The sequence below is a fragment of the Camelus dromedarius genome, chromosome 31 (genome assembly GCF_036321535.1).
Source record: "Camelus dromedarius isolate mCamDro1 chromosome 31, mCamDro1.pat, whole genome shotgun sequence".
Classification (NCBI taxonomy): domain Eukaryota; kingdom Metazoa; phylum Chordata; class Mammalia; order Artiodactyla; family Camelidae; genus Camelus; species Camelus dromedarius.
The window spans coordinates 22,448,541-23,445,872 of NC_087466.1; the positions used below are offsets into that span (position 1 = coordinate 22,448,541).

At 49.3% G+C, this 997,332-nt stretch overlaps 5 protein-coding genes, 2 long non-coding RNA genes and 1 pseudogene across 25 annotated transcripts; 4 read left to right on the top strand and 4 right to left on the bottom strand.

The window, feature by feature from the left end:
- Positions 1–42,349: 42,349 nt before the first annotated feature.
- SLC15A4 (solute carrier family 15 member 4) lies at positions 42,350–62,957 on the bottom strand. Of its 4 annotated transcripts, XM_064481306.1 has the most exons (9): positions 62,376–62,915; positions 56,664–56,944; positions 55,005–55,128; positions 52,566–52,676; positions 52,056–52,133; positions 51,465–51,633; positions 46,691–46,846; positions 45,735–45,893; positions 42,350–43,355 (listed from the first exon to the last, which is right to left on the bottom strand). In XM_064481306.1, the coding sequence occupies exons 1-9, from the start codon at positions 62,898–62,900 to the stop codon at positions 43,207–43,209; spliced, it is 1,752 nt and encodes a 583-aa protein (XP_064337376.1). In that variant the 5' UTR covers positions 62,901–62,915; the 3' UTR covers positions 42,350–43,206. The 4 variants fall into 4 exon arrangements, with proteins under 4 accessions (XP_064337376.1, XP_031298346.2, XP_064337377.1 ...); XM_031442486.2 differs by lacking the exon at positions 55,005–55,128 and having other exon boundaries at positions 52,566–52,734; positions 62,376–62,957; XM_064481307.1 differs by lacking the exon at positions 52,056–52,133.
- Positions 62,919–64,727, top strand: LOC116149978 (uncharacterized). The gene is made up of 2 exons (XR_004133578.2): positions 62,919–63,913; positions 64,436–64,727. It is a non-coding gene; the product is annotated as an uncharacterized LOC116149978 (long non-coding RNA).
- A 9,172-nt stretch (positions 64,728–73,899) lies between these two features.
- On the top strand, positions 73,900–168,927 carry GLT1D1 (glycosyltransferase 1 domain containing 1). 10 transcript variants are annotated; one of them, XM_031442483.2, is made up of 14 exons: positions 85,241–86,024; positions 89,323–89,471; positions 93,237–93,342; positions 96,234–96,285; positions 103,738–103,774; positions 105,316–105,372; positions 112,538–112,663; positions 113,548–113,643; positions 114,403–114,452; positions 123,852–123,895; positions 125,460–125,580; positions 132,059–132,157; positions 162,566–162,608; positions 164,928–165,794. In XM_031442483.2, exons 1-14 carry the CDS (start codon positions 85,912–85,914, stop codon positions 164,942–164,944), a joined length of 1,110 nt encoding a protein of 369 aa, XP_031298343.1. In that variant the 5' UTR covers positions 85,241–85,911; the 3' UTR covers positions 164,945–165,794. The 10 variants fall into 10 exon arrangements, 9 of the variants coding, with proteins under 9 accessions (XP_064337379.1, XP_064337381.1, XP_031298345.1 ...); XR_010378615.1 differs by lacking the exons at positions 162,566–162,608; positions 164,928–165,794 and adding exons at positions 138,300–138,512; positions 142,877–142,988 and having other exon boundaries at positions 85,242–86,024; XM_064481309.1 differs by lacking the exons at positions 85,241–86,024; positions 162,566–162,608; positions 164,928–165,794 and adding exons at positions 73,900–74,037; positions 142,877–144,761.
- A 13,188-nt stretch (positions 168,928–182,115) lies between these two features.
- On the bottom strand, positions 182,116–709,347 carry TMEM132D (transmembrane protein 132D). The gene is made up of 9 exons (XM_064481313.1): positions 708,975–709,347; positions 548,025–548,925; positions 457,591–457,737; positions 328,628–328,811; positions 242,109–242,252; positions 192,792–192,997; positions 190,360–190,633; positions 188,580–188,771; positions 182,116–185,307 (listed from the first exon to the last, which is right to left on the bottom strand). Exons 1-9 carry the CDS (start codon positions 709,051–709,053, stop codon positions 184,120–184,122), a joined length of 3,315 nt encoding a protein of 1,104 aa, XP_064337383.1. The 5' UTR covers positions 709,054–709,347; the 3' UTR covers positions 182,116–184,119.
- A 25,298-nt stretch (positions 709,348–734,645) lies between these two features.
- On the bottom strand, positions 734,646–734,746 carry LOC116150078 (U6 spliceosomal RNA; annotated as a pseudogene).
- A 70,958-nt stretch (positions 734,747–805,704) lies between these two features.
- LOC105092625 (uncharacterized) lies at positions 805,705–815,351 on the bottom strand. Of its 7 annotated transcripts, none has more exons than XR_004133575.2 (5): positions 815,118–815,351; positions 813,997–814,858; positions 813,017–813,603; positions 811,774–812,067; positions 805,705–807,276 (listed from the first exon to the last, which is right to left on the bottom strand). It is a non-coding gene; the product is annotated as an uncharacterized LOC105092625 (long non-coding RNA). The 7 variants fall into 7 exon arrangements; XR_010378618.1 differs by lacking the exon at positions 815,118–815,351 and having other exon boundaries at positions 813,017–813,181; positions 813,452–813,603; positions 813,997–815,110; XR_010378616.1 differs by lacking the exon at positions 815,118–815,351 and having other exon boundaries at positions 805,706–807,276; positions 813,017–813,181; positions 813,457–813,603; positions 813,997–815,108.
- Positions 815,352–850,736: 35,385 nt separating this feature from the next.
- Positions 850,737–852,781, top strand: FZD10 (frizzled class receptor 10). The gene has a single exon (XM_031442477.2). It carries the CDS (start codon positions 850,868–850,870, stop codon positions 852,611–852,613), a length of 1,746 nt encoding a protein of 581 aa, XP_031298337.2. The 5' UTR covers positions 850,737–850,867; the 3' UTR covers positions 852,614–852,781.
- A 110,899-nt stretch (positions 852,782–963,680) lies between these two features.
- On the top strand, positions 963,681–995,311 carry PIWIL1 (piwi like RNA-mediated gene silencing 1). The gene is made up of 20 exons (XM_031442476.2): positions 963,681–963,759; positions 964,100–964,211; positions 970,018–970,143; positions 970,650–970,864; positions 971,216–971,337; positions 972,407–972,487; positions 973,118–973,315; positions 973,758–973,869; positions 983,613–983,739; positions 983,926–984,043; positions 984,524–984,638; positions 985,608–985,795; positions 986,165–986,237; positions 987,728–987,928; positions 988,042–988,145; positions 988,960–989,030; positions 989,185–989,338; positions 992,784–992,909; positions 994,759–994,906; positions 995,031–995,311. Exons 1-20 carry the CDS (start codon positions 963,682–963,684, stop codon positions 995,145–995,147), a joined length of 2,586 nt encoding a protein of 861 aa, XP_031298336.1. The 5' UTR covers position 963,681; the 3' UTR covers positions 995,148–995,311.
- Positions 995,312–997,332: the final 2,021 nt, after the last annotated feature.

The window sequence follows — 997,332 nt, forward strand, 5'->3', positions numbered from 1 at the left end:
CAACCCACAAAGAGTGGAGTAATTAATAAGACCTCAAGGCGCTGGCAGCCAGAGGGCGGAGGCAGAGGAGAATCGCCAGTAAGAGCACAAAACGGCGGGCGGGGGGGGGGTGGCGGCGGAGGGGGCAGGGTCCCATCTCCTTGTGCACAGTCACCCGTGTCCTCCAGCCAGACTTCAGCCTCTTGGAACACAAGGCTCCGAAAAAAGAAACTGTTCTCGCTCAGATATGAATCGATCTTAGTTAACGTTACAGTTGACCCTCGAACAACACTGGGGTCAGAGGGTCGACCCTCCCTGCAATGGAGAACCCTACTGTCACTTACAGCCCACTCTCCGTATTCGCTGTCCCGTATCCATGGTTTCATATTCGTGTTCCGTATCCGTGGTTCCGTATGCGGATTCGACCCACAGAGGACCTCGTAGCACTGCAGTATTCACTACCAAAAAAAATCCGCCCATAATTGGATCCTTGCATCTCAAACCCATGTTGTCAGAGGGTTGACTGCAATATTTATCAGCATTAATCTTTATTGTTATCAACAATAACTTATTGACATTATTTTATTAATATTAACAATAGCTACGCAATAATAAGGAGACTCCGTTTAACGAGTCTGGGCCAGACCCGGTGTGAAACATCCTTTGTTCACTCACAGCAGCCCCCCTGAGAAAGGCATGTTACCCCAAATTGCAGATGAGGAAACAGGCTCAGAGCATCCTTCTCAAGGTCTAGACGAGGAGCTAGCAGAGCAGAGACTCAAACCCAAGCCTGTGGTCTTGGTGACGGCCCTGAGACGAACTTTACATGTATTTTCTTCTGTTAAAATGCAATGAAACTGACAAAGAAGCAGTTCTGGCTTCGTGCACAAAATCTGGCAAACGACGGAAAGTAGAAATAAAGCGGGGGAAAAAGCCTCTAGTCCCGTCTCCCAAAAGTAAAAATTAATTCATCTTACTTTTCACTGGTTTTTGTTTTTTTTGAAATGGTACACATCAGTTTGCACGGTCATATTCATATTTTGAAAGTATACCATTATAAATGTGACTTTTAAATTATTTTTCTGAATTTTAAAAGCAGCCCAAGAGCATTGGAAACAATGTATTAAAATGACTGGCTTCACCTCCACCGGCGCTTTGATGACTTCCGTGCAGGTTGTTGCCCTCGGATTTCTTTTTTTTCCATAGTTGAGATTAAAGCACAAATACTGATTTTTACGTATAATTAACAGGGACAGTTCCGCAGCCCTCGGTGGAAGGTGATCGGAACACCAGGTGCAGGGGAACAGACTGAGCGGCATCGGGGACCCCCCCGGGGGGAGGGGGAGGTTGGGGACCAAAATCTAGCCCCCATCTTTGCTTGTCAGTATGCGTCCGCCTGGAGAAAAGGCTCGTGGTACCACTTTGAACAGGAGAACCATTTTGCCAAGCCAGCCGCCGGGGCTGCACCTTCCAGGAAGAGGCTACAGTTTCTGACCCGCTCCCCAAGGCGGACGGAGCACTGGGAGACGAGGCGGAAGGAATCGGGGTGATGGCCAGCCCACATCTGCGATCCGCCTGCCTTCTGTGATCGGTGGTGAAGGGTTGGCTCAGACAGGCCAACTCTTGCACAGGTAACAATGGCACAGGTGCCTGGAGACCAGACGGCAAAAACCCCACGGAGGATGGAATCGTACTGACGTGAGCCCCGCGTTGGCCGCACCGCACTCTCCCCCTGGGGCGTTCCCGATGCACGTGGTATCGCTCAGAGACTGAGCGAAGCGTGACAGCACACAGTCGCCTCGCTGGGCTGGACGGACAAAAACCACGTCCGGGACGTTGAAGGCAGCAGGGGGAGGCGGGCCTGAGGTGCCTGAGATGAGGGCCCTGCAGGGAAGTGAGCCCAGTGCCCAGCGCACAGGTTCCTCTTAAGGCATTTGCCAGCTCCTGCGCCGGACGTGAAACTAAAACCAAAAAACAGAAACACAAGATACGGAGGCTCCACGGCTCCGCTGGGCTGCGTTGCCGGTCGTCTCGTAGCACGAAATCTCTGTGGCGGGGAGGGTGTAAGTTCCCAGAAACTCCCTGCTTCTGCAAAGGGGGATCCGCCAGGAAGGGGCCTCAGGCGCTGGATCCTGGGAGGGAGAGCACGTGGACGCCGGGCAGGCGGCGGTGGGGCAGGCCCCATCTGGCTCCGGGCAGACGTGCGCTCTGCCCGTTACAAGTATTAGTCAGATCTGCGCACACACCACTGCGAAGGTCCGGCCACGACAGAGAGAGGGAGCTGGTGTTAGCACACCCTCTGATGGGACACTTGAGGGGGCGCCGCGGGCGGAGACGGCCACTCTGAAGACAGACGGCTCGGCCTGAAGTGCAGGATGCCTCAGAGGTACCTGCATGCAACCCAGATAAAAAGGACACCAGGAAGAGGGGATCGTGGATGCAAAGACCCTGCACCTGGACACACTCTCACGGCGAGGGCCAGGCGTTGAAAACACTTGTGACTGGAGAGACTGGTTTCCCAGTGGCAGGAAGACGGATTCACACGAATGAGAATTCACCTCCTCTCCCCTCTCAACTGCGGAGGACACAGCTCTGCTGGGAATAGAGACCGAAAGCCCACATAACATGTCGGCCTTTACAATGGGCATTTTTCACCCCAAGTTCTTTGCTCAAACCTTTGACCAACTACCAGTGCCTTGGGTGGGTCTCCGCATCCCAAAATTTCTAGCGGGAAGAAGCTAAATTAGGCGGTTTTCCTAAGTGTGTTCAGAAAGGCTTATTAAGCCATTTCAAAACAACAAGCAAATCTAAACAAAAAACCAAAACCCAAGGGCTCTGACAGCCAAATCCTTTTTAAGGAGTTTTCCGAGTTGGAGATGCTCCCTTGACGCTCTGGATCAGGAAGGTTTATAAAGTAGAACTAAGAGGAACGGGAAGTCAGGTTATCCTGTTACTGTTCTCTTCGAGGGAGGACATTAGATAATGCTTCAAAGAATGGAGCCAATTATGCCTTTTTTTTTTCCAATTTATATTCTACCGACCAAAATGTTCTGTCCAAAAAACCCTTTTTTTCCTCTCCTGTCAAAGAGGGCATTTGGGTGGAAAGAAATTACCAGACTGCGAAATTTCACTGATTTACAAAATCCAGGTTAAGTTCAGGGTCAGGATTTACATTTCCTCCCATCTGTGTTGTCCCCGGAGCGAAGGCTGTGATTCTAAGAGCCACGTCACTTTGTGGGGGGAGGACTCACTCGCAGAACGCGCTGGCTTTTTGAGTTTTGCTTTAGCCGTGGAAGGAGAGAGTCATTACCAAAAAAAAAAAAGAGAGAAAGAGAGAGAGTGAGTCACTACATTAAGCGTGACAATCCAGAGTTAGGCTGGACGTAGACAGGGAAACTGGGGCACAGACAGAAAGGATGAAAGGCATTTATTGGTTTGTTCAATAAAAACCTTCTACAGATAAGATACTAGTCTGTGTACTTGGAATAGCAGACAGGACTGTTGGGGTCTTTGTCCACATGGAACGTGTGTCCTTGTAGGGGAAACAGGTAAGACAAACATTAGCCACATCCATGAGCTGATACCTGGAAACACAGGGCTGTGAAGGGAGGAAATAAACAAAGCGGTGAGGAATGGATGGCGCCACGGGCAGAGGGGGCCACGTGTGGAGGGGGCCACGCCCCACGCCCCACAGGGTGGGTGTGAGACGACATCTAAGCTGAGAATGGATGACTAAACCCAGATACCCCTGGGCTCACTTCTTGTTTCTTTATATACACGACTTAAATAATAAATAAATGACTTTATCCAGTAAAGGCAAATGGGCTTCCGATTTAAACAACCTCAAGATACAGAAACTTATTTCTGGTTTCACAGCTTCTAGGAATTAGGGTGTAGGCCTCTCTGGGGAGCCGTTACTCAGGCCACCAGAAGTGGTCATTATTATTTTTTAATGGAGGTACCAGGGATTGAACCCAGGACCTCGTGCCTGCTAAGCGCTCGCTCGATTGCTAAGCTAGACCCACACCCACCCCGTATTATCATTGTATTGTTTTTATTACACCTGAGACATTGGTATGTCTTCTTAGAAATAATAAAGGTGGTTTATTTGGGCCGTACCCAACTGAAGTCACAGTCAAACTGATGGTGGAATTTAAGAGTTTGTCCAAAACAACGATTTCTTTTAGAATCACATTGTGCGTTCTAACCCACCCAAGTGGCCGAGTCAGATCTGCGCCACGGCGGTCTGATTCTTACCTGGCAAAGGAGACTTTGCAGACGTGGTTAAGTTTAGCATCTTGAGATGGAATGATTATCTGGGATCATCCAAGTGGGTCCGTGTCATCCCCAGGGTCCTTAGGAGGAAGGGAAAGAGGGAGGCAGGAGGGTCAGAGTCAGAGCATAAGATGTGACAGTGGAAACAGGCGCCATGCTTCTCCCCTGTGGTCTCCCCTGCCTGCACCTTGCCTGGAGGACTTCTGACCCCCAGAACTGCACCCAAAAAAAAAAAAAATCACTGTTTTAATCCACATCATCTGTTTCAGCAGTAACAGGAAACTCACACACCATTCTATAAGGTTGTTATGAAGATGTGATGCTAATAATAAGAGAGAACACTGATCGAACTGTGTCCCAAGTCTGTGCCAAGTGCTTTAAAAACATTAACTCGTTTATTGCCCACAACAAACCTATGGAGTAAGTCGCAGCAGTCTGCTGCCACCCTTTTGCACGTGAGAAACGCAGATCAACCAAAGGCCTAGCCACCTACTCAGAGCCATCCAGCTACTTAGGGGGGCAGTCAGCCCTGGAACTGGGCAGCCTGGAGCCAGCCCCCAGCCCCCAGCCCCTGCGCCACACGGCCCATCGCGCGGATTGTCACACAAGCCGGCCACTTAGCACCGAGAGCCCGGTGGACGGACGTTCAATACACTTGAGTCTGTTGGTGAGTTTCCTCTGGTCTCACTGAATCAGGGAGAGAGGCGGGGGCAGCCAGCCAGGGGCTTTTCTTCCACCTGGAGCCACAAAGGCAGCTTCCAGGTGCGGAGTCAAACCCCCAGACCGGCGGACCTTACACTCGCTCCCTCCAGGACCTGGCAGACCCTCAGCTGCGGGTTGGGGACACTCAGCAAACAGCAGGCTGCTTGGAAGTCCACCTGGCCACAGGGCCCCCACCCGCCGCGCGTGAATTCGGAAAATTGAGCCCACAGTGTGGGAAAGATCTTAAGCTCCATTTCAATTGTGAAATGAAACACCAGAACCAAAGAGTCAGCCACGGAGAAGCTACCCCCGTTGTGATGCAAACCTCCAGGTAACTGCAAAGCCGCCCCACCCCCACCCCCGTCCTCCACCCTGTCTGACACCCAGTGTCTTCCTCCTGGGTCTGTCTCCCCTCCTTGGATGATTACAGCCAAGCAGCCTTTAGAAAGACTCCTGCTTCTTCTTGGGCAACTGTTGAGACTTTTTTCCCCTCCTAACAAACAACACTCTCCTGCACCCCCCTCCCCAGGGCTGCTAAGGCCCCCAGGCTGCTCTGGCCAGGTGGGCCGGTACTGGGTCACCAGATGGCGAGGGAACAAGAAGAGGACTGGGGGCACTGATGGCTGCTTTCGAGACTGGTCCCTCTGCAGGTGCCTGAGATGAATCCGTGCGTCCAAGGTTGGACGGAACACACACATGCACATCGCCTCTCGTGCCCGTCTGGCCGCGCGGCATGACGCAGACCCGCCTCCACTTGCGTCCTGCCCCTGAGACCCAGCAGGACCCTGCGGGGCCTCCCCTTTGTGAACAAAAAACACTGCAAACCATATAAGTACACAAAGAATGCTGAAGCCGTCAAGTCCTCAGCGGCTGCTGCCACCCTCCAGCGAGGACAGGCCTGCAGCCCGGCCTCTGCAGCCACTCACCATGGTGCCCTCTGAGGGGACTGAGAACAAGAAAGGACAGGATACTGGCCCTAGACAGCTAGGTGCTTGTCAAAGGAATGGATTCAATGAGCCCAAATGTTTGCTCCCTCCCATACACAGAAAAGCACTAAATTCTTTAACTTGAGATGCCTGGTTTTCTTTGAATAACAAGCAATCTTTTATTGTTCCAACTACCTGGTCTCTGTTGTAAAGCTCCTATATGTCCTAGCCCCTCCCCTGCCTCTTCCGAGCCGTCCCTCAGAGGCTGTCATCCAGGGCTGAGTCCTCAGAATTGCCCACCAAATAAAACTTAACTTTCAACTTTAGGCTGTGCATTTATTTCAGTTGACACCTCCTGGGTACAAATCCTTTCCTGAGCTCAATCTGTGCACACAGGTCTGAATGTCTTTTCAGCGTGCTCAAATAGTGAGGACTTCCTGGCCAATTCAACCTGTGCCTGCATTTCTAAAGAGCTTGCTTGGTGATGTCCAAAGGGGTGCCTCTGTAGCCTGGTGAATTCTCCTCATCTGCAGCCATTTAATGGAAAAGGGAGAAATTCCTCCTGCTGATGCAGGAAGAACGGACGTGGGGCGTGAGGAGGGCCGGGTCCCAGGCTTCGGCTGAGCCCCTGGGACGTGCCCCGCCAGGCGTGGGTCCTTGGCTTCGCGCAGGAGAGAATTCAAGAACCAGCCGCAGCTGAGTGAAGGTAGATTTATTCAGAGAGAGACATTGAAAGGCCATGAGGTGTGGGGGTTGGGCGCTCAGATTAGAGTACAAGTAGGTGCACACTCCACGGGCAGAGTGCGGGCCGTCTCCGAAGAGTGAGAGGGGGGTGGCCACAAGGCGCCATGTTGCTGGTTTTTATGGGCTTGGTGGCTTCATATGCTAATAAGTGGAAGGACCAGTCTAAGGGGAAGGGGCTGGGATTCCCTGGAAGTTGGCCCTTTCCCACTCTTTGCCCTTCAGTGGCTCCCCTTGGGCCTGTCCTGGCTCCTGTGGGCCGGTTACTCACCAGGCTAACATATTGCAATGGCGCATAATGAAGGTCTGCTGGACGTCACATCGCCCACCATCCTGCGCCTCAAGGCCTCCTGGGGGTTGAATCTTTCCTCACCCTGGTGGTAACTGCTGTGTTGTTCCCTGAATGGCTGTGCCCTGCCCCCTTCCCGCTCCCTTTTCTCATTAGCAGAGAGCCTCCTGCCACTTGGGAGAAGCCACCCTCTCGGATTTGGTCTTGACTAATTCATCTCTCTTCCCAGCGGAATGGTCACTGGTGCTGCGGGTTGTCACTTGTCACCGAGGGGACGTGAGGAGGAGGAAGGCCAGGCAGCTCAGGCTTGGGGAGCAGAGAGAGAGGGAGAGGTTTCACGGGAACCCAGGGTGCCGGACAGTCTCTCTCCCAGGGACCTCGTCCCTGCCTCCTGGCTACTTTCATTGACTGACCAGCTCCTTCGGCAAAAGAAGAAATATAAAGGGTCCATAAACGTCTCAAAAACGATCGGACGACTGCGAAGGAAAGCAGTGCATCCTCTGTCACCTTCCAAACTGGTAAGGACTATTGTTGCCACTGTTTCACTGAAGCCGCCCCCCGTAGGGGAGGGTGCGGGCGGGGAGGGACGTCACCACACCGGCTGCTGGGCGCCTGCGTGCTGTAAACTGTCTGGAGAGCAAGTGGCAACGTTTCCAGATGTGGACAAGCTGCTCCCAAACAGGGATCGACTGTCAAAGAGAAACAGACATACAGAAAAGCAAGGGCCCAGAAAAGGAGGCAGATGAATTGCCCGGGTGGAAAACCCAGATACTTCAGAGAACAGAGGAGCACTTCAGAAAGCCCCCGCTGAGGGATAAGTGAGGGGCTTGGGGTTAACAGATACACAGGACCATCTACAAACGAGATAAACAGCAAGGACCTCCGTAACACAGGGAACTACATTCAATTCTTACAATAACACATAACGGAAAAGAATCTGAAAAGAAAACATAATAAATGTATGTATGTGTGTAACTGAATCGCTTTGCTGTGCACCTGAAACTAATATTGTAAGCCAACTGCACTTCAATAGAAAGTAAAATTAAAAAGAAATTTAAAAAAAGAAAGCCCCAATTATCATTTTCAAAGTGATGACCCAGAAAACAAGAATGTGATAAAGAAGCAATCAGGCGACAGCAGCCAAAAAAGTGCTCTTGGTAATTTAAAAGTAACATTGCGGGGGGGGGGGGGGGGGGGGACAGCGCAGCGGCGGAGCGTGTGCTCAGCACGCGCGAGGTCCTGGGTTCAGTCCCCAGTCCCTCCTCCAAAAATAAATAATAAACCTAATTACCTCCCCCTCGCCAAAAAAAAAAAAAAGGGGGGGGGGGACGCTTAAAAAAAAGTAACACAGTGAAAAGCTCAAGACACCCTAGAGATAATGAGAGCAAAGAGAAAAAAGGAATAAGAAAAGGTTCCGAAGCAGTAGAGAGACATGAATCTTAGAATGCAAGAGTTCGTCCCGTGGAAGCACAACATGGGTTCAAAACACCCACATCTAACACATCCCTCATGAGATGTAAGAGTGTTAAGGGTAAAAAGAATATCCTATAAAAAAGAAACATTCACCTCTCAGGGAGTTCAGAATCAAGCTTGCATCAGACGTCTCACGCGTGATGCTGAATGCGACAAGATGCAGGATAATTCTTTCAAAAGTCTAAGGAGAAATCACTTTGGACCTCGACCTTTAAGCCTTGCCAAACTGTCGTGTTCAAGGGTGAAGGCAGAGCAAAGGCATTTTCAGATGTGGAAAGACACCCCCCCCCCCAGACCTGGCCCATTATTGAAGATGTCAGTTGTGGATGGAAATGAAGGCGAAAACCCCAAGGATGTGGGACCCAAGAAACGGCAGGACCAACCTGGACCCTCAAGGGGAAGAAACCAGCCGCATCTCTTCGGTGGGCGGAGGCACCATTAATTCAAATTCAGCGAGAAGTCAGCACCTCCCTGGAGAACTTCTGCAAGAAGAAAAGTGGAGGGATTTATCCCAGGAGAAGGAATGCTGGGAAAAGTGGAAGAACTTAGCATCGTGATGCACGGATGCAGCCTTTCACACGTCAGTCATACCTCAGTGAAGTAGGTGGTTTTTTTTTAAAGAAATGGAAACAGGCATTCACATAAAAACTTGCGCACGACTGCGCATAGCACAGCGTATTAACAGCAGCCAAAGGAGGGGGGCGGCCCAAGGGTACCTCGACAGACGAGTAAATGAATGAAGCGCCCACGCAGTGAGATACCATCCAGGCATGAAAAGAAATCAGAGTCTGACACGTGTCATCACGAGGATAAGCCTTGGGAACAGGATGCTAATTAAAAGGAGGCAGATTCAAAAGGACCTATAGTGTATGGCTCCATGTAGATGAAATGCTCTTTCGAGGCAAAAGCCTGGAGACAGAAAGTGCACAGCTGTTACTTAGGGCTGGAAAAAAAAAAAAAAAAAAAACGGGGGAAGAGAAAGCCAACGCGGGTGGGGTTTCTTTGGGGAGATGATGAAAATGTTCTAGAATGGATGGCGGTGATGGTTGGACAACTCTGTGGATAGACTGGATACCTCCCGAATTGCATACTTCAAAAAAAAAGAAGCTCCGTGGTAGAGTGCATGCCCAGCTTGCACGAGGTCCTGGGTTCCATCCCCGGTACCTCCATCAGAGAAATAAATAAAACCTAATTACCTTCCCCCACCAAAAAAAAAAAAAAACAATTAAATAAAAAAAAAAAAAAAAGAAAAAGAAACCTGAACTGGCTTGGGGCATATTCTAGCTGAGTGGCTGTTAGCAAATCACTCAATGACTTTCATCCTCAGTTTGCTCAGCTGTAAAATGGGTGGGTGCCTGACATCAGTATTCCTGGGAAGATTTTCTCATTTCATGCAGGCAGAACACTCAGCCCAGCGCCCGGCTCCTCTAAATGACTTGGTGGAGAGTGATGTTCTCAGTAAAACTCCTCACTCCCACGAGGAATCACTAGTGTGTTCTTTTTTATTGTGTTGAGACTAGATCAGAAGACCCTAAGGTGGGTCCCGGGAATGGAGGCACGTCTACAGGCTGAGGAGTTTCTTTGAGGATCTGTGCTCAGCAAATTCTGCCGTGTTGCCTTTGTTCCTGGGAAGAAAGACGGAAGGAAAGGTGCCTCCCGCGGGATTTGTCAGACAAGGGTACCTGGCTGGCGCAGACTGACGAGTGTGTGTCTGCGGTGCACGCTTCCACTTTGCTGGGCGCCCGCATGGGGAAATCAACTGTTTGCTCATCTTTCCATTTTTTTGCAAATGATCAAACTCAGCTCTCTCTCTCGAGAGGAGAAAAATCACCGTCAGTTCAGGGCACCCCTGGCCCACACTGTAAACTCTGCATCTTTTGATCGATCAAAAGAGCTTTTATTCCAGCAGACATGACGGTTTTCTGCAACTCCTTGTGAGGAGAGCGACACTGTCTTTTAGAAACCGCTGGAAATCTATTTTTCCCAGCAGGATCACAGGCCAATCCCCCCACCTTCAGTTCTGAACGTGATTAACCCATCAGCAGAGGTGCTGATTCTCTCCGCGCTGACCACCTTCCATTAGACCGATAGCCCTTTTTTAAAAAATTTATATTTATTGAAGTGTCCTCAGGTCAGTGTTGTGCGTCTGATGGCCCTTTAACATTGATCGAATGTCCTTGCATCCCAGCCATGCCTGTCACGGAGTGAATGACAGGCAGGTCTAATCGTGTTCTGCGCCAAGAGGATCTGAGAACAGCTTTTAAATGGTCCAGCTGTGAGACGAGGTCACCAAAACCAGGGGACCGGACATTAGCCTTAGTGGGGGGCAAACAGAAAGGCCGCGCGCCTCCCTGGGCCCCACACCTCAGAAGGCCCTACCCCAACTCCCCGCCACTGGATGCCACTGCAGACCTCTGTCCCCCTCTGGGGGGGAGGCCGCTGTGTGATGAGTTGTATCCGCCCCCCCCCAAATCCATGTGTTGAAGCCCGAACCCCCAGTCACTCCGAAAGTGACTGTATTTAGAGACAGGACCTTTCAGGAGATGATTCAGCTGAATGAGGCTATTAGGGTGGGCCTCAATCCCAGGTGGCTGGTGTCCTTATAGGGAGAGCAGTCTGGCCACACAAGCCCACGCCAGGGATGTGTGCTCCCACAAGAAAGATCAGCAAGACAGCGGCCATCTGCAAACCCAGGAGCGAGGCCTCCGAAGAAACCAAACCGGACTTCCGGCCTCCAGAACTGTGAATAAATTCAGCTCGTTGCTCACAGCAGCCAGCCCTTGGTATTTTGCGATGGCAGCCCCGGGGAGCTAATGCAGAGGCCAATGAGATGTGCCCACTAGGAAATCTGGCTCCCATTCTGGAATACATTCCAGAAATCTGGACCCCAGGGTCCCCTGCAGGATGGCCCCCATCTACCTCCAGGCCAGCAAGGCCTCGACTTGAGGCCAGCCTCCTTAGGGAGGACCACGGCGAGGCCTGTGTGCCCAGCCCTGGCCCGGGGCACAGCTGTCTGCAAGGGGTCTGCCCTGAGGAGGCGTCTGTGGGACAGGTGTCCACATGTGTGCAGGTAAGGCCTCTGAAAGTTAGGGAGAAAGAGAAGGGAAGGCAGAGGCGGGGAGGACCATGGGCCCACCACGGGCCAGGCACGGGGGGCTGGCTTCCCCTGTTGGGACAACTTCTGCACGTAACTCCCAGGAACCTTAAAGCTGCTCCATCGAGCCCGGCTGTCTGGGTGGCTAAGGAGGCAGTCTCAAGGCCAGGGGATGGCTCACGTCACAGTTACTATTTAACCTGACCAGCAACATTCAGACATGTATACGTGTTATGGGGGCCTCTATCAGCATCGCTTTGGGGCCCCCCACAGAGGTTGGGGGTGGGACCGACAGCATCCAGCCAACAGGAGAGCAGCACCGGGGACCCCTGGGGCCTTGGGCGGAGATTTCTCACCCTTCTGATACTCACTGAGGGCAAGTGGGGCCGGAAGACAGGGTGTGGGTTCTCTCCAGCGGCCTCCCCCAAGCTCTTCAACAGAAAGGCAGAGCAGTCTGTCCCACCCTGGGGAGGAACAAGTCGTATTTACGGAAGGCCTGTTTGAAAGCACGAATCGGGGATGGCCAATTCAGGAGCGGGGAAAAGAGCAGGATTTCAGGCAAGGAGGTGGGTCTCCACGGAAAGAGCCGGCCTCGAATTTGTGACTGTCGGCGGTCGGCGTTGCGAGCAGAGCCGGGTTGCCATGGAAACCCCTTGCAGGCCCTGGGGCCCGGATTCAGGGCCTCGTCACCCACGATGTCCACATTTTCATTTCATGGAAATTTTAATGTGTTCTAATTATTCTGAAGCTTCAGACTTGTTGTCCTCACAAAAGAGCACAGGTTTCCCGTTCAAAGCGTTAACTCTGTCTTTCTTAGGAACAAGTCCACCCACACGTTCATAGACATGACCCCAAAGCGGAGAGTCAAAACTCTTTTTCCCTGAGCTTCTGGGAGTAAGAAAAGGGGGTTCTCTGAAGTAAGGCCAACGCTTCTGTGGGCTTCATTAAAGGTTTCCTTGAGTGAGACGGGAGGAGAGATTATAAAATGCGCTTTTTTTTTTTCTTTCCCAGCAGAAATATTTACTGCACAGACACCAGGGGTAATTCCGGAATCCGTTCAATCACAAGTGCAGACTTCAGTTTTGCGACAATCATAGAAACCGAGAGACGGGGAGCAATGAGTCTCCTTTGGAAACACAGACTTGTGTCTATAAATATTAAACCTTCGGCGAATTGGCAAAAATAACATGAGTTCCCAGATCTCACAGGGCCCTTCGGTCCATTCTGTGTGTGGAAAGTCAGCTTTCAAAGGAGATGTCTGAGCTTAAGAAACGAAGCCAGACTTGGCAGCTTGGGAGGCAACTTTGGACCAGGAACAGCCTTGCCCAGGGTCAACACCAGGAATGTCCTCATTTAGATGCAGTTTAATGACGCCAGTGCCTGATGCATTCACTATAGTCTGAAAGAAACATTACGAAGTTACAGGCAGAGAGCTGGAAAATTGAGTGGGAAGGAAAACAAGTAAGAACAACAGAATTTCAAGTTTTGAGGGTAAAATAAGATTTCAAAAAAGAGACAGGAGGGGGAAAAAGAATGGAACATATGGCATGGTTTCCACAGCAGGGGAGACTCTTTTGGTTCCGAGCAGTAAGAAATCCAACTCGAAATGGTTTAAGAAAGAAAAGGAGGGGTGTGGCTAGATGAAATTAAAAATCCAGGAAGCTTCAGGTATAGCTGGATCCAGGTGCTCCTATGAGATCCTGATGGTTGTCACACTCTCGAGCTCTCAGTTCTGCCTTTCTCTGTGTTAATTCCATGCCCTGGCAGACAGGGAGATGGCCACCAGGAGCATCAGACTTGCTTTGTGACCTCTCAGTACCTCCAGCGAAAAGAACCATTCTTTTCACTAACCATTCAAACAAAATACTCAGAATTGACTCCCTTTAGACCATTGCATTGTGTGTCTATTTATCAAGCCAACATGGTGTTTAAGCATATTAGATGCTCTAATTGCCTAGGTCACGTGCCTCCATCCAGACCCAAGGAAAACTCATAGACTGGAAGTGGGCTCAATCCCCCCCCCAAATTACATGGTTTTGTTACCAGAAGAGGAGAGAATGGATGCAGGATCGATTAGAGACAAGATGAAGACGGCACAGCTTTACCAAACAGCTTGGCGCTCAGAGCACCAGTGCCTTCCAGGGGCCATGACAGCTCTCGGCCTTGAACCCAGCACTGGTCATGGACGATTCCTGCAGTGTTTGCTTCCTCTGCGCAGCCAGCACCTGGACAACGGGCGCGGTTCTGAATACCTGCATCTCATCGACTCCTGGCCCCGCTCTTGGCACACAGGCATTGAGCAAATGCTCGAGTGTGTCTGGAGAGAAGATTCAGAGGTTATTAAACAGAAGTGAGTGTATCTTTTGTCATGTCTTCCTGCCTTAGTATTTTTGTGGTTTTGACATCTTGTCTTTAAGAAAATGGCAAACCCCTCTTTTCCCTTTTTTTCTCTTCACCCCCACCACTCTGCTAGCCAAAGGTGCTTGAGAAAGATCACAAGATGTTGGCTATTGCATAAATCCACAGCTCTGGGATGCTGCAGGACCAGTCAGGTGGAAGTTCTGCATTCCCCTCACTGGGGCAATCCTGCAACTGCTGATAAAGTTGCCTTCAGCCTTCATCAGAGCAAGTAACAGCCTCTCCAAACAGAAAGTAAATCAATAGCAGTTGAGAGCTGGGTTTTCCTGGCTGAGAGACAGAAAATGTTAATAACGCTCTCCTCTCTGAGTCCCTTTTTCATCTCTGCAGACACCGGTGTGGCGGAGTTAGCAGGGGAAATGGTGCACTCGGAGCACAGTCCACCTGCCCCATGGAGATGAGTGTGTTTAAGGGGACATTTTCAATTACTGAACCAGCAGGATCCTGAGACACATTTTACACCATGTTTCTGGAGGCATCCAAAGGGTATAAAATCAGGCTAACTTTTCAGGGTTCTCCTTTGCTAAATCTGTACACACGCACACACCCCCCCCCAGGGTCCCAGATAACACACCCTCTACAGTGCCACACAAAAACAAAGTAGCAAAAGAAAACAGTCCAGAAGTCAAAAGGAATAATTTAAGAATAGCTGTTGTACAGATGACTGGATAAAGAAGATGTGGTATAGGTATGTATATGTATGTATATGCGATGTGGTATACTGTGTGTGTGTGTGTGTGTGTGTGTGTGTACACACACATATATATACACAATGGAATACTACTCAGCCATAAAAAATAAAATAATGCCATTTGCAGCAACATGGATGGACCTGGAGATGATCATACTAAGTGAAGTAAGCCAGAAAGAGAAAGAAAAATACCATATGGTATCATTTATATGTTGAATCTTAAAAAAAAATGATACCAATGAGCTTATTTACAAAACGGAAAGAGACTCACAGACATAGGAAACAAGTTTATGGTTACTGGCAGGGGAAGGGAAGGGGAGAGATAAATTAGGAGTTTGGGATGTGCAGAAACACACTACTATCTACAAAAGCAGATAAACAACAAGGACCTACTGTGCAGCACAGGGAACTACATTCAATATCTTGTAACGATCTATGACGAAAAAGAATACGTACATACATGTAAAACGGAATCACTGTGCTGTGCACCAGAAGTGAACACAACATTGTAAATCAACTACACTTCAATAAAAAAAAAAATTGTAAGGAGGGGAGGGCAGAACTCAGTGGTAGAGCGTGTGCTTAGCATTCCCAATGTCCTGGGTTCCATCCCCAGTCCCTCCATTAAAAATAAGTAAGTAATTAAATAAACTGAATTACCTCCCTCCCCCCAAAAATAAATTAAAAAAAATTTTTTTAAGATGTAAATTTTTAAATTTTTAAAAATTTAAAAGATTTCATCTTAGCTAAAACAATCACGAGAGCCCACGTACAGCCGAAGCAAATACGAAGGCTATCCTCGGTACCCGTGGGGTCTCCTGGTGGGCCGGGCTGGGGCGTGGCCAGCACTGTTTTTCCCCTTTATCTGTTTTTTCATTGTTTGAATGTTCACAGCAAGCAGGGATCGTCTAAGAACAAAAAACAGAGGGAGGTGATGTTTCTGAAGCCGCAGATAAGCCCGGGAGGGCCCCAGCTCTGAGTCCCCCTGGGCCCCCGTCCTCAGCGGGCCCAAGCATCCCTGAAGAACAGCTGTGGCGAGGTTTCACGGGGCCAGCAGGCCCAGGCCCTGGGCCGAGGGCGGCGCTCAGCCCCTCCGCCTCCCCTCCCGTCCTGCCCAGAGGCGTCAGTCCTGAGCAGAATGTCGATTCTGGTGCACTGTCCGCGATGTGCCCAGATACCGCACCGCCGTCTGTCTTCTCTGCGATGTGTCCTTTCTGTCCTAGCCCCTGAGCATCCTTCTTACACGTGTGCGCCAGGTGCCGCCGCTACTAATTCACCTGGCAAGTCACTGCGCCGGGGACACGTCAGCGGCGGGACACCAAATGGTTCTCCAGGGTCTGGAAATTATGGCTCTCCCCAGCTGCCCGCCCTTCACCAAACCGCCGTCCTGAGCAGACAGGCCGCGACCTTCACAAGCCTGCGGAGTGCTGGGAGGGTCAGAACGGTCCGCGGGCCGGGGCCCTGCGGGGGCTCAGACGTGCTTGCAGCTGGCGGCGGGGGTCTTAACCAGGTGATCTGTGGCGGGACCGCCTGCTCTTCCCCGGTCTCATAAGACGATGCCAATAAAGCCTTTTCCAATCTCATGGAGGAAAACAGATCCCAGCTCGACCCACCGCCGCCAACAGCGAGTTTTGAAAATGAAGGACATTTTTTTTCCCTTTAAATGAAAGGCTTTGTCAAGGTTTATGGGGCAGCAGATCTAAATAACCTTGTAATTCATTCCCACCAGGGCCCTGGAATTAAAGTAAATGCGTGGGCAGCCGGGGAGGGACGGGGCCTCCATCACTCTGGTGAACTTGCGTTTAGATGGAAAGCGCTAAGCAGGGTCCAGGAACACTTGGTACCCGAGGCAGAAGCGGTCTCATTACCAGGTAAGGAAATTTCCCTTGTCTTCCGCTGTCAAATTTGTCAAGGTTGCCGGGAGCAAAAGAGGAAAATGTTTTTGTTGTGATTCCGCAGCAGAAACCACATTGCTCTGTTCAAGACTGGAACCAGAAGATGTGAGTCTTGAGAAGGAAACTCGGGTTTGGTGGGACGTGCAGAGGTGGCCTGATGGGGGTCGCGGTCCTTCCTCGGCCTCCGCAGGACAGCGGTGGCCTGAGATGTGCCTGGACCAGACCAGCCTATCACTCAGTGCCCCCACCCCCAGGCCTTTAAATATTCTCTCCGCATTTCAACATTTTTTCTATTCATTCATTCATTCAAGAAGAGTCCTGCGGGCAAAGCTCATTTCTCCGCTGGGAGGATAGCCAGTTAACAAGACCAGCAAACTCCCTGAAGTCATGACCTTACATTTTCCTGGAGAAAGATAGGTCATCAGGAAGCAGACAAGCAGTTCTCTTAGTAAAAGGTCACGATGCGGTGCTAGCCACGCGGACGTGTGGCGCAGTTCTGGCCAAACACAGTTAAAGGGAGTCCACGGGGGGGGGGGGGCTCTCAGAGAAAGAGTTTCTTCCTTCATCAAGAGAGAACTCTGCACAAGACCTCTTTGTCTGTGTCCCAAAAGGCTTTTAAGGGACATTCTGACCGTGCATGACTGTTGAACTCCCGTCCTGTGGACCAGGTTAGACATCGTGCCCTCCTCCCAAGCTCCTGTCCGCCCGGAACCTCCGCGTGGGACCTTATCTGGAAATGGGGTCTTCGGAGAGGTCATCACGTTAGGGTGCGGTCACACTGGGTTGGGGTGAGCTCGGATCCAGTGACAGGCGTCCTGGTGAGAAGAGGGAAATTCAGACACAGAGAGGCACGGAGAACACCCCACGGGGGAGGGAAGCAGGAATCGGAGTGATGCGTCCACCATCCAGGGACTGCCAGCATCTGGCTGCTAGGAGCCGGCGCCGCCGTCACCTTGGGCGTTCAGACTGTGAGGGAATCCATTTCTGCTGCTTTCAGCCACTCGGTTGTGGTACTCGGTCATGTCAGCCCTCGGAAACTCATACACCACGCATTCTGGAATTTTTTCAAAAATTGTCAAGTCCCTTCCAGCAAAGCACAGGGACAGGAAACGGGAGCCTGCCCGGGGACTGGAGGTGGAGGCAGGCGGTGGGGCAGGAGAGGCGAAGTCGGCACACAGGGCTTGGGAAGAGGTTTTGCACCCCACCCAGCCCCAGCTCAGCCCCGGCCCTCGTCGCCCGGAGCCCAGCCCGCCCTCTCTCAGGCTTGGCTCACGGCCACGGGGCAGCGTGTGTCTCTGCCGGCAAACGGGTGACCTTCATCGTGATGACTCAAGCAAAAGCCACCGGCTCGTTCCACCCTCCTCTCAGAACAGAGCCTTTTTTATCGCAGGAAAGAAAATATACGGTTTCTCATTTTAAAGGATTATGGGCCACGGATGCCCGCTTTATGCATGTTAGGAGCCTATAAAAATGTTTGAGCGATGAAAGTGAATAGCGTGAGGTCTGCATACGATAAAGTCATTTTATTTTTTATTATAAAGCAGTTTGGCTTCAGGTGACAAAAACCGCGGTTAATATTTGGGAGGGCTGGCGTTTTTCCTCTCGTCAAGGACAGCGGTTGGTCTCTGGGAGGTCATTTCATTGTGATCGAGGCTTTGGACTGACTCTTCATATAAGAACTTGGATGAGTTTGGACAGTCCAGGGACTGATACTGGTGTATCACTGTTACCCTAGGATGCCCTGAGACTGTGTCCCCAAGGTTGCCACTGGGTTGATCGTGTGCACGTTTGCAGGTGGGCGCGCACGCACGCACACAGAGCGCTCCCTGCCCGACCACGAGCTCCCGGTCTCACTCCCAGGAGGCGTGTCCAGCCTGCTGGGGCGTGGCCCTCCACTTGGGGTCTGTTACTGGGGACTGCGGGGAACGCATGGACTTCGGGGCCCTGCTGCTTCCCTGTGGACTGGGTGGACACCCTCTTAGGGGAGGATCACACGAGATGAACTACCTAGAACCTGACAAATAGCGTGGATTCTGACCCTCCTGACCCTCCTTCCTGGAGCCCGGTCCCCCAGGGACACGCAGCAGGCAGGGACCCTGTCTGTGTGGCTGGGGTCATGAGGAAGAAAGGAATTAGCAGGCCTGCAGCCATGGCCCGTCGGTGTCAAGGTACCGGTCCAGCTCCCAGCGGAGAGGGTGCGGGAGACAGCGCCCTCCGGCCTCGCAGTGGGATGAATGCTGCCATCTCCGTCATGACCTTTTCCTGCCACGAGCGGGTGCTCAAGACACCACCTTTCTTTGGTGGAGGTGACTCCCCACAGCAATGTGAACCACTCAGTGACTGGTCACACTTCCACACTGTTGTGCCACCACCATCTCCATGGAATTCCAGAACGGCTTCATCCCCTAAAAGAGAAACCCTGTGCCCATCAGCCCTCACTCCCCAGGCCTCCCCTCCCAGCCCTGGGCCCCACCAGGCAGCATGCTGTCCCCACTACAGACATTTCACAGGGATGGGATCACATGGCAGATGGCCTTTCGTGTCTGGCTTCCTCCACTTTACATCATATTTTTGAGGTTCGCCCATGTCGAAGTTTGTATCACTACTTCATTCCTTTTTATGGCTGAATACTATTCTGGTGAATGGACCTGCCACAATGTTTCCCTATCACACGCGGATGGACATTTGGGCTGTCTTCACCTTTCGGCCCTTGTACTACAGTTAATATTTATGTGAAAGTTTTTGTCTAAACACCTGTTTTCCATTCTTTCAGGTGGAAACCTACAAAAGGAATGGCTGGGTTGTATGGTAATCCTTTTTAACTTTTCGAGGGTCTGCCAAACTGTTTTGGCCTTTAAAAAAAAAAAAACTTTTCTTTTTCTTAAATTAAAAAAAAATTTTTTTAAACAGTTTTGGGGGGAGATAATTGGGTTTATTTATTTATTTATTTATTTTTTAAATGGAGGGACTGGGGACTGAACCCAGGACCACATGCGTGCTAAGCATGTGCTCTACCACTGAGCTACAGCCTACCCCCGCCCCTCTTGGCTTTTTTTTTTTTTTTCTGTTTAAACTTTTAAAATAATTAAATATAAATGCAGAAAGCTAGAAAAACAATACACTTTCAATTTATTCTTATTAAATAATAATGTATGTAATTTACTGTATTAATAAATAATCAATAGATCAAGACGAACACCCTGGGACCTAGCTCCTCTACCATCCAACCCAGAAGCCCCGCGTGCATGCCCACCACCCCCCAATTAGAATTCCACCGGTTCCTTACAAGTAGCCACTATCTTGACATTTCTACACCCTTTTTTTTTAAAGTAAATGAACACTACAGCACGGTGATCTTTTCCGTCTCGAACATAAAGTTTATTCCACTTAGTAGCTGCCTGACATTACCCCGTGCGGATGAGCTGTGTTTTGTCTAACCAGTGTCCTTGAACGTGCGGACCGCCTCCTGTGCTCTGCTCTGACCGCCAGACAGCTCCGCGTCCCTCTAAGATCCTTGGCTCCTCTCCTATAAAATGAGCGGCGGGGCGACAATCCCCACTTGAAAGGAGCTGCTGGACCCTGGCCGGCAGAACCTGGGTGTCCCGGGAGGGCGCGTGGAGCTGAGCCGAGCCGGGCGGCACCTCGCTCCGTCCGAGCGGCAAGCTGAACTTCCCTAGGTAACCACTGGTCTTCGCTCCCCACCTGCTCTCGGAACGTGCCAGGCGCTCCCTCCTCTGGGGGGCGGTCTGAGTGCCCCTCGTCTCGTCTCTCCGTGGGGCCCGGTGCCTGCGCGCCAGCAGCACACGGCGGGAGTGAGGCTCCGTGACTTCCCAGCCAGGTCGCACAAAGAACACAGCGCCTGCCCGGCTCTCTCCCCGGGAGACGGTCGCTTCACCCTGCTGTGAGGAAGCCCAGATGGAGGCACATGGACAGACCCAGGACGGAGAGCCGCACAGCACTCCCACTTGGAGAGACTCTCACGGGGCCCGATCCAGCCTCCCTCTGGCTAGAATAGACTCGCACACTCACAGCCAAGCCAACCCTGAGGTGCAAGATGGGGCTCTCGTGACTGGGACACTCATGTGGAGGGATGGGCTCTAACCCAGTAACAGAGGGTCCTTTTCACAAGGCGGAAGGCTGGTTTAAGGGGGCTCCTTCAGAAGCTGCCGGGGGCAGGCGGGAGGGCAGGCTGCGTGTGGGCAGCGGCCAAGCTGCGCTTTGAAGGATACGCAGAACACGATGGAGGAAAGAAAACATTCTAGAACGATGTGGCGGAGTGGCTTCCCCTGGGACTTTCTGAGGCTAAATCTGCTAAACCTTCCTTGCAGACTTCTGATCACCAACCCTTCTCCCTGCCCAGCGTTTTGCGATGTTTGTCCGTGCTCAGCCTTTTACCACTTTGATCAGACGGCCGCAGACGTCAGTGCCCAGAGAGAGACTCTTGCTTATCTGTGAGAGCCCTCATCAGGGCTGGGGCGTGCGGGGACCAGATTGAATTTTCCATCAGCCTCGAGCTTCCCCTTAGCAGTGACCGGCTCCCGGGGAGAGAAATCGATGGAGAGGTAATTAAGGATCATGTACTATCAGGGAAATAATTACCGCGGTGGGTGGGGGGCCCAGACAGTAGGTCTGAGAAGTTGCGTCTTGCCAGGCGATCCATCAGCAAACAAAGACATGCAGATTCCTTTGTGGGAAGGAAGAAACGGGGTCTCAGCGTGGCGATCGAAGGAATTAGACATGGCGATGGAGGTGTCATTATTAAAGGAAAGAAACCGCCTTTCTTCACCAAAGGCGTGCAGGAAATCTCATGGCTTCGCCTGCGGTAAGAGTGACAGCGTGGGGTGGGATGTGATACCAAACACTGATAGAAAACACTTTACTACGTGCTAAGCATGTTTCACACGGAACCCAGGGAGCAGCTGACCCCATCGTCCTCCAGAACGAAGGGTAAATTTGACCCAGATCCTCTTCTATAATCGTAAGAGTTTATCCATCATTTCAGCAAGTTGCTCATCTATCAGCCCCCGACACCCTAGACACGCAGCTCTGGTCCTTCACGAGAGAAGACTTGGCTGTTGGATTCCATTCATGTCTCAACAAATGACTGACCATCATGGTAGCGAACACCCAGCTCTCGGTGGTTCAGCACAGCGGGGCTCCAGGCACAGAAATCCCACCTGGAGGAGACGTATGATTCAGACCCGGGGGGGGGGGGTCTGGACCCCGTGCCTCAGCTTCCCCGTGTGAAGGCATGTCTAACCAGAGCAGGCGCCGCCCAGGGCTGTTATGGAGATTCAGTGACTTAACGCATGGCTGAGGGTTCAGATCCGAGTCTGGCGCGGGGCGGGCATTCAACAAATGAGAGCGAGACCGAGCAGGACCCCCTGGGGCATCCCCCAGAACAGACCCCCGCAGCCATGGCCCCCTCCTGCCTCTGATCTACAGAAAAACTTTAGTCTCCCAGGCTCCCCCGACTCCTAAAGAGTGCATTTAATCCGAGAAGTGAGAAAATGCAGAAAGAAAGGAAAACAGTCAGACAAGACAAAATGGTAATAGTTCAGCCGTAAAACAAAATCAAGGACCTTTAGTTCCTCCCCAAGGGCTCTGGATGATATTCTGAGCCGTGTCCTTTGAGCTGTTTTGCAAATACTGGGAAGTCCACCGGGTGGAAGGAGTTAATGGTGTGCCTCCCACAAGTACACAGACCCCCAGGCTGGCTGGAGCCAGAGGTTGATGATGGTGACTGCCAGTGACATCACCACCAACCCGTCAGAAGAGGGTCCACGAGCTGGTCCTCCCCCTCCACGCCCCCCCATCCTGTCATCAGAGCCTTCCCCTGAAGCCCACCAGGGAGCTGGGCTCTTTTCAGCGCCAGCTGCCAGGACCCCTTGCTGGGCACCTGTGATAAATGCCGCCCCTTCCTTCACCATCCCCTGCGCCCGTAGACTGGCTTTGCTCACGTGGGCCGGCGGACCTGAGTTTGGTTTGGTGACAAGAGCTTTGCCAACAAGAGTTCCGGGCGTTTGGAGACCAAGCCAGCCAAGCCACGGAGGCTGGAAGGAAGCTGCTGAGTTACAGGAAGGTCCTGACCACGTGGGTAAATGTCGGACTGCTGTTGGAGTTTGTCAGACATCCTGATCCGTTCCTTGTGGGGTTTTGAGATTTTGAATGAGCTCAGATTCTATCATAAAGACATTTTAATGCTTAGTGAATTTTGGGTTCTATTTGGACTCTTGACATTCTTAAAACCTCTGTAATCAAAAGTCACCTATCTTTGGTTTATAGAAGCTAAAACACACACACACACACACACACACACACACACACACACACACACACACACAGAGGCTACCATCGTTTGCACCGAGTCCTGCATCATTCGAAGCACCTGCTTGGTGCCTGATGCTGAGCTGGGCACTGGGGGTGCAGACCCTGCCCTGCTGCTCACCCCCGGGGTGGGGAGAGAGGGTTATGAGCCCCTACAGTGCTGCCTGACACTGCACACGCCCGGCTTGCGCCCAGGCCAGCGCCTGCACGCGGCACGCTCCGTAGAAACAAGAGCTCCGACCACAGGGAGACAGTCGGACAAGCCCAGGCAGGGCTGAGGTTCATGCTGAAGCCTGAGTGATGGCTTCAATCATCTTCCACTTTAGCTAAACTCATTTCGCCCGTCCCCAGCGCTCACCCGGCCCGAGGAATCTGATTTGAATGGAAATATCTCCATTTCAAGGACCTTTGGGATTCAGCCTCTGAACGTGGCAGAGGCAGTAACTAATGGGGTGCTGCTCGGTGGGCTGGCCCCTGAGTGACAGGTGGAGCCGCAGGGGAAGGAGAGAGGAGGGCCGGAGTGCCAGGCGCAGGGAGCTGCCAGCGCACCCGAGCCCCAGGCCCACCTCTGCCCGCGGCGAGACCGGTGCCCACGGGTGGCCCATTTAAACGCCCTGAGACTCAGTTTCCTCTCCTGTAAATCATCTCCACTAGCAGGACCTATGCTATGTGCCTGTTGTAAGAGATCTGAAGGGTGCCGGAGCCGGGGCCAGACTCCACAGGGTGCTTGTTCCTGTGCAAACATCACAGAGAATCATTGCAGTGGTTCTGACTGTAAGGGAGGGGCGTCTTGGCTGAGTATTCAGAAGCGGACCGGAAGCAACGGGACAGCACCGGGTAAGGCCCAAACTGTGTGATGCCCCTGCGCCGGGGAGAAGCTACGGAGGGTCTCATGTGGCCTGGTGGAAAGCTCCTCTCAGAAATCGTGCCGTCGGCAGCAACGTGGATGGACCCAGAGATGTTCGTGCTGAGTGAGAAAGACAAATGTCGTGCGACATCACTCATATGGGGAATCTATAAAGAAAGATACAAATGAACTTATTTACGAGCCAGAAACAGACTCACAGACGTTAAAAAAAAACAAACTCACCCTTACCAAAGGGAAAAGGGGTGGGGATAAATTAGGAGCCTGGGGGAGCTCCCACAGACAAGGTCCCCCCGCTGAACGCCCTCGTCACTGGGACCCATTCCTGCCTCCCCTGAGAGCTGCGTTTTCTTCCCTGCAGGCCTGTGGCATCGTTCAAACAAGCCGATCACATCTTCCCACGGGAGCCAGGGGCGCCCCACCCTCTTGTCACGACCAAGCCTGCCTCCCGCAGCCCCGGCTGGTCACTCTGCTCCCCGAGCTGCCCCGGGGGGCCCCTGCCCAGCGGCCGGTGTCCTGCTCAGGCAGAGAGGATCGAGAGTAAGGGACCGCTGTCCATCTCGTCTCTCCGATACCCTCTGTCACGTGTTCAGCCACCGCCATCACCCAGGGGCATGGATTCCTCCCTCCCGGCCGTGGTGGACAAGAGGTGACTCACACAGACAGGAATGGACTCTAGATCCAGAAGAAACTGGGTTTGGACCCTTGCTCTCCTAAGCAGTGGAACCACCCTTGAGTCAAGTCGCCTGGATTCTCAGAACCCGTCTCCCCATCTTCAAGGTGGAGCCGATAACGTCCAACTCTTGTGACGATGGGAGTACACACGAAACCACACAAAACGTAGGCGGCTGCATGGGTGAGTACAGTCGTCACATTCATTGACCTGGACGCCAAGAGTGGGTCTTATGTAAATTATACCTTGATAAGGTTTATTTAAACACACACACACACACAGAGAGAGAAGAACAGCGTCCCCGCCGACCCATGGTGAGGCTGGAATCTGTCCCCTGGAGACCCCGGGGCGACACGCGCTCTCCATCACGCGCTCTGCCGGTTGAGGGAAACTGCCGTTGACACCAGGCCCCATCACGTCGCGAAAGCTGCCTGGTTTTCCTGCGCCGCAGCTTTTCCATCTGTAAAATGGGAGCATGCCTGGTCCTTCCCCACAGAGCTGCTGTGAGGACTGGGTGAGGCGATGCGCGTTAAGTGCTGTGAACGGAGCCAGGAGCATCTCGGGACTCGGTGGGTGGCTCTGAGTGCCACTGCCCTCGTCACCACCGCCCTGTCTCCCTCCAAGGCGCTTCCAGGCCCTCCCCCGGGCTCCCCAGGAGGACCCAGCCTCCCGGCTCCACCCACCCGGGCGTCCCACCTCCACTCCCCGCAGCCGGCTCACTTGTTGACTTAACGGGTACGTGCGGGGCGGCCGCTGTGTCGTGGGGAGGGCGGCGAGAGCAGAGATCAAGGCAGCCGGGCCTCAGGGAGGTGGTGTCTAGCGGGGGGGGGGGGACAGACACGAGCCAGGAGGACAGCCAGGTGGAGGGGGGAGGGCGGGGCGGAGGGGAGAGAAAGAAAAGGAGGCAGTCACTTCACAGCGGAGCCTCGGGCGTCCGTGGAATTCCGATTGGGGCTCAGGAGAGAAACGGGTTTGCAGGCAGGTCTCAGACTAAAAGTTCAACCTGCCCCAGAGTCCCCGTTCTTAGCCTGGGGACATCTGTCTCTAGGCTGAGGCCACAAAGCTCTCTTCTGCCCGCCTGGAATCCGTGTGTAGCCTGCAGCTCTGGACTCGTTGCAGAGTGGTGACCCTCTGTGACAAGCCCCGCAGCCCGGGCAGCGGCCACATGATGCAGAGGGAAGGTTCCGGGCCCCCTCCATCGGCATCTTGTGGCCTCAGGTCAGTCCGACCACATTTCTCTGGCCGTGTCCTCAAGCTGGAGAGTCTGTGACCGACAGCTGTCCTTGCAAAACAGCTTTGTTCGGGAGGAAAACCCAGCTGGGTGGAGGCAGAGCCTCTCGGCTGGAGAGAGGCTTGCACGCAGCTGTCCCCGTCCCCGTCCCCGGGGGCTGCACCCAGAGCTCAGCGCGGGAGGCGGAGCCCGTCTGAGCCCCACGAAGAAGCAGACCTCGAAGGGAAAAGAACGAGGTGCCTCTCCGTGCTTGCGTGTCTGATGTTTCTTGGCAATTGACACACTGTGTGCTGTTTGAAGGGTGGACCATTTTCCCCTCGGTTTCCGAGTTCCTTCCTGGGCAGCCGATGGGAAAACGTCTGACTCTGGAATGTCCTGGAAGGAAAAGACTCCCTCCTCCCCCGCCTCCCCTCCGCCACGCCCTGCCCGGGGGTCTCCTCCTCAGCTGGCTGGGTGGGAGGGTCTGCCCTGCAGGCCCCTGTGTTCCTAAGGAGGGTCTTCCCGAGGGTCAGACCCCTCGGGAAAGAGGCGGGCATCTCACTCAGACCCCGACTGCATTCTCAGACCCACCAGTGGGGAGACACGGTTGGTAAACAAGGTTACTACTAAATCATATAACTTATGTTCAGAGGTGATAAGTGCTCTGAACGGGGCCTCTCACTTGTCCTCGGAGAAAAATAAATCAGGGAAGGACGACAGCCAGCTCCTAGGGAGCGAGGGAGAGACTGCAGTTTTAAATCCAGCGCTTTAAGGAACGTCTTCCTCACAAGGTAACATCTGAGCAAAGCCTTGAAGAAAGCAAGTGAACAAGCCATGCAGCTTGTTCTGAAGGCGGAGCATTCTGCCCGGAAGGAACCACAGCATAGAAGGAACCACAGCACGTGCAAAGGCCCTGAGGCAGGACCATGCCTGGGTGTTCTAGGAGCTGCCAGGGGGCCAGAGTGGCTTGACCAGAGCAAGTTGGCGGGGGTGGGGGTGAGGGGGGCAGACGGAATAGGAGAGGTAACAGGGCACATCACGCAGGCCCCCAGGAGGGTTTTGCGGATTCAGCCAGCCTCACTCTCCCAGGCTTGGGAAGACACTGGAGCTGCCAGGCTGATAAAAGAACACTTCAGCTGACGCACATCTTTTGTTTCTGTTTTCACCCTCCACGTACTTCAACAAAACATTTACTCTCTCCTTCCAGGAGTCATAAAAAACAAAACAAAACAAAACTCTGAAGGTTGTTCCAGTGCTGGCTGCTTCCAGAGAGAGTCAATATTTAGATAACACCAAAACTAAACAAGAAAAACCCAGCAGCAATGCACGGGATGCTCTGGAGAGAAGGCAGGGGGACGGTGGGGGGCTTCCCTCTGCTGGACTCACAAACCGCCCGCCATGGGGAGCGGCAGGCCGCTGGCAGGGCCCTCAGGCTCTGAGACAGGCCAGGCCCTGCAGTCAAGGGCCACGGCGAACGCTGTGACGTTATCACTTAAAATAGGATTGAGGCGACAATCTGGTTCCAAAGCCAGCGGAAGGGTGCTGAGGATAGTATCTGTGTCCTTCCTCTCCCCTTCTTGCCAGGAAAGGGCGCTGTGTTGTCTGGGGACCCACCTCTGCCCACTCTCAGCCCCCGTGCTTTGCAGGGCCCGCCCCTACCTGCCCCACCTTCACAGGGCACAGCGTGGCGTCCACGTCCTGGCCCTGGGCTTGGGCCACGGGTCAGCCTGTGGCCTGACTGGGGTCTCCTGCCCGGGGACCTCGGAACTCCAGCAGGAACGCCTGAAAGAAAGACACCCCACCTCCCTGCTGCCGTGGCGCTGGGAGGACAGGGAAGAGCTGGATGAGAAACCAGCCCCCCCCCCAAATAACATCACACAAACCACAAATGCAGCTACGCTTGAGCGGATCCAGGTTTTGTGGGACCTGAAAGGAAGATGCAGGAGAGGAAAAAGCTAGAAATGAAGTAAGGATTGCTGCGTCACCCAGCGGCAACGCAACCTCACATGACTCCTGACTGAAACAAACCGTAAAAATGAAAATGTACATAAAACATTGCAGGAGTCAACTGGAAACCTGCGTAGCACCTGGGGCTTTGATGGTATGAAGTTACTGTTGATTTTCTAAGGTGTGATCACGGTATGGTGGAGTCTGTAACAGCTCTGATCTTTTAGAGATACAAATAACGTTTTTATGGACACCATGACCTAATGTCTGGGATTTGCTACAAAATAATACCATGTATGAAGGAGGCGGGTGAGGTTACAGATGAAACAGTATTAACCGCGAAATGACCATTGCTGACGCTGGGTTTGGAATCTACAGAGTTTTATTTTAAATAGGGGTATCCTGGGGATTTTCCGTGATAAAGAGTTTGAACAATTAGTACTTCCGTAACAGTCCTCTTCCCGAGACGGAGCTGTTTCACCGTGCGGTGTGACTTTTCTGTTAGATCAAGTAACCGCGCTTCTCCATGAATATTGCTCACTTTTGATTCCTTGATTTCTTGCATGTGGTCAAACAGTGAACCAAAAGGTATGGACTCCGCGAGCAGATGAGCGATGTTGACTTTTATATCAGATGCTCTGAAGAAAAATCAGTTGTTATGGAGGGGGTGGTGCAGCTCAGAGGCAGAGCACGTGCTTAGCATGCACGAGGTCCTGGGTTCAACCCCCAGTCCCTCCTCTAAAAATAAAGAAATAAACCTAATTACCTACCCTCCCCCTAAAATCCCCCAAAACAAACAAAAATAAAAATAAAAAACAAATAAATAAATGAACCCAATTACCTCCCCACTCCCCCAAAAAAAGTTAGCAAAAAAGAATAAAATCAGTTGTTACGACAACATTTCAAATTTTTTCATCCAATTCATGAAATCAAAGCAAAGGTTTTGGAAGTTTGTTCAGTTGAATTAAGAATGAAATATCTGATATGACTGTGAATGCCGTTGTAAATTCAGTGAAAAGTTCAGCACTGAGACAAAATAGGCATTTGTTTTCATAGGAATATAACGAATGCAAATTTTAGTGCGGTACAAAATCATGATAATAAAAAAAAAATAGTGCGCTAAATTAAGAAACCTTAGGGAACAGAACCTGATTGATAACAGGGCATAGGTAATCCAATCAGTTCCGACCGTCTACCAGGAGAAGTAAAAGCCGTGGCGGGCTGCCTTTAAGTGGACCCCGAGGAGCCCCACCACCTGGTCCTCAGGGCCCTGGTAATTCCGTCCCCGGGAGTCTGGGCCGGACGGAGCGACTTGCTTCTAATGAACAGAATGTATGCAGCAAAAGGGAAGGGACTCCCCCCTGTGACTCTTCCAGGAAGGGTCTGCCTTCGGCTTCCCTGTTTCTCGCTCCATCTCTTCCTGATCTGTGTCCCCCTCTGGGAGAGGCAAGCTGCCATGCTGTGGACATCCTGTGGAGAAGCCATGTGGCAAACATCCCAGGTCTTCAGTCAACGTCCGGGGAGAACCCGCCACGAGCTGCACGAGTGAGCTGAGAAGCGGGTCACCCCCCACTCACCCCCCGGGCCCATCAAACCTTGAGATGCTAGTGATCTGGGCTGACACCTGGATTCCCACCTTACGGGGGGACCCAGCCAAGCTCTGCCTGGATCCAAACTGCCACATGACAACTGCATGTTGTGTTAAGCCGTTCGGTTTCAGGGGATGCGTGTGGGAGGGCGGACCTATGACACAGCCCTAATAACTCACGCAAAGCTCTAGCTGTAAACGTTTAGCTGTACTTCTACACATTCAGAGGAAGTGGACCTCGGAGCGCCCCCACGACGCAGGTCTGAGGCGGCACAAGGCACCCAAGCAGGGCGCGCTGTGTCCCGGGGGGCTCTCCCGCCCGACGATCGGCCGTCTGAGCCGCGGGAGAGCTGCTTTGCACGTTCACCTGCGTGTCCCACATCGGCGCTGCGCTGCTTTGTAAAAAGATCTGAGACTCTGTTCAAAACCAGACGCAACTCTTTAATCAGAGTATTTGAACAATGGGGCATCACGAAACTTAGCTTTTCAAGCTTTTAGCAGACTGCAGTCACTGGAGCAGGGAGGGGGCGGGGGGAGCTGGAAAACGGGAAGGTGTTGAAGTTTATCCCTAGGAAGCATGGGGTCAACGGAGCAAGTTAAACCACGAGGGCGCAGCCCAACAGGCAGGATTCAGTTTCAAAACCGTGGGCTTGTGCTCTGAAATATCCTGGCCTGGGAGAGGGGTCTTGGGATCGAGGTCCTCTGTTTAATGAGATGAATTCATATTCCGTGTCAGAAGGGAGGACCAGCGAGGAAGCCTGCAATTTTGCAGGATCTAAAGGTGGTAAAATATTAAAAGAAACCTTAAGTAGAGGCCACTTATTTGATAGGCTTGTGTGTCATAAAAATACGTTGTCAAAGAAAGGTCTTCTGAACGGAGGGGAAAAGGGACGTTGCCTGTGAAAATATTCAGGCTGAATATTTTGTTATTAATTACAATGTTCAAGGTCTTAGTAAAAAAAAAATTTATATATATGTATATATTTTACGTAGAAACTTTGCTTCTCAGCTTAGATTAGATTAGGTTAAATTTCTTTTTCCTCTTTAGAAAAATAACTGTGGTGTCATGCTAGAGACATGCACGACTGAGAAAGTGAAGAAAGGATGGGTGCACGTCCTGTGATGGCTAACGTCCCGCGGGTCCACTTGGCTGGGCTTCCCGGAAGTCTGTTTCTGGGGGTGTCGGTGTGTCTGGACAAGACTGACATGGGAGCTGATGAACTGAGCAGAGCAGGTGGCCCTCCCCAACATGAGTAAGCATCACCCAGTCCACGGGTGGACTGGATAGAACAAAAATACACAGGGAGGGAGAACGCTGGCTCTGTCCCTCCCTCCCTGCCTGACTGCTGACCTGGAATATCCATCTTCTTCTGCCCTCAGGACGGGACTCACGCCGTCTGTTTTCCTGGTCCCCAGACCTTTGCACTTGGACCGAATGGCACCACCTGCTTTCCTGGGTCTCCTTCCAACAGATGGCAAACGGTGGGACTTCTCAGCCGCCAGAATCACGTGAGCCAGTTCCTCAAATTCAGTCAATTAGTCGATCGATCATAAGTTCCGTTCCCTGGAGAACCCTGATCAATACAGACACCAACGCGAATTGGCCGGTTTATGTTATTTTAAAATTCATATGAAATATTTACACAAGATGGCGTCATATAAATTGTTCCAATTAATGTAAAGAATGTCACGTTTTCCCTCGAACACGCACAATTATCCAGCACGTATGTCGTAGACAGCATTGCATTCTTTAAAGTAATTTTTGAATAGATGGTGTAGGTCCACCAACACCATGGCGCCGAATTTTCAGCCCATAAACATACCTTTAGAGGCACAGAGCGTTAATCAGTTAATCACGTTTAAAGCACTCTCTCCCAGAGGTGTCTTGGTTTGAATGATCCATCGTTCTGCCATCCTCCCTGGGGCGAGGAGTGGAAATTTCCTCCGCAGGAACAGGAGGGGCGAGGGGTAGGCGTCCTGCCTGGGGGGCGGGCTTCACTGGCCCGAGTAATACCTTTCCCAGACACTCTCCAGCGTCTGCGGTTTTGCTGGCTGGTGGTGTTGCCTCCATCAGCAACGCACTGCTTCCTCTCTTTTCGCAGCACATCTCCGCTGAGGGAAACGCCCTCATCCTGTAAGGCCAAGCCGCGGGGCGAGGGAGCGTGGTCAGGACGGCTTCAGGTGTGCAGGGCAGGCAGGGCGTGAGAGGAGCCTCCTTCCTAGGGCGTCACGGTGGAAACACTGCCTCTTTTTTCAAATTATTATTTTACGATTTTCTTTTATGTCGTTGTTGTTGGGGGGAGGTCACTAGGGTCATTGTTTACTTTTGTTTATTTATTTTTAGTGGGGGTGCTGGGGGTTGAACCCAGGACCCTGTGCGTGCGGAGTGTGCTCTACCCCTGAGCGCTGCCCCCCCCCCCGAAACGCCCCCTCCTCAGTTCTCCTTTATGTCTGTGCTTGGTCCCCAGGACCTGTTCTCTCTCCAGTGAACAGAGCGAGTCTTTTAAAACCTCAATCAGATCACGTCGCTCTCCTGCTCAAAGTCACCCCATGGCCCTCCGCCAGCTCGCCCGGAGGAAAACTCCAGGTCCTAAGTCCCTGCTCCATCCAGCCCCACCTGACCCGTCTCCCCGACACCCTCTGCTCCAGCCATACTGGCCTGGGCAGGTCTCTCAGGGCCGTGAGTCGCTGCCAGTTCCAGGGGGCAGGCTGGGCCGCCGCTGGGAGCTCAGGGATGCCGTGGTGGGGACGGCTGTGTTCCCCCCTCGTCCCCGCTCCAGCAGCTGATGCAGCAAGGGCTGCTCCTGGGGGCCGTGGTCCAAACCCCCCCTGGGTGAGCGAAGGCGGCTCCTCCCGCAGCAGCCGAACCAGCCCCCCGAGCTGGCTGAGCGGGCCTGCCTGCAGATGCGCTGGCCTGGCTTGGTGGTCCTCCCCCACCCTCGGAACCCCTCACGGACAAGCCGCGGCCAGCCCCCGCTCTCCACCCCCACCACCACCACCACCGGTGGGTGACAACTGGAAGGTGAAGGAAGCAGGAATCCCACTGCTCGGGAACACGAGCTCAGCTTGCAGACGGAGGACGGCGCGTGGCGTGCAGTGACATCGACCCGGAGCCCCCAAAAGGCGCTGCCTCCTCAGATCCCCCTGGACACCCCGGACACGGGGGCGGCTTGGACCCACGGCCCTGCTTGAAGACCGGAGCCGCTGGCAGCACTGCGTGGAGCTGGGTTCGTGGTGTTTAATTTGATGCCTCCCTTCTGTGGCTGGTGGTGGGTGGTCGTGGTCCTCCACGCGCGGAGATGCTGCTGCTCCACTGCAGCAAACCCTGTGGCGACCACGGCTCCCCGCTCCTGCGTGCCAGGCACTGGAGGGGACGTGTGTGTGTGGATTTAATTCTCACGACCGGCTTATGAGGCAGATCTGATCATTCTCAACAAGGAGAGACACATAATGATGGTCCTCCTCCCGCAGCTAGAAAGTGGATTTCAAACAGGGAGTCTGTTTGAAAATCTACTCCCAACTCTGCTCTGCTCGCTCTATTTAAGCAGGAAAAAAAAAAAAGAGTTGGTTTAAAGGAAAATAGTAAATAAATAATACCCAGTCTTGTGGGCTGGACTGCATCCCCCAGAATATGCCCCAGTCCTCAGCCCGGGACCTGCGAGTGGGACTTTGCTTGGAAACAGGGTCTTTGCAGATGGACTCAAGTTCAGGTGAGGTCTTACTGGATGAGTCTGGGCAAATGTCTCCTAGGTTCAGCCTCTGTGTTGTTCCATTTTAAGTAAAAGATCTCATCTAGTTCTGACGGCAACTTGTGAGATGGATGAGAACTTCAGGTATTTTGGGGCATCTTGCTTAGAGACTAAGATAAAGCAACTCAGGCAAGATTATCCATTAATTAAATGGGTAAACCCCTCTGACGAGCACAGGGAGATTGACCGCTGAGGGCCCTGAACTTGGACGAAAAGTTGAAGTCCTGAGAATCCGGCAGGTACCAGCATATGTAACACGCGTCAGTTTCCCTCTCCTGTGGGGACCATCTCCCAGGCTTCCCTTGGGACTCACTTGTGGGAGCTGAGTCTGACCCAGTCTCCATGGCGGCTTGAGACCCTGTCCTGGGCGATCAGAGCATTGCTCTCTCCTGGCCATGACAGCGGGCGGGTGTCGGTAATCCTGCCAGGAGAGCCAGTGAGAGTAACTCCAAGACTTCTGGTGGAACTTCTGGGAAACGGAAACCCTATGTTCATCGGACTCAGAGCTGGAAGAGTGGAAGCACGCAGCTCCTGGAGATCAGGAACTTTTCTAACCTTATGGGGAAAGACAGGCTGAGAATAAAGCTGACACAGGTAAAACGGAAGTGAGCTGCTGGATCCAGCCGTACCTGAACTCTCTGTCTGGGCTTTTCACTGATTTAAGCCAATGAGTTCTGTCACCCATAACTTTACGACAGTAACATATTTCTCCAAGACTGGACCTTTGTGGGGCAAGAGGCGACATGAGTCAGATTCCTTCCTACCAAGGGCAGAAAAGTAAGACCACATAGGGTCTGTCTCCTGGATAAACATTCCCTCTCCAGGAGGTAAGAGCTATCCGGGCTGATGAATGTGAGGAGCGATGGCTCTACTTCATTCAATGATGTAAATTGCCATAATGTGAATCGTCTGCCCTAAACAGAGAAATCCACCCAGGTGGTGTGTTCCAACCTGTGACCCCCGTTATGAAGGCTCTCAAGACTGGAGTGTGAACTGTATATTTTTTATGCTGACGAACGTTTCAAGAAAAGGCAGTTTGGTTTCATTGTGGCCATAATAAACCAGCTACGGATCCAGCCGTCTCTGCGGACTACTGAATCCTCTCACATTAAGGGCCAGACGCTTGGAGCTTGCCTGGCCCCAGCAGGTGAGAGACACGCATTAGCCGGCCTGGCAGAGGTGTGCGCCGGCCTCCTCTGAGAGGCAGGTGCTGCGACAAATCAGAAAGACGTCCCTTCCAGAGGAGGCGGCTCCAGCTTCTGCCCCAGGGGCCGGGATCCCATCCTGACCTATTTTCAGAAGTACGGATTTTTTAAATATAAAAATCTCATTTTCCGACGTTGGGTGCAGTGGTTTGAATGGTACCCCCCCACACACACACAAATTCACATCTACTCAGAACCGCAGAGTGTGACCTCGTTTGGAAATAGGGGTTTGCAGATGTCAGCGAGGTAAGGATGGAGACGAGGTCACACTGGATAAGGGTGGCCCTCAGTCCAACGGGTTTCCTCGTAAGAGACACAGAAGGATGCAGAGACGCACAGGAGCGGCTTAGGAAGGCAGGGCAGGCCTTGCACAAGCCAGGGAAAGAGAGCCAAGAGCCCCGGCAGGTGCGGGAGGCAGGAAGGGGCCTCCCCGGGCGTCTTTGGAAGAAACACGGCCCTGCCCACGCCTCGCGCCAGCCTTGTGGCCCCCAGGACAGTGAGAGAATCAATTCTATCTGTTTTAAGCCACAGAGTTTGTAGCCATCTGTTACAGCAGCCCCAAGAAACTGACCTACTGGGTGAACCTGTACAGACGCTCTCCTGGCGGAACACCACGCAGGCTCAGGCCCTCGAGCCGCTCCCGCCTCCCTCCAGCCCTCAGGGAGGACCAGCTCCACCAGGCCGGCCAGCGGGTCTGGACGCGCAGCTCCCGCAACCTGCAGGCGTCAACACGGGCCCCTCAGGGACCTCCTTCCTGAGGAAGCGTTTTCGCGGCTGAAGGAGGGGAGGATGCCCGCACGGGATGCTCGGGGAAGCCGCCATTCCTCATTGCCAGGCACTTTCCGTCTCGGGAGGGGTCCAAGTGTAGTCCAGAGGGCTTGTCTGCCTCAAAGCCCGTGAGCGACGGCCTCTGCTTTTTCTCCTGTGGGGATGCCCTCAGCCCCTGAGATGTCTTCCTGGAAGCCTCCCGGCGAGCTGCGTCACCTCAGTGTCCCGGACACACTCTCCCTGCTTCAGAACCCTCTCGGCCCCACTGGCTGGGCCAGGGGACCTCTGGCTTCTTATCCTCGGGTTTTTCTGACTCCTGGGGTGGGATGCTCGGGGACCCGCTCAGGACTCACCCTCGGCAGCCCAGAAATCATCGGGGGTGAATGCCTCTCTGGGCAGTGGGGCACGGGACTGATGGATGGTTGGGCTGTCCTCCTGTGCCCCCAGACAGAAGGCTCCGAGATGCATGTCAGAAGGCCCCACGGAGCCCAGCGCCAGGCAGCGACCAGCTCGGGGACTTCTCTGTTACCTGCTCTCCTGTCTCCCGTCTCTCTTCCCCCGTCCCCCATTCCTGCTCTGAGATCACCCCGCAGGCTCTCCTCCGGGGAGGTGCGGGCTCACGGACGCGGCTGCGCTCTCAGAGCCAGCATGTCCATCCCTGCAAGGCTAGGAAACTGTACACCTGTGCGTGATCTCCTCGGCCACGGGGAAACGTACTGGCTCATCTTCCAAGAGGGGCCCCCATGCGCGAGAAAGTGAAATAAAGCTAAAGATAAATGTAACTTACTATGTTAGCCCTAATACACTCTAAGTAGGTCTCAATACTTATGTTGACTGAGCTTTAGGGGAAAAACAATGACTTGAGTGACCAAGTTTCTTATAGTTTTGGTGGATTCTAACTATTTTTCTTCTCAGCCTATTTTTTAAACATTTAATTTAAAGTATAATTAGCATATGACATTGTGTAGGTTTAAGATGCACATGTTGACTTGATACATTTATACGCAGCAAGACTCTTGTTAAGACCTCGATCTCGTTACATACGTATCGCTTCCTTCTTGCAGTTGAGAGCGATTTAAGAGCTAGTCTCTCGCCAGCTTTGAAGTTGATAATACAGTATTGTTGACTATAATCACTATGCCGTGTGACAGATCTCCAGGACTTATTTATCCACTAGTTCCCAGTTTGTACCCTTAAACAACATGATTTTGGTATCAGGGGCGTTCAAAAACTGTCTTAGCAGTTTTGGAAAACAGCCTGTAATTCTATTTTCAGCCACTAGAGGGCAGGGCAAGTAAGAAATGGCAACTGACGGGTTTATCACCTGCTGGCCGAGACGGGGAAGCGATTTGCCCCAAGCCTTGCCCTGCGTCCAGCTGCCTCACCAGGCGGGAGCATGCTATCTGATCATCTTATACTGTTTCTGGACAAAATCCTTACGCTTTCTGCAACGCTGTTCGCTCTCATGTTTATTGTCTGCCTCCCTAAGACCTGAGTTCCAGGAGACCCGACACTGTTTCGTTCATTGCTGCACACCCCCCTCCCCAGGTTTAAAGAGCTAGCACACAGTAGGTGGCTAAGGGGTGTTTGTTGAGTGACTGAATGAGCGTGACCGCTGATCCACGGGAACCAGGCTGATTCTCCTTCTCTGACTTTCCTGTTTCCAGTGGCATCGTGGCTCAGCTGTGAATGATGGATGGCTTGCGCTTCACATGGTGTCCAGGACATTAGGAAACTGCTGAATTCCGGGGTTTGGTTTATGTCTTTGAAATATCTGAGCCCTGAAGAGCAGTAGGCAAGAAGTCCTCTGGGTCTAACTAGCTTGGTTCGGGTTTAAAATTTCAAATGGCAAGCATAAATCCACCCGGAGGCTTCTCCGATCATCCCTGAAGTGTGCGCATTCGCTTTCAGCTCCAGGAACGGTGAATGGCTCGGACAGGACTGAAGCTGTAAATTCCGGCACGCTGAGGTGGCTTGAGATACATCGCCCACCTGCAATTAGTCAAAAGCCATCAGAGGTTCTGCTGGGTTCATGGGGAGCCCGGTGGAGGCCTCACCCCGGAAATGAACAAGCCCTGGGCTGAGAGGTGGAGGGAAGTCACACTGCAGGGCCAGGATGAAGGGGGAGGGCAGTGAGCTGAGTCGTGCAAGAGCCAAGGGGCTCGTGGCCCCTTCCTCTGTCTTCAAAGCCAGCAACCGCATCCCTCTGTCCCTTCCTGTCCTCACGTCTGACCCTGAATCTCCTGCTTCCTTCCTTTCATGTCTAAGGAAGCCTTGTGATTCCAAAGGCTCCCCCAGATGACGCAGGATGTTCTCCGTCATCACAGCTTCCTCTCTTGCCACGTGAGGGAACACGTTCACAGGTTCCCGGGGTCTGGACGTGGCCATCTTTGGGGGTGAGCCAGTATTCAGCCAAACACAAGGCCGATCTGAGTTTTAACCTGCAGCTAACAGAGTGGAGGAAACACTCGTGGTCCAGGGCCGGCTCCCACTTAGCTTTGTTGAAGAGGCCCCCTTAAGTGAAGGGCCACCTGCCCCGCTTGTAAGGGTGGGGACAACATTGATTGCTCTGTTCCAGCCACAGGATAGCCACTCCATGCATTCATTTCAAATGACGGGCGCTCTGTGGGTGACAGAGTCTCCCAGACTGAACACGGACGGCATCATCCAGGAATCCCCTGGGGACTGTGTTCACAGAGCCCGCCAGGCCCAGGAAGGCTGGCCCGGGTTTGAGACTGGGGACAAGAGTGGCTCCCAGGGTGTGGCTATTTCATTTTGGTTTCCAGACTCACCAACAGTCACACACCTGCGAAGAACATAAGGGGATGAAGGACGTTAAGTCCGAGGTGCGGCCCTGCCGACGGCGTGATTCCTCAAGGAAGCGCGCGTGGGGTTTGGAGGTTTCAGTGGCCCGGGTCCCAGGAGCTGCCCTTTGTAGCTCTGGGCAGGAGGGGCTTATCAACACTCAAGGGTCTAACCGACAAACAAAACTGTAAGCTATCTAAAGTGTGCCCCGTGATGATCTGCTGGGCCTGAAAAATCAAAGCATAAACTCGGGGGCGGGGCAGGGATAAATTAGGACAAGCAGGATTCAGCCCTCCCTCACCTCTGGTATTTCGGCCTTCAGAGCCACGTGGGAGTGACCAAGTAGTGCTTAATTTGCCATGATGAGCGGCTCCTGTTTACCTTTCTTTTTTTCCCCCCGTTTTTAAAGTATTTTATTATCACTTCTTGGCCTTTTGGCTAAGATCAAGTGTCAAGCATTTTATTTATTTATTGTTGTATTATTTTACTTTGGGCGTGGGGAGGCAGTTTGGTTTATTTATCTTAGAGGAGGCACTGGGGATTGAACCCGCTAATAAGCGTGCGCTCTGCCACTGAGCTACACCCCTCCCCCTTTCAACTGATACAAATGGCTTGCTGGAATTTCCTGGACTTCAGGAACACATTACTTCTATGTTTGGAACCTAGAGAAGTTAAAATCCTGGACCAAACCTGGAAAGGAAGCCAGGGAACAGGGCCACCCTTGTTTCGGGCCAGTGAGCCGGGCCCAATGGCGTGGCCGGCCCGGCGGTCGGGGTGGAAGGGGACTTCGTCCTCTTCCTAATTCTGTTTTCAAGATGAGATGCTACTTCTGTTCAAGTCCACATTTGCACCCATCAATGAATTTTAATTTTGACACCGAGTATAAAAATTCATGTCTGGATCTGTCCAAATGATTTATTAATCTTGTTGGCTATCAGCACTGCCGGAATGAGAGGGGACGATTTTAGCATTTTTACCAAATATGTGTGGAAGATAATTTTGAGTTCTTACGAACTTCTCCTGTGATAACACGCCAGGTCCCATCCAGAGGCTTCAGTGCTCCTGAATTTTGTCAGCCCCCAAAGACGTCCACGTCTGAACTCTCGGGACCTGTGAATGTCCCCTCACCTGGCAGAGGCAACTATGTGTGCGTAACAGCCAGCTTTGAGAAGGTCACCCTGGATTATCCGCATGGGCTCGGTGTCATCACAAGAATCCTTAAAAGTAGGCGGAGGCAGAAAAGAAGGGCAGGGTGATGGGGGGTGAGTCTCCGTGCTGCTGCTGGCTTTGCAGTTGGAGGGGAGGACCCCGGCCGAGGGCTGCGGGCAGGCTCCCCCGGCTGGAAAAGGCAAAAAGTGTCACCCTGGGCTCTTCCGCCTCCAGAAAGGAAGGCAGCCCCAGCAAGAACTTGATTCGGGTCCAGCAAGACCCGAGCTAGATTTCTATCCTGCAGAACCGCGGATACATGGCTTCTGCTGTCAGCCCCCCGGCTACCGGCACTGTGACGGCCGCGAACGGGGCGCTGGGTGGGCTCTCAATGGCCGCCACGACCAACGGTCCTCAAGTTGGATGGGTTACCATGGCAGGCCTTCTCAGAGGCCAGAGGTGTGGCCTCGAGGTGTCGGCGGGGCGCGTCTCTGAAGGGCCGGGGGCAGAGCACCTCCCGCCTCCTCCGGCCTCTTGGCACCACGGGGTCCTCGGCTCGTGGAAGCGCCCCTCCGCCCTCCGCCTCCGTCGTGCGTGACCGTCCCCCTGGGTGTCTCTGCATCAATTCCACCACCCCCCACCCCCGTTCACAAGAACATCAGCCATACTGGATTTAGGGCCCATCTTTGATCTTAACTTGCTTCCATCTGCAAAGATCCTTTTTCCAAATGAGGTCGCATTCACAGGTTCGGGGTGGGCACCCTTCCACCCGGCACAGAGCCACCTCTCTCTCTGACAGGACGGCTCCTAAGAGACAAGCGAGGGTCCGGCCCCTCGTGCCCTCACAGCTGAGTCTGGGGGCGCGTCTGGCCACGCTGTGCAGACTTGTGGGGGGTGCGTAGCTTGTCCTGTGCCCTTTCTCCCTCCCCCAGTTTGTGTGGCCCCCGCATTTCTCCCTCAGGCTTTGGTAACAGTGTAAGGATAGAGACGGTGTCCCCGCACGCTGGGGGCCCCTCCTGGCAGGGTCGGGCTCCTTGGCAAACACCAGACCCAAGCGTGGCCGCCCACCCCAGCCCAGGCCCCGAGAACGCCGCGCTGGGGCTCCGCTACCGTCCCACGACCATAATGTTCACTTTCTACAGATGCTGGGAATCTGGAAAGCTTCGTCACTTCTCCCTTCTTAAAGGAAGGGGTGCAGACCTCCCGTGGCCCGCACGGCCCCGCTACCGCCCCTGCCTACTGCCCCCACTACCGCCCCCGCTACCACCCCTCTCACCGGTCTGCAGGCTCCACCGTCCAGCTCACCTGGGCCCCCACGTCTCACTCACCCTGAGCAGCAGGACAGACTGGTTTCTGCTCCCCTCTGCGGGGGCACCCCCACCCCTGTCCCTCTGACCTCGGAACGTGGGAGCAGCCGGGCCACACGCCTTCCCCAAAGGACGCTCCTGCCCTCACAAGCCCAGGCTTCAAGCATCACCCATCCAAACCTGAACCCACTGTCCCCAGATACTGCCACGGGTCAAGTGGAAACCCCTTCGGTTAAGACACTGACCTACTTTTAAGGACTAACGGCCACGGCTCTGAGCACTCGGGGAGTTAGGGGAGGGTTCGCAGAATCGTTACCCCCTGTCCACCTGCACCTCTGCCACCGCAGTCCCACGGGTCGGGGACTTGACAGTGCAATTCTCAGAAACCCACACAGGGGCTGCCGCCCCTCCCCTCCTTGTCCAGCCCGTTCTGCTGGCACCCGGAGCCCCTGGAAAATCAGCCCGGCACCGAGAGAGTGCAGTTCCCGAGACTGGGGAAGGTCTTCACAGGGACGGGGTGGTCACCTACGTCTGGGTGTGCTCACCTGCGCCAGCCCGCAGCTCTGGTCCAGGGGGTCAGACAGCAGACGCGGCTCCCGGGCGCTGGCCTCCTTCCTGGGCGCGCGCCTCTTTTGGCCGATTCGGAAACCAGCTGAGGCTGATTTTTCGTGGCGTTACGCGGCCTTGCGCCGTTTCGTCTTCTCCTTTGCGTTCTGTGCTGTTCACTTAGGTCATGTGTCCCAGCGCCACACAGCACGTTTTATGTGTTATTTCCTCTAAAAAAGCCTTGTTTCCAAAAGGGCAAGGAGTTAACAATGAGCATTTACACAAATCCACTCAAGTGACGTCACTCCCCTTGGAAACGCCCGGGAGCCCTCGGGCCGGTTGTAACAGCAGACGCCTCGGGGGGCGGCGGTTTCTGATGCCCACAGAACCCGGCTCCCCTCTGACGTGCTTTGACTTTCAAGTGATGGGGCTGCCTGGCACTGCGTGGCACAACGTGGTAATCCTGACGCCCACCTGTGTTCTTATTACCTGGCATTTAGAGGTGGTCAGGGGGTCGTACGAGGCCCAGTGCAGCTTTGAAAGGACTCGCCGCCATGGCGCTCTGTGGTGCCGCACACGCGGAGCTGTGGTTCCCCCAGCCTGCCACCCCAGCACGGCCGCTCGGAGGCGGGACCCCCGCAGTAGAAGCAGGACGGACGTAAGGACGCAGCCGGCCCGCCAGGTCCTGTGTGAGAGCTCTGTCCCCTCACAAGCCGCCCGGGACACTGAGCAGAAGTGCAGTGCCGCCCCATCCATCCTCGGGGAAGGGACAGCAGGGACCCGCGTCCGCAAGTGGGGCGCACAGACGTCTGCCGGAAGCGGCTAACACACACATCACGGCATGCGGGGCGGGCGTGCAGCCGCGCACAGCCTCCCACAGCAGCACGCCGGCTTTGCACAGGCAGCGATCATGCCGCGTGGTGAACCCAACCGCACACGCTCTTCAGTTCAGTTGAAAAATTAAGAGGATGTCTGTCCTTCACCCAACTGACCTTCTGGAGAGACTCCCCTTGGCAGGAGGGTGGCCCTGGCTCTGTCCTGGGCTGACCCCTGGCCCCCAGCCCGGGCTGCAGGCTGGACGCCCAGGACGGCCGCACCGCACGGAGCCCGGGGAGGGGCCGCCCTGCCATCACCCGGCCCTTTCCCTTCGTGGCTAGTTCCTCACAGGGAAGAGCTATTTCTTGCCGGCATGGGCTAACAGTGTCCGTGCGCAGTACGTCCTGAGGACAGAGCTGGGTCTCCGGAGGATAATGTACTGAGTGGTGCTTTTCAACCCTTTTCGTTTATTTTTAAACCCAAACTCACACCTTCAGCGCCTCTGAGAACTAGTGTTACACTGAGTCCTGTCTTCAACCTGTCTGGACCCCCACCCGTTAAGATTTCCTTGTATTTTTCTGCAGTTTTTCTGTACTTTGTATTACAAAGAGTGGGGTTTCTGTGTATCTCCACTCTTTTCCTCCACATATAAAACTGTATTTTACTACAGAGAAGGCTCAACAGTCACTCTCTTAGAAAATCAAAGAGCTGTGTCAGGGACAGGGGTTTATACTGCGACCTTCCATCAGCTCCTGACCCAGGAGACGTTACACCTTCTAGGTGGCAGCTCGGGGATCCGCGTGACCACCACACAGAAACGCCAAGCAGACGGTGACCGGGGACAGGCCAGGCGGGAAGTAGCTGCTGGGTCCCAAATTAGAGGTGCGGTTTACAGTAAAGTTATACCCAAAAAATACAGCAACGAACAAAGAATAGTTTATTAACAAAATCAGAACCCTGCATACACGTAAACCAACGCCACCCAAGTCGGTGACCGTCGACAGCTGACGTCACGTTTCACACCTCCGGTCATCTTTAATGCCACCCATGCTGCTCAGAAGGTTTCCCTTCCACCCCCCACGGTCTCTGGTCTCAGCGGCAAACTAGTGAAAGCGTACACGAGGGCTGACCCACGAGGTTAAAACGCGGTAAGTTGCTCTGCGGACTGTGGTGGGAGCCGTGCTCCTTAACGTTCCTTAACCAGGGAGCACGTTAAGGAAATGACAAAAAAGCAACGTCAGCGGTTTAAACAAGTGTTGTCTGAAGCAGCGGGTGAGCTGCGCTCTCTGCCGGCCCGCGCCAAGGCTTGTGGCCATCAAGGCGGCTCTTCCACGGAACCTCTGCAGCACCTGCCCACGCTCTTGAATTCCTTAGCAAGTCCTCCCGTTCCGTGATATAAATAGACGTTTATTCATCAAAAAGAAGAAGAAAGCAAGACCACGCTTCATGGGAAGGAGATGAAACTTGTTTACAATTCAGGGTGTCGTGTCCCAAGTCGGTGGGTGATCGGCGGGGAGGGAGCCACCGCGGGGCGAGCGGGGCTCTTCAGAGCTGAGGCCACGTCCGCGTTTCTGCTCCAGGAAGGTGCGGGGTGACAGGAGACACTCCACGGGAAGGCACTTACCTAGGTCACCGGCTGGAAGGAAAGACACCAATCCAGTACCATGCAAGTCTTAGCGGGGAGCCTGCCACGGCGGGGACGTCACCTCGCCGCTCCCCGGCGCCCCTGCCGACGGGCCCGACGTCCGGCGGACCCGGGGGGCGCGGGGCGTCAGGCCCTCCTGGGGGCTGGCGTGCCGCCGGCTCTGGCCCGCTGCTGGTCGTACTTCACGGAGACGATGAGGAAGAGCAGGAGGGTGGCTCCCTGAACGGCGGCCAACAGGAAGAAGTAATAGTTCAGGTGGCAGCCATTGATGTTGCCTGGGGGTGAGAGACGGCATGTCAGCTGCGCTCAGGGTCGGAAGAGGTTTGACTTATTGAACTCTGGGTCCTGCTAAGGTCAGGGTGACTTTTAACTGCGGTTATTAAAAAAAAAAAAAAAGGAAAAAAAAGAAAAAGAATCCTATTTCTGATTCAAAACACACAAGCACTTTGTTTTCAAAGCCACCGTGAAGTCAGCTGCATCTCGACCCGGGCCCTGGGCCGGGTCCTCAAACTCCATGACCTCTCCTGTGAAAGGACGCGGCTCTCAAGCCGCCCCGGGGAGGGCCTGGCCGCCGGGGAGAGGCCCAGTCAGCCTTTTTCATGTGAGAATCTTCCCCCCAGAAGGCCGGGGGGAGGGGGGAAGTTACCCGACTGAGCTCCTGCCACCAGAAGCAAAGGTGGGACAGTGTGGCCAGTCTCCTCTCGGGCCGTTCCCCCACCACGCTCTCAGAGAACCTCCCGGGCCTCTTCCCAGACAGCAGGTAACTGCACACAGACACGGTAACTTCTGAGTCTTCCACATGTGATAAGACAGACCCTCAGGCCCCGTGTCCACCAAACACACGCACAGGAACATTCCAGCCACCTTACTCGTGACAGCCTCCAACTGGAGCCCCACGAACACAACACCATCAACAGAACACCCAAAGGCACTGTGACTTCCTCGCACAGTGGAGGCTCCGCAGAAATGATGACGAAGCGGTCACCGGGACAACGCAGGAGCGCCAGGTGGGAGAGGGCGGCAGAGGGGAGGGCCGCCAGGAGCCAGCACTGCCAGACATCGGAACAGAGGGGTGGGGGTCACTGAGAGGCCCCGAGGAAGCCCTCCCAGCGGTCTGCGGCTAGACCGCTTAGAAGCACGAGGAGCAGTGCCGCCCACGGTAGGGACTGAGCCCCGATCTAAACCCCGACGACAGGCAGGCCCACCGGGAGGGCGGGGAGAGGAGGAGGCAATGGGGGAGCCTCCAGGGCCCTTTCCTCCAGCCACAGCCCCAGAGCCGGACAGGAAGTCACCCCCCAAGTCACCAGCCAGCCCTGCGGCCTCCCTGAAGGCATGGCCACGGGGACCTAGGGGTGGGGGCTGTGCTGGGAGGAGCAGGGATGGTGGGGAGGCAGGTGGACTCCGGGAAGACACCTGCCGCTCCTCCCACAGCAGCAAGAATTATTCTGGGGGGGGGTCACCTGGCACCATTTTCTCCCCAAATCAACCACTGGACAGCCACCTGTAGTGTGCCTCCATGCTACCGCCTGCAACCCCCCAGGACACGGGGCAGTGCACACAAGGGACTCAACCTCCCGTCACTGTGTGGGGCCAGGAGACCCGGCCGTGCGCTCCCAGGGGAGGTGGCCGCTTCAGAACCCACCGCACAGCGTCTCCCTCTCGCGGAAGTGCCCGCGCCCAGGCCCAGCATGTGCGTGCCAGCGCACATGCACCCGCCCCGGAGGCAAGCCTCACACAGACGTCCCCGATTACCCGGCAGAAGCAGAGGATGAATGACAGGGAAGCTATGAGGTGTCAGCTTAGTAACGAGGGGGAAGAATGACAAAGCTCAACCAAACCTTCACGATACACTGAAAAGCAGAACAGAAAACGGAGAACCCACATCTTAAGAATCACAGAGGTCTGGCCTTTGTAACAAGCCTGTCTTTGAAGGAAGTCTCTCCCAGACAAAAAATTCATCAGGTTTTCAAGGGGATTTATAACCTAAAAGCAGCTAAGTGCCAGGACAGCAAATGCCACACGACCATACAAGGAATCCCAATATGGGGGTTTTCATGAGTAAAACATAAAACAAAGAAAGAAATCCCCGTCCCCTGGGTCTGATTAAAGGCGATCACAAATCCAGAAACAGCAAGACCCTCACCAAGACGCCACCTGCTGGAATCAGCTGCAAAACCCCAGTATGACCAATCAGGAGTACTACTTGTTTATAAACAGGTAACTTATTACACACCTCTGTTCTTTTCAATAGCAGAGAATTAAAAGGTACTGCCTGAAAAAAGGAAAAGAATATGGAACCACGGTCAGTGAAGGGAAATCGGTGAGAGATTTCATTCACCTCCTAAGAACAGCGCTAGACGTGGGCGGGAGGAGGGCACAGCTCAGTGGCAGAGCGTGTGCCTAGCATGCACGAGGTCCTGGGCGCCATCCCCAGTCCCTCCATCAAAACAAACAAACAACAACAACAACAAACTTAGTGCCAGACAGGAAGGTGGAGAAGGCCTCCATGAATCAAGCGCTCCGCAGGAACTGCGCGGGGCGGGGCGGGGCGGGGGTGGAGGCGGAGGCCCACCTGGGCCGGGGCCCAGCGCCCCCAGGACGGTCAGTGCCCGGGGTGAGGCGGGGCCGGAGCAGCGCCGGAGCAGGGGCCTTACCGAAGTCCGTGTGGCTGCTCATCCAGCCGATGGCCTTGAGGGACACGAGCGCCAGCAGCCCGGAGCCCACGAACGAGCCGACGCCGGAGAAGAAGAAGAACAAGCCCATGACGGCGCTCTGCATGGCCCTGGGGGCGGCCGCGTACGCGAACTCCAGGCCTGCGGGGAGGGTGGGGGCGGAGTCGGAGGGGAGCCCGGCGCGCACGTGCGCGGGGCCCCCTCGCCACACCTGTCCCCAGAACTCCACGGGGCTTAAGTCGATGCCCGGCTCACAGCCGACGGCAGCCCTGCCTTGTCTTGCTCCTTCTGGAGAGAAAGGGGTGAAGAAGCAAGCTTCCCACGTTCTCCACGGGGGGTTAAAACGAGGCTCAAGTGGGGAGATCCACCTGCGACTTGCATCTCAGAGGCGGTGTCACTTAGAACAGCCTCGACAGGGGCGCGTGTAAGCTCAGTTACGGCCGTTACGTTACGCAGGCTGCAGGCGTGCACCTGCTCCACGCGCAGGGCGCCCCGTCGGACCCGTCGGCGGCCGGCCGGAGCCGGTGAGGGGCGGGGTGGGGGGCGTCGCTAACTCCCCCCACCCCGCAGCGCCCGCGAACAGGCCTGCGCAGAGCCGGCCCGGCCCCGCGGCAGCGCGGCTCCTCCGCACGGGAAAGAGGCCTGTGTGCGCGCGTTTTGGAGATAAATCCGGAGGAAGAGGCCGAGCGCCCGGCGGGACGGATCCCCGAGGCAGGGCCCCCGTGGAAGCGCCAGCCGGGAGCAGCCCCCCCGCGCGGCTCTTCCTTCCTCCGCGGCGGCAGGTGACTGTCGCGGGGGTGCTGCTGTCTGCACGCCGGGAAGGGAGAACCCCGGCCGAGGTGTCCCATCTCCTCCCCGGGCGCATTCGGAGGCGCCGCCGCCCACCCGCTCCCACGGGGCCCTCGGGCCGCCCGCGCCCTGCGGGGGCGGAGCCTCACCCGCGATGCTGGCGAATATCTCGCTGACGCCGATCAGCACGTACTGGGGGAGCTGCCACCAGATGGGCAGGTCGGCCGCGTAGTAAACCACGTTCCCGATGGTCTGGTTGATGGTCTTCTCCTTAACGAGGTCCAGCCTTTTGCTTTCCAAAATTCCTAGAGTTCAGAAGTAGGTCAGTGGAGCCGTCATTAACACTTGCTGTGAAGCCAGGTGACAAGACGCGCGGTACAAGTGTCGGCCGGTCGCTCTGGGAAGTGCACGGAAGGACACTGACGCCCAGTGCCAGCTTCCCCCAGAGCCCCCACCGAAGGGTGTCCCGCTTTCAGCTCCCTGAGCAGGCGTCTGAACCGCAGGCTCCACACGCACGTTTCATGGGGCGCTCTGCGGTGCCCGTAAGACCCGTGTTCACGTGCTTAACGCAACCCTCAGCCCTGACTGCTCACCTCAACTCCTTCAGTTTCTTCTCAGAGAAGGAGTAGGGGAAAGCTAGCCATGCTGTTTACTTCCCAGAAGGTAACACGTTTTGAGATGCTTCCCCCTTTGTGGTAACAGATTTAGGCTGACGCACTGACTCCCTGTTCTCACTGTCACAACTACCACTGCTCGTTGTAACGCTAGCTTCCTTGTACGGGCGGCTTACCCTCAGCAGCGCGGTGCAGTGGTCCCCCACCTGCGGGGGGCACGTTCCAAGGCCTGCAGTGGGTGCCTGAAATGAGGTCAGTGCCGCCCACTATTACACCAGGTCCCCCTGCACACGAGCCCATGGGAACGTTCACTCCGTAAACCAGGCACAGTGAGTTACTAACAGCAGTAACTAACAGTGAAACAGAACAATCACAATATTACACAGCTCACAATAAGAGGTATGTGAACGTGGTCTCTCTCTCTGGATGTAATGTAGGTATTTTTGAACTGCGGCTGACCAGGGGGGTCACTGAAACCACGGAGAGCAAAACCAAGGATAAGGCGGGTACCGTAAACTGGACTTTGCAAACCCACTTCAGCTCTCAGCAGCACCGAGACCTCTCTGGACAGTCAGTCCTCTGTCACGGAGGAGAGAAAGGCGTGGGAAAATAAGATAGGAAAGAGCTACTCTTTACAAAACAAAAAATAAGCCAATCAAAATAAAGTTTAAAGCAGCAATCTGTAGGACCCAGTTCTTAGGGTACAGATGTCACTAAGTTTTGCTTTTAAAGAAGTCTAATTGCAAATGAAATAATGGGCCCTCACACCTCCCACCACAGGGCCACTTCCCGTGGGTGGCGCGTGTGGTCCCCGGGGAAGACCTAAGTCGTTCACCTTCACGGTGAGTGAAACACCGTCATCCGCTGGAGACGCAGCAGGAACCTCAGACACACAAGCCCCTCGGTCCTCAGCAGAGCTGCAGACGGAACAACGCGGCTTTGCTTGGAGCGAGGGTTGCAAACCAGAGACCCAAGGGCAATCACTTCTCGGCCGTTTGGATAAGGTCAAGTGCAGCTTCCCGGGCAGACCCAGGTCCTGAACTTCAGGACCTTCATGCTGCTTTGGAGAGTCCAGACGGGACCCGTGCCTCTGGTCACCAGGCCCCGCCCAGACCAGCGTACCTGTGACCCTGGGCAGCACCGGGGCTGAGGGCTCCTGTTACAGGGACCCCAACTGACACAGCTGACAGCAGACAGCAACGACCCCGCCCAGGCAATGCCCCACTAAAGGTTTTAGAAAAGTAATACCAGCCAAAAAGGAAGCCTGAAATCCAGATGCAGGAATCAGGAAGCCACACTCTCTCCTGGCTCCTCACGAACACATGGACAGACAGAAACACTGACGTCGTGAAATGAAAACAAATTCTCTGAAATTACTCTTGGATCAAACCCCCAGTTTCAATATTCTTAGGGGGAAAAAAAACCAAGCCACCACAACAAATCAAAGCACACAAGCCCCCAGCACAGCAGCAGTAACAGGAGGCAGACTCACACACTGCACGGTTCTCACCACCAAACGCGGAGGAACAGACAGAAAATGAAGCATTTAACTCGAGAAAGGAGAAAAGAAAAATCACAAGACAAACCCAAGGTAGTAGAAGTTAGTTTCTTACTCTTCACATAGAAAACATAGAAACAATCAAATGATACATTCAAGAGACACATCCATGGAAAAGTTATAAAGTACACACAATTTGCACAAGCCTAATTTTAAAAACAAGAGCACATAAACGCACGAAACCAGAAATGAGGAAGGAAACACAACAGATTTATTTGAAAGACTATTTTTATCTCTAACCATTTTTCTAAAACTCAGTAAATGATTTACTAGGGACATAAAAAAAATTAAAAGCTTAAGTGATTTAAGAGAAAACAGAACGTGTAAGAAATTGAGGAAAAGGTGATGACACCGTGTAACCCTGACACCAAGCCAAACACGCTCACCGCGGACAGGCGTGCGGGCACGCTGATAATACGGCTGCAGGTTTTAATCGAACCATAAACTCAGCCCTTTGAGTATGTGTGTGTGTGTATATGTGTGTAAGTGTGTATATGTGTGTGTGTGTGTGGAAGGGGGGACGGCTCATCTGCAGTTGAGGCATTTTTTCCTCCCTCTGTGTAACAAGCACAGCTTCTATGATATGCTTTTATGGTCATTTTTTTTTAATTAAAAAAATTTTTTTCTTGGGTTTTTTTTGGGGGGGGAGGGTATAACTAGGTTTATTGATTGATTGATTTTTGGAGGAGGTCCTGGGGACTGAACCCTGGACCTCGTGCTTGCTAAGCGCGTGCCCCACCACTTGAGCTGCGCCCTCCCCGACTTTTATGGTCTTCTTCACTTAGTTTTTCTTAATCAGGCTCAAATCAGGTTTCTTTCCTATCAAAGTTTCAGTGTGCTATAATAATTTCACGTCTCTATTCAATCCTCATTAATGTTCCGGTTAAATAATATTCGCCAGAGCTGGCAATGAACTGCATGGAACACCTGGCAATGTTTACATCAGATTTCACGAACTGTGCCTCAGTCAAGTTACACGACATTCAAACTCTGAACCAGTGACAGTTAACGTCAATGTCTGGTCAGTCGGCAAAGCAAGCCTCTTTAAGATGCCAGCATAGTGGGTGTTATCCATTTCCAAGTCGTCGATTCGGATGCTGAAGTTCTGAGTGGCCAAGGTCACCGCAATGCAAAGCACCTGCACCCCCATGGGGGCCAGCGGCCACCTGAAGGCTGTCTGGCTCTGCCCAGCTCTGGAAGGGAACTGCCCTGGATGGCCAGCTCTTTTAAAAGGCAGCACTGCCTGCCTGATGGGCCACCCTCAGTCACATGTTGTTTCCCGCATAAACAGCACAGAAACCACTGGAACAACCCTGTGGATCTCAGAGCCGCCCACAGGAGCGAGTCAGCCCTTAAAGAAACAGAGAGAGAAGCTGGCATTAAAGGAACCCAAATCTAGAGTCTGCTAGAAGATGCCCAGGAAACTAAGGGCCTCCCCTTCCCCAGGGGAGAACGAGGACCCCCTTCCTGGAGTGCGACCGGCGCGGCCGGGGAACTGAGGGGGCTCCCCACTCCAGGAACAGAGCAGGCGCTCGGGGAGGCAAGAGACGGACAGACGGCCGGACACCACCTCCAGCACAGCTACTCTGCCCGTCACTGATGCTGCATCTCCAAACCTGCGATCAGAGTGCTGTTTGCTCCGGCTTACTCCCCACCGCCCCCCTCGGGGGCCGCAGGACTGAAGAGGAAGGGAATTACACAGAAAGCACACAGCGAGAGCTGCTTCCAGACACGGCCTCCTTTAATTACCTATTTGATCAAGAGAAAACGTAACTGTCTTCTAAGATGTCCTGGCGTCTGGAATATAGATTTCTCAAGCCTTGAGACTCGTTTCTTTTAATCTATTAAGTGCTGTATCAATGTGCTCGCGCTGGTGATGGCAGATGCAGGCTGCTGGGAAGCGCTACTGGAGAATATTAAATTCCGTCCCCGCAGTGCTCAACAGTCAACTCCTCGTAACAGAGATGGTTTATAGGTGATTCAGGAGCATCAGCTCTTTTTGTCTTGTCATTTACCTAACCTATTTTGCGGCTCGATAATTTTCAAATACTAACAAAGGAGAAACTCCAAAGCAAGTGAGACAGTCAGAGACACCTCAGCTTTCTCGGCACAAGACATTTCAGCTTATGCTTCAGAATCCGAGACTTGCGAAAACAGAATGTAGCGCCCCCCAGAGGACAGTTCCCCTTAGCGGTGCTGGAATACTGAGGCACTGGTTCTTAACCTCTTTCTTTTTTTCTAGGGGATGGAAGCTGGTCACAAACTTGTATTTGACTTAAAATAAAAAAAAACCCCAAACCAAAAAAACCCCAAAAGCCTTTCTCCCCAGGAAAATGCACATGAAATTTTACATAAAAATGCAAAGGGTCTGGGGTGTAGGAAGCCGATTAATGGACCTGACATAAGAATCACAGCTTTAAGGATTATGTGACACCTTTAATTTACAAAAATTCATCTATCCAGCAATCCGCAGTCGTCTAAAATCTACATCAGCAGGAGACAACAAGCCTCCTTCAATTCAACCCAAGTCACTTTCCACAGTACTTCACTGGTGAGAGCGCTTTAAAAAAAAAAAAGACAAATCTTTGGGGAAAAAACCTTAAACTTCATATAACAAAAAACCAGAAAATGAACACCACTCAGGTTTAAAATAACCCGTACGTGTTCTCTGTTAGAGCGCACACACTTTCCGGGTGGCGCACGGCATGTCACCGAGCTGCCACGCCCGCTTAGGCAGAAAGGGCCTCTTACCTGCGGCAAAGGCCGAGCACATCACAAAGAACATCCCGACTGCAATCCTCTTCAGGGACGAGGGCAGCAGGCCGTGCCGCCTCAGGACGGGGTCCACCACTTTGTCTTTGAGGGGGATCAACAGCAGGATGAGCACGGCATCGAACATGGTCAGCCAGGCCGCCGGAAACTGGAATTGTAAATCGCGTAAGGCATGGGCTGACTTTCCCGCGGTCACTTACACGACGGCTAACGTCTACAACCCGGAAAAGCTTATTTCAAGAACCTCCTGGGAAAAAAGTCTGTCTGGAGGCACTGGAACCGAGAAAAGACTGATTTCTATGGGGATTTGCACTTGGGTTTCTGTGCTTTATTGGGGAGAAAAAAGAATCAGGAGAAATACTAATTACAGTTTAACTGCCAGTTCTCAACTGAATCTAGTAAACGACGTAACCAACGGAAAACCAGTGTTGGGAAGAAGGAAACACTCCTTTCATCAGGAATGCGTTCAGTGCGTGCTGAGCGCGGTCATTCAGGGCACCTTTGGTGGGGGGAGAATCACCCGTCCTGGAACCCCCAGTGGCGATCTGCAGATCACCACGCTGCTCTCACCGTATGATGAGCGGTTGCAATACTGGGAATTTCTGGAATCTTCAAATGAAGACTCTGTAAAACGTACGTTGTCTGCATCTGGGTGTAAAAAGCAGCGTCATTACACGTGGGCCGTCACACACACACCTGAGCGGGTCGCCCCTCCCCGGGCTACATCCAGACGAGGCTCGCAAGGGTCAGGGTGGAAAACAGACAGGTCAGTGGCTCGGTCATCATAAAAGTAGCCCGGAGACCAACTCGGAAAAAGAAATAAGAAGTCATCCCAGTGAGAAGCCAAGTCAAAAGGGGCAGGGGGGCTGGGAAAAACATCCCCACTCTTGGCCTCTTTCTGGAAAAGGTCTCAAAACATTTATATCGGCAAAAATGAGTCTGTAACTAAAAAGAAGACTCTAGGATCCTTGACACTCGTGGCGAAGAAGGCAGGGGGCCCTGCGCACCGCGGAGACAGCCGAAGGAGTGCCGGGTGGCATTCCCGGGGAGGGGGACACGGACCCTGCTGGCGGCACTCACTTGGAAATACACTGTCCAGTAAGGTATCAGAGCCAAGAAAACGGGGACAGTCTTGACAAGAGCTTTCATGTCTTCCACTTTATCTTCCGGGAAGGGCCCTCCTCGAGACATCTTACATGAATCAAACAGACTGTGTTTAGAAGATTGCTGAAAGACTCCAATGCCTTCACTTGGGGAGATAAAATCAAGGAATTAGTTTTCTTCCACCCCTCCCCCAGAAACCAATTATCTGGTAACAAATTAAGTTTGGAGTCGGAAACTGTACTGAATTTGCTTAAACTTCATTCCAATACCTACTAACTGCACCCACCAAACACAGCCACCGAGGCTCCTGAACGCGGCCGGAGGTACTGAGACAGCTGCCCAGGACCTTCCGGTCAGAGTGTGACGGCAGCCACCACCATTCTTCCACCAGGCTGGAAGACACGTGATCACCAATCACTGCCTGAAAGGTGGGAGGCCTCCTCCCCGTCCCGCTATGTTGGGGACAGCCTGCAGCTTCATCTGAAGCTGGTGACGATGACATCAGCTGCATCACTGGGGTGTTATTTGAAAAAAATACTGTGCCGTATTGATTTGTCTGGATTTTCAGTTAGGTAATTTATAACGTCGAGACTGGACGCCCAACGTTGACCCTGTTACAAAACTGTGCGGGTTTAGTGCCCTGCTGTCCTGGCGGTGAGACGGTGGGAGGCGCTGCTCCAGCAGGGAAGGCTACCGGCTCTCAGATTAGGGGACCTGGGCAGCATCACCCGGGGGCAGTCAGCCCTGACCACAACCCTCCCAGGCACCAGGACACTCGGCCCGGCCCCCGGCACGGAGTAGGAAGTCAGGGCAAAGAGAGGGTAAAGAACGTGCTCCCGGTCACAGAGCCCGAGAGCTGGGGCAGGTCCTGACCCTAGACAGTCCTGAGGCCCTGACCACTGCAGGACGCCACCTGCCCCGCGGCTCCACCACGGGCATCCTCCCGCACTCAGGCCCGCTGGTCACGGTGCGGAACCCGGGCCTCCCGTCCCCACTCGCTTTGCCCTGGGCCGCTTTCACTACTTGTAAAATGAACAGGTCCTACGGGGTGACTCCAAGGCCTTTTCTGGCCCAAAACACTCTAGCAGAGAAACATGCTCTTGGCTCTTACAGGTAAAACAGAAAAAAAAGTTCTCACTGCACGCCAATCTCTAAAACCCCAAATCCCGGGAGATAATTAATTACCACTGAGAATTCTTCCCGTTCTGGGACTTGGATACAAACGGTGGCCGTCTGCTTTCTGGTTTGTAAACTCCTGTCCCATCTTACTGAGTTACCACTACTGCAGATCATTTTTGTCTTTTAACACTGACATTTTAAATCTGAACTTTCAGAGTAAGGAAAACCAAAAAACTGAAAACTGTAACTTAATATTTTAGCCAAATTTCGGACAGAGAACTAAATTCAATTCTGCAAACATTTACTGAGCACCTACTGTTTGCCTGGTTCTGTTCTAACTGGGTGCTGAGGATACAGAAATAAGTAAAAAAAAAAAAAAAAAAGATGCATTTTCTGTCCTTACGAAGCTGGTCTGGAAAGTGAGGAAAATAATCAGAAAAACACACTCCAGTGAAAAGCTAAATTCCAAAGGTAACACTCATACTTTCATTTGAAAACACTCCGAGCTTCTCCTGTTTCTTTTTTCCTTTGGCCAAAAACGTACCTGTAAAGCCCCTGTGCACCTAACACTGCTCCTCTCCATGACGCACGTCCTCGGACCACCCATGTTTCTCTAAATACAACCAAATGTCAAATCACAACTTCGTTTCACACACAGAACCTTGCACAAGGGTACCCGGCTATATTACTTGCGTCGTATCATTAAAATGTTTTTAGAAACTGCTACGCGAACACGCACCTAGTAACGCGGTCTAGTTCACACACATTATTAGTGAGTTACTCTGTAACAGACGAGGGTCCAGCACGGAGCCACAGTCACAGATGACGAGGCACAAGATGAGGACCCAGGAGGCGGACGTGCTCCCCCGGGGCCCGCCCACGGGGGCTGCGTGCATACGCGTGTGCTTCTCCCGGGAAAACGGGCCCTCGGCCCTCAGATTCTCAGCTCAGAGAGGGCTCAGAACTGTTTCCACTCACTCTGATGAACTGAACAGATGGTGCGCGGATTTCACATCTGAAATCAGCATTACACCATCTTCAAAGCACAGGCCCACATAGACCAGAAAGGAACTAGGGTCGGGCTGGGAGATCAGAGCCAGGAGCAAGGAGGGGCCCGCGCGGCGCCGTGCCGTGCTTCCTCCCCTAAGCTGTGGGAGCCGGCCTTCCGCCCAGGCACCCTTGTCAGCCAGGACCCTCCACCAGGCTCTGACCAGCTCGCGGAGGCCTTGCGAGGGTCCTACAGGAGGAGACTCCTTCCGCTGTGCGGAAAGGAAAAGGCCTCGCGAGGTCACGCACCTGCCCGAGGTCACAGAGCCCCAGCGTGTGCGTGAGGAGAGCACGGCTGGAGAATTCTCGAGACCACCAGCTCTTCCGTGGGTTAGTCCTTCTGTAATTGGGCCAAAGACTTCCAAAAACAAACCTGAAGGGAAACCAGACTCCTAAGTCCAAATCGTCCTCACCGCTCCACCTGTGCCCGAGAACGCCAGTGTCCACAAAGCAGTGGTGCGCCCCTGCAGAAACACCTGCCGGGTGCCACCCACGGACACACAAACCGTGCACTTTGCTAATGGGCATTCAATCTACAGGATAAACACGTAGGATCTGAAACCCTGCTTCAGCCCAATCAGAACGAGGTGCTGGCCCAGTGTGGTCCCACCACGTGCAGCTCTGAATTAGGAGTCTGAAAGCCACACCGACCCCTGGAATTCCAGGTCACCAGGCTGGTGAGGAGCTGTGCTGGAATTCCGCACGGGGACAGCTGCAGAAACCAGACACGGTCAGCCTGGGGCATAGGGGCAGGGCCGTGAAGCTATTTGGGGACAGCTTCAAATCGACCACGTGGGAGGAACATGAGACCTTCACCATGGCTCCAAGGACATAAATGAGGCACCTGCAGATGAGCCACGAGGGGGCAGGTCTGGAGCTGGCGTGCAGGACGTTCCTGCAACGGGTGCTGTCCCCACTGTGGCCGAGCAGGCGGCTTCCAGCCCAGGGACTGACCGCCCCCCTCAGTGCCTGCCTTGATCGCAGCATTCCCTGAGAGGCTCAACTCCGAACGGTCCCCAGGACTTTCCTGGGGTGACGGATGAGCCCCATATCCTGACTGCACCGTGGCTGCATGGCAGAATGAACCTGCCACAATTCCAAGAACCGAACCGCTAAACGGGGTGGGTTTACTGCACATAACTGGTACTTCAATATGTGACAACAAGAAAATTCCGAGGTCTCTTTGTGAGCTAAGACCTGGACTTTCCCTTATTCATCTGCGTCCAGGGGGACCGACCATCGGTCACAGTTTGCCCAGGACTCTGGGACTTCCAGCGGTAAAACCTCAGCTTGTGGGCACACGGCGCTAAAGCTGGGAAGTCCCCTGCAAGGTGGGTGATGGAGGCACCCTGCCTGCGTCTCAGACCTCTGCCGTCAGTCCCCTGTCAGAGAGCAGCCGGGGCGCGACCGGGGTGAGCACTGGGGGACGGGCCCAGGCGGACTGCTCAGCTGCTGACCCGAGGCGAGAGGCCGCGACCTGCTGCTTAAGGAGCACAGAGAGGGGCCTACAAAGTAAGCGCCTGCTCAGTTTTCCACTCAAATGAACGGCAAAGCTTTTTACAGTGAAAAGCGAAACGTGCGGAGTACCATCCTGTCTCCTCGACGCGCCCCACGAGCCTGTTCATCACCTTCCCACACCAGGCAGCCGGGAGCCCCCCTCCCCGCCAGCAGCGAGGGGCAGGTCAGGCGCAGGTCAGAGACGACACGCAGGAGCGGGCCTGCGGGCCCGTCTGCAAGACGGAGGGGCAGCACCACCCCCGCCTCCGGGGCCGAGCCGAGGCCACGGGCCGGGCCGGCTGACCTCAGCCCAGCGCACCCCCCCCCGCCCCTGCCCAGTAAGCACAGGACAGAGGGTGACGGCTGAGCCTCGAGAAACAGCCCGGGCCGTGAGCAGGCCGGCGCGCTCACCCGCTGGGCCGCCGCTGTGGGCAGCACGAGTACGCCAGGATCTTGGCCATGTCGGTGAAGGCGCTGCCGTCGGGAGGCTTGCTGACGAAGGAGGTCTGGCCGCAGAGGAAGACCACGAACGCCACGCCGATGCAGACGGTGGGGATGATGTAGCCGGTGACGAAGCTCACGTTCTGCTGGATGTAGGCGATGCCGCCCAGCGAGACGATGGCTCCCAGGTTGATGCTCCAGTAAAACCAGTTGAAAAACCTCCTCGTGGCCTCTGGACCTCGATCTTTAACCTAAAATGACAGGAGGAAAGAGACTTAAAACCTGTGATGATCTTCAAGGACGAAAAACACACGCGATGCTTTAATATATATCACTATATATACAGATATTGTTGGTGCCCTCACCGCCTTCAGAAATGCAGCGTAATCAGAACGGTGTTTAACGATACATCCTGCCAAAAAAAAAATGTATCTTACGCTTTTAATTACTACAGATTCTGAGGAGTCCTTCTCTTAACTGCACTTACATCCAATAAATCCTTGAGTTTCTCAAAGTATCGCCCGCAGACCTCTTGCTTCGGAAACGCCTGGAATGCTCCTTAAAAATGCATATTTGCGGGACCCACACTCCAGGCCTGCCCACTCCCCATCTCTGGGGTCAAACAACTTTCCAGGGCACTTGTGCTGACAGCCACACAGCTTCACGCCTTGATAAATCTGGCGCAAAGAGAAAATTACAGACCGAAGCTAAAACCACATGCTGTCTTTAGACCGGGAAGGCTATCAGTGGAATCAGCAGAAACTCTGATAAGGACCGAGATTCCTGGAAGGCTAAAAAAAAATCACTGATTTCCTGAACTCAGACAAACAGAAGCACCAGGTAACAGGTGATTCTCGGTGCAGCTCCTCCCCAAGACTTTCTCAGTCGGAGCCCATCCTGTTGGTGACAGTCCATGTGGGGTGGGCACCCCTTAACCTCCTTCCCTGAAGATGGATTTTCTGGCCACGTGGACACCAGCATGAGCTCTGCACTGGCCTGAGTCATTTCTGGCCAGTTTCATCTCATAAAATTTCTACACGGACTTGCAAGCTAAAGGCTGCTGTGGGACTGGGTACAAGGACTGTGGGCTGCCGCTGGACTGGAAAGTTCTGTTGCCTCACCCTTAAGTTACAGGTTACAGAAAGGTTAGACAAGTTCTGTTGCAGAAGCAGATCTGCATTCTGATCCACAGAGCAATCTCCTCTTCTAAGTAACAGAGGAGGTTTCCCATGGGGGCCTGAACAACCAATTCTGATGCACAAACCGCCCTCCCCATCTTTTTAGCAGTCATGTTACACGATATGACATTTTAACCTCTATTTTTTAAGGTTAAAGTATAGAGCAAAATCACGTGCCCTTCCAAAAACTTTTACTCCAAAATGATTAAACACGGTAACTGTGATGTCAAGAAATATGCTTGAATTATCTGGTAACCACCATCTCCAACTGAAAATCTGAGTTTTAAATAAACTGCACATTCTCAGCAGGATGTTAAACTTGACTCCCACCCACATCAGAACTGAACCGAGGTCCTAGATCAAATGCTGGCCTGCCTGCTGAATAAATGATCTGTGTGGAGAAGGGCCTTTGATCTCTAAGACTGATGGCTCTTCACGAGGACACAACGTGTTCAGATGTTACTAAAAGGGACTCAGAAGGTTCATGCCGTCCTGGAAACAGCCCAGAGAGAAGAAAAAAGTGTGAGCAGGGAACCAGTTACAGAGAAAACATAATTAAAGATATAAAAACAAGTATTTAGGGTGGGGGGGAGTAAGCTTGAAGGGGAAGAAGGCCAGTAAACGTAACACGTAAACAGAACGCAGACCATTTATGTCTGAACTGGAAGAACTCGCAGTGGGCCCGTCCTCCCCAGCCGCGCCGCACGGTACGAACTGCGGAAACCTGGCAGGCCGCTTCCTCGAACTGCCAAGCGTAATTCACCAAACTCACTTTAGAACCCGAAGACTCCTCCCAAGGCCCCAAATAACCACGTAACAGTCATTTTTTGGAACAAATGGGAAGCTGGATCCTACAAACTGCACATCACACGCCTCCCCCGGTGCCCGGGACCGGCCGGCCGGCAGCCTTCACTTCGTATTAGTCACAGTACTTGACCCTCTGTCCGCGGCCCCACGCCCCACCCTCCCTGGGGTAAACAAGAGTGTCTTGTGACAGGTCCAAAGCCACCACCGCTGTTAATTCAGAGAAGCACAGATAAAAGAACAGAATTCTGCGAAGTGAGTCACACAGTTGGCCGATACGGAAATATTCCTTTCAACGCACAACAGTGCAACTATTTTTTCCCCTCTAGAAAAAAAGAAGTATCTTTGTTCTCTTTGTCTGTAACTAAGTTCTTCTTTCAGTTCGCCATTTCAAATACAGGATCCACGCACTAAGAATGACATGACCTCTGCAAAAGGGTAAGCCCTGGGGGAGAAGATGGGGCTACAGTGATTTACATCAAAACGCATCACCCTCGGAATCTCGAGTGCCTTCTCAGAGCTGCGCAGCCTGAGCCCACTCATCTCTCACTCAGGATGTTTCCCGGAGGCACCACATCGCAGACAATGGCGGCATGAGTGAGAGAGACGCACAAAAGTACATTAAAAAAACAGATTTCCTCACACTGAGAAAGGCCAGGAGATGCCAAAGAGACAGGCTGGCAGGCTTCGTGCCTGGCCTCCGGGCTCGGAGCCACACCCTCGCACCCAGCAGCAGGGACCTCGCGGTCGGCCTCTGAAATCCCCTCCGAGGACCAGCCAGCACCTGGCATGGAGCAAGCAACCTTCTAAATGTTTTTTCCACTGAAATAAACTTCATACCAACAAAGCCACCCTTCTGTACAACTCAGTGGTCCCCTAGTCTATTCACAGATATGCAACCTCCACCATCCAGTCCCATATTTTCATCACACCAACAGGAAACCCACGCCCTTTACTGTCCCTTCTCTGTCCCCATCTCCTGACCCCTGGCAACCACACATCTTCCTCTGGTCTTTTATGCACCTGTCTATTCCGGACATTTCATATAAATGGAATTAGAGAACGTGGTGTTCCGTGCCTGGCGTCTTTCAATCAGCGGGATGTTTCCAAGATCCATCCGCACTGTGGCAGGCACTTGCCTCCTTCTCACTGAAGGACGCTCCACGACATGGACAGACCACAGCTGCTTTGTCCACGGTGCAGACACCTCAACTTCTTATGTTAGAAAAACTTAAAGGTAAAGAAAAGTTGAAAGAATAGTAAAATATACACTTCTCTACCCTTCATTTACATCCCTACTCCTGTTTTTCTACATGTGTGTGTATATATACATACATATACATATTATGACATACTTTAAGGCTTAACTATTTAAAAATAAGTTGCACACATTTCACCCCAAAGATTTCATCATGAATCTCCTAAAAATAAGGCTGTTCATCTACATGACCACAGATCACATCACACCTAAAAAAATTAACATCATTGCAATTTTACCTAACATGTGGTCTGTAACCAAATTATTCCCACTTTCCCAAGAAACGGTTTTTTGAAAATCTGGGCTCCAGTCATGAAGCACATGATGCGTTTGGTTGTCAGGTCTCTCTGATGTCCTTGAATCTGGAGTGGTCCTCCTTTTTCCATGAAGGTGACCTGTTAGAAGAGATTAGGCCAGCTCTCTTGCAGAAAAGGACATTTCTTTTTAATGTCCACATTTAATTACTTATCAAAAGAGTGCAAATTCTGTCATGCATTCTAGAAAACCTCTTCAGGACCACTCAGTTCTTTGAAGGAATATTAAATTACTCTTCTATTAACTACTGGAGAGTACTAGCTTCTAAGCCAGACTTCCTGGGTCCAGACCCAGCTCCCCCACTCACTTTCTGTGGTCCTGAGCAGGTCAAATCCTCTAAGCCTCTGTTTATTATAAAACAGGGACAACTACGGGGTAGAAATTGTTGGGAAGCTTAGATAAGACAGTGCTAGAAAAGCACTCAGGGCGGTGAGGGGCATCAACCAAACACTCAGGGCACTTCAGTCCTGTGGCTGAGTTTTTCAAAGACGGAGAACTGTGCTCCCAGTGCCGTGCCTTCAGGGTTGGCCCGTGAGCTGATGGCAACCCAAGGCCAAAGCCACCATCACAGGATGCCTTTAAGAAATTAGAATTAAGAAACACTAAGAAATTAGATCCAGATTAACACCCTGGCTTGACTACCCACCACCAACAAAAGGAATAATTTCTTTTTACACCTCCATTTCCTCGTTTAAAAAAATGGGTGTAAGATTCACATGAGGTTCAGATGAGTTCAACTATATGAAGCACATTCCCCAGTGTGGAGAAGGAAACAGAATCCAGGACATTGGGCAACTATTACTTCCTACATCGTTATAAGGTGTCACCTTACACAGGTATGATTCAAGTTCAAAGGCCAGGCTCTTGCATCCTGGCTCCATCACAAACCAGCTCTGCAACTTTGGCCAAATGAGTGAACCTCTCAAGCCTCCGTTTCCTCATCTGTAAAATGGGCACAGGAACGGCAGAGGTGTCACATGGACTAACAAAGTAGTGAGCACAGGGGCTGATGCATGTAAGCCCTCAGTGAATGCCTGCAATCACATGGCTATTTTAGCACAAAAACCTAGGAGTTACCTTCCCTATTGCTCACATAAAACCCGCCAGCAATTCCTGCCCCCTCCACCTCCATGACTTATTCTAAATTCACTCACTTCACTCCATGGCCACTGCCTCCATCCTGGTCCAAATCTCTATAATCTCTCACCTGGCCTGTGTAACTGATTCCTACCTGATATGTCTGCTGTCAGCACTTCCCACACAACCAACCTAGTTTCTATATGAGATGTCCACACCTTTTTCTGTGAAGGGGCAGGGTGTACATATTTTAAAGTTTGGGTGACATTCAGTCTGTCGCAACTACTCAGTTCTGCTACCGTACTGTAAAAGCAGCCACATCATAGCCGATGTGACCAGGAACACGCAGGGCGGGGTTCCAATGAAGTTTTTATGGGTACTGGAATTTGCTTTACCTAATTTTCATTTGGCACAAAAATATTCTTCTCACTTTTTTCTTATCATTTAAAAACCTACCACCAGTCCTATTCTTAGCCTGTGGGCCCTCCAAAAACAGGAAGTAGACCAGATTTGGCTCGCAGGACACACCTGCCAGGCCCCTGCGCTACAGAGGCTGAAATTTTAGAAACATAAATCAGATCACATTGCCATTACGCCGGCTGCTCACACCCCATAAAGGCTTCTTACTGTATTCAAAACACCTCAAACTTTACCAAGCCTCACATCACGGAGCTCCTGCCAGCCACCTCTTCCCACTTCCTCTTTTCTGTTTGAAATGTACTTGTCACTCAACCTTCCGTAAGTTTAGGGTGTCCAGTACATGCTGACCCGACATATTTCTGTGTTATGCACTGCAACACGCTGCCACTGCAGCCGCTACAGCAGCGACTAGGGTGTCGTCTCTCTCGCCGGGCCCCCGGGACTTTGCACTTGCGGATGCCCAGTCCGGAAACTCCTTTGCTGTCTTTCCAGGTCTCAACTCCGACGGCCCCTCCGTAGGACTGAGGTCCCGTCTTTGCAGCCGCCCCCGCCAGGGCCCACCGCAAGCTGGCCCCAGTCGTTTCGGGGCTGCGGAGGCTGCCAGCGACCCCGCCCCCTCGCGCCCCTCACCTGGTCCGCGCCGAAGGGCGTGATGTTGGCCTTGACCGCGCCCACGCCCAGGCCCACGAGCGCGAGCGCGGACAGCGCGGCGGGCGCGCAGTAGCGCTCGGGCGCGTCCGGGCAGGGCGGCGCCGAGCAGTTGCCGACGCGCGTGGGGCGCGGGGCCCCGCAGAGCGCGGTGCGCGTGGCGGGCGCGGCCAGCAGCGGGAAGGCCAGCATGCCCAAAAGGTAGAGGGCCAGGCTGAGCAGGATGGCGCGCGCCCGGCCGAGCCGCGCGTCGGCCAGCCAGCCGCCGAACGGAGACACCAGGTAGGTGAGGCCCATGAAGAGCAGCAGCGCCTGGCTGGCCTGCGCCCCCTCCCAGCCGAAGCGCGTGCCGTTGAGGAACAGCACCAGGTTGGCCGTGACGCCGTAGAAGGCGGCGCGCTCCAGCAGCTCCGTCAGCAGCACGGCCGCGCACGCCGCGCGCCGGCCCGCGAACGCCGCCCGCCGCGCGCCCAGCAGCGGCGCCCGCTCGCCGCCCGCGCTCGCCATGCGCCCGCCGCGCGCCCCTCCGCCGGGATCTGCGGGGCTCTGCCGCCGCTGCCGCCCTTCTCGCGAGACTGCACTCGCCCTGCCGGCCGCGTGGGCCCGCCCCCCGAGCGTCCCCATTGGACGGGCTGGCCGCCAAGCCGGCCAAGGACTTCCGGTTCCGCCCCGGAAGTCTGTGGGGCGGTGGGCTCGCTTCCACTCACGGCGGTGCCCCAGGGCCGGGGTGTGGCCGCAGAAAATATTTTGAAAGCGAAATCGGAGCCGGGCACTGAGCCAGGCTTCCTCCGTGCCGCGGCCTCTGCGGGCCCCCCGGCTGGAGGGCTCGGGCCGACCGCTGGTCCTGCCCCGGCCCCTGGCCTTCCTGCCGCGGACTGGGGCTCTCCGTCCGCTGACTCTGCGAGCCGAGCGCTCCTCGTGGGGGCTCCTGTGCACCGAGGATGCCTCGGGGCATCCCTGACCTCCTGTCGCCGCTGGATCCCGGCCCGCCCCGCTCCCCAGTGATGGCAGCCGCAGCCGTCTCCAAATAGCTCCCGGGAGCCAGCTCGCCCGCGCTGAGAACCGCGGCCCGAGAACGAGCCGAGCTCAGTGCCCGTTTCCGCGTCACAGGGCCGGCGTCCTGTTTGCCTTCAGCCCTCAACTCGAGTGCTGACTCCTTGTGAGCGTTCTTCACCAGCCCGTCTAAAGGGGATCCTCGCCCATCCCGCTGCTCTGTTTCAGTTTCTCCACAGTGTCCGCCACGTTTTTTTGTTTGTTTGTTCCTTTGTCCCCACCACGTCCGTGGTCCCCACAGTTATGAGCTCCATGATCTCAGGGAGCTGGTTGTGTGTTTCGGTCCTCACCACGCCCCCTCCCCGCACCTACACCGGTGCCTGGCACGTGGTGGCGTGGAAGAGTGCCCCCCCCCCAGAAACGGCCCCTTGCATGGCTTAAGAAGTTGGGACCCGGGGCTTCTTCCCGATCCTTAACTGCAGCTAAAACCCGGAGGAAGCAATTACCTAGGAAGTGGGATTGCCGGGGTAAGTAGTCCTTCCTAAAAGTCTCGAAGTAGTACGTATTAACTTTTTAATTTATCTAAGTGTGTGACACCTTGGCCGGCGCCTAGCGGGGCACTGGGCTACACCAGGCAGTAGATGAATATTTAATGAGAGAAGAACTGAATGCCAAAGTAGGGCTTGCCCCGCCCCCTCCATTAGGGCTCTCATCTGCAGCTGTCAGCTCAGATGTCACTTTCCTGATCTTCCCACGTAAGAACAGGTCCCCTTTCTGTATGTCGCTAGAGCACACTGTACTTTTTACTACCTGTTACAGTTTATAGGTATTAATTTTGTGAAACTGTTTAGTAGCTGTCTTCAAAGCGAGGAGGGCTGAGATTTTGTTTGGTTTGCTCACAGCTGTATTCCTAAAATCTAGCACAGCACCTGCCAACAATAGTTATGTGTGGAATTAACTGAATAAATGAATAACTGAATATTTGTTGAATTGTAAACAGTGCCGGAGGAACATCTTACATTCACCTATTTTTTTTTTTTTTTTTGGAGACTCCTGTGATGTTCTACAGCGGATAATCCGTATCCACATTTCACCAGGGGAAAAAACAGAGCCCTTCAGGTTTCCTGCCCAGGGCCTCACATCTAGTAATCTTTGGAAATCAGACCTGAGTAAAAGGCTCATAACTGGTTCCTAGTCCAGAGCTTGCCCCGCACTCCAGCTGTCAAAACCTGCGAGTATTTGTCGTAAGGCTGACGAGATGATACACTCAGGCAAAGGATGGAATAACATTAGCATTAACCATGGAATGAAAATAAAGCCATTGAATGCCTTGTTATCATATGATGACTTAGTGCTGAAGTTCGGCCCAAATCAGATAGACTATTTCGGATGACAGCAAACTAACCCTACTGGATGGTCTCATTTAAGAAGTATATGGGTGGGGGAAGGTATAGCTCAGTGGTAGAGCGTGTGCTTAGCATGCACAAGGTCCTGGGTTCAAGCCCCAGTACTGCCCCCCAAATAAATAAATAAATAAACAATCCTAATTACCTTAAAACTTAAAAAATAAAGAAGTATAAAGCCAGGTGAAAAGGGGGATGAGGGTGGGAGGAAGGCAGTTACACAGCTCAGGATGTCTTCCCAGGACACTTGAGCACTTGTGTTTGGTCACACCGCCATCTTTGACACCCGGAGGTGGCAAAACAAATCCAGCGGGCTGAAGTGTTTTTGTTTGGTTGTGGCGCTTAAAAGGAGCCAGGACCACATGTTGCAGGATCCCGTGTGTGTGTGTGTGTGTGTGTGTGTGTGTGTGTGTGAGAGAGAGAGAGAGAGAGATGTCCAGAAGAGGCATCTCTGTAGAGACAGTGCAGGCTGGTGGTGGCTGCCAGGTCTGGGGGGATGGGAAGACGGGAGTGACCGCTAAGGGTGTGGCACTTCTTTTTGTGGTGATGCAAATATTCTTAAATTGGGGTGATTGTCGCACGTGTCTGTGATACGCTAAAAACCGTTGAATGGTACACTTTAAATGGATGAACTGAGGAGTAGTATGTGAATTCCTTCTCAATAAAGCCTTTACCAAAAAACAAAAAAGGTGAGCTAATAGTTAAAAATCAGGAGGTTTCACATGTAAATTTGGATGCCCTGCTGCTCTTGAAAAAACAGAGGCGAGCCCTGGTAACACTGGGACTTGTGGCTGCCGGTTACATTCCTGAGCACCTCCCTGCCCCCGCCAGAACCTCCCTGCCCTCTCTGGTATTTGTGCCTTGGGAGCCCGGGACCAGCCACCTTGCTGGAGAGACCAGGTGTTGAGGGGGAGTCTGAAAAGGCATGGAGAGGGGGTCCTGGCGCCCTAGCCTCCCAGCCAACCTGCCAGCTGGAGGGAAACGCATGAGTAACCACCAACATGACCAGCAGGAGAAACTGCCCGGCTGAGCCTCAGCCCCCACGGCATGTCCCGAGCAAATGGAATAGTTGTTATTTTAAACCACTGAGCCCTGGGGAGCCGTGTTAGGCAGCATCAGAGGGTGAAAACACAGCTGCCTCCCCCCACGGCCACGATCTGCTGATGCCAGGTGGCCGCCCCCGCCTTGAGATGGGGCGCACACTGTCTGGCGTCCACAAATCCTCCCTCCTCTCTGTGGTCTGACTTCTCTTGCAGTGGAGAAGTTACTCCCTAGACCCGCACTGCCCAATGCTGTGGCCAGCAGCCACCTGTGGCTGCTTGAACTTCAACTAGTTCAAACTTAATAGAATGAGACGTTCTGTTCCTCAGTCACAACAGCCACATTTCAAGTGCCGAGTAGCCCCAGGTGACTGGTGGCCACCATGTCGGACCGCGGAGTAGACCTCACTCCGCCATTGCCCAAGGTTCTGCCAGACAGCCAACCCGGCTCTCTGTTAACGTGCGGTGGGCACGCTTGGTTCCTTAGCCTCTGCACGCACACTCTCTTTCTCCTTCCAAACAGTCCTGACCCCTCCTCCTGGAGCTCGGGAGGAACTGACCCATCTTTGGTTCTGGATCTGATTGGTCAACCGCAGTGCTCGGCTCTCACGCCTCTCACGGCACCTGGTTCAGCTCAGACCCTGCTCTTCAGGACGTGAAATTCCCCTGGGGCCCAGGAAGGAGACGAGGGATGTAGACGGGCCCAGTCTGGCTAAAGGAGAGGACTGGCTCAGCGACCGCAGGAGCAACACGCCCTTCCAGGCCCAGCGTGAGTCAGGACGGCCACAGCCCTCACTGGCCTGAGTGGCTGTTTCACAGGCACGAGATGGAGCCGCGTAGGATGGAGCCAAGTTCACGGATGGCTCAGCAGAAGATCAGGGAGATGTCACGTAGCAGAAGAGCAAATCTGACCTCATTTAAGCCACTGTGTTGGATTTTCTGTTACTTGTGGCCCCAGAGCACCTATTGGGATTCGATCAAAACGTGGGAAAATTGAAAAATAGAATAAGGGAGGACAACCTAACCCCCCACCCTGGTACAGTTCGCCCTTAGAGCTTCCTGCCGGCCCCCGGAATCGTGAGCCTGCAGCCCGTGTACTGAGCCCCTCTGATCGCATAGCTGAAGAGTCCGTGTGACGTCACCCTCCGCTTTGTTGGGTCTACGTGGGATACACCCCCGTTCCTGAAAGTGATGGCATGAGCCTCTCCCACACGCCTTAAATAATCAAATCAATGACCTAACTCATAGAGCAGGCATCCAAGGGGCAGGCGGTGGCATCTGACTGACTTCTGTGGGTAGCCTCTCCCCCTCGAGGGCCCTCTGCGAAAGGGGACCTGACTGCAAGGAGGCGTGTGGTGTGGCCTGGGGTTGCCAGTGCATCGTTTGCTCTGAAATGTGGGGCCTTGCCTTCTCTGCCACCGTCCTGTCCCCTGCGCCCTGCTCAGCGTGGAGCTCGGAGAAGACGCTCTCCGATGGAAGGTATTTAGAAACCACCCGGGACCGGGGACATTTCGGGGACTGCCAAGTGTCTCTGACTTCTTCTCCGATGTTTCTGCTTCTCGTTTCACATCTGCATCACTCCCCTCCCAGCGACCAGACAGTTGCATGTGCTTACAGTTGCAGCTTCCTCAAAACGCTGGTTTACAAAGAATCACCAGGAGTGTTCTGGCCCCTCCATACATCACTATTCAGTCAGCAAACTGCTGGGCACCGTCCCCACATGTCACGACGGTTCAGTGTCTGCAGTCGTGGCCGGTGCTTCTGCTTCTCTGGTTTCCCAGTTCCCTACAGAGGGGTTCGGGCCCAGCTCATCTTCATGCAGCAGGCCACGGTGTGTCATTAGCTTTATTAGAATCACAGGCCACGTCAGATCTTTTGAGTACAGAGAGTTGTCAGAAATTCTGTCGGTTCCAGGAAGTCCCTGTCGGAACAGTTCTATCTGGCTGCAAATAATCTAGGTAGAAGCAGAAAACTGTAGGACTAAAGACAGAACCAACGAACGCAATGGAAGCAAGTCCTTATTTTCTTGAGCCCAGACCAAAGCTGTCCTAACCTGCCCTTGTGGGGATTCATTCAGCTCTCAGAATGACTCCTGTTTTATTTCTACAGAGGACGTGAAAGGATGTAGCCAGGAAGATGAGTTTTGATTTGACTTTTTTGAAGCACCCACTTTATTTAGCAATCTCCACTTCTTGGGTTCTTTCCCTCCCAGGTTTTAAAAACCCACAAAACATCTGTGAAAGTCAGGCATTCACCAATAGAAAGGGGGAGTTGGGTGACAGAGTAAGTGAAAGAAAGTTTGGAGAAGTGCCACAAATGTAGGGCCACACCTAAGCCCCTCTTTTTCTTCCTCTTCTTCTTTTTTTCTTTTTTTTGAATGGAAGTACTGGGGATTGAAAGCCAGGACTTCATGCATGCTAAGCATGTGCTCTACCACTGAGCTAGACCCTCTTCCACGAAGCATTCTCTTTTAACTATCACTTTTTAAAATTATTTACAAATATCTTAATTTACATTGCAACCATAAAATAGATAATTGGTAGTTAGAAGCATATTAATTTTTTAAATTAGGCCCAGTAGGAAAGATCGATGGAGAGGAACACAAAGGACAAAATTTAAAGCACATAACATAAAATAATTCAGCACATGATAGTAAGGGCATTTCCAATCCACGGCAGGGGAAAGAATGGATTATTCAATAAATTCTGTTGGAATAAGAGACCAGGCATGTAGAGAAAATAGTCTTCACATATTGTACCAACATAAATTCCAGATGGATAAAATACTATCATGGACAAATCGAAAAGATAAAAGCATTAAGAGAAAATATGGACAAATATAAAATCTTAGGGAGGGGAATATTTTTCTAAGCCTAACGCTGAAGCCATAAATGAAAAGTGGATTGGTTTTGCTGCAAAAAGACATCAAACTTATTTGTAGAGAAAAGAATTATTGCAGTTAACAGCAAACAAACTGAAAAAAAAAAAAAAACCACCCTGAAATAACATATGGCAAAGTTACTGTCCTTATTTTGTAGAGCTTCTTAAGAATCTTATGAGATTTATTGGATAAGCATCCAGTGGGTGAAACTGGCAGAGCTGTGGAGAATAGCTGTCCTCGGGCCTCCTCAGCGACTATGCCTCCTCTGGAAACTGCACCTGCATTTTCTGGGGAAATCAACGCTCCATGTGGTGCAGGACTGGCTGGTCCCCTAGGCGAGGTAGTCATGTGACATAAGCCTGTCCAATCAGCTAATCCCATGACTTATTCTGGAGTGACCAGGAAGAAACATTCCTCTTTCTGTGGGATTTGGAAATTTTTTTATAAAGATGAAAGCTTGGAGTTGCCAGGAGCCATCTTTGGAAACCAAGAATGAAGCAATCCAGAAGAAGAGAGAGATGAAGACAGAAACACCTTGTTTCAAAATGGCATTTTCTAGGTCTTGGTTCTGATTGTGGCTTAAAGTAGGTTTTTAAAAATTTTTTCTGGACATTTCAATCATGAACCCATAAATTCTCATTTTGGTTAAGCAAGAGTGACTTTCTGTCATTTGCAAGTGAAAAAAATTTCAACACATATAGGCAGTCCATACATATGCAGGCACACACGTGAGAGAAAAGAAAAAATACAATTGCCTTTCATAAAAAAAAAATCAAACTTTACCAACAATTGAAAAATGCAAAAAGAGAGGCCATTTTGTCACTTGAATGGAAAAACACCCAGTGTTGGCAATGTTTTGGGAGATGAGTGTGCTTGCAAATGACTGGTGCAAAGTTATATTGTGCAGCTTTTCTGGAGGACAGTCATTTGCATCGAAACCACATTCGCCTGCACTTCAAATGTGCAATTCCACTTGCTAAGAGTGTGTACAGAGACAGCTATAAAATAAATGCTCATTGTATTGTTGCTTAAAATAGCAGAAAGAAACAGCAAAGATGTACAACAAGAAGGCATTGATTAAATAAATTATAGTGCGTGCACAGGCTGGAATATTATGTAGTTACTCACGCGATACTGTGGCAGTAGGTTCTGAGAGGTGTTGCTGGTAATTACTGCATTAGTTTTCTGTGCCGTGTAACAGATGACCACAACTTCAGTGGCTCAGACAACACCCACCTATTATCTGGCAGCTTGGCAGGTCAGGAGGCTGGGCATGGCTGCCGGGGTTCTCAGCTCAGGGTCTCACAAGGCAGACATCAAGGTGTGGGTGGGGCTGAGATCTCCTCCAGAGCTCTTTCCAGCTCCTGTGCCTGTCAAGAGTCTAGTTCTTGGAGGTGGGAGGTGCCCATTTCCTCCTGGCTCTTCTCAGCCCCCAACACCTGCCAGCATTCTCTGCCACGAAGCCCCAGTTACCCTCAAAGCCAGCAGGAGAGAATCTCTTGACCTCAAATCCTCTCTAGTACTTTGAATCTCTCCAACATCAGGAAATGCCCAGTCCCTTTAAAGAGACAGTTACTGGGTCTGACTCACCCTGCATCATCACCATATCTTAAGGGCAACTGATTTGGGAATTTAATCACATCCCTGAATTCTGTTCACAGCATCACCTGGATAGATGTTTGACTGAACTGGGAGAAGGCGTAAAAAGGGAGGTGGGAAATCTTGGGGTCCGAGTTAGAATTTTGCCTATCACGATTGTAAAAAGAGCAATTACCAAAAGAAAAAGAAGAGTGTAGAGTGTTCCTGGTTTCTGCGACCATCACAAAGGCAAACCAAGACCGAACAAAAAGCAACAAGCACCACAAAGTACTGCGTCCATCTAGCAGAGCCGAAGAGTCGTAGTAAAGAACTGGCACTGCCCCGCGACTTTGGGACGTGTCATACCGTCTGTGTCTCAGTTTCCTCATCTGCAAAGTGGTGAGAACAACAGTACGTACCATCTAGGACGCGGGGGAGGATTGATGGAGAAGCACTGCTGAGAGCTCCGATCATTGCCAAGCACAGGGTGAGCACCCACTGCTATGATGATCATTTGTGAAGTCTGGAAAACCTTGAAACCAAAGGGTTAATTAGCAGTTATCTTAAGGTAGTGGGGTTCTCTGTGCTTTTTTTTTTAATGCAGGTACTGGGGATTGAGCCCAGAACCTTATAACTGCACCAAATGCTGTCAAACTCCCTGTCTCATCACTCCTTCAGCAGCAGCGAGAATCGTTGGGGTGAGCGTCCTCGTGCTGAAAAGTTAAGAAATGAGCCTGCCAGCCATCAGCACAGCGGTGGGAACCACAGCCCCACTTTCTTGCCCGAGGCTCCAAGAGAAAATCACGCAGCCCTGGCTGACTTCCTCGTGTTCATCAGACAACACTAGGACAAACGAGTTACTTTCAGACCAACAGCTCTTTTTTTTTTTTTTCCTTTTTCTTTTCGTGTTTGGTCACTTTCAAGTGCTGTCAGTGAAAGCCAGGAAAAGGAAACCTAACCAGTGCACTTAAAAACCACAGCTCTGCGCTGTGTCTTTTTTAATGCAGATTTCTCATCTTCCCTCTCTCTCACACACACAGCATTTGTAGTTCTCAGTGCCATGGGGAGGATGATGGTAGTTAAAAGGAAAACTGATGGCAACAGTGAAGGAGAGTGCCTCGCTTATTAATGTGAAGGGGAAAAAAAAGATGTCAAGTGTTGATTTTTTTTTTCAATTTATTTATTTATTTATTTATTTATTTATTTATTTATTTATTTATTTATTTATTTATTTAATGGGGGGGTAATTAGGTTTATTTATTTATATTAATGGAGGGACTGGGGACTGAACCCAGGACCTCGTGCATGCAGAGCACCCACTCTAGTTTTAGAGGGCCTGGGGATTGAACCCAGGACCTCGTGCATGCAGAACACCCCCTGCAAGTTTCGATTCTCATCACAGAGCCATTTCTAAAGTCAATAATGCGCACGGTGCCCTCCCTTGAAAATGCTATCACTTTTCTACGGGGTAGATAATAAAGTTTCATTTTCCCTGGTGCTAGGAACTAGAGAAACAGTCTGAGCAAACACTGTGATCAAAGAAAAAACACACTTTGCTTTTTACATATATTTTAAGAGCCTTATGTTAGAAGCATCTGGAGAAATCTCCTAAGAGATGCCCACAACCTTTTCTGTTCTTCCTCCCCCACCCAGTAATAATTTCTACATTATTCAGTAACAACACATTTGTCTTTGTACCCTTTCATATTACCTACCTGGGAGAATCATAAAAGACTGCATCAAAATGAACTAGTTAATGATGATACTGTTTATAGTTTTTCTCCCTTTATAAATGGGTAAACTGAAGTCATGAAAGGGTAGAGAAATGGGCCCCAAAAGATAGGTCAGAATCTCTTACCTCCCGGAACAGGTGCATTTCAGAAAAATCAAATATTAAGTGAGTTGCAGCCTAGCAAATCCTATTGTAGCATCCACCTTCATTAAAAAAATCAGGAGTGCATTCTCATGGGAATAAGATCTCACAACGGAGCAAGTTCAATGATTTTACTTAATTCAACCAACATCTATTGAGCGCCTACCCTGTGCTTGACCTTGTCCCTGGCAGGCAGAGGTTAGAGCCTAGAGTGAGCTCAGGACCCAGAGGAGGGGAGGGGCTGATGGCTCCCTGGCCGTAAAGTAGAACCGGATCGGTACAGAAGGGACAGAGCACGGAGGGAGGGGGGCGGTGCAGATCAGCCTCAGATGAATCGTTGGGGGGCCTTCATACACGCAGCCATCAGTGAAATAGGCCTCTGAGGTGGGTTGCATGATGGTCTGGAAAAAGATAATGTCCACAACATAGTCCACCCGTTTTCAGGGTGGCATAAACCGAGCTAACATTTCCCAGCTGCCTTGGATAGAAGACATGGTCGTGTGCAGAGTAAGATAAAGGCAGGAGCCCTTAAAATGAAATGCACTCTTTCGCTCTTTCCTTCAGGCTGCCTGGAATGTGAATGTGATGGGTGGAGCTCCAGCAGTCACATTGCACCTAGAGGCCATCTAGGGAATAAAGGCCATACTTGATGATGCTGGAGTAGAAAGAGAGAAGTCCCCGTCCCTGGTGACAGAGTGGAGTCAACGTATAAACTTCAGCTTCTAAAAACAGAAATACAGACTGAGCTCACAAAGATGCTGAAATATGCCTACACCCACCTTGCTGAACTGGAGACCTCAGGTCCCATCTGTTAAGAAAGGAGGCCTCTTGACAGGGAGCTTTTAAATGCCTTGGTGCTTCCTTAAGCAAACCAAAAAATGTAAGCAAGCCTTAAATGCCTCCGGGTTACAGAATTGAAACCTGGGGACAACCAACCACACAGAGCCAAGCATGCCTTAAGCAATAGCCAATCAATAATTTCCCTGCTTTGCTTCCACCTTTTCAGTGTAAAAGTCTCTCTCCAGCTCCTGTGGGTGAGGCCCCCCTAGCCACTTCCGGCTTGGCGCTGCCCCATTGGAAGATTTGCTCAAATACACTAAAAATTGTAAACATGCCTCAGTTTACCTTTCAACAAACCTCTGAAGAGGGCAGCGGCTTTACTTAGGTCAGTCAGCTGTGGGAATGACGGCTTAACAGTGCCAGATCTCTCATTTTCCGAGTGATGTCAGGAACCCCTGGTGGTGGTACCCGTGGGAGTGGACCCTGGGCACCCTGGGCCCCTTGGGAGTCCACCCATGGCCTCCTCTGGTTCCTGTGGTTGGAAACTGGCAATCACCTCCGCCCCGTGCTGGCCCCTTGGTCCCCGCGGGAACACCCTGGTCCCTCTGTGTTTGTGATGGGGAACCTGCGGCCCTGTGTGTTGGGGGGACCCGTGGTCATCCCCTCATCTCCGTGGGAAGGGACCCGAAATTACCTCTGGTTCTAGTCCCCATGGGAGCAGACGTGTGCCCACCCTGAGACCCCAGGGGGGCCCACCTGTGGTCTCTTCTGGTCCCCAAGGGAGGGGACCCGAGGAACCCCGGGCGCTGGACCCGTGGGAGAGGCCCCGTGCCCACCCCCGCCCCCCCATCCGGGCACGCGCGCCCCGGACCCCGGCGCAGGAACCGCCGGGCGCGGCCTGGGGAGCGGCGGGCGGACCGACCGAGCCCGCCCGGCCGCCCGTCGCCCCGGCGCCGGGTCCGCGTCCCGCCCCCGCCCCCACCCCGGGCCCGGCCGCGGCGGGGCGGCGGATGGCCGGGAGGCGGCGGCATGCGGCTCCTGTTCCTGGCGGTGCTGCGGCGGCACACGGGCAACGCCGTCACGGCCCAGCGCGTCCGGTAGGTGCGGCGGCGGCCCGGGCCTCGGCGCGGGGACCCGGCGGGGACCCGGCGGGGACGCGGCGGCGCGGGCGCGAGGGGTCGGCCCGGCCTCCCCGGGCCGCGTGCGCTAAACGGACCGGCCGGCGGGCGCAGGGCCCGGAGGCGCGCGGGGCGGCGAGGGGCGCGCGCGGGCCCCACCCCAGCCGGGTGCCCCCCCCCCCCCCCAACCCCGGGCCCGCGTGGCCTGGGGTCCCCGCTGGTGCCGCGGTGGGGAGGCAGCACCGCGGGCCGGCGCTGCGGAGGCTGCTCGGCGCTCTCCGCGGGGTCTCCGCGCGGCTGGCTTCACGGGTGCTTTCTGTTTATTGTGAGCGCCCTAGGGGGGGGACACAGCGACGAACCCGCAGTCGGGGCTTCAGGACGCGACATTTCAGTGGGGACGAGAGAGAGAATAAAAACACATGGACACACACACACACACACACGTATGTAGTGGTACGTATGTAGGGATGTACGTAGAGACTTGTGTACACATGGCGGTATTGTGTGCACATGGAGGCCAAGGCTGCTTGTGTGCGTTTTGCTATTTTAGGCAGGATGCTCCGGGGAGGCCTCCCGGCTGCAGTCACATTTGCGCAGAATCCTGGGTGCGTAGCCGGGTAGCCGGTCCCTTGGAGCCGGGGCGGCGCGGCGGGAGTCGGGGGTGGGGTGGGGGCACCAGGGTTTCCCGGCACACGTGCAGCAGAGGGTCCTGCTGTTTAAAGTAGCCTTGGCTCCTCGTCGCGGCCATTCCCATCCTCATCCTCCCCGTCTTACTGCCTGGTTATTTTCTTAACGCGTCTTTTTTCTGCAGTTATCTCGTTTTCTGGGTTTCCTGTTCTACTTTTTCTCTTCTCCTCGCTGGAATGTAAGCCCTCGTGGCAGGGAGGAAACTGATTAATGCCTGAAGTTTCATAGGTTTTTTCTCCTTTTCTTTTTTTTTTTTAAACAACCTGACTTGCGTCATGAAATTTCTCAATTTACTTCCCCTCTGTGGATCTCCTTCCTCGTCCTTGAACTGTGTGACTGGGGCTACTGCAGCCCTTTAATATCCGTTTCTACTCAGACATGCTCTCCTAAAGGTCCCCCGTGGAAGCGACCCACAGAGGCCACAGCACTCTTCTGACGTTTCCAGTCAGCTGTTTACGATGGGGATTTGCACTGTACAGGTTTATCTTCTCTAAGTCAGGTCACTCGTTTGGACCTCTGCAGCCGGGAAGCACACTGTTCACCCTCTGTGGAGCACATTCCAGCGCTGGGGAGAGACACTGGGGGAGTAACCAGAAATAAAGGAGGTGATTCAGATAGTGATGGCAGCTGTGGAATTAGAACAGGGCTGTCTGAGGAGGTGACATTCAAGCCAAGGCTTCAGTGACAGAAGGAGGTGGCCACTCAAGAGAACTGGATGGAGGGTTGGTCCCAGGGACAGGTAATAGTGAGAATGCAGGCCCTGGGGCCAGAGCAAGCTTGACAGGCTGGAGAAGCAGAAAGAAGGCCGTGCTCCCTAGATCTGGTGACGAGAGGAGGTCAGAGAGAGGTCGGGCCCAGGTGGGACCCAGAGTTCGTGCTGAGGAAACCGGAGAGAGCATCTATTATTTACCATTCTGCTCCTCGCTTGAGCTGTACACGTGAGCCCATCTTCCAGTGGTGCGCCCACAGCCCCCCTCAGGGCCCCTCAGGGGACAGGCAGGCACGTCCGTGGACTCATGTCCGGGCAAGCAGAGGTGCAGGGCCATTTACTTACTTTATTTTTGTTTTTTTTCTACGCGTGAAACAGAATAAAACATTGTTCTTTATACTTTGGGCTCTCTTCAGAGCCAGCCTTTGTCTCCACTTCACTCAGGAAGGATTGCTGTGGGGAGAAAAAGGAGAAAGCAGAAGTTGCTGGAAGACACCTTCTGTCTTGTGAAAGCTTCGGTTCCTTGAGGAAATGATGCTGGGTGTCCACAAACAGGAGGGGAGGGGGGTTCGTCTGGTGACAGACTTTTCTGGGAGCCAGTTACCAGGAAGCAGTGAGAAGCAGTGTGTGTCCTCACACTTTCTCTGCGGGAGACCGCTGAGACCCTCGAGTGACCCTGGGCAGAGGGGGAGGAAGCCCCCCCCCAAATGAATAAGACGGGGGTTCCCATCAGTCTACCAGAGGAGGGTGGTCTGAGTGGGAGAAAACTGGATTTAAAGAAAAGAAGAAATGGGTCCATTCTTGCCCACTGACGTTTGTCGTGGTCCATTAACACCCAGTGCGTCAGCGGCCATGCTGCCTGGTGGTGGGGTCACCTGTGGGGAAGGGTGGGGCGCTCCGGAAGCATGTAGGCGGGCGGGCCGCCCCAGGCTGGAGGTGGGAGAGCCTTTCAGGCATCGACGGAGAAACACCAGCTCTGGGGCTCACTTCCTGCCTTTACATGCCAGCCCGCCCCCCTGCTTAAAATCCCTAAGATCGAGGCCCCCAGGCCCGCTGCATAGACCTGTCAGGAGGCTCAACTCTGAGTCAGTGCATTTTCGCTGTTTTACGACAGGGCGTGGTGCTTAGCACGAATCCGAGCCTGTGTTGGCAAGACGGGGAAGGGGCAGCCTGGGGGCGAGGGGGGTCTCGGGCAGAGAGGCAGCCACGTGGGAGGTGGGCCAGAGCTTATCCGTTCCAGAATTGGGTTGTAGGCACTCAGCGGCGTGGAATATTCCAGGCCAGTGACTCTCAATGGGAGCAAAGTCTAACAGGATGTGCAGGGGACAGGGGAGTGGTTTTGCCGCCTCGGGGACAGGGAGCCATGCCTGCAGACTTTCTTTGGTTGTTGCACCTCGGGGTTGGGCGGTGGTTACTGGCATCCAGCCGGTGGAGGCCGAGGATGCTGTGCCACACCCTCCAGTGCTCAGGATGGCCCTGGGACAGTTCCAGACGTCAGTACTGCTGACGAGGCTGAGAAGCCCTGCTCTGGCTGGAGTCGGGAGATGTGGCGGCTGGAGAGGCAGGCAGGACCCAAGTCACTCAGGACCTGCGGTTTGGTGCCAGGAAGGGAAAGAAACCATGAACCCGCTATCTGACTTACGTGCAGCTGAAGATGGTTTTCGCTGCAGCGTGAAGGGTCAACTAGGATGGGAGCAGAGAATAGGGCATCTGGGCCTGACTTAGTTAAGAAGGAAAATGCACAGGACTCGGGGATGGAACGTGGGGAGTGGCAGATGATAAAAACGAATACAATTTGGTAATGACTCTAATGTCCCCTGTTCAAGGCAAAACGCTTTATTCTTCATTCAAGGGGAAACAGGCCACGGACTGGGGGGTACAGCCCTCCCAAGAGCCTCGTGCCCCTCCAGGGGCTTTTGAGTTGAGGTGAGTCTTACAGAGTCTTAGAGGCCACACCTTAAAAACAGGGCATGATTGGCTGGGCCATCGAGGATGTCCTTACAAGCTCACAGGCCCTGTTTTCTCGGGTCCAGGCCTGGCTGGAGCTGAGCTGGAGGACTGCCACAGGCGTGTGGTCAGTCTCCTTGACAGTGGGAGGTGCACGCCTGCGGCCGGGCTGACTGAGGTTTAGATTTGTGGCATCGGCCGGCCCGTGGGGTGGCCCCTACTTTTTGGGTCCTGACCTACGAATTAACTTCATCAGGAACAAGGGAGAAAAAAAAATCCACGACTTCCTTCATCCTAGAGGGGAAACATTGAGAGAAAATCAGGGAAATCTGAGTATATTTGGGTCTTTGTGGTACGCTTGGGCCTCTGCTGTGTTGATGTTTTTTAGAAGGTGTAAGTGACAGGAAAGGAAAAGGTGTTTGGGGGGAAAATTGGGACCAGTAACTAGGGAGTGACTGTTTTATTGTCTTTGCAGCCTTTTGCTTGTCCTTCCGTGTAAACGGTGTGCTGCGTGTGTGTGAGATGTTCTCACCCGGGGGCCGTGAGCTGGCACGTTACCTAAGCAGGGCCTGCTCTCTGGGAGTGTCTCCCAAGCACCGTAAATGTTAGCAGTCCGTATCAGAGGTTTTGTCTGCCGGCACACAGCACTTCAGAAAGAAGGAGCAGGCTGTGGGGTGTGTGATTTGCAGGCGCGGTTACCTGGGCCCTTGTGTGCGTCGTGAATCAGGAAGCCTGGCCTGCGCCACTCTCTGCCGTCTGCCGCTTCATTTGGCCCCCTGTCCCCACTGGGTCACCTGGCTCAGCTCGAAGCCAGGTGTGGCTGTCAGAGTCTGGTCCAGCGGAGGGGATCCATGGCTCCCCCCACCCGCCTCTGATCCCCGGAGGCTGTTGACAATTGACCTGACCATCCCGAGGGTCCTCTGAATCAGGCAAATGGGTTCAGGTCAGTTCCGAACACTAAAGGTCAAAATTTAAATGGCGCAAGTCATGGATGTAAAAAAAATATTCACAGCGCAGCTTTAAGGATGCAGTAGTTGGAGATAATGGTTTCCGAGGGCACCAAATAAGTTATGCTGAAATAAATAGAGCTGAATGGTTGGACAGCCCGTCCACCTGCAAACCCAAACGTGTTTACTCTCTGGCCATTTCCAGGGCAGGTTTCTATTTCTGTTTACTTGTCTATCTAGGTATTCATTTATGAAGGACAGTTGAGTGACAATGTTGTGTTTGTTTCTGGTGTACAGCATGGTGATTCAGTTGTACACATGCATTCTTTTTCATATTCTTTTCCGTGATAGGTTATTACAAGATGTTGAATGTAGTTCCCTGTGCTGCACAGTAGGTCCTTGTTGTTTATGTATTTTATATACAGTGGTGCATACCCCAGGGCGGGTTTTCTGACCCCTGCTCTAAACCAAGCCAGCAGACCCACCAGATTACTGGGTCCCAGCCCTAGAGTTTTGTCTGCAGTGCTCCTGAGGATTCAGGGAAATGCAGGAAGAGGGATGGAGAAGAAGAGGTGAAGGATTTAGGCTTCCAACGTCCAGAGCAGGCGGCTCCGAGGGCCAGCCTAGTCCTCGGACGGGTGTCCTGGCACCGGAGTGAACGCTGATGCCCCTGAGTTGAGAGCTGGACTTTGTGCAGTGGGTGTGACTGCGTCTTCTCCTCTTACTCCGTCCGGAACATGGTGTGAGCAAAAGTGGTTTTATTTGAACGAGAAGCACTTTAGATAACGGGGGCAAACAGAAGACCTCGTGGAAACTCACTGGGCAGCGGGGGGAGGGAGAAAAGCAAACATCATCACGTCAAATGCAGCCCTGACCTTACCGCCCAGCTACAGTCTACTGGATTCTGTGAGCGCCAAGCGTCTGGGGAGGAAAACAACCTGAGAGACAGTTGTCAGGTTTTCTAGTTTTTCTTTTAGAGGATGCCAAGGAAACGGCGGGTGTACGTGAAGTCAGTGGGACAAGGCTGTTTCCTTTCTTCCCCCCGAAGTAATTACTGTCAGTTACTGTTTTCATTCAGCAAATATGTACAGTTGAGCATCTCCAAATGGACACGGCGCTGGGCAGGCGCTGAGTGTGGAGCTGGGCTAAGACAGGGGAGCCCTGCGGAAGCCAGCCGCCAGTCAGCTGTCGGATTTCTAGCACATCAGCTCAGTGCGAAGCCCTGTCATTCGAAAGAAGGTTCCGGCATTCGAGCACGAACATACAGTTACACAGAGCATTTAATTACGATATGATCGGTTCCAGGAAAAAGTGCAGGGCGGTGAGAGTACGTTCAGGGGACAGACCTGGTTCCAGGGGGTCTGGGAGGCTCCCCAGAGAAACAGCTTTTTCTTTCTCATGCAGTTCTTTTTTTTATTGTGATGTAATTTACATACCATAAAATTCGCCCTTTTAAAGCGTACAACCCAGTGGTTTTTAGTATATTCATAAAGTCACACAACCATCGGCACTATCTGATTTCAGGACACCTTCAGCTGTCTCAGAAGACGCTGCGGACTCATTAGCAGTCACCCCCCGCCCCCTCGCCCAGCTCTGGCCAGCCATTAGTCTACTTTCTGTCCCCAGGGATTTGCCTGTTCTGGACATGTTACATAAATGGAATCATACACTGTGTGGTCCTTTTGGAGGAGTTTGCATGATGCATCAGTATTTAATTCTTCTATAGCTGAATAATATATTCCATTGATGGACGTAGCGCATTTTGCTTGTCCATCCATCAGCTGAAGGACATTTGGGTTGTTTCCACTTACTGGCTACGATGAATAGTGCTGCTATGAACATTTGTGTAGGAGGAATTAACTTTTTAAGCTGGGGCTTAAAACCTCTGGGTTAGCAGGGTGAGGAGGGATAGAAGCTGGGAACAGCATTCCTGGCCAAGGGACCTGAATGTGCGGAGGCCCTGAGGCAGGAAGGGGCTGGTGGGATTGAGAAGCAGAGGCAGGCAAAGTGTTGAGAGTCAGCCAGAGAGAGCAGCTGGCCTGGCAGGTGGGAGCAGAGCCCCGTCGTTGCCACAGCACAGGTTCTGGATTGAAGGCTAACAGGATTTCAGGTGGGGGGCTGAGGTGGCCCACATAGCAATGAAGAGAGAAGACAGACTTGGAAATGACTTGGAAGGACCTGGGATGATGTAGCCAAGGAGAGAGAAGATGTAAGCAGTCCTTTGAAGGCTCTGCCGTGTGCTGCTGAATGAGCAGTGAGGATGTTCCCTGTGTTACCAGACTAGATGTGGGTCGCTCACCTGCCATGCAGCAAGTCAATGTACTGACACCAGGTCGTGGTGGAGGGAGGTACAGTGTTTATTCGCAGGGCGCCCAGCAAGGAGAACAGGCATCTTGTGTTCCAAAGATGCGAACTCCCCAGTGGTTTTCAGGTAAGCATTTTTAAAAGCAGCATTTGGGGTGAGGACTGCAGAAGGCATGCCCTTCTTCTGATTGGTGGTAATAGAGTGATGTTCCAGGAATTTATCATCCACCTTCTGGTTCCAGCCAGTCTGGGGTCTGTGTGCTTGTGGTTAGACCTGGGTAGGGGTTCAAAGATCTGTATCAAATTGTTACCTACGTCCCTTCAAGAGGATCTAGGACTTTGCTTTATTGCTGACCTGTTGTTTCTTGACGGCTTTCCCTTTGTTTCTGGTTCCCTCCCATCCCTAACTGGTCACTGTTTAGATCTGCTCTTTGGAACTCAGGGAAGGTCTAGGAGACTAAAAAGCCTTTCTCTACAAAAAGAGAAACACAGGACACAGAGGGGCTTTTGTACCCAGAGGGTCATGCTTGGTTTCAGTCCCCCCTTTTCTTTGATGCCCCTCAATCCTGAGGGGAACAGAGGGCTGGGATCAGAAAGAGAGTCAAGTTTTGGACAGAGAGGTTAAACTCGGTTTGGGGGCTCGGTTCCACCTGTGTTGGGAAGATGGCAGCTTGGGTAGCGTGGAGGGTCTCAGCACACTGAGTGACCCTGTCAGACAACGCACGATGTGTTCTTGTTGAATGAGAGGCAGCCGGTGAAGGCGCGTTGGAAAGGGTCAGTGGCCACACGTCCACGTGGGCATTCAGAGAGGGGCCTGGGCTCCTGGGGGCGTGTGTTTGAGAGCGGGACAGGGCGTTGGCCTGGGAGGTGGGTGAGCTGCTGGGGAGAGAGTAGGACAAAAAGGAGATGGAGGACCGTGAGGCAGGCAGCTCCAGGTACCCCAAGGGAAGGGAAGGTTTCAATTAAAAGGCGTGGAAGGGATGCCGGATGCCATGAGGGTCTGTGAAATCACAGTTTAATGTGCAGGAGGAGTTGGTGCTTGGAGGGCCTCTGTGATCTTATCCCGTCTTGTTCTGGAAGAGGGGAGCAGATGTGAGGGGCAGGGAGGAGGGGCGTGGCCACGCTCTGACCAATGGGAAGGTCCAGGTAGATTGCAGGTAGGGTGAGGACTGGAGGGCATGCAGCCATCTGGATGGTTGGGATTTGAGGGGGAGGCTGGTGTGTTGCCAGATGCATCCACGGTCGCACAAAAGACCGAGAAAGGAGAGTCTACGGTGTTGATAAGAAAACCATTGACATGACCGCACAAGGAATCTTTGCAGAGTTGGGAGAAGAGACGGGAGGGGCTGCAGGTTGCAGGTGCAGAGGTCAGGGGTGTGGGAGACCTGGGAGGTCCCTGGACAGTTGACGTGATGGAGGCGCCTGGAGGAAAGGTAACAGCTGTGGCTTACAGAGAGCTTGATGCGACAACAAAAGATTTTATATAAATTAACCAAAAAGGCTCTAAGCCGCTGGCGTATAATCCTAGCAGAGACTTTTCAGCCTTGCATAACTGAAAACCCAGCCCTGCTCTGCCTGGACAATGAAGACGACTTAGCTGCTTATCCGATAAAAAGTCTGGAGGTGGGGCCGGCTTCAGGCGTGACTTTGCAACTAAGATGACGCGGACCGGAGTCAGTTGCTCTCTGGCTCTTGGGTCCGCTTCCCATTCTTGTCAGGTTTGCTTGCCTGGCACCTACATACACGCACCCGGTTCAAGCCCAGCGGGAACAAGCAGGTCGGTGTCTCTGAAAGTGCAGCCCCGGGCCCCAGAGCTGCACACCCGGCTGGGAGCGTGCAAGGTGCGGTGCTCTGGTCGGCGGAAGCTGGTGGGTACACCCCAGATCTGGAGGGTGGGCACTTCCCGGTCACGTCGGTGATGAGGACACTCAAGGCTGCAGGAGGGGGAAGCGTGGGAATGAATGCGACGTGGGCAACACATTTCAGAGCAAAAGCTGTACCAATTTTTTTAAATAAAGGGAAGGGGAGAAGCAAACCTCTGTGAACTTTTGAAGATTTAAGGGGGTAACAAATGTTGGCATCGAAGGACCAAGAAATAATTAGGGGGACAATACATACTGGGACAATACATGCTGAAAAGGGTGTGGAGAAGAGGAGACCCTCCTGTAATGTTTGTGGGAATGTAAACTGGCACAGCCACTATGGAGGACGGTATGGAGGTTCCTCAGAAAACTGAAAGTAGACTTACCCTGTGATCCAGCAATCCCACTCCTGGGCATGTACCCAGAGAAAGCTCTAATTTGAAAAGGTACATACACCCCAATGTTTATAGCAACACTGTTTACAATGGTCAAGACATGGAAGCAATCTAAATGTCCATCTACAAATAAAGAAGTTGTGGTATACATACACAATGAAATACTACTCAGCCATAAAAAAGGATGAAATAATGCCATTTGCAGCAACACAGATGGACCTAGAGGTGATCATACTAAATGAAATAAGTCACAGAGAAAGACAAATGTCATATGATCTCATGTATGGGATCTAAAAAAAAAATGACACAAATGAACTAATTTACAAAACAGAAACAGACTCACAGACATAGAAAACAGACTTATGGTTACCAAAGGGGAAGGAAGGGAGGGATAAATTAGGAGTTTGGGATCAACAGATACACACTACTATATATAAAATAGATAAATAACAAGGTCCTACTGTGTAGCACAGGGAACTATATTCAATAGCTTGTAATTACCTATAGTGGAAAAGAATATGAAAAAAAAACATATAAAAATGGGGATGGCTATAGCTCAGTGGTAGAGCACATGCTTGGCATGCACGAGGTCCTGGGTTCAATCCTCAGCACCTCCATAGGAAAAAGAAAAAAAAATGTGTAAGTGAGTCACTTTGCTGTACACCAGAAACTAACACAACATTGTAAATCAGCAACACCTCAACTGAAAAAGAAGAAGAAGAAGAAGAAATAACTTGGTGGGGAGCTGGTTAAAATTGGGAAGCTTTTCATAGAACTTCTAATACCCGGCTTCTCTCGGTGAATTGGCAGAACCCGCAACCGTGAGAACATGTCTGGGTGGTACCCACCGTCTGGAACCACAGAGGATCTAATCCCGCATGTCCAGTGCGGACTGAAAGGGAGCCGCGGGTGTCATTTAAAACTGTCTTGTAGTCACTTTAGACAAAGTAGGAAGAAGCAGATCAAATTAATTTTCGTAACTTATTCTCATGAAGTCAGTCCACCCAAATATCATTTCGACACGCCGTCAATCCAAAAGGTACTCAATGAGCTGTGTGTGTGTGTGTCACACTCGGTGCATCTCTGTTCAGACTTGCCACGTTTCCGGTGCTCAGCGGGCACACTTTGCCTTCATAGACAACACAGGACTCACCCCCGCAGGGGGGACCTTTGTCTCCCGTTTGGCGTAGGGCCCCTCCTGTCTCATTTCCCTCCCCCACCGGCCGCTCCCCTCAAGTTCACCTGCTTCATCAGTCTGCCCTCAGCCGGTATTTGGGTTGGAGGCACCTCCTGGTCTAGACGCCTTGCCTGTTTTGTTGTCGTATTTTTTACATTCTTTCAAAACTTGTCATTTTTACAGTCTGTTTTATATTCACATTGCATTCGTATTTCGTAACCGTAATCTCCTGAGTACAGGCGTCCTGTTAGAAGTGCATTAGAACAGCAGGCACACTTTACAGTTTGCAAGACGTACCCGCAGAGGGAAAATTCGAGGTAACACCAGGTCCCGCAGATGCGTTATCATCATGTCGCTTAATTTATGGACAGGCAGGCGGGGCAGTGTCCTCTCCAGTTTACCTTCCCCAGCTGAGGCCCGCGGGTTTGTGCGGGCCTTCACTCCAAGGCCTTCATCTTCCAGAATTCCGTCATCATTTCAAGATGGAATTTCAAGACCATCGTCTTTTCTTTTCTTTTTTTTAATGTACCAGAAATTCTTAAAATATTGCCAGAGGGTAACATTTTATAGTTCAACACCGGTGACTTGGCCCCACCGGTGACACAGCCCTGGTTCCCCCGGGTGAGCTGAGGTTGCAGTCACTGGGCTGCCAGGGGCGCTTGTCCTGTGAGAGGCGCTGGGCTGGCCAGCTGCACGTACGCAGAGGCCCACCAGCAGGATGGCCTTAAGGAATATTAGCCTCTTGTTTCCCATCTCAGGGTCATGCAGGAGCTCATAGATACGGAATGGACTTCGTGTTGCCTGCCTTGTGTTGGTTTCTCTTCCCATCTTTTTATTTATTTGTTTGTTAGTTTATTTTTATTGAAGTATAGGCAGTTTACAATGTTGTGTTAATTTCTGGTGGACAACACAATGTCCATGTATACAGTCATACATAGACATACATACATATATTCTCATATTCTTTTCCATAATAGGGACTACAAGATATGGAATATAGTTCCCTGGTCTATGCAGAAGGAACTTGTTGTTTATCTATTTTATATACAGTAGTTAGTATCTGCAAATCTCGAACTCCCAGTTTATTGCTTCACAAGCCCTTTTCCCCCTCTGGTAACCATAAGTTTGTTTTCTATGTCTGTGAGTCTGTCTCTGTTTTGTAAATAAGTTCATTTGTGTCTTTATTTTTTTAATCTAAAGATTCCGTCTTGCTATCTTTTTTCCCCCTGGGGTGGGTGAGGTAATGAGATTTATTAATTTATTATTACTATTTTTAGAGGAGGCACTGGGGATTGAACCCAGGACCTCATGCATGCTAAGCATGCAGTCTACCACTTGAGCTATACCCTCCCCTCATCTTGCTATCTTTTTTAAAAAGTCAGGACATCATAGTTTGTGGAAATCCACATAAGTTGGGTTGATTAAGCTTTTCTGTCACTCAGTTAAAGAGGATGGCCCTCAGCCAGATGGAAGCAGGTAGAGTTCCACTGGGTCTCTGAATCTGGAGTCAGGAATGTACAGGTTCAGCTGGTTCCTAAAACTGCCACATAAACACTCAAAATCTCTCCATTTATCAGAGATGCTGTCTTTCTCAAATGAAGCCTGCCTTAAGTCACAGAAGCCGGAACTCTGTGGACATAATAGGCGCTCAGGGAATTTATTAGTTGTATTAACGGATCGCTTGCAGAAGGAATAGGGACAGAGCAATTTAAAGGCGTTACCCATCAACCAGAAACAAGGCTAGATTCTCAGTCCATAGAGAGGATTAAGATTAAAAACAAAGACTATTTTGGAATATGTATGAGATCATAACGCTAGTGTTGAAATGCTGTTTCAAAGTATGTTTCAAGATGAAGAACAAGCCGTCATCTGTACCGAACCAGCCACATCCCACGTGCCCTACCATGTCCGTCTCTGCACTCGCCAGAGATCCCACAGGTATGGATTCCCTAAGGAGAATTCAAACTCCTTCTTGTTCATTTATCAACACGTTTGTGTGTGACTCCTCATTCCTAGAGTGTTAAGAAGATGGAATAACAGTTACTCACCTATGCTCAGAAGCACGTTGAGTGCTTGTTTTTGTGTGATGTGTATTTTTAGGTTGAAGTGAGCTGATAGCTAGACTGCCTTCAGGCTTCGTTCCTGGTTCTGCTTAGCAGTTGCCACTAGCACTTGCAAAGGAGTTGGTGGTGGGTGGGGCGGTGTTTTGGACTGACTGAGTGGATCAACATTAACAGTAGAAATGATAAGATCAAGATATACTCAAGATACGTCAATGGCATAAGCCAACTGAAGGCTCGGGACCTTAGTTTTTCTTTCTTTGCAGCAACAGCTGCAAAATCGTACGTTTAATTTAAAGCACAAAAGAGGAAACAGTGAGAGAGAAGAACGCATCATTCACGTGGCAGTGTTGGTGATGCAGGCTTGAAGATTCGAATCTAATGTTTCTCCAGAGGCCCTGAGCTCCCATGTGGCTCCTGTGATGTAAGCAAGTTGGTCATTTTATGATCATTTTGCTTAAAGACTCCAGATCCTTCATTCTTCTGTTTTAACCCTTACTATTTTGTACAGTGATGCCCCTGACTGCAAGCCAGCTAATTCATCTCGTGTGCTTAGCTGAAGAAGAATAATCTGTATTATTAGGGGGAAAAATGGCTGTGATGCGTTTGAACTGCATCCTCTAGTACCTCTGGGTGATTGAAGAATTTCAAGTGTGTTTTCAGGTGTATTTGATTGTTGCCTCTGTGGTGATTTGTAACAGACGCTGTAAGGACGATGTGACTCCCATGTTCATATAGTTGAACACAGAAGGGTTGTGGTAGAGAGAGAGACTCAGAGCACAGTGGAAATTGTGAGAGTGTTATCGAACTCAGGTTTGCCTGCTCGCCGCTCAAAAGCCAGTAATTGAGAGGCAAGTGTCAGTGGAAAGGAAAGGTGCTTTATTCAGAAAAGCTGGCAGTCTGGGGAGAAGGTGGACTCGTGTCCCAGATTCTGAAGATTCTGCTCAGCCATGATGGTTTTTAAAGGGGAAAAGGGGAAACTATCTCAGTTAATCATTAGGGTAAGAGGTCAAACTCCACCGTTTTTCCGTTGCATGCACACCAGCTGACTTCTCCCCATCTTCCTTTGGCTGCTCTCTTGCCCGAGTGGCCCGCCTGCAGTTGGAAGCTCTCTTGGCTGCATGGTTCACCTGCACATTTGCTAAGGGGAAACGAGGAGGAGAGAACCAGTCATTCTTTAACGCCTTCCTTCTTCGTTCTTACTCTTTCTGATCCAGGATAGACATCAAGAGGTTAGGCAAGGCGTTGTGAACATTCAGTGAAGCCAAAAATTGGAAGTCAGGTTAAGTGTTGCCTGGTGACCTCATCTTGGTGACTAAAGTCTGAGGAACATGGGGAGGAACAAACAGAAGAGGGCAAAGAGCTGCTTACAACAGGGCAGGCGCTGTAGATGCCACTGAAAGGAGCTGGCATGGGGAATGTTGGGGCTTGGTCTCGAGGCTCAGAAGGCATGATGCCTTGGGCATCCTGCAGGCAAAAAAGAGTGGGGCTGGAGCTGAGGGTGGTAGGAGGGGGGTGGTGCAGGTTGTGAAGGGCACCGTGTGCGAGGCTCAGGCATTTGGACTTGATCCCAGAGACGCGTTCCGCCGTTAGTCTATTCAGTATGCAGGGCGGGTTCGGCTCCATTTGCACGGGGTTGACAGTCGAGCTGGCTGCCCCGAGCCCAAGCCAGTTTGAGGGTTTTGATGGAGGAAGAGACGGGCTTGGATTGGTTGTGTATTCACATACGCACACACTCACGCACCTCAAACAGTTATCAAAGACAATGTGTGCACACGGTAAAGTTATCCAGCAGTGTGAAAGGGTGTGTGACAAGAAGATAAGCTCTCCCCGACCCTGGTCCCTGGTCCCTGGTCCTCTTTAGACAGAATCATTGTTATCAGTTCCTTACGTGCCCTTCTAGAGCTGTTCTGGGCACACACACTGCATGTACACAAAGCAGGCTTCCCTTTGTTCTCGTTTCATTGACAACGTGTCTTGGGGTTCATTCTAAATCACGTCACACCGATCTGCATTCTTTCCTGGTGGCGGAGCTGGTTTGCTTCACCTGGGTGTAACTGGTCCCCTGCGGGTGCACACTGAGTTCGTTAGTCTTTCTGCTCCTTCAAACACAGCCTCAGTGCTTACACTCGGGTACATGGCTTTGCACTCATGCCCAGGTGTGTCTTTGGAATCAGTTCCTAGAAGCGAAGTTGTTTGGTCACAGAGTTTGTGCAGTTTACATATGCTGGCTCTTGTCCATCAAAGACATTGTGCTGGTTTCCCCAGTATAGGAGTGTTTATTGCATGAAGCCTTGGGCAGGCTTTTGGTCTCTGCAAATAGTCTGTGTTAAAAAGATGACTGAAGTTGATCACCATTTCTTGTATTTAAAAGCCCAACTGTATATATACATATATGTGTGTGTGTGTGTGTGTACGTATGGACTATAATTTTATGCTGATCTCTGTTTTTCTAGTGGGTTGTTTGGTTTTTTTCTTGTTGATATTTAAGAGCTCTTTATGTATTAAGGAATTAGTTTCTTTTCTTTGGTACGTGTTGTAGGTTTTTTTTTTCCTCCCAGTTTCTCACTTGCCCTTTGGTTTTGCTCACATTTTTGTTGCCAAGAAAAAAGTTTTTTTTTTCTTCAACCAGGTTTGTATTTTAGATTTATGTTACAAGGAAGTGAACCAGGAAGAGAAGAGAAAGAAGAGACATATTTGAAAGATATTTTGGTGGTAGAATGGGAAAGCCATGGAGTATTTTTTTTTAAGCTATGATAAGGGGCCATTTTTGAATTCTTTATTAAAAAACGGACTAACAGATGCCTGGAAACAAACTTTGGACATTGACCATAATTAAGGGCAGGAGGAGAGAGTGGAATCAAAGAAATAAAGAAGGTGCCTTTTGGTGCAGCAAACGCCATTGCAAGTGGCAGTGTGTGCCGGTGTCTCTCAAGGCTGCCACGCCTCCCTGAATTGGCCCTTCCTCCCCCAGCCTTGGTCCCAGCCACGGTCCGAGCCGCAGTCCTGGGATTGGAGACTTTTAGGTGGATCCCCTCCAAAGGGCAATTCAGAACATAGTTACCATTAACTTCCAGTTTAAATTGTCTTCTGAACCGATTTAACAAGCCTGTGCCTTGTTAATATTTTTTCTCCCATGTTTTTTTTTTCTTTCTCTGTATTTTTTTTTAATAAAGGGACCATCTGGAAGCTGCAGGTCACGAGTGTATTTTGAAAGACGCCTTTGACTTTGAAAGCCCATCCGAAATCGCAAACTTCATCAAGGCTGAGAGCTTGGAGGCGGCCCTGGCTCTTCATCTCTACAGAGGAGGGAGACTCTTGCGAGGTAAACACCCTTTCCTTCCAGAGGCCAAGCCCTGGAAAAGAGCGAAACCGGAAGCCCCGAGGATGTCAACTTAACGCGTGGATGAAGCCGTGTGTCCCGTTTACCTGGTTCAAACGTGGGAGGAGCACAGCCTTCCTGTGGGTGTGCTCTCCTTGCTGAGGCATTTTCTGAAAGGCTGTAACTCGTGCCCGTTGAGAGCGGAGTTGTAGTGGAGCTGTTTCTCCTGCCTCGAGAGCATCATCCTGCCTGTTTCCACGTGTGCTCCTTCACTCCAAGCACACTTTTCAGAAGTTAAAAACATTAGGCTCTTTAACAAAATGTCGACGTGGGCGCATTCAACTGGTTTATTAATGAGGGAACCACTGAGATGCTAAAGCCAGTTGAAAGAGCTTTTGAGGGACTGGGCGTCGAACAGGAGATCTAGTAAAGATTATGAAGGTGGGAGAGGGCAGAGCTCAGCGGTAGAGCGTGTGCCTAGCATGCACGCCGTCCTGGGTTCAATCCCCGGTCCCTCCATTGAAAAATAAATAAGTAAATAAATAAACCTAATTACCGCCCCAAACAAAACAAAACGAAAAAAGGAATGCTAGGGTTGGGCGGCTGGGTTGGCTGCAGAACTGGCTAGCGTTCAGCAGGGCAGTCAGCTGTAAGCTTTGGGGTGATTTTTTTTCCTCCTGATGTATTTATTATTCGGGGGTTACTGGAGAAACAGAACAACACACCGGTGTCAGTGTGTATCTGTCTGTCCCTTAGCATACAGCCGTGCTGAGGCCTCATGTGTGTCTACACATAACGTCGTGGCGCAGCCAGTCCCTGTGATAAATCTTCCCACACGCACGTTTATGCGTCGCGTATATGAGAGTGGCGAGTCCCACGGTCTCCCACCTGCAAGCGGGGCGCCCAGGAAGGCCGCTGGCTTCATTCAGCCGAGTCTGAAGGCCTGAGGACGGGGGTGGGGGTGGGGGTGTAAGTCCCAGTGTGAGTCCGGGAGCCTAGAACCGGGGCGCCGCTGCCGGAGGCGGGAGGGGGCGGGCGTCCCCGCGCAGGCGGAGGCGCGGGCGCCGCCCCGCTGCCGTTTCCCGCCGCGGCGCGTGGGGGGCGCTCCGCTCCCGCAGCAGCGCACGCGCGGCCCCGCGGTCCGCGCCGACGCGCCCCCTGCCGCCGGCCTTCCGCGCGCAGACACGCGCGCCGCTTTACCTTCGTGGCGCGGTGCTCGCTGCCGTGCGCACCGTTCGTTCAGCCGGTTTCCGGACAAAGCCCAGCGATGCCGGAGTCGCTTCCACGTCCCCCGGCGCGCGCGGCGTGTCATTTACCCTCCCGCGTAGCTCAGCTCGCTGTTGGGGCCTCCGCTCCGCAGACCAGCGCAGCCGAGTCTCAGAGACACTGAGTAACCAGCGCCAAGTCACCCGTTTTCCGGGTGGAGAACAGAGACTCTAGGCCAAGGCTGGGCGGTGTCGGAGTCCTGAGTTCTCCCCCGCTACATCAGACTGGACGTATTTGAATGTTTGCTGATTGACTTAATGAACTTGAGGGCTGATCATCTTAATTATTGTTTTCTCAGAGCTTTTAAGCACCTACTTTGATATCCCGTCTACATCTTTCTTTTTTTTTTGAATTAAAAGTTTTTTCTTGGTAGGAGGAGATAATTAGGTTTATTTACTTATTTTTAGAGGAGGTGCTGGGGATTGAACCCAGGACCTCGAGCACGCTAAGTACGTGTTCTGCCACTGAGCTACACCCTCCACCCCAGCCTACATCCTTCAGGTGTCTGTTTCTCTGTCTTTGGTGGTTTCACCAAAAGACTTTCTGCTGTTCTCTTAGCCCCCTTCAGCTTCTATTAGGGGAAGCTTCCCTCTGTGGCAAAGGCCGTAGGGTTATTTGTCCTGGGGCTTCTGTAACAAGTTACCGCACGCTACCACCAAGCCAGTGGCTTAGAGTAACACCCGTGTACGATCCTTCAGTTGAGGTGTCAGAGAGCTGAAATGGGCCTCACTGGGCTGAAATTAAGACGTTCGCCGGGCTGCGTCCCTTTTGGGGGGGTTCATGTGGTGAATCCACTTCCTTGCCTTTTCCACCGTCTAGAGGCACCCACCCTCCTTGGCTCAGGTCCCCTTCCATCCTCAGAATCAGCGATGGCCGGTCCAGCCCTGCTCACGTTCGTCCCCTGCCTTCCTCCCGTGTAAGGAGTCTGTGATGACGCTGGGCCCACCTGGATAATCCGGGATCATCTCTCCCGTTTTAGGGTTAGCTGATTTGCAACCTCAATTCCATCTACCTTAATCGCCCTTTCTCCTGGAACATATTCAGAGTTTTGCGGGAATTATGGATGGACGTCTTTGGGAGCCACGGCCCTTTCTCCGGTCCCCAAAGATTCACGTCTGCCCCACGTGCTAAAATCACTCTCCCATCTCAGCACCCCCCGTCCCCGAGTCTAAAGCCATTGTAGAAGGTGACTCATCTCTACTAGGTGTGCTTGTCAGTGTCTGGCCGTCTGTATTTTTGGAGAAGGTCATGCCTTTCCATAGTAAGAAACATGAACAATATAAAATGTTACAGAGCAAAAAGTTAAGTTTCTCTCCCATCCCAGATATGTCATCTCCTGGGTTTCTTCTCCAGAGACCATGGTAGCCAGGTTTTTGCCTCCTGAATCCTTCCACAGGTGTTCTGTGTCCACAGAAATGCATGCTGATGGCTTTCATACACACATTGTGTCAATCAAAATGCACTCGATCTTCTCACTTTAAAAATTTTTTTCTAAAGTTTTCATTTGAGTTTTTTACTTACAGCCTCTCTGTATCTCTTATGTGTTACTGGTGTGCTTGGTACCTCGTGGCTCAATTCCTAGGAAAAAGATAGAACGGCTCTCCTTGCACGATAGAACATTTCTAAGGCAAATAAAAGATCAGTGCCTTTTCACGTAAGCACTGAAATCTCAGTGGAGGTGGCTTGTTTGGGAAACCAACCCCAGGATGAACTCAAGTGAGATCTGGTCTGTTTAGTGGTTTGCGAGGGCTTTCGTCTCTTTTGAAATTTTTAGGTGACCTTGGATGTCCTTCTGGGGAGCCGTGTCTGATGAGCACACGGCTTGATCTGTGCACGGTCAGGGCCTCAGGAGATGACCAAGCCCAAGACAGAGCCGTCCATCAGCGCAGGGCCCTCCGCTCAGCGTAGACTCACTCCGGCGGAAAGTCCTTCTGCACTTGACATGCTCAGCATCTCTAGTATTTTTGGTTCCGTGTATCTGTGCCCTCCAGGATTTATCACTGCTGCGTTGTGTACTGTGCGTTCCTTGAAGATGCAGGAAAGATCTCTTTCCTCTCCCTGTTACAGTTCCTCGCCGGCACGGTGTCTGTTATTATGATCAACAGCAGGTCTAAAGTCAATATGTAACACAACCTAGCATAATATAATATAATGTAATATAACATGATGCAACGTGAACTCTTTCATTGTCATAAATACCAGTAGTTCAAGCTCAACCCATTTCCTAGAAATGATGAGCTTGGCTTTGATAGCTGGTTTTTCATGTGTTAAAATTGAAAGCAAATTGATTGAAAATTGTCCTGTTTCACGTGATTAACCCCAGGTCGTGTTCATCATAGTGGCACCTAGTCTGTTCAGGAGAGTTGGATACAATGAAACAAACAACAAAACACAGTCCGCATGTTCTGGGAACTTCGGTTTTCGATGTCATTGCTTTGGGATGTTAAGCAAGAGTGGTTTCCAAAGTTAAATTCTGCTTTGTTACTTCCCCTAATTTTGCAGGTCATGGAATTCCATTTGGAGTCATCTTTGGTGGAACTGATTTAAACGAAGATGTTAACCAGGGAGAAAAAAACAAAGTGATGGGGAAAGTCCTTGAGGAAGCCAGGTAATACTTCAGAGAATTTCACAGGAGTTAGGCATTTAACCCTTTTGGATGGAGTTCGTTGAAACAAAAAGATGAGGAAACCAGTAGTTGGGGTGGTTTACGTCTTACTGTATAAAGTCGGTTTCTTTCTGTTTCATTTGTTTCTTTCATTTGGTACATTTTTATTTTGCTGCACATAGTCATTGTAGACCAGTTACTGCACTTGGATAATTCTTGGACCACGGTTAATATTGGACGCACATAACCTTAGAAGGTTCTGCGTGGTGGAGGAGACAGAATTCTTGTTAAGAGTTAATATAAACCCAAGTTTTATTAGCTCACAAGATAGGTGTTGGTCTTGTGCCTTAAAACTAGGCTTGGATGTCATTGCATTTCAGGACCCTGCTTCTGCCTGAGGACTTCCCGAACATAAATGTGGCAATACAGTCTTTTTACAACAGGGCGTACTCCGTGTGTGTGTGTGTGTGTGTGTGTGTGTGTGTGTGTGTTTTACAATAAATAAAGGTATTCAAACAGCGTGAGCTTCCTTTGAAAGGTCATCTATCATATTACGTTTTCTTCCGGCTGTTGTTATATTGTACAAATGTACTGCCTTTAGATTTCTGCAATTTGTAATGCACTCTTACAGAAGGAAAAATAATTCTGCTCGGGAGAACCAATATTGGATGAATTCATCATATGGTATCACTAGCATTACTTACTGCGTTGTTATTAAAACACACATTGATTTTTAGTTGGGGGTGGGTATTGATTGAAGTCAGCGGGCAGGACAAGTTGCATGAATCCGATTTCTTGCCCAACACAATTCAGCCCACTTTTCTAGAAGACAAATTATTGACCTTCGTCTAGCTTTCTAATGAGTGTTTCATTTTTAATCAGATGATTTTAAAGAGGTGTGCTTTTCCCTATGAGGTGTATTTTTCAACTTTTTTAGTACTTAAAACTCTTTTTCCTACATGGTATATGTACAGTGTGCGAACTTAATGTTAGCATCAGCTTTTTTGGCTGATGAATATTATAATAAGCGTTTGGTAACTATAAATACCAGAATTAAGTAAGGAGTCCTTGAAATGTGTGGAAATTGTTTAGTGAAGCCTCATCGAAGTGCATATGAGAAAAACAGTATTGCCAAACGAATGAGCAAAAGGGGTTTGTATGAAACGAAATTGACGTGATGGTGGGGACAGTTATGTGGGTGGGGGACAGTCCCAGCCAGCCGCTGGGCTCTGACGCACACGGTCAGGTCCCTGCACCTGGGACATTTTCCCGCCCTCTCCCCCTCTCTCCCTGAAACTTGCCTCGCCCTCCCCTGCTTCCTGTTGGAATTGCGGGTGGAGCTGCTCCCTCACTCCCTCGTTCTCTTATTTAATCGTATTTAGCAGACATTTTTGCCCGCCTCCTGGGTGCCAGACACCGCAGGGGCTGGGCGGTGGCTGTGACAGAGCGACGTGACAGCTCCCGCGGGGCTGACATTCTCACAGGAAGACGGATCATGATGCTTGCCAAACAGGCGGATTTATCGTTCCACAGAAGCCGTCCTGACGGTTACACTTGTGCATTTGTCCGTGAATGCCGCTGGAGGGGAAAACGCACGGTCTCTGTGTCGCTGGCCTGATTCTCTGCTCAGCGGCTCTTCTTGCTTTTGGGGTCTTGCTTTTTTTTTTCCCCTGAAAGTTTGAAGCTGTCAGCTGGTTTGTTCACTGGCCACGTGGGGAGCCCTGATGTCTTCCAGAAGTCCTGGTCGTGGTGTTAGTGCTGGTAGAAAAGTAATACTAAACGCTGTTGATCAGGTGTTAAATGAACTAGGGACCGAGAATCGTGGCAGGCGATTTACATGCATGGTGTTACCGGTTTGATTCTTAAGTTTCTCGCTTATGCAGTTTTGAACGAAGGAAGGTTTCTACTCCATCCTTGGACTCGCTATTTAGTTGCTTTTCATTCCTTGTAATCCTCATTTCTCGGCATAAGGTCGACGCCCTCTGATGACAGCGTTTGCATTTCTCGCCAATGTTCTGGGGCTGTGGAGAGCATCTCGTAACTGGTGCCAGGAGTCAGACCCCGGCTGGGCTCGGACGGAAGGCCCGATGTGGTCTGTTCCTCCTCGCCCACATTTACTCTACCCCTAGGGGAGGGCCCCTCACTTCTCCCCTAAGCAGGGGGCGTGTGAGTGGCTGTGTCTGGGATGGTGGCCAGTTGTGGGAGAGGGAGGAGGGGAAGACGGAAGCTTGGAGAAGACACAGGCAGGGGTCACCCCGGGGGGAGCAGTCACCTAAGGATGGTTCTTTGCTGCAACAGTTTTCACTCCGCTGTTTGCGTAATGGTGATTTTCTGTTTCTGCCACTCCTAGAAGGAGTTCATTAGTTGGAATTCTGCTATAGGGACGAGTTGTCTGTTTGACCCCATTTACTCATTCAGTTATCTGTGTACATCACCGTGGACCCAAGGATGTTTATTCAACTCTCTGGGTTACCCATCACTCTTATTGTTTATTTCAGTGCCCAGGTCACCCCACCGATGGCCACGGGAGAGGCTTTGAGTTGAGTCCTGCATCCCCTTAACAAGCTCTCGCCATTCTTGGGGCACTTTCTTACTTTCTGGAGCCATAAGTTGTCCCTGGTTCATTCTGTGTGTACCCAGCCCTGCTTCTGGGGAACAGCCGTTTCTCGGTGAACGGGGGCATTAATGTTCCTTATCCACGGACATTCAGGAAATCTTGGGTACTTTAGCCTCGCCTTCCTTTGGTGAACCTGCTGTCGTGGATGTGAGCGGAGATGAAGTCTAACGGCCAGTGACTCGCGGCACCTTCAGCGTCTTAGCCTGTCTCTCGCGGTTTGTTCGGAGGAGCTGCTTTCTGCCCTGATCGTTTCCGTCATTTTTGTTCCCTTTTCCAGGTTCGCTGTCGCTTTCACGGAGTCGATGAAGGAAACGGCGCAGACGCAGTGGGTACGTGTTCCCTCCGCGGCGTGATTTTGGCCATGCGGACCAGGTCGCGGGGGCGGGGGACGGAAAGGGCAGCGCTCCCGGCGGCCCTGCGCGCTGCGGCCGCGGGGGCGCGCAGCGTCTCCCACACGTGGCTGGTTTTTATTTGTGCAGATGCTTTCAAAACGTCACTGATTTTTTTTTTTTTTTGATGTTCTTATTGAACAGAAAAAGTAGCCCGTGGCCACCTCTTTCCATGTTTTGTCTGTTTTCCTTTTACGTGCCCAGATGGGATGCTTTGCAGACGACGCCGTGCGCGGTGCAGCCGCCCGCACACGCTGAGCGGCAGGTGGCAGGTGCAGTTTCCTGGATTGGGCTGTTTATTTGAGAAGCTGTAACCAGTAGAGGACTTCGTAGCTCTGCAAGTGAATGCAGTTATTGACTTAAAACAAATTTATTGCAGCTTAGAGGGCAGGTGGAATGAGCTGGTGGGGGTCTGAGAGCTCCGTGGGGAGTTCTCTAAGGCATGGCAGAGCCGGCATCCGCAAAACTAGAGAAACAGCCCTATGGAAAAGGCTGTTTGCTGTGGCGGGAAGCCCTGCAGGTGGCCTGGGTGGACCGCCGCCGTGCTGGGCCCTGGGGTCCGCCAGCCCAGCGTCGTGCACGGCACTGATGGCCGTGGCATCTGTGGGCGTCATTCCTCTGTGTGCATCTGACAGGCTCTGCACATTTTTTATATATAGGCTTTCAATTTGTAAAATCTGATGCCTGGAAACGGCTGCACTGGGACAAGGGCAGACCCAGCTTTGGGGAGGGCTTTTCTGGGACTTTACCAAAGCTCAGAGTCCTGTGTGCATGTGAACGTGAAGGTTCACTGTGGCCAGAGAGTGTCCATGCTTATTCCTCGTATCAGACTAACCTGGCAGAGAATTGAGGTTGCGTTTTTCAGTGCAATATATTTTTCACACACACACACACACACACACACACACACACACACACACACACACACACACACATTTAAGGCATTGTCTGCTTTATTTTTTGCATTTTTTTAGGCTTCATTCCCTTTATTTTTTGCATATATATATATTTTTAGACTTCACTCGCTTTATTTTTTGCATTTTTTAGGCTTTGTTCGCTTTATTTTTCACAATCTCATCTATATTTTAAATCAGTGCAACTGAATGAATGAATCACGGCGAGCTTCCTGGCTCCCAGGTTCACCTTTGTACCGTTTGCCCATCTGCCTTCAGGCAGGCAGTCACATACACCCGTGGTTCTCAAAGCGGGGGTTCCCGGGACTTTTTCAGGGCCTCCGCAAAGTCAAACCTATTTTCATAATAACATCAAACCAGCTTTGCCTTTTTCACCCTGTGAAAAGCAACGGGGAGGAAGATGGCTGGTTCCTTAATCCCGGCGAAGCTGGTGGCACCAAGTGTACAAGCAGTCCCGGGCTATTCACCGCCACCCACTTGTAGTTAAAGAAAAGCCAGTTTCACGTAAGCATGTCTGTGATGAAGCATACAAATCATTCATTTTATTAAATATTAGCCTTTGAATACATTTTTTTTAAACGTTCTGTGTGACGAAACAGGAAATACAAGGGGGAGGGTGTATAGCTCCGTGGCAGAGCGCGCGCTTAGCATGCACGAGGTCCTGGGTTCCATCCCCGGTACTTCCATTTAAAAATAAATAAATAAATAAACCTAATTACCCCCCCCAGATCTATGTAAATAAAAAAGCTGATAAATACCCCTCCCTTTCCAACTACTCAGCGAGAGGTGGCTCTTCCTTTATGAACCTCAGTCAGAACAGCCTATGGAAACAGACTGACTGGGGCAGCAAATGTGACACTGTTCTGCTGTCTTCTGTGAAGCCAGGCATAAAAGAAGGCTTTTACCTGTTGAAGCATGTTTCTCCTCCATGATTTTCCCCCCTTTCCCTAACTTCTCAGTCTTACTACTGTCACCTTTGTCCGTAAATCCTTTGTCCCTCCAAAATTGGTAGAGATGTGTTCACTTACTGTATCAGTCATTTTTTGCTACGTAACGAATCACAGTAAACAGAGTGTCTTATGACATTTACCATTTATTCTTTTTTTAAAACTGAAGTATAGTTGATTTACAATGTTGTGTTAGTTTCTGGTGTACAGCATAGTGATTCAGTTTTATATATATATATATATATATATATATATATTCTTTTTCACTATAGATTACTACAAGATATTAAATATAGTTCCCTGTGCTGTACAGTAGGACTTTGCTGTTTATTTTATATTTAGTAGGCTAATGTTTTTTTATAAGTAAATTTTGGGAGAACTTGAGTAAAGGAATTTATTTTGGGGAGAGGTAATTAGGTTTATTTGCTTATTTATTTAAATGGAGTGGCTGGGGATGGAACCCAGGACCTCGTGCACGCTGAGCACACACCCCACCACTGAGCTACACCCTCCCCCTGAGGTGAATTTGTTTTTATAGTTTAAAGTGATGGGAACTGGTTGTTAAACTTGATGATGAACCTGTTACTTAATACAGATTTTTGTACTTTTTGGGGGGGTGGATGATTTTTCAGTAAAGTTCAGCATCATACCTTTATTTGATTAATTTTTGCAAATAAAAACTATGTAATGAGGAGCATAAAGGTTCATTGTTGAGCCACATTTATGTAATTCTTTCAGATGGCTCTTTTGCAGAGAGACTACTTTCATTTACATGTTCTGAACAGTGATACAGTTTTTTGAGTAATTAAGCTTCGCTCCTCGTTACCACATTTCCAGCTTTTGTTTTGAATTCTGTATCCTTTATTTCGGGGAGCAGGCTTGGCTCAGGCAGAAGCCTAGTTAATTCTTCCTAATGATTATCAAACCAGAACCAAATTCCGGTAATCCCCAGATTAGGAAGATTTATGACCTTTGCTTCTTAACGGCTTTTGTGATTTTTGTGTAGCTAAGTACAGTTTTGAGCATAAAACCTGGCCTAAAACTTGTGTTTTTTTCAAACTTAGCCTACGTAAGAACACAGACATGTGCAGGCAGGCTCTGGGTACCAGCGCTGTTAACAGAAATAACAGTGCAACCTCCAAGGGTGAGCTGCGCATGCGACTAAAAATTTTCTGGTGGCCGCATTTTAAAAGTAAATGGAAACAAGGAAAATCAGTTTTAATAACAGGCTTTATTTAGCCTGCCTCCCGGAGGTTCCTTGGTGCCACGTCTTTGAAATTGAGCGTACATTTTACACTCAGTGGGGGGCACACCTCCGTCCAGACCAGCCCCGTTTCGGGGACTCGGCAGCGCCGCTCTGCTGACCCCACTGGCAAGCAAGGGGGAGCGCCCTGTTGCCGGATTCCTGACCCCCGTGCTTCTCTGCTCTCCGGGGGTGGAAGATGTGTGAACGAAAAGGAAACGAGGGAGGGCTTATTTTGCAAGCCGTGGGCTACTTTCAGCCTCTGGGGAAGCCAGGATGCTCCTTTAGAAACCTTGTTTTGGAGGCTGTTTCCCGTCATCCAGCTTCTCTGGCTGACTCTCCACAAATTAGTTTGGTTGGATTTCGACAACGATGGCTTTATTTTATCTCTTAATTTGAAGTGCCTTTGTTTGGACCCATATCATTTTTTTTTTTAGTGTTGTTTATATCAGCCTCAACTTGATGTCCTTAATTTGATGCCTACTTTGTCGAGGACACCAGCCCAGAGGGCTTTTCAGCCAGGTCTGCCTGCTATGTCGTTAGCATTTATCACTCGAGTTCAACATCCATCGTGTTTGGGGATAGCACCAGTCTGTTGGTTTGTGATATCAGAACCTTGATTCGGTGTTTTTAGGAATTTGATTCACCTCCACGTGTCTAACTGTGATATATGCACGGTGGAAATGGAAAATTAGTCTAAAGAGAATTTTGATTTCTTCCTAGGGTTTGTAATAGACATGCAGAATGCAAATCCGGGCACTTCTAACGCTAGTTTAGAATGTGGTCTCTAGATTCACCAGACTTTTACTAGAAAATGTAACTGTGTCACCAAAATAATTAAAAAGTGAATTGGGTATACATTTTTCTTAACTGAAGGCTTTCCTCTCTGCAGAGGCAATGACTGAGGTTTAATTTGTCTCCACTGGGTTCCAAACCCCACAGGCCTATGGAGAAAAATCAAACTGCACTGTTCACATGCTTTTCCTAATAAGTACTCAGCTAAGAGGACTTTCTCTAAATTCAAATATTTGTTTATGAACTATTTAAAAAAAACTCCTGAGTTTGAGTAACCATTGTGTGGCTCAGTTATCAATCAGAAAAGCACAGTGAGGGGGACAGGGGCACAGAGTGCGTGCTTACCTGGGTTCAGCCCCCCGCAGTACCTCTTCCAAAAATAAAATAAATACATAATTGCCTCTTCCTGCCAAAAAAAGAGAATAAGAAAAAGAAAAGCACAGTGAGAACCAGCAAGGCCCATGAGGGCTCTTCGCCGCGGTGAGTGCCAGGCCAGGCTTCCTGGCGGTGATACTTTATCCTGATTTTGTTTGTTTGTTTCGGAACTTTGGAAAGTTTGAGTCACTGCCTTCCGGGGCCGAATTTACCTGCCTTGCTTTGGCGCCTATTCAAGAAAAATAACCTTCTGGAAGCAGTTGTGGGAGGCAGGACCTTATAAAGTGTAATTTTACTTTCATTGTGTACATTTACTCACCACCATTTTTTTTTTTTGGAAACTGACATACAGAAGGCAAGACAGAGCTCACCGGCTGTCACGGGCGCGGCTCGTGGCGCGGGCCAGCCGGAAGGCCGCCGTTGGTGCCAGTGCTCGGCTCGGTGAGCTGCCTGCCGCCCGGTCGCTGCAGCGCGCTGCCCTCTGAACTACTCCTTGTCTCTCCTCCTTGCCGCACGGCCCCTTGCTTTGTGTCTGATCATCTCTGAAAATCACCTTGCCAGCAGCAGGAGTGTTAAAGGAACCCAAAGGATGGAAAACTCCTCAGTCCCAGAGCACAGGTTGCGAGTTAGCCTCTCCCACGACCTGGGGCACAGGCTGTTAGAAGGATCAGAAACATTGCTTCTAATCCGTCAGAGCACTAAGACAAGAACAGTAGGGGACGCTTTAGAATAAAATCAGCGATCATTCCATGTTATTTACTCCATAGATTTAACCGTGCATTTATTTTTAATCTTCCCAGGAATTTTCCCATTGGCATTCCTGTTTCCTGAGTCGCTGGACTAGATTAGGTTAGATGTTACACACTGAGCCCTTGGTTTTGGCCAGGGAGGTTCTAACAGTTTCATTCTGATGGCCTGCTCCACACCAGAACTGGATCCCAGTTCAGTTTTCAGACCTCCTCCTCTTCTTGTTTGCGGATTTTTTGTTTTTCCTTGAAAAATCTTTCTTTGGTTCAGTTGCAGGAATTCGGTGACAGGGTTGTGCCCCCTCCTTTTTATTTTTGAAAGTTATTTTCTTCCCTTGCTTAAAAAACACATTTCTTAAGAAAAGGGAGAAAACAGATCTGTATCCTCCCGAAAAGGGCCTCATTTCTCTGTGTTTCGTAGTGTTCTTTGAGAGCTTTATACTTGCCGGCCGTGATTTTCTTTTAAGTAATTTGTAACTGTTTTAAAAGGACTTAACAAAGACATCATCAGAAGCTGTATTGTGACTTCAAAACAAAGATGAATGTTTTTGCCACCTGTAGGGGATGGAGTTGTGCATAGATTTCAGAAGTAAAATTTATTATAGTTTCCCCTTGCGGCAAGTTTAATTTCGGAAGGTTATATTAATCAAAAAATGGGAAGCCTTTTTGTTATTGCTGTCTGTCTGCTATTCCACTATAAAAAAAAAAAGGCATAAATGAGCTTTGGGGTCTGTTACAAAGTCACATACGTTTATACTCATCTGTCCAACAGATGTACATGCTTTTTAGGTCAAATTAAGTAACGGTCTCACAAAGACGTTGAAAGTGGAGAATCCTCCCTCTCCAGCTTTCCTACAAACACACACACACAAGCGTGCACACGCACACCCACACACACCCAGAGTCTTTTTCATTTAATGGGTCAATGAGCATGTCTTGCAAGGGATATGAGATAAATATATATATATATATATATATATATATATATATATATATATATATATATATGTATAAGGCCTCTGACTCGTGCTATTTCAAGGCAAGTGAAACAACAATAAATGTTGAGCAAAGAAAGCTAATTTGTATTTAGAACATTTTAATATAGAAAATGATTTTCCAAGTCAATAGAGGCCTGCTGGCTTTTGCTAGATTATTTTTTTTCTTTTTACAATGATTAAAAATAACCCAGCTGCAGATTTTTGCTACTGTGCCTCTTTCCTTGATTTGCTGGGAAAAGAGCATCACATGTCATTCATGATGTGTTTCGAACGTCCGTATAGGATGTGGTCCTTATTTTTTCCAGGGTTGCCACAGATTTTGGGGCAGTCGTGCTCAGAGATGTGTAAAGATCCGCAGATAAATCCAGACATTTCCACGTGGAGTCAATTTGCTCTGTTTGTAGAGCTGAGATACCCACTTAATTAGTTTTTGTCTCTGCCCAAAGGGATCTTCTTGGGAGGAGCATTTGAGTTCATGTATTTCTAGTGAAAACAGTGGTGAGACTGTGAACGCTATTTTGCTTTGCCTTCACGAATCCAGTTTACATAGAATTATGTTGAGTCTGTTTTTGTCCAATACTCATATTACCTTCAGAGTGAAGATGCCTTCCGGGTATGTCTTTGACAGGGCTTCAGTGTCCTTATAGACGCTTTCTGAGCCAATGTTTTAGACTTTGGGCTGTTTTGAAGAAGAGGGTTTCTTCTCCTCCAGCATCTTCACCTCTTCCCCCTCCCCCTCCATCTCCCCCTCCCCCTCCTCCATCTCCCCCTCCTCCCCCTCCACCTCCCCCACCTCCCCTCTATCTCCCCCTCCTCCCCTCCATCGCCCCCTCCTCCCCCTCCATCGCCCCCTCCTCCCCCTCCTCTTCTCTCTCCCCTTCCTTTTTCATCTTCATCTCCTCCTCCTCCCCTTCCTCCTTTCTCCTCCAAAGGGAGGGAGGGAGTAGGCGCTCTCTGTTCAAGGATTTGTAACCCAAACCACGTTTCTCCAAACTTCCACTTCCAGCTTCAGCACCTGATGTGCACCTGCTGGGCTCTGTCCCTGGCACGTTCTCTGTCTGAGCTTCATAACTTTTCTTCTAACATAGTAACTGTAAATTTGTAACATTGCATTACGGCTGATTTAAGAGATGTCTTTGTTTGTGCTTCTTACTTTATAGATGCGCGGTACTTTTTAATGGGCGAACCCCCATTAAAAGCAGAGGTAACGCTTTGCTTTTATAAAGTTAACTAGTCTGTGAGCGGCTGTGTCGATGATTCTTTGCGATATTTTCCAAGAGAATCTTTTTTTATGGCTTTCATTTCATTTCTAAAAAGCAAAGGTAATGAATCATCAAATTTACTTCTTTTTTTTTTCTCCCTTCTTTTCAAAAGCCGCATGCTAAGGGTAAGATCTTCGTCCAAAGTCAAGGTAAGACTTTTTAAATATATATATATATATATTTGAAAAAAAATGAATCCTTTATCTTTTTAAAGACACATACTAAAACACTTATGAAATGTTTATGAGCAAGATGTCTGGGATTTATTTAAAAATAGAACAGATACACTTGTATTATTTTCTGACATTAAGGTAAAAGATAAATAGGAAAACATTATAAAAGAATAATTAAAAATGCAGATCATTTAACAGGAAGTACAGATACTGTCAGTAAAGATGGAAAAAGACGGATGGGCTTCTTTTTTTGAGTTGAGTTGAGTTGAGTTGAGCTGGGGGCACCCGGAACCCTCTGCCTCCCTCTGCAACCCTTCCTGCCCTCCCCCGTCCTACCCTGGTGGTGGTCCCTTTCCTCAGACCCTCGGGGTCTCCTCAACATAGCTCGTAAACCGCTATAGAAATCGGGGGAGCAGGAGCTCCACAGAACACGTAGCTGGTTCCAAGCTTAGGTTAGAGCCAGTGCTGAGGCCAGGGTCATAAGTTCAGGTCCACCTTACACATCACATTGTCATGGTTTAAATGCCCTGATGGTTTCAGGGATCCTTTGAGCAGCAGAATCACTCATCAAATAAACTGTTTCTTGGAGCCCCTGTTTAAAAAAAGACGCGCTGACTCAGCATATATCAAAGCAGAGGGGGAGGGTGGTGTGCATGTCAGGACAGGCCTGGGGCTGCGTCTCCCGTTCCTCTGCTGCAGCCTGGTTTACAGTCAGGGAGGAGGCCGGTGCAGCCAGAAAAACGGGCTTTGATGCAACACGTGGTTTCGACGCAGCCTTTACCACCTATACACTGGGCCATTGTGGACCCCGATTAACCTCAGGGAAGCTCAGTTTCCATAAACCGGAGGCGTCAGCCTGCTTAACAGGACGTGAAGGTTTCCAGGACGGCGGGGACCACACCCGCCCAGAGTCTGCCAGTCTGGGCAGGGTGGGCCCTCCTTAACTAGCTGCCGTTGGCACCGGTCAGTGTGAGGGACCAGCTCAGGAGGGCACTGAGACCGAAGTTACATTCCGTAACATTTCAGATCTTTTCTGCTCTCAAGACAATCTGTTAAATGTTGCCTCTGGATCTTTGAAATCTTTGTTCATCTTTTCAGAGGATTTTAAACTGAAATCTGTTTGGGGAAGCGGCCTGGATAGCAGGCATTCATGTCTGATTTGGAGAGGGGTGGGGTGAGGAATTTTAAATGCAGACATAATTTCTACGTGGTTTCTATTAGAGTTTAGTTGGTAATGGTTTAGATATCTGGTTTTTTCAGAACTCAAGCTTTCTGCGTCCTGGAGACAGTTTGGCCCCGTACCGGGTGGTGGGGTGAACGTGATGGATGTTTTTCTCCTTGGGACCCAGGGGCTGACTTTAAGCCTCGCGGGCTTGGAGGGGTTAACGGGAACTCAGTGACACCCTCAGGATACTGAGGTCCTTCTAAGAAGCGGGCGTGACGGTTGTTTAGATGTCAACACAACATAGCTGGTCGTGTCTCAACAGCGCGAGCCTTCTCTTTTCCTCTTTCCCCAGGAATTTCAACAGCGCCGAACGCCGCCTTTAACTGGAACAGCTTCCTTCAGCGTTCAGGTAGGAGGTGAAATCTTCCGGTAGGATTTTCGCTGAAGTGCGTCTTGTCAGCAAGGTTCAGTTACTTGCTAGGGTCACGCTGTTTTGAAGAAGAGCCTGTCAGGGTCAAAGTAGAAGAAGGGGAGGGGCCCGGGCAAGACCAGAACAAAGCTCGTCTCTCCCCATCCTCCGAGACCTCGTCGGTGGGCTCATCCCCGTGAGGAGCCGCGGCTGGGATGCGGGAGGGGCGCGGGTCGGGCAGCAGCGCCGGCCTTCCTGATGCTGCTCCTCAGACACATGTCCCAAGCGTTTGGCGTCATGTGGCGTCTGTTCCTATTAAAGATGCCAAACTCATGTGTTCAATTTGTGCGACTTCATTAGCTGCACATGTAACAAGTGCCCGTGGTTTGAAAAAATAAGAAAATGGAGATCAGAGTAAGAAACAAAATTTTATTTTTATTTATTATTCTTTTTTTCTTTTTTCTTTTTTTTTTGGCGGGGGGAAGGAGGTAATTAGGTATTTGTTTATTGATTTGTATTAATGGAGATCCTGGAGACTGAACGCAGGACCTCGGGCATGCTCAGTGCACGCTCTACCACTGAGCGGTACCCTCCCCAAGAAACAGAGTTTTAAACCACTTGAAATCTCAGCATCACAAAGGGACTGCTATGAAGTGTCTCGATGTGATCTTTCGGAACAACTTTGCATATATATTAATGCTTTTTATGTACTTATATATCATATCAATATTATAGCTGCATTACACTGTTATGTATTTTTGGCTCTTAAAATCACTGTATATATGAAATCTATATATATGTAATATTTATAGATTTATTATAAATACATAGCTAGGTATTTGATCTACATTATTTACATTATATATAAATTATATATAAAATATATATAATATAGATCTGATTTTTTATGTTTAAATAATACATATGTATAAATCATCATATAAAACTATTTTTATTTTATTTTATTTTTATTTTTTTCCTTTTTCAGTTTTACTAGGTGGAATTATTACAGTTCACCTGCACATAGACATTGCATTGCACATAAATACACATGTACAGTGTACTGACCATTTTTTTTTAGTTTACAAAAAAAGAAAGTACAGTCAAACTGTGCTTTCTGCGCAACCTGCTTTATTTATTCATCATGTTAGTAACAAAATGAGCTGACTGAAAAATTTTTCTAAGTCAAAGTAAAATGTACATCGAGAGAAATGCAGAGACTTGAGATGTAAAATTAGATGAGTTCTGACAAGTGGACTGATCGCCTTCCCACCGCTCAGGACAGTTCGCCCTTGTGCTTTCCCGCATTTAGTTCCCATCCCTCCGTAAGGGCCCCCCGTCCCCCGTTCTGTCATCATCCATTAGTTTTTACCTGTTCCCGAACTTCGTCTGAGTGGATTCATACAGTAAGCGCTTTTTGTGTCTGGCTTTCTTTTTTCTCCACATAACATTTTTGAGGTTCGTGCACACACACTGCTGTGTGTAACTGTTGTTCTTTCTTTTTCATTGCCAAGTCGTACTCCACTGCATGGATAGCTCTCCGTCCTCCCACTGGTGGGCTTTGGGTTGCTTTCCTTTCTTAGCTGTTGTGAATAGAACTGCTCTCCACGTGCTTGTGCAAGGATTCTGGTGACACTTTTTCATTAGGGTTGTAAACCATCTGAAATTACTTTTCATGTGTGGCCGGCAGTGGAGATCAAAATTCAGTTTTTTTCCTCTAGGTTTTAGTGTCATTGAAGGCACTTTTCTTTCTCTGTTGAATTGCTCTGGTTACTTTGCTAAAAATCGTCTACTGTACGTGTTCCTCTGTATGTACATGTTTTATATCCACCCTTACGCCAGTATCATGCTGTCTTTGCCACAGATTTATGCTGTGTCTAGAAATCAGATAGCGCTAGTCGGCACCTTTGCTTCCGAATTGTTGTAGCTCTTCTAGGTGTTTTGCAGGTATAAAAATTGAGAATCATCTTGTCAGGTTTTTATAAAATCTCTTTGCATTGACTCTGTAGATCATATTAGAGAGAACCTGATATCTTAACAATAATTTGTCTTAAAATCTCTGAATGTGCTCTATCTGTCCATTTGTTTAAGTCTTATTTATCTTCATAATGACTTGTATAGGCCTCTAGTGTTGTTTAAAAAATATTCTTAAGGACTGTATTCTTTTTGATATGCTGTAAAGGTTTTTTTTAAGTTTCACTTTTGAATTTCAGTTGTTGCTAGTAGATGGAGATACATTTGATTTTTACACATGGACATTACGTCCTGAAATCTTCCAAGTTTATTAGATCTAATGACCTTGTGTTTTTAACTCCTTGATTGTATTTAAAATTCTCTAAACGTGTTCAAGCAATCCCTTTTGTCGGGCGTTCAGAGTTTTTAAGCACTTTTTGATATGCAGCGATGAAGGTGCTAGGGTTTCAGTTCTTCACATTTTTTACCTGATTGTTTTTCTAGGGCAGTTCCTAAAACCAGAATTACTGGGTTAGATTCTGCATTTAACCAGGGCTTGCATACGTCTGCTGTGAGGGTCCCTTGGAAAGCAGCATCAGTGTGTGTGTGTGTCAGTGATGCAGTGAGGGTACCGTTTTCCCCACATGTAGTGCCTACTTTGTGTTTTCTGTGCATGGTACGATCCAAGCAGGGTCATGGTGTTTAAGCACAATTTGGCTGTATGGTATCTGTAAGCATAGAACGTTTAGTTGTCCACACGTGAGGCCCACAAGTTGACAGCTGTTTGGGGTCATAACTGCCTTACAGGCTGATGGACCCAGTAATTCTGGAAAAGCACCAGAGCAGCTAAAATCGGTTACTGGACGCCGTCTGAAGCCTAAGAACCCATCTGTGCAAACCTGAGAGGTTTCTCCCTCGAGACAGCAACACAGAGGTACCATTAGGGGAGCTGACGCCGCGGGTCCTGCTCTAAACTTCAGAGAGGAGACCGAAGATGGCGAAACCATGCCCTGCCCTCGGCAGGCACGAGGACCACCCCAAGCCTATTTCGGCGCCAAAAACTTTGAACAGAATCTCCGCCACATACTCTATGTCAGCGATAGGTTCCCTTGAAAAGAAAACGTTTCCAAGCATCTGGTTAGAAATAACTTTCCAAGTGTTGCACATCTGTCTCGGCAATAGCGTTACAATCTCGGCAACAACGTTACACACGCTGTCGAATTGCTTCATCACGTCAGGAAGCGGGCTTTGTTGCTCAGAACCAGTTGTGAGGCTGTTCCGTCTTCTGTGTGTCCCAGGTCACCCCTGCGGTGTCACCAACATTCATGATTTCCAAAAGGCGGGTGATTTGTCACCGAGGTCTGTAGCCTCACGGTTGATCGTTTCATGGGTCTTACTGTTGAGCGATGAACGGACCAGCCAGGAGAGTTAAAAGACTCCTTAGACAACATTCCCCCTGGGGACCGACTTGGCTGCCGTTTCTTCGTGACGTGAGCAATTAGGCGCCGTAAGTGTATTCAGAACACGTGGGCTGAGGGGAGCCCCGGCTGGCGCTGCGGGAGCGGACTCTGGGAGATACTGGCTTTCGGGGAGGATGCGGGCTCAGTCGGCGTCTCTGTGTTTTATGATCAGGCATCTGTTCTCATTTGTACGGTTGTTCATCTTTGTTGCATTTCAGACCCCAGAGATGGGCCGTCTTCCTCGCCTGTCCTCTGCCTTTCCCTGGCCTCTGGAGCAGCCTGGGATTGTGATTTGTCACTTCCAGTGTGAGCTGCAGACCGGGAACACAGCAGACGCGGTGAGCTTGATACAGACCGTTAGCGATCAAACGCTCACCCTCCGGATTCTTAGGAACGATTAACCTTGAAATCCAGGGGGTGGGCGGGGAAGGGCCTCATTTAACACTGTATCAATAGGCAGGGGGCTGATCAGTTCCCAGGGTTTATAGCCTCCTTCTCAAGTATCTGATGTCATTTTATGAGGCATTGGGTGTCGCAGGAATTCTGAGAACGCAGAGTTTTATCTCGAATCCCTCGCTAGCAAATTCGCAAATCTCCTTCATTTAAAACATTAAGTCAGTCTTGTGCTCGCCGGATTCCACGTTCGAACAGACCAACCAGGACCAAATACGGGGTAAAGTAGATTAAAGGCACCGAGTGGCATTGTTGTAACTCCACGTGGTATTTACAGCAGCTCTTCTGATGAGAAGATAGGCGTTTGGGCATCAAGTCAGTCACCTGGTCTTTTGAGTTTTCATGTACATCTTAAAGGTTGTTACAGTTCAGTGATCCATGATTTTTGCTTTTAAATGCCGGTGACTAACGCACCTAAAGAAATGAAGGCTCCTGGGCCGTCCCATCCCAAAACCGAGAAGGCTTACACTTCCCCTGCTGCCCCTTCTTTTTCTTTTCCCCCCACTTTTGCTTTATTTCTGTTTTCATTGTCTATTGAATTTTCTCCCTCTGTTTTTTAAAACGTTATTTATTTTTCTAAATGGAAACTCTCATAGGCAAAACTCAGATGGGACTATTTTCCTTGCTCAGGCTGTCCCTAGGAAAACTCACCTGTTTTCCAGATGGAAAACTCACAGACTTTTAAGCTAAAATTCACTAGCTCTCGCCGCTCGACAGAAGTTCTTGAATCCTTTACTCCTTGTAACAACACGTTGAAAAAAAATTTAAAGAAACAGAGCTCCTGGAATAGAACACGGCGAAGAAAGTGGATTAAACATGGATTGGGTTTCTATTCCGGAACCAGCTCCTGAGTCACTCACAGGATTAAGGAATGTGCTGCTTCGTCTGTTGGGACCGATGTGGTGCCAGACTGTGAAAACGACACATTTTGTTTTGAAGATAAAAATACCGTCCTCCAGGAAATGGTCCCGTCGGAAAGACACGTGACGGGGTGTGTTTGTAAGGGATGAGTTCAAACCTTGACTTGTTAATCCTGGATAGTAGAGGAAAAGTAAAGAGAAGAAAAGTAAGTGTCGGGTTAAAAGGAGGAAAAGGGGGAGGGTAACGGGCTCAGTGGTAGCGCGTGTGCTCAGCGTGCGTGAGGTCCTGGGTTCCATCCCCAGTCCCTCCACTGAATAAAAATAAAAAATAAAACGAGGAAATGAAATCCACTAAAAGAAAAATTATGTAAATACCTGCCTCACCTCCAACCCCCTACGGGCCAGCCTGTTTTCGTTCTTTTTTTTTAATCTGAGAATGAAAACAGTGCATTTCCTGAAAGCTGCCCGGGGCCCCAGGGAGCCCGGAGTGGAATTAGCTCAGAATTGATGCCTCAGGGAGGCAGGCCTGAGATCTTGGCTGTTTGATGAGGAGTTTTGAACTATTGTCTTAATTTCCTGAAAACAGTCTTGGTGTCTGTGGGAAGTGCACATAAGCTCTCAAACCCAAATGCTGTCTCTGCATTTAATTTTTAGAAAAATCTTTAAAAAAAAAAAAAGATCCTAGATAAGACAAAGGATTGAGGTCTCTGTTTGATCATGGTCTCATGCAGTTTTCCAAATTCCCATGACATTGAATTCAGCCCGGGAAGAAGAAGGAGAGAGAGGCAAGGGGATGTGGGATTAACTCCGTCTCCCCCCAGGGTCTGGTGGGTCGGGGGTCTCAAAATCAGTGTAGTGAGTCGGGCACCAGCAGCTTTAAAACTGAAATGAAATGAAATGAAATGAAATAGGAAATATCAGAGTGCCTCGTATGTAATAAGCCTAAATTATTCTTTGAAACTACTCTGTCTGTGTGTCCGTGTGTGCAAACACATACATCTCATGCGTACGGGGTTGCGTTCCTGCAAGTCATAGAACATCCTGAAGCTTCCGTAGATTGTGGATCCTTCTTTCTGGAGGGTGGCTTTCCTAGGGAAGCTGGGTTGGGGTGGGGGGGGCGGTGCCTTGAAGGCCATTTTTCTCGGGCTTTCCCTGACCAGAGGGCTTCACCTCACGCAGCGGGTCTTCCGAACCATCTGTTCTGAGTAGCTGACGCGAGTCAAACCGAAGAAAAGGGGGCAGAGTTGTTCTCCAACATCTGTGCTTGTCACAAAGCGAGAATGAAGAACTCAGTGCCACCTTCTCACTGAGGCATCAAAGAGGTTCTTAAAACTGCTTTTTTTGAGGATGCCATCTTTGTGTGTGTGTGTGTGTGTGTTTTTTTTTTTTGTATTTACTTCTTTTTTTTTTTTAATTTGGTGATATTCTCCAATTTCCCCCTTTTGGTAATTTCACGGCGCTCCTCCTTCCTTCCTTGTTCTCTTCTTCTGTGGTTGAGTCGATACGCCATGTACATCAGGATGATGATGGGAGGGGTGCTGTGTCCTTCTCACTGTGTCACATCTGGAGACACGGAACTTCAGCTTCTCCCATCACCGGTGATTCTTTAAAAAATGTATCAGATCTCTGTGTGTGTGCAAATAAAGGCATGTGCACTGGGCTAAGGCTTCCTCTCGGTTAAGTGAGTCTTTCTCAGTTTCCCCACGTCCCCCATGTCCAGGTGTTATATTTCCTTTGTCATTAATAAGTGATTTTTGACAAAGCACTTGTAATTTCTGTCCTGGTCCAACTTGCCCTCACTGGGTTTTGCATTCATTATGGTTCTTGCCTAACTATGTAGGTTTTGGCTGTTTTTCACACCCGACCTTCCTATCCTTGAAGATATTCTTTTTTTTTTAAGCACTTTTATTTATTTAAAAAAACTTTTTCCCCTTAATGGTGGCACTAGGGATTGAACCCAGGACCTTGTGCATGCCAAGCGTGCGCTTTATCACTGAGCTGCACCCCCCACCCCCTTAAAGGTAATTCTTCAACTTGTATCATTTATTAAAGAGAATAGCTTGTCTCTTGCCCCCAGGTTCAAACGCCTGACCTCAAATTCTTCCCATCACACATTCAAATTCCAGACGTAGCTTCTAGCTTAAACTTTTGATCCAAGAAGTTCTCACTAAGGTTTGTATTTTGAAGGTTAGTTTCAGGATCCTGAGAATACCAGGAACATACTCAAAACAAAAACTCAACATATCTCCATGGAATTGTCAACAGTTGTTCGGAGACAGTCATCATTGCTCTAGAGTTTTCTAAGGGGACATCTGAGTCTCAACATTTCGGTAAAGATTTTCTCCAGAGCCGGTTCTGTATTATTATTACTATTATTATTGTGTTAGGGTGTTGATAATGTATCTCCTTGTATTCACTCTGCCTTTGTTACTACTCAAGACATGAAAAAGCACCGAGGAAATGAAATTGCACTGAGGATGGGACCAGTGGAAGGAACGAGTGAAAACCTTCTCCTCGCTTGCTTTTATGTCCAGTTACATACACTTGGAAATGATGAAGTTTTAGGTTAGCTTGGATTTATGATATTAATCATTTCTGTTGACTCCCTGACCTACTGCTGCCTGACAAACCCCCCTCAACATATAGGGTGGCTTACAACCAGCACCGTGTATTTTCTGATGATTTTGTGGGTTGGCAGTTTGGACTCGGCTCGGTGGGAGCTCGCATCCCGGCCTCCCCTGTGTCTGCTGGGCTCACTCGTACGTTTGGCCGAGGCTTGGCGGTCCCCGCGTGGCCGCCTCCAGCCTGGGGGCCTGGGCCTCTCTCCACCACGTCTCATTATAAGGCGGCAGCGTCCCAGCAGGTGAGGGTGCTGGGCACGAGGCTTGGAGGTCACTGCTCACCTTGCCCTGTGCACTGTTCGTGGTGCGAGTCACCAGGCCAGCCCAGAGTCTAGGGGCGAGGAAATCGGCTCCACCTCTTGATGAGAAGGACCACCGTGAATGTGGCCTTTGGCAGCTACCTTACTGACAGCTTTCCGGCAAACCTAAACCTTCTATTTTATAGATCTATGGGCGTGTATACATTAAGCGCGTGTCCTCGTATATACACATGCGGACTCAAAATATTACATACATGGCATTCATATATAAGCCATCTTTCTAGTTTCATAAAGAAAATGTTTTTCCTAAGTGGAATTGCATCGAGATACCTCTAGGGCCGGTGGCTCACAGGTCTCAGGCGCCCCGACCTCCTGTACTGCAGCGCGTTTGTTGGGCTGAGCTCGGCTTCGGCTTCCCCAGCCCAGAGGGGCAGCTAGTTCATGCGGCGGAATGAGGATGAAGGCGAAGGTCGGGCGTGGGAAGCGCTGGCAGAGGGCTCGTTGCTGCCGCGATCGCAAGCCGAGTCCTCGTCGCTGAAAACTCCCTGAACTTTCTCTTCTGTTGCAGAGATAAACCAAAGTGCCGATCACCTGCACGTGTTTCTCCTGATCTGCGGACTGAGGCGCGTCAAAGACCCGCTCTACCTGGTGGACGCGTTCTCGGGTACGCTTCCTACCGGGGCCCTTTACTCGCGGGGCTCCCTGTGGGTCCCCGTCTCCACGCGTCTCTCTTTAGGACTCTGGGTTTCCCGTTTTTTGCATGTTAGCAGAACTGTTCCTAGCTTGTTACTTTGGGAACAACCAGAAAAACAGCAGTGCTGTCTGGTTGGTTCAGTGGTGTCTTACTTTCCGGTGCCCTCGGCTTCAGAGGAAATTGTACAAAAACAGCCTATAATTGTAAGACTAAACTAGCGTTGTCTGGAAAGATTTTACACCTGCCGACTTGTATGTTATGTTTGGAATTTTGTTGCATTGCTTAAGCTAATCTCTAGATTCTTCAGTATATTCTTTTTTGGGGGGGTTGGTAATTAGGTGTATTTATTTATTTTTATGCAGGTACTGGGGATTGAACCCAGGACTTTGTGGATGCTAAGCACATGCTCTGCCACTGAGCTATACTCACCCCACCTTCACTATATTCTAAAGTTCATATTAAGTTGTGATGGCGTATCTGTCCTAATTACCTGATAAATTAGGTATCTGAATAATGCAGAATGTTCTAGAAAAAAATTTCCTTAATAGCCTAAAATACTCAATTTTTACATTTTAAATAAATATAATTTAAATGGACTCATATGAGCAAAAGCAAAATGATACGGAATAACTTATATTGTGGAGTAATGAACACTAAACTGAATTATGTTTTTGGCTGTGACTGAGAACTATTTTAAAGGTTTTTTTTTTCTTCTTTTTTCTCCCCAAGAATGGCATCAGGAAGAGCCCAACGTTTACATGGTGATCGTAGGTCCGGAAGTAAGTTGATTTGCCGTAAGCATTGTTTTTATCTGTTTTCCTCTTTATTCTTTTTATGTATTTTTAAAAATTAGTTTATGTTACTCTTCTGACCAAAACTTTCTTTCTTTCTTAAATACATTAAGTCTGTTTGCCTTTTAAAAATTGAACTCTCGACCAAGGTTAAAGATTATGAGGCTTTAAAATAAGCCTTTGCCGTTAATTTATTGCTGCAAAGGATAACAAATGAGCTTTTCAGAGAATGCAGAGTCATGGAACGAATGTCAGTCTAAGTCCGCGCGTGAGGTAGATGTTCCGTGTGGCCCAGGTTTTCTCTGAAACTCCCTGGAAGTGCTCCGCAGACAAACCCAGAGCTGTTTGGTTGCCCGATCGCCCGATTCAGTAATGCACTTGCGCTTAGGAGCCACGTGGGGTGGAAAATAAATATCTGTAAGCACGAGAAATGCAGCCTGTGCACAGGGGTGTCCGTGCCTGATGGTGGCCATCGGCCGGGGAACGGAGGCCCGGGGAGGGCTTGGCGGTGCCGCCTCTCCTTCCCTGGGACTCTGGGACACCCGCTCCCCCTTCCACAAAGCCAGAGCAGGTGCGCAGGCTGTCCCTCCGTCGGGCTCCGCACTCAGGACCCAGCGTCTGGGTGCAGGACCGCTCATCTCATGAAAGTGATTTGCTCCAAGCAGGTGCACCGAAGGTCCCCCCCGAGGCCCCCGTGGGACTGACCCGAGCTGCACCTACAGCCCACGAGTTAGTTTGCTTGGGCGGAGTGGCCAGAGAATGAATGAGAGAAAGCAGAGCCAGGACAGGGAGCTCTTGAGTGAAGGGCCGTGAAGGGTCATGATGACTGCGAATCGCTGGGCCTCAGGCTCATGGCCGCGAACGATTAACAATTCTCAAGCACTTCTTCCGCGAGGCACTCCGCTATCTATCATTAAAACCCTCTAGGAAACAGGGAAAGACATCCCTCGGTTGCAGGTTTGCTGGTGAGCACCTGGCACCGCGCCGCGCGCGTGCACTCAGCCCGGGGCGGTCCTGGGGTCGGCTCGCTTCCCCTCCACTGACGAGGGAGCCGCATCTCCCAGACCTAGGTCTGCCTGCCGCCCTGGGCCGTCTTCTCAGCTCGTCCGGACCTGGATGCCAGTGCTGGGGCTTTGGAGCTGACTCGTTTCTATCTGCTGTGGTCCGTCCGGGCTGCTGTCACCAAGTCCCGCAGACGGGGGGCCGACGAACAGCAGAAACTGACTTCCCGCAGTCCGGAGGCCGCGCGTCCGAGAGGAACGCGCCAGCCTGGTCGTGTTCTGGGGCGGGCCACTTCCCCGTTCTTGGTCACACTCTCTAGCTGTGACCTCACGTGATGGGAAGGGCGGGGAGCTCTCTGGGGTCTTCTGTAAGAACGCTAATCTCATTCATGAGGCCCCACCCTTGGGACCGAAGCACTGGCAAAACCTCACCCCTCACGTCACCTCGGGGGTTACGATTCCAGCTTACAAATCTGGGTGGGCACAGACATTCGAGCCACAGCAATACCCCTGCCTTGTAAAAGGTCTTTATCCAATCTGCAGGGAAACAGGAGCCCCTACCACAAAAACCTCAATGTCATCTTAGCAGACGCAGTAATTTGAATTTCTGGATTTCTAAGGCAGCGCTGAATCCAGTGAGTCACACAGCCCTTCCAATAACTGGTTTCAGTGTTGATTCCTTCCCCCCGATGACAGATTTTAAAACCAAAATACCCAGATACGCGTTTCAGGTCCTCCGATCCTTCAGCCAAGGCTGGTTAGTGTCTCTTAAGTTTTGTGTTTGTTTGACTTTTTCTCCACAGCCGGTGGCTGGTGAGTGTTCAGCAGCTGGTTCTGTCGGGGAGGGCGGGGAAGGAAGCCCTATGTTCTAAAAGCTCTATTTGCCTATTTCCCTGGTGGCAAAGCTTTAGCCATGGCCAGTTTCAAGTTACCAGGCAGACGTCACCCGACAGAGTCAGGATTTCTTTATGCAGTCAGCTCTCGTGAGCAGATAAAACCAACCCCCACACATACACACACCGGAAACAAGCTGTATTAAACAATCCGTTTTTAAACAAAAACAAAAAACCTGAACGGGTCTGTCCTCTGCTATTCCGTGTCATTTTAAAAAAAGGCTAATTTTTACCCCCAAATTGATTTCATGATTTGCTCCGTAATCTAGAAACGCTGACTTGGGCCACACTGGATGGTGTGTGTGTGTGTGAGAGAGAGAGAGTGAGACCCCCGAACGTGTTCCCTCTTGGCTGCTTCCTCGGTGGAAGTCCCTCCCCGGGTCTAGGCCTGGCTCAGAGACGCTTCTTCCCGTCAGGACTGTAAGATTCCCAAACGCCTGTGCCCTTTCCATGTCAGGAATTCAATTTAGCATCACTTCTGCATACAGAACTAGGCGGCGGCTGAGACGGTTTTGCCCTTGAATTTGAGTATCTGCTACAGTGTTATGGGTTAACGTGCTGATAATTTGGAAATGGATTTGAGACGTGGGCCAGAGGTCAGATCTTGGGACACACTGAAATTCTCCCTTTAGCCATTATATCCGGGAACGGATGAAACACAAGTTCCACATAGAGCATTACAATTATTTTTGATGTCCGGTGTGAGTACACTCTTCCTCCGTTCATTCCCTTCTTGGTTAACTGCTGAGCTCAGAGACGGAATAGACTCTGTGAGCATAAATGACCCGCTTCTGGAGGGCCATGTGCAGGGCCTCTCAGCACGAAATTGCATTGCCTCACCTCGTTGATATGTCTTGGAAAAGAGGCTTGGTCTGTTGTTCGGGAATAACCACGGTGCGCACAGCACCGATTCCCTCCCGTCCATCTGTCTACGGAGCCCGGTCAGACAGGAGACGCCGATGAAGAAATGGCACAGCTCAGCCAGTGCCCCTTGGCCGCAGCCTCAGACCAGCTTCAGCCACAGGGAATCTACCAGGAGATTACGAGAGCCGTCGAGGGAACCGTTGGGGAGGCTGAAGGCCAGGTTCGGACAGCATCCCTCTCTGTCCCTGGGTCGTTCCCTCCGAGGCCCACGGTCCAGCATGTGTTACACCCTCATCCCGTAAGGAGAGGACCAGGCACCTGACACACTTCCCCCAGGCCACGTCAGTGGGAGGAGGTGAGGAAGCCCCCCCAGAGGAAGCCAGAGGGGTGGAATGGACACCAGATAGTCAAAGAGGAAAAATGATGATCGTGGCGGAAAATGCAGATCACCTGTTTGTTTCTATCAACCGTCAAGCAAGAACTGAACACGTTAGAGGTCACAGAGGAAATACGTGTGGCCCGTTGTGTTTGGTCCCCGGCATTTGTTCGGTGCTCTTCCATCAGGGAAATGGAGAGGATGCTCTTAGCAGTGAGAACGGTGCTCAGCTGCAGTTTAGTGCAGTGATCACCCCGTTATCGCATCACCCTTTACAGGTATGTTGATGTTCGTGAGCACAAATCCAATAGGAGGCTTGGATATCTTCATTCACTTTCCTGTTCATTTACGTGAACAATACATATAGTGTTACATATCTGTGCACACATGTGTGTGTGAACGCACGTGTGTATACATATGTGCATATATACATGTACATGTGCAGGCTGTCAAGGAGGAAGAGACTTTCCTGTCCCCTTCTAGGTTCTTCTGGCTGGTCTAAGAATTAAATTGCCATGAGACAGATGAACAGGAGAAAATCACACAGAAGTTTAATTACATATAGACATGGGAGAGACCCAGGGACTCTGAGTCGAAACCTTCACCTTAAAACACCATCCTCAGCTCAAGACAAAAGAGGATGTTGAGGTAGGAGTTTGGGGCCTTAAAGGGGAGGAAGGCAATTGACACAGAGACAGGAAAGCAAAAGTTTGGTGAAGAAATGTTTGCTGGGCCAGGCAGAGACAGTGGGACCCAGAGGGGAGTTTTAACAAGCAGACTTTGCAGGCTCCCCCGCCGTCTACACGCCGAGCTCACACCGCCGTGGTCTCTGGTGGTGCCCCCTTCCTGGAACGGGTCCTCCGTCCACACTCTTTTTAGGCGGTTAAGGAGAAGGTCAAAGGTTCTTCCTGGGTCTCTTGGTTCTTGATTGTTTGCAGCTGGAAATAATAATAAATGATAATTCACGTGCCAAAGAGACATTTTTGGGCCATAGGTTTCGCTCTTCCACTATTTTTGTGTATGTGGGTTTATTTCCCTCGTTCTCATCCCTCCAGGGAACGCTGTGTGGCAGGCACGTGGACACATGGCAGTGAGCAGAGCAGACGTGGCTCTGCCCTCGGGGCGCGTGCAGTCCGGGTGGGAAGACAGACGGGAACAAATAATTGCCGGCAGGGGTGTGTCTGTCATTCACCTTCGCTCCCACCGCGTCCTGTGACCCAGCCCAGAAGGCAGATACCACCTTCTTTTGAAGCTTACGACTCTGCTTTGAGATTGGCACTTACCTGCCCTCCCAGCCATTTATAAGGGTGGAGTGAAGGTGCTCAAAATTGGTGCTGCTGGGCGTGGGTTATTTTTCAGATGCCATACCCAGGTTTACGTTTGTGGTCGTCCTTGGCAAGAGCATTTCAGGCAGCTAGATCTCAGCCCCACGGGCCATCGCCCACGTCTTTCATCACTGCTTACTGCTGGCGAGTTCATTAACGCCTTTGGGCCACGACCGCATCCCCTGGATCCTGCAGAGTGTGGTTCTGCGTGGCCGCATAGTAGTGTGGTCGTGGCTGCACGCGAGCTGGGTGCTCTGTTCGCCTCTCCGTGCCTCAGTTTTCCCGTCTGTAAAGTGGGCAAGACTAAGAACATTGCTACCTGCCCCACAGTTTCTCCTGAGGCCAAAATGAGAGGCCTCCTGCACAGCGCCTGGTTGGCAGGCAGCGCCCTGTGGGCGTGAAATGCAAGGGCGCCCCCTGCTGGTGTCCCCTTTCCATGTTGACACGTGAGGACCTTGTTCGAGCTGCAGGGTGGCTCGCGCTGGGTGTTGGTTTTCTATTAAAGCTCCTTTGATCTCCCCAGTCCACCCGTCTCAGCCAAGCACATGGCTTCCGCTGGCAGGGGGTCTGCAGCTGGGGCATTTTCTGGTCCTGTTTGAAAAGGAGCCGGGGCAGTGTACACTCTCCACAATAATTACTTGTATCGGAGATGATTTTCCTCAAGCCTGGGCGTTGAGACAGTGTATTTTGCTAGAAAATAAATGAGCTTAGAAGGAGCAGATGAGACTTTTCTCTGTTGCTTACGGCGGGTTTGCTTTTCAAAATTTCAGAACATGAGCTTTCGTTAAACAGAAAATATCTTCCCTTCTTTTCTCCTTTATCTGGTGTCTTGTTCCCCTTGGCTTCACTAAGAGATGTGACAATGAGCTGATGCGGAGGATAAACCCCAAAAAGCTTGATGCCGTTTGTGCTTTGAGCGGGGAGGTCGCTGTTACACCTTCAGTGAAATGTCAGTTTATTAAAGGGTGAGGTGTTTCAGCTGTCTTGTACAATTTTTTTCCACTTGATGAATCATTTTCCTTTAAATAGTTAATCAAAAGAGCAGACACGTGCTCATAAAATTAAAAACGAGAATTTTTTTTTTGAAGTGGGGAGGGCGGGGGAAGGTTATCAGGTTTATTTCGTTTATTTAATTTTAGAGGAGGGACTGGGGATGGAGCCCAGGACCTCGTGCATGCAAAGCACATGCTCTGCCACTGAGCTACACCCACCTCCCCGCAAAACAGGAGGAATTTTTAACTAAAAATTATCATAAGTAAAACACGTATGTCAAAATTAACATGTCGCGCCAACAGGAAGCTTTCGTTAGGCTGATTACTCTTTCATGATAGGAGGTCAGGGCTATCAGGGAATTCAGTGGTTTAAGGTAATTTGAACAAAAAGAATCAGACGTGGTAAATGGAAGGGTGGAGCCGGCTGGAGATCATTCATTCAGCAAACACTGTCCAGCACAGAACTCGCATGACCTTGGGGGGAGAATGGAGGCGAGATGGACAAGAATCCCAAACTACTTTTTTTTGACCAATGCAAAAAAAATTTTTTTAATTAGTTTTGAATAACTTGGATATATAAATCTTTTTTTTTCCAACTGGGCATTTTATGAAATATAAATACAGATCAACTACACCCAATGAAAATTTAGTGTGCTAACTGAGAGGTGTTGTGAGTTGAAATATACACTGGATTTTGAAAGCTTAGTGTGAGAAAAAAAATGTCTGGTAGGAGGTGGTAGAAAAGTTCAGGGGGAGATGGTACCTCTGGTTTGGATCGTCAGTCAGTTTCTCAGGTCCCATTTGCCTGTGCCTTGGGGATAGATGGGTTTTAGGGGTAGAAGGTGGCATTCCTGATGGAGAGAGTGACATGCCATTAGGAGAGAGGTGAGAAGTGGGGACGTACAGGTGGCATCCGTGGGTGAGTAAACAGGCAGGCAGGGAGGGGTTCTGGGGGGCACGTTCACTTTATATGAACTATTCCATAAAAAGCCTTTGCGTAAAAAGCAGAGCGTGGCCAAGAATGCAGTCTCCAGTGTCAGGCTGCCCAGGCTCGATCCTGGCCCGGCAGCCTCCCTGCTGTGTGATCCTGGCTGAGCTACACCAGCTCTCTGAGCTGTGCTGTCCTCCCGCCTAACGTGGGGATGACGACGACAGCACTGTGGGCAAGAAGCAATATGTGCGTAGGACTCAGCGGGGATTAGGCCCAGAGTAAGAGCCAGGTGGATACCGACATTAACAGCTGCCACCAGTAATAAAGTGTGCTTGGCCGTGAGTTTTTTCTTTAAAAAATCTCTCATGGAGTAGCACTGTGTGGCCTCCTCCTGTCCCTCTCTGACCCTGGGGCTCCTGCCGGAGGGCTAGGGGCCTGAGTGAGGAGGTCTCCATCCGGTGCGTCCTGGGAAGATGACCGCCCGCAAGTCCACGGCGGTGATGCGCCCAGGGAGAAACTGATCAAAAAGCCGCTGGCAAAGGAATAGATTAAGAGTTTGGGATTAATAGACACACACTACTGTATATAAACTAGATAAACAGCAAGGCCCTGCTGTGTAGCACGGGGGAACTGTATTCCATTTCTCGTAATGAGCTGTAATGGAAAAGAATCTGAAAAAACGTGTGTACATATGTATATGTGTAACTGAATTGCTTTGCTGTACACCCGAAACTAACGCTGTGAATTGACTACATTTCGATTAAAAAAATAAGAATCTTTTAAAAAGAGAGTGGGCCCTCTACCGGAGGGGTGAAGAAACCCATCGTTACAGGCATCATTTCAGGCTTGGAAACAGGACACTATCAGAAGCCCCCTGAACTTCTGGTTGGCAGACTTTCCTGCCAGCATCCGGCGCGAGACGTTGCTCAGGGCTCCCAAACAGGGCTGCACCTCTAGAGCGCAGCTGTCAGGGTCTGGTTGTCCCCAGACAAGACCCCCAATGTGCACGCCGCCCGCGCTGCGTGTGTGACCATGACGCCAGGGGACGCCCCGCCAGCAGGAGGCGCACACGGACGATGCGCTCAAGATGGGAAAGACTTCATTCTTCCAAAAAAAAAAAAAAAAAAACCTCGTTTGATAGTTCTGAATGTTCTATTCCCCCCACCCCACCCCTCTTGGAGTCAAAAGGTACCTAAGTGTCTGAGTATGAGTGGAAAATAGGGCGCAGAGTCGGGGCTCGGCAGTTTCACTGGAATGTGAATTTCTGATGGGAAAGCAGAGACATTAACGCTGGTCAGAATGTTTTGGCAAACAAGTTTCGGCAGCTGAGTTTGCTAACCATTGGAAACAAACCTGTTGCGTTTTTCTGGATAATGCCAGCATTTGGGTTTTCTTTAAACGAGTGGGTTTCTCATGGGTGGCCGCTGAATCGTGTCTGGTGCATTTTCGTCACACAGTAGCCTCCATCCTTTCGCCAGTCTTAGTTCTGTGTTGCCCTGCGCGCAAGTACACGTGTTTAATATTTTCTGCCTTCTGCGCTGTTCCTGCAAGTTTGCTGTTAAAATACATTAAACTATAGGGAAAAAAATCCAAGAATCATTTCAAATTCCTTATCCATCCACATTCGCAATGTTGGCCTCCAGAGTGATGTGGTGATGTCAGGGATGTAAGTGAGCTTTGCATTACTGGTTCCTGGGGATGTATCTCGGTCATTTGAGTAGTTTGAAGGATTTGGCGTTCAGCACACGTCTGTGGCATGCACACACACACACAGAGACACACACAATGTTTCCTTGCCAAACCAAACTGGAATGAAATTTCTGGAAGACACAGAATTATTTCAGTTAGTATGATAAACTCTAGGGGTACCATCGTAGTCATTAAACCAACTTGGTTTGTAAGCCTGATGCCTGCTGGTAAAGTGTGAATGAGAAGAGAAATTGAACCTGCTTTCACTTCTGAGCTCGTCGTCTGTACCAGGACAAGCCGGCAGACACCGTGCGAGAAAAATGTGTTCACACCCACATCTGCCTCTGTCGTTGAAGAAATGCTTCAACTTCTGTGTTACACTTGCATAAGCTTAAGAATATTTTGGCTGTTATTTGTATTCATTGTTAATAAAACCAGTGGAGGGATGGGGCGGGACAAAGCCAGTCTGTCGGTTGTTTCCGTGGAGAGTTTGCAGGCAGAGTAACTAGACAGAACAAATGTCTACTGCCACTTCACCCTCAGTGGGTTTACAGGAACCCCGTGACAGGTGGGAAAGAATCCTTTAAGGGACTCCTGGTCCCTCTGTAAGTGAAAACCCCAGAAGAGGTCATGGTGCGCAGAGTGTTCCGGTTTGGTTTCCGATGGTCGGGAGTGAGGTGCGTTCGTCTGTGGATGCTGTGATCGCCTTCAGGGTGCGGTGGCTTTTCCTTCCTGGGACTGTGGCGCCGTCACTGGGAAAGTACACGTCTGGGTTAGGTGTATAGATATTCTTGTGTTCGTGATGTAATCTGCAGCTGTCATTCTTATTCCTTCTAGAACGGCTTTGATATTTAACTGTTTCCTTCTACTGTTGATACAGTAGTTACTATGTGTCAGAAATAGCTGGAAGTACTGAGTGTGTCTGAGCTCATTTGATCCTCCCAATGGTCCCAAAGTGTGGCTATAATTCCCATTTTACAGATGAGGAAACCGAGGCCCAGAGAGGTCCATTAACGTCTGCACAACCACGTGGGCTAGTGCATGGCTTGGGGGTGGGTGTTGGCCTCGGTGGTCTGTCTGCGGAGCCCCGCTCTGCACAGAGAGATGACTGTATTTGCAGATTTCTTCACACTTTCCCTTAAGTCCTCTTGTCTCCCTGTTGCTTTGTGGTGTCTGGACTCAGGGGCACTATTTCCTATTTAATTTTTTTTTTTTCCCTTTCTGAAACGACTGCTTCTGTGGCCACGATATGCAATCCTCTTAAGAGGTAGATTCACTTCCAGCGCTTCCTAAGGTTTATCTTGGTCTCTTTTCAGGTTGACCCAGTGTTCACCAGGGAAGTGGAAGCCAAAGTGAAGAGGTAAGGGAAGGGCACGTGACAGGCGGCCTGCAGGAGACAAAGCCTTGTGACCAGGAAATGATCCCCGTCCCCAGTGTTCGCCGTGTCCCAGGCTGTGTCCCCGGCACATTGCAGACTATCCCACCTTTAGTCTCTGAAGGGTCCCGGGACATCTTCGCTTCCCCCATTTGCAGCCAGGACGCTGATGTACTGGGAGCATAAGCTGTTCCCGGGGGGAGCGGCCGAGGGGCCACACGCGTGGAGACCGCCCCTGCAACCCGCGTGGAGGTGCTAATTCTCACTGATCACTTCAGCCAACACTGCAAAGAAATGCCTGCTGGTGACGGTGAAGATGGCTGCCGCCCCTCTGGAGAGCAGCCTGTCAGCCTGTTTGTCGTAAATGGCATCTGTCTGCCAGTAACAGAGACCCAGCAACGCCGGCCTGACACACACTGGGGCTGAACCGCCCACGTAGAAAAGTGACGTCGGGTCGGGGGGAGGGTGCAGCTCAGTGGTAGGGCCCGTGCTGAGCACGCGCAAGGTCCGAGTCCCATCCCCAGTCCCCCCGGTAAACATAAACAAGGAAATAAACACATAAACCTGATTACCTCCCCCCACCAAAAAAAAAATTCAAAAAATTGGGCAGAATAAAAAAGCCTCATGTCTTTGGTCCAGGACCAAGTAAGACCTCAGAGATGCTGGCTCCTGTCTCTCTGTCCTGCTGTCCCTCCCTGTGGCTTCCATCCTCCAGGTGACAGTGGCTGCAGAATTCCACCCCGTGCATCCGGAATTTCCAGTGGGGAGGCGGGAAGATCAAGAGCTGAAGGGCCACCTCCCATTTGGGTCACAGCCGCCCCTTCACGGGGTCTCGTCGCAGCCGCACGGCCCCACGCCCCTCCCACGGGCCACCCATCAGCCAGGGGGCCTGGCAAACACTGACTTTACCCCCACAGCAAGCAGGTGTCTTCACGTTGCTCAGACGTGCACAACGCACACGGGGTGAAGTACAACCACGTAGGCCAGAGGGCGTGTTGTCGGAATCACGAGGCTGGCGGAGGGGGCGGGGGCTTGGGGAAAAATGTCACTTTTGTTGGATGGAAAACAAGGTAAAACCTGTAGAAGTGGTGGGAACATGAGTACTGGTTGAATTTTTTTTTTTTTTTTTTTTTTTTTTACTATTTTACGATTTCTCTTTCTCTCTGGATGTTACACATCTATTATTATCTCTCAGTGTCTTTAAAAAAATCATTGGGAAAAAAGGTTGAATTATTAGAAAAGGTTTGTTTTCTCAGTCATGAAGAGAAAAACGGCAGAAGTCGTTCTCTGCCTCCCGGTGTCTGAGAAGCGGGTGTGTCCCTTGTCACGCATGTTCAGGGTGAAGGCAGGTGTGTTTAACCGGCTCCCGCCCCCACGTCAAGGGGGGAAATAGATTCTCAGCCCAGGATGGTTTTCTGTGTCGAACCCTTTGTCAGCAGTGCTCCCCTTGTGATGTAGGGTCTTCCTCCCAAATTGTCGCCTCCCCTTCTCCCCGCCTTTCCATGTGAGACGCCAGCTGTAGACGCCCTCTCTGCCCGTGTTGTTGCAGGAGCCCTGGGGTTCGGCTGGTGGGAGAGATGGCTCAGGAGGACCTGCACGCGGTTGTGAAGAACTCCTTCGCGGTGGTGAACAGCTCCGTGTCTGAGGGCATGTCTGCCGCGATTCTGGAGGTAAGGACACAGCGTGCGTCCTGAAGGTGGAGGTGTGAGATTGTCCGCCAGCCCTGTTCGCATTTATGGAGGCTGTGCACACCTCGAAGTTAAAAAAAAAAAGCAAAACGGCATTTTCTTGGGAGCTTAGAAGTGGTTGTTCAGTGCTAGCTGGGACTTCAAAATGCCACAGTGTTTCCCATGGCCATCTCCTGGCCAGCCCCAGAGGGAAATAAAACGCAGGTGGCGCCACCCCGACCAGCCGCATGTCTTCAGCGGGAAGGTGGCGAGGTGGTGAAGGGCTGGGGCAGGGCACGGGGTGGGGGTGGGTTTTGTGGGAAGCCTCCTCTTGCCTTGGTTGCTGCTCCCTGTTTGCAGTGTGTTCTGTGATCCCAGAGTTGCAGGGATGGGAACGGGTTGGGCTCCTGCACATGGCAGAGGTGGGAGATGACAGCTTGGAGCGGGGGTCGGTGTAGTTGCACCCGGGGGTGGGGACAGGGGCGGATGCAGTCTGTCTGTCTAGCATTCAGCTCAGGAAAACGGCTAAACCTGCTCGGGCTAAGTGTGCACACACATCCCAGCGCCACCTCGCAGTCCCAGCCCGCAGTCCCACCAGTCCGCTGCCCGAGGTACCAGTGCTTCGCAGGGAGAGGCTGAGATGAAAAGCCCCTGCTCTTGAAATCCTGGCAGGCTCTGGCTTGGCCGCGTCTACTCTTGGGAAGGGGTACGCCGTCCAACCTCGCAGCCTTTGCAGCTTCAGCTTCTCGCTGCGCGCCTGACGTGCCCGGTGCGCCACCGGGACGTGGGAACCGCTTTGCGCTGGTGACTTGCGGCGGTCACCAGCGGGCGGCCCACGCGAAAGGCTCCTCTCCTTTCCCCTGCGTTGCTGTCAGTTCACGGCGCGGTGGGCTCCTCCTGGAGGGCGACCTTAGCCAAGAGGAGTCCTGCCCTCCTGTCATCGCCAGCCTTCGGTGCTGGATTTTGTTCGTCGCATGGACGGAGTCCCCTCAAGCTCTCAGCACAGCAGACGTGGTTTTCGCCCTCGTCTTCAGCAGGTCACAAAACCTGCCACAGCAAAGGAGACGTGTGGCTGTCGGTCCTCCAGGTCTTTGAGTCACATCCCACGTTCCCCTTCTCACGACACTGGTTCCTCACGTCAGTGTCTGCTTAGAGACACGCTTTTGTTTCTACCATATTTCTAATATCCATTTACACCTTTGGGGCTCGTTGAATTCACTGCTGCAATTTGTGGACCTCAGTGTTCCGGAGATTATGGTAAATAATCAAAGCAGGAAAAAAAGAAGAATCTTCCCTAAATTTAAGGAAGGACCGACCGATGTCCTACGCCTCGTGCTTTCTGTTCCCGTGGCCTCCTTTCAAAAGCCAAAAAGAGCCCAAAGCAAAATACATGGGCCGGGGGAGACAGACTCCACCTGCGCCTGCAGTTCCAGGGTTCGGAGGCTTTCAGAGCACAGAGCGTGGGTTTGTGGCGTGTCCCACCTCCGCAGACGTCCCACCTCTGCACCTCAACGTCTCAATCTAAGCGTGATGCTGAGCGTCAACCCCACTGTGGTTTAAAATCAGCCTGGGACGGCAGGCGTCGGAGCGGCCCGTTGTACTCTCTGCATCGGCTTTAAAAAGCAAGGACCTTGCAGGACCCGTCCCTGCGCTGTTGCTGAATCGTTCCTTTGTATGTAAATTGACACCCCCCTCCCCCTGCTTCTTAAGAAAAGGTGAAGTTGAATTCGGGAATGCTTTTTCAAACCAGCACACCCAGCATTTCACTGCAGGCGACTCGCTGTCAAGTCCCCTCGGCTTCAAAGGGAAGGAGGAGAGGCAGCTGTTGGCAGTCCTGGCCGTCTCGGAGCACTGACAGAGTTCCCTTTGAAACCTCCAAAACAGCCTTCGGGCTGAGGGCTTCCGAATGAAGCTGACTTCAGAGGCGTCGTAAAGGGTGTGTTTCGTTAGAATCTGCTCGGATGGCCAAAGCAGTTCCTCACGGAATAAACGTGTGACCACTTCTGAAGGAAACGGCCTTTTGACCTCGCGGGATGAGATTTGTTTTGTCACGGAAGCATGTAAAAAGCCCATATGATTAAACATGTTTCTTGCTGGTAAAATCCAAAGATCGAGCTCTAGCTGGACACGTGGGCAGTGGCGTGAACGTTCCCACAACGAATCTGTTGTCTCCACTGTGGGCTTGTTACGAAGTTGAATTCTGCCTAGAATTAAGTTAAAAGAATACAAAACATTGTTACTATTTTTTTTATCCTAGTCTTCCTCACTAGTGTCTCCTCTCTGCCATGGATTACACGCGCGCGCGCACACACACACACACACACACACACACACACTAACCTCCAGATCAAAGCTTTCACTGCGCAGGGGAAAGGAAGGTCGTCTGCTAAAGCAGAGTCACAAGGAGATAATTCTCGGGCTCTCAGCTTCCAAGCCCAGGTCCTAGGGATTAAAGATTCATTTCAGGGCTTCTCGAGGGCGGCTGTGACCGTCGTGTGACCTTGGCTAGTGTCAAGGTATGCATGGCAGACGGGGCCCTTCCCACCTTAAAAAGTGAAGGGCCTTTTGAGTTGTCACAATGGGAAGGGTGCTGCCGGCTTTGAGCTTGGCTGCAGGGGAGGGCAGTGTTTTTCAAGGTGCAAGATAGTGTTGCATCCGACAGCCGCACCTGCGATGCCCTTGGCGTCTCGGTGAAGAAGGGCTCCAGCCCAATGACGTAAGTGCGCTGTGTATGCACATTGAGGGGCACTGGGACCAGCCGCGCCCCCGCCTGCCCTGTGTCTGCACATCAGGGAAACAGTGGGACCAGCCGCGACCCCACCTGGCCAGCAGGGATCTTTGTCCTGCCCGCACTCTCAGTCGAGGCCAGTGAAGTGTGGGCAGACGTCTCTGCAAGGAAACCTGGACCACGGAGCTTCAGTGTGCATCGGAATTCCCCCTGAAGCTTGAAGAAATCGTAAATACAGGTGATGGCGTCCTTCAAAAGCCCGCTCTACCGCGTTGGCGTGGAGCCCTGGCGGCTCGGCTTCTCAAGGCTGTTCGGCAGCGTGGACTGGGGGCCGTGCCTCTGGAAAGCTCTGTCGGCCCTGCTGGAGGCGGTGGCCCAGAGACAGAGGTGTGCAGGAAGGCTGAGGGTGACGCTCCCACCCTCCCGGTGGAAGGCTGAGGGGCTCATCGGGGGTGAAAGGAGCCCAGGGACCGCAGGCTGGACCAGACGCTGGATCGCCTGGCGCCGCGCCTTCCCTCTTCCCGGCTCCGGGTTTGAAGGGCTCCCTGCTCCGGGCACCTCGCTCCCGCCCCTCCTCCTTTCTCTGTTCACGTGCCTCCAGGCACCGTCTGGCACAAGACCTCACGGCCCGGCTCCCACCAGGGCCGCCTTCCCGGCGCCGGCGTGTCCTGGGGCCTGCTTTCTCCCGAAGACACAGTTACTTTCAGAGGAGGTGGCGTCACACCTGAGGGAAGGGACTTGAGACTCAGCCCTCAGCTCCTTCACGCCGCGTCTTGGTGGGCGAAAATGCCATTTCCACGTGCTTACCCGTTCGTAAGGCGCCTCTTTTCTTAAAGACGGTTTGTTTGCTAAGAGATGACGTCAGAGTTGGTTTTCTGGAGGCTTCCGGCCTCCGGAGTGCATTTAAGTGTCTCCTCCCAACTCACAGCGTCACGGCCCAGGTTGAATTTCTTTCTTTTTTTTTTTATTGAGGTGTAGCTGATGTCACCGTTTTGGGGGTTATACCCCGTTAGTAGCTACTGTAAAGCACCGGCCCCGTTCGTTCCCTGTGCTGGACAGCGCCTCCCCTGCCCCCGCCCCGCTGGCGGCCGCTAGGTTCGTCTGCCTCTGCGAGTCTGCTGCTCTTCTATCCAACAGTGTGCTGTGTTTTTGGATTCCACACATACGTGACATCACACGGTGCTTGTCTCTCTCTGTCTGAATCACTTCACTTAGCACAACGCCCTCCAGGTCCGTCCACGTTGCTGCCAATGGGAGATTTCCAGGGGGCAGTTCATCTCTTCTGCTGAAACACAGCCTCCCTCGGAGGCAAGGAGCGCGTCCCCTGCCGTCTTGGACCCTCCCCCGGAGTCCAGCCCAGCGCCGTCTGTGATCACCAAGCACCAACTGGACCGAGCAGGCCGAGCCCCGCGCAGCGTCCCCTCTCTGACCCTCCCTTTTACCCGCTGGCCTCATCAGCCAAGCCTCCCTCGTCCTGCCACCTGCAGGCTGACAATGACTGTTTGCTGAGTGCGGGACAAGGAACGGGCGGGCTCGGTGGCACGGGGCCCTGCGGGTGTGTTGGGTGCTTGGTGCGCGCTGGCTGAGTTGATGTGGAAGTTAAGTCTCTGCAGCAGGAGGCGTGATGGGGTCTCCTTTGCCCGAAACGGGGGTGTGAACTCTGTCATCCTTCGGGTCCGAGACCCTCCGGTGGCCGATGTTGCTGACCTACACCTCTGTCTCTGCATCTCCGTCTGTAGACTCCCCTCTCGGTCTGTGTGTCTGCCAGGGCATCTGAAACGTACCGGTGCTAACCCTGAATCAGTGGACAACTGTACGGTTTGAATTTGAAAGTGCTCCGGGGGCCGCCTGGGATAGAGGACGGTGGAAACGGGGCCAGCTCTGCCCTGGTGTGTGCGCTCAGCCTCTCCCGAGCCCCTGCCCTCAGAGGAGCTTGTGGGCTGGGATGAGACGATCTGGAAGGCCTCATCCATGAGGATCATTCTGCAGTCAGTTGACAAACACCTGGAAATGAAATCACCGTGCGTCCTGCTGGCCGAGCCAGCTCATGACCGAAACGGGGTGACGTGCACAGAAGGGAACCATCACACGTCACGTTGTCCCCCTCACCGGAGTTATAGTACCACCCGTAACTTACGTGGTCAGCGTCCCCGTCGGCTGGAGCCACCCACCACCTAAGTGGTGTTTGTGCTAAGTGACGTCTGAGTTTCTCATTCACTCTGCAAAGGTTACTCCCTCGTTCCCAAGTGATAAAACGGGCCCAGGAAGAGGTCCGGTACCAGGCGTCGAACGTCCGTGTCTCCCAGTGACTGTGACGAGCAGTGAATCTGAGACCCACCGTGTCAGCCGGCGGCGAAGCCGCTGCCGTGCAGGACCAAGGTCTCGTGATTCCTGGCCCGAGCTCTCCTCCGAAATTCCAGGTCACGCCCGCAGTCTGGGGAACCCAAGTGTCCCAGCCGGCGGGGTCGGAGGGCGCTTGTGACCCTCGTGCTGAGATGTGGCCATTCTGGTTACTCCTCCCCTGTGCTGCTGGGTTTCCGCGTTCCTGAGTGTAACGGCCACAGAGGGTCCCTGCCTTCACCCTGCAAGACGGAAGCAGAAAATCACAACTTGGAGACCTTCTGTGATCGTGAAATGCCGACAGGAGAGCCTGGCAGAGGCCCGTCGCTGTCCCGGGAAGGCCGGGGTGCGGCCCGGGACGAGCAGGGAGGCCCCTCCAAGTGGCGTGCCAGCGCTGCCCCCCCCCCGGTGGTGGGGACAGAATAACCTCGGGGGCCGGAACGGAGGGGTGTCCCACTCTCCCCCTCCCCCAGCTAGGGCCTGGGTCTCAAATGCAGACTGTCCTGGGTGACATAGAACCGAAACCCAGGTGAACCCACCAGGAAGCGCGCTGATGCCCACGGAGCGAACCCCTGACTTACAGCTAATGTCCGGATGCTTCTGGGTCATTCTCCCCACAAGTGTCTGATGGACACTGACCGTGTGTCCCGCCCGGCTCTGGGCATGTGGGCCACTTGGTGGTCCCTGGTGTCATGGAGATTCCTGCCGCTGTGTACGAAGCGGCTGAGATCGGGTAACCTGACGTTTTTGAAAGCCACGTGTCACCCCTTCAGGGCCAGGGATTTATGACCTCAAGTTAGGCACCACCTGCAGATCCACAGCACTTACTATGTGCTTGTGTATCGTCAGAGCCAGAGTGCTGGTGACACGTCCCCCCCGCCCCCCACCAGCCAGGGCGCCTCCGGGCAGCAACCCAGCCCTCCGGGAATGAAAAGGCTGCTTAGGGAATCATCAGGACGATAAATCGTGTTCCTCCTGCCCGTGGGGTGCGTGCTGGGGGACCGCTGCGTGAACTGGAAGAGCGGCACTCATCGGGGAAAGTAGACGGTGACTAGCAACTTGTACTCCACGCTGCCTCTGAAGAGGTGTCCGCTGGGCATCTGGAGAGAGGGGTTTCTTTGTGATGTTGCAGCCATTAGGGCAGACGGACTGTGACAGTACAGAGCTTTCCAGGACTGGCAGGCGCAGGACGTCACGAAGATTCTGTGCGTAGTTTGAAAACGCGGGCTTTGGGTTGAGAAAGAATTTTGTCAGGCGGTGCTTTCTGTGCGGTGCCAGGGGTCCAGTTAACAGAAGGAGTTATTCCCCCACAAATTGGCTCATCTTGCCAGAGAAGCTCTTAAAATGGTCGCCACCTCCCCCCGCTCCTCGGCCCCCACTCCTGACTCCTTCCCTCTTTGCACATTCTTTTAGGCAATGGATCTGGAAGTCCCGGTGCTGGCGCGGAACATCCCTGGGAACGCGGCCGTGGTGACGCATGAGGTCACCGGACTGCTGTTCTCTGACCCGCAGGTAATGGGGGGGCCCCGGGTGCTCGGCTGGTCTGAGTCGTCTTCGTCCGCGAGCCGCTCAGGGAGTCTGTGATGCGCGCCCTTGCGAGGAGCTCTCGGTCCTCCTTTCATAACCGGGAGAGGCACAGTGTCCCTGTTGTCACGCAGGCAGCCACCTGGGCGTGTGACCAGAAGACACCTAGGACGGAAGTTCCTGGGTTCTGTTTTCTGATGCTGCTGGTGGAGACCGTGACTTGCTCAAGACGCGTCTGGAGTGGGGGCTCCTCAGATACAGCCCTGTGCCCCGAGAATGCCTCCTGGTGTTCAGGAGAGGGTCACGGGGCTGGTCACAAGCAGCCCCCCGAGACAGTGTGTGGAAGAGGCAGGGTGGTCGTGCCAACACTTGTCCGTAGGCAGGTGTGCGTCTGAAATGGAAACAAAGGCCGGTGCATCTGGCAGTGGGTTCAGGTGGTGGACCTAGGGGTCATTTGGGGCACACGTGGGTGCCTGGACCTCCTGGGACTCATGTGACGGGGTCCTGTTCACCAGGAGCTGAGGCTCCCGGGATGTAGCTGCACTGGAAGCCCTTGGGACCGTGTGCAGGGCGTGGGGGTGGCCTTGGCCTGAGTCTCTTTATTTGCTCAATTTATTTTATTTTTTGCTGGAGGTGCTGGGGACGGAACCCAGGACCCCGTGCACGGTGAGCACGCGCTCTACCGCTGAGCTGCACCCTCGGCTCCAGTGGTAACTCTCGCTCTCAGAGGCGTGACGGGGGCTGAGGCGGCTGACGCACTGGGCCCGGCGGTCGGAGCCTCGGGCACCGTTACCCTCAAAGGAGGGCGTTGCAGCAGCAGAGAGGGGTCTCGGGCGCCTCCTTTGTTCTCTGAGGCGCTACATTTGAAAATCAGCACATGTTCTATGCAGAGATGTGGGGATTTATACTTAAAAGCTGGGGTCAGCTCAAATATTTGGAAGTTCCGTTTTTCAGACTTTCCTACAGCGAATGCTTACTGCTGGATGGTTTCCCCCTCCCTTCCTATCACCCCTTCATTTCACTGCCTGCTGATCACCGAGTCACACAAACAAGACGACAGCTTCCCGCCGGGCGGCGTGTGGGTGGGGACTGGAGGTCGCTGCGCGTCACGCGGTGCTGGGCGGCCGCGGCCGCCCACCTGGGAAACCAGCGGGAAGAGCACAGGTCGGGCCCAGGGCTTGTCTGTCACCTCCCCCCCAAAAGGCACACCTAACGCTAACGCCTTTTCTTTAAATAGTAGCCCCTAAACGCCAAAACGATGCCGGGGGCCGAGGAGCGTGTAGCAGTTACTTGCTGACTCTCCAGACAAAGGCTCGTTGCTTCTTACCACGTTTTGCATCCCTCAAAATCAGCGCCGGCCAAGCTGTAGGTCATAGAATGTTGTCTCCACGTTGGCAGAGAGGTTTTGTTTTTCGTCTCCCCAAACACAATGTCTGTTTATTTTATAGCTCAATTTCAGAGCACTGTGACTTTATCAGCGAGTGTGTGAACAGCTGATGGTTTATAAATGCGTGTGTCGGGCTGGACACCAGAGCAAGGGCAGTCAGGCTCTCCTGATTTCACGTCACGGTTTTTGTAAGGTCTTCCTTTTAATATTTGCAAATAACTGTCCTGTTTCTGGCAACGCCGAGTCCTGTCCGCCGGCTGCTGGCTTCCTGAGAGCCCCCAGACACGGCCCCACGGCATTCCCAGAGTCAAGGCCAAGGCTTATTTTTGGTTCCAATGCTTTAACTTTCATTTTACACAGGATGTTATTTGTTTTAAAAAAAAAACCCAAAAAACAACAACAACAAAAAACCCCGAAACGCTCTAGGTTTCACACAGGGGAGGCTGCAATTTTTTTTAACGCATTTTGAAAAAGTGCGCTAGACACGGACGCCACACACAGCTTTGCTTTACCGTTGGACTCAGGCTCGGACCTCGCGCAGGGCGGGAGCCGCGCTTCAGAAACAAATATGCGTGTTGGAGAAGTCTCCGGCTGTGGTTCTGGTCGTCCGGGCTCAGGTGTTGAGATGAAATTAGCCGCTGGTTGGTTGCCAGGGTTTGTGATATTTCAGACGTGCATTCAGGTTTGTGTGAGAAGCAGCACCTCACTTACTAGGAAGAGATTCAGGCCAGAGTGCCAGCCCCGTGTGAACAAAAACACTGCGAACCAGATCAGTACACAAAGAATGCTGAAGCCGTCAAGTCCTCAGCGGCTGCCGCCACCCCCCAGCGAGGACAGGCCTGCAGCCCGGCCTCTGCAGCCACTCCCAGTGGTGCCCTCTGAGGGGGCTCAGAACAAGAAAGGACAGGACACTGGCCCTAGATAGCTGGGTGCTTGTCAAAGGAATGAATACAATGAGCACAAATGTTTGCTCCCTCCCATAGACAGAAAAGCACTAAATTCTTTAACTTGAGATGCCTGGTTTCTTTAGTTAACAAGTCATCTTTTAATGTTCCAACTCCCTGGTCTCTTGTAAAGCTCCTATATGTCCTAGCTCCTCCCCCACCTCTTCAGAGCCGTCCGGCAGAGCCATCTGAGGCGCTGTCATCCCGGCCCGAGTCCTCCCGCCAGATAAAACGTAACTCTTAACTTTTTGGCTGTGCGTTCATTTCAGTCGACACTTGTAAAGGTTTTATGTGTATAGATAGAATAGATAAAGTTATCTATGTATCTGTATCTATAAATGTATATATAGTTTTTTTTTTTACCGTAAATGCTGTTCACATCCTTGCTAAATCTGGAGTTAGTGGTTCTGCTTTTGTTTTTATTCCTGAACTGAGATGCTATGTGGTAGACTGTGCATTTCATACCCCGCTCACCTCCTTGTCGCAACGGAAAAGGAACTTCACAGACGCTTTGCCTGAAGGGTAGGAATGGTTGTTACAGGGCACCCTGTATCCCTTTGTCCCTTTCATGAACCTATTTCTAAAACAGAACCAACCATGGGAGCCGACACGTGACTTTCTCCCTGACCGCGGACTCGGTGGGCGTCCCAGGTGGGGAGTGTTTTCCAATCACCAGGACCCTGGCCTCTTGCTTCCTCCTTCCAGTAGCTCGGTCTTTGTGCTCCCGTTAGGGCCTCCCCATCTGGCACCTCTGAAGGTGGAGAAGGCTGCAGCATGTGGGACACCCAGAGGGGAACCGCGGTGGGTTCTGGGCACGGTGAAGGCCCCCAGGACCCCTGTGTCAGCGCAGATCTGGCCTTGGAAGGTAAAAGATGCACCAGCAGGCACGACCTGAATGCGCCGATCAGCCTGGATGGCAGAAGTGAGGTCTTCAGGGAAGAGACCCGAGGTAGATAAATGGGTGTGACCGAGGGATGGGTGGATGGAATAGAAAAGGAGGAGCTGACTGGAACGTGGCTTGTGCCAGGACAGGTGGTGGAAGCTCCGGTGTCTGAGACAAGACATGGAGTCCCCAGTGGGTTACGGCTGGCTGGCGACCACCTGCCCCAGGGGAGGAGTGGCCCGGCTGAGTGCCCCTCGCTGGAACTGGGGTCCCCTCTAAGAGCTGAGAGCAGCCCCCTCGTCCCCCACACTGCCAACAGCTGGGAAGAGAATGGTGGCTTTGGTCCCAGGACTACAAGGAACTGAATTTTGCCAACAACCGTGTGCGACTCAAAGAGGACCCCGAGCTCCAGATAGGAGCTCATCTCGTGAGTTGCTGACCTGAGGAACTACCCAGGCCGGGGCTTCGGACCTCCAGAAACCAGGATGTAATAGACAGCGTTTGTTCTGCACCAGGAGAAGACTAGCACCGGGAGGAAGGCGAGGGGAGACTTTGGGGCAGAGGGGAGTAGTTAGGTTCATTTATTTATCTCTCAGTGGAGGCATTGGGGGTTGAACCCAGGACCTCATGCATGCTGAGCAGGTGCCCCACCACTGAGCTCTGCCCTCCCCCCAGGGAAGATTTTTAAGTGGCACCCACGTTGCTGCAGCAGACGGTAGAGAACTGCTGATGCAGGCGGGGTCTCTGAAGAACGGCTGAGGTCGCGATGCCTCACATCTGAGGAGACGGAAGCCCATCCAAGGGGATGCCGGAGGGCCTTGTGTCTCTTTCCTCTGAATTCCCTGCTCTGTTCCAGTGCTCCGTGAGCAGCCGGAAAGATGAACCCACCGTGCAGTTGGGTGGGGGCAGCTAGAGACATGTCCTTGGGAACCCACAGCTTAAGTCGGGGAGGGAGTGCAGACATCCCTGCTGAAGTGCCCCAGGGGAGCACTTGGGATGAAGCCCAAACTTTTCACGATGGTCACCAAGCTGGCCCGACCTCGCCTCTGCCCTCCACCCTGACCTGCCTGCTTCGCACCTCACAGACCATCTCTGCTCCTCCATCTCCTCCGTCGGAGTGTCTTCCCCGTGATCTTCCTCGGGCTGGGTGCTTCTGCCCCCGCGGGCCTCTCCTCAGTGGGACCTGCTCCGTCCGGACCACCTGGCCCAGAGGCCCACCCCCTTTGCTACCTTTCTGCATTTTACTCCTTTCCCGGCTTTGATCACTGCCGTGTCGGCTCGCTCAGGTGCTCAGGTGTTGGTTGGGTCCTTTGTGGCCACCTTTATTTCCCCAGCCACGCCCCCACCCCCTGAAAACGTCCACGGGAGCGGAGCGGTGCCCTCCCCTCTAAACCGGGACGGGTGCCTCACCGGCAGGATTCTGTGTTCCTCACCCCGCAGCCCCAGCACCTCGGACAGCGCCTGGCACTCGCAGCCCCAGCACCTCGGACAGCGCCTGGCACTGAGCGTCGGTTGACAGATGAAGGGGGGAGGCAAGAACCTGGCCTGACAACTATTTGCATAAAGATAATAGGGAATTTGGAAGGAAGGGAAGTTTGCTTTGGGGAGCTTATCAGGAAAGCCTTCTGAACCGCAGGCAAAAACGCGTATTTTGGATTTTTAACAAAACGATGATTAAAAACCTTCAGCTGTGGTTGGAACAAAATAACCTCTATTTTTATACACCTCACCCCCAGGAAACCGTAATTTATGTGAACTTTCCAAACCTGCTAAACATTGACTTTTTGCTGCTGTTGTTACCGCAACAATCCCATTCTTTTTGTTTTTAAGAAGAAAAAAAATGGAGCTATTTCATGACTACGTTTTATAGCTTCAAAATTAAAATCCACTTGACATTTAATAGAAACCCCGCAAATCTATATTCTCTCTCAAGGACAGACTTTTAAAGTGTGGCCCAAACTAATCTGGCTGGGAGGTTCTGTTTGTTTTTCAGGCAACTATTAAAATAATGGTAACTTTGGGAATGATGATGATGACAGCTCATGTTTATCGAGTGTGTGTTACGTTCCGACCAATGCTCTTTGCTTTCACCATGGACTTACGCTTTGATTAAGACTGTTTTGTTTTACAACTTTGATAGTCAATCAGCAATTTATTGTTTGGAAGAAACAAGCGTTTTGGAGAAAGATCAGTGTCCAAACTTTTGATCTGGCAGAGCTGTGCTTGGATCCTGAGTTTGCCTCTTGGAATCTGTGTGATCCTGGACATGTTTCTCCCTCTGCAAGATGGAGATATTGAAGCTCATCAGAAAGCATGTGGGGTGGCGCCCCGTCCTTTTGCCTCAGAGGAAAGTTACAAGTCCACGGAGTTAACTGTCTTCATGGTGCTGACCGCGGGGTGGAGTCGGCGGCGGCCCCTTGGGGGCTGGAGAACACACAGAGCTCCTGGGTTTAAGCCCTGGAATCGGGCTCAGTGCAGAGACACATGATCCTCGTGGAATCTGGCCTGGTCCCTGGGGTCAGGATGACACAGATGGCAGGGGACACACATGGAGAGGGATGACTTGGGTGGGCCAGAAAAATGGACCACATAACATGCAGTTCAAAGATACCCATAATTTACAGTTCGCAGACAGCCTCGTGTTTTTTGAGAACTCCTTTTCAGACACATACACGAAAAGTACAGGACTGATTTATCCCTGCCGTACCGGGAATTAACAGCCTCTTGGTCTCATAACACACGCCATCAGCTCTTTTGTATCAGCTGTCGCAGGTCTTAGCCTAAACACACATGGGAAAGCCATCCTTGTTCCTGGTCTCGTAAGTGTAGAGACGTTCCAACCTGTCCCTCCCTCCAGCACTTACGCACAAGAGATAGAGTGTCTTCATCATGATGACTGAGTTGTTTGTCCCTCAGGAACTCGTGTTCTGTTTGATTCCTGCCATTCCCGGAGCTTGCTGGTTCAAGAAATGCAGGACGTGGAGTTAACGTGACCGGAAGGCACGCTTGGCGGCTACGGTCTGCAGGAGAAAGAACTGTGTCCACCAGGCATCGGGCGGGCGTGAGGACATTCACGTGCACAAGGACAGTGGCCACCAGCCAAGGTCCAGCTCACAAAAACTCATGCAGGTGGCGTGTGGGGGCTGACTGTGGGTTTTGGGGGATGTGGCAGCCGCTGTGGCCTCGGCAGGAGAATTCCGATCGGGAGCCTTTGCAGCAGCTGGAGTGGCCTTCGCCCCTGAGCTCTGCCCGGCGGTGTCGCTCTCTACACCCTTCTTCCCACGGCCTCGCTGAAGTCGGCTTTCCTTGGGTGATGCCGCCTGTGAGCGTTGCGTTCACGCCTCCTCCCCAGAGCACGACCAGAGGGACTTAACTGCAGACTCATTTTCGGGTTTTTCTCTTTCCCTCTGACGTCCTGCCGCTGGCATCCCTGCTCCGTGCTCGTCTCCTGGGCCGCCCTCTTCTCCCAGAGCTTCCCCTCACTCTCCTCCCTCTCCTCCCTGATGCCTTCCTCTCCCCTGCCTCTGAAGCACGCCAGAGCAGCAAGAGCGGTTTTCTGCCAGCTTGTCTGTTTGAAATGGTGCCCTGATAGGAATCTGGGAGGCAAGAGAGTGAGAAACACAAGCGAACATTCACCAGCCTCGCTTCCAGCTTAACCAGCCGTTCCCGGAGCTCACCGATCCATGCGGTGGCTTAGTGGGTTTTGCTCCATCGCCCTGGGAAGCTGTTGAGCCTGGAGGAGGAGGACCTGGGCTCTGGGGCTGCCTGAGTTCAATTCCCGTTTCTGTCACTTTCTCCTGTGTGACGTCGGGCAGGTTCCTGGGCCTCTCTGTGCCCCTGTTTGTGTCTCTCTGTGAAAGGAGTCACAGTGATCACAAGAGTCCTAGTCCCTTTCCTGCAATTCTGAAATCCAAGAAAAGCACTTGAAAAGCGGTTTTATTTTTAGTAAGTTGGGCGCCAAAACTCACCTGGCAGCAAACTCGTCTCTCAGCTGGATGTGGCGTTCTGTGGCTTTGTCTGCCCTGCTGAGCGAGACTGTTCATCTGTCTGATTCCAAAATTCTGATGTGTCGTCTATGGGGCGCTGCCTCAGGAGGGCCTATGTTAGTAAAAGTGTACATAAACCACATTATTTAAAACCCCCACATCCTGGATTCTGAAACACGATCTGTTACCTGGTTGCAAGCTCTTGCTAAGCGTGGGCTGTGGTTATTATTCAATTCGGCAGATTCTGGCCCCCACGGGAGGCTCTTGGCCAGAGACCCAGGTGTCATGTTGAGAAGTTAAAGGACAGGGGACCCCTCATGGAGGCTGCCTCCTTGACTCAGGGGCGGGAGGGAATTGAGAGGGAGTTCACTTTGTCACCAAGTGGTCCGTGCCCATTCACCGCCCTTTTCCCGCTCCCTCACATGTGCCCCCCGAGAACCGTGGTCTAGAACACACACCAGAGCATCCAGGGCTCCACCCCATCACCCCTGGGTCTCGAGGGGTCTGGGGATGAGACACGAGGCAGACACGAGCTCAGGAATTGTCCTGCAAAAGGGCCGGAGCTCACGGAGTGCGCGAACGGGACCCACTGCTAGACTGTGTAGTGACCAGTCCTGGACCGGATCACTGGGAAGGAGACAGACCAGACTTCCAGCTGCCGCCGTCTCAGCCACGGCCAGGGCCACGGTCAGGGGCGAGCCCCGCCCACCTTCTCCGGCTCTGCTTGGAGCCGTCGGTGTGGACGGGGATGGTCTCCTGAGCGGTTGCTTCGAAACCCGCCCAGGTTGGCTTCTCCTGCCCCAACACCTGCACGTGCGCCTGCTCACTGTTTCTGCTGTTTGTTTTCAAGTGAGCCCGTCTTTCACCATCACGTTGTCTCGTGAACACGCAGCAGCCCCCCCCACACCAATTGGTTATTGCCGCTGCACATTTAAAAGATGGGTCAAACGCTCCGGCTGAGTCATGCCGAGACTGTACGTTCTTCTGCGGGGTCCCCACGACGTCGCCGCCACGCACGCCGGCCCGTGGGATGCCGTGTGGCCGTGTTTCCATACACAGCATTGTGAACCGTGGCACCTGGATAGGACTTGAAACCCGACCACCGAATGGGGCTGTGTGCGAGATGAATAGGACAGACACGTGTCTGTCACTTCTGCAGACGGACCTCGGAGCAAGATTCTCACAACTTGCGGTTTTCAGTGAGATGCAGTTTTTCTGTGGCCAAGTAATCAGGTAGGCACAGTGGTCCGTCTTAGACTAGTGCTTCCCATGGCCTGACCCCCCCAGAACCACCTGCTAGAAGACACGCAGGCGGCGTGGACTGAGTGTGCCTCCACCCACCCCTCAAATTCCCACGTGGCAGCTCAAGCCTCTGGTGTGATGGTGTTAGGAGGTGGGGCCCCGAGAGTCTGTTCGCCCTGGAGGTGGGGCCCTCACAAATGGGATTCAGGCCTGAATCAAAGGGACCCCACAAAGCTCCCCCGTTCCTTCCGCCCTGTGAGATTATCGTGAAGAGACGACCTTCTGTGACGCCAGGAAGCAGGTCCTCACCAGACACGGAATCTGCCAGCACCTTGACCTTGGACTTCCAGCCTCCGGGAACTCGGGCCCCTTTAGGTGGTGGCCTCAGGGCTCCGAGAGGCTGCAGAGCGGGAGACCTTCTGAAGCTTTGCTTGGAGGCCCAGCTACATCACTTCTAACCTCTTCTGCGGGTCAAAGCAGGTTCCAGGACCAGCCCCGACTCGGGAGCTGGGGAAGTAGACCCCCTTCCCCCTTCATGGGAGGGGTGGGCAAGTCCTGCGGCAAGGAGACAGGCCTGGGAGGGGGGAGGGGCTGCGGTGCCGTCTGTGCACACGCGGCTCTCTGTGCCAGCACGCTTCCCTCCCTGTCCCCGGCGTGAGCTCAGAGCTGCCTTGGCTGTCGTGCAGGAGCTGTGTGAGCCCAGGAGCCTCGGGGAGGGGCTCTGACAACTCAAGAGTGAGGTTGTGCTTTCTTTTTTCTTTATTTTCTTTCAACCTCTCACCCCAGGGCTGTATGCCGACAGCCACGATGCGTCTTACACCTCACGCAGATGTCTCTTGCTTTATCTAAGTCTGTGGTTTTTGCTCCGTCTTCCATGCGGACAGAGAAGAAGGAAGTACACCCTGTCACACTCTATTCCTAGAAACCCTGTCACCCAGGATTCTGTTCTAAGACGGTCGGTCATGCATTCTGCAGGGACGTAAGCCGGGGGGTTGGGTTGTAGCCGAAGTCTGCGTCAGATAAATCACAGATACGACCAGCGTCCGAAAATAACGTGCCACAGCTCTGCGTCTCTCGGATAATTTTAATAAGAAGGTGGTTCTCCTGTGAGGTGGGAATAAATATGTTTTTATTATAAATGGAACACCAGTTTGCTGTAGTGTATACATAATACATAAAAATATAATTCCACTTTGTCATAAACATTGCTGTTTATGTTGCTAGCTGTAAAAATCACCCAACGTTTAATTAACAATAACTTTGAGGCTACACGGATGTTCCTTTTAAACAGCAAAACACCGTGTGTTAGTCCCGGGCACCGCTGCTGTGGAATGTGCACGGGGTGCGGAAGCAGGGTGGTGGCGAGAACTAGGCCCGTGCTGGGCTGTGCCCTGACGTCTCTGTGTTAGCTCAGTGCATCTGCTCAGCACTCTACAAAGCAGGTGCTATTATTGTCCCTAATTTAAAGATGGGGAAACTGAGGCTCAGGGAGGTTACGAAACAGACCCAGCATCACTCCTGCGAGGGGTGGGATGTGAATTTAAATGCGGGCGTCCCGGCTGGTGAACCCTGCTTTGACTTACGTGCAAGTGTGATAAATAATGCACGTTCCCCTCCTCCCCCTGAACACCCTCTAACAATGAAAATAATTCTCATCAATCAACATTGAGCAAGGCAGACTTTCTCCGGCCGGACCTGAGCAACAGAAGAAAAGTCTAGAAAGTCAAGGCCAGACAGGCGAACCCCTCCCCCCCCCACCCCCGCCCGTGGAGTCAGGGGCAGCGCTGGGCTCACCCCTCGGGGCCCACTGCCCCTTTGGAGACGAGCAGTGTGGGGCTCAGAGAGGTCAAGCAGCTTGCCCAGGGCCACGGGGGTGGTGGTGTCTCGAGGATGGGGGCTCAGATCCTGCAGTCAGACACTCGCGTCTGTCTCAGCTGATACTCGGAAACGGGGAGAAATTGTGCATCTCAGGGTCACCGGAAGGGCTCTTAGTCCCTGTGAGGAGCTGCGGGTTTGGCCGTCCAGGGCAGAGGGCGGGAGGGGGCGTGATCGCTGACTCTCGTGTTTTGCTCGCTCGTTCACCCTGGCGCGTGCGTAATTGTTTACTCAGTCCCAGGGTTCGCATTAACTCCCATCTCTCCCAAAGGCCATTTTCTCCCGAGTCAGGGAGGTGGACCAAGGAAAGACACGGGCTTCCGGCTGCGCTTGCCATCCCCCTTCACCCCTTTGCTCACCTCCATCTCTCCTCCATCTCCTTCTTTGCAGGAGTTTGTTCAGCTGGCAAAGAGGCTGGTTAGCGATCCCGCGTTAGAAAAGGAAGTTGTGGCCAACGGAAGGGACTACGTGAGGATGTACCATTCGTGGCAGGCGGAGAGAGACACCTACGGGCACCTCGTCAGGATGCTGGAGGGAAGCCCTGAGGACTGAGGGCGCCTGCCTGGTGTCGGCGGTGCCGGTCGGCGTCCATCCGAGGCACAGCCCTGGGCAGATACCCAGAGCCGGGGCCCTGGGCCGGCGGGACCCGGCCGTCTGGTCCAAACTAAGCCCAGTTCATTGGAATCAGAGATTAGTCGGCTGTTAAGACAGTTCAGCCCAGACCTCGCTGTGCTCCCAGAGAACGTCCCAGATGTGTTTTCAGATCGGTCCTCATGGATGCACAGAAGCTCACTGGGTCCCTGTGGCGGAGGAGCTGGTTTTGCGCGGAACTAGGGAGAGAGCTGGACGGGCTGCTTTAGGACTTCCTGAGGACAGCAGGGGTCTGTTGGTAAGCCGTCACAGCGCAGGCACCTCTCCCCTGTCTTCGGATGACCTGTAACCCATCATTGTCTGTTCAAAGAGCAAAAGCAAAAATCAGACACGTCGGCTGAGGGGTCCTGGCGGCGTTTCTGCCGTGGTGCAGACTCTGCAGCAAAAGTGGGGCCCCGACAGACTTGCAGGTGGGCCTCCGGGCTCTGCACATTTGCTTTTGACCCCCTCTAGATAAACAGGCAGACCCCGCCCCCACCTCAACCCCCCGCAGGCTCCCTCCACCTCCTGGCCGAATTTGAGTCGAAAACCAGTTGGAACAGGGGCCACGTCACCTGGGTTTTGGGGTTCAGCACCCAGGGCTGAGTGTTGGTCTGGTCACCAGCTTCCAGACCATCCCAGAACCGGCACCGGATCCCCACGACCCTGTCCAACACGAGGCGAGTTTAGCCAAGCGAACCCATCACTGGGAGGAGGTCCTGACCGCGCCGGCGCCATGGCCCCACACCCCATGCTCGTTTGCCTTTGGTGGCGGTGTTTGCCTCTGTTGGACCCTAAAATCCCTGCTGTCCGGTGAACATTCCGTGGCAACAGCTGGGTGTGAGGTGCTCTGTTTCTCGTGCGAGGTGGGAAGCCGCGGGCGTCCAGAGGGAGGGGCTGAAGCCGGCTCAGAGCCCATCGCAGGAGGCGTCTCGTTGGCGTTTATTCCGATGCCGCCAGACCCTGGAGGGAGGAGGAAAACCCACGTCATCCTTGCCTCAAGGGTACCTTGGACATTTTCCCCCCTAATCATCATTTTTTTATAAACAGCCAAACCTACGTCCTGTTTTTAAAGGGATAAGACTCAGTTTGAACGATTTAAACTCCAGCGACTTGAGGATGAGAACAGCACGTTTACAGATTGCGAACCACGTCCTTTCCTGTTCCATTCTGCACCTCAGTCTCAGAGCAGGGTCCCTTCCCAAAGGCAGGCACACGGAACCCGCAGGCGCTCCTCGCGCCCCAGATCCACAGCCCTGCGAGCGGCCTCCTTCAGCCCACCCCGCCTCCTTTGTGGTATCTGAGAGTCACGAGGGTCCGGGGTCCCCTGTGGCCAGGGAGGAGGGGGAGGGAGAAACGGGGGCCAAGCCCCGGGCTGGCGGCTTTGAGTCTGGAGTCAGCGAAGTCAACCTGAGAAAAGGCCCCGCTTTGCCCTGGGTACCAGCCGGGGGTGCTGCCGTGCAGGGAACGCTGGCCGCCGGGGAGCGCCGCTCGGCCCGGTGAAGGCCGGTGTGCGTGCTGGGCTCCACCGCACCTCAGCGCCATTCATTCATGTCGTCAGAGAAGCACCGCACCGGCCTCTGGCCCTTTGGGGAATGGCCTGTTTTTAAATGAATAAAGTGCCACCACCCTCTGCACAAAAAAATAGCTTCTGTGTGTTTGTTCCTGTCGTGAGCCTGGTTCTGGAAGAAGCAGGCCCCGCCCCTCCCTCCCGTCCCTGCACCTTGAAAGGAGGTACAGACATGGGAGCACCTCATTAAGAGGGGTTTAAATGCAATTGTTGTTTTTAATACCAAAGTAGGTTAAAAAAACGCTTTTCTATAAATGTTTTGGCCGCCCTCAGTTTCATACTCGGTTAACTTTATGCTGAAACATTTTGCGTGGAGTTTCCAATTTGCTGATGCACAGGTTTGGGTGACTGGAAGAGTCAGCTTCCAGATAGAACTGAGACACTGGAGCCTTCAGATACGGAGGGGATGTGCACTTAAGGGGGCACGGGGGGGTGGAGCAGAGAGGCCCGGCGCGCACCAGGCTGCCGGTCGCTGGGAGAGGCGGCGCTGATGGCGTCTGCCGGAATCATAGCAGCCCTCACGCCCTTCCCACGCTCCGCAGCGAAGTTCAAGAGGACAGCAGTCGTCACGAGGGGCCGACTTTACACTGGACTTGGTGAGTGGGAGGGTGTCGGTCAGGATCAGATTTGGTTACGACTGACGGAGATTCCAGAGTGGCAGTGGCTGAAGCAGAAGAGAAACAGTTCTTTTCCCATCATGTAGAGATTTAACAAGGCACGTATGATGTTCTCCGGGGATGGGGGGCGGGGGGCGGGGACTAGGACCCCTGCGTCCTCAGTACATGGCCGCCTCTACCTCGTGGTGTGAGGTCGCTCCCCTGGCTCCGCCATCACGCCTGGATTCCAGGCTGCAGCTAGGTGGGAGGCGGGAGGAAGATTTGTCTCCTCGTTTCAGAACAATTCCTGTTTCCGGTTACATACTGTGCCTTCGCCCAGTTGCTTAGGAATGCAGGCTTTTCTCCCAGCGGCCACGCACCCCGTTAAAAACCAGGGGTCTCCTACCAAAAGAGAGGGGAAGGACGCCTGCGGGGAAGAGCTGGCAGTGCGGCAGCCATCGGGATAAACTGGTTTCTCATTCTGTAGTGGTTACAGCCGTACCGCTTGCTAATTACCAAATACCTTCTGATGCCAAGAGAAGTGCTTTCCGCAAGGTTTTTGTTTAGCTTTGAAGGCCATCCCGACACAGGCCACCTTTTCTCCCCAAGGTCTCATCCGTATACAAGCCCCCAGCCAGCGCCCCCTCATCGATCAGAACCTCCAGCCCTGCGGCTCCTAAATTAAAAGCTCAAGCGTCAAAGCGTCCGTGGGTGTCCGCCTGAAGCCCCGAGAGTGTTTGTCCGTGCCAGGTGACACACCACTCCCGAAGGCACAGTCAAACGGGGTGTGCTGACTCTGTGTGTCATCCCGGTGCCCCCGAGAGTCTCCCTGGTCGCCCCGAGTGCGTGTGGGCCGGGCTCTGCTCCCGCTGGAAGCTCTTGGGAAGTAGAAATTGTTTCTGAAGGGGTCCATGAGCCAGAGCCTGACTGCCACACGGCACGGATTTGTGTTAAAAACAAGATGCCATGAAGTTCTAACCTGCACAGTGTTTAGGTTCTAAAGACAGTGCTGAGGGGGAGGGTGTCGCTCACGCGGCAGAGCACATGCCTGGCACGCACGAGGTCCTGGGCTCCATCCCCAGCGTCTCCTCTAAAAATAAATAAATAGACCTAATTACCTCCCCCACCAAAAAATATTCAAAAATAGCGTTTAGAACAAAGACCTTGCACGGTCCAAGTTACCTGCAAGGACTCCCCACAAGTCGGGCGTCCATCCCTCCGTTCAGCCAGCGTCTCTTGTGGTCGTGGAGGCAGGCGCTGCGCTCTGGCCGAGGCTACAGCAGGGGACACTCCCCGCCTCGGGGGGCTCCCTCCCCAGGGAGCTTGACCGTTAGCGTGGACCTGGGTGGATGCCCGCTGCAAAGTATTCAGAGAAAGAGTGGGGTCGACCCTCAGGAAGGGGTGCGGATCAAAAGTCAGTTAAGTACAGGATCCACAGGGCAGTTGCACCCCAACAGTCAGAACGAAAACCACCTCCGAAGCGTGACAGGTAATTTCCAAGAGAATCTTATTAGACGCTAAAGGGACTTGTGCTAAAAATGAATACAGAAAAAAAAAAAAAAGGTATGTGTGTGGCAGGGGGGAGGGTGTCAATTAAAAAAATAACGACTTCAGCTTTATCTGTGGCCACAATCTATTTTAAAGGAATATTTTACAATTTACTTCGTCCTTCAAACTCATAAACAAGTGCTTAAAAATCCAGGCTGAGAGAAATGTCTTCCCCCCACAAATTGCACAATTCTGCTGAATTACAAAAGCTTTCTCCTTCGGGGTGGGGAAAAAAAAGAGCACCGCGATGCCTTTCTCGATAGGAGCCCTGGAAATTGCTCTATGCGCTGCCGAAAGCCTCCGCTGTCAGGAGAGTCACGTTTCATTTAAAGTGGATTTCCTTCTTTGGCATCTAATATAAAAATACGCGACATATTTCCCCAAATCAGAAAGGTTAACAACCAGATGTTTACAAGAAGCTGGCGAGCCGAGGAGCCAAGCAGTCCTGGGAGACTAGCTCTCCAGTGTATTTGGTGCAAACTTCTCCATTTTAGACATGGCTGGGAAAAAACCCCAGCTCACCGAGTTTAGAGGGCTGCTTCCGTCTCGGGACCCCGTCCCCTCTCTCCTGCCGCCTCAGTGCGCTTGGAGGCCCAGCGGGCACACAGACCAGGATGGCACGCTGAAAAAGCAGCTACGTTTATGACGTCAAAGGGTTGTCACCCCACCCCCCCACCCCGCGCCACGTTCGTCCACTGCAAAGGACCACCCTTCCTCGCGTGACTTGGGTGAACTCGTGGATGTCCCTGTGGGTACCTCGGCTTCCCCAGGCTCTGGTCCGGCCTCAGCCCGAGCCAGCGGACAGCCCGTCCATGACAGCCCCCGACCCCTAACAGGCTGGCCTCGGGACACCGCATCCGCCCGCCGGCCACCTGGCCCCGTCGCTCCCACTCACCCCAGTTCCCCACACCCTCTTTCTAGCCTTCCTTACTCCTCGCAGTGAAACAAGAACCCACTTGACCTAAACGCATGGGACGCTCACAGATCCTGTTGTTGGACGGTCCTCTCTGTTGAGCCTCGAAAATCCTTTCCGATAAAAACTCTCTTTACTGAGTGAGGATTTGTTTCTTACTTGGCAGTGCGTTATCTGCAGGGTCTCCATGACTCCTTGCCACAGCCCCGTGATTCTACAGGTGAGGGAACTTTGAGGCTCTGAAACGGGTCCGGAGCTGGGGGCTGGGAGGGGACGGAGCCAGGACGGATGCTCCCCTGGGCTGCTTGGAGCATCTTCTCTCTCTCTCCCCGGCCCCGCGTGTGACTGTCCCCATCTCCCACCCAGGCAGTCGTCAGCTACACGCCAAGGAGTTTAGCTGCACCTGCACAGTGTCCAACCCAAGTCAGAGGGAGCTTTGGGAAAGGGGTCAGAACACGTGAGCCCCAAATATGCCACTTTGGCATAAGGGTTATTTTGAGCGGAGGTCAGCGCCAAGGTGGGCCTGCGCGAACAAGCTTTCCTAAAGGAAACTTACCTTCTGTTGGTTGCTTTGCATGTTTACCTTCCCACGGCTTATCACCCCTGGAATCTCAAAGCCCCTTTCCTCTGCCTTCTCCCTTCTCCGCGGATGTCTTGCCCTTTATTAAAAGGGCAGGTGAGCTCCAGGTCTGCCCACGTCTGTCAGGTTTTCCTTTCATGCCTGCGAGGTTCCATGCGGACCTGGCATAGACCTTCTCCTCCTGCTCGTCTGTCTCCTGTCAGATTTGCAGGGCCCCAGCCACCGAACCAGCGGGAAAAGAGGAGAAGGGTATTTTGCTCATCTGAGGTTTAACATCAGCACATTTATTTTGAATGAATTGCTGAGTTAGGAGAATTGTTCCTTGCTGATGAGTATTACCCAGGTGGAATTTTGATCGACTGGTTTTAAATACAGTGAGGCTTTCTTGTTTTTGGAATTTTTTTTTTTCAGCAGTCTGGAAACAAATGTTCTTTGGGTAACCTCATATGCTATAATACTGCCGAAAAAATAGAAAATTTTTTGGGGTAGCAGAATAATTTATCAATATATTAATTATATATATATATATATATATATATATATATATATATATATATATATATATTTGCACATGCACATACAGGGGATGCAGGAAAAACGAGGAGGAAGAGGATGAGTCTCTGGAACGCACCCCGCCAAGTGAGGGTCCTTAGCTTCGCACAGAAGAGAATTCGAGAGCGAGTCATAGTTGAGTAGAGGCAGCTTTATTCAGGGACGTGCACTCCGCAGATGGAGGGCAGGCCATCTCACTCAGACGGGAGCACGGCCACGAGGCCGGGGCTAGTTTTATGGGCTCAGTAACTTCAAATGCTAAAAAGTGTGGGGGTCATTCCAGCTACTTTGGGGGAGGGGCTGGGACTCATCGCCCACTTTTGGACCTTTCATGGTCAGCCTGGGGACCGCCCTGGCCCCTGTGGGAGGGCCACTTCGCAGCTTCTGTACTTCAAGGCGCATATGTTGAAGCGCAAGGTCCACTGGGAGTCGAGTCTTCCTCCGTCGTGGGGCTAATCACCGTGTCACTCTTCTCCCGGCTGTGCCCTGCCCCCTGCCCTCCCGTCTCCCAGATGCGCACTTCTGCAGTTCCTTCTGAAAACCGGGCCTTTCTGACATGACTGCAGTCAGAGGGTGGAGATGGACATCGCCAGACCGAGCTCAGATAAGAGAGAGTCAGAGTCTTGTTTTCTGATTCCCAAGGAGCCTTTTGAATTTCACGAGAGAGAAAACAACCGTCTTGAAAACCAAAGCTCTTGGACTGCAAAGCAGGAGCTTTTCAGAGAGAGAGAAAGATTCCACGGTCAGAACACAGGGTCTAGACAGTGTGTCAGAGGCCAGTCCTGAAGGGCCCGAGGCGTAATGTCTGTGCTTTAATCATCGGTTTGGAAATCAGTGACACTGAAGTGGCCGACGGACCCGCGCTGGGGTCCCAGTCCGGGCTGAGACCCCCGTCTCGGCCGGCAAGGTTCTTTCTCTGATCAGAGTCGCGCAGCCAGAAATGACACCGGTACCGAGAGCCACACAGCACAGGGTTCATTCGGTGGCCAAAGAATGGGGAGGTGGGAACCCAGTTTGCAAATCAGCTTAACGTGACTCAGGTGGGGACACTGTACATACAGGAGGGTCGAGGTGAGAGGGAGGGAGCTGGGAGGAGCAGGAGGAATATTCACGAGGTACGGAGAACAGGCGTGGAGGGCTGGACCCGGGACTGACGCACCTCTGCTTATCAGTCCTTGGAGGAGCCTTTCTGGTGGTTGTCATGGCGATCAGCAACTGCCCTGGCGCTGGTGGGTGTGTCCTGAGCATGCTAATTTATTACAACGAGCGCATAATGAGGCTCAGGTCTCCTGGAAGTCACAGCTCCCTTTCCCTTCTGGGAGGAGCAGGGGTGTGATTCTGGGGCAACAGCCTTGGTAACAGAAGGTCACGTTTACAATGCTCTAAGCTTGAGTCCAGCCTGTGGTGACTCCCGACCCTCCTTGGCTTGTTAGCCGCGCACGCGTCTCCGGCCTCATCTTCTCCCGGCTTTCTCTGCGTCTCTGTACTGTTACGAACCGATAAGTATCCGCCCCCAGATTCATGTGTTGAAGCCTTAACTCCGAATGTGGCTGTTTTGAAGATGAGACCTTTAGGGAGATAATTGAGAAGAAATAAAGTCATCAGCGTGGGCCCTGCTCCATAGCACTGGTGGCCTTATAAGGAGACAAAGAGATACCAGCGGCCTCTTTTTCTCCCCACACACACGGAGGAAAGGTCCCGCGGAAGGAGGAGGGGCATCAGAGAAGCACCTGCTGAAGATGCGAGCACTTTAAAACCAGCAGACTCCCATGTCTACTCCTGGCAATGTAATTACTGCCAATTTTCTTTAGAACTGTTTAGCTTTATACACATACATACGCATGCGTACATCTATAATGCTGCACAGAGCACAGAGGCGTCTCACGGAGACTGCACTGTGCTGCTTCATGCATGCATCTAGCACTGTATCTGTTAATATGTGTATACTTAAATCCATCTACAAATATATATGTGATGAATTTATTTTGCCTTATAAGTTAAGTATTTTATAAACGTATAACTATGAAAGTATAAATATCTATTCATAAATGTCTAACTAAAATAATGAAAGTGCAAATTATAATTTGAAATAGAATTAGCTTACTGATTTTACTAACTATAATTTTAAATTATCTGTAATTGGAGAGAAAAATTGTGTCTGGAATTATTTATGCATAATCAAATATACAAATGTAAATAATTACTTACGTATTTTATTAATTATGATAAAAATTATCTGCAGTTAAAAATTAACAAAATTATCTACAGTGATATATAAAATATATATTTTATTTATAAAATCTGTATTATATGTTTAAATATATATATATAAAGCCAAACATACAAATAGCACCTTCGAGTGAGCCGTTTCACTTTCAGAAATTTATCCAAAGGACAAGATCAAAGATGATTAAAAGCTTATGTAAAAGGTAAATCCATCACAGCGTTAATTTTAACGGCCAAAGATTTCAAACAATGTCAATATTCAGAAGTCACCGAGTCGTTCATTAAGTAGTTGTGTAGGTTTAACATGGAATAGTGGGCGGCCTTTAGAAATTACAGTGTAAATGGCAGGCTTGGCAAGGAAACACAGTCACCATAGTATGTGGACTATGATCTCAGTTTTCCTAAAACGTGCACACACGTGTGTGAATGAGAACCTGTAACGGTGCGCACACATGTATTTGGGGGATGGTTACGGCTGACATTTATTTTCTTAGGTGTTTTTTTTTTTCCCCTGTGGATTTCAAGTTTCCCAGAGTGAACATAGATATTTCTTTTTGTAGGTTAAAAATGATACTTTAAAAAAACAATTAAGGAAATGAAGCAGGAAGAATAATCACTCAGCTCCAACATCTCTGTCCTTCAGTGACAGTTTTCTCACGTTCCCATGAGGTCCAAACACAACGAGGAGATGCAGTGATGTTACTCGGGAACTAGCCGAGGGCGTGACACAGAGCGGAGAAGTGGAGGGCGGCTTCCCCTCTTTTCCCTGGAGGTCCCGCTGGCGCTGTCTCTTCGAAAAGGAAGCTTGCAATCGTCATCAGGAACTAAGACCGTGTCTCGTTTAAGTGTTTCGTGGGCTTCTTTCTGGCTTCAGGCTGTGTTTTGGTCTTCTTGGAAGCAGTTAATAAAATGTGAGCAGAGCAGGCGTTGGACACAGAACTAGGGCTCACTTCAAACACTGTGCCGGAGGCCTGGGAACTGAGTTTATGTCCGACCCAGACCAGCACCTGGCTTTAATCAGCGCGGGGTTCCAGGGGGAGGTTTGGGGTTACACTCCAGTCAGAGACGGCAGGTGCGAAAAGGACCAAGATGGCCAGCGTACCAGGTGGAATTAGCCTCCGCGTGGCGGTCCGCTTGTGAGCTGTGGCAAGTCCCCGTGAGACCTTACCCTGTGAAATCTTGGTAGCAGCCATGCTCGGTGGAGTCCTTGCAGGCATTTGGGGTGCCAGCTCCAATTCCGAGGCGGCCAGAGTAACCTAGAAATTGAATGGCCGGCCCAGGATGATTCCTGCGTTCCCAGAGCTGATCTCTCATTATCTCATAACCTCAGTCATTAGAATTTGAAAATCTCCAAAGAGGAGGCTTTATTCTTCCTGGTAGAAGGGCAGCGGTGGTGAACCACACGGGGGGAAGAAAACAGCCCTCCTTCTAGACGAGCAATTTGTAACTCAGGTCAACCCAACAACACAGAATTAATACCTCATTATAATTGGATGCGAGAGAATCAGCCATCTTTGGACTTTCTTGTCCTGCTGCTGGCAGAGTCTTCACTGGTGAGCAGTGAAGCGCCAAACAACAAGGCTGCAGTTGGGGAACACCTTTTTGGTTAATCTTTTTCACCCATAAAGTTTCCATGGAAAAAAAAAATTGTCAAGGGCTTGTCACAAGCCACGGAGTCTTCCACGTGGAAGCCGACTATTTAATGCCTCAGCGGGAACCGAGAACGTTTCATTAAGTTGTCCAGTGTTGCTTCATCATTTTGGGAAGCACTCCTCTTCCTTCTGTTCTTCTGGGATGGACAGAAGCCAGTTGCCGGAAACTTGACAGCTCTATCTAGGTGCCCTACTGCATGGCCGGGGCAAAATTCTTGATGCATGCCCCCAAGATCCCTTATTTACCACTTTGCTCTGAATCGGTTTGCGAGGATGCCTTTTCATGATTTGTCCTTTCACAGTGGACACTTGGTTACCATCACCATGCCTCCAACTGTGATCCTTTCTGATCTCATCCAGGCTTGCCTCGAATGGGGTCGGTCCACTCATTTATCCATCATCTGTCCACTCAGCAAGTAACCTTTGACCATTTATGACGGGTCGGACATTGTTTTAAACATTGGGGAAGATGGTCATGAACCGAGAGCGGTAAGCATCCTCCACTCACAGGGGCTGTGCTCCAGCGGGCAGAAGTCAGACTCTACACCAGTCAACAAATCAAGGTCTTAAAAGACAATTCTAGGTAGTGATAAATGTGGCAAAGAGATAAGACCAGGCTTGAGAGTGACCGGGACTTGGATGAGGGGGTGCGATCTGTAGGTATCAGGTGATCAGGGAAGGCGGTCCTGATGCGGAGGTGCTCACACTGAGGTGGGGATGCTGAGAAGGACACAGGTGTTCAACGGCTAGAGACGGAGCTGCCGGGACAGGGGGAGCAGGGACGCCAAAGCCTGGTGGAAGGCGATGGGGCATGTGGGGAACAGGAGGGGAAGGAGGCGGCGGCGGGGGGGGGGGCTGACCAGTAAAGCGTGGACAGGCAGGAGCTGCGCTGGGATCTCGTGCTGGGTTCAGGTCATGGAGGACCTTGATGGCAATGAATTTTTAGCTCAAAATGAGAGTTTTAAGGAGGGGAGTGGCATGTCAGATCTTGCTTCTGTGCAGAGAGTGGACGAGAGGGGAGCAGACAGATGCCGGAGGCAGGCGAGCAGTAACGGTGGTTTGAGTAGGTTGTGGTGGAGGAGGCAAAGAAGGAGGGACAGACAAGAGCACCTGCTCTGTAGCCCAGAGAGCTATATTCAGTATCTTGTAACAGCCCATGACGGTAAAGAATCTGAAAAAGAGTATACGCATGGATAACTGAATCACTACACCAGCAGCTAACACAACATTGTAAATCGACTCAGGGGCTAAAAGATAATTCAGCCCTCAGAAGCAAGGCGGACAACTTTAGGATGTATCTGGGGGGTAGCGCTGATGGGATGGGCTGTTAAAATAGATGTGGAGGATGCAGGGAAGTGAGGAATCAGGGGTGCTTTCTGTGACTCTGGCTTAAGCAGGTGGATGTACTGGTGGCACCTTTTACCTTTCCCCCCTTCCTCCTTTTTTGAAACATTTATTTTATTTTTATGGAAGTACAGTCAGTTACAATGTGTCAATTTCTGGTGCGCAGCACAACGTCCCTGTCGTGCAGAGACATACGTATATCCATTTTCATCTTCTTTTTCATTAAGGGTTATTAACAAGGTATTGAATACAGTTCCCTGTGCTACACGCCCACCTCCTCCTTCCTGCTACGTGGAGTGACTGTGTGACCGTCGGAGCTCCAGAGCTCACTTTGTGACCTTGAGGGAGAAGGAACCCGGGTCCCTGATGACTCTGGGGTGGCATGTCAGGCCCCAGCTGCCTGCCTCTCAGCTTGTCTAATGTGAGAGATTAGGGTCTGTTGTGTCCGTGTGGCTGTTTGTTTGGTTTTATTTTGTCTTCTGCGCGTGATGAAGGGAGGGAGGGAGGTGGATAAGAAGTGCCAAGTCTGTCTGGTCCGGATGAGTTAGAAGTGCCTTTTACACATCCATCCAGAGATGCCAAGTTCAGATTTATATGCACATATGACTGGGGCCAAAGGTTAATTAATTAGTTAATTAACCATCCTGATTCTGCACAGTAGGAAGTAAGTCTTGTCCTGTCCCACCAGAAAAATCACTGTCCTCATCAGCTTTGCAAAATCCAGGAACAAGGACTGTCCTTCAAGAGATGTCCCAGACCCACAGTAAGTAGGTCCCGTTTCCCCTAAGAGTCCCGTTTGTCCTTGAGGCCAGGGCGGGCTGCCCCCAGTGACTTCTGTGGTGGGGTGGGGGCGCAGTCTGGGCTGTGGGGAGCCAGGGGTGGGGATTCTGCCGACAACCCCCACTGTGCCCCGCCCCAGGTTTTCAGTGCTGGGAGGTGTTTGGGTTAATGAGTGGAAGGCAGTGAGCTCTGCTGCGAGGTCACTGTGACCAAGGAGGACGGGCTGCAGGCCGGACGCCCATCATCCACAGCCCGGCTCTCCAGGCCATCCTTCCTGAGAGAGAGGTTTCAGCCAGGACATCACCCCTGGGGAGAGAGCAGCGCCGGCTGACCCCGTTTAACGGTGCTTTGCTTTCCTGTGCTCTACCCAAGTTGAAGATTTGCGGCAAACCTGTCGTCAGGTGATGGTTAGCATTTCTTAGCAATAAAGCTTAAAAAAAAAATTGTATTGAAGGGTAGTTGATTTACAATGTTAGTTTCAGGTGCATGGCAAAGTGACTCAGTTATACACATACACACATATTTTTTCCTTTCAGATTCTTTTCCATTATATGTTATTATAGAAAATTGAATACAGTTCCCTGTGCTGTACAGTAGGTCCTTGTTGTTTATGTATTTTATATATAGTAGCGTGTGTCTGTTAATCCGAAACCCCTAATTTGTACCCCCCTCCCTTTTGGTAACCATCGTTTGTTCTCTAAGTTCGTGAATCTGTTTTTGGTTTGTAACTAGAATTTGTACTTTTTTTTTTAGATTTCACATATAAGTGATATCATATATTTGTCTTTGACTTACTTCATTCAATATAATAATCTCTAGGTCCATCCATGTTGCTGCAAATGGCGTTATTTCATTAGCAATGAAGCATTTTTTACCAATACGATAATACGTTTTTTTAGACGTAATGCCGTTGCATGCTTCATAGACGACAGCATAGGGTGAACATAACCTTTATGTGCACTGGGAGGCCGGAAAACGCGTGCGACTCGCGTGATTGCGATAGCTGGTTTATTGCAAGGTCTGGCGCCGAACCCGCCACGTCTCCGCTGTGCGCAGTCTGCCCGTCCCTGCGGGCTCTCATGTGTGTCCTCTGTCCCACCCACCGTGTGGCTCAAGGTTCACGCCGATTGTTGACCGCAGCATCTAAGTCAGGAGCCGGCGGAGAGAGGTGTGAAGCCGAGTCCGGGCTGATCCACCCACATTCCTGGCTTCTGCAAATCCATTTATTCTCGGTCCGCGCTCTGAATGTGTCATTTTGAGAACCGAGTGGCAAAGTCATCAGCCCCTGTCTGCGCAGTGAACATCTGCTAAATGTGTCAACGCACCCTTGTGACATCCTGCACAAAGCGGGTCCTTAGGAGGACTTTGCAGAATGTATGGGCGATGATGGCATAGCTCACACTTCTGTCGTCCCAGGACCGGTTCTGTCACGTCACTGGGCATCTGCGCGTTCCAGGCACAATGCAGGAAGAGCTCTCTTTGGAGGGCTACTGGGTTTGTATGTTACCGAACTTCCGTTTTAGCTAAACCTGTTCCCTTTTTTCATCATTTGCTAGGAACACAGTCCCTAGAACTCACTCCCAGTGGTGCTGGGGTCCTAATTTCAGCTTTCTTAGGTGACTCCCTGGGAATAGGAGCAAAGATGAAAATTGAGCCTGAGCAGTTGGAATTTATCAGGTGCCCATGAACCGTTTCACTTAATAACTCTCTGAAAATCTAATTGTGGGTCCCCCCCCCCACACACACACACTCTGTCTTTCATTAAAACAATCGGCAGTGGTTTAGGAGAGGAGCCCAGACAGAGGGGCCGGGAGGGCTGCGAAAGTGGCCCCCGGGTCTCGCCAGGAAACTAGTTCATCAAGAATCGATTTTCCTGCCTCTGGGTGGGAAACGTGGTCTGGCCTCTCGACTGCCTTTAGCAAATAGGATGCAACGGGGCCAGCGTCCTCTGAGTTCTGAGTCTGGACCCAGGAATGCTGCATGCTTCCGATCTTCTTAGAAACCTGCTGAACCGCAGCATAAGTCAGCCCCGGCGAGCCTGGCGGAGGGTGAGAGCCTTGCGGGGCAGGGAGGAGCCGCTGCCGCCACGGCCGCCCCCGCGCCCTCGGCCCACAGCCGACCAGACGGCTGACCGCACGCACACGGGCGAGCCCAGCCTTGATTAACCACCGAGCGTGGCCGACGTCAGCGGCAGCACGGACTCCTGTACAATAATTATAATAAGTAATCATTGTGATAAATTACAGTTCATAAACCGTATCATGTAATTAATCATATCATAATAATCCTTGATAAAAAATAAACCATTTTCATTCTATGTCACTGACATTTGGTGTGGGTTTTTTTTATTTTTGATGCAATAATAGATAAGCAAAACAGAGAGTAAACCCGGGTGAGCGCGTGCCGGATCTAAGTGGGTCACAGAGACGCTCGCCTGCTGCCTGGCCGCCTGGCTGCCTGGCTCTGCCGCCCGCTGTCAGCCGCGGGGCTGGACGTGAGGTCGGGTCACGCTGGAACGGCAGGGTCTAGCTCCTGGCCGGTCGTGCATTCTGCAGCCAGACTGCTCTGGCCTGAGCCCCAGATCTGCCTTTTTCCAGCTGTCACATCACGTACACAGCTCAGCCTCTCTGTGCGGCAGTTTCCTCATCTGTCAAACGGGGAAATGAAGGCACCCCGTGAGGTTTGCTGTGAGAATCCGGTCACCGACGGCACGCGGGGTGGTCTGCCCGGTGCCTGCGCCGGGCTCGCCCCGTGGGAGTGCTGGCGGCTGCCACCCTGGCGTGCTTTATCCTGCTCTCAGTTGCCTGCTGGGACCTGCAGGCAGGCGAGTCTTTAACTTGGGCTCGAGTTCCGTTTCCTGTTTTGCTTCCGACCCTGTTGCCGCGCCGTGAATCTACCCCAGAGAAAAGGAAAGACAGCGGTTTGGAGTATCGATCTGGGACACTGTAGGATTCCTAATACAGAGGTTTTCAGTTCCCGGTGGAGATTTTCCATAGACTCCGTAGGCAGGAAACCTCCCTGAGGCTCAGTTGCCTTTAAGAAGCCCCCACGGGTGTGGCCACTCTGAAGGGCGGCTTGGCAGAAACCATTAAAAGGGAAACTGTGGTGCCTGAGGCTGGGGAATTCCTCTCCTTAAAGGCCGCTCTCGCATCCCTCTCTTGGGGCGTGGAGACTCAGGGCAGCATCTGTACAAGAGTGATAGTTTTTAAAATTAATTTAATTTTTTAACGATAACAAAAAAAGAAAGCCGGCCTCCTTTCCGTGTGGTGTTCTGTGAACGCAGCCGTGTGTGGACTCGTGGGACCTGCGCCACAATCCGGGGACAGAACACTCCTCGTGCGTCGCCCCTCCCGCCCCCCGGCCCTTCCCTCTGGCAGCCACGGTCTCGTCTCCATCAGCCCAGCTTTCTTTGAAGATATCACAGAAATGGCATTGTGCCTACATCGTGTAACCTTCTGAGACGGCCTCTCATTATCTTTAATGATGCAAAAGTATACATGCCGTTTTACAACTTGCTTTTTTCCCCACTGAACTGTATCTGTCTGCATCAGTGTACATTTTTTTCTCTTCCCCCCCTTTTTTTAGATGCACAGTGTTCAGTTATATATTCTGTTGGACAGGATAATTTAATGTATCCAGCCAGTCCCTTCATGATGGACCTGTGGGTTGTTTTCAGTCTTTTGCTGTTACAGAAATGGTGCGGCGGCGAAGATTCCTGCATTCCCGCATCTGCACACGCAGGTGGGGCGCAGCCACAGGGCAGAGTAGGTGGGTCAGAGGTGTGCGCACTTGTGACTCTGGGGAACGTTGCCAAATGCGTCCGTACGGAGCTTATAGCCGTTTACGTTCCCCCCGCCTCCGTGCGGGAGTCCGCTCCCCACGGCTGCCCCAACACGGCGCGCCGCTGCGCTCCGGGATGCGCGCCAAGCTGCCAGGTCAACACGTGACGCTTCAAGCTGCTCCTGATCTGTGCTGGTGCTACTGTGGAGTCAAGCTGAACCTCTTTCCATATGTTTGAGAGTGATTTTTTTCCCCTTTCTGTGAACTGACTTGAGAGACGGCATTTTCAGGCCTCCGTGTTTCCCCACGCCAGGCCTTTCGCTGGAATGCCATGACTTCACGGCAGTTTGGAGGTTCCCCAAGACCACCCCCAAGCTCGCGATTCCCCGGAAGCACTCTCAGAACACAGCAAAGCTGTTACACTCATGGGTACGGTTTATTACAGCGGAGTACAAGCTAGAATTAGCAGGTGGAAGCCGTGTGTAAGGAAGATAATAGGTGAATAACAATAATAAATCAGGGACACGCTGGGTGCGAGCTGGCTCAGCTCAGAGGAGCAGCGTCTCAGCGAGGGGTCTCCAGGGGATTCCTCGATGACCCAGTTGAAGATGCCCGGAATCTTGAGTGGCAGGAACGCAGGGTCAGGGCTGTGGCGTGAGTCAGCCCATGAGCGGATGCAGACAGTGGTGACACGGTTCGTTTCTTGGCACGTAATAGCTGGGGGCATGTGAGCAGCGCCATCCTTCCACATGGAGACTCAGGGGCCCAGGTCCTTTCCCTCTTGTGGCTCCGCCCTCCCCTGGGGCCTCTTCACTCGGCTGGTGGGCGGGGAAAGCGATCAAATCTAAAGGGTTTCTCTGGTCCACACTTGACTCGGCACGTGTGATTTCCACCCACGTTCCACTGATCAAATCTCAGGCGCTTGCTTTACTCAGCTGCAAGGCACACTGGGAAATTCCGCTTAGCTGTGTCCCCAGGGGAACGGGGGCTTGGTGACCCCCACCCAGCAACACCTGCCACCGTCACGGTTGGGTCGGGTGGCGTTCACCTAAGCTTTCCCCTCTTTCCTTCGGTTTCTTCTGCCGCAAGGGCGGCAGCGTCTCAGATAAAGAGTCATCTCTCGTGGTGGACGGACGGACGAGGAGGGCCTGGAATAAACCCCACTGCTTGTAAGTCTCTGAGATCTGGGGGTCGGTTGCCACTGGAAAACAGGCGGCCTCAGCTGACCAGTCAAGGACTTCCAGCGAATCTCGCTTTATGTTAACAGAGGTACAGAGAGGTGATGTCACAGAGCTGTTCACTGGCGGTGCCTGACCTCAAACCCCGGGGGTCTGGCCCCCCGACACGCTCTTTTGATGGTCACAGTCAACCTTTTCTCTCTCTGCCCGTTTATTCCGACAGATGGCACCTCTCCTGGGGGAATCTAAATGCCTTGGAGGTTTTATTTCTATCCAGACAGCCCCCAGGTTCCAGGAAGGCTCTCTTGCGTAACCGCAGGTGTCTTTTATTTCTCCAGAAGCCTGCCCGTGTGGTGCTCTGGGACCAGCAAGACCCGCGGGGTCTCATCAGCGCTGGATCTAACGAGGGGAGATGCTCCGCAGAGTCCTGATTTGCCGTCTTCCCTCCCCCGCTGGGAGCTACGAGGTCAGAACAGCTCACCCGGCTCTGTGGAGGAGAAATGATGTGTCCATGGCTGGCGGAAGGACGGTGGAGTCCCCAGTCCCCCTGCAGCAGCGGCTGCAGGAACGTTCTGTTCCAAAGCTATGAAAAAGGCAGAGTGCACCTCATTATCCCGCTTGCGGCCGGCCGGCCCCTGCTTTAACTGTAAACTGTCCTGACATCTCCAACCGAGATAATTACGGTGCTTCAGGGAACTTTTGGCCTTGCTAAAAATACCTGGCGACAGTTTGCGCGGCGGGGAGGCACTTACAGGTGATCCAGGGGCGATTCGGAGCCAGCACGTGCGAATTCATGGTGCGGGGGCCTCCTGGCTGCCTGTCTCCCTCCCTCTTTGAGGTGCCCTCATTCCTTCTGTATCACAGTCCTCTTCGACCTCACACCCCCGCTTCGGACACTAGCAGGTTTAGGTGAACTCAGTCCTACCCAACAGGGAGGGACTAGCAAGGAGATAAACCCATTTTTTTTTTTTTTTGAGCTTTAAACCACACTTTAATTTTCAGTGAGCTGTAACCTATTGGTTAATTGAACCAAAAGTACAATTTTAAATGACTGACTATGAAGCTTTTCAAGTCAATTATAGAATGCATAAAGTGGAGATAAATTTGGGCGAAGGTGCAAAGTAGTAAATGTGCAAAATGGAAAATTGTGAGGGTTTTTTTAAAAATGTTTTTTTGGGGGGTAGGGAGTTAGGTTTCTTTATTTAACGGAGTTGCTGCGGATGGAACCCAGGACCTCGTGGGCGCTAAGCACACACGCTGCCCTGAGCTATGCCCTGCCCCAGTAACCGCTGTCGTAATAGCGACAGGGGTGCTAAATGCACGCGAAAAGTTCAGTTAACACCGTGCCAAAGAGGACAGCTTACGTAAACCGGGATTCACCTGCTACAGCAGCAAAGTTAGGGCCGGACAAACCGAAGACATGAACAGCCCTGGGCATTCTCCTTTCAGCCTGCTTCCGAAAAAGCAGCCCGGCTTTCTTCCTGTCCATGGTTTTGTGCTGTTTAGTTCAGTGACTGACAGATGCTGCTGGGGGGGGGGGCACCAAAGCCCAGGGGCCTTTCCCCTGGGGGACACGGCCAAATGGAATTTCCCAGGGTCCCTTGCAGCTGAATAAAGCAAACACCTGAGATTTGATCAGTGGAACGTGGGTGGGGGGTCACACGTGCCAAGTCTGCGCCAGAGAGACCCTCTGGATGTGGGCTCCTGCCCATCCACCGCCGAACGGGGGCGCTTGCAGCTGCGGAGAAGTAGCGCAGGGTGTCGCCTCCGTTCACATCCTGTTGGCTAAAGCGGGTCCGTGGGTATGTCTGCTGCCAGCGGGGCCGCGTGTCTGATTCTCCCCCAGAGGCTGGTCCTTAGGGGAGGGGCGGGGGTGATGTTCTAAACGACTGCACAGCCCACCGCAGCTCCACAGTCCCTCGTCCAGATCCTCGGTGCTCGGCTGGGCTTCAAGATTTAGAAATGTCCTGGTTCCACACGCACACACGCACACACGTGCACACACACAGTCTGTCTTTATATCTATCTGCCTACCTATCTGTATATACATATATACTACACACTCTGTCTAATGTATAATACAGGTATGCAATATATAATGTGAAACGATATATTATTATAATATAACACGAAACAATGTTATTATAATATAGTATGAAGCAATATATTATTATAATATAAAGCAATAGTTATTATAATATGAAACGATATATTATAATATAATATGAAATAATGTATCATTTATAATACATAAAATTTTACATGCAAATAATATTAATATATTATATTTATAATATATGTTATATATTATATACTTAATATCTGTATATTTGCCACAGACATACTTTTTCTCTCTCCCCTAATATAACTTATGTAATATGCTCTCTCTGTAGAGTACACATTCTCTTTATCCCTTTGTCTATGGACATATCTATATACAGATAGAATTTGTACTGTGTGTGTGTATAGAGAGAGAGACAGAGAGAGAATGCGTATGTATAAATGCAGACACAGGCATGTGTACAGTCACATACCCAGTGCTGCCCACCTCTGGGGCAGCACCCCACAGTGAAATTGTTTAATATTTATGCAGCAAAACATGTTAAAGAGGTAAAGAAATGTGGTAAATAAGCACTTCACATAGTTCTTCATTATTTGACCAGTGTTGCTGCAAACCTATGAAAAAAAAATCTGGATTTTAGAGTTTTCTCTTTTTCGTTTTTCTTTTAGGTGGATACTGGGACCACGCGCAGGAGGCTGTGGGTCTGTGAGGGTGAGCAGGGCCCTTAGCGCAGGCCCTGGCGGGTGGCAGGGGCTCAGTAAGGGCTGACACTGCACTTCAGGAGTGGGAAAAGTTTGCAGAACGTCCCTTTGGCAAAACCAACAACAGGAGAAAGCAGGCTTGAGGAGTGACAGTGACACTGAGAGCCCAGCAGACACCTTACGGCGCAAACCAGAGGGAACTCAAGCCAGCTGCTCCCAGTCCTCGGAGGAAGCAGGGCTTGTGGGTTAAGAACACGGTAAAGTCATGTTTGAGTCCCAGCCAGCATCTCTTAGCGTGCGACCTTGGACAGGATACCCAACCTTTCTGTGCCTCCTTGTCCTCCTCTTGGCTGTGGACGTACTAAATTCTTTCCTCTGAGGGTGTTCGACGGTACAAGGGGTCGTTCCCCTTGCTGGAAGGTCACTGCTTTTACCAGCAAGGAGCAGATGGTGGAGACAAGCCACGTTTGAGGAGAAGCATGGTGTGCCCACGGGACAGTCAGGAAGGGAAATCATTCCAGGGGACGTGATTAGGGTTGCCGTCAGAGAGGCAAACTCCTCATTTGACGGACAGACTCAGAGGGGTAAAGTAACTTGCCTGACCTCACACAGCCTGCCTTGGGACTTCCATCCTCTGATTTCTAGTTTTCTTCTGCCACATCCCTTCATTCTCTGAATACAGAAGCAAATAGCCCCCAAGGTTTCTCAGTGTCAGCAACCAGCGTCAGTATGAATTCAGGCAGAATGGAATCTCATGATTGCAACAGATTGTGACCCTCTTTACAAATCCGTGGTCAAGTGCAAGTTATAGCTGTCAGAGTCAGTGCCCCGAGAGTTTCCTGCAAGACGTACGTGGCAGATTCACATTCTGAAATGCAAGCGAGTTCAGATTGTTCAGGGCGTGTGCAGTCTCTCCAAGCCCTGGGGTTACAATTTAGTACTGACTGGCCCACAGTCTTCTCTCCCTCTGAGATGTCACCAAGACGCAAAGGCTGCTGTGAACTGTTCAGAATGGGGTTGTCCTTTGTCTGCCTGAGGTGCTGTCTGGGTGGGGAAGTCCATGGAGTGTGGCAGATTCAAGGAGACAAGCATAGACAGATATAAACTATGGTGTCTCGTGCCTCAAAGTGGAAGCACCCAATGAGAGCATTCAGAGAAATATTTTTGACCACCCAGTCTGTGGACCTGATTGTCTCTCCATTACAAAAAAAAGAAAGAAAAAGAAAAAGAAAAAGAAAAAGAAAAAGAAAAAGAAAAAGAAAAAGAAAAAAGAAACAGAAAGCAGCCCCAGTTAGTTTGTTGCTTGCACTAAAGGACTCTGACCAAAAAAAAAAAAAAAAAAAAAAAAAAAGGTGTCAAAATCCATTCTTTTAAAAAAATTTCATCTCATCTCACTCTTAATTTTTAAAGAAATCAGTGATAAAATATGCATAGCATTTATCACGTAACCATTCGTAAGTGCACAACTCCATGGCATTAAATACATTCATGACGTAACCGTCACCTCTGTCTACACCCAAAATTATCCTCAACAAAAACTCCGTCCCCACTAGACAGTGTCTCCATCCGTCCCTCCCTGCATCCCCCGGTGACTTCTGACCTACTTCCTGTCTCTGTGAATTTGCCTATTCCAGGCACCTTGTTTAAGTGGAATCATACAATATTTGTCCTTCTGTATCTGTCTTATTCTACCAAGCACAGTGTTTTTGAGGTCCACGGATGTCATAGAATAATATCAAATTTCCATTCCTTTTAATGGCTGAGTAATGTTCCACTGTGGGTACGTACCCCGTTTGCTATTCATTCATTTCTTGATGGACACTTGGGGTGTTTCCATCTTTTGGACGCTGTGAATAGTGCTTCTAGGAATGTGAGTAAACAAGTAACTCTGCTTCCAATTCTTCAAAATCAGAATTGATCCTTTATGAGGGCGTAGTCCTGGAGACCCTTGTAACTCTGTCTCTCTGTCTCTCTCTCTGTGGGACAATCAGCTCACACATTTTCCCCTCTTCTTTCTCATACTGAACAAGTGTTGCTGAATCTGCTAAATTTGAACTGTCTCCACTTTACATTGGGGTTCTGCTAAATCATTAGATTTTCAGCAAAGCCCTGTCATTATTTCCAGAAAATTCTATGCTCATTCGTAACCAGAGACCTCAGCAAAGGCATTCCCTTCCTGCCACGTTTCCCCACCCCCTGGAAAAACTTAACCAGTCCTGTTGCCACCTCCCCAAGGCTTGCTGAGTAATAATAGCCGATTTTACTGAATCATGTCGAAAATAATGGATTAAAATCACTCTTCCCTGGGAACACATCTGTATCCCCCTAGGACCTACAGCATCTTAAAGCAATGTCAGATGCAGGGATTTCTGGCATCTAGCTGCCTGGATGGAGAGAAGGGTAATTTGAGCTGGAGGACTTTTCTGGGTGAGGAAGCCGCCTCATCACACCATCGGACCATCCATCGGGCTGTCAGCTTTGCACCAAGGAAGATGTACCGTCGGTCGCAGAGCCTGCCCGCGGCCCCAGCCCTGCTCAGCTGCCGACAACTGCTTTGCCAGGGAACCCTGTGGATCCTGTGAAAAACAGCCCCTCTCTCCCACGAGCAGCCAGAAAATCCACCCAAAGGTCATTCTGGTTTTTGAGAGATGTGACATTTCTTTTCAGTCCGTTCATGACAGACTGGGGGGTTGAAGCGTGTCGGTCTGTGATGCGCAGGTCAGGGGGAGACACAGGGCTCGTACTGAACTCCAGGCGCTGGGGGAGTGAGTGGGGACCCGGTCCTGCGCACACGCCGCTCCCCGGCTGGCCGCCGCGGGCCACAGCTGGCAGCACCCCGGTGCTGGGCGGTCCTTTCGTCCGGTGGCTGCCGATGCACGGGTGGGTGTTTTGCTTTCCTCCAGAAGTTGGTCTCAGGTCTTCTTTGTGCCTTGTATGGACAGCAGAGCACTCCAGAAGCAGTGCTGGCATTCCTCACCTGCAAGGGGCAGAAGTGGGACTGCCTCCCTCTCCCAGCTGGCCTCCCCTGGCGTGCCCCTGCGCAGGCCACGCCGCACACAGAGCCGTCTTGTCCAAGTTGCAAACGAGTTTCTGGCCCAACCAAGAGATCCTCATTGCACGGAGACTAAAATCCCACCTCCTGTCACGGCCACTGGGCTCCCGCCGTATCCCTGCCGCCGGCCCTGGCAGCCTCTCCCGCACCTCCTCCCTGCCCCCTCCCCTGAAGCCCCCCTGCCCTCCCCCGGCCCCAGCTCGCCGCTCCTTGGCCCTGGCGGTCCCCTCTCCTGTGATAACCAGCTCCTCCCCCCAACCCCGTGCTCAGAAGGGGGACTCTAATGCCACATCCTGCACAGAGGCCTCATTGTCCACCTTCCCCAGAGAGCCGTCTACTCCAGGACGTCTCTGCCGTATCACCCAGTTTCATCATCTTCATGGCACTTGCCACTGCAACGACCTGGTCCATTTGCTGCTCTCCTGGCTGCATGTCCGCCCCCGCCCCCACCCCTTTAAGAGCCCCTTTAAGAGGGGTCACCCTGATGAAGCTGGATCTCGAGGGCGGGGACGTTGAACACCTGTAACTTACATAATACTGTCCATCAACCGTGCTTCAGTCAAATAGCTTATTCGCTTAAGCCTCAACATTTAATTGGAAAAATAAGGTTAAGAATAAATAAAACTGAATATGAATCCAATTTTTAAAAAAAGAATGAATGAATGAATGAATGAATGAACAAACACCCCGTGGAGCTGCCAGGAAAGCAAATGATGTGAGGTGTTTGAAGCTCTTAGCACCGGGCTGGGCGTGCAGTCGGTGCCGCATTAATGCTACTGTCATTGTTGCGAGTGAGGGGTTTCATCTGGGCCACAGGCTGACTGGGTGGCGTTTTCAGAATGCTTTTTAAAACTGAGCCACTCGTAAGATGCTGGGGGGTTTCCATTAAATCCTTCTTTCTAGGTTCCTTTTCCCTTCCTGTTGTTGGCCCCCAAATCAGGAACTCTGGCAACACCAGGTTCACATCCACGAGGCAGCGGCTGGTTGGGTCTGGGCGGCGTGTGCTGGTTTCACAGCTTGCTGCAGGCCGCCCGCTCTGATGACTGTTCGCCCGGCCCCGGGAGCATCCGAGTTCGTAGGACGGATGGGGGCCTGGTGATCGTAGTAAGAGCCGTGATTTCTGAGGGTCTACCTGTCTGAAGCAAGGTCCGGGTTGAGGCGGGGGAACCGCGTAAATCCCCCTTTCCTGACCTCTGAAGCCGCAGATGTATGGGGGCCCCTGGTGGCGGGGTGGTCTGCAAAGTGCGGTGTCTGGGTTTCCCCACCTGAAGCAGGCCCACGGGGGTCACAGATCAGGCTGATGTGTCTGGGGGTGATGTTGGCCACATGCTTCTCCTCCGGGAAGCTGACGCCACCAGCTCTCTGCACCCATGCTGTCCGGGAGAGCGATTCCCCTCTGCCTGTAAACCCCGGGCTTCCTCCTGCTCTCCGACGCCCAGAAGTCTCCCTGCCAGGAACGGAGCAGTGTCCCAGGCTGCCACCTAGCTCAGCGGGCTCCCCGCCAGGAGCAGGAGGAGGGAGGGGACACGTGTGGGACTGACTGCTGGACGGAATGAATAATGAGATGCTCTGGGAGGGGCACTGTTGCTCTGGGCAGGACCCACCACCGCCTCAAATTATCGAATGACCAGGAGCCCCCACCCCTAATGCCCAGCCCCCAGCCCCCTGACTCCCCTGCATGCTCTGCACACAGGGGGCGAGCCAGCCGCTGACAGCCACGTGATCCCTGTGGCCTTTCGGTGCCCCTGACACTTAGGTCCCTGCGATAACTCAGCAGGGGGCCCTTCGGACGCAGGAGTGGCCCTCGGAGCGGTTACAATGAAGCAGTGGCCTGGCCGCTGGTGGCCGGGAAGCTTCCGACTCTGTCACCCTGGACGTTCACGTTGCTGCAGGGTGCCGCGCTCAGATGCCCGGTGCCAGGGGCACACCGGTGGCTCTTTGAATGCGGTGGAGCCATTCCGTGACAAGGGGACAGGAGGAATGGCCCCAAGCCGCCTGTCCTCTTATTAAGGGCTCCTTGTTGTCATTCACCAGCATGAGGGTGTGTCCTTTCAGATCCCTCCAGACAGAGAGCTGACGGGTAAGGGGCTTTCTCGGGAAAGGTACGCGTGTACATTACCCTGAAATGGAGCGAAAGGGCATTTTGCACAGTCAGCAATTCCGCAGTGCGATCCACCGAGCCTCCTGGTGCCGCTTTGGTTTGCATGTGCTTGTGAATTCCCTGTTCTGCTCAGCACAGTCGGAGCTGGAGTCTCTGTCGTTTACAACCCGAAGAGTCGCTGCAGATTTAAGAATCATGCCTGTCATTATGGTCATTAGCGGACTGTTGTCACCAGGACGCAGAGTACAGGTGGATGGACAGCATGCCTCCGAGGACATTCACACACGCCTTTGGAAAATAACTGATAGATGAGCAGTAGTTTTCCTGTGCCCCTCTGGAAAAATATTCAGTAGACTCTTCCCAGACCTAATTCGGTCTAAGATCAACTCTTCTCTGAGGCTGCCACTGGTCAGAGTAAATATCGTATTTTCAAAAGACTTTTTATACCGTCCTAAGAGTCTCACAGTTACAGAATTCCCTCCCTGGTTGACGCTCCCTGGGGACACACAAAGAGGCACGTGAATCTCATCGACAACTTGTCTCCAAGCTACATTTTCAGGAAGGTTTGCTTCGGGGGAGCATTCCTGCCGACAGCTCCTCCGTCCGTGGTGTGTGGCTTTTTGTTATAACCTCGTGGACGTTTTGTTGTCGTTGTTGTTTTCCTTTGCGGGGGAGATAATCAGGTTTATTTATTTTATTTTATTTTTAGGGGAGGTCCCAGGGATGGAACCCAGGACCTCGTGCACGCTAAGCACACGCTCTACCACTGAGCTGTGCCCTGCCCAGCACTTCTCGTTACGCCCTCACGGCTCGGCTTACATCATCTCTAGGAGACTTGGGAACTTGCCTTTCTGGGTACAGTCAATGTTCTGGTTGCCAGTGACAGAAACCGATTTAGACGAATTTCAAGAGGAACGGCCTTGATTAGAAGGTAATGGGGTATCTTACGAAACAGGAAAGTAGGCTGAAGAACTAGACTTAAAATGGACAGGAAGGGACCGAGCATCAGAACAGGTGTGGGCGGCAGAAGCTGAGGGCACGGCCGCCGACATCCTCTGAGCGGAGGAGATCGGGGCGTGTCCGTTGACGGCTCGGCCAGCCTGCACCCGACAGGGGACACGGGGGTCCCCCAAAGCAACCTTGTGTGCTGTCCCCAGAGAAAGGGCGACCCCCGAAATGTCAAGATGACACACGACCACCACGCCCTCCCTTAACGGACCCTCTCTTGCTGGACGCAGAGGCTGTGTTCTGAGTGTGCAGCAACCAGCCCGAACACTGGCCAGTCAGACGGGACCTGGCTGCACACACCTGGGCCAGCCCGGGGCCGCCCGTGAGCGCCAGCCCCGTGGCAGGTACAAGTCTTTCTGCTCTTACAGACCTTTCCCCTCGTCCTGAACGTTGCACAGGTAAGAATAAACACACACTGGTTTCTTGTTTGCATCCTCTTCCTTCTCTCTGTGGATTGTCTCTGGGTAGTTTTGGAGCCAGGGTGTCTAACTGGGGGAGGGACTGTGACCTTGTCATTTCCACTCAGCATCTTCAGTGGGGTCGTGTTTTATCCGGGGGTCTCAGGGTTCCCACCGGAAAACTGGGGCAATGGGCCTTTAAATCCAACTGAGCTCAACCTAGTTTCTTAAGGTTTTGTTCGCCCCCATCTCTCAACAACAAGTGACAAAGTCATTAAGTGTAAAAAAAAAAAACGCCGCACTCCCTGAATGAGACGGCCACTCCGTCTGCGGCTGTTTCCTCAGACTGAACAGCAAGATTGCCGTTGCTTTCAGGGATGAAAGCCGAGAGCCCACATCCTGCTGCCTGGTTAGCATCCTGCTGTCAGGGCTGGCTTTATCTGGAGAAGCCGTCCCTTCCAAAACAAAGAGACAGAACCAAAAACACCCCCCTCACCCGAAACAGTGCCAAAACAGGGTGTCTTTTCTTCTTGAAAAACAGCAGTTTAATTGCCTCAGCGTTTAGAGACAAAATCAGTGATGTGTTCCCTAATGAAATGTTTCACACTATTTGGAGCCTTTGAGGGGAGAAAAGAAAAGTGCTCGCCCCCATCTATAAATCACGCTAAATCATTCCTGCTGTTTTCGAAGGAGTCTTTGTTCACCCTCCGTGTGTAGTATTATCTGCGTGACACAGAGGCTGGCAGAGGCAGCAGGGACAGGACACTCTGAGCACATTTAATGAAGTCGCTCCGAACATTGTATCAAAATAAATGAAGTGAAGGAAGGCAAGAGCTCATTCCTGGGTCCCTCTCTCTCTCTCTCTCTCTTTTTGCAACAGTAACCGCTGTGCGAACCACACACCAGGGGCGATTCAGATGCACGGCGGAGTTCGAAGGCGCCTCTGTGATGTATTGCACACCAGGACACAACAGGCAGCTTCAATCGTTATGTTTAATTCCAGGAATTCTTTGCAGCCGGGAACTGGGAAGAAATAGGGTGGAGGGGAGAGGGAGAATTGCAGCCTTTTCAATCCCAGGTTTTTGCTTCAGGTTTCGTCAGATGGCAGCAGACAGGTTCCTGGGGTTTCGCTCTTCCGGATCTGCTGGTGGGACTCCCTGTGTCGTCCGGGGGAACACTGCTCAGAAGTTCGCGGCTCCCGTGGGGGCGGACCTTTGTCGTTTTTCTGACTGTCCAGTCCCAGGGACCCCTTTAGGGCAGCCCTCACGGAAGAGTGAGATTCTGCCTCTGGCAGCTGGGGGTCAGCATGTGGCCTGGACTTGGTCAACCGGATTCTTTCTCCAAGAATTGTTGATTCTTGAGTAACAGGTACGGGGAGGCGGGGGCTGTCGGAAGTCACACTGATGGTGGGGACGTCAGTGGCTTCTGTACCTTTTTACCTTTTAATAGCTCGGGATGCAGTATCTGTCTCTCTGTAGTTCCTTTGTTTCCTGCTTTGTTCTCCGCCCCACCCCGGACTTTTATCCCCGTTGATTCTCTGAGTCCTGACAACTTTCCAATAATGGGTCAATTTCTATTGCTTGCAACCAAGAAGACCGACCATCTCCAGTAAGCTTCTCAGAAGAAAATGCCATTTTTTGTGTTGTTGTTGCCTCGAGGGAAAAACCTTAATCCTGGGGTTGAAGATAAGAAAGATAATGTTCAACAAATTCATGAAATTCCGGCTGTGCACCAGGAATCGTTATTTTAAGGTAGTTCATGGTCTTTCTCATTTTACAGGTTAGAAGACTGAAGCAGAGAGACGATAAATAAATTACTTAAGTGTGTCGAAGTAAAAAGCAGAAGGACCAGAAATGGGACCCAGGGGGTCTGGGTCTAGTTCTTGCTTTTTGAAAGATTTTATTTCTTTATTTTTCAGTGGCGGTTCAGGGGATGGAACCCAGGGCTTCGTGCTCTGCCACTGAGCCCTCCCTTCCCTGCCAGCTCTTGCTTTTTAAGGACCGAGTTCCATTGTCTCTCGAACAATGAAACGGCCCAACTGTGCCTGCAGATCGGGAGAGCCTCTCGCCACGTGGCCACGGGAGCTGTGGTCTCTTTGGTGGGCAAGGTTGATTTGACGCTCCCCGTGGCTGCGTTCCCTCGGCATCCTCTCCAAACGAGGTACCGGGGAGCAGTGCATCCTCTTCCACGTTCTTATATCACGTAGACAGCGCAGCAGGCTAGAAATACTGTGCATTTGGAAACACTGGAGGAAGCGTTGGCTGCTTTGAGCAATTATCCGGCAGCCGTGTTCCCTGGCTAAGCCTGCCACCCCTCGTGCCTCCCCAGCCTTGGAGAATTAAAATTCCTCCGTCCAAGGGCACCGTGCTGTACTCACTTCACGCCTTTGTGCAGTATGACTGTGTCCTTTTTACGCAGTTGATGGATGGCATACATAGCAAAATGCCTAAAATTTTGACCCCAAACGGCATGTGGGGTTTGGGAGCCGCGGCTCACCGGAAGTTGATTCTGAGACCAGGGAAGGTGTTTCGGGAGGCGGTTTCAGAGCAGCATGGCCGGGAGGCAAGAGGCCCAGCGAGCTTTCCTCGAGGCTCCTACAATGCTAGGCAGGCGGAAGGCCACTGTCACCGTGTCCCTTGGGGGAGCAGGAGCCTTTATTGAATACCACCCTGCCCAGACCGCCGGGATCCACGAACAAAGAGATGCCCCTCGCGTTTCCTGCAGAATCTGTAGCTCGTGTGAGGTGCGCACATCAAGTCCCGCCCCCCGCCCAAGCTCCGGCCTCCGTTCCTCACGGGATTGCTTAAGCTTTGCCCAGCTGCCTTGTCCTTGGCCAACCTCGCTCTAATACCTGCAGATTTGGAAACAAAACCCCGTTCCTCTCAAGTGACCTTGACCTCGAAGTCCTCCTCTGCAGAGCCAGGGGAAACAGCAGGCCTTGCCCCGGAGAAGCCCACAGACCCTTTTGCGTTCTCCAGGGGGCTCATAAGCCCGCCTGCTTCTGCCTGACCAAGCCGAGCGAGCTCTGGGCCCAGCCTTGGCCTCGTCGGTGCGTGATCACCAGCCGGCCCAGCTGAGGCTGAGAAGCCGCAGTCACTGCGGGAGCTCTCCGCCCCGGACACTTCGCCCGCAGCTGTAAACCACAGGGCGCATGCGCCGTTTTCCGCGAAGGCGAGCTCAGCTGGACCACTGAGAGGGGTGGCCTCGCTGGGACAACGGAATGCTTGGGAAACAACAGTGGGAAACAAAGACGTCAAAGCCAGTCTTCTCTGTAGTAGGTGTCAGCCGGGGTTGTCACCTGGAGGGCGTGTGCGTGTGTGCGTGCGTGCACATGTGTGCTTACACGCCACACGTGTCTGTAGAACAAGGGTTAAGAATGCAGGCTCTTGGAAGGAGAAAGAAAAATGCCATATGGTATTGCTTATCTGTGGAATCTTAAAAAAAGGACACAAATGAACTACTTATTATTTATAACTTAGATGACTGATTTCTTGAATACGTGTGAGCACACATGACGGTCCTTTATGACTGGGTCACCGCGTTCCGTTGATCCTGATTTTGTGGTTGGCTTTATTCCTTTGATAACTATGTAAGTTTAAAAACCTAAAGCTCCAACCTGTTCTTAGAAACAATGGACAGTACGTGTATGTAAACTAAAAAATGTGCAGTGTGCTGTATACATGTATTTACAGCCAGTATATTGTCTGTGTGCAGTATAACTGTGGTAATTCCACCTAATAAGACTGAAAAGGAAAAAGAGAAGTTAAAAAAAGAGAACACAGGCTCTGAAAGCACCTGTCTGACTTCGTCTTCTGGGGGCTGCTACGTGTGCGCTGTGTGACCTTGGGCGAGGACCAGGGGGCTCAGAACTGGAGCGCAGGCCACGGCGCCACACGGCTTCTCCAGTGTGAGCATGAGTGACAAGCCAGACAGACAAAACCAGGGTCCGTCCCACCCCACCTTCGTTCCGTCCTCTGATTCTTTCCAGATCAAACATAGTTACCAGTTTCCAATTTAAAAAAATTTATTATTGTCTTTATTTTTTAATTGAAACATAGCTTCAGGTGTACCACGCAGTGCTTTGACATTTGAATAATTATGAAGTGACCCCCACGGTAAGTCCGGTGACCGTCTGTCCCCACGCGAAGCTACTCCAACGTGATTGGCCGTGTTCCCTACGCTGTGTGTTGCATCCCCACGACTTGTGTAATATTTAACTGGATGTTCGTCCCTCTCAATCCCCTTCACCTGTTCTGCCCCACCCCCTCCCCTGGCACCTACCCGCTGGTTCTGTGTGTCTGTACATCTGGGTTTCGTTGTGTTTTGTGTGTTTGGTTGGTTGGTGTTTTAGATTCCACCTGTAAGTGAGGCTGTGGTATTTGTCTTTCTCTGACTTATCTCACTTAGCGTAACACCCTCTTGGGTCATCCATGTTGGCACAGATGGCAAGATCTCATCCTTTCTTATGGCTGAGTAATATTCCATCGTGTGTGTGTGTGTGTGTGTGTGTGTGTGTGTGTATACACACAGACAATGTCTTCATCTAGTTTTCCATCGATGCCGACTTAGGTCGCTTCTGTATTTTGGCAATTGTAGGCAGTGCTGCTGTGAACACAGGGGTGCAGGTATCTTTTTGAATTAGTCCTTTTGTTTTCTTGGGGTAAATACGCAGGAGTGGCTCTGCTGGATCACATGGCAGTTTTGTTTTTATTTTTCGGAGGCAGCTCCGCACCACTTTCCGCAGGAGCTGCACCAGCGCACGTCCCCACCCGCGGTGAACGAGGGCTGCCTTTTCTCCACCCCCTCTCCCACGCTTGTTATCGCTTGCCGTTTACGGCAGTGACTCTGGTGGTGCGAGGTGGTACCTCACTGTGGCTTTGACTTACGCTTCCCGGGTGGTCACACACGGCGTCACGTGTCTGCCGGCCACCTGCATGCTTCCTCCGGGAACACGTCCTGCCTCTACATGAGCCCATAGACCCTGATCATAACCCAGGGAGCCCGAAGGGCCCCATGGAGTCTGTAGCCAGCTCCCTGCCGATGGGCACTGAGAGTGTGTCCAGTGTTCTGCCACTCCCGAGAGCTCTGCGAGAAGTACCTGTATGCTTCCACCTGTCCTTGTCCAGTGTGCAGCTCCAGCTGCAGGGCAAGCCACCTGGCGGGCTTTGAAGTGTTTCCTTTTGGTGGGGAGCTCTTGGTGAGGGACTTAAATGATGCCATGTAGCCTCCATGCAAGAACAGGGCTCCCTGCCACCTGGTCCTAGAGGCTCACCCATCATCACAGGCATCGGTGTCCGGGGCCAGCAGGCACCCTCTGCACCCAGCCTCTCTACTCGCCACCCCTCCCCAGCATCCGGCAGTAGCATTCCCCTAAGTGCCTCCCTGGGCCCCCCTCTGCCAGGCAGGCACACAGAGCCAAGGGCCGCATTAGCCAAGACCCCTGCTGAATGGCTCGGTAGCGCAGAGCATCCGGAATCCAACCCCGCAGGCTGGCGCTGTTGCTCCAGGACGGCATCCTTGGCTCATCCCTGACCTTGGGAAGCCATCCAGCGCTCGCAGGTGAACGCCAAATGCTAAGAGGGAAGCTATTGATCAGGAGGGGGGAAGGACGACAGAGTCATAAATGCTTACTAATGGCCGAGGAAGGGACCGATGCTGGGATTTCTGGCATGAAGATAAAAGGGCCGAGACTGAAGATAAAGAATTAGAATGTAAAAGCTCAGCGTTGGGAGGGCCGGCTCCCAAACCTGGCTGTCCGTCAGCGTCAGCGGGGGGAGCTTTGGAAAGACACACACGCCCAAGCCCTGCCCGAGACCAGGCGACCTGAGACTTCTCGGGGCGGGCCGGGGAGGGGGCGGCTTTCAGGCCACACTTTGTCAAAGCTCGCCAAGGGCATTTCAGGAACTGCCGACGGGGTCCACCGGTGTGGCCCACGCCGCGCCATCCACGTGTGCCGTGAGTAACCCGTCTGGCCACAGAGGGGCAGGGAGTGGGGTCTCATCATCCTGCTCATCTCACTCCGAACGTCCCGAATTTGGACCCCCGATGCTCCCGTGTCTGGCGGGGGTGCGGGGAGGCAGGCCCGCAGCGGGCGGGCTGATCTGCTAGTTCAGTTCCTACAGGGCGTAGCACCTAACCTTCCTCCTTGTGGAGAGGCTCTGAGGCTGAATGAGTAACAGGGGCCCGTGGGTGACACTGGCCGATCCTTGTCGCCCTCTGTCCTCCGAGCAGCTGGGGCCACCCTGAGGTCAGAGCCGGGAGGCCCGGGCACCTGCCGCTCACAGGAGTGGGAGTTGGCACGGGGCTCCGGCCTGCCGTCTCCTGGCGGGGCTAGGAGGCTGGGACGGGAGCGGGGGGCACAGCAGGGCGGGCTGGGGGAAGGGCCGGCAGCGGAGCCGGGGGGCCCCGCCAGCACAAAGCCTTGGGGGCTAGGGCGCCTCTTGGGCGGCCCTGTCACAGAGCGAAGCAGAGTCAGGTCCTGGCCGGCTAATTGGCTCTCACCAGCTCCGAGGCCCGGGCAAGGTCCTCAGTCGTTTTCCTCAAGCTGGTAATGAGTCACAATTAGGCCTCGAGAGACCGCGTCACTCTCAGGATGGTGCGTTTGTTCGGCTCCTCCTGGCACAAACCTGCATTGGCAGCCGAGTCATGCGGATCCTCAAAGGGAAAGAAGAACCAGTTTGGCATGGGTCCGGCCCCCCACGCCCTCCCAGCTCCCACTTCACGGGAAACTGCCCTCAGGCCTCCGCCACCCAAGGAGCCAAGCAGCCTCTGCTGAACGACCGCCATGTTAATCCGCGGGGAGGAGGTGATGCTTGGTGACAAACAGACCGAGACAGCAGGTGGTCAGACAGAGCGAAGGTCTGCGTCTCGTCCAGAAGGGTCCGCGAGGGGCCGCTCCTCTCCAGGGCCACGAGCCTCCCACGGCGACTCGGGGACCCAGGCTCCCTCCAGACTGTGGTGTGGCTTCCCTGTCCACGAGGCAGATAAGAGGGTGGGTGGGGAACGTGCCCTTGACCGCCCCCATCGGGAGTGTCACCTGTCATTATGTTCATGGTTGTGGCCAGAATAGTCATGTGGCCCCAACAGAGCTGCAAGGCAACCTGGGGGATGTCCTGAGCACATCTGTGTTGGCCGTAAATCCTGCGTGTGCAAACACGCCCCGTGTATTTGGGGCTGTAGGAGAGGGGAAGGGCGCCCCCCTCTTTCCTGGGGACACAGAGAAGCCGGGGAGATCCGGGGATACCGACCGCGTGGAGCGCAGCCTGCAGGATTCCCACTGAAGTGGAGACCTCCACACAACGAGGTTAATCTGGGAAGAGGTGGGTATTTAACTCCGGCCACCCTTCGCCCGCGCAGGGCTGGGCCAGCAAGGTATCCACAGAAAGAGGCGAGACGAGGTGTTATCTTCCACGTCCCTCCTAGGGGCAGGAGTTGCAGCTAACTATTTTTGTCGCCCCTGAAGTGACCAAATCTGGAGGCTTGTCTACTGGCCTCGGGGAAGAGGCTCGTGTCACGTCCATGAGGCAGCGCAGCTAGATTAGGTTAAAAAAGCCCCCTCTGTCAGCAGTCCAGTTTCCTGGGTCTTCCTAGGTGCCAGCTTAGTTTATCAGACTACGCCTTCATCACTCATGCTTTGTAGACCAGTCATTGTCTGTCTGTCTGCCCATCCATCCACCCATCCAAGCTTTTGTCCATCTTTTCAATCATCTAATCATTCGTATATCCATCTGTCTACCCATCCAAACATCCACCCACTCAACCATCCATCCATCCATCCATCCATCCATAAAAACGTTCATCCATCCATCCAAGCATCTAATCATCCATATATTCATCTGTCCATTTATCCAAACATCCACCCACTCAATCAACCAACCATCCATCCAAACAAACGTTCATCCATCCATCCAAGCATCTAATTATCTGTATATCCATCTGTCCGTTCATCCAAACATCCACCCACTCAACCATCCATCCATCCAAAGTAAAGTTTATTGATCTCTGACCCTTGCTAGGCACGGTTCTAGTCAAGGGGCAGACAGCAGAGGAGAGGTCAGACTAGGTCCTTACTCTCCTGGAACTCATATTCCACTAGGGAAGGCTCACAAGGAACAAGAAAGCAACTCCTTAGAAAGGACGGCTCTAGAGCTCTCTAGGAGCCACGAAGAACACACGATGGGGTGACAGGAGCGGGAGGGACTGGATGAGAGGGGCTGTGCGGCTACCCGGAGGCGGCCAGAGACAGCCTCCCTGAGGAGGGGACGGATGAGCTGAGACCTGAGTGATGAGGAGAAGTCAAACCCGTGACGATACGGAGGAACAGAGTCCCAGAAAGGAGAGGCCACAAGGGCCAAAGCTCCGAGGTGGGGATGAGCTTGTTTGGTTAGAAGAACAGACAGAAGGAAACCAGTGAGGCTGGGGTCCAGGGAGCATGAGGGGCTGTGGTGGAAATGAGGTGGGCGGGGTTGACTGGCGGCGTGGCGTCACTCCGGACCCCGGGCCATGGGACGGGGTCCAGGTCTCACTCTAGGATTTATGGGCACCTCTGAGCAGGTTTTAAGCCGGGAGTTGACATGATTTGAATTATGCTTTTAAAAGGTCACCCTGTTAATTTTCATTTAGCAAACATTGACCGTCTGCTTAGTGGATTCTTCTAAGAGCCATGAACATGCTCTGGAGGCGGGGGGAGCAGAAGGGAGCGAGACAGAGGCTTTTAAAGTCATAAAGCAAACGTCACCCATAGTGCTTCGAGTCCTTTAGCATAACTGGCCAATCCGACCCGACTAAACATCAGGGGAAAACAGCTGAGAGAGATTCAAAGTCTGTTCTGGAAAGAGGGAGTGATGGCCCCAGCCAGCGAGTGATGGCGGACCCACCCGGGTGGTCTGGCCGCCCCTCCGCAGCATGGCCCTCCATGTTCTGGGGCCCCGTATGTACGGCTCCAGAGTTTTCTCGAAAGCACAGCTCATGGGAGTGGAACTGGGACCAGGGGAGGTGGGGAAGTCAGGGGGAGGCAACGTGAGGGAGCCGTGGGATGGATTTCCCTGCAGGACCGACATCCATTCTTATGGCCAAAGTGTCTTGATGTTCCCTCTGAAGTCCGTCCCTTCTCCTTCTGAGTCCCCGGGGTTCAAGTGTGCACTGACCTCTCCCTAGGCCCTGGGGGTGGAGGGAGGCACCTGAGGTCAAGCCCTGCGCCGACACATCCTGCAGGTGACAGGCAGCTTACGTTCGGCTTGTGACTCAAGCTGGCCAAGAGGGGGTCCACGGAGGGACTCGCTCTGAAAGTGTCAGGACACCGTCTTTACTCTGAGATTCTCCGCTGTGAAACTGCAGGGCTCGAGCTTCTAGGAGCCACCATATGCGAGAGCTTTGCCTGAGCCTGAAGTCAAACAGGCAAACGCTGAGCCAGAGAAGGAGGGGGAGGAGACAGAACTCCTGGGTCCAACCGCTCCGAAGCCCGATGCCCCCCCACCCGGTCAGGCCTGTGATGTGGTACATTCTATCCACCTCTCCATGGTTTTCCCGGAAGTCCAGTTAAACAAACTCCTCTAAAAATCACTTGCAAGGACAAAGATTTTCTCCAAAGCAAACACACCGAGACAGGGCTTCCTCCCTCCAAGGGGACTACTTTCTTGCTGCAGTGGGCAGACCTGTGTCCCCCACATTGCAGACCTAACCCTGACGGTGACGGTGACCTTCTTTGGAAAAGGGGTCTCTGCGGACGTCATTGGCTTGAGATGAGGCCACACTGGAGTAGGGTGGGCCCTAATCCAATGACTGGTGTCCTTATAAAAACAGGAAAATAGGAGCAAAAAGACACACGGGGAGAGGCAGAGATCAGAGTGAAGGGCCAAGAAATGTCCGGGACTGCTGGCAACCAGCAGAGGCCAGGGAAAAAGCACAGATCAGATGCTCCTTCCCGGCCGAGGGAGGAAACAGCTCTGCTAACGCCTGGAGTCTGGGCTTCTGGGCTCCAGAGCGCTGAGAGAATCAGTTCCTGTGCTGCTGATCCCCCAGCCTGTGACGCTTTGTGGCGACCTCCCCAGGAGACGAGTACACCTGCCAAAAGACAGGTGGCCTTGGCGCTCTTAATTCTCCTACTTGCAGCTTTTGGGTACACAAGCTGGCAATTCCCCCCCATATCCGCATCAGCTGGGGCCAGACGTAGGGGCCGTGTGCGGCAGGGAACTTGAGGGCGAGGCCTTTTGGACCGGGCAGGGGTCCACTGATCGTAGTCAAATGTGCACCTGGACCCCTGGCCACAGCATCCTTCTTCCTTTGACCTCTACCTTCCCATCCGTGACCCCTCAGTCACCCCCGGTGCCCCTCCAGGTGTCAGTGGCCACTGGACGGGGGGGGGAGCAGCCAACCTGGTTCACCTGCATTCCTGCCAGAACCAAAGTGGGGGGTCCCCCGGCCGGGAGCAAGTGACGGCATCTTGGGAAGTGACCCGGGTAATTCATTCATGGGGATGAACTTCCCCAGAGGGAAACAGACAAATGTTTGTCTTGCACTCCCAGGTGTCCGAGAGCAGCCTCATTTGCAAAGTGGGTGTGAAACAGGGGAGGGCGAGTCCAGGCTTTTCCAGGTGTTCCTGGAAGCCCAGCCTGGGTTGGTCCACGGAGCATTCCGCTGCCCTCGGTCTGCTCCCAAGTTCAGCTGCCCAAGATCTCTGGCCAGAGGCTGGTGTTATGGCTTTAACTGCACCCCCCAAATTCATGCATTGACGTCCTAACCCCCACCACCTGCCCTGAGTGCCAGACGTGACCTCGCTTGGAAGGGGGGTCTTTGCAGACGTGATTAGTGAAGACGAGGTCCTACTGGAGCAGGGTGGACCCTGACCCGACTTGCCTGGTGTTCCTATGAAAAAGGGGACGCACGTGCAGACATCCCAGGGAGCACACCACTTGAACGTGGAGGCAGAGACGGGGCGAAGCCGGAGGACCGGGAGCACCGCCGGGAGCTGGAGAGGGGCTGGAAGGAACCAACGCTGCTGGCACCGCATCTCGCACTCCCGCCTGCAGACTGTGGGACAGCAGGTTTCTGTGGCTCAGGCCACCCAGAGTGTGGCTTTGATAAGGCGGCGAGGGAAGGAAGGCAGCGGGTGAGGGATGGCGGGGAGCTCACGGCTGGAGCCCTGAGACGCCGCCGGAAGCCGCGGCCTCCACTGGGGGCGCTGGCGATCCCGGTGCCCGTTGGCTTGGGAGCTCTTGTCCTGGCCAAGGATGGGGACTCAGTTCCTCTGGGGCCATGAAGTGGTGGAAACGAGGAGGCGGGCCAGGCCAGGAGAATCCTGGCAACAGCACTGATTTGATTCACATTCAAAGAGATGCCTCGTGAAGAAGTCAGATCGCTAAGACGCTCCTACCACTCCTTTCCCGAGTTCTGGGCGCACAGGCCCCGTGATGGTCGTGGGAGGAGGGCGTCTTACGCTGCGGCCCTTAGACGCCTCTCCCTTCATTTCCCAGGAGACGCAGAGGGCTGCTCCGTCTTTCACGTAACGGTATGCGTTCCCTGATCGTGTCTGGAGAACACACAGCGGCCTCCACCTGTCTTTGCCTTCTGCACCTCTGGGTAGAGACATGGCCGGGGAGAAGTATTTCCCTATTATAAGAAAAGCTGGGGGTGGGGAGGGATAAATTGGGAGTTCGGGATTAACAGACACACTACTGTATATAAAATAGATGAACAACAGGGACCTACTGTAGAGCACGGGGAGCTATATTCAACACCTTGTAATAGCCTATAATGGAAATGAACCTGACAAGGAATACATATATACGTATAACTGAATCACTGTGCTGTACACCAGGAACTAACACAACGTTGTAAATCAACTACACCTCAATAAAAACTTTTTAAAAATGGTAAGACAGATGGCGAGTGAAATTTGCACTCTGGGTCGGGGAGACACTCGGCCTGGAGGTGCCTGCAGGGACATCACGGGGACTCACATCCCCACCTGGAGGTGGCAGCAGCAAGTCCCCTTAGGGCCCAGTTGGATCGCAAGCCCCATTTGGGGAGAGTGTCTGAAATTTCGAGAGAAGATAGAAGTCCTGCTTCTTTTAGGTGGAACGGCCAAAGTGTTCCATGCTGCCTCCGTCTTTTCCTAATCTGTAACCCGTTCTATTATCCTTCACACGGCTTATGACCACCGGAAAATCATTTTGTCTGCTGTTCACCCCCCCACCCCCCGCTAGAGGTGAGGTCTCCGAGGGCAGGCATGGGGCTGCCATGTTTAGTGCTCATCTCCAGTGTCTGCAATGGTTCTTAGCGCATAGTAGGTGCTCAGTGAATGCCAGCTGAATCCGTGAATCGTCCATCACTGGATACTGTTTGCAAAAATGCAAGGATTTCACGCAACTTCTTTTTCGGTGGAATCATCTCGGGACTGCGTTTGATCATCAGAGGCATCTAAAAACCAGCCTTTTAATTTTTTTTTAAAACCCAGCCCAGAGCCACCGTGGGCACATCCATGCCTCAGGAAGTGAATTTGTGAATGTGTGTGTGAGATGCAAAGAAAGCACAGAGCCCTTTTTGTCGCTCCAGCCCAAAGGGAGGCTGGAATCGACACTTGCCTGCCCTGGTTCTCACTTAACCGCCATCAGTCAGCAGGCTTTTAGCAGAGAATTGCACCTGTGATTTATCTGCAAATCCTTTCGGGTCCTGAAGGAGAGATACTTAGTACACAGCGTACTTTGTCATCGTGTGTCAACCTCGCCTCCACGCGGAGAGCGGCATTACACGATGTAGGAGTGTAATTGGACTGTGCTGGGATCCTTAAATCTGCATTTTCATTTACCCAAAGCCCGCAGCTTTGGGGAGCCATTTGCAACTGACACGAGCCTCTCCAAGGGGGTCAGAGCGCAGAGAGACAAAGGACAGCCAGGAAGCCGCGGAATGCAAACTTTATATTTACAGTCGGTAAGTTTATAAATATAAGTATTACATTCTTACAATCTACAGTGCATTCTGCACGCGGACGGACTCGAGAGGGGGCCGCGGAGGCACTGTTCAATGGAACATCACGCGGGGAAGAATGAGACGGGAGGAGGCGACTGAAAGCAAAGGATTGGCACTGAAAAGGGGTGACAGGCTCATCGCCCCACCAGACCACGAAAGTCAGGGTGGGGACAGGAGCGGGTGGCTTATGGCGGTTGGAGTCCCAGTCTTAGAGCCGGCGGACAGCACCTTCGTTTTGGGGAGAGCGCAAAGGTTGAGGAGGTAAACTGCTGGGGTTTACATGCACCATCTACGGAGAATTCAATTATATGTGTGTACAGAGAGAGACAGAGACAGGGGGCAGAGGGAGAGGTTCAGAGAGACACACAGAGCAAGAGGAATTGGAAAATGAAGGATCTAAAGAGCAGAGAGAGAGAGAAAAGGATGCAAAGGACACACACACACACACACACACACACACACACACACTCTGATTCCACAGCAGGGCCTCCTCTGGGCAGCTCCTTCCTCCACTGTGATGCTCAGCACCGCACCTGCTTGGCAAGCTTTCCACCATCATCTCTGCCTCGGCGCGAGCACGACGAGGGCGTAAGAACCAGCTAGCCTCTCCCCGCTTCCTTTTTACAGGCGTGGCACCTGAGGGGTTCGGGAGCTATTCAAGGGTCTCAAGGGTCCTCCGGATCTCAGGCGGTGTTAACCCCTTGAGGACTGACCTTAGGACCAAACGCTGGCCTCGCCCAGCCCTCTGCCCCGTGTGCTGGTACCCGGGTCCCTCTTGCTCTCCGCGGAGGAGAAGCAGCCTTACGTTCTGCCCGGTTGCTAGTGGGGACGGGCGTCCTGCACGACCCACCTCGTAACACATCCCGAGTCCCGAGCCTCACCCTGTGCCCTCTGCGTGGACACCCGGATTCATCTCAGCAGCCTTGGGCAGCAGACTGGACGGGACTGTCGACAGACCCATCACAGGACAGCCCCCTCTTCTTTCTAGAACAGCAAGGGGAGGGAGCAGCTGGATTCCCTGCGCGCGGCGCTCACCCGCAAAGACCAGCCTCTTTGAAGAAGGACACGTGCGAAGTTCGCCCAGCGGTGTTTCAGTGTCGAGTGTCACCTGGGCCACTCAGTGGGGGCTCACACTGCCCCCCCAGTGCCCACAAGTGACCAACGACTTTCAGAAAGGGGGCGATGTTGGAGAGGAGTACAAATGAGAATAGACAACTGGCTAGAAAAAAAAAAAAAGACTGTTCTTTGAACCCGACTGAAGCTCCGCACTCAGGATGCATTAGTTTACAAATCAAGGGATGCTCGGAACTGCTCAGAGGGTTTCTCTGTGCGAGTCTGTGTTCCTGGCAGCTGGTTACGGAGAGGTCGGTGGCCTGCTTGCTGGCTTGCTCCCTTTCAGTCCTTGTCAGCAGTCGCCGCGGTCTGTCAATAACCCCGCCTTTAGGAGAGAATGATCGCAAAGCACGCCTCCCGAGTGCCGCCCCGCAGACCCAGACTCCGCCCCGCCTGTGCGCCCGGCAGGCGGCGCAGCCCCGGTCCCAGTGACACCGTCCTCCCCTCCGTCCCCTTCAGCCCGGCCTGAGTCTCGCTTCGCCCCCCCGTCGTCTGCAACACTGCATACGGCAGCCGTGTGGGTGTCACGATACCCAAACTGCTTTTATTAGAGAGAGAGAGAGTGAGAGAGGAGGACTGGCCTTTCCCGGACGCTCCCAGAAGCTCAGTGATTCACAACTCGTTTGTCTTCCAGGTTTAAATAAAACCTTCGCACGCGGGATAAGCCTCTCGGCGTCGGCCAGGACGTTGTGCCGCGGAACGTGTATATTGAATCCGACCCGGGGCCTCCCCGGGGAGCCAGGGTCGCTTTCCGGGGCTCCGTGGGTGGTGTCTCCTGACCTTGTCCTGCCGTCTTATTTCTCTGCTGGGGGCCCCGTAAGCCACACGTCCCCAAATTAAAGGCCGAAAGGTGAGTGAGAACCAACGTCAGCGAACGTCCGGCTTACGCATCCCCCTGGAAGCCGTCCGTGTAGTCGCGTGACCCGGCGCACTCCCCGGGGGCCGGGTCCTGGCCGAGCCAGTTCGCTGCGTCCCCCCTGCGCGTGGACACGGCGCTCACGGCGGGGCCCCCGGCATCCGGGGCGATGGCGGTGAAGGTGGTAAATTTCACCCTTTTCCGCTTTGAGGTAGGGGATGCGGGGGGCTCGCTGCGCTGATCCGTGCCGTTGGCGACCGTGGGCCCCGAGGGTCTGAGCAGCTGTCCGTTGATGCCCGGCGGGGCGTCTGCGCCGAGGAGGAACTTACTCTCTTCGAAATCCACGCCCCGGTCGATGGCGGTGATCTGCTCCTCCTGGGAGGAGGCGAAGGTGACGTGACTCTCCAGCAGCTCTGTCCGGTGGCTCAGCCCCACCCAGTCATGGGAGTGGCTCAGCCCTTCCGGCTCCTCGAAGGGGACCTGCTTGTGCCTGTACTTCAGGGCGAAGGTGGCGCAGTTTATGAGGAAGACCAGGATGGCCAGGCCGAAGACGCCCAGCAGAGCGTACATGCCGATTTCCAGGTCGCTCAGCCCCTTGGACGCCTGGGCGAGGTCACTCTCGTCCATCTCCCCGTGGCTTCTGGGCAGGTCCACCTGGGCCGGGAAGCTGGTGAGGTCCACGGGGGTGGTCTGCAGGTGGCCGTCGTCGTCTGAGAGGCTGTCCCGGCCATCACTCCGCCGGAAGGTGGGCTTCTCCGTGGTGGAGCCCCTTCCTTCCATGCGGCCCACGGAAGGGCTGCTGTAGTCCTGTCCGTCTCGACCGCCCCACTCCTGCAAGGGTTTGGCGGGCCTTCTGTCCCTGACATTATTATCCAGGTGCACTCCTGTCCGCCCTGGGTGTCTGCTGTCACTGCTGTTGGGGTTGGCATCGTTCTGGCCAAACTTAACCTTGATGTTGGCCGTTCCCACGGCCAGCACGCTCTTCCGCTTGGATTTCTGGCACGATTCACAGATGACCATTTCGACCTTGACCAGAGCCCCCTGGCCTTCGGACTCAGCAATGATTACCGGCCACCTGAATCTGGGGTCTTGGTGGACGGACACCACCTTCTCATCCAGGGACGTGGCCGTCAGAGAGAAGTCCTTCACGTCGTAAACGTCCAAGGGAGTGACGGAGCCGTCACTGAACTGCACCCAGCAACTGATGGCTGCCTCCTGTCGAAGAACATAAGGACACTCGTCAAAACGGGGGCCCCAAAGCTCATGGAACTCAAAGTCTTAGTCAAGTAAGCACTCCGTAGCAAATTAGTACCACCAGGACGAAGGGAACCCTCGTAAGCAGTGGAGAGACAGGACATTAGACACACCGAAGGCACGAAAGAAAACGAATTCTTGTGAGGATGTGGAACCCAAAGGAAAACAACGGTAAAAGGGTGATGATGAAATGGGCCCAGTCCCAAACACCCGCTCATAAGGTCTGCCTTCTCCCCCGAGGTGTTGAAAGGAAGATGGGTCCCTTCCGCGGGGCACGGGCTCCGTCTGCGTGGTCACGCGCCGCACGTCACAGGAGACGTGCTGGTTATCGGGCGTCACACGTTTAAAGGGGAAATACTTGTGATGCTAGTTTTTTAAGTTGCTTTAATACAGGGTCTCCGATCGTCACTCGCAGCCCAGACGAGAGCCCGCAGTGCGGGCAGGGGCAGCCCCGAGGAGCCGCTGCCTTGGGGTGTGCGCGATCTGCACCGGCTGCGTCTGGGCATCTGGGAACAGGCTCCCACCGGCCTGCGGACGCACTGTCGGCCTGGCGGCAAGGAGCACAACCCGCCGCCCGGAGGGAGGAAGCGCTCCGCTGGGAGCGCCTCCCCTCCCATCTTCCAGCCCAGCCAGCTCGGGGTAATTAGGAGACTGACCGGCCAGGGCCAGGGCACACGCCCATCGTCCTCTCTTGCCTTTTCATCGGTTGCTTGGGACCAACTTGCCTTGGGGCTCGTCTGACCAGGGAGATGGAGGTCACAGACCAGGTGACCTCCAAGCGTTTAATTCCAGTGATGATGTCACTGTGCTTGACAGCCCGTTGCTCCCCACCCCGACCCCGCTGCAGCTCCTGCCCCCTGGAGGACCTGCCCGACCCCAAGCCCAGAAGGGCGCCCAGCCCTAAGAGGCCCGTGTCCCGCCCACCCGGCTACGGCTGGTGGCAGCCGGAGGACGGCTGCTGCCGGGGACACTGACCCCAGCAGCTCTGAGCCAGCCGGCCCCTCCCGCTCCAGTTTGAAACAGGAGAGACAGGACTGAAGCTCTTAGTGGTGGGAAGAGGAATGGGAGCTCCTGCAAAGCTCAGGAGCGAAGCCCTGCTTTGGAGCAACCACAGTGGACCTGCAGAGTCTGGGCACAGCGCTGCTCTGATGAGTGCAGGGGAGTGAGTGAGCCCACTGCCCCCCAGACCCCCCAGGTTCTTACAGCTGGGCCCGTGAGAGTCTCTCTGTCCTGGCTTCTCATAACAAATAATAATATTTATTATCCCATGTCCTTTTAACTTGCTTTGCGTTTCTTGCAACCAAAGAACCCCTGACCGCAACAGTGATAAGTTTTCCCGATGGCATCCAGCCTTTGGAAGAGAGAAGACAGGCTTCTCCAGCTTGACTGGTGGCCTCGGCACCTCCTTCAGCTCAGCCCGTGAACACTGACCTTGTGCGACCTCGGCTTGGACTGGCTGCTAAGCGGAGACCGCCGCCAAGATGGCGCAAAGCCACTGGCCGTGGCCCTGGGCTGCCAGGTTCTCCCGCCCTGCCACGAAATCACAGGAGGCAATTCAGACGCACCCTGGAGGTCTTGAAACTGGAGTGTCGGAGCCCAGCTGCAGGCAGGGACTAAGCTCTGCCCAAACCAGGCGCAGAGCGACCTCAGGGGCACGCGTCTGGCTTAGCGCGTCCGGCATGGGCTAGCTCGGTGGCCGGGTCCTGTGTCTCGTCACCTCCTTGACTCCTAGCTGGCACCACCTGATTTGATGGCCCCAGGAAGATAGGAGGGGGCCTGGGGCTATTTCTCCTTCGCTACCTGTCACTTGCATCCAGGCCGCCGTCCTCCAGCCCCGAGATGAGGGAGGTTTGCCTCTGGAAGGATTCGCCTCCGGGATGGAGACCGTCCACTTTCAAGTGCTTTTTAACCCAGACCCCTGCACACAAAGAGCAGCGTGGAGGGGCGAGGGGCCAGCTAGGACCCGACAGCGGGGCATTCGGGCATGGGCACAGGCTGGGAAACGACTCGGCTCCCGGCGTCCAGGGGCAGGTCCGGCTCGGGCCACTTCCTGCTCGGCCACAGTCCCGGCCTCTGCGGGTGCAAGGGGGCTCCAGGTGCCAGCGTGCCCGCCCAGGGGCAGCTTCCAGGGGGCGCTCCTGGCCGATGAAGGAAGCTGCCCGCAAATCCCGGACGTGGGCTGGAGGCCTTCCAGCCCCCCACGGGGGGACCGTCCCCATTCACGGGGCACAGGGAATCGACGGCTCGAGACCGCTGTCTTGGTTGCTAATCAAAGTTCACCCAGGTCCTTTCTCAGAAATAATGTTTATCCCGCTCTGATGTGAGGCAATCAGATGACATTTCCAAGTGCCCTTTGTTTGGAAATCACTGTATGAAGACACAAACACACAGCACACGATATGTACCCCAACAGGCACACACCCACAACACAGACAATTTACACGACACACGCAACGTGTAGTATACACAGCATGTGTACAACACACACACACAGTGCACACAGCACACACACACACACAACACATACCCACGTGCACACGCGACGCGTGCACGCAGACACCTCCATTAGCACACGCCGGTTTCGAACAAAGAGAAACGGGACCACAACTGACATCACGGCCGGCTGTTACTCCTGCTCTGAGCTTAACAGCACACGTGGCAGCCATCTCCTCCCGTCTCCTTCCGACCCCCCAGACCTGTGACCCCGTTTTTTTGGGCAGGGACTTAGCAGAAGGCTGCGGACCCTTCCTTGGAGTCTGTTCCCGCCCTTACGTCCACCCCACTGCTCCGGGAGGTCAGCAGTGTCCGGAGCCGGGATGCTTGGATGGTGGAGGGACGTGACACAGCCAGGTGACACTTCGTGGGGGGTGGAGCCCGGGTCTCCCGTCTGCAATCCTTCATTCATTGCAAACTTTTTTGGGGGGGCATCTCTGGGGGGCTAGGAAGCCTGAGGCAGAACAGTCACCCCTTTACAACCCCCATTCAAGACGGAAACACTCAATGAGCGACCCCCCCTTTTGCAAGATCCCAAATTAGTGACACCTGATCTCACGTGTGACCTCAGCCCACTGTGCGACCTCTCCTGATGTGTGACCCGCTCAAGGCAGGACTCCACCCAGTCAACAGCCCCACTGACGTGTAACCCAGCTGCACCATGTGACCCCTCCAGAGCCGTGTGACACCCCCCCTGGTGTGCGGCCCCGCCTGCGGTGCCCCAGGCCCCACCCCCACACCTGTTTGGGCCGCTGCAGCAGCTCCTGGGCCACCGCTGTGGCGAAGATGGCCCTGTTGCTCCCCGGGCTGAGCTGCAGGGAGACGGACAGCCCCGTCACCAGCTGCACCCCGAGGTCCGTGATCGCCACCTTCTCGTCCAGCACGGAGATGGTCTTCTCCGCCAGGATGGCGTCGGACAGAGGTGACAGGATCTGAAAGGCAGAACCGACATAGCGAGGAAAGGCTCCCTGCTGGTCCCGAAGTCCCTCCCACGGCACAGACGCTGCTCGGAGCCGGCGAGGGGTGGGGGCCGACGGAAGAGCCAGAGAGAGCAAAAACGAGTCTTTCCCACTACACCTGCTTCTAGCAAATGCAGGCTTGGGAAAGTGCAATGCATTTTTTTTAAGTAACAGCACGAGGGTGTCAAGGAGAGAACGGCGTGGGACTCGGCAGCCCGGACCCCGCGTGCAAATAAACTCCACCACGCACCGTGCACAGAACGGACGTTTGCATTCGCCCGAGGACTGACTTTGATTCTTCCTCAGCGTGGACCATTCCTGCTGTCACTTAGCGCTCTTGCTGACTCTACTGTTCCTTATGTGTTGTTTAAAATTATTTTACTTAAAAGAGTTGTTTTAAAAAACTTCATAGTGTCAAAGAAAAATGGTTTTGACACGCCAGTTTGACATGGCGTTTCTCTCTTATACGCACCATCACCAATTACCAGGTGCACTCAAAGAAGAGACGGTGGGTCCGTGTACCACCTAAGTCGCCCTGTGCGCCCCAGGAGCTCACGCTCCACACTTCGGGGAGCCCCGAGCCGTGACACTCAGTTGCATTTTGGAATATCAGCTCACATCCTCTGATAAACTCAGCTGCGAGTCCGACCCCAGGTGCCAATGGCCCAAAGTCTCCTTTGCCTCTGGACACCTGTGATGACTTAGGGGCTGAGGCTCACGTTCAGTGTGGACCCTGAAGAGGAGACCCTGCTTCGGAAGAGCATCTGTGTAACTGTGACTGAGCAGGACCCGGCGGGACAGATTTCCCCCCTCCCAGTGTCCTCTGCCTGCCTCCTGTCTGAAGAAAAACTTTAGCCAAAGAATAAATTTAATCAGAGAAAGGAGAAAATGCAGAAACAAAGGGAAGCAGTCAGGCAACACAGAATAACAGTTCAGCCATTACACAACGTCAAGGACCTTTAGTTCCTCGTCAGGGGCTGGAGAAATTATTCTGAGCCACATCCTTCGAGCTGTTTTGTAGGTACTAAAACCCCCACCAGTGGAAGACATGACCCGCATGATGACCAGACTACAGCCATCACATAGGCTGCTTCAGCTGCCACCGTTCTAAGAACTGGCCTCAAGGAAGTGGGGACAAGCCCACTCTGGAGGTGAAGGTTAACTGTACTTAAAAAATGCAAGAGGACACTGTTTGGACCACTGCATGACCTATTTCAAGATGACTGTCAGAGCTGACTGTGCAGTTCTGCACATTATCCCCTCCCTCGCCTTTGCACCCCTGAAACTCCCCTTTAAAATCTCTTGCCCCCAATGGGCAGTGGGGGGGGGGGTTGGCTTTTGGACATGAGTCCACCTTCTCCCCAGGCTGCCAGCCTCTAGGACAGACAACCTTTCCTTTCCTACCAACCCTTGTCTCTCGAGCACTGGCTTTTGAGCAGCAAGTAGCTGGACCTGAGTTTGGAGACAGTCACCTCTCCTTCTCCCTGCCCCTCACTCGAGGCACTCAGACTCCGGGCAGAGGTGAGGCTAGCGAGAGTCCTCGCCTCTGGGGCTCTCTTACCTGGATGGTGGTCATCCCAAGCTCCTGGCCGATCAGGACTTGTCCCCCGTGCAGCCTGGCGATCCGGGGCCCCTCCACCTGCATGAAGTCATTCACCAGCTCCGTGATGTCCACCTGCCAGTCTGAGCCCAGCAGGTGGGCCAGGTGGCCTGCAGGGCCCGCTGCCTCAGCCACAAACTGAGTCAAGACCCGCACCATGGCGTGCTGGTACTGGAGGGCACAGCCTCGGCCCCTCCTCTCATCTTCATCCTCTTCCTCGCTGTCCCGAGCTGGCCTGTCAAAGGGTTGGTTCAGTTTAACAGATGCCGATTTGTTGGGTCAAAGGTGGGAGGCTGGGGGTGGAAAGGAAAGAGGGCAGGACCCTTGTCCTCGGGGTGATCACAGCCTGGGGTGGGCTCAGCCAGACACGCAGGGGTGATACTCAGAGTACTTGACCACCGGTACGGCCCGAGTGCTGACGAGTCAGAGTGGGTGGGTGTGGTCAGCAGAGTTCGAAGGTGTCCCCCGTGGTCCTCACCTCCTGGTCTTCACTGAGTGAGATCCCCTTCCTTTTTGCACCTGAGCTGGACCTAGTCACTTTCTTCCAACAAAAGGTTACACCAGAAGTCACGGGATGTCTCTTTCAAGGTTAGGTTTGAAAAGACTATGACTTCTGCCTTGCTCGGCACCCTCTCCTTGAGCCCCGAGGAAGCCAGCTGCCATGTGGTGGGCGGCCCTGTGGAGACATCCCATGGCTAGAAACTGTCAGTGGCCTCTGGCCAACAACCGACGGGGAACTGGGGCCGTCAGCCCAATGGGAGCAGCTGAGGTTGGCCAACAACCTCGTGAGCTTGGACGCAGATCCTTCCCCACACGAGCCTCGAGATGAGACCTCAGCTCCAGCTGACAGCTGGACTGCAGCCTGGAAGAGACACAGCTAAGCCCTGCCTGGATTTTCTGATGCAGAGAAACTGTGAGATCACGCAGATTTTTCTCTTAAGCCAGTTGGTTGGGGGATAAGCCATTAAATTATGTAGCAAGAGATCACTGACACTATAGGCTATGGATGACCAGTACAGCCCTGCAAACCAGCACACGAGGGCGGGGAGTGCGTAACTCAGCGAGGTGCTACGTGGGAGTCACCGTAGAAAGGGCGGGGATGGCTTGGCCAGGAGGCGGATGTTCGTTGCGCCCTCAACACCTGATGCCTTCCGTGCAGGCGGCCCCTCTCAGCACCGTCACGGTCTCCGTCAGAAGAGCCGCCCGCCTCTCGCAGTAGTTCTGTTGCCGTGTCTGAGCTGGGCAGTCGTGACGGCACCAGACGCGGCCAGCTCTTGGGTGAGGCTTTCCCTGCAGCTGCCTGCCCTCAGCAGCATCGCTCATCACTCTTAACTCATCCGTTCTCCCAACTCAACATCAGAAACCCCGGTGGTTAAGAAAAGGATCATGGCTGAAACCGTCTTCCAGCTGCACAAGGGACCCAAGCCATCATTCCTGAAGCCGTCCCCTCTGCCAGGGGCCACAGGGACGAAACGGGGTGGACGTCCAAGGGGAGGAATATAAAATTAGCCCTCAGGTAAATGCCACTTCTCTGCTCCCTGCTGAGTACCCAGACTCCAGGAATATTTCCTCGTCTAATTCTGCACACGCTCACCTTTGACCTCCTAGGGCTGACTTTCATAGGATTCCTTAATTAAGCACAGGTTTCTCTGAGGTGACAAAACCTCTGACCAAAGAGCCTGAGCTTTTACAGTTGTCTTTGTACCCGATGCCCATTTTGTCGCTTGATGTGGATGGTGGAGACATCGCTCCATCAAACACGTCAGAGTGATGCACCAGGCACACAGGTGACCAGCCTCAGACTTCACCTCCCCAAGGGAAAGAGATCTCAGAGCTTCTGGGCGGGGGGCACCAGGAGACGGCTCAGGTCAGGCAGCACCTGTTCAGATGTCTCTCTGGTGGACGACTGTTGCTCACGCCCTCCCAGAGTCAATCCTCCCCTCTGTGTTGGTTCAGGCAGGCTCGACCTCTTTCTCTAAGCTCCTCTGGCTCCAGCCAGGGGACTGTGGCTGAAGCCTCCTCGACCGACCAGTGTATTCTATCTCCTCGGCTATGGTGATTAGATCAGGGATGGGGCACACAAGCCGAGTGAGGGTAAGACCTAACTCCAGGGCTTTTGCTGGAATTACGGGGGGAGCGAGGATGTCCTTTCTGCAGAGTTGCAGAGAAGACAGAGTCCAAGTCTGGAACCCGGTGAGAGAAGCCTGATAGAGGACAAAGCCAACGCGAAGCAAACCAGAGCCGAGAGATGGAGAGAGACCCCGTCTCAAGGGTACCACCGAACCCCCCCGCATCAGTTCACGCCTGAAACGAGCTACCCTGTAAGTTTCCACTTTCAGCCTAAGCGCACCTGCTGTGGGTTTCTGATCGGAAGTCTTGACCAGCACGCTCACCTCTTGTTGGAGACGATGGGGACCCGCCAGCCCTTGATCTGGTTGAGCTCGGTGTCCGAGACCTCGATCTGCAGGGGCAGCCGGGGGACCCACACCGTCATCTCCAGGGGGCTGTGCAGGTGCTGGTAGGTGAAGTTCACCACCACGTTCACCTTGCCTCTCACTTCCTTCCCGTTGACAAAGACGTAGTCACACCTGTCCGAAACCTGTGAAGAGGCGAGAGAGGGTGGGGGACGCAGGCGTTTTTATCGTAAACCATGGAGAAAGGAAAAGCGAGAGAGCGCGGAGGAGGAAAGAGAAGTATTTCTTTCCCTTTTCTGTGGCTGTTTCGAGGTCCGGACGGTGGGGAGTGGGTCTGAAGGTGCCCGCTGGTGTTTGCTTTCCGATACTGCAGACGCTGTAACGACGGATGCTGTGGGGCCCGCCCCCTCCCCTGGGGTCTCTTGCACTGGTTGGGGGCACTCATCCCCACGTGCTGCAGGGGCTCTGCTGACGATTTATGCTGGGTCTCTCCCCTGGGAGGCCGCCCTTAGGCGCTGGAGCTGCACCCGCAGACTTACCTGGGTTCCACGCACCTCGCACCCCACCTCTCCGCCCCGTGACTTCCTGGCTTGCCTCAAGGAAGGATAAACTGTGCGTGTGTGTCACTACCCAGAGCTCCCCCGGGGCTCAGGCAGAGGAAGGCCATGTGTCACCAAAGCAGGGGGCCGCACTGCTACTACTCTTGGTTTTGGGATTCCGGCCCCCAGATCTGTGAGAGGAGGAAGGAAGTGACCCAGCCAGAGGCAACCTGCGAGGACAGCCCCGGAGAGCTAACAGACCTCCCCGCCGAGGCCCCGGCCAGGCCGGTGAGTCTGCATTCTGATGGACACCCCGGCTGACTCTCACTTAGACGGACAGCTGGCAGCCACGGGCGGAGGGCTCTCGGGGCCCAGGGCAGGAGGAGTCCTGTTACCCTCTCGCTGCACAAAGGACCAGCTGATCCAAGGAGCTTCTCACGAACATGAAATCCGCCCCCATCTGTTCTCAGAGTCTCCGGCTTTGATTTCATCTTCTAAGGTGAATGCGAGCCGATTATGGAGACCCTCCCTCCCTCTCAACCCCTCAACAAAAGCCCAGCTTTCCCAGCGGCTTTGGGCTCGAGGATTCTCTGCTCCACGCCCGGCGATGCCGCGCAGTAGCCCTTACGAGGCCAGCGCGAGTGCTCTTGAAAACACGCCTCTCAGACGCAGCCCTGCGGTGCCGGTGCTGACTCAGCATCACCGACTCGACGCCCTTATTCCCCGCCTCCGAAAGTGGTGCTGCGGGCAGTGTGGGCGTCCTGCTAAGTGAGAGGGGCCCACCTGAAAAGGCTGCCTGCCATGTGGTCCCAACCCTGCGACCTCCTGGGAAAGACAAAACTCTGGAGACAGTCGAGCGATCAGGGGTCAAGGGGGACGGAGGGATGAAGGGCAGGGCACGGAGCATTTTCAGGGCAGGGACACTGTCCCCGTGTGATGCTACAATGGCGGATCCGTGTCACTGGGCTTTGGCCAAAAACCACCAAAATTTCAACACAGAAATTTCACCAAAAGTGAACCCAAGTGTGGAAGCTATGCCCTTAATATTAATTAAGTATCAAAACTGGCTCAAATCCCCCCCAGTGTTTATGACAGTAGTTAGTGCACCCCAGGCACTGCTCTAGGGGCTTTCTTGTTGTATTTAATCTTCCAGCAACCGCTGGAGGTAAGGATTGTTGTGATGACGTTGTGAGAGAGGAAGTCGAGAGGGCATCGAGAGATCTGGCAGGTGGTCTGGGGTCACAGCTGGGACCACCAGCACCCCAGTTCCTGGGGCTGTATGTCAGGCCCTGGCCCCCGAACTCCCACCCAGAACACATAGGTTAGCTCCGAAGTGATGGTCTGATCCCAGACTCCGTTGCCAAGCGGAGAAACACTTCTATCCATAAGGATGGGTCTCCTCTCAGCGATTTTTTAAAAAATTCCTAGAGCTTTGTCACACATCACGAATGTTTCATATTGGCTTTTCGAGTCTGAGTACATACCTCATTGGAGATTTTCTTTTTAACTTTCAATTTTTTTTTTGGTATAAAAGAATGGGAAGTTGGTACAGACTCATGGTTCAAAGGCCAAACAGCACAGGAGGAAGCAAGTGCGGTGAGAATTAAGCCCCTCGCCCTTCCAGCCGCGGTTCCCCTGCCCCCCACTCCCCACCCTGAAGGTAACCATCATGACCAGTCTCCTGTGCAGCCTTCCAGAAGAGTCCGTGTATATACAAGCATTTGAGTACATATTTTCTTATTTTTTTTAAAAAAAGATGGTGGCCACTGTTCTGTGCTTTTCCCTTAAAAGTAGAGCTTGTGGGAGGTTCTAAATCCTTCTCAGTAAACTTCAGGTTTCTAGCACTCAGAAGTGTAAGAATGAAAGCCGTTCTTTTGAAGATGGGGGGTAAATGGAAAACAGACACCAGCGTTCTTGTAAGCACAGGGGAGACACAAGAAAGGTGTTTGGAATCAGGAAGCATCCCGTGCAGCGGGAGGACCCGGCGGCCTTGGGACGCGTGCTCTCAGCCCCCGCCCCGAATCTCACGGCCCGCCCCCGGGGGAGGGCCGTGCACCCTTGTCACCGCCTGCCGCTCCCCCAGGACGGCGCCCTGACTGCTCTGGGTCCCAGGGGCGCAGGAGCTAGGCTGGCCCACGGCCCGCTGGACCTGCTCGTGTTCTCTGATACCCTCTGCGTTCAGGGACCAACCCCGGAACGAAACAGTGCTGCTGCCAGTTAACATGAGAGCAAAACAGACTTTTGACATCAAAAGATCATTGGTGCAATGCCCTGGAATGGGACAGGCCATGGAGCGTGTTGCATGTCCTGGCCACTCCAGGTCACCAAGCTCGTCGCCCCTGCCCTAAGCGCTCTGGACGTGGCCGGGTGCGACAGCTCACGTCCGAGGGCGCCGGGGAGGAAGAGACCTCAGGAGGGCTCCCAGCACGTCTGCTTTGCTGCTCAGATGCTCCGGGACCACCCCCTGGGCTCTTTCGGGTTCACTGAAGGCCAAGCCAAGAGGTCCTTTGCTGGTTTCCACAAAGGATCCCCTCACAGGAGGTTTCCCAGAAGCTGTTAAATTTCCTGCAGATTCTCGGGTGCCGGGGGAGGGGCTCCCGTCGCCCTTCACACGCCCTCACACCTGTGTCCTCACCTCCGCCCCCCCCACTCCCCCAGCTTCATCACAAGCTTCGTGCTCACCTGGCCCCAGGAGGACCAGTTCCACCCACAGCCCCGACCTCCGTGTCTCACCTGGACACACAGGGACTTCTCTTTCTCAAAAAGCTGAGTAATAACTTACGACCCGGATGGGCACACATCTTACCCGCACAGCTCAGCACATGCTTAACACCTGTCGACACCTGGACAGCCCTCCAAGCCCCAGCCACGCGCAGCCACGCGCAGCCTCCCAGAGTCTCCCTCGCCCCTCCTCTCCATCATCCGCCGCCCGTTAGCCATGGTTTTGGCTTTTCTCCCCACGGAGCAGTTGCGCTCATTCCAGAGCTCCGCAGAGAAGACACGGTACCACTTGTCCTCGCCGCTTTCCGGCTTTGCTGTCACCTCTCAGCTCTGCGGGCTGTGTCCACGCTCACGGTCCCCGACGAGCAGCGCTTCACTGTGTGATTCCCTCTCCTGTGGGTGGGCGTCTGGCTCCTTTCCAGCCTCTGGGGATCATGTGATGCGGCCACGAACGTTCTTGTACACAACTTTTGATGCTCCACGCCTTCATTTTTCTTGGTGGATTTGCTCAGTTTTGGACAAACCTAAGTTTCAGCGCCGGCACCTCCCTTTCTCTCTTGGCCGGTAAATGCAATTTCTGCTCCAGGAGGAACTCTGGTGCTGGCTACTGGTGTAATTAGACGTCCCCATCCTGTTACAGTGGAGTGGCTGCGGCTGTAAGTCATCCTAAGAGGCCGACGAGAGGATGGGCCGTTTATCTTTGGGATGAAGCACATCCCAACCAGGCTGGCGGAGAGGCGGGGACGGCTGGCGTTTATTCATGACGCTTCCTGCTTTTCTGTTGGTTCCCAGGGAGCGATAACGCGACCTGGTTCAGAAATAATGGGACCGGTTCCTGGAACTGTGCTCATTTCTAGAGGGATGACGTACCTTGACATTTGAAAACACCAGACCCTCTATTTAACACTCCTCTGAGACACTATCTCTGAACAGAAGTTGTATGTGACCAGACAAGGTGAGGGCCACATCCTGGGAACTCGCTCTTTCCATCCTCCCAGAACTTAGCAGGAGACCAGCTCAGTGGGTCTGCGTTTTGCCAACAGAAGAATAGAGTTCTTCCAACTCAGGGCCTCTTAATCTTGCTGTGATAAAGAAAGTTAATTTTTTCTCCTTTAATTTCCAATCCAGCCCAGATGAAGTTTTGTAAAATACAGTAAAGGTGAGTTTGGAGGATGCGATCACGCTGAGTGGCTAGAAGCCTTCCTCGATGCTTATGCTTGAGTTCGCACAGGTCTCGCTGAGGACGGGGAGCAGACAGTTTGTGGACCTCAGCACCTACGGGGACCACCCTGTGCACCTACTCACAGCGCCGTGAGCCGACCAAGTCTAAAAACAAATGATTCAAACGAACTTACCTACAAACCAGAATTAGACTCACAGGCATAGAGGACACACTATGGTGACCAAAGGGGCAAGGGGGGAGGGGGGGAAAATTAGGGGTTGGAGATTAGCAGACACACACTATATAAAGTAGATAAACAACAAGGACCTGCTGTCCAGCACAGGGAACATAATCAATATCTTGTAATAACCTATGAAGGAAAAGAATCTGGAAAAGAGCATGTATGTATGTGTATGACTGAATCACTTTGCTGGACACTTGAAACTAACACGGCACTGTGAAGCGACTACGTTAACAAAAAGATAAATAAATAAAATAATAAAATAAAATCAGCCCAGGCCAGACAGACAGAGGATTTCAGTGCACTGATATCAGTACCTATCATTTTTCTCCATATTTACATCCATGTACCCTTATTCACGTAAATGTCTGTGACCTCTATTTCGGTGGCATTCCAGAGCCAATTGAAAAAAATCTGTGGGCGGTTCTGAGACGCTGGGGACATGGCTTCCTCTCTGTTGTCTCTGTGTCTCCCCTTTTCCAGCCCGATCCTGCCTGCAGTTTCCGGCCCCCGGACCTCTCGTCCCGCAGAGTTCCTGGAGCACTTGGACGGATATGAGGGAAGGACAGATGCGTACGCAGCAGTGAGAAGGATGCTACAGTGATACCGTTCTGTCCCCGTTCAATTAGTGCAGATAACATCTCGTGTCCAGGCCCCACTCACGGCTGCCGGCATCCCCTCCTCCAGGCAGGCACTGGGCCGACGGGAGAACAAAATCCGCCCGCACGATCGGGGTGCTGCGGGAGTGACTGCACCACGACACGTCCGCGTTCGGCAGGAACTCGTGTTAGGGACTGAATTAACGTTCCTTGAATCCCCACGGGGTTCTCCTTCAATCCGTGCTTCAAGGGTCCGATAAAGTGAGCCGGAGCAGAGCGCTCCCCTCTGCCTTACTAGCGCTAAAATTGTACATTTAACAAAGAGCTTTTCTCTTCATTATGAGCATCAGGGAATTACCAGAGAGGGCCAAGTCCTACATGAAGTGGGGGGGGGTCACAAGCGCTAACAGAGCTGTCACTGGAACGCGGGATGCCGAGAGCCGCTGGGAGGATGTCGCATCTGTGGTGATTCCGGGGCGTGTGGCACCCTGCAATGGGGGAGGACATCAAAGAGACACAGGGGATGCATTTGAACTACCTCGATGGCTTCAGAGAAACATTCAGAGGAAAAGCATCTGGTGCCGAAAGCATCTGCCCATCAATCGTGGAGGCCGGGGATAGGGGGACTCCTAAACGAATTAACACATTTGCATCGAGGAGGACCTATCATGCTACATGTACCAAAGCACACATTTCCTTGATTAAGGTTTTGCTGTTTCCAATCACTCACACCCAAAGAGGGCTTTTTCTCCTCACAAAAAAAGACCAGGGCCTGGAGTGGGGCACTGCACCGACCAACGCGTCCTGCCTCCTCCTGCCAAATGCCTCCCTGGCCTCCCCGGAGCAGCGGACGCGAATTACGTGACAGCGGCTGAGACCCAGCAAAGCGGCAGATGTGGGGAGACCTGGCCAGCGCCCGTGGCTTCCAGCAGGTCCGGAAGCTTCCCCAAGAGCCAAATTTTGGTCCTTCCTCGTCTACAAATGAAAGCAAATAAGCCGACTGCACGGGAATATTGGCCGTTTAAGGAGACGTCAACAACCTGCGCTCCAGGCATCTGCTAAATATTGGGGCTTTTGAAAGCACTTCTCTCTCCTTTACCTCAGATTTTTGGCCAGGTTGAAAGCAGAAGCTTTCTCAAGCCAAGAAAGAAGTGATGAATCCCACTGCAGCGGAACAGATCTGGGCCTGAGTGGGGCGCCCAAGTTTCTGAATGAAGATGTGAGGCGAGCACGTCGGGGAGCAAGGCCAGCTGGCATTTCGGGTCGGACACCTCTTGAGCTCTGTCGCACATGCTCTCGCCTGGGTTCTAGCCTCCGTGGTCGCTGCTGGACCCAGCGTCCTGCAGGTGTGGCTGCCAGTGCCCTGCCTGGCTCTGACCATCTCTTCCTCTCTGCCTGGAGGCTTTTCTCTGGCTTCATGAGCACCTGGAGGAACCTGTGCTGGGGTAGCTCAGGATAGAGGAGTTTCCTGGGATGTGTGGGACTTTTGGCACTCAAACTGGGGCAGCCCTGGGCAGACCAGGACAGCTGGTCACCTTCTGCTCGGCCCCGTGGACGCACAGGCACATGTGGAAGTGGACGGGCGCTAAGAACCCTGGACGCCCGTTGACCAGTGCAGGGCAGGAGCCGGCGGTGGGGAAATACTCTTCTTCCTGGGCAGACAGTTCTCAGGTGCCTTCTGCCTGCCCCATCCCAGGGTCCTGAGCAGGACTGAGCTCCGTCGTGCACAGCTTACAGATGTATAGATCCTCACGGGTGCTTCCCAAAGCCTGTTTCTTGGGTTTACTCTCCAAGATGAGGTACACGCATACACATTCAAAAACCAAAGCACTTTTTTTGTGGCGGTGGCGGGAACTGGAAAAACACACTTTCTGCAGTATTTCTGAGCACTGTGGTGCTTTGCTGTGGTGTGCACCTCTCCGCCACACTTCGGTCTCTAGGAAGGAAGTGTGAGTTCCTCCAGCTGCCAAGAGAGCTGCTGGAGGGTGGCCCTCAGGTGTCAGTCCTCTGGGGGGTGGCTCCAGCTGAAGAAAGCCACCTCAACCAAGGTGGCTGTCTTTCCAGGGATGTCTACACCTGGTGACTGATCGGCGGGGGGCACAGAGGTCCAGCCTCCTCGCTCCAACCCAGGACAGCTCCCAGGGGCCATCCCAGCCCCAGGGCCCCTGTGGGGTCCCCTAAGCCCCCCTGGGGGCTGCATTGCACTCAGCCTCTCCCTCCTCCCCACTGTGCTTCTGTCCCCTCCCTCCTACAAGTGCGGGTCCCCAAGGAACATCCTGCAGACTAAGCTCCATCTCGGGGTCTGCTTCAGGGGTCCCAACCTGCTACAAGCACTTTCTAGAGTGTTCTGGATGCTTGAGGTACAACAGTTAAAAAGTCCCATCTTCATGGAACTTTATTCTAGGAAGGGCTACAGACAGGAGCCAAAGGAACAAACAGATTCAGAGCGATCAGCAAGTGCTGAGTGTCGCGAACCACCGCACAGCACACTGTGGAAATTAGCAAGAGCGTCACACCTGCGGGTTATCCCGGACGGGCGCTTAGATGCCTGCTGGAGCTAAGACCGTGGGGCTGAGCCCACAGCAGGGTTCGCCACCCATCAGAGTCATCCGAGGGACTTTCCAAATGCTGGCTCCCAGGACCCACGCCCAGAGGTCCTGATTCAGTGGGGCAGTGGTGGGGCCCAGGCATCAAATCAGCATTTTAACTGCCCCCGAGGTGTTTTCATGTGCGGTCGGGTTGACTCCAGCCACCCAAACATCCATGCAGCGGATCCACGTGGAAGATCGTGACACACAGATAACAGAAGACACTAACGGAAAAACTAAAACACAAACGGTGTCTTATACATGCAATTCCGTATGGAGACAGGCATGCGTATTGCACACGTGGCTGAGTAAACACGTACGTGCTCTCACACGGAGCACGTAAGGGAGGTTTCCGGACTCCGGTGCATTTTCCTGATTTGGGGGTTGAAAAATGACTGCTTTAAGAAAAAAACAAGCACCCGTCTATAAGAGATTCTCCAAAAAATTTGCAGATCACAAGCATGGATCAGAATCCAACATACTCAAAACATATTTAGTGGCAAACTCATGAAAAAGGGTTCATCAAGCAATGGTGACGACGTTATGCTTAAATACCATCCAGCTCTATTTCCCTGAACGTGTGTGGAGCCCGTTAGACCCCAATAACTCTTTCTAATAATTAAATTCCTACTGAAGGTGCACAGTCTTTGCTCTTGGACACTTTCAATGAAATAACCCAAATTAAAAGCAAATATTTTCTTAATATTTCCAAACTTTTTGCGGGAGGACAAACACCAAACGTTTAGCCAGGCTTCGCTCGAATGATTTCAAATTTAGCCACCCCAAATTATTGAAATCCAGGCTGCCAAGATTCATGGGCACAAAGTAATTATCCTCTGTTTACAAAAGAGTTGAATTCTTGGTTTTATCCTCCCCCTCACTGCTGTTTTTATTTGCAGTGGGTGATTTAAAAAGCATTTTTAAGAGAAAGAAAAGCTGGTGCGATCAATTGCTCTTAAACGTTTTCCTTTAACTATGTTTGCCTGGAATCTGTTTGTAAAATAGCAGAAAAAATATATACATATATACAGATATGTGTGCATATATTATATGTAACATATCATATACATATATAAGAATAATTGTAATAATTATATTCATAATTATATAGCATAATTATATAATTATAAGAATATAAAATACATATGTAAATTCAATATACTTAAATATATAAATTATATTAAATATAAATGTTATAAATATATAATAGTGTAATTACAATACAATCACAACATATCCTATATGTATAGAATATACAAGATCTATCTATAGATAAATCTTAAGTTCCTAAACTTATAAGATTCTGTCTTGAGCAAATAGGAATACGTCCTCATATGTAGTAGAATTTTTAAGTAAATGACGAGTGATTGTGTCTCTGGTTAATTAAAAGCGATGGTTTCTATTTTCATAGACTTTTCCTATAGAGAAGAGGTTTGTCCCGAGCATCTCTGGAGGCTGCAGACAGACCAACAGAGCATTGGGAACTGGAGTGGGACATCACTGGTTCTAGGCTAGCTGGCTGTCCCAGGCTGCCGTGGTCCTTCTGGGGAGGTGACCACAGGGTGCGTGGCTGACGACAGCCTCCAGGTGCTGCAACTTGGGATCTGATGCTCCGTGTTCAAGCGGAGACCTGCCTCTCCCTCCGCGGCTTCTACCCGACGGCTGAGGGCGGAGGTGCTGCCTGGCTGAGCGCCCCAGGGGCAGCCTTTGCTCCAGGGACCCCTGTGCCTTTGCTGAGACTCTCTGAACTATGCTGAAGTCGGAGGCGCCTCCTACCCCATCTGCCTTGCTCCCCACTCTCCTTTCACAGACAGCCGACCTACATCTTTCTTTCTTTGTAGTAAGAATGCATAACCTGAGACCTACTTTCTTAAATTCTCCAGTGCACAGAACAGTCTTGTTAGCTGCAGGGATGGTGTTTACAGATCTCTAGAATGTATTCATCTTGCATTACTGGAACTTTACATCTGTTGAACAACCCTTCCATGTCCTCAAATATCCATCGGTGGATGAAAGGATAAAGAAAAGGTGGTATATACAAATGGAGTATTATTCAGTCTTGAAAAAGGAGTCGTCGTGCCATATGCAAGGACAGGGGTGGACGGGAGGGCACAGGCAGACCTCTGTCTTGATCTGAAGACTTCTCTGCCTTTGTCCAGCCCCCTGCTCTTCATCTCCATGGGCAATTCTTCCAGTAAATCACATCAATGTTCAATTCTGACATGATGTCAGCTTCCCCTGGGACCCAAACAGCCACATAAGCTGGGTCTGGTTACGGTGATGGTGGTGAAAATCAGGTGTTTCTGTCTCTCCAGCATTTATCCCTACTCTTCTTTTCAGATCCTCCTCTTTACCCCACATAGACAGTGGCTTTGAAGTGAGGTGGATCCTCTGTCTCCACATAGGCACATGGCTCAGGACTCACAGAGTAGAGCAGCTCATTTCCTTGAAGTCTTCAGTTCGCTGGAGGAGCAACTGGCTGATAAAAGTTGCGTCCCGGACATTTGATGGAGTTGTGGGCACACAGGCATGCTCTTTCCTGTAGGGCTATTAAGCTGGAAGAAGGCAAACTTGGAGCTGTTGGAAACCATCTTTGCCACCTCAGAGGAGAGCCTGCCTGAGAAAGGAGCAGGTACTGAGAGAAGCAGAGCCTCATGGTTGCAAAATGGCTGCGTCACCTCCAGCTGCAGGCCTGCACTCCAAGTAGGAAAAAGAATGACGCAGGAAGGGGTGCAGCCTGTACCAGGGAAGCAAACAGTCCCAGAACCCATCAGGTTATCTCCTGTTGTCCAAAGGGTGTCACAGAGCCACTGGCACTTCAAAAGAGTTTAAAAAGGTGGGACCAAGAACACCAACCTGCTCAAGATGGCACTGTCAAAAGAAGGAAAGAGGCTGGTACCCTGTTATCATCACTGAACAGCAGCACCGGCTCTGGCCTCTTTCCTCTGGGCCCCTTGCCACAAGTCCAATAGCAAAAATAGAATTTTGTTTTGGTTTGGGGTATGTTGCTGTTGGCAGACAACATATGTATGTACATGTATGACTGAAACACTGTGCTGTTCACCAGAAATTGACACAACATTGTAAACTGACTAGACTTCAACCAAAACAATTTTTTTTAAATTTTAAAAAATAAAATAACTTATGTGAATCCCCCCTAAAAGAAAGTAAATGTGGCAAGAAAGCAGGCTGGAAGTTTTTTTATCTCTGAACCAGCAATGAAAACAAAGAGCAGAAACCATTTGACAAACAGAACGTTCTCACGTTGCCATAGTTCCTCAACACAGAGGCTGGAGACCACGACGCATGGTGACAGGAAACCCATTCTTCAGCCTCTGCTGTGTCTCTAATCGTAGCGCCCACACCAACGACCCCACCTTCATTCTGATGACAAAAGGCGGTTCCCAGACTTAACCTTGGATGCTGGCTTCCGGGGCTGGAAGCCGCAGCCCTGACTGTTTTAGTAAGAGCACATTAAAACCCTCTCTTTGCCCAAACACTGAAATGTTTTTTTGTTTGGTTGGGTTTTTTTTTTTTTTTTTTTCAGTATTACCTGAAACCTGCAGGGAGCAAGAAAGATGGGTCCCAGTGGACAGTTAGGAAAACAGGGAAGGGAAAAATATATCAATTCTCCAAGGTCCTGCAGAAGGAAGTTTGATGTTTCCTGGCGCAAACGATGGGGAGCGTGACTCTCAAATTCTTTCTCTTCCGGTAGAATTTCTGGCTCCAAGAAGGTGTGTGTGTGTGTGTGTGTGTGTGTGTTGGGAGATTTTTTAGTTGCTATTACGTGCAATGCTGATTTTCAGACTTTTCAACCACCCCGGTTAGAACGGCCACTTAACCAATCAGACCCCAGCCATAAGCCATCAGTTCAGCAATCCTGCTGAGCGTCCACGCTGGTCACAAGGCAGACCCAAAGAGATGAGGACAGCGGGAGAGAAAGGAGGCTCACTGACCCGACCATTCCGCCGGCCGCTGGTGGATCACGACACACCAAAAACCACATTTCAAATCTTGTCTCTGCGGCGAAATGTTGCCTGGTCAAACATATGGTTGGTTACCGCGCAGGCTGCGTGCCCCTGATCTAGTATATTTTAAAGTCTGCAGAGATACATGCATTTTCAAACCTGCCGTGAACTTTCCCCTGTCTTTTGTTTATCAGGGTGTTATTCACATACCAGAAAAGCCACCAGTACGAAGCATACGGTCTGATGGATTTTGGTATTTGCGTGCAATCATGAGACCACCATCACAATCAAGATAGGGAACCATCCTCCACCCTCGGTTTCCTGGGGTTCCTTAGATGTGATTCTCTGCTCCCACCCCTGGCGGCTACACATTTCATTTCTCTCGTCGTGGTTTTTTTCCTCCGCGGAATTTCATACAAGTGGACTCTTACAGCATGGCATCTTTTATGCTTACTTCTTTCATGCAGGATAATGTTCTGGAGGTTCATCCGTACCGCCGCAGGTAACAATACAGCTCACTGCTTTTCATCCTGACCCTAACCCTAACCCTTTTCATCGCTAAGAAGCATTCCCTCCTACGTGCTCTGCTTTGATTAAAAAAAGAGAGAGAGAGAATTTGTTGATTCCAACACTTCTGGATGTTTGGAATGACCACAGAGCCAGGGCATCTGGTGCGGCTTTTAACTGCCTACGGCTTCCTGAGAGCTACATGATTCCTGCCCACCTGACTGCGTCCTCCCCCCACCAAGCCCGCGGAAAGGGCACCGTCCCCGGTGTCTCGGACCACACTTACGCGTTGGCAGCGTTACAGCGTCGGGATCAGGAAGCACGCGTCTGACCACAAAATAATGAGCAGAACAGGAAGTCACCCAAGACACGGAGAAGAGCGCAGGCACCGAGGGCTGGCGTTATGAAGCCCAGACCGATGATTCCTTATGCTTGCAAAATAAAGTATTTGCGAGAATGCACAGATGCGTGCAATTGTTCTTCCGACACAGAAAGCCGCCTGATAGAGGAGCTTAACCAAGGCTGCACCCAGCTCTCTCTCCAGGCACACCTGGAGTTGGATTTGCACCTGGCTTTGCAAGCTTCCGAGAGCCACAGTGATTTGTACTCATTTTATGCGACAAGGAACACACACATCTTTGATGGGGATTCTGCGGCTTGGTTTTCTTCGCCTTTAACCACAAGAATACCGGTTTGGTATAAAAAGGATTACAGTGCTCTTGTAATAAGGTTACTGGAGACGCACTTCTTTCGAAATGTCGCAAGCATTTCCGGGGCTTCTTGTCAGTTTAATAAAATCCAGTTTCCAGGGAGTCATGATCATTCTTACAACTTAGTCTTGTCTTTTCGTGAACGCTCATCTTATTTTCAGATTCACTTGCCTTCGTACATCCAGATCGACACTTCAGATCTGTCCACTCTTTATAAAATCGTCCTTCTGGATAAAATACTCATATTACTGTTTTAATCACTACGTTTGACACTTGGTTAACCCGTGTGGAGTCACTGACTTATTTTCAATGAATTCGGAATATGATGCCAACACAATAGAAGCCACACCCCTTGCCAGCTTCACAAATGCAATGAAGCGCACAAACTACATAAAAACACATCAGCCGTGATCAGCCCCGCCCTGATCACTGACTGTTCGCCGAAAATAAAACCCCAGACCATCTGGTCTGTGCAGTGCCCACAGAACTTTAAAGCGGTGATAATCATTAGGAACATAATGTGGCTTCTTTGATCACCATAATTCATCTTGTATTTAAAGGTTTATGACACACACGATTCCATTGCTTTTTCCTCCGCAGCTGTCAAGGCACTTGTTAGCCGGACAGATGTCACCTGTCAGGGAAGGCGGGGAGTGAGATGGACAGCCCGGCGTGTCTGTGGACGTGATGTCCAGTTTGGCTGGAGAAACACACTCTGACAGGTGAGTGGGGACGGGGAGAGGCTGGAGACTCAAGCAGTGGCCAGGCAATGAGGCGTCCCGGTACTGGAGGGGGATGGGTCAGGTTGGTATTTTAGGGGCTTGGAGGGGGTCAAACTGGGGACCCAGAGGTGACAAAGGCAGTTGCTGTAGAAATTCAGCTGAGAGGTGATGGCGGCCTGGCCGAGGAGCGTGGGCTCAGATGCTGAGTGGACTCAAAGGTTGACTCCAGCGCATAAGCACATGCGTCTGTTTTTCGGGAGTGAAGAGGCAGCAGGAAGAAGGGGGAGGCGTCAGGAATGACTCTGCTTCTCAACTAGAAAGTGCAGTTGGGTTGGATGAAGAGGGTTTTGAGTTCAAGGGGGTCCACGGGACAAGGGCGCCAGCATGTGGCACAGGTGTGGGCCCTCGGGACATATTCATAGCTGAGGATCATCAGTTGGTGTACAATCGTGTCCAGAGGTGAAGTGAACCCACGGGACTGGGGAGAAGCCCTCAGAGTGAGGGGCATCAGGAGAAGTGAGGGGCAGAGGGTGGAACATCCATCTTGAAGTTGCCAACTGGAGACTGACGCTGGCCATCCGGCTCTACAAGGACTGAGTCGTTAGCCCCTGTGGACGCTGGCCTTCAGCAGGCCCTGGAAGGGCGGAGATCAGGAATGGGGCGCTCTGTGCTCTGGGAAAACTGGCAGAACAGACCTTCAGATAGAGACTTTTCAGAAGAAATCTTTTATGAACCTGGATGCTTGCATCTTCCCATACTTTGAAAAGCACCAGGACACTCACCCACCCGGACAAGCGGGGAGGAAGCTGGGATGGTCGTGGATGCAGGGGTCTGACCTCCAACTTCTCTGTGGAGGAGGGACTGAGACGCTGCCCGCCCGAGAGGGGCGAGGTGGGAGAGTCAGGCTCGACGAGCCCGGGGCAGGTGTACAACCCCCACCGCCGAAAGGGCAGTGGAACACTTGTTGAGCAGAGACGAGCTCTGATCAGAGGAATCCGGGACCTTAACCTGTTGAACAGTGGGTCACGGCTGGTTGTGTTTGTGAGGGAATCTGGGCTTTGCTGCAGCGTCCCGGGAAGTAAACCCTGGTGGGGCACCGGCTGCCTTGTCTGCACCGCGTCCGCTCCCTCCCTGTTGCAAAGCTCCTCTTCCCTTGAGGAGTCACCTCGCTCCCACTCCCAGGCCATGTGGCTCCAAGAGCCCTCTTCAGAAGCGGCGAGCTGCTGGGTCTAGCCAGCCAATCCGTTCCATTCTGGTTGGTTCAGAGACGGGCAGACAGCCCCCAGCGCACCAAGCAGACGCAGCTCCAGGGCATCTGAGGTGCTGGAGAAGAGAATGTCTCTTTCTGGAGTGATGCTGACTGGGCGGGTCAGGTAATCAACCTGCCGACATCCCTCGTGCTTGAGAACGGAGCCATCCGCGGACACTCGGGGAGAAGCTGGTCCTGATGACGGCGTTTGGACCCCTGGCCCCCAGATCAGAAGCGCCCCTGGGCTTTTTAGCTACAATCCCCTTTGGGATTAAGTTTTCCGACCTTACACAGGAAGCATCCTGGCTGCCACCAGAGGAGACGGCCTGATGCATGTGGGCACCACGGCAAGGGAAGTTCTCAGAAACTACCGAAGGGAAGAATGCAGCAGAGCTCGGCGGCGGCGGGTGGAACGCGAGGGGTGGGGAGCGGGAGCCTTCCAGCGTCGGGGGCTGGAAAGACGGTGATGGTGCGCAGGGGGAAATGCCGGCCACGCGTTGAGGGAGACGGGTTTGGCTTTAGGTGAAACGATCTGAAATGCAGTTGGTGACAGTAAGCAGAAAGACACGGCTTTGAGAGCTCAGAGGGTGTAGCGTTTAATGAAGAAGTTGTCTCATCTCTCTCCAAGATGGGGGCGGAGCTGTGGGAATGGATCAGGAATCCGACGGAGAGAGAGAGAGAGAGAGAGAGAACAAGGCTGAAGATAGGACCTCGTGAGGTGTCCGGTGTCGGGGGTGAATGGATGGATGAAGAGTGTCACCACCGAGGTGGGTGGGAACCAGGAGTCCTGGGGAGCCAAGGCACGTGGGCGCAGGCAGATGTCGTAAGAACAGATGTTTCACCGACGACACTCAGAATGACTGAACAGCAAATTCAGCACGCGTAGGGGCCAGCTGCTGCGTCCTCTCTTTCCCAGCTTTATTGAGATATAATGGACAACACTGTGTGGGTTTAAGGTCTCCAACGAGATCAAGCAATAAATGTTTATGTTGTGAAATAACTACCACAGTAAGGTTACACGGCATCGCCATCACCTCACACGGTTTTCTTTCTTTCTTTCCTCTTTCTTTCTTTCTTCCTTCCTTCCCTCCCTCCTTTCCTTCCTTCCTTCCCTCCCTCCCTCCCTCTCTCTCTCTCCTTCCTTCCTTCTTTTTCGTAGTGAGGACTTTAAGAACTAAGAAGCTCTTAGCCACTCACAAGTACACAATACGTCGTGAGTAACAACTGTCACAGTCACCACGCTGTACATTAGGGCCCCAGAACGCACTCATCTTACAACTAGGAGTCTGGACCCTTGGTGCAACGTCGTCCCATCCACCCCCTGCCCCACGGCTCCTGGCCAACACCATTCTACTCTAAGTTCCTCTGGGTTCATTTTCTGCAGATTCCACATACAAGTGATGTCATACAGTATTTGTCTTTACCTGATTTTTTTCGCTCAGGATAATGCCTCCAAGGTTCATCCATATTAGGGGGGAGGGTGTAGCTCAAGTGGTAGAGCGCCTGCTTAGCACACACAAGGTCCTGGGTTCAACCCCCAGCAACCCTTCTACAAAAATTAAATAAATAAGTAAACCTGATTACCTCCCCCGCAAAAGTAAAAAATTAAAAAAAATTAGAAAACAGAAACTAAAAAGAAAAAAAAAAAAGAGCTCTCTACCACAGACTAGGATAAAAAAAATTCATCCATATTGCCCCAAATGGCAGGATTTCCTTCTTATGACCGAAGAATATTTCATTCCGTTTCTTCAGCTGTTCGTCCACCCCTGGGCCCCGAGGGCGCTGCCACGTCTTGGCTACTGCACGTAGTGTTACTGCGACCATGTGGTTGCAGGTGCGTCTGGAGGACAGTGCATTCATTTCCCGAACGCGTTGTAAAATGCACCTTTAATCCTTACGCTTAAAAATAATCCTGAAAACAACAACAGCAAAAAAATCTGAGCGAAGCATTTAACGAAATACCTTAGACTTTTTGAATAAGCTTCAAAATGTCAAAATCCATGACTTTCTGGGGAGCGCAGCTTCCTGGGGACATTCGGGATGGTAACGGATTTATCGCAAGGAGCTACTGTTGAGGGCTGGGGACAGATTATACAAAAGGGTCCTTTTGTGTTAACAAAACAAAGGTGAGTGTGTGAGAGCTCATTTCTAAACCGTTCCTTGATGTATTTCCCGCCGTTGTGGAATCTCTCCTGGAACTGCTGACGTGCAAGAAGGGAGATCGTAAGCTCAGTCTTGCCTGTCAACTTCCCGGAGCTCACTGGGCTTCTGTAGAATGACTCAGTTCTCCCGACAGCTACCTTTTCCTTTTGGACAATTCCACTTTTTTTCCCCCTGACTTTCAATTTTTCGCAGCCCGAGCAGAAGCCAAGACTTTTTTGTTAGGATTTTGTTTAGGAAGCTAAGCTTTGAGCAGATTCCGACAGGAAACGTTCTTCTTCCCTCACGTGCTCACCCCCACGTCCTTTTTTTGTTGTTTGCATCCTGCATCCCTGATTCGTAAATTTCTCTTTGCTTCGCTCTGCAGCTTGGACGGATTCTCACCCACCGGACACCGTTAACGCGCTGGCTGGGCTCTGTGCCGGTGGTGGGGTACCCTGGCCGTTCTGAACCATGAATAGCTTCTCTCCCACAGGAGCTAAACAGCTCCCCGACCCCTCTGCCCTCTTCTCTCCCCTCAGGCGCTGCAGCTAGGAACTTACACTCCCTTCCTGAAAACCAGTTGGAGCAGACAGGAAACACCGAAATGCCCCTCATTAAGAAACTGACAAAGTAAATCATGACGCATCATGGAGTTCTTCAGAGCAGTTAACGCAGAGCGAGGCAGTTCCGTGCATGTGCGATGCTGGGAGCCATAATGAGAAGTACATACTGGGATCCCAGCTCCCCGAGCCCTTGGAATTCCCTCAGCTCTAAGGAGATGGGGCATCTTTTGCTTTAGAATGTGGTCTCTCATCCTCAGTTCCTGAAAACTGCTTTGGAGCCATAAAGATGAAATACGAGTCTTGTTATTCACAACAAGCCCCTTTCAACCCCAACGGGGTCTATGTTAATGGGGTGACTTCTGGAGATTCCCCTGAAGATGCGGGAGCTGGTTGCCAGGGGAACCAACCTAGAAGAGAGGGTTGAAACTTCCAGTCTCACCCGCCGGTGTCCTGGGAGGGGAGGGGAGCTGGAGGCTGAGTCAGTCACCAGCGGCCAAGGATTTAGTCAGTTATGCCTGTGGAATGGGGCTTCCATGCAAAACCCCGAAAGGAGGGGCTTCAGAGGGCTTCCGGGCTGGGGAACCAGCGCACATCTGAGCGTCACCATGCCGGACCCCAGACTCTGGTAGGACAGAGGAGCTCCTTCGCGTGGACCCCCGCCCTGTGTCTCTCTGCCTCTGGCCATTGATTCATATTCTTTAATCTCCTTTGTAATAAACCAGTAATCCAGTGAGTAAACTGATTTCCTGAGTTCCAAGAGCTGTTCTAGCAGGTTAATCAAAGCCAAGGAAGGGGTGTGGGAACCTCTGATTGACAGCCAGTCAGTCAGAAGCCCCGGCGACAAGCCAGGCTTGCAGAGCTGGCGTCTGAAGGCGGGTGGGGTGGGGGTGCTGGAGGGCGGTCCTGTGGGACCGAGTCCTTAACCCGGGGGATCTGATGCTAATTGCAGGTGGGTAGTGTCAGAACTGACCTGTCGGGCACAGACCTGGAGGCGAACTGCTTGTGGTGGGAGCCCCCCCACCCCCAAACACACACACACACACACACACACACACACACACTGGAATACGTTTCTGAGCTCAGCTGGAATAACCTCTGAGTTTCAGGTTAAGTGGAAAAGGCAGGGTGCAGGACCCTAGAGGGAGTGTGGCACCTTCTCTGTATCAAAACTAAGGGGGGCGGTATATACACAGAGGGCGAGAATCTCACTGGGCCCTTGCACTGGATGCTAAATAGGATGGGTGCCACCGGCAGATGAGCCGGGCACCAGGTTCTAGGGTGTCTTCACATCACTTCATTGCCGGGGGGCATGAAAGTCAACACCTGGGTCCTATAAGCAGGCTGCCGGGGTGCTAGTCCCGACTGCTCCGTCTACCACGAGTCATCTGCCCTCCCTGTGCCTCAGCTGTTTCATCTCTTACCTTATATGGTTGTTACAAAGGTCATATGAATGCATGTGATTATTAGTGGACTCACCCTAGGTGCCCTATGTTAATTATTACTTTCTCCCCTGTCCGGATGCTTGTCCGTGGCCACGTAAAGCCTTTGGAAAAGGAGGGGAGAATGTGTGCAGAACTGATGAAGGTACAAAGGAAGACATTCCACACACAGGCTCTCAGGGGGCCGCGAAGGACCTCCCGTCAAGCGCAGGAAATGAGTGGTCTTTTTTTTTCGCTGCCTGTCCCCGCAGCTTCTAGCAGAAGCAAAGACGAAAGCACAGAGGAGCCCAGGCTGCCCCCAGCAAAAGCCCGAACGGTCGCGTCCAGATGCAGGTCAAAGGAAGTGGCCCCCGGAGGGCCTCAGGTTGGGGGCTCCAGGCGTCAAGGCTGACTTGAAAAGCCGCATGAACTGGGCGGAGCCTCCATCCCGGCCTCCCTGGGGAGACCTTTCCTGGCCTGAGAACCTGAAAACATCAAGACCTTCTCACTCCTCCGGTCAGCTTAGCTCCGAGCCCACCTCCTCTTCGCCACTTGGTCATGACACTGGGGCTCTCTTTCCGCATCCCTGTCACCCCCGCATGGACCACGCCAAATTCCCTCATCCTCCTCCAGAGCACCTCCAAGGTGTAGCCAAGACACCAGACTTTTGCCGATTGTTTCGGAGTGAGGGAGGGGCCTGCTGGGCTGAGGAGGACAGACATCTCTTGCATCCTTGCATACCAGACCCACCCGCCCGGAAGGCGTGGTTCCACGTGTGGCCCTGCGGGGCACCCACTGGTCTCCGTCTCTCCCCAGACTTTTCTCCTCCTTTCAGATGTCGCCTCCAGCCTCCAAACTGTTGCTTCTTAACCCACACAGCGAGTTATAGCTCTCTCTGCACATTCGTCCTCTCCTTCCAGGCCACGCCTTGCCGTTGGGGTGGAAGATGGGGGCGAGGGGTGGGGAGAGTGCAGGGTGGAGGGGGTGCCAGCTGACTTCCCAGCCTCCGACAGCTTATTACAGTGGCCTCCTAAATCTGCCAGCAGTTTCCCGACCCATCTTGTCTTTGTCTCTCTCTCCATCCCTCTGCCAGGCAGAGAGGAGGCTGGAGGCCACTGGAACGGTCATCCCATTAGGCCAGCCTCTCCTGTGTTTCGGAGGAGCAGCCACGGAGATGAATGGTTTTTAAATTGCGTGTCTCTCCCCCTCGACCCCAATTGATACGTTGAAGTCCTAACCCCCCATGTATTTGAAGATGGGTCCTTTAAGGGGGTAATTAAGGTCACTAGGGTGGGGCCCTAATCCAGTAAAACTGGTGTCCTTGTAAGAGAAGGGAGAGACACCAGGGCTCTCTCTCTCTCTCCTCCCCCGTGTCTCCCTGCATTCCCTGAGGAAAGGCCCCGAGGACACAGCAGGAAGGGGGCCATCTGCCATCCAGGAAGAGGACACTGGAGACCCGCCCTCCTGGCTCCTGACTTTCAGCCTTCAGAAGGGTGAGAAAATGAATTTCTGCTGCTTTAGCTGCCCAGGCTGGGTACTTGGATGGCCCAGGTTGGCTGACGCGGTGAACGTGGGACAACGAACCAGGTGAGTGTTAATCCCGGCGTCCACGAGGAGCCTGACTCGGACCTGGGCTAGCGAGGCCCCCGCCCCGACATCAGCCACGTGGCCACTGGGCGCTGCCCATCAGGTCCTCCACGGTGACAGGCCGCGGCTGCAGGGCGCGAGGCACGAACCAGCCACCCGGCGCTGTGCTTGGCGGTGCTGGAAACCACGGCCCTCGCTTCCTCCTCCCCCCATCCTCACTTGTTCAGTTCCAGCCCCTGTGGTTCCTGGACGATGCACTGAGTGGGTGGCCACTGGAAGGAAGCTTCTAGACGTCCTGAGAATAAGGCAGGTGCACTCTTGAGAAATTAGTTTGCAACAATACAACAGGTAATTAATTGTATTTGTGTCCCAACTGGTGAAGCATTTCATGAGATTGCAAGGCTCGTGCAGCTGCAGCCATCATTGTTTCATATAGCATTTTAATTTCTTCCTACGTCCAGGCTGCTGCGGCTATGAATTAAATGAGCTCTGGGATTGTACCGTGTGTGTTGTTGTTTTTTTTTTTTTCTCTTGCTGCCTCCCCAGACACATTCTGGGCTCTTGCCTGCCCCGTCCTCCCCCAGGAAGCTGACTTCCATGGATTAAATCAACGCATGTCCTTTTCCCGCTAGCACCTGGGCTGGGTTTGACCGAGGAAATCGACAGGAAATCAGACTAGGGGCGGAGAAAGGTTGGGGTGTTTACTCCCCCACCTCCTCCCCGCCGGGCTGCTGGCTGGCGTCTGGTGCCTCTGGCTCCTTGTCTGCACCCCGCGCTGCTGCTGGGCAGGTGTCTCCTGCTAGGACTTTGTCCTGGGGTCCAGCGCCAGCTCCTCCTCCCTGCCCCCGGCCCCCGGGTGCAAGGGAGTTGACAGTGTCCCGCTGTTACTGTTTCCTGGCTCTTCATCGCTCCCAGCCACCCCAATGAAAATGCCCCTCACCCAGTTCCCTTCCTGCTCACTCTGAGGGGTCAGGGATAATCGACTCCGTACTCCAGTCCAGTTCCACCGTCTTTGGTCCTTAATCCTCCTCACCGGAAACTGCAATCTGCTCTGCAGGAAAGAGAAACGTTCAGGTGCCCCGGCTGGATGGAGATGGGCACCAAGTGACTGTTCTTTGTCCAAGCGTGTGGCTTCTGTGACACCGTGTGGCTCCTGCACCTTCCCTGGCCGAGACCGAGGACCCCAATCCTGTGACCTTCTGCAGCAACTCAGCAAGCGTCCCCGCCGGCAGCCTGATGGATGTGCAGAATCTTCAGGAAAAACCCACAGCGCGTGCTCGGGGTCTGGAGGACGGCGGGAGATCGTTTCAGCTCCCGGCGCCGTGCTCGCCAGGACCACGTTCCCTGGTCGACAAGGAGCAAGGACTGGGTACACGACGCGTTTGCTCTGAACCAGCTTGAGCGTCGACACCCGTGCACTGGCCTGGTGACTCCTCCATCACAGGAGTGGCTGCAATTCAAAGGACTGAAAGCATCGTTTAAATATTGTTTGAATGTTGGGAAGAACGTGGAGCAACCGGAACTCAGACTTGGCGGCTGGGACGTCTGGCTGTTTCTAATGATACGAACCCTATACCCAGCTTGTGACCCAGAAATCTTACTTGTGTTTACTGGAGCCCAACAAAAATATATGTCCACATAAAGACGTACGTATGGCCGTTCATACCGGTGTTCATACGAGCTCAACAATGGAAGCGTCCACAGGAAAATACACAGACATCAACAGGAAAACATTCATACAGTGAAAAACGACGCAGCAATTAGAAGGGGAGAACTACTGATTCACATGATAACATGAACGCGTCTCAAAAATACTGCATTAAATGAAGGAATGATTCCACGTGTGTGAAATTTTAAGACAGCCAAACTATAATCTGTTAGGAAAAAAAATCTCAAATAGTGGCTGCCTCAGAGGAGGGCTGGGGTTGGCTGGAAAGGGAGATGAAGGAACTTTCTGGAACAACGGTCATGTGTTGATGGTGATTCGGTCCCCAGGTGCATGCATTTCTCAAAGCTCATCATTTGGCACCATCCAGATGTGTGCATTTCATGCTGTATAAATTTCACTGAAATAAGTGAACTGAAAACAAGCATGGAACTCTGGTTACGGACAGACATACTGACGTGCTGGCCAGCAAGGAGGACCGGTGTCTGCAACCAGCCTCGAAACAGATGAAGAAATAGGTCGGCGGTTGTGGGCATGGACAGACAGAGGTGCGATAAAGTAAGTTTAGCAAAATATTAATTGCCAAAAACCCAGACCTTTCCTGAGCTGGTTCCTCCAACACTAGTCTCTAAAGGTACTTCCTCCGACCCCCGAAATGGAGGCTGGTGTCGCAGATACAGGTTTGGCCATGGGGCAGGGCAGTGTCACACCCTTCCTCTTTTTTTTTTTTTTTTTTCCTACAGAAGATATGCATGTTAAAAACAGAGCATTGTAGAAAATTAAATAGTGACACCAGGAGTGCCACCCCCGGGAGCCTTGAACAGAATCTTCCGGCTGCACTTAGGTTGTGTCTCTTGGCGCAAGTACAGGAAAAAAATAAATCACCAAACCCTCCCCGGCAGGACCACTGGCGGAGGCAGGTACCACTCTGGAATCCATAATTCATGACCTGGTTCCCTTAGAAGAGTCACCCTGCAGAGTCCTGGTACCTTGACAACAGCTAAGACCAACATCTAAAGCCAAACAATGGACTGAGTTTCTGCATCCTTCCCAAATCCACACACTGAAGCCTCACCCCCTCGCTATGAAGACAAAGCAAGACAGATCATCTTCCAGCCAGGAGGAGGGTCCCTCCCCGCCACCAGGAACCCACCGGTGCTCCGATCTTGGACTCCCCAGCCTCCGGAATGGTGGGAAATAGATGTCTGTTGTCTTAAGCCCCCGGTGTGCAGCATTGGTTATCGCAGCTGCCTAAGACACTCAGGATATCGTTACAGTGACCGTTACTCTTACAGCTCTGTGCTGGGTGTGGAGTTGTCCTGCGTGCAGGCACCACCGTGTTTTAATTCTCACGCCACCGTCTGAACCAGGAGCGATCATTACCACTATTTTACGGGCGATGACAATGAGGTTGGGTGGGGTTATGTAAGTAGCCTGGTTCCACAGAGAATCATTAGGGGGCTGGGCCTCGGCAACGAGGCTTTAAGATTTTAAACCAGGCACCCCAAGCTCAAATGCCTGCGGGGCTCAGGCAGGGCAAAGCAGCACCATGGGGCTTTGTGTAAATGGGTCTTGTCGCATTTCGTGCCGGGGCTGAATAGGGGCTGGTGGGGACGGCGGCAAACTGGAAACCCCCCCTCACTCTGCAATCGCAGAGATGCAAGGGACACCGGGCTGCTTCCTGGGACTGCACAGCATCTGAGGATCCACGCCCGCGCCGAGATGGATAGCAAGCAGAACCCATCCTCAAAGTGACCTCAGGAGCTCAGTGTGTTCCTCGGTCATCAGCCTTGCTGGGGCCGGCGGCCTCGCCATCACACAGTGGGAAGGAGACAGCAGTCGCAGCATCTTATGAGATCAAGGGCTTGCTCTCCCCAGCGGGAGGGGTGGCCGAGCCACCAGCTGCCAGGCAGCTGGCTTCCCTGACAGCTCCTGTAAATAGCTGGCATCTGAAACCAGACGGCGGGGGTCCTAGGTAGTCTGCTGGTCTACCAGCCGGCTGGGCTGCTTCACATAAAGCCACAGAGACAGCAGGAGGGCCAGTGGGCGCCAGCCGCCCTCGGCCCCAGCGCATCTCCCCACGGGAGATCAGGGGAACTTGCCTCGTCTTGCTGCCTTTTGATTTGTAATTTCCCCCCACGAAGGGCCATCCCCTAACACATATTGTGTGACGGCGGGGACTCTGCCTTTACTCACTCTGCACGGCAGTGGACATAACTTAGGTGTACAGGATGGACGTCTCTGTGACATTAAAATAACCCAGTTTAGAATTCGAATGGCAGTCGGCCCACTGGGAGCCAGCCCACGCCCCGCACTCAGTTTCTGAGATACGGGAGCTCGGGGAAGTGCAAAGATTACCTTTACCTAGAGGCAGCCGTGCGCACAAGGGCCAGGGCGCTGTAATTGCACAAGTGACGTGTGTGGATGGATGGAGTGAACCCTCCGGAAGAAGGAAGCTGTCGAGAAATAAGCCCTCTTCCCTCTGGTTCCCAAAACAATCAAGCTTTTTGCAGAAGGTAGAGATGATAACCGTATTCACGGAGATGAAATGATGAATTCAGAGCTAATAGAAGGAAAAGTACTGAGTCTTAATGCTTCTTGGGAAAATGTATTCTCTTTTGAAAAAAAAAATTTACGGTATTAGCCGTGGAAAAATTGCAGCGTTTTCTACGAGACGTAACTGTGGTTTCTCAGCAGAAAGCAAAGTTCCCGCCACAGGTAATGGTTTTACTGAAGAGGCTTCTCTTTCATCAGGCTTCCCATTTCATCTTCCCTCCCCCCTCCCCCCGTTTCCCCTGCCAATAACAGCTTGATTGAGATACAGTTCATACACCATAAGAATAACCCTTTTAAAGTGTGCAGTTAAGTGGTCTGGAGCATCTCACAGAGTCGTGAACTGCAGTTTTAATCACCCCAGGTGGAAACCCCAGGCCCATCAGCAGTCGCTACCCGCCAGCCCTGGGCGACCAGTAATCTCCTTCCCATCTCTGGAGATTCGCCCGTTCTAGATGCTTCACATACATGGACGTCCCGACATTCCTAGAGGCATCTCAGGGCTCCCCGGCCTTGGCACTGCTGCCGTCTGGGGCTGGGTAACTCCTCGTGTGGCGGTGCTGTCCTCTGTGTTGCAGGCTGTTTAGCAATATCCCCGTCTTCCACCCACTAGCTGTTAGCAGCATCCCCTCCCACTTCGGTGCCAACCAAGAATGTCTCCAGACATTGCCTGGTGGGGAGAACCACCCCTGGTTGAGAACCACTGATCTAACCAAGCCTCTTCTCAAAGCGGTCTTCCACACCCATCACCACTTAAATAAACACAGTCCGGGTGGTTAATTTGCTTCCTGAGGTCACACGGTTAGCTAGTGGCCAAGAGAGGCACCAGAACGCTAGCACTTAATTCCTACTTCACGTCTTTTCAGCAATCTCTCTTTCAAATGTAATCTCACTGGCATCAGGCTGCTTTTTACCCAAAGAGCATTTGCCTAAGGCAGTGGTTTTTAAACGTTGTCCTGCAACCATGTCATCCGAAGGGCTTCTGAAAATACAGCACATCAGTCACCACCTTCAGAGTTTTTGACTTGGTATGTCTGAGGCGGGGCCCATCCAGTTCCCAGATGATACTGATGGTTGCTATCCTGGGGAATCCCACTTTGAGACCCATCGTCTGAGAGCAAGCTCACCCTATCCTTTATTATGGACTAAGACTGTCAAACACAAGTATCTGCTGTGGCTAGGCAGGAAACATAACTACAAGACATGGTGGTGTGAGGATGTGGTGGCTGGAGCTGTGGCAGCCATTCTGGGATAGTGAGTGTAAAGTCAAGAGAATCACTGGAAACCAGGTTGGAGCCCTGGTATCAGGCTGCTGACACAGCCACATCTGGAACCAGTAAGCGCTGAGCGTGCTGTTTTGTAGAGTGGATTATAACTCCTATTATTAACTGCTTTTAGTCTGTTGCTCTGTTATTTTTATCTGACAGCAACCTGAAAGATATAGTACCATCTTAGAATGTAAATAAACCGTTACGGCATCGATTTTTTGTTTATATTTCTATCATCTAGAAGTGGGTCTGACAGACAGAGGGGGTTCGAGATGTACTTAAGGGATGAATAAATGAGAGAATGAAGGAATTTCCTGCTGCCACCCTTATCAGACATTTCCATGATTTTTGCCATGTATCTAACCACTCTACTATCTTTTTTTTTTTTAACAATATCCATAACTTTCTTCCAAGTAAAATATATGCAATTCCAGTTTTGATGTGTTACTTATATTTTTCTAATAGGTTAAGTGAAATGCACAGATATAGTCTGTCACAAGCATCCATCTCCGTACCACCTCGAAGCCTTGTTCTTGCTGTGGGCTGAAGCCATGTCCACACTTCAGGATACCCTGCTGGACCACAGCCAGTGCTTAATTGGGTCCAGGGCGGTCTGACTTTCTCGTGAATAGTCAAGAAGTCTCCAAATCCTTTTCTCATTTAGCGCTGCTCCTTCTAGGTCAGGGGTGAGGCAGTGCGGGGAGGCTGTTCCCAAACGCGCTCTTACCATGTGCAAACTGAATAAATAAAAGGTGATGACTTCTGAGGCTGGTAAAGAAGATCCTCGAGGCAGTAACTAATGCACCAGCAGCTTTGGGTCATGGATGAAAGGGTGGAGAGCAAGCAAATAAACACTAAGTATTTGTTTTTATAAAGATGGATAAACCTTGCCTCCTCTGAAAGTCTCTAAAACCCGACTCTGTTTTAAGAAAAGCTACTTTTGAGATGAAGGACATGATACTTTGTGCCCCCGGACATTTCTCTTACATTGTATCAAAAAATTGTAAAACAGGATGTTCCCTAATGAGACGCAATTTCTCCTACCAGCTGAAACAGCGTTTTTTGAGCTGGCTCTTTCTGTCCAAAACCCTGCTTATTTCTCACCAAAGCTTTCCAGCCCAGGGGACACGAGCGATCGTTTCAGTGCCCGCAGGTTCTGACTCTCATATTGCATTAAACCAATCTTCTTTTGTGATTTATATTTATGCCCATGTTCAATCCTATCAGCTTCTCTTTCCCGCAGCCTCACTTTCCGCTCCGATTCTTTTTGTCCAGATAATATCCTTTTTTTGTCACTCAGCCATAGGCTGTCACTTTGCATCTATGAACCAAGATACAAATGTGCGTGGTTACTTTTACGAATGTCCATAGTGACGAGCGCACGGCTCGAATCTCTAGGAAGGGGCTTCCACTTCTACTTAGGGGTTCTCCCCGCCCCATCTCACCAAATGCTCGGCTTTTTAACAAGCTGCCTGTGCGACAAGGTGATGCTGACCCGTCCTTTTTTTTTCCGGGTTTTCGGATGTTTTGAAGAAAAGCAAGCCTCTCTCCAAGTTGCTTGAATTTCGGAATAGTTTTAAGTGGCGGTTCAAGAGAAGACGGAAATGCACGTCTATTTTAATAAAAATTGGACCGGCATGAACTTCGCCTGGCTCTATAAATACGCACCCGAAGTCCTAATTAGGCCATCTGAAGAAGCGGTGCTCTGCATTTCCAAGGGAGATGCGGCGTGGTGGACTGAGATGACCCCAGGGCGTGACACCCGGAGCCGGATTTGATGCCACCACTTCCTTGCCTATCAGGTTATCAAAAATGTCATTGAGCAGGATGTATTTCAGTTTCCTTATCTGTCTTACAAGTTTTTGTAAGTAAGGAGAATATATGAGAACATGATTCAGAAACACGGGGAGTTTCGTATACATGGAAACACCCTAACCAGGCAGCGGCCCCTTCCCGCTTTCCCTCCCTAGCCTCCTCCGTTCGCACAGTTTGTCACTGTTGCCAGCGCAGTGGTACTTTGTCCACCTCACTTTGTGGAAATAGCATCTTCAGCCTTCAAAGCTTGCTTCTGTCACATCCACGCTCCTTCTGGGGTCTAGCAGATTGAATCCCACATAAGGGTTAGGATGTAAGGCAAAATATTGCGCGGAGCCCACATTTCCCCCCGCAGACCCCTTACAGCAGCATCAGGCTGAACCTGGAGACTGTCTCAGTAATTCTGCCCTCGAGTTGCTCAGTCCTTTCGTTGGGCGCTGCATCCAGGGCGGGGGCTTGTGTCCGGGGTCACCTGTGTGGCACAGGGTGTCTTCAAAGGCTGGTGCAGGAGGATCCTCACGTCCTGAGTCGCATCTGGGGAGGACGATCGTCAGGGGAGGCGCAGACTCCGGTTCCCTGCCCCCAGCCCCGCCACAAGGGAGGCCCTCGGGGCGTAGAAGGTGGTGAAGTCTCCCCCGTCGCCTGACTGTGCTTTCTCTGGCTAAGCTCACAGCGGTACCCGGATTTCCTCGACAAATTCCCACACCACGGGGCCCCGTGGCGCCGCTCAGAGGCAGCCACCGCGGGGCCGCACAGGCACTCTTTGGGACGTGTAACTGTAACTCCTGAACGTCAGGAAATCTCCCCACCACCCGGCCAAAACCATGGAGGACAGTCTGGTATCCAAAACACAGTCTTTTGTTCTCTGTGCCGCAGGGACGACTCCTGGCCTTCTGCGGCTTAACCACCCCCACCCACTTGGCTTGGGAGAACCTCTCTAACAATTTTCTTTTCAATTACGTGCACTGAAAGCCATTTTGAGCCCCGGGCCGTGGCCCCCGGGGAGAACGTGAAATGGCTCACTGTCGGGGGTTAGCTTCCACGGCAGCAGGCCTGGCCCTGCTCGTCGCAGGTGTGAGGACCAGGCTCAGCGATGCGCTTCTAAGAAATAAAACGGCCTCCCTCAGCACACGTCTCGGGCGTCGCCCACTCGCAGCTGTTACGCAGCAAAGTGCCAGGCGTGGCGGTGTATTAGCCTGAGAACAGAGGCCGCAGATTGGGGATCGTTCTAGCAAATACACCGGAAGGGACACAACCCCGTGCGGCCAGGAACCGGCCCCGGTGGTTCTGCTGAACGTCACGGCTGCAGCCTTCTCTTCAACACGGTGCCTGGTTTGGCTACTCCTTATCCGCAAAGGTGCCCGTCGTCCTGGTAAGTGTCATGCTGGCAAAACCACATGTTGGCGAGATTTAATTCTCAGGAAGTGGGGAATTCATGGGACGAAGTGGGGGGGAGGGAAATGACACAAAACATTTATAAATGGAATCACAAGGAATGGTGACTCTCCCTTGTAAGTTAGGTTCTAAAGTCAATGAATTCATTCATTAAAAAAAAATGTATTTCTTGAGCGTCTGATGAGTGTCTGATAAGAAATAGCCCCACTTGGGCTCTGTCAGTTAATAAAACAAGCAAAAATCCCCGACCCTGCAGGGCACGTGCTGAGGGTCAAGAGACGCTAAACAGTCGGCATGACAAACAAGTACATTGCACGGTAAGTTGGGAAGTGATAAAGGACGTGGAAAAGCAGACCAGAGTACGGGGACTGGAGGGCACACCTGATTGTACGTGAGCAGCGCAGGCTTCCTTGGGTGGTGTTTGAGCAGAGACTCGAAGAGGGTGGGGAAATGAGAGTGGTCAAAATGACTGCTGAAAGCCCTTAAATTGCTTTTTGAAAAATCATAGGCCGCGTGCTCCCGTGGAACGCCAACGGGGCTGCACGCGCCCCCGCGCGCGCGAGCACCTGCATCCGGGCGTCGCTGATGCTCCCGCCGTCCTGCCGGCTGCGTCCTCGCCCGCTGGGCCTGGCTCTGCTCGGGCGGCCGCTTTGACCCGGGGAACGTCAGCAAACGTGCAACAGGCAGAGGTTTCAAAAGCACGTGTGCAGGGAGGCGATCTCCCCTCGGGAGCCCGGGGAGCGGGGGCAGTGGCCCGAGGCAGCACGTCCGAAGATGAAGACGCGTCCACGTGTCACTGCCACACCTGAGCGGAAGGAAGCCCAGACCGCAGGCCGCCATCCTGCCCCCGGGGAGCGGCCAGGTGCCGGCAGCCCCTCTGCTGAGCTGGCCCGGGGGACTCAGGGAAGCGCTGCTCGGTGACACACAGGTGGGAGAGGGCAAAATGTGGCCTCTGGAGGAGGATGGAGAAGCCGTTCGCAGGAGGAGCGGGACGGATGGAGAGTCAACCCAAGGGGCGACCGTCCAGTGCGTAGTCAGCCCCAGTAACAATGCTGAGAATGTCTAAGTGCAGCCTCTGATTTTCCAGTCGGGGGAAGGCTGGTCCCCTGGGGGTGGGAAGACAAAGGCGCTGGCTTCTCCGGGTGCACAGGGGCGGCTGGAAGGAGTTCTCAGGTTCTCTCGGGGTTGGTTGCCAAGACCCAGGGACTCTGGCACGATCCTCCCCAGCTGTTTCAGGACCCAGAGGTGCAGGGGGACATTGGTACCACCTCCTTTATATCCATCCTCCCACGGCCATTGAGCAATTCAACTTGGAGAAACCGCAGCGTCTCGAAGCACAACATACTGCTCCCTCGATGGTCCCCTCCCACCTCTCCTGCCTTTTTTCCAATTGAGGTCCCAGCCCTGACTCTAGGCAAACCTGTCCTGGCTGTTTCCCCCTCTCTGCCTCGGTAGGAGCCGTTCCCTTTGCCTGGGATGTAGTTCTCCTAAAGGCACCCTAGGCAGAGGGAAAAAACACATCCTGGGTGAGACCCTGTTTAGTCTCAGACGGTTCAGCTTCAGAGCCACCCTGCCCACCCTCCCCCTGCGTGTCATGAGACTGCCCCATCCCGTGAGTGCCTGCTACCCCCAGCCAGTTTTTCTATCACCTCCCGTGGAGCACTTTATTGCACTGATTTGGAAAATCAGTTTTCTTTCAGTGGAGACAAATTCCTCTGCTTCTTACTGCCACCATGTGTTTTACTCATCTCAGTGTCCCCAGCACCTAGCAAGGCATCTGACGCATCAAACACAGAACACAGGCGGCCGAAGGCACGAGCGGGGGTCTGAAGGATGCGTCTGCGACCAGTGTGAGTGGAATGTGGGGCCAAAGTGATGCACCTCCCTGGTGGGTAGGGTGCCCAGCAACCAGAGCACGGACACGACTGAGACCCTCCACACGGGGCGTGGTGGGGAGGCGAAACTGCCAGGGAAACGGGACCAGCGGGATGTGTGAGGTTGTGTGTGTCCGTGTGTGTCTGTGCACATACATTCACATCTGTATCTGTAGACATCCGTAGATGTCTGTGCCAGATGTCGATCCTGGGGTGGCTTCTGCATGAGACACTTTGCTCTGTCTGTCCGTAGATCTGTGTATCTGTATCTCTCTCTATAGATCTGTATCTTTATACATCTAAATATATATTTGGCAAAGATACAGGGCTATAGATAGAGATATTATATATACAGACCAATAGGCGAAGTATCCGATACAGGTACTCTCCCAGACACACGTAACTGACGTAGGTACAGACACATGTCTGCTGGCATCTATTGATAGCAATGTCAGTCTGTCAGTCAATCAACCTATCTGTCTGTCTGTCTGTCTACCTACCTATGTATCTCTCTACCTAGGGAGATTTTAAGGAATTGGCTCATGAAATTGAGGAGACTGGTAGGACCAAAGTCTACAGGGCAGATCATCAGGCTAGAGACCCAAGGGAGAGCTGATGCTGCAGTCTGGGTCCAGAGGCAGTCTGCTGGCGGAATTCCCTCTTCCTTGGGAAAGGTCAGCCTTTTTTCTATGCAGGCCTTCACCTGATCAGACGAGGCCCACCCATAGACTATCTGTCTGTCTGTCTATCTATCTATGTAGTCTTTTTCAGATTCTTTTCCATTATAGGTTATTACAAGCTATTGAATATAGTTCCCTCTGCTATCCAGTAGGCCTTTGTTGTTTATCTATTTTATATATAGCAATGTGTATCTGTTAATCTGTATTAGAAGGTTTAGAAGGAAAAGAGAAGGGTACCTGCTTGCAGGATTCTGTAGGGAAAAAATTCTTACAGGATTTGGGGGTGCAGGGAATGTGTCACTGCTGGGCACACTTATGGGGTTTCCATAACTTACAGAAGGGCTCAGGGGATGCAGGTAACTACGATGGTTTAGTCTCCTCATGGCTTTTATAATGTGATGCCCAAGACCACCCAGCCTCAGGCACAATCCACTCTTAAGAAGATACGCTTGTGATCATGACCTTGGGGGGTTATTTTTTTTTCCAGTGGCCTATTCTCTTTGGCCCCATACTGTCCATCGATAGTTAATCCAGCTAAGGTGCTGAGTCTGACTCAGAGGGGACTTCGTGCCGCTCCCCTCATATGCTTCCTCTTTCCTGCAAAACCATCTTTGCCCATTTCATCAGAAAGGTGATGCACGTGGTTCCAGGGAAAAGCAGGACAGGTGTCTGGGTGAAGGCAGGGAGAGGGGGTTTGTGTTTCCACTTCAGGCCACCTGAGCTGACCTGTGGCTGAGCCCCACACGATGGGAGAGGAACAAGTTCACTAAGCAAAGCAAAAACAGAACCTAGATGGAAATTATTTCACAGAATCCCAAGGCTAAAACCAATTAACACGAGCTGCGTTGAACCTGGGCTGACCCTGTTTGTTTTCCAAACTTACAGAGTAGCCTTGGACTTGAACTTGAAGCTGACCTTAAAGGTTAAAATTCCCGGTTCTACCTCCAGAAACAGAAGATGTGGGAGCTCATGTACCCCACAGACGTGGACGAGATGGTACCCAGGTACTCGGCGGCACAAAGGATCCCTTATATATGAAACAGCCTTCCCAAGGTTTCAAGAAAAGGCAATTTCTGTTATCTGTCAGCACTAAGACTAAGGGTGTGGCAGAACAGAAAAAAGAATTGCATTTTCAATTTAAAAGAGCTTTTGGAACAAGACAAAAGAAAACAAAAAACTGATGAAAACAAGCTTTCACATGGCAGATTCCTGACTAATTTGCCCACCTAGGAAGTTCATGCTTTCTCCCAGGTGTTTCCAAATATATCAACAATTGGTAACATTATGTCCAACATTCTAAGTTTGTGTCTCAAAATCAGTTGATTTAAGATTTCTCATAGGAATGCCTAATGTTTATATCCATCCATCCATCCATCCATCCACCCATCATCGTCATCTGTCTATTTTATCTATCTTCTATCCATCTGTCTATCTACGTATCTACGTATCTATCTGTCTATCATCTACTTCTCCACCCATCCATCCATCCATCTCTCTATCCATTTATCTATCTATCTATCTATCTATCTATCTATCTATCTATCTATCTATCATCTATCTATCTATCTATCCATCCCCGTATCACTGAATTCAGGCAACTTTGCTCTGGAATGTACTGCATGCAGAGCTTCTGAAGCAGTCTGGAGGTCCTGGAGATGTGTCTTGCTTTAATGAAGTGATTTTACTCCGACAACACCACAGGAACCTCTAACTTTAGTTGCCACAAGAAATCCTCAGACCTGTCAAGGGTTGCATTAAAAAGTCAAGATCTGGTGTTGAGTTCCTTGACTCCTACTGACAGCAGAGCTCAGAGAGGCTTGAAGTCTGCAAAATGCCAGACCCTTCCTTCAGGAGCCCCTGGGAGTCCCATGCGGAGTCGGTCCAAGTGGGGGGGTGGGGCTTGATTTGTTCATCTTTTTGGAACCCTCCGTGGAGCAAAGGGCGCCAGGCTGCCCCTCTGCACCTCCCCTCCGCGTGACCGCCCACTCCATCCCTCCGGGCAGTCTGCCCTTTCACGGGGCCCCACTTCCTGTCTCCTCCTTCTTTCGGCTCCTGGTTCATCAACAGTTGTGTTCATCTGTGAGGGGCACCCTGGTGAATGCTGCAGCCAGACGGTCTGCATCCAAGCTTGGGCACGTGCCCCAGATTCTTCACTGGTGACCTGGGACCTACCTTATGATGGTGAAGTGAGCTCACAGGTGTACGTGCTCAGCACGGTCCCAGGACCACAGTGACCCCTGAGGGCTAGCACACTCATCGTCCTTTGCTAAACCGTAACAGCCACTGCAAATACATTGCAAAGATGGCAGTTTTGCTTTTTTTCAGGATTGATTTTGCATAATGCGTACCTTATGCAGGTTCAGAACACACTAAATTAAAACTAAGTATTTAAGACATTTTCGGTGCAATATTTTTGCAGATTGTGAAAAGATGAAGTAAATCACGTTTCTCACGTGGAACAGTTAATGTAAATAATTAACTGCTGCGGGCCCTCAGTCTTGCGATCTGAGTCCCCTCCGCCCCACGGGTGCGTCTTTGCTCCGCTTCCTGGTGGGCGCACAGCTCGCCCCCCCCCCCCCCCCGCGGTCAGGGAGGACCTGTGACGATGCTCCAGCTGCTGGGCGGCGAGCAGAGCTGTGTCGTTTTCAAGTCCTGCCACTAACCGCCGCTCATGGCTCTGCACGCCCGCAGCGGTTCCAGCAGGTGGCGCCAGAGGAGCCCCAGGGGGTGGAGGAGCCACAAGATGGAAGGAGCTTGGGCCCGGGATCACCACATGGAGGGTGACAACGAACGACAAGGTTGGGCTGTCACGCAAAACACAGGCGAACTCTGATCGTGCCAGGCCCCTTGCAGCGGAGGAAGCCTGGCCCTAGCAGGTAACAGAGGGAGGAGGGGAGAAGGGAGAAGACCAAGGAAGGAGCTTCAGGGTCTTGGACGAAGAAGGAGGCTGGAGGGCTTAGGTGAGGGTGTCGGGGATGCGGCGGTGGTGACGGAGGAGGCAGGCAGAGCGGGACTGGAGTCTGGAACAGCACGACCTCAAAGCGATTTAAAAATGAGCACAATCATTCAACCAGAACCTTTACTTTTTAAAAGACTCACCCACTCAGCTGTGCCGAGTGGCACCGCCTGGAAGCACCGCACCTCGGCAGCTAGAAGTGATGGCCGGTGACGCCCCGCCTTCTGGGGGTGCTGGGACTTCCCTGCCTTCTCTTCGTCAGCGTCGTGCTTCCAGCAAGCACAAAACTGAGCGACCTCGAGCTTCCACGAAGAGGGTGCCCGGGGCTTGCTGAGAAAGGAAGCCATTCCTCCACTTGAATGAAGTCATACATCAGAGCAGCCAGGTCGGGTCACCTGGGTACGACCTTCGCTATTTCCTCTACCCACACGCCACTTGTGTCACCGTCTACTGATGGGTGTCTTCTTTATACTAACAACGTTTTAAATTTAGTCTGATCCCAAGGAAGACTACACAAGAAATCGCAGTTGGACGTCCCAGCCATATGCTCTTCTAGTAAACATTAAAGTAAATATAAACCTACTGCTATAGGAAATGTTCTCACCACCTAGAAAAAAACACTGTATTCTACCTTAGAAAACGCTGCATAAAAATATCCAGGGCAAGAATGTTCCTTAAAACTGTGTGGTTCACTGCGTGAGCCCCGGACATCTTCCAAAACCACCGTTGTGTTCTTTCTAAGTCTTACTTTGGGGGTGACTTTTCTTTTGAAAATGGCATTAAATTGTCGGTTGCCACTGAGTGAGACACCACGTCCCAGTTCCGACCCACGAGCGCTCACTGTTCAGTTTCTCTGAACTCAGCACTTTCCCCCTAAAGGCCAGACCCCTCCCACCCAGGGAAGCAGACCCTCCTGGCCCACAGTTAGGGTGACCGCACCTCCTGGTTGGCCCAGGACAGGTCAGCTTTATACCCGCCTGCATGAAGCGTGCCTCCTTTTGTTCTCAAAAATGGCCTAGCGTGAGGAATCTACTCAATGGCAGTCCCCACCACGTGACTCCCTCAGCGCCTGATATCTCAGACACGGCGTGTCTGTGCTGTCTGAGCTTCCTTTCTTCTCCCCTCCTCCACAAACCCGCTTCTTCAGTTAAGTGTAGTATTTTGGTGGAGGGAACCACTGTCCCCAGACACACTCAAGCCACCCATGGCTGGTCAACCAAGGGGTCAAGATGGCAGGATAAGAGGCTGCCCTGCAGGGGGAGGGCAGGGTTCCCGAGAGGAGTGCTCTCTGGTCCTCGGTCCCACATGAGGGAGGGGAGGAGGCGGCTGGGAGGTTACTCTCCGTCAAGCTGTCAGAAGGAAGCCCCCAAAGGGCCGCTGATAGCATCTGGAGGTGTCCAGACTCACAAAGTCAGAGCCTGGTGACCCGTAATCTGAAAGTTGGGGAGCCCTTGGACCAACCAAAGTGCCCAGTCCTGCTTGCAGATAATGAACGTAAAAATTGAAGGATGGTTTGCTGTAAAAACTCTCAAGTTTCCTACTGCCGAGGAGTAAGGAAGAGGGTTTCTGCTCAGGCTTCGGAATTAGGGCCGAGAGATGCGATGATGTGGTGGGGTGAGGCAGGCTTGCTGGAGACCAGTGGGCTGCGAGGCAAGAGGGACACACGGAGGAATGTGGAAGGCGGCCACCACGGGGGTTCTTGCAAAGTGCTGCTAGATGTGGAGGATTGTGCTGGCCCGGAGACCAGCCCAGCCATCCCCAGTGATGGCTAAAATCGTGTGCTGTTCAATCTGGAGGAAGACTGTGCGGGGCCAGGGAGACCCACGGGAGGCCACGTCTGTTTTTTCTCTCTCCTGTTGCATCACCTCCAAGCCAGGAGCCAAGGGTGTACGTGACCCTCCAAGGAGGTCAACGTCCTGGTCCCTGGAAGCTCTGCCTGTGCTGGGTTACACGGCAAAGGGCAATGGAGGTTGCAGGTGGAATCAGCTCTGGGATGAGCTGAGCGTGAGACCCGGAGCTCATCCTGGGTTACTCAGGTGGCTCTGCGCTGCCAGAGGGCCCTTCGAAGTGGAAGACGGAGGCAGAGAAAGAGAATGGGGGTGGGGGAGGTATGGCTCACTGGTAGAGTGCACGCCTGGCACGCATGAGGTCCTGGGTTCAATCCCCAGTGCCTCTGGTAATAATAATAGTAATAATAAAATAAATAAATCTAATTACCTGCCCCAGAAAACACTGTTAAAGAAAAAGAATCAGAGAGAGATGAGACCTGGAATGACAGACGAGTCAGAAACGCGACTCCGCAGGCCCTGCGGGGGGAGGGGGGGCGGACCAGGGTTGTGGGCGGCTTTTATTTATTGACTTTTTTAAAGGCAGATTTTAATTTTTAAATGGGATCATCTTCGAGGTTTTAGCCAATACGCCTCCTCCCTTGCCCATTTAGAGGCACCTTTTTACTGGAAAACAAAACAAAAACCAAACCGACGTTTTTAAAAGCATTCCGCTAACGCAGACTTTATGAGCCGAGGACTCTGCCCCGGGAAGGACGACTGAATGTCCTCAGTCCTAGGACTGCTCTCTCCTCCTTCCCAGTTGTGACGTCTCTGAAACCAGGATGCGCTCTGCAATCAACAGCGTCAGTCCTGGGTCACATCGTAGCAGCATTTTGTTTTGTTTGCGGTTATTTGAAATCAATGTGGAAACCAATGATGGATGGATCGGATGAGCTATGAAAATCGACTTTGTCTTTCACATCTATAAGTACTATTGACTTTCCTGTTTAATTGTGTTCTGTTTTATTATTTCATTATTCCAGGGGTGCTTAGCTCTTTTTGTTTTTACACGTTTTGCTTTCACTGAGAGAGCAAACTGGAATAACCTCTGGTTTCCATCTTAAGCCTGCTTTGGGCTAGTTTTTCTTTCTTCTGTTTTTTATCACTTTGCTTTATTGAGATACACGTGACACGTAACACTGTGTAAGTTTAAGGTGTGCACCGTGATGATCTGACACGCTATACGTTGTGCGATGATGACCATAAGAAGGTGTTAGCACCTCCATCACCGCACGTGATGACCACGCTTTCCTTTCGTAGTGAGGACATTTAAGACCTGTCCAGTTAGTGGCTGTCAAGGAGACAATACACTGTCGTTAGCCACAATCGCCAGGCTGTCCGTCAGCTCCGCAGAACTGCCTCATCTTATAACTGGAAGTTGGTATCCTTGGACCAACATCTTTAGAAGATGGAAAAGTCAAGGAAAGAGGTTTTCCCCCAGAAACATCCCAAGTGCAGCAGCCCTGCCGATGCTATGAGTTCAGCCGTGCCGGCCGCACCCACGCAGCTGTAAGGCAACTGACACGTGCTCTTTTAAGTCAGTGCGTTGGTGTGTTTCTTCACGACAGCAGTGGGAAGCTCACACAGATTTCGGGGGGGTTCAAGCCAGCCCGGTCATTAGCCGTCTGTTGGCCAAGCAGCCAAAGAGCTCCGGCCATCCTGAGACGGATCGCGCCCCTGCTCTTGTCCAGGCCCCGTTCACAGCGAAGGCACGGTCCGGGTCTCCCTCCCTCCCGACAGGCTCTCCGGGGTCTGCCCCGCTCACCGCCGCTCGCTCCCGGCTCCTGGCCCCGCCTCCGTCCACTGCTCCCCAGCTCCCCAGGCGCTGCCTCCCCAGGCCTGTCCTCGCTGCAGTAGTCCCCCTCTGCGACCACAGCACCTGCTCGCTCAGCCTCTAGATCTGGACCCAGCGTCACCCTTTCAGGAGGCGTGCTGATTTTATATGTACACACACACGTGTGCGTACACGCGTGCACCCTGCTGCACAGACACAGAGGAGGCACGTGGGATACACATGGGAAACTGTTACATGGGATACAGGACATATGGGACACATACAAACAATACATACAACTAGGGTACTTATATGTGGAGTTATTGTAGGGGAGGTAGGTCATATTGACTACACACATATGGGATATATAGAATATATATATGGAAATGAGGCATTTATACCCTGGAGCTGTTCTGTAGGATGTAGGCCATGTATACTACACGTATGCAGGCCACAGAACACACATATATAAACAGGATACTCACGTATGTGAAACTGTTACATAGTAACAGGATACACATACTATATATGAAAAAAATACATGTGAAGGATACACAGAAAAGGAGAAGGATGTCTTGTTTTCCTCCACTGTAAAGGACGCACAGATGATAAATGTCTGTATTTATCTATAAATATATTTACTGGTCTATTTACATATATTTATATATTTTATTCTACTTACTGTATTATTCTATTGTATGCTATTCATTCTATTCTACTTATATATATTTATAGATAAATACTTATGTCCTATAGGAAGTTTATATAGAGATAATACACTTAATTGTTTATATGCAATGTGTATATTACTATGTGAACAGGTAATATGCAAATAGGACATTGCATTATAAGTAGGATAAAATGTAGATCGCATTTTTCACCTCCACGGAGGGAACTACATACGTGAAGCTACACGTATAAAAGCATGTATACGTAGAATGTGCATTTGTCTGTCCATTACAGGTCGCACAGGGTATGAGAAGGTATCTCCTACTTTCCTCCCCTGTTGGGAAAAGCACATACAGGAAGTGCGTTTGTGAAGCAGACACACAGGACACAGGGAGCGTGTGCGTGTGTGGAAGCAGGGTCCCCGTTCGCTCCTTGCATTGCGAGGACGGGGACTTCGTTGTGCCCTCTGCTGAATCCCCAGGCCCTGGACTCTGCCTTTTATGCAACGAAAACGCAGCCAGTATTTGCTGAATGATTTAGGTTTATGATTAAGCTCTTCGTTGGACTGGTTACAAAGATTTCAGCGTTGTTTAATTTTGAATATTATATGGGAGCCTCCATCATGTCTTCAGGCCTTTGGGTCTCGAAAGTCTTCATCTGATTCCGTAAAAAAAAAAAAAAAAGTATTTCCGTGTCCAGTGGTGGCTGAAGTGCTCCCCTCTGGTCCTCCAGCACCTGAGCACGACCCGGGCTGGACGTCACTGTCCCTACAGCCTGACCTGTGTCTAGGCCCCTGGGGAGGTCTTAGCTGGGATGGATCTCTGGACCCTCCGTCCAGTTAATGAGTCGTGAGAAATGCCGCTCGGAGATTCGAGGGTCCAGAGAGGGTCTGCATCTGGGATCTGAAGCCACGCTGCCTCTCTTCCTTGCCTGTGGCCACTGCCTCCAGAGTCAGAAAGCTGTCACTGGCTTTACGTGGAAGGGCCCTAAGCTGGGTGTCTGTCTGGGTCTCAAACACTTATCATGCCTCCCAGAACTTTCTCTCTCTCTCTCTCTTCTTGGCTCAAAGACCTTTCCCTTGGGGGAAGGCCAGCAGAAGCTTCTGTAACTCACCCTAAAATTAAAGCCAAGACTCTGTGTCAATCTCTGCTAAGTCCGAATCCCTCGGTGCCGGGCCCTGAAAGACAAATAGCGAAGGGGGCAAAAACAACCCTTTGGGCTAAGTATAATCTCAGATTTTGGATTCTACACGTACGTTTTTGCCATCCTTTCTCCCCCTGTTAATGTACCTCCGCAGAAGCGGCAGACAGGGCTGTGCGGCTGGGTTGGCACTAATTATCCACTGCTGTCTTCATTAATGCGAGTTTCTGACGAACACTGGGGTTCGAATCACAGCAGGTGTGCTGTGCGCTCGGGTACATTTTAGATGGGATGCTGGAGCTGGCTGCTTGCTGCAGGCCTCACTTTACCACCAATGGAGGTCTGACTCCTAAATCATCACGCGAAACACTGCCATCCTTATGCTGGGCTTCAAAAGAACAGTGCCACGGCTTTGCGCCAATGACACGCATCCTCACCGTGCACATCGGGTTAGGGGATTTAAAAGGGCTTATGGCCCATGACTCGTGCCTTAATGCACCTGTTGTCAACGCAGTTTCCTTCTTCATATAACAATATATTTGTGCGCTACATTGGAAATTGACACAACATTGTAAACTGACTATAACTCAATAAAATAAAGTTAAAAAAAAACTATATAGAGGGAAAAGAAGCAATGTGTTTATATATCATAAGTCAAAGAAATAATTTCCATCACAGAAATGGAAGAGAATTCAAAAGGCTTCCCCTTACGGGCATTAGAATCCTGGAAGGTACTATGCCTGCAATTTGGGCTTCTGCCACCAGGTGGTGCCCACCAGAAGGCCTTTGGCTCATAATGTGCACCTGGCTCCAGGTGTGTCGAGGTGATGCTTCCTGGCACCCTGAGAATAATACATCCAAAATCCAAATTTACACAAAGTACGTGTGTTAACAAAAAGTCAATTTAAAGGAAAATACCATCGGAAGGGAATGCAGAAGCTTATATTTTATACCTCACTGGATGCTTATCAATGTTTAATACAGCCCCGGGTTTATTTTACCATTGATTCATTCAACAAACAATGATGTATTAAGTGACTACTCTGTGCCAGGACCTCAGTTAAGTCCAGGAATACAGACACGAGTTAGACTTGTCCCTAGTCCAGAATTTCTCCAAATCTATCAGTCACGCCCACACATAAATGACCGAAGATAACCATGTTCCCAGCACGGTCCCTGAGAGTGAAGGTCTACAGGAAGGTTCATTGACCTGGAGTGAAAATTACTCTTGGAAATCGTTTAAATTGGGGCTTTGGGGGGCCACGAGTGTATTGTTTGACTTCTGAAGTCTGACTTTTGTCGTTTCGATCCTTCGCGTCTCGGAAGTAGCAGGGTACAATCCGCCTGCACAGTCTAATTGCCTGCCCGGTGTCTGTGCAACGGGCACACGGCCCGTGGCTTCTTGTTACCAGTGCAGCCGCCAAAGAGGCCTAATTAACTGTCACAGCTCTTCCTTCATGAAGGAAACAGAATACGGAGGAGTAGCAACGGGGCTGGCTCTCCTTCCTCCCGACCTTGCCTTTCCGTCCAAGATCTTATCTCTGTAGGCCCTCTTCTCACATCTTCACTCTCTTCTGACCGGGACTAACCCGGTCAGAATACAGTTCTTTATAGTTTAATACCGTTCTGAATATTAACCACCAGTTCAATATCCATCATCAGCTGGCACTCCTGCTTGTCCAAACTTCCTTTGGTCCTGTAAGACGTCCCATTCACCATCCTTGGAATGACCTTGCTTTTTCATATGAAGGTTCAGGGAAACTCCACTATGCAATGATTGTTATTATGGGCATAATCCTTTTCTTTACATCTAACCTGCATCTGGAACGAAGAACTATAGCAATTCTGAAGTGATACATCATGTGTCAGAAACTGATGGGTGGGTAGCGAGGAAGAGAATTGGAATCTGAAAGCTGGGTCTACATTTGAGGAAGAGAAGTAGTTTCCTGTAAGTGAAAATATTTATTCTCAATCAAGCAATAAAGAAGTCTGCCACTAGGAAGTCCATTTCAGGGAAGGAACGCCATTATTTGGCGTCCAAACAGGATGCTGTGATAAGAAGAAAAAGCTCCAGGTGTGCGTGCAGAACTGATGCTGTCACAGCCCACAGGCTCTGCTTCTGCCTCTGCTGCTCCATCTGCATCCAGCGGGGCCTCCACTGATGGCAGGGAGACAAAGCTGGGTCCAGGCCCTGCATCCAGCGGGGAGCTTCACCCCACTCTGTAGCTGCAGATTCTACTCCAATATGAGAGATTTATTTTTAAACAGAACCATAAGACGGATGGAAGAAGGGGTCTCTGGAGAGGTCACTCTCATCCAACATCCCCGCTGAACAAAAGAGCTCAAGAGATACCTGTTCACCGAATAAAACGCGCGTCTCCCGTATGAGCATCTGAAAGGCGCCGTGTGCTCACACGTAGGGGGAGGCGGTGTCTCGCGGCTGAACTGCTTCCTGGGAACTGTTCCCCTGCATGTGGCGCAGGGAAAGCCCCAGCGGAGGCGGTGAGCATGAGAGAGAAGGCGACCCCCTTGCAACTGCCTGATTCCTTGGCCAGGTGTGTAGGAAGCCACTTGGCTAACCTCGTGGGGAGGGGGCAAAAATGCTGCCCGCAGTACAGGATCAGCAGACTGAGAAAAGAAAAACAAACAAACAAACAAAGAAGGGACTAATGCGGTCTCTCCCTACTGAGATCGCACCCCTCCCCTGATGGGGGTCTGCTCCCGTTGCCCCGATTGGCCTTGGGGGAACGTGCCAGGCTCTGTCAAGCCCAGTCTCTAACCAGCGCGTGTCTCTGTTGGAGAAGCGGCGTGGGCCCTGACGCCGTCGGAATCTTGCAAGAGGATGAAGCGGGCCCGCCGAGTCCGGCTGCGAGGAGCAGGGCTGCCCTCCCTTCACGGTCACCGGAGGACGTTTCTGTGGTTTGGGGGAGATGCTTGAGTGTTTAGAAGCCACACGAGCACTTTCAACACAGCTCAGCAAGCCTTCGGCGATGGATGCTCGAGCCCAAATCCATCGTCCTCGCCGTGGGTGACGCGCAGCTGGCTTTGCAGTAGAGCAGCTGCCCACGGGGTCCCAAACTCCCACAGCCCCGCCAGCCCTAAGTGGCTGGGGGTTGGGGGATGCTGTTTCCACTGCTGGGAGCCCCCCCACCTGACTGCGTGCTAAAAGCACAAAGACCTCCCCTGGGGGCGCCCCGGCCCCCCTCCCCACCACCCTCCCTCTGTTTTAGTTCACGTGCGTTGGGGTGATGTAGGCCTTGGGCAACCAGTGTGTTAGGGTGTCTGGGCTTCCAGGATGAGGAGGTGACCGAAATCGGTCCCATCAGAGCAGATCCCAGGATCTCCGTAGGACTCGCCTAGAGGCATTTACTCTTTTCAGCTGCATTTGAGCCAGTTCTAAGGTCTCCATCTTGCTCCCACGAGGGCAGCCTCCGTGAGAATGAAAGTCGTGCGGAAGAAAGGTGAGAGGGGAGGGAGAGATGGGGAGAGAGAGATGGCGAGAGAGGGAGGGAGGGAGGGAGAGAGATGGAGAGAGGGAGGAGGGGGGAGGGACAGAGAGGGCCCTGGTATCTTTTGAGGTCCTGAATAAAATCCCCATCAGCTCGCCCCGATTGAAGTTTTCAATTGCTTCAGCCCCACTTTTTTTTTTTTTTTTAATAAACTTAAGTCAGGGGATTTCCTGCTATCCCCAGCCCCTAAGGGTCCCAGTGCATATGCCCACCAACATCTGACATGTGTCCACTAGGGACCTGTCGCCTTCTTAAAACCCCACCGCCCTTGGGAGGCAGGAGGTAACATGCCTTCGGGTGATTTACGACTCGGTGAGGATGAGTCTCCCAGTGAACTTCCTGAGAGGAGCTTGTCCATGGACCGAGCTTCCTGGGTCCCTGGCTGGGAAAGGAAGAGAAAGCAAATCAAAAGGGAAAGATGGGGGGCGGCCGAGACGGGCTTCCAGGGCAGACCGGCTGCTCGGCGGTCTCCCGGGGGCCTGAACGGGTGGCAGAGAGCCTTCTCCCAGCCCCCTGGCCTGCTTTCTCAGCAGCGTCTGCACCCCGTGATTCTCTCTCAGCGTCTGGGAGTCACAGCACCGCGCGGCGACAGCGGCGCGGGCTGCGGGATCTGAGTTTTAAGTTGTGCAGCCGAACACGGGGAGGTTCTCCAGCGCTCTCCTTGAGACTCTGTGTTTCTGAGGGTGATTTCATGACTCCCAAGACGACTCAAGTCGTTTAGGGCACAAATAGGAACCGGGAATGACGGGACGAAGACAAATCGCTTCGCAGCAAAGGACTCTGCTGGCTCACGGTTAGGGGGTGGTGCGGGGGGTCGGGGCCTGGAGCGGCGCGGTCAGGGCTCGAGTCGTCTGCACACTGGCTCTGGCTTTCTCCGTTGCTTATAACTCCCTGGCAGGCTCCTTTCTCGAGATGGTACCGCGTAACTCCAGCACATCCTCCCAAGGGCAGGGAGTCAGAACAGGAGGGGAGAAAGTACTGCTCCTGCAGGACTGCCAGCCCAAGTCTCCAGACCGCACCCCCAAGGCTGGGATTGGAGACTGTGTCTCCCGCTGAGCCAAGGCCAGTGCCCGGACGGACGCTGTGCCGTGCCTGGGCTGGCCACGCTGGTCCCATGGCCCCTGGAAGCCAGGGTGGGCACAACACCATTTAAATTGCATGGGTTTAAGTCAGTGAGCCTCGCGTATGAAATACACCGTGTGGAAACAGCGGGGTGCCGTTTTTGTATGGTGACTTAGCGTGATGATTTTGAGAGGTGTAGAAATACCAAATCCCTGTGCTGTGTAACAGGAATGAACATAGCGTTGCAGGTGAACTGTACTTCACAGCCAACCAGCCAATCAACCAACCAAACAAATTCATAGAAAAAAGAGATCAGATCTGTGGTTCCTGGGGGGCGCTGGGGTGGCGGGTGAGAGGTCAAATTGGATGAAGGCAGACAAACAGCACAAACTCCTGGTTATAAGATAAATTAGTACTAGGGAGGCCATGTCCAACATGATAAATACAATGAATATATAATAGATACAAGTAAAATATAAATATGGATAATAAATGTAATAACACTGCTGTGTATTTTATTTGAAAGTTGTTGAGAGACTAAATCCTCAGAATTTGCATCACAAGGAAAACATTTTTTTCCATTTCTTTAATGGTGTGCGTATTCGAGGTGACGGAAGCCCACAGACCTTACAGTGACAGTCATTGTGTGACGTCAGTCCAATAATTAGGCTGTTCGCCTTGAACGTCTACAGGGCTGTCCGTCAACTGTATTTCAAAACTGGAAGAGAAAATTAAAAAAATAAATTTTACAAATTGAAAAAAGATTTTTGGGAAAAAAAAAAAAGGAAAAAAATTTGCCTGAATTTAGTGCGAAGACATGGAGGAATTTTCTAGAGAAAACCAGGTTATTGTTACCAGAAAAAGGGCAAATGAAAGCTGGAGAGAGAAAGCGTTAAGTGTCCAGCACGGGAGTCAGCAGAGCTTCCTGAAAGTTGCACAACCGGGAATAAACCACAAAAGCAGGAATCGCCCTCATGCGCAATGATTAACCAAATGAAATGACATGCACAACGCCGCAAACATGAAGCTAATGCAGGGTTAAGTAATAGAGCTCCCAGTGGGATGTGTGGTTTGAGGCCTTCCTCGTTGGCACGCTCACCTTCTTACTTTCCTTAGTGCTTTCCTGGGGCCATGATGCCAAGGGTCCTCAATAAATGATCATCTGGATCAAACTGCATATGATTTCAGGGATAAGAAGTAGCTACTCGGGGCAGAATCATCACAGAGGACTTCATGGAGGAAGCACACCTTTGACTGAATCTTAAAAAGTAGGAGCAGGTCGGATGGGCCAGAGCGAGCTGGTCAATGATCATGGTTGAACTTCCTGACCATGGTCAATAAATGCTTGTTCAATGAAATGATGATGCAATCAAGTGAACCACCCCTCTGCTGAAACCCGCGCAACAACTATCCACCAACCGCCAGACTAAGGTCAACCCCAGAACCCGGCTTTCAAGGCTCTCCAGCACCTGAGTTAGACTCTCCTCTCCAACGATGCCTCCTTGCATATCAGCCTGTGATGTTTGCCTACTGAACTGAGCCCCAGTTTCCTCATTTTTCAAATGAGGATCTGGCAAGACTGCCGCTGTGCCTGGCACGTGGTAACCGCTTCACAGAAGGAGGGGGTTTTATCATTACCACGAGCAGCAGCCCTCCCAGAGTTAAGCCGTGATCAGCCCCAGCGGTTTCCCAGGCACCCCGTGCTCTCTCGCACTGCCGTCCCGCCATCTTAAGTCTGCTCAAAAGCAGAGCCTGAGACAAGGGTTAGGTGTGGGCCGGAGGCTGATTGTTGGCGGCAGGTGGAAGGAAAGCAAGGAAGACGAGGAAGGGAAGGGAGGAAACAACAGTAGAAGGTGTGGCTGTTGATCTGGCTGCCCCTGGGGCACCTGGGGCTCAGCCCTGCAGGGGGCCTCAGCCGGCGGGGGTGGGGGGGCATGTGGAAGACACGCTTTCAGGAGGATGGAGCCTGGGCTGCCCCTGGGAGGCTCACCCCCCCCCCCCCGCAGGGCTGAGAAGGCTCTCCGGGTTTGCACAGATCCCCGGGGCAGAGCAGCCGAGTGACTCCCGAGGCAGGAGAGGTGGGGCTCTGCCAGGAGCGTGTGCAGCGACCCTCTGCTTCGGTTCTAGCTGGACTCACAGCGTGGCCAAGCGAAGGCGGCCCCACGGCCGGGGGAACCCCTCCGACCACCCTCCCTCGTGCTGTGCCCTCTGCCCGCGATGGCCTTTCACGTCTTTCTAATCTAGCTGAACTTCGGGTCTTGATTTCAGTATTTCCCCCGAGAACCCGCTCGCCATTCAGTTAAACACTTCCTCTTCAGGGTTCCCTGTTCGTTCCTGCACTACTGTTCGTTCATTCACTCAACAAACATCTGCTGCGTACCCTCCACACGCCTCGCCTTGTTGTAAGCGACGGGGGAACAGCAGTGAATGAAGGGGACCGAGGCCGCCCTGCTGTCACCGAGCTTCGGTCCCGGTGAGACAGACAATAAACAAAATTAAAATGGCCAATATATAATGCATTTGAAAATCCTATCAATGTGTCTAGTGTATAAATGTCTCGCATATCCTATAAATAGATAACATGGGTGCACACATGTGAAGGGTGGAGAGTCAGCGGGGGTCGGGGGCAGGCAGCGTGGCGGTGCCCGGAGGCTCTCTTACAGCTGAGGCCCAGGCGAGGCCCAGGCGCGGAGAGCGAGCAGGGAGGGGGCCCGGCTGCCACTGTGAGCCAGAGTCCACGAGAGGAGGCGGGCTGGAGGAGGGGGGAGGGGAGGGGAGGGTGTCCGAACTGTTCCCGGAAAGGCGAGAGTCCGGGGTGGCTGGAACAGAGAGAGCGAGAGGGGACCCGACAAGGGCGAGGGGAGACCTGGGGCAGGTGGGCGGGCGGGGCCGGGCTTCCTGGGAAACACTTCGGCTTTTCCCTCGGGATGGGAGGGGAGCCAGCGGGTGGTTTTGAGCCGAGGAATGACATCTTCAGGCTGATGTTCTGATCACCCCACCGGCCGCACTGGAACCTGAGGGAGAGGAGAGCTGCGGGGAAAGGCGGCCACCGGGAAGCCAGCGGGCAGGGGAGGGCGGCTTGGGCTGGGGGGTGGGGGCCGCCTTGGAGCAGGCTGGGCCCCCGGGCGTGTCCAGAAGGCACTGCCAGTGGAATCTGCTGCAGGACTGGATGTGGGCAGAGACAAATCAAGGAGGTGCCGAGATAGCGGTCTGGGCCGCTGGGGGGATGGTCTGGGCCGCTGGGGGGATGGTCTGGGCCGCTGGGGGGATGGATGTGCCGCGTGCTGATGTGAACGAGCTTCTGGAGTAAGCGGGCGGTGGGGCGCTCTGTCGCGTGTCACACGGCTCTGTTGCTTCTCACATCTCTGCCTTCTCCCCGAGCAACTAAGGACAGGGGTGTGCCTCTAACGCGTGGTCCTAACATCTGAAACAGGGACCCAGGACCCAGCGCTCAGCGGAGATTCAATCTGCATTTTGTCCATGCCCTTCTCAAGGGTGGAACCGCTCCCTGGGCTTCACATGGGGGCAGAGGGGTCCGGGGGCCCCTGCGCACGACAGGCAGGCAGACTGGGCTCTGGCTCGTCCCGGGACCACGTTGGCGGGGGGAGTCCCACCCACCTCTGGCCAACCTGGGGCGTCTGCTGGGGGGGCCGGCTCGGAGGAGGTGCCAGGGTGCCTCTGTCACCGCAGCTCTGCCGTGTGGCAGCCCCTGTCCCCCGGGGACTGGAAGTGTGCCAGGCTGCCTGGCAGAGGAAGCTCAGAGTCCCCGCCCAGCGCATACCCCAGAGCTCCTCGGTTCTGGCTGATGTTTGCATTCAATTTAAAACGAGAAAGAAGAAGCCGGAGGGAAGGGAGGAGTCCTCAGCAGTTAAACAGCTAGAGCTGGTCACGCCCTCCCCAGCGGAGGAATTTGGCCAGGGGATGCAGAACGGAGTCTCCTCCTCCCCCTGCGCCGGTGTCCCGAAGCAAAGCTGGGCCTAATTACATGCTCTGTCCGCCCCTCCATCTCCCACAAATGCTTTGTGCTGTGGCACCATCTCACAGCCTTGGCCGCATCCTGGCCAGTCTAGCGTCTGACGCCCGTCCCCCGCCTGGCGGTGGAGGGACAGTACCCTCTATCAGGGTGGCGGTCGGCCATCCCTCCACAGCCCCCTCCAGGGCGGGGAAGAGGCCAAAAGCACTTGGAAGCACGGAAGGTGAGAGCCCCCCAGCCCAGGACTCCTCCCAGAGCCGTTTCCCAGCATGCTCCACTCCTGTGCGCGGAATGTCGCTGGCCGGCAACCAGAGGGGGGTGGGGGGAGCCGGGGGGCCCCGAGGTCCCAGCCGGTCGATGAACACGGATGCTGACACGCCAGCAGATTCCCGTGGGGACAGGGGGGTGTCAACTTGCCTTAATTACATCTTCATCCGACGACCGGCACTCCACGGACTCCAGCAGCTCTGTCACTGTGCCGTCCTCCTCCACAGAGACCACCTTCACGGGCACGGCCACCGTCTTCCCGGTGAGGATGGCTGTGTTCAGGATGTCTGCCTCCTGGAAGATCAAGCACGCCTTTCTGTCACATGCCTCCACGTGCGCAAAGAGCCCCGCCCTCACCCAGGCTCAGCGAGCCTGGGGTTCAGCACGGCGGCCGAGGGGGAGTGCTCTGCCCTCACCCAGACTCCCGCAGCGGGAGCACGATGGGGAAGGGGCGTCGTCGGAGGGGGGCAGAGGGGCGAGTTGTTGATACCGTGTTTGGCAAGCCACACCACGTGCCAGGAACTGTCCTAAGCACTTAATAAATATGGACCTATAAATTCTTACAGCATCCCAACGTGTGATCATATTCGCTCTACTTTGTGCCTGGCACAGAGAGGTTTTGTAACTTGCCCAAGGTCACACAGCTAGGAAATAGTGAAGGTGGGATTTGAACCCAGGAAGTTCAGCTCCTGAGCCCATGTGTTAGCCACCCCAACTGGTCTGAATTCAAGCAAGACGATTCCAACGTAAGCAGTCAGCTGCTGGTCAGAGGAGCAAGGTGTCCTAGAAGGAGATTCGTATGATAACGTGGGCGGGGGGGTGGAGGCTGTGAGACCCCTCACTCTGCACTCGGTCACCCTGGCTTTCTTTCACTTCCTGTCGATTTTCCAGGCTCGGTGCTGGCCTCTGTACAAGTCTGGATGCTGTGATGACCCCTGTGATGTTCCCACGGCCGCATCCATGTGATACATGCGTGCACAACACGCACACGCACACGCACACGCACTCACTCAGACGTGCCTTTTGCTCAGCCCAACAGCTGCGTCCCTCGGGACGTCCCTGCAGAGACCGTGACAGCCCTGAGAGCCTGGGGGAGGAGGCACGGCCGCTCCTTTGTGGTCCCTGACACACTTGTTCTTCTGTTTTTACTCAGTTATTCGGTCCCTTCGTCCCTCCTCCAGGCTGGAAGCTCTGCCCTGCCCCCCAGAGCCCCGTGCACAGCCTGTGGAAGGCGCAGGGAGGGACTCGGCAGGGAGGGACCTGGGATCTGTCATCGCCACCGTCATCCCCTTGCTCTGTGTCGCTCGGTCCTCTGGGCATGAGTCCCTCCTCGACACTGGGTGTCTCAGGGGACTTTTCCTGGACACTGAGCAATAATCCTTACTCTGCACCCCTCTCCCCAACACCCCGTGCCTAATTCAGTTACTCTTTGTTTTTGTTTGTTGTGAACCCAGGACCTCGTGCGTGCCAAGCGTGCGCTCAACCTCCGAGCTACACCCTCCCGTCAGTTCCTCTCAGAGCCTGCAGTTTGTGAACTGCCGGGGTCCTGGGAGACCACATGAGCCCGCTTCTCAGAGGAGAACACGGAGCCCCAGGAAGCAGGACTCTCATTCCACCTCCTTCCTCTCCGAGGGACTGACTCCCCCCACCCCGTGAAGGTCAAAGTCCCCATATAACCCACAACCTCTGTATGACGAGACCCCGGGCCCCAGCCCGCAGCGGTCTTTGCTCAGTCCCCACTCATCACGTGCCGGCCGGGTTCCTAGGAGGTGTGGTGCCGGCCTGCACGCTGCGCTTCTCCTGGACGTGGGGACCTGCCTGGCCCAGCCTTGGGGCAGCAACAACACGTCTGGGCGGACGCTCGGAGCTGGTCACGGAGGCACTGACACCTGTTAGGGATGGGCTTGCGAGGACCCTCGTCGATCTGATTTTTGTGCAAAATCACACACGCCCGTTTAGCCACATGCCAGGAGAAGGCATGGACGGGTACCATCTTCAGGTTACATAACCGTTTGCCTTATGTTAACCTTCCATTTCTTATGTAAGATCTTACTTTTATTTTGCAGGATGAGGTCCATTTTATAAAGAGCTCATTTGGTTTTAGCCTTTGGATATGATTATATATAATATACACAATAATATTTATTTTTATATAATGATATTATATAAATACATGTGATAATATTTTATATATTATATATATTTCTTGTTCCATTATTTTAATTCTAAAAGACAACACTCTACAGTTTAATGTTTCTGAATTTCAAAATCTCATGCTGTCTGAATACACACAGACGCCCAAATGTCAGAGCAGGCAGACAGCTAGATGTGAGCAGGCAAAGGGGGACGCAGACCACATGGCAGGAATGGGGCAGAAAGGAGGGGCACGGGCCGGATGCAGGGAACCACACACCGTGTGAACAGCAGGGGTCCCCAGGCAGAGAAGGAAAAGCAGGACCCTCTGGGCTGATAAGGGGCCACACCTTTTGGGGTGGTGAGTGGCCTGGAGATGAACAAAGGTGAGAAAAGGCGGGAATTTTGTGTCCAAATGTAACCTTTGCTCATTATGCCCTCATTTCAATAAAATTAGCCTCGCAGGTCGGAAGTACCCATCACGCACCGACGCCAGGACACTTCCGATCCAGACTAAACGAGGACAAAAGTCCCTCCTCCTTTTGGGAAGGTGGAGTTGGGGTGATAATCAGGGAACACGACCCCAGACCCTTCCCTCCTCAATGAATATTCCGCCCATTCATTTTCACACCCTGTGTACCCAACTTGCCAAAGAAACTCAGGGCAGCCGCCCACCTGAGCCTGCCCGCTCTCCTCTGAGAGTGTCCTGTCCATCCGTTAATAAATCCTCACTTTACTTTTTTTAACCACTGCGTCTTGTCTATGAATTCCTTCTGGGATGGGACAAGAACCTGGGACACTGGTTGCATCCACCAGCAACACAAATATCCCATTGCTGATATTTTTTTTCTCCTCTGTGGGCTCCCAGCCTGATTTGGTTTGATTTTGGGTACAAACATAGTAAAAGAGTGAAGGTTCCAAGTCAGAATGTGGTGTTACTTCCTGCTGCCTCTGGGGAGGAAAAAGGCCAGGCAGCCTTTTCTGCTCTGAAGGGCAGGGATCAAAAGGAGCTATCCACATTTTGGGAAGAAATGGGAAAATGTATTTTAAGTCTCCGGTCCAAACTGGCCCATCTCAAAGGGGAAAAAAACCAAAACAAAACAATCCAGGGGAGCATTATGATGACGTCTGACACCAGTTTCAGAGAAAACAATTTTGCACATCAATGGTGGAAAAGTAGCGAGCACGTCTGCTCCAACAACATAAGTCAGAAGACTGTAAAACACGCGCACTGTCAGGTCAGCGTCGTGGGAGGTGGCCCCAGGGTAAGTGGGGAGCCGCCGTGAGCCCGCGTGTCTGGGGGTTTGCCTCCGAACGGAACGCCTCGTTCTGCTGGCAGCTTCTGACTGGGGAGGGATGGACTTCCAGGCATTGCCCTGCTTCCTCTGTGCATTTCCAGTTCGTTGACATCGAGAACCTTCTCTTGTGCCTGGTTTGCTTTCTCCAGGAGCTGAGGGGTATGTGGACGGGTCACAAGTCTCCAGACCAGAGCCTTGGCTTGGGTTGACGTGTGATCCTATAAAACCCTTGAAGGCTCAGCTGCCTTGTTGCTGAAGGCAGCTCTTCCCCTTTTCCTGTTGGCCCGTTTCTGTCCCCCTCGAACCTGCAGAGGACCTAGTTACAGGAAGGAGGTCACCAGGCGACTGAGCCTGACTCCTGGCTTGCGCTCTCCTGAATGCGCCCATGCCTCGCCTGGCCTGTTCATCCTCTTCCTGGATGAGAAGAAGTAAGAATGAGGAGTCAAGCAGTTTAAGAATGACCTGCTCTCCACCCCGCACTGCCCGCTTAGCTTCCCTGCAGGCGGGTCATGGGGACAAGGTAACATCTGAAGAAAGTCAGCCGGTCTGCACGCAGTGGAGATGGCGCAGGACCAAGCTCCTGCCCCAGTGCCTCCTGAGGGTCTCCCCCCTTTTCCCCTTTAAAGCTGTCCTGGCTGAGCAGACTCTTTGGAGTTGGTCTTGGGACATGAGTCCCCCTTCTCCCCAGATCGCTGGCTTTTCTGATGAAGCACCTTTCCTTTCCATCAACACTTGCGTCTCAGTTACTGGCTTTTGAGCAGTGAGCAGCAGAACCTGAGTTTGCTAACACTGCCATGAGCTCACCTCATCACAGCCCCTGAGCCTAGGAAATGAAGACAGACATCTCTTTATAAAGTTCTGTCTCGATTTTTACTGGTAGCTCCATGCTCCCCTTTGGCCACCTGGAAACTCTGTTCTTGCCAGTACGGCCTTCCTGGAGACCTGACAACACAGCCGTGTGACTTCAGGCTCATGAGAGGCTGGGAGGAGGTGAAGCCGGGGAGGAGACGCCGACTGTGTCTTGGGGAAAAGGGACGACCTCGTCAGTGAGGCCACAGACCCTCTTATTGGGCTGTAACTCATCACTGTCTATTTCAAGGAAACAATAACTGTCCTCATTTTGCTGGAGAAATGATGGCCCACGTCTTAGTTTGGAGAGCCCCTAGAAATAGATGCTGGGACAAGGATTCAAGGGCAATTGATTTGCGAGGTTCAGCAAACTTCAGTAAGAGAGTGGGGAAGTGGTTCAGGGAAGAAGAGGCAGCCAGTGAGAGTGCGTATCATGCCAGTGACCACCAGTCCCCTCCTGCGGGGACTGGTCTATATTATGAAATACATCATGCATTTTGTATATTTCAATATATTGTAACGTATCCTCATATATTTCCTTGCAGGGAAATTATCCAACATACACCTCTGAAAATAATTCCACCGAGGGGCGACGGAGCTGGGGTATTTATACATCAGCTCCCGCGGGCGGCTCCTGGGGGCTGGCCACTCCCTGGCACAGCCAGCCTGCCGCGCGTGCAGGCCAGGCAGCCTTCTACAGTCTCAGCGAGAGCTCCTGGCAGACAGCGGCGCCTGGAGCTGGTCTGGAGCCCTCTGCTGTGGAATGGTGTCAGGAAACGCGCAGAGCACTGACAGTCTGCCGCGACGTAACTGTGAAACAACTTGTCATGATGGAGGTCTGGCGGGTTGGAACCAAAAATCAGAGTGTTTGTTTGTTTTTTAAAAGAATTTCCTCATGCTTCCCATGTTCCGATGTTCCCTTTGGGTATGAGCACAGTCATTTATTCAAATGCACTCTTGAAACTTAATTTTAAAAGAGGGGAGGGGAAGGAGATGGGTACAGGAAAACATGACATCAGGAGACCTTCGAAAACACGTCCGGAGATGGCTGTGTGCAGTGCCATTCTGCCTTCCCGCCTACCTAACAAAATGCCAATTTTGTTTGAGGCTGTAAAATGCTCCGCTAAAATTATTATATATATTTTTTGACGCCCCTTAATCTGTAACACAGTTCTGGTCCAGGAGATATAAATGGAAGTCACTGGGTGAAGCTTCCAAAGAAGTCTGTTTTTTAAAAAAACTAATTCTGAAGGTTGTTTTGCATTTTCCTTTCTTCCTGCCCACTCTGCACAGATGATCCGGGAGTTGGGGCTGCATCTTGCACCCCCAGAGCTGGAGGATGCTGTTAAGGGCCACACGGGTCAGTGTAGTACCATAGCTGAGCGCAGGAATGCTCTCCTGGGACTGCCGGGTTCCAGCCCCACTTCTAACACTACCTACTGGGTGACCTCAAGCCATTCACTTAACCCTTGGTGCCCAAATTTTCTCAGCCATACCATGAGGATAAGTGCCGGCCTCTTGCGTTTGCTCTAGGTTTAGGTGGGTCTACAACAGTGTCTGATGCCTAGAAGGCTCCCCCCAAGTGTGTGACAAATGCACAAAGGAGAATGATGACTGTGAGGGAGTGAATAGCATCCCCCAGAATGCCTGTCCACCTGGAAACTCAGAAACTGACCTTATTTGCAGATATAACGAGTTGAAGTGAGGTAGTTCCAGGGTAGGGTGGGCCTTTATCCTATGTCCTCATAGGAAGTGAAAATGCATCTGGAGGCACAGGGAGGATGGCCCTGTGAGGATGGACGTGGAGATGGGCACATCAAGGCTGCCAACACCAGCGGGAGCTGGATGAGGCGGGAAGGCTGCTCCCCGGGAGCCTGCAGAGGGAGCCTGGTCCTCTCGACAACTTGACTGTGGACTTGGGGATTCTTGACTTTTGAGGGAAGAAACTTCCGTTGTTTTAAGCCACCACATGCCAAGGGACTTTGTTACAGCAGGGCCAGGGGACGAGTGCAAGGACTGAGCCCCAGAGAGAAGGAGCTTGCATGCTGGGTGCACCGCAGCACTAGCCTCGGACTGTTCCCTCTGCACACAACTGGAGAGAAGACTAAGGCCCTGCCCACTTACATGTGAAAAGATGCCTGACGTCACCAACTATTAGGGAGACGCAAATCAAAACTGCAACGAGGTAGCACCTCACTCCGGTCAGAATGGCCATTATCAAAAAGTCCACAAGTAATAAATGCTGGAGACGGTGTGGAGAAAAGGGAACCCTCCTACACTGCTGATGGGAATGTAAACTGGTGCAGCCATTGTGGAAAACAGTGTGGAGGGGCCTCAAAAAACTAAAAATAGACTTACCATATCACCCAGCAACCCCACTCTTGGGCATACATCTGGAGAAAACTCCAATTTGAAAAGACACCTGCACCTCAATGTTCACTGCAGCACTATTTACAGTAGCCAAGATGTGGAAACAACCTAAATGTGCATCAACAGATGACTGGATAAAGAAGATGTGGTATATTTATACAAGGGAATACTACTCAACCATGAAAAAGAATGAAGTACTGCCATTTGCAGCCATGTGGATGGACCTAGAAATGATCATACTAAGTGAAGTGAGTCAGACAGAGAAAGACAAATATCACATGATGTCACTTACATAAGGAATCTAAAATATGAGACAAATGAACTTATTTATAAAACAGAGAGACTCACAGACACAGAAAACAAACTTACGGTGACCAAAGGGGGAAGCGTGGGGAGGGACAAATTAAGAGTTTGGGATTTGCAGATACAAACTACTGTATATAAAACAGATAAACAACAAGGTCCTACTGTAGAGCACAGGGAACTCTATTCAGTAGCTTGTAATAACGTATACTGAAAAAGAACATATATAAATGTATGACTGAGTCACTGTGCTGAATACCAGAAACTAACACAACATGGCAAATCAACTAAACCTCAACAAATTTAAAAAAAGATCCTGCCTATTTAATCCCTTTCCCCTGCCTCTCTTCCTTCCTTCCTTCCTCTTTCTTTCTTCCTTCCTTCCTTCCTCTTTCTTTCTTTCTTTCTTTCTTTCTTTCTTTCTTTCTTTCTTTCTTTCTTTCTTTCTTTCTTTCTTTCTTTCTTTTTCTTTTCTTTTTCCTTCCTTCCTTCCTTCCTTCCTTCCTTCCTTCCTTCCTTCCTTCCTTCCTTCCTTCCTTCCTTCCTTCCTTCCTTCCTTCCTTCCTTCCTTCTTTACGAGCTGTTACTCACAGATAATCACAATCTTATCTGACACGACCTGGAAGGGAAAAAAACCCTCATCATTTTTCACAGGTCTGAGGCTGAAAGGAGTAAGTTAAATTGCTTATTGCCTCTAATGAGGAAAAAAAAAAACCCAGTTTTTGGCCTTAAACATCACTGTGGCTTCTTTGGAGGTCATTTTAATATGTGGTTCTGAGATGATTCCACGGAAGTTAAACTTGATGATAAGGGTGGAAAAAAACAGAATAAACAGAGGGTCCGCTGCATCCCCTGGTTCCTCTCTAGACAAAAGCATCGCGGACGAAGCTTCGAGCAGCCCACCGCCTGAGGCGGGCAGAAGGGCAAACCTCCCGCAAAACAGATAAAACAAAGCACTGCCCTCGGCCGTGATGCCGGAGGCCAGGGCTGGGGCGGCCCTCGTGAACGCGGAGGTGTGCCTCACCACGGCGGCACAAGGTCCAGTGCCCTTACCGTCCAGGCAGGGTGTTTCCCATCTCTTAACTCAGTGCGAGAGAATTTGAAAGACGGGCGTTACGAGGAGGTGGATGTGCAAGTTCGCTGGCGCACTAAGCTTGATTTCACCCAAATTTGCACAAAGACAGCACTTCCTATGGGGGCTCGTGAGGACAAAAGACGAGGGCATGAATGCTCCAACACACAGGATTTGGGTGAAATGAACTAGATTTCATGCTAATGTTTTTAAAGGAAGATAAAGAGTTACTGGGATGGACAGCTTTTGTTTTCGCCTGTCCCAGCTCCTTCTGCAAAACGGGACATCAGTTTGCCTTCGGGGAAACCGCCCCCCCCTCCCCGCCCTCCTTAGGACTGAAAGTCCCAGGAGCCCTCTCCCCGGTCAGAGCAGCCAGGCGTCTCCGGTGCTTACGACAGTCAGGCTCTCTTACCTGGGATTTGAATTCAAGGACAGTGAGGCAGGAGCCACAACGGCTTGGATTTCGTTCGTCCCCCTGGTGGCACCTGGAAAAGCCTGTCCTCTTATCTGACACTCATTTGCACTGAGCTCCTGGTTCTGCCCTATTTTAGCCAGTCTCTCAGAGGGTCTGTATTCATTCAATAAAATCCTTTTTAGAGGGTAGAGCTTATGTCCAGGGTCCTCACCACACACGCTAGTAATAACAACAGTGACCGTCATGATAGAGGTGGCTCTGGGGGATGACGGACGCGTCCATGGCCTTGCTGGTGGCGCCAGCCTCATCGATGTGTACCCGTCCAGTCGTACACATTAAATACGTGCACTGTTTCATACGTCAGCCATCCCTCAAAAGTAGTTTGAGAAAAACCACAAACAGAATCAGCGTCTTTTGCTTTCAGAGATTCCTAATTAATAAAGCTGCCCAGAGAGTAGTTAGACGAAAGCACGTTGCTTTATAGGTTTCCTTCCAATATTCCTTGAGAAGCAGCCTTTGAATTTCTTGAACAATGGTCACTCTCAGCTGACCAGTTTGCAAACTGCATATTGCATTGGTCTGAATTCGCCCCCAAAAGGGGCCTGAGACAGGGCTCTGGGAGGAGGTGACTGATCTACAGTGAGTGGGAGTTGGGGAGGGAGGTGTGGGAAGCGGCCGAGGAGGAGAAGCTAACAGCTGGACGTGCTGGCCAGCCAGCTGTGGGCAGGGGGCCTCGGGATTCTGCAGAGGCCTGGCCTCCCACAGCTGGCTGGCTGCAGGCTGGAAGCATGCGTCCCCCGGGGCTGTGAACTCCACGCTTGGGGACAGGCTCCCAGGATGCCAGGGAAGCCCTGCGCCAATCTCCAGGGAGTTGTCCGAATGACTCGAGGGGGGACTGGGTCAGGGGACTGCCCAGAGGAGGGCTGAGGGCACGTGACAGGGCACCAGAGACAGAGTTCCAGAGAGGGACTCAGGTGTTACAAAGTTGCTCCCATGTCAGGAGAGAAATTTCCCGCGATAAACTCTGGACAAGCGTTTTCCTTAATTTTTTAAAAATGAAACACAGCTGGACATTCTCATTTGCACAGAAATTATGTGGCCAGAAATCACACTAATTTAAACAGCAAGTTTCAGAGGTAAGACTTCCTTACGTGTCTGCTTATAACCCTTGGAGAGACTAAAATGCTCACTTCATAATTCCTCATCAAATGCTTCGTTGAATCGAAGACACAAACATGGCGGCATCCCCTACAGGGCTCGAGGAGACGAAGGGTTCGCACACCCTGAATCAAGGACTCACGCTGACAGCTCAGATGCTACTTGGGAAGCTAACACTGCACGTTTGGGAACACAGTTAACATCTACCTACAGTTTGCAACATTCTTACTCTCTTCCTGATACTTCTGCAACTTCCTGTATTGCTAATAAATTTGTTTTTTAAAAAAATAGAAGTGAGCCAGAAAAAAAAAAAAGAAAAATACCATATGATATCATTCAAATGTGGAATCTAAAGAAAAAAAAGGAAAAGAAAAGAAAAAGAAAAAAGAAGACACTAATGAACTCATTGCAGACATAGTAAACAACCTTATGGTTACCAGGGGAAAGGGGCTGGGGAGGGATAAATTCGGGAGTTTGAGATTTGCAAAAGTTAACCACTTTACATAAAAATAGATAAATAAATAAGTTTCTTCTGTAGAGCACATGGAACTATATTCAATATCTTGTGAAATAATCTTTAATGAAAAAGAATGTGGAAACGAAAAATAAAATGTACTCCATTTCTTACCATATTTACCCATTCTTCAAAATACTTCGGAAATAATGTTCGGTTTTGAGAAACACCGTGTGAGGCAAGGAGCTTTGTTGCAGACAACAGAATCCACTGCAGCTCATTTCAGCCGAAAGGGATCTGTCGAGCATGGACCGAGCCCCGTACTGTCGACAGAGCCGAAGGAAGAGACCCCAGCCCGCCTCCCAAGCTCTATGCCAGGAGCCACAGAATGGGCCCACCATGGACTCGCTGCTTCTGCCATGGCTAGGAAGCTGATACATCAGGCGGATTGTTCTAGAATCTCGCAGCCTCTCCCCAGATCTCAGGCAGCCAAACCAACGCCCACATCCTTCCTCTTCCCCACGTGGGAAGCAAAGCCTCACAGGTGCATCCAGCTGGCAGAGACCACGTCACAAGCCTGAACCCTCACAGGCACACTGCGCTCTCTCGGAGGGGGACGGCACAAAGTAGAGTTTTGGAATTTACCTGGAGAAGGTGAGATTTACACTGTGGGGAGCTACAGAAATGCAGAGAGGACACCTCTGGGGCCGCTGCAAATGACAGCTTTCCACTACACAGATCTGCTCTACGTGTGCTGTTATTACCCTGATGTTAAAATCAGGCATATTCTGTTAAGTCTGTTAAAGCTCTTATATTAAAATTTTATAGTAGCGGCATTATTCACCCTCTGCTCTTAATGCCACCTCCAATGACACAAACAAATAGCAGACTGAATTCTAGGACATTAAACGGCAAAGGGGTATAAGAAGCTAAAATTTAGGTTTCATACTAAAATAAATACACAGCTGAGTTAAAGATGGATGCCCACATTCGGGATAAAAGTGATTTTTACCCCTCCTGCGAAAATATATCCTATTCAAAAGTGACGTTTAAAATGTGAGAGAGGAGGAAACCCTAAAACACCAGTGTGGCATGGGTACCAGCCAATCAGAAGAGAGGCCTGGCCAGCCTGGCTGGACATTGGTGGGTATGCCACGCAGGCAAATCCAGCTTATGCCAGGAAAAGGCAGGCTCAGCAAATATGCCATTTGCTTCTCCACATTTTCCGTCTTTTCTACCCTTGCAGATCGGTAGAGCCGTGTGAACACTTCCAGCCACTGCAATGTGAAGGTCAACGTTGTGTGCTACTTCTGGGCTGAGGAGGTAAAGCTTTCACGCACCGTTATCCATCCTTCCTCACCACCTTCCTTGGTCACTGAGGAGCCTGCATGTTCCAGATGGAGCGGCTCCAAGATGGTAGAGCCTGTTAGACCCAAATCAGTGTATGGAGAAGAGCTTCCTGCTGGCTCACATAGGACATGAAGCAGGAGCGGTAAAAATGCTTTCCTTGTCTTAAGGCAATGAGAGATGTTGGAGCTGTTTGTTACTACACGTTACCTAATCCACCCTGACTAATACACAACACTGTCCAACTTCAGTTTCCAAAAATATATATATTCACTGAGTTCTAGACTCTGCCCCAAGCCAAAGTAGATGACTCAGGTTTGGAAACTCGACACTCCTGGTTGACTGCCCTGATTTCTGCTGAAATGAGAGCCAGCCCAAGTCAGTGTGAGGACCATACATCTCTGCAGCTCTTTCTGCAAGTGATTCCTTCGCTGTGGTTCATTTCTTAAATCTTTTCAATTCACTTCTCAACAAAGACCAATGACCTAATGAATAGAATAACGGCTCATCACCCTGTCTTTGACTTTTGCTTGTTTGGCCAAGATCTGTTATTCCAGCCCCGCACGCCTGCAGCCCTGAGGAATACCAAACACGCCAACGACGAACGAATTTCTCATTCACACCACATTAAACAGGAGAGCCATTAGATGACCACAGAAATACTCCTCATTAGCAATAAGGCTGCATCACTATAAATAACCTCTCTGCTTCTTTTAATCAGCGGAGGCATCAATCAGTTCGGCACCTGCGTCGCAAACAAATTTACAAATCACTGTTTTTCTTAAAGGTACATCAGCCTTTGGGTTTAAAGGCCATGGCGTGGTATGGAGAGTTATTTTAGCAGCCATATTGGGTAAAATAAAGCTATTCTTCCTCCCGTGGGGAGGGGGGGCTGGGTCACACTGCAGAGCGCACAGGAGGCTGGCGGTCTGCTCATGTCTTCTCCCGGGTACGCTGTCTTCTGGAAGCTTCTGAGACACGAACCCCATGCACGGTGAGCTTACTCTTTTATGTGAATTTAAAAATCTTACGGAGGGTACACAACCTCATTGTTAAAATACCATAAAATGCCATGAAAGGCCATCCCACCCTTCCCTACCCCCATTTCTGTTCCTCTCTGGCGACCACTTCCAACTCTTCTACTGCGTACTGACGGCTTTTTTTTCCCCCATATTTAAATATCTAAATACCACGCTACATTTACTTTCTTTTTTTACTGGAGGGACTGGAGCTCGAACCCAGGACCTTGTACAGTGAAGCATGTGCTCTGCCACTGAGCACTGCCCTCCCCCTCTACTTTCTTAATACAGGAGGTGTAGATATTGATCTACTGATTTTCTGGGATGACAGATGAAATCGTGTCTCTCCCTCCAGGGTCTCCCGTCCCAGTCAAGGCAACGAGAGTCCCGTTGTGGTTCCACTGGTGGTGGTCTTGATCATTTTAAGCAAACACACCTCTAATCAGGAGACAATGTATTGATGCCCGAGTGGCTTCAGAGGATGTCTGCCCATCTCTTGACCCTCTTCCGAGGCAGAGCTGGAGTCTAGTGACCCTCCCCCTCCAACACGGGCTGCTTCAGTGACTCAGGCCTCAGGCTTCCAAGGCAGTGGAAGCGGCGCTGTGGTATTTCTGGGGCTGGGTCGTCCAAGGCGATGTGCCTCGCACCCGCCGTTCTCCCTGGGGACGCTTGCTCCTGGAAGGCAGCCGCCGTGCTGTGAGGAAGCCCAGGTCCCGTCGTGCGAGCGGTCTGGTCGACAGTGGCAGCTGAATCCCAGCATTGACCCACCGGATACATCAGCGAGAAAGCCTTCGGGAGGGCTCTCCCACCTGAGCGGGGAGCCAGTCGGCTCCCAGAACCAGGACAGAAAACTAATACACGCAACAATCACGGTCACATTACAACACAACCTGTGTTTCCTTACCCGGCGGGAGGCGACCCAGATCCCACACGCACGTTACGAAGTGCGGCTGTTAACACGGCTTACTCGCCCCTCTGCCCTTTCTCCCACGTTGACCTCCCAACGTTTCCCACTTCCGACTTCCGCGTTCATCATCGCGAGGCGGGCAGAGCGCCTGCACTGTGTCCTGACACACAGCGAAGCCTCCCGTGCTCGGTACAAAGGCTGAGCGTGAAAGCTGGAGACCGGCGGCGGGGCCGCTACACTTTCACAAATATCGCTCACTGCAGAGCGGGGGGGCTCTGTCTGGACACGACTGATGTTTGGGGCCAGAAAATTCTTTGTTCCCAGACAATTCTCTGCACTTTATATATTTAGCCGCATCCCTGGACTCAGCACACGCAATGCCAGCATCGTCCCCTGTTGTGACAACCAAAAATGTCTCCAGACGTCACCCAGGGCCGCCCCAACGGAGAACCAGCATGGTAGGGCTGACCAGTACCCGGGGGTCCCTTTCCTTTTATTCTGATATTTACGTATCCTGGGGTTACCGACTGCCTGTCTCTCCTGCTGTCTTTCACAATTTACCTGTATCAGAACCTTAATTATCATCAAGCTCTTTACTGACCTCTCTATTCCCCTGGGTTTCTTCCCAGCAGAACCCTCCGTGCTCCAGCTGATACCTTCTCCAAGCATACTGCATACATGTAACCTGGGGACTTTCCTTTATTAGATTCAGGGGCTGTTTTGATAAATATATGCACCAAGGGATGGGAGGAATTTTTTAAATGCAGAGGCAGGGGGAGGAGAATCCTTGATCTTCTTCATGCCAGCAGCAAGTACAGACTCCACGGTGTACAGGGTTTTGTGCGGCTAGGGCCGGCTGTGTGCAGTAGACGTGCCCTTGAAAACGGAATATAAATATATTTTAAAAATCACGATTTTCGTACCTGCAGAGCTTGTTATTAAAGATGATCCTAACATGGTAAGTGCGAGGCCCCACTCAAAGGCCACGTCTTTCTTAATCTCTCCAGTGTTATTGTTTATAGTTCTTTGCAGAGGTTATAGGAAATAAACTGTGTGTGGAGGCAGCAGAGTGCAGAGTGTTGGTGCTGGTTCTGGTCCGTGCTCAAGGCATAGAGATTTTGGTTGTCATTATCTGTTTTTGGAACAGCTTTGTTGAGATGTAATTCACACATCACCTGGCTCACCCATTTAAAGTTTTTAATATATTCACAGGTACATGGAAACCATCCCCACGGTCAGTTTTGAAAATATTTGTCACCTCCAAAAGGAACCCTGATTCCTGTAGCTCCCCATCCCCAACTCTAAGCGAGTACTCATCCACCTCCTGTCTCTTTGCATTTCCCTGCACAGGAATTCAATTGTGCAACATGTGATCTTTTGTGACCAGCTTCTTTTACAGAGCACCAAGGTTCACCCACGGTGTAGCATGTATTAGTCCCCCCTTCCTTTCATGGCTGAGTAATATTCCTCAAGGCCTGGGGTTTTCATGTCTTCCATTTTGCAAAACTTACTTCTGAAGCTGTTCAAATTAGGGCTCTCTGGACTGGACCCAGTCACGGATGCGCATTGCTTGGATTGTATAGACGTAATTCTTTTTCACTGATTGAGGCACAACATTAAAAAATTGGGAGACAGGCAGAAATCTGGATTTCTGCTTTTGTCTTGAAAAAAGCAGAAGTTCAGGCAGTTCTGGGGCCTCATTCAGTGGACACGGCGCAGTGACCTCTCTCCGTCTCACCAAATTCCACTTGTCCTTTGTACAACGTGCCTGGCCATGGGAGGCTTTGTATCTGGGGTCCCTCGTTTAAATGTCAAATGTTTGAGATGACTGGCGTCGTATGCATAATTCAGGAGCCCAGCCCCACCCACTAAAGCGAAAACGTGGACGAAAACGTGGACGAAAACGTGGAAGACACAGGGGTGAGCACTCAACCTCACTTACAACACTTTCTTTAAAGCACGGTAGTCTGTGTCAGAAATTATAGACCCGGTGATTCATCGCCTTCCCTGATAAGGAAAGTCTGACACATGACAAAAATGTTGTTGCGTGCACTCAACACAGATCAAAGAGTGACAACTCGGGATGTCGACGAGGGTTCTTGTAAGAAACTCAGACTTCCTTCATAGCCCCCAAAGAGCAATTCCGTGAAACTGGGCATGAATATTTAATTTACGTCTGTTGGTAGACTCCTCTCACGGTTGCCAAGTATTTGCTCTTTGAAACTGGGGGAAGTTTTTGCCTGTGGCCTTTCACTAAATCAGTCGTCAGACCCTTTTCTCCAGCACCACAGAAAAAAAAACGCATGTCAAATTGTCAAAGGCGACGGAATTCTCCGTAGGCTGAGGCCTGCTGGTTTTAGGAGACAAGGAATAGAGCTCAGTTGGTGCGGAAGGGACAGGCAAAATTAAGAACCGTGAAAGGGCTGCTCCCAGACTTCCCGGCACTAAATGGGTGCGCCTAGAAGGGCGTCTTGTTTAGAACCTCAGCCCCCCAGGGGGCCTGGAAGTGGCCCTCAGTGCTGTCACTGACCTGCAAGCCACAGGGCTTTCAGCAAAGCTCATTGGTGGGGCTCAGAGCCCAGTGTTAATTACGTATGCCAGTGAGGATTCAGTGGTGGGGCTAGTTTGAAATGGTGCAAAAGTGCAAAAGTCATCGGCAGTTTGGCCCCGGAATACGCTATGTACTTTTTCTTTCTTCCACCAGAAAACTTCTTACCTATGTTTCTCTTCATGCAATGTAACAGTGAATTTGCATGCCTTTGCATTCGAGCCCTGGCTAGTTAGGATGAGGGAGGATGCAGCGAAGATTATTCTGGGGGGCAGGGAAAAGGCCATTTGGGAATTTAAATTGGCCACAGTCACCCATGCACTGACTTCAGCCCCGTGACGTCCTGGCCTCTCCTGCCCTTTCCTGGTGGTGGCGGTGGTGGCTGCAACCTTTGAGAGGAACAAAATCAGTGTTCTTTGCTGCTCCCCCAGCCTGAACCTTTACATCACCCAGTGTCTTCTCGGTACATAAGCCTCTGATTCAGTGCCTCCTGGGTGCGGCTGTCCTCAGATCGGAAAGACACACGAGGGTCAGTCACTTGATGAAGATGAAAATGATTACAGACCCTCCTTCAAAATCTGTGATCAAAGCTCAGAGATGCTGATCTTACTCTCAGCCTGGCTGAAAACCCAGAGAAATGTGTGCTGGAGAAAAGCACTCCGTTTTCAGGGGGTTGGTGGGGCCACCTTGCCAGGCAAGACCGTCTTCTAGGAGATGCCCTGGGATCTTCACATCCTGTGCGTTCCCAGATCGTTCTCCAGCCCTGACCACTCCCATGAGCTCCCGACTCACATGTGACCTCTGCCGGGGTGTCTCGGATTCTCTGGGTTCAAGACAGAGCTCGTGAGGTCCTCCCTCAAACCTGCTTCTCTTTCTATGTCCTGAATGGTCAACTGTGCCACTGGGCCCCCGGCTGCTCCAGCCACAACCTCAGGAGTCATCATCCATTTTCCCCTTTAGCTCATCCCCCATATCAGGTCCAACCCTGGTGGACTGGCCGCCGAAACACTCCTGTTGGCACTGTCCCAATGTGTTCTGCAGACCCAGCCACCAACTTCCACCTCCACTGCGGTCACTTAAATCAAGCCTCTGTGATGTGTGCCCGGGAAAAGCCTTGGAAATCACCCCTCTTGTTTATTTTCCTCCGCAAGAGAGTCCTTGTCGCTCTCAGAAGTCATTTTTTTTCCCTATGAGTATATTGCCTCTGACCCCACCTGGGCTTCTCTGTGGCTCCCCACTCCATCCAGCGCCTCCCAGGGCGACTGTCAGACATCGAGTGACCCGTGCTTCGGGCGGGGCTCACCAGTACCCCCGGAGTCCGCGCTGAAGTCCTTTCCGTCAGTGTCCGCCTTCGGCAGATACTCTGCCTTCTCTTCCACATTCTGTCCCACGGTGAAGGCTAACCACACCCTTGCCGGATCCTGGTAGAAATATCCTTGCCCTTCACGCTCCCCGGCTGGAACTGGGAAGTCCTGCCACACCCACACGGCTTGACGGGCAAGGGAGTCACGGGCCTTCAGTGACCAGACTTCACCGGACTTCGTCTAATTCGGAGCAAGGACGCACGGCGGGGGTGCGTCCTTTGCTGGGATCGCCGCGCTATCCCCCACCTCGTGTCGCCACTGTTGTCACTACTTTTTATTTAATTACGCTGGACTTCGGCAGACACGTCCCGGCTTCCGGGAGGTCCAGGAGGCACCTGCCGGGGACTCGTTCGGCTGTCCGGGGCACGGGGTCGATGCGTCCAAGGCCGTGGGTCAGCCCCACCTGGCTGGAGGTTTGCTCAGTCGGCAGGCTGAGACAGATGGTAACCCGCACTCTGGCCAACAGCGTGAGACCTCCAGGGGAGAGCATGGACATATCAGGGCCAAAACGTCTTGTCTTCCCGCGGCTCGGGGCATCCGGGGTTGGGCCCAGAGCACTGGCTCTCAGCCAGGGCTACCGAGGGTCATTCCGCAGGGACTGCTGCAAATCCCAGTGCCAGGACCCCGCTGCAAACCAGTTACAACAGCATCTCTGGGGAGTGAGACCCAGGTATCAGTAATTTTTTAGTATCTTCCCTGGTGGTTCTAACCCAGTGGTCCTCAGACTTGGCAGCCCTTAGAGTCACCTAGGGGAGATCAGACAGCCCTGATGCTGGGCCCTGGGTGCTGATTTACCTGTGGGGGCTGCAGCCGGGACCGCGTGGGGTGTTTCAGATCTCCCCAGGTGTCTCTCTTCAGGCAGCAAAGTCTGAGAACCACTGGCAATCGTCTTTGTCCACGAAGGATGGCCACTTCCCTTAGGGATTCAGGAGCGCCCTCCACCCTGTTGGACCCATGAAACACGTGTCCCAAGGCAAATGGCTTGACAGAGAGGGCAATCCACAAACCAGTGTGAGGCACAAGGTTTATGCTCTGTGTTTAAGGAGTATTAAACGAGAATGATGGAGCCGCAAAGTAAACCCAGAAGCAAGGGAAGCCGGCTGGGCACAGCGCTAGATTCAGGAGGCACCACGCGGGCTCTGACCTGCCTGTCAGACGGCGATCCATCTGGTCCAGAGATCCCAAGCTGCATCTGCGGGAGGTGGGAAGCCAGCGGGCGCAGCATGGCCTCGTTGCCCCAGAGCCTCATTCATGTTTCCACACCAGCAGCATCGCCTCCGAGGGTGTTCTTCTCAAGCTGATTTACTAATGTTTGCCCCCCGCCCCCAGCTCACAGCCACCTCCCCACCTCTCGCCCGGACGATGCCTCCTTTTTCATATTCAGCTGGAAGTGACTTATGTTTATACCTATTTTGTTTTAAAATGTCATTCACTCAATGAAAGATCATTTAATGCCTTGAAAATAAAATTTTACAAATGATCAAAAAATTAATCCAGATTAATTACTTAAACTTTTAAAACCCCGCCTCCTCCTCTAGACTGTCGGGACCCTGTTTTGTTTGCTTCTCTGATCCGTCCCGTTAGGTAGGGAGCGCGTTCAGTCATTCTTAAATGAATGGATGGGAGAACATTGCCACAGGTTTTAGAAAAAAGATGCCTCTCTTTCCTAGAGCCATTCTTCTTTTTCACACTTAAACCCCCCAAACGGCAATTTATCTTTTTAAAATTATGCCCTGCTCTGGCGGTTTTGAAAGCTCTTATATCCTACTTCATTACAGGATATATTTTTGGTGAGGGCAGAAATGATTCTATGAAATATGCTTCCCAGTGCATTGGAGAAACTCTGGAGCAAACAAGGCGATACATACCAATACACCTCGAGAGAACAGACTGCAGTCACAAACCGATACTGTTCGGTTTTTAAAAATGTGATTGGGTCTCTCTGTTTCCAAAGGTCAGCAGATTAAAATAAAAACAGCAAAGTGTATATTTTTTTAAAAAAATCACAACCTGGCTAATTTGTGGAATGAATATTCCAAGCCAAACGGAAAGAAAGAAGATGACATCGAATGAATGTCAGTGCAGCTGGTGACTTTCAAACCAGATGAGGGCTGTGAAGATTTCTTTGTTTTCCCGACCCTGGAGTCAGATGTGTGCATCAATGCAGGTTTTCAAAGGTAAATTCTGCTCAGCCCTGTGGCGATACATGACTTTATGAGTCTGGCCATTGAGAAGAATTCGTAAAAGTGACTGTAGAAAAAAAAATAAATAAATAAACCGACTCCGTAGTTTACTGCAATGCAGGAAGGATGCCAGGAAATTAAGGACTGGGAATTAAAATAAGGAAGAAGCATGAGGACTCTGGTGCTGGTCATCCGCAAAGCTAGGGCGGTTTGGAAATGGGGAATCGGAGAAGCCACTATGATGAGACATGGCGGGTCTTGTAATAACCTCTTAGGAAGACGTGCGAATAAAGCTTCCAGTCCTTTCTCACTGTAGACTCTGCAGCAACCGTTAAGTACCTAATCTTCTCTGACTGGTTCCCAGAGAATTAATGCTCATGCCCGCCCTGTGCTCAAGAAAATAAATCCAGGCTCGTCTTCGGCTTTCAGAGCCCGTGCTTTGAAAAATCCGCATGTCTCCACAGTCTGATTCATGATGACCTGCACGCTGGTTCTAACCTGCCCCAAACACAGAACCAGCATTTCTTCTCTGCCTCTTGACCAGGATGAAGCACATTTTATGAACTTTCCCGTTTTATCGAAATCTCCTTAAATTACCACGGGCACACAGAATCACAAATCCATAAAGAATGCCGACAGTGATGACTTCTTGCGTTAATTGGGTAGGTTTTTAGTAACTGATAGAAATATAAGTACTCTCACTGTGGGCAAGTAGAAAGATTTTTATTCACAAAGGCAACCTCCGTGAGTGAAATCCATTATCTTGAAAGTATTTTGATAAGGATAAACCCATGTGGAAAGGACCATGCATCTCGTCTGCAATTGTTAAACTCCATTAAACATGCTTGATAATTAGTTGGCCAAAGAATCTCATTAGAGGTACATTAAATGTGCATTTAAGGCATATTTGAGATGCTTCATTAAGAGTGACACGGTAAGCTTTAGTGCCTAACTTTCATAAAAATTCTAGTCAAATTAAGGCTTGAATTTATGGTCACTCTTTCTTTCTCTTTAAGAACGGAATGCTGCCTTGAGTTCCACTTTTTTTTCCTCCACGAGGACCAGCCCCGGCCGTGTTATGTATTTTACAACTGCTGTATTTAGGTATAATTTGCATATAATAAATTTGACCAGTTTAAATAATTTGATATTTTAGTAAATGTATACCATTTTTAACTACCATTACCATTCAGTTTTAGAACATTTCATCACTCCCTGAAAAGCTCCTTTATAACTGTTTGCAGTCAATTCTGACTCCCAATCCATGACTCTGATTTTCCACTAGTTTTGAGTTTTCTAGAAATGTCATGTACTCTCATACAATATACCGTCTTTTGTGACTAATTTCTTTCACTCAGCACGGTGTTTCTGAGATGACTCTATGTTGCTATGTGTATCGGGGGGGGTCCATTGCTTTTTCAGTGCAGAGTAATATTCCATTATGATGATATATCACCATTTCTTCACACATTTGCCAGTTAAAAGAGATTTGGGGCTGCCTCATTTTGGTTATGATGAGTAATGCTGATTTGAATATTCACATAGAAGTCATATGTTTTCATTCCTTTTGGAGGGTGGAAATGCTGGGTCATGTGCAAGTTTGTGTAACTTTAAAAATCTGCCAACCGTTTTCCGACACGGCTGGAAAGCAAAACATTCTCACCAGCAAAATATGTGGGTTCCAGTTTCTCCACGTCCTTTCCAGCACTTGATAGTGTCAATCTTTCAAATTTTAGCCATTTTAGTGAGTGTGTAGTTGTGTCTCATTGTGACTTCACTGTGCATTTACCTAATAACTAATGTTGTTGAATATATTTTTATGTGCTTATTTGCCATTTGTGTGTCTACTTTCATGAAGTGTTTATTCAAATAACTTAGCTATTTTTGTAGGCTTGTTGGTCCTCCATCCTGATTTATAGGATTGACGTTCAATTGTAAGTGTCTTTTTCCAATACATACTGGATACAAGTCCTTTGGAAGAGACGTGTTTTTTTCAGAGTCTGTGGCTTCCTTTTTGCTTTTTAAAATATGTGCCTTTTGAGGAGAAAACGTTTTTAATGTCAAGTTCAACTTGTACATTTTTTTTATGGTTCATGATTTTTGCATCCTAGCTAAGAAACATTTAAACAGCCCAAGCCACAAAAGCTTTATCTTCTATCGTTTTCAGGAATGTTCATAGCCTGAACTCTTCCATTTACATTTATGCTCCGTCTTGAATTAAGTTTTTGTGCATGGCTTAAAATACGGGTTGAGTGTCTTGAGAGAGTAGGCATAAGGATGACCAATTGTTTTAGCACCATTTTAAAAAAAAATACTCTCTTTCCCCAGTGAGTTACCTGGCTCTTTTGTCAAAGTCAGTTGACCACATATGTGTAAGTTTACTTCTGGTCTGTTTGTTCTGCTCTGTCTTTGTGTCCACATTCTGTGCTTAGTACCGACCTTTAGAGTAGGTCATGAAGTGAGGCGGACACGAGCTTGCAGAGCTGAGACGTCATCAATTCTCAGAAGATCTGTGCTGAGTGCAGAAGAACCTGAGAATCGTCCCAAATGAGACTGTGTCCACCTCGACAATATCCCGTCTCTAAACGGTGACATCACAAGGCAGAAGAAGGCGAGGAGTGAGCAGGATCTCACGCAGAATGACCTCTTGATTTGTGATTTAATGAAAAGAAAGCTTTGTGACTTTGAGTGTTGACTTCACCTGTGGCATCGGAATATTTAGATGAGTGTTTTCTCCCCCAGACTTAAGTCTTCAGGGTCGAGGTACTGAGCCTTGTTTACATTTGCATGAATACCCAGTTTCTAAGGGAGCACCTCAAGGTCAATAGATGCACGATGACCTCTACCAGCCACTTGGCCCACTTGTTTTCTCATCTCAGAGAAGGACACTACTTCTCCCCAGGTGTTCAGGCCATCAGCCCAGGAAGGTCCCAGGCTTCTCTTCACCTCCCGTCTATCCATCACTGTGTCCTGTCTCCATTCAAACTTCTGAACCTCCCTCGGTCCATCCCCTTCCCTCCATACCCATCCTACCCATCCCATTCCACACCCCCCCTCATCCAAGCTGCCACTGTCTCCTGCCTGGGTTTTTCCAGTAGAAAGAACTCCCTCATTGGCCCACCCACCTGCAAACATACTCCAGCCAGAAAAGTCCTGAAGTTGTCTCCATCTCCCGGTACCCCATTGCCCTGCCCTTCCCCATCCTTTGCCCCAGACCAACTTCAATACTTTCCATTGCTCTTGGAACAGCAAACCTTCCTTGACAAGGTCCTTAGTGATACAGCCACCTGCTCCCTCTTCCTACACCATTTATGACCCTCTTCTCACTCTCCTCTCTGCAGTCAGAGTCCTGCTGTCTGCATCTCTGTATGATGCTGCCTCCTCCCACGGATTCTCTGCATGTGCTGTTTCCTTGACCTGAGACACGGTCCCATTGCCCGGGACCCCGTTCCCTCCCATTCACCCTTTTGGTCTCTGGCTGCACACCCCTTCCTTGGACAAAGCCCCTCCAACTTCTCTCAGTAAGCCATCCTCTGTACTGTAGCTCCTCCAGCGTGTCCTGTCTACCTTCAGAGCACTTGTCAGAGATAAATTCTATATTTATTTGTGTAATTATTTGATTACGATCTGTCTTCCTCACCCGATTTCTGTGCTCCCTAGGGGCAGGGACGGGGCAGGGACCAGGCATGGTTTGTTTTCATTTTATCTTCAGCAGCTAACGGAATGCTTGGAAAAGATCAGATGACGAAAAATACTTCCCGAATGGATGATGCAAAGAAGGTGCTTAATTATAAAGATGAATGAAGACCAAACTTATCCAAGGAGAGAAAAAATGCATTATCTTCTTTAATCTCACTATTCAGAAAGTGGGAGACAGAGACAGAGACAGAGAAAGAGAGACCTTGGAGACTGAGCCACTGATCCCACATTTGGCCAACGGGTGTGCTGTGACACCCATTCCTAGCATTCGAGAGCATCTCAGTTGGGAGACTAGAGTCCATCCATCAAAATGTCATTCCAAAAATAGCTGTCAGCTCTGTTCTTTTCTATCTTTGGAGACAGGGTTTTAACAGCTTCTCCCACTGACCAGTTCTGGAGTTTAATCCTCCTCCATTCAAGAAAGGTTTCCTTATGGCTAATAAATTTGCTTTTCATCCTAGGAGAGGAGTGAGGTTTCAGAAGCCTATTATTTTTGGTGAAATATTTATGCATGCAGAAAGTGTACAGAACGTATCTATACAGAGAGATGAATGGATGGATGGGTAGACAGATAGATAAGTAAATGGATAGATGGATATTTAGATAAAGATGATGGATGGATGGATGGATAGAGAGACAGATAAGAACCGTTTTTACGTCTACTTCTATATTTTACCTCCAAGTCTATTTCGCATGACAGTTACACAGCCACACTTTCTTCGGCTTAGGATTTGCTTAGTGTATAATTTTCCAACCTTCTACTTTCTTTTTGTGCCCTTGTTTTTCAGGTGTGTGTATGTGTTTGTGTGTTTGATACAGACATACAACTGGAGTATCACATTTTTTCAGTTTAGCCTGGCAATCTTGGTCTTTTAATTGCAGAGTGTAATTCACTTCCATTCATTATCATTGCCTGTATATTCGAATCCATTTCTTTTGTGCTTTCTGTGTTTTGTGCTTTCTGTTGCCTAGGCTTTAAAAATTTGTTTGATTTCTTATTTCTTCTCTTCTTGCCTTTTTCTGGTTTTGTTTGTTTTTTTTTTTTGTTTTTTTTTGGCTGTTATTTTTCTCCCTTCTTTCAATTTTTCTCCCTCTTCTATTTTCAGAAGTTACAACCTTATTTTTCCCCTATTTTCAGTAATTAGCCCAGAGATTTTATTTTTTAACGGTTCATTGATTAGTTCTTTAATCATTTAATTGCTCTTGAGCTGTGACAAAATGCCAGGCAGAGGGGCTGTGGAAATGAATCCAGCATCTTTGAGGAACTATAGTCTGGTGAGAAAGGCAATCGTTTTAAACTAGGGTCTACAAGTATGACCCGACGGCTGGCTGTCCCGTGTCTGTTAGGAGGACAACAATGTTAATGCAGCCCATTTGGGCCACAAAATCTAGTCTTAGCTTCACGATCCTGTTCAAAATGCACGGCTGGATTTAGCTTTCCGACACAGCAAGGCAGAGGAAAGCAAGCACACACACGCACACACTTACACACGTGCACACGCTTACACACGTACACACGTGCTTTTTTGCCACCTCCGATCACAGATAAACCGTAATGCAAATCGCTCGCTGCTTTCCCAGATGCGCCGTAAGCACAGGGCGCCTCCCAGGAGCCGCAGTTAAAAGCACTGTTACTCGCTCCCAGCTGTTCCTGGTGGTACGTACTCCCGGTTGAGTTTTACAGATGAAGACGCGCAACGTATCCAGGAGAGTCGGACCCAAGATTTACAAACAAGGCCAGCACGCCCTGCTACACGCTACGCGTAATTTGACATACGCAGGTGACGTCTGCCTCGCCGTCTGTAGGCTGTGAAAGTGTGCGCGTGCGCCGGCTCACACTGGTCCTGCTCCGGCGCGCGCACGGCCAGCTTTACCCACCAGATTAGAACGGCTGGGAAGGGTCTGGCCTTTGGCTTATCTCTTCGCCAACACAGGGCTTCATCTCTAGGTATTTTGTGAGTCTCATGATCACTGGGCGAGATTTGATTTCGATTCTTGTAAAGGTGAGTTTAACGCAAAGCAAATTAGCTTCCCTAATGGGATTTTCTTTCAGCATGAATGAGGCGTAGAAAGTGTCAATATCAAATAGCAAATTATCCTTGATTAATTTTTTTTGTGGATTTCACTAACAACTGATTGATTACATCTTAGATAATTACTTCTATGACTACCTCATCTTGGAATTTTAATTAACTGTTGAAACGTTCTCATTTTGATTGATTGCGTTCTCTTAAGTCAGGGAAGCAGGCACCTGGCTTGGGTTGACGTCTGAAATCTTAAGACCCCTCAGGGGAGGAAGTGCTGGGGGCTCCTGTGTTCATGGTCACTTGTTCCGACAGGGACAGGGACAGGCGTGAGCATTGCGGCGGGGCAAGGAAAGTGACTTCCACTGACCACAAAACAAGGGATAAACATTTCACATCTTGAGTCTTGAGTCTAATTAGAAAATGGCAAGAAACAAACTGGAAACTAAAAAAAAAATAAATACATAAAGAGGGCAAACTTATTAGGGAGGTTGGTTTATTATATCAAAAAACCTAAATCTAAGGGGCAACTCTTGAGCTTCTCTCTCTTAAGCACGGAGTAACATTCCCTTGTCTAGTGTGCCGCTGTTTATTTACCTGCTGGAGAGCATCTCAGTTGCTTCCAACCAGGAGTGAATTGTGAATAAAACTGCTATACACATTTGTGTGCAGAGAGTTCTCGCCCTCGGTCGATTTCTGATATCGGCTGATAAATGAATCACTTTCACTCCCTGTGTTTTTATGAGGCTGTGTTGTGTTTGTAAGGGGCAGTGACAGGGGATGGAGGTGGTGGACATGGCATTGCTTCAGGCTACAAAGCAAGCAGCAGCGAAAGTGATAGACGGAGGAGAAAAGTGACAAAATATAACACAAAACGTGAGAAATGGCATCCCGGAAGGCAGACCTGGCCACCTCTGTCCCGACAGAACAGGGTTCTATTTAGCCTGCCTGGTGCTTTTTTTTTCCCCCCAACAAAAAAGAGTTATTTGCCAGCCTTTAAAAACCAGGAAGTTTTGCATAAAAATACAGAACGATGGCTTTTATTGGAAAAACCGGAACATCTGCCAAACCTAGGCGCAATTCTGGGGTGACCTCATTTGACTGAGCTGAGAGGCAGCTGCTCCCCGTTAGCTAGAATGGGTATTGACTGACTCATCATCGTTCCTGCCTGGTCCTTTTCTTGCATCCACCAGCTCCTACAGGTGTTCAAGTTTCTCACCTCACACAGCAGGTCACCACGTTCCTAGAGAAGTTTTCCCAACGCCAAGGTTGTAAAGCAATTTAAGTTCTTTTAGAGGAAGGACCACAGGAAGAGAAAGAGGAGGAGACGGGTCCTGGCATGGCAGCACCAAAGAGGAGCGTTGTGGCTGCTTTTTCTTTTCCACATACGACTGAGCTGGTAGAAAAAGAGAGACGGAAGCCAATGGAAAGAGTTGGGATAGCAGCCCAACAAGACCACACAATGAGGCTGAAAAGTTCTCATGCTCAACACCTGCCAAATACTTGGTTATCTAGTGATCGGCCAGTTCCATTCCTTTACTGGAACTGAAGGATCCTTTATGGTCCAGGATAAATTCTATACGTTATACTCACCCAACCGGTTTTCTTCTGCTCATTAAATTAGTGTCCAAAGAGTGAAAACTGTACACACTGTAATATGGATTTTCCTGTTAATGTCTCTTATTCCTTAATTGAAAAGGTGTTCCAAAAGCTGTCTAAGTTGCTCATTTTATTTTCTCTAAAAAGGCATAGCAGCAAAGTGCTACGGTGAAAAACCTGGAAGTCAACGTACAGATTTTCTTTGAGAAGCAGGCAAATGGTCATCAATTTGTATTTCACTAACTCTTCAGATGGGCTGTTAGTCAGAGATGTTTTTCTGCATTTCAGGCCTCAGAGCATGAACGGGCAGGCCTCCTGTTTGTGGAGAACAAGGACTCGGATCGATGGATAAAGTGACATTTACAAGGGATGTCTAGACCACACTGCCAGTTTCTCCTCCTCTGGCTTTCAGAATGTTCAACACCCGTTAAGCAGTCAGCCTCCTAAAATATAACTAAAATAGGTCACGTTCTGAACTTGGCAACTAACTGACATTTTCCAGTATTTAGAAGGCCACAAAAACCAAATCCTAATTTCTCTCCTGTAATACTGCTCTGTGACTTCTCGCTCTTTTCCACAGACAGGAAACAAAACCTTAATGTAAATCATCCTGGTAAGATTCACAGCCATGCGGCACGGAGGATGGACACAATACTACCAAAAATAACTAGACACAGTAACGAGACGCCTAATGAGTACCTACAATAACCAGCCGTGACACTATTTAGAACAACCAGGCGGGCGGAATGCTGTCTGGAATAATTAAAATAGTCACTAGTTCTCAGGAAAGTTCGCTCTTAATGGGACCCTGCATAATCCACTGTCAATTTTCCAATTCTGATTCTAGTATTTCCCCCATGATTCTTTGAGCCATTCAGGATCTTTTCACCTATTTTCTGTCTCTATCACCCAAGGTAAATATCTGTTATTGCAAGCAAGAGCCCTGACGGACACAGCGACTGGTCACTCCACATGGGCAGGACCCTGGCCCATTTTACCCGCACCTGATATGGGGAGACTGGCAAGTAGTAGGAACTCCATGTGTGTTTGTTGAATGACTGAATGAGTGCAGCGAATGAAAGAAGACTGATGTTTTGACATATGTTACAATTACATGCGACGCATGATGGGGACTTCAAAGTTGTTCCCCTGGAAAGTCATCAGTTTCACTGCTCAAAATATTCTTGGAAACTCTCCTTTTGGAATTACCTTTAGAGTCAGATAGTTCATTATTTGTGTAAATTGCATGGAGGAAAGTGTTTATTTCAATTTGCACAATCGCCTGAATCCTTCTCAACTCCAATCTTCTTGCCCCTCTGAGGGTCTGGGACAGACAAAGCCCTTTTGCACAGGGTGGATAAGAGAGCCATGAGGTCCCCGAGCTGCTCTTAGACCAACGATCCCTCTTAGACCAAATGTTTGTTCATGCTTAATGCAGTGAGTGATTCATTCACTTTCTTTATGGGTGATTTAAAACGATTTAATGACAGAGCCTCCCACATTTCCCCAGGGTGTCTGGGACATGCATGGGCTGGCGCTCATGGCTGATGGCAGAGGGTGACCAGACCTCCGAAGACAAGAATACAAGCCCCACTGGAGCCAGGCTCTGGTCCTCTGGGGGCAGTCCTTACGCTCCCATGCTCATCAGGTGGGAGGAGAGCATGAGATACTGACTCACAGTATTTCCGCCCCAGATTTCCTTGTGCAGAGGAGTTGCATTTTACATAGCAGGCAGTTTATGTCAGAAGTGCATAAGGTAAAACTGTGCATCGTCAAAATTAGTTTTGAAAATCTGCTTAATTGCACATAAATTTCAACTTCGATGGTTTAATGTGTGCAGCCCTGCTGAAGTTTGGTAGCACTGAACAGGACGAAAGGAAGGCGTGGAAAGACATGCCCGTGTGGACTCTTGGTAATTGCAACTCCTGTGCCTTGAGGTTAGCCATCAAGTCCCTTGCACAAATGAGGGATGGATAAACAGCCCTCAAGTGTTCCTGCTTGTCTGCAGGACGTCCTTCATTTTACCTGATAGCAAGCCTCTAAACTTTACATGCTCACAGTTTTTTGGAGACTGAGTAAGATGGAGGGGCTGCATGTGGTATTAAAGTGTCAAGGTCAGTGGTTTGGGCACAGACACTGGCTATCATCTGCCTTTAGGCTCCTGGGACTCAAGGCTAGACTACATTTCCCAGCTTCCCTTGCTGCAGGGTGTGGTCATGTGACTCAGAACTGCCAATGGCTTGTGATGGACGGACGGATGAATGAATGGATGCTACTTGGAACAGCATCTTGCAGAGAACAAGTGTGTCCTCCCCATGGTCTTTACTTGAGTGGCTGGACCTCGGAGGTGATGACTCCAGGGAGGTGGCAGAGCCATGGAAGTCCTAAATCACTACCTGGATGGGAGCTCCTTGGAAACTGAAACTGTCACTCTGTACTTTTATGCAAGTGGGAAATACTTCTCTCATGGTGGAGCCAGTGCATTTGGGGGCTTATTTGTTACACCAGTTTAGTCTCCCTAACTGATAAAACGCAGTCAAATCCTTCATGTATTTAATAAATATATGTGTGTGTCTCCATCCACGTAATGAGTAGTCCAGAGCCTCCCTGACTCCTTTATTTCAAATTTACAAAATCTTAGAAGATGAGAGGATTGTTTAGAAAAATAATGAAAAGGACTTGGGACAGAGGCATAAGATTTCAGCCCAATAAAGAAAGTGAAGACTCAGATTATGGACAGAATGTTTTGTCCAGAAGTAGAGGACTGGGTCTGGGACTTGCTCCTCCCCCTGAGATGGAAGCTGTATCCCAGGATGGGCGGGTGGCAGTGGGGGGTGGGGTGGGGGTGGGGAGAAGAAGAGAGAGGGTGACTTTTGACCTCGGGCTTCTTGCTGACACTGCTGGGAACCCACAGAAGCGACTGGTGGTGAAACCAGGCAGAGAAGACCCGCGGATTGCCTCCTAGAAAGACCCCAGGTTCCTAAGCATTGCTTTGAAGCCTCAGAGAGCCCCCCAATTCACGTGGCCAAGATGACCGAGGCAACGACCTCCCAGCAGCGACCGGACTGATGGACTAACCCTGTCCAACGTCCAAGTACCCTGATCTCATTCAGCACAACCTTTAAACGACCTCAGAAACGAACAAATGACACCAGGGTTAATTTTCCTGCCAAGCCATAAATAATGGGGTCTTGGAAAAGTGATTAAGCTGAGTTACAGCAAAACAAAAAAATAAACATTTCTTGATTAACTGAGCCTGTCCACTGAGATTTATATCCACTACAGCCAGGCTTTTGATGTTGAGCAAGACGAAGAGCTCAGGTCTACTGGCCGGGAGTGTTCCCTCTGTCAGGTCTCAGCCGAACTCAGCCTCTTGCAAAGGGTGGGCGTCGCAAAGCAAGGAGAACTCACGCAAGGGAAGCGCAGGTTCAGCCGGCATCTTCGGGGTGCTGTCTGGGGGCTGCTGTTTTTCGTTTTCTCTTCTTTCTGTGGGAGGGGGAGGGACCCACTTTCCCACAAACTCAGAGATGCCCAGCTGAGCGGACACACTTCCAGGTGAGACGGGATCTGGTTATTCTTCCCATGGCAATAATCAGGGGGGGGAAACAGAGGCACAGTTGTGAAAAACTAATTCCTTACTAAAGCCACCTGAATCGAAAAAGCTCTTGGAAAGGAAAGGAACTGGGGGTCGGTCGCATATAAAAAGCGCAGAACAAAACCCAAGCGCGCAGTCTCCCGGAAGCCACGGGTCTCAGGGTGCTGACTTCACTTTCTTGGCTGAAGTGGAGGGGCTGACGCAGCAGGAAGAAGCCCAGCCACTCTTTTACTGGGGGAGGGGCCGCGTCGACAAGAACTGGAGGCACAAAGCCCTCCTCCAGGGCGCTCTGCTCTGTGGGGATTGGCAGGTACCCCCCTCCTCCAGGATGAGAGTGCTGCATGATGCACGGGGACTCGACACTGATGAGGGTTTTTTAAAATGGTGCCTGTGCTTCAGAGCATCCCTCAGAAGGGCGGAGAATTGAAGTAGGAGCGTGGGGTTAGGCGGCCTTTCTTCAGTCCCCAGCTTTACCCTCTGCCACGTTGCTGGATCTGGGACTCGGGCAAATTAATCTCTGTCTGCGATTAATCTCTCAGATCCCTCCACAGTCAAATGGGGATAAACAGGTGTATCTAAATGGTAGAGTTGCAGGGAGGATTCAATGAGATCATGTCTGTAAAGAGCTTATCGCGGTGCTTGGGTGCATTCAAAGGACTCAGTGAATGTCATGGAGTTTTGTGTTTCCTAAGAGGGGCACACCTCCCTGTCGAGGACAAGGCTCTTTCGGCCACCTCTGCCAAGGGCGCTGCCAAGGGACACTTCTTTGCGTCTCCTTTCTCAATCTCTCTGGTTTACATATATCTTTATGTAACCAGGTTGCAATCCTGCCTTCCTAGGCTTGAATTCTCACCTCTCACTCTACCCTGTCCATGGGCAGTGGTCATGACTCTGGTTATAAGCCACAGAAGACAGAACTTAAGCCTAACCTAAAAATGAAATTTATTGTTTTTGCAACTAATGTGTTCAGGTAAGGCTTGATCCAGGGGCTCAAACTGTGTCACACTGTAGGGACCTGATTTCTCTCCATTTCATGGTTCTGTCTTGCACAGGTCAGCCTTAAAGGGTTTCAAGGTCTTGCAAATAAAAACAATGAATTTCAGATAAGCAACAATTTTTTAAAAATAAAAGCATGTTCAAGGAAGTACTTACATTAAAAATATATTGTTATTTATCTGTATCTTTATCTGGCAATCCTATGGCTTTATAAATCCCCAATTTCCAGCTGTCTCTCACCCTCTAAATGTATCCTGTGTCCTCTGACCTCAGCACTCTTGAGAGTGTTTCCAGATTTCACATCTTCAAATGATGCACTTAAGACGGGGATGGAAACCCTTTTAAAAGAGAGTTGGCTTCTCTTTTTTCAGAAGCCCTAGCAAATATCTCCTTTTTGCTCATCGGCTTTGATTGGGGTTAATACCCATTCAGGAACCGATCCCTATATCCTGCAGGGTGGAGCGTGTGGAGTGGTTCATGTAGGTCCAGGACCACCCCTGCAGTTGGGAGTGGAGTTAATCCCACCTACGTCACGTGGCTGATAAGGGAAGATGGCACCACTTGAAGGATTCTTTCAGAAGGAGGACAGAGAGGTGCTGGGTGTCAGATAAGACATGTCCATTTCCTGAGTAGCTCTTCTGTGATTCCACACAGCTTGTTTTCCTCATTGAATTATCAGCAGGAATCCTAGCTTTGAGGCTCATCAGGATTTCAGGTGCCATCTACTGGCAATTTCACGCCCACTCTGGTGTTTTGTGCCGAGCCAGACCACCCTAGCTCACCTGGAGAGGCTGCATGTCCGCACATGGCATGCCAGAGGGACTTGGGAAGAACAGTGTCTAGAGAAAGGACCTCGAGATGAAGTGAGTGCCCCTGTGAATGACAGGTGAACTGACCTTGGGTACTAGTTCTAGTGGCACCCCCTGTTTCTGACAACATTTCACCTTTCTCCTGCTAAGGCCACCCCAGGATTTACTCCTGAGGAACCGGGCCCTCTTCCCACCTCAGCCCAGTCCGGCGTGAGCATGTGACTAAGGTCTGGGCCATCAGAGCTGTCTCTCCTTCTGGGCACAGCAGTGGGTCTACAGATGGGTATGTGGCTCATGCAGAGACAGTGAAGGACAAGAATTTCACTGGGGTTTCCAAGAGGTGCCACTGGATTTGAATCTAGGGGGACTGAGCTGGAACTTGAACACCCTGACACCACATGGCATGAAGCCACCTGAGAATGGAGCCAGCTCAAGGGATGGAGAGAAAGCAGATCCTACTGACATTGTTTGAGCTCCTTGATCCAGCCACACCTGAAGCCAGTGCTCCCTCCCCAAGTGTCTTATTACATGTTATTTCCATGAGCGTAGACTTGCATGAGCCTTTTCCGCCTAAGCCATTTGGGTTAGGCGTCTATCTCTTGCCACTAACAGAGTCCTAACTGATGCACAGTTAAGAGAGGATACACAACCCTCATACCCCACTGTTTAAATGGGACACTTTTCCGTAAAACTAGACACTTGTGTTTGAGTTATATTCCAGTCCCTTCTGGATGGCTGATCTTGGGCAAGTCATGTAAACTCTCTGAGATTCAATATCCTCTTTTATACAGCTGAGCTAGATCCCACCGAATTTACAGGGTTATGTTTTAAGAATTAAATTATCTATGCAGATCAGACAGTACCTATATGACCATAGTCAGAACACTCTATCAAAGCTAATTATTATTCCTGTGATTAGCATCATTATTAAAGTAACTGGAGCACTGAGCATGCCTGGATGCAGGGTGACACGATCCTGCATCTTTTCTGCAAAGATGGAAAAGGCACATTCCATGCCTACAAGTTGCTTATCCCTAAATTAAGGAATAAATCATTCCTAATACATATTGGCTTATAGATGGCCGCTGGGAGAAATCATTTCTGAATGGTGAAGTTATGTGACTGTCCTAAATGAATTCCAAATGACATCTGCAAGGGGAAGGATAATGACCCGGGCCATGTGTTCACTTTTGCCTTTGTGCCAAAAGACAATCAATTTGCCAGTCAGTCATGGAAGACAGGCTGCCTGCTTTGCATGCATTCATTTGTTGAATTTTTCATCTCCTTGTGTAATATATCCGTGCATCCATTCTCTGCCAAGCACTGTTCTAGGCTTGAATGGCACTGGACATGGATCACTGACATTCAGAGAACTTCTAAGTGAGAGAAAAAGGACGGAAAGTAGGCAAACAAAGGAATCAAGTGGCTACATCAGAGGATGGGAAGGGCGGTAAGTAAGTGACCAGGAGGCTGAGAGGATGCGTGTCTCCGGTCCAGTCTCCTAGAGGCAGAGTCTGAGATGAAGATTTGGGGGCAGGGTGTGACTTATGGGGCGGGGGGTGGGCCTCTCCCGGAAACAGATGAGCAAGAACGCGTCTCAGGTGGAGCCCAGCCCTGGGAGAGCCTCGCGGGCCCCTGGGGCAGAAAGCCCACAGGTGAGAGTCCACACCTGGGACCCTGACATCAGCGGAGCCCGGGCTGTGCTTAGGCGGCTCCTGAACCCCGAGGGTTGTGTTCCAGAGCAGGCGGGCAGCCAGCACGGACGGGGCGGGGAGGGGCCTCGGCTCAGTGCCAGCAGCCCCCACACAACGAGAACCCCAAGTGCGTCTGGGTGGCATCCTTGCCTTGGCTTCAGGTGAGATGCCGCCGGAAGGAGAAGAAGCGGCCGTGCCAAGGTCTCGGGGAATTTGTTCCGGTAAGACTGGGGCGTGGACTTGCTCCAGGTCCCACGGACGGTAAATGGTGGAGGTGGGCTTTGAACCCAGGCCATCTGCCTCCAGATTCTGTTCCCTTACTGCAAGACAGAGGAGGTCAGGAAAATCTTAAAGATTGGCCGTTTTAGCTGTGTCTTGAGAGGTGGACACAGGCAGAGAGGAGGAAGGGACGAAGGCAGGAAGGACACACAGGGTCTATGACGCTGTGAGCAGAAGGGTTTCCGCAGATACGGGGAGATGCTAACGAGGGTGAAGCATGTGGAACAGAGCGGAGGGAGGTGGAAGGAAGGCGGAAAGGAGAAGGTCATGGCGTGAAGGTGCTTCCGAATTAAAAAGAAGAGCCTGAACAGGAGACGTTGAGTGTGCATAGTCAGAACTGCTTCAGATTCCAGCAGCAGGAAAGCACTGAACACAGATCAAGCAAAAGAAAAAGGAGCCTGTGGACTCATGAAGCTGAAAGTCAGTGCAGGAGTGGACGCAGCTTTCCGGGGCACTGGAGTCCGGGGCGTAAGGGAGGCCACCAGTCTGCACCCGCTCTCTCGGCTCCGCCTGCCTCCGTGTTGGCGGTCACCTTCGGGCAGCCTCTCCCCACGGGGGCCCTCCCCTAAATTCCAGGCTGACATTATCCTACACAGTGCAGTCTTGGTGGGAAGAGAGTCTAATAGTTGCGACAGAATCCAGGAATTCTCTTGGAGACGCCTGGCCGGGGGCCTCTGGTCATCCTTGGACCAGCCACCGGGGCCAAAGGGCTGACACGCTCTCAGTGGCCATTCCAGGGTCAGGCGACCACCCCTGGACCTGGGCAGCGGGGGTCAGCCCCATCTGAACCACAGGGACTGGGGGTGGCTCAACAAAGAAAAACTGGGTTGAAGGCTGGGTAACTGAAGAACAAACGTCCACTGTAGACAGATGGAGAGACGCGGGAAATTCCTGAAAGCTGAGGTGACACGTGGCGTGTCGAGCTACGTGAGCGGCCAACAGTCCACATACAGCGTCGTCCGCAGCAGCTGGGCGCGCTGCCTCGGCTCGGGCGCTCCCCACCCCCAGCGCCGCCCTTCGCCCCTCGCCCCAGCCTTCAGCCCCCGGCCCCCTCCGTGGGGCTGCATCACTCTCCCCCGTTAGGCTTTCTGATTTGCTACCCTCTCTGCTTGCCAGGCTCTTCCCCCAGGAATCCACGTGCTCAACCCCCGTCTTCCTTCCAACGCCGTCAGGTCTTCTGGGACCACCCGCCCGAACCGGAATTTCTAACCCCTCCCCTCCCAGACCCTCCGTCCCGCCTTACGCGCTTGGTTTGATCCTGTCTGGCGGGCACACAGCACTGGCTGAGCACGCAGGTCACCCGTCTCATTCGTTATCCCCTCGCAACAGCAAGGTAAAACGAAGATTTTGTGTTTTGTTCACAGCCTGCCTTGGCACCTAGCAGGTGCCTGATACGCTAATGTGCCGAGGGACTGAGTGAATCCCACCTGCACCTGCCCCACTGGGCTGTCTTGGCTCCTTTTGCAAGGTCACCGACGGCCTCTGGGTTGCCTCGCTGACCGGTTGTTCCAAGCCTTCTCTTTGGAGAAGCAACACTCAGCACGGATGTCTCCTGCCTCCCTGAAACGCTTTCTTGTCCCGGCTAATGAGTGTCTGACCACCACCCAGTGCTTCCTGCTCAGTCTCCTTGAGTGACTTCCCGCTCTGGCCCATCTATCAGAGCCGAATTGGGACATGGCTCTCCCTCTTTCCTTGTCCACCTGCCCCCACCTCCGCCCTGACCACCCAAACTCAGGGAACCATCTTGTCTCGCCTAGATAAGCAGAAGTCTCAAAGTCATCTCATTCTTGGCCATCCACACCTCCTCAATTCTTTACCCAGCAGCAGAAGGAGCTTTAAACGGCTACCCCTCCCTGGTTTAAAAAAAAAACCTCCAGTGGCTTCTGATCACACCCTAGAATCAAATCCAGCTTCTCGAGAGTCCTGAGATATGGCACCCGCCCAACCCTCTGGGCGCCCCCGTTCCATTCTGTCTCTAAATCATCACATTCCGGCCACAACTGCCTTCTTCCATTCTTCAAACAGGACAACCTGGTTCCCATTTGGGTTTTCCCACTATTCCTTTTTCTAATGACACTTTTTCTCCCCCCCGATCTTTGCATAACCAACTATTCCATCTCACTCAGACCTCCGTCTATGCCGTGATTCTCCAGAGGAAACTTCCAGGTCCCCCACCCAGTCTAAGGGGGCCCTTCCTACGGCATTCGGCATTCGTGTATGGGCTTTCTTGTGCCGTATTTATTCTAATATTTCCTCCCGTTCCTTTTTGTCCTCCCTCCCTCCTTCTTCTGAACGTCTGATCCACCAGACTGTCAGTTACACGAGAGCAGGAATTTTGCCAGCCTTGTGCTCGGTTCCATCCCCAGGCCTAAAACGGTGCTTCATGGACACCAGATACTCAGTAAGTATTTGTTGAGTGAATGTGTGAGTGAGGTGCTCGCAGACACCAGGGCGGACAGAACTGGGAGGTGGGTTATCAGGACAGGGTGACTGCGAGGGGGAAAGGGCTAAGCCCGCTGGCTTTGCACTTAACAGAGTCCCCCCAGGGACTCTTTTCCTTGGTTCCCTCCCTCTCAGTCCCACTGGCAGCCTGGCCCTTCGTGTCACATGATGGGGTCAGAGTTAGACGGGGCTTCCTCCGAGCAGAGACTCCGTCTAATTTTCAGGCTGCATGCAGAACCCAGCATCTTGTTAGTGACAGTGCCAGAACCACAGGGCTGCTGCCACTTGGTGATGGTTGGGGGGTGGCCAAAGTGCTCCGCAAGGGATGGTAGAGGCGTGGGGTCAGGGGCTGCCATCTGATGCGCGAGTGACACTCACAGACGGACCAAAAGGGAAAACCCAGCGAGCCAGCTGGAGGGAGCGGCGGAAGAAAGGAGAGGGTCTGGCAGGAATCTGACACGTTCTGGCTTTTCAGAGTCGCGATGTGTTAAGTCTCGGTGCCGGGGTCTTGGTCGCAGGCAAGGTTATTCTGGCCCTTCCTTTGCTCTCGCATTTTCCTTCCAGCCGTGATTCATCACCTGCATCTCCACCAGAAAGGTAGCGTCGTCAAGAGCAGGCTCCCGTCACCAAAGCGAAGTGGCTGCCTCAGGACCGGAAACCCAGCCCCTGCCGGCCTGGCCTGGTTCCCATGGAAACCGCCTAGAACAGAGGGTACCACCTGAGTTTAAACCCTAAGACTGAAGATCCAGGAGGACTCCCGGGAGATGAAGGTGTTTAGATCATCTGCCGAAGAACCGTCTGCATCGTCGGGCAGGGTGACGTTAGCCTCCACGTGTGATCTCGTTCGCAACGTCCTGCTGAAGACAATGCCTGGCCACGGACCCAACTTACACGCGGTTAGAGTCGCGTCTAGACAAATCTCTTATCAGGCGACAGAGTGCGACGCAACTGCATATTTAGAGGGTTTCCTTTTGATCTCTGGAAGTGCCTCACATCCTTCACCGTCAAAACCCCACATCGCTGGCTCGAGTGCGAGAGTGCGCGTCCGGAGAATGGGTGCACGCTGCAGCTTGCGGCTCACGTGAAGTCGGAAAAATACTCTTTGTTTCCCTGCGCAAGTGAGGTTCTAGAGCGTTCTGTGCACGAAGGGCTGAGCTGCTTTCAAATGAGCCCTCATCCTCCAAGTCGGTCACTTGTCATAACATTAGCGTCCCTTTGGAGTCCTCCCAGATAATTACCGTGCGACGAGGTTCGGCGTGCACGCGAGAACGGGTTGCTGTTGAGTATCTCACTGTGGCAACCGTGGGCCTTGCTTTCTGAGAGGCAGCGATGTTTTTGCCGTCGACTGTGGCTCCCCGTGACAGCTGCCTCAAAGGCCTCATTGTTAAGAGCAAGTGAAGGAATAATGTTTGGGTTTTATAATGCCGCACACGTGCCCACCATATTTTTTGTTGCTGTTGTTTTTTGGTGGGTTTTTTTTTTTTTTGAAGTGTATTTTCCCCTAGAGCTGTAGCTTTTAAGTCATGTTTGTGAAGCTGATTTAAAAAAAAAAAAGGACCAAGCTTTTGCTGGGATGGAGTGATGTTGTCAGGGAAAACAAGACAAAAAAAAAAAAAAAAAGCAGAGAATTGGCTCTTGGAAGACTAACGTGCTCCCTTTAGTGGGTTTTCAAGAGGACTGTTATTCTCAGCTTTGTAACAGAGAAGCCAGGAGCAGGCACGGAGAGCTTTCTTATTATGCTGTGACTCAAAAAACTGTATCTCTTTGTGGGAGGAGAGACCTCTGGAAGGTTTTCCTTCTCCAAAGTCGGGGTGTTTGAACGCCAGGCACTAAAATGTCTCAGAGGTGACAGGGCTGAGAAGGAAAGGATGCTCAAGCCACACAGGACTTTGCTCTTCCAGGTAAGGAGCACCAGAGGTGACGTCACCCGGGAGCTTGCCGGAAACGCAGAGTCCCAGGCTCGCGCTAGACCGACTCAGATTCTTCACTGCGACCCGAGGGCCAGGTGATCTGTGTGCCCAGCAGACCTGAGAAGTACTTCTCCAGGGAGTCCGGGAACCGGGTCATAATAACCCTTACCTGTAACACTGGACCATCATCCACCAGTTTCATTAGATGAATCAACTTGGAAACACGATTAGTTTACCAAAGTCGTCATTTGAAATTCCATAAATTTTAATAATGGGGTCCCATAAAGTTCTTCACAAATTGGATAGTTCTTTACTATTGAGACACAGTCCTGCCCTTAAGAGTGTTTGCATCTGACTTTGTTTTTTTTAAATTGAAGTAGAGTTGATTTACGATGCTGTGTGAGTTTCTGGTGTACAGCAGAGTGATTCAGTTACACATATATATTATTTTTCAGATTCTTTTCCATTATAGGTTTTTACAAGATATTGAATATAGTTCCCCATTTGATACAGTAGGACCTTGCTGTTTATCTGTTTTATACACAGTGGTGTGTATCTGCTAATTCCAAACTCCTAATTTACTTCTTCTCCCACCTTTCCCCTTTGGTAACCAAAAATTTGTTTTCTATGTCTGCGAGTTTATTTCTGTTTTAGAAATAAGTTCATTTTTGTCATTTTTTTAGATTCCACATAGAAGTGATATCATATGATATTCGTCTTTCTCTGTCTGACTTACTTCACTCAGCATGATCATCTCCAGGTCCATCCATGTTGCTGCAAATGGCATGATTTCATTCTTTTTCATGGCTGAGGAGTATTCCATTGTATATATATACCACATCTTCTTTATCCAATCATCTGTCGTTCATCTGACTTCTAATCCTGAATTCACAATGTCTTTATTTTGCTAGTTCTGGATGTGTGAAAAGCACACATAATTTTGACACATCCTGCACTTGGCTGGGAAAAGAAGATACATTCTCTTTGATGTGAGTAGCAGCGCCATGGAAGAGAGAGGATGTACTTTAAATGACCAGTTGTCCCCTAAAAATGGGGAGTTGGGCATGAACGTTAAAGGAATTGGGGCTTCTTGGCTCCCCTAGCCTCTCCACCCGATGGGCACACACAGAACTGCAGGCTCTTCAAGCTTACAGAAAGCAGGACAGAGACTGTTCCAGCAAAAAACGCCCCAGCGGTGGAGTTCTTGGGTCTGGATTTCCCGAAGACGGCATGGAGGTTGGTTTCAGTTAACGCATGCAAATGGCATGAGAAAAAAACACAGTGAGATGCAGGTCCCCTCTTCAGTCCTCCACCCGTGGTTCTCAGAACTTTACAAAGTTGATGTCAGTTTGATGCTGGTGTGACTTCACCATCCTTCCAACGGGGCCAACTCCTTCCCCACTTTTTTTCCCTTCTTTTAACAAAGAGCAAGGAGATGTATGGGATGGCTTGCTTTGTAATATACCTATTTTTACAGTTACCCGACTGTACATGATACGTGTAACAAACGTGATAAAGTATCTTCAGAAAAATTTCTTAAAGGAAAAGTTAAGTCTATTTGAAGAAGAGTGTCAAGCTTTTAGCAGAAGGAACACAGACCACCTGGAATCATGAAGGTTGTACTTCATGGACTGACCTTGGGGCAATGCTGATTTAAGCAAAAACGTGTTTATTCATTATTTAGTGTCGGTTTATTTCTGCACCACTTGCCAGCTTGGAAAAGAAGCTAAAAAACCCAAACCATGGGCTCAGAAAACTCCAACCCCACGTAAAGCTGAGTTACCAAACGTAATCGTTCAAGAATGACCCAAGACAGCTCAAACACCACGTGCCCCAGCAGGCTGGGAGGACCCAGAGACCGAGGTCGGAGGATTTGTGTTCCACCTTTGTTCACTCTGCAAACATTCTCAGGCCCCTCCCAAAACTGTTCCTGAGATCAGGGAACTTTCCTGCCCCAGAGAAGGAGTAACGTCTACAAGGGTGCGAGCCCGACCACTAAAGGGGTTTTGCAGAATCTGTTCATTTAGGAAAATCACGTCCACATAACTCACTGATCATTCTTCCACGCAAAACTTCTTTTTGCATTGCTACCCAAAGATACAGTGTTTGCTACCCAAGGCACCATGTCTTCGAATTGCAGCTTTCATGGGGAACACAGTCACTGGCAGCTGTGAAAACCCTACCGTCAATCTGTGGGGAGCGGGCAATTTTTCTTTTTTTTTAAGAGACAGCTTTCAAGGACACCTACGATCAATCTATGAAAAGAGAGCTACTTGCAAGCCTGGGATTTATGGAATTTGCCAGTTATTTGTGTCTTTTCTTTTGCCAATGACACTCTGATTTGCTGTTTGTGTGGAATTATCCACCGACCCAAATCCCAGCAAGCTATCAAAACCCGTTTCTCAGATAAAGTCATGCAGGCATGCGATACACTTATCAGTGCCAGGCACGCAGCCAGTCCACTGAGGGGGCTGTTTGTGACTTCTTTGGGCGCCGGACAAAGCGGGAAACAAGGGATGAAGCACAACCCACAGACACCAATAGTTTTCAACAATCACTCAGCGCTCATTGTTCAAAAAGTACAATAACCGAACTGCAGTCTCCCAGTTTCCTGCAAACTTTGTAGGGCTAATGACACCCAGTTGGTTTGACTAACGCACAGCCCTGAGAATTCCTGACAAGGCTAACAGCATTTATTATTCTTACATTATGCAAAGTGCCCTGGGCGGATCATGCCTCATGATGCAAAATCGAAGCCATTGCTGCTCACTTGAATGAGTCTCGGCGCGTCACTGCCAGGTGCCCACCGTGACTGGCGGCGGCGTGTGTCAGCGGCCAGCTGCCGAAGAATTCAGGGCAGGATCGGGACGCAAGTGCAGAGTCTCATGGGGGGAGATGCTAATTTGGACCAAAGGCTGGGGTCCCAAAACCAGCATGAATGACGCAGCACAGACAATGCTTAATAATAAAAAAGTGGACTTCAGGGTCTTAGAACACAGGTGGGAGAGGAAATGGTGGGCGTGTATTAAACAAAACCTTTAGAAACAAGCCTGGATTTCTCCCTTCCTTTTTCTGGCTAGAGGGATCTAGTCTTGTGTGTCTGTGAGTCCCTTTTAAAAAAGAGATTTATTCTTCTCAACCGCTAGACCCGAATCTTAGTGGTATCCACGTCGGATTAGGGCTTCATCATTACTTTGTGATGAGACATGTGATATAAAAAAATCCTATCTGATTAGCAATCTGCTCAACTTACCACAAGAAATTTCAACATTAAATTTGTCAAGTTAAAAAAAAGGATGTAGCTTCAACTGCTGTAAATTTTTGCATGGTTGTAAAAATAATGATTAAAAAAATTTTTTTTTTGTCTTGATCATCAAGGCTGACTGTCCAGAATCTGAAAGGCTCATTTAAAAAGACTTGATGCGGCCATTTCAAGAATAAAACCAGGTATTTAAAAGTTATGCTCAGGCATGCAGGCGAAAGTTTCTCATTCAGAAATTTAAAAGGTTGTATTTGGAAGTTATCAACAAATTTAGGATCTAACATTTTTCTTAATTGTTTGCCTTGTGTTTTCCTTGTCATATCATCTAATCATAAGAAATACACCAGTTTAAAAAAAAAAATCTCTCACGGAAGTGTAGCTGGTTTACAATGTTAGTTTCAGGTGTACAGCAAAGCAGTTCAGTTACACACACACATACACATTTTCTCTTTTCAGGTTCCTTTCCATTTTATGGAAATTGAATATAGTTCCCTGTGCGATACAGTAGGTCCTTGCTGTTTATCTATTTTATAAATAAATTTGTTTATCTACAGATCATAGTAAAGTGTGTCTTTTAATCCTCAGCCCTACTTTATCCCTTTATTGAGTGAAGTCAGTCAGACAGAGAAAGATAAATATCATACGGTATCACTTAAATGTGGAATCTAAAAAAAAAAAAAAGATGTTAATTCTATTTACAAACAAAAAGCAGACTCATGGGCATAGAAAACAAACTATAGTTACCAAAGGGGAGATACAGCACTTTTCCAGGACCCCCGCCGATGCTCTGAAGACCCTCTCGGTCCCCCTCCGGGGCCTCTCGACTTTGTGAGGATGCTAAAGCTTAGGACGTGCTGACCCCGAGGCGGATTCCATCGGGGTAAGAGCTCCCTTCTCCGCGTTTCATCTTGGAAAACTCCCATGTCTACGTAGAGGGGAAAATGTCCAGATCTTAGCAGAGTACCAGTTCTCTGGTCGACCCTCTTCCTTTTGCAATGAGAGGATTCAAGCCGGAGTGGGAGGTCAGGGGACTCCGGCGCTAGGTAAGGGCAGCAGGGAGGGCTGGGCCGACCGTGCGGCCCCCTCAAGACAGACCTGGTCTCAGTCCAGCGCGCGCCTAAACGGCTCAGCCTTTACATAGTCACATGCCCCCCCCCCGCGCCCTCCCAAGCCCCCAGCTGCAGTGAACGCTGTAATAGCACGTTTCTTCGCATTCCCTCTGGCCGCTGGCAGCAGACTTGAGGTCACAGTGATGGACTCGGAGCTGGGACGGGAGATTCAGGGGCTGTCACTCCTGGGAACGACCCAGTGGCAGCAGCTCAGCGCCCACAGCCCTGAACGCTCCCGGGTCCTGCTGCCAGGGGGGAGCCGGGTGGGTCTAGAGGGCGATGAAAAACCAGGGGAGGAAGTCTTCAGCGAAGGGGAGGGACTCGTTCAGAAGGGAGCGAGTGTGACTTCATTCCAGACCCCTCACGCTGAGACTCCGTCTTAACCCCAGCCTTTCATCTGGGTCTCAGCCACACTTGCTCCAGAGGCTTCTTCCTGGGGTCAAGCGGCCATTCAGTGGCATTTGGATGCATTTTTAGGAAACAGGAGGATGACTGCTATTTGAAAAGGGCACCTGTAGCAGGAAGGGCTTCTCTGGACTTTGGAAGGAGTAAAGAGAATTTCCCATTACAAAGGATCATGATTTCCTTCCTTCAAAGAAGTCTACTCTGTAGTGTAGACTGTCAGCCTGGAACGGTCCAGAGGGTAAAAGAAATGCAGAGAAATGAGCAGAAGACAGGGTGCATTTCCTGAGCATTAACACCCTGCTCGCTTTGGGACAATATTTATTTCAACATCATCTGGTTGTTTTTGCTGTGAACAGTGGAGGTCTCCCAGAAATGCTGGGATGTGGCCCAAAATGGAGGGGACTGGGTCAGTCCTGAGGCCAACAGGAAAACGTTGTGCCTGAACTGGACGGAGAAGCTTCGGCTGGCCGTCCCCAAGCTGGGTACCCACCTGCACGTCAGTTTCTCTCTTTTTCAGTAGAACTCAGAAATCCAGAATTTACGTAAAACTTGCTGATGTTAAGCTTAGAGACGAAATTTAATTTTTTTTTTTTACTTTCCTTTAGAAAAAGCCCTGTGAGGAATCAAGATGCCCATCCGTAGGCGAATGGATACATAAGCTGTGGTTAACAATGGAATATTATTCAGCACTAAAAAGAAATGAGCTATCAGGGCAAGACATGGGGGAACCTTAGATGCATATTTCTAGTGAAAGAATCTCATTGGAAAAGGCTCCATGTGGCACAACTCCAACTACAGGACGTGGAAAAGGCAAAACTGTGGAGGGAATAGGAAGACGAGTGGTTGCCAGGGGTGGGGGCGCGTGGGGGAGCCGAACAGGTGCAGCCCAGGGAGGACGTCGGGCAGTGAACTGCTCCCAGAGACTGTAATAGTGGATACACGTCACACTATACGTTTGTCCAAACCCACAGCGTAAGAGTGCACCTTCACCTAAACCATGGACTTGGGGTGATAACGGATGTCAGCGTAGGGCCATCAGTTCTAAGAAACGTATCTCGTGGGTGGGGGAAGTTGATGGGGGAGGCAGGGGCACGTAGGGGAAATCCCTGTCCTTCTCCTCAATTTTGCCCTGAACATAAAACTGCTCTAAAATGAAAAGCCATAAACGAGGGAGGTATGGCTCAGTGGGGGAGTGCAGGCCTGGCGTGCACGAGGTCCCAGGTCCCATCCCTGGCACCTCCGCTAAAACAAATAAATAAATAGATTAACCTAATTACCTCCCCCTCAAAAAGTAAAAAAAAAAAAGTCATAAAAAAAGGTCCCTGTGCACCCCAAGCACAACACATCTGACTCATGGGACACGGATTTGCAGCTTTTGCCTCAAAGGGAGAAGGGACCATCATTGAACTAGCCTTTGAGAAAGACACTCAGGTGTGGGGGAGGCTGTAGCTCAGGTGGTAGAGCATGGGGTTAGCATGCGTGAGGTTCCGGGTTCAATCCCCAGGACCTCCTCTAAGAATAAATAAATAAACCTGATTATCTCTCATCACCAACAAAACGAAACAAAACAAAAATGCTTAAGGAAGTAGGTTTTCCTGTCGCAGGATACTAAAACTCAGTGCAGCTAAGCTAATGGATGTTGGCAAAGTAAAAAATGTTGTGGTAAAGGATTCTTTGTTCCACTTCCTTTGCTTCCCCAGGTCATTTTTAGGAAGGAGGACTTTTTACTCACTTAGGAGAGAGTTGGCCGAGGGTTCCAGCAATCTGTGAAACATCACGGCGCGCCTGCAAGCCTGCAGCAGAAATCGTAACGACGCTTCACGCTGGTCGAAAAAAGAAGGTCTGAGAAGTCCCTAATGGCTCAAGTCTTTAATATTTGATTTCTTTAACTTGATTTTTTTTTTTTTTTGGTAGCAAAGCCCAAAACCTAGAAAAATTTTAGCAAGAGATCAAATATGAATTTGAGCCAATCCTTTAAGGGCGTAAAGGAAATCTGACCGTATTTAAAGGAGGAGATGTTTGCCTTATGAGTGAAAAGTGAGAAATCGTGAAAGAAAATTTTCTGTTCACCCTCCCCCACGGCTCTATCACACGACTTGGAAAGTCAATAACCGTACGAGCATCAAATGATGGCCTCATTTTTTAAGTAGCTACGTCAATTCACCGGTAAATGACAGGACTTCATAAAGGACAGGGCCCAACAATTCTGTCGTATCTGAAGTCGGGGACGTTAATGGAGCCTGAATTAATCTTCCTGGTGCTAAAGTGAAAACTGGACTCATAAAAGTGACACGTTGACTTTTGCAGAGAATAATGTGTGGCTTATGAGCAACGGCAGCGTAAATGAAAATTAGCCTCAAGACAATGTTAATTACACTCTATCCGTTAGGAGGAGGGGAACTGAATGACTCATTTCACAGCAAAGAAAACCCCACTGGCTTCATAAAGGGAAACCATAGCGTTTAACGTTCTCGCGAAGGCTAACAATGCAGCTATGTCGAGAGAAGAGAGAAGTGAAATGCACGTCGCATACCGGAGACACAGACTAGGGGTGCCCTCGCGGTGCATTCCCTTAACACCCTCACCATCCCTCTAACCTGTAAGGAGCTGTTTCATAAAAGGCTTTCAAGATGGGTGCTGAGAGCACAGTCATGTCCATCACACACACGTGTATCCTGCGAACACATGAAGCTAGCGTACTACTGCAGATACAATTTAGATCAATATAATCGTGTCTACAGTGAAGTCGTGATATGTTATTTGTTTTTTCCAACCCCCAACCCCCCCCAAAAAGAAAGAAAATCAAATTATTGGTTTTTACCACAAACGGGTGTTTCTTTAGGTCTTTTACCAAGTCCAACCCCCTACTGTGCTGTGGAACTTGAGAAGTCAGCTGAGAAGTGTTCGTGGCGGGGCTGCAGGTGGGTTCGTACTGACTCCCCGAGGGAGCGACCCTGAATTTTGTTGATGGAGAGGCATTTCTTTTGCAAAATTTGAAAGAATGTGGCTACGCTAGACTGGAAACTCATGGAGGACAGAAAGAATCTTCCTGATGCCCGAGTGGTAGCCGTCCTGCTCATGTGCACTCAATTATCTTCTACTTCTAGATAAACAGGACCATTAAACCCCTACCCTGACTCTGAACCCGCCGTGGGGGTCGGATGCTAACAGCTCACAGCTCAGGGATCCCCGAGAACTCTCTATGGCCAATGGGACCTGCCTCTCCTGGTGGTGTCTGGGAGGTTCTGCTCTCTCTGAAAACTAGCCCAAACCACTGCCCATGCCTGACTGATAGGGAAGACAAAAGACAGTCTTCCTTGCCTCGGGGGGGCTCCGCTCAGGGATGCATTCGCACCCCAGAGCTCCCCACGGGGTCAGGCCGAGTATGGACTTCCGTGAACCTCTGCCCAGCTTCTTGTCCAGCTAAGCGCTTCCTTCCCTCTCCCCTTAGAGGCTTCTCCTGAGCATGCTACCCCCAAGGAATCACTTGGGCAAGAAACTTCATCCTACTTCTAGAAAACTCAACCGAAGACAGAGTCACAGCCGTGATAGCCATAACCCAGGGATGAGGTAAGAGTGAACAAAAAAGAGAAACAAAGAGTGAACAGAGGGCTGAGTGTTCCTGAGAAGGCAGCTCCAGCTGACTGCATCTTGGTCTGAATTCCAGAAGCACCTTCGGGTGAGGCTGGGACGATGAGGGCGGAGGGAACACATCCCTCTGCCTAGTTCCATCCCACAGCACAAACTGGGAGCTGACGAGGGAGTAGAGAGCCTTCCAAATTATGTGATCCATTTTTGCCTTTTGCTTTTAAAATGGGATTCTTAACGTTTGCACACATATAAAAATACCTTCGGCTAGAAACGTTCTTTTCTAACATAATGGATGATTTTCAAAATCTCTCTTTGGAAGTGGAATTGTCCTCCAATCCACCTGAGGGAGAGATAAGGAAAATGGCCACAGGGGCTTCTGTGCTCTGAAACTCTCGGGCCACCTCACAAGATGAGAAGAGTAGGTGCCCCATGACAGAGACCAAGCTGCCCAGCCAACTTCTATTCTCTCATTCAGCGACATCATGTCCTGGGGAGGTGGTGAGTCTCCAAGGCAGCCCCTAACAATAGCTCATCTCTGTGTGCACGCACGTCGTGGAGGAGGAGCTAATTCACCCCCCACCCCGGTCTTGAATATGAACTTGCCCTGTGATGGTTTGACCAATAGAAGGTGTTGAAATGGCACGTGAGGCTGGAAGCAGACGGGCAGCTTCTGCGTCTTTTTTCTTGAAACTCACTCCTAGGTGCTCCCGCCCAGAGCCAGGTCACCATGCCGTGAGGAGCCCCCGTCGGAGGAAGGTGACGTGAAGGAGAATGCAGGCTCTCAGCTCACAGTGGACAGACGGCCACACCTGGGTGTGTGAGGGAGGCCATGGGACCCTCTGGGACATTTCAGTCTAATCTATCACCCAGATGATCAAAGCCTTCACCCATCTCACTTGAAGCAGGAAACTGCTCTGTTCTACCCAGTCAACTCACAGGACCATGAGAGCTAATAAAACAGCTGTTGTTCTCAGGCTTCCAGCAGTTGGTAGCTACAACAGCCCCTTCGTGTCAAATGTTGTGACATGAACCCTGAAGGTTGAGGGTTCTTTGAGCACAAAACTCATGGCTTCCATGATGCCAGTGTGCAGGACGGAAGGGAACGGGACACAGAACTGACCCCACAATTCCACCTCTGTGTGCATACCCCAAAGAACTGAAAACAGGCAATCAAGCAAATAGATGCACAGACATGTTCACCGCAGCATAATTCACAGCAGCCAGAAGGTGGAAACTACCCAAGTGCCCATCAGCTGTTGAATGGATTAGCAAGATGTTCATCCGCCCATACAGTGGAGTATGATTCAGCCATGAAAAAGGAATGAAGCGCTAACATGTGCTATGAAATGGATGGACCTCAGAAGTATTGTACTAAGTGAAAGAAGTCAAACACAAAAGGCCACCTATCGTACGATTCTGTTTCTATGAAAAACCAGGAGAGACAAATCCACAGAGATGGCGGTTGTTAGGGGCAGAGGGAAGCAAGTGGGGAGAAACCACTTCATTGGTACAGGGTTTCCCTTTGGAACGATGGGGAGGTTTTGGACCTCCATAGAAGTGGTGGTTGCACAACATGGTGACCACAACTGAACTGTTCACTAACCAACTATTTTTTAAAAGCAGTTATCTTCATGCCACTGGGGCAGTATCCTTCAGTGGCGACATGGTCCTTTGCAAAGAGGGACCTGTTACGATCTCAGGTGGAGATCATGATGCAGAAACAGATCAACAGCCAACCGGATGAAAGGTACCATTCTGATTCCAGAAACTGGAAAACCACTCCCAGGGTGACTTCTATCAGTAAGTTACATAAGCAGAGAAAAAGCTGTCATCCCAAAACTGAAATGATTTCAATTTACTTCTGTCTTTATTTTCTCAAATAAGTTTCTGTCTTGATACAGTGTAGCCAACTTACATTGAAATCAAGTTGCCTCAAATATAGGTGTGAAAAGTCCCTTCTTTCTTCTTCCATCTCTAAAAAAAGCCCAGAATTTCAGTCCACCTCACTTCTCTCTTCCTACAGATCTTCTTACAGACCAGCAATACCCTCCCTTCTGCTTCTCCTCCTTGTCAACCAGGCTCTGCCTGTCAGAGAGAAGGATTCTAATCTAGATCCTCCTTCAGCTATAATTTGTTGCAGGGATGATGTAAATTTACTGACTCCATCTCGCAGTTTCATATTTCTACTTATATCCAGATAAGATGCTTTTTTGAAGCAATGTTATTAAAGTCTCCAATTTTCTTCTTGCTAATGAGAAAGGTTTATTTTAAATGAATAGTTTATAGAAGGCTGTGGCCACCAACCCCTGAGTCCAATTATGGAGAGAAGGTTTCTCTAGTTTTGGGTTCATTAGGAAGAAAGTCGAACTAAAAATACGCTGACTGGAATCCGAGTTTCAGAGGCACCAGCTTGCCACCATCCACTTTAGAACCTTATGCAGGGACAACAGCTGATGTCAAACCCAGAAAGAGTGCGGAACCGAAAATATACGTGGACACTGGAGTTTCACTTGTCGTGGTTAATAAAATTCAGACAACACATCACCGTTGTTGTCTCTGCAGCTGTCCTGATCAGCTGAGATATTTTTTAGAGACAGGGAGCATGGATCATTTACTGGGAATGTGACCAAGGAGTCAGGCTTGAAGGAAGACACTGTGGGGTTATTTTTAAGAGTGAAAAGTTGGAAGCACGGGAGGAGGTGAAATGCACTGAAGACTGAGCACACATGGCAACACTACAGTGGTGGCAGCCACGCTGTGTGGTCACCATGCTGTGTCCTCTTCCTGGGCACCAGGGAAGTGAGATTTCTCTGTCTCCCTTATCCTTAGGCTGGGAGCACGTGGCAAAGGGCTGGCAGTCGGAAATGAGAGCAGGGCTGATGCACTGCTTCTGTTCAAAAGCAGGCACGAGCAAGCATATGTCCCTGGGACCCAGAGCCTGGAGCGTAAATAACATCTCTGATAAAAGGAACCGAAGATCCTTGGGACCATCTGTGACCTGAAAAGTATAAGACGAGCCTGTGCCCTCTTAGGGTGGCAGAAAATTTTAAAAGGGCTCAAGAAGAAAGAAAGAAAAAAAAGGCTATTGGCATCCTGAAAGGACACAGGAGCCAACTGGAAGCATTTTATTTTACTTATTTAATTTTTATAGTTTTTTTTAATTTGAAGTATGGTTGATTCACAGTGTTTCAGGTGTACAGCAAAGTAATTCAGTTATACACACACATATATATTCTTTTTCAGATTCTTCTCTGCAAAAAGTTATTACAAGATATTGACTATAGTTCCCTGGGCTACCCAGTAGGTCACTGCTTTTTTTTTTTTTTTAAATATTAGTATTTATCTGTTCATCTCAAATTCCTAATTTATCCCTCCCCGTTTCCCCTTTGGTGACCATAAGTTTGTTTTCTATGTTTGTGCTTCTATTTCTGTTTGGTAAGTTCATTTGTGTCGTTTTTTTAAGATTCCACATATAGATGACGTCATATGCTCTTGGTTTTTCTCTGAATTACCAACTTGCAGCGTTTTCAATGGATGAATCCAGGATAATTTGAGCAAGAAGGTAAATAATGAGAGTGATGGCTTGTATTCCTCAGGATAAAACAAATACCCACGTGCCCGAAGCTGATATAAATACAAATTGAATAAATAAATAAATTCCAGCTACTACACATAGAAGGAATGATTGGAAATAGAAGGTCACCAGGGGCAAACACCACAGGGATGACTGTTTCAGGCTAGAATCATCCAGGGAGGCTACAGTTTGTGGGCAAAATATGACAACTGACAGGATATTTACATAGTTCCAAGGTATCTCGACTGAAGGGGCAAAACCCTCAAAGGGACCAGCCAGACCTCCCAGGCAGGGCCATTGCCTTCCTGCTTTTGCGCTTCTGTGAAACGGCTTGCTTCTAGGAAAATGAAGCTTACCCCTAACATTCCATTGGTTCCCAAAAGCTCACTCCTGATTGGTCCATTTCTAACACCTTATTTGCATTTACCCCTAAAATTCCATTGGTTCCTGAAAGTTCACTCCTGATTGGTCCATTTCTAATACCTCATTTGCATACAGCGCAAACTTAATCAAAGCCTAAAACCCTATAAAAGCCTGTGTAAATCTACAGATGGGGTCCAGAGCTTGGAGTGTTAACTCTTCTGGGCCCGCCGGTGTAATAAACCTGAGTTCTCCAACCCTCCAAGTGTCGCTTGATCTCTTGACAGGATTCAGGTTTCGGTAACACTGCTGTTGTTTAATACACAGGGGAAAACAGAAATAGAAGCGTCCCAGGTGATAAATCTGGCAGATGCCGCCCTAACCGAAGGCTCCAAGCCAACCTCACCTGTAACAGGACATAATCACATCACCGACCTGCCAGGACAACGCACCGAGAAAGGCACAGAGTGATTTCCATGGTAATCATGTCCAGGAAGCACAGCCTGAATTTACTCACAAGGGAACATTAGGCAAACCCAAAATAATTGGCCGATGCTCATTAAAAACGGCAAGGTCATGCAAAAACCAAGACGGTCTAAGGAATTATCCCAGAGTAAAAGCCCTCGTGTCAGAAAAGGGCATCAAACGGGAGAACCGGCAGAATTCACGTAGGTCTGAATTTCATCATGGTTCCGTCTCAGGGTTGTTTCCTGGTTGTGATCACTGCACTGTGGTTATGTAACATGTTCACACATTGGGAGGCTCCGTAAAGGGACCGTGGGACTACTTTCGATTTTTGCAATGTATTTTTAAACCTAAACTTATCTCAAAATGAAAAGTGAACCAAGTCAATGTGTTTCCTCCACCGGTCTCTTTCCTTTCCCTGTTATTCTTGGAAACCATGCATTGAGGTGGGAACCACACGAAGTGGGAAAAGCCTGGATCCCTGAGTCACTGCATGAAAAAGCTCCTTGCCAACCTGATGTTAACCTTCCATGAGGGAGAAACGCGTGTTTTGTTGTGCTAGGACCTTGCAGTTTCAAGGAACATTTGTCACTGTAATGTAATCTATATTATTCTGATTAACACGGCTATGTGGCAGTTCATGGGACTAGCCAGTCCTACGTGTGGAGACATGGGTAGGTGTTTAGAAATATTGTTGACTGAGGAAGAAGGAAGTGGTCAGACAGTAACTTCAAATGACACCTTACACGTTGAAACAAAATCTCAAAAACTCTATGTGCATGAATGTGTAGACAGAAGCTTCAGAAAAGGTCAAGAAAGACACATAGTTGGAACAGTGGTCACTTCTGATGAGGGGAGGTAGTGTCAGAATGTGGGATGGTAACCTCATATGCAGCATTTTAACTATGGGGATATTTTCAGAAATCAGTCTTGTAAGTAACATTCACGATAAAGGCGGGCAGTCTGCTGAGCTGTTGACCTCAACGAAGTGACCTGCAAACCCATAGCAAAGACACATTTTCATGACAGACATCATTAGTTCAGTAGGGCCAGATGAAGTTGAATTTTACTATTTACTGTACGATGAAGTTGAATTTTCCCAGAGGATTAAGTCTCAGAGTCAGAGCTAAACGCAGAAGCAGCATCAAAATCATTACTCTGAAAATTTTCCTGAAATTGTCCCTTGAGTACCGCATAGCGGGTGACACGTTTCCAGTGCAGCACAGTGATTTTCATGGACGTGAATCTTAAGGGATCACTGGGCTAAAGAGAGAAGCCAGAGAGAATTCTGGCTGCAGGTGTCTGGGCAAACCCTCTCTGATGTTAAGTCTACAATCCTATCAGTCAATGGGACGTGGCTGGAAAGACATCCCTGCAGGATTTTTCTATTTTGTTTTCATATTTCGTGTCTCTAGTTTAAGGTAAGCTAATAGATGAGTCCATTGTTGGAGAATTAACTAGAATAACGAAGTGTCATCTTGATGAAGTTCGTCTCTAAAGAGAGTTCATAGGTTAAGGTAAATTATAGCACAACTTCACTTTACTGGGCTTTCTTAATGGGGAACACATCTTGTCTGTGGTCTTTCCATTTCGTTCTTTCTTACAACGATGTCGAATAATTATGATTCTCTTGGGGTTTTTTTCTTTCTTGTTCTAGATGACTTTTTGTCTTAATCTGAGCTACTAAACTGAGATTCAGTCCCTCATCTCTCCCCACCCACCCCACCAACCTGGATGGGCCAACTTGTAAGAAACAGATTTAACACTCTTACAATGGCACATAGGCAATGGGAAAAGGTGCTCAGTAAAAAACTGGGGCTATGAAGTTGGAGTCTGAGGTCTCTGCAGGGTTGATTTCGACTTGACTATTAAGACAGCCCCCCGGGCTGCAGCGTTCCCTCCAGCCTCCCATGGGCTCCCTGGTTCCCTCTTGGGTCGTGGACCATGGAAAGCGGGGAGCTGGAGGGAAGAGGAGATGTTTGGGAGAAGGGCTGAGAAATGACTGTGAGGTCACCGCAGAGCCATGACTCCTGGCCTGAGCTGGGGAAAGTCCAAGTAAGCATCACATGCAAGGGAGGAAGCAAAAGTGTCTGGGCGGGGGATCAGAAAGACAAAGCCACAGGTTTGGAGGAACCCACTGGGAAGGCATGTGGTCAGGGGAGATGGCGGAGGAAGGTTTCGAGTCCACAGCACCACCTGTGGTGGGGAGGAAGTACTGCAGGTTGACGTGAGCAGAGCATGCCTTGTCACATCAGGGTGAGGTTTATAACGAAGAGGCAGAAGAACAATAATAAGGGACGCACGGCATTTCTGTCTGTCGTCACTATTCACGTTCTACGTATGACTCAGCGAAAACAAATCCTCATCCAGAGAAGAGGTATCAGTCCTGGTAACGATGCGTCCTCTCCCCTTTCCCAAATGTGGCCCTAATGTGGTCAGCAGAGCAACGGTGGAAGGACTCCATCCTCCTTCTCCCCATCAGCTTGCCTGCATGGAGCGGATACTAACACCCGAGCAGCCAAAGCGCCACATAACGAAGAGGGAGCCACCTTCATCCGCCCTTCATCGCCAGTCAAATCACACGCACCAGAGCGGGTGAGATGGAGCCATCCTTTACACAGGATCCTTTGGCTAGACAAGGGCCTGGGTGAATTACCAAAGGAAACCGACCTGCACACCTCAGCCCTAACCTTGAGCATCTCAGTTCCAGCCGCACATTTATAAACTTTACCTCCGGTTCCTTAGATCCTGCCACCAGCCGTCCTGGGCGGACAGAGAGGAATCCAAGCAGAACCGACCAGAGAGCCAGCTGATGTGACTGGGGATTATTAAAAACACTATTTTTAACAACACGCTTTGTGATTATAATAATACAGACATATACGCGGCTAACAATGCCACCGTGTGGGATGAGATGTGCGAATAAAAAGCAGAGAAGAAAAGCAAAGGAAAGAGGGAAAAATCTTCTCCTGGGCTTTGATTTCTAAAAGTCTACGCTGGAATAGAAGAGAAAAATACCGCCGGTGATAAGATACGAGGGACTCCTTAGTAAACAACAGCAAGGCTCCTGGAAGTGCCTGATTTTGCTTCCTCAACCTGAAAGGAAGGGAAGGAAGGCGGGGAAGAAGTGGGGTTGCTGAGTTTCACACAGAGTCTTGGACCCCGAGCTAAGGCGAGATGGAGTCCGAGAGCAGAGAGGCTGTCCTGTCGCTTGCTTCCTGAGGTGAGATCGCAGGGGCGTGGAGCCTCTCCAGAGAGAGAAACTGCCGAGACTTCACTAGGCTGACAGAGCATCTTGGAGGTGTACCACGCCCTGGGTTGCAGAGAAGCAGGAGGGTTGTTCTTGTGTGCCCGGGGGTGGCTCCAAAGTGGCCCGGAGAGCTCCTGGATCTGCAAAGCTGCTTTACCCTGTGCATGGGGCTGTTCCCGGTGGCTTGTGTGCACTGGAACTTCCATGCACCAATGTGCAGAAGCCAGGTGGGAGAGGTGGCGTCCCAGAAGATGCCTGCATGACCAAGTTACACGCAGTCAGACGCTCCCATCTCCACAGGCCTTTGGAAATAGATTCTGGGACTTCCCAGTAGGTAAACAGCCCCAAGAAGGAAAGGGGGGAGGTGGGGAGTTGCCATGGCTGGGATTCGCTTTCGGACGACTCGCCTAGCAGAACTAGGAAGCGTGAAAAAACGTGACCTACTGAAAAGCAATAAAAATATTTATCTCACATCTTTAAGTTGATGACTCAGAACACTGTTTCCATGGAAGCATCATGAGCATTTATGTAATCAGAATACCGTGAATTATATGGACTAACGTTCAACGTTTCTACCGTGATTCGGAACACACTTCAGGATTTTTTTTAATGCCTGGAATTCCTATACACAGATATATGTCTGTAGATGCGTGACACTGTGCTGCACACCAGAAATTAACACACTGTAACTGACTGTACTTAAATTTAAAAAATGATGGGAATATGGACTCAATGGCTGCTAGATCTTTATGTCCATTTCCTAATCTGTAAAACAAGGTCATTAGAGGAAATATGTTAGTGAACAGTGAGACAGTGCAATGAAGCTTATAAAATCCACCACCGCCCGCCCCGTGTTAGTGATCCGGGGCCCGAGCAAGGACGCGGCCCCGGGGAGGCGTCTCAGCAGAGCGTGTGCGGACGTCTAGCAGATGCTTGGCAGAGCCCCCCGGCTCTGCCTCCCAGCAGTGCCGGAGCCTTTCCCACGAACGCTGCCCACACGGCCAACCTGCAGTCCAGAGGAGGGCTTGGTGGACAAGGTGACGTTACCAAGCGCTACAGGGGCAGAGCAGGGCGGACCTAACGTCAGACACTGTCCTCTGCGCCTGCGCAAGGTCGCCAGCATCGCTGGGGAGACCGTAGCTACGGCAGCTGGAAAAAAAACAGCCCAGTGTCCCAGAGCCAGGGAGGGCTGAGGAGATCTGACACGACCCAGAGAGGCGGGTCTGGCACAGGTTCCTCAGTGCAGCTGTCTCAGCCTGCCCTCCAAAGGCCACGCGGGGTGGATCTCTGACGCTGGCCTGGCTAAACCTTGCAGTGGGTGCAGGGCGGGACCTTCAATGCAGGCAGCAGAGAGTGACTTTGGTCACTGAACCATGTCGGGCACTGATAGGAAAGGTACAGGGGTGGACACCACCCTCTGAAGGACGCAGGTGTCCAGGGAATTCATGGCAGCAGGACTCTTGACTCTGCCATTGTGAGGTTGTCCTTCCAACCTGAAAGTTCTGGGGAGAGAATCTGATGGATCCATCTTGCCTGCCGTGTTCTCACGCTTCAGTCGCTGCGGTGAGGCCAAGGCGCAGATCACGGCGGATGGAACACGTTCCCGTTGGAACCCTGCATCAGTCTGGATGAGCTCGGATGGGCCGAAGAAACAAGCAGTCCCCTCGTCGCCTGCTTAAACAAAGCCGTGCTCCTCTCTCAGGCTCCCTACCTGTCACGGGTTGGCTACGGACTCGCCTCATTCTGGGACCCAGACTATGGGAGCAGCCGGCGTGGTGAGCACCGTCAGACACCAAGCCTGAGGAAAAGATGTCACTGCGGGATTCGGGACTGGCAATTCAAGGTTCCTTAGCGAGAACGAGTCATTTGGCTCTACCCAGACTCCAGGGGAAAAGGGAAAAACTGGTCCACGATGTTCCTGGAAGGAGCGAGTAACAGAAGCCTCTGGCAAACAACATCAATTAATTCCACAAACACCTGGGTGGGTGGGATAGGATCATTCCCCATGGAAGATGAAAGGACCACAGGGTCCACGGATATCACACGCCACGAGAGGCTGGAGTGAGAGCAGCGTCCCTCGGAGGTTTAGAACTCAACTAGACCTGTAGCTTACCCAGTTACACCCCTACCTTCAATCCGTGGCAGAGCTGGGCCCAGATCCCTGGTAATTGCCAGGGAGACGCTCTCCTTTATCAGCACCCATTATCACCAGCTCCCAAGTACCTAGTTTTAGCACAGGCTTCATCGTCAAGGTAATTGGCTGGCTTTTTGCCATTCAAACCATTTCTTCTAACTTTGACATCAGAACCTCAACTTTCCTTCAGAGAGCCAACTTCACTCTGCTTCCAGGTCAAATATTTCAGAAACAAGTTCCAGGCGTAGGTATGTTGACTCCAGTGTGGCCTGACAGAGCCATGTGGTGAAGATATGACATCTGAATGAGTCAGTAAGAACCAATAAAAGGCCATGAGATGTGGCCTGAGGGCCTTGGAAGATGGCTCTGCAGGGGCTGGGAGTGCCAAGAATAATGTGAACTTGGAGATGAGCCCGTGAAGGTTGACAAACACAGAGGAATCCAGAGCTCAGTGCTAATGAGAGCAAAACTGTTCCTGATGATACTGTCTAAGCTCCTGGATCAAGCCATACCTGAAATCGATCTGCAGACTTTTCTTATGGAAGCCAACAAATATCCCTTTTCTGTTTCACCCAGTTGAATTGGTTTTTCTGTCAACTTGCAACAAAGAGTCTGAACAGTTTCACGTTGGAATGATGTTTCTCCAAAGCACATTTTGGTCCAAAACCATATAAAGAATCACTTATAGAAAGCCAGGGCAGCTCAGAAAATGTTTTATATTTGATAATGCATGACAGTCTCCCCCACCCCACCTCTCAAACTGGACTTATTGAACAATCAACATTTTTTTAGACTCTTGGAACATGTGGACACTATTGATAATGGAGTATCATTTTCACTTCTTCGTTGGCACCAGATTTAATTCACTGCTGAGACAGAGGGGAAGCTGGCACTGCATCCTTCTCAGGCGTCCTTCAGGATGGTCTCTCAGGGGCACTAAAGAAGAGGAAGCTATCATTGCTATGCACTCTTTGTGCTGTAACGTTAAACAGGTTTCTTCAATGAACCATCCCAGACTGACGCTTTCCCAGTCGCACTTAATCATTTTCATAGGCAAGCTCCAAACCTCAAGCACTTCCTTTGTGCTTTCAAAATCTGAAATTAGTCAAACACACAAAGATAACTCTAGTGCTTTCAAGGTTAACCAAAAAAAAAAAAGAAAAAAAGGTGCAAAGATGAAGAAAAAAAATAAAACCTCGCACCTTTTCTTTTCACGAGTCTCTGTACGTTTGGAGTTTGGGGCACAAAGAACATTCATAGAATAATGACTCCTTTAATGGGCCTTTCAAAATGTACAGGGAAGCCAACTAATCTTACAGGCGACGGTGAGCACTCGAGCAGCCCCTTAATAAAGATGCAGGCGTGTGTGGTGTGAATCCAGTACTCCCAAGGCCAGTCAACGCTCAGAGATGCTATTAACCTGCACGACGAAACACACCGCCCAACAGTTACCCTACGGAAGGAGGGAATTCTGAGAGTCACAGAGATGGGAATGTCGTGGACCTGTTAAAGTGAAAGGCACTCCATGTTGCTTGGTAGCCAGGGCGAGGGATGGAAGAACAGGGCTACAGACAATTACTGGGCACCCACCGAACACACACAGTTACCGCTTAAGGTCCTTGGGTTAGTTTCCTTGTTGCTGTGGTAACATAGTCCCGCAAGCCTAGTGGCTCCAGAAAACAATGCAAACAGATTCCCTCTCCCTTCTGCAGGTCAGAAGTAGACAGCAAGGCGTCAGCAGGTGTATTCCTTCTGGAGGCTTCAGGGGAGTACCTGTTCCCTCGCCTTTTAAAAAACTGATGTACACTGTTGTGTTAGTTTCAGGCGTGCAGCATAGCAATTCAGTTATACATACATATATATATATATATATCCTTTTTCATATTCTTTATCAATATAGGTTATCATAAGCTATTGAATATAGTTCCCTGGGCTATCCAGTAGGTCCTTGTTGTTTACCTATTTTATATACAGTAGTTTGTATCTGCTAATCCCAGACTCCTAATTTATCCCTCCCCCTCCCCTTCACCCTTTGATAACCATCACTTTGTTTTCTATGTCTGTGAGTCTCTTTCTGGTTTGTAAATAAGCTCATTTGGATCTTTTTTTTTTTTCTAGATTCCACGTATAAGTGATGTCATATGATACTTGTCTTTCTCTGTCTGACTTACTTCACTCAGTATGATCATATCTAGGTCCATTTGTGCTGCTGCAAATGGCATTATTTCATTCTTTTTTATGGCTGAGTAATATTCCACTGTATAAATATACCACATCTTCTTTGTTCAGTCATCTGTCGATGGACACTTGGCTTCCATGTCTTGGCTGTTGTAAATAGGGCTGCTGTGAACATTGGGGTTAAACACCACATTCTATTGTCTCAGATAATGATGTCCCTGGGAGGGAACCTAATATTTTAGGCAGGTCCATTGTTTAAAGACCTTCACAGGACCAGTAGACCTGGAGAGCTATCAGCACTCTCTCTCTCTCTTTTTCATCGTGTGTCTACAGCATTTATCTAAAGGACATAAACTGTAGCTGTTGTGAATCCTAGGAGATGTCCAGACTTTAAAGACTTTGCTTAAAAAAAGGCAGAACAGGGCTCATCCATATTCATAATCCTTGTCTCCCACACTTCTGATGGCTGGGGCTGGGTGCACTGCCTCAGTTAACTGCTGGCTGACCACACGGAGCATTTATCTTCACCCTCCCTGATCTGTGGATCAGCTGGTGATGGTCTGCTTCAGGCTGTGGGTCTGCAGGTCTGCTGGGCTCAGAGGGTCCACAGACCTTGGCTCCAAGTCCAGATGGGTTTCAGGTCTGCTCCACACGTCTCTCATTCTTCTGGGACCACCAGACTACAGGGCATGCTCTTCTGATAATGATGGTGGAGCCACAGGACGGCAAACCCGGCCACGGAAGCACATTCCCGGCACCTGCTCCATTCACATCTGCGAACGTCGCCTTGCCTAGAGCAAGTCACAGGGCTACGCTCAAGGTCAACGGGGGAGGACATGAACTCTGCCCCCAAGCAGGCAGGGGTGCTGGTATGAAAGAAGGGATGGAGGGATGGGGTCCCAGCATAGTCTCCCACCAGCTGATCATTTCCAGCTTTGTTTTCCTGACGGAGATTCCCTCACCTCTACACCTGCTTTGACGCAGGAAGATGCAAGAAATAAAACCCAACGTCTTCTACCTGGATTACAAACACTTGCTCTTAACTCCACTCCCCACCCCCACACTGACTCCATCACTGAGCATTGATGTCTCCATCTCAACGCCACCCAGTCCCCCCTCCCCTCCCCACCGTCTCCCTGCACCTCCATCATCATGTGCATGGATCCTCGGAGCCTCGAAGCAGTGCCATTGACTCAATACGTTCCCTCCCATCTGCACACGGTGGCTGAGGTGATCTGTTAAAGTGTCAGCTCCCTACTGTACAGCTAACTCTGCCCTTACGATAAAATTCAAATTCCAGATCATGCCCTGAAAGACCCCACCTTCTCCAAGTCCCCGCCAACACACGTCAAGTCATCTTGCAACAGTCCCCTGCCCTGCCCTCCTGGCCCAAGCACAGCTGGGTCTAATTTGTTGTTAGAACTTGCTGTTCCTTTGTCTGGTGCACTGGGAGCCCCGGATTATCACACTGCTGGCCTTTCTTGGTGTCTCGAAGCCCTAGGCTCACCGCCCTACCTGTAGACACGCATGTCCTCCCAACACCAGCCACGAACTAAACTGTCCTCGTTTTTCAAATTAGTGGGCCGGGCCAGAACCTTCCTTAGAAAGGAGTGTGAGAGCAGGGACTTGGTCAGCCCGATTCGGCACTGTATCTCACAGTGCCACTGTGCTCCCTAAATACTGTGCTGAATTTAAAAAATGATCAGAAATATCTACATGAGAAACTCACACGTGCTCCAGAAAGCTGGGGAAAGCAATGCCTTGTAGAAACTGCTCCAAGCAGGAGCTGTCCATCAACTTCAGCACACGCCCACACACGTCTCTGACACTGGGGAAATCAAAGTTTCGCCGAGTTGCACGGAGTCCATGTGCCACCGTCTCTCCTGAGGCTTGGCCAAAGGTCTCGTGTAACCCCCCTCCCCCCAAAGGGTAGGACATCAACTTATGTGTCAGTCACAAAGCCAAGTGATTGGGCAGGAATCTATGCCTGATGGCACACAGCTTGAGTGATGGAAGGCAGCGTGCTTTGAGTCTGAGGTCTGGAGCTAGACTGTCTGAGTTAGAATTTGGTCAAGTTTCTTTTTTTTCTAGGCAATTAATTAATTAACTTTTCGCTTATATGCTTAATAGAACATAAATAATTTAAACTGTCATGATAAAATGTCTCCCTTCTTCCAGCCCTTGGCCTGAGGTAACCCTGTTATCTATTCAATATTTGTCATTCCAGACCTTTTCTATTCATAGGATTTGGTCAAGTTTCTTGACCTCGCTTAACCTCAGTCTTGCCATCATTTAAATGGGGGTAATCATAGGACCTACCTCCGAAGTGATCGTGAAGATTCAATGGGTCAGTTCATGCAAAGCCCCTGTGGGTAGTGCCTAGTACATAGTAAGCAATCCATCTGGGTTTGCTATCATTAGTAAAAATAAATATTAATTTGGGTCCAATTGTAGATATGAAAGCAGGGGGGTGGGGTAAAATCATAATTAGAGCTGTTAAATAACACTTGTTATAATTTCCCTGCAGTGCTTTCTCAAAATAAGGTCTTCTGTAAATGCCACTTCAGATTTCTGAGCTCAGCAGCTCACCCACCAGCCAGCTGTCGGGGCGTGGGCTGGGCACGTCCAACTGGTTCTGCTCAACCCTTTCTTTTCTGTGTGCTGACAGCGTTACCTCTGGGTTACCCGGTAGAAAAGTTAGACTATTATAACCACAGTACAAACAACGCCTGGGATTTACATAACACCTCGCTCCCCAGAAGCTAAAAAGCGCATCGAAGTGTTGCACAGTTATGTCTATTTGCACAACATCCCAGCCAAATTAAGAGAGTTTGATAATATTGTCCCATTAGCAGATAAAGAGATTAAAAAGAAATCGAATAGCTTCTTTAGGCTGACCCGGTGGAGAAGATCCACAGCAGAAAAGAGGTCAGGAAACTAATGTTAGCGTGACAAGCCTTCATGACTTACCTCACATTACATCTCTCCCCCTTTCCTTCCTCCCTTCCTTCCTTCCTTCCCTTCCTTCCTTTTCTTTTCCTTTCTTTCTTTCTTTCTTTCTTTCTTTCTTTCTTTCTTTCTTTCTTTCTTTCTTTCTTTCTTTCTTTCTTTCTTTCTTTCTTTCTTCTTTCTTTCTTTTTCTTTCTTTCTTTCTCTCTCTCTCTCTCTCTCTCTCTCTTTCTTTCATTGAAGTGTAGTCAGTTTACAACGTTGTGTCCATTTCTGCTGCACAGCACAAGTTTCAGTCCTACCTGCACACACATCTATTCATTGTCATGTTCTTCTCCATCCCAGGTTACGACAAGACAGTGAACACAGTTCCCTGAGCTCTGCAGGAGGACCTTGCTGCTTTACATCTTTGATTTGTTTACTTGTTTATCATCTCTATCCCAAACCCCATTCCACGGAATGAGGACAGTTATTGGTCACTGTGGCTTGGGGGAAAAAATCCATTGGCCAACAGGATTCCAGGGTGAAGAGAATCTGCAGAACACAGTCTTTTAATCCTCTTCACGCAGAAAAGGATCATTACGTACCGTTCTGAGTGGCCCCTACTGCAGAGACGCCTGCTCACTTTGGTTAGCCCAGCACTTCACATGCCTGGCAAAGCTGCTTTAAAACACAAAATCAATAATCCTCAGACCGTCCATGTTCCATGGATCATTTATTTGGGAAATGCTGACTTGAGGACATCGTGGTGCAGAGAAAAATTAAGATAAAAATGAGAAACCCAGGGTTGGGTGAGAGCATATGAGTCCAGACCACCGTACTCTGCACCCAGTTGCTAAAGGCAGGCAGCAAACGTGGCCATCAGTATCCTAACGGCCAAGGCAGAGGGAGGGGTGCCAGCAGCTCTGAGGATCAGCCAGTGAGCAACAGGTGAATCTGGGAAACAGGTAGTTTGGGGGGCATTTGGGGAGCCTCTAACTCAAGCTTCTTCTTCAACTATTTTAAGCTTTGAAATGAAGAAGCAACACAGGACAACGAGCAAAGACTACCCTGGATTTTTTTTTTCCTCCCTAGGCAAATTTAGCAATTCCAAATGCAACTCGTGACATTCATAGAGGTACTATTTAAACTTGTTTTAAAATTAGTGCTACTCTCTTGAACATGGGAGGGTATGTTAATGCAGAAAGATTTCAGAGTTTCTAGGAGAATTAGAGAAACAACCTGAAAACACCATGGAAAGGATATAATTTATATAAATGACAGCAACTATAAGGCACCTACTGTGTGCCTAATAGCACACCTAATGGAGCAGGCATTCAGCAAATGACTCCCTTATATTATTATTATGGCAATTAAAAAAAAAAGTGGAAACACTGTAACTTAAGCTTCAGCATTGTGCCTAGTTGGTAATTCGAGCCTAGAGATCCTTTCTGGCGATGAACACGTGATTTATATGATGGCCAGACCTTAATTCCTCTTCCTGCTTCCCAGGCACATGCAAAACCAAATTTTTGATTTCCCCTCAAAACCGTTCCGTCGCCGTCTTTGCCTCTTCAGTTCCTGGCAGGCACCTCTCCATTTCCACCTGTTCGTTCTGCAGACTTACAGGACCCTCTTCTTGGTCTGGATGTGCCCGCGACCACGCACCAGCAAGTCTCGGGAGCTCTTCCTCACTGGGCAGCTCAGCTCTCTTGACTCCGCCCACTTCTCCCCGCCCCTCCCCCTCCTCCAGGTCTCCCCTGGATGCCGCCAAGCCACCCACCAATGGTCTTGCTGCTCGCATCTCCGCTCTCCTCCAATACCATCTCCGCTTGCAAAGTGTTTTAAAAACCATAAAATACATATATGTTTAATCCTCTAGTTGACACGCCCCGAGTTCTAACCATTGCACTTGGAATAAAACCAAACACCCTGTGCAAACTCATCGTGAGACCCTCTTCCCTGACTGCTTGCCTTCTGGCCGCCCTGTGGCCGCCTTGAGTCCTCTCTGGCCTTAGAGCCTGCCTACAGAAGGCCCCCTCTGTCCGCAGGGCCCGCGTGACCTGCACTTTGTAGGACTGACACCTCTTCATCCTTTAAGCCTCAGCTCCAACGCCACCTCCTTAAGGCTGACCTTCCGATCTTCCAGACTAAATGTCCCCCCTCCCCTAAATTAATTCTCTGTCACAATGTGCTGTCTGATATGTTACTGCACGCTGTTTGAGATGTGCAATTTTTACTTATTTATTCACTTACCTTTTCATTATCTGTCTTCCCCATCTTTACTGCTGACTTTACAGGAGCGGGATCTGTGTCTGTTTTATTTCCCAAACTTTGCACTTTACCTGCTCCATTCAAGGCATATACACACACAGAAACACACCTATAAGTATATAAATACATGTATATGTTTATAGCATACATGCATGATTGAACGGACGAGGGAAACTCCACAAAGGATTCTTTGTGGAAAAGGAGTATAATTTAAATGCGTGTTATATGATGTAAATAATCTGCAAAACGTCCATGAAAAGGCGATTCATTAATTAATCCCCTTCCGTCTCTCTGCCACGAAAACACTTTGGCTGGCGTATCAGAATACAAGCAGGGCTTACGGACCACCCCTTCCCTTGGAAATGAGCAGTGCCCTTGTTGAGAATCCCTAAACTGACTGTAGCAGCGAAACAAAATGATTCCTCAGGGAGAGCAGAATACCCCTTAGTTAACTGTCAAATGAATGATAAGGCACAGTAAACAGCCCACGCCACTCAGATGTCGGATGGATTTATTAACTAGAGTTCGGGGAAGGAAAGAGCCAGCCTAATTCAGCCACTCTCTCCGGGCGGGTCCCAGACACACACACGGAAAGGGTGTCCGATGGAATGAAGATGTCCTAGGACAGAGGTGTCCGCCTGCCGGGGAGAGGTAAATAGCAGACTCCAGACCATTCTAGACGTTGACCTAAATGACGTTCTTAAAGCTGCTACTGTTAGGGAGGCAGGAAGCTGTCGGTTTCAGTCAACACTGGCAAGAAGTACCCAGCGACAGGCCGCTTACGTTGCTAGCGGAGGTGCCAAGAGACTCAGGACACACGGGATGCTCTCCGCAGCCTCCTCACCCACCCACTGGAGGGTTGTGCACCCTCCCTCTGCCCCTGTCACCTGTGTACCCTCCTGAAGAGACACATTCAGAAGCCAGCGGTGCAGAAGGGCCGTCGAGAGCAGCACACGCCATTGGCACCTTCTTTAAAGACGGGTCTCTTCCTGGGTCCCCATTACTCGTTCCCTCTGGCTCTTTCTGAAAGTTCAGTTGATTTCTAGAGTTCTCCTTATGGCTGCTGGTGGCATTTTGCTGTTGTTGTTGTTAAATGCAGAGGAAATAAACCATCTAATTACCTACCTAATTACTAGCTCAGTAATTACTTTATCGCTACTTAGGCACCAAATTATCTAAACAGCTTACGTTCCGGGATTGACAGTCCCCTTGGGTTCGTCTCTCTAATGCACGTTTGGCCCCATCTCTTTCCCCACGTCAGCATACCCTGGGGTGGGTGGAGCCCTTACAGATGTAAGTAGGGTTGTGACTGGGGAGCTACTGGCTTCAAGATGCTACGTAGATGGTGACCCAACCTACAGTCCAGTTTCAGAAGCAGCCGCGGCCTGACCACCGAGGGGAGAGCCGGACTTCACGCAGGGCCCGTGTGATCGGACCTTCCCCCTGGTCTGTGCTGTTTAGTTGGCCCACACGCACCAGGAGGATGAGGAGTCTTACGGACTGAACAGTTCAGACATGCTCAGTGACGCTCCCGGGAAAACAGAAACACGGGGCATTTGAAACTCCCTGGCGGTTAACAGGCGATCAAACCAGATAACCAAGGAATCCCAGGAAAAAAAAATAAAGAAAATAGAAAAGTGAAGCTATCTCTCAAAAGACTCTAAGAGAGCAGCTCATAAAGGGTAGAACCGAGTCTCTTCACCCGGAACGTTCCCACGAGACACCTGGCGGAGCCGGACGTGGCCGGTGTGGAAAAGTCACTTGTCACCAAGCAGGGTGACAGAAGGAAGCCAGACTCCTAAAAGTTTCAGGAAAAGAAAAGAAAAAAGTTCTATAGACAGAAAATCGAGATGGGGTCTGGCCAGGCGGGAAGATGGAAATTCTGATCTCACAACGCCAAGTGATTGCTAGGGGCAGAGAAGCCAAAAATGTCGAAAGGTTAGACTGGGGAAGGGCTGGCCAGGAGGCAGGCAGTAAGGACTGTTTTTCTGGTTGTTTGTTTAGAGGGGGAGGCCATTAGGTCTGTTTATTTATTTATTATTAGTTTTTTTTTTTTAATGGAGGTACTGGGGATGGAACCCAGGACCTCGTGCATGCTAAGCATGCGCTCTACCATTTGAGCTACACCTCCCCCCCCACCCCACAACCAGGACTGGGTTTGGAGGGAGAATATCTGGGGAACCCATCAGGGTCCCAACAGAAAGCAGGAGGGCAGGTTGAGGAGGGCGAACTTAGAAAGGCGGTGACACAGGGGGACCAGGGGGAAGGCATCGTCCTCCGGAGCTAGCGCCGGCTGTGCAGCCGGGGGGAGCAGATGAAGTGGGGAGAGCAGGGGTGTTTGAGAGAGGGGCCCGCCCAGCGCCCCCCACCCAGGGAACCTGCAGAGAGGCAGGCGGAAGGGCAAATACGCCAGCCTCCCTCCACACCCGCCCTCGGAGCTCCTGCTGGGGTCCGAGCACCTCTCTCTGGCCAAAGCTGGCTGCAGTCCAGAGCGTCCCGAAGCCCTGAAATGCAGAATACACTAGAAGACGGTGGAACCCCCGGACCCGCGGCAGTAAAAGGAAGATACCAGGAGAAGGAAGGCTTTCAGAAATGGCGTCAGCTGCCCAAACTCCTCGTTCCCATCTCTGCTTCGATTCCGCTGATGGAGAGTCATCAGACCAGAAGTGAGAGTGAGTAAGAAGGAACTGGACCCAGGTTGGGTGAGCAGCTTGCAAGCCATCACCGAGCCTTTTTAAGTGGAATCAACCCTCCAGAATTGTGCGTACTACTCTGTGGGACAGACAGATGGACTTTGTAGTGTTTTTACTGAACCTGTGAGAACTATATATACACAGAAAGGCCCTAAATGATTTTCAATGAACAAAAATGGCCAAGACAGAAAGTTAGTGATGAAAACTGCAGACCAGTGAGCCTGAAATTAAGGTAGACGTGGGTACAGAGTAGCTTCTTAAAATATTGTGAGTAATTTAATAGAGACCTGACAATCGCTGGAAGATACTATGGCTTCATAAGGATGTGTCATGTCTGAAAATCCTCAGTTATCAATTGGTTGGATCCTTTATGCACCACCCCTGGTTCATTCGACAAATATTTTGAGCCTCTACTCTGTGCCAGTTAACATTCTAGGTGTGTGAATGCTGCATCGGTGAAGGTGGACCATCTCCTTGTGCTCAAGAAGTTTAACAACTAGTGGGGGAGAAATATTCACAAGGAAACATAAAAATGAGCAGGATAATTTCAGATAATTAAAGGAAAGGAAAGCAAACAAGCCATGTGATGGGATAAACACATCTTGGTGGTGGGGCCACGTTGATTCGCTGACTGAAGAAAGCTTACGCACAAAGGATAGGTTGAGTGATGAATCAGCTGTGAGAAACACTTGTGGAAGAGACTCACAGGCAGGGGAACAGCCAGTGCAAACATCCCGAGGTCGGGGTAAGTTTCAGGAGCACCAAAGGACTGGGATGTGAAACCTACCAGGAAGGGAGTCAGTTTTAGGAAATGGGGTCAAAGAGGGAAGTAGGGACCAGACAATGAAGGGGTCTTTGAGACTTAGAAAGAACTCTGACCTCTAAGTGTGGATGGGAGCGCACGTGACGGTCTTCAGCAGAGAAGAATGGTAGGCGCCTCGTGTTGTTGTGGAAGGGTCTTCCAGCTGCTACACGGAAAACGGACCAGGTGGGTGTTGGGGTGGCAGAAGTGGAGGAAAGGAGACCACGTGGTTAGGGCAAGAAATGAAAGTGTCTCGAACTTAGGGGCAAGCAAAGAGATCAAACTCACGGATACACTTTGGAGACAAAACTACCAGATGGGGTTACCAGTTGGCTTGTTGGGTAAGTGCAATCAGTACCACGGAGAACTCCTAGGCTACTGATTCGAGAACAGGGTGGACAGACGTGCAATTTATCGAGATGCTGAAACCATGGGAAGAAACGGTTTGGGGGAAAAAAGAATTTATGAATTTTCAGAGAATGACAGACATGCTACATTCGGGACATTGGTCGGAGATAAAACATCTCGTTGTGGACAATGAAAAGTTACATGAATCTGTATTTATTCATTCATTAATTCATTCATCTGAGACATTTTTGAATACTCACTAGGTACTAGAAATTGTTTCAGGTACTAAAAATTAAAATCTGGGGGAAAAATTCTGTAAAGAGCCTACCAGGGGGGTCCGGCAACAAACTACTTGGGTCCTCAATAAACGAGACAGTCTATTTTTTTTTGCAGGATTGAGTCCTTTCTCAGTAATTGAATTGTGCTCTCATTACTAGTCCCTGATGTCATTACCACAAGGGAATTTCTTTCAATCAAGGACAGATTTTTCTAGAAAGACAGGGGACCTGGGTTCCATCACAATACCTGGATTCATATACGGGAAGGTTAAATTTGCCACCTGCCTCATAGCTCAGAACTGAGTTCCATCTTTTCCTATTTTTTTTAAAGATGACTCTGTTAGACATAGTAAGAGGTAGGTAATACCAAACACTCTTATATTAGTTAAAAAGAATTAACTGTCTAGTCACACACACTTTCAAAATGGAAATGCAAGATTTACGGATCGAACGCTCAGATCTCTCGTAACATGCTCAGCACACCCCTTTTCCTAATCATCCCATTGCTTTCCATATGTTATCTTATTATACTTGCATATAACTACAAATTCATAAGGACTGATAGCCTTTATTTCCATTTTAAAATTGTCAGGAAAACGGATCTGCATGAACAGCACCGAGCAGTTTAAATCCTTCCTCCCCCACAGTTTGCTGCTGACAGGTTTAAGAAAAATAAGTTCTGTAAAAAAAAAAAAAAAAAAGTCACTTTGAACTGTAAGCACCACATCCCTCAGGCAGTAATTTTGCAGAATTCCACTGCAGGGCAGTCATTCTGCTGTGTTACGACAGTCCAGCCACCGTTTTATACGAGGCATGAAAAAGTCCCTTCTTCTGATTGCTGTTAATGCTTCTCATGTTTTTACAATTAAAAAAGCTTAAATAGTAACTTCTCCCATCTTTTCTGATCCCTGACACATACAATCATTCTCTCAGTAGAAGGAATGGGTACGCATCGACTTGCTTTGGCCGTGGGGACTAACACCCAGCTTGGTGGATATATTCCAAACAGGGACATAAACAGAAGAGCAAAACCCAGCGTTAGATGAATCGATAAACCCAAGGCTCACTACCGGCGAGCCATAGAGAAGTAAACGGATTCTGGAGAAAAGTGCTGATTCTTTAGGAAAATGTGTTTAGAGGTAGTTTCGACTTGAGCTTAAGATTATCAGATTGCTTTGTTACATGTCTGTTAAAATCCCTTTCAATGGGAAGTTCTTAGGTTACAAATAAATGCATTTCAAAACTCTGAGCCTGGGCTGAAACTCTATCTTCAGCTTTTTCTCATTTTTAATTTTTTCTCTGAGGTGCAGTTGATTTATAATATTGTGCTAGTTCCTGGTGTCCAGCACGGTGATTCAATTTTACATATCCCTATATATTCTTTTTCAGATTCTTTTCCATTATAGGTTATCAGGAGATATTGAATATAGTTCCCTGTGTTCTACATTAGGACCTTGTTGTTCATCTATTTTATATACAGTAGTGTGTGTCTGCTAATCCCAAACTCCTAATTTATCCCTCCACACCCCCTTTCTCCCTTGGTGACCATCAGTTTGTTTTCTACGTCTGTGAGTCTGTTTCTGTTTTGTAAATAAGTTCATTTGTATCATTTTTTTTAGATTGCACATATAGGTGGTATCATATGATATTTGTCTTTCCCTGTCGGACTTACCTCTCTCGCTGTGATCATCTCCAGGTCCATGCATGTTGCTGCAAATGGTGTTATTTCGTTCCTTTTTATGGCTGAGTGTTTCAACCTCCAACTTTTAATATCACCAACCACGCACCTTAGATTAGCCATCGACGATGAGCTGCAGCAGAACTGACATATTTGCTTCTTTACGGACCACGGTGGCAGTGGTGGTGCCCTGAAGGTGGGGGTGACTGTTTCCTGCCACACCCAGCTGGGCTCTACCCATGAGGAATGGTGTGGACGTTCTTTCATCACATGCCCTATTATTTTGATTTTTCAAGCACCTTTTCTATAGGAAGTTTTTCATTGTTCTTGTTGAAGGTTTTAAGATTTGTGTTGTAAATGATACGGAAAGGCAGTTATCTTTTCCCTCCCCAAATCCTATGCAATCATATTTGCCCAGTAATTTGGAGGAATTTTCCAGTCAGCGTCCACATAGTATCAAGCTTCCATTCTTCCTTCTCTGCATCCTCTCAGAAACCTGGCTCTGTTCAAGTTTCCATCCCTACTTACAGCCTGTGGATTCAGAGAAAGCTGACGCCGTCTGCCATCTTAGCCAAGCCTGGCGATGCTCTCCCCTTGGCCGTGATGAGCTTAGGAGGCCTGCCTGAGATTAATCAGAGCATCTGGTGATTATCTAGGGAGAGGCAGTGGCAGGGTCTAAGGAAGAGGAAGGACTCCATCTGGAAAGTGGAGGAGAGCTGTTCTTTCTCCGGCTGGATGTGAACAAGGAGCCTTTGCTCCAGTGGTTAATGACAACCATGAAGCAAGCGTGGAGGGCAAGACCAGAGCAGGGCTGAGACAGGTACAGGGAAGCAGCGTTGGCACCCTGGGCTGGCCACTTGGAGACCGCCCCTCTGGTCCTCAGGCTGTGATGTGAGACGCTGGCTCGCTGGGTCAGCATGCTGAACGTGGGGCCCCGGTTCCTTGCATTCTGGACGCGCCTCAGCTGATCACATACTGCTGCCTGATAAATGCGCTAACAAGGTCCTCGGGGTCCCCTGAGTGCTGTCCACAAGCTGGAGGCCCAGGAAAGGCAGTGGTGTAAGTCCAGTCTGAGTCCCAGGGTCTGAGAACCAGGGGAGCTGCTGGTGTAAGTCCCAGCCCAAGAGTGGGACAGGTGAGATGGGACAGGTGAGATGGGACAGGTGAGATGAGACAGGTGAGATGAGCTGTCCCAGCGAGAAAGGGGCAATTTCGTCCTTTACTCAGCCTAAATCATATATTATACTATATTTTGAGAAAATAAGGAATAATATTATTTCATATATGTGTGTGTGTGTATATATATATATATATATATATATATATATACACACACACTATTTTTCAGCATATATCTGTCTCTCCTATTGGTTCTGCTTCTCTGCAGAACCCTGACCAGTATGGGAGGAGAGGAAAGAGGAGGGGAGAGGGTTGAGAGAGAACAGAAGGAGAGGAAGGGAGGAAAAGAGGGTCTCTGTCACCAAAGGAAGGGTAAGGAAGGGATGTCTTCAACCTTTGCCTTCATAATCTCCTCTTTGAAGCAAAAGAGAAATTGCATTTTAGGATAAATCAGTGCTTTTTTTTTGCTTAGGCAATTTGGTCTAAATTTAATAGACAATTTAGGCACACAACCGAAAAGGCTGGTCTATACAAACTGAAAAGACAGACATTTTTTTCCCCCTTACTTTGCCCGCATTGCATGGCTTGTCATTTACCACCCATCACGCAAAGATTAGCAGCACGAAGAGCTTGTTACTTACAATGGAGTTTTCTTTAATTCTACACCAACTCAAACTTCAGCACCTTTTGAAATTTCCAGTTTTCTTAGCAGCTGTCAAGAAAATAATTCTTTTTTATTAACTTCTGAGTTAAAGAACACAGGGAAACTAGTTCAAAGTCCCACGTGAGAAAACCATTACTTTGTGAAAAAAACATATTTTAATGTGCTGTTTGAGAAATGTTTTCAAAAGTTTTAATAATAATTTTTTTTCTCATTATGACCAACACGTTTATACTTCGGTCCTTCATGGTTTGCATTGAAATGGGAATTCTCCGCTTTCCCGTGTACTTTATTTACAGCCAACCCTGGTGAACGCTGAGGGCGGCTCCTGCTAGGAAGGAAGGAAGCTAAGGCTCCTTGGGGACTGTTACTTGGGGCTCTTCTTCCTGTGTTCTTCTATTACACGACACCTGCATTTTAGAAGTCCTGAGTTCTTATTAAAAAGACAGCAAACGCTTCATTCATGAGCCGGCAACACATCTGGATGGTGGAGTCACCAGGTTTGTAGAAGCTGCATCGTTGGACACCTGAATTCTCAGTCCTGTCGAATGGGTTCACGTGGAAGTTCACCTCTCCTGGGCAAAACTAAGAGGCACAGCGGAATCCCCCGGTGCCCCTTCCGTATTCATTTCTTTCTTCTCCCTTTAATGGCCACAGATACTTCTTTAAGGAATGAGCCCTGGATTTCTTTTCCCCTGGATTTGAGAAAATGAGGGTGTGAGATTGGCACCGTCTTCAGCAGCTTGCCTTCAAGAGGGGACCGGCCTGAGGGTGAAGCTGGTTCCTGGGTGAAAGCAGGGGTGAGAGGATTTCAGGGGGGCAGACTTGGCTCCTGGGGGTGCCATGGAACCTTCTGGAGTAGAACTGGTCAGAAGCCAGCCCGCAGACCTGGAGGTTATGTGTGTCTGGGAGACATGGCTGGCTGCCATGCAACATCTGGTCTACCTGCCTCCTTGGTAGGAGAGCCCCAGTTCTATCTAGGTGTGGACCTGCCATACTTCACTCCCCCGGAGTTGCACAGTGATGCAGCCTTCTCTGCACTCAGCCCAGAGACCTCGTGTCCCAGCAGTCCCAAGAATGACCGTGGGACTGGGCTCTGCAGCTCTAAGCAGCAACGTGGTGGGAGGCTCCCAGGAAGGCTCCGCATGGGAGGCGGATTCTGATAGTAGATGACTTTGGGGTGCCTTTCCTCCCTCCTTTTTAAGTCTGGAACTCAGACTTGATGGCTGGAGCTTCAGTAACCATTTTGGATCATGAGGTGACTTGAGAAAAGAGTCCCCCGGTAGAAAGACACACCCAGGCGGATCCCGGGTCCCTGACGACCAGGAAGCCACCGTATCCGTCCCAAATAAAACAGTCCGGTGTCTGCCTCTGGACTTCGTTCCCAGGCAAAAGAGACAAACTCCCCCTGTGGTTACAGCTGTTGTATTTGGGGGGTCTCTTTTTTGTAGCCAAATGAATCCAGTTTTACATAGGGAGCCAATTAAATTCTGATTTCTGCACAAACCAGTTTGGACTGAGTTTGAAAATGTCCTCACAAAGTCACTATTGTCATTCTGTGCCCGATTAACTGGTCAGCCAAGGCTCCCATCACAGAGCACAGTCATTATTACCCAGTATTTAAAATGTTATAGGTTTCCTGAGTCCCTTTATCGCTATAGGACATTCGAGGTTTATTTTTTCCTTAATTTCTTGGAAAATTTGTACAAGAAGAATATGGAGGAAACAACAGCCACTTCAGTATTTTGTGCTAACATCGCCAAACACACTGTCCCTCTTGTTGTAGTTGCTAATCGCAGCAAGAAGTGTTTACTGCACAGCCCCCAAGTCCCAGACCCCATGGTGCCGAGTGTTTCACTTGGGCTCGGTGGATTTCACATCACCCTGGGAGGTAAAAACCATCATTATCCCCATTTTCCAGACAAGAAGAAGGAGGTGCAGAGAAGCAATTCAACTTGCGCAAGGCTGACGCAGTTCTGAATTCTCAGGCCAGGGACGTTAATTCGGCCTCGTATGACTCATGCTACACCACCAGCACGTGGATGGCGCATCCGCTGTGGGCCTGGCATGAAACCCACAGGCAAAGCCCAGATTCCCTCTAGGCTTGTAGGCTGAACCAAATCAATACCTGGCACGGTAGGTACCAAGAAATACCACGGAGAAGAAGGAAACGGAGATGAGGGGATCAGAGAGACAGAGCACACCCTTTAGGTAGGACAGTTGTGTCTGACGAAGTTGGATTTTGTGGACCACAATCTTGACCACATGCTATGGGACATCAAGCTGACCGTGACAGATAAGCCAGTGCTGGATGGACTCTCAAAATTACGTGGATCCTGAGATCTTCCAAAACTTTGTGTTGGGTTTAGGTGCTCTCCCTTGAGAAAAGAATAACAAATTTCACAGATAAGCAAGACAGTCATGGGCTTGGCAGTTGGTGCTCCTCCAGGCAATCCTGCTTTTTCTGAGCGGTGTTTTCACCTTTTGATAATTGCTACCAAGACTTCGGAGGTCTTGGCGTGAGCCAGCCTTTAGATAACAACTCAAGAGGTGAGGAAATGCTGGCTCTGAGCACGTGGCACCCAGGACTGAGTGACAAGCATGCTCTCAGAGCAGTTACCAGCTCTCTTTCCGGACCATCTTCAACTCTTTGATAATGAGGTTAATTGAAAGGCTAATGGCAGCTGTAAAGTCAACCAATTTTGATATTGTCCAGTGGATGTCGACAAAGAGGAAGACGAGCAAGTTAATCAAAGAAAGTGAGGGACAGCAAGGCAGATTTAAGAAGAAGAAACATCACCAGTGTGGGGGATCTCCCAGGACTCCGAAAAGACGGAAGGCATTCATTTGACCGTAATGATCAAACCGTCAGAAGGGTTTGCTCAGGAGTGGAACCAACAAGCACAGGGCTGAGCTGTCAAACCTGAGATGCCGAGGGTGTGATCCAGGCTCCGACGACCTGCTCTGGTTAACTCGAATCTTATGGAAACTCTCCATGGAGCGGACTGCAGTGGGAAAGGCATCCCCGCTTGGTGCAGAAAACACACGTTTCTCAGGACAATGTTACTTTTTAAGTTTGCTCTTATTTTCAGGGAAGCCTTCATTCCAGGGGGTCAAGCTTTATATCATGACTGGACCACACGGCAGGGATGTTCTCAGCTGCCAGAAGGAGCAACTAAGACAACGGTAAGGAAAGACTGTGTCTACATCAGAACAGGGACGGGCAAGTGTAGTTTTTGTACAGCCTGCAGCTAAGAACAGCTTTTATATTTAGGAGAAAAAAATAGTTTCTACATTTGGAAAAAGAAGTCAAAAGAAGAATCCTTTTTTTGGTGACACATGCACCTTATATAAAATTTGAATTTCAATGCCCATAAATAGTTCTACTGGAACTCAGCCCCACCCATGTGCTTACACATCTTGGTTGCTTTTAAGCTACAAGACCTGAGCTGGATGGTTGCAGCAGAGCGTGCCTGGCCTGCAAACCTGAAAATATTTACTATCTGTGTCCTTGCAGAAAATATTTGCCAACCCTGTTGTTTTCAGCCCCATTTGAGCTACTGCTCTTTTTATATGACAAATTACGTAGCGCTGACTTTATTAGCCCTAAATTAGAACCATAATGAATATAATCTACCAACACACATGCTTTAAAAAATCAATATAATGTCTTAAGTGAATTATAAAGGAGAAATAAAAGCAAATCATTTATAGTAAAATAATATGGTTGGTGGGAATGTAGTTCGGTGCAGCCACTATGGAAAACAGTATGGAGATTCCTCAAAAAACTAAAAATAGACTTACCATATGATCCAGCAATCCCACTCCTGGGCATATATACAGAGAGAACTTTAATTTGAAAAGACATCTGCACCCCAATGTTCATAGTAGTACTATTTACAATAGCCAAGACATGGAAGCAACCTAAATGGCCATTTATAAAATGGAATATTACTCAGCCATAAAAAAGAACAAAATAATGTCATTTGCAGCAACATGGATGAACCTAGAGATCATCATTCTAAGTGAAGTAAGTCAGAAAGAGAATGAAAAATACCATATGCTCTTACTCATATTTGGAATCTAAAAAAAAAACAGGACACTAATGAACTCATCTACAAAACAGGAACAGACTCACAGACATAGTAAACAATCTTCACTAGCGGGGGAACGGGGTGGGAAGGGATAAATTTGGGAGTTTGAGATTTGCAAATGTTAGCCCCTATACATAGAAATAAATTAAAACAACAAATTTCTTCTGTATAGCACAGGGAACTAGATTCAATTATCTTGTAGTAACCCGTAATGAAAAAGAATATGAAAACGAATGTATGTATGTCTCTGCATGACTGGGACACTGTGCTGTGCACCAGAAACTGACACATTGTAACTGACCGTGCTTTCATAAAATAGTACACATTTCAGTGAATGCATTTTAGGGCAGGAACTATACAATAAGACAGAACGCGGCATTTAGATACTTCCAGCTGTCTACAGCAGGCACCTCAACGAGACACCCATCAGTGCAGATGGACACCAATGCTTGGATTTGCAACACAACCCCCGTGACTGGTACTTCTGCTGTTACTCAGCGAGCATGTTGACTGACAGGACCTGGTGACGTTGACAGAGCAATGCGGCCATTGGGAACCTGTGGCCCATCAGGGAAGGAAGGAGGGGACGCAAAGCCCGACCTTTCTCTTCACTCTCTGTCTGATCTTCCGCCACTGCCTTCCACTGACCGGACCCAAGCAGAATCCAGTGGACCATGCGGCCCCTTTGAGGCCCTCTGTACAGGAGAGGCTCCAAGGGCGTAGCTCAGGGCGCAGAAGAGCGGAGCGGGGGTTCCACAGAGCATGTGGAGAACGTCCAGACACCAGCTCAGGAAACGGCACGGCCGCCCCCGCACCCGCCCAAGGCAGCGTCCTGTCTAGTCTGACAGCCACTAGATCAGATGGTTATTTCAATTTCAGTTCATTCAGTGACATAAAAATCTCAGCACCTCCGTGATACCGGGTGCCTTTCCAGAGCTCGGTGACCACACGTGGCGGTGGCCCTTATTGGAAGGCTCAGGTCAAAGAGCGTTGGCATCATCTCAGAGAGTCCTGTGGGACCGCTGGGTCTAATCTAGGTGCTTTTCTCTCTCCCAGGCAAACACACTCCTCGTCTTGTCTCTGAGCAGGTTCTGATGGCCAGACTTAGAAAGGACACCCCAAGACTTCCCATTTGTCCTCAATGTCACCATCATCCCAGTCCAGATTCTCATTCCTTTCCCCTTGGACCATTAAAGTAGCCCCCGATGTGGTCTTTCCATTTCGATGGTGGTCCCGTGCCCACCCTCCCAGTTTGCTCTCCTCCAGCATTCAGAGTGAGATTTTAAAAACAGATGACGGGTTAGATGATTTAAACACAGTGAATGAGAAGTCCTACCACACGCGTTGTGGGTGGTGAGGTACACCGCCCAGGGCCCGCCTGCCCTGACCTCCCCCAGCATCACCGGACGGTCTCTGTCCGGAAGCACCCTGAGCTGCCCTGCTCTGGGCTCTGGCACCCACTCTTCCTTCCCTCCATCCAGACAGCCAGCTAGACTCAGATCTCCCTGCCTTGGCTCCTTCTTGGCTTTCCATCTCAGCCCAAATGTCACCTCTGCAGAGATGACCTGGTCTCAAAGGGCTTGCCCAGCCAACCTTTCTCCTTCTCAACATCCTGCTTTGTTTCCTTCCAAGCATGGGTCAGTTCTGAACTCATCTGGCTCAACTATTTTTTTTCTTATTTGTCAGCCAACTGCCCTGAGTGGGAGGCGGGCTGCGTTGCCTCCCTGCACACACAGGCCAGTGCCTGCCACACAGTGGGAACTAGGTAGGCGTTTCCTGAATGGACCACATTTCTGTTGTGTCTGCAAAATGAACTGCATCCCAGGCATTGGCTCATGGGGAGCAGCTGCCTGTAACGTCGCCGGGGCTGTGATAACCACACGACACCCCACGGTAGCAGTGCGTCCCCGGCTTTGCTTTGTGCTGGGTCCCTTTAAAAGCACGGAGGTCTGCCGCTGCTGTCTCATTATAAATCACCTCTGGAGAGGACGGCTCATTAGGGAGCATGAAAGACAGCAGAGTGGGCTGAAAGGAAGAGGCAGAGGCTTTGTGCGCGTGATAAATAATTCAATTTCGGATGACTTTTCCTATCTCAGGGAGACTTCTCAACTGCGTATTTGCCACGAGTGTGCTCTCCTGCATTTGCATTTTCCGAAGATCTCTTTGCATATGGAACCGATCAGCAGCCTTACTTCTGTTTTCACGTGCCCTGGCCGTGGGCACGGATTCTGGCCCCCCCCCCCCCCCCGAATCTTAATTCCAGCTCAGCTTCTCAGCTGGATTGCTTGGGGCCGTTCCTCCAACTCCACGCGCTCCCACCCGTCTGTGGAATGGGGACAGGCGCGGGGCCAGCATCGGCGGGTCTCTGAGCGAAGCCCCGCGGGGCCACGCGGAGGCGCGCCTGGTACGTAGCGCACGGTGAGCGCGTGACGTCATTGCGCACCCCCCCCACCCCCCGCCCGCCCGGCGGAGCCGTGGTGACGCGGCGGGCGCGTGAAGCCGCCAAGCAAGAATGCGTCTCGGAGCAGAGGTTTTTCCCAAGGGCTGTCACAACATCCTAACCTGCACTCGGCGGAGCAAGCATAGCAGTGAAAGCAGGGCCGAGCTCTCCCGCGTGACTGCGTTTTCACAAAGTCTGCGCGAGGCGGCGGAGGGCGTCCAGGGCACCAACTCCCGGCTGACACAGGAAAACGGAGAGCGGGAAAAGTCAAAGCGGAAAGGATCTGCGTTTAGGCCAACAGCAGGCGGACATTTCATTATGGGAGCCAGGAAAGAGGGCTTCCTCCCAAACCTGGGGGCCTTTTCTGAAGTTCTGACCGCAGACAATGACGGTCGCGGCGCATACGATCTGATCTGCGCTACCTTCAGCCTGATGGGAACGGACACCAACTACCGGATATATGACAGATGAACAGCCAGGTCCTACTGCACAGCACACAGCGCTACCTTCAGTATCGTGGCACCGACAATGAAAATGAACATTAAAAAGGAAACTTATGCAGGACGCCAGGAATTGACATACACTGTAAAGTGACTATACGTTTAAAAAAAACAACTGATGGATGAAGCGGTCAGTGTGACCCCATCGCCACAGGCCCGCATGTGGGCCAGTGGGTGAGAAGACTGTCCTCTGGGGTTCTCACGGAGTCACCATGCCTTCAGCCAGGTACACACACGTGGAGGAGGCACGGTGTGATGGCAGTCACAGTGCCTGGAGAAGATAAATCAGCCCTCAGGGTTCTGAAGATTAGGGGAGGGCGCAGAGGATGAAAAGGAAGTTCATTTTGTGTAAGAAGAGAAAGGTGTTCAATTTGGGAGAGCTTATTTAAGATGCACTGATGTCCTCCGAAGCTTTGCAAGAGTAAATTGCATGGTTACCAAAATGCGGGTGAGTTTCGCCTGCTGGGTTTACAGAAATGGACTTGCTACTGACGTCTCGATTTATGAGGACATGCCTTAATCAGTAAGGTTTCAGAAGACGCAGACGAGACGAGGAGGGAAGAGCTTATGTGATGGCTGCTTTCTGGAAGTTCCAAGAATCGCATCAGAAAGAACTCGGGACTGAAGGAGGTGAAGGGTCAGGCGACGTCTACACTGCATGGCTCCCACTTGTCACTGTCTGGGTTACAGAGACTCTCAGCTCGAGCCGATGAGAAGAGGCATTTCAGTCTGACATAAAGGGCAAGTCAGGGGTGATGCAGGGAAGTCCAGCAGCTTCTGCTTTGGAAGACATGCTTGGAGGTTAGAAGGGGTTGGTTGGGTGGGGTTCAAACAGTAAGGTGACACAGGAGGGACTTAGAAGGAACCCAAAGGGACATCCTGAGCTTAGGTATGCCCAAGCCTCTCGGGTTTGACTCTTGCCCATCTGGGCTCCCCATGGTCCGATCTCAACCAGCAAGAACACCTCAGGAGTGTCTGAATTCCCCAACTCGACTACTGTGCTCGCTGTGAGCAAGGAGATCATGAGATGGACAGAGTGGAAGGGCCAACAAGAATCCCAGCTGGCTGTGCAGATCAAGGGAGACCCCCTGGAGGAGGGGGTGTGGAAGGTGGGCTGTGCAGAGAATTCTGAGAGGCATCTGGGCTGCCACTAATGTCACATTTGGGGAGAAGCTTGGAATATATCACGTGGCTCAAGTCTTTGTTTTTGCGTAAAAGTTTGGTTGCCCTTCCCTGAAACTCTGCAGGGCCAGGTCTGGCAGACACGGGGACTCTAGTTCTGCATTATATAAATACCATGAACTGTCACGCTGGCCAAGTCACCTTAGGGTGAGGGTTCTCCTTTGGCTATTTTCAAGAATAACTGTCTGTGCAGACTGCACCTCCTGATTAAGTTTCATCTAAAGTCCCAACCCTCCTGCACTGCGGGTGGGAGTGTAGACTGGTGCAGCCACTATGGAGGGCAGTCCTTAAAAAACTGAAAATAGACTTACCACATGATCCAGCAACCCCACTCCTGGGCATGGATCCAGAGGAAAATAAAATTCAAAGAGACACATGCACCCCAATGCTCACAGCAGCACTATTTACCACGGCTGAGACATGGAAACAGCCCAAGTGTCCATCAACGGATGACTGCATAAAGAGGATGTCGTGTCTATATGCAATGGAACACTACTCAGCCATAAAACAAGAATAAACTAATGCCATTTGCAGCAACATGAATGGACCTGAAGATCATCATTCTAAGTGAAGTGGGCCAGGACGAGAAAGAAAAATGCCCTAGGACATCATTTATATGAGGAACCTGAAAAACAGTAACAATAATATAAGGCCACAAATGGACTAATTATCACGTTGGTTTCTTGAATATGTGTAAGGACATCTGACTGCCCTTTATGACTGGATCAACGCATTCTTTTTTTTTTTTATTGAGTTATAGTCAGTTTACAATGTTGTGTCAAATCCTGGATTACCGCATTCTGCTGATTCTCATTTCATACTTGGCTTTCTTCCTTTAATCACTATGTAAGTTTAAACTGCTAAAGATCTAATCTCCTCTTAGAAACAATAATGACTCCACACATGAAAACTAAAAAAATGTGCAGTATACTGTATAAAAAATATAAAAAAAGTAAAGTCCCAACTCAACTCTAATAACTGAAACGTAGTGGTCAAGGCTGAGGCAGGGCGAAGCGGGGACCTCACCAGAAGCCCCGCGTGGGAGGAGGGCACGTCCTCACGATCCAGAGGAGAGCCCCCATCCACCTGCAGCCCACACTTGGGACAGCAGCCCTGGTGACAGTCCCCACACAAGCCAGTGCCCAGCAGGAATGAAAATAGTGTTTGTTTTATTTAGAGAAAAGAGCACGTGTTAACAGCTTTGGAAGGACTAGCCGGTAGGGCACTCAAATATCAGGGTCATTGTCTCTGAATCCAGCGGAAGCTCAAAACGTTTTCTTTTCTTTTCTTTTCTTTTCTTTTCTTTTCTTTTCTTTTCTTTCTTTCTTTCTTTCTTTCTTTCTTATTCTTTCTTTCTTTCTTTCTTTCTTTCTTTCTTTCTTTCTTTCTTTCTTCTTCTTTCTTCCTTCCTTCCTTCCTTCCTTCCTTCCTTCCTTCCTTCCTTCCTTCCTTTCTTTCTTTCTTTCTTTCTTTCTTTCTTTCTTTCTTTCTTTCTTTCTTTCTTTCTTTCTTTCTTTCTTTCTTTCTTTCTCTCTTCTCTCTCTCTCTCTTTCTCTCTTTCTCTCTTTCTCTCTCTCTCTCTTTCTCTCTCTCTCTCTCTCTCTTTCTTTCTTTCTTTCTTTCTTTTCTTTTTGCCAAAACTCAGGTGGCAAATAGGAGAGAAGGATGTTGAAAAGCCTTGAGAAACTGGGTCCTCCCCCCGCCCCCAGAAGGATGTGCTCCATCTCCTCTAAGAAGTGCAAAGACCGCTCCCCGGAACCCGACGCTGACACGCAGTTACAGACATGCGCCAGTTAGATCCATGTCCGTGCTCATCTAATGACCTTTTCCTTAGAATTTTCTCTCTAAGAACAAAAAATGTATTTACCTACGAGATAGTAAGAGATCACTTATAATGTAATAAAAGTCATAGAGATACATGAATGGGTAAAAAAAGAAAAGGAAATTAAGGCTTTTAAGGCCCTAGACATCAGGGAGAGAAAAATAGACAAAATACTGAGGAAGGGATAAGCGTCTCCTGGAAAATCAGCTTTGAGCCGAAGCGCGTGACTGCACCTCATTCCAAAGCTTCCCTGGAGGTGGGGTTTTTACGCTTCACACAACGAATGGGGGGCCATGTGCGCACCCCAAGTTGATCTCAAGCCCTTAGTCAGAGTGTCAGCAGTCCCGGCTGCGCTGACTTGCAGCACCATTTCCTGAAGGTTATCGTTCTAACCCATTCAGATGTGCCGTGTGTGGGAATTTTAATACTTAGAGGTTCTACAAGAACGCAGAAAACAGGCATGTTTGCTCCTCTTGGTTACAATTAGGGGCAGAGGAGGGATCTCCGTGATGGAAACGATCAGTAGATCTGACTATGTAAACATTACACAAATACCCGCCAAACTTCCGCACGCTGAAACGCATGATCTGTGACACTGCAAGGCAGATGGTAAGCCGGGGGGCGTACTTGCAGAGTGTCCTTCAGAAGGCCACTATCGCTAATCCATGAACGCAAAAAACGCAAGGTGGTTACAGACGGCTGGGAGGAGGGGGCAGGCACTAGTGCTCCGTGGATGCTGAGTTTCACGCTTGCAAAATGATACGTTCCTGAGGTCTGCTGCACAACCACGTGAACAGATTCAACACTAATGAAGTGAACAGTTAAAAGTAGCCAAGACAGTACATTTAATGCTATGTGTGTTTTAACCACAATTTAAAAAAAAAAAAAGATTTTTGATGACAACGTAAGAAGTTGTTTCCAACAGGAAACAGAAGTCGGCTAAGAACGAATGTTTAATAAGGAAAATTTTTAAAAATGTGAACACAGAAGGGCAAAGCAACACTGAGATTGTTTTTTGCTTAACACATAGCTTTTTTCACTTTTGTAGTCTGTGTTGGTGAAGTTGCAGGGAAATGGGCGTCATTATACACAGCAGGTGGAATAGTAAATTGGTTAAACTTTCTGAAAGGCAGTTTGGGGAGTGTTATCAAAAAAAATATGATTGCACTGCAAAGTCTTTGATTCACACCCTTTGATTTAAGTTCATTTCCAAAGGTTTATCTCAGGGAATGAATCAGAGACGTGTGCAAGGATTTGGAGGCGAAAATGTCAACCACAGGATATTTTGTATAGAAAAATCTTTGAAGCATTTTAAGTTTGTGTGGTGCTGTCATGGGGATACATGGGAACTTTGGGGTTAGGTCTAAAACTAAGATACATCTTTTTTCCCACTTTTCCATCACGCCTACATCCAATGCATCGCAAAGTCTTACCATCCACCCACTAGGCTGTATCCTAAAGTGCTCTGCCTCTCCATCTCTCCACTGCTATCACCATGGTCCACAGCGGTGGTCCAGGACAGCCTCAGTGTTTCCCACATGCACTTCTTCCACTGTAATGTAACTGTAGCCAGACACGTGGTCTCCTGGGACAAAGCGTGCTCTCCCAGCCTCCTTTGCAGCTAGATGTGGTCCCTCGGTGGAGTTCATGGGCTGATGGGACGGGAGCAGAGGTGGTGCATTCAGAAAAAGGTCACATCCTGCACGGAGAGGGGCACAACCATCTCCCATATCATTGTACTATGCCTGCAGCTGCCTCGTGGACACACAGCTGCTATTAGTTTGGGGTCTTGGGGATGAGGTCAATACCTTTGAGGCCACAGGATAGAAGGATGCTATGTCCTACGCCACAGAGCCACCTGAGCAGGCTGCTCACGTCAGACAAGAAAGGTGAGGACAAGGAATTGCCAAGCATCTTAGGTCAGGGTTATCTTCCAGCAGCCAGAGTACCACCCCCAAGCCTCTCTGACGCCCCCACCGCCGGCCCTCCCAAATCGGTTCTCCACTTACAGACACTCAGCGGTGCAGCAGCCCCAGGCTGAAAACCTTCCGGCCGCCCCCCCTCCCCCCGTCTCCTTTAAAGATCCAGCTCCCGACTCTAGCTTATAAGCCCCCGTGTGGCCCTGAGCGCTACTCAAAGTATCTTCTCCTCCTGGACTCATCGTGGTCCAGGTGAAGCTGGCCATCCTTCTGTCCCTTGACCATTTCAAGAATGTGCAACACCAACAAGTAGATTCATGGATGCAGTGATATCAGATTTCTTCCAAATGTCTCTCAATAAACACGGAGTGAGCACGAAACACAAAGCGGCAACAGGTCTATTTAATGGAAGTAACTCCCCTGAAAATGGCGAAAGTTCTTTCACCCATCAAGCCAAAGGTGAAAGGAACAGCTTTCTTTGGAAACGGAACTCAGGACACTCTGCGTACAAGAGACGGGAGGTCAGTTCCCGAGGAAGACGCTCAGGGAGTGTCAGTAAAAACGCATCAGATCAAACGTGTTTTCATCCAAGTCATTCACTTCTGTTCCAGAATCAGTGAGTGCCTGCACTCCACCTCACACGCCCCTTATATTGGGAAACATGGGGGCTGGGACCATTCTCTTCCCTGAAAGAATGTACATCATGGCCAGTGTATCGCTTATCCTTTGCATTCAGCAAATACGTGATAAGAGTAGCTAACGTTTACTGCATGTCTGAGTGCACTGGGCATTTTTCCAAGCATTCCTGAACCATCCTTTTATCCCTGCAGCAACCTTATGAGTAGATATTATCTTTCCCTCCCTTTAGAGATGAGGAAACTGAGGCTCAGTGAAATTAAGCATGATTGCATGGCAGGTAAGGGGTAAGCCTAAGCTGTAAGCATGTGATTTTGCTTCCTACGCGGCTCCTAGGACTAACAGAGAATAGAAAACCCTCCAGTGCCAGGATGAGCGACCTCTCTGAGCCTCAGTTCCCTCAAGTGGAAAAAGAGAAGGATTATTGCAAACCCTGCTCTGTGCTTTGCAATATCTAATCCCTTGTTTCCTTGTAATCAAGCCTGCGCAATGCACCATGCTGTAAAAGAGATTTACCAGCCTTCCTTCCAGCTAAGTGTGGCCACAGGGCTGAGTTCTTGCCATGTGGATATAACCAGAAATATTATGTTGGATTCTTGTGAAGACTCCTTGAAGGGAAAAGGAGCTGACCCAGTTTGATCATCGACATTTCTTACTTTTTTCTGCTCTGCAGAATGTGGACGTGTTGGCTGGCATTCCAGCAGCCATCTTGGACCCTGAGGTAACCATGAGGATGGAATCCAAGCTGAAGCAGAAATAAAGATGGCACTCAAGTCCAGATCGCATGGGGCACCAGACCAGCCTGACACCACTAACCTTAGGACTTCCTTCACATCAAAGAAGAAACACATTTGTATGAGAGCCACTATTGGCCGGGGTAGAGTGGAGTGGGCGGGCAGGGAGCTCCCCTGCTTTCAGCCAAATAAAACTTCTAACTGATGAAAGGGTCCACTAGGCCTTAGCTGAGGTTCTTTCTAGCTCTGCCATTGTATGCTCTTCTGTATTGCACACATCACAGCCGGAAAGGGGGGGCCGGAGGTGAGGACGGTTTCAGAGGCCAGTGGAGGACAGAGAGAGGGGCTCTTGTGAGAGTGGAGATTTCTGCGGGTGTGGAACAGGCACCAGGAGCGTCACAGGGACAGCCTAGGCGGGAGGAGTGCTGAGTGCAGGAAACTAAGCCCACTGGTCTAGGCCGAGCCAAGCGAGGGAAGCCCCTCAGAGCATAGCCGAAAGCTCATCAGACCAAAGATGCCGAAAAGGAACAAATTCAAAGAATTACTTATTCGAGACAAATGGTCTTGCCATCCCCTAGCAATAGGACCACCAACAGCCTAAACGAAGGAGCGCTGCTGTCAGAAATGAAGTGAGGGACCAGGGGAAGTTCAGTGCCTTTAAAATGAAAGAAATAGTTAATCAGAGCCTTTCTCAATGGATGGGCCCCAGCACCTCTATGTTCCCTGATGAACAGCCCAATAACTAACTTACTGTCACAAGGTGACTGTCCACGTCACCTTGGGTTGAAAGATGGATTCCTGACGTCCCTTCACCACCACATAATGACACTTGTCACTAGTCCCTAAAACGTGGTGAGGGGGAGACACCACGGCGACACCGGAGAGGTCAAGCCATCCTTCACCTCTGACAGTAAAAGGACTTTTGTAACAGAAATCTCAAACTGCTGTCAGTGGAATAGCAGATCCAGGCACTGGCACTGGGAAAATCCACATTCAGAAAACGGGTGACTCCTTTGCAGAGCGGCCCTGGGGAAAGGTGGGACTACACAGGCTGCTGGGGGGTTTGGCTTAGGTGAACCCGGGTGATCCGTCTTCCTGCAGGCAATGTTTTCTGTTGCCTAGAAACCAGGGGGCGGGTCCTTTCAGGGATGAAAGCCCATCTTGTTTTCCACAAATCCTAGGAAACACAGGGGCAGACTTGGAGTCCTAAATCTTTTAAATTACAAGTTACATAAATAGATGGCCTGTGAATGGCTTTGAGTTAACCCTTTCTTGGATAACTTTGATTTTCTAAAGGAAAAATTGGTTCCACCATGAACAAGTTGGTGTTTCACATTAAAATCAGCAGATCTGAAGAACCCAGAATCTGGTTTGGTTTTCCTGCATGGCAAACATTGGCTGGGGCCGTTTTACCAGGCAGGTGTTTGTCAAGTCTCCCTCCTGCCACAACTTCACCCACATACGTGGTCTGTTTGATCCCTGCAAGTGTTATGTGTTTGAAATCCTTAGCCTACAGATTGATTAAATCGTCACCTTTTCACATAATGGAAGACCCAAACCTAATGCCTGGATTTTGATTATTTTCTAAATAATATTCTAAAGATACTATCCAGAAAATAATTTTTGAGAATTGGCGATTTGCGGTCGACTTTGTGGTTCGGTTCCTCCCCTCCCCGCCCCGCCTCCGGTTCTGGGCTCACTGACACTCCCCGACAGCGTCTTTCCCCGTGGTCTGCGTTAAGAGCCCAAGGCAGGGCCATTCTTACCATGGCCAGCGGGACGATGCCGATCAAGTCCTTCTGGCTCACGTAGATCTTGGACACCCCCAGGTCGGATGTGGTGCCTCCTGGGTAGTCGACCTGCCACGTGATGAGCTGCGTGGCCGGCAGGTCACTGGGCTCTTCGATTTCCACGTCGATCTGCATGACTTCGTAGGAGGCGCCGTCCACACTAGAGGGAGGAGAAAACAACTTTGAGGACTGGGGTGGGCGTGCTCGGCGGGCAACTATTTCACACGTGAGTTCATAGCATCCCTGCGAAGGGCTTGGCAGAGATAGGATTCCCCAGGGTCCACCGGCAGGTGATGAGATAAAGAAGTTGTGATGAAGATATATATGTGTGTATATATGCACGCACAATGGGTTATTACTCAGCCATAAAAGCAAAAAAATAATGCCATCTGCAGCAACATGGATGGACCTGGAGATGGTCATACTAAGTGAAGTCAGCCAGGCAGAGAAAGACAAATATTATATGATATCACTTATGTGTGGAATCAAAAAAAATGACACAAATGAACTTATTTACAAACCAGAAACAGACTCACAGACGTAGAAGACAAACTTACGATTATCAGAGGGAAAGGGGAGGGGGAGGGATAAATTAGGAGTTTGGGATTAACAGACACAAACTACTACATATAAATAGGAAAACCACCAGGTCCTACTGTACAGCACAGGGAACTATATTCAGTATCTTATAATTACCTACAATGGAAAAGAATCTGGAAAAGAATGTGTATGTGTGTGTATAACTGAAACTCTTTGCTGTACACCTGGAACTAACACAACATTGTAAATCAACTCTACTTCAATTAAAAAAAAGAGGAAAAAAACGGAAAGAAATGTGATCCTCAGAAGGACAAACTGCCTTTAACAAGATCCATGGCCTTGGCCTGGCCTCGGTCGCCATCACTCCAGCTTCGCAGCTCTGCTCTGTGTGAGCTGCTCGGAGTCCCCAGGACAGGTGTGTGTGGGTAACTGCGGGAAATGGTGATTGAATTTCCCACATGCTTTCTTCCCCGTGCCCCATCTGAGAGGACAGGATTCTTTCCCTCTCTCCCCGAAACCTCTGAACTGCCTAGATTGGATTTCCCAAAGCTGCAGTCCACTCAAGCCCGGGGCACAGAATTTTAAGGGCGTCTGAGGGTGATCTGGCTTTGCTATCCAGCGGGGCTGAGACAGAATTGCAGAGAATCAGAGGTGAGGCGTGAACAGGAGGGCGGGGCCAAGGGATCCAGACGGATGAGCTGGGAGAAGCGGCCAGATGTTACTTGGAAATAGGAGTGATTATGACAAGGGTTCGTTTTTAGACATTCTAGGTTTTCCACAAACACGTATCTGGCAATGAATCCCAGTTGGACGATCAGGACGATTTTTACAATTATTTTGGTTCATTTCATTCACTGGCTATCTCTTCTGCCTCTTTAGAGTCAGCTTTTCTAAATCACTGGCTCTACTAAGTGACAGGTGAAAAGCAGGGCAGGTGTGGTACCAGCCACTCCCTGAGGGAAGAGGAGCACAGGTGACAACGAACCCAGGAGGCAGCGAGGACAGACGCTTTTGAACCCTTCGTGACCAAAGCAACTTCCCCCATCAGATCTGCCTGTAGAGGTGCTGAATTTCACATACTTGCAAAATGATCACTGACTCCGACCTTTAGGACGACGAGGCTTGGCCTTTTGTAAAAGGCAAAGCTCTGAAGCATCTTTATCACGCCATCAAGGCACGCAGATTTATCAGGAAGAAGCTCAGAGATGAATGGCAGGGGCTCCAGGGAGCTGCCTCCTTAAAGGGAGGGATGGGATGGAGTACCAGGATACTGGGGGGGGCCAGAATAAAAGGAGGGAGGGAGGGGAAGGCTGAGAAGACAAGGAGGGGGAACTCCAGGGGGAGGAGGAACAGAGACAGGACATCAGAAGACCTGCGACGAGAGCCCAGTTGCAGAGGTTAGCTTTCGTCTGAAGCAGCGATCTCGCAGCCGGAACAGGAGGAGCGACCCTGGGCTGTGAGCAGTGATTAGAGAAAAATGGCCCCTGGTTTTTAAATCCTGCAAGATTTACTCTCAGCTTCTGAAAGAAGGATGCTTAACTCTCGGAGAAACAGTGGCTGTGATAAGAATTAGACACAAACTGCGTCAACCGTTGGGGATTTATCCCCTCTCCAGCTTGCTTTTCTTAAGACGTACGCTGCCGTCTGTCTGGAACGTCTGACGAGGGTTCTGCAAGGACAGGAAACTTGAGATCAGGGTGCCGGAAGGCATTTGTGCATTTTGTATCTGGAAATCCCACGAATGTTGGTCTGACTTCCCCATTCATGAAATGGGACCATCCTTCTTTTGGGATTTGCCATCTCTGGTCACAGGGCAAAGAGAGATCCACAGAACAGAATCAGCGAAAGTTGGATTGTTGAGTGCAGGAGCTGGGCTCCACCACTAAGGCGCATGGGAACTCGTACGCAGTGACGCCTGCACACAGTCATGTGACCTTTCCCCACTCTCTGCCCCTCGAGGTGCCAGAACCTCGAGGAAGCTGAGCGACCTTGGCCTCCATCGGAATACGGGACTGTTCTTACCTGCACATTTGTCTTATGGAGTTCACTTTACCAACAATACATTATAAACTTCATGTATTCAAATCCTTCCCATTCTCCAACACCTGTCTACAACACCAGCAACAATTTTTATTTTTTAATTTTTTATCTTTTTTGAAAAAAAATTTTTTTGAGGTTACAATTTTTAAAAAATTTTATTGAAGTGTAGTTGATTTACAATGTTAGTTTCAGGTGTACAGCAAAGTGATTCAGTTATACACATACATACGTACACACATATATATATATATTTTTTTTTTCTTTTCAGATTCTTTTCCATTATAGGTTGTTACAAAGGATTGAATATAGTTCCCTGTGCTCTACAGTAGGTCCTTGTTATTTATCTATTTTATATATAGTAGTGTGTGTCTGTTAATTCGTAACCCTTAATTTATCCCTCCCCACACTTTCCCCTTTGGTAACAATAGTTTGTTTTCTATGTCCATGAGTCTGTTCTTGGTTTGTAAACAGAATTTGTATCATTTTTTTAAGATTTCACATATAAGTGATATCATATGCTATTTGTCTTTTTCTGTCTGATTTACTTCACTTAGTATGATCATCTCTAGGTCCATTTATGTTGCTGCAAATGGCATTATTTTATTCTTTATTATGGCTGAGTAGTATTCCACTGTATAAATGTACCACATCTTCTTTATCCAGTCATCTGTGGATGGACACTTAGGTTGCTTCCCTGTCTTGGCTGTTGTAAATAGCGCTGCAGTGAACATTGCGGTGCACATGTCTTTTTCAATTACAGTTTTCTCCAGATACCTGCCCAGGAGTGGGATTGCTGGATTGCAGAGTAAATCTATTTTTAGCTTTTTAAGGACCCCCCATACTGTCCTCCATAGTGGATCAATCATTTTTAAAGTGCTCTATGTACTTCATCTAATTTTACTCCTTCAGGAACCTTGCCTGGCTGTCCTACCAAGTCTGGTTTTCCTTTTTTTCCCTTAGGTCCCTTGCCTGGCCAAGATGTAAAGGAAACGCAGTCTGTTTTGAGCTAGCTTTCTTCTTTTGAGGTGCTGATGAAAACACCCTAAGTTGGGAATTCTTAACCTGGGGGCCACAGCAAACATTAGGAAGATCGTGTGTCCTGAAATTGTGTTTTTCTTGACTGAGTCCGTAGCTTGCCTGGGCTTATCAATATTTCTGATGCAGCAGGGTGTGCCCCAGCTTCCTGACAATTTCCTCTGTAAATTCTGCACATGGTGATCTAGCTTTAGAATATCTCATCATATGTGTCTTGGCAAATCAGTGGAAATTTGAATTTTAATTCCTTTTTTGTAAATATTTAGCACTCGAGAGCTTCCAGAACTCCTGCATATTTGGCAATATTTATCCCTTCTTCCTGTTTAGCTGTAAAGCCAAGGACTGTACCTTTGCAGTTTGAGTGTTGGGGTGTTAGACTGAAAAGCGTAGCCATGCTTGTCCTGTTCCAAGTGTGTCTGGTGCAGAGGATAACGCCTGGTAGTCATCAGAAGGAAGCTGCTACGTTATAGGAGATAAATACAGAGGCACAGGTAGAAGTATGTAAAATACGTCTGCGTATTTTATAGGCAGGGGTTCTCCACTGCCGCCAAGGCATTGGAATTGCCTGGGAGAACTTTACAAATAAACTGAAGTCCAGGCACCACCCCCTTCACATTTCTGATGGTTCTTGAGTGGGCCAGGCACTGATTTTCTTTCTTTCTTTCCCTCTTTCCTCCTTCCCTTCCTTCTTTCTCCCCTTCCTTCCTACCTTTCTTTCTTTCTGCCTTCCTTCCTTCCTTTCTCTCTCTCTCTCATCTAATCTCCCTCCCTCCCTCCTTCCTTCCATCTTCCTTTCCTTTTCATCCAGGTGACTCTACCATGCCAGCAGGATCGTGAACAGCTGCATTAGAGGTTTATAAAGTTTAATAATGTAGACACCTGTGCTCTTGGAAGTATTCTGTATGTAATGGTATTAGACATAGAATGTACTAAGTTAGTGGATTTGGGAAATAAGATCAGTAGAATCTGGGAGGACACAGATGCACCAAGAAGAAGAATTTTCGACGTCCATGAGTACAAGAGTGAGGGAGGACAGGGACAGTGTTCCAGCCAAGGGGGCCTGGGGGCCTGGGGGTCTGCATAAGCATAAAGTGTTCAGATGCCGCTTCTGGTGGCCTTAGACACACAGCCCCGCCCACCCAGCCTCCCCTCCTCCCCTCGTAGGCGAGTCAAATAATGAGCCATACGGACGGACAACACTTGATGTGTGAGTTCCACATCAAGTCTGTTGAGTCCGGGCAGGGTTTGCGTGGGACACAGTGCGGTCCCCCAGGGACAGGCCCAGTGCTGGGTCACACTTACAGACCCAGGAGCTGCCTGCGGTTTTAGTGTCTCCCGCTGGTGTGGCCGCTACCAGCGTAGGTGAGACAAGGAGCCTTCTTCCCGCCCTGTCTGGCTTGCAGCTGTCCTCCGCATGGAAGACGAGCAAAACGCAAGCAGAGGAGGGGACGCAGCCTCTCACGGGCACCTCGAATCCTTACTGACTGGCTCCACACATGTGAGTCTGGAGACATCTTCCAGTGGTCCGTCCTCTTTCACGGAGGAGATGAATAACACCTCCTGGATTCAAACAGGTCGTCTCATTTCCCAATAAGCTTCTCCTTTGTGCTCTGGGTTCAAAATGCAGGCCTTTCAGATGAGCAACAAAGACATACTGTGCAGCACAGGGAATTACACCCATTATGTTCTAATAACTTTAACGGTATCCATCTGCAAAAATACCGAGTCGCTACGCTCTGCACCTGAGACTAACACAATACTGTAAATCAACCATACCTTAATTTTAAAAACATCTAAGCTTTTTTTCAGTGGGAAGAGCTTCCTTCAAACAAAGACACAACTGCTCGTGACACAGCCAGAGGCCTCCCCAAATGTGGGGGAAGTGAGACGGCTGTTCAGGAAACGAGCTGTGGGTCAGGCCAGCAGAGGCACAGGCAGGGACCACACCCTCCAGGGCCGTGGCTCGGACACCCAGGACAGAGGACCGGACTTGAGGCTTTGCAGGGCCACCTCATGCCTCTTTTTCCAAAGTGACAGAACAATTAAACTTCACTGAGTACTTTTAATGTGCCAAGCGCTGTTTTAAAGCCTTGTTTTGTCTTACGCCGTCCTCACGGTCTTCCTATAAATAATAGTTACTTCCTACCAGTTTTGTAGACGAGGGTGACACATTTGTGCAGGGCCACCCAGCTTCTGAGTGAAGGAGACAGGAGATCTGCCTGCAGGATGCCCACTCTTGGTCACTGGGTTCTATGCCCCCACCTCTTTTTCCAGGGCAAGGACAGGCATGCTGACTAGCAATGAAGATCACTAAGGCAACTTCTCATCCCCCACTAGAGACACAGGTCAGTACGTTACACAGGGCTTACTCAAGACCCCGAAACTGGATGCTTCCAATGAAAGCCGCACAAGCAAAGCTGGGACATTTCTGTAATGAGATGCTTTGAGATTAGCTTGCCTTTAGGCTGTTCTGCCGACTCTTTAAGTTCCATGATGTGTCTCTAAATCAAAGTGGAGATGTGGAAACTAGAGCATTCGATACAGAAGCCTACCATCCCGTCGGACCATATAGACACTGACCTGCTGGCATCAGAACAATTTGGAGCTAAGTATTTCAGAGGCAAGTCCATGCATCTTAAAGCTACCTGTATTTTTTTTTTTCCCTTCAGATTAGAAAACCAGCATATTATGGTAGGTCCTTAAAAAGCATGCCAATGATCAGACTACATTCTGCAACCACCCACGTGGGCAACTGGCTTCCACTGTGAGAGTGAGTGTCGTGGAGAAGCTGGCAGGGTGGGTGGGGGAAAGCAGAGAGTGAAATTCCATTTCCAACTTAGATTTTTCCAGATGGTACTCTAAAAGATAATTGGGTAGAATTTCTGGAAACAGAAGTCAAGCCAGAGCAAGAGCGAATTCAGCATCAGAATGACCTTGCCCTTAGATAGCAGCGTGAGATGTGTTCCAAGAAACTGAGGACACTTTCTAGAGGTCATGTGATGAGTGAGGGCCACGTGTTACTGGGTGGCAAATTATGGTGGGTGGTGTCAGTGTTCCACCCAGGCCTCCTCATATCCCTCTAGCATTTCCACATGCCTTACCTCTGGCTTCTAAGTGCTTTTTTCTCTTTTTAATTTTAATTTTAAAAATCCTGTATACAATTTTTAAAGGTTACTTTCCATTTACAATTATTACAAATATCAGCTATATTCCCAGTGTTCTACAATTCAACCGTGAGCCTGTCTTACCCCCAGTAGTTTGTACCTCCCACATCCCCACCCCTATATTGCAGCTCACCCCTGCTCTCTCCCTGCGGGTCACCACTAGTCTGGTCTCTATGTCTGTGAGTCTGCTGCTTCCTTGTTATATTCACTAGTTTGTCGTATTTTTCAGATTCCACATATAAGTGGTATCATACAGTATTTGTCTTTCTCTGTCTGACTTACATCACTTAGCATAATATCCTCTGAGTGCTTCCACGTGGTTGCAAATGGCAAAATGTTCATTCCTTTTGATGGCTGAGTAGTATTCCATTGTGTGTATATATACCACATCTGATTTTCTTATTCATCTGTGGATGGACACTTAGGTTGCTTCCATGTCTTGGCTGCATAAATAGTGCTGTGATGAACACTGGGGTGCGTGCATCTTTTCAAATTAGTGTTTTCATTTTCCTTGGATATACACCCAGGAGTGGGGCTGCTGGCTTATAAGGTAGTTCTATTTTTAGTTTTCTGAGGTGCCGCCATACTGTTTTCCATAGTGGCTGTGCTGATTTAAGTTCCCACCAGCAGTGTTCAAGGGTTCCCTTTTCACCGCATCTAAGTGCTCTTGCTTTTGGCATTATCTACCTGTGACCTTCCTTGGATGGCTCTTCTGGAGTTTCTGAAGCCTCCTTGCCCACAAGTGCAAAAACCTGCACATGCCTCAGAGTTTACTTCCCCCGGAGGCGGCCCTGGGCAGAGTCTGATGGTGGCGAAGGGGAAAACCCAGCCCCCTTGCTTCAGTGGGGCCAGTCAAGGGCGCTGCTCATGCTCCAGAGTATCCCCAGGGGACCAGGCTGAACCACCCTGCACGTGCCTTCTGAAACGGCACCGCTGCTTGGGTTCTTCCTTCCCGCGTTTACTCTCCCTGATCTCTAACTGGTTTCCTGGGGGACTCTCCCTTCATAAATCACTTGCACACAGATTCCTGTCTCAGGATCTGCTTCTTGGGAAATGGAAGGAATTTTTAAAGTCAGGCGGACACCCAAAACAATTGACAAACGCTATGTGGAAGATGCTGGCAATGGAAGAGAAATGAGGAATGAGCGACGGGGTGGAGGGGCCGTTATCCCCGGTACTAAGCATTTCCAGCTCTGCTGGGAGGAATCCTCCTGACCAAGCCAGTATTTGTCTGTGATGGTGTTTTGGGAATTTGCATCAGACCCAGACACAGGCTACCAGATTCTCCCAAATGGAGGAGCCATGTCCTCCTTTCCTCCCTTCCCTCACGTCTCATTTTCAAGATTAAAATAAAGATATTACTCAAACAAATTGTTCCTTCTCAGACATTATCACAGTCTTCAAGGTTCCTACTATTGACGTATATTTTCTAACTTTCTTCATTAGCATTTGCAGAATAAAAGCCTTTCCTTATGGAGTAAAATATACATGACCCCTTTAACCTATGTACTTTACAGTGAGATTTCTGTCACCAAAAATTTGTCTTCTCCCGTCCTCTGGTCCCCACCTTGCCATACTCTGAGGTTTGGTAACCAGTTATTCCAGAGAAGCGAAATGGAAAGGCTGCAGCTTGACCCGAGTCACACTGCATTTCTGCCTTTTATTTCTGTGCCTCATCGCTGTCCACCCCAATATGTACGTCATTCATTCATTTATCCAAATGATGTTTCTGGAATTCTTGTTGTTTACTGAGTACTCTTCTGGGTGATGGGGATGCAACTATGAAGGTTAGTTTAAAAAGATGGAGATCCAGTGGTGCCCCAGAGCGAGCTGATTCTGAGCATCTCATTTCACCTCCACAAGCAGGGACATCCTTTTGGTAACTTGACATTGACATGGGTGGGAATATTTACACCACGGAAACTGGCAACTGCCGTAACTCAAGGTTCCCGCCGAACTCCCTGAGAGCAGACGACTGAAGACCCTTGCTCTTCTAGAGCGTATGGTCTGGTGGGGAAGACAGACACTAAATAAATGAGTAATCACCTCAGCTAATGTAAAGTGGTGACTGTAAAACGAGGTGAGAAGCAGAGGTAGCAGGTGAGGTGAGAACTGTGGTCGAGCACAGGGCGGTAAGGCTAAGTTTCCGGGGGCAGCACGGCTCAGGCTGTGGTCTCTATACGGGACGGATAGGAATTCAAAGGGTTCCAGGCAGAAGGAATTGTATGTGCAAATGCCCTGTGCTTGGAGAGAGTGGGACGGGTTAAAGAAAATAAGAGAAACCAGTGTGGCTGGAACACCCAGAGGGCCTGGAATGGAGGGACGAGCTGCAGCAGCTGAACGGTGGGTGCACAGTCCTTGTAGCCACATTCAGAGCTGGCTTTTTCAGAATCAGCAAACCATGGTCAGTGGGTCGAACCTGGCCACGGCTTGTCGAATCACAGATCATAGGCTAAAAGCAGCTTTTACATTTTTTTAAAACGTTCTTAAAAAAGAAAAAAGAGGGGGAGTTGAGCTAAGATGGCAGAGTAGAGAGACTCACAGCTTGCTCTCTCCCACAAATACACCAAGAATTACATCTACAAGCCCATCGAATCGCACAGTGTCTCTTGCTTCAAAATACAGGAGGATTCTCACAAAATCCAGTAAGAAAAAAAACAAAAAGAAAAAGATAAAAGGAAAAATTGGTGCAGGACTGGTCCTGCAGGGAGGGAGCTGCATAGGAAGAAAGGTACCCTCACCCTGGGATGCCCTCTCTCCAGCTGGAAAGTCAGTGGGGACAGAAGTGGAGCTTCCGAGGAGGCTCGGAGGAGAACGTGGCACCTGCTTGGCAGGCAGAACTTTGGGAAACTGACACAGAGGGTCCCCGCGATCCCCAGCCCTAGACGTGAGCCAGCAGGGAAAAGACGGGACTGGCTGCTGATCAATAAACAAGTTTATACTGTAGAGCACAGGAAACTATATTCAATATCTTGTAATAACTTATGGTGAAAAAGAATATGAAAACAAATATATGTATGTTCATGTATGACTGGGGCACTGTGCTGTGCCCCAGAAATTGACACAACCTTGTAAACTGACTAGACTTCAATTAAAACATATATATTAGCAGGAAAAAAAAAAGAATATGCAGGCTACACAGCATATGGCCCACAAAGCCAAAAATATTTACTACCTCACCCTTCACGGGAAAAGTTTGCAAATGTCTGCTCTTATCATAAGAGAAATGGGAAATTACTAAACCTCTAAAAATAATAAACTCACGTCCATTTCAATAAGCAAATGTTTGGAAATACCATCACCAGAAGGCATTGTGAGGCGGTCAAATAAAATCTGCAACTGGGAGAAGAATTCATAGACCAGACTGACTTGTATAAGGTAATAAAAAGTTACAGAATGATCGTGATTGAACTAGCAATAATAGGTCAAGCCAAATTACAGATTGTCGCAATGGGGAAAAAAATGAAGAAAGAGTGATAGTCCTTCAGGTGAGTTATGAGTCTTGCAAAAATGTCAGCAGAACATTAGAATTTCAAATGGAGTGAGGGGCATTCTTCATTGTGTGGAAACATCTGTCATCTTAGGCCCTGCCCTACAGGTGCCGACAGCAGGCCCCAACTATTATGACAGCCAGACCACGCCCGGCTATCTGCAAAGGGAACCTCAGACCTGCTGCGTATCTCGGCTCCTTGGTCTCATTTATCTGCCCTGCCGGGCCCGTCTCTGAACCAGGTGAGGTTCAGAACTGGTCACTTCCTTCCTTTCCTTCCACCGCACATCCTGTTTTCAGCCCCGAGATCCTCTAAAAGCGTGATTGTAGGGTCACTGGGGATGAAGGTGGGGATCCCTGCGGGACCCTCTGCAGGGAGGAGCGGCCAGACCATGATTACTTGCTCTTTTCCCAGTGGGGAGGTGGGACAGGCCCCCCTGAAACTTGTGGCCACACCCACCCTCCATCTGACCACTCAGTTAAGGTTCCTGAGTGGTTCTGCAGTGGAAACACTGAAGGAGGGCTCTCTCGATCAGTCCACGGATGAGTGGGGGGGTCAGTAAGGGCTGCGTTTAGGAAGTCAGCCCAAGAAGGGGTGAGGTCTCCCCTGGAAACACGGCCGCCACCTGCTCGGCTGAGCAATTCCTGACCCTCCCCTGGACGTCTCCCACTGCACAGTGTGCCTTTTGCCTTTCCTTTCTGATGACAATGGTGGCTCTTAGAGCTTACATTTCAGCATATAGTTCCTTCCTGGAAAGGCCCACTGCTGGGGTCTGCAGTAGAGGAGCCTAGGGCTCAGTCAGCCAGCCCATGAATGGGTTTGTTCTTGTCTAGAAACACAAATGGAGTTTCCTGTATTCAGGGCATCCTGGGGGCCACCAGGGCACTGCCACCTGCAAAAGCAGCCGTACACATCTGAATGCGAGTCCATCAAATCATCTGCAGCAAAGGGTGAAGGGCTTGAAGACATCCCTATGGCTGCAGCACTGAGAACGGATCAGAGGTGGACCAGAGCAGATGTGGGTGGCCCAGGCAGAAATTCTAAAGAAATAAGGCTGTAGGAGAGACACGCCTGAGCCTGGGTGGGCGGCGGGGCAATTTGTAGGAATTTGCAGGACTGACGGTGTCTATAGATGAGCTTCTGTTTTGAATTCTTTAAGCTCCTGTTGGTAGAGTCACCATCTTCCGGTGCCATGACTATCTCCACCGGTTATCACCGAATTTGCAGGGACACAGACACATCGCAATGGTATTCGGTGCTCCTGATAGCCGCGAGGACACTGAAGCACGTAGACCAGCCTTCCCTGCAGCAAGGAAGGGCAAATGAAGAGGCAGAAAGCAGGGAGGATACCTGACGAATTTCAAGGGCTCCTTGTGTCTGAACAAGGGTTATGTGACGTGCCCTTGACAGAAACTTAGACCTCACCCAACTCTCACCTCACTCAGCATCTGCGCCCTAAACGTCCGTCATACAGGTCACTGCTGATTGCTGTTTGCATACGGAACACAGTAGAGTGCAAATACCACGCAAACCTACTGCAAAGACATATTCCTAATCTTTTAAAAGATGTCGTATTTAATAAAATCCACCAACGAAGTCTCAGAGAGAATTGCTTGAGTCATTTGATTCATGCACAGAACGACTGCCAAACGAGGACACGGCAGAGTTAAACACACCAGTGTCTGAAGAAGAGAAAATCAACAAGGTTGATGGCAATTTAGGAACTTTGAAAACACAGGATGTGGCTGACAAAAGCACAAGATAAGCCTCTGAGAAAAGTTGATGAAGACCTAGATTGCTTTTTCAAAATTGATCAAAACTGAAGGAGGTTTTTTTTCCTCCTAAAAGATTACCTCTCCTACCCAATCAATGCTGATTTCAGTCTTCATCTGTGACTAAGGCCGTAATTCTTTTTTTTTCCTTTTTTCTATTTTTAGCTTTTTTTTAATTGAAGTACGGTCGATTGACAATGCTGTGTTAGTTTCTGGTGTACAGCATGGTGATTCAGTTATGCTATATACATAAGTATTCCTTTCATATTCCTTTTCACTCTAGGCTATTACAAGATATTGAAAGCCATCATTCCAACTATAACTTTTGCTTATTTAAGGCGAAATAACTGGGTCCTCTCTGTCTTACGTTTCACTTATAAATAGTAATTTCCTAATCAAACCTCATTTTAAACTACTTTTATTGTGGCATTTTAGCCTCTATTTTACAGAGATTGACTTTAAATGATTTTTTTTAAAGAGTGTATTACCCTCAGCTGAAGAGGGCTTCCAACATTCACAGTAAGAGAGACACGGGGCTGAAGTGGAAGGGATGGAGAAGCCACGAAAGGTCTTCCCTCAGTAACAGGGAAGAAAGGCAAAATTCTATTTAAAAGTGAAATCAGAGGGGAGGGTAGAGCTCAGGGGTAGGGCACATGCTTAGCATATGTACGAGATCCTGGGTTCAATCCCCAGTCTCTCCATTAAAATAAATAAATTAATTGACAAATAAACCTAATTACCTCCTCCTCCCCAAAATTAAAAATTAAAATAAAATAAAAGTGAAATGCTCTTGGAGTGATCCAGGAGTTGCCCCCTCCCACCCGGCCCCCAATCAGAAAGTGTTTTCCACATGTGAGTTGGAACTTCTGCCAAAGAAAAATAAAGCTAATTCTTTCATCTCCACGTCATGACACTTTTCTTATTCACTTGGAGACAGAGAGATATTTTATTTTATATGTTTCTTTTTGTTGGGAGTTTTTTTTTTTTTTTTAACTTAAAGAAAAATACAATTCGTATGCCACAGACACATTAGCATCCTTGCCAGGGCTACAGACTGTCTGAGATCACACTTGTCTGCCCAACCAGGTAACGGGGATATCGTAAACCCTTCCTGCCCAGTGTCTCCGATGAAATCCTAGATGCTCCTTGGGCAGAACGCACAAAATCAGAATGCAGTGGAACTGGCAAAGGCGGTGAGCCAACTGGTGGTGTACAATTAGCCCCTGAGCATCCGAGTCTCTCCTCTTCGGGGATTGGGAAGAGAGTCTGTCTTTGAAGTACCAGCTCTGCATGCAGGTGCCTTTTCCCCTTCCAGCTTGAATGGATAATTGTACATGACATAGCATTTCTGCCTAGACTTACTCTCCATCACTTTTAATTAGAAATATTTCCTCTGCTCCGTCTGGGTACTCCGTGCTTCTCCCACCAAACCCTCCACTTCTATGTATTTATTTTTTAAGAGAGAACACATTGAGAGGGACCTCTCTATTAAGACTCCATCTCTATTAAGACATCCAAACCCGTTCTGCTCGCCACAGGACAGGCCAGTAAACCGGGAGACGAGGTGTTGGGGCAAGGAATAGAGACTTTATTTGGAAAGCTGGCCAACCGAGAGAATGGCAGACTCATGTCTTGGAGAACCATCCTCCCCCCAGTCAGAATATAGGCTCCTTTTATACAAAAAAACAAGGGAGGGGGTGTGGTTGGTTGCTGCAAACTTCTCGGTGCAGGAATGCTTTGTTCTGCAGCTGTCCCCGTGGGCCAGCTCCTGGTGCTCCTGCAAAACCTCCAACAAAGAAAACTGTTGTTCTCTGTTCTGCAACTTGTCATCTTTGCGTGGGTGCAGAGCTAGCAAGACTAAGCCTGGGAACAGGGCACAGGGTTAAAGCCAAAGGAGCAGATCGAATATGGAGTCAGATTGGTTCTTTTCTATTACAAGCTGGCTATGTCAGCAGAAGGAAGACAGTTTGGAAGGAAATTCTTCGTGTCTTGACAAGGGTTTTTAGTACCTGGTCTTAGAGGAAGCGCTATAGCTCACTGGAACGGCCAAAGGACTGTCTCCATCAGGAAAGTGAGGTTGCATCCTTGAACGTCCACCCCTGACCGCTAAATTGCACGCAAAACCTTAAGCACAAAACTCTAACACCGTCAGCGTGATGTTGCAATAAACGGCGTGCAAAGATGAATTTTCTTTATCTAGCTGTGGTCTCTTGAAGCATGCAGCTGGGGTAGAAATAAAGAGTCTACGCTCATGAGAAAACGCAAACAGGACAGTGCCGATCGGGATCAGGGCTAACTCTCCCAGCGGTCTTCTCAACTCCCGTCTGACGTGACAAATGGGAGCGCTGCGAGGCTCAGATGTTTCATCCTTTTGCAATAAAAAAATAATTCAAATATGTATCTAGTTAATTCCTGTTTCTTTAGGCTTAGCCGTTAAACTCCCCCGTGAACAAGCCACACCACGTCCCCTGGTGGATACATAATTGTGCTCCGGTCCTCAAGTGCTCCAGGTCTGAGGTTGAAGAATTAATTTGCTGGTTGAGGTTAATAGAATGTCAATGAATTTCTTGGTATAAGTGTCAATACATTCAGTTAAGCTTCATGATTTAAATATAATTAAAGATAAACTTTAAGTCAATGCTGCCTTTCTGCTTTCGGGCCTGATGGGTGATTTGCTGAAATCTCACAGAGCTGCTGGGGAGGAGAATTTCATCAAGAAGCTTGTTTTTCTCATAGAAGCACCTAGGTGTGTTTGTTACCAGTTCCGTGTGAGGAATAGAACTCACTGCACATTATTTTATCTAAGGCTTCGAACACCCACCTATTAGCCTTAACGGTTCGCGTCACTCCCGGAGAGATTTTACAGCCTGGAAGTTTATCTGGCCATTGCGAACACTCTCTAGAAGACAGAGCAGCTACGGGCAGTGAAATGCAGTGGTTCAGAGAAGGAACCTGGGAGTGAATTTCACCCGGAATAGGTTCCTGGTTATATTACTAGTTATGTTGCCTACTATTTCATTAAGCCTCAGCTTTCTCAACTGTGAAGCAATCAGTCATCACAACTATCTCTGCACAGAGGGTCCCGTTTAATCAGCATCCCCAGGGCTAGGTCTGCCTCATACACCAGTGCAGGTTCTGCATTGCCCAACTTAACGATATGCCCCTAGAATTGTTCAGTGCACCACCTGTGCACCGTACTCAGAGGGCTGACCACCATGCAGAGAGATAGATGCAACTATTGATAAATTACCTATTTACACATCTGTTTCTCTTAGCAGAGAGTGAATGTTTTGAGGACGGGAAGTAGTCCTTCCCCTTCCTCTCTTTTCCTTCCCTCATTCCATCTTTTTTCCCTCCTTCCCTCCCTTTCAACCCTTCCTTTCTTTTACTCAAACCTTACAGACCCCCATGCATTCTAGATTCTCAGCAGATGAGTATTCAATAATGCAGTGGTTCAATAGCTGTGTGAACAATGCTGGCTTTGCTCAAAATCCGTTCTTCCCTCCCTCTTTGTCAGCAGAACCCAATGTGTTCAAGTTGGAAATACCTGTCCCCGCCCCACCCCAGCCACATGAAATAACTGACTGGGAAGTTAGGTCATACGTGTATTTCTGACCAATGAGACGTAAGCAGAAATCTATTTTGTGGAGCTTCCAGGAAACAGGTTCCCGCCCTCTACCCTGACAGCAAGGTGCAGTTTCAGAGGGCATATGCTTTTTACCCTCCCTCCTTTCTCTTTCCTGCCTGGAACACTGATGTGATGTCTGGAGGTGCAGCTGCCATCTTGTGATGGTGAGTCATAGCAGGAAGACAGAAGAAGGAGATGTCATTGTATCATTTAGCCATTATACCAGCCATGGGATACCTCCTGACATCTTTTCATCGTTTGGGATACACAAACCCCAACGTCTTAAAGGGAATTACATTTGGGCTTTGGTTACATGCAGCTGAATGCCATCTTGGCAGTACAGAGAGGGTGTACAATTCTTGCTGTGTGTATCTGTGGTGTCTGTGTGCTGGGATACAGAAAACAAAGCCAGGAAAAGGAACGTTCGCTTTTCTGGGCAGAATGTGACAAACTGAGTGCTGATTGCCCGCCCCCTTAATGAATGACCCTTCTTTAAAAATTCTAACTTGATAAAAATTATCTGTTCCTCAGGCTGTTTTTTCCCCCCCAATTCAGATGTCAGTCCTGCTGTATTAGCAGTTCTCTATCTGCGTCTCGTCAGGTGAACTAGGCAGGAAAAAGTTTCTGCTAGAATGCTTGAAAACACACTCACAAGATTATACCTCCATTGTCTAAGTGCTCCCAGGTAGCTGGATCTGATCCGCCGGAGTCAACACTCCTCTATCATTCATTCTTTAAATGCCCCGCTTAGCGGTTGAGAGGCAACTTGGGGCAGCTCTAAACAGTTGGGGCCCGATCTGCCAGAAGGCTAATTTGCAAAGATCACTGCCTGATGAACGCGATGGGAGATGTGACAACTGAATTTGCCTGCAGCAATGAGAATAGCCAAAGGCATGATCAGTCTCAAGTGACAAACAGGGAAGGGGAGGGGACAAGTTTCACGGAAGAAGAGATCAGAGCCAGGTGAGCTCAAGCAATTTCAGCACGCTTGTGAGCGCTCTTTATCTGTGACATGTGTAAGGGTAAAGCATTGGGAAGGAAATCTACGATTTCAAACACTGCAAAGACCCAGCAGGTCACACAGGGAGGGGCACAGCCGAAGGAAAACAGCAGTGGGGGGGACAGTCACCAATCGGAGAAGTTTCTGGAAAGAAGTGCAGTCTTGGCAGGTCTTCTGATTTTTAAAAGATAAAAATCTATAGTCTATTTTTTAAAATGGAAAGCTCCTGGTAGTTAAATATTTACAACTAGTTCAAAATTTCTTAAAACCACCATGCAGGCCAAACAAGCATGTCAGGCCAGGTTGAGGGCAAACGGCTTGAAATCCTCTTCGAGGAAACTTACAGACTGGACTTTCCATTCTTTGCTGCCATGCAGCTGGGAGCAGGATCAAGGTTTCTGGAGAAGGGACCTGAGCTTGGCATCCACGGTTTCTGAGCAGGGCTGCCTGTATGCTTCTGAAGGGGATTTAGTTCGCTGCCCCTTCGAGGCCACATAAAAAGAGAGAAACAGAGTGGAATCTCACTCTGAGCATCATAAATTTGGTTTTTTTTTTTTAAACAAAGCAGCGGGTAGGAAGCTCCCTGGCAGGTAAACAATCACTTCCTCGTTCCTACTGGTGACACCTGGGTCACATTTACGTTAACTGTAGAAGGCAAAGATTCAGTTCATCCTTAAGGAGTTTAAAGTATAAAATGAAGCCAGAACACCCGAGGATTAAGGACTAAGGTAACATTTTTGAAAACTTAACTGGTTATTTCCCTGATTTTTCCCTTTTCTTCCTTTCACTCCATTCAGGCTGAGAATCTACTTGGTGCTTTTGGGAAACAGGAAAAAATTGAAGTATACTTCCTGGCTTTTACCTTCCAAAAGCCTGGGGTCTTAGGGAAATAAAAATAATAATAATAAATCAATAAAAGAAAGAAATGAAAATCTCAAAGAATAAAAAAGGATGTGTAAGAAGGCATTTCCCCTACTCCCCAGAGAATTGTCCAGCATGCTTTCTGAGTTCAACACACATTTTGGCAAGGGGAACACGGTCCTGTCCAGAGCAGATGCCTCGGGCTGGGAGGGGAAGGGGATCCAGAGACGGAAGGAAGAGGTGGTCTCTAGGTGGGAAGTGAGGACCAGGGCTGAGGAGAACAGAGCCATGGAACAGACTCTCAGCCTGGTTTCAAGAAAGCCAGGGCATCACCTGGACCCAAGAGCTGTGCTGGGCATTTTCAGGTTGCCCGTGAGCCTTTCCTTTTGGAGACCTGGGGAGTGACAGCAAGAGCGACATGAATTTTTGTCCCAAGACTGCTTCATGTAGTTTGTAAACAGCCCGTTGACCCATCAATATTGCCAGAAGCCTCAGAGAGGGAGGACAGAGCTGGTGGGAGAGCAGTGGATGGGGCGGATGCTTCTAAAGCTCTACTTGGGTGGGGCTTCAGACCATCCCTTGGGGAGCCACTAAAATGTACCCCAGCTCCAGGAAATAGCACAACAACCCCTACTTGGCACTCTCCCTACCTGGGGAGACCCACCCCACCCCAGCCTCTTAAACTAGCCATGCCCTTGCACAGCCAACCGGAGGAATTCTCAGAGTGACATAAATGTTGGCCACAGCCCAGTGCCCAGGGAGCCTGGGTGGGCTGCGGCTCCCTGATCGCTCATCTCTTCTGCCACAACAGATTCAACAGTCATTTGCAAAGGAGATGATAAATCCACACCCAATCTATTATGCTCCGCCTTATAATAATTTGATAAATTATTCAGTACCGCAGTCAGTAAACACAGAGCAATTTACAAAGAGCCCAATCACGAGAGGTTATGATTCAGGCAAAGCACCTGCAGTTGTGTCTACACCGCAGATTCAAAATCGGTGTCATTCTGAAACAGAAGGTCATGGCGCTGGCTGCATGCTGGGGACCACCTGCGTTGCCAGGTAAGACGGATGCTGAGAGTCCACCTCCCACAGAGTTTGGTTTAGTTTGTCTGGTGTGTGCACAGGGCATGGATTTTAAAACACTTCCTTGCATGATTCAGGTATAAAGCCATTACTGAGAACCACCATGTTTGTGTGCAAGGAAATTAAACTTTGGGGATGGTTAACCCTATCAGATTTGGGGACAAAGTCTGGAGATGAGACCATTTAAATCAATGTCCTCAACCTGGGCAGCATATTAGAATCACCTGGATCAGTCCAACCTCTGCTGCATTGGAGGTCAATGACTTCCTCCTCTACTTAAGATGTGTATCTGCCCCCTAGCCTCCCCAGTAAAATTTCTGCACCCAGCTCTTCCCCTTGGAGTCCATGTCTAGGGAACCCAATCTAAGAGAAGAGCTCTGAAAATACATCATGGAGGGAAGTGGTATTAGGTATCTCCTCACACCTGTCAGAATGGCCATCATTCACAAGTCCATGAATGATAAATGCTGGAGAGGCTGTGAAGAAAAGGGAACCCTCCTGCACTGCTGGTGGGAATGCAGTTTGGTGCAGCCACTGTGGAAAACAGTATGGAAGTGCCTTAAAAGGCTAAAAATAGACTTGCCATATGATCCAGCAATCCCACTCCTGGGCATATATCCAGAGGGAACTTTAATTCAAAAAGATACATGCACCCCAATGTTCACAGCAGCACTATTTACAATAGCCAAGACGTGGAACCAACCTAAATGTCCACTGACAGATGACTAGTTAAAGAAGTTGTGGTATATTTATACAACAGAATACTACTAAGCCATAAAAAATAAAATAATGCCATTTGCAACAACATGGATGGCCCTAGAAATCATCCTTCTAAGTGAAGTAAGCCAGAAAGAGAAAGAAAAATACTGTATCACTCATATGTGGAATCTAAAAAGAAAAAAGGACACTATGAACTCATCTACAAAACAGAAACAGACTTGCGGACATAGTAAACAATCTTATGGTTACTGGGGAGAGGGGGTGAGAAGGGATAAATGTGGGAGTTTGAGATTTACAAATGCTAGCTACTATATATAAAAATAGATTTTAAATGAAGTTTCTGCTGTATAGCACAGGGAATATTGTGTAATAACTTTTAATGAAAAAGAATATGAAAACAAATATATGTATGTCTATGCAGGACTGGGACATTGTGCTGTACACCAGAAACTGACACATTGTCACTGACTGTCCTTCAATAAAAAACAAAAGGGAAGGGATGGAGGTTCTCCTTTTGATACAGCAAGCACAGAAGATATTATGGGATGAATTATATCCCAACGGCATTCACCTACTGAAGTCCTACACCCAGCATTTCAGAATGTGATGCTTTAGGGAGATATGGTCTTTAAATACGTAATTAAGCTTAAATGAGGTCATTAGGGTGGGCCTTAATCCAAAATGACTGGTGTCCTTATAAAAAGAGAAGATTAGGAAACAGACACACACAGAGGAAGGACCATGTGAAGACAGAGAGAGAACATGGCCAGCTACAAACCAGGGAAAGAGGCCTCAAAAGAAATCAGCCCTACAGCTCAGATATCCAGCCTCCGTGAGACAATAAATCCTGTTGTGCAAGCCACCCGGTCTGCGGTCCTTGGCTCTGAGAGTCCCAGCACACTGATACAGAAGGCGTCGCTGGGAATCGGTCATTTCAAACAAGTTGTAACTTGAGAGAGGTCTGAGAGAAGAATAAATCATTAAGCTCCCAACCTACATTGAGCACTGTGAGAAGAAACAGTAGAATAAAAATTATTCTTCCCAGTTGTTAAGATATTGCCAAGGGTGTGGTCCACCAAATTCCATGGTGTTCCTTCTCTAAGGACCAACAAAAGACATTCCTTTCAGGTCTTGTTACCAAGAAGACGTGTGTGTCTCCTGAGTACCTGGTTTGGATGCATTTTGTGGTTACTCTGACTCCTTACCTGATTGCATTCTTCAGTCTGTTGACCACCAGGACTTTAGGAAGAAACACCTGGTCTACCTCCTGCAACTGCACAGAACTACACTGTGTGTATTTCCATTCTGAATCCTCACTTGACTTTTCTGTTTCCATCCATGGACTGTCCCTTCACATGGACTCCCTGATCATTTTTTAAAAATCTTCTCTATGGTTAGCCAAGGTAATCAAGACACTGTAAGCCATGTGTGGGATGAAGAAGGTAATAAACACATGACCTATCAAGGATCTGTATTGCTAGCACGTTTGAACGCTGGTCACCGTCTTCAGGCAAAGCCAACACCTCACATGATTTTGTAATCTTGTCAGTTCCCGCTGTTTTCCGGGCCATCTCCTGAAATGTCTGCACTCACCTTGTTTAATTTTTATTAATCCCTGCAGCCTCTTTTCTTGTTTAAGGTCACATCAAAACAATCACTTCCTCAGAGTGAAACTTCAGAATGGATGGAGAACGATTAGATGCCCCACACCTCAAAGGGTGTTCTCATTAAAAGCTGTGAGGGCGTTTTTAAGGCGAGAACGTGCACGTAGGTCCAGGCTCGTGGAGGCAGGCAAGACCAGCCTTTGAGGCCGCGTTCCACGTCTAACGAGGATGTTCCGAAGTCGATCAAAGCCGCGTTACTTCCGGTTCCCCAGCACTTTGGGAGCTCTGCTCTTGATGCTAATTGAAAGCTGTGGTCAGGCTGTGTTCTGAAACACGGACACTTTTACAGCTCTCAGTAGCCAGGAGGAGATTTCCCCGGAGCTAATCAAAGGTTTTGGGGGAGACCTGAGACAAATAATTTCAAAGGCAGCTGAAGCTAAAGAGCTTTGGCTGAAACAGAAAATTAAGTAATGGGGTCTCTCCACGTTTTGCTGGCTCCTTCTTACGGCTGTCTGCCCTGAAGCAGAACAGGCCAGCTCTAAACGGAAGAATGCCACCCCCGTTTCCCATTCAACTCCTTACAGAATCCTACCTTCTAGCTACAGAGGCTCGGGGAACTGTGGCAATGCCGAGCGATTTTAAAGCGTAGCCATCAGCACCATCATGGCTCGCTGTGCTTTTTTCAGCAGAGACTTGGATGCCATCGGAAAGTTCAGTCAACACAAATGGCAGACAGAGGTCGATGGAGTACATTTTGAAATAAACGTCTTAAGCAGCTTCGGAGACAGAAACAAATATAAGCCCTGAGTGTTATTTTCAATCACGATGTGCCTTTGGTTGTTGTCAGGAGCTGATCGCCCGGGAGCACTGGTGCACTTCATCAGACAGGGCCCTTGAGATTGCGCCTTTAATTCAATCAATGGACTCCGCTTAATGAACCTGGGCTTCCATTCTAACACGTGATTTAATGTCGTGGAAATGCTTTTTCAGTCCTGCTCAGCCCATAGGTGAATTTGGTCCCAGCTCTACGGTCAGTTACACACACACACACACACACACATACACAAGCACAGGTCGTTAATTTACAGACTTAAAGTTTGTATAGAAAGAAAAAGAAGAGAACACACTGTTCCGTTTTGAGAGCTGTACTTGTTGGCTAGGTGGCAGTAATCGCTAAAGATCCGTGAATGAATGAATGAATGAAACTGTGATAAAGATGTCTCTTTCCACAAGACATTTGGATTGATAAGTGGGAAATACAACTGCCGGACCCGAGAATTCGTCACAAACCTACATGATCAGAAACACTTGCAGTAGTAATAAAATATGCCCAGTTGCCAGGATTCCCCTCCTGGCATAGCTGAGTTTTGACAGAAAAAAACACGCTGCAAAAATATGTTTTATGAAAGGTAGCTGATCAGGTTTCACATGTACATGGAGTTGTTACAAAGGGAGACGTATTTGCCTGTAGACACAACCCACAGACTCTGCTGAGCCGTATAGTTTATTTCCTTGCAGTGCAAGCGACAAATCGGAGTTGGCCTTAGATTGCGTTATAATCTCTCCATCATTCCCTAGACCCTCAGAATGGCAGGCTCCCTGAAGAGATGCCCCAGTATTTCTTCACTTTAACTAGGATGACTCTTTTTTCCTTTTACATTTAACCCCTTTGACATTGGCATAACGGTGTTGTCTTTGTGAACGCATGAACTTGGTTGTTCTACGGGTAATCTCCCTTGACAAATGCCACCCTTCGATATTTTTTAGTCAACGGTCCACTCTGAGGGACACTTGAGAATTTGAGTCCTGGTTGTGGTCCGAAACCTTTCATCGACATCGTCTGGGAATATCAAGAGTGTCAAAATCTAGTTTTGCCACCAGAAGGGGAGGCAGTGGTTTGGAAAGGAAATTCTGAGGACGATAGCTGAGAATCCTTTTAAGAAGTGCTTGCCTCTTGAAGGTGAGAGGGTGATACTCTCGAAAAATGGGGTCATGGATAACTCAGGGTTGATGTGATTCAAAGAAGTCAGACTCAATATAAGAGGGTTAGAAGTGCCACAACCAATTTACTTTGCTTTATCTTATTTTATGTGATAAAAACCTACGTCTGGAAGAGATCTTTCATTTAGTTTCTTTTTAATTTTTTAATTTTTAAAAATCAAAATATAGTTGATTTATAGTGTTGTGTTAGTTTCTGTACAGCACAGTGATTCAGTCATATATATATACCTTTTCATAAAAGGTGAGATCTTTCATTTAGCATAAAAAAACTTCTGAAGAAGAAAGATGCTGTCATAATTTAAATGGCATTTTTTCTTACAGCAATCAACATATTAGTACATTTTATAACCTGTGACACTTTAGCTCCAAGAGATTATGGTAATAACAACCTCCATTTATGTGAGAATGCAATTAATAGGTACATTTAAAAATAAACACTAGACAAATATGTAATAAACTGCTAATGATTCTCAGGATTCACTTAGCAGGCAAACAACACAAAGCAAAAATGAAAATGTCTCATTTCTTACAGGAAATATTTTAAAATGATCAATACTCCAAGATGCCACATTTATGGTGCTGATAATTAAGTATTTTAAATTTACATTTATACTGAGATAATTGTAGTTTCATGTAGTTATAAGAAATAATAGAGAAAGACCCCCTTTACCCAGTTTCTCCCACTGGTAATGTCTGTGCAATACCAGTCAGGATGTAACCAAGTAGGACCTTACTGTCATCAGTGACCATATGGTATTTGTAACTGCTTAACTGTGTAACAGTTTAGATGACTTTTCTTATGCTCTTGCTGACCACCATTAGGCGGGAGAGGAGCGAGGCTTAGGGGGCCATCCAACCCCCTCATGGGGCTGTGTGCAGAGATCATGCTCAGTGCCCTGTTCTTGCTCCCAGTACCTCAGAAATGGCAGTTGGGTTTCTGTTTACTGTATCTTGTTGTTCATAACTTGCCCCAACTGCATGTATGCAGTCATTTTTAGTCCCTTGGGGTTTCTTTGTATTCTGTTGTTCAAGGTGCAGGTCCTAGCCTGTGCAAACACTGCAGCAAGAGGTCCCAAGCCTCAGCCTGCCCTAAATGCTAGAAGCACTTACCAACCTGACTTTAAACTGCACAAGTTTTTCTCTAGAGCACTTTTCCACAGACTCCCTTCCCAAGCACCCTTTTGTTCTAGGCACAAGAACATTCAGAGATTCTCAAAGCCAGAGGAAAACATCATACTCAGCAGAAGAAGAGAACGATTGCATCTGCAAAGACAAGAACAACTTTGCAACAATTTGCTACCCTGTATGCAATCTCTATGGAAACCAGTACTACCCCTTAAATTCTTGAACTTTTACTATAAAACCCCCACCTTATCTCCCCAGGAGGCTCACAGTCTTGGAGGCACTAACCCACTGTGACCTCCTTTGCTTGGCAAAGAAATAGAGCTTCCTTTTCTACTTCATACAAAACTCTGTCCTCGAGTCTCAACTTGGAGGCTGAGTTTTGGCAATAAGGATACTGGCATGGATATAATCCACTGATCTTATTCAGTTTCCCTGGTTTTACTCATACTCATTTGTGTGTGTGTGTGTGTGTGTGTGTGTGTGTGTGTTTGTGTGTGTATTTAATTCTCTACAATCACATGTACCCATCTCGGCAATCAGAACTCTGAGCAGTGCATCACCACAAGGATTCCTTCTTGCTGCCCTTTTATGGCTGCACCCATCTCCCTCCTGCCTCTGTACCCCCATCCTTAATCCCTAGTAACCACTGTGCTATTTCCCATATCTAAAATGTTATCTAAATGGAATCATAAAGCATGTAATCTTTTATGACTGGATTTTTTTTTTTACCCAGCATAAATTTACAAAGATTCTTCCATTTTATGGCATATATTAATAGTTCATTCCTTTTTCATTGCTAAATTGATTTTTTAAGAAAGAAAATGGATACTGAGTCATTTGAGAATTATTTTGAGTGGCTGTTTAGATATATGTATAAAAGAATGTCATCTGTGCGGTCTTCGTAAAAGATAGATGTGATTCCTCAAGCCTAGAAGTAGTAGCAACTTTGATATAAATCATGACTGGCCACAAGGTCCTGGGTTCAATCTCCAGTATGTAAATTAAAAAGATTTACATAAATCACCCCAGCCATTCATTGCTTCTGTAAAGTGAGAGAACAGTGGACAATACAGCTGAAACTCATAGGTAATTCCAGAAGCTTACTGTATTCAAAACCAGCCTTTCAACACCCATATTTTCTTTTCATGACAAAGTTATTTCTAAGAGCAACTATGCCCCTTGGTATTTCATTTCTTGTTTCTTTCTTCCTACACGACAAAGTTATTTCTGAGAGTAACCATGCCTCTTGGTATTTGATTTCTTGTTTCTTTCTTCCTACCAACTCATAGATATACAAGTAAACAGTGATAAAATTGCCAAGAGAACCTAGCAAAAGAGGGAGATTAGGCTCTCAATGACTCACAAAAGGATTATCTGCCTTTGAGAACACTGGAAATCACTTCTTTCCTTTCAAATAATCAACTGACATGGAATTACAGCTTTTCATTGCAATTAGATTTGAATCATCCTTTTGGGTTTTTTTAAGGATTTATTTAGCAAACGCTTCTCAAGTGCCTGCTGCCATCTCTGAAGCAGATTTTTTGATGATTCCCATTTTGCACATGAGGAAATTCAAACCCAGCATGGTTACAAGAGTTTCCCCAGGTTCTGTGGCTTGTAAATGGAAAGCCAGTATCTGAGTCCAGGTCTGTTTCTACCATTGCCTCTGTTCCCTTTTAATTCATTAAACTTTTCATTGAACTATGCATTACCTATAGGAACATCTACACGTCATATGTGCAGAGTTTGACAAATCTGGACAAAATGAATTTGTCATGTAATCAGCTATTGGGTCAAGTAACAGGGAATTAACAACATCCTAGAAGTTCCTCTCCAATTGCTGCCCTTTTGCCCAACAGTAACCACTTATCTGGCTTCTAAAAGCACAGATTAGTTCTTCCTATTTTGGTACTTGATGTAAATGGAATTACAGAGAGTGGATTGTCCTACGTCTGATTCCCTTCATTTAACATGAGCTCATCCTTATTGCTGTGTACAACTGCAGACCATTTATTCTCATAGCAGAAGAGTATTCATCTGTGTGAATGAGTTGGAATTTATTTTTTCATTCTACTCTTGAAGTGCATAGGAGTAGTTCACCATTTTGGGCCATGTTCTATGACCATCCTAGTACATATCTTCTGGCAACATATATGCACCCATTTCTTCTGGAGTATGATTAACCCAGGAGTGTAATGACTGGGTTAGAATCCATACTCTTAAACACCGCCATGTTCTTGGAAAAACTTGTTGGTGGTTCAAGTGTCATGAAAGCCTGTGAAATTTTAATAGCAATTGGAAGTTCCATTCTGCTACCGAAAAAGCAGAAGTTAAGTGCTGAAATATTCAGGAGTCAATTTAAATATCAAACCTTCCCATTTCTATCAGGTAATCAGACATCAACTCAGAAGTCAGTTTACAAGACTCTTTCTTTGACATTTACCACCTTTCAAGCCATAGTCGTTTTAATCAAGATTAGAACATCTGATCACAGTTTTTTGAGCACTTTAATTCCTTCCAGTCCATTAAGCTGACAAAGGGCATTCAATTACCACGTATGACTGTAATCATCCCTGGAAAACCATCTCTAGGCAATACTTACAGTATAGAGACTTACTCCAGCAAAATGATAATTGCTGGTTGTCTATCATACTGAAAGAGAGTGCTGGACCCGAGACCCCTCTAGCAATGAGCAGGTAAGGTGATCTGTGAAGTGGGGAAGTGCAGCCTAAACACTGGTGCAGTTCTGACCATTTCTGACCAGAAAATATAAGGTCCTAAAATCTCAAGTGTTAAAGAAAATACTGATCCAACTGAACCAGCAAAAAGAAGACAGAGACCCTAAGTATTAACCCTGGGAAATGCTAATAACTGGAAATCATTCCTTTCTCACGATTGCATGCCTCATTTTCATCATAGGTGAAAATGCTAACCAAGGTCAATTTTTACACCATGGTATCTTGAGTTTGTCAACCTTGCATGGAACTTAGAAAACTGGCCTCTTTTCATAATAAATAGTTTTTCTGAAAAAGTTAAAAATGAGAATTGGGATGAAGATGTGCGTAGACCTCAGTCCATTCTCCTGAGAGCCAGGTGTCCGAGGACAGAAGAAATCTTGGTTTTCTTTTATGGCTGTTGGTGCTATGTAGTCAGTTTCCTCTTTTAGCCTTTTGGCAGATTTGTCATTACATCTACAATTTCTTGTCGGTGGCTTCTGTAGGGCTGGGTTAATTTCCTAGGACAGACCCACTCTTTTTATTGTGGGGTATAAATGACATATAGGATTGGTGGATGCCTGAGAGACAGTTTAGACTGAGTTCCTAGCTCCTGGGAGTCATTGCCAAAGCCACACCACAGGACTGGACCTGCACGGGGCTACCGACCTGCCCCAAGCAGAGAGCTGTCAAGTCAGCAGGCCACCCACCAGATCATCAGTGTCACCTTGAGCTTCCGGCTCCAGTCTGCACCAGCCACAGAAGGAGCCCCATGCCCTGCCTCTCTCCAGATAAGATTCAGTTCCAAATCCAAACTTGTCTGTGTGCATCTGACTGGAGAAACTTAAATCACACCCAGAAATCCTCCCTGCAAGGCCATCTGGAAAAGCAGTTATGTTAGCTGCTCCCGAGAAGGGCAGAACACACATCCAGCCCCCTGAGCCCCATCATGTAGCATTTAGGAACGCTATCAACACAAACACTGACACGACCATCTTATCACCCTATACTTACAAATATTACATCAACTCTATAGACAACCTTTGTTGAAGCTGAGATTTCCATTAATTGGAGCAGCCGTTCTCAGCCTTCACTGAGCCAGCTTCACAAAGACAAGTGAGAAACCGCAGAGGGCTGGGTCCCAACTCCCGGAGATCCCAGAGACCCTCATTCACTCCCTCTCGCTGACCCACAGCATCCCTAGATAATTCTCATGTGCAGCCAGAGGTGAGGAACGCTGGGTTAGAAGGGGATGTGATCACCCACTGTCAGCTACCTTCTGAGAACCACAGAATTTCGCAGAATGCAGATGGCTCTCTGCAAGCTGAGGACCACCTGGTGAGTAGAGATGACACACAGAAACAGAGATTCAAGAACAGGCTCCCACACGTTAGGACAGCACACACTCGTCACGCTCTGGGAGAAGGTGCTGACAGAGTGCCACAGCGTATCCGGGGGACAGTTTGATAAGCAAAACCTTATGTCTATATTTTTTAAAAAGGCGAAAATGCAAGATTCAGCTGCCAAGTCAACTGCTGAAACGGAAAGGGGCTTATTGAAACTTTAAGAGCAAATTAAAGAAAACAAAATGGAGCAAAACAAACAATGGAAAGTAGGCAAAAGACAGCTGCCAACAAACATCACAATAGGAGGCGCCCCACAAAGCTGTCTGGGGGTGACTCCCCAAGGAATTAACATTCGGCAGGACTCCGGGGACTTAAGCCATGCGTTCATCTTCTCTCCAGATAAAAAAAGATCTAAAAAGTCAAGGTTATGCACAGGTTCCTAGAAAGCAAATGGAAGGCCAACAGTTTGCTTTCCTGGCTCTATTTACGGGTAGAGGGTCTGCACCAGGCTGTCCCTCCGTTTCTTCCTCTGGCTACTCAACGTGTGTGGTCCATGGACCAGCGGCTCTCAGAACTGGTTGAAAGGAACACTCTCATGCCCACCCCAGGCCTCCTGATCGGAATCTGCATTTTCACACAATCTCCAGGTGATTCCTGTGTTCATGGCAGTCTCAGAAGCGCTGGGGGAAAAATTTTCCTCTCTTCCCTACCACGCTAGACTCCAAGTCTTTAAGCTTCCATTTTAAAGTGTTACGTTCTATTTTAGATTTTTGGAAAAATATAAAAAAGGAAGCCAGCCAGCCCTCTCAGGACAGGACGTGTTGGTAGGACTCGTAGAGTGAAACCATTCCACTCACCTCAGACTGTCTCTAACGTACACACATCCTCTGAGGCAACAGGGTTGTCGGTCCCTGCATCCCAATGAGCGTTTTAAATGGTCAAAGTGCTTCTTAAACTTCCCGGGCTACAAATTTACTAGGACATTTGGGGGAAAAGGTTTTGTATCTGGGTTACTCCCAGTGACCTGAAAATAAACAAGCTTTTCATCCACCTACCACCCACCACCTGGCTCAGTGGTTGATCTCTGACTGCTTGGCTGGTTTTTCAGAGAATAAGACTGAAATTTCCCTCTTCTATAAATGGGCAGCAAGAAATAGTCGGAAACACAAATCGAATCTCCCATGGCCGGACGGGAGAGTGAGGAGACAAGATTAACTGTGAAAAATGTCTCTCTGACTTATCTTCAGGTTGAATAATTTAGAGCTTGAATTGTTTGCTCAGAAGGCAAACAATATTTTCTGTTGCATATTTTATGACTCTGTATGTACAGCGAGCCGGCAGCCAAACCGTTGGTGCATATTCAACGGCCTCCCCGGAGAGAGGAGCTGTATCAGGGAAGCAGAAGAAGAGGCTGGATCAACCCTGAAAAGCCGGCACGGAGGCTCGGAGGGGATCAACATGTCAGAGCGAGTTTCAGAGCCTCTTAATTAACTTCCACAAGAGACAGGCCACTCTGCGGTGCGCACAGGTCCCAGGCGATACTGCCAGTCCCGTCTCTGAGGCTCTCTTTACAAACTGGCCAATGAGGACAGCACTGCCTTGATCATTCAGGGTGGCTCAGTCCTGCGTAACCAGCTGGTTCATGGGATGCACACAGCCCGAGTCCTCTGTTACTTCAGGAACCCGGACACTTGGAATGGACCGAGCTCCTGCCCAGTTATGGAAACAGTAACAAAAGTATGGAGAGGCGATCTGCTTCTTAGGGCTGGGGACACTAATGCTAACACCCACACCGACGCTAACACCGACCCCGGCCCTGGCCCCGACACTAACATGACCCGTAACAGTACTGCTAACACCCACGCCGACGCTAACACTGACCCCGGCCCTGGCCCTGACATTAACTAATACTAATGGTAACACTATACTAACATTAGTAGTAAAAAAGTACTAGCCCCGACTCTAACCTCAACACTAACACTAATTGTAACACTAACACTAACACTGATAGCAAAAAGTGCGAACCCTGTGACCTCAACACTAGTGTTACTTGTAACAGCGATAATAACATACTAACAATGACCCAACCTCAACACCAGTATCAATAAAATACTAACTCCGTGTCGATATAAGCCTTTCTCTGGGGGGCGGGATATGATTACTGGGTGGTGAATCCTGCCCGAAGACAGCCACCTCTACTCATCTCCAGTCTACGTGACAGACGTTTCTGATTTTTCAAGATGCTAGAAGCCTGGCTCCTCACATGAAAGCCCTTGGTGTTCAAACAAGGCCTGTAATTATTTTAAACGCAGGTCACACCGCATCCTGTGAGACAACTGAAGAGTCCTCTGTGGGGCAGACTCAGCCGGGGGCTGTGAGTTCCGGATGTCCGATCTGGACTGCGAGAGTGCCTGGAAGGAAGGGCTGTGTCGTTTGGATCACCTTTGCCCACTTCTGTGTGGCTGCAGTGGCACAGAAGGTGTCCACTGAATAAGTGGGTGAGTGAGTGAATGGATGAATGAACCAACACGGGCACACTCCGGCTCTTTGTTAAAAGCATCCATCAAGCCTGGCGTGCCCATTTGGTTGAGTGGTCAAAACTCAGATGCAGTGACGTCTGGGGATTTTTTCCAGTGTCTTTCCAGGATAGCAGTGGCTGTGTGTCTGAGGCAGTGGCTGAGAGTATGTGGCAGGGTTTGCTGAAGACACACTTAACCTTCTTCAGTTTGGGTGGCACCAGCCAGACTGCTGCCTTCATGTTCTATTTTCCAGGGCAGCAAAGTTCACATAATTGCCTTAGGCTGCTTCTCAGAAACTTGGTTAAGTTGAAAACCACTCTCTTTCAGCTACCCTGAAAAACTTTTCAAAAGCTCATCTGGAAAAGTCTTGAGTAGCTACGCTCTCATGAAGATAAAAAGACTCCAGGCAGCTCGAAGACCTTAGCCAGCAACTCATGGCAAACTGAAGTGGTTTCTTTCCCTCTTGCGGGCAACATGCATCGCTCAGAGTTGCCCACCACAACCCACACTGACGCGTGCACCCAGAAGGAGCGAAGCCATGCTCTCCACGTGGTTGCACAGTCGGGCTCCTCCCAGGCAAACATAAACCCCACCCCAGAACTCAGTCGCTGATCTGTCAGCCGTCTCTGAAAAGACATCCCCCTCACAACCAAATAGAAATAATTTTCTTGACAGGCTCCTCATTTGAAATTAATACTGAAATAAGCAACAAGGCTTTCCATCATCACCACGTCCTCATCAACAAGGCAGAATTGCAAACTGAATTAAATGGCTTCAAATCTCACAGCGGTTTTGTGGCATTGCACATTTTTTTTTTCAGTAACCAGGCGAGAACGCTAAGCCATGGATCAAACTCTGCGTTCTCCGAACAATGGGCGGGGAAGAAATGAAACTGGCCTCTGAGCTGGGACTGGTAGCTATTACTGGCAATTACGGTTTCTGCCGAGAAACATGAAGAGATTTTATCCTGGCTGGCTGCGGCTTCCCTCAATACATTTTTGTCAGAACTGGGAATACAAACCCTAAACATGAAAGGAGGTGATTACGATTGCCTGCTAGGCTGAAATATCACCCCGAAACTCAAGGATGGGCCCCAGTTGGTCAATAAAATTACTGAGATCAGTTGGCTTAGAAATGACAATATGTGTCTTTCTCTCCAATCCCCGACTAGGGAAACAGGTGGATCTTTCCGGGCCCCTGTTATTTCTTGGAGACTTGTGGGAGGTTCTTGTGATGAAGGACTCTCCGATCTGGGCCACCCAGGAGTTGGGGGAAGTCAGCAGGGATATCCCAAGGGAAGGATTTAAGAAGGGGTGCATAGCGGTGCAACTCTGATGACAGCCCAGGCTTGGTGGCTCTGATGTGCTAAGCTGTGCACACAGGATGCCCGCAGATACACTCAACGACATGTCACATCCCATCAGTGGAAACAAGGACGCTGAAAAGACCACATGTGGTATGATTCCATTGGTGTGAAATGTCTAGAAAAGGCAGACCTCTAGGCAGAAGTTAAGTGCTGGTGGCAGGACTGGAGATGGACTGCAAGGACTCCCGGCGATCTTTTTGAGGGTGATGGAAGTGTTTTTAAAACTGGACTGAAGTGATGGTTACACAACTCTGTCAATACGCCAGAAGCCATTGAGCCGAACACTCAAAACAGGGGAACTTTATGAAAGGTAAATGATGTGTCTGTAAAGCTCTTCAAAAACAGTGACACTGATGACTGTCATCCAACCACCATGCTCGACGTAAGCTCCCCTCCAAGGGTATCTGAGTCTCCCGAATCAGCTAGGAGTTTCTACCACCAAGCAGAACCGGAGACTCAAAATAGAAATGAACTCTTATTATGAAATATCAGAGGTATCATTTTTCATCCATTCGGTGAGTGCAGACTGTGACGTTTGACAACAGAAAAGGGAGAAAGGACGAGGGAACAGTGTTCTAGTGTAAGGCCGGTGGGTGGTGAGTCACTAAAGCCACTTTGGGGAGGAATCTGACTGTCTTTGGTAAAACAGAAAATATTCATAACCTGGAGTCCAGTAACTCTCTGGGATACACCTGAGAGAAACTCTTTTTCCTGTGCTCACGGAGATGCACACACAGCCATGTTCACTGCAGTAACGTTTATCTGGTGAGTAACAGAAAACGACAAAAGTGTCGAAATAAACAAATGTGATTTTTTTACAAAAGGATGATGAAATAATACCATTTGCAGCAACATAGACGGACTTAGAGATGATCACACTAAGTGAAGTAAGTCAGAAAGAGAAAGACAAATGTCATATGATATCACTTATATGTGGAATCTAAAAAAATGACACAAATGAACTTATTTACAAAACAGAAAGAGACTCCCAGACATAGAAAAACTCATGGTTACCAAATGGGAAAAGGGGGGGGGGAGATAAATAAAGAATCTGGGGTTAGCAGATACAAACTACTGTATATAAAACAGATAAACAACAAGGCCTTACTGTAGAGCACAGGGAACTGTATTTAATTTCTTGTAATAACATATCACGGAAAAGAATCTGAAAAGAAAATAAATATATGTATGTCTATGTGTAACTGAATCACTGCTGTACTGCAGAAATTAACACAGCATTGTAAATCAACTATACTTCAATAAAAAAATAAGCAAATGTGCAAAAAAGGATATATTTATAGAGTAAATACGATTTACTAGTTAAAATAACCTGACACCTATATGTGTGGCATATTTATGTGCGTATATGTGTATATACTCAAAAAATAAACTCGGTGATAAATTTATCTCAGAAAGTATAAAGACAGTCATGCCGCTTGTGCACCTGAAATTGAGATTTAAGATCTGTTTCCACGAGGGACCTATCACATAAACACACTTACTCGGTTTGCAGGTGGATTTATTTATTTCATGTCTCCTAGCTTCTCCCGAGCCCTGAGCAAAGAAATAAGCCCATTCTTAACCTTAGAGAAAACCTGACAACAGGCGCCTGGGTTTTCAGCACCAAGGTCAGGACCGAGCCCACGTTCCACTTTCAGTGTCTCAGCTCTCGCCGGGCATCTCAGTACAGAAAACGCAATGGGTGCTTATCCACCTCTTCAGGTGGCCTTTTCTAAATTCCTTGTTGCCCTGCCTGTAAGCTTTCGGAGGAGCCTCGCCTGTCTGGGAGGTGGGGTCTGCCCATGGCCATCGCTCACCAAGTGTGTGCTTGTCACTGGGGGTCAGAAAGGAGATTTAATTGTGCCCTTGGTGACCTGGGGTCCTTACAATGGCACCGGCCCTTAACTGCGGCACGCGCTTGACCTTTCCAACGAAGACTATAAAACTTAATGGAACACAGCCCTAGCAGGCAGTTAGAGTGATGTCCATCAGAAACTTGATCAAACCCATTCCCGTTTCAGTCCAAATGGCTCCATTAGGCCTATCCTGGGACTGAGGATAAGCACAGAGGGGGATCTGGGCAGTGAGATGCAGGAAAACCACAGTGACAATGTTTTTGTGGGCCTTTCTTGATGTCGGGGAATGTGTCTGATGTAATCAGCGGTCATTACGGGTTGGTTGAAGGATTTTTCCAATCAACAAATAGTTCTATTCTTCTGTCTCTGCCAACACTTTTCTTTCTCCCTAAATGACCTAGAATGGAAAGCAGAGCTGGATGGCAGCGTTCAGTCTCGAAAATTCACATCTACTCTGGCCACATGGAGCTCTCCTTGGGTCCATCTCCAGAACCAGAAATCTTCCAAAAGAGCTTTGCTGACCCAACAAATCCCTGCAATGTGGGTCTTGTGCTTAGGGCCAAAGCTTTGCTTCCTACATGGGAACATTTTGGAGAATCAGGTGCACATAGTCCCTGGAAGTCACAGGGGAAGAGAGGAAGAGAACCAGGGAGACGTACCCCAGGACATACATGGAAGGCCCACAATGCAGACGAGGTGAGAAGGCCAAGTTCAGGGTTGGTGGGAACAAACACACAAGGACAAATCTCGAAAATTATTACCCAGATGCAGGTGCGTTAGTCAACCGAGCATCCTTTCAGTTCGAACTTGTAACCAATGCTGGGACTTCAACTCCTGCGGCTGGGTTAACACGGTCCACACTCCTCTCTCCAGGAGACGCACCTGGGCTCCGCGGGCAGTGAAACTGGTTCATTGTGCACCTCCAAGATCCAATAACTGAAACTCAGGGTCCAATCTACTCAACATCGATGTTTTCAAATTATTATGATGGAAAGAAAGTTGTATAATTTGTACTTTCTGGGAGGAAAATTCTTGGGGAGTGTATATAATTCTGATGCCAAGTTAAATATATAGTCTCTTCTGCATTAACTCAGTTGTTCTGTTTGAGTGGGAAAACTACCAAGATCTTTGCAGGGAAAATGTGAGTCATAGCATGTTGGTCACTTAGAAGCTATTCAATGAAGGAAAAATACAGCTGAATTTATCCAGGCCTGACTTCCCTAATATGGAGAAAGTTCAGCGCACACAGGAAGTCCTCTCACAGCACTTCTCCAGTTACAGACCTGGGATGATGCTTCTCCTATTTCCATTGCACCCCTGAAGTTTTCACTGAACCCCGCTGCTGGTTTAATTTTTCTGCACCGAGCCTGGCGTGGATGAAGCTGCATGACTTGGGGCTGCAGGATGAATGCATCTCCTTCTGACACTGGGACTGCTTCATCACCACAGTCTAGTTATGGGGGAATGGTGAAAGGGGTTGGGATTCGCAGAGCCCCCAGAAGGGGGTGCACACATGAAAGTGATGGTCATGGGACCACTGGTGGGCCAGTATTATAAGATCTGCTTCACAGCCACTCAGTCATTTAATCCTCGTCTTGACCACATGAAGAAGGGACGCTATTCTCTACTCCACAGACGAGCAAGTGGGGAGGCACAGAGAGGTTAAGCAACCCCCTCTAGGACACACTGGAGCCCTTCCCTCCACCCCTCAACCTCCTCTATTCTCCCGCCTCCTCGGCCTCATTGTCCAGCACAGAGTCTTGCACTCTCTAGACACCAGATCGTGTTTCAGGATGTGAACTGGCCCAGTGAGGTTGGCCTGGGGAAGGACACACTTCCTCTCCTCTCCACTGGCTCTGTGACGGTGGATGCCAGAGTCGCAGGACCACCAGGGGAAGAGGGTGGAGGGGAATGAGTTCATGGTGAAGCCCCGCCCAGCCACAGAGGCTCCAACTCCATCCATTTCTAAGACCCAACGTCTCCAAGGACAGGAAGCAACCACCCCAGGCTGCCTGGAGGGAAGTGTGCTTCTTGACTGGTCAGGTTTCCCATGTCTATATTTACCAACTACTTTTGGAAATTGTTGTTGTCTGTCTGGAGGGTGACAAAGAGAGAAAGATGGGAAACTCTTTGGGGACTCCTGATGACTAACTTTTAGCAGCTTTCCTAGAAGCATGCCCCTAAGGCTTCATAAAAGAAATCAAAGCCATGTGGTGTCTAGACTCCTACATTCATTTGAGCCTGGACAGCTCTGGCTTCATGACACATTCACTGGGGACCCAATGGAAGGCAGGCTGTAAGAGTCCTTCCGAGCTTCTCCGAGAAGATGCTGGGGAGGTAGGGGTCACTCCCTAACACAAAAGCCCATGAGATGTCCTCACTTCGGTACTCACCAGGAACATTCAATCCCAACTAATCAACACGCCACAACCCTTCAGTTCAAGGATGGGACATGGGACCCATTTGTTTCTTTTTTTAAGTGATGGGGAAGAGAAAGTGTTTCTTTCCCACAGCCATGATGCTGAGAGGATGGGTGTGGAGTCAGGTGGGATAGCTGGCGACACACAAAGAGCCTGAGGGTCTAGTCCTGGGGGTATTCCTCGCAGCACCCAGAGTCACCCTTATTTCTTAACATCACCCACGTACACCAACGAACTCTCCTTTGTTTTGCTGGTTGGAGTGTGGTTCCAGCCATGAGTTATCAAAGAAGACCTATCCAATAGAATCACTTCCCAGGCTTGTGGTAGGCCCCTTGAAAGTCCCAACTCAGTGCTAAACACAAATTATTAAAGGACTTGGTTATAAATAAATAACAGTCTTCACTTAGTCGGTCCTTCCAAGCCAACTCAATACCCAAAGGATAAAGTTCCCACGGCTTGAGTAATCCTACTGCTTGATATCAAAGATTTGTCAAGCAAGGCGACTGTTACAGTGGGTCTCGGCAAGAATGGAAGATCCATCTAGAATGCTGAAGAGCAGACGGTGGCTTGAGAAAACGCTCCCAGGCATGCCTCTCTTAGGAGACTTTAGACACATCTTTTACAACACACAAATATCTCCCTGAGAAAAAGACCGTGTAGCAGGGACCAAGCTCACAGAACAGATGCTAGGAGTGTCTGCAAAGCGTTCCCATGAAGCGGCAATCTCAGATAGAAAGCTGCATTCATGCATTTAAAATAGATTTTGACCTTCAGACATTCAGCTCACACATAACTTTTGAGGAACACATCTGCTGTGGAAAGTGCAAAGCACCTGCAATGGGGAAAAAAATCAGACAAAAGCAAGGACCCCATCCCAGACAATTTGTCATTGTTCATTTTTGTGTCTAGTTACCATCTCTTGGGGCTCTACTGAGTGTCAGGCAAGGGGGTAGCAACTGCAGAGACAGAGGAACATGAGAAAGATGAGGTCTCTGCTAGAGGCATTCTGTTGAGTGTCTTGGGGTTACACGTTTTTTCTTTTTTTTTTTTTTTTTGAAAATCCTAAAATTCATGTCATGCCGTAAAGTGGATGGAGTGTAATGAAGACATTCATGAGAAAGGTTGGTCAGGAAAGGCTGGCTGCAGAGGCCACGTTCTAGAAAAGATCTGCATGAAGTAGGAGAGCCACTCATGGGGTATCAAAGAGACGCGTGCTCCAGGCAGGTGGGAGGCAAGAGCAAAGGCCCTGAGGCTGGCGTGTGCTGGCGTGTTTGAGGGATGGCAAGGATGCAGTGAGGTCGGAGGGAAACTGGGCCAGAAACTGCATGGCCTTTGGCCTTGATAAAGACTTTGGATTTTATTCTGAGTGATGTAGGAAGTCACTGGAAGTTCCTTAACAGAGAGGCTATCTGCTTTGCATGTTTATAAGAGCACTCATATTTTTTAATGTAAAAATGGACGTAATACAAGAATAAATGTATCACCATCTCATGTGGGGCCATGGTGTGATGTGAATGAAACGGGTCAAGTCTTCTCAGTGTCTACTCCTCCATGTCATTTTGGTTTTTGAAAACCTGAAATGTTAGTTCCTGAAGGAAACCATAAATAAGAGACTGTCCTTCTGGCTGCTGGGAGGGGAGTCGCCTGTGGGGCCCAGGGCAGAAGTAGGGAGTGATTTGGGAAGGCACCACAAAGTGGCCAGATTCAGGATTTCTTTTGGAGAGTAGACCCACCAGCATTTGCTGATGGATTCAGGGTGGGTCTTGGACGAAAGAAGGAAGTCAAGGATGGCTCTAAGACTGCCGTATTTCTTTAAGAAGATGTGCCCCCTCCCTCCCCATACTGGAGGGACATGCAGGATGTAGATGACATCCTTTGAATCTTAAAAATGAGGGGAGACAAGAGGTTATGAAAGATGCCAGATGTATTTCTTGAGTTTTCTTTTCTCCTGGAGGGAAATTCTTAATCAAGTTCTCACCCCCATTTTTTTAGATAAATTAGACAAATTAATTAAAATGCCCAAACCCAATTTGCTGATTCACTCAGAAACCCCATTAAAAAGAGAAGCATCCTTCTTCACAAATATATGTACATTCTCATGATGTTTATATAAAAATGAAACTTCAGACACATTAAGACTTCAGTCAGGTATTTTGTATTATAGAGTGATTCAACTTTAGCTTTACAACCTGCACTTTTTGAAAATGCTGCCTGTTTATACTTCAACTGAAAGTGAATTAGGAACAAAGAAAAAATTGTAAGCAGACTTTAATACCTATTTTTACCAAAAATGCACATATATATACATACACACACACACAGAGAAGTATTTATACATACACTAGAAACATGTATACACATGCATGTGCCTATAAGTATGTATTCTTGTATGTGTTCAAGCATACATGCATTTTTATGCTTAAGGACACATACACACGCGTGCACACAGCAGACACACACGTCACACACTGGGCGTGCATGTGAACTTTCAGTAATGAGATGACAGAGATTGGGGTGTCTTGTGTGCCCCACAGGTTGTGTGCTGTGTAATTAGACTCTAGTGTGTTACAAGCCTGCACCCCACCTGCCCCAAATTGTGTGATATGCAACTGATCCGCCCAGGAATAGCGCTCTCAGAAACATACACAGAATATGCGAGTTCTGCTTCCAGCCTACTAAGTTTTCTCCTTGCCTTGTTTCTCTCTGTCTCCGACGCACCCTGCATATTAACGACAGATTAATTTTCTTTTAACAATGGTCCTTATTAGATAAAGCAAAGGTCCCCTTGATCAAAGAAAGACAGCTGCAGGAAAGGCAACTTGAAATGAATCTTCTTAAACCGGGGTCCAACATTTCAAAATCAACAATGAGAAAGATTTTTTTTTAGGTTTAAGACTTGATTTAGGAAGCTAAAATGATCAAGTTTGCTTCTTACCACTTTAACAAGATTTAGGAGGACTTAATCACAAGTACCGACTGATTCTTAGGAAAAACAAAGAACACAAGCCAAGCCACTCTCTAACTAACAATTTATATAGAGATTGAAAATGTTAACTCGTTAAATATCAGCCTTTAAAATGCAACATGACACGTCACTCTCCATCACTTCTTTATCGGTAAGAACCAGGGACTCTGCAAAAGTGGGAAGTGGTCCTAGTTCCCATCGGTCTCTGAGAAGCTCAGAGAAAAAGGTGTAAGGTTGAACTTCATATATTTATTTTACTAGAAATGAATATAAAAATATCTCAACAACCACAGGGCGATGATTTGAAGTGTCACCATTAATAGATGCCAATTTGTTAAAACACACAAGCTGGTTTCTGGATTTTTAAGTGGCATTGACCTAGTGTTCTCAGAGGAAGTCTCTCCTGGCAACCCAACCTGACGCAGCAACCTCTGCTCCAGGCCATTACCCCTCTCGGCGCTGTTTTATTTGCACCATCCATCCCTCTCAGCTATCAGAGACACGCATACTTCCCTCTGTCCCCAGGTATTAGAACGTAGGGACTTTGCCTTTCCTGCTCGCCGTCAGCACTAAGACAGTGCCTGACATGGTCTACACTCACCGAATATGCATCTTCCTGTTCCTGCATCAGCGCACGTCGTTACAAGCATGTAGCTTTACAATTTATTTATAGGATATGTCTTCCTTCGTTACTTCTCTTTGGCAAAATATTTTGGCTCTTTTAAGCATTTGTTCTTCTAGATGAATTTGAGAGTCATTCTGTTATTTTTCTGAACGCCCTGTTAGGATTTTAATGAGCATAATGTGGCACTTATAAATGAACTTGCAGTGGATCTACCACTGTTTGATATTAGCTTTTCTCTTATCATCCAGGAATACGGGATGCTATTCCAATTATGTACATCTTGTTTCTCACCCCTTACCTCTCCAGGTTGGGGAGTCTCTCCGTATTGTTCTCAAATAATTTTTCTGGAGTTTATCTTGGGGTACTTTACATTTTCACACGAGGCAGTTTAATACCATTGAGAGACGTTCAGAGGAAAAATAACGAAGTATGCTCTGGGTCGGTGGTGAACCTCTTTGAGAATAGGATGAAGTTTAGGACACTCAGGAGCTCTCTGTGCATATAAATGTGTGTACGTGTGCGCACAGAGATATCCACACAGGCCCACATATCATGTGGTGTCTATGTTTCCTGGGTCCCATGACCATGGGTTGACCACAGTCAGGTAAACCTAACTTTTTAAGTAGAAATCCTCTTTTATTCAACACGATCATTATAAACATATGCCTGTAGTCCAACTTACCTACGTCTCTTTTGGGGAAAAGGAACGAGGAAAGAACAGAGGTGAATTAAGGCAGGAAGTCTGTTTAACTCTCATTCACACTTCACAATACCACTAACGCATCCACACACACACACACACACACACACACATTCACACGAGCTTCAACACGGACAAGAAAGGCAACACGGACATTTTACTGGATCCTCTTGGAGAAAACGTAAATGCTCTCTGTGTCTTTAATCACTTCTGTTCCAGCCACAAAATACCATGTGAGAAAATGTTTCACCAGGGGATACTGAGAACCTGGTGGCTGAATCACTCGTGTGAATTGTGAAGGGCCAAGCCCAGCAATTTGGGGAAAGCTAATTTGTCACCAACATTCTGAAACTCCTCTATATGGTTCTAACTTCTGCAAAATAAACAGAAACATTTATTTACGCATGGGATGTGAAACACCAGGGTGCCTGTAAATAGTAAGTACCCATATTTGAACATTATGTTATTGCGTATTTATATGTTACAGAACTCAGACTACGGAGCTTAATAATGCATATAAAATAGTAAACATCATTCGCTTGATTTGATCCACGCACAAAAACACAACCCAAATGGCCCAGCAAGTTGAGCATATTTACAAATGCCTAGGCAAAAACTAGAGTGCTGTAAAATCTGTGAACCTCGGTAATGTTCCGGGAGGCTGACATGCTTTTAGAATAAATCTTTGCTTCTTTCCTACAATGTTATTTTTAAATACTTTTATCATGCACATCCAAATAATACAAGTCGTAATCATAACAAGCAATAAAGTTATTTCCACTTGGAGAGACAAAGGCCCACTCTCACAATAAAATACAAAAATGCATTTGAATGGGCTAGATTAATCCTAGGGGAAAAAAAATCTGTATATAATTAGATCATTGGCCAACCTAATATGAAGAGGACCAGATGAAACAGCGTCACTATTGTTTTCCAAGGACACAGCCCTTCACTGAAGGAGGTCACCTACCAGCCACGTGGCGAGCCAGCTCACCAGCTGAGTGAGTGCGGCGAGTTCTCGACATAATTCTAGGTTGTCCCCCTGGGAACCGAGTGACACCCTTAAAGTGGGCACAGCGGCCCAACCCCACGTCCACCCTGGTGAGATCACATCTGGAAAGGACTGATGCTCAGATGGCTGCTTTTTAAATCACCCATTCACACACTCAGATACCTTATCAGAAATGCAAGGTCCTCCCAGAAAGGATGTGATGGATGTGCTGTGATGAAAGGGAAGATGCCTTGACATTCCCAAGGGCTGACCGGTCCTCTGCAGGGGCGCCACGTCTTCTACAACTTTGATCACCTGGTTGATCGCCTGTTCTGCCTGTTTTCAAATGGCAATATCGAGGCAGGGGGTGTCTATGTCACTCACCGCCCATACATGTTGGTTCTCTCATTTTCCCACTAAGAATACTTCCTCGGTTTATTTTTCACCCACTTGGAGCTACATAAATATATGATATATTCTATATATCATGTATGATATATGTATCACATAACATATACGATCGATACATGTATCATATGTATTATATATTACGTATATATGATACAGTGCTAGTTTTAGAAGTTTACAGAGCTTAAAACAGAACTGTTTGTTTTTAAACTGATTTTTAAGTGCAGTAAGAGGGGCAGGAGAGGGTTGAAATTTAACAAATTATCATTTCTGAGGAAACGATACACAACATACATGACACATACATGTATATGCGATGTATATATGATACAGAAGACCTTAAGGATATAAATGAACTCATCAAATAATCAAACGACTCTACAGACATCTTTAAAACTACACAATATATGCAATGATATACTGATTTAGAAATATTTATGTATCTCCTGCCAAAATTAAATTTTTGTGCAAACCCTCCGCATGTCTCTTCAACATAGCTACCTCTGTCAAAGACGTCATTATAGTTTTATAAACTACACTCCATTTAAAGTTATTATAAAATACTGGCTGTGTTCCCTGTGTGTGCAATATGTCCTTGTAGCTTGTCCACTTTATGCACAGCAGTTTGTTCCTCTTATTCCCCTCCCCGCACTGGTCATCACTAATTTGTTCTCTGTATCTGTGAGTCTCTTTCTGTTTCATTATGTTCACTCCTTTGTTTCATTTTTCAGAGCTACGTGTAAGTGATCATTTGTCTTTGACTTATTTCACTAAGCATAATAAATACCCTCCAGGTCCATCCATGTTGTTGCAAATGGCAAAATTCCATTCTTTTTTATGGCTGAGTAGTATTCCATCATATGTAGGTAATATGTATGCTACATACAATATATATACACCACATCCCACAGACATCATTCTTTAATCACAGTTTTTCAGAGCACATGATTGTCACCTCCAAAGAAATTGTTCGAGGACAAATGTTAACACTCATGATGTTAACACTGCAAGTTTTACTCCAAGTTGTGAGAGCTCATTCATGTAATGTTTGAACAGCTGATTTTCTCATTAATTCTGTAGATGTGTGTTCATGAGCCTTAATAAGTAACTGCTTACTATATTGCTTTTCAGACTAAATCTTGTTAAGTCTTGTTTGACTTACAAATGAAGTCATTTCCTTAGAAATAATAATTTGTTAAATTCCATCCCTCTCCTGTCCCTCTTACCACATTTAGAATCAGTTTTTTTTTTTAATCAGTTCTGTTTTAAGCTTTGTAAACTTCTAAAGGCAGCATTGTTTGAGTGAGGTTTAGCAGACCCGTCTCCCCCAAATGGTTATTAGCAAGTAAATAAGAGGCTTTCATCCGCTCCCCCCCTTTTCCAGAAATCTCGCTATGGTTCCACTAAGCAGTATTTCTTTTGAAAAATCTTTGTTTTCACAAGCACGTGGGGCTACAGCATTTTCCCCATAAGCAATTATATTTAGCACAATGAATGTAATCTTTGATTTTTACCTTTACTGCTCTCTCAAAATTACATGCTTAACAAAAAATCATTTTGGTATGTGCTCAAAACTCAAGTGTCATAATGTAGGAAGCTTTTTAAAGACTTTAATATAAGAATCCTCCCTCTTTTCTGAAGAATGGTATTTTGGGGAAAACTCACCTTATATGTGTTTATATAAATGTCAGACGCCTAGATTTTGACTCCAAAATTTGTATTCCTAATCACACAGCCACCGGCCACATGTGGTTATCCTGTGCTTGAATTGTGGCCAGTGCACCTGAGAGATGGAATTTTAAATTCTATTTCATTTTAATTTAAAGAGCCACAGGTGGCCAGTGGTGTCCATACTGGACAGGATACGAGTTCACTTCCACGTAGCAACAGTGAGAAACAAGAAAACAAAGACCATGTGGATTGAAGAATATCTGGTTTTGTTGACTCACAATATTGTGTTAGTTTCAGGTGTACTGCAAAGTGATTTAGTTATACAAACATATATATTATATATATATACACACACACACACATATATATATATATTTTTTTTTTCTGATTAAAATTTTAAAAATACCTGGCTTATTTATGCTTATCCTAATACTGGTCTTAATGATGCCCGTGGGGTGAACAATGCTGGTGCCCATGGTGCCCTCAAGCACAAGGCTCATTCTAGTCCTTTATTCACCTCCCAAGCCCTTCTTTGCATGTTCTTGAACTTTCTTTTTTCAACTTCTCTCAATGCTCCTCCCAATGCCTCTTCCAAGGTAGAGCTTACAAAACAGGTGTCCCCGTCACTAATTACTGTTGATGCCATTTGACTATGACAGTCTTGTCTGTGATGTAATTAGCAAGAGCCGGTCCAATAATGGAGCGCATTGCAGTGGTGCCCAAGCAGCTCAAATGTAAGCAGACCTCATCTTCCAACGGTGAAGCCCCCCACACTTCTTGCAAGAAACAGTCTTGTGCATAACCATCTTTTTCATATATTTGGTAGCATCCATTGGAGAGAGAGCTCTGCACACGGTGGGTTACACCATTTTTTTAACATTTTTTATTGATTTATAATCATTTTACAATGTTGTGTCAAATTCTAGTGTTCAGCACAATTTTTCAGTCATACATGGACATATGCACACTCATTATCACATTTTTTTCTGTGATTCCCTGTTACACCATTTTTTACTCATCAGAAATGGAAGACAGTGTTCACTTCCTCACAGCCATGCCAACAGACAACGTTGTGAAACTTTGGATCTCATTAATTTGGGGGGTGGTGAGACATGGTATCTCAGAATACTTTTAATCTGCATTTCTTTTTTTAAGGAGCGAGATTGAGCAGATTTTAATATATTTAGGGACCATGTGCTTTTATTTTCAGCAGACTGGATTTAACAAATGAGAAGTTAACTAAAATATAGCACTTTCTTCAATCATCTTCTTTTTGTTAATTTATCTTGAAAATTAGTTTCTTATCAATAATCTGTATTGGAACAGTTAGCCAAAATATCAGAAAAATCTCATTTCAAAGACAGTCTAAATACATACATATATATATATACATATATATATATATATATATAAAACACACATATTAGTTTAAATTTATTTATATTTAAATATGAATATATTTTATAAACATACAAAACATACATATGTATGACAGACTGTCTTATGCAATATACATATATATGGTGTATATGTGTGTGTGTGTATATACATTTATATATACATGACAATCAAATACTGTGGTAAATGCTGTAACAAAGGTTTTAGATGATGAGCTAAAAATTCACAAAAACACTCACTGCTTTTGCAGAGTCTAAATTCCTATTTTTGAAGAAAATAAAATATGACGGGGTTCTCTCTCCAAAGCATGAACAGCTTGAACACAATGACTTGTTTATCCAGGACCCCTTGGGGAAGACATAGAGAGTCGCTTATCCAAAATGCATTTCCCCTTTTTCCTTCATTATAAGAACTGCAGTTTTGCTTGGGCCGGCAGTAAACCCAAACCACGACTCCCCTCGCATCTGGGGCAGCCGGGGCACCGTGCTGCCTAGCGTTTCGACGGCGGAAGTCTGCTGGGGATTCCGAAAGCACTTTGCTTCCCTGCTCTAAGTGTGACCCCTGCCTCCTTGTTCTTCCTTCAGAGAAAGAAGGAGGCGGAGGAGCTGTCTACACACCAGGAGGGAGAAAGCCACACTCTGGGGGATGGAATAGGGGAACCATGGAGCCAAGTGAGGGGACGGTAGTGAGGGGAGATGAGTCCGTCCTGGACAAGGCTTCGTCTGGACTAAATTTCTTTTGAGAAAAGCGTAATCCCCTATTGAATTAAATTTCAGTAATCCAGTTTCCGACATAGATTCAAACCCTGTTTCATCGATGCACATTCCTGGATATTTAATGCTACTAGTTTGAGATTGAGAATGTCTATGGAAAGTAAGCAATGCTGTTTCTTATAGTTTGGGCATAAAACTCACTTGGGAGAATGGGGTGATTTCCAATGTAGGCTGTCTTAGAAAAATCTAGATAAATTCCTTTTTCAGCGAGCACCATCCTGGAACCTTTAGTCTTTGGAGGATGAAAACACACCCACAGGTTTTAAGCTCTGCAGATGTTTACAGGACGCCAGGTACTTTGCCAAGTGCAAAATGAATAGGAAACTCTTACTTTGACCTTGGAGAGACTACACGCTGCTTATTCTAGGAGACAGACAATCAAACAATATGGTAAGCACTGTAACCGAGGTTTTTGGACGGTGATCTATTGAAACACAAAGAAAGGAGTAATCATTCCTCCCATGAAGTCACATAAATCAAGCACGGGGAGCATCTCAGCTGGCGGTGAATTAACAAGGTCTTACACTAATAAACACTCACAAAATATTTTCTAAATGGAGTTACAGCATTTCACCATACCTCCAGCCAGAACACAGCCCCCGCATGTCCACGAGCGCCCTGGCACCGTGAGGGCTGGTCATAAAGAGTGAAAACCAAGCCCCCGCAACGGCGCTCCTGTGCCTGGCGGGCTCGTCCTCAGCCCGCATCACGCCTGGCACTTGGCTAAGGATGGCTTGTGACTCTTCCTCCGGACATCATACACTCTTTCTTCCTTGAGTTTACGACAGTTGGAAGGTGCATGTTTGTTTTGCACTTATTTTTAACGTCCGTTGTCCAAACAATTTTGGATGACCTTCACGAGGGGAGGGGACGGGTGTTTGGCTCATTACTTCCCCCAACACCTAGCACATGACGTGCCCTCGGGCACCATGTTCGCTGAGCGAGTGAATTCCAGAGTCGCCGTGAATAGGAGAGTCATTTGAAAAAAAAAATTTATATTAAGAAGTCATTCCTTCCTTGGCAAATAGAATGTATGGCTTGACATAGAGACCACGGTGACAGGGAAATGTTAAGATGGAAAGGAAGTTCTGTTCTTCTGAGTTGAAAAAGTATCTTCGTCAAGAAACACATGTGAATGGATACAGATAACTAACACTTTCTGGCTAGAAGCAGCGCACGGCCACGATACTATCTGTCACATTATTTAACTACCACGGACAACACTCTGAGGCACATCTGAAATGATTACACATTTTGGGGGGGCACATCCGGGCCACTGCCATTTGCAAGGATAACTGTCAACCATCTCTGCACATACCCTGCGGCTGACAGGCTCTGCGCTGGGTTATACGTGAGCGCCGACCGGTTCCAAACCGCCTCTAAAACGGCCAAGTGTAGCCACCAGCGCGCAGCACCTTGGCAGACCTGTCAAATGAATAAGGAAAACAGCGGGGGGTAACTTCGAGCCCACAGAACAGCCAGAACGACCGAAAGGAGAGCTGTTCCTTCCGCCGGGTTGTCTGTGTGCTTTCTCGCGGAGCTCACGTCCTGCAGGAGGTCACGAAGGCAGGCAGTTATCCCCACCGCCAGGGATCTGCGAGGCCGGCCGGCAACACGGTGCAGGAAAAAGCCTTCGGGTGGGCACCCTTGTTTTCTACCTCCCTCCAAACCCATCTCCAACTCACCCAACGCAAAGTAGCTGCAACCTCCAACACGGTTTTTTTTTTTTTTTTTTTGAGTACTGACCTGTGGTACCCAGTATTAATCTTCTAACTGGCGAAGCAGTCCAGGGATGTTTTTAGGCTCCAGTATTTAGTCATTGTGTATGGTGATGTCTGACGCGGGTTTTCGACACAAAGTCTTCATCTCATTCAGACAATTCTCACCCTTTCCTACCATTTAAATGCTTTGTGTATCTATTTTAAAAATCAAGAAATGGCATTGCATTTTTGAGACATTTTATTGAGACGTTTATGAGACGTCCGTTGAGATGATCGTATGTTCTTTCATTGACTCTGCTCATCAGTGACATTCATCTGGCAGTTCTCCTCCAGGGGAGACTTTTTGCCACTCAGAGTGCACCTGGCCATTCCTGCAGGTACTTTTGGTGGTCATACCTGATGGAGGAGGGTGCTGTGACCTCTCGTGGGCAGGGACCAGGGATGCTATTAAATGCCCTACAGTACATCACCTCGTGACCCGCCGACGAGGCATCTGTATTCCAGAGCACTCCCAGCGCTGAGAGGAGCACGCCCGCACCGCAGGCTTCCTCACGCGGACCCCGATGTCCTCACGGCGAATTCCCAGTGCACTACGCAGTCCAAGGCAGTCTCCACCCCGTCGTATTTTTAATACACTGTTGGATCTGATTTACTAATATTTTATGTAGGATTTTTGCACCGATGTTCATCAATGATTTGAAGTACACTTTTCTTTGTTTTTCAACTACTGTCAAATGTTGTCATCAGGGTAAAGCTAGACCCTTAGAAGAGTTGGGAACCTTTTCTCTTCTAAAACTTATTATTTTTACTTTATCTTACTTTATTTAGATTTTATTGAGTTGCAGTTAGTTTACAATGTTGTGTCAATGTCTGGCGTAGAGCACAGGTTTTCAGTCATACACGAATATGCATTTATTCATTTTCACATTCTTAAAATTTATTATTTTTCTTTAGCACGTAGTAAAATTCCCTCTTATGGTATGCATTTCTATGAGTTTGGACAAAAACGTACAGTTACGTGATGGCAGCAATAGTAAAGATACAGAACAGCTCCGTCAGCGTCCCCCGAGCCCAAAACGCATCCCCTGTCCTGCTCGATCATGGTCAAACCCTCCCTCCTCAACTGACTTTCTTGCTTGCTTTCTTCCTATTTGCCCTCCCTCCCTCCCTTCCTTTCATCCTTCCATCCTTTTCCTTCCCTTTCTTTCTTCCTTCCTTCCCTCCCTGTATTTTTAATACCATTAATTAGTGCTCATTGCAATTAATCAAACCACAGAGCAATGTTGAAAATTCTTTTCTCTCTTTCCCGCCCCCTACTGGCACGAATGTTAACATTTAGGGGAATATTTACCTATTTGGGGATTAAGACACATCCTGTGCAAGAGACAAAATGAACATCTGTACAATTTAAAGCCTTTGCTGGTGACCGTCACCATAAACAAAGCCAGAAGAGGGGCACCTGGCGGCCGTGTCACTGCACGTGAATGTTGCCGACGCCTCCTAGGACAGGAGCCCCCATGATGGCTAAGACAGAGGCAAACAACAAGACGCGAAGCCATCAGCAGAGGGGGTCAACAGGGAAGTCACAAAAGAAGAGGTGCCAAAGGCCAGGGAACCCCTGTAAACTCTCCTCTGCACCAGTAGTCCAGTGAATGCAAAATAAAACCACAGAGACAACATCTGCCCTCATCAGACCAGCAAGAAATACGCGAACATCTCAGTCTGAGAAGGTTGGTAAAGAAGGAATTTCACAAAACGTTGTTAGACAAACGAATTGCTGCCACATGCTGAAAATTAAACTGGTCATGTCCATTATCATGAAAATCCTCACATATTCTTTAACCCATAAATCTCACTTGGGGATGTATCTACAGTAATAAAAACCACCAGGATGTGAGGATGTGTGCGGAATTATTCATACGGACAAAAATATTGGGAAGAGACTCGCCTGTCTACACGTGAGTGGTTGAATCAATTATGGTGAAGCCATTCTTTTGATTATAAGGCAGATTTTCAGAAAAGAAAGAACTCATTCTATTTGCATTGACCTGGAAAAATGTATAGGACATATCTTTAAGTAAAAAATAAAAATTCATCCCGGTTTGTTAAAAAAATATGCACAAACACTCATTTAGACAGAAGTGGCTGACATGTTAAGCCAGAAATGATATTATTTGATGATTTCCATTCCTTGTTTTTCCTCTTCGGCATGTAAACTTGAAAAAGTGCTCTGCAGGTTAGAATGGAATTAAGGTTGAAAATGAGTCACGGTGGTCTGACGTGACGCGTGCATGGCAAGTCTTTCCACGGGTGACCATCCCCGTACCTGCCCTGTTTCGTCACAGAAAGCACACTCCCTTCTGTAACATCGTGGTGACACCCTCATTAGGGGAGGCCTGATTCTTCTAGACTTGGGTTGGCAAATGGATTCCCTTCCAAGAGCCAAAGTGGGTTGACTGGCGGTGGCAGCCTGGCACCACGCCAGGGCTCGGTGTAAAAGCATCGTTGTTAGTGACTGACGTCTTCCACAGGTGGGGCAGGGGACTGGCCAGTGAGAGTCTGCATGCCACCACCCTCGTTCCAGACGCCGTTCAAGACAGCTGTTCCGTGATGGGAGACAGAAGCTGCTGTGTCCATCAGTAGAAGGAGCTAGCACGCTACTGCGGCCAGATAGTCACAAAATGTCTCTGTAAATAAACATTAACTTCAGATAATCATTTATGGTAGCAACTGCTGACTTGAAATAGAAATACGTCACAAGGTTTGACAAGGAGAGCCCACTGCATCCTGAGTTTTAAAAATATACTTCCCAATCAGAGCAATCCAGGGCATGAAATTCCATTCATTAACGCCAAACAGATCGTAAGTCTGTTGCTCCTTGCAGTTTATAACAGCCTCGTGGATAGGTCTCCCGGGCAACTGTGGCTGAGAAAATATTTGACATTTTTAGGAAATAACTTAAAAATTTTCCAACCTTTAAAAATACCATCTCCACAAAGAGGTATTATTTTCTGTGAACGCCGTATCCATTTGGTACCAACGACAGTTGGACGATGATGATGCTGCTGACGATGAAATTTAGAAGCATCTCTGTGCCTGGATGACTTCCTTTCCAAAAAGCTACTTGTCAGTCTTTTTGTTTGTGTCCAAGGTGAGTCTGTGATGAAACTTGCACACCCAGGGCTTCCACTGTCTTTACCAGGAAGTTTCCTGAGAAAGTCGTAGCTTCCTCCTGAACTCACACCAAGGATACAGGTGTTAAATACTGGGGCTGACTCTCCAGGGAAACCCCCAGAATGTCTTCCATCCATCATCTTTCCCTTGCCTGGCCCTGACTTGGGCTCAGCAAAGGCATTTCCACCTCTTACACGATACACTCTTCAGCCTTCAGAATGCTTCATTTTCCAATGACTCATAAACACAAGAACAAGTCATCTCTCTCAAACTAACTGTGGGGTTTCAAGCATAATGAAGCACATCATGAATAGTATTTTTTTAAATGAAGTACAGTCAGCTTATAATGTTGTGTGAATTTCTGGTGTACAGCATAGTGATTCAGTTACACACACACATATATTCCTTTTCATATTCTTTTTCATTATAGGCTATTGCAAAATACTGAATATAGTTCCCTGTGCTACACAGTGGGTCCTTCTTGTTTATCTATATTATATATAGTTGTTAGTATCTGCAAATCCTGAACTCCCAATTTATCCCTCCATCCACACCCCCTTTTCCCCCCTGGTAACCATAAGTTTATTTTCCATGTCTGTGAGTCTGTTTCTGTTTTGTAAATAAGTTCATTTGTGTCCTTTCTTTAGATTGTATATGTAAGTGATATCATATTTGTCTTTCTCTGTCTCATTTCACTTAGTATGATCATCTCTAGGTCCACCATGTTGCTACAAATGGCATTATTCCATTCTTTTCTATGGCTGAGTAGTATTCCATTATATATATGTGTGTATCTGTATCTATCTATCTATCTCACATCTTCTTTATCCAGTCATCTGCATTCACCTACCATTCTTAGCATATGGCCCTCATCCTGTGACTACCTCATGGTCACAAGAAGGCTGCACTACCTCCCTCCTTCTGCCAGTAACTCAGGAAGGGAGGTGATGAGGATGAAAACAACAAGGAAAAAGGAGGCTCCCCGAGCACAGAAGCAAAACCTTCCCAGAAACCTTGTGGGAGTTGTTTCCTGTGACCCTCCCCCCACCTCCAAGCAAAGGAGGCCTGGGAATGTAGTCTTAAAGCTGAGGCGATGAGTCCCCTGTACAAAGTCGGGATTCTGAAACTAGAGGGAGGTGGGGAGGGGGCAGGGGAAGGCAATGAGCAGCCGTTACTGCCTCCGTCAGGTCAGCTTCGGGCTCCAGTGGCCCTGGAACGCCTCTGGTCATGCTGAGATGCTGGCCGCACTCCCCCTCCAGTTCTGTCTTGGATTGTTGAAACACTAGAAGATGCGTTCGTGGAGCATGAAGTTTGGAACAACAGTAGTGACAGCAGCTGCCGACCCAGGGCGCTTACTCTGGACCACGGGCTCTTCTGAGCTTTTTACACATGAAGTTTAAATCCCGCAACAATCCTGGGAGGCAAGTACTGTCATCACCACCATTATTCCAATGGGGAAACGGAGGCACAGAGAGGTTGAGCAATTTGCCTCCCGGCGCACAACCGGGAAGTGGCGGAAGTCGGGCGAGTGGCTCCCAGGAACATGGTGTAGCCGTGACATCCATTTACCTCGTCCTGACCCACTGCCTCCCACCGCAGAACGTGTAGTCTAGCTTACAGACCTGCCATCTCTTGAGAGATACACGACCCCGGGCAGGTCACTTGCCTCCTGCTGATGCCCGTGCAAGGGGGGGAGACGAAAAAGACCACCAAGGACGTTTGTGAAGAGTAAATGAGAACACACGCAGGAAGCACGCATCCTGGACGACCCTCACATTATCCGTGCTTGGGCGGAAATGTCTCTGAATTTCATTAGGGACAGAAACAATGACGCACGGGTGGTAGGAGCTGGGGAGACAGGCGGTCGAGGAGGTAAACTTGCAAGGTGTGGCACAGAGAGCGCGAACGCCCTGTCACTGCTTCTCTTGTTCAGAAGATGACGCCTAGTGTTAGGAAGCATCCTCTGCTTTTAGTTTGATCCTGGTCATTTTTGACTCACGACGCATCCCCGTGTGTGTAACGAAAATGTAAAATTAAAATGTAACTTAAAAAAAAATACACTGCTGGAAGAAAGTGAATTTTGTAAATATGTCCCACAGGAGGAAAATAAAACAGAGGACCTTAGGATGCTGCGATGCCACAGGCATGAAGGCTTTGATTTCACTATAAGAGCGTATGTTCACTTTAATTGCTGTATTAACAGACTTTTCAGGTATTAAGTCCCGCTGAGCTGATCCCAAGTGCCCTTTCCCGTCTTATCTCTGCTCCTGTTGCTGGGTTTCAATACTCTCCAGAAGTAATGGAAATTTCTGGCTGGGTTATTTAAGCATCTATAAAAATGTATATACATTAGGGAATGTTTTCTCCTACCTGATAAACAAAGACACAAAATCCACAAAGCAAAGAGTGCACACAGGGGCAAAACCAAAACCAAAAACGCAAAAAGAGAGAAAACTAAGAAGGAAGGTCAGACGCGAAATAATCGAGGAATGAGTGATCGGTCTCTTATGTGAATTTATCAACCAGTTTTTACATCGGATAATTCAGCGTCCAGGTGTGCTTTACAAATATGCCACAACACAACAGCGTCTCACGAACAGGACATCAAAACACCTTTCCTTTAAAACAACAACAAAAGCAAAAGAAGCCTCCAGGACCCAGGTGTGAAATTTAAACGATGACGACCAAAGAGGTGAAGCCTTCACATTTGCATTTTCTCTTTTGCAACTTTGTGGTTAATGCGATGCATGTTCAGAAATTCTTAACATGTGTTATTACTTGGAGGAGAGATTTCATTGCTTACGTATGATAGAGAGGGTTCAAACAGAAACTCTGCCGCTTTATTTATTTGTTCAGCCCTAGGACAAAATCTGCTTTTCCACGGCAGAGGAACGTATTAGCCATGGTCAGTCCTCAAGTTTACATATTCGTGGAGGCTGACAGAAAACAGTATTTGGCAAAAACAAAACAAAACAAAAAAATGAAAAAAGCAATATTTGGCTTCAGAAGGTGTTACGCTTTTTATGTAGATGGATTAGTGGGATGTTTTCTCAAGGCAAATGCTAATCCTTTCATCACCTGGTCCTCACTCCTCAAGAAAGCACTTGCGAACAATGAATTCCTCTCACTGCTGAGCGGGGTGTGGGGAGGGCAGAAAAATGGCCTCAGCAACGGCTGGACGTTCTCCTTTGGGGAGGGAAGGCTCCTGGGAGCAGCTGGAGTGGTGTGAATTAATTGCATTAAACCGTCCAACATCACTCATCGGAAATCTCTCAGGTTGCCTTGGCCAAGTCTTTGGGACTCGCAGCCTGAGCTCCACGGCAAGGCCAACTGGGTCTGTGAGTCGGGAAACAGCTGCCGTTCACAGAAGCGCCGTCGTGTTGGTGAGCAGAAACGGGGTAGAAAGGTAGGACGCCACGACACAGTCCTGGTCAGCGCCGCCGCCGCCGCCCGCCCCACGCTGGGATGCAGGGACGCCGCCCAGGCCCCCCGCGCGGAAGAGGACCACCGCGGAGCGGCTGCAGGCTGTGTTAATTAGGACTCAGACCTGGGGAAGCGTTATCGCGCTGGTGGCTCCTGGAACACACGTCAGCTGTCATCAGTGGGCTTGGGTCAGAATTCTTGGATCCAGAAGAATGCCGGCCCTGCTAGAGCCACACCCGGGGAAGGGTGCTTGGCTCCTGGTGCACGTCCGCTCCTGTCCCTGGTCCTCCCCCACACACGTACGGCCCCTTCGGGGCTCTGCTGGGATGTTCCAGCCTCAGAGAGAACATCCCCTGCCACTCAACGTAAAATTCCACCCGACCCTACTCCATCTCCAAACACTTAACATCACTGACAGGTGACGTATGTATTTCTGTGTTTTATTTCCACCCACTAGGATGTAAGCTTCTTTGAATGCAGTGCTTAGGTTAGAAGTTTTAAGTACAAGCAACAGAAATCCACTGACAAGAGCCGGCAGCACCCACCGGCATCTCCCGGAGGAGGAAGCCAGGCTCAGGGTTCACCGTCTGGGAGCAGAGGTCACATGAGGACCCGTGAGGTTTCTGAAAAGCAGAAAAAGCTGAGCTCCCCGGGGTGGGCACCTGCCCCTGGGAGGTCACTGCAGCTGGAGCCCCGCACATGGCACCTCATCGCCATCCCCACCTGGACTGCTTCTCCCCTTTACCTGACTCTCCTGGCCCCTGCAGGCCACTGAATTTGATGCTGAAATCAAACCTGAACTTTGGTTTCTGACCTCCTTGCTCTGCCCACACCACCTCTCCACCTCCAATGTTCTGTCCGTTTTCTCTGGTGAACTAACTCTTGTTTCATCTTAGGCTCACCTCCCCAGAAGCCTCCTGGGACCCCCTGGCTTGGGCACCTTCACCCAATTCTCAAATAAGGCACCTGTGCACGCATCTGTATTCCTGCACCCACCCCAGCACTCATTCCTCCTGCTGGACCAATGGCCAGCATCTCCTGTCTGACACTGTGCTAAGGACATTACGTATGAGAAATCACTGGTTCTCTACAACAGCCCCATGAGGAAGTGTGGTTAACATTATCTTCATGTGCAGAAGAGGAAACTGGGTAACAGAGGGTTTAACAAGCTTGGCCAAGGACAGTCACCCAGCATGTGGCCAAGTCAAGATTTAGTGTTAGATGGAAGCAACCTAAATGCCCATCGACAGATGGCTGGATGAAGAAGTTGTGGTATAGTTTATACAATGGAATACTACTCAGCCATAAAAAGGAATGGAATAATGCCACTTGCAGCAACATGGATGGACCTGGAGATCATTGTACTAACTGAAGTAAGTCAGAAAGAGAAAGAAAAATACCATATGATATCATTTATATGTGGAATCTAAAAAAAAATGACACAAATGAACTTATTTACAAAACTGAAACAGACTCACAGACATAAGAAACAAACTTAACTTACAGTTACTAAGGTGGAAGGGGAGGGTGGAGGGATAAATTAAGAGTTTGGGATTCGCAGATACACACCACTCTATATAAAATAGATAAACAGCAAGTTCCTACTGTAGAGCACAGGGAACTATATTCAATACCTTGTAATAGGCTATAACAAAAAAGAATATGAAAAAGAATGTATTTATATGCATAACTCGGTGTGCTGTACACCAGAAACAAACACAACATTGTAAATCAACTCTACTTCAAAAAAAAAAAAAAAACACTTAAGACAAGAACAACAATAATAAAGACTTAGTCTCGGGTTTCCCGGCTCCAGAGTTCAGGTTCCTGATCACCAGCACTAGAGTGTTTTTATTTAACTGTCTCATCCGTTCCTGTGAAGACTCCTAGACGGGAGGGAGTCTCTCTCTTCCCACCTCTCCTCCTGTCACTGCATCTCCTCTTGTGACCTGAGAAGAATGTGTTCACCCTACGGTGACTCACATCTACTACACATGAGACCCCAGAATGTGATTCAGATTCGTGTCATCCTGGAAAGAGCACCAGGGATGGTGTTCCAGTTTGTTTTTTCATCAAAACATCCCCTGGTGACACATCTCTTGTTCCTTGGTTACTGGATATGAATCGTAAAATTAGGTGTGCAAGAAACATCGATGCCTCTGTTCTCTGCAACTCAAATTACTTTCTTTTCTTTTTTAAAAAAGAGAGACACTTAAGACTTTTGCACTGTACATGTCAGCACTTGATAATTGAAAAAGTACATACCATCTTATCACCAGTCAACTGGGTGTTGGAAAGAAATCAATTGTTATTAGAGGGTAACTCAGACACAGTTGCACAGAACAGTGGCTGTTTTCGGAATCCGTGTACTTGCCAGCTCCGTGTATATATAGTATGCCATATGGAATCTGCTTTGAAAGTTTTTTTTCTTTTTGCAATTCTCAATGGAATCACTTTTGCCATAGCTTCTGGCCACTCTTTCCCCATTCCAAAGCCCCAGGTTTTCTGCCCGGCACAGGATTAAAAATAGACCGATAGCTACAGTTTTCATGATTCCCTTTCAAGGCTTTGCTCCTAAAAACAGTGCTGCGGGAAGTTGAGGGAAAGGCCACTGAGGCGGGATTTGGGATTTGGAGAATTGCTGAATACACGGGAATGAGCACTGCGCGCCCCCAAAGGGGAAATGCACAAAGCGAACCAGGTTTACCTTTGGGGACAGTTTCCTTTCTTTGGCGCTTCTGAAAAGCACTGAAAGCCCTTTTGCTTGGACCAAAATTCCCCATCTGGTAACAGGTAAGTCCTTTAAGAATAAGGTCAGTCCAGACGCCAGATGGCCAGCACTCTGCTTGCGTTCACGGCCAGACCATGTTTTTAAACATCAATTTAGCCCCCCTTCACCCGCCTTTTTCTCTTCACCCAGTTTCCACTATTTACACATAAGCTAGTCCCTTCTATTCCTTTTTTTTTTTTTTAACTCTGTTCTATTCTTAACAGTCAGCAAAAGGGCAGACACAGCCTATCTTCCAGTCACTGAAACTGTAGAAAGTGTGGTGATGATTCTATTGTTTCCAAATATGCGTTGGTCCTCCCTTCGGTGGATTCTGCTTCTCCTCCTGTTGACGGCAGGCTTGGACATGTGACCCACTTTAACCCACGAAATGTGAGCAGAAGTGACACGAGGTGGCACCTGGGGCGGATGCTTGAGGAATTATGACCTCTCTTCTCCCCAAGACAAACCTGAACTTGACAGCAGCGGCTCCTTTGGTCTTGTCCCAAAATGGAAAAGAGGTATCACAGAGCTAAACGCCCCCAAGGATGGGCTGGCAGCGAGAGCGAAAAAGCAAGCTTTGGCTGGTATGAGCCGGAGATCATTTGGGGTCATCTGATATCCAAGCTGAGTTACACAAAATAGAGTCATCACAGGAAACGGGAAGGACTCAGGTACAGAGAAGAAGTCATGGATTTTGGAGCATCTGTGATAATGTAAGAGTGAAGCTTCCTGTTCTCCAGACAAAATAATTCTTTTTTTTTTCAAAAAAATTTACAAGTTAGATTTGGTATTTATTTACTTATTTTTACTGACGTATAGTTGATCCATAATGTTGTATTAGTTTCTGGTGTACAGCAAAGTGGCTTAGTTATACATACGTTTATTATTTTCCATATCCTTTTTATTATGGGTTATTACAAGCTACTGAATGTAGTTCCCTGTGCTATATATGTTACATCCTTGGTGTTTATCTGTTTTGTATATAGTAGTATGTATCTGTTAATCCCAAACTCCTGATTTATCCCTCTCCCTACCCTCCATTGGTAGTTTGTTTTCTACGTCTGTGAGTCTGTTTCTGTTTTATAAACAAGTACATTTATGTCATTTTTTAGAGTCCACATATAAGTGATATCATATGATGTTTGTCTTTCTCTGTCTGAGTCACTTGACTTCATAGAATAATCTCCAGGTCCATCCACATGTTGCTACAAATGGTATTATTTCATTTTTTTTTTACAGCTGAGTAGTATTTCTTTTAATACTGAGTACTATTCCCAAGGTAGATTTGAAAGGATGGCAAGGAATGAGTAGAGACTGTGGGTGTCTGAGCAAAATGGCCAGGTCCACCTCCCTAAGTCTCAGGGAGAGAAAGCTGTGGACCATGAAGAGATTTAGGGAGCGAACACCCAGGAGACTGTGCCTCATCTTCATACAGAAGCCAGAACCCAGAGGAAATGACTGCAAGGTGTGATGGAGCAGAGGGCTCGAGCGAGAGGGTAGGATTTCTCCAGCTGCAGGGATGGAAGAGCTCAGAACACGCCTCGCGTGTCCCACGGAAGTGCAGGGCTCTCTACGAGGCATCTCCCTGCAAGGCGGGCTTGGAGGGGCCTTGTAGAGGGAAAGATTCATGATGTATCAGACCCACGAGCAGATCCAGACCTAAAGCCCAGGCAGATCTCAGACATCTCAGGAGATGTCAGCCAGTTCAATGGTGGCCAAATCCAGACCTCCCATCACCTTCCTCTTGAACACTTGCCACACGCAAACCGCTAGAGCTTACATGCAATTCTGTAAGGAGACCGGGAGCCTGGATTGGCAGGAAGAGTGGGTAAAAGCACCTGAGTTGATTGAGGTTGAGGGTTTTCATCTGACAGAATGGAAGCTGGAAATGGATATTAATTAGATCAACTGTACGAAAATAACATTGTCTTGCTCACATGAAGTTTCAGATGGATGTTTGTACCCCTCCCAAACCTACTTACCAGTGGTCTTTGAGGTCCTCCTTTGTCTAGCTCTGGTGAGTGACTTTGTGGACTCAGAGTCCAATCAGGAAAACACGGTCTTTGTCTGGACTTTAACAGAGTGAATTTAATCCGAGGAACTAGTTTAGAAGATGTTGGGATGTTCGTTAAGATGTACAAAATTACATGAACTTTTCCAAAACTATATTACATTTTGGTAAACATTAAAAGGTACTGGAAGAACCCAAAACTACAAAAGGAAATAGTGAGGCAACCCAGGAGTCAGTGATGGCAAGAAGCAGCTCACATCTGCAGGGATGGAGATGACAAGGAGGAGGTATTCCAGAACCAGGAACTGAGGCCACGCGATAGGACACAGAATCATGGCGGAGTCTGTTTGGTGTGAGATGGAGCCACAGGGGAGGCACAACCCAGAGTAAGAGGCTGTGCGACACGGAGAGAAAGAGACTGAGAGAGAAATCCTGGATTCTCCTTTCTCCCTGCTCTCAAGTCTCCTCGCCTTGTCTTCCGTTGACTATACCTTACCAGCATCCAGTGGGCAAGGGAGCCTGAAAAATGGAATTTGGAGCAATCGACCCCTTGTGCGTGGGAGCAGAGCAAGGTGAGCGTGAAGAAGGGATCTGTAAGCAACTTGCCAGAAACGCCTGGTTCCACATCTGCCTGGACCATTCGCGTGGTCGTTCTTGGGGAGTGCCCCATGCCTGCGTGTTAAAGTGGAGACGGTCCTGGACCTAGGAGACCCCAGGCTCTTCCCCTTCCCCACTGTGTAAGCTTGGGCAAGTCACTGAACAGACCAAGTGCACTGAGAGAAACCAGCCAGGACTCACAAATCTGCCAGGGAGTTGGGGGGGGGGGGCGTCTGAAGAAACACCCAGCTCCCCTTCCACCCTGTCATGGCGCCCCTTGCGTGGTACAGACGGGTATGGAGCATGGCATGGAAATGACCGTCGTCGCAAAGCACAGCGGAACACTGCACACGCCTTTATGGTGGGTGATGCCAAAATGCACACTCAAACCAGTGTAAGGGGCACCTGGATGAGACCAGGGGCGTCCCTTCCTTGAACACAGTCCAAATAGGGACAAGGGGAGAGTCACATGCATCTTATTCATGACCCGAAGTCCTTCCAGCCCCTTCCCTTTACTCATGCATGACAGGAGACAGCCTCCTGGATGCTGTGGGGTGCCGCCCAGACCCCCGATTCTGGAGGAAGCCAACAATTCCCCAGCTGATTGGAGTACTGGGGGTGGACAACCTTCGGGACCTGCACCCAGATAAAGAGAGCCCCTCCCCCTGCTGGGTCATGTTCCCTCCTGGGTAGAAGTTCCCATCAGAGGACTGGTCAGGGTGGATACAAGGATCTGGTACCCAGGCTTCCCCTTGCGATGGACTGAGACCTTTGTTGAAACCAGCTTGGCACCCAAGCTGGGATAGGCTGAGACCTTTGCTGAAATTGCATTGGATATGTCCAATCTTGCTTCCTCTGTAAGCTTCTCCCAGGGACACACCCCTGCAAACACTCCCTGCAGCTCAAATCTCCATCTCAGAGCCCGCATCCTAGGGAACCCCGCCTGAGATAAGTGCGTTTCAGCAATGGGATCCTCCAGGTTGTCTGCCTCCTCCACTGTCTCCCGCCCCTCAATGTCTCTGTAACTCCGTGGGCGCTGCAGAACTCTAGGATTTGAACCGTTACGCCCCATTCTGATATCATCAAAGGCTGATTTACACGCTCTCTGATCTGATGACAAATACAGGAAGATAAAAGCGAAGCTCGGTGAGCAATGACTCACCCCAGGGACTAGAGGCCCTGGTGCCCTCAGACACCATCTCCCATGGTGTCTCCCTTCCTTCTGCCTCCTTTTCTCGTCCTCACTCTGTTGCTGCCTCTTCCTTTTCTCCCTCTCTCTGGACACCCTCTCTATTTCCTCCCTCCCTCATCTCTCTTCCTTCCATCCCCTTCCCACTCAAAGTTAACATACTTCATTTCCGTTCTCCTGCTCACAGCTTCTCTCCACTACTGGCCATTGTGGTTCAGAAGACGCCCACGCTCTCCCCCTCAGCTCCAGAACTGAGCATCTAAACCAGGCCTGGTCAATACATATATTTCATATCCTTTGTCCATAGGGATTGCTTTCAGCTTGACTATTTGACCCAAAGGACTACAATGATCTAAATGCAGAATTAATTTTTTTCTTCTGAATTGGCCAGAGAAAGATTTTCTTTCTTTCACAATCCAAAGTACTAGGATCTAAGTCTCCAGTTTCTGGAAGCCATCTTTTCATGGCCTGAGGTATCTGCCTGGCACTGAAGCCAACCAAGAAGAAAGAAGAGACAAAGTGGGTGATGGTGTCATCCTATGAACTCCTGGATCCAGCTATACTTGAAGCTCTCCCCTTGGATTTTTTTTCCAGCTTACAGTCAATCAACTGCCTTTTAGGCTTAAGCCAGCATGGGTTGGGTGTCTGTCCCTGGAATTCATCCAAATAAATCAACCACAACAAAACGCACAGCATGACCTACGTGGGGCATTTTTATTCTTGTGCGTTGCAGGTCAGGTTTCCCAAGAAGCGAACTCTGAGATGAATTTACATGCAGAAAGCTTATTGAGGAGTGTTACTGGGATGGACATGTGTAGAGGGAGGAAGGAAGCAGGATGGGACAGAGGGAAAAATCAAACCGTGACGCAGTCACAGGGAGCCATCCCCAGGGAGGCATGGGGCTGGGGGGGCCCTCAGGACCTCAGCCTTTATACGGCTGCGTCCCCCAGTCACCGGACATGTGCTGCTCCCAGGAAAGGAGCAGGGCCTTGGATGCCGCTCAGGTCAAGCCCAGAAGAGGGACTACGTTGCCAGGTGTTGGCTGCCTGCCTCCCCTCCTAGCAGCCGGTGGGGGCAGAGAACGTCAGGGCTGGCGCAGAAAATCTGGGTGGTGCACTGAGACACCCTGTGCTGGTGCAGCGAGTCCTTGAGGGCAGAAAGAAGGGGAGATCTTGGAAAGAATATGGTGTGACTCGGTCAGTCCTTCCATCCCCAGTACCCAGGGCTGCTCAAGCTTTACACACCTCGAGCCCCCGGGGTTGCGCACGGCGCCCTCCAGAGCCATGCACCTTGGCTGCCCTGCCCGTGCGAACGCAGAAACGACTTATCTATTCATTCAGAGCTATCGGTTGAGAATACAGTGTCCCAAATGTGGGATAAGACATCCAGTCAGTACGCAAATGAACCGACATTTATTTGTTGATGCTTCATACCCACTTCTGACTTGGCATTTTTCAGGTCTCTGCCCTTGCAGAGCTCAGCCCTCTCCTGTCTTCCGAGCAGAGGCGAGCCATAAAAATCTCCATGGCGCCCCTGTTTCACGTGCTGCGGCCGAGGCAGGTGCTGCCTAAAACTGATGAAAAGGCGGGAAGGAAAATCTGCCGTCCGCAGTATCTTTCAGGCCTTGGTTTTTCACGATGTCTCCTCCTGTTTCTTTAAGAAGGAAAAATGCTGTGTGTGTAGGGGGAAGGGGGCGATGAGTTTTGTATTAGACACGGCAATTGTGCCTGCCGAGTTTTAATCAGCTCGTCTGGCCCTGAGGACGGGCTGGCATTAACTGTCTTTCAGAAATAGATGCCTCCGATTTTGAGCATATGATTAGCAGCCAGTCGGGTCCCCAAGCGGACGGCACACGGCATTATTTAACGATCATTTCAAATCTAAAACAGGCTAGTCCGCAGCGATAAAAACCTGCGCCCTCCGGAATCCCAGGTGCTGGGTTTGTCCTTCACAGACACAGATCGACGGTTTCTCTCTGTATTTCCTCTCCTCCTCCCTGACACCGGGGAGATGACTCTGTGGCACCGAAGCCCCTGAACGCACGCTCCATTTGCTTTTCCAACTACTATTCAAAAACCCAGGACTTTCTCCAATTTTCTCTTTTCTTTAAAGAGTTATTTTTAGCTCCGTAAATAGTCTGGCTCAGGGATTTTCTCCATCAGTCATTCTGGAGTCTGTCTGCATGCAACCGACACTATTATGCAAACTTCGTTATTTATTTATTTTTATTATTGAATTGACGCATTTTCTTGACTTGAATACCTTCACTTGGAAAGGAGGCTTCACTGCACGCCCGTGAAGTGAAAAGGGTGTCGTCTGCCGTAAGTAGAAGGCAGCGGTGAACGTAACCAAGGAGAAAATAAACAAGGGGATTAATTCTGAATCCACACCACCGCCTGCCGAAGGCGCTGCCTCTGACATGTGCTTCACCGTGAAACATGAGGGAAGCAAATACGGGGATTTAAAGACATCCGAGTACCAGACAGAGCCCTTCTCTGCGAGGGAATATCCGCGTGGTTGGAGGAGGGAAAAGAGGTTCGCTTTCTTGCCGTGGGGAGCTCTGTCATCTGCAGCTGGGTCCACGGACCGTTCCCACCGGGGCTCCCTCCCTCCCAGGGGCGAGGTGGCAGCGTCCGCGCGTAAACCCACGGTCGTCCATCTGGGGGTGGGGGAGCAGAACCCGGCTCAGGAGGCCTCAGCTCCCAGTGGACTGCCACGGACTAACAGGGTGAGGCTACCTCACCTCCTTGTCCGCCTGGGTGCCACTCACCTGAGCTCACCTGAGCTGTGGAAATTGGCGAGGAGCTCCTGGGAGGCGGGAATTCTGTCCTGGGCACTGACATCTCCAGGGTGGGCACGGCCAGAGAGGGGGGCGGGAGAACTTGCAGCACAACGCTTGGTGCGTTGTGGGTGCGCGGTGAGTTTGCGTGTGTTGAGTGTCTGTGCACCAGGAGCTTTGGGTGCTAACCTCCTAACTCTGGACACTTACACAAGGGAGTGTTCATTCCATGTATGGAGGAAATGGATGCTTACGTGGGGTAAATTACTTCTTCAAAGGATATGACAATATATGGTGATATATATATTTGAACTTTTTAATTATGAAACGCTTCAAGCCCACAGGAAAGACAGAGGATATGCTGTAATGGAAGCCTGCATCCCCCACACCTGGGTGTAAACGGTGGTCTGCGCTTCACCACGATGGCTTCATCTCACACTTTAAAGTGATAAACTAGCTCGTTGGTAGTTCCTGCACTACGCTTACTGCTATAGGCTGAACGTTTGTCATCTCTCCCTCTGCAAAAAAAATTCATATATTGAACCTCAATGCCCAAAGTGATGGTGTTAGGAGGTGGGACCTCTGGGAGGTGATCAGGTGGTGAGGGTGGAGCCCCCGCGAATGGGGTTACTGCCCTTATACAAGGGGCCCCTGAGAGCTCCCGTGCCCCTTCCGCCAGTGAGGACGCAGCAGGAAGCTGGCCGTCCGCACCCCCGAAGAGGGCTCTCACCAGAATTCGCCCACCCTGCACCCTGATCTCGGACTTCCAGCTTCTAGAATTGTGAGCGTGAAAATTCTGTCCTTTATACACCAGCCCAGCCCGTGGAGTTTGGCCACAGCAGGGCAGACAGACTAAGTCACCATTTGACACAACGCCAGTGACATATCACAGACTGAATGTTTGACCCAAAGTGCTAAAACGTACTGCGTGCTCCCAATCTGCTAAGAGAAAGAGAACGTAGCCACCTTGCTGCCAGCAGCAAGTAAAACGTGGTGGACAGTCCGCAGCTCTTACCCGGATGCTGACGGCTCGAATTTTACCTTCTGAGAAGGGAGATTTCGTTGTCCACGGTGGGAGTGGAGTGTGGTTACGGTGGGGGAGGATTCAGGGGAGGGCCTAACCACTGGCCTTGGGGGGTCCCAGGTCCAAGTCCCCAGTCCTGGGCACTCATCCATTAGATGGTGATGTTTTTTAAAAAAAAAAAACCCAACGTCATAAAAATGCTTCAAGAATAAGCTAGTTGCTGACAATGCTTAACACCGCCCAGTGTTTAATTAAGGAGTAAGGAGTTGACCGGTTCACCTGCTAACAGAGGTAGGTAAGGTAGGTAAGGCTGCAGTGTGAGTCTCCGCCACACTTGAGGGGGGTTCTGAGTCTCAGGAGCAAACCCTGGGCTGTAAGGCATCTTTCAACCTTCAGATTTTGCTGGCGATACAACCATCACCTGACCCTGCTCTTCCCGCCAACGCCCTGAGGGGGGCGTTCCTTACACGGCGGCCAGGCGCTGAGTGCTGCTTGGTCCAGACTCCCCTCCCGTATTAGAAGGAACGCTTCCCCTGTTCTGGGAACACAGTGGCCTTCACGGTCCTGCCAAGCACATGGCCGTATGGCACCTGGAAGCCCCACCAGTGTATCTGCCTCTCGTGGGGAGGAAGCAGGGCTCGACCTGCTCTATGAGAGGCTGCCCGCAGGTCATCGCCTAGTGTGGGCCGCTGGGAGGGACCCGCCCCTTCTTCCTGTGCAGAAAGCGTTGTGCCAACCTGTGCCTTGTGTGTGGCGCCTTCCTCGGTGACTCCAAGCCTGGAGAAGATGCAGTGTTCCCAGTTCTAGGGGCGTCCACCTTCGGCGGTGGGCACCATCACCATTTTTGTCCTCCCCGTGGTGGGAGGCCTGCCTCGGGGTTGGCATCTGGATCTTCTGCCTCACTCGGCCACGCTAGACGCCAACGCACGTCCTGTGGAATCTCAGCATACCGGTGGTCACGTACACAAAGGCAGCTTCAAATAAATAATGGTGTCGACAACCAGGCTGGCCCCCCCCCAGCTGGTCGGCACCTTGGGGAGGTTCGAGATGGGGGGCGTGCATGTGCCCTTTCCTCGTGTCTCACAGCCTGAACCGTCTCCACACACCAAGCATGAGTCCAGGGTTTGAAAACCATGTATTCCTCCAGCGTGGTCCTCGGGTATCCGTCAACCTGCGGCCTCCTGGGCTACTCCAGCAGAACCAAACAGACCTCCCAGGACATCAGCCAAAGTCTGCTCAGTGCTGGGGGACAAACGGACGGTCTGATCGGTTGGCAGTGGGTATACTGGTCTTGTGCTGAGAGGGTTTCTAAAAAAATGATTCCGATTCTGCATGATTTACAATGTGCTTTGATTTCAGTCTGATCCTTAAGTAAGATTCCAGGGATGATTTTAAGCAGAGGTGACGTGCACTCCTATTGGAAAAGAAAAAAAAAACCAAGCAGCGCTACGTTTTGAAAATTATTAATGATAATGTGCCTGCAGAAGCATCAGCAGTGAACGCGGGACCGGCAAGGCCATCTGTTTCTCTGTGACAGGCGGGCGTTAGGGCTCATTAAAGAAGTCGCTTGCCCTCCAGACCGGCATCCGGGCACCGGGACGTTTCCGTAAGTTCTTATCAAGCCTTCCTGGGCTCTGGCGCGTGGGTCTGACCTTTGCTTCCCGACGCACTGAAGTTCACGTTGCGGTGCACAGACCCTCTGGTCTCTATGGATGCTCACTTCGTGGGGTCCCTACACAGGGACCGATGCTCCTTGATGTTGTCAAGGAAAATAAGACACACAGATGCTGGGAAAGAGGTCTTCATAAATACACATCGGAAAAGTCTGCTGGAATTTACCCAGCGGGCAACCCAGAGCTCCGACAAGCAGGCATGAGTCACGGCAGAAGCCGCCTTAGAACTCAGGTCCGTGTCGCTGCCTGGCTGCACCCGCTTCCGCAGCCTGTTTCGCGGTGTCATCTTTTTGCTGCATCTCTGATGCCTGCAGGGTGAACCTCGGTCCCAGTTCCCACGGAACTCAAACAGGCGCCGGCATGGCAACCACGGGGGTAATGAATCATGCAAATAAATGAAATGTTCAGACACAGGAGAGCCAGCATATTGATAGCCAAGCAAAAAGATTATGCAAAAACATACAAAGCCAAAGAAAGAATTTTAATAATGAAGCGGAAGGAAAGCGAATTCGTTATAGATGTCAAAAGTCGGACACCTGGCTATAGAGGTTTGCCACTGTCTCCAGGTGATGTGTCCAAACTGAGGTTTTTCTCAGGGAGCAAGACATTCAGATAAAGGACAGCCAGGACTGGGCATAGCTCGCCGATGCCAGCAGGAGCCCAGGCAGGAGGGAAAAGGGTCAAGGTTCAAGACGGAGGTCACTTAAGTATATTCTCCTAGAAGCTCTACCTAGAAAATTCCACCTGCACTTACGGACGAGAACCGGGCCACGTGCCCACTGTCGGCGGCCAAGAAGTCCGGGAGGCTGGTTCCGCCCAGACCGCCGCTCTCTCACGCTGCCAGCGGGGAGGAAGGCGGGATGGGTACTCGGCAGACAGACAGCCGCCCGCCCCGGCGACGCAGCGGCTGGGGCAAATCGCTCATCTTGGGTGCGCGTTCCTCCAGGTCAGTTTTCAGAGATGGAGCGCTACCTCCCAGCCCGGCGCGCCCTTTCCAGCATCTCATTTCCTCCGAGACACCACGCGGGAATCATGATGGATGAGACCTCGGCTCCATTCCGTTTGGCCCACTTTCCAGAGAAGTGAGGAGAATGATTGGATTTTGCCTGAAAACGGGGGAGTGAGGAAGAGCGCCTGCCGGAGGGGGGCGGGGTGGGCGCCACCCGTGTGGGGACGGCGGGGAGAGAGGCACCTCCCTGTGAGTCGTGAGCACAGCTGTGAGCACACGTGGGCTGGAGAACCGAGGTCTTCCAACGAGCTTTCCTGCCTGACAGTAAAATGCAGGGGAGCCGCCTCCAGGGGGAGGGGTGCTGCTTCCCACGTCGACAGGCACCAGGGGAGGCCGGTCCCTTCCTTCTTCTTGCTTCCAGTGGATGTTGACCTGACTCTTGTCGAGGCTACTATCTTCATCACAACCCAGGGGCCCAAGTCTGCCACATCCAGGGAAATTAAAGAGTGCTCAGTTTAGCGGTAACATTATCCTAACAGAAATGTCCTGGGAATCCATAAGCAGATCGTGTTTCTTTCTAAACCTTTTTTTTTTTTTTTTTGCTCCATGGCTTCTGAGTATTTATAAGAAGAAAGGAAGGAAAGGAGGGAGGGAGGGGAGGAATGAAGAAGGAAGGAAGGAGAAGGGAAGAAACTTGTTTATTTTTTTGCCTCCCCTCCTCCTTGTGCAAAAGTTTAACTAGGATACAGTATACAGATTCTTTTGCAACATTTTAGGATTATCTTTGTATCCAAGCTCTCAGCACAAACCCAGGGATGTTGTAGAGGATCTGAAACATCTTTGCCGACTGAACGAACGTCCACATCTGTCTGTTTCTGCCTCTTGGCTGGCGCCGGCGCGCGGCATTCCTTTGCCGGGAATTCCCTTGCGTGACGTCCCACCCTTTCTGAACCCCAAATTATGTTCAAAGAAGGGGTTAAAGCTGATTCGTCCAACTGGACAGGACGCTTTCCAAGAATAGTACGTTTTCATCTCAGTTGGCCGCAAATAGTAGAAACGTCAAAACAACCGAAGCCAACAATCATCGGTCAAAGAGGGATTTATTCACATAAATTCAACAGGCAAGTCCAGCAGGGGCTGGGCCCAGAGGCTCACACCGGGCTGAGACGTAGCTGCTTCCCCGGCTCCTTTGGTTGGTTGTTTTCTGGCTTTGCTGGGTGTGATTGACAAATAAAAGTGCCGTGTATTTCAAGTGTGAGCACGTGGTGACTCCCCCAGCTCCTGACCGGGCCATCTTCTCTCTGATTTCACCCCAACCCCTCCAGACAGGCCCCGGCAGCTCCAGGCTTCTGTGCTCAGGGCCATTCACCTCCGGGGGTTGGAATCGTCCCTCCTTTGATCACAACCCAGCAGTCCTAGGATTGGGTCCTGACGTAGCTCGTTGACTTGGTGTGGGTCCTACACCCACTCTGCAACTAATGACTGTCCCTGCTGTGTCTGTATTTGTGTCCATGTGTGTCTGTGTGTGTGTGCCTATGTGTCTGTCTGCGTGTGTCTGTGTGTGTCTGTGTGGACCTGTGTGTGTGTGTCTCTGTGTGCATGTGTATCTGTGTCTGTATGTGTATGTGTGTCTGTGTGTCTGTCCACGTGCATCCGTGTGTGTATCTATGCATGTGTCTATGTGTATCTGTGTATCCGTGTGTGTGTCTATGTGTATCTGTGCGTCCATGTGTGTATCCGTGCATCCGTGTGTGTGACGCTCTGCTTGGGTTCACCTTGTTCCCGTATCTCCCCCTGGAGCCGGTGCCCTGCCAGTGACTCCTCAGCCACACGGCTTATCAGTGAAGGAGGGGTAGCCGGACTTCTATTTCTAAAACCATACTAAGCAGCCCATGCAGTGGTCACCGTCTCTCACCACGCGTGTTATGCCTCGTGTGGGAGATCTCTGTGTAGTTCGATTACCCTCCAGACCAGAACATAGTTCCTTGAGGTGACGCTCTGTGCCTCTGAGCTTTGCTTCCTGCCGGGGCTACGCGGAGTGCGGGACTCCCGTGCAATTCAGCAGCTGCAGGCATCACTCTTACTCTGGAACAGGAATATCCAGCTCTTCGTGAACTACTGAGTAAGAGACGTGAAATGACTATTATTATTGGAAATACGCTGTGGGAATCTGGAAAGGACTAGCCTTCAGGCGCAGAGCTGTAGGCGAAAGGCGCTGGCCTCTGCACTGACGGGGCGGGCGGGGTGCCCGTGACGGCCGTGGGGAGCAAGGCCAACAGGAGCAGGAGCACCTGGGCAGCATTCACGCAGGTCCCTGTGGAAGCCTCTCCTTCTGAGGACGTCACATAGGGGGCGGTAACCGACTTAAAGAAGTCTCCCGCTTTGCTTCCAGCTGGGGGTAGAAGGCGCTGTGAGATGCTGATGTAAGGCACTCCGGACACGATGACACTTCACAGGCAAGTGCAAAATGTCTTTACCGACAGGCCCAACCAAACGGCCCATCAGCTGGTGTACAAGGAAAACCTGTGAAGCACTGCGTTTGCCCTTGAAAATGGTAAGCGCTCTCTCCCCAGGAGTCACGTCTTCGGTCGTTACATTAGCCGCGGAGGATCTGGTCTGGGAGCTGACTCTCCCGCCAGAGGCTCGACTTCCTGTCTCTCCACCGCCCCTCCCCGGCTCGCCAGCACTGAGTTCCGGGCCACTGTCCCTACCTATCATTACAATCCAGGGCAGCAGCCCGCTTGTCTGTCCCCCTGCAAGGACTCTGCTGCTGCCGACACGGGGAGTGACCTCCCAGCTCTAATGCATGACAACCAACGTTGAGTGCAGGAAACCCAGCTCATAACAGCTGGCCTTTAGAGAGTCTGAAAAGAGCCCAGAAGACAAAGAGCACTTCTAATCCAGCTCGATCCCGCAGAGCCACAGGCAAGGTGTCCAGCGCAGACGGAGGGAGGAATGAGCGACCAAAAGCTCAGAACTCATCAAGGAATGTAGGCAAGTGTCTGGGCTCTGGCTGCTCATTCCAGGAGGAAAACTGCATTTATCCAGTAAACATGCACTTGGGTTCTACCAGGTTCTAGACTCATACAAGTGTCAGGTTGTCAAAGGTAAGCACACAGAGCATGGGGATGCGACCTGCAGACGGGTGAGGCATGAGTGACGCTATAGAGCAGTAAGACTGAGCAGTAAGAAAGCGCGGGTCCAAACCCAACTCAGCACTTAAGTGCTGTGCATCCTTCAGCAGAGTACTCAACCTCTCTGAGTCTCTGTTTCACCAACTTTAATCGAGGATAATCACAGCATTTGTCTCACAGGTTTTCTTTTTAGCCCTAAAGGAGATAACAGGTGCAAAATGATTGGGCTGCTTTTTAAAAATTTGCCTTCAGCAGTGCAATTCCAATACGTGTGCGATGACAATTAGACATGGTAGAAAGGGCGTGAAAGGGAAAACAAAGCACTTCAGAGGGAAGGCTGGGGACAGCTTCCCAGGGGAGCAGCACTTTCCCAGGTGCTGAATTATTACTAGGAATTCTCCAGGGGGAGAAGGGAGGAAGGGAGCTGCAGGCAGAGGTCACAGCACATGCAAAGGCATCGTGCGTTCTAGAAGGGCTCTGAGACGTGGCTGAAGCATAAAGAGCGTCAAGCAGTGCCTCGGGAAAAGCTGCTGGTAACAAGGGTTTGGACCATCTTGTAAAGGACCGTGCCTGATGTGAGGAGGAGCTTGAACGTGTCCTCTGGGAGCCAGAGGTTTTCAGTTCAGGGTGACACAGTGGCTGAGTTTTTCAGGGAGGACAACCCTACTCTTCGCGTGGAGAATGGACCCATGAGAAGGGACAGTGGAAGCAGGGAAATGATTTAAGGGGCCACTGCAATCATCCGGGCAAGACACGAGGGCGGGAGGTGGAGCGCTCAAGAGATGGCTAGTAGATGAAACACACGGAACCACGTGACCGAGCGGATGAGCAGAAAGGACATGGTAGACGTCAGAGCAGAAACCTCCAGGCTCAGAGAGCGCCTGACTCAGATCTGGATGCTGCCACCCAACCCCTCGGCATGGACGTATTATGATGCCTGCTGACACCCTTTCCTCATCTTCTCAACTGGAGAGAATTCTAATGGCTCTTTTTCAGGACCATCATGAGGATTAAAGAACATTTAAACAGTCGTTAGCATAGAGCCAGACACGTGGAAAGTGTTCCGTAAACATTGGCTGCTGTCACCGCTGATTGTTTTACTGGTGTTACAATGATCGAGTCAACACTGGGGGGAGAGAAACACTGGGGGGAGAGCAGAGTTCTGAGTTCTCCCCACTCCTGGTGAGCTTGTCTCAGGGGTTCGCTGGCTTAGAAGCCAAGCCCAACATCTCTGCTTCCCAATCACTGACTCCCCAGTGCCTGCCAGGTTCTTCCTGGGGCAAACGGAGCTGGCCTTCCAGATGGCCCTCCTGCTGTAGATATAAAACACACAGTCCTTTGTGCACAAAATAAAGAGTTTGCACTTGTGCATGAAAAATGAAGTGGTAGGACCAGCAAATATTCTCTTCTTAGCTGCAGACAACCAAGGCCTCTTCATCTGCTCCCTTTATCAAACAAGGATCAACAGAGCTGAGTTTCCCCCTGCCTACCCACCTGCCACCCCAGATCCATCCCCCTTCCTTCTGCTCTGGGACCCTTAGGGGTTGCACCTCCAAGACTGCTTCCTTTCTGGCTTCTGGTTGGTTTTGGACAAAGGGCAGAAGAAAAGAGGGGAAAAACATCTTCAATTCTCCCAGGATTTGTTGCCCGATTTTGGACAGATGCTGTGTTTTTCCCCGGTGGGCGCTCTTACCCATGGGTCCTTCCTCCAGGGGTCCAGCCCATCCTGCACTCTGGTAATGCCGTTTCCTCCCTCTGTCCTCCAGACCCAGGGAGGCAAGAGCTTCCTGCTGCTGAGCATCACTAACTGGATCTTTCTCGTTGCCCACACCTCCGTAAACAATCTCTCCATAACTCTGCCTCCGCACCCTCACTGTGTATCTCTGTTTCCTGCTGAGACCTCAGCAGTAACAATAAATGGGGCAAAACTCAGCCACGCTGGTTAATCTTTTGGTATAAGTCATCCCTCTCTGCAGCAAAAGACATTTTAAAAAATTAAAAGTAAAACAGTCATATAATGGTACAGCTATTTCACAAGCTAGCATTTGCCTTTATATCTGAGTGGGAAGAGGTTTCTGTTTCCCTTTGTTCTTTTTTCTTTTCCTTTTTTGATGTAGTTTGAGTCCACTGATAATGATACCATGAGACACAACTAAATTCATTATAATTTTCTGCCTTTTCTACCAAAAGACCTTCTGAAGTGGTTTAATCAGATGCATTTGATAAGGATAATTACACAGTGAGCTCTGGGCATCACACAGAGAAAAGAAATGAATCTGGAAAAACTAATGAAAACTGGGCCTAAGGGGATTTGAACTCACAGCCTCCCAACCAGGAGTTAGATACCCCGGGGAAGAGGCGACCGGCTAAACCACGGAGTTCAGAAGGAACACCTGGCAGGTGCTAAGTTATTCCCTGGAGAGCTCGCGGTGGTGCCGACATCCAGCAGACACCACCCACAGTAAGACTGGAACTGAACACCCACGTACACCAGCCCCCCACTTCTGACACAGTTTCACCCAGTGAAGTGAGAGGGATGGCATCCCACGCAGGGCTGGTGGGTAAGACCTGCTGAGTCATGGACGCGGGACCTGGGAGGCAGCTCAGAAACTGTGGTCTCCGCTCCCTCCCCTTCGACAGAAAAGGAAAAGACATTTTTCTCAATTACCAAGAAAGAAGCCTAAGGCGAGCTTCTGCTGTCTGAGGTTTGGAACATCACAAGCTTCTTGAGTTAGCACAACGGGGCTCTGGGCTAAGCAGGTTGTAACGACACTGGAAACACCTCCTTCCGTATTCCCTTAAGATCTCCAGTGATCTTCCCTTCATCTTGGCTCCTGGTGACTCTCTGCTGGGTGGAGGTCCCGGGGCAGCTCAGCGACACTCCCAGAAATGAGGACAGGCTGCAGATCGGCAGTCCTGTTGCTGTCCGTAAAAGGATCCCTTCTGCAGTCGAAATCAAGTGACCAGGATCAGGACACTCTTTCCTCATTTGCAGTATTTTGTTTCTGCACACTGTCAACAATTGATCGTGCCAATTCAGTCATTGATCCATCAAATGTTTACTGAGTGCCAATCATGTGCCAGGAGCTGTCCTAGGTGCTGGCGGGAGCTGTCCTAGGTGCTGGCGGGAGCTGTCCTAGGTGCTGGCATTACACAGGTGGACAAGGCACAAGAGCCTTTGTCTCGTGAAGCTTCCAAGATGGTGGGCAAGACAGACCGTACGCAAAGTGATTTCCATTTGTGACGGAAATATGTATTTTACAAAACGTGACTCGCGTGGCTAGCGGCATTCTAGAATACTGGTTATAAGCAAGACTGGTTATAAGCAAGACTGCATCCAGGCTGGTGTTCTGAATTCTTGAGCAATATGAATATTTAGGATTCGTAAAAGAGAAACTCAAATTCCCAGGAATTCTCGGAGGATTTTGTAAATCACAGGTTATTCTTAAAACACTTTCAACATTCTTCACATTCTTTACTCATATTACGGACAAATAAAGTGCATCTAATACGTATTAAATTCAGTTGCATTTACAAATAACGGTAGTCCATAGGGAATATTCCAACACGGGAAAACACCGGCAAACATTTTGGGATAGTATCTGAATAATTTTACATTAAGATTTCATATTAAGGTTAACAGCAATCACAGAATCAGGTGCTGAAACTGCCAATTTAAGGACTTATTTTGCTTCCAAGATGTGTTATTTCTTGATATGTCATCCCAAGGGTTGATATAAAGTATGCTGTGTCTATAAACATACTGTCACTTCTTTTATTAAAAATAATGACTCACTGTTAGCGGAAGACAGGGCCACCAGCAAACATCATAATGGACACAGCTACAAGCAAGACCCAGTAGATCACAAGGGCTTCACTCCTACATGCTGTGACCTCAGTGTCCCCAAGTGTCCACTTTGTCCCTCAGTGCCCATCTTAGGGTTCCCTCTCTTGTTTTCCCCTTGACTTTGGTGGATTCCTTTTAAGCAGGGCATCTCTTTGTGGCTTGTTAAGCTTTAATACTCCTGTGAGAATTGCCATCCTTTTTCCTGATTTCTCCATCCATATCTCTCAGGATTCAAGATTTGGGAAAACAGATAGGTTTCTCGAGACAAGCTGGGAGGAAATTCTTGCATGGAGACACTATCTCACACTGTCTGGGCCTGAGGAGCAGCTGGGCCATTCACTGGCACAAGCCAGCTTTGTGACTTTGGGTGCGTACCCTTACTTTCTGTGGGACTCCATTTCCTCATCTGAACAGGGCATAATAATTAGCATCTATGTCACAGAACTGCAGTGAGATTCGATTCTTTAAAGTGTATAAATCAGCAAAAAAACAGCGTTTGGCATGTAATTAGCACTGAATAAATGTTAGCTGTTGTTAAAAAGGTTACAGTGGGGATGGATGAAGACCACAGACAGATGACGAGGGGTGTACCTGTGAAGACGTACGTGTTTGCCTGCGTGTGTGATCAGTCCCTGCAGAATCCAGCTAGCCTGATCAGGAGGAGAGACACCAGGAGAGCCACAAAGAAAAAGGCCAAAGGTGATCAGAAGGATCTTCCTTCCCACCAGTGCAGTGGTGAGCACCCCCATTTTCAGATGCCTGTGGCTATAAAGGCAAAACCCAGACTGCAGAGGACAGAGCAGCTGAAGTGAAGTTGAGAACCAAGTGTGCGGCATGTATCACCAGATGTCAAGTGTGCAATAAATTAGATGCAGTAACACGGGCTGGGCGGATGCCAATGGAGGTGGTGCTCGAGAAAGTTATGGGATCCCTGGCTGCCACGCTCACCAGTGTGAGTTCAAGTTGTGGCAAAGCTGGAGGTTTTAAGGTGAGTCTGCTGAGCAAGGTTGAAGGTGATGGGAGGGGGCTCCAGTCAACAGGGACTTACAAAGAGTAGAGGCTTAGGAGAAATCTGCTGGGTGGAGGAGGGAAAGATGAGAAAGAACACAGAGGCTTGCAGTTCAGGATCCTTCTACTGGAAGTTTCCACTGAGGAAGAGGAAGCCAACGCCAGGAGAGAGACCAAGAACCAGAAACGGGACCCCAGAAGCAGAGCAACGTGTGATCTCCAACCTGAGCTTTTCAGTGGATGCAGGGAAAGGCACTAAAACAGAAGCCAAAGGGCAAGCATAGAGGTGTGGACTGAGAAGCCAGACCCGAAGGCTCTGCTGGCCCAGTGCCCTGAGAGGTGAGAGGCGTGTTTAGTTTGTAGACAGATGTAGATGGACTCATACAAACAAACAAACAAACAAACAAATGAAGAGAAGCCAAGAAAGCAAGGACCAGCCTGAAATCCCATCTTTCTTCTGAGTCACTCATTTGTCTTTTTGGGGTCTTCACATCAAACTGGAAAGGCGAGTGTGGGCTGAGCAAATGTGTAAGCTCTTCTGCAGAGACCAAGGGAAGAAGAGAGGGGAACCAAGGGATGGGGAACTGACAGACACAGAGAGGCAGACACACACATGTTCTTCTCAAAGAGGGAATTTTCTGATCAGGGAGACCGAGCAAGAAAGCATCATAGAATAGGAATTCCAGGAAACCCCAAGACATTGTCTCATTTGAGTCTCCAAAATTCTAGGAGGCAGGCCTTGCTATCTGGTGTTACAGATGAAACCTTTGAGCAGGAAGAGTTAAGCAACTCACTCCGGGCCTCAGAGCCAACAGGTTGTGGGCTGGCATGTGACGCACATCTGGATGATATCAAAACTCAGGGCCTTTCTCCTGAGGGAAGTCCTCAGGCAGAAGAGCTGGGAGAGACGAGAAATCCACAAACTGACGTGAAGTGAGTCTTGGGCATGAGATCCCTGCAGGGGCATCTTGTTCTGAGAGTTTAAAAAGAGAGGGATGAGTGACAGGTCCTGGTTAAAGACGTGCTTAGGAGGTGAGTTCCATTGGAGGAGAGAGAAACAGAGACACACGGACACAGAGGGACCGACAGAAGGAGGCCAAGGAAGAGGAACGGAGAGAGGGACTCGTGGAGGAAACCGAAAAGAAAGGAGCACGGCTTGGTCTTCATCTTGAAATGGACAAGGAGGTTTAAAAATTGAAATGGTATCACAGACCAGGAAAAAAAAAGTGCTACAATCTGAGTTGTAATTTTCACATTTCTATGATGAAAAGAAAATGGTGCTTAGAACAGGGTTTTATAGCTGCCCTTGCAAAGAAAATTATTATGAAATCTCTGTGGTTAATAAACACTATTCACATTACCACTCTCTCAGCCCTCGGACTATTGCGGGGGTCGAAGCAGAACACACCCAATTAATTTTACAACGGCACTAACTATTCCTCTTTGTTAAACAGAAATTGCCTGCACAAACAAGGCTCCGGCAATTAAATTTTGGTTACCCTTGGGATATGGTAATAAAGAATTCTTTTGCCCAATTAACAGCTTCAAATTGATTATAAGCAGGACTTGGAGAAAGAGAGGTCAAAGCAACAGAGAATTAACCCATTAGGATCCAAGCCTTCTATGAAATGAGACTCATAGTCCACACCATGTCCATCCTGTGTCCTTCACTGCTTTTATGAGAAGGGAGGTCTTGGAAAATTGACGGGGAGGCTCCGTCGCCTTTGATTCAGGGAACCCAAGCCAGAAATGATCAGAGCCCATGGCAAACCCCAAAGAACTCCAGCTGAGAAACATTTAAAGCTCTTACCTCAAGAAATCTTAGCTGAGGTGCAGATCAAAGGAATGATTCCAGTGAGCCCAGACCTTTGCATCTTCTCACACACAGAAAAGCGCTAAATTCATTAACATGACGTACCTGATTTTCTTTATTTTATAGTCATCTTTGGATGTTCCAACTACCTGGTCTTTGTTGCAAAAACTCCTATATATCTGGCTCCTCCCTTACCTCTTCCGAGCGGTCCCTTACAACTATCTGAGAGGCTGTCTTCCTGGGATTAAGTCCTCAGATGATTAGCCAAATGAAGCAAAATTCTAAAAAAAAAAGAAAAAATCTGATCTAAGGGACACACAAGGGGACACTGAGTCCAGCCAACACCACTTGTTCCTCAGATACAGTCGGTCAGATCATTGCAGACAAGAGTTCTGAACGTAGACAGTCCTTCCTGGGATCAAATTCTGGTTTCTCCTCCTACCAGCCTTTGAACAAGCACATCCATTTAACAGCTGAGTGAACTTGGTCAAGTTGCATGACATCCCTTAGCTCCACTTCCCTCATTTTAAAAACAGGGATATCCGTAGTCGCTGGATTCATGTCAACAGTAAATTGCTTAGTGCAATTCCCAGCACAGAGGAAGCTCTCAACAAATGACAGATCATTGTTATTAAGAATATTTTTATTGTTATCATTTTCTACATGCCCAATGCAATTAAATGACAGCCTGTCACATCTGCTCTCTCATTCAAAGTCACTGGGAAGCTGGCTTGGCAGGGATGACGGTTGTAACAGTGGTTGGTTAAGGAGAATTTTAACTTTTCACGTAAGAATTCATCTGAGCCTCAATTAATCATTTCTTCTCACAGGCGCTGTTACGAACGTTCTACTGCCTATAATAGCACTTGATGAGGTGTTCACTCATTAACTCAGTCAATGAACATTTGTGAAATCCATTCCGTGGGGGAACGCTGTTTTGTATGTACCTCAGAGATCAGTCAGGAACACTGGACAGTCTTCCTGCCATGATGAAGGATGTGCATTTCCCCCAAATTCACTACACTTGCTCTTATTTGTTCTCACACATTATTTCCTTAGCCCAGAATGCTTCTCCTCTGGTGCCCTTTGTAAGAAACTCCTATTCATTCTTCAACACTCAGCTTAAACGTCACCACCTCCAGGAAGTCTGTTCGGATACATCCCGGGACGCTCAAACAAGGAGGATTCTCTGAAGCGTCTAACTGAGCTACTTGGCGTTGCTGTAATTACTGACATCTCCCCCGTCAGCTGGGTCAACAGCCCTTCAAAGACAGAAACTGTCCCCAGGGCCAAATGGGGAACCTGGCGGGGGCTTCATACTTAATAAAAATGTATGTTACATGAACAATTGAGAATAAAATTTAAAATATGCATCCACGATTATAATCCAACCAAGAAACGCAGTACTACTATTTGTATAAGTTACCTGAGTAGAAAAGTCAGTAACACAACCCTGGCTTAGACCAAAAGAGAATAACAGTTTAATCATTTATTGGATGACACCCTTGGGGAATTCAGTGTTGGGTCTTGATCCAGACCTGGCTCTGGATTCATGCGTTTAGCCCTGCTTTTCTCCACTTCATTTTATTCCCGAGCAGGTTCTCAAAGATGAAACAGGTCCTGGCTGAAGAGACATCGGATCCACGCCCTGCCTGGGAAGAGAGCTGTTTTCCCGACGGCGCCAGCTGGGACCCAGCTGGGACCCAGCTGGGACGCCCTGGGATGGAATCCCATTAGCCATGCTTGAGTCACAGGACCACCCCCAGCCAACCACAGTGGCCCAGGGGATGGGCTGCTCCAACTGGCCAGGGAGGGGTTGCCGGCCCGCACCTGGGCAAGGGGGCGGGCTCCCCTCACACACTCGGGATGCAGTCATCAGAAGAACAGGAAGGGATGCTCTGCCTTACGAACCTTAGAAAGAGAAAGAGATGCGTCACAGGGATTTGGAAATGATGGGGTCGAACTGGGAAGAACTGAGACATGTAGACGGGACCCTTATGGGTAGGCACTAGCGGGGTGACGTGTCTGGGTTTGATCTTGTACAGTCATCATGGGCTAGGTATTCGGAAATACCGTAGAACCAGCTCCCAAATGGCCTCGAGTGCTGGACTGCAGGAGCTGGGTTTTGTTCAGAAGGCAGTGGAGGACCACGGCAGCTTTTCACCCGCGGGGGGGGGGGGGGCGCGACCCGATCCGTGCTTTAGAAAGATTAACCAGGCAGCTGCGTGTGGATGCCCTGGGTGAGCAGGGAGAGCGAGCGTTTCAATCGTCCAGGTAACAGATAACGAGGGCCTGGTTCTAAGGAGACAGCATGGCGGATGGTGGGAGTCAGGGGCAGCCGGGATGGAGTTTTCCCTCCCGAGCCGGCTCCTTCACTCCAACCACTGGGCACCTGCGGGTGGCCGTTACCAGAAAAAGCGAAGACGTTTTCAGGGGCTGTCATTGTTAGGCATTACACGTAGCTGCATTTTTTTTTTTTTTTCTGGCTTCTTCCTCCTCCAAGGAGTGGTTTTTTCTTTCTCTCGAGGACAGACAGGGGCGGGTGAGTCGTGGCCTCTCCGGGGCACTCTGACCCTGAGCAAGGCCACTTGTGGCTGGTTCCCCTGCACGGTGATGACCGGAGACACAGAAGGCGGAAAACCACACCCTTGGTTACCCTCCCGGACACACACGCACGCACACACGCACGTTAGCACCCATTGTTGCAAAGGAGGTGTGGGAGCCCCTGATGCAAGTCACCAAGGCATCGTCTGCATCACCGGGAAAACAATGAAACAGACCGAACTCGTCCCCACCTCCGGCAGCCTCCCTGCTCTCTCTCCACACTTCGCAAAACAGTATTTTATGTAAGATGCTTTCGCAGACCGCTCGTCCCCCGACAGCCGTACATTCCTAATTACTCCAAGCCGAGGGTGCGGGCTGCGTTTTATTTTGCTTTATCTTTATGATTAGATAAATCAATTTTAATGTCACACCTTTGAAGTCTGGCTCCTTCCAGGTGGAAACAGATGTTCTGCTTCTTGATGGTGTCTGTCTTAATGGGGCCTTCTCTGGAAGAGGCCCGAGAGACGGCCGGCTCCAGACCTGCACGCCGCCTAGCGCATTGAAACGACCGCAAAACAGAACTTCTCCTCCCGGACTTAGCGGAGAAAACCAGCCTGCAAACGAGGGCCCTCTTGATCAAGGAGAATAGAGCTTGGTTACGTGTTCTAACGACGCAAGAGACTGAATCTTACGCAGTCACTGAGAGAGGGCAAGATTGCTACTTTTTTCTCTTCCATTAGTGCAGTTGATTTTTATTCACGGCCTTAAGTCAAGAGGTTAAAAATGTCTTTCTTGTCTGCTTTCGGTGCACCCTAGACGTGTTTGCTCTCGAGTCTACAGATGCTTGAAACAGTTAAGGAGATGAAATGTGATGAGAGTTCTCAAAGTGCGACCCCGGCGCCACCTGGGAGCTTGTTAGAAATGCGAATTCTCCACACCTATTGAAGCAGAAATTCTGAGAGTGGGCCGAGCGACCTGTGCTTTCACAGGTCCTCCAGGTGATCCTGGGAAGTGTTAACACTGAGAAGCACTCGTGCAGGGTAACTGAGGAATGAGAAGATGGAAACAGTCTCAGAGAGAAGAGAAAGGTCATTGCATTCACCACGCAGGGAATCACCGATCACCTACTCTGTCCAAGACGCACGACGTGGACCCTCCCACCGGGCGCAGAGAGCGAGAACAGCACCCCTCACTCTTGCTCCGGCAGGACAGCACTCACTTTCTGACAAAGCCAAACAGAACGACCCTTGCACGGTTCTGAAATTCACCGCAATGCCTCTGAGTTCCAAAGAGCCAACCGTCTGGGGGCTCCCGCTGGGACAAGGCCGTGGAAAGGGAGCTAAGACTTTCCCCTTAGGAAGCAGAAAGGACAAACTTCAGCCTGACTCTCCGCATCGCTTCGACTTTGTCATCCGTTGTCGTCTCTGTTGAAGAACAAAACCACAGGAGCACCTCCAAGGGGAACCACAGAAAATGCTTTGATGGTGATGCTAGGAAACTTGGAACTGGAATCCCCAGTCCCCGTGGGAGGCAAAGTGATGAATTGCCCGTTCTCCTTCGCACAGGGGTCACACTCCCCTCCAGCCTGTAAGATGACGCTGGGCAGAAGAGGCACTGAGTGTGTAATTTTGGAGAGGGATGGAGCGCGGCTGCCGGGCCTGTGTCTACTATGTGAATCAACCTGGATCTATAGATGGGAAGACGCTGGGCTGATTTATCTTGATTCGTTGGCAGTCGAGCAATGTATGTCTTTAGCTCTCTCCACAGACAGCTCATAAAATGGAGGTATTGATCGGGGGGTCTAAATTTGTAGTTTTGACTATAAAAGCAATTTGTTTTTGTGGAATGGTCATATAAGATGAATGCATCTGGGTTATTAACTTCAAAAACAATTCCTCTGGGTAACTTTGCAAAGCTTTGCAGCAGGTTTCTTTGCGAAGTTACCAGGCGGTTTTCAAGTATCTTTATGTGCGTGTGTGTGTGAAATATTTCACGGGATCGAAGTGCCTACCAACGCATCTGGGAGAGTCATTCCCACAGAAGGTACTCTCGACGCTTAATGCGCTGAGCTACTACTTTGTGCCGTGTAATGGGGGTCCTGCTTCTGACTCCGAGGTTAATTTATCCTCCTGAGAATTCTATGCGCAGGGCACCTGGGCTTCTGTCCTTATTTTTCAGGTGAGGGAATGACTGCTCACAGCAGTGATGTAACGTGTCCCAGGGCAGAGAGCTAGCGGGCCAAGAGTGGACACAGGGCTGTTTGTCTCCAGATCCCAACATTGTGGAAATTGGACACGAAGGGTTCCAGGTCACGTGCCCACGTGCGATGATGTGTGCAATTCTAGAAACAGACATTTACTAAACCAGTTGGTCCTTCAAGGGGCTAAGACTGGCCCATACGTTGTCTTAGTGTCTTTTGTGCCTAGAAAAGCAGAGGGTAGTTGCCATTTGTTGTGAGTTTGGAGGAAACCAGGGGTGCTCGTAAGTCAGTAAATGACCAGAGGCTTTGGTCTGCAGGGTACGGAGGAAGGAGAAGGATGTAGCAGAGAGGACAGACAGACCGTGAAGACACAGCTAGTCAGAGAGAGATGAGAAGCAGGTACCCGAGAATCTGGGGGCCTGTGAGAGCTGGCCACACCTCTGACACTAATCTGCAGGTATCTGGGTCTTTCCCATCAATCCTTCAGGACGTGAGTGAGCATTCGTGAGCTTCCCCTGTGGTCAGATATCCACCGACCTGGGGTATGAGCCACAGCCTCTGGGACACAGCACTCCGCAGAGCTGCAGAAATGCTATTAATAACTTCTTGCGTGCACATATGTGTTCTCTGCCGGAACTTTCCATATCAATCTGCTGAGTGCTTGCTCTGGCCTGGGTACAGGGATGCTTCAGGTAATTTATCACGTTTGATTCTCACATCAGCCCATCAGTCAGGTACAGCAGGCGTGGTTTCTCCCCTGCTAGGGCTGTGGAAGCTGAAGCTCAGGGGGAGATAGTTTGCCTAAGCTCACAGGTCACAGCAGGGCAACCAGCGCTCAAGTGACGCCCACGGCACCCAGGTCTGCAGGGCTCGCTGTCCTTTGGCTCAGACTGAACCCTGCGGATCCACTGTCCGGAGCAGAAGGGAGCCGGGATGGACGCACTTCCCACTGAGTCACGCTGACTGGTGACAACTCCACCAGCTGGCACGGCTCACGGCAACCAGCACCAACCACAGGCCGGGGCTCGGACACTCACAGGTGAAGACCGAACCACAGGACAGCCCTGCTGGCCCCCTGCTGGCTCCGTCCACCGGCCCCTCTTGTCCAACTCAACTGACCGTCATGCCAAGAGAGACGTTCTGCAGTGCGTGACTCTGACCTCTGGAAGTTGACACCAGATTCTAGTTTCTAAAAATCTGGGACAGAAAGAGAGAGGAGAAGGCGTAGGGAAAGCTTAGGGCCTATGGAGACCGTGTCCGGGAGGAAGAGCTTTTCCTCTGCCTTTCTAGGTTTTTCTGGCTGGTCTAAAAATTATATTGACATGAGACAGACGAAATGGAGAAAATCAAACAAAAGTGGCGCCACGTGTAGACCCAGGAGAGACCCAGGGACACGGAGGAAGTCGCCCAAGTGGCTGCGACCTTTGCTTAAAGACCATCCTCAGCTCAAGACAAAGGAGGATGTTGAGGTAGGGGTTTGGGGCCTTAGAGGGGAGGAAGGCAACCGATACGGAGAGGGGGAAGCAAGTGTTTGGTGAGGAAGTGTTTGCTGGGCCAGGCGGAGACAGTGGGACCCAGAGGGGAGTTTTAACAAGCAGACTTTGCAGGTTCCCCCGCCGTCTACACGCCGAGCTCACACCGCCGTGGTCTCTGGTGGTGCTCCCTTCCTGGAGCAGGTCCTCTGTTTAGGCAGCTAAGGGCAAAGGTAAAAAGACCCTGAGTCTTCTGTTTTTCAAAAGTAGTCAACATGAATTAGTCCTCATGCCGGAGAGACACATTTGAGGTGGTGTGTTTTACCGCCCCCCGCCCCCCAGTTTTTCGCCACAGTCTATTCACTCACTGCCTGCTCCCTCTCTGCTCTGGGCTGACAGCCCATCGTAACTGCTGAGCGTGCAAAGGTGAATAAAAGACCATAGGAAGCTTGTACGCTGGGGGAGTTAACAGGAAACACAGGGAGACAAGACCAACACGCACAATTATGAACTGGGTGAAAGCTGTGAAAAGACTGTCTTGAGATGGAGAAAACCAGGGGGGCCCAGAGCTAGAGGACCAAGAAAGGGACGTTAGCTGAGACAGAAGGAGTAAGCTGGACTCTGCCCGATAATCAGCGAGGGTCCAGCAGAGGTGAAGGCTGGGTGTTTCAGGGGCCTCAGAGCAGGCCACTGCGGCTGGCCTTCCCTGGACAACGGGAAGGTGGGATGCTGGAGTCAGGTGAGCATCTCCCGTCCGTGTGTTCATGCATCTGTGCACACGACCCTTCCTGCAGCAGGAAGGACCTGTAAGAACAGACTTCCCGACAAACCGCCTCCTCGATTTAGAGGAGATGGGAAAGGACACCTCGAGGCCCGAGAGGGTAAATGACGGGGTCAGACCTTCTTGAGAAACAGCCTTTGTGTTTAATCTGCCCCAGACAGGGTTTTCAATGCCCTCTTTCTAGAGTAAATATTTTGTTTTGCTCTCTTTCATCTCTACAATGAAATGCATAGATAATAGAATTATCCACATACATAATTCAAAAGAAAAGTAATGACTTAACCACCACATAATGAACCAACAAAAGGAAAGTGGTTTCTAATGAAATAACATGCATCTCACTGTGAAGACACACCACGTGACTACCCTGAAAGGCGCAGCGAAGCAGCCAAAGGCTCTCGCTGTCCAGAGAGACGTCGTGACCCTAGTACCGAGCGACGTGACAGAATTCTCTGGAAAGCTGAGCAACTTTTGAAAAAGTTTTGAACGCAACTAAATGCAGTCTCGTCTTGATTTGCCCAGTGACCACATCCTTCATGCCTGATGTGTATTAAAACTAAGCAAAATACACTATGTTTAATATGTAATTATGTAGAAAATGGCAAAATAAAAATAATAAAATTGAATAATAAATAAAATAACAAAAATAATAAAATGCAAAATATATTTTATAATAAAAAATAAAATGTATGTACTTTTATATAAAATACTAAAATTATAAATACAGTGGCAAAATAAAAAATTATATATAAACTGGCGTCAAGTACTAAGATCAGATGCTTGTAATGAGGCTGTCCCAGCACCCCCATTGTCCTGCGTGTGCATGCAGGAGGGACCAGAGGTTTGGAGAAACGCAGTGACGTGATCTGATTTTAACGGCATCCTTCTGGCTGAAACCCGACTTGGATCTCTCCCTCTTGGAAACCTGAGAGCACCACGCTGTTAGCCTCCAAACCAGCCACGTGGAGAGACCACCTGTTGGACCACTAAGCGGCCCTGCTGACGAGCCAGAACGAGGTCGCAGACGCACAGCCCCTGCAGAGCTGCCCCAGCCAAGCCCCAGCCACCCAAGCAGCCCCAGCTGAGGCCGCAGGCGCTGTGGGGCAGAGTTGGACCATCTCCACCCCAGCTGTGTCCTTACTGCAGTGAGTGGAGGGGTGAGAACTGGCCACCGCCAGGATGTCCGCCCCCGGGGTGCGGGGGCGAATGGGGAGGTCGGCGCTGCATCCACAGATGCCTGGGCGAGGGCCACGGCGAGGAACAAATCTCACACCTGCCCGTCTGAACGCACCCTGTGTGCTGTCGCCAGTGAGGACGCCAACGGCGGCCTCGGGAACGGTCCCAGTTTGGTCAAAGTCTGTTTAAGTCCTTAAGTAAATGCAAAACGAACGTGCGTAGGAGCAGGAAAAAGCGGAGCGCTGCACAGCGCGCGGACACTCGGAGGCTGGGGGGCGGGACGTGCGGAGGTGGAGGTGAGCGACTGTTTAAATGCGGCTTTCAAGTCATGCACTCATCACAGGCACTGCTCTGGTAATTAAAGAAAATCTAATGAGAAAAATGGCGGAGGAGAACGCTTCTAAAAGCCAGATCAGCATCTGAAAAAATCCGCCTCAAACTCAGAGTAAAGCTGAGGGTGCCTGCAAGAAGGTGTGCGCTCACTAATTTTATTTTATTATTTTATTTTATTTTTTTTTAATTTCATTTTATTTCATTTTACTTTATTTTACTTTTTCTTACCCATAGAAAGTTCAACTTTATTTTTTTTATTTAATTTAATTTTTTAAAACAATCCTCTTTATATTGGGGGTATGGGTGGGGGAGGTAATTAGGTTTATTTATTTATCTTTGTTTTTAAGAGGCGATCCTGGGGATGGAACCCAGGACTTCGTGCACGCTAAGCACGCGCTCTACCACTTGAGCTACACCCTCCCCCTTAATTTTATTCTTTTATTGAAGTGTAGTTGATTTAAGTTTCAGGTGTACAGCAAAGCCATTCAGTTATACATATATATGTATATATCTTTTTCAGATTCGTTTGTATTACAGCTTATTGCAAGAAATTGGATGCAGTTCCCTGTGCTGTACAGTAGGTCCTTGTTTGTCTGTTTTATAGATAGTCCTGTGTGTCTGTTAATCCCAAACTCCTCATTTCTCCCTCCACCCCTTTCCCCTTCGGTAACCGTAGTTTGTTTTCTATGTCCATGAGTCTATTTCTGATTTGTAATTAAAATTTGTACCTTTTTTTTTTTTTTCAGATTCCACATATAAGGGCTCTCACTAATTTTAGACGCAACATCACTTTTTTTCCAGCCTTAGATTCAGATAACTTCTGCAAAGTTTCAGCAGACTCTTTCCACCCGGGTTTTCAAGACTCATTTAATATGATTATTTGGCTCTTTTCCTACCAAGTTCCACTGGAAAGGGCAAACTTCTGGTTTTACCTCTGGGAACGTGTTTACTGTGTTTGCGTGTGTGTGTGTTGAAAAGGTACTCTAAATGATCAAACCTTCAAAGTTCCTTTTGCCCTGGAATTCAAATGACCTGAAAGCTTAAAAAAGATCCTGTTTTCCAAATACCATACTCATGAAACAAATGGCCAAAAAATGCTGCTATCAGAGACCTGTCATTGTGTCTCTTTTTTTTCTTTTTTTTTTTTTGAAGGCAACTTCGGCTTGTACAACAGAATATGGACAAATTCACGCCAACATGCTTGACTTTTTCCTTCTTTGGTCTAATACTGTGGTTCTCAATTTTGCCTCCCATTGGAATCTCCCAGAGGGCCCTGAAAAAAAATACAGATGCCTGGGCCCAACACAAGGATTCTGATTTAATTTGGATGAAGCCTGGACACGAAGATTCGGTAGGAGGAAACAGAAAAAACCAAAGACAATTTCCTCTGCGCCCAGCGTTGAGAACCATTGCTGTTACGATGAATATGAGCAACAACCATTCTCAATGGATACTTAAAATATTCTTAGCTTAATTCTTTGGAATCAGTGGCAAATTGAATTATACTTCCCATAGTTTTAATATGAAATGCACTTTATGGAAGTTGGGTCATTTGAAAATCGGTAAAAGAAATAGCATTTAATTTTAAAATTCTGCTAACCAGGAACGTCATTTAGAGAGAGCACGAACCCTGTGTGAACGCAAGACGTTTTCGGGGGCCGGCACCCACGTCTTCAGGTCAGCACACCGACGCAGCACGTGACACTGACACAAAACCCAGCGCCAGGGACGCGGCGCCGTCAGCACGCGGCATGCCACAGCCCAGCTGTAACACTTCATCAAGGTGGGTAGTGCTTCATCCACAAAATTCCTTCCAGGAGGCCACCCCGGATGGAAATCCCTGCATTTCTCAACGACTTTTCTCTAATTTAACTTGAACCTGCCAAAACATAGGTGGACAAGCTTCATTTAAAATTGTCCACCTTGCCCTGAATTGATCCGTCTGCAGTTTCTCAATTTTTTTTCCCTTTTTCAGTTTTATTAGGTAGAATTATTACAGTTTGACTGCACGTGCACATGATATTGCATGTAAATATATATATATAGCACACTGCACATTTTTTTAGTTTACATATATGTACTGATTATTGTTTTTTCTAACATTTTTAAATTAAATTATAGTCATTTTACAATGTTTTGTCAAATTCCAGTGTAGAGCACAATGTTTCAGTTATACATGAACATACGTACATTCATCGTCCCATTCTCTTTCTCTGCGAGCCACCACAATATCCTGTCTTTATTTCCCTGTGCTACACAGTACAATCTTGTTTATCAATTCTACATTTTGAAATCCCAGTCCCTTCCCACCCCACATTTTTTTATTTTTAAAAGCATCTTTTGAGCACTTGACCGATTACCTCCAAGGTCCCTAAACTCTTCGCCTGGACCGTAAACTTCCGCAGGGGACCGAAAGTTGGCGCTCCCAGGGCTAGGCACGTGACAGGGTGATTAAATGCCTGCTCCCCTGGCTAACTGTTTGGCTCAGGAATCTTGCTTGTTATAAAGTGTCGGCCACATGCTAGAAAGGTCGCAAAGATTCTGGCATCTCAGAGTAAAAGTCACCCACTGCCCGGGGATTTGACGAGAAGGATGTTCACTCGAGGAGCAGTGACAGATTCCCTCCTGTTGCATTTCTCAAAAGGTCTAATGTGTTCCCTTGCGACCCTTGGGTCTTCATCGGTCCAGGCTGACATCACAAAGGACCGTAGCCCGGGTGGCTTACGGACAACAGACATTTATTTCTCACAGTCCCGGAGGCCGGGGAGTCCAAGGTCAGGGTGCCCGTGTGGTTGGGGATGGTGAGAGCCCCCTTCCAGGTTATCGCCGTCCACCTGCTTGCTGTGTCCTCTCATGACTCAGAGGGCGGTCTCCGGCCTCCTCTTACAGGGGCGCTGATCCCATTCACGGGGGCTCCACCCTCATGGCCTCTCTGCACCTGATCCTGTCCCGAGGGCTCCCAACTACAAATACCACCGCTGTGGGGATTATGGCAGTGACTTCTGGGGGGGTCGCAGACACTCAGCCCGCACATCTGGACTCGGGGAAAGAATGGACTCCCCTCTCTCCCCGCCCCTCGTCCACAGTTTCTGGGAAAGTCAGAAGCTGGTTAGCTTCCTCAGCTCATTTACCCAGTGCTCTCCACAGAGCCTTCAGGGACGTTTGTGAACTAAAATTACCCCCAAACACAGCTTTCTCCCATTTATTAGAAACAGCTGGCTTGTGCGGGAAAAAATACCTTAGTAAGGATTCAAAGGATCTGGGGTTTTTCCAGTGTGACAATAATTACAAGCACCACCAACTAGACTCTTGCTAACTGGCAGGTCGGGGTGCTCCCAGGCCATGACCTCGTTTTTAAAGGCCCCTGCTCGGTCTCTTCTCCCCACAGGACCAAAGGGCAGGATCACCTGGAACTTGTGACATCCTTCCAGACCATAGTCTGGGGACCCAGGTGCGTTAAGACCATGAGGTACATAGGTGAGTGTGTTTAATTTGGAAGGTGACCCCAAGGATGACCACAGAGGAGTGTGGACGTGAGAAGAGAAAGGAAGATGCCAGGCATGAGAACCACTGGGGGCAACCAGGCTGGGTCCCCTCGGGGAACCCCGCAGACTGGCCCCAGGACAACCCAACTGGACACTAGTGAGGGGGCAGGCTAGAGGCAGCTCCGGGTGGCACTGACCCCCCGACACATCCAGACTGCCCCACAGATGAGCTGAATAGACTCCCGCCACCAAAGAAGAGCCCCAGAAAGTCGCAGGTGATTGCATCTGAAAGCCACGAGGTCAGTGTTCAGGGCTACAGTGAGGGGTGTGGGGCTAGGGGTCAGGCCCTGACAGTGTCCACCACACAGGGGACCCCAAAACGTGTTGTCCAAAGGGACCAAATTCCCTTCCACATCTGCACACCCCTCTTCCTGGAGTCCAGCCTCCTGAGTGTGGACCCACGCTGCCTGTGTGTTTACGGCCGAACCCAAGGGGTGGCCACGGGGCAGCTAAGGGGACTCTCCCAACGCACGTGTGTGCCCCCTGTGGTTGGTGAGGCCGTGGGAGCAGGCAGTTGACCCAGGCTGGTTGTCCCGGGGGAGGCAGATTCAAGGCAGAATCTGAGGACTCGAGTGCAAGAATTCTGGATTCTAATCTGGCATCCCAGACAGCTATGAAGGTATATTTGTCACGGCGGGAGAAAAGAACATCTTTTATTTATCAGGCTGTTAGCTTGATTTACAGCTCTCGAGCGCTGAGACATGCTGTGTGCGGCAGATGTGGCGGGCGCCCCTCCCCTGCTCCCTGGGCTTCCCTCCCCACTCAGGTGCACTCAGCCTGACTTGCAACTGCGGAAGCTGCATCTCTGCGCCTCAGGGCTTCTGGCTGCTGCTGGAGTCTGTTCGGCTGTCAGAACAGCAGGCAGAACCCGCCGAGCAACGGAGCTCCTGGGAGCAACTTTCAACAAAAGACCGATGGGCGCTGGGACAGAAGCACCCCAGCCTCCTCACCCTGGGTGGCGGCTCTCAGGGAATCCCCATCAGGGGGAGGGCGCAGTGGTCCACGGGAGTGACGTGCTTGGTGATGCCTTTGATTGGCTCCCCGCCTCTCCTTGTCTTACTCCCCCTCCCTTCCTGGTGTTTTCCTTCGCGGCCACAAGACATACCTGCACCCAGATGCTGGCCGCACCACCTGCTCCTGGGGGAACCCAAACCAAGATGGCGCATGGGCCTCCATCTGTGCCTTGCTCCAGGCCCACGGATGTGGAGGGTGGGCCTGGTGGGACCACTCTGTCCCACTCCTCTCATCCCGATGTCTCCCTTCGGCCAAATGAAGAAGGTGACGGCCATCCCCATTTGAAAAGGCTTTGAGCATGGAAGTCATTTGCCCAGGGTCCCAAACCGAGACCTATGATAACAATTAGAGATGCTTGTACCCTCAGCTGCGTCCCTTCCTCGCTGTGCACCCTGGTGCAGGTGGCATCTGATGCCCAGGCTATCCATCAGCATGCTGGGGATGACGGAGAAGGCGTGTCCACCTGACCCACGGGCTGGGCAGCGGCAAAGGCCCAGGGAGACGACGACAGCCGGGGACCAGACACACTGCGAATCACGCCGTGGATGCCCGGATTAGCATGTCCACGCCGCCGTAACCCCGGGACCACGGAACTGGGCTCCCACCTCCTCCCTACTTGCTGACCCCTTTCCCATCTCACCCTTCCTTCTCTCTTCCTTTCCCCTCTTCTTTCTTGCTGCCTTTCTGAGGACTGAATAAAAATGAGGATTTCTTGTTCTATGAAAATCAAAATTATTTTGAAGGAGCCATGGTTTTCTTCCAGAAGCAAATGAAAAATAAGACAAAATATCTCTTTGAATGCTCCTTGTTCTCAGTGTCACTTGAGCTGAACAAACGCTAAGGTCCTCACTCTGGACTTGGTGCCATGGACAGAGCAGACGGCGCCCTCCCTAGCCAAAGGGTCTGTCGGGGCCTGGGGATCCACATTTACTTGGTCTCAAACAGCATTTGGACACTGAAAGAAAACAATGGTATAAGATACTTTCTTCTTTATTTAAAATAAAATGGAAAGGAACACGTGTACATGTGTATGTGACACGCATTTCCTGGGCCCTGTGGTATCCACAGCTGCAGCTGTAAATGCTATTCGGCCTTGGCCTTTTAAGGAACACCATTGTTACGAGTTTTATTCCTGTGAGATCACTGGAGGCGAATGGAAATCATCATAGTAGAATATAATTATCTCTCGTAAAACTTTATTACAATTTTCTAAAATAGACAAACAGTATTTCTAAGCAGTGGACAAGTTCGTAATTACAGATATGCAAGTGGATTTTTTAAAATCACCATTACATAGTCCTGCCATCCAGAGGTAATCACATTAACGTACAGATTCTTGTCAAGTCTTTTGTGTCTACGATACAGCAGTTGTTCACATGCCTGGGTGACTTATCAGCTTAGGGACAGAGACTGAGCCCTCCTTCCCACTGTCCATCTGGTCAGTGAGAGCGAGAGGGAACGAGAGAGACAGAGACAGAGACAGAGAGACACACTCATAAGGTTCCAGGCAACCAGAGGCCCACGGGGACACAGACTAAATCCATGTGCCTCCTGAAACTGCAGACAAGATCATTCTTTCTTAAAATGCTTTGGGCTTAACCGTACATAAGGACATCTTTCCAAGTCAATGTCGTCGTATCGAATGACCACATTATATTCAGTTTAACGTACCTGCTATGACCCATTTGGTCAATCCCAAATGACTGGGTATTTAAGTTTTTCTAACACGGATCTACGACATGCAATACTCAGAAATGAACAACCTTCCACACGCATTTCAGTGTACTTGACGGAGTCTGTCAGCCTACCTGGTTTAGGTCTCGGGGGGCCCACGTGCGTTCCTCAGACACGCCAAAGAATCGGTCCCTCAGACTCCCAGCCGGAAGCTGTGCACTGGTGACCCACAGGTGCATCCTGTTTGTTCTGGGGGATCATTTCAATGTTTGAAAGTTCTACCCGAGCCTCTGAATTTCTTCTTTCCCGTGAAAGAACCCTGACCACCCTAGACCCACAGCCCTGTCGGCAAGAACCCGCAGGCTCTGACTTTCAGCGGCCCGTGGGCCTGTGCCTCAGTTTGCACGATACCCCACGTTACCCCCACTCACACTTACGTTTCCTGCCTGCCCCCAGCCCCAGGCAATTCAGTGTCTGGCCGTCTGTTGGATGCCACGGATTTTCTTAGTCATTCAAGGGCTCCAACCTATGCCTTCTTACGGACCTTGGAGCTGGAGCCAAAATATGAGGTCCCAACTCTAAAGTTACCAGATGTGTGACTTCGGACAACTGAGTCTCCTTGGGGCTGAATCTTCCCTCTGGCTCTGTCACCTCGTTCGCTCATGGAAGCTGATTATCAGATGAGATAAGGCATGTTGAAAGTCCTCTGAATACAAACGTGCGGGGCAATCATCGGCCCACGGGGACAGTCTTCCTGTTCTGTAAGTAAGACCACTCTGACTGCTCTATAAAGATGAAGGCAAGACCAGATCCACCCTAAAGCATAACAAAACACCAGATTCACAGTATTTATGTCACCAACGCTCGCTGGCTGTTCACCTAAGACCGCAGAGCTGGACTGCCTTTCCCAGCCTCCCCTGCTGCAGAGACGGTCTTGTGACCGAGGTCCAGGGCATGCGAAAGGAGCGATGTGTGCCATTCAGGGCCACCCCGACCACCTTTCCCGTGATCCTCCCTGGCTTCTCCCTCCCTTCCCTCCACCTTGATGACTTCGGTCACCACGGAAACCACGCACGGACGACAGCGGAACCAAAGCTTGAAGGAGCCTGGGTTTGTAAGTCTTTGCTCGGTGAGCCACCTGTCATCAGCACTACCTGTTTGACTTTTACATGAGGTAGAAGCGAACTTCACTTGTACATGAGCCATCATCAATTTCGGTGCGTTAAAAAAAAAGAGAGAGAAAAGCATGTTACTTAATTTTAAAGAGTGTCGATGGAAATAATCAACAAACCTAGAGCTGGAACAGAAAAGAATTTTCCTCGAGCCAAACTGAGACTATAACCTGGCGGACACAGATTCAAGAAGCAGTTGAATTGTATTCTGTTGGGCTACAAAATGGGGGAGGCCTAGAAAGGAAAAAAAAGTACCCTCAGAATTACATAATTACATTATAATTGGAGCTGGCAAGGAGTCACGTGCTTGTTAAACGAGGGTTGGTTGGGGCCCGAAACAGCTGCAGAGTTACAAGGGGAGACCTTGGCACCGTAAGGGTGCAGCTGGCAGCTGGGAGCGGGGACTGCGCAGAGAGTGTCTGCTGGGGTCCTTGAGTCCGACGCAGGCCAGAAAATTCAAGTTCTCAGTAACCCAGCAGCGGGTCTGCAACCACATCCACGGTGGCCACCCAGCTCTGTTTCTGAACTCCTGGACCACAGTTACTCCATTTAGATTTTCTTAAATGCGCTCTTTTCTTTGATGGGTAAAGACCAAGTACAATGCGTGCTTAACGGGCCACAAACAAGCTGCTCTGGTTAGCCTGAAGTTCAGGTTCGACCACGCAGAGGCCGGCACGACTTCCCAATCCCTCAGTGTGTGAACGTTTCCTCCGTCGGTAGTTTGTACCGCCTGAAAGGTGATCAGGTTGAAAAGCTCCCTGGATTTAGTTGTGAGTTTCTTTCCTTTTTCTGACTTTCTTTTTTCTTTTTCCTTCTGTTTTTAGTTACAATGAGTAAGAAACTGTAGCAAACGTCAGTTTCAAGCCAATTAAGAAAAGTTTTGGCTACAAACGCAGCGCTTGGGAACTGACTGATTATGAAATACTTCCTGGGAGACACATCTTCTTGCTCACGGAATTCGCTGAAAAGCAATTAATTTTTATTTTAAGAAAACATGAGAGAGCTTTTCAGTACAAAGCAAAGAAATCAGGAGAGAAATTTGCCCAGAGAGTGATGGGACATAAGTGCGTTTAGCTACACAGCAGAGAACGTCTAATTATATATCATCTCATCAAACACACTGTAATAGAATCACAGGGGTGCACAAAATACAACTAGATGGGGCCCCCTTTTTCCTAAATCACATTGTACATTCCACTCATTTTACTTAACACATTGTAATTTCCAGGGGGAGGGTGCAGCTCAGTGGTAGAGCACGTGATTAGCATGCACGAGGCCATGGGTTCGATCCCCAGTCCCTCCATTAAATAAATAATAATAATAATAATAATAATAATAATAATAATAATAATAATAATAATAACAATAAATAAACCTAATTACCTCCTCCCACAAAACAAAACAAAACAAAACACAAAAAAGCATCTCATAATTTCCTTTTTGTCACGCTACTCATTAGAAGGTCTTTTTGTCAGGTGTCCAGAGAAAAGGCCGTGTACACACAGTGCAAAGGTGACCGTGCCCTTTTGTGTGATGACAGCACCTTCTTTTTTGGGCAATGGCGCCCTAAATCTTCTGGGGGAGTTACCCGTTTCCCAGCATTTAGGTTCATAAGAGGCTGCCCTGCCCTCAGGTGTGTTAGTTTTCCACGAGCCAAGCCTGGACCGTCGGGCTTTTGTTCATATCCTAAGGCCCAGAGCACACATGGCTCAAGGCAGATCAGAGAGATGCACGTGGACCTGGAACTTCCGCTGGGACTGCTGGGAGTCAGCAGCCCCCCTTTGTCCTGAGACTCATACCTTCACGGCAGGTCTAAGCCACTACACGGAGCTGCCTGAGAATAATGAAGCTGATGTGAGGACTACTGAGCCAGCAGCTGGGAAACCCATGCCCGCGTGACACCGTATGCATCCACGCGTCCGGCTGCACTGAAGCTGCGTGTGCTGTGTTCTTCCAGGTCCCTGAGCCGATAAACGCTCGCTCTCACCCTCTCTGTCTCCTCTGTCTTGTTTTTGTTTGTTTAATTCTGAGTTGGAATTCTGTAACTTGCAATCAAAGAGTCCAAACTAATCCAACACTTAATGGAAAAATACTTTCTTATAGTGACTGTTACTAAGAATCTATGATACATAAAATAGATAAACAACAAGTTGCTACTGTAGAGCACAGGGAACGATATTCAATATCTTGCAGAAACCTTAATGCAAAATACTATGAAAAGGAAGTTACGTGTGTACATCTATGACTGAAACATGGTGCTGTGCTCCAGAAACTGACACAGCATCGTACACGGACTAGACTTCAATTGAAAAAAAAGATTCTATTATGTGACAGGCATCAAACAGGGTAATGAATAAACCCATCTGAGTGTCTACAACAACACTGAGGGTGACATCAGTTAACATTTATGAGGAGCTTGCCGTATGCTGGGCATTGCTCTAAGTGTCATAGTTAACATAGTGATAGATACGTACTGTTTAAAAATGCAACAGTACAAATTGGTATGCAATTAAAAGTAAGTGTCTCCACGTAGAAAACAAGCTTAGGGTTACCAAAGGGGAAGGGGGAGAGGGATAAATTAGGAGTTTGGGATTAGCAGATACACACTACTATATATAAAATAAACTAAAAGGATCTACTGTACAGCACAAGGAACTATATTCAATATCCTGTAATAACCTATAATGGAAAAAAATTTGAAAAAGAATGTATATACATATATAGAGAATATATATATTTATGTATTTATAAGGATAACTGAATCACTATGCCGTACACCTGAAACTCACACCAATGTTGTAAATCAACGACACTGCAATGAACTCCTTCCCTCTCTGACCCATTCCCACCAGCCAGTCTAGAGTTTGAGGTGGGACCACCTGTTGGAAAGTTGGGATCAACAGATGCAAGCTCCCCCAACATTCCTGCTTCACACTATTGGGGGAGGGAAGTAAAATTAACAGACAAAATCCCCGTGGTTCAGGCATTGAACAGAAACTTCAATTTAGGGGGGAAATCAGGTGGACGTCACCTACCTCGTAAGTAAGAGGCGAGAAGCTCTTCTCTGGTGCCTGCGTATGGACTCATGAAGGGTAAGCTATTCGTGTATTCTTCCTCATCCTTACTGGATCAGAGGAGTTAAGGAATATGCCTGAGGTCACACAGCTAAGTGTCAGGGTTGGAAAAAACCCTGGCTCCAAGACGTGTGCATTCACTGCCCCGTGCTGCTTCCCAGAGACTCACTGCTCTGCAACCCAGGGGCCGCCTCCCTGCAGGCGCACCTTTCCTTTTTGACCTGATTCATGCATCTGACTTTCTTAATGCTGCAAGTGTATGCCTGCCATGTCGACAGGATATGCAAACAATTTGTTTACACTTGCATATTAAGGAAGGTACAAAGTAATGTAAATCGGCTTATATGTAATAGATTTGTTCAGCTTTGATCCCTGGCATTGCCTTGAATTCTATTCTGTGCCTCTGCTGGTCTTTGATAATATTTTATTGTAGAATAAAAACTCCCTCCCTTTAAAAAAAAAAAAAAGGACAGAACATGGCATATCCCTCCTTCAACCTTTCCGATATCTTTCCATCACTGAGTAAAATCAGAATTATATATCCTGAGAAATGCAAATCAAAAGTTCAATGAGGGTCACCTCACACTGGTCAGAATGGCCATGATTAAAGGTTCCACAAATGATCAATGCTGGAGAGGGTGTGAACAGGGAACCCTCCTACACTGCTGGTGGGAATGCAGTTTGGTGCTGCCACCATGGAAAACAGTATGAAGATTCCTTAAAAAACTGAAAATAGACTTACCCTATGATCTAGCCATCCCACTCCTGGGCATATATCCAGAGGAAACTCTAATTTAAAAAGACACGTACACCCCAATGTTCACAGCAGCACTATTTACAATAGACATGGAAACAACCCAAATGTTCATCAACAGATGACTGGATAAAGATTACACACACACACACACACACACACACACACACACACACACACACAATGGAATACTACTCAGCCATAAAAAAGAATAAAATAATGGCATTTGTGGCAACAAGGGTGGACCTGGAGATCGTCATTCTAAGTGAAGTAAGTCAGAAAGAGAAAGAAAAATACCACATAATATCACTTATATGTGGAATCTGAAAAAATATGACACAAATGAACTTATCTACAAAACAGAAACAGACGCACAAACATAGAAAACAACCATAAGGTTACCAGAGGAAAAGGGGGAGGGGAGGGATAAATTGGGAGTTCGGGATTTGTAGATACACACTTTTATATATAAATTAGATAAACAACACAGTCCACTGTAGAGCACAGGGAACTATATTCAATCCCTTATAATTACCCATAATGAAGAACATGAAAAGGGATATATGTATATACACACACACACACACACATATATATAATTGAATCACTATGCCGTACACCAGAAACTAACACAGCATTGTAAAGTGACTCTATTTCAATTTTTTAAAAATAAATAAACTTAGCAATTAATGATCCATTTTAAAAAAGAAGTCTGTCCCCTGGCCTCCTTCCTCTTCTCCTCTCAGCTCCAAGCATCCTGGCCTCTTGCCGATCCTCACACACTTCAGTCGTGCCTCCTGCGTTCAGCAGTGGGCGTCCTGTGTCTAGAACGGTGCCTGGCACGTGGCACAGGCTTGGTCACTATGGGCTGACTAGTGGGCAAGCATTTCCAGGCAGGGCAGCGAGCAGGCCCGGAGGCCCAGCGTTGGAGGGAAACTGGCGAGTGGGAGGAGAGAGGCTCCGAGGGACAGGGTCCTCGGGCCTGATCTGGAGCAGAGGTGGGTTTGGCTGTATTTGGAAAAGCCCCACCCTCTTAACAAAGGGGAAAGGAATTAAGCTGTAAGATAATATGAATACTTCGACCATCAAATAAGATTCACACACAGAAGAGATCAAAGCCGGTATCAAGCTTTACTAACAATTTCAAAGATATAAATGAAGGTGAGACACAGACATCCACTCCCTCCTACCCTGGGAGAGAGGATTGTGGACCTGCCAGCTCCGCCTTCCCTTCACAACCCAAAAACCGATGGAGAGCTTCCACGGGCTTTAGATGGGAGTGACAGGTGACCTGCTGAGACTGCCTTTTATTAAGGTGCTGCCTCTGATCACCCCGGGAAGAGAAGGCGGTGGTCTGACCAGTTTACCATCCTTGAGGTGAGGGCCACGTCTCAGGAGGCTTCCTTGAATCTCATTTGGCCTTGGTCCAAAAATGACGCCTCTCAGCAAATGTTTTGACTTTCATAAATAGGATACGATAAATAGCAAAACACAGTAAGGGCCTAGAAATTCAATATGAACTCAAAGCAAACATTACACATACTTTTTTCTGGGGGAGCAGGGGCAAGAGATTTGTCTGGAAGCTCTGTTAGTGGAGAGATTAAGTTGTGTCATTCATCACCTTACCCCTCACATTTGGTACAGGATACCCACACAATTAATATTTTCTTGCATGAATTTATTGAGCGAATACTTGCAAAATTTAAAAAATTCTAAGCTATTAAGAAGGAGGGCTGTTCTATTCAGAAGCACACATAAGAGGGAGCAAGGGTGAGATTTAAGGCGCATGTGGCCCTCAGAGAAAATTCTTAAGCCCTTTAGGAGAGACTCTTAAAAATCAGGAGAGACATTCTGAACTGGTTTTCGCAAGAGATGGGCAGAAACATCACTTACGATGACAAGGCTGGCTTGTCGAAGAAAGAAAACGGTTTGGCCGACCCAGTCTGGACCCCCTGATGTTGAAAGAGTGAGGGCTTCAGCAGATGGCACAGGAGGAAATTACACTAGTCACCGTGGGAAATGGGGCTGGCGTGAATAGTGGTCGGGGAGAGGGTAAATTTCGGAAACACTCCGAAGATGGTAACAGGCAACTCACCAGCAAGAAGCATGCGTCTGGGAAGAAACGCAAATATGGATCATGGTAGTGACAATATGTTTTTCTTCTTTTCCTTTTTTTAATGCATATGTTTTTTACTGAAATATAGTCAGTTTACAACGACGTGTCAGTTTCTGACGTACAGCACATGCTTCAGTCATACGTGAACATACGTGTATTCATCTTCATATTCTTTTTCACCGTAAGTTATTATAAGATGTTGAACAAGCTCATACCGTACAGCACAGGGAACTATATTCAATATCTTGTAATAATATTATTGTATTTTCCTACTGCGGCTTGTAGTCGGGGGGTGGGGAGGGGGAGAGCCATGAACCATCCGCAGAAGAAGAACAAGAAGAACATCTCAAAGGTTTCAATGGCTTTCTCGGGGTGAACGCTCCCGCGGATGTAGCCTGGGAGGTAAGACTGCCGAAAATCACGGTGTGCTGACTACTTTCTGTTTGCCTTCCCTCCCACCCAGGATTCACTCTCCGCCTCCCGTGTACCCGGGGGTTGACCCAGAAGGGCTACAGCACTGGCTGACATCGAGGTCTCCCTTGGCCTTCAGCTTCCAGCTGGGTTTGCCAATGGGATTTCCTGGCTGGAGAACAGAAAACGGGAGGAGAGGTTTGGGGTCTCTTTCCTGCCTCCCTGCTTTATTCCAGATTGCAGACGGCGGCTGCAATCCTTCAGGTCTCTAGCTTGTGAGAGGTGGTCCCTCCTCTGAGGCTCCACCTCTGACGGAGCCCAGGGTCTCTGTTCCTCTCCTTCCCTTGTCTCCTGAGGTCAAGCGATAGTCTTGCTTCTTTCTCTTGAGATCACTGAGGGCACCAACACTGCCATCATTTCTCGATTCCATCCACACCTCAGTAAGTATTCTCTTCAGGAAAGCCCCTTCATTTGAACCATCTGGAGTTTCTTGCTGGAATCCTAACTCGTATGAAATATTTCAGATTGTTTTATAAGGCATCTGAACACATTGAGAATTCCAGAATGACCTGGACGTGCCAGGTGGCTGTGGCTACCAGACAGAAAGCAAATTACCCATTGGCTTTCGGAAAGTACTGGAGAAATCCCATTATCTGAGGATCTGTTTTTCCTATTTAGCCACATGATATTGACAGATTTCCCAGGCATGGCTGCCGTTTTTCCCCTTTGAGCAGTGAAAATTAAATAGATAAAAAGAAATCATGCGAACACCGTTCCCCTGGGGCTCCCCATCCCACATGAACCCAGAGGAAGCCTCACAGGGAGCTCAATAATAAAATGTTCCAGGGCTTCTCAGCGGGAAGTATCTCAGGATGAGTAACTGCAGGGAGGAGCGCTAAGCTTCTGCACGAGACCCAGCACACCACGCTCTGGACGGACAGAAACAATGCTCACTTCAGTTCCCCACATCCTTCTCCTCCCAGAACGCTGCTGGCTGGCTGGGGCCAGAATGCAGAGTTTTGGGGGATACAACAACCCCAGCCCACTTTTAGGCAAATGAAATATTCTACTCAGTCTAGAGCCATGTCTCTGTTGAGCACCTCCTGTTTGTTTGCCTTTATCAGTTAAGGTTCTTGGGCGGCAAGGAGGAAAGTTGGAGTCAATGCTGTTTAAGAAGAAAGAAGCCTCACGTGAGAATTCAGGACCACCCAGTGGAATCTAAAGGTGGGGATACAGGGGGACTCGGAGGGGAACTGAAGTCAGGGCCCCCTATGGGCAGGGCTCTCTCTCCTCACCTCTAATTCCCCCAACCAGCATCACTTCAGTCTTCTACTTCTCCACCATCTGCTTCTGTTTTTCTGCCTTCGAAGACTATGCCTGCCAAATTCAGTGAAGCCCCGACTTGCCTGTGTCCATCCACTCATTTAAAGTCTTTGTAGATTCCTTATCCTGGGCACCGTGCTGTTCTAGAAGCTGGAGGCACCGCAGGGAGAGAAGAAGGAAAGTGACTGGGTCACAGCCCTTGTGACACTTGTCTTCCAGCGGGAGAGACAAGCAATATTATTGCATATTTTATCTAACTTACTATCACATAAGCACATAAGATAATAAAATTACACCATACAGTGGTGTGTGTGTGTGTGTGTGTGTGTATATATATATATATATATATATATATATATAGAATATTACTCGGCCATAAAAAAGAATGAAATCATGCCATTTGCGGCAAGATGGATGGACGTAGAGATGATCATACTAAATGAAGTAGGTCAGACAAAGACAAATAAATGATTTCACTAATATGTGGAATCTTTGTCAAAACCCATAGAACATACAACATCCAGAGTGAACCCTAATGTAAACTATGGACTTTGGTTGATAATAATGTGCCCATGTTGGTTCATTGATTCTACCAAATATGCCACACTGATGAGGGATGCTGAGGGTAGGGGAGGATACAATGTGTGGGTGGGGAGGACTATGTGCAAAGTCTCTCTGTTTTCTGCTCAGTTCTGCTGTGAACCTGAAACTGCTCTAAAAGAATAAAGTCTATTAAAAAATAATACAAATGAACTTATTGACAAACCAGAAAAAGGTTCACAGACATAGAAAACAAACTTGTGGTTACCAAAGGGGGAAGTGGGGGTCGGGGGGAGCAGTTAGGAGTTTGGGATTACCAGATACACATGACTATATATAAAATAGATAAACAAGGACCTACTGTAGAGCACAGGGAGCTACATTCAATATCTTGTAATCACCTATCGTGAAAAATAACATGAAGAAGAATAGATATAGTATAACTGAACCATGATGCTGTGCACCAGAAACCAACACAACATTGTAAAGGAACTTTACTTTTAAAAATCCCAGGTATTTTGTACACCTAAAACAATTTTTAAAAAAACCACATCATAGAATATGTAAGGTTGACCTTGGGAGGATGGCTTTGCATTGTAAATTAAAAACCCTGGCGAGAGGTCACCAGTGACACTAATCAAAACAGAAACGCATTGCCCTAGAGGCGTGAACAGAACAGGATCAGACGTCAGGATGCAAGATGAAAAGTTGTGAAGATGAGGTTAAGCATGCTTCGAACATTGTCTGTGTTTCTGGAGTAGAAACGCAGTGAGCTGCCAGTTGATCCTGGTCCGTGAGATTAATGGCGAGGAAGGGGGTGACATAGCGGATGCCAGGGCTGCTCCTCCTCACCCCCGCAAGAACGCATCCACTCTAAGAATCATTCCCAGTGCTCCAGTGATGGGCTCCCTCCCTGCTGGTGACATCATGAAGAAAGCAAAATGAAGCCAACGGGTGGGAACCGGGCGCTTGGCGCTACTGGAAATGCGGTTTGGAGACCTCCACCGCAGGGGAGTTGTGAGGGTGTGTTTGGGGAGGAGTTTGAGCAGAGCTTGCTTTTTCTCCTACGGTGGGCCACAACCCACGGGGGACCCGAGGAGGGAGGCAACCCACGTGGCCTCGTGCCTCATCTGCCCCCTTCTTCCCAGCAGGACTTAGAGGAGCTCCCCCCTGGAGGAAAGAGACCTCAGGCTCCTGATGGCCGTCGTGCGTTGCCTCGGCCACCAGCAGTCTGTGAAATCTGCATCCTCAGTCGCTCGCCCTCCACCCTTGCTGCTGTTAGAAAAGCTGAACGTGCCCAGAGGACGCGGGGTGGGGTCTGCCTGGACAGACGGAGACAGTCAAGTGCCCGGCGCCACCTCTGACGAACAAAATACGCTGTCGTGTGTACAGACGCTTGCTTTCAGCCACAACGCCCCATTTCCGCTCTTTCCCTGCTCCGGATTGACAAAGAGAGGGTCTGTCTCACGTCCCCAGGAACAAGCCTGCTTGCTCCCGAGTGGATTCCTCTCTGACGGGAAACTGGACACTCAGCTCCTGAGTGGCCCCTGTGACCTGGATGCTTAACTGTATCTGTGTTCTTATCTGTGCATCTCCTGCGCCGCTGACCCCGGTCCCTTGTGGGCATCTGATAAAACATCACATGGGGCAGGATTAAGTGTTTTATGGCAATTCCGATGGATTACAAGAAAACTGGAAAAACGAATTTAGCTTCAAAACATCATAATTGCAATTACGCTAGTGCTTCGTTCTTTCCTGTTTTCTCCCCACAGTTTCCCCTGGAAAGGAGGGTATGGCTTGAGCATCTTCCGTCTACCCCAAAGCACAATACCATACATAAAGAACAGAACCTGGAAATTGCAGAATCAAAGTAAAATTAAATTTCTGCCGGAAGAGGTGTAAAATGAAATAAAACTTCCAGGATTAAGGGGAAATTCATACTTAAAATGACAACCAAAGTGAAAACTGTTTCACAGAGATTGAAAGCCTCAAGATCTATCTCTTCAGATTAGAAAGACGAGGCAGGAGAGGAGAGACGGAGGTTTACCTGGACAGTCCTAAAATACAATCTCACGTCTCATGATTTCTGAAGCTGCTAAGCAAAGCAGCTTGGGGAATCACCCGGTGATTTCTCTTCTGGGGAAAAAAAAAAGATCTGATTATATCAGAGAGATGTGCTCATTTCTCATTTAAAAACTATCCTAGACCTCCAGACTTCCGGAATATCCTCAAAGCAATACGTGGAAAGAACGGTCAAAAGGTTTCAGCAGATTCTAACTCAACTAAGGCTCGCTCCAAGATGGGAGCTGCAGATGACACCGTCTTTCCTGAATGTCCTGAGACCCAGACCCTAACGATCCAGGCTCGGAACAACTTCTCCATCTGGGAAATGTACGTCTTGGACCGAACAATCCCTACTCACAATTTATGTGATTTTCTTACTTCAAGTGATGTTGGGGACCGTTGGGGAAGTGAAGTACCGAGTATTAGATAATGGCTTCTCAAGCTGGCAAAAGATGTGAAACTGCAGAATAACAGACATTAATGTATTCCGCACTTGGCGTCACAGAGCAAGTGAGGAGACACTCGGAGGGCCGCCTCCCAGAGACGTCCAATTTTTGATAGAAGCAGTACCCAAATTTAGAGGCCTAGTCATCTCAAGCCTCTTGTGCCATTTTTGCGATCCTGTGACATGTATTAGAAAATAAAATGTGAAATGTTTATGCTAATTAACAGTATACAGTCAGAAATGTAACCTGGTGTGGAAGACGGGTCTGCAAGTGGCAGAAAGCCAGTTTCAACCGGTTTTAGCAAATAGACATTATTGGCTCACGTATGTGAGAGCCCAGAGGAAGTATGGGCTTCAGGTAGAGCTAGATCAAGGTGTAAAACTTGGCCATGAGGAACGTGGATGTCACCTTCAACTGGCTGCGTTTGTCTGCATGTAGTAGTCTCAGGCAGAGTTAGGCCACATTATGGCAACTTAATTACCAGCAGCTCTACCATTCTAGGCAGAAAGAGCAGAAAGGAGGAAAAAAAAAGCTTATTTCCTGCAAAAGTCTGGGATTGATATTCACCGGGCCCATGTATATATTTCTCACTCATCTACAGAGCTAACTATACGTGCGTCCAGGGGAATCAGCTAGATTTGGACCATGTCACCCTCTCCCCTTGAGTCGGAGGAGGGGTTGGCTCTACTGCAAACAGGTGAACTGAGATCTGGGGAGAGCTGGTCCCAGCTGTGTTCAGTTACGTGTTAGTTCGTCTTTCGCCCCCTAGAACGTAAACTCCAGGAGGGCAGGAGCCTTGCCGGCCTTGTTTACTGCTGCATCCCTAGTGCCCATAATAGCGAATCTCACCTAACAGGTGCACAGCAAGGATTTCAGGAATGAATGAGAAGGAGAATGGATGACGGTCAACCAAAAACCACAGAAGCCTAGTACCCTAGGAAATTTATTCTCTAACTTGATAACAAGCATGGGGTATCTGTTTACAGTCAACACGTCTGTAACTCGCCAAGAGTTGTTTCATAGTGTGTAGTATTTCCCAGTTGCCCTAACATTTCTGTGTTGCATGCAGAGTGTAGGGAGGAACTGTAGATTCCAAGTCTGGAGAGGGGGATAAGAATCCAAACCTAGGGACAGAGCAGAGGGGAGAGACGGGCACTTTTATCTTTGTTCAGTGGGCTGGGGATTGGAGATGCCCCAACGGGGACACTGAAACACAGTAATAAAGGATGCGTATATTTGGAGAGGCAGAGACAGGAGGGAAAGGACACAGCACCTGTAAAAGCAGAGAATTTTTTTTTTAATCTTAAAGATTTTATTCACAGATTTTTCATCTAGAAACTACAGTTGCTTTATGGATTGTACTTCACGGCTCCATAACCCCGTCGACACAGGACTCCCACCCTCTGAGTGATAGCCTCCATCATCTGGGAAGTCAGCTTTTTTTAAAAACCTGTTTAATCAATCATAGCCATACCCCGGAGGGAGCAGCGATGCGGGTGAAGGAAGGTGGGAACCAGGCAAAAAGACGGACCCACGTTCCCGGAACGTGTCTTCTCTCTCAAGTTGTGGAGTCCAGCAGGTGCGCCTTCGTTTCCTTCTGTTTTGAAACAGGGTCGTCTGGATTCCCCTCCTTCCCCTCCCCCACCCCCTCCTCCCTCCCCACCCCCTCCTTGTTTTCCTGCCCTCTTTCCTTCCTCACAATCTGAGCCCTCGTCTGACTGTTCTCGTGTCCCCCTGGAGCTCCGAAGTCTCCCCGCGCCCTACAAATTCATCTAAAAGCCCATTGATTCTGACATGTAATGTCTCACCGTTTTGGCCCCGTTTCTCTCTGGCTCGTCCGCGTATTCTGTTTGGTCCCCTGCCAGCTCAGCACCGTGGCCTCCACACTGTCCCTCTTCCCCGTGCTCTTACGGAGACAATTCAGCCCATCTGCCCTGCGAGGACACTTCTACCCTGTCCTCTGAGAGGAGGGGCAGCCGCGGCAACTCTCACTTGACTTGGGAACGACAAGCAGTTATGATAAAAATCCGTGAACAAAACACATGAAACAGACGGAGAGAACCTGGCCTGTGAAGGGCTCTCAATGGCGTGCTCAAGGGTTCTGTTTATATTACACAATCTTCCTTGCAGTTTAAAAAATGCTGTATCATACGTGAAAGGGAATGCTTTAGAAAAACCCGTTTCAGGTGCTGGCGTGGAGAGAAACTTTGATTTTAAAAGAAGGAGACTGGGAATATTTGAGGAGAGAATCGATCCAGGTCCACAGCAGTGAGGACGACGAGGCACTGGCTGTGTGCCGGCTGGAGCACGAGACAGGTCGAGGCACGGAAGTGTTAAGTGAATGGACACTGAGCAAGCCTTTATTTTAAAATCATTCCTCTCCTCCTCCCTCCCTCCCCCCGCCGCCTACCTTTTCTCCATCCTCCTCCTCCTTTTCACTAACAAGAAGCATTGCCTAAGAGAAAGGGACCCTCTGAGTTCTAGATCTCGAAATACTCAGCACTGCGACCTCGGGAAGGTTATTCCATGTACTGACCTGATGTTTCCTCCACTGTAAAGAGGGAATAAGAATATCCATCCTGCAGGAATTTTTAAGAATTAAAGGAGACTCCGCATAGGTCGAAGCCCCTGTAAATGCACGCACAGACACCGAATAAGCTAAGGGTTTTGAAAAATGCCTTCGGGGAGTCACCAGGTGCAGGTGCCACTCGGGGATACGGCAGGTAGGGGTCCAAACCGCCGCAGTGAAGCAGACATCACGGCAAAGTGAGTCTCATGCATTTCTTGGATTCCCAGTGGATACAAAAGTTACGTTTACACTTTACAGTAGCCTATTAAGTGTGCAATGACATTATGTCTTAAAAAATAACATACACACCTTAATTTAAAAATACTTTATCGCTAAAAAGGGCTAACCATCATCTGAGCCTTCAGCCAGTTGCAATCTTTTTGCAATCGTAACATCACAGATCACAGATCACCATGACAAATGTAAGAATAATGAAAAAGCTGGAGATATTGCGAGGATTATTAAAAGGTGTCCCAGAGACACGGCGTGAGCAAATGCTGTTGGAAAAATGGTGCCGGCAGACGTGCTCGATGCAAGGTTGCCCCAAACCTTCGATTTGTCAAAAAACGCAACACCTGCCAAGGGCGAGAAGGTGAAACACGAGACGGCGAGGTCCGCCTGCATTAAAAGTGAGCGAAGCGTCCCGAGCCCCGGGGCCCCGTGTACTGATGCAAACCCGACTGTGAGTCCCCCATGCGCGGGGCGCCCGCTTCTCCCCCCGGACGGCAGCCCCGCTGACCCAGCGTCGCACGAGAGTCGCATCAGAAGCCAAAGTCGACACTTGAATGTAGGCTTTCCCAATTCCAAAGCACAGTATGGGCGAAATACAACACGTACGTGGTCCTGATCCGGCCTGCGGTTCGCTGTGCTGCAACCCTGGATGACACGCACTGTTTACGGAAGCTACCATTTTGAGCAATCAAGCCAACTGCAGGATTCAGGAAAGCACAAAGCTGCGAGCTCAGATCCTCTGAGGCCACTTCAGAGACTCGCTTTCTTCTACTCATCTGCCAGAGGGCCGTTCTAAACCTTTGGGAGGTCAAATGAGGCTACAGTTAAATGTTAACTCGTTTTTTCAATGGATTTATGGATGTACAATTTGCATAGAATAAAACGCACCCCCTTGAAGCATTCAGTTGGAGGAACTTTGACAAATATATACTGTCACGGAACCACAGTCACAACGCAAGCATATCCATCCACGCGATTCAGTCCCTTGTGAACCTGCGTGGTCAGCGTCCAACCTCTCCACTGCCCTTGGTCACCCCCAGCATGCTCTCTGCCATTTCTGTTTAGATTTTCCATCCAGAGGACTTCACATAAATGGGGTGGTCTGCTAGACGGTCCTTTTGTTTCTGGCTTCTTTTGCGTAGCAAACATTTTTTTGAGATTCTTCCATGTTGTGTGAACCAGGACTTCACTCCTTTTAATTTTTGAGTCTTATTTTATTTATGGATACTATAGAAAAGCGCCCATCAGGTCATCCGATGGCGGACACTGAGCCAAGCTGCTGTGAACACGTGCGTGTGAGTCTACCCGTCTTCCTAAACCCCACCGATCAGTGGCTGCGTGGTGATACCTCATTGTCGTCTCAGTCTGTGTCTCTTCGATAACGAGCAGTGCTGACCCCCCTTTCGTGTGCTTATTTACCACCTGTATTTCTTCTTTTGTGAAAGCTCTGTTCAAATGTTTTGTCCATTTTAAAAAATGGGGTCATTTGTCTTCCCTTGTGGTCACCAGCCCTTTGTCAGCAACAGGATTTGCAAGTATTTTCCCGCAGCCTGTGAACTTGGTTTCAATATTACAAGCAACGTTCTGTATTTTATATATTGTTTCCACATCCGTCACTTCCTTTTCTCCTCAGAAAAAGCTTGCCCAGGAGGGGGAAGACACGTTGTGTCTTAATGTTTCCGATGAGGAAAGTGACGTTCAGCCACACAGCTGCTCGCCGACAAAGATCAGGCCACCAGTCAGGGCTGCAGGGCTTCTAACCTGTCTGAATTCATTCGCCGAAATGTGAGCAATATGAATAAGAAATTTCTTTTTTCTCTTTTTGTTCCCTGATGTATCTCCAGGGCTTAGGATTGTGTCTGGTGCATAGTAGCCATGGAAATAATTATTGGCTAAATTCCTCTATCTTTCATAGTAAGACCATGTCTGACGGAGGGAACACAGCCTCTCACGCAGCCTCTCTCTGTGTTTCGGTAACCGACTCTTCCTCTCTCTCCATCAGCTGATCTAAGTCCCAGCCGCAGCGACCGGTCCAGACAGAGGCCCAGGACCGAGGCTGGTCCCATCAGAGCAAACCCCAGGAGTTCTGGAAAGATTAACTGGAGGGACACTTTATTATGGCTTTCCTACTGGGTTGCAAAGTGGGGTGATTTGATGTTGCATCCGTTGTAACCAGTTTGCCACGAAGAGAGGTGACCTTTCTGAGAACGTAGCCGGCAGGGAGAAGAGCCAAGGGATGGAGAAATTCGGTCTGGACGTCGTCTTCTAAGCCTCAGGTGCCGCTGTGCCGTGTAACAAAACAACCGTAAGCACCTGTCCTCCTCACGTTCTGTGAGGGGCAGGAATCTCGGAGCAGCTCAGTTGGGTGGTGTTGGCTCAGGGTCTCTCGGGAGGCGGCGGTGAAGACGTAGCCAGGGCTGCGGTCATCTGACGGCTCGACTAGGGCTGGAGGACTCACGTTCCAGAGGTGGTTAGCTGGTGCTGGATGTGGCGGGAGAGCCCGTGTTCATCCCACGGGGGGTCCTCTGCCAGTTGCTCGCGTGTCCACACGCCATGGCAGCTGGTGCCCTGTCCCACAGCGGACGTTTCCACGAAGAGCAAAGCAGAAGTGGCATGTCATTTACGATCTGGCTTCAAAAGCCACACGTCATCCCTCTGCTATGCTCAACTCCTTGGAGGCAAGTAGCTAAGTCTCACCCACACTTCAAAGGAGGGCTATTCAACTCCGCCTTTTGAAAGGAAGCGTGTCAAAGAAAAGCTAGGCATATTTTAAAACCACCGCATGGCTATATGGGAAGGTCCACTGCAAAACTTTATGTTTCATGAGCCAATAAGTCCACCATCACCACCACCACCATCTCCACCAGATCTCCTAGTTTCTTCTTTTTTTGCGTAAACTGGCTGGACCTCAGTTTTCTGTCACTTCCAGTAGAAAGAGAGACTCCTTCCTGATACAGAAATCAGAAATGCGTCTCCTCACTCCACATGCAGTGTTTCCTTCTGATACACCACAGCGTCAAATTACGGTCTCATTTTTGACACTGAAGGGCTAGATTTTTATGTTGTGTGCAGAACCTCAAGGGCTTCTTAAAAAAAAAAAAAACGATGGTAAGCTCACACACCTCTCGTCTCGCTGACCTCAGTGGAACGACGGGATTTCTCTGTGCCCGTGAGCGGCGTGACCGTGCCAGGCTGGCTTCCGTTCCCTTGGCACCCCCAGCGCCCAGCAGAGTGTCTGTTGTAAATGAGACGCTTCCTGTGCCATCTGCTGAACAGGACGGACCTGACTGAGTCTCACTGCGCGGAACGAGTGTCGGCGTTTAAGGTGGCTAGAGTTCTGCTTTTAGGATACATTCTTTGAATAGCTATGATTTGTTTCAAGCTGCAGCCCATCAAGAAGACAACCCTCCAACTGCAACTCTGTTCTTAGGGGAAAATATGGTCCAGCGTGAGACAACACGCTCTGTGATTAGTGATGCTCCAGAATGCCCGGTGACGGAAGACAAGGGCTGCCTGTAATAGAATTGCTCTTAGTCATTCGGGGAGACTCAGTTCATCAGAGCCGTCCAGTGTCAGCTGCTGCTTTGTGCCATGAGAGGCTCTTTCCAAAGAACGTTAACCCTTGCGTCTCCCCCAGATGCCCTGTTCAGCATGTGTGGAAGTCAGGATGTGCCCCATAAGCACCACGCACACAGCACCGCCACCCACTTTATCTCGCTTCCCTCTGCAGCTAGAGGCTTCTCCATTTCCCCAGTAGGAAGCCAGGCGACCACACACAGAAGTCAGCACTCTGTGTCTCGTCAGTCTCCATGAGTTGGGTTTCAGCCTTTCACAGTCCTTTAAACCCATTTCAAACAAAAAGACAAATGAACTTAAATATAAAACGGAAACAGACTCATAGAAATAGAATACAAACTTGTGGTTCCCGGGGGGAAGGGGGTGGGAAGGGACAGACTGGGAGTTCGAGATTTGTAGATACTGACAGGTGTATATAGAATAGATAAACAAGATTATACTGTAGAGCACAAGGAAATATATACAAGATCTTGTGGTAGCTCACAGTGAAAAAGAATGCGACAATGAATATATGTATATTCATGTATGACTGAAAAATTCTGCTGTACACCAGACATTGACACAACATTGTAAAGCGACTATAATTCAATAAAAAAATTTTTTTAAAGAGATTTTTGTACACACAACCCCCCCCCACACACACACACATACTAGTTACAAATAACATGGACAGGAATGAATGAATGTAGAGTCTGAGAAATAGGACTGAAATTTGACGTCTGAAAGCTTTATTGGCCTTATAAAGTCTCAGAGCACTTTTTGTTACTAAATGTGACCACGACGTTGACAGTGAGACAAGAATCATGCCAAGTGCGTTCTGTGCATCGAGTCCCGCCAGCCCAGGGCCTCTGGAGGCACGGGTCACTCTTCCGTCCACTCCACACAGCTGACAGGTGGCAGGGCAGGGACTGGGTCCCAAACCCTGTGAACCCACGTTATCATTCACTTAACCAGGAAGCTTTCAAGACAGCAGGGGATGTGACTTGAGTCCAGTGACCTTTAAGGGCAGCACTGTGGCTGGGAGGTCAAGCGTGGGACCCGCCTCCCCGGGGGGGTTCGAGACCTCGTTCTGCCCTTACTGCGGGAGTGAACTGGGGAAGTGTATCAGATTCCTGTTGCTGCTGTAACAAATTATACAAACTCCATGGTCTTCGCAACACACAGTTCTGGAGGTCAGAGTCTGAAATCAAGGGTCAGCCGGGCTTCTTTCTGGGGACCTCTGGGGAGACCACCCTGGCTTGTTCAGCTTTCAGTGGCTGCCTGCCTTCCTTGGCTCCCACCCCCTTTTCCGAATCCGTCAAACCCATTGTCAGCTCTCCACTTCTGCAGTCGTCTCCCTCTGCTCCTCACGCGAGGACCCCTGTAATCACGTTGCACCTACCAGGATGACTCAGAGCACTCTCCCCACCTCAGGGTCCCTAATGTAACCACGCCTGCAAAGTCCTTCCTAGCCTTCAGGTCACATGCTCACAGGTTCCTGGAATTAGGACATAAACATGTTTGGGGGGTTCGGGGAGGCATTATTCAGTTTACCACAGGGAGTCACTTAGGTTACCTAAATTGTACTGGGTCCCCATTTCACAACCCACAAAACGGGGGCGATCCTTTTTGCCTTTACTGTTAGGAGAATGAATCAAATGAGCTAAACGCAGAGGAGTTACAGGTAAAACCCTTCGAAGATGTTGGAACATACTTAGCCCTTAATAAATTAAGCTTGAGATGCTCACAGGCTAATAACTGTTAGGAGGTGTCTGAACGTAGACTTTATACTGTAATAAAAAGGTTCTTGGAATGTCTAAAGATGGAGGAGAGAGGGGGATAAAGACAGCAGAGTCATTAGCGGGCGGAGGGGCCACAATTCCCCACCAGCGTGAGGCGGCGCCGAAGGCCATCGCCAAGGCTGTCGAGCCCTTTCCTTGCCCTCTGTTCAAATAGCGCTCGACAATAAACGCTAAATGAAATTTTCCTTCCCTGTGCAAAATTCAGCTCGCGTTTTCTCATAAATCCTGCCTAAGGCTTCTGCTACAATCTCTTAGGCTCACGACCCCATCACAAGGTCGCTCTGAAATTAGTTCGAGGCCGTTTTCTCCGTGGCTGGTGTGGGTGAATAAGGAATTGGGGGAAACTATGCTTGAATCTCTTTTTCTTTGATATTTGTGCTTTCAAAAGAAAATTCAGCTTCTGATACCATCAGTTGAACCAGAACTTGTTGGTCGCCTCTGTTTTTATATGATTTTGGTTATATACCCTGAGAGTATTACCTAATAGATCCATTCTCATTTATCTTACACATCGAAGCTCATAAGCACTGCAGACACTGGAGTAATTCTCATTACTTCCATCTAAAGCGAATTTAGCTTTGTGTTTGTTCCTACACGGAAACACACAGAAATGTACGACGTATGGAATTGCTAAGGTAATCAGAATGCAATCATTTTTCAAAGACTGCTCTTTTTCCAAGGAGAGTAAACGATTTCACAAGTCCTTTGACAGCGCCCAGCCCCGATTTCAGTCTTGAAGGAAATGTGTGTATTTCCATGGCAAGTTTAGAATAACAATAAAAGAATTAAAACCCTTGGGTCTTTTTTTTTTTTGGTAATTAATAAAACTAATATGTGCTTATTGTAAAGACTGGCAAACTGTTAATGAAAGATAGACAGACTTTCAGACCCCTGAGAACTGATACTCCGTTTTAACACTGAACTAGGGTACAGTGCAGAACGTAGCACATGCTGGGTTCTCCAAAAAAAAAAAAAAAAAAAGTGTATGATTTGAATTCAGGAGAAAAATAAATATTACCCAATTCAAACTTTGTTATATTTTCGTTTTAGCTGTTTGACTACGTTGTGTGTGTGTATACATGCCAGTAAACTGATAGCTTTTTCTTGTACCAGTAAATCTTTAAAGTAGCATTTTATTGTCCCTGTCACATTCTGCTACGTGAATACGTTCAAGTTATTTAATTATCCCCCATCCTCATCTATTCAGCAAATTCCAAATTTTTTTATTACTTGTTAAAGTGTGATGACCACAGTTGCGCATAAAATTTCTGATTATTTAGGGTAAGTTCCCAGAATATAGGACCAAAGAGTTGTTAAACATTTTAACAAATCGTGGCACATACAGAATATATTGCTTTTGCGTATGGGTAGTTCTATGAAGATTTTCTGTTGTTTACAATTATATTCGCGTGAAATTGTCCTAAAATATACTTTTCTCAAACGCAGCACAAGGAAACTTAGGCTCTGTCATGTTACAAATATTTTGTGCTTTAATTATGTCTCGCTCCGTTTTAAGAAACCCAAACTTCTTTGAAGGAAGGGGCTATTAATCTAGCGTCCATGGAGATGGAATTCAGGGGTCTCGGATGGGAAACATCTTAATATTTTTAATTTATTTTTATATTTTTATAATGAATTGATTTTCCAGCCTTGAACTGGAATTTAGCACATCCTTCAACAACGAACACAGGCAACACCCAGAGCTGGTGACAGTGACTTTTCACGAATGGAAGTCACCGTGACCTTCGCGCCACATTGCATTTGTAATAGGGATTTCAAAATACATTCTGCCCTTGACCTTTACTTAAAACTCACAGTGCTTACGGGACATGCTGCTAAGGGGTTCATGTCCAGGGGTTATTAAGGAAGCACGTAAACCACATCGCCATGAAAAATACTTTGAAAGCCACCTGTTGATACAATCACATTCCTCAGTATTCCCATGGATTTTATCTTATGAAATTGGAACGTTATTCTGAGAACAGATTCCTGGGCATCACGGAGCTGCCAACAGACTCAGCGGCACCAAAATGAAAAAAAGACCCTGGCTTGAAAGATGGCAATGGAACAATCAGGATAAAACTAGTTTCCCGGGCGACACGCCAGGTGCAAACTGTAAAGGGCTCTAGGAACGTGTGCGCCGTGCCCCACGTAATCATACAAAAGACTGTCAGGCACCACCTAACACGGTCCTCAGTGCTCACCCAGACTAGACTTCAACGACACACAGGGAAGCACGAATGCCAGCCCATCATCCTCCAGTCCTTTTGATTGCTTTGAAGAGAAGGGCTCAGCGTGGTGCACAGCTGTCCTTCACGCAGGCAGACCTTGGAGATCAAGAGTTCTAAGAACCCTAACCTTGCAGGTCAAGAACACCAAGAATGAAGAACCGTGGGTTCAGCTCCAGAACACCGCAACAAAGTGAATAATGCCGTAATGCAACTCCCATGCGTCTTTTGGTTTCCCGCTGCGTATAAAAGTTCTGTTTACACTAAACTGGAGTCCATTAGGTGTGCAATTATATTTAGCATATGTCTAAAAAATGTATATACCTTAGTTAAGAATTACTTTCTTGCTAAATGCTAATGATCATCTGACAATGCGGGGTTGACACAAACCTTCCATTTGTTAAAGAAAAGAAAAGAAATGCAGTGTCTACGAAGTGCAGTAACACAAGGTCTGCCTGTGCCCCTGGAAGGTTTGCTAACCAGCTGGTGTAACACGGAAGACGCGGGCTTCAGGACCCGCTCAGGGCGCAGGCTGCCTGCAATTCAGCTGTACTGACTTCTTTCACACCTGAATTTTACAGGTAACTGCTGAAACCAAGTGACTCTGTAACAGGGAAGAACCAGTCTGACTCCACATTAGATCTGTTCCTTTGGCTCTAACCCTGGGCTCCGTTTCCTGGGCTTAGTCAGGCTGGTTCTGCAGCTTCTGTAAAAGAATGTTGCCTGTAGCCCAAAATACACAGGAGAGCCCCTTCTCAAGGCTCTGACCTTCAAGGGCAAAACAGTTTTCCATCACCCAGAGATAAAAAATTGCAGGACAGAGAGTAACATTTGTGTTGTTGGAGGTTTGTAGGACCGTCCTGGCAAGGACAGCTGCACAAGGACAGTTGCAAGGACAAAGGATTCCGACACCAAGAAGTCTCAAACAGACAAGCACACTGTCTCCCTTTTAGTATAAAAGGGGCCTAAATCCTGACTTGGGGAAGATGGCTGTTTGGGACATGAGTCCCCCATCTTCTCAGTCGGCTGGCTTTCTGAATACAGTCGCTATTTCTTGCCCCAGCACCTCACCTCCCAATTTACTGGCCTGTCTTGTGGTGAGCAGAATGAGTTCAGACTTAGCAACAATCCTAGTTTCCCATCTGGAGCAAGATGAACTCCCTTTTGAAATATATCTACTTACATTTAAGAGTGAAAGGAGTTCAAGGAGCAAGTGGGTAATCCTGCAGGTTAGACGTAGAGGTGGTAAAAATGTGTGAAAAATAGGTCAGCGTCAGAGCTTCAGGAAACCTGAGCCAACCTCACCCAACTTTATTCCATCAAATCTTCTCCTTCCTTTTTTTTTTTTTTTTTAAATAACTTGGGTACATGAGCTGAACACACTACAGAGCAGTGAGGAATTTACTGAGTTTCCACTATGAACTATATACTCTGCTAGGTGCTGTGGGTGGTTAAAAACAAAAAAGTAGGTGGGTCCATGAATTAACTGGTGGGATGTGCACATACACACACACACACACGGAAGACAGGCTGGTATGAACCACAATAAGTGAGCAGAACCTGATGAGAGGACACCGGAGCGCGAGGTGGATGGTGGGTAATAAAGGTTTAGAGATTGTTAAAAGAAAGTCGGGGGCAATCAAGGCTTGTGGAGTAGTTGTAGCTGGTGCTTCAAGGATGATGGGAGGACAGGAGGCAGCAGTCGGCGTGAGGAAGAGATGGGAGCAAAGCTGAAGAGTTAGGTTTGAACCAGTAAAATAAACGGGGTTGGGATTTGAACGTGGGACATCCGACCCTGATGCTCCAGGGTGGGAGGTGAGACGGCGCACGTCAAATTTGTGTCTGCCTTTGAATCTGGGCACAGCGACTGGATGTGGATTTTGCAGATACCTGGGGAATTATGGAACGTTGTTTTCTTGTCTCTCCGCGATGGCTGTTAGCTGCTGCTTACATGTTGGAAAAGAGAACTCTGCGTGGAGACACCGAATTTACTGAAATGATGGTCTTGGAAGTGACCTCAAGTATTGGGATGTAACTTTATTTTTACGTTTTGAGATTGTGATGTTCTTTTTAAAAAATATTTTATTTGTTTATTGTTTGATTATTTTATTTTAGCAGGGAGAGGAGGTAACCAGGTTTACTGATCTTTAGAGGAGGTGCTGGGGACTGGACCCAGGACTTCGTGCACGCTAAGCATGTGCTCTGACACTGAGCTGCACCCTCCCCTCCCATGATGTTCTGACACGTGGTAAGCAACATGCAATTCCACGCCATTACCGGGTTCCTGCTAAGACTCTTGAGGTTCCTAAGAGGAATGTTTTTAAGCTGAGAGGTAACTTGTCTGAGGCTCTTATTTTGTGGAACAAACCTCCTATTTTTAGTGACGTCGTGTAAAAGGAAGATTGACGCCCACAACCATTAAGACGTGCATGTTGACAAACCTCCATTTCTCCAGCACACCATTGGCATTTAATATTCAGTCGTCCCCTCCACGAAGCCCCCTCAGGAACCCACACTGTCCCATTTCTTTTCTAGAGCCTCGCACAAGTTTTCCCTGGGAGAGTTTGTTATAACAAGTACCTACAAACCGCACACAACACTACTCTCATCCGTGTTCCATTCGGCCCCAGGAGTGGGTAATCCAAACCACACTTAGCAAGTGGCCCAGACTTCAGGGGCTACACAGGGAAGACACTGAGTGGCTGCACACACACAGAGTGCCCACGGCTGAAACTGATGTGGACAGAACGGGAAGGATCCCTTTGCACGTTCTGAGAGCCCCACGTGATTTCTGCACATCTCGAAATTGATCCTAACACAATTACAGCCTCTGTAGGTATTCTGTCCACAACTGAAAAACCCATTTCCCCCCCTCTGGAATATTTTAAGAGTTCAGATTCTAGGAAACTGATGGCTGACCTTGCAAGGTGAGTTGAGGTCATCCACAGCCTCTTACTTCAATGGCGTAAACACTGGATCTACCTTTATGACAAAGATGAAAGACGTAGAGTCCCCTGCATTTCTTGCCTGGAATCTTTTGTTTAAATAAATAAACCTCTTCAAACCAGTGAGATGAAAAAGTTTTTCATGCCGCCTGTAATGTTTGGTCAGAAGGTCATTTCTTCTCCTGATGAGTACAGAGCATTTGAACAGAAGTTAAGGGCTATTTGAGATGAAGTTTTAAAAACTTATAAAACAGCAAGTTTATGTAAAAATGAAAGGAAAATCAATTCACAAAGAATTCAAGTAACCTGGTACCAGATAACTTAGCGGATCTCAGTGAGAAATTGAAAACGAACTAATTTAAAATGAGATCTAAACATTGAATATACAGTCATCGCTCTGTGGATTGGTTCCCACCTGGACCTCTGCAAAAACCAAAATCCAAGAAAGTCCCTTCTTTTGCATATAATCTACACACACTCTCTGTTACACATTAAATCATCTATGGATTACTTACAAAACCTGATACAATGTAATTGTTATGAAAAGAGTTGTAAATACAATGTAAATGCTGTGTAAATAGTTGACGGTGCAAGCAAATTCAAGTTTTCATTTTTGGAACTTTCCGGAATTTAAAAAATTTATTTTTGATCTGCAGTTGGTTGAATTTGTGGATACAGAGGAGCTACTGTAAGTGGATTGACAGAACACGTCAGCGCCTGTGCCTGAGTCCTCCCACTCGGCATAATATATCTGAGGTCTGTCCACTTTTCTCAGGCATCAGTAGGCAGCTCTTTTTCATTGCCGCATAGTATTCCATCGTTACGATGGTGCACTTTAATCCACTCGCCATTTGATAGATATTTGGGTTATTTCCAGCTTGGGCTATTCTGGAAAAGGCACAATTATGGGTTCAGAAAAGAGACAACTTGGTTGCCGGGAATTGGGGAAGAAGTGGGGATTCACTGCAAATGGACAAAAAGGGACTTTTTCCACGGATGGAAGTGTTCTAAAACTAGGTGGTGGTGATGTCTGAACAACAAAATAAGTTTTCCAAAACTCGTTTAAGTGCACACTTAAAATGGGTGAATTTTATGGCATATAATTTATAACTCGAAACCTATAAAAAATAAAAAGAGTTCTAAGTAGGAACACAGTGCCATGCCCTTAGTGCTAATTTCTCCGGCAATGTCTAAGTTCAAGTACGATTTCTAAGAAAAGGAGAAGGTACACCAGGCCAACTGGTGACAAAATTAATCCCCAGGGTAAAAGACAAAGAAGTCAGGAAACTTCTGGAACTAACTGGCACACAGCATGGACGGTGAGGGCTGAGAGTGAAAGGCACTTTTAGAAATGATGCAAAGTCCAAAACCTGTACCCTTAAATATAAAATAAGACATTCCATCCAAGAGAACAATAATCCGAGGGAAATTTTTAGAACATAAGACTCAAGGTGATACTTTTCACAGTTGGACTGTAAATAAAGCTTCTTTGGATGAATCCCACAATTTTCCTTTTGTTTCTTTTTCTAATGTTCCATGAAATACTATTATCTTTCTAAACGGCTCCCCAGGCCTTCAAGAAACAGATCATCCAAACACAGCATTTGCTCCATCAAGCTAAGCCCACCAGGGAAAGCTGGCGACTTCAGGATGCTGGCGGGATGCGTGCAGCAAAGGATCGTCACGGAGGATGCAGGCTGAGATCAGGGACGGCAGAAGCTTCTACAGCTCAGGTCAGAAAGCCGACTTTCTCAAAGCTCTTTGCTCCTCACTCTCAAAACGTCTGCAGTATCCAGACATCTGTGCACCTTTTTTTTTTTTTTAAGAATGAACACCCATCAAAGCAAATACACCTGCAAATGCTCATGATCCTTTAAAAAAATAATTTTATATTTTGCATCATGCATATATATTATGCATTATGCTTGCCTATATAAACATAAATACAGACACGATGTAGCTAAGTTATAGATACAGTATAGCTATAAACACAGAGACAGAGAGAAAGACACACAGATACATGGACATTGATTTATATCGAGACATGTTTTTTCCCTGTAGGACTTTTACTGATGTTTTCCAGGTTTGGAAATTACGCTAAGGGGTCTGCATACATGGCTGTAAAAGCACACACACACACACACACACACACACACACACACACACACACACACACACATTCATTGAAAGTTCAAGCTCAGAAATTTCCATAAAGACCAATATTAGCCCACGGTCTTCTCAAGGGAATGTGACATGTCACACCAGGGGTTTCTGCCCCTGCAAGCATTTTCAGCAATTCCAATCAGTGAAGAAGCAATACACAGGGCTTGGGAGGGCTCTGTGAGATCACAAGCCCACAGCAGCCAACGTGGGCCACCATCTCCGACACTGGCGTGTGTTCATGAAGTACTTCGATGAGCACCGGCGAGTGGCCTAATGCAATTACTGTCGCTATCAGGCTATTATGCGTGCTGCCTTTGTGACCTCTCTAGCTCCAGCAGAAAAACAAAGTAACAGTTGGCATTTTAGGATTACAGCGCCGTGGGGATCCCATCAGAAGCAAAGGCAGTCTCCCCCGGAAGGACGGGCAGCGATTCACCGCGGGCTCCCGCCGAAGGGGGGCGGTAAATAACTGAACTCTAAATGTGGTTCTGCTTGGAAATGGGAGATGCTAAACACCAGATATATGGACGTAATAAACATAAAGCAGCACAAGGGTAAGTTAAGGCAAACCCCACGCTGCCCCGCGCCACCTCGGGATGGGACTGCGTGAGTATCAGGAGGTGGTAGATGGCATGGGGACCCGGGCTCGTGGTTCCCAGTAACCGCACTGCCGTGGGCCTGAACGATCGCTGCCGCCTTTCTCAGTCTCCGTGCTCCTCAGGGGGGTAAGTCAGAGAAGCTTACATCTCTCCCCGCGATGCCCGCCCAGCGTCCTTTCCCGCCGGCCTTCTCAGCAGCAGCGGTGTCTCGTCCCAGGTCCGTCTCTACTAATTGAGCTTTTTCCCGCGGGTGTCTTTCTAGACCTCCTGGCACGGTGTCAGGCTGTGCAGGTTATTATTCAAACCTCCCACTCCCCTCAGTGTGACATCTGCAGGTCAATCTAATGTTGATAAACATTAAAAACCACAGGCTGGCAATTCCTTGTCATTGCTGCTTAAGATTCCATTATGTGAATGTCCCATTTTAAAAAATCGGTTCACCTTCTGATGGAGATTCAGGTTTTCAACAGTTAGTTATTTTTATTTTATTTTATTTTATTTTATTTTATTTTATTTTATTTTATTTTATTTTATTTTATTTTTGAGTTATAGTCAGTTTACAATGTTGTGTCAATTTCCAGTGTAGAGCACAATTTTTCAGTTATACATGAACATACGTATATTCATTGTCGCATTCTTTTTCACCGTGAGCTACCACCAGATCTTGTATACATTTCCCTGTGCTATACAGTATAATATTATTTATCTAGTCTATATATACCTGTCAGTATCTACAAATTGTGATTTTTTTAAATGCAACTGTGAATGCTCTTGTACACATCTCATCATATCCATGGCTCAGCTTTTATCTGGAGTAGAGGTGCCGGGACCATGATTTCAGGGTCATACGGACGCACATTTTAAGTCAATAGCCAAATACCCACAAATCTCTCTCCAAGGTGGGCAAACCATTTTGCAATTCCTCCAACGGTGTATAAGGCTTCTGTGTTCTCCTCAGTTCTCAGGGGGAAAAAAAAACTCACTTTATCATCTGCATCTCTTTTTCTGCCAGTATGTTTAGGAGACATATATCTCGCAGTATTGGAAACAGTATCTTGGTCAGCTGGATCCTTAATGCAGAAGGTATTAAAACAAACTTAAGTGGAGATGCTTCTGACAGATCCGACATGTAAACATAACGGAGGAATGTGGTTCACACTTGACACAGGCCCCACGCACAACAAATGCACCTCGCCTGGTACTCTGGGACATTTTCATCTGGGCTATGGAAGTAAAGCTCATCTTCCACGGTCTCGGCGGACTTTGGTACACGTGCTGCGCTGTCATTGTAACAACCCAAGGACAGCTAATAGGTGGCTTTCTTTAAATGCCGCGCTTGATGATTTCCAGGTCTTTCTGCTCCCACGCAGGGTTACATCGGATTCCCACACTAGTCGAGGGAAGGCTGACCTTGTTAGGCTGATAATACAGAGTAAGAACTTGTACGTCGTATCGTCCCTCTGGTGGAACGCAAGGTGGCCAGCATAAAAATGAGAAATGAATATTAGATTTCCTGACTCGTACACCCACGTTCTTTCTCTTCTTTGTGTGGGAATTATCATTCCAGTGGTAACGCCGACGACGATTATGATCCGTAAGAGTCGATGGGAAGGACACTGAAAGCATGAAGGCGTCAACGACGTTCCACTTGCCATGGGACAGACGCAGCGTGTTGGTAACTTTGTCCCATTGTCTCGGGTTGTGGTGTTGTTAAACTCAGGTTCTGGATGTCAATGGAGCTGAACTGTCTCTCGAAAGACAGATTGCTGGAAAATACTTCTAATCAAATTACTACATCAATAAAAAAAAAAAATACAGTATCTTTCTCCCCCCATCACTTGGTCTGTCATCTTGACACAGCCAAAACAGCAGTAAATTGCAATCATTAAAACCTTGCTTCCTAAAGCAAGACTGAACATTTTTAAGCAGTCTATAATATCTCCATGATGAGTACTTTCTGCCCCAAACAAAAAGAGGCCAGATCTTTCCAGCTTCAAATTTGCACAAGTCAGCAGACAAATAAAGCATTCCCAAACAGTCAGTGTTCCACTCAGCAATTACGCAGACAGATGTCCAGGGCGCTATTGAACAATTTCCCCCGTGGCGGGGCATCACAACTTCATCTTTTCCTAATTCAAAAGAAAAAAAAAGATCCATGCTCACCGTGGGGATTTTCAGAGATACAAGCTGAACAATGCAGGGGACACTGTGAACCATGACTCACGGCACATCTGGGAAGGGACCACGGTCAACATCCTGCTCACATATTTTCTCAGCTTCCCCTGTCCTAGATTCATTTACAGACAAAATTGGTATTCTCTTGTAAACTCTTTTGTAGTCAACTGATTTTTATAAGATTTATGAAGACTTAATTCATACGCTGTAAAGGTCACCATTTTACCCATCAGTGGGTTTCAGTTCATTCGCCGAGTCAAACAACCACCAACACTGTCTAATTTGAGACTATTTTTATTACTTTCAAAAGAAACTCCATTCGCATTACCGGTCACCCTCCATTCTGCCCTCCAGAGGCCACCGTTCATCTACGTTCCGTGTCTAAGAACTGGCCTCTTCTGGACACTGGGTGTAATGGAACCATACAATGCATGTTGTTTTATGTCTGGTTTGTTTTATGTAGTACAATGTTCTCAAGGTTCATCTCTGTTGTAGCATGTTTCAGCACTTCTCTCTTTTTTCATTGCTGAATAATATTCCACTGCATGGACAGGCCACACGTGTTGCCTTGCTCGTCTCTTGGCTGTTACGACTAAGGCTGCTGCGATGTGCCCGGGCACGCACGGCCTCTGGGCCAGCATTTGCTTTCAGTCCTCTTGGGTGCAGAACCAGCAGTGCCGGACCTTACAGTAACCATGTGATCTCCTCCTGTTCCTGTGGTCATGTTTTCCTTCATATTCTTGCTTGATGGGTTCCAGAGGTTTCTCCATCTTACTTTCACTTCTTTCTCAGTCTCTGTTCTGAAGCCTCTCTTCCTCCTAAAGGTTTCACTCAGCGTCACTGGCTTTATTTGCTCCAGCAGCAACTCCAGCAGCTACTGCATGTCTCGCCTCTTCCCCCACCTCTCTCATCTCCCACGTTCGCTGCTTCTTGTGGCTTCATCTGTCTTTGATGATACAATGCTTAGTTTGAATCTGAGATCACTGATCAGTGTTGAAAACCATCTGTATTTCATGCAGGAAATTCTGTCTTTGTCCTTGATTTTTAAGAGTTCCCCCACCTAAATTCTTTCTTATGGTGACATTTTCATTTGTCTGTGGGTTTTCTGCGGGCTTGGGTACCTGCATTCCTCACCCAGCACCTGCCTTTTATTGTTACCAGTCCAGAGAGGAAATCTTGCTGGTGTTGATGGATCCATTCCCACTCCTGCCACAGCCTGCTGCGGGTGTCAGAAGAGAGTCCTGGTTTTTTGTTTCTTGGTTTTTTTTGATGCCTGGGTCTTTTCCACTCACATTCCTCGTCCTTTTCGTTTTTTATGCAGAACTGAGGTTGGACACCTTTGCATCCTCCTTCAACTCAGTCCTACACTTTCACAAACACTTCTCTACATTCCTAACACGTGCGTGATGACTTCTCTAGTGCATCGCTAACGTGGGTCTTTGTACCCCTATTTTCAGTGGAAATTTCTGGAAACCTGGTCGAATGAAGGAGGCAGTTAGGTACCATGCTCTTTGCATCATCTTATTGGAAATCCCACAACATTTATTCTTTATAAATTGCTGAGACAGAGGTTCCTCATTGCCCAACCCGTCCAGTCGGCTCGTCAGTCTATGGAGCAGAAAACTGATTCTGAGCTAAGCACGCTGCTGCCTGTAGAGAAGACCCTTTTCTGTTAATTTTCTTTAGCCTGCAATTCAGATGTGATGACTGGCACTTCAGCAGCCACCTTGATCTACGAGGGTGAAAGCCATGCATTAACACAGTGCTGAAGAAAGACAGGTGCCCGGAACCCTGACAGCACTGAGGAGTTCCACACCAGCCACGGCCTGCCCACATCAGGACTTATGGTATGTGACAGAGAAATAAACTTTTATTTTGTTAACTCACTCTTATTAAACAATCAAACCTAATCTTAACAAATATAGTATGAGATGCATTTATCAATGCCAGTATATTCTAACTTCAAATATACATTCATACATTCATTGTAACCATATCTGTGTATGTTTTGAAATATGACTTTTTATTTCTGGCACCTCATGCTATTATTTAAATTATATTTGTTTTAAAATGGAACATACAGTAACAGGGAAGAACAGATCTGACTCCACGTTGGGTCTGTTTCTGTTACTTTAGCCTTTGTGTTGTGTTGCTTTAGCTACAAATGAAGAATGTTGCCGATAGCCTGGAAGGAACAGGACAGCCTATGCTCAAGGCTCTGACCTTTAAAGGCATAACACTTTCCCCATTCATATAGTGATAAAAAGTTGCAGAACAGAGAGTAACATGCGTCGTGTTGGAGGTTCACAGGGACACCATGACCTGACCTACGTGGACGGCTGCAAGGACAAAGGATTCTGACGCCAACCACACCCCCTCCCCTTTTAGTATAAAAGAAGCCTGAACTCTAACTCAAGTAGGATGGTTTTGGGGGGACACTAGTCCTCCATCTTCTTGGTCTGCTAGCTTTCCATATGTCATATGTCAGTATATAAAGTCACTATTCCTTGCCCCAAAAACTCATCTCTGGATTTACTGATCTGTCCTGCAGTGAGCAGTACAAGCTTAGACAGTAACAAAACTATCTATAATAAATGGAATGTAGGTAACATATGGAGTAAATAGATGATAACTACGAAAATGGGTTAATTCTAACTATGTCCTCTTGCTTGTCTGTAATCTATTAACAAAGGATACAGACTTTAAAAGACGGATTAGCCCCTAAAACAGATGAATTTCTCTTTAATCAGAAGTCTTGCTGGAGAACTGGGAAGCATGTAAATTTCTCTCATTCCAGTTTATGTGACCCCATTTCTACGTACCACCTAAAATCATCTAAATAGCAAATTCTGGAAAACACTCATCTTTGCAGAGAAGAGGAAAGAAATAAAAAGTGCATGGCTTTTGTTACACATTCATCTAAGCTTACAGTGCGCTATAACAAGCAAGATTAAGAAAACACCAAATGAAACTTGATGGACGGAGCATAATTAGTTACTCTGCTTCTGTTCTGTAGTATTTCCTGGCAATGCTTAGTCAAAACAGATGTGATAGCTGTGGATAACATTCATATGATAATACTGTGATGATAAGGTTTTCAGCAACCAAACTTCTTCAAAAAAGGAAGGATGTATTTCCACTTAGATAAGAGATCTTCATCACTCTTGCTGAGTTCCTCACTAGCACAAGTGTCTTTTTAATCCATAAAATTACACCTGTCACAGTGACTTAACGTCATTAATGCCTCTTCGTGATCCATGGTGAATTATTAGCAATACAAAATCCATGACTCTCAAGCTAATGAAGACTGCCTCTTCTGCATTCTGATGATCTGATTCTAACTTTTAAGAATAAATGAAAAACATTCAGAGAGTGGGAAGACTGTATCAAGCAAAATCGCTTTTGCTTTGAAGCAAAACCTCCTAACATTAAAACTTCCACTCCATAATACATCCTCCTATTATCCTTCAAAGAAAGGAGAAATAGATCTCCTCCCAGTCTACGCGCTAGCTCAAAGAGGGGAGGACAATTTTTCTTTTATTTCATCCCATAAAGACAGAAGTAAAAAAAATTTTTTTGAAGTGAGGATAAAAGTTGAGCATATAAATGAATATATCATATTCTGAAAAAGTCTATTTTAGCTGTACACATTTTATTAAATGGTAATGCATGCACATAGTAAAAAAAAAATCATAGCCCACATGGTTCGCAGTAAAAAGTAATTTACATTCAGCCTTATCCCCCACCTTCCCAGCTCCCTCCAGGAGAAATCACAGTTCCTAGTCCCTCTGCTCAAAAACTACCCTTCTCTGGAAGAGGTAAAATTGTCATTATATGCAGATGACCAAATATTACGTATAGAAAACCCTAAAGATTCCCCAGAAAAACTATTAGAACTGATAAATGAATTCAGCAAAGAAATATGTTGCATTTCTTTACACTAACAATGAAATATCAGAAAAAGAAAGTAAAAAAAAAAAATCTCTTTTAAAAGTGCATCAAAAAAAAACTTAGGAATGAACCTGACCAAGGAAGTAAAAGGTCTATATGCTGAAACGATAAAGCATTGATAAAGGAAACTGTAAATGATTTAAAGAAATGGAAAGATACGCGTTCTCTTGGACTGAATGAATTAATACAGTTAAAATGGCCATAATATCCAAAGCAATGTACAGATTTAATGTAATCCCCGTCCAATTACTCACAGAACTAGAAAAAAAAATCCTAAAATTTATATGGAACCATAAAAGACCCAGAATTGCCAAACCAATCCTGAGGGAAAAGAACAAAGCTGGAGGCGTAACTCTCCCCAACTTCAGACAATACTACAGAGCTACAGTCATCAAAACAGAGCCATGTTGGCACAAAAGGAGACATATGGGTCGATGGAACAGAATAAAGCTCCCAGAAATAAACCCACAGACGTACGGTCAATTAATCTTTGACAAAGGAGGCAAGAACATACAATAGAGAGATGACAGCCTCTTCCGCAAGTGGTGTTGGGAAAACTGGACAGCAGCTTGTAAATCAATGAAGTTAGAACCCTCCCAAGAGCAAAAACAAAATGTGACAATGAATGTATGTGTGTTCATTTATAACTGAAAAATTGTGCTCTACACTGGAATTTGACACACATTGTAAACTGACTATAACTCAATAAAAAAAAGTTAATAAAAAAAGAACCCTCCCTCACACTATACACAAAAATAAACTCAAAATGGCTTAAAGAATTAAATATAAGACAGGACACCATAAATCTCCTAGAAGAGAACACAGGCAGAACCTTCTCCCACATAAACTGTGGCAATGTTTTCTTAGGTCGGTCTCCCAAGGCAAAAGAAATAAAAGCAAAAATAAACAAATGAGATCTAATCAAACGTGTAAGCTTTTGCACAGCAAAGGAAACCATAAACGAAATGAAAGGACAACCCACAGACTGGGGTAAAATACTTGCAAACAACATGACCAAAAGGACTTACTTTCCAAAAAACTATAAACAGCTCACACAACTCAATAACCAAGACACAAACAACCCAATCCAAAAATGGGCAGAAGACGTAAATAGACATCTCTCCAAAGAAGGTATCCAGATGGCCGACAGGCACATGAAAAGATGCTCAACGTCACCAACTATTAGACAAATGCAAATTAAAATACAATGATGTAACACCTCAAACTGATCAGAATGCCCGTCATTAAAAAGTCTACAAATAATAAGTGCTGGGGAGGGTGTGGGGAACAGGGAGCCCTCCTACCCTGCTGGTGGGAATGCAGTTTGGTGCAACCATTATGGAAAACAATATGGAGATTCCTTAAAAAACTAAAAACAGACTTACCATATGATCCAGCAATCCTACCCCTGGGCATAAATCTGGAGAAAACTCCAATTTGAAAAGATACGTGCACCCCGATGTTCACAGCAGCACCTTTTACAGCAGCCAAGACACGGAAGCAACCTGAGCGCCCACCCACAGATGACTGGGTGATGAGCAGGTGGTGTATGTACACAATGGAATTGCATGTGTATCTATAATACATACATGTACGTATATGTAATAAAATGTTTCAAAATGGTCCAGATCTCTTTGCATTTCATATCTAAAACTACCACCACTACTATTGCTACTAATTCACAGAATGGACAAGAAGAGAAAAGGAGGAACAAGCACCTTGGCTGACATCTTTTCTCCCAACCCCCACCCCTGTTTTTGGTAAAGACTATTATCTGTCTGTCTGTCTGTCTGTCTGCCCATCATTATCTCCCTCCCTCCCTATCTGCCTACATATCTACCCTTCCTGATTTTTGCTAACTTCACAACACAAAGGAAACTCTTCATTGAGGCGGCATCTTATTTCCCAAAGCAGGTCACCGGCCCAGACATCTCTGGATGTGAGCTGACTTAGGAAGTTTTTTCAGGAAACCTGTGTGGGTTCCGTGTGGTGTACCGTTAGGACAGAAACACTTAGGGTTGGGGCAGAACTTGGATACAGATTTCTTCTTTTCCCCTCTCATTTGCTCTAAAACAACTCAGAAAAAAAACAATCCTGAGATAGTGGTCACAAAAGGAAAAGCATCAGCCAGAGCCTGAGAGTTGTTGACCCAAACCCTGAAGCATCATCGTGAACCAGAGGAACACGGCGGGAGACCCACCACACGTCTCCCCACAAAGCGGGCGTCAAATGCTCTTTGTAGATAAACCCCCAAAAGCGTAACAGCCTCAGCTAATACGAGTCACGACCTCTGCATCAGAATACACGATGGAAAATAGACGTATCTTCCAAACACTGAGCTACGAAGCTTAACAGAGCTGACGTCAGAAATAACATTACTCACATACCTGGGACAAGTCTATTCTCAAGTTGTTTTTTCAATTGCCTGTGACATAAAGAACAAAAAGCAACCAGCCTAAAAGTGGCAAGAACTGGTGACCAGGCTAGAAATTCTCTCGCATCACAAATGAGGTTTTCAGGAAACAGGACTAAATCAAGAAGCGCCGAGTCCCCAAGTGTCTCGGCCCAGCCGGGAAGCAGCTGTTTCTGGCTCGGTGGGTCCCGCACACACAGGCCGCTTTTCATTTGTGTCTAGACTGGGTCACAGCTCCCTGTCATTCCACAGCAGCTCGCGCACAGGACCACCAGAAAAAGGCCTGCCCACAAACGCAATCAACGCATCGTATTTAAACCCACGTGGCAAACGGGAAAGGCACCTTCGCGTGCCAGGCCATCGACAAGCTCTTGTTTCTCACACTTGCGAAATGGGCCCTTTTATCAGAGCTGCCCAGGCGTCTCGCCTTTCCCGAGCACGAGGGTCGGAGAGAGGCCGCGCTGCAGGGCGACGCCGCTGGCAGGTGAGCTCCGGCCGCGCGGAGCCGGCCCCGCGGCTGAGCCGAGCCGCGCTGGGGTTTCAAGGCGGCCCGCTGTGAACGATAGCCCCCCTTTTCCAAATGAAGGCCCCATTTGTCTCACCTGGAAGCACGAATGACACAGACGACGCACCCCAAACGCAAAGCGCGGTGAAAGCGGTTCTTGGCGGATTCGGGCAAACACGAGGTCCCCGCCACGAGGAACGCGACGAGGCCGCAGGTCACGAGGAACTCACCTGTTCTCCGAGCCGGGCGACTTCCTCTGACACACGATGGCCGTGGGGGCGTGCTTGCCGGGGTGAGCCGGGCTCTCCTTGACCTCCCACGCGGCGGGGCTGCTGGCTCGCACCCCGGCGACGCGCATGCCTTTCGTGGCCTTGGCCCTGTTGGAGACAGGAAGCGGACAGCTGAGACGGCTCTGGGCACCCCGGGGTTCCCGCTGCTCCTGGGAGCACGGCGGCCTCCGGGTCACACTGTCGCCTGGCAGATGCCAGCTCGTGGTTAACACAACTTAACCACACAGCTGCAATCAACTTCCAACCCATCTGTCCTAATTTTTTCCCCAGGGATTCCTTCCTTTAACAGAGGAGCTGGCAACAGTATACTGACCTCAGCGAGCACTGGTTACATACAGAAATAACGCTGCACTGGTGGGTGGCTTTCATTAAAAACAAAACTACCTGAATACCCTTCGACTGTTAAAACGAAATAGGAAAAGGAAATCCACTAAAATGGCAAAACTAGATTAATAATAACAATGCACATTCCTGGGATGTCTGTTCCTTGCCAGGCACTGAGGGGCACCATGTCTGCATTATTTTATCTAATTTCCCAAGCAAAGTGCCAAGTTCAAAGCGGGGAGGCTGAGACAGGTCTGGCAATAGGATGGCTCAGAGGAAACGGACAATGCAGGCAGGTGACAGGTCCACTTGACATCTACCACTACGTCATGGCCGTCACTGTCATCGCCACCACTATGACCCCCATCTCATCACCATCACTGCCACTTCTCGACTTCTTCCCACAAACCAGGCCCTCTTCCAAGTTCATTCCAGTTTTATCTTATTGAATTAACTCTCACGCGCGCCCTAGGAGGTCAGAGCCATTTTAATTTTCAAGGAAGAGCAGAGCACCCCGGGGATCAGGCAGCCTCTGAGCAGGTGACCCGGGATTTGAAACTGTTCCTGACCGCGGTGCCGGTCGAAGCAGCTCGGTGCTGTCTTCAGCATCACGTAAAACCTCCTGGTACTGAAGCCACTTATCTGACCCAACTCATGTTCTCGCTGACCCAGCAGCGGCGAGCACCTGTCAGGGGTGCTGACATCCGCTCAGACTTCAGACAGAGGCAGGCTGACCAAAGCAAGTGCGCGTCCACCACGGACTTCACTCAGCACCCCTGTCCTCCGTTCACTCATCCCTTCCTTCCTTCATTCGGGGAAAGGGCCGAGGGCGTGCTCAGAGGTCCTCCTCCAGGACGTCAGAGCAGCCGGACGAGGGAGGCCGACGGACCCGCAGCTGAAGCGGCTTCCTCGTACACCCGTGCTTTTTCTCTAAGCGATTTCAAGTGAGAAAACATATATGGAATGGAACGTGATAAAGGACTTCTACGAGGGTAACAGGACAACACAATAAATTGGAATCGGTTAGATGTACAAACGGTTGGGAAAAGTCATGTTTTCTGTTGTGTTTTCTTTTCTTAGCCCCTTGAGGAAAATAAAAAGGGTTTTGAAGCAAGGATGCCAGGGGACCTACGGGCCCCTTGGACAGGTGACCAGGTGGAAGATGCTACAGAGAGAGGCAGCCTTCCCAGATTTATGGTGGTGGTACCCATGCGCACACAGAGGCAAGGCGCTGGGCCCTGAGTCTCCATCTCCAAAATCCTCACTCGTACATCAGAGGAGACAGGCCAGACCACCTCCTGCTAGTAGAAGCAAGACGGGAGGAAATAATGATGCTCTTAGGACCGGGGCTGAGAGAGGAAAGGACCTGCCTGCCAGCACTAGGAACGCTGTTTCCCACAGAAACAACTGGAAAACTTACTATGCAGAAGAGTTGACCAGCAGGTGTGAGACTGCCATCCCTAGAAACGCCTCCTGGCGGGGCTGGCCCCCGACCTGCATCTGGGAACTTGGGTTTCAAGAGGGCTCCCCCCACTCCCAAAAGAGTGGGGCTCACTGAGTCTAATATTTTTTTTTTGTACGAACAATATAGTTTATGCCAGATGCCTGCTTTCACTCCAGGGGTCTGGAGTTTCGGTGCCTGCCAGGCGGAGGGTGCCTAGGGGACCTGCCCCCGGTAAAACCTCCAGGCCCCCAGGCTCAGGGAAGGATCCGGCAGCCAACAGCTCACACGTCTTATCACAACTTGTTGCTGAAAAATTCAGGGCATCCATCCTGCGTGGCTCCCTGGGAGCGGAGCTCGTGCCTGGCTCCCCCAGACGTCACCCTATGTGCCCGTTCCCTTTGCTGGATGTGCTTTGTGTCTTTTTGCCGTGATATCTCTCAGCCGTGACGATGACAACACGCTGAGTCCTGTGAGTTTTCCTAGCGAGTTTTCCCAGGGCTGGTCTTGGGGACTCCAAGCACACACTGCTTTGACTAGCCCACACGGAGACGAGGAGTTGCTACTTATGTGTAGCCCTCCGGGCTGAAGCTACCATTTTTAGAAGGTGAGCGTCTTTGCTTCTAGAGAAAAAAAGAAAAGAAAAAACCCAAAATGTCCTGAGTTGTAAATAACCCCTGCAGAACCCAACACTCGGAGTGCAGCCACTCACGGACTGGGAACTGCGTGCATCGGGCGGAGGCGTCTGACCTGGACACTCGGGTGCCGTGTGGCGCGATTCCCACCTTTGCAGGAACTCATTTCGATTGCAGGCAAGCAAGGTGGGATGCTGAAAACACCAGTTCAATTCGCTACATACAGCTGCTCTTCCACTAGGATGAACTCTAAGGGCGGCCCCAATTACCGTGCACTGGAATTTTATTGAATCAAATTTGCTTTAAATAAATAGGTCATTCACCTGGATTTGGCAATCTTTTCATTACACATGTGATGTCGGTCCACAGGCCTTTTCTGTTATCCAACGGGCTCATATTTTTCTTAAATTTTATTCAGAAGGAGGGCATTTGGAATTCAGGTAACGTTTCGCCAGGGAATCGCTCTTAAGTTCTTAGGAAAGAACACAGTTCTTATTTAACCCCTGGAGTGCCTGTTGCTAATAATTCTGGTGCAGCTACGTGAAGCTAGGATTTACAGCATGATTTATAAGGGGAAATTCTGAAATGTAGTGCCGGGCCCTGGGAAATTGTCTTTCGTAGACACAGAATGTTTTCATAGGAGAAGACACAGTTCCATGGCGTGTTGGAGATGTTCTGAACTGGACAAGGGGTCCTTGCTCAAGAGACATCCCTGAGCAGACTGTGCGTCAAGTATGAACACGTGCAAGAACCCGGGGGGTTATTTCTCAGCGACACACCTACGGTTTATGCTGAACACGGGTTGCGCTGGGGCGGTCATTTTGGAGCACGAATCTCAGAGCTGTAAGCGGCAGCGTTTTGGTACCATTAAGACCATCCTTCGAACATGTGAAATTTGGCTTCACTGGGTCTGAACCAGATGCTAATTCCTTCCTTTGTTTACGACACCTGAGCTACGTACATTCATTAGTGGAAGTTTTATGACCTGCTTGTGGTGCAATAAACACAGGTTACACTGGCAGCTTCACCACAGACACAAACAGAGCGCTTGTTTCCCAAGGCATTTGTTGTGTATTTACACTTAATAATACGTCTACCGTCGTGACAGGGGAAAGCCGTACCCCCCACAGAGCGCACACGCCCCACGGCCGAAGAGATAACCACCGCCTGGCTCGAGGGTGCGCTGAGCTTTTAAAACCTCACAGTGCTATCATGCACACCCCCCCCACATGCACATGTACACGTGCACACACACACATACACACGTGGACTTGTATGCACAGGCACACACATGTGTATATGGACACACAGATATCAACACATATACAGACACAGATATAAACATACATGGACATACATGTGTGCATAAACACACATGCACACACAAACACATACAAATACACACATACAGATATTTACACAGACATATACACAGGTATGTGCACACACATATAAACACACAAACACAGAGACACACATACACACATATACACATATACACACACACATACACATACACACAGACACACATATATACACAGAGACACACATACACACATACATACACACATATACACACATAGCATGCACATGTGTGCACGTGTGTGTTCCAAGAACAGCGTCCAGGGACATCCCAGAGACAGCCAGTCACCTGGACCAGAACCTTGGTGCCCACCTGCCATTTCTGCCCCCCACATCCCCTCTCTCACGTTCTGGGTACAGAGGCTGCAGCATACAGTGCTGTGGATTTGGCTAGTGGTACCCTTCCCGACTAACTGATGGAAACCTGTACCCCCCATCAGTTCACAGTCCAACAAAACCCCTTTGGGTCCAAGCAAAGCTGTTTCGAATCCCTCCGCCTCCTTACTCGCTTCCTCCCGTTAACCGTAGACGAGAAGAAAGCACGCTCTCTTTCCTCCTACGCAGTAGCTCTGGGACCCCGTTTTACAATTGCCTGTGGCTCCTACTTTCCAAATGACCAGGAACGGCTGACGAGCGTGCCGGGTCCCACCAAGACCACACGTCGCCCTCGTTTATGTGAAGAGCCACTCTCAGCCCCACCTTTACATCGTGGCCCTGCCCCGGCCAGCAGCCGTTGTAGCGTGCTTGCTGATGACGTTCTCAGCAGCTCTCGGTTAATCGTGTCCCGCTTTCCCCTCCGTGTGACGCGGGGCCCCTCTCCCTATTGCTGGAACGTCCTTTGCTAAGTCTCTTTGCCGTGGCCTTCGGACCATTCCCGTACACACAGCCAAAGGCAGCAGTGCTCAGGGGAACCGGCCCTAGGAAGGAGAGCGCCTGATCCAGCAAGCTCCAAACACTGTCCTTAAAATCAGGCAGTCAAATCAATAAATTATTCTTTTTTAACATTCAACCTTGATATAGGTCTATTTAATTATCAAATTTACACTTGGACAATTGAAATAAAATAATGCTTCTACATAAAACAGACACAAAGTATAAATTAAATGCTGTAAAACAGACACAAAGTATAAATTAAAAATGATGAGATTACAAATAAGCATGTCGAGAAGTCCTGTTTTTTTCATCATCCCAATGAATCATTTTGCACAGCCCTTGGGGCGCACACACCCCAGGTAAAGGGAATTGCTCGAACCCACTGGAACCTTTAATTCCCGAGCGCTGGACGGAAACACACGATGGGCAGCGGTCACGTTATAATGATGCAGGTAAAGGGATGTTAGCAAGGAGCTTACACCCCTCCTGCCTGCTGGGCTGTTCCTGTCTTTACAAGTATGAGGGCATCTGTTCTCACGCTGCCGTTTTTCTTGGTCAAGTTAAATTTAGAATGAAAGCCAGTCCCTTCAAGTCAAGCCAGTTTTGATATCTTGCTATCGTGGGGCACTGCAAGGGCTAAAGGGACGCAGAAATGTGTGTAGCATCTTCCCGGCCGTCGAAGGACCACCATCTGGGGCAGATGAGAGAGCACACAGGGAGGGGCGTCTCCAAGACCCCCCAGCAGGAGGGGCCGAGATCGGAGGAAGGGGGAGGCGTGGCCTCCGGGACGCAGGACCCGCTGCTGGCCAGGTGGGAGGGAGGCAGGCACTTTTCGGTCACCGGTTGATCCACTGACCATTACAAGGCCCCCGGGAGGGTAGAGCTCAGTGGTAGAGCGCATACTTAGTGCGCACGAGGTTCTGGGTTCAATCCTCAGTCCCTCCATTAAAAAAAAAAAAAAAAAGAAAAACAACATTAAAAGGAAGTGGAGACGGTGTCATTCATTAGACAGTGCAAACTGGACTAGGGTTTGACGACGCAAACCGCGAGCGCAGGCTTCGTCCGCAGGGAGCCTGCCCTCTCCTCCGGTCCCCGCTGCCTGCAGGCCTGCTGTTCCCAGTCCTTCACCACATCAGAGGGAGCCTGGCAATTCTCAGTTTTATGTGAAATTCCCCAAAATTCAGAACGCTATCCTGGCTAAACGAAGCCATCTGAGGGCTGGAAGCATTGCGACTTCCGGGAGCTGGACCGCGGTAAGTTGAATCAGTGGGTCAATGGGGGACGGAAAAGCGTCATGCCACCTCCGGAGCCGTAACCGAGGGATCCCAGCGGGTGGCTATCGCACAAAGATTTAATTTACTCTGTAGCCCACACACCTGCAAAATGGTAAAACCGACTACCAAACCACGGGGGCAGGCAGAGGGGAAATGTGTGTACTTTCGGGAAAACAACGTGCCACCCCAGAATGTCTCTGGAACGCAGATGATTTCGAGCTGAAAGCAACCCCAGGCCCAAAAGGCTTGGGAAGAAACTTTGACCTTCCCCCTAACTACCTAAAAAATTTACATAGAGGGCCTATGCCCAGAACAGAGCCGTTACCAGAGACACCTGCAAAGGATGTGGATGCAGTGTGGGGTGGGGGGGCTCTGAGCGGTCAGGGGCCACTCTGTGTCCCATGGCCTCTGCCTGGCACAGGAGACACTGGTTCACCGAACGTGTCGGTTGCCGTCCTGCCTTCTGAGGCCCTAAACCCCCACCCCCAACATCCCCTGTGTCTTTAGCTGCAGGTGGTGTTCAAGGTGAGGGTTTCCGCCGTGTCCGTAAGTTACTCGGTGTCCCTGGGTCTCCCCCGTGTCCACACGTGGTTAAACTTCCGTGTGATTTTCTCCTGTTCATCTGTCTCATGTCAGTTTGATTCTTGGACCAGCCAGAAGACCCTAGAAGGGGGAGGAAAGTCTCCTCCCCAAGGTGCATATACGGACGTCCCCCAGATTTGAGCTGGTCTCTGTCTAGCATGTGAGTGGCGGGCACTCCTCTCCTCGTCCCGACTGGAAACAGTCGGACCTCCACCCAGCAGTCAAGGGTGTAGTTGAAATATTCCACAACTCATTACGTCAGGCCGCGGCTTACGGTTCACGGGGATCAGCATGGCCCCACGCAAACCAGCGATGCTCAGCTGGGAAACTAGAGCCTTGATATAAGCAAGGCCCCTCAACACAGCCTCCCATCAGATGAGGGCTGAGCTGGCGGGAGGGGTGGTGGCATGAGAGGGTGGAAGACTCTGCACACCTCTGGAAAGACGGGCCAAAGTATTAGCCTCGCTGACCCCAGAGCAATAAGTGACCACGCTCTGAACTGCCCACATGTCCCTGATTAGAACAGGGACACCCCAGCCTTTATGTGATTGAATCTCCCCTCATGGGGTCATCAGATAAATCAGCAGATGTGCGAGGAAAAAGTCCTGTTCTTTGTTGAACATAATGACAAAGAACAAATGAAATACAGTGAGCCACGTCCATCATGCCTGGCAAAAAATCATTTTTATCTATTATTATTATTATTATTATCATTATTATTATTATTTCCCTTGTTACATAGAAACCTGGACACCTGACTATCTTTTTTTTTATTGATTTATAGTCATTTTACAATGTTGTGTAAAATTCCAGTGTAGAGCACAATTTTTCAGTTATACATGAACACATATATATTCATTGTCACATTCCTTTCTCTGTGAGCTACCATAAGATCCTGTGTATATTTCCCTGTGCTATACAGCATAATCTTGTTTATCTGTTCTACAATTTTGAAATCCCGTCTATTCCTTCCCACCCCCCACCCCCTTGGCACCCACAAGTTTGTATTCGATGTCTATGACTGACTATTTAATCTCTCATTTTCACCCTCTTTCCATCTCAACCATACAATACTCACTAACCAAAGTCCTGATTTTTCTAAAAAAAAAAAAAAGCAAAAACAAAACAAAATAAATCTCATCCGTGCATTCCCGTGGGAGACAGAAGACACAGACTGAAAGTTCACACTGGTCTTACAAGTTGGAGATTTCACCAGGACAATAATCTCAGCAGAGCCAGCAGGGTGAGTGTTTACAGAGAGGCAAGCCTGGCTGGCCCTCCGCAGGGACACTCCCTCCCTCCCCTGCTCCCAGGGCACCGCCGGGTTTGGGGTAAGGCCTAATTTTATTGTCTGCTATGAGCCCCAACCCTCTAATTTCACTGCCGCACAGAATTGAACTGGATTGCAGTTTTCCCCAGCCTTCAGGGTTGCCCGTGTTTCAGAGGGATGGTTTAAATGCATTTCTTTCATTAAGGAAAACATTCTAAATCAAAGCCAGAACTAAGATTCACGCACTGATATTTTCAGGGACCCTTCTTTGAGAGACTTTTAATTTTTCATTCACTTTTTTTCATTGAAAAAAAAAAATCACAGGCATGTTTGTAAATATTGAATTACCAATAGGGATACACGAAAAGTTGGTCTCACTGCAGACGTCTCTGCCCCACTTCTCCCTGGTTTAGGCACGTTTTCTGGGAGGTCTACACGTTTAGAAGTGTAAATCTTTAAAAAAAGATACCAGTGGTAAGACACTGTATACATTTTTATGCATCTGAGATACATATACATATAGTTAACACTGTGTCTTGTAACACGTCTGTAACAGACTTTGTAGACCCACCTCATTCTTGCTTTACAGCCACGTACCACTCCAGTGTGCGGGTGTATTTGAACAAAACCTAACTGCCAGGGGCCCACCCGATGGACCACTGGTAGTTTTCCATCTTTGCCACGACCATCAGTGCTTCAGAGAATTTCTGTACGCTCACAGCTTTGTAAACACACACAAGCACGTCTGTGCTATAAACTCCGGAGAAAGAAACGGCCAAGTCAAAAGAGACGCCCAGCGTTCAGTTCTGAGGCAACTTGCTAAACTGCCGTTCAAAGAGATCCCACAATTTGCACATTCCCCGAGAACACCTTCATGTGTCTCTTTGATCACCACGGATCTGATCAATCAAAATCGTGTTTCATTAAGTCTAAGGGGCGCTGAGTTTTGGGGGGTTTTTTAAGTTTTTTTTTTTTTAATCTGCTTCCTATTTTTCTTTTATTTTTTTAAATTTTATCTTATTGAGTTATAGTCAGTTCACAATGTTGTGTGAGTGTTTTTTCAGACACTTATAATCTTTGTGACTAAATATCTGTTCACATCCTTTGTCTATTTCTCTATTGCTTTGCTGGTCTCATTTTTACTGTTGATCAGAAAATTGATGAGTAAGGAAATTAACCCCTTGATCCATCTAGAATTTATTTTAGCATGAGAAGCAAGTCAAAGAGGGACCCCGCTTTATTTTTTTCCCCCCTGTGGGTTTCACCAGCACTGTTTATTAAATGATTCACCCAGTCCCTGCTGATTTAAGCGCCATATTTAATATGCACTAAGGCCGTCTCTTCGGAGCCTTATTTGCGGCCCCTCCACTTGCTTCTATCGATCTGTCCGCCACCGCATGTGCCGGCGCCCAAGTGTTTTAAACACAATCGCTTATGGCGTTTCAATATCTGGTGGAGCTACTTCCTTCTCATTCTCCCCCTTTTTTTGCAGGCATGTTTGGATGCCTGTTTGTATAAGAATCATTTCTGTCCACACGTTTTCAAAGGTGGCCTTTCAGTTTGCAGGAAAAAAGAAAAAAAAATGCACCCCTGTAACAGCCTTCTCTGAAAGTGGCTGCTTCGCACACAAGGTCCTTTAGGACAGTGACAGCCTTACAGGGACGCACTCCGCTTGCTTGGAGAAGAGCCTGAGGTCCGTGTGTCAGGGGGGTTCGACGCTCGGCCAATCAGCACTCTTCTTCCCCGGGGTCACAGTGGTCTGGTCCAGTCAGACTGATGGGCTCAGGAATTATCCAGGAAGAACAAGGAAAGGACACGTCCCTCCAGGTCCCCGTGCCCTGGCCTGGGAGAGCCCGGGAGGGCTTGAGACCTGAGCTGTTGTGCTGTGAAAGCACCGGGCCTGACGTGAGCCCGGGAACCTGGAGGAGGGAGACGGAGGCCCGCGGTCCTGGAGCCCGGAACCCGACAGCTAAAACAGGACGGAGACCAGGCCTGAAGACTCCCCAGGCCGACAGGGCCGTTCAGCCATGCCCGCAACGCTAAACGCAGCTCCTTTCACGCCCCGTAAGCAAAAGTTAACTTAAGGTTGTTTCTTACAAATGCGTCTGATGATCACCAAAGAGCCTGAAGTCATCTTCCTAAAAATGATGTAGGGCAGCCGACCCCTGCCGTCTGGAAACCCCCACTGTACTAACCAGTCACTGTGAAGGTTAAACCGTCTTCGTTCTCACCTTATAAGCCATCCTGCGACATCCTGCCTCGGAGCTTCATGTCCGTTTGAATGTGAAGGCCCCCAGCTTGAGAACGTTCTTACCCTCACGATCAACTCTTCCTAAGGATGGTTTGATTGATCTGGTGGTTTTAGTTTGCTGTTTCTAGATCTTTGACACGACTGTATCTGAAGCAAGATCCCTGCTGATTCCCCGTTCGTTACCAGTGGTCTAATACCTCGTTACCCCACGCTTTTATTTTTGTTTCAGTCATTTTGAGTTTGGACGCTCCCCACCCCCCATTTTAAGTTTTACTTTTTAAAAATATGGTAACCCTCAGCATGAGATCTTCTCTAACACGTTTTTCAGTGCACAACACCGTACTGTGTTTATCATATCTGCAAAGGGTCTATTTCCAAACAAAGTCGCGTTCACAGGTACCAGGAGGTAGGGATTTGCGGGGATGGAATTCAGCCCACAGCAAGGTTGTTCCAGTGGGTTCTCTGAGAGCCATCGTGGGCGGGCTTTTATTAATGCAGTTTCCACCCAAACATGATGGACAATTAAAATTGTTCCTATACAAATACCTTGTAGTAACGTACAGTGAAAGAGAATATGAGAGTGAACGTACACATGTTCGTGTGTGACTGGAGCACCGTGCTGTGCACCAGAAATGGACACAACATTGTAAACTGGCTATACCTCAATAAAAACATGTGTAAAATTGGTCCTATACAATCCTCTCCGACTAAAAACTGCCTAGAAGGCATCCAGTCAATCAGTGAACGCGTCTTTGCTTAAAACTTCAATGTTGAAAGATCACTTTCAAGAATAACGAACTTTTAGTGCAGTTTTAGGGGTTCAGCAGTATTGGGCAGAAAGTACAGAGATTTCCCACAAGCCCCTTGTACCCCACCACACACACACACACACACAGCCTCCCCCACCACCGACATCCCACAGCACCGTGGCTGGACCTACAACCACACGTCACAATCGCACTTTGTGTTGTGTTTCTGGAGGGAAAAATCAATACACCACATAACAGAAATCAGCTCAAACGCTACTAGAATAGGTTGCCCTTCTTTTAAAGTGGTGACTGGAAATAATTTCGCAATTTTACACGTGATGGCCCAGGAACCTAGTCGCCTTGCTTACAGAGACCCGGAAGGTGCTCTGTCCGAAAAGGCATCCCTGGGTCACTTAAATTTAAAATTGTCAAGATGATATAAAATAAATTCAGCTCCTCAGCGGCATGGCCACAGTTCAAGAACATAATAGCCACGTGCAGATAAGGGGCTGCTCTGTTAGACAGCTCGGGTGGGCATAGAGCAGAACCCTCATCACAGAAAATCTCATGGGATGGGAATGCTCTAGAATAATTTCTACGAACCTCTGCTTCCCCAGGCACGTTTTAAAGTTGACGTTTAAAACTCTCCCTCCTCAGCAGCAAAGGTTGAAATTTTCAGTGTATTCTAACTATTGACATTTTTAAATTAAACTGTCATTCTTTTTAAAGTATCCACTGGAATCTCAATACCATAATGATTTGATACCCACCATTATTTGTTTAAAAAAGCACACAGACCTCCTCTGCTGTACCAGACTTGAATTTTATATTTTTTTTCTCCTTTAGCTTGCGTATCCACTTTATTTCTCTCACAGAAGTTTATTCTATCGCGTGCTATTTTTATGTCTGAAAGACTTTTATTGATCTCTGTCATACTTCTCTGCAACATATATGTATATAAATTCAAACTTATTTTTCCCTGTGCCCATAAATCTCTGGAATGTTTAAAACTCTAGACTGAGATTCATTACAATTACATTAAGTATACACTTAAGAAAAAAATATGTATGTATAACTTTGAAAGGATAATTATTCAACATAAGACAGTGAAGGATTATCGGAAATGCATTGATTAAAAGCACGATTAGGATTAAATGTACAGTCAAGAGAGCGTCTCTTATGCTAAAGTAACAAACAACCTTGACTCTTACTTGCTTAACGTAACAGACCTCCTTTTAGCTCTGACTGGACATCCTATGTGGACAGGCAGGAATTCAGACTGACGGAACCATCACTGTGCGGGGCTTCAGAATTTCACAACCGAAGGAAGAAAGAGTGTGAACTATGACCACCTGTCTCATACATGCTGCCACCTAGAAGTCACGGCCATCCTTCTGGCCAAAGCAAGTCGCATGACCACAGCTTATTTCCTGGGACCAGGGGAAATGCAGTCTGCTTGTAGGGTCTCCCCTGGATGGAAAAACTGAAGCAACTCTAGGTCGCTCCAAGAGGGAAGTATTTCATACGAGGAATCGGGGACCACCGGCGAGCCGGAAGTCAAGTGCTGGGGAGCCCCTCCCACCAACTCCGCCGCCTGCTGCGTGAAAGCGATGGCTTCCAGCCCTGGCTCTCCGGCTGCTCAGAATCTCAACAATCCCCATGAAGCCACTGGAGAACGATGCCTATTTCTTCTCTGCTTTCCAAATCCTCAGGACTCTCTTTGGTGGACTCTAACCCAGAACCGCAGGGGAAGAGGGATTCTGGGAAGCATAGGTTCAGGTTCCTGCCGTGAGATGCAGAAAGAACACAGAAGGGGTAACAATCGTGGTGAAGTGATCACAGATGCTCCAGTTCAGGAGCCCCCCTCCCCAGCTAGGACCTGGCAGTGGACCGCTGGACGCACTTCACGTACTACAAGAATGAGACAGCGTCAGTGTCCCCTCCAATCTTGCATCTCAGTGTCACAGACGTGGTCCCGGGCACTTCGTTACAGCAACATCACTCACTTCCTTCAACTCCTTGTAGGAGAAAACTCACCTTGTGGTCCATCACCAAAAGGGATGTTTGGAAACCTGACAGTTTGTTGAGGTTCCCCTTTCTTCTTCGTTGAAAGCAAAGAATCAGTGATGTGGTTCACAAAGGGGCGTGTTCTCTAGTCATCAGAGTCATGGGATTTCCCAAAGACACCAGCGTCACTAACTTGTCGACAGGTTGTCAGCCCGTCGGCTTTGACATCCCAGGGAAATGGACCATAGAGAGATCCTAGGTGGGGGAGTAGACCAAATGTGAAGCTGACTTCCTCGACGGGTCCTTTCCTGGCAGATCAACTTTAGGAAAGAAATCCGCCCAAGTAGAGGATCCGGAAAACGATTCTCTTCAAACTACTGATGTCTGTGTACCCCTTGAATGGCTTGGCTTCGTGGCAGGCAGACACACCCCAGTCTGGAGATCCTTACAGTCTGAAAATGTCTTCAAAAGTCCAAAAGGGAAGTAGGTCTGGGAGATGAATAATCACGGCACAACCTGCCGACACACAACTGAACGCTCCAGCTACTTTTTTTTTTTTCCAACAGCTACAAAGATTATGAGTTTCCTGCACGTGTGATATTTTATACATCTTGGGAGGTTACAGGAGGTGATACCTGAGAGGATAGACAGGAAATCTATTTTAATTTCACCCCTCTTCACCCAACATGCAGACGGTATGATTTAACCTAGAATTCTTCTCCCTAAATCAGAAGTGTTTATTAATCGTCTTTCTTCCTTGGGCTCTGTGTGGGAAGACACCCCACAAAAGTCAACTGGACAGATTCTTTTGATATGAAGCTCACCTTTAAAAGACTTCAATTTCTCTGTAATATATATATATATATTTTGATGTAGAAAGAACAAGCATCACCTGGCTTTCTGTCATGTGAATCTAATCTAAATCCAAAGATATAAGGGAAGTTTTCATGTTGAAAATCTGCTGGTAAAATAAGAAAAGACTTGAAGGGCTGGCTTCAAGTAAAATGAGGGCTTTGAAGTGGAGTGGGGTGTAGATGGGAAGTGAACACCTGTAGAGCCCAGAGAAAATATAAACATAAAACAGAGGGGTGTTTTGGTTCAATATGAAGCGTGTCATAGCACTCAAGGCTAACTGAAGCTTCAGGGGGCAAACTCATGGAGTGGGGCGATCTGTAGTTTTCCAAGAATGGGTCTGATCATTTATTGATGAGCACAGCGTGAGAGATCCAAGGGTTTTATAAAGTATAAACATTTAATATGCACCATCCGTGTGCCTGACACTTGTTAATCACTAAGGGTACAGCAGAGCACGAAACAGTCCTAGCTCATAAGCTCCTGGTGCTTATCACCCACGTGGGAATGCACCAGTCAGGTTAGGGTATGTTATGCCGCAGTAACAAATAACACCAACAAAACAAACAGCACAAGTCGATTTCTCATTTGGGTACATGCTCACCCAAGGTCATGACTCCCTCCCTCAGGAAGAGCTGAGAGAGGCTGTGCCATCTGGAACGTGGCCAGACCTCCCCTGGAGAAGCAAAGATGGAAACTTTTTTTTGCCAGTTTTTACTTGCATCCACCTCGGAGTGACAGTCACGTTCACTTATCTGTCCTTAGTCTGAGCAAATCATATAGCATGCCTAACTCCATGGTGTTGGGGAACATACACCCCCACTTCTCTTCCTAGAGTGGATATTGGTGGATGGTGGCAATGGCCAGTGAAGGGAGACAGACAAAAAGCAAATGAGTATAGGATGACAGATCGCGGTGAGTGTAGATAAGAAAAAGTCTACAGAGCCATGAGAAAGTAAATACGGGACCTAACCGAGGTGGAGGGACCTGGAGAATGCCTTTCTGAGGGGATGACATTGATTGTGGGATGTCAAGGAGCTGGTAGGATAATGTCACACTTTGAGAGCCCGTGACCTTACCATTCTGACTCGCACTAGACCATACCCACCCCTAATTCCGGATGAACACTCTGGAGCACTCGTGCAATCCATCTGAGTACCTACTATGTGAAGAGCCCGCCCCATGCCCGGGCACAGAAGCCTATGACTTCTCTCTGCCCTGTGTTGCTATTCACTGGCGACAGAACGCGAGGTCGGTTTCTCCGGAACGCATCTCATTTATGGAACACTAGGCGTGGAATCGGCGCTGTTCTTCACAGAAGAAGGCTCGGAGTTTCTTCATGCCACACTAACAGTTTCACTGATTGAAAATCCGCAGCAGACAAGAACCGGGAGTCCCCGAGATACTGCTGGAGTTGGAATAATTTATGGAGAGCAGTCTAGCACAACATAAGCTATTTAAAGCTGCATAATATACCCGCAAACTCTTATTAAGGGCTGTGGTTTTCAACCCTGTGAGACAGAAACCAGCTATCACTATGCATCACCATGGAAGTGGATTAAAATTAAATCAATTTGTTTATCTCTGGGTTCTCTGCCCAATTAACGGTTCAGAAAGAAAAGCCTTCTGTCCAGATCCTAGGACAACCCTCATTCAAATCGAGATATTAAAAGTATAAATCTCAGGAGGCTTCAGAGCTGAATTTAATTATCAAAAGGGCAGAAGACTAGTTGTCACTCAGCTTTTGAATGGTTTGTGCTATGAGTTGGAGCTGGACTTCTCCGATGCCATCTACTTGAACTGAAGGTGGGTGAAAATTTCTATATATAATGATCCAGAGCATTTAAGTGGATTTCTCTCCAGAAATAGAAATGCCACTTTAACTTGGTGGCTTTTGTGTGTGTGTGTGTGTATATACACACGTATATATGTATATACACACGTATATATGTATATATACACATTTCTTGAAAAATGTTCTACCGTGTAACATTGAATGAAACCTTGGTAGAATACTCTAGGTATATATTACTAACTTCGTAAAATTTGTGGACGGCTTTGGCTTCAACTAACCAAGGATTTCCTTGAAAAGTCCCAAACATCTGGCTCAAAGTTACATCCTTCTGAATGTGGATGATCTGTTACAGCTTGATTATCAACTGGACGGTCCAAGTCTGGGTAATTCCTGGATTCCCAAGACCTGTGTCTGGAAAGTGGCACTGAATTCAGCAGTTTTCCGTAGTAGAATGGGATGGGTTGGGAGCACCTTCCCCTCTCATTCAGGAAGATAATGCTGCTTCAGACCAATTAAGTCAGTTTAAGGAGCCCTCCCTTCTAGCAAACAGCTCTACTTTTCATCCAATTTCTTAAGAAATGGTTCACAGACCAGGCAACAGGGAACAGATCAGCACAGAGAGATTGTGAGCGAGCTGGCCGAGTCCTCTATACCTCCCGGAACCTCCTGGGGTGGGAGACATACCCTCATCCTAGCAGAAGGAAGACGCAGGTTCCAGACTAACATCTGGCACTAGCTAGCTTTCTGTTCTTGGACAATGAGCCTGCAATCTCCCTGAACCTCACTTTCCTCTTATGAGAAATGGTAATATCAATGTCCATCCAATGCCAGAATTTTTCCCTGAGACTCAGCAAAGCCTGGGTGCGTACAAGACCTCCACCACGGCATCTCCCGCCGTTCCCCAGATCACCCCACGCTCCCTTGTGTGTGTTAACGTGCCCAAGCTCTTCCTCGGTGTAACGTGATCTTCAACCTCCCCCTCACCTGGGTAAGCCTCACGCTTGCTTTGTGACTCAGCTTAGAGGAAGCCCTCTTGTGTAGTCCTCCCCGGCTGACTCTTCTTCGACCAAGTCAGATAAACGTCCCCTGTCCTCCAGCAGTCCCCTGTGCCTACCGTTATGGCCCCCGCCCCCTTGCCCATAATTGACAAGCTGTCAATGTGTCATTTATCACACTAAACAGGAAGCTCCTTCATCTGTGTGCTTCTCACCCCGGCCTCCAGCAGAACCTTGTGCATCGTACATGCTCAACGAATAGGGTGACTGAGCACACGTACTAATTATTTTTAGGGAGTGCTTTCATTTACTGCAGATGTAAAACTGGGTGCTAACGTCACACAGCAGAGAGTAACTGCAAGATACAACTCCCCCAAGTCACGTTTAAACATGCAATACTCCTCTGTCCTCTCCTACTCTGTCCACTCTGTAAAACTTCCAAGACCTTGTTCAAGGACCATGGTGACATAAATGTCCACCTTCCTAGCACATCCACTTTTCCAGAATGCATGCACCTTTTGTTTGTTCTTGTATGTGGTTTTTTTTAATTGAGGTATAGATAGTTTACTACTGTGTTGTGTCAGTTTGGGGTGTGCAGCACAATTCTTCAGTCACACATGAACATACATATATTCATTTTCATATTCTTTTTCACCGTAAGCTACTACAAGATATCGAATATAATTCCCTGTGCTCTACAGTATAAACTTGTTTGCTTATTTTATATATATTAGTCAGTGTGTACAAATCTCGAACTCCCAGTTTATTCTTTCCCACCCCTTTCCCCCCGGTAACCATAAGTTTGCTTTCTATGTCTGTGAGTCTGTTTCTGTTTTGTAAATAAGTTCATTTGTCTTTTTTTTTTTTTTTTTTAGATTCCACATATAAGTGATATCATATGGTATTTTTCTTTCTCTTTCTGGCTTACTTCACTTAGAATGACATTCTCCAGGGCCATCCATGTTGCTGCATATGGCATTGTTTTATCATTTTTTATGGCTAAGTAGTATTCCATTGTGTAAATATACCACAACTTCTTTATCCAGTTATCTGTCAATGGACATTTAGGCTGTTTCCATGTCTTGGCTATTGTAAATAGTGCTGCTATGAACATTGGGGTGCAGGTGTCTTTTCAAATTAGAGTTCCCTCCAGATATACGCCCAGGAGTGGGATTGCTGGGTCATATGTTAAATCTATTTTGAGTCTTTTGAGGAATCTCCATACTGTTTTCCATAAAGACTGCACCAAAATGCATTCTCACCAGCAGTGTAGGAGGGTTCCCTGTTCTCCACACCTGTTCCAGCATTTATCATTTGTGGACTTTTGAATGATGGCCATTCTGACAGGTGTGAGGCGATACTTTTATGTGCATTTGCTCCTCAGTGCTTTGGTTCTGTGTGTGGGTGTACCTGTGCATAGTTGAAGATATGAATGGATATTTTTACATCCCTCTTTCTTTTTTCCCCCTCTCCACCCTTCTTGAGGTGTAGAAGAAAGACACATTAACAAAGACAAAGAATTGGTCAGCACAACAGAACACCGAGGAAGGTTACAAGAGAGATGTTCATTTTTCTGGTAGAAATCTCCTTCTGTAAAATCTGAAGGACCTAGAGCCTCCTCCTGCACCAAACGTCCAAGATCAAATGAAGTCCTTTCAGGATGAGTTCAGGACCCTGGGGGAAGAACAGCCTGACTGGGAAAAGATGTAGGATTGCTGGGGAGGAAAGACAGAAGGTTAATAAAGAGATGTGAAACTCCTATCTGAATGCCCACCTGAGATGGAGTCTTGTATCCTCGGGTAGCCATCAAACTATTTTTAACCACTGGCACATTACTAAAGCCAGGCAGGGTAGCCATGGATTCTCATCGGGCTGTCCCTGACCTGGGATGGTGCGGGGGGCAAACGTGAAGGATACCAAAGAGAGCCTCAAAGCCTGGGCCGATGGGAAGTAATGCTCTGTTTTTGAAGATGGCCGCAGCTGCTTTTACACACCGGCCGCATCTGTCGTTTCGGGTAGACCGACCGTTAACAGACCAAAAGGAACGTAACACAACAGCCTGAGGCGTTTCCCAGGGTTTGCACTTGCTGGCCCCAGAGAACCAGGGCGGCAGCAAGTCAGGGATTATCCATCCACTCAGCCGGCCTTGTTCTGTAGACGAGAAGACAGAAGTGAGGGGAGGCTGAGTGACACACCCAGAGGGAGAACGCTGATCCGAGGCGGCTCCAGCTTTGGAATCGAACTCCCCATGGCCGGCTGAACTTATGGAAATAAAAGCAGGTGTTCTTCTGACAGGCCCCCTGACGCGGCTGTTCCCCAGCGGGCGGGAGAACCCTGCCGCGCGGTCAGAGCGTCCGACAGAGTTAACGGAGCCGGGGGGGCCCCTAGCAACAGCCTGGTGCCTTCCGGAAGGACAAGGCTTGACTCCTCAGGGTCAAGGTCCTCTTCTCTGCTCCTCAAGAACACCGTGGACAAACTGCCCCACAATCCCCTCGGACAGCCGCCTGGAGCATCCACTGTTCTTTGCCATCAACTTCCTGCTGCTCTTCCTGTGTCAAAACAGTGCAGTTTTGTTTCTCCAAGAGGACATTTCCATCACCCACTCTCCAGCCCTGTGGGTTTGGGGGGAAACGACCCTTCTCTTAGTGACAAGAGGGTTCTTGATGGCTTCCATCAGTGATTCTCAAGGTACAGCCTGGGAACCCTGAGGGAACCCCCAAAGCACTTCCAGCCATTCTGCAAAGTCAAAACTATTTTCGTAATAAAACCAAGATGCCATTCACATTGTTTTTTTTTTTACTATGTTGTCACTCGCACTAATGGTACCAAAGCAACGGTGGATAAAACTGTTGTCACCTTCGCACAAATCAAGACAATGAAACCAACCTGTATTGCTAAGACTGCTATGACTCACTGTAACATGCTCACACAGTAAAAATTTTTAAAAAGTTCTGATTTTACTTAAGGACATCCTTGCTGGAACATTAAATATGATTATTTTTCTTAAATGTGTGTCCTTGAATACACATCTTTTCAACATTCTGTGTGACTAATACATAAAAACCACTACGTACTGAGTTCTCACGGTGTTGCGTGTTGTTCTGCTGAGCTGGCCACTTTTTTTTTTTTTAATGGAACACCATTTTCACCTAAAAAAATAACTAGCGAACGCCGGGCATTCTGTCTGGGTATTTGACGAGCAATCATGAACAGAGCGAGCCTGCCGCTTCAAGAAAAGCGCCTGACAGCATGTGTTAGCAATGATCCAAGGACAGCTTTCAAGCAAAAAGCAGGATTTTGGAAGGCTGGTGGCTGTCACTGTGATTTTGGAAGCTTCTGAATGGGTACAGGCTTTTTCTGATGAGATTGGTACTGATATTTAAGAGAAAAATGTGAGGTTTGGAGTTGGGGTCAGCATTTGAAAGTTGTGCACGACCGGTGAGGCAGAATGTTCCAGACACCCGATGCGTGGCATTACACAGTCACTCTTAGGGAAGGGAACCATTCAGAAGCCTCAGTATCCACCTTGCAACTAACCTTGAAGAAGCTATGTGACAGCTTTTGGTGTAGTATTAACGAAATACACACACACACACACATGCACAATGATCTGAAAAGGCTATTAAAATATTCCTCTTCCCAACTACATCTGTATGTGAGGCCAACGCTGCCCATGCTTCAATAAAAACAATGTTTTCACCACAGACTGAATGCAGAAGCAGATGTGGGAACCCAGCTCTCATCTGTTAAGCCAGACAGTAAAAAAAATTAAAATTAAAAAAATGTTAAACAGTTCTGCCTTTCTCATGAATTTTATTTCAATTTGGAAAACAGAATTGTATTTCATAAAAGTATATCATTATGTTAATGGGTGTAGAGTTTTTTTTAAACAAATTCATAAATACACGTTTTTCTTCCATTTCTCAGTTTTAATTTCTAATGCAGTGAATATTGCTGGGTACAACTTAGATAAACACTTTTTTTTTTTTTTTTTTTGAGTCCTGAATCATTTTTGAGAGCCAGAGACCGAAAAGTTGGAGAACTTTCAGCCAATTAGTGTGTCCCAGCGTCTGGCCATCCTGGGGAGTTTTAGGGATGGACCGGTGGCCTGAACAGAACAAAAGCTTAGAAGATGCTCTAACTTATACAGTTTCCCTGGATGACAGCCTGTCACCCTACCGTCAAATACTGTCAATAATTCACGGCACCAACATGCCAAAAATTCCCTTCTGCCAGGATCGGAGGAGAGTTTTGTTTCTTCGGAAGCAGACACAACCCCAGGGTACTCAAGAATCATTATTTTATGACATAATTTTCCCTACGACTCTTTCTTAGACGTTAACTTTGATCATACTGACACCATTCTATTTGACTGCATCTGTCTTATTTAAAAATCTCCAATCAAATGGTTCTCTTCCCTAAGAAGTCCCAGTGCACATCTGTAGAGAGCCAGGTCATTTCCTAAGAAATCTGTTTCTAGAAAAGAAAAATCCTCGAAACATGTCATGCAATGCATTAAGCAATGGAAGCTTCCTAAGTTTGTTTCGTTACTTTATTGCATTTTATATTAGTTGTATTAATGCATTATTATTATTATTAATGTTACATTAGTATAACATTGTTATGTCACTTCATTTGCGTCTTTAATTCACTACGTATGTCTGAAGAGACCTTGAATGCCTTTTGTTTTATTGTTCGGATGATGCAACGAAATGGAAACTAAGTGCACGTTTGCCTGCAGACTTCTGTAGTAACTGGTTCCACAGGAAATCCCCAGGAAGTTACATATAGTATAATCAGGGACACACTCTCCACTTCTTAAACTGTGGGTCTCAAACCCTAGCACACATCAGAGTCATGCTGGAGGCATCAGAACACAGGTGCTGGGTCCCCCTGCCAGTCTGTGACTCGGCAGGGCCGGAGAATTTGCATGTCTCAGCTCCCGGGGATCGGAAGCCGCTGGTCCAAGAACCACATGTTGAGAAGCTCTGTCCTAGGGTAGCTTAAGAGCTGGAAGTCACGGGGAGCTGTTAGATACTGAAGCTTCTACCAGCCAGAGTTAGAAACGCTAGAGAAGAAGGCTTGGAGGGAGGATACGGGAGAAGGGCACCCTCATTCAACAACCAGATGGTGTGATTTCACATGGACAGTCTTCTGATTATAAAACCACAGAGATCTCGTGGCTTTGGTCAGTTTAACTCTCATGTCGGCAGCCCCCAAAGTGCAAAAACATCCAGGGAAACCTGAGGCTGAAACTGAACTTAAGGTCAGCTTGGACATGGGGGACAGTTTCATGACACAGGTAGGAAAAATGGGTCCCGGTTTTCAGATCAGCATTACCGTGCTCCCCTTGTCAGCGGCCGTGGCCGCTGTGCAAAGTGTCACCATCTTCTGGATTTGATCCGTGGCCCCAATGCTTGCTGACATCCTCCCGCATGCTCGATACCACAGGCTGTGCAAAGTAGCAAAAGCACTTCTAGTCTGTGTCACACAGCGGAACTAGAATGGTTTTGTATGCAAAATTTCAAATACCAGTCGATTTGACTTTTCCAAACGACGAGTGTGAAAGATGTGAGCGCAAAATAAAAGCACCGCTCGAGGTCACACACATGCCCGCTGACGTGACACCCGTCAAAGCTGACCCTGCAGGCCTCGTAGAGGAGCCCTAACCAGGTGACAGCCTCGGGGCACCCACCTCCCCCGGGAGGCGACGGCCTCGGGGCACCCACCTCCCCTGGGAGGCGACGGCCTCGGGGCACCCACCTCCCCGGGAGGCGACGGCCTCGGGGCACCCACCTCCCCGGGAGGCGACGGCCTCGGGGCACCCACCTCCCCTGGGAGGCGACGGCCTCGGGGCACCCACCTCCCCTGGGAGGCGACGGCCTGCTGGAGACTGGGACCCGGCGGCAGCGCTCCAGGACGAGTACCACCCGTTGCTGCCGCCGTAGTGGGAGACGGAGCTTCTTCCTCCACGTTTGGGCCTGGGGGGCAGGAGCATGCAGACGTGCACTGGGCGTTTTCACCAGCACGGACGTATCTGATGTCGGCTCTAACTCCCTCGAAAGCAGGTGGCGTGTGGCTTCGACCGGATGGCAAATAAAGCCAGTTGTTTCCTCATCTCTAAAGGAAGGGGCTCTTAGGAAGGGAGCCAGATGACAGAATAAATCTTTAATATGTTCCAGTTGGCTGGATAAAGCCCCCCAGAAACGACTTAGCAGAGGCGATGGTGGGATCCGAAGACCAAACGAACGCGGTATCCATCCGTCAGGATGCTCTGGCTTGAAGTAACTAAAGCCCGTCCGCAGGTTGCTTACGTAAGTGAGGGCTTTGTCGTCTCACACGCCGGCAGAGCCAGAGGAGGAGCCGTCCCAGGGCTGGTTGTGTTTGCAGCCCGGTAAAGACTCGTCTTTTCCGCCCTCCGAGTCTGTGGGCTTCCTCTCCTCCTGGTTCCAACCTCGATACGGCGCCTCCAAGCACCTTGTGGTGCTGCGGCAACGTCTGTCTTAGTTTAGTTCTAGAAATAGTCTCTGAGGCACGACTGAAGTGCAGACGGTCTACTTGGGCAGCAACTCCAAGAATCACCAGAAAAGGCTGCAAGACTATTTGCAGGAATAGGCAGTGCGTTAGGGACGCACCACGGAGCAGGTGACCTCAGGCTGATCCTGCTGGGAGCTCTGAGAGCCGGCGAGAAGCCCACAGCCCGGAGGATGTGCAACCGCCCTGGACGCTGGGTGGCGGCTGCTCCTGGGGGTGCTACTTCCATGGCAGTGTTGGCCCCCGGAGGGATGGACGCAGTGAGCATCAGTGGCCAAAAACGGTCCTCGGATGAAGAAGTGAAGATGAAGCCGTTGAAAGCTGGGCCAGACTAGACGGAAGTGGTAAGAACAAGGACATAGGGTCCGGGCACCCACGGCGCCTGCTAAAACGTCCGTCAAAGGGGAAGACCGTTCCCTTCCACACGCCTTAGACTTGGTGGTGGTGGTGGTTATAGGATTAGTGCCATGAATGGGGAAATCCTTCCTCAAAAGCCGCTCAGGGCGCATGCCCACGGCTGAGCCAGGTGCTGACACGGACCATCCCTGAGACTGGGCCAGCCTCTGCGCCTGGAAGGGGGCGTATCTCACCCCCGCGCAAGGCAACAGAGGGCGAGCGCACAGAACACCCCTGAGTGCCACGTGGTTCCTTCAAGATGCGGGAAACCCCGCGGTCGGCGGCGAGACACACAGGCAGTTCGCGCCTGACCTGGGGAGCTGTCGGGCGATGCCCGGACCAACCCGGCGGAGGTCTGGGCGGAAAGGGCCACCACGTCCGTGCCCGCGATGAGAGCTGGACGTCTCAGGACTGGAAGGAGCGCCCAAAAGGTGTCCGACCCAGAAATGCCCGTGCTATAAAAGAACGCCCCCCACAGAAAACGCCGGGGGAGGTGCGGGGGAAGCCAGGACAACCTTCACTTAGTAACGGAAGTCCGCTTCCCTCTCAGCATCACGTTACCAGTCTCCAAATACAAACGCTAAGATCTTCGAAAACCTCACAGTGCGTCTCGACCTTTTTCCTGCTCGTGTAAATTAAAGGGACATCGTCCATCACTGATCTCAGGCATTTCAAACCACGGGCGGGAGCTTGGTGTGAAAACCTCTGCCTCTAAACTGGTACCAGGTAGACAATGGGCACAACTGGTTGATCCAGATTTCTCGATTTGGGTCATTCCTCCAAGCACTCGGACGATGCTTGGGGTGAAAAACACAGACTTCGCTTTCACCCCACCCCAACAACACCTGCGGCCCCCACGCCTGGCAGCATTGTGGACGTGGACAAAACCTCCACGCTGGTTTTCACAGCGGCTACACCCATTTACTCTCCCACCCACCGTGCACGACAGGTTCCCCTCTCTCCACATCCACACCAACATCTGTTATCTGCAGGCCTTCGGATGACAGCCATTCGGACAGGTGAGCAGTGATATCGCATCACTGTTTTAAAAATCAAATCAGAAAAAAATGTTATTCTGTTGCTGTTGGCAGTCACCGTTCCAGGCACTGCGGACACAGAGGCGAGCTCCGTGCTCTCCGAGAACTAACCTTCCGGGGGGGGGGACAGAGCGGTAAACAAGGAAACAAAGTAACTCCGCGGGGTGATAAAAATAAAACGGGACAATACGGTGGAGAAGGACCAGTGCGGGCAGGTGTCTGCTTTAGAGAGAGCAGGGAGACAGCCATCCCTGAAAGGGAACAACTGGAAAGGACCAGCCACGTGCAGAACTGGGGGAAGAACGTGGCAGCTTCCGCACACTTTTACCAACAGGCTGGGGGATTCCACTGAATGTTTCCTGACTCAGTCGCCCAAAGGAAAAAGAGGCAGCTGTCTTTGTCTCAAGTCACCCTTTCATTTTTTCGTTATCAGTTCAACAGACCATTCTTATATATTTCCTCTTTTCTAAATAAATATCTCATCTTCTGAAACGCAACGGCTTTTGTTCAAGGCGGAGGGCTTAACCTTCTTCTTAGAGCTTCGGCTAAGCATGGCGCCAAGGTTAGGCACTGCAAACCTCACACTGTGTAGGAACCAGACGGGAGGACTGGGACATAATTAGCTGACAACAATGTACCCTAACTTTTCAAGTTTTGACTGAAGGAGCCTCTTAGCAAGAAGTTCAGATTGTCAGAAAGTTGCAAAGGAGAAAGATAAAACTCTTCTGTCTCCTGCCAGTCTCCCAGTTCTCACTTGCAGATGTGGCTCCTATTTCTACTTTATTAGTAGCACAAATGACAGCTTTCTCTCTTCCCTCTGCTCCTTACTCCCCTTAATAATGGACCTTGGAGATCGGCTCAGATCAGTCGATGCGTACGCTGTTGCTCGCTCTCTTCTGCATCCCCGTTTCCAGGTGGACAGACCATCACTTACTGAAGCGGCTCTCTTCTGGTGAGCGTTCAGCCGCTCCCCGTCTCTGAGAGTGTAAATGATACACCACAGAGAGTGTCCTTGTGTAGAATCTTTGCACACATGGGCTGTAGACCACGTCCCCCTACGTGGAATTTCTGGGTGAGCAATGATGTTTCTTTTAAAAATAGTGAAGGATGTCAAATTCCCTTTCAACATGTTGTACCAGTTTAAACTCCCACGAGCAACATACAAAGCACCCCCCCCAGGCCCCCGCCAAGATGTCTCTTTATCAAGAGTTTAGATCCTTCTCAATCGGTCGGATGAAACTGCACTGTTTCTCTGCGTGAGGCTGAGTACCTGTTCATTGCTTTAAGCCACTTGTAGATCCTCCTGGTAAATTTTCTGTTCTTGTCCTATGGCTATTTTTACATCGAATTGTTAGCAGTTTTCTTAGAGATTTTTTTGGGTTCTCAATACGGTAAAGAAATGAGCCCTTACATCCACGTTTCCACGTGACAGTTACTACGTCGGCACACAGACAGTTACAGGGTGTTACCACCGGACTCAAGCCCATTCTGTACCCCTTCCAACTTATAATCTTTACATCAGGGGCCAGACGAGTCCACGCGTCAAATCCACATCTAATCATCCGTTTCTTTTTACGGCCTGCAAACTAAAAACATTTAATTATTACATTTTTAACGTTTGAAAAAAAATCAAAACAAGAGTGACACTTCATGACCTATGAGACTTGCACGTCACTTGAAGTTAAGTGTTTGTAAACAAGCTTTTATTGGAAAGACAGCCACACGCTGCTACAGTTGTGGGTCCGAACAGCTGCCCTGCAGACCGCCGGCTCTCAGAGTCTAAAATATTACCATCTGGCCCTTTACAGCATAAGTTACTCCACGGGGGAATTTCCAGCTGATCTCAGTACTTTTTCTAGCTGAGCAGGAATTCCGTACAGACTCAATGTCTAAATGTCACCTGGCAGACATCGCCAATTAGTCAAAGTTGGCCCAAGGGATAAAACTCGCCACCAGCCAGGTCTAGGGTCGACCCCTTCCATCCTTCCTCTTCACTGTTTCTTTTAGAAATTTTCAAACATGGGAGGTTAGAAATTAGTCTGTTTTGAGACAAACCCAAATGTGCCTAGAAAACATCCCAGTAATCTTGCTGGAAACCTCTTCTTAAGTGCAAAGTCTTCAAATTGAGGTTTCCACTTTTAGGCGCTTTTCTTCCTCAGCTGGAACTTCCCATCCCAGGAGCTGCCAAACCTCCAAAGATGAATATTGGCCTTGATTAAGAAGATACCTGTGATGAAGAAATCTGCCTTATTCACCAAAACCTGAAGACATTTTCAGAAATCCAGGTCATTTATTTATTTATTTTTAGAAAGTTTGCTCCCCCGACCTGCCACTAAGGGTCTTTTTTGAAGGAGTGTTTTCCAAAATAATGTTTTCCCTTCAACATCAGAAAATTAACTGTCCACGCTGACACAAGATGACATCTACCGTCTTTGAATTTCCGCCATTGAAACACACACACACTGTCAGTATTTTAAACAAATGTTTGGGGAAAAGGTAATTACGACGCCACAAATTAACCGTATGGTATTTTCTGAGGCTTTTCTCATTGTGGGGTTACAGACCTTTGTATAAACTGGTGAACTTTCAGCGGATTCCAATGGGCATATTCAGATTTGGGTTTTCACCTGGTCACTCTGACATCACCATCTAGACATTGTTCTGTATCCATTCGCTCCATGCGAAGAGGAAAAAGCAAAACGTGTCCTTCCCTTGCCTTCTCACACCTGTCACCTTGCAAACCCACAGGAAGGGTTTCCTGGAGAAGCGGTTTGATGTTGCTTTTTTAAAATTCTCCTAGTGTTTTCCCTTCCTCTCTGAGAAAGATATTTTCTTCTCGTTTGGAAAAAGCCTGCTCCCCGCCGCTGAGTGATGTGGAAGTGGTGTCTTAACGGAAGCATCCTGGAAGACTGTCCCAGCGTTGGAACCCCTCTTTTTAAGAGAATCGTGAACAACTTAATATTGTAATTTTGAGATGGCTTTAAGGAAGTTTCCAGAATAATATATCTTAAAGGAGAGTGAAGAAACTTTGAAAGGTGTGATTTTTAAGGGCTCCCATCAAGTAAAATTTCAGGAAAAATAATTCCTAAAAAGAGTTGGCGGAGAAGCCCCTTATTAGAAACAACAAAAACACTTTTATTCCCTGCTGCTTGGTTTTGCATTTTTCTCTCTCTGTGTGAGCCCGCTACAGTGAACTGGGCACCTTGTCGGATTTTCTTTCTGGTGATTCAGAAACTCGCTCAGGCTTTGCATTTGGGCCCATGTTTATTTTGTTCTACAGTACTCCTAAACTCGGAAAGCTTAGGGAAACGTCTGCATTTTAAAAACTCCGAGGGGGAGTTTTGGCATTGTTCCTGAAGTGGGTAGATGGCTGATCATTGTTCATAATCCTCCACTCCTTCCGTAGAAGAAGCATTTTTTGCCCCTGATCGCTCTTTGACCTTGGCTACGCGCATTCCCCTGGCCTCACGTGGATGGAGGTCACCTCCCCATCCCTTGCCTTTGGGGTCTGTCACGTGACTTGCTTTGGCCAATGGGATGTGGGCAGGTGTGAGGTCAGCAAGCCTGCAGTAGGCTGTGACGACTGGACTTCCTCTATTCCACTTCTGCAATCACAGAGGAGAACTTCCTTGCCCCCTGCCCCCAAGCCCCACCCAAGGAGCACGAGGGAACCAGCCTAGGCCAGGCGCCATGAGACACTTGGCTCCAAGCAGCAGGTTGGGTTCGCTCATTGACTCAAATGACATTCTGCGTTCACCAAAGGTTGGAACGTTCCAGGAGAGTGAGTCATTCAATAACTATATAATGAGACCGCTAACCGTGAGAAGAAAGAGTAGCTCTGTGTTGCTGTGCAAGCTGCCCAGCGAGAGCGTCAAGGGAATCTCATCCCGCGCGTGGAAGGGGTGTGGGAACAGAGCCGGAGAACGTGGGGCCGGATCCTGGCTCCAGGCTTTGCAGTCTGAGAGACCTGATGGGACCACTTCATGTGCCTCAGTTTCCACACCCGAAAATGAAGGACATAACAGTACCTACTTCATACATGGATCTGCGGATGAAATGCATTGATGCCAATGAAACAATCTGAATGGCACTGGCACGTAGCACACGCCGAAGACACAGTAGCTTCGTTGTTATTCATTACTCATTAGATAGAGGCTTCCTAAGGAAGTAAAGAGGACTTCATCTGTACTAAAGCAGCATGTGTGATCATCTGAGCGGCAGAGAAGTTTAAGAATGACTTCAACGAGATGCATGAAAAGACGTCTATGTTATTTTATAAGAGTGAAACGCTCTAGCCATTTGCAGCAACATGGATGGACCTAGAGAGCCTCATAATATGTGAAGTAAGCCAGAAAGAGAGAGAAACATCATATGAGATCACTCACATGTGGAATCTAAAAAAAAAGACAAATGAACTTATTTACAAAACAGAAACAGACTCAGACATAGGAAACAAACTTACGGTTATTAGGGAGGGAAGGGGATGGGAAGCGATAAATTTGAGAGTCTGAGATTTGAAAATGTTAGCCACTACATATAGAAATAGATTAAAAGACACATTTCTTCTGTAGAGCACACGGAACTATATTCAGTGTCTTGTAATAACCTTTAATGAAAAAGAATATGAAAGCGAATATATGGAAGTGTATGTGCATGACTGGGACACGGTGCTGTTCACCAGAAACTGACACATTGTAACCGACTGTACTTCAATAAAAAAAAAAAAAAGGTAGGCGCGCTGCCGTGCCCATGTCTCGCACACGGTGGGGATGAGGTTTTCCCAGCACATCCTCATGAGCTCAAGTCTACGAGTTTGTCCTGGACCACAATTCAGAAATCTGCAAACAAGATGAGCAATCTTTCAGAACATTTGAAAGTGGTGCAGACACACGGCAGGCAGTGCGCCCTGCCATGTGCTGGACGGACAGTGGACCTCGTGTGTCCCTGACCGTGACCTGCCGTGAGGGAGGGAGGGAGGCACCTGTAGGGGTGGCTGACCTGTCGCCATCTGTCTCCAATGACTCTTCAAATGCTGGCAGGGATTTCCAAGTTTGATTTTCTTTCAATCCCATTACATCATGATTATCACAGGCTAACTGTCCCAAGAACTCTTTCTTTTCTCTCTCTCTCTCTCTTTTTTCAAATTGAAGTACAGTTAATTACAACGTGTCAGTTTCTAGTGCACAGCACAATGTCCCAGCCATGCATATATATACATATATTCGCCTCCATACTTCTTTCAAAGAGACTTCAGATTAAGATTTTAGATATTTTTGTTTTGTTTTGTTTGCAAAGTTGCAAAGGCATCTAGAGGAAAGGATGAAAATATATACATACTGACATCCCTTCCCACAGGAAAGTATAAACGCAATGTATTTCTAATCAAAATGCCAACGTCACAATGCTGTTCATCAACTAGACTTCACTTTTTTAAAAAAAGCCCCAAAATGCCAATGAGGTGTGTGTGTTTGAGCAGGCAGAGAAGACGTTAATAATTTCACTAAATAAATGCAATTTGCATAAGAAAAGCCAAGAACGTGTAGGAAAAAAAGACATAAAAGAAAAAGATTTTCCCTACTTTGTGTCAAAATGTACTGAAAAATCATAATAATAGTAATTAAAAGAGAATTGTGTTGAAGTAAGTATAGATAAATAGTTCTTCGGAGCAAAACGGACATTCGGGGCGCAGAGCCACGCACGTGCCGGCACCGTGCTCCCGTACCGTCTCCTCTCCTTGTAAACACGGGATAAGTAAGTTTCTCCTCCCCTCCCTGCCGTGAGGCTGGGAACGTGCGACTGAGCGTTGCCTGTGGAACGAGGTGGATGGTACGTGAGGCACGTCTAGGCTTAGCGCTTAAAATCACGCCTTCCCTCCTCCCGCCCAGCTCTGCCCTGCAGCCTCCTCCGTGAAGGCCAGCTCCCCCAGGGGGTGTAACCTCAGGACAGACAAGGGTCCCCGTGACCAGGCTCAGCCTGCGCTGCGTGCAGCCAACACAAGCTTATTATGGTCCCCCCGTGACCTTCCAGGCTCATGGGTGACAATCCCACAGCCTCGCCTCTCTTAACGAATACAGGCATGCAACGCGCAGTAAAGGTCCCGAGAGCGTTTACAATCAATAAAGAAAGGACAGAGGAGTCAACAGAGTGTTCAGGTAATTAGCCATTCACCCTGAGAGTGAGAAATTGCGAGATGTGTACCAACGACCAAACACAGAAATCAGTCGCGTTGGCTTCACACAGGAACCACGAAGTCATCTCTCCCAGGGCAGTCAGAGATAGGTCTCAAGGCCATGCAGTAAGTTGGAAAATGCTAATTAAATATCAAATTAAAAATACAGATTTTAAATCGTATGTATGGAGTAATATCAAGCAGAGTAAAATTTATCGTTGAATCAAAGAATCCGTCTAGAGACCTCGGGAATCACATCCGCAAACCCGCGCATGTGGAAGCACGTGCATTTGGACAGATGCCCAGCTGTGCCAGGACCGCATTTCCGTCAAGACCACACACCACCTCGGGACCCACTTCAGCTCACACTATCACATCTTCCCTCTGTTCAACGGGCGGCTTCCACACAGAAGCACGGCTTTTATCACTGCGAAGGGTTATGACCAAAAACAACCAGAAAGAGAAACGCCCACCTGCCAGGCGACAGTGGCCAGGGGTGTGTCCGTCTCCAGCTGTGGCTGTAACAACTAACCACAAGCTCAGTGGCTTCAAACCACACACATCGGGCATCTCACAGCCCTGGAGGCCAGACGTCCACAGTCAGTCTCCGTAAGTTAAAATCGAGGCGGCAGCAGCTGCATTCTTTTGGAGAATCTGGGGGAGAATCCATCTCCTTGTCTCTTCCAGAATCTAGAGGCACCTGCACACCTTGGCTGGTGGCCCCCACATCACCCCGACCTCTGTTTCCATCACATCGTTTCCTCTGACACTGGCCCCCCACTGCCCACCTCTTACAAGGACCCTTGTCTTCATAAACTTCCACTTGCTAATCCGGATAACTTCCCATCCCAAGATCCTTAACCACATCTGCAAAGTCCCTTTCCCCAGGTAAGGTGACCGATTCACAGGTTGCAGAGACTAGGATGTGGCCACGTTTGCAAGGGCCACTCCTCAGCCCAGCCACGGGCTGGGTTCACTCACAAATCACCAGCAGGACTCATTTGCGCTCCAGAAATCTTTTTTTTTTTCCTTAAATCTTATGCTCTCGAGACCAGATCTACCCATCCATGAATGTTCCCGAGTGTAAGTGAGAAGTTCGCAGTTCTAGGGCACCTCTTCTGGGGCAAACGTAAACGCTTTAAGACAAATAAAAGGAATGCAGGAAAATACGCTTGAGAGCAACAGCCACGGAGTTGCCAGAATAGTTGAATGAAAGATGAACTGTGTCTTCTTTACGCTAGTTTCATTTTTTTCATGATCAGTTAACACTCATATTATGAACACAAATGATATTTAATGTAAAATGCATGAATAACGATGTCTCCAGAATCATACCCAAAATGGGAAACAGCCACAAAATCACTTATCATCAGTATTCACGCAGACATTATCAGAACGACCTTCTTCAGCTGTGCCCTGTAATAAAGATCGGCGGTTTAAAACAGGAAACTTCCCTGCAGCAGTTCACATGGTTTCAAAGAACTCATCCTTTCTATTTTTTTAGAGAAGGGGGCGATCCTTGCCAGAAGTTCTTTATTTTTTCTGATGAATTTATTTTTTTAATTTAATTTTTTGCTGAAGTAGAGTTGATTTACAATGTTGCGTTTGTTTCTGTTGTACAGCAACGTGATTCAGATACACATATAGTTTGTTACAAGGTATTGAATACAGTCCCCTGTGCTATACAGTAGGTCCTTGTTGTTTATGTATTTTATGTATAATAGTGTGTATCTGTTAACCTCAAACTCCTAATTTATCCCTCCACCAACTTTCCCCTTTGATAACCATAAATTTGTTTTCTATGTCTATGAGGATTCTATTCTTGTCTTTATCTGGCTTACTTCACTTAGAATGACGATCTCCATGTCCATCCATGTTGCTACAAATGGCATTATTTTATTCTTTTTTATGGCTGAGTAGTATTCCATTGTATAAATATACCACATTTTCTTTATCCAGTCATCTGTCACTGGACATTTACGTTGCTTCCACATCTTGCTATTGTAAATAGTGCTGCTGTGAACATCAGGGTACATGTGCCTGTTTTAATTTGTGTTTCCTCCAAAAGGTCTTTATTTTTGGGGAGGGCAGGGGAGGAACTGGGACTGGCTACAGATGCAGGAACAAATGCTCCAAATCTGCAGATAAATATCTCTGTCCAGCAGTCCTTTTAGCCATTTCCTCCTCCACGTCTAGAACCTACACAGATTCCAACGATTAACTGCCACCACAGGGGAGGAACGTCGAAGGAGCTGACACCCAGCCTTCAGGACGGGCTCTGACTTCCACGTGGATCTTCTAGGCCGGGGGAGCAGGCTGGTGTTCACGGCCGGTTTATTAAATTCACTGCCACAGTTCCGCAGTGAGCAGAGAACTACCACGTCTCAACATAAAACCATTTATTCCACTCTCACCAATACGATTAAGTCCATTAAGCAGTGAATCTTCTGCTGCAAGACTGGTGAGATCAAACAGATTTCATCGCCTCGCCTGTTCCCCGGACATTTAGAGCACGTTTCTCTTTCCTGAATTTCACTGTTTCTAGTCGTTTTCCTCCTGAGACCACATTCAGTAGTCCCCTTTTGTCTCTCTCAATTCTGCCCTCTCAAATATGTTCTATTATATCCCCTTTTAGTTACCACTTACCCCCAAGATACATATTTAGTTGGTTTAATCTTCCCTCGTAAGTCAATTTCCTCAGCACCTTGGTTAACATGCTGCTCTTTTTTCCTTCTATTGAAGTCTGGTCAGTTTGCACCACTGTGTCAATCGCTGGTGCGCACCGCAATGCTTCGGTCATACGTGTACGTACATGTATTCCTCTTCATATTCCTTTTCATTATAGGTCACTACACAGTACTGCATATAGTTCTCCATACTGTCTAGCTATTCCTTTTATTTATTTTTTTCTTTCTTCTACAAGCCCCTTCCAGTTGGTGTGTGTCTCTCTGATACTAAGGCGCCTGGAATCAAATGCGTTTTTTTCCCAGGTTCCGTCTCATTTGGGAGGCTGAGACGCGCAAGCTCTCGCAGAGGACTTTGCCGGGACTCCCGAGACACCAGGAAACGCCAGCTCAGGATGGTCACTCTCCTGACACAGCCACCACCGGAAAGGATCTTGTCAGCACACGGCCACCTCTGAGTCTAAAACAGTCACCAGGTGAGGTCCCTGTTCCCACCCATTTTCCACACCACTGTTCTCACAAGTGCACTTTACGTAAAAGTGCAGATTCTTTCAAATGCCGTTTCACTTCTTGCCCCACCTCTCATAACTCCTGCGAGGGTCAGGCAACACGTCCAAAGAAGAAGACAGAATTTGGAATTTGACTCCCGTTCCTCTCAGCTGGCCGTGTGAATGAGAGACGAGCATTGCATCACTCGGGGTAAAGTTTCCGCAGAGACCAGAAGCAACAGTGGCTTCAATAAAATAATAGTTTGCTTTTTTTAGATAAAATGAAGGCTGACACACTTCAGGGTAAGCTCCTCTGGTGGCTCAGGGTGGTGGGGCTTGGTTCCTTGCATCTCTCATCTCCCTCCTTGCCGTTCCGCCCGGGACGGCTGACGTCCGCAGCCCCTTTTGAAGCACACGTGGAGGAGGGAGGGGGTCTCGAGGGCCTGGCTTCTTTTTGTGGCCTCATTTGTAAATGGCACCCATGGTCTTCAGTCACGTGGCAGGTGGTGTCACCCAGCGAAAAGGGAAGTTTAAACATCCAGTCTTTATCACGGGGGTCAGGTGACCAGAGGAAGTTGTGGTTGTGTTATGATGAGGAGAAAGGAGTAAAAAATATATATATACTAAGGACAAGCAGGAATCCCAAGAACCCACATGAGGGATGAAGGAAGGAACCGTCAGATCAGCGAGAAGAGGAAGGGGAAGATGAGCTCTGAAGAGCGGGGGGACCCTGGGAGGAAGTGGAGGGGAAGAAGATACGGTGACGGCGCGGCAGGCGGGCCTCGCCCCACGGCTTTCTCCAAGCTCCTGACTCCCTGGCAAGTGGCAACATCACGTGTCTGCTACAGGCCTCTTCTTTCTGAGGACGGCCAGGGTGGTGAAGACCCTCCGGGGGATGGCATGAAACGATGTTTCGGTGTCAGCTGGAACGTCATGTTCTGGAAGCGGCTGAAAGAGAGGCGAACGCACGGCGCGCTGAGCAGCGGCACGGCCCCCCCGCTCCGCTCTGCTGGAGACGTTCTGCTCTCGCACTGAGTAGGTGAATTCCACCGTGCGAGCCGCATTTTGAATGGGACTGATTTGGGGTTTGGTTTCTGTGTTTTCAGAACCACTATGGGGTCATAAAAATACATTCACTCACACCTATTTGTCAAGCGTCTATTATGAGACAGTCTTGGATGGCAGAGAGCTAGATTTTAAAAAATGCTGCCTTCAAGCATTTTTATTTCCCCCAATGAGGGAAGGGATTGTTTGCCAAATAAATTTGTGAGGAATTCATTCCTAGAGGAATGAGAAAACAGAGAACACGAGGGTTTTGAGCTTGAGAGCGAATGATGTGATGTGTGTTTTGAATGGATAATTTTGATTGTTTAATAGTTAACCAAAAAGATGAACCAAAAAATAAAAAGAAAATCACCTCTTTCCAGAAGAAATGCAAGATGGGTCGACCCTGACGGTGAAATCCGGCACCACCACCAAAAGGAATCGAGTTAGTAATCCAGAGACGGTGCGCTGACCGAGGTGAAGAGTTGCCATTTAAAGAGACAGTTTTCATTGTTCCTAAATCACTTGATTTGTTCTATTTTCCATTATAAGAAGTATCAGATTTCGCTGACGCTAAGACACCACTGGTGTTCAAGACATGCCACCGTTCACGTATGACCGTGAACACAGAAGCTCTGCTGAGTCTAACTGTAAGACACCGCTGAGCGTAGGACCCACTGGATTTCAGGGAGCAAGAAAAGAGAGAGACTCGGAACTGGCCAAAAATGGTGACACATCTTGCTTTCCTGTTCCAGATGGACTTCCATCCCTGGTTCTACTGATCAGCTTTTGAGATGGAAAAAGATGTCGTGAGAAAACCTGAACGGTATCCCCAAGTTACAGACTGCTGACATACTATTCTCGCCTCTCCCAAGGACTGTGGACTTAGATTTGCTTTGAAATCTCCTATTTCACAGGATAACCCAACAGTCCGATAGAATTTGTCAATACCTTCCCTTTGACCCAACTGCTAAGTACGTAACAGGCAGCTGTGTTTCCACACATCTGAAATGATACACCCGCAAGAATATTCTGCAGCATTACATGGAATGAAGACTGGGAGCAAGCTAAATGTCCAGCAGCTGGGGACTGAGTACATGAATCATGGTACCTCTGCCCAAGAAAACACCATGCACGTGTTTAAAAGAATGAGCCAGCCCTTTATGTTCTGATACGGATCTTACGTGGAAATACCACGGAAGATATATCCTTGGTGGACGCAAAGCAAGATGCAGAACTGTGTTTTATTAATCTGTGTGGAGACAGAACACGGATTACACAACACAGCTGACCCTTGAACAAAGCAGAGATTGTGGTGTTGACCCCCCGTGCAGTCAGAAATCTGTAGCTCGCTTGGCCAGTCTTCCACATCCACAGTCTCTCCACAACCTCAGACCTCACGTGCCTGTGACTTAAACATGAACCACAAAAGCCCAGAAAGACGCAAGCCTCTTGTTGTGGGTCGCATGCCTTGGAAGTCAGTCAAAATGGAACTTCTAAGGATTTCCGATGGAAAAAGGTTGATGTCTAAGTGGACCCATGCGGTTCAAACCCATGTTGATCAAGGGCCAACTGTATACACAACTGTATAATCTCTGCAAGCCTTACGTACACCAGGGATTGTATACAGGTGACAGCAGAGGTCTGCAAGGAGGTCCGGGGAAAAGGACGCAGCTCAGAACCTGAGTTACTGGGAAACATCAGAAAGAGGATTATTTTAATAGTACATCTCTTTGTGCTTTGTAATTTATTTTCATGCACGCATGTGCCTACTCAGTAATGAGGAGGAGGAGGAGGAAGGGGAAGAGAGGCTGGAGAATGAAAGCCAGAATAAATCCCCAATTTCATGTGCTATCAGTTGTCAAGAAGCATATACAGGGAGGGGTACATTAGAGTCTGGGATCTGCAGATACAAACTACTGTGTGTAAAACACATAAACAACAAAGACTTACTGTACAGCACAGGGAACTACATTCAACACCTTGTAATAACCTGAAATGAGAAAACTATATACATATATGTATAACTGAATCCCTTTGCTGCACACCTGAAACTAACGCAACGTTGTAAATCAACTGAACGTCATAAAAAAAAAATGTATATAGAACCCTTTGAGGTTTTGGTCTCCCGAACTTCCTTCCAACAGTCAGAATACACATTCCATAAGACCAGTCACTCTGGAAAAAAAGGTTCACGGGTTCAAGGAAAGGGTATGTATTGGGGTCAGGGAAATTCAGTGGTCGGATGCCTCTCGTTGTGACTTGCACCTCAGAAGCTCGGCAGGGCCCCAGGCAGCACGGTCATGGTGAGGGAAGCTTTCCTTAACGCATTGCTGGTGGAACTACTCCAACTCAAGGAAAGAGAAGATGAAAATGCCACGTGACCCCGGATATTTTATCACGCTGTAAAAATTCCATTACCAGCCTGGGAGAAAGGCACGTAAAACTGATCACATACGTTGGCTGAATTCAAGTGTGTTTTACTGTATCAATGAAATAAATCAGGTCTCAGACACCCGAAAACCAGGAAGGGCTCTGGCTGATTTTAAATGTGCTGGAAACTGAATGAAAAGCAGGAGGCAATGAAGGTGTAAAGGCTGAGTTAAGAGAGAAAAAAAAAAATGGATGCCAAACAGTAACAAATTGTGGTTTTGGCCTTGGGAGAAGACCTGTAATGGTCACCAAGGAATTAAGACCAACTTCTGAGTGAAGGATGTTTTTCCTTTGCTTGCTCAATAGTCAGTATTTTATGCTAAAATAAATCAGCAAGATGCTGAATTTAAAGGCGATACGTGACACCTTAAATCATTAGGAGGTATGTGTGAGTGCAGGTGTGATCAAATGCCATCGGGAACTCCTCCGCTTGGTACTGCTTTTTCTAAAATATTAAGTTCCCTAAAGCTTCCAGGGTTGTTAAAGCTTGCATGATTTCAGCTAATGGTTTTCTTTCCCCCACTCTGCACACATCACCCTGAGATCTTAAGCCATCTTCTATTACATACCGTTTACTGTCAGACTAAGCGAAATCCTTTGAGGTCCCATTACTAAGTCCAAACTCTTTCTGCTCACCGCATGACAGGACAATAAATCAGGAGACAAGGTGCTGGGACAAGGAACAACAACCTTATTCATAAAGCCAGCAGACCGAGAAGATGGTGGACTCGTGTCCTAGAGAAGCACCCTCCCTGAGTCTGATTTTAGGCTCCTTTCATACTGAAAGGGGAAGAGGAAAAGTCCTGGTCCCAGCCAGGCTCTGTTAATTTCTTCTTGCCGGAAGTCATCATTCCCAGGTGGGCCTGATCAATGTTTCCTGCGAGCCAAACAAAGGTGTTTTAACTTAACGCTCATTACTTGGGAGGCAGGGTTCCCAGAGAGGGGCCATCATGTATCATTGGAGCTGACAGACAACATCTCCTTAGTGATTAACGAGCAATCGGATACAAAGGTTAAAGTAAAAGAAACAGACCCAGTGTGGGGTCAGATCTGTTCCTCCCTGTGACGGCCCCATTCTGACGGATTTCCAAGACATCCTACCAAAAACAAGCTTCCATGGTGCCTATTTAAGCCACGAGTCCGTGAGGTCATGTCGCTGTGACCTGTGGCTTCGTGAAGGAAACAGAAATGGCTTTAATGCCACAAACACAGAGTAATTCCCAGGGCCTCTGTTCGGTCTTCAGAGATGATTTTAAAAGCTTTCATAAGCTGATTCGGCTTAGTAACCCCATAAGCCACACGGCCTCATTTGGGGCAATGATTCGCTTCTGTGTGATCTGTGCATTTAAGGCTCGTCAAGAGATTTTCTTGACAGTTATCGTGCAGACCGGCAGCTGAACGAACATCAACGTCAGAGTCCAGGGGAAGTTGACACGCAGCCTCCTCGCTGTCAGGAGGAGACATGATCAAGAGGGGTTCTCAGCAGTGCCCAGTCAGCTGCCTTCGGCTTTTGCTGGAACGAATGTAAAAAGGGGTGTATCACATAACAGGTACACGAAGCCAAAACACGGAGGACACTTGGAGGTATGACATCTGATCAAAAAGTGGCTAAAATCATTCCCCACTAAGATCAGAGAATGGGTAGAGCCCGAAGCAAGTTTGGCCGTCCTGTTCAGCCTGGCGCCAGCATCTCCAGAGCTTGCCTACGTCCTGTGGAAATTACTCCTCTGCGCCGTACACGCTGCATTTTCATACTGATGTTTCACATTTGCTGTTCTTGTAAGTCCCTTACAGCGGGGCTCCTCCCTCCCTAGTATATCCCGTCTTCCACCTCAAACACGCTCTGTGTACACAGTGCGAACATAACTGACACTTGCTGAAAAGCTTTCAGTGTCTGGAACTGCGGCTCGGGCTGTGGACTTATCGCTTCCCACGGCTCTAAGAATGAGAGCAATGTAAATTTACCTTTTTCAATAGACTCAGGGTCCATAATCAGAGACCAGGAGGGCTGAACGCGACGTATGACTCCGTGCCAGTTAATAGCTTCTTTTGGCAGATGGGGAAACAAAGGCTGGGGAGAATTAACCTGCTCCTAGACACAGACCGTGTTTAAGAAGCAGACCCCAGACTAGAAACCTGAGCTCCTAATTAATTCTCAGTGAAATCAGGTAATGTGCAAACACGGCTGTGAGTAGAAGCTGACATTTAAGCCTGTCATTAAGTCTGCAACGTTAAGTCTGTTTCAGATCCTGAGGGAGGTGGGGGGGGACACAGGCATTACACGTCTGAGCAAGACCACTTGAGGAAACAAAGTGCAGTGACGTGGGAGGAATGCGGCCGGCTGAGGGCTACTTCCGGACCGGGGTCACCTCTGTGAGGCCCCTGAGTCAGCTAATGAGGAGTCAGCCAAGACGGTGTGTGAACTATTGGACCCTATCCGTCACCTTTCCCAGGATTCACAACCTTGGCTGTATGACTTCACACCTCCTGCCATGAACGGGGTAGGGGCACCTCTCCACCCCTTGACTCTGAATTCAGCTCACGGGACACGCTTTGGTCAACAGAACAAGACGGACGTGCCTTGGAGTCAGTTCTTCCTCTGCTGCACCTGCTCTTTGCTCACTGCCAAGAGAACATCCCCAGGCTGCCTGCTGATCCCGGGAGCAAGACGAGAGGCACGTGCAAGGGCCAGCCCCAGAAGCGCCAGCTGGTTGCAGACGTGTGTGGGGGCCCGGTCGAGACCAGCAGCGTCCCCGAGCTGAGCCCAGCCTGCGTCAACCCAGCTCCAGCCGACCCTCAGCCAGCCGGTGACATGGGACCGGGGGACACGCTGACTCCTTCATGCTGCCCGTCTTTGGGGGATGTCTGCTCTGCATGCAGCCACGGCTCACTGGCACCCTTGGGAAGATGCTCCCCCTCAAATGGGACAATAACCTCAAACGCTCCAAGGAGAGCACAGATCCGGCTTTGAGGGACAGAAGGGAGGCCCGTGTGACGGAACAGCTCATTAAATGTGCGGCAGCTGGCAGAACGTGGCTGCAAACAAGCACAAGGGGCTAGACGGAGTGTGGTCCTGAGGGCCGTGAGGGAGAGCGGATCGTGACTGCCCTGCGAAGACGTCGGGGAGTCAAGAAGCAAGGAACTGGTGGGATCTGTTGATTTAGTTGATAGATAACTGGTTTCTCTGCGGAGCGCAGGATACAGGCAGGTGAGAACAGAAGCCGGCAGGTGAAAGGAGGCTATTTCAATAGTTGTAGTGAAACAACACGCTGCATGTCCGTGAAGAAGTTTATTATACGTGTGTTATGTGCGTGTGTGTGAGCCTGTGAGCACACACACACGTACATACTACATATGCATTTGTTATATACACCATACTTACATATACACGTAATCAGACTTACCATAGATGTGACACATCACACATTATACACGTATGTATATTATATATTTATCTATACGTGCATCTGTCTATATGATGGTCGGTAATATCATCGAGACAGTGGACCACCCGTGTGCGGGTACCGACTGGGGGAATATTAAAAGGAGCAGTGATATAATCCTGCCTGATTTATTTGCAGAAATCGGTAACCAGAATATCATCAACTATTTTTCAGGTCCCCAAGTGTTCAAAAGAGTACACTTAGACATAAAAGATAGCCCAGTCTTCTGTAATGAACACCCAGTATTGACATAAAACAGAGCTGTCGCACTTCCCGGAGTGGGAAGTGGAAGGATTTTATAAAGGGAAACGTCCCATCAGAATTCCCCAGAAGCAAACAACGCGTGCACGCGGAACAAGCAGGGGAGTCCCCTGAGAAAGCAGTATTACCTCACAAGCCGTCACATAAACATGAGCCCTCAGGCCGTCCAAGGATGAATGTGTCATTCCCTTACGAGGAATACGGAAAAAGTCTTCTAAAAATTAAAATGGATAGCCGGGAAATCCAAACATCAGGTTCAGATCTTCACCTGCGTCTCAGCCCCGACATGGCACTTAGAACGTGCCGCTGTGCTGGCTGACCCATTCCCTGCAGATCACGAAACGCCCCAAGGGCGGGCCTGCCACTATCCGCAGGCCAGCCATGTCTCATCCAGCTCGGACCACCTGTGGAGCTCAGGCAACCCTAGCCTTTCCCACAGAGTTCAGGTGGGTCCTACATTAGATGTGCTTTGTCATGGGGGAGGGTTCACTCAAACATGAGGTTTTTTTTAAATGCCATTTGAATAAGGTCAGAAGTGTATTGGAATTCAATGGAAAGCAGTAAGAAATACAAGAAGAATTTCAAGAGGAGAAACCCAGCCATGACATTCTTTGCAAAAAGCAAATAAACAAACAAACAAACAAAAAAGCAAACACACCGACAATGAGATTCAGCCATAGCTATAAATCATTTGGGAGGGGAACCCTAGCACACTGTAAGCCAGATTCCTAGGACGGACTCTCATGAAACGCCAGAGTGTTTCCGCACATTCCAGCTTCCACGAGGAGAATGCATCCTAAGAAATGCTCTTCCTTTCTTTCTGGGAAGGAGAAGCACCGTGTATCCTGGAATGACTCTGAGGGGTGGCGCCAAGAGGGCTGTGAAGACAGACGTCCTGCGGGCCAACCCCCCAGCCATCTAAACACATCAAATGAGGCTGCCATCCGAGCAACGTACTCGGATCCTGGATTGTCTACGGTTTTTCCTCACCCCAAACAGGACCAGCACTCTCTCCCTCTCAGCAGCAGGATTCCTACCTCCACTGCAGAATTAAAAGTAGATTGTGTGTGTGTTTGCATTTGCTATGGTTGCTGCAGTTCTGGGTCTGTATTGGCAGTAATGGCAGAAAAAACAGCAGGAAACGGTACAATCGTGGTAAATACAAGCCAAAGGAATACCCTCAAGAGAGGAAAAGGAAAACCCCAAAAAAGACGCATGGAAAAGTCATGGTTTGCAGAAAAATTGTGTTGATTTCTAAATCATGTTGGTAATGGATATTGGTGATTGGTTTCCCTGCTTTTGAAGAATTTGGTCCCCCTTAGTCTGACACCACAAGCTAAATTTCCACCTCCTCCTCATCCAAAGTCCATGCAGATCCGTGGGCTGATTCTGTTCCAAGCTGAGCTGGGCACATGATCAAAGCCTGGCCAGTCATACCATTTCATAGCATTGCTTCATATTTGACCCACAAATGAATGGTTAATGTAATCAAACCAACCACAGAAAATGCCCAGACTTCTAAGGGGGACCAGGGAGTTCCCTCTTTTCCCCTGGGATGTTGAGGGACAGAAGCAGGCTCGGGGTTTCTGGAAGCCATGTTTCCATCAGCAAAGGAAGCCAGCCTGAGAGCGGAGAGGGCATTTATTGGCATTGGCTCTGCTTAAATCCTCAAACTGGCCATGCGTGAAAGCAGGGCCACCCTTGGAAATCCCAGTTTTATGAACCAATAAATTCCTCATTCTGCTTAATCTGGCTGCAGTAGGGTTCCTGTCCTTTGCAATTAACGCATTCACAACTGATACATTTTGGTGCATGTGGTTGTAATTCTTTGTTTATAACCTAAGGCAGAAGTAGTAATAAATACATGACTCGGAATTATGGAAGCTTGAAATACCAGTGATTTTATAACCTTCACACACACGAAAAACTATTCCCTTCTAGTCAAATAAAAAGGGACTGAGAACCAAACCATGAGTACTCCTGTCATTTGTTTCATCAGTTAGAATGTATAATGGCTCCAAAGTCAAGCATAACCTTAGAGCTGCAAACAAGTTCACATCAGGAATCAGTAGGATTCATGTACTCTTTACAAGTTTTAAATGTTCCGTCTGTTTCTTGTGAATGTTTTCATTATCCCTTGCATTGAATGGATTATAATTATTCGTCTCCCCAGGTGGAGTCTATACACGCTTTAACTTCAGTACCTAGGACAGCGCTCGGCAAAGCTGTTGAGGGCCAACTGGTCACCACGTTGAGAGGCACCTGGGGGAAAGGCGGAAGGTGAAGGCTGGGCAGCCCACCCCTGAGTATACCAATCGCACTGTAGGTTAAGAACGTGCAGGCATCTACCCATATCCTCACTATCTCATCTTCCCAGAAAGAGTGTACTGAAGAAACGAATACTGATGCCAGCACAGATCATCGTGGCTATCAACAACCTCTTTAAATTTTGCTTCTAAAAGCAGAGAGCAGTAACGCCTGGAATGCCACTGGTTTATTTAAAGGTGGGAAAGGACAATGATCAAATGAAAAGTACAAGAAAAAAAAAAGAAGAAGTAATTGAAGAGAAGAAAAAAAGAACATGGTGGGGGGAAAGGAAATCAAGGCAACATCAGAGGTTTGTACCAGTCCCCTCTGACTCCCACGACATCAACCGTGCAGCCTCGTTACTGCATTTCTTTGGGGCCTCCTACTGATTTTCGTCACACAGGCATGTGCCACTTTCGATTCAGAACATCACAGATGTTGTCATTTCCAGACCTGACCCAACGGTTTAGCCACTGGCAACTGTTTTCAGTTGAATCAGGAAAGAAAAGATGCATCCAAATCACTATGATGCAACGAACCAATTGGAAAATGACACAGATAGGAAAAAAAACGCCCTCTCTCAGGCCTGAAGCATTATCATACTTAGATGCTGAAGCATGAGATTTAATTATCATTATCGTCATTGAAGCTTGACTAGCCACAAGTGAATTCCAGGTTCCAGGTACCCAGCCAAGGCACAAAACTAAGATGCTGTTAGCAGACTTAATATTAAACAGTACAGACACACACCTTCCTAAGGAAATAGTTCTAATTAAAACAGCCTTGCCCTTGGGGGAGAAGGGATGGTGAACACATGAAGATGTGGGATATTGATTTCAGAGCAAAGATCTTTTTTGTTCCCCTCTTTAGTGATCTTTCCAACCCATTCATTTTAGAATTTTTCTCCTTGGAGCATAGGTATTTATAAAGACAAATTGTTTACCCTTAAAATAGACAAGAGGTGTAAATCTAAGACGACTTTGATGGGGCTCACTCTTAAAGGTGCCCATCCTCGGTCCGCTTTCAGATTTTTTCCCTCACATATTCTGTAGTGCATGCTCTGCTGTGTGGCACACAAACACACATCAATGTGTCACTAAAGGCTTAAACATGATGGGTGTGATTATGAAAATGATGTGCACTTGCGGGACCATTACCTTTTATCACAGCGTTGAGCATTTCCTCTCCTACCCATTCATCTCTAAAAGCGCATGCACATCACACAGAGCAAGAGGCCGCGGGAGAAGAACACATAGGCCCTCACTTTGAATCTGCCCCCCATTCTAGCAAGGTTGTGTCGTCTCCCTCACACCCGGGAAAGACGACCTTGTCTCCTCTTCTCGTCCCCTGAAATGTCCTTGATTGACACTTGGGTCTCAGGGCTAAAAAAAATTCACCAGCTCCTCTTGTAATAACTTCATGCCTCCTACACAGCCTTTCAGTTATTATGGGCAATTAGGGCTCCATATATAGTATTTGTATTTAGGGGGAAAAATGTGCTGATCGGCAAACCCTCCTTTGGAAGCCCTTGGTAGTCACGTTTCCCATTGTAAATTAGTTCGCAGGCCATGGGGGCTTTAATGCACCCCTGTTTTATGGGTCAGAGCACTCGGGCGCAGTCGACAGAAGCCACATTGGATCTGCGAGGGCCAGATAAACGGGCTGAGTTGCTCTGAAGCCAGAAACAAGGCAGCCAGCAAAAAGGCTCAGCCACACCACAAAACCGTTGTAGCAACACTAACACAGCGCATGCTGCTACCTCCATGCAACTGCACACGCTAGGGACTGGATGACCAACAAACCGGCCAAGCTGGCCAGGGAGGAGGACCAGACCCCCAGCCGCCGCACTTGAGCGTTTCTCTGCACAGGGTGATCTGCACTTGTACAACGCTCACTTCTCCGCCTCGGTCTCATGAGCAGGGTCTTCTTGGGGGAATGGGTTATAGATGGAACCCTTGCTATGAAGGTCTTTGGGAAAAGACATTTCAGTTTTCACCCTGTACAATACAGCAGGAAAGGGAGTTGGTGTGGGTTTGGTTGGAGTCAATCCATAGACTCTTCTGCAGACTTCCTTGGGGAAAACTTGGGGAAACAAAGAAATTGGCAAGGAAGCTGCAGAAGGGTGAGACAGTTCTGTCACACCGGGTCACAGAGTCCATAAGACAGGCTCGGAGTTTGCCACAGCCCCACAGCCACAGGGGAAAGCAGCTAAAATCCCCCTGTATCCATGGGATGCTGTGGACCAGCTCAGTTACCAGCTGAGTCACAGAGAAGCCTGGAGAGAAACTGAGCAAGGACGTAGCTTTGATGAGAGCAGAAGGACAGCTGAGGGCCTGGCTGAAGAAGATGGACCCACGACCACGCCACTACCCTCCATCACTCCAACCAAAGACACGCACTACAAACTGCCTAAAACTTAGAAGCAACTTCTGGCAGAAGGCGCAGAGAACTCAGAATCGACCAAAAGACCCGCACTGAACTGCCTGTGATGGAGATGAGTTTTCTGCCACTTGGGTAAAATGTAGGGGGCAAGGAAAGCACCTGAAATTTGGAGGAATTAAACTGCATTTCTTGTACACCCGAGTGCATCATCTGATTTTAGCACCCTCTGCAAAAATGCCTAGTGTAACTCTCTCAGAATGCAGCCTGTTCCAAAGAGCGCATTTGTCCACGGAAAGGGCAGCAGGTGCAACTGTCCCCTTGTATTTCCACCGGGCGTGTATTATGCTTCCCCCCACTGTCAGTTTCCCCGTCTCTCTTGGAAATGAGGAGAGAGACTGTGATCTCGTCTCTGTGTCTCCAGGGCTAACACTCTCCCTGGCTTTCTGAGTAGGCACTGCAGTACAGGGTGTCCCCACATTTAGCCGGAACAGTAACTCACTAGAAGAAGTCAGCGAAGTCAGTAAAGCTGTTACACTCACCGCTGTGGTTTATGCTCACGGTTTTGGTTCATTACAGTGAAAGGACAACGATTAAAACCAGCGATAGGGAGAGGGGTGTCAGGGGCGGGTCTGGGAGGGAGCAGGTGTGGGGCCTCCCAACGTCCTCCCCCGCAGAGCCAGGCAGACAGGGCGCATTTCTCCCATCAGTGATACTGGTTAGCATTCTGTTGACCAGCGAAACTCATCGGAAGCTGGGGGTCCAGGGATTTATGAAGTCTGGTCCTGCAGACACGGCTGACCACCTGCGTGGCTGACCTTTGCCTCCAGCTGCTCCGAGGATGGAGCCATTACCTTTTGGATCAAGACCTCCACCAACTCACCCTGTTGGCACAGACTGTCCGGCATGGTCACAGTCCCCAGGTAAGCAGGAATTTTTATCAGGCAGAGCATTCCAAGGGCTTACAGGTGACCCGCCAGGAGCTGGGGGCCAAGGACCAACACTGTCTTCTCGCAAGGTTAACCCTTTACTGCGCCATTCAGCGTTTGTTGAATAAACAGAATGGCGGGTGAATGAATGAGGGAATGCAGGCCAGTTCCAACATAAACCAAACGTGTGTTTTAAATGCCTTTTCTTCTGTATTTGTGAGCACTCGAGATTTCATACAGGCTTTCTCCCACATCTGTCAAAGAGTTAGAGGCTGCTTGCTAAGTTGTCCATGGCGTGAATCCAACTTTTAATTCCACTAATCAACTTGTAACACACTTTTCGAGGCTGGCATCGCCACCGCCCTAAGTGTACTGTGCCCGACAATGGTACCCAGCCCCCCGTGGACGTGCTGACCATGGTGGAGGGGCTGACAGATGAGGAGCTGCTTCTGCTCGATTCTGTGCAATATTGATTACCACGGGGGAAAGTGGACAACACATTGCAAGAACAGAATAATCACCCACAAAGCCCAGGCTTTTAAACTAAAATCACAGTGAAGGAACAGTGAGATGGGTTTTAAGGAGTTTTAATTCAGCCCTCTTGACCCTGAAGCGGCACAAATAGGAACTCTGATGTTTATTCACTTGAGACGCACTGCCTTTCCACCCAACAGAGCAGAGGCGTTTGCAAAAGCTGAGAAAATACCGACTTTTCTGCAGCGAGTGGGCTGTGCTGCCCAGCCGGGGCGACTGAAAGCTCTCCTCCGAAACCCATCTTCATTCCATCCAGATGCAGAGTTGTTTTTCATCTGCAAAGATGGAGCATAAATACACCGATGATGGATGAAGGTTCAGAGGTCACTAGACGAGGTAAGAAAGCTGTGCGGCAGGACAGCTCTCAGACAAGCAAAGCTCACGTGACAAATTAGTGATACTGTCTCATGAGACCGGTTTGTTCACTGGGTGGAAAAGCCATTGATTCTCTTTTTGAAACCTGAGTCTCCTTTTTAATTCACTTTAATTCTGGAGAAAAAAAAAGTGCTGAGTTTATGGGTAAGAACAAAACGGTGTACCCCGCAGAAAATCAGGGGGTTCTTGTTAATGAATTAACCCCAAATCGCAAAGCCAATTTACTGACCCATCAGTTCTGGCCTTTCTCCGTCTCTCTGCATCACCCTCGTTCCCTCTCACCCCACAGCTTCCAAGCAATGCTCCTCCCATTTGGGCTACACAGAAACCTATTGGAGTGTTTCTCAAAGTTCAGGTGGACCCCAACCACCTGGACCCCACCCCACCATTTGCCAGTTGAATCGGTCGGGGTTGGGGCCCCCACATTTTCATTCCTAGTAAGTTCCCAGGTGATACTGATGCTACTGGTTTGGGAACGACCCCTTGAGAAGCACAGTATTGGACAGTCATCATTCCACCACTAGGAAGACAATTATAGGCATCGTAAGTTAGGACACGGAGATAAGGTGACCTCTAAGAGTCTTGTCAAAGATTCACCTCTCCCTCCTCCCCTTGGCAGTGAGCGGTCTCCCAAGAAAGACGAGGTCCTCTTACAAGCTGATCGGAAAACTGACCACGGTGCGGCGCTTAAGGGAGTCAGTCGTGGTCACTGACAGGGCTGCGGCTCGGTCCTCTGGTCACAGCGGGGGGGGGGGGCTGGCAGGCCCTGCTGCTGCATCCTGCCGTGCATGCCCTGGCCCCAGACCCCCACCGGGGCCGGGGGGGGGAGCCAGGGCTCTCTGCACCAAGCTTAAGAGCCGGGACCCCTCTCCTCCAACCCCCCAGCCCTGCAGGGTCCCCACGCGCTGCTCCAGATAGCACGGCTCCAGGCACCCGCACACCCGCCACCTCTCCCACTTCTGTGCTGTCCCCCCAGCGCGCAGTGTCCTACGGTTTGGCCTACATGCCTCTTGCCCATTTGCCGCTGACTTAAAGGCAACTAGAAAGAAAAAAAAAAAAAAAAGATGGTCTTTTTTGGGAAAACATGGAAGTAGGATCCCAAAGCGTCTGTAGGAGGCGGCAGAAAAAGTTCACGGGTCCTTGTGTTCATACGCCTACTACTGCGATTACGCCTCTCTCCAGACTGCGGGGTTTTGGTTTTTTTTTTAGTAAGGAGTGTGTGCTCACTCAGCATGTCTCAACGTTGTGGTGAAGGTGCAAATTCTGATTCTGTAGGTCTGCGGTGGGGCCGGAAGTGTTACCTTTCTGACCAGATGCCAGGTGACGTGGTCCACACTTAGCGAGCATAGTCTTAGCTCACATTGTTTTTAAATCCCATGAGTGTAGAAGAATTATTAGTACACAGTGGGCCCCAAATTTGATAAAACAAAAACTTCTTTAATAGGAATATACAAGCCCTGTACTTCTGAGTCGGTCAACTTCTTAGCTGTGAGCAACGGAAACCAACTCTGGCTAATTTGAACAAGAGAGAACCATCTGAAGGACACTGGGGGTCCGGAGAACTGGTGAGAGCCGGAGGGGGTAGGGCTCGGGGACGGGTGGGAGGCTAAAAACAGGAGTAATAATGGGGGTTTGTGGGCAGGAGAGGTCTGGGTAGAACGTTGCCCCTCAGACGGAGAGGAGGGTGCGGCCCCAGCCATCCTCTCCTAGTGTCTCTGTTTCATATTCACAGTCCTTGGAAGGAAGACGTGGTCAGCTTGGTTGGGGCCGTGGGCCTGCTCTGTGCAGGAGGAGGGGCAGCCCTCGACCGCGTCTCCCCGGACTGTGTCAACAGATGAACGTAATTCCGCTGAAGGAACCGCGGCTGCTCCGAGGAAAGGGGAACGCCGGGCGGGTATACGGCACAGGGCACCCGTCCTCTTCGCTCAGGAGCAATTAAGAGGGGGTGAGCCGAGGGTCAGGACTGCACGCCCCGACTCCCTGCTTTCCAAAGAGGGAAAGGCTGTGTTGACCCAGCCTTGAAATGTCACCCGCACGAAAAGAGCTTTTCACAAGGAGTTTTACAGAAAACACCAAACCAGACTCCTCAAGTCAGAGCTGAGAAACCCACAGGTTTCTGCCCTCGAGCACAGTAGGTCACCTCTGTGAGTCTGAATAACGAGTAACAGTGCAGGATTTAGAGTCTGTTGATCAAGTGCCCATCGATGGATGAAGGGATGAACGGATAAACAGGACAGGGGATTCGCAGACAATGGGGTGCTATTCAGCCTGAAAAAGGGGGGAAATTCTCACACAGGCTACAGCATGGACGGGTCATGAAAACAGTGTGCTAGCGAAATAAACCAGACACCAGAGGGCCAATCGCATGGGCCCATTAATGTGAGGTTCTCAGAACAGTCAGATCCACAGGAACACAAGGCAGAATGGTGGCTGCCAGGGGCCGGAGCAAAGGGCAAATGAGGAGTTACTGGGTGCAGAGCTTCACGTCCAGATGGCGAAAATGTTCTGGAAATGGAGAGTAGGGATGGTTGCCCAACAATGTGAAAGGACTTAAGGCCACTGAATTGAACATTTAAAAATGGTTAAAATGGCCAATTTTATACATATATAAAATCACATTATATTATATATATAATCACAATTATATATATAATTTTATATATTATATATTTGTATTATTATAATCATATATATGATTTATATATATATATATATATAACTACAATTAAAACACTTGTTGAATTAAATAAGAAAGCGTATGTGATGGGAAAGCGCTCAAAATATAACAGGTAGCATTTGATTTCTTCGCCCACTTATCCAACAGACCAGGAGGGTTTCCCACGGTCGGTGCATCCTGTGAGCTGACCAGCATTCGTACTATGCGCTGGACCTGAGCGCAAAGACACAACCAGGAACAAGGCATCGTCAGGAGGGCGAGGGCTACGCTCTCCAGTGGGGACCTATCCCTCCGTCCCTGCCCAGGACAGGAGCCCAGCCTCGGCTCAGGGAAGCAGAGGCGCCAACCTCTCCTCTAGAAACTGGACAAGCGGGAAGAGGGACGGGAAGCAGCTCATTATCCTCTCGAACAGACACGCTCGCTCTGCTTTACTCTGTCCTCGAACTTGTTTGTAACCCAGTCCCCCAAAAGGGCTTCGGCAATGACATCCTCTAATCTATTCACGGATCCGTTTCCTGTTCCAATATGAAGTCTTCACTTTTTTTGTGTGTGTGATTGAAGTAGAGTTGACGTACAATGTTGTGTTAGAGTTGAGTGTGCGCCGAAGTGATTCAGTTATACAGACACATATATAAACATATACTCTTTTTCAGATTCTTTCCTATTATTGGTTATTACAAGCTATTGAACATAGTTCCCTGAACTATCCAGTGAGTTCTTATTTTTTTTTATCTATTTTATGTACAGTAGTGTGTATCTGTTAATCCCAAACTCCTAATTTATCTCTCCCCTAGACCCCTTTCCCCTTTGGTGACCACAGTTTGTTTTCTACGTCTGTGAGTGTATGTCTGGTTTGTAAATAAGTTCATTCGTATCATTTTTTCTTAGAATCCACATACATGTGGTATCATGTGGTCTTGTCTTTGGCTCACTTCACTTACTATAATCATCTCCAGGTCCATTCATGCCGCTGCAAATGGCATAATTTCATTCTTTTTTACAGCTGAGTAGTATTCCATTGTATAAACATACCATAACTTCTTTACCCAGTCATCCGTTGGTGGACACTTAGGTGGCTTCCATGTCTTGGCTGCTGTAAACAGTGCTGCTGTGAACACTGGGGTGCATGCATCTCTTCAAATTAGAGTTTCCTCCAGATACATGCCCAGGTGTGGGATTGCTGGATCACATGGTAAGTCTATTTTTAGTTTTTTAAGGGACCTCCATCCTGTTCTTCAGAGTGGCTGCACCAATGTACATTCTCACCAACAGTGTGGGATGGTTCTCTTTTCTCCACACCCTCTCCAGCATTGATTATTTGTAGATTTTTTTAATGACCATTCTGACTGGCATAAGGTGATACCTCACTGTAGTTTTGATTTGCGTTCCTCTAATAATCAGTGATATCAAGCATCTTTCCATGGGCCTGTTGGCCATGTGTGTGTCAAAGCCTTCACTTTTAATTCCCTCTTTTTCACCCAGTTCAAGAAAACATTAAAACAACTTGAAACACCTGAGTTTATTTTTCCAGAAGTCTGGCTGTTTCCTGGAGGGGTGGAGATTCTGTTAAAGGTGCTCTGAGAAACTATCAACTGGTTAAACAGAAGGAAGTGAACAGTTCTGATCACTTTTGTCCACGCGTGTGTGTCCAGCATCACTTTAACATTTCAAATGGATGAGTTTGGGGGCTCTATTCCTCAGCGTACAAGCAGGCAAGCAATTGGTGATGTTAACAGGGGAAAAAAAAAAAGCAGAACCATGAGAGGGAAGCTCTGCGCATCCATAAGTGAATCACAGACGTGTCCCTTGGACGAGTTAGGAAGTAAATGGCACATAATCGAAGGGATTTACAGGACGATTAGGTTAAGTACCGACAGAAGTGCATTAGCCTCACGCGGCTCCAGTGCTCTGATTACAGACTGACACAAGGCACTGGTCCAAGCTGCTGCCCAGGGAGAAGCTCGCGTTCACCCAGACCCGGGAAGAGCAGCGATGTTCCCTCAGGATCCCAGATGCACGATGCACCCCAGCTGCACCCCAGGAGTCAGAAAGTCTGGGGCAGGATTCAAAGCAGGACCGTTTACAAAGCATGAGAGGGTCCCTCTCTCTAACCCCTTCCTGTCTCTCTCCCTCTCTCCCTCTCCCCCCCCACGTTCCCCACGTATCAGACACTGTCCACGGCTCTCCATACACGCTTTAGATAATCCTTGCGACACCCCTGAGTTAGATGCTATCACGTACTGCCTGGATTTCGTTCACGGGGAGCCTGAGACTGGGCGGTAGGACCGCCCGCGCAGGCAAGCTCCTGCAGCTGGAGTATTTCCAGGGCAATTCACATCGCTGCCCCGACACCGCACACCCAGATGGCGCTGTCCTGTCCAGAAGGGGTTCTCCTGACAGGGAGTGACTCTTGGTCCTGGATTTGCATTTGGTGGCTTTCCCTGCCCGTCACCCTCCACGTACATCTGAAACGAACGTGGAGGGGCTGGAGAGTCGCGCAGGTTTCACAGCCTGACCCTGACCCCTGGAAGCCTGGGGGCCCAAGGTTTATTTCAAGCTGAAGACAACACAGCTGTGATTCTCACTTACACACCAGCTCCAGTGTGTGCGGACCGGGGCTGTCCTCCATCCAGTGGTTCAGGGACCCGGGCTCCCTCCCGCCTGTGCTGCTTCCAGGGTCGTCCTGTCGCGGGGAGAGAGGGACGGAGGAGGCAGGCGCACTGAGGCCGACGCTCCCTGGGCTTGGGTGCCTGGCGTCTGAGCTGACGTGCAACCTCTGTCCACATCCCTGTTTGCCGGAACTCAGTCCCGCGGCCCCGCCGCAGACCACGAGGGAGGCTGGGGACGTCGGGAAGCAGGGGGGCCGCAGGTGGGCACGGTCATCTCAGCGCTGATACCCAGGCAACGCAGCCCCGGGGCCAGCGCCCTTGAACGTCAATCAGTTAGTTAGCAGTGTCCTTAGGTGCAAATAACAGAAATGTAACTAGAGTGGCTTAGCCAGAGGATTTTTTTTTTTTCTCCCGTAACAGAATTTCCAGACGCAAGCCTTTTCTATGATCGTTTCAATAGCTCGGCGAAGTCAAGGCCAGACCGAGTCATCCAGCTGCAAAGGGGCCAGGAAGGCGGGTGGAAGCTTCGTCATGAGTGGTCTGGAGCAACCAGACTCCGGATGCAGAGGAAGAAGAGAAGGGAACGGTGGACGGCCGGTGGGGTCAGGTAAGACGGCTCTGCTCCGCTCCCTCCTGGCTGGAATGACTCTATTCCTGGAGGTGAAGTTCCAATCACGTCCATCTAAAACGTCTTGGCCGCTGTGAACTACGGCTCCGGATTCTGCTAGGAGGGAGCTAAGCCTAACCGAGGGGTTACGAACTCAAGTGCCCAAAGTGTCCAAGTAGAAGAAGCGAGGGAAACACACAGGGCGGGGACCAGCCGGGGGAAACTGGAATCCACTCGCATGTGCCCCACCGAAACACGGCGGCAACTCTCAGTGCCATCGAGGCGTGGCCACAAAGCCCAAGTCGTCCCACGTCTCCTGCAATGGCAGACGATGGCAGAGTTTGGATTTGTGTGATGTAGCCTGATTCTAAAAGGGTAGCGCTTTCTAATCGTTTTCCTTTTTCCTTTCTGCCCCAAAACCTAGAATGGTTCGGCGTTCCTGAACCACAGCTGAGAGGCAAACTGAGGAGACCTGATCAAGCAGAGGCCACTGGGATTCAGACAAGGCTCAGAGTCCTGGTGGCCATGAATCCCCACCGGCCGCTCCCCCCAGTCCCAAGACCGAGGTCCCGTTAGGGGACCATGGGGCCGACGGTGCTGCGTCACAGGGAACAGGGTAAGGACGCAGGGCTGGAACCAGGGCGCAGGCCAGGAGGGCAGATGCTGAGTGACAGAGCTCCTACAAAGACCCCACAGGATCACCTTGTCGGAGGAGGGGTGGGGCCCTGAGCTCCAGGCTTGTGAGGCCGGGCCGGCCGGTGAGCACTCAAGGGGCAAAGCCAGGTTGGGTGCATTCTGGAAACTTCCACTTTCAAGGCTAACACAGAAAATGAATGATGGATAAATTAGGGGTTTATCCAGACACACGTTCCCGTATATAAAATAGAGAAACAGTAAGGACCTACTGTAGAGCACAGGGAACTATATTCAGTTTCCTATAAAAACCTATAATGGAAAAGAATGAAAAAAAAAATATATATATATGTATAACTGAATCACTTTGCTGTACACCTGAAACTAATATTGTAAATCAACTACACTTCAATAAAAAAATTTTTAAAAAAAGATGGAACGATTAAAAGAATCCATGAAAAGAGATTCAAGGCCCCAGACTCGGGCAGGTGGGGTTCATCTGCAGAAAGGCTTTTATCCACCAGCCGACCCAGTCTGACCAGGCCTGAGACTGCCCCTCCCCGTCCCACACCCCCGGGCTCCGTCTGTGACATGAGGAGGTGGCTTTGGAAGCCGACTGGCTTCGTTTCCAAACTCAAGCCCAGACTTCCTGACACCTCCCCGCTCCCCAGCCTCGGGCAGGTCACTGTACCTCCCTGGGCACTGGGGTCCCAGCCTGTGACAAAGTAGACACAGCACCCCTTTGCGGTGTCGTTACGAGGACCAGAGACAACGCGGGGGGCCAGCCCCGAAGACTGCCCGCAGGCGGCAAATTTTTAATTAAATAAAACAAGGCAAAGGCTGCAAGTGGAAAATAAATGGACACAAAGGTCTTTTTCCACTAAGTTTTCAAGGGCTGTGCTCACATGTTAGTCTCTGAACCCATAGCAGTGACATTACCTTTTAAATAAAAATATCTAAAAATATTTTTAAGTAAATTCAACAAGAATAATGAGAGCAATCGTCAGGTTTTAGACATGCTGACGGCACCGACGGCAACCTGAGCTCTGCTCCTGTGAAACGTTCTTGACGTGTTTATCCACGTAACAGGGGTCCGTGCAGCAGCCTTCTGGACTGGTCAGCGTCCTGTCTCACGGGCTGGCAAACTCTTCCTGCACAGGGCCGGGCAGTCAGGATTTTGGGCTTTGAAACCTCCACAGTTTCTGCTGCAATTACTCAACTCCACTCAAGCAAAACTCAATCACTGGAGGAGAATCTCTAAGGAGGGGGTTACAAATTCCTTAACACTTGTGTAGCTTCAGTGATAATTAAAGGCAACATGGATTTAAAATATTCACACATACACACACACACACACACACACACACACACACACCAGGAACATAATCTCCCCATGTCCCCACTGAAATTCACTAACAAACAAGGCGCCCTGTAAGGCCGTGTGTTTTGCTGCACCGTGACCCCCACATCACACGGAGCAGAGGACCCCCACCCCGCACGCCCGTGGAGACACACTGTTTATACAGGGAAGTCCCCGCCAATGGAGGATTTATTACCCAATTAAACATGGAAACACTGAGCCCATTTGCCTATGTTTAGCTGATCTCCCAGAGGGCCCCTATTCCTGAGGCATTCATTTCTCCTGGGTTATCCCGGCCCCTCCGCCACCATTTGGTTTTTTAACTTCAGCCAAATTGCCTTCATTTAAACCCAGTTAACTTCTGGGGGAAAAAAGGTGTCACCGTAATCCCATTTGCTGAGCTAAATTCTCTTAATGTTCCCATTACAGATTCCTGTTCTCAGTGTTCTAAGTATGAGGATGATCTGACATTTGGTTTAAAGGTCTCGATCAGTAGTGTTAATGGAAACCGTTAAACAACTTTCTTAGACTCAAATGGAGTCTCAGTCATCACTTTCTTCTTAATTTAAACCCCGGAAAGAATCTTTGTTTTTAAAGGAACATTTCATTTGACAACTGAGGGCATTGCCCTAACAGGAGAGAGAAACCGAGGATGTGAAAACCAAGCTCCTCTCTACGAAGGCGTCCAAAATCAGTTGTGTTTGAGCACAGGGCTCCAAAATGGCCCAAAGTTACCCAAAATCCAAGCCAGCAGCGTCTCCAGTCTACACAAGTCCACATCTGCTTTTGTCCCCAAAACCACTCCTCCCACGGGAGCCGTCTGCCGAATCTCCGGGGTCATCTTTGACCACGCTCATTTTTGTCAAGCTCACAACCAACCCACTGACAAGTTCTGGCAACTCAGCCCTTGAGGCGAACCCACTATCCAGCCACCTGCCACGCCAGGGAGAGCCACGTTCTCCTCTGGTTGGGATTCACCGTGACGGCCTCCACTGTTCTGCACACAGAAGCCAGGAGCATCCTCTTAAGAGATGCCAGGCCGTGCCATCGCCCCAGATCCAAGCCAACAGTGCCAACCACCATATTGCTCAGAGCGAAGGTCGAAGGCCAGGCTGTGGTCTCCCCTGCGACGCCACTGGCCCCTGAGTTCTGTGTTCCTGCCCGTCCTCACCCCTCTGACCACCGCTCTTCCCTCTTGCTCTCTCAATCCAGACACACCTGCCTCCTTGCTTTTCTCCAAGGTGCTGAGCACACTCCGGCCTCCAAGCCATAGCGGCAGACGGTCCAGAGCGCTCTGCCCTCACCTGTCCCAGCTCTGCCCATCACAGCCCCCATCCCCGTCCACACCAGGGGCAGCCGCCTCCCTCCCCTCACCCCTACCCTCCTACGCCGCTCAGCTCTCCCCAGAGCACTGGGGACCTCCCTGGCACGAGACTTCCCTCTCCCCTCCTAGGTCCATCTGGCGGGGCTAAGACTTAAACTGACATAAGACAGATCAGCAGGAGAAAAACCAAAGTTTAAAAATAACTAGATATGGGAGAGCCAGGAGAGCCAAGTGAGTCGTCCAAGTGGTGGGAACCCGCACCTTAGACACCACCTGCAGCTAAAGACACAAGAGGACGTTGGGGGCGGGGGGGGGGGGTAGGACCTCAAAAGGGAGGACGGCAATTCACGTGGGGATGGGAGAGGAAACGTGTGGTGCACAGGTGTTCTCTGGGCCAGGCAGAGACCACGGGACACAGTGGGCCCCCGTCTCTCCCCATCACACAAGCCCTCATCCTTGTCAGGCCTCTGGTGACAGTGCTACTCTGGAAACAGACCCTCCGTCGGAAGCCTTCTGGGAGCTAAGAGGGAGGCCCACGTTTCTTCCTGAGGCTTTTGGGCTTTAGTGTTTTCAGCTCTAAATAATCCACCTGCCAAACAGACATCTGGGGTGCCAAGCTTTGCTCCCCTACAAATGCACCTCAGTGTGTTTCTTCAGTCTCTCCATTAGCATGCACACTGCACACCCTCACTGGCCACACTGCACACTTGGCACCGTGAATGCACTCAATAAACGTCCGACGCCAACTAGCAATGCCCCTGATCCTCGGCTTTGGAACCCTGATAAAGGAAGGCGAGGCCGAGGGCACAATTCCAAGTCTTTAAAAGATTAACACATTCAACCTTTCAGTGAAGGGAGGTGGGTTCCCTATCCCGTGTACCCACAAGGATCTGAGGCCCAGAGAGGCAGTGTAGCTTGCCTGAAGCACGCAGCTGCTCGGCAGAGGCAAGCTGTGAAGCCAGGTGGTCAGGGTCCAGGGTGACTGTGGGCAACTGCCCGCGGCCACTCCTGCTGAGGGCTGTGGTTTTCTTTACCTACTGGTTTATTTTGTCTATGCAAGGTCCACCCTCCATCCAGCACCACCTGACTATTTGGAAAAGTGAAGAAGCCGTGCCCCCTCTGACTTCAAACCTCAGAGGCCGTCCATCCTCAGTGAGGCGACTTCCTCTTTTCTCAGAAAGAGACGCGCACGCTGAGACCTGGGACGACGGACGTGCTGGGAACGGGGTAGCAGCAGGGAGGCAGCGCGTCCGCACGAGTCGGCCAGGCCCGGGGTGCAGCGCCTCACTGCACTTCTGCCTCAGTTCGGGGGGTGGAGGGAGGCGAGGACCGGAGACCTGCAGACACGTTACCCACGGCAGAGGCTCCGCAGGGCAACGCAAGGGAATCCTTGAAGATCTAACGTATCAGGTAGGAAACTGAATGTGGATAAATTTAGGGGGAAAGTGCACCAGGAAAAGTGCAAAGGTCAGATACTGAGGTGGTCCTCTGACATCCCACGTCCCACACGTCCCACATCCCACACCAGATCCAGGTTTTCAAAGTATAGAAAAAACCCAGCTAATGTCCCACCTCCTGAAGACGGGACAGGATCCATAACGCTGGCAGCTAATAGGTCTCTCTCTCTCTCCTCTGCACCTCTCTACGAAATGGGGTCGTAAACGTCATGGGCTGTCACTTGTTGCCATAGCGGAGCCGGGTCGGCTTCCCCTCCCCAGCATCCCTCGCCTCGCTATTACGGGAGTGGCCGTGAGACATGGGATGCCCAGGTAGAGTAACCTGTCCTCGTCATCCTGCGGCTCCGCCAGATGATGGACGAATGACCCAGTCCAGGACTGTGAGAGCCCTCCTCTGCGCTTGTTACAGCCAGTGGGGTCAACCCGGCTTTGGCCAGCAGGGAATACATGTGATGGCCGGAGCAGGCATCTTCCTGGGCTGCGTGATGCGACGTAAGTTCACCGGTGATGGAGGGAGATGATATGAACACACAGAGGAAATCAGAGCTGAGAGGAAGGTAAGAAGGACAGAGACACAGACAGAAATCTAATGATGGCACTTGATTAACTGGATCCAGCTGTGCCTGAAGCCATGAGCATGCTTTTTGCTCAAACAGGTTGGATTTGAGTTTTCTCCCCTATTTAACACCCAACAAATCCTAACTACAAATTTTATGTAACATTTTTACATGATTCTGTTGTCTTTCTTGCTGGATTCTTGGCTTCTCAAAAGGCACGAAAATCAAAATAGACTTTTGTATGTCTCCCCCCACCCCAACCCCAGTGCACGGCACAACTTCCTGTCTACAGGGCGTTACTAAATTAAATATTTGGTCGAAAAATCCAACACATGAATGCATTCATCCTGTCCCCTTGTCTTCGCTTATCCACCTTGCTTTCTTGGAAAGCTACCTTGCAAAGAATATGTAATTTTTAATTATATAAATATATTGAAATTTATCTAATTACCCTCTCTGGACGGACACGTAGCTTGTTAATACTTATTCAACTCTACAACCCTGATATGACTAGCCTTCTGCGGGAGGGGAGAGTCAGCCGGTCTGCACGCAGTGGCGATGACGCAGACCCCACCTCCTGCTCCAATGGTTCACTCAGATTCTTCCCCCTTTTCTTCCCTTTAAAAATGGGCAGGGCAGAGCAGAATCGTCAGAGCTGGCCTCTGGACATGAGTCCCCCTTCTCCCCAGATTGCTGGCTTTTCTGATTAAAGCACCTTTCCTTTCTACCGACACCTGCCTCTTGATGTTTGGTTTTTGAGCACCTGAGTTAGGTAACAACAGAGACGTGGAGGAGACTAAGAGAAACCACTAAGGGACAGCAGCTCATGCTGGGGGGAGGAGCTATGCAGAGCCCAAAGGGACAAGGGGAGGGGGCAGGTACCAGGACCCATCCAGGCCAGTAGGAAATGCCCACAGGAAACACAGAGGCTTCCAGTATGGAAACCAGCCATTGTCACCTCCGAGCCCATCGTGGAACACAAGGGGAACCCACCTGGGCTCACCTTCTCTCTGACCTCAGATCTCCAGCTGATGTGCCCAGCGGCTGGGCTCCCCAGAAACCACAGGGCATGTGAGCCCCTTGGCGTGCTCCACCCAGACAGCCTCTCCAGGCACGGAGCCGAGAGAAGGGAGAAGAAGGGATGTGGAGGGGCAGGGGGACCACACGATGCTTCTGAGAATTTCATCATTCTTGCCAGCACCTGCCAGGTCTCACAGGACTCGGTCCCTCTGCTGGTCCTGGCACATGTCGTAGTGCCGGCCAGCTGGCTAGGTAAGGACATACTGCCTCCTTGGGCACTTCATGTCTGTGTGTTCCTGACCGTCCCGAAGGCTGAGCATCCTCTCGCAGTCCCATGAGCGGCCCCGATAGCCTCTGTGGGGTTGCCCCTTCACACCCTTGGCCAGTTTTCCTTTTTGCCATCTGTGTATTCTTTGACTGTGAGGATGTCTTTATATTTTCCAGAGGCTGCTTAGCCTGTCTTCTCAAGACCACCCAGCTCTGACACTGGTACTCAACGTTCTGAAAGTTTCAAGAAAAAAGGTGCAAAACTCTAATTTTTCCAAATCAAGTGACATTCTTCTTTTAACCGGTTTTCACTTTTTAAAAAGATGTCTGTTCATATCCACCCTGAGACGTCGACACTCCAAAAGGTTTGCTGTTGTCGTGTTAATACTCCGAGGAGAAGAAGCAGAGGGGCCAGGTCTGTCCCTAGGATGAAAACGTTCAAATGACTCTCGTCTCCCCAGTAAGGAGCACCTGGTCTGCTGCAGAATGACAAGATCCTTACAGCTTTTGCAGATTGCTCCAGCCCACAAACCTGCAGAGCAATTGCGGTGTCTCCAACAGCTAGACCGTGGATGAGAGCTGAAACACTTTAGAAACTCTAGTCAAACATGAGATATGATTTCAAAGAAAGCCCTGCAGAGCAGTTGCATAATTTAAGGACAGGATTTATTACCTACAGCACAGTTAGTTACTGCGCACCCACCAGAATCTCTTACCCCCTCAACTTGGGAGGTTGCATTTAAATAACACCCACTCAGAGGGGATATTTGAAGCCTCAATTTGGGATGCTTAAAGATGATTGCTGTTGTCGCAAATTACATAAATAACTCTGCCTAACTTTAAACAATGTAACGTGGAGAACTGCTCTTCACGTTGAAAAGTATACAATTCACTGTAGCTGTAAGTGGTCCACGGATATCATAAACGTAGCAACTTATAGTTGTTTTCCAATTGTGCTTCCTGGAACACTAGCTTCTGATGGAATTTTAATCAGTATTAGGCTGAAAACAAAAAAGCTTCACGGCTTATTAATTTTGAGAAACACTAGATTAAATAAAACTAAACAAATTTCTTCTCTGCATGACTTCTCAGAGGCTCTACTGGTCCAAGGCTTTGAGATGCTCTGGAAGAGAGATACAGGATGCTCTGGGCGGGAGACACAGGATGCTCTGGGCGGGAGACACAGGATGCTCTGGGAGGCAGATACAGGATGCTCTGGGAGGGAGACACAGGATGCTCTGGGCGGGAGACACAGGATGCTCTGGGCGGGAGATACAGGATGCTCTGGGAGGCAGATACAGGATGCTCTGGGAGGGAGATACAGGATGCTCTGGGAGGGAGATACAGGATGCTCCGGGAGGGAGATACAGGATGCTCCAGGCAGGAGATACAGGATGCTCTGGGAGGGAGACACAGGATGCTCTGGGCGGGAGACAGGATGCTCTGGGAGGGAGATACAGGATGCTCTGGGAGGGAGATCCAAGATGCTCCGGGAGGGAGACACAGGATGCTCCGGGCGGGAGGAGGGAGATACAGGATGCTCTGGGAGGGAGATACAGGATGCTCCGGGAGGGAGATACAGGATGCTCCGGGAAGGAGACACAGGATGCTCTGGGTGGGAGACACAGGATGCTCTGGGAGGGAGATACAGGATGCTCTGGGAGGGAGACACAGGATGCTCTGGGAGGGAGACACAGGATGCTCCAAACCTATTTAATGATAGCCTGTGTTATGGGCTGCACATGTACCCCCCGAAATGATTTTAGAATATCCATGGCCAACAGTTTCAGGAAACTTTGATCAGGAAGGAGTCAGCGGTTGCTGTTTACATCATGCTCAACATTTTGCTGAAGGACAGGTACGAGGGAGGGCAAAGTGCATTCTTGCAGGAGGCAGGAAGGGCAGATGGACAGAGAAAGCCTGTTCAGTCATGAGCCCTGGATGTCACTGGACATCTTACCGGGGGGTGGAGGTGGTTATATCACAGACAAAGTGATCGTTAGTTGAAAGGCTTGGCCAGCCATGAGTACACTCTTCCTTCGTTTGACAAATATGTATCGAGCACCTACTACATGCCAGGAACTGTGCTCAGCTTCAGGGGATTCAGCAGGAAACAAGAAGGATCTGGTTTCCAACATTCGGGAACTTACTCTCTAATTGGGGAAACATACAACAGAAAAATAGATAAATAAACCAACAAGGCCATTGCAGAAAGTGAGACCGTGTCACCGACGGAAACACGGGTGAAGGTGTTTGGTGTGGCTGCCCTCTTCCCCTCCCTCCCTCCCTCCTTCTGCTCCAGCCAAACTCAACTCCACCTACAATCCTCTCTCCCACCACAGGGCCTTTGCACCTGCTACGCCCTCCATCTGGCACCTCCTTTCCTCCCCTCTCCCCCTAAATAGGTTCCTTCTCTTTCAGATCCCGTCTTGAGCGTCTCTGCCCCCGGGTGTCTTCTCGTCACACCCCCTCACCCATTCTCAGGAGTGTCAGGCCATGCTCCTGGGGGGCACTCACTGGAATCATAATGGTGATTTCTACTCATCGCGTCCATTTCTGCTCACCGTTCTAGCCCGAGCACCTAGAGCAGCGCGCTATGTTAAGTGATGCTCAACCGGTTTTTGATGCGTGAACCCTTCAAAGCTCAGCTCACCCGTCTTCCCTGACGCCCTCCCCTCCCTGGGAAGACCTCGGCCTCCATTCCCTCCTGGTTTGTCTCTGCCACTCCCATGATATCTGCCTGTCACATTCTTCCCCAGAGTCACGGAGGCTCAGGTCTTACTTCTCTTATTACTTTATTTGTGGCGTTGTGTTTTACCTGAGCGTTAGGTCCTCCAGTTAATGCACGAGAAAGAAAAAACCTTACAATCAAAATCATGCTTGCAAATCCTGCAGATGACCTACGAGGCCAGTATTTACGTCTTCGTACACACACCTGTGACAGCGTACTGTCTCTCCGTGTGACCACGGAGAGCGGGCAGACCGCTGGTTTTTTTGCACCAGATGATGTCGTGCGGCTTGTGTTTGGGTCACACTTTGTATAGTTAGATTCCCGAAGCTAACCGACTGTTCATTTGGTAAAAGCGGGATATATTCCAGGCGGACGGGCAAGTTAGCAGCGAGGGGGTATGAGGTACAAACCGCTACATAAGAAGCAGGGAGGCCGCAAGGCCACCTCGTAGAGCACAGGGAGCTACAGCCACGGTCTTGTGATAACTTTTAACGGCGCATAATCCGTAAAAACACTGCATCACTATGTTCACTGGAAACTAACGTATTTTTTAAGATTCTGTTTTCTTTTTCTATCTTTTTCTTTTTTAGGGGGAGGGGAGGTAATTAGGTTTATTTATCTATTTTTTTAACGGAGGGACTGGGGGCTGAGCCCAGGACCTCGTGCATGCTAAGCACGTGCTCTGCCGCTGGGCCGTACCCTCCCCCCTCCAATATTAATATTGTAAGCCAACTATTTATTTCTTAACTTATAAAAAAGTGCAATATATCCCTGAAGAACAAGGTTTGTTCCTGGCTTATCTTTGGATTTAAACAGCGAACTGAAAAAGAGGTCTGCACAGAGCAGGCAGTGGACGCATCTCCACTGGGCGGCTGCTTACACGGTTCGTAAAAAGTGGCGGATCTGGGTATACACCAAAGACACACAACGCGTCTGCACGTGTGTAGGTTTTCCAGGCGTCTGCGTTGGCCTGGGAGCTCTGGTTTACGCTTGCTGTCTTGCCTGTAATCATGGGTGCTGCCAACTTTCAGTTGAAAAGTGCTCTGGCCTGGGAAAGAAATGATCTGTGGCACATGTGTGTTGGAGAAAAACAGACAGATGGAAACAGTGCGACTCAATCGGTGATGCCTGGAGTTCAGGGCAGCAGACATGGAGGAAAAAAGAAAAGACAAAACCCCACAGCAAAGACTCAGAAGACACGTGGGAATCAGACGGGGTAACCAGAGGCTGCTCATTCTTTGTCCAAGGCTTGTCTTAGAGTAAACAGAACGGGCCGGAACTTGTCCCACGCCACACAGAAACGAGGGCTCCTGGGACACTCCTGGAAGGAAGAATTTGAAGTGTTGAAGGCAAACACACAGAGATGGGGCAGGTAGTCCGGGGGGGACTGCGAAACCAGGCAAACCCAAAGTTTCCAACAGCCGCATCACACCCAGTTCTTGCAAAGAGCTTGGATCTGTTTAAATTCAAGAAACAATACAAACCCAGTGACCTGACGTCTGTCTGATTTAGGTAAATGTTGGAAGCTGGGGGTGGGGGGAACCCGCTCTGTGAAACTCAGCCTGGGAGAAACTGCTGGACACTGTCTTCGCTGCAAGAAAACGCTTTTCATCTTTTTTTTTTATATCTGTCATCCCAGAACAAGCAGGAGCGTAAAGGATCTGAATTCCACAGGAAAGGGCGCCGCCGTGAAGGGCTCGGTGACCCCAGACCCCGTGGTTTGCATTCCTTCAGGTGCCTTAATCCCCTCGGAAGGCCAGGGGGCCGGACGAGAGGCCTGAGCCTCCCTCAGCTGCATCCGCTTTACCAGCTCTCTGGGGATTTCAGCGCATCCGCAGGACACCGCCCGCTCCCGGTGGAAGTGTGACGGGCGAGGGCAGCGGCCCGCCAGCAAGCCGGCTCACCCGCCGTCAGGGCCCCTCCCTCTCTCCATCCATCACCCATTCCCGGCGGGCTGACAGCCCTCTTTCAAGCCGGCTCATTTTCTTATTGCCAAAGAGCCACTGCCGCATTCCTCCCGGGGAGCGAGCTCGAGAGCAAGGGGAACGTACACGCCGCAGGCCTGGAGGGGTTCGCCTCGGAAACTCAGACACGCTCGGCCAACGGCGCTTAAGCCGGTGACGTCTGAGTCTTGGGTTCCCATCTAAGTGAATAGGACCATATTTAAAAAAAAAAAAAAATCCTTCTCTCCTGTCTCTGCCTCACAGAGGGAGCCGTGGCCTTGCGCTGGAACTACTAAGATGCTCAGAACAGTCGGGACTGCCTGTCCCCACTCCAGCCACCCACCCGTCCCCTCCCTGCGGCTGGCCAGCCCCGGGGAGCCTCCGTGGCCGTGCCCCCTTGGGCTCAGTGAAGCTCCTCGAACTTGGTAGGTGCCTATGAAATTGGCCACAATAAACAACTTTTCCAAGTTCTGAGTTCATTCCATCACCTGCAGGCCTTTAATTCCATCGAAATCTTGGGCGCAAACCTGACGCTTTTCGCATCCCTTCCTTGGACTTCACTAAATTGTTCATGCGAGGCATCATCTTGTCTCTAAACGAAAATGTCAGAGGCAAGGAAGACAAAATCGGGCCATGTCAGAGTTGGAATACTTTTCCTGTTTAAGAATTTATTTAAGGTATTTTGTTTTATAGAAAAAACTGTACCATTCCTGCCTTCTTAGTGTTTTCCGCGCTCGCACATTGGAGTGAAAGCAAAGAGGTTTTGCCTTTTTAAATGTGCATGAGAGTTTCATTAACACCTAAGAGATTACGAACGTAAATCATTTTAAGCCACTAATCTCTGCTTTGCAATAGACTTATTTAAAAAAAAAAATAGTTATGCTGCTTCAGGGAGCGAAACCAGGTCTGGGTAAGAATTTGTACCTCCTGGGCGTCTTTTTAACGGCTCCTTTATTGAAATCTGTCATGTTTCCAAACCAGCTCTACTACTGTAATAAAACACTTCCCCGTAACATAGCTGTCCTGTTGTGTTCACATACACATACTGTGTATTTAACTGCAGAAGAGCATGTTTCTGAGGTGTGTTTCTAAGTTCTAAGAGCCAGCCGCACCTTTCCCCCAGGGTCCCGGCAACCGCATCCTTGGATGTGGCACCGCAGTTATTTGCCTTAAAAATGTTTTTGGCTCAGGTCTCGAGTCATTTCATCTCCGCTGGTATCTCTATAGCAGGAAATCCTCAAATCACGCAAACAAACGAAAACGAATGGCAAAGAGAGAGTCCCCCACGGAGAGAAAATGGGAAAAGCAACCGCAGAGGAAAGGGGGAGACCCGGTGAGTCGCCTGTCCATCCCCAGGGCCTCGGTTCCCGGCCAGCTGTCCCCACCTCGGCAAACACCTTCCCTTCTCTGGCATCTTCGCACCGAGCAGCAGCTGAAATGGAAACCGTCGGTCGGAAGACAAGCGCTTCGTGCTCATTTGACGGAAGGGTGCGCACGTCTCTTGGGGCCTTAACTGGCTAAGGTTAGGCAGAGACGACGATTAAGCATCTAGAGGAGTCTGTCAACACAAGCTTGTCCAGATCCCTGATCTGGCTGTTCCCTGGCTTCTTCCCAGGGGACAAGCACATGAGTTTCTACTGATGCAGGATGAGCGTGTGTGTGTGAGAGAGAGAGAGGGTCAGAGACAGAGACAGAGGAGGAAGGGCAGGGGGTGGGGGATGGCTTGGATTCAAAAGTCAAAAATGTTGAAAACACCCATGCGAGTAGACACTGACAGGCGTATATAGAGTAGATAGATAAACAAGTTTATACTGCAGAGCACAGGGAAATATATACAAGGTCTTATAGCAGCTCACGGTGAAAAAGAACATGAAAGCAAATGTACGTATGTTCTGGTACGGACTGAAAACCTGTGCTGCGCGCCAGAAATTGACACAGCGTTGTAAACCGACTGAAACGCAATAAAAAAAAAAAAAAAAGAAAAGAAAAAGTCAACCATGAGAAGCCACCAAACTGGGGCTTAACACCTAATCCACGTGACCTTCAGGAACCAAGGACGCCATCTGTCACGCGGGTCCCCAGCCCTCCACAGGAAAATGAGGCGTCTGTCACGCAAGCCCCTCCTGCGCTCGGAGACGGGTTACTGCGGCCTGAAACCCTCTTTTTGGTCTGTGACTCCCTTGTCTTGCCTTTAAGATCCTCCCGCTTCCTGCAGCCCTGGGGACCTCCTCTCCTCGCTAGGAGGGGGGCAGCCCGATCCACGAATCACTCCGCAAAGTCAGTTAGATTTTTCAAATTTCCTTGGTTGAATTTGGCTTTTCAATCAAAGTCAGGTCTGCCCCTTCTTTCACTCAGAGTGAGTTTTTCTTTTCTCCACATTCTCGACACTCAGAGACCATGTCAAGATGGAGGACGAAGGCGGAATCAGATTGTGGTAATACAAACTCGCATTTACGGAGCGCCCCCCGTGAGGAACGACTCTAAGGACGCCGCAGACACAGGGCTGCTGTGACCCAGCCCGCCGACACCGCCACACGCAGGAGGCCGTCACACGCACTTCCCTGCGTGAGACAGAGACACACAGCAACCTTCCAAAGCCAAGGTGACACTCGTGTTCACAACCACGCTCACTGCTGTGGACAAAATCTCCGCATCACCTTACAGTAGCTTTTTTTATCCCCAAGAAGTTTTTTTTTTTAAACTAAAATAGCCTTTTTGATCAAGCTTACTCCCCGCCCCCCCCCCCCATGCAAGAGACTCGGCAGTTTTCTCAGTGGGATGTACTGCGCTCAAGTCCATCCATTTTCCCTAAAATTCACCCTGAGGAGAATGAGTTTGCAAATCTGCATTTCTGTTGTATTTTCATAAAGGGAATTACTTGAATACACTGGGAAGATTATTATTAAGAGATTTCTATGTCTTATTCGTTTGTTCTATAAAGAAATTATTGGTTAAACTGATAATCACTCTGTAAATCACGTTGAAGGCAGCTCTTCCCCCTTTCCCGTTGGCCCATTTCTGTCCCCCTCGAACCTAAAACAACCTGATTACGGGGAGGAGGTCACCAGGTGACTGAGCCTGACTCCTGGCTTAAGCTCTCCTGAATGCGCCCCATGCTTCGCCTCACCTGTTGATCCTCTTCCTGGATGAGAAGAAGTAAGAATGAGGAGTCAAGCCGTTTAAGAATGACCTGCTCTCCACCCCGCACTGCCCGCTTAGCATCCCTGCAGGCGGGTCACGGGGACAAGGTAACATCTGAGGAGAGTCAGCCGGTCTGCACGCAGTGGAGATGGCGCAGGACCAAGCTCCTGCCCCAGTGCCTCCTGAGGGTCTCCCCCCTTTTCCCCTTTAAAGCTGTCCTGGCTGAGCAGACTCTTTGGAGTTGGTTTCGGGACACGAGTCCCCCTTCTCCCCAGATTTTTTAATGAAAGCACTGTTCCTTTCTACCAACAATTGCCTCTCGAGTTATTGGCTTTTGAGCCACAAGCAGCCAAACCTGAGTTGGGTAACACTTTCACGCAGATCCAAAAATTCCAGGATCAGGTTTGCATATTTGGGGGCAGGCGTGGTTCTGAGCACTGTACCCAAGACCCACAGGGCTTCATGCCCCGCGAGCTTGACTACTTTAGCCAGGTTCCCCCTGCCTCCAGCCCTTGCTGAGTCCAGACAGCCTGTCCGCAGAGCCCCTCCCTCCCTTTTCTTAAGAGTATTTACTTCAGAAAACTTGTTAGCAGTAAGTCCCTTCTCTGCCCCTTTGAGATGTAAATCTTTTTAAAAGCCTTCTGCCAGCTTGGAAGCCCAGGGATGTCTTCTCAAGGACCTGGGAGCAGCCCTGTGAGAAGTAATGTCCAGAAAGGCAGCATCCTGCTGCCCTGTCTTCTAGGAAAGGAGGAGCCTCCGGTGGGTGGGAGCCTTGCTCTGAGTTGTCAGTCTCCCTCCTGCCAGGAAGACGTGAGAAAATTCACTTGTCCTTTGGGTAAAGTTGACCAGCAGACACAGCTGGCCTCAGGCGCCCCACCCCAGCTCTTCCAAACCCCTCCAGCTTTCCTCAGTGGAGCTGAGAGCAACGGGCCCCGGCCTCTCTCCTCTGCTGCAACAGCCTTCAATAACGTCTGCTTCCTTGTCTCACTTCATCAGGTGCAACGTCTCTGCCTTGATGCCTGTCTTAGTTCATTACCTTCCACAACAAAATTGTGATCTAAGTATTATAATGTCTCCATTTTAGAGGCAAGGGGCCATGACAGGCCCCAGGTCCCACTGAAGGTAACTGCTGGGATCCAAATCCAGGCGGAGATTCAGATTCCAGAGTGTAGTTCTTACCCCAGGCAGAGTAAGGTGACATGTTTCCCTGGAAGTATTTTACAGGTGAACTCTCTTAATTCTCACACTAAAGCAAACTCCTTCACTATAAATAATGATGGCCACTTCTCTTCATTTGCAAAATTCAAGGTAAAAAAAAAAATTAACATGTGATATGAACCCACCACGCTTCTACTGAAAAGACCCAGAAACAGCTCTGTTGCTTTCTGTAGAGCTTGAGAAAAGGGCTGGGTGAGACACCACTCAGTACTTCTCACAGAACTTCCCTGTATCTGAAATGACACAGGGGTCAGCTCGCCAGCAGGTACCAGAAGACATTCTCTATCCATCTATAGAAATTTCAAAGCGACACAATGCAGCAAAAAGAAGATGGCAGTGAGCTGGAACCATGTGTCCTTACTCACTTGTTTTATTAATTTGATCTTTGTGCCATCATCTTGATTTCAGAACAGTGGAGAGCCCTGCATGAAATGATTGCAGTCCAAGTGAGATTCGACCAAATTGCAAAGTTATCTGAAATCCCCAGACCACCCTATACCCCTGTTTATAAATTCCATGAAGTTGCACCTTGTTCTAGAAGAAAATGAATCATGTGACTTTGAGGGTCATTTCTCCTATGATAGCAGCGGCGTAAGAGTAAACCCCAGGCTGCGTGGGAAGCCCAGATTTACCGCCTAAAGGCTGACAAATGACCCACAACCTTCACCCACAAATACTGGGACGCACTGGAGGGAGGAGGGGCATTGCTCTGGGCTCAGCCCAGTCACTTGGATTGAGTCTGTTAATAAAGGGGATGCAAAGACCACACCCAGAATTTTAAAATTACAATTCCTTTTCCGCTGCCAAAAATCTAACAACAACAAAAAAAATTATTCCTGAATCACTGAAGGCCAGCGGAAAATGGAACTATCAAATCCTTTAACACTCGTGGATCCTGTTGGGATCTCTTTATATAACGTCTTCTCGGCTTTGGCAGGAGAATTTATCAACTCCACGGGCATGATGCTTGTGAACAGCATTCCCGGGCAAGCCTAGTGTGATAAGTGGTCCCAGCAATTATGTATCTAAGAGGTAATTAGCGCTGCAGGCGTCCACACTGCTTCCTCGTTGAGCATGGCAAGCGTGCAGGATCCACGGGAACGCCGGGAGACCCCAGAGGCAAAAAAAACCTCAAAAACCCAAAAAGCAGGAGTTGATGTATTTTGTTCTTCATCATGGGCACTTTTGATCACATGGCTGCTCCCACATGTAAAAATATTATGACAGTTTTTTTTTTTTAACTGACGCATAGTCAGCTTCAGCGTGTCAGTTTCCGGTGTGCGGCGCGATGTCCCAGCCGTGCAGACGTACGAAGACTCGTGTCCGTGTTCTGTTTTATTAAAGGCTGCACTGTAATCATTGAATTTGTGTAGCAAACAGCCCACCACAAACGGACTTCCATTTGGTCCATCAGTTTCTAATACTGTATGAAAGGCAATAATTTGGAGAGGGACCATCCATCAGGAAACACTTATTTCTATTATTTCAGTACGTACGTAAGCCCACAGAATGTCCTCCTCTGAGTTCCTGCTCACTTCCTCGGCTGGCTCCCACGGCCGGTGGAACATGCCAGCTGGGGTCTTCGTTTGCTCCCCAGCTGTCCTAAAGGCCTTTCTCTACAGGGCTAACAGCAAAGCAACATCTTACATGATGTAAATCAAGCCACATCTCTACCCTGCCTGAGACCCTCCGGCAGCTTCTCTCCCCACTTTCGATGACACCCCAGCTCCCTGACTCATTTTCCATCACCATGTGACGTGCACTGGGAGAACTGGGGCTCAAAAGTCTGGTTGGAACCTGCCTTTTTCAGAGTGAAGTCTTTTCTTTTCTTTTCTTTTTTTTTTTTTTTTTTTTGACAATTGAAGACCATATGAAGATTCAGGATAACTGTGAATCAGACAGTGATGAGAGTAACTTGCGTTTGTAACGCACCCCAAATAAAAAAACCACCATGCATCAACAGACAGAAAACTGCTACGTGTCAAATGCTCCAGCAGTGCCCTAACACAGGACGTTGCTGCATCTCTTTCTTAGCATGAAGTGGAAATTCACACACACACGCATGTACACACACACACACACACACACAGGCACCAAATTTCCAAAGCAAAGCAGTTAGGCTGCATATAGAGCAAAGCCTTTCAAATTAACCTTAGTTCCTCCTTCACTTTCTCCTTGACTTAACCTCCTGGACCACAACCTTTTTTTTCTGTAAAGGGCCAGATGGTAAACATTTAGGCTCTGAGAAACACGCCGTTTCCACTGTAACCGTTCAGCTGCACCGCTGGGCGTGATGGCGGCGTGGACGGTTCGTTCACAGGGTGCGGCCGCGCGGCAATCAACATTCATTTCTGTCAGAGCCAAGGTCAGTCAGTCTGGGGGCCAGACGCGAGCGCCGGCCCCGCAGCCCACACGCCCCACACTCCTCTCTGGCTGCTCTCGCTTCCTGGCGCCACAGGTCTCCCCGCTTCCCCTCTGAGGGGCTCCTGATCAATATGCAGACGTCAGCTTACGTGTCACCTCCCCCCAACACTGTTATCTAAAGCACCTCCCGGAGCCCCAGTCCAGAACGTCACAGCGAGCTGTGCAGAAGGAAGTACGGGAAGCTGACTTTGTAGGTTACCTCCAGCCCTTGGGGTCCAGGCGAGACCTGGAGAGCTAGACACCCAGCCTGTCCCCACCAGCCATGACCCACTGAGTCCCTTTTCCCCTCTGTGACACACATTCCCCCATGTAAGGTGAGATAAGACTTGGAAACCCCGCTTTACTCCATCACTCTTTTTAAAATAAAGTTCTACACTCATGACTTCTGTGTTCATCGTGATACCCACCCGGGGTCTCAGACTCCTTAATCAAGAGAAACTGGTAAGAGGCCTTGGGGCTCGGGCTACACAGGGAGTGAGGGGCTGAGAACAAGTGACAGGTGCCCTTGCTCGCTCCCTGTGATGGGGAAGCTGGTGCCTTAAATGGGGGGAGGGCGGGGGCGGCTGGCTTAGGGGGTCTGCCCGCCCCCTCGGTGGTCTGTGTGCAGGGATCATGGTCAGTCTCCTGATTCTGCCCCCAGCCCCTCAGGAGGGGCGGTTGGCGTTCTGGTCTTTGTGCACCCTGTTGTTCATAACGTGCCCCAGCTGCCCGTGCATGTGGTTATTTTTAGTCCCTTATAGTTTCTTTGCGTTCTGTTGCTCAAGGAGAATTTGCCCAGGTGCCAGCCCTGCAGCCCAGTGTCCCCGGTCCCAGCCTGCCTCAATCTTACTTTCATTTACTCATCATTTCATTTACTCATTCATTTCACTTACTCATTCGTTCATTCTCAACTCAGAGTAAGCTCCCTGAGGGTAACCGCTTCTTCTGTTTTACCTCTAGAGCCTGGAGCAATGTTCAGCTGTAAAACGTCCTCCGTAAACACCGAACGAATGAATGCATGAATGGGTGCGTCCTGCAAGCAGCAGAAGGCTGCCATCAAGGAAGACCACAAGACGCTATTCAGGTGCATCTGTACAACTCTCGAAACGAATCCGGGGGGGTCTCCCACATTTCACAGGACTTCCAGTGAAGCCACCGAAGCCCACTGGAGACTCTGCCACATTGAGTCCTTCCTGGATCAAGTTCGTGACAACCAGACCAGCCCAACGTGGCCGTGGACTCTCAGAGCCCTCTCCTCCGCACCCCTGCTCCACCTGGGCGCGGGTGACCCTACCACACCCACCCGAGGAGCCACTGTCACCATGGGCGAGACGGGGGTGAGGCAAGCTGGGGCTGGCTTCACTGCACTCATCTTTCGGAGGCGCTGGAGGAGCTGGGAAGCCGTGCTGCCTTGCACAGGGCCGAGTCCTGTGGCGGCACGTTTTAAGGGCCCATTATCCTCTCTGCAGATTGTAACAGTGCGAATGTCTCATTGCAGCTCATTTTGGAGCTTACTGAGCTGTATTACATCAGGAAATTTCTCCAAGTTCAAGCTGAAGATGTCTCAGAGAACGCTATTACAGCTCCATTCCATCTCAAACCAAGCAGAAAATCCAGGGGTCCTGGGGTGTGGGCAGGGCAGCGTGGCCGGCAGGCGGAGGAGATGCTGGCCGGGAGGGTCAGTGCTACGTGATCAGAGCTCAGTGGGCAGCTCTGACTTGAAGGGGTCTCTGCTGTCAGAGGGAGACGGAGAGAGACACGGAGACAGGCGAGATTTCATCCCAGCCCTTGAACAGTTACAGCACCAACTGCTTTAGTTCGCCTTCTCTTCCCAGAGAAAACGCTCCCAAGTTCCACTTCGTGTGGTTGCGGAAAACAAACCCATCAAGACCCCAAGCAAGAGAGGCCAAAAGGGCCTCAGGCACAGGGAACACTGTTACAGACGTCAGCCGGGAAACGGCGTGGGGCCTGGCGGCGTCCGGGGAGAAAGGCCGGCCGCTGGCAGCAAGCACCGCAAACCACCGCCGGCAGCCGGCGTCGCTGCGCCGCGCACGCCCGGCCCCTCGTTCCACCTTCTCTCGCAGCTGCTCCCGCCCGAGCCCTGGGTCCAGCTCCCGCCGGGTCCCCTAACCTCTCCCCAGACTCAGGCCCGGCCACCAGCCCCCAGCTCCCAGCTCCGTCACCCACACGCTCCTGAAGACTGACTCATCTCGAACTGGCCCCGGGGTCTTGCTCTCAGCTTCGTTTTCATTATCTGCCAGCAAATGCGGAATCTGGACGTGAACTGTGTTTGTCACGCCTCAGATACTCGGGAAGGCCCTGCGTCACTCCTTTTCTCAGAGTGTAGACACCGCCAATCGTGTTGTGCACCAAATAGCGCCCTTTAAGTCAACTCACTTTAGGAAAAGTATCCACTTATTTTGAAAAGGAGCCTCGCATCACGTGACTGTAAGCAGAACCCCGTTAGCACTCTAAAAAAAGTCTTCGCTGGGTGGCAGTACGTCTTTGACACCTATCGGCGCTGAAAATCGGAAATTTTCAAGAGTTAGAGGAATGTTGAATGCGTTCTGACAACCATCGAGAACTCCTCCTTGATACACCCGAAAGGGCTCACAGATCACACGGAAAGGAATCACTTTCTCAACTCTGGGCTCAGAGATTACGCGGCTGTGCGTGTATCCATTACAGACTTGTGGTTTGTGGTGACCGTGAGGTTTATACGTAACGATACATGCGTGCACAGGGTTATTTTCAGCTGACAAATTGCTTAAGTTTGAATGCATCCTGGGAACCCCACGTTTTCACTCCATATTCCCCCACGTTTAGCGCTCCTGCCTTCATACCTTACGTCTTTTTGTTTTATGCACTCGCTGACCACTCATTGTGGGGCCAGATGGCTTTACTACTTTGATCTCCGAACTTCCCGCTAGCTTTGTAAGCGTCTTTACTGTGTATTTGCCTTTATCGATTAGGTTTCTCCTAAAGCAATTTTCATCGCTCTAGCGTGCTCTGCACCCCTCCCCTTAGAGAATTCCCCTTAACGCTTCTTGTATAATCGCTCAGTGATGCTGAATTTTTTTCAGGATTTGTGTGTCTGTAAACCTCTTTCTGTCTCCTTCAGATCTGAACAATAGCCTGGGGGGCGGGGGGAGCATTCTTGCCTGTAGGGTTTTTCCCTTTGTCATTTTGAACACGTCATGCCACTCCCTTGTGGCTTGCAAAGCTTCTGCTAAATAGTCTGCTGCTGGTCTTACGGGGATTCCTGTGTATGTAACTAGTGGCTTTTTATCTTGCTGCTTTTTTAAGATTCTTTCTTCGTCTTTAATTTTTGCCGTTTTAACGACAATGCGTCTTGGTGTAGATCCCTTCCGGTTCATTTTGGTTGGGACCTTCTGTGATTCCTGGGCCTGGAATTCTGTATACGACAGCTCCTGTATAAAATAAATCAGCTACAAGGCTATGTCGCACAGCACAGGTGAGGTAGCCTGTATGTATGTGCAAAGTCAGCTTACACAGGCAAGAGAAAGGAGGGGAAATGTCCTATTTACACAGCGCTTGCATCGAGTTTTTTATGCTTGATGTCTCTGGGTTCTAGTAAAGGGAAAAAAAAACAGGGACAAGCTTGCCATCGGACTTTTTTTGTGGGGGGGGGGAATTAGGTTTATTTATTTTTTTAATGGCGGTACTGGGTGGGGATTGAACCCACAACCTCATGCCTGCTAAGCATGTGCTCTACCACTGAGAGACACCCTCCCCTCGCCATCAGACTTTAAATGGGGCTGAGAAAGCTGTGATTAGATGCCATCGAGTGCTCGCTGGAGAAATTCTGAGAAAATCAACACAAGATCCGGGGGCACAGCGGGCCTGGAGGGGGACAGCTGGCCCCTCCACACCCGCGGCTCAGGGCGGCGGTCCTGAGCCCTTTGGACAAGAGGAGAATTCCACCTGCAAGGGCTGTGTGGTCAGCAGCTAGCGCTGACCTGGAACTAGGTTTGTGGAGGAGTAAGCAATACGACAGCAAAGCAGCTAAAACCCCTTGACCTGCTCGGTGTCTCTCAGTATTAGGGGGTTTTCACCAGAAGGATGTAAAAAAAAAAAAAAAAAAAAAAAAAATCCCAAAAAAGTGTAACAGGGAACAAACCTGACCCCGTGTTGGATCTGCTCCTTCGGCTCTGACCCTGGGCGCTGTTTCCCGGGCTGAGGCAGGCTGGCTCTGCACCTTCTGTAAAAGAACGTTGCCTGCAGCCCGAAATACACAGGAGAGCCCCTTCTCAAGGCTCTGACCCTTAAGGGTAGAACACCTTTCAATTCATATACAGATAAAAAGCTGAAGAACAGAGAATAACATGTGTCTTGTTGCAGGTTTACAGGGACACCATGACCTGACCTACATGGACAGCTGCAAGGACAAAGGATTCCGACACCAAGAAGGTTGCACCAACCAACCACACCCCCTCCCCTTTTCAGTATAAAAGGAGCCTGAATTCTGATCTGGGGAAGATGGTTCTTCGGGACACTAGTCCCCCATCTCCTGGGTCCGCTGGCTTTCTGAATAAAGTCACTATTCCTTGCCCCAGCACCTCGTCTCTCGATTTACTGGCCTGCTGTGCGGTGAGCAGAATGAGTTTGGTCTTGGTAACAAGAGGACCTAGGCAGCCTGCACTCTGAACTGTGGGGCCGTGTTACCTTCTTTACACACAGAAAGACAGTTCGCACCGGCCACCTGCAAAGACTCCGGCGGCCTAGTCCTAAACTCTGCCCTCCTTCACGCTGAGCAGTGGCACCTCCAGCTTGGCTGAAGGGCCCTCTTAGGTGTGGCGATTTGTTAAAACCCATACGACAGGACGGGTGCTCCAAGAAGGGCTGGCCCAAATCTAACACAGGTAGAAAACTAAGACCCAGAGGGACGTTTAGATACACGAGCTTGGGAGACGCTCGTGTCACCAACAGAATTCGCAGTCCTCAGGGTGACGGAAGCAGGGCTCAGGAGCTGCCCGGTAAACACAACAGAAAGGCAAGAAACCAGTGCACATGAAGATGACGTAGGGCGAGAGGCAACCAGACGTGCTCCTCATGGAAAACTAAACGTAGAACGCAGAGGGACTGAAAAAGGGAAATGTGTTGCATCTTAATGTTCTACTTAAAATACTGACCTCTGTCATACACAAAATAACTGAAGACCTTATCCGTTGCTGAGTCATGTGCAAATAGTTTCATGAGGGTTTTTAGACTTTCTAACATTAAGACATGAGCGTCTCTATGGGTAAAGACTACTTATATGACCATATTCCTATATATCATATATGTATATATATTAGACCACCTTTTATATACATCTACCTATAACACATATATGTATTTTTACCCAGTGATGGGCATATAGTAGACATTCAAATACATTTTGATTTATTGCCTAATAGTGAAGAACTTCAAGGCACTAATCTGTTTTTGCATATTTTGAAAACTAATATTCGATGCCTTTCTTCTGTACTTGAGAAGCACCCAAGTTGAACCTGGGACGCCTCGGGGGACCTTCAATCACTCTCTCTTCTTATAAGACATACATTCTATTTTAACTCTCTTGATCCAACTTTAAAGAAACAAAATTCATTTCTCTCTTAGGCACACTTCTGAAACAATGGCTCAGAAGTCCTCGCGATGATGCCACCAAAAACGTGAGCTGAGGTTTGAGCCAGAGGGAGCCAAGAGCTCGGGAAATACTGGAAACACACATGTCTACGTTTGGCAGGAGTCTGGACGTATTTCTTCCCCATGTGCCAAAGCAAGAGGGAAAACGAACGTGGAAGCTTGCAAAACCTTGGAACTACCTCTGACGTTGCCTTCTCCCTGGAATGAGGAGGTACTAAAAATTTCTTTTGGCAAAAAAGAGAGGACACAAAGAAAAGGTAAACATTGAGGTAATATATAAAACTATTGTTTCACAACATTCCTAGCAGAGAAAATAGAACAGTGAACATTTATAGCCAGAGGGAATTTACAGCCACATGTGAAACACTTTCCGTCTCTGGGAACTTGTATTACTCTGTGCGGAACTTAAAAGGTCACTGGTGGAACTCACTTTGTGGAAGAGACATGCTCCAGCCCCTGGGGAGATGGTTGTTTCCAATAGGTTTCTAAGTCCTCGAGGATGCAAAGCCTCAGGGGAGCCTAGATCCCGCATCCTCCTTGGAACCTTCCTGACAAACACTGGACTCGTTGTGAACAAGAAGAACGCGTTTATCACGTGAGGCTCCTGAGAGGGAGCAGACCGTTTGTTACAGCATCTGGAGGTACCTGCTCTAACCAACACGAAGAGGAAGACTATGCTTTCGGTAACCAAGGCTTCCCAGAGCCTGTACACCTGAGCAGAGCCGACAAGAGACCACCTGGGTGAGGCTGACCTGTTACGTCCCCGCCGACAGCAGCAAGGTCAGCGTCAGATTGAAAAAAAAATAGGAGGTTGAACATCAACATGGTTCCATATAATTAAATTCATCCCTTTGACATGTTTGTTAGTTTTGACAATTTTACATGCAATCTACATGCGTGTGTCTCTGGATGTACGTATCTCTATGTACGTGTTGTGCTGTACGTTTCTGTGAGTTTTCAGACCTGTGCTGATACGGGCACCCACCACCACAATCAAGACAGAGAGGTCTCATCGCCCCAGAACCTCCCTTGTGTTTGCCTTTTTGTGGTCGGAACATCTCCGCTCTCAGTCCTTAGCAACCACTGACCAGTTTTCCACCCATCCACTTTGCCCCTTCCAGAATATCACATAAAGGGTAGCGCACAACACGGAGCCTTTTGTGGCTGGCTTCTTTCACTCAACACACTACCTTTAAAGTCAATTTTTAAGAAATGTCGACGAGAAGGAAAAATGACACGAAAGCGGTGAAAGCTGGTACCTGCCGGGTCTGGGCGGCTGGTACACGGAGAGTCGTCTTCCATTCTGTCTGGCTCTCATGCATGGTTGGAAATTTCCATAATAAAAAGTTTTTCAAGTTTGAAATAAGATATAAGCACCGCGGCTTAAAAGGAACCTAAAGAAACCAAAGACCCCGGACTGAGTAAAAGCCTGGACTGAACCAACGGCTGCTGGAATTTTGCTGGTATCCTTGCAGGAGGGAGGCAGTAAACAGCTGACAGTCTGTGAGTCAGTATTTGTGGGTTCCGGTTGTTTGCAGTGTCTAATGAAGCCGAGACGCCGCGTCCTATTTCTCCAGCAAAACCCAGGATCAAACCTGTGCTTTTTACCAACCTGAGAATCTCTTACGTTTCTGATTCAAAGGCTCAGTAGAGCAGAAGTAGGCCAGTGCATTCTGTAAGACGAAGCTTGCTTAAAATGAAGGAACCTGCTGTAAAGAATGGATTCTGCCCCTTTTCCAAGGTGACACAGGGCTGTAAGGAGAAAGGACCTAATTTTAGGCAAGAGTAAAGTCGCCCCGTCGCCCAGCACAGAGAAGACGCCTGCCAGCCGACTGCGGATCGGAGGCGAAGGCTTACGTCTGCGGCTCCCCGCTCCTCTCCACTGGCACCTGTCTGAAATGTGAGCCCCCCTGGGTTTTCCGTGCTGTTAATATAGTCAAGAGTTTGAAAAGCAGAATTAAAATAAATCTTCCTCAAACCAGTGGAAAAGGGCAGCGGGCGCTAATTTTGGAGCCATCCAGGAATTGACGTAAGCTTTGGAAAGGGCACGTTTTCTGAGCAGCACATTGGAAATCCAGGCAGTCCGGCCATAGCTGTCCCTTCTGGCAAAGAAAATGGATAAATTCACCTTCAGAAAAATGTGGCTTTTCACGCTCTTCAATTTTACTTCAAGAATGTTGGAAACTTTATTTTCTTCTGAGAATGTGTATCTCATTTCACCAAAGCATGCCCCCTCTCAGGCACCTTTTCTCAACAAGTCACGTCTGTAGTAGCAAAATGGTTCTCTCATTTGTGTAAATCCTGGTTTAAAGGATGCTTCAAGAATGGGCGCTAACTCTGTGTTTGTTTCCTGTTTAAATCCGGCTTCCCATATCCGTTCTGGGGAATTTCCCACCTAGGATGTGGTGCTGTGTTTTATGAGACTAGAATCAATATGACTGTCCTCTATTCTGGTTGCTTTTAGCATGGATGTTTTTAGTGGGTAAGTTTCGGTCCCTCAACAAACAGTTTCCTGGTTCTTCTGTTTTCTGTCTTCACCATCTAGAAAGTGGCAATACACTTGTCTTTGGAGCCAAATGAGCTACCAGTAAGGAATGAGAAATGCCTAGAAAACACCGTGAGATTATGGCAGAATGTAAATCACAACGAGTCAAAGAATCGGTGAGAAAATGGATATAAACCTCTTTGAAAATTATTGTAGGTTCGAAAGGGAATCTGGAAATCGACTAATATTTCATTCCATAAGAAGAAGGAAAAGTTTCCCTAGGATGATGGTCTTGGCGAGAGATGGTGTGGACCTCGAGGGGACACTTGGCGATGTCTGGAGACATCTGTGGTCACAATCGAAGGAGGAGGAGGGCTACTAGCAACTAGGGGGTAGAGGCCAAGGAGGCTGCTCAAAATCCCACAATTCTTAGACCCTCCGTCCTTCCCACGCACACAGACACACAACGCATTACCCAGCCCCATCCTTAGGACACCCTGCCTTAGGGTAAGAGCTGGCAGAACTTAGCCAGAGAGGCTGAGAAGCACGGCCGCAGGTAAAAAGTCCCCCCATGTCCCCGTCAGCAAACCTGGGCTCCATCAACAGGCAGAGAATCTTTCAGGGCCTTTAAATCCATCGTGGGCTTTGGCTTTAAATTAATCAAAGTGCTCGATCCGCAGAGATATACTGAGATCGACTATGTGTCAGACGCTGCACTGCGGTTTTGAGGACGCACAAGAAAGGAGAGATGTCTGCTCACTTGGAGCTCACGGAGGGAGGGGACCAAAACGGTCGAAGCACAATGACCCAAAGAGCTGAATCCCAGGCAGTGATGAGTTCTGTTACAGAAAAAATTAAAGCAAGATGGTGGCGGAAAGGGAGAGACCCAAACTGAGATGCAGTAGTATCTATGTCTCTATCTACGTGCCCATCCAGCCAGCCACCATTCACCCACCCATCCACCCATCCATGTAACCCCTTATCTGTGTATCTTTATATCTGTGTATCTACCTACCTACCCATCCATCATCTATTTACCTATCTATCCATCCATTCTTCCATCATCTATCCATCCATCATTCATCCATCCACTGCCTCTCTGTCTGTCTACCTTTCCACTCATCCATCCATCCATCCATCCATCCACCCAAACATCCATTCATCATCTTCACCTGTCTATCCATCCATCATCTTTATCTATCTATCTATCTATCTATCTATCTATCTATCTATCTATCTATCTACCTATCTATCTATCTTTCCATCCATCCATCCACCATCCCTATCTATCTGTCATTCCACCCATCGTCTGTCTGTCATCCATCTGCCTTTCCATCCGTCTATCCCAGCCCCATCTTTTGCCCTTCACTTTTTTCAGCTAATGTTTTGGGGAAACTTTCATACCAGAAAAGCCATGCAATATTCTGGGAATAGTATCATTATGTGAATGTGAAATTACCAACACCCCTGCAATGAGCACTTCAGTGACCTATAGACACTGCCCTGGTCGCTTCTGCATTGAGTGGTGTGGAATGTCACCGTGGAGAAGTCTAAAAACGGCCTGAATTCCTTCCCCTGGGAAGTGATGAGTGACTCACTTTTTCCTTACAAAACGTTTTAAAGTCTGGCATGTATCACTCACACACACACACACGCACACACGCACACACACGCACATCAGTGTATCTAAAGCACTCACTGAAATTAGGTCTATGTGGTTTCAAGAAAGGGCTAAACATCACACAAGAGCACTTTAAAAGATGGTAACGGACACCCGCGCACTGGCACCCAGGTTAGGAAGCAGAATATACTCATTATCTCTGAAGCCCCTTGTACGCTCCTCTCCGTCAGTGGCGTCCTCCTCTCCACCGAGACCTACTGGTCTAAACCTTGTGTTCATTTCCTTGCTATTTTTTTTTTATGGTTTTATCTGAATGAATGCGTGTATCCACATCCACACTTTGTTGTTAATTTGATGTCTAATTTTTAATCTTTACATAAATGTACTTTTCTGAAGCTTTCGATTAAATTTAATATTTTGGATCAGCGATCACCCGCTACTGATTATCATGGGTGTGTGGGATTCCCTTGTAGGGAAATGTCAAAATTTATGTCAAAATTGACAATCTTTTGGGATTTTTTTTTTTTTTTTTTTGCTGTTAAAACAGTGCTGCTATGAGTATTTATGTATGCCTTCTAGTGAACGAACGCCAAGAGTTTCTCTAGGTTCTGTACCTTGGAAGTGGAAATCTGGGGTCACAGTGTATGCGCATGTTTGATTTAACCGTCTGCCTCCAAACTGCTTTCTAAAGTGGCTGTATCAGGTTTGCCCACCAGCAGCGGATGAGGGCTCCCTTTATTCCACAGTTCCCCACAGCTCTCGGGGTTATGAGACCGTCTGACTTTTTGCAGTCTAGTAGACGTAAAATTGAAATGCATTGTGGTTCTAGTTTGGTTTTCTCTGATTTCTAATGCGATGGAGTATCTTTTATTTATTGGCTACACTGTGCTTTTCCTTCTGTGAAAAGTCCACTCATTTGTCACCCTTCTCTCTGTTTGGTCATTTTTCTTACTGAATTACACGCATTCTTTGTATATGCTGCATCTTAATTCTTCATTGGTCTTGATGTATTACAAATGCCTTCCCCAAAATTATGATCTGGTTGTTTTTTTTTTTAACAGAAAAAAGTACTTGCTTTAAAATGTCGTGAAACGTATCAATTTTCCCTCTGTGGCCGGTGGTTTGGTGTCTTGTTGAAGAACCCTTTCCTCCCAGAGCTGATAAAGTTACTCCCCAGGATTTTCATCTGCACGGATTTCTTTTTCCCCTGTGAATACCTAACTGATCTGAAATTGGAGTGAGAGAGGGAAGAGAAAGACAAACACTGATCTTCCACCTTTGCATAAGGGGTTCCCAGCCCGGAGAGAACGCTATTGTCTTGCCCCTCCGTGTTCTCTTTCTTCTGCTTCGGGGTCTTTACTTAGTTTCCGTCTTATTTACGACGTGTTCTGTTTGGGTGAATCTTTTCTGCATCACGTACGACCCTTCTGCCTTGGCTCCCAGCTGGGATGGCCACGAGTGACAAACCCCAGTGATTGTCTCTGCTTCGGGCGCAACGTGGAGCTGATCAGAAGAGACAGCTTGCTTTCATAAAAAGCAGTGTTTTTTCAAACTGCTGCACCCACAGGGTCAATCAGGGAGCAGCGCCCACAGCTGGCACCTGGCCGGAAGGCTCTAAGAGCGAGGGCTGGCTGAAACGGCCGACGGAGCAGCTAGACGAAGGGGAGCAGCCCGTGCGGTAGTAACGGCAGGAAGTCTTCTCTCCTGGAGTCAGCAGGACAAAGCAGGAAGGTGGCATCATGGGAGGCCAGCAGCCGGGTCTCCCTGGAGGGACTGCAGCCACAGCCCGGGCTGCCTGGCGGGAGCTGGAACCACAGATGCAGAAGCTCTCTGACCCAAGTAAGGACCATGGGGCAAGAGAAAAGAGAGCTGTCCTGACTTCTCTCATGTTCCCGGCCCCTAGGTTCCTGCCGTCGGGCCCCATTGGCCAAACCCCATGGGAACCAGGTCTGGGTGGTGCAGGGCATCTGGGGGACACAGGCTGCAGAGGCGGACTTACCGCCCGTCACGGCGGAGCAGGAGGGCGAGGGGCCAGGCGCACCTTCCAGGTGCACCTTCCCGCCTCTGCCCTTTGCAAGGGGAGCTTCCTGGGAAAACTGCTCCCGCCTATTAATCACTCACCACTCCAGCTCTCGCTTGCTGCTTAAGAAAGGACCTCACCACTTGGAGGCTTAGAACACTGCGCTTTTGTCATCCATCATGGGTCTATGTTCCAGGAGCAGGAGCAGGGCTCAGTGGTGAGACATGTTTGCTGCTCCCCCGCCCCGGAACAGGCTGAGGTCCCCCGGCGGGACTGCGCTGTTGGCGGGCGGGCCTCCTGCATCCAGGACGGCGTTCAGCACATGTCAGGGGCCTCACCAGGAACGGCCAGAAGGCTGGGTTTACCAGCCTCCTCTCTCCACAGTCTCAGAGCTTCTGATGTGACCTCCCAGGAGATGAGCTGGACCTTTTACAGGGCAGCTCAGGGCTCTGACGGCAAGGGCTTCTAGAGACCCAGGTGGGAGGTCAAGGTCTGTGTCGAGCCTCAGAGCTCCAGACCCCCACTTCTGCTATGTTCTCCCAGGATATCGATGCCCAGGGGCCAAATTCAATAGAAGAGGGAAGCGTATCCAAAAATATAAGCCACGCTCGGCCCACTGCACGTCCTCTCTCCTCCCAGGGGCCCTGGCGGGCGAGGAGCTGCACGGCCACGACGGCGGCACCGAGCTGAGCTTCCCGCCGAGCTCACGCGGCTGCCTCGCTCCGGAGCTGACACCTTCCCAGCCCTTTGTCTGCGTGTTGACGCTGGTATTGTGTTTGCAGTTTTCTAGTGGATCAGCTTCCTTTAGCACCTTCACATTGGGGAGGACCCTGCCGCCTGGCCCCGCTCCCACCGTCCCCAGCACCAGCACAGGCCGAGTCAGCTGCTCTCCTAAATTATCAAAGAAAGTGCCTCCTAAGCAGCTCTGAACACGCTCCTTCTCGTCTTCTGTCTTGGTAGCTGGAGTCAGAGGCAACCTCCCTTCCAGATGAACTGGCGCCGCTCAGGCTGCAGCGGCCTGATGTCACCGCGGCCCGTGAGCTGCCCCGCTGCGCTCCTGGGTGGGGGGCTACCTGCCGAATGCCGAGCCCGGAGCCCCACGGTCTGCCCGAGGCTCGCTGGCTGACTGTGATTACAGCAGCGACGCCCGGAAGGGGAAGAGCCCAGAGGCCGAGGCTCAGTGACCTTTGATGACCTTCCGGAGAGCGCACGGTCAGTGACGAGGCCACGACAGGTGCCCAGGCCCCTGGCTCCGTGCCCTTGCTCTTCCTCATGAACCCGTGTGGCCTCCACCAGGTCAGCGCTGCCCCGTGGACCTGAAAATGGCTTTCCTCGTGATAACGACCAGCGTGGGGGGGGGGGGGCGGTCTGGAAGAGCCCACGGTAACCCGCCTCACGCCCTCAGAGCGCTCCCATCTGCAGAGTCTGGAGACGGTGGCCACCGCCTCACCCGGACTGCTCTCCAAGGCACCGTGCCTGAATCGGCGTCTCATCCCCCAGAACAGACCCCCGCTCACTCTCACAGCGCCGGCCACGCCGTGCAGGGCTGGGCCCCTGTGCTGTCTCAGCTGTTGCATCCCGGCACCGAGCTGAGTCAGGGAAACGTCCCAGGTAACTCATTCTCTTACGTGCTTAAAAAAAAAGAAATGAGATCGAGGAGCATCTGCATCTGCTCCCTGCCTCGCATGTAAGAGATGAATTTTCCAGAACACGCGTTCTCGGGCGGATGTCAGCGCGGGTAAGTTCTCAGGGCCGCGAAGTGAATGTTATGGGTCCTGGGACATCTGACAAGCCATTCCCCTCGGGTGTTTCCGTTTCCTTTTCTGGAAAATGTGGGTGATGACAGTACCTAGTTTGTGGGCTTGTTCTGAGGAATCGATGCGTAAAAAGTAGTTTAAGCCCTTAGTGCCAGCGCACAGATGCTTAATAATCCACTGGCTATTTTTTTATTATTATTATTAATACTTTCAGCAATGTCCCCAAACTTCCCAGACCCAACACATTATTCCTGTGTTCACACAAGTGACCCAGAGAAGGTACACAGAGAAATCATAGCCGGGGGGTGGGGGGGGCGGGGCTGGGCAGTACACCCAGGGGTGGAGCACATGCCTGGCACGCACAAGGTCCTGGGTTCAATCCCCAGCACCTCCACGAAGAAATAAATAAATAAACCTAATTACCACCACCCCCCCAAAAAAAAGAAAGAAAAAAGGAGAAATCACATCTGGATTTACTGGGCGGAGGAGATGAAGACATTCGCCCCCATTCCGTGGACCACTGACAAAGACCGCAGGGAAGCGGAACCTTCCTAGAGACCAGATGAGCAGGTGACATTAACAACCAAAGCCCAGCCCCGGCTCCTCCCCGCCTGGCGTTGTGGAATCCTCACCATCTCCCCCCACCGCCGCCCCAGAACGTCACCAGGTGCCTGGGGCTGGGGGCAGGCAGGGAAACTCTGAAACGACTGAGACTGAGTTTTCTCACCCAGCCCATATCTACGTCTGTGAGCCCAGATCAGCAGATCCAAATTCCCAGCAGCCGTGCTGGCACCAGACCGGGTGCACCGGCGATACGCAGGCGAACCCACACGTCTTTCCCTCCAGCTGCTCTCAGTCTGGTTGAAAAGGAGACTGTCGGATGGACCGACAATGCAGGTGATGTGGTGAGGTCCTGATGCAGAGCTGAAGGTCAGCTCAAGGTGACAGAGGATAAACATCCATGGCTGGAAGTCAGCATGGCCAAAGGTAACACCACAGCCCAGCTCTCCCTGTGGAAGCCACCCCGGGCCCCTCGCCCACCCCGGGCACACACAGCAAGTAGGTGCACGAGCCATGGAGCGTTCCTCGAGAGTCTCTGCACTTTCGTGACCATAGTAAGAACAGGGGGAACCAAGGGAGGAATTCATGGTGCTGAGCAGGGCAGAGGGGCTGAGGGCATGTCTACAGCCAGGGCATCCTCCCCTCCTGTACAGTGCACCCCAAGCCCAGTGCCCCTAGTGGCTGATGAATTCTTGAGACCCACAACATTCATCCAACTAACCTTTTCATTTATTTTTTTATTCAATTAGCCAGCCTGGGATTTATCACCCATAACCAGGAATATTACTGGCCACCCCAAGGCACATTTCCCCTGGAACAGCCTAAGAAGAGCTCTTATTCTGAGCTAAAGGCGGGTGAAAGGCTGCATCATTCAAGAAAGTGAAGCTCTGGGCCAATCGCAAATCTCCGTATTATTTCTAACAAGCTCAAACCTTCTGCAAAGCCAGCTTCTCAAACCACCAAAGAGTATCTTTGGAGTCTTGTCAACCCCAGGCCCACGGTGTTCCCCTTGTCAAATATTGTTTTATTCTCTCTCTCACTTTTGTAACTCTCACCTGTGAAAGAATATCTACTTGGTAATAACAATTTATTCGGAGATGGCCTGAGAGCAGACCACTGTGCTGGGCACACGGTTCTTAACAAATTCTCGAGTATTTCGCAGTTGAAACTGTAGAAATTTCATCAAAGTATGTGTATTTGTTAATAATGAACATGACAATATGTCCATCCACCCATCCACCCATCCATTCACCCACCCACCCATCCATCCATTCATTCAACCAATCTGAGAACACCGCTGACTTGGAGGAAGTCACCCATGCCTCGGAGTGTTGTGATTCCCTCCTGGGCATTTCCACCTGGGTTCCTGGAGTGTCAGCTAATGTGATGCAAATATTTGGCTCCAGCCTGACATTCGGATCTGACAACCAGAGCACCTTTGAAATTGACCTCCTGTGGGAAAAAAGCAACGGAAGAATAGGTGGGCAGGACGCGCAGAGAAGAGCCCTTGAGTTCTTTCATTCCTCCAGACACACAATCAGGGGTGAGGGACCTAGGATGCTTCTGAGTCAGCTCTCTGTAGGGGAAGGAGAGGGGAGGAGTGGTGCAAACGGGGAAGAAAGAGCCCAAGTGCTGTGGGGCGCCTCCGTTGTGTGCTGCAAGGAAAACATTTTCTGAAATTAAAAGGGATCCTTAGATGTCGCAGGAATAAAAGCTCCTGGCTCTTCTTCCTCTGTGGTGGTCTGCTTTGGAAGACATGAGTTATGGGAGAGAACAGAATTGATCAGGTAACAAACAGCCCCACCAGGATTTTCTCCTCACACACACACGTGCACGGGCATGCACACTTGGGCACGCTCCCCACTGGTTTTGAAACTGCTCTTGGGGGTAACTTGCACGACAAAACTTGGTTCCCAGAATGGAAGCCAAGCCCCTGTGTGCAGCCATGGAGTCACTGGGAGATCACTGGCGCGGAAGTGACGGGGGGGTGGCAGTAGGTGGTCAATGACTGTGGACAAAGAACTCAAACCGCAGCTGCGGCAGGGGTCCTGCATCTGGACGGGCTCCCTTCTGTGGGTGGTGGTTCATTTGGTCCCCTCTACACCCTGGCCGTCCCTAAGAGGTGACGGATGTCCCGCTGGCACCTGCCCTGTAAACCACGAGCCCACGTCTTAGCGTTAAGTGTTAGCGCTGTCAGCACAGAGCCTAGAAACAAGCCCCATTTTGGAGCCAGGCACCCAAGGATGCTTGCTGGGTTCCTTCAGGGTTATTTAGAGCAGACGGCCGGAGAGAGCAGACCCGGGCTCTTTGCAGATATTTGGAAGCTATGGTAAATTCGCGTCAAACTGACTTCATTAAAAAAAGATAAACAGTTCCATTACTTTCTAAATATAAGAATGTGAACTGAAGGCTAATGAAATTGCCAGATCCAGGTTTCCCACTAGCGGTTTTCACAAACAGATCGGACTCACTTGTAATTCCAGCATTTTAAGTATTCAGCAAACACATCATTAATGCCAGGTTTCTTGTTGTTTTTTTTAAAATAATTTTTTCCCATTTTTTTAAATTGAAGTATAGTTGATTTACAATGCTACATTAGTTTCTAGTGCACAGCACAGTGATTCAATTATATATATATATATATATAAATATCTCCTTTTTCGTTATAGGTCATTACAAGGAATTGATGTAGTCCCCTGTGCTCTACAGTAGGACCTTGCTGTTCATCTGTTTTATATACAGTAGTTTGTACATGCTAATCCTAAACTCCTAATTTATCCCTCCCCCCTTCCCCCTTTAGTAACCATAAGTTTGTTTTCTGTCTGTGAGTCCCTTTCTGTTTTGTAAATAAATGTGTTCATGTCATTTTATTTAGATTCCACATATACGTGATCTCATATACTTGTCTTTCTCTGTCTGGCTTATTGCATTTAGTATGATCATCTCCAGGCCCACCCATGCCAGCTTTTAAAGAGACAGAAAGAAAGTGTACCATCGTACCAACTTAAACACACATTCATGAAGTATCTACTGATTTACATTACTACTGTGTTCACTGGAAAACTGATTTTTTTTTAAACACACTTCTAATTGATGGATGCTGAACAAATGCACTTTGGCTATACATCCAAAATTTTCCAATCTTTTTTGACATATAAGTGGAGCCACCAAATGTAGATGCTTCAAATGTGCTTGTTTCTGAATTTGCAAAGATCTGGGTCACTGTTTTACAGCCCAGCAAGCAGATTCCTCTTGGCTGTTGTCACAGCTCCAGTGATGGGGCCACCCTCTGGACTCAGGAGCACGTTCGTGTGCAGAAGACTGTGACTGGAAGCATAGCTTTCTGTGAAATTTGATTCTACGTGTACAACGGCTTCCCCAAAAGCTGGATGTGAATATCATCTCCTGGAGAATTAATGGTCCAGGAGAGTCTGGGTTTTAACCCTGGGTCCAGGAAATCAACAAGCAGTAATTGGCAAGCAGAAAAAACGGCAGAGTATGAAATGGTGTGATTTCCCCTTATTCAAAACCTTTCGTTCTCATCAGCAGAATCTTGCTCTGTATAGGCAGCCATCTCCGAGAAAAATATCGTATGAGTGTTGTACCTGGGAAAACCAAGCCCAGAGCTCACACACCACGCAGAGGGCCTGTGACCAGCCGAATCTAGGTCTGGTTTCCAAAGGACAGAAGGGAGAGATAACGAAGGCTCAGTCCCACGCCCTAAATCCCTGTGGCTAATCTCCAGATGTACTCACAGCCCCAGTCAAAGGTTTAACCCGCCAACAACCAGCCAGGTTCAGTCATTAGGTGAATGTTGCCCACTGATTTCTGCTTCTTGGCTTGAGAGTAAAAGGGAATTCCTGGCACTAGGTCACCATCAACAAAACTGAAATGTGCAAAAGTACAAGCAAAAGGAGGACCCCTTTCTTAAACTCACCCACCCCTTAACAAAAACAGAAGGAAGGGAGGGAGGGAGGAAACACAGATACGGAGCCCAGATGGAGAAGGACAAGAAGCCTGATCATCAGTAGATGAACTTTAAAAACCCGCATACAACTGTGTACCATGTTCAGCAACACTCCCGTGTTCAGGGGTCATAACAGATTTGATTAGATGGCACATCAGATCGAGGTTCTAGATTATGCAGCAGTGGTAACACATACTTAGTGACCCGGGAGCACTTAGACCAAACAGCTGTTATAATCAGACTTGTCTGCATTTAAACCAAACAAACAAAGAACTATTACAAAAACCCAATCAAATCAGGGCAAGTAGCTTCTCACACATACTTGATTCCAAGGAGAAAACTCACTCATTTTTTTCCCCCTAAAGCCCACAGCACTCATTTTAAATGCTTCATCTTTGGTGTATTCTTAGATAAGACACTCAACAAATTCTATTATAAATCCTTCAGACTTTTTGCTCTGTTATATTTTGAACACTATGTTCTATTTCTAGAGAGAAAGAAAATGATACCTTTGAGGTTGGTACCGCAGCGCACTTAGAATTCACATGTTTGGAAGAGACCCTGCGTTGGCAAAAGTGTATCCGCTATCCATCCTGACAACTTTGCCATCCCATTTGCAGACTCATTTCAACTGTTTCTTTTTTTTCAACAAGCCATTTAACTACCCTAAAATCCGCTGAGAACCCCCGTAAGCAAAGGCAGAACACCTGAGTCCCCCAGCTCTACTGGGACAGCATGGAAAACCTATTAATAAGAGTATCTTCACCACCAACCGGGAGAGAGCCAACGGGTCTCTGTATTTGACAGAGACAGTGGAGTTTCTAAAAACTGGAATAACGTTTCTAGCCTGGGGAGCCCAGGGGATCAAACAGCGAGGGTCTCAGAAGCATCGCCTGACCTTGGAGCTGGTACCACTGGGAAATAGATACTCCCAAAGAACTCACCTCAGCGTGAAGCGGTCCTCGGTGGAGTTTCTGGAGATGGAAACAGGGAAAGTCAGCACCTCTCCTTGCCTGACCGTCTTCGGCACGTACTGGATGGCCACGTTGTCATCCAAACGCAGCTCTCTCAGGGCCGGCCGGCTGTGGGTCTGGTAGAGGAAAACGCTCCCGATTCTCTGCAAGGGAGGCCCCGACTCGTCGATGTCGTTGTGGCCTGTCCGCATCCAGCCGGCTCTCCGGGCATCCTCCCCGGCGCAGTCCCCGCGCGCATCTGTGGGCTGCACGGCGTAGTACAGCTCCACCGCGGGGCCGCCCGCGGGCGCCTCGGCCGCCTTCCGCCTCCCAGCCGCGGCCGCCACCACCGTCGGGGGCCCGAACCAGCCGGCCGGGAGCTCCAGCTGCGCCACGCACAGCCCCAGGTCCCCCTGCAGCCGGCAGCCGGCGCGCACCTCCCGGGTCTCCCGGAAGGCGAAGACCCGCAGGCAGGGCAGCCGCGGCGCGGGCCCGGGGTCGTCCCAGTCCCTGCCCGCCAGCTGCAGCAGCACCTGCACGCGGGGCCGGCTCAGGTGGACGCGTTCCTGCAGGACGTGCGCCTTCAGCTTCCAGTTAAGGGAGAACTTGCTGGTGAACCCAAAGGGGCTGGAGGGCAGCAGCAAGTCCTGGGGCACCACCTGCTCGACGGCGAAAGGCCCATAGCTGGCGTTGAGGACGGGGAGACGCCTGGACTTGTAAATCAGAAAGGACTCCACGCGCGACTGCAGGCTGGAGTTCCTCATGATGTCCTGGTTGGCTTCCTTCAGGAAGAAGGACACCTCCGCGTTGTGGATGCGGTAGGTCACCGGGAGGTAGGTGGGCAACAGGGAAAACCTCTGGATGCTCTCCAGGATGCCCCGGCTCTCCGCCACTGTCGGGAGGAATCGGGGTTCAGGCGTTAGAAAGTCAAGAGCAGCGTGACCAGCACCTCAGATGTCTTCACACCCCCTTTATGATTGCTTGCCCCGTTCCAGTACTAACTATGCAGTATTCTTTACCCAAAATGTCTTACAAATCAACTCATTCTACACTAAATATATTTCTTTAAAAAAAACAAAAAACTGATGCCGCTGGCCTACGTGGACCGCCAGGTTCATTAGCCACGCATAGAAGGTGCAGCGTGCAAGTAAATCAAATAAAAAGGCAAAGTAATGCCTTTCAGTTTCAAGTAGTGGTCACGGTGCCTTCAGGAAGTGATGGGTTATGCCTAAGACCTGCTCCCTTTCTGTTCAAAGGAGACGTCCTCGTGAGAAAGGCCTCAAGAACATGCTGGCATCCCCCAGACAAGGGCAGTCCCATTAACTCAGCCGGAGGGGCTGGGATTGGAAACAGGAAGGACTTTCTCAGCGTGTGGTTTGATGCCGTGTCTGTGTTCTGTCCCACCAGACACACGCGCTACACTTGCAGACACACTAACCAGTGGGAAACGATAAAGGACATTGAGACGGGCCACCGTAAAGCACTTGGACAGCGCACGCTTTCCTCAGGGAGGGGCTGAGAGAAAAGGAGAGAAAAGACCTTGGAGGGAGAATGCTGGAAGGGGCCGCTGAGCTGACCATGTCACGTCAGGTCCGCGTGTCCCTCGAACCCAAGAATCAAGGGAAGCCCTTGATCACTTTAAGGTCACCTGCATCCTCTGCAAAAGCTATGTTGACACCAGTGCACAGAAAGCGTTTTTTTTCCCCCTTACTGAACACATCCCTCCCTCAGGGGAAACTAAAATTCCAAACTGTTATTTTTACAATGTGCCTTATATTCTGCAAGAAAAACACAGACAGAGAAATTACATAATTCAAGAACCAATTTAACGGGTTTTAGAAATGGAAATTATTGGCTCTGGGAACACTGACTTCTTTGCAAATCTCCACAGTCATCCGGAGCCCTTCTCATTAGAAGCCATGTAATTATCTCTGGTTATTTTGCAATAAAAGCAACTCATTCCCTGCCAGTCATTGGGCCAACCTGTTTCAAAGGCCCACGTGAACGCATTTGCCAATGCACAACGCCTACATGAGTCTGGACCCCTCTTGGAAACTGTCGGTGAACAGAGGGGAAAGCAAAGGACTCAGAGAAAGGGGTCTTGCCTGCGGCTCTGCTGCACAGAGCTCACGAGAGAGCAGACAAGATGTGGAAACTCTTTGCCTCTCCTGGGCTGGTCTGACGGAGGAGGATGCTGACCAGAGGATGGAAGTCGCTCTCGGGTTCTAAGGGTGCAGGGCACTGAGCTGTGGTCCATCCCACTTCTGGGCAAGAGGCCAGCCTGACTGCATTCATCCTGAGTTGACAAACAGCCCCGAGGGAAGGGCGCCCCCAGTTCCCTGGTATTAACAACACTCAGGCCAGGCGGATCCCCAGGTCATCAATTAAGGCTTCTGAGGTGCCGAACCATCTGAAACCACCCGTCCCTGAGCAGCTTTGATTCACCCAAGCAGTGGTTCCATCTGATTCCACTTCGTAAGCAGGAATTTCTTTTTCAAAAATCAGAATACCACACACCTAACAAGACGCCTCACTCCTTCGCAGGGTTGCATTTTGCTTCACTTTCTGGAAACCACTTAGGATTTATATTTTCAAAAAGCCTGTGTTTTCACATGTAAGTTTTCTTGGAAGCGAAGGACAGGCAGGGAGTTTTGTGCCAAGGTTCCGGGCTGAACCTTTCTCCATCCGTCCCCCAGGTCCCACCTCCCCTCCCCCACCTCGCTGGTGACCTGCCCATCACCCCGCAGCCTGAGGCACAAAGGTCTCTCCTCTGGAATGCTCCCCTCGACTGCACGATTCTGTGCTCTGTGCCCCACCAACGTCCTTCTGTCCGTCCCATACTCCCCTCCCACGGGACCCCTTGCTCTCCTGTAATTCTCTTAATGCTCCAGTGGGTTACAGGCAAGTGCGCAGAGAACACACACAAGGGCCCTTTCTCCATAATAAGACGCAGTCATTAGGAGAGGACTGGCAAATATCAGGTACTCAGTAAGTACTTGATTAACGAATGCATCCACAAGTGAACTGTGCTTTCAGCATTACCGAAAGCAGCTTATACTTTGACATCAGGATTTTGGACGAGGTCTTCTCTGTAGCTGCCCTGCTGTAATTAGAATCCCAGATCCTTTTATCCCATCAAGGGCAGCATGTAATCTTGGCGACGAGGCATGAGGGAAGGCAGGTGCCTCTCCACGCAGGGAGGTCCGTAAAAGACCCACATCAGTCACACAGTGTCCCCTGACTCTTGAAAATACATCCGGGCGGCACTCAGAGCAGCTACCTCGTGTTGCCTTCACGCCGGCTTGGCATTCACTTTCGACGCTGCCAACGCCAAGTAACTAGGGTATAGATGGCTGAGCATTAATACCAGACTCTGAGGCTCTGTGATCTTTGCGGTTGAACATCTGGCCCCTACTGCTTGAGGACAGCAAACTTACTTGTGCCACTAATTACACGTTCCCGGGGCCATGGCTCTGGCCCCTCTGGCTTTATTCGGGAAAGCCATAAGGGGGTCATCGTGGGTACCATTCAAAGGGGAGTAATTTCTAAGCTTTATTCTGCAAACAGCCTATTTGTCTTTTCGCCTGGTATCTGACCGAAGAGTTTATTGCTTTAAAAATGCTCCAAGATGACCTAAAGCTAGTGTTACTTCCATTTATGCCTTTCCTTTTCTAAAACAAAACTCAGAGAAAAATATTCCAGCAATGTACAGAGTGGGCCAAGAAGTCGAGAACACCAGTTCCACATAAAAGCGAGCCAGGCGTCAAGCAACAAAGGAGCCACGCATGCTACATCTCAGTTAATGACCCATTAAGAACAAAAAAATTACACTTGATTTTGGTGCCATGGCTTTCGATGCTTATTTGAAACTAAGTGATGTTTTCCCATCTTTAAGCAACTGCCTGGCCTCCTAGAGATTTTATATTAATTTTAACATTTGGAAAAGATAATTTCCCCTGAACAATGCTTTTGAGAAACGTGAGGAAGGGAGCCGTTTGAGCCGAGACCTTTATGTTTTCCCCAGAGTGGGCTCCGAAGCAGTAACTAAGGGGATACGGTCATGAGTAAACCCTGCGTATCTGTGCTGAACTTCCTGTGCAAAACGCACGCCGTGAACTTGGAGAATTCCTGAGAAACCATGGGGGATGCAAACGTCGCGTGCAGAAGACACAGCATGGTTAGGGCTGCCAGACAAAATACAGCAACCCAGTTGGGTTTCCATTTCTCATTAACGGAAATGGTGATGGGGTGCGCTTATAATTAAAAGCAAAACACAAACTTGCTGTTTATCTGAATTCCAAATGTGACTGGGTCCGCAGGATCCCTGTTGGCTCACTCCAGCGACCTGAAGCTGGGCGTCATAGGAGGAGGATGCTGGCCGGCAGAACTACGCTGGCATTTCTAAGGGCAAAGGCCACACCCCCCGGGGATGCCCGCACTTGGTAATGTTCCCGAGGCCGGCTGCTGACAGTATCTGTCATCAGCTGAGCTGAACAACGCAAGAGTGAGTCTGCCCACGCTGCACAGAAAACTGGCGAGTCAGGGCTTCCTGCAGCCTCCCTGTGGCCTGAGGCCTGGCCAAGCCAAAATGATTTACAGGAACCTGGCCCCCAGGGTCGCAGCTGCAGCAAACTGAGAGAAGGGGCTTTACAGCACTGGCCTGGGGGAGGCAGCACAGCCCGAGCGCCCCCACCCCGCCTCACTGACCCGGGAACGCAGGGACGGCGGGCTTCCGGGCGCACCTCCCGTGTGCACCTGTAATGCGAGCACGTAAACACCGCACGGGAGGAAGAGGAACCCACCGTGCTCCGTGGGGGGAAGCCCAGCGCACTGGAGGCCGCCCCCATGCAAGGACAGCCAAAGAGAAGGCGAACACAGGCAAAAAAACAGAAGAATAAAATGCTTGTTGCACGAGTAAAAGCTGCAACACCAGTGGTCGTTTTAAAGGACATTCAAGAGTCCGAGGAACAGCAGGGCTTTGAATAACGGTTACCACAGAGCATTAAAGTATATTTTACACAAAATAACTTTGAAGCTCTGAATAATCAAGAAAATGCAGGCCCTTTGTTATTTCATAATGAAATAAGACTAAGACGGAAGAAGATATGGTAGCATTCAGAGTAAGGGATTTAAAATGGTTTCAGAAGCAATAAAACAGATATGAGAAAGCAGAAAATTGAATTTATCCTATGAGAAGGAGAATTTGTGAAGCTTTCCCTAAAGCTAAGTGGAAAAGACAAGAAACGAAAATGATCGGTGGCGGACTGCAAACAGGAGGTGCATTAGGTACATGCACAGATAACGGGGCTTCAGAGGGAAGAACCAGAATCTGCAAAAGAAGCACCGTGACAAAGACAAGAGAGAAAAGAAAACACTCCTGGGGTATAAAAAAATAAATATTTCGTCTTTCCTGAAGACATTTCCTAATGTCAGGGATAAATAAATAATTCTCTAAGTGCTTATTTAAAAACAAAAATTTTTAAAGAAAAATAAAATGAAACTGGCCTCAGTTGGGTCGATGGTGCAAAATTAAGTATTAAAACATAATAAACACTTCCATAACTCTGATGCGGAATGCTCTAACTGAACAATTCTCTAACCTAGAGGTTTTCCTGATAACATGTGAGGACGACAGCAAGACGCAAGGTTGCACTCTAACTATCCTTCCTTTAAAAAATCGTACTTTTTAATATGAATCCTATTCAGGCAGCGAGGAGGTGGATCAAACGGTAACACTGAGGAACAGGACAGTCATGGCACAAACAGGAAAACATTTAAGCACAGAATAAATTCAAATAATGTTTTAAATGGAGACAGAACCAACAAGGTCGAAATAGTTATTGATCAAAAAAAGGTTCATAATCCAAACATTATATCATTTAAAAATTATAACTTGGTAAAAATGTCAAAAGAAACATGAAAAGAAAACAGAAGTAAAAGTGTACAAATTTTACAAATTCATAGGTGAAATGGGTTTATTTTTGTCAATGGTAACCAAATAAATATGTATTCAACTATACTTTTTATAAGTTTGAAGTCAGGCTCAGGTTTGGCTTATATATTGGTAAGGAAGAAAGAGAGAAAGAGAAAACACAAACAGGATATATTGAAAATACAGAACATAAACCATCAAAAGAAAAATGATAGAAAATATAAAATATGATCAAAGGAGTAAGAACAAATTTGTTACTTATGACACTAAATATAAATGAGTTAAACTCTCCTGTTAAAAGGCAAAGACTGCCAGAATGACTCAAGAATTATAAGGAAAAAAGTTTTAAATTGGCTGCAAGAGAACCCCTAAAATATAGTGACTGAGAGATATTTTTTTAAAAAAAATCTGAGCATAGATATTCCATTGAGGTGGGGGAAAAAGCTGGGTTTACAACTTTAATATCAGAGGATAAAGTAAAATTCAAGAGAAAAAATAGCTAACTGGGTTAAAGATCTTAATTTTTATGGAAAGATACAACTCACAGTGCATATATAGTAATAATTACTTTATGCAAAAACATATCTCCTAAATTAATATCACAAATCTCCTAAAGTTATAAGTAGAAAGTGACAGTAAGTAAATTTTGTTTGAAAATTTTATGTATGTCCCTTCCCAGTTTCTGACTTATAAAGGATGGAAAAGTAAGGATACGAAAATATAAATAATATAAATTATGAGGTTGTAAACTCTACAGAGGACACCATTTATTCTGTACATATTCTGTACACCTTTCCAAAACATCACATGTAAAGCCACAGGAAAACAAAGCAAAACAAAAATAATAACTTAAACTGTATTCCATGAGCATATATAATAAAAATATAAATTACCAACAACAGAAAAATAGAAACACTGTTACTTGCTTGGGGAAAAAAAAAGTACTAAATAGTTCTTGGATAAAAAATAAAAAGAAAACTTTAAAGTACGCTGTATTTACAAAATACCAATAGTGACAAATTATGTATCAAAACATATGTGAGGCAGCAAAGACACAGTCAAACGCAAATCCATGCAGGAGTCTTCAATGCTTTCAGCACCATCGGTGTTAAACAGAAGAGAATGAAACTGACAAAGCATCTTGCTGAAGAAAAGAGAAAGCCAAAACAAATAACAAAACAAAAAGAATCCTAAGGAAAAAATGATAAAAACAAAAGTAAGAAATATTGATATAAAAGATAGTAAAATTGAGAATTAAGCCAAAGCAGTGCTAAATTAAAAAAAAAAAAGCTTATAAAAGTGATTGCTACAGATGGCAGATTAAGACCGTTCACTTACATACTCTTCCAACCCCAAAATCCTCATGAAATAGCCTAAGTTAAAAAAAAACAAAAGAAAGAAAAAACTCGTGTAAATCTAGAAAGCAAATATAAAGACAAGATCAAGGGGCCAAAGAGACGGTGAAATTCTAAAGGACACGTCACAGATGGGCTGAACGGGTCCCCTATTGTCGTCATCTGGTAACGGTACCCTCAAGTTTTCTACAAAATCTTATTTTTGTCTGCCTTATTGGTCACTATCTGAGAGAGACGTGTTAAAGGTTTTCCCAGTAATTCTGAAACGGTTAGGTTCTCGTATTTCAAACAAGACCTGACCGTGTTTGTCTTCAGTATCTTGGGCAGCACCTAAGGAACCACGACCATCGTGTCTTCTTGCGGATTACGTTGCTGGTGATAAAAACTTTCCTTTTGTCCTTCTTTGTGTTTTTGGCTTTGAATTGTACTTTTTTCTGGAGATGAATACAGCCACCCCTCCCCACTTTTTCTTTGGTTTTTGTCAGCATTTTCTTAGGACAACTCTTGGCCTGCTTGCATTTTCATTAATTCTGTGTCACTTTTCTTTAGTGTCAATGTCTAAATTGATTTTGATTGTAAGCCTTTGCTTGAATGATTTGTTTGGATTTATTCCTGCTGTTTTATTGTATGCTTTACATTTGCCACAATTTCGTGGGGTTTTTTTTTTTTCATTTCTTCTCGTTTGCTAGATTGATTTTATGTGCTCCTTTTTCTTTTCTTTCTAGTGGTTAGAAAATCCTATAAAATTTCTTTACTATCAAGAAAAAAAATATGCATTCAAACTGACTAATAAGCCAGAAGGAAATTAACAAATTTGAACAGACTCATAACATTATCACCGTGGGAAAATATTCAGGAATTTGTTTAATAAATCCAAATGAAGGAAGATTAACTCCACTCCATTCCTCTCCCTTCAAAGTCATTGGAAACAGCAACAAAACCTTACATAAAGGAGAGGAAATTTTCCAACCCCAATACAAGAAGAATAAGAATGCAGCCCAAACCTCAAATTCAAAAAGAGTATCCAACTTTGCATGAACTGCATAGCTCTCCCCAAGGGAGAGAATGAAGGTGTCTTCATGGACCAGAGGGTCCAAATGTGCTTACAATGGCAAGCCCTAAGGGGGTGGCAGACCCCACGATAGCTGGGATTGACGAGGAAACCCTTTTAATAGGCACTTCCTGTTTCCTGTGGCCTTCGCTGGTCACAGGTGCAGCGTCAGAGACGAGGTGCAGGACAGCAGACGGCTTTACTGCGCGCCGTGACATGCTAGACGTTTTGTGAGCCTCGCCACGTTCCTGAAAGCCGCAGACTGGGACAAGAGGTGTGCCTCTAGGAACTTGGGTTAAAGGGGCTTCAAGACACAGACCCAGCTCCAAGTTCCACTGGCTCCGCTCGCCCCCCAGGCTCCCTCCTACATGCGGGCACCGGAGGCCGCCCTGCGCAGAGACTGGCAGCCAACCGCCAACCCCCGGCCTTCACCCGGCCCCTAACACGCGCTCAGCGGAGGACTTGCGCTTCCTTGAGAAAACACAGGCCACCGGACAGGAGCTCTCTCCCCTCCCTCCAGCAGATCGGCCAGCCGCTTACAGCTTGCTACCTGCCTTTGCCTACTATGACTCTCCTTCTCCTTCAACGTCGAGTCCTCAGCGTCCAGCAACTTTTCCCTCTCAAGCTTCCCCAACTTCTGTTTCTCCTGCTCAACTGGATAGCTCCCCTCAGTTTAAAAACACACTATACTCAAAAAGCAAGCAAAACTGGCCCCTGACTGTAAATCTCCTTTTATCTACCATTTCATCTCCCTGTTCCTTTTCAGACACATTTGTGTGTATATATACACTATTGTAAACACGCTTGTAGACAGGCTTGTATTTTGTTGATTACAGACAACCCCTTAAATACATGTGTGCGCGCACACACACCCACACACGCACGCACACACAGAGTTGTCTCTGGTCACTGGGGTGGAATAAATAGCACTTCCCCCCCAAAGATCCCCACAACCGAACCCCAGGAGCCTGTGAATACGGGACCCTCACGGCAAGGGGGACTTTGCAGGCGTGACGAAATCAAACGTCTTGAGATGAGCAGATGGTCCTGGTTCATCCAGCGGGACCGGGGTCCTCACAAAGGTCTTTATAAGAGGATGGCTGGACCTCAGAGAGGAGGAAGATGCTTCCTGCTGGCTCTGGATGAAGGAAGGGGTCACAGCATAGAAGCTGGAAAGACAGGGTCCCCTGGAGCGTCTATAAGGCACGCCATCTGGGGAACAATTTTAGACTTCCGACCTCAGTGCGTTTCTCTTTTAATAACTGGAAGTGTCGTGTCTGTTGTTTCGTATTATTTTCCTCCTTCTGTGGAGAAGGAAACCGGGAGTCAAAGGGATGGAGAGGTTGACCGAGGTCACACAACTAGGAGGTGCGTCGAGGTCAGTGGCGTGCAGGAGCCGGCAGGCGGGGACTCACAAGAGCTGAATCTACGCGCCTCCTTCCAGCCCCACGTCCAGTAACCTCGGGTGGGGAGGTGCCAGCAGCCCGGGGTGGAAGCGCGTACACTGTGGGAATTGACAAGCCCGACAAGCCGGTGTCCCTCCCTCCCTTCTGCCAGAGTCAGGCAGCAAACAGTCACCAGGCTGGTCTGCTGCCTGGGTGTCAATTCACCCCACTCCACTGTGATCCTGTCCCTTCTTCTGCTATTGTTAAAAAGATTTCCTTGGTTCCCCAACGACTCCCTTGTAAATTCACATTCTGCCGCTCAGCACTCAACACCTCCAGGTGTTCACCGCTGTCCTCCCTTCCCAGATCTTGTTACCTGCTGCATCCCACTTATGCTGCGACCAGACTCAACTGCAGATCGCTCACCAAACGCAACCCCTTGGTTCCCTCCTCTGCTGCTCTCACGCCCCCTCAAGGCAAATCTCCAGCAGGAAAACTGCCATCTGCCCTAGAACACTGCATATGAGGGCCCCCAGACCCAAGACCCCCTCCCCATACACCACAGTTGGACGGGGTCCCCACACCTATGCAATATCTTGATTCTGTTTTTCTCCTTGGGTATGTGCCCAATTCTGCTTAGCACTACAATTTGTTTCCCCCACCAAATTATTTATTTAAAAATTACATTTTGTTGTGAACGCTGTTCTGTATGTTCTAGAATGATGAATGAACATAATACTCCCAGCAACCCAAAGTTAGGTGCTTTTTATCATCCTTGCATCACAGGGAGGAAACTGACACTCAGAGGGGTTAAGGGACTAGCCTAAAGTCACACAGCAGGCAAGCGGCAGAGACAGGATTCCAACCCAGCCATCTGGCTCCTTCACCAGGAAGCACTGTGACCCTCAAGGAGAGATTCAAGGACCCAGCCCTGCCGTGTTCATCTTTCCATGTTAAATCGTGCTTTCCCCAGAATTTGGCATGAGTACCAATGGCACCCTGATGGATTAATTCCCAGTGGTGCAGAGAGAAACATATTTTCAAAAATGGTAACGAGCCACGTCTCTCTTAATGAATACTGGGGAAAAATGTAACTCATACATCAAGTCCAAGATTCGTGACTGTACTGCCAAGGCTGACACGGAGGCCGGTACTTTGCAGTGATCGGTCTATAGCAGCTGCTTGAATGTCAGGTCCAGGGCTTCTCGGACACGCTACTGCAGCCACAGGTGACACACGAGAGGCCCCAGAACCCAGCACAGAGCTGGACACACTCGGGGGCCTTGTGATGTGTCCTCTAAGTGAGGAAATGCTATCTCCAGGGAAAGACGCCAGTTGTTCTTTGGGACGTGAGAGCACAAAAGGGCGCCTTCAGAGGACCTGGACAAGAAGTGCGCCCCCTTCAGCCCATGACACCAGCTTAGGAGAAAAGTCTCGAGGTGGAGATGAACCACATTGACTTTATACACTTGGCTCTTAATTTGCTTCTAAAGCGTTGGATTTGTTGCTTCAGATATTCCAGAAGTGAATTTGTCTTCATTTCTCAGGCACATTTTCATACCGTGAATGATTCAGGAAGCTGGCATTTGACTTCAGCTTCCCCGAGGAGCATGACAACTAAAGAACGTAGCCCGTGGCAAATACAGCATCCCCGCCACACACAACCCCGTACAGATTTCAATGTGAGCAGCCCTCCAGCCTAAAGCACAGTGCGCCAGGAGAAGCGTTCGGAGGCTGTGAAGCTGTCTTAAAGGCAAGATACCTTTCTGTCTTTATTTTTTTTTTTTATTTTAAATTATTTCTTTATTTTGTGGGGGGAGGTAATTAGGTTTAATTTTTCCAGGTTTGCTTATTTGTTTTTTAATGGAGGCAGTGGGGACTGAACCCAGGACTGAATGCAGGTAAGCAGACACTCTACCACTGAGCTACACCCTCCCCCTTTCTGACTTTAATCACTCGTCCTGCTGTTGGGGGCGCGAGGGTGTCTGCCAGACGCTGTCCTTGGTGCTGAAGAGGCAGGCTTTCACAGCACAGACACGGCCCCTGTCCTCACGGGGCTGACCTCCTAGTGAGGGGGTGCAGATTAAAACACAAGTACAGAAACGAACCCATGTAATGTAATTTCAAACAGCAGTAAGTGCCATGAAGAAAAATAAGCCAGGGTGCGAGGACTGCAGCGTGGCCAGTCAGGCAGGTCTGCCACCTGAGACGGGGCGGCTGGGAGGAGAGGCACACATCCCCATATGCATTAATCACATTTAGTCCCTGTCAGCCTGTAGATTCCGCTCGCTGAATGCCAAAGCCTGGAAATTAAACAGAAATCCAGTCTTAAGCTTGGTCTCTCCACACCAGGACCACTGAGGATAATTCTTTGTTGCATGAGGTTCCCTTGTGCATTGCTGACTAGTTACCAGCGTCCCGGACCTCAACCCTAGATACCAGTCGACGTCTCCCGCCCAGTTGTGACAGCCATAAGTGTCTCCAGACATTACCAAGTGCCCCTCAGGGGAAAGCTGACAGGCAAACATAGGGCACCCACTTAAATGTGAATTTCAGAATAATAACAAATACGTTTTTAGAGCAAGTCCATCCCAAATATTGCATGGGACATTCACTGTTTATCTGAAAATCAAATTTAACTGTTCAGGCTGTATTTTCATTTGCTCTAACTGGGAAGCAAAACCGCTCCTGTGAGAGAACCACCACTGCAGTTTTACAGTTTAGAAAACTGTACGTATGAATGCCACGTATGTATGTACACATGCATGCGTGCCAGTCAGGGATGTGTGTGCGGAAAGGCCACATCGAATGCTCTGATCGCTCCGAGCTGTGAAGAAACAGCTACACTGACTTTTCAGACACAGCGAGCGCTGAAGACCCACTAAGATGAGATCAAGGGGCCTGGGGTCTGTTATTACCAGATTCTGAAAACGGAGATAAAATTCATGTCACGCCCAACCCAATATATTTTTCCTTACAGACTTGACAAAAAGGTTTGACTATCACAATGCATAGTGCTGTCCCGAGTTCAGTCACGGCTGCACTCTCATACAGGAAGAATAGCACGGGTCACATTTCTGGGAGATGAGCTGACAACACTAAGAGAAGTTTGGAATTCCCTTTCTCTCTGCCCCGTTCATTGCACGCCCTGGAATCTATTCCAAGACACGAAAAAATAGAAAGGAAGTTTATATTACGAGAGTGTTCAGTGCAGCATCAGGCTTAAAGTTTAAAAATTAGCAACAAACTTAGTATCCAGCAAAAAGTGTATCTAAGCACTGCACACCGGTTAGAATGGCCAGAATCCAAAACACGGACGACGCCGACGGCGGGTGAGGACATGGAACAACAGGAACCCTCACTCAGTGTTGGTGGGAACGCGAGCGGTCCAGCCACATTCAAAGACGCTCTGGCCATTTCTTACAAACCTAAAACGCACTCTTTCCATCCCATCCGGCAATCGCGCTCCTTAACGCTCACTCAAAGGACTGGGAAATGTACGTCACACAGAAGCCCGCCTAGAAATGTTCACCAGGGTTTGCTCTTCGTAACGGCCAAATGTGGAAGTGAACGGGATGTCCCTCAGCAGATTGATGGGTCAACAAATTGTGGTGCCTCCAGACAGGGGAATATTGGTCAGTGGTAAAGAGGAAGGCGCTGCCAAGCCGTGATAAGATGTGGAGGTAACTTGGATGCATGTTGTTAAGTGGAGAAGTGAGTCTGAAAACGCTACGTGCTGTGTAATTCTAACTGTGTGACCTTCTGGAAAAGGCAAAACCACGGAGACCGTGAAGAAATCAGTGGTTATTGGGGTGGGGGAGGGGGGTGAGTAGCTGGAGCACAGAGGATTTTTAGGGCAGTGAAACAATCCTTTACGACGCTCTAGTACAATGGTGGACACATGTCATCATATATTTGTCAAAACCCATAGAATGCACACCACAAAGAGTGAGCCCTAACGTGAACTGTGGACTTTCATTAATAATAATGAATCCACATTACTCACTGATTGTAGCAAAGGCCCCACACTAAGAAGGGCTTATGGGAACTCTGCACTTTTTTGCTCAATTTCTTCCATAAACCTAAAACTGTTAAAAATAATAGTCTACTGGTTTTTTTTTTAAAGAGTATGCATATAGAAATATAAAATTGGGACAAATAGTAATATAAGCAAAGAACTCAAGGCAAAGGTAAAAGTTCATAATTTAGCATTCTTAATAAACCTTGAACCAAACAGTAGCATATACACAGAAAATGCATGAAATGGAAGAACACGGCTCCTGGAATTCTCACAAGACCCATTCACCATCGTCCTAGAAGCCCACTCTTCATTCATCCTCCGTCTCACCAGAGACCCACTTCCCCCTGAGCAAACCACTCCTGAGATCCAACATTATAGTTCTGCCTGGTTTTGAACTTTATATAAATCAAATCACGTGTGTGATTTTTGTGGCTGGCTTGTTTAGCTCAACAATGTGTTTGAAAAGTTCATCCATGTGGTGGTGTAGAGGTGTTTTTCATTCATTTTCCCAACTGTTGACAAGTCAGAGTATGAATACCCTGTAACTTATTTATCCATTAGATTCTACAGTTGGTGGACATCTGGGTTGGTTGCGCTCTGGGGCTAATTTAAATATTGCTACTGCAAACATTGTTTCAAATGCCTTTGGTGCATAGGTCCCTGCATTCCTTTGGGGTCTATATGAAGAGTAGAATTACTTGGTCACAGGTGTCTGTTTAATAAACACTGTTATAATCAATACTAGCAAATAGTTTACAAAATGCTGCTATCAATTTACCCTCTTTGAGAAGATTCAGAGTGTTCCAGCACCTCCTCATCGTAACACTTAGCATTTCCAATCTTTTTCATTTCTAACACTGTGGTGTATGGAATGTGAGATCTCTTTTCAATTATAATTTACATTTTCTGGATGACTAAGAAGGCTGAACAACTTCTCAGCTCTTACTGGATACTGAATATCCTCTTGTGTGACGTGCCCTTCAAGGCTTCTGTGCATTTTTCTATTGGATGTTTCCACTTCTCCCTGACGGGTAGGATTTCTTTATAAACTAGAGACACAAAGTATTCTGTTGATTACATAGGTTACAAATAGCCTGTCTCTCTAAGACATCTTTTGATAGATAGAACTCTTTTCTTTATAATCCAATTGTCAAACTTTTCCTCTACAGTTATTAATTCTTGGGTCCAGTTTATGAAATCTTTGTTTATTTTAAGGTTTTGAAGATACTCTTTTACAGAGTCTTCTAGAAGATTTATTTACTTACTTTTTTACATTTATTTCTATGTCCCATAACCAAGTCTGCATGCACAATATACTGTAGATACCAGAATTCATCTTTTTCCATGTACGTATTCATTTGACCCAGAACATTTTATTTAAAATTCCACCTGCTTCTCACTCTTCAGCAAATCAGTATTGCACTAATAAAGCGTCTGCAGAGAAGCGTTCTGTTGAGTCTGCTCCAGGGGTTTGTCTGCCCTTGCACCAATATTCCATATTCCAATTACTGAAGACTTTATGTCCCCGGGACACATACTCCTGCTTTGCTCATTTTTATTCTTGACCTTTTAAATTCCCATAACGAGTTTTAAAATCCGTTTAACTGATTTGGGGACATTTCATATTTCTCTGTTTTTGTATTCCATTAGCTTTTTACTATCATCAATGTCAGATGTCTCCTACCTTCTTCTGGGATCATCACATGTTGTTTTTCTAACTTCTTAAAATGGGAGCTAAACCACTGGCTTCTTTTCAAATATATGCGTGACTTCCGCTGGAGCCTACAAGTTATACGTCGTAACTTTACTCGGTTCAAGATATACCCTCATTTTCATTGCAATTACATCTGTGACACATGGATTATTTAAAATGGTATTTATCAAGTCCCATATGGATTATTTAAAATGGTATTTATCAAGTATTTACCAAATAAATGGTATTTATTTTTCAAAGTTATGCTTTGTTATTGAATTCTAGTTAACTTCAACTGAGAAAATATGACATATGACTGCAAACATCTGAAAAGTGCCAAGACTTGCTTTATGACCTAGGATATAGGTAATTTCGATGAATGCTCTGTGTACACTTAAAAAAGAATGTTTCGTCTCTGCAGGTTTTTTGTTTCTTTGTTTGTTCAAATATTCTTTGCTCTTGTGGAAAATTTGCGGGCTTGGTCTGTTAGCTACTGAGACACGTGCGTTAAATTCTCCCACTGTGATTCTGAACGTGTCTCTTTCCCTTTTAGTTCAATTTAGAAATTTTATAGTTTGAAACTCCAGGAATAGATACATTTACATTTAGAATTGTTATGCCACACTGGTGAAGTGATCATTTTAAAATATGAAATGTTTTCTCTCTCATAATTTATCATGGCGTAAAGAAATTATTTTACCTGAGATTAGTACACTCAGCTTATTAGTTCAGGTTTTACAGGGTCGCTATAAAACCTCTCCTCCCACAGTTGTCCCCGTCTCAGAAAATGCGACTTCATCATTCCAGCATCGCTGACAAAACCTTTGGAGTCGTGTGTTCCTCCTCCCTTCCTCCCATCACCCGTATCCAGTCCATAAGCGTAAATTAAAAAGGTGTCTAGAATCTCATCTCTTCTCTCCACCTCTACCACTACTTTCTGTCAGCCAGGGTACGAACTGCTGGGTGGGAGACAGGCTCAAGGATGTCCAGGACAACGTGGCGAATATAGCCAATATTCTGTGATACCTTTAATGGAGAGTAAACTTTAAAGATCATATAAAAAATAATTTTTTTAAATGCCAGCCTAAAATGTAAAGCTGCCACTCTTTCCCCTGAAGAACACCTTCCAGTGATTTACCTAGAAGAAAGTCTCAAGTCCTCAGGAAATCCCACAGACCCTACGGGACCCAGCCCATTACCTAATCTCTGACCTTGCCCGCGGCCACACGCTCCCTGCTCCTCGGACACGCTGACCGCGCTCCGAGCCCAGGGCCCTCGGACCTGGGCTCCACTGGCCTGGAACAGTCTTCCTCAAGCAGGCCTTGCTCCCCACCTACCTGCTGACCTCTTCTCAAGCGTCATCGTCATTGTCCTCCGCACACAAGACAGCAAATCTCTCTCCCTGGCTCTCCTCACCTCTCACTCCGCACCATTTCTCCTTCTGTCCCATCTCCCACCACCCTCCAGCATTTTTCAGTTTTCTTACTTCATGTGATTGTGTGTGTGTGTACACACACACATGCACACAACGGAGGGGATCCTCCTGATTCACACATAGAAGATACTCAATATTGTTGATTGAATAAACACACCGTTCTCTGTATCGTTTAGCACATATTTATATATAAACTGTATAAAGTATCACACATCTTACACATATATTCCTAGACACAGAACTGTCGATACGCTCACTGGCCCAGGACCATGGCAGCTACAGGAAGGCAGGGACTTGGACGATTTTTTTTTTTTTTTTTTTTGCTCACTGTTGTGTTTCCGTTGCAATTAGAATGTGTGTGTGTGTGTGTGTGTGTGTATGAATTCATATATATATATATATATATATATATATGTATATATATTATTAATGTGTGTATATATAACATAATTAATGAAAATATGAAGACAATAATTAAACGTTGTGATGATCTTTTGGATCAAACTCATGGGAGTGTGTTGAAAATGAGACAAGTCTAGGACTTCATAAGATTCTGAGCTTCAGAGCTTGAAACCCCCTTGAAGAGCGTCTCCAGCAGCACCCAGCGCACACTTATATCTCTTTTACTCAGGAAGTGAGCACCCCCCCCCACCGAGGTCCCCCGTGCCCTTTCTCAAATGCACTGAGCTAACTCCTGCCTCAGGGCCTTTGCACTGGCCCCTTCTGCCTGGAATGCTATTCCCCAGGCCTTTCACATGGCTAAGTCACTCTCCTCCTCCAGGTCTCAGCGTAAGAGACATCTTGAAGTGGTCTGAATTAGCCCTGCCTGGTCACTCCCTCATGTCCTGTTTAGTTTCTTCCCAGCTTAAATTGTCTTTTCTATTTGTTTTCTTGATTAAACCCAAAGACCCCCCCTTCTCTGCTGGGTCCGTGGAGGCAGAGATCCGACTTGACTTATTCACAGCTAGAGGCTCAGGACCTAGAGCAATACCAGGACCAGAAGGACATTAAGGAAATGGATGAATCAAAGGATAAACAAATGGATAAATGAAAAGGTACTGGGCAAACAGCTCAAAGCCAATCTCTCTGTCTCCAGGTCAGCAGCTCATTATCCCTAGACCTGCCCTGGAGACGGTGGTCGCGAAGGCCCTGAGATAAAATCCAGTGTGGAAGACACAGGGTGAATACAGAGCATCAATTTCATTTTTAATCTCGGACCAAGTGATGTCTAAGCACCCCCAACAGCCAAGAAGCACACGCTCAGTATGCAGGGAGAGAACTTCATTAAGTTGCTTATATTAAAACTGGTAGAGTGTCACATCTCATAATTTTTAAAAATTGTTTACATTAATGTTTAATTAGTTCAGGGATTAAACAGCTTTTTTGAAAGCCTCATAAACAATTCTTTTTCTCCCTCTCCATTTTCTGAGGGCACTTCGAATGATTTAATCAATATGCTGAATTCCCTGAAAGAGGGTGAGAGACAGAGAGGGAAAGAAAAGGCAAGAAAAAGGAGGAGGGGGAGGGAAGAGGGAGATGAGGGGTGGAGATGGAGATGGAGGAGATGGAGATGGTAGAGATGGAGATGGAGGAGAAGGCAATAGAGATGGTGGAGATGGAGGAGATAGAGATGGAGGAGATGGAGAAGATGGGGATGGAGGAGAAGGCGATGGAGATGGAGGAGATGGAGATGGAGGAGAAGGAGATAGAGAAGGAGGAGGAGGAAGAAAGAGGAGAAAGGGATGGAGGGGGAGGAGAAAGGGGGGAGGAGGAGCAGAAAGGCAAGAAAAATAATGCTAACGAGACACGGCCACTAACCGCCATCCCCAGCTCTCTGAGGTCCCCAGAGCCCACAGGCAGACCTACCAGCAGACACTTGTCAGAAGTGCCAACGTGGCGCAGGCTGTTCAGAGGAGAGTTTATCCAGTGGAAAGGGAGCCAAGAAAACATCTGTGCTTCAGTGCGAACTATGCGCATCATTCTCGGCTTCCCGATTCCGATGCTACGGGAGCCATTTTACAAGGAAACCTGACAGCAATTCAAAAGCAGTCTTGCCTACCGACGCGCAGACCAGCTCTCCCCGGAGGAGGCGCCGCCCCGCCCCCCTGCGGGAGAGCCGGCTTGGAGTCTGCGCGCGTGCGTTTCCACATCCCTTCCCTCCACAGACGTGGGCGACGCTTTGCCTTCTCCTTTGTGTCAACAGTGACACCTGCCTGATGTCCTCATTTCATTAGTGACTTCAACAAAAACGTTCACACGTGTTCATTTTACATCTGCATGAGAGTCGTGATTTTTACCTTTTCTTGAAAATTGCCTTCTAATGGGGAAGAAGGAAAGAGGCCGGGGGGCGTCTTCCAGGTCCCATGGCTGTGAGGATATGACAGCTTCAGTCCCACGCTGCTCACTCCTGCCAGCCACACCTGCATCCTCTCCAAGGTGCTCACACCGGTACCGCGTCGGCTGCTCCACAGAGACTCAGCACAGGATCAGAGAAAGAGAATCGCGGGGTACAGCCCGTCTACGAAGCCACCCACGACCATCCCCAACAGAAGTGAACACCTCCTCTGAAGACTTGGTCCAGTGTATTTCCAAAAATGACTGTTTCTCACAGTTTGAGATCCACGTTCCCAGAGACAAGAGTTCCTCCTTCCCAAAGCGGAGACGGAGCAGGGTGACCCAGACAGATGGGGTCCCGGAAAGATCCGGGAATCGCTCCTCTGTTCCAACCAGCTTCAGATTTGCAGGCTCCAGTGTGATTTGGAGGCAACTGTGAAAACATGAAACTTGTACAGGCTGAAAACAATGCAGCTCAGAAAAGAGCCATCACGGGATGAAAGGGACAGCGGGTGACGAGTGAGATTCTCTGAAGCAGACATCCCGGCTCAGTTACCTGGGACGTCAGATGAGGTTCTGACTGCCCAGCTGCACAGGAAAAGGGCTTCAGAGGTCACGTGAGCGAGCGGGGCTGCCCATGAGCATAACGGCGACTCTCCCTGGACGCTTAGAGATATGAGAGGCTGCATCCATCTGGACAAAGGTGCCAGACTACACGGTTGATCAAATTTAGCCCAGAAATTCAAGATACTGAAATGAGACCTAGAATGATTGGCCAGGTTTTGTAAGAGTCGTGTGGTAGGTAGAACCGCGTCCCCCAAAAGATGCGCACCTCCTGACCCCAGGACCTGCGAGTGGCTGTGCACCTGACACACACAGCAGGAGGAGCTCTGCAGGTGTGACAGAAGGACCGGAGGTGGGCGACCATCCTGGAATGTCCGCGAGGGCCCAGGGCAGTCACGGGGCCCTTAAAAGTGCACGAGGGGTGATCTGTCCATTCGGGGGAGCGAGGTGTTCAAAAGTCTATTCTTGTTACTGTCGATTCCTCCTTTTATGTCTGTTAACGTTCGCCTTATATATTTAGGTGACTGCCAAGGTGTGGAAGCAACCTGAGTGTCCATCCACAGAGGAACGGATAAAGAAGACACATACATACAATGGAATACCACTCAGGCATAAAGAAAGGACGGAATTCTTCTGTGTGCAACAACATGGATGGACTCGGAAGGCATTATGTTAAGTGAGCTAAGTCAGACAGAGGAAGACAAATACTGCATGATCTCACTTATATGTGGAATCTAAAAATACAACAAACGAGTGAATAGAACAAAAAAAAGAAGCAGACTCACAGATACAGAGAACAGACTAGTGGTGACCAGTGGAGAGGGGAGGGGTAACAGGGAGGTAGGGGATTAAGACGTACAGAATATTATGTATTAAAAGAAAAAGCTACAATGATACATTGTGCAACACAGGGAATAGAGACAGTGTTTTGTAACTGTAAATGGAATGTAACCTTTAAAAATTGTGAATCACTATATTGTACACCTGAAACTCACTGTTACATCAACTATATTGCACATCAACTGTATTCAATCGAAAAAAAGTGGAAGAGGGAGACAGAAGTGGAAGTCAGAGTGACAGGACAGGAGAGAGTCAAGCCGTTGTCACTGACTTTAAAGACGGAGGCACGGAGCCAGGAGCCAAGGAGTGCAGGCATCTTCTAGAAGCTGGAAAACTCAAGGAAACAGATCCTCCCTTGAAACTCCCAGAGAGAAGTGCAGCCCTGATGACTCTTTGCTTTTAAGCTCAATGACACCTGTGTCAGACACCAGACCTTCAGAACAGAAAGCTGGCAACTCTGTGTTATTTCAAGTCACTAAGTTTGTGATTTGAAGCCACGAAAAACTAACACAAGTGCAAACCATGAATTAAGAGGGACACGAATCTGCATGACCACAGCATCCATTTTTCAGGGACATTCAGCATCCGGAGGTAGGAACGAGCGGGGAAACACTTAGATGGGAGTTTTGCCGGGACTGAAACTAACATACAAGACATCTTTGTGTTAATTAGAAATGAGTGTCCTTCTTTCCAGGCCAGTGCAGTCTCATGGCAGCCAGCACAGCTCAGGCTGCAGCACGGACCAGCCTTAGCTCCTCCGAGTCCTCTACCGCAGGAGCACTTGTGCAGTGCACAACCTGAATGGCCATACATGGTGGCCCGGAGAAGGGATCACGCCCAGTTTCAGCACGGAAGGCCTTTTCTCTCCATGCACGTGAAGAAGCTTCATCTGCACTCTAGAAAAGAGGGTGCACTCAGTTTCTCACATGCTTGAAACCTGTCATTTCGCACTTCCTGATGGAGCCCTTTGTCGCCTTCATCCTATTTTGGACACGAATGTTTTATGCTTCAGGTTAAAAGTCTGCCCATAGTGGGACAGGAACCATACTTCGTTGGTTGCTAGTTTGTACATTAGTAAAAGCCGTCAGAAAATCCAACTCTAAGCAACTTACGCAAGTAAGCAATTTCTTTTATCCCCAAATCTAAAGGTACCCGAGATATCAGGTCAGGATCCAGGGACACTAGCACCACCCTCTCTTGTATCTGCTTCCTCCAGAATCAATGGATCTATTTTTGGGGTGGCTTACTCATGCTAGCAGCTCCTGGCTTCTCTTCTCCCAGGGTCAAATCAAACCCAAGAAGACAGTAGCTTCTCCTCCTTAAACCATTTAAAATCCCAGGTCTGATGATCGCTGGCCCAGCGTGGCTCACGTGCTCAGGAAGAAGCCAGTTACAGTGGCCAGAGGGATGGGATAAGCTCACGGGCCAGGCCTGGGCCGCACTTCCGCCCTGACACTGGGATGGATGCAGCCCACACACATCCCTGGACTGAGGGCTGGGGCGGGGCACAGGCGGTTCCCCAGAGGGTGCCATGGAGCTAATAAAAACAGTAGTGTCTGGAGAAAGATAATCATATGATATCACTTACATGTGGAATCTATAAAAAAAAAATGATACAAATTCTATTTACAAACCAAACACACTCACGGGCACAGAAAACACACTATGGTTAACAAAGGGGAAAGGGCAGGCGAGGGATGAATTAGGGGTTAGGGATTAACAGACACATGTTACTGTATATAAAACAGACAGAGAACAGGGACCTACTGTAGAACACAGGGAGCTATATTCCTTTTCTTGTAATAACATATAATGGAAAAGAATCTGAAGAGAAAAAAAAAGTATGTGTGTGTGTGTGTGTGTCTATGTATAACTGAATCACTTTGCTGTACACCTGAAACTAACACTGTAAATCAACTACACATCAATAAAAAATTTAAAAATAAATACACACATAGGTAAATACATAAATAAGGTAAATAAAACCTATATGCAAAAAAACAAAACAAAAAAAAACACCCCAGCAGTTTCTGATCGATCACGTTGCTGTGGAAGTTTTATTCCCAGTGAAAATAAATAAAACCTGAACGGGTCTGTTACACTTACTTTATTCGGACGGTCACAGTTCGGCATTTTGGTTTCTTGGGCAACGGATTTACTTCTAATGATGTTTCACAGGAAAAGCGAGGAAGAGGTGGAAGGGAGCCGGGGGTGTGACACCTACTGTGTGTCTGTGTAGCCTCAGGCACGGCTCATTTACCACACTGTTGAGTGCCCACGCAGGACTGGGGCTAGGAGTTTAGTGGCCCCGTTCAGCAGTTAAGAAAACGAAGTCTGAGAAAGCTGAAGGCGCTCAGCGCACCGAGACAGGAAGCGCCAGCGCCCGGGTTTGAAGGAGCCTGTCTGATTCCCGAACGTGTGCTCGCCGCCTCCGGAACGCCGGGCTTCACAGCCTCACGGCAGCTGATTTCTTATAAAAGTACTAACGAGGGTATTAGAGAGGAGAAGGCGTTTCCTTCCTACGTGTCTCTGAGGGTAAATCAGTTAGAGGAACCACCACGCCCCGACACACACAAATTCGTAAATTATTTTCCTCTTAATTTATATGCTTTTAATAAAACGAGGAATGAACGGCCAATAATTAACTCACTTTCTACCACCATTTTAAGGGAAAAAGGAAACATGGAAACCAGGCAGCGGTGTGGGAAGTTAAGGAAACAGGCTCTGATTATCACATTGAGCGAAGCAAGTCAGACAGAGACACATGTCCCATGATATCACTTATGTGTGGAATCTAAAAAAAGAGATACAAATTTTATTTATGAAACAAAACCAGACTCACAGACACAGAAAACAAGCTATGGTTACCAAAGGGGAAAGGGCGGAGAGGGAAAAATTAGGGGTTGGGGATTAACAGACACACGTTACTGTATATAAAAGAGATAAACAACAAGGACCTGTTGTCTCGCACAGGGAACTATATTCCACTTCTTCTAACAGCATATAATGGAAAAGAATCTGAAAAGACAGTGCATACATGTACGTACACGTATAACTGAACCACATTGCTGTGCACCTGACACGGTTGCAAATCAACAACACTTCAATTAAAAAATTTAAAAAATTTTTAAAAATAAAAAATTAAAGCCTGAGGTCAGGCAGCCTGGGTTTACAACCAGTAAAACCATTTGCTAGCTTTCCTTCTCGCTAGCTGTGTAACTTTGGGAAATCACTAAATCACTCTTATCCTCAGTTTTTTTAATCTATAAAATGGGTATAATATAACAGGCTACGCCTCATACAGTTCTTGACAGAATTCCACGAGGTACCCATGTAAGTGTTTTATACATGTGAGCTAGTATATGATTGACATTACTGTTTTCAAAAATGGCAAAACTGACCTTTCTGATGAAAACCCTACCAAAAGCTCCTGCCATACTCAAGAGGTAGCCAAAAAAAAAATAATAATAATAATAAAGAGGTGAAAAATGGTTAGATCCAGCTCAGTTCCATAACAGAAAAATGCATTTCCTAGAATAGGAAAAATGCTCCAGTCTAAAAACAAACCTAGAGTGATACTACGATTTACACCACGATTACAAAATATTTCATTTTTCAGTAGTTTTCTCTAAAAAGGTCTGAATCTATACGAATGACAGATGCAGGGAAAACCTTGAATGTCTATTTTTACCATCAGCTGTTTCTTCATATAGGACACATTTCTGGGAGCCTCGAGAAACTTCCCGCGTTTCCCATAGGGGAAGCCCTTTTTCGAGCGCTGAGTTCTGTAAACGTTGGGTAGCTAAACACTGAGATGCTTTCAGCACGATTCTGTTAAGTTATTTATTCTACCAGAAAGTGCTTATTTGAAAGCCCTCGGTTCTTCCACGGAGTTTTTGCCTAAAACCGTGCCCACCATCATTTTAAACTTTCGATTTAGTGTCATGCTCTCGAAGACAAGCTTCCTTCCCCCTGACAAAGCAAATACCTGGTTCTAAACGTGTGTGCGTCTGTTGAACAGGGCTCTGGGGACTGACCTGCTGGTTTGGTGAACTCTTCAAAGCTATTTAGCAGCTGGAATTTGCCAATCACATTTTATACCCAGTGGTCTGGGCCCGTTTTCCCACCCAGAAAAAAAAGTCTCAAGTGGGCCATGAAGGATCCACACTGAGGACTGCGGTTCTCACTGGACTACGCTTCGGAGTCACTCAGTGTGGAATCCAGCCACGCTAGACGGGTGACACACCATCAGATAAAGACAAGGCTTTCGTAAACAAACACTGCGCACGTGAACAGTGTCTTCCCCTGCCGTCAGGTTAATCCCAACGATGTTCTAAATTAAAATAAAATGTTGACATGACTCCGTAATGGCCCTGGTAACCCAGGTATAGGAGTGCCCAGGACTGCCCTGTTCACTGAAGACTCCAACCACGAGAGGGTTATATGCAGGTAGCGCTTTGCACGGAATCTGATAAAAAACAAGAGGAGAGCTGGATGCCCTGATGTTGTCGGTTTCTCCAGAAATAATCCACGTCACTCTGTTTCTAAAAGCAAGGACCTAATTAAGGTCCTGCCAGAGAGGTAAGGGCCTGTCGTTCCAGTGGGTCCTTGAGCCTAACCACTGGACTCTGAGTCGGGGGCAGAGGGGTCCATGGACAAGGGGGCTCTACTGATGCTCAGAGATGAACCTGCCCCTCATCCTTCCGCAGCTGATGGCAGAGAACCAGGTCCCGGTCTGCCAGCTGGGCAGCTTGGTGACAGATGACTGTTGGGGGTGGGTGAGACATGCAGAACTCGTCACCAGCCGGGCATCCTGCACGTATAGACCCTCAGAGCAGAGCCCCGGAGGCGACACGGATGCGAACACCCGTCAGGCAAACGCCTCCCATCAGAAGGTGCGGCGGTGAGAACAGCCCGCCGGGAGGGCCTTCCCCCGGCCTCTCCTGCCGGCTGCCCTCGCGCCGCCGTGCTTCTGACGCAGAAGGGGGTAAAGCACGCGGCACGAAACCGGGCTCCCCGGAAACCTACTTTTTAATTTGTCGGTAACACAGCTTAACCACACCTGTAGCTCCCTGCCTCAGGTTTTCCCAGTGTTGCGTCCAAGTTCTGCTGGGCGTGTTCAGGCGACAGAGCCCCAGAACCCAGGTGCCATCATCTCTCTCCGCCCCAGGCTGCTTTACGTATGTTGACGGATCAGATTTCTCCCTTTTCCAGATCGGTAAGCCACTCGTTTCCTAGCTCTTCCCTTCCGGGGAGAAACTGTGGGGCCCCGGAAGGGTGGGCTACCGCTGAGAACACACGACTGGCTGTCAGAACCCATCCAGACCAGACAGAGAGCACCACTGGCTGGAAACGGAAATGACAGATGCTGTCACTCCTCCCACACCTGGGGCCACACCCGCCTGCCCCCTGCCCCATCAGTGACAGCTGTCCATCAGTGGCAAACTCCACAGGTTGGTTTGTTTTCTGCAAAAGCCTTTCCCACGTCTCCTCTCACCACCGGAACACCAGACCGTCAGAAGGTAACGTCCTGCGTGTCTTATGGGCCATTTCAGAAACGCCTGGTCCTCCGCTTCTGAACCTGCGTGTACTGCAGCCCTGACACAGCCTCCCCAAACAGGGAACATTTAAACAGAGGCCCAGAGGCAGCTAGGAAGTGGCCGTGCAGACCCTGCTGGAGATACTTCCCACTGGGGGTGGGGGAGGGGAGGGTGGGACAGCCAAAGCAAAGGCCCTGGGGCAGAAGCGCCCCCCCACCACATCTGGCCAAAGGCACAATAAAAGTTAGGGTGTCTGGAGGGACAGGCGCAGAGCGGGGAAGAGGAGGTCAGACCCAGCCATGGGCCAGACCAGGGAAGGTCTTCCGGGCCATCGTGAAGACGCTGGGCTCTATTCTGTGAGTGGCTAAAAGCCCTTGATGGGGGAGGGCACAGCTCAGGGGTCGCAGAGCGTGTGCTTAGCATGCAGGAGCACCTCCAGCACCTCCACTGAATAAACCAACAAACAAACAAACCTAGCTGCCTCCTCCCTCTCCCCTGCCCCGCAAAAAAAGAAAATCTCTTGAAGCATCTGCAGTCAGTATGAAGTGACTGAATTTATGACCCAAAGGCTCTCTGGCTGGGCAGGCAGCCGGTAAGGCGGCCACGGTCACAGCAGCTCCCGGGGTTTAGTGTGGATGGCGGGGGCGGTGGGAAGTCACTGAATCTGGGGAATTCGGCAGAATCAGGGAGGAGGTCTGGGGACCCTTCCCGAGTGGAACACATTTGCCCAAAGACAGGACTCCATCCCCAGCGCTGGCCCTGAGCAGCAGCCATCCCGGCATGTCACGTGGTTTTAAAGAAATACTAAAACCCACCCCCACAACCGTGCTGACTTCTTTGTGTGGACGTGGCCCAAACGCAGAGTTTCTAAAATTTCCAGGGCGGTTGGGAAGCACACCCAGGACCAGCAGTTCCCGCCCAGATGGTCTGGGAGGTTCCTCTTTAGGTCTCTTATTACGACAATACGATTGTCCCCATTTTAGTGACCAAGACTGACAACAAAACAAAACAAAACAAAACAAAAGGGGATATACGTGTCCAGGCCAGAGAGCGAGTACGGGGGGCTGGTGAGAACACGGCGGGTCTCTCTGCAACGGGGAAGGGCAAACCTGACCCCGTGTTGAGTCTGTTCCCTTAGCTCTGACCCTGGGCGCTGTTTCCCGGGCTGAGTCAGGCTGGTTCTGCACCTTTTGTAAAAGAACGTTGCCTGTAGCCTGAAATACACAGCAGAGCCCCTTCTCAAGGCTCTGACCTTCAAGGGTAGGACACTTTCTCATTCATATAGGGACAAAAAGTTGCAGAACAGAGAATAACATGTGTCTTGTTGCAGGTTTACGGGGACACCGTGACCTGACCTACATGGACAGCTGCAAGGACAAAGGATTCCGGCACCAAGAAGGTTGCACCAACCAACCACACCCCTCCCCGTTTAGTGTAAAAGGAGACTGAACTCTGACTTGGGAAGATGGTTCTTTGGGACACTAGCCCCCCATCTTCTGGGTCTTCTGGCTTTCCAAATAAAGCCATTATTCCTTGCCCCAGCACCTCACCTCCTGATTTACTGGCTTGTGCGGCGAGCAGAACGAGCTTGGACTCGGTGACACCTCCACCCCCGACATGAGCTCCCCGACAGGCATATCACGAAGATCTGGTTACTCAGCATGAGCCATTTTTTCCGAAGTGACTTATCACTCAAATTAACGAGTCAAACATGGACTGTGAAGTGTGGGTGGGTAAATAGGTACCACAGGAAGAAAACGTGAAAATGCCACCTAACAGCTGCCTGTATTATTTGAAATGATGGGAAAAAAAAAAAAGAGCACGGAGACACCTCCCAGCAGGGCAGACAGGGAGCCCCGCCCGGGCTTCTGCAGGGTCCCCACGCGGCCTCCACCCTCCCTTCCAGCCGGGAAGTTACATTCTTTCCTGGTCACAGGCTGGACCCAGCGGGTCAGAATTTCCCTTCTAGGTCCGTTACGCTGCCTCTATTCCTGAATCTCTCTTGCATAGTGTGTTTTTTAAAAAAATGTTTTTTAAAGAGAGAAACCAGAAGGATGGCAGCCCATTGAGGGTACTGTCGGTGGGGCACAAGACGGGGCTCCAAAGGGCCCCCAACTTCATTCCTTCATAGAAGACGACTCCAGATGCAGCATGCACAGGATGGAACAGGACGAGAAGCCAGGGGAAACCCATCAGTACAGATGCTTCTCTCAAACCAGCACAGAGATAAAATCAGCTCTGTTTTCTTTAAAGCATTATCAAAGAAATGCACATCGAATAAGGTTTTTTTTTTCCTGTTTCTGGATGCACTGGCCGACAAGTTTTGTTTCTGAGCGAGAAGAGCTCAGAGTTTTACTCTTTAACAGGAGTGATTGTAATTCATGTGCAGTCCACGCAGTTTTGCCTGGAAATTCTTTCTCCTTGAGCCACCAGCTGCTTCCCCGGAGTGACAACTCCGGATGGAGGATGCCACAGAACAAGGAGCAGTGACGACCAGAGAAATGTGAGCAGAACCAGCACGGCCTGCGGGACGTGGTCCTCGTTTAGCAGGTCAGAGGCTTGAGAAGCAAAGGCACTTTTGCTTTTTGGAGGAAATTCTGTTTCCCTGCATCCAAGTTCTGGTCACTTGGAAGGGAAAAGAGCGAGCTTCAAATCCTGTTTTTAAAATTCTACTGATTAGAAGTAGAAGAAGACCTAAATAGACATTTTCCCAAAGAAGACAAGTGGATGGCCAGCAGGCACGCGAACAGGTGCTCGACGTCGCTAATTACCAGAGAGATGCAAATCCAAACTACAATGAGGTGTCACCTCACATCAGCCAGAATGGCCATCATTCAAAAGTCCACAAATAATAGATGCTGGAGAGGCTGTGGAGAACAGGGAACCCTCCTACACTGTTGGCGGGAATGTAGAATGGAGGACAGTATAAACATTCCTGAAAAACTAAAAACAGACTTACCATACTATCCAGCAATCCAATTCCTCGGTATATAACCAGAAAAGGTGAAAACTCTAATTCAAAAAGATACATGCACCCCAGTGTTCATAGCAGCACTATTTACAACAGCCAAGACATGGAAACAACCTGAATGTCCACTGACAAGATGACTGGGTAAAGAAGATGTGGTTTATATACACAGTGGAATACTACTCAGCCATCAAAAAGAAAGAAATAATGCCTATTTGCAGTAACATGGATGGGCCTAGAGATGATCATTCTCAGTGAAGTAAGTCAGACAAAGACAAATACCATCTGATATCACTTATATGTGGAATCTAAAACAAAAATGATGCAAATGAACTTATTTTCAAATCAGAAATAAACTCAAAAACATAGAAAAAAACCTTATGGTTACCAAAGGGGAAAAGAAGAGGGGGATAAATTAGGAATTTGGGATGAACAGATACAAACTATTATACATGAAATAGATAAACAACAAGGACCTACTGAATCGCACAGGGAACTATATTCAATAGCTTATTCAATATTCTGTGAAACCTATAATGGAAAAGAATTTGAAAAAGAAAATACATATGTGTAAATATATATAAGAACCTGAAAAAGAACATACACATATGTGTGTGTAACTGAATCACTTTGCGATTCACCTGAAACTAACACAACATCATAAATCGACTCTACTTCACTGAAAAGTTGTTTGTTTTCAAAAACATTCTACTTGTTAAATTCCAGGGTAGCTTTCACCTGGCAAAGGGGCAGCTGGAGCTGTGAATAGGGAAACGGGGGCACTAGTGGCAGAATATTCCAAGAAAAAACCGGCATTCCCCGAACCCGTGCGTAGGAGGGAGCCCACATAGACGGTGGCAGAATGTCAGCTTCACACGTCTTTCTGTTACTTCCTCCTTAAGAGCTCTCCACCCTGCCCACAGCAGACGTTGTAAACTGGGCTGAATCTGGCTCCAAAGACTGTCTCACTCGATTCTGCATCAAGCCACTAAAATTCGTAATTAGCTTTTAATGCCAATATTTAGAAAACAGAAGATTTCACATAAAAACCTGGATGTTTGGCTTTTCTTTAAAACATCGCAAGATGTGAGAAACCTGTGACTCCATCACCACACTGCAGCAAGTCACAGAGCTGTGTGCCCTCTAAGTGGGGCAGTAACTCGCCAGGTGGCCACAGTCCCCACCCAGCCCTTATGCCTCAGTTACATCACATACTTACCCCAGCGGGCATTTGATTTTTTTTAATCGCTAGGGTGTGGGATCATTCACAACCCCGAGGTGATCACTCTGGCTGCTACAGGGAGACTAGGTGCGGATGGCGGAGCTGGGGGTGTCGGAGGGAGGATGAAGAGGAAGGACCAGACAGGGGCGTGGCAGTAACGGAGGTGAGGGGAGATGGTGACCTGGGCCAGGGTGGCGGCAGCGCAGTGATGAGAAGTGGCCACAACATGATACGGTTCAAGGTCGAGGTTCTGCTGATGGACAGGATGGGGTGTGCGGGACGCAGGGTGCCCGTCCTTAGCCAGTCCTGCCCGTTTCCCTCCCATTCCATTCCCCCATTTCCCTTCCTCCTTCAGAAAGCACAACAGAACTGTGAGAAGATAAAGTGGAGCGGCTGGCAATCGAGTGTCAGAGAGCGTGACTCCGACAGTCTGGCACCAGCAACATCGGTCATGACGTTGAAAAAGTTCATAATTGAAAAAGGACAATGCTGGGCGGCAAGGGGAGACCCAGTGCCAGCTCCCCTTGAAGAAGGAAAAAGCCACGACTCTTAATTACCCTTAATTAGGTATCCTGCTTGTTCCATTTGTGCTGCCCTTGCATTTGGACCTAATGAAAATACACGATGAATTGGACAAAGAGAATGCATTTACAAAAGCCACAAACGGTGCCCCCCAAACCCCTTCACCTAATGATTCAGAGTGTTTGCCCCTCTAGCCAAAATTCTATTCAGAATATTCAGAATGAAGTCAAATTCCACCTCCTCAGGGAAGCCTTCTTTGTGAACCCCCCCACCCCCCGCCAGCTTTGATCTGACTTTTCTCTGAACTTCCACAGGATTACTGTGCGTTCAGGCCACAGTGCAGTTAGCCTTGCGGCTCCGTGGGACACTCCTTCTACTACTGTGGGGCTGCTGTGTAGATGATTAGTTGTTACGAACAACAGAACACTTCATCACATCCAGAACCCTGTAAACTCACTCAGAGGGAAGTCTGCCCAAAATGAGATCGTGTATTGTTCAGGCTTGCTGATTATGACAAAGGAAAAACACTTCGGTATTTTAACAACAACAACAACAACAAAAAGGAGATGATCCTGTTTAATTTACTATTTAATTCCCATCACCCGCAGTGTTCTTAGGGCTTAAAAGGGGGATGAAGCTCAAAAGTGTTGGAGACTTTGCTCTCTTTACTTACAGAAGGTATCCTCTTCAACGAAAAAAAATTAAAAGAGAAAAGAAAGAAAGAAAGGTCGCCTCACACAGAAGACATCCTAACTTAAATTTCTGAATCTAAACAAATATCCTACTTTTTCAGTAATAATTTGGTACAGAGACTGAAGGCAGCTCTTCCCCCTTTCCCGTTGGCCCATTTCTGTCCCCCTCGAACCTAAAACAACCTGATTACGGGGAGGAGGTCACCAGGTGACTGAGCCTGACTCCTGGCTTAAGCTCTCCTGAATGCGCCCCATGCTTCGCCTCACCTGTTGATCCTCTTCCTGGATGAGAAGAAGTAAGAATGAGGAGTCAAGCCGTTTAAGAATGACCTGCTCTCCACCCCGCACTGCCCGCTTAGCATCCCTGCAGGCGGGTCACGGGGACAAGGTAACATCTGAGGAGAGTCAGCCGGTCTGCACGCAGTGGAGATGGCACAGGACCAAGCTCCTGCCCCAGTGCCTCCTGAGGGTCTCCCCCCTTTTCCCCTTTAAAGCTGTCCTGGCTGAGCAGACTCTTTGGAGTTGGTCTCGGGGCATGAGTCCCCCTTCTCCCCAGATGGCCGGCTTTTCTGATAGAAGCACTTTTCCTTTCTCCCGACACTTGCCTCTCAATTATAGGCTTTTGAGCAGCAAGCACGTGGACCTGAGTTCAGTAACAAAACCAGGGGACAAGCAAATAACCGAGAAAGTGCAAAGGGCAGTGACTCTAAGCATCTTAGATGAAAAGTATCAAGAACCAACGTCACTTCCACGGCCCCTAAGATGTTACATGTGAGAATAAACCCGAGTCTCCCAGTTGACAGTATGACAACAGCATCAACAAGTGACATGGTAGAAGGATCTGAAAGGTAAACATTCAAAATATACTTCAGGGAAAAAAAAAAACTCGAAATGCACAGTATCGTTTGGCCACCGCCTAATTACATGGCAGCAGGAGCTGGTCGATGCCACTGTGTTAACGTTCCCTATCTTGAGTTTTCACCGCGTTCTGCATTCTTGATTATTTAATGATCTCTGAAGGGCAGGAGCTTTATCCTGCTCACCACTTATGCCCAGAATTCAGCGCAGCGTCTGGCACTTAGAAAGCCCTTACCCAGCACGTCATTGCGGAGTGAAGCACGATGGTGGCACACATTAAGCGGCTGCTAAGATGACACGTGAGGGTGAAGACATGTCACGGGCTGGGAATATATTCATCACACATATATGCAGAGGTATACAGGGGTGCTACATTTTTGGAAACCCTTAGGCATAGAAACAAGGCTAAAGGAACAAGATAGAAGGCCCAGTAATGAGTTAGGAAGAGACTGGAAGGGACATAACAACCCACAGAAAACTCATGACCATCACGCGGAGGTGATGGAGCCACAGACGGCAACACGGAACACAACGGTCCCTGCAGAAAATCCAAGAGCAGGTGAGACCGAGGTGTGCTCAGGGGGACGGCTACCTTTGGGAAAAGGGGACAGTGGCTGCAAGAGGGCGGCAGGAGGTTCTAGGGGGCCGAGGAAGTTCTACAACTTTCATCCGTTTTCAGCTTCACGGATGTATGATCCATAAATAAAATGCTGAAATATTTAAAGCGTTCCTGGAGATGATTTGATAGACACACACACTGGAAAAGGATTCCTCCATCTAGCTGATTAACCGACCCACCATTTCACACATCCACTTCTTTACAGGTAAACAATAAACGTGTTTACTTATCTGTAAGTAAACATGTACCTATGAACATTTAAGTTCCACTCTTTAAGCAAACTTCCGTTACCTAATACAGTGTTAGCACCCATATTCACCACTGCACTGGGTCCTCGGATTACCGTTTTATGTTAGACCCTCAGAACATTTTTGTGTTTTAGCTGAAAGTCTGTACTCTTACCAGCCTCTCCTTATCTCCCCCGCCCCCAGCCCCAGCCCCCGGCAACCACATTTCGATCTCTTGATCACGGCATTTATAATCATTCATGTGTTCCATTTCCTTAATGGAACAGGAGAGAACACATCCGACTCCACGTTGGAGCTGTTTCTTTCACTTTACCCTTTGTATCTGTTGCTTTTGCTGCAAGTTCATCACTAAAGGGATGTTGCCTATAAGCGTCAAGTATACATAATGGCCCATCTGTGGGAACCCTGCCTCCCAGGCCTGAGCTTAAGCTAAAATACCCCGGAAACATCCAGGCCAGGGCCTCCTGTGAACGGCTGCAGGGAAGAAGAAATGAACGCATTCCCTCTGGTGTCTGGTTGGAAACAGGAAATATTTATCAACAACTTACCACCTTTGTTCACTTTACGTCCTCACCTCACCCTCTTTGCAAGAAAACAGCATCCAAACCCAAGGAAGAAGGTTCTTTGGGACACTGGTCCCCCATCTCCTCGGTCTGCTGGCTTTCCAAATAAAGTTGCTATTCTTCGCCCCAGCACCTTGTCCCTCAATTTATGGGCCTATCGTGCAAGCAGTACGAGCTTGGACGTGGTAACGATTAGAGATGTAACACTTCAACAAATAACGTCTATTTTAAAATAATAACATGGGTCCCCACCGAGTGTAGAATTTATGACTAACTGATCTTATTTTTGCTCCTCTTTTATTTTCTACTTTCTACGGCGATCAAGTATTACTTTTAGCATAATTCTTCCATAATATTAAAAAGAATTTTTATTTTAATGAGAGCACTGGGGATCGCTGTTAAAATCCCATGGGCCGTGGCAACAGGGAAGCCGCCGCACACAGGAATGGGGTTACTGCTGTGCATTTAACGCAGCAAGACCCAACGGGGGCGTCGCAGTACTCCAGGTCGGCACTAGAGGGAGTGACCGTCGCCCCAGGAGACAGCCCCCTATGATGCCCAGAGAACTACACCTGAACCCCTTCTCCTCCTGCCTGCAACCCACAAGGGTCTTCCTCCTGGGACACCAAGCAGATGGAGAAGGCAGGGGAGTGAATGTGGAGCGGCAAACAGAACACGGCCATGCCCCCATGTGGAATCCCTGCCTTGCTTCACAATCTCATCTTCTCTGTGTCCCCCTAAACTCAGGAACGGCTGGGACCCCCACCTCTCTCTCCCTCTCTCTTTGCAATGTTCTCTCGCCTCCTCTGAGTGCCCCACTTACAAGCACGTTTTCCTTTTGCGTCCACTGTTCTGTTGCATTTAGGTAACAGACCACCTTGAAAACAAACGGTATTTACTGCTGTTTCTCTAAAGAGGTATGCGCCCCACAGAAGTCCCCCTCTTTATAGACTCCTCCTTAGGAACAGCGTGATCCTTCTTTTTTTTAATGATACTTGATGTCGGTTTCCCAGAAGCAGGAATAAATATCCTTTCACTGGCTGTCACAATACGACTCGGATGGAGAAAAACGTATCTCACATCCGGAATACTGCTCTCCCCGAGTATCCTCGTGAGCTCGTTACACGTTATGTAAAATAACAGATAATTCTGAAACAAACATACGGTGTTCCAGGGACAGCAAAGAGAAGAGCAGGGAAAGGGGCCGGGTAACCGGTCAGTGCGGAAGAAGCTTGGTGGCGGGTGAGGGAGCTGTGTATAGGAAAACTATGGTAAGTTTTTATATTGGAAAAAACTTAAATTTGCCACCTATACATCCTAAGATTAAAAAAATGCCCTAAGACAGACAAAAGTGGTTTTGTACCTCTGAAAGAGAAAGGATCTTGTAGTAACTTATGGTGAAAAAAATATGAAAATGAATATATGCATGTGCATGTGTGACTGGAGCACTGTGCTGAGCCCCAGAAATTGACACAACATTGTAAACTGACTGTACTTCAATAAATATATATATACAAAGTATATATGTATTAAATTTTTTTTAAAAGAGAAAGGAAATCTTAGACATAAATATTTAGAGAAACATTAACGTGTTTTTGTGGTCCCTGCACTGAATCACCCCAAGATATGGCTTCTCCGCCCAGTGCTTCCGACATCTGGGGCTGGACAATTCTTCGCTATGGGGGCTGTTCTGTGTGACGCAGGATGTTTAACAGCATCTCCAGCCTCTGCCCAGGTGCCGGCAGCATCTCCGGCAGGTGTGACAACCAAAAATGTCTCCATCCTCTACCACATTCTGCCAAATGGCCTTTTAATACTTTCTAATTACTTGCCAGCACTGAGAAGTTGGGATATTCCACTTGGAAATCTCAATTTCTTATGCCTCTTGAGTTATTGGAAGATGAGGAATCTCTGAACGTAGATCCCACTGTTGAATTTGCAATAGGGAAGAACAAACCTGACTCTGTGTTAGATCTGTTCCTTTAGCTCTGACCCTGGGCTCTGTTTCCTGGGCTGAGGCAGGCTGGCTCTGCGCCTTCTGTTAAAGAATGTTGCCTAGAGCCTGAAATGCACAGGAGAGCCCCTTCTCAAGGCTCTGACCTTTAAGGGTAAAACACTTTGCCATTCATCTAGAGATAGAAAGTTGCAGAACAGAGAGTAACATGTCTTGTTGGAGGCTCACAGGGACACCATAACCTGACCTACGAGCACAGCTACAAGGACAAAGGATTCTGGCACCAGGAAGTCTGCAACCACCATCCACACCCTCTCCCCTTTTAGCATAAAAGGAGCCTGAATTCTGATTTGAGGAAGACGGTTCTTTCCCCAGGACGCTAGTCCCCCACCTTCTCGGTCTGCTGGACTTCCAAATAAAGTCGTTACTTCTTGTCCCAACACCTCATCTCCCGATTTATTGGCCTGTTGTGCAGCGAGCAGAACGAGTTTGGACTCAGTAACATTCCCTTTCCCGCAATACATCATCAAGGGATTTTAAAACGGAGGCTGCTTTGACTTCACTGGCACTTAAGGTGACTCTTGCTGCTGTGAAGGGAACGGCTTGTAAGGAGCCAGGAGCAGAACTGAGTGGACCACTGAGGGCACTGACGAGGTGAAAAGATGACCGCGTCCTGGACCAGCAAAGTGGAACCGGAGACGGGAACACATTAAGGAGGGCTCAGGACTTGAGAAGAACCACAAAGCCTGGGGGTGGGCAGTGGGTTGGGATGCTTTGTAATGCTGAACAAAGAATGTTCTATTTTTTCCTCTCACAACAAAGAAACACTATTTTTTATATATACACATAAGCGTTTCTGGCTGGGAGGAAAGAGATTTCATCATTTATTTAATCCTTTATTGAGGCCCTCCCAAGGCTTCGGCATTTGGCGATGAGTGTGAAATGCTTTACCCCCTAAAGAAGCCGCAGGGGAGTTGGGGAGGTGCCCCAGGCTTCCCTCTCCTGAACCCTCTTCTCCTGCAGCCTCTCCGTCTCCGCAGACAGAACCCTCCCCTGCCCTTGGTCAGGAGCCTCAGGGACTCTCTCTTCGTCTCGGGCTCCTGGTCCAATTTCTCCCCCAGTTCTCTCGGCTCCACCTTCAAAAGATGCACACACACCACCGCCTCTCCCCAAGGCCAGGGCCACAGCATCTCTCCCCTGGTCTCCCAGCTGGCCCCCCGCGCCTGCCCCTTCCTCCCTGTTACCAGCCAGGGTGAGCCCGCCAAGTTGTATGTCAGCTGAGGGAGCCCCAGAGGCCCCCCAGTTCCTCCCGAGTAGACGCCAAAGTCCCTACAACGGACTTCCTGGTCCCGAGCCCCTCGGGCTCCCCTCCCGCTCCCACCCCTCTCTTCTCACCGGCCCGCAGCCGCCCCACCCTCTGCCTAGGAGCCTGGGCCAGCAGCCGCCCTCCCAACCTGGGCCTTTGCACCTCCTCTGCTCTGCCTGGAGTGAGATTCTCCAGTTCCCAGGGGCTCACCTCCTCAATCCCTCCAGGGCGACGCCCAGCGGCTGCTTTCTCACTTCTACACATTTTCAAGTCACACACACACACACACACACACTAACTCACCTCCCTGCTTTGTGTTCCTACCTAGCCCTCATCACCCTGTAGACAGAGGTCCAGCAAATATGAGTTTCAGCACCAGTGAGGACTGTGAGTGTCCGCTGACACGCGGGTTTTCCCGGTGGTGAACACCACACTGCAGGATCCCTGGTTGGCTGAATCGCAGAGGCAAATCAGCCAACATGAAGGGCGGCCGACTACGGGCTGTTTAAGCTACACACGCATTTTTCAACTGCGAGGAGGGTCCCCACCCCAGCCGCCTCCACCACGTAGTTCAAGGGCCAACCGGTTATGTGTACATATATACACACTTATTAATCTGGATACCGTCTGTTCCCATCACGAGATGGCAAGAACTTGTTTCCTGAGCACCCAGAACAGAGCTGGGCACACGGCACACGCTCAGTAAATACCTGTTGAATAAATGGGTCCCTGTTTAGAACAAAGTAAGCAACAGAAGAGAGGCTTGGAAGCCGAGATCGGCATGGCGCATCGGCGGCGCCCCCTGCCTGTCGAGGTGAACGAAGGGTGCAAGGACGCTGGGGTCGGAGGCATCTCACGGTGGTTCTGATGCGCACCTCCCTGGGGATAAGTGACGTCGGCCATCTTTTCAGGTGCCCGTTGGCCATTTGTCTGTCTCCTGGTGAACTTTCAAAACCCAAGAGTTTTGCATTTGAAATCTCGTCGGGGCCACGTCCCCACTCAGGGAGGACTGAACACCTGCCACTCTCTTGTGATGAAGGGCGTATCCCCAGCCTTCACATGTCCCATCACTTCCTGTCTCTCTCAGCCTCTCTGCACTCGTCGCTTCCTCACAGACGTGGACTCAGGACCCCGCCTTCAAAATGCTGGTTAATACATGAAGGTAACTTGGGAAGTCGTCTGCTCTCAGACCATCTCAGCCAAGGCTTACAGACTGCACCACTGTCACTCTGAAAAACTGCAGAGAACTGCTTGCGGGTTTTTTGGTGCCTTTAATGTGGATTGTCTGGCAAGCTCATGTCTGCATTTACCAACCAGGATGTGCAGCTTCGCTAGCAACAGGATGGTGACTTTGTGTTCTGTTGAAGAGTTTTCTGAAGAAAGCTTGCAGGCGTTTCCTTATAGTTTTTTCGGACGGAAAGCTGGTTTTAGTACAATTTCACTCTTACACTTTGCTGACCTCTCTTCTCCAGACTCACTCTTCCTTGTGATCTTAATTAAAACTAATCTCATCAGAGACTAATGCATACAACATTAACCTTGCATAATGCATCCCCAGACTGAAACCTAGCAGGAGCCTGAGGGGCCCTCCTGGGCACAAAAAGCCTTTCCACATCCCCCTGTTTCTTATTTGCAGGATAAAGGCTTCGGCCTCCTAGACGTTCCAGAATGCCCAAGAGCAAATTCAAGCAGTGGCTAATCAGGAAAGTCCAGGACCGCAGAAACAAAGGAGGAGCCATCAAAAGACAATAGCTCCCCCCCACCCCAAAAAAGAAAAGAAACAATAGTGCAGCTGTTACAGCAGGGTCCTGGATCCTCTGGAAGGGATGTGCAGAGCAGCTCCTCTGAGTTCTTCTGCAGGAGCCAAGCCCCCACCCGGCTGGGAGGGTAGCTCCAGGCCCAGCGCAAGATCCCTGGAGCCCCGCCCTGCTACCTCCCCACCAGCCAATCGGAAGAAAGCCCCACCCAGCAGCCCTCGCCCCAGCTTTGCCTATAAAAGCTCTGCCCTGCACACCCCATGTTCAGGGTCTTTTGAGCACAAGGCACCCCTTCTCCTTGCTCGGCCCTGCAGTCAACCTTTCTCTGCAGCGTTTCAGTGTTTGGCCTCACTGTGCGCTGGGCACACAAACTTGTACCCAGTAATAAAACTGTTACTATTCCTTGCTCAACCAAATTCTAATTCTTTAAAGTGTTCGTGAGAGAAAGATCAACCTGCGACTACTCTGTTCCCCGCCACACTACTGTGAAGATTTCTTCTTCTTTTTTTTTTTTGAGTTGTTTATATCCCCACCTTCTCAGATATGGAAGAAAAACCAGACGACTTCAGTATTTTTTTAATGTTAAAAAGGGGTTAAAGTTTTGCTGTAATTTTTTTTCTCTTTTCACTCTTTTAAAAAAAAATTTTTTTTGTAATTTCTTTTGGGGGGGTAATTAGTTTTACTTATAATTTTTTTTAATGGAGGGACTGGGGATTGAACCCAAGACCTTGTGAGTCCTAAACATGTGCTCTACCCCTGAGCTATACCCTCCCCCTGCGATATTTTAAATGCTTATGTTTACAGTTTTTCATTCCTACACACACCCACATAGACACACACACCCAGTGTGTGTGTCCCGTCACGGGACGGTAACTCAGAATACCGAAGGTAGGGAGCTCCAAGAACGTGAGACTTAGGTCAGACGGCGCTCGGCGCACACTGCGCTCTTCTGCGCTAAGGAAAGGCTCTGAGTGGGCTGATGCCCTGACAGGAGGAACCTCAGAAGGAAGAGCCAAGAGCAAAGCAAATCTTCACGCATCAGAACACCGGGAAGAGCCAGCCTTCAACTCTCCGTGCCCAGACGGGCTGCACCAATTACCCTTCTAGCTATCTGGGAATTTCAAGACTGTCGATAAACACCAGTTGGAAATTACTCATCCTCTCACCTAATATTTTTGCTAATACCTGACTCAGGGCTCTTCAGCTGCAAGCCGCACAGCCCTGCTGCCGAAATGCAATTCAGGGAGACCTTAGAAACTACGGGGGTTGGTCACTGTGATGCTGCTGGTCATAACAAGAAACAGATTTGGTCTTTGTCCCTGCCTCTGGCTTAGGGCTGCTAAAACCCCTGGAATTTCCTGTTCCGAGAGCTAGAAAGGTGTCTTTTGTTATGTTAACGAGGTGACTTTGGGGGTGGAGGCTGGTTGGTGGTGAAGAGGGTTGGGACTTTCAGTCCCGCCCCCACCCCCAGCTCATCCCCACCTCCCCCCTGACCCTGGGGAAGGGGAGAGGCTGGACGTGGGGTCAAGCTTCAACGGTCAGTGATTCAGTCAGTGGTGCCTGTGTAATGAAGCCGCCATGGACACCCAAGAGGACTAGACGGGAGCACAGGGCGTCTGGAGAGCTTGCCCTTCCCCATCCTCGCCCTGTGCTTCTGGTCCATCTGGCTGCTCCTGAGTTACATCCTTTTTATAGTAAACCCATAATCTAGCGAGTAAAGGGTTTCTCTGAGTGCTGTGAGCTGCTCTAGCAAACTGATGGAGCCCAAGGAGGAGGTCATTGGAACCCACAATCTACAGCCGGTTGGTCAGAAGTGCGGGTGACAACCTGCCATTGGGACTGGGGTCGGGACTGGCGTCGGGACCGGGGGGCAGCCTCATCTGACGGAGCCCTTAACCTGTGGGATCTGATGCTCTGTGCTGGCAGACAGTGACAGCACTGAGCTGAACTGCAGAACGCCCCGCTGGCGTGGGGGCACGTCTCCCCCCAACACACACTCACTGGGGCCGGTTCCAGAATAGTCGGCACTGAAAGAAAACCCCACCTGGAAGGGACAGAGCCCTGAGCAGCCGTGGGGACTCAGGGGTGAGCACCAGGAGAGATCTTCTCCAAGACGCCCCAGCTGTGATCAGTGAGCTCCTGCCATTTCTGGTCTTCAGCCACTCCGCTGAAATAGCACCGGGCTGGTCCAGGAGCGGCAGGACCACCTGGTCCTGGCCAGGAAAGCTGAGGTGTCTTAACTGGTACTTCCACCAAGCCCGCACCCAACGGGGGAAGGCTGGTACCCAAAGCAGCTCTGGCAGGAGGCTGCTGGAGGAAAGGAGCCGGGATGCTGGACAGGCGAGGCCCACAGACGTGCACCCGCCTGTGCGCCGTGTGTTACGTGTAACTTTCAGGACCAGAGGGCACGGCAGCCCTCCCCTGATGAGGATTTATTTACGGCAAGTAGAGTGAAACTTCCCTCTCAAATAGCTGGAGACGGTTGTTTAAACACAGGCTTCGCTGTAAACCCAGATTTACCTGAAACTTTTCTATCAGTGCAGCCATCCTCAGACCTTAAGGATAAAATTCTCCCAAATCCCCTCTGCTCTGGCCTGGCATTCCCAGGCCAGCCATCCCACAGGCATCCTTTCCCGCAGCTCTTGTCCAGACAGTGCCAATGGGATTGAGATATTGAAAAATTCACAAAACACAGTGTAACGTATAAAGTCCTCGAAAGCCAATGGCTCTTGCATTATTCAGATCTGAAAGAGATCAGAAAGAATCTTTGCTCCTAAACTTCATCCAAGTGATTAAAGAAAGAATTGTTTTATGAATTACGAATGTTCCTTCCCAAACACTGTCCAAATTACAAAGAGATTCTGGTAAAAAAACAAAACAAAAAAACCCCACTGTAGACCAAATCCTAGACGTTCACAAGTCAGTAAGCACATTTATTTCAACAATTTAGAATAATCTGAAAAGCTTTTTCCTCCTGAAAAATAAGGGTAGACTGACAAGTTAATTGAAAAAAGACAAGCACATTCACATACAGTCACATGATCTTCAGCAAGTACCGGAAATCACACGCTTTAGGCATCAATTTCAGCAAAAGGAAGTTAGCGCGGCACGTTTCCTGCGTGTTCTCCATTTTGTAAGGCCCGCCTGTCCGCTCAGTGGACTGTGTATGAGCCTCTCTTGCTGTGAGGCCCTGTGCTGACCACAGCGGGAGGAGGTTGCCACTGCTACTGGACTTCCTCTCCTCGTCTTCGTCATAACCTTTCACTTTCTTCCTTCTCCGGGCGCCCCTGCCTGACCAGCCCTCCACCAGACCTGATTTCCTCCCGAGCCTCAAATCCCTCTTCAGGCTGCAGCCTAAGTGCGAACAGTACAAGCAAGCTCTCGGCTTTTGAGTTTGCAAAACCAAGCCCCATACAATAGGTCTTGAAGAATATATGTGCTTTATTCAAATTCGTAGAGAATAGTTTTCTGGTTTGAGGAAGGAGAAGAGATATGTAGAAAAAACACAAGAAAATTGAGGTGGGAAAGAGATCGTAGGAAACGGTAATTTACTCTGCCAGGTCCTCAGAACCGCCTCTCAGGGAGCTGGGGTGAGGGGAGACAGAATCCCCCCGCTCCAGAGGTAGCAGAAGGTCCTAGAGCAGAAGCGATCTGTGCCCTAAATCTCCCTGCAGGATCTCGGGCGTCCAAACCCACTGGGGATCCACCACTCCACCACCCACGGCAAGAAAACCAGAGAGCTGATGGGAACAGCTAAGTCAGGACATTTGAGAAACTGAAGCAACACCACTAAGCGTCCAGTGACCTCGAAGAAGGACAGGAACTGTTCTCCAAGGGTTCACACTCTGTAGGAATCAAGGGTCTGGATGAAGGGACCCTGTGGTCGAATGAGACCTGGGCCAGCCAAGCCATGGAGCAGACAGGAAGATGGTGCATCTCGGAAGATGCCAGCACGGACAGAGAGGTGGGAAAGGCTGAAGTCCAGACGGGACAAGGTGCGTCTAGCTGGAGCCCCCTGACCTGGGACTTAGACGTCTCCCAAGCGAAAAGAGAGGTGGCCAGGAGATTTTCAAAGATTCAGTCTACACTGCAGTGCTTCATGAAGGCCAGTCACATCCAGTAAGAGGGGGGTTATCATACAGACTAAGGAGACGGGAATTCTGCCTGCAGCAGCGTATCGTCCAAAGACTGAGCGCTTAAAATAGAGAAACGTCCCAGCTTCCACCTGCGCTGGGACTGGACGCACCTAGAGATGTGCTGAGTAAATCCAGCAGGAGTGGGCTTGGGAGAGGCTGCTGCATGGGTCACCAGGACACCACCTGAGCATTTTCCTATAGCGATAACGTTTCTGTTCAGAAATAGCGTCCAAAACTTGGAAACAAGGCAACAGTGTGCCCTGTCCTTCCATTGCCACCGGCTCGCCCAACGGCTGCTTACTTACCCAGGAGAGCGCACCTGGGTTTGCCTTGGCTCTTGGCTGCTGGACTGGAGTCTGTACACAGGGGAGCTACAGCTTCACTGGGAGCTACGGCGTCTTGCCCTGTAGGACGTTAACCCATCCTGCAGCGAACCTGCGAACCCCCAGCTCCTCCAGAATCCTGGGGGCCAGCCTGGCTCCCTCATTAGTCATCATGTTAATGTTGACATGTGTTCATCTTATATCTTCATGAGATGTGTTGCTGCATTTTTGGAAAATTTAAATTTAGACACTACAAACAGGGGACCACTTTCCAGATCAGTCCCTTGTACGTAGAGCCCGCTGTGCAGTCCAGGGACACGAGCCCCCGTGATGCAGCCACACTCAGTCATGCACTGCGGTTTGGGGGGTGAACAAAGGAAGTGAGTGTCACCAAACTTCACATCTGCCTCCAGGTACTGGCTGTCTGTTCCTGCCGCTCTGCCTTCTGTCAGGGGAGAAGGGAGGCAGGCTGCTCCTCCAGCACCTACGGTGGCTTATGACTCTGAATTTGGGAAGAAAGGGAAGAGAATTAAGGAGTAGACTTTTTTTTTTTTTGGCTTTTTTTCCCACTTCATGGAAGCACTGGGGATGGAACCCAGGACCTCGTGCCCGCCTAGCACGCGCTCCCCCACCGAGCTCCCCCCTCCCCGCGAGGGGTAGACTGCAGAGCAGTGCACTCTTTCTCAGTGAAAAGGTGATAAAACACCGCTTTGCATCATTCCTGCCCCAAACACAGGTCAAGCCCACCCTTCATCAGTGCCCATTCCTCCTCCAACAGCCTGGCTTCCTCAGGTCCCAGTCTTGGCCGCCTCCTCCAGGACACTGAGGGGAGACTCCCTCACGTCGCCGGCACTGCCCACAAGTGCCTGGACGTTGTTCTGGCCCGGGCCAAGAGATACACTCGTCTGCATACGATTAAGAGCAGGTGTCCCTCTGCAACAGGCTGGTTTCATTTAGCCTCATGGGGACAAAGGCCACTGTGATTCCACGCATACCAAGGACCTAAAACAGTCGCTCTCAACAGGAGCAGAGAGAGTGATGGTTTCCAGGAGCCGAGGGAGGGGGGAGGGGGCGGCCCGTCAAATGTGTGAAGTTTCAGTGACGCGGGACGAACGCGTTGTAGAGATGCGCAGTGAGCACGGCGCCTGCAGGTTAACAACACCGCACTGCACGCTTAAAAATACGAAGTGGGTAGATCTCACCCGAGTGTCCTTACCACAATAAAAACAAAAACAACCCGACAGGCCCATGCAATGAACTGCGGTCCTGCCTTTAAAAAAGAAAGAAATTCGGGGTGGGGGAGGGAAGAGCTCAGCAGGGGAGCACAAGCTTAGCGTGAGGTCCGGGGTTCCATCCCCAGTGCCTCCGTTAATAAAAGATAGTAATAATAAATAAATGCAAACCTAATTATTTCCTCCCCCCTCCACAAAAGAAAAAAAAAAAGGAAGAAAGAAGTTCTGGAAACCGGCTACAACAGGGATGGTCCTTGAGGACATCACACCGCGTGGACTAAGCCAGGCACAGAGAGACACGCGCCGCACGCTCCACTGACGCGAGGGGCTTAGAACAGCCTGATTCACGGAAACAAAGTAGCGTGATGGGCGCCAGGGGCCGGGGGAGGGTGGGACGGGGAGCTGCCGACTGCTGGGTCCAGAGAGCCACTTCTGCAAGATGGAGTCCTAGGGATGGTGGTGGTGATGGTTACCACCTGAACACCCTGAACGGTTCACTTAAAAAGATGGTCAGTTGTATGCTATGCATATCTCATCACCATTAAAAATCTAATCTTAAGAAGAAATCAAGAAAGAACAAGTGTTCAAGGAATTGTTTTATTCAGTGCCAGAATAATCAGGATCTGGCTCGTTTATCACTGGCCCAGCTGCCCAGCGCACAGCCCCCAAGGGCTCCACGCCTGGTGGTGGGCACCCCACCCCCGCCTCCTTCCGGGGGCTGAAAGTTCAGGCTCTGACATTTCCCTCCCTGGTGGGAGCCGCTGTCCCCCACCCTCCCGGGGCACCTCTCCCACCGTCTCTCTCTCTCTCTCTCTCTCTCTCTCTCTCTCTCTCAGCCTTCTCCCCTCCTTTTCCAACGGATGACTCCTCCTTAATGCTCACTAGGACTTACCATGACAGATGTGTGGATTCAACACACACACACACACACACAGTAAGTTCTGTCGCAACACTTACGACAACGAACACACACCGAAGGCAGAGTCACGGGAAAAGGGAGATCGCTACCCAGTTGTGTTGTCTGATTCGTCATTCCCATAAGATGCACCGTCAAGTTTTCGCCTCGATAAGGAGCTTTAACTACAGCCCCGGTTTTCCAGCACGTAGACCGTGCCGTCGTTTCAGACATGAACAGCCCCTGTGGGCTGACGGAGCCCTGACATTAAGGATAACCCAGTATGTCGTCTTCTTCTCTTTTAATCTCGGGCTTTTGCAGAGGTCACTGCTTACAGGTTGCCAATTTAGTCTCTTCTGACTACATTATGTGTGGTTTCAAATACCATCTATATGCCAGTGACTCAAAAACTCGTATTCTCAGCCAAAATCCTGCCACCGAGCTCCAGACCCTTGTGTCAGGCCGCCTACAGAACAGCTCCGCTTGGATGTCTAGCTGGCGTCCGAGGCTCTCCACGCCCAGAGCCTGAAGCAGGGTGGTTCCCGCCCCCTCCTGCCCCTGGCCCAAAGTTTGCTCTCTTAGCAGAGGGTAGAAGCCTCGGGTGCCTCCTTGTCACTTCCCCTTTCTTTCACCCTCAGAGTCGTTCATCTGCCAAGTCCTCCTGAGTCTGTCCACTCCTGTCCACAGCTGCCTAAACCACGTCACCTCCAAATTCAAGCCCACAGTCCTTCTTGAAACGACCCAACGCAGCAAGAGCAGGCTGCTGTTGGGCTTCTCCTTAACGCACATAGGACACGTCTCGGCTTTGCGGAAAAGCCTTCAGCAGGACTCCACGGTTTAGGAAAAGTCCAAGATGTGTCCACCAGGACCTTCCTGTGTCTCCCTCTCTTCCTCCCTGTCACCCGGTCCCCTGCCCTGTGTGCCTTCCACCCGGCGGGTCTTTTTCACTCTATTGTTGTGTTAATGACACCAGCCTCCTTCCAGCCTCAGAGTCTCTGGGATGTGACTCCCGCTGCCTCCCGTGACCTTCCTCCCTCCTCTTCAACTGCGTCATCCCCACTCCTTCCTTATGACCCATTTCTCTAAGAAATGCTTCCTTATCCTCAGGAATGGAGAAGACCCCGCTGCTGCAAGTTCTTAGCGCACTTTTCACCCTGATGGTGCCACAGGAGAAGTTCACGGTGAATGTGATGGTCCTACACTAGAATCAACACCCTGTGAGGGGTCACCCTGGCTTAAATCGCCTCTGTATCCCCAGAACATCCAACTGCCCGGCAGCGGACGGCCGTAACAGACACGTCGCTGTGCGAGCGAGCGAATCCACGACTGTACCGCGTGTCAGCAGCGGTGCCAGGTCCGCTAATAACATATAACGAAACTTAATTCATTTGGCAGCTTCTGTCCTTGTCTAAAAATCCTTCCAAGCTGAATACTTTCTGGAGGGGTCCAGAATGAGAAATACTGGGATTTCAATGCCTTGGAAATTTCTGTTTCTAACGATTGTTTTGGGAAGGCATTTTTGGACCCTCTGAGCATCCTTAGCCTCAGAGCTGTTGCTGCAATCTACGTGTTTACAGACGTAAAAGTGAAGCCCTAGAAAGGCTGTGAGTCATGGGGAATTCTCAGCCCCGCACAACTTTAATTTCTGAGCCGCTGTGTCCTGTTCCCACGGTGAGACTACTAATTTGGGCAAAATCTAAGAAAAAATAATTTGCTGGCATCAAGCCTTTGGTCATTTTTATATGCTGTTGAAAAAGTGTAAATTAATACAGTCTTTCTGGACGGGAAAGTGGCTCTGGGGTCCGAAGGCCCTTTGACAGCAGCGGGGGGCAGACGCTCTGCCCCTCGGCGGAGGCGAGCTCAGAGGCCGGGCCCGCCCATCCGGACACATGGAGAGTATTGTTATGCTTTGCTCATGAAATGAGAGAGTAGCTAAAAATTACAGGCCCAGGCGCCTCTAAGAATTAAGTGTTAGCCATTATTTTTTTTTTTATCCAAAAGGAAAAAACCACAGATAAGCAAACGTTGACGTGTCATCACCATGGTAACCGACACCGCTGACGAGAGACACATCACCCTGTCAGGCACCTAAACCAGTGAGAGGAGACGAGGTGAACCGCTGAAGCCAGGTTCCGAGGAGACACTGAAACGCGGCCGTGGACCACGACGTCTCCTCTCACGGGACACAGAGGGAGTCCACCCTGAGGTTCAGACGCCGTCGCAGGTCCGAGAGTCAGCCCAGGAAATGGGCAGAGGTGAGTAAGCCAGGTCCAAGCCTGGCCCTTAGTCATGCCCAACTCGCTCCTCTCTTCTCACGTGGATCTGGAAGCCGTTATGCTCCAGAGAGATCACTGCGTGATTCAAGCAGCCGGGGCAACCCAGGTCAGGGTGTGGAGGAGTTCCTCAGGAGAGAACTGCCAGCCAGGGACTTCCTACAAAGGAGACGTCTCATGATGAAGAAATAAGCATTTGCTGCATGAAAACTGCTAATACCCAGGATCTATTTGTTACCACAGCCAAGTTTACCCTTTCTTGACTAATGGCTACACCACAGAGCACCCGTAAAATGGAAAGTAAATAAGCACTTATGATCCAGATAAATAAAAAAGCCATAAAATGTGCATAGAAAAAAAAAAAAACAAAAAACGAAGGAAGGGTTTCCAACGGGATGTCAACAGTTACTGTATCTGAACGTACTAAGTGCATTTTATTTCCTTCTTCATTTTTCCCTACGTTGTAATACTTCACTAGCCTCTGTTCACTTTCATAAAGCATCCTTACTTTCAAAATAAATTTTAAAATCATAAAAAACACGTAATCCAACCGCCACATTCACACTTTGGGCACTGAGCTCCTCCTGACCATCACAACATTAGGACACGCCAAGGGAATGCATGTGGCTATGATTACGCAGTGAGGAAGGGACACGTGCTTTAAATGTAGGAATTTAAGTAACGAGGTAAGCACGCCCACCCAAGCCCATCTGTGTGAGTGTCTTTAATAGACCTGGGACGGTGCCCGGCACACTGGAGACACTTAGGACACACTAATCACCCCGTGCTGCGTGTTATCTCCACCCTTCTAGTCCATTAGGAGATAACTGCCTCATAAACAGGAAGAGTGTAAGTCAGGAAACACGGGCTGGAGGATCCAACGGTAACTCTAGCACTGCTTTTTACGGGGTATACAGCTGCCGTAACGTCAGCGGAAAGAGCGAGCCTCATTCCGGAGCAGACGCGCGCGCGGGCCGGCTTCCCACAGGAAACCAGGTTCTTGTACCCGCCTCCCCTCCCCCTCAGACTGGATCCACTAGCCTGAACTCCTGGCTCAATGCCTTGGCTGCCCCTCGGGTCTCAGACCGCAGGTTGAGCCCCGGGGCTGGACCTGGAGGAGACGGCGTCCCTCACCACCTCCGAAGTCGGGTGTAGCACCAGGGTGGTTCTGGCTTCCCAAGCAGCCGCCTGGAAGCGCTGGCAACAGGCTGGAATTTCAGGGGCATCTCACCTACCGGTATTTGGGAGTTATTAAGCAACTGGCACATAGATCCACTCCCATCCTCCCTGTTGGACTGCACCCAGGACCACACACACACAAAAGCGAAACCATGCAAGCTTAGCTTCAGGGTCCCTGTTCTAAGGAAGCTGGGCCGACAACCACTCAGCATCCACTTGTCTCCAGGTCCCCCTTTCAACTGCCGACACCTTCTGTTTGCAGCTACGACAGGTTCCGGAAGCTGAGTCCACATCCCTTCTCAAGAAGTGAACCTGCAGACCGAGGCAAAGTCATCAGACTGTTGCACTTTCCTGCCAACAGTGAAAGGTGCACAGTGAGCCCCTGGCCAGCATGGAGCCCAAGAGAGTGAACATCAAGATACACCACTCTAATGCTGGACCGACGTGCGGGCTTCCCCTCAGGACCGCAGCCAGCGCAGAGATTTCTTCCTGCCACGTGAAGCTGATACCTGGATGAGCACAGAACTAGGACGATCAGAGAGAGGTGAAGCCAGAGCCCCTAGCCTACGGTTAAACCCCTGGATTAACCTGTACCTGATGGCGACTACCCCTGAAAGTTTCAATTACATGTGCCAGTGAGTTCTTCGTCTTGCTTAAGCTAGTCCGATTTGTCTTCTGTATTATTTGCAAACAAAACATCCTCACTGAGGGTAGGGATAGAAATGACTGCCGAAAATAGTTCAAATCTACTGCCCTGTTCCCACTGAAGGATGAGCTGACAATCTCTGCCTACTTAAGATGCGCAGACTGAGTTTTTTTTTTTTTCAGTCAAAGTTTCTCCAAAAAGGTTTTTTGTTTGTTTGTTTTTTAATCTCAGAATCAGGCTATAGTACAGTGACTATTCCATCAGGGTGCAGAAAATTATTCCAGTGCTGCTCAACATCCCTGTTCTGTGCAGATATTTTGACTCTGTCTCCTTCCCACCCTCCTGGAGTCAGGCGGGTGCACACACTCGAAGTGCGGCATTAGTGTTCTACCTTCAGAAGCACGTAGGTGAGGCAGACGGTGCTGACGACCGGGGATACCACATCAGAGCTGCGGGCTCCCGGGGCCCCGTCACCAATCCCTTCTCCTGACACACAGCCCGGCCCAATTCGCCGAAGCCAGGCAGTCCATTTTTGGAGTCTTTAGCCATTTATTGTGCAAATCAACTGGGTCATCCCTGTTTGGGGAGACGGATTGGAAGTTCTGACAGCTCTGCCCGTCAAGTCTCTGAAAAAGCGATCTAGTATGTTTTGCGCCGCCCATGCACACACACCGGGGTGGGTGGAAACACATCCACTGAACGCCACTGTGGCTGTTTTTCCTACACCTTGCTTGCAAAGTACAAAAGGATACATTCTGTGCAGATGGAATTGCCAGCCCACGAACTCACAACTCCAAAGCACCCGTTCTAACAATTACATTTAAAAGACACGTGACTCAGCATTTCCAAACCAAAGGATGTAAACCCGGCTCCCAAGGCTGATCCAGATAAATACACTTTTGAAAATCGTGTTAGAACCCAACTTGTAAATAAGAAATTCCAAGTGAGAATCTAGACTTCTGGCTTGCTTCCTGAATTATTGAAACAGCAGCAGACCTGGGGTGGCATCTGAAATGCTGGTCATTAGCTGGCATTCAGCTCTAAACCCTCTTACTCCCAGTATAATTTTTATAAGAACACAAACTGTAAAGTTTTTTTTTTTAATGCTTTGAATTCTAAACACTTGGAAAGATGCGGATTTGGAATTCTGTGTGACTTAATGATTTGGATTCCGAATACTTGGAATGGTGTGGATTTGGAATTCCACGACTTCCATATACTTAGAGTCACCTGAGTGAGCCATTTAACTTGAAAAATGTCATAAGATCAAAGAAGGGAACAAGTGGAATATTTCAAAGAAAGTCAACGTGTCCATCCAGTCTACAGCTCAGATGCCTAAATCCCACCCACCGCTGGCAGAAAGGGCGTCGCATCAACATGACAGCTGCATTCAATTTCCTGCGGGAACTAAATCCAGCGGCACTGTCTGCAACGGACCCTTAAAAACTCAGCTCCAGGGCAGCACACGTGTGGATAAACCACAGGTTATCATGTCCTCCCACTTCCGTTTTCATTTCCCGCAGTACAGAATCTAGAAGTTTCTGAAAAGAACAGAAAGTCCTATCAGAGCCCGCAGAGAGGCCATTTAAGCCAGTGGAGGCCCAGGACCGTGTGACCGCGCTGCTGACAACCCCAAGGGCGGGGTGAGCCCGGATCCCCAGACCTGTAAGGACCCAGAAGTGCCCTGCACTTCAGCGGTTTGGAGCTGGGACCTCTCCCGCGTCATTTATCTTCCTTAGCAGCTCGGAGGCCCAGAGAAGACACAGACGCTGACAGAGGGCACAAGATTCATTGCTGTGCCGCTGAGCAAGGGGAGCAAAGGAAACAGAACTCTTTTCATCTCTCCGGGGCAGGATGGCACAGGGGGAAGAGGCAGGGGATTGTTGGAGCCAGCCGGCAGGGAACACAGGCTGCTTTTCTGTGCATCAGCCAGGCTCGCACGGGGTGCCTGGGGGTCTCGGGCACAACGTCCTCTGGGCAGAATAATCCCACTGCTGGGGGTTTCATTCTGACAAATAACTGGATAAAATTTGTAAAAGGTATAGTCAATCCCTTAATCATGCATTCAGCGTGGAAAACCTACTGTGTACCGTGTCCGGTACCAGCCGCAACGGCTGCAGAAGTGGACGGGCGGACGTGCTGCGGGAGGGAGGGGGTGGGAAAGGAGCAGACGGCAGCGAGCAGAGGATGAAGTGCTATGGAGACACTGTAAGACGATGAATGAGCCGGAGCAGATAAGGGCACTGGCTGTGATTCTGACTGACTCAGGGTGGGGAGGGTAGAGCTCACTGGTAGAGCTCATGCTTAGCATGCACAAGGTTCTGGGTCCAAACCTCAGTACCTGCATTAAAATAAAAAAATAAATAAACCTAACTACCTCCCCGCAAGGGCCAAAAAAAAAAAAGAACAATTGATTCAGGAAAGCTTGGACTGAAGAGGTGAAATCTGACTTGAGGGTTGGCTAGGAAGGAAGAGTTGGCTGAGTGAAGACATGGAAGTCACAGGCTATTACAGGCAAGGGGACGGCAAGTGCAAAGGCCCTGGGGTGGATGGAGATAAGTGTGTCTTCTCCCAAGAACAGAAAGAAGGCTTGAGCAGTTGGAGTGTGTCAGTTGAGAGCATCTCTGTACGTCCCCAAAGATGCTCAGAGCAGGATCATCCAGACCAAGGGAGCATGGAAACAACCTAAATGTCCCTGAACGCGAGCATGGTTACAGAAATAACAGCGTGTCACTGGACAGAATGTTTCTGTGTTAGCTGGGACTCCAGCGTCAGATGGATGGGGTGGAAATTACAGCTCTGCCACTTACAGTCCCTGGGGACTGAGGCAAGTTCTTAATGCCTCCATTTTCTCAGCAGTTAAATGGGGATACTAATGTAGTTCCTTGAGTTACTGGGAGTATTAAATGTTTATAAAGGTTGCACATGGTGCTGGGAACACAGTGCGCAGTAAGTGCTTGCTACCATGACCAGCCGGAGGTTGGTGATGCCCTAGAGAACAAAATGCAGGAGAGGACTATCAATCAAATAATCGCACAAATCCGTGGGAAACTGCATCCGTCCTATGGTTGAGAACGGCTGGGCGCCCTGACAGCATCGAGAGGAGCACTGATCCAATCAGGGAAGGCTTTCGTGAGGAGGTGACAGTTTACCAGGCTCATGCGGGGACACAGGGATCTGTTTCCTGTCTTTCATCTCTGCATCTTTGGAACTCAGATTTCTGCCTTCTTTTCTCCTTTTATAGACTCATGTCCGTCTCTGTCATGGGCCAACCCAACAGCCCTCAAGAAAACCCATTTTGGGTCCAAACTAATGAACAGTGACTGCCCATCGGTCTTGGTTCCAAGTCTATATTTGCCAGGAACGAATTTTCAAGGATCCTATCACCCAAGGTGAGGCCTGCCTTAGTCAAGCAGGTGGGGTGTCCCTGCATTTGCCGCGTTGTGACTGAAGCCATTGTTTGATGGGGTGTAGGATAACCGGAGATCAATAACCAAAAAAAAAAAAAAAAACATTCGAGCATTAACTGTACCCTGGGAAGACACTCTGAACATACGATCCCTGTAGTTACACAGTGATCGTAGTAACAACGAAAACAAGAGGTCCTCATAGAACAGGAAGTGAGCAGAAGCAGAAGGCGAACTCACACACACAGTGGCTGGAGCTACAGTACGACAGTCACGGGCCGGGCGCAGAGACGGGGAAGGGGCGGAAAGCAGGAGACGCAGGGCTGCACCGCGTTCGCTGGTGGTTCGGCTTCTAGAATCGGCCAGTGTGGACTCCAACCAGTCCAGGCCACTTCCCCCAGGAAGGCCTCGGGCATGCTGAGTGGGCCCGGTGCCTCGGTTTCCCCCCCTGCAGGAGTCGGGGGTGGGTGGAACTGCGAGGACCGGGTCCCCGGGGGCAACGCCGTTCCCGCGGGAAGCTCTGGGTCCCGGCCCAGCACCGCTGCGAGGGCCGCGGGGGCGCACCGCAACTCCCTTTCTGTCCTCAGGTTGCTTTTCTTTTTTTTGGTTTTAAAAACAAAAAGAACCCCCTCCGTAAGTGCCTCACCTTAAATTCACGTAAAAGTGAGTCACCCACAGAGGAAAGACTTGCACTCCGCAGCTGCTGAAGAGAGAGGCGTTGCTCTGACTCGGACTGAGGCCCGGCCTCTATTCGAGACAGGCCGCCCGCCCCGCACCCCCGCCCTTCCGCACGCGGGGCTCTGGGGAAGCGGCAGCGCCCCCCAAACCCAACATCTGGGCTCAACTCGTCCGACCGCACCGCAGCCGCACCCCACGGCCGAGCAGCCTGCTGCAGGGGACGGCCCGCGGCAGCCGGGACTCGGGCTTCTGAAACCCACCGGGGGGGACCAGGGCTCACTCTCAGGCTGCTGGAGAGGGGGACAGAGCGCCCCTGCCCCCCGCCGGGAGTGTCGCCGAGGGGCTCTCCGGGCTGTCACATTTCTGCCACCGTTAGCAGTCTCTGTTTCAGCAACGGAGGCCAATTAACAACAAGCAAGGGAAAGGCAGGGAGAAGGGATGAGGGTAGATAAACACAAAAGGTAAAAATGCAAGAGAAGATCAAGGAAGTGAGGAATAAAACCACGGAGGTGACGTCAAGGGGTCCTTTGTTAAAAGTGACTTCATTCTCATCCCCTAGGGCCCCCTCCCCCCTGCACTCCTGCCCCATAGCAGCGTCTAGAGTCGTTAAATCTGGTGCTTCAAAGCACACGCCAGTCATAATTACGGTAAAATACATGCACACACAGGTAACTACACACACGTATATGCATGCACACACGTATACAGGCGTGTCTGTGTGTCCATGCACACACACATGTGCATTTTTTGATGCTAGGTACCCAATGCTACCTCGCTTTAACAATAAGGAAAAAGAATCCTCTTCTGTCTCGGTGAGAAATCAAGATCTAACAACCAATGAGCTTAAAACTGAGCTGTAATGAACTTTGTATTTGTGCTGTGATTCGGGGGAAAAAAAAATCATTCCAGGAAGGTTGAAAAAGGGGTAGGTCTTTAAACCCTCTGCTGCACAAAAGCACAGTCCTGGGAAAGAAGGAGAGATTCTGCTCCTGGGCTGGGATGGTCTGAAGCCCGCTCGTGACGCCAGATCACGAGGAGGATGTTAAACGCCGACCCCAGGATGCTGGAGTCCAAAGGGCTACAACCGAGGAGATTGTGGGACCACTGTCGGGGAAGTCCTTTCGGAAGCTGAGATGGAAAAGCTCAGCCCCTCCCAACAATTTTGTTCTTTCATTATTTCCAATCACCAGTGATCCCGCACCCCCACCCCACCCCACCCCCTCGGTTCTTTTTCAGGCACCAGTGACTGACAGTGGGGTGAGTCCCGCCCTGCTGGGAACACTGCCTGGCTCTTCAGCTGCTCATTAAGAAAGGGGGGACACTCATCCATCATTTCTTATCCATCACAGAAAAACGGCAGCCCTACCTTGCTGCTTCCATTTTGTTAGCTGTTCTGCAAAAAATTGCTCAATTCATTTTTCCCAAGCAGCAGGATGCGTGGTGATAAACACATTTAAATTGGATACTTAAGAAGGGAAAGGCGGTGTTCCTTAATCACTTATGCAAGTTCTTGCTTCTTAACTAGGGAAAAAAATAATAAGAACAACTTGTCAGGTCTGTAGCTACATTTTTAGATAATAGGGTTCAAAAAAAATTCCTTCTTTCCAGGGAAGAAAAAAAAAGACATCCTGTTTAATCATCAAGTCCACTGCTTCTTTTGCTGTTTTTCGACAACGACATACTTGAGAAGGAAAAAAAATGTGTACCTTTGAACAGTGGCATTTCCAACAGCAGAGTCAGGCACGGGAGATCTTTTTTTTTTTTTTTAATTAACCGATGTGTTTTTAACTAACTACTATATATATACATATATATATATTTGAGTCAGTCATTTCAGAAAACCCCAGGGAGGAGCTGAGTTGGGTCCATGCACCATAAGCCTTCCCAACGGCAAAGTGCCACCTGTGATGTTTGTTAATGTTATTTCATGTGACACTTTAGCTACACGGGAGCGGGGAACCCAGACTCCCGGGGTCTCAGGGTAGGCCCAGCCTGTGTATGTGAGCACGCAGCTGGGTGGCGGCTCGTGCCCTGGCTCCAGCGGAAGGCGGGACGTGCTGCTGGTCATTACAGACACGGCAGACATCCTTTTTTCCCCATAGGTGACACTGACAGATTTTTTTAAATGGCAATTAATCCCAACTTTCAACATCAGCAACTACTCCATGTAGGAAAATGAAATACATCCGTGAGCTCGATTCAGCCTGCAAGTCTCCACTTCCAACCTCTGGTGAACATTTCTCTCTGCCGGGTCAGAACGGCCGCCGAGCCCACCTCCTCCCACCTCTGACCTTCCAGCATCAGAGCCTCAGAGAGTGTCCCTTAGCACCCTGTGAATGCAGCACCATTTGGGGGACTTTCAAAAGCAAATCCAAAGGTCTTGCCCCTTTTCTTGTAATATCCCAATTTCTTATCGCCCTTTCATGACATGCAGGGGTGTCCTCAGCTATTGCCAAGAGCACCCCAAATATCAAACCAAAAAAAAAATCTCCAATGCAAAGAAATTTAAATTTGATTTAATTTGGAAAACCCAATTAAGAACAAGTTAAAATCACTTGACAAGTTATGCATACTTTTTAAAAACCTAAGATATAAAAGGAATCTGTAAAGGGGGGGGAGGGTACAGCTCAGTGATAAGAGTGCATGCTTAGCATGCACAAGGTCCTGGGTTCAGTCCTCCATTTTAATCAATCAGTCAATCAACCTAATTAGCACCCCCCCAATAAAAACGAATCTATAAAAATCAACAAACTCCCCTCCTAGTATTCAGAAAAAAAAACTACTATCATAAACAGACCTCTTTAAATTTTAAGAAGGTTTCCCTAATTTCCTGGGCAGAGCCAGCCATCTGATTGCACTACTCCCGGGCTCAGTGCTCACAGCCCGGGCTGGACTCAGGGCTCCATCCTACGAAAGTCTTGATAATCTGCATTGACTGAGAATGAACACGGCTGCCAACACGCCGGTAAAAAGCACCTGGAGAGTTTGTTGGCAGTTATTTCCAGCTGTTTATTATTCCTGGAAGACTCACAGGAACACTGGGCACCATCAAGTTCATGTTACTATGACTCAGTCGCACCGCTGGGTACAGTAATCCTAATGCATGAAAGAGGCTTTAAAGAATTGTTTGCAAGTTGTTGTTGCCCTGGGAAGATTTTCGACAACCTGAGACTTCGACACTGGATAAATGTTTGCAGCGGGTGACTGTCAAAAAAACTAGCTAGAGCTTCGAGCCAGATAATGGTTTCATTTTTACTGATTTGGGGACGTGATGCCCAGTGGAGGAACGCTGCCATAATCCTAACACTGAGGAGCTTACGTTTTGGTACATTTTTTTTAATTGGGGGAGAGCTTTCTAACATGTCTCTTTCAACCACCATCATTCCACTGCACATGGAAATGGGCTCTGGTTTTGTGAATTAAAGGACAATAATAAAGGCCACATGGACAAAAAAAAAAAAATAAGAACAGTGGTTTCAACAAATTAAGTTTAATCTGTCCTCTAATTGCCATTTAGTGCTAAGTATTCTAGAGCTGAAACTGTGCTTTCAGAGAAGGGAACCTGGCTCCTTCCATCTTTCCCACCAATGTCCTTGACATCCTCATGAAACACAGTGGTTGCATCAGCGCCAGCCATCACAACCAAAATCCAGCCAGCAGGAAGGATAGAAGATCAAAGATTAAGGACACTTCTGAAAATTTCCATTTGTCACTTCTTGCAAAACAGCTATACCTAGCCACAAGAAAATGCAGTTTTTACCCCAGGAGGCCATGTGCTGCTTTTAAATCAGCGTCCTGTTTTTAAGGAAGGAGAACAAATACTGGGAAGGACAATGAGAAGGCTCTGCCTTAGTGAGGGCCCCAGCCGTGCGCAGTCACAGCCCCTGGGCTGGCAAGGCTCATCTACTTAAGGTTTGTTATTATGATAATGAAGGGCCATACCCATTCTCACTTGAAAGATGGGATTCATCCATCAAGTAATTATTCAGTCCTGCTGTCTGCGAGGCATTGTGATAAGTAAGCTCTGACTCTTCTGCCTGTCGGGCATCCGCAGGCCAACAGGTCTTAAAGAGGCCACCAGGGTTTTAACTTAACTCAACTCACAGTCTTTGTTTGTTTGTTTGTTTGTTTTTTGCAGGGTAGGCAAAATGTTTTTAAATCTTCAGTGAAAACTAATTATTAAAATCAGAGATTTTAAAAATTAAAAATCAGAGACTTCTCATCGAACTCTGGGTGTCTGTCTTCTGTTAAGAAAGAGAAAGATCTGGGAACCCTGGGCCCACGTTCCCATCAGGACGGAGAACCGGCTGCCTCCTTCCGCCAGGACGCATCTCCGTGGAGACCACACCTGCACCTGGCCTGCTTCACTTAAACGTACTCCACCTGCCTGGCTCTGTGGGCCCCGGAGCTTATGACCTGCGGGGAGGGGGGAAATTACACAAGGAGCTAAACTCCAGGAAAGGACTGAATTTCAAGCTTCCCCAAGCCCCAGTACCTGCCACACAGATAAATAACTGAAAAGGACCTCAGGGCTATTAATCCAGGAACTTTTATCATCATTAAATTGAAGAGAAAATTGAAACAGCGGCTGGAATCTCTCCTTGATCTATAGCAAAGGGATGTTAATAACCACGTTTCTGGGGAGAGAGCTGATTAACACGGAACTTGGTGGCATTCCTGGAACAGCCGTTATCAGGAATGTTCCTAATAAATGAGTCTCTGGCTTGCTTGTGAATGTATGAAGGAGGGGGCCCTTTGGGTTGCTGTGGCCGTTCACTCTAGGCAAGGGAAGCCATCGTGAGCTTTGTGGGCTCAAAGGCATATTTTTGGGGTGTCACATGAATGATAAAGGGTTATTTAGTCAAAGGCTCTGTTGCAAAATGCTCTTTTGAATCTGTAACATCCTAAGATCAGGGTTTGGTTTTAAGTTTCTTGAGGCTCCCAACAGACACTAACAGCACAGAAATCACCACATTTGTCTTCCTTGGCCCTTTATCTATAAACGTAAGGGTGGCTCATTTGTCTTAATCCAAGCAAACCTCACAATATTTCTGACTTGTATGTCACAGAAATAGTTCCAAGCATGAAATGAGACAGACTTTGCAAAGCAGCCTGGGAAAATTCTATGGATGGTCTGATATGAGGCAGATTTCTGAGTCTATTAGTTGCAGTACCCTACAAAGTGACCCCAAAATACAATGACTAATGCAAGACACAAGTTTACACTCTTCTTCATGCAGGGAGTCCTGAGCTAGTAGGGCAGGTCAAAACTCTCAACATATGGCTTCCACCTCTGGGCCCAAAGTAGCTGCTTCAGTTCCCACCATCACATCTACATCCCTGACAGTGGGAAACAAAGATCCAGGAAGCACTTTTTGACGGAAAGGCCCAGGGGTTGCATCAATCATTTCTCACGTCTCCCTGGCAAGAGTTTAGTCCCACGGGCTCACCAAACTGCAACAAAGTTCAGGAGATGTATCCGTGAGCTATATCCCGGGGCCCAGCTAAAACCAGGGAGTTAGGCTATCAAAGGAAGAAGGTGAGAAAGGATCCTGGTAAGTTATCAGCAGTCACATCCACACTAGAGAAGGGAGCTCTTCCTGAACTTCAAAGACAGAACGTTCAAAACATTCATATCCTTTCTGAACACAACATCACATGCAATGTGACAATAACTCTCAGAACAAAAGCGAGAGGGGCACTGAGGAAGCGGTTAGGGCGTCATGAGCTCCCCAAGGTAAGAGCACGTGGACACGTGCAGCACAGCATGTCAGACCGCGGTTCTGCAGCTGGACGCCGCGTCAGGGCAAGCGGATATCTGGTCCTATCCATACGGCATTTCGTCCAAGCTAAAAAGCCCTTGATATCTGGTCCTGTCCAAAACCATTTGGCATGAACCAAATACGCTCATGGACATTTTAGATGGGACCAAATTTCAAAGACCCTTTGGACAGGACCAAATGCCCTGCAAAATGTATTTGAATTCCGCTCCTCCTCCTTTCTTGCTGTTTGACCTTGGGCACATGATTCAACCTCTCTGTGCCTTTGTTCTTTACTGGCGAAAATGGGATAAACACAGCAAGTGTATCTCAGGAGGATACGGTGAGAATTAAATAGCACAATGCTTGCCCTGCTATAAAATCGTGCCTAGCTTCAGTCCAGCATCCCGCCTGTCCCCCAGACAGCGGGAATCCATGTTTGTGTCTTATGAATCAGCGTCCTTGACATGGCACGTGTTACGCCACTCACACCTTAGTGGCCAGAAACCAGTCCGTTTCAGCCTGCTGCAAGGAGGCTGGGAAGTGTGGCGCAGTGTTGACGCAGTTGGTTCTCAGAAAATTCCAACAATGTGTCCCAATTCCTGTTCACAAGACTCGCCAATCCTACTTCCAGACCTGGGTGCCTTTTTTTTTTTTTCTTTTTTCGTTTATTTCTGTTACCTTGGTTGTTGTGGTTGGTAGGTGAAGTCTTGGCTCTTCATTTGGAAACCAAATATCTTTCGGCTTCTCTGAAATGGCAACGCCGGTTTCTTGAAATTTTGGGATTTGAAGAGAGCTTTCTGGGAAGAAGCACCACGTCAGATTCATGGATTTTTCTTTCCAAAGCCCCCCAGACAGACAACCCTGAGAGCCCCAGAACAGGCTGGATTCAACTCGGGGTTCCCAGTGAAGTGAAAACGGGTGAGCTTTGGTCTTGTCTCAGAGGATCAGCAGGGCTAGTAAAACGCTAAAAAGAAAAAAAGTCCTACGTTCAGAGATGCAAATGGTCAAAAATACGATCTCATTCTGCCAAGAAGGTAGCTGGTAATAAAACGGCTTTCCTCTCCTTCGTCCGCATTTTATTCTCAGAACACGCCCAGGACACGTTACAGCGCTTGGAGCCGCCTTTTTCTCATGCCCAGTCAGGGGGATTACGCGTGATCAAACCAGAATTATAGTCCAGGCTTCCGTACTGTCATCGCAGGACCTGGATATGCAGGGAGCGTGTTGTCAACAAATGCAATTGGGAAAGCAGCTCTCCCATATTCAGGTTCCGAGAGCCATCTGCATTTGAACCCAGTGGCTGGAATAACTCCAATTTTGAATATTTTGGGTGGACTCAGAAGCTCGCTGTTTGAGTTTTATGAAAAGTGAAGTCCGTGGATAGCATTAAAGACAGTAGATAAACAGTAGGCATGTTCAAAATATTTAACAGCGGGTTAAATGGCTTGCTAGTCTTCTGTGCTAGGACCATCGGCAAAGATCACTTCGGCCCGGGAGGCAAGAAAGGGTCATACATTATCTTTGAAATCTCTTGGCAACGCACAGCATTACAAATGATCGTAGCGTCTCTCAGTAATTCCAACAGAGCCAGAGTCCTTGAGCTCACTCTTACCCACCTTTTCCCTCTTCCAAAATCAGAAGAGGTAACTGTGTCTTTAGAACATCCCCAGATAAAGTCACTGGCTGGCGTTCATGGCCCATTTTGTAGGAAAACCTCATCTTGAAATCCTTAAATTACTCTCTGAGTAGCAGGAACTCATTGTAGGAATGTTACGTGGGACCTTATTAATATCAAGCTAGAGAAAAGCCAAGTGTCCCCCATCCACATGCCCCAGGCGTAACTGCCCTCAGTGGCGGTTTTTATTTTTTCTCTTTTTCTTCCTTTTTTCAATGCTTAAGTTAACTCTTTAAAATCCATTTCAATTATGATTAATGTTTTTCAAAAGCATTTATTCTCAGATAAAGGTAGTGGGTCCTCTGGGGCAAAAGAAGCCCCCATGCAGCCCCCGTGCGGCCATCGCTGCACGTGGCCACGCAATTCCCCTCTTTTTCTCCTTCTCTCGTCTTTGTTTCGCCTCTCTCCTTCCTTCCGGAAGCCCGTATTTGAATTTCAAGTCAGTGAAGTTGGAAAGTGTATGATTTAATTCCCTCCCGTTCGGGAACAAGCTCTGGGTGAGGAGGGTTAACTCTTTTATCCGACTTCTAACGGAGGCTTATCCCACAGAGAACATTCGTCAGAATCTACAGCCGGGGGCCGGCGTGTTCAACCCCAGCGAGCACTGGCGGGCAGTGAGTCACTGCAGGCAGAACGCCACACCATGTGCACCCACAGGCAACTTTCCGAAGGGTGCTCCACTGTTTCCAGCCAAGCCTCTGAAGGCACCTCTGGCTGCCACCACGTGACACAAAGGTGAAACCCCGGCAGGGTGATTTCATGAGCCCTCCCCCTCCCCCCTCCCCACTGCTTCTGCTTGAATAACGTAGCATCAGCCTACTGGGTGGCAAGTTGTATCTTGCTTGCCACCAGCATACTGTGAGATTTCCAAGTCACCAGCGTTCACGCTCAGTCCAAGTTCCCTTGCATCGGTGGCCTCGCGCCTCCTTCAGTTAAGACGCGTCAGGCACCTGCTGAGGCCGGGCGCTGTCCTAGGTGCTGAGAATACAGCGGCGGGGGGGGGGGGGTGGGGGCAGGGTGAGGGGTGAGCTGAGCAGATGGCATCCAGGCCTTCCTGGAGCACCGGCCAGGCCGCTGCACGCGCCTGCAGCCTCACCCATCACCTACACCATCTTCCTTGCTCGGCTCGGGCCCGACTCTGACACCTGCTGCTCTAGGTTCTGCCGACAACCCTGCCGCTCGCTGGCGTGATGTCTGGGCGCATACAACCTTTAAGAGGACCGAGCCTTCTCCCAAGTAAAAGGAAAATGATAACATCGACCTCCGGGGACTTAGTCAGGATTAAAACAACACGCAGGACTGCCTGGCATACATAAGGTGCTCAATAAACGGTATTTCTCGACTTCAATCGCTCTCCACTTGCTCAATTTCTAAATCTGCCGATGAACACAGCACACACCAAGCAGAGTGGACGCTGAGAACCGCAGACTGTTCAGACAGACAGCTCTCCTCCTGCGGTGCTTGTGTGCAGCCTTTTACAGCGCGACCTCTTGAACTCACTTCCGAAACAGAAACAGACTCACAGACACGGGAAACAAACATATGGTGACCAGAGGGGAAAGCAGAGGATGAAGGGATAAACTGGGAGTTTGGGACCTGCAGATACAAACTACTGTGTATAAAATAGATAAACAAAAAGGTCCTACTGTAGAGCACAGGGAACTGTATTCAATAGCTTGTAACAACCAATAATGGAAAAGGACCTGCAAAGGAATATATGTGAATAACTGTGTCACTGTGCTGTGCACCAGGAACTAACACAGCACTGCAAACTGAATATACTTCAATAAAAAAATTAAATCTAAAAATATGATAAAATAAAACAGTAAAACAAAATGTACCCTCTCCCTGCACGTCTGCTGGGGGCTGAATCGCGTCCCCCGGATGCGTATGAAGCCGAAGCTCCCCCCAACCCCCACCCCTTGTGGCATTTGTTCTGGGACCCCTGGGAGAGAACGAGGTGTAGCTGAGGTCACAGGGGTGGGGCCCTACGCTGGGACCGGCGTTCTTACGGGAAGAAGAAGAGACGCCAGAGCCCGCTCTCCACCGCGTGAGGGCACACTGAGAAGCCGGCCGTCTGCAGCCCAGGAAGGGAGTCCTCACCGGAACCCACCGGGCTGGTACCCAGGGTTCGGACTTCCAGCTTCCAGAACTGAGAGAAGTAATCCGTTGTTTGAGACGCCCGGTCTACGGGGCTTTGTTACGGCAGCCCGAGCAGACGCAAACAGTGTCTCCTGTGGGGTCTAAATGTTGGCAAAAGGAGGCTCCAAGCTCCTTCCTATCATCAATGTTCAGGTCGCGTCTTTAAGATAAATGCCACTGTGAACGTCACATGTTAAAGAATCATCTTACCACTTGGAATAAGAGCAATTCATGACTGGCACAATTAAAACAAAATCTTAACCAGCCCTTCTCCCTCTCTGTATAAATCAGAATTCCTAAAATACAGTCAAGCTCTGGGATCCCCAAGTTCTGGCTCCTCAAATCGCAGCCTGGGCCCCCTAGTGCCCGGCCGGCTCCACGCCGACCCGGCGGGCACCGTCCCCGCCTCGCACCACCCCGCCTCCTCCAGGCAGGCAGCAAGGATAAGTGAAGCGTATTTGTTCTAAAACAAAATAAGGAAGGGACGCTCCCCCACCCCCCCACCCTGGGGACTCACAGCATCTTAGCTCTGGCTGGTGACGGTCACAAGGTTGCCAGGTCCTCTGCAAAAGAACCAGAAATCCAGACTTTTACCTAAACTCTCTCAATTTATAAGTTTTGGAAACTCTCAGTAATTCTTCAAGCTGCTGCGTGAGCACACGCTTTGCAAGCTGAAGGGGGCGGGCCCTGCAGGGCATCATCTGCAACCTCTGGCGTCAAGCCCCACGTCCCAGGTGGAGGCACACATGGACCTGGACAAGTGACGCACACTCTACGGCTCTTGAGGTGGCTTCACGCCCGCCAGCAGGGGACACGAGGAGGCTCAGGAGGGATGGTGCTCTATAAAGGACCTCCGCCCGGCCGCCAGCCTCCCCGGCAGGGGTCGGAGGGGGCCAGGCTGCACGTGCTCCAGCAGGGCTTCGGCAGCCTCTACATCACTGCTGTCAGCTAGAAGGGAAAAGTTCGAGGCTTACACGCTTCTGACAAGAACTTTCCCCTCCCCACCACCCTCTCCACCTCCACGTGCCTAAAAGCACATGAACTAATCCTTTCACGTGCTTTATCTTCACTCACTTCTGGCCACAGGAAGCCCCAGACTCCCGGCTCACCCCCCATCTTCCACGGTCTACTCCACGGACATTAACACGATACAAGTGTAAGCACCTTGCAACCCACCCCACTCCCTGTCCCCCATCCCACGGCCTCTGTATTTCATTTGTTTTTTCTGTCTCCCTTCGCTGGAGTCTAAGGACCACAAGGGCAAAGACTTTGTGTCTCTGTTGTTCACTGGTGGGTATCCAGGGTTGGAACCGTGCCTGGCGTGCAGTGGGGACCAAAGGATACAGGGTGAGTAAATGCATAAACGAATGAGTGCAGGAGTAAATGAAATGAACAAATAAATGAATTTATGAATGAATGCAGGAATAAACACACGCAGGGAAGAATACATTCATGAATGAATGCAGAACTAAATGTACAAATAAATGGATTCATGAATGAATGCAAGAGTAAATGAACACATTAAATGAATGAATTTGTGAATGAACGTAAGAATAAATGAACACAGGGATGCATGAATGAATGCAGGACTAAATGAATGAATGAAAGAATTCATGACTGAAGGCAGGAATAAATGAACTCATGAATGAAGGTAGGAATAAATGAATACATAAATGAGTGACTTTGTGAATGAATGCAAGAATAAAGGAACACAGGGGTGCATGACTGAATGCAGGAATACATGCACGCACGGGTGCACGAATGCACGACTGAATGCAGGAATGGACACACGCACAACAGAATGCACCGGACGATGCCACACATTCAAGCCTGGAGCCGAGGGCCCGCAGTCCCCTGGGTGACCCCGTACTTCATGGCTTTTGTGAACCGAGGCCTCAGGATGAGTGCGTGAACGCAAACTCCCCAGACCTGGACCAGAGCACACCCACTTTTCTATTAAAGATTGGGGCTTCACAATCTTAACGAAGATTTTAAGTGAAAAGGTAAAAACTGCTGCTTACATTTTAAAGCACGTTGAGCGAAGTTTGGAAGAGAGAAAAATGTTAGCAAACACGGGCATGGGCACACCAGGAGCGTCTGAGTTCCTGAGAGAGGCGACAATTGCGGAGCTCCGTGGTGAATAACAAAACACAAGATTACGGGGTTGATCTACCCACAAAGCTACGCCCTTCCACCAGTTCCTAAGGGACGACTGGGGCATGAGAAATACAGATTTGGGGCCTGAAGGTGACTTGCATAACAACTCCCCCAGCACGTCTTTCTGTCTCACCAGAACGGCTCACTGCAGGAGTGTGGGCGTCCAGTGGCCACAAGATTGTAAGACTGTTTTACGCGGTCTCAGCAAAGCACGAAGTCCTGGGGAACAAGGAAAACACGCCCCGCTCTCCACACCCTTCGATGTGTACCTGACCCCCCGGCAATCAGAAATTAAGTGAATTGTTACTGGATGTCCTAACAGCCCGCCGCATCGAGTCTTTAGCTTTTACTGCCTCTGTTTACGACCTGGTTCCACGCGGGCCTCAGCCCCCCTTTTACCTATGCGATCAGAAACGTGTGGGTCTTAGGTTCCCCTGCTGACGCTTGTCAGTCAGAGCTGTCAAGGCACAGAAAGGACCCTCACGTCCCAGAGAGAAAGCTACGGGCATGAGACCAGCAATTCATCAGCTCCCTGACAGGAGCAGACAGACCTCCACCGGCTCTCTGTCCTGGTGCCATGTTTCTTCCTCCCTCCGGGGCGATGAAATGTCCTGCATCCAACTGGACGGTTTGATGTTGTCACACACAATAAGGGAGACGGGAGACAACAGCAAAGGCTTGAGCGTGAAGTGCAACTGCCTGGGAAATGGGCAAAATGCAGAACGATGAGACGCCGGCTGGGCCAACGGTCCAAGGACCCAGGGGCCCACGGGGGTCCCGATGACACAGTGAAGGAAGGGCACAGGTAAGACACAGCGGATGGGCGAATACTAAACTGGCGGAGGCTCTGAAAACCTCTGCCTACCCCAGATCAGGGGGGCACTCAACCCAGGACAGACCACTTCCCCTCTTCGCTGCGATCTCTTCCCCCAAAAGAGTTAAACATGTGCTTCCAGAATTGCTTCGTTTCTTAAGGCTGTGCTCCTAAACTTGCTACCGTTTGGCTACTACTGACTTGATGGAAGGAAGGGAGGAAGGAAGGGAGGAAGGAAGGGAGGAAGGAAGGAAGGAAGGAAGGAAGGAAGGAAGGAAGGAAGGAAGGAAGGAAGGGAGGGAGGGAGGGAGGGAGGATGAAGGGAGGGAGGGAGGGAGGGAGGATGAAGGGAGGGAGGGAGGGAGGGAGGAAGGAAGGAAGGAGGGAGGGAGGGAGAGAGAACCCAGGGAAGGAGGTAAAAGAGGAGGAAGGAACGAGGGAGGTAAAAAGAACATTTTCCACAGGAGGACCCCTCCTAATTTTACAGACGGAGCTAGAATGCGCTCTTTGAATCCTAGCGTCGGCTCAGCCAAAGACCAGTCCCGTGACCTTGGGGATATCTCGTCTCTGGTTTCCTCCCAGTAAATGGAAGCACCGCATCGGATGCGCTAAAAAAAATTCTGTCGCTCGATCTTCCTGCTGCAAAAGGTAAAGCTGCCTTTGTCCAAACGGACCTGAACGTAGGAGTAACATTTAATTGACTGTCCCTAAAAACTCAGTCCCATTTCAAGATGGGCCACCTTCCTCCAAAGAGGAAATACCATCTCAAATGCTTCTGGTTAAGCGTGGGGTAAACCACGGATTTATCTCTGCTCCCTAAACCGGCCCCCGGCTCCCGAAACCCTATTAAAGGAAGAAGGGAGGGGCACGAAGACAAAGAGGATGCAGGAGAGGCGGCATCAGATGGATGGTGACTTCCCGGGGAAGCACTCTGTGTTTCCAGAGCAGAGGACTCAGCAGCCTGCATGCCTGCAGAGAGGGGCGGTGCTGGGGCAGAGAGCAGACGGTCCCTGCTCATCCCAGACAGACCCAGACAGAGAAACATTAGGTACCAGGGGAGCTGGGGGGCGGGGTGGGGGGTGCGGGTCAAGCCTGTACTCCTGGGAACAGGAGAGATGATTCAAACTTGTACACTGGTCCAGACCCCTGGGTCAGCCTCCCTTCCCCAAGCATCCAGGTAACCGTCCTCCCTGACCCAGCCTCTCAGGATGCAGGGAGATGCACACAGATGTGAGGACGGGGGAGACCAAGGCATTCGAACTGCCTTCCCCGGAATCGTCACTAGCTGGTGAAACAAGGCCATGACAAAGGGTCAGCATGTAGCTGGAAATGGGATTTCTTTTCTTTCAGGCCCACAGACTATCGGAAATTGGATTTTCTTGAAGGGGAGCTCAGAGCAGAACCCCTCGAGAATTCTAGATTTAAACTACTGTTTCCTGTGTTCTAACGAATGCCCCCGGGATCAATGCCAAACACTAGATCGGAAGCTTTGCGAGAGTGGGGATTCTGTCTTTCGTGTACTTCCGTCTTCCAAAGCACGTAGCTTAACAGCCTGCATGTAGTTGTATAAAGCAGGAAGAATGGTCCAAGACTGGAGGTTCAAGGATCAAGGATGGGAGATTACTGTCCATCCTTTTTTTTTTTCAAAAGAAAAAAAAAATCAGTATTTTTCTACAGGACGGAGAGGTACTCACATCCATACAGATCACCATACCCCACGTAGAAGAGTTTATATATCAAGTAATCCAGGAGGCTTTAGCACACAAATTATTTAACCAAAATACGACTAAAAACTCAGGGGGAGAAACATGACCTAGAGCACGGATTGGCTCATCCACCCGTAGGACGAACGTTTACGGAGCATGTGTTTTGCGCCGGGCGCTATGCTGGGTTTGGGGGGAGCTCACCAGTGACCAACCAACTCAGGGGCTAACATCCCCTCCGCAGAGTCGATATTTGACATAAGGGACAAGGAGCCCCCTTTGACATAAGGGGAGAGAGCTTTCCAGTTGGACGGAAGAGCAAACAGGCAGACAGAAGGTCGGCCTCCCTGGGGACCAGTGATGCTGGCAGGTCGCGGAGCAGATGCTAGGAAAGCCTGGGGCATGAAGACGTCAGCTCTCGTAGTGAGTCACAGGAAGGAGTCTGCATTTGGCTCGAAATGTGATTGCAAACCATGGGAGGGTTTTAACCAAGAATCTGCCACCTTTGGATGTTTATGCATTGACAGATCTTTCCAACGACTGATTAGAGAGGTGTGGGGAGGACCGGGTTCACAGCAGCAAGGAGACCCCGTAGGAGGCTCGGGCACTAGCCAGCAAGAACAGGATGGCCTGGGGACAGATGGGTGGAGTCAGGGAAACGGGGGCAGGTCAGTAGACCGGGGACGTATCGAGAAGGATCATGGCTGTCTTCCACGCTTTTACCCTATAATCACAAAATCAGGAGACTCACAAGCCTGTATCCATGGAAATGGCTCAATGACCATTGGAAATCCACCAAGAAACAGAAGTAGTCCTTCCTCACGGGTGGTCCTTAAGGACGGCCAGTGTCCGAACTCCACAAACGAGCACACAGACTACTCTGCTCTGGCTGCGGTACCACCGCCGTGAGGCTGTTTTCTCTACAAACAAACGTCTGTATCCCCCACAGCAAGCACGGTGTCTGAAACGGGAGGAATGCCTAACAGATGCTGGTTGAACTGCATCTTAATAACTTCCCAGATACTCAGATCATCTTGATTTCTGAATTTGTCTTCATTGGGAAGACGGTTTAAAACTGGCAATCCTAAAAAGGTCAAAAGGACCAGTGATTCATTGCTGATCTCTATATTCTGGTGACGTAGCCCCATTTCACCCTCCACTGGAGGTGTCCTAAGTTTAATGCAAATTGCACACGTCCCTTTCATTTCAATGGCTTCCGTAAACGGCCCGGCAAGGCACAGTCAAATGAGCGGTGTCTAGTCAAAGGCAGCAGGCAGACCAGGGGGTGCGCTCAGCGGTCCTCTCTCATTAGAACCACAGAGGCTCACAGGTTCCTGAGCTGCTTCAGGAGGCAAGTTCTGAGACACACCGATCAAAAACAAAACGGGAAGAGAACTCATGTTCACATGCCTGCAGACTGACAGCAAAAGAGAAACAGACCCCTTAACATCTAATTAGGTGCCGCACTAGAATAGCATAGAAAATTATACAACCTGTTCCTCCTTCTTTTAAATAAAATGCTGCTTCTGGAGCTAAGTAGTGGAGAAAAGTAAAGCTATTCATTCGGACTCACTGTCAAGCAAGAGAGGTGGTGAAAAACGTTCTAAATGGCTTTTAAAACTATCACTGCCTTGAACTCTGACCACTGGAGAACACAAAAGAAAGAACTACAGTTTAGATTCTTTTCCCCATCCAACCACAGGCACCCGACTCCTCGGAAGGAACAGAGCGAATTAACCTCCACGCTAACCAATCTGCTTCCCTGCACGTCTCCAAGATCCAAGGTTATGATTTTTCAAAATCTAATTATCAAATGAATCTCTCAGTTTCAGCCCAGCTTTGAGGTTGTTTTTTTTTTTTTTTAGCCACGGATGCCTGCAATCTTGGCTGAAAAGAAATCAATTTGAAAAGCAAATATTCTACCGGCCATCAGCAGAATTAAGACAATGCCCAGATAGGCTCTTTATAAAGGATGGGCCATACCCGCCCCTATTTTGCAACACATTAGGGCAAAGACCGACAGAAGCCACGGGGCCTCCTTTGCTCCACTCTCCCTCAGAGAGGAGAGGTGCCCTTTTTTTTATTTTTCCAGGACACTGGAAAAATATTTGCCATTTGTAACCAGGCTAAGCCCCAGGGATAAGTGAACCGACCCCTCAGGCTGCCACCCAGACTCCAAAGCAAATGTCTGAATTACTGACGTCTAGATGGACTAAACATCTCAGTGTAAGAGATGACCCCCCCCACCACGGCCACCTGGCTTAAGGTACGTGCACCATTAAACGTTTCCTTCTCGTTGTGTCGGATACGGGAGGGCAGGGTAGTCAGAAGTCCCAGTGTTGGAGCTCACTCCAAACACCAACCACCCCTCTCACCATCTATGTCACCTCCAGCGGGGTCTCTCAACTCAATAAGCCTCAGTTTCCTTACCTGTAAAATGGGAGATGTGTACAGGGTTATCGAGGAAACAAATGAGACGGGAAACGGTAAATGAATAGCACGTAAGAAGCACTCAATAAATGTTAGCCATTTTAATGAGCGTTCACTCATTCATTCTTCATCCAGGAAATACTTACCAAGGACCTGTCAGCTGCCAGGAGTGATGCTAAGTACAACGTATGGGAAATGAACCAGCACAGTTCCCAGAAACGTGGGACTCACGGGCCAGTGGAGAGCGACAGGCGTGCAAAACTCAGTGCACCAATGAGTATATAAATGAAGTCTAAGGCAAGAGCTATGAAGGGGAAACGGGTCCTTAAGAGACTTACTAAAGGAGTCTCACTTGGGCTGGGGGTTTCCGGGGGGAAAAAGCTCTTGAAGAAATTGACTTCAAGGTGCAGACTAAAGGAGGAAGAGGTGTCATCAAAGGGGAAAGTCAGGGAGGCGCACACGCGGCCCTTTTTCTACCGCTTACTACATTTTCACTTAGTACAGAAAACGTAGAAAAGTCTAAAGGGGGAAGGTAATGTCACTCATCACCCACTACCGAGAGGCACACTGGGTCCGTTCTACCAGGAGACAGACAGGAGAGGCGCCCCGCCGGGCCTGGGTCCGCGGACACCGGGCTGAACTGAAGGCACGGGCGGCGCGCGCTGCAGTCGCCACGCGAGTGAGTGCTGGTCTTCTAGGCGCCGGACACGCAGACGCCTTGCCTGGCACCTGCACGCGAGCGCCTTCCCTCACCAGCACCCGGCGGCGGCGGCGGCGGGCTGGCTTCGCCGCGGGCGGGCGCGCGGACCCCCGCTTGGTCTGGCAACCAGGGGACACTATATACACCCCCCGACGCATGAATACTTAGCCCTGCCAACGTGTGCGTGCGTCAGAAGCATCCTTTTCGCCTGTTCTGTCTTAAGCACTTATCCCCAGACCCTCCAGAGTTCGCTCATAAACACAGATACTAAATCCATCTGAAGGTGGATCTCTGCAGAGCATCCAGGTTTTTTCCCCACAGGAGAAATTCTCCAGCTGGGGTGCGGGATGAAAGGGCAGGGCCCCTTGAATGCTCCAGCCACGTTGCTGAACGGCCTTTCACGTTTTGTGTGTCATTTTCCGGGCCCCACTCTCTCCAGGAGCACAGGAGCATCTTTCCACGTTAATACACGACAGATCACAAAAACGGGGCGGGAAGGGAAAACCATCCCCCAGCTCTTCCTGCTTCTTTGGCTTTCAATGAAGACGATGGTATTTTTCAAATTTAATTAAACTGTTTTGTGAACTGTCTGCTAATGTCCTGTCTCATTTTTCTGCCACTGCTGGACTACAGTTATTGTGAAAACCACGCTATGTATGGTGAAGTATTCTGACAACGTTGTCACGGTCGGCAGGTCACTTTTTTATTTTGAATATGAGGTTTTAAATATAATTTAATTTTTTATTAACAGAAACATAATTCTTGTCTGTAAGTAATCAGGGTTGTTGATATTTACAAAGCGGTTCTTTTATGTCCGCACACGTATGCACACGCTAGGACGAGGCTCTCTGTTTTATTCTATCGCATTCCTGGTTCCTAAACCTGTATTTGCAGCATTTTGTTTACTTTACTGAGGGCTTTAATACCTTACCGTGCAGTATCTTTGAAATTGTTATTCCTTTAAATATCTGCCCGATTACACACAGTCATTTGTTTCTCTAAATAGATTTCAGAATCATTTAGTCTTTATATGACTTAAAACGCCGCTATTTTGACTGGAAAGGTATCGATGAATTCCAGAAAATTATACTGTATAACATTGACTCTATTATTTCACGTAAGTGGTCTTTTTTTGTCTTCACTTCTGTTTTAAAGAATTTGGGTTTGTTAACCAGTTCCTTCAACTTTGTGCATTTTCATTAAGTTCTTCCACAATCATTTTATTTTTGTTGTCTGTGAGTGGGATCTCTTTTTCCATGTTATTTGCAAGGTAACTGTCGCTGTTTGGGGAGAAAATCACAGATGTCTGAGTTTCTTTACTTCTCTGGAAAGACGGTCACATCGTCTCTCAATAATGCTGTCCCTCTTGCGTAAGTGAGAAAGAATGTACACACGTACAGTGAATGCCTTTCTGGACGGGACTTAAAGAACGGTGTTCAGCGTTATTTCACGTGAGCGGGAGGCTGACGGGACGTGGCTTGGGTCTCCTGTGTGGCCCTGGTGTGCACACATCTGTCTGCGTAATCTCGCTCTTTGACATGAAGTGGGCTTACCTAAGGGAGGTGAATTATGGACTTTCATAGTGTTCTAAACTTCTCCGCTTTAAAAACATTAACAACAATTTATAATCCATTTCTCACCCTTTCCAGTGGTTGGTCTGATCCTCTCCTGATTCATTGCATTGACTACAATAGAGATTCTTGACTGTAAGCTCAGCATCCCCGGGAGAGGATGCCCTCAGGCCCAGAGAATCACCAAAGCACGCAACTGTGCACCCGGTGGAGGGCAGACTCTCCCGCTGTGAGCCACACCCCTGCCCTGAGAAAGCACGCAGGACCACGGCCGGGTAGGAAGGACCCAGTCAGCCAAATCCTCCTGAATCCCCTGAAGTAAATCACTTACAGACATTGATAAAAAAAAATACGCACCGTCATAAAAAAAATAGTTCGAGCAACCTCACAGGTGATTCTAACAAAACAGCATTTCATGGCACCAAAGCTACTGGCCTCACTTACAGAAGAACCGCAAAATCACTACGTGGGGGTGAGGGGCGGCACGCCCACAGCCCATGCTCACGACGCACAGGGGCCTGAGTTCAACCCCCAGTACCTCCACTAAAAAAGAATCAAGTCAATAACCCGAATTACCTCCCCCAAAAATAAATAAATAAAATAAGTTGTACCAAAGTCACTAAGTCCACAATGAGCATCCTTTCTTTCGCTGTTACTAATATGTTGCCGTTGCGGGCAAGTGGCCACTGGACTGGGGACCGTGTGTGACCTATCACGCCACGCCCACCGCACTGCTCTTCCTTCGTTAACTCAGACGTGCCTATTGGATTTCACCAAATTTCTTACTGACATGTGTCAAGGATTCGCCTTTAAGAACATTTTTCTCTGTAGTCTCTGCCATTCTTGCTGGTTTTAATTTTTTTTTTTTTTTACGAATGTATCATATTATTCCATTTGACATGTTAGTATCTCATTGGAAATTTTTGCAATTATTTTTACAGATGAGATTTTTCCTTTAAAATTTCTTTTACCATCTTTTTAGATTTTCATCTGCGGATTCTGTTGGCCTCACACCACTCACTGAAGGAGCTTCATTTTTGCCCATGTCTTATTTCCATTTCTTTTCTATTTATTTCTGTTTATATCCTATAGAAACCAACATTCCTTTAAAAAACTACTGGAAAACATCATACAAAGTCATCTAGGTCCAATCCCTTTTCTTTTCCCCCTGCAGAAAAGGATTTAATAAACCTGTTTTTTTCTTTTTCCTACATTCTTACTTGTTTCAATTTGTGTTTTGGCTTAAAAAAAAAAAAAAAAAAAAACTTCGCTACAATCGCATTTCCTGCTTCTGCCGTTTCGTTTCCATAAACACTTTTCCTGTCAAATCGAGCTCTTTTAATTCCCGCGTCCCCCCAGGTTCTTCTCATTCTGCTCCCTTATCTCAACTTTCAGTTCTTACTTTATAAAGTCGTTCTCAAACGTTAATGAGATGCCTTCTACCGTTTACTTGCTGTGTGTCATTTCAAAACCGCACACAGTCCCCTGCATCTTCCACACCACACTCTCCACCTACGAGGTCACCGAACCATTTTGCCAGCCCGGGCACCACCGGAGGGATGGAGGCTCCTCTCTGAAAACACTGCCCATCTCCCGTTTGCTTCTAGGATGCCCCATTCCACCTTCAGCCAAAGGGCTGAGCCGCTGTAAGTGTTTCCAGTTACATGTTCTGTGGGAATCTGGTGCCCTCTGGACTAACCCCCTAACCCCACCCCGCGCAGAACTTCTCTGAGAAACGTTAACATCTCTGCTCTCCGACATCTGGCGGACTGTCAGGTGCTCCCTTCCCAAGAGCACTCAGAGCATCTTGCTGGCACGGGCCATCTGGGCTCACCCCTTCCCGCAGCTTCCTGAACCTCTGTCTGCCTGCACGGATGCTTCATTACATTGCCGGTTACCATCTCAGGCTAACAGTAATGCTGGATTCCTGGGCTGGGGCGATGGGGAAAGAGAAGCGCCTCGGAAGGTCCTAAAAGCAGCTACTGCGTGAGCACTCAGCCTCAAAGACCCCCATGCCTCGAGGACACGCGCGGCACCTTATGAACGAGTTCTGGAAATCCAGCCTTCCCCCGTCCTATCCCTCACCAGGTGGACCCCAGGGGGCCCCAGGGCCTCACCAAAGCTCGGTCGGTGGACATGGCCCTTGAGAGCCTGGAAGACTGCAGACACTGTGAACTCTGGGTCACATGCCTTCTTGGTAAGAATATCCAGTTTACAGATAGTGTTAAAAAAAATAAAAGGGGGTAACAATGTTCGATTTCAGAGACACCAACGGATTCATTTATCCTGTATGAGAAAAACAGAGTAACACATTTTCCAAAAATCTTTGCAGTCTGGCAAAAGACATGAATGCAATTAGACAGGTGTGTTATATTTACTAATATAAACCTCCTGCAGAGCCAAACAGGTTAAGTGTTTTTAAGTTTTGGAAAGAAATGAAAAGAGCTAAGATAATTAGCAGAAACACATCTAAACTCGTTTAATTTGTATTCATTTAACTGCATGGAATTAGCCAAATTAAAGCAAAAAAAAAAAAAAAAAAAACGTAAGCAGTGCAGGACAGTTCTCGACCACAGCCCTCTCTAAGTTGGGCTTGCCCTGGAGGAAGCAGGAGGCAGGGTGAGGCTCCCCTGTGAACTTGGAGGGCCCTCCTGCCGTGGCCCTCCGCCAGGGGCAGCATCTCTGACAGATGATGAAGAGACGGGGGTGTGAGGGGAGACTGAGAAGGAAGGCGGGGGCTGGGTCTCCAAGGGCTGCCTGTTCCAGAAATCCTGGCTTCTGGCTTGAGCAGAAGTTGCAACCCGGCGACCGGCAGGCCAGGTCCAAGGTACCAAATGGTTTTGTTCGGTCGGCACAACATTTTAAAAATGAGCTTTTAGACAGAATAACGCCCTTTGCAGCAACGTTGATGGACCTAGAGATGATCATATTAAGCGAAGTAAGTCAGACAGACAAAGACAAATACCATATGATACCACTTACATGTGGAATCTTTTAAAAATGGCACAAATGTACTTACATACAAAACAGAGACACACAGACACAGAAGACAAACGCACGGTTACCAGCGAGGGAGGGGGGAGGGAGGCTTAAGTTGGGAGTTTGGGACTGGCAGATACAAACTACTACGTACAGAACAGGTAAACAACAAGGTCCTACTGTACACACAGGGAACGACAGTCAACGGCTTGTAGGAACCTGCAATGAAAAAGAATATAGATACATGTAAATGTATAACTGAGTCACTGTGCTGGACACCGGAAACTCACCCAACATGGGAAGCCAACTATGCTTCCATTTTCTTAAATGAGCTTCTAAGAATTGGAAGATTCCACATAAAAATATAGGCTTCAGGCTTCCTCTGGGTGCAGGAAGTTCTGGCGGTTCGGGGCCCGGCTTCCCTGGGTCAGCGACCACCGGGGACGGGGGATTCCGGCCCTGGCGGGACACAGCGCCCTCCCCGGCCCGACTCCTCCCTGAGCACGGTTCTGTGATCAGCCCGGTTGTGACCCACCGGGTCCCGCGCTGGCCCACGTCACGCATTCTCAAGAGCTGCCTGGTCCTTCTGAGTTTGTGTGTTTTCTATTCCCGCTGCAGAGGAACCTGGGCAGTCTCGGGGGGACAGGCACGGGGCTGTCAGGAAGGGAGCCCTCACCCCCGGACACCGTAAGGCTGACCCCGCGGGGAGGGGCGCTCGCCCCCGGAAGGTCCCCTGAGCTCAGCACTGCAGCCTGGGGGCTCGGGCTGTGCCCCTCCTAGGAGGCTTTCCGTATGAGTCTCCAACATATTTCTATCAAAACCCATTTCGTCCTAAGATGCTGGCCTAAAATACCCTGGTCACAGGACATGTTGCCTCGGGCTTATGTATTTATTCGTTTTTTTTTTTTTTTTAAAGAAACCAACTTAATTTTTTCACAGAGGAACCAGGGGTTGAACCCAGAACTTTGCGCACGCTAAGCACATGCTCTACCATTAAGCTATACCCGCCCGGCCGTGGGGTTATTTGGAATGGAAACCATCCGAGGCAATCATCAAACTCTAAGAAAGCTGTCTACGTGGCATGGTGCCCAGCCCCCAAAACACACCCCTACTGGCCTGAACTTCCCCAGCGAGAAAGTCCGTGACCGTGTGATTAAATGTGCAGCTTGAGAGGAATCCCCCCGGAAACGCTAAGACACAGGCCTCACGGGGGCTACATCCCGCTAGTGATGAGAGAGATGTTCACACACTGAGATACAGGGAGGTCATCCTGGCTGATGCACGAGTCCACTGGAACGCGATGCGGACTAGAACAGCCTGTTTGTGGCCCACACGCACACATGCCTCGGACATCTGCTTTCATTATTAAAGAAAAAGGCACGTGGCCCAGAAGTAAAGAACGTCCGTGTTAAAAAGTAAAGACGAAACGCCCCTCCCCCCACACCCCAGTGCTGGTCCTCCTCTGGGGTGAGGCTCCCAGCGCAGGCGCCAAGGCCACGCTGACTCGCTGTGCACCTGCCGGTCTGTTTTTCTGAAACCCTGAATGGACGCTTCCCTGACTTGCCTGATGTTCTTTGTTCTGACGAGACACAAAACTGTGCTGAACGCCCTGCTTCTCGGGAGCAGCCCCTCAGAGGCCGTCTTCCGGGCTACTGTCCACGATTTGGCTCAAATAAGGCTCTTTTCTATTCTTATTACAGATTGTTTACTGACTACTTTCGTCGACACGACTAACCTTGCCATGATTTTAAAGGCGGGGGGAGTGGGGAGTACATAAAGGAAGAGGGTGTGTTTAGAACCGAAACCCAGAGTCTGGACGCCTGAATTAAGGGGGGGGGGGGGTTCAGAAAGGGTGCAAAGGATGGAGAGAATGGAAAATGAAAGCAGCGAACGAAAGGATGTTCCTCCTTCAGCACGTCTGCGTTGAGGCTGCGAGGTGTCAGGCCCTGAGCTGGCTCCGAGGCCCCCTGAGCCCCAGGTCTCTCTCTTCATAGAGATGCTGACTCCTGTGAATGAAAGATGCTGCCCGCCACATCAGTGAACAAAGGACGCTGCGGCCATCAGGTCATCAGCCGCCACTGCCACTGCCCCCAACGGTGAGCAGAGGGAACTCAGGGTGGAGACAGCAGGCAGCCCGGCCTCTGCTGCCACCCCCAGCGGTGCCCCCGAGGGGACTCAGGATGGGAAAGCACAGGACACTGGCCCCAGACAGCTGAGGTGCACATCACAGGGGTGACTTCCGTGAGCCCAGACTCCTGCATCTTCCTACACACCGGAAAGCGCTCAGTTCCTTAACTTGAGATGTCTGGTTTTCTTCACCAGTCATCTTTTGATGGAACTACCTGGTCTTTGGGACAAAACTCCTGTATCTCCTGGCTCCTCCCCTGCCTCTCTGGAGCAGCCCGTCAGAGCAACCTCAGAGGCCACCTCCCGGGTCCTCAGAAAGTCCGCCGGATGCAACACAACTCTCAACTTCTCGGCTGTGCATTTTTTCAGTCGACACTAATTAAGGAACAAGCAATTCCACCTTGTTTGTGGTACAAGCAGGGGAACTGTGCGTCCTGGAGCCTGCAAGGGGGCGAGCCTGCTTGGAGAGTCACGGGAGGAGTCACGGGACACACCGCCCTCTGAGTGACCCGGCGGTGGCCACGACAGGCCCTAGCCTTCCATCCGCACAGCCACAAGCCGGGGAGCCTACAGACGTGTCCGAGCACCTAGGATACTGGCCAACAGTGGGTTTTCCCCACCTTCTTATTTAAACTCATTGCCAAGTGAAAAGTTGAGAGATTTTCCATGAAAATGCAGATTTTCTCAGTTCTCTTGGCAACCAAGACCGAAAGATCCCAGCACAACTGGAAGCCCGTCCACGGTGACCCCAATTACCCACCTCCAGCAGCCAGGGGCCAGCCTGCTCCTAGCGCTGGGGGCCCTCCCGCTCCCAGCACCTCGCTCGGCCCTGCTCTGCATCCTGCCACCAGCCTGGTCAGGAAGGGTGGCGAGTCCAGGAGACCGGCCATCAGCAGCTCCCCAAGGGGGCGTTCACCAAGGACGCCCTCATCCTGTAACCCTTCCACTGAAGTTGACAGATGGACAGACAGACCCCTCCATCCCCAACCCCACCACACCCAGAGTGTCCACACCACTTCCCGGAAAACTAAAAACAGAACGTTCTTTCTCAGTGGGCCACACTGTCCACGCCTCCCTTCTCCAGAGCCTCGTGCGCCAGCCGCCCCATTTGGCTTTCAGAGCTCACTCCTGCGAAAGCTGAGAGAGGTTGTAATACTGATAGTTCAAATCTGTCTCTGGTTTTTTCCTTGTCTTGTACCTGAAAGCAGCTCCTGCCTGTGAAAGGCAGGCGGGCTGAACCAGTTCTGATTAGACTGGACCAATGGAGGTGAAAAAAGCTCCATCTGATGGAGGTCCGACTGGAGCTGATAAACAAGCAAACAGCCGTTCACTTACGGCATCCTTCCATTATCACTCCTTTTAAAGCAATCTCTGCCATCTGAGATAGCACTCTGGCTTAGCATTCAGCATTCATTCGTATGTGGAGGTTTACTTAGGGGCTGATTTAGACTCAACAATGAACTCCAAAGCAGCAGGACCTCCTGGGAATTAGCATGAGAAAAAACCTTAAAAAATGTAATTATTTTGGCTAATGAAACTCTGCCGGTCGGTCTTGGCTTCTGATTTAATACCCTGTCATTACAAAATACAGGACCCTATTTAGGAAACAAGGGTTTAGCTTGTCAGCTGAAAGGAAGTAGGTGCATGTTGAATATTATTGGTAACGATAAAAGAAATTTAAATCATGCAAACACTGCACAGCACAGCGTAATCTCAGACATCGACACCGTCCTCTCCTACCCTTTCTGCCTAAAGAACTCTATTCCTCATTCAAGTCATGGAAATAGCAGGATTCAACGCTATTAGATCTAGAATACAGATGAAGAATAAAAACAGAAACCCCAAATGGCCATGAGTCGCCTCCTAAAGGAAAAAGACTCCCAAACTGGGTCAGAAAACCAAATCTACCTCAAAGTGAAAACTGGACAGAGTGAAAGTAAAGATTGGGCGCAGGTCAATCAAGAAAGCAAGAGTTGCAAGAACAATACGAGGAACAGTTAAACTCAAGATCAAAAGATCAAAATGGGGCAGAGATAATTGGTAAGCAGTAAGAGTTAGATGTACAGTGTAGACACAAAGATTGTGCTCTCTCAAGGGCTTCTATTAAAAATAGAATTACACATTGAGATACATAAGGCAAAAGTGGATAAAGACAGAAATAAGGAGAAACTGGGCAGAACACAACAGAAATGAGGCATATTTAACATGCTGCTTTTACTTCTGACAGATCACGTGCATGAAGAATGGAAGGACATTTGAAAAGACACCTGCACCCCAATGTTCACAGCAGCACTGTTTACAATAGCCAAGACATGGGAGCAACCTAAGTGTCCGTCAACAGATGACTGGATAAAGACATTGTGGTATGTTTATGCAATGGAATACTACTCAGCCATAAAAAAAGAATGAAATAATGCCATTTGCAGCAACATGGATGGAACTGGAGATGATCATACTGAGTGAAGTAAGACAGAGAAAGACAAATATCGTATGATATCACTTATGTGTGGAATTTAAAATATGATACAACTGAATTTATCTACAAAACAGAAATAGACTCACAGACATAGAAAATGAACTTATGGTTATGAGGAGGGTGGGAAAGGGCAGAGAAGGGACAAATTAGGAGTCCAGGATTTGCAGATACAAACTATTATACACAAAATAGATAAACAACAAAGTCCTACTATACAGCACAGGAAACTATATTCAATATCTTGTAATAGCCTGTAATGGAAAAGAATCTGAAAAAAAATGTATAACTGAATCACTGCGCTGTGCATCAGAAACTAATACAACATTTTAAATCAATTGTACTTCAATTTAAACAATTATAAGATGGAAGGAAGGAAGCAGCTGTAGAGAACAGGAAACACACAAGAGAGCTTCATGAATAGCGTACTCTACACATAAACCCAAATGTCACAGACGCTGTACTTTTTCAAATGCTCAAAATCATTTAGAAAACAATGTCCACAAGAAACATCAGTAACTCCCCAAAGGAGAAATAAGACAGACTGCGTATCTGGACCACAATCTGGTAATATTACGCCGTCTTAAAACAGGAAGAAAGTAAGAGCCACACGCCAGCTACTTAGAAACTGGCAAACTCTTCACCCAAATCCTGGGTCAAGCTGAAGTCAAAGGCATGGTGCGGACTGGCGGGCCCATCATGCCAATGAGAAGAGAGCGTGCGGGACCCTGCGGCAGATAATGGGGAGCCCCCGTGAGCCACTGAAGGAGGGTTCTCTGCGCCGGCTGGAAGGCAGCCTCCGCTGAGGTCAGGGTTTTTCTCTCCAGCACTTCGTGTCTAATGGCCCATAATCAATATTACCACCGTTCTCTGTTTTCACAAATCTACCGACCTCCGTGGAGCTCAGTTATAAAGTAGATTAGAGGTTCTGGGGAAGATGGTAGCTGACGGGCATTCTTTTTGTTTTTTAAAGAATCCTGTAGAAAGACCAATAAAGAAAAGGGCAAGCCTCCAGTTAACTCCATCTAGGAAATGTGAGCAGAAAACAATAAACGGTGAAAATTAAAAATTGAGAGAGGGTCAATAGACACAAATGCTTATAACGCTCTGTAAATTAACCCAGTGTTAATACATCTGAAAGTCTGGACTAAAGGGATGTTTCCAGGTAGAGCCAAAACGACAGAAACGGGCTCCGGGAAAGAGAGAAGACTAAAATGGAAAAACAAGGGTCCAATAAATTATAAAAGTTACCAAGGAGCCGTCCCTAAGGAAAAAGGCATTCGTAGTTAGAAGAGGAGGAGGAAGAGGAATGCCTCGCTAACCAGTAGTAGGAAGTGACTTTCCAACCTGGAATCCACCAGAAACCTACAAGAAACAAAAAGCGACTGAACGGTGAAACAGTATCAGCATCTTCATTAGGAAGAAGGGCCTTTATCACGAGCTCGTATCACTAGAGATCGAGTTAAACGGAAGTAAATGAGGCATATGGACTCGAAAAAAAGAAAAATATTACCATTTTTCAGGCAACATGTCCATATATTTTTTAAAATCTAAGATACTCCACAAATCTGAACGAGTCTATTTTTCCTTATTCAAAAAATCTGAAAAAAAAATTACAAAATGGTAACATTTCTTCATCTGGGTTGGTCAAGTGATTGTTACATTGTTTCTGGCTGTGTGTGTGTATGTGTGTGTTAAGTGTGCGTATGTGTGTGTGTGTGTGTGTGTGTGTTGTGTCTGCTCAACATTTAGCAAAATGGAGGCAGTGGGGGGTGGAAATGAGGCCGCCTTGGCGGCTGCGAATGTAAACTGTTTCACACATTCGAGGAAAATATACACACACACGCACTGTTTAACCTGCTCCCCAGCACACAGAAGGACGAGCGTTCTAGAAAAACACCGCTGTAGAAATGAATCAAAGATAGGACTTAGATACAATTTTTAAAAATCTAAATCAAATACATTTTGGCAGGATTGTGTCTACGTGGAATCATGCTAGGAATAAAGAGAGAAACGTTAAAACATGTACTAATTTTTTATTCATCACATTAATAGAGTGAAGGAAAAAAAAAAAAAACCACAGAACCATCTTGAGCACTGCCCAAAAGCCCCATGTCAGGAAAATCAAAATTACCCCTAACTTAAAAATTAAGTCCCAAGGAAAATAAAAGAAATAGGTTTTCTTAAGAAAAACAAAAAGTATTGACATTTACCACTGATGACACAGCATGCCTAGAAAATCCAGTCAAAACTACAGGAAAAGGCTGTTGCTTATTTTTCAATATGTTCTAATAACATATAATGGAAAATAATCTGAGAAACATATTTATATATATATATATATATATATATATATATATATATATATATATATATATATATATATATACACGCACATATATAGCTAAATCACTTTGCTGTACACCTGAAACTAATACAATATTGTAAATCAACTATACATGGTTCAATTAAAAAACACTAAAGGAAAACAGTCGTAAATGCAGAGATCAGTCAAAGAGGAGGCTACTAACATAATTAAAACACAAAATCAAAGGCCTCTTTATAAGAGTCGATAACCAGTTACAAACGCAACGACAGAAAGACTCCATTCATAGTTCTCAAACGAAATTGCAGCATCAGTGAGCAGATTAACAAGAAACTGGTCAGATCGCTGTACAAAAATGTTTATGCTACCCTGGGGGATAAACCTAAAATGTCTCGGAAAAAAATGACAGATAGGAACCCCCTTGTGGAGAGATCTGCTTGCTCCTACGCTCAGCGCCCCTCGGGGCGGGGCCTGGGGGCAGCTTTGCCCGGCATCCGCGCTCCCCACTCTGAGGCTCACAGCCCCAGCTGGTGGTACCCAGCTTCCACTCCGGGTCCCTCCCCTCCAACGCTGCTTCACCACGAGCCCTGAAGTCACCCAGACCCTGTGGACGTTCTCAGTGGCCTCAGCATCCACAAAGGCGACCCTCTGACCTCAGGGTCCCAGTTCCTTCACCCCACCTTCACCTTTAGAATTAGGGGCCCCCAGAAGACTCCTGCCCTAACCCCAGGGCCATGAGTATCCTGAGACACCACCTCTGAACATGCTACCTTACTGGCAAAATGGACTTTGCAGATGTGACTGAGGTGGCAAGTCGACTGTCCTTAAAGTCGGGTGGTCCTTCTGGGTCACCCAGGTGGACAAGTGGACTTGACATGATCACAGGAGCGGACGTCAGGCTGAAGAGCGAGAAGGACCCGCCGTGGCACGGCTGGCTTTGGAGATGGAGGCAGGAATGCGGGCGACCCCGGTGAGCCAGCGGGGACCTCGGTCCTACACCTCTGAGAAATGACTTGCCCAACGGCCTGGAGGAGTCTGGAAGCAGATTCTCCCTCCCCCAAAGCCTCTAAGCTGAGAGCCCAGCCCGGCATACACCCGGCTTTCAGCCTTGTGAGATCCTGGGTGGAAAAGCCAGCCGGGCTAATGGCGTGGAGGACTGGGAGCCAACACGCTTAGGACCCTCCCCCCGCTGTCATTCCCTCCCAGCCACACACGGAGCTCTGTCTTCTGCAGAAACTGCACCTTCTGCACCATCTTAACCCCAAATGCCTGAGTTCCCGGCATCAGGTCCTACCCTACCCTCCTCCCTCCTCCAGCCGCCCCCCACTTCTGCCTGGACGGAGCCGTTTCTCTCTCTGTCTCAGTGGCGTTTCCATAAAGGAGGCTCTGTGGTGTCACTGAGCGTAATTCCTGGCTCAGCCTCCCAGAGACTCTGTGAACTGCATAAGGTCCTTTTTTAAAAACCGTTCTGCTTAAAGCTGCCTCGTTGGCTGTTCTCGTTGGCATCAAAGAGCCTGACTAATACGATCACGTTCTGCTCTTCTGCATCTTCAAAAAATTCCTTTTCCCTCTTACACGCGCTCGCTGTTCAATCCTCTTCTTCATCAGCCCTCTCTGAGGGTTGTCTTTAGGAGCGAGCGGTCTCTCTTTCCTTCAGATCAGTCCACAAGAATTTTCCAATCTGGTTTCCGTCGCCGCCACCCCAACGAAACGCTCCAGCCAAGGTCATCGGTCATCTGTCTCCGAATCGAAGGGACAGGATCTCCATCCCTCTGGACCTGTCAACAGCATCGGACAGCGTCGCTCCTGCTCCCTGCACTGAAGCACCCTCCTCTCTTGGGAACCACTCACTCCTGCTTCCTTTTACCTCCCTGGCCACTTCTCAGTCTCTCTCCCTGGATAATCCTTTGCCAGACAACCATTAACTGCTGGAATTGCTCAAGACTTGGTCCCTTCTGTTTTCTTTCTACACTCTCTCCCTGGACAGCCCATCCCTCGTCTGAATCTCAACACCATCCATAAGTTGTCTCCTCCCAGACACATATGCCCAGGCCTAACAATTCCACTGCCCCCCAGATGTGTGTACCCAATGCCTCCCTGACAGAGCCACTCAGATGTCAGACAAGTTTCCCAAATGTTTGTCATCGCTGCCTAATCCTGCTCGTTCCACTCTTCCCATCTCAGTCAGTGGCACCATCTTGGCCATAGTTGCTCAGACCAGAAACAGCTGAGTCATTCTTGAGTCCTTCTCTCCCCTCGCCCCCCTCAACTCAACCCGTCAGTACATCCTGCTGACCCCACTCGCGAAGTGTCCCCCGAGTCTGTCCACTTCTCTCAAACCCACTCATCGCCCTACTCCGAGTCCTGCTCACCACTTAAGTGGTCCATGGCAAAGAGGTGCCCCTGGTGTCTTCCCTCCCTCCCTTCCTTCCAGCTGATGCTCGGTCACTCGTTAGTGTGAACTGAAAGGCACAAATAAGATCATCTCACTTCCTGTTTAAAACCCTTCACCGGCTTCCCGTTTTACTGTGAATAAAATCTGAAGTCCTTGGTCTAGTGGTCCTACGTGGAGAATTCCAGCTTAGCTCCCCAATGCCTTTTCCGAGGTCAGCGCCTTTCCCAGCCATCACCCCCTTCACTAGCTAAGCGCTAGCCACCCTGGCCAGTGTTCGGCCCCGCTCGTCACCCTCCTCCTTCACCCGGGACCACGGCTCTGCTCTCGGCCTACGACGTCTGTGTCTCGCTATTCATTTCATTGACACCTTGGCGTCCTCCATCACTGAGCTTCAACTTAACTGTCACCGAAGCTGTTCCAGACATGCTTATCTCAAGCCTCTCCATCACTTGTTAGTCTCAACCCAGCTGTCTTTTCATTTCCTTCCCTTTGTAACGATACGCATGTCTGTTTGTTCTCAGACTCCCCCCTAGTCTAAGAGCTCCATGAGATTAGAGATTTTTTTCCCAGAACACACAAGATGGCTAATGGGCATTTATTGTAAAACTAGTCTGAGATGTGCACAAAGCTGTTAATTGCAGTGTAGTAATTAACCCACGGGCATTTGCTAAATACAGCTTAGCACACACATGCAGTGGATGAATGTGCAGCCATTAAGGGAGTGATTTAGGGCTTGCTTCTGTAAGATCATGTCAGAAGCCAGAATATATTGTGGAGTGAAAATGGCAGGTTTCAAAATAGCGAACATGATACAATGCTTCCAGGCACTGCCTCAGAGACTTGTTAAGCAACATAATAAATAAATGAGTCCCGGCCAGCTCTCCAGGCGGACTGCGTGTGCACACGGCAATCACGGCCAGTCCGGGCCGGCAGCTCTGCTGGTGGGTGAACGTCTGTCCATTCCAGGTGCTGACCCCACCCTCCCGAGCCCCGGGTGCATCTCCAGAAGACCATTTGGCCAATATTCTGTCACGTCGTTCCAGGCGTTTCTGTGCAGTTAGATGCACATGCAACAGCTGTCAAGGACTTACTTTTTGTTTATCAAGCACGTGCGTGTGTGTGATTGGGCGTGTCTGCCCGTCGGAGTGACGGATGGAAAGTCCCCCAAACATGAGTGGTATTTTCTCTGGGATGCTGGTGGGGTTTCAGGTACCACTTGGCGTCTGCTTTCGGCTTGTCGGCACTGTCTGAATTGCCTACGATTACTTTGCACTCCAATTAGAAAGCAAAGCCCTTTTCCTTTGGAAACAGAGAAAAATGCAATGATTGAGAAGCGGTATGACTCCAGTGTAAGTTAAGGAAGGCTACTGACCCCCCAGGAGCACCGGATGGCCATGGCAAACCAGACGATTTCTGGCATCTTGATTTACGGGTTCAGTTTGGTTTTCTCGCTCCTCCCTCCCCATATTATGGGGATACGGTGGGGAAAGGAAGAGTGTGCAGGACCCTTGCTCTGCCCATGATCAGCTCTTGTCTAACACTGACCTCAAACAGGGACACCTGCCCCGCAGACAGCCAGGGTCAGACGCTTCAAAACAACAGCCTCAGTTTTACCCAACACTCTACCAAATAGATTTTCCAGAGCCCTGGCCCTCTTTTTTGAGAGTGCAGAAAAAGACTTCAGCCAGAATGCAAGTATCTATTCCCACGGGACCACAAACAAAAACTTCACCATTTTTGGAATATTATGGAAATTGTCTCCTCTGCTTTGTGGCCCGAGAATTCACAGTCCCTGAGAATTCCCCCTGGTTCCATATTTCTCTCTCTTTGAAAGTAAAGCTTTTGGATCAAATAAATACAAAAAAACTTTTTACCATTTTACAATTATAATTTGCGTTTCTTATTTTTTACAGTAAAACATGTATTTTTAATTGAAATAGTTTATTTACAGTGTTGTTAGTTGCAGGTGTACAGCCAAGTGATTCAGAATACATATATATATTCTTTTTCAGATTTTTTCCATCATAGGCTATTAGAAGATACTGAATATAGTTCCTTGTACTGTACAGTAGGTCCATGCTGTTTATCTATTTTGTATAGAGTAGTGTGTATCTGCTGACCCCAAACTCTTGATTTATCCCTCCCACCCCCTTCCCTCTTTGGTCACCATACGTTAGTTTTCTATGTCTGTGAGTCTGCTTCTGTTTTGTACATAAGTTCATTTGTGTCCTTTTTTTAGATTCCACATATAAGTGATATCACATGGTATTTGTCTCTCTCTGTCTGACTTTCTTCACTTAGTATGATCATCTCCAGGTCCATCCATTGGGCCAAAATTGCTGCAAACTTTAATCTGCATTTTTTTTTTTTGCAAAGTGTTGGAAGATGTGTCATTTGCACACCCACACTGAGGCAACTGCCACATAGAGAGGAATCAGCTCCATCTTCCAGACAGAAAAACTGAGTTACTTACGACACACGTGCGCTATAAGCAGTGCTCCCTGCTTCCACACCGAGGGGATAGCTCATTGCAAAAGGCCTCCTCAGCCGTCCATCCCGCTTGCATCGGTGGGAAACTGAACATTAATTACAGGAAAACAGGCTTAAAATAAAACATACACAAATAGAAAGAGTCAAAATAAAAGAGAAGCACATTCTATCTTTGAGCCCATAAAAGGAAGATAAAAATGATGAACAGCACCATTAAGATGAAATGGGAGAGAAGATCTATTCTGTAATCACCAGTCTTCCCAAGTCTAGGGAAAAAGGTTTCCTTCGAAGACACGTGCCTGAGAGGCTCACTGTGAGCGCATCCTAAGACCGTATTCAGTAGCTCATGTCTCGTCTCCAGTACAAGGCCACGATGACAGCCTTCGCCAGAGCGAATGCAGACAACATTCCTGCGCGTGAATGAGTATTTCTAAAACACTGAGAGAGTTCCATCGCAGGCAAAAAAAAAAAATAAATAAAAATTCTGGAAAATAATTACAAACAGGAACATAAATAGATAACCGTATTTTCCTATTCAAATAATGAATCAGCTTTTATTACAGTCATCCAATTGTGTGCAAGCATAGCATTTGGCTAATTAGACAGAAGTCAGTTTAATAACTAGCTGACATGAATAAGAACAGAAATGGATTACATGGGAAATTGTTTATGACTGCAAAAGAATGGCAAACACTGGCGTAATATTGTATAAAATCGGAGGCATTGTAACTTCACTTCTTATAAATACAATTAAAATTCCAGGCAGTAAATCCTTCACCGCACCTTAATATATTCACGCATCCATTCATTGACCATGTGTTTATTGAAGACCTACTAAGTGTCCGGCACTGTTAGGTTTTTCTAGAGCTGCACAGATGTTTCATCTCTGCAGGTGACAAGGAACTGAGTGCTTTACCAGCAGAGAGACAGCCAGCCGGCAACCACAAGCTTCTTGGTAACCATCCTCCACTGGGGAGCCAGAAGCAGAAGAAGTAACAAGAGAGAGAAGTTCACAAATCCAGTCTCTACCCCGATAAGCCTGGTTCTCAACCACCAAGCATTTTCTGTCTGCACTAAAGGCTCTGTCTGCGGTCTCCCTCTGCTTTCAGTCTGAGAAGTGAAGGAGGTTGGGGGGTGGGAACAGCTCCGTGAGAGGGCACATGCCTAGCACGTGTAAGGTCCTGGGTTCAATCCCCAGGACTTCCACTGAGAACAAAAACAACGTGCTAGAAGTGAAGGAGGCTAAATTTCAGCCAACAGGAAGAATGGAAGGAGTCAGCTCAAAAAGTAGAGCTAAGGAGACAGGTGCGTTCATGTGTTTCTCCAAGATGGCGGGTTGGCTTGGCCATGAAGACCGTCACTGACGAACGTTCACCCTCGTGCACACACCGCAGCTGGGTCCCCGGGGCACAGGGGAGAGCGTGTCATTTTCATTCCTGAAGAGCTACTGGAGGTCACGTAACAGCCCACCCTCATCCTCTCCCCTGCCAACCGCACACACCCCGTCTCGCTGGAGAAAATCACCAGATGGAATGAAAACACATGCTCACAACACCAAATCCAGGAGCGTTTTCTTGGACTATAAATTGCTTAAAGACAAGGCACTTTGTTTTATCCTTCTTCTAACCACTGCCCCTCAGAGCACCCAACACCACCCTTTGCTCATGGAGGCTGACTTACGGAAGGTTTAAGTCAGGAGCCAGAAAGGAGAGCTGGCCTCTAGTTTCATCTTAACATTACAAAACACTTGGGTCAATAAAGTATGCTTTAAAAAAAATCATAACACCATGTACACGCCAACTTAGATCCGGGGTGGGGAATCCCTAGGTCTTGAGATCTGGATAAAACCCGTCCAAGCCCCAAGTCCGCCATATATGAAGGCACAAGCCCGGTTTTGGGCACCTTGATTCACCACGTGGACTCTGCAACCTGTGGAATGTGGCCTCCAGCAATCTCTGTTTTAATCTGTCCAGATGTCATTGAAGGTCCGTGGTGTCTGCTTTGAACAGCGCTTTGCGCACTCCAAGAGCTGAGTGTTAGCGATCAGCGACGCTGTTACTGTGAGCACGACCACCACGACCATCAGTACGATTTAATTCCGTATTTTCCTCTGATTCCGGGTGTGTTTTTTGAAATATCCAATCAAAAAGGGAGTGCTGCTCACCCGCAGCACTCACGAGTGTGGTCCCCAGCGTCTGAAGGCTGAGGCTGAGGAACCCCAGGGCTTACTGAGAGCACGAAGTCCCCGTGGCACCCAGGTCCTCAAAGCTTTCTGACGCCACCGAAGTCTCCTCTTAAGCCTCCTCCATGAAGAACCGAGGGTCGCCTCCTCCCACGGCACCTCTCTCCTCTCACCTCCTTCCTCCTCACCCCTCCAGCCTCTGAGACCCCGGCCACAGCAGAATCCAGCTCTCTCAAGTATCTGAGTTGTTTTCCGGAGTTTTTTTCTTCCTTCCTTCCTTCCTCCCTCCCTTCCTTCCTTCCTCCCTTCCTCCCTTCCTCCCTCCCTCCCTCCCTTCCTTTCTTTCTTTCTTTTTCCCAGAAGATCATTCTCCCTCTACCAGGAACTGAAGAGTCCCTCGTTGGAAATAATGCATCTTGACCTCATTGTAAGTATTCACAAAGCCTTTTTTCATCCATTGCTTCGCTGGTACCTCCCAACAACCCTGCCTGGTACACGGGGATCACCGATGTCCCTTGGTGGGTAAAGGAGCCCAGGGTGGAGAGCCTGCGGGGCTTACTCGGTGCGGCAGAGCGAGGGCACAATCTCAGGGCTCCGCATGCCCCTCGGGCGCTGGTTCCCACTCTGGAACGCCCACCCACGCGTCATAAACACCTCGAAGTCAGACTTAGCCACTAGCTAACTCTCTCCACTGCTCACCCGCACCTAGACACGACCCAAACTTTCTTCCAGAATGGCCTGAAATTAACACCCTAAGGTGGCATTTTCCCATTCTGATTCCAATTTTATGCATCCCATAGTGAAAGCAGACCACGGGGTCAGAATCATTTGGGAAACAACGGACTCAAGGAGTGGAGACAGGTTTCCTCCCTGTGGGACTGCGTAGTGACTTACACGCAACGGTACGTGTCGTAAGCTTGCATTTCTCAAACGCATGTGACCACGGGGGACTTTAATTTCGTAGAGATATTCATGAGGGTGGTTTTCTCAGGAACACACCCACAAAAGCAAACGAGGCAGAGGATGACTGAAGGAACTGAATTTTTAACAGGTGACAAAGACAAGGCAAAGTGGAATCACCATCATCAGGAAATGGGCCAGTGGAAGGCACCAGAAGCCGGTCTGCCGCCCCTTAACTTCAGGATGTGAGCACTAACCTTCTCTGCCCGAAATGAGGACTTTACAGAGGGGACCCTGGAGCACAGGCAGGTCTAAACAAGCCACGTGGTCTGAAGAAATGCTAACACACCGGAGCAGTGTTGTAGTCAGGATGGAAGGGTGGAAAAGAAAAAGGAAAAAAAAACCATGAAACCAAAACACGCATCGGCCACTCTGGAAAACGCTGCTGAAAGGTTAGCATGCAGGCAGCTACGCTGCGCTGCCTGGATCTTACTGAAAGGCAGGCTCTGAGCCAGCGGTCCAGGAGGTGGAGGAGGGTGACATGGGGCCCCAGTGCTGCTGGCGCAGGCCTCTGGGCCACAGTTTGCGCTGCGAGGATTCAGGAAATGACCTGCGGACCCGTGGAAGAGGGCGAGGGCGGGCGCTCCGGGTGAACGATCAAGGCCCAGGTTCTGTGTGCTGAGGACCTAGTTTCGATCCCCACCATGTAACAGGCACCGTGCTTGGTGCTGAGGGTGGTGTGTGAAAAAGACACGACGTGGGGTAAATTCAGTGAGAGAGACAGAAAACAAAGCATCAGAGAGAACGTCAGAGACAGGCTAGAGCCTCAAAAACGCAACACGACCGAGGACAGAGGGCACAGCGGGGTGGTCAGCTCCAGAGAGGACGCCGGCCAGGGGAGGGCGTCTCCGAGGTCGGGACGCTGAGCGGTGGCCGGAGGGGAGCAGGAGACAGTCGAGCAGAAGTGGGGAGCTGTGTCCGGGGTTCGCTCCCGAGTCTCCAGGAGGGTCCCAGGACTTGCGCTCACAGCTACGGCTCGTCACAGCAGAGGGACACAGAGCAAAATCAGCAAAGGGAAAAGGCACGTGGGGTGAAGCCCCGGGAAGCAGGTGCAGAGGCCACCGCCCTGTCCCGGGGGGGCCGCAGAGGGTTCGCACTTAACTCCTCCAGGCAGCGCGTGCGAAGTGTGCTCTGCCGGGACGCCCAGCGGAGGCTCGGCGCCGGAGATGTTAGCGAAGGGGCTCGGGGAGGCACCCTCTGCCTGGCACGGACCCCTCCCTCCAAAGAAAGCAGGCGTCAGCACAAACCACGGCGTCCTAACAGACATTTAGGCACAGTGCGCCCCTCTCATGGATCAGAGAGTGCTGGGAACGCCCCTAAAACCCAAGTTCCCAGCCCCCGCTCGAGGGCCAACTTCACAAGCATCCTCTTTCGGGGCACGGAGTCAGGCCCAACGTGGGAACCATTTTCTGCGCGTGCGCCTCCCAGCCAGAGACGCTCCGGGCAAAGGCCCTGGGGAAGAGAAAGCGTCTGAGTCCCAGAGGAAAGCAGGCCAGTTTGCTTTGCTCTTAGTCGGGCTGAAGAATCCTGGAGGAGGAGGCAGGGGTCAGGTCCCTGGGTGGACAGGAAAGCAAATCCTAGGCTCCATCACTCACCAGCTACATCACATTTAACTTCTCCAAACCTCAGTGTGTTAATCTGCAAAATGGGTACACCGCCCGTTTTACAAGGCTTCACGTAAAGCATTAAGCAGACGGCCTACGTATGAGAAAAACATAATCAATGGTAATTATTATTACTGAGAGCTAATTTAACCTCATCCCCACTAAAATAACTGATATTAATTGAGGCCTAACAGCGAGCCAGGTATGAATTAAGGCACAAAAAGAGCTTTTCATCCGTTAACTCATTCAGTCCTCACAGCAACCCTGTGAGGTACAGCCCACCACGTCCCCATTTTACAGATGAGAAAACTGAGGCACGGAGCATTTCAGGGGCTTTGCCCAAGGTCACACAACCATTAAGCTCTGGGTGGGAATTCAAACTCAGGGAACCTGAAGAGGCAGAAAGGAGGCCATTTAATTAAAGAGCCTCAATTCACAACAGTTAAGATGTGAAACTGTTTAATTTTTTTCCAGTAACCGAGTGGACTCTGTTCTGTTCCCTCCCTCCTGTGCAGCAAGCAGGCTCCCTCAGCAACACCTCAGGCCACTCCGTAATTTTTCAGTCACTTTTGGATTTTAAAAAATGTGTATCGTGGCTATGAATACTCAGTTCTGTCCATTTTTAGGTTTTAATCACGTTTTAGCCCGTCAGCTCCCAGCAAAGGTCCGATGGTGTTATAAACCGAATGTGCTCCCTCCCTCCAAACTCACATGCAGAAGCACTCACCTCCCGTGTGATGGTGTGAGGGTGGGGGGCCTTGGGGCGATTAGATTTAGAGGGGGTCGCCAGGGTGGAACCCCAGGATGGGGTCAGTGCCCTTATAAGACAGGAAAACACTGTGTTTCCTCTCTCTCCACCACGTGAGCACACGGAGAGAAGGTGGCCGTCTGCACGCCAGGGAGACGCTCTCACCCGGAACTTGATCTTGGACTTCCAGCCTCCTTAATGTGAGAAATAAATGTCTGGGGCTGAAGCCCCCGCCCCACCCCCGGCCTGGTGTTCTGGGCTGAGGAGTCCCTTAGTGGCCTGGACGGGGGTGAGGGAAGCTGTTCTCTCGTAATGTCCCCTCTACCAGCAAGTATCTCTTCTACTGCTGGGCAGAGAGGAGGGAGAGGAAGGTCCTTTTAAGGAGGCTGAGCCTGGTGGGGAGAAGGGCGAGGGGAGGAGAAACGCAGAGGCAGGGGGACAAGAGGTAGAAACCATCAGGTGTAAGCCAAGCCGCAAGGAGGTGCTGCCCGACACGAGGACCACAGCCAACACGCTACACCCACTACAGATGGAGTGTGACCCCCGGAAGCCGAGCCACTGCCCTGCACACCTGTAGCTTACATGATACTGCACAGCAGACTGCACTTCGGTGAAGAGAGAGGGTGCCCGGCTGATCAGCTGATCTGTGACAACTGTGCCCTGTTTTATTCGCCTTGTTTCTTTAACACAGAATGCTCCAAGGAACCTTCTTGCCAGTGTTCTCCAGCTCGGTTTCAAGTCCCTCCCCCTCCTCCATCCGTCTCTCCAGGTCCGCCCCACAGTCTCTCCAGTGGCTGGTGACCCCCGTCGCTCACCGGCCACCCCACCCGTGGGATTACTGGTGGGAGGCTTCACCTGTGGCTGCCTCCATGCTGGCCGCTTGCCCGCCCGTCCCAGGGGAGATGCAAACATCTCTGCCTCGCAGGGCCTCTGTCTTCCCTCTCCACACCCATGAGCATCGTGCAGGCTGCTGGGCTGGTGGGTTCACCACCTTCTGAACACAGACAAGTGCCCGGGGGGCAGGGTGATCTGGGAGCAGGCAGGGCACAGGGAATGTCCCCTGTCATTCTCATCAGGACATTCACAAATACGTCTCTTTAAGGTCAGCCGTGGCCATGGGATCTACTTCACACATACAATGAGTGGAAGTTCGGCACATCATTTCCAAGTAAAAATGTCAAAGGCCAGCACATGATCCACAGTGAACCTGGGGACAGGTGCCAACCAGGGGCCTCAGCTGGCCTGAATTCCAGAGTGAGCGTGGTACGAAGGGGACCCTCTATTTACAACAGCCAAGACATGGAGGCGTCCTAAGTGCCCATCCACAGATGACTGGATAAAGATGTGGTGTGTATATATGATGGAATACTACTCAGCCATAAAAAAAGAATGAAATTATGCCATTTGCAGCAACATGGATGGACCTGGAGATGATCACACTAAGTGAGTCAGACAGAGAAAGACAAATATATGATGTCACTCACATGTGGAATCTAAAGAAGTAATACAGATGAACTTACTCACAAAACAGAAACAGACTCACCAGACATAGAAAACAAACTTAGGGTTACCAAAGGGGAAAGGGGGGGAGGGCTAGACTGGGACTACGGGATCAACAGACACACACTGCCGTATGTAAAACAGATACACCACACGGTCCTACTGTGTAACACAGGGAACTATATTCAATATCTTGTAATAATGCATAATGGAAAAGAATTTTTAAAAGAACATAAACATATACATATATATGTATAACTGAATCACTTTGCTGTACACCTGAAACTAATACAACATTGTAAATCAACTCTACCTCAGTTTTTTTGTTGATGTATAGTAGGTTTACAATGTTGTGTCGATCAATTTTTTTAAAGCGGAAAACCAAAAGAAGCGGGCCCTCCTGCTGAGCAAGGCTAGGCTTACAGCATGAGTGGGAAATAGCTCTCCTGTGCGGTAACGCATCGAGGTGTTGTGGCTCTTTGGCGATACCGCGTGACACAGCCCGTTTCCTCGTGGGAAGGTGGCAGGGAGGGGTGTGTGACCCTCCACGCCCCCAGCTCCCCTCGAAGCCGACCTTGGATACCCCTGCATCTCCTCTCTATTTCCAGACAGTAAAGGACCCGGAGAGCTCAGCCCGCTGGCCCCGGAGAACACAGGTCTTTTATCAGGAGTAGAGAGATCTTTGAAGTGGCTGTAGCCACTTCGGGCTGAACGAACTGCTGGGATCCCTGCAGAAGGTGACAGCCCCGCAGGGTCACGGAAAGCCAGCCAGGTGTCCCACGTGGTCACGTTACACGGCGAATTTCGAAAGCCAAGGTCCAGGAGTTGGACTTGATCTTACAGGGTGAAGGAAACTGGTAACAAGGTGGTGGGGTTTGCAGAAGTCTGAGACCGGCAGCCCCCAGAACACGGCCCCGAGAGAGGAAGTGCTGTGGGGTCTTTTTTTAAGGACAGAAATCGTACGTATTTAAAGTGTACAACCTGACGACCTGACACACCAGTGCCGGTGAAATGACCGCCACCGTCAAGCTCACGAACCTGCCCTTTCCTCATCCAGGTGCCACGCGGGGGGTGGGGGGCGGTGACGGGAGCACCTGGAATCCACTCTCTCGGGAAACGTCCAGCATTCAGGACGGACTCATGACCTCGGTCACCACGCCGCGCACTTCTTCCCCAGACCCGCCCACCCCACGTAGCCGCAACTTCGAGCTGGCGACCAGCACGCCCCACCCCCGGGACCCCTGGGGGCCCAGCCGTGACAAGAGGGCAGAGGTCAGGCGGAAGACTTTCTCAGAAGCTGAGTAAATGAATTATGGCTGGAACTGAAATGCAAAACCAAAAAAAAACAAAACAACCGAAGAACCAAAAAAGGGTTCTGCTAACAGCTTTATGCTAAAAATGAGGATGTGATGAAATACGAAAAGTGCAGAACTCTTGTGATGAGCACGGTATGGGCGTCACTTGGTGGGCCGTCGGGCACTGACACTGTAATGATTAACACAGGCCCGTAATAACGGGGCCTTCCCCTCCCTCCGCTCTCGTGCCAAGCCCTCTGCACGCCTGACCTCCTGGAACCCTTACTGTGATCCTACGAAATAAATATTATTACTAGTATCCCCATTCTGAGGTGAAGACATTGAAGTTTGAAGACGTTATAAACCTTGCCCAGTGGCACCCAGTCAACAAGGACTCGGGTCTGCTCTTTCTTGGCCCCAAATTCGTGCTTTCGTCCTCAGATGGGCAGGGATCACTGAGAACTCCGGAACGCTGGGGAAAAAGCAGTCGCGGCTGGGCCAGTCCTGCCCCTCACAGACGCGCCGAGAAAAATTCGCAAAATACCACTTGATGAGATTTGAGCTTTCCGGTCTGTTAAAGACAGTCTACGGTCACTTCTGTCCTTCCTCATTATTTGTTGTTGGAACTTACATTCTGAGCAAGGGGCCTCCAAGGTAACCCAGCGGTTTTTGTTTCCTGTTCCGACGCTTCACTTAATTAAATTTTAAAACATTCCTTGCGGTGGAGGGAGACACCCGTAACTGACAAGTGTGCGCGCGTCTCAAGCATAACAAGGTGTCTGAGGAAGTTCTGTTTGTCGCTGGAAGACAGAAGTTCCCTTTTAACCCTCCTCCCCTCAATTAAGTGCATTCTGAGCTAACAGACGCAGAGTGCTTGGAATTATGTTTTTAATGTGACTATGGGAACCGAGAAAAAGACATCCATTAAGAAATAAAATATGTATAAGCCGCCTGCTACATTCACTAAGTGATTAAAAACGTAATCTTCCCGAAGAAACGTGCCACATATGTGTTTATATTAATGTTAATAAGTTGCTAACTGATGATAAATGTATGATAATTTATTCTAAGTGAAATGAAGTGTGCCCTCAAGATAGACTCTGTAAATGAAAGCTACTGCTCACCCGAGTTTGGAGCAAGCATATTAATAACGAGATTCCTTCACGGCAGCGAAAATGGGTATATGCAAATTACATGCAAATCACACGCAAAGGTACCCACAGTAGCCAACTAATGGCCCAGCGGAGGGGGGGGGGGGCCCGGGAGCAGAACCCATTGCAGAGGCTTTGTGAAATGGTCTTGGTCTCCCTGCGTCGGCCCAGACACTCATCTCACGGGGCACGAGGATTTTCTCCAGCCCGTTCCCTGGGCACGTTTAAGATGCAGGATTCTCCGTCTTTGCTTCTCCCTCCACAAACAGCATTCATAAAAGCCACCTAATGTTAGATGGTGCGCATTTAGAAATCATTAAGCCGCGCTATTTCTAGAAATAGAATCTAGAAATTACATAATTGTCTGTACAAATAATGTTAACAATTCTAATTTACCCGTGCGGATCGATCTCAAAAATATCAATTAGCATCCACAACTGTCAGCTTCCCCTCCCAGGGTCACAACCGTCATCTCTGGTGTTGGGACAATACGGATGCTCACACTGAACCCGCAGGATGGGTTCAGAGCTGCCTGGTTAGCTCTCCAAAGACCTGTATCTTCCCTCTTTGCTCACGGGAAGGAAGGAAGGAAGGAAGGAAGGAAGGAAGGAAGGAAGGAAGGAAGGAAGGAAGGAAGGAAAGGGGGAAGAAGGGGGGAAGGGAGAGAAGGAGAGAGGGAGGAGGGAGGGAGGAAGACCCCACTTCAGTTCAGATATTGGGGACAGGGACTTCAATCTCAGGACAAGCAGTCCCCCACCACCTGGCTGAAAAGTGGGTGTCTGTCCACGGAGCTTTTATAGGGAAATCTGCCAGCGCCCCTCAAGGAAAATAATTCTTCCTGATAAAAATGAAGCAAAGATTCCCCGCCCCACGCGAGGCTCTCCTTCTCGCTTTGAAAGCAGGGCGCGGCCCTGAGGCCATCTACCACCGTGGGGGAGGCCCAGGGGACTCAGAGAGTCCAGGCTGAATCTGCGACACCACTGCCTTCTGAAGCAGCGAGGCTGGCATCTCCCGACCTCCAGACTTCCTTTTGTGTGAGACACGAGAGCCCAGAGATGTTTCAGACCCTGCTGACTGCGTTTCCTGTTGCTTGCAGCCCACAGCACACCTGAATGATGTCGTCCCTATGACACAGCAGTGGTGTCAAAGCCACAACAGGAACAGGACCCTGGAGAGACCAGGACTGTGGTTATAGAAAAGGAACCAGAGGAAGGTGCAGTGGCTCTCCTGAAACGTCACGGCCATCAGGGGAAGCATCCTCCAGGGAACAGGACGCTAGGGGGTCGGGGAGAGTGGCAGTGAAGCCGGTAAGAGTCTCAGTGTTCACAGCAGCCAAGACGTGGGAGCAACCTAAACGTCCGCTGTCAGGTGACTGGGTACAGAAGTTGAGGTCTATTTATACGGTGGAATCCTACTCAGCCATAAAAAAAGATGAAGTAACACCATTTGCCACACCACGGACGGACCTGGAGATCGTCATTCTCAGTGAAGTCAGCCAGACAGAGAAAGAAAACTACCATATATCACTCATAGTGGAATCCAACAAAACAAAACAAAAAAAGACGAATTTACTTACACAACAAAAAGACTCACAGACATAGAAAACAAACTTACGGTTACCTGGGGGGGAAGCGGGTGGGAAGGGATAAATTGGGAGTTCGAGATTCGCAGACACTAAGCACTATATATAAAACAGATAAACAGCAAGTTTCTTCTGTACGGCGCAGGGAGCTACGTTCAGTACCTTGTAGTGGCCTGTACTGGAAAAGAACATGAAGAGGAGCATACACGTGCGTGTATGACTGAACTGTTACGCTGTGCCCCAGAAACTGACACAACACTGTAAAAGCTGACACTACTTTAATAAAAAAAAAAACGAGAAAAGAAACAAAACAAAACTCCAGCTTAAACCCCAGGCTCTAAGGGTGCCTCCTTTCTGGTTCTGTTCCGTTTCGTATGTGTGATAAAGACTCCGGAGTGGGACCTCCCTGAGCCCACGCCTCTCGGGGACAGAGTGGCCCAGAGGTCAGGCTACCTGATCCACCAGCACCTCCACTTCCAGCTGTAAACTCTGATAATAACAGTGCTTACTCCCGTCAGCGACCGGATGGGCCGAAGGGGGAGAGAGGGAGGGAGAGACAGGGAGACGGGACGGGCAGGAGGGTGCCGGGCACACGTCGTCCGGAACAGCGTGTGCAGTGCAGGAGGTGTTCTGCCAGGGCTACTGGTCATTACAATGGTTATCACAGAAACCGAAACCCGAGGGCGTAAGTCAGAACTTTCGGTCACCGGTGACAGGAAAGTCAACTTAATTGGACATAAGCAGGGGACTGATTTTTACTGCTACTTAAATCTCCCAGCGGCAAAGGAGTCAAGTGTCCCGACGGCCTCAGCATTCTCTCTCTCTCTCCCTCTCCCTCCCTCCCTCATTTTCGCCCCTCTCCTTCCTCCCAGCCTCGGACCATGAGTCAGCACCACCTGCGAGCAGCACCTCCGCTGCCTCGGCCTTGGAGGGGAGCAGGAGGAGGAGATGTAACAGGCTATCTGTGGCTTGCGAAAAAAAAAATTTTACTACCGAGTCCTCTACAGGAAAAGCTGGCCGACCCCCGCACCAGACCACCGGGAGCCTGTCTCCTTCGGACACGGGGGTTCTGTGGGCCCAGCTGTCCTCCCAGAACAGTGGGAGAATCAAGCAAGATGACGCGCATGGAAGCACGGCGTGGCCTACCCATCAGCAGATAAACGCTCGTCTCTCCTCCACCTTCAAGGTCTCTCTCTGTGTTTCTCCCCTGCGGGACGACGGGCTGACCACAGAGGTTCAGGTGCAGCCAGGTCCGCTGTCAGGACGTGCTCCTGTCTGTCTGTCTCTGCCGCCCCAAACCTTGCCGCGCTCCAGCAGAAGCCTCCCTTTACTGAGCCGGCTCATTCCCGAGTCGGGGGAAGTCCGTCACAGGCGAAGCCACTAAGGACCCCACCTTTACCTGTCAGGGAGCTTTTCTCCACGTGGTTCAAACCTAGCTCCCATCCGGCAACGAGGAGGGAAATCCTCCGAGGCTCCCTGCTGCTGCTTTTCCACGGGGAGTCCAGCTGGTCACCGTCAGAGAACTGCCCCTGACACCTGGGCTTCTTTGCAAGCAATTTGCAAGCAACACTGATGTTGCTTGCAAATTACAAATGGCTCTTGCAGGGTTCCAGGATTTGTTCTTAAAACTCCTCGTGCGTAAGGTTTCGGTCATCCTTCCGTGAAGGTGGACGTTGACCCCTGCGACCTCCCTCCAATTAAAGCTGTCCCAGAGTTCATTTACAAAACTTGTAATTGAATTATTTTTGATAACAGACCGTAAGAAAACCATCCACATGTGCGCGCGCACACACACACACACACAAACGCAAACCTACCTCCCTGGCCTCACCATGAAAGCACGCTTCTTGCTTGACTGGTTTAGGCCTTTTCATATGAATTTGTGCTTTTTAATGAAGAATAAATGTGAAGTCCACACAGCTGCCCCACAGCTTCCTTCCTTAAACACAGCTCTAACTCCCGCTCTCTCCCCCCGGGCAACACGTGAAATCACTTGGTGTGTGTCTTCGAGAAACAGATAATTCTCAGCCAAATACAAAAACTAGGTCTGTGGCTCTCCACTGCTGTCTCCAGATGCCCGCATCCCTAAAAATAATGGAAGGCTTAAAAAAAAAAATTCCTGCCTGCTGCATAGGGGGGTGGGGGGTGGTGTGTGCCCAGGGTTCTTCACTGTGAAACACGCTCTCCAGAAGATTCTGCTGCCCCAGCCTGGCGTCAGAATGACTGCCGTGGGCTTCGGCCCCGGAGGCCCCCGCTCCAGTGGGCCTTGGGGGCCCTAGTTGGAGAGTGTTTCCTGCACTAAAGGCAGTAGATGGAGGGGTCACACGGGAGACCTACAGATGGTACCCACTCCCCAGAGGGGCTGTGGACCAGCACAGGGTTTTAAATTAACTGGAATCCAACCATTACAAGTGGAAATTGCATAATCTATGACTGGGACATTTGTGCTGTACACAAGAAACCGACACATTGTAACTGACTGTACTCCAATTTAATTAATTAATTGATTTGAGGAGGACTCTTAAAAAAATTACATTCTCTAGTTCTCCACAAGCTGCACACTGGACCACATTTTATTCCTCTGGAACTCTACGGGTACAGAAGGATGGAATTGAGAGCTCTTCCAAGTCCTACCAGGAGCAAATAAGGATGGTAGATGATTGAGATGGAAAACTGAACAAAACTCAGATGAACAACAACATGGCTACATCTTAAAAGATACCTACTGCGGACAGAACCAGTAAGACACAGAAGCAAGGCTGTAACATGACACCCAGGGAATTCACTAACACATCCCTACAATCATGACTGTTTCTTTCACAAAGACACATAGTATTTGAAACTCAACAGCAAACGTATTGGCCAGGGCACCCCCGGGGGAAGAGAAATGGACTAGGGTGAAGAGAGAAGGGAAAAGCAGCAAAGAAAGCAAGAAGGGGTCTCGGGAGGGCTTAATGACCGTCTGACCTCACACTGCTAGGTTAACTCAATTTTCTGTATTTGGGGTTTTCATTTGGTTTTTATTAAGGCTATTTTTCGAGTGGTTTTAGGTTCACAGGATAATAGAGAAGAGGGGACAGAGATTTCCCACACGCCCCCTGCACGGGGACAGCCTCCCCCACCGTCAGTATCCCCCACGGACGGTGCATTTGTTATTAACTGAGGAACCCGCATGACCCAGCATCCAGAGTTTACATCAGGGTTCACTCCCGGGGCTGTGCATTCTGAGCGTTGGACAAATGTGCAATGACACATACTCACACGGCGTATTTTCACTGCCCTGAAAACCCTCTCTGTGCCACCTATTTATTCATTCCTGCACCCCGACCCCTGGCCACCGCAGAGCTCCTTACTGTCTCCATAGTTTTGGCTCTTCCAGAGCATCATAGAGATGGAATCATGCAGTGTGTATCCTCTCCAGGCTGGCTTCTTTCACTTTGTAATATGCATTTTACATGAGGTCATTAAAAAAAAACACACACAAGAAAGATTAAAATATAAAAAAACTTGATTGGGAAAGCGGAAACAACTTGAAATTTACAGTTGTCAAATTATGTGGCAGGACGCTGACTGCACCTGCTTTCTCGAGTTTTCCAGCGCCTCTGCGGTTAGATCCTGCGATCAGCTGTGGCCAAGTGCCTTCCCTGGCCACAGGCACAGCCCCGCTCACGCTCAGCATTTCAGGGCGCAGCTACCAGACGTCCAGGCTCCCATCGGCCTGGTCCCTGCCCACGGGGACGCTGCTGTCCTGCACGGAACATGCGATGAGAGGGAGGAATAAAACCGGGTCCGGTCCCGAGACTTCGCTGTGCTCAGCATGACCTGAGTCCGAACCTCTGTGACTGAGTCAGCGCGTCAGCTGCGATCCAGGTATGCTGTTTTTACCTGCTAATCGCGTTCACTGTGGAGCGAGTGCTCTTCCTACATTGAGAAAACCAAGGTGGAGCCTCTAAGAGTGGGAATGCTGCCAAGTGCTTAAACGTCTCCCACTTGTATCGTCCTCCACACGGCAGAATTCACCGCCCCCGTCACCTCCCTGGTCTCGGCAGCCGACGGGCTTGGATCGTGTGACCCTGGAGTTCCTGGGTGACAGGAGAGGGGAGTTTCCTCTCCACAGGTTCCCAATGTCTGTACACTGATCCACAACATCAGAGAACTGTCCTCTGTGAGCTAAAGGTCTTCTAATTGAGTGGATTGCTTGTCTCCAGGGTTGGAGACCATGTGTGTGCATGTATGTGTGCGTGTATGTGTGTGTGCGTGTATGTGCATGTGTATGTGTGCATGCGCACGTGTGCGTGCATGTGTGCGTGTGTGGATGTGTTTGGTGTGTGCATGTGGATGTGTTTGGTGTGTATGTGTGTATATGTATACATGTGTATGTGTGTGTATGTGTGTGTTATGTGGATGTGTGTGCATGTATGTGTGTACGTGTCTGTGTGTGGTGTGTATGTGCATGTATACGTGTGTGTGCATGTGTGTGCGTGTAAGCGTGTGTGCACGTATGTGCGTGTGTGCATGTGCACATGTATGTGTGCATGTGTGTGTGCACGCATGGGCACTGACTGAGAGCAGGGAACACTGCACAAGCACCTTCTGCATTTCCCGACTGCAAAGGCGCACAGCTTAGCTCTTCATCAAGCAGAAGCAGTGCTTACCTAACAACATAATGCCCCTGCTTTGCTTCTACGCGCATAAAGTAAACACCTCCCATGAACCATTAAAATCAGAAAGAGGGGCCCCTCCCCCACACCGTAAGAGGAGATGGACGGCTGCGATGAAGCGACTGCCTGGCTGTCTGTGGGTGTTCACGCACACTCGGCGACGATGCAGCAGTCTGAGGCGACGATCAGTGTACCCACATCCCTACAAACCTAAAGATCTGGGCAGTTTGTAAAAAGAATTACTTTGTGGCCAGAGCTATTAACACACTAATCAAGGCAACCATTAACCAATCCAACCCCCGAATTGATCCCAAACTTTGCAAGGCGAAGAAGAAAAAGCAGATGAGAGACGAGGTAAAAGTCTATTCTTAACCCCGAGGGAAAAGGAGTTTGGCTCAAAGACACTTGCTAGGAGTGGAGACGACTTTGGTGTTCGATGCGTGTGGCCATCGCCACTTAAAGGAGTGCCTCCCAGGGGAACCCATGTGATTTATACAGCAACAGATGTGCTGCCTACATCTAATAATTATTTTTATGTTTTTACAGGCGCTGCTTGCTTCATTTGGAATATGTATATTTGCAGCAAGTCCTTTTACAGATAATTTTCTCGTCTGACATCTCCCCAGAAGGATTTATTCTCAAGAATATTACTTTTTAATGGGAAATAAACCTGGAAATGCCCAAACTAAATTCAAGTCCCAAGTATTATTTACAAGGTAGGGAGTTCAGTAGTGAAGATTTTAGTACAAAATTCTCACATGCAAATGAATTTACTTAAATTAACTAGGTTTACAAACAAAATGCCTTCCAAAGCCTTCTGGAGCACAATCAGGTTAAAAAAAAAAAAATTGCACTTTGATTTTCTCTTCCTCAGGGAGGCACACTAAGTAGAAACGTCTATGCTTTTACGGAAGAGAAAAGAAACGTATTTCTGCTCCAAACTTGCTGAGACCTCGCAAATAGTGATTTTTCCACCAAACAAAAAGCTTCCAGTGTTTTCTGATTTGTTGTTAATATTTTTAACCCAAAACATAAATGGAGAGAATTTATTCCCCCACCACGTGCCCACGTCCACTTCAGAACGAATGGGCAGCGACCTCACGATACTTCTGGGGCCTTTCGGGCTCTTCAGAGCCCATGAAATACACCTGGAACGGTTCTGTGTCACCTGCAAATGAAAAAGTCAAGTAAAATTTACAGTTGAGCGGCAGAACTCCAGCAGTCCGGGGAAGGCTAATTCAATACCTCTGTCATATACAATTACACACAAAATGTAATCCAAAACATCTCTTTTTCCCTCTCTTCGAACAAAAATAAAGCAATTGTCTAGACTTGCAATTTAACAGTTGGTCCTACCAAAGAAAGATACTCACCTTTGACACTTTTACGAACCAGTGACATTTGATCATTCAGTGTGTTGGGGGGGGGGGGGAGCAGTGGCTCTCTCCATTACAGAAATTGCTGTGCTGGATTCCTGGTCTTAAATCGTGCCCATAAATCAGGATTAAAAGCCATGGGTGAGCTGCTATTAACTCACACATGTCAATGCTGTCTTCCCTAAATCACTCATCAGCCCAGATACAAGAAAGTAAATAAACCTGCTCCGGGGCGTCCTCTACAATAGGGAAGCCCTTCTAATCTTCCTCCCAGAAATCAGAAGTGGAAGACTGCATATGTCATCCGGACCCGGCGTGGATGAACTGAACCACTCCTCCACCTGCCGAGCTGCAGACCACCCCACCGCAGAACCCCACCCGCAGGAACGGCAGATGCAGGCTTTGCCATCTTTCCTAGGTCTGGTCCCCAACCCGTCCCTCAAATTTTCAATCAGTCCCCTCCACACTGAATTCCAAGAGAGGGCAGCGGGAAAGGGCCAGCTTAACAGAGAGGTGGCACTGTAGCTGTTGCTAAGCTGTGTTAAAAAAAAAAAAAAATCTGTGACATATTTGATAAAGGGCCTCAATATAAAACAAGCTTTTAAAAATTAAAAAAAAAAAAGATGAACACCCCAACATTAAAAAGTCAACACAGGTATGAATACACGAAGACGAGTCCCCAAAGAAATAAAGGTGCAAACTAACAGGAAAATGATTTAACCTAATAGCAATCAAAGACACGCAAACTAAAAGAACAAAGAGAGATCCTTTTTCCTCTGATCATGACACCCACGGACCGCAGCCAAGGGGCCAGGCAGCTGGTATTCTATGGCTGCAAGTGGCCAAAACGACCACAACTTTTTGGAGGCAAATGGCATAAAGAGATTCTCCAACTTGAAAAGTGAAAGGCTCTTATGGGGGACGGTGTAGCTCAAGGGGTAGAGCACATGCTTAGCATGCACGAGGTCCTGGTTCAATCCCCAGTCCCTCCACTGAAAAAAGAAAAACAAAAACTACTAATCAATAAATAGACGTAATGACCTCCCCGCCAAAAATATTAAATAAAGGCTTTTAAAATACCTACTCTTGGCCCCAGAAATTCCACTTTTAGGAAAATGCATTTTAAAAAGAGAGGACACATTTTATAACATACGGATCCAAGGAGAGTTATCACAGCACAACTGCAGGAACGCGAGGAACACGGAGCCAAACCGCAGGAGGTCACCGGGAAAGCCTGAAGGGCCCAAGCGTGGGCGCCCAGCTCCAGCGTCTCCGACACACACACACACACACACACACACACACACACACACAGCGGGGCCTCAAGGGGGCGCTCACGGCCCCGGGCGCATCTGGTTTCAGGAATGACAAAGGTGAGGGCAGCCCCAGCCAGCTGCCAGGTGAACTTCCCCGAGCTCTGGACTCACCCACCCAGCCAGCAAGAGTGCAACCCACTGGGCTCTGCAGCCTTCACCGCAGAATCGATTGCACCCTGGGCGGTAAACACTACTTAGCGTGTCCATCATACATGTGCGTGCGTGCGCGTGTCTACATGCGTGTATCCACATATACACGGGAACTTCTCTCCACGTGTAAGTAAACAAGCGAGTACATCTAATATATATTATATATAGCGTATATAGTGCAGGAGTGTATCATACATAATGCACACATAAGTGATAATTATCTATTTATGTACGTATATACCTGTATCTGTGTGAGATGTGCACACATCATACACTATTATATACTTACCATTTTTCCTTACGTGTGAATTGGGTACACAAAGTGTTGCAAGGAGTCAGTGACCAGGGGCCTCGGTGAAAGAATTCACAGGGGACCCTCGGGTCACAGCACACGGCCAGTCTTCACCAGTTAAAGAAACAGCGCGCGGGGGGGGGGGGGGGCAGGACCGCTGGGGGCCGCGAAGGAGCTGCTCGTGCAGGGGCGGCAACGGCTTTTTTTAAGCTCCCCCACTCCACCCCACCCCACCCCAGGATGGAATGTTCCAGCTCGCGAGTGCGCATGCTCGCTCGTAGCTAGCAGTCCCTTGTTTGCACGTGGGAAGGAAGAGAGAAGGGGGTGTAACCCGGGGCCCCAGAACTTCTGGTTTCTGGGGCTTCCTCAAGGTCTTCTCCAGGTCTCTGGTTTGAATTCCTCATCCCCCGGCCTGCCTTGCCTTGACTGAGGGTCCCTATCATAAAGCACTGTATTATGTTCATTATACATGTCGTCCCAGAATTTGATCTAAACGTCGTTTAGGATAATACACGAATGGGGCAGACGCGGCAGCCCAGCCTTCCCTCCCACGCCCCCCAGCCGGCCACCCTCTGGAGACCCCCGCGCAGAGGGGCGCGCGCTCCTCCTTTCCAACGCGCCTGGGGCCTGGAAAGGCAGTGGGGGTGGGAGGGGAGGGGCCGCGACGCTCAGGCAGCCCTGGGCAGTGACCCCGCGCCCAGCCCCGCGCGGGCGGCGGCCCTCTCATCCGGGGTGCCGGCGGCACCGGCCTCCGGGGTCCGGCGGGGACAGCAGCGCCGCGCGCGCGCCCTGCTCCCGGCGCCCAGGGACGCATTCCTCCGTTTGGATGTATGTCTCGTGGTGCGTCCTGTACGTTAAGCTCTCAGTAGCGACCAAGTGGAAATAAAAAACAAAACCCTTCAAGTTCAACCCCGGAAGCAAATTTTACTTGGACGAAAGGAGAAACAGGATAATCCAGACTGTCTAAAACGCACAGATTGGAAGTAAAAAGTGCACGTCAGTGCACTGAGCAAAGGGCCCTCCCGGAGCCCCAGCAGAAGGCTCGGGAAGCAGCTGCCAGGAGCGGGCCCGGCTTGCCCGTCACCCCCCGGGGACCTAGGCAGACGTCCCACACTCTCTGTGCCTCTGTCCCTCGCCTGTCCTCACGGGCGACAGGGCCCCCTCCCGCGAGGGGCGGGTCTGACACTTACGTAAGACGACACCTGCGTACCAGGGCGGACAGGCACTGAATGCTGAAACATCCCAAAGTGTTACTGTTAATGTAATCATTAAACTTGAGAATAATTATTAGTTTGGGTGCTATTTGATTATAAAACTGTGGGAATCCTTAGAAATAATATAATTTAAGTTTATTCCACTTTATCACACTGCAGAGGCACAAATTTGGAAACAGTAAAATATACACACACACACACAGAGAACACACATGTAACACATTATGTATGTCTGCATAGTAGATGTGCTGTGCGCACCTGCATGCACACATGCATTTACGTGTGTGTCTCTGTGTGTATGCATACATATTATATGTACGTAAGTTTTAAAAGTCTCAGTAATGTAGCCACCAAATTTCTCAGGATGATAAGAATCATGTGTTTCCTCCCTGGAGAACCTCAAATCTCAACTGGAAGAAAAACAGATTCTGAAAATCCATTTCTAAGATTAAAAAAAGAAGAGAAAACCACCACAGGTGGGGGCTCCAAAGCCCCCATAAGATGGTCTAATTAGACTGAGCGACTTTCCGCCTCCCTCATCAGAGCTGAGAGATGCTGAAATCCCAGTTTAATCAACCTTAAGTCCCCCTGCTCCTCCGAGGGAACTTCTTCCTCAAAGCCCTGAACTTCAGCCCAGATTGTGTTAACTTTTACCTCTCGTATTTCCTACCCTCCTCTACGGTAATAATGAAGTGCATGGAAATGTTAACGCCGCTTGGAATTTTCATTTAAGCCCTTTCTTCAACTTTTGCCCTAAGTTCCCTCCTTTTTAATAGATAAAGTTATGATTTACAGGGAACGGCAAAGAGAGAAAGAATAATGGGGAGCAATGAGAGGCCAAAAGACGAATCCATCAATGCTAAACTATTAATTGTGTTGAAATGCAGATTCCCCCAAAAGCACCAAAGCAGCAGTCTCGGGACTATTCTGTTGGATAAAAAGGTCTCTGGTCCCTTTAATAAAAATTAAAGTCAGATACGAGAGAACTAGGTAATACAATGATAATACTGCCCAACATTCATTAAGGGCGCAGGAGGAGCCAGACCCCGCAGCTCTGTGTTTTCACTGCGTTAACGGCACTACGTTTGACTCGACAATCACAACACCCAGGTTTCCCACCGAGCTCGACGGACAGCCTTGATGGGCCACTCAGAGATTTCAGGTGGTTCACAAACTGGCACCAGCCAGGACTAAGTCCCACCAGAAAGAAGTCACTCTCTTTTCCCTGTCTTGTCCACCCTACTGATGTGCATCAGGAGAAATTCCATCTCACGCTGGCGTATCTCAGGCTTCTCTTGCTAATTTCCCCTCTGAATGGAGAGAGAACAGGTCTCTCTAGTGAGGGGATCTTCATCTTGCTTCCTGCCACTGTGTTTATTTTCATAAATAATTCAGGTTTCCCATTTATCGTTATAATGTAAATTTGTACCATAAAATAAATTTTTATTTAGAAAGTGTCTCTTAACAACAACAAAAAAGAACATTAAGCAAATAATAGCACTTTGGGGTCCAGATATGGTAAACGTTGTAAAGATGAGACACAATTAACTCAAGTTTGAGAATCTCTGCCAATGCTCACGAAGGTGGACAGTCTCTGAAAAGGACTGTCTTCAAGAGACTGACTCTAACGGTACTTCTGCAATGTATTTGACCGCAGGACCCACCTTCTAAAGAAGAATCCCAAAGACTGATCTAAAGTGTCCCGAATCAGTCTACATAAGGCTTTGATTTCAGAATTTTTTTTAAATGAAAAATAACACTTTTTAAATTAAAAAGATGACTCATAAGCCAGAGAAAGACAAATATCACATGATATCACTTATATGTGGAATCTAAAAAAAAAAAAAAAGAGACAAATGAACTTATTTACAAAACAGAAACAGATTCACAGACGTAGAAAACAAACTTATGGTCACCAAAGGGGAAAGAGAGGGAGGGATAAATTAGGAGTTTGAGATGAATAGATACAAACTACTGTACATAAAAGAGACAAACAACAAGGTCCTACTGTAGAGCACAGGGAACTATATTCAATATCTTGTAACAACATATAATGAAAAAAAGTATGTGTGTATATATTTGATATATTACTGAACCACTATGCTGTACACCAGAAACCAGCACACCACTGTAAATCTACTATACTTCAATAAAAGAAAAAGTGCTTCAGGACAAACACCGATATAACTCTACATCCAATGAAAATATCCTTCAAAATTCAAGTAAAATAAAGCCATCTTCAGGTAAAAATAAGCAACAAATATATATATTTTTTAAAGAACTATGATTCTGTAGTAGGTTTTTAAGAACACCTCTATTAATAATATTAAACTCTACAAATACCAAATTTTCCAAACATTTATTACATTCTTACCATAAGGGAGTATTTTAAAATCATGACACGAGTCCAGCTCATAAGTAATTATAATTTCATTGGAAAACCAGGCTATAAATCAAATACAGGGAATGTAAAGCAATACAAAAAAAAGCGATCCACTGAAAAATCATCAGATGCTACAATGAATGATATCAACAAAGAACTTCTACAATCAAAAAGGAAAAGGATCAAAATTACCTAAAGAAACTCAAAATGAGATGAAAAAATGCTCAATATCACTAATTATCAGAGAAATGCAAATCAAAACTACAATGAGGTATCACCTCACACCAGTCAGAATGGCCGTCATTCAAAAATCCACAAATGACAAATGCTGGAGAGGCTGTGGAGAAAGGGGAACCCTCCTACACTGCTGGTGGGAATGCAGTTTGGTGCAGCCACTATGGAAAACAGTGTGGAGATTCCTCAAAAGACTAGGAATAGACTTACCATATGACCCAGGAATCCCACTCCTGGGCTTGTATCCAGAAGGAAATCTACTTCAGGATGACACCTGCACCCCAATGTTCATAGCAGCACTATTTACAATAGCCAAAACATGGAAACAGCCTAAATGTCCATCAACAGGTGACTGGATAAAGAAGATGTGGTATATTTATACAATGGAATACTACTCAGCCATAAAAACCGACAACATAATGCCATTTGCAGCAACATGGATGCTCCTGGAGAATGTCATTCTAAGTGAAGTAAGCCAGAAAGAGAAAGAAAAATACCATATGAGATCGCTCATATGTGGAATCTAAAAAACAAAAACAAACAAACAAAAACAAAGCGTAAATAAAGGACAGAAATAGACTCACAGACAGAGAATACAGACTTGTGGTTACCGGGGGGTGGAGGGTGGGAAGGGATAGCCTGGGATTTCAAAATTGTAGAATAGATAAACAAGATTACACTGTATAGCACAGGGAAATATACACAAAATGTTATGATAACTCACAGAGAAAAAAATGTGACAATGAGTGTGTATATGTCAATGAATGACTGAAAAATTGTGCTGAACACTGGAATCTGACACATTGTAAAATGATTATAAATCAATAAAAAATGTTAAAAAAAAAAAAAAAAGAAACTCAAAATGAGAGAAGCAGCTCTGGGGTCTGCGGGCAAGGAGCTGGGAGGGGAAAAGGTGAGGCTGAGAGCTGAGGAGTTTGCCACAGTGTTTGTGCTTTGAATCTCTCAGTCTTCCATCCTCACGAAACACACAGTCGCACCTAGGCTGCGTTTCTGTTAGGAGCGGGTACTTTCCAGACACCGTGAAGAGGAGCTGACCGTTGCCCGAGCAGGAGCAGAGACCACAGACAGGAGGAGCCCGTGTGATCATTTCTGTGTAGTTTAGACTTTCTGTGCTCTATTAAATAGATTGCTTTTGTAATAAGAAAACACCATACCCATTACACACAAAAAAAATTACTGCTGATAAACCAATAAAACAGATATGGAGAGATGCTTGCAAGAACATCTAGCTAGTGTGTCCGGAATCGATCAGAACTTAACCAGTTCCATGGAAACAGGCATCCTTTTCTGTGCTGTCAGTATTAAGATGCACATTTTAACGTCTCCGAAAATGGGATAAATCTTACAAGATGACATCTTATTTTCAATGAAATACAGTAACTTACACCCATTCAATTTTATGTGCTTGTAAAGATGGAGAGGGAGAGGGAGGAGGGGAGAGAAGGGCATAATAATCTCAAGGATACGGGTTCCGCCTGCAAATTACTCTCCTACGGGAGCGCCTGTCCTGGAGGGAGTGTAAGATGGGGGACACACGTAACTACCCTTTCTTCAGACTGCTGGTCCCCTACACCTCCCCTAAAGCGAGCACCTTGCTGAGACAAGTGTGGTCCCAGTGTTCACAGGTACTATTTATCACTATTGAAAGATCCAAGGGTTTCACCCGAGGCTCACCCAATGAGAGCGAGAGATCCTTCCCAGCCTGGAAGGAAAACCTTTCTTCCCCTGGACTCCCCGGGGTGGGCACATGAGCCCTAACCCACCCCTAAACACCGCTGCACTTTTACAGATGTCTCCAGCCTAAGTAGCCATCTTCAGCCCGCGGCAGTGAAATCGTGCTTGCACCCCCCACAGAGCCATGCCGTCCGTCCCCTCTCTGTCACCCCAGAATTCACCCTTCACACTGCCATGGGACGGACTCACGGCCCTTCACGGACGAATCACAACAGGATGTGGAACTCGAATGCACTTTCCATTTGAGCTTTAAGAGGTGGAAGTTGCATGCAGTTTTATCCACTTTGAAAAGGATGGAGTCACCTTATCCGTGAGACAGGAGGGACACTGGGGACACTGGGTCACCGTTACGCTCTCTCACCCGCTAGCCCTGACCTCCTTCACCACTGATAGAAGGTCAGTGAGAAGGCTTGCGAACTCCTGACCAGAATCCCCATGGAAGAAACGAGTGAGATAATTAAAGTCCTCCTCTTCTCTCTCTGTTCTCCAAACAAGAAACTCACCCGCTGGTAGAGAGACAGTTGGTGACATCAGCCACTGTCCTTAGTCATTATTTTTCAATATCTAGAAGGAAAATATATCCAAACTCCAGAGGGAAATAAAATGTGAAACTGAACACATACGTATGTATTTGTAGACATAGGTATTTTTCACAAACATGCATCCAAATTAAATCTGTTTTGTGGCTAATGTTCCAGGAATGGCTGATAATCAAAACACTGCTTTCCTATAAGAGTGTTTTGAAGCAGAATAAATTGCTGAAGAATAGGCAAGTCTACCAGTAGCTGCTAAAAACCAGAGAAAACTTGAAGCTTTTCCCCGTCACTGTTCCAGAGGTATGAAGACCAGCGTGCCCCACGTTAATCAGAAATTAATAGAAGCAAAACAGTTTATACCTGTTTGGGGAAAGCCAAACTTTTCCTTTAAGACCAGAACCATCATGCCTCTCTAATCACCATAACTGGCCTCTGTCTTGCTAGATTTAAGTTCTAGATCTATTATAGTCAAATGTTATTCCACAAAGGCCGATCAGCTGCCCCACTCACTGCCTCCGAAGTTAGTTACGAGTTTATGTGACATTTATCCCAAATTAAAACGACTCTCGAGAGCAAACAAACGCACCATGTCACAGACAGGTTTTAGTCGAAAACCAATAAATCACCTTTAAAAGTTTCTAATGACTATTTTGTGTGATCCGTTTTCATTCAGATTACCCACGTATTTACCATCACTCTTTTTTTGTTCTTGCTGATGGAGGGACTGGGGACGGAACCCAGGACCTCGTGTGTGCTGGGCACGCGCTCCACCCCTGAGCTACACCCTCCCCGCCATCACTCTTTACTGCTCCCTGCATCTGTGTACTTACTTCCCCTTGGGGTCACGTTCCTTCTGTCTGAAAAATACAGTTTAGCACCCCCTTCACTGAAGGTCTGCCGTGACAAATTCTCTCTGTTTCTGTTTGTCAGCAAACATCCTTATCGAGTCTTCATTGTTTGAGTCCTTTTTTTTTTTTTTAATATACAGAATTCTAGGTTTTAACAGTTACTTTTCCTTCTGTGTTTTTAAATATGGGATTTCATTGCCTTCCGAATTTTCTTTCTATTGAAAGTCAACGGTAAGCCTTACTGTCGCTTCTTTCAAGGTGAATGTCATTTTTTTCTCTTTTTAGCAGTTTTATGACGATGCACTTGGAAGTGATGTCCTCTGCATTTATGCTGGGGGACTGTCACAGCGTTTCCTGAACCTGTATCCGTGGCTTCATGCTGTTCACCAGATTTATAAAATTTTCTCTCTCTCTCTCTCTCTCGTCTTTGCTCATCAGAACATTTCTACTGACCTATACTCCAGCTCACCTCTCCTAATTTGCTTGCCCACCAATTTGTTATATTCCTAACTACAGTCATTCTATTATTCAGCCCTTGACTTTCGCTTGGTTATTCTGTACACATTTTAATTCCCAGCGGGATCTTTCCATCCATCATGACACCCACTTTCTTGCCTATACGTCTTACCATTATTTTAAAACCCCTTATGGAAGTTCCAGTGTCTGGATCACCCCTGGGTCTATTTCTGCCCCCTTGGCCAGGGGTCCCAGCTTCTGGTGCGTCCAGCGATTTCTGACTGAACGCCAGACAATGGCCATGAAAAGTTGTGACGACTCTGGATTACGTTAACTTCCCCCAGAGAGGATTTATTTTGCTTCATGCAGGCAATTGAAGTAAGGGGAGCTGATCTTAATCCAGCCTGACACTGAACTATATTTCAAGGCTGATTTTTGAATTTTTGTGAGGGTTAATCCATTTTTAGGTCACCCTTATTTTTATCCCCTGAACCTCTGGGAACCGCAACTAAAACCCTGAGTGTGTATGGGCCCAGGTCCCTCCCTTGGCAGGTCCTGAAAACTGCATTTTTGTCTCTCCTGAGTAAATGCACAGTGAGACGGCTGGGAGCCCTCGTCTGCTGGTTCATCAGCCTCTTCGCTGCCACCATCTCTTCAATTCCTCAGTCTTTTGACTGCTACGATTAGTTGGGAAATACTTCAAGGAAAACAGGAGAAACAGTGATGCAGAATGTTGGCCTCACTTCCATGCTTTTCCCTCCTCTCTGGGTTTTTAATCTCAGTCCCTGCTGCCTGCATAACCCTGAACTCCAATTCTGACCTTTCCAGAGCTGGCGGACTTCCAACACCTCTGATCTACTCTGTCCCCCTCTCGGCCCTGGCTCAAAATCAGCACCCGCCTCGAGTCAAAAAGTGGTTCTGAGTACCAGGAACGCCCAGTGCATGAATGCATGTCTGTTCTGTGGTGGGTTACAGATACCCGCACACTCTCTGACACTCCTCCCATGAACAGTGGGGTCTGCCCTCGAAGCCGGGCAGGTTCTGAGACCACCTGGACCTACAGATTATGGCTAAAATGCTGTTCTGTCATGCTCCAGGCCCAAGCCTTAAGAGACTGGCAGGTCCTCCTTCCTGTCTCTTAGGATAATTGCTTTGGAAGAAAAAGATGTTTAAAAAAAAAAAAAAGGTCTGGCTACCCTAAAACCACTATGCTGTGAGAAGGCCCAAGCCAGCCACGTGGGAAGATGCCATGGTGTCACCCAGCCAAGGAGCCAGACACGAATGTGCAGGAGGCTTTGATGACACCAGCCTTGACCACCATCTGCCTACAGTGGACTCCAAGCAAGAATGACCCAGCTGAACCCATCAACTCCAAGAACCATGAAGGATGACGATAAATTATTGTTTTAAAACACTGGTTTACATATCTGTAATAGGTAACCACACATCTTTCCTTCAAGTTGTGCTTGCCTGGTAGCCTCTCCAGGGTGATGTGTGCGTGCATGCGTGTGTGTGTGTGTGTGTGTGTGTCACTGCTTGACCTCGGTCAAAGATCTAGTCTAATTCGAGACAGCCTATCACCCAGCTAGAAACAGGAGTCACATCCATTCAAACCACAAAGTCATTCACTAAGCCTTAAATGCAAACAGCAACTCTGGCTGAATCCAAGAAACACAGACAGCGCCTGGGAGCTGCCTCATGCAGGCCTCTCATCGGGTTAACTCACCTGAGACACACTTTCCAGCCATCCTCTGTTGAACAACATCCTGGGTCAATTCCTATCCTCTCACCATCTTTAACGTTCTTCGCAGCATTCGTCGCAACACCACATCTCACATCTGTCCTCCTCCCCCTGCAGAGTCATTTCCAGAAGGGCTGCCTGCCGGTCTTTAAGGCTCTTCGCAACATCTGGTTCTTATCCTTTTGGGCACATGCTAGGATCCACTTCCCTACCCAGACAGCGCATTCCTCCCCGGCCTCACGGCTGGCCACGGCCAATGAAAGGTGAGGAGGTAACACATGTCCCTTCAGCTTGCAGAGCCAGAGCACACTTTGCTACCCTCTGTTTCCCTCTGCCACGTGAACAGCGATGTTCCAGGAGGTGAGCGCTCCCTCCACCAGCCTGGGTTCCCAAGTGGCAACAGTGCCAGGCAGAACCCACAGCTGAAACTCAATGAATGCACAGAGTGAAGAGGCATAAATCCTGTTGTTTTAAACACCAGGAGTTCAGGGGCTGTTTGTTACTGTAGTACATCAGAGCTCATCCTGACTGCATCAAGCCGCACTTTCTGTATCATGATCACCGCCGGAGCCCAGCGCCGTAGTACACAGGGCTGTACGCAGAAGTGTCTAAAGATGGTCAACAAATGTAAGGAATTCTCATCCCAAGGTAATGAACACATAACTAAGTCTTACAAGTGACAAATAATTCTCTCCATGATATACTTCAAGCCAAAGAGCAGAATTTCGCAGAAAATCATCTGTGCCCATGTTTACCACCATCTTGCTAGATTTTACTCCTAAGTAAGTAATAATCCAGACATGACATTTTCTCCAAAGCAAGTCATTCACTTTTACTCACTCAAATAATCATGTTTTTAAAAGAAGGGAAAAAATGAGTGTTATCTGAAACAGAGGTGTGCCGGCTCTAAATCAGAGGCCATATGTGTAATTTGTAGCTTAGAGGTGACTTTGCATCATTAGTAGATTATTAATCTACTCAATTAACTTGTAAGTCAGTGTAAGTTGACTGCCCTTCGATGGACTGCGAGCCCCACAACCCATCCCAGTGGGGTATCCCCTCTGAGCTGCAGGTGCCTTCTCCGTACCTGACATCCAAAATACTCAAAGATAATTTCCTAATGGTTCCTTTGAAAATGATCACAGCCATGCTGCAAAGACTTCAGGTGCAAACGGTCCCTTAAGGCTCTGCCCTTAAATGAAACGGGGAGGAACTGGGACACAGAAGTGACAATTTTGGTTCCTTGATATGAAAAAGAACTGTCACCCAGTACATAAATACTTTAGCTTAGTCTTGAGATAAAAATGGCTTGTTTTGATAAGTTGGTCCCAGCAGCAAGAAGATCTGAAAATAAAGAAAAAAAAAAGACTTTTTTCCAATGAGGACAAAATGAAGAAAAATCTTAAGATTAGTCCATATGACTCCTAGCAAAGACGACTGTATCGGGTAAAAGCTTGGGACAGGCATCTGCAGATAAAAAGGTCTGCTTTTAGGAAAATCTGAGCACTCTGGGGTTTTGGTGGTGGGGGTTGTTTTTTTAATTAACATTTCTCTAAACCTCAGCTCAGATTTGGCCCTGGAGATGGCGAGGCCAGTCTGGCACCGCAGCCCCACATCAACGCTCACACATTTGGCTGCGCCCCGAGCATCCCCAGTGGGGCACCCCCACCCCGACAGCGGGGTGGGCGGCACGGCTCTCGAGATGCAGACGTGGCAGGCCCTCCTGATTGGCAGGGCAGTAAATTGTCCTTCACTGCTGTTTTCTTTAGAAACAGTTCTGATACAGTAGAGTTCCAGTCCAGGAGTAGGACTGTCTGGTAGTTGAGGACAAGGTTGGTGGCCTCGCCCGGGGTCTGCTGGGACAGACCCGTGTGAGCTCTGCCTGTGTTCCATCACCTGGGCAGTCGAGGCCGGGGCCAGGAGTGCCACAACTCAGCACACAGGCATTTTTTTGTCAACAGGCAGGTGGGCTCTGGGAATTCACACAATGGCACATGTGGACAGAACCCGGAGGGGCAGGAAGAGCCTGAGGCACGGCCAGAGCATCGGAGCCAGTGGGCACCCTCTAACACCGAGGGAGGGGGGCTTTCTCCAGACAAGCTGAGACGCTGCTGGTGTCCCTCAGGCCCACCCCCGCCCCACCTGTGCCCCGAGGCCCCGCCAGAGGCGGGTGGGCTTTTCTCCCTCCTTCAACAGCAAACGCAGACAAGCCCCTCCCGGAGGCCCGGCAGCAGCTGGCCCCGCAGCCTGGCCGGCCCCTCCCTGGCACCAGGTGAAGCTAAGGCACAGCACAGGCACCTGCAGTGCGACCCGTGCACTGCTTGCAAGAAAGGAAACTGCATTCACTTCATCTGCATCTCATTCTGCTCAGGACAATATGTGCACTTTTTATGAAGTTTCCCTGAATGATCCTATGTGTCAAAAAAGTTTTCTTCCCCCATATAAAACAGGAAAACTACACACATAGTAAAAATATGGGGGGGGGGGGGGACTGTGAAAACTGCATGTCCCGCACAGATTCGCTCGGCACCTTCCAGGCTGGCCCACCCGACCAGCCCCCACCAGGGGCTGCAGTAGGTGTTGGGCTGGAACACACAGAACCGTCTGGAAAAATAAAGCAGAAATGATGAAGCAGGCCGCAAAGGGAGGTTCACGATCCTAATGGGGGAGGCTTTTTTCCCCCAAACTCCTAAGCTCATCAGTACTAAAGACGAAGAACACAAGCCAGCGCGCCCACCCGGGTGCCCGGCCTGGCTCCCGCGCCCGCGCTCCACCCCCGCGCCCGGCCGCCAGGCTCCACCAGCCCAGCGCCGCCCTTCGGTTTTTAGTCTTGGGTTTGTCTCTTTGAGCAGCCACTTCGACTTTTCCTGTGTGTCATTCTGAATCATGAAGATAACAAATAATTTTGAGCGGCCATTTGAATCTCAAAGACGCAACGGACTCCTTGAAGACTTGGAGATGAAACCAGCCCTTGACGGTCCCTTCATCACCCACCGCGGGTCCGCGGGTCCGCGGGTCCCGGGAGCAAGGGGTCCACCTCACACGTCTCCCTCCTTGCTTCGCTCCATGTGCCCGGCATATATATATATACATATATCCGCGCTGTCACTCAGGAAACCTAGCTGGTCTATTAGACACTTCATGAATGTTGCTGACCAGGGAAACTTACTGCTTCGCCCCAGGCTCTTCCTGCCCCTCGGGGTTCGGTCTCCACCCCAGTCGTCCTTCCCGCCTCTGCCTCTTGTCTGACGGCCAAGCAGCGTTCTCAGGTTGCAAAACACTCACTCCCCAGGCTGGAGTGTGAGCTCAGTAATTAAAAGGGGAATGCTTCAGAGAAAAGCACGTTCTGGGCAGTCACGGACAGGAGCTGACGATGCAACGGATCAGACCATGAGCCTCTCAGCTTTTCCATTTTCCATCTTTACAAAGGGACACGTCAGAGCCTCCACGGTGGCGCAGCCACGTCTGGTCCGTTCTCATTCTCTAAACCCAAAGCTATTTCGTTTTGTCATTTCTCAGTATAAACCTATCGATGTTAAAAACGTTACTTTAAGGATACAAATGAGCGCTTCTAAAATGCAGAACTAAGTACCAAGCCCAGATAAGCATAAAACTGGACTTCTGGGGGCTTTTCATGGGCAGGGTGACAAATCCTCCCTTAATTTCACTCATCAAAATAAAACCAAAACCAACACCAAAAACCTTGGGATGTAGTTTGCTTTGACTTTACAAAAAGCTGAGTACTTTATTTATATAATAATTAGGTTTGAGTTTACTAGAATTACATAGATCCAGCTACTCATAGATGAACGTATATATATATATATATATATGACAATTATTAAATTATAACATACTGACCAAAAAAAAAAAAAAATATATATATATATACACACACACACATGCTTTACCACTCAGAAAACCTAGTTGGTCTATTTGTCACTTTATGAATGTTGCTGACCAGGGAGGCTGGGGACAAAACAGCAGGAAGGAACTGATCTGACTGAGGTCACCTCCCTGCCAGGCACCATGCTTAGGATTTCCTACAGCTTAGCTCATTTGAATCTCGCAACATCCTTATGACCATGCTATCAGAACGCCCACCACGCAGAGACCTGAATCAGAGAATTTTCAGGTTGGGAAGTTAATCAGCAAAGGTAGAATCTTACCTTGCCGCCGAATGACCACCTCAACACAGCCACGGGCCCACCACCACCCTGCCGCGCACCCTGCCTGTCCGAGAGGGGTATCTGCAATCGTCCCTGACAGCCAGGAGGAAAAACGTCCCGCGCACAACAGTCGCCTTCTGCTTGGCGGGCGCTTCCACTGCCGTGTGGACGTCCCCCGCGCTCGGAGATCTGACTCCTGAAAACTCGGACCCCTGACTTAGCCTTTGCAGGTTCTTGACCGTGAGAACTGAGAGACAAATCAGTGCAGGTCTGAAAGCAGGGGTGGGTCTCTCTCCAGCGCTCACACTGATTTGGGGCAGGACCAGGATGGGGGGGGGGGGACCATGATTCAAAGAGAGAGGAGAGAGCAAGCCAGATGGGTTCTCTCTGAAGTTCTAGGCAGAGAAGGATAACTCACCTCTGAGCCCATCAATAAATCTGCCTTTCAAATGGGCCGGCCGGCCCTTTCCAGGACGGGTACCAGTTGCTTATTGTTAAACCTACGGGGAAAACCCACCATGCAAATTATGAAACACGGAAAGAGGGGCATGAGCGAGGGAAAAATCATAAGCCACAAAGGTGGTATCGAGTTCTGCGTAAAAATGAGATGGACACTCTGTGGGGTCGGAGCAGGGGGTACGATTCAGAGGTAAACGTTGTTTTGATTTCTGTCTGTTGGTAGGGGCTCTAGGTGCGAACAGAACATTTTATAAACCTGCTCTCTGCAGGAACCAGAATGTTCATTTCAAACACTTCCCAGAAATGAGTCAGGAGCCTGACAAGTCAGAAATTGGTGTCATTCCATCAGGGGACACTTTCTGCAGATGTTTCTAGACCTTGGAGCAGGCAGGGAAGCCAAGCCAACAGGCTGAGCGAGCTGTTTGGTATCGTTGGTACCAAACGCTTTTAATTGCTGTCAACCACAAGTTACTAACATATACGCCGGCCACACAACCTGAGTGAGGGCTTTTCCACAGCAGGAAACACAATAAACACGTTTCTTCGTTGGTTTCTGTTAAAAGAAAAGGGCCGTCCAGGAAGAGCAGCTGCCCCTTTGATGGACTCCAGCAGACTCCATCACGAGGAAAACCAGTTTCACAAGCAGTTACTGCTGCGGGTCGGTCTCCCAGCAAGGAAATGACGGCAAGACCAAGGTCAAAATTTACTTCGGAGGGAAGAACATCTCAACATTCATGCAAATAGCAGCTCCGATTGGAAAATACAGCCTCCGTGCAGAGTCCTTGTGTCCAAACACCCAGCACAGACGTAGGCGAAGGCAGAGGCTGCGATCCACCGGAAAACCGACTTGCACGGAGTGCATCAGGACCGCGTCCGCACGTGGCACCAATCCGAGCAGTGAGATGCTCCGGGTCTCCCCTGCCGAACAGTTTCCCCGTGATATGGAGATCAGTTGACTTCCTTTGTTTTTTCACTTCTAGGATTTTAAAACCTCCCGACTCGTTACAGACTTTCCTCTTTCTTAACCAGTCCAGAATAGATTTTCCTTGCTCAGGCTGCCATCGTGAAGGTGAAATTGAAAAACTGTTCATTCAGCACCAGCGGCCACGCTATGGATGAGGCGCCAGCACGGACGCTCAGCTGGGGATCCCTGTAACGTTCAGAACGTGCCAGAGCCCGAATGAAACAAGGATGTTTACTGCAGCATTACTGGCGATTGTGAAAAATCAGAGGCCAGCAAAACGTCAGCAGGGATCAAATAAACCTCAGAATGACAGCACTGTTTTATTTTGTAAAATGTGTGTGTGCTTGTGTATGCAGTACGGCTCCCTTACAGCTGTGCATGCTGCGCACTGCACAAGTCCAGGGGAACCCCCACATCGTGGTCTACGTCAGGGGCAGCAACTCTTCTGTAAAAGGCCAGAGAGTAAAGATTATAGGCTTTTTGAGCCATAGGGTCAAAGCCAAGGTGACTCAGAAAGCAGCCAGAAACATCACTGAATGTGGTGGCTGGGTTCTAACAGAACTTTATATCTGGACACCAAAACTGGAATCTCAAATAATGTTCACATTGCATGAAATATCACTCTTCTTTTGATTTTTTTTAAACCATTTTAAAATGTGAAAACTGCTTTCAGCTCAACAGGCCACATGAAAACAGGAGGCAGGCTGGAACTGACCACTGGCCCGAGAGCCGCGGATTACTGACCCTGACCGATGTGACTGTCACCAGCGGGAGTTGTGCGGTACACAGTCCGCACTGCCGGACGTGGCCACCTCCGGCAAAGGCAGAGACAGAGTCGAAAACTGTCCCACCAAAGTGCTCACCACCGTTATCTCTAAAACCTTCGGGAGTCAGGGTGGGAGGGGGCTGACAAAGAGTTTGCAAGTTTTACTTTATCTGCTGAATGTATCCATTTTCCTCCATAGAAATGCACCCCCGATTCTTTCCAGAGGCTGTAAAATCTCCTTCTTTCTAATTCGGACACCTCATTCTGTGTGTATCCGTATGAACACCCACTTCTCCACACCTGTGCTGGGGGCTCCAGACTCCTGGATGAACCAGTCTCTCAGGCTCTCACCCTCCAGCCCTGCGTCTCCGCGCCTGTGTCTCTGTCCGCAGGGATGCACCTCCGCGCCTCTACAACTCCGCATGTGCACCTGCACACAAAGCCCTCTCGTGATGGAGAGCGAAGTCCCGCCCTCTCTCCCTCCCTCCTCTTCGTCCTCTTTCTGAGTCTCCCACATCCCTCTCGAGGCTGCAGACATCCACAGGAACCAGCATTAAACCGGATGACTTCCCCAGGGCAGGTGGAGTGTCATGCTGTAACTCTACCAAAGGAGCGGTCCGTGGAACAGAAGCAAACCATGCACAGCCCTAGTGCAGGACACAGAGAAAGCTCCCGGAACACGGCCAGACGACCCTCTGCTTTGCAACTTCCGTCTTTTTTAGGATGTTTTCTGATTTTCCGATAGGGAGACTTTAACATACCTAGAAGGTTTCCCACTAGATAAAAGAGGAAAAAATGCATTTATTTCATAGGACACGTGGGTGTGTAGTGCCCCTAAGGTTCACCGTGTGAAGTGGAGGAGAGAGAAGAGGTTCTGAAGCGAGGGCTTAAGGTAAACGCTATATACACTCAAGATCATCTCTGAAACTCCCTTAAGCTTCCAATAGCGCACAGTACATACTCCAGGGCAGAATCCTCACGCCTCCAGAACCACACGACTAGACAAAGGAAAGCACAGACAGACACCCTGCAACCAGCCTTCTGTCCCTCTGTGGCCGTCACTGCCTGGGGGGACTGGCAGGTGACCAGCACCCAAGTCAGCCTGCTTGCCCAGAAGGTTCCCCCTTTCTGCTTTAACCCAAAGCTTCCAGAGAACCGGAAGTCATGTTAACAGATCTGTTTCTTAATGTGAGTCTTAACACAGAGCATATGCTTGGAAGCATCCGCCCCACGTTTCACACACGGTAGGTACTGGGGTAATGTTGCTGGGGTTGAGGTTTGCAAGGTGTCCAGTGCAGACTGTCCCTGTGTTCTCTGCAGAGTCATGGAAGAGCGCCCCCGTGCACCTGGCATTCACTGCTGAGTCCCTGCTGAGTGCTTGTGCCCTTGGTCGCTGGTCACTGTCTCCCTGAGAGCTGCGTCTCATTGGGGGGGGGTGTATTCTGGGGGAGGGGACGGTTTTAGTTTGGCACAGAAAAGTAAGGACAGTACACTGGCAGCTCCTCTCCATCACTCCAAACAGAATATGACCACCCGTGAGGAGTCAAGAAACACACGGACCATTGGAAATTAACTATGCTTCACTTTGAAAAAAGACACCTGCTCCCCAATGTTCACAGCAGCACTGTTCACAACAGCCAAGACATGGAAACAGCCTAAATGTCCATCGACAGATGACTGGATGAAGCAGCTGTGGTATGTTTATACAATGGAATACTACTCAGCCATAAAAAAGAATGAACTAATGCCATTTGCAGCAACATGGATGGACCTGGAGATCATCATTCTAAGTGAAGTCAGACAGAGAAAGACAAATGTCATATGATGTCACTTATGTGTGGAATCCGAAAAAATGACACAAATGAACTTATTTACGGAACTGTGACAGACTCACAGACACAGAAAACAAACTCACAGTTACTGAAGAGGGGATAAATTAGGAGTTTGGGATTAGCAGATACACACCACTATATATAAAATAGATAAACAACAAGGACCTACCGTACAGCACCGGGAACTAAATTCAGTACCTTGTAATAAACTATAATGGAAAAGAATCTGAAAAAGAATACATATGTATATATGTATATATAACTGAATCACTCTGCTGCACACCTGAAGTTGATGCAACACTGCAAATCAACCATACTTCAATTTAAAAAAAAATTCTTTTTTTAAAGAAAGAAACACTGTGCAGAACAGCTTCCAGGTGATGGCATTCAATCAGGTCGAACAGGCAGGGCAGGAGGTGACGTCATGAAAGAGGAGAAAAGGAAGCAATGACGTACAGTGAGGGGAAGTCCCCACGGGGAGACCGGCCTCCTGTCCTCATCTGTAAAATGAGGCGGCACACAACTAAGGGCCATTCAAGTGCTCACCAGCTTCCCTTCCATAACCACGCCACATCACACGCTTTGCCCGGAGCCTCCCAGGGTGGACCTGGGTGACACAGCACAGTCCACGTGTGTGGGGCTCTTCATGCTCCCGACACCATCCGGGTATCACCTCACGCACCCCCCACCCAGCCTAGGAGGTAAGCACGACTGTCACCACGCTGCACAGAAGGGAGAACCAGAGGGAGCCCCCGATCTAGGACCGGCGACGGGCGGGGCGGGGCGGGACGCCACCCGCAGCGCGAGCCGCGGGCTGTGCCTGGGCCCGTGAGTGTGGCCAGCGCTCCGCACCACGCCCGACAGCCCTTCAGGAGAAGCCCCACAGCTGGTCCTGTGGCTGTGCCAAAGGCAACAGCGTCCTAGAGCAAAACCAGAACCACGATGACACTTCTTCCCAGTAAACTAGCTGCTGCGCTGTTTCATTGGGAGGTCTCCCAGGAAAGCCTGGGTTGACCGTTCCTTGTGGGCAGTTGAAGTTCCGGCCAAGCGCTACTCACGCTGCACGTGGGGACCGGGTCAGGGTCTTCCCACCCCCGCCCACCAGCCCCACTCCGCCTGCTCCCCACTCCCCACCGCCCCACCTGCCGCTGTGGACACTGAAGAATGCAGCCTGTTAGGACAAGCCAGGCACAACTTGGAAACCTGGCTACAAGATGACTGCACGCCCCTTCAGTCACTGGGGGACATTCAGCAGCCCCGCCGGCACGTCACGGGCTGCCCCAGGGAAAGGGGACCCCATCAACACACTAATGACTACTGATTAGGGCCCAGAGTCCGACACCGGAGATGTGAACTTGCAGGAGGTGGAAAAGCTGCAAAGGGCTTTTGTCCAGGAGAAATGCAAACCATTTCTGCCATGTGAGGGAGAAAACCTCGGAGGCCACTGGCTCACTGCCCACAGGGAGTCAAGCTTCACCTTCTGTTCCAGCATCCGTTCACTTTGTCCACTGAATGTGTGTGTGTGCGCACGCATATCAGTTTCTCACAAGCACTTTCTGTGGAGCTGGACCATGTCACCGACTCTGAAAAACTCATGCTATTGGCTTCCTTTGTTACGCTCAGACAGGAAGGGGGCAGGGCACAGCCACTCAAGGAGTAACGCGGCAATTAACACCAGGATGGCGGAAGATTCAACCCCAGGAGGCCTTGAGGCTCAGGATGGTGGGAGATGTGACGTCTAGCAGACCTTGACCTTCATTATACGCCCATTGTAATATACACGCCCACGGGCACCATGGCAGCCCCGAGGCTAGCACAAAAGGTCAGAGTGGGAAAGGGCCAACTTCCAGGGAATCCCAGCCCCTTCCCCTTAGACTGGTCCTTCCACTTATTAGCATATGAAGCCACCAAGCCCATAAAAACCAGCAACATGGCACCTTGCGGCCACCCCCCTCTCACTCTTCGGAGACGGCCCGCACTCTGCCCGTGGAGTGTGCACCTACTTGTACTCTAATCTGAGCGCCCAACCCCCACACCTCGTGGCCTTTCAATGTCTCTCTCTGACTAAATCTACCTTCACTCAGCTGCGGCTGGTTCTTGAATTCTCTCCTGCGCGAAGCCAAGGACCCACGCCTGGCGGGGCACGTCCCAGGGGCTCAGCCGAAGCCTGGGACCCGGCCCTCCTCACGCCCCACGTCCGTTCTTCCTGCAGCAACATCACGTCACTAACCTTTTGAGAAACTTGAACTTTTGGAAGTGTTTTAACGTTTCGGGAGAAAAATCACCATTTTCAGAATGCTGTGTTACCAAATGCAAGTTCGTGTGCCAGACACACCGAGAGGCTGAACAATTTGAAAGGTCGGCGTTTGGAGCAAAGAAAGGTTTACCGCAGGGCCGAGCAAGGAGGACACAGTGGCTCCTACCCAAGAAAACCCTAAACTCCCAGAAGGGTTTCAGCAAAGCCTATTTAAAGGTCAGGTTGGGTGTGGGGGGGGCACAGGTACTTGATCAGCTGTGCACAACCCTCTGATGGGCGGATGTGGCGAGACCAGGGTGTCAACACTATCAACCCCTGGGCACCAGAAGGTCTGGGGGTCACGTGCTCATGATCATTAAGTCGTTTGGTGGTTTTAGCATCTGAAAGGCTCAGGAAATGTGCCTGAGACACTATGCTCTGGGTGCTTCCCAGAGGAGCTGCCGCAGAGGATACGGGGAGGGGTCTGTCCCGGGAAGACCCCGCAGGGTCCTGCTCGGTTCCAGCTATACCTGACAAACCTTTGACTGTTTCAGCGGGATGAGCCTAGGATTGAATGCTCTGCCTGGCAGAGCTGCTTTTAACAGACTGAGCTGGAAAGTCACAAAATGCAGGTGCTCCTGTCCCTACCTCGGAGTCCCCAGTTCAGGTGCGCACGCAGCGGGAGGGGAGGTTCAAGTTCAGCGGCCAACCAGGGAAACTCTCCCCGTCGCAGGCTTGCTGGCCATCTCCCTGCCGGACGCGTCAGGAAACAGACCGGCCTGACGGAGCGAGGAGCCGCGGCGCCTCCGGAGGGCCGCGCGCGTACGACACGTTCCGTGCGCGGGCATCTCTCTGCCCAAAGAGCGCAGGGCGCACCTGCCCTTTCTGTTCACTGCAGGCGGCTCCTTCAGTCTATCCCATCCGCGCTGTCTGAACTTTTCATTTCGAACAGATTCAGACTAATTCACCGCGGCCACCGAGGTTGATCACCGGTGCCTCGTCACATCCTGGGGGCCACCTGCTGACATCCTTAAAAGAATTTAGAAATGAATCTGATAGAGGGCCTTTCACGCCAGAGAACTGTTTATTTGAATTCCATCAAGAGGGGCACAAGTACAATCAGAGAATGGGTCTGGGATTCAAAAGCACTTAGCTAAGCCTTTTACCCACACGCTGCATATGACCATTCCATTGTGATAAAATAAAAACACCACTGAAGGTTGACACGGCCGAGGCTAAATGCTTGATGCTTTAAGAAGAAGGAAGATGAGCTTAAAAAAAAAAAAAAAAAAGCCAGAGCAGCCAAGCTACAGAACAGAAGCCCCTTGTAACACACCTTGCATCTTGATGGGAGGAAAGGATGCAGACTCGCCCTCCGCAGTGATGGAGGAATCCCAGGGCTGATTTAAATGAGGATTCGAGGCCACTCCATTCATCCAGAGACCTGAGGCACGGAAAATCGGAAAATCGCGCAGGAGCCGGGCTCGGAACGGGAAAACAAGTTCATCGTCAGACAAACACAGACTGTGTTTCTAGCTCGAGCAAGAGCGTGAATTACAGAACTTTGTGCCCGTCTTAGACGCTGGGTTTAAAAGGAGATGATGGTTCTGCGGGAATGCTGGCAGGGAACACCGTGCCTCACAGACCGGGAGAGGCTGATTCTGCACCAGCTCCCAGGCGCGGAGCCAGCAGCTGCCCGGATGCAAAACAGCACCGCTCCCGCTCCCGAGGGACTCAAAGGCGCTCGCCTTCCCTCCTGCGTGGCTGCCCGTGCCGAGCCCGGGGCGCAGCGCACGTGAGATTTCATGCTAAACTGGGGAGTCTACTATTTTAAGTGACCTGTTGGTCAGTCCTTCTGTAAAAGGAAGAATCCTTATTTCACGCAGCTTAGTTTTTCCACTTTCCAATGATGGATTTTTGTTTTGGTTTGTTTTTTGGGATCAGTGTAAAGTCAGTGGCTTTCCCCAGAGAAGCAGGTCTCCCGGAGCCCCAGCATATTCTAATATGCAAAACAGCAGTGTGGTGACATCTGGGTTTTGCTTTGGGTCAGGGGGCAACATCACAGAATCCTTCCTGCCCTTGCCTGGTGACAGCGCCCCCGAGAACAGGTGCGGCCTCTCCTTGTCAATCAGAAGCGTCCATCCTTCCAGCAGCTGTGATGAGTCTACGGCGGTGGTGCTTTTGAAATACCTGCGAATTCTTCCACGACTCACCCCTTTACAGCATGAGCCTGACTGTACACCCCGCAGCCCCAGGGCAGGCTGGGGCCACTATCGCATCTGAAGGGCAGCGCCCGGTGGAGATGATGGTGGTGCCTCCAGCGGAGGTCATGAGGGACGCTGCAGTTCCCAGCTCGCCCCCTCTTGGGGAGCCCGCACCATCATGCAAGGAGACCAACGGCCCTGGCAAGTGGCCCAGTTGGGAAGGAACCACGGCCAACTTGCAAGCCTGGGGACAGAGCCACCTTGGAATGATTCTCCAGCCTAGCCAGGCCTTCAGATGATTCCGGACTCCAGCCTTTGAGACTTTCAGCTGAGGCCCTGGACATCACCAGGCAAAGTCAAGCAACACCCACTGGGCCCTGCCTGAATTTCTATCCTATGGAAATTGAAATGATAAGCAGTTATCTTCCTTGACATCCCTGTCACCATCTGGAGGTTGCTTGCTACAGAGCAACTGGTAACTAACACAGGGGCTGAGCTCACGCCCACAAGCAGGTCAGTAAGACTCAAGGAGACACCTTGTATTATAACAACTGGAAAAGAGGAGTGTTCTTCCTGCTGAATATGAAATTTGGGGGATATAAACCAGGAGCTGCTGGAGGCCACCACCCGGTGAGCAGACTGCTTGAGAAAAAACCAATCGAGAGAACAGAAACAAGAGATAGGGAGACACTGACTGATGAGGATGTCATCTGAGCCCCTGGATCAAGCTATGCCTGAAAGCCACCCTGGAACTTTTAGTTGTTTAAGCCAATAAATCCACCCACTGTCTGTTTTTACCTGAAGTCAGTCTGGGTTGGAGTCCTCTCATCACGTGTTCACAGACCCCTGAATCTACATACGCAGGCTGCCTCTGGCACAGCACACGTAGATGAGGAAAATGGGTGGGTCTAAATGTTTAGAGCAAAAACAATCATGCTACCTTGGCCACAGCCAATTAGACTAAGGATTAGAGAAAGGCAGTCCAAAAGAGATGAGGCCTGTCCCAACTCCCCGTGAGCCATCACGGAGCCTGCTACCAGAGAACGTCTGCTCAGTATGGGGTTTCCCGGGACAGAACCCACGTCCTAGTGGGAGGAGCTGGAAATCCAGAAAATAAACAGACACACAAATACATATGCCAGATAATTCCAGGTATAGATGAACACGACGAGAGGAACGAGAGAGAGTGAGGCACCGGGGAGCGGCGTGCGCGCAGAGCGGGCAGGAAAGCCCTCTTCCCCTGTGACCATTGGGCTGAAACCCAATGCAAAGGTGCAAAGTCCAGGAAAGCTTTCCATGCAGAGGGCACAGCAGGCGCAAACGCCGTGAGAAGGAAATGAACTTGATAAACAACAAGTTTCTCCTGCATTCAGCATACAGAGAACTGTATTCAGTACCTTGTAGTGACCTATGATGAAAAAGAATATGAAAACCAATACATGTAGGTTCATGGATGACTGAGACATGATGCTGTACACCAGAAATTGACACAACTGAAAACTGATGACACTTCAGAAAAAAAAAAAAAAAGAATTCAGACAACTCAGTAAAAGAAAAAAAAGGAAATGAACTTGACATGGGGATTCCATGAAGACAAAAATGCGTTGGGTGTGGCTCGAGCAGAGAGAAGGGCAGAGGATGCCAGGGGCCGAGTCCCAGAGGCAGGAATGACCGCGTCTTGCCAGGAACGGGCACGGGAGGAGCGTGGGTCTATGTGAGTGTGATGGTCCCACTGACATTCTCTCTAAGCACCCGGCCGCTGTGTGCGGAATGGACTGTCAGGAGGCGTGGCCATGCATCTCGGGTGACACACCACACCTGGCTGGATTACTGGGGCTTTCTCTGAGCCAGCACTGCTCTGAGCTCTTTGCCGAGCTCACTTAATTCTCACCATCCAATGGAAGGGGTGTTTTATAACTGCACTTGGCAGACAAAGGGATGCGGGTACGGTGTTGTCTGTGGTCAGATGGCTAGCGGGTTGAGGCGCGTGGATTTGGACCCGGGCTGTGTGGCCCCAGCGTTCCAGCCCAGTGTGACACTTTCCTTGCTGTGTTACGGGACAGGGGTTACTACCTGGCTGTCGCAGACTGTATCCTTCAACAACTAAGAGGCCACTGTTAAGGGCTGGGTTGGGTTTTCCTAGGACACTGTGGTGGTTCCATTCAACACACCCGGGGTTAAAAATTTTCTATGTTCAAGGCAAAAACCAAACCTATCATGGTAAGTAGTGGTAGCGGAGGCCAGGGATGGGGTTGGGTTGACTTCAAGTGGGAAGAGGCACTTCCTGGGGTGATAGGAATGTGTCTATCTCAACTGTCACAATGCTAACACGGTGCATACTTCTATCAAAAAAAACACTAAGGATACATTTAAAATGGGTGTGTTTTACTGTATGCAAATGACATCTCAAAAAAATTCATTTAGAATTTGTTAAGTCTACCTTCTACACTGTTGGTGGGAATGTAGTTAGGTGCAGCCACTATGAAAACAGTATGGAGATTCCTTAAAAAAACTAAAAATAGACTTACCACATGATCCAGCAATCCCACCCCGGGGTATACTTCAGGAGGGAACTGTAATTCGGAAAGATACATGCACCCCAATATTCACAGCAGCATGGTTTACAATAGACAAGACACGGAAACAACCTAAATGTCCATCAACAAATGACTGGATAAAGAAGATGTGGTATATTTATACAATGGACTATTACTCAGTCGTAAACAAAAAAAAAAGAATGAAGTAATGCCATTTGTCACAACACGGATGGACCTGGAAATGATCATACTAAGCGAAGTAAGCCAGAAAGAGAAAGAAAAATATCATATGATATCACTTATGTGTAGAATCTAAAAAAAAAAAAAGACACAAATGAATTTATTTACAAAACAGAAACAGACTCACAGACATAGAAAACAAATTTATGGTTACAGGGGGGAAAAGGGGTGGGAGGGGATAAATTGTGAGTTTGAGATTTGCAGATACTAAATACTGTATGTAAAATAGATAAACAACAAGTTTATACTGTAGAGCACAGGGAACTATGTTCAATATCTTGTAGTAACTTATGGTGAAAAAGAATATGAAAATGAACATATGTACATGTATGACTGAAACAGGATGCTGTACACCAGAAATTGACACAACATGGTAAACTTGACTAGACTTCAATTTTTTTTTTTAATGGGGCAAAAGTCTATATTCACTTCTAGTAAATAACTTCTTACTTGGATTTGAGTGAGTATATCCTGTGTGCACAATGAAAAGTCACCTTATGGCATCCAGCAGAACCCCCAGAAGATACATTCATGAGAAAAGCCTGCTTCAGCCAGCCCTTGGGGTCCAGGCAAATTCCATCCATGCAGGATTTCACACAGCAAGAGCATCCGGGCTGATCCAGCCCACCCCACCGCTATGCCCTGCCCGCCTGTCGGCAGGTGCCAGCTGTGTGCACAGCTAATTCCAGTCAAACATGGGCAGATGTTTCAAAACCACAGACAGCAGGACTGGCCTTCTAAGGCTGAAACAAGGTGATCAACCAGAAGTTCATTTCGCCAGCAGCTCAGGATGCACCAGATGTCCCCCACATCCTGCCCCCAGCCCTCTGGCTGTCCCCCAGGAGCGAGTTCAAAGGTGCCTGTCTGGCCACAAAAAGACAGGGAGCAAGGCAGAAGCTTCCAAACAACAAGGACCTACTGCAGAGTGCAGGGAACTATACTCAGTACCTTGTAACAGCCTTTAATGGAAAAGAATGTGAAAAGGAAGAGATACATAGATAGATAGATAGATAGATAGATAGATAGATAGATAGATAGATAGATAAAACTGAATCACTATGCTGTACACTGGAAATTAACGTGACATGGTAAATTAACTAACTACACTTCAATTTTAAAAGAAGACACCAGTTTTACATCCAAGATGCAGACTTCCAAGAACCCGGACTCCGCTTCACCTCTGTGGGTTGCAAACTGGCTGCTTCCTCCCCATAACCAGCCTTTCAAACCATTTTCTCAGCCATCACAGTGTTTCTGTTTGGCTTTGCTTCTTGCTGATTTTTGAATGTAAATGTCTTGAGGAGGCAGGACAAGGGCCTCCAGTCCCCACGGCACCCCACTGTATTTGTCCTACCCCCAGCCAATTCCCCTAATGAAACACCGCCTGGTGCCCCAAAATCTGTGTGGGTCAACTTTCCTTTGGACCAAGCAGGCTCTTACTGAAGCCCAAGGAGCGAGGGCGCTCAGATACCTGCTCAAAATGAGCACCAAGGGGTGGAACAGCCTGTCTTCCTCAGCTGAATTTTATGGACCAAATTAAAGATAGTAAACGAGAAAAAGTAATTATTTTTCAAAGTAGGCACGAAGATCCTTTTTCCTCTGAATTAGGAGTGATTACCATGCCTTGCTGCTTGAGTTCCCCATTACCAAGGGGGGATTTATCTAAGAAAGGGTTTAATGATTCATTGTTCCACCAACGGGTTTGCAGCACAAGCTGACTACCCATACATATCTGTACCTCTATCTGTGTATTTACATCCACATCTGATACAATAAAGACTGTATCTGGTCTCCATCTGGTTCCTGCCACTGAGCTTCAAAAACCCTTGGAATTTCCTCAGTGATAAAAGCCTTTGTTATTCACAAGTTTATTCTAATAAGGTGGCATCTTTATCATGCTAATTACATTATGCTAATATATGCTGATATAATATACTAGGCTGATGAAGGGTGGTGTTATGCTAATGAGGTGGGTGGGGTCTTAGATAAGGTCAATGGAGGGGCTGACCACACCACAAACACCGAGCAGGTGATGAGGGGGGTGGCACTTTCAGTCACACCCCAGTCTCTGGGGGATGGCAGTGGGAGTGGGGATGCGGGGGTGCTGGTGAGTAGGCCAATGATTTAAGCAACCACGCCTATCCAATGGAACTCCATATAAAATCTCTGGACCTCGACACTCAGGGGGGCTTGCTGGTTGACGAACCCATCCAAAGCTGAGAGGGTGATCCGCCCAGATCCCACAAATTCAGTTCATGAATCTCTGCATCCTCCCCCAGACCTTGCCCTGTGCCTCCCTTCCATCTGTCTGTTCCTGAGTTGTAGCCTTTAAAATAAAAATAGCACTCCAGTGAGTTCTGTGAGTTGTTCTGGCAAGTTCTGAAACCAAGGGGGGCCGCGGGAACCTCCAAATTTGTAGCCAAGTTGGACATGGGACCCCACTGGCAGCTGGCGTCTGAAATGAAGGCGGTCTGGTTGGAATTGAGCCCCTGACCTGAGGGGTCTGCACTGACTCTAGGGGGTTACTGTCAGGGCTGAACTGAACTGCAGGACATCCAGCCCGTGTCGGAGAGCTGGAGTCAGACACATTACCCACACCGACATCATATGAAGAGACGGAAGTTGTTCAGTTACTACTAAGGCGGTCGTCCCCAGAATCAGGGCCCTGTGACACACACCGACTTCTGTTCTGAGTCAGCCTGTGACCCAGAAGTGGAAATCTATTGTTCATCCATGTGCAGTTTCCACTTGGGCCTTAGGCCAAAGACAACTCATCCTGGAATGAACCACAATCCATTGCAAAGCCAATGAGAGTCAAGTCTGAAACCCTGTGGAAATCCTCTAGGCAAAGCAGGGCTCCCTTTGTCTTCTAAAGCTGCTGAGTGGACAGGATGCAAGCATGGAGATTTTATCAGTCTTCCTGCTACCACGAGGACAGGTGTGCCCAAGGATGAAACCAAGGAGAAATAAAACAGAGTCATGAGACAGAAAGACGTTGAGTCCTGTTGGCTTCTTCTGCACTCTCGACATCCTGTCCTGTGCCCAAAATGCAGAGAACGCCCCCCCACCTTTTTGTTATGAAAGTCACTAAGTCCCCTTTTCTATTTTAGCCAGTTTGAGTTGGGTTTTCTGTCACTTACATCCAACTGAGTCCTGAAAAACTACGCCAGGTTGAAAACTACTAAAATTCTTCCAACCAACGGAGGCAACGTGAGACGCCTCTAAGTATCGGTTCTAGTCGGTGGATCCTAGAACCAGCTCACACCAGTTTTTAGGCGCCAAGTGTTAAATCTTCAGGAATGTTGCAAGTCAGCTGTTAAACCCTTACTAGCTTGAAATTCACCAGGCAGGTGTGAGAACCAGCTGCGGCACATTTACCAGCAAAATACTTACTGGTTCTAGTTGCTGAGCCAACAAGCTGTCTTCAGAGGTCACAGGACAGTTCAAAGCCAGCCTCTGAACCCCCAGTGAAAAAAACCCTCCAGCCCCAGTGGTCCCCTCCCATTTCCAGCCGCAAGGGTCAGGCCCCAAGAATTGGAGAGGAGAGGGCTGAGTAGAAAATGCAGTGTCCACTCTGTTGAGTCTACATTCACCGTTGAGCTCCCTCCCTTTCCTACAGTCTTTTTGGGGGGGGGTGGTAATTAGGTATATTTGTTTATTTACATATTTATTTTGAGAAGAGGTACTGGGGATGGAACCCGGAACCTCATGCATGCTAAGCACACGCTTTACCACTGAGCTGGCCCCTCCCACCCTTTCCTGCAGTCTTGGTGCAAACACAGGGGCTCCTGAAGGTTTTCGGATTCTTCCAAGCTGCCCAGGCTCACCCTGTCAAGCTCCTCCCAGTAACTTCCATCAAAGACAGACACGAGACCACTTTCTAATTCAGTGACTTCTCAGTGCTGACAGCAAGCTGCACAGATAGGCTTAGACCCCTCCACTGAGTTGTCAGAGAGAGAGCAGAGCCTGTTTGAATCCCAGGTCTCCTTTTCCCCCTGCCGGGAGGAACTCTCCCCAAGAAATCAGTAGGAGTCAAAGGCACAGAATCCCTAGTCCAGGTTGTCCAGGAAGTGGAAAAATGGAAGACGTTTACAGCATCGAGAACATGAACTTTCTGATCAAGCAGCCTCTCCATCTCTACACTGAACATCGCGGTCCACGATGATATATCCTCGACTCAGGGTCCCCGACTGTGGTGTCATCTCTTCAGCTGTTCAAGAAGACTTTTCCTTTGACAGCAGACCCACAGAATAACGTCTCTTCCTCCCAGCCTAAAAGCCTTAAAGGTCGAGCCTGCTCCCCGCCGAGGAAGACAACAAACACAATGTTGTTTAGAAGCACGTCTTCGGTGCTCTGTGTCCAACTAAAAGCCAAAACGGCTACACTTTCAGAGCAAAAAGCCCAACAAAACAGCTTTCAGCGCACCATGTGCAGACACCTCTGAGTCTCCAGGACGTAACCACAAACACAAGTTTCTGAGCGAAACGCTGAACAAGACGCAGACTGTCCATGCCTGGGTGGGTGAGCTGATTTCCACCCCGTCAGCAAGTCCACTAATATGGGATGTGCTTTGTGCGAGATTCAAGTCAGGGAGACCGGAACGTGAACTTGGAAATCACGTATGTAGTTCACCCTTCACAGGACCCAGAGACAGACACGCCTGGGTGCCTCTCAGTAAAAAAATCTTATTTTTATTTTCTTTTTAGCATAGCCCACCGAGGCAAAGAAAGGTTCCTTCTTGCAGAATGGACCCTCCCGTGAATACCCAAATCTGACTCTTGCTGGAAGACCCTAAGACAGTCACCTTTCTGGCCTCTGATCGCTCTACTGCATAAACAAAGTGGGGAAAACACTTCAAAATCCTCGTGCCGCGGCTGTTGCAGGGGAGACACTCGTCTGTCTGAATAGTTCCGATGGTTTTTTTTCCCTTTAATTCACTGCATCAAACATATGCAACAAAGACTATTTATCTTCAAATCTCTTTGTCTCTCCTTCTAAGATCTGATGGAAGAGGGACCCTCCGAGCAGATGCATTATTCTGATTGTGATTAACAAAATGGGAAGGGAGACGGCGTGCCACGAGGGAAGAAAGCTGTTGCGATCGTCATGATCACACCATTTCACTGATTTACCGCAAGTCCAATACGGGCAGACATGAAGACAATTAAAAGAGAACCAGACTGCTGTCGCCTACGTTGTTATAAAAACAAACAAGAAGGGTTTAAGCTGATGTGTCAAAAGCAGCAGGAAGTTTCAGCAGCGAGTTTTTAAACCTCCAGCTCTTTGCTGAGCCATTTCAGCGGTTAGATACTGAACCAGCGTGAACCCTTTGCGCCTCCTTGAAAAGCTACTACCCTGTTTCAAATCCCCTCGTTTACAAAGAGACAAAACAAGCAGATGAGCTACATGGAGTCAAATCCACCAAAAATAAGGCTCACAAAGATCTGACTTCACAAAAGCAAAATATACCCTTTGTTTTCATTTGGGGGATGACAAAAAAAAAAAAACAAAAAACCCTGCAGGTTCTCTCTGAGGATAAATTTCATATAATTTGCAAGAGGAAAGCATCCCAGGAGGAACTGAGAGCTCACACGACGGTAAAATTTTTGAATGCAAATTGGATCATGCCGCTCTGTTTTTTGAAGACTTCCATCCATTTCCCATCGACTTCCTCTCCGTGAACTGTTTTCTACCTGCATCTTGGGTCCCACCGCCTACTGTCCTCTGTATTTGCCCCATCCGGCCCCTAGCAGCCTGCTGACAGCCGGGGTCAGAAAACTAGGGCTCCTGGGCCGAGTCCAGACCACCACCTGTTTTCATACCACCGCAAGGTGAACATGGGCTGTACGTTTTTAAATGGCTCCAAACACACACACACACACACACACACACACACACACACACACAATTGAAGGAGAATATTTCATGGCATCCGAAAAACATCCAAAATCTCCGTTTGTGGTTATAAATAAAGTTTTATTGGAACAGAAGCAAGGACATTTTGTTTATATGGTGTCTGGCTGTTTTCCCATCGCAAGGACAGAGTTGATTGCTTATGCCGGAGATGGCATGGCCCTCGAAGCCTCGAAGCATGGGCTGGGTTGCTGAAGATGGCTCAGACCATCAAGTTGATTCCCACTCTCGGACCTTCACTGGGCTCCTAGAACGTTCTGGTCCCGGATACCCTTGCAAGTGCCTCAGGTCTTGTCTTACCTGGTTCAGGCTGCTGTGACAAAGGACCCCACGTGGGGTGGCTTGGAAACAATGTAAATTTATTCCTGACAGCTCTGGAGGCTCAAGCCCCAGATCAGGGCACCAGCACGGTCAGGTTCTGGTGAAGACCCTCCTCCGGGCTGCAAACGACCGTTTTCTCACTGTATCCTCAAGGGGCAGGGGGCAGAGGCCGGAAGCAAGCCCTCTGCCCCCCGGGAAGGGCACTCACCCCATCCATGAGGGCCCCACCTCCACAGCCTCACCGAATCCTAGTTACCTCCCGGAGGCCCCGCCTCCTAAGACCATCACAGCGGGGGGAAGGTTCCAACAGAGGGATTTGGGGAAGAAACAAACATCACAGGTCTCTGCTTCAGTATCACCCCTACAGGGACGGGTCCCCTGACCACCTCACCCTCCGCCGCTCACTCCGTAGGCTCTCCTTCCGCGCACACAGCGCTTCTGAAACCACTGTGTGTGTCACTCTGCACCGTCTGCCTCCCCACCGGAGCAGGAACTCCCCGGGGGTGGACACTCCCGTCCTGTTCAACACGGTGCCCTGCACCTGCGGGCGCTCACCAAACGCCGAACGAATGAGGAATGAGCGAGTGGACTTGGAGCAGAGAGAGCACCAGGAGGCCTTCTATCCCACACGGCCGAGATGCACCACAGAGACGGGTCCGCGACCTTTTCTCAATCCCAACCACCGAATGCACGCACGTCAACCCGGCGATCCAGCCGGTCAGGGCTGCCCCTACCAGGCGCCTGCTAGCAGAGGGAGGCATACACCCCTATCTGTTCAGCTGAGAAACATCCTGAAACACTTAGGAGAAATAAGGTCAGAGAGCGCCAGGCACCTGCCTCCCACGGTCGGCCTGCAAACAGACATTTTGACCTACAAACAGTAGGCACGGCTGTTCGAGAACAGAGGCTTAATTCTACCTGTTAACCAAACACACACACGCACACAGAGCTATAACCTAGAGCCTCATCCCGCAGCCGCCCCGCAGAGCCGTTAGGCACTGATAACAACCGATTTCGGAAAACTGACTCCTGGGTGTCAACAAACTGGCACAGAGACGGCTGCTTCTCCTCCAGGCATCCAGGGTAAGTTATTCTAATGTCTTCACATTAACCAACCACTCACTGTAACATCCACGCGTGAGGCTGCACGAATTTATCTTCAACCCCGGAGTAAAGACTGAAGCCTAGAATCTATCTTCCAGATGAGGGTCAATTTCTGTCCATTTCCCCCGGGAACTGGGAGCATCTGCATCCACAGAGCTTAACCCTCAAGACTGAAAATGAAGACCATCTATACCAACGTGGCTTTCAGCTCCGTTCCAGGAAATCCCTGTCCAGGAAGATACAGCTGTGAATTAATAAATATTACTTGTTTGTTGGTTTCAGAAAATTTCTGGAAACTTGACGTATGTGAGCAATTGATGGCTCACCTGGACAAAGAGTCCCCCTTTCAGAACAATGGATGGTTCACCGGGACTCAAAGCTCGGTGATGAAGTAACTGCGGATCCTCCGCCTCCCCACAAGCCCCTCACTTTACAAAGGTCCGCCTGACACCCACCCTGGAAGACTCACCTTAAGCCAGATGGGCTCAGACCTCAAAATTCTAAACATCCATCTGTGACCTCCCTTTTCTGGGCGACTACTGAGTGTTTCAGCAGGTCCTTCCCCTTACTGCAGCAGGCAAGAAAACTAGCTCTGCTTCGTTAGATGGTTTAACTGGGTTATACTGGAGGTCTTGGGGTGACGGATGTCTGCCACCTCCAGGCACTTCCCTGACTGTCGTCCGTGTTCTATTCTGCATCGTAGGTGGACTGAGCCCTGCACGTTGCCCTCCCAGGCTCCCATGTCAGCTGGCTGTAGGCACATCTGGACCAATGAAAGCCACTGGCAAGAGGCAGGAGGCCAGGGCTTCTGTCCCCTAACACAATGCCTGGGGTGGCTTCTCAGGAGTCAGCTGTATCTTTTTTCTGGGCAGCTCCAGCAGCAACTGCTTGTCCTGGAAACGGTACTGCAGGAACCTGTCTCCTCCCCGTAGAGATGACGGGGGTCCCTGCTGCAGCCAATCTCTGAATTTCCACAGGTTCGCCCTCCCTTATGCAGCTGATTTCTTCTACTAAATCCTATGTGCGGAAAATATATGACATGCTTTTTGTTTTCCTGGTTAGACCAAGAGGGATCCATGAAAGAATTTCACCAGGGTAACAAATGTCAGGAGACGAATCCCAAATGCCAGAGTTTGCACCCCATCCCAACATCATGGCCCCACAGCGTCTGTGCTTCAGAATCAAAGTCACCCGGGAGGCGTTCAGAGCTAGACCTGCATCTGGGCACCATGGCAAACCACATAAACCGGAACCTCTGGGTCTGTGTTCTTTCAAATTTGTTGCCTAAGATGCAGAGAACTGGAGACAGCATTACTCCCCTCCTAGCACTAACACCAACAGCAACAAAAAAAGCTGGATAAATTGCAGATTATTTAAGAGAGTTTCCTGAACAAAGGGCTGAGGTTGCAGAGAAATCAACTAGCCTGAAATCTAAGAAAAGAAAGTTTCCTTCAGGAAGACAAAAGACTTTTTGTTTTGCTTTTTGTTATCCTACTCCTGGGCGTATATCCAGAGGGAACTTTAATTCAGACAGATACATGCATCCCCGTGTTCATAGCAGCACTATTTACAGTAGCCAAGACATGGAAGTAGCCTAAGTGTCCATCGACAGATGACTGGATAAAGAAGATGCAGTATATTTATACAATGGAATACTACTCAGCCATAAAAAAGAATAAAGCAATGCCATTTGCAGCAACATGCATGGACCTGGAGATCGTCATTCTAAGTGAAATAAGTCAGACAGAGAAAGACAAATACCATGGATATCACTCATATGTGGAATCTTAGAGAAAAAAAAAAAGACAAGTGAACTTATTTACAAAACAGAAACAGACTCAGAGACACAGAAAACAAACTTATGGTTACCAAGGGGGTGAGGGAGTAGAAGGGGATAAATTGGGAGTTCAGGATTTTCAGATACTAACTACTATATATAAAACAGATAACAAGTTTATACTGTATAGCACAGGGACCTACATTCAATATCTTGTAGTAACCTATAATGACAAAGAATGTGAAAATGAATACATGTATGTACATGTCTGACTGAAACACTACACTGTACACCAGAAATTGACACAACATTGTAAACTGACTAGACTTCAATAAACTAATTAATTAATTAATTAAATGATAAAAAATTTTCTAAGATATTTCAAATGAATGGAACCGGAAAACAAGAAAGACAAGAGATGCCTTAAAATACTAAAAATGGACTTACCATATGATCCAGCCATCCCACTTCTGGGCACATACCCAGAGGAAACTCCAATTTGAAAAGACACATGCACCCCAGTGCTCATAGCAGCACTATTTAAAATAGCCAAGACATGGAAACAACCTAAATGTCCATCGACAGATGACTGGGTAATTAAGCTGCGGTACATATATATATTACCAGAAAAAAGAATAAAATAATGCCATTTGCAGCAACATAGATGGATCTAGAGCTCGTCATTCTAAAAGAAGTAAGCCAGGAAGAGAAAGAAAAATACCATGTGATATCACTCATATGTGGAACCTAAAAAAACAAAAAAGATACAGATTTTACTTACAAACCAGAAATAGACTCATGGACATAGAAAACAAACTACAGTTACCAAAGGGGAGAGCTGGGGGGGTAGGGGGGATGGATAAATTAGGAGTATGGGATTAATAGACACACACTACTATATATAAAATAAATAACCCACAAGGTCCTACTGTATAGCACAAGGAATTACATTCAGTTGCTATAATAACCTATAACGGAAGAGAATCTGAAATACATAAATGTATGTATGTATATGTATAACTGAATGGCTTTGCTGTACACTTGAAACTAACACTGCACATCAACTGCACTTCCATAAAAAATAAACTTAAAAAAAAAGATAAGAGATGAAACACTGGCTCACTTGTGGGAGAGCTTGGGCAGAAGAGACCCCCCCACCAGGTGCTATACAAGTGGATTCTGGTGGAAGACATGGACAACCTCATGACCAGATGGGGGAATTCTGGCAAAGAGATGGAAAGTAAGAAAATGTCAGATGGAAGTGTTAGAAATAACATAATGAAAACCCCACACAGTCAGAGATGAAGATTTTCAATGGTCTTATGCATAGACTTAAAAACAGCTAAGGGAAGAATCAGTGATAAGAAAACAAGTCATAGAAGTTAGTGAAGCTGAGGAAGGGAGGGTATGGCTGAGTGGTAGAGTGCAGGCTTAGCATGCACGAGGTCCTGGGTTCAAATCCCCAGGACCTCCATAAACAAACAAACAAACAAAAAACAAACTAATCCCCCAACCCCACCAGAAAAAAAAGAAGTCAGTGAAACTGAAACACTAAGACAAAAAAAAAAAGAAGGGTTAGAAATCAGAGCATCCAGGACCCATGGGACCACAGGAAAGAGTCCAGCAACCACGTAATTGGAACCCCAAGAGGGAGAGAGAGAGAAGCGACGGAACACGAAATATCTGAAAAAAGAATGAGTGCTGTCTTCCCCAAACAATGACAGCTATCAAAACACAGACCAAGAAGCTCAGAGAATCCCAAGCAGGATAAATAAATTCCAAAGAGTACATCTTGACACGTCATATCCAACATGCTGGAAAAGAAAGATAAAGAGAAAATTTTGAGGGCCACCCAAGAAAAGAAAGACATTACATACAAAAGAACAGAGATAAGGACTTCGGTAGACTTCACGTCAGAAGCTATGTAAGCCAGGAGACAGCAAAGTAATGTCTTTAAATAAATATTGTCAGAAATAAAGATATTTTCAGGAAAGTAAAAGCCAAAAACGCATTACCATCAGATCTCTGACACAAAATGTGTGAAAGGAGGCTCTTCAGGCAGAAAGACTATATAACTAGGCAGAAACTTGGATCTACCCAAAGAAATGAAGACTTCTGGAAATACTAATGGAGGTAGATTAAAAAATCCATTTTTTCTTATTTACATTTGCTCTAAAAGGTGACTGACCATACAAAGCAAAATAGTAACAATATCGTGGGTTTATAGTATGTATAAAAATAAAATAAATGACATTAATGAAACTGAAAGTGGGAGAGGGGAAAAGGAAATGCATTATTTGGAAGTTCTTGCACTGTATGTGAAGTGGTGTAATACTGTTCAGGAATTAGATTGCGATAAATTAGAAGTCTATATTGGAAAGCCTAGGGCAATCACTGCAGTGATTTTAAAAAGGTGTAAGTAATAGCCAAATAGTAGAGATAAAATACAATTACAAATAATCTTCCACTAACTAAAAAAACAGTCAAAGGGGGTGGGCACAAAATACAATTACAAATAATCTTCCACTAACTAAAAAAACAGTCAAAGGGGGTGGGCACAAAAAACAGAGAGAATATCATACAACTAGGCAGATGGTAGACTTTAACCCAACCGTATATAAAATTATTTGACATGTAAATTGTCTAAAGACACCATCTGAAAAAGAGATTGTTGTAGCGGATATAAAGTACACTCAATTATATGCTATCTGTAAGACACACTGTAAACATAAAGACATTAACTGATTAAAATCTTTTAAATGGGGAAAATACAAAATGTAAACACTAACTTTAAAAAAAACTGAATAGCTATATTAGGATGAAAAAACAGACTTCTAAATAAGCAACAATGTGAGAGGAAAAAGAAGTATTACATGTTTATAAAGGGGCTAATTCACCTACACTATGTAACAATCCTAAATATGTATGCACCTGACAATAGAACTTCAAAATACAGAAAGCAGAAACTCACATAACTAAAGGAGAGACAGAAAAACCTGTAATTATAGTTGGAGAGGTAAACTCCTCTCTCAGTCATGGAAGGAACCTGTAAACAGAAAATCAGTAAAAATACAGAATATAGAATATTTGGATAACACTGTCAACCAAGTAACCTAATGGACATTTATAGGGCATTCCACTCAACAACAGCCATATAACATTCTTTTCAGGAACACAAGGAGGAGTTAGCAAGACAGACTCTATTCCAGAACATAAAAATACTCAAAAAATAAGTGAATTAGCATCCTACAAAGTATATTCTCTGACCAAAATGGAATTAAATGAGAAATCAATAATAGAAAGGTATCAAGAAAATTCTCAAATATTTTTAAAGTAGACAGCAAACATCTAAATAACATACGGATCAAACAGGAAATCACAAGAGAAATTAAGAAAAAATTTGTAAATTGCATGAAAATAAAAGTATAACATGAAAATGTTTGAGAGACAGAGCCAAAGCAGTGTGCAGAGGAAAATTCAGAGCATTGGATGCTTGTATTAGAAAAGAGGAAATGTCTGGAAAAATGATCCAAGCTTCCATGTGAAGAGATTAGATAAAGAGGAGAAAATTAAACGTGAAGCCACAAAAGGAAATAATAAAGGTCAGAGTAGAAATCAGTAAACACGAAAAAAGAAAACAACAGATGAAAATGAATGAAAATTGAAAGCTGTTTCTTTGAAAAGACAGATAAAACTCTTAAAGCTCTAGCCAGACTGACCAAGAAGAGAGAGAAGACCACAGCTAACTGCAGAATGAAGCAGACGGCACCACCGCAGGCCTCACAGGCGCGAAAGAGCTCGTAAAGCAGTGTTACGGACGTTATTTCCATAACTTCAACAATTTAGATAAACCAGACCCATTCCTGAAAAAACACAGACAACCAAAACTCACCCAACATAAGATAATTTGAATAGTTCTAACACTGTTAATTTTTTTATTTTATTTATTTTTTTAACATTTTTTACTGATTAATAATAATTTTACAATGTTGTGTCAAATCCCGTGTAGAGCCAATTTTTTTATTTTTTTACATTTTTTATTGAGTTACAGCCATTTTACAATGTTGTGTCAAATTCCAGCGTAGAGCACAATTTTTCAGTTATACAGGAACACACGTATATTCATTGTCACAATTTTTCCACTGTGAGCTACCACAAGATCTTGTATGTATTTCCCTGCACTATACACTATAATCTTGTTTATCTGCTCTACGTTTTGAAATTGAGTCTGCAATTTAAAAGCTTCTGAAAAAATTTTCCCGAGTGAGACAGTCTCATTAGAAAATTTAAAAGTACTAGCACTGAATTTATAGTCTCCTCCAGAAAACAGAACAGGAGGAAACACGCCATATTTCAGTTTATGAAACTGACACTAACCTGAAGCAAAAACTAGACAAAGACAGTACATAAAAGGAAACGCAAAACCCCAAAACAAAATATTAGCAAATCACATACAGCAGTGCCTTAAAAATTGTACCGTGACTCAGCTGGGTTCATACAAGGAATGTAAGGTGACTCAATATTTGAAAACCAATGTAATCTACAACAGCAACAGACTAAGAAAAATCACATGCTTGTGATAAATGATGCGATAAAAAATGGTTCAACATCCATTTAGGATAAAAACTCTCAACAAGTTGGGAATAGAGCAGAACTTCTTCATCTCTATATTTTTATGAAACATACACATTTCATAAACCACATGCATATGTGTCTACAGGAAGTCTACAACGTCATAGTTAATGGTGTAAGCCTGAATGCCTTTCTCCTAAGACTGGCAATAGGGCAGGGATGCGAGCTCTCACCACTTCTATTCAACATCACAGGGAAGGTTCTAGTCAGTGCAAAGGGAGTTGGGGAAAGGCACACAGACTGAAAAGTAGGCAACAAAACTACATTCACAAATGACATGACTGTCCATATAAAACGCCCCCAGGAGTCTACCCAAAAACAATAGCTTCTAAAACAAGTGAGTTAAGTTTAGGATATAATGTCAATGTACAAAAATCAATTTTATTCTGTGTATTTGCAATTAAGTGTCATAAATTCACATTTGAAAAAGAATACTATTGACAAATAGCACCTAAAATCCTGGAACACTTTGGTAAGTATCTAAAACTTATGTGCTGCATCTGTATGCTGAAAATTATGAAACAGTGATGATAAAAATCAAAGAAAGCCATAAAAAAAAAAGAACAAAATTTTGCCATTTGCAGCAACACGCGTGGACTTGGATGGCATTACGCTGAGTGAAATAAGTCAGACAGGAAAAGACAAATACTGTATAATATCACTTATGTGTGGAATCTAAAAAATACAACAAACCAGTGACTATAACAAAACAGAAGCAGAGTCACAGATGACAGATGCAGAGAACAAACTCGTGGTTCCAGTGGGGAGGGGGAGTAGGGCAGTAGAGGGGAGGGGGAGTGAGAGGTACCGACTACTAGGTCTAAGATCGTAGCTTCACAGGATGTATGTACAACATGGGGAATACAGCCAACATTTTGCAGTAACTTTAAGTTTAGTATAACCTTTAAAAATTGTATTAAAGTTTTTTAATTAAAAAAAAATGAAAGCCTAAATAAGCTGTCAGATGCACCATGTTCATGGATTCGAACGTTCATTATGATTAAGGTGGCAGTTCTCATTATTGGGAAGGTGTATTTTCTGCAAGTTCAATGCAATCCCAGTGAAAACCCCAGCAGGATCTTTTTTTTTTTTTTTAGAAATCAAGAAGCCAATTCCAAAACTTACTTTGCAAATCAAAGGAACTAGAAGAGCCAAAACATTTCTGAAAAAGAACAAAATTGGATGGTTCACACTGCCTGATTTCAGGATTTCTCATAAAGGACGGTAACCAAGACAGAGTGGTATTTGTGAAAGGACAGACACACAGGTCAGGGGTACAGGACAGAGACCCTGGAATATGCCTACCAGACACAGTCCAATGATCTCAACAAAAATGTAAAGTCAATTTAAGAGAGAGAAATGACAGTCTTTAACAATAAATTGTGCTGGAACAACTGAGCATTCATATGTAAAAAAAACTAAAACTTGAACCTATACATTGCACCATAAACAAAAAATAACCCCAAATGAATCAGAGACCTCAAACCTAAAACTATTAAACTTATTAGAAAAACAAACAAGGGAAAAGCTTTGGGACCTTTCTTTAGGCAAATATTTCTAAGATATGACTACAAAAGCAATTCTATATTTTAAAAAAAGGTAAATTAGGCTTCATCAAAATAAATAAGTCTGCTCTGCCAAATATCTGTTAAAAGAAAGGAATGACACACTATAGATTAAGGAAAAAATATTTTCAAGTCACATATATAAGAGACTAGTATGCAAGATATACAAACAATCCTCAAAACTAAATAAAGACAACTCAAATTAGTTGCCCATTTTAAAACAGCAAAGGATTTGAACAGATACTTTACCAAAAAAAGACATGAAGATGGCAAGTAAGCCACTAAAAACCGCTCAACATCATTAGTAATGAGGGAAATGCAAATTAACATCACTAGGAGATACCATTACACGTGTATCAGAATGGCTAAAATAAAATCACAACGTGAAAACATCAAGTGTTGGTAAGGACGTGGAGCAGCTGGAACAGTGTATACAACACAGGTGCAGATGCCAAATGGTTCGATCATTTCTCAAAACAGCTTGGCAGTGTATTGGGATGTGAAACATGCAGGTTCCACACTACCCAGCAATCTCATGCCCAGGTGTTCACCTGTAATAGGAAGAACCAATCTGACTCCATGTTGGGTCTGTTCCTTTAGCTCTAACCCTGGGCTCTGTTCCTGGGGCTTGGTCAGGCTGGCTCTGCACCTTCTGTAAAAGAATGTTGCCTAGAGCCTGAAATACACAGGACAGCCCGTTCTCAAGGCTCTGACCTTCAAGGGTAGGACACTTCTCCATCATCTAGGGATAAAAAGTTGCAGAACAGAGAATAGCATTTGCCTTGTCAAGGGTTTGCAAGAACATCGTGACCTGACCTACATGGACAAAGGATTCCGACACCAAGAAATCTGCAGCAACCAACCACACCCCCTCCCCCTTTAGAACACAAGAAGACTGAATTCTAACTCAGGTAAGATGGTTCTTTGGGACACTATCTTCCCGGTCTGCTGGCTTTCCAAATAAATTTGCTCTTCCTTGCCCCCAGCCTGGACTCGGGAACGTATCTGACAACCTAGAAGGATAGCAAATGCGCTGTGCTGAGTGACATATGTCTATCTCAAAAAGTTACATACGATATAGTATCATTTATACAATATTCTGGAAAAAGTAAAACTTCAGGGAAAGGAAACAGATCCATGGTTGCCAGGGGGTGAGGGGAGGGACCAGCTGTGAAGGGACAGGAGAAAACTTTGGGGGTGATGGAAATGTTCTGTACCTTGACCGTGGCAATGGTTACAAGACTATGCACTTGTCAAAATTTATAGAACTGTACAAAAAGGTGAATTGTGCTCCATGCAAATTCACTTCAATTAACCTCACATTCCCCCCCAAAAAAATGCCTTTGACGAGGTTCCAGTGCACAGCCAGCACTCAGAATCCCCGCTCTCTCTCTGCCCCACGGAGACACATGCTTTTCCTTGATGACTTTGCTACACGGTTCTCAGCCTTGATTTCACATCAAAATCAACAGAGGAAGCTTTCAAAACCATCCACGCCTGGGTGTGACCACAGGCTATTCTGATTTCCTCGGGCAACGGACCACTGGAAAGCTTGACCGGTGACTGTAACCCACGCTGAGAACTGCTATCCGAAAGACAGTGGTCTTCCAAGAGGATTGCCTCTCTCAGTCCTGAGAGAAAACTTTCAAAACTATGTACCCACTCGCATATCTAAAATCTGATATCTATATTTTTCATCAGAGTTTCAACAGTTGCTAAGGATAAAGTTCCTAGTGTATTGTAAATCTTGACATTTAAATTAAACCGTTACATCACTCTTTTAAATGCACCCATTGGAATATAAATAACAGAATGACTTGACACCCACCATCATCCATTTATAAAATGTTTTAAAAAAATCTTCATTAACAATCAGAAATGTTAAATTGTTCCTTTTCCCCTAAACTCTTATTTCCATTCCAATTCCGTCAGAGCATTTCATCCTGACGTAACACACGTCTAATCCTGAATGTAATTTACCCATCATCGTATCACCTCTTCCTACGACAAAGACACAGGTGTGTATACATTGCACTTAAACTTTTCTATTTCTCCTTACTGTAAGAGTCTCAGCATTCAGAACTGTTCTCACACTGGCACTGTCACAATTGTGATGACCGCACAAAGCCACATAAATATGAGACACATTTTAATACATAATTTTTTAAAATAAAAAATTATTCTTTCCTTATAAATGTCCCTCTTAATGAGACGGGGGTGGGAGTGTTACGCTGCCTTGATTAAAGGAACTGTCTAACTGCATCTGGGGGGACTGTGGAAGTTTGAACACCTGGGAGAAATGCATCGTAGTGAGGTGCTAGATGGGTGCAAGGTACTTTGCTATTGCAAAATCAAAGACAGTGTGTCTGTATGTGTGATGGAGACAGAGGGACAGAGAGAAGATGAATGGGGTAACGATAAATTAATTTAGAGAGATCCGGCTTCAGAGTGAACACACACAGAAGCTGAGTATTTGCAGACTCATTCCTTTGAAAAGATCTCCACTCACATAGCCCTCGGAAGGTCTCTGCATCACCCCGCCACTCGTATGTCCTAGTTTTTAAGAGCGCTGCTCCAAAGAAATACATAGTGTAAAAACAAAGCAGTAAACAAAATCACGCCACTCCTTGAAACTGAGTATAAATATTACACAGCAGGGAACGCCAATTCACGCAGCATCAGGGCCCAGTGAAACGCAACAGGGAAGAACCAACGTGACTCCACATTAGACCTGTTCTTTGGCTCTGACCCTGGGCGCTGTTTCCCGGGCTGAGGCAGGCTGGTTCTGCACCTTTTGTAAAAGAACGTTGCCTGTAGCCCGAAATACACAGGAGAGCCCGTTCTCAAGGCTCTGACCTTCAAGGGTAGGACACTTTCTCATTCATATAGGGACAAAAAGTTGCAGAACAGAGAATAACATGTGTCTTGTTGCAGGTTTACGGGGACACCGTGACCTGACCTCCCGGGACAGGTGCAAGGACAAAGGATTCCGGCACCAAGAAGTTTGCAGCAACCAACCACACCCCCTCCCCTGTCAGTGTAAAAGGAGCCTGAACTCTGACTTGGGAAGATGGTTCTTTGGGACACTAGTCCCCCATCTTCTGGGTCTGCTGGCTTTCCAAATAAAGCCATTATTCCTTGCCCCAACACCTCGTCTCCTGATTTACTGGCCTGTCGTGCAGCGAGCAGAATGAGGTTGTACTCGGTAACAAAACACAGTAAGTGAGTAAAGCTCCGTAAATTCAAGAACCACAGGGAGTCCTGTCCACAGTTAATTTCCCCACTTTTGACAGACAAGCAAGCCCAGAGCACCAGTTCTCTAGGAGTTGAAGCCCAGGGATGATGTAATTGGGAAAATGAAGAAGAAGGAGTGTAAGAAGATGGACCGGGGGCAGACGGCAAGACCCATCCTGCCTGGGGGTGCCAGGAGCTGCCCAGCTCGGAGACGCTGCTGACCTGCCGAAATACCAGGGCAGCTCACCACTGAGGAGCGGCAGGGGAAGCCACAATTTTATGAAAATCTCCCACACTCAGAACATGGACAGGACCCTCCCCTGGGAACCCACGCAAAACATGCTGGAGAGCCAGGAGGAACCACCTGGCACTGGCTGTCAATCAAAAGCCACGCCTCTGACATCCGCCTGCAGGAGGACGTCACAGGGCTTTTTAAAAGCATTTCTTTCTTCCCCACCCGCTGAAGGCATATTACGCTCTATTGCTTTATTTCTTTCACATCCTTTAGACTCACAAGGCCTGCTTTTAAATTTCCATCGTAAAAGAACAATAATACTGCCCTTTCCCTATCAAAAATCTCTTCACCCCATCCAAAACAATCCCGAGAAAACTACTTTGGGATAGTAAAAATGTGACATTTGGCCCAAATGCACACTGCACTCTTCTGTCCTCCCCGAAGTGTAAATATTAGGTTATCTCTAATACCAGAATGTCCTGGAAGCTGTTCTTCTGCACTGTTGTAAGGTTACATTTATCTGGAGTCCAGGCAAAGTCGAACTCCCTAATGTGCACTCCCTAATCAAGGAAACCAAGCAGAACGCTCGCTTTATAGGAACCAGATACTTAGAACTTAAAGGGATAAAGCAGGACTCAATAGTAAGCTGGCTTTTTTTTTTTTTTTTACATTTCTGTACATCAAAATCACTGTTTTCCCTTCTATTGTTGACACTGCTCCCCTGAAAATGTAAATAATATTATTTAAGCTGCTGTCTCTCCCACTCAATAGAATTCTCAGTAGTTTCGCTGATACCACATTTCACAACATTGAATGCTTGTAAAACAAGAAACTGTGTGTTTCGATGCTTGCTTTTTAACAGTGCACCATGCAAATATTTATTCACAACAGTGATTTCCATTGTGCATACTTTTTACATCTAATTAAGGACTCTGAAAAATTATAATCATTGAAAACAAAAGCATACATTACATTTAAACAAACAGTCAAAGAATAAAGTAACTTCTCTGGGAGGGTACGGTTCTGTTCTGGGAACTGATCGTCTAGGCAAGAATAGAAAATTCGCTTTAAGGTTAAATATTGGAGAACATGTGAATATTTTCCTATTAGATTTAAAATGAAAACGACCCTACGAGTGATATATTGCCATTTCATCGGCCATCCAGCATCCATCGCCCCCTTCTTGGCAACAGTGTTCCAAATTATTTTTGCATAACCTGCCCCTGATCTTCGTATCAGGCGGTTTGGGTGGGTTCCTACTCGAGGCTCCAAAGGGGGAGCTCAATGGCTAAACTTGAGTCAGGCAACCTGCGTCCATCCCACCCTGCACTCAGTGACTGACTCAAGAAGGTGCACGAGGCGATGTGGGCTTCTAAGGGGCAGGCCCAGAACATTGATGGAACCCTTACAAGAAATGCTCTGCTTATTTACTGAATTTAGAGTAAAAAGGTGTAATTTCTGAGCTGGGGAGGCGTCTTGCTTAAATGAAGGGCAGGGTGTCTTAGAAGAGAACCAGTACAGTTAAGGAGGAGCAAAAAGATGTTAGGTCCTTTTGGCACCATGTGAGCGCCCAGATCAAGCCTTGCCTGACGCTGGATTTCTCCCCTAGAATTTCAGCTATGTGAACGAGCACACTTCCTTTCTCCATTTGGCAGAGACTCTTCACGTTTACCCAATATATACACGCTCTTCTACATTTCCCAGTCCCCCCTGAGGTCAGATGGAAGCCGTGTTTCTAATGTTGGTCAGTGAGATGTGGGTGCAATGAAGCCATTTCCAAACTGGACCTTAAACACATTCCACATGATCCCCTAGCCCTCTCAGCCCCTACTGTCACGTGTTCAGAATGGCATAACTAGAAGATCAAAGAGAGAGACTGGACTCTAACGGAGTAAGAAACAAGCCTTTCTCACATGAAGCGACAGAGACAGGGCCATTTACTTATCACTACATCATAGTCTACCCATCACACTAGTCTGTCCTCACTAACGCAGTCCTCAGGCAATTTTACATTTTTGCTCTGTACCTGCAACCAAAATATATCTATAGTTATTCACCACTAGAAAGGGTTTCCTTAAATAAATAAAACTCAGGCAGAATTCTTCCATCCCATCCACGGCTTCTTAGGGGTTCTCTTATACACTCTGCTTCCTATTCCAAAACAAGGATGCTCACAGCTTAAGACCTGCTTTGACTTCCTCCTTCACAGCATCTGTTAAACACTGACTGAGGACAGTAATCCAGGGGCCTTTGGGGATGATAAAATGGTAGCTCCTCTTGAGAGCCTCCGGCTCAGAGAAACCCATGGAATACTTACAAATCCCAGAAAAGGGAGAGACTGTCTAGAAAGAAATCAAAATCACATCAGCCATTAATTGAGCATCTGTTCACCAACATCAGGACCAGAAACATCAGAAACATACAAGAAGGTCCCGCCTCCTTCCCACGGTTCTCTTGGGAAGAGAGAAGTTACACGGATGGTCTCTGAACATGACTTTCGGCAGTGTCACCAAAATCAATTCTCACAAGATGAGAATGTCTTTGGATATGGAAGGCTGGCACATTTCACACCCAGGGCAGGTCCCTTCCGGTGCGCCTTCTTGAGCTGAAGAGGCTGGCGTCCTCGGAGCAAGGCTGGCAGGAGTCTCCTGATGCTCAGGGTTCAGATCCGGCTTAGGCGCTGCTGACTACTAGATGCACCCCTTTGAAGCCCGGCGGGAGGCCGTGAGCAAGGGGAGGCACAGCCTCGGGTGAGGACAGCCCCTCCTACTCACAGGGAATGGGAGAGTGCTTGGTTCTGTCAGGAAGTGGTGTGTCCAACCCTACAGGCGCTGAACGGAAGGCAACAGTGGCAGCTGGACACTGTGGCTGGGGGTTTCCGCCTGCTACCGCTGTCCCCCCTCCAAGCCTGGGGCCCTGGAGCACCCGGCGGGTGCCCCCACCCCTTGCGCAATCCTGTCTCGGCCACAGCAGATGCTGTTGTCAGCAACTGAGAGCCTCGGTCAACACGCAACAAGCACAGTCCACGGAAAAGACCTCTAAAGCGTCCCAAGCGGAAACCAAGGCTGCCGTTCCTTCCTTTCCCCGCTTAATCAAAGACTCTTGTCCGTCTCTGTATTCCGGGGCTAACCAGAGACGAGTGGAACCTCACGTCTCGGTGTCGCCCACTTAGAAGCCGGCAGAACTGGTTTCTTCTTCATTGCTACATCCTCAACCCACTGTGTTTATAACTTGCTCTCAAAAATAAGTTAGATAAACAGATCTGAGCCCTCAATACCCAGAACGAGCGACAGTCCCTGCTGGAGACACAGTAGGAGAACTCGGTTGATCGCGGGGCTGAACTTGGATGTTTTATGCTGCGTTAGGCAGCGGGGACCTCTGAAACTCCATCGACGACAAAGAATCAAGAAATTCCAGGTTAGAATGTCTGTCCAGCTGTTGTTTTGCTTCTGTTCTGTAACCGTGATTCCCAAACAGTTCATCCGGGAGGGACTCCATCTTGCCAGGTGACTAAATCGCATCCTCCCCACCCCATTTCTAAGTGCACTTTCTTTTTCCCTCAAAACCTCCAGCGGCAGTCTCCTCAGCTCCCCGTTGTCTGCTGACCGAGGTCCTCTTCACAAAGCATCCCCGAAACCGCCTGCTGTAAGCCGCCCCGCCTCCGCCTCTCTGGCCCCGGGCTCCCTGAGCTCGCCTGCTCCAAGCCCTCAGCCCGTGGGCGGCAAGGCCTCCCCGGCACCGGGCCGCACCTGGGGGGAAACAGCTTTAGGGCCTCAGAAGCCACATCTTCCACCTGACTCTCTCCACAGCGCTTTCGCAGTACTTCTCAGGGACGCCAAGGCACTCGGCGAAGGCTGCGGAACCCAGCGGACACGGGCACCGCCGTCGCTGAGAGCGTCGCAGCTCAATGAAACAGAGGCTTCGTGCATCGCCGATGTCACAGAGGAGAATAGACCTGACTCCGATGTCGCGGAGGAGAAGAGACCTGACTCCGATGTCGCGGAGGAGAAGAGACCTGACTCCGATGTCGCGGAGGAGAAGAGACCTGACTCCGATGTCGCAGAGAAGAGACCTGACTCCGTGCTGGACCTGCTCCTCTGGCTTTGACCCTGTGCCCTGTTCCCAGGCTTTGTCTTGCTAGCTCTGCACTCACGTTAAGATACAAGTTGCAGAACAGAGAGTAACAGTTGTTTTGTTGGAGGCTTTTGCACCGCTGCAGGAACAAAGCATTCCTGCACGGAGAAGGCTGCACCAACCAACCACACCCCCTCCCCTGTTGGAGGGTGGGGCGGGTAGTATTAAAGGAGCCTGCACTCTGACTGGAGCAGGACGGCTCTCCAAGACGTTAGTCTGCCATCCTCTCTGTCTGCCGGCTTTCCGAATGAGTCGCTATTCCTTGCCCCAACAGCTCGTCTCCCGGTTTACTGGCCTGTCCTGCGGCGAGCAGAATGTGTTTGGACTCGGTAACACTAACACCTGGACACCAAGACGCAGCCCTTTTGGAAAAGGCCTTGCATATGAACTCTCCGCCGGTACTCTCTGGCCCAGGAATTAAACAACCGTGGCTCTCTCCAAGAAAGCAACTCAAAGCAAAGACCACGCACAAAGATAATTACGTCCTTGTAAGGGCGGAAAACTATAAATTATGTAATTGTCCAACAGGAGCTGAAACTTCTAAGCTACGATACAGACATTAAAAATATATTCGTGATGCATTTTTAAATCGTGAGGAAATGCTTATATAAACATCTGAACCCAAAAAAGTCAAAAACCAATTATGCGTCCCAGAGACAGCGCGAACACAACGGGTTTAAAAATTCATAGAAGCAGCAGCTAGAACGAAAAGGCATCAGAATGGGAGGCAGTCGTCTCTGGGTAGCGAGATGATTTATTTTTACCTCTCCTGCGCCTCTCCTGCACGTCAGGATCACTTTGAAGTAGCTTACAAAAAAATCAACGCGCTGGTCCAGAATAAGGAGGCCAGGAAGCCGACAAGAGAGACAGAATGGGGAAAAGAAAACAAAGCCAAGGATGAAGTTGAGTCACAAGACGTGTCTCTCAAGTTCCCAGACTTTATAAATAGCCAGTTTGGCTCGGCGACTCCTAGGAGTTACAGCAAAGACAGACACGTAGAAACTCACTTAGACAATGTATGGTGCTCACAGGATGAAGTGCAAACTGCTTCTCAGGATAAACACTGCTTTTTCTTCCCACTGGTGCAAAGGCCTGAGAAGTATTCCCCACCCACCCCCACCAATGCCGTCTCCCTAATTCACTCACGCTTGTCGTCTGACATCAGAAGTCCAACCCACCAATCCGTGTGCCTCTCAGAACCCAACTCTCCCCTTTTAGAAACAGGAAAAATATTTGTCAGCCATTGCCCCACACGCTTCTCCCTCATTCCATGCAATTTCACCCACCCTTTTAGTTGACGTGGAAGAGGCCACGTCGACCCTCCCCTCCCTCAGGGCCCGTGGGGAGCAGCTAAGCGGATGCATGAGGGGGTCACAGGGACGGATGAGGGGGTCACAGCTCGGCGAGCCCCAGGGCAGGTTCTGCAGCTCGCTGGCCTGGGAGACGGCCACACACTTTCACAGCCTCACATCCACTCCTCCACCCCAATGGCAGTCCTGGAATTGAAGTCTACGTTTTAGTCTCTTTTAGGTATCACTCCTGATTGCTGCTGGAAAAATGAAGGCTGAGAAAAAATTAAAGAACAGAATGTTCATGTATTCATTCGTTCACCAAACCACATCTAGCCGCACGCATCCAAGCTGAAACTCCCCGGAAACCCCTCTGCATTCGGGCTTCAGCAAGCCTGGCACCGTGGCGGGTCCTTGCCTGACATGTGGATTTGCTTTACGTTAGCAAATACAGTCACCACAGGCAGAACGTGCAACCGCTGACAGCGTGGGCCCCGGCATCAGAACTCAAACTCCCTCCATGCTTAGCTGTAAGATCTTGGACAAGTTAACTTCACTTCCCCGAGTCTCAATTTCTGCCTTTTTCAAATGGGGTTAATCACAAAGCTGACGCCGTGGGGTGAGTCTGCAAATTCACAAAAATCATTTCCATCCATCACTCAGCCCAGTGCGCACCACGCCATCATCACTCTGAAATTCCCTGCCATTAATATGGACCAAAGTATTCCCCGCAGCACTTTGAATTACAGGAGGAAAAAAAAATCCCAGCAGCCAACCATCTCACGGCGGCACGAAGTTTCTTTCAGCAACAGTCTACAGCCTCAAGCATCCTTACACATTCACGGAACCCCGCGATGCCCAAAATCAAAGAGGGAGAGAAAGTCACGCAGAGGCTGCCTCTACAGGTGCTGCCAATTTAGGAGAGGAGACAGAAAATAGGTTTAGAATGTCACCCCCGGGGAAAGCTGAAAAGTGCCCGCCCCCCAGAAAGATACCCGGGTCCAAACCCCTCCAACCCGTGAATGTCACTATACTTGGGGAAAAAGCGAAGGGGTCTTGCAGGTGTGATTAAAGTTAAGCTGGGAGATGGTCTGGGTAAACCCGGTGGTCCCTAAACGCAGCCATGTGGACCCTTCTAAGGGGGGGGGCAGGAGATCTTATACACAGAGAAGAGGAGGTGTGAGGACAGAACCGAGGAGGTGGGAAGACACCAGCCTTGAAGCTGCAGTGACGCTGCCGGGAGGGAAGGCCTCGGGGCAGAAGCTGGGAGCGCGCGGCACAGCCCGGAGACGCCCTAAAGCCACCTGCCACCTTAATTTAGGCCCAGAGACCCTCCAGACCCGTTCAAGAGTGAAGCTCTGCTGTTTTAAGTCCCCGCATTGGTGGGGCTTCATGGCAGCAGCCACAGGAGACGGACAGGCCCTCTGGTGCGGATCCGTCCGCACCCTCCCTCTGCTCCCCAGCGCGGCCTGCGAAGGGGCGGCTGCAGGATCACCACCTGCCTGGACGATTCTGGGAGGGACAGAGGCGGCTGTGCTAACCTCAGCAGGACGGCAGGCGTAACCAGGGCAGGCTGCAGATGCCACCACGGCCGTCCTGACCACTGCCTGTCCCTACCCTTCAGGCAGGACCAGCAGGTCCACTGCCCGCTTGGGCCGACCCCACGGGCCCTCTGTGGACCCGGGATGTGTACGCGTGTCTGCTCCCTCCCGCGCGCACACACCCCCGCCCTGTGAGCACCAACCCATCTCTCAGATGCTCGAAGTCAAATGCCCAGGTTTCCGCATCCAGAGACGCTCGCTCTGTGCCTCCAACACATCACAGTTGCAAGTTTACATTCCTTTATAGAACATTCTTACATAACGTATAATTACATTTTTATATAATCAACATTTTTCTCTATCTGCTGTATAAACTGCCAGCTCTGGGAGGGCAGTAACCTGGTCTGGGCGGGTCTTTCTACCGCGCTCCTTACGGCCAGCACAGTGCGGGGTGTACCGCTGGTGCTCTGAAGGCAGTCACGGTGACACAACACGGAAGGGGGAGGGACCGAGGAAACCAGAAGAGGAAAGGAAGAGGGAACGGAACAAGCAACTGTGGGGTTTTGAGCTCACGACTTAAAACCACCACGGAGTGACGGTCTGTGCACTTCACAACCTAGAGGGATGACTCTGTAAACTGTCCTGGGTCTAAGGACACTTTAGCACCTCCCTAACCCCGTGTCCTCAGAACACTGGCACGCGGTTCCTGCAGAGACCCCTGCTCATTGAAAGCCTGTGGCCTTCAATATGTGTTAAATGAACATATTTTATGGCTTTATGGATGAATAGATGGATACACGGATGGAAGGATGGATGGATACATGGATGGATGCATGGATGGATGAATGGATGGATGGAAGGATGGATGGATGCATGGATGGAAGGATGGATGCATGGATGGATGGATGCATGGATGGAAGGACAGATGGATAGAAGAATGGATACATGGAGGGACGGAGGGATGACAACTGGTTGAATAAATGGGTGAATGGATAAATGGATATATGAACTTAAAATATAGGGTGAACAGTAAACCCAAAGGACCTTAAGGCCTTAAAGACATCCTGTAATCTATATGCCAATTAACTATGTACATTCAAATGAAAAAACAGAGAGACAGACAGCAGCATTGGCTTCTGCAATGAGGCAGGTCTGGAGCCTTTGTTTTGCCTTCCTTCGTCTCTTGGCTTTCAGAATTGAACTAAATCAAACAGATCCTGATACTTCAAATTCTAACTTTCTATGCACATAAGCATTTTTTTTACAAAATCATATTTAGTACTTAACTTTTTAATTCAGAGAAAATGAAACCTTATGGTCTCCCTGCTTCCTAACCTTTTAACTTTGACAGGGTTTAAACGTAAGCCGTAAACTCTAGTCTCTGACTCTCTGTCTGTTTCTGTCCCTCTGTCTCTCTCTCGCTCACACACACACAGCAACGTGCTCCCTCCTGAATATGTCTTCCTCCCCTGAGAGCCTGTGCAAGGTGTCACTGTGAACCAAAGGCCCCTCCAGTCCAAGGCTGGGGGAGGACACTTCCCAAAGCAGACGTGATGTTCAGCCACCCGGGTGCTTCACTTCCGACCTCAGGGGGACGCAGTGACGGTAGAAACGCTCTGCAAGAAGGTGCCCCAACACAGCCAGTGCCCAGGAAGCGCGCAGCACAGCCCGGAGACGGCCCCGCGCCCGCAGCTCCCCTCCCAGGCCCTCTGAGTGTCTGCTGCTCACCGGCATTTGCAAGAGAAAATAGCTCTGGGGGGTGCAGGTAAGGGTCACGACCAGCATCCCAAATGTGGCCCCTTCTCAATTCTGTACGTCACATCTACCTGGCTCTCTGCTCATCTCTAGTCTCACTCATCTGTCTTCTGCCCTCCACTTTCCATGCTCCCGCCCCCTCCCAGGAGGTGAACAGCAACACATAAAGACATCTGCAAGCCTGCCCAGCTGTGACCTGCCTCCCGTTCCCGACGGAAGAGCAGACCCTCAGCGTGAGACGCAAGCTCTCTGCCAACCCGGTACGAGGCCGCTCTCCAGGAAAGGCCGCCCGACCACGGGGCAGGGGACACTTGTAGTTTCACAGTGGTTCCTAGGTCCCAAGGGATGGAAGTGCAAGCACTGAGATTTTATTTCTATTTGTTTTTCAAAAGATCTCGACGAGCTTGCTCTGTGACCCACCAGTTCCTGCTCATAAAACTGAAACGTGGGTGAGGTTCCAAGACCCGAGCCTGGCATTAAAGTGTGCACATCTGTTCATTCGAAGCTTTGTGTTTGAAAAGCATGAGACCACTACGGTAAAAATAATGTGCGAACGCACGTATTTAATAGTTGGCAATAATCTCCATTTTTCCATCCGACCCGGACAAACGAGGCACTTTGGAGTGTGTGCCTATGTATATGTTTACTTACAATTAAAAACCCTCTTAAATGTACTCCATATTCGATTTTTCAAGCTGGTTTAGAACTTTCATATGATTGGAGAGTCCATGAGGGGAAAGGAATTTGAGAAAGAACTGAATGGTCCTTGTGTTTAGAAATCACATCTGCGCCATGAAACTGGACACAACCGGATGGCTTCTAGGGGCGCTGAACCCTTTCCTGCTCTTCGACGCACTATGGCACTGACTTGCCTACCGTGGGCTCGGGAGTCTGCAAACTGCTGGGTAGAATCCCCAGCCCATCACCGCTTCGCTTCTGAGCACCTGGGCTGAGTTAAGGGCTCTGAATTTAACACAAAATATGTCCTCGGCTGGGCTGACACCACCATCTCCCAAGCTAAGACCTCCACGTCGGAGTTCCTCATTTCCAGGACCTCTGCAGTGTTTCCACTTGGAAAAGTTCAGGCGTCTCAGGGGAAACAGTTCTCTTCCACACGGCTCAGCCTAATGAAGAAATCAGGACAAGAACTATGTGCATAACCGAGGAAACACAATAGTTAGGCCGTGTTCGCAAAGCTATTCTGTAGCTTCTTGTTATTGCAGCATAAAAGCACCGGAGCCTGGTCCTAGGATAAAACCAAGTGACGGCCAATAAACAGCACGCCTCGGAGCAGCACGCAAGGCCGCTGGGCTGCTGCTGCTGCTGCGGACGTGGGCTTTTTTGACCTCACGTCTGCCTGGGTTGGATTCATTGAATCCATCAACCTTTCCTTCTGTTTTCTTGTGCACAACGCAAATCCCCGAGGCTCCAGTCCCCGGAACGGATTCTAGCTCATAATTAGGAGACGTGAGCCCATTACGACTGCACTTGAAGAGACAGCCAGACAGGGTGGGCACCCATCCCCCTCCTCCTCCATCACGCCAGCACAAAACCCCGGCGTGTGAACTGTCTATTGTCAGATCTAAAGCAACACAACCTCGGCGATGCCAGAAGAGCTCAGAGAACAGAAAATTCCTGTAATTAAAAGGCTCTGTGCATGATAATTGGCTTTGAAGTTTGAGAGAGATCGCATCTCAGAAATCTTCTCAGAAAAATCTGTTTACAGGGATTTGGGGGCACACACTGGAGACGGCGAGGATGCTCTGCTTCTCTGCTAATATATTTCTCAGTAGGCAAGAGACTCCTGGGGGGAACCGCACATAAACAGAGTCCTGATCAGTCAGGAGAAAGAACTGCTGGTCCTTCCTACAGTCTCCTCTGGGAATCAAATAATTTCCCTTCAAGGAACCCGTGTCCTGAGCTCCCAGACTTGCTGTTCCGATGACAGAGATGGTGACAGAAGGGAAGGCAGACAGAGGGGAACCCCTGCCCTCCTCACAGCTGCAAGTCAGTGGCCCTGCTGCGATGACTCAGGTGACAAGTGTGGTTTCAACTCCGCGTCCAACCTGCATGGATGCTGCCACGGACCAACGGCCACGGACGGCAAGAAGAGAGAAACCTGCCCCTCAGACCTCTCTGAGAGAAGCTCGGGCCCACCTCTCAGGGGCTGGCCGCACGCCGCACGCCCAGCTGCCCAGAATGCACTCAACAGCGTTCCCTCACACAGGCGCGCTCTGGAATTATCTCCTAAGAAGTCTGAGCCAGCAGGAAAAGTCAAGCCCAAATTCCAGAAGCTTTCCAGGAGGTCGTTTCAATCGCTTCCTCTGGCATCTTGCTCGGCCCTCCCAGTGCCCACCTCCCTTTCCAAGGTTCTTCACGGCCCCCTCCCCGAATGGAAAATGCTGCTGAGTGGGCAGGACTCTCTCTCCTCCCTCAGCAGCCTCGCCTGGGGCCTCCCACCCAATACCTCTCAGGAGGCACCTGATGCCAAGGGGCCGCGGAGGACCTTGGCTGCCGCACGCGCGCGCGCACACACACAAAAGCTCGCGCACAGAGACATAGGCACGCGTGCGCGCGCAACCTTCCTCCTGGCCACCCCCATCCACACACACCCTCCCACACCCTCACTCCCAGCAAAGTTAGTCCCGGGGCCAGAGGTGGCGGCGGCGTCCCCTCACCTTTAGAGAAGAGGGCGGCCAGGCTGATGAGCACGGGGGACCAGTGGTGCCACAGCGTCCCCATCTCAGAAGCGCACATCCTGGAGACCCGGAGCGCGGATCCTCTGCTCCCCGGCGCCGTCTGGGCGAAGAAGACACGGGCGCCAAGCCCCCGGAGGGCCGGAGCGGGGCGGGCGGGCGAGGGAGCGCGGGGCTAGGGGCGCGAGCAGCCGCGGCGCCCTGCGCCCTCCTCCCGCCAGTCCATGGCCGGCCTGGAGGCGACACCGCGCGCCGCTCCGGAGTTGCTCTCCCGAGTCCAACGCGCGCGCAGGCAAACCCCACCTCCCTTTCACCCCCACCAGGATATTTTTATTTTCATCCACGCGGATTTGTTCCTTTCGGTTTACCCAGCGAGGATTGGCCCCCAGGTAGCCCCCAAAGGGCGCCTCCGGGAGCGCGGGGACGCAGGCGGCGGCTCCGGCGGGGCTAGCGCGGGCGGGCGGCGGGGCGGCGGGGTTGCGGTGCCCGGGGCGCGGGCGGAGGCGGCGCGGGGGCCCGGGGCCAGGGGACCCGGCGCCCGGAGCTGCGCGGGGCGCCCGGGCGCCCGGCTCCCATCCCGCCCGCCGCGCCCCGGGGCGCCCAAAGTTTGGCGGTGCGCAGCCGCTCCCCGCGCCCCGCCGCCCGCCTGGCCCGGCCCGGCCCCGGCCCCGGCCCGGCCTCCGCTCCGGCTGGCGGGGCCCTAGGCGCGCGGCGCCCACGGCCGGCTCCGGGGACGCAGGGCTGCCCCCGGCGCCCGGGGGAGGCGGGCCAGCCGCGCGCGGAGGAGGACCCGCCGGCCCGGGCACCTCGCCGCCCGCGCGCCGGCCCCGCTCCGCCGAGACCGCATCCGGCACGGACGCGAGCGCCACGCTGCCCCGTGCGGGCTTGGGGTTTGCCTGAAAATTTGGCTTTTTTAAAAAAGCCCCACCCTTTCGGAGTGACAGCTGTGAGCCCCAATCCGCACAGCGGATCCCGCCTCCCCGGGTCTGCACCGCCCCCGCCCCCCGGCCTCCCTCCCCGCGCGCGCGCGTGGGAGGGGGCTGTGCGAGGCGGGCGGGGGGCCGGCCTGTCCGCCGGCTCCGGGAGGCTTGCGCCGCCGGCTCTTCCAACAGGTGTCAGGCCATTTGCCTCCTCTTCCTCTTCAAAACTCAAGTTCAGGGCACGTCCTCCAGCCGAGGGGTTTCTAAGGCTCTCCGTCCGCCTGCCTGTGAACACACGGTTGACTGTAGAGGGGTCCTCACCCCGCACTCCTTCCCCCAACCATCTCAGGGTAGGAGGGCCTCAGACGTGCCATCCCGAGGGTCGTGCTGCCCTCCCCCACCCCCAGCCCCCATCCTGGAATGACCACCAAGTCAGTGGTCCTAAAAGAATGCCATCTTGACTCCCCGCTGGCCCATCTGGAGCTGGGAATGGATCCCTTATGCGCCAACGTGGCCCTGAGAAGGCAAAAGATAAGCTCTTCCGGTATACTTCCTGGAAACCCTGATTAAGACGTCCCAGAAGCTCAGACCACAAGGCATCGGCCTGTGATTACTGCCCGCGGGCTCCTTTGCTCCACGCGAGCCTTTGGATTCATCAGATCAGAAATCCGAGGGAAGGAAAACGGTCTGAGTGTTTTTAAAATATTGGAAACCACAGCCAACCAAATCAAATGAGGTGAACGTGCCTCCGTAGGTAAAAATGGGTCATTATCATTTGGCCAAGGGAGCCACAGGTGTTTTACTCTTTATGCCCAGGGTTGCAAAAATATACCAGAGCTTTCAGTTTGTAGCCTTCAACGTTTCAAAAAGATTGTCTCTCTGGGTTTCATTCTCTGTGAGATGTGCGATTTACTTTTCTGAATGTGTCTGTCTTTCCCTTTTTCTTTTATTTCTAGATAAATATTTCTGCCTTTTCTCTTTGCGTCTCTCTCCTATGAAGTTCTAAACAGCTAATGCCTCAAACCACGTAAGAGGTGATGTATTTCAGTGCTTCTGAAAGTTGATGACGTCCCCACATCACCTCGGATGCTTGTGAAAACGTGGCGTCCTGAGCCCTCTCCCCTTCCTCCTGAGCCTCAGGCATCAGGTCTAGGTGGGGCCCATGGGGCCTAAGAATCTGCTTGCCTGACAATTTCCACGTGGCGCTGCTGCTGCCCTTCCACGGACCGCTGGGATTGTCCACTGTGCCCTCCACCTCAGCGACAGGGACCCTGAGATTGAGTCCCGGGCTCATCCTCACCGGGCCTCTCCGTGGTAGAGCCAGTGCCTGCACCAAATGCCGACTCCAGGCTACTGCAATCAGTTTTCAGGTGAACTGAGTCTATTTTAGAAACGTTTTTCAAATGTATTGACTAGGAACAGATAATCCTTATTCTTGATTAAAAACAATCATTTTATATATTCTCAATCAAATTGAGGGTTCCCCCCCTCAAGAATTGCAATCATCAGATACCTTTTGGGGAGAAGTGGGTGGCGGGTATGTCCCTGCAGAAGATTTTTCTCTACCTGCATCCTCAGGACAAAAGGCAACTGACAGATGTTAAACTATTTCCCTGCCGTGCACAGTTGGCTGGACAAAGTTTCTTCTGCTGCTTGGTGTAGGTAGCTTTCGGGGAACTTGCAACTCCAGATACCTGAACAGTGACTGAAGTAAGAAGCAAGCCTGGCTCCTCACTCTCCCGTGTGCTCTTCTAGCGAGGGCATCTCGTTTTCCGCGGGTAATTAGCACAGCTAATCCTGGGAGAAGTAGGCTGAGGCTTGCCAGGGCTTCGGTTACGTCCCATACCTCTGGGACGACTTCCCACCCCGAAGCGTCTGCCTTGTCTCTCTCAAATTAATTGTGAGAAATCTGCTTTCCTCCAAGAATATGTGTTTCATCTACAAGGCCGTAAATCAATTTGTAAGCCTAATTTTGTCAGTAATTAAATAGCACTAATTGTTCGTGCTGTGTGCATTAGGCTTTTGCACCAGGCAGCTTTGGTTGCGGTCTTCCCATAGAACACAGCGCTCTCCAGAGAGAACAGCTTTGTCCGGAAGATGGTCAAGGTGGAACTCCAGCGTTGAAGGGAACTGTCCCTTCAGTTGGAAGAAGCTTTTGGGTACCACAGAGATGGGGCATCCTTTAACACTGAATTGGTCCTGCTCCAACCCTTCTGATCACATGAAGGAGAAAGGCTCAGGCCTGAGCAACTCTGGAACAATCTTCACAGTTGCCAATGCCTTGACTTTTAAAACAGAGGACACCTCTTTCTGCTCAGAGTGACCATGTCTAGCTAGGATTTATTAACATCAGTTTATTTTACTCTGATTATTAATTAATGGACGTCTTGGGTCCCCTTTAGTTGCCTTTTCAATTAAGTTACTTAACGTTTTTCAAAGGATGGGCTGATCTCAAGAACGTTAAATCACTACTGATTGAAGAAGATGACGTGCGTCACCTCCCCTCCTCCCCATGACGAAGCGCCTGAGATGGTGAGAAATACCTGGAGTTTGGGAAGCAGGGGGGTGACCCATAGGCTGCCGGAGTAGTCCCTCCTGTGGGCGTGGCAGGGCCTTTCTGAAACGTCTATTCTTCTCAACTTCCCCAAATTCAGATCCAACGACTTGTCTTTTTCAAGAATAGGGACAGCGTTCTGACGTGGCGGGCACAGAAGTCGTCAGGGACAGCAAGTGCAAAGGGCCTGAGGTGTGAAAACACAGGGAGGATCAGAAAGAAGACAGTGTCTGCACTGAGTGAGCCAGGGAGCATGAGGGAGGAGGTGAAGGCGGGGGGGCGGGGAGATGACAGGGGCAGAGCCTCCACCTTGTGGGGGTTGGTGTCATCTGTGTAAAGGAACTGGGAGCCAAGTCACCTTTCCAGATGCCCGGATGTTCCCGTAGCATCGAAGAGGCAGGGCAAAGCATGCACACCAGCCTCCCCGCCCCTTCCGGAGCCCCCGCCTTCCTGCCTTCACAACTCCCGGCCTCTGTGTGGCCCCGGGGCGCCAAGGAGGCTGGTGAGCTAGGAATCCCTCACCGCGAGCCGGGATGGGATCTCTGTCCCCCGGGGAGCTGGTTTGGGCTGGTCCCCAGCACGCTGAGTCGGTCCCTGGTTTCCTGTCTGATGTCTAGTCCCCGTGCTCTAGCTTGAGAATACCTCTGTCCATTCCTTGTCTAACAGGTGCCCGTCGCGCGGCGTCTATGCACGTCCTGCACCAGCTGAGGTCTTCCCTGGGGCAGAGAAAACGGGGCGGCGAGGTGGAGCGGCACTGAAGTCCAGGCCCGAGCTGGAAATCTCCAGATTCCAGCTGCCGCCCCACTGGGAGCTCCTGCCTCTGGTTCTTTGGCTGCTGCTTTTCAGTCTGGTTTGCACAACGTTCCTCTGTTGGGGGTGGACTGTCGGCACACAGTCAGGACGATGGGGGGTGACCGTCTGAAGGTCTTAATCCAGAGAGCATCCTTCCCAGAGAAGGATCCAGCCCCTGCCGAATCCCTCAAGAGCACTTGATCACAGACAAAGGGGAACGCTGGCATCCGCATGGCCCAAACGGCGGTCCCAGGCTGAGTCTGACACGGGGAAAGGACCCATCTACTCTTCTGAGCTCAACCGCAAAGGGTTTCTTTAGCCCCTTTGAAATCAGTGTCTCCAGTGGGCTGGGGAGGCTGGGTCCTCCATGTGCAGACACCTTTGTCAGGGAGTGAATTAACCCCATTTGTGGACGTTTGAATCAGAGAGACACATCCCAGGGGTGCTATTGAGGAACATGGCTCCCCGTCCCCGGCCAAAAAAAAGAAAAAATGTTTATGAAAGTAACACAGAGAGTGTTGATCCTGCCCTGGGGACCTGGCAGCGGCCACTGAGGGAAACGCTTTATCGGGCAATTTGTAGAGGTTGCCAACATCAAAGAGAGAGACAGCGCGGCAAGTTGTTACAGGCGAACAAGCCACAGCTTCAAAGCCGGGATCTGAGGACATTTTCAACGGCCCAATTTGGAAGGTACTTAAGGGTGCTTTGGGGAATTAACAAAATGGAAATAATAGGGCTGGGAAGACTTCTGGCTTAAAAAAAAAAAAAACTGTTTTTCCCTTGTAATAAAAATCTGTTGACCGAGGAAATCAGGTGCACACTCCAGTTTCCTCCCAGCGGCTAACTTTCCCCAGCCGTATAGAGTGCTCTGCTTGGGGTTCCAGTGACTTATTCCTGTCCACTTATCTTCCGCAGGTACGTGGGTACCAGCCGGGACGTAGGGTCCCCACCTCCCAACAGCCACAAAACTCTTTAAAAAGACCATTTCTGACAATTCTCAAATACCAGTTTTCCACTGTGTCAGGAGCTCTCTGGTGTTTAAATGGATCAACACGGGAGACACCCAGTGTGATTCAATATGATCGATGATTTGTACACTGATTTCTGTCTCATCCTACGAGAGGTGTCCATCTCAAAAAAATGACCAATGGCGTCGGCGAGCTCTTGGGGCCTAAAAGTAAATGCAGTGGCAGGAGTTGTCTCATCGCAGGGATGGTTTAAGGGATCATTTTCAACAGTTACCCCAAAATAGTAAAATATATGTGACGCTGGATAAAGGTTATTTTTGTTGTTATTTTACTGTGTCAAAAAAGGCTGAAAAGCAGTGCCTGGAGATGGGGCTCTCTCAAGCATCTGCACAGCCCGCAAGACCTGCGTCCGGGGCGCCCAGGCAGCTGGGTGCGCTGCCGCTGGGACTCCCAGCATCCGTGGACCTGCAGTGACCCCTAGTGCCGAAGAGCTGGCAGCTCGAGACACCCGTTTTCCCATCTGGGAGTAAAGGAGTTGACATCGCCCGCTGCAACCCACAGCCACAAGTGGTCACATCTTAATTAGTCAAATTACATTTTAAAGAACTGGAAATATTTCTTATTCCATCATCTTATCAAGCAAAGTGGATGACCAAGCCCCTGCATGGTCATGAAGGAAATCCTGACGCTGGTCCTGTGAAGTGAGAGGCGTGGGAGTCCACAGGGGTCACCTCGCGCCCTGTGCCCTGCTAAAAATGTGAATAACAACATCGTGGGGTTGACTGAAAAATGAAAACATTACCGTTTTAATACCACGTGAACTTGGGCTGTTTAAAAATCTGCCTAGCAGCGGATCCTTTTTAAATGGGTATATGCACCCCTGTTGGTGTTGCAAACGAACGTTTCCAAGCAAGAGGTTGCTGGCAACATCCTCCACTTTCTCAAGAGCTGCATGAGAACGTAAGATGGCAAAGAGAGCCGTACATGTGATTTAGAGACGAGTGGGTTTGTGAGCATCGCTGACAATGGCGGGGACCACTTACAACAGGGAACCTGAGAGCTGGGGCATCCTGGCCATGTCCTGCTGCAACCCTCCCACGCTGGGTTTGAGAAAATGAAAACTGGAAAGAGGGAATTCATGAACTTAGTTACTGCTGCCTTTTAAAGACACTGCCACGAGGATACAATAATTTAGAAAGAAATCTGAGCGTAAATCAGTTCTGACAGTCAGAATTGGCCTCTGCTCGTCAGCATTTTCAGCTGAATCTGGAAGTAACCCCTGGGGAGTATCCGTTTGCAGCTGTTATTCAGTTACATGTTTCAGATAAACAAAAATTATTGGGGTTTCTTTTTCTTTCCTTTTTCTCTTATTCTGTACTGGGACTGCCATGGTAATGACTTCTGGAAAAATCTGTTATGAGAAATCTGGGCTTCAAACAAATCTATTTATCAAACAGTTCAAAATCTTTCCAAGCATAGCCTTCAGAAAGTTACAGTTTGGCTAGAATTTCAATGCTGGAAAAACTAGGGTTGGTGACACATTCATGCATCTCGACTGGATACTTTTTAATAACTAGCAGCTTCTCAAACCATCTACCTTGTTGTGGTATCTGGAAGTGCTGTGTTTCCACTACAAGACGGTGCCTCTGGTCACGATGACTGTCTGGAGGTGGCACCTAAACCTGACCCGTCACAGCCCTGCCCCAGGACCTTTGCACCTGAGGGAGAGGGAAAAGCCATCTCTTTTTGGATACCTGGAATATGTGATGCAAACCTGCGAAGCTGCTGGTGGCGTTGCCACCACCACGTGACCTTGGGAAGTGGAGGAAGCAACGGAAGGAAAACAGATGCAAGAGACAAAGTCTCGCCCCCTTCTAGTCCCTAATTCTGGTCCTCTCTTGCGTTCCAGGAAACACCTTCATTTCCGCATAATCTCCATTTTTTTTCCCAAGCTAGTTGAGGTTGAGTTGCTGCCTCACTACCAGGAGATCGTCTTTCATCTCTCCTTTAACCTGACCCACTGGTTGGAAAAATCAAGTCAGCTCTTGTTACTCTGCAGTCGAACCCTCCCTCAAGTCCCCACAAAGCCCTCAAGGCTGGACAGTGGGACCCCTCCTCCTCCTCTGCGGCTTCAGCCAGGGGCCGCCTCCTCCCACGCGCAAGCCCCGCCCCCGGCACAGAGCCTCCGCCCCGACTGTTCCCTCCGCCTGGAACGCGCTTCCATCAGCTCTCCATAAGATTGGCTTCCGCACTTCCTTCTGGTCTCTGCTGCGTATCACTCAGCCTTCCCTGGACAGAGTAAATAGTAACCCCCGTCGCTTTCTATCCTCTGTCTGATTCTGCGTTGTGCTTGTGTCATTTCTCAAGCCCTGAATGCGCTGCTGGTTTACTGTCTGTCTCCCCGCCTGGAATGTAATCTTCCTTGAAACAATACCTGTTCTGCTCACGGCGCTAGCCTCACTGCCCGGGACACTGCAGGATGACGCAGCCCCTCTGTGACGTTTTAGAAATCAAGTGATGAATTAATGACTTCTTCTCCCCTGCCCTCTGTGTGCCCCAGTCCCAGAGAAAGTGTGTTCTCCATCCAGTTGAAGAGTCCAGCGTTTGGATAGTATTTACCTGCTGTCCTTTGTCAGAACCACTGGTCAGCTTAATGAATTTAATATCGAACTCCAGCTTGGAGCTCAGTTAATCAGACCACTCATTGCACAGGCAGGGGAGCACCCAGAGAGCAGCAGCATGATTTGACTGTATTTTTTTCCAGTGGGGGTGAGAGGAGGGTTAATATGAAACTCAGCACAGCTGGTTAGTTCCGGGCCCTCCTGGCCGCCCGGGGCCGTTCTGCCCCGGGGTGGTGGGAGCCTGTGCTTGAATTTGAGTTAATAGCTGTGTGACCTTGGCCAAGTTACTTAACCCCTCTGAGCCTCAGTTTCCTTATCTTAAGCGATGTAGACTATATGATCACCTAACTTGTTGGGCTGCTAGAGAATTAATTAATTAATTGTTAGAGAATTCATGAATATAGTTGGCATTTCAAAGAGAGCTATTCTCAGTTACTGTTTTCTGCAGGACTCGAAATGCACTTTTCAAAACGTGTTTTTCTTTTTCTAGTTCCTTATTTATGTGTTTATTTCTTTACTTATAAATTAAGATGGATAATTTATTGGGTGTCTGCAGGGTCAAGTCCAGGAACAGGTTTTCTTTTTTTTCCCCTTTTTTCTCCTTTTTTTTTTTTTTTCAGGAACCGGTTTTCTTAGCATGATGTTAAGTGGTTTCCGTGGAATCAAACTCATAAACAAACATCTTATTGGTGCCTTGCACACATTAGGTCTCGTAAGCATCAACAGTTAAGAAGTCAGAGAAACAATGTGTACAAATCAGCTTTACTCATCTTGGAGTTTAAACTAAGAATGTTGCTCTCTTTGTGTGTGAAAAAGGTTTTGGCACAAAAAATTCCAAGTCTTGGAAAAGACAACAACAGCGACAAAACAACAAGACACCTTACGTGACCGCAAACGCTCCGTGGTGAAGAGCCGGCAGGTGTGAGCTCTGCCGGCCGGGCTTTCAGCCCGCTGTACGCAGTTTGCAGGAAGTGCTGACGGGGCTGGAAGCCTTCCCGTCGGGTAACAGTTTGTTGCACCTCCAAGTTCAAGTCGCGTGTCCGACTTACCACTTTGAAGTGGTGTTGCTGGGGTGTTTATGTAACATTTGCGGAAGGCGGAGCCGCTCCCCTGGGCTGGGGCGTGGCGCCCCTCCCGGAGCTCCGCATCCCTCCCGCCCCCACGATCAAAGGGCTCGGTGGTGGAAGGCAGGGACACTGTTCCTCTTCTTCCAAGGTCAGTGAAGGTGTCCCTCTTTCTCCTCCACAGCATCCTTGCCCGTGACGCTCTGCCTGCGGCTGGGTTGGGGAAACCAAGCATTGAACTGATGCTAATAATCAGTAAAGGATTCATTGCTAATTCTGATCATTCACTTCACCCAGTAATGCCAGGCTCTCCCCACCGCCCTCCAAACACACGTCCTTTCCCACACTGACTGTGGCACTGTATTTTCCAAGGACGTCCCCAACGATGTCCCCCAGCCGCGTGCTCTTCCCAGTGGCATCTTCGCACACAGCTCCGTCGGGAGGGAGGGTCTCTGCCCGCTTCTCTTGAGCCTACAAGGGCTTGTGCATCACGAGTCACCAACAGAAGAGTGAGGCCCTGGGACTTCCCAGGTGGGTCGGGGAGGTTGGTTGCCTGGCTCGCTCATGGAGCGTTGAGGCACCCCGGAAGAAGGCTGGCTGCCTGGGGGGGGGGGTGGCAGGCGGCGGGTCACAGAGAGGTCAGGGAGTGGTTCGGACCTTCAGGCTCTCTAGCTGAGTCCAAGAGCCTTCAGATAGCGCCAGTCCTCGGCCAGCTGGTCGGCCCCTGCTCAAGGCTTCCAAATGAGGCTGCGGGCAGCGTGGAGGGGAGGCAGCCCACCCCTACAGTGTGCTTTCTGGACCCACAGAAATCCGTGACCATAGAAAACAAGGGCTGTTACTTCTGTGCCATTGAATTGGGGTGGTTTGTGAAGCAAACTGGAACACGTGCTAACAGCAAAGTAGTCCTTTGTTCATTTCAGCTCAGCTCAATAAATGCCAATTAGACACCTACGTTCTGCCAGGCCCTGCGGATACACAAATCATAAATGGTCTTTGTCCTGCATTACTTATGGCCCGTTAATTTGTGAGTGAAAGAAAACAAGTCACACTGACTGTGGGTCACTGACCTGGGGAGCTGAGAATTTGAGGGTGTATCCTTCAGGAATGGCTGGATCCAGGTGGTCGGATGGGCTCTCCAGGCCTCTCCACCTCCAAGCTTGACTTTGCTGTATTGGCGTCACTCTCTGGCAGCCCTTCTCCTCCCGGCGACCCCCTGAAGCTACTCTCTGCCGTCTCCACAGCCCCAAATTCACACTGGATGTTGGCGATAGAACCCCTTATTTCTCCCTGCTGAAAAGATGAAAAGCTGTGAGATCTAGGGCCACCAGCAGCTGGCTCCCCCACCGGGTAGAAAGCAGATCTGAGCGAATTAAGGCAACGTTTAGTGAGCGAAAGGGATTCCTGTGGGAATCTGAGAGCCTGGTTCCAGTTGTTCTGGACAGCAGATCTGTGCCTGCAGTTTTATAACATGAACCAGTGAATCACCATGTTGCTTGCGCTGTTGAAAGGTGGATTTCCATTAAGTGATGGCCAACGTCACTTCTCTAACTCTACCCAAGAGGTGGCTCCTAAAAGAAGCAGTGACAAGTAAGTGGAGAGCTAAAATAGTGACGTTTGAGCATCAGTGTCCACGGCCTCGCTGCTTCTCAGGGACACGGGAACCCTGGAGTTATAAGGATGGAAGGAAGAAAACACATGTAAAGTTTCGGGCTCATAAGAGTTGCTCAGTAATTGCCAGCTCTGCCATGCTGATCACGTGGAAGTACCTGCCATTCACGTCAGCAACAAGCTTCTCCCACAGAATACTGACATTCTGTTGGCTTTGAAAGCTGTGATTCCCCCTACGACACATGTTAATTCTGAGGTTAATTTTGTCATTATCCTGTAAGTGTGTCTAATGTTACACTTTCTGAAGAGTAGAAAACTCGTTCATTAATGGGTCAGGGGACAAAAGCAACCATTTATCATTCTTGTGAGAATCTAGGGTTCTTGTTGAAGACGTCTTCTGTCTGCCAATACAAAACAGATTTTTCATTCTTCAGCCCACGGCAACGTGTCTGTTTCCCCATCAGCCCGTGGAAGCCACTACCGGCCGCGTCGCAGGTATGTTTGCTTCCTTTCCCGAACCACTCGCTGCCTGCTGTTGGAGATCGGATGATGGATAATCGTTGGCAATTGAAAACAAGCTTGGAATATTAAAATAGATTAAAATCTTATTGCACTGGTATTTTCCTTAGGATAAATACTTAGAGTATAATTGCTAGATAAGATGGGACATACATTCCTGAGTCTTTTGATAAATGTTTCTAACTTGTCTTCTGAAAATTCTGAGCCAGGAATGTACAAGACCAGGAAGTTCCTCATCTTCTGACCAGGTGGGCAGTTTCGGCCCAGGGGATGCTGACACTGTCTGGAGACGGTTCTCACTGTTGGGACCAGAGAGAGAGGGTGCAGGGGGCACCTAATGAGTAGAAGACTGGGTGCGGGATAACCCTTCCCTCCAAAGAATTATCCCCAAATATTAACAGCACCAAGCTTGAGAACTGCCGTCTCACCATAGATGACAGGGTGTCACTATCTTAAAAGTGGTGTGCCATTTGGTGGTTGAAAAGTCACCTCTCATTGTTTTATGTCATCTTCAGTTTAATTTTTTGTTTGCTTTTGCTGCCAATAAGTAGGAAGTGTTTTTTTTTTCCACGTATTTTCAGCCCTGTTTGGTCACTTTCCCACTCACTGTTTCCCCCCCATTTCTGCAATAACGTGCAAGACCTTTAAGGTGGCCGTATGAGACCTTAATGAGATGTTAATGATTTGTTGCACATAGCAAATGTTTTCTCCCTGTGGTTCATTAGCTCTCCGATTTTATTTGTGGTCTCTGGGGCATCGAGAAATTTGTTTTTTTGTTGTTGTTTTTTTCTGTAGATAGATATTTGATTGAGGTCTAGTCAGTTTACAAGGTTGTGTCAATCTCTGGTGCACAGCACGGTGCTCCAGTCACACACGCACATACAGACATTCATTTTCATGTTCTTTTTCACCACAAGTTACTACAAGATATTGAATATAGTTCCCTGTGCTCTACAGCAGGACCTTGTCGTTCATCTCTTTTGTGTATAGTAGTTAGTGTTTTATTTTTATGTAGTTGAAACCATCAGCTTTGCAGTTTCTTCCTTGGTCCTCGGGCTCGGGAGGGCTGACTCCGCACTGAGAACGATTCACTGACCACCTCTGTTTTCTTGGTTCCAGTTCTTTAGATGTAATTCTTTAAGTTATCTGAAATTCATCACAGTAGACGGTGCAAGATGAGAATGTAATCCTCCTCTCCTGTGTCAATAACCGATTGTCCCAAGGCCCGCGGTGAAGCGGTCCTTCCCACGCGGAACTGAACTGGAAACTGTGTGCTTAAGCAGTATGTTTCAGAGACCGAAGACAGCGTTTGTGAGCTCATAGGACTTTTGAGACAATACATCACAATGTTTCTTATGCGTTAACTCGTCTTAATCGTGAAAAAAATGTAATTATAGACACATGTTGAGTGTGTTTCATCTGAAATTGTATTTCACGTGAATGTTTAAGAGTCACTGTTTAGCCACCAACCCAAAACCAACCCGTTTTGCTTTCCTAGCCCACAACCCTCAGATGTACAAGGTTACTCACCAAAAGTCATTGCTTCGTTCCAAGTGATGCGTGGTTTGCTACTGTGCAGCTCGAACACGTAACAGTCGAGTCTTTTTGTATTTCATGGAGTTTTAATCAAAGCCATTCCATGTGCGGTGGCAGAAATAAAGCTTTTTCCTCTCGATTCCTCACTGCAGAATTTTAATACCCATATTTAATCTTAGTTTAATAAGAAGTAATCCTCCCCTCCCCCACTGAAATTTACAGAAGGCGCTGCAGAATCTCGTTACATTATTAAGGTTTTATATTGATCGGACACAAGGCTGCTAAATGGTGCAATAAAGAAGCGTCCATTGCAATAGGGAGGTAACTCGCAAGGTAAACTGTGTCTTGTTGCCATTTTTATTTTACTTATTGCACATTTAGGTTTCCGAGTGCATTTATTTATTCCTTGTTCCCTGGCAGATAGGAACGGGGAGATGTTTGCTTCTGAGAAAAGTGGCCTTCGCCCTGGGAGCTCTTGAAGCGTATGGAGAACGAGCTTGAGAAAGAGGTGGTTTATGAGCATTTCGGGCTTTCGCAGCACGATGCAAAGAACCTTATGAATAGCTTGGGGGAGGTTCTCACTCTCACTCGCACTGTCTCGGGCAGGCTGCTGCGGGACCCGGTGTTACCGCATCTGCTGAGGACAACGCTCCCCCTGACTTCCCAGCCCCAGGAACTCACAGGTTCCCTCTCTCACACCATCTCTCCCCCTCCTCTCTCTCTGCCACTTCTCCCCTCATCCTGGTCTCCCCCACTCAGGAGGAATCATCTTCTGAGTCATCAGCGTGGGTCCAAAGACTCCTTTAAGCTGTCTCTGCACGGTGGGCCCCTGGTGGCCATGTTGGCCAGACAGGAGACTTCCTCCCTTGACCACTGTTGACTGGACCATAGAGAGGTCACTGTCACAAGTCAAACCCAGCAGAGAGCGCCCCCTGGGAGTAGGAACCAAATTATGAGGCAGGCTCCCTGTTTTAGGATCTGCGAACGGGTATCTTCCATCTGCCACGTGAGCTGAGCTGCAGAGGAGGGCACCTTACAGACTGAGGGGAATGGAACGCACGCACTCAGAGTGGTGGACGCAGTGGGCTCCAGTCCCCAGCTCCCACAGGAGAGAAGAGCCCGTGCAGCTGTGAGCATAGAAGGCTCCTGGGTACGTTTTTAGACTTGCATACGTTCTCGTGACGTTTCTGTTTCTTCCACCCAAACCCGCAAAATTCCCACACAAAAGTCTTTCCCCGGTAAAATGACCGACTTGCCTTGCTTATTTATAGCAGTGATATTAGGATTATTGGAAAGAAAGAATGATGGAGATTGCCATCCAATCTGTATCTGGTTTAGATTTGATTGCTGTGTGGTCCAGATGTGGGTTTACACACGCGTGCATTTGAACTGGATAGTCTGTACTCAAGAGACTTAGAGACACGCAGCTAATTAACAGATTTAAAAAATAAAATCTAAAGTCTAAAAGGTACAAGTAAAGTTAAAAGTAGCAAGAAATAATCTGTTCAGGAAAAGGACAAAGGGGCCAGACGAGGATGTAGCACAACTGGAACCCTCCTATGTCCATAGTGGAGATGCTTCAGCCATAAAAAGGAAGGAGGCACTGACACGTTGTTGCCATATTGTTGATGAACTTTGAAAACACGATGCTGAGTGAGAGAAGCCAGACTCAAAAGACCACACACCGTGTGATTCCGCTGATATGAAATTCCCAGAACAGGTAAATCTACAGACACAGGAGACAGGTTAGTGGGTGCCAGGAACTGGGGTGTGGGGGTGTGGGGAGGGGGTGACTGCTAATAGGTGTGGTGTTTCTTTTTGGGGTGATGAAAGGGTGCTAGAATTACATAGTGGTGATAGTTGTTGTAACCCTCTAAATACGCTGAAAAACCACATTGTACACTTTACCATAGTGAATTTTTTTAAACAATTTTGTTCAGTCTTTATTATGTTTTTTTAGGGGTGGGAAATAATTAGGTTTATTTATCTATTTTTTAAATGGAGATACGGGGGACTGAACCCAGGACCTCGTGCATACTAAGCACATGCTCCACCACTGAGCTACACCCTTTGTTTTATGTAAATTATATCTCAATTCCAAAACAGAAAAAGAAGAAGAAAGCAGCCAGAAAGGAAGAACAAATGCTACTTTCCCCCTGGACTGAGCCGCCCAGGTCTCTCCTTGCTCTGGACGCTTCTGGCTGCAGGTCTCCCCCGGGAGGAACTGTGCCAACGGCCCTCCTGTGAGAGCCCACCTTCTGTCATGTCCAGAGCGTGAGCTCCTCGGGGATGTCTCTTGGGTTCAGTACCCGCCGGCACCAGGCTAGAGTGAGGCAATTGGAGTCTGTTTGTTGATTGACTAATTGTCGATGGACTGATTCTGTGAGAGTGTCTGAGGAAGACAGGAGTATTATTCAGGCAAAACTGGAAGCCAAGAGGGCAGATTCAGGCAGAAGGGGCACGTTTCCTTGGTAATCCAGGGGTGAAGCAACAGAAAAAGGCAGGTCCCTTGAGCTGGAAGTAGGAGAAATAGGAGACACTGAACAAGCAGCCAGCTTATCCCAGACCCAGACAGACACGGAGCGAGGAGAAAGACCGAGCACCCAAGACGAAGGGATCTCCGTCAGAGGACTGTCAGCATCTTGAAATGTGAGGCTGTACGTGTTCTGCTTCTCTGTTAACTGACCAGAGGTCAAGACGTCTCTGTGTCCTCTGATCCGCTGGCCAGGGAACGCCCTGCCCCTGGGGAGGAAGGGGACTGGGAAAGAAGTGGGTCCTGGCCCTGCACCTGCAGCTCCTGCTCTCCCCAGAAAGTCTCCTCGGGTCCTTCTGTGCTGGTTGCAGAAACAACAAGAAAAAAGCAAAGGTGTCTCAAGTCTGGGCTTTCCTCGTTGCTTCCGTTCAAACACCTTAAGAACGGCAGCAGCGATGAATCATGAACAGAACACACCAAGCCCCAGAGAAGTAAGACGATTCTCTGCCCCCACCCCAGGCCTCCTCCGCGGAGCCTGCCACCAAGACAATGGAGACTGCCAGAACCTTCCGGAAGAGTGACTCAAACACGGAGAGCGGAGGGTAGAATCAGAGCGACAAGCCTGAGCAACAAGTTCATCAGAACTCAACAGGGGAGCGCGTGTGCGCGTCCGCCTGCCCGGCTCCGGGCGCTCAGGACCGCGCGCCTCCGGCAGTCAAGCCGAGCAGTGTGGCTGGCGCGCGCCTCGGCCCTGGTCCTGGGCCGGGCGACGGCCCGGGGTGGCCCATCGAAGCCTCGCACTCGGCCGCACCAGCCCCTGGCGGCAGGAGGGGCACGTGACCTAATCAGGCACCTAACCTCCTCCTGAGTCCTTTGACGCAGCCACCGGAAGGGCAGTAAGAGTTTCGGAGGTGGATTTGAGCTGCTCCCTTGGGCATGTCAGCAACACAAGGGATGGTGTGCTGCCCGGGGTGGAGAGCTTAGTGATGAAAAGGGATCAGTCCATCGTCTGAGCGCCTGAATCCAGCCGTGCCTGAAGCCATCACTTCCTAGCAACTTCATGGTCATTGGAACCAAATCCCCTTTTTTTTGCTTCTGTCAGTCTGAATTGCATTTCCGTTACTGGTAACCCAGAGTCTTAACTAATAAACCACCAACCTGCCACAGACTTTAGAAACAAAATGGATTGCAAAATCCCCGGGGTCATTGCACACTTTTGCAGAAGAAGCTCCAAAACACGTTTCTGCTGCTGTGTCTCTTCACTGGTTTGCCGAATAAAATCTTACCTGGTCCTTATGATTTGTCAGTCACTCTGCTACATTTGGAGGAGATGACAAATGGTTAAAATAACAGGATTTGGAACGGCCAGAGCCAGCTGCGGGCTCGGACCTTTCCTCCCCCGGGTCACAGAGTTACGGTGAGCATTTAATCAGACCATATTTGTAACCTGCACAGCGTCGTATCTGACGCATAGCTCACACCTGTTAAATGTTAACCAGCATTCTTAAAAAGTTCAAAATGTGGTCCCTGCTCTCAAGTAGCTTAGAGTCTAGGAAACTTTTTTTTTGTATGAAACAATTGCAGTCAATTCCGCTGACCAAAAAAAAAAAAAAAAGCCACGTATGGATTTCAAAGCATCCGTCGTACAATCATTGATCTTAACGAAAGCTATTACCATAAATGAAAAGGAATCTAGAAAAAAAATCAATATTAAGCCAGCTGCTAACGAGATGTCTGAGAATTTCATTTAGGGACGGCTAATTGACTTCTGGCAGCCTTAATAAAGGAGGGGAAAATGACACACAGGCTCAGCGTGATCAGACTCCCACCAAATTAAACAATTCCATGAATAATTCACTCTCAGATCTGTTTTACAGGAATGAAAAATGGAAAACAATGGTCTGTTTCCCCAATGACATCAGACAGGCACGGAAAACACCCAAGATATCAAATTAAATAAGCACCATTAATAAATAATTTGAATTGCGGTGCCGGGTGTGTTGAATAAACAGCATTTGCATCCCAAATGCATAGGGACCCTCAGTGAAGCAGGAAAGCAGGAAACCCAGGTTCCATGGGGCATGGTTCATATTTTAATAATGTATGGCTGTAAACACGGCATCTCCCTTCTCTGTTTGATTATTATCTAACAACAAAACATTTGGGCACTAATGGGATTTTCAAAAGTAATTTTTCTTTAATTGCATCCATTCCACCCCCGCCTCTCATTTTCAAGCAGAGGACTGAATCTGAGACTTTCCAGCCACGGAGTGTGGTTTCCCACCACCCCGCCCCACTCCATCCTGCACCGGGACGGCAGCTGTGGCTCCAGGCTCCCGTCCTGGCTCCTCCCCTGCCCTCTCCTGTGTCCGTGAGACTCAACCCTTGGAGTTCACTTTTCCAGGGAGCCCCTGGCCACCTGGCTTCTGACGAGGTTGGGCCACAGGGGCCTAGGTGGCAGGAAAAGTGACCCCAAGGACTCCGTGCTCACCAGGTGGCCTCAGGACTGTCACCCCTCTTCATTCCCTTCCAGCCCCTGGATTTCCGGTTCCCTTACCGTCTTCTGTGGGGCTTCGCATCCCTGCCAGTGATCTTGCCCAGTGCTCCAGACCATGCCTTCCCTTAGGGTACCTGGTGTGGACTGTCCTCTGGGCCAGATGCTGGCTAAGGTGCCAGCTCGCCTCCCTCTTCTGCACAGACCCACCTCTTATACCTCGGACGCTCGTGATCGGAAGATGGTGCCTCTTCCTCCCATGAGACCTGCGCCTGCCCTGGAAACACCCTCTCCTGGGGGCCCTCTAGACTGAACCCTACTTCCATCCAATGGTTCTCAAGGTGTGTCTTCCATCTCCTGGTGTTCACACAGAAAACGTCTTCTGTTTGTGTTTTTTTTTTTTTCTTATTTTTTGTGGGGGGAGGGAGGTAATTAGGTTTGTTTACATTTATTTTTAAATAGAGGTACTGGGGATTGAACCCAGGACCTTGTGCATGCGGAGCACGTGCTCCAGCACTGAGCTCCACCTGCCCCCTCAAAACCTCTCCTGCTGAAGCTCACACCAAGTACATTCTATGCCCATCCTGGTGTCTCTTCAATTTTGACCTTTAAGACAATCCAGCAGATTTACTGAGAACTGGTCCAGGGGCGACTTCCATCTGGGAGTCTCGCGATGCTCTGACCTGTGTCCCCCCCATCCTCACTCCCTCGTGGCTGTGAGGAGGAGACTCCCGTCCCAGCTCTACCGAGTGTGTCCTCTCGAGCGAGTTACCTAGCATCTCTGGGCCTGGCTTCCCCGTCCTTGTACCAAGTTGAACCTGAGGCCCTGCAGCGTACGAGAGAAACAGTAACCAAGATCACATAAGCTGTATCTTCCTGCAGTTAACACTCTAGCAGAGGAGAGAGGCGGTGATAATTAATTCTCCTTGTGATGCTACTAATGATGTAATTATTATTGTGATAATTAACACAAGGGAGAAACATAAGAGCGTATCACTGGGAGAAAGATTATGTATATTTTTTTCTTTTTTTTCCTGAAGCCACTATCTTCTTCCTGGGGCCTTGAAAACTCAAAACTTACTGTCACTTATTAGGGTGTAAGCAAACGAAAGCTCTGTGTCTTGTTGCCTGATGACTGAATCTTGCTCTCTGCACAAAGCAGTGAAGGCCCTCAAGCACAGTGGTGTCCTCACTTCCGTCTCGTGGTGAACTCAGGGCAAGACTGCAAAGGGCAGGTGGCGGAAGCTCTCTCGTAAGAATTAACACAAAGGCCCACTCAGCTATAAAAAGGAATAAAATAACACCATTTGCAGCAGCATGGATGGACCTGGAAATCGTCATTCTAAGTGAAGTCAGCCAGAAAGAGAAAGAAAAATGCCATATGAGATCGCTCATATGTGGAATCTAAAAAAAAAAAAAAAAAAAAAAGACAAATGAACTGATTTACAAAACAGAAACAGACTCACAGACATGGAAAATAAACTTATGGTTACCAGGGGTGAAAAGGGGGTGTGGATGGAGGGATAAATTGGGAGTTCAGGATTTGCAGATACTAACAACTATATATAATATAGATAAACAAGAAGGACCCACTGTGTAGCACAGGGAACTATATTCAGTATTTTGCAGTAACCTATGATGACAAAGAATATGAGAAGGAATACATGTATGTACATGTATGACTGAAACATGATGCTGCGCACCAGAAACCGACACAACATTGTAAACTGACTAGACTTCAATGGAAAAAAAAAACCCAAATAAATGGGCCAGCTTTTCTCCTTTGTATCAGGCAAGTCACTCAAGCCAACCATCGTCGTTTGCCATTTGAGGTTTCAGTTGGAAATGAAGCTTTTCCAGTCCAATGCAAATTGGCTTCAGGAAAAGAGAGAATTTATTGGACTGTGTAACTGGAAAGGCTCAGATCTGCTCTCCATGTGGCCTAATCTGAGGCCAGATGATGTCGCGGGAGTCTGATTTCTCTGCCTCTCTCTCTGCTGTCCTTGGGTGCAGACTCCACTCTTGGCCAGGCTCTCTCCTCCTGGGGGCACAGTGGTTGCAGGGGAGTCAGCCCACATCCTCCCAAATTCAGGCTAGATGGTCAGGCGTCTTCTTTTCCCGGTGGGCCTTCCCGAGCCCTGAGCCGCATTCTGACTGGACCCGCGTCGCTCACGTGCCCAGGCCGGAGCGCGTCAGCACGGGGCGGGGGGCGGGCGGAGAGGACTGTGCTTGGCCCTGGACCACTCAAACTGACACTGATGGAAGGGAAATCTGGGGCGGCTGCTGGGGGGGAGGGGTCTAGAGAGAGAAGTCACAGTGACCTCCTTGACCTCAAAAAAAAGCATGAAAATGGAAAACTTCACTATCGCTTCAGCCAAGCTCTCAACCTCAAAAATAAAGGCACAAACGAAGCGAGAAGTCTCATCTACATCCTCAGTTCTGGCTCTTCCGGGGTAGCTCACGGTCCCCGAACTTCCATCGGGAAGACGGGCTGTTTGTGCTTCAAATCCAAGCTCAGTGAAACACCAGAGCAGCCAACGGCGCCCATGCAGCGAACCCCCTTTTAAAAAATGCATCTCCCGCTTCCTGCTGACCTGTTAATGATAGAAGCGGCAAATTCACAGTTTTCTGGACAATTAATCATATAGACAGCTTCCAAAAGTCTGTCTGCTTGCAGGAGTGAAGAAAGAGAACTTCTGAAAAACAAATAAAAATAACCTTGAAAATAGACGAAAGCGTCCCCCCCCCCCAGACTTCTGTTAAGAGGATTTCGCCACTCACCGCGCGATGGGAATTCGGGGGGCTGTCTCCCTTTGTTAGGGCGACCAGACCGAAGTCTCACAAGACATGCACTTTCTCACATTTCTGGAGGCTCCAGGTCCGAGACCAAGGTGCAGCAGGGCTGATCGCTTGCAAGTCCTCTCCCCTCGGCCGCGTCTTCTCCGCGGGTCTCCCCGTGGTCCTCCTCGCGCACAGGTTCTGCGTCCAGAGTTCCTCTTCTCGTGCGACATGAGTCCTCTTGGGTGAGGCCACCCGTATGACCTCCTTCCACCTTCATCCCCTTTAGAAAGACCCTGCCATCTCCAACTGCGGTCACCTGCTGCGGTGCTGAGGGTCAGGACCTCAGCCCGGGAATGCGGGGGGCAGGGGGAGGCACACAGCTCAGCCCGTAACAGGGACTCAGCCCCGTCGCTGCTGAGGCCAGTCCTCTTTCTGCATAAATGAAACCTCATGATGTTTACAAACCCTAGAGTGGCCTATTGTTCCTTTCGCCTTCAAAATGTGAGCGTATTTGAACCACCCTCTCCTCCAGGGAGACTGCCAGGGATGTGAGCAGATTCAGATGGAGAAACACGTCCCCATCGGTAGGGAGCGGGCCGAGCACGGGGGATCTGAGTGGACGGCTGCTGTGTGTGTCCGTCCAGCATCTGCTCTGGGAACCGCGCCCGTTTCCCTCGGCGGAACCACACTCCCCGGCTGCTCAAGGCCTGGGCAGGCCTGGGCAGGCCTGGGCCCCAGGCTCAAGGCATCAGATTCTCTTCCAGGAATCGGAACCTTGAGCCCAGGGAGACGGTGGAGGCTGTGATCCCACATGCCCAAGACTGTGATCACCAACTTCTGGGGGGAAGCGAGGAAAGAGCACAGAAGGACGGGGCGACGTCAGACCACGGGAGTCTGAACGCATCGCTCTGCTCACTCCCCGTCTCCCTGGGGACCGTCAGACGCAGTGTCCTCTGCCGCAGTCTTCAGCTGCCTCCCTTCATAGACGCTAGTTCGCAGGCTGGTCCTCCTCCGTCTCCATCCCTCCCATCGCCCCATCGCCGCAGCCTGCGCACATCCCTGCAGACTCCCTCTGTCCTCGGGGGCAAGATGGGTCCCCAGCTACACCGAAGTGTCACCCTTTAACTGCAGCCTCCCGGACAAGCTCCCTGCTTTGCTCACTCACTGGTTAGAGATGCAAGCGTCTGACACGGGAGCGGGAACCTGGGTCTGAGTCCTGATTCTACCCCTTACTGGCTGTGTGACCCTGAACGAGTCACTTGACATCTCTGAGCTCCATTTCCTCATGTAGGAATATGGGGCTGGTAACCGTACCTTCCTTAAAGGGCTTCGTGACGATTGAATGAGAAACCGTGAAGTTAAATATTCCGCGCATGGTGTTCACCTGGGAGAAAAGAAAGAACCTCCATTGCCCAAGTTGGCAACAGATTTATGTCGGAACAAACAAAAATGTCTGAGCAACAAACAGGAGCCCCCGTGCAGATTTCTGAGCTGCACACAGCAGACTGCAACTGCGAAAGATAATTCATCATCATAAAAACAAACATCCATTTTACACTTGCACGGCAATGAGGGTGTGCTTATTTGCATAATGATGGTGATTTGCATATGATAAAAATTTGCCTGAGTGAGTCTTGAGCTCGAAATACATTTAAATACGATACTGCCGGTACAATTTTCTCAAGGATCCCAATTTAATACAATTTAGCTAATGAAAGGAAAAAACTAAATATTGGCTGTAACATCCCATCTTGCCGGAGAGTTGGTTTTAAATTACACTTGTGAGTGAGTGAGTGAGTGGCACTGGCCTTTCTTTATGAGCCGTATAAGGAAGCAAACACGATTGTCTGCAGGTGAGAAGCCCTCCACTGGAAAGGGAGGCTTTTAGCCACACACGTGCAAACATGTGGTCCATGGACACCATGCTTTCAGTGTATGTTAGGCACCAGTCAGAAAGAGAAAGGTGTGACTGGAGATAGACATTCTCAAGAAAGAGAAAAGAAAAAGAAAAGAAAAGAAAAGAAAAGAAAAGAAGAAAAGGCCATTGTCAAGGTGTATAAAAGGTGTATTGCTCCCAAACCTGCTGCTCAGGCAGAAACAGAAGTGTTTCTGGGACCCATGTCTTATGAACGAATGGTATTGGAAACTGTCTTCCATCTGGCTCAGCAGAATCAAAAAAAAAAAAAAAAAAAAACGCAGCGTGTGCCTCTTTGGGTCTGATGATTGACCCTCGCGAGTTCTCCACGTGGCTGTCGGAAATATGCCGTGTGTGCCTCTCCGCTTCCTCCTGCCTCGGGGGTGGGTGGACAGAGCCTTCCTTTCCTTTCCGTTTCAAAGAGGGGGTCTCTCGTGCCATCAAAAGCGAAACAGCGCTGTCTCTCGCCCACGTGCATCCAGCGCCAGGCTGACGAGGCCTGAGGCCGGGCCTCCCGCTCGGACGGCAGGCGGCTCCGCGTGCAGCTGGGGGCAGGGCACGCGTCCTTTCTGGATAGTAGATGTCATTCACGCCAGTTACCGTCCACATGCTTTTGGACTGCAATCCGTAGTAGGAAATAGAGTTGCTGTTACCTAAAACACACCGACGTGCGCACACACACCCCACAACTGAGATCAAGGTTCAGAAGGTGAGACTTCCCCTGCTGCTTTCATTATGCGTAAAGCATCTTGTAATTTTCTGTCCCATCCCGTCCTGCGTTCAGTTACCTTTCGCCCCGGTGTGGGACGCGCTCTCGTTCTTTCTAAGCGATGCACACATCCCACCCCATTAATTTCAACACTCACGGGTGGAGGAGAGCAGCCCTGCCTGCGGTTCTCAAAGACGTGGGGAGGGGGGACCTTAGGATGTCTGTGTTAAGGTCAGACTAACACACCCTTTTCCAAATGTTTCAGGTTTGTTTCTGCTTGCCGCTCAAACGTCCTTCTTCTCTGCCTTTAACACAGAGGAGTTGATTCTTTGGACCCGTTGTCTGTGAATTATTGAAATACTGTGCAAATTCTTTTGGGGAAACTAAGGGTTCCACTTAGAGAGACGAGAAGACGGTTCAACAAAAGTTACAGGAAAATAATTAACAAAGAGCTCCTTAAACAAAACTGTGGTACAGTTATAAGAACTCGCCTGTGGGTTTGGGGACACATTCAGGCTGTTATCTTTAAAGGGAGGTGCATTTGGAGCTGATAAATGAAAAAGGCTCCTGTCGCCTATAGTTTAAACATCTGAGTTTAAAAAAAAAAAACAGACATATGGCCCTCCCCGTCTGAAGCTGCCCGAGGCAATTTCCAGAGGCGTCAAATTTGTGGCAAGTCGGATGCTGTCTGTGACGCCTCTCCCCATGGCAGACATCAATAGTCGATCACAGTGCTCTGAACCCAGACTAGACTTCAGAATCCTTCTCAACACAGGCTCCCTGGAAGCCCCCACCTGTCAGCCTTAGTTGGAAAGACGGATGAAATGCACGTGAACCTCAAGTCTATGTAAAGACACGTATGAGGGCTTCTGATGAAACATCCAGGTGGGTGACAGACCCTCATATAAATGAATGTTTCACTCTCCTTCCGGAAGATTCTGGTGTTGGCTAATCATGGCCAGTGTTAGGAAATGTCTTTCTTAAATATTTTAGGAGGGAAAGAGAAAAAGATTGGAAAAGTTCCGGGTGGTGAAGACAAGAACTTCTTCAAATATGACTGGCGGTTATTTAAAGTAATCGTTAAAATTCCTCGCAGCTCCGGCCTTCAGTAATTAAATGATAAATAATAGATCAAAGGCAGTTGGAGACTTTTGATTTCCGAAGTCCAACGACGGGAAAATAACTGCTTGATCGGGAATGAGGATATTTATTCTTTTCCCTGTGTGGATTCAGCAAGTGTGTGTTAAACACCCACTAGTTTAGGCAGATCAGCGGGCTATTAATGGTGTATGTTCATCTTTCTAATGACAAAATGGAGTCGTTAGTTAAAACTTCTGTAGAGTAACAGGTTTTTTCATAAGAGTGTTTGGGGGGATGTCATACAATGAGCACCCCCCCAAGGATGAGAAGTCACAGAGGTAGCCAGCGCAGCTGTGCCCCCCGCAGCGTTCGTGGGCATCCGTACGGGGACGTGTTGAACTTGGGGAAGGGGTCTGCATTTACCCCCTCACTCACAAGTACCAACGGGATGCTGCTCTCATTTCCAAGACCAGTCACTCTGCTGAGCCACGTGCATTGTTCAGCGCCTCCCAGGAGGCATGGGTCCCCTGGGGACACTTTGTTGTGTCCATCTGAACCATTAACACACCCAGAAATAATGTCCAACTACGTACCTGGGGCATCCTGTGGCTCAGTCAGATTATATCTGTGTTGATATAAAATACGCCTAACGTATGTATGTATGTAATACATAATAAGTAAAATTTCCTAATTTTAGAGTGGATTTTCAGTGCAGATTCTCACTGGAATCACAGCAAAATTTATTAAGTTTGTGTGTTAGTTTGCTGTGACGGCTGTAACCAACGGCCACAAAGACGGTGGCTGAAATCACCACAGATGCATTCCCATGGTTCTGGAGGTCAGACGTTTGAAATTTGTTTCTCTGGTGTCAAAGGGCGTCCGCAGGGCTGGTTCCTTCTGAAGGTCCTGGGGGAGAATCCACTCCCAGCCTCTTCCAGTCCCTGGAGGTTGCCTGCACGCCTTGGCTGGTGGCCCCTTCCCTGAGTTACTCCCGTCTCTTGCTTGCAGGATCACATCTCCTACCTCTGCAGTCAGCCTCCCTCTGCCTCCCCCTACCAAGGAACTTGCGGTTACACTGCAGATGCGTTCAGATAACCCAGCAAAGTCTCTTCGTCCCGCAATCCCTAGTTCAGTCATCTTTGCAAAGTCCCTTTGGCCACATCAGATGATGTCCACAAATGCTGGGGGTTGGCACGTGGACATCGTAATCTTCAGGGGTCATTATTCAGCCTGCGCAGGGAGGGTCTCTCTTACATAATGCAGTTAAATTTCACTGGTATTTTTGACACAGATTAAAACAAACAAACAAACATTGGCTCGACTCAAAACCTGACAGGAGAGATTTGGGATATTAATTAAATCCAACGTGACTCAGGCAAGTCGGGCGAGGCCTAGGGGGTAACTTTCAAGGGGAGAATTAAGGTGTAACTTTCAAGTGATGGGTTCACGGAGTGACTATTTTTGAGCATCATTCAAAAAAAAAGAGTTGTTTCGTTTTTATTTTATTTTTGGCATTGAAGATATCACTGGAATTCTTTAAATGTTTTTATTGACGTACAGTCGATTTACAATGTTGCGTTAACATCTGGAGTGCAGCGCAGTGACTCGGAGGTACATATTAAAACAGGGGATGCTTCGCGAATCTGCGTGTCATCCTCCGCAGGGGCCACGCTAATCTTCTCTGTTCCAATTTTAGTAAATGTGCTGCCGAAGTGAGAGCTGGAATTAAATAGGTGCCCAAGATGACTGTTCTGAAAGGGGCAGCCATTGTTTGGCAACATCGTTTATTTCTGATACATTCATTTAGATATCAGCCCTCATTACTTCGCAGTCTCAACTTCCATAAATAAAAAAGCCATTAAACTCTTGGTGTAGTTTGACACCTCCCAAAACATTTCTGGCAACCCTTCCTCCAGTAGCCAATTATGTTTCAGGAATAGAAATGAATATTATAAGAGGTTGCAATAAAATGTAGGTAGATTTAATACATAGATTTTCCAGTAGGGAAGGGCTTTCTGAACAAGATGCCAAAGACAGAAATCGCCAAAGAAAAAGTACTGAGGGTAGATGGAATAAAAGCTAGCTTTTTCTGAATGTCAAGACACACGTACATATGCCAAAATACACACACACTTAACAAGGCAAATGACCGCTGGTGGACATAAGCACATAGAACAAAGGACCGATATTTTAGTGCATAAAGGGTGCTTGCAAATCGGTAAGTAAAAGAGGATGCAGATGGTTAGAGCGTCTGTCCTTCTAGGGGCGAGGGTACTCCTACCAGTAAGTCTGCCGCCTGAACTTAACTTGGCCGTGGTTTTCCGTTGCTAATTTAATGTTTTGTTTGGTGATCTCAGATTAACGTCTCTTTGGCTTCCTCATTATCTGTTTAGTTTCCTATTGGGTTTTGATTGACTCCACCATGCGTATTAAAGCATCCATAATTGCATATCTTGGCCTGTAATTTCTAATAACTGATGTTGGGACTGTTCGTAATCCACTTATAACTCACTGACGCATCCTTCCTGATTAATCCCGTTCTACTGGAAAGCAGGAATGAGTGAGGAGGTGGACTTCCACGTCTTTTGCCTGAACTGGCCCCATGAAAATGGGTTACGTTCTGCCTCTCGGGGTCCCCGGTGTCCTGCCCCTGAGAGTCCTGACTTGGCTTCCTTGGCTGATGGCCAGTTTCCCTCCTGCGCTTCCTGTTTTCGGAGCGCAGTGGTCCAGCGTCCCCAAGCATCGCCGAGGAGTCTCCGAGTCCCCGAGAGCTGAGCATCCTACATCATCACATCCACCCAGCCATGACCGCCTAGTCCCTGAGGCTCACTGCTCCCCTTCCGTGAACGAGAAGGGGCATCCCTGAATCACCGTCTCGGTGCCCTGTGCACAGGGCCTGGCCCGATCATTCATTCAGCAGCCAGAGCATCTGTCGCCGTGAAGATTCACTGAACCCTTCCAAGGGGACCTTCCAAGTCCACTTCCAGGGCACCTTGCGCTCCGCGCAGATGTTCACATCCAGGGCTCCGTCCCCAGGCGCCATGCGTTCCGGGCTTATTATATAAAAGAGAGCAATCAGCTGAAGCCCCGGCACCATCTGGAGCGAAATCGATGTCTCTATATTTAGGCCAGATGGGAGCCGATTCAACCAGACTGATCGCACATGTCTGTGCAAGTACGTGCCAAACGCGTGCGTGGTACTTCCACGTCGCACTTCCTTTATCTACCAACTTGGGAAAAACCACGCCCAAGCCAGACGGCGGGCGGGACCCTGTTCGTGGGAGGCAGAGAGCAGCGCATAAACATAAGGCAGGGGGTGAGAGCAAACAGCGCCCGTAGGGAAAACACGGCTTCCACATCCTGCCCTGAGCTCTGTTGTAACCGCATCAGCATGCAGCTCCTGCTTCGCAAAGGAAGGGACACTGCGTGTCAGGCGTGGTGCCCGCCTGGACCCGGTCCTCACTCACGCTTGGGTCATCGGAGCTCTGTGTCATTCGCATGGTGCTTGGCTGCGTCCCTGGAACTCAGGGCGCACGGATTCATTCATCATTCACTCAGCACCACAGGTTGCGTCAACTGTGAGCAGGGCAGCTCGGTACCTGTCGCAGGCAACTGAGGTACAAGTGACAAATAAAAATTGTATGTGTTTAGGTGGGACGGTATGATGCTTGGGAAGACATTGTGAAGTGATGGCCACAGTCAAGTGACTCAGCACGCCGGTCGTGTCACGTAAGCGCCCCATTCTGTGCGTGCCGGGAACGTCTGAGGTTCCTTAGCGGGGTTTACGAGGCTTTGGAGTCCCCACCAACAGCAAGGAAGTCTGGCTGACCGAAGCAGAAAAGGAGTTTATTAAGAGCGTCTCGGGTACCTCACGGGGCCTCTGTCTGCACCAGCCACCCAGGGAGCAGTGCCACCCGCAGTGGCGCGGGTGATGAGCTGCGAGAGGACGCGTGTGCCCAGCTGCTGCGCAGACGCGGCTCTGCCCGTGGTGGCCGGGCTGCAGGCCCTGCTCCACCGCAGAGCGGACACCTGCCCCGTCTCAGCCCTTCTCACTGGAGCAGCACGGTGTGCCCTTGCGAGCACTAACCTCACTCTCCCGCTGGCCTCCTCCTCGCGGCGGCCCCGGCCAGCTCGGCCTCTCTTTTCCGGAACAGCGGGCACACGGCTAGACGGCGTGTCCCGGACTCCCCCGCAGCAGACGTGACCACCTGCCCGCATCCTGGCCGAGGAGAGGCGGCAGCCGGCCAACAGCACCTCCAGGAGGTTTTCTGTGCTTCCAGGTTCTCTGTGAAGGAACTGTTTTCAAATACGGGGAAAACCTTATCAGGCTGGTTATGAAGAGTTAGCAACGACGTTCATTAAGCACTTACTACATTCCTGGCATTATATTACTCTGTAATGGAGAAATAAACAATAACCTTTATTCAAACTTTAAAAAAGGGATAAAAAGAGACTCCCTTCCTCCCACCGAAAGTAATAATTTTTGGACACAAGTTACTTGAGACATGAAGAAGTCCATCGAGATTTCATCAAGGAAGCATTAAACTAACAAGATATTGAGACCTGGGCCAGATCAAACGTGCTACGATTCTATTAAAAATACATATATATATTTGGGGTATGTGTGTGTGTGTGTATGTGTACGCCATAAAATATTATGAATTTCTGTTAAAATGACTAGCGGCATTTCTGTAATATCCAGTGTAAACCGATTACTTTGCTAGGACAATACAAAAAAAGGATCGTCAATAATTTTTGCTCACCTAAGTACTCCACGTTTATTACTTATTTAATCTTTGCAAATCCATTTCCAAATTCCCATGCCCCTACTGCCTTCAACTAAGGGTAGAAAATAAAATATCCTTTTTCCTATAGCAAGGGAGGACTTTTAACAGGATACTGGCCAATAACACGTGTGAATGGAAGTTTAGAGAGTAGGGTAGGGTGGAGGCAAGTCTAGTATAGCTTGTGTTTTCTTGTAAAAAGTAACACATTGGGGAGGAAGGGAAAGGAAAAGAACAGCGCAGCAACCACCATCCGCCATCTATTCCTGCCTTGATCAGTGGTTTGATGGTAAGAGCTGCAGCAGCCACGCTATGACCATGAGGTAAAGATTAGGGGCATCGTAGGCACATGAACATGACTGAGCCACTGAACTGACACATCAGGACTTCTCTGTCATGGAAAACAACACACAACCCCTGACTTGTATAAATTACTAGCAATTAATTTGTTTCTAATCAATATGTCTTATCTCCATATGAGGAAACAGAGGCACAAGCTAGCGGGAAAGTCAGCCGACACCAGACCCAGGTCTGTCTGAATCCAGTGTGTGCACAGTTCGTTACCATCCTGCACCAGAGAAAGAGAAGACGAGGCAGTGAGGAATATGAGCATTTTTCAGTCCTGCTCTGGGGCGAGTTATGTTAACTGTGGAGGTAAACGTATTTGGTCACTGGGAAGCCTTCTTTATAATGAAACAGGAGAAATTTTTCAGGCATCTTTTCAGAGCTTGGATGAAATAGCCTTGAGGATAATCCACTGTCCCGCCTGTCTCTGTGTCTGTGTGTGCCTGGCTCCTCTGCTGATAAATGCCCTGAGAAGGGGCACGCAGGCATGTGTGGGTCTCTGGAAGGTTCCAGAACATCACAAATGAGCTTTCTGACGTCTTTGGAGCCTGGCTGTGAGGAATCACGCGTGTCCGCACAGCCAGGTCCTCCCTGGACGAGCTGATTTTGATCAAAGCTGAGAAGCAGAACGTGGTGGAAGCACCCCGTGCGGGTGGCAGGGCTGTGAGTCCTCAGTGCTGTGGCCACCGCTGAGCTCGGAGCAGGCGGCCGTCACTGCGGCAGCGCCCTCCTGGGACATTCTGTCACTCGGGGACTGGGCGGCAGGCACAGAGCCACTCCTTCTCTCTCTCCCTGAGAGTGATGCATAATCCAGTACATATTTCATGAAGATGAAGTCATGGTGGTGGGTTCGGTGGGGGCGCCGTAACCTTGAGTGTGTTAAAGCAGTCAGCTGGCTTCTCTTAGGCCCTTTCTCGCCAAAAAAGCTGGAATTCTCAGAGGCACCAGGGACTGCTTTGCGGCGGCTCGGGTTCCAGAGGCAGGAGAAGCTGTCACGTGCAGTGGTCTTGTAACAGGACGAATGCTCCTCAGCCACGCTCCTGCCGTGGGGCTTGCGGGGGCCCTTCCACTCATCAGGACTCCTTTCTACAAGATGGGGAGCGGATCGGCTCGTGGGATCCAGGGAGGGGGGTGGGGATAACTGAAGAGCGGGAAGGGCATGAGGAAGAAAGGCAGAGTCTTTCCAATCTTTCTTCCCTGTTTCGTCCCTCTTTAGGCAAATTAATCTTATTCTGTCTCACCTGGGACCTGGATTCTTTGTCCAGGGAGAAGCACGGCTACTGGGCGCCCCCAGGTTTTATGGAGAACGTTTCCACTACTATCAGGCATCCAGCTCGGTTTCCCAGTTCTGTTCTAAGCATCCTTCTCTGGTGAGCTTCGGTTGGGTTTATTTGCCTCCAGGGACTGATCCAATGTGGAGGCTGGCAGGGAAGGCCATGCAAAAAGGTGACCACTTTGCTGGGAACCGTATGGTTCAGCAGGTCCCAGAAGGAACTTGTTTCCAGAATTAGGGGAGAGACGCTGACAGTGAAACCAAGCATCGCTTCGTCCCCCGAGGGCACGGGACAAGCCAGGTGAGCACCTTCTCCACTGTTCCCTCCTGCCACCTCTGCATCTCATCAGCTTTCAGCTCCTACGCACCCGGAGGCTACGCTCACAGGGAACCTGAGTGCATTCAATCCCAGAGCACAAGGGATAGTGTCTGCAAAGACAAGCATTAGCAGCCTGTGTTGACGGAACAGTTTCCAGGAAACCCTTGGCCATCTCTTGTGTTTGGGGGGGAAAGTCTGAGGCTCACATACAAAGCCAGAACAGGAGTGTGGCGTCTCGAGCTGGCGTTGCCAGTTTCTCCCCCCCACCACACACTTATATTTGGTTTTCTGATTTATAACAGCAGAGTTTTCACATTAAATTTTAACAACACCAGGAATACGTACAGAGATGCTCCTTGTTCGATGCTGAAATTCAGGGATAACACTGAAGTTGTCAGCACCTTCTCCCTCAAACCCAGATCCTTTTCCTTCTTCCCCCAAAATAATCGTGAATTCCTGTCTGTTTTGTTTTATTCTTCTTTTTTTTTAAAATTGAAGTACTGTCAGTTACAGTGTGTCAATTTCTGGCATACAACCTAATATCAAACTACACTTTTTTACTAATAGAAGTTTGTTCCCAGTTTTCCCCTGTTGACCTACGCTGAGATGAATATCCTTGCATGCAGAGGGGAGAGTTTCTCCGGCAGAAACTTCTGAGATGTGGAATTGGTGTATGCTTTTAAAATTCCTATTTCTGCTCCTGTCAGTAGTACAAAAAGATAACCGTTTCCGGCATACTCACCAACACATGCTACTAACAGCCCTTTTATCTCTTTATGACCATTTTCTCAAGTGGCAGTTTTCGAAACTGAAATGTGATCTGAGAACACTGGGTTTGTCCATTAGAGGCAGCCGATGGGTACTTAGAAGCTGTGAAGATGGTCTGAGCAAAGCACAGCACTTTATTAGCAGAAGCCGACTTTTGGAATCAAATGACCTAACATCAGCAGTATGTTAGCCATTCGCCCACCTTCGCCGTGACTGTAAAGCTGCGTCTGCAAGCGGTGTGCACTGAGACTCTGAGCCACGTGTCACAGAGAAGCTTCGTTCCACGTGCGTGATAGGACGGCAGCTGTTTCTTTGTCCACAAAAGAACGGTGTATTTCCAAGGGTCTTAAATAAGTCAGAGCAACATCCACGGACGTGGTTCTGTGGTAGGTGGCACTTTGGAGCCATGGGTTGGGTGAAAGATTGGACTGGGAGACATTTAAAGTTCTTTCCAACTGTGAGAGCCTGAGGGTCTCTGAACCATCAGGATGACTCACTCATTCAGCGCATTTTGGTGGCTTTCCTGCCATCGGCCAGCCCTGCTCTGGGTGTTGGGAACGGAGCAGAGAACAAGACGGACGCGGCCCCTGCTCTCCCGGAACTTCCTTGCTCGAGACAGGGACAGGCGGCCCCCCCTGCAGGGTGACGCCCCGACCAGGCGGTTTCAGCGCGATGAGTGCTAGGAGGAAACACGGGGCTTGTCCTGAGGGACAGAGACTGGGATGCAGGGACAGGGCAGGGCGTTGAAGCTCAGCGGGTGATGAGAAACCCGTTTAGCAAGATTTAAAGGAACCGAATTCTGGGCCGAGGTTCTAGAGTCTGCCACCTGGCCGTCTTCGAGGAAGCTGAGGACCGGTCAAACCTGTGGAAAGGCAGGGGGCTGGCGGGAGTGACTTTGTAACGTCCCTTCCAGCTTTGGATTCCCCAGCTTTCTAAAATATTAGCCAATCTCCAGCTTCAACTTTTCCCTCTGTGGACCCTGGAGTCCACGGTCTGAATGCCACGGACAGCCCAGCAGGGGTGGGAGGGGGTGTCCTGGAGCGTCCCTAGGCAGCCCTGGCTGTGGGCAGCCCTGAGAAACCCTGTGCAACAGGAACAGTTTTCTCGGTGTTTCGCTGGGTTCATCCACCTGGCAAGGATCTTTCACTCCCGTCTCCACGAGGGTCGGCAGAATAGAGCTAAGACTTGGGAGCCAGACTGCCTGGGTTTGAACCCTGGCTCTGCCACTAACCAGCCAAGTGACCTTGACCTTTCAGGGCCTCAGTTTCCCCATCTGTAAAGTCCCCGTAGCTTTAGGGAGAGTAAGCTACTTAAACATGGAAGGCACTGGCTGTCCGGGGCACAATATGCAGTTAATACACGCTCTCTGTCCTCACCGCAAGGGAGTCTCCCCCACATCCAACACGGCGTCCAGGTTCCTTGTGGGGGCGGCACGTAGTGGGGTGCAGGGCCAGGCAGGTCGTCCCTTTCTTGCGCCTGTGAAGTTTGCCTCTGAGGTGACTGCTGAGTTGGCGAGCGTTTCCCTCCCGGTCTGCCCTTGGCACGTGGCTGGCTGTCCAGGAGCCTTCCCGCGGTCTACCAGGGCGCCACCTTCCTCACCTTATGCCTTCCTTCTCTAGGGTCCCGACACCTCCACATCAATGCTGGGAGAGCCCGATGGCCCTTCGCCTGTGGAGAAGCCCCTCTGTGACCCTCCTGCTTCTGAAATGGACAGCACTGACCCCCAAGTTCTCTCTTCACTCCAAGGTATTAATTCTGCAGCAAGTCCAAGGGACTTCCTAGGTTATTTTTTTTTTAATGTTAATCCCAAATGTCAAATTTATCCCTCCCCTTCACCCTTTTCCCTCCTTGGTAACCAGAGTTCATTTCCTATGTCTGTGAGTCTGTTTCTGTTTTGTAAATAAGTTCATTTGTATCATTTTTTTTTAGATTCCACATATAAGTGATATCATGTGGTATTTGTCTTTCTCTGTCTGACTTACTTCATTTTATACCATCAGCTGCAAATGGCATAATTTCATTCTTTTTATGGCTGAGTAGTATTACACACACACACACACACACACACACACACACACACACACCCCATATCGTCTTTATCCATTGATGGCACTTAGGCTGTTTCCATGTCTTGGCTGTTGTAAATAGCGCTGCTATGAACATTGAGGTGCATGTATTCTTTTGAGTTAGAGTTTTCTCTAGATACATGCCCAGGAGTGGGAATTCTGGATCACAGGGTAAGTCTATTTTCAGTTTTTTAAGGAATCTCCATACTGTCCTCCATGGTGGCTGCACCAAACTACATTCCCACCAGCCGTGTGGGAGGGTCCCCTGTTCTCCACACCCTCTCCAGCGTTTATCTTTTGTGGACTTTTTAATGATGGCCATTCTGACCAGTTGTAATTGGCTATGTCATTGAAGATTGGACTTGTATTTCTCTGATAATTAGTGATGTTGAGGATCTTTTCATGTGTCCTAGATGATTTCTGATCTCTTCTCCACCATGTCCTGAGACACTGAACGTAGAGCTGACTTTCTGCTTGGTGGGGAGGGCCAGCCGTGCGTAGACGGTGCTTCAAAGGGGAGGATGGGGAGGTTGGTAAAGGGACCGTTGGCAAAGGTGGAGGCAAGATTACAGGCACCGAAAAACCAAACCAAACCAAACCAGGAAAACCCGAGGACGCCTCAGGTCCTGCAGGAACAGGGACGCTCCCCTACAGGAGGTGAGAGGATCCAGCGAACCATTGGTGACCCTGCTGGGAAAGAGCCAGGGGACACTTACCCCAATCTCTGCTCCTCCTGCCACAGTGTCTCACTGGCCAACGCCAACCATAGGACGACTAAACTACTGATGCCATTCCTGAAATTGAGTCTCCCGAGGCATGCAGCCGTGGAGAAGACTCCGGAAGGACAAATGGGAAATGTCTAGCTCCAAATGTCAAGCTTCTGCTCTGATCTGAAGTGGTGAACACTAGGGTTTTCTCCTCAGGAAGGAGTTTTGGTCACACTTCATATAACTTAGACATTCGGGGAACAGACTTGAGAAATTCAATCTCTGCACACCCGTGACCTCCACGAGCTGAAGCAATATAAGTGCAGAAAAAATCCCGGTGTGGCTATAACTGGTGCTGCTCTGAGCGGGGGAAAGGGGCAACTGAGCCCCAGGTGCGGCGGGATCGTGCGTGCACAGAGCTGTCTGAAGGACGGGCCTTCTAGTCACAGGTGGAATCGTATTTAATCATAAGCTTGAGAGAAGATTGTGCTCCCTTACATAACATCCATAAATTACCCCAGTGTACTTAAGAGCTGGGCCCATTGATTTATAATACAGTTCATTTATAAAAACCAAACTTATTTCACAGATGACAGCAGCTGCTTGAAACACTCTTTAAAGTGAAGGTGGCCTACAAATTACTGAGCGATTTCAACTGAAACCAATTATTCAGGAGGAATGCAGCGTCAGCAGGAAGGAGGCTCGTATATTCATCCCTGACGGGAGGAGACCGCATCAGTATCTGGCCATTATTTCAGCCCTTCAGGATGGGGAAACACCAGTTTGATGGGGAACGGGGAGTGCCCAGGGAGGTGACAGGTCCAGAGCAGCAGAGAAATGTCACGCATAATACAAAGTCACAAGAAAGCGTCTCCCGGGCTGCTGATTTTCCTCTGTTGCCGGAAACAAACTGGGTTTATCAATCGCTTTGTAACCAGGTGCCATGAACTGAGCACCTTGAAACAACACGCTCTCATGGTCTCCCAGTTTCTGGGAGGGAGGAGCATGGGTGAGGCTGGGCTGAGTCCTCCGAGAATGGAATCAAGGTGTCATGGTGTGTGCTGGGGGATGCGGTCTCATCCGAGTGCCCGGCAGGGAAGGGTCTGTTTCCAGATGCCCCCTGGGTGTCGGCAGAGGTGCCCCCTGTCTGCCGCAGTTCTTGGCTTTGTGTGGCCCCAGCATGGCCACTTGTTTCATCCAGCCCACAAAAGCATCCTCGCAGGATGAGTGTCACAATATCGTGTCATATAAACATGTCACTCAGCCCCCTGCTGTTGGTTAGAAGCAAGCTGCCGTCCCCCCACCCCCGCCCCAACACACGCACCCAGGGAGGAGGTCGCACAAGGTGTGACTGTCAGGAGGTGGGAGGCAGGGGCCACGGGACAAGCTCCTTGTCTGCCACAAGGAGAAAGGCAAAAAAAAAAAAAAAAATGGAAGAGGAAACAGAAGCTGGGGAGAGAAAGAGTGGTAGAGACTAAAGTTGCAAGAAAATAGCTCAAAAACATTTGTTATTTCTGCAAATCTGAGGCGCTGGTGCAAAGTAGAGGAATAAAATGTCACGTTTAATGAACACCTAGAAGAAACGCTCAGCCTTATTTCCCTTGGCAGAAAACAGACCGACCCCGGGCAGCAAGCAGAGCGTGCCCGCTGGCTGCGGGGGACAGGGCTTGTGTCCCCCTGCCCCGAGGAAAGCGGGGCCGGAGGGCGGCGGCCTGCCCTGGCGCCTCTGCTGCGCGAGCGGCGCGCCCCGCACAGGCGGCCGGGCCCCGCGTCCCCGGGCGCCCGCGGAGCGGTGGGCGGTGAGGCTCAGCAGCTCGGCGTGGTCCCCGGAGCCCCGCAGCGCCAGGCTGGCTGCTGGCAGAGGAGGGGGAGGTGAGGACATAAAGTGACACTGTGACTGTCCCCTGAAAGCCCAGAGAGGACACGGAGCGGGCAGAGCGCAGAGAGCAGGGGAGAGGGCGTCCGGAGAGGACGGCGGAAACACCGACGTGGTGGGAGATGCCAGCCCGGCCCACGTCCCGCTCCGAGTTGTTGACTCAGCGACTCAGCTCTGAAGACTGGGCTCGCCGGGCCAGCTCTGCGGGGACAGCAGGACAGCCTTCCCCCAGCGTGTCATTCATCCAGCATGGGGGTCCTCAATTGTTTGAGACCATTTTCCCTTCATGACTATGGGCGGTCCCTCAAAAGGGCCTCCCTTTGGGAAGATGGCTTCCAAAGAGCTTTCTTACTCACTGGACTGTGAAAGAAAAAGCAGGGCATCCCTGCCCTGAAGCAGGAGCTATGTGCCTTTGAGTCCATGTGACATGATTATATCACACTGTGGAAATACTTCTCCTTGTAAACCCGCTAGTGGAATTAAATGCCAGAGAGGGTGTGGAGAAAAGGGAACCCTCCCACACTGCTGGTGGGAATGTGAATTGGTGCAGCCACTGTGGAGGACAGTATGGAGATTCCTCAAGTAACTAAAAATAGACTTACCGTATGACCCAACAATCCCACTTCTGGGTATACATCCCAAGGGAACTCTAATGTGAAAAAATACGCAGACCCCAATGTTCACAGCAGCACTATTTACAACAGCCAAGCCATGGAAACAACCTAAATGTCCATCGACAGATGACTGGATGAAGAAATTGTGGTATAGTTATACAATGGAATACTACTCGGCCATAAAAAAGAATAAAATAATGCCACTTGCAGCAACATCAATGGACCTGGAGATTGTCCTTCTAAGTGAAGTAAGCCAGAAAGAAAAATGCCATATCACTGATATGTGGAATCTGAAAAAAAAAAGAAGAAAAGAAGACACTAATGAACTCATCTACAAAACAGAAACAGACTCACAGGCATAGTAAACAATCATATGGTTACTGGGGGAAGTGGTTGGGAAGGGATAAATTTGGGAATCTGAGATTTGCAAATATTAGCCACTATGTATAAAAATAGATTTAAAAAATTTCTTCTATATAGCACAGAGGACTATGTTCAATATCTTATAATAACTTTTACTGGAAAAAAATATGAAAACGAACATATCTACATATGTGCACGACTGGGACACTGTGCTGTACATGAGAAATTGACACACTGTCACTTCACTTCAATTAAAAAAAATTAAGTGGCTGAGCCAGGTCAGCTGGCATCTTGGGCACACATTCAGTAGTTGGGACAGCCAGTGTGGCCCCTGTGTCTCCACCCAGAAACCGGTAATGTTACAAGAGCAAAGCACCCACCACATTTTCACCAACTTTCTAAACTCTTTGAAAAGGTGAAGTGTCTTTCACACTTTGATTCTGGGCAACTCGAAATTAAGCATGGCACCCACTCTTGTGGGTTATGGGTGCCCTTGGCAGAGGTTTTGCAGCAGGTGGAAAGATACATGGGTCCCCTCTAAGCAATACTGGGGACAGTTGGGTTGGGTGCTTGTGGCAGGATGTCACTGTCAGTCAAACCCGTTTCTTCTGCCGCAGGTAGCTGGCTCAGAGGTCAGAGGGCACATACACCTGTGTCATGTCACAAGCGGTCAAGCACATGAGTGACCTGATGCAGCTCAGCCAACAAGGGTGAAACAGCTCAGAGCTGGGTTCCCCCCGAAGGACATCTTCCAGCCCCTTTCGTCAGGCACGGAGGGCAGCCCACTGGCCGTTTCATCTCAGCAATGGCAGTAAAGGAGATCGTGGCTCCACATGGCGTCAAGGAGGATGAAGTGAGCTGTCACCGGGGGATCATTTGATGCCAAGAGGGTGGGTCCTGTGGGCAGAATCAACCCCAGGACAGCAATGGGAGGTGCAGGGATCATTACAAAAAAGTGAATTCATGTTGCTTTGCTGCAATTAAGCATGCAGATTCAGGGTGTCTAGAGTAAGGGGGGGGTCACAACATTTTTTAAACACAATGAAAGAAACCCATTTTGCGATCACCACCCAGTCTCAGTACTGCTGGTCAGCCTTTCAAGCACACAAAGCACACAGCATCATTGCCCTCCCTGGTCTCCTGTGTCCCAGTGGGTCCAAGCACGCGCAGTCCTGAACCAAGCACCAGCGCCGGTGGGGACCCTCCCGTCACAGCCAAGGTGGCAACACCATTGACGGCAAAGCCAGCGTTCACCGGTTTTTATTCACACTGTGATTTTTTACCAAATATCAAGGAAGCCGGGCCCTTCCTGTTACTCCTTGTCTGAATGAGATGCTCAAATTGGGAGCTTCTCTTGGGCACGAGCCTGCCCCGCACTGACTCATGGGGAAACGTGCTGGATCCACAGCCCCGCGTATGGGAAGCTGAACGTTAGGGCAACGTCACAGCAGCGGAGGCTTGGAATCAAGTCCATTCAATTACTGCAAGTCCAACCTTAATCTGAAAGAAGCTTCTTAATTGCCTTGGCTGGGCTGCAGCTAATGGAAAGTTTAAATGGGCTTCAGACTTTTACTTTATTCATTGTGAGATAACCGATTTCAAATATTGAACTTCCTTCAGAGGAACAATAAATTACTTTCCTTGAAATATAGATTATGCCCATAATGGATGCGCCAGGTATAAATGGAATTCCAGCATCCTTGGAATGTAACTTGCATGCATTTTTCTAGAAATTGGAAGAAAAGAGAACAGAAAAAAGACAGTATCACTAACAGATTATCACACACTCTCTAAAGATGAGTGGCCAGGATGTTGTGCTGATTGAACAGAAGCGTAGGAGTTGAGTGCCCTCAAGGAGATGCAATCTTCAAACGTTCAGTGACAGAAAATATTAACCCTTCTTGTTTATAAAATAACCGAGGACCGGCACTGAGAATATTAAAGGTAGGTCTGTTCTGAGCTCTTTAAGAAGAACTTGCAGAGCCAGCCAGGGTCCTGGGAACACAGGAAAGGTCCAGTTAAGTAGCCTTCACAAACAGGCACTCTGCCTTTGCCATTTTGTTCTGTTTTCTGAAGAAATACCACGAGAACACACACAGAAAATGTCCTCTAAAAGCAGCACCCACGGTTTTGTCCTGTTCGCTCTGTGCATCGCGGCAGGGTTCATCTGTGGAAGGCGTTCTTCTTGATCTGGTTTGAGAGTAATGCTTAATGAGCCTTTGGGGGCAGATAAAAGTGGAGCTCAGCTTTTATTCTAGACGTCAGAAGTGGAGGGAGAGGTGCCAAACCACTCTATTTGCAATTCTATTTTATCCATCCAAGAAATATTTATTGAGTGCCTGCTGTGTTCCCCGGGCGCTGTCAGCACGGGGTGAGGGGTGGGGGGACGCAGGGCACAAAATGGATGAAACTGCCACCCCGTGCAGCTTATCTCCTAACAGGATAGAAATGGCATTAGTAAGAAGATGCCAGGGTTTGTGAGCAGGGGATCACGCTGTATAGAAAAATATACTGGAAAGGGGGACGGGCTGTGTCGGGATGACGGTGAAGAACTGGGACTTGAGATGAGAGCGCCAGGGGAGGGCTCATGGAGAAGACAACACTCCAGCAAAAAGTTTAAGCTGGTGCAGAGGACAAGCACGGACATGTGAGGGAGCAGGCCTTCAGACAGACGCAGGTTTCCTCAGACTCGGCGCTGTTACGGGAAGACCGTCCTGGGCGTTGTGGGTGCGGAGCGGCGCTCCTGTCCACTGTCTCCCAACAGCGTCTCCCCCCAGCCGTGCCTAAGCTCCTCCCGACGCCGCGAAGTGTCCTGGGGCGGCAGAATCACCCTCGGTGGAGACGCAAGAAAGCATGACTGACGTTTCCCGGGAACAGCAAGGAGGGCGGTTTGCCCGGAGTGAGCGAGAGGGGTTCCAGGGGACAAGGTCAGTGGGACGACGCAGGACCTCGCACCTGAGGTCTTGGGGGTCATGCGTCACCAGATGCGGAGCCACTGGGAGGCTTTTTGGGGAAGGACACCCCGAGCCGTGTTACGTCTTAACTGCATCACACAGGCTGCTGTGGAAAGGAGTGAACGCAGCGAGACCACTGAGGGGGCTGTGAAAAAATTCAAGAGGGGAGACGAAGGCGGCTTGGAGCGCGGTGGTTCTGGTGGAAGAGGTGGGAGGAGGGCAATTCTCAGACCTAATGTGAAGACAGAGCCGGCCGCGGTCTCTGATGGATGTAAATGCACTGCTGACTTCCTGGCGGGACCCCTGTGTTTCTGAAAGATCGCTCTGGATCAGGGGAGACTGGTCTTCCGGATTCATGGGTCAAAGACACAGTCAGAGGCTTTCCACTCTACTCTCTTGCAAAGAGTCGACGTTTCCTGGAAGAGAGGCCCTCCCTGGAATCCACAAGCGAAACTGACCTTTGTGTTCATCAGATCGAATCCCAGGGGGGCCTCTCTATGGGAACACGGGAAAGGGAGGGGGTAAGAGAAAATGATGAAGTCACAGGTGTGGTTCAAAATAAAAAGGAATTGCCTTTATCAGAAAAAAAAAAAAAAGACACAGTCAGAGGAACGAGGGACTGACGAGTTGTTGAAGTTCATACGAACTGGCCCCCAGTGAAGCCTCGGCCAACGCTGTCTTCTCTCTACTCTTTGTTCTTGTAGGCAGAGACGCGGGGATACATTCAGTAACAACAGAATACATGGAAGATTCCAGAAGGTACGCTTCAAGCAATGCGCAGTGGAGAGAAATTGAAAGCACCTAAGGTGGGACGGCTGGGAGGAGGGGAAGACACTTGCATCATTTAAGGAGAAACACAAAGTTTTGAGCTGGAGGCATCTTTTCGTCTGTAGGCCGATGAAGCAGACAGAGACAGAGGTGAGCATTCCTCTCCCCACCCCCCAAGCCCCACCAACAAATAGAGAGATTTACCCCAAGTCACAGAAAGGTGGACTTAAAATCCTGAATGTGACAATCACCCAACAGAGACACAAGTAAGCACCGAGCACCTCACTGCCAGAAAATCTATAAAAATATGAGCTCCCTGAACCCAAGTAGTGGAATTAGAGGGGTTTTCGTCTTTATATTGGGTTTATATCATGTGCCTTTTAAAACAATGGACATAGGTCACTTTTACGATCAGGAAAAATGGACACTAGCGGACGAGTGGCCCCTCTGTCTACACTAGGGTGCGCGCAGCGCTGGGCACCTCGCCCAGAGGACTGGAGCTGGACACCACCGTGCAGGAGCCTGAGGGACGTCCAGCGGCTCATGGCACTCGCTGCTGCTGCTCCCCTTCGGACGCTGTGCTGGGTGTCTTCTCTTTGCCCCTCCAGGCCCACTCTCCACGCTTCTCTGCCTGGCTCTTTCAAATTGCTTCAGTGGATTCCCTTGGCCTCTGGCTTCCTGTTGGTTTTGGCCAGAGGGTTGAGGGGGGGACTGCTCACAGCTCCCTCCCTGATGGTCAGAGTGGGTATCTGTTTCCTCTGCCAAAAAGCACGGTTCCTATCAGGTGGCCCTCTCTAAAGCCACGGTGTGTGTTCTTCATCGCACCCTTCCCTTGTCCCTGAAGGCGTAGGGACGGCAGTAGCCCCCCAGTGTCAGTGGTCCCAAGGCACCACACCATCCCATGTACTTGTTGCTTTCTCTTGATCCGATCCATCCGGGTCTCCTCAGTACCTGTTTCATGTGCCTTCTGTTTCCTTCTAGGACCCCTGTTAATGCAACTTTCATGCATTAATTTCATGCATTTTCTAAACCCAGAAAGGAACGAGAAGGGCAGCTCAGTCCATCGCTTTCCCAGGGTTTGGTCCAGTCACGCTGACGTGGTTTAGGCCTCCTCCCCGCCTCGATGCTGCTACTTTCCGAAGTTTCTTAAAGAAGCAAACAGAAGTGCACGACAAAGAAACACGTTTGGCTTTTAAAATAAATCTCGCTAAATAAAAAGGCTTCCAACAAATTCTGTAGCTGGAGGCCTTCTGCCATATTTACAAGCATCGGAAACACCACGGCAGCAGTTTTGGAAGTTTGCAGACTTGCCAACTTCTGCAGGGGCGGCTGGCAGGACTGGCAGCTCGTCTGCGACCTGGGAGAGGGCAGAGGCGTCCGTTTCGTGCCTGTGGCGTTCTGATTCCAACACCATCAGCGGCACACTGGACGAGATGAGAGCAGGAGCTAGCAGCATCCCAAGGCGGGTGACTTGGGAGGAGAGATTTAGACTGAAGGTCTGGGAAAGGAGCCTAGTGGTTGACAGTCCATAAGGCAAGTACAGATCATGCATTTTGTTTTCCCTAAACTATACGAGGTGAGTAAAAAGACAGCAGGGAAGAAAAGATAGCGTAATAATAGTATAAACTGCTTTGAGTCCAGGGGGTCGAGGACGTGGGAGAACATGAGAGATTATTGTTCATCTCACCTCGTATTTTCTGACCATTAGAAATCGGGGAGAGTGGTGGGTGGGAGGGATAAATTAGGAGTCTGGGATTAGCAGATACTAACTACTGTACATAAAAAGATATAAAGACCCTACGCTATAGCACAGGGAACTGTATTCAATATCTTGTAATAACCGATAATGAAAAAGAACATATATATACATATATAACTGCATCATTATGCTGTTCATCAGAAACAAACACAACATTGTAAATCAACTATATATCAATTTAAAAAAAAAAAAGAAATGCCAGAATTGGGGGGGTGGAAATCTAGACTCCTGCTTCTGGGAAGATGGATGAGGTGTGCCTGCTCCCAGCCCTTCTAAGCACAGCGAAGTTCCATGGCCGTTCTGCCCGTAACAGACACAGGGAGACTCTGAACGGTCAAAAGAAGGCGGGTTTCACAGGGGCCTCGAGACCCAGGGAGCAACAGAATGGTCAGCTCCTTGGGTGTTCTTCGCATCTCAGGTGTTCCAGGTCGCATAGGACTAAAGAAGTCGGCAGCCAGAAACACCAGTGGGGGCAAACAAAAGGACTCCCAGAAAGTCTGCTCTCTTTAAGCAAAGGAATAAGGAAGCGGCAGCTCACAAGACAGAGCTCCTTTAGACGGTTACTACGCTGCTCCAGCCGCACAGCGCAGAAGAGCCGGCGGCCTCGTCGTCCCCACTGCCAGCAAAGGCTGAGTGGGGAGCCTAGAGGTCCAGCCTGACCTGGCCGAAACCAGGTGTCCCGGTGTCCCTGCTGGACTAGCGTCGGAGAAGGCCAGCTGGGGAGCCAGGACAGCCCCAGCTCCCAGGGGTAACAAGGCCAGCCTTTGGGAGAGAGCTGTTGCCAAAAGCACTAGAATGCTGGTGGGCGAACGCGGGCTGTCCACGCAACCCAGGAAACATGCCAGTGTGACCAGTGACCATTAGGCGAGTGCCCCATAGCAGGTCAACCGTAGGCGAGACATGGACGTGTTCAATAGCTTTACCAGTTGGAAGGACAGGGGTTGAATATGATTCAATGGCTTCTATAGTTTGTGTAGCTGTAAGAAAAGGCAATGAAAGGAAAAAGGAACACCATAAACACAGGGCTGTCTTTTTGCCTGAGACGAGCGTTTTCCAGAGTCCATGGTTAAAAGTCCAGTTGGTTTTTCCAGATGAAGTATGTAATCCCTTCCACTGTTCAAAGTATCACGTGATCAGAGTATCAGAGAGATGGAGACAGAGATGGTGTCGGAGATAAAGTCAGAGACATAGAGAGATGGACAGAGACAGAGAGATACAGGGAGAGACAGAGAGATACAGAAAGAGATGGAGAGAGACAAAGAGATGGAGAGATACAGAGGGAGGGAAAAAAAGTCGCAGTAACGCACACCTATTGGTTTCTGTCTGCCCGGCTCCGATTTCCCGTCTTCTGGAAACAGGGTCGGGATAACCTCCATAAGGCAGTCAGCCCACTGCGGAACCCCGACTCCTAGAATAGTATCTGGAGCCCAGAAGACATTTCTTAAAAGGATTTCCTGAATGAAGACCCAGACGGACAAGCTGGATCACTGAGTTTGCAATCACCCTCCTTTTGCTGTTTTGATGAACCTTGAGCTCTTTTAAGAGGCTCCCACCCTGAAGCCCATGGCACAAAGGCTCTGGCTGGCGTGGTCCTTTCCACCAAGCCACTGGCAGCTCCATGCTGGGTTGGACGGGAAAATAATTGCACACCGGTTCCACCCCGCGGAAATCCAGAGAAGTCACCTAGGCAGGCTTCACGGTCCTACCGGGCTGCAATGTTCACATTTTTTTCTTTCCCCTCTTGAGTGAATCCCTCAATTAGCAAAAAGCACCGCTTTGTGGCTGGATGTACATTTATTTCACGAGGCTTGGAGGAAACCCGCCGAGCTGAACTGGCTTAGACCCTGCCCCATTACGGAACGGGGCTGCCCGACAGGCCGGCCCTCCTCTGTTCCTGGGCCTCTGGGTCTAGAATGATCTTTTACGGCCACGAAGGTGGGGCCGAGCCATCAGCCGAGGGGGAGGGAGGCCATTCATCTTCCCAGGTGAGCTGGAATTGAGGTCAGGCCTGGACACGAGGTGGGAAATTAGAAAGGCGCACAGCTGCCCCAGGCGCGGGCCGCTCCCCGCTGGGGGCTTGCCGGTCACCAGCAGCCCCGCCCGCAGGCAGTGCCCCTTCGCTCTCGGTGCCGGTCGTTTTGCTCGGTGGAGAGGTTCTGCTTTTGTGGTGCAAAACAGCAGTCCCTGTACATTCCTTCCAGCTCAGCCAATTTAAGAAGAGAAATGGCCGGGAATCAAAACAGGAGGAGGGAGAAACGCGTCGGGGGAAGAAGAGAACAAAACACGAGCATCACTTTCCGCCCCGCCCCTCGCCCCGGGGCCGCCCCGCCCCTCACCCACCCCACGCCCCGCCCCGCCCCGCCTCTAGCCCCGCCCCAACCCGTCCTCGCCCCACCCCGCCCCCCCCGTCCCGCCCCACGCCCCGCCCCGCCCCTCACCCACCCCACGCCACGCCCCGCCCCACCCAGCCCCCGCCCCTCGTCCCGCCCCACCCGCCCTCGGTGAATATCCTGGAATTTGCAGAAACGTGTTTTTCTAGGTGCGTGTGAAGTGGGTGAGATGTTCCTCTCGGCCATTTGACTCCAAACAGCACCTTACTTTCAAGCCCCTCTCGGCCAGAATCTGCTGCAGAAGGGGTGGGAAGCAGCAAGTGCAGACGAGGCGAAACCGCGCTAGAAACGAAAGGGGGCGTCCAGGAATTGTGCTTGGCCAGGGCAGAGAGGCCCAGAAACCTCCCCCCAGCAGACCCACGAGCTTTGTGTGAGATGGGGCAAGATCCTCCAAGGAAGGTTAACACTTGGCTCTAGATTCAAGGACAGCCCCTCGCCGGGGGTGGCTGTTTTGCCTGGCGCATGCCATCAGACCCTCTTTGTCTTCGTCCCCGTTCCCGGCGCAGAGCTCCGGAACGCTAGGAATTCCTGTGCTGAGAGCGGGAGAGGTGCCTTTTGTTATGTTAATGGAGAGACTTTTTGAAAGCTCAGAAGGCTGGGGGCTGGTTGCCAGTGGAACCCCCTGTGATTGGAGGGTTGGAACTTTCAGTCCCACCCCCTGGCCTCCAGGAAGGGAAGGGCTGGAGGCTGAACCCCTCACGATGGTCAATGATTTAATCGGTCATGCATCTGTAATGAAATCCCAAAAAAGAATCCCCGGAGGGGTTTGCAGAGTTTCCAGGCTGGTGACACCTGGTGGAGATTAAGGAAGAGGGCCACCTCCCCCTGCCTGGCCCCGGGCGTCTCTCCCATCCGCTGCTCCTGAGCGACACCCTTTCAATCTAGTAAGTAGGCAGGTTTCTCTGAGTCCTGTGAGCTGCTCTAGCAAGTCAGCCCAGCCCAAGGAGGAGGAGGAGGAGACCTCTAATCTGTAACCAGCAGGCGAGGAGCACAGGTGACACCTGGACTTGCAGCTGTCCTCTGAGGCCTCGCAGGACTGAGCCCTCAGCCTGCGGGGCCTGACGCTGTCTCCTGGTAGACGGTGTCAGAATGGGGCTGAATCGGCCGACACGCAGCTGATGTCAGAGGACTGCTTGGCGATGGGGAGAAACCCACACGTTGTAATTGGTGTCAGAATCGGATTTTCCACTATTAAGGAAAGGAAACCAGGATCGTTTTTAAATGGAGTTCCCAGAAGGCAGAATGAAGAATTTCAATCACAAAGAATTTCCTGGGAATTGCGCTTAAGAGTTTGAGGGTGGCTGGGAGGGGTTCCAAAGGGTCTGGGCTGGCGAAGGGGGGTGGGGGAGACCAAGAGTAAAAAATCTTGTCTCGTTCTTTTTTCTATTTCTTTTTCCTTTGTAGTTTTAAAGAAACCACGCTCTGAAGAGAAAGGCAATTTAGAGATAGAAGCTCAATTTACATGTATTTCCTTTGAGGGGAGGCAGGTGGCTGTCCAAACTTAGCTGGAAGTCGTGTGGGAAATCTTACCTGTAAATATTCTAATAAAAATGGCAGGCGTGAGACCCACCTCCCCAGGACGGCAGCACACACTGGAGTTTAGCTGACCGAACAGCTTCTAGTTACTGGAATATTTCAGCTCTGGCTAGAGGTCCCCTTTCCTCCCAAAACACTGAAGACAGCGCATAAATAAAAACATGTTTAACTTCAAACAAATAAATTTCACTCTTACCCTTGATGCGTCTTGTTCCCGTTCAGGTTAATCCCATTTTTGTTTCATTAGCAGCATCTCCAGCTACTTTTGTTCTTTTGTCACACTCAGGACACAGAAGACAGATTATTTTAATCATTGCGTTTTTGCCAAATCTCTCATTGTTTTGAGAGAACTCCTGAAATAATTATTTCATGTCTCCCATCAAGGCTGCGCCTTTTTCGTGTGTTCCCTGATTACCAATTGTTGAGCAATTTCAAAGTCATGATCAGGAAACCCTCCCTTTCTAGTTTCTCTGGCCATTTTCGGAGGGTTACTTTGAAGTTTCACTTGTTTGGACAAAGCAACACCAGGTACTTCACAAACTTCTCCTTCCAAGTGTGTGATCACAGTGGAATTTTTGGTTTAAAGTCTATAGCACATACAAGTCAGTGGCAGGACCAGGGGACGCCATGAAATCAATGAGCTGAAGTCCTGCCAGACAGACGGGGCACAGATGTCAACCATGTGCTCAGTTAAGGGAAACACAGCAGCTTCCTCTCCAAGTTATTCATGTCTGTGACTCTGCTGCCTTTAATTTCGCCTCTGCTGTCTCTTCCAGAACACGAACACTTCAGAAAAGGAACGTGCGGAAATTGTTTACTGATCACCAGTGGGAGACTCACTTGCCCAAATGATGGTTGTAGTTGGCTAATGTGTTTACTTCTGAAGTCTTGAAACCTATTAAGCGGTCAGGAAAACGGTCTGACGGCTCACACCAAATCGACTCCCATGGTGGTGGGAAGTCCCGCGGTTACCAGTTATCAACGGGAGAGCCTTGCAAGAAAGGGGGAGCGGAGGCAAGAGGAGGCAGAGTCCGTGGACCCACTGCGGGGAGACTGTCTACAGGGTGTTTATATGAGTGCACGTGGCTGAATCAGAGCTGGGGGTTAGCAGTGGCCGGGGGAGGGGGTACAGTCACACTGGGGTGCCACAGACTGGATGCACACCTGAGACTCGTCACCAGTTAAATGGAAGCGATGGAGGTGGAAAAAAACCAGTGAAGGCTTTCCTATTCAGAACTTGAAGGAATTTTGGGGGGAGCCGAAATGGGAGGGAGGGGGAGCCTGTGGAAAGATGACTTCATTTCTTCAAAGGAGTAAGACATATGATCTTTCCTGAAAAGGTAGAAACAGAATGGAAAATAGGACATGTGGCAATTTGATGCGCAAAGCTCCAGGGTGGAAACAGCTACACTGTACAAGTTACGGCAGACTTCATCTCCCCGACGTGGTCTTGGCCGCACCTCCCTGCCACGTGGTCATCGGCCACAACGTCCTTGCCACTCCAACATGAGGTGGAATCGCCTCTTTCCCTTTGGATTCAGCTGGGCTTCTGATTGTACAGTGGAAGTGACACCGGGTTTCACAAGAGGAAACTCACTGAAACACTCATGTTTGGCGCCTTGAGCCTCTGGGTAAGAAAGCAGCTGACGTAAGGCCGCCGTGCTGCGGGGAAGCCAGGCGCGGGCATTCAGGCAGCTGTCCACGTCTCCGAGTGTTTCCAGCCCAGACACCACACTTAAGAGTGAACAAGCCTTCAGACAACCCAGCTCGCAGCCTTGAAGTTTCCCAGAGGCCCCGGGCGTCACGGAGCAGAGAAAAGGAACCCGCAGGGCACCTTGTCCACACTTCTGGCCCCCAGAACCCGTGAACATGGCAAAATAGTTTTGTCTGAAGCAGCCAAGCTTTGCAGTAATCCGCTACTCAGAACTAGTACCTGGAATACTGGGGTATCGAGTCACCCCAGGAGGGGCGGGCCTGGGGCTGTTTTGGAGAACTTTGTAACATACGTTCACTTCTCAGGACGGTAGATTATAAGTTCAGGAAGACAACACTGAAGAGGGACAGGGTAGGAGACAGGTTTAAGACTTTTTTTTAACCCTCTAAAAGATTCTTGACACATTAGGGGAAATTTGAACATGGACTGAGTATTAGAAGAAATTATCAAATTAAAATTACTTTGATAAAAGGTGACAGTAATACTGTGTGTTACGATTATGCATCATTATTTCTAGGAGACACCTGCTTAAGGATTAAGAGGTGAAGAAGCCTGTGTCCTGAGGTCCTCAGTTAACTTTCAAGTGGTTCATTATCAGCAAAAAATGTGAGAGAGAGAGAATAAAGATGCTAAAATATTGACGGTCCTTGAATCTAGATGGAAGGTATTTGGGATGAAAATAAAAAATGCAGGAGAAAAAAATCTGAGAGAGGAGAAGGAACACTTTCGATTGACCTTTCAGAATGGGGAGAAGCAAACCAATGCAAAAGACTGTGGAAGAGAAGAAGGGAAGACTGAAGACTTTCATGGAACTCCTTTCAGTCTCGTCCAGGGTGCTGATCAGTTTATTTGGAACCAGGCTGACAGGCAATTAGCTACACTGATGGCAGCAGGAATTTAGCAAAGTAGCCAGTTAGTTCAACACCAGTGACTGGAAGAAGGGCAGAGCTTTCTCCCTCCTCTCACGACTGCCCAGCTGCACATCGGAATACCTACAGGGTCCAGGAAAATACCAGACATGCGGGAACCCAGAATGTTTAGATAATAATGAATGAAGACTGACTGTGCCCAGCTCCAGCCCATGGCTGCCACTTGGGGACAGGAGCCAAGAGTGGTCCGATCTTCCAGTTTTTTGGGGTTTTTTTCAGAAGCCAGAAATCAGAATTCTGTAAGACCTTACAATTACTAAATGCAAAAAAAAAAAAAAATGGATTTAAAAATGTGAAAATCCAGTGCAGGCCAAATAAAATATCTTTCAATGTCCTATTCAGCCCAGAAGCTATTAATTTGGGACTTACGTTGAATTAAGTCATGGCTGATGGGTTGATGGTGTCGCCCCCATGTGGGGTAGTATGGACACAGCTAAAGGAAAAGTGTCTAGGCTGAAGGGGAGGTTGCACGGTGTGACGTCCTCCTCCCTGAGGGTGAGAAGGGGCATTTTTACACTTTCAGAGCCAGCTGCCCCTACATACAGGTCCAGGGACTCTCCTCCCCTCCATGCCACCTCCCCTCCAAATGTCCGGGACCCCACCTCCTGCCAGGGCATCTGGCTTCCTGGGCCTGTGAAGGGGAAGTTCCCACCCAGCATAAACTGAACCAGGTCTTGGGGACCGACAGGTACCACTGTTGAATGGTGGGTGAGTGAAGGATCAGAGGAAGGACTCTGAGGGGGATCGTTGGCGTGGACCCCTGATGGAGAGCAGGTTGCCTGTGGATGCTGTCCCAGCTCTGTCTGAGGGGTGGTTTGGGCTCAACTGTGTCCTCCTTGTCCCCCTGTGTCCCCCCCAACTCTTTGCTCCCTCCTCCTTCCCTCCAGGGTACCCAGTGAAACATTTTCTGAGCTTATGGTTACATTTCTCACTAAGCATTTATAATGGACTTTATAAATTATTATTTTTAAAAAGGGATGTTAAGATAAATACACATTGTTTCTCTTCCATGTTTCATTACGGGTGAAGTGGAGGGTATGGGCATCCATGTTGGTGAAGGGCATGGAGGAGGCGGGTGGCCATGCTGGGGGGGGGGGCATGGAGGGGGGTGGGTGGCCACGCTGGGCCGGGGGGGGGGGGGCAGGGCATGGCTGGCCATGGCAGGGGAGGACATGACTTTGGTTAACACTTACGACGTCTTCACCACACGGCGCTCGCATCCCCCTACCTCATCTGCTCCCCACCCCCGCCTCGTACTGAAGACAAAGTGCGGAGGCAGCAGCCCTCCTGCGGCCACAGTGTCTTTAATCATCCTTCCGAGCGGAGCATCAGGCCAGCAGGCACCTCAGTGAAGGTCGCCCAAACGATGATGAAAAGCCCGCGGGCATCCGAGCGCTCCCGCGAGCACGGACAGCACGGAGCGCGCCCGCCGAGGGGCGGCCGGGTCTCGCCGCCCAGGCCCGCCTGCGCACGGGGTGATGGGGGGGGGGGTGGTTCCCGTGCCTGCAGGGCCGGCGTCCGCTCGGCTTCCGGGGCGGGACTCGGGCGGGCGAAGTTCCCTCGGCGCCAGGCGTCAGCGGCCTGTCCTGCAGGGGCCGGAGGGCAAGCGCTTGGGCCCGAGGCCCGCGGCCCGGATGCGCCGCCGCAAGGAGAGCCGGTGCGCGCAGCGCGCTGGGCCTGTTCTGAGCCGCCGACTTCGGCGCGTTTAGGGAGGTGGGACGTGTGCTTTCAGGCCTCCGCGAGCTGGGCCGTGATGTATGAAGGGAAAGGGGCGCAGCGGTAAACGTCTGCGTGGCAGGATAGTGTTTGATCTTTTCCTAGTTTATCCTGCGACCTGCGCCTTTTCGGAGAGTGAGGACAAGGCCTCCGCCGCCTTGGGGGGGCGGGGCCATCACAGCAGAACCGAATAGCAGAGGTGGCTCTTAGAGGCTTTCTCTTCTTTTGAAGTCTAATTTTCGGACCTCTCTTTTTAAATGACAAGAGGGCTGTTCTCAGAGAGCGGCGGCGGTGACAGGTGGCAAGAGCAAGGAGAATTCTTCCTGTTCGTCCGACCAGGGTGGGTTTGAGCGGAGCGCGGGGACGCCAGAGACTCGGGTCTCCCGGAGGGAAACGAGGCCCAGGAGTTTCCTCTGAAAACTAGGCAGGTGAGGGGGAAGGGGGAGCTCAGGCGGCAGAGTGCGTGCTTAGCGCGCCCGAGGTCCTGGGTTCCACCCCAGCACCTCCTCCAAGAATAAATAAATCAATCTAATTACCTCCCCCCACCAAACAAACAAACAAACAAAAACCAAACAAACCAAAAACCAAAAACCAGGCAGGTGAAGCTAAGGAGGAAGGTGCCCATGTCTGGACATGAGGAAACCGATGCTGGAAAGCCACACCGCTCTGACCCGCTACCACCAACCTTCCGCAGAACACCCCGCCTGCAGAGGAAGCTACACAGACACACATTTCTGCCTCCGTAACAGTCCCCTCTGTCTAAGAACAGTACCCCCTTTTGAAAGGAAGCCCCTTACTGGAAATGTCCTCCCTGCCACCTCGCCCTTGAGTTTGGCTCACGTGGGAGCTGACTTGTTCTTACGTGACCCGACAGCCGTGGGCTCCTGGGCAGAGCAGCTGTGCCGAGAAAGCTTCTCCCACAAACGTTTATACTTAGAAGGAAGAAAATCCAGTTAACTCGCCCTGGAATGACTGAAGTTTTAAGATACCAGTCGTAGGAACAGTTGATATCCACTCAGAGAAGTCGGGTGTGCAGAAAGAATGGAACAGAAAGCTAACACAGCTCACAAAGCAGAAGCAGCGAGAAACAACGGCCGCAAAGATAAATCTCCCCTGCAGGATTCAGGACCCAGATACCAGCTTCTCTGAGGCCCTGCTGCATCCCCACTGCTTCCATCATTTTTTTTGTTCTAGAAATATCTTAAATGATAAAGCCATCTATTCGCTGGCTATCCGTGCTGTGTAACCAGAAGATTACGTACGCCGAGATAAGACATGAGAAGCAGAGAGGGGACTAAGATTTCATGGACTAACCACCTCTCCATCATCACGGAGAAGCAGCATGTTCATTACCGGCTTCTGCCTTCCGCTCGACCCGTGTCCCTGCAATGGCTGGCAGAGGTCTCCGTGGACCCTGCGGAGGAATTGTGATTTGTGTCTTGACCCAGTTTTGAGTCCATGGCTCAAACATCCACATCTTTGACTTCGTCTCCAGGAAAACATATTTAGCACACGCATCTCTAAGCTCCTCTTTGTAAAAATGTTCTCCATTCAGACAATGGAAAATATTTTTAATACGTTTTTGCATTGTAGTCATGAAAAAATTTAGAGGCAGGAGAAATCGTGCTCGCTGTGGTCTGTTTCTAAGACTCTGACAAATGCGCACGGTTGAGTAACAATCACCAGAAACAAAATACGAGCATTCCATCAACCCCACAGTTTCCCTTGGGCTCCCCATTTAAAGCCAATGCCTCTCCAGCTCTTGGCAAACTTGGATTTTTTTTAAAAATGTGGCTATACATTGACCTTTCCCAGAATGTCACATAAATGGAATTATACAGCATGTAGCTTTTTCTCCAGTCTGGCGTCTTCCACCTGCACAAGGCAGTTGAAATTCACAGTGTTGTTGTGGATATCAGAAGTCCATTCTTTTTCATAGCTGAGTAGTATTCCACAGCGTGGATGCATCCCAGTTGGTGTAGCCATCCATTAGTGGAAGGAGATAAAAATGGAAATAGCAGGGCAGATGTATCAGGTGGGGGTGGGGGGTGCTAGCAGCACAGAGGGAGTCTGAGTTTGCACAAAACCACCCACCATAGTGTGGCACCTGGTCCACTGCCTCAATATTGCCTCTTGCTTCTGGAGAGATACCAAAATGCTTTTAAGGGCAGAATTTTGGGAAGTTGACAGCCCCACGTGCTCTCCCCTTTCGATGAGCTGAGGAAGCACATTTTATTTCCACTCACCTGATCTGATAACAATGAACCTAGTCATTTCTGTTTTTCTGAAAAATATCCTAAGGGAACTAAGCTCAGGTAGTGATGGAAACTCCGCCCGAAGTCCCAGCACATCCCAGGCAGCAAGACAAAAAGCAGAAGCTCCCACTGTCTGGTGTGCGTCACGGACGGGCTGGGCGGGGGTGGTGCTGACGGTGGGGATGGCAGGGGTTGGCTGTCCGGGGCCACACCTGGAGAGAGGCTCCAGCACTCCAGATCCGGAATCAGCAGACTGCAGCCCTCAAACGTGTGCACCGGCCCTGGGTGCTGCTCGCCCACCTCACAGTCAAACGCGTGGAGAGAAACAAAAACCCAGCATGTTGAACCTTCCAGGAAAAGCCCAGACTGAGACCTGCCACATGGCCAGACCAGAGGACCATTTTCAGAGACAACTGGAGCTGGAGACCAGGTAGCAACACTGGGGCGTTATTTCTAGAGATGCCTTGGGACTGAAAACGCTCTCGGAAGTATAAGGATCCAAGACAATGAGCCATCAGGCCACCCAGACAGTTCCAGGGGAACCTTCACACGTGACCAGGCCTCCCTGCTCCCCACGCCCTCTACACCCTTGCCAGGCTCAGAAATTCAGAATTCCTGCTAAGACTGTTTTAAAAGCATTTTGAGCGGTTCCTTCACTCCTGAAGTTTGCTAAGCCCCCTCTGTGGGCCATTTTCTCCATCTTGGCAGCAGCCCTAGGACTTGGTTAACAGCATCACCGGGAATGCCTGTACCCGCTCATCCGCCCTGGTGGTCCCAGTTTATACCTGTCGTCTTGGCATGGTTATTAAGGGAGCTCCCTTTGGCTCTCAGAAGTGTTCTGGTTTACTATATATAAAAACAGGTTTAAAAAATTTCTTCTGTATAGCACAGGGAGCTATATTAAAAAAAAAAAAAGAATATGAAAACAAATACATGTATGTTCCTACATGACTGGAGCACTGTGCTGTGCACCAGAAACTGACACAACATTATAAACTGACTATACTTCAATAAAAAAATACATATAAATACCCTGTAATAACCTTAAATGAAAAAGAATATGAAAAGGAATGTATGAGTATATGTATGTATACGCATGACTGGGACGTGTTGCTGGGCACCAGAAACCGACACATTGTAACTGACTATACTTCAATTTAAAACAAAAAGATGATACATTGTATGTCACCCGAATTATTATCCCATTTTACGTATGAGAATACAGTGCCCCGGGTTCCCCTCTAGGAAGCAGTGCCCCAAGTTAACAGTGTGATTTGGGAGGTAAAGTCTTCGGCTCCAGAAATAAGCTCTGTCTGCTAAGCATTTCTGCCATCCGGGCCACGAGGGTGGTGATTAAAGAGGACCAGCCCTGGACCGGGGGCCAAAGGAGGAAAGTGGAGCCAAGAGAATCAGAGGCGTCCAACCTCTTGGCAACATTGCCTCAAGCCACGCACCCCTGACCTGTTCCGTTATGTGTGCCATTTGAGCCGCCCCACCGGCTGGATTGGGTTTCTGCACGTGAGATGGGTGGAGTGATGGCCGCACAGAGGACCATGGGGACACGTACTGCACCCCAGGAGCGTGTGACCAGCCTCTCCAAGCATCACCACCGGTCAGCCTCTGGGTGGTGCCCCCCCCCCGGTGTCCATGCAGCCCCCACCGCCTGCCCTGGCTGGCAGACACCTGCCAGCAGAAACTGTGGGCTGAGCCACTCACCCCGCCCCCGGCCCTGCCCGCTCCCCCCAGCACCAGGCTGGAGATAACTTGGCAGCCGCATCTGACTTCCAAAGTCAGCCCAATCAGATCCCTTTCTTGAGGTAATAATGCTTCATTTTCTCCCTTTCTGTGGGAAGGAACTCATCTCCTACACCCCCTTCGCAGCTCAGAGCGTCATCAGAATTTAACTTCCTGCATCTGCGTGAGATAAATAAGGCTTGGCAGCAATGGGCTGCAAACCACCAGTCATCTCCCTCCCCCCGCAAAACAGGCTTAGGACACCAGCCAACCGTTTTCTTTCAAGGAGGAAGAAGGAGAGAAGTTCGGGGTTGATCTGAACCCTCCGAGTCACAGGTGGAACAGAAAAGGTGCCCGTGAAGACAGAGTATCAAGTGGCAAGAAAAAAGGAAAATGGAGACTTTTTTTTTTTTTTTTTTTTGCCTGAACATCATTTAAAAGAAGTGATTCCTCTCTCCCAACTTCACAGAGTCAGTCAGCGCCTAGGACATTAGAAGACGCCCCTCCAGCACTGTTTCCTTAACTAGATCACCCACTTGCTTTATTTTATTTTTTTTGTTCATTCCCTAAGATAATTTATTTTACAGGATTTAAAACGGATCAACAAAGCATTGATCCAGGACGTGAAAGATGTCTCCCCCAAGTTATTCCAGATCGGTGCCCTTTAATTATTAAAGAAATGCCGGTAAAAACTTCAAGCAACGCAGAAGCACAGAAAGAAACCCTGTGAAGTCCCGCTTACTTGTGACACCCGCCACCCCCGTCCCGCCCGCACACGCAGGCAACCACCTGGCGTCTCAGGACTGTTCTGTGTGGGAAGCTGGCTCCCAGGGCAGTCAACGCAGTCACGAAAGCCGAGTTCCTTGGCAGGACGTTTGTGGTCGAGGTGAGAAGGGGGCTTGATTCCAGAAGACAAGTAGGAAAGCCCTGGGGCAGATGTGGCGCAAGAAACGGCTCGATGTTAAAATCTCTCCTTCCCTTGCCAATTTGAGCCCAGCGGCTACCACCCCACCCAGCTAACCTCTGACCTCGTGGTCTTGCTCACAGACCAGGGTCTCCGGAGACACCCAGTCACCTCCTCACCTTCTCTCGTGAGCCTGCTGGCGAGGCCGTCCTGGGTTCCGTTGCTGGCAGTTACAAGGCCAACCGCCACCGGCAGGAGCTGTGGGGGCGGCTTGTTACAGCAGCGAGCGGGGCCATAACCAGTCGAGGGGCTGCCCCCCCACCCCCACAGCACACTCCTGGCCCAAGCACCAGCGACTTTCCCCCCCGTCTCTAACAGTACATGCACGTATATGAAAAGAGATCCTAAATTTCTGCAAAACTCGGCTCCATGCAAGTGTACTCAAAATGAGACTTCCGGTTTCAGAGCCTCAAGGGCAGGTTTGTCATAAGCAAGCAAAGTGGCAAGTGACTCGAAGCTCAGGGTCCTCGAGGTGGGAGGGCACAGCTCAGTGGCAGAGCTCAGTGCTTAGCACGCGCAAGGTCCTGGGGTCAATCCCCAGTACCTCCAGTAAAAATAAATAAATAAATAAATAAATAAATAAATAAATAAATAAATAAATAAAGCAAGCAAGCCTAATTACCTCCCCCCCAAAAAGAAAAATAAAATTTTTAAAAAAGCTCAGTGTCCTTGAGACTTGGGCTTCCCCTTGGGAATACGACAATATGCCTGTGCTAATCAAGGGTCTCCTAAGACACAGAGCTAATAGAATAACTATTTATCCATCTAATCGATCTACACGTAGAAAAAATATAAAATGTATACATGTGCATTTGTTACATACAGAATACATATATACTGTATATATTATATGTGAAATATATAGGATATAATATGTGATACACAGAATACAAAAGATACAGAGATAGAGATGAAGATAAAACCCAAAATCTATAGAGCAGGATGGAAGCTTAGGCAGGATTTTTGTGTTACAGTCTTGAGGCAGAATTTCTTCTTTTCTGGGAAACCTCAGTTTTTCACTCGTCAGGCCTTCAACTGACTAGGCGAGGCCCACCCAGACGGTGAAGGGTCATCTCCCTGACTTAACGTTAACTGGCTGTAACTGTCAACCACATCTGTGAGATGCCTGCACGTCGAGGATCGTGTTCGACCAAACGACTGGGCAGCAGAGCCCAGCGAAGTTGCCCCACGGAAGTCACCATCACAACCGGCCCGGTAGCGTCGTGGGCTCCTTGGAGTGGGTGCGGTGTGACCCAGGTGACAATTGATCAGCAGGGTGGTGGGGCGTCCTCTGCAGCCTGGACCCGGCGAGCACGCAAGGCTGGGACATGAGTGGCAGCCTGAGTCCTCACCAGAAGCATCTGCCTCCTTTTGCATGGGACTGAGGACTGGGTGGACATCCGTCAGCGAAAGGACTCCTCGGACCTTCTAGACGGGGGCAAAGGCGCTCGTGAAACGGACTGCTCCGGGCTGGGGCTGGCAGGCGGCGGGACCCGGGAGAGAAAGTGTGCAGGAGGGAAAGGAGAGGTGGTGCCTCGAAGGTCGGGTCACTCCAAGTGGGGGGCGGGGCCAAAGCGAAGAAACTTGGGAAAGAAGGCGGATTGTCAGGGATGAGCAGGCACCTGTGAGCGGGTCCCCAGGTGCCTGGGACCCAGCGAGGCGGCAGCGGTGGTGCAGCACCGCCACCCCGTGTCCGTTGGCGGTATTGCAGCCATGAGGTTCCCTGAAGGCATCAGGCTTGTTCAGCCACCCACCCACCCACCCAGACCTTCTAAGCACACAGACACAGCTCAGACCAAAAGACGTGAGCCCTAAGTAACCACCCAGGCAGGGAGAAGGAGACGCGCTGGCACTGTGACGTCCCCTGCACCAGGGCGTCAGCTGTCTCTCACTGAGCACGTGCTCGCACGGCCCCAGACTCCCGGACGCAGAATCGCTTCGTCAACACGGCGGTCCTGTGTGGGCGGCGGCCGCAGGCGTTGCGCTGCCTGCTGCGGACGACAGGCACGGGGCGCGGCGGCGCTCACTGCGCGCCAGGCCGCGCTGACCCGGGGTCTGGGCTCGGGCCGCTGTGTCCTTAACCTCTCTGCGGCTCCCTGTTGCCTGATCGCCCTTGTCCGACAGAACCGGAACGTGAGACACACGTGCAATTTAAATATTTCCAGGGACCACCTTTAAAAAAGTCCAGAGAGACCCGGGAAGTGAATTCCAACTGGACATTTCATCTAAGCCAGGGTACGCCGGGTATCAGCATTTCAACACATAATCGGTATAAAAATGCTAGAGATGTTCTGCAGTTGTCTGACCGAAGTACAGCTGACTTACAACATGGCGTGAGTTTCAGACGTAAAGCAAAGTGATTCGGACACACACACATGCATGTTTTTCAGATTATTTTCCAGGACAGATTCTTATACGACGTTGACCATAGTTCCCTGCGCTCTACGGTAAATCCTCACTGTCTTTGCAATCTTTGTTTTTGCAGGAGGTCATCAAAATCTGAGCTTCCGTTTTTGCTCACAGCGCGCCTCTGTTGGGACCAGCCACGTTCCAGAGCTCCGTGGCCGCGGGGCCGGTGGCTTCTGCGTCGGGCAGTGTCCCTCTGATGGTGGGGAGGGGTCTGGCTCTGATAACGGAAAGATTTCCCCGAGGGGAAAGCTTTTGGTTCCGTTCCTCAGTTTAACCCACCACGGTGGGCATCGTTTCGGTGATGACGGTAGGGCGCAAACGTCTAACGAGCACCTGCCCCCGGCAGACCCGGCGTGGGCGCCCCGCGGCCGGTCGCAGTCGTGCCCGCGGCAGCCCTGGGAGGCGGCGCATGGCTGAGGACGCCCTAGGCTGCACGCCGCCGGGACACAGTGCTACATCACTGGTGAGGTTTTCACAGAACTGCAGATTCATCCCACGTTTAGGGGTCATTTAAGTCCTTGGGAACGTACGTTAAGTAGTCAGAAAACGGAATTATGTTTTTAAAGCTGAGGTTATTTCGTTCACATGTGCTGTTGAAATGTTCAATGAAATTGACTTAATAAAGGTGAAAAATCTTTACTGAAAACAGTGTTAAAAGGTGCTGGGTTCGCATACAAACTGATTTAGAAGATGAACTTGTAATGTTAAGGGAGAAATTGGGTTTTGTTGTTTGTTTGTTTTTAATGTATAATGGTAAAAAAAAAAAAAAATCAAAAGCTGCCTCAAAGGCACCACCATAAATCCAGGCGTAGGACATTGCCAGAGCCTCACTTCCACACCCACGTCCCCGCCTAAAGGGTCAAAGCCAGGTGCAGGCGTGTAATAAAGTAGCTGTGAGTTAAGGGGGGCTAGAGGGAGGCCCGGGGGAGGGGTTTGCCTCGCGTTGCTGAGAGATCCTCTCAGATGGCCCTTCCTGGACATCTCCCTTCCTCCCTTCCGTGTTTCTTCCCTTTCCAACTCACTCCCCTTACTCTGTTTCTTCTTTCTTACTTACCTGTGGGCATAAGCTTTAAATGGACCTCCATAGAATTTTAAAGTAAGTTTATCCATTTCCTCCAGCTGGGATTTGCGTTGGGATTCCACTGAATTGCAGGCTGTTTTGAGAAGCTGACTCCTGTCTGCTGTCACATGAAAGCCACCGCATCCCAACCAGGACACGTCTCTTCTGCGGAAGTAAGGAAGGCCTCCTTCTACTCTCTCAGCACTTCAAAGGCAGCCCATCCCCATGATCGCAGCCTTCAGCTCCGTGCCTTGCGTGTAACTGGCGCTCGATAAATATTTGTGGTCTGAGTTAATTTGGGAGTCGGTCGCCTGGAGCCTGACCTCACTCCCTGAGAAGTCGGGGTTTTGGATCCACAGCTCGACACCTTGGATCGCTCATTTCAAGCAGTTTGGCCTCTAGGTGTCTGTCGTTCACAGCCTGAGACCTGAAAATACAGCCGGCGTTAAATAAGCCATCAGAGAGGGAAATGAATGGGGGGTAATTTAGGAGATGAAACGGGCAGGGCTGGGGACACTCAGCGTGATTTCTGCAGTGCTTCATCTCCGGGGCCCGGGGGGGTGTCTAAGTTTAGAAATGCCAGGACGATTCATCAGCCCTCGACACTGACGTGAAATGAAATAATGCCTTTAGCCTGTAAAATATAGCGTTTTGTTTTCGCCGTATCTGTCAATCTATTTTATGGTTGGTTCAGCCTGGCAATAAAATGCAACGGAATTAGAGTAGCGGCTGGGTTCAAGGCTCCCTGAAAACACTTTCCTAAATAATAGAGCCCCAGGACACGGACGTTAGGTCCCAGGCAAGAACGTTTCTATGCAGAACGTGCACTCCCGGAGCTTTCCGGTTCCTGAGCTTGGCCGAGGGATGCTGCCCGCAGCGGGGGTGCCGTGAAAATTAACATGCAGCCCGTTAAGTTACCCCTGCGGGGCGACCTCACAGATAAGGAGACAGGTTATGACAAAGTTTGCTGCTTCAGGCTGGATTTGAGAAAGGAAGAAAGAGTTAGGCGTACCAACGTTGATTAAGCTCAAAACGTGGTTCTGAGCAAAAGAGATCAGAATAACAACAACAAAGAGTAGGTATTTTATGACTCCATGTACATAACATTCTAGAAAAAGGCAATCTAAACTACACTGAGGGAAACGGACTGAGAGTGGGGGATGGAGGAGGGACAGAAGGGAACTCTTGGGGCTATGGAAATGTTCTTCCATATCTTTGTTCTTAGCATAGCTCCTTGAGTGTGTATGCTGATCAAAACTCCTGACAGGGAAGAGGCTGAGCATCACTGATTATCAGGGAAATGCAAATAATCGAAACCACTGTGAGCTGTCACCTCACACCTGTCAGAGTGGCTCTCAGCAAAAGGAACACAAACAGCAAATGTTGGCGAGGATGTGGAGAGAAGGGAGCCCTCGCACAGGTGGTGGGAAGGTAAGCTGGTGCAGGCACTGTGGAAAAAAGTATGGCGGTTCCTCAAAAAGTAAGAATACAACTACCATCTGACCCAGCAATTCTATCCCTGGGTGTATGTCTGAAAAATACAAAAACACTCATCTGAAAAAATAACACACAACCCAATGTTCACAGTGGCATCATTTACAATTGCCAGGATATGTAAGCCACCTAAGTGTCCATCAACAGATAAATGGATAAAGAAGATGTGGTGTATACACACACACACACACACACAAAAACAACGGAATACTATCAGCCATAAAAAAAGAATGGAATTCTGCCATTTGCAGCAACATGGTTGGGCTTGGAAGGTATTATGCTCAGTGAAATAGGTCAGACAGAGAAAGACAAACAGTCTATGTTATCATTTATATGTGGAATCTAAAAAATACAAGTTAGTGAATTTAACAAAAAGAAGTGGATTCGCAGATGCAGAGAACAGACTAGTGGTCAGCAGTGGGGAGTGGGGAGGGGATGGGCAATGTAGGGGATTAAGACGTACAAACTATTGTGTACAAAATACGCTGCAAGGGTATGTTGCACAGCATGGGGAATATAGCCAACATTTAATAGTAACCATAAATGGAATACAACTTGTAAAAATTGTGACTCACTGTATTGTACACCTGTAACATATAATATTGTACATCAACTCTACCTCAAATAAATTTTTTTCAGCTCATGGAAGTACATCTTAAATGGATGCAATTTACTGCAGATAAACTGTACATTAATAAAGCCCATTAAAAAAAAATCAGTAAATCTGATTTGACTCACAACCTGGCGAGTGAAGTCACCATGTAAGCAATTACCCTGAAACATTTTGTCAGAGTTGCTCATTTCCGTACTTGGTTGAGCACCAGGGTTTGGCAAACACTGACAACCCAGGAGAAGGGGCTTCAGAAACCCACCAGCCACGCTCCTTAATCTCAACCATCTCTGGAGTATTTCCAATAAACGTGTAGCTTATTCTTCCTCTGAATTCCTAGACTCTGCTTGAACACGTGGAAATCTTGACCTCTTGAAGATGGAGTCATTTGTCCTGGGGACAACTAACTGGTCACCCAGAAGTGGATGTGAACTTCCAGGCAGGAGGCCAAGGGTGCTGGCGGTTCATTCATTCATTCACTTGTTCATTTGTTTGTTTATCGTTTCCCAAGTGCCTGCATGGCATTCAACAATTTTATTACAGAACTGTGAATTCAGATCTATTCTAAGAACCTCACGTGGCTTAACTGATTTAATAGTTGCTGTCTAATCTCCATGTGTAGAAAAAAATAATTGTGCTCCAGTGGAAAGCTATTATTTGTTTGGAATGAGAGCCCTAAGATGATCTGGTTGAGTTTCTCTTTGTCTTTGAATTATGTTGTGACTCTCACTGGAAGCTTTGCCAGAATAACTCTTAACAGCAAATCACATCATTGGTGTAAATTCTATAGTGGAGAAGTGCCTGGTGGGGTTCCAGCGGGCCCCGTCCCCTGAGGAGAGCACGCGTGTCCGTCTTCTTGACCCTGTAAACGTGTCTGTTCTTCGGATTCTCTTTTGAGCTGGTGAGAGTATCTGTCTGTTTCCCTCAGTGGTTAGTGAGTCGAACAGAATACACTCTGCAACATGCATTCATTTGTGATTTTCCATGAGGCAAAATAAAAGTGCCCTTATGCGCACTGTTTTGTGTTTTTTAGATCGAAACATAGTTGATTTACAAGGCTGCATTCATTTTAGGTGTCCAGCAAAGAGATTCAGTTATACGTATATATAATATATATATTCGTTTCCACTATAGGGTATTTCAAGATACTGAATATAGTTCCCTGTGCTGTACAGTAGGACCTTGTTGTTTGTCTATTTTATATATAGTGGTGTGTATCTGCTAATCCCAAACTCCTAATTTATCCCTCCCCACCGCTCCCCTTTGGTAACCATAGGTTTGTTTTCTGTGCCTGTGAATCTATTTCTGTTTTGTAAATAAATTCGTTTGAATTTTTTTTTTTTTTGGATTCCACCCATAAGTGATATCATATGATATTTGTCTTTCTCTGTCTGACTCACTTCACTTTTATTTTATGACTTTTTAATGATTACTTTTCCCAGAACATTCAAGTCGTTAAAAAATGCTGAAAAGCAGGTATATCACAATTTACAACGTGATCTAAGTATAAAGACTTTATTTATACACAAACAGAATTCATTGTCCTTTTGCCCCAGTTTAGTTTAACTAAAAACTACTGAAGGTCATCACTTGGTCAGGGGAAACTCAAGCTGGCCGGCGCCCCTCCTCTGGACTGACGCTGACAGGTGCACAAGAGACTCCTGAATATCTTCCTGATGGCTTCGCGGCGGCGTGCTCGCTCCTGCCTAAGGTCCCCATGTGGTTCCACACGCCCTGGTGCTTAGTCACAGTTTCAGTGTCTTTTTTCATCATGGATTTTTGTTTTGCATGAATTAAAAATGTTGTCCCTGGAGCAAGTGTGTCCCCAGACCCTGATCTGGGAGAGTTTATTGTAGAAGGCTATACTGCCTAGGGTGTTTGCAGAAAACCGTCCTTGATTACGAAACAGTAAGAGGTTATGACACATTTTTCATTAGAGATACTTGATTTTTTTCTCACCAGCTTTGTGACCGTTAACCTGAGTTCTAACCTCACTGGTCTAATACAATGAAAATCAACCAACATTAAAACGATGTTGATGCGGTTGCAATTAGGGATATACCTAAGGCATTCTTCCTCGGAAAGAACTCTTCATTTTTATTTTAAATGAAGTTATTCTCGAGGAAAATTAGCAAGGGGCTCTCACAGAACGCTCTGAAGCACAGTAAACCGGGTAGATTTTCCATGACAAGGAGTTTGGTGACTAACCCAACCACAATGAAGAGAAGCGAACAACACGGGGCACACAGCTGATCGCAGAAGACACTGGACTATTCTGTTAACATCGTGACGTCTCACGATAACCGGGCTTCCTGATAGAATTCGCTGAAATCGATGCGTCTCTTTTGCATGACGGGATTTGACCGTCTTTCCTTGCTTAGCAGATTAACTAGCAGGTAAGTTTTCCGGCTCAATTACACCATCTAACACGGTCACTTTAGGAAAACGTTTCCTTATTCATCCTCTTCAAAATGGCCTTCAGTTATGCATAGAAAAGATGGCAGTGTTTCCCCCCAAAATGCCTGTCGCAGACCTGGGATCCCTGAGAAGCGGCCGGACCTCTTAGGAAACAGAATAGATGAGCTGATGCGCACAAGGGCCCCTGGATTGGCTCGGAGGCCTGTCACGCTCACGGGGATGCATGGTCACACACGCGTCAGCCTTCCTGCCCCGACCTCCCTCGCAGCTGCTCTTCTGAACGGCAGGTCCAGGCTTCCTGTTATTTTAATTACGTCTTTATCTTGCGAGTTCGGACCTGATGCTCCAGGCCGCCAGGGGCTTCTGGACTGTAAGTGTACTAGCCCCCTATCTGCTGCTTCTGGGTCGCCCCTAAGTCTGATCAGCACACTCCGAGGCTTTGAGAATGTGGTTGAACAGAGTAAGACTCGGGGCGGGTCATGGTGCTCCCCCAGCCCAAGCTGCCCTCCGGTGGGTCGTCGTCTACAAATAGGGCAGGTAAGGACGTGTCTGCCAGAAAAGACAAAGAAAAATGCCATGTGATACCACTTATATGTGGAGTCTAAAAAAGAGGACACAAATAAACTTACTTACAAAACAGAAACAGACTCACAGACACAGAGAGCAAACTTACGGTTACCGGGGGTAAAGGGGGTGGGAAGGGACAGACTGGGAATTTGAAAATTGCGCCTTTTGGGCAGTGATGAAAATGTTCACTGTCCTGACTGTGGGGGTGGCTTCGTGGGTGTGCACATCTATCAAAATTCATCAAACTGTGCATCTGACATATGTGCAGTTTGCAGGAATCATACCGCAATAAAGGTGTTAAAAAAAACAAAACAAAAAAGGGTGCGTGTGACTACTGACTCGAGGTACTTCCTGTACTCGTCCCAAGTGCATCCTCCCGCTTGCTGAAGTTCAGATCCAGAGCTGAGATTTTCTCGGACCAATAAATTCATCTCCAGAAGGAAATAAAATTGCCATGACTGGCCCCTTGTAATCGCGTTGATCCCAGCCTCAATATCTCCTTTCTCCAAGAGCTCTTCTGTGATTTCTCTGTCCAATGGTCCCTCCCCTAGTTCCAGGTCACACTGCCCTGTTCCAGGTCCCTCACGGCTCATCACTACCAATTTTTAAAATTTATTCACCTATTTCTCCTTTGTCATCCGTCTCCTCCCCACACATGATAAGCATTAGGGCAGCACCACACACGTCTCTCTGATCACTGCTGCCATCTCCTGGGTCTGCCTCCCGGGTCAGTAAATTTCCGTTCACCAGGACCTTGACTAATTTCCATCTCAGCTATGTCAGGAGAGGGTGTGATTATTACCCCCGTAAAGGCAGCCACCAGACCAGCAAACAGCCTGGTAGGTGTGCCTAAAAGAGTCCAAAGAGAGCAGATTATAAGGAGAAATCTGGTGAGTGACCTGGAGCAAACACGCAGGTCTCAGTCCTGTTAGAGAGTTTTGATGGTTTCCACCAAACAAGAGAAAGCCTTTCTCGCTGGGAACCCGAGACACAAGGCAGGCTGCACCCGGGGCCTCTCACCGTACCTGCCCCGCCAGTGCAGAGGCACGAGAAAGCGTCCTCTCTTGGGAGGTAGCAATCTAGATAACAACAGGCTTGCCCGACGTTCCTCCTTTCATCTGAGCGTCTCGGAGCATTTAGAAGTATTAATGATTTAATGAGCGCCGCTGGGATGGGAAGGCATTGCAAAGCAGCCTGGGTCTCGGATTCCCCACTTGGGAACGGGCTTAATGTAACCCATCATAATGACAGCCCAGCAGGAAAGGTGTCATTGGGCTGTCCCACCGACTTGGGGGAGGGAGACGTAGGTGTCGTCAATAACCACACCGCCTACTCTCTGTCCCCCAGGAATGTTGTACAGAACGGGGCCATCGTGGGTGTCCCTGGCTCGGGGGGACTCGAGAGCTTGGGTCGTGGCTTAAGAAAGAGAGATTCAGGACTTGCTGAAGTTTGGTGGGGGGTATCCAAGATGGTAACTGACGTGGACACGCAGGACAAAGGCTGCTCGTTCAGTCCACGAGGATGCTACAGGCTCCAGAAAAAATTCTGGAGATGAAGAGTGGTGATGGTTGCAAGAGCAGTGGACAAGACCCTCTAACCTCATGGAATTCTCAGGAGGGTGCCAAACACCAGGGTGGCAGCATAGGGACGACGGAAGAAACTTCAGTCTAAAGAAAAATATCTGGATGTGAGCCTGATGGAGGAAGTCAGACAGAAAAAGCATTTAATTTCCCCTCGGTTGTCATCCTGACCCTGCAGTTGACCTAACAGTGTGGGCTTGGGCAATTTACTGGACCTAAGACTCAGTTTCCTCTTCTGTAAAATGGGAGCATAAGCGTAATCACCCAGAGTCGTCATGAAGATGAACGGTCACTCAGATGCGTAGTTACTAAGAGCCTGACCCCTTGAATCTTCCAATACCCCTCAAGGCCACCCGTCCATTTCGAATGGGGAAATGGAGGCAGAGAGCGGCGAGGACAATTTGTCTTCAGGGCACAGAGCTACTACGGCGAGGATCTGGCCTCTGAGCCCCCAGACAGCTCCCACCAGCCAGCTCTCTGTGCTCCGCTGCCTGTGAACCCCCCCAGCTCACAGGCCCGCACCCAGTACTCGCCCGACCGAAGCACAGGCCTGCTCACCGTCTCTGGACTCCGTCACCTGCCTCCTAAACCTAAAATCCACCGAAGTGCAGATGAACGTGGCTCACCAGCTTTCCAAGAAGGGGCCTGCCATCCCCTGGAAAAGCCCGCGGCAGGAGGAAGAGGATTTTCCCATCAGACACTGCGGGGACCTCCGGCAGTGTCCCCAATGTGCCACCAGGTGGCGGCGTTCGCACGAGTTACGCGAAGGTCGGCGCGGGGAGCCACCGCGGGAACTCGAGTTCCCAAAGCTGAAACTTGCTTTTTTGCCTTTGTTTCCCGCACTTGGAGTCTGCAGACGCTCACCGGAGCCTGGTGCTCCGTGCCCCACTCTGGGACCCGCGACAACTTCCTCTGGTCGTTTGTGGATCCGTTTGTCCCCACCTCCGAGGTCCCCTCCGTACTCACATCCCTGCTGAGCTCACTCCAGCCCGTGAACACCCTTCACCCAACAGTTAGCTCCAAAGGCAGAGTCGGGGCTGCCGTCCAGGGTGACCGATGCTGGAGGGCAGGTCTGCCGGACGTCCCAACACGGCCGGAAAGTAAGACCCGGGGGCCGGGGGGAGGGCTGTCGTTAGGCGCGATGCAGATCAGACCCGCACACACAAGGGTGCGCACGTATGTGCGTGCAGATACATGTATGCACACACACTCCTGCAGGTGCACACACACGTACGCATTTGCACACAATGCACGTGTGAATGCACACATACACACCCTTTACAGGAATGCACACACACATGCATGTGCACACACGTGTACACACCACACACATGCACGCATATATGCACACACAGGCAAGGCCGGCAGAAGAGCAGCGGACACCTCTGGGGCTGAGCAAATGCTTGTTGAGTGAGGAGCTACACATGGAGATCGCGGTGGGGGCGCCTTCTCCACCCCAGGGCCTTTGAACCTGCTGTTTCCTCGCCTGTTTACTCCTTCCTCACCTGGTGAATTCTACTTAGACCAGCTGCACAGCATGGCCTCTGCAGGGTGCACTGGCCTGCAGATGTGTTCAAGGTGGTCCACCGAGTGTTAAAAAGTCATGTGAGTTGTCCACACTTAAAAGCTGGGAGATTTCACACACACTCACAAAATTCCTGTGCTCTTGGAAAATCGGATACCCAGCGAGATGACCTTGTGTTTCACAGAACAGCCACGGAGCAGGGCGGAGCAGAGGCTGTCTCTCCTAAGGCGGGAACCTCCCTTTCCCGCAGGGGAAGGGCTCCCTGTCCAACTGGACTTCATCAGTCGCTCAGCAACACCTGTGTGATGCCTGCAGGCTTTTGAATTTGTAGCCCTTGGCTTCCACCTCTTCCAGGAAGCCCTCCATGAATCCATACTCCAGTTGATCTTTTGTTTTTTTTCCCCTCATCAGAGAGATTGGTTTCTACAGGCAGACCTCAGAGACAGCACAGGTTCGTCTCCAGACCATCGCAATAAAGCGAGTCACGTAGTTTTTGGTTTCCCCGTGCATATAAAAGTTAGGTTTACACCACACTGCAGTCTATTAAGTGTGCAATAGTATGGTGTCTCAAAATGTACACACCTTAATTAAAAAAAATACTTTATTACTGAAAGATGACAGCCATCCTCTGAGCCCTCAATGAGCTGTGGGAGTAACACCACAGATCACAGATCACAGATCGCAGATCACAGCTCACCATCATGAACATTCATAGTGAGAATGACCAAAATGTGATGCAGAGACAAGTGAGCAAATGCTGTTGGAAAAACGGTGCCGACGGACTTGCTGGACGCAGGGTCGCCGCAAACCTTCAATTTGCAAAAAACAGAACAAAACGAACAGCAAAATATCTGTGAAGCACAATCAAACGAGGTCTGCTTGCATTTGCTTTCATTTTACATAAAAGGGACTACGTGCCAATCCCTGCCTGCCCGTCTTCTGTCCCCTCCCAGGACCCGGCAAAGTAGACGGCGGCCCATTCCCGGCAGAGAGCATTCCCGGAGTACTGACTGCCTCCAGGTGCCAAGTCCCTTCAGAACGCCTCCTCCCATTTCTCCCGCCTTGAGCCCTCCAACGCCTCCTGTCCCGAGTCCTTCCCGGAAGCAGGTAACACTCGCATCCTGCGTCTTCTCCGGGACCTCTGGGTACATCCTCTCCAGGCCACGTCGTCTGATGGGACCTGACCCCTCACGGTCACCCCACCTGTTGGCACAACCAGACACCCGCTGGGAGGCCAAGACCCGGCCTGAACGGGACACACCCATGTTTCTCTTCACAAGGACCCTGCAGGGGCATCACCGGAAGTGATGCTCACCTGCCCGTCACAAGGGACTCACATTACCTTCCTGCTCATAGCCTACGGAGCCCCGCCCAGACGTCCCTTCTCTTTGGACCGCTGTCCTTCCATCTGCCCTCTGCTGCTCACCCCGCACTTCATACTGGAATGAACATTCCATAAGGGCAGGAATCTCGTCCAGCGCTTTGCCAGCAAATAATAACCAGCCTTCTGGGGGAAAATGTATGTATACATAAAGGTGTCATATAAGTTTTACTGCTATAAAGATTGCATACATTTTGCAGCTTACAAAGAATAATACAATTTACACAAAATTAAATTATATTTCTAATTTATTTACATTTATATCATATTTATTTAATAATAAATTAACACAATTTACACAGCATACAATTTTCAAAGAATAATATAATTTATAAAAATTAAATTACTTTACTAATTTATTTGTATTTATATTATATTTATTTAACAATAAATTAATACCAAATTAAATAACACAATTTACAAAGCATCATGAAATGTACAGTCCTCTTGGTTGTCGATTCCACACAACAAGCTGGCTTTCACAGAATAATTGAGCCCAGTTTTGCTGAACTCCTGAATCCTTTGCCAATGTGTAGTTGCAATGGATGAATGACTCTAACTCCGTGAGCGTTGACTGATGTTTTCATTTACATTCATGAGAAAGAAAAATCTGAAGCAACCAAGATGCTGAAACAAAGTTCTGCTGTCAGAACTTTTCCAGTGTGTCAATGAGGTGAGCAAATGCTTTGCTGATTCGGATCATGGTTTTCAAATACTAGAACATTTCCTGAGCTTTTTTTGTACTATTCACAGTGTATTGGCTACAGCTATAATGTATTTGTAAATTTAATCTGCATGATCAATACTTTTCTCAGATACTCAAGTCTAGACCATCAGCAAAGCAATAAACAAGCCCGGATCCGTAGTGTTTACCAAGGACTGTGGTGTCAGTGCTCCCACCACCGCCAGTCTCGGCCTAACCCCTGAGACATCGCTGCACGGTGTAGCAGAGCGGAATTTTTAATTTCATCACATGGGTTCAATGGATGAAAATCACCTTAAGAGCACACATAATAGGAAAACATAATAAAATAATTTGGAACTAATTAGTTTGGATTTTATTTTTTTGCTGTAAATATAATTTATTTAATTGTAAATTTATGTCATTAAAAAAAAATAAGGACCGTGTTTAATAACTGGCGAGCAAAATTCCTGAAAATGTAGGGGTCAGGTCTTAGAACTGCTCTGAGCTGGCCCCAGTGCCCCCCACCCTGGGGGTGGGGCTGGCTTGTGCTGCATCCCTGGTCCCCAACCCTCATCTCGCGTGTGAAGTGCAGTCCACAAACGCACGGCGGTTCTGGTTCTCCTGGAACCGGAGCATCCAACGTGAGCCCAGGTGCCTCAGAACCTGTCCTTCCCTCGGAAGCTCAGAGAATGTTACAGCAGGAAGGGACCCGGAACGTAATCTGATCCTGTACTTTAAGAAAATCACCTGCAGGAAACCAAGGGTGCACCTGCAGCTGCGGGAGAAGACGGGAGGTGGGAGCCCCCCGGAACCCGGCCCTAATCGGGGCGGTGCCGCGGTGACCGCGCGCCCCCTCTGCTGCGGGCGGCGCCGGGGCTGAGCGATGCGCGCGCGCACACGCAGGCCTCCGCACACACGCGCACGCGGCACTGGTTTGTCCAACAGCCGCGGAAACGCGGGTTCGGAAGCCTCCGCCGCCTCTCTCTCCATAAGCCGTGACCTCCACGTCCTCGGCACCTCTGCACCCCAAATCCTGACAGCTGATGCTGCCCCATCTTGGCCTGCCCCTCGGCCGCCTCAGGAGCGCACAGGGCTCACGTCTGTGCTGGGGCGCCTGCCCCCGAGGGAGGCTGTTGAATGCAGCGGGGAGAAGGGGTGAGCGCCAGGGAGGATGAAGGAGCTGGAATCGCTGGGAGAAAAAGACGCGCTCAGGGGTGTCCCCTGAGGTCAGCGGCAGGAGGTTGGATGCTGCGCAGGGCGCCAGCGCGCGCCTTTCTGCCTTGCGCCTGCCGTGGCCTGAGACAGGCAGCGCCAGAAGTCCGAGATTTCTGGGCCTGGGTCCCTCAGGGTAGTGTCGGAATGACCCGGACGCCAGACTGAGGCAGCATTCGGGGTAGGAGGGAGGAGCCACCCACCAGCCACGCGTCTCCGGGCGGGGATTTGTGGCTGAGGTCTGCGTGCCCAGGGACCAGCTGGGAGGGACAGCCACGGCTCCTGGACGACTCCAGCCTCCCTCCAGCCTCCCTGCTCCTCCTGCTGCCTGGAAACTGGCCGAGAAGCTTCCAAGGGCTTGGTGAAAAGGCAGGAAGTTCACGATCCTTTTAATGAGTTTACTCAGCCTTTGGAATATTGAGTATTTGTTTTCCTAAGACTGGAAGGAAAGGGTCAACAGCCGGCCCCCTCCTGGGCAGCCCAGCTGGTTTGTCCTCAATTTGCTTGGGCCTCCAAAGAGCTCATGGCCATCAAAGGCCTCTCGCACCTGAGGCCCCATCAGTCGCTGCCTGCAACACAGGGCTGGGTAATCCGCTCAAATCCCCAGGCCAAACACTGACGCCAAACAGCCCTGCCCCAGCGTTGCTTTGAACTTCCGTCCCGTGAGGCGTTCGGGTTTAAGCAGGATGGGCTTTGAGTAGGAAGTCTCTGTCTGTCCTCTGTGGGCGGGATGGGCAGACGGACCTGGGCGGACAGACCTGGGCGGGCCGGAGGTGCAGATCTGCCCGGCCAGCCCTCCGTCCTCGAGGGCTGCCCACCGGCCCTCAGAGCCTCTCTTTCCTGGGGCTGCTTTAAGGTCTGTTGTTAATGCCGAATTTTGACGTACTTTCAGGCTTATGGAAAAATTGCGAGAAAAGTGCACAGAATTGCTGGCTACCCTTTATTCAGATGCCCTAAATGGTAACATCTTAGCATCTTACTGTTGTCTCTCTCTCTTTCTATATATACACAACATCCATATGGATATAATTTTCCCTTCAGCTTTCAAAAATGGATCTCAATGATACAATGAAACTCATCCTCCTTATAAAAAGAGAAAAATTTCCAGGCGCAGGTAGCGTCCTGCTTGACCCCCCCCCCACTTCAGCCCCCGTCTCCCTCCCCAGAGGACCCCTCCCTCTGCGCGCAGGCGGTGCCCGTCTTTCTGCAACTTGTTTTCCATCAGTCGCCCCGTGTGTTTCTGTATCTTGCAACTTGTTTCTTTTGCTCCACCATCTATCCCAGCGATCTCGCCAAACTGGTACGTAAAGTCTACATGGTTCTTTTTTAACTGGTGCCATTTTTTTCTTCATCAGATGGGCCCCCTCAAATTAAAGTTTGATACTATCAAGTGTGAGGGGACATGTGGGGAGACATTCTCATTGGTGAGAGTGGAAGTGAGCAGAGGCACTTCGGGGCAACTTGGCAAACCTACTGAAACTCCAAGTGTGTCCTGCTGTCTGACCCAGGGTTGCAGCTCTCCGGATCTAATGAGAGACGCGGGCGCGGGCACACAGGGGCGCGCAGCAGGGCTCGCCCACAGCCTGGCTGCACGCCGACGTGGAGGCTGAGTCACACCTCAGCGGAAACCACTGCCTCTGCGGTTCTCAGCCCGGGCTGCCCATGAGAAGAACTCCGTGGAGCTGCCTTCGCCGCCATTCCCAGGCCACACGCACAGAGGTTCTGTTTCACTTGGTTTTCGGTGAAATTCAGGCATCAGTATTTTTTAAAAGTCCCTAGGTGGTTCTACTGTTCAGCCAGGATGGGGAACCACTGGGAGCCTCAGACCTGGAACAGGCTCTGCAATGGCCTCAGTGTGTAGCTTCCCTGTTGTCCTGCAGAGGGAGCGGGTGAGCAAGATTTGGGGGAAAACTGAAAAGTCAGAGGTCGCTTGATTATCTCATTACTCTGGCACTGCTGCTGTACTGGGTGCTGCTCTTCAGGTCCTGAGAGCTGTGCAGAGCTCCTTCGTTTAGTCCAAACTCCCCACTGACCACAGACCAGTGCAGAGTCTCCTGGTGGGTCTTCAACCCAACCCCTTGAGCAGGTTGCACACTTGCATGAAGATGATGATGGTGATGATGGTGATGATGATGATGGTGATGATGGTGGTGGTGGTGATGGGGATGATGGTGGTGATGGTGATGGTGATGATGGCGATGGTGATGGTGGTGATGGTGGTGATGGTGGTGGTGATAATGGTGATGGTGGTGATGGTGATGATGGTGGTGGTGATGATGGTGGTGATGATGATAGTGGTGATGGTGATGATGGTGGTGATGGTGATGATGGCGATGGTGATGGTGGTGATGGTGGTGGTGATGATGGTGATGGTGGTGATGGTGATGATGGTGATGATGGTGGTGGTGATGATAATTTCTGAGCACGTGCCAAGGGCCAGGCACTCTCACAACATCTCTAAATGTGTGGTTTCATTTCTTTATGGGATGAGAACATTACTGCATCACAAAAAAATCTTTAAACTCATGAGCTAAATTCTGTTATTTTTATCTCCATTTTTAAATTGAAGAAACAGGTTCAGAGGTTAAGAAAATGGCCTAAGACCACACAGCTAGTAAGTGGCAGAATCGTGGGAAAATCTGGGGCATCCGTCGTTTGCAGGCACACCCTGAATTCAGAGCTAGTCTTTGTGAGATGGTGGGGGAATCGCTCCTGACCTCTGACTGGTAGACAAAGTGACCCTTCTTTATGTGACCAGACTAGGGGTCACTTCCGACACCCATCCTCCTGACTGTGGGAGAGGTGGCAGTCTCCTCCTGGGCCAGTGCCGCAGCACTGGGGGAGCCCACCCACTAGGCCCTCCAATGAGTTTGCAAGAGCCCAGTCCCCTGTGTTCCATCCCCTGTGTTCAATCCCTTCCTGCTCAGGATCGCTGGAGTGGTTTCCGGTTCCTGCAACTGAATCAGAACTGATAAGCTTCCTCTCCCCACCCCCACCACTCAGTCTTACTGACACGGGTCTCAACTTCACCTCTTCTCCAGGAACATGGTGTCTGCCCTGTGCAGAGCTGTGTTCAGCCTTCCTGGAAATCCCACAACAGCAGTCTTTTGAGGGACCTTCCTCCGGCTCCCCACATTTTAATTCCAGCCCCGACAAGGCTTCAAGAACCCCATTATGTCCCTCCTCTGGTTGGGTTCACAGTTGCTGAGGAAGAGAAAACTTGAAAAGATGTGAACATTTAAAGAGGTGACTGACCTCCAAGCCCTCGGCTGGAGTTTGCTGTCGCCTGCTGGGTTTTGTCTAAGCACTTAACGTGTGTCAACTCATTGTGTTGTTCTAAGAACCTTCTGAGGTACATACAGGTACCGTCCCCACCGCTTACCAGGAGTCTGAGGTAGAAGAATGAGAAGTGACGGGACTTCACGTATTTGTCGGGAGGGGAGGCTCAGCAGTCAAGACCAGTCATGGTCACAGCAGAGAAGGGAATGCATTCTGTATCATGGTCCACACGGAGCATCGAATGAAGCAGACGTCTCACCCACTGATGCACTTCCCACGTGTTACACACGATAGTACCCGCTGATCTAGTCTCTTCTGTGCTGTTGATCTCGTTCTGGTCTATATCATCCGATCCTGTTCTGCTCAATACCATCTAATCTGCTGATGTGTCCTGGGCTCTGGTACGCTCTGTTCTCTTCCAGCTTCATTCTGTCCTGTTCCCGTCTCTTCTCTTCCGATCTTTCCATCTTAACTAGGGTTCTAAGAGAAGTCAGCCCTGTCCCCGGCCGTCGACCGCACAGAGATAATCAGCTTCCCCATGGCACCTAGAAGGGTGCTCCACCCTGGAGAGGATGGACGGATGTCTGCTCAGATTATTTCCTCTGTTCTGTGGATCAGATAAGAAACCCTCGTGTGGGGACTAGAGTGATTTCACACGACTGTGGGGTCACCCACCGTGTCTGCCCGCCGGCCTCCTAGGTGTGTAGGAGGGTCACACCCAGGCAGGGTGAACGTGTCCTTACACCTCAGGCTTACGCAACCTTGTTTCAGCATCTGTTGGCTTTTTTAAAAAAAAAAATATACAGGAAGTTCCTCAAACTGAATTAGCCCCAGCCTCTCTCAACCTCCCAGATGCCCCACCCCTCCCTAAGCATCTTCCATAGCTCCCTGCTTCTCACAGAGTCAAGTGCGGTCTCTGCATTTTGATGCATGGGCTCCTCCTTGGCTCAGCGTCGAGTGCCCCTCCAGCCCGGGTGCCGCCTTGCCACGCCCCTCTCTCCTCTCGGCCCTCTGGTCACACTGCTGCCCCCAGGCACCCCCCTCCCCGGGGAGCTGTACTTGGCCTTCCATGCCAGGCTCTGGTAGCCCTTCTGTCTACACCCTTCAAGCCCCAGGTCACTCCCCAGGGGGAAAGGGTCGCCACCTCTCTTTCCTCCTGAAGTCTTTTAAGCATCATCCTGAGGCCGTGTGTGCCAGCCCCGGTGCGGGCACGGGAGACGCAGCAGTGAAGGGAAAAAGCCACTGCTGCTGGTGCTCACGGAGCTCAGAGTCTCGTTAAAGAACATTCATGATCGATAACATCGTTCGTGGTACTTACTAGATGTCAGACATTGCTCGCCGACCTGGACCTACATGGGCTCGCTGAACCCTCAGAACCACCCGAGAGGCAGGCACCACTGTCATTCGCACTTTGCAAGTGGGGAGCAACGCGTAGGACGTGAGCACAGGAGCAAAAGGAGCTGGACTTGCGTCCGCCCAGCGCCAAGACCGTGCTGTTCGCCGTGGCCTTGATGCCCTTGCTTCCACACATAACAGGAGTCCGACTGCAAGAGAAGGAACACCCAACTCAAAAAGGCACAAGAATTTGGATATTTATTATTTCTCATTTCCAAAGACCACAGGTAGGCAGACTCTGGGTTGGTCACCTCAGTGGAGCAGTGACCACCTGGGAAACCAGGTTCTTTGCACCACCTTTCGGCTCTGACTTTCTTAGTATGTTGACTTTTATCCTCAGATTTGTCCCGTCAAGATTGCATCAAGGCTGTCGCAGCTCCAAGTATCATCACCTCAACCAACAGCATCCAAAGGTCTGAAGGGACATGGTCCATCCGTGGGGTCCCTTGAAGAGCAAGGAAAGCCTTTCCCAGGGTGTCCAACCCAGCAGACCTCCCCTCTTGGGTCAGAATTATGTCATGTGTCCAAACCAGTTGCTGCAAAGGGAACTGAATGACCATAATTGACTAACTCCACTTGCCCTGATGAGCTGGGGAGGGGGCCCTGAATGTCAGAATGTGATCTGGGTTGTTAGCAGGGAGGACGGGGAAGCTGAGAGCCCAGCCGTGGCGTCTCCCCACCCATGACCAGTAGACTCACAAATGTGAGCTAATCTCAAACGCAGTCCAAGCTCACTCAGCACGGTTGCCATGGACGAGAAGGCAAGAAAGAAATGCAATGCATAATCCAAAGTGCGCCCCCACCCTGTTCCAAACACAGGCGGCAAGGCGCACAGACCGGCTGTGCCCCCCCCCCAGGCTCGGGTTTCTATGACAGCGGAGTAACTGTGAACTTGGTTGTCAGGGGTCGTATGTGCCTGTCCCACGGCTTCCGGACGTGTCTGCAGATTGGTGCCTGTGCGCTCGGGGAGCAGGCCTTAAACCCAGAACCGTGCGTGGACACCAAGACACTTCACGTGGATGGATCGTGTCCCCCGCATCGCCCATCTCTAGGGCACTTGCTGGTTATGTAATAATTAATATTTGATGAACCGGGAAAATACCAGCCTAACTGGTGAGTTTCCGCCTCCCCACTGAAGATCACATGCACAAGGCTTTCCCTGACATCACACGCAGGGCAGATCCCGAGAGGCAGACAGAAAGGCAGGCTCCCAGCCGAGGACGTCTGCGCACCTGCCAGCTGTGTCCTACTGGTCACCGCCCCGATGAACTGTCAGCTGTCTTTCTCCATGTGCTCGCTTGTTCTTGACCACGATGCCTTTACTCACATAGTAACGATAGTTGGTCCAAGTCCCAGGAAGTAGGACCCAGAAGAGTGGACCCCTGACTTGTTCTCTTTAAATCTGTGAGAACCCACTGCAGGGAGAAAAAGAAAGAAAAACCGGAAGCAAGAGGGTTCATGGACGGTGGCAGTTGAGGAATCAGGCCATTAGATGACTTTCCCGCAATGTCAGTCTTATTGGCAGATCAGCCAAGAACAAATGAAGTGAAAACCCTGATTCCTGAATACACAAGGAATGTGCAGGGGCCGCTCGGCTGTAATCATGGAGAATAGGCCCTACAAATGCCACAGAGAAGCAAGCGTGGCAGGGAAGATCTCTCAGAGAGGTTGTGCAGCTTCGGTTGGCCCAGGCTCGAAGGGCAGCCTAATTGAACTAAAGTTTAGAAAGGTGATGCAAAGCACAGAGGGCTGGTGTCTGACGGAGAACTGGACCACGGCTAGCTGTGTTTGTTGCCTTTTCACTGTGTAGCTAAGTTATTTTTGAAGCTAAATGTGAACATTACAAAAATAATATGGTTTTTGACCTTCCAGCAAGGGGAAGATGGCTTTTCAAGCCCTGTGCTCATAATCCAAGTGATATGACGGCCAGATTTTAACCTGCAGACTGTCCCTGGTCCCCACCTATGCCAGATACGAGTGCAAAACTGGAAAATACAGCCAGTGGTCTTCCTGCTTTCAAAAAGGTGAATACAAAATAATGAAGGTTATTCTGAATTCAGTGTCTGTCTTGTCCCAGCAGTTTGCATGAATGAACTCACGGAACCCTCACAACGAAACCTCTCCCCAGTGCTGCTGTTATGAGAAATTTTACAGGTGTATAAACTGAGGCAAAGTGGGTGGAGGCACTTGGCCGGGTGATCCAGCAAGGCCACGGCAGGGCCAGGCTTTGAACCTGGGCGGCCTGGGTCCGGGGCCGCCCTTGCAACGCCTAACTTGCGGCCGATATTGATGTGGTCAGTGGTCCCTCCACTGGTTCTCTTTTCAGCCGGAATCATAGCATCCCATAGTAATATAACGCAGGCATTTGCAGAAAGTATGGTTTATGCAGTAAGTGACAATTCCACAGAACTACTGGCCCGATCAGCACAAAAGGTGCCCCATGAAAATCTGGCTCTCCGAGTTCAGACCCAGATTTGCAACTCACTGGCTGGGTGGCCTGGACAAGCCGTCTGTGTCTCATTTCTCTTCTTCCTAAAATGAGCATAACCTGATGCACACCCGGACAATCCCGGAACGCAGCCCAGAGGCTCGCGGGCGACAACGGACAAGATCACACCGCAGAGCTCAGGGGAGATTTCCCAGGTCACAGCAGGGACCAGCATGGTCCTACGTGGAACATGCAGGCACCTCCAGACTCCATCCCGGATACACACCAGCAAACGGAGCCGAGAGCAAGTCCAAGCGCATCCTGGGTGCTTCTGAGTCAAGGGGAGTCACTCACTCACCCTCGAAACGTGCTGTGAACGTGTCATGAGCAATAAGAAGCAAGGGCCAGGGACCAGGAGTGAGCAGAGCACAGAAGTGGCTGGACGCGCTGCCCTGGATGGGACGGAGGTGTCTGGGGTGACGCTTGTGCAAAGGCCCACGTGTGGTGGGCACAGAGCTTTGGGCTGAGGAATCCAGGGCTAGGGCAGAAGCAGGAGCAGAGAGGACCCCAGGGCACAGCCGGGGCCTTGCTGTAAAAGCGGTGGGAAGCCCTGGAGGGGCGGAGAGGGAAAAGCCTGCAGTCACTCTGGGAAGAATTGCACCAGTCCCGGGTGGAACTTCACCTGTGGGGGGAAACGATGGGGGGGGTGAGTGAGGAGGCTGTGGTGCAGGGATGAGGCGATGGGGGCTGACATGGAGGGCAGTGGTGGAAAGAGGGAGGGCGTAGGACTGGGGGCTGTGATTCAGAGGCAGAGATTCTGGGACTGGGGCCCAGAAACATGGATAGAGAAGGAAGCTTCTGGAAGGAAAGTGAGGCTGTTTTAAGCTTTTTAGGTTGTGCGATGGGAAATAGGACAAGAGCTGTCCCATTTGGTGTCTCCTTCACTCCTCCTCGTGACCCTATATGCTCGGCCCTGTCATCATGCCCATTTCCCAGATGAAGAAACTGAGGCTCAGAAAGGTTAAGTGACTTGCCCAAGGTGGCGGAGCCAGGATGTCTTAGGGAACAATACACGAGCTTGAAAAAAAACAATTAAAAGATACGCTGCCATTCTACTTGTTAACAAAGTGCGACACAATTTGCCTAAAATCAACACACTTCCCCACACGCCGTGGCGTGAAGGCAGTGTAAATGCCACCTTTCTCATCTCAGCGCCCCGTGGTAAAGGGCGAGACCCGTTCAAAGGCCCCGCTCAGCTTTTCTGAGGCTGGGCTCTGTTTTCTCTCGGAATATGTCACACCCCGGCGAGGCCGACCCGCCCCACAAGCCCTCGGTGGCTTTTGCTCCTGGCTCTAGGAGTGAGCCATTCGCCCGAGGGACACCCGCCAGTGAGCGTTTGATATGTTTCCTTCCTGTCTGTCCCCCCCACCCCCGGAGCACATCCAAATGCCTGCGTGTGCGTGTGTAACAGAAGGCATAGTAGAATTCGCGTCCAGGGAGAAGCATGTCTTAAAGAAGAGAGAGGTTGTCTTGTAAACATGAGATGCGAGGGTCCTGACGGGTCTAGAGCCTCCCGCAGTGGCAGTGCTGCCCCGCCAGCCCCACCGGGCTTCCCGGAGGAGAGGCGACAATTTCCTCTCCTCTTCGAGCAGACAGATGACATCACCATCCACTCAGCCCTTTTGTTTGGCTTTGTTGTGGGCTGTTTTGAAAGTCTCCAGACTTCCTGCAGACTTGTTTGTTTTCTGAACTCTTTTTGTCCACTGTCCCTTCTCTTAATTACATGGATCCAGGCAGTGCTCTCAGTGGACCCCCTTCCCCTGGGTTTCACTGAACGAGGAGCTGGATCTGTGGGAGGCAAGACGGAGCCACACTGATGATGGTGATGCTGATGCTGATGCTGATGGTGATGATGACAGCCATGACGGCAAACACACTATTTGCCGGCTGCCGTGCTTAGAGGTTTACGCACATTCAATCAATTAACGCTTATCAGGACTGCCATTTTTCAAATGAAGAAACTCAGACTTAAGCTGTTGGCCTGAGGTCACACAGTTGGTAAGAATTGAGCACTAGTCTCTTTGACGCTAAAACCATTGTATCTAATCACTGATAAATATCTCCGCCAGAGGGATAAAGGAAAAAGAGATAGATAAAGGAAAAAGACAGAGGTAGAGAAACACAAAGAAAATAGAGGGAAGACAACAGAGACACACAGGGAGGGGATGTCCCTTGGGCAAGACAACCATAAAACCATGATATTTCATCTTTGCTCAAAAGCAGATTGTGTTTTGATGGTCAAGGGAAGAGTGACACAGCCAAACTGGGCAGAGGATGAGCAAATGCCGAGTGAACATATGGCTAAAGTTACCAGGAGGAGAGGTCAGCAAGGGTGTGGGACGGAGAAGAAAGGCTTCCTGGAGGCGGCGGCTGTGAACCAAGCTTTGCAGGATGCAGAGGTCCCAAAAGAATCACGATTCTCTGACACGCCTCCCATTGAGAGATGGGTCTGTGCTATCTCCCCTGACTCGGGGCTTGGCTTGTCACTGCTTCGCCCCAGGGAGTGTCCCCTGAATCTGGGTCCCAGGGGCCATGCACCTCTGCCCTCATTCCCTGGAGCACCCACCATGGAGCCTCCAGGTGTCTCGTCAGAAGCTCAACTGCCCTGAGACCCCCACACTGGAGAAGTCCCACTAGACACTCTGATGGACGGTCCCAGCTAAGCCCAGCTCTGCTCACGCTTTTAGAGCAAGAATAGGCTTTGCAGATCAGCACGGTATCAATAACCACCCCAGCAAAACGCAAGGCAGAGTCTTATGCTCACTAGTTGAAAACGCTATTTCTGGATTATCTGTTCTCACAGAGTTGGGTTCAGATAGACGGCAGAGAATTCAGTGTTAGAACAAATGAGGTGACTTAACCGGAGTTTATTTATCCTAGTGTTACGAGGATTTTGGAGTTTCCAAAATCCATGTTTCCATGGGACGTCCGTCCTTACGGCTGCAAGATGGCCGAGCATCACAACCACATTCCAGAAGGTGAAGCGTTAAGGGCGACGGGCAGCAGCAGATCAGCCTACGCCCCTCACAAGTTTCCCTGGAAGCCCCACCCACTAACATCTGCTTGCATCTCATTGGCCAAGGTTGGTCACATGACCACCCCTAGCCCAGAGGGAAGCTGGAAAATTGAGTTCTTCAGCACAAACTGGGTTTCTGCTAGTGAGGGAGGAGAGGAAACAGAACGTGGCCGACCTGTCCTCTCAAATTATTCCACTGGATTATCCCAGTACGGTTACAGTCCATGAAAACAGGAATTCTTTTTTTTTTTTTTAAATTACTAAAGTGTAGCTGATTTACCATGTTATGTTAGTTTCTGGTGTACAGCATGGTGATTCAGTTACACATTTATATATATATTCTTTTTCATTATAGATTATTACAAGGTTGTGACTGTATTTCCCTGTGCTCTATAGCAGGACCTTGTTGTTTATCTATTTTGTATATAGTAGTTTGTATCTGCAAATCCCAAACTTCTAATTCACCTCCCACCCTTTTCCTCTTGGGTAGCCTTAAGTTTGCTTTCTATGTCTGTGAGTTTGTTTCTGTTCTGTGAATAGGTTCATTTGCATCATTTTTTAGATTCCACATATGAGTGACATCATATGGCAATTGTCTCTCTTTGTCTGAATTCACTTAGTGTGGTCATCTCCAGGTCCATCCATGCTGCTGCAAATGGCATTATTTGATTCCTTTTTATGGCTGAGTAGCATTCCCCGGTAGTATACACCACATCTTCTTAATCCACTCATCTGTCGATGGACACTTAGGTTGCGGCCGAAAACAGCAGTCTTATGCTCTCTTCTCTGCTCCCCAGTGAATTAGAAGGGGGCCCAGCGCATAGCTGAGACTTGACAAATATTTGCTACATTTTGTCAAATGAGTCCACACTGTGGACCTCCAAGGCCAGACCTAATGGTTAGGGGGTTGGGAAGAGCAGTATGAGGTTGGGAGGGGAGGGTGGGACACCTCAAACCTGGAAGCCCTGCTTTTCTTTAACCTGTTGGTTGAAGCTCCCAGCTCTTGAAAAGCCGAGAAAGCACAAATGCAGACACAGCAAATACTCTTACAGTGCTGCAGAAAAATGTGTTACAGCTCAGTTGTGACAGAAACCTGGATCCAGGTGAGAGACCAAGCAGCACTTGGAGAGTTGGAGAACTCAGGTTTATTACACCAGCGGACCCAGAGAAGTTAGCACTCCAAGCTCTGGATCCCGTCTGTAGGTTTACACAGGCTTTTATCGGCTGCCAGTTTACCTTTGCAACATCATATGCAAATGAGGTATAACAAAAGTTGACTAATTAGGAACAAGCTTTGTAGAAATGGACCAATCAGGAGGGAAAGAAATAACCAATCAAGGAGTGGGGGAAATGGACCAATCAGGAGTGAGAGAAATAACCAATTAGGAGTGAGCTCTATGCAAATGAAGTTCTACAAATGGACCAATCAGAAGTTAGAGAAGTGGGCCAATCAGGAGTGAAGGAAATAACCAGTCAGGAGTGAGCTCAGGGAACCAATAGAATTTTAGGGGTAAGTAAGCCGTTTCAGAGGCAAAAAGTGAGATAGAGCCTCTGGGCCAGGGAATTGGATGGTGCTGGCAGGAGAGCAGCGGCCCTGCTTGGGGTCCTGCCGGTCTTCTCATGGGGCTTCCAACCTCAACAGCTTATGAGTCAGGAACGGATTCTGGTCAAATTTGTTGCAATAGATCTAAAGAAAGAAAGACACTTTGCTTCAAAAATTCACTTAAAGGATTTAGAGAAATAAGATGCAAAGACCCCGGGAACCTCCACCCCATTCTCTGCTGGGAACACAGGCCTGCTTCCCACAGACGTCCGTCCGAGTCAGGATGGATGAATATTGCTGCCGAGAAGCAAGTCTTCAGAGGCTTAACTGATTTCACTCTTGGGAAAATTATCTCGACCATCAGCCTGAAGGTTCCCTTCCTTTCATCCCCTTGTCTCCAACACCACCTCCGTGGCTCGGCATGAACAATGGGCATCCTCCCTTGATGTTTATCCTGGGGGACGCCTGTTACGTCAGACCTCGCCATCACCAGCCAAGCGGCTTTCGTGCTTACAGGATAGGAGATGTACCTGCCCCGGGGCTGTTAAGCTTCACTGGTGGTGAGAATCGGAAGGGGGCTGGGAGGCTACCAACAGTCATTAAAAGTAATTTGGTTCCAGGTAACAATTATGCCCCAGCTGTGTGGCTTTCTTCCCATCCACCCAGACTGCTCTGGGCGCTCACCCTGCTGCTCTAGGAGTGGGGTCCAGGATGCCCCCGGGGGGTGGGACAGAGAATGATGGCAGAAGCCCAGAGTGATGATGCAATTCTGAACATGAGGTTTATGATCCTCTGGCACACGTGCGAGGAGATCAAGTAGAGACGAGAAGACAGAGAGTGATGAAGTGTTCAGGGCACATCTCCATGGGCCACATTGGGTCGCAGCCGTCATTCCCGAGTGTGCACCCCACAAAACCCACTCTAGGGACTGCAGATCTAAATGCCTTCCCGGGGTGACCTGGTGACATGGCCGAGCGACTAGGCTGGTCTGGAGGGGGAAGGAAAGCCCTGCCTACAGAGGGCGCTGTTACCAACCCCGGCCGAGAGTCACCGTGAGGCAGGGAAGCTGCAAAGTGGCAAAATCTTGGATTTTTTTTTCCAGAAAATGAGGAAATCAAAACGTTGACTTTAAATTTCTGGGTTTTCAATTATGGCAATTTAAATAATTCAAATATTGTGCAAGTCAAACAAATATGTGAGGACCAATTTGTTCCTCGTGATGCCAGCAGGAAATGCTCACCTAACGTGCATCCTGATTTAGGATGTGCGTCTCCTGGAAAGACTTTCTGCTGCACAGCTCAAGTTTTTTGTTTTCTTTTTGCTGTTTTGTTTTACTATTTCAAGTTCTCACGGACCTTATAGGTTCCCTACTGGTTTTACTTCAAAGCAAACACATCTTACACACGTGTCACATTTGTGCTTTTCAAAGGCTTTAAATATCTTTCATCACATGCAGTCTTCACAAAATTGGAGGCAGACTGGGTCATCCTCCTGCCAGATAAACTATAAGCGGCTTTACTGATCATTATGACTCTTGATAATTGCAAGACCCGGGTCTAAAACGAAGGACTGTCCACGCCTGAGAGTAGAACTGAGGAGCCAACCAACGTCTTTCCAAGTCATCCCCAAACGCGGGGCTCTAGGTCCCTTCACCTCAGCCAGTGCCAGATGCTCCATGCCAAACTTCCATTTCTAGGGTTCATTCTGATGAAAAGGACCAGAGAAGGCTCCGGAGTACTTGTGAAGGGCGCACAGATGGGACTAGACTTCCCCGGCGTGTTTACCGCGATGTGACGTATTATCAGGCTGGGTCCACCCGGATCCCTCGGCGTCCAGCCCCCGTGTCAGCGGGCATTCCTTGCTTGTTGCTTATAGCAACACCTCTGTCTGATTATGCGAAGGGTCACTTACCGGAATTCTCCAAGGTGGGAAGGCTGATGGCCTGGAGTTGGCAATAGAAAGGAGCTTGACGGAACTCCACTGCAGAAAGAGTTTGAAGCTCTCATCCGCTGCCGCTGGCATTAATCTGCTCAAATTCATTGAAAAACACACACACACACACACACACACACACACACACACAGTTTTTTCTATCCTAGTAAGCATCACTCAAATGTAAAAGCCATGGATGAAGAAATCCAGTCGGCCAAGTTTGGATCACATGCTCGTGCCTTGGTTACAGGAGGCAGGACAACCTGATTTACAGACCCACCAAGACTGCACACTGTGGGGAGAATGTCTTAAGCGACGGCTTCTGAAGCCCGCTCTCCCCTCGCCCTTCCTGGCAGCCAGCTATTCTGCATTTCCCAGTCTCTTTGACAGTCGTGTTCCTCAGTCCTGGCCCGTGGAACGTGAGAAAAGGTGACCCGCTCTGGCCTGTGGAGCATCTCTCTCTCTCCACCATGCAGCCCACTGGCACGCTGGACGCTGAAGGTGGTCTCGGAACACGTGTGTTAAAGATGGTGGAGTCGTCAAACGATGAACACTGGAGGGGGGTGGAGAGCAGGGACCCTTCTTACGCTGTTGGTGGGAATGTAACTGGTGCAGCCACTATGGAGGACAGTGTGGAGAGTCCTTAAAAATCTAAAATTAGCCTTACCCTGGGATCCAGCAGTCCCACTCCTGGGCATGTATCCGGAGGAAGCTCTAATTCGAAAAGGTGCATGCACCCCAGTGTTCACAGCAGCACTATTTACAACAGCCAAGATGTGGAAACATCTTAAATGTTCTTCGACAGATGACTGGATGAAGAAAATGTGATCTTGTGCATGAATGAGACACAAACTTTTGGGGGCTGAGCTGTGAATTCTGTGTCTGTTTGTTACAGCAGCTTGGCCCACCTTAAACAATAAATGCTACTGCTCAGCTAAGGGCAAGTGGTCCCTTGGTGGCCAAGACCCTTGGTGGCCAACAACCATCCCCTGCATTCACAGAGAAGGAATGAACGAAACCTCTAAACTCGCGTTCTCACTGTGAAAGCAGCATCGCTTTTGCTATTCAGCACGCTCGGAAGAATTCAGCCAGGTTGGGGACTCAGAGCACCCAGCCTCTGGAGCGCCATGTGCAGGTAACTGGGTCCCCTGACACTCCTCAGAGGTCCCCCGAGGAGCCAAATACAGAGACCCAGGGCCCTCCGCTGCTCCCCCGCTGGCCCGTGGATTCTCCTCAACCCCGGTTAGCAGGGCCGGTCTCACCGCTCAGCGTTCTGACTTCCCTCCTCTCTGGCACACTCTTCTGCCTAATCCAGCAATCGCAGAGGCAGGGGGATTTGCCCACCTTCTTCCTTGCCCTTGAGGTTACAAAGAAAACATAACTCAGAAACCGGCCCCGCCAGGGGGCTGACACTCTGACACAGAGACACGAGGTCATTTTGAACGCTTGTGGGAAAACCAGAGAGAGACACGGCTGGCCCCGGCGAGCATTCCCAGCCCAGACACAATGATGAATTTCGCACACGTCAGTGGGTTCTGACTCTGTTGCCAATTAAACCCTCCGTGGGGGGCATACAGTCCACTTAATCTTCGCTGCCAAAGACACAATCCCCCCAAATTCCACAGGGATGGGGGCGCGGAGGGGTGGAAACCGCGTTACAAAGATGAGCCAGAATCCTGCCCTAGTTCTCTGAAGTTTCCATCCCTCTTTTTCAGACGACTTGCTCCCACGTCTGCCCGTCATAAGGCATGACCAGATAAGCGGAGGGGAGCCAGGACCCACACCGACTGCCTTGTCAGAAGCAGGAATCCGTGTATTTAAAGGGCCAGGAAAAGAATATTTCGGCTACCCAAAGGGTGAGTGTTTGTGTGTAATCTGAATTCAAAGGGAGTGTCTGGAACGGTAATGGGGGGGCGGTTGTGTAAGTTGCGGCGTGACATGTTGCCAGTAACGCCATTTCAGCAACCAGAGGTGTTGGTGTTTTCTCTCCTTCTTTTTTTCTTTTTAAAATAAGAACTCCTAAGTGGTTACACAAGCAAACTGGTACTTAAAATAATCTTTACAATCTCAACTCAAAAGAAAAACTGGCCCCACGTTTCGTGGTTGAGCTGGAGGCAGGTGAGAGCCTGGGAGAAGCCCACGCTGGGGAAACGGGGTCTCCGGGTCCAGGTTCATCACTGCCCCGCCCTCCGGCTGTTCACCCTGGCGGAGCGCTGGCCGCCCCGGTGCCTCGGGTTTCCAGTCTGTGAAATAAAGACGCTGATGTCAAGAGGCCGCAAAGTTTCTGGCACATAGTAGGAGCTTCGTAAATGTCAGCTGTTACTCTTACGAGCCGGGATGTTTAGACGGAGCTTAAATTGCATTTCCTGCAGGGGCTTCATTGACTTCTTGGCGTTTACAGACATTTTTACGGTTGGCCTGGAGAAGTCTGGTAGAGAAGAAATAAACCCCAGCCGGCCCTTGTGTGATGATGCTATTTCTACGCGCTCGGGAATTCCTGTACCTATTGCTCTGTCTGTTTCTCGTTACGGCTTTGGGAGGCTGCTGGAAGGGGTGCGTTCTGTTTTCTCTCTGTCTTGCAGAGGAGAAAACACGATACACTGTACACATGATTTTATACATTGTATTCAATCTATAATCAGCTTTCTCCTCTGTAAAATGTATTTTACATGTGGTACTTGTGTATATGATGCATACATGCATACACGTGTGTCTGTGTGTATGGTGTACATGTGTGTACAGAGGCACGTTTATGCGTGTGTACAAGCCTGCACATGTGTACAGGTGCACGTGTGCGCACTCACACTCACACCAGAGTCAAGAGGACGACAGTAGTTAGTGACGACTGTTTACTCACTGAACAGAGAGCACCTGGGTGGAAGTTTAAAGTCGCAAAGTGCAACACAGGCAAAGGCAGCTTAGACCACGGGGCTGGTGACACACGCAGGGGAGCTAACGCAGCAGGAGGTTGGGCAGCCAGGCCCTGGGAGTCGAGTGGCGGCTGCGGGCACGGGGGTGGAGGAGACCGACCAGGAGTTCGTGGAGAGAGGGGAGCCGGGCCAGAGCAGAGCCTGGGGGGCACGGCTTGGAAAGGAGAGATGGGGAGAACCCAGAGCATCCGGGAGAGCGAGACAGTGGGGTGGGTGGCTGGAAACGGGGTGGGGGGGAAGCAGGGAGCAGAGGCGGGGGGCAGGGACCCAGGGGGCGGCAGGGCATCCAGCCAGACTCCAGGGAGGTCACCTTCCACGGCGGGCACCGTAGGGAGGTGCGGGATGTGGCACCGCAGGGCTCAGGGGAAGACTGCTTTGTGGCCAGGGGTGGGTTTTGTCTCATTTTCAGTGATGGGAAGAGGCCAGAGCCCAGGAACCGTGGCCATCAGTCCAAATCTTGGTCTCGTCCCACAGAAAGATGTGGTCTCAGTGGGGAACTCTTTTCCCAAGACCAAAAAGGAGCTCAGGACAGCAGGCCCCATGATGGTCCGTGAAGCACACTGCCCTTTCCAGGGGAGGACCTGGGACACGCAGGGGAGGGCGCAGGGGTGTGAGCATCTGGGGAGCCCCGGGCCAGCCCAGCAGCCTGCCTTGGCGGAGCCGTACTCCTCGCTGGTCAGACTTGTGCCTGGTAGGAATGTGGGCCCAGGCAACGGGAAACCTTCCCACCAAGGCAGGTGCACCTCCTGACCCTGGTGGGGTGCCAGGACCCCAGGCACACGGAAGAGGCTGACGGAATCCAACAGACCCCAGAATTACGGAGTTTAGGTGTGCCTATCCTGTTTAAATGACTTACAGCGACACTACCTGCATATACTTCAAAAAATCAAAGCAAAACTGTGGCTAAAGAGAGACAGGGCGTCCGGGCACTGGCTCAGGGCCAGCCCGCCGGGCTCAAACCTGGATTCTGCCTCCTGCCACCACCTGGGTCCTTGGTGAGAACTTACCTCCTCTTTGCTTCAGTTTCTCATTGTGCAAATGCATTTCCCTCACAGAGTTCTTATGAAGGTTAAGCAAATTCCTGCCCGTGCTGCACTCAGAACAGAGCCGTGGCATAAATATTAACACCTCGAGAAACAGTAACACCGGAAGGGCCTCAGAGGTACCCCCGGACCACTGCCTCCAGCACGGCGCCCACCTCGTCCCGGCGGGTCACCGTGCCTCGCCGTTTCACGGGTTTGCTTCCAAACCCTTTCCAACTGGTTTCCGTGAACATGCGGATAAGACGCTACCTAGCAAGCTTCCGCTTTCACACAACGCCCTGCAAGTCGACACGACTGGCTTTTTGACTCAGCAGCCCGTCTTGGAGGGCGGTCCATGGACTAACACGTGGAGATAAGTGATTGGTTTTTAATCACGATAACCCGTGTGACTCTCCTGGACATCCCTGGTCACGTGGAACAATTCTAGTTTGTGATAATTGCAGACAATGTGTCTATAATATCCTTGTTCCAGACTTTTACAAATATAAAGCCTTCCAACACGTGCACACGTGAGAACAGGATGTTAAAAGTCAGGGACCCAGCCCCCAGCTTCAACCATTATCACCATTTTGTCGCAAAAATTTCATCCATCCCTGTTTCTCCCCTCTCCCCGCCCCCTTTCCTTCCTCCCATATTTGGGACATAATATTTTAAAGCAAATCCCTGACATCACGTCATTTCGCCCCTGATTCCTGTCCCTAAAAAGTAACACTTCTTTAAGGTGGTGGGCGTGGGGGGAGGGGTGGCTTCAAGAGCGAGAACCCCGTTGCTCAGAGCAGTCGGCGCCTCATCCTGGGAGACACCCGGCTGGGCCGCAGGTGCCCGGACACCCTGCTCAGCGGAGGAACGGTGCCTTCGCAGGTTGGAATCGCCGGCTCCACGGTCACGGCTGGAGGACGCTCCCAGCCACGCTTGAGGAGAGTCGCAGTTCTCTCTTGCTTTGGGGGCCTCCTGGCCCACCAGAGCTGTTTCAGATGTTTCAGAAACAGGGGCTTATCGACCGTCTGAGCGCTGTGTACGTTTCGGGTCCCCTCTGGTGTCAGCTGAGTTAGGAAAATCCCTGCCAATCCTGCAGCAGCTTCCAACCCCCAAGAAGTGGCGCCTACAGACTTGGCAGAGATGAGACACTGGCCCAGTGGCGTCTGGCCCGCAGACATGCCCCTCCTTGCTCTGAGGGACGGACCCCTGTTGTCATGACGGCCATTCCCCGGCTTTTGAAAAGCCAAGGCAGTGTGAACTCAGATGCCCGGGGGACCATCGGAGGGAGGGAGCTGGCGTCACCGGGCAGGGCCCTGGCTGGGTCCGCGGTGCTGATACCCTCGGCGTGGACATTCTAGAGCACCTCCCTCCAGAAGTGGGCACCCAGCCCAGCGGCCCACCTGCAGGGCCTGTCGGTCACCTTCCCGGTGGCCGCGCGCCTCCGTCTGCGGGCTCCGGGCCCGGCTGAGCAGGGGACAGCTCACTGCCCAGCTGTGTGGCTCTGCCTTCCGTCAGCCCCTCAGTGCTCTCAGCCGGACGACGGGGCAGCGGTGGCCCCTGTCTCCTGCAGCTGCGGGTGATGAATGCTGACCCACTGGGTCCAGAGCAGAGCCCGCAGGTGACCGTCTGCAAACGTTGCTGGTTTGTCAGTGGCTTAGAGAGCGGGACGGTGGGGGCACACCTGCGAAGGCAGCTTCCCCGGACAAGAATTCTTTCCTGCCACCCGAAGGCTGCAGGGCAAGGGCCACCCCTTGGATCCTCTAGAATGTTCCAGAAAGAAAGGCCAGGAAACTCTGCAGCCTGGCAGACCCTGGCCCAGGCCTCTGAGTCTGGGAGCTGCCAAACTTCAGGCATGCTCCCCTGCATCTGCTCTCCAGAGGCGAGAGGGAAAGGCAGGGAGGGCCCCCCACCTCCCCCCGCCCTGAACGTCCGGTTACTATGACGCGCCCCAAAGGGCCGAGAGGTGGCTCCACTCCCTTCCTTCTCAGGAAGCGCCGGCCGTTTTCTGCCACCCCAATCAAAAGCCCCGCTTTGCACATCTCCGTCTGAGAAAAAAAGATAAAAATGGCAACCCCCCCCCCGACAAATGTAGGGGCCACCCAAGGCCACGCCTCCAGAGCCCTCGCTCTTGAAGACCGCGTGCGCTTGATCTGAGTGTGTTTCCCGTGCTCCTCGCGCCCTCCTGGCTTTGTGTTTCATGCCCGAGCTCGGAGGTTCGCGGGGACGGGTTATGACTTTCTTCCGAGGTGAGATCAAAGGGTCCGCGAGAGGCCGGCTTGTCTTTTTCTGACAAAGCAAACTTCCCAACATCTGTCCCGGCCCTCGGAGCGGCAGCACGGTTATCAGGATGCTGCAGGCTGGCCCGGCTTTCCGGGGGCAGAGGTGGGGGTGGCGAGGGGGGTTTTCAGCTCCTGCCCTCCCAGGGCAACACTGAGCTCAAGGAATGTGGGGGCCCGGGTCTGGATGCTGAAGATAAACCCCTAAGGGGGGCAGGTCTGCCTAGGTTCACACCCACCAACCAGCACACCTGGGGAGGGACACCACGCCGTTGACAGACGGACGGAGCCCAGAGCCTCGCCGGGTACCAAGCGGGGTTTGGCTTTATTGCAACCAACAGTGTGAATCCTACCTGCACAACTTGAAGACTTTCTCCAGGGGACACAGCCGTGGAACCAGCCCTCGGCTCTCCGCTCAGAAGACCTCCAGTCCCTTGGAAGCTGCCTTTGGCTCGCTACCTGTTTCCTGGGGGGATTGAGTTAAATATTCTCTGGTTTCCGTAATAGAAGTGACTAAGTTTTCTTATTCCAGAGGGTCTTGAGTTCATCAGCTCCAGAGGCCCTGGAAAGGCGTGTGTGTGTGTGTGTTTAAGAGAAAGGAACCGTTTCCCCTCATTCTGATGAGAGTAAGAGTTTTGGAAGAGCGCTGGCTGTTTGCATCTCAGCCCCGGCCTTCGGCGAGAAGGCTCTTGCTTTGACTTTCTCCACCCGCGACGGGGCCAGTTGCCACAGGGAAGTGGTGGGAGACAAAGCCTCCAGCTGCCTTCCCTAGCACGTCCTCCTTCAGCAAGGCTGCCTGCCCCGTCGGCCCCGCACACCCGTCTGGGCCCCTTTGATCTGGGCAGCGGCTCCTGGTCCCAGCCAGGAAGACAACAGAGGCCCCGAGCTGAGCTGTGGAGGGCCCAGGACCCCCGGGTGGGACCCCCTCCCAGCTGGGTCCTGGCTTACCCTGGGCCCACTGACCCCGATTCCAGCTTCCACTACTGCTGCATCCAGCCGGTGCCCTCGCAGATGAGACCCCGTTGAAGATTCCCCGGATTTTCCCGTCAGGCTCTGTAATGACAGAAGGGACTCAGAACGTGGCTGAACGCTCTCACAGCTCAAGCCGGAACTAAAGACTGACTGTGTGTTCACCCTCCCGCGTCCTGGCCCCCTGTGGGCACCAGCCCCACCACTCCTGTCTCTTCCCAGCACAACGCTGCCTGTGCTGTAGCTCAGTGTAAACGCCTCCTCCTCCAGGCAGCCTTCCCGATTCCTCCCAAAGCAGCTGGAGCCCATCACTTGTTACTGGAAAGCCACATGGGTAGCCCAGGGCCGTTTCTGGCTCACAGTTATCTCCCTGACTCATTATATTATGTTGAATCTGAACTACTTGCCAATATCTTAAAAATAGGGGATGTCACATTTAAAAAAGCCAAATTTCCAGCTTCTCTTAAAATACATGGACATTTTTGGCAAGAGCAGGACATCTTTTATTGAACAAAGACCTCAGCAGATCCTTCCCATACACCAGGCACTGTTCTTGTGCTTGAGTTTCTAACCCTCCTTACGGTCCTATGACAAGAAACTACAAAAACCCCTGCTCCGTGGTTGAGGACACAGAATCAGAGAGAGGCTAAGCAGCAGCTCGGGCGCGGGTGGCAAGCAGGGATCTGAGCCCGGACGGTCCTCTCCCAGGTCCGGGCTCTTAAATCACCCACGGCATTGTGCCGCTTCCCACACGGGCGCACTCACGGGAGCAAATACTCTGTCTCATGTCTCCGTCTAAAGTGGGGCAGTAGGAAGATTGTGCAGCCACAGTGGGAAACAGTGCGGAGGGTCCTAAAAGGAGTAAACAGAATCTCCATAGGATCCAGCCATCCTGCTTCTGAATATACACCGAAAAGAGCCGAAAACGGGTCTCGAGGAGACACGGGCACGCCCGTGTTCACAGCAGCGTTACTTACAATAACCAAGAGGTGGAAGCCAGCAAAGTGTCCATGGGCGGAGCAGCAGATGAAGGAGACGTGGCAGTGACACACAAGGGAGGGGTCGCCAGCCTCAGCAGGGGAGGGGCTCTGACACAGGCTGCAGCTTGGATGAGCCCTGAGGGTGTGATGCTGAGGGACAAGAACCCGACCCGGAAGCCGGAAGGGCCGGCACTGCCCTCCGAGGGGTCTGAAGCTCCGAGGGCTGATGGTCCTCTGAGCTGTCTCGTCCACCATCCCTCCCCCAGAGCCTAATGCAGCGCCGTGGAGCCCAGGAGATGCTCCACAACGAAACAAGAAATGCAAGAGCAACGGCTGGGTCTGACTGTGGTTCTGAGGCAGACGGAAGGTTATTGGTTATTCCTTGGGGCGTTGGAAGTTATTTAATGAACAGACACTCTCGGTTCTGCCAAGGTCTGGAGATGTGGCCCAACCCTTCATTTCTGGTTCTCATGAACCGCTGGCCTGTTATGTGCTCCTGGGCCAACCTTCCCACGTCAAGGCGGTTTGGTGGCGCCAGGCCCTGGCTGCCCGTCTGGGCAGAGCGCGTGTCCCCTCCGTTTGCAACAGTCCTCACCTGTAGCACCCACTGGCCACCCCAGCCATGCCACGACCCTTGAAGCCAGCCAGCTGGACCTGGGAGCATGTGAGTTGGCCGCCCTCGATCTACAAGTTGGGGTGGGCGTCCTGTGGAATTGACAGCGGCGCTCCAGAGAACACGACCTCGTCCCAGTGGAGCCCCAGCTTCACGCGGGGGCACGGCTCGGCCTCTCTGCGGGAGAACGATTTTTCACCCACCAGCACCCACCGCGGGGCGACTCCACCAGCCAGCCTGGAACCACGCTCACACCAAGGTGGTGAGTGAACAATGGAACCTGAGTCTGCGATCCAGCCGCTGGTCTAGGAAATGACTCGGTGTCTGGAGCTGGAACCGCCGCCCCCTGGTGCTGGTCTCCGCAGGCTCTGTCCTGCCTCGTGGGGTGCTGTGAGAGCCAGAAGGAAATGCTCGAGAACGCAGTGATTCTAAGGCGGAAGTAGGTTCTGGGGAAAAGGCCGAAGTCAGCAAAATCACACGCGTTAACGGCACAACACACGGCGTTCAGCTGTAGCAGCTGAGAACAGGCGAAGGGATCAGGGAGGAGGGCACGCGATGCTGCTAGCGCGGCAGACCCGTGTCATCGGGCCCTTAAAGGCCTGGATTTGTCAGTGACTCACAAGGTAATTGACAACTCCTGGAAGAATCTCCGACGGTCAGATTGACTAAACATCTACGGTTTGCTCTAATGGGTCCAGAACTTTGGCAGCCCCAACATTGGACTAAATTTGGGTCCTCATTCCTCCCCACCCCGCCCGCCAAGCGCACCCCATAAAGCAATCCAAAAGCTTTTTGCGCCCAGCGTGGGCCCTGCCCTGCCTGAAGGCACCGGGTCCAGGAAGGTCCAAAGGATAAGGGTCGCATGCACACCGTGCGCTGACAGCCGCCTCTTCCTGGCGTGGTGCTCAGACCAGCCCGGACAGAGAGTCTCCCCCCCGTTAAGCGGAGGAAATGACGCCTCACCAGGCTCTTGTGAGGATCAAATAAACCGACATGCAGGGAAGAGCCTGGCAGTGACTGGCCCAGCTCACGCTAGTGGACTGCTTACGGGGTGGGGAGAGGGCGTGGGGTCTAGTCTCAAAAGGCAGCAGGTCAAGTGCCACCTCCGACCTTCCCAAGCTGGCTGACTTTGTCTCCCAGTTGAAGAAATGGGTGTAAAGGTAGCACCTGCCTCCATGGGTGGTAGGAATTCAGCGAGGCCGCTGGGCTAACGATCATTTCCTCCCAAGACACAGGAGTCTGGAGGGTCCCAGGAATGACCTCTGAGTGCAGTAAGAGAAGGGAAGGATAAATGAGAAGAATTCCTAGTTCCTGGGCACCTGCTACGCCCCCGGTGGCCGTCAAGCACTGACGGGGCCCCATCGGGTGCAGTCCCCATCATGGTCCTCTGAAACGCCGGTGATCTTACACCTTGGGAGGCCAAGTGACCTGCATAAGACCTTCCAGCCAGTTAGCGCCAGACCCAGAATTCTAACTAGGTACGTGGACCCCAGGACAAGCTGTCACATGGTCTCCTGTGAAGGAGAGAAACCTCATGGGCCGGAACATCCAGGAAAGATTTTTGCAGGCGGAGGAACTGCTGTAAGCCCAGATTCTGTCGCTTTGGGTTACTAACTGTGCCCCGCTGCCCAGCGCAATCTCTCCCCAGCAGAAGACAAACTGATCGCTCATCCCAAACCGGTGTGTGTCTGGACACTGCTGTTTGCAGCCGACAAGGGAGAAAAGTCAGTCTCTTAAGGAAACGTTTAATACGAGGACGGTTCCATCTCGGAGCGACGGCTGTCATTGCCAGCACGCTAGGAGTCCGCTCGTCCAACATGAACAGCTTTGCAAATTTTCTTCTGGGCACATGATTTGAGCCAAAGGAACTATCTGGAAGCACTCATCCTTCCCCACCTTCCCACCACCAATCTGCCCCTCTCCAATGCACACAGCCTTAAAAACACATCCCAAATCATTCTTGCCCCAGGATAGATCTCCATGGCCCTCATGCACCCCAGCATTGTTCCCATAGCAACAGTCTGAAGGCAGCAAACTTTTAATTATCCCGCACACTAACAGAGCTCTTTGAGCCGTCATCTCTGGTGCTTTTCTTTTAGTGCAAATATGATTGCTGTTTCCGTGGGCGGTCCTGATTTTTAAGAACTCCCGATGCTCAAAGGAAGACGACCGTCCTGCTTGCCTCTAAGTGCCTTAATGGAAAGTTTGCATCTTGCAAGTTTCAAAGTCCCCCAAAGAGAAGCTTTCATACTCCGGAGCAAAGTAACTGAATTCAAAACTTTTATTAATAATGTAAAAGGCTCGTGTGGCACACAGAAGCTAGAAAACTATGGGGAAATCAGAGGGGACTTTGCTTTATCAAAGAGCAGCCGGAAGAAAGGCTGGTCTTGACTGGAGGGAGGGAGGGGCGGCGGGAGGCTGGTGACGTCTGCGCGGAGGAGGAGGGCAGCGCCTTTCGCTCACTAGGATGCGTATCTTGTGTAACTTTGGGACCGGGGTTCGCAGGTGCCGTCCTGGGAACTGCCTGGGGGCCTTATGAGAACACTCGTGGGTACGGGTTTCCAATCCCACTCTGCTGACGTCCCCTCTGGGGCAGAGCGTCCGTCTCAGTGTGTTTCCTCGGTGCCCAAGCACGACCCTGGGCTTGTACTGCGAGGGGAGAGGTAGCCTTGGCTTCTTATTCTTACAGCAGCACATTGCCCACCTCAACACCAGGCACTGGCTACAAGCATCCCCCAGAAGCCCATTTATCTGTTTTCCCCAGATCCTGAGTCTGGTTTTGGCGAATGTGGCAGGGTTTGATTTCACCGTGGATATTCCCCAAGTAAAAGGCCAGTTAACCGACTCTGATGAAAGTTGTGGAGTTATTAAGCGTAGCCCAGTAACTACGTCAACTTCCGTCTCACTCCCCCTTTTCCCAACCCAACCTCCAATTGCTTACGCTATGTACACTCTAAGAATTTTTTTTCTTAAATCTTTGCGGTTAGGAAACAAAAAGAACCTCAATTAGTGTGTTGTCTACATTATCAGATTAGCCCACTTGCAGAAATTCAGGTCAAGGGATGATTCTGTTTGATTTTTTTAAATAAAAAGGTATAATATTATATTAATAAGAAGTCACTAAACTTAGTAGCAGATTTTTTGAAGATTCTATCTATCTATCTATCTGTCTGTCTATCTATCTATCTATCTATCTATCTATCTATCTATCTACCTTCCTACCTACCTATCCATCCATCCATCCATCCATCTAATCTATCTATCTATCTATCTATCTATCTATCTATCTATCTATCTACCTACCTACCTACCTTCCTACCTGTCTATCTATACTATTTCTGTGGGTACCAGATATGTAATCCAGGGAGAGGACAATCACTAAGCACCCCCCCCATCTTTTCATCCTATGCACCTCTTGTGAAGGTAGGGCAGGCGATCTACTGAAATCTTAACTTTTTATTAAAGTGTAACATACAGGGAAGTGTTGAAATCATGAAATGTGTTACTCAAGGAATTTTCTCAAAGTGAACACAGCTTTGTCACCAACACCATGCTCAGAAAGGAGAATTTTGCCAGCTTCCCAGAAGTTCCCCTGGGCTCCAGACCCCAGCTCCCCCTGGTTAACTGCATCCCCCACTGGCGACAAGCTTTGGGCAGGTGTTGTCAAAATCACTCCTGAAGTGCTCCCACCCGTTCCGACTCTCCCAGTGGGAATACAAGAGCTTGTTTCCCCACACCTTCCCCAGCACTGGCTACAGCCAAACTTTTCCATCTTTGCCCATCCCATAGATTAGAAATAGTATGTCAGCACCGTTGTGGTTTAGACTTTTAAAATTATTAATAATGCTAAGCCTTTTTCTTCCCCCTTGTGTTTATTGACTTTTTCTGAGACACTTTTTCTGCTGTCTTGTTACAATAGTAAAAAACAAAAACAAACAAATAAACAAAAACAAAAACAGCTGGTCTACCCATTGGAATCTGGCTTAGTGAATTACTGGAACACACTGGCAAGAGGACAGTCTGTTACTTGAAAAGAATGAAGTCCAGCTCTATTGTGCCACAAAATTATCGCCCAGACGTAAATTAAATGAAGAAGGCAAGAAACCAAAGCAGGTTTCTGACTGATAGGACCCAGTCTTGGTTAAAAAAATTTTTTTAAGTATATGGATCACAGAATTCTGGACCAGTATTTCAGAAATTGTTGACAGTGATTACCTCTGTCAATGGAGACAGAAGACACGATGAGAGAAGATTTTAACCTTTTGTTTCTTCGTAAATAAACTTTTTATTTGGAACATTTTTGATTTACAGAAAATTTGTAAAGATGGTACACAGAGGCTATGAGCCTAAAATTGCTCTAAAAATTGAAGTGTCTTCATTTTGTGGAGAAAAAAAAAAGGGGGGTGGGTAGTGCAGAGAGTTCCTGGATGTCCCTCACCCAGTTCCACTCCCCCCAGTGCTGTCCTGTCTCCTCACCCAAAGCTCCAGGACGGTACGATCATCGGCGCTCCGCGGTCTCCCTGGATCTCGCCTGTGTTCCCACTGACGTCCCTCTGGTCCCAGCATCCATCGGCCCCGCCCCACACTGCCTGCAGCCCTCGGGTCCCCTCGCACGCTTCTTGTCCAGCCCTTCCTCCTTTCCTGGGACCTCTGCTGACAGTGGGAGGCGTGCTGGTCAGGTGTGTTAGAGGCGCCCCCCGTCTGCGTTGCCGGATGGTTTTTCTCACGGTGAGACTGGGTGCGGGGGAGTTTGCCGCAGAGGTGGTGCGCCCTCCCCTTCACATCACCTCAGGGACCCCGGACACCCACCCGCGTGGTGCCCTGGGGGCGGCAGCCGTGACTCCCGCGGCGCCTCCCCGTCAAGGCACTGCCTGTCCCTTTCACCCTCTCCTCCGAAGTGAGCCTCCAAGCGCAGCCCCTCTCCCAGGGGCGGGCCGGGAGGGGGACGGTCTGCCACATCGTATGTCCATTTCTCTTTTATGTTGGAGCCCTTCTGAGGCATTGGCTCCTTCAATCTGTGCACATATTCCTCCTATAATTAAAAAAAAAAATCTATATATAGTCCCCCAAATGTGAACTGCTGGACAAAAATCAGGGCTAGGGCTCCTTGATATTTGATCAAAAGCACGCATTTCTGTTCTCCAGAGAAGAAAGTACACGCAGGCCACTGCCCGACGCCGGCAGGAGAGCTCCCGGGGATGCCACCAGTGCGTCGCGATGAGCACGGAGGCATCCCAGGTGAAGGCTCCGGACCGAGACCCCAGCCCCAAGCTGCAGAAGGCTGCCCGCCAGTGCCCGGGGGCCTGAGCGCGGGGCCACGCGCTGCCCGGGCCAGGGGACCGGGGCAGCAGGGGCGCTGTCGGGAGCACTGACGAAACCCGAGACTCATTAGTTGCCCCCTCTGTGACCTTGGAAAAGCCTCTTAACTTCCATTGCCACATCCGTGGGGATCAAGAGAGCCTTCCGAGTCCTGCCTGCCTGCGTGGAAAGTATCTTTTGATGATTGATTAGCTAATGCTTGGAAACAGCCCGGGCGCTGGAAGCCAGCTCCCCAGAAAGTGCTAAGCAGTGTTATTAAAGGATCAAACAGGCGGGCTTTTGTGCGCGATGCCAAGATGATTTTGTTAAATTATGAAACTTGCTTTGATAAACTGCCTGGAGGTGCCAGCTGTGACATGCTTAATGTTTTTCCCCCCTACTTCCCCGAGCTTATCGAATTATTTGTACACAATTTATTTTACTTTCATAGGGCATTAAATTGCTCTGAGACCTTGAAATATTTTTCTAGCCCATTCAAGAGATCTAGGTGCTGTCAGGAGAGTTTCTGATGAACTTTTGTCTTTAGGAGATGAAAGAGGGGGAGGATTCTGGAAATTGGGGGGGACCCACAGCACGGAAAAGTGGCTTTCAACTCTGTTTTAACCTGGGCCCTTTACATTTGCAGCTGTCACTCAAATGTCTTCATAGACTAGGCTGGAAGGAACCAGAGCGCATTTAGCCATCTCTGTATCTTGGCCAGGAACATTTACTGGAAATTTTCTTATAGGAAATTTGAAATATATATATATATATAAAGAAAAATGTAATGAATCCCTGTGTATGTATTGGACAGCGTCAGTGAGCGTCAGTTCAGGGCCAATCTGGTACTATCTTTACCCTCGCTCACTCCATCTACCCTGTGGGTTATTTTGAAGCCAAGTCCAGACAGCACAGCATTTCATTTGAAAATAAGAAACATAATTTTTAGCAGGACAACAGAGTTGCAGCCACTTCTCCCCAGGACATAACCAACCATGGCATTAAAAAAACCTGCTCGGGAAGTTGAACCCTTGCCATTGTTCTAGTGGAGATGACGGTGGCTGGAACAACCCAGGCGTGGAAAGGGGACCACAGTCCTGGATGCTCAGCTGAAAGGGAGGGATGCCCCGACAGGCGGACCAATCCCTGGGCACCCCCACCTCACCCTCGCAGCGAAGCCCCGGTCCTGGGACAGCAAGCAGAATCGCTCTTCTCAGCTCACACGTGACATCACAGAGCCGGCCCTCCCTGCTCGGCTGGGCTGGTCCATGACCCCTCTTCCTTCAACATCCACCTGCAAAGCAGCGCCCTCCCTCTGCCTTTCCTTGGCCACGGCTTTCAGAAGCTGATAGCAGCACCTTGCCCCAAGCATCACAGCTCTCACACGTTCCTGCGCACCAGAATCTCCTGGGCAGCTGCTTACAAACCTCACCTGCTCTCACACGTCACCAATGGATGTGTACCTGAAGGGGGCAGCCTACAGGGAGGACAGCTAGTATCTGATTTTGAAACGCACATACTATTTGACCCTGAAATAGGACTCGGACTTAGGAAGGCTTGCCCACGTGACATCCACGTGGCATATGTATCATAGCCAAAGACTGGAGGCAGCCTACATGGCCAGCCACGTGACAACATAAGGGAGGGCCCGTCCACACAGTGCAATACGGTGCAGGCATTTCAAGGGGTAAGGACTGATCTCCAGGACGTATGGTTAAGTGAATGAAGTAAAACACAGAACAGCATGAGCGGAGTGCTACCGTCTGAGGAGGGAAAGCAGAAGGTGTGTGCATGTATTCAAGTAGAGACACAGATGTACAGACGTGGGCACTTATATAACTACTCTCACAAAGGAGACAGAGCACATTTATACACATAGATTAGACACACACGTCACCATGTCCAACGGTTCTGCTCCCTGCAGGACAGGCCAAAATTCGGGAGATGAGGTGTTAGGGCAAGAGATGGTGACTGTATTCAGAAAGCCAGCAGACCGAGAAGATGGGGGACTCATGTCCTGAAGAGCCATCTTCCCCAAGTCAGAATTCAGGCTCTTTTTATACTAAAAAGGGGAGGGGATGTGGTTGGTGGTTGTAGACTTCTTGGTGGCAGAATCCTTTGTCCTTGCAGCTGTCCACGTAGGTCAGGTCGTGGTGTCCCTGTAAACCTGCAACAAAACACATGTTATTCTCTGTTCTGCAACTTTTTATCTCTAGATGAATGGGAAAGTGTTTCGTCCTTAAAGGTCAGAGCCTTGAGAAGGGGCTCTCCTGTGTATTTCAGGCTCTAGGCAACATTCTTTTACAGAAGGCGCAGAACCAGCCTGCCTCAGCCCAGGAGACAGAGCCCAGGGTCAGAGCCAAAGGAACAGATCTACTGCGGAGTCAGATTTTTCCTTCCCCGTTACATTTCAGCAGTTCCACATTATACGGGCAACCCACCAACTGTACCACACTTGTCTCCTTTCCTCCCTCTGCAGAGCGCTTTTATTAGTCACCAGATCTCTAATATGAAACATGTGCTTAAGGGAAAATAGTCCTGTGACTCTTTGTTTCTGCCTCCCGGTGTCTGATGTCTGCAGCTACAGACTGACAGAGATTAATGGGCAGTTAACCACGTGTGTTTTCTCTCGGCTTCAGGCCCTACAAGTTTTCCGTTTCCAAGCAGTTGTGAACTTTTGGAGATGAGAGATACCCGGTGGATCCCGGCAGTGCCGAGCCAGGGGAAGCTGAAGGGGGAGGAAAATGGAGAGCTGTAATTATTGATACGAGGACTGAGATTTATTCAGCTATTACTGGGAGTCACACCCTACCCCAGGATCTTTGCACTTGCGATCTTATTCCATCCTATCAACAGTTCCATGGAAAGTGGACCACAAGCAGTCAGCTCTCTTTAGGGGATGAGGCCGACCAAGGGAGCTGAAATTAACCTGAGCGGGGACCATTTTTCTATTGGGTGCACAAAGTCTTGGATTTTTCCAAAATTTCAAAATGTGGGGATTTTTATAAAAATGAACTCTTAGTGATAGACGCAGCGTTGGAAAGAGGAACAGAAGATCCACTGTGGATTTGTTCCATCCCAGGCGCTGGCTGGACACAGCCGCGTTGTGCTGTCTGAGCTGACTTGTGTGATGCTCTGTGGGAGGCCTTATTATTATGTCCATTTTACACACGTGGAAAGCGCATTATGAAGAGTCTAAAGGATGCAAATGTTTCTAAAGAGTAAATGTCGTAGAAACAGGCGCTCTGCGGGTCAAGCTGATTCTGTTTCTGAGTTTGAAGAGGCCAGGAAGTTTCACCACTCAGTTCAGTGGACACACACTTACCAGGGCCTGGGTTTAGGGAGCCAAACCCTGCAAGGCCTGAGGTGCCCTCAGCGGTGTTTAGTACAACTAGACTGGTCCTTAAGTTCTCCGCCACCTACTGCACGGGAAGGGGGACTGGCCTGCCTGTCCAGAACTCCCGGACATATCATAAAATGACTATTGTTGTTTTAAGCTGCTAAATGTTGGGGCAATTCTGTAATAAAGAAGAACACATCTAACTCTATATGAGATCTGTTCCTTTAGCTCCAACGCCGGGCTCGGTCTCCTGGACTGAGGCAGGCTGGTTCTACACCTTTTGTAAAAGAATGTTGCCCAGAGCCTGAAACACACAGGACAGCCCCTTCTCGAGGCTCTGACCTTCAAGGGTAGGACACTTCTCCAGTCATGGAGAGATAAAAAGCTGCAGGACAGAGAGTCACATGTGTCTTGTTGGAGGTTTGCAGGAACATCGTGACCTGACCTACGGGGACAGATGCAAGAACAAAGGATTCCGACACCAAGGACCTGCAACAACCAGCCACACCCCCTTCCTTTTTTAGTATAAAAGGAGCCTGAACTCTGACTTAGGGAAGATGGTTCTTTGGGACACTAGTCCCCCATCTTCTCAGTCTGCTGGCTTTCTGAATAAAGTCTCATTCCTTGCCCCAAAACCTCATCTCCCGATGTGTTGGCCTGTCGTGTGACAAGCAGAATGAGTCTGGACTTGGTGACAGTTCATCACACAGCAGCAGGTGAGCAGGACGGCAGGTACGGGGAGGAGGGCAGAAGGCTGGGCAGAGGCAGAGGCTGAGTGGCTGCACGGTCACTGGGAGCCCTCCCTACCCCTCGGGGGCCCTGAGGCTGGGATGGCCCTGCAGAGTTGTCCCAACTGGGGCACAGGACACGTCTTCATGCCCTGGCACTTACCAGTGACCAGCTGCCCGCAGGCCCCGTGGAGCAGCATGACCTCGGGTTGGGGGCTCTCTGTAGCCTGGAGATTGTAGAACCGTCACTGAGAGCGGAACAATCAGGAGCTGCTCATCACCCGTGTGAGGAAGAAGGGCTCTAGTCCAGAAAGGATGAGTCTGGTGGCCCAGTGGTCCACTCGGGCCCCAGGCTCTCAGGACGACTCTGATGCCTTTTTTGCAGTAGCTGTCAGATCCGCGCAGACCCATGGTGAGGAGACGGAGGGCCCTCGCTGCAGAAACAGCCTTGCAGGTCCTCAAAGGTTAAACAGAGTGGCCCCACGTGACCCAGCAGTTCCCCTCCTAGATGTGCCCCACAGACAGGAAACCACACGTCCGCCCAGAAATGGGTACTCGAGCAGCAAGGCAGCCCCATTCCCACTGGCTCAAAGGTAGAAACAGCCCCAAATGTCCCTCCACTGACGATCTATGCACAAGGCATGCAACGGAGCACGGCTCAGCCCTAAAGAGGGGTGGAGCACACGCCTGCCACACCGTGGATGAGCTTGGAGAACCTGGACAAAGGTTTAAGGATGGGCAAATCCATGGAGACAGAGATCAGTTAGCGGTTGCCGGGGCCAGCATTGGGGAGGGACCGTTGAGGGGTGGGACCTTCCCTTCTGGGGTGATGGCAATGGTCTAACATGAGACATGGTGGTGATGGCCGGACAGTTCTGAGAATAGAGTGAAAATCACCAAATTTTCCACCTTTAAAGCTGTGATGGTTTATGGATTCTCTCTCTATGTGTATATATTTACTTTGTATTTATATATTTTACATTTATATTTTATATATTTATGTATTTCATATTTACATATTTATGTATCATATATGTTCATAGATTTAGAGAACATACACTATATATATATATATATATATATATAAATGAAAGGCTTAAAGGCAGAATGCGGGGGCTGAAAGCTCGACTCTGCCACTCACTGACTGTATGACTGCAAGTACGTTTCGTGACCTCTCTGGGCCTCTGTTTCTTCGTCTGCAAAGTGGGGGCAATGGCCGGGCCCCCACATGGAGCACAGAAGTCAAGTGGTCGGTAAATGTGGGCGATGCTCAGCTCAGTGATGCGTGTGCAGCCCGTGACCCAGAAGTGTCCGCTCTTCCCTCTCCGCATCCCATCCCTGCCATCCCCACCCAGACCCCGTCTTCTGGACCTGGGCCCCTGCACACAGCTCATCTCCTGCTTCACCTGGAGGGGGCTGCTCTCCGGGGCCGGGGCCGGCGCTGCCCTGACAGACAGAGGATGCAGAGCTGCAGAGAAGAGCACAGGCTTTGGGATCAGGGCTTCTTCCGGGTCCCGGCTCTTCCACCTTCCAGCTGTACCACCCTGGTCAAGGCAGCTTCTTTCCTGAGTCTGCTTTTGCCCAGGTGTAGATGGGAATCATAAAAATGAAAACCATAGAGGGTTACTGATAAGGTAATGAACATGTATAAAGCAAGTCGTGAGAACAGACAAGCGGGACCGGGGTGAACACTGAAACACATTCTCAGTGATGGCTATTGCTAACTCTCTCCTCCCCTTTTCCTCTTCCTGGACCACATGCATCCACAGTCAGACTTCAGCAAGCCATTTAGAAGGACTTCTCAGTGCCAGCGATGACCCTTTCAATTTCACCCTCATTACCACACCGTTTGAGAAATGAGGAAACTGAGGCCCAGAGAGGTTCAGCCACCGCCTCAGGGTCACACAGCTAGCAGGGGCCACACCAGGTCTGCAGGCTGGAACCCACTGCAGTTTCCACTGTTCCAGTGTTGTCCAAGTGCCGGTATGTCCCTCTGTTGGCACACAGAGATCTTAGCTGGAATGCAGGTAGATATTATTACATACAGACTCCTGCCTTTACAACATTAACAGGAAAAACATTTGCATTTAACTCCACGTGGCTATTTCACAGATATTCTTGTTTAGAGTGAAGCCAAGATAGAAAGTTAAGCTGAAAGTTTTTAAGGATTCATATTAAGTAAATCATATTGAGAATTTTAACGGCATTTTTGTCCCTTTGCCCATAAACTGGAATCACCATATGGGTCTGCAGTTTCCGCCTGGAAAGGTTTCCTGCACACAGCGCACGGCTTTCGGTGCTAAGACATCTAACAATTGGGCAAATGACCAGAAGGAAATACACCGGTGGGGGTGGGGGAGGAGCAGATTGGCATTTCCGTCCTAACCTGGAACCAGTGACTCACTTCGGTGCATCATCTGAGATTTTAAAAACTCAAACGCAGAAAGGGTTTGAAAAGATCCTGCCTCTGTGTTTCGTCTGGAAGAGGAGGAAGCAGCCTGGAATCAGAAATCATGGCTTTCGGTTTCCCAGGTCCTGCCCACTCTGTCCAGCTCACTCCTCCCATCCTCTCTCCCACCCTGTCCTCACCTGCTCATCCTTCTCCCGGCCGCGCAGCCAGCGAACAGGAGGACGAGGCAATCCGGGAACCAGGAAAGGTGTGGAGGGATCTGTGTCCCCAGGACGCCCCGCCAGCCCAACCTGTCATCCCCGGTTTCTTGATAGCCAATTAGAGGGTAATCTAAAATCTGCTTTTTGGGGCAGCTGGTAGGTGAGTTTCTCCAAGAAGATTTCTGAGTTCCTGTAACAACTCTGTTGAATTCTAACATCCTGCTCTCTAAATGACCTTTAAATGCTGTCTTAACCATACCAGCGATTAATGATGATAATAATAAATAATAATAATAAATAATAGCTAATAAGTATCCAACTCTGTGCCAGGCATAAAGCGAGCATGTTGCCAGCATTCCCTCCTTAATTTGCACCCCAGTCTTAGAAGGCAGAGGATGAAGGCCCCCCCCTTTAGGGCTCAGAGAAAGTCACCTGGTCGGGGGCAGAGTCAGGGCTGGAACTCACCACCCGGAAGGCAGACTCCTGCCGGCAGGCGGGGCACCGTCCTGGAGCTGAGGGCGCGGCCCAGGTCCCAGGGCCTCACACGGCCCCCAGGGAGCATGTGGGCGGGGCGCAGTGAGCACTGGGTGAGCAGTGAAGGGACATCTGGGTTGGTACGCCTCCTGATGCAGACCTTCCTGGAGACAAGCCAGGAGCTATGGCAGGAGGGTGATCGCCAACGCATTTCGGGGCTGGCTCTGCTCTTCATGGGCCAGCGAGCTCAGCATGAGAAGTTATCAGTTCTAAGTCCACCCATGGGTGCAGCTGACCCTGAAGTCAGTCGGTCAGCAGCCCCCAGGACGGCCCCTCCCGGGCGCCCTGCTGCGGGCGGCCGCCTCCCACCCCCGCGAGCGGGGCGTCGGGGCTCACACGGCCATCCCGGCGTGAGCTGCTCACCCTTCCGCCCTGGCTGACCCGCTGGCGCCTTTCTTGTGAGCAGCAGGGGCGACGCCGTGACGAGAGAGAGAGGCTTGCGGGCTTCAAAGAGCAGGCGCGCCCGACGGACGGCCGGGGCTGCCCTGTTCAGCCGCGCGGGCTCCGCGCTCCCCGCCGGGCTGGTCCCCGGGCCGGGCAGAGCCTCTGGGCCCCGCGGGGAGGCAGCCCCGCAGCAGAGCCCCCGGGAGGCCCGGCCGCGCGGCCCTGGGGCCTCCGCTGGGCGCTGCTCTTTTCTCCCCCTGGAAACAGGCCCCGGATGCCGGGGGCGGGGGCGGGGGCGGGGGCGGGGCCTGTCCCAGGCTGGAGGTCAGCGGAGAGCAGAGCCTCGCATTGTCTGAAGTCCACCGCAGTCTATTAAGGCACGAAGCCCGGGCGAACGAGACCGCGCGGCCGCGCTTACTTTTATTTCTCTGATCGCAGAGGGTGTAACCACCGAAAGAAATGGGGCCCATCCAGAATGTCAGGATTTCTTCCGAAAAATCCAGGCAACTTTTGCAAGAAAATACGGTATTGACATTGGTTACTAAGAGCTACTTGCTCTTTCTAATGCAAAGGGTGAATTTTGCTTCGATGCCATCGACCCCCATTGTGTGCCGCGTCCCGGGCACGGTGGTGTCAGCCCAGGATAACCTCGCGGTTTATTTAGAAGCCCTGGATCCCGGCGGGCGGAGGCGGCGGGCTGGTGGGGTGCCCCTGCTTCCTTCCTGAGGCCTGTCTGTCCTCTTGTCCGTTTGGCTGTGGGTGTTCCTGAGGTCCACTCCGGAAGCGAGCTCGGGCCAGGCCGAGGAGGAGGACGAGGAGGAGGGGGAGCTCCGGGAACCCACCCGGGCCAGGCCAGCCCTGGTGTCCACGACAACGGAGAATGTTCTAGAAAAGCAGGGGAGGACGCTCACCTCGGAGCAGAAGGCCCGGTGGGGAGCCGCCCTTAAACCTCTCGTTAGGGGCTCCTGCAGGGGCGGCCCCTCTGCCTCTCCCAGCTCCTAGGGTCTGTGTGCAGGTTTTTTTTTTTTAATCCTCAAGAAAACTGCTGTTTTCCAGGCAGCTTCAATTAAAGTGGGGAGCCCTTACCTCTGGTAGTCACACTGCCGCCATTTCTAAGGCCCCATCTCTTGTTCGGCCGAAGTTTTCCCTTGTGGGATCCTTGATGAAGAACGTTTGTTTGGGGTTGTTCTCTGACAGCAAATGGGATCCTCCAAGACAGCTCGACTCTGCGAGACGGCCTCTCCGCCGCCCCTCGGCCCCCGGTGCCCAGGGCCGGCCCGAAATCCAGGACGCGCCACCGCGGGGGCTAAGGGAGCAGGTCAGGAGGAAGTTCTTGCTGACGGGAGACGCGGGAACGTCCCCTTTCTAGTGGGCTGCTTGGGTCTCGGTTTTGTCCCTGTGATTCCCCCCTAAAGATATTCACATGCTCATCCCAGAACCTGTGGACACGGGGAAGGAGACGGTGCTGGCGGGGCAGGTTGGGGATGGGGGTGTCCCCTGGATTAAGCCACACAGAGTAGGGGGCTCATGAGATGGGCGGGAAAGTTGGAGGAGGAAGCAGAGGTGACAACTGCTGGAGGTCAGAGTGATTCCAGGAAGGCATCAAAAGCCTAGCAATGCGGGCCGCGGCTTCTAGATCTGGGAAAGGCACGGCTCTCCCCGTGGCAGCCTTCCGGAGGTGTGCAGCCCTGCCAACACCCTGACACCTTGCAGTCCACCCTGCATGACTCGGGTCGGGCCTCTTCCAGAAGAGAATAAAGTTGTGTTGTTTTAAGCCTCCAGGTTTGTGTCCAGCTGGGACAGCAGAGTGATGCAGACAAAGCCCTGTTCCGCCCTAACCGTGACTCTGCTCAGCGACCGACAGCTCCCAGGGCCCTGTCCTCCCTCCACAAAGGTCCAGCTGGAAAGGAACGGGCAGATGCAGCCTCGGGACCCACAAGCCAGAACTCCTGTCCACCCCCAAAGCCACCCCAGACACAGGCTTGCCCCCCGGGAAATCACGATCGGGGGACAAGGTGGTCTCCAACAGGGCATCCAAGCCCGCCTCTGCCACGCTCAACTCCCCAGCAAACCCGCGTCTGGCTCACTTTTCAGCCCCTCCCGCCCCGCTCCAATGGGCGGTCTCCTGGATGCTGCCCTCCAGCAGAACTAATCAAGAAGATTACAGGGCGGGCCAGGGAGGGGAGCGCGGCTCGCAGGGAGAAACCAGAGGAAAACCCCTGGCCTCTTTTCCCCAAACCTTCCTTTGATTTTTTTTTCCCCTAAAGTTTCTTCATCACAGATTTCCGGATGCATCGTCCCTGGCGGCTCACACAACAAGTTTTGGCAAAAACTGAAGTCTTATTTCTCATTTGGCCGGAGGAAGTTTGAGCAATTCCCTCCCCCCACCCCCAGAGATGCACAAAGGAACCAGCTCCCCCGTCCAATTAAGGAGTAGAGGCTGGGATGAAAGGAATTCCAGCCTGTTGACAAACTGGATTTCTCATTTTCACATAAAAGTCACAAGACGGGACTTGCCATTCAGGCGGCTTGGGGTGGCCTGGGGTTGGGGTTTAGAAACGTGGGGGGCAGGAGGCTCACAACGGAGGGGAGGCTGGGGTGGCACTGGCGGGGCCCGAGCTGCCCATCTTTGCCGGCTCTGCTACGTGCCCTGTGGGCTCCCGCCTCGCACACGCCGGCCCGCTCTGGGCTGCAGGCTGGCAGCTGCGACGGTTCCGAGCTCTTTGCAGACTCCAACATATTGTCACATGTCGGGGTGGGGGGGCCATAGCCCCACCCACGTGTGGGCTGAGAGCAGGTTCAAGGCGGCCTCTGCGTGGAACACAGCAGAGGGTATGAGGATGCGCTCAGAAATGGCGGGGAGACTGGCATCTGTGTTGCGATCACGCCCTCCCCATCAGGACCAGCCGCACGTGCCACCCTCCTGGACGAAGAAAACTAGCAGGTCTGCTTCCTTCTTGCAGCGCTCGCGCAGGCCCAGGCAAGAGCCTGGCGCACAGTAGGTGCCTAAGAGTGGTTCCTTTCTTTGATGCTGCCTGGCTGCTGGGGGCCGCTCCTTTGATGTGTGGTCCACACGGTTAGACTGTCAGAGCGCCATCCTCGCTCTGTTCCGCTTGCTGAAATCAGCCGGCGCCTGAAACTGCCCCTTACACACGCACATACACTCGGACATTTACACATCTGTTCACTTGCACACGCACCCACACACTCACACGTTTGTTCACACAGATACACATGCACACGGCCAACACTTGCTTGCACATGTATACACACTCGGCGCGTGTGCGTGCACAGCACACGTACACACCCCGCGTACTCACACTGTAACACTCGTTTGCAAGCATCCATACCCTCTCCCACATCCTCACTCACTCACGCTCGTTGACGCTCACGCATGGCCCGCACTCTCGCTCACCCAGCTTCCCAGGACCAGCTGTCCGGCCTCTCCAGCTGCGCGCAGGCTCAGCCGGGGGGGGGAGGCAGCAGGCCGTCTCAGCTGTTAGCTGAGCATTCCTCCCGGCAGGAGGCCTGGCCCAGGGAAGTTCCGTCTCCTCCTGGCCAGGTGACTCTGCCCTTGCCTCGCTGGTGGCCTGACCCCAGGCAGCAGATTCTGCCCACTGGCTGGGCCAGGGACGTCATTCCTTCCCGAGCCTTCACGGGGCCCTGGGACACCTGCAGATCTGACACCTGGCCTGGAAAGCTGGGTGCAGCTCCAGCTGGCTGGAGCCGCCTGGGGTTCCTCCCATGCCCTTCCCAGTCCCACGTGTCAAGTCCCAACTTAGGGCCCCAGTCTATTTGCAGCCGTGTCTCGTGGATGCTCTTTCACACTGCAAACGCACCCTTGTGGCAGCTTAGAAGCAGCTTCCTCTCCACACCCACTGCTGCCTTCCCCAGGGTCTTGATGGGTGCAGGTGAACAGGGCCTGCTCGGAACCCCCACTCCCACCCTGCACTAGTCAGCACGCCCAGGGCCACAGACGCTGGAGGATAAACCGAAGTGAACCCTGGAGCCTGGTGACAAGCCGGTCACCGAGGGCGGGGCCGGCATTCTGCAGCTGCTCCTGAGGCCAAATCTATTCCTAGGGTAGGAGAGGTCTCCAGGTTCCACGTGGCCGAAGCCTCTCCTGAACTTTACTGGAGGCCCCCCTGAGACCCTAGGTCTGAGGGAGGGTGGGGAACCAATTCTCCCACCAGCCCCGTGAGCCAGGTTCCCCAGGGAAGGGCTGGAGCTTCAGAGGGGACGGTAACAGAGCAGTTTCACCAAGAAGGCCCCCAGCCCAGAGCTGTTTCTGAGCTGCCCCCTTAAAAGTGACCCCCGTGGGAGCAGCCCAAATACCATCGATGGGTGAAGGGTCCAGACACAGTTGTGTTCAGTCCATACAATGGAATAGTGTCCAGACATAAAAAGCAACGAGGGACTGTGTGGACCGACCTTGAAAACACCAGGTTAAGTGAAGGAAGCTGGGCACCACACAGCGTAGGAAACGTACCAGAGAGGTAAGTCCACAGAGACAGAAGGCAGGTTGCTGGTCCGCAGGGCCTCTGAGGAGGGAGGGTTGGAGGGGGACGATGATGGCTTACAGACATGGGGGTCTTCTTTTGGGTTGATGATGGTTGGAACTAGATAAAGGTGGCATTTGCACAACATTGCAGATGGACTAAATGCCACTGAATTGTACACTTTAAAATGACTCATTTTGTTACGTGCATTTTACCACAATTAAAAAAAAAAAAAAGGTGATCTCTGACTTTTAAAAAGCTAGTCATTATTCTAAAGGACTCATTTGACAACAGGAAAGTCCCTTTGATTGTTTGGCCCAAACGCTTAGAAGTCAGGAACTCTGCCCTGAATGGAAACCTCATAAATAGCTGAGCATTGGTTTTACTTGGAAAATTGGATCTGACTTCTTGGCTGTTAGCTTAGTTATGTGTTACACGCGAAGGGTCAGAAATCTCTAACTCACAATTTCCATTGAAGGGGGGAGATGAAGCCCCAGATTCTTAACCTATAATGTCAAGGTGGAATCCTCGTGGGATCTTGATGAGCGGTTTTGAGTCACAGAAAGGAGAGTGTGGTCACCCAGAGTGGTGGTGAGAGGGGCATGGGGTGAGGCATCCGTGGACTGGGAGCAATCAAGAAGAAAATTAAAAATGGAGTGATTTGCCTTTCCCAACTGCAGCTGGACTCGTGCAAGATTTTCCTGTTGTGTATCTACTGAAGGCCTTCAGGCAACAGAATTTTTCTGGGTGCTGGGAGAGAAGTAGAGGATAATATGACCACAGCAATAATATAAAACTAACAAAATAATACCCTTTACCAGGCAGTCATATGTGTTGTCTTAAGTAGTAGGTGGTCTGATGTTGGGCAACCCACTTAAGACTTCTGAGTCCACATGTCCACGTCTGTACCACAGGACAAATGGCAGTGTTCACCCCACGGTGCTGTCATAAATATTAAACTAGGGCTCAATGGCAAATACTCCATTTTTTTAAACAAAACATTCAACTCACATTTATTATCAAGTGCAGTATCCCCTGGGTCCAGTCCATGCTGTTGATAAAAGAAACAACCTTCCATTCACAAGATGCAGGATATTTCTAGAGTTTCACCTGCATTTGGCAAAGTAAAGATGCAGTCATCGGTCTTAAGAAGTTTGCAAAACTGTCCTGGAGGCTGGACTTTGTGCACAGGATAATACAAAACAAAACAGATAATACAAAACCAAATAGCACAAAGTGCTCTAATAAAAAAAACTTGTCTATTTCCAGTGTGGTCTTGGGAAGGCCATTTTTAGCTTACTATCCCAAGCTGGAATTAAAACTGTCTGCTGAAGGTAGAAAACGGAGGGTGGGGGAAGTGATTATGAACAGGGAGCAGGAGGGGACCTCTGAAAGGACACAGCGGAGGGGAGGGTTTGAAGGCTTTCAGGAAGGCTATTAAACTGTGCCCCCCACAGATCTGGCTGAGGGTATGAAATGCCCTCTGGACAGAAAGGATGCAAGGCAGAGAACTTGCCAGCCTCAACCAGGATGGAATCATTAGTGGAGTATGAACAAGAAAGATGCATCAGGAAAAGTGAAAAAAAAAAGCACCATCACTAGCAACATCATCCTCATCATCATTGTCATCACCATCCCCACCATCATCATCACCATCACCACCATCGCCACCGCCATCACCACCATCACCACCACCATCATCACCACCATCATCATCACCATCACCACCATCATCACCATCATCACCACCATCATCACCATCACCACCATCACCACTGCCATCATCACCATCATCACCGCCATCATCACCATCACCACCATCATCACCACCATCATCACCATCACTGCCACCATCACTGCCACCATCACCACCATCACCACCACCACCATCACCATCATCACCACCACCACCATCATCACCACCACCATCATCACCATCATCATCACCCTCATCATTTTCTGAGCATTTGCTGGGTTCCAGACACAGCACAAAGTACTCCATGTTCATTATTTTATTTAATCCTCCCAACAGCCTTACATTATAGGTTCTACAGTTACCCCATCTGATAGGTGAGACAACTGAGGCTCAGAGAGGTTAACAACTTGCCCAAGATAAGACAGCTGGGGAGTAGTGGGATCAGGATTTGGTGGAAGCTGGGTATTGTGACCACATCTGGCCACTTTTTAGTGTCGAATGATTAAGCCCCCTGCAAGCTGGGGTTCTCTCCCTGTCTCCTGCAGGGCGCATGTTTTTGCTGGGGATAATTATCATGTGATTCTTGGACTCTAGTGTGCCAACTCACTGCATTTTACTAATTCTAAGACACATGTTTTTCATATTTTAACACCTTTGAAATTGGGTGTGTCATATTTAGTCTCAGATGACATAAAATAACAGAATCAATGGCATCTTCAACTCAATGAGAAGGGAGGGCTTAAGTTCTTGGAATTAATGTTTCTCATTTTATGGGAGATACTAATTGTGTTTTTGTGGCCATTGGAGTTAAAAATTAAAAAGAAAAAGCAACTTCTAGATTTGATGCACATAGAAAGCAGGGCTCAAATGATCTACTGTTGTGTAACAAATAATCACAAAATTTACCAGCTTACAACAACCATTTAATTTTATCGTGCAATTTTATCAGCCCAGAAGGCAGCAAGGCTCATCCACTTGGCATGGACAGAGTTTCCTTGGAGGTATTCAGCTATCGGAAGGGCTGTTCCTGAGTGCCCAAGTGATGTCATTCACACGTCAACAGGGATGGCTGGGAGGCTGGGCTCAGCTAGCAGCATCGATCAGGGCACATGTGGCCTCTCCAACAGGTTGGCCTCAAGGTAGAAGGACATCTTCCATCTCTGGAAGCAGGTGTTCCAGGACACTGAAGCAGAGCTGCAAGGCCTTTGATGGGATAGCTTTGGAAAGCACACGGCCCCACTCTGATCTGCATGAGAGAGATAGTCACGAGGGCACGAGTGTTGGGAGGTGAGGCCTGGGCGCCATCTTGGAGGCTGGCTCCCACGCCAGGAATGAATATGGCCTCCCTCACCACCCATTCTGGATTCACCCAGTGGCTATTACTGGATACCTACTATCTGCCGAGTGTTGTCAACAAGAGGCACACGGTCCCGTCCTCGTGGCGGTGACTCTGCAATGGCAGGTGTGGTGGGGAAGAGGCAGAGAAACAGCGGGTGGAACATCAGCAGGTGCTTGCAGGGAGGGATCATCCCTGTAAAGAAGGACATAGATACAGGATGGAAATGCTGGAAAGGTTGATCAGGGCCTCACTGAGGAGATCTGTGACAACTGATCAGAATGAGGAACAGGAGGTACATTCTGGGTGGAGGGAACAGCACGTGCAAAGGCTGGAGGGTGGAACAGAGCTCAGGACCTCAAGGGACAGAGGACAGGCAGTGAGGGGTGGCACATGGGGAGCAGGGGTGAGTGGCGGGAGCAGTTAAGAGGTGGGGAGGCCAGACCCGGGGGGGCTGGGGGCCATGGTAAATGGGCCCAAGTGCATTGGGACTGATCCAATGACTTGTCCCCAAGATGGGAGTCACTGGGTAAGTTGAGTGATGGGCCACCAGCTGGGCAAGACCAGAGGAGATCTGCTTGGGCAAGATGGGCCTGCCCTTAGCACAACTGGGACACAGGTGAGGCCCGCCAGCTTCACCCAATCTCCTCCCAGGCACTCCCTCCTGGCCACACTTGGGTCATGCATCTCACACCCACACCAGGAAACCACACGCAAGGGCGTGGCCAGCCAGTCAGGGAGGAAAAGGCTCTGAATGAAGCTGGTTACGAAAAAGCTTCACCCAAGAGAAGCTTTTTAACATCTTTTAACATCTCAAGCTCAGTCTGGAAATGATCCCACCAATCTCTCTCCACGTCTTTCAAAAAAATCAAAGAAGGAAAATAGTGACCCTTGTTTGGGCTGTAAGCAAAGAGCCCATAAGTACAGGGAAAGCAGGTTAGGTTTTGGAGTTCTTAAAACATCAAACCTGCAATTGTGGGACCCTCTGAACCTCTTGTTTCACCAAGCTTCCTTGATTTTATTTTCTTTTTCACTTTTTCATAACACTTTTAGTCCTCCCCAGAGAGTACAGTATAGAATCCATGCATAATAAATGCTTGAATCATAACTGTGCGACCATGAGAGGCAGAACCAGGTCCTCCTTGCCCCCTACTCCCGCAGGATGTCCACGTTCTAACAGCCCATGACTACGTTACCTTCCACGGCAAAAGGGATTTTGCAGGTGTGATTAAAGTCAAGGAACTTGAGAGGGAACATTGTCCCAGATTATCCAGGTGGGTCCAGTCTCATCACAGAAATACATAAAATTGGAGAACCTTTCCCAGCTGTGGCCCCAAAGAGACACAATGACAGAAGAAGGGTCAGAGGGATGGGACACTGGTGGCTTTGAAGATGGAGGAAGGGGGCATAAACCAAGGAATGCTGGTGCCTCTCAAAGCTGGAAAAATTGAAGGAAATGGAGTCTCCCACAGAACTTCCAGAGAGAATGCAGCTCCACTGACACCATGAGTTTAGTGCAGTGAAACCTGTTGTGGACTTCTGACCTTTGAAACTATCAGAAAATAAAAACGGATGTTGTTTTAAGCCACTAATTTGTGGTAGTTTGTTATGGAAGCCATAGAATCTCATCCAGCAATTCTAACTCACGCCTCTTCCTTCCGCTCTGTGGCAAGACGCACATCCCTTTGGAAGATACATTCTGTTACTTTGGAGATGGGATAGGTTTTAGCCAGGACTTTTTCATCTGCAAGACCCTAAGACCCAACTCAAAATGGCTTAAGAAACAAACAAACAAAAAAGGAATGTCTTGACTCACTGACATGGGAAGTTAAGAGTCTGGGGGACGGTTCGATTAAAATAACTATCATCAAAACCATCTCCAGTCCTGCCCTCTGCCATCGGTCCTCCTTCTCCGCAGGGTCTCTCCCCAGCATCCCTGACTTAGGTCCCCAGCTGACATCCTCTCTGCTTCAAACCCAGTGGAGACAAAATGTTCACACCCTGACCTGTGTGAACAGAAGTTCTCAGCTTGACGGTGATTGGCCAGAACTGGGTCACATGACTATCCCCCAACCAATCATGTGGCCAGAGAGGTGCAGTGCTCTGATTGGCCAGGTCCGGGTCCCATGACCATGCCCGCAGACAGCGAATGATGGAGTATGTCAATAAGGAGAGAGAGTTCCTCGAAAAACGTCGGATGCTGATACCCAGGGATGGAGAAAGGGGTACCGAGTGTCAACACAAGTGTCTGCTGCAGGAACACTGGGCTTCATCTGCTTACTAGAAGGTCAGCGGGGCCACCACGTGGCCCCTTCCATGACACAGTGTCTGGGGGGCTTTGGGGTACCAGCTGCAGGGACGATTCTTGCAGTGACCCTCAGGCCCACCCTTCCCGGCCACTCCAGCCTGAGGAGCGGACACTGGCACGGACTTCTCACCCCCATGCGAAAGTCACCTCCGGGTCTGGGCACGGGCACGCATCCCTGGGGTCTCTTCCAGGTTCTCTCCAAACTGTTTCCCATCCTGCAGCTGCCCTCTTGGAATCCCTCCGGATGGCTTTCTGTCATGCTGGGACTGGGAACATTCACTCTTGTGTTTGTTTTCACAGAGTTTGCAAACTTGAGTCTTGGCCCGAAACCAGGGAAATAATCGGCTTTTTCCATCCGCCCACCACCATCCCCAACTGGCCTCCGGAAAAGCCCTGGGAACGCTGCGGGCAGGGCTTCTGGTACCCCAGCTGAAGCTCCCAGCCGGCGAGGCCGGCTTGCCAGCCCTTGGCACCTGCCCGCCATGCTTGGGCTCCACGTCTATTGCCTAAGCTAAATCTTTCTTTCCCGTGAGTGGGGATTTATCCTCTCCCAACTACCCGGCTGCCTTGCCAGATGCTCAGCCATGGCTCCAAAGGTAGAGACCCCGCTGGGACTCAGAGCCCAGGGCCCGAGGTCCCTCACCTTTCCCACAGGTCTCTGTGATGCCCCACCTTCAAGGTCAGACACTATGGAACCGAAGGCCAAAACACATTCACCCCGGGACGTCAGTCCTCCCGTCAGCCGCAGAGAGTGAGTCACAGCCAGCTCTGCTCAGGCTGCACGAAACTGGCCCGGCCAGACCAAAATACTTCGGGCTAATTCATTTGGCAAGAGCATCAAGGGCCAAAGAGGATCGAGTCCAAGTTTTCTCCTCTTTTTAAAGATAAAATAAAACAGAAACAAAAACAAACCCTGGCACGGAGAGAGGCAGAACTCAGATTGCCTTTCATCTTCCGGGCTCGCCGGGGTGGAGGTGCCGCGAGGTGGAGGTGCTGCTTTTGCTCATCATCGTTCCTCCTGCGCCTAACATCGTCCCCGGCACACAGTAGGTGCTCAAGAAATGTTTGCCCCCTGGTGTTCCAGTCACCATCGCTACATGGGAGCCGCCTGAAACCTTATGACGGAAGACAACCGCTTTGTTATGCTGAGTCCTGCGGGTTGAGAATTTGGACAGGGCACGGCGGGGACGGCTTGTCTCCGCTCTACAGCGTCTGAGATCTCAGCTTTGAAGACCCAAGGCTGGGGGTGATTCAACAGCTGGATGCTGGACTCACCCGGCGGTGTCTTCGCCTGCTTGCCCGGTGTTCGCTTCCTGTGGCTTGGGAGCTCAGCCAGGTTGTCAGACACGACACCTACGCGTGGGTTCTCCACGTGGTCCTTCCATGGGGGCAGTGTGGGCTTCCTCCCAGCACAGCAGCATCGTCAGAAGAATCAGGAGGAGGTGGCATCACCGTTGGTGTCTTATTCACAGAAGTCCAGGAACATCACTTCTGTAATCACCAGCCCACTCCAATTCAAAAGAAGGAACACAGAACCCTCCTCCTGATGGGAGAGTTAGGGTCAAAGTCATACTGTACAGAAAGCATGTGTGATGGAAGGTGATGCGGCAGCCATTGTGTGCCATGCAGTCTGCCTCAGGTGAATGGATGAGGTTCAGATAAGAGAGCAAACCAAGGCACCTTTGTGGTGACATGCTTGACCCCCTTTCAGGTTTTCTTAAGTAGCCTTAAGCATAATAAAATCGCCTTAAACATCACTAGAAGTGGAGACTGGCCTCAGAGTTGGATTAAAATCACCTTCCTGGAGAAAACAACATATCAGTCTGGGCGGTCCTAGGGTGTGGGTTAAAAGAGAAGCCAGATCAACGTCAACATCTCAGTCATGACTCTGTGACACAGTTTGCAAGATGTCTTCATTTTTAAGGAGACTGGGTCAAGATACACGGGATTTCTCTGTGTTGTTTTTTTATGATCCTCCAATTATTTCAACAAAAATTTCAGTGAGAAGAATGTGAAGCCAGGCTCGTAGGATTCGAATCCTGATTCGGTCACTAATCAGCTGGGCAAATGCAGACCCAAGACTTAATCTCTCTGTGCCGGGTTTCCTACCCATAGGATGGGGCCAGGGGCCAGTAACGGCACATGAGTCCCCAGAATAGGACAAAATGCCTTCCCCTGGATCCATGGGCACCCGAGACGACACACATATTCTGAACGATCAGAAAGAGAAGGTTGGCGACTAGTCTGGAAAGAATGTCAAGCCCGCGATGCGTTTGCCCCAGACGTCGGCTGGAAAGTTGTCTCCCGGCCAGCTGACGTTGTCCGCAGGAGCTGCCTGTGTCGTCAGTAAAGAGAGCCAGGGTGAAGAAAGACAGCAAGTGCTTCAAAGATCTGGTCTGTGGCCGGGCAGTCAGGACACACGGGAACCCACAGAATGAACCTGACTGACAGCCCACGTGCTGACCCTTCCCCGGTGCTGAAAGGTCTGAGCGTGGAAAGCCGAACACGGACGTTTGGGAGCTGGAGGACCCCACGAGGCGCCAAGCTTTTTGGCTCTATTCTCGTATTTACTGCTTACAATGGCTTATGAGGCACTGTTACGATGTTCCCCCACTTGACAGATGAGTTTGGGGAGGCTCAGAGAGGTCGCCATTCTCCTAAGGCCACACAGCTTGGACATGGAGCAGAACGTGGCTGGAAGCCAGCTGGTTGGTTCAGACGCCAGCTTCCTTTGGCTGCGTCTTCTCCTTGGCCTGCTCCTCCCTGCTGCCCAGATCAGAGGGGGCCCCTCAGGCTCTCGGCACTCCAGGCCTCCTGCTGCCCCCGGAGGAGCCTCGATCTTAACTCCTGCGCCTGCATTTTTGCCGGGAGATGAGCTCAGATGAGAGCTTCTCCCTGTGCTGGGTGCACTGACAGCCCAGAGTGGGCACAGCCAGCAGAACCCATGTTATTTGGTGTTGACAGCAGCTCCTCCACGCCCCGGCCCCCGGAGCTCTGCTGAGGTCAGCCTTGCCTGATGGCTGCCACACACGTGCAGGTGAGGGCCACCCCAGGGAGGCAGCAACAGGGGCCCCGCAGCTAGACCACGTGCATTTAAGTCCCAGCCGGCAACCTTGACCTCAGTTTCCTCATCTGTGAATTGGGCATCACAAGAATACCAACATCCTGGGGCTCTTTGGAGGATTAAATGACGTGATGCACGCAAAGAGCTTCGGGTTCCCTAAGGAAGAAGCCTAGATAAAGTTAGCAAAAGAAGGGGACACGGTGCCTGGTGACCAAAAAGCATAAAAGTCAACATCACGTCCTTCCTGCGCGGGGTAGAGTGGGGGCGGGGCGTTCTAAAGCCTCTTCAGGACCCTCCTGAGAGAAAGCGGAGTAGCGTGTTTATTCTCAGGTCACGTCTGCGCCGCCGCCACCCCGCTGGCCTTCAGGGGAGCTCCACGCCCGGGCCCTCTGCCGGCTGGCTCAGGGCAGGCTCGCGCGGCAGGCGGAAGTCGGGAGGGCGGCGCGGGGGAGGCAGCACCTCCCTTCTCTCCCCCGTCTGCTCTGGACCCTCAGCCCCCACTAGAGGGCCCCTCCTCCTGGGTCCCCTCCTGTCCCAGAAGCCCCAGCCTGTGGTCCAGCGTCTTCTGATTTCCCGGGTCAGGTGCCACCATCTGCTCCCGCTGTCCGTCTAGCGCGGGTGGCCAGTGGCTCCCGGCCCCTGTTAAACTCTCTGGATGCTGCACCTGCCCCGTGGGGCTCCCGCTGGATCCTGTGCAGCAGGGGTAGAATCTGAAGCCTGGCATTCGTGTGAAGCCAAGACCCGCAGGTCCTGGACCCCAGCACCCCTGACCAGCGAGCCCCTCCCCCACAGCCCCAGGCACTCCTTTTCGTGGGTGGAGTGGTGTGTCCCCAAAACGCGTGTCCACCCCAGAACGTGCCCTCACTTGCAATAAGGGTCTTTGCGGATGTCATCAAGGTAAGGACTGAAGGAGGTCACCTAGACTAGGCTGGGCCCTCAGATCAACGGCGGGTGTCTATCAAGCAGAGGCGAGAACAGACACACACAATGACAAAGGCAGAGACTGGATGATGGGTCCACAAGCCAAGGGTCACCAAGGACGGCGGCCACACCAGGCGCTGGGAGGCAGGGCCAGATCCCCTCGGAGCCTCTGCAAGGACCCCCTGCCCGCCTCTGGGTTTCAGACCTCTAGCCTCCAGACTGCTGGGAGAACACATTTGCGTTGCTTTACGCCCCCGGTGTGTGGCCGTGTCCCGGCAGCCCGGGACGCCCGCAGCCCCTTCCTCCGAGGTCGGGTCGCCCCCCTGGACCAGCCTGGCGCCCCCGGGGAGGGGGCCCTGACTAGATCCAGGTGGAAAGCACACAGTCGCCCTTCAAAGCACATTAAGAGGGCGCCTGAGGAGACTGAGAAAATAACCTGATGAACAAGACAAGAACTCGACTTGGCCGTGAAAGATGGGGAGAAGGAGAAGGCGGGCCCGGGCAGAACCCTCCCAGCTCAGCTCCCTCTGCCTCGGGCCAGACACCACCGGGCGGTCCTGCTTCTGCGGGGAAAGCCGCTCGGGGAGGCAGGGCCCTCCCGTGGTGACGGCCGAGGCCTGTGCCTGCACGGCCCCGTGGTGACGGCAGACACGGGTCAGGGCAGGCCGAGCCGCGGCCACACCCCCGGCCGCAGGGCTGAAAACGCGCAGACACTTCCCGCTCCCCTGCAGGGCTGGGGGGGGGGGGGCTGGCTGCTGTGTGAGTGCCCGCGCATGCAGGTCTACACGTGTGATGTGTGCAGGTGTGCAAATATGTGTAGGTGTGCGTGTGATATATGCGTGTACACGCGTGTACATGTTCATGCATACACACGCCTGAGTCGTGTGAGCACGTGTAGTGTGTGATGTGTGTCTGTGTGTATGCGGGGACCGCTCCTCCCGCCCAGTGGCTCTGCCATCCTCTAGGCGCTCTGAGACCCCCCCGCCCCAGTCCTCCGGGTCTGGCTCAGGGGTAAGGACTTGGGAGGAGAACTGGGCAGTCCGCAGGGGGCGGTCTGCAGGGGCCACCCTGGAAATGTGACGTCACTTCTGTGCAATGCCATTGGCAGTGCCGGGTCATGTGACCACATCTAACTAAACGGGGACCCAGGAAGGGCCCTTTCTGCATGCCCAGAGAAGGGCGGTGGGGCCTGGGGACCACACGGCACTGCCTCCACCGCCCAGCCCTGACGTCCCCATCCTCAGTGCGTGTTTCAGGTGGGACCAGCCTCCTGCCCCACCCCAGCTGGTGGGGAGGTGGGTCACAGGACCCAGGACGGCAGCCCGAGCCCTTGACCCTCTGGACACAGTGGGGTTGAGGGATGAGCACGTGAGCCGAACTAAGCAGTCAGTATCGGGAAGCACTGGGTTCCAGCAAAAGCTGGAACTCTTGGGGAAAAAGTGCCCTCTTTGCCTACTGTGTTTCAAAGCCAGTAACACGCAAGGGTGTAGCTGCCAGGAACAAGCTTGCTGCCAACAGATAGGACGCCAGAGCCAAGAGATAAGAAAGATGGATTCTCAATGTCAACCAGCGAGACCGTGGATCCAACCATGCCTGAAGCACAACTCATAGACTGAGTCCATCCCCCGCCACCCCCGTCACCCGCTTTTGGGGCATAAGTTAGAATCTGCGGACTGTCTGCCATTTGCAAACAAGAGTCCTTGTGAAGGTGATGTGAGATGTGGCCCTCCCCTGATCTAATCCCAAGGATGACTTTCTCCTCCTTGGGGCACTTGGGAGTGTCTGTTACGTCACCTTGCTGCCACCTCCTTGAACACTCGGAGGCAGGGACATGTGGGAAAACCCAACTCAGAAATATTTTCAGCCTGTCTTCCTCAAGAGGGGGAAGACACTGTGGAATATTGTGTGGGGTTTTGAGGAGTAATGACACCAACACCAGCCCAAAAGAATGTCGGTGGGAGGCAGGGGAAGAGGCCAGGAATCTGGCCCCGAGAGGGTGTCCTCACTCAAGGCTGGGGCCAGGAAGATGCACTATTTACAACAGCTGAGACATGGAAGCGACCTAAATATCCATCGACAGATGGCTGGATAAAGAAGATGTGGCATATGTACAATGGAATACTACTCAACCATAAAAAAGATGAAACAATGCCATTTGCAGCCACATAGATGGACCCAGAGATGATCATCCTAAGTGAAGTGAGTCAGACAGAGAGAGACAAATACCATATGGTATCACTTATGTGTGCAATCTTTAAAAAATGACAGAAATGACCTTATTTATAAAACAAAAACAGACTCAGACATAGAAAACAAACTTACGGTTACCAAAGGGGAAAGGGGGTGGGGGAGGGACAAATTAGGAGCTTGGGGTTTGTAGATATACATTATTATATACAAAATAGATAAACAACAGGCCCTACTGTACAGCACAGGGGAATACAGTCAATATCTTGTAATAAACCATAATGGGAAAGAACATGAAAAAGAATACATATACGTGTACATAAAAGTACACACACACACACACACACGGATCATCTTGCTGTGTGTACACCAGAACCTAACGCCACAACGTTGTAAATCAACTGTATTTCAATTTTTGAAAAAAAGAAAGAAAAGACATTCCAGGGAGACAAGGAGCAAGACACCCGCTCCACATTCAGTTAACGCTGAACAAAGTCGTTGCTGGATTGAAGAAACGGTGTCAGTCAATACGTCGAAGAATTCCTTTGGATTAAAGAATTTAAAAGCGGGGATGGGGAAGGAAACAAAACCGAACTCCTCCTAAAGAGGTTAGTAAATACGGAAGCCTGAATTCTGGAATACTAAAAATCTGACACATCATTCTAGAAAAAGAAAGAAAGAAAAACCGGGGTGATGCAGCTTCTCAGCCAAGGACCGACGGCCAGCCTCCAGCAGAGACCAGGAAGAGGCAGGAAGGGTGCGCCCTAGGACCGTGGGAGGGAGCCCAGCCGTGCCAGCACCTTGACTCTGGCCCTCTGGCCTCCAGAGCTGTGCATGAATAAGAATCTGTTGTTTCAAGCCCCCGGGTTTGTGGTAGACAGTTGGGCAGCCCCGGCGAAACGAACACATTTGGTAAAGAAATAGAATCACGTCACATTCTCCACTTGAACCCAAATGATGGCCAGCTCAGAAGAGACAGTTCATTGACATCTGAAAACAAATGCTGTCCAAGCTGCAGTCAGGAGCTCTCTTTTCAGTTAAAGCCTCGGGGCCCCTTCCCCTGCTGGGTGCTCTAGATCTCCGGCTGGCACGGGTCTGGAAGCAGCTCACCTGCAGCAAACGCCCCGCGCTGGCCCCCGCCGGGTCCCCACGGAGCACGTGACGGCGCTCCTGTGGCTAAACAGTCTGGGAACCCCTCTGGGTCACCAGCACTGTCCTGACCTCGTGGCAGCTCGAATGGCTCAGCGATGACAATGAAACTAAACAGGGCAGCCTCCGTATTTCAGAAGGTGCGTTTAAGCCTCGAAGAAACGCCGTGTGTTTACTCCCTCAGCCTGGCCCGCCTTGGGCACACAGGGAGCCACTTCTAAAAGCTTCTTGGCACACTCGCTATGAAAAACAGCTTAACCTGGCCCTGTTGCCAGTCCCGGGGCATTTCAGAAAAATCGAGTTAGGAAAGCATTTTCGGTGGATGAGTCAAACGCCCCAGGTGCAGTCAGTTGGATGAAATGCAGACTGAGGAAGCGCCTCCTCAGGATCAGCCACCGGCAGTCACCTGGATGAGAGTGCAGGAGGGCAGGGGCAGGCGGGCCCCGCACGGAGGGACGCCCCAGGCGGGGAGAGGGGACCTGGCCGCGGAGTGTTCTGGAAGCAGATGGGGATGTGGCAGGGGACTGGTCTGAAACCCGGGCAGTGGGGAGTCAGCGTGGCTTTGAAACGAGCCTGGCTTGGGAGTGAGGCAGGAAGGGAAGGCAGCGAAGTAAACAGGAAGCTTGAATTGCTGATCCTCCCCCGTCGGTGGTGGAAGCGACCAAGAAAAGTGCACCCCAGCACCTACACACGGGGTGTCTTTCTGAAATCTCCTCGCTGCCCCCTGGGGCGTGAACTCAGAATCCAATGAGATCATTGAAGGGAAAACAGCGTTTTCCGTTCTGTCTGGGGTGTGTCACCACGACAATTTTCACATCCAAGTAGACCAGAACCGAGCTAGACGGGTTCCTTACCCAAGGTCCCCCGGAGCCTCTGATGTCCGTGCGCCCCTGGAAACTGACGCTGTGTGTGGTCGTCTGCCAAGTGTGTGTCCCGCTGCCCCCCCCCCCGCCCCCCTCCACCCCCATCCCAAACTGAAGAGACTTGACTGGGAAGGCTTAGCGAGTTACAGTGCGTCCGGCTGGTGCACGGAGCCGGGGCAGGGCTTCGGAGAGCGGGGCCCCCCAGGCGGAGGGGGAATGAAGTCGGTGTTGACGTCAGCTTCTGGGGAGTCTCACGTCAAGTCCCAGACTTGCCTGGGGAATACACTTGGCTTAGCAGGGTCCTCCTTTCACGGGCATTTACCAAAGGCCTACTGTGTGCCCAGACACAACGCTGGATCTTGGTGGAGTGACTCACTGGATTCTAACTACAAGTTCTGAGCATCAGCCAGGGTTCTCCGAGAAGCAGAACCAACAGGAGACAGATGCCAGCGTAGACACAGAGAGGCATTTACATAGACGGTAGACTAGAAAGATGGATGGATGGATGGACAGATGAGATGACTGATACGTGATTGACAGATAAAGAGACTTATTTGAAGGACTTGGCTCCTGCAGCTGTGAAACCTGCAAAGTCTCAAGTCCGCAGGGCAGGCCAACAGGAGACCGGAGATTCCTACGGATTGCTACGTTTCAGTCTTGAGGCGGAAGTTCTTCAGGAAACCTCAGTGTTCGCTCTTCAGGCCTTCAACCAATGGCATAAGGGCCACCCCACATTACGAAGGGTAATTTCTTTAGCTCAAAGGCAGCTGATTGCGGATGCTGATAGCCAGCACGGGACGCCTTCACAGCAGCACCTAGGTTAAGGGTCTGATGAAGTGATTGGGCAGTGTCACCGGGCTGGCACGTAAAGCCGACCCTCACACTCGGTGTCAGTCAGATGAGGCATCAGAGGCGCAGAGGCCCCCTGCCTGGCCTGGGGCCACGGGGCTGGGGGCCGGCGGGGCAGACTGTGTGGCTGGGTCTTTGAGTCTCCACTGCCTGTGTTTTAAGACCGGCAAAGTGTCAATCACCTTAACTTCTGCTGACCTGAGTCCCAGACGAGGGGCGCAAGGGTGACCCCAACCCTGAGTGGCGCACAAGAAGGCCGAGCCTCCACCTGCCAGCATACCTGGCCGCCGAGAACTCCATCTTCCCTCCTGAGAAGCTTCTCCATGTAAGGGGATGGGTGGGGTGGTGACCCCCAGGATCTGCCAGTGGTACCCCAGCCCAGTCCCAGCTCGGCAGACCACTCAGAAAGTTCTCCCCACCTCTTGTCCTGAGCCCTCCTGCCACACCGAACCCAGCCCAGACTGATGCACAGCTACAGAAAGAGACGTTTCCAGCAAAGTGCCATCTCGTAATCCTTTTAAGAGGGGCCCCTGGAAAAGCAGGCATGCCACACACTTCGCTCTCAAAAGCGATGCAAGAAGGAAAGCATCTGTGCCTGGGTTTTCCACGGCCCCTCCGCGGGCGCCCCGTGGGCTGTCACATTGTTTTCAGTTGTGTTTATGGTAAACTCGGGGCCATAAGATGCCTTCGCCGCTGTGGAAGGTAGACGGAGTCTTCGGAGACAAATTCTCCTTCCAAATCTTCTAGCGCGTTTTCCTGATGGAAACGAAACACAGCAAGTGGCTCTGTCCGGACCGATGTCTTTCCCCTCTGAGCTAGAGATTAAAAAGCGAAAAGCATCAGGTTAAGATGGAAAAGAAAAGAGATATTTTGCAAGTTAGTAGGCACAGTTCCCGAGGGAAGGGCTGGGGGTTTTGACCACGGAATGTTGGCAATTGTCCAGACACACCCAGTGGGAGGGAGGCGGGGGCTGGCTTCAGAAAGACTGATGGGCAGGTCATGGGTTGCAAAAGTGTGACACAGACTCGGCGCAGAGCTGTCAAAGGGAGGCGGAGGTGCTCATCATGGGTGGAGCCCGAGCGGCCAAGCCCCAGCGGGGTGGTGGCAGCTGTCCCGGGGCTCTGGGCATCGCTTGGCTGTGTGCCCTTGGGTCTGTGTCTCCACCACTCTGGTTCCACCCATCTCACTCCTGGAAACCTGTCCATCCAGATGGGGGGCTGAGGTGGCGTGGGGCTCACCCCCTCCCACATTCTTAGCGCCACCCAAACACTGAATGAATGGCCAGCCCCCACTCTGCACCGGGAACGGAAACCAGGACCAAGCTTGCTTTGTGTGTGCCACACGTCGGAAGTCCAAAGTCAGCCCCCCGCCGGCTCCCTGCGTTTGAGGGAGAACAAAACCCAAGCTAGAGTGACTTTCTAAAATGTTTGAGATACGATACTGAAGATACAAAAGTATACGGGGAAGCAGACAATGGGAAATTATCTAAACGTCCAACACTGGGGGGGTTCATGGAAGCATGACCACACGGTGGGGTGTGGACCAGCCAACACAGTGATCTTTTTTTTTTTTTTTAACGTGTATTTGTTTATTTTTTTGTTAATGGAAGCACTGGGGATTGAACCCAGGCCCCCGCGTGTGCTAAGTATGCGCTCCACCACTGAGCTGTACCCTCACCTCCCAACACGGGGATCTTTTCCAAAGATCTTTCATGATAGGGAAGGATTCTCATGACGTCTTATTACTAAGTGAAAAAGAAAGCAGGTTATGAACAGGGAGGTATGGTAAGCTCGCACTGACAGAAGCGTGTATAGTTGTGGTAGGAAATTTCCCAACAAACAAACGCTCACCAAGAAAGCCTGGAAAGCGGTGCAGTAAAGAGTAACACGGCGATGCTCGCTGGGGTGGATTCCAGGCGATTTTCATTTTAATCACTTCGCTTATTTCATGTTTTAGACACTTAACTGTGAACACGTGTTCACTCTGTGATCAGACACCAAGTAGGTGTTTGAAATGATCATTAAGGCAGCTTTGGAGAAGAAATCCCTGGGAAGGATCGATTGTCAGAGGGCTGCGTGGTCGGGGCCAGCTGGGCGGTAGCTCCATCAGCAACGTCCGGCCCCCTCCCAGGGGCGCAGCCACGGCCACCCTGGGTCTGGATTCCCGGCAACAGCGAAGCACCTCCCCCCTTCCAGCGTCTCGCCCACCCACACCCCTTCCCCGTGCCATCAGCGCCCACCAGGCGGGCATGGCTGAGGACACACTGGTTGAGTGACAGGGAGGGTCGCATTTGTGTCTTTGCCGGCACCCGTGGCCCCAGTGAGACCTCAGGTCCCAGAGGTAGACTGAGCCACGCAGGACGCCACGGGGCCTCAGGGAGTCATCGGCTCCCACTGCTACATCAGCGCAATCGTCCTTGTCCTTTTTAACCTCTAACAGCTCAGAGGCCAAACTCCGACTGGTCTCTTCAGGGGCTTTTTCCTCTCCCCCCAGAGCCGAGCCTGCGATGGAGATCACGGGCTCTGGAGGCAGGGGGCACGGGCTCCGCCCCTGTGGATCTCAGTGACCTCGAGCAGGCTGCTTAAGCTCTCTGGCCTCAGTTTTCCGGGCTGTAAAATGGGACAGTCACTGTGGACCTGCCTCTGGCCGCAGTAGGGAGGATCAGAGGATGCAAAACACAAGCAACATGCCAGGTAAGTGCTGGTATTATCGAAACTGAGGCTGATTTCCCCAAAGGGCTGGCCAAGGTTCTGCACACCACGTCCATCTGTCCATCCATCCAAACCCTGGCCTGGGCACCACAGAGAGATGGGGTCAGGAGGGAGCAAAAAAACAGAGAGAGAGAGAGAAAGATGGAGAGAGAGGTCTCGTCTGCAAGGAGGCAACGTCTTCAGAAGTCCAAGTCAAAGAGACTAGAACAGCTCCGGCACACTCAGCGGTGTGACCCTGATCGGAGGACAAATGGGGGAGGGGACCGTGAGCCAAGGCTGGGTCTCGATGGGGTTGGACCAGGCGCTCAGCTGTGTCAGCGAGGTCTCCGCAGTGTCTGCAAGCCACTGTCCCAGGATGGATTTCCCTGGAGTGACCGAGTCCCCATTGCCCTGTCACTGTGCCTCCTTCCCCACCGGTGACTTAATAAGGACCCGCCCATCACCTCCTTTACATGCTGCTCTGACAATGCCACCCCGAGGCCCCGGGACCTGCCTTCTCCTTTCTGGCTTCAGTCTCGGCACAGGGACCCGCAGAGCGTGGCCCATGGGTCCTTTGGGCCCTGCGGGGAAGCAGGAAGACCTCCACGCCTTGCCCACCCACCTCCTTCCCTCCATCCGAGGCAGCCCCTTCCTCTTCCGCCGCCGGGCCTCCTGCAGGCCTCACCAGCCCACAGGTCCAGGACCACCACCACGCCTGCCAGCAGCCAGCTTCGTGCGGCAGGAAACAGGCCACGCCCGCCGCAGAGCCCGGACTCCTTCCCACTCATCGTCCAAATGTGAGAGGACCCCAGGGCCAGACAGGGAACTGGACCGGCCCACCTGGGGGGCGGCCCTCTCCTTGCGCCCAGAGTTTCAACCTGGTTAGGGTCCCCTTCCCTTCTAGAAGATGCTGAATGACCCTGGGGCACAAGGGCCACCCCCGTCCGGCCCTGGGCAGTGCTGGGAGACCTGGCTGACGAGTGGGGGCCTCCAAGGAGCGGGCGCTTGGAGTCAGAGTACTAGTTACGCTGCTTTTGTCATCGTGACTCCGTGCATCTGCGAGGGCCACCTCCACAGTGCACCTGAGTTGGAGGCCGCAGGATTAGGGGCCATCCTTTTCCCGACCCTCGGCAGTCCTGGGCCCACGGCCCTCACAGGGGGTGGCTGGCGAGATTCAGACGAGCTGCTCAGCCCTGTCTGAGCGGGGCCAGGCCTCCCCGAGGCCGCGGCAAGCAGCCTCCTGTTTGTGTTGGCTGAGCCGCCTGCACCCATGAGCCCGGTGACTCACCTGGGTTTAGCTTCGAGCAAGAACTAAAGCCGAAATCCCAATGAGAACCCTTCCCACAAACCCTAAGCCAGCCTCCCCGTGGAGCTGCACAAACAGTAATCAGGCTTCCCAGCTCCCGTCCGTACACATAATTATGCGCACTTCACACACAGGGAGACTGAGGCAAGACCGCCACCGTCTGTGTTGGGATTGGACCGTCGCCCGAGTGATCTTGTCTCACCTTCTAGCCCGGCAGCAGGGACATAATCCCGGATGAGCTGGGACGTCGTCCCCAAGCCCTGGGTCTGGGTCAGCTTCGCCCGCCAGGGGCCCAGAGGCCCCGCCCTAAATGAAAGCGGGGCCCGGGGACACCTGGACCGCGGGAGTCCCGTCGACTCCCAGGGGACAGGGGCTGCTGTCTCTTGCCAGCTCTGTGCCCAGATCTGGAGACTCCTTGAGACTCTGAAAGCTCATTTTGCACGTGAGAATACGGCAATGTTTTCAAGTTACTGAGCAGTGCAAGTTTCTTTAAAACATCACGTGCGTGGAGTGGATTCAGCCCCTGAGAAATAACTCTGGGCCATTTCCCTAAATCAGCTCAGCCTGAGGGAAATGCGATGCAAGCCCCATCGTGATTCTACGCTCTCTAGCTGACACTTTAAAAAGCATGCAGGTAAATTCCAGGTACAATTAATTGTGTAACATCTTTTATTTAGCCCAGCGGCCAAACTACTCTCCCTACAGTGTGCCATCGGGATAGAGATCACTAATGAGGTGGTTAAGGGTTTGACATCCTGGATGACTTTTCCCTTAGAGCACATCTCGGTTTGGACCAGCACCTTTGCAAGCAAGGGCAGTTTGGACCAGCTCACAGGGGCCCTATGGGACAGCTGGGCTTGAGAGCCTGCCGGATCCTGTACGATCAGCGTTTTCTACCTCCGTCCCCAGCACCCTTTGCTCCCAGCGCTCAGGCCAGAAGCTCCACTCACCCAGCCCCTGTCTCATCTGCCAGGCGGAGAACGTTTCCAAATGTCCTATGAATGCATCCGTTTTCTGTATTTCTCCCCTCTCTTTGACCTAAACTGTGTGGGTGGGTAGCTCCTAGACCTCCTCACCTCCAGCGCCTTCACCCTCGGCCTCAGTTCCTTCACTTCACTGCCGGAAAGACCTCTGGAAAGCCAGCATCCGACCTCCCGCACACAGACGCGCGTCCTTACCGTGCCTCTCCGCTCCCCAAATGTGCTACGAAGCTCCAAGGCATCGTGGCTTTGCGTGTGCTGTTCCACCCGCCTCGTGTGCCCTTCCCCCTTGCTCATTCTGGGGAGCTCCTAGCCGCCTTCTGAGACTGTTCAAACGTTGCCCTTTCTGGGACCCCCTCTCCTATCCCCCAAGGAAAAACTGAGCATCCTTGCCTTCTTCCTCCCGGCCCTACGTCAGAACGCGTGCTGGGCTGTGCTGAACTTTCTCGTGTGTTCTCTCTCTCTCACTACCCTTCTGGGTTACGTGAGGACTCACAACGCGGTGCCGCCACGTACCCGGTACGGGGGCTACGCAAACTGCACCCCGAGGGCCGGGTGGTACGCAAGCCGCGTAAGTGATGGGGCGCTCTCTGCGTCAGGCGCTGATACAAAGTTCCCCTTTACGTGTCACCGTTGTTCACCGAGTCCTCCTGTCACTATCCCCGTGGTGCTGTTAAGAAAACCGGGACTCAGAGAAGGGAAGCAACTTGCCCAGGGTCACACAGCTCCTAAGTGGCTGGGCCAGCATCCAGACCAGAAAATCTGGTCCAACCACTATGTTAGGCCACTTGTGAATTCCTGAATGGTGACAGGGATGGTGACTTCGTAATATTCTGGCAGCCGGAGTGTGTCACGTGCTCATTGAGTAAGAACCCCAGGAAGGCGCACTCCGGACCTCTGCCTGCCTGGCTTGAGCTCGCCTTCTGCTCTCAGGGCACATGTCACCTCTTAAGAGCCCGCCCCCGCCCCCCGCCATCCCATTCCCCTCTCTGCCGCCGTCACACAGCGCACGTCAGTCTCTGAACTCACTGCCTTCTCGGTTTGTTTGTCTGTCACGTGTCTCCCTCCTACAACACCCGTCCCTCTGGGGACGGGGGCCTTTCCCCCCTCGTCTGGGCTGCGTCTGCAGTTCCTCACACGGCACCCAGCGCGGGGAAGACACAGGGAAACACCTGCCGCATCCCTGAATAAACGTGTGGGTGAGCGAGCCTGGGGCTCCCACTCAGACGCCACCTCTTCCCCAGTCGCCGGCCTCTGCCCCTCAGCCTGGGCGGGAGGACCCGCGGGATGAAGAGGCACCGGCGCGTCAGAGAGTCAGGACAGCCAGCGCGAGGCGGGACTGGGAGGCCGGGCCCACGGGCACGGCGAACGGCTCACACGGGGAAGTCCCTGCTCCGAGGGCCAGCGACGGACTTCTCCGCAGGGTCAGATAAACACTGCACACCTTTCCGCCTGGACAGTCTCTGTCGCGGCGGCTCAGCCCTGAGGCTCCTGGGCAAGCAGCCGTCTGAGAACTGGCCAGGAGCGGGCATGGCGTGTTTCAATGAAACTTTGTGTACAAAGGCTTACAAAGGCAGGCACGGATCTTTTTACCGACTCCTGCCTTTTGAAAGGGTAGGGCTGAAGCCGGAGGAGTGATGTTCCAGAGTTTCCCGTGCTGGGACCCCTCTGCGCACTTGAACAAGGACTGGCTGGCGTTGGAGCGAGACGTCGGGGTGGGGAACCCCGGAGTGGGGCCACGAGGACCTCACGGAGGAAGGCACGAGCTTCGTCACGCACAGGGCCCAGGGAGTGGCTGAATGGCCATCATAACAGCAGCCCTCTTGAGGCTTCAGGTTGCAGAGAGGAAACCCATCTCCGCAAAGTGCTTTCCACGTGGCTTCTTAAGCTGCGAGGCCACAGTGACACGTGGATTTTAAGTGCTCAGTGCCGTGCCTGGAAAAAACAGGCACAAGGCATAATTTGCAGAGAAGGAAAGTTCAGATCCTGGGTCCTTTCAAAAGCCAACAGACTCCAGCAAGCAGCTCACCAAATAGCCCTGTGGTGACCCAAAGGATGGCGTCCCACTGTGCTCCCCGAGGAAGACGCAGCCACTGCGGTCAGAACACTGCCCTGCTCAGCTTCCTGCCTGCGCGGCCTCTGAGGAACCGAAACAGACCCAACAGAAGCCTGTCAGACGCCTTTCACCACCACCCCCCCCCCCCCCCGATGGGGAGGCCCTGCTCGGCCCGGGTGCCTCCTCCACAGGCCCCCCTCAGCTGCCCCCGCGTGGCCTGCACCCCTCACAGGGCTCTGATTCACCACCTCCCCCCGCCTCGGCCAGACCTCCACCCTTCAAAATCCCTGACAGAGGGAACCTCTCTGGCTTAAGCCCGTTTGAGTCGGGTCTTGCCGCTTGCTGAGACCCCTAACTGATGCAATGAAAACAGAAATTGACAAGAGGCCGGATGAGCAATTCGGGCAAGGCTTTCCCGGGACCCATCCTGCAGCACAAGGGACAGAAAACAAGTAGCATGTTCCCTCGCTCGCTCCCGGGGGCTGGTCTGCGAGCTGGTCCCTTAACCGGCGTGAGGGTAGGGGCAGGTCCAGGGGTCAGGCCCGAGGGCTGGCTTAGGGGGCCTGCCCACCCCCTTGGCTGTCTGTGTGCAGGGATCTTGAGCAGTCCCCAGAAGTGGCAGCTGGGTTTTTGATCTTTTTGTTGCTTATTGTTCATGACTGGCCCCAACAGCACGTGCACGCAGTTATTTTTAGTCCCGTACAGTTTCTTCGTGTTCTGTTGCTCAGTCCCAGTGCACGCCCGGCAGCAAAGGGTCCCAGGGCCCAGCCTGTCTCCGCAGCAGCGTTTATGGTGTCCCTTGCTGGATGCCAGGACAGGCTTGTTTCATGACTCGTCTGGTTTAACCCTCTCCATAGCTTTTGAAGGACGCAGCTCCTGTCTCACAGACGAGGAGCAGAGGCTCAGGAAGATTCGATAACCCATCTAAGGCTGCCCACAGGCAGCCATCAGCGCTGGGGTCAGGTAGGAAAAGGAGACCCCTCTCAGCAGGGGACGTGGATTCGGTGGACCCAGAGCTCAGGATCTTTTAGCCAATTCAAGAAGGAGGCCTCCTTCCTGGCAGACACGGGCCGGGCCAGGATGCACGGCTCAGGAGTGAGGTGCAGGCTGAACGGCAGCCCCCTCGTCCCCAGAGCCAAGTGCCTTTGTTCAAGTCACGTCTGCACACCTAAAGGGGGTGCCTGATTCCCCCACTCAGATATGGTGCAACCAGGCCTGGAATCTCCGTCCATCTGACCCCAGAGCCTCCTGACCAGTGTATCAGTTAGGGGCAAACCAGAGAAACAGAACCGACAGTGCGAAATACGGAGAGAGATTTATTGCAAGACATTGACCTACGTGATCGTGAGGGCTGCTGGCTGGCAGATCTGAAATCCACAGAGCCAGCTGGAAATCTCAGACAGGAGCTGAAGCAGAATTTCTTCCTCCTCTGGAAACCTCAGTTCTCTTACGAACATTCACCCCTTTGGAGGAGGCCCACCCACATTATTGAGGACAACCGCCTCTGCTTAAAGTCAGCTGATGGTAGCCGTTAATCACCTCTACAAAATGCCTTCCCAGCAACACCCAGACGCAGGTTTGATTGAATAGCTGGGGATGATGGCCCGGCCGAGTGGACGCGTCACGCCAACCGTCCCAACCACCTGCGATTTCTGCCCTTCTCACGGTGTCACAGGCGTTGGGCTGGAAAGGTTTCCGATCGCCCCTTCCCACCTGTGGGGGTGGCCCAGGCTTGCCTGGGTCCCACTCTTTGTCCCGGCGAGGTTAGTCATATGGCACCTTAAGCACACATAAAGGAAGCCCCGCTGGCTTTTACACCTTCCTGTGGGACCTACAGAATCTGTCCCGCTGTCTTGTCTCCTAAGCTCTGCTTCTGCTGTCATTGGCAGGAGGGAGCGGTGGGGAGCTTGGCTGCAGGGTCTGCCTGAGTTACTTAGCCTCTTTGGATTTCAGTTTCCTCCTCCATAAAAGAGAGAAAATGACAGTCCCCACGACGTGGGGGTGTAGCCAGGATGAAAACATGACAAAGTTCCTAAAGGGCTGAGAGCAGCGCCCGGCCTGTGGAAAGGGGTCAATAAACGGGAGTCGCCACGGTGATGAGGAACTGAGGATGCTCCTCTGGCCCCATCACTTCCTCCTGGTCCAGGCAGCACCTTCCATCCATCAACCCCACGATGCAGCCACCTGGAGCCTGGCACCACAGAGGGCGTCCCAGGGCGGACCCGTCCCTCCCACTGTCTACACCCGCGGGAACAGGAGGCAGTCCCTCAGCATCTTGACCTTACTTCCAACTCGTAATTATCACCTAGTCTTGTGAGGATGAAAAGATAATATTATCTAATATTTAAGGGAAAAAAAGGATGAGGTGCCTCTTTGGGCTGCAACCTCGAGGCCAATATATCCAGCTTTGTGGGTCCCTCCTCAGTGCACACCTTGCATCTCCCAGCCATCGAGAGGGCATGACCTTCTGTGTAGGACGCCTGTGTGGAAAAAAGGGCTTCAGAATTATTGTAAAAACATGTTTCGGGGTCCTGGGAATGCAGAGAGGGTCGAGTTTGGAGATTCAGCTTCAAAATTAGATTTTGAATATACATCTATAGATTTATATCTAGATTATATAATTAGATTATGTGTATAATACATATGTATTAGACAGAAGAAGAGAGAGGCGGGGAGACTGACCAACCGGCAGACGGACATCGTCAGAAGGCAGAATCTTTATTCACGTTACCGTTCTCAGCTACAAGCGCGGTCACAAAGACCTTCTTCCCAAGTGTTATTTTATGAAAGAAAAAAAAAGGGGGGGGTGGTGAAATGCACGCAGGGACAGCAGAAGTATCTTCCTGACCCTATTCTGGACCTTAGAGAAAAATGGGATTTTTGCATTTGAATTGTCATTTACAATGAGGGGCGATTTCAATGAGTTTCTTTTCTTGCAGTGAGATAACGAGGCGGAAACTTGAACTGTCTCTGAAAGCCAGCAGAAAAGTCATCACCGCGTTTCAGATCTAGGCTGGAGGAAAAGGGGTGGGCTGCCTGGAGGACCTGGGACAGTATCTGCTGTTAACTCGGCAGCAGACGTCCTGGAAAGGGACCCGCAGGGGCTGAGGGCAGTTCCCGCGGGAAATCAGGGACCCCGCAGCTGGGTCGAGCGGCCCATCCCTGTTTTTACCTCCAACTTGTCAGCTGCTCATTCCTGGTTAAATTCAGGGAAGCTACAAGTGTAGCAGTTCAACTGGAAAGAAAAAGACTGGTAAGTGATGCTGCTGGCAAACCATCCCGCCTTCCAGCCAGGGATGACAAATGATGAATTTAACAAAGAAAAGGCAAAAGGCGACTGGACGGAGAGTTTATACACTGGTTAATCCCAGGGCCAGACACAGGTCGAAGCACTTCATGAGTTGTCTCACTTAATCCTACCCTAGACCTTATAAAGGAGGTGTTGGTGTTACCCTCATTTTGCAGCAAATCTCAGAGAGGTTAAGCCACTTGCCCAAGGTCACACAGCTGAGGACAGAGGTGAATCGACACACGAACCTCTCACATTCTGTCTCCTCCCCCTTTTCCTCACCATTTGTGACCCTAAAGAAACCCTCCCTTCCGACACAAGAGAGCAGAGCATCAAGACGATAAGAAGTTGGCAGAGGGGTCCCAGTCCAGCAGGAAAGGAAAAAGGCCATAAGCCAGGCCTTTCTCCTTCTACTGGCTGCTGGCAAGATACCAAAACAGGGGCCCTTCCTGAGGCTCCAGGCTGGACCACACTGAGTTTCCAGGCACCTACTACTGTTCAGAGGCAGGCAGGGCAGCGGAGGGAGTTCAGAGCCCACTGCCCGGTTTTGAATCCTGACTCTGTCCCTCCTCAGCCATGTCTCCTTGGCAGGTGACTTTGACTCCCAAACTTCAGTTCCTCGTCTCAAAAATGGGACTCTTCCGACCACCTGCTTCCTGGGGTTCCCGGAGCCATTTCCCATGAGTCACTTTAATGATTCACTTATCTGATTACTGGCTTCTATTATTTTGGGTCCTAACGCTGTCACTGCCCCGGACCCCTGTTCGCAAATGTCCTGCCCTGCTGCGTCCTTGATGGTGCCCGCCTTCCAGGGGTGCTGCATCGCAACCTCATGGCAGCTGCCGCGAGCCCGGCACTTGCCGCATGTCCGCATTGCTCTAAACGCTCCCCTGTAATTACAGTCTCCTCTTCCTTGCGCCCTGTGACGTGGGAACCCAACTGGTGCCCATTTTTCAGATGAGAAAACTGAGGCACAGAGACAGGAATGCGCTCTCCCTGGGTCACGGGGCTAGAACGTGGTGGAGGGGGATTCAGACCAGATCCTACCCAGTCATACCATGTGGTTTTTGGCCAAGTGGTTACAGACTCGGCAGAAGGACAACATGGGGGGTCCTTTCTCCCTTCTTTTCCAGGCAGGAACAGGCTGTGGGGGTCTCCACTGTGTCCCTGAAGGGACAGTTCCCCTGCCTAATCGCCCTCCCTCACCTGGGCAGGGGCGGCGGGCTGCGGGAGGGGCTGACCTCTTCCTTCGCTCCTCGGGACAGGCAATGAAAGGGTCCCAGGGCGGACGCGTAAAGCAGAAAAGAAACAGATGGGAAGGTGAGTAATTAAATCAATATCTCCCCAACCGCCAGGGGAGGGGAGCAAAGAAGCAAAGCAATTATGTCCAAAAAGGAAGTTTGAGCTCCTATCCTGTGCTCGCTTCTCAGAGATTGTTACTTAGAGCGGTTTGAAACACAGACGCAAAGCCAAGTAAAGCAGGCACGCAGGCACACACACAGGAGTGCGCTTTTGTTCCGTCTTCCTGGCATTCCCTGATTCCTTTCCCCCATATCATTCTTCCCCCCAAAGCAGTTCCATACAGCATCAAGTCCTTGTTCTAGGGGCCGGCTCTGTCAGAGGTGAAGGGTCAATTTGTTTGTGTTTCAGAGCAGGCATGCGCTAAGCCTTCCTATATTTTAAACAGATAATGTCCTTGTAATTTGGAAGCACTTACATCGAAGGCCAGCTTTGTCCCCTTTCTCGGTGTGTTTGTTGTGTGTCTGTCGAGATGAGAAAGAAATACTGTATCTTTAAATTAGGAGGCACTGAATAGTGAATCTCGGGCAGTGAAAAGGCTAATGCGATGTGGAGGAGAAGGAGTTTAATCTAATTTAGTTGGAGGGTGTCTGTCTGCGGTGTTGTTTTTTTGGAGTGTGGGAATAGAGGGAGACGCTGTCCCCTTGAATGGTCCCTCCAGCGCCAGGAACAGTGGGGAGCCCGGTAGACGCCAGTGATCCAAAGCCGGGTCTTGAAAGGAGGATTAGAGACATGCTCTGATTTGCAATTCACACTAATGCACCCCGTGGAACCTTTGGTAATTTTTCAAACCACATTTCAAGGGAAGTGGCCTTAAAATCACCGCCTAAATTGTGCTGGAGAAACAGAGCACCCTCCAGTCATCCGTTTTATGATGTGGGTGCTTTTCTGTTTGCTTCTCGCCGCCCCCGCCCTCCCCCGCCCCCACGTCTTACAACGCGCGTTTTTAGGTGTAATTAAAACTTGTGTGCCTGTTGAATTTGCTTCAGTTTGCAGGGCTTGTCGGGTGGTACACGCTGTGAGTTTCTCTAGTTAGTGTCAATTCAGATGACTAAAGGTATTTTCCTTGGGGAAAAATGCGGGGCGGTGGGGTGGCGGGGGGGGGGGTGGCGTGGGGGATAAGCATGCCTACTTGGTTAGAAAATAGAATTTTTCATGCCTGGTTTTTTTTTTTTAATCTGATAAATAAGTTTCTGCAGAAACGTCACACAAGATGAGGTCAGCGAAAACAGTGCCTTTTGGGATCAGAGACCCCTCTGCATGTCAGGCAATTATTGGCAAATAGATCCCATCTCCTCTCGTTCTTACTTGAAAGGAGAACTGGAAAACTGCTGATGAAATACAAACACTGATGACATTAGAAGATAAAAGGAGAAACACAACAGTCAGTTCACAGCATCGCCGAGTCTCCATGTGCCAAGAGAGATGTTCCAAGTGAGAGTTCCTGGAAAACACAGATAACCTGAGCCACGTTCTACTTCCAACTTTACCAACACTCATCTGTGTCTTTTCCTAAGTGTTGCTGATAGTCCGAGAGTTTGCTCTTACAATTAGCTTGCACAGTGCTAAGTCTACGCTTTAACTTCTGTTGCTGAAACGTTCAGTATTTTTCACCTTAAACAGCCTACTCTGGGTTTTCTCTAATCTCATTTCAGGAAACCTCGTCCAGGGCTTATAATTTCCACTGACTGTAACATCACAAGGAGAGAGACAACTTTGATTTTTAGCAGTATTGGCGTGGAAGTCTTTTCTGCTTTGGACTTTACTAGAACGAGCTGAAACTCTGCAGCCTCTCGCAATCCCCTTCCATCCAAAAATATTTAGTTCTTGGTAAAATACTGTCTGTCTCCTTAAATATTCCTGTTCCAAAACCTTATACTTTTCTGGGTAAACATTTGCAAGAATCTGAAGGTAATTAATGTTGAAGAGTAGCTCTCCTCTAACATTTTTTAGGTGGTTGGGGGAAAAATATATATATATATATATGATATATATATATATATTCCTTGTCCCTGCATGTTATTTGAAATCATGTTTAATGATAAAGTTTCAGGAAAAACCTTTGCTCAAAATTTTAGAGGCCTAATAAGATTTCCATTAATTTAAACATATCACTACTCCCACGACTGCCCCAAATGCTTTCTTTTCCCGCTTTCATCCATGGTTAAATATGTAAATAAAATGTCTAAAGTCATTCTTCAAAGAAGACAAAAGAAAAAAGAGCTGAGGGGAGAGACAGCCATAAAATTCCTCCCAGTTCTCCATCACATTTGCCAGAGGGGGTCCAGTTGCCAGGCAGGGCTGAGCAGCAGGGGACCTCAGCGCTCTTAGAATCACACATCTCAAATCCCACACACAGGAAAAAAAAATAAAATAAAATATCTTTTCAGCTGGAGCCATCAAAAGGCCCTTTTCATTTATTAGTTACAGAGTTATCTTGCAGTTGGTGATTTCTCAGCCCTCATTTTTCTATCATAATGTCTATTTGTTGGTTTCCCTCTCAGCTGGGCAGAGCGAAGCACTTCTGCAGACATTTTTATAAAAAAAAAAGAGAGAGAGAGAAGGCGGCAATCTGGAGTGGTTATAGCTCCAATAATGGGTCTGAACGCGGCTGAATTAAAGCAGCACATAAAAGGCCAATTAGGAGGCGCTCTCTCAAATAGCGCACACCCTGCTCTTGCTGCTGGGCGCCATCCCTCTTACTCGCTGGCATTTTCCTAGTTTCTGCGGGAAAGAAAGGAAAAGAGGGGAAGTGATGCCCAAGGAAGGACCTTGGCAAGGAACATTCTAGAAAAGCCAAGGGATGTCTACTGAATCTTTTTTTTTTCACATAAAGGTTTTGAAAACAGCTCACTAGACTTAAAAAAAATCCAAAAAATCAGAAACTACCCCCCCCCCAAAAAATGCCGAACTATCATAAGAGAAAAGGCAGCCTTTTAAAAGCCCCTGGGGGAATATCCCAGCTGAAGGCGGTTCCGGCTGCGCTGGCATCTGCCTGCACCACATTTCCCTCCACTTTCTTCCTCGCCCCAACCTCCTCCACCGTCTCACACCCAGATCCAGGGACCCTGATTCTGGGCCAGGCGCGTCCTAGCCTCCTCTCCTCCTTCGCTGGGTGGGTGGGTGGATGGATGGGTGGGAGGAAGAAGTGGGTACGTGAGTTCTCTTTCAGGGGAAGTGCCCCACTTCCGCCACCGCTCACAGAAGGCGTCCCAGGGGCGAGTGTCTGACAGCAGCTTCCTCCCGGGGCGCTTCCGGGAAATAGCTGGGAAGCCCGCAGCGTCTGCGGCGCCTGCGAAGCCCTGGGAAGGCGGCCAGGCTGAGAGGGCCCAGCACCGATTCCCAGGGACGTCTGTGCACACCGCACACCTCTCCAGTGTTAGCCTCAGAAAGAGAGGCCTCTGCGCGCCGCGCCCGCTCCTCCCGCCCGGGAACGTCCTCCGAGTGCCCCATCTATGCGTGATCCTGGGAGTTCCAGCAAACCTTTAAAGGATCCTGACCTCGGAAGGCGTCTAAGAGGAGAGAGACCCGGCCGCCTCCTAGGGGTACTGTTTATTGAAGGGTTAATACCGGAAGCCAGGTGAAGCGCGGTGCAAGCTCTTTGGAGGTGAGCCACGGGTGTGGGCGCCCACCGCGCACAGCCGCCACGGGGGGAGGGGGGCGTGGTGTTCCAAGTGACTTTATGACGAACTGGCCCCATCCAAGGGGGGTGATCTAAGAACGCTGAGCCAGGACGCTCCTTCCCCCCTTTTAATGAAAACAGAGAGGCATGGGCGCCTCCCCCTCCCCCGGGCGTTGGGGACCCTCGGGGCAAGCTGACTCAGCGCCCTCCCACCTCCCAGCGCCAATTCCGCAGCATCCCAGGGTCTGTAGCCAAGGAGGGAGCAGGCCCGGCAAATCACTCGCCAAATAATATAAATACCCGACAAGCGAATGACTTCCTATAATAAATAAACTCCGCCGCCTAGAAGAAATCACCAGCCCTGCCTGGCGCGAGGCCCCTCGACTCCGCGGCTTCACCGGGGGCGGGGGGCACTGGCCCACAAACTGAGTCCCCACTTCCCGAGGGGGGTGGGGGTGGGACCTGAGAGTCCCAGGAAGCTTCCCGCCCCTGCCCCTCCCCGCCTTCTTGGCGGAGACCTCCGAGGAGCGGCCCTGAAATCTGGGTTCCCAGAGCCCCTCCCCACCCCACCCGCCCTCGGCTCTTCCCTTTGAAATTTCAGAGAGCACCCCTCCCGGGGGCCGGAGCCCCGACGCAGGCCTGGTAACTCTGCAGCCTCGGGAAGATGCGGGCAGGTTTACAAGCTAAGGGGCCACTTTATGGCCAAGGCCATAAAACGCAAATCCCACCTCGCTTTGAAAGCGCCCTCCGCCCGGGACCCACCATAAAAAGCAGGGGAGATGCGCCCCCGGCCCCTGCGGCGGACCAGCCCGCCCCCTCCTTCGGCCAGTCTCCGAACTCCCGGTAACCCCGGCGCCCTTGGGGGGCCGGGGACGATCCCAGGGGACCCCAGGGACAGGGGGCGCAGGCGGGGAGGCAGCGAGAGGCCAAGTTGGAGGCCGGCGGAGAGGGCGAAGGAGCGGCGGGAGGGACGGACGCGGGAGGGCGGCGGGCCGGGGGCCGGGGGCCGGGGGCCGGGGCGGGCCGCCGGGGGCTCGGCTTTCTCATGCAAAGCGGCGGCGGGGCGGGGCGCGCGGCCCGGGGGCGGGGCCTGTCAGCGCTCTGCTTTTTCCCCCTTTGCCTTTTCGCGAGCCGGCTCAGCTCGGGACCAGACCTCGGAACAGCTGCGGGCCGGGCCGGGCCGGGCCGGGGCCGGCGCGGAGAGGGCGGAGCCGCCGCGAGCCGCAGGCCGCCGCCGCGCGCCCGCCCGCCCGCCGCGCCGCCCGCCGCGCCGCCCTCCCCAGCCGCGCCGCCGCGCGCTCCCACGAGAGGCCAAAGTTTGCCGCGGCAGTGAGTTGCAGCCGGCGGCGGGCCTCGCGCCGAGAGCTCCGGGCCCCTCTCGCCTCCCGGTATTGTTCGCAAACTTTGCTCCTCTCCTCCGCGGCTCCCCCACCTCGGCGGAGGCCGCGCGCGGAGAGCAGGGCCGGGGAGGCGCTCTGCGCACCGCTGGAGCCGGGCTGGGCGGGCATGGGCGGGGGCCCGAGCAGGGACGAGGAGCCGGGGCCAGCAGCCCGAGCCCGGCAGCGGCGGCGCTGAGGGCAGCGGACCTCCCCGCGAGGGCGCCTCGGACGCCAGCATGCAGCGCCCGGGCCCCCGCCTGTGGCTGGTCCTGCAGGTGATGGGCTCGTGCGCCGCCATCAGCTCCATGGACATGGAGCGTCCGGGCGACGGCAAGTGCCAGCCCATCGAGATCCCGATGTGCAAGGACATCGGCTACAACATGACCCGCATGCCCAACCTGATGGGCCACGAGAACCAGCGCGAGGCCGCCATCCAGCTGCACGAGTTCGCGCCGCTGGTGGAATACGGCTGCCACGGCCACCTCCGCTTCTTCCTGTGCTCCCTGTACGCGCCCATGTGCACCGAGCAAGTCTCCACCCCCATCCCCGCCTGCCGGGTCATGTGCGAGCAGGCCCGGCTCAAGTGCTCCCCGATCATGGAGCAGTTCAACTTCAAGTGGCCCGACTCCCTGGACTGCAGCAAACTCCCCAACAAGAACGACCCCAATTACCTGTGCATGGAGGCGCCCAACAACGGCTCGGACGAGCCCGCGCGGGGCTCGGGCATGTTCCCGCCGCTCTTCAGGCCGCAGCGGCCCCACAGCGCGCAGGAGCACCAGCTGAAGGACGGGGCGCCGGGGCGCGCGGGCTGCGACAACCCGGGCAAGTTCCACCACGTGGAGAAGAGCGCAGCGTGCGCGCCGCTCTGCACGCCGGGCGTGGACGTCTACTGGAGCCGCGACGACAAGCACTTCGCCGTGGTCTGGCTGGCCGTCTGGTCCGTGCTCTGCTTCTTCTCCAGCGCCTTCACCGTGCTCACCTTCCTCATCGACCCGGCGCGCTTCAGGTACCCCGAGCGCCCCATCATCTTCCTCTCCATGTGCTACTGCGTCTACTCCGTGGGCTACATCATCCGCCTCTTTGCGGGCGCCGAGAGCATCGCCTGCGACCGGGACAGCGGACAGCTCTATGTCATCCAGGAGGGCCTGGAGAGCACGGGCTGCACCCTGGTCTTCCTGGTCCTCTACTACTTCGGAATGGCCAGCTCCCTGTGGTGGGTGATCCTGACGCTCACCTGGTTCCTGGCTGCGGGCAAGAAGTGGGGCCACGAGGCCATTGAGGCCAACAGCAGCTACTTCCACCTGGCAGCCTGGGCCATCCCCGCCGTGAAGACCATCCTGATCCTGGTGATGCGCAGGGTGGCGGGGGACGAGCTGACCGGCGTCTGCTACGTGGGCAGCATGGACGTCAACGCCCTCACCGGCTTCGTCCTCATCCCGCTGGCCTGTTACCTCATCATCGGCACTTCCTTTATTCTCTCGGGCTTTGTGGCCCTTTTCCACATCCGGAGGGTGATGAAGACGGGTGGGGAGAACACGGACAAACTCGAGAAGCTCATGGTGAGGATCGGGGTCTTCTCCGTACTCTACACGGTGCCGGCCACCTGTGTGATTGCCTGCTACTTTTACGAACGCCTCAACGTGGAGTACTGGAAGGTCCTGGCCACGCAGCACGAGTGCAAAATGAACAACCAGACCAAAAACCTGGACTGTCTGATGGCCGCCTCCATCCCCGCGGTGGAGATCTTCATGGTGAAGGTCTTCATGTTGCTGGTGGTGGGCATCACCAGCGGCATGTGGATCTGGACATCCAAGACTCTGCAGTCCTGGCAGAGTGTTTGCAGCCGCAGGTTCAAGAAGAAGAGCCGACGGAAACCGGCCAGCGTGATCACCAACAGCGGGATTTACAAAAAAGCCCAGCATCCTCCCAAAACCCGTCTCGGGAAATACGAAATCCCCGCCCAGCCTCCCACCTGTGTGTGAAGGGGCTTGCGGGGAAGGCAGGGGTGGAAAACTTCCCCGGAGAGGATACAGTGGCGGCCAGAGCCAAAACACGGTGCTTCTCTTCGTTGGTTGCCTGCTTGCTTGTTTTGGTTGTTTTTTTTTTTTTTTTAAATAAACGTAAAAAAAAAAAAAGTCTTTACCCTGAAATTCAGGATGCTGTGATACACTGAAAGTTAAAAAAAAATGTACTTAAAGGTTTTTGCTTTGTTCTGTTTTCCCTGAAGGAGAGCTCTCCAGCTAAGTAGCCTCTTGTGTAACTAATTTGTGGTGAAGTAGTTGATTCAGGCCCCAGAAGAAAACTTTTGTTTAGGACCTTCCATAAATATACATCTGTGTGTTTGAGTTGGCTTTGCTATCCATTTACAAATCAGAGAGGAGATAAGTTCTTTGCAAATTGGAGAGCCTCTGCTCAGCTGCAAAGAGAGAGAGGCAGGCAGATGGGTCCCTTTGCAGCGAGCCAGCCGTCCCAGGGGCCCGCCCTCAGGAAGGCCGCCTGCCAGACAGCAACTTCTGTGCAAACAGGAAGAAAGAGACAGCGTGACAACTCAGCACAGTCCAGTGGACTCGGAGCCACTTAGAACAGACCCCGGCCTCTGGCCTCCACACATGCTCCTTCTCCAAGGTAGACACGTTCCCCCAGGCCTAATGCTGGTGAACGCAAACGGTGTGCAATACATTTCCCACCCCCCTTTCCATGAAAATAAAAAGAGAAACAAGTATTTTGCTGCACATAAAGACAACAAAAGAAACCTCCTAACAAAAGAACTCAGAGACCCAGCCCTCGGAACCTCTTCAGTGTTACAGTTTGTGGCTTTTTAATGGAAACCAAGCCAATACACATTGGGACCGATTTGTGGAAAGGCGAGGGGGGTGGTGAGAGGGGAGAAGGATCATTCAAAGGTGCCCAAAGGGCTTACTGACTCTTTCTATTATTAAACAAATGGTTTCCCTGAATGGCCCCGAGAAGCAGTCTACAAACCCTGAGTTTATCCTCCTTCCCAGGAAATGCCAGGAAAGGGTCACCCTGCTGGTGTCTATTTGTAATATACACTATTTTTCATGCTCCAGTATTTTATTAAAAATAAAGTATGTTCTTTAGTTTGGTGCTGGTCCCTTGTGTGTTGTGAGGGTCCCCTTCTCTGGGCGGGGGGCAGAATAGGGAAAACTTTCTCCCTCTGTTTGCTTTTCAAGCAAATCCCGCCTATGCGTCTCTCTCTACAGATCACTGGTCATCTGTATGAAATGGCAGAGGGGCAGAGATTCCAATGTTGGCAGGATGACCGAATTTCGAGTTGCAGAGGAATTACCTGCAAGACTGGGTGAGGTTGGAAGTTGTCTCTGCCTCTCAGTGGCAGGATGCGAGGACCTGCTTGTAGCCCAGTTCCTCAGGAAGCATCTTGGCTACTGAGCCTGGATACACTCCTGTGCCTGGACAAGCTCTGGGAATCTCTCTGGAGACTGGACCCAGCCAATTAGGAGAATTAAATCAAAGTAGGGTTCAGGTGACCTATTGAGGTCAAATGGTACCCAGATAGAACTGCAGACTACCGGTCCAAAGTGTGCTGGCTTTGCAGCAACTCCTGGACGTATTTACAAAACAGACTGTAGGTCTGGACGAAATAAAAATGTCTGCTGAGGAAGGTGGCGGGCGGTGGGGGCGTCGCGTCATTAGGAGGAGAAGTTAATCAGCTTTGCACTTCACTGCACTTGACTTTTCTCCTGCGTCTGCCGTCGCAGTGGTACAGCTGTGAAGGCTTGAGGAGGTAGGCCCGGGTTCAGCGGGTCGGAGGCACAGAGGGATCCAAGGGCACAGTCTGGTTCTGCTGCCGTGGGAATCAGATGGACCAGCTCGGGCCATCCGTGAATCACGCTGATGCCAAACTGCAACCCGAACAAGGGCGCTCTTAATTTTGAGCATTTATTCCGCACTCACTAATGATACGCAGAAGCCTGCAGGTAGGGCGGCCTGCTTCCTAGAGATGGTGTCGAGGAGCCAGGCCTGACGACCCAGACCCTCCCTGCGTTGGCAGCGCGAGAACTGGGCACTGGTGCAGGTCGTCTTCTGAGGGGAAAGGGGTGGGATCCCCAGGCGGGGAGCTTGGGTGGCTTAGCACCAAGTTCCAGAAACACCAACCAGGCAGGCCAAGTAAGTAGAAGAAGCATCCAGAATAGCCTTCAGTGCATTAAAAAGGGGGAGAAAAGTTTAAAAAATGCCCCCAAATAACAACCTATTTGTTGGTTGTTCCCGCCCAGCCCCTGGAAAAGACTGTCGAGGTATTCACGTGCGTGTGCACGTACGCATATAATGTTCCCTTTTTGTAACTCTTAGAAAAAATAATGATGTGTTTGAAACAGAGCTTGGAAAAGTCGAGAAAGGTAACTGTCAGGGCACCGCTGTGGGTGTCTGAGGTGGGTGCCAGCCCAAAACACTCAGTTCCGAAGTCACTGGGCCCGTCAGCAGTGTTGGGTCTGCTCGTGTTCGGTGCGGAGGCTTCAGACGGTGGTCCCGAGGAACCCGAGTTTAGGGGCACACGTGAGAGCCTTTGCTATGGGTGGGGATGGGTTTCAGTGTGGCTCCACCCCCAAAACTACAGCGGCCTCGTTTACAAAGGTCAGTGGAATTCGTCCTGTGGCTGGGCCTGCTCCACCAGGGCGTCTGGTCTCCTAAGTGGTAGCGGCAGAGATTCCTAAGTACACTGCACTCTCTCTGGGACAAAGCTGACTCCGGGTCACCTACGACAGGTGAGTTGCAGGAGCAGCCTGTAGACCTACAAGGTAGAAGGCGGCCACAGCTGCCCGCCCGCTCCGGAATGCTCTGGCTCAAGGCAGGATTCATTCCTAAGGCATGGCTGACTGTCTCAGCGTGGAGGTTTCTCAGCATCGCGGAGGCCACGGCCTAAGCTCCAGAAGCACGGGAACCTGTATTGGGTGGCAGGTCTGAGTAGTGAGGTTGTAGTCAGAGGAAGCTCAAAGAAGGTGATTAGCCAAGGTCACGCTGCTGTCCATTGCCCTTCCTTCCTTCCTTCCTTCCTTCCCTCCCTCTATCCTTCCTTCCTTCCACCCCTCCTTCCCTCCTTCCTTCCTTTATTCAGCCAGCAGCCAGCTACTCACCACCTACTGTAAGCCAGGGCTGGGGAAATGGAGAAGCAGCACCCAGCCCTTGGCTTCGAGAAGGTCGCAGCCTGGTACAGGGGACCTGCGCAGGTGTACCGGGGGCTTGGCCATGACACAGCTTCTGTGCACTTCTATTCTGAGTCAGGGAGGCATCCCAAAGGTGGCTCAGAATTCCCAGAAGGCGGAAGATTCAACACGTGTAATTTTGCGGCGTGGTGAGGTTGCAGGGACGTGGTGATGGCTGGGTCAGGAGTTACAGACAGGGGACAGGAAACTCCACGAAGACCCCCGACCGTGCCCGGCGTCCAGCAGGCCACCTTGGAGTCGCAATGACATTGACAACAATTAAAACAGTAACAGTCATAGTTGTGGGGAGCCCTTCAGAGCACTTCCTGGGTGCTGAGTGCTGGACAGATTTAATTCTCACGACAATCCATTCAGGTAGGTGCCCCTGTCAGCCCCACTTTATAAGACCCTGAGGCACAGAGAGGTTACATAAACTCCCAGCGTCACACAGCAGGTAATCAGAGGTGGGCTAGGAGCCCGGCAGTCTGATGACAGCTTCTGGCCCAGCGTTGAATGAGTGAGTGAGTGAGTGAGTGAGTGAGAGCTAAGCATTTTAGACCAGCTAGCATGTGAAGCACTTGCCACATGTTCATTCAATTGTCTAACCAGTTGGGTGGTGCTAGTGTCAACCCTCGGATGACAGATGAGGACATTAGAGCACAGAGACGTCAAGCCACTTGCCGAAGGCCACAGGGGTCCGTAGTCCAGAATGTGAACCCCGGCCGTGCGGCTCCGAGCCTGTCGGTCTGCCCGCCAGGTCCCCCTCCCTGTCTCGGCGGTTCTGAGGACTCGGCGTGGATGAAATCATCTCATCCCCACAGCAGGATGCCATGCCTTTGCTCCAAGCAAAAGACGCACAAGAGCATGTTGGCAAAGTGCAAAGCTCCGCTTCAGCGTGGGCGAGCAGGAGCGGGGAGCGTGTGACACGCCGTCCTTCTGCAGCAGCCCGGAGAGTGAGCTGAGGATGGGGCCGCGGGGGTGAGAACGCAGGGGCGACCGAGAGGCCCCCCGAAGGTCGAGGCAGCGGGTTGACTTCATGTCGAGAGGGAGTGAGAGGGACTGGACGGTCAGGGGGGACCACACGGGCTGGGGGACCCGGGAGGAAATAGACGAGGAGGGAGGCGGAGCCGAGGGGGTTGGTGGAGTGTAGGCAGTTTGTGTTTGGGGGTCCCTGATTCCTCCTGGTGGTCGAGGTCAGTCTGCAGGCTGTGACGGGGGCCATGGGGGGGCGGGCGCACAGGTGGGTGTCTGGAAGTGGTCACGGCTGGAGAACTGGTCGGTGTGTTGGGTGGGGGCCTCCGAGGAGGTGCAGAGGGCACCTTGACTGAGCGCTCACTCAGCCACTCGGGTGCCTCAGTTTTATTGTGAAAGGACTAAAGGAGATCACGTCGCTGGGCTCATCCAGAGCCAAAATCTGTGACCCAGACAAAGACAAGGGGGAAGTCAGGAGGGTGAGGGCCGGAGACCCCTCTCTCTCCCCGCCCCTGCCCAGGGCACACAACTCTGTCTCCTTAGCTTAGCCCTTGGGCCACCCAGGCAAAGTGAGCCCGGGCCCCACAGGTGGGCGTCCGTTAATTCTCTCACCTACAGAGAGGCTGCTTCAAGGCCGAAAACCAGAAAACAAAAAAATTGAGATGTATTCTCGAGGCAACAGATTTTATCCCGAATCCCACATTCTTTTCTTAAAAAGGAGAGCGAGAAAGACGGGAAAGAACAGCAGATGGGAGCGCAGACTGGCATCCCTCACGTGAAGGACGTCTGAGCACATCTCGTCCCCACAATGCTCGGGGGCCGGTCTGGCCCGGGCCCCTGGGCGTTGCTTTGTCTTGGGCAGGCTGCTGCACATTTATTCCATCCTCCATCTCTTCGTCTGCCGAACGGGGGTGATAGTGGTGCCCCTCACTGGGCTGTCGCTCCCTAGGTGCCCGACTGTTTTAATAGCGCTGTACGGATTAATCTGTCTGTTCCTCACCACCGCCTAGGGGACAGGAGCTGAAGTGAAACCATACGTGGAAAGCTCTTTGCAGGCTGTGGGCACTGAGCTAGGCTTAATAGATGCGAGCTACTATTATGTTTTTTGCCCCTCCCCCAGAAGATTCAACCCAGCATGCTAATGAGTAATGATCTTTAAAGAGAATGAGGTTTTTTTTTTTTTTCCTTAGAGAAACACTTTTTCCAATACCGTGTTCAGTTTCCACAGGATACCCGCTGATCTGTCAAGTTTAAAAGGCAGGCCCAGTGCCTCTACTGCGGTGGAAAATATTCTCTGTCTTTCTCTTTGAACACAATCACATCACAGCCTCCTTCCCGGGGAACCAGACCTCATGCGCAGACACCTCTGTACGCAAATGGACAAAGATGGCTGTAATATGGAGATGGACGGAAAGGGCCAGCCTTCAGGGAAGCTCTCTGAACACGCTCCGGCGACATAGTGTGGGGTATTTTTTAATGTTTTATTAAGAGTGTGAAGGCCAAGCTGGAGGGAGGAGGGACGGAGACGCTTTTGAAATCTGCAAAGAATCAGTTTCAGTGGCAGAGGTGAGCGGCCGTCATCGGGGACTTCAACAGTCCCACCCCTGCGAAGATGACGCTGTTAGATCTTCACAATGGCCGCGGCCCAGTCGGACTTTTCCAAAGTCACCGAGTTTCGCTTTGTTATCATGACATTTTTTTTTTTTTTCGGTACCAGGCTCGCATCCGGGGGGGCTTCAGTCTATAGGAAGGGATTCACAACATCCCCGCTTGGAACACACCCACCCCCATCCCACCCAAAGGAGCTTTTGCAGTCAGGGGCTTCGCGGGTTGCTGTGAGGATGGGAGCGGATGCTCTTGGGGGGTCTCTCACAACAGATGTCCTCAAAGGGGGCACTTTGTCCCATTTTCTGGACTATTTGCACTAAAAAAAAAAAAAAGGAAAAAACCCTTAAAGACTTATCCTAACAATGTTTTAGTATTTTAGGCAGAACTACAAAGTCATCAACCCTGACAGACGATAAATCAGCGTCCGCTTTAAAAGGTGGGAGACGGCGGTGGCGAGGTGGAGGTGCCGGCTTTGATCAGCAGTGACAAGCACTGGGGTTGGGGCCGCCCTCCTGCCTCACTCACCCCAGGGCAGAGTAGCACCTGTGTACCTTCCGGGGCCGCCCCTCTCATAAAACACTTGCATTTTGTTGGCTTTGAGTAGAAGTCTTCATCTGCAAGCTGCTTTTGCTCCTGCGGCTCATCTGAAGCCACGTTCCCGAAGCCGAGTCAGCATCATGCAGATTTCACCGGGTTCCAGGCTCAGGGCAGGAGGCTTCCATTTGCACTGAATTCAGAAATAGTTTAGGCTGGTTGGAATATTGTTTTTTTTTTTTTATTCCTTAACAGGACTTCAAGGATTCAGAAAATAAAATCCACGCATGGCATAGAGTAAAGGGAACATGAGAGAGATTATGAGGAAGTTGTGATTCTAATTTGCTGTAATGGTGACACAGGTCTACAGAGACCAAAAAGAAACAATATGAAGGATTGAGAAAGGTCAGTTATAAAATTTGCCATTCTTTGCTGGGTGTCCTGATTACAACCATTTTTTTTTTCCAATCAATAAAACCCGTTATGCAGCCATGTGCAGAGTACCAAGTCACACTGGGTAAACAGAGGGTATTAGAGAGAAAAAACGGAGAGAGGAAGAGATAGCAAACAAAGTTAGATGTATTGTTTCTATTTTCAACCCACCTCTCCCCTTCTAAAGGGTTTATACTTGCCAAGGCAGGATGTCCCCACAATTCCCAGGGGATGACCCAAAATTATTAAATTAGGTAAAACAATCCCACTGGATTACGGGTGTGCCTGTCACTCACGCCAGTCAGTGAGATGTAAGGTATATTCTCCTGGTGGGATAGGAGAATAGGACTGTGCAGATGGGGGTTCAGGGAAGACTCAAGGAAAGATTTTCCTTCATGATAAAAAGCCAGATGTCGACGAAGCCTGTTGTTTCCCCGCACAGAATGTGGAGTGTGAAAGTTGTATGTGGAGCTGTTGCAACCATCTTGTGACCACGAGGCAGTAAACTCGCTAGTAAAGCCAACACTCCCAGGATGGCAGGTGCAAAACAAGAAAGAGCCACTTTTGTGACGACTTCACTGAGCTACTCCACCTCCAGGCTTCTTCTTATTCCAGGTAATTAACAGCCTATGTTTGCTGGGTGTCAGCAAGTTTGGTCTTACGCGACTTGTAGGAAAATATATTTCATAGAACCAACTAGTCTAGCGCATCTCAAACCTTCACATGCATACAAATCACCTGGAGCTCTCACTCAGCGGCAGATCTTGATTCAATAGGCCTGGGCGGGACCTGAAATTCTGCATTCGTAACAAGCTCCCAGGTGAGGCAGGTGCTGCTGACTCTCCTGGCCCTACCATGACCTCCGAATGGCTACCTTCTGAAGTCTGTTATTCCTGACTAACACATGGACCCATCTTGGGTACCACCACCTGGGTGTCCTGTCCTGGACTAGCCCTCAATTTTCAGACATGTCATATCGAGTTAAATCCTGCTTCCTTATGATCAGTTCCTGTTCTCTCTGCTTTTACCAGCTGGTCCTCCTGTAACATATCAGATTCATTTTCCATATGAAAACACCTTGCATCTTCGAGGCTGGGTATTCCGTGCGCCCTGCCCCTATTTTGATTCTGAGAACTGTTGCCTGAGTTGGTTACCCTCTGCTGACTGTCCACAGAGCATGTTTACCTTGGTCTAAATTCTTGCTAAGGAAGGTGCCCACAGGTGGATACCATTCTCCAGGAATGGTCTAACAAGGACGTCACGGTGTGGGACACGTTGGAGGCCCACAGCAAACCTTATACATCATAGTGGGACACTAGAAGCATTTTTATTAAAGATGGAACAGAGCAAGGCTGTTAAGTCTGATTCAGCATTAACCTGGCCGTGCTACACGATGCAGTAAGACAAAAAGAAGCGAGAGAAGGTAAAACCATCAGCAAATGTCATTATTTGCAGCTGATGCAATGGAAAGGAGAATTACCCAAAAAAAGCAATTGATGAGAGTCAAATAGAACTGATCAGGGCACCTGGACAAAACAAATCTACAAAAATCTATAGCTTCCCTATGTCTTAGCAATAACCAGTTAAAAATATAGAGAAAATAAAAAACCACCCTTGCAATACCTTCAAAAAGCATAGGTAAACTGCTTAGAAATAAAGTTCAGAATGTGCAAGCCCTTTGGAAGAAAACGTTGCTACGTTACTAAAAAGCATAAATAATTGGAAAAAATTAAACCATGTACCTGGTAATATGTCAATGTGCCCCAAATTAATTCCTAAATGCAGTGCAATTCCAGTTTTTAAATCTGTGTTTTTGGGGAACTCTACAAAACGATATTAAATCCGTCGTACTTGAGCAAATACCCAACGGGGGAAAACCCTGTAAGAGGGGTGGGAAAAAGGCATAATCTATCAGATAGTAAAGTGCACGATGAATCTACAGTAACCGAAATAGCACAGGGATAAACGTTAAAACAGACAAATTAATGGGACAAAATCTAATGTCCAGAAAGAACTGCCGATGAACTTGGAGCTGTATCTCAAACAAATGGGACAGAACGGATTATTGCACCACTGGTGTTGCGGCTTGGTTTAGATTGGGGGAACCTTTTCTATTACAGTGTCTGTCTCACGCCTTTTATCAAAATGCATTTGGATTGTTAAAAGATTTACATGTAAAAGTAATACTACCACCCAGGGAAAAACGTTCTCTAAACTCTTCATTCGGCAGAAAGAAAAGGTTGGTGAATACTTGCCATAAACTTACCAAGAAAGAGTCTTGTTAGTATGACGTCGAAGACAAAACTATTTTTTAAAATCATGGTTACGAGGGGTTAAAGTGGGTGGGAAGGGGTAAATGGGGAACTTGAAATGTGCACCTGTTGAGGGAGGGATGGAAATGTTCGCTGTCTTGAGTGTGGGGGTGGTTTCATGGGTGTGCACATCTATCAAAATTCATCAAAGTGTGCATCTGAAATACGTGTAGTTTACTGTACAGGAATCATTCCATAATAAAGGCGTTAAAAAATTGTGATTTGACTACATAAAAATTAAAAAATTCTGCATGGCAAAAAAATAAGTTAATAAACATTTTAAAAACGCACAATCTCCATCAGCAAAATTAAAAGGCAAAAACGGTTGTTTCCCGCTGGGTCTGTGCACGGGCAAGTCACACAGAAGAAATACTAACCAGCCATGAACCCGTGGAAAGAATGTAACCTCACTCATGGTAATCAAAGGGTACTTGTGTCAAAACATGATTATTTTTGCCTGATAGATCGATACTTTTTTTCGCCTCCCTGAGGCTGTTAATACCTAGATTTGGCTTGGGTGGGGAGCAGTGGGCTCCCCATATCACACCGGTGGGGAGGTAACTAGACATCCTCGCTAAAGCACAAATGCAGTGGGTCCCCAACATCTTTACTATATATATACCCCCTCTGACCCAACAATTCAACTTCCATTAAATGTGTTGAAAGTTGAGAACAACCTACATGTGCACCGGCCGGCTGACTGTTCGGTTACAGCAGGTCCTTAGGATCTTATGTAGTCGTTAAAGTAATTACGTAGAGCCGTGTTATGAACATGGGCATGGCCAGCCGTGTCACTCAGCCCGCTGCCATCAGCCGGGAGGGGCCAGGACAACCCTCCGGGTGTGCGCGTCTGGCGTGCCTTCCGATTGGCCCATGTCGGCGCCATGTGGGCTGTTGAACATTTTGCATATTAACCCTGTTGTCCGTTGGCAAAGCAAGTTATGGGACACGTTCTGCGCAGGGACAGTTCACTTCCTGTAAAGGGTGCGTCCATACCTGGAAAGGCGTGAGATGTCCGCAGTGGTTATCCATGCCTGGCACGATTTGTGGGTAATCTTTACCTTCTCCTTTGTAGCTTCTCAATTTCAGTTTTTGGCAATAAACATGTATTACGCAGATAGAAGATTTTTAGGTAGGTAGGTAGGTAGGTAGGTAGGCAGGCAGGCAATGTAGATGGGTGGGTTAGACAGAGCCTGCATTCTGAGACGGGGCGCAGAGGCTGCCCGGGCACACCGCGCACCGTGTTCCACCTGACGGGGAAGCGGCAGGGACCACACAGGTCCAAGGACCAGGAGCTGAGTCTCTGCCTCTCAGTAGGAGGAGGGCAGGGACCCTGTGGCCATCTTGACCGCACCGGGAGACAGGGCACCAGCCACATTCTCAAAGAAACAGCCCCCTCCCACCTCCTGCCGTGGACTCCCCCGTCTTCTTTCCACGTCCTAAATTGCAACCCAAGTCGTCTCTAGGCGGAAGGGTTCCCTCCTTCCTGTCCGCCTTCGGCTGGCCCTATCTTTTGTGGGGTGCTGACTTTTAACCAAAGGTTTTGTCCTTGAATGAGGCTGCAAAGGAGTGATGCTGTCAAGCGTGCTGACAGATCTGGGGCCACTGAGGACTCCGGGTCTGGTCACCAGGCCGCTGAGGGACATTTTTTGTGGGCTGAATTTGTTTACTTCTGGAAGAAAAAAAAAAACTCTGGCTTCCTGTTCCTAAGGGGGAACAGGTTTAAAAGGCTTCATAAAAAAGGGCCTCTAGTCCCTGAACATCAAATGCCTCTTAGAGGGCAGTGCTTGATGAGTTAAGTGTAAAGGAATCAGCAACATAAGGGTTGAATTTCCTTGCAGATACACAGAGGTTATAAATTAAGGGGGGAAGAATCATGTCAAAACACGTTCTGGCATTTTGCCCGACCTGAAAACATTTGAAAATTGATTTTGAGATGGTGGAGGTACCGGAGTCCTAGCTCAGGACATCCTGGTTTGTAAGATTTATTTATTTTTACGTAAAATGGCAGAGGAATTGCAGACAGAGGGGGCGGTTCTAATTTTAGTCACCAAGTCTTTTTTGTTGCTGTTTTCTTTTTTCCCCTTCCTGAAAGATGGTCCTGGATGGGGACGCTAAGCGTTCTTGATTTGTGTTGGTTTTAATTGAGATTTCAAAGAAAGGACCGTTGCTTTTATGGCTTTCAGTGTGTTTCTTATTTAGATCAAGACTCCAGGAAGTAGAAAGCTCATTAAACTCAGGGCTGTATCAGAGAATGACTACGTGGCCTTGCTTTCACCTGCTGTTGGGAGATTTGCGCCTTCATATTTGCTTGCGAGTGGACATCCTCCCGCTTGGCTTAGGAGCAGAGACGCAGAAGCCACAAGATTGAGAGGGTATCCGAACGTGAAAATAGGGGTGTGGGGATTTCTGCTGAAGACAATATTCCTGGGAAATAGTTAATGACTTGGGACTGCAAAGACACAAACACGCTATTTTTTTTCTTAAACTTTAAAAATCTCACTGTTATTAAAAATGGATACTCTCGGGGGCGGGGCAAGGTACAGCTCAGTGGCAGAGCCCGCGCTTAGCATGCAGGAGGTCCTGGGTTCAATCCCTAGTCCCTCCATTAAAAAATGAATAAATAAACCAAATTACTTCCCTGCCCCTGGACACCCAAAAATGGATACTCTCATGCTGTTAAAAATGCAGTTTGAAGCATGTCCCCCTCCAGCCTGCTTACATAATTTCTTGGGTCATTTAGGAAGGGTGATGGGCTCCGAGCAGACTGAGAGCCACGTCAGGACGCCGAGGGGTCCGCACCGAGGCGTTCGTCTCCCTCCTGTCTTGGAAAAACAAAATTGGTAGCAGGAATGTTTTCCTAAGCACCTCCGCCTGCTAATTATGTCACGCCTGCAGCTCCGCTCAGCAGACACTGGAAAGACTGGTCACCGGGACCTGAAAAACCGCATAGACTTGTCCTTCCAAACCATCTTCGGCCAAGGTGCCAGCCGGCAAGATGCTCACAGTTCTGAGAGCTAGCTTTTCTTTTCTTTTTCTTTTTCTTTTTTTTTTTTTTTTGCCTTGTGGCTTAATATTTCAGAGATAGTTTTGTTTTGTTTATGTATTTATGTATGTACTTATTTATTTATTTATATTGAAGTAGAGTCGGTTTACAACGCTGCGTTAGTTTCTGGTGTACAGCACAGTGATTCAGTTACACCCACATATATATATATTCCTTTTCCTATTCTTTTCCGTTATAGGCTACTACAGGGTTTTGAATATAGTTCCCCATGCTCTACAGTAGGTCCTTGTTGTTTATCTATTTTATATGTAGTAGTGTGTGTCTGCAAATCCTGAATTCATAATTTATCCTTCCACGCCTACTCCTTCCCTGCTGGTAACCATCAGTTTGTTGTCTTTGTCTGTGAGTCTGTTTCTGTTTCATAAATAAGTTCATTTCTGTCATTTTTTAAAGATTCCACACATAAGTGGTATCACACAGTTTTTGTCTTTGTCTGACTTACTCCACTCAGTGTGACAATCTCCAGGTCCATCCATGTTGCTGCAAATGGCATTATTTCGTTCTTCTTTATGGCTGAGTAGTATTCCACTGTGTGTGTACCACATCTTTATCCACTCATCTGTTGATGGACATTTACTCAGAGGGATGTCTGGTGAGGGTGACGTGGGGGCACAGATGTAATGACAATTGCAGTTGAGTTCCTTGAAATGACAGGCAATTATTTAGCACCAGCTGGATGCCTTTGCCTATGCTCAGTGCTATAGATATAAGAATGGACAGAACCACAGACAATACTTACACCCATCGCTGACTCTATTTGAGGTGTTTGATAGGATCCAAGTCCCTCCAGGGGCCCCCACTCTCTGCTGCTCATCCCTTTGCCTCTTTGAATCCACTCTTCTCCCTCTCTGCTCCCTGAGAGGCCGACCCATACTCTGTCTTCCAAGGCTCCTTGACCTCTCGTTTTGGTCATTTGGGGCCAATGGGAGGCCCCACGGGGAGATCGGAGGGAGGGAGAGGAGTGTGCCCAGGGTTCAGGGCGCTTCCTCCGCCCTGGGGCTCCAGCCCTCCGGGTCCTGCCAGTGGGGAGAGTCGACTCCCCGTAGCCCCATTCCTGTCCAGCTGCGGCTTCTCTTCCAAGTCTCCATCCATCGCAGGCTCCCTTGCTCCCCCTCCCCTGCCCCACCCGACCAGAGGCATCATGACACCCCACTTGGCGGTTGTCTCCTGGCCCCACCATCCACTTTCGGCCCCTCTGAGTGCACCTCGATCGAGAGTCCGTCCTGTGAACTCTGCCCAGGAAAATGCTCTCGGTCAGCTCGGGCTGCTGTAATGAAATGTCATAGATCGGTGGCTCCAACAACAGACATCTTTTCTCATGGTGCTGGAGGCTGGACGTCCAAGATCAAGGTGCCGGCAGGTTCGGTTGCTGGTGAGGACCTCTTCCTGGTTTGCAGACAGCCGCCTCCTTGCTGTGTCCTCACACAGCCTCTCCTCGGTGTGTGCAGAGACCTCTCTGTTTCCTCCCCTCAATAGGGCACTAACCCCGTCGTGAGGGCCCCACCCTCATGCCCTCACCTCAGCTGGATCCCCCCCCAAAGGGCCTGCCCCCAAATGCCACCACACTGGGGACTGAGGCTTTACATGTGTGCCTCGGGGGGCACAAACATCCCACTCGTCATATCCTCTGTGTGACATCCGTTTTCCACAGAAGGCCTGACAGACAAGCCTTCTCCTTGCCATATAAGGATTTAATTCATTCCAGTGTTCACTGACTACCTATCGGTGGCTCGGTGTGGGAGAAAAAGACAAGGCTTACAACCGCAGGTGTATTAGAGCTCATAAAGTGTCCGATAAACACGCTCTCCTTCCGTTCCCGCAGAAATACCGTGTTATTCCCATTTTACAGGAGGGGAAGATGAGGATTCAAGCAAAGAAGGAGAAGGAAAGGACATGTGGAACAGAGCAGTTACCGGCCCCCCGGTAACACCCAGCGCGGGTTCGAATCGGCTCAGTCAGTAGCAGACTTTTCGGACGAGACAGCAGTGCACAGGAGGGGACAGTGAGTGGCGAGGGCCGGGCGCTCTTCCGAGAACTCAAGAGAGATGGAGTGTTAAGCTCAGGCCGCAAGCGGATCCGCCAGGTCGTGTCCCAAATATAGCCTGGCAGCCAGCTGCAGCGGGCTGCTCCCGTTTTGCAACCTGATCGTTCCCAGGCTTTCGCCCTGGAGGTGGAGACGGTGCTCCTAGCAGGGGGCCGGCCTTTCTCCTGGTGCGTCTCCTGCCAGAGGCGTCTGCCGCCGTCCACGCCTGCCCCGGAGAGCCTCGGGGTGTGAGGGCGGAGGCCGGGCCCCCCCCCCCCCGGCTCTGCAGCGCAGAGCGCCACCCGGGCATTCCGGAGCAACGCCGCTCGCCTGGCAGCCCTTCTCCCCGTCTCACCTGTTGGCGGAGCTGGCCCACCTCCTGGGACTCCTGGGCACCCTGATTCGGCCCCGCTTGCCTCCCTTCCCGCCTCACCTGTAGGTTGGTTTTTCTTTAAATCGTTATTAAGGTGGAATTCACAGAACAAGATGAAGCCTTCGAAGTGTACACGTCAGGGGCGTTCGGGACCCTCACAGTGCTCTACAGCCATCACCACTGCCAGGCTCTAAAACATCTCCGTCCCCACCAAGGAAGGCCCGGCTCCAGTGGGCAGCCACCCGCCCTCCTCCCCCAGCCCCTGGCGACCACACCTCCGTCCTGTCTCCCTGGGGCAGTCACGCCCCGACAGTCCACGCACACGGGTCATACAACATGTGGCCCTGGTGTCTGGCCTCCTTCACTTAGCCTGACGTGTTCAAGTCTGTTCTCTTGCTGTTCAGGAGGCCAGAAGTTTGAGACCAAGGTGTGGGGGGCAGAGCCAGGACGTACCAGGGCAAAGAGGACGTGCTCGGAGGCCCGCCACCCTGGACGCCATCTCTCTGGCTCCTGGTGCCACAGGTCCTCTGGGAGCTGAGTGTGGAGTCTGTCGCATCATCTCAAACACAGCAGTCAACGGGGTCCCGGGGCTTCAGGGTTTAGGCTCTTTGAGGGCAGGGCCTGGACCGCCATGTGCGGCCTGAATGACTGTCTAGTTAATCACGTGACTGCATCTTCTGGACAGATCGCACTGGGCCCTGCCGGCCTGGACCCACTGGGGCGTCTGCACTCTGCCGGGGATGGGCCAAAGGGGGGACGGCACCTGCTGTCCACCCCTCCACCCTCCCTTTTCTCTGAGCACAGGGAGCAACCTGGCTGGTTGAAGGCGTGTAACACTTGACGGTGAATTACTCCGGAATTGGCGACGCACAGCCGTTTCTCCAGTGGCGTCGTCTTCGAAGGGACTGCATCCTGGACCCCAGAAGAAGTGCAGCAGACAGAGCCAGGCTCTCACCCCCCCCACCCCCACCTCCACCCACCCCGCATGCTGGCTCAGGCGTTTGGGGGCAAGCAGGCAGAAGCAACTGCCCCTGGGCCTGGAATGAAACGCAGGCTTCAAAAGCTTCAACAGCTGTTTGCTGGAACTTGGCGGCCCGACACCCACCCCCCCCCGCCCCCAGCACTTGTCCAGGGTCGCCCTGGCCAATGCCTGGCACGCCAGCAACCAGGCAAAGGCTGGTGGACATCCGACCACCCTGCGTCCAGGAAACCGGGGACAGTGACTTTCAGTTACTTGTCAAGACTTTTAAAACCCCCTCCACGTGCGACTCCCAGGATGTGAATTTCACCGTCCTCTCGTCTCCTGGAGTTTCCTCCCCGAACCCACTTCCTCAGCCGCTGGGGTTGTATCGCGCAGGTTTCCTGACACCAAGCAACAGAAACCGACGTCGACAAAACGGGAGTTGAGGGGGAAGGCAAGTCAGTAGGAGGGCGAGTCCAGCCTTGGGAACCAGATACAGTCTTGTCCCCACGCTCTGCGCGGCCGCGGCTAACAGCCGTCTCCAGCTGTCCCCGGCTCCTTGTGCCGCTTGCCCAAGAGTCCCAGGGGAGCCCACCCCGCTGGCCAAGCCTACGTGGGATGCCATCCCCAGGCTGAGTCAGACCAGAGAAGAGAGGGAGCTCCTCGGGCTCCTGCAGAGGGAAGCAGGTCTTAGGAAGAGAGGGCTGGACGGCGGTCAGCCCCCCCCACCCCGCCAGACGGCACGCAGCAGCAGCGTGACACCACAGGCCCTGGGACACACTCAGGAAGGTAGTCAGCGGGGGGTACTGGCCCCATCTGGGCTGGGGTGGCATTTTCCCCTCTTGGTGATGCCAGGCTCCGTCCAGAAGCCCTGTGTGGCCCGTGCATCTGTAGGTGTTCCCCCTCCCCCGCGCCCCTCCCCCTCAACCTGGTCTACATTCAGGGGCCTCTGCAGACGGCAGCCCACGTTCGAGCAGCCGGACAAGCCTGGAGCTCGGGGTGGGGGGCTGGGTTGTTGTCCACATCTGGGGAGAGACCCTCCTTGGGGCACAAGCATCCTCGGGAGAGACAAGCCAGCCCCCCAGAAAAGGGGTGGGAGGCCTCTGCCTGCGTCGTCGGCTCAGACCACAGCCCAGCAAAAGGCCCAGCCGGGGACTCTGACCTTGATGCCGTCTTCCCAAGGGCAGGAAGCCGGATGCCAGACACCCGATCCAAGTTCAGGCCGGGCAAACAATGCTCGGGCCTGAGCGCGCGTTCCTGTCTGGGGCTGCGAATGTCCCCGCGGAGATCTCCTCTCTGACCGGTGCCGTGACACCCAATATGCCGACTAACGGCGTGCCTAGGATGCCGGAAAAGCAGGGCCGCCGGAGGTGCATCTTTAAGAGCCAGATATTTCAAAGGGAGCATTAAAGACAAGTCCGAATGGGAAATGCTGGGCCTTCTCTTATGCTTTTGTTTTGAACAATTTCCAGGGGCAGGAGGCGACTGAAATGCTTTCCCGTGGTAAACGTCTCTGAACGTCTATCCAGCCTGTCTTACCAGGAGAAGGGCCAGTGAGCCCTCACAGTGGGACCCTCGAAGCTGATGGCAAACTTTTTCTGTGCTCCCCTCGTTGGGGCAAAATTAAAAGTGACTTCGTTGTTAAGGGGGGAGGGTGTAGCTGAGCGGTGGAGCGCGTGCTTAGCGTGCGTGAGGTCTTGGGTGCACTCCCCAGGACCTCCGTTCAAAATAAATTAATAAACACATAAATAAACCTAATTGCCTCCCTCAAAAATTAAAAAAAGGTTACTTTGCTGTTGCTCTTGCTTTTTGCCTCCCACTGGGGAAAGTTCATTGGCGTAAGTTTCCAGTGATGTGTAGCTCTCCTGCAGCTGGGACCATGCACTGACTTAGACCCTTGGCTCTCAGAGTGTGGTCCTGGGGCAGGCAGCATCGGCATCGCCTGGGAACTGGGTGAAAACATAGGGCAAGCCTCACCCCAGACCCGCAGAGGCAGAGCCCTGGGAATCACTGACTTGGGGGGGAGCACGGTGAGAAATCGGACAACTGGGTCTCACCAGGATGACGTCCCTCCGGTGCAGACACACCGTCCACTCCCCCCACCCCGGAGCCTCCCGACAGCCTTGGCGGGGGGCCGGTGAGAGAGGAATCTGATGATAATCTCATGGAAATTTTATATTAAAATGCGTTCTTGTTCTTCATGAATTTGGATAATATGAAAGTTTTACTTTATCCTTCCTGAAGAACATGTAAATCTGTTCAGGTCCTTTTTCGTATGAGACTCAGAAAAATGTTTTGGTTTTCCCCCTGGCTTTACGCGTTATTCCTGGATGTATAACTTATGTGTCTTCCTGGACTTACACATTATTTAAGCAGGATACATTATTCCTGGAACAAAATAACAAGTACATGCGTGGTGTGTGAGTGTCATGTATCTGTTAAGTATATTTATACAATGTTTTGGTTTCTTTTATCATCTGTTTCTTTCACTTCAATTTCTTTCACCTTTTTGCTTTAATTATTTTTCATATTTGCGTTTATTCCTCATTTTACGGTATCATGTTCCTTGAAGGTGTATGTGTATATAAACCATTGTGATATATTATTTGCTATCTTTATTAGGTTCTTGATTTAAATGCATGTCTCTTTTTCGCTCTTTTTCTTTTTTCTCTTAAGCATTCTTTCTTTTTTATGAAAAAAAAAAAAGATTGAACTAATTGAAAATGACGAACTTCCCAGAAGCCCAGCTTTGGACATAGTCAATACATTTTAATGTTTTATGTTTTTGTCATCATTATTCTTATGTCTGTAATGGAAACACCGTTTCCTCTATTCCTCAAGAGAGTTTTTTTTATGAGGTAAATTTTTCTTGTTAGAAAATTGAGTTTCTTATTTAAACTTTTGTAAATCCTCTCGTGTTGTGGTCACAAAACATGGCCGGCATCAACACTCTTCCAGTGTATTAAGGTTTCCTTGTGCCTAATCGTCCTTTTTTTCACTGGTCTCCAAGCAGATGAGTACAGGGTCTGTTTTCGGGGGAGGGGGTGAAGCGTTACGATGATAAGCTGTGGTCCGTCTTAGCTTTAAGTGTCGCGTGTTTCCCCTTTTCCTCTGTCTTCTACTGTTTGCTGGGAGGTTTGGAGAAGTCACAGGGGGCAACGGTCACATGCTATTTTGAACAAGAGGATCAACAGAAGGAAACAGAATAGCTTCCCCCGCCCCCCGATGGACTTGGGGACGTCCAGGGGTCCCCAGATCACTCTTTGAGAAACTCTTATTTTTCGCACTTAAAAAATTACAAAAATTATTTTTGGTGTAAGTTTGGTGTAGTTCTAGGAAGAGGAAGATCCAACCATCTGAGCTGATTTTTGTAGAAAACAAGATCTTAAGTCACGTCAGCCGCGTGTGTGTTGTGAACACATCCCGCGGCTTCAGAAGTAAAGCGAGGCGTGGCGGGAGGCCCCAGCTCCTGCGCGCCCAGCGGCCGGGTACGCGCTGGCGGCCCTCCGGGGGGTGAGCAGGACTGCCCGGGGCTGCTCTTTCCTCCTGCGTTTTAGTGAGGAGACAGGCAAAGCTGCTCTGAGAGGCTGGTGCACGTCTAAGTTTGTTTCTGCTATTTGCAGCAGCGCAGGGGTGGGGCCCAGGGTGGGCAGGTGCCTCTGCCCCACGAGCTCACCCAGGGACGCAGCTTCCTTCCGTCTTGTGGCTCTTCCAGTCCCCAGAGCCTTGCCCTCATCTGTCTAGTCATTGCACGAGAACCCGTGGGCATTCTGCCGCAGGACGTGGGCAGAGGCATCAAGGATGCGCAGGGGAGCCACTCCTCGTTACCGGACGGTCCCCGAGCTGCGTGTGCCGCCCCGATCCATGCCCACGCCGCCTGCCTGCCTCCTGGGTGTGCAGGCTCTCGCTAAGCATTCGTCTCAAACCCAGGAGGGTCTCTTTCTACAAAGGAATAGGGAATCTGGGAAGCACCGGTTCCCGGCAGCCTCTGCCACATCTGGGCCCTCTGCGTTTGTAATCGCTCTGCCCTTAACCTTTCCCCCTGGGTCCCAGGAACCCGTCCTGGTGGTGGGCAAGCTTTGATCAATATGGGCGTTTGTTTTTGAGAGAAGCAACTCCCTTCCTGGGCACCTTCGTGGGTTTGAGCTGCTGTAGCGAATTACCACGGGCTCTGCAGGCTAGACAGCAAGCAGTTATTTCTCACGGTTCTGGGGGAGGCTGGGAGCCCGAGACCAGGGCGCCAGTAATGGCAGGTTCTTGGTGAAAGCCATCGTCTCGCTGTGTCCCCACTCGGCAGAAAAAAACTGAGCTGGCTCTTCTCACAGGGCACTAATCCAGGTCATGGGGGCTCCACCCCCATGACCCGATCCCCTCCCAGAGGCCCCGCCTCCTAACCCCACCTCGTCGGGGGTGAGAGGGACACAACCATTCAGGGCACTGTATTTAGTAACGTTCTCCTTAAGACGTCCTCCTTCCTTCCTTCCTTCCCTCTCTCCCTCCCTCCTTTCTTTCTTCCTTCCTTTCTTCCTTTCTTTCTTATGACTTTTTGATGAATTTCTTGATCAAGAGCGTCCCATGGGAAGGTGACTGTCCTGCTGGAACAAGAATCTTTGATCAGTTTTTTTTTTTCCTCATTTGGTCTCCATCATGGGTCCCTGAGATCTTTGACATAATGTACCTAAAATCTCAATGCTGGCGTGGTCCCCTTCTTGGGAACCAACACCTCATACTATCTCAAAACAGGGCAAAACCAAAACAAAACTGCATGACAAAACCCCTGCTCGGTCCCATCAGGAAACCCCCGAGCATGCTCCCCGTGTCAGCTCACATTTTGATTTACCGTGTGGACGAGCCAATGTTCCCTTTCCCGGGCTTCCTCGGAGGCTCTGAATGAGCAGGCGGGCGCACACAATGAAACCGCTCGCTAGAGCTGTTTTTGTCACAATGAGTCAGCGGGAGGCTGCCTTCATCCTGACCCACTTCCCTCGTCCCCTCCCAGGTACGCGCACAGCCGGAAGAGATCATTCGGAAAGTGCTCTCTGTCCGTGCCCAGCGGGCTCCCCCCTCCCCTTCCCCCGGCTGCCCAGGATGGAGAGGCTGCCTGCCTGGCTTCTGTGTGACTCTCAGGTTATTAGACAGTCTTCCTAAAGGTGAGAAACAGGAAGCCACTGCCCACGTATGGTCCCCGGGTACTTCCCAGTTGCGTTAGCCCTGCTGGCTTCACCAAACACGCTTCTCCTTTTATGTCTGAATCCCGTTTCCCTGTCTCACATCCCCATCTCCAGCTGAACGCCCTCTGTACAAGGCTGGTTTTAGGAAGCAAGATGCAAAATAATTTCGGACAATGATTAAGGCATTAAGAAAGAGGGAAGAGGAGAGCAGAGCGTGGAAAGAGAGAAGGCAGCTCAAAAAATGCTAGTTTTCTAGAAACAGAAGCCATCTCCGGGGATTCAGAGCATGAAACTTATGCGTGCAGCACAAAAATGAGTAATCTGTTAGAAAATCCATTGTTTGGGAGGTCAGAGAAAGAAGAGCGCCTCAGAAAACCAAAGGAGGCTTAAGACGCTCTACCACCAACACTGCTGTCCTTGGACCGGATTCTGTCCGTCCTCAAAATACAGCTGCCTTCAGGAAGCGCTCCAGAGGCGGGACTCCATAGCTTCGCGTGGTCACGTGCTCATTTCTCGAGATCATGTTGTTGTTAAGTTCTTCCAAATGTATATTTCCCTTGTTCCAATGATAGTTTTCGAAGATAACAAGGGATCACGCCTAATCCGTTATCTCACCAGCCTCGAGGTGGTTAATTAGGTCTCCAGACCCGCTCGCTAGATCTGTCTCGGACTTTTCCAGTCGACAAGCCACATTAGCTCAGCAAAGGACGCTTCTCCACCTTTCGCTGCTGTAAAAATAATCATTAATGGGAAGACGAATGTTCTCAATAAATGAGTCCTTTATTAAATCTGAAAAGTATTGTCACATCTCATGTTATGATACTTATTAGAAATTTTAAGTAAAAGATTAACTCAGGCCAGCACTGGAGGTGTCAAAATTACTGTAAGCATTATCTCATCAAAGGCGCTAACACAGTGAGACGGTTAGCAGGGCTGATCCGGAGTCCGTCTGAAGGACTGTTGCACTGCTGTGTGGTCCACACCTTTGGTCATCACACTGGAAATTTTAATTCAGAACCACACTCCACTCAGCAGAAATTCCCAGAAGAATGTTTTCCAGAAATGCTTGCACAGGGGCATAAAGATGTAAGGACAAAGTTGTTCATTGCATTATTTTTGGTAATAGCAAAAAAATAAAGAAAAAAGAAATCAGATGTCCACACGTGGTTAACAAATGTATTGCATATTGTGGAAGAGTCACTAAAAAGGCATTTAAAAGAGCAGCCGGGGCCACACGTACCCGAGCAGAAAAGTCTCCAAGATGTATGCTTCACGGGGAAAAGCACGGAACAGGCAAGGAAGTAAAGCACGACTGCATTTGCACAAAAAAAGGAAGTGCACGGTCATTGACTTGCCTGGTTATTCAGACTTGAAGCAATGGAAACACACAGGGAGAAATTTGAACCTTGCTTACTTTGTGGCACAGGGGGTGAGAGTAACTCTGTGGGGCGCGGTGAGAGGGGAAAAGAGTTTTGTGTCTTATTCTCTGTACTTTCTTTCATTTTTTTTTTAATGTATCATTTTAATGATGCAACCATACAATTTGCAACTGTTGGGAAAAACCAAGAGGATTTAACAACAACAACAGCAAAAACAAACCTCAGCAATAATTGAGGAGATTGAACACAGTCTGGATATTATATTATATTAATGAGTTACTGATAATTTGGTTGACTATGACAATGGTTGCGTGGTATATTTCAAAGAGAATTCTCATCAAAAAAAGAAAAGAAAATTCTCATTTGTTAGAAATACATAAATATGTGCAGGCAAAATGGTATACGTGGCTTTAAAAACTATATGTATATATACACACACACACACACACATATATACATGTTAATAGGTGTATAACATGTAAAATATATAATATATAGTATATAAAATCTGCAGTTGTTAAGTAAATATGTTTAAGATGATCAAATAAATCCCATCCAAGTGACTGATGTTGGACGCCCTGATGGGGTATAAATGCCTTAAAAATTTTTTTTTTCTTAAACAGGGAGCGTGGTCCCAACACTTGAAACACTTGCCCTGTTGCCTCTTCTACCACCTCAGACCCGAACCATCCCGGCCTCGTCAGGATAAACCTCAGGGACAGAGAGACCTCAAAGGGGAAAGGCTCCTTCAGTTTTCAAACAGATGGAGAGGGCGAGACCGTGGGAGGTCACAGCTCAGGATGAGGCAGGCGGCGGGGCTCCAGGCCTGGCCTGGGGATGGAGATGAGGAGGCGGGTGTGATCCGAGGACACCGCCGCCCGTTCTGGCCAGCGGGCCGGTGTGACACGGGGCCAGACACCGTTTCCCAAGCGCACGTGGCAGGCACTGTGCTCGGCGCGGAGGGTGCCACTGTCAACAAGACAAAAAAAAAAAAAAAAGGTCCTTTTTATCACAGGGATTGCAACTTAGTAGGGCGGCAGAAAATAAACAAGTCCACAGGGAAGTGAGGTAGTTCGGTTTGGAGAGTGAGACATGGAAGGGGAAAGGCTGGAGGCTGAGGCCCGGGACTCAGCGCAGAGGCCGGGATCCGGGGGAGGCACAAACGGCCTTTCAGTGCTCCGCCCCGAATTCTGGACCAAGTCCCCCTCCTGCAAGTCACCTGCACCCGTGCAAGCGACGAGCAGACGTGCTCCAGTGCGGGGGACGCCGGGGTCCCTGGAAAGCCCCTGCGTGCTCACCCCTTCCTCCCGCTCACTCACTAGTTACTTCCACACGCATTTCCCTCCTCCTTGACTTCCTCAGCTAACCTGCTTCCACGTTTTTCTGTGGCACGAAGAAGGCTGTGGCTGAAGGATCGGGCTGTGTTCGGGGCAACGTGGCGAGACCAGTGTACCTTGGACAGACGGGCCCTGAGATGAGCAGTGAGTGTGGGACCCTATACGCCGGAGCAAGAAAACACCTGCCTCATGAAAAATGTAGGGGCTTTTAGAGGCTCAAGCAGGTGGCTTTCCCTCCTGTTTCTTTTTTAACTTCAGGCTTGGAAAGCGCTGGGGAAGGGGCCCCTTTGGGAAGGTGGGGAAGGCTTTTAGTCCAGGTGGCCGGAGTAGGAGGTTCCCGCAGAGACACTTGAAAGCCTGATAGACATGTCAGAATTGATGATGCGCTCTTGAAGTGCTCATTCACAACCCTGAAGGGGTTTTCAGAGCCACGAGGAGGATGGATGACTCCCGCCCGGCTTACGCATGGGGAAGGGTGTCCGCGAGGCCGTCAGTGCAGTGGTATTGAACAGATCTGGGGGGAAAGGACGCCAGTACCTGTGAACGCCGAACACTCCCCGGCACCTAACTCGATTCAGATACTTTGTTTTGTTTATGAAGTACAGACTTAAAGAGGGCAGGAAATACTCCAAGGTGCATGAGACTCATTCATAACATCTCCAGCCTCCTTGTGCAAGAAAGCAGCCCCTTCTGCATGCAGAGCTCTCTGCTGGGCACTGGTGTCCAGGAGCTCCCCGTCCGGGAGCGGAGTGCGAGATGCTTGATGGTGCTCATTCTAACAGCTGCCTCTTCCCGAGGGCCGCCCTGTGCCGGGCTCGTTGGCAGCGGTTTACTTACGTCACACATATAAATAGATAATTACAGAAGAACGAGGTGTGCAGAAGGTAGGAACATGAGGAACATGAGCAAGGTATTATGGGAATATCACAGAGGGAGTCCAGGTGAGGGCGTGGGCTGGGCTGGGTCAGGGAAGGCTGCCTAAAGGAGTTGATTCCTGAGGGAGGAAGCAGAAGATGGAAAGGACTAAGTCGGGCTAAGAGGAAATGCATTGCATAGACATTTGTTCAGAGCCTTACAGAGCATCTCCTCTGTGCCGTGCACGGTTGTGGACCCTGGGGATAAATGAGTGAACAGAACCTGCTATCGTGTGGCCAACAGGCACACGAACAGATGCTCAGTATCGCTAAGCATCAGAGAGACGCACGTCCAAACTACAGTGAGGGGTCACTTCACACTGGGCAGAATGGCCATCATTCGTAAGTCTGCAAATGACAAACGCTGGAGGGGGTGTGGCTTCGGGTGTGGCCGGCAACCCTTGCTTGTAAACGCATCACTCTGACCTCTGCCTCCCTCTCCACGTGCTGTTCTTTTCTGTGTCTCTACGTCTCTGTCTTCTTCTTGCAAGAGCACCCGTCACGGTGGATTTAGGTCCCGTCCCAGTGCAGTGTGAACTCATTCTTAACAAATTATATCTGCAGAAGCGTGTTTCCAAAGTAAGATCGTATTCTAAGGTTCTGGCTGGACATGAATGGAGGGGGCATTATTCAATTCAGGGCAGAGAGGATGACTGAGTCCATTCTCCGAGCCATCAGCGAGTGGGAGGGCCTGAAAGGGAGGATGGTTGATGGCAGGGATGCGAGGGGAAGGAGGAGGACCGCAGGTGGGGTGGGCCAGATGCCAAGGGGCATGGGGCTTGGTGACGTCACACGTCCCGCTATTCACCGGCTTGGCCCGAACATCCAGTTAAAGCACTCTGCTCCCTCCAGCCCATCATCTAGGGAAGCTCGAGGAGCTCCAGGGCCTTGGGGCTGGCAGGTCCTCTGCTGCCGCCCTTCTGGGTCCACTCCAGCCCTCGCTCTCTGTCCACTCGCTAGGACTGGTGCCTCTGACCTTCCCTTGATTCCTGGACCATCCTTCCCCGGATACAGGCTCCAGCCCAGCATCCCCTGGCCGCGCCCCAGGCACGCTTACTGCCTGGGCGAGAACCTCACACATCAAAGGAGTATGAAATTTCACACGCGAGCAGAGGAGAAAGGGTCCGGAATTGGCGATGGAGACCCGGGGAAAGTTAACTCCCAGCTGTCCCTGGCCCGGGAGTCGGGACAGATGACCTCATCTGAGGACACAGCTCCCTCAGCTGTGAACCCAGGAGTCTGGTTTAGGAGGCCGCCCCTTCATAATTAAAATTCTTTGAGTTTGAAAACAGGAGTGTGAGATACTGGAAGAAGCAAGGAGGGGGTGGAGAGATAAATTGGGAGTTCGAGGTTTGCAGGCCCTGACTGCTGTACATAAAACAAACAGCACAGCCGTGCTGCGGGGCCCGGGGAACCGCATTCGGTACCTTGTAATGGCCTATAATGGAGAAGAACACGAAAAAGAATATGTGTATAAATGTGCACAACTGAATCACTGTGCTGTACACAGAAGCTAACGCAGCGCTGTGAACGGACTGTACTGCAATAAAATAATTTGAAAATAATAAAAAATAAAAACAGGAATGGGCAAGGGAGGCACTGGACGGGACTTTCTGAGCCCCTGTCTCTCTTCACAGAGAGTGTTTGCACCACGACGGCTGTGGTTCCTCACCTTGCCTGTGGAAGCAGCTCTCAGACCTACCGTCTGCAGACAGCGAGTGGGTCTGATGAATTCTAGCGGCGAGGAAAGGCAGCTCATGGAGTGCAGACATTTTAAACTGCTCTGCGATTCCGTTTCCGTTTTGTTTGCACACTAGCAATGCCAGTTTCGGATACACTGGTGGTGGGCAGAATACTGAAATGATGGCCCCCTCCCAAAGGTGTCCACGTCTCAATCCACAGAACCTGTGGGGGTGCTGGGTGACGTGACAAAGGGGAGTTGCGGCTGCGGATGGGATGAAGGTGGAAAGCACCTGACCTACGATGGGGGGGCGTCTGTGTGGCCCAGGTGAGCCCGTGTGAGCACTCGGGACCTGTCCGACTCCACCTGCACCTCCGTCCACTCCGTCCACTGTGATTTTGAAGCAGCTCCTAGACATCATACTATTTTATTCATAAGTACTTCAGAGTGCATCTCTGAAAGATAAGGACTCTTCCTTTGACGTAAGTATGGCACCATTGTCTTAATATGACAGCAAGCCCTTGATAGCGTCAAAAATCCCATCAGTGTTCAGATCTCCAGTTGCCTCCTCTACATCATGTGGAGGCAAGCCACATGTCTGTGGTTTTACTTTTTAATTTTACTCGTGTTGGTTTGAAACAGGAGCCAAAATAGCCCCGTACATCAAAATCGGTTGCAACCTCTTTAAAGTCCCTTTGGATCCCTGGACTCCCCCTCCTTTTTTTGTCCCCCCATTATTCATAGAAAAACCAGTTTCTTCTGCCTCACGGTGTTTCCTAGTTTGGGTTTTACCAATTACGTCTTCATGGTGTCACTTAATAATTTTCTTTGTCTTCTGTGCTTCCTGTAAAAAGTTGGATCGACAGGCTTGATCAGCTTCGATTTGAATTTTGTCAAGAAAATGGCACAGCGGGCGTGGTTCCACCAGGAGGCACACGAGTCCGGCTGTCCTTCCTTGAGTGATGTTAGGAGACACGGGGTCTGGTGTCCAGCCCATTATGTCAATAGAGGTGACAAAATGTTCGCCATCTGTTCTTCCTTCTTCATCTGTATGGCGGAGTAACTCCACAAAGAGAGGTTCCCCTCAGTGACTATTTGGTGATTAATTGCCGACCTTTGCAGAATTGTGTTTTACTGAGCAAACATCACCAGCCACCTTAGGATCTGCCGTCTCCCCGGGGACTGAGGGCGCCATGCTGTAGAAGACTCAGAGAGCTGGCTCTCTAACGCAGTCCAATGACAGATCACTCGCCATCATTGGCTGAGCTCCTGGACGTAGTCCCTCTCTGGCCGACGGGGATGACCACTGTCCTTTTGAAGGGTCCTCTGCCTCCAGAGTTCCTTTCACTTGAGAACCCTCCACTTTTCCACATTGGATTGTTCAAGTATCTCCCCATCTTCCCCCCCAATTTACATGTTGACGCCCTCACAGCCAGCACCCCAGGATACGAACTTATTTGGAAACAGGGGACCTTGCAGATGTAACCAGTTCAGTGGAGTCCTGCAGGAGCAGGGGGAGCCTTGCTCCAGTTTGTCGGTCATCCTTGCGAAGAGAAGCTATTTGGACACAGACACACACGTGAAGAGAGTCACATGGCGTGAAGGCAGAGATTGGGGTGACGTATCTACAAGCCAAGGAATGCCAAAGATTGCCATCAGACCAGAAGCTGGGACAGAGGCGAGGGACAGATTCTCCCTCAGAGCCCGAAGGGACATGACCCCGGCGCAGCGGGTTCACGGCTGTTTATGAGCAGTCTAAGCTATACGTACATCTCCGCCCTGCACCCTCATTGCATCTCAGGGTTGTGCAGCATTTTGCATCCACGTGTCACTCAACAGTGTTAACCCAACAAATGTTTATGGAGACCTTAGGTGCTGCTACTGAAAGATGCAGTAACAGAGGATACATAGGTCACGCGGTCCCTCACGACTCATGCATTTTCACGCGCACACAGGGAAGGGCAAGGGACCCAGCCTGGGATGGACGGTTTGGTGATTTGCATGGAGGAGGATGGAGAAGAGGGAGGGGGTGAGATTCCAGGGTCTGCAGCCCAGGTGCTTGGGTAGACAGCCCCCAAGATGAAAATCCAGGAGGAAGAGGGGTTCCGATTCAGACTTGTCGAGCTGCAGTGCCTGCGGGACATCCAGGTGGAGAGCTGCCGCGGACACCCCGGCAGTGAATCCGCAGCTGCAGGGAACCGGCTGGGTGGAGCTTTGGAATGAGGCCCCTTGAGCCGAGGACAGAACCCTGGGGACAAAACCTCTTAAGAGCATTCTTTTAACTTAAGAATATGTTAAGTTGGGGGTGGGGGAAATGTTGTTCAGATGATTCAAAGACTTTCCTGTGGTTTCATGTATCAGCTTGTAATCCGCTAGGGAGTTAGCTATTAAGTAAAACCCCGGAGTCGCAACAGAGCTCCTGAAATTGGAAGAGGGGCCGGCAGTGATTACTCTCCCTGCGCGAGCTGCCTGGTGTTCTTTTTGTTTCTCTCGTCTTCCTTTCCCGTGCTGGGAGGCGGGTAAATTTGGTAGCAGCCGTTGTTGGCACACCACCGAGCCAAAACCAACAACAGGAGGGCAGCACAGGGAGACCACGTGGGCTCTGGACGTAAACAGGGCGGAATTACCGTTCCATTTCCATCACCGCCCCGCTCAGTTTCCACATTTGCAAAATGGATAATCACAGGGACCTCATGGTCTCGGAATGAGGGTTAGATGAGATCAGGTAATGCCCCGCCCCAAATCACCCCCTTCTTCTCCCATTTATGGACTTTCTATCCTCACCACCATATATATATATATACGTGTATATATATGTGTATATATATATTTTTTTTTTCTTTAGCTTAAGTGCGAGTAAGGATACAAGAGTCCATGAACACAAAAGTGGTCTGCTGTATCTGCTGACATCCCAGATACCAAACTCCCAAATGAATGATCCAAAGGGACCCCCTTCATCTCATGTCAATCAGAAGAAACCATGAGGTTTTCACCAGAGGGCGGCCTCTTGCTTCGCGGACTCAGAAGCCCCAGACTGCGCAGACGGCATTGGTGTCCACATCGCACTTTCTAGATCCACTTGGGAATTCCTCAGATGGGATTCTCAGGAAGCAAGGAAAGGGGAGGCACATTTTCTATTCTTGCAGCTAAAAATATTAAGCTTAGTAGAAGAAATATGTTTAACATATGGGAGCTTAAGCAGGGTTTCCCATTTGTCTGCTTAGGTTTTTGGTGGAAATCCCTGAATTCTAGCAAATTCTCCAGAAAAGAGTGGTCGTGGTGGAGGAGAAACATGTTCCTGGTTTTCGGTTTGAGGTTTTTTTTTTTTAATTGCAGTTTTTTTTTAAATTAATTTGGGGGGGTAATTAGGCTTGTTTATTTATTTATTTAATTTATTTTTAATGGAGGCGCTGGGGATTGAACCCAAGACCTCATGCCTGTTAAGCACACGCTCTGCCGCGGAGCTCTATCCTTCCCCCAAGTCTGGGTTTTTTTCGTGGTGGCAGGAGAACTGGTACAAGGGGAGGGTGGAGATGGTCCCAGCAGCACGGCTCGGATGACACTGGGTGACTGGAAGGGGAGGTCTGCGTAAGAGTCCAGCTGCCTGAAAATCGTTACCAGAACTCTGCAGCACGTGATGTGGTGCTGTAAACATTCAGACCTCCGAAAACATTCGACACAAATAGAAGAAGAGACGAGTGTTTTATTTGGAGCCTGGTGCTCTAACGCAACCCTCCTTCAGGGCTGGAATCCATGTGTGGGGTCCTGCTTTGTCAGCATCAGGACAAGTTGGATCCGGTGGGGAGAACACCACCTCAAGAGGCAGAGAAGCAGGCGTCCTGAGCGAGGCGTCTGTCTCCGCTCCGGGCACGTGCGCAGTGGTGGGCAACAGAGAGAGCCCAGGATGCTCCTGCTGGAATCCAGGGAGAAGGTCCTGAGTACAGCGTCTCATGCTGGTAAACAGAGCATCTGGACAGAGGGCGCCTGTGGCTGCCAGGGGGATACAGGGAGAGGATTCCATGGGCAGAGACTGCACCATTGGGTGTCCCTTCCAGACTCCAGGCATTCAGCTGGTTGGACCCTCTCTGGGAAGGATGCTTTCCAAGATGGGAACCCCAGGCCTGTGTCATACACGGTGCCGCCCTCCAAGGACTCCCTGTTTCAAATAAAATACGACCTCCACCGAGGTCGTCACATTCCTACCTGAGCTGGAACCTGCAGTCAGGGTTTGCCTGGGACAAGGGTTTTCCTGGACCATGGGGTCTTTGGTACCCAAACCTGGAAAGCCACCCTAGCCGGGACCCCCTCCCCTTGTGCTCCCTGCACCCACACACTGGGGCTCTCGGCATGTTTCTGGGACACCGGCCCTTGCTCCCCACTGTGTCTAGAACACTCTTGCCCCTGATCTCCAAGGAGCAGCCTGATTCTCGTCACCCAGGTCTCAGTTCATAAGCAGTCTCCTGTGTGAAGCCCTCCTGGGTGTCTCTGCCCATCCCTTCCTCACCTCGACTGATTTTTATCAAAGAGGTTGGTTATCACTGTCTTCTCTCTGTTGGGAATGACTTTATTTGGGTGTCCGTTCCCCTGTTTGATGTCTCTGTATTCCTCCAGGAGGTAAGCTCTTTGAATATTCATTCAATGAATGAATGAATGAAAACAAAAATCAGAAATAATATTTTGGCTGGTGTTGAAGTGAGGAGAAGGGAAGAGGGGAAGAAAGAACAGAGTGAACCCTGAGCCCTCAAACACGGGTTCTGTGCATCCCCAGTGGCACCCCGCACACGCAGGCCCGCCCGCAAGTGTAATGACGGAAACACCGGCCGAGTCCCAGCGGGGGGAGGGTATTTTTAAGTGTGTGCATTTCCTGTTTGCAGGTCCTCTTCCAAATGCGGGCCCTCTGTTTAGAGTTTCACTGTCTTCCTAGCTTTTAATGCTATGACATCTTTATTTCAGAAATTGGCTTTTTGAGGTTTATAGCCACCACCCATGTACCTGACACCCCTTTTCTGTGTTGCTCCCTCCTGCTGGCAAACCCCTCCCTGCCTGCATCATCTCTCCCCATCTCCTCCGCGTCTCATTGGCTATTTTTTAACACTTTTTTATTGAGTTATAGTCATTTTACAATGTTGTGTCAAATTCCAGTGTAGAGCACAATTTTTCAGTTATACATGAACATACATATATTGTCACATTTTTTTCACTGTGAGCTACCATAAGATCTTGCTTATATTTCCCTGTGCTACACAGTATAATCTTGTTTATCTATTCTACAATTTTGAAATCCCAGTCTGTCCCTTCCCACCCTCCTTTCCCTTGGCAACCATAAGTTTGTATTCTATGTCTATGAGTCTGTTTCTGTTTTGTATTTATGTGTGTGTGTGTGTGTTTTTTTTAAGATTCCACATATGAGCAATCTCATATGGCATTTTTCTTTCTCTTTCTGGCTTACTTCACTTAGAATGATATTCTCCAGGAGCATCCATGTTGCTGCAAATGGTGTTATGTTGTCAGTTTTTATGGCTGAATAGTATTCCATTGTATAAATACACCACACCTTCTTTATCCAGTCTTTTTATTTCCTCCTTTTCTCCCCAGGTAACTTGGGCTCTGTGCTGCTCCAATGTGGGTCTCAGACCCAAAGTAGCTTTGCTTAGGTTTAAAAAATTCTCAGTACTTTTTTTTCCCTTTTAAACAGGCTTTATTATTATTATTATCAATTTGTTCAGGGCAGTTTCAGACTTACAGCAAAACTGAGGAGAGGATACGGAGATTGCCCACCGGGCACAGCATCCTCCGTTACCAACACCCCCACCAGAGCCGCGTGTCCATCACAACTGGTGAAGCTACATCGCCGTCACCCAGAGCCCATGGCGTGCGTGCGGGCTCGCTCTTGGTGTCGCGCACGTGGTGGGCTTGGGTAAACGGACAATGACTTGTGGAAGCTGTCACAGCATCCGGGAGTGTCTCGCTGCCCTAAGCCCCTCTCTGCCCCGCCTGCTCGGCCCTCCCCTCCATGCCTGGGCGGCGCTGACTGCTCACTGTCTCCGCAGTCCGCGTTCCCCAGCACGTTGTGTGGGGGAGCGGAGAGCGCGTAGTAGCCTTTTCTGATTGGCTTCTCTCACTTCGTGACCTGCATGTACGGTCCCCCACCCGCGGTTTTCCACGCACCCGACCTTCTTGATTTTCTCGCCCGTGCTGCTCGCTCTCCCTTACGGCAGCGCAGCAGCGCAGCAGCCCGGCTCGGGCGCCACCGGGCCGCTCAGCCCAGCGAGCAGAACGAAGAGGTGAAGAAAGAACCTTGGGGCAGCGGAGTCTGATCCTGAAGGATATTTCCAGAACCTTCATCCTCTCCCAGGTCCATCCCCAGATTCTGGTCTCCCCCACAGTCACCCCCCACCGACCCATCAAGTCCCATAAAAATACCAAACGGGAAAGTAAAATCTCTCCCTGCTTCTCAAAAGCAAAACTTTAACGAACAGTCTTTGATCCGCAAATGTAATTAGCATTAGAATTGGAGATGGAACGGATATTTGTCTAAAAGCATTAATTTAATTCCTGGCCCAGTTTTTGGGGTTTTTTTTTTTTTTTTTCGGTCTTATCAGTGCTCCCATTCTAACAGCGCCCGTGGCAGAATCAGAATCAGGCGGAACGGACAAGCGGGTCTTCATGCAGCAAGAACACAAATACAGATGACACTGAAAATATTTTCCAAAGCAAGACAGACGGACTGGCCCAGGGTAGTGAGTTCACCTGGTGTGTCATAAACCCAAACTGCTACCAAGTTATGCGTTACTGAGCCTTCAAACTGACCACGGTTCGTACATGCGCCCTGCTCACTCATACTCAACAAGCTCCCTAAAATAGAGAGTGTAGGATGCTAAAGACGGAAGCTTCAAGCTACTGACCATTGGCCCCCCTCAAACCATTTATTTGCCCACAGATTTCTTTCGTTGGAATTTTAGGCGTTGCTTTGATCACATAGTGTTTCTCTTACAGCTAAAGTTGTGAAGTTCCAAAGGGTTTGGGGGTGGAAGATGCTTTGAAACACACACGAATTTAAAGTTAAATTCTGCCAGTCCCTGCAGGATCAGTCTGCTCAGGTGGCCACAACCGAATGCCACAGACGGGGGCTCAAACCATAGAAATGCGTTTTCTCAGGGGTCCTGAGGCTGGAAGTCCAGGATCAAGGTGTCGGCAGGGAGGGTTTCCTCCAAGGCCTCTGGCCTGGCCTTGCGCATGGTCCTTGTGATCGCTCGTCCCTCCCACCTCACCTCTTCTCATAGGAAGCCAACCACACTGGACTAGGGCTGAGCCTAACAGCCTCCTTTTAATTTAATCTCCTCCTTAAAGACCCACTCCAAATACAGCTATGTTCCGGGGTACTGGGGGCTGGGACTCCACCAGGTGAATTCAGGGCACAGAACACCTGCTCAGCAGAGCGCCCACCGAGACCCAACTTCTTGTCTCATCAGTAGGGAAACCCCCTTCTGTTTCTAACTCACAAGTCCTCTTTGTGAATCTAACTTCATACCTTCAAGGAGGAAATGCAGAATCGTAACAGCCATCGGAGAAGCCAGAAGCCACCCGAAAGCAGCCTCCCCGTGGCCCCACTGTCCTCTGCCCATCCGGGACATCCAAGCCCTCCCTCTAATTTGGCGTGCGTGAATTAATCCCGCATATGTACATCCTTGTTCTCCTTTGCTCCTGAGACACAGTCACAAAGCCTGCAGCCAGCCCTCGGCGTCCTGATGTCTCTGCCCTTCGGCCGCGGGATTAACGGTTTTTTAAAGGTTAATAAGGCAGAGGTGTTTCCCCACTCCCTTTATGGTGTTGTCATCTTCCACCTTTTTTCATTTCCGAAGGAGGAAAATAACTTCGGCAGAACAAAGGCTGTGTGACTGAGCCAAAGGCAGCCCTCAGAACCGAATCAAAGCCCCGGCGAGTGGGAATAATTACTCGGTCTCAGCTGGGGGTGCCGGTGACACCAGCTGAGCACGGGGATCACTCCTTTCAACGAGGAGAAATTAAAAGGAAAATGCAGGAGAGATTCTGGGGCGCGGCCAGCAACTCAAGAGACAACCAAGGCGGAGGTCGGTGGTCCTAACCTCCCCTCCAGAGCTCCCCACGCGGAAACAGCCGAATTGGTTCCAAATGGTGTTTAAAAATAAAAAAAATCGTAACCTGAGAGAAGACGAAAACCATTCTTTCTCTCCCATCTTGAAATAAAAAAATCAGAGAGGTTGGCTGATGAGGACACTCTGTGTTAGTTGGAAAACGCTCCTTTATTTAATAATTGATCAGGTTGCTCTTCAGAAAAGTTGGCTCTGATTCCTCTGCATTTCAGAAAAACTGTATAAACTCGTCCAGGAAGACAGCCCGACGTTCGCTCTGGGAGTCAACTTGTCCTGCTAGACCGCTTCCATTTTGTCTGCGATTTGACCGGAGGACTGGTTAAGTCGTGCACGAAGGCACATCATGTGCCTGCCAAGTCCTTCGATCCCTTTAAATCGCTCCCCACGTGGCTGCACCCCCGGCAGAGCAGGAGGCGGGAGCAAGAACCCCTAAACCGGGGCGTGAGACTTCGTCCTGGGCGCGGTCGTGCGTCTCTGTGCGTGCACGTGTGAGCGGGTTTGTATGAGCAACTGGGTGAGTGTGTGCACGCAGGAGAGTTTGGGAGTGAGTGTGTGCAGCTGGGCACGTGTGCATGCATGACTGCAAACGAGATGGTGAGTGTGTGAGTGCATGTGTGTGCGCGTACGTGTGATGGGTGTCTGTGTGCATGAGTAAGAGTGTGCAGAGGTGAGCGTGCACGCGTGCTCACGTCTATGCGTGGGGGGGGGGGCCTCCTGCGCGCCCGGAGGAGGGAGGGGAGGAGGCCCTCCGGCCCACCCCGCATCGCGGGGCAGTTCCACCGCCGTCCTCTGCGAACTGCCGGCCTCTGGGCCGCGCCGGCCCCCGGCGGCCTCGGGCGCTGTGAGCGCCGGGCTGGCCCCCCGCGCTGGTGCCAGCGTGGTCTCTTCCGCCCGCCCTTCTCAGCCGGATAATGACTTTCGCATGGAAATGAGTCCGTCCCCTCTAGGATTCCCACTCTCCGCAGATCACAAACCCCGCTCAGCGGGCCGGACACGTTGGCAGGGACTGGGATGCAAGTCACAGGGAGGGGACCGGAGAAAAGGGCCAGACGGGCCCCCGGAGGCGCGGCAGGCCGGCGGCGCGCCTGCCTCCGGGGCCGCGCGGAGCGCCCCCCGGGTCCCCGCCCTCGCGCAGCCGGACAGCGGCCGGCGGCCCCCAGAGGGCGCGCACGCGAGGCGCGCAGGGGGCCCGACGCACGCGCAGGGAGGGCGCCCCCTGGGGTTGTGCCGGCCGAAGGCAACGGCCGCCGCGCCCAGCATCTTCGTTCACGGGGAAGCGGCCCCCTCTGCCACGCCGCTAAATGAACGACGAAACGCCAAAAACAGATGTTCGGATATTTAATAATTCACAGAGGGCAAGGAACGATGGCCCCTGTCCTGATAAAGACAGACAGGTGAGGGGCAGGCAGGTAATGCGGGGAACCAAGCGTCTTTCCTCTGAATACTCGCCGTTGTAGGCGAGGGAGACAAGCCCGGGTGCCCCGGAGAAAATGAGCGAGAATCCCTTCCAAACCCGACAGAGCCCTTCCAGCGTTTGCCGCTTCGTGGAAGGCGCCCGGGCAGCCCCGGCGGTCCGTCCTGCGTCCTGCTCTCTGCCCTTCGAAGCGGACTAACAGCCAGGCTCGCCGCGCGAGGCAGGCCTCAGGTGTGCATCGGGAGGGGCTTCCGGTGGAGGCCGAGGTCCTGAGAAGGAACAAAGCCCATGCAGCTGTGAGCTTGGGGCCCGCGGGGAGGAAGACGCGCCCTCTGGAATAAACAGGTTGATGGCGCCCCCGCCCCCGCCCCCGCATCCACTCACTGGCCCGGGTCTCAGATGTTCTGTAGCAGAAATGGTCCGCGCCGCCCGCGTTCTTAAGGCCCGTAGAATCCTGTCCCAAATGAGCTGAGTACCAGAGGGAAAAAGTGCTCTCCGTTGTCAAAAAGAAACGGTTGGTAGGACTTTCTTTCTTTCTTTTTTTTCCTTCAAAAAAAAAAAAAGCAGTTGCTACTTTCAAAGTCAGGAGAGGCATTTTTTTTTTTTAACATAAAGAAATAGCCACAGCGGGGTGTTGCCTTACTCTGTCCCTTTAACATTCCAGCTTCAGGATATGCTATTAATTTTCTCCTTTCTCTTCGGGCATGTGGGTGTAAAAAAAAAAAAAATGCCCAGGGGGCTGCGCATCTCCAGGCAAATTATCTCAAGCGCGCTTGCCACGCGGCATCCGGAATTGGGGAGGAATTCCTTCGCCAGTGGGCCCCGGTCCCAGGCGCTTGGCATCCCCAGTCCCACCCCGGGAGCGACTGGTGACCACATGGCCCAGATCCGGCTGATACCCCCACCAAAGCAAATGAAAACTGAAAAGGTCTGTCTCTGCTCTGCGGTGGGAGGCGGGGATGCGCCGCAGCCGGCGAGCAGGTCAAGGCGCCGAGTGTCAATAGCTTCAGTCCGCAGCAGCCCGCCCTCTGCCAGGAATGTAAACTTCTGTGCGCGCGGCTCACCTTTGCCCCTGCCATCTTCACGGCTCCTCACTTCAAAGGATGCTCTTCACGTGGCAAACGCTTTATGGAGGGGGGCAAAAAACGGCCGTCGCTGCTACACAATTATTTTAGAAACTCTGCATTGTGTTTTAACGGAGGGCAGACGCCCTGGCTGAAGTCAGGAGCGCTTTCAAGATTAAGATCTAAATCCTGGGGTTTAGAAATAGGAACGTCAGAAGTACAGTCGTCCCAACACACGAAGCCTATTCTTTGCTCCTCGAAATACATTGAATGAAAGACAGTCGTGGTTTGACGACTCACCTCGCTGTTTTCAAATAAAGGTAACAAAATCCCAGTGCTAATGAAGCCGTTTCTTTCTTTCTTTTCTTTTTTTTTTTTTTTTTTTTTGAAAGTGGGATGACACTGATGATTAATTTATAGCTGTTGGAGCCTTCAAACAGCAGCCACTTTGAAATGTCGGCTGTGCCAAGAGAGAAGGCTGTTGACCTCTCTGTACTGGGATTTCTCTTCTGAGTTTCACATCCGAACCCTTTCCTGGGTGAAGCACAATATGAAGATGCTACCTGTCAGCCCGGCAAAGAGGGACGCCGGAGACAGAGCCCAGAGCAGGGCGAGTGAGCCGTGCAGAATCAAAGGGGCCGGTGAGCTCAGTCTCCACGGTACTTGAAGCTCAAACGCATCATTTGGGAAAATGTTAATCCAACAGGCGGGTCGCAACAATAAATGCGTTGTCGCCCGCGGTACAGAACGGGGTCCCGCACCTCAAAGCGCCCGTGCGTCACCTGAAAGGAAGCACCCGAGGGCAGCCTCCAAAGAGACGTTTCGAGTGACTGAGTCCGAGAATGAAAGAGTGCGTAGGAAACACAGGGAAACCAGGGAGAGGCTCCCTTGAAACCGGAAAGAAGCAGTGTAGGTCAAAACGTTCGAAGGCTGTGGTTATGTCAGCTCTGTTCGTAAGTAGTAACCTATAGAAGTTGGGATGAATGCGTCTTTTTCTCTTAAGAATTTCCATCAGAATTCTGGAACATTGGGAGGGGCGTGACGTGGTTTTTAACCCTCAAAAGTTCCTCATAAAAGTATACAGAGAAAACAGGAAAACCAAAGGCTCACGGTATAATCTCCAATAAAACCGAGGGTGAGAAATTCACCCCCAAAACTCAAAGTACACTCGGGAGGGATGCACGGGAGGGGCCGACCACCAAGAACCACCATGTGCGTGCAGGGCCGGCGGTCATGCAGGAGACAGAGAAAGAACCTGAGGGTTGCCAAGGAAGCCGGAAAGCTTGGAGGACCAACGAAGACAAGGAGCTCAAACCAGGGGGATTTGTCTCCAAGCACAGGTGAGTTCAAGGGGGCCAAGGAAGGTCTGAAGGGACAGAAGCGCCCGGGGACCCCACCAACGCCTGAAACTCAGCGCTTTCCCTCCAGGATGAGGCTTTACGCCAAGAAGAAGCTTCTGGAGATAGAATCCACACTGGGGGCGCCGAGACAGCAGAGAGAAAACAGAGCCGCGTCCAGAAAAAAAGTGCCCTGGGCAACAGGACACAAGGAATCTCGGAAAATAAGCTGCCATGTTTTTAAGCACAACATGTGAACACCGGAATGGAAGCTCTGTAACGTGGAGCTCAGAAAATACCTCCTTACCAGATTTTAAGGAAACTGTTCCCACGACACTGAGCAATAAAAGGGATTGAGATTAAATCCTGTACATAATTAATAGCAAATCAAACAAAAGAGGCAGAAAAGCACACCGGAAAGTCATGCCCATCAGTCAGAAGAGGATGTTGCTCTTTTAAAATAAAATGATACAAGATTTTTAAAAGAGAACAGTATAACCCAGAAAAACTCAGAAATGAGATGGTGGAGCTTAGGAGAGAATTATAAGCCAAAAGCAATGTTATTTGAGTAACAAAAACTGTGCTAGAAGGAATACAGAGTGAAGAAATACACCAGAACGCCTTAACAGATATGGAAATTGAAAGGGAGGACATTTTTGAAAGTTAAAAAGAAATGAAAGAATATTTTTAAAAAGAGTTTTGAGAAAGTGACAATTTTAGAGGATAAAGTAGATGTAATAAACATAAAATTAAAATCCCCCAAGAAGAAAATTCAAACAACAAAAGAGGATCAATACTAAAATTATAATTCAATTAAAGTATCTGTGAGATTAAAAAAAAAATGAAGTGATATATTGAAAGGACGCATCACTTATTTGAGGAATTTGGCCCAGAACGAGCAATAATAAGAAATAGACTAGTTAAAGTACTACATTTTTTTTAAAAAGGATAAAGTCACTTAGAAAGGGAAGGAAGCCAAATTGTCACCAAACTTTTAAATGCCAACATTCCTTCTTTAAGAACAGAAAATGTAATTCAGGGATTCTGGATCTCACCCATCTGACTTTCAAGAATGAAGGTGGCCCTTAAATTGTTATCACTCTGTAAGGACTCAGGGAATGTTGCTCCCATGAGTCCTTCTTGAGACTGTAAGATTAGGAGCTTTGGACAACCAGAATGACTAGAGAGAGGTCAGTCTAACTGGAGGGAGCTGTAACTATGTATTTACTTGTAGGTGAGACTAATTCAGTGTCATATGTAACCCCTATACACTCTGACACACCCATCCAAAACTAGGAAGAGGGTGGGCGAGCAGATGCAAAAGGATTTTTTTTTTTTTTTTTACTGTCTTCAGTGGATCTAGTATTTGCTTCGTTATTCGGAGACCGTTCTGCGCGTCATGTGGGGTAAAGTGAATGGATGATTATGTGGCCCTCTTTCATCTGGATTCTGTCTGTCCTTGAGAACCAGGATCACTGATGTGGAAGGTAAGTGAGACGATGTAAAATAGAAATTGTTAAGTCAAAACCCTATAGTCTGGAATTTGAACTGGAAGGACCAATATGAACCCCCAAGAGACTTTTATTCTTTACAGATCTAGATATGGAAATATATTTCCTAACTTTGTCCATTGAAAAGGCCTAGCATGAATGAACAAACTCACAGAAATGAGCACCCCTAGTGTCCAGATTGTGGTCTTGAAATACCATTTCCAACTGAAATGGACAAACGAAAACAAATAAACAAAATAGGACTATTTTTTTTTTTAGAAATGACTGACAGTTGCTTTCATGTCTGAAGGACGAGCCTGGAAGGACTTGTCATTCTAGCAGCAATGAAGTTATGAAAGTCTTCTAGAGTCAAGTTAAAAAAAATAAAAAAAGCCAACTTGAAGAAATCCCCATTAACCAAAGATGGGAGAATTTGAACATTATTAAGAAAAACAGATGCAATGAATAAAAACACACAAAGCATGTTTAAATCCATAAGTTCATAATGAAGCTACAAAAATAGAACTGGTTGCCTTTGAAGGTTGAATGAACTCATTATTTTGAAAATCAGTAACAAAAGAAAAAGGACGATATGCGATGTCCTGTAAGAACTGTATCACTAGATAATCAAATAATAGATGAAGGAAATTGCCTTTTTATGAAATGATTCCAGCTAATAAAGAAAAAATCATATAATTAAAATAATGTCATCATTGTGCTGCTTTTAATCATTCAGCGGATCTAGGCATTGAGGACTCATGTCTGCTAACATCAAAAAAAAAAAAAATCAATTCTCATGTTTCTTGATGGGTAACCACCGCACCGCCTACAAAGTAATCTTACTGGAAAAAAAAACCGAACGTGAATCTGATTATGTCTATATATCCAACTATTAATTTACAGGAAATGCAAAGAACAGAAGAACACGTTAGGTCACACCACAGGGACGCTTTCAGGAAAATGCCGGCCGTGACACTGCAACAGGTCAAACAACCTGGTTTCTTAAAAGTTACATTGAAAAGAAAAAAAGAAGTAAAAGAGGAATTTTCAGATTTTTTTTTAAGTCTTAAAAGATGGCTTTAAATGGACAAAAACAAGCTACGATGTTTAGAGACGCACACTTGAGTGATTAGACACAGTGGGAAGCCGGGACGCGATTCTCACGTGATCAGGGTGGTGCTGATGTCCAGAGCGGGGGAGAGGGCTGCGGCCCCAGGAGGAGCCAGTGCATACAGACAGCCCCTCCGGGAGGGCGGGGGCCGGGGGAGGAGGGGCGACAAAGTTCTATTTCTTGTCCTGGGCAGTGGTTGCAGGGGTTCCAGCTCTAACGTTTCATGAGGGGCCATGTTTTCTGTACGTACTTTTCCGTGCCAGTTCCATGCTGTGCACTGCAGCATCGTCTGCAGTCCAGAGCTACACCAAATATGGTGTGGTATAGAATACAAAGTCACAAGTTTACGTTAAAAAATTGAAAATTCCACACAACAAACACGCTCAGATTTATTCCACAAATTCTAAAGCTGCACTTAAAAAAAAATCCTGTGATTTCCTATTCCCTAAACACCTATTGGAAGGTGTTTAAAAAGAGAGAATTTTGGAGGCGAAGACGATGAGAAAGGAAGTCTAAGCTAAGAAATGCAGCGTGAACAGAGCTGGAAGAGGTGCGGCAGTGAAAGGCGAAGGAGGGTGCGTGAGGAACATTCTGCCGCAAGCCCCCAGGAGAAGTGAACGATTAACTACGGTGCTGAGCGTATTTCTAGCCTCGAGGCGGTTTATTTATTTACAGTGTTTTGTCTTGATCAGAAGTGTTATCACACGAATATATTTGATGAGCCTGGTTTCCTGATGCACAGGGCGAGCACTGTGAATACCGAGTACAAAGGCAAAATTTAAGTAGCTTCATTGACTGAAAGAAGAACTCTTTATTTAAATCAATATATAAACAGCTTGGGGAATAGAAGTGGAGATAGAAACAAAATCTGTGAATGCAGCTGAGTAAGAATAAGAAAGAGCTGTGAACATTAATCAGGGCATTTCCAGGACTAGCTATGTTATTTCAGCAAGCCACCCCCCCAACCTCCTCCCAGCTGTAAATGGGGATATACAAAAGAAGTGCCTTGAAAGGACATTTTCAGCATTAAATGAGATGATGTGTTTCCCCATGCTTGGTAAATAGCCCTTGAAAAATCTCCCAAGCGATGCTGATGGACTTTTCTGGAACAAAAGAGGAGCTGGAGGGAAATAAATTACAACCTGGGAGATAGTTTAAGGGCTGTTTACTAGTGCAGGCAAGAGAATGACCCGGACGCAGGGGATAAAAGGAGACAAGACCTGGCAGCCAAGGAGGTGGGGTCGGGAGACACTGACGTCAAGGATGACCCCAGGAGGAGTCCGACGTGGGTCACGGGATACTGGGTGTAATCGTACACTTGTTACATTTGAGGTACCGAAATATTCAGAACATGATGTTCAAGAAACACTTGAGAAATGAGCATCAGCTCAGGAGACAGGCTGGCTTTGGGCTATGGAGTTCAGCATGTGGTGGAAACTCCGGGAGTGGATGTGAACCTCAGGAATGGTCTGCAGGGAAGAAAAAAACCAAACCAGTGGGATGACCAAGAATGAGACTCAGGGCAAATAATCTGGGGACCAGAGGGACGGAAAGGGAAGAATTTCAAGAGGTGGGTGGTCACAGTGTCAAAGCTCCCAGGACCCCAGTGGGTGAGAACTGGAGCTAAACGTGGCATGTGGTCCTCGGAAGCTCCTCAGCGGCCTGCGAAACATCGTTTCACTAGAGCAATTGGGGGCGAAGACAAGGCTGGTTGGGCCGAGGGGCGGACGAGAGAGCGGGCATCGGGCTTCCCCACGGGGGGAGGGTGGTCCCAGCTTGACGGGGAGCAGCAAGGAGGGAAGGGTTCGCTTGGCTCGGGGCAGGTGGACGCGGGGTGGGTGCCCGAAGGGGGACGTGGCTGCAGGAACCACGAGGGCAGCGGCGAGGGGCTGATGCGGGGGAGGAAGAGGTGCTCCCGAGACGGGCACCACCGTAAACGTCTCTATAACCAGAGGCGGGGAGGTAGGGGGGCACTCTGGCTTGATGGTCGGTACTTCCCTTGTGAAGGGGAAGGCAGCAGTCATGGATCTTGTGGGTGGCGAATTTGTACAAATTGGGAGCAGCCACCCGGAAACACACAGAGAAGCCGTGCCGTAACGAAGCCACCTTCAAGGTGAGCCCTGTGCCTTCCTTCTCAGGAGATGGGGGTGCACGTTACCGTTCCTGGGGTCCAGTTTCCCCTCCAGATCTGGGGAAATGCCTTTTAAAAACTCTTTGGAGAACACAGGATTAGAGAAAAAGGGCTGGCACCACGCGGGTGTGTTGCCCTCGGGGGGTTTGGGGCTTTATACTCGTAACCAAAAGTTCCCCTTCTGAAAATATGCCAGCACTAAACTCGGGGAAAAGAAAGCACATTTGTTGACAGAACTGGTTGTTAGACACTTTAATTTGGAAAATATTTTGGAGCAGGGATTTCCTTTCGGGTCCCTTAAGAGGTAACAGAGACAGAGCTGAGACGGCTTCCCCCGTGCCCGGGAACAAGGCTGGAGCGCCTTCATCGTTAATTGGGTTGCGGTTGGGCTAACAGAGAGTGCGCTTCAGCTCGCTCTCCCTCTCTCTGGGTGCGCGTGTTTCGCTCTTCTGTCTCTTTAGAAAAGGCATATGGCCCGGCTTTATTATTCATTAGACATTTCGCTTCATCCATTAACGTGGCTCATAAAACGTTCCTGAGATTCTAAAATGAGAGGAGCACATGGCTTCTCCCTGCTCCCCTCGCCACTCCCTGCCCTTCAGGGATCCCAGCTGCCTTTCGGTCCGGTCCTGTTCGCAGTGCCTTCCTCCTTTCAATACCGCACGTCGTCACAGCCACGGTGTCTAGGAAAGGAGAACACATTCTGAGCCGAATTCAACGCAGCCTACAGGTTTCAGTGTTTAAGCACTTCTGGGAAAGCACGGAAAAGACTCAAGAGGGGGTAAGAAGTGAGTAAGATGAGCAATGGACAGGTCTCACCGTGAAGGGGAGAAGGGAGCCGGAAGGAGCACCATCCTGCAGCCTCGCGGGTGACGACTCTGGTTTTTGACTCTTTCCTGCTGGAAAAGCAGTTGGATCTAATGGCTGGAGACCAACTCCCACTACGTTCTGGGGGAATCGAAATAGGGCAGGGAGGAGGAAGCTGCAGAACCGGAGTTGTGAAGGAGGTGAGCTTTTTCAATTCAGAGCATCAAGCAGAAGAGCACCAGACAGGCAACATCCACCTCGTAAGTTGTCTCGTTAATAAAACCAGCTCCGGGGTCGGGGGGCGGGCAAAAGGACGGTCTCCTTCTGCCCGGACCCGAAGACCGTTCACACAGGACTCTTCCAGTCCGTGCCCGTGGTCTGGCCACATTTAACATTTCATCTGCATTAAGTCTTCCTTGTTTGTATAGAATTTCTACCCGCAGCACATTCCCGCAAAAACCTGGAGACCAGGCAGAATCAGGTGACTTAAGCTGTCAAGTGAAAGTCACCATCCCGGCCGGCTCTCAGCTTTAGGCCTTTTTCCCTACTCGGCAGTGGTGACTCCTCTGAACAGGTTGTTACATATCCTTCCAGAAGTTTCCTATGCATATGCAAGCATGTCCAGAATACAGAAATCCTTTCTTGAAAAACACAGAATGGAGTCACACGGACACACACCTCATTGCCACCTGCGTATGTTTTTAACAATCCACCTTGGCCACGGTTTGTGCCAGTGCTAGCGATCAGCTTCATTTCTGTGAACGTTCTTCCACTGGGTAAGGGGGCTGCTTGCGATGGGACACGCATTAGGATGGGAACCAAAGCCCACTTAAGGTGAACCCCCTGACAACGAAGCCCCAGGCTTTATCGCTCACAGAGAAAAACATCTGAGAAGTGAACCCAAAGTCTGTTCAAAGAAGTTTACTCTCTACTCTGACAAAGCATCAGTTATAATTACAACTACGGATGAGGAGTTAGAGGGAACAAAAGTGAATCAAGGGTCCATTGTTCTGGACGGACATTTTCTAAGAGAATTTACACCCTAGTGTGATGTGAGATGTTTCACTTGGTGTTGACGTTCCAACGGGACCTTTGAAAGGATCTTTTTTCACAAAAATATTTAGTCTCATCTCAGTCCCCAAGGTCCTCTCAGGACCCTTTGCAGCTGAAGTTAGTATCTTCAGAATCACTCATCGTGCTGTCATCTGGGTCCCGTCTCTCTTCGTCAGTGGTACCCGCTCCAAGCTCACCAAGATGCTCCAGGAATCAAATGACGCCGCACATCACTTACCCCAGCTTCCTGAAACCCTGTGCCTTTCCCGTGCTCTTTGACTTCACTTTTAATGAAGTTGCATGGCATTTGTATTGTATCCTAGACATTTTAAACAAAGATAGAGGCTTGGCGTAATGAGTAAGGATGGACTCTAGCATCCCACCGTGCAGGGTGTTGGAGGAGCAGTTGCTTTTGTAAGTGGCTGGTTCCTCAGTGAATGTTTTCCTCTCATGAGCTGTGTTCACTTAAGAACCAGCTGCCCATCTCTGGGGATTCGGTTGTTCAGAAAGCAAGGGCCTCAGTACCATAAGTAGCTCCCAGTCCTACACCAGTGGACATCCAGGGTGATTGTGGATATTTGCACTTGTAAGTAAACATTTTTGGACTCACATCTTTGTGAACTTGGGCAACCTTACCCAAAGAACACCTCCTAAACGTGGAAATGGTAGGGTTAGATCTAAAGATACACACATCTAAAGCCTTGGTGGTTATGACCAAGTTACCCCACAAAAAGCTTGCATTCAGTCACGGTCCCACCCACCTTGTGTATTTTCCGCATTATCAGCTGCACCAGTCTTCTTGATTTTTGCAAGACTCAGAGGATAAGAAAATACTCTCACATTGTTTGGAGTTTTTTACGTTTTAAAAAAATTTGCATCCTTTCAAACGTTCCCATTCTCCCGATGTGGTACAGGAAGTACGCATGTCAAACTCTGTGCCAAAGAGCTGATTTGGGGCTAGAAGAAAAAGAAGACGGTAAATTAGTTTAAATCATAAAGTGTTACCTGCATTTGTGCTGTACATTGTGCCTTCTCCTCTATGACTAAGCTTGTTCCGTCCACCCCCAAGAAACAGGCAACGTTTCCGCTGACGCCCTGGATACTGACCACTCTCAGGCGCCCCTCCTGATGGTCCCCACTTCTCTCTCCAGATTCACCCATCTTTCCCATTCTTCCCAGTCTCTCCCATCAGCCTACAGATGCGCTCTTATCCAATCTTAAGAAAAACAAACCAAAATAAACCTCCATGGACCCCCTACTCCCCCCCAGCTATGACCCTATTTCTTGCTCTCCCCTTTTATCAGAGCTCCTAGAAGTTGCCATTCCCACGGGCTCTCTCCAGTGTCCTGCTCTTAGTCACTCTTGAAGCCGTCACCCTTCGTGCCTACTGGACATCCCTGTGGAGATGTCAAGCAGCCAGTTGGATACACAAGTCTGGGGGTTAAGCCACAGGCTGATGAGAGTCACTTGGGAGTCATGATCAAAGAGATGGCTGCGGGGGCCGCTGAGAAGAGATGGGGCCACGCAGACGGGCAGGGTCTGGGCTCTGGGTTTACTCCCCTGTTTATCGTCCAGGGGAAGAGGAGCCCAGCCAAGCCCGCTGAGAGAGCAGCTGGTGAGATGGGAGGAACAGCAGTGTGGCTCCCAGGAGGCTGAGAGAAAATCACGTTTAAGGAAAAGTAAATTCTGACCTGGCTCACGTATCACTGAGCAGTCAAGAAGCGTGAAGACTCAGCCATTGATTTAGAGAGTGGAGGTCCTTAGGGACCTTGAGAGTAGCATCCCGGAGTGTCCCAGTGTGTCTGACGGGGACGGTGGGGCTGCATGTAGCCCAGGGAAGCCCACTTCCACCTTCCGGCCTCTAGAATGTAAGAGACTAGATCTGTGTTGCTCTGATTACTGAAGCTTGAGGAAATTTGTTATAGCAGCAACGGAAGACTGCTACTCATGATATCAGTGAGCCAGGAAAGAAGAGCGTGACAGAGTCCTCTGAAGCTGGCAAAAAGTAGTGTATGTAGATGTTGCTCTAGCTATAAATAGAGATACAGAGATAATTTTTTACCAGCTGCAGAGGACTCAGCCATACCCTAACTCTATCTCTCCCCCCCCATCTATCTATCTCTCCACCCATCCACCCATCCACCCATCTATCTATCTATCTTTCATCTATGCATCCAACTGAAATGACATAGAATCCAACACTGCTCATTCCACTGCCTCCCACTGGTCCAGACTCCCTTTATCTCTCACCTGAATTATTACAGCAGCTTCCTAGCTGGTTTCACCGCTTCTGTTTATTGCCCACAGCAACCACAGCAGCCAGAGTGACCCTATAAAAACCAAAGCCATCGCCTGTCAGCCCTCTCCTCCGACCTTTCTAGAAAGTTCCCACCTCACTCAGAGCAAAAGCCAAAGTCCCTGAGGGTCTCTGGGGCCCTTTGCGGTCCTGCTCCTCTTACCTCTTCATCCCCTGCTCCTTTCCACTGTGTAACCTGCTGCCGTCTCCACATGCCCTCAGCAGACCACGTTTCCCTTACCTCGGGGCCTTTGCATTTTCTGTTCCCTCAGCCTGGAATGCTCTTTCCTCTGACAGCTACCTAGCTTGTTCCCTTTCCTCCTTAAACTCTGCTCAAATGCACTGGGTCTCTCCTGAAATCACCGACCAAAGTTCCAGCCTATAACCCCGGCATGTCTTACCTTCCTTCATTGCTTTATCCTTTCCATGCCATGGTCACCATCCACACATCAAGTCAATTAACTATGCTCGCTCTTAATGCCTGTGTCCATCCACTAGAAGGCTAGCTCACGAAGATATCACTTTTTGGTGTGTGTTGTTCAGTGTCATCCTCAGTGTGGAACATAGGTGCGTGGTAAATATTTATTGAATGAATGGATGGAAATTATGATTTATAAATTGGGTTTATAGACAATGTATGGTCATGATAATAGATTAGAAGTATCTCTTTTTTTTTTTTTTTTAGGATAAAAGAAAAGATGATGCATTCGATAGACTTAGGCGAGCTTAGCACCCCGGTGTGCTGAAAAGCCAAATAAAGAAGTGCCCTCGTCCCTTATGTACTGTCCTCTTTTACTGTATCCTCAAGAATACCGTTATTTGGGGAAGCTGGAAAGTCCAAACACTTTGATCATGATCCATTCATTGATTTTTCAAGAAGAACTTAGGTGGGATTTTGACTGTGTTTGATGTACCTGATTAGAAAGCAAAGGCTCCCCCCACCTCGCACCTTAATTTCTGTTTTAAAAGCCTAGATCTCTATGTGGACGCTCACAGGGGTGTATCCTGCAGACCTCAATGGCTTCATCCAAGGAACAGGGTTTGTTCATATGGAAGGAAACAGCATGACAGCATGTGCAGGATTCTGAGAGGACATAAGTTCAGGGCTTCTAGGGGTGACATGTACAGATGTACACACCCACTCGCACACACACCGTTTCCGTTCACTCCCACTTATTGGCTAAATTACTTTAGAATCAGTCCTCTCTAGTCTTGATGGTGGGAGATGGTTTCCATCATCTTAACACAGATCTACACTTTAAAAAAAAAAATTGAATTACAATTGATTTACAATGTATTCGTTTCTGGTATACAACATAGTGATTCAGTTATACATATATACACATATATTCTTTTTCATTACAGGTTACTACAAGTCACTGAATACAGTTCCCTGTGCTCTACAGTAGGACCTGGTTGTTTATCAGCTCTTTACATAGCAGTGCGTATCTGCTAATCCCAAAACTCTTAATCCCTCCCCCCACTCCCTTTCCCCTTTGGTGACTGTAAGTTTGTTTTCTATGTCTGTGAATCACTTTCTGTTTTGTAAACAAGTCCATTTGTGTCATTTTTTAAGATTCCACACATAAGTGATACCGTGTGATATTTGTCTTTGTCTGACCTACTTCACTTAGTTTGATCATCTCCAGGTCCATCCATGTTGCTGCAGACGGCATGATTTCATTCTTTTTTATGGCCGAGTAGTAGTCCATTGTATAAATGTACGACGTCTTCTTTATCCAGCCGTCTGTTGATGGACACTTAGGTGGCTTCCATGTTTTTGGCTACTGTAAACAGTGCTGCTGTGGACACCGAGGTGCATGTTAGGTCTACTCTTAGCAGGGGAAGAGTATTGCCAATTTGGGCAGAATCCTACATTTCCACTCTGCAGCCCAGATTTATGTGGTCATGGAGCAGTGACCCTGCTTCTCTCCTCCTCTTTGAGCTCTTTCCACAAATGCAGGAAGGAAGCAGGACATCTTGTCATAAATAGCAACGCCCATAGCAGCTGTTGCTGATCAGGCGCTTGTGTTGCGCAAGGCTCCTTACACACTGTCTCCCATCGCATCCTCCCGACAACACTGGAAGGAAGAGGAAAAGGAATCAGAGACTCCAAAGGGAAGGAAGTGACTGGAAGCCCCTCAGCTGTTGAGTGGGGGGGGGGGCCCAGACTCTGCCTTTGAGCTCATGCTCCCATCCATTGCCCCACAGAAACACCACTGTCAACTGTCACACCTTTAAGGTGGTTTTGTGCATGGTATTCAAATCGATCCTCATAAGATATTACACCTGTTAACATATATGCACCTAATATAGGCGCACCTAAATATATAAAACAAATAGTAACAGGCCTGAAGGGAGACATGGATGGAAACACAACAATAGTAGGAGAACTTAACACCCCACTAGCATCATTGGATGGATCTTCCAGACAGAAAGTCAATAAGGCAACAGAACTACTAAATGACACAGTAGAACAGTCAGACTTCGTTACTATTTCTAGGACATTACATTTCAAAAAAAACAGAATATACATTCTTTTCAAGTGCATATGGAATGTTCTCCGGGATAGACCACATACTTGAACACAAAAGAAGCCTCAACAAATTTAAGAGGATAGAAATTATTTCAAGCATCTTTTCTGACCACAGTGGCATAAAACTAGAAATTAACTACAGGGGAGGGGGTGAGAAAAAAAGACTGCATAGAGACTAAACAACATGCTACCAAAAAACCAATGGGTCAATGATAAAATCAAAGAAGAAATCAAATCAATCCTCACAAAAGCACCATGTGATGGGAGCTGGAGGAGGGTGGGCTTCCCCAAGGTCCCACTACCCAACTGACACACAGAATGAAACCAAGGTATCACAACTCATGGTTTGCATCTCCTGAAGACAGCAACCCTCCAAGTAGCCTTGTAGTCTACAAGTGCGCCCTGCACCAAGTGGGATTTTATTTGCGGTATTTTTGCAGCACTATAGAGGCGGGAGTTGCTGAGAAACCCGTACCCACCTCTTACACATGAATAAGCACCATCATCGTAAACTCACCTACGCCATGCACTATCATACAAAAAGATACCCTGTCCATATACGCTCCAAGTCACACAGATCAGATGTTCCCAAATTATGGCATTTCTCAGGAGGTTCTCCTTTCACAAGGAAATCCATCCCGTGGTCCAAGGTCCAATCCCTAACTCCACAGAGTAATTCCACAGGGGTGGTATCTAGCTTGTCTCTCATCTTTACAGAAAAATAACAAGCAGGGCCCATGGCTGTTTGCTTCGACCAGCTGGGACCTTGTAAACAGGAGCCCTTCGGCATTTCTGATGGAATCCGAATCTTTTCTGAGATATATCCTCCCTCTTTCAGGCATGGGTTTGCTCTCCCTCTCCTTGTGAATGATTTGACTGCTTATTTCAAGAGAGTATGACAAAATCTTCTTTCTTAACATGCAGAATCCTCCAACGTTAAATTCTGCTTTAAGAGCCCATGAGAGTTGAGCAATATTGATCAATATGATATAATCACAGCTAACTTGGATGGAATACTTACTGGTTGTCACACCCTGTTCTAAGAGCTTTATGTGTATTATCTAATTTAATTTTCAAACAAACCTGAGAGTCGACTACTATCATTATTCCCAACCTACAGATGAAGGAAATAAAGTTCAAGGAGAATCAGTAACATGTACAAGGTCATATGCTAAAAAGTGCTGGAGACACTGAGGCGATTTTTTTTTTTTAATGCATAGTCATATTTAAAAGAAACTGGCAAAATCACCCTTTGGCAAATGCTACAATAACTGTTTCAGATAAGAATCACCAATGGATGCTAAAATGTAGTGGGTGAAATTTTGATGAGAAACAGCATTATTTATATAAAGTATCCTCCTCACACAATACTTAATTACTTACAAAGGAAAAAGGGTAGCTTCACAGTAGAGAAATCTGGTCAACCCCACTGTAGCGTTCCATTATTCATTCATCCAGCATTTACTACCCGCCTCAGAGGACGTATCCTTGACTCAGAAGTAATTGAGAGTAACAATCAATCATCTCTACATTTCTCCTGCTGGAAAGGATGTCTGAGGTCAAGCCAACTTTTATTACTTGTTGAAAAGATTAAAAGCGTAGGCGTGAAGGGTGGGGGCCAATGCGTGTAGGCTGAGGCTGCGTAATGAACGCGTTTTGTGTCTCGACTCCCACCAGGCACAAGTCGTAACCTGGAGAAAAAAATCCAGCGACGTCACATTTAAGTCCAATCCTTTTCCTGTGAAGAGTTACGCAAACAAACTTCTCCATGACGCCGAGAACTGTCCCTGCACAAGACGTACACACTCATAACGGATTCCACATTTTCCCCACTTGCAAAATGCAGAGATTAATAACAGGGACTGTGTTTTATTTATCTCTGTGTCTTGAAAACACTGCACACGGAATTTGGTGTCCTATAGACTCAGTGAGTATTTTTGAACGCGCCGATTGGTAAGATTACAGGTGCTCCTTTAACCTCAGTCTCAGCTTCTTAGTAACAGTTCTTGTCGTGGCGGGAATGCAGACTGATATCAGCCACGACTTAGGATAATAAAATGATGTAGTGGAGTTGAAGCCAAGCAATAGATTTTTATTTAAAAACGCACTAAAAGAACACAACGTTGTAAAATGACTATACCTCAATAAAAAAAAAGTTTAAAAAATTTTTGAAAAAGCAATTTGAAGAAAAAAAACCACACAAAAAGAGGCTTCATTATACTGAGCAGTAAAAATACAGCAAGATGCTTTTGAGCTGTGCCCTGCGAAAGCAAAAGATAATTTTGGAGGACACGAAGTCATCGTGTCGGGGTACTTCTCTGGTGGGATTAAGTCTCCATATTTTAAATGTTTCTGAAAGTCTGGTGTCTAACCCAGTTTTTTCTCGCCTCCTCTCTTCAAGTTACACCCTTGGGTTTATACTGGGGTCCCCTGCAGCCTGCATTTCTAAACACCTCCTCATTGCTGGCGCATCTGTACTTTGACTCACTGAGCGCCTCTGCCCGAGGCATGCACCGGACGCCGCGGGAAACCTTGGAAAAACAAGGCGAAGCTGCTCACGGGAAGCTTACAGTCAAGAGGCGGAAACAGACGGTGACGCAGGCGTCTTGGCAAACGTGGGCGTCGGGCCGGGCGGTGGGCACGGGGAGTGCCCTGGGGCGAGGGCCAGCCCCGGCTCTCCAGGGGACTCGGGTGAAGAAATGAACAATTATCAAAGTGATGGGGTCGGGGGGAGACAGGGAGAAGCAGGCACAGGAAGAGGAGCAGGAGGAGAAAGAGAAGTGCCGCCCTCCGGTCTGAGCAGAGGAAACACGAGCTTCAGGGTCCTGCAAACCCTGTCCCTGTCCGAGCCGCTCTCCTGACCCAGGGTGGCAACTTGCGACGAGTCAGTTCATGTCTCTGGGCCTTAATTTTCCTCATCTTCCAAAAAGGGGTGGCAACACCTATTTTTCCAGACTTTGGCTAAGAAATCAGGGGTTCATTATTTAAATCTTTCAAAACTAGAAAAATGCCTTCAAGAAGGATATTTAATCAAAATATCATGTTTGTTAACATTTGCCTCTCCTTGCTCTGAATTCCCAGAAATTATGAGAAAATATTTTATATATATATATATATATATATTTAACTCTTAAGATTGTGGAAGCCAAGAATGGTGTCATCAGTAGAACAGGACATTCCAGAAGAACTTGAAAATGAGAAAGCAGGTTGAGTGCATGAGGTCCAGGCGCCACCAGGAGATCCTGGCTGTGAAGGATGGTAGAGGTTAGGTGCCTTCCAGCGAACCTCACTGTGGGCACAGGCAGCAGGCTGGAGGCAGAGAGAGACTGCACACGGGCCAGGGTGCCTGTTTTGTCCCGTGGGTGAACCCATTGATTTTTTTTTTTAATTTTTTAAAATTTCTTTTTCTTTTTTTGTGGGAGGAGTAATTAGGTTTATTTATTTACTTTTATATTTTGTTATTATTTTTTAATGGAGGTACTGGGGATTGAAGCCAGGACCGTGTGCATGCTAGGCACACACTCTACCCCTGAGCTATACTCTACCCCCTGAAGACATTGATTGATATTTGATATCATAGACAATATAAAATTGAATGTGATGATTAAAATTTTTAATTACCTCTAGAAAAATATAGCTAGAACGTATGCCCAGCAGGGCCATTGCTTAAAAAAAAATTAAAAAAAAAAAAGTAAATGGAATAAATGAACCTGTTTGGCTCAAATTTTTTTTGGAAAAAAGGAAGAAAGCCTCGAAAAGAAACAACATAAACTAAACAGAAATAAGCCTATGCATATAGAAAAATCATGATACACATGCTATTCACTCAATTTTCGTCTTTTCTGAAAAAAGGAAAGTTCTGTTCAGTTGGACGAAAGGAGAAACTTGGCTGCATGCTGCGACTAAGCAGCACGTCACATACGTCAAAGTGTGAAAATAAAAGAATATAATAAGAATGTAGTATTGATATTAGACAAACACATTCCAAGAGAGAGTCCAGACAAGAAAACACCAGATTATCAAAGGTATAATTATGTAGGAAATATGACAACCACAAAGTCTCACGCCCCCAAAGTGATGGGCTGGTCTTGCACGTGAAGACAAACACCACTTTCCTAGGTGCACGTTAGCAGACAGAGTCCGCAGCACACTAAAAGGATCCACGTCGTGCCAAAGCTGGGTTTTCCCCAGAAGTCTTTCAAATGATGAAAGAAATGAAAGAAGGAAACAGAAAACGACACATGAATAGGACACCTTAAAAAAAAAAAAAGTGTGAATTTGCAAAAGAAGCCTATAGAAATTTTAAAGTGAGAAAAACACAGCGACTGAATATAGTTTCCAGTGTTGCACAATAGAAACTTGTTGTTTATCTCTTTTATGTTCAGTAGTGTGTATCTGCACATCCCGCACTCCCAGTTTATCCCTCCTCCCCACCGCTTCCCCTCTGAGTGACTGTGAGTTTATTCTCTACGTCTGTGAGTCTGTCTCTGTTTTGTAAATAAGTTCTCTTGTGTCTTTTTTTTTTTAGATTCCATCTAATAAAATTTATTTAATTGTAAAATACATAATTTAATCGCAGCTATGGTTAACAACGGGCTCCCCAAATTCCTGAAAAGTAATGATTCGTCAGCTCACAGGAGCCAGTATGAAGCGTCTCCATCACATCACTCCCTGCTTAATGCTGAGAATTACCAGGCATATAAGTGGGTTGAAGAAAAGCCAGGTAGTTAACCCCCGAGTGGCTTCATACTAAACCACATGAAGCGTCTTCACTGGCCAGCACAATAAAGGGCAAACACCGAAACGCACGCCTGAATACAGAGTGGACACAATACACCGTGTGTGTGTCCTAACATTACTCAGTCGGCAAAGCCTCCTTTGTGAGCCGCCTCCTTGCAGAATCGGAGAGAAACGGGCTCAGCGCACCAGAATCCCAGCGAATTCAGCTAATAGGAATGCACACATTGGTCTAAATTGAGGCCCCAGAACGGTCTCTTACATCTTCCTCGCCCCAGGAGGGGATGAGCGAGAGAGATTACTTGCGGATTATAATTGCTTAAAATAGGTTGTGATGTAAAAATCGAATCCCGTCTGCTCTTCAGTAGTAAAGTTCTACAGACAGAGAAATTATGCTTAATGCCAGTGTCTTGAAGGTAAAAAGAAAACTCTGTTCTCCCTTTGGGGGAAGAGAAAGGACATCTTTTTAGAGCTGTCAGAATTCACAAGCCATAATAAATTATTCTTTTTCATTACTGATTTATTAAGCAGGCTGCTTGGTGTAATGGCAGAAAATTTCTGTTTAATTTTCATAGTATCAGACGCCCGTGATTCCTGATCTGAAATCAACATGAGTTATTAAAAGAAGGGGATGTATTTAACGTCAGGCGTTAGGCTCTGCCTTTACTAAATTCTTCCAAGCGCAGGGGTTAAGCGTTTATGTAACATGGTCATTGTTTGACTGAAGCAAGACATCAAACCTGTTCTTGGGACAGCCCGTTCAGGTGTGCCGATCCCGAGACTCTGGTTTTAACAGTGGTCTTCCATCGGGTAAGATCTGCTATAAAAAATGAAAAATGTATCCATAAGCCCCAAACCAAAGAATCACAGGAGACAAAGAATTCTCATTTTCACTGGAATTAGAATATTATTTAAATGATAAACGATTGACCAAAATGTTAGGATCACGGAGTTAGAATTTGGGTAAACGTGGGATGTTTCAGAAAACTTCCAACCACAGACATAAAAGGATCATTACGTGAAGCACATCTGAACCCAGGGGAAGCAAAAGGCATTCTGTTACCTCCCATACCTCACCTCTTGCCGATGCAATGGTCTCACGCTGGGTTATTAAACAGTATTGACCAAGCTCTTACTCTGGAATCCTTCAGCCCGCAAGGAGGTTTTGAAATAGCCCGGGAAGACAGCTGTCTGGTGACATACAAGCTGTCCTGGGCGGGTGTGGGGAAGCTTGGAGGGGCACCAGGGACCCGTCCCCTCCAGAAGGGTCTGCTGGGCCTCACCGACCAGATGCATCGCAGCTGTCCTTAGGGCTTGTGTGGAATTCACCTGGAACGGACACTGTAAGTAAATCTGAGGGCTTATCACCTTTAATAATGAGCTCTAACTATATTTAACTGCCTTGGCAGAACCGTTGAGTAGGTGAGTACTACCCTGTTGCAGATACTGTAATTTCTAGATTGTTCTACCGGGCTCATTTTGTAATCAACCTCTAAATTTGCAGAAACTGGTCACGTGTAAACTAAATACGTAATCATATCCAACTGAACGAACTTGGGACTTTGGACCGCATTCTAAATATCTCCTTCGGGTATGCACCCGAGTCTCCACCCGTCCCTGATTTAGTCAGCCAATAACAGGGACCATTCCTGACCTTCTCTGTGGCGCTCTGCTCTTGAAACGTACTTTTTTTTTTTTTTTTAAACAAAGGCCACACCAAAGACAAAGACCAGTCCTTCTCCACGACTAGAGGGACTCCGTCTTGATCACCGCTGGAAGCCTGCCGGGCACACGGGGAACTCAGCAAGTGAACACCGAGTGAGCAAGGCCGACAGCAAGCTGCCTTCCAGCAGGAACTGGGTCATCCGCGAGCAGATTAGCTCAGGTAACGATAAATGCTTTGAAGAAGGAAAAAATGGGGATGAAGAGATAGGAGAGGAACATCACGCCGGCAGGTAGGACAAGGAGACTTGCAAAAGGAGCCCGTAGAAAGGCCAGAGGAGCCAGCCGTGTGAGGGCGCGGGGGAGGGGTGAGACAGCAGCCAGGGTGGCCCGCGGGAGCTCCAAGGCTGAGCGGGGTCCACGAGGGCCGGGCGGGGGCCAGGCCACCCAGTAACGGGTTTGGGTTTTCTTTTAAGAGAATTCAAGAGCCCCTGAGGGCTTAAGCAAGACAGTGACACGAACTTAATTTCAGAACAATCCCACTGGCGGCAGAGTTTAGGGGATCAGAGGACAAGAGACCCCGAGTCTCGGACTGTCTTCCAGGCAAGAGGTGAGCCGGCTTGAGCTTGAGTGGAAACGGACAGGAATAGAACAGGGGCCCTTGGTATACGTTTTGGAGGTTGGAACAACAGGTCTCCCTGATGGGCTGGACACGGGTGGGTGGGTGGGGATGGGCTGGTGTGGGAGGGACACTGACGTTTTCGGCAGTCACAGACTTGCTGTTAAACAGCTTGCGGAAGACAGAGAAAAGCCAGGCTGGGGAAGGGTGGACTAGGGCGGAGGAATCCTCTTGCCCCGGAATGATTTTGTGTCTGTGCTCCTCTGCCCTCGACCAGCATGACTCACTCGGCTGGTGACATGGAACCACCTTCTGATCCGCCCGTGGCCGGCCTCCCAAGGTGATGCCAGGAAGCACCACCCAGAACCTTCAAGGAGAGCAGGCTCCCGCCAAGGCATTCCAGCCCGTTTCAGAGGAGGCGAGGTTTGTTTGAACAAAACCCAGTTCTCCCGGGTTGCCGCCATCTGCCTGCTCCCCACGAGCCCCGCCTCCGTGGACACCTGGATGTTTGGGGCTTGGAGGAGGGGGTCCAGTTTGCAGATGGCGGAGAAGGGGATGGGAGCTGTATTCACAAAACCCAATGATCCAGAAAGCCATTGTGAGGCAGGATTTTCAGTTTCAACATGGCTGGGGGTCGGGGTGGAAATTCAAGGCTGGGGGGGAGAAAAGCAGCAGAAACAAAAATAACAAGGCCATTAATCTTTCATTAAGTTAAAGGGATGAAAAGGAACTGCTTAAAGTATCATTCTTCCCTTGCCCCACAAGCATGTTGCCCCCCGCTGACTTCAAAGGCCCTGACGAGAAGTTGGTTAATGTTGTTGGCACAGTATCAGGCTGTGGTTTACTTTTGCTTAAGTGTGATTTTTTTTTTTTTTCCTTTTCAACAAAGAAAGCACCCACATCGGGCACTCTCTGATGGGAGGAGGCACGCAATGTCAAAGATGCCTTTGTGTCGTGCCGGAGGCCTTCCGCGCTGGCCTCTGCCAACACGCGCCGTCGGGGAAACCACCACGTGTGCACACACGCAGAGTCTCCCAGAAAGAGAGCAGAATCCTCGCCCTCATTCACTCTCTGCTTTTCACATCTGGAGGGTCAGGCTTAGCCCCCGACTCGGTCTCTGGGCTCCTGGTGGCCTTGATGGAGATGCAGTTTGCAAGAAAGAAAGGCAAAAAAAAAAAAAAAAAAAAAAAAAGCCCCACCTGTGTTTCAGGCAGGACAGAGAAGCCCAGCACCTCTCACCTGTGTGGGGGCTGCGGGGAGGGGTGAACAGTCTGGCTGCTTTGGGCAGCTGTCTTTTTCTTCCAGGTAGCGCTGTTTATACTGGAAACAAAGCTAATTGGTGGTGAGTGGCAGGGCTTTGTGGTTAGGCCCGGCTCTGTGTTGGCCACGGCTGAGTGGTTACAGCAGGCTGTCCCACCTGGCAAGTGCAAATGCCCTGGGGCAGAGGGAGAGCAAGGAAGGGGTGTTGGGAAGGCTCTGATGATATGCTTGAGTTTGCTGTCGCTGGAAGCCCACCAGAGGGCTCCTGCCATATGGGAAGTTTTTTGGTTTGTTTTCACGCGATAGGCAGGGAGCCGGGGAAGGAAACAAGTTGCTGCTTTTTAAGAAACATGCTGCAGATTGGACTCCCTAAGTGTAATGCTGGGTGTATGACAAGTAAGTGTGGAGTCTTTCAGACCCAGAGGGAAGTGACCAATGGTCTCAGTGTTCCCAGGGCTGTCCCAGAATACATGGAATTAAGTCTCTGGGATCCCGGATTTCTGCTTTCTCGAGCCCCATCACCCCATACAATGTATATTTGTGAGTCAGATTCAGCCAGGTTGGATCCTGGCTCTGTCTTTGCCCCTTGTGAGATGCGCAGCAGGCTGCCCACACCCCACCCCTGTCCTCCACCTGCTAAAAGCAATAATAATTATCTCCCAGGGTGACCGTGAGGACCAGGTGGGACACAGTGTGAAAACACCCAGCCCTGAGACGGGGTTCCACAGGTGCCGGCTGGCTCCGCCATTGTCCCAAACACCGCCTGCATCTGCTGAACGCATGGGGGAAAGGGGCAGGCGATGCTAGCTTCACCCCAAAATATTTAATTCAGAAAAAGGGAGGGAGGTTATGGTTAGCTTTTTTAAAATACTGTATGCAGAGGCCAAAATAAAATTTCGTAACAGCTTACCTCTGCATTGAGAACCAAACAGGGCACCTCAGGTTAGGAGGAAGGGAGGGTGGGGCAAAGGGAGATCCCAGCAGGGCGGTCTCAGCCCTCAGCCTCCTGGCACCCACGTGATGCGGGGCAGCTTTCTCACAGGGCTTCTGTGAACGCGTGAGCAGAGAACAGGTGCGCCCACCCAAGGTCAGCATTAACATCGTCTCCACCTTTGGGGAGGGAGCCCGGACCCATCTCAGGCCCCCTGCAGCAGAGCGCCCGTGCTTCGGGGTTTTGTTGGAGGCCCGGGTGATTGGCAGCAGTCCGAGGAGTCCCGGGGGGGGGGGGGGCTTCCTTCGTGCAGTGCTTCCCTCTGGGGTTCCCCACCAGCACATCCTCCCACGTGTGGCTTTGCTCTTGGGATTTTCCAGGCAGAATCGGAAGGTGTGCGGGGCCTCGCTGACTCAGGGAATTCTGACCTGCTGCTAGCTTCCTGCACAGGGCTGAGCCCCGGCTTCCCTTTGCAGGCATTCCGGGCCCGGGCAGCGTCAGGCTCGGCAGGACAGTTTCCGTGGGGGGAGACGGGGACACCAGGCAGGCAGGCAGGCAGGCAGGTAGGTAGACGGACGGATGTGGGTGTGGATATGAGTGGATGGATCATGGAAGGATGCTGGTGAGAAAGGCACTCAGAAGGCCCTGAGCATTTGAGAATCTTATAAATCAGCCATTCCAACGCTGCTAGGAAAATAGGCATTTTTCTTTTAAAGACCAACTTTCTTAACTTCCAGTTAACTTCTCTCCGTTTCAGTTTGGAAAATGAAAGTATTTCTCAGCCCAAACTGTCTGCAAAATACTCACTAGAATACCGAATTCTCCACTCCTAGTTCCAGACACCGCCACTTGGCCACGAACAACTGAGTCTGTGTCTGCGCGCACACGTCAGTTGGGCTGGGCCGAGGTTAGCTGCAGCAGCAACACCTCCAAAACCAACGTGACGAAAGAAACGAGGCTTCTGCCTTGCTCAGGGCCCAGGTCCATCGCGCATCTCTAGGGGCTCAGCTTGTCCTGCCCGTGGCCGGGGTGCAGGCGAGCAGAGCAGCTGAATCCCCGTCAGGCTCTGTGACATAGGAGAAAGCGGCCCACACTGTTTCTATGCAGCGCCCAGGGGTCAGACCCAGACACGGTCCTGCCCAGCGGCTGCGGTTCTGGAAGCGCAGCCATCCCACACCTACCCAGTCATTTCTCCAGGCTGGGCCCCTCCCGTGAGCTCCAGACGCACATATCCAACTGCCCTCTCAACACCTCCGCTTGGACATCTACTAAATACCTCAAGGGTAGCTTTCCCAAACCCAGACCTCAGGGTTTCTCTCCAAACAGGCTCCTCCCTCAACGATCCCCAGTTCAGCTGATGGTGATTCTATTCTGCTAGTTAGCTGCTCAGACTGACACTCCTAGACTTGTCCTCGACACACCCCTTTCCTGCAAAACCCACATCGAAAAGGTCAGCCAGTCCCATAAGCTCCCTCCTCAAAATATCCAGGGTCTGCCCTTCCGTGGCCACCACCCTGCTCCGAGCCACGGTATCTCTTCCCCAGACCACGGCAGTAGCCTCCCAGCCCGTCCGTCTCCATCCTGGCAATCTTCGGTCTGACTCCCAACACAGCCACAAGATGGTCCCTTTAAAAGGTAAGTCAGATCAGCTCCTCTCGCTCAAACCCTCCGAGGCTTCCCGTGAAAACAGAGTGAAGGGTTGTGAGTTGATGGTGGCCTTCGAGGCCCTCCATGCTCTGGTCTCCCGTCACCTCCTAACCCCACCACCGCCTGGCCTGCTCCCCGGCACTCACTCCCTGCAGCCAGACTCCTCCTCGGAGCCCGCAGGCGCTCGTCCACCCAGAGGCTCTGTACGTCCGGTTCCCTCCGCCTGGCCTCCCTCCGTGGCCTGAGTGCTGTGTCCCCACCGAGACTGGATGGTCAGCAAACATTTGATGAATGAATGAATGAACGAGTGAGTGAATATTTAGATTCAGTGGCGGTTGAAGGTCTCATTTTAAGAGTAAGGATTCCAACCACTAAGTCTTCCGAGAAGCAGCAGACATTCGCCACAATTCCCTCGACGGAGGGCAAGTGCTTGTAGCACAAGACAAATCTGCAAGGAGAGGCGAGTGGGCCTGGCATGCAGTGTGGGATGCAGGCGGCTGAGGGGCTGGGTGCGGACTGCTGGGCGATTTTGTCCCCAGTCGTCCCCTAGTTTTACGTGGGCGCGTGACCACCCATGCGGTCGCTCTCCCTGCAGCTCCACGTGGCCAAAGGCTAAATTCCGATCAATGAACGTGAGCAGAAGATTCAGGCAATTTCCAGAACGCCAGTGCACCGGAGGCTGGGGCCACCAGGTTGTCCCAGGTGTGCGTTCAGGACGGCAGAGCCGCCCGCCGCCCACCCCGGACCGCCTCTCTGGACTGCGTGGAGAGAGAAATAAGCTTTGTCCTCGTCTCTCGTTTGAACCAGTCTGTCCTGCAGTCCTTGTTCTCACAATTAAACCTATAGCCTGACTAACTCTAGCCATACCGAGCTAGGGGGACAGTCTTTTGATGCTGGCGGTTGATAAAGAAGGGGGGTCACCAGTCAACAAGGGGGAAGTCATCAGGTAGGAAAGTGGACATGGTCCCCTAGTGTGCTGAGCGCTGTTTTCACCAAGCACACGTGTTTTCGGAACAACCGAGAGATTGTGGTCTTTATGTCGGCAGAAGATAAAAAGAGGCAATAAACTGAAATTTGGGGGAAGACAGCCTCATAGGAGTTTTAGCACAAGATTTCCCTCTCCTAATTTTCTTGACTCGCCTCAGGTTTTGCATGAGAAAGACCCTCAGCACGGAGAACAAGGGGACTGAAAGCCTCTAACCTGCGGACCGAGGTATTTGTAAGTTTTCCCCTTCACCCCACAGCCCACGTGATTCACTGCAATGCTTGTCCGTTTCCAAATTTTTTCAGTCTGAAAATTGAAAATCCTATGTATCTTTATTTCCTGGTCTGGTCATTATAATCCAGAAGATTGTCTTCCCTGTTCTCAAAAAAGCATTGCTTTGAAACGGTCTCCTCCGATAGCTGACTCACACGTGAAGACGCGCTCTCACACCTCCCTGGCTGGGCAGAGCATTTCCATACAGACGTGATCTTGCCCTACAGCAGCGCAGGGGCGCGGCGGGGGCTTGAAAATCACGGAATCAAAGGAAAATGATCCAATATTTCAAACAAAATCGTGTCTCGCCTATCTCTGCTCCATTACAAGAGGGTAAGTTAGATCCAGTCTTCCCAAGGCCGCTGCCTCAGATGTGGAACTCCGTAAGTGCCTGAATGTCTTCTATTTTATTATATACACAAAGGAGCTCTTTAACGCAGCTACTGTCTGTGGCACGGAAGTCATATCTCGATTTTCCTTTTCAACTAAAACCGCTCTAAACTGGAAAGCTATCCCACTGCTGAAGAGTTTATCTCACCAGTATTCCCCACGGATGAATAGGCAATACACGTTATCTTTCTCTTTTTTTCTTAAAGAAACTATTCATTGACTAAATTACCAAAATAGTCCACTTGTCTCGTGTTAGTTGCATATTTTTCTGTTTTTTAATATCTACAAAATACTTTTTCAATCGAAACAAAGCTGCCGAGTAAGTGTTTTCTCTAAAATTGAAAAGCAAGCTCTTTGTAATTATACGTCGCCTTTTTCCCCCTTTGTTAAGCTTTGAAGAAATTTAATTGATTAGTGATTTTAGAAAGTAAACTTTCTGCAATGTAATTACTTTTTTAATGTGATGCTTTTTTTTTTTAACTTTTTTTGAGGGTGGAGGTAATTAGGTTTGTTTATTTATTTGTTTCTTTATTTATTTCATGGAGGCACTGGGGATTGAACCCGGGACCTCCTGCGTGCTAGGCATGCGCTCTACCACTGCACTACACCCTCCCGCCTTATAATTACTTTCTGACAGTTTATCCATGAACAGACCATCTTAAAGTCTCATTATTTACTCCATAAAAACCAGTCTAAAGTAAAAGTTAACGAAGCAAAAAAAAAAAAAAAGTCTTGCAAATCTAAGACCAAGTTTATAAGACAGATGGCAAATTTATCCTTAGAAATAACTAGTTTTCTGCCCAAACTCTGATGATTATGACTTCTGCAGTCCTCAAATACATCAGTACAGGAAGGAACACAATCAGTGAAAGCTGGCAGGCTGTAAAAACATGGCGTAAAGTCTCAAAGTTTTCATATTCATTCAACAAATTCTTATTGAGAATCTGCTATGTGCTAGCAATAAGCCTGTCTCTGTTCTCATGAAATTAACAATCAAATGGGACATCCAATGAATAAACAGGCATACGGGATACGAGGGTCCTGCATCAAATTCTTTTCTTTGGGGGAAAGCCTGGGGTATCGTGGGAGTGCATCAGAGGGTAGCTTGATGGAGATGTTGGGAAGATTTACAAAAGGAATGACATCTAAATGGATTCCTGAAGAAGAATTTATACAAATTTTCCGAACTAAAAGTAAAAGTTACTTTTATTGCTCTGGGCAGAGGAAACAACATGTCCAAAACCTGGGGCACGAGAGAGGAGAGCAATTTCCAGGGGCTGAAACAAATCCAGGGTGGCTGGGGTGTGGACCATGAGCATACGGTAGCAAGGAATGACATTAAAGAAGCAAGCCGGGGACAGATGATAAAGAACTGAGCACGTCCTGAGCTAGATGGATGGTCATGAGGATGGAGAAACGTGCACTGGTGTGAGAGGTATCTGGGTGGGAGAGGAGACAGAGCGGGGTGAGGGAAGAAGGGCAGATGACTCACAGGTGTCGGAGGGCGGGCAGGGAGATGAGTTTCATTTTGGTTTCGCTGAGTTAAGGTGCATGGAGATGTCTAAGAGAAGACACCCTGTTCCCAGTGGGACACATGGCTCTATAGCTCAGAGACCTGAGAGTCAGGAGTCATCACCAAAGGGATGGTGGTGGATGTGATGAGAGACAAGCTTGCTCGATTTGCTAGCCCGAGAACCAGAGAGGATCCTTTGTCACCCCATCATTTAAAGGCTGGAAAGACGCTGAGATGGAGGATTGTAAAATGAGACAAGACAAAGGGGTGGAACCATGAAGATGGACGACTTAGCAGATGGGTGAAGAAGAGTGAGTCAGCAAAGGAGCTTTGGAAGGCACCCGAAATCTAGGAATGGCACCTAGAAAGAAGGGATGGTTCTGACACGGGAGCGTGGTCAGGAAGCACAGGGACTGAGGGCGGTCCCTCGGGTGGTAACAGGGAGAGGATGGCGGGGGAGGAAGGAGAGCACAGGACGAGTCAGGAGCAGAGATCAGGGACCTACGCCAGCTTCACACTCACCCTGGTCCCTTGCGCTGTGGCTGCCGTTTCCTTTTGTCTTGTGTTTTAACTGCATTTTGTTAGAAATCTGCTTCGTCTGTTCCCTGTTAGAACCACAGAAAACAACTTTCGTAAGCAATCTTGGAAGCTAGTCTTCTGCAACCTATTCTTGTACCCTCTTTACATGTCCCCGTCAAGGGGTCACTCAGCCTCAGCCTGAAAAGCTCTGGGGACTAGATATTCACAGTTCCCAGAAGCAGCCTGGTCTATCTGGGAGCACTTAGGACTTCCAGAAAGTTCTCCGTTACGCGGACTCCAAACCAGTCTCCCCGTAACTTTCTTCTGCTTGGGAATTATGAGTAGAAATTTTGAAGTCAAATTTCATAGGTTCAAATCCCTGCTCTGCCAATAGCAAGCCACGCTACTCCGGCAAACCCCCGATCTCGGTTGCCTCGATGTCCCCATCTGTATAATGGGCGGCAGTAGCAGAACCAGCTCATGTCACGAGGGCGGCTGCCAGGAGGGCTCGACATGATACACGCACACGGTCTGGAACTGAGCACACGTAAGTGTTTAACATTGGCTTTAAATGTTAATTTTAAAAATCACATAGCCCTGACACGCCCTAACCTCTGACATACTTCAAGGAGACTCCGGTCAACCCCGCATGTCTGTCTCTCCTGAAGAGCGTGTTTCTTCCCAGCTCCTCATCGGACGCAGCCTTCCGTGCCTTCGCCGTCTTGCTGCGTGGGTTTATTCACACGTCCTACATCCGGTTTGTGCGTGCTCCTCCCCTCGGAGCGTGGCGCCCGGAGCAGGATGGGACGCTCCGGGGCGCTCCGTCCTGAGCACAGGGGAGCGGGCTTGGCGCGGGCTTTGCGGGGCCGCGCAGACGCCCTTCGCGCCTTCCGTTGCCGTGGCGACGGCGCGACGCGGGTGCGCGGGGATGGAGACCCCTGAGCCTGCGCGCTCGTGCCGCGCCCGCCCGGATCCCCGACTGGCGGGTCCTGGCGCCGCCCGACCAGCCGCGTGACCCGAGCGCTCTTCCCGAGCCTGAGTCGCGTGGTCCCTAAAGCGGCGCCCCGCAGCCCCGCCCCGCTCGCAGAGGCGGTGAGCTGGGAACGCGCCAACGCGTGGCAGTCCCCGGCCGCGCGCGGGCACACGGGAGGCCCAGACACGAGCTGCTGCTGTGGCCCGTGTGGCATGTCCTGTCCCACGTGCAGGTGATGCCGTGGTCCTGCCCTAGGGCGTTTCAGAAAATGTGAATCTGTGCCCCGCAGTTGGTATAGCAGGAGACAACTCGGACATGACGCTGGACTTGTATTTGCCCAAGGGCGACCTCACCTTCGAGGAAATGCTAGGTGAGTACAGCAAACTGCACCAAGAACATGCACAGTGCGCGTGCGCGCACACACACACACACAGAGCCACAGCTGCCCCAGCTCACTGAGGTTTTCTGAGACACCCCGACATCCTTTCCTCCGACTTCGGGTAACCCTCTCCACCGCTTCACAGTGACGCACCGGCGACAGTGCTTCCCAGACCCACCCGCACAGCAAAGTTCAGGGCTTTCCCCAGGGAAGGTGCTAGAATCCTGCAGTGTCGATGTAGTTCTGAACCATTCAACATGTGTAAAACCACACTGGCATTTTTCACTCTGTACCTGTCTTTATTTTTTAAGTGTCACCGACCAAGTTTTTGAGTGTTCTGTCTCAGCGCCATTTTTCTCATGAGCTGTGTGATTTTTATGAGGCGATTTTCCACATCGCCATGATTTCTCGGCAGGCGTCTGACACACGACACTGGAACTGACTATAATTCTCTCTGCTCAGTGTTGGAGACTCTTAAAATACATTAGATCTTGATTCGGCTCTTCATGGTATTTGGTATTTCCAGCCTTCACGTTTTGCGTGAATTGGATGTGAATATAAGGCTGGAAATCTGTAAGTCGAGGGGAGAGGTTGTACGCTGGAGGACAGTCTGACAAAAGAACATGAAAAAGGCGTTTCCTGCGGGAGCAAGTATTTTCAGGATAAGCATGAAGCCTCAGGAATGTTATCCATTGAATCACCTATTTTCCAATGTTGCTTCGAGAAGAAAATTCTTTTTGAAAATCTTATTAAAATCCTTGAGATGTGCAGGGCCATGGACTCTGGACGGCTCGGAGGGAAGCGTCTAGCCCTACCTCTTGGCTCTAGAGATGAGCCAGTGTGGTTCTGGGAAACGGATGTCTTGCCAAGTGCGCCCAGCTTCACGGGCAGTGACAGAGCCAAGGTTCACGGCTGTTCTTCCAACCCCAGGCCGACTCCCAGTTACACAACTTTATATCCTTGTAATAACACGACAGCTTATCCAAAATCAGACCTCCCTGTCACCACTAGGCAGCTTCTCCGACGGGCACAGGCAGCAGGAACGATTACAGCCTTCAAAAGCTCCAGACATCAGCTCGCTGGGCAGCCAGGACCCTGGCCCTCACCCTCCTCCGGGGCCAGCCGCCCCAAGACAGAGCACTGCTGGCCTGAGAACCTCAAACCTAATAAAACAAGGACTCAGCCACGCCAAGGAAGTCTCCCTCTTCTCAATTCCTTTCCCTGTAAAATGAGTTCATCTTTTTGGAATCATTGGCTTGAATTATTCATTCATTCGTTTGTCTGCTTGTGCAGGCACAAGGCACGTGATTTTAAAGGTCTTAGCGTGTATACGGGGGAAGATAGATTACCCCTCATCTGCTGGGTGGGACAAAAAGTATGCATGCTCTATTGGTGCTGCCTGTGATGACTGATAGATGAAAATCGGGAACACCTACCTCAGTCACTTTCAGTAAGCACACTCTTGTCTTCACCAGAGTGGTTCTGATTAAGTCTGTCTTGACGCCGTCAGAGTTCCTTAATTGATTCATCTGTTTGTAAATCTAGAATTTGTCGGGAGCCTCAGCATAATATCTTAATTACCCGCTCATGTACTTGTTTATTGATTAATTTAGTTCTTCACGTATTTATCTCTGTGGAAGCTCCTGGCTTGAATTATTCATTCATTCATTCGTTTGCTTACAAGAGGCGATGGACACACAAGGAATGTGATTTGAAAGGTATTAATGGGTGTACAGGGAAAACAGACCCCTTTCCTCCCCCGTTCCCCCCTCATCTGGGGGAGAAATTACTTTTTAGCAGATGAGAATTTGTGTCTTTCCAGGGTGGCCCCTGCATTCAGGCTCGTGTGTGTGTGTGTGAGTGAGACAGAAATGCAATATCCTATAGATACGTTGTTCTGGGGGTCTCTCCTGGGGTGGGTCTGCCTCCCAGTGACATCTGACAATGGGTAGAGACACTGCTGGTTGCCAAGTTGGAGGCAGGCTGCCACTGGCATCTGCTGGCTAAGAGACCCGGGTGCAACTCAACCCCCACCAATGCACACACGGTCCCACAGCGAAGAATGAGCTGGCCGCCATTGGTGGCAGTGCTGATGTTAAGAATCTCCAGCTTTCATATTTATTATTACTTTTACTTCTTAAGCTGTTTTGTCCACTGTTCCTCAAGGAATTTAGCCACATTTTCCTGGGAGGGTGGAGAGAAGAAAGTTTTAATGTGGCTGGAAGACAGGGACCCCATTTTGTTTTTGGACTCCCAGCACCGGGCAGGGAGCATGGCCGTTAGTAAGAGTGCTTTCAATGCGCCGGTGATTAATTAGTTACAGGTGGGAGACTTGAACTAAAACAAAGTAAAATAAAACAAAATGTCCGGTGGGGGAGGGGTAGCTCAGTGGTAGAGCACGTGCTTAGCGCACACGAGGTCCTGGGCTCCATCCCCAGTACCTCCGTTAAAATCAATAAATCAATAAAATGTACTATCAGCTGTTCTTTCTTCAGACCTGAAATTCCCACTGGTTCTGTAGCAGAGATTAGAATCTGAGGTGCCTCAGAGGAGGTCCAGCTCTAGAATTCTTTGGACCCAAAGGAAACATCACGGGTTCCAAAGGAAATGTGCCATTTTGGAAACAAAGGGTGGAAAACTTCACAGCCCGATCAAGGCCCTGGTCCCTTCACTTGTCCCCATTTACAAAGACGAGTTATTAAAATCAACAGAAAGCTTGCCTGGCTTTTTAAACGATGAGGCCAGCCACCTTCCATAAAGGATGTTAGAACACACATGACTGAGAGGGTAGAAGGTGTTTCAACTTCATCAAAAGCCTTGAAAAGGAGGACACCCTTTGTATCCATGATTTTGGAAGTTTTTCGGGACTGACATTTATTTTAAATCAGAGCCGCTTCCAAAGCAAACCCCCTTTTGCAAAACGCGTTGGATGTGACAATCCTGGCGATGACCTCTACCATTCGAGGCTGGACGGAGATAATATTTTTATAGAGAAAAAACGTGGCTCTCTTTAATCAGCTTTGAAAAAAAAACATTGTGAAACAGTCACTTCTCTTATTTAAAAGTTTAACTTTACTTTCATCAATTTATAATCAGAGTTCCTCTGGTATGTTTGATTCCTGACAAACAAGGATAAAAGTCTTGTGCCCCATTGCTAATGAGATGATGAAACAGCAGGGATCAAGTTTTTAATTACTACAGGCGATGCGCTGGAGAGGTGGCGATGATATTTTCTATTGCATGTCTAAGTTGTAACTTCAGGCTTATGACAGTCCTGCTGTGCTCCACTGTCTTTGATGATCACTCATTTTTGTCTCCTGGGAACACACAAAAATTTCTGAGCTAGAATCCTGGGGGGCTGGCAATTATGGGCATAACCTGGTACAGGTTCTCTTCAGCCGTGATGCTCAGTAAGGATCCGGTATCTTAATGCCGGCCGTTACCCCGAAAGGGAAATGGGACATTGGAAATGCCTGTGAAGGTTCCTACTCAAACGATGCCCATTCTCACTCAACCAGCATGGGCCTTCCCGTTCATAAGAAAATGTTTAATTGAATTGGGAGATGTCTAGTACATACTTTTTCCTTTCTTTTCAAAGTCACGCTTGAAATTTTTTCCGAGCCTTTATTTTTGTGCACGTTCGTAGCCGTGGATTGATCATGCTAAGCTATTTCAACACATTTCCAACACTCTTCCTTTTGTGCAGCTGCAGACGGTTGATAATGGGAATTTTTAAAGGTGCCGTTTTGGGTCAAGTGTGTGTTGCACCAAGGTCACATACTCCTATCCTGATTGAAATGGAATCTGGGAGTGGATTGCATTAATTCTCATTTTCACAAGACACACGCACACGCACACACACGCACCTCTCTCTGGGTGGCCAGAGCAGTCTACAAACAAAGCTTGCTGTATCTTTAGCCATAAAAACTAGAACCCAGAATTCATCTGGGTGAATGATCACTAACCCGACCTGAATCCAACTAACGAGCTCATCAACCAACCACCCAACTCGTCCAACAACTAGTCTTTGATCACTTGAGCAATTTCTAAATTGTAAAGCAAGACTGAGTGCCAGAATCACAAGCTTTGACTGAATCGACCAAGCGGCTTAAATTTCTTAGATTCTGAGTCACATAGATAAACATTCATCCTCAGCTAACCACACTGGGAAGAGCCCACAAATGGAAAGAGATTTACAAACAGTAAAAGTAAATGGACCTTTCTGGGGGGCCAACACCTCTCAGAATCAAAAATGTACACACTCCGTTCAAATGTCTATTTTTATCAATATGACTCTTACGGTCTTTAAAAATATTACATATGTGAAATCTAAAGACCAGATACTTGCAGTTTATTTTCTTCTTGGCAAAAGGAAGTTAAAAATGTTTTGACTGCGAAATGTACATACTTTGCAGAATTCATCTTGCTTGCATTAGGACAGAGCAAGCGGGAACCAGTGCAGAATGCGGCAGCTCGGGGCTCGACACACTAGGTGTTTGTTTGTTGTTCGTGGACGTCCGTGTGGACGGGCCAGGTTGGGCAGTGATCCTGGGCAGTGCAGACTGTTACTCAGACACAAAGGGGCCCAGCAAGAAAAGGATTTGATTTTGGTTTGGTAAGCAACGTAAGAGACGTTTCCTCATTAATTATAATAATACTTTACGACATCACTTATATGTGGAATCTAAAAAAAAAAAAAGGACACAAATGAACTACGTATTTATAACTTAGATGGTTGATTCCTTGAATATGCGTGAGCACGTGTGACGGCCCTTTATGACTGGATCACCGCATTCTGTTGATTCTTATTTTGTGGTTGGCTTTATTCCTTTGATAACTATGTAAGTTTAAAAAACTAAAGCTCTAACCTGTTCTTGGAAACAATGACGAGTACATATATGCAAACTAAAAGACCGTGCAGTGTGCTGTATACATGTATTTACATGTGATATAATGTGCACGTGCAGTCGAAGTGTAATAATTCTACCTAATAAAACTGAAAAGGAAAAAATGCAAAAACAGAGAAAATGGAAAAAAAAAATCATCGTAATTTGACTGCCAAGTTGGAAAACAAGAAAAAAGTTACCTTTTTTCCCCTGATGATGTAATTACATACTTAGAAAAACGAAGAGACTCTAGTTAAAAGAAACAAGTACCACTAGAGGGGGAGGGGGTAGCTCGGTGGCAGAGCACATGCTTAGCACTCGTGAGGTCCTGGGTTCCGTCCCCAGTACGTCCGCCAAAAATAAATAAGTGAATAAAATGGCCTCCCCTCCAAAAAATTAATCATAAATAAAAACGAGTACCACTAACGGATACAGATAGAATAGACAAACAACAAGTGCATACTGTATAGCGCAGGGAACCACGTTTGATACCTTGCACTACTTAGTGATGTAGTAACACAGTGAAAAGGACTGTGAAAGTGAACATGTGCGTGTTCATGTGTGACTGAGGCATCGCGCTGTGCTCCAGAAATTGATGCAACACTGTAGACTGATTATACGTCAATAAAAAATACATATATAAACAAAACCCAAAAAGACCCCCCCCCAAAAATAATCACACTTTACCTGTATAGAGTGCTCTGTGCTGTTTCGCCCTCAGAGTCTTGGACATTCACCCGACGTTATTATTATTGACAGGTAAGGAAACTGAGGTTCAATGCTGTGCACCAGAAATCGACACACTATAAACTGACTATACTGCAATAAAACAATTAAATTAAAAAATAGAAACATTTTTCTTGCTGGAGGTCGAGCAGCCACTAAGAGCTAGAGCCAAACGCTGGTTTTCTGACATCTTTCCTCCTTTGACGTTTGTTATGCCGTGTGCTCAGCTTGACTTGGGGAGTCTACTGTCCCTTAGAAACAGTCATCATAAGGCAACTGAAGATTCAAATAAACAGTGTCGGAAGGCATTTAATCCTCTGCATAACGTAACCCGGTATGAAGCTGACCATAAAAATACTAGCCCTCTGAGCTTCAGAAACCATTCTTGTTTCTTGTAGTGATAAATATTTTATTTATTCATTCATTCATTTATTTATTCGTATATCTATCTGTTCATTTATTATTGAAGCACAGTTAATCTACAACGTTGTGATAGTTCCTGGTGTGCAGCGGAGTGGTTCAGCCCTACCTGTATGTCGGTGTCACCTCTTCAGCCCCTCGCCCCACCCTGGTCTTATGAAGGTTGCTGCCTGGCCCGAGCCTGCTGCCGCCTCCCCTGTGAAGCGTCTCCATCCTCTCCACTGGGAGGTGGGTGAGGCTGTAACATGGCGCTTGGACATGAAATCGTCTCCAAGCCAGGATGCCACTGGTTTAAGAACGTTAAAGACATACCGATTTGCATGAAATGTAAGCTACAAAATTGAATGTATCATTGAGTCCCTTAGGACATAAGAATGACTGTACCGACCACCTCATAAATTCCTCTACCATCTCTAAGGCAGCAGGGATGATGGGAAAACAGCTTAGTTAGTTGACTTCTTTTCTGTAATACAAAATTGATGAAATAGGTCCCCCCAACAATCAAACTTGTCCTTAGTGGTGTATGTTCAAGAGGAAACTGTTCAAAGCTTTTGAAGTATCTTCTGTGGTGAGACTGTTACCGAGTCCATACTCATTCTGCTCGCCACACGACAGGCCAATAAGTCGGGAGATGTGGTGCTGCGGCAAGGAGTAACGACTCTATTCAAAAAGCTGGCTGACTGAGAAGATGGTGGACTCATGTCCTGGAGAACCATCTTCTCCAAGTCAGAATTCAGCCTCCGTTTGTACTAAACAGGGGCGGGAGTGTAGCTGGTTACTGCAAACTTGTTGGTGTAGGAATCCTTTGTCCTTGCACCTGTCCAGGCAGGTCAGGTCATGATGTCCCCATGAGCCTCCAACAACACACATGTTACTCTCTGTTCTGCAACTTGTTATGTCTCCATGAATGGGAACGTGTCCTACCCTTAAAGGTCAGAGCCTTGAGAAGGGGTTGTCCTGTGTATTTCAGGCTCTGGGCAATATTCTTTTACAGAAGGTGCAGAACCAGCCTGACTCAGCCCAGGAAACAGCGCCCAGGGTCAGAGCCAGAGGAACAGATCCAACACGGAGTCAGGCTTGTCCTTCCCTGTTACAGGATGGTTAATGCTACCAGTCAGTTGGACTGGGCTGGCGGATGCCCAGAGAGCTGGTGAAACATAATCGTTTGTGTCTGTGAGACCAGTGGACTGCGTAAAGAGGTCCCTCACCAGCACGGGCAGGCATCAGCCTGGCCTGTGGAGGCCTGAAGGGGACACCCACAAAGGAGAAGGAGAGAGGAACCCCTGCCCTCACTGCATCAGCTGAGATGCCCATCTTCTGCCCTTGGACTTTGGAGTTCCGGGCTCTTGGGCCTTTGGACTCCAGGGCTCACACCAGCGTCCCTCGGCCCACGCCCAGCCCAGTTCTCAGGACTTCAGCCTCCGACTGGAGGAGACACCCAAAGCGCCTCTGGTTCCCGGGCCTTTGGACTCAGCTCTCCTGGGTCTGCAGCCGGCAGACAGCTAACTGCGGGACGTCACAGCCCCCATAACCACGTAAGCCAACTCCTGTTACACAGAGAGGGTTCCAAGAAGGAGCCAGATGCACCTGTGCCCCCAGGGAAGGAGCCACAGGACGACTGTTGCACAAGGAAACAGAAGTCACAGACAGCATCTCTGGAGGATGCGTTTACAAATACGTAGGTGCATAGACAGAAGCAAGCGTGGAGACGGACCGCAGAGCAGCGCCCGCCGCCAGCCTTGGGGAGACAACTCCGACGCGGGTGTGGGAGGGGGCGGGAGGGACACGAGGACGGACGGACACTTCGGACACTGCGCACTTGGCTCCTGTTTTCCACTGTGAGCCTGAATTCCTCTACTACCTGCGTAATCTTTTTTCAAGTGTTTGAAACAATTTCCAAAAATTGAAATTTCGGACTATGCGTAATTAAAAACACAGCGTGATATCAGGACGAAGATGTGCTTTCCAATGCGACCCCATCGGAGTGCCTTTTCACGAGGCTGCACACGCAGAGACAGACAGACGTAAGTTCTCATGCGGACACAGAGGATCTCTGGAAGAACCCAGAAGAAACCGGTGAGAGTGGGGAAGTCTCAAGGCAGCGGAAGCAGGACGTTACTGGTCTGGGGTGAAACCCCAGCTTCCTCATCCTTGGTGCTTTTGACTTTGCACATATTCGCTGCTTAGAGTCACTGAAAGATCAAGGTTCAGGATTTTAGCTGTTTTGGGGTGAAGGCTCACTGAAAAGGGGAAACAGAGTGAGCAGTTGGGGAACGTCTCCATGAGCCCGGGAGACGCTGTGATCGCCGTGCTAAGGCGTGGTGGAGACCGGCTTGGACAGCTCAAGTGCTAAATTAAAAGAGGGAACAGAGTAACTCCAAAAGCACCCAGTCAGCAAAGATCAGTGGCTATGAACGAAGCCAAGGCAGTGAGTTGAGGATTTGCTTGCTTCCTAAGGGGAATGATACAACACTAAGCTATTTTGGTGGAAAACAGAAAGGAGACACTTAGAGGAACAGCAAGGAGAGCCGCACACCGCCGGTCTCCATAGCTTGGGGGACCATTTGAGTCTTTGAGGACAGAACTCTGCCTGCAAAAGGACAGCAGAAGACCAGTAATCTCCATCGCTCGGCGGGCTTGTAATTTCTGAGTATGTTTCAATGTTGCCTCTTCTTCCGGTTAGAGGCACTGCCGTGGGGCTGCTCACGTTTGGCTTGTCTTCTTACGAAATCACCGGTGAGTCCTCCTGTGTCCTGTCGGCCTGGCTGAGAGCGGCCGGGTAAGGACTGAGCCGCGTATGAAGCACGGCTTGACGGGAACTGATGTGAAACTGCAGGGGCTGCGGTGAATGAATGAATGGGGGCAAAAGCCAAAGGATTCACGTTTCAATGGTCTGAAATGAAAAACAAACACTCTTTAGAAGCCAACTTGAGCGAACGCGGAAAAACCCATCTCACCATGAGAGGAGAAAAAGGGTTAAGTGGGTTGGCAACATCTTGGCTCTCCATCCAGATACGGACGGCAGTTCGTATGACATCAACACACTTCTGAATGGCAGATTATTTAACAATTTCAAAAAAAAATTAAATTATCTAGTTAGCCAAGGTCTGGTGTACAGACGCGGGTCATCCACCCCAGGGCCGGGAAGATGAAAGGGCTTTTTGCAGCGGAGTTAGCACATTAGAACTCTCTCTCCAGATTCGCACAAAGTGATCCTCCGGAGACAAATGTGAGGCCACGTGGTCTCCCCCTGCTATGTTAAAAATGCATTTCTATTTTTCTTTCCAGCGTGCTTCCGTGAAAGAGGGCACATCTGTTTTAAGTCCTCTTTTATGAAAATGACTGAGCTTTCTCAGCGCGCTTATCTTTTAATTTGGAAATTCTTTGTAGCAATAACTTGAGATAATAACCCACCATATTTCTGGTCCCTTTACAAAATAAGGCGGGGCGGGCGGAGGGAAAAAGAAAGCGCGAATGAGCCATTTTAGAGCTTTGAACTCGCTCTTCTAATCCTCCCCCTTTAGGCCTGGGTGGAAAGGGCCCCCTCATTTGCGTTTAGAATAGCTGAGTCCCCGCCTCGATGGCAGTGGGCTGGGTCCCCCCGCTGCCCGCCGGGAGCCAGGCCCAGTCTCTCTAGGATAATTCATCATCTCCCCGGCAGGGGGGCCGTTCTCACTTCTTACCGATTAGCTGCACAAGTTCGCTTCCCTTTATAAGCCTCTTTATGCACCACCCCCCTCAACCCCAAATAATTTTGACAAAGTTTCTCACCCTCTCCCTCCCTCCAGAAGGGTTACTTGAATGGACGGGACACCGGGTCGCTTTTTAATACCCCAGCCTCCCGCCCCCTGCACTTTTGTTTCGAATGGGTAAAATCGACAGGAGTTCTTGACCACGTGTCTCTTTTAAACTGCCTGTTTAGGGCTCAGACGTAACCACGGATGGAGCAGAGCGTTCGGCCAAAAGCCCTGAGATTCCCACTCTGGACGTCTGCCGATTCTCTTCCCTGCTTCCTCTAAGCGGGGGTTACGAGAGAGATTCCCGCGTAAGGCAGCAAGGGGGGCAGGACCTGAGTCAGGGGGTTAAGGAAGAGCTGTCGACTCTGATGAGCAGCTGCTCTGTGGCTGAGAGGCACAGGGACGCTCCTGGTTTCCCTGCCCGTCCAGTGAGGCTCACGAGCTTCCAAGACATCCTACCGTCTTTAAAATCACCCCAAGAAAGGGGTTCCTGGATGGCCAAAATGTTTTACAATGTGCTATGTTGAGAGGCTGAAGATTAAAAAGAGGAAATGTGAAGAATTTGGTCCCTTCTGGTCCACCCACTTAGGAGCCCAAATACGTGCACTCTGGAAGCACTGGGTCCCACTGCAACCGTCACATCCACAGCGTGGGCTCGGAAATCTCCTAGCCAACCACGCAAGGCAGGAGATGATCGTCCGATTTAGAGAAATTCTATGGAGTTTGATGTTTCCCTCCTACTGTACAGTGTCAGCGTCTTTCCGTCCGTATTTTGGTGGGAAGGGTCAAAAATAGAAATGAGATCCAAAATTATTAGTTCTGCAAGGTGAGTAGCTTTGATCACTGGTATTTGGGCAGGACTGGTGGTGACGTGTGGCTTTCACTCTGGGGATGAACCTCCCCATAGGGTGTCAGACGTTGACTTTAGATACTGTTTTAAAAATGAACTGAATCAAAAGACCTGGCTCACCATCAGCACATATCTGTTGTGCAGACCCAGCATTTGACGGACGTTCAGTAAATATTTGCGGTTAATTATTCTGAAGACCAGTGTGCTCTGGGGATAGGTCCCCCTCTCTGAAGGCAGACGGAACACACGCCTAGGGCACCGGCCAACACAGAGGTTTTTTGAAAAGAAAAGACTTGACATTGAAACAAGAAAAAAAGGCACCCAAGTAGACAACATGGGGGAGAATCAGAATTCTGTTAAGTCTTCCTGATGGTTGTTTTATGGTTTAATCTTTCTTGATTTAAAAGAATGCGCCACGCGCAACGACACGGCTGAGGGCGCCAGCGCTGGAACCGGGCACGGGAAGTGCACCGCGTTTGGATCCGTTTACGTGACGCTGGAGAACAGGCAGAAGTAATCTCAGGTTTCAGAAGTCAGATTTGTGATTCTCCTTGCAGGGTGGGTGGTGTGCTGACAAGGACGGGGCCCGAGGGAGCCATCTGGGTCCCGGAAATGTTTGCTCTCTGGAACTGGGTGGTGGTTACATGAGCACATACTGATGTGAAATTTGTTGAGTCGAACCCTTGACATCTGTGCGTGTGATGTATGTCATAGGTGCCCAGAGGTCCTCCTTTTGAGCGTGCGGCATCTGAGGCCACTTCCCCCAGTCTGACCCAGGGAATGCCTGGCTGATTTCTGGCTGGATGAAAAGAGCCACTCCACACTGTGGTGAGCTGGGTACAGAGCTTGGTGGAGGAGCCGCATGATGAAAAGGCAAGTGTCAAAGCAGGCAGCAGCATTCAACCCACGAGGCGGCTGGACTTCTGCTGCTGGGGACATCAAATGCACTCTTCTGGCCCCTGGGCTGTCTTGCCCCTTTGTGCTTCTAAACAGGCTCCAAGATGCATCTTCAAATCCTCTCCCCGAGAGAGAGCAGCCGACAGCTCAACTTGGGGCTCGGGGCCTCAAAAAACAGAGATAAATTGATGGGTGAAGAGAGGGATGCTAGACAGAGAGACTGAGGATTCTGCAGACGGAGACGATGTTAATTGTAGCATTTAGGGGGGTGGGCATGGGGTGTCCGCTCTGCAGTTCTTCCCATAATTCTGTGTGTTTGAAACATTTCATAATACAATCTTGGGGAAAAAACCAGACCTCTTGTCTTTCTGTTTCTGCCAGGCTAAAGCCCCTGAGAAGTTATATAATGGAGCAAATGTCATTTTAAAGCTCCATTACTGTTTTTAGCCATAGTTAAAACCATTAGCAATGAGGGTATTCGGGGATGTAGTCTAAACCAAAGTATCCAAATAGATTTCTGGAAGAAAATCTTTTCAAATGTTGAGCAATTTCTCAAGAAAAGACTTTTTATATCTACTTGGGGGCAATATATACCATTCTTTTAAATTCAGCTGGCTGGAAAAAAAAAAAACAGGCCTGGTGTCTCCTGCCTAAAGATGCCAATTAAGGAGGAAATGAATGACTGTCTTCTCCCCTGATACAACTGTGCTGTGAACAGCTGAGTCGGGACGAGAACCCTGCTCTGCAGCCGCTGGGAGCCTGTGAGGTCATTGGTGGGAGCGACAGCATCAAGGCTGCCCTCAAGGGTGGGGGGGGCTCTGTCCTCTTGGGGGGGAGAGTTAACAAAGGAACACATTTCAAAGGAGACACTGTGTTTTCCACTCTTTTTCTGAAGTGTTTTCAAATACATCCCCAGCTAAAAATTCTTGGAAGTAAGAAAAGGAGGCAGAGATCAGACAACCCCTGAAGCAGCTGACAATCCGGAGAGTAAAAGATAGGGTCAGACTTGAGAGACAAGAACCCCGTACGTTCTCGCCGCAGGAGAGCCTGCTTTAGTTCTGCCCCGCCCATGGGTCTCAGTTTTGAAATGTTCAGTACAAAAGGTTTGGACTAACGCCCTACCTGCATGCATTGTCTCCTAAAATGTGACGTGTCTTACTCCCATCTCACCCCAAGCCAACGGGCAGCGTCTTCATTAATAAAAGGATGTTGCATCCACTTAAACATACACACCTGTGGAAGCATACCGGAAGGCAAATTACAATGCAACACAGAGCAGGTGTGTTTCTTTTTTCAGTGGGTGAGTGTGTGTTAAATTTCTAAGGCAGTCCACAGCTCTCTGTTAAAAGAAATCAAATCAAACATTTTTTAAGGTAAAAAGTGAAATCTCCCCCACCCCTGACTTTTTCTCCCTTCTGTCTCTCTCCCTGGGGATGACACTTCGGTGTGACACTTTTAGGATGGGTAGGAAGAGAAATGAGTTAAATTGGATTTTATGCCTGTGACTATGGCTTCTTTAAAAGAAATGTTCATGGGGCTGGTGGAATGCAGAGCATCGAAATTAGGGTTTTTGGGGGTGGGGTGAAGCTTAGTGGTAGAGCACCTGCTTAGCAGGCACGAGGTCCTGGGTTCGATTCCCAGCACCTCCATTAAGAAAAACCAAAATAAAATAATAAGCAAGTAAACTTCCCCACCCCCAAAAAGTAAAATTACATTAGGTTTTGGCATGAAAACACCAAATGCTTTGAGTTTTACAAAGAAGCAGACATGATAGCCAATAGATTTTAAATTTAATTGGTCTTTACTCACTTACATTTTGTTAATCAGTTAAATCTTTCATAATTTAAATATATTTAAATTTTATTTTCATTTATAATTATTTTATTTTTATTTTTTTCAATTTATCCCTTCCCACCCACTGCACTGCCCCCCCCCCCCGCCGGTAACCATAAGTTTGTTCTCTATGTCTGTGAGTCTGTTTCTGTTTTATAGATAAGTTTGTTTTTCTTTTGTTTCTTTTTTTGATTCCACATCTAAGTGATATTATGTGATATTTTTCTTTTTCTTTCTGGCTTACTTCATTTAGTATGACCATCTCCAGGTCAATCCATGTTGCTGTAAATGACATTATTTTATTCCTTTATATGGCTGAGTAGTATTCCATTGTGTACATATACCACAACTTCTGTATCTAATTTCGGTCGTTTCCTTGTCTTGGCTATTGTAAATAGTGCTATGAATACTGGAGTGCATGTGTCTTTTTGCATTAAGGCTCCCTGTGGATATGTAATTATTTTTAGGTCTTATGTACGGTTTAGACATACAATGCAGATTATATGTGGCATACAGTGCACAGCATTAACCTGTACTCGATATAACAGGGTATTCATTTAGCAATTGACAGACTCAGTCCTCGTTGTCCAGTCTAGGGTTTCCAGAGCTATTTAGATTCAGGCAGAGAAAGAACTGTGAGTTGCGATGAACTTATTGGACTCTTAGAAAAACTCTGTGTGATAGACATTGTTATTTATTGCCGCTCTGTGGATAAAGAAACCGAGGCACTGAGAGGGAAAGTTACTTGCCCGAGGTCACGTGGCTGATGGGTGGCAGAGCCGGAATGTGAACCCAGGTGGCCGGCTCCAGGCCACGTGGTCTTAGCTGCTGCCCCACACTGCATGGCACTTCACATCTCTTGTCCTCTGCCAAGTAAACAAACACATCAACAAGACCTGCCTCTTCAGGTCGTTACTGTAACAAGCACCCCATCACGCCGCTCTGTGCTGGCTTTTGTCAAGCAGCGGATACACTCACGCAGACATACATGAGTGTGAATGTCATGGAACGTGACAATAGTGCAAAGAAAAACTTGATGTTGAAATGACCTGTTAGAGGCTTCGAATCTCTCACCTCAGTGTCTGTGAACCTCAGCGTGTCCTTTGAATTCAAAAGTGAGCTTGTGACAGCGCTGGTGAGACCATATCCGGGTAACCAAAAATATTTCACCACACACACACACACGCACGCGCACTCTGGGCGCAGGTCTCTGGGAAAGCTGGGCTTGCGGTGTTGGGCGGCACGGAGGTCTGCCTTGGACTAAATGATGCTTGCAGTGTGACCCTTTCCTATTCCTGTGCTGTGCTGAAGCGATGGGGACTGGGCTGTGTTGCAAATAAGTCATTTTTTATTGTTAACACACACATGTACACCCTATATTCTGCAGGTTGCTGAAGGAGACAGCCTGGTCCAAATTCTGCTCTAACATGAACCCACACGTTCTCGAGCTCTCTAGACAGGAGTTCTGTGCCTCGGTTTCCCCATCTGTAAAATGGGAGGAGCACGTGTATTCCCAAGCATTGTTACAATAATCTGCGCCGCAGTCCCTCCTGGAGAACTGACCACAGCGCTACGCCTGGCTCCGTGGGAACGCGCCTTCACCCAGTTTGCTCCGCCCTGGGGTCAGGACAATGGGAAGTGAGAGGCAGATTTCCTGTCCAGCTGCAGGCTGCCCTCTCACCCCCACGTTCTCACCGCCGGACCGCAGCCGGCAGGCAGCCGAGGACCCCTCCTGCCGTCCTCCCATTGTTTCTCTTTGCCCTTCTCTCAAGAGAGAAGGACTCGGGGGCATAGGAAACACAGCCCGCTTGAGGATAACCGAGGAAATGCTGTAAACCTTCCCAGGGCCCTAACGATGAATCTTAAGCCCGTAGTTTACTTTTAAAAGGGCTCCCCTATGAGCAAATCAGACCGGACCTGTGAGAGCCAGGCCGTTCCCCGCAGACCAGCCAACAACACCGTCGCCCAGTTCAGAGAGACAGGCCGCGTTACATAAACTCGGAGCAAGTCCTTACTGAAAACGATTTGACAGTTTCAAACCCTGCTGCATTCTAAACCAGGGAGGAAGGTCATTGAAATGCTACTCTTATTATTCCTACTATGAACACTTGGACACCAAATTAATCATTTGGAATAAGTAGAAATAACTTGTTGCTCAACTGACATATCTTTACCAGGAGAAGCTTATTTTTAGCGGTTGTACAACCAGAGACTTACTCTATTCATTTGTGATGCCTTTGGGCTCCTGTATCAGTCAGGATGGTCTGGGTTATGCTTCAGTAACAAATAAGCCCCAATACTCAGCATCATAAAAGAACAAAAGTTTACATCTTATTCCTGTTGGGAAGCCATTGGCAGTTGGCTGCAGCCACACCTGGACCTGGCGGAGCAGCCCTCATCTGCTTTGGGGAGGGGTCTCTCAGGCACAGGGAACTATGTTCACTATCTTATAATGAAAAAGAATATGAAAACAAATATATGTGTGTATATGCATGACTGGGTCACTGTGCTGTACACCAGAAATTGACACGTTGTAACTTCAATTTTTAAAAATCGAGGTAAAATACACATAACATAGAATGTACCATTTAAACCACTCAGTAGCATTGAGCGCATTCATGTTGCTGTGTGACCATTACTACCATCCGCCTCCAGAACTCTTTTCATCTTGCACAACTCAGTATCCATTAAGCAACGACTCCCCATTCTCCATTCCTCCAGCCCCTGGCAGCCACCTTTCTACTTTCTGTCTCTGTGGATTTGCCAATATCCTTTTAGTAAATCCTTGTTCTGCTCAAATTAGCCCAAGTGGCTTCTGGTGCTCAGAGGGGAGAGCTTGCCTGGCATTGACAGTAAGTGCCCAGAGGGCAGTGGTTATATCCCTGTCGCCTGTTTGTCTCCTCTCTGCCTGGTAGACAATTGTTGAGCTGGACGGTTGAAATGATTAGAAGCCCATCATTTCAAAACGGGGCAGCTCAAACAGGAGGCTGAACAATCCACTTCAATGCTGAACAATCCACTTCAATACTGAACACGTAGCTGCCTGTAGGATTAAAAAGAAAAATCCTTTTTTATCAAGAAAAGCAAAGTGAACAATTAATAAGGATTCAGTTATCTGAAGAGATGATACATGAGAAATAGAGAATTCATGCCCTTGTGATGTATTGACGCTTTTAAGGGACTTCAAAAATAAATCTCTTCGGCAGAATAATCAGGAATGTGGGTGTGAACAGCTGGCGTATTGCCTTGCTCCGGCTACTGCTGTCAGATTCCACACTGGCTTCACAACTAATTGAATCTGCAGGGACATGTCATTTGATCTGAGATGCATTCTTTTTTAAAGAGGTTAACGCATCCAATAGAGTCACTCCAACAACTAAAGAAAAAAAATGGGAAGGGTACTGAATAGGCTATTCAACGGAAATTCTTTAAAAAGAGAGACAGAAAGAATTTGCTCTAGCTTGAAATATGTTCCCCCAAATTCATTTGCTGAAGCCCTACCCCCCCCAGTGTGGTGGTATTAAGAGCTGGGGTCTTTGGGAGGTCATGAGGGTGGGGCCCCCATGATGGTATTAGTGCCCTTAGAAGAAGAAGAGACACCAGAGAACTTGTTCACTCTCCCTCTCTCCTCACCATGTAAAGAACTCATCAAGAAGCCAGCTGTCTGCAAGCCGGGAAGAGGATTCTCACCAGAAACTGACGAGGCCTGCACCCTGGTCTTGGACTTCCAGCATCCAGAACTATGAGAAATAAATGCCTATTTTTTATATCCCTAGCCTCTAGGATTTTGTTGTGGCAGCTTGATCTGACTAAGAACCTTTATAATTTTTTTTTTCTGATAATGAATTAGAAGCCTAGCCAAGGGGGCCACGTGTGACATCGGGTGTTCTACGCGTGGGTCTGCTGAAACCTTGGGCAGGACTGTTGGTGACCATGGACAAGAGTCAGCTCAATGTGCAGACCAGCTCTTCTCCAGCAAGTGTCTCCAGAAGAGTGTAGCTGTCGGAAGGACTTCTTTCCTTTCTGATCACCTGAGCAGGAGGCATCTTTCTCATCGGCCGAAATCATTTGTCTATTCGATATACATGTATCACGCCAGGTGTGGCCCTAAGGGCTGGGGGTGTAGCCGTGGACAAACCAAAGAAGGGTCCTCGTCAGGGAGTGTGCACGTATGTATATGGCAGGTCAAGGTTAGTGCTATAAAAAGTAAACTGAGCGGGGAAACAGAAGGACAGAGGGGTGTTATTTCAGTGGGCCACTCTCTGGAGGTATCACCTGGGCAGTGTATCGATGTAGGTTCGGTCATAGACTCAGAGATCACACCAAGCACTTCAACAGGTGCGATTCAATACAGGACGTGGGTGACATAACAGGTGTCGGAGGCAGACAAAAGCCAAAGGGAACCCAGCGATCGTAACTGCAGGCGCCACTGCCACTGCCACGCCTGGACTTTGGGTTACCGGCTCCCAGAAGCTCCCAAGAGGGGGTGCTGCCCAGTTGATACGGGTGTCCCAGGGTCCTGCGGGAAGGACTCTGCTGCTGCTGGAACACCTGGGGGCTGCCTCCGGAAATGCTAAAGCAATCTGGGATCGAAGCGACTGCAGCTGATGGGATGAGAGTCCCCGGCAGGACAAAGTGCCATTGCTGGGGGATTGTGACAGTGACGGCTAGCAAGCAGGGAGGAGCAGACTGTTCCTCCTCCCAGCAGCCTCTCTCTGGCACTGCCCCCCTGCCCTTCACTGGCTGAAGCAGCCAGCACACGAGAAACAGGCTGGGCAGGGTCCCAGCCCCGGCGTCACAAGGCAGAACGTGGAAGGAGGGTTTGCACTGACGGAGGCTAGCTCAGTCCTCGGCACAGGCAGAGATCTAGATGAAGGGAGAGAATGAGCCACGCTGATGCTTGGGGGTAGAGTATTTCAGACCATGCAAGACCCAGAGAGAAGGGTACGCTTGGTCCTCTTAAGAAACGTGGCTCGTGTGGGATGACCAGGGGCTACTTCTTACTCACCCTCTATGATGGCTCAGGTGTGCCTGCTGTAAACACAAACTGCCAGATCTCCTTCTGTATTCCCCGAGTAAATGAACTGAGTCCTCATGCTCTCTGACATTCTAAAGAGTTCCTTCTAAGCTGTCATTAAGCAATTACTAGTTACCTACTTTTTATACCCCTTCTAAAGATGCGAAGCATGCTTTAATTCCAAAAGGTCATAGGGACTGGTACTGCCATCAATGCTCAGTTTCTTGATTTTTTTCTTTCTTCTTCCTGCCTGGAACAGAAGCAAGTCTGGAGCAGTGGCAGCCATCTTGCAACCATGAGGTAACCATGGAGCTGAAATCCCCTCTCTAAGGATGATGGAGCAGGAAGATGGAAGGAGGCTCAGGAATGAGTGAACTCGTGGAGATCCTGCATCAGCCTGGCTTCCCCACCTCTTGTCTTGTTACCTGACAAAACCAATGATCGCTGATGTTTGAACCTAGTAAAGTTTGACGCTGGTTTGTTAGGTAGCAAATAAAGTAAGTGCCAGATATAGTAAGGCACAGTCTTAGCGATTGTCTCTTGTGACGCATGAAATGGTTGTATAATCCCCTCTTGGCTGTGAAGCTTCTGTTATCCTCTCAGGCAGATTTGGCGATCCCTTTTGCCATTAGCTGCACCGTTTGGCACATGGTAGCCAGTCTTTTGGCTCCTATCTCCTCTTCATCTATGTGTGGGTGTCTTCTTGGATCCCCCAAAGCACTTGGATGTTGCTCTGGAAGAAAAATGTGGAACTGGACTCATTCCTCTTAAGACAAATATTTGTCTTTGTGATATCCTATCAAGGCCCCTTTCCAAAACCAAATCATAGTGTAGTTTTTTTTTCTCTTTTTTAAAATAACTCCTCTAACCACCACTAAACTCAACCCATGGAGTGCTGACGATGCGCGTTAAGTCGATGAAGTAGTAGAAAGATGAACAGCTGTGGCCAAGTCTGAGCCCCCGGCAGGAATAACAATGACCGTGTCGCAACCGACGCTCGGCTCCCCACGATTCTAAGGCGCACGGAGAGTGAAGGTTTCACAGGGGACAAATGTGCCTCAGAATCAATGACACACAGACCAAGCGCTTCATGACGGGTGTTGCTGCCGTTACCACCGCTAAGGGCAGTCGTGCGAGGGTTGCACGACTGAATCCGAAATGTACTGAGAAAGGAGAAACCAAGACAGAGGGTCTTTTAAAATCTAGCCATTAGATTAACTAGCTTTTCAGGAACAGTCATCCCCCCCAGAGCTAGGCAAGGGAGTATTGGCATCGGTTAAATTATCTAACCGTGGGTACACTGTTCCCTGAAATTACCAAACGGGCGAAGCAAACATTTCAGCAGGCTACATGGGTGCTGAGGAAGTGGGGTTCGGTCTTGAGGGCAGGGCCAGGGCCCCCAGCAGCTCAGCCCCGCGAGCTGCGTCCCTCACCCCCCCCCCCCGCCCCGTTCACGCCTTCTCTCTCGTGTGTGCGCGGGGAGCTCCGTTTATTCAGCCACCCGTTCTGAGGCCCCTACGCCGAGGCCCTGGCTGTGGATCCATGGTCTGTCCCCGCAGCCTCCTGGCCTCCCTCCTTTGCGGAGGGCCCTTCCTCTGCGCGTCTCTCCTGAACCCCACACCCCCAGCGGCTTTCTGCTGCTCCCACCGCCGTCACCGCGCGGGTCGCCCGCCCTGGTCCTGCCCCGCGCCGCCGCCGCCGCGCCCGGGCCTCCCCGGCCGCCTGCCCTGCAGCCCTGCCCGCCCGCCCGCCGCCCGCTCCTCTGCGGCCTGTGGCACGTCCTCTTCCGCACGCGGGGCGCCTTGGCCGGACGCCCGTCCTGTGCTCCGCCTTCCCCTCGGGCCACTCTTGTTCATCCTTGAAGTCAGCACCTTCCAAACATGTCTGTCCACACGTTGTGGTCGGAAAAGCACGTTCTACCACAATCTTATAGCATTTTACACATACACAGATCACTCTGACGTGTGCCCTGATGTTCTGATCTGTTCTGTTCTGTTCTGTTTTGCTTGATTTTTCTTGAAAGTGTTGGTTGCAACCCATGAAATCAATTTCCTGACTCCCTCTGAGTCACAAGTGGCAGCTGAAAATGTGTCTCGCAGTCCAGGCAACCCCTCCCAGTGAAGACCTCCCGGGTCCCTCAGGCTGGGTTTGGCTTCTGCCATACTGGTTCCCATTCCTTTCCAGAATGTCCCTTTACCTCACGTGTCATGGTGTCTGTCACACGTGAACGCATGTATACGTGGGGGATAATGCACGTGTACTGTATCTGTGTGCGTCCTTGTGTCTGCGTGTGTATGCATGTGTGCATCAATGTGTGTGTATGTCTGTGTGTATGTGCACGTGTGTACGTGTTTATATGTGAGTGCGATGATTTCATGGATGTCTGTCTTCCCCACTTAGACACTAGGCTCTGTCAAGGCAGAGAGGGTGCCTACTTTTCCCTTGATTTAGCAGGAGTGACCCCCTCCCCCTCCCCATCCCTGCAGGTAAGTCCCTTTACAGGGACTTCTACCCACGCCCCCTTGGCTCACTGACTTTCCTGTCCTAAGTGGCGGGGCATCGACAGACTGAGACTGTGGTCCCTTCCCCCTAGGTGATCTCGAGCCAGTTCTGTGTCTCCCTTTACAGTGGAAGCTGTGTGTCCAGGTGAAGGAGGAGAACAGGGGTCAGGTGCCAATCCCCAAGTCATTGGTTCCAAGAGAATCAGCATCCAGGCTGAGTTGCCTCCCTAGTGCCGCAGACCCTGGGACACCATTCAGTCTGGTGATTTCCAGAGCATCTGGTGCAGAGACAACATACAAGAAACACTGTTCTGGCACCCGGGAGCCGCGTTACCTGCTGTGTGTGAAACGCCCCGTCGGGAGCAGCGGCTGCTGTGAGCGCACAGAAAGCAGTGTTGTAAGACTTCAGGGTAGACACTGCCTGCGGTGTGGACTCGGCACACGGGGTTTCGTGAACTCACTGGACGCTGGTCCAAGCCGTCCCAATCCCCACCTGGGTGACAGCAATGGCCTCCCTTCCTAACGAGCCTCTCTGCTTCACTCTCCCCCACCACACTCTCTCTGTCCTCAACACGGTGGTCCTCCATCTTCCTGCTGTCACTCAAAGCCAAAGTCCCCACTCAGCCCCAAGGACCTCCCTTCCCTTCTGAGAGCAGCCCCCTCACTCCCCCTGCTCCCTCGGCCCAACCCCAGTGCTTCAGATCCAACCCTACATGGCTGGGTTTGAAAGATATGCAGATGATTACGTGGATAGGACCTGGTTTGGGGAGCGAGAGGGAAAAGGTGTCATCCCGGCTTCCAAATGTCCCCCTCATGTAAGGGACCCAGGTGGGGGTGGGGGAGCCATCCTCTGAGATGGCACCACTGGCGAGGCCCGGGGCTGGCGGGTAAGACCATGAGTTCAGTTCCAAACCTGTTGAATTTGAGACACCTACCAATCATCCAAAACGAGATCAAAGAAGCAGGCAGATAATTCTTGACCTGGCAATCAGAGGAGAGGTCTTGACCAGAGATGTGAGTCCCCTATGCGTGGGGGTTACGTAAGCCCCTCGGGTGGATGAGATGGGAAAGAGCGAAGTGAGGTGGTTAGGACCAAGCCTGGAGGAAGTCCAGCATCGAGTGACCTTGAGGAGAAGGCTGAGCTTACAGAGGAGAGAGGAAGAGCGCGGCCAAGGAGGAGGGGAGTCAGAGTGTAGGGCGGGTAAAGGACGGCGTGACCCGCGGGGGTGGGGTCGTACAAACCAGTGACACAAGCGTCCTCATCTTAGTGGAGGGGAACAGTGCTCACTTCATAAGGTTGTCACGGCAGGAAAGTGAAGCACAACACATGCTAAGTGTTGGCATGATGCCTGGCACATATGCGATGACCCTACGTGAAGACGGTTCCTCTGATGGGGAGGTTCCCCCAGGTCTAGTGTGACTCTCCATCCCAGTTTGCCCAGAACCGTCCTGGCTTACACCTTCTGTCCTGATGTAATTATGAATCACGCCCCCTTCATTCTCAAAAGGTCCCAATTTGAACTGTAAATGACATGTCCACCCCTCCCCCACCCCACGACGTGGGCCATGAGCGCAGGGACAGCCAGCTTGGAAACACACCTGAAATAGGTGACTTACACCATTAAGATGAACTGCAAAATGGTCAGGGGCATAAACCCCAACGGGAGGGTCCCAGAGAGAGCCTGCTTCAGGGCCAAGACATCCTTCAGTATCAAAGTCAGGCCCCCAGATCTTCACACAGCTGGAAGACGTGACTGCCGCATCGAATCCAAGGTCAAGGTTTTAGAAACATACGACATTTTCCAGCCTAAAACCACCCACTGATATTTGCACATTTAAATACCCTTGTAAATGAAACTCCATTGTGAAATGCAGCTTTAAATATTCTAGCCTTGAAGAAAAAGAATCCTATCACAGAGATTTCTTTCCACTCGTCAACGAGTCATGAATTCATGGGAGCATGCAGAGTTTTTATTTTTAATTTCTATTCGTTTGATAAATAGCTGTCTATGGTGACAAATACTCTTTCCCTTTCAACACAGCCTTGGAGATCAAATCCTTTTTATAGGATGCGATGTTGCAGATCATATTATACTGATTGATTAATTCCAAACCAGAGGTATTAAAAAGATTTATAGTATGTGAGAAGCATAACGTTTTTTAAAAAGATCCTTTGATGTTTACAAACAAAAATACTTTATTTCATTACTGAGAAGTGATTTGAAAAAAAAAGTTGAGATACTAGGACATATTTCAAAGAGGAAAACAAAACAAAACAAAACAAACACCACAGTGACAGTATCATTCATTTTAAAAGAATTTGTCACATTTTTACAAATTTAACATGAAAAAAATTTGACCTAAGTACACAAGAAGGGAGACCCCACCTCCCCTGCTAAGAACACCCCACCAGAAAATAAATACAAGTGGTCCAACTTAGAAGAACATAAATTGTGGGACAGTGATGGTAATATGGGTTAATTCTCACAGGAAATTCCCAGACCTGCAAACGATTTTTATTAAAATACAGATTTTTTTTTTTTACAAAGATCTTAGCAAGATCACAAGAAAATAAATGATTTTCAAGGCACTGGGATTTTTAAATAAATTGATTGGGCCATCACCCACACACAATAAAATTCACCCTTTTAAAGTTTACGATGCAGTGGGGTTTAGTATAGTCATGTGGTTGGGCAACTAAATGTAGAACATTTTCATCAGCACAAAGAGAATTCGTAGAACTGCTAGCAGTCACTTTGACACCATTTCTCCCCAGGCGTGGGCATCATTAACCTACCTTCTGTCTTTATGGATTGATCTATCCAAGAATTTCAGGCAAGTGGAATCATACAGGATGTGGTCCTTTACGCTTGGCTTCTCTCACTTCGTGTGATGTTTTCAAGGTTCATCCATATTGCAGTGAGTATCTGTATTCCCTTCCTTTTCATGGCTGAACAGTATTCCATTTTATAGACGTACCACATTTTATTTATGCATTTGTTCATTGATGAACACTTGGGCTGTTTCCACTTTTTGGCTAATTGGTCCAAGTGTTTAACTGAACATAGATTTTCAATTCTCTTTCAAAATGTATTCTCTCATGGATCGGGAGGCTAGAAGTCCAAAACAAGGTGTCAGCAGGGCCACACTCCCTCCTGGGGGCTGCCAGCATCCTTGCATTCCTTGGTGTATGGCTACATCCCTCCGATCTCTGCCTCTCTCTTCACCCAGACTTTTTCTCTGTGTGTCTCTGTGTCTTCTCTTCTTCTAAGACACCAGTCATTGGACTTAGTCTGTCCCCACCAAATCCAGGATGATTTCATCTCCAGGTCCTTAACTAAGTACATCTGCTAAGACTCTATTTCCAAATAAGGCCACATTCTTGGATTGTGTATGGATGTGAACTGCGGGGAGGATATTACCAGATTTGTCAGACAGCAACACCCAGAGCCCCTTGCTGGTGCTTCTGAGTTGAATTCTGTAGGCTGAGCACCAGCTAGAACTCGGGGGGGTGGGGGGCAGGAGATCAGGGTGGGGTATTTCTTAACTCCCTCCCACCTTGGCACACTCGGGACTGTGTACCTGACATCCGGAGTTCCTCTGACCGAGCCCACCTCGAAGGCTCCAGGCCGCAGCGGGCTCTGCCTCCCTCCCCTCCTTTGCCCCTGCAGACCTGGGGTGGTAACACTCCTTACTGTTCCTTGCCCCTGGGTGGCCGCCTCTCTCTTGCCATTTCTCGTAACCTTGCCCCCCGCGTAGGGAGTTCCTTTGTTACGACATCTTCCAATGAACCATCTGAAATGGCGAGTAAGCACCACTGCAGTTTGACAATATTTTGTGTCGACTCTAATGTTTTAAATTGAGCTCGTATTGTGTATGTCTTTGTTTTTCCCATTTCTCTCTTCTGGGAATTTATTTTTATCCTATTTCACGAAAGTGGCAGTCTGTCGCATGTCGGAGTTAAACCCTGCCACACAACGGTCCTTCCCTGCGGAGAGCGTGAGAGGACCGCCCGGAAGAGCCCGGACACATCATCTCTCCAGAAACTCAAGAGCCCTGGGATCACGCTTGAGACAAAGCCAAGACCAGCAGGGCTGCACTCACACCAGGTGCACGTCGTGTGTGACGCACGCCACGCACAGAGGAGCATTTTGGGCATCCAGCATTCCCAACACCAGATGGAGGCTTGGAAAGTTGCGGAAACCACACGAGGGCTCAGATCTGGGAAGCAGCAAAGACAACTCAAATGTGGCGCTCCCAAGTCCTGAGACCTGTGCTCCTGCCATGGGACTGGTGAACTCAGTGGGAGTTGGAGGGGAGGGGCAGGAGGGGTGGAGGAGGGAGAAGGTCTGCATTGATGACATTGCCAGCCTTCTTCCCCATGCACAGTTAGGTTCCTAGTCTAGGCACAGTGAACGCACAAGCATCTTAAAACAAAAAAGGTACTATCTCAAATATTAAGGAAGAAGCAAGAGGAATTGAGCCATTCCAACAGCTCATAGCCAAATCACTAGCATTACGGTAATTCAAAAAAGCACCCTTTCAAACCTTATCCAAGATACCAGTCATCTTTTTATTTTTTGGAAAAAAAAGACAAAATGTAGCTCCAAGATCCAGTGTTTCAGAGACTCAGAGTCATCCTGAGCAGCAAGACGATATTTTTCTCAAACACAAGCCTGTCTGCGGATTAAAGGCAAGCATTTCAAAAATTATTCTGTAGCTTAAGAAAACATACTTCAACAATTACTGTTTCCTTTTCCATGTAACCAAATTCACTGTACATTACAACTTTAAAGCTGAGATCTAAGGTTTCGATCTGCCCTTTAATCCTGCCTGTGGCTTCGGGTCCTTCCTGCTCTTTATAAGAAGGGCTTCGGGCCAGCAGCTGCCTGTGAACTAAAAAAAAAAAAAAAAGGAAAAAAAAGAGGAAGAACTTAGCTGACTGGAAACAAAGTTCTACAGCATTAAAAAGGTTAAGCCATGGCATTTAAGAATCCGACACTTGAAGGGCACATAACTTAATGACATGACTCCAACTTTGTGCTCTTCAGAGAGCTTCAGGTCAAATCAAATACTGAAGAGAGAAGTGGCATTGAATCACCTTCTTGTCAAATATTTACTTTGAAAACACCTTCCATACCAGGAGCACCTAACTTAGTTTTTTGAAATTGCATCAACTTTTGTCTTAATTCGCTATGCCGTGTTCCAGATTTAGCCAGCTGTTTTGTTTTTGTTTATGTTTTCATTCACTGGTCTTACTCTATGTAGGCTTAGGTTTTTGTTTCTTTGTTTTTTGTTGTTGTTGTTGTTGTTGTTGTTTTTAAAGCATTCTGCACTTTTTTATTTTCAAGTTTCTTGTGTGTGTGTGTGTGTGTGTGTGTTAATTTCTGGAGTACAGCATAGTGATTCAGATATACACACGCACACACACACACACACACATTCCTTTTCATATTCTTTTTCATTATAGGTTATTGCAAGGTATTAAATACAGTTCCCTGTGCTCTATAGTAAGACCTTGTTGTTTATCTATTTTATATACAGTAGTGTGTATCTGCTAATCCTGAACTCCTAGTTTACCTCTCCACCCCCACCCCTCTCCCCACTTGGTAACCATAAGTTTGTTTTCTACGTCTGTGAGTCTGTTTCTGTTTTGTAAATAAGTTTATTTGTGTCATTCTTTTTAAATTCCATGTATAAGTGATATATATTTGTCTTTCTCTCTCGGACTTAACTTCACTTAGTATGATCATCTCCAGGTCTAATCATATTGCTGCAAACGGTACTATTCCACTCTTTTTCATGACCAAGTAGTGTTCCGCTGTATATACATGCCACAATTTCTTTACCCAGTCATCTGTGGATGGACACTTAGGTTGCTTCCATGTCTTGGCTGTTGTAAACAGTGCTGCTGTGAACATTGGGTACATGTGTCTCTTTGAACTAGAGTTTCTTCCAGATATATGCCCAGAAGTGGGACTGCTGGATTAGATAGAAGTCTATTTTTAGTTTTTTACAGAATCTCTATAGTGCTTTCCATAATACACCTAACTAGATAGGCTTCGTTTTGCTGTCTCGTATTAAGATGAGGTTGTCATGGAAGGGCGGAAGTCCAACAAGCATCGCTAAAGTCATACTTCACCATTCAATACAGGCTCTTCATAAAGCATGGATTCATGCACAGGATTTGAATTACCACTCATAGCTGAATAGTTACCAGTGACCTTGAGCAAGTTGCTTTATCTCTCTGGGCTCTCCATGCCACCATCCTGCAAACTAGTCCCAGGAGCGGCCACCTTGCAGGATGACTGGGAGAACAAAGCGGGGAGAGAAAGGGCAGGTGACTTACACCGCCACCCGGCACTCGGACTCTGCTCATCGCACCTGTGGACCTGGCTCCACACTTCACTGTGCTGCTGCTAACGCTGTTGTCCCTGAGGCAAAAAGTCACCTGAGAAGGGCCATAGAGAAGAAGACTTACATAGTGAGGCCCTCTTAGAAAGACGGAAATGCCTTTGTTCTACTTCTGTCCATCAGAATCTATGTTAGGGACTTTCTTCACTTCGTATGACCATCTCCAGGTCCATCTATGTTGCTGCAGATGGCATTGTTTCATTCTGTTTTATGGCTGAGTAGTATTAACACAACATTGCAAATCAACCACACACCAATCAATCAATATCAAACACACACACACACACACAAAACCAAAACCAACCAACCAACAAACAAAAATCCAGGTTAGGGAGTCAGCAGACTTTGGTTTCATTGTATCGGCAGAAAGAGGCAGGAAGTTCAAATTCAAGGCTGTTGTGAGGATTCTCTCCCTTTCCCTCGCCGTATTCCTTTCCCATTTTGACCCTGTGTGCACTCGCCAGAAGTGTTCTTTTCTTGCTCAAGATCTTCGAGAACGTATTTAACACAACATCTGAGACCCCGAAGTCTCCCAATAAAAGTCAAGTGAGTAACAGGATTATGGTTCATAAACATAGTGCCTCACATCCTAGTGCCAGCCTGGCCCTGTGATGTGTTCCAGCTTTTCTTAAATAGGACCAGGCGGTGGCAAAGCACGGCTTGATTCGGCTGCACGCGAAGATCCCAGAGCAACAGCCGCCGGACCCCGAGCAGCTTGGGAAACTCTTCTGTTCCAGTGCCTTCAGCCTGAGTGAGCGCCAAGCCATCACACCTTGCAAATGACACCCACAGGAAGTGTTCAGACTCTTTCAAAAGTCCGTTTCTGTGTATCTGAGCTAGCTCCTCCTGGGAAAGCCGAATACACCAGACACCCGCTGGATTCTGCTGGTACAGATGTCACTTAAAGTTGCAAGAGTGAGTTTACCTCTCACCCTCGCCTCCCCTGTCTGTTCTTCCCCTGCAAATCCACCGACGGCCGCATCTCCCCAGAGCTCCGGACTGCACACGTTAACAGCTGTCTGCCGGCGCAATTCCCGTCTCCCCAGGCATCTCTTTTCCTGTTTATACTTGTACATCAAATGTGCCTTTGGAAAATTCCCTGATTTCTTTTGTCCTATTTTCTTTGTTCTGTTTCCATTTGGAAATGACATGTAAGGGAAATGGCTTATTTCAACAACGGGAGGTGATGGGAAAAGGAACCAAACTATGCAAAAGAAAACACGTGTGCATGCACACACACACACACACACACACACACACACACACAGCGAGGCTATGAGAAAGCAAGTCTCAAAGCCAAGGCTTCCCCAGTAAGCACAGCCACTGCTCTGTGTGCAGACTCGGACGTGGTGAGACGTGGGCTTCTTTCAGGCAGAGGGGATTTTATACCAAACGGCATGACACAAGCCTCTCTGGAACTGTCCGCTTTAAAACTACTGTGTGTCTGACGATCACCAGGTGTATCTAAACACCAGGCTGTTGGCCGCCTCCTCACATCCACCTGACTTCAGGTCTCTTTGGAGGCAGCCACGTCCCACAAGAAGACCCGTGTTCACATCACGCAGACAGCAGCGATGCTAAAAGATGAATGATGTGGTGATGGAGGTAGGGGTTAGTTCTCACCAAAGTCACCCCCAAATGAGCAGAAAATTGAAGCAAAAAGGGCTTGCCTGCTGTGCGTGGAGGCAGCCACACTGCTCCCAAACACACGACCAGCCAAACATACGGCCAGCCCTGATCCTGTGGAAAATGTGGAGGGTCATAGTTTTCTCCAGCGCTGTGGCAAGTGAAATCCTTAAGAATGTTTGCAGACATTTGTTTTAATTTGTAGTGTTTCACAGACTAGGGAGAGACCAGGAGAAGACATCCCTGAACAATTCCAAACTTAAAAAAAAAAAAAAATCCATATTGTCAATGGAATTCTGGGGCGTGGAGAGGGGTGATTAAAATCCTTAATATTTCATGAAAGTGATGCCGGTGTTTGCAGGTTTGGTTTTGATTAAACGTCCCAGCCCCGCACCTCTCTCCCCTCTCCCATGGCAGGGCATTTAAATAACATTGTGAAAAGGCTTTGATAGTCTTTCTGTTTATCTTTGCGACAAAGCTGAGCTCAGATGATTCACAAATCATATTTCTGTAGCTTTAACCCCCTGACCCGCAGGACCGCTTCAGCAAGCTACTATATAATAAAACTGCCCCCTGTGGGGGCAAGAGCCCAGGGCAAGCTCAGAGCTAATCAGGAGGGAGCATGCCTTGCATAACTGTGCTCTGTTTTGATGAAATATTCATCTATATTGATATTGAAGCAATCAAAATTAGGGTTGAAAAGTTCCGTAACCTCTTTGTGAGCTCAGTCCCGACATGTTAAATGTCATCCTTTCAAAGGGCACCGAGATCTGGATTTGGTGGGATCGGTTCCTGCCCTTTACAAGGAGAGCTAAACCACAATGGAAATCTTTTGATCCACTAGGGTAGCGGCAACTGCATATACTGTCTGATTTTTGTTGAACGGAAATAAGCTGCTGTTTTATCATTTTGAAAGGAATGTATGTCCACAAAAACTCAAATGATACAAAAATGTCTACGGTAGAAAAATAAAAATGATGAATACCGCCAGTATCCGGAGTAGCTATCTGTCCAGATTTATAGACTCACGTGCAGCGCGCACACACACGCACACGTGCGCACACGCACACACACACACACACAGGGTACAGCTCTAAATATGTGGAGACAAAGAGAAAGAGATACAGGAGGGTTAAGGAGGGAGGAGAGGACTAAACAGAGCTCATTGCACACCAAACTACCAGTAGCAATGAATTGTGTACTTTTTGATGCCAATAAACATAGGCCAGCACATAATTTATATATATATATATATGTATATATATATACACATATGTATATATAAAAGCTCTATGAATTCCTGCTATCCGTACCATAATTTATTCGCACACTCGCCACTAACGGACATCTCTGTCGTTTCTCTACAGCCCGTGTTTCAACTGTTGTTCTTTATGACTTCGAGGTTGACTCACAGTTACTCTTAGGGCAAAGGAATCAAAGTCAGGCTTGAACAGAATGATCAGCTGTCTTGTTCTCAGCTGCTATCAGCTTAGTGTTCAGGACTCACTTCCTTAACTTATTGTATCAAGTCTCCTCGAGGAACAAGCAGGATTGGCACAGAACAGAAACAAACCTGAGCCAAAAGAGAAGAAAAAGGATGAGAATGAATGAGGGCAGACTCGGGAACCATTCTAAGACCCTAATAGGATTTCTATACATTTCTATGGAAAATATAGGGTATACAGCTATAAAATTGGTGCATTTGCGTGTGTTAGTAACGTTGCCAACTGTCTTCTTCATTACGGTATCATATAACTCGAAAGCATTTTATTTTTTTTAAACTGTACCGAACCCCAGATCCAGCCATTTGTCTTGGGAGGCAAGGAACACGAGCAACATTAATTACATGAATCCACATATATCATTTCTTTGCATTAACAGGCTCATGGAGAACTTAAAGTCCCTCCACTCTTACGCTGAGAGCTGTGTCAATATGGCTGCAACGCCTTGATTTACTGTGCACTGAAATGTGTGTGTATTTATTTAAGCAGATAAATACAAACACATGTGCAGGCTCTTGGTGCTTAAAAGGGTGAGTCACTGAGCAATTAGGAGCATGCATTTTAGGCTGAGAGAGACCTGGACCCGGGAAGCTCCAGTTGCTCAGTGTATCTTGGACAAGTTGGTTCTTCATCTGTACAGATAACAACAGTGCTTACCTGGCAGGGGCGTGGTGCGGTGAATAATCCTCTTAAGCCACTTAACATAATGCCTGACGCGAAGCGAACATTCCATAAAAAATTATGCAAGATCTTGGGGGCATTTTCATCTTAACAATATTAAGTCTTCTGATTCGTGAACATTGCATGCCCTCCCATTTTTTTGTAGCTCTTCTTTCAAAAACTATATATACATTTTTTTAGCTCTCAGACTATATATTTTGTACTTTTGTTAAATTATCCCAAATTATTTTATCCTTTTGATGCTAGTATAAATTGACTTTCTTTTTAATTTCATTTTTTGGTTTTTTTCATGGCTGGTGTATAGAAATACAACTGACATTTTTATACTGATATTGTGTCCTGCCACCGTGCCAGACTTATTTCCCAGTTCTAGCAGTTTTTTGCTGGATTCCTTAGGATTTTCTGCACACAAGATCACGTCTTCTGCACACCGTGACAGGCTTTCTACTTTCTTTCCAATCAGGATGCTTTTTGTTTCATTTCCTTGGCTAATTACCCTGACGAGAACGTCTACGACATCATGGAACAGAAGTGATGAGAGCCATATCTTGTCTCCCTGATCGGAGCAAGGAAGCATTCTGTCTCTCACTGTTAAATATAATATTAACTGTGGGGTGTTTTTTTTTTATAAAGGTTCCCTTTATCAGATTGAAGAGGTTCCTGTCTACTGCTAGCTTGTTGAGTATCCGATCATGAAAGAATGTCGAATTCTGTCACGTGCTTTTCCTACACATATTAAGACGCCCGTGTGGCTTCAGCTCTTTAATCTATGGCCATAGAATATTACATTAATTGATTTGTGGATGTTAAGTCTACCTTGCATTCCTGGGATAAATCCCACTTGGTCATGGTGTGGAATCTTTTTTTATATGCCCTGGATTCAGTTTGCTAGTATTGAGGATTCTTGCACCTTTTTCGTAAAGAATATTGGTCTGTAGTTTTCTTGTGGTAGCTTTGACTGGTTTTGCTATCAGGGTAATACTGGCTTCATTTAAAAAATAAAAAACTCTTAGCAAATGTTTCTTCCTATTTTTTTTTTTCCAAGTTTGTGAAGGAACTACGCTAATTCTTCTTAGGTATGTGGTGAAATTCATCAGTGAAGCTGGCTGGGCTTTTCTTTCTTCTTTTTTTTTTTTTTGAATAAAGTTTTAATTTTTTTAGAACAATTTTAGGTTCCCAGCGAAAGTAACGGGAAGTTACTCTCTGCCCCTGCATGTGAACCACCTCCTCCATCTTCAACATCTCCCACCCAAAGGGTATATTCATTATAACTGATGAATCTCTGTTACACAATGTTATCATCCAAAGCCTGTAGTTTACATCAGGGTTTCCTCCTGGTGTTGTGCATGCGTTGCGCCTGGACAAGTACATAATGACACATATCCATCAGCATGGTCTCATACAGAGTAGCTTCGCTGCCCACAGCCCTCTGTGCTCTGCCTGTTCACTTTCCCTTCCCCCGCCCCTCCCTGGGTTTTTGCCAGACCGCTCATCCGACTGTCTCTGTAGTCTCACTTTTCCAGAATATTACATAGTTGGAATCACGCAGTCGGCAACCTTTCACATTGGCTTCTTTCACTTAGCGACATACATTTAAGACTCCTCCATGTCTTTTCATGGCTTGAGAGCTGTTTTTTTCAGCACTGAGTAATATTCCATTGCCTGCATGGACCACAGGTTATTTATCCATTCACCTACTGGAGGACATCTTGGTTGCTTCCAAGTTTTGGTGATTATGAATACAGCTGCTGTAAACATCTGTGTGCAGGTCTTCGTGTGGATGTAAGTTTTCAGCTTCTTTGAGCAAATACCAAGGAGCGTGATTGCTGGATCATATGGTAAAAGTATGTTTGGTTTTGTGAGAAACCGCCAGACTGTTTTCCAGAGTGGCTGCGCCGTTTTGCCCCCCCACCAGCAGTGCACGAGAGTTCTTTTTTGCTCCACACGCTCGCCCGTATTTGGTGTCAGTGTTTTGGGTTTTGTCCTTTCTAAGAAGTGTTTGGTGGTATCGCACTGTTGTTTTAATTTGCACTCCCCTGATGACATGATAAGGAGGGTCTTTTTTTCAAGTGTTTATTTACCATCTGGGCGTCTTCTCTGGTGAGCTTTCTGTCTTTGGCCTATTTTAAAATCATGTTGTTTGTTTTCTTATTGTTGAGTGTTGAGTTCTTTGTATATTTTGGATAATAGTCCTTTGTCAGATGTGTTTCTTGCAAATATTTTCTCCTAGTCTGTGGTCTGTCTTCTCATTCTCTTGACGTTGTCTTCTGCAGAGCAGAAGTTTTTAATTTAATGAAGGCTGGCTTATCCATTTTTTCCTTCATAGATGTTGCCATTGGTGTTGTATCTTAAAATAAAAAAAAAAAATCATCACTACAACCAAGGTCGTCTGGGTTTTCTCCTATATCATCTTCTAGGAATGTTATAGTTTTGTGTTTTACACTTCGGTCAGTGATCCGTTTTGAGTTAATATTTGTGGCAGGGGTAAGATCCGTGTCTAGACTCAATAATTTCATTATTGATTTTGATGATTTTATTTTTAAAAAATGTAAAGCGTTACAAATCAGGACTAAATGGAGGAGCAACCGTTTTAATTAGCAGGGGGAGTGGAATTTTGGGATGTTTTCTTTCAAAAGCAATTTGACTAATTTTGAACATACATAGCAACAAGGATAAACTGCTAATGATGAGTCTACAAACACAGGTTCACCTTCAACAGATAAAAATAATGGGTGATTAGCAGTTTATATGCAAAGCATTCTGCAGTTGGAGAACAGGATTCTCTCGCAAGTAGGTTAACTCTGTCCCTGGAATCTTGCTCACATGGTTGATTTTCATCTGACACCCTCCTTAAAGTACAAAGATAAACTTCAGCCCAATTAAGATTGCATTATCCCTGGTTCTCATTAACAAAATGTAACACAGCAAAATTTCCCCCACGCATCATCACTTCTCAAATGAATAAGGTTTTGTGTTCATTAAAGCAGAACCAAAGTAGCTGTAACTTTATCCACCTGGAACTCAGGGTTCCAGACACACCCCCCCGACCTGGAACTCAGGGTTCCAGATCCTCCCCCATTCTCAGCCCGACACTAAGATTTATTGTGCACCTACTGTATATAACTTACATATATTATCTCCTTTAATTTTCATGACAATCCTACGAGGCTAAAATTGTGGGTTCTAATATAATAACGAGACACTGCGTACCAGAGAGCTGGGACTTGCCCAGGGTCGCAGACGTGTATTCCATCATTTACTCAGTCAACAGAAGTCAACTGAGCCACTATTTTTGTGAGGCCCTAACAGTGGCAGTAACTGGCGGTGGGTGGGAGGGCTCCAGCCACCCTCCATCCCCTATCAGCCTGACGCAAGCCAGTCCCAGTAAACAAGGCTTAGTCACAGCAGTGTGCAAATGAGTTTCCAGACAAGTGTCCCAGGCCCCTTCCCTTCCCTGCAGCCCCCACCCTTCCTAAACAGAACTGCTAACCTTGTCCTTGGTGTAGACCAGGTGCTCAGGCTGCAAAAATACCCCGTGTGGCCAGTCTAGTCCACAGCCAGGGTCTCGCATGGGGGATTCCCTCGGTTCCAGAACATCCTGAGAATGTATGGAAAATTGCACCTTCATATATGTGTGTGTTTCTAAAACGGGCCCCACCGCTTCCAGATCTCCAAAGGTGGAGAACCATGGATCTCCAATACTCAACCCAAGGCCTGTGTAACGCTCAAGTCCAAGCTCTGCTCACCAGTCGCTTCAAAGTGAGCTTTTCAGTGTCATTCTCCATGACCCTTCTGCTGATGTAGAAAGAAAATCCACACACAGCTCTTTCCAGTACAGCAGTGACACATCGTGTCACGGCACTCGACAGAATTTCTTGTGATTTTGTAGAAAACACGCCTGCAAGTGTTTGATTTCTGCTCTTTGAGTTTAAAGAATTGGAGTGAAGGTGGGTGATGTTTCAAGGGTACCAATATGTAAATCATTTATACAGATTAGGTTGGGCCGTCGTGACCCAGATCATTTCTGCCTCTGCCTCTGCCACTGGTCAGTTCACAGGCTCAACCACTTCCGAAAGAGATGTATTCATACGAATTAGAAACGCAGAAGAATTGTGTTTATTTAACATAGAGAGAAGTTGAAATTTCTATCGACAAACTTAATTATGTGTGGGTGATGTTATTTTTATTGTTCAAAAAATAGGAACCTTTTTCTGAATGATATTTTTCAAAGGACTCCCTCGTGTGCATCCTGCCCATACTGTAGACGCTGAAACTTTGTGGCAGGTTCTACTAACATACAAAACAACCTGGATGTCGGTGGAGATGGCGGTTCAGCTTTGTTCAGAATAGAGATTAATGAATGATGGATAAATATAAAAAGAACATGTATTTGAGGGTGTTTACCTCAAAATAGTTACCCCTGAAGTATACCAAGATAGGTGGCATAGTTGTCAAAACGGGATGTGTCTGCAAGTAAATTCTGAATTTCGCTTCTGCTGCAAAACTCACTCCAAAAATACAGCATGGACGCCAAAGTTTGATCCTGGCCTACTGACATCGGAATGAACCAGACAGCCTTCTAAAATGTGAGGTCCCCGTAATCCATGAACAAGTTCAGGTCTATAGCACCCTTGTTCAAGCTTGGAGCCAGTAAGTTCCTCAGGAGGTTCTGACCTACATCCTGGGGTGGGAACCGCTGTATCTTGACTTAAGGTGTCCTGCGCTGCAAATGACAACTTGAAATCCTTAATTCAACTAACTTAAGCCATGAAGAACAGTTCCCTCGTTCCGAGTCACAGAACTATGCCAGCACCATGGACATCATCTACTTCAAAGTCGGAAGATAAGACAGACCATCTATTTGCTCTGCTCTCTTTTTATTTCTTTTCCCCCTTTATTTTAGCGACCCCAGCCGACAGTCTCTCACGCACCTTTGGTCAGAACAGTTTCCCACGCCAATGTCTCAAAGCCTTCTCCGGCAAAGGTTCGGGGGCCATCACAAAAAGTTTAGACTCATTTAAAACTAACCCTAAGTTCCAGGAGGGAGGGGGCCGACTAGCACCAAAACACTTATGTGTAGAGAGCAAGGAGGTGGGAAACGGCCCTTGGGGTCCCAGGTACCAGGAAAGTGTTCCCTCTAATTTGGGAGTAACAGCCACTTCAAAACAAAACAAAAAACCCACAGCTATCGGCAAAAGAGAAAAATGGTTCAGAGAAGACACACTAGCTGAAGGAGAAATAAACACATGTGCTAGGGAATTGAGGATGCCGACGGCAAGCGACTCACACCCCCTGCCCAACTTCGGAAAGGCACACCAGGGCGGAAGTGTGTTTCCAACACAAAGGCTTTCAAGAAAGCCAAACGCTATCAGCTGCGCTCGTTCAGTCAATAAACATTTCCTGAGCGCCTACGCGTGCGGGACCTGCGGGATCCCCGTGAGCCGGGGGTTCTGTCCTTGGTGAGCTTTCAAAATAATGCAGGAAACCGATGTCCACGCACTCGGTGGACAGCACAGCCTGGTGCGCGTGATCGGGGGTACATCACAGGGAAGGGTTCCGGACAGGAGGATGCTAATCCACCGGGGAGAAACATGAGGGAAAGAGGACTCGCAGGGGCGCCTCGGAGCTGAACTTGGAAGTTCACTGCTGCGGGAACGTGGGTTGGAGGAGAGCGGCGAGGAGGGACAGGGCGGAGCTGGACAAGCAGGCGGAGGGCAGGTGCCTCGCACCATAGAACGTGGACCTCAGTGTGCAGCCCAGGAGCCTCCAATCAGTTTTCATTCTGCACCCATAACAGCAAAATTTGGAGCAGGCCCACCCAAATATATTTGTACTTCTTTATAATATACCAGCATATGTATTTATAACATGCCACTATATTATATGCACATGATAAAATATACTCCAAAATAAAGATCAAAAATTAAAATTTGGATAAAATAGATTCTAAAATAAAGACCATCTTTCATTTTAAAGATGAAATTTGTATTTGATAAAAGGCATTTATCACCGAGATGATTATTACTCAGCATGAATATTTTTTAGGAGAGCCATGTGGCTGTCAGGCCTGAACAAGTCAGCATGTAGGGCTGCAAAACGCTTGTCCAGCGACAGAACTGTTCACTCTACCACAGTCTTGTTGTTCGCTTGTGTTTGCATTTTTCGTTGTTGCTTGTTTTTTTTTCTCCATCCATGGTTTCTTTGCAGGAATCTTTTCAAGCTGCCTTTTGCATTTTGTGAGGGTTGGTTCAGAGAAGGTTGGATTATGTAACCCGAGCCCCTGTGGACTGGGCCACACATAACTGCAGCCTGTCACAGCAGTGTGACAACAGGCGGGAGGTGGGACACTCGTCACCCCCCCTCCCCCCGGCCTCACCTCCCTGGGAGCAGTAGAAGGGCCGGTGGGGTAAGGACCAGGTAAGGGGGCTGGTGGAGATGGTGAAGGTTCAGGATAGCCCTGGAGGGGCTAGAAAGGTGGGACTAGCCGGGCAGGAGAGGGACTGGTGCCCAGCTGAAATTCATGCTGCTGGCGGGAGGACCACAGAGCAGAGATGTTGAAGACCTGGGGTCAGCAGGGGGAGAAGTGATGCCGCAGGGTCTGGCTAGAGCTGGAGCAAAGGAAGAGACTGTGGATTGAATGCATTCACTCACTCATTCATTTATTCATTCAACAGGTATTCTTACAAATCTTGCTGGGCGCTGGGCACTGCTGCGGAAACTGCAGCTATCCACGTGGCTGCAACGCGTTCCCTGACCTCCTAGAGATGTGGTCCTATCAGGCTAGACAATAATAAACAAGGATGTGGTGTCAGGTAACAGAAATTCCTTTGACGGCCAATAGAGCAGGGTGTAGTGACTGGAAAGTGTTCTCTAAAAACCCACGGCCACTGGGAACCTCAGAACGTGATCGTATTAGGAAATTGGATCTTTACAGATGTAGTGAGGGAGGCATCTCAAGATGAAATCATCCTGGATTTGGGGTGGGCTAAAATCCAGTGACTGGTGTCCTTATAAAAGGCGGAGAGGACACAGGGAGACACCCAGAGGGGTCAAATGAAGACAGAGGCAGGGACTGGAGAGATGCCCCCAGAAGCTGGAAGAGACAAAGACAGATCCTCCCCTGGGGTCAGCAGAGAGCATGGCCCTGCCGACGCCTTGGTTTCAGACTTATGGTCTCCAGAACTGTGAGACGACACATTTCTGCTGTTTTAAGCCCCTGAATCTGCGGTCATTTGCTTTGTAGCCCTAGGACCTAACATGTAGGGTTAGCAACGGGTGCCAGGACTTGGGCAGAGGGACACTTGGGGAAGGGCCCTGGGAGGAGCTGATGTTTGTGTAGAAAACAGTGATGATCGAGAAGAAGCAGCTTCCAGACAGAGAAACAGGAAGTGCAAAGGCCCTGTGGTCGCAGATGAAGGGATGGGCTGGAGAGTGACTGTGTGAGGAGCGGAGCCCCGGCGATGGGTGCTCAGGGAAGGGTCCTCTGAAGAGGGGACATGTGAGCAAAGAGCCGGGTGGGAAAGGAAGCCAGTCCCTCCCGGAGGTGGGTGCCCCAGTAGAAGGAGGAGCCCAGGTTGGAGCCCCAGGCAGGACTGAGCTTGGCCCGTGTTTGCCCCCAGGAAGGCCGGTGTGGCAGGGGCGTGGTTGATTGCAGAGGTGGGTGGGGGCTCCCTGCGGGTGGGGGGCTACTGGTACTGATTCTGACTGAGAAACTTGGTGAGCTTTAAAGCTGGGCAGTCAGGCTTTTTTGAACCATATGGGGGAGCCTGGAAGCAAACATGAGACCCCTGAGGGGGCTGTTCCAGCACCAGCACGTCTCAACCTTGGGGGGCACCAGAGTCACACGGAGGGCTTGTTAATGCAGAGCCCTGGGCGCCGCCCCAAGAGAGCCAGGTTCCGCTCGGCTGTGCGGGGCCTGAGAAGCTGCATTTTGTACAAACTGGCAGGTGGGGCTGCTGCCGCCAGTCCACGGAAGGCACAATGAGAGGAGCTGGTCTAGGTCAACGGCCTCTGCTTTTTCTAGAGCAGAGAAAACTCGAGAGCTTCGGCGCTGTGCCCGGGGCCACTTGTCACAGCAGAATTGGTCGATTGCGTAGACCCCAGTCCAGGCTCTCCTGCCCCCGCCCCGAAACATCCCACCTGTGGCTAGACTGTGATATTCAGAGTGCGATTACAATTTTGGACTGAGGAAACAGGTGAACTCTGACCTCACCAATTACCCTCCCCTTCAATGACTATTCTCAGGTATTGTGTTTGTGTGTGTGTGTGTGTGTGTGTGTGTGTGTGTGTTTCTGTCTGTCTGTCTTGGGGCACGGTCCACCTTTTCACTCTGCTTCTCTAGTTAGATCAGGAATCTCAGGAGCCGGTGAGAAGCTATGCAGTTCTGTAATTCAACAGAACCAGAATGACAAGAAAAGTATCAAGGGAGGAGGGACGTGCGTCAGAAAATTAGTTAAGGAACTCATGGTAACACGCCCGAGTTTTGTTTTGTTTTCCTCACTCAAAGTCTTCATCTATCCCTTCACCTACCAAATCTGGATTACGATTTTAAAGAGGCTTTGCAATCTTTAAATGAAAGGAACTAGGTCAAAAGGTGCTCTGATTATGTTGTTTTTGGCTTCAAAAATCTCCGAATCTCAGAGCTACGGTTGCCCAGTGTGAGTTACAGACTATGGTCTAAATTCCTGCCTCCAGCAATTAGAGCTCACAATGATCGACCAACTTGGTTTCCCAGCCAGCAGTTCCTGTCCTGCCTGCCACCGTCCACCAACACCATGTTACCAGTCACACCTAAACTAACTTGGGATTTTTCTGTCTTTATCCTTCACTGTGTTTCCTTCCCCTGGAACATTCTTCAGAGCGTGAACCCAATGGCCATGTCCTGAATAGGCACCCACAAATGTCCAAGGTTCCCGCCTCCCTTTAAAAACACTAGACCCATGCTCTGGTGGAAGGACAGGCACACGGTGGTCTGTCTATATGATGGGATACTACTAAGCCATCAAAAGGAATGAGGCACTGGCACGCTACAACACAGACGAACCTTGAAAACAGGATGCTCTGTGAAAGAAGCCACACACAAAGGACCACATATGACTCCCTTTATAGGGAATGAACTGAACAGATAAATCCGTAGAGATAGAAAGCAGATTTGTGCCGGCCAGGGGCTGGGGAGGTGGGGGGGGGGCAGGGGGACTGACTACTTAATAGGATAGGAACAGGGTTTTATGTTGGGGTTGATGAAAATGTTCTGGAACTAGATAGAGATGTCAATTGCACAAGCTCGTGGATGTATTCAATTGTTCACTGTGAAATGGTTAATTTTAGGTTACGTGAATTTCCCTCAATGAAACAAAGCAAGCAACCACAATGAAATAACATTAGACCTGGCAAATCTGGGACCTCAGTCAGCAGTCTGGACGTTCAGTTTTGACCCTTATTCAACTTCTAGAACCTGGGCTATCCCTCCCGTGTCATCACCTGCTGTCCCCTCCAGGTACCATCACTCCTGCAGGACCACCTGTCGCCCCAGAGCCACACGCACCTGCTCAGACCACAGTGCTCCATCCATACTTTCCCATGGCTCCCTGCAAACCCACGCATCCTCAAGACTCCAGCAGCATCGTGTCTGTGAAGCATCTCCCAGCCCACCCTCCCTCCAAGCCCTCAGATCATTTTTCGCACTCTGCTCACTTTCAATGGTGATTCACGCCCTCTTGACCAAGCTCCAGGGAGGAGAATCTACATCCGTTCAGTTTCCAGCTTCAAGTCAGGCACATACATTGTTGTTCCCCCAAACTGATGCCACTGGTGTCCTGGTTGCGCTGTCAATATAGAAACTTTTAAAAACCGACATTTCCCCAATCTCCCTCTCTCTGTAGCTTTTCTTTTTAAATTTTAGGTGAGTTTTGTGAGATGCGATGTTTGCACCATCAAAAGAATGAGGGGTTTTGCCATACACCATCTTGATGTATCGCAGTTTCTTTAGAAACCAATTTCATACATCACACACACACTGAGATGCTCGGTGACATTTCAAACAAGCACTGTATCTTCAGCAGTCACAAAAGGATTGGGCACATGGAGAACATAAACACAGAGGGAAAAGTGTTACTTCTACCCTCTAATGTCCATTCTTGACATTTTTCTCTCCTGCGTTGAGGCTGTAAAGATGTATTTCTGGTTCTATTGCCCCATCTGCTGGCAACACTTCACAGAACATGTTTCTCACTAACATCTTAACTTCTTCTTGGGATATTGAAAGTTCACATTGTATTCCAAATTTCGCCTTAAAAATTTTTTCTTTTAAGTGAAAACCTTCGGGAGGTCATTTCCTCCCAAACTACTCCTCGCTCCAAGTGTCTTCTCTTCTCTCAGAAATTATTTAAGTGTGGGAGATGTCAGGTTCACAGATCTTGCCTCAAATTCCTCAAACTTCCCTGAGCCTAAGAATCACTTGGTGTCACTTGTTTAAAGAGTACTCCTTGCTTCCATCTCAAACCTGCTGACTCAGGATTACCTGGGCACGTGCTTTTTTCAGAAGTTCCCCCCAGTGGATGTTCATAATCAAGATACTGTGGGAAACACTGAAATCTAGCCTGCTCCTTTTATCCCACAGATGGTCAGGCTGCAGGACTTGGGGAGGTGGCTTGGGGAGACTTCAGCCCTCTCCCCACCCCCTACCCCCACCAGAGTATACACTCAAGTATGAATAAAAAAATACGTTTCTTGTAGAAACGCAGCTTTAAAGCAAGTCCCTACAGGACTACCTCCTAAACTCCATTATACAGAAGCTATTGAATTATTACTGGACTTCGCTAATCACATGGTCACCATTCGTCCCACTTCCCAGCCGGAGAAATAATTCCTTTCTATGTTTATAATCTTCATAATAGTTTTAACAGTATTGCTTTTTCCCAACGAGGGAACGAACTGTTGAGGGCACCCAGCTCGGTGCCTCTGTTACCAACATGACGCGGACCAGCTGCAGCAGCACTTCTGCAGTTTGTTAGAGGTGCAAGCGAGCGGGCCCGCCGGACTGAGCCTGCTGAATCGGAATGGCGGGAGCTGCGCAGTCTGTGCTTCAACCAGCCCTCCAGGTGATCCTCATGCAGGTCAAGTTTGAGAACCACTGTCATGCACGTTAACACGCATGCGCTCACTCCACCATGTGTTGATTTGGAAAGTGCAATGTGTAAGTACACGGCCGCCTGGTTTTTGTTTCTGTTTTTGTTTTTTTGGCTCCAGAATGCAGTTTTAGTTTGGGGGGGGCAAAATTCAAATCTTGTTTCCTTATTTGATAAATGAAATACCTTACAATTTTAAGGGTCCAGCCCAAGATTAAGTCCACTTTTTAACAGCAGGACGCTCAGAACACACCTGGTCACAACTTCCATTTACCGAGGGCGTGTTACGTGCTCAGCCCTGCTCCACCAGCGGCGATGGGACCAAGCCCACCTCAATCCTCGCCCACGTGCGGTCACGTGAGCTGCAGGTACAACCCGAGGCCGGGGCAAGCTGTGGGCGGGCCTAGCGAGGCGGGGGCGGGGCCTAGCGAGGCGGGGGCGGGCTATTCTGGCCCTGCCTCTGCCTGCGCCCCATCAAAACCGCCGTCCGCGCGGCAGCCAATCAGCGCGCAGCACGGGCCCGCGCCCGCCGTGCCGTTATCTCGCTCTCACGTGCAGTGCAGTTTACCCCTTGGAATCAGTGTCCACCCGCCCAGAAAAGAGGGCCCGGCGCGCTTCCGCCGGCTCGGGCGCCCCGCAGTCGCCCAGGAGCGGGAGCCCACCACGGCCAGCTCGGTGAGAGCGGGCGGCGCGGCTCTGCGGGGCCGACGTCGGGGCACGAAGTCACGAGTCCCGGCGCGGAGGGATCCGGCGCGAGGTAACCGTTGGCGGCGCGGCGGCGACTGTTAGTGCCGCGCGGGCGAGGGCGAGGGCGCGGGCACGGGCACGGCTGCGGGTGCGAGGGCATCGCTGCGGACCGGCCCCGGCGCCAGTCGGGCTCGGCGGCTTCCCTCCGGCTGCAGCCTGCGGGTCTGGTGAGGCCGCGGCCCTGTGGCGGGGCGTCCACCTTGCGGCCACACAGCCCCTCGGCGGCGCGGACCCCGGGGCCTCAGCCCTCAGCGGGCGCGGGTGGGGGCGGGCCGGGCCGGGCCGGGCCGGCGGGCCTCCCTGGGGCGCCGGTGCCGGGGTGGCGGGGAGGCCTGGGTGGCGGGGAGGCCTGGGTGCCGCGGGGTGGAGGCCGGCGTGACCTAGGTGGCGTCCAGCTGGCTGTGAACACCGGCTCGGCTCCTCGTCTCGGGGGTGACAGTGTAGCTCGCGGTCCGGCCGGGGGCGGGGGGCAGAATGGGGGTGCACAGCCGCGCCCCGCAGCGGTGCGGCGGACCGCCTGGGTGGGGTGCGGCGGGTCGTGCGGTCCCTCCGCGGTCCCTGGAGCCGCTGGAGCCGGCCGAACACCAGCTTCGGGCCCGGGCGGGCGGAGGCGCCTCGTCTGATGCGCGTTCCCTCCGGGTCCCAGGCGCGGCGGGCGGGGAGCGCGCTTCCAGAGCTAAGGCACTCGTGTGAAGAGAGCCCCTCTCGGGGCGGCAGCTCCGCTCACTGCCGGGCTCTGGGAGTTCGCCCACGCAGCCACTGCGCGGTCGCCACGCTCTGGGCCGCGGAGCGGAGGGCCAACCTGCGGTTCCGCCGGCCCGGAGGAGCGCTGAGGTGTGTGCGTGGACGCGAGGAGGAGGCCGGTTCCCATCAGCGAGGTGGCTGCAGACGGTGGTGACAGCCCCGCAGACAGCTTTGTGGAGGAGGGTGGGAGAGGCGGCCTCCGAGCTGCTCCCTGAAGGATGAGCCCGGTCCCTCCAGTTTAGACAGGAGGGTGGGGCACTTGGGCAAAGCATGTGCCGTGAGTCAGAGCGAATCCTGGAATTTACAACGGCTGGTGTGAGTGGAGGAAAGCAATGTTTGCTGCAGTCTAAACCAGAGGTCTCCAGAGTTGGGAATATACCCCAGTGTGCTCAGGGTGTCAGTTACGTATGGACAGCCATCGTCTCATGTATGTAGTATAAACACAGAATAATTTATAATGGTGTTAAAATCAGTTATAATATGCTAGCGCCTCAGCATATTGTGTTATGTAGCCTACTTTGGAAATTGCTGACTTAGATTGCAAAGGTTTTTACAGTTAGCTAATGTATTTTTAGTCCTTTTAGAACAGGATAGGAAGTCAAAGAGGTCTTTAGACGTGGACAGTGTGATTAGATTTGTCATGGATTTTTCTAGGAAGATTGTCTTGGGACAAAAAACCTCATAAGAAAGATATCCTGACTTAAAGCAGAGTGGTCTGAAATGTAATGATGTCATAACCTGTCCCCCTTTAGAACCTTCAGTGACGTTCCCTGATTTGAGCGTCAAGTCCAGGCTCATTACACTGCAGTCACACTGCGTGTCTTTCAGTTCTCTAGACAAGCCAAGCTCTCAGCACTTAGTCGTGGGTTGTCCCCTCTTGCCTGAAGAGTGGCGCCTCCTCCCAGTTCCCAGTCCTCCTGCAGCTCAGTTCAACTGTTCACTTCATTGGAGGCAGGCCTCTTCAGTATGTAAATTCGCTCCTGCTTTCCTTTTTGTGAGAACACAGTGCTAATTTCCTTGGTTAAATTAGTTGTAGTGATGATTTTCTCTGCCTTTTCCACCAGGGCTCATACTTGCTGAATGCTCTCCATGTGCCAGGCACCCTGTAAATGCTTTGTGTGGGTTCTCCTTGTGCCGCACAGTTGGCCTGTGTGGTGTAGCTTATTATAATTCTTACAAGTAAGGATGTGAGTCACAGGTTATGTGATTTGCTCAAGGTCACTTATGTGAAGGAGTAGGATTCGGATAGTCTAGCTCTGAGGTCTCTGCTGATAGTAACCTGATGATACCGCTTTCTGCTCTGTGGTCGGGGGATGACTGGGGAACCTTTTGTACATGATTGTGTATCTGATGCCTAACACAGATCCTGGCTCACAGTAGGTACTCATTAACATGGGGTTGTTGAAGGAATGGAGAGAATTGTTGAACAGATTTGGTAGCAGTAGTTTAGAGATAAATGACTCTGTTTTCTTTAGAGACAAAGTGAATGGTGATGCCCCTTCCCAAGAATGAAATTGTGGGACATAAATGATGTGGTAGAAGGGATGAGCTACACATAGAATTGTGGGGAGATCCAGGAGGATGTGGTGTGTATGTGTAAGCTGTATGAAGGTTCTGGCAGGAAACTTGGCATCAGTGCCGACTTTCACAGTAGATTACATACATACCAGGAAGGAGGTAGTCACCAACATCGTCTCTTAACAGTTTTACCCTCCTTAATCTCTTTGTAATAAATCAATAGAAAAATGAAATACTTTTAACATAAGTCTTCCATTTCAGTGCCACCACCTAGCACAGGGTCACTTAAATTTGTTGAAAGTAGGGACATTGCCTTAAGATACAATGTGTTAAGTTTAGCAAGGTCTCAGGATACAATATCAACATAGAAATATCAGATTCTGTAGTCTTTTTTTTTTTTTTTTGGCAAATTCTTGATATTTTATGTACACAATTATGTCATCTGTGAATAAAAAGTTTCTTTCTCCCTCCTGGCAAAAAAGATACTGTGTTTAAAGTTTAGGAAAAAAAATTACCCAGGAGTTTTAGAACCTTGACTAAATCAGTTTAAAGGCAACATTGTAGAAACGCTCAATTGAGCATTGTCTTGGTAATTTATGTCCTCTCAAGAAAAAGGAAGATGACTGGGAGAGCCCGAGCGAGAGCACGAGGAAGGGCCCGTGGTCAGGAGACGGTGCAGCACGTGGGCGCCACTGCGGTGAGTGCGGGTCGCTTTTCTAGCTACAGAAGGCCTTCTTGAGAGCAAACCGTCGTGAGGCCTGTTAGCGTCGGCTGTCACAGTTAAAAAACTGCCCTGTGAAGGAGACAGGAACTGAACAAGGAAGATCACGTTCTATGCCTGAGGGTTTTGGAAGCTGGTTCTCAGTTAAATTGGTGACCTTTGAAGAAATTCCTTTATGAGAATAAAATACTTGATTACTAATTTAGGTCAGTTTTGGTTGAATGCCTTAGACTTGTTTAAGACTAGTTACTTCCTCTGATGTCTGTGACCTCTTGACATAAAAGGGACACTGTTCTCTGTTCGCACGTGACTGCAGAGCCAGCAGCCTGGTCATGTCCAGCCTGGACCTCAGCCGCCACCGGCAGAAGGGGAGCTGGCTGGCCGCGGACGGCAGAGGGGAGCCGTAGGAGCGACAGCCAAGTCACAAGGTGAAGGGAGAGTGAAAGATGTCGTGTGTACATTTGTGACATTGGGCACGGGACAGGAAGCACCACTCCTCAGTGAGAGAGAGAGGTCCAGCCGTCCTTTGAGGTGTAGTGGGACCTCTCTGTGCAGCCTGCTGCTACTGGGGGCAAAAGGGCCGTGCAGGGAGTGAGTACCCCGGAGCCCCGCGCTGGCTGTCACAAAGCAATTAAATTCTAAACTTATTGTTAATTTGCTCGCTATGCATTAGTAAGCCATTTTAGAACATTCTCTTGGTATCTTTAGTGATTTCATCAAAGCTCTTGAACATTTGTAACTTTGATTTATAAAAAGTTTTTACATGTCTTGGTTCATCCTGTTTTCTCAGCTGCAAGTTGGCGTTGTGAGAGCCAGTAGAGTTAAAACACCAGTTCTGATTCCCAAAATTGTGCTTTTTACTGCATTGTTGCAGAAATGAATTATTTGGATGCTTGGTTTGAGGGTCTCCAAAAGTTATTAAGTTTGGTTTTGGTATAGGAAAAAACTGACCTGTATGCCTTTACAGGAAATTAATGTAGTAATATTGGCTTTTATGCCCTGGGGTGGGTATGGGAAATGGGCTATTCAGTAAAATAGTGTTGAGACAAATGGAAAACTAGCAGACAAAGCTGGGTCCTTGCTTGTTGCCTCGCACTGAGTTTCCATGTACTCCAAATATTTGGTCATAACCAACGACACCAGAAAATTAGAGGAAAACATGGCTGAATCTGAAGTAAACTTTGACACAGTCTGAAGTGAACTGTGACAGGTACTGTCAGTGTCAGAAGACAGCCTGGAAACTTACTAACCTGATGGAGGAGTGTCTCTGGCATGCTGAGTGCTGTGAATCTGTGATGCTCCCAAGCTGGTGGGAAAATGGACAGAGGAAATGGCAGTGCGTTGAAAACCACAAAGGCCACTGAGAATGGTAGCCTTATCGTTACATTTAAATTAAACTGGAACATTTGTTTTCTATTTATTCTTCATTTTACTTTCTGCCAATGTTGGCAACTGTAGAGCCGGAACTTGTGCTCTCTGTAGGGCTGTTCAGTTGTACTGACCTTTGGATACATTTTGTAACGTGTGCATCATTACACTCTCGTTAGCAGTTCATTCATGGGAGTGCACCCAGACGCCGGGTGAGTACAGGACTTGTGTGAGGGTGTTACCTACAGGCAATACCCCCCAACTGGAAACAACCACTAAGAGGTGAAACCTCCTGTGCTTTAACAGTAGAGTATCAGTTAGCCATTTTCAAGAATGCAAAAAACCGCCTGCAATGAAAACGAGTTGTAAAACAGAATTACTTTTGTATTTTTAGTAAATACATGTATGTGTATGTACGTATTTTCTGTATAGAAAGTTTTTAGGAAAAATGCATCCATTAATAGTGTTTCATTTGAAGGCTCAGTTGGAAGACAGAAGGTCTTTTGTTACTTACTTCATATATCTAATTACGTATCTTACTCTTGTGGTACTACAAGCTGTTTTATTTTTTAAGGTGCCTGATGACAAGTCATTCTGGGCATTAATCTTTAATTTATAGGATTTTATCCAGTCATCTTCCCTAGATGCCTCAGTTCTTTTTTTTTTAATTACCTATCTAATCCAAAAAGTGAACAGTGGGATACAGTCTATCCTGTTTAAATGTATCATAGTAAGCTACAAAAGATTCTAATGATAGAAACTTGAACTTGCATGAGTTTCAAAATACAACCAAGTAAGAATTCCGTATCCAGCATTATAGCAGGCTAGGTAGTCTCCAACTACATACCTTAATGTGCTAGATTTTAAAATATCTTTTTAAAAAATTCATTTGATCTGGCAAGAGAGTTGGAGAATCTTCAGAGGTCAGAAATGATGAGAACAAATCCAGAAGGGGAGTCAAGTGCTAAAACCAGTGACTCGCCAAGAAGCACCTCAAATCACTTGCTTTTGTTTTTCCCACCGGGTTTATTGGGAGATAATTGATGTGTATCACTGGGTAAGTTTAAGGTAATGCAGCATGATGGTTTGATTTACAGATACTGTGGAATGACTACCTCACTAGGTTCAGCAAACACCATCTTCTGATAAAGATACAGTTGAAAGGAAACAGGAAAAGGGATTTCTCCTTGTGATGAGAACTCTTAGGATTTGCTCTCTTGACAAACATCCCATACAGCCTACAGCTGTGTTAGCTATAGGCCTCATGTTGTACATTATATCCCTCGTGCTGCTCTGTCTTACAACTGGAAGTTTCACGTCTGGACCACTTTCCTCCAGTTTCCCCTCTCCTACCCTCTGCCTCCGGTAACAAGTCTGATCTCTGTTTCTGTGGGTCTGGTTTCGGTTTCTGTTTTGAGATTACCCATATAAGTGAGATCATAGAGTATTTGTCTTTCTCTAACTGATTTCATTTAGCATAATGCTTTCAGGGTCCATCTATGCTGTTGTGAGTGGTAAGCCTTCCTCAGTTTTTATGGCTGCATAATGCTTCATTGTATATGTGCACAACTTTTTTATGCATTCATCTATCAATGAACACTTAAATTGTTTCCAGGTCCTGGCTATTGTAAATAATGCTGCTACCAACTTGGAGGTGCAGGTATCTTTTTGAGTTAATATTTTTGTTTCCCTTGGGTACATTGCCAGAAGTAGAATTGCTGGATCATGTGGTGGTCCTGTGTTTAATTTTTTGAGTGGCTGCACCAATTTAAAATCCCACCAGCAGAGCACAAGGATTCTTTTCTCCACATCCCTGCCAGCATTTGTTATCACTTGTCTCTGATGATGGTCGTTCTAACAGGTGATACCTCTTTGTGGATTTAATTTCCATTTCCCTAATGACTAGTGATGTTGAGCATCTTTTCATGTACCTGTAGGTCTTTCGTGTATCTTCTTTGGAGAAATGTCAATTCAGATCTTTTGTCCGTTTCTAAAATTGGCTTATTTGGTTTTTTGCTGTTGAGTTGTATGAATTCTTCATATATTTTAGCTGTTAACCCCTTATCAGATAGAAGGTTTGCAAATATTTTTCTCATTCTGTAGGTTGTCTTTTCATGTTGATGGTGGTTTCTTCTCTTGTACAGAAGCTTTTTAGTTTGTAGTCCCACCTGTTTATTTTTGATTTTGTTGTTTGTGCTTTAGGTGTCACATTTTTTAAAATAATCATTACCGAGATCCATGTCAAGGAGCTTTTTTCCCCGATGTTTTGTTCTAGGAGTTTAATAGTTTCAGGCCTTACATTTAAGTCTTTAATCCATTTGTAGTTAGTTTTTGTGAGTGGTGTAAGATACGGCTCCAGTTTCATTCTTTTACATGTGAATAGCCAATTATCCTACGACCATTTGAGACTGTAATGTTTTCCCATGGAGTATTTTTTGCTTCTTTGTCAAATATTCATTGACCGTATACGCTTGAGTTTATTTCTGGGCTCTTGATTGTGTTCCATTGGTCTGTGTGGCTTTTTTGTGCCAGCGCCACACTGTTCTAATGACTATAGTGGAACAGTATATTTTGAAGTTAGGAAGTGTGATGCCTCCTGCTTTGTTCTTCACTTCAGTCCTGTTGAAGCTTAGACTATTTGACATGTTTAGCTGTGTTCAGCATATTCAGAATTTCATTGAATGAAATATAACTGTATGAAAAGATATGCTGAAGCTGCTTTAAAAACATTTCCTTATTTCAGCTTTAAAATGCAAATAAAATGGCAGGAAATACCGAAATCTAAATATTCTCTGTATTGATCTTCACTAAAAATTCTTAACAGTTATTCATAAATTTAATTCTATGAAACTCAGTTCCCTATCTGTAAAAAGTACCTGCCTTTATAGGTAAGGGTAGGATTAAATAACCCTCAGGTGACAAGGCCCTGTTTTACCACCTTTCACTGCTCTTAGAAGTGTTATATCTGAGAAGTGCTTGTTACAGCAAATGTTCAAATGTTTTAGAAATTTAAATAACGACTCTAACAGATTATCATTAATGAGACATTGCTTAGGACCTTGAATTTTCACTCTGTTAGGGGTGTGGATACGTTGAAGGACTTAAATAGAACAGTAGCAAGAACTGGTCTGTGTTTTTAATAAGTCACTCTGGCAGCTGGAATTAGCAAGGTTTCCAGTTGTATCCATTTTGAAATCTGTCATCTTTCTAGATTGACAGTTAATCAAGCTTTGACTGAAATATAATAGCGGTATTATACGTAGCAAGGGGAACAGATTTCATTGTTGTTTACATTCAGAAACTTGCAATCAGGTTTTGGTAGCCAGAATTTAATTTTTTTCAAGAGAATCTCAAATTTTTCAGGGCAAAATTCAAATCAAGGCTTTATGACCTGTTGTTGCTGTCAGCTTGGATTCAGTTTACCTGACCTTTGTTAGTGTGGTTAATCCATGTGTTACTTAAACTGAAGGTCTTTGGGATACAAAGTTTGCCAAGGGAGACAAATGGAAACAGTTACATGTTTAAAGGACTTCTAAGCAGAGCCTGTGAAAATCGGGAGGCGCAGGAATCAACATATTTAGTGTACCTTTAAAGAGCTTTATCAACGGCGGTCTCATTTAAAACACTACATGCCTGTAAAGTTTATCATCAGTTTTTCAGGAGAAGAAATTGAAGCTCATACTAGAATAACTTGTTTCCAAGGTGTACTGGGAACTGATATATTTAGCTTAAGCTACATTACTTCTCCAGTGAAGTCCAGAAGCTGGCACTTCTGGGCTAGTTTGGACATTTGTGGTCAGAAGAGAACTGGGCTCTTTTGTCTTTTTGTTGTCTCCTCCGAGTCCGTGACCTCTGCCATTAAGACTCAGGTTTTGTTCAGAATGTGTGCTTGAGCTCCCTCCTGCCATCACATCCAGATTCCAGGTGGGACTGGCAGCTAGGGGCGGGGAGCACGTAACAGCCAGCTAGTGACTCCAGAGGTGCCTTCCCAGAAGTGTCGCCCGGTTAATTCCTGCATCAGCCTCTTAGGCCATCCTCGCCTGCCAGGAAGGTGGAAATTCTAGCCTATTAGGCATGTTACTCCCAAAATAAACTTTTTAAAGAGGAATGGAAGATTGGTTATTGGGTAGTCAGCAGGCTCTGCCACACAAGGAGAAAGCTAGGATGTAACACTTGCTTACAAAACCCACGTCATGCTATTGATACGAGATGCTTAACTTTCCACAGACTAAAGGACTTAATAATTTAGAGTATTTTAAGCACAGTTTTTGCAACTAAGCATGAACTGGTAGTTAACTATCCCAGTAGATGTGTTTCATGGCCCAGGGTATACATGGGCCCATCCCATCTATTCTGCTAGTTCTTGAGGGACTTAGTGAGGAAGTGACATTTTAGACTTAACATTTTCTGTTTCAGGCTGCACATTTAAATCGCATGAATTACCAGTTCCTATTGCTATAATTACGTCATAAAATTGTGGAAAATGCTGTTGTTAAGGCCCGTAGGTGGTAATCAGGCCTACAGTACAGAAAAATAATCACCCAGTCGACAAGCATGCTCCTGAGTTCTTGAACCCTTCCAGTAGTCACGATGTTGTAAAGGTGTGTGTGTCTTGTCAGGGAGCTGGGTTTGCCTGGCGCAGTGACGAGAAAGGCCTTCATGGAAAAGGCTGCAGCTGAGAAGTGACTCTCTCCTCTGGCTGGCGGGTCCCTGAAATGTCTGATGGGTTGCTCCCCATGGTTGTCAGCCCCTCAGTAGCCGTTGGGTCCAGGCAGCGCACCGCTTTGGAAATTGTCATCCTGCATTTCACGCTTCATACTCCTTAGGTGTGTAACTTTTTATTATTTACTTATTTTTATTTTAAAGAACTCCAGATATCCGCCGGATTTCAGGAATTATCTCTGTCAGAGAGAGGGGGTCGCCGTAGAGACTTCCACGATCTTGGTGTCAATACAAGGCAGAACCTGGATCATGTTAAAGAATCAAAAACAGGTGGGTTAATTATTAACTATGGTTTCATGAGATGGCTTTCCAAGTACACAGGACAGTGAACTGAAACACTTTTAATTTAGGTATTTGTTCATGTGATGCATTACTGGGGTGAAAAAGCACATTTGGGCAAAGATTCTGCATGGCTGGCTTTTCTGCTTTCCTCTCCCTTTGGGTTTTGAAATCGGTTATAGATGCCTTCGGCTTCACTGAAAGGTTTTACTGTGCACTGCGTAGATCACTTGTTTCTTTTAAAGCTTTTTGCTGTGAAGAGATTTTGTTGGTTCTCTTGTAAGTTACTTAGCCTAGGGAGGGTTTATTTCTAAGTGTATGCTTTTAGTAATTTAACGAAGTGGGCTGGTAGTCCCCAGGTCAGATGTCTGAGAACTTTCATGTTGTCTGCTGCTCTGAGCCCATTTACAGAGCTGTCTGCCTTGTCGTGGTAGGGAAGATTTCAAGAAAGAATAAACTTGATTGTTTGCTAATTGCAAAGTGACTTCCCTTTACAGGTTCTTCAGGCATTATAGTAAGGCTGAGCACTAACCATTTTCGACTGACATCCCGCCCACAGTGGGCCTTGTATCAGTACCATGTTGACTATAACCCACTGATGGAAGCCAGAAGACTCCGCTCAGCTCTTCTTTTTCAACACGAAGATTTAATTGGAAGGTGTCATGCTTTTGATGGAACGATACTATTTTTACCTAAAAGACTACAGCACAAGGTTATTTCAGGTGTCGGGCTGGGGGAAGGGGGGATGGGTATTTCCCCCTCAGAGCAAAGCTGCCTCAGCCTGGGGCAGCTCTCAGAGCCCAGGGTCTCCTGTCTGCTGCGTGTGTGGCGTGCCCGCAGGGCCCTTGGGCACTTTTGCAGCGTTCTGAGGGCCACCTGAGTAACTTCATGATTACAGTTAAGTGATAATGAGGCACTCAGTCACTCTCTTCTGATAGCCATTCTTTTTTTTTTCCTAATTTAAAACTTTTCTGTACTTCTCATTGTTGCCTTATTAAGCAGGCATTATGTGATTGGGCTTATTTTAATAATTAAAATTTGGTTTTCCACTGCCTTGGCTCAGGTTACTGAAGTTTTTAGTCAGACCCGAAATGGAGAGCACGTGAGAATAACAATTACCTTAACAAATGAACTCCCACCGACATCACCAACTTGTTTGCAGTTCTATAATATTATTTTTAGGAGGTATGTTAGTATTTTTAAAAACATTTTATTAAGAATTTTTAAAACATACTCAAAAGTTGAAAGACATGTACAATTAAGTACTTGTATACTTATTACCTAGATTTTACAATGGTTGGATCGTTGGGCCACTCTGAGTTTTAATTGTTTTTAGGTGTGGTGTGCTGATATAAACCTCATTTATTTGCTGTTTAAGCAAGTGTTACGTCTTTGACTTCCCTGTTCGTGTTGACATTAGGGCCTTTAAATCACATTTGAGCTTATGTTAAGAACCATGTTCTCTCAGGAGCTTATCACCAGCTTTGCTTTCCTTCTCGCCTACTGTGGACACCTGTTCAGGAAACAGGACAGGATTTAGGTCTGTTCAGATTTATTTGCTCCGTCATAGGACACATACTGCATGCTCTGTAATTTACTTTCATTGTGGATACTATATTTTCCAAATCCAGAATTTAGAACATGTACTTGATGAAGACCCCCCCCCATCCCCCTGCTCAGTGGGAAGCAGTCTGGATGAGGCTGAAGTTGACAGGAATGGTACTGAAACATGATCCTTGGATTTCTGATTTACCTTTTTAAGTTGGGCATAAGATACCTGCCACTGGTGATAGGATATCTGTTTTGGTGGATACTTATTTAAATTAGTGTAATGGAAGATTTATTTTTCTGTAGATGACGGGTTGGCAAACTACTTTTTGCAAAGGACCAGATAGTAAACATTTTAGGTTTTGTGTCTGAGCTCTTTAGCTCTGCCGTTGAAATACAGAAGCAGTCAGTGTATATGAATGAAAGATCATGACTGTGTTCCAATTAAGCTTTACTGGGGAACACTGAAATTTGAATTCCATATGATTCATACATCATTGATTAATCTTTTGGTTTTTTTCTTGACTGTTAAAAAATGTAAAAACAAAAAAGAGTAGCTCCCAGGCCGTACAGAAAACAGGTAGGCTGGATTTGGCCCACCTACAAGCTGTAGTTTGCCAACCCCTGCTCTAAACAATATGCTGCTCTGATTGTAGTGTTAGAGATAGTTAACCAATGTTCACTATCCTGACCTTTCAAATTCTAGGCTTTTGAAGATCATGAATTTGCAACAAATTGGACGGAATTATTACAACCCAAGTGACCCAATTGATATTCCAAATCATAGGTTTGTATGAAGTGGGAAGTTTCTATTCCTTTCTCACAACTTTGAAAGTGATGCCCTATTTTAAATTGATCAAATTTTCTGTGTCTGTTAATGGTACCCATCACATTAGGTGAATGTTTAACTCGGCTTAAATAATAAAGGATACATCTCAGAATACTTGGATTTTAAAAGTCATGTGATCCTCATCCTTCACTGGGGAAGCATAGAGAGTTGTCCTACACGAAGTTTGTATTTGCTCTTAGGGAACAAAATTCATCAGCTGACGGCTGCTTCAGAAGTTACTCTGGTGTCTCGAGACTGCTGCTCACGTGGCTAGACTTCTTACTTTAGGTGCTTTCCGTTAGGCTGGCAGTTTTTTCAAGTCTTAGGTCAATATAAAGAACAGTTTAATGAAGTGTCGATTTCAAATGAAACCTAGAAAAGTATTATAATATAAAATAGCATTCATTGTTGAAGATCTTAAAATGATAAGTCTTCATCTGGGACCGTGTAAAACCTAGAAAAAAATAAATTTACTCATACTTGTACTTTCGGATCCAGTTACTAAAGGTGAAAACCAAAACTTGATACGTGCAAAACATGTTTGGACATTCCTAGAGGTTACTTCATGGCTCTCGCTCTGTTTGACAGGTTGGTGATTTGGCCTGGCTTCACTACCTCTATTCTTCAGTATGAAAATAACATCATGCTTTGCACTGATGTCAGCCATAAAGTCCTTCGAAGTGAAACTGTTCTGGATTTCATGTTCAACTTGTATCATCAAACCGAAGAACATAAGTTTCAAGAACAAGTTTCTAAAGAACTGATAGGTCTAATTGTTCTGACCAAGTAAGATGTTCAGTGATGTAAATTCACAGTGTCACGAGTCTTAAGCTGTTGCTGCTTTCCCGTCCTGTAATGTGAGACAGAAAGAAAGTGGGCTTAAGTTCAGTGACAGCGGCACAGAGGTGGGGGGAGGGTGCTTATAACCTTTCTCAAGAACACGAGTTTTGGGGGAATATTCTCATCTGAAAAGGACACATATCCATCCAATGACTTCTACCCTTTGTAGTTCGATTTTATTTTCTAATAGTAACTTAGTTGCTTCCCCATCCATTTAGCATAGTCTTTAAGAAATTATTTTCCTTTCCTCTTTCTGTAATATTATATATTACCAAGTGATTTGAAATTATATTTTTTAGAGAATGCATACCATCTAGCCTCTCTTTTTTATTTAATAGTAATTCTACACGTTTTAATCAAATACCAATAAATCTCACCTGGTCCATAGGTATAACAATAAAACATACAGAGTGGATGATATTGACTGGGACCAGAATCCAAAGAGTACCTTTAAGAAAGCCGATGGCTCTGAAGTCAGTTTCTTAGAGTACTACAGGAAGGTAAGGAGTTAATGTTGATTTTTATCTTTTTAATGTTGAAGTGCTTAGACCTTAGGGGAAATCTGAAATATCTGCAGTGAAAAATCTGCAGTGAAAATTCTAATAGGTGTATGTATGGAACAAGTTGCTTTTAAAGCTGTATATAAATGTTCATTAAGGTGGTTACAACATAGCTCATTAGCAAATGAGATGTACTCTGTCCTGGCTCCTTTCCTGCAATAGAATGAGGTTACATTTGAACTTAAGTATGTGGAGGACAAATAGGATAACAGACAGTAAACAGTACTAGTTAACCGCTTACCATACTGCCCCTTACTGCATAACCAACAGTGTTCTTTTTAACTTTATCCGGCAGTGGGAGGCTGAAGATCTTTAAACCCTTAACATCAGTTATGATAAATCTGCATGTATGTTAGCAGTTAGCTTTTGTTTCACATATTGACAGAATTCAGACAGACTTGTTTCATGTAGGTGAGATCAGTTTTTTGGGTGCTTTTCTATCAGCAGTTTTACAAAGATGATTCTAGCTTTTGACACTAAATTGAAAAAGAACCAGAGGCAAATAGTAGCAAGAAAGATGAACTACCAGCCAGAAGAAAATAAAGTGTTTGTATAGGAATGCTTACTAACGTTTCAGTGTTCAGAGTTAAACAGATCTGTCCCCTAGATCCTTAGCAGGTCACATTCCATTTGATGTGCTCCGTTAAAAGTGCAGGAAAAGTGTTTCAAGAAAACACCTCAGTTAAAATCTTATCACTTGTCTTTGAAGTGCTAAAATTTATCTCATTTTTCTACTCTTAGATCATTTCCTTTTTCTAAAAAGTGGAATAAATGAACTATTATGTATTTTTGTGTCAGAAGTATACATCTACTAGAGACCTTTGAAATGTCTTTGTGCTGTTGCCTGACTTTCAGCTGCTCTCCTGTGAATGAGAAGGTCAGGTGCCACTCTGGAGGGAAATGGTTCTCTGAGTGGCCATGTTAAGAACTGGTGTTAATCTGGGCAAAATGAGAATAGGCCAAGGGTCATGTCGTCTCAGCTTGATTTCCCTACTGCTGTTTGCAGCCTCTGAAAATTCCTTGAGGACCCAACCATGTTCGGCTTAGACTGTTCTGGGTGTCAGAAGTTACTGTGAGAAATGAGTTTTAGCAGTTTGCTGTGGTTTATTTTAATAATTACTACCAAGGATGGGAAGAAGTGGTATGTATCAACAGCAGATATAAAAAGGACATCATTTGAAAGTTTGATTTAAACCTGAAGCAAGGTCAGGGAAAATTCTCCCCTTCTCTGGCCAGTATTACGGAGAAAAGGGAACCCTCCTACACTGCTGGTGGGAATGCAGTTTGGTGCAGCCACTGTGGAAAACAGTGTGGAGATTCCTCAAAAAACTAGTAATAGACTTACCATATGACCCAGGAATCCCACTCCTGGGCTTATATCCAGAAGGAACCCTACTTCAGGATGACACCTGCGCCCCAATGTTCATAGCAGCATTATTTACGATAGCCAAGACATGGAAACAGCCTAACTGTCCATCAACAGGTGACTGGATAAAGAAGATGTGGTATATTTATACAATGGAATACTACTCAGCCATAAAAACCGATAATGCCATTTGCAGCAACATGGATGCTCCTGGAGAATGTCATTCTAAGTGAAGTAAGCCAGAAAGAGAAAGAAAAATACCATATGAGATCACTCATATGTGGAATCTAAAAAAAAGTAAACAAAGCATAAATACAGAACAAAAATAGACTCATAGACATAGAATACAAACTTGTGGTTGCCAAGGGGGTGGGGGGTGGGAAGAGATAGACTGGGATTTGAAAATTGTAGAATAGATAAACAAGATTATACTGTATAGCACAGGGAAATGTACACAGGATCTTATGGTAGCTCACAGAGAAAGGAATGTGACAATGAATATATATATGTTCGTGTATAATTGAAAAATTGTGCTCTGCACTGGAATTTGACACAACATTGTGAAATGACTATAACTCAATGAAAAATGTTAAAAAAAATCTTAATGCCTGCTTATTTCTCCATAAGTGGCCTTTTTAAAATTTTTTCATTTTTTTATTGAAGTACAATTACAGTGTGTCAATCTCTAGTGTACAGTACGGTGTCCTACATATACATACATATACAGTCATACATATATATACATATATTCATTTTCATATTTTTTCCATTAAAAGTTATTGTAAGATACTGAATAGTTCCCTGTGCTATACAAAAGAAACATTTTTAAAATCTGTTTTTATATATAGTGGCTAACATTTGTAAATCTCAAAACTCCCAAATTTATCCCCTCCCACCCTCTTTCCCTGGTAACCATAAGATTGTTTTCTAAGTCTGTTTTGTAGATGAGTTCATAGTGTCCTTTTTTTTTTAGATTCCACCTATGAGTGATATCATATGGTATTTTTCTTTCTGTTTCTGGCTTCACTTAAAATGACATTCTTCAGGTCCATCCATGTTGCTGCAAATGGCATTATTTTATTTTTATGGCTGAGTAGTATTCCATTGTATAAATATACCACATCTTCTTTATCCAGTCATCTGTCAATGGACATTTAGGCTGTTTCTGTGTCTTGGCTATTGTAAATAGTGCTGTGTGAACAATTGGGGTGCATGTATTTTTTCACATTAGAGTTCCCTCCTGATATATGCCCAGGAGTGGGATTGCTGGATCATATGGTAAGTCTATTTTTAGTGCTTTGGGGAATCTCTCTACTGTTTTCCATAGTGGCTGCACCAAAGTACATTCCCACCAGCAGTGTAGGAGGGTTCCCTTTTCTTCACAGCCTCTCCAGCATTTATCGTTCATGGACTTTTGAATAATGGCCATTCTGACTGGTGTGAGGTGATACCTCATCATAGTTTTGATTTGCATTTCTCTGATGATTAGCGATATTGAGCATTTTTTCATGTCTGTTGGCTGTTTGTATGTCTTCATTGGAGAAAAGCTTGTTTAGGTCTTCTGCCCATTTTTGGATTAAATGGTTTGGTTTTTTTTTTTAACTTGTATGAGCTATTTGTATATTCTGGAAATTAAGCCTTTGTCAGTTGCATCATTTGCAAATACTTTCTCCCATTCCATAGATTGTCGTTTTGTTTTGCTTATGGTTTCCTTTGCTATGCAAAAGCTTATGAGTTTAATTAGGTCCCATTTGTTTATTTTGCTCTTCTATTGCCTGGGTAGACTGCTCTAGGAGAACGTTGCTAAGATTGATGTCACAGAATGTTTTGCCTATGTTTTTTTCTAGGAGATTTATTGTGTCTTGTCTTATGTTTAAGTCTTTATAAGCCATTTTGAGTATATTTTTGTGTGTGGAGTGAGGGAGTGTTCTAACTTTATTGGTTTATATATGCTGCTATCCAGTTTTCACAGCACCACTTGCTGAAGAGACTGTCTTCTCTCTATTGTATATTCTTGCATCCTTTGTTGAAAATTAATTGACTGTAGGCCTGTGGATTTATTTCTGGGCTCTCTATTCTGTTCCATTGATCCATATGTCTGTTTTTATGCCAGTGCCATGCTGTTTTGATGACTGTAGCTCTGTGGTGTTGTCTGAAGTCTGGGAGGGTTATTACTCCAGCTTCATTCTTTTTCTTCAGTGCTGCTTTGGCAATTCTGGGTCTTTTGTGATTCCATATAAATCTTAGGATCATTTGTTCCAGTTCTGTAAAAAAATGTCCTGAGTAATTTGATAGGGATGGCATTAAATCTGTAGATTGCCTTGGGCAGTATGGCCATTTTAACAATATTGATTCTTCCAATCCAAGAGCATGGGATATCTTTCCATTTCTTTAAGTCTTTAATTTCCTTAACCAGTGTTTTGTAGTTCTCCATGTATAAGTCCTTCACCTCCTTGGTCAGATTTATTCCTAAGTATTTTATTGTTTTGGATGCAATTTCCAAAGAGATTGTTTATTTACTTTCTTTTCCTGTTGTTTCATTGTTAGTATAAAGAAATGCAGCTAATTTTTGTATGTTAATCTTGTATCCTGCTTCCTTGCCGAACTCTTTTACTAGCTCTAGTAGTTTTTGTGTGGAGCTTTTAGAGTTTTCTATATATAGTATCCTGTCATCCGCATGTAATGACAGTTTTACCTTTTCTTTCCAATTTGAATCCCTTTTATTTCTTTTTCTTGCCTGATTGCTGTGGCTAGGACTTCCAGGACTGTGTTGAATAGAAGTGGTGAGAGTGGGCAACCTTGTCTTGTCCCAGATTTTAGTGGGAAGGTTTTCAGTTTTTCACCATTGAGTAATATGCTGGCTGTAGGTTTATCATAAATAGCTTTTATTATGTTGAGATATGTTCCCTTTATACCCACTTTGGTAAGGGTTTTATCATAAATGGGTGTAGAATTTTATCAAATGCTTTTGATTCATCTGTTGAGATCATGTGGGGTTTTTTTTTTTTTTTTTTGTCCTTTTGTGGATGTCATGTATCAGATGGATTGATTTGTGTATGTTGAACCATTCTTGTGTCCCTGGGATGAATCCAACTTGATCATGGTGTATGATCTTTTTTATGTGCTGTTGGATTGTGTTTGCTAATATTTTGTTGAGGATTTTTACATCTATGTTCATCAGTGATATTGGCCTGTTACTCTCTTTTTTTGGTAGTGTCTTTATCTAGTTTTGGTATCAGGGTGATGTTGGCTTCATAGAATGAGTTTGGGAGTACTCCCTCCTTTTTAGTCTTTTGGAACGCTTTGAGAAGGACCAGTATGAGTTCTTTGTATGTTTGGTACAATTCTCCAGTGAAGCCATCTGGTCCTGGACTTTTGTTTGCAGGTTTGTTTGGAGGTGTTTTATTGCTAATTCTATTTCATTTCTGGTGATTGATTTGTTCAGTTGGTCAGTTTCTTCTTGATTCCATCTTGGTTGACTGTGTGTTTCCAGAAACTTGTCCATTTCTTCTAGGTTGTCCAGCTTGTTTCCATATAGTTGTTCATAGTATTCTCTTATGATACTTTGTATTTTCTTGGTATTGGTTGTAATTTCTCCATTTTCCTTTCTTGTTTTGTTTATTTGTGCTCTCTCTCTCTTTTCTTCTTGGTGAGCCTGGCCAGAGGTTTGTCAATTTTATTTACTCTTTCAAAAAACCAGCTCATGGTTTGATTGATTTTTTTGTATTTTTTTTCTCTCTGTTTATTTTCTCCCTGATCTTTATTATTTCCTCCTGCTGGCTTTTGGTTTTGTTTGCTCTTCTTTACCTAATTCTTTATTTTTTTGTCACTTTTTTTTAACATTTTTTATTGATTTATAGTCATTTTACAGTGTGTCAAATTCCGGTGTAGGGCACAATTTTTCAGTTATACATGAACATATATATATTCATTGTCACATTTTTTTCTCTGTGAGCTACCATAAGATCTTGTATATATTTCCCTGTGCTAATACAGTATAATCTTGTTTATCTATTCTACAATTTTGAAATCCCAGTCTATCCCTTCCCACCCCCCACCCCCTTGGCAACCACAAGTTTGTATTCTATGTCTATGAGTCTATTTCTGTTTCGTATTTATGCTTTGTTTGTGGGGTTTTGTTTTTGTTTTTTTAAGATTCCACATATGAGCAATCTCATATGGTATTTTTCTCTTTCTGACTTAACTTCACTTAGAATGACATTCTCCAGGAGCATCCATGTTGCTGCAAATGGCATTATGTTGTCGGTTTTTATGGCTGAGTAGTATTCCATTGTATAAATATACCACATCTTCTTTATCCAGTCACCTGTTGATGGACATTTAGGCTGTTTCCATGTCTTGGCTATTGTGAATAGTGCTGCTATGAACATTGGGGTGCAACTGTCTAATTCTTTTAGATGGTAGGTTAGATTGTTTATTTGAGACTGTTCTTTTTTGAGAAAGGCCTCTATTGCTGTGAACTTCCCTCTTCAGACTGCTTTTGCTACATCTCATAGATTTTGTGTGATTGTGTTTTCATTGTCATTTGTCTCAAAAGTATTTTTTAATTTCTTCTTTGATCTCATCATTGACTCATTGTTTTTTTAGTAGCATGTTGTTTAATCTCCATGCTGTCATTTTTTTTCTCCTTTGTTTTTCTCTGGTTGAATTCTAGTTTCATGGCATTGTGGTCAGAAAAGATGCTTGAAATAATTTCTGTCTTAAATTTGTTGAGGCTTCTTTTGTGCCTGAGTACATGATCTGTCCTAGAAAATGTTCCATGTGCACTTGAAAAGAACATATATTCTATTTTAGGGGGATGTAATGTTCTGAAAATATCAACCAAGTCCTACTGTTCTGTTGCGTCATTTAGTATCTGTTGCATTATTGACTCTTGTCTGGAAGATCTGTCCAATGATGTTAATGGGGTGTTAAAGTCCCCTATGATTGTGCTCCTATTAATTTCTCCCTTTATGTCTGTTAATACTTGCTTTATGTATTTAGATGCTCCTGTATTGGGTGCATATATGTTAACAAGTGTAATATCCTCATCTTGTATTGCTCCTTTAATCATTATACAGCGTCCTTCTTTATCTTTCTTCATGGGCTTTATTTTAAAGTCTGTTTTGTCTGAAATCAATATTGCTGCTCCTGCTTTCTTGTCATTTCCATTTGTATGGAGTATCTTTTTCCATCTTCTCACTTTCAATCTGCGTGTGTCCTTCTCCCTATAAAGTGAGTCTCTTGTATGCAGCATGTTGTAGGTTCTTATTTTATTATCTGGGCTGCCACTCTGTCTTTTGATTGGAGCATTTAGTCCATTGACATTTATGGTAATTATTGATAGATACGTGTTTATTGTTATTTTGAACTTAGTTTTCCAATTGTTTTGGTATTTTCTTTGTTTTTTCTTTTTCTTTTTGTGGTTTGATAAGTTTCCTTTATATTATTATCTTGGTTTCTTTTTGGGTTTTGTGACTCTTATGTGCTTTTTGACTTGTGGTTACCCTTTTTTATAAGTATATTAACCCATTACTATATCTGTTTCCTTTAAACTGATAGTCATATGAGCTCAAACCCATCCTAAAAAGAACAAAAAAAAAACCTCTGTTTTCTTGCTCCCCTCTCCCACCCTTAATGATTTTGATGTCCTGTTTTACATCTTCATGTTTATTCTGTTATAACTCGTTGTTATCGCCTTTCCAGTTATGGTTTTCTCTTTTCTATAGCATCCTGCTGCTTTTCTATTTTGAGTAGACCTTTCAGTATTTCTTTCAGCATAGGTTTACAATTGCTGAATTCTTTTAGTTTTTGCTTGTCTGTGAAGTTCTTTCTCCTTCTATTCTAAGGGATAGCCTTGCTGGATAAAGTATCCTAGATTTTAGCTTTTTCTCATTCAGAACTTTGAATATATCTTGCATAAGTGGCCTTGTAAACACTGACATCCTTAAAGGTTCTGCCTCAGGTCCCCTGTTACTGGGATATATTCTAGGTGGTCTCCAGTCTATGCTGAGACTTCAGGTATGATATGTTAACAATTCTCACATTTCTAGCTCTAGCCCTAGACATGTCTAAACTTACTTGTTGTAAATATTTGGATGGCTCAGGGATACCCTGCATGTGACTAGCACTGGACATGTGCCGTCCCCTCACCTGGCCCTGGGGCAGTGCTCTTCATCAGTGCAGGGAATGTCACTTCCACCAAGTCAGGGACTTTGCAGTTTACACAGCCCAGTGCCTAACTAGGCCCTTGGGTACTGGAATGAGCAAATGAATAATGGGTAATTCAGACATTGCTCAGACCTCCGTGCCTCTCTCCCTTACCTGTCCAATTAGCTGTCAGAGCCCATCACCACCCCCCCCCCCGAAGTACCTTCATTTTTCTCTTTCTCAGTGACTGCCGTCTTCCTTCTAGGCTCCACTTCTCTTACTTATTCAGCTAGTCTCTTACTTTTCATTTCTCATGCTTTCTAAACTTTACATTTTCAAACTCATACAAATCTGATACTACTTTTATGCTACCCAGAGTAATTAAGTGGCTGCCCATTGCTCCTGTGACTTGCCTAGTAAGCACATTTTTCTTTACCCAGTGAGTCCCCGAGTGGTGTGGCCCTGCTCCCTTGCTGATCTACGTGTCGTCACTTACCCCAGCCCCCTGTTACGGCCATGGGACTTCCTCGCCCAAAGCACTCTGCGCGCTCCACTCTTGCTCTGAGGCTTACGTCCCAGCTTAGCTGATTTCTTCTGGGAACCAGGAATAAAGGTGTCTAGTGGCCATGATCAATCAGAAGGTGGTGGCGTTGGGGTATATGAAAGAATCAAGGCAGTCTTAGAACTTCCTAGTAGAAATGCAGTTTTAGTAATAAGTGATGGCTTCGATCTGATGCATTGAAGATAATATCTAGGAAACAGTGGGAGAGGAGGGCCTTTGGAAGGGAAGATCATTAGTCAAATCAGTTTAAAAAAAAGTTTAAGAGTAATATTAAACAAATGAACGTGCTAGTTTTTCAGATTTAGGGGGAAATGTTAAAAGAACTGACAGGCTGTCATTTAGGCACTGAGAATATAGAATCGGGGTGGAATCCCAAAGCTCTTTAATTAAGAACTACACACTTAAGGCTCTTTGGTGAAATGGAGAATAGGGACCCTCCTGAAACCACTGCCACGTTTCTGCATGTGTGCACCCAAGTGAGCAGTGTGTGAGCGGGGGGCTGGTACTAGACCCCTAGTGAGGAGAAGAGTGCGATAAAGTAGGAAGTACAGATCCATGGGGATGAGGCCAGTTGTGCACGTTGTACTTGGAATTTTCTGTTCTGAAATAATTTTCCCCTGGATGGTTGGTGAAGAGTTGAATGTAAGACAAAGTCAGTGACGGGCTAGAATTTGTGGTCTCTTAATTCATGGCAGTAGGTGGCAACCTCGTCCGCATGATAGGAATGAGGAAGGGACAAGTGCCTTAGCCTCTTGAGAGACCAAGACACATGAAATGGCTATGATGATACTACTCTCTTGTACGCTAAATGGAGATGTGTGATTTTTGTTTAATAAGAAGTTGGAGCTGAATTAATCAGGGCATTAAAAGATGCTAGGAAGAGCGTACAGGAGATGATGGGAAAGCGGATCTTTAAGCCACGGAGCCAGAGAGTCTAGTGCGGATAACGCCGGTAAAGTCTGCCGTGGCCTCGAACCGCAGGGCTGAGCCGGGGGCCCAGGAGCTGTCTCATAACGTACCTTAGATCAGGAACATCCGCATTTTTGTTTATAAGTTGTGAAAACTCATCTTAGTGATTACATGTGGGGAATCTTCAGATGGGAAATTTCATACTGCTAAACTGAAATTCAGCTTCACAGTATCAACATTTTGTGGAAACTTTTCCTAATTAAACATGTCCTGTCACGCGCACACTCTCCCCCTTCCCTGCATTGTCTGACAGTGAGACTCGTTTGTGAACTAGTCCTCGCTGTGACGTGAGTGGTTGTGGCAAAGCTGTGCTGAGCCGAAGGCCTGGAGTCACACTGACTGCCGTTTCTAAACCACGGAATCAAAAAGTGCAGTGAAGAGAGCTGACTAAAAGTCAGAACCGGAGCCTTACTACCCGTGACTATCTAATTTTTTTAGGAAAAAAGATGAGATACTCAGCAAAATACATAAATCTCAGCCTGTTTTACATAGGATTAAAAACACAATTTTTATACTTTACTTGGAAACTGGTACCAGCCATGCTGTTGGCATCGTTCATTTTAAAAGCCTTTCTGCCCATTGACTTGTTACTGAGGCATTTACTCTGAACAGCGATCCCTTTCTTCCCTTGAATAGCAATATAACCAAGAAATCACCGACTTGAAGCAGCCAGTTTTGGTCAGCCAGCCTAAGAGGAGGAGAGGCCCTGGCGGCACGTTACCCGGCCCTGCGATGCTTATTCCTGAGCTCTGCTACCTGACAGGTACCGCCGACCGGAGCCTCGAGCTCGTCGGCCCGCTGTGTGTCAGAAGCCACGCAGCACCCCCCCCCCCCCCCGGAGCCCTGCGCCTGCTGGGTTTCCTTGGAATCCTGTCACGTGTCACACCCTGCTCTCCCGGCGCTTGTGCTTGTTCCTCTGACCATTTACCTTTAAATGTTCTGCTTGAAGGTCTAACTGATAAAATGCGCAATGATTTTAATGTAATGAAAGACTTGGCTGTTCATACGAGGCTAACCCCAGAACAGAGGCAGCGGGAAGTGGGGAGGCTGATCGATTACATCCACAAGTAAGGCATCTGCGCTGCTCTGGGGGGTGGTTTCCATTTTTACTTTGTGTGGGTTTGTGGGGGTGACAGAGTAGTTTGTTTTCATTTTGTATTTGTTCTATTTGGGGGGGGGTTCTTTCTGTTTCTAAGGGAGGCTACTGTCTGTCAGGGATAATTGAGGCGAACCTGGTGGTAGCCTGGGGTATTTCTGATTCTTAATAGAAGACTAGGAGGTGAAATTGGGACAAAGCTGTCTTGTTATGGTGTCGTGCTTACTTTGAGGAGATAGTGTGGGCATCAGGACTTTAAAGGGTGTCACGAGGGGAAACGTGTGACGAGAGAGCAGACTGTCCTGCGTTCCCGGCAGCCTCGCTGGGGTTTCAGTCCTGAGAAGCAGTGATGTGCGCTGTAGTTAGTTGCAGTCGGTCTCTCGTTGCACGTGCATCCGTTTTTGCTGTGTTCCCTTGCATTTAATGGCGTATAAATGTGTTAAATTTACAGAGATGATAATGTTCAGAGGGAGCTTCGAGACTGGGGTTTGAGCTTTGACTCCAACTTACTGTCCTTCTCAGGAAGAATTTTGCAAGCAGAGAAGATTCATCAAGGTGGAAAAACAGTAAGGCTTTCTTCCCGGCGTCAGCAGGCCGGCTGAGGGCGGGCGCCCGGGACAGCAAGCACCAGTCACCTAGCTGCACGCCTGCGTCCTGTCCCCTCCCTGCCGCGTCCGCCCGCTGTCAGCCCGCGTGACGGCGGCCCTCGGAGCTGGGCTGGGTGCCCCTCACGAGGAGCGCTCCCCGGCCGTGTGGCTGCGCTTCGCCTGGGCCGTGTGCTGGTTAGGGGTGTATGTTCAGTATTGCGGTGCCTTTTATATTTTATCCTCAGAAAAGGAAAGCAGGTATTCTGAACATTTTTGTGTGTGTAATTGAAGCCCTACAAGCTCCAAAGTTTTAAAAAACTTTTATAAAAAGCTATGCCTTTCTGCCTTCTAAATGTTCTATGAATAACAACCTAGTCACGCAGCGCGGTATTTTACTTGCAGTTGTTCTTGTCACCCGCCGTAGTAGAAGTCTGCGTCCCCGTGTGAGCGCTGCCCTGGGGGCACCCGGGGCCCCGTGCGGGGGACGCCGCCGGGCGCGCGCCCCAGCCTTGCTCGCTGTCTGCCTGGCCGTCAGCTGCCGCCAGAGCGCGCTTTCGGTATCTGACCCCTTGGTCATAAAGCTGCTTAACCTTCAAGGCCTTGTTTTTCTCACATATTTATCGTGAGGGGAGTAACCTGTCCTTGTAAGATTCTAGGAAAGATTAAAGAGGACTGCAGCTTGGTGTACTGAGCAGTATTTGGTGCAGGTGAGCACTGAGTGGCAGCTGTTAATATGAGTGTACTAGAAACAAAAGTGCCTTAATCCTTTGAATACATTTTGTGTCTTTTTTCCCCACTGAGGGTGTTTCATTTGTCACTGCAGTTCAGATTTAAGAGTAGGAGTCCAAGGTGTAGAATACGCCACGGTAGGATTATAGAAGACAAAATTTTGGCCTTATCGCTGAGAATTTACAGTGGAACTCACAGTGTCTCTGAACTTTTTTCTAGTTTGACTACAATCCACAGTTTGCAGATTGGTCAAAAGAAACAAGAGGTGCGCCACTGATCAGCGTTAAGCCGCTGGATAACTGGCTGTTGATCTATACTCGAAGAAACTATGAAGCAGCCAATTCATTGATACAAAACCTATTTAAAGTCTCACCAGCCATGGGCATACAAATGAAGAAAGCAGTAATGTAAGTTCATCAAGTCATCTCTGCTCTGAAGGGTGATTAGTACTCACTTGGAGGGTGTGGGAGCTCAGACTGTCACTAAGATCATTAAAAACATCAGGTTCTCTTAGTTTGCAGACCTGCTGCAGCTTCTGCAAGGTGCGCACAGAAGCTGGGTAGCAGCCGCGGCCACGGCCGCGTGAGAGAGCCCAGGGGCTGTCCTCAGACTTCCTGCTGTGTGTGGGACACAGTCTTCTGACTGCATGGCTACTCTGGGTGTTTATTTCATTTTTTACACAGAAGCGTTCATGGGTTTTTTTCTGTAGGAACCTTTTGTGCATAGACGTTTTTCGTTACTTTTTCTGATCGTTGGATTATGTATTTCCGTTGCAGGATTGAAGTGGATGATAGAACGGAAGCCTATTTAAGAGTCTTACAGCAGAAGGTTACATCAGATACCCAGATAGTAAGTAGCTAATTGATAACGTAGGCAGTTAATTGATAACGTAGGCAGTTGACCTGGAGTCAGTTGTTCTAAGGGGGATTTGTAAATCTTAGAAGCTGAGTTCATTTTTCTTAATGTTAATGTTAAAATTAGGTTCCCAAACCAGCCGCAAAATACATACTTCGCCTTCCTAAGACAGCTAAGCTAATGCTGGCTCTAGTTATGCACCTAGAAATTTGTTGTCAGTGCACTGCCAACAGTGGGGAACGGACAGAGAAAGCTACCTTAAATTTACCCAAACTCACATGCTTTCACTATTCCAGAGAATCTGGGGGAGGAAACTCACGAGAGGAAAAATCAGTGCTTAGTTGTTTGGCACACACAGTGTAATTATGGAGTACATTTGTAATTACACTTAAGTGTAATTAGTGAGGTGACAAAGACAGGTTGAATGATAAACGACACATCTGTGTTGCTTTAAAACTAAGAAATGAATGGCTTCATCTCATCTGTTCCTTTTAGTCCTTCATCTAGTACTTAAATGCCATCAGGTTGTGTGGAAACAGGGAGACACCCGGGGAGGAAGATGATGGTATGGGACTGTGGAAGAGAAGGACGTGACTCTGGGGGTGTACAGTGGAGAGAGAGCACAGCAGTGAGGGGAGAGCAGAGTTGAGCCCCGGGACTTAACTCGGAGCCCCAGGGTTTGGGCAGGGGTGGGTGACTTGGTTGGCTGGTTGGTCTTTCCAGCTTTTTTGAGATGTGAGTGACACGTAACAGTGTGTACATTCACAGTGTACAGCGTGATGCTTTGGTATGTGTCTGTGTTGCAGAATGATGACTCGGCAGGGTTTGTTACACCACTTCCACCATCTTACACAGTTAGTGTTTTTGTACACGTGGTGATAGTGTTTAAGATCCACTCTTCAAGCAGCTCTCAAGTGTGTAGCACTGGGGCCTCAGAACTTCCCTGGAGCTAGAGGTCTTCCCACCTGGGTGGGCAGGGCTGTGTTTAGCAGGCACTGCATTTCATCTCTAGAGTTGCCATGGACTTCCTAGGAAATTCTGTAGTGTGATCATATTCTCAAGCCAGAGCTTTTAAAGTTTAAAAACGATGATTCCGGGTGGGTCATAATTAAATGAAAAGTGTGAACATTTTAGAAAATCTTTTAAATCTGTCAGCTGGTCGGTTATCACTGACTTGTTTTGCCCTCTTCCCTACTTCTAAATTGTTCCCGGCTGGTGATAGAGCATACTCAACTAAGTTGTCAAGTTTTAATGACAGCTCAGCTTTGCATCGCTTGCTTGCCGTGATTTCTTCATTAGCATCTGTCAGACTTAGTTGAGCATAAGAAGCGACATCTAAAAGTGAGGGTCCTGCTTGTTGGCTGCGTGGCAGAGATGAGTAGTGACTGTTCATACCCAAGGGGGGGGGGGGTTGGTTTCCCGTCTTCTTCCTGGAACTTAGCACCAGTTTCGTAATGTTTGTAATGAGGACATTTTGTTTCTAGGTTGTTTGTCTGTTGTCAAGTAACCGGAAGGACAAATACGATGCTATTAAAAAATACTTGTGTACAGATTGCCCGACTCCAAGTCAGTGTGTGGTGGCCCGAACCTTAGGCAAACAGCAGACCGTCATGGCCATTGCTACAAAGATTGCCCTGCAGATGAACTGCAAGATGGGAGGAGAGCTTTGGAGGGTTGATATGCCTGTGAGTTTGATTTAATTGGTGGATAAAAGTTTTCACTGTTATTTAAGAAAAACGGATTTTTAAAATATTGCTGGTATTCTGTTGTGCTTGAAACTACGATGTTTTTATTAAAGCTAAAGCTAGCAATGATAGTTGGCATCGATTGTTACCATGACACCACAGCTGGACGGAGGTCAATTGCAGGGTTCGTCGCAAGCATCAACGAAGGGATGACCCGGTGAGTGGGCCCCAGTGGCCATGGACGAACTGTGGGGCGCAGGCAAGAGGGCCGGTGTCTGGGGCGTCCGGAGCGTCCAGGGGTGGTGTTGCTTCTTTATGGTTAACCTGCTTTCTCTTGTATCAGATCCAGTAAAACAGCTGGGAGAGAAAAGCAGCCGTTAGCTGCCCTGACATGTCAGCGCCCTTCCCTGGCCCTTAATCTGTAGTGGCCGCACCGCGTCTGCCGTTCACTGAGTGTCTGTATCTGGGGAGGATGCATCTCTTTAACTGTGACTGTCACTAAAACTTTGTTGGATAATTTGACCACTGAGGTGTTCACGTTAGTTTTATTTTGGAAAACCCACTTCAGGTTACCCAGTCACTTGTATTTCAACATAGTGAAATTATCTTTTGGTGCTTTTCTTAGAATTGATGGAATTGCCAAGAACAGGAAGAATGAAAATTGAAGCACTGATGTATTAGCATTACAGCTGGGCATATTTCAAGCTGTTTTATCTCACAAGAAGAGCATCTTGTGTCGAGAGTATAGGAAAAAAAGTGTAGCAGTGAGAGTGCTTCTGTGTGCCTTGAGGTGTAAACCTGGGAGGCATCTCTAGCCATTACGGCTTAAATTTTATTTTCCCCTCAGTGATGGAATTATAATGTTGATTTATAATGAAAGGAAACTTTGTATCATGTTAATTCTGTTTAAGATTTCATAGAGGAAGTTGACAATCATGATTGCTGAGGGTGAAAATAAATGCAGAGCAATTCAGAGGGAAAGACTTGCCGGCAGCTGCGTTCTCACCTGGGTCGTGTTTCCCCCCGCACAGCTGGTTCTCTCGCTGTGTATTTCAAGACAGAGGACAGGAGCTGGTCGACGGGCTCAAAGTCTGCTTGCAAGGTCAGTCTCCTGCCGTGTGTCCAGTCTGGCCTCTGAACTGGGGTCTTCGAGAAATGATAAGACTATGTTTCTGAAAAAACTGGGCCCAGAATTTGATAGAAACGCCATTTTTGCTCTGTGCTAACTTACTTAAAACTTCTCTGGCTTTTCCCAGCCGCTCTGAGGGCCTGGAATAGCTGCAACGAGTACATGCCTAGTCGGATCGTCGTGTTCCGGGACGGCGTTGGGGACGGCCAGCTCAAGGCGCTGGTCAGCTACGAGGTGCCGCAGTTTCTGGACTGCCTGAAGTCTGTGGGGAGAGGCTACAAGTAAGCACGCGAAATGCAAAGCTTTCTCCTGGTTAAACTGCACTTTTGTGTCTTTGAAAGTAATATCATGAGGTGAAAGGTAAGCGAGAAGCTCACGTTGCAAGTGCAGTGGGGCTGGAGGTGGTGGAAGGGGTGGGGCACGTCTCGTGGAGGTTTCTTCGTGGCGGACAGGCTGGAGGCGTAGAGCGGCTGTTCCTTCAAGGAACGACACGCTGAGACGCCTTCACCGGCCGTCTGCCTGATGCCCCTCGCCTAGCGTCTTGTCCCAGCACACGCAGAGGTGTCCACAGAAGCGTTACCGAAATACGTAGTCTGGGTAGTCTTAACGTACTCTGTCTCAGCCTCGTGGTACAGTGAGTACTGTTTGGTTTGTGAGCTCGGCTGGATGGGTGCTTGGTGGGCAGGATGAGGGTGTGTGTTTAGTCTCATGGAGGGAGAAGTCATCCTTCTCCCCCCGGGCCGCGGGCACAGCGCAGGGCAGTGAGTGCTGCTCGTGACAAACGTGGCGTGCGGTCTCCTGCGCAGCCGGGCTGTTTGCTGCCCTCCTCTGCCCTCCTGCGGGGCCTCCTGCCCGTGCTGTTTGGCAGGAGATCACGTATCATCTCAAGATAGCTGCTCTCATAGGTGACATTGTTTAACTTTTTGCTACTTTCTTTATCAGATTTTGAGCAAGTTGAGATGGGGGGGGGTGCTGTTGCATTAAGAGCTTAGTGCACAATAAAGGTTTGTGGAAAATCCAGGAGGCTTGTTCCTGTGTGCTTGCACGTGAGTATTTAAATTGGTTATTTTTGCCAGACTTTCTTAGCCAGCGTTTGTTGTCATTATGAAAAGTGAGGGATTTTTAAATTCATCTCACTGTGCCTGGGCTCAGTGGCCCACAGGATGATCCTGAAGAGCTCATTTCTAGAAGAACCGGAGCGTACTTCCAGGTCTTCTTTGGTCAAACTCTCAAAGACTCCTAAGTATTGACCACATGTTTCTTACGATGAGGTCATTATGTCAGTAAGTTCTCAGAGCAAGTCAGGGGCGTCTTTATCTCTTCTGAAGTAATTCTGTTTTAGATTAAAATGCTAATAAGCATTTTTTAAAGTATTTTGAATGTTGATGTTTTTTCTATTCTCTTGAAATTCTTTATTTTCTCATTAAAATAACAGTACTAATTTCACTTCATTTTGGGCTTTGAATTTCTGTGAGCCTTGTTTTGGGGTCCTCCTCAGGATTTCTGTCCACATGGGAGGGGTGTGGTGTGGTGGTAGGGAGTTGGGGAGGGCGCAGATGGACTGCGACTTCCTTAGTCTTTACTGCTTAGTTTCAGTTATTACTGCAGCACTCAGAATTTCCTAGTCCTAGTTGCCTTTTCCTCATTCCTAGAGAAGAAACTTCTAGAAGAGTAGGGGCTACAGTGCAGGCTCCCCGCACTCCCTTTCGCTGGATATTTGGGGTCCCAGGAAGTGTACGCTGTTGTCCCCACTGGGGCTGCTGCGTCTCTGCTCCTGTGAGTCTTTTGAGCCCTCTGAGTTTGGTTCCCGGAAGGATTGGCAGAAATAGTTCTTAAAGAGGAGGTTGCAGCCCTTCAGGTGAATTTCTGTGCCCCTCCTTGTGGTGTTGTATTGAGTTTGAGGAGGCTGGTGGGGTTTACTTGCCCACCACCCCTTTAGCAGACAGGAGCCCACTGTTGCAGGGAAGGGGCGTGTAAGTTGACTGCTGGACTAGTGCACAGCGGACCAAGCATGAGGTGGATTCCACATTGTGAACTGTGCTGTGATTTGGCGGCGGCAGAGATGAGTGATCAAGGGCAGTATGTCTTAAATCCCAACTTGGCCTTCATCTGTGAAGCGGGGGCGGGGGGGGGGGGGGAGCAGCTGACCAAGGTGCTGAAAGGAATGTGAGACTGTTGAATGTGCTTCACACGGTATCCGATGTGCACTCAGTAAGTAATCCATCTAGAAAAAAGTTTATTTAAAGTTGTATATAAAGTAAAATAATATCCAAGAAATAATTATTCCTTATTTTGAAGAAATGGCAGAGTTCAGTCTTTAATATTTGTAATTATTCTTAGAACCACAGTATTTTTTAATTGAAATGTTAACTCTTTATAAAGATGCATCATGTATCAGCTGATTTAGAATGGTATAACAACAAATCAGAATGCCACTTCAGCATACTTGAGCTTGTCTTTCTGCCCTCATGTTTGCTGCCTCATTCCTTGTGATGTCACGGGACTGCAGTCCACCTTGTCTTTCAGTGCCCAGATCCGTTGTCCCTGGGCAGCAGCAGAGCTGCATGGGTGGGTGGTGATATTTCCAACAGTGTCCTCCTTTTGCTTAAGTAGACTCACCCTCCTGTCCCTTCTGCATTTGGCTGTTGCTGCCATGAAGGAGCACATGAGGTTTATCACTCAACAGAAGTTCCCAGTTTGTGATCTTTTTGCCCGTTAGTCTAGACTGTGAACTCCTTACCCAGTCAGGCAATACCAGCCAGGTTCATACTACATGTAAAGAAAGCCCTCTACTTCCCAGTGTTTAGGATAAAGTGTATTTATGGTCTTAAGGAACTAATGTTCTAGCTGGAATAAGGGCACGGGAAAATTGGGGTATTGATAATCATAATACTTACCAAATCCTTTTTAGCTGCCAGCACTGTTCTAAGTGCTTAACATGTTCTAATTCATTTATTCCCAAGTGGATAGTGCATACAGTGCGACTGTTTCAGACAGTGAACTTGAACCTTTAAGAGACGAGTGGAAAGGATGTGAAAGGTATTCAGGCTGAATACGTCCTGCCCATCCCAGACTGCCCTCAGCAGGGCCAGAAGGCATGTTCCCGGCAGCGGATCTGAGCTGAGAGCTCACAGAGCTGAGAGCTCACTCGCGGGAAAAGGAGTTGTCTTGTCATAGGAAGGCCACCTGGAGAACAGACTTGGGGAGGGAAACGGTGAAAAGGAAGGGTTCCAGCGCTGATTATGGCAGGCTGAAGAGTGGCTGAGCCATGAGAGACAGAGACACAGAGCTTCCCGTATACTGTGAACCAGTGATTTTGAAGGGCAGTAAGTTAGACTTGGATATTATTAAATTAGCTTACCTGTCTGAGATTTTAGACTTGACATCTTACGTTCCACATAGTAGAACATGCCCACTGAAAAGTGTTTCAGGTTGTGAAATTTAAAGACACGTTGGCTCTAACATTTTAGTGTGATGGGTGTGTCATATGTGCAGCCTAATGATTAAACGTGTCCGTGACCTTGTGTCACAGAGCTTTCTGCCCACAGCTGACCCTGGTCCCTGCTCCAGCTCCTTGCAGTTGTGGAGTCTTCCTTCACAACGTGCGTAGATAAGATGCCGCAAGAGGGGCACGCACTTCTTTTTAAATGGAGTGTATGAATGTATGAATGATTTAGTGCCCCGAAAAATATGACTAAATGTAGTTACATTCATCACGATCTTAAGCCCAAGACTAACGGTGATTGTGGTGAAGAAGCGGGTGAACGCCAGGTTTTTCGCGCAGTCCGGAGGGAGACTTCAGAACCCGCTTCCTGGGACGGTCATCGATGTCGAGGTCACCAGGCCAGAATGGTGAGTCCTTTGTGATTGGGTGATCTCCCGCTTGGTTTTCTAGCATAGCCTCTCTACTTGACCGACTTTAATCTATTTACTTTCTAGTTCTTACACTGCATGTCTTAGAAGTACTGAAGTCTTTCACTGGTTTGGTCTAATATTACTGCCATGATGTATCAACTTAGTGTCTGGAATGGTGAACGGAGGGTTCCGTGTAGTCTGTCCCTGGGGGAAGGGGCTCTTTTCTGCGGTGGTAACTGCACACACAGAGCTTGAGGACTGCTGCGGGTTGCTCTTGCTTTTTTTTTTTTTTTTTTGACATATGTAACCTCATTCACAGATTCTTGTTTTCTAATAAAATTAAATGAGAAAAGTGTCTTCTTAGTAAACAGCGCTTTTTATGCAGCTACAGTCTGCCATGGAAAAGCCAACTAGAACATTCAGGGGGACCCTGGCGGGCACGGGCGATGATCTTAGCACACAGGGGCTCAGCTGTAGGGTCGTGAAACTCGGTTCCTCAGAAGCACTTCTGCGGGGAACAGGGTACAGGGTAGTGGGTCATGCTCATGAGGGCGGCTCATCGGCCAGTCCAAAGTAATGCCTTCCTCATGAGAGTGGACAGCTAGGACGATTTTTGTCTTTATATATAAAATGTTGGAGCCTTTTTAACAAAGGGCGACTTTAATTGGATAAGATGTCAGCCTCGGTGCAGAGTTTAAACAGGCAGCACTTGCCCTGCGTGCGCCCCGGGCAGAAGCAGCGTCGCTGTGCTGAATTTATGTAGCAAGTGGTAGTAATACAGAGCCTCACTCTACGTCGTCCTGTTGCGGGACGGTTAGGAATTGTTTTCAAGAACTCTTACCTTGGATTCTGACTTTTCCCAGGCAGGTGTTAGTGACGGCAGGGCTACAGAAGGGCTCTGACCTTTTAGGGAAATTCACTGAGGGAAGACAAAATGGCTAAGGTATTAGCAAGTTCATTTCCTGCAGGATTTTCTTGAACCATTCAGAATGACCTCGTGATACTTTCCAACAGCACTGCTACTCTGATAACCAAACTCAGCTGTAACAGTTGACCTGAAGACATAACTGATTTAGACAATTTGGGTAAAATCCAAGTTGAATTTTAAAGTACAAAGAAATGTGATTCCTTTTTACTAGATACCACTTAAAATTTAACAGCTGCTTTTGCTGCTCAGATGCTTGGAGAAGTCCTCTTTGAATGATAATATCCTTGAATTGAGAGCCAAGGTTTTGATTTTAGCTCTGTTGTGCTTTCTCTGTTCTTTTGGGCAAGTCACTTAACATTTCTGAAACTCTCATTTTTCTAAATAATCTGTTGTAGATCAATTCTGACTTTACAGTTTGTCTAGTTTCACTGGGCAAATAAATTAGAGAGTTAATTTCTTAATATCTATCAAGTCAAATTACAATGTCTCTGGATTGATGGTTAATTGGTACCAAGAAAATGAAGTACCGATGTGACATTCCTTTACATTTGCACTGCTTGGTTCTTGATTCTGGAACTGTTCCTGCTCTGTCATCTCCCTCAGATGTGGGGTGGGAACAGGGACCTGTCGCCGTGGGCACGTCAGAACTAGCAGCCAGGTCCAGTGACTGTTGACCGCCTGAGGCACCAGTGACAGACACTGATAATACACATAATAGTGGTATCTTAAACTTCGACACGTAAGCATTTCAGAGCGCTTTATCAGTAAAGTTTCTGACCTCAAGGCAGCGCATCACGTAGGAGGTCAGGTTACGTCAGTGTACAGGGCTTTTCGCTGTCAGAAGCTTGAATCATCTTGATTTTCACTTTCAAAGCATAAGCCTTGTGTCCGTGTGGCTTTTTCCTTTTGTCACGGCAGGTATGACTTCTTCATCGTGAGCCAGGCGGTGAGGAGCGGCAGCGTCTCCCCCACGCACTACAACGTCATCTACGACAGCAGTGGCCTGAAGCCGGACCACATCCAGAGGCTGACGTACAAGCTCTGCCACGTCTACTACAACTGGCCGGTGAGTGCGCCCTCGCGCGCGGCCCGGGGCTCGCTTTCCAGAGGTTTCTATAGCTAGCGCTGAGATTTACAACCTAAAGGAGCTAGATTTAGAGTAATAGGACCTCTTTTTCCCTCCACTAAAGGGTGTCATTCGTGTTCCCGCCCCCTGCCAGTATGCCCACAAACTGGCCTTCCTTGTCGGCCAGAGCATTCACAGAGAGCCAAACCTGTCCCTGTCCAATCAGCTTTACTACCTCTGACCGGCGGAAGAAGACAAGACGTAGCTGGTTTTTCTTTCTGAAATTACAACTTCGGAATTTTTTAAGCTTTTTTAAAATTGTATCTTTCTGGATGAAACCTGGGAAGGGACTTAGGAGCTCCAGAGTCTTCCTTCCAACATTGCCATTAACTTATTTTATAGGTGAAAATGAGGGTTTTATACTTTATCTTGTTTGGTTCTCATAAACATGTGAGGATTTTTTGTTCTGAAAAAATGTGGATAAGGTATTTTGTATTTATAAACAGACTCTCCTAATCTATTTGGAAAGTAGGGATTTTATTGAAACTGCTTTCAGGAGTGGGCACGTCCTACGCATAAAGCTACATTGACCTTATGTTTGAAATACTTGTTTTGAATTTAAAGGTGAGAAAAGGCATGAAAGCGGGAAGCTCAGTACAGTCCAGAGGTAGGGTTGTGTTTGGCTACCCGATCATCTTGCTCTAAAGCAAAAGCTGCCATCAAATAACCTGCACGAGGCGTAGGACAGGCGTGTGGCTGGCGGGAAGTGCTTGCTTTTTATTGCATGTCTGGGGCTAGGTGTTACGGGGTCAAAGAAAGAGATAGCTGGAAGTTTTAAATTTGTGTCCAAAGGAACATTTTAAGACTCTTTAATAAAAAAGGCCAGTAGTCTTTATTAACATTACTATTTATTTTTTTTTTTTTTTTGCAACTGGGACATCATTCAGTTTGTTATAAAATAAAATTGCAGTGATTGTCTTCTTATCTGAGTAACAGTGTAGTTTTTGTTTTTACCGAAAGCATATGCATTTTCTTTCCATTTAATTTGATTAAACTTCTGGGGAGTACACTCAGAGGATATGATTCCATTTTCAAAGCTAAATTAGTGTCACTTAATGAACCTCAGTGTCAGAGTGAAACTCTGTCAGGAGGTGCTGCAACCTGCAGCGTTAGTAGTGTTAAGACTGGAAATCCGTAGCTGGTAAGGCAGTGCAGGCTCAGAGGGCCGTGTGTTGTGAAGTTGAGCAGTGTAATTATTCACATCTGCATTCTTGTAGGAATTTTCAGGGAATTTTGCAAAGAGCAGGCTTGAAGTTAATGTGTACGAACACCCTTGAGCATTGCTTCCAAGTGTGGTGAGTGGAAACACGCACGGTCGTACACAGGCCGCCAGAACTGTGACTGTGGCTGAAATGGGCACGGCTCAGCCCAGGTGCGGGTCTCACCGTCACCGCACTGCTGCTCACCCAGTAGCTGCCCTCTGCAGTTTAGCCTCATTACCGTATTATGAATGAAAACCACTTATTTTCCTTTTAGTTCTTTGAGGTAATAACTGTTGGTAACACTGTCCTTGGCTCCTAGCCTCGCTCCCTGAGCCTAGTTGATTTCTAAACATTAGAAGGAAAGAAACGTGGGATCGTGACGGTCCGGAGGCAGGCCAGGGAGACAGCAAGGCCGATGATGAAAGGGGCTGGCTGCTGTCAGAGCGTGGAGGCGTGTAAGAGGGTCTCGTGATACAACTGTGAAAGGTTGATTGGGGCATTTTTTTATTTATGGATTTTTATAGCTAGTCAGTAACTTAATAAAGTCTCATACTAGCAGGTTTTAAATTAGCCCTTAACATTGAAAGGCTTTAATATCTTTCAAACCATGAAAAATTGGTGAATGAGGTAATTATGGAAAGTTGTAGTGTTCAGATGACCCCCACTGCATCATGAAGACTTGGGTTTTTTTTGACAAGGGACATAATCTCAAGGTAGTTTAAGCCAGGAAGGATGCTGGTCGGCTCTCTTGGTCGTCCTGGGCAGTGGCTCCCAAATTGACTGTTCAACTTGACCTCGTTTGCTTTGTAATATCACAGGCCACTGAGCTCCAGCCCAGCCCCGGCAGTCAGAACGTCCAGGGCGGAGGCCGGGCAAGCTGTTAAGTGCCCCCCAGGTGACTTGTCTGGGAAGTCTGGCAAAGGCCAGTTGAGAAGGTGTATAGAGCGTGATTGATGGACTGATGCTGGGGACCCTGATCTGCTTCCTCCTGGGCGGGTTCTGCCCAGATGGGGTTGCAGAGGCTGTCACGGAATCTGGCTTTGTGTCTCAGCCTCACTGCAGTGAGAGGAGCACCTTTTCCACGATGGGTGTAGCACCACTCGGGCTGTCTGCACACCCTGGGACCTGAGGGACGTGCTGTCCTAACAGGTACTTGGAGTTGGT

Coding starts and splice junctions, on each gene's coding strand:
- SLC15A4 (XM_064481306.1), bottom strand. CDS start 62,900: ATGGCGAGCGCGGGCGGCGAGCGGGCGCCGCTGCTGGGCGCGCGGCGG. Junction 56,945..62,375: donor CGCCCTTCGGCGCGGACCAG/GTGAGGGGCGCG, acceptor CTGTCATTTTAG/GTTAAAGATCGAGGTCCAGA. Junction 46,847..51,464: donor GTGCTCGGCCTTTGCCGCAG/GTAAGAGGCCCT, acceptor TCTGAACTCTAG/GAATTTTGGAAAGCAAAAGG.
- GLT1D1 (XM_031442479.2), top strand. CDS start 85,912: ATGCTGTTTCAAAGTATGTTTCAAGATGAAGAACAAGCCGTCATCTGT. Junction 86,025..89,322: donor ACTCGCCAGAGATCCCACAG/GTATGGATTCCC, acceptor TTTTTAATAAAG/GGACCATCTGGAAGCTGCAG. Junction 103,775..105,315: donor GATCTTCGTCCAAAGTCAAG/GTAAGACTTTTT, acceptor CTCTTTCCCCAG/GAATTTCAACAGCGCCGAAC.
- TMEM132D (XM_064481313.1), bottom strand. CDS start 709,053: ATGTGCGCTTCTGAGATGGGGACGCTGTGGCACCACTGGTCCCCCGTG. Junction 548,926..708,974: donor GGCCGCCCTCTTCTCTAAAG/GTGAGGGGACGC, acceptor TCCTCCCGACAG/TGGCGGAGAGCCGGGGCATC. Junction 188,772..190,359: donor TTGGGATGACCACCATCCAG/GTAAGAGAGCCC, acceptor TCTGCCTTTCAG/ATCCTGTCACCTCTGTCCGA.
- FZD10 (XM_031442477.2), top strand. CDS start 850,868: ATGCAGCGCCCGGGCCCCCGCCTGTGGCTGGTCCTGCAGGTGATGGGC.
- PIWIL1 (XM_031442476.2), top strand. CDS start 963,682: ATGACTGGGAGAGCCCGAGCGAGAGCACGAGGAAGGGCCCGTGGTCAG. Junction 970,865..971,215: donor CTAAAAGACTACAGCACAAG/GTTATTTCAGGT, acceptor GCCTTGGCTCAG/GTTACTGAAGTTTTTAGTCA. Junction 972,488..973,117: donor ATTGATATTCCAAATCATAG/GTTTGTATGAAG, acceptor TCTGTTTGACAG/GTTGGTGATTTGGCCTGGCT.